Here is a 1,153,433-nt window from a genome sequence, read left to right on the forward strand (position 1 = left end):
CTTATCACTTTAGGGAAATTATAAGGCCTTTCATTAAAGTGACTACCAATGAGTGCTCTAAGATTGGCCTCTACCATGTGATCACATGATGCTGGGTGTATGGCAACTCTGCATGCAGAAAAGAGTCCTTAAAAAAAAGAACAAAAGGAAGCCTACAAAATGTGCAAATTACACTGGACTTAAACTTTTAGACCCCTAGCATTTATTAATATAGAAATAAATTATTTTTTCCATCTGACTTGCCATATCAATCAATTTGTTGTCCTTAAGATGGATCAATTATCAATAAAGAAAGGACAGCATAGAAAAGGAAAGAGGGAGGAATATCAAATACAGTTGATGTAAAAACTGCTTCTTGTGTTCAAGAAAATGCATTAACTTGAACTAGACCAGTCCCATCAGTGCTCTATTGATAAATCTATTCAAGGAGGATGTTTAATGAATGGAGAAGAGTTATAATCACTTTATAAATTACTGTGGATCAAATGCTTATCTCCAAAGCAGCATTTGTCAAACTGTGCCCCAAAGGAAACTAGAGCTATGTGTAGGTGTTCCGAGGGAAACAAAGCTTCCGTCATCGGAGAGCACATTCTGTACACTTCTAGGTTTCTCAGACTAAAACTCCTAATGCGTGTCAGGTTAGGATGTGTCACTGGATGCCAGTGACACATTATTCTGAAGTCTCTAAAACAGCCCATTCTATAAGTAGTTTGAAGAGTTCACTTGTGATTTGTTTTCAGTAATGGTTTGCTTGGTAAAGTCTTTCCTCAAAGATAATCTCAAAGCAGATTTCTGCTCGAGTGTGTGTTAAACATCAAAAAGTCAGAGTTAGCAAGGTGTGTGAGCCAAGGAGGGTTTAAGGACCTAGGTATGCTACTACAGAAACGGTAAGGAAAGCCTGTATTGGCATACTTATCTGAACACACCTAACAAACCTTTTTTGCTTCTACCCCTCCTCACGCCCCCCAAAACACAGCAAAACATCCACACTTGGCCACTGGTAAGACCGTGAACTTCCTGAAGCTTGACTTAGTGCTCTATCCTCTTCTGCTCCCTCATTTTCTACCCCTTAAGACATCTCCTTCTTTCACTTGAAACATATAGCCAGCCCCTGTTTGCTCATTATCCCTTGTCAAAAATCTGCTTTTGAGGGCATCCCAGGTGGCTCAGCGGTTTAGCGCCTCCTTCAGCCAAGGGTGTGATCCTCGAGTCCTGGGATCGAGTCTCACGTCGGGCTCCCTGCATGGAGCCTGCTTCTCCGTCTGCCTGTGTCTCTGCCTCTCTCTCTCTCTCTCTCTCTCTGTGTCTCTCATGAATAAATACATAAAATCTTAAAAAAATAAAATCTTCTAAAAAACTTTTTAAAATATCTGCTTTTGAAAAGAATCTAACGTGGAAATCTCATCATGACCCAATTATCCAATAAAACCGTAAATATCTCTAGTAAAGATATTCCCACTTTAATAGGAGCAAATAAGTCAATCTCTAGTTAAAGAACACAGAAATCCTAAACTAAAAGGGACATTAGAGTTGAAGCTAATGGCTAAGACCACACTGGGAAGTAGAAATAGCATCAAACAAGCCTCATCAAAGTGTCTAACTTAACACTAACCCTAAAATATTCCATGACAGTGTTACTTACAAAACTGTGGAAACTGAAATCCTGTGCTAAGTTTTTCTCTAGTACATATGAGAGGAGAGAACAGAAGTTCCAGACCTCATAGCCATCCAACAAGCATTCACTCTGTTCCTAACACTGCTCTGGACACCAGGGATATATTGTGAATAGAAGAGGTACAGTCCCTGCCCTGTGGACCTGATATTCTACTGGTAAATACAGCATAGTGAGCAAACATAAAAAATACATATAAAATGTAACGTCAGATGGAGATCAAGGCTATGCAGAAAATAAAGCAGGTAAAGGGAGTGGGAGAGGGATACTTATTTGTTTTGGTTTGTTTTTTTTTTTGTTTTTGTTTTTGTTTTTGTTTCCTGGGGATTTTTTTGTGTGTGTTTGAAGGATATTCTTTTAGATGCAGTAGTCAGCAAGGTCTCCCTGAGAAGGTGACATTTGGTCAAGTTCCAGATTATACAAAGAAGCACATGGAAAGTCCCAGGAAAAAAGTCTCCCAGACAAAGAGAACAGTGAGAGTAAAGGAAGAAGGCCAGAACCAGCTGGGTCAGCTCCAAAAAGGGCAAGTGTCCGGCAGAGAGGGCAGGATCTGAGCCTGCAGGGTTCGTGGGTCATGACAGGTAACATAGACTTGATACTGAAGATGATGGGAACCCTTGAAGGGGTTTGGTCAGAACAGTGATCTGATTTTAATGTGCATTTTTTAAAGGTCACCCTGATGGCAGCACGAAGAAATCAGACTGAGAGACAGTTTGGGAGTAGAGAGAAACAGCAAGATCAGTCAGTGGACCATTGCGGGAGACAGGAGGGAGCTGATGTCAGCCCAGATCCAGGAGCAGTGGAGAGGGAGAGAGAAGAGGCTCAATTTCAGAGATGCTTCCAAGGTAGGAGATGATGGGGTTTGGCCTACATTAGACATGGAGGGTGAGGAAAATAAAGGCATCAAGGATTAATCTTGCATTAGAACAATCGGTGCTAATCTTTGAGATGGAGAAGAACGGGACAGAGGCTAGGGTAGGGTGGCAGGAGTGGCATTCTAATGTCAGTGTTTTAAAATTTGAGGGACCTCATACAATGTGCATGTGGAGAAATTATGTAGACGGTGTGGTTACAAGTCTAGGACTAGGGAGAGAGAACAATGTGAGAAGTGGCGGAGGGTGTTTGAGTCCATCAAGGGCAGTTCGGGTTATGTGAGAGCTCCCGGGGAAGAGGAAGGTGGCGTAGAGAAGAGATGCTAGGCCTACATCTTGGATATGCTAGCATTTATACAGAGGGAAGAGAAGGGCTGCCAGCCAAGGAGATGGACAGGAAGCTATCCATGGGAGAAGAAAAGAAAGAAAAGAAAGAAAAGAAAAGAAAAGAAAAGAAAAGAAAAGAAAAGAGAAAAATAAAAGTAAAGAAAAAAGAAAAGAGAAAAAGAAAAGAAAAGAAAAAAGAGAAAAAGAAAAGAGAAGAGAAAAAAGAGAAAAGAAAAAAGAAGAGAAAAGAAAAAAGAGAAAAGAAAAGAGAAAAAGAAAAGAGAAGAGGGATCCCTGGGTGGCGCAGCGGTTTGGCGCCTGCCTTTGGCCCAGGGCGTGATCCTGGAGACCCGGGATCGAGTCCCACATCGGGCTCCCGGTGCATGGAGCCTGCTTCTCCCTCTGCCTGGGTCTCTGCCTCTCTCTCTCTCTCTCTGTGACTATCATAAATAAAAAAAAAAAGAAAGAAAGTGCTGTGGAGGTAAAATCCCAGGTGCGCTCCACAACTGGGTGATAACCCAAGACGGTATCTTCCCATCTCCTGTCAACAGCTCCTGATCTGTTGAGACGAACCGCCCCTTTCCCTAACACCTTGATACATGGGGTGAACCATCGGCACACCCGACTTACAGAAACTGCTTACTTAGCCTTGCTAGAAGCTTAGAACAAGTCAATATAAACATCTACATTTTGATTGAGAAGGTTTCTATGGAGGGCACTGGGGGGGCTCAATTGATCAAGCGCCTGCCTTCAGCTCAGGTCATGATCCCGGGGTCTGGGATCGAGTCCCACATTGGGCTCCTTGCATGGAGCCTGCTTCTCCCTCTGCCTGGGTCTCTGCCTCTCTCTGGTCTCTCATGAATAAATAAATACAATCTCAAAATGAATGAATGAATAAATAAATAAATAAATAAATAAATAAATAAATAAATAAATAAAATCAGAAAGAGAGAGAGAGGGAAATAAAAGGTTTTGATCGTCAGATGGCACCCTTAGAAACAGGGTAGAAGGAATAGCACAAAAGGTCCCCCATGCAGCTGCCGATGTTGCTCGGACGTGAGACACCTCTTAGGGACATTAGGAAAGGTTCACATATTATTTTGAAAGTGCTAAATTATCAATTAATTTGACCTTCAAGAGAGTCTCCACTATATTTTAATTTAGGAACTACCTGAAAACATGGACACTGGGGGGACTTTTTTTTTTTCCTCTCTCACACAATTTTTGGAATAAGCAAAAAATGTCCTAGGGCACCTACCTGGCCCAGTCAATAGAACATGCAGTTTTTGATCACAGGGTCATGGGTTCAAGCTCCAAGTTGGGTGTGGAGCTTACTTTAAAAAAAAAAAAAAAAAAAAAGATGAACTATGTCTCCAGGGATGGATCATATGTGGTGTATGGCATCCTGTCTATGCATCGCCATCTCCCCACCCAGTCCCCCCCCCCCCCCGAAAAAAACCTCTTAGTTGTTTCATTTGTCCCAGATTCTCAACAGGGAGCAATTTATCTCTCGGGGAGGCCCTAACTAAGGTGACATCTGGGAGGGTCCAGAGACATTTTTGCTTATCACAAGTCGGGGGCAGGTGTTACGACTCTTTCCAGCCTAGTAGGTAGAGAGCAGGGATGCTGCTAAGTATCCTGCAGTGTGCAGGGCGCTGCCCGCGGCAGGATTACCAGGCCCCAGAGGCAATAAAGCTGAGGCTGAGAACCCCTGGTCCTTTGAATGTATGGTTCATAGGACCATACATGAACCCCGCCACGAACCCCCCCAAAGCCTGAGGGCTGCTTTAAGCTGCATACTGCGGTATCTACACTAGGAGAGCTAATCTTCCCAAACGCGGCACCGCCGCCCACCCAGGAGGAGGCTGCTGGGCAGCATAGGGTGGAGGCCGAGAAAGCCTCTGGGTGCAGCCCAACCGAGCGCCAGGTCCTAATGCTTGGGCTTCGATCCAAGGCCTGCCTGGACTTGGGCGCTCGCTCCAGCAGACGCATGACACCAACTGACCTTTCTTTTAGAAAAGCTGATTGAAGATGTGAATGAGGAGGAGGTTGAGGTTAGATGGATGCTGCTTTGTGACCGTATGAAACTCCACAAAATGCTTTAAATTCTGAAAGGGGGAAAATAATAAATAAATAAATAAATAAATAAATAGTTCTGAAAGGGACACATTAAGCTTCTTCAGGACCAAAAAAGTGATATTAAGTTTTAAATAAAAGGCAGTAATTACGTACACTGGTGACTTGTTTCTGCACATTGGTAATAATATCTAAGGTCTTGTCTGAACACTGGATCCTAAAAGTTTTAATTAAAATATTTTTTATGATTACAGAAGTCGTCAGAGAGGGAGACAGAACATGAGAGACTCCTAACTCTGGGAAACGAACTAGGTGTGGGGGAAGGGAAGGTGGGCGGGGGGCGGGGGTGACAGGGTGACGGGCACTGAGGGGGGCACTTGACGGGATGAGCACTGGGTGTTATTCTGTATGTTGGCGAATTGAACACCAATAAAAAATAAATTTATAAAAACAAAACAAAACAAAACAAAAAGCAAACTAACTATAAATGAGCATGTAAGGGTCTTTTTCCTAGAAAAAAAAATTAAAAAGCAAAACAAATCAAAATGGAAAGTTTCTTCGTACCCACTCTGAGGTTCAAATGAAAACACCCGAGGAAAAAAAGTGTTAGCACAGCATCTGGAATGTAGTGGACACTCAGTAAATGTGAACCATCATTACCCTTACTATCAGTTCCTAAAGCCATGTGACCTTGACACCCACGGTCCACCCTAAAAGCCGAGCCAATTACTTTCCCAGGCACGTAAAGGAATATTTCTCTACTTGTCACCTGGAGAAGAAGGAGCCCTCACAGAAGCTGACAAAGCGCTCAAGGTTCAAAACAACTGTGTGCGTGCGGATGTCTCCCTCCCTGACTCCTTCCTTCTCTCCCTCTCTCCCTCCTCCCCCCTCCCTCCTCTCCCTCTGCCCCTCCATCTCTCTCTCCCCCCATCTTCTCTCCCTCTCCCAATCTCTCCTCCTCTTTCCCCCTCTCCCTGTCCCCATCTCTCTATCTGCCTTTGTCTCCCCTTTGTCTCTCTGTCTCTGTCTCTGGATGACCATTCTCTTACCTTGAGGACAGGACTCCCCGGTCTTTGGTGCTGTGCCCTCTGGACTCACCTCTGCTCACCTTGCAGCAGCCTTGCCCACACTATCTGAGGAAGGCCCCAGGCCACGTCTGCTAGTGTGCGACGCCAGCTCCGCGCGGCTTGCCCGGGGCACACCTGAGCACCATCACGCGTGAGGCCGGGCTGAGCCAGGGGGGACCAGGGCCGTCAAGACCTGGAGGGACCAGGAGGAGAGGCGGGATGGCGGATGCTCGCGGGGGAAGCAGCCTCATGCCCGGGCGCCTCTCTAACTGGATGCTGCCCATCATACTCCACTGTTACTCAGAAGCACCGTCTTCTCACCCACACATGTCTCCCCCTTTACTTTCCCATTTCCCCTTGCCTTTCCAGGCTCCAGGCCACGAACCTTACGGCTTTCTTCGACTCCTGCCTCTCCAAGTCTGGCTAATCCTTCCTTCGAGCGTCCTCCGTCTCTGTCCCTCCCCCTCCATCCAGTGGCCCCTCCCGAGCCCAGCCCCCCGCCAGACCATTGTCCCCGCAGCCTCCGTCTGGCCCTTCGTCAGCACCTCCTCCCTCTAATCCACTGTAATTCACTCTCAAAGCGACAACACGCATCCCTCTTTCTGCCTTGCATGATGGGGCCCTTAGATATATTTGCACTTCTCTCTGCAAATCTTTGATTCCAGCCAAACTGATCTTCTCGGTTCCCCATCCCTCATGCTTTTTCCCTACCCAGAGAGCCGTCCTCTCTCTCTGCTTGGACCTGAGGCCCAAGCCATTGCCACCTTCTTGGAAGGACTTTCCTCCGATCCGTTGTATCTGTACCTTCTGCTCCCCTGCTTGGACCCTGACCACGTGCTTTCCTGTCCTGATAATTACCTCTGTATGTTTAGGTCTTATTTCACCAGCTACACAGTAAGCCCTGAGACAAGAGAGAAACCGTATTCTGCATTTTGGCCCCTCTGCCCCTAATACGCACAGAAGGAGCGTATTAATGTTGTTGATGAGGGACTTTGTGTTCCTACTGGTCAACCACGGTCTCCCATGTGTACATGTGACTTTCTGAGATTCCTGCTCACTCTGGGGAAGTGATTCACGCAATAGGGGGACCCTGGCTCATTGACTTTTTCTATTCATAATCTCTGTAAAGACTAGAATGTCTAGTTCTCAAACTTGCTAGAAAAATAAGCCACACCTGACCCAACAAATAGCAGCAACCAGGAGCTTATAGACTGTAAGGTACTATGTTCTAAGCTTGTTTTAGAATCATCATGAGACTTAGTGAAGAATTATCATAGGTTTTTGTACCTTTTAATACTTTTCCATCATAATAAATGAAAATATATATATATATATATATATTCAAAACAAACAAACAAAAAATGGAATCAGCCCTATAAATACAAAGAAGAAACTGATGGTTGACAAAGCAGAGGAGGCCTGAGGATTAGGCAAAGTGGATGAAAGGGAGTGGGAGACACAGGCTTCCAGTTATGGAATGAACAAGGCATGGGACTTAAAAGCACAGCACGGAGAATAGAGTCACCGGCATTGTGAGAGCATCGTGTGGTGACAGAGGGTGGCTGTACTTGCGGTGAATATAGCATAATGTAGAGAGAGGCTGAATCACTATATTGCACACCTGAAACTAATATAACTCCAACTATATTTAACTTATGTTTTAATAAAATAAAATAAATACAATATGCATCCTTTTTTTTCCCTATAAGAATCTGATTCAGGGACACCTGGGTGGCTCAGCGGTTGAGCATCTGCCTTCGGCTCAGGGCAAGATCCCTGATTCCCAGGTTCGAGTCCTGCATCAGTCTCCTTGCATGGAGCCTGCTTCTCCCTCTGCCTGTGTCCCTGCTTCTCTCTGTGTCTCTCATGAATTAATTAAAAAAAATTTTTTTTAAGAATCTGATTCAACTACCATGAGTACAATATTCTAAGCATGTTTTGCATTCATCATATCACTTTGTGATCAGATGTCTTCACAGTTTTAGCATAACTGAGATGACTGTGTTTTACTTATTTGTATCTGCAGATACAAATAAAAGCAAACCAAAAGCAAAGTTTGCTTTTGAAGCCAAAGCAAAGTTACAATACGAACTATGTAGATCAGCTAATAGGATCAACTGGGCTCCATTTAATTAGGTAACTAACAAATATTTGTTGAATATACTTTTAGAAACATTAAACTTTCCCACAGCCTCACGAGGATGGTAATAGCCATATTTAGTATCAGAAAATTGAGTGTAATAAGAAATACCTTGCGTGTGATTACACAGCCAATAAATGCAGCAGGATTAGAACCCTGTTCTATCAACTCCTAACTCTAGGAAATGAACAAGGGGTGGTGGAAGGGGAGGTGGAAGGGGGGTGGGGGTGACTGGTGATGGGCACTGAGGGGGGCACTTGACGGGACGAGCACTGGGTGTTATTCTGTATGTTGGCAAATTGAACTCCAATAAAAATAAATAAATAAATAAATAAATAAATAAATAAATAAAGGATTAGAACAAAAGAAATAAAAATAAAAAGGTGGTAATAAAAAAAAAAAGAACCTTGTTCTATCTATCTCCAAGTCTTGCTCTTGACTGCCTTCCAATAGACAACCAAAAGAGAAGACCCAGATTCCCAGACTCAAATCCAGTAGAAAGAGCTGGAGTGTGTCACTGCGCAGAGCAAGCACAACACAAATATGTGAACATACAGACCCTGAGTGGGAGGCTTCTCCTCTGAAGAGTTTGTGCTTATCATGCAGCAGGTGGGTTCTGTTACTTTACTAAGGGGAGTTGAAACCATAGTGGAAGCCAGTTAGGGCAGCGATTTGTGCAAAGGTGTTCTCCACCTCACCCTCCAAGGAAATGCTTCTGCAGGAGCAAACAAAATTCAAACTTGTCTCTTGAGGTCTTCTGGTCTATCCTCCCACCCTACCTGCCACATGCAATCTGCAATTTACAAATAAATTTAAAACATATAATAAAAGTACTATGAACAATGCTGGAAGTAACCACATCCATTCTGCACTACACCCCCAAATCCCAGCATGGTACATTTTCCAAATGAGAAAGAAGCCACAAAAAAAAAAAAAAAAAAAAAAAAAAAAAAAAAAAAAGAAAGAGAGAAAGAAGCCACATATCAGGACAACCAACATAAATGCTACAGCTTGGGACGCCTGGGTGGCTCGGCGGTTGAGCGTCTGCCTTCGGCTCAGGGCATGATCCTGGGATCCGGGATCGGGTCCCACATTGGGCTCCTAGCAGGAAGCCCGCTTCTCCCTCTGCCTGTGTCTCTGCCTCTCTCTCTCCGTCTCTCATGAATAAATAAATAAAATCTTTAAAAATAAGTAGATAGCTATAACTTTTACAACTATAACCTACACATAAGTAACTTTAACCTACACATAAGTAACTTTCAAAAGGTAGCAATTGTTTTAAGTAAAGTCCTTAGGAATATATATATATATATGTGTGTGTGTGTGTGTGTATCATATCCCTTGTAAAAATTCTCATTATTTTCAAAGCAGACGTTTCATGTAAGGAAATAGCAGATGTTGAGCTTGAAGGTGGACTCTTCATTGGGAAAGTCTGAATTCAAGTAGAAGAAAGCTATTACCCTAATGTGAATGATTCACTTATTAAGAAGCAGGAAGCTTGTTCTTAAGAGGGGAACATCTATTCATTGCTCACCGACTTAATGATATTCATGGTATTATTCCTTGTAGTTCTACAATTAACCTTTAGTCATGCCATTTTTTCTTACATAAGAATTACCTAGATTGTATATAAAACTTGTGTATATATGCATGGCCTTTGATCTGGAGCACCCATCCACACAGGACTAATAACATATGATTGTGAAATTCTAAGGAAGGCTGGAATTCTCTGTGATGTTGGAGACATAAAAATCATTACATTTTGTTGTTATTCTGAGCGGTAGTGCTTTCAGTTTAATTATTGGTGGTAAATCTCTTAGCTGAGTGATTCTTTTAAGGATGACTGTTATATTAAGACAAATGGATCTATTCCTAGGCCTAGTAAGTACAGTGTGTAAAAGGTCTAAACATTTGATCAAATTGTATGGTTAATCCTCTAATTGCCCACTGAGAAACTGTTTCAGGAATAATTATAGTACCTGGTCCTATTCATATGCATTGCTAATCCTTTTAAAAATCTTATGAAGCTATTTGGCTCAACAATACCCTGAGGCTGAAGTTGCTACGGGTTTGACAGACATTTGCTGTAAATCACTACTCTGGATACACACACATACACACACAGATATATCTGCTCTCAAAGCGCCCAGTGCACTTTAAGTAAGTGTAAACTCCTGAATTTTTGTGCTGATCACATCATATATGTCACTTTTTTCTCCGAAGGGTGGGAGAACAGTAGTAAAGATTCGCTAGACCGAGGAAAATACACACTCTCCCATGCCTCTTAGCTCGGCCAACTTCTATTAGCTCTAAATTTAGAGGTCATTGCTAAAGACCCAAATTGAAGTCAGGCAGTCTCCCTTCTGCTCGCTGTGTGCTGGGCCTCCTTCCTCCATGCAAGTACCAGCTGCTGGTGTTTTAGGAAAAGAATAAGGCAGGTTGCTATTCTCAAGGGACTAGCAGGTCTAGAACTACAAAATGGTGAGCTCTCTACTGATCTTCAAACAATGAAGGCCAAAGAAAAGGCTGGGCCTAGAGAAATCTGGGAAGGTTTCAGGGGAAGCATGAGCAAAAGCAGGAATAATTTAGGCCACTTTCCAAAGAATCTCCCATGGGCTGCCTATCAGAATAGGCAGCTTACTATGATTATTGTTTTAAACTAAGTACATTTAGCCTTAGGATGAATTAGTAGAGTATGAATTATGAGTCTTTAACACACACAAAAAAAAAATAGACTGGTCAACTCTAGTTTAAAAAAAAAAAAAAAAATATATATATATATATATATATATATATATATAATAACATCTTTTGAACCCCCTTTCCTTAATTTCTCTCTCTCTCCCTTTTTTTTTTTTTTTTTTTTGGTTCTTACCATCAACAATCTCCTCTCCTCCAAAGCCCATAGAATCAGATGGGCTTAGAGAAGCCAAGACCCAAATCAAGGACAAGAGGACATTAGAAATGAAGAGCAAGAAGGGGAGCCAGCCACTACCAACAGGGAGCAAAGTCAAGACCTGGTTGTTGGACTTTAATGAGTCCGAGAGTCTGAAAAGTTAGGGTGTCTGTGAGAAAGAAACTATGGTTATATAATACAAGATAGAGGGCATCAGGGAAAAATTATTCTTCTGTTGACATAAGGCAATAAAGGGAAGAAAAGAACTATAATTTTGTACTCTAATATGTACATATTAATTTCAGTCTCATGGGACCATTGATTGTCTCTTGTGGATAATTATCCTAAGCACAATAACTATTAGGTATGACAGTATGTGTCACATTAAATGTCTTAAATTCCATTTTATTAAAATACTAAGCCTTCTCTTTGTTTATTCAATCTTCTGTTGCCCTGTTTACATGCCTATCTGTTCATAACTCTCAAAACGTAGAGATAACATCAGTTCAGCACGACTGGATGATTCCTCCACTTTCCAATATTTTCTTTCTCTCCTTCTCTCTTGCCCCCTCACCACCTCCATCTCCACAAGGAACAGTTTAGGAGAATGACAATATACGTAATGAATAGGAAGTGAGGGTGATTTTTAAGATATTTTAAAAGGTATTGAAAACCTAATATTATGTCATGTATAAATATTAAGGAAAGTTGATTAGGAATTATGCAACAGAAGTCTTATCAGAATAAGTGACCACTTTATCATCTCACAACATCAAAAAAAGGTCCACAATATTACAACTCCACTAACTAACTAACTGAGTAATCTTGGAGCAGGAAGAGAAAAAAAAGAAAGTACAGAGAGATCCCCAACTCACCCCTGACTTTGACCCTATAATGTATGTGTGATGGACGCTAATATAATGAAAGTCATCCAATTTTTTTCCCACTTCACAGCTCAAACAACTATTTGACTATCATATTTTTAAATCCAGTGCATTATGCTAGATAAGCACTGAAGGTGAGTCGGGGGAAGGACAGGGGTCCCAGAAGTCTTCAGGAGGCATTTGGGATGGCCACATGGAAGAGGAACTGGCATCACACTGTTCAGTTGTCAACTCCTCACTAGCCACTTCTTTCACTGCAAACAAAAATCAAAAAACAAAACACAACATAACAAACAAACAAAAAAACCAGTGGCCAAAAAGCTCACGTGCAACCATATGAGCACCAAAGCACAGTCATGAATATTCAGAAAGCCCTGGTTTTCATGAAATACCAGGAAGCTGATAACTTTTATTTGGCATCAAACATGAAGTTCCACTCCTCATCATAAGGACCAAATATCACATCACACAGACTAGGATATTACTTGAGAGGTTGCTGCTGAGCTGCCACTACAGTGCTTTCACCAGCGGGTGGGAAGATGGGGTCACATGGCTCCATCTGGGGAGACAGGGGTGGCAGTGGGAAGTTAATGGACTTTGGAGCCTGAAAGCCGGAGCTGATTCTTACCTCTGCTTACCTATAACCTTGTAACCTTGGGCACATTACTCAACCTTAACTTACTCATCTGCAAAATGGGAGTAATCACAGCGTACTGCCTTGGCAAGGTTGTTGTGAGGTTTAACACCTAAAGTGACACATGGTGAATGCCAGTTTCCTCCCTCCCACTTACCTGAGATTCAAGCAAGCGTCTCACTCTCTTAATTTTTCTTGTTTTTAAATGAGAATCAGTAATAACTGCTGCCATGCTCTGCCCATAGGTGCCATGAAAACGGATTATACAACCGTTTCTGTAATTCATAAATGTTTATCTTCTAAGAGCGAGGAATGATATAGAAGCAGGTGATTTTCTCCCTGAACTAACAGAGCCTTATTATTGTACCTATACTTATCCGGTTGTGATAATACAACACTTTTATGGCCATGTGGCTATAAATTAGCTATTTAAAGCTAATGAAATAGAGAAATATTTATTTCTGTAATTAGGCTAAATTACCAAAGCTCTCATTTCTATTGTAGAAACTCACCTGTGATAGCAGCCTCTAAGGTAGTCTCCAAGGACCCCCATCTTGGTCCAGTCCCCTCCTACGCTATAACAGACTTAGTCTGTATAACCAATAGAAAATGGCAAAGGTAATGGTAAAAAGCCCCCCAGTGCCTGCTCTCTATCTTGAATTACTGCTTGGGGAAAAGCTGCTGGCCATCCTGAGGATACACAGGCAACCTTTGCAGATGTCCTCAGGGCAAAGAACTGAGATCCCAGCCAAGAGGCCAAGAGAGCTGCTAACGACCACATGAAGTGGATCCTTCTTCAGCTGAGCATTTAGATGACTACGGCCTTGGCTTGACTGTAGCTGGATGATAGAGCCTGGGCTAGAAGCCCCTAGCTAAGTGCTCCGGGGTTCCTGGCCCACCAAAACTGTGATATAAATGTTTGTTGCCTTAAGTCACTAAGTTTGGGATAATTTGTTACTCAGTGGTAGAGAACTAACACGTTACCTAATCAAAACATACACTCACACACATACATGTGCACACACCATTCATTAAGACATCCTTAGCATACTACTGCAACCTAATAATCATACTGTATTCTGGAGTATTGCCCTGAAATTTCCATACAGAGATACCATGATGTGATGTCTTTTATTTCTTCGGCCAAGAGACTTTAGTTGCTGGTACTCAAGATGTGCTCATCCCACATCAAATTCCAACATACATCAAAGAGTATGATTTAGGTTGAAGATAAGAGACCCTCTTGGTTTCCATGTCTTTATCAAAAGGACAAATATAAATGAAATTATTTGGCCTACTAAATATAAAAGGCCTCGTTAGACTCTTCATAGAAGATGAAAGGAGAATCCAAATTTTACAACCTCTGGAAAATTTGCTAAGCCTGGTAAGGAATAGGTTAATGCTTGGAGCATTGTCTGTTGATTGAAGAGATTCCTCTGAGGCATTTATAGTATAGATTATGATCACAAATAAATCAAAGAGCAAAATGAATGGACAATTTATGCATATATTAATTGTTATGCTTTGAAATATATGGGAGATTTTATAAGAAATTAAAGATATTGCCTATTTGGTATTTATGTAAAACACATATATAAATACCTTCATAAAAAATTTAAAAGATTATGCCTCAGATCTGTCATAACCTATTAAATCCTACATCCATCATTTAGTTAATCCCCAAATTCTTTGCCATCATGAGATGAAACACCCTTGATCAACAAAATGATTTGTTTATTTATATAAAATGAATCATGACATAAAACTTTATTTCTGGTTTAGATTATGAAATTCATTAAGTGAGTAATGCTGTAGTGAAATACAATGCTTTGAATACTAGTAGTAATGACATTAACTAAAAATATTGGAGATGAGTAAAGGAAATAAGTAGACAAAAATTAGAATATGTAGGTGTGCCATAACTGATTTAATTTTGAAGACGTGGTCTGCAATCTGATTTACTAAAACTGTTTTCAAACAAGTCTGACATGATTTATTCTGGACTTCAGTCTACTATATAATGAAAATCTCCATTGTAATTCCATTCACGAAGCAGAGCACTGCTTGTGGACCTTTGTTATATATATATATAATATATATATTATATATATATATGTTATATAAATATATATATATTTAGATTATTTTATTCATAAGAGACACAGAGAGAGAGGCAGAGACACAGGCAGAGGGAGAAGCAGGGCCCCTGTGAGGAGCCCAATGCAGGATTCGATCCCAGGACCCCGGGATCACACCCTGAGCCAAAGGCAGATGCTCAACCACTGAGCCACCCAGGCATCCCTGTCTATAGACCTTTAGGAAGGAAAGTAGACTTGAAGAAATGTAGTATTATTCTTTGGACTCAAAAAAAAAAAAAAAAAAAAAAAAAAAAAACAGACCAAATGTCATTAAATCAACCAAGAACAAGATAACTGCTCTTTAAAGAAATTTCTGCACACTACCTCAATTTAATTTAAACCTGAATAGTTAGATATTTCCTGAAATCCCAGCCCCTTTTCAATTGCGACAAATCTACAGACTCCAATGATTAAAAACACTTAGAAATATTTCAAAAGCCAGAAACTCAAACAAATTAAAACAAAAGCCACCATATGATTATTTAAATATATACACCAAAAGGATTCAGCAAATTTTAATAACTCTTAGCAAATTTGTATAGAAGGGAACATCCTCAAATTGATAAAGAGAATCTATAAATAAAACCTAAAGTGAAATATTAAATGCTTTGTTTTGCCCCTAATACAGAGAATAAAGCAAAAAGTCTACTTTCACCATTATATTCAAAATTGTACTTAAAGTCTCAACCATTGTAGTCAGATAAGGAAAAGGAATAAAAGCCAAAAAAACTAAAAGGGAATAACCAAAACTCTATTTGCAGATAACACATGATTGTTTATTTTAATAAATCCTATGAAATGTATAATATAGCCACTAAAACTTATGTGAGTATTCATCGAAATCTCAGGATTACAAGATTAATATACAAAATCAATTATATTTTAATACTAGCATAACAACTGGAAAAGAAACCTTTTAAATTTCATTTATGTAGCACAAAAAGACATAATACTGAGGGATAACTTTAACAAATAAAAACCATAAAAATATCACTGAGAAAAAGAAAAATTACATAAAGGAAAATATACCCGCTTCATTCATGGATTTAAAGACTCAATATTATTAAGATGCCAGTTCTCCCTTAATTGAGTACAGAGTCAATGCAATAACCTCAGTAAGATTTTTGTAGAGATTAACAATTATTCTAAAATTTCTACAATTCTAGGTTTGTGGAATAACCTAGAATAACCAAAGCAATCTTGAAAAGGAAGAACAAGGGGCACCTGGGTGGCTCAACGGTTTAGCATCTGCCTTTGGCCTACGGTGTGACCCTGGGGTCCTGAGATCGAGTCCTGCATCGGGTTCCTTGCATGGAGCCTGCTTCTCCCTCTGCCTGTGTCTCTGCCTTTCTTTCTCTGTGTGTCTCTCTCTCTCACGAATAAATAAATAAAATCTTAAAAAAAATAACTAGTATGAGATACCACCATGGACTAACTAGAAGACACAAAACTGAGAAAGACTGATGATACTAAATACTGGTGTGGATTTGAAGCTATCAGGGGGGGAGTATAAAATGGTACAATTACTTTGAAAAAACATCTTGCAGTTTCTTAAACTAAACGTGCATCTGCACAGCAATTCCACTAGTAGGTGATTTACCCAAGAAAAATGAAGCTATGTTCCTACCAAAAGATCTGTATGTGATTATTTATAAGGGCTCCATTTATAAGAATAGCCAAAAAGTAAAACCAGCCCAGGTGTCCATCTGTAGGAGAATGGACAAGCTGACTGCTGTGCATTCATTCAACAGACCACTATTTAGGGATTTTTTTAAAAAATGAACTACTGATACGACATAAATGAATGTTAAAAGCATTCTGCTGAGTGAAAGAAAGCCTACTCAGAGTACGCGACGCATGACTCCATCCATATGAAGTTGTACAAGGAAACTTAATCTGAGGATGATGGAGGTGGAGTCTGGAAGACATGATGGAACTTTTTTGGGGCAATGGTAATGCCCTATGTCTTGATAGATAGGGGTAGGGATCGGAGTTACACAGACAGTTTTGTCAAAACCCAGAGAATGGTACGCTCAAGGTTTGCAAATCTTGCAAGATTATGTAAATCTTCCCTCAAAAGATAAAAGCTGTAAATAAAAAATCTCTTGAGGCTAAGTTTTTATGGGATAAAGGATACTCTTGAAATGCATTACAATGTAAGATGGTTTGACAGGTGGATTAAGGAATGGATAGATGGCAGGTGTGTTCCAGGCTCAGAAGCTTGCTGGACTGGGTAGGCAGACCGTGTGCTGGGTAGTTGACTCTTCACTGAAATCAGCTCAACCTTGCTCTGTTTTCAACCTTCAAAATAATGTGTTGGAAAAAAACATCTCCAAGGCCATACTTTCCTAGTGACTACATACTTTAGCTTCAAACTTTCACCCGGGGTTTGGTTTCTCCTTTCTCCTGCCAACAGAACATCTTCACGTGGTCCGCAATGGAATGATAGCCAGACCCCGTATCTACACCAGCCAGCCAGCCCAGCAGACTGTCGAGCTTAGGCCAGATGAAGCTCAGTGTCTCACGGACCTTTCTAGCACTGTTGTATGTGAACAAACACGTTGCCAATTTTACCTAATAATTTATAGGCAAGAGATATGTGCAAAATCACAGAATTTATGATTTAAAGGTCAAACACAAATAGAAAATAATTGTGATCCAAGGGTTTTTTTCGAGCCAAAGTCAGATGCTCTCTTGACTGAGCCACCTAGGCACCCCGTGAGCCGAGCTTTAATCGAGATAAAATTAAAAATAGTTGAGGCTACCGACAAAACTTTAAGCTATCACAAATCTGAGTCGCTCGACCAATAAATTTTATGACAAATGCTTTTAAAAACCTTCTAGGTGCAGTAGTTCAGCAAAGGGCACAGAAGAAGCAAAAGGTTGGTTTCCCTTGCAAAGCATACATGATTCGCTAACAAAAATTAACTTGCACACGGCAACTAAGCAACACTGAAATGTGAACCGGGGGGATGGTGAGTCAGAGTTCTGTGACAGGAAACCTGGCTGTAAACAGTCAGAAGGTAAGTGGGGTTTGGATCGAATGACAGCATCTTGCTAGTGTCCGGGTGGAGCCCAGACTGGGGCATCAGGCTCATAATGGTTCCAGCCTCAGACTCAGCATCACTGTAGCTTCGCATTCTCTTTCTTAGGGGACTCCCTAGATTCTCTAAGCCGTAGGCCCCAGGAAGTCTGGATCTTTCTCTGTACTCCATAATATTAGCTGCTCTTGTAGCACAGAACGTGGTATCTTGTCCCTGGGGACAGAGTCACAATGGGACAGGTGGGAAGGACAGCTTCTCGCCTTATCAGCAGAGGCGAATCCAAAGTAGGACTCCAAAGGCCCTGCCCTAAAGATCCACATCCTGTTGCCTCTCCAAACCCCAAGAACATGAATAGGTAATGACGGCAGTGATGAATACTGTACAACTGAGCAGATCCTCACCGGGACCTCTAAGACCTCAATCTGCCAATTCTCAGAGGTGTTTAAAGGGAGGGAAAAAAACCCAGTGTTAGGTGTTAGTGCTTCCCCTGAATTCAAACAAATCTCACCAGGTGCCCAATCCCCTCCAGGCTGTATGGATCGGTCTATCTATGGGGCAGCAACTGGAATGCTGTCTTTCAAATTGATTTGATGAATTCTGTTTTACTTCAGACACCCGACTGGAATTAGAACCAAATGTCCTCAGGACGTGGTTCTGCTCATAGCAATGGTAATTTTTCAAAGGACGCATTAGCTTTTCTGAAGCTCCAGACCCAGCGCTGTACACAAGGACCTCACAGACTGAGCAGCTATGCAGGGAAACTGAGGCTCAAGAGGGGTTAAGAGGCTCAGAGAGGTCACTCAGGGGCAGCCTAGGGGCAGAGCTGGGATAGGGGCCCAGCACCCACCCTGGAACCTGTGCTGCCCTGCCTCTCCACGGAGGATGGAATGACGGACTGTGGGCGCCAAGGGGACCGTGGACACTCCCGTAACCCAGACTGTGATCTTGAGACTTAATATAAAATGGTAGAGAGTAGCAGGACCCGAAAGAGAGCCACGGGACAGTAGAAGGACCTTCTCCACTCTGCCTCTCGGACACAGGCTCTTTGGCGTCTTGCATCACCTGCCTCCCCACGTCCAGGGAGCCTCCTGGCGGCACACTGGGCCCCTCACCATGACCTGGGCTGGCCTCCACCTTGCAATTTTGTTGGGAAAGCTAGTGCTCAAGCTCCTGGTTCAACCTGACCGAGCCAACTTTTGCCCAGGCCCTGACTCTTTCGAGGTAAGAAGCGGCCGAGCGTGTAGATCCCAGCTTTACGACAACTGGCATCAGGCTGCCAGTCGACTTGGGTGGGGGAGGTCAGAACAATAACAAGACGCCCGTCACTTGAGATCATAGCAACTGCTTAATTATACAGCACATCATGTCAGGGCACCGCGGGAGCCTCTGACCTCCTGTAACGAATGCCGCTGGACGCCCGGTCCTGGCTGTCTGGACGCGGCCCTCAGGAAAGGGCCACGGGTTCAGTGTTTTCCACGTGGACTTAGGTCTTCCGGCCTGGACAACGGGGCGACCTAGCAAACCAAGGCTGGGGAAGCCGGGCACCTAGAATTAGTGTGAGAATCAAGAAGCTTTTAGTTTGGTGGCAATATCTCTCCCTGCCTGTAAGACATCCCTTTCTTCTATTTTCTTTCTAAACAAAAAAAAAAAAAAAAAAATGTTTTCTTTGTGTTGCTTGGTCACTCGTTCAACACGGAAAAAGGAACTGTTTCTATTCTTTATCATTTGCTATTTATTTAGTGTTCAGAGGTAGAGTCCAATACTTGTGGAAAATCCTGTGCTTGAACTGGTAATTCTGGCTTCTTGAAGCATCTTTTCATGTAATTTTATTTGGGGGTGTACAGATTTTATTTTCACTGATTGCCAAAAAGAACATTTAATATTACTGAGTCTCTTGGGCTTTTGCTTTTGGTTTGGTTGTCTTTTACACAACTGCAAAGTTGTAGAGCAGTAAGGCTAAGGTAAGTTTTTTTTTTATTTTATTTTTTTCTGTTTCCTTTTTTATTTCAGAAAAGAAACTATGCTAAGGGAAAACAGAATATAAGAAATTTAAATTAAAAAATGTTATCAGTGGGGTTTGGGACAAAGTTGTTAGGTATGTCAGTAGAAAAGGAAAATAAAGAGGAATGAAAATTTTAAATAATAAAGTTGGTCTTAGAGTTTTTAATCTGCATTCTCAGGGATCCCTGGGTGGCTCAGCGGTTTAGCACCACCTTTGACCCAGGGCGTGATCCTGGAGACCCGGGATCGAGTCCCGCATTGGGCTCCCTGCACGGAGCCTGCTTCTCCCTCTGCTGTGTCTCTGCCTCTCTCTGTGTCTCATGAACAAATAAATAAAATCTTAAAAAAAAAAAAAAAAAAAAAAAGGAACACACACACACACACACAGGGAGAAGGTGACCATTTGCAAGCCAAGGAGAGAGGCCTGAGAAGAAACCAAGCCTACTGACACCTCGATCTCGGACCTGTGAGGAGGTTAATTGTCCTGGAAGCCCGTGGTACCCCCTCGCGGCGGCCCAAGCACGTCAGCACACGTACCCGTAATTGTCTCGGTGGGCACTTGCAGCTAAGTTGCAGGAGAACCTTTTGAAGGACCCAGGAGAGCTGCTGTAGGACCTACCCCTGCCACACCCCATCTGGCTCCTCTGGTTCTCCCCAAAAACCCAGAGGGATGCCTTTGCCCAGGAGACCCGACTCCCGATGCCTGGGCCCAGACTGGAAGCTAAATTGCTATGCAGTGGGCGGCTTGTCAGAGCAGACAGTGGAATGCTTTTTAGTGGGCTCCTCATTACAAGACTGGGAGGGGATTGGCACATAATGAGCCCTCAAGAAATATTTGTTCACGAGTGAGTGGAGGCTCTGGGAGCCTGATGAACGCCTTTCTCCAGATGGGGAATCTTTCCACCCAAAGAAACTGTCTATAGTCCTTTTTTTTTTTAATTTTAAGATTTTATTGATTTATTCCTGAGAGACACAGAGGGAGAGGCAGAGACCCAGGCAGAGACCCAGGCAGAGGGAGAAGCAGGCTCCCTGTGGGGAGCCCAATGGGGGACTCGATCCCGGGACCCCGAGCTCAACCACGGAGCTGCTCAGGTGCCCCTATAGTCCACTTTCTTCTCCTTTTTCAGAGCCACAACCCTCGTCCCCTCTTTCAAATTCTAAAACTATTTTTCTCACCGTATATTACCCTTCTCTCTTCGGTAACAAAATCTGATTGATTGCATTCCAGAGGACAATGTCATTTTGCCTGCAGGAAGATTCCGGGCAAACAGTATCATCCCGCAACACGCAGACCAGCCCTACAACAGGGCAAAAAAGGGATCCTTCTCAGCGCTCTCGTCTACCTTTTTCGCAAGGTCAAATTTTCCTCTCGAAGGACAACAAGCTGATGCTGGCTTCAGGCTTTGCCGTTTGCGAAGCATATTAACATATATTATCTCGTATAATCTTCACAACAACACAGTAGGTCAAGTTTTATCAGAAAAGAGGGACCTCAGGAAGGTAGTAAGGCCTCGGTGTGCAGATAAAGAGTCCGTGGATTATTTACACAGCACCTAACATCAACCCAGACATGAGATGGGCCAAATTATTTATAGTGATGAATTATAACAAGACAAAAAGCATTTCAAGGATCTGATGGAGCTGGTAAAAAAAAAAAACAAAAAAAAGCTGACTTTTCTTCTATCATCTGGGAATAAGCATGGCACGTGGACGGTAAGGACCCAACAGCTCCCTTGCATCTACAGAAAATACCCTAAACATGCACACCTTTCCACCTGGGCTGGACAACACCTCTCCTATGTGGGCTTTGTAATGCGTTTTACTGTTTCTGTGTCTAAGTAAATGCTCATGAGAGCGACTGACTCAGTCTGACCAACTGTTAAGATATTTATTTGTATATTTTGATGCTACAGGTAACATGATGACCAGGTTTATTTTTATTTATTTATTTTTTTTGATGACCAGGTTTAGAGTGTGTTCGGGAATGTCCGTTCTGGTACGTTGCCATTATGTCTTCTCAGTCTTTCTGGAGATTCAAAGCTGGTGAGCAACGTTCTCTTTATAAATGGCCAAAAGATTTCTGACCAAGTCAAGGATGAACCAGTGGCTGGTGCGTTGGATAAAACAAAACGCCCCCCAAAGTACTTGACTATGACCTTATCACAGTAAAGGAAACCAGCTACAGCCCCTCCTTGTCAGATGCATCTCATTTTGCAGAGAAACCCACATGTCTAGGTCCTAACAGGAGTTGCCAATCACAGATGTCTTGGGGAGATGATGATTTTTTTTTTCTATTTCTAAGCATGAGTCATGGAACACAAAAGCACCAACAGTTGAGACACCATATGCGAACCACTGCGTCTCGGTGCTCCACGCTGAGCTGGAGCTGCCTGCTTTCTTCATGCCTCCTCCAGCAGCACCCAGAGAGCTGCTACAAGCTGTTGTCGCCTCAGATGGGCTCTTCTGTTGAAACAACAGTCTCTGAAAAAAATGGCTTTCACAGAACATTCGGGACCAGGAAGGAGAGCAAGTTAGCAGGGGAAAATGTAGACTTATAAGGGCCACATTTGGTCCTGAGGTCAGCAACCAAAAAAAAAAAAAAAAAAAGAAAAGAAAAGAAAGAAAGAAAGAAAACTTGACTTCTTACGAATCAAGAAAACTTTCCATTGTTATCAGTTCCATCACTTTGTGCAGCGATTTGCCTTTGCTTTACATCTGATCTGAGATGACAGTCCTGCTCTGCCACCTGCACAAGTTGGTTTTGAGTCGTTCTGCTTGCTTAGGGAATAGGGTATAAAATACCTTTCGTGTTTGCTTATTTCATTCCTAAACCCCAGGTAGCTGGCCCTCCTAGGAAGAAGCCAAGTTTCACAGTGAGTACGTGACAGGGGTGTGCAGGACTGAAGTGTGTCTCTTCAGCCCCCTTCAAACCTCGCCCTCGCCAGCTGAACCCAGTCACTGAAGAGCTGGACTTCACCCAGCCTCCTCAGATGGATGCAGCCAACCATAAAACCCAGTTTTATGGGCAGTCATAAAACTACTGCAGGAGTGCCACTCTCAACACACACACACATGTGCACACCCACACAGACATATACGCACATCCACACCCACCCCCCATGAGCCCATTCTCATGGACTCCTCAATCCAAACTATCCCTCTTCTTTGTCCTCCACTGGATTTTATTTTTTTTATTAAATATTTTATTTATTTATTCAGAGAGAGAGAGAGAGAGAGAGGCAGAAGGAGAAGCAGGCCCCATGCAGGGAGCCCAACGTGGGACTCGACCCCAGGTCTCCGGGATCACGCCCTTGACTGAAGGCAGCGCTAAACCACTGAGCCACCCGGGCTGCCCCCTCCACTGGATTTTAAATTACTTGAATGTTTGAACTCCTTTTCCTAAACTCATATTTGTCTCCATTTAGAGCCATCAGATCATGAAGGCCCTGTGGGCCCGACAGGTCAGAGTGGTTGCCGCCGGTAGGCAGCTTGTGGAATCTGAATTCAGACGTGGACATTGAAATAATCCATGAAACAGAGTAAAAACTACAGTCCCTTCCCATAAATTAAGGTCAGTGACTCCTTTCTCAGGAAGAAAAACAGCGGAAGAAAAGAAAAATTAAACACCCAGACTAAAATAACTTCTTAAAAATGATCTTTAGAATTATTTTCACTTATTTTTCCCGTTGGCATCATTTTTATCGGAAGCTTTCTGGACTCATGGCCTCTCCACCACAGTAAAAAATTATTCCTAATTTGGTTCTTTTTCTGGTCTGTTGTAATTGATCTCAAAATACAGGACAAGAGAAATCCAAGTAAAAAGGAGCCAGGGTTCAGAGAAAATAGCAAGACAATGGGTCCACTTCCTACAGTGGCAGCCAAGGTGTGAGGTCCTAAAGCCTTTTCTTGGTGTCTATGAAAAAAATGAAATCACACACTATCAGCCGTTGGCAGAGATCCATGGTAGTAAAGGTAACAGAAAACATAAATCAATTAAACCTTGGAGTTAATTCTGTCCAACTTCCTATTCTAGCAGAGGGGGGGCGGGGAACGAGACCCAGAGAACTGAAACGACTTGCTTGAGGTCACTAAGGCAGTTTGCGGCAAAGCTGGGGTTACGTCCTTGGTTCCCGGATTCCTCGTCATGGACTCACAGAATCCCAGGGTTGGGAGGGACTGTCCAGTCTAAGCAGCCAGTTGCCACCAGGTTTGTGGCTGAGCTTTGGAGAATGATATCGATCTCACTTCTTTCCAGGGCATTCTAACCTGCTGTGGGACATCCCTGAACATAAACATTTTGTTGTTGTTCCACCCCCAGTCCTCCTTGTGCCTTGGCAGGCTACCCATGGTTTCACCTTGCTTTCCCGGGCCATGCCCTCAGAGTGGAAGGTAGCTGAGGCCTCTTCAGTGTCTCCTTCTTCCTGAGGCCCTGTTATAAGCCGATCTCTTGCGCTTTGGGCATACTTTGTCCTTCTCTTCAATGCATCACCCAAAACTGAATGCCGATACTCCGAAAGTGGTTACACTGGCCCAGAGAAGACAGGAGCAGTTCAGCATTCAGGAAGGACATATCTTTCCATAATGTAGCCAAAGATGGACGGAGCGGACGGATGCAGTCTACTTCTACCCTAAGCCCTGGGGCCTTTTTATACCTGCCCGCTGTGCACTGGCTACCATCACACCCATGAAGTGCCAGTAAAGTTAGTGCTTGCGACCCAATGGAAGATAACTCACATATAAGCTTTCAAAATGCTTTTCTTAAAAAAATAAAAGATAAATAAATAAATACATAAATAAATATAAATAAATAAATAAATAAATAAATAAATAAATAAATAAATAAAATGCTTTTCTATCTTATTCAGCCCTTCTTCCTAACTTGTGCTATAAAGTCCTTTCGGGTCTTCATCTGGGCTGTCCTTCCAAATGCGTTTCTCCTGGGTCGGGACAGAGCTGAGTCCCATGACTCAGCATGAGCAGCATCTCTCCGAGTGACTGCGGGTCATCACCTAGGACCAGTTTTTGCTGAGTTTACTCATTGAACCTGTTAAGGAACTGCCATTATACTGGCTTCTAGTCACATGCCTTTGGTATGGCACACCTGGGTATCATCAGGAGAGACTGTGCCGAATGCCTTGCGGATACCCCACAGTGGCAGCATTTCCTGGACCTACCAGTCTACTGGTCCTGTCGAAAGATAAAAAGAATTTGCATTATGGTGAACTTAGACTTGAGTATCTGCTACTGCTGCTCGGCTACTCCAGCAAATACTCGTGAGTAGGTCCGTGCCCTGGTTGTCCATTCTGCTACATAAAAGTGGCAGGGAAATTCTCTTAAAGAACACTTCACCAATTTAAAGGAGGAGGTTGTCCAAGATGGTGTGTGTGTGTGTGTGTGTTTGACCCTGGTTACCCTTCTATGTCTGAAACCTTGGTTCCTCTTTTGACTTTGTTGACATCACAGCCCCCAAGCCATTTCAGGTACAGGATACACATCATGGAAGGGAAGAGGCCAGCTAGGCAGAAGGCTCCTCCCCGAGAACTAACCATAGAACCTATAAGACCAACACCCATACCCCATCCACCGGGTCTACAGAGCCACAGAAAACCAGTCTGGACCACCGCCACCCTCCCTCCCCTGAGGTTTAGGAACTGAGGGGCTCCCATCCACCCCAGCTGGGGGGTTCCCAGCTGTGACAATACTCCTCCGACCTTCGCCCAGATAATCACAGGAGTAGCTGTCTGCTTTTTCAGCCCATCCAGATGAAACCAACATTTTCTTTTTCAAGGAGTTAAGCAAACAACTATTCCTGTATGCTTATACACAGAAATTTATTTTTTTAAGTTTTTACTTAAACTCCAATTCGTTAACATACAGTGTAATATTAGTTTTTGGTGTACAATATAGTGATTCAACACTTCCCGTACAACACCCAGTGCTCATCACAACCAGTGTACTCCTTAATCCCCTTACGTATTTCACCCATTCCCCTCACCCATCTCCCCTCTGGTAACCATCCATTTGAGTCTTTGTGAAGAGTCTGTTCCTTGGTTTGCATCTTTCTCTCTCTCTCTCTTTTTTATCCCCTTTGTTCATTTGTTTTGTTTCTTTAATTCCACATATAAGTGAGATCATGTGGTTTTTGTCTTCCTCTGACTGACTTATTTCACTCAGCATTATGCTCTCCAGCTCCATCCATGTCTTTGCAAATGGCAAGATTTCATTCTTTTCATGACTGAATACTATCCTGTGAGACATAGGATATACATATATATGGGGTATTGAGTTGTGTAAGTTCTTTATATATTTTGGATACTAACTCTTTATCAGACATGTCTTTGCAATTACCTCCTCCTGATCCCTGATCCATAGTCTGCCTTTTAGTTTTGTTGATTGTTTCCTTTGCTGGGCAGAAGCTTTTTTATTTTGATAAAGTCCCAATAGTTAATTTTTGCTTTTGTTTCACTTGCCTCAGGAATATATCTAGAAAGAAGTTACTATGGCTGATGCCAAAGAGGCTACTGCCTGTGTTCTCCTCTAGGATTTTTGTGGTTTCAGGTCTCGTATTTGGGTCTTTGATCCATTTTGAATTTACTTTTGTGTTCGGTGTAAGAAAGTGGCCCAGTTTCATTCTGTTGCATGTTGCTACCCAGTGTTCCCAACTCCATTTGTTGAACAGACTTTTATTCCATTGGATATTCTTTCCTGCTTTGTCCTGGGTTAGGTAACCATATAGACGTGGGTTCATTTCTGAGTTTTCCATTCTGTTCCATTGACCTATGTGTCTGTTTTTGTACCAGGACCACACTGTTTTGATGACAACAGCCTTGTAATAGAACTTGAAGTCTGGAATTGTGATGCCTCCAGGTTTGCTTTCTCTTTTAAGAATGCATTGCCTGCTGAAGGTCTTTTTTTTTTTTTTTTTTTTTTGAAGGTCTTTTGTAGTTGCACACAAATTTCAGGATTGTGAAACTGACATTTCTGATTAAAGTTTATTGGTGACAGAAAGAAGGAAAGGAACCAAGGAAGGAAAGAAAGAAAGAAAAAAAGGAAGAGAAAAGAGCAGAGAAAGGAAAAAAGATAAAAGGGAGTTGTCTTGAAAGCGCTGGAAGCCACTGAGGTCTCCAGGCTCGACTTCCCCCAGAGCTCACCTGGACGTGCTTCTGACGAGCTGGCCTGCTCTTTCTTTCTCGTTGGAGGACAGAAGAGGGCAGGGAGTGGTCCAGTGCTGCTGCCCATGTGTGGTCCAGCAGGAGGCTTGGGGTGCCACTCCTGCAGGGCAAGGTCCTCAGAGCCCCCTCCTCAGACTTCCTTACTTGCTCCCCTGACATCACCCTCAGCTGCTTCCTGCCTCTAGTTTAGCTCACAGGTCTCTGTAGGCCTATTTCTACCTCTCATCCAATCTCCACTGAGGCTGGCAGGAGGCGTTTGCTCTGAGGGCTCTTTAGATGGATTTTGTGAATTTATGTTGCAAAAGAATCCCTCACAGCAACAGAAAAAAAGCATTCCAATCAAGCTAAAGATAAAAATTCGTGAAACCTGCAGGGCTTGATCTCACAACTCTGAAATCATGACCTGAGCCAAAATCAGGAGCTGGATGCTCAACCACCTGAGCTACCCAGGCATCCCCAAGAGTATATTTTTCTAATATTGGGTTGTTTTCTTGAAAGAATTTTGTCAACTTGATAGACAAAATGATGCTTGCTTTCTTTGATTTGTACTTCTTTAATTAGCAATGGTTTAAACCTATTTTCATATGAAAAAAAACTCATGCAACCTATGATCCTTCCTTAGACCAGCTAATGTGCCATTCATCCATTGAATTTCAGAGAAAAATACTTCCCTCCCTTAATAGAGATGTAATAACTTCTGTGTTTGGAAGCCACAAATCTTCTTGATCAAAATTCCATTTAAAATCATTACAAATAGGTCAGTAATCTCTGCCTTCAACAAAGGGGCTTCATCCCATTTTTTCAGCAGTTTATTGCATAAACATTATTTTTACCATCATTCCTCAATGCATCTGTGGGATCTCCAATGGGCAGAGACAGTGATAAATGAGCCTCCAGCTGTTACCATTCTTTAAAAAAAAAAAAGTAGTTTAATAAGCAGGCCTTTAACAAGTAGTTATGAGGACTGGAGTCATTTTCAGAGGCAGCTTTTAGGAAAAGGCTTCACCGTGGAGGATTCTTCAAAAAAACACTGACCTGTTTCATAACTATATGGCATGCAATATAACGCCCACACGTTGAATCCAATTCTGTCCATTTTCTGCTCTATTCCGGCAAATTACATCTGATGTTTGGACTCCAAATATCACAACACATAGTGGTGGACTTTGCAAAGCAGGAGAACTTACACTACTTAATTTGATCATATGGAAAGCAGGGAAGTGGACTCTAATTGTTTCAAAATCCAACTCCAAGAATGTGAGGGACTTAGTCAAGGTCAGCACTAGAATTCAGGTTTCTTTAACCAAAACATAGACTTTTCAAGAGAAATATAGTAAAGGAAGATGGAAGAACCATGGAGCTGGAGCCTAGATTCCAATCCTAGTTCTCCTTCCTATAAAATGTATGGCATTGGGTGGTCTGAGTTCTAGTCTTCTTGTGTATAAAATAAAAGTATTTCAGACACTGAGAATGGTAGCGAGAACTGGAAGTGACGCTGGTGTGCGTGGCAGGTACTAGTTACTACCGCAACACCACAGCAGTTCCCACTTACCTGGGCCTTCCTCGCTGGGCAACTGTTTTCCAAGGCACATCCCACAAACACATATGCCAGAAGATGTTCTCTGAAATAGGGTCTTATCATTAAGTATGTTTAGGGACCTTGCCCACCCTATCTCCCTCTTTGAAATGAACATTTTAAGAGCTCCGTCGGCGTTTAATCCCCAGGAGGGGAAGAGACATACCTGTCCTGCTCTGCACTATCTTCCCAGGGCCCGATATAAAGCCTGGTACATGGTAAGCGCTCAATAAAAATGGTTAACGAATGACGAAGTGACTAAATGGCAGCATAAGAAGTCCTGCTTCAGGAACTTTTAAAAAAACAAAAACAAAACTAATTTTGCGGAAACCAGCCTTTCCAAAACTTATATGAGAATCCATTTTTCTCTGAATACCTGCAAACTACCTGCCTGAGAAAAACTATTCTAGAAGAGTTAGTGCCCTCTCAGCCCCTCGCTGGCTGTGGGTAGTCTGCTGCCAGAGACATGATGGCAGGTAGCACCCAACAGGGTTTCCATTCTAATCATTGCCAACTTCATAGGAAGCCCGGACTGGCTTTTCCCAATACCTGAAGATACAGCTGACTGCCTCTCTCCATCCACCAATTTCCTGAGGAAATGCAAACACTAAGTTCACTGTCAGTCTTTGAGAAAAACCAGGAAAGTTAGCACAATGCAAATCTGCCATGTATTTCAAGAAGACATAAGAATTTCTTCTTCGAAGCACTAATAAATTAACAGAGTCCCAACTTCCACCACTAGAATGATGTTGAGTTTTAGTGTTTAAATTTCTCCCTTGGAGGGGAAAAAAAAAAAGGATGGCATTTCTACCACCGCAAAGACATTCCAAATGAGAATATTTTATTTGCACAGAAGTCTTTGTAAGCGTGACCCTTGCCGAGGGAAAGCTCTCAGGAGTGATGGGAGCAGGCGTATTGGTCCCCAGGAGTCGCAGCCTTGACTCTCCCTCACTGGGAGAGATACCCCACGGGGTGACGGAAGAACACATGCAGCCTTGAAGCTGCTAGCTGAGGGGGAGCGTCCTTCTCTTGAGTCAGCTTGGGCTGCCTCAACAAAATATCGCAAACGGGGTGGCTGCTTAAAAACAGAACCGTATTTCTCCCAGTTCTAGAAGCTGGAAGTTCCAGTGAAGGTGCTGGCTGATTCAGCTCCTCATGAATCTCATCCTGCCTTGCAGAGAGCCACCTTCTTGCTTTGTCCTCACATGGGGGAGAGAGCTCTGGTCTTTCTTCCTCTACTTGTAAGGATGCCAGTCCTATTGGGTCAGGGCCCCACTCTCATGAACTCATTTTACTTTTATTATCGCCTTACAGGTCCTATCTCTAAATACGGTCACAGTGGAGTTAGGGCTTCAGCATATGCATTTGGGGGAGACATAAACAGTCCAGAACACTAACCTTCTGCTGGAATGAACACTATCAGCAAAGACCCACAAAGTCACCTGTCCTGCAGTTGCCAGAGAGCCTGAAGTTGAATGGACTTGACATAAACTAGCTACAGGTAGTGCACAGCTGAGCTCAGCGATAAGGAGTCAGGTGAACTAGTCTACACCCGACACACCTGGTCCCAAGGGTCGCATTGAATTTGAGGGGGGAAGAAAAGGAATAAAAATGCCACCCCAGACAATCCCAGTGTCTATCAACAGAGGAACAGAAAAATAAAATGTGGTCTAAAAAGACAATGAACTATTACTTAGCCTTAAAAAAGGAAGGAAATCCTGACACATGTCACAAGGAGGTGAACCTTGAGGACGTTATGCTAAGTGGACAAAGCCAGTCATGAAGGACAAAACCTGTATTATTCCACGTATAAGAGGTCCCCAGATAGTAGAATTCAGAGACAGGGAGTAGCGTAGTAGTTGCCAGGGGCTGTGGAAGGGGTGAGCGGGGAAGTATTGCTCAATCATCACGGCGTTTCAGTTTGACAAGGTAAGGCCCCGGGTAGAGGTGGTGGTGACGGTTGCGCAACACATGGATGCGCTTGGCCCTACTGAGCTGCACCCTTGAGAACGATGAAGATGATAAATTCTATGCCTGTGTGTTTTACCATGCTTTTTGAAAGCAGCACCCACTATGATTAAAACAGACAAAACTTCTCCAAAGAAGTGGTGGACAGCCCTAGACAGCGACCTCGGCGTTCCCACGCAAGCGCCAGGCCCAGCCCGCCACCGAGCGCGGATAACCGTTACCAGTGCCTCCCCGGGCCACAGCTGCACACCTTTGAGAAGTAGGGATATTTCTAAAGTGGTGGCTTCTGTTGAAGCCTGGAGTTAACTCTCTCGAAGGTCACGGGCTGTGCTGAGGCAACCGGGCTGTGGCAAGCTCCGTGGCATCTCATGACTCACCCTCCACCCCACGCCGCGCTCGGCAGCGGCCCTAGCTGCGAAAGCATCACCTCTTGGCAGAGGCTCGCAAGGCCTGGCATCCCTTCCCAACTCTGGCTCTCCGAAATGTTTTCTTAAAAGCACCTCTTCCCATAAGGGCAACACAAACAAGCTGCCTGTGAGTCATAAAACTATAGAATACACACTAAGTCCATGTAATGATCTTTATGTAATTTGCTTCTTAGTCATTGTCTAGCCATTAGGTAAATATGCAGCATGTATTTCTTTGAAAATAAAGGTCTCTATTAGAACAACCACTGTAAACACCCTGAGCCGTAAAGAGTTCCACAACAAGTTTCACCAAAAGGAGCTTTCAAAAGATAAGAATAGATTTGTTTTGCAGTCATTTGAGGTGAAATAGCCAACAGGATTTCCCCCAAGTCTACTCCGGGCATTAACTGCTTGATGGGATGAGCACTGGGTGTTCTTCTATATGTTGGCAAATTGAACACCAATAAAAAATAGTTATAAAAAAATAAAAAAATAAAAAATAAAAGATATAGCTATGTAAAATAATAATAATAATATTGCATCGGAAAGGAGTCACGATGGCCTGCACGGCGGGGACAAATGCCGAAGCCTCTCCGGGGGGGTGCCGTGCCCGGGAACCAGCAGGGAGCTTCACGGGTACGACCAAGGCCCCACCCGGCTTCCTTTCCTACCCTTGACCCTGACCCCCGGCCTCATTGCCGCACAGCAGGTGCCCCTGCGGCCGGAGGCTCCGAGGTGGCCTCATGCTCTCTTCCCAGCACTGCATGCGTAAGAAAGTTGGGCTCTTCGTGCTGCTCGCAAGAGACGGGCCCAAAGCTCATATTGCTTCACACCTAACCTAGCAGGATTTATTCAAAGTTCTGTTTCCCTATAACGAAAATGGGGGCAGTTGGATTTCACAGAGCAACGTAAGGCTCTGTTAGAAAAGTCCAAGAAGAAGTTGCGAGAAACAGGCGTCGTCACCTACACAGAACCCAACATCACACTCAGACACGCAGACACTTAGACGCACACATTCACACATGCTCAGCCTCACACACACACACACGCACACACTCCCTCGCTCTCAGATGTCTGGCAAAGGGTTGGGAGGAACTAGGCCCCGGGACCAGCCCTCCTGCCTCCAGGGCCGATGCGGGCCGTCGCTTCGCTGACCGTGACACCGACTTTTACCTTAAAGCTCAGACTTGCCGCTCAGCCCCTCCCCACCCCTCAGGCAGCAAAACTCTTCCATCCTGTTGGCTCTTAAACTGGAACCGGTGTGCCTGGCCTCTCTGATCTAAGCTTCTTCATTCTTGAATCCAGAAATCTTAAGAGATCAAATCAACCACAAACGGAATTTCATGTCAATGAACTATCTTTTTTTTTTTTTTTTTTGCCTATTTGTGTAAAGGGGGAAACATATATTACTGTATGTATCGGTTGTAAAATTCCTTAAATGCCAACCTGATTTTTTCTATGGTTTATTCTTTAGTGATGACATCACCTTGAAATGTCTCCAAAAGGGTATGTGAGAGAATAATGTTCCTCTAGGGGCTCATGGGCTTCCATGGGTCAATCCAGATATTCCATCCTCTGTCCGTAGAGTTTGATGAGCCGCATGGACATACCATCTGAATCCTGAATGCACGGACATGAGACGGGATGGCTGATACTCCAGGAGTCTGCTCGGCTCCCTAAATCTCTCCTCCCTTCAAAAAGAAACAAAACCACCTTATTTCTACATTATTAAGTTTATTGAATAGAATTGATTTAATTCTGTTGAATTAAGGTCAAAAAGTTGGAGGAGCTATCCTTCCACAGCTACCGTGGCGGTTGGGAGGGAATAGGGGGGATGACCATATATGTGTTTTTTAAGGAAAGAGGAAGGAAGCCTCTCCTGGAGGAGGAGATTCTCAAGTCCTTTTTCCACTGTGTCCCAGAACCAGGATGTACCCCAAAGTTATCCTCTGTGGGTGACAGATCCTGGGGTGTCCTGCTCCACTTGCATCACAGGAACAGAAAGGGTAGATGAACGGAACCCAAGAGGAGAGGAGCAGCGATTCCTAGGTACATGTGCGTAGTTAAGCAGACCAGAGATAAGGGGGATTGTGTGACCTCAGGAGAGAACGGCGGGCTCCCTGTTCCTACAGTGGGCTCCCAACCCTTCAGAGAGGCAGCCAAGGTCACACTACTACCTGCAGTGGCCACCAGTCACATCTCTACTTTGCCCATGTCACCTCTAGCCCTGCTCTTGAGTCAACAGACCCCACACTTCAATGAATATAATATAAAGAGACGTATGAATCCAATGTCATGTAAAGTATGCTGACTGGGGATGCCTGGTGGCCCAGGGGTTGAGCCTCTGCCTTTGGCTCAGGTCATAATCCTGGGGTCCTGGGATCAAGTCCTGCATCGGGCTCCCTGCATGGAGCCTGCTTCTCCCTCTGCCTGTGTCTCTGCCTCTCTTTCTGTGTGCTCTCTCTATTCATGAGAATAAATAAAATCTTTTAAAAAATAATAAAGTATACCAATTGAAAGTCAAACAGAGGAGGATTGGTAAAATACATCCGGGTTTTGGGTTGCATAACACACATTACTGTTGGGCCTAAGCCCTGCCAACCCTCTCCTCTAGGTGGACTCTAGTTTCCACTCATCCCTCAAGACTGGCTGGATCAGGAGTGACCTCAATGAACCCTTCCCAAGGTACACTCCTCATCCAGGCTTCTCTCCAGAACTTTATAGTACTGATCACATTGCTCTCTAAATCAGCCAATCGTCTTGCTTGCCTAGAATTTGGAATTCTGTGAAAGAGTCTTTAATCTTTCAATCCACAGTTCAGTGCCTGGCCCTAGAGACATGAGGTACATGATGCTGAACATAAACCTGCCTCAATCTACCGACAAGTACTTGTTGAGGATCAATCTTTAGATGAACTGAAGAGACCCCATGGGAAATGAAGACTAAATAGAAGACATGATTGCTTTCCCTAAAGAGCTCATATTTTTGTTAGAAAGGATGCATTTGAGTGACAACGTGTACGCTATGGACAAATTTCTAAAGTACCCAAAGGACACGGATGGGAATTTGACTAGTAAGAGAAGCTACAAGGAAGACAGGCAAAGGTCTTGGGCACAGGGACTGAGAGGAAGGGTGACAAGGGAAGAACACATGAACCGCGAGGCCGCTGAGCGCTAGGTTGTGAACATAACCATTGAGCAGTCAGTCCTCTGGTAAAACATTTGTTGCCTCCTTCACTAATCATGTGATCTTGAGTATGTTCTTTGGATGCTCGCTGCCTCAGCTTTCTCTGTCCAACTGGGGAAACCTCAAATTGTTTGTGCGAAGATTCAATAGGATAATGCATAGGCAGCCCTTAGAGGACGCAATGCAAATGTGTTCCTCAATCTTAGCTATTAGAATGCACCAAGGGGGCATGAGCCCAGCTTGCTTACAAGATAGAGACAAGGGCCACGTGCGTGTTGGCATCCACTAAGAAGCGTGCAAACCTTAGTTTAGAGAAATATGGTTGGCCTGGATTATGAAGGGCCTGGAAAACGGGCAGATGGATTTAAACATCACGTGGGGAAAAACAGGACCCCAGAGGGATTCCTCTAGCCCCACTGAGAATAAGGAGCTGAGCCCCAGTCCTGACCCCAAGTCTCCTCACTTCTTTCTCCCAGAGCTGAACACGGGCCTGCCCAGCATACCAACTATCTACTGGGGCTTCCAACAAATCAGATCTTCGGTAATTTTGATTACTGTGTGGGGTTTTGTTTCGTTTTGTTCCATTATTAAGGAGTGCCTAAAATAGGCTAAAACAGTAAAATCTCTTCTCATCTCTATGTCTTTGACCTCAACTCAAAAACATGCTCCTCAATTTTCACATCTTCACAATATAGATGAAGCCAGTACCTCCCCAGGGTACAGGTAGGAGGAGTATCCATCCAACATCTTGGAAACCTTGGGTCCAATGGCCCTAGAAGTGCTGACCTTCCCGCATCTCACTGTCCCTAAGGTCTACGCCCTTCTGAAGGTTCCTCCTCTCCATTTTCATGCACCTGACTGTCCTTAACAGAGTAATGGTTTTCTCCCCAAACACCATTGCACATACAGCTGCTTCCTTTCTCTGTGCTTCGCATCTTATTTCCCATTTGTTCCAAGTTTCCATGCTTCTTTCAAATCATAAAAACTAAGATACCGTCCATCACCGACTCCCAACAGGTTTGGTTTCCATTTCACCTGCACTCCTCGTAGGCTGGAGCCAACTCTTGCTGGCTCACTGGAGCCCACGTGACATTTTCAAGAGACCCAAAAATTGGTTGTAAAACAGTTGGCAATTTGAAATCACCCACAGTAGGAACATTTACACCATGGAAATCGCCATACACTACAAATCGTGGCTTGATTTATTATTTTATTGAATGTCCAGCCTAAAGAAAGTGATAGAGAAAATGTGAATATTGCAGATTAAACTTTAAAATGTGTCTTGTCGGTAGACGTTATATTGTGAACAACAATAAGTAATTGAGGAAACATCCCTGCAGGGTTTGAAAACTACTTTTTGGTTCGACAAAGAAGTTGCTTGCATCATGACTTCATTGTTTCACTTTTGTCTCCCTGATGAACGGTAAACTATCAGCCGGCATTTATATTGGAGTCACATTCTGAGAGCAAGCACTACGTCCCTCACCTCTACCCACAGCACCGGATTCCCTGGGGAGAGATGGCATTTGTTCAGTCCGGTCACACGGGAACCCTAGTGGCCAGCCCTCTGCAGCCTGCATGCCGGGAGCTGAGCCCTGCCCTCGCTGCAGACCCTACCCTCCTCATACAACCCACCCCCGACGCGGGCCCTCCGTGAGGACTACCTACGCCTGCCTTCTTTGCTCACAGGCTTTGGAATCTGAGAATTTCCCAACAGTGAGACGCCTCAGAGATTGTGAAATAAGTAGGTGCACGTCTTCAGCACGTATATAAATGATGGGAAGGGAAATCATATTCCCTCAGGCTGGGCGTTAATAAAAACTTAGGACAAACTCTAAAGACACTCAACTGGGCCTCATTTTTCCACACATTCTGCTTTGTGCTTTTGGAAAATTTACACCTGGGTACAAAATTGTTCTTGCCAACTAATTGCACCTGCAGTAGGGCTAATTGGAGGGGCAGGGATCCAGCTGTGCTTGCAATTAGATAATTGCTGTTGTAATTCTTTGACTAAGAACAATGATCATTTTTAGATAGTACTTCCAGGTTTTCAGTCGTTTCTAGGCGCCATGTGGTTATTTTCCCAATAACCTTACATACCATACACCTTTACGATGGCGAATCCCGCAGAGAGACAGCAGGGCCGAAGCAGAAGCTCTCTGATTGCACTGGAGAAGAACAAGGCCACCCCAAACACACACATTGCACCATATTGCTCATGTGTTTAAAATCAGCAAGAGCCTCTTGGGATCTGCTAGATCAAATCCAACCCCTTTAGTAGGATATGCAGGCTCTTCCTCATTGGACTCCGTCCATTCCACCTGTGTCATTCCTACATTCTTTCACCTTCCCAGAAGCACCCTGGGCTCTAGCCTCACAGCTCTATCATTCTCTGCGCGTAACATATTCTAAAGGACCACCACACATTCACAACTGACCTACTGCCACATGCCCTTCTTCTCCCTCTCTCGGAAAAAATACACTTACCTGAGCTCCACTGTCACCACCCTTGGAGAGCAGCCCCTCAATGCCCCCACATGCAATCAATTGGCCAGTACAACTCTGCACTCCAAAGCAAAATTGTTCCATGTGGGATGTTATAACTGAATTATTCCCATGTGTTTGTCTATGCAATTAGACTTTATTATGAGCTTTCCAGAGGAGGAAGGGCCTCTCCTTCATCTCCATATCTTCTTCCACCCATGGGAAACAGAAGCAGGTACATGTTCAGCAATGACCATGGGAGGAAAATATCAAGTTGGTCTATCTAAGGAAGGCGGTGGACATTTAGTTCTGGTTTCTGATGGAGGGACTGGAGCAGCTGAGGAGGAAATCTCAGACCTCATGGTGGAAAAGGAGGAGGTCTGACCAGGTTGTGGGAGGTACCTCCCGGCTAGCTCAGCACTGTCACACAGGCTCAGGATGAGCCATCGGAGGGAAAGCCTCCCTCTGTGAGAGACAGGAGGAGCTCTCCCTCCACCGTATGGGCAAAGTAAGGCGTGATTTCACATTCTAGAAGGCCTTCTTATGTCGCCTATAATATTTCTCCCTTGATGGTAAATAACTGCCAACTAAAGATGAGATTTCTATCCAAAAGTGGCTTGATATATTTTCCCACAAACATCAGCTTCCATTTTGAAATTTTCTCTTCTACTAAAAGTGCCACCACCGTTGGCCCAATCACCTAAACCAGTGTGGACCTCCCGGGGAATAGAGACCAGTCCACATCATTCCTGAATTTCTCCCTTGTCCATCATCTCCTCATTGTCCCCACTGGCACTGTCTCAGGGCAGGTCCTCCTCGTTGCTCACTTAGGTCACTACAACCACCTCCAAATTATCTCTCTGTCATCATTCCCAGCTCCATGAACTTAATCCAAAAGCTTCAGCTTGCTTCCCACCTCATACAAAATAAAGTCCAAATCCCTAAAAGACTCTATGTCCCATCTTTTGCCTAAATCCTCACTGTCCAATATGGTAGCCACTAGCTACATGGGGCTATTTAAATTTAAATTTAAACTAAATAATACTACATGAAAACAAAAATTCTCAGTAGCACCAGTTACATTCTAAGAGCCACCTATGGCTTGTAGCTACTATGGTAGTGCAGTTCTAGAAAATTCTGTGACCATAGGACATCTCAATTTGAGCTATGCCTCAAGAGAGAATCAAGAAGCTATTCCAGGCTGTTCTTTGGTGGCACCATCACCTAGAGAAGAGTTCCTGAATGTCCCTTTTCTGGAGATGGAGGGCATGATCACAGCAGGTTGGGGGCAAAGCAGATTCTGACTGAGGAGCTCCTGGGTGAAGTATCATTGTGCAGAGGGACCTGAGGCCTCTAGACCCACCCTGAAGTAAAGTCGAACATCAGTAGGACTGCTCAGCAGGTGACCTTCAGTAGCTGGGGGTGAGGGAGGTGGTGACATGACAACTTAGTAGTTCTCAACCCCGGCGAAACCTTCAGGATTTCCAAGTTCTATCCCAGACCACTTGACTTAGAATCCCGAGGTGGAGCCCAGACACTGACAGACTTCAGAGCTCTTTGATGATTGAAGTGTGTACTTTGGATTGAGAGCCACACATTTGGCTGAACAAGCTGTTGCTCCTGTTTTGGTCTTCTTTTCCCTTCCATCTTCCTCCATAGGTACACATTCATAATAAAATAAGTCTTAAATCAGAATTCCTTTCTGCAAATTTTGTTTTTTTTTAAGATTTTTTAATTTGTTTTTTAAAGATTTATTTATTTATTTATTTATTTATTTATTTATTTATTTATGAGAGACACAGAGAGAGGCAGAGACACAGGCAGAGGGAGAAGCAGGCTCCATGCAGGGAGCCCGATGTGGGACTCGATCCCAGGACCCCAGGGTCACCACCTGAGCTGAAGACAGATGCTCAACCACTAAGCCACCCAGGCCTCCTCCTTTTTGCTATTTTGCTATGAATTCTTCATCAAGTATATTGATATAAAATTGGTGCTGTTGATTATTTTTAAATTACTCATAGAAACATTTTGGCATTTCTACAGCAATTTTCTCCTGTCACTGGAACTCCAAACGAAAAGGGCTCAGCATAGACCTGTCCTTGCCCCAACTCCTGACTCCACTCTCTATCCATTCGACTTCAACTTGCTGTTTTCTTTGTAGTCCATGATGTAGGTTTGATGTGCAGTTTACACGCAATTGATTCTATCACCAAAACATACCTACAAGCATTTGTCAGTATTTACTCATACCTAAAAAGTAAACAAAACACAATTTGCTTTCTCTCTGGTTACAAAACTATTTTAAGAATAATTGAATTATGGAAGCATCAAAAAGAAAACTGCCTTGTATCACAATATTGGGTTGACCAGCATTAAATTGAGGAGTCATAAAATTTTGAAGCTTAAAGGAACCTAGAAAGTCATAAGCCAATGGCCTCATTTTACAGGTGAGACCTCAACGATAAGGGGCTTGGCCAAGGCTGGCTGATTAATGCCAGCGCTGAGAGGAGACCATGGTTTACTAGCCAGGCCCCAAGTCACCAGAAACTACAGTGAAGGAGAATGGGAAAACGAGTGTTTGCATTGTTCTCTCAACAATTCAAGACTAAAATTATAAAGCTCTGTACTGAACCGAATGCCCTCTTGCCCAGACCCTTCAAATTCAAGTGTCAATTACCAGCATTTAAGACAGACTTGGGCACACACGTGGTTGCCTTTCAAAGTAACCAATGCTCACAGGCTTTGGCCCCAGTAGCCCTTCATCACCCCCTGCCCCCTGCTCAAGCAGCTCAGCTCAGTGCAGGCTGATAACCGGTGACCCTTTCCTGTGTGTCAGGAACACGAGTGAGCACTTCACTTGCACGACCTCATTTCATCCTCACCGTCATCCTGCAGATCGCTACTATTATTACCTCCATTTTCCAGATGAGGAAACTGAGCTTAACAAATAGCATGTCAATGTGCCCAGGGCCATTTGGCTTATAAGTAGCAGGATTGATATTCAGACCTCGATCTGCCCAGTTTGAGCTGAGCTCTGAACCACTAGTGTCCTGCCAGAGAGTCAGTCCTAGAATATTAACCCCCAGTCCTATTCAGGACTCCACTCTGCTCTAGGTCTGCAAAACTTTGCTAAAATACTTCCATGTACAATTCACAAGCCCCTTGCACGCACAGTTGGGACCCTCAGCTTCCTGCTGTACTACTTCTGGACATGACACACCATGAGCCTGCTTCATGTCTTATGAAACTATTTAAGTTATCAGTTTTGATCATCACCCAAAGAACTTACTTTGATTCAGAGCTGGCTTCCCTCCTCAGCCCATCAGTTAGGACATCAAGATGTCTACTCAGACAAATGTCACCCATGTATGAAGACCTCTTCCTGCTGAGACCACTTGAACCACATAATGACCAGGGATTTCACAGAAATAACCCTTAGCTTAACTGTGAGGCCCACTAAGCAAAATGAGTCTCCAGTGCATGCCCTCCAGGAACTAACCTCAACAGATAATTTGGAGAAGTTTCCCTCTGTCCTTTCACTGTCACTCATGATCAAATCTAAATATAATCACCAGCACCCAGTAGCTGTACTTTGACAGAACTGGTTTAGCACATTGTCCAGAAGCATCACGGTTATTCTTTTTAATCATTGCATGATTGTTCTTAACATTAGGGAGGGATCGCACTGAGTACTTTCGTTACCACAAGGAAACAAGATCCTTCAACAGCAGGTCAACAGTCTTGCTAAATATAGTCCTTTATGGCTATGGGAACCCTCTCCCCTTAGAACCCCTTGGCAATTAGATAAAATGTTGTGCCTTTAATAATGTTCCCAAATGACTTTGTATTTCAGGTCATAAAAATGCAAAGTAAATCGCTCTCGAGGGATCTTGCCAGGCTATTTGTGAGTAGACCAATTCCCATAACACTGCTCATTCGTTCATTCATTCATTCACTCAATAACCTTGTGTTGAATCAGCCCATGTTCTAGGTATTGAGGACGCACACACACACATGCACATCCATATGTACACACACAGAGATACATTCACATACACACATGTGTACGTGTACACACATACCACACATACATACAATATACACAAGCTTACAACATGCATTATTATTCCCACACACACACATGCACATACATATCCATACACATGTACCCATGCGCACACACAGCTTCCCACACAAAGTACTCCTGCTTATCTTAAAGAGGTCTAGTATGGAAAACAGACAAATATCAGACAGTACAGTGGGATAAGCATATAATGCAAGCTCAGTTCCTGCAGGAGCACAAAGGAGAGACACTGAATCCAAACCAGGAGAGTGAAGGAATATCTGAGTTATATACAAAGAAGGAAAACCTGACACAAAGAAGAAAATTCATGTAAAATTAGTTGTGGGGGGCGTGCCTGGGTGGCTCAGTCAGTTAAGCAGCTGCCTTCAGCTCAGGTCATGATCCTGGGGTCCTGGGATCGAGCCCCATGTTGGGCTCCCTGCTCAGTGGGGAGTCTGCTTCTCTCTCCCTCTGCTCCTCCCCTTGCCTATGCTCTCCCCCACTCTCAAATAAATAAATATAATCTTTTTAAAAAATAAAAAATGAATTAGTTGGGTAGATGATTGGGCGAATGAGTGAAGGAACGATTGACTATGGAGAGGAGTGATATGTTGGCAAACAACATCAATAAGTATCACATTGTTAGCCCAAGGTGCTGTGTCAGTGGAGGAGCCCACATCTCGGCTCTGCTGAAGAGGCCAAGACCTCCAGAGAGATGTGCTTAAATGTGGAATAGAAATCGCCGAGCAGAAAAAGGGCTCTCTGGGCTGCAGGAGGTGCTCAGCAGCACCAAGGAGAGCTTAGCAAGTCTAGGAAACTGATTTGTCTAAAGCCGGGAAGAGGCTGGGGAGAGGAGTCAAGGGGGAGGGCCTGACACATACGTAAGGTCACAGAACATGGACAGCCAGCAGCGGAATTTGGATTTTGTCCTCGAGATGATGGGGAGCCATGGAAGGATGGCCAAGTAGATGGTTTGTGCTTCAGAAAGATGGCTCTGATCATGATTTGGCAGGTGGCCTAGAGAAGTGATTAACATTCTGAATCTCCTGCAATAATTTCAAGGGAAATTATGAGGAACTGAAGTAGGACTGCTGAGGAGCACAAGGGGAGACTGGGTTGGATTTTAAAATATATACACATATTTTCAAGTGCTTAGAGTGAGCAGGTGACCAAACACACCAAGCACAGATGCTGCTTTGATCATTCCCAGGACAGAGCCTTGACCGGAAGGCACCGAAGGGCAGGCTCCCAGGTGTACTGCCCCATCCTTTGCCCCCAAGTCACCAGTTATAAAAATAGACACCATTTCTTGAACACCTACACCTTGCCGTATGCTGGACTAAACATTTTATACACATCACCCAACCCAACCCTGCCCAAAACCTTTAAGTACGTATTAATCCTGCCTTCTAGAGATCAAGCAGAGCAGACCTAGGGTTTAAGTCCAAGTTTAGAGTGACCCCAAAACCTTTGTTTCACCATCACAGTAGACTCCTTCCCCAAATGTTGTCCCCTTGGAGTCCTGTTTCTTACTCTCTCCCAAGCCAATGACACACATCCAGCCTATCTGTATCAGTGCAGAGAGCAACAGAACTGGCCATCCATCCACAGTTTTGTAGAGTAGAATCTAAGTTACCAAAATCTACCCTCTCAGGGGTTCACATGGGACTGTCCAAGCCCCACTCTGGCCATGCAATCCAATCCCAGGAACAGTGCATCAGAAACTGATGCCAGGCTCCTAACACAGATCGTACCCCATTTCCCCAGTAGTAGAACTCCCCATTCTTGGTTAGCTCCCTGTCACCCTGAATAAAGACTATATTTCCCAGCCTCCTATGTCCAGGTGTGGCCACGAACACATTCTGGCCAACAAGGTTCAAGCAGAAGTGTTAAGCGCATCTTGAGAAATACCGCATATAAGGAAGAGTCGCCCTTTACTGCCCCCTTCTCCCTTCCTCTGGCTGGGGTGAGGACACGGTGGCAGGAATTCAAGCATTCGAGGTGAAATACGAAACCTTGGAAGTGGCAGCCCAGAAATCTAGAAGAAGCCACCAGGGTCTCTGAGGACTTCGTGAAGCGACGTACTAACCCTGGACTTCTTACCATCCTACCTTTTCTGCAGCGTCTCAAACATTTTGTGTTTGAGCCTCTGTTAATTGGAGTTTCCTAGAACTAACCACTAACGCTTTTCCTAATGATTGTTGGCTACACTGTTGTGGGGTAGCCATTACCATTTCCCCTATTTTCTCTAAATTGGACACATGTCACCTGCTCGGTGATTCAGGCCGACTCTCTCCAGCAGGAAAAAGCTGCCTACACATCGGGGGGCATTTATGTTCCTCTCCTACTGCATTTTGCTGCATGAAGGGCGGAAACGCATCTGGTAGTAACCTGGAATCTTCTTTCATTCAATGCGCTGACCTTACTGATGAGGTTTTCCTTTTGGCCGCCCAGTCCCAAGCGCGTATCTTTCAGCCCAGAAGGGCGCAGTGTTCCTGGGAGGCGCTAGGTCACCAGCACCCGCCCTCGCCCTGCAAGTCCGCAGGCCGCGGCTCCCAGCACTCAGAGGTTGGCCTCTCCCGCCCTTGCTAATCCGTGTATTCTTGCTACAGCTACTACTTCAGGAAAACTGAGAGTTGATTATTTTGCGAGTGTGCTTTGTCATTAGTCGAGTGTCTACTGTGTGTTCTAAACTGTCCTAGGACCTTAGAAGACACGGGAATACAAGTGATTCCTGCTCTCGAGTTCCCAGGCAATAGCCATAGGATGTTTTCTTACAACCATAAAAAGCACATAAATTTGGGGGCATCTGGGTGCTACAGTCAGGTAAGCATCTGACTCTGGCTTTCGGCTCAGGTCGTGATCTCAGGGTGCTGAAATCAGGCCCCACGGTGGGCTCCGAGCTGAGCACGGTGTCTGCTTGAGATTCTCTCTCCCTCTCCCCCTCCCACTCATGCTCTCTCTCTCTCTCTCTCTCTCTCTCTCTCTCTCTTTCAGCTAAATAAATAAATATTTTTTAAAGCACATAATTTTTTATTTAAAATATAGATTTTTGGGCAGCCCCGGTGGCGCAGCAGTTTAGCACTGCCTGCAGCCCGGGTTGTGATCCTGGAGACCCTGGATCGAGTCCCACGTCGGGCTCCCTGCATGGAGCCTGATTCTCCCTCTGCCTGTGTCTCTACCTCTCTTTCTCTCTCTGTGTATCTCTATGAATAAATAAATTTTAAAAATCTTTAAAAAAATAAAATAAAATATAGATTGTTGCTGTGTATTAAACCAGAAATCAGAAACTGTAAATCTATTTAAATGTAAATTAATATATAATAATAATAATCTGCAAATGTCCTTGTATATAGATCAAAGGAAAAAAAAAAAAGATCAAAGGACTTGTTTCATTCATTGCAACAGAAAATATGGATATAAAGGAACATTTTCACAATGCTGTTGAAGAAGCCCAGATGTTCCATGAGGGCTCATCAAGACTCATGTAAAGTCGTAAAGTTTATATCAAATTGTACTTTCTCTGGGAGAACTCAAGGCAGTCCAGTGGCATAATAAGTAGAGAGGACACTGGATCCTTCATGCAGACTTAGAGTCCACATTTCAATTCTCCCCCTTAATTAGCCAGCCCTGGTCAAGCAGCTTACTTTCTGAACATTCTCATTGCAGGTCACGGGTAGTAATGCTTCCCTCCAGGTGCTTTTCTGAGCATGAAGGGAGACAGCACATGTGGAAATGCCTAGCGCAGGGCTCAACATGTAGAGACCACTCCATAAATATTGCTTGAAACTGAGTTTAAACCTACAGTTCTCTGTGCATAAATCGGTTCTTCAGGACGCCTGGGTGGCTCAGTTAAGCAACTGCCTTCGGTTCAGGTCATGATCCCATGGTTCAGGGCTGGAGCCCTGTATCGGGCTCCCTGCTCGGTGGGGAGTCTGCTTCCCCCTCTCCCTCTCCCTCAGTGTGCCCTTGCTCTTTTTCTCTCAAATAAATAAAGTATTCTTTAAAAAGTACTTTAGGTTCTTCAAAAATGCAACATCATTAACCATGTGCCCTAGGGTTCTAATTATGCAAGGATATATGTTGACATAAAGCAGATGAAATAGTGCAGTTCACACAGAGTCTCAAAATAAAGACGGTAGCCAATGATAACAATAATAACAGCAAGGATTTACTGAACACTTACTATGTTCTGGACGTTATGCTAAACACTTTATATAAATAATCCCATTTAATCCTCACAATAACCTTATGGGAAGGTATTCTTATTCCCATTTTTACAGATGTGGATACAGATCTAAAACAAGTGGTGACTGTAACAGAAAATGAGGGAAAAGCCAGAGCCCTTGGGTCTAAGGGGCCGTGAGACCCAGCTATTAGACCAGGAATGCAGCCAGCAGTTAGCAAGCAGTCGTCCCATGAGTGGCCTTCCCTGCGGTGTGAATGGGAGAAGTGCTGTGCTACCGCTGAGTCCTCCCTTTACACGGTCAAGGCCCAGAATAAATTATAAACAGCATAAGATAAAGGGAAAACTTGCAAGATATTTCAGAAAAAAAAAATATGAAAATGGGGCAGCCCGGGTGGCCCAGCGGTTTAGCACCACCTTCAGCCCAGGGTGTGACCCTGGAGACCCGGGATCGAGTCCCACGTCGGTCTCCCTGCATGGAGCCTGCTTCTCTCTCTGCCTGTGTCTCTGCCCCTCTCTCTCTCTCTCTCTCTCTGTGTTTCCCAGGAATAAATAAATAAAATCTTTTAAAAAAATATGGAACTGAAGAGGGCTAATTTTGTGAAGTCAAAAGCAAACTGATAGTGAGATTCATTAGATAATCTAGATGAAATGTGAGCCGGCAAGGAAGAACTTTTCCTTATGGATTCATTTTCTGGTACCATCTTTGAATTTCAGCCGTTAGCATCCTTTGGATTTATACCCCATTGCAGGCATTAGGCGAGGCATTGACTTCAGCATCTGGAAACCCAAGAACTGTCTTATGCATGTGCACTTGAATGTTTTTGTAAGCAAAGTGTTCACGCGGCCACCAGATCTCAAAGGGATCGATGATCTGAATAGTTTAGGAACCCTCCCTGGACTTCATCAGCCCAAAGTCAGAGGGTGCCTCCGTGGTTTGCAGCTGCACCCGGACCTCGGCCTGTGGCCTGCAAAAGGCCTTTGTCCGACTTCAGAGAGCCCCGAGACCAGTTATCCCGGGAACATGGCCCGCAAGGCAGAGCTCAACTGCTGGCTGCAACAGATATGACGACACACCTTGACTGGGCAGTGGGACAGGGAAGCTGCATTTCCCCCAGGAGACCCCCTGCCCCAGAGACAGACCAGCCTAAAAACTGTGAAGGAGCCAAGGTTGAACGTCAGCTTTGCAAGCATAAGCACAGGTCCCCACAGCACTGCTGGAATTCTCAGTGCAAAAGACAAGAAGGCATAAAAATGAAGCAAAGATCTGGCCCATTGCCTTGAGGTGTTTCATCCATACTTGCAAGCCGCAGGCTGCAATCCGCTTGGCCCCAACCACCCTTTCCTTTCTGCAGAGTTAACAGCAGAGAATCTCAGCCCCTCCGTTCTAGTTCCATTCTCCAGACAGGCCAAGTAGCCAGATTTTCCTAAGGAGCACACGGCAATCCCAAATGCCCCATGCGGTGCCCCTGGTGCAGCGCACAGAAGGGGACCTCCAGGGCGTCATGAAGTCAAGTTACTGAGCCACGGGCCACCTTTTCTTTCTCTTTTTCCCCCTTCCCTTTTTCTCCTTCTCTTTCTTCTCTTTCTCCTGCTTCTTCTCCTCCTCCTCCTCCTCTTCTTTTGGAAAAGAATAGAATAAATTGGAATGAAAAGACTAAAAAAGTACCTGAGTCATTGAGTACACCGTGTGGGAGGAATACGCTTTGCTTCTTGAAACTTTTGTATCAGTCTTTGTGTGTGTGTGTGTGTGTGTGTGCGCGCACAGTGTATGTGTGTGTGTCTAGGATCACAGTTCAAAATTGTATGTATTGGTTAGGAAACTGAAAGATAAATATAGGGTAGTCGTATAAAGCTTTTACATGATGACAAGGGCTTTCTGAAGATCTGTGAAATCACGGGGGGGGACCCAAAACCAGTAGGCACAGAGAACCTGAATTCTAGTCCTGACTGTGCTGTGTGTCCTAGCCGAGCTCCACAACCTGTTTGAACCCTTTCCTCATTTATAAAATGAAGATGGTAACTCCTACTCTGCCTCTGTGGCAGGACAGCTGTGTGGTTCAAATGGAACAAGGTTCGCTGAACACTGTGTACGTTGCAGGACAAAGGCTGACATAAGGCATTTTGAAATTCTAATTTACAGTGGCAAGTTCAAGCCAGGAAGGGAAGAGATGGATGGGAGGATTATTTGGGAGCTACTGGGAGGCCCAGAGACTATTACAGATCCCCCAAATCCTCACATGTGGCATCCTTCCAGTTCCCCTACGTACCCAGGTAGGTGACGCCGTCCAGGTGATGCCTCAGGAGTCCTATCGCAGTGAGTGTAAGCAACATAAGCGAAGGAGATTTCAGGTTTGTTCTGTTACACGTCATTGGCCCTGGGGCTAGTATTTGATAGCACCCGAATGTCTAGTGCAGACCAGTTCCTTCTGGTTAACTCCACCCCTGCACAGTGGTAGGAAATCCATGCTGCTTCATCATTATTGCTGAAGCAAGGCCACGTTCAGTGCACGCCTCTTACTGGAGCGAACATTGATGTTCTTTCCATTTCATGGAAAGGTCTTGCAAAACATCGGTTCTAATATCTTCTTGCATGAGTCATAGACTAAGGAATGAAGAAACACTTCTGAATGACAAACAAGGAAAAAAGAAAAGAAAGAAAGCTACGATGATGTGTTCTTGGAACACGACTCCAAGTCCGTTTACACAAGTAAAATCAACATGTAGATCTCTGTGTAGGGTATGCTGCTGAAGGAAAAAAACAAAACAAAAACTCCATTCCTTTTCTTTTCTTTTTTTTTTTTTCTGATTGAAAAGATAATGAACACTCACACAAAAATCAAATAATAAAACTAGTTCCCCAGAGGAAAGGAATGGCAGCGTTTTAAAGTGCATCTTTCCACACCCGTTGCTTTCACTGAACTATCAGGTGAATAAACATAAACACTGTGCAGATGTTATTTTGCAACCCACTTGTTTATACGCTGGTACGTCAGAAAGCCTCCCCCGTAACAGTGAGCAAAGATCTAGAACACCGCGAGTGGTAGTTGTATAGTATTCCATCGTATAGATGAAGTTTAATTTATTACTACATTTCTCTGAATTCCATTTAACCGCCTCTGAATTTTTTATTTGGGATCTAATCGTATAAGCATCGTATAAGCTTGAAGTATACAACGTGTTGATCCGATTCACTTTCAGTTGCTTCGGAATTGTTGTTTGTATAAACAATAGGAGGATAAACATCCTTACACATTCATCATTGAACATTCGTCCAGTTAACTCCCTGGGGTAAATTTCTAGGATAAGAATGTGACAAAACCTACCACATTCCCAACGCCGATGCGTACGTATTGCCAAACAGCCCTGTGGAAATAACGTGCCAAGTCCCACTGGCCCAGCATGGAGGAGAGAGCCTGTTTCTCCACCCCATACCCCACAGAGGGTGTCATCAGGTCTGTCATCTTTCTTTCCAATCTGACTGGTAACCAATAACATTTCACTGTTTGTTTTTTTTTAATTGCATTTCTTTGGGAGGAATTCAGTATTAATACTTCTTGTTATCAAGGCACATACACTACTAGTAGTCGTAACAGCGACCATGCATCGAAAGTATATTATGCATCAGGCGCTGGGCTAAGCACCTTACAGAATTATTTTTTTAAGCCTCACGACAGCTCCTCCAGATAAGTACTATTATTATCCCTATGTCACAGACATAAACAAAGCTTGGTAATTTGCTAAAAGTTACAGAGCTAGTAAATAGTGAACCCAGAACTGGGGCAAGCTAGATCCGCCCCCAAAGCCATGCTCTGCAAGTGTGCTAAATTCTGAGTATCTCCCATGTATGTTTTTATATATGAGTTTTACGTGTTTATGGCCTTTATTTTTCAATTAGAATGTTCATATTATCCCTATCAATTAGCAGAAACTCTTTTGTGTTGAGAATATTGATTTGGGGGGCATCTGGGCAGCTCAGCCAGTCAAGGGTTGGGCTCCTGGTTTCAGCCCAGGTCATGGTCTCGGTGTCCTGGGATCAAGCCCTGCATCGGGCCCCCCCACTAAGCCGGGAGTCTGCTTGTCTCCCTTCTCTTTTTACCCCCCGCCACCCCCGTTCACAGGCTGTCTCTCTAAAATAAATGAATAAATCTAAAAAAAATACATATTGATTTGTTGTCATTTTTTGCTAGCAACTTTTTTTTTTTCTCTCTGCAGAATGTATTGATACCCAAGCTACAACTCTCCTTTCTGTTTATAATCAGTGTAAGGACTTGAGTAATGACTGTAATGAGCCTGACACTGGCCCCCTGACCTGGACAGGCGCAAGCAGGTTGCTGAGCCGATGGTGCTCGATTCTAGTGGTAGCGCAATCCCGGACACCACGGGGTTTGGACAATAGCACTGGGCGATGGAGAAGGGGGGAAGTAAAAGGGAAAAGGGCAGATGAAGACATGAAGCAATGACCTCCCCTCTTGTGTCTTTCTGAGTTCCGTCCCTGCGCAGGAACTCTGCGGCTTTGGCCACCCCCAACAAGCAGGGTTTTATCATTTGGCCTGGTTTACCGAGATCTAAATCTCTTCTTTTCATTCCCCAATTTAATCACCCTTTATTAAAACAAAGACCACGCTTCGGCCATGGACCGTGTCCCAGAAAGTGGAGGCTGCACAGAGGAGAGGACGCGGGGTCGGGGGCCCCAGCTTGGAGGCCTGCGGCTGAGGACATGCTGTGCGGCCTCCCGAGTTGGTTCACTCTCTCGGCTTCCATTCGCTCATTTGCAAAACTGGGGTGACGATGACTGTCACACAGCAGCTTGGAAGTTACCTAAGAAAATGTTCAAGTATCAGCGCGGCGCAGGGAAGTGCTGGCAGATGGCCTCTGCCCCCCACCCCCACCCCCACCCCGGCTTCAAGCAGAAGAGAAAGAGAGGGTTCCTGGACTCAGTGGACTCACGAGAGGAATGCAAAGGCTTGCTCTGACTCAGCTGTCCTGCTATTAAACCAGCCGATCTCCCAAATCATCCCATGAGATAGCGCCAGAGCTAAACAGGAAGCCGGCTGACGACCAGCCACCTAACTCGGGTGCCCCCCCCCCCCCACTGACCCCATCTGTGTACAGGCAGCTGAGTGCTTCCCGCTGCCTACGTCTGTCATCCACAGTCATCTGCCTCAGTGGCTATTCCGGAACTATCTCTTGGTCCCAAAAGCCTCTCACTTTGCCTTTGATTATACAAGAGAGCAAAGTTCTCGCTTGAACAGAATAATGCTAGGACTCATCTGGAGAACACCCCCCGGTACACCACAACTCCTTGGAAGATGGGTGGGAAAGGTGATCCACTTAGTTCACCGTAAGGACCAAAACGATCCCCTCACTTGCCGACACCTACTTATTTCCCAGCCACCTGTCCCCACCGCCCTCACCACCCCCCTCCTTCGGCTCGGGCTGTGTTTATTAAAATAACACTCTTCCTTTGGAAAGCATTTCAGACTTAAAGGAAAGATCCCTACCATGAGGTGAGCCCTACTGTGCGAGCCCTTTACCCAGGAGGAAACAGATCCAGAGGCTTGAGCAGATCCCGAAGCCACATAATTAGACAATGACTAACGTGCAGCTCAGAGCCAGGACGCCTGCCCACCGAGCCCAGCGCACCCTTGCCTTCGGCACCTCCACCAGCACTCCCACACCCATCAGCTCCTTGACTGTCCCCGGAATCTTTCTAAGATTGCCTCCATTTGCTGATGGGAAACTGAAAGACGGTGCCAGATGCAGGACCCCCGGCCTCACCCCACCAGGCCATCAGCCCCCCATAGCCTGGCCCTGGGCACGCCTGCCTGGAAGCTCATGGCCCAGCGCAAAGGCACGCCTGCCTGGAAGCTCAAGGCCCACTTGAAGGAAGACCCAGTGTTGTATTCCAGCAAGATCTAAGTCAGTCGTTGACCAGCTCACTGGGGAAACCTGAATTTAAAGGCTCTGGGCTCCCCAGTGGCCACTTCCAGAGGTAGGCGTTGCTCCCATAGTCCTCCAGCCTGTCCTCATAGTTCAGTTCCACAGGTGAGGGGACTTGTAAAAACATCGATCAAATACAACCATCCCCGAAGGGCCACGTAAAAAGGCTAAAACCGGGGATCCCTGGGTGGCGCAGCGGTTTGGCGCCTGCCTTTGGCCCAGGACGCGATCCTGGAGACCCGGGATCGAATCCCACATCGGGCTCCCGGTGCATGGAGCCTGCTTCTCCCTCTGCCTATGTCTCTGCCTCTCTCTCTCTCGACTATCATAAAGTAAAAAAAAAAAAAAAAAAAAGGCTAAAACCAAGTATAATTTTTAGAGGAGGAAGCTCAGAAATGAGGCCAAAACAAATGTTGCTGAGCTGAAGGATTAGAATAAAAGTACAAGAATAGCTGGCACAGTGAGGCACACACGCCCCGCGTGGTTCAAGGGCGTAAGAGCTCAAGGACAACTGGTCTGCGAGGGAAGGCACCGCTCAGTCCGCTCGCGCCTTGGTGCACTACCTTCAACGAGGAGTCTCTAGGGCCTTGGAGCGTCCACAGGGGGACAGACGCTCAAGCTGAAGGACGCCTGGGGACCAGCCGGTCTCACCCCCGCATTTAACAGCTGGCAGAACTGATGAACAAATAGGTCAAGTGACGTGGTCATCGTTATCTGGCTGGTCAGGAGCAGAAAAGTGACCAGAAATCAGGTGACCGCTCCAATGGCATCATCACACAGGTTTAGACACCACGTCGTCTTTCTTCCCATTCCTCTCCCTCTATACACAAGCATACATGCACGCGTGCACACGCACCTGCATGCTACACCGCAGTGCACCTGAGTGCACCTACACGCATACGTACCCGCTCCCATGCACACGTGCATACACATGCACGCACCACCTATACTCCTTCACCTGATGCGCAGGCTCCGTACGCTGCATCCCGAGCAGGCCCTCCTGAACATTCAAACGGAAATAGGATTCAGATGACCAGGCGGACCATGGGGCTTACGGGAGAACCACTGTGACCCGGGAGGGGCCTGATTTACTTTCAGCTTTGTATCTGTCGTTCGGGTAACATTTAGGCCAAGAACAGTAGCGGGCTCTAGGGTGGTTACGCGACTAATACAAGTGTTCACAAAGGGCTCAGCATGGTACCTGGTGCACAAAAGACTCCGAATCTGGTCCCAGCTGGGGATGTGTCGGGCAGAGGAGCTGGGCATAAACAGCAGGGGGTTGGAGGCCAGAAAGCCTGGCTGTGACTCCCTCTTTCCGTTCTCCACTTGGGGCAGCTTGCCCATCCTCACTCAGCCCTGGAGTTCACACATGGAAGGGCCACTCTGAGAAGTAAATGAGACGTTTGCTGCCTGACTCTGGGTCAACCAACAGTAAGTGCTACACAAACAGAAAGGGAAGCAGGTTTGCGATTTGCATATGGTGGAGAAACACAGTCCTGCCCCTTCCTCCCCCCAAATCCCAAGTAGTTTCCTCCTTGAGAGTGAGTTCCGAAATCCCACAGTGCAAAGCATTGGGTGTGGCACAGAACTGGTGTGCAGTTCACTTCTGCAGAGGGGGAGTGTTTCCAAGCCCTTTTAAAGCCCACCCAGTCAGGAAGTCTTTGCCTGGGGATTCTGAACTGACCGCAATGGGTCCTTTCTAGGTAGATATTCAGCACTTGGTCTCTACAGTTATTACCTTCCAGATATTTTTAAGTTTCTGAACATTCCCAAATCATTTCACTTGGGTTTGCTCTTCCCAAGCAGAACATAATGCCCTAAAGGGCAATAATCCCTATGCCAACTGAGAGGACACTTTGATCCAGTAGGAACTCAAAGGTCTGATGTCAGAATATTCTCTTTCCACCCTAGCCAGACCTTGAGGCAAGGCCCTGGCATCTTTTAAGAGATTCTGCTAAAAGTCACTGTTTTCCAGATGATACTCAACGCTATGTGTGGGGAAAGGTAGAGGAGGGTCCCGATCTCCGCTCTCTTCACACGCTCTGAAGACAAGCTTCTCAAAGGCCAAATGCGCGAGACCAAATGCATAGGAGGAACAAGGCAGACACTTCACAGAATGGCCTAGTCTCAAAACAATCTTAGACACTGCGGAGGTCTCACGTGCTCAGAGCTCTGCAGTCAGCCCTCAAATCTGGAAATATTAGAAGCAAGAGAAAGAGAAAGAGCCGTGTGTCGGGAGAGTCGTCTGTGAGAAGCCCCTGCTGGCAAGGATTCGTGTCCAGAAAGGCTCTGCACCCATTCCACCCATTCCACCCTTTGGCCAATGTGAGACGTTGGAACCAGACATTTGGCCTAGCCTGAGCCTCTCCAAGTTCAAGTTATAACCAACACGGAAGTGGCCTAAACTCACATGAGGCCTCTGGTTTGGGTAGGTCACAGCTCACTGACTCACGGAATCTTTTCAGGGGAAAAGTATAGGAAAATGGCAAGGATTCGGTACCAGACAATCTATGGCTCCCATGAGTTGCCCTCTTATACCCTGAAACCCTCATTATCTGAGCTGGTTGCTTAAGACACATGATCGTATTTAATTTAATCCTCACCACAATTCTTATTTCCCCAGTGAGGAAACAGCTGCTGAGAAATTAAGCAATTTGACAAGACTACACTGCTAGAAGGAGATGGAAGCCCATGCTTGACCTCAATCCAAAAGGCCCCTTTGCCATGCACCAGCTGAGGCACCTAGAACAGGCTCTTGGAGCTTTCTTTTCCTTTACAAAGAGAGGGATAATAATATTAACCTCAAGGGATTATTATGAAGATTGCATATATTAGAAGAGATAAAGAGCTTTAAATGCTCAGTAAAAGGTAGCTTCCCTGATTGCTCTGGTTACGATTTTGTTTTCTGATGCCCCGTCCCACCTGTGCTGCTCATCCCTTCATCTCTTCAGTAGGACTTCAGAGACAACAGGAGGCCGATGCCAGGCAATACAGCCTTAACACCTGTCAAGTTCTGGAAACCAATGGCCCGGTTTTCCATTCCATAAGAATGCCCCTGTGGCCTTTCACTTTTACACCGCCTTGACTGCTATCAAGCTCTTAGGCACAACCGATTAAATACATTTAATTTGTAGAAGTCTCTCCATATAATTTTAGTAACCTTTAAGTGACCTGTAGAAAAATAATAAAAGAGAAAGGAAATACTGACCTACCATTTGCTTGAACCGACATCAGTCCTGGGGTAAACCACACAGCCCCTCAAAATGCCATCATTTGAAGGTGCATTTGCCATGAGCTCCTGCACTTCTTCCCAGAGCCAGGCGCACACTGAAGATGTAATCCAAACGGAATGCGTGGGAGGGAGGTGTTAGCAGCCCTATAAATGCAGATCTCTCTTTCATCCTTACATACCAACACGAATTGAGATCTGGTGCAAATACAAGGTACTTTCATTTGAAGATCGATATGCTGGCATTTGTTTCCCTCTCTCCCAATAAAATATCTGACCCCACTCATGGACCCCACTGAACTTACCTTAGTCCACCTCTCTTTCTAGCCTTATCCCACATCTTGTTCTAGCCTCCGCTGCCACCAGCTTGAAACAAATGTGCCTCAACAGCACCTCACCCCAAACCTCCGATGCCTGCTGAGACCTCGACATGAACACAGGAAGCACAGGGGCTTAACACCCACTGCTTTTCACCCTTTGGAGGAAAGATAGACACTTCCAGAATACATTTCTTAAAGCACCTGAGGAGGCCTCAGAGAGCTGTTGTCTTCTCCAAAATGCACCTCTCCTTCCCTGTCCCCCTCTCCCGCTCCTCACTTCTGCTTCTTGGGCTCAATTCCCAAATGAACCACCTGCACGCAAGCTTCTATTTCTGGCTGTGTCTCAAGGAAACCCAGGCTAAGACAAATCATTTCCTGCAAAGATTTCAGTGATGACAGTTTTAAAATCAACAAACAGGACATGAGACCTTACAAAAAAATGTTTCTATGCCACTTCTAAGTTCAAGGAAGCAATCCGGAAAACATGGATTGAGCATTGAAATAAACAAAATTCCAGAGCATCTCAATAATTTATGTAGATGAATTAGTCAGAAATTTTGAAATAGGACTATCACCCAAATGGATGTATGGTTGTTAAAGCTCTACAAGAATGATGAAAATAAGGTTTAATTTTACTTCCCTCAAGAGAGTGAGACAAAGAGGCAAAAAAGTATCAGGTCTTGTTTGGCAATAAGCCAACAATAAGCCACATCAATGCTAAGAGGTTGTCACCACACCTGAGTTGAGATGGCTGAAATAGCTTTTGAACATACTTTACAGAAAGTTGAGACCAAAAACCCCACACTAAACAAATATTTTAACTTAGAGAGGAGGTGATTACCCTCTAAGGCATACCTGGAGTGGTGAAGGAAGAAATATTAATATCGCAATACTCCAAAAATAAACAGCACAGAGCTTGAGAAACAATTATTGTGCTTTACCAAATATACAAAATATCTTGGGAACATTCCAGAAGGACAAGGGTTAGATGCAGATTAGTATAAGCAACTAGAGGGACTGCCTACATGGCTCAGACCACTTTGGGGAGTACACCTACATGGACAGTTTATTAAGCATACCAGTGAAGATTAACCAACACACTAGAAAAATGTTCCAGAGTTTCCCAGACACTGTAGACAAATGAAGTTCAAAGCAAGACACCACAAGTAGGACGGGCCTTCAGTAACTATCCCAAAAGCTATTTGGAAAACATCGACATGGATTCTTCTGCACAGGTGTGGTAAGTAGGGAGACTACGGAGAACCTTCCCACTGTGTTCTAGGGCATGGAGTGCAAGTGTGAAATAACCAGGGATGGAGGCAGGGAGCCCTGGCTGATTAAGGTTCTCCAAGTCCTTGAATCTTCTATGCTCCAATGTCCAAGTCTTACAAAACTAGGCTGATAATAGCAGATAAAAGTCACGATGAAGGAGGAATGAGAGAGTATAATAGAAAGCTCTTTGTGAAAATAAATAATTTCATGTCTACCAGTATGAAATCTAGGACAGACACTCACTTTTGCTTTAAAAGTCCTATGTTCACAAACTCATGGTTACCAGGTGGGGAGGGATGGGTGACATAGGTGAAAGGGATTAAGAGGACACTTATCTTGATGAGCACTGAGTAACGTAGAGAGTTGTTGAGTCACTATATTGTACATCTGAAATTAATATAATTGTTAATTATATTCAAATTAAAATTTTTAAAACTGAAAAAAAACCTATGTTCACAGCTAATATGAGTCAGTCCCATAAGGAAATAAACAAATATAGACTACAAACAGCTTTTATACGCCCTTAAGCACTACAGAAGCATCCTTGTCTCATGACTGATATGAAAAGCCAGGATCCTCACCTGTCATTGAAAGACTTAAGGTGTGTACTTCTCGAGCATCACTGGAGCCCAGCTTCAGTTAGAGCACAACCTTGAAAGTAACAGGTATGAATCGATATAATTCAGGCTGGCATCCCTTTAGTTTGTAAAAATGGGCCAATGTTTCCTTGAGCAAGTTAAAAAATACACTCCATCTTTTTTCCAACAACATAGATGGATCTACAGAGTATAACGCTAAGGAAATAAGTTGACCAGAAAGTACTATTTGATTTTACTCACATGTGGAATATCAAAAACAAAACAAAAATTTAAAAAGGCAAACCAAGAAGCACACTCTTAACTGTATATAACAAATAAATGGTTACCAGAGGGGAGTATAGGGAATGAGTGAGCACTGAGCAATGTTAGAATTCTTGATTCACTACATTGTACCCTAAAACTAGTACAACACTGTATGTTAACTATGCTGGAATTAAGATTTTTAAAAAATACACAGAAACAGAAGTATAGATTATTTTTAAAAATTCCTTTTTTTAATTAGAGCTCAAATCCATCATTATAGTTGATATTCTGAAAACAAGTACATGTGTAAAAATAATAGTTCCATTTGCATAGTCTAGAAATTCAACTTAGCCAAAGCCCAGTGTTGATGATAAATCAGCAAATTGAAAGAAGTGCTTTGATCCTGTTACTGAGCATCGATGGCTGCTAAGATCACAAAACAAGAGACACGTGCCCCTGGATGGAAAAACAAATCAACAACTTTAAAGTAGAGTCTTGGGAAAAAATTATTCTGAATCTACTTGAACCTCTAAATTCAGTTACCTGGTAATTACCAGGAAGTGCATATGGAGGAACAAGCTAAAAGACACCATGTGAATGCAATCAGTAAAATCCAGAATGTGGGAAGCACTATCAGCATGCATTACAGTTTTTATCAACAAAAGAAAATGGAAGGAAAGAAATGTGAGGTAGGTGGAAATGGACTTTTAATTTAAAATGTAGCTTTTTAATTACCTTCAATTAAAAAAGTAAAAAGATGGACTTCAGCAAAGGTAAAAAGACATACCGACCAATCAAAATATGTGAAATTTATTTGAATCCTGATTCAAATATTTAAACTGTCTTAACAAATTATGACTCTGATTCTTGGCCATAACGGAGAAACTGGTACATAATATTTTTTTCTCCTCAAAACAAATAGAAAATTGCAAAAAATATATCAACTTATTTAAGACATAGGAAATCACGTAATATGATTATGATCCCTGAGTAAAGGAAACAAAGAAGCTGAGCTTTACAATCATCCTAGATTTTTACCTGAAAGCAACTTTAAAACAACAGCAAAGGGACAGGAAAAGCCAGAGGAGCTCCACAATCTCACTGAGTTGGAGAGAAACAGATCAAAGTTCAGGGAGGCCAAGTAGCTGGAATCTGTGGGGCAAAGTACTAGAGAGAATTGAACTAGCAAAGAAGAGTTCCAAAAATTTGGATGAGGGCCCCTTAAGTCTTTCACTAAATATGAATCTGTGCATTCATGGAGTAAAAATCCACAAGTCTGGACAAAGAACCAAAAAAGAACTACAATAATTCATAGTTTCTAGAGGTTTCATAGGACTGGGAAGTATACAGATTCTAACTAGCCAATAGTATACTCTGGGAAATATACAGATTTGCTAGAAAAAGCACATCTTAGTGAGAGGGCTAACTTAGCCCTAAAGTACAAACTATTCTAGAACTTCCCTAAACAGGCTTAAAAACAAGTTTGCTAAGAATCCATCAGTATCACACAACCTAATTGTCTGCCAAAACAAATTTCGAAACTCTTTAAGACAACAAAATCCAAATAATCAACAACATAAACCTCACAATGTCCTGCATCCAACTAAAAATTACTAGACATGCAAAAAATCAGCAAATTATGATTCATAACAAGAAGGAAAATCAGTCAAAAAACAGAACTGTGAATGATAGAGATGTTAAAAATAGCAGACGAGGACTTTTAACAAGCTATTACAAATATGATTAAGATTTTAAAGTAAACACGAATATAATGAGATATTTTTAAAGGATTGAATGGACATTGAAGAGAAGAAAAATACAATAATAACTGTAGGGAAGATTCCACTGGACAATCATAACAACAGATCAGATGCTGCAAAAGAAAGATCAGAGTACATGAAAACACCGCAACTGAAAATATTCATATAATAGAGAAAAAAAGACAAAACATACACACACAGAGAAACTCAGGGACCTGTGGGACAATATCAAGCAGTTAAATATATAAGTAACTGGAGTCCAAGAAGATAGAGAGTAGATGGAAAAAAAAAGTTATTTGAATAAATTGCTGAAAATTTCTCATCTGTGATACAAACAACACACCCAAAGATTTACAATGCTCAAGGATGCACAAGATGGATAAACACAAACCATAGCAAGCAACAAGCATAATCAAATTTCTGGAGACCAGTTATAAGCTGGGAATATTTTAAGTGGTCAGAAAAAAAATAACAGAGAGGGGGACATATATAATTCATACAAATGTGATAGAAAGCAGATTAGTTGTTGCTTGAGACTGAGGATGGGGAAGGCAGGTGGAATTGACTGCAAGGGGGCATAAGACAACTTTCTGTGGAGATGAAAATGTTCTAAATCTTCATTATGATGGTAGCTTTAGGAGTTTATATGTGTCAAAACTCACTCAACTGTGCCCTTAAAATAGATAAATATTATTATATGTAAAACGCATCTCAAAGAAATTGATTTTAAAGTAATGTGACATTTTAAAAATAATTAAAAATGTGAACACTAAGTACTTAATGATATTATAGAATTACCATTAATTTTGTAGATCTGATAATGGTATTGTGGTTATGTTTTTTTTTTAAAAGAATCCTTGCCTTTAGAAGTATATAGTGAAATATTTACAGATGAAATTATAAATTGTCTGAGATTGGTCTTTTAAAAAATGTAGGTGGCAGGGAATTGTGAAGAGTACAGGGAATGCAATACTGGCCATCAGCTGATATCAAAGTTGAATATTGAATATATGGAGTTCATTACACTATTTTCCCTACTTTTTAAAAAATAACTATCTGAGAAAATAAAAATAATAAAATAACTGTCTGGAAGTTTTCATAAGTTTTTTAATTGCTTTAAACACATGAATGGGGGATCCCTGGGTGGCGCAGCGGTTTGGCGCCTGCCTTTGGCCCAGGGCGCGATCCTGGAGACCCGGGATCGAATCCCACATCAGGCTTCCGGTGCATGGAGCCTGCTTCTCCCTCTGCCTATGTCTCTGCCTCTCTCTCTCTCTCTCTGTGACTATCATAAATAAATAAAAATTTAAAAAAAATAATAATTTATAAACACATGAATGATGTCATCAATTACTCATCTAAAAATTATAAACTGAGCAACTACTTTGAGAAGCTATGGGACATAAAAATATAAAATAATATTCTTATTCTTTATTATTAATTCACTAGCAATACTTGTTTCATTTATCCAAGATTAAGGAATTAGGTGGGGTCCTATGGAAATTTCAAAATGCATTTTTGAACAGTCTTAAAGACCTGAGTGTTATTCATTAAGTCCAGTTGCCTCAGGGAAGCCCAAGTGGCCCAGTGGTTTAGTGCCGCCTTCAGCCCAGGGCGTGATCCTGGAGACCCGGGATCGAGTCCCACGTCGGGCTCCCTGCATGAAGCCTGCTTTCCCTATGCCTGTGTCTCTGCCTCTCTCTCTCTCTCTCTCTGTTCTTTCTCATGAATAAATAAATAAAATATTTTTTAAAAAAGTCCAGTTGCCCATCATAACTTGTACACTCTTCTCTATTCATATAGCATCACCTGCACCAGGCTGATACATATTAATTGTAATTTGGATAATTTTCTAATTCAAAGATATAGAGTTTAAATGAGGATAAAAGGGAAAGAGAAATAATCCAGACTCCCACACAGGGAATTAAAGATGATAAAACTATGTATTGGTTATAATAGTTTCCTCAGAAGGCGCTGTTAGTTCAACAGAGAATAGCTCGATTATAGTCTTGCCTGACAACAGAGTTGGCCCCGCAGAGTTTAAGTGAATGGCGGAGGCGGTATGTAAAAACCACTAACACGTAAAAGACCTCGAGAGTTAGGAATATAAACTTAAGGTTCAATTTTACCTGTATATAAACATAGCAGTAATTTGGATATATATCTCATTTCCATAACTTGGGAAGAACGTGGTAGTTATAAGAATTCCACTAAGTTTGAAAGGGACGATTAGAGCAAATTGTCATCAGTATTATGCAAGACAGATTATTTTTCTTTTTGCAAGCAAATATACTGATTAATTCAGTGTGCATTGCCAGCATAGTCTCTGAACATTGTTATATCCAGTGTTTAAACTCTGCACATTTCATGATGCAACCTTACGTACTCCGTTAACCCTTTCCCGGTGGCCAGAGTACACCAGCAGACTAACATGCAGACTTCTGTAGGTGACAACATAGCTCCCAGCTTGGGAAGTTGAGTTCATAAGAAAGTAGCTGACAACTTTTTGAGTATACCAGTCAACGCTCAGAAGGACGAGGACAAGTCTTTTTTTCCCAACTAGCATTGAAACCTTAAGGCCAAGGCTCATGGGATCATTAATGAAAGGGATAAAGGAATCCTTGGAACAGGTTGATTCTGGCTTAGCACCAGAATCTGCCAAGAACTAACTGGGAATAATGCAGAACTCAGACTTCAGGCCATACCTAGAAAGTAAGTAATAAAGTAATGGTGTCTGTGTTAAAAATATAAGGCTATAAAGGCTATTAATGTTTTTAAGAAAGAGACCATTACTTTATGATTATTTATTGCACCTCTAAAACGAAAGTGCCCAAAGAATTTATTGTCCAAAATTGGAATATTTGTAAAAAGGGAAGAGGATCCTATTAATAATGACATGAAGACAACCAGAAACTGAGACCGTTCTGGGCAGTTGATGTGAATGATCAGACCATCTAAACCACAGAATGTTGTAATAAACAATTGATCACATACTTTTATAAGGACTCCCTACATACCACGCAACACATATTGCCAATGACCTAGCTTCCATTTCCACTGGCCAACTTCATGGTGTTCTGATGTCTCATGGCCTGATAGCGCCTCTGTTCTCTCATAATGTCGGAATACTGCTGTACCTCACATATGCGCTCCACGTCTCTGGGTCATGCTGTCTTTACATATGTCTTTGCCTCTATCTTACATGGAAAAATAGACCAGTAACAAGCAAGGTCACTCCAAGGTCATACATGGAATCAAGTCAGTACATACAAGGACCTCAAGGCCATTCCAGCCAAACATAGTCATACATTTTTATGTCTCAAATATCTCTCCTACCATCTCTGAAGTCTTAAAGTTGAGTGAAAAGTCAATATATTTCCTTCAGTGTCAGAAAATTCTTGAGCTCAATGAACCATTAAAATATTATCTTCCAAATAGGAACAATTTTATACACTGCCACAGAGCAAGCTCCAGAATATTTTGTTATTAAAAAGATAAAGTAGAGAGAACTAACTACGTGTTAACACTGTGTATATGGATGAACATATGAATACATGTGTGTTGGCTTAGATATTCTATTTTTTAAGATTTTATTTATTTGAGAGAGAGAAAGAGACAGATATAGAAAGGGAGAGCAGAAGCGGGGAGGAGAGAGAGACGCAGGTTCCCTGCTGAGCAGGGTGCCCGACGTGGGGCTCAATCCCAGGACCCGGGATCATGACCTGAGCCGGAGGCAGACTTAACCAGCTTAACTGACTGAGCCCCCCAGGCGCCAGGTTTAGATATTTTAATGGAAGTGTGGTATGAGTTGAGTTGTCTCACCAAAATTTATATGTTGAAGTCCTAACACACAGTACCTCAGAATGTGAATGTAATTGTAGATAAGGTCTTTAAAAAGGTGATTAAATCCAGGTGACTAGGTGGCTTAGTCAGTTAAGCACCCAGTTCTTGGTTTCAGCTCAGGTCATGATCTCAGAGTCCTGAGATCCAGCCTCACACTGGGCTCCCTGCTCCGGGCACAAGAGTCTGCTTGAGACTCTGTCCCCCTCCCTCTCCCTCTCCCTCAGCTCCTCCCCCAACTCATACTTGCTCGCTCCCTCTCACATAAATAAATAAACAGAATCTTTCTTAAAAAGAAAGATGCTTTTCAGAAAACTCAGGGAACACACCAACTCTGACACAACAGAGGGCAGTTCAAGCACAGATGAAACTAAAAAAAGTTCTTTTAAAAAAAAAAAGAGAGAGAGGGAGACTAAATCCAAACGGTGTCTCTAGGAAGGGCCCTAATCCAGTCTGACTAGTGTCCTTATAAAAAGAGGAAATATGGACACAGAGAGACACTAAAGGGACATGTATGCACAGAGCAAGACCAAGTAAAGATGCTGAGAAGACGCCCACCCCACTGACTGATCTTGGGCTTCCAGCCTCCAGAACTGGAAGAAATAAGTTTCTGTTGTTTAAGCCTCCCAGCCTGTGATGTTCTGTTATGGTAGTTTTGGCAAACCACTAAAAAAGGTACTTTTTTTAAAAAATATTTTTATTTATTTATTCATGAGAGACACAGAGAGAGAGGCAGAGACACGGAAAGAGGGAGAAGCAGGCTCCCTGCAGGAGGGGGTAACGTGGGACTCGATCCGGGATCATGACCTGAGCCTGAGCCAAAGGCAGATGCTCAGCCGCTGAGCCACCCAGGTGTCCCAAGAGTATTTTTTAAAACTTCAATCAGATGGTTTTCTATAAGTGGAGGAGAAAGCAAGATGGAAGAAACATGGATGAAAACTAAATTTCCCTGATTATATCTCCCATGATAGATGGACTTCGAAACTAGGTAAAAATTACATAGTTATGAAACAAACTAAAAACAATAAAGGAAATAAAAAGCAAAATGCACCAAATAATACTAAACAAATACCAAGTTGAGGGTTTAATCACTAGAGTCGGATTATCTGAAGTTACTGTAAAACTTGGTAATTTGTGTAGCTAGTGGGTTGGAGTCCCTAAAGATAAAAGGGGGGCAAGTAAAATTCAAAATGTTTTCAGTTACCACTTTGTAAGCAAAAATTGGAATTGATATTTTGATACAAAAACAGAGATGCACATTTACACACACAGGAATGATAAAGCAAGTAAGTGATTTAATTATATTGACGTGATATTCAGCACAAGAGAAAGAGATACAGATACCAAGTGAAAAACTTGAGCAAAAACCTTATAATCCTAGGGTGAATTGGAAATATCATGTATTTTCTTTAAGAAAAATGTTTCTTCCTAGCATTGTCCACTGTAAAGTCCTAGAAACAATGACCCACCCAGAAGCAACTAACACCTCTAGAACTTAGATCTTGGTCTCAATACTGTTTCTATCAACAAAGAACCAGGACTACGTGGATAAATAGAGAATTCCAGGCCAGGTATGAGGCAGGATATGCAAAGTGAGTCTATGACATCTTGTCATACTAGAAATCTAGAAGGCTATAAGTGGATTTAAACCCATCATATGTATTTAAAAAGCTGTTATTCCTGTATGTTGACAAATTGAACACCAATAAAAAATAAATTTATTTAAAAAATAATAATAAAATAAAATAAAAAGCTGTTAGTCAATGATATACTCATATAGGGGTGTGTGTGTGTGTGTGTGTGTGTACATCTTTTGCAGGATTCTACAAGAACTATCAAATTATTTGAAAACAGGTAAATAATAAGAATTAAGTGTTTAGCTCACTTCTGCACAAACCGTATTTCAAATAACAAATAGTTGATGAGGAAAAGCTTTTCTTTATAGAAGCATTCTAACTTCTAAAGAAAGAGGTAATGGAATGATAATGCTACTCCCTTGCAATCCTTGATGGCAACAGGCAATTGTCATCAACAGGCAGGTCTGCAAAGACCATGATGCAATAAGTTAATGGGGAGTTTTATAATAGATGAATCAAGCTTAGACTTAAATTCACACATATGTGAATTTGCAAAAAGAGCAACAACCGGTCATTATGAGCCTCCACAGAAAAATCCACATCATCAGTATTCTTGAAAAATAAAAATAAAAGCTGAGTTTGGTCAAGCCTCTAGATCTGTCAATTCACTCAAAATACAGGGGACAGAAGAACATGTTAACCAACACCATGTAATCAAAAAGTCCAAACTGTAATAAAAATCTACAAGACAAACAACGTGACTCAGTTAACAATTCAACTTGAATGATAAATTAAAACAATTTAAGTGATAAATTAAAAACAGGAAACGAAGATCTATAAATTCAAGAGAATTAGAAGACTTATCAACTCAACATGACGGGAGGATCTTTGGATTCTGGATCAATCAAACTAATTGTTCATTAAAAATGACACTACTGATGCAATTTTTAAAAATTCTTATTAAGTATAATTAACACGCAGTGTTATATTAGTTTCAGGTGTAAAATGCAGTGATTCAACAATTCTATGCATTATGCAGTGCTCATCATGAGGGTATTCTTAATCCCCTTCCCCTGTTTTCCCCACCCAACCACCTCCCTTCTGGTAACCAACAATTTGTTCTCTGTATTTAAAGGTCTGGTTTTTTAAAAATCTTTTTCTCTTTGTTTATTCATTTGTTTTGTTTCTTAAATTCCACGCATGAGGGAAATCATACAGTGTTTGTCTTTCTCTTAGTTTAGCATCATACCAACTAGGTCTACCTACGTTGCTGCAAATGGCAAAAATCTCATCCATTTCTACGGCTGAGTCATATTCCACTCATTCTTCTCCATTCATTCACCTATGAATGGACATTGGGTAGTTTCCATATCTTGGCTATTGTCAATAATGTCACAATAATAAACATAGCGCTGCATACATCTTTTCAAATTTGGTTTCCTTTGGGCAGCAATCCAGTAGTGGAATTACTGAATCATATGGTAACTGTATTTTTAATTTTTTGAGAAGCATCCATACTGGTTTCCACAGTGGCTTCACCAATTTGAATTCCCACCAACAGTGAACAAATGTTCCTTTTTCTTGATGTCTTTGCCATCACTTGTGATTTCTTGTGTGTTTTTTTTATTATTATTATAGCCATTTTGACAGGTGTAAGATGATATCTCATTGTGGTTTTGATTTGCATTTCCCTGATGATTAGTGATGTTGAGCATGTTTTCTTTCATATGTTGCCCATTGTATGCCTTCTTTAGAAAAATGTCTATTCAGAACTTCTGCCCATTTTTAAAATTAAATTATTTGGGTTTTTTTTTTTTTGATGTTGAGTTGTACAAGTTCTTTACGTATTTTGCATATTAACTCCTTATTGGATGTATCATTTGCAAATATGTTTTCTAGACTACTAGGGAAATTTAAATACTCATTAGATACTTGTTAATATAAAATATAAGTATTTTGAGATTTGATGATGATAATGTGGTTATATTTTTTTAAAAAAGGAAGTTCTATATTTTAGAGATATTAAAGTAATTACAGAAGAAGTAATATAGTATCTCAGATTTGATCCAGAAAAAAATTGGTTAAGGGTGGGAAGTAGGGACAGAGGAGATATAGATGAAATAAGAGTGGCTTTAAATTAGTAAATATTGATTGGGATAATGGTTACATGACATTTCATTGTACTTTTGTCTTTACTTTTGTATGTGATCGAAATCTTCCATGATAAAAAAAAATTGATCGATAATAGATAAATAGACCCTTAGACAGACAGATATTCTCTTTACAGCTCAATTACAACGTTTCCTATGTGATTTGTGAAGATGGCTTCTACCCTCTTTGAACAACACAACTGCCCCCAATTTTCTGGAAGAACAAGGGACTTTTTTTTTTTTCTTTCTGGAACATTGACTAAGGCATTAGCCACATGCTAGGTCTAAGGAGTCCAAGGAAGTTTCCCAATCCCCCAAAGACTGTTTTTGACTTTCCCAGTTTCCACCTGGAAACTTTGCTTAGTAGATTATTGCCAAGGAATTAGTCCAATGAGGCTCACAAAGATGGTCTATCTTTGCAAGATGATCTCCCCGAAGGATGTGAGGAATGAGAAAGGCAAAGAATGTAGGATCTAGGAGCTGAGTTGTTAAAATTTGGGCAAGAGTTACTTTTCTAGATTAAAAAAAAGAGACGCGACCAGTAACTTGTGCGGTAGAACAGGGATACAAACCCAAGATTATCCTTCTCCAAATGCCACACCTATCCAAAGGTAAGAATGACACAGGACCCCTCCCTCGCCTGATGAGAAGGCCTGAGTGGGACCCCTGCAAGGACCTGTTCGGTTCTGGTTGCTTGTACATCCCCTGTAGCTATCCAAGGGTACTAACTGGACCTTGCCACCTGTCCCTCTCTCACCGGGATCTGTATGACAGTGTGACGGGGTGTAAGAGTCAGAGGCACCCCATTCGGATCTCCTTTTAGAAAGCCAGTGAGGGTCTAGTTTTTCATTTGTTATAGAAAATGAGAGCCTCGGAGTTAAAAAGAGAGGACTGGACATATTCGTTGGAAAAGGAAGTTCAGTTTTACTTTCTCGGCTTTAAAGCTTAAAATCTAAACTTCAGGTAATAAGGGAAACTGGACTAGACCTGGACAAGAAGCGTTCCTCAGAGTTGGTCAGCTCTGCTGGGTCCTCTGCAGGACTCCGTGACCACAGTGGCAAAGCTGTCATCCTATTGTAATACATCATCCCAGGGGCTAGCTTTCATTTTCTGATAATATTTCATACGTAGCGCAGGATTTTGTCTCTGGATCGTAGAATCAGACAGCTTTCTCAGTGGTCTCTAACCCGTGTCATGCTGTGGCTGATGGCCTTCACATCTCATACTCTCCCTCCTCCCTCTTTCCTCAGTTTCCTTAGTTTCCTTTAGGTGCCTTCTCTCTCCTCCACCATCACTGGACCTGTCTGTCGGCCATTCCCCACTCTCCGGGCCCTACTACCTGGGGGGTGCACTCAGGTGGCCCAACAACACCTCAGTTCAGTGGAAGCCCAAGGGGTTGTGAACCCTGGACCCTCAGAAGAAACCTCAAGGATGGCCCTTGGCTTTGCACCTGGTCAGTACTGCCTGGCCAGGTCCTGGGCTTCTTTGAGTAAACCACGTCTCCGGGCTGGGCCAGAGCACAGGTGGCAAACAGACACACAAGCCCGTGTCTACGGCACAGATGTGCCAAATTACCTAGGTTTTATCCATCCACCCTTTCATGCCCACCCTGAATCTCCGCAGGATTCTTCCCAAGTGTTCAGAATCTGCAAAAGAACCAGCCAAACGATGGGGGCACGTACGGGTTACAACGGGGCACAAAGCGCTGCTGCCTGTGCGGTTTCAGGAAGGGAAGAGCCAAGGAACCGTCGCTGCCACCAGATTTCTGAGACCACGAGTCAGGACCCTCTCTGTTCCTCGACGGAGAACTCGCAGAGGTCCAATGCCAGGCACTTCCCCTCAGGGCTCTGGACCTTAGCCCACCCTCTGTGCCGGGGCTCTTTGGTTCTTGGCATTATAATGCGGCCACATGTAGAGGCCGAGGTTCCCACAGGAAAGGGCTTTTCAGTTCACCTTCTCTTCATAGCCAGAGGCCAACAGCAGCGACCAGCAGAGGTTAACAAGAAACAAGAAACCCAAATCTCCTTCCAGGTTACCCTCAGGGAATGTTATCAAGGTGATTCCACGTCCCCGCTGTGCAAAGTCTGTACGTTCTTTTAATTGGGGGGGGGGGGGGGACCATCCGTATTCCCACTCAGCGCCAATCTCCAGTCTCCCAAATGACCTGGGCCTTTTTAGGAATTAGATTACTTCCTTCCCACATCAGAATTTAGGAACTGGGATCCAAAGCACTAGGAGTCCGTTCTTGGTGTCCACCCAGAGATGCGTTACCTCCCTTCGCCTACAGCTACTTCACGGAGGCCACAGCATCGTGGAACTGTGGATTTCTCTTTGGTCATGGTTTATTCACTTCTCTCCATGGAAATTACAAGGCAAGGGGGTAAAAAACAAGCTGATGCGTCTTTCACACCTGCAAGTGTTTGGTCAGGCCCCACCCACAGCATTTATTATTAACCCATTAATAGCAGACCCCCCAACGGATTGAAAATTAGGGAGCAGAAATCTCCAACCATTTCTGAAGAACTTACCAACTAACAGAACATTGCATGTGAATTTTTATACAGTGCCTGGGCTTGAGGGTGTTGTGGCTAGAGATGTGGAGAATGGATGCGTTTCTCCAACCATTCTCATTTTTCTCAAATCTGCGCCGAGTGAATGATTTCCTTGGCCATAAGACAGCAGTTAAGGGTAGCATACCAAAATCAACCACAAAGGGAGAGGGCAGCCTTATTTCTGATCTTAATTAAAGACAAATGCGGCACGTCCTTAGCAAATGGCACAACGCGACACTCATTCTGGAGGCAAGGATGGGCATCCAGCAGTGAAGGATAAAAGGCAAAACCCTGGTCCTAGTGGGGCTTTCATTCTAGTTCCCGGGATCTTTCTGTCTTCTGGAGGTAGCCCAGGTCCTGCCATGCTCCCAGGGCCTTCTGTCCACAGTCCACCGCCAATGATCTAAGGAACTCTGAAAATAGAAGAGTTTCCTGCTGAGAACTCTCCCACCTCCACCCTTCCCTTCAACCCCTTTCAGGCTCCACGCCTGTGGACAGCAGCGCCCCAGCAGCATCCCCGCACCGAGGCAAGGGAAAGGCCTACCCCAGCGGCTGGTGCTTTCCGCCTGGGATGGGTCGGGAGGGGCCGCTCCAGCTGAGGATGGGGAGCGGGAGGGTGCTGGGTAAAAGACAGAGGACCGGGCAGTGAGGGGGGAGGTCGGCCTTCCCTGGGGGCCTGCAACACTGCTTTGTTCAAAGCCTCCCCCTCCCCATGCCCAGGAGACCCACGGCCCCTTCCCATGCACCCGCTCTGGAGCCGGGGGCGGCTGAGGCATAGGGGGCCGCAGCCATCAGGGTCCGGGTGGCTGGATGGTCACACCCCCTGGAGATGGTCAACCCAAGAAACCACACGGGCCAAGAAACTATCTGTGCGGGAGCTGAGAGAAAATCATTTGGGAGCCCCTTCGGATCAGCCCCTTTTTACAGGCAAAGAAGGTCGGAGCGGCAGCCTCAGGGTCCCTGGTTATGGGGGAGTGTCAGCAAAGCCCCGTAGGTGGTCCAGTTTTCTTCTCTCTTATGTGAACAGTATCAACAGTTCAGTGGAAGTTTCCAGAGGACCAGGAGAACAACCCCCACACACACACACCGGGGCTGGGGGCTCCGGTCAGGGGGCAGGAAGGGAGACAGGAGGCTGCTGCAGGACAGGACGGGGCGGAGGGGGCATGGGGCCCCGGGAGGAGCGCTGCCCCTAAGGTGAGTGCTGCTGCAGGTCTGGAGGGGTCTGGGCGGCCAGGTGGTGGCCCTGTGACTTCAGGCACCCAGTGGGAACTGGGGGACGGCAAAGTGAGTGCCCGCCACTGGGGTCTCAAGGGGCTCCTTGGACTCTGCAGCCAACCTGAGCTCCCACCTTCACTCACCCGGGCTTGTCGCACCCCCAAATCTGCCGCTCTCCTCTTGCCCCGACTCCTCCGAGTTCAAAGGAGGAGGACATCCACTGCCACGACTTTCATCCCGGCCCCGGGGCCTGTTCACCTGGCTGCCCTCTGGCCCCCAAACTCCCAGGGCCAGAGTGGGCAGGTCCCTAGCAGGGGGCTCACCTCCCCAAAAGAAGCCCCTGCACCCACGGCCAAGCCTTAGCGGCAGCGTGATGAGCAGACAGCAGGACAGATGGGCAGGACCCTCGGGACGGGTCCTGAGGGCACAGCGGGCTGCGTGCGCTTCGATGCAAATGCTGGAAGCTCATAAGGAGCAAAGGTGAGCTTGCACGCACTCGCAGCTCCGTCGCTGCTTCCAACAAAGGCAGGAAAAAGGAGGAAGGACCCCTGGGCGTGCGAGGGCAGCGGTTACCAGTGCGCTCCGGGGCGGACACCGCCTAGGCCCCGTCCCCCCTTCGCGGCACGCAAAGGCCCCCCCTCCCACGGGCCCTCGCCGCCGGAGGAGTCCCCTGGGGGGAGCCTCGTGCCCTCCGCCCCGCCCCGGCCCCGGGGCACACCCTCCCCGCGCCCCGCCAGCCGCCCCGGGACAGAGGGGACTCGGCCAGCGGCCAGGTGGAGGGGGCGAGAGGGAAGGGAGGGTCAGAGGCCTCTGAGCGAGCCAGAGCCCGGGTCACTGGAAAAGAAAAACGAGTTCACAATTTCAAGTCTAGTGGAGAAAGAGAGAAAGAAAGAGAGAAAGAAGAAAGGAAAGAAAAAGAAAAAATAAGAAAGAAAAGAAAAAAAGAAAAGAAAAGAAAAGAAAAGAAAGAAAAAGAAAAGAAAAGAAAAGAAGAAAGAAAGAAAGAAGAAAGAAAGAAAGAAAAAGAAAAGAATAAAAGAAAAGAAATGGAGGTCGTAAGGCAGGAATGCCTTAAGTACGGCAACTCAGTCAAGAAACTGACGCGATGATAGCTTGAGAGGATCTCTCGTATGTTTATCATGATTGCTCTTCCCTCTTCTCGTCTATTTTTCTTTCTTTTTTCTCTCTTTGTCTCTTTTTTTTCTTTTTTCTTCGAATTTTCTTTTTTTTTTTACTTTGTATTTTTTCTTTTCTTCTGCTCATAAGACACATGGTAGTGCCCGCTTGTGCTCCCATAAAGGGTCCCGGGGAGTGCCCGGCGCTGTCCTCGCGGTTGGGGAAGCTGCCGTCGGGGCCGCCGGGGCTTTGCTTTCGGACGCCGCGGGTTCGGGACCCGGGGAAGCGGGCACCGCGCGGGGGTTGGGGAGCCGCGGACCGGGGCGGCGACCCCCTCCCCCTCCCCCTCCCCGCCCGGTGCGCGGCCCGTAGCGCCTCCGCGGGGCCCCGGGCGGGCCGGCTCACACCTGGGCGCGCGGGCGGGCGGGGCGCGGGGCGGGGCGCAGGGGGCGGGCGGGGCGCGCACCTCGGAGCCGCTCGGCCGCGGCGCGCGGGCCTCCCATTGGCGGCGGGCGGCGGGCGGCGGGCGTGGGGCGGGCCGGGCCGACCCAAAACAAACAACCTGCGCGGGGCGGGCGGCCTGGGGCGCGCCCTGCGGGAGCCGCGCCGCCCGGGCCAGCGCCCCCTCCCCCTCCCCGCCCCCCCCCCCGCCGCCCGCGCCCAGGCCCCGCCCCCCCGGCGGCCGCGGGGTTATATTGCGCCGGGGCGAGGTGCGGGCGGGACGCAGAGCGGCGGGCGGGGCGCGGACATGCGGCCTGGCTCGGCCGGGCCGGGAGGGCGGCTGCGGGCGCCGCGGCCTCGCGGACGGGGCTGGGCGGGCGCTCGGCGCTGAGGGCGGCGCGACCCCGGGCGGCCCCCGCGGCCCCGCGTGGATGGCGGACGCTGCCGGCCGCTGCTCGCCGCACCGAGTCCCGGGGCCCGCTCGGCCCCGAGCCCGCGCGCCCCGCCCCGCCCGTCCCGCTCCCCGCCCCTGCTAGCTCGCCAGTCGGCGGCGGCCCCCGAGCCGGCCCGGGCGGAAGCGGCGGCGCGGCGGCGAGCGCGGGGCTCCCGGAGAGGCGCGGCAGCCGGGCGCGGCGCGGGCATGAAGCTGCAGGACGAGGCGGGCGGCGCGCGGGGGGCCGCGGGCGGCGACGACTCCCTGGGCTCGGACGGCGACTGCGCGGCCAACAGCCCGGCGGCGGGCGGCGGGGGGCGCGGCGCGGCGGAGGGCGCGGCGGCGGGGCGCGCGGAGGGCGCGGGGGAGGCGCGGGGGAGGGCGCGGCGGCGGGGCGCGCGGAGGGCGCGGGGGCCGCGGGGGCCGCGGGGGGCGCGGGGGCCGGCGAGGGCGCGCGCCCCAAGCCGTACACGCGGCGGCCCAAGCCGCCCTACTCGTACATCGCGCTCATCGCCATGGCCATCCGCGACTCGGCCGGGGGCCGCCTGACGCTGGCCGAGATCAACGAGTACCTCATGGGCAAGTTCCCCTTCTTCCGCGGCAGCTACACGGGCTGGCGCAACTCGGTGCGCCACAACCTGTCGCTCAACGACTGCTTCGTCAAGGTGCTGCGCGACCCCTCGCGGCCCTGGGGCAAGGACAACTACTGGATGCTCAACCCCAACAGCGAGTACACCTTCGCCGACGGGGTCTTCCGCCGCCGCCGCAAGCGCCTGGGCCACCGCGCGGGGGGCCCCGCGGCCGGACCGCGGCCCGACGACGCGGCGGCCCAGCCCCCCGCGGCCCAGCCGCCCGCGGCCCAGCCCGCGCCCGCCTCGCCCGGCCGCCGGGAGGGGCGCGCCAGCCCCGCGGGCAGGTTCTCCAGCTCGTTCGCCATCGACAGCATCCTCAGCAAGCCGTTCCGCAGCCGCCGCGCCGCGGACGCGGGCCCCGGGGCGCACCTGCCGTGGGCCGCCTCGCCCTGCGCGCCGCTGCCCGCCTGCCCCGCGCTGCTCCCGGCGCCTCGGGCGCGGCCCTGCTGCCGCTGTGCGCCTACGGGGCCGCCGAGCGCGCGCTGCTGGGCCCCGACGCGCCGCCCCCGCTGCTCGCGCCCTCGCCAAGGGGCCGCGCGGCCCCGCGCACCTGTACTGCCCCCTGCGGCCGCCCGCGGCCCCGCCCCGCGGCCCGGGGCCGCACCTGCACCTGCCCTTCCCCGCGGAGACGCTCCTGGCCTGAGCCCGCGCGGCCGCCCCGGCGAACCCGGCCGGCACACGAGACTCTCCATCAGACGTGCCTTAAAGCTAATGCACCTGCGACGCAGACGCGCCAACTCCGGTCCGAACGCCTTGCTCCTCCTCTGGCGACCCGACGGAGGCCACACCACTTCTCCGCGGCTGCTGCGGGCTCCTGGCCCGGCCCGGCCCCTCCCTCGCTTCACAAAGACTTTTCCTACCTTCTCACCGCCCGGACTCCCCCCTTTATTCTTATTCTTATTATTATTATTATTTTTTTTTGTCGCACCTTGCATTGATTTGTCCCCTTAAAAACAAGCATCAGGGAACCATTCTATATGATAAATGATATGACTACTGTTTGGGGCCGAGTGCCCCCCCCCCACGCACCCCGCTCCTTGTAAGTATGTGGCATTTACAGGCATGACTGAGTGTCAGACAAGCGTCGGAGAATCTCCAGTCCTCTTTTTCTGCTATAGACCAATGCTTCACTGTGCCAAAAGACAAAAAAAGAAAAAAAAAGAAAGAAAGAAAGTTGGGTTTTGTAATTAAATTATTTATATATTTTTGAGACCTGAATCGAAAAAATGTTGCAGGCAACGGGCTACAGCTTTATTAGTGGTTGGGTGATCTCAAACTGGTCTCCTCGGGCCAAGCGATGTCTTTTAAAGGGAAAGTTAACATTATGTATGTGGGGTGCCAGGACCACTGCCACGGAAAAGCGAGTGTGATTTTTATTTTTAATATTATTTTATTTGTGTCTGTACATATTCATGTATAAATTTTATGAAACCCAGGCATAGTGCTTATTTTTTAATAAAACTCACAAGTGACTTTAGCACTTCGTGGTGGTGGGCTGGAGATGGAAGAGTTGTTGTTTTTTTGTTTTTGTTTTTGTTTTTTTTTATATATTCCCTTCACCCTGCCCCTGCTAAGGAAATGGGTTCAGGTTTTACTTTCAAAAAACTTCCGGGGGTGGGGGTGTCAAATAATTTATTGAATAATTTAAGAAAGGGTAAAGGTAGAGGCAGAATGTGGGCTTCCTTACTAACCAATTGCCCTACAGATCTCCAGGATGGGGCTTCCGTCAACATGATTTCTTAGACTTCAATAACTTCCATGAGAGCTCACTTAAGAGCTACTGAACTAGTGATAAGGTGTGTGCCCCTCGCCTACAAGAATCCTTCAACCGACAAATTGAGCTACTGACAAGCTCACAGTCAGGCAGACATTTTTAAGTAAATTGGTTCTGACTTGGAGCTCAGAGAGCTGGAAACAATCTTGGCATAACACTATCTCAATACACCAAAGATTTCTTCAGGGCAGGTTTTAAGAGCATTTTGAAAGTCACTGTTTTTTGTCAAAATGAAACATCTACCTTTTTAAAAGTGCAAAAGTTGAAAAAAAAAAGTGCAAAAGTTGTTTATGAACCAAACAGTATTTGGTTTTTTTTTTTCAGTTTTTTTTTTTTTTTTTTTTTTGGTTTTTTGGGTTTTTTTCATTCTCTCCTTTCATATGAGGGCAGCGTCTGTAGAGGTGAGACTGCCGGGCCCATTTCAGTTGTGATCTGAAGAGAAAAGTCCCACCTCGGATAAGGCAAAGACCATTTCTCATACTAAAAAAAAAAAAAAAAGAGGGTTTTGATCAAAGGAAGTGCCAGAAAACACTGTGAACACCTGTTTCTCAGTGAGTTCAAAGGCAGTGGGGCCCTAACAGTTTATGGATTGTGCTATTCTAAAGACTAACCGTAAAGAACAAGAAATTCCGAACCTGGATATTGAGGCCTCGTTGTTATTCCTGCAGTTCTTTGGTAGATCTCATCTCATTAAAGACGGGAGGATGATTTAGGATTTATGTATTGTGAGGTGGGGAAAAGAAACTGGAATTTATTTCAGGATGCTGTCTTTTGGCAGAGATGGGAGGAGCCCATCTAGGAGTCTAGTAACATGTAACAAGTCTTGACAGATTTGGGTAAATCTACTTAGTAGTCACGGAGAGTGATAATAATAGGGTTGAATTATGACAAAAGGTAGACATTGAGGTGGAGATCTGCACCCACAAGGCCAATAATTAGACCCAAAAATAAAACTGAAATGGACTAGAGGCAAAGGGTGGGGATCACAGATTCATGGATTGCAAAGAGCTGGACTCACATGCTCAACCCTTTGCTTTTCTCTTCAAAACACACTGAGATTAAGGGCAAGCAAGGAGCCCGACCCTGCAGGTGCTTCTGAACTCCCGCAGACCGCCCTCGCCCCTCGAGGCAAGGTGCTGCCCACTTGTGAAGCAGCCTTGTGAAGCCACAACGGTCACGTCTGCGTTGATACGTGAAGTCAGTTCTGGAAAGGGAGATTTTTAACTCGTGCTTATTTATTTATGTTACAGAAAACAGGCAGCAATGGAACAGAGGCAAAGGGAAAGGTGGTTTTAAAAAATAAAAAATAAAAATAAATAAAAATAAATAAAAATAAATAAATCACAGCTATTCTCTCTTGGAAAAAAAAAAAAAAGCCTCCCTTCCCGGTGGGTGGACTCCCCGGGTCTGCACCGCGACGGCTGCACGCTGCTGCCCCTGGACTCCGGGCCCAGGATGCCCGGGTCCATCCAGGTGGCAGCGCGGATGCTCCGGCCGTGCACTGCGCACTGCGGGTGTGTGTGGGGGGGGACCCTGCTCGGTCGTGGACCCGCCCCCCAGCCCCCCTCCCCATCAGTCCCTCCAGCCTCCTCCCAGCCCCCCTTCCCCTCTGCCCCGGGCTAGGCCCACCTGTGCAAACACCGGGCCGCCGGCCTCCCTGCGCCCAGCCCCCGCGGTGGCACCTGTGTCGTCCGGGAGGCGCCGGTTGCTACCTGTACGAGCGAAGGGCGGCTCTCCAGCGTCCCCCCCTTAGGCCGGCTTGGCCCTTCGCGGGGCCTCTGCCCCTCACCCCTTCGCGCTCCAAGCAGCCCCAGGCCCCGGGGGACGGAGGCTGGGAGCTGAGTGCACGACCCCGAGCCCCGTCCGCCGGCCTCCTGGCGCAGTGCAGAACCCGCTCCCCGCTCCCCGCTCCCCGCTCCCCGCTCCCCGCTCCCCGCCCCGCGCCTGGCTCAACGCCGCTCTGCGGAGCTGAAAGGGTCCCCCACAGCATCCTGATACATCTAAGCTGCGCGGCCTCCCGCAGAGGAGGATGCTCCTGAATGCGGGGAGCGTGGGGCTGCGTGGGGCCTGAGCCGGGGTCCTGCGCCCAGGGGCCCACATTCCAGCACCTGGGCCTGTGTGCAAGCCTGGCACCGAGGCGCGTCGGCCAGCGCCCGCTGCCTTACTCCAAGTCCCCCACCTACGGGGAGCGGCCTGCTGGAGCTTCTTTACAACTGGGTCAGTTTGGTGATCCCATAGGAATGGAGGAGGAGGAGGAGGAGGAGGAGGAGGAGGAGAGGGAAGGCGTAAGAGGAAGATCAATAAGACGACAGAAAATACTACTAGCCGCATCCTCTCTCCTCCTCCCCTCTTGCTCCTTCTTCACGTCTTCTCTCCCTCCCCTCCTCCTCCTCCTCATCCTCCTCCTCCCTCCTCTCCTCCCTCCTCCTCCCTCCTCCTTCCTCCTCCTCCTCCTCCTCCCTCTCCTCTCTTCCTCCTCCTCCTTCTCCTCCTCCCTCCTCCTCCCTCTTCTTCTCTTCCTCCTCCTCCTCCTCCTCTCCTTCTCCTCCTCTTCCTCCTCCTCTTCTTCCTCTTCTTCTCCCTCCTCTTCCTCTCCTCCCCTCTTTCTCCTCCTCCTTCTTCTTCTTCTCTTCCTCCTCTTCCTCCTCCCTCCCGCCTCCTCCTCCTCCTCCTCCTCCGTCCTCCTCCTCCTCCCCCCTTCTTCCTCTCTTCTCCCCTTCCTCTTCTTCTCCCTCCTCTTCCTCCTCCTTCTTCTTCTCCTCTTCTCCTCCTCTTCTTCCACCTCTCTTCCTCTTCCTTCTCTTCCTCTCCTCCTCCGCCGACTAACGATTAGCTCCCTCTGAGATGGGAAAAGAAAAAAGAAAAGACAGGAAAAACCAGAGAAAGCCTCAGCCCAGCTAATGGCCGGGGGCTCCTCTGGGAGGGCCCAGGCTGGACTTTGCTGGGCTGGGAGATCCTTAAGGAGCGTTACCTGCGGCCTCTCGGTGCCTTGGTGGCACAATTTCACAAACCTGGTATTTATGCGCCTCCGGAAATGCGTGCTCGCACACAAAATACTAAGTTAATTCATTGGCCCCGTTAGGCAGAGCCCCGACGTCATAGGTGAGGAAGCAGGCTCACAGAGTAGTGACGCACCCCTGCGGGCAGGCCCCGGTGGAAACCGAGACCCCATCCCAGGTCAGGTTCCTTCCACCGTAACTCAGTTATCCTGGTTCAGACCAAAACCGACGTGGGGCTGAACCGAGTGGAACTACTCAGGTAACTGTCTCAAGCCGCGTCTGTGACCCCGGGAGGCAGTTTTCTTAACAGGCAGATGGTTCCTTTCATTACCGAGAACGTGGCCCCTCCCCAACACACACACCACCGTGAAGGGCCTTTTCTGGAAGGAGGCCTGTCCGCTCCTGCCCTGGGAGAGCCGGATGTGAAGCATCGAGGCCCTTTAGGTGGGTCAGACACATGGCAACCCGGCGGAGTTTGGCAGCTGCTTTCCCCCCCGTCGGCAGAGGGCCCAGTGTGTGCCCGGACTGAAGGCAGCAGGCACAACTCTAGCTGAGAAAGAAGGACCTCTAGGGGACCCGCCATGCTCCCCGGGGACAAGCATCAACAGAGGGGCACTCCCTGATTGAGGCACACCTCTCCTGCTTTTCATACCAGGCCCAGATGAGCAAAACTGGCCTCTTTCCCACAGAAGACAGAGAAGCTAGAAACTTCTTATAATCACGTGCCTTCCATTTTTAGTTTTAAAAAATGCCAACTGAATCCAGTACGTGACTGACAACTTTCTTGAGTATCAAGGCGCTTTGCTGGCACCAAACATGCGAGGATATTGCTCCTCTTTTACTATTTTGTTTTTTAATTCTTTAGATCAGGATAAGCTGAGCTTTGCCTTGGTTCCAGAATTGGAAGAGTCCTTCAGTAAATATTTCCTGCTTTCAAACACCACAATATTTCTCTCTTAAGTAACAGACTTTATAGTTCTCTAATGAAACCATTAAACTTTTGTTATGCTTTAACAACATAATTTGTTAATTCTTAATGTTGTCAACAAATGGCCCTAATAAGTATCTTCTAAGAAGACCATGATCAAAAACATAAAAATGTAACTCTTCCCAGATTCGAGGTCCTCTTTCAAATTGGCAAAGACTCCGATGTCATGAAATGCTGGTTGTTGTGCAATAGTTTCTGCGCCGTATCTGTTCGGCATTATTAAGATGGATGGGTGATTAGAAGCAAATGTTGTTCCTGTCATTTGCCAACTTGCACACAGACTGGAAGGGAGAACCGTATTGACCTTCATTTTTGGTGAACTACAGCCAAACATAAACATTCACATAATACCACATTTCCCTTACCACTCCTGGACCCTCTCTGCGCTCTTTTCAGGAAAAGTTTAACTTAGAAGACTTGCCATAACTGAGCCTTTTTATCACATCTGTTTGCGGCCCAGAATAATACACACACTCAACATCCTTGACATGTATTTGTTGTTTCTGACCACCAATTTCTATCCATTAAGGAAAAAGGTAGAAACGTTTCCCAACCTTTGGCTGGCTGTGCTCGCTGCAGTCAAGTGTCTGGTAATGCTCAAAATCACAAAAGTGGTCCATTCAAGAAAGAACTCAGAAGGCAAACTCAGAGAAGACCAAGTCTAAACCCTGGCTCTGTCTCTCACAGCTGTGTGACCTTGGGAAAGCGGGTCAGCCCTCTAAGCCCCAGTAGGACAAGGAGAGTGAGCTAGAACATACCACAGCTCCCAGCCGTGAAAACTTGCATAGCAGGTCAGAGAGGTCAGTGCAGATGGATGATTTTTCTTTCCCCTAAACTCAATCAACTTGGGATCAAATAGGTATTTCGGAGACAAGCTTCATGTTAACATTATTCGACATAATTAAAACACTCATAGACGTAGCGAAGCATATTGGAGACCACGTATACAAGGGCACACACAGGACGTGTCACTCTAGCGGATCATAACATGTATTTCCAATAACATTCCCCCCACCCCGCCCCGTGCATTCTCGACAACGTGAATTTTGCACAAAATCCTAGATTTCAGAATTAGGTATAAAGCACTAGCATGCTAATTTTGCAGTCTGGAAAGCAAGGCTGCGAGAGGTTGGGCTATTTTCAAGAGGTTTCATTAACAAGCAAGACATCCGGGGCTGCTTTCCTGGCTCTGAAGGCCCCCAGGTCAGGGCTCAAACCCTGGGATGAGAGGATCATATCAGCCCTTCATTTGTTTATTTAAAAGCAAAGTCCAGGGCAGCCCCGGTGGCGCAGCAGTTTAGCGCCGCCTGCAGCCCAGGGCATGATCTTGGAGACCCTGGATCGAGTCCCACGTCAGGCTCCCTGCCTGGAGCCTGCTTCTCCCTCTGCCTGTGTCTCTGCCTCTCTCTCTCTCTCTCTGTCTCTATGAATAACTAAATAAAAGATTAAAAAAATAAATTCAAAAAAATAAAAGCAAAGTCTAAATTCTCAGGATAGCAGAGTCAATACAACCTAAAAACGCAAGTAGCACGGAAAGGAACGTGTGAGCTATAGTTCGTGAACATGTCAGTTATATTTCACAAATATAATGTGAAAATACTAACATAAAATAAACGCGAGGTCACCAAAGGAAGGCAAATGTGGAAACTAGAGAAAAGTTCTAAAAATTATGAAACTAAATAGTAATGAATATTACTACTTAAGAAAGCACATTCTAGGTACATTCTCAGGCTCCGGGGAAGCATGAATGACAAGAGTCACACGATTCTCACAGAGAGACCCACACTCCCCTGGGGGAGCCGCTATTTTTCGGGGGGTATCGCCCATCCCAGGGTCAACAGCCCCGCTCCTGGTCCCAACACCCTGGTTTCTGAGGTCGAGCCACTTCTGCCTGCAGCGCACCATTGTGTGTGTCGTGCTCTGCGGCCCACGGCAGGCCAGGAAGGCCTTCTCTTCCCCAGGACGCTGTCCCTGGAGCAACGCGACTCAAGGGCCAACCATGAGCTGAGTCCCCGCTGCCCCAGTGAAATGGTCCATCCTCTCCCGCTAAGGAACCCCTGGAGGTGCCATCGCTCTTCTCCTTTCCAGGAAAATCCTTCCAATCGAGTCCCACTTTGCCCACACTAGCCAAGCATCTGTCACCGGTAGTCTTGTCACAGTTCTGTGCCGTCAAGCCAGGCCGAGTTCAAGGCAGCCAAGATGGCCTCTGTGCTCTTGGCCGTTTCCTTCGGGAACTCTTCTCCTCTTCCTGGCATGCCTTGGACACGCAATGCTCCAGCAGGAAGATGTGGGTGACGCAGAAACCGGGGAGGAAATGTCACATGGGTGGTCAGGCAGCCAGTGCACGCCTCTCCTCTCTGGGGAACCTCACCCTGTGGGTGGCTGCTCAAGAAGACAAAGGCCTGAGACTAAGTCCTGCCATGAAGGGACCCTCTACACGTCGGGCTGTGTGGAGGGAGCCAGTCCCAAAGGTCTACATCCACACCATTCCATTTACATGTATGACAGTCCGAAGAAGGGACAGAAATCTGATCAGTGGTCACCAGGGGCCGGGATAGGGGAACTCGAAGAAGCACGTGGGAATGTTGGTTGATGGAAATGATCTACATCGTCAACCTGGTTTCATGATTGCAGATGTTGGTTAAAACTCAGTGCTGTATACCTTAAAAAAAAAAAATCTGTGTTGCTCCATGTAGACTCTACTTCGATCACCTTGACTTAACAAATAAACTCAGAGAATAAATGCTAAGACTTACTGTATGGCCCAAACCAGTGGCATTTCCCAGTAACAGCTGACGTTAAAAGAAATAGAGCCTTATCTATACATTTCAGCTAACTAGAAGTAATTAGGGGAATATTTTCTGAACTTTCCAGGGCCTCTTAAATCCTACATGGCATTCAGCTGTGCCCTTCTCACTGAGGGCAGGATGGCCTACGGCGTGGGTGCCTGGTCCGCCTCAACATGGGAACCATCTCAAGGGCCACCGTTGAAAAAGGACATCATGCCGGGTCCTATCCTCTGTGTGCTCTTCCCGCATTCAGACAAATTGTCTTCTTCACCTGGCCAGTTAGCCAAGAAAGGTCAAGGGGCTGTGAGCCATCAGCCCAAGTGGAAGAGAAAGTCCCACCTGCTCCCTGAAGCCCAGGTTAATTCACAAAGCAACTCCTGGCGGGGCAGGGGGGGGGGGGGGGCGCTGCTGCTATATCTAAGATCTGGATCAATGCCTAACACCCCTGTAAGGAAATGTCATCAAAAGAGGGACCCCAGAGGGAACTACAGGGCCATGTGACACCGCCCAAACCATCCATCAAGTACACCTACCAATGCTAAATGAAAACGATCACACCAGCGTGCTTGATTCCCCTTGCCCTCCGACCCCTCCCTCCACCCCAATTCTGTAATCACAAGGGTCAGAATGCTGAGGAAATGTTGAGCAAACTGGACACGTTTGACCCCTGACGGCAGTTACACAAGTCAGCAAATCTGAAACAAGATAATTATTAGTTCTCCTCTTTATTAGCTGAACCCTTTTGAGTAATAGCCTCTGGGAACGTTTATATATGCAATAAAAGACTTCATGGTTGTTAAGTGCAAAACGATGCGGCTCCTTTGGGGTCTGTGCTGCAGCAAAACCTTTGGCCGATGCAACGCCGTTCCCTAATTCAAGAAAGGTAAGAGCTGCGACTTGACCGTTCCCCACTCCTGTGTACAACTCCCGCGTCTGCCTTGTAAGTGCTTGTGGAACGGAGGGGTTTGAAGTCAGTAACATACGCGGGCCAATTTGAGTCCAGTAAAGATAAACCTGAGCCCATATTTTCCAATATGTCACCCCACAATGACTTGTGACTGAAGAGAGCTGTCTGGTGGCCCAAGTCACCTCTTCCAGCCGTGCTCACGGGCAGAGTCAAAATGCGTGAGCTCACAGGTTTGGCCTTGGAAGCAAAGTTTGCCCAACAGAGCTTTCTTAATGAGTCACAGGAAATTAAAACTAGTGCATCTTTTACTCACAGTTGATTCAACTGCATCAAGGCCTACTCCACATCTGGGGCCAACGGCTGGTGGCTCAACAGTGCGATTCATGGAAGGTGCCAGATAAGAGCTCCCTCCTCACACTTTGCTCACCAGCCCAGTACCATTCCCCCAGCTTAGTCTGTTGTCTGAAATATTGCTGTTTAAGTCGGTTGGGTTATATAATAAAGACGGGAAAAAAAAAAAAAAAAAGACGGGGCATGAGCACCACTACAAGAAAAAGAGATGGGAAAAGGGCCAGGGGAGACGGACGCGATCGTTGCTCCATCACAGACACCACTTGCCCTTTCTCACACCTCTGCTAATTGCAGGGCCCCAGCAGCTTGCTGGCCTCGGAGCGCCCAGAGTCCAAACATAAAACACATCTGTCCGTAGACAAACACAAGTGACAGTCTTCAGGAAAATTCCCGGTGCCAACTTTAACTTTTATCTTATTTTTTTAAGGCTTTATTTATTTATTTGAGACAGAGGGAGAGAGAGAGAGAGAAAGCACAAGCGGCGAGGGAGGAGGCTCAGAGGGAGAGGGAAAAGCAGACCCCCCGCTGGGCAGGGAGCCCAAGGGGAGGCCCGATCCCATGACCTGGGCCCACCGCAGACACTTGACTGACCGAGCCCCGCCAGGCACCCCCAACCCTTATGTCCTATACCTCACCGGGAGCCGTACCCCATGTCAATGGGACGCTCCTGCTAGGCAGCAGTGGGCTCAGTTCATACGGTGAATTGAAGTCCAGTTCTGCGGCCCACTGGCCACCATCGGCCTCCCCTCTTGCGGCCACTCTTCCTTTGTCCCAGGCCGTGGTAACACCACATTGTGTACTTGAATCCATTTGCTTTTAAATTCCTTTGACAGATCATTTTTCTCCCGCTTACATCTTTTTACTGAAGTTAGAAAGCAAACTGAAGAGCTTAACAAAATACACAATCTATATTTAGAACCCAGGCTTCAGGGCGCCGGGAGTGACGCCGGCCGGGACGAGCACCGTGACTTGGGAGGAAGCCTGCCATGCTCGCCCCTGCAGCCTGGCCCTGGGGTCAGCCGCGGCCCTGAGGTTCCTGTTCCTCAACCCCCTCCAGCTTCCCCTTCGCCCTTGTGGAGGATGAAGATGTGTTGTTGGTGCTGAGCAGCTCCAGCTCCAAGGTGCCAGCGGTCTGCGGATAAGCGGATCACTGTGAGCAGACCTGTGGGCTCAGAATCTGTCCCCTGCCACACGCGGGGAACCGAGCAGTTCAAACCCTCTGCTTCCCTGAAACCTTCCCACGGGGAGTCTGCTGCCGCCACACCTGCAGCCAGGGGGTGACTCCCCGCAGCCGGTCCACGTTGCCCGCCTGGAGAGAGGGAGCCCCGCGGGATGAGCTCCAGGCTTGGCGGGGACACCTCTCCACTAGTGTCAGCCGCACAGTGACAGCGTCATGTTGCTCTTTCCTTCCCTGCACGCCTTCCCGGCCGCCAGGTACGCCAGGTACGGGGCTGTGCGCCCGGCCCGTTAGTTGAGCGGCCAGAGAAGACCTGGGGCACACGTCGCTGGGTGTTACACCGTATGTCGGCAAACTGGATTTGAATTTAAAAATATATTTTGGGGATCCCTGGGTGGTGCAGCGGTTTAGCACCTGCCTTTGGCCCAGGGCGCGATCCTGGAGACCCGGGATCGAATCCCATGTCAGGCTCCCGGTGCATGGAGCCTGCTTCTCCCTCTGCCTGGGTCTCTGTGTCTCTCTCTCTCTCTCTCTCTCTCTCTCTCTCTGTGACTATCATAAATAAATAAAAATTAAAAAAAAATAAAAAATATATTTTGAAAAAAAGAAAAGAAGAAAGAACTGGAGCACACGCTCGTTTAGTAAGTGCGAGAAGTATCCGCAGGGGCTCGGGGCCGGAGCCGGGACTGAAGGTAAGTCAGCAGCCGGCCTCGGCCAGAGCCTGAGGCTGCGAGGAAACCCCGGGAGCTGAGGGAGCTGCGTAAGGGCCAGGCTCACACAGGTCCCGCGGGTGACCAGAGGGACAGGGGAGCCGCTGGTGAGGAGGCTCTGGGGTTGGTTGGGGCAGGGGAACGCTGGCTCCCGCACTCCCGGGCTGCCATGCCTGCGGCTGACAGGCTTTCCCTGCCTCCAAAGGCCCCTTCCGCAGATTCCAGCAACTGAAAACATCTCATCCAGCCCAGCCAGGCCCCGGGGAAGGACAAACAGCAACAACAGCCACAGCAAACAAGCAAACCAACCAAGCCTCCATCCTGCGGTCCCACGTCAGTCAAGAGCAGGATGCTCCAGAGGGCTTCTGTTTGGGGCTGTGCTCCCTGATTTGCAGGGTCTGCCAATTTCCGTGGTGTAAACGCTCCCACCGTGGCCGATTCCAAGCCCTCCACCGTCGAGCACTGGATGCAGCATTCCTGAGTAGTTAGCCCACAATTCCTGTTGGGCCCCAAGTGGCAGAGGGCTGCCCCAGCACACCACTGAGACCGGGATGGGGAGCTCTAAGCCTTGAGACTCGGGTGGTGAGCACTGGCCTTACCCTCCTCATTTGCTCTCTCCTGGGCACTGGGTCTCTTGTCACATGACCCCTCGAATGCGATCCTCAACCCAGAACTAGCTCTGTGTCTAGGGCTGCCTTTTAAGGTTGGGGAATTCAAAGATACAGATGCAATGAAACACCGGGACACCTGCACCCCGATGTTCACAGCAGCAATGTCCACAATAGCCACACTGTGGAAGGAGCCTCGGTGTCCATCGACAGATGATGGATCAAGAAGCTGTGGTCTATGTATACAATGGAATATTCCTCAGCCAATAATAACGACAAATACCCACCATTTGCTTCAACATGGATGGACCTGGAGGGTATGATGCTGAGTGAAATGAGTCAATCGAGAAGGACAAACATTATATGGTCTCATTCATTTGGGGAATATAAAAAAATAATGACAGGAAATAAAGGGGAAAGGAGAAAAAATGAGTGGGAAATATCAGAAAGGGAGACAGAACACGAAGACTCCTAACTCTGGGAAACGAACTAGAGGTGGTGGAAGGGAGGTGGGCAGGGGGATGGGGTGACTGGGTGACGGGCACTGAGCAGGGCACTTGATGGGATGAGCACTGGGTATTATGCTATATGTTGGCAAATTGAACACCAATAAAAAATAAATTTACAAAAAAAAATTTAAAAAAATACAAAGTTGGGGAGTTGACTTCAGGGTTGAGAAGCAATATAGTAGGGTAATTAAAAGCACAGACTCTAGGGCCAGACTGTCCAGCTCTGCATGTGTTATTGTTGTAACCCTGGGCAAATTACTTAACTTCTCTGTACCTGTTTCCTCACTCATAAAATAGGAATAATAACGATAATAATAGTAATTATCTCACAGGGTCCTTATAAAGGTTAACTGAGTTATTATAGCCACAGTGCTTAGAACAGTGCCTGGCATACAGCAAGCACTACTTAGAGAATGCTGTTATCACTTAGGAATACGAGTGAGCAGTTGATAAACCAGGACCCTAAGAGCATAACATTGTGCTCATGATGTCACATTTCCACCAGCTAGAATTATACCCAGAATTGATCCCCTAGAAGAGAGAGAGAGGGAGAGAGAGATCAGAGAAACTTTTTTAATGCCACAATCCATGAAGCAGACCTTTCAACCCAGGGTCTTGGAAGAGCAGACCTACCTTGGTTGGAGGTTTGCAGAGCCCCAGGCTCAGGTGGAAGCTATTTTTAATAATGGATGCCTTACCTTTCTTTATCTTTCTTTTAAACCTATTGCTTTTTAGTCTGTCATATGCCTTCAATAAAATAAGGAGGTTCCAACTTAATTATTTGAATAGGAATTAAAGGTAAGATAAACTTCTTCCATGGATCTTGTTCAAGTCCACACTTTGTGAGCGGCTTCCTATGTGCCAAGCACCTAACACCTGATGGAGAAAAATGGAAACCAGAAAAGGAGGTAAATATTAGCCACATTGTGATAATATTGTGATCTAAATATTAGATCACAAAGGACTTTGGTCATGATGATGTGAGGATAATGGGGAGAGACTGACTGGATACGGAGGGGACACTGGGCAGGTGTGAGGCCACCCATGCAGCAAGGGCTCACGGAGAAGTTAATCCTGCTCACACGTGGGGGTAGAAGAAGGCCGTGAGCGTGCAATTGTTCGGTACTTAGTGCAAGGCACAAATCAAGGGGGAGCGCCATTCATACTGTCATCACAACAATTTTGTGTATCAATTACAATTTCTACTCAATGGAAATAAAGTGTTTCGAGGAAAGTATGTTTTTGTCATTGAGCTAGCCATGGCCCTGAGTGCAGTTGGGAGCTAGGCTTTGAAGATACCGAGTTTGAGTTGCCCGCAGGACATCTAAGTGAACCAAGCATGTGAACAGTTAAAGATACATGTCTGAAGTCCAAGAAAGATCTGGGCTGGAGATGCAGGTTGGGCAACATCAGCACACAGACTGTTTTTACAGTCATGGAAATAGATGATGTCATTCAGGAAGTGTGAGCCGAACAAGGGTTCTTCATGTGAGGTTGTAACAGGCTTCTCTGGGAAGCGCTTGAAAGAAATACACAAAAATACCAAATTAAGGGGTGCCTTGGTCACTCTTTCGGTTAAGTGGCAGCTCTTGATTTTGGCTCAGGTCATGATCTCAGGGTCCTGGGATGGAGGCCCGGGTTAGGCTCCGTTGCTCAGTGGGGAATTGGCTTGAGATTCTCTCTCCTCTCTCTCTGTCCCTCCACCCTGCTCAGTCTCTCCATCTCTAAAATAAATAAATGCATCTTTTTTTTAAAAAATAAAGAAATACCAAATTAAGCCTTATCAAAATGGGGCGGGGATAACAGCTTCTGAAGCTAACGGCAAAGTGTCCTGAGCAAAAGAAGAAGACAAGAGAGCCAAGGATGCGAAATTTACCTTTAAGAGGTGAGCAAAGGACACTGAAAGGGAGGGCACCAGCGGAGTGTGGAATCATGAGAACCAGGGAAAGCCCAGGAAAAGAGAGAAGGTGTCTGTTAAAGCCAGAGAGAGCAGGGAAGCCAAGGACAATGAGCTTTGACCTCCAGGAAGACCAGCAGTGGCCTTGAGAGTGTCACTTCAGGGAAGTGCTGGGTGGGCCTGGAGCAGGGACGAGGATAAGTCCTCTCAAGAACATTGACTTGGGAGAAGACAGATCTGGGGAAAGCTGAAAAAGGAGCCCAGAGAAAATTATTCTTCCTTTTTAAGAAAAAAAAAAAAAAAAAAAAGCTTGAACATTCTTAAGTGTTACTGGAAAAGAGGAGAGAAGAGAAGCTACGGATGCTTTGACTGGCGGCGTCATCATCCAGACATGACAGACCGAGGGCAGCTAGTCACCCGCAGAGGCCTGAGGGCTACTGCCGGGCCTCATCCCCTGACCCTGGGCCCGGCCCTGGCCCAAGCCCTCAGTGTGGCTGGAAGCCAACGGTAGCAGCCTGCAAGCCGCTCCCTGCTCCCCCCAGGACGCCGTAAGAGCACTCTCGGGAGGGTTGGAACGCCAGTGGGATGGGGCCGGGCTGGTGGGGACCTTAGAGGCGAGGCCTCCACAGCAACAGGAGTTGGCCAAACTGGAGAAGGGAAACGTGGGACGAGACGGTGGATCTGGATACCCTAAGCTGATGCGGAATTAAATCTTCACTGGAATTGTCCTGCCTCCCCTTGTGTCTGCACACGTCTTTGGTGAAAGAGATCGTATGAAACTGGGGGAAGAGCACGGAGTTTGAGGTCAAACAGTTCTGGGTTAGGCCTTGACTCTGCACTCAAGAGTCGTAAGATCTTATATTCTATTAATCAATCTGAGCTTCTGAGCCTCTGTCTCTTCATTTGTAGAGTGGACATAGTGGAACTGGTCTTGTGGGCCTTCGAGGCGGCATTAGGGTCAAATCAGAGGACATACACACAGATTCGTTGGCCACAGTACGGGACGTGGCGCAAATGGTAATCAGTATTAATGGTAGCGGTAGTGCACCTTGGCCTCTAATGATGAAATCAAATCCTCATCAATCAGCTTATAATTATCATACAAATTACATGATTTATGTGAGGCCGACACTTGGGGAGGAGAGAGTTCTTCAGTATCTTTTAACTAAACTATCTGGAATTTGATTTACAGGATTATATTATTTATGTTGCAAATCAAAGTCATGTCGGTCCTTGCCAACATGCATATCATATCACTCATGCCAAGAAATACAAACCTCTAATGTTACAGATTGTGCAATTGCTTAGTTGGTCTTTACATTTGGGAATGATAGGAGGAACACTGAAACCCCAGTAATATAGTAAATGAGATTTCTTGACCTTCCCATAAGAATTTTATCTGTTAAACCAAGAAAATTCATGCAGATATTATAACGTGAGTAACATAAAAGTTGTGTGTTTCTTGTTTCCTTTTTGGGCAGAGCTCGATGGGTAAAAGATAAACAGAATTCATCTGCTCAGTTGTGTTTTAACCCAGGGGTTCTCTGTCTTCATTGTTCATACTGTGAAAGTAAAAACAGGTCCTATTAGCCCTTATGCATATAGTGATTATCCTCATCTTTTTTTTCTTTTTTTTTTTTAGATTTTATTTATTTATTTGAGAAAGAGAGAGCATGAGCAGGGGGAGAGCAAAGGGAGAGGGAGACGCCGACTCCCCACTGACCAGGGAGCCCACCTTAGGGCTCCATCCAAGACCCCAAGATCATAACTTGAGGCACTTAAGTGACTGAGCCACCAGGCGCCCCTAACTTCATCTTAACTTTTTTTTCTCACCCTCCACTGTAACCTCTCAATTTTTCACTTTTCTCTTGATCTTCTTTTTGCCATCCTCTCCTTTACTTTTTGCAGCCTCTTTCAAAGTACAGCTACGTGTTCTCCTGGCTGGAAAAGGGCCAGATCTTTGATTCACGAAGAAAAGAGAATGAGGTAGTTTCCTGCGTGGATCCACAAAAAGCCTGTCTGAATCCTTTTACTTCCAAAGTCTCGCTAGGCAGCCTGTCACTATAGCTAATGGGGGGATTTGCAAAACTACGGACAGCTGATAGGATCTCCTCGGACTGAATCCCTGCCTCATTCCATACACCAAAATAAATGTGAAATAACAAAGATTTACACACCTAAAGCAAAACCTGCAGAGCACTAGAAGAAAGCACGGGAAGAGCTTGAAGTCCTCTTGATGTAGGCAGGGCTCACTGAAGCCTGGTGCAAACCCTACCTGCTATCCAAGAAAAGGCAGGTCAACTTGACTTCACAAAAATTGCAAATTTCGGTTCGGTTGTTTAAAACATAGACAAATGAGGAATGTAGTTGGAACTTCACTGACAGATAAAGGCTAATGATAAATAAGAGCTTTGATAAACCAGTTTTTAAAATTACTCAAAACTCAATGGACAGTTGGTCAAGATCAGATAGTTTCCATAAAAAAAAAGAAAAGAAATGCAAATAATCCATAGAAGGTGAAAAATGTTCAATCTTTCATAATTAAAATGCAAATTAACGATTTGTTGCCTATTAGCAAAGATTGGAAAGTTTGATACAACGTGGAGTCGGTGAGGTTTTGAGGAAACAGGCTATTCATACGGTGTTCATGGGATTGTAACTTGGTGCAATCTCTCTAGAGGGCCTTGTCCTCCGGCAAGTGGCCCTGGCATAGGTCTAACCTTTTCTCTTGCAGGGCAATAAGGCAATTATTCATTAAAATGTAAAATGCTCACACCCTGTGACCCAGCAATTCCATTACTAGGAATTTATCCTAAGGATCTGACCTCTCAAATGTGCAAAAAGTGCATGTGCAGGAGCCTCTGTGCAACATTGCTTATAATCCCCCCAAACCGGAAAAAGACTTTTTCCTATCAGTTTAAGGAACTGGCTAAATTAATTAGGATACAACCACGCTCCGGACTCTCCCCAGTCCTGAAGCCCCCGGGTGCACGCCTGTGTGCTGGGCGCAGGGTGTACGTTCACGGGCCTGTTCATGGTGAAGACCTGGAAGCACGCGGTTTCTCCGCACGTGTGGATGCTTGTCTGTGCAGAGGAAATGCTTGAAATGGTCGGAGAAGTGCTTCGACTGTACGGTTACCTCTGGTGACTGATACTACCTTACACACTTTATAATCTAAGCAAATGCAGTTTACTAAAAGGGAAAAAGGAGGACAGAGGGAGGCAGAAAAGAGAGAAGGAGGGAGGGGACCGGGCGAGGGCGAGAGGCCGGGAGAATGACACCTTCGGATTCTTTTCAGCAGATGAGCCCGGGGCCCGCCGGAGCTGGCGGCGGATACTAGCACAGCTCAAAGGGGCAGCGTCTCACCAGGCTTCCCAAACACTACCTTGCCACTTCCTTTAGAAACGAAAACAAGGAAGAAGCACCAGACTGTCGGATCTGTCCACACTTTTTCTCGGTCTTTGCAAACCACCTTGGGATGAGGGCCTTACTGCCCGGCGGCCAAGGGCGACTCCAGGAAGCCAGACGGCATTTCCTCCCATAATACACAAATTTGTGTTTTGCCTGATGTTTTTGTCTCCGTGCCTAGATCCCACAGCGATAGGCGCCACAAGAGTACACAGAGGCCCGAGAACCGGCCTGACGTTGCCGGGAGGAGACAGACATGCGGGGTCAAGAGGCCGCCGTCTAAAGGCCGCGGCCGTCGGGGTTCCAGGGCAGAGCTTTGACGTCGGGGCAGGGGACGCTCCGCCTTGGTCGCCAGAGCACGGAAGGTTTCACCGGATGAAATCTCTTTGCTGCTTCCTCCTGGGATTCTGGGGGCTGACCAGAAGCTACGATGACTTCTTCTCAGTCGCTTTCAAAAATTAAAATTACATCTGAGGGCTATTTTTAAAGATCACGGTTTCTTGCCTGCCGAGGATTTGTTTTTGTTTTTTTTTTTTAAGGAATTGGTTTTCCAACACTGATTTCAGGATGGCTATTTTTGTTGTTGTTGTTGTTATCTTTTCTATAGGAAAAGAGCAAAGGTTAGACCTACGCCAGGGCCACTTGCAGGAGGACCAGACCCTCTAGAGCAGGGGACTCGCCCGTCCTGCTCCCAGCCCCACGCTGACCTCTGCAACATGACTGAAGCTTACAAAATACTCTCCTAGTACTCGACAGTTTAAATATTAACGAGCATGTAAAGCTACTGGGGGTAAGAGCCCGGGGCCTGTAATGGGAGCAAGCCTCTGCTGGCTCCGGCAATTACCCCTTGCGCAACTGCAGGCCGCGGCCCGGCTGGAGGCTGGACGAGGACACGCTTCCCGCGGCCCTGGCAGGAGGGCCCGGCGCGGCCCGGGTTGCATAAGCTTTTTCATAGCATAATAATTAGTCATTAAGAAGCAGAACAAAGGGCCATTCTGACACCAGGGCGCTCTGATATTGTCTGAATTTGCTTTGGGAAAGGAGGTATTTCTTGCACAGTCTCCGCCGAGAGAGCGGGTGCGGGGCTGGGGTGGGGGGGCGGTCGGGGGAGGAGGTGGGGCAGCCTGATGCACCCCACAGACTCCGGGGCATTTTCTGTCCCTGCTCTTGTGTTTCTGGTTGTCGTTGCCGCTGTGTTTAATCTCCCCCCCCAAGCCCAAACATCCCACCCCGACCTCCCGGGCCTCGGCTCACCCACCGGGCCAGGGCCTCCTGTCAGGCCTCCGGGCGTCCTTGGCTTCCAGTCCTCCCCAGGCTTCTCTTGGTCAGCAAAGTCACTGTCCTCTCGTTTAGCACATGTCATTTTTCAATGGATTGAATATTTGTGAAATAAGGGTGTTAAACTATTGCTGCCCCGGTTACTTCTAATTAAATGAACATAGACAGCTTGAATTTTAGGAGTGTACACTTTAGAAATAATCGAGTCTTGTCCCCTGGTTCTACAGATGCAGGAACCGAGGCCAGAGACGCCAAGGGGTGAGCTTGCTGGGGTGAGCTTGCTTACTAACGTCCGTGGGCCTGAATGAGGCATCTGGCTTCACCCTTATTCTTGGAATACATCCCTAAGCTCATGTGCGTTCTTTGTCTCCTGCATGAATTCAGTGTGTACCTGAAACCTCCACCCAACCTGTTGGTGCGCAGGGCAGACACAGCCCTGCTCGGGCTAGAAGATAATCATGGCAACAGTGCAGCCTGCAGGTAAGTCTGAAGATAACAGCAGTGCACCTGGAGAAGGACTGCCTGACAGCGCAGGGGGCCGAGGACTTCTAAAGCCTGAAGCCCCGCCAAAAAGTACCCACAGAACCTGGAGAGATGGTGTTCAAGGGGCACACTTTGGGTCTGGACTGAAATGATGGACCCAAAGGGGTGGTTTGTTTTATTCAGAATTACATTTGCCAAAGTTCATTGGGGAAAAGTTTAATTTCCCACAATACTGCCAAGAGAATTGAGTCTTTTCACCTATGCTTGATGGATAATGTCAATAATGATAGAAAATGGCCCATACACTTGACGGGATGAGCACTGGGTGTTATTTTGTATGTTGACAAATTGAGCACCAACAAAAAATAAATTTATTTAAAAAAAAAGATTTCTAACTAAAAAACAAAAAACAAAAACAAAAAAAAGAAAAAAAAAGAAAATGGCCCATAGATCATGACCCCTCCTCCTCCGTCTGCCCAGAGCAGCCATCACTACCCACTCACAGTGCTGCCTAATCGCTAAGAGCTACACCAACTTGACAAAAGAAAAACAGTCTTTCACATTAAACTCATTTTCCTTATGTAAGAGTTTGACTCGCTTGGGTCGGGACAATGCCATGGATGCTAAATGCCCAGGTTTAATGTGTCTCAAAATGTCCTTAAAAGGGTTGTAGAAATGCAGGCTAAATATTTAAGTTACCGAGAGTTTCACTGGGGTGGTCAGTTGTCCCCCAAAGGTACCACTTAATGGGATTAGCATCAACCTACAGGGAGATTTCTAGTGACAGATGAAAGAATTATTTTTCACCATATTTTCTAATGAATTGGATAGAAACATCTTCAGATCTCTGCTGAAATGTCACCTTTGCTGTGAGGTTTCCTTTGACCACCCTATCTAAAATTGCAAAACATCTTCCTCCCCCCTTCCCATCTCTCTACCCTGCTTTATTTTTCCCCTTGGCTCTGTCATTACCATGTACATAACATATGCATCTTTTTGAGTGTCTGTCTTCCCTACTTGAATGAAAGCTCCAGGAAAATAGAGATTTCTTTCTGTTTTGATCACCACTGTATGGCCAGGGCTTGGAACAGTCAGTGCCTGGCATATTGTAGGATACGCAATAGACAGTCACTGGGTGAATGAATGAATGAATGAATGAGGACAGCATGCTTAGGAAATGTGAAGATAACATAAACCCAGGAGAGTTGAGGAAAATAGTAGATGCCCAAGTCAACAACCAAAATTACCTTGACAGGTGAGAATGATACTCTAAAGCTAGAAAATGGAATTTAACAGGCTCTGTAAATCAATCCCACACTTAGATTTCAGAAAAACAATTGCACAAGATCAAGATGGGAAAGATAACGAGGCTAAATAACACGTGCAAACATGACAAGGTCTCAGATGACCGCTGACGCGATCTGAGTCAAAAATAAAACCAGCCAGTCAAAAAAGCGTGATCTTTGATGTCATCACTAATTAAATAATCACACTTTTCAGCATACAAGTGTGCCCATTGCATTCCTTCATTTGAACTCACATCACATCACATCCAATGTACGTACGAACAAAGAACAAAGTTATTCCTTGCAGCCAGGCTTGTAGGAATAGAGATGAGAAGCCACCTAAATATCCATCAATACAGAACTCGTTAAATAAATTAAGAAAAGCTACACCATGGAATACAGAAGAGTCTTTAGGTAACAATGAAAAAATTCTGAATGCACTGATTTAGAGTCGTCTCTAAGGCAAGCAGGTAAGTGGGGCAGAGGGAGAGAGAAAGAGATTTACAGGAAAAAGAAAATAAATGCCAATTTTTGTTTAGAGTTCATTAAAAGCCTGGTTACTCAGGGTAATTTCTGACCATTAGCCTGTCATCTGGAAGCTTGTTAGAAATGCAGAGTTTAAAAAAAAAGGAGAAAGAAAGAAAGAAAGAAAGAAAGAAAGAAAGAAAGAAAGAAAGAAAGAAAGAAAAAGAAAGAGTAATGCAGAGTAGCAAGCCTGATGCCAGACCCACTGAAACAGAATCCGCGTTTTATAAGATTCCCAAATGATTTATTTGCACATCAACTTTTGAGGTGTGCCGTTTTAGAGAACAAATTTAACCTAACCTGTCTCATCTCATTCACACCCTGAGGAGAACCCGGCCACCCTTTCCCTTCAACCTCCCTTCTTGCAGTCCTCCTTGTTCTAGAGGCCCGGGAGCCCTTAGCATGCCAACAGCCGTGGGTCCATACTCAAGCTCTTAGCAAGAGCTCAAAAGACTCAAGTACTAAGAGTATCTTAGTACTCAGATACTCTTAGCAATACTGGATTTTGCAGGATCCTGCTCCTCAACTAGCTCCAAAGTGTTCATGGCTGAGCTGACACTAATGGCAACCAATTTTGCTTGGCCAACCTGCTTAGTGCAGGGACATCTGTGCGTCCAAGTAATTTGCTCCTGTTTGGCCATACGGCTCAGGTCAGGGTGCCTGCTACAGCCAACTCCTGACGGCTGGTGCTAGCTTTCAATTGTCACATTTAAGTGCTCTACTGATATAGCCCCAGCTTCAGCTGCACATTCTCCTACAAGGATACACAACAGGGAAGGTTAATCACATAAGCACCCAGGTTTCTTTCCAGATTCCAAGTTACTTGGCCACAGCATGACTCCTTCACCTACCAGAATTAAGTAACTGATGAGGGCACCAAGTAGTACTTGGAGACCCCACATATCATGCACCTGTCCACTTATGTGGCTCATCTTCTCCTCCTAGAGTTGATGACGTCTGAGCTGACTTTTCTTCCAGTCATGTGGCCAGTGCCTCCCATCTTCATCCTCCACCACATGTCTAGCTCAGGCAATGATGCATAGCTTGTGATTCTCCTTACCCTGACAGTTTTTTAGAGCCAGAAGCAAAGCACATATGCCAGCATTGCGAATATGGAGTTTGGGTGGGATTTTATTGATTCCTTGTAGTCAGTGGCCAGAGGGATAAGGTCCACATTACATTGTTCAGTGTCATTAGTGGTCTTCGAGGTCCCACTAATTTGGCAGCATCCTACAGAATCTGTGGCCCAACGATCCAGAGATTCACAGCTTATTGGAACGGAAGTTCTTGAGCAGAAACAGACATTGGAAGTGCCACCAGTTTATTTTTTCCTAGTACATCATGTCCGTTTTTAACAAGATCTTAGAAGGCATATTAAAAGGCAAAAAAAAAAAAAAATCACAGTTCAGAAAGACGGAATAGGCATCCAAACCAGATTCAAATATGTAGAGATGTTGAAATTATCAGACCAGGAAATTAAAACAATTGTAATTAATATGGTAAGAATTCATATGGAAAAAGTAGACAATATTCATTTAAAAATAGGTTATACAAGCAGTTTTTATCAATAATCACGTTAAATGTAAATGATCTAAGTACAAAAGAGATTAAATACAAAGAGGGCTAAAAATACTAGACCTGACTATATGTCGTCTAGAATAATCCTATTTTAAATAAAAGACATGGACAGATCAAAAAGGAAGGGATGGGAAAAGTTTTACTACACTAGCACTAATAAAAAGCAGATGGGGTAGCTATATTAATTTTTTAAAAAACCAGACTTCAGAGCAAGAAAAATCATCAAGGATGAAGGGACATTACAGAATGATACGAGGTCAGTTCTACAAGAACACATAACAATCCCTACTGTGCATGTGCCTAAAAACAGCATCAAAATACATGAGATAAAAATAGGTAGAACTCCAAGGAAAAAAATAGACAAAGCCACGATCATAGTCGGAGAACTCACTATTCCTCTATCAGTAATTGATGGATTCAGCAGACAGAAAACCATAAGGACACATTGAATTAAACAGCACCATCAACTCTAGAGGATCTAACCGACATGGATGGACCACTTCAGCCAACAAAGGCAGAGTATATATTCTTCTCAAGCTCACATAACCCATTTACCAGAAGAGACCACATTCTGAGCCATATAACACACTGTAACAAGTTAAAAGAACAGAATTCATACAAAGTATGCCCTCAGACTGCAGCAGAATTAAAGTAGAAACCAGTAACAGAAAAACAACTGAAGGTCTAAAAATCATATGATCATCCAGCAGATGCTTAGAAAAAGCATTTGACAAAATCCAACACACATTCATGAGAAAAGCTCTTGGGAAACTAGGAATAGAAGGAAATCATCTCAACTTAATAAAGAACATCTACCAAAAAAAATCCTACTAATAAACTGACCGGTGAGAAGCTATTTTCCTGCTAAGATCAGTAATGAGGCAAGGATGTCCCCTCTCATCCGTCCTTTTGAACACTGCACTGGAAATCCCAGTTATACAATGAAATAAGAAAATGAAATTAAAAGTGAAGTATACTAATGGGGGAAAAAAACCTGATTTTTTTTTTTTTTTTTGCAGATGATGTAACTATCTATGTGGAAAATCCCCAAGAATCAACAACAACAAAAAATACTGCAACTAATGAATGATTTACAAGATTCATACACAAAAAGTCAACTGTTTCCCTATTTACCAACAACTGTTGGAATTTTAAGTCAAAACACAATACCATTTATATCAGCACCAAAAAAGAATTAAAAATGTCTGTACAAATCCAACAAATATATACAAGATTTATAGAAGGAAAATGACAAAACCCTGATAAAGAAATCAAAGGAGATCTAAATGGAGAGAACTTTCATGCACAGCGATAAGAAGACTCAATATTGCTAAAATGTCATTTCTTCCCCACTTCATCTATAGAGTCAATGCAATCCCAACCAGTATTACAGCAAGTTATTTTGTGAATATCAACAAATTGATTCTAAAGTTAATTGGGAAATTCAAAAAGACTCAGAACAACCAATATAATATTCAAAGAAAAGAACAAAGTCATAGAACTGACAGTACTCAACTTGAAGACTTAGCATAAAGCTACAGTAATCAAGACACTGTGGTATTTATTAAACAATAGATAGAGCAATGGAACAGAATGGACAACAGCGATGGATACAGAAATAGACCCACACATATATAAGTTTGTGAAGTCTGATGAAGGAGCAAAGGCAACCCAATGGAGAAAGAGTAGTCTTTTGAAAAAATGGTACAAGAACACCTAGACATCCACACAAAAAAATAAAATAAATGTAAACCCAGACCTTACACATTTCATAATTAACTCAAAATTGGTCATAGTCCTAAATGTAAAACACTGAACTTTAAAATTCCTAGAAAATACCAGGGAAAAAATCTAGATGACCTTGGGATTTGGCAATGACTTCTTATATACAGCAGAAGTGTATGATCCATGAAAGAGAGAATTGGTGAGTTGGACCTCATTAACATTAAAATTTTCTGCTATGAAAAAAGAAGAGCATGAAAAGACAAGCCATACCTGGGAGAAAATATTTGCAAAGAATTATCTGAGAAATCACTGGTATCCAAAGTTAGACAAAGAACTCTTAAAACTCAGTAGTAAGAAAACAAACACCCAATTTTTAAAATGAGTGAGAGACTAAACAGACATCTTACCAAAGATGTAGGGATGGCAAATAAACACATGAAAATATGTTCAACATCCCATTATTAGGGATCAATGAGATACCACAACACACCTAGTAAAATGACTAACATCCGAAACACTGACAATACCAAATGCTGGCACAGATGTGAAGCAACTTGAACTCTCATTATTGCTCATGAGAATGCAAAATGGTCGATAACAGTGGAGAGAGGGAGCATCCCTGACTTGAAAAATCTCAGGCTTTCCCCATTGAGGATGATGTTAGCTGTGGGTTTTTCACCTATGGCCTTTATCATGTTGATAAAGAGGTTAGAGGTCTGCTCCCTCTAACCCTACTTTGTTGAGGGTTTTTATCATGAATGGGTGCTGTACTTTTTCAAATGCTTTTTCTGCATCTATTGAAAGGACCAGATGGTTCTTATCCTTTCTTATATTAATGTAGTGTATCACGATTAATTTATGAATATTGAACCACTCTTGCAGTCCAGGAATAAATCCCACTTGAACCTGGTGAATGATTATTTAAATGTACAGTTGGATTCAATTTGCTAGTATTTTGTTGAGAATTTTTGCATCCATGTTCATCGGGGATATTGGCCTGTACTTCTCTTTTTTAGTGGAATTAGATTAATGCCAGCCTGATGGAATGAATTTGGAAGTTTTCCTTCCATTTCTTTTTTTTTAAGATTTTGTTTATTCATTCATGAGAGACACAAAGAGAAGCAGAGACACAGGCAGAGGAAGAAGCAGACTCCATGCGGGGAGCCCGATGTGGGACTCGATCCCAGGACCCCGGGATCACACCCTGAGCCGAGGGCAGATGCTCAACCGCTGAGCCACGCAGGCATCCCTTTCCTTCCATTTCTATTTTTTTAATAGTTTGAGAAGAATATGTATTAACTCTTTAAATGTTTACAGCCACTTTTGAAGATAACTTTGACAGTTTCTTACAAAACTAAATATACTCTTACGAGATGATCCAGTTCCTTGGAATTTACTCAAAGACTGAAAATTTACATCCACATGCTCTTTACTATTTACCCAAAGGAGTTTGTATTTACCCATAGATGAAAATTTATATCCACACAAAAGCCTATACATGAATGTTTATAGTAGCTTAATTCATAATTGTCAAAACTTGCCAACATCAAGATATCCTTTAACAGGATAAATGGATAAATAGACTGTGGTACTTCTAGACAACAGAATATTACTCAGTGATAAAAAAAAGAAATGAACTATAAAGCCACAAAGAGATATAGACATTGGATATTTCTAAGTGAAAAAAAATTGAAAATTGTTTTTGTTTTGATTCCAACTACATGACATTCTTTAAAAGGCAAAACTGTGGAGACATGAAGAATATCAGTGGTTGCCAGGGGCTTATGAGGAGGGAGGAGGGAAGGATAAAAAGAGCACAAGGGATTTTAAGGAAGTGAAATCATGGAGTAATAATGGTGAACTATGGACATTATTTAATAATTATCAATATTGGCTCTTAAGTTGTAACAAATGTTAATAAAGCTGAAACTAATGCTAAATGATAATCAAAGGGAAAACTGTGGGAGGGAGGCGGTAATTGGGAACTCTGTACTTTCTAGTTAATTGTTTTATAAACCTAAAACTGCTTTAAAAAAATGAAGTCTTAAAAAATTATGAGTCCTAAAAAAAAAAAAGAATTACCATATGATCAAGCAATTCCACTTCTATACGTATACCCCCAAAGAACTGAAAGTAGGGTTTCAAGGAAATATCTGCACAAACATATTCATAGCAGCATTAATCACGATCATCAAATAGTGGAGGAAACCCAAGTGTCAATCAACAGGTGGATGGATAAGCACACTGGGGTATGTGCATGTAATGGAATATAATTCAGCTTCAAAAAGGAAGGAAATTCTGACACATGCTGCAACATGGATGAATCTTGAAGAAACATCTTCTGAGTGAATCAAGCCAGACCCAAAAGGACAAATACTGTATGATTGTACCTACATGAAGTATGTAAAGTAGCCAAATACATAGAAACAGAAAGTAGAATGATGGTTGCTAAGGGTTGGGGTGCAGACAGGTTGTAATGAGGTATTATTTAATGCGTACAGAGTTTCAATTTTGCAAGATGAAAAAATTCTGGATATTGGGTGTATAACAATATAAAAACACTTGATGCTACTAACCCATGTATTTAAAATTATTAAGATGGTAAATTTTAGGTTACGTGCATCTTACCACAACTAAAAAAATTTTAATGATAAAAGGATAAGTCAATATTTGGAATGAGTTTGCTTATGTACAGATTATTCCCGGAAGAAAATACAAAAACTGACATATAGTTATTTCAGAGGAGAAGGAGGAGCAGATTGAACCAGGAAGGAAACACTTGGCATATACATTTCTCAACTTTTCAGTTTAAGGGAAAAAAAGGCCAGAAAACAACTTCCACATCCCTTTCAAACAGAAGCAGGTGCTTCAAAACCAAATAGTTGAAGTTTTCTGTTTCTATACCTTTGTCAATTTTTAAACAGATCCCCTATATTTATGGCTTAACTCTCTTAGTGTGTATTTCTATCACTCTAAGTATCAACTTTTCTCAAAGCACAGGTAAGCCATTTTCCCACAGGAACCCAAATTTGTGGTCTTTGGTACATAAAATGGACAAAATATGTCTATTGATGGTGTTGTCTCTATTGCTTTTTCTGATAGCAGTGGTGGATTTTTGCAAATCCATCTGTGCGCTGTCCCCCAGGCCTGTGTCCGGTCATACTACCACCTGACAACTATTGAGGGTTGACTATGGATTCCACACAGTGTTGAGTTCTTACATCTATCATTTCCTTTAATACCTAATAGCCCTTGGTCCATTTTTCACATAAGGAAACTGTATGTAGGAAAGTTAAATAATTCTTCTGAGGCTTTGATGCGTTAGGAATGGATTTTGCACCAGATTCGCTCTATGAATCCAAGGCCTGTGTCATAAACCATCACATCATACCTCCTATGAGAGCATTTCAGGGCAGGCATGGAGTTCAGCTTATTACTGTGAAACCACAAGGACGGCTAGACTGCAGGCACGCTACTGTCTTGTTCACTGCAATGTCCCCAGAAAATCGCACAGCACCTGTCACAGACCACGTGAATTTACTGGCCTCACCAGGACCAATAACTATTTACCCGAAAGTGCAAGTGGGTAAGCTCCAGAGGAACTGAGAATATAAACCCATCAAGTGTTCTGAATAACGAAGATAGGATTGCCGGAAAGCACATCTGGAGGTCTGCTCTTCACCCCCCAGCTCTTTGTACTAACTAGCAGCACATTCGAACTCTGGTGAGGCTTGTATTTTCCAAATGTATATTTGTAAAGTATTCTTTTAACCACTTGTCACCGATGAATGAGGAATTACTAATTACCCACATCCACATGAAGCCACGTTGCTCCTTAAAGGGGATGCTAAAGATTTCAGCAAATGTTGTCACCTTAGCATGTTGGAAAAAAGTAATGTAAGTGACAGCGTGGATTCTTCTTTGCACCACAGGAAGCTCTAATGTGAGAACCTCACGTGGACTGTGTAGGCTGCAGCCAATACCCCACGATGGCTTGTGAGCAACATGGTACATCCATCTGGCACTCTGAAAAGGAGATGAGTAGGCATGCTGTCGTAGGCATGCTCTTGTTTTCCTCTCGCCACTTCTGTCCCTGCTAGCCCTCAACGCCACTAGCCCCCCAACACCCTTAATGAAAATAAAATAAAATAAAATTCTGAGAGCAGGAAGTTAAACACAACAAACACCACCCCATCAGCACCATTAGAACCGTCTGTTAAAGCCACAGGCTTATAATAATTATTTTTAAATTATTGTTATTAACAAGAGATTATTCCGCATGATCGTCCTCTTTTGTCTTAAGTCTTTTCTTTAATGGAGTCCTACCAGAATTCAGGGACTTTTCTAAACAAATGTATTCATTACTCTTCCCATATTTCCGCTCCAGTTTTTCCAAGAATGTGAGCTTAAGATGACTGCATAAAGAAGACGTGGTCTATATATACAATGGGATATTACTCAGCCATCAGAAAGGATGAAATCTTGCCATTTGCAAAGAGGTGGATGGAACTAGAGGGTATTATGCTAAGCAAAATAAGTCAGTCAGAGAAAGACAAATACCATATGATTTCACTCATGTGGAATTTAAGAAACAAAACAGAGGATCATAGGGGAAGGGAAGGAAAAATAAAATAAGATGAAAATAGAGAGGGAGGCAAATCTTAAAAGATGCTGAACTCTAGGAAATAAACTGAGGGTTGCTGGAAGGGAGGTGCGGGGGGAGGATGGGGTACCTGGGTGGTGGGCATGAAGGGGGGCATTTGGTATAATGAGCACTGGGTGTTGTATGCAACTGATGAATCACTGAATTCTACCCTGGAAACTAATGAAAAAGAAAGGAGAAGGAGAGAAAGAGGGGAAGAAAGAAAGAAAGAGAAAAGAAAGAAAGAAGAAAGAGAAAGAAAGAAAGAAAGAAAGAAAGAAAGAAAGAAAGAAAGAAAGAAAGAAAGAAAAGAAGGAAGGAAGAGAGAGAGAGAGAAAGAAGGAAGCTTTCTACAAAAAAAAGGAAGAATAATATGGGCTTAATCATCATGTCCAATAGCTTATAAAATACCAATGTTGTCCTCTCATCCTTATTTTTTCTAATATCTCTTTTTTCCATGTAGATGTAGACATATGTGCATGTGTGTATGTTTGTGCATACACCTACATAGATATATGTGTGTACGCATCTACTTATATATGTGTGTACGTCTATATGTATAGCACAAATTCAGAAGTTAATATATATCTTCTATCTACACTTTATTTTTGACCTCTAGACCAAAAGTTCTAGGTTTTGACTAACATCAGAATTCCCTGAAGGGCTTGTGAAACTGCTGGGCTCCACTCCGGGGATTCTAATTCAGTAGATCTGGAGTGGAGCCTGAAACCTTGAACCCTAAACATTTTCGAGGTGATGCAGATGATGTTGATCCAAAGCTCCACTTTGAAAACCACTGCCTCAGAGGAATGACTTCAAAATTCATCGACATGGATGACAATTTTGACCACAGAGAGATCGAAGAATCTCAGGTAAACTCAAAACCCTGTTCAACTGTTTCTTTTTCCACTGTCTTAATAAAAACAATAAAATATCAAAAACACTAAGAGAGAAGTGCTTTGTGGTAAACTTTCAAAATCATCGGCATCATAGTCACTGCTGGATTCTCTGAATAAGGATGTATTTGACTATATGTCTGCCAACTTTTGCTGAATTTGAATCTTCTAAAAGGGCAAAGTTTCATATCTTCATAAATAAGATGGGCCCTTAGTAAAATTTTGGGTTTTTTTCTTCTTTAAATTTTTCAAAAATATTTTTAATGTATTTTAGAGAGAGAGAAGGCATGCTAATGAGGGGAAGGGCAGAGGAAAAAGGAGGGAAGCAGACTCCCTGCTGAGCAGTGAGCCTGATAAGGGACTGGATCCCAGGACCTTGAGATCATGACCTGAGCTGAAATCAATAGTCGGTCACCCAACCAATTAGCTACCCAGGCGCCCCTGGGTATTTTTCTTCTCAGCCCCTGCTCTTTCTTGGGGTCCTGGTTGCTGTTAATACCATGTGTCACTCTTGCTTCTCTACTGACTCAAAGTCTGAGCATCAAAATAAATTCTTCCTTGTCCATACCAAAACCTGCTTCCAGAATAAAATATAATTGGTATTTTTCAATGTGCGATTCTTCATAGAAGAAACTGATTTAAAATGTATTGTTTTCCCACCTAATCATAATTGTTCTTAATGTTCCAAGTAAACTAAGAAAAGGCAAAAAATGTGAAGAAAAAAATGAAAAACACATAACTTCAAAGTCAGGTAAAACATATGTTAAAATTCTGGTGAAGCCACTCTGGAAAACAGTGTGGAGTTTCCTCAAAGAGTTAAAAATAGACCTGCCCTACGACCCAGTAATTGCACTGCTGGGGATTTACCCCAAAGATACAGATGCAGTGAAACGCCGGGACACCTGCACCCCGATGTTTATAGCAGCAATGTCCACAATAGCCACACTGTGGAAGGAGCCTCAGTGTCCTTCGAAAGATGGTGGATAAAGAAGATGTGGTCTATGTATACAATGGAATATTCCTCAGCCATTAGAAATGACAAATACCCACCATTTGCTTTAATGTGGATGGAACTGGAGGGTATTATGCTGAGTGAAGTAAGTCAATCCGAGAAGGACAAACATTATATGGTCTCACTCATATGGGGAATATAAGAAATAGTGAAAGGGATTATAGGGGAAAGGAGAGAAAATGAGTGGGAAAAAATCAGAGAGGGAGACAAACCATGAAAGACTCCTGACTCTGGGAAATGAACAAGGGGAAGTGGAAGGGGAGGTGGGTGGGGGGATGGAGTGACTGGGTGACAGGCACTAGGGGGGCACTTGATGGGATGAGCACTGGGTGTTATGCTTTATGTTGGTAAATCGAACTCCAATAATAAAGCAAATGTAAAATGCAAAAAAAAAAAAAAGCTGTCTCTTTTAAGTGGCCCCCCCACAAGTGTATATGCTAACATACACACCTTACATTATTAAATTGGTGGAATGGGTAAGATATTGGGAGAACGGTGCCCAGAAAAATCCTACCCATGGAAAGAACCATTTTTTCCAACTGTCACATAAGACACATTTCAACAAGTACACACATACTTATAGAAACAAAGGGAAAGTTTTATCCAAAATTGAGACTGATCTAGAAAGCTGCAGTATATGGTTTTCCGGCCCTTAGGATTTTGAGGATTCAAAGAAAATGCTTCAAAATCCTAAGGGCCGCCTTGCTCCTAAGAAACGTGTAATTGAGTTGCCTATTGACACTTTATGAAATGTGATCACTGTCATGACAGAAAACATCACATGAGACAATTAATGAGGGCAGGCCACTCAGCTGGGACTGCAGTGGGTGCATATGTCACAGACTCTGCCCCCAGAGGTTTCTAATCCAGCCATGACTCCAATGACCTGCCAAATTCTTTGGATCAATGGCAGCTCTGGCATGCTCACAGTCCTCCAGCATGGGCCTGAGTTGACATCCTTGGCGTACTCATATCTATATTGGGGACCTCACATAGCTGACACTTTCTTTTTAAAAAAATTTATTTATTTATTTATTTTAAAGAAAGAGACAGAGAAAGTGCAAGCAGGGGAAGAGGGAGAGAAAGAAGCAGAATTCCCATGGAGCAGAGAGTACCAATGCAGGACTCCATCCCAGTACCCTGGGTTCATGATCTGAGCTGAAGGCAAACCCTTAACCAACTGAGCCACCCAGGCGCCCCTAGCTGAGACTTTGTGAATTTCTCCAGAGCAGAGCTGAGTTGTAATGTGGTCTTCATTCACATCTTATCAGCAGCAGTGCGACAGTCATCCCACCCTTCCAGGCCACATCTCCCCACCTCCTCAGAACATCACAGCAGTGTTTGCAATGAAGGCAACATGATGACAGCATCATGGTTCTGAGTATAGCACCGTTTAAATCATGCATTTCCTGTAATCAAAAGAAAGGGGATGTGTAACCTTAAAGGGAAGAAAGATACAAAAATGTGGAAAGAGAAGCAGCATTAAGGAGTGACAACCTGAAACACAGCCCTTAAACGACAGTGCCATAGCACAGAGGCTGCAGTGGTGCTTGTCAGACAATTGGCAGATGGTGAGAAATATGGTACGTATCATGCTGCATACACACCTGCTAAGTAATGAATCCATAGAGATGCTGATGTGGTGGGGGATGCCCTCTATAGCCACCTAGGGAGTGGAAGGAGAGCAGACTGTCCCAGGACTTATCAAAGAATACCAGCCAGATGCAACAGATGCCCCAGGTGTGCTCTTCTCCCTGGAATTGTTTCTTGAACTTGCAGTCATCAAGCACAGGCAGGGCCCCAAAACAGCAAAGTGGAAGTAGAGCAGTAGAGGATTTAGGCTTCTCCTGCAACCTCTTCTCAAGTGCAAAGTGTATTCCTTAGAGGCCTTGCATTCCTAAAGATTTTAGAGAGATCATGTGAGCACTGAGTGTATAGGAAAAGAGAACGTACTATAGGAATCCCACAGGACAGAACCAACCTTGCCTGAAAAGCTCTCCCTTTCCTCCCATTACATCCTGAATATTTCAAGAAGTTAGCAGGTAGCAGCGGCTGCAGGGCCACTGTTGTTTCAGCTTTACCATAAACATAGTTGGATATTTTGACATCAACTGAATGACTCATCTTCCTTGAATCTAAAGCATAGACCCAACAAATATGGAGAGCCAGTGCAATGTTTAATTTTTTGAACTATGAAGACCTTTGATATATATGAAAAAGAACAAAACAAATTTATCCATGGTGTACTATAAAAATATTCATATGGATATAGAAAGAGAAAAAAGAGAAAATTTTAAATGTCAAATCCTTTAGGAGTTGTATAATAATGTATAGTTTGTCCTCATAATTATTTCTTAAGATAATATTAACCTCAGAAACAAAAAGTGTAACCAATGCTTACCACAATCTCTGAAACAATGCAAAGATAATTAAAACCTGATAATTATCAACACTCTGACTCCTTGTAGACCCCAAATCTCATGGCAGTCAATCTGGACATCCCACAATTATCATTACATGCCTACCCCAATGCTCAAAAGAAAATACAGATACACACATAGGGGCTTTTGGTTGTTATGTTTTTAGAAAAATGGGAAATAGATGGATATATATATATATATATATATATATATATATATATATATAATTTCCCCTGCTGAGTATTGAAGGCATACCCCAATATATGCAAAAGCTTCTTAGCAAAATCTGCAAGATTTAATGGTTCTAAACATGTAATGAAATTGCTGCTCAATCATGAACTGACCACTGAGCTAATTGAGCAGATATTTTGGTGATTACATATAACAAACAATGCAGATTTTAAAGAATTAATTCAAAAAAGCCAAACAACAAAAAACAACACAAACAACAAACCCTAAGGCTGAGGGAGAATTTGACTTACAGAGTTGTCACATTATACTATTTAAAATGTCATATTCCAAAAACTTATAAGACATGCAAAGAAAGAAGAAACAATGGCACACACACAAACACACACACACACACGCGGAAAAAAAACAATCAAAAGAAATATATCCGAGGAAGCCCAGACATTAAACTTAATCAGACAAATGTTTTAATGTATCCATTTTAAATGTGTCCAAAAACTAAAAGCAATCAGACTCAAATAACTAAGGGAAAGTATGAGAATGATATTTTGCCAGCATAGAACATCAATAAAGAGAAACTGTTTTTGAAAAGACCAGATCTGGAAGGAAAAAGTATAAAAATTGAAATAAAAACTCACTAGAGGAGTTCAACAGCAAATTTGAATAGGCAGAAGAAAGAATCTGAATTTTGGAAGATAAGTTACTAGAGGTTATTGAGTATAAGGAACAGAAAGAAAAAAGAATGGAAGTAAAAATAGTGCCTTTGAGACCTGTAGAACACCATCAAGCAAATGAACATATGCCTAACGGGAGTCCAAAAAGAAAGGAAAGAAAGGAACAAAAAGAATATATAAAGAAATAAAGAGCCAAAATATTCCCAGATTTGATGAAAAACATTAATCTATGCATCCAGAAAGTTCAATGAACTCCAGGTTGGATAAAGTTAAAGAAATCAAGAACTGTCAAAAAACAAGGAGACCACCCTGAAAACAGAAAGAATCAACTGATCATGTACATGAGCTCCTCAATAAAAGTAAGAGTCAATTTCTCATGAAAACCCCTAAAGCCAAAAAAAAACAAAAACCCTAAAGCCATATGACAGTGAGATGACACATTTGAAGCACTGAATCAAAAATACTGCCACCAAGAATTCTATACCCAGCAAAACTGTCCTTCAAAAATGAAGGGGAAATTAAGATATTTCTACATAAACAAAAACTAAGAAAATGCATTGCTAGCAGACCTGTCATACAACATATATTATGGGGACTCATTTAGCACCTAAAATGAAAAGATACTAAACAACAACTCAAATCCAAAAGAAAAACTAAAGAGTACCAATAAGAGTCACAACAGAGGTAAGTATATGACAGTAAAAAGTATTTTTTTTATTATTTTAATTCTTTTTCTTTGCATACCTAATTTAAAAGACATTCCATAAGGCAATAATTATAAATGAATCTGTGTTGATGGGCATACAAGGTATAGGATGTGACCTGTATGAACATAGTGGAGCAAAGGAAAAGAGAATTATGAAACTGTATGGTATCAAAGTTTTTGTATACTACTGAAATTATTTAACATTAATCTGAACTTGATTATAACAGATTATAGATTAAATTACAGATTATAACTATTTATAATTTAGGATATTGATTGTAATCACCAGAAAGAAAACTTAAAATAACTTTAAGAAATGTAGTTAAAAATGGTGTGGGATACTTAAATTGTAAAATAGAAAATATCTACATAGCACAAAATAAAGTGATACTGATTGAACAATGGAACAAAAATATATAGCACATGTAGAAAATAGTAGTGGCACCTGGGTGGCTCAGTCACTTAAGTGTCCGCTTTTGGTTCAGGTCATATTCCTAGAGTCCCAGGATTGAGCCCTGTATCAGGCTCCCCACTCAACGGGGAGTCTAATTCTCCTTCTGCCCCTCATCCCACTCAAGCTCGCTCTCTCTCTCTCTCTCTCTTTCTCTTGCTTAAAGCCCTTAAATAAATAAAAATCTTTTTAAAAAAATAATAGAAAATAGATTGCAAAATGGTAGATATAAATCCTACTTTATTAATTACATTAAGTATAAATGGATAGAAGGGTCCAATCAAAAGAAAGAGAAGGGCAGAACTTATTTCAAAAACATGATCCAACTTTATGCTCTCATAAAAAGACACATTTTATATCTAAAGACACAAGTGGATTGTATATAAAGGTTTAAAAGAAGATACAACATTATAACAATAGAAAAGAGAACTGTAATTCTGACGTCAGATAAAATATATCTTAAGACAAATAAGTGCTGCTAGATACAAAGAATACTTTATAATGATACAAAGCTCAATCAGTCAAAAATATATAACAATTATAAACATATAAGCACCTAACATAACAAATATGCATCTAACAACAGAGCCCCCAAAATACATGAAGCAAAAACTGACAGAATTGAAGAGAGAAATTAATGACTCAACAATAATATTTGGAGACTTTAATACCCTCCCGTCAGTAGTGGATAGAACAACTAGACAAAATGAAATAAAAGAATTAAACAACACTGTTAAACAACTAGACCTTTAGAAAACTCCACCCAACAACAGAAGAATACATATTTTCCTTCTCAAATGCACCTGGAACATTCTACAGGACAAACTATATGTTAGTCTATTAGACAGGTCTCAGTAAATTTTAAAATATCAATATTATACAAAATATGTTTTCTAAACCAAATGGCATGAAATAAAAAATCAAACAAAAAACTAGACTCCTAAATATAGAGAACAAACTGGTGGTTGCCAGAGGAGAAATGGATGGGGGGATAGGAGAAATAGGTAAGAAAAGATTAAGAGTACACTTATCATGAGGAGCACTGAGTAATGTAGAAAATTCTTGAACCTTTATATTGTACATTTGAAACTAATAAAACATTGTGTTCAGTATTTTTAAATTTGACAATTAATAAATTTTAGGGACACCTGGATGGCTCAGTTGGTTAAGTGTCCGACTAAGATACAACATAGAAACAGCGACTTGAAAAACACCTGGGGCACACAGGAGGGAGGATTATGTATATATTTCAGAGTGCATCCTGGAAAGGCAGAGTTCACAGAAGGAATTCTCCAGGAAAAAAGGAGCTGACAGGTGCCTTCTCTCCCCAGCACCACTCATCATAAACACAAGGCTACTTGGGGAAAATAGCATAGCACTGGAACTTGCTACCTAACTTCCTTGCACTGCGCCCTGCCCCCCAACTTCAATGGACCCACCCTTCCCAGTCACAGTTGGCTCAGACAATCTGATATGGATCCCCTCCCCCAGAAGACTGGTGAAAATCTTGCCAATACCATGTCTTCTGATCTACATGTTTTATGAGAACACAGTCCTAGTGGTGGTGCTAAGGGCTACAGGCTCAAGCTCAGGCACACTTTGCTCAAATTGTATACTCCACCCAGGTACTCCTGGTCCTGACAGCAGTGGCAGCAGATTTCATTTCACAAGCAGACCAGTGCACCTCTTGCTAAAAATGCACATCCCACGCTGACCAGACAAAATGCTGCCATTAGGAGGCAAAGGAAGTCTCACAAATGACTGGACTAAAAGAAAAAGCATCCAAGACACAAATGTAGAGTACAGGCAACACACATAGAAGACATCATTGATGCACCAGGTTCTGGTGAGCATGGGACACTACATGGCACTATAGAACCCTTTCTTCATAACACCATTACTTTCAAGAGTAAAGACTTAGGTGACTTTCCTAACACAGAGAAACAGACACAGAGTGAGACAAAATGAAGAGACAGAGGAATATGTCTCACATAAAAGAACAGGACAAAACCACAACAAGAGATCTAAGTGAAATGGATATAAGAAATATGCCTGATAAAGAATTTAAAGTAATGGTCAAAAAGACACTCACCGGACTTGAGAAAAGAATGGAGGACATCAGTGAGACCTTTGACAAAAAGATTTAAAAAAAATCAAAGATAAAGAATATAACAAATGAAATGAAAAATACACTTGATAGAATAAATAGTTGTCCAGAAGAACAAGTTAATGACCTGGAAGGAGAGTAATTGAAAACAATTAAGGTGAGTAAGTACAAGAAAAAAGCTATGCAAATTGAGAATATACTTAGGGACTTCAGTGATTCCATTAAGTAGGATAACATTCACTTTATAGCGATCCTTGAAGGAGAAAAGAGAGAAAGGGGGGGAGAAAAATTATTTGAAGAAATAATAGCTGAAAACTTACTTAATCTGGGGAAGGAAACTGATATCCAAATCCAGGGGGTGCAAAGATGCCCTAACAAAGTCAACCAAAGGGGGTCCACACCAGGACACATACTAATTTAAATGGCAAAAAAGTAGTTACAAAGAAAAAAAATTTAAAAGAAATAAGAAAAAAAAGAATACAGTTGCATACAAGGAAAACCCCAGAAGACTATCAGCAGATTTTTTCAACACAAACTTTGCAAGCCAGAATGGAGTAGTATGACATAGTCAAAGTGCTGAATGGGAAAAATCTGCAGCCAAGAATGTTCTACACAGCAAGGCTATCATTCAGAATAGAAAGAGAGCTAATGATTTTCTCAGAAAAATAAAAATTCAAGCAATTCATGACCACTACCAGCCCTACTAGAGATAGTAAAGAGAACTCTTTGAGTGGAAAGAAAACAACATAAGTAGGAGTTAGAAAGTAGAAAGCAATAAAGCAGTACAAATAACAATATCTATAAAATTCATTTGAGAGACTCATAAAAGCATGTACAGTATGACACCACACACCAAAAATATGGGGAGAGAGGAGTAAAGAGAGGGAACAATCTCAAGCAACCATCAACTTAATATAGACTACTACATGTGGATGGTTATATATAAACCGAAAAGTAATCACAAATCAAAAGCCAGTAATAGATATGCAGAAAATAAAGAGGAATCCAAATGTATCACTAAACAGAACCAACAAACCATGAAAGAGAGCAAGGGAGTAAGGATCAGAGAAAAAGTACAAAAAAAAAAAAAAAACGCCAAAAAGCAATTAACAAAATGGCAATAAACACATACTTATCAAAAATTACCTTGAACGTAAATGGACTAAATGCTCCAATAAAAAAACATAAGGTGACATAGTGGATAAAAAATCAAGACCCCCCTCCCCCCCCCCAAAAAAAAAACAAGACCCATCTATATGCTGTCTACAATATACTTATTTTAGACCTAAAGACACCTGCAGATTGAAAGTCAGAGGATGAAGAACCATTTAGCATGCAAATGGATGTCAAAAGAAAGCCAGGGTAGCAATATTTATGTGAGACAAATAGACTTTAAAACAAAGACTGTAATAAGAAATAAAAAAGAACATTATATAATAATAAAGGGGACAATCCATCAAGGAGACATACAAATTGTAAATATTTATGCACCCAACATGGGACCACTCAAATACATAAAATGGTATTTAACAAATAAAGAGGAATTCATAATAATACAGTAATAGTAGGAGACTTTAACACCTCATTTACATCAATGACAGATTATCCAACGAGAAAATCAATAAGGAAACAGTGACTTTGAATGACACATTAGACCAGATGGATTTAACAGATATTTTCACAACATTCTATCCTAAAACAGTAGAATGACAGCCTTTTCAAGTGCACATAGAACATTTTCCAAAATGGATCACTTATTAGGCCACAAAACAAATTTCAACAAATAAAAAAGATCAACATCATGCCATGCATCTTTTCTCACCACAACACTATGAAACTAGAAATTAACACAAGAAAATAGCTGCACAGAGCACAATGCTTGGGGAGGCTAAATAACATGCTACCAAGCAATGAATGCATCAACCAAGACCTCAAAGAAGAAATTTAAAAAATGACGTGGAGAAAAACAAAATTGAAAGTACAGCAGTACGAAATCTGGATGTAGCAAAAGCAGTTCTCAGAGGCAAGTTAATAGCAACAGGTCTCCCTAAAGAAGCAAAAAAAAAATCTCAAAAAAACAACCTAATCTTATACCTAAAGGAGCTAGAAAAAGAACAAACAAAACCCAAAATGATAAAAGAAATGAAACAATAAATATCAGTACCGAAAGAAATGAGATAGAAACTGAAAAACAAAACAAAACAATAGAAGAGATAAATGAAACCAGGAACTGGTTTGTTGAAAAGATTAACAAAATTGGTAATCCTCTAGCCAGACTCATCAAAAAAAAAAGAAAGAAAAGAAAAGAAAAGAAAAGAAAAGAAAAGAAAAGAAAAGAAAGAAAGAGAGAGACGGAGACAGAGAGACAGACAGAGACAAAGAAAGAAAGGACTCAAACAAAAACACAAATGAGAGAAGAAATAACTGACACCACAGATATATAAACACTTATAAGAGAATATTATGAAAAACTATATTCTAACGAATTGGACAACCTACAAAAAATGGTTAGATTCCTGGAAACAATAACCCACTAAAACTGAAACAGGAAGAAATAGAAAACATGAATAAACTGATAATCAGCAATGAAACTGAATCAGTAATCAAAAAATCTCCAACAAACAAAAATCCAGGACCAGACTACTTCACAGGAGAGTTCTACCAAACAGTTAAAGTAGAGTTAATACCTATTCTTCTCAAGCTATTACAAAAAAAAAAAATAGAAAGAAGAAAACTTCCTAATTCATTCTATGAGGATGAATTATCTTGATACTAAAACCAGATAAAGACACCACAAAAAAAAAGAGAACTACAGACCAACATCTCTGATGAACATCAATGCAAAACTTCTCAACAAAATATTGACAAACTGAATCCTACAATACATTAAAAAAAAAAGGATCATTCACCATGATCTGGTGGGATTTATTGCTGGGATGCAAGGATGGTTCAATGTTCACAAATCAATCAACATGGTACATCACATCAGTAAAAGAAAAGATGAAAACCATATGATAATTTCAATAAATGCAGAAAAAGCATTTGACAAAGTACGACATCTATTCATGATAAAAAAAAAAAAACCTCTCAGTGAAGTAGGTTCGGAGAGAAGATACCTCAACATAATAGAGGCCATATTTGAAAAGCCCACACCAAACCTCATGCTCAATGGCGGAAACCCAGAAGCTTTTCCCCTAAGATCAGGAACAAGACAAGGATGTCCATTCTCACAGTGCTTATTCAACATAGTACTAGAAGTCCAGCCACAGCAGACAACAAAAAGAAATGAAAGGCATGCAAGTTGTTAAGGAAGAAGTAAAACTTTCACTATTTGTAGATGACAATATCATATATAGAAATCCTGAAAACTCCACCAAAAAACTAATAGAACTGAAAAATGAACTGAGTAAATTCACAAGATACAAAATCAATGTACAGAAATGTTTCATTTCTATATGCTCATAATGAAGAAACATCAATAGAAATTAAGAAAACAGTCCCATTTACAATTGCACCAAAAAATAATAAAATATCTAAGAATAAGCTTAACCAAGAAAGTGAAAGACTTGTAGTCTGAAAACTATAGAACATTGGTGAAAGAAATTGAAGATGACACAAATAAATAAAAGACATTCCATGCTCACTGGTTGCAAGAACAGGTATTGATAAAACATCTATATTACCCGAAGCAATACACAGATTTAATGAAACCCCTATGAAAACACCAAAAGCACTTTTTCACAGAGCTAGAACAGATAATCCTCATATTTATATGGAACCACAAAGACCCTGAAGAGTCAAAATAATCTTGAAAAAAGAAAAACACAATGGAGGGCATCACTATTCCAGATTTCAAGCTATGTTACAAGGTTGTAGTCATTAAAATGGTGTGGTGCTAGAACAAAATAGACACACAGAGAGGGTGTGGGAGGCTCAGTTGGTTAAGCATTTGACTTTGGCTCCGGTCATGATCCCGGGGTCCGGGGATGGAGCCCGTGCCAGGCTCCCTGCTCAGTGGGGAGCCTGCTTCTCCCTCTTCTTCCTTCTTGTTCTCTCTCTCACTGTCTCTCTGTCTCTTTCTCTCAAATAAACAAATAAAATAATTTAAAAAAAACTAGACGCACAGATCAATGGAATAGAAAGAAAACAAAGATAAACCTACAATTCTAAGGTCAATTAATCTTTGATAAATAAAGATGTCAAGAATATGCAATGGGAAAGAGACAGTCTCTGCAATAAAATATGTTGGGAAAACAAGACAGCCACGTGCGCAAGAATAAAACCAGACTGCTTTCTTACACCATCACACACACACACACACACACACACACACACACACACCCTCAAAATAGATTAAGAACCTAAATATGAGGAAAAAAAATTAAAAGCAACCTACTGAATGGGAGAAGATATTTACAAATGATATATCTGATAAAGCATTAGTTTCCAAAGTGCATAAAGAATGTATAAAACTCAATATGACCAAAAAAATAATCCAATGAAAAAAATGGGCAGAAGTCATGAACAGATATTTCTCCAAAAAAAAAAAAAAAAAACATTCATTCAGATGGCCAAACAGACACATGAGAGAAAAAAAATGCTCAAAATCACTCATCATCGGGGGAAAAAAAACCCACAGTGAGATATCACCTCACATTTGTCAGAATGGCTAAAACCAAAAACACAAACAACGTGTTGGCGAGGATGTGGAGACAAAGGAAACCTCATGCACTGCACTGTTGGTGGGAATAAAAAGTGGTGCGGCCACTATAGAAAATGGTTTTGAGTTTCCTCAAAAAATTAAAAATAGAACTACCCTAAGACCCAACAATCATACCACCAGGCATTTACCTAAATAGGAAACACGAATTTAAAGGGATATATGCATCCTATGTTTATTTATTTGCAATAGACAATCTATGGAAGCAACTCAAGTTCCATCAATAGATGAATAGATAAAGAAGATGTGATACACACACACACACACACACACACACACATACACACTGGAGTACTATTCAGCCAGGAAAAGGGAATGAAACCTTGCCATTTGCAACAACATGGATGATTGTGGAGACTATAACTTTAAGTGAAGTTAAGCCAGAGAAAGGCAAATGCCTTACAATTTCACTCATTTGTGGAATTTAAGAAACAAGAGAACAAAGGGAAAAAAGAAACAAACAAAAAAATAGATTTTCAACTATAGAGAACAAACAGATGGTTACCAGTGGGACGGTGGGTGAGGGAATGTATGAAATAGGTGACGGGAATTAAGAGTACACATATTTTTATGAGCACTGAGTAATATATGGAACTGTTGAATCACTACATTCTTCACCTGAAACTAATATAACACTTTACACTGGAATTAAACTTTTTTAAAAATCTGGAAGAGCAAATATTGGAGAACCAGCAATATTTCAAACAAGAGTCATAAAACAATATTTATCTTTCTGGGAAAAAACTTTTTAACCTTTGTATTTCAAATGAATTAATTCAAAAAGTGGAAGCTAGCACAAGAATGGGCAAAAATAAAACCATATATCTGATACAGGATTTGTGTGTAAAATATATTAAGAGGTCTTCCAATTTGACAATAAAAAATACGGATAACTCCAATTTTAAGAGCAAGCAAACTATTTGAATATACATTTCTCCAAATGTATACAAATAGAATAGCAAGTAAGCATAGAGAAAGATGCTTGGTATCACTAGTCAAGTGCAAATGCAAATAAAAATCACGCTTTATGCCTGTCATGATAGCTAGAATCAAAATCATAAGCCTTAGGGAGGTTGTGGAGAAACTAGAACTTAATACCTTGTTAGTGGAAATGTAAGATAGGGTAGAACTTTGGAAAATAGTTTGCAAAGTTCCTCCAAATGCTAAACATAGCATTACCACATGACTCAGTAACTCCACTCTTCGGTATATTTCCAAAGAGAATTGAAAACATATGTCCACACAAAAACCTACACACAAATGTTCATAGCAGCATTGCTTATAATAGCCCAAAATAGAAACAACCCAAAATGTCTGTCAACTGATCAACTGATAAACCAAGTGGCATATCCATACAACGGAATATCAAAGTATAGATACATTCTACAACATGGATGAACCACATTAGAGAAGGGAAAGAGCAGACATGAAAGACCACACACTTATATGAAATGTCCAGTATAAGCAAATCATAAGAACAGAAAGTAGATTAGTGGTTGCCAGTGCCTGGGGGAAGGAGGAAATGGTAAATGACTGCTAATAAGTACAGAGTTTCTTTTTGGATGATAAGTATGTTCTGGAATTAGATAGTGGTGGTGGTTGCACAACTTTATGAATATACCAAATCCCACTGAAATGTATACACCAAAGGAGAAGGAATGTAAATAGAATGTGATTGCATCTCAATAAAAGGAAAAAATGCGACAATAAACATTTTTGTACATGTATTGCTACATACTAGGTGGTTCTTTCCAAGGGAAGATTCCCAAATGTGCGATTGCTGTGTCAATGTTATAGACGGTGATTTCCCTAATTTTTGATATTGCCAGGCTGTTTTCCAAAAGTGGCACATTACCTTATACTCATAGCAACAACATATCGGTGGGTTCCTTTCTCTGAATTCTGTTTTGCTCTTTTTAATTTTTGCCAAGCTGATGTATGAAGACAGCATCGTTATTTAGACTCCATTTCCCCGATTCATTCAGCTTCTTTTCATACTGATGTGTATATGGATTTCCCCAACAATGAACTGTCAGAATGTCTCTGTTGCCTCTTTTTCTATTAGATTTTTTGTCTTTTCCTTAACAATAGAAGGTCTTTGTACATTTGATGTATTACCCTTTATATATCTTACACATTACAGACTTTAACCCCTTTCATTTATGATGCCTATATCTTTAAATGTCCATTTATATTATTACAATATCGTTTGAATAATCTGTAAAATAAGAAATAAGCAACACTACTTCATATACTTCCTCTTTCCATGAACGTTCATATCTTCCCATGTCCTGCTCTCAAAATAAAAACCATCCAAAAAGAAAGTCCTCCTCTTCCTACCACCAAATACAGCAACCTGACTGAACCTGTACCTATATGTGCTGCCCCTTAAAAATCTCGAATCAGCCAACCAGTCTCTCTTGGGATCCAAGGGCCCTCATCCTCTTGTATAGCTCCTTAAAATTTGAATTCAAAACTTTGGCTTTATACCATCACTTACCATGACCAGAACTTTATTGGTGTCAAAAAAAAAATGCTAGGTGAATTGAATTAACAGGTTTGGGTCAAGACAGATTACGAATTGATCAAAAATAAGTCAGTTTCCTGAAATTACTGAGACTAGATTAATCTGGTCTAGTCAAAATTCTAATACAGTGTTTCTGTATTCACATTTTTTAGTCTCGGGACCTCTTTACCCCCTTAATAATGTACACCCAGAGGCTTCTGTGTAGATGATGTATATCTATCAACTTATACTGTATTCAAATTAAAACTAATTTTTAAAATATTCATTATTTTTAAATAACAATAAACCCATTTCATGTTAGCATGAATAAATATTCCACGGAAAGGGGTGCCTGAGTGGCACTGTTGATTGAGTGTCCAATTCTTGGTTTTGTCTCAGGCTGTGATCAGTTCCACATTGATGGAGTCGGCTTGAAATTCTCTCTCTCTCTCCTTCTGTCCCTCCCCATTCTCTCTCTCTCTCTCTCTCTCTCTCTCTCTCATATAAAACAAATAAATCTAAAAAAAAATAAATCTTTAAAATATATACTTCATTAAACAACTATATTTTCCAAACCAATTAGTGAAAATGTGGCATTGTTTTGTATTTTTGTAAATCTCTTTTATGTCTTGCTCAACAGAAGACAATTGGGCTCTTGTATCTTTACTGCATTTAATCTGTTGCAATATATTGCTTGTTTCAAGTAGGTGAAGTAGATCCAACTTCACATAGATATGTAGTTGGCAAAGGGAGAGTATTTTCATTACCTTTTTAGGTAACTGTGGACATTCTTCCTCTGTACTACATCTAAACTTGCCAAATAGCAATTTCTTAAGTTTTAGTTGCAATGTGGAATCTGAAATCATGTCAGTGTACTTTTTAACTCTGTTATATAAAAACCTACTGTTGTATCTTGCATGATTGTGTAACACCATGCCTTATTAGTATTCAGAAAAGTTGATTCACTAAGGTATGGAGATTTTCTAAATTTGACACATTTCATCCTACAAATATTTTTAAATAACATTTGTCAATATCATCAGTGATTTTACCTGAAAATTCTTTAAGTTTTGTGAATTATTAAGCTCACAGTGGTAGATACGAGTTTCCAAAAATTCTAATTTTCACTAGAAAGCTAAAATTGTATTATTGGCAACAAATACAGTCAGAGATTATTTCCTTGGGAGTAACAGACTCACTGCATTCCTTTTTAAGAAAAAGCCTACCAAATACTTAAGTTAAAATAACTAGTCTATTAATCATTCTTTTAAGTAAAAATGATGTTCCATGAAAAAGAGCTGCTAATTCAGCTGGCAACTCACTGGTTGTGGGCTTTTTTTTAAAATGTTCCAAATTTTTATTTAAATTCTATCCAGTTAACATACACTGTGATATTAGTTTCAGGAGTAGAATTTAATGATTCATCACTTATATATAACACCCAGCGCTCATCACAAGTTCTCTCCTTAATGCCCATCACCATTTTACCCCACCCACATCCACCTCCCCCCAGTACTCTTCAGTTTGTTCTCTCTAGTTAAGAGTCTCATGGTTTGCTTCTCTCTATTTTTTTCTTTCCCCGATGCTTATCTGTTTTGTTTCTTCAATTCCACATGAGTGAAATCATGTGTCTTTCCCTGACCGACTTATTTCACTTAGTCTAATACACTCTAGCTCCATCCACATTGTTGCAAATGGCAAGATTTCATTCTTGTTATGGCTGAGTAATATTCCATTTTACATATATACCTCATCTTTATCCATTCATCAGTTTTATACCCATTTTTTTCAAGACTACCATTGAAGTTGAATATGCAGTAGAAGGTATTTTTGTGTACTTCTCAATTTGTCACACAGAGTATGAAAAAGATATGTAACCAAGGTTTGAGATTTCATAAAACCAAATTAATAATTTTTACTTCTTAATCCAGACATTTTTAAGGTAAGCTGGCTTTCTTTTTTAACTGTGAATGTAAATGGTGATAAAAAAAAAATACAGTGACTGCTACTACTCTGCAGTTCCCTGTTACCATCAGGGCAAATATCTACACAGTTGTTCCATGCTTGTTCCATGAGATTCAAAAGAGTAGTTTGTTTCCCAGCTCTCACACAAGAGAAGCCATCTTCAGTGATCATGGATCTAATACAGATGAATACAAGCAAAACATAGAAGTCCAATGTCCATTTATAAGCTAAAAGTAGAATTTTGCAGGCAAGTTATTAATTCAACCTTTGTGCTTACCACAACAGCTTTAACACAAAATATAATTTGCTGGAAGGTGGCAGTGCCACAGCTTATTTCACTGACTTTTTAGCCAGCCGTCATTCAGCAAAGTCAACTGTGCAAGGCTTTATTTTTCCTAAGCTATTGTGTGTACTATTCCGGCCTATGCAATATGATCATTTATTCTGTAAGATACTCCTGTGGCTTTCTGATTTCTAGTTTGAAAAGCTGTAACAACTTTTAGTTTTTAAAGGAACTCATCATGAGGTGCCTTGGTGGCTTAGTCAGCTGAATGCCTGACTCTTAGGTTTTGGCTCAGGTCGTGGTCTCACGGTTTTGGATGTGTGCCCCATGTCAGGCTCCATGCTCAGCAGGAAGTTTTCTTCTGCCCATCTCCCTCTCCCTCTCTCTCTCTACCCGCCCCCTGCACACACACATGTGCTCGCTCGCTCTCTCAAATAAATAAATAAATCTTTAAAAGAAACTTAAAATATTCTATTGCTTTATCTCTGAACCCTGAATGATAGATCCAAAAATGATGCCACCATTACTAGCACTATAATATGATTTGCATTTTTTTCTGTTGCATTAAACACTGTAAAGAAAAATTCTTATTCTATGAACTGAGGAGGAAATAATTTTCATCATATTTTCACTTATTTATGGTTTCAATCAACTTCTTTGAATTAGATTTTTTTCTTTCATGAGTGAGAGAACACCCTTATATATCAATTTATTCTTATCTTTTTTTAAATTTATTCTTATTTTATACATAGATGGTACAGCTGAGAAATGGTACATAAATGGTACATTAAATGGTACCATAAATGGTACATTGAGAAAAATCTTCTAATCTCCCTTTTTAAAATTCAATGATCCATACTTAAATATAACAAAAATACATTATAAATAGATTTCATTCCACTGTAAAGATATAAAATTCTAAAAGAATAAGAGTTTTAATAGAATTATAAAATTAGGAAAAGGTTTCAGAAAAATTAAAATATGATTGAAACAAAAGACAAAAGTATGCTTACCTTTTTTTGTATTTCTGTGTAGAAAACTTGAGGTTTCTTTTCCTTCTTTCTTTCACTCTTTATTTCTCCCTTTCTTTCTTTTTCCAACTGATGACAATGTTATGCTATCTTTCTCTGACTTTTAGTGACATTGAACATCTTTTTTACATAAAATTTTTCATATTTTTATACATACTTTTTCATATTTTCACTAAATTTTTATGTAACTTGTTCATTTAAAAATTAGATTATCTTTTTCTTAATAACATACAAAAATTTTATCCCATGGTAATTAATCTTTTGACTTTGTTAGTTTTCTTCCCTTCAATACTGAAATTTTTTAATATTTATATAATCAAACCTGTCAATTTTTTCTTTACAACTATACATTTCTTATATTGTTTTGAATATCACCTTTATCAGAATATTATAAAACTATTCTTTAATATCCTATTCTAGTATTTTATTTTACATTTATATATTAAACTGTCTGAAATTGATGATTATTTATGGTGTTATAAATGATTGTGTTTCCTCCACATGGATAACCAGTTTTCCCAACACTGTATTAGATAAATTTTTGTCTCCCAATAAGTTGACATGCCACCTTTAACATTAATGAAGTTCCTGCAGAACACAGAACTGCAAAAACTACCAGAAACAATTAACAAAATGGCAGTAGGTACCTATCAATAATTACATGTAAATGGACTAAAAGTTCCAACCATAAGACAAAGTGTGTCTGAATGGATTAAAAACAAAGCAAAACCATCTATATTTTGCCTACAAGAGACATTTCAGACCTAAAGAAACACACAGACTGATAGGGAAGGAATGGGAAAGATTCCACACAAATAAAAATGAAAATAAAGCTGGAGTAGCAATATTTATATCAAACAAAATAGACTTTAAAACAAAGACTGTAGGGGCACTTGGATGGCTCAGTTGGCTAAGTATCTGCCTTTGGCTCTGGTCATGATCCCAGAGGCCTGGGATAGAGCCCCACATCTGGCTCCCTGTTCAGTGGGGAGTTTGTCTCTCCCTCTCTTTCTGCCCCTCCCCACCACTCACATGCATGCTTGCTCTCCCACTCTCTCTCTCTCTCTCTCTCAAAAAAAGAAGAATCTTTAAAAAAAAGACTGTAACAAGATGCAAAAAGGGCATTGCATAATGATAAAGGGATCAATATTTGGGAATATAATAATTATATCAATAAATAAATATCTATGCACCCAACATAGGAGCACCTAAATATATAAGTCAAGTACTAACAGACACAAAAGGAGAAACTGAAAGTAATACAGTAATATTAGAGAACTTTAACACCCCACTTACATCAATGGATAGATAAACTAGAGAGAAAATCAGTAAGAAAATGGTGGCTTTGCAATGTCCTTCAAAAGATGAATGGATAAAGAAGATGTGGTCTCTATATACAATGGATTATTACTCAGCCACCTGAAAAGATGAATACATACCATTGGATGGAACTGGAGGGTGCTATGCTGAGTGAAATAAGTCAATCAGAGAAAGACAATCATTTCACTCATATATGAAATATAAGAAATAGTGAAAAGGACCATAAGGGAAAGGAAGGAAACCAAATGAGGAAAAATTAGAGAGGAAGACAAACCATGAGAGATTCCTAACTCTGGGAAACAAAGAGTTGCAGAAGGGGAGGAGGGTGATGGGGACGGGGTGACTGGGTGATAGGCACTAAGGAGGGCACTTGATGGGATGAGCACTGGGTGTTATACTATATGTTGGCAAATTGGATTTACATTTTAATTTTTTTTTTTGGATTTACATTTTAAAAAATTAAAAACCTAATTGAAAAAGGACAAGTTTGGGGAAAAAAAAAGAAAATGGTGGCTTTGAACAACACATTAGACTAGGTGAACTTAACAGATATAAAGAAAATGTTCTATCCAAAATAGCAGAATATACATTTTTTTTCAAGTGCACATGGAATATTCCCTGAAATAGATCACAAGTTAAGTTACAGCACAAGTCTTAATAAGTTTAAGAGGACTGAAATCATATCAAACACCATTTCCAATCAAAACAGTATGAAACTAGAAATCAAATACAAGAAAAAAAAGAACTGGGGGATAAAACACAAAAATACATGGAGGCAAAACAACATGCTATTAAACAATGAATAGGTCAATGAAGACATAAAGATAATATCAAAATACATCCTGAGACAAATGAAAGTGGAAACATAACATTCCAAAATCTATGGACTGCAGTTCTGAGAATTTAAAGAAATACAAATCTATCTGAAAAATCAAGAAAAATCTCAAATAAACAAGGTAACTTTACACCTAAAGGAAATAGAAAAATAAAAGGACATACAAAGCCTAAAGCTAATAGATGGGGAAAAAATAATAAAGATTAGAGTGGAAATGAATGAAATAGAGACAAGAAAATGGAAAAGGTCAATGAAACCAAGAGCTGGTTCTTTGAAAGGGTAAAATTGATAAACCATGAGATTCATCAAGAAAAAAAAAGAGAGCCCAAATAAATAAAAAATAAAAAGAAGTTACAACTGACACCACAGAAATACAAAGGATTATAAGAGACAACCACATATAACACTGTATGTTAACTATAGTGGACTTAAAATAAAACAAAGAGACTACTACAAACAATTATATACCAATGAATTAGAAAACCTAGAAGAAATAGATAAATTCCTAGACCCTTACAATCTTCTAAGACTAAATCATGAAGAAGTAGAAAATCTGAACAGACTGAATACTAATAATGGATTTGATTCAGTTGTTAAAAACTGCCAACAAACAAAAGTTCAGAACCAAGTGGCTTCACAGGTGAATTCTACCAAACATTTAAAGAAGTATTAATGCCTGTCTTCCTCTAACTATTCCAGAAAAAAATTGAAAGAAACACTTCCAAATGATTTCTACAAAGTAATATTATGCTGATACCAAACCAGATAAAGACACAAAAGGAAGAGAAGAAAGAAGAAAGAAAGAAAGAAAGAAGAAAGAAAGAAAGAAAGAAAGAAAGAAAGAAAGAAAGAAAGAAGAAAGAAAGAAGAAAGAAAGAAAGAAAGAAAGAAAGAAAGAAAGAAAGAAAGAAAGAAAAAGAAAGAAAGAAGAAAAAAGAAAGAAAGAGAAAGAAAGAAAGGAAGAAAGAAAGAAAGAAAGAAAGAAAGAAAGAAAGAAAGAAAGAAAGAAAAGAAAAGAAAAGAAAAGAAAAGAAAACAAAAGAAAGAATTACAGGCCAATATCCACAATAAACAAAGATGTAAAAATCCTTAATGTAATACTAGCAAGCCGATTTCAACAATACATTAAAAGGGTCATACATGATGATCAAGTGAAATTTATTCAGGGATGCAAGGATGGTTCAACTTCCACAAGTCAATCAAAATGATATACCATATTAACAAACTGAAGGATAAAAATCATACTGTCACCTCAATAGTTGCTGAAAAAGCATTTGACAGAAATCAACATCCATTTATAAGAAAAACTCTCAACAAAGTAGCCATAGAAGGAACATGCTTCAACATAATAAAGGCCACATATGACAAACCCACAGCTAACATCACAATCAGTGGTAAAAAACTAAAAGCTTTTCCTCTAAGACCAGGAACAAGATCATACCCACTTTCATTCAGCATACCATGGAATCTCCCTCTACCTCTGTTCCCCCCACTCTCTGGCCTGTGTGCACACATGTGCTCTTGCTCTCACTCTCTCTCTCTCTGAAAAGAAAAAAGATAGTCAAATAATCTATAACAAAGGAGGCAAGAATATACAATGGAGAGAAGACAATCTCTTCAATAATAGTATTTTGAAAACTGGATGGCTACATACAAAAAATAAAACTGGACCATTTTCTTGCACTATATACAAAAATAAGCTCAGAATGGATCAAAGACTAAAATGTAAGGCCTGAAGCCACGAATTTCCTAAAAGAAAACAGAGGCAGTAAGCTCCCTAAAATAGGTCTTGATGATTTTTTTCAATTCAACACCAATAGCAAAAGAAACAACAGTAAAAATTAACAAATGATACTACATCAAACTAAACAGCTTTTGCACAGTGAAGGAAATCACCAAGAAAGTGAAAAGTTCCCTACTGAATGAGAGAAGACATTTGAAAATCATATATCCGATAAAGGATTAACATCCAAAATATATACACAATTTATACAACTTAATACCAAAAAACACTAACGATCCAACTAAAAAATGGGCAGAGGACATGAATGGAGTTTTATCAAAGAAGATATACAGATGGCCAACAGGTACATGAAAAGACGCTCTCCATCGTTAGTCATCAGGGAAATGCAGATCGAAACCATAATGAGGTATCACCTCACAACCACTAGAATGGCTAGTATCAAAATGACTAGAAATAACAAGTGTTGGTGAGGATGTAGAGAAGAGGGAGCCCTTGTGCACTGTTGGTGGGAATGTAAAACTAGTGTGGTCACTAGTGCGAAACATTACGGAGGTTCTTCAAAAAATTAAAAAAAGAACTACCATATGGACCCAGCACTTCCACGTTTGGGTATTTGTTTGAAAAAAATAAAAACACTAACTCAAAAAGTTATATGCACCCCCTCCACCCCCTTTGTTGAAGCATTGTTGGAGAGCTAAGATATAGAACAATAATGTGTGTCTACCTTGGAGGAATGGATGAAATAATCGCTACACACACACACACACAGACACACACACACACTGGGATGTTACTCAGCCATAAGAATAAAGTAAAATAATGCCTTCTGTGAAAACACTGATGGACCTAGAGGGCACTGTGCTAAATGAAATACGTCAGACATAGAAAGACAAATGTCATGTTATTTCACATACGTGCCATCTAAAAAAATCAAAACAGGTGAACAAACAAACAAAAAAAGAAACAGACTAAAAAAATACAGAGAACAAACGGGTGGTTGCTAGAGGGGAGGTAGTTGGGGATGGGAAAACAGGTGAAAGAGAGGAAGAGGTGCAAATTTACAATTATACAACAAATAAGTCATGGGGACGTAAAGCACAGCATGGGGATCGTCAAAGTAGAGTCAAAAGTGTTGTAATAACTTTGTATTGTGACCCGTGGTACGTAGACTTGTTGTAGTCACTATTTTGTAATGTACATAAATGTTGAATTACTGTGCTGTACCCTTGAAGCTAATATAACGTTGTATGTTAACTGTTCTCCAACACAAAATAATTAACTAAAAGTTCCTTGGGGCGCCGGGGAGGCTCAGTAGGTTCAGCGCCCAACTCCTGATTTCAGCTCAAGTTACGATCTCAGGGTCTTGAGATCGAGCCCTGTGTCAGGCTCCCCACACAGCGTGATGTCTGCTTCTCCCTTTCTCTCGGCTCCCCCCTCTGCTCTCTCTCAAATAAATAAATAAATAAAATTTTCTTTTAAAAAAAGTTCCTTCATACACTTGGATCTTTGGATCTCTTTCTTGACTTTTGAATTTGTTCCGTGTATTTGCCCATTCCTGTGCTCAACTCACACGGTAATTCATAGTAAACCTTAACATATAGGGTATATCCCTGGTCACTAATTCATTATCCAAATTTTCTTGTCAGACCTCTTGCCTTTATTTATCATAAAAATATTAGACATATTTTGTCTAGTTAAATAAAAGCTAGTGTGATTTTGTTTAAAATTGCATTAAATTTATGTATTAATTTGGGAAGAATTATTGTTTTATTTATTCATTCATTCATTTATGTGTTATTGCCTTATTTGTCAGGTTTTACATTCTGCTCATTGATAAAATATTATGGTTTTTAAAAATATAGGTTATTTTTGTTTTTTTAATCTTTGGGTATATTATCATTTTTGTTTCAGTGCATAAGATTTTTCCTCCTTATTTTTATGCCAAATATCTTGTTCAGTAATAACCTTGGTATTGAGTCTCTTGGATTTTCTGTGTATATAAACATTTCATTTGTAAATAATAGTTCTACTTTCTTTTTTATTGGAAGGTCTTTTAAAGTGCTGAATATTAGATATGACATAAAGTGCTGAATATTAGATATGACATAAGACACATTTATCTAATTTCTGTTAGGAGGGATCCCTGGGTGGCTCAGCGGTTGAGCATCTGCCTTTGGCTCAGGGCGTGATCCTGGAGACCCGGGATCGAGTCCCACATCGGGCTCCCTGCATGGAGCCTGTTTCTCCCTCTGCCTGTGTCTCTGCCTCTCTCTGTGTCTCTCATGAATAAATAAATAAAATCTTAAAAAGAAAACAAAATAATTTCTGTTAGGAGAGATTTCTTAATATTCTGCAATGTAAGTAACTTGAATAATAGTTTCTGGGGACGCCTGGGTGGCTCAGTGGCTGAGCGTCTCCCTTTGGCTCAGGGTGTGATTCCGGGGTCCTGGAATCGAGTCCCGCATCGGGTTCCCCGCAGGGAGTCTGCTTCTCCCTCTACCTCTCTGGGTGTGTGTCTCATGAATAAATAAATAAATTCTTAAAAAAAAAAAAAGAATAATAGTTTCTGGTAAAGGATACTTCAGGTTTCAAAATAACAGTGTATGAATATTACAGTAGGTGTACCAGGAGATCACTAGCAAGAACACGGAAGTACTAAGGACTGAACTAATATCTGAAGATGCATGTATGTACGTCTTTAGCCTACTACTTAGTACATCTCAGAGGATGAAAGAGTGTATAACACACATCCTAGTAGCTGTCTTAAGTAGTGACATCTTCACAGGCCATGTAGCCTCTGGAAAATGCTACTGTAACTTGTGTGAGAATGATACGAGAGTCAATATTGTCATATCATTGTTAGAAAGTCGTCTTGACCTTGCAGATCCTGGAAGGGTCCCAAGAACCCCAGGGGTCCTCAGACCCCACTTTGAAAACCACTGTGACACAGGACTCCCTTTGGAGGCTTCAGGAATGCTGGATTACACTTGTCCTGAAGCTGGAGGCCGGGTAGAAGAAGAATGAAAATCCAGGCGTAGGGAACCTGGTTTTCCTACCCTTGCGAGGGCTCCTCACCAGGCCTAAGAGGCTCTGGTCTCCGAACCGGAAAAGCCTCCTAACCACTCGTGTGCCGTTGGGCCTCCTCCTGCAGCTGGAGGCTTCCAAGACAGAGAAGCCCCTCAAGGGCAGCCCCACGTCGCTCTCGCTGTCCTGCAGCTTTCCCTCCGCTCCTGGGGTACGCTCCAGGGCACTGTCAGCCTCACACATGTGCACACCATTCTCGAGATGGGTCATAAACATTTGAACTCTGTTGGCTCAGTAATGGGGACAGTTTGGCTCCAGACTGTGCTGAACTTTGCCCATTCCAGAAATATCCCACAAGACGTTCCCAAGGCACCGAATGATGCAAACCACATTTATCCACTTACCATAGACAAAAATGTGACTGGAAAGCAGGAACTCAAATTCTTGGTGAAAAAAGAAATAGCGTGAACAGTGTCCACAGCCCAAATCCTGCCTCTTTCCCTTCCTTGAAAACAACTCCTCGTGGCTTATGACCGACTGGTTCGGGGAGAGCCAGTGTCCCTAGCCCTGGCATCAGATGCCCGCTCTCCCTGTGCCCCCCGAGCCAAGTTGAGGTCTAGGCCCCACGTGGCGTGGGTGCCGAGGGCCCCGCGGGTGACACAGGGCGGCCAGGGACACCCCCTTGGCTCGGCCCTAGCAAGCCTTAGCATCTCCAGGGCATCGGGCACCTGTGCACTTGGCAGGGTGGCCAGGCCACAGGCCGACACTAGGCCGCAGCCCCAAGCCCCGTCCACCTCTCATTCCCAGGGAGGCTCTCTATCCGAGTGAGTTTGCTGGGACAGCCCGAACCAGGACAGACCTGGTTGCTCAAACCACAGAAGTTTATCTCCACCCAGTTCTGGAGACTTGAAGTCCAAGATCAAGGTATCTGAAGCGCTGCATTTTCTTTTTTTTTTTTTTTTTTTCCTTCTTTTTTTTGGGGTTGTGTCTTCCGAGCCTTCCTCCCTGGGCTGTAGATAGCTGTCTTCTCCATGTGACCCCACACGGCCTCCTTTCTGCGAGCTGACGGCCTCATCTCTCTTCTATGAGGACACCAGTCAGATCACATTAGGGCCCACACACATGACCTCATTTTAATTTAGTTACCTCTTCAAAGACCTTCTCTCCAGATACAGCACTGAAAGTCAAGGCTCAAGCGATTTTGTGGGGCAGAACATTGGCCCCCACATTTTTCACCGTGGGCCGGGCAGCCAGCACGTGGACCTTATTCACCTCTAAATCCCTCGCACTTAGCAAAGGGTCCTGGCGTGCACCAGTGGTTCAGGATATATTTACTGAAAATATGAAAGCTTTCCAAGTGTTCACTTGTACATCCACCGGCAGTACAGAGATGAAAAATAATAAAACCAGGGTACCTGGGGGGCTCAGTCGGTTAAGCACATGCCTTCAGCTCAGGTCATGATCCTGGGGTCCTGGGATCGAGTCTCACATCAGGATCCCTGCTCAGAGGAAGTCTGCTTCTCCCTCTGACCCTCCTCCCTCTGTGCGCTCCCTCTCTCTCAAAATTAAATTAAATTAAATTAAACAAAATAAAGAAAAATAATAAAACCAAAGCATCCTATTTTGAATCAACTTAGTTCTGTAATTGCATGATAACAAATAATAACAAATAACAAGTTTGTATTTTCATACAAAGGACCCCAAAGCATTAGAGCCAAAGATCATTACATGATGGAATTAAGTCACAAATTATTTTCTTGGTGGTAACAAAATAATCCTATGAATTTGCTTAATTTATTTATTTTGCCCTTATTTTAAAGATAAGAGAACTAAGTAAAATTTTAAAGTATCATGTTCAGAATGGGGTTTAGGACTGACTGACGACGTTGCTAACCCAGTAAAGTGTAGTTTAACTGCGCCATGCATGGACTACAGACTTCCATGCTGATAAGTAATTTGCGTGTGAGCTCACACTTTCACAATCCACACAGCATGTGCAGATTAAAGGAAAATGTTTTTTTGGTCAAAATTTCCCCACATATGCTATCACATGATTCAATTTCTTATGTAAATGAACTCCTTTAAAGCATAAGTGCTCAAAGCAGGAAATTAAGCAAATCTGGTGCAAGTTTTTTCTCTTTCCCTTCCTCTAAATAGAAAAAAAAAAAAAAAAAACAAACGGATGCTTCTCAAGGCGTACAGCAAAGTCAGGACATTTATATCTTCTATTCCATGAACTCATAACATCTGCATCTGCATCTGGAGTTATATGGCCTCTGTATCTAAACTGAAAGTCATCCGCACATTGTATCTGGAAAATGATTCATCAAAAGGAAAAGTACTGCAAAATGTAGCCGGCTTCTTAAAGGTCATGGAAAAAAAAGAAGAAAAAAAAGAATAAAAAAAAAAAAAAAAAAGAAAAAAGAAAAAAAAAAAAAAAAAAAGATGTCCTGAACTCCGCAAGATTGACCAGAAGCTTAAGATGTCCAGGATTTTTGTCTGCTGATTTTATTCCTCTTAAATACTTAGGGAGTCCTAAAATACCTCCACTGGGAGCAACACAGAGAAACAGGAATAGCAGCATTGTGCCGGCCTCGGTGGGCTGTCCTGTTTCACAGAGCAGCCCGCAATCTCTTGTGCCACATTCGGGGAAAAGCACAATTTTAGGAAATGCAAACAACCTGAAACCCACTGACCTACAGATAACCTATTCAGCAACAATGAAACTTGAAAAAAAAAGATTTCATTAAAAAAAAAAAAGGAAAAGGGAAAAGAAATTTGTTTTTTAAAATATGCTTCCCTATTTCAGTGACTAAGTTGATGAAGTCTCCGAGATTTCAGATCCCCCCACCTTACTGGGTCTGCTCTGGTTTTGAAGCCTTGGACGGCGGTTAGCAAGTAGCGTCCAAGTGAGAGCTCACACTGAGGCTCTGCGGGGCAGGAGACCCCTGGGCACAGCCTGCACACGCCGGGTCGGAGCAGCAGAGGGGCGAGGAGTGACGAGTCGCCTCACACGCATAGAGGCTCATCCTCAAGGTCGAGGGCTACGAGCTTAGCCGTTGAGTTAACGACACCCAGAAAATCAGGATGGAGCTTGCAGGACTTTTCCAGCTAAGCCATATTCTTGGAGAAAGAGGCAGTGGTACCTCCTACGTGCAGATCACAGAGACAGGTGCAGGCAAAAGAAATGAAGGAAATTCAGATACCTTGCGGAGTTCTAAGAATCTGCCCTCTGCCTTAGAGAAAGGTCGATGGCCAGATGACTATTCATCTGAATTTTATTCCTAACAAAAAGTATTTGAAAATCTTATTTTCACATTCAAACTGTGATATCCTAAAAAAAAAAAAAAAAAAGCAGGAAAGCTTTGATTTTTTTGTTTTTGTTTGTTTGTTTAGTTGGCTGGGTTTTTTGAGTTCTTTTCTTTTTTTCTTTGAAACAGAGGAAATCGTTTTGAAAATAAGGAATTTAGGAAACACTCATCAAGGTACTAAAGGCAAAATGAGGGAGGCAGCCTGGGATCTTGGGATAACAACCTTGAATAATACCCAGTGTTTTTCTCTAAGTCAAAATGGGAAAATATAAGAATTTTTAAACAAAGTCTTTTTACATGAGAGGGATTGAAGTAGGTCAACAGAACAGAGAAGACACTGAACGAACAATCGTTGGTTGTATGGTCAGAAGCCAAATAGAGTAGGACAACAGATGGAGGAGCTGCCTCTACGCCTTCCACTGCGTGATGGAAGCCCATTGCCAGTGACCCCTTCACCTCTCCAGGAGGTCATCTCTGGGGAAACAAGTGTGGGAGACCTGACCCAGCCGGGCAGCCACCCCAAGAAACAGCCCAGTGCCACGGGACCGGTGCTGAGCGGTGCCCATGACCTCCATCCCCTACTTCTAGTCTTGAACTAGCCTGCCCTATCTACACCTCATAAAGATATTGCCTTAAAGGAGGGACCCTTGGGCATACATTCTCATTTTAAAATGAAGATTAAGAACCAAACATTATATGTTCTCATTCATTTGGGGAATATAAATAATAGTGAAAGGGAATAGAAGGAAAGGGAGAAGAAATGGGTAGGAAATATCAGAAAGGGAGACAGAACATAAAGACTCCTAACTCTGGGAAACGAACTAGGGGTAGTGGAAGGGGAGGAGGGCGGGGGGTGGGGGTGAATGGGTGACGGGCACTGAGGGGGACACTTGACGGGATGAGCACTGGGTGTTGTTCTGTATGTTGGCAAATTGAACACCAATAAAAAATAAATTTATTATTTAAAAAAATAAAATAAAATTTTGAGAAACTTCAAAAAAAGAACCATTTTATAAGCTTGGAATTGCAAAATAGGCTCTGAATATTATTTTAAATGAGAAACACTATCAAGTCAGAAAGGAGAAGACAGGGAGATGTGTGCACATTCCATAATAAACTCATGTATATATTCTAAGTGGTTTATATGTGATTGCTAGACATTTTGTGATCAATACCTCACAGATACCAATAAGACTCACTTTTATAAACTCCAACCCATCGTTCCAAGTCTCTTCATATGTGTGCCAGAGGGCCTCCGGGGTTGGAAAGCCAAGCTTGACGGTAGAGGATCTGATGACCTCAGCCCCCTCTGTGCCTTCATTACTGTTGGCTCTAAGAAGGTTTCCCCACTCACGGGAAAATTACTAGTTTTCAGTTCTAGTTCCTTTGAAACTTTTTCACTCTCTCTCTCTCTCTCTCTCACACACACACACACACTCAAAAGACTAAGAACAATAAAGACTAAGAATCGATATGACACTACTAATTCCCACTCTTCCTCCTCTTATCTTTCAACTTCCATTTTCTTCACTCATTCAAAGTAAAATTTCCAAAATATCACGCATCCCAGGTTGGGGACAAAGAGCAAGAGAGAAGATAGAGGTCATCAAGCTTTGTCAAAGACCTAAGAAACCAGCTTTCATTCTGTCATCGTCTTAGATTAGGGTCGCACAGCCTCTCCTAAACCTGCCTTGCCCCACAGCCAAGATGGAAGACATGCATGCGCACCAGGTTTTATATGAAATATCTTAACAATCCTTGGGGCATGGGGGAGGAAATTACTTGCACCGTGAAAAAGTGGCCTCACTGAAGACAGAGGAAAGGCCAGGGAATGTTTTATAGTAAAGTTTATAACAGAACATTTGAGTGGTGAAGGGCTATTTGTGCAGCCTCAGGGTGTACTGCTAATAAAAGTGCTGGCTAACCTGCTGTTTTTAAGTTCCACAGACCTATGATGTCAGAATTCATTACGCACACAAGGGCTATTTACGGCCTCATAAACTTGTAGACAAGGAAATTGTTGGTGAAAAAAATGGTTTCCAAAGCTGAAATGCAATCATTCATTCGTCAACTCCCTGAGGACCATCAGGTCTATCTCCAAGGACTTACTCCCACCTGTGTCCTGAGTAGTAAGATCCTTTCTGCCCTGGTTCCATTTTGAATATTTGGAATTTTTAATTCCAGATTTTGAATATTTATGTGACATCTGAGCCACAGTTGGGCCGGGGTGTGTATCTCTAGGGGAAAGATGCCCATCCATGTCCCAGTGCCTACAGCCTGTAGACACCATGTGGCGAAGGTGAGAAATGAAGAGGAAGGGGACCAGAGACAGAAATCTTCATCTTAGGTCCTACTGGCATGGGGGATGCAGATGGCCCCACATCAAAGTTAAGTCTTTAAAACTTCGCTTTGACTGACAATATGAGAGACACAGCACCCAAAACTGCCTGGCACGTGGTAGCCACTCAATACGTATATATATGTATGTATATAAACATTTGCTGAATGAATGATAAGCAAGGAAGAGGCCTTCTCTCTTCTCCAGCCTAGAGTAATGAGTCTCAACACCACTTTTTCTGGGAGAAAGTGTGTGCCTTCCTCAGCCCAGTGCAGGAACCATACGCAAGAGCACTGAAACATTTTCCCTATTTCAGCAAAAATATTCCTCTCTGCTAAACGAGTATCCTACCACTGCATGTTTTTTCCCTTTGTATGAGAAGCTGATTACTTCATACTCAACACCCATTTCGGGTTTATTTTTATTATTCCATTTATTTAAACTTAAAAACAAAAACAAAAACAAACAAACAAACAAACAGTTCATCCATCTTTCCCATGCCATACTCCCCACTTCCGGCAACCACCAATCTGTTCTCTAAATCCATGAGCTTATATTTTTGTTTGTTTGGTTGGTTTTAAATTTCACATATAGGAGAGATTATATGATACTTGTCTTCCTCTGTCTGACCTACTTAGCATATACTTTCTAGGTCCACCCATGTTGTCACAAATGGTAAGATTTTCACATTATTTTTATGGTTGAAATATATTCTACACCATCATTTCTTTATCCACTCATATATGATGGACATTTGGGTGGTTCCCATATCTTGGCTACTGCAAATAATGCTGCCAATGAACAAGAGACAGATATCTTTTTGAATTAGTATTTTTGTTTTCTTCAGGTAAATACTCAGAAGTGGAATTGCTAGGTCATGTTGTAATCCTATTTTTAATTTTTTCAGGAACCTCATACTATTTCCCACAGTGGCTGTACCAACTCACATCCTCACCAACAGTGCCTAAGGGCTTTCTTTTCTCTACAATCTCACCAACACTTGTCATTTCTGGTCATTTTGATAACAGCCATCCTAACAGGTGTGAGGTGAGATATTTTATTGTGGTCTTGATTTGCATTTCCCTGAAGATTTAACGAGGTAAAGCATATTTTCAGGTACTTGTTGGCTGCGTGTATGCTTTCTTTAGAAAAAAATCTATATTAGAAAAAATCTATATTTAGAAAAAATATCTATTCAGGTGTTCTGTCCATTTTTAAATATTTTTATTGAAGTATAGACAACTCACAATGTTCCATTAGCTGCAAGTGTACCACACAGTGGTTTGGCGATTCTATACGTTATGCTATGCTCACCACCAGGGTAGCTACCACCTGTCACCATATAATGCTATTACAATACCATTATACATATACCATTATACAATATAATGCTATTACAATGCTACAGTCCCTATTGCTGTATTATTTGCCCATTTTTTAATTGGATTGTTTGGGTTTTGGGTTTTGGCGGGAGATTTGGGGTCGGTTTTGTTTTGGTGTTGAGTTGTAGATTTTATATATACATATTTTTTGGATATTCTATTTATTTTTTAAAGATTTATTTATTTATTTATTTATTCATGATAGACATAGAGAGAGAGAGGCAGAGACACAGGAGGAGGGAGTGAGCAGGCTCCATGCCGGGAGCCTGACGTGGGACTCGATCCCGGGACTCCAGGATCAGGCCCTGGGCCAAAGGTAGGGGCTAAACTGCTGAGCCACCCAGGGATGCCCTGTTTTTGGATATTTTAGATACCTGCCCCATATCATATGTATTATTTGCTAATATCTTCTTTCCTTTCATTTTGTTAATAGTTTACTTTGCTATGCAGCAGCTTTTTAGTTTGATATATTTCCATTTTTTTTACTTTTGCTTTTGTTGCTTTTGCCTTTGGAGTTAGGTTCAAAAACTCACTGCCAAGACCTATGTAAAGGAGTTTACCACCTATGTTTTCTTATCAGAATTTCATGGTTTCAAATCTTATGTTCAAGTATTTGATTAATTTCTTAGTTAATTTTTGTGTATGGTGCATCTTAGTGGTCCAGTTTCATCCTTTCGCATGTGGCTATCCAATTTTCCCAGCACAATTTATTGTGAACATTGTCTTTTCCACATTGTATAATCTTGGCTCTTTGTCATAAATTAATTGACCACATGTGTTTGGGTTTAAGTCTGGGCTCTCTATTCCGTTCTTTTGACCTATATGTCTGTTTTTATGCCAATACCACATTATTCCAACTACTATAGCTTTGTAATATAGTTTGAAATAAGAGAGCATGATACTTCCAGCTTTGTTTTTCCTTCTGAAGATTGTTTTTGACTATCTGGGGTCTTTAAAATTCCATACCAATTTTATGATTTTTTGTGCTATTTCTGTAAAAATGTCATTGCTATTTTGGTAGACATTGCATTGAATCTGTGGTGGCTTTGCATAGATGGACATTTTAACAATATTAATCCTTCCAATCCATGAGCACAGAATATCTTTCTATCATTTCTGGCTTCTTCAATCTCCTTCATTAAAGCCTTGTAGTTTTTAATATATAGGTCTTTCACTTCCTTGGTTAAATTTATTGTAGGTGTTTGATTCTTTTTGATGCAATTGTAAATGGTATTGTTTTTAAATTTCTCTTTCTAAAGATTCATTATTAATATGTAGAAATGCAACACGTATTTGCATATTGATTTTCCATCCTGCAACTTTACTGAATTCATTTACTAGCTCTAATAGTTTTTTGATGAAGTCTTAAGGGTTTTCTGTATATAATATAAAGTCATCTGCAAATAGTGACAGTTTGACTTCTTCCTTTGCAATTTGGGAACCATTTATTTCTTTTCCTTGTCTGATTGCTATGGCTAGGACTTCCAAAAATACATTGAACAAAAGTGGCAAGAGTATTAATGTCCTATTCCTGATTTTAGAGGAAAATCTTTCAGCTTTTTACCACTAAGTATGATGTTAGTTGTGAGTTTGTCATATATGGCCTTTATTATGTTGAGATACATTCCTTCTATACCTGCCTTGTTGAGAATTTATCATAAACGGGTGTTGAATTTGTCAAATGCTTTCTCTGCATCTGATCAGATGATCATATCCTCCATTTTGTAGTTTATCCATTGGCTGATTTGTGAAATGTGAACCACCTCTGCATCCCTGAAATAAATTTCACTTGATTATTACATATGATCCTCTTTTATCTCATGATATATGGTCCTTTTGATGTAGTGTTGAATTTGGTTTGCTAATATTTTGTTGAGAATTTTTGCATCTGAGTTTATCAGCAATATTGTCCTGTAATTTGTGTCAGGGGGGTAGGGGGAGGCATCCTTGTCTGGTTTGGATATCAAGGTAATGCTGCTCTCATAAAATGAATTTGGAGAAGCTCCCTCCTCTTCTATTTTTTAGAAGAGTTTGTGAAAGATTGATGTCAGTTCTTCTTTGAACATTCAGTAGAATTCATCAGTGAAGCTGCCTGGTCCTGGACTTGTTTTGGAGGATGTTTTTGATTGCCAATTCAATCTCCTTACTGGTAATCGGTCTATTTGGATTTTCAATTTCATTTTGAATCAGTCTTGGTAGGTTGTATGTTTCTAGGAGTTTATCCATTTCTCCTAGGATATCCATCATCCCATAAATTTTTGTACATTACATTCATTTCAGTATATTTTTTAAATTTCCTTTTTGATTTCTTCCTCAACTCATTGATTGTTCAGTAGCATGTTGTTTAATCTCTACATATTTATGAATCCCTTAGTTCTATTCATATAACTAATTTCTAGTTTCATACCATTGTCATCATAAAAGATACTTGATATGATTTCAATCCTCTTAAACTTATTAAGACTTGTTTCATGGCCTAACATAGGACTTACCTTGGAAAATACACTATGTGCACTCAAAAAGAATGTGCATTCTGCTGTTTTTGAATGGAATGTCCTATAAATATCTGTTAAGTCCATCTGGTCTAATGTGTCTTTTAAGGCTGATGCTTCCATATTAATTTTCTGTCTAGGTGATCTACCCATTGATTTAAGGGAATATTAAAGTCCCCAACTATTATTGTATTGCTTCTATTTCTCTCCTCAGTTCTGTCAATATCCGCTTTATATATTTAGGTGCTTCTACGTTGGAAGCATAAATATATACAAATGTTATATCTTCCTGTTGGATTGACCCCTTTATCATTATGTAATCACTTCTGTGTATATTATTACAGTATTTATTTTAAAGTCTATTTTGCCTGAAACAAGTATAGCTACTCCAGCTTCCTTTTGGTTTCCATTTGTGTGAAGTATCTTTTTCACTTTCACATTTACATTTCACATGGAATATCCCTTCACTTTCATGATAATTAGTTAAGAGATACACAAGATAGGGGCACCTGGGTGGCTCGGTGGGTTAAGTGTCTGCCTTCAGCTCAGGTCGTGAGCTTGGGGTCCTGAGATGGAGCCCTGCATCAGGCTCCTTGCTCAGCAGGGAGTCTGCTTCTCCCTCTCCCTTTGCCCCTCCACTCATACTCTATCTCAAACAAATAAATAAAATCTTTTAAAAAGAGAGATACACAAGACTAAAGTGTGTAAAATGTGACATTAAAAACATAAAACATGGGGTGGAGAAGAGTAATAATTTTTTTTTTTTAAGAGGCAGAGACACATGCAGAGAGAGAAGCAGGGTCCTCACAGGGAGCCCAATGTGGGATTCGATCCCAGGATCAGGATCACACCCTGAGCCAAAGGCAGATGCTCAACCCCTGAGCCACCCAGTCATCCCAGTAATAACATTTCTGATTCTTTAAGTCAGGAAATAACAAATTAAGGATTATTATTTAAGATAACAAATTCCTGTATGTATCTTAAATTCATACTTCATACTTAGTGATGAAATACTAGAAACATTCTCCTTAAATCAGGGGGAAAACAAAGTACCCACTACCACCAATATCATTTACCATTGTCTAGCTGTTCTGGCCTATGCAATAAAACATGACACAGTAATAGGAGGTGCAATGTTTGGTAGCATTCCACAAAATATATTGCTTTGGAACACTATTTTTCTGGAATGTTAAACAGACTTAAACTGTATGTTTGTCTTGAGACTTCCCAAAGTTGGAAATATTCTGATGTTTGCTATGAGTGTCCAAGAAGGGACACATTATTCAGCATCTCCCAATGTTTTAAATATTGTTTTTCACTCAAATGATTTGATAAGTCTTGTGTTCCTTGGAACATTTTTTTTTGGGGGGGGGGGAGGAACTCTGGCTCCATTTGTTTCTTATCCTCAAATATTTTAATTTATATATTTAGTTGAATATCTAGTTGAATTCTCTGAATTAAAGTAATAAATAAGAATGAAGATTGTTTTTTCTTAAAAGACTTATTTCATTTATTCATGAGAGACACAGACTGAGAGAGAGAGGCAGAGACACAGGCAGAGGGAGAAGCAGGCTCCTCGCAGGGAGCCCAATGTGGGACTCGATCCTGGATCCCAGGATCACAACCTGAGCCAAAGGCAGGCAACCAACTGCTGAGCCACCCAGGCTTCCCAAGAGTGAAGGTTTTAAGGGTACCTGCCTAGCTCAGTCAGAAGAGCATGTGACTCTTGATCTTGGGGTCATGAGTTCAAGCCCCACATTGGGTGTAGAGATTACTTTAAAAAAAAAAAAAAGAAGAATGAAGACTTTAGAGTCAAAAAGAAAAAATAGGTGTGAATCCTACATCCTCTACTGACTGACTGAAGGATTGAGGGGAGATTCCTTTATCTTTCTTGAACTTGTTTTCTCATCTATAAAAGGGATATCATGATGTCTACCTTGCAAAATGCTGTTCTTATTAGTTCAAACAATATATGTAAAATTGTTTACCCTCATACATATTTTAAAATTCTAATTAAAACAACCATGAGATACCACCTCTGTTATGGAATAATCAAAGCTAGCAAAGATGCAGTGAGATGGACCCTCCCTTATCAGGTGAGGCTATAACTTGTTACAACCATTAAAGAAAGTAACCTGAGAGCTTAATCAAGAGCCTTAAAATTATTCATATCTTTTTGTCCAGTAATTTTACTCCTGGGAGAAAAATTATGACAAAGATATTTGCTGAGGTTTTTATAATAATGAAATTCTGGAAAAAATACAAATGCCTCTGGGTGATATGCTATATGTTGGCAAATTGAACTCCAATAAAAAAATTTTTTTAAAAAATACAAATGCTTATCAATAGGATACTAACAAAATAAGTCACATTGCAAGTACTAGATATTTGTTATTTGCTGGCCGCCCTTGTGAGATATTTCCTATTGTGTGTAGTCCTACTGGGAGCTTGCCTGTCAATCCAGACATGAAGGGGGCCAGAAGCTCTCTTCTCCCCAGCAGCCATCTGACAGGGACAGCCATCTGAGTCAGACCCCTCCAATCATTGTCTGTCTCTCAAGACTCTGCACCTTGAGTTAGTGAAGAATTGTAAGTTTATAAGTTATAACCCTTTAGCTCTTTCCTGGCAAGAGGTGTGTGCGTGTGTATCTGTGCGTGCATGCGTATACACAAGTGAGAGGAGAAAGACAATGGGAAAGAATGCGTGCGTGACATCAATGTTTTTCGAAGTCTTATCAGAGGAGTGTCTAACCTACTGTTTTCAGAGAAGCATCTTTTGATCCTGTAAACGATCTCAATATTCCAGATGGTGGTTATCCATTGGTTTCTGCCATTAGCTTTATGATTTCCTTCCTTCTTGAATACAGAAAGTATTTGCCATGCACCTGCTCAAACCCATCTCTTCGGAGTTTCCCACCTGGTGAGTTCTATGTCCCAAGGTGCAAGCCAGAAACTCACCTTCCCAGCCACCCTTAGGCTTCATACCTGAGAATTCGATTTTGCCCATCAGACTCACTCATGTGAGAGTTGGGTTTGAGAGAGAGTAATACAAGAAACCAGGTGCCATGCATGGAATGTAGAAACTCCTCTCAGGCCAGGGTGGCCTCAGGGGCATTAATTAGTCAAGAAGACCCTAAAGTCCCATGGTAGGTATTAATGGTGCCCAGGGGTGGTGGTAAGCACGTAAGGGTCTTTGCATGGCTATTTTCTGGTGGGGTTCAATTTTATTCTGGTGATGCAGCACCAGAGGCATCCAAAACTAACTCTCCTCCCAAATCAGTATCTTTAAACACCCCTTAATAAGTGTATTTTCTGCTAAATCTAGCCAGTGTGAACTCAGTTGTTTCTACGTAAGAATTCAGACTAATGCATTGTTTTTTTAGCTTGCCTTACTATTTTTATTCTAGCTTCTTGAGTTAAATCATTAGCTTCCTTGCTCTCAATCTTTTTTTTTCTCTCAATCTTTCTTAATTTCTGATAATTAGTTTCAAAGCTATAAATTTCCCTTTAGGTAATGCTTTACCTGCACTTCAAGGTAGAGTGCTTTCTTGGTCATCAGCTCTCAGTATTTCATGATTTCCCTTCTGATAAGCTTTCTAATTCCATCATTATTTCATACTTTGAAAAATACACTCCCAAATGTGTTTTTTAGATTATCCTTTCTATGTCCTTGTTATAAACACCTAGACTTATTGTGTTTCAGTAAGTGAATATGGTTCATAGGATGCTAATTCTTTGGAATTTTTTGAGACTTCCTTTGTGGCCTAGAACATGGTCAATTTTTGTGAATGTTCCTTATGTACTTAAAATATATATATTTTTATTTTGTATTCATTATCAATAGTTTCCAAATAGAGCTCAGCTGACAGGCCACACTACATACATATGAATCACTGTTTAAAAATAGAGTGCCATACACCTCATTCTCAAATACTACATCCAAACCCCTGAGGTGACACTCTCAAATTCCTGAGCAGCATCTCAGTTAACTCTAAAATGGAAATGCTCCTACCCCACCATGCCTCCACACTCAGACTGGATCAGAGATATAGTTTCAGACAAATAGAACACTATAATTTTTAAGAGATTTCATATCTTTTCATGCTACATTTTCCTAATATTTAAAATCATCTATATTAGATTACTCTTCCTTATACTTAGCCTAAAGGTATACTTTCTATTCTATATGCATTTCCCCTTCCTTCTTTCATAAAGAATCCATATTTCATTTCTTAATCTCCTGACACATGTGAGACCCATGAGACCATGTAATTTAGGTCTCCAGAGAGGTAGCCTAAGTAGCCCAAATCAACCCCATGGTACTTGCCTATGACTGGCTTACATGCCCCGTGAATGACATTCTGCTGGGCACTGTTCCTGATCCAGAGAGATACACAGGCTCTACACTGGCCCTAAAAGATGAAGAAAGGAGCACTTTCATCTCATTGTTGGAAGAGAAGACTTTATATATATATAAATGTATGCATATATATTTGTATATATGTAGATATATATATAGACTTTATATTTATATATATAAAGAATTCTTTTTATATAAAGAATATATATACATACATATTCTTCTGAATGCAAACAGCAAAGCCTACATACAGCAGCAGCTGATGCTATCTTCCAACCAAAACATAAACAAGTTAGGATGAAGTGGATTCTGTGGCTGGCAGAGTAGAAAAATAGATCATTGAGTTGATATGATTGAGCTACTAACACAACCAGCTCCCAAACCTGCCCTACACCGAGTCTCCCAGGTACATGAGATAATACGATTAGTGTATTGGTAAGGATTTCTCTTCCTTGCAGCCTAAACCATCCTAATTGATACCATTCTTGGTTTCCTTTCACTGTAGATTAAAAACTCAATCAACCACTTTTTATCTTCTTATTTTTTTAACATTTCATTTATTTATTTGACAAGAGAGGGCACACAAGCAGGGGAAGTGGCAGCAGAGGGAGAGGGAGAAGCAGGCTCCCCACTGAGCAGAGAGGCTGATGCAGGGCTCAATCCCAGGACCCTGGGATCATGACCTGAGCTGAAGGCAGATGCTAAACTCCTGATCCTCCCGGGCACACCCCACTTTTGATTTTCAATGAAAGTTTCACCTGAAGACCACATGTAAAATCCCTCTTCAGCTTTTTTAAGCCAAATGCTCCTCACTCCGTCATCTTTTTATCATGAGTGTCATCTTCATCCTCTTAACCAGAGCCCAACTCCCCTTGACCCTACACAGGTCTTCCTCCAGCATTCTCAGTTCCAGTCCTGCATGCATGACCTGCCATCATTTGAACAGTGCTGAGCTCAACAAGAATTTCTTCCACTCTGTCATGTACCTATACTAATCCTGACATCAGACTTCAGTGCCTACTGAGTTTAGGATTCATGTGACTCTGTGGTTAAAATGAGAACAATTGGCATATCTATAAACATGTCACTAAAACAGGAGTGCCTCATGGAAAACTGAAGAAAGTCATGTGGCTGTTATCGTGCCATATTGTAAAATGTCTGTGGCAATGTCATATGGCCACTAATAGAATGGTAGGTGTTTGCAGGGGTGAATACCTAAGAAAGAAGAGCCCAGGTGTCAAACTTGATCACTATCTATTAGCACTGTCTCTCTCATTCTGAACATCTGGCACCTAGAGTCAAGAATGTCAGTTCAGGCACCCTGGTCCTCTTGAAATCCTTTAAATGCCCCAAGATCATTCCTTGGGGACTTTATGCCTTCTGTTAAATTGACCCAGATCTTCCTATAGCTGGCTGCTTTCAGTTATCAAGTCTCAGATCCATCTCACCCTAGGGAGGGCTCTTCTGAGGGACCCCCAACACCCATTTCTCTATTGCACCTCCCTGTTACATTATCTTCATGCATTACTGAAGAGAAGCATAAACCACCCCAAAATATGCCACTTTGACATAAGGATTAGGTAGATCCTGATTATTTTTTTTATTTTTATTTTTTAAAGATTTTATTTATTTATTCATGATAGTCACACAGAGAGAGACAGAGAGGCAGAGACACAGGCAGAGGGAGAAGCAGGCTCCATGCAGGGAGCCCGATGTGGGATTCGATCCCGGGTCTCCAGGATCACGCCCCGGGCCAAAGGCAGGCGCCAAACCGCTGCGCCACCCAGGGATCCCGATCCTGATTATTTTTAAGAAACAGCAGACACAAGGGTGCCTGGGTGGCACAGTCAATTAAAGTGTCTGACTCTTGGTTCAGCTCAGGTCTGATCTTGGGGTTGTGAGTTCAGGCCTTGAGTAGGGCTCCACGCTCAGAGCTGAGTCTGCTTTAGTTTCTCTCTCCCTCTCCCTCCGCCCTCACCCCCCACCCCATCTCTCTCTTTATCTCAAATAAATAAATAAATAAATAAATATTAAAAACAAAAAGAAAAGTAACAGATTCAGGAAAAGCTCTGAAAACTGATCAAAAGTCACCCTTTGTAAGGGACATTTGCATTTATAAGGGAAATCTCCATTTGTAAGTGCTCCTCTCTCCTATGGGGGAGAGGAGGACTTAAATCTCAAGAAACTCTTAGCATTGGAGGAAGTGCCTATTTAAATCTGCATGACAAACTTATCCTTGTTTACTGTGCTTCCCCTGATGATCTCCCACAACTGGCTCCAACCTCCCTCAAAATCTTTTTTTTTTTTTTTTTTTTTTTTTTGCCTTTAGCTTTAGATGATAGTTAAAGTGGCGGCTGGGACCATTTCAGGGAGCTGCTCAGTTTTCCTAGGTCTCTCCCATGTATACAAGAGGCATATATGTCATTGGTTTTTTGTTTGTTTTTTCTTCTCTCAGTCTGTCTTTTATCATAGGGAGGGGAGTGGCCTCAGCCACAGAACCTAGAAGGGTAAAGATTATTTACCCTAGAAGGGCTATTTTCCTCTTTTACACGACCATCAGCAAGTTTCTCATCTATGTACTAACTTGGTAATGGTCTGTCTTCATACCATTTTCTTTTGTCTGAAAGGGTTTTTTGTATACTTAGTTGTCAATCCATCCCTCAAACTTAAGTTTTGAAAGCAAAGACTTTGTCTTCCCCTGAATGTTTCCCCAGCATCTAGTGCGGTGCCCAGGACAGAATAGCACTTGAAAGTAGTTTGTGGGGGCGCCTGGATGGCTCAGTGGTTGAGCATCTGCCTTTGGCTCAGGTCAAGTCCCATGTCGGGCTCCCCACAGGGAGCCTGCTTCTCCCTCTGCCTGTGTCTCTGCCTCTCGCTCTGTTGTCTCTCATGAATAAATAAATAAAATCTTTAAAAAAAGAAAGAAAGAAAAAGTTTGTGGAAGAGAGGAATTGGCTGATTAAAAGAGACTCCCAGGGCCTGGGCAGCTCCCAGCTTCCAGCAGTGTTGTTAGCCCATACTCTATCTCCTTTGCTTCCTTCGGGGGCTGGTTCTGGTTCTCTTCTCTTCTAAGTAGGCTTCCCATCAAGGAGCCAGGGAAGTGACAAGATGGTCACAAAAAACTCCAAGGATGTATCCTTAGGATTCCTGATCCAGGAGAGAAAAGAGTAAGCCTCCTTTTTATCTTTATGGGCAATCCCAGAGGATACTAAGTGACCGAGGTTGAGTTGCCTGTGCTTGGACAACCACAAGGGCCAAAGGATGTGTGGTATAGACAGGCCTAGGTCACATGCCCACCCCACATCTGGGGGTGTCATAACAGCGTGACTATACCAGCATGACAGTGAGTGGGAGGATACACTTAAGGATACGGAGATGTTGTCACCAACAAAAGGAAGGAAAAGATGCCAGGCAAACCAAAGAAACATGTATCTTTTTTTTTTTAAGATTTTATTTATTTATCCATGAGAGACACAGAGAGAGAGACACAGAGACACAGGCAGAGGGAGAAGCAGGCTCCATGCAGGGAGCCCAATGCACGACTCATCCAGGGACCCAGGATCACGCCCTGGGCTGAAGGTGGTGCTAAACCGCTGAGCCACCCGGGCTGCCCAAGAAACATATATCTGGAAAGTTCTCCAGATATAGTAAGGATTCTTTCAGTACATTTTTGTACCATTCCCTGACACACTGCTTTCTTTTGAGGCTCCCGGTAATTAATGAAAGTGTCAAACTGGATTGTCCTTAGGGTTTACTTTTAATCTTCCAAAGACTCCATTTTTATACTTTCAAAGAGAAAAGATGTGTTTACCTCTCTCTTTAGAGGATTAATGGGAAGGCTAATAGACTTTCACTAAATTGTTCAAGTTCTCTAAAAAAAGACAAGGTAAATCATAAGCAAATACAATGTAAGTTATCGCACAAAAACTAAAAGTGAAACTTGGAATATTCTAAAATCATTTACATTTTCAAAGTTTAATCCTTTTCTTAAAGTAGTATTAAAGCAGTAAGAAGTAGATGCCATGAAGGTAACTATAATGATGCAAATGAAATTCCCCACATTATTTGAGTAACATGATTTATTCCACTCTTGTCAACTGAAATTCCACTTCTAAGTCCAGGTATGAAAGTAAATTGCACTAAGTCATTGTATAAGAAAAGAAAATAAAAAATAAAGAAAATGAATAAGTAACATAGGCCAGGAAAAATATTTTTAAGGGGTGATACCTCTACTACCCAACTCTGGTCTTCACTTTGTAGAAATATCTAAAGTCCAGATATCAATCAACCTTGATCTTGAAACAATTTCCTAGTCAGAAAGGGAAAAGGAATACATTAAAATGAATTCAAGAACTCAAAATTACGTATTATTCTCACATTACTATGGATCTACACATAATCCATAACGTCAGAAAATGAAAAGCCAAAAAAAAAAAACATCACAACCACACACACAAATTCTCATCATACTTACCTGCTATATGCATCTACGTTTCTGTCCCTTTTGTTAAGTCTAGCTCATAAAATGCGCACCAATTCAAGTACATTTTTTGTAACTGATTTATAGTGGAGAAGACTTCAGGCTCAGCCCTTTTCTGAGAGCCCTCCAACTGCGGAAGTGTTTAGGGATAGAATCCACAAAACGAGTTCCTTAAATTCCATTTTTGCTGAGCTCAGCAGGGCCAATTCCCTCAGCCTCAGCCTCGTGCCTACACCCTCCATCTACACAGAACAACCAGAGGCGGGGGATATTTAGCCTATTGTCCCAGATGGAAAGCGCCCCTAAGAGAATCTGTCACTGCCTTACCCCTGTACTTTGCACCAGCACAGGTCAGCAAACGCAGCGTCACCCTACTCAGCGGGGCATCACTGTCCAAAAGGCCTAATCGTCCTGCCTCTCCCAGGCTCCCTCCCAAAACCCTGTCTGGCCTGTTGGCCCGTTTTACTTTCCACACCCATTTTGTTCCGTGACATGGGCCCTGGAGGTTTAGTTTAAAATTTTCCTGTCTTCAAACAGCTTTTCCTTTCGATGGAGAAAGAAAAAAAAAAAAAAACTGAGCCCCCTTTTGCGTTGAATGAAAAGTTGACAAATGAAAACCCACAGTTTTCCAAATTCTGAACATTTTAACTCCAGAGGCTTGACACGTAAATAGGTGATATCTGACTCGCCAAGTAGGCCAGTCTTTTTTCAAAGCCAAGAGCTAGTCACAGCTGCGTCTCTCATTAGGCTTTCTGAGCAGGGACACCCCACTAGTGACTGCGGGGCCTAGCCCACAGCCAGCAAGAGCCAAACAAAAGGCACAGTCGCTTTTTCCAAAAATATATTATCCCTCCGATTGGGGAGATAAAATTCTGACTCTACCCTAGATCCATGCTGATAGGGAAAGTCCTGTGGATCCTGGCGATTAGACAGCAAAATCACATACAAGGACACTCTGGCCACCAACCGGGAGGCGCAACATTGGCTGCCCAAACCAGTAATGCAAGGAAGGAAGGGAAAGAACCAGAGGAAAGGAAACCTATTTTGCAGCAGGTCGTTTAAAGAGTAAGGGCTTCTGTGAACGATTTGTTTAACTGGCTGTTAAAGGGCTTCGGGGTTTCTACTCGGGGAGGACGCACAGCGGGGCGCGGCCTAGCCTCACCTGCCAGGGGCTGCGGAGGTCCCGGCCCGGCTCCCGCCAGAAGCCTGCGAGCGCGGGGGCCCCTCAAGCCTCCGCCTCCGCCTCGCTCCCGCCCTGCCCTTGCGCTTTCCTCTCCTTGGAGGCTGCGCACCTGCCGCCCCCGCGCCCGCCCCGCGGGAGGCTCCGCGCCCACCGGAGCCCACAGCCCCGCTAGGCCGGGGGTCGCCTGCCCCTTCCCAGCGCCATTTGGACACGGGTCGTGGCTGCGGCCGTGCGCGCTCCCCAAGTCCGTGTCACTCCGCCGCGGACGCCCCCCTCCACCCCGGGGTCGCAGCCCCTGGAACCGCTCTGTGCGCTCCCCCGCATCCCTGCGCCCCGCATCCCTGCCCGGCGCCCCCCCCCCAGCCACCCCGCCGCGGACCCCTCCCCCCGGGGTCGCAGCCACCTGGAAAGCTGTGCGCGCTCCCCCCGCGTCCACGCGCCCGTGAGCCACCCCGGACCCTACCCTCCCCCACCCCCCGGGGTCGCAGCCCCCTGGAACCGCTCTGTGCACTTCCCCCGCATCCCTGCGCCCTTCATCCCTGCCCCGCGTCCAGGAGCCACCCCGCCACGGAGCCCCCTTCCCCCCTGGAACCGCTCTGTGCGCTCCCCCCGCATCCCTGCGCCCCGCATCCCTGCCCCGCGCCGCGGACCCCCCACCCCCGTCGCAGCCCCCTGGAAAGCCGTGCCCGCACCCCCGAGGCACCCCTCCGCTCTGTGCGCTCCCCCCATCCCTGCCCCGCGTCCCCAAGCCACCCCTCCGCGGAGCTCCCCCCTCCCCGGGGTCGCAGCCACCTGGAAAGCGGTGTGGGCTCCCCCCGCATCCCCGCGCCCCGCGCCCCCGAGCCACCCCGGACCCCCGCCCCGCCCCGCAGGCCCTGCACCCGGAGCGGTCCGGCCGCGCTGAGCCACCGGGGGACCGCGTCCGAGGGCCTGGGCCAGGGCGGGCGCAGCCTGCATCCTTCACCCCGCGCTGCGAGGCCGTCGGCCCGCTAGGGTCAGGATCCCAACCACAGGCATGACAGCACTGACGTCGGGAACAGGGAAGCGCCTTGCTCAGGGCCAGGCAACCAGCGCGCGGGGCGCCCGGGCCAGGAGATCCACGGCAGAACACTCCACGCGCGGAAAGCGTCTCGGACCCGGTGTCTCCAGGGGCAGGGCGCATTTCCCGAGTCGGAGCTTCGGGAGCCCCGCGGGGCGGAGTCGGGGTGCGGCGCCCTGGCCCTGCCACCTGGGGCCAAGGGAGAGCTGGGGACCCCCTGGCCGCCTCCCCGCCTCCCGCAAGCCTGTTGCACAGGCCCAGGGAATCTCCACCCAAAGCAAGCAGGCGGCGGGGACTGCTCTGCGGCGGCCCAGGTCCCCGGCGCCTTTGCAGCTCAAGCAGCAGCGCACAGGCAAGTGTCTCCTCCGCACGTTCCTGCTTTTCCATATGGGATCGCGCAGGTTTCCAGTGCAAATCAGCTGTCGGTGGCCCGACCCCCCGGTGAGTCAACCATCCGCTGGCCTAACGGGGTCAGGCGGGCGCTGGGCCCCAGGCTCGGGCCCCTACCCCGCGGGGCCTGGACCGCGCACGCACCCCGCGCCTGGTCACCGAGCCGGGCTTTTTGGGCTTTGGCCACCAGCCTTGACACCCCCCCCTCCCCGCCCCGCACACTGCAGGGCGTGCGTCCAGGCCCGGGTGCTGCGAACCAGCCGGATGCCCGCAGCAGCTGCGCGATCTAGCCTCTGGGAACCGGCCCCCCACCTCCCCACCTCCGCATTACTCTCCCTTCCTGCGGAGCCACCCAGCGCCCCCCGCAGCCTGCGCCTGCCCCAGACCCGAGCCCCCAGCCCGCAGAGGGTTGCAGACTTGAACCTGTAGGCGATGGGCCCACCATCATTTCCTTATTAGGGACAAAGCCAAACAAGCATTGAAAAGATTGCCCGCGGAAGGAAAGGTCCCGAGTCCGCATAAAACTTACAGAAGTACCTTAAAACCAAAAGGTGCTTTTGCTGCATTGGGCCAACAAGAAAGAACAGGATACAAGTGTATAGGTCACAATGTTAGTACTTCTACAAGTTTCATTTCATCTTTATGATCATCGCAAGGAGAGACATTGTTTTTAAATTTTTAATATTACTTCCATTTTACCAAAAAAAAAGTAGGAATTGAAGCTCTAATACTTACTCAAGGTCATCAGGACCAGGTGCAATTGTGCAGTTGTCAAAATCTGAGGCTACTAAGATCTCCACACCACGATTCATCTGCTTAGGGTTGCCCTGAGGGTGAGGGGAAATGCTAAGAACAAAGCTAACACGTATTACTTGGGGGGGGGGGGACAGAAAAAAAATCTATAGGAAATATTTCTGAAATCTTTGTACAAAGTCTTAGTGTGTGGACTGGAGGTTGGAGATACAGGCAAACCAATGCCACCTGGTCCACCTCTCAGGACCTCTTTTGTCCTCCAGGAGAGTCCAAAACCTTCTCACGGGCCCTTCCAAACAGTATGAAAAACTCTTCCCTCACTAGGCACTGTCTGAGTAAATGACTCAGAAACTACTACATGGCCCACATGGATAAACATACACACACATACAGAGGAACAGATATATTTAAAGGCTACGTGTGATTTTGCAATAAATTTAATACTGCATGCGTGACCTGATGTGCATGGATGGAGACAGTGTAGGGTTAACTCTGGCCGCTGAACGAATGGCTGCACCCCTTTTCACAGCTTACTGCTAAAGCACACACCCAGCCCCAGCAAGACTGCAGGAGGGAGAGTTTGTCAACTTCTTGGCAGTTCCAGCAGCCAGGAGAAAGCCGAGATATTTAGGGCTGCAAGTCACTTGAGTGGACAGAGTAGCAGGATGGAGGGTTCTGTTTGTAAGATACACATCCAGGACAATGTTCCTGCCCTATTTCAAATCTCCCCAAGGAAGTGTGCTTGTCTGCACCAAAATGTCATTTTAGGTATGAGAGGGCTAGAGCTGGTGGGTGTGTTAGGGAGTAATAGTTGCACTCTTAAAGCTCAATGTCTGGATTTGCCCTATAATATTTCAGCAAGAGATGAAAATAGAAAGAGAAAATAAAAATGGAGCAAGGATGTCAAAATCTTGATCATTGTTAAATGCAGGTGAGGGGTATTGAAGAGAAGGCTTATTGTATAACTTCTCTGTACTATGAAAATTTTCATGAGAAAATTTCATGAGAAATTTTCAAGAGAAAAAGAAGACCTCAACTTTTTTCATATAAATGGATGTGCTTTATTGTATAGAAATTATGTCTCAATAAATCTAATTTTTAGAGTCTTTAAAATACAAGTCAGTTGCAGTTGCAGAATGCCATATTTCCTAAAAGAAAAAAAAAACAAACAACAACAAAAAAAAACCCCTGTTCTTTCTGATACCATAGGGCAGAGGAAGGCCAGTGGTTGACTTGGTCTCAGGTTCTCAATCTAGTGCCTCTGGCCTTCTCAACCCAAGTCCACCCCTGCCCTGCTCATCCCCTTCCCCTCCTATGCAGCCTTCCCTAAACGGACCTCCAAAGTTCTCTTTATTTTGCAGACTTTCACCAGCACAAATTTAGGAAGCGGCTTGGCTTCCTTCAGTCAAAAGCAGTGAGAAATAACAAAAGCGAAAGGTTGTGGTCCTGCGGCGCTGGAGCAGGCGAGCCAGAGGTCTAGGAGCCTGTCTGCGGCCAGGAGAGCGCCTTCTCCGGGCACCTTGCTGCACCCCCCTGAGAACTGGCTTCCCAAGAGCGCCGCGTGGGAACTCACCCATGAAGACCCCCCCTCTGTCCCTTGCTTCAAAAAATCACAATAATTGAATTGAGTTCTGAATTTCTTCAGCGCGGTGTTAGCGTGTTTGCAACGGAGAGCGTGCACTGCAATAGACGAGCGCCCAGTGTGCACCTTGTTTTCTTAAGTGTTGACGGGTGGGGGATAGGAACAGCACAGTGTGCCCCTCAGGTGGCCGACCCAGTGCCCAGTACCGGGTAAGCGATAATTTCTGAAAGAACCTGGGGTGTGGGCCGCGGGGCCGCGGGGCCTCCGGCCTGTTGAGCTGCGGGGCTGCAGGGCCGCGGGGCTGCTGAGATGCGGGGCTGCTGAGCTGCAGGGCCTCGGAGATGCGGGGCTGCTGAGATGCTGAGCTATGGAGCTGCTTAGCTGTGGGACTGCAGGGCTGCGGGGTTGCTTAGCTGCCAGGCAGCGTAGCTGCGGGACCTCAGGGCTGTGGGGCTGCTGGGCTGCTGAGATGCGGGACTGCGGGGTGCAGGGCTGCGGGGCTGCGAGGTTAGCGGGGCTGCGGAGCTGCAGGGCTGCCGGGTTGCGGGGCTGCAGGGCTGCTGAGCTGTGGGGCTGTTGAGCTGCAGGGCTGCGGGGCTGCTGAGCTGCTGAGCTGCAGGGCTGCAGGGCTGCTGAGATGCTGAGCTATGGGGCTGCTGAGCTGCGGGGCTGCGGGGCTGCTGAGCTGCGGGGCTGTGGAGCTGCTGAGCTGCGGGACCTCAGGGCTGTGGGGCTGCTGGGATGCTGAGATGTGGGACTGTGGGGTTAGCGGAGCTGCAGGGCTGTGAGGTGCAAGGCTGCGGGGCTGCGGGGTTAGCGGTGCTGTGGAGCTGCAGGACTGCGGGGTTGCGGGGCTGCGGGGCTGCTGAGCTGCAGAGCTGCTGAGTTGCAGGGTGCAGGGCTGCGGGGCTGCTGAGCTGCGGGGCTGCAGAGAGCAGGGCTGCGGGGTTGCGGGCTGCAGGGCTGCTGAGCTGCAGAGCTGCTGAGCTGCAGGGTGCAGGGCTGTGGGGTTAGCGGGGCTGTGGAGCTTCAGGGCTGCGGGGCTGCAGGGTGCAGGGTTGCGGGGCTGCAGGGCTGCTGAGTTGCAGGGTGCAGGGCTGCGGGGCTGCTGAGCTGCAGGGCTGCAGGGAGCAGGGCTGTGGGGTTGCGGGGTGCAGGGCTGCGGGGCTGCTGAGCTGCTGAGTTGCAGGGAGCAGGGCTGTGGGGTTGCGGGGTGCAGGGCTGCGGGGCTGCAGGGCTGCTGAGCTGCAGGGTGCCGGGCTGCGGTGCTGCAGGGCTGCGGGGCTGCTGAGCTGCGGGCTGCAGGGCTGCGTTGCGGGCCGGCGGCGGCTTCAGGAACCCCGACAGGTGGAGCGGGGGCGGGCGGGGCTGCGGGCGGCCTGCGATTCCCGAGAGCCGGGCGCCACCCAGCGGAAGCGGGAGGGAGTCGGGCCTCTCGGGCGCGGGCCCCGGGAGCCGGGCGGGCGAGGTCGGGGTTCCCCGCCTGCGTGCGCGGCCTTCCCGGAGCCCCCGACAGCAGGTCCCGCCGCCCCGGGCGAGGCCGCTGGCTCCCCCGCACGCACCAGCCGGCGGGCAGGCCGGGGCGGGGGTCCTGCAGGGAGGCCAAGCGCAGGGCGGAGGACGGGGCCACGCGGGCCGCGCTCAGCATCCGCAGAGGTTTTTGGCGCGAGTCCCTGATTCCGAGAGGCTGCGGGATGGCCTGACGCGGCCTGTCCGGCTGCTTTCTTCTCCGGGGCGCGCCCCTCCCGCCCGGCCCGCCTGGTGTGCGAGGATGGTGTTTGAAAGGGAGGAAGCATTCCTGAAGTGCTGGGTGATGGATTGTCTAAACCCTTCTGGGACGCCCTGGGCGGGGCGCTTGGAGGCAGCTCATCAATAAAGACCCCCCTGGAGAGGCGAGGGGTGGCCGGGCGGGGCCCCCACCGCGCAGCCCGAGGAAGCGGGGCCGGGAGGGAGCTCGCGCAGGGGAAGGGCAGCGGGGAAGGCGCGCAGGTCAGCGCCGGGCAGGTGGGGCTTGCTTCTTGCCTGGACCCCGGCCACGGAAGCACTTTAGGCTTGGAGGCCGCGGGGGGGATTCACTGGGGGGCGGGAGGGCTGGCAGGAGAAAGGCTGGTGGGCTCCCCCTCCCGGGGGTAGGGGAGCAGGAGGGGAAGCAGGGGCGCAGAGGCACCAGCGGCCCTCCTGCTGCTCCAGCCTTCTCCAGGCCCCTGCGAGAATCCATCAGTCCGTCTCCCAAACTGCAGGGCGGACGGAGGCGCCGGGCAGAGGACGCGGCCCAAGCCATCCCGAGGGTCTCAGGAGGTCAACACTTGGACCAGGCCAAGGACAGGCCACAGCCTCTGACGCTGAAAAGCCCCATTCTTTGTCCTGGGCAGCAGTCTCCCGAGATACCCCATGCAGGGTCGTGGAGGCCCCATACACGGCTCCTCTGGGGTCCCCTCTAAGAGGAGGCGTCCTGGGGTTGGGGACGCCCGTGGGGAACCTGGCGGCTAGCTCCTTGGGAAGGCCAGCTTGCAGAGGCGGCTTCTGGGCCTCTTTGGAGGACCGTGGGCGGCCTCCTCTGGCCCCGAGAGCCCGGAGAGCCGAGGCCTGCCCTGCTTGCAGGGTCCCCTCCCCTGTCCCGGCACCGACAACCACTGGCTGTCCCTCACGACAGCCTCGGGGGCCCTTCGCCCTCCGTGGCCCAGAGCTGCCCCCCTCCCGACCCAGGGTCCCGTCGCCTCCCAGAGCACAGACCGCCCGCAGGCCTGGAGGAGGGGTGGGGGTGCTGGGGGACGGATGAGAGGCTGAGAGGGAGGGCTCCCGAAAAGTAGCTCCTCCAAGGCGGCGTCTGGGCGCCCGAGGTCCCCAGTCGGGCTCCGGGCGCCGAGCACGTTTTATTTATCCTCACAGAGGATGCTGGAGGACAAAAGAAATATTTGGACGTCAGCGCTGATTTATATTTTTGGAAGAGCTACGTTTCCTTTTCTGAAGAGAAGCAAGCGCCCCATATCCTGAGCCCAGCAGGGAGGACAGGAGGGGAGTTTTGATGCTCCAGGAAGTCCATCCCTCCCGGCTCCTCGGGCAAGGCCCGGCGCCCCGCGGGGCTCGCTGCCCTCCGGGTTACTTATTTGGGGGTAAGGGAGGGTAAGCGGAAAGGAGATGAAGCCGACCCCGTCTGGGTTGGGAGCTCCAGGGCGCCCCCGCCCATGGACCCAAGAGGGCCCATCCCAGTCGTTCCTCCGTCGGGGGGCGTTCGGGGTGCGTCTGGCCGGTGCAGCCCGCCAGCCTGGGGCGCACCCTCCTCCGCTAGGCCTGAGCTAAGCCCTCCCAGCCCAAGGGTGTCGCCCTGGTGGGCCCACAGCTCCAGCCCGCCCCCCTCCTCCAGGGCCTGGGTAGATGGGCAGAAGCAGTGGGCGAGGCCTCCCAGGCAACCAGGGTGGGTGCAGGGGAAGAGGCCGAGCTCCTGCCCTGGTTCCACCGGTTTCTATCTCATGGGAGGGAGGGGGGCTTCCCTCCCAGCAGCAGGAGTGGGTGCCAAATCAATGCGCAGAGGGCCACCAGCACCCACGTTTATTTCCACCTCTTTTCTCCCAAGGGTGGGAATGTGGGGTACAGTCTTTTCCCATTTACTGCGCTGCCAGGAGCCCACCCATTCCTGCCCCTTGGGGAACGCACTCGCGGTCTTTTCCAGCACTACCCCTTTCTCTCCTCCTGGCAGGCATCAGGGCTGCCTTTTAGGAGCAATGCCATCCGCGGCACGGAGCCCCTCTTGCAAGTCCCACCCATAAAGGCGGCAGGCTGTGGATGCAAGAGGTCGGTGGCCTGCCTGGGCCCTCTAGGCCCGCACCGGGGCAGGGCCTGCGGGCACACGGCCTTGCTCCCGGGAGCATCCCAAAGTCGCATCTCCCGCCCGCAGGGCACCAGGGCGAGGAGGTCGGCCTTGCTCCCGGGAGCATCCCAAAGTCGCATCTCCCGCCCGCAGGGCACCAGGGCGAGGAGGTCGGCGACGACGTGCAGAAGTAGGTGGAGGCGCAGTCTCTACGCGGGGCTCTGCAGGACTGGATCCCTTCTTCCTTGCTCCAAGCACCTCCCGGCAGGCCTAGCGAGGCACCCAGTCATACCCAGCGCCAGGCCCCGGCCAGGGGGAGCCTCCGCGGGAGGGTGGCTGCGAAGAGAGCCCTGCCCGGGACAGGCGTGTGTGTGGGGAGCAAAAAAATCTATCCAAATACACACTTGGAGTCGGGGGCTGGTGTTCAGACCCGCAGGTCGGGGGATTTCTGGGCAGAAGAGGAAGAGCAGACAGGGGCAAGGATGTGATATCCCCCCTGGCCTCTCTCCCGGCCTCCCCCCTGCAGGCCGGATTTTCTATCAGAAGTTGAAGTGGTTTGAGGGGCCTCCGGGCGCGCAGGCTCCAGGCCGCCCTTGGTCCCCAGACACGCCGACGCTCCCCTCCTAGGAAGGCCTCACGGGAGCCGAGAGTCCTCGACACGCGCGGGTTTTGCAGCCAGGGCAGGGGGGGCCGGCGGCGGTCAGCTCCCGAGGGGGGGGTGGGAGGGATGCTCGGGGCGGGAGGGATGCGCGGGGACCGGGTTCCTCTGCGCCTGGTTTACTCTGCGCCTGTCCATGTCGAACCCGCGAAGCAGAGAAGTATGCTAAGAACATCAAACTTCGACCGCAATAACGAAGAGATTTCCTAGAATAAAACGCCGATTACAAAACAAAATCGGAGAAACCGAATCTTCCCGAAGTTTACATTCCGCTGCGCCGGAGCGGGGGTGGGGGGGCCGGTTGCCCCCGACGCTGTGCACTTCTGGCCAAGCAAGGAGCAGCCTGCGCGCGTCTACCTTCATTTTAACGAACCACACCTTGCCTTCCAGTGAAAGAAAAAACAAATCAGGGTTTTTTTGTCGTTTAGAAAGCAATGACAGCCAGTCGGGGAAGGGCTCCCCATCCTAAGAAAGGACCTCGGAGAGAGGGACCGGTCCTAAGCAAGACTGTTTCCGAGACAACTTTCCTTTTAAACTGTCTCCTAAACAGAAATTTCGATATTTGGGGGAGGGGGCAGGGGCGAAGCACTGGACACAGTCTGTTACCGCAGAAGACCCGTGCCCGGAAGACCTGGACAGATCACAACTGACACAGAGTCACGGGGAGGGGCAGCGTCCCTGGTGTGGCATCCCAGGCCCCCCAGGGCAGCCAGCTTTGTCACCTCCCCAGGTGTGACTTGCCAGCCCTCTCGTCCTCCCGAGCCGGCTTCCTTCTGGCTCAGGGGAGAGAACTGTTTTCAGAGCACGTGGTGGTGACATGATAGGAGCGGAAAGTCTTGTAGCTCTGAAGTCTGTAAGGAACAAATGCAGAGGTTTAGTATTTCTAGACCTAGGGGATCTGTGTCAGGGGGACTTCCAACAGGCAAGAATGGGTCTCCAAGAAAGAACCTGACATGGGGGGCCTCTTCCTGCCCAGATAACTGTCATTTCACCTCCATATTTTTGTGGAGTGCACGGTAGTGTTTAGACCCCTGCAGAGAGAAACAGGCTTCAGGGCCACAGAACTGCTGCTGGCTGGAGCTAAGACCCAACGCCTACTGCCTTCTCGGGATGTCTAGCCTCCTGCGACCCCCAGCAGACCACAGGTGGGATTTCTCGCACGTTTGAAGAGTGTAGGTGAAATGGATACCGCTGTCACTTGGGTTGGATAGGGAAGGGAGCCGTTAAAAATCTCCGGTATTCTAACCTTCCTTGCATTTTAGGGTTGGTGCTTTTTAGTCTTCAGTCTCTGGGTCCTAAAAAAACTTTTGAGGCCTGGGATTCGATGTACATAGAACTCCTACGTGTGGACCATCAGGACACTTCAGTGACAAGGATATTTACTTGCTTGCCGGATTTTCCAAAAATCTTCTGTCCACCAACCCTCACCTACAAATGAGACAACTGCTTTCCTTTTCCTTATGCTTCCACCTGGGCCAATTTTCTTCCCACTAAACAGACACACACACACACACACACACACACACATGCCTCTGTTGGTGGGGCTCCTTTTAGTTACTATCTGTCCTCCTCACTGCAGCTTCTATTGGATTTACTTATTTTTTTCAGAAAACCCAAGCACTGATTTTAGGGAGCCCACTCTATATACTCCTATATTTACTTATTTACATTTAAATCATCCCATGTAAAATGACCAAAGGGGGTAAGAGGAAAAAAAAAAAAAAACACCCTGAACTAAATGGGGACCCATCCCCAAGTCACTCAGAAAGAAATTGTTAGAAGTTAGAAGCAACTGCAAACGCCCCTACCCCAACTCAATCAAAACATCCCATCCGGAAAAGACTGACTTGTTTCTTTTTTCTATTGGAAATGAGCGGTAAACTGAGTTCATTTTGGCCATGTTTTCTTAGCTGACTCTGGGCTACAATCAAGCCATTTTCGGACACATTCCCATGTAGGTACCAGGGGTGCTCTGGAGGAAGCTGTCGACGCCTGTTCAGCTAATTTAGGTTTTCTTTGTCTAATTACTGTGGAGCTTAGGGAAAAGGAGCCCGGCTCAGGGCAGTAAACTGACACTCGGTCTCTGTGTGTGGTATCCAGGCAGGGTTTGATGGAAAAAGCCTGCTTCCACTCAACTTCAGGTCACTGTCTGGGGCCAGCCCCAGCCCAGCCCCCAGCCTCCCCCTTCCCACTCCTCCCTCTCCCTGGGCTTCCACAGCCTCCCCAGCACACTCAGCCGGGAGCAGATACTCCGTGTGATACCTCCAGGGGCACAGAGAGCTAGTGCCATCGCCCCCAAACCCTGCCTTGGTTCTGTTGCAAGGCTCTTCTTTCTCTGGCCTTTCTCTGGATCCCCTACGGACCTCAGATCCTCTTGCTCCCCCCCTCCCACTGCTCCCCCAGGCTCCCCAGCCCACACAGTTGCACCTTAGTCCCGTCAGAGTAGACGCAGAGGTGTGCGCAGCCCAGCCTCCCTTCGTGTCCCCTGTAGGCCTCCTGCACCAGCCCCTGTGTGGCCCGGCCCGCTCCCAGGCCTCAGGCCCTCCTCCTCCCTCTTCCAGCCCCTGTCCCCGGTCAGAGTACATTTCCTTGCACGTGTAATCCAATAACTAACTGTCGGGTCTCATTGGAAGTGATTCCTCCGGAGGGCACATCCTCTCTTACTCGGGGAGGAATCAGCAGCACCGGGTGGAGTGTTCTCCTGCCTAAGGTAGATCCGCACAGCGGGACCACACCGGAGCGGGGGCAGGGGGACCTAAGTCTGGGGACAGTTACACACCCACCCCTTGGGGACTGAACACCAACACCGACCGCTACCTCAGTCCTCCCGCTCTCCTTCAGCCCTGGCAGCTCCCCTTCCTGCATTTTTTTCCCTTGTCCTTTCCTTACAAAACATCAAGTGGAAACGGGAGGGAAGTGGAAACCGACGCGAACGCGAATCCTTCCCATTCGACTGCGTTTCCAGGGTCTCTAAACCTCGGCTGGGTTTCTCTGTCTGCCTCCCCTCCCCTGCCCCCCGCCCGGGTGTGTCCCCGGGTGCGCCCCTGTCGGGCCGCGGCTCGGCTGGGCCGCGCGGGGCGCGCCGCGGAGCTCCCGGGCCCTGTCGGAAGGAGAGGCGGTTGCACTTTACCTTTGGGCGCGGGGCCCCCGGGCGCGCAGGGCTGTCCTGTCTAAGTGGAGGTGACGGGCGGTGTCAGTGCGGGCACGGGGGGCGGGGGCAGCAGAGCAGGCCGGGCGGCCAGCCCCGTGGGCCCCGGGCGCGCAGGGAGGAGCGGGGCGCAGGGTCCCCGGGGAGGGGCGCGCGCGGGGGGCCGCCGCCCGCCCGGGTGGGTCCCGCCGGGGATGCGGGTCGTGCCGGGCAGGCGCGGGCCGGCTGCGCTCCCGCGTCCGCAGCGGGTGGGGAGGCGAGCGGGAACGTGGCCCCGGGCGGAGCCGGGAGGCCCGGGGCCCCTGGAGAGGGGGGGCGCGCGCGCGGGCGAGATAAGAGCCGGAGCCCGCCGGCGGCCCGGAGGGGGGAGGAGCGCCGCGGCCCCGCGCCCTCCCCGGGGCGGCGCGCGGCGCGGAGGGGGCAGGGCGCGGTGGGGGTGGAGGGAGGGAGCGGAGGGAGGGAGGGAGGGAGGGAGGAAGTCCGAGAGACAGAGCGAGGAGCGCTCCTGCAGGGAGACGTCGGGCTCGTCCCCGCCGCGGCCCCCGCTCGCCGCCCGGCCGCCCCGGCTCCGCGGCTCCGCGGCCCGCGGCGCGCGGGAGGGATGCTCGGGGCGCTGCCCCCAGCCCGCCGCCCCCGGGAGCCGCAGCGGAGCCCCAGCGGCGCCGAGCGAGGCCGCGCAGCCCCGGCTTCCGCGCGCCCGGCCTCGCGCGCCGCCCCCAGATGAGCTCCGAGGGCGCGCCGCCGCCAGCCCCGCTCCGCCGCGCGTGCAGCCCGGGCCCCGGCGCGCTCCAGGCCGCCCTGCGGAGCCCGCCCGCCGCCGCCCTGGAGGCCGCCCCGCCGCCCGCGTCCTCCGCCTCCTGCGCGCCCGCCGCCGCCGCCGCCGCCGCCGCCAGCGCGGCCGGCGCCTCCTGCAAGGGCGCGGGGGGCGCGGGGGGCGCGGGCGGCGCGGGCGGCGGCGCCCGGAAGGCGAGCTCGGGGCTGCGGCGGCCCGAGAAGCCGCCCTACTCGTACATCGCGCTCATCGTCATGGCCATCCAGAGCTCGCCCAGCAAGCGCCTGACGCTCAGCGAGATCTACCAGTTCCTGCAGGCGCGCTTCCCCTTCTTCCGCGGCGCCTACCAGGGCTGGAAGAACTCGGTGCGCCACAACCTCTCGCTCAACGAGTGCTTCATCAAGCTGCCCAAGGGGCTCGGGCGGCCCGGCAAGGGCCACTACTGGACCATCGACCCGGCCAGCGAGTTCATGTTCGAGGAGGGCTCGTTCCGCCGCCGGCCGCGCGGCTTCAGGCGGAAATGCCAGGCGCTCAAGCCCGTGTACCACCGCGTGGTCGGCGGCCTGGGCTTCGGGGCGTCGCTGCTGCCGCAGGGCTTCGACTTCCAGGCGCCCCCGGCGGCGCCGCTCGGGTGCCCGGCGCAGGGCGGCTACGGCGGCCTCGACATGATGCCCGCGGGCTACGACGCCGGCGCCGGCGCCCCGGGCCACGCGCACCCGCACGCGCACCCGCACGCGCACCCGCACCACCACCACCACCACCACGTCCCGCACATGTCGCCCAGCCCGGGCTCCACCTACATGGCCAGCTGCCCGGTGCCCGCGGGGCCCGGCGGGGGCGGCGGCGGCGGCGGCGGCGGCGGGGACTACGGCGCGGACAGCAGCAGCAGCCCGGTGCCCTCGTCCCCGGCCGTGGCGAGCGCCATCGAGTGCCCCTCTCCCTACACCAGCCCCGCGGCGCACTGGAGCTCGCCCGGCGCCTCGCCGTACCTCAAGCAGCCGCCCGCGCTGCCGCCCGGCGCCAGCCCCGCGGCCCCCGCCGGCCTGCACGCGAGCGTGTCGTCCTACTCGCTGGAGCAGAGCTACCTGCACCAGAACGCCCGCGACGACCTGCCAGGTAACGCACGCGCGGCCCTGCGCCCGCGGCTGGGGCTGGGGGCGCGCACCGGCGGGACGCGCGCCAGTGGCCCGCGCTCCTGCGCTCCCGGGTGCGCTCCCCGGAGGGCCCCGCGCGCCGCGGCCAGCTTGGGGCGCAGGCATGTGGCCTGGAGCGGGGTGTGGAGGGGGGGAGCGGGCCGTCTGCTTCCCATTGCGCGCCTGTGTGGGTCCGCTTAGTTGCTTTTGCTGTGCTTTCCTCCCAAAGCAAGCGTCCCCGAAGGGACGCGTCCTGCACGGCGAGGCTGCGGGTGCAGAACGGTTGCAACTGGGCAACAGTCGCCAGGAGGGGAAATGAGGGAGAAGCAGAGCAGAAAGCAGATTGCGCGGGGCGGGGACGGGGCGGGGGGACCCAGGTTCTTAAACAGGAGGGAGGTGTTAGCACTGGAGAGGGGCACCAGCCTTCTGGGGAGCCCCTGGCCTCCCAACTCCGCAGACCTGCCTTGATGGCAGCAGTGCAGTGCGAGCTAGGCCACGAGGATCGGAGGCCCACCTTGGGGCTCCCCTGAGAAGTGCTGGCCTCTTGGGCCTCACTGGCGTTGCTGGTGTAAACCTTGTTGGTCGGAGATTGTGAGAATTTATTGACTTGCCAAAGGCGATGAAAGGTGGGAGGGGACAGGCGGGGTGGAGGAGGGAATTTGAATATTTAGCCAGGTTTTTCGGACGGTGGAGATCAACTCCCTCGGACGTAGGGAACCTCTCTGGGAAGCACCCACAGGCTGCGCGCGTTAAAATCAGGCTAACCTGCCTCTCAGATGGTGCCGTTTAGCTCACGCTCACCTCCTGCCTCAGTTGCAAAAGGCTCACGGGATGATGCAGAACGTGAGAGGTTCGGGAATCAGCGTGCGATCAAGAGCTTCAGGGGAGGCGGGAAGCCCAGAAATGGGCAAAAGATGTTGGTTCCCTGGACGGTGAAATTTCCCAAATAGGCCTTTTAAATGCGGGTCTCAGAGGTTAACTAAACAAAGACAGTCTCGGCAGGACCACACCGGAGAGGATTTTAGCCTGACTTAACCCACTGAGAGCAGAGTCTTGTTCAATTTTTATGGGAATTTCAACAAGTAACCAATACAGATGACCTTTCCCTCTCATTTTTTTTAATCCCCTGGGACTGGCTGTCAATCACCGCTCAGCCCAGGCGGTGCCCACTCCCCCCACTCTGCCGCCCAGATCCCCTCTCCCCCGCCCTGCCCTCGGCCCTCCGGGTGTTCCCCATTCCCCGTTCCCCCTCTCCGGGCGTGCTCCACGCAGTTTGAACCCAGACTCTGAGGTTTTGAAGCTGCCCTGAAACCATACCCTAAAAATTAAAAACAAAAGAGCTCGCGGGAAAGAGACTTGTGGTTCTTCTTTGAGGCCTCCCTCGCCCCACCCAACACACCCGGGTGCACCCACAAGTCCCTGAAATGCGGGAATCCGGAAACGGGACGCTTGGGAGAACCAAAACGGCGGAGCCCAGCAGGCCCAGCTCCTGCAGCGGCCTTCCCGGGGCCTTTGAGCAGAGTCTGGGGACGCCAGGGCGGCCTTGACCTGGGCACCTTTGGGCAGAGCCTGGGGACGCTGGAGAGGCCTTGACCTGGGCACCTTTGGGCAGAGCCTGGGGACGCAGAGAGGCCTTGACTGGGGCACCTTTAGGCAGAGCCTGGGGACACCAGAGAGGCCTTAATTGGGGCGCCTTTGGGCAGAGCCTGGGGATACGGAGAGGCCTTGACTGGGGCACCTTTAGGCAGAGCCTGGGGACACCAGAGAGGCCTTGACTGGGGCACCTTTGGGCAGAGCCTGGGGACGCCAGAGAGGCCTTAATTGGAGCGCTTTTGGGCAGAGCCTGGGGACGCCGGGGAGGCCTTGACTGACGCCGAGCACCACCGGGCGGCTCTGCCCCTCCTTCCCCGGTCCCGGTCAGCATCCCCGGCGAGTGAGAGGTGGGGGCTGAGCTGGAGCAGGCTGGGTGCGGGCGCCCGCGGGCGTGGAGGAGCGCGCCGCCCTGGGGTCCGCGGCCGGGAGCGCGTCTGGCCCCGCGAGGAGCGCGCAGGCCCCGGGAGGAGCGCGCAGGCCGAGCAGGCCGGAGGCCGGCGGGGGCTGCAGGAGCCGCCTCCCTCCCCGCACAGCCTCGCGGGCTGCCGCGTCCCGCTCCCGAAGGGCGGCCAAGCCCCGTGCCCGGGGAGGCCCCGCGCCCCTGGCTCAGGCCCGAGGGCCTTTGTCCCCCTGGTCCCCTAACAGCTGGCGGCGGCCTCGGGGGCCCTGCGGGGTCCAGCTCTGGGCCGCGGAGCTGGCGCGGGCCGTGCTGCGGCGGGATGGGCCCGGGCGGCCGAGAGCGGGGCCTGGAGCAACCCGGGGCGCGTGACCCGCTGCTGCCTCGGAGAGCCCCGCGGTGCCCCTGCTGCCGCCTGCCCGGTGTCCCCGCGCTCCCGCTCCGAGACGCACCGGCCGGCCCAGGGCGGGGGCCCGGGAGCCACGCGGGGCAGGGGCCGACCTGCGCTGGGACTGCGCGGCCTGAGGCGCCGGGAAAGCAAAAGCAAAAGTGGGCGGCGGGGGGTCCGGCTGGGGGCCGGCGGGGAGCGGCCGAGCAGGCGACGGGCAGCCTTCCTGCGCCCTGCAGGCCCGCCCCGCCCGGGTCCCCGCGGCCCGGCGCCTCGGGTGCGCACCGCTGCACCCAGGGCGCCACGGAGGGCATCAGGGTCCCCTGCAGCCCCGGCTCCTCGACCACGGAGGGCATCAGGGCTCCTGCAAACCCGGCTCCTCGACTGGAGCCCCGACCTCGGGGACCTTGGGGTGCGCACCGCTGCGTCCAGGGCCCCATGGAGGGCATCAGGGCCCCTGCAAACCCCGGCTCTTCGAGGGAGCCCCGACCTCGGGCACCTCGGGGTGAGCACCGCTATGCCCAGGGCACCGCGGAGGGCATCAGGGCCCCCTGCAGCCCCGGCTCCTCGACTGGAGCCCCGACCTCGGGGACCTCGGGCCGCCCGCACTTCCCTGCGGAGGGACTGCTTTCCGTCACCGCCTTCTGGCACGACGGGTATCCCCCGCGCAGTGCGCAGCCCCTGCGACCGGCCTGGCGGCGTGGGGAGGCGGGGGCAGGCGCGGGAGCCGCGGTGCGCAGACGGCGCTGCCTCCGGCCGGGCCTGGCCTCTGCTGGGCGCCTCCCCGGGGCCTGCGGGCCGGCGCGTCGGATCCAAGCAGCGACCGCGGCCCCTCCCGGGAGGGACCCAGGCTGCACCTGGAGCCGCCTCCAGAGGTGGGCTTGCCCTGGCAGGTGTGCAGTACCAGGCAGAAGCGCGACGGCTCCTCCCTTCCCTCCCCGGGCACAGCGAGGCCTGAGTTACACTAGGACCCGAGGGGTGATGCCGGTCCTCGGCCGGATGGCTGTTTCTGAAGTTTTTCTTTTCTTCCTTCTTTCAGTGGGACTGCCTCGATACCAGCATCACTCGACCCCAGTGTGTGACAGAAAGGATTTTGTCCTCAACTTTAATGGCATTTCTTCTTTCCATCCGTCTGCGAGTGGACCCTACTACCACCACCACCACCACCAGAGCGTCTGCCAGGATATCAAGCCCTGCGTCATGTGAATGGAGGGCCCTCTCTGCTGTCCCCGCTGCGGGCCAGGGTGGCCGGCCGTGGACCCCGCACCACGCGCCCGTGGCACCAGCAGTAAGTAGCACGCCCGTCACCCAGCCAGAGCGCCCGGCCCGCGCTGGCCGGCACACTGGCCTCCCGTCGGTAGAAGGACAGCCCCTGGCAAAGCAGGGCCCCCAACAGCCACACCAGCCAGCTCCCCGTCGGAGACAGCCAGCTGGGAACTCGGCTTTTTTAGCCGGGGCCGGTAAAAAGTCACCACGTGAAAAACGTAAACATGTAACTCTGGGATCTTCATTACCTTCAGTCATCAGGGTCTGAAAAACGCAGGTTGTGTGTGTGTTTTTTTCTTCGTCTATGAAAATTTTTGTGCTTTTCCAAAAGGCAGTGCTAAGCACCAGACTTCAAGGAAGCCTCATCTTGTTGCCTAGCCGAGGAAGAGAGTTCTGTTTCTCCAGACGCTAAGTCTGGACACAGGTGCCAAAGAACATTATTAAGAAAGTATTTAGAAGCAACGTGTCTAGTTTAAGAAAGCGGTTTTCAAGTATTGTGACAATACAACGTTTTTTTTTTACAAGGTTGTTTTCTACCACCATATTTTAAAGATATTTTTATGATTTTTCGTGTATACTCACACTTCGCTTGTATTTTAAAAGGAGGATATATTTGCACTTATGTATACTTTTACAGTTTGCCAAACTATTTTGATGTAAAATTTTTTCAATAAAATATATATAACAAATAGCTGCGTTAGGGATCTGTTTCCTCCGCGGGCAATCCTGGGATGACCAGGTTCTCTTCTCCTCCACCAGCCAGCAATGCAACTCTACACTGTTGGGCTTTTTTTTTTTTTTTCCAAGTTGTATAATTGACGTGGTGTGGGGTCTGTGCCTTGAGTAACACAGGCCAGGTTCTGATTGTGGGTCTTCTCAGGAGAGAAAGAGAAGAAGGAACTTTTTCTGTTCTTTCTTTCCTTCACCCTGGCTCTCTCTGGCTAAACAAAAACCAGAAGGTGAAAGAAACTTAAAAGCCAACCAGGCAAGATAATGAAGGCATGAGTCTGATTTGAGGAAACCGAGTTTTGTGCCCCCTTTTGTTCTCTTTCCTGTGGCCAAGGAGGGTTTTGCTTTTTGCTCCTTCCTCTTCCCCAGCGGCAGGGAGTGACGGGCAGGGTGGAAAGTCGCCACCGCGGGCTGGGCTGAGTGGTGGTCAAAGGGTCGGTGCCCAAAGTACGGGACCGGCTCCCCCTCGGCCGCTCACAGTTTTGCGGGACGCTGATGGCGTTGTGTGGTGGGTGGCGGTGGTCAGAGCCTGAGGAGTCCTGAGGGAGGTGGCTGTGGAGCGGTAACGGGGGTCGGGCCTGGGAGGGTAACTGAGGCGGGTACCTTCCTCCAAAGACGCTGTCTGTCCTCACCCCCAAGTCAAAGCGTGGCTGAGACCGCCTGGCAGGAGCATCCCACCCACCCCCACCTCTGCCCTTCCCCTCTTTGACCGAAGCGTCTCCTTCAGGGATCCCCGCAGGGCCCGGGCTCCACACCCCAAGCTTCCCCAACCGTCGGTGATACCAGGCCCGGCTGCCAAAGCTCTGGGTTCAAAAGACGGACCCTAAAGCCAACCTGGCAGCAGGACCGCTGTCTCCCCAGCCCGCCCTCCTCTGACCAGCCCTTCAAAATCCTGGGCAGCCCTGGCAACAGTCGATTTGAGCAGAAACAGGAAGGTTCTCAACCCGCAGTCATCCTTTCCCCAACCTACCGACCGCGGACCAAGGACTGAGGGCCAAGGGCCTGTATTCTGTTTTGTGTTTTTGCTTTTGCTTTTGAAAACTCACCTTTGTTTCTCATGCCCTAAAAGGCCTCCCCCCGCCCCCATCAGCTGCCAGGCACGTAATACCACTCCGCAGATATCTCACACAGGAGGGTTCTGTACTCGGAGTAAATTTAAGTGCAAAGACGGTCTCGTTAGTAAAACATCTTGTTTTCAAAAGTCTTAACCGTCTTCCTAATCCTTAGGTTTCCTTTCTGTATTTCCCAAAATTAAGCAGTGATTTAAACATGTATTTTTGTGTCTCCATTATCATATTTGCAGTCACACAGGGCTTTTTTTTTCCCCCCTTTTATACTGAGCTACACAAGGGCCTGCTATAAATTATGAAGTCAGTTTCAGAGTTTGCTCCGACCACAGTGCTGTGTTTACATTCCTTCCGAGGCAGCCGGCATGGTCGTAATTTATATCCTAAACACTTGAACGTAACTTGTTTATACAGAGAATGACAGGACCTCAAAGACAGAAACGCGCGGAGTCTCTGGGGGTGCCGGCTTTGGAAGGGCTGGCGTGCCCTCTAGCGGCGCAGGCCCCGGCGCGCAGCGATGGGGTGGGGAACAGCTGGGCAACCCCATGCATCTTAGGGTGCTTCTCCACGTCCCTGCCGTATGGGGTGTTGGTCCTACTCACAGATGTGCAGCAGGTCATGGCTATCAAGGGTCCGACCCACGTTTTCTGCTTTTGGTTCATTTCACGTCTTTCTCTTCATGAGGACTAAGCTCTACACCCAGTGCGGGGCTCATGACCCTGAGATCAAGAGTCCCAAGCTCTGTGACTGAGCCAGCCAGGCTGCCCCCATTCTACTTCTTTTAAAGTCTCGGTCGCATATAAGAGCTGCCATCAGCATTGCAAATACAGGCACAATGGCAATCTTCACTCTGAATCAGAACCACTTGGAGGGGGACCCACCCCCCCACCCACCCCTGGTTCTGACTCAGTCTGTCCGGGGAGGGGCTCAAAAGTCCTGATAAGTTCCCAGGCCATGCTGATGGCGCTAGTCCAGGATCCACACTTTGAAAACCTTACAGGCCTCGAAAGGCAGTCCGAATAATGGATAAAGGTTCAGATGGGTGAGTGTTGAGGCCACTCCATTAATTCGTTAAGGAAAGATCTAAAGGGTTTTTATTTTTATTTTTATTTTTTTATTAATTTTTTAAGATTTTATTTATTTATTCTTGAGAGAGAGAGAGAGAGAGAAGCAGAGGGAGAAGCAGGCTCCATGCAGGGAGCCTGACGCAGGACTCGATCCCAGGTCTCCAGGATCACTCCCTGAGCCAAAGGCAGGGCTAAACCGCTGAGCCACTTGGGCTGCCCTAAAAAATTTTTTTTAAACAAAACAAAACAAAACAAAACAAAAACAAACAAAAAAACAGTTTATCCACCCAAATACCTCTGTGATTGATTCCTGGGAAAATGCAAAGTCTAATTTTGAACACTGCACCTGAAAAAAGTGTCCACAAAAATGAGGCCTCGTGTTTTGTTCCAGTAAAGTTTGCAAAGAAATGTCAGGCGGGATCACTAACGTCTACCTGCCTCAGTAGGGCAATAGTCTAGGCGCTTACACACAGTATGATATTGGAATTCTCCAGATGAAAGGAGGTGGTGATGGGAGCAAGCAGGAAAAGAAATCTTTTATTAGTTATAAAATCTTTTAAGAGTGGGACACGGAGAAGGCAAAGAAAGGAAGCTGTGATCTCCGTATATAGAAATAGTGATTCCTAAACACAAATGGGCCGGGCAGAGAGAAGAGAGACAGAGAGATAGAGGGAGAGAGGAAATGGGAAGGTGGGAAGGCCTGAGGCCCAAGGAGGGAGGGAGGGAAGGAGGGAGGGACGGAGGGAGGGAAAGAAACAGAGAGGAAAGAGGGAGAGGTCTAGAGAGGAAGAGTCTCAGAAAAAAAAAAAAAAAAAAATCTCATGAATCCGTGTCCCAAAGCTCACCAAGCAGCCTTTGAAGCTGGACTCCCATCCTTGGAGGCAGCTACTATCTGTGCAAGACACTGACTGCAAGGCCCACGTACTTGTTTTACTTGGCTTCTGCCTGGATTCTGGGGCAGTAAGTGAATTCTCTAGCTGTGCATGCTCGAGTTTTCTGAACTGCTGCAGCAACATCTAGAGAATTTAAGGAGAACGACCTTGATCTACGTCTTAGAAACCGGAAGTCGGATTTCTGGGGAAAATTTTCAGGTGCACAGTATAGACGTGCCACTGGATGCTATGGAATGGAATTAGCACACCCGTCCCGAAGGGGAAAAACCGTCCGCTGGATTCGTATACACCTAATTACTCGGCATTACGGCGATTAATTCAAAACAGGCACCAGCTTATTTAGAATGGAAATATATTTTAATATATTATATCAGAACGGAAATATATTTTACCAAACCTGCCCCTGTGAAACACTATCTGAGCAAGGGAAAACACCGCCAGAGAGGGCCACCGCACATGGGCGTTAAGATCTTCGGGGGAAAAAAAAATGAAAGTCGTGGAAGTTCTTCTGGAGTTCAGAGTGGCCTGAGTCCACAGCAATCCACCTGATAAATATTCAGGTCTCCAGTTCCCGGGGGCGGGGGGGGGGGGGAACGCATCCACCCCAGTGCTGATTCGTCAGTGCTCCTGGCCTAAGTGTGTGCGGGAGGGAGAGAGGGGAGGCTGTGTCCCCGACAACATTCCCTCCACAAGGATGGCATCCTATTCTTGCAGCCTGGGAGCTGCCATCTGACAGAGGCAAAGAGGTGCAGGAGCCTGTGGCCGGGCCAGGCAGTGGCTTGTCCCCCAGACCCCTCCGTGGCCCCTCCGGGGACTCGCGGAGCACCTGCAGCGTCCCGCGCTGCTTCAAGTTAGCCAAGCTGGGCCCCAGGGTGTGGGGAGAAGGCGACCTCCTCCGTCCCCTCCCTCTCCTGGTTGCCATCTCCTCTCCCATCCCCGAGAGCAATCCCTCATCCACAGAGAAAATAATTAATCCCTCCCCACGGGTTGGGGGGGAGGGGCTCTGGCTACTACCTGCAGACTTCATCGGGGACCTCCCGCTCCCATCTCCTAACCACGTCCCCCTGATGCCCCTGCACGCCCGCGGGCCTCTCTTTGTCACCCTCACTGTGCTTTACCGTCGGGGACGTGGAGGCTAGGCCCAGGAGCAGCCTGTGGCCGTGGTCTCCTGGGGCAGCCGGTGTGCGTCTCCGTCTCCGTCTCCGCCGTTGGGGGCCCAGTGAGCGGGCGGAGAGCCGTGTGCTCTGCTCTGTCTATGTGGCCTCGTCATCCAGGCTCCCCTAATCTGTTCGGGTCAGCACCAAGGAGACTGGGGCAACAGACGGCGGGGCCGGGGCAGGAGTGGGTGAGTGGATGAGCCCCGGGATGAGCAATGCCAATGGCCCATCTTCAAATGAAGGAAAGAAACTTCCATTAGGGAAGAATCACTTCGCTGGATTGAAATAGGCGGTAACTGGGCCAGTACTTGGAATCCGAATAGGGATTCGGAAGACCTCAAACCAGCAGCGTGCTCCCGCTCTGGGGGCCCAGCAGCCCAGAGGCAGCGGGTAGAGGGAAGCAGGGGACTTTGAAAACCACCCGTGGCCATCCCATTGCCCACGCGGACAGTCCAGTGGGCTCCTGGGAGGGCGGCCCGGGCCGCAGGGGTCTTGAAGTCCCCCCCAGGGCTTCTACCGCTCAAGCCGAGAGGGACAACCGTGAATGAACGTGACCTTGGTTATGTCCCGCAGAGGTCTCTAGAGGAAGGTGTTCCTGACACAGGCTTGCTGGTTTGCAGACCAGGAGGGGCTCCGCCAGCTGTTTGCCCGGTGTCTGCACTAGTTTCTCCGTGAAGCACGTGTCCTGCCCCTTGGGGTAGGCCATGGCACCTGGACAGCTTTGGCGAAGCAGCTGCCAGCCTTGCCCCACATGGTCACCCGGGATCGCTGGCGGGGACTGAAGCCTCCAGAGCCTTGGAAGCTCCCCGGCTGGAGCCCCGGCGCTCTCCTCTCGCGTGCTGGCCTGAACGGCCCATCTGTCCTCAGGGGCTTCGTTCAGGGTCAGGGGGACCTGCGGGGAGGGCAGGTATGGCCCAGCCTGGCCACCTCCCACCCCCCCGGCGGAACTCGCTGAGGGTCTTTCCCAGGATGGACGCTGAGCTGAGGGAAGGCACAGAGCGTGAGGACGTGGGATTGGGTTGGGGGGAGACACTGGGCAGGGCCGGCAGGGAATGCTGAGGCACCTGGGACTGGCCCCCGGGGCTATGGCTGTGCAGAATCACGGCGGCCCTGCGGTGTCCGTGCTGGGGACCGGGGACCCAGGGACCGGGGCTGCAGATCCGGATGCTGTCAGGTAGGAGACCCTCCTCCTCATGGCTGGGGGAGAGGCCGAGCTCATCAGAGCAAAACCTAAAGCAAAACCACGTGGGCCAACACGCACGCAAACACAGAGGCACTCGCGGACACACGAGTACACGAGCGCGCTCACACAGACACCCGCTCTCCTCTTCAGTTGTGGCTTAGCTCCAAGGAGGGGAAGGCTATACCATTTTATCGCACCTGCCACCTTTCTAAATCTCCAAATCCACCGCAACCGTGTAATGTTCGCCTCCTGAGGTTTCTTGCTTCTAACGGCAGGACTTTCCCCTCCTCTAACCAACCGCAGCCGAAGTGTAAAGAGTAGCCGGTTTCAAATCCAACGGTCGCTTCTGTTGTCAGACCAAACCGAGCCCCGCCCCAGTCGTAGACGAGACTCCTGGCCGGAACCCGGGCACAGGGCAAAGTTGTTCAAGATGCACAGGGCGCCCCGGGGCAGCACCACACAGTGTATGGCTGTGGCCGTTTATGGCACAGGAGCTTGGAAGGTGCTTCGGCTGCTCCTCTGCGTAGCGAGGTCCCAGTGGGCTCTGCTGTCAGCCTGTGCGCTGGATGTCCCCGTGCAATGATGAGAACAGGTGTGGTGGGCAGGAGAGATACCCTCCTCCTTTAGGATGGTTCCTTCCTTACAGGCAAGGCTCAAATCCCTGAAGGAACCAGACAGGTGACCTACAGGGAATCCTCAGTCTCGATGTGGATCAACCAATGAATGTCTGAGCCAGGCACGTGCTAAAGATGATGGACCAGCTTTGGGTCTTCACTAGCGGAGAGATAGACGAGTGAGTGCCCGTGAACAGTCCACTCCAAGAGTGACAGCAACCTTAAAAATTGATGGGATGAGAGGAATCCCTGGGTGGCTCAGCAGTTTAGTGTCTGCCTTTGGCCCAGGGTGTGATCCTGGAGATCTGGGATCAAGTCCCACATCGGGCTCCCTGCATGGGGCCTGCTTCTCTCTCTGCCTCTCTCTCTCTCTCTCTCTCTCTCTCTCATGAATAAATAAAGTTTTGGAAAAAGAAAAGAAAAAAATTGATGGGATGAGTAAGGGCTACAAGGTAGTTAGCTCCTGGCACAACGCAAGTGGTCAAGATACAGTTCCTTGGCTTTCTGCAAACACAGACGCAGGGTCTGGGGAAGCTGCAAAAAGCCCGATGTCATTTTATGCATAAACTAAGTCCCAACTAAGTCCTAAGAGGGAAGACAAAGGTTGCTGGTATCAGGGTATCCAGATGGAGGAATTGAGAGGCCAAACAGAAGTATGATATTGCTAGGGCTGCCGTAACAAAGTACCACCATTTGGGTGATTTAAACAATAAGAGTTTTTTTTTTTTTTTTTTTTTCCCCCTCTCAGTCTCAGAAGCCAAAAGTCCAAAATCAAGGTGGCAGCAGGGTTGGTTTCTTCTGATGCTTCTCCCCTTGGTGTGTAGATGGCCATCCACCCCACCCCCCGCCCCGTGTCTTTGTGACATCTCCTCGCTGTGTGTGTCTGTCTCTCTCCCCAGATCTCCCCCTTATATAAAGACACCGATTATATTAGATTTGCACCCACCCTAATGACCTCGCTTTAACCTGATGACCTCTATGAAGGCCCTATCTCCGCAAAAGGCCCATGAGAGTTAGGGCTCTAACATGTCTCTTTTGGGGGAAACACAATTCAACCCCTAACGATTATAAGCCAAGCTCACAGCTGAACGAAATGCACTTGAATTATTAAGGGCCCCCACCCAGGGCCTTCTCCACCATCCGAGGAACACTCAGGATAGCTGGGCCGTTAAGGCCCAACCTCTTCTCTCCATCTAGCTCTTTGAGCATTGAGTGGCCATTGCAAACACCCTAAAGTGGATGCATAGGGGAGCCTCAGCCCCTGGCTAGTCTACATTCTTTTGGGCAAAGCCTCCAAAGTACTACTCCACGATTCCCTGGGAGAGGGGGCATGGGTGTCCCTGATGCTGTATCAGATACAGGCCCTGCAAGAATCATCCCTCCCGAAAGAGAAAGAAGACCAGAAAAAAGATTTTTTTCCCCCTCTTTGAGCTGGCGAAGGGCTAGTATTACTACCACAGTGTTATGAACACTGAGCGTTGGGAGGAGCCGCTCTCTGCCGGGTTCCTGGAGACTCGGGGTCTCTGCTGAGCAGCATGCACAATCCATCAGTCGTTGCAATGGTCTGACAGGGTTTGCATTATTGCCAAACCCATTTCCTAGGTGAGCAAACTCCTTCACCAGGACACAGCTGGTAACGGGGAGGGCTGAAGCCCCACCTGGAATCCCCTTAAGTGCACGCATCTGAATTGGGCAGTCGGGAGACGATGGGATGTGGAGGCTACAGTGGAGGGGGCTTAGCTGAAGGAGAGGCATGCCCAGCAGTCCAGGGCATCCACATCTACCCTAGCAATGCAGGAACTCTCCGGGCATTTGTGCAGGAAGCTCATAAATCACACAAGTACAGCCTATGGCACAGTGGGCATCCCCCGTCCTCATCCCACGTGAAGAAACGACCCCCGAGGAGGCCAGGCACAGCGGTGGACCTTCCAGGAGTCCCCCTGCCCTTCAGGCCCCACCGCCCTCAGGCCGAGTCCTACCCTGGGTAGAAGCTGGTTCTGCCCCAAGGAAAGTAGGAACCCAGTCCTGGCGAGAGGCTGGCTGGGAGAAGGGTGGGACCCCAGGGAGGCGACCCCAGAGGAGCGCCCCCGACCCAGGCTCCGCCACAAGGACTCGAAGGCTCTTCCCAGGGCTCACGGGCCCCAGCATCTCCTCCAGAGAACTGAGGCGTCCCCCGAAGGCGGGGGGGACCCGAGACCTGCCCTCAGGGGGGCCCTGGGGGGGGGCACAGCCCGGCGCCTGCTGCCCTTCCAGCTGCCTCTGAAGCCCAGATACCCCCTCAGGCTGGCTCTCCTCGCGGTTCTTTGTGTCCCAGACCATCGCGGAGGCTGAGTCACCGAGGATTTTAATTTGGAAAACAAGATTGCAAAAGAAAGGAAGAAACCACGATTTTTATTAACAATTATTGTGCAGAACAAGACCAAAGTTACAACTTTCATTTTTTTTTTCCCCCTCCAAACTCAGGGCTTTCCAGAATTTCCGAGCATCCTCTATTCTCATGGAACAGGAGGCAGCCACCAGCGGAGCAGGAGGTCCGGCCTAGGACTTCTGCTCCGGGCCGTCGAGCCCCAGATGACAACGTGCAGTCCCCGGAGGGAGCTGTGGGCAGGGGCGCGGCCCGGGCGCTGGGGGCCTCGGAGCTCACAGCCTTGCTCAAGGCCCCGAGCCGCCCGGCCTGCGTGTGGACGGCGGAGGGGGGACGGGGACCGCGACGCCGGAGGGGGGGTGGGGACTGGAAGGCCACCCTCGGCCCTGCCTCGGGCCAGCCCAGCACGGGGGGGGGGGGGGGATGGGCTTTGTTGTCCCTCTTCCTGCCCGGCCCCCCCTTCTGAGCGGCCTCGGCCACTGGCTTGGTTGATATTTTCAAATCCGGCCTGAGCAGAGGATGGGGCCACAGGAGGAGAATCCTTCAGGGTGTCTTGTTTGGTTTGGAAATGCTGAAGTGTCTGCTGCATTTCCTCGGAGAGGGGAAGAGTCGGCCGTGGGAGAGGCCTGCGCTCGGGCTGCCGCTGCGGGGACCCTGGCTCCCCCCACCCCACTCCCACCCCAGCGAGCCCCATGAGAAACTCTAGCCGCCCGACAGTCCCCAAAACCTGTTTCCAGTGCAGTGACTCAGTGCAACCCTCCTACCGCCAGTGCAGCAGTTGTGGGGGGTCAGGGAGCTGTGGGCTCCTGGTGCAGCAATTGTGGGGGGTCAGGGAGCTGTGGGCTCCTGGTGCAGCAGTTGTCGGGGTCAGGGAGCTGTGGGCTCCTGGAGGACCACTGCTGGGTCATTAACCGCAGGACACATGTTTCCCATCGACGTGACTGCTAGTGGCCGCCGCAGATGCACGCAGCCTTGCGGGCGAAGAGCGTGTGATTGAGACACCATGTATCCTGCCATGTAATGTGTGCGCAGTAGATGGCCTCGAGGACTGCTGAGGGTCCTCAGCCCCCGGGGCACCAGGGGCCTGGAAGCCGTCGGGCTGCGAGCGCTGACTGGGCCGGCGGGGCCGTGGGGGCCCGGGGCACACAGGCCACTGCAGCCAGGCTCCTGCCAACGCCCGTCTTGGGAGCCTGACTGGGGGGCGGGGTGGGGGAGCAGGACGGGAGGCTCCTGAGCTGCCACCGAGCGAGCGGCCTCTGCTCGGCCCAGATGCTGATGGAACCGAGCACGCGGGAAGGGAGCCCAGGCCGCAAGGTCGCGGCCCAGCATCCAGGCCCCCGCGACGCCTGGCCGGCCTGCCCCTGGGGAAAGCACAGCCCGGTTTCCTCACGTTGTTGGGAGTCCTCAGAGGCCTCGGGCAGGTTAAGAAAACTGAACACTTTTTACTTTGTGCCACTCCACGTGGGGAAAACTTGCATCGTGCTCCGTGGCCCCGTGCGGAGAGCTGGCGGCGCCTGCGGCTCGTGGGGCCACGTGGACGGATCTGCCCCGCGGGGGCCACCGGGCTGGGCAGCAAGGTTCTTGCCGGGCACCTGGCCTGAGCTCCTGATGCTCCAGGCCTTACCGAAGCTGGTTTTTAAGAAGGAACATTCATGACAGGTTTACCAGAGATGCACAGCCCTCCAAGTCCCCGCTCCATCCTCAGGGCACCAGCCCCCAGACAGCGAAGGCTTGAGGGGAGAATGGGGCGCACCCACAACCAGTTGCCCCCTGAGGGCCCCTCGGGCGCCAGCCTGAGGCCCACAGCGGGGTGTGTCCCAGCCGACAGTTATTTATTCTCCCCGGCGTATTTACCGGGAGGGTTTTGTCTGCTTTTATTTTATTTTTTTTAAAGATTTATTTATTTATTTATTTATTTATTTATTTATTTATTTATTTATTCATTCATTCATTCATTCATTCATTCATTCATGAGAGACACAGAGAGAGAAAGAGGCAGAGACACAGGCAAAGGGAGAAGCAGGCTCCATGCAGGGAGCCCGACGCGGGACTCGATTCCGGGACCCGGGGGTCACGAAGGCAGATGCTCACCCGCTGAGCCCCCCGCCCCAGGCGGCCCCCTGGGAGGGTTGGTAAGGACGCTCCCTTCCTTCTGGGCATCCCGTAAACACACATGGGCTCCTAACCTGTGACCTCGAACTCAAATCACGTAAGTGACCAGATGTCCCCCTGAGCTCTGGTCCCAGGAGGCCGGGGAGCTGGGCGGTGAGCGCGGGGCCCTCTGTGGTAGGCCCCGCATGCTGGCCCGCTTGCCTGCCCTCACCCCCGACTTCCTCTGCTCTGTTAAATATATCTCTGCTCGCAGCCTCGACCCTCCCCCCCCTTATCTTGGAATGCTTTTGATCCAATTTTTAGTTTTTCAATTTGTTATTGTGTATTTTAGCCTGTTTTTTAATGCCCGCATGCGTATCCGGACGTGCAGGGGAGCCACTGGTCTGGAGACAGACGGCCAGTGCCTGGGCCTTCCCGCCCCTTCCCGCCCGGCCGTGCGGACACAGTCCGTCTCCGCGTGTCTCACACGCAGTCCCCACCTGTCCAACACGCGTGGGGGAGGGGGTTCAACGCCTTCATCATAATTTTGGGACACACTGAAACTAAGCAAAAGTTTCTCCAACTTCCCAGTTGGTTCTTTCCTTCTTAGCCGTAGGCACTTACTGATAAGACCTCAGAGTTCTTGCCGAAAGAAGCACGGAATTTCCTCAAAAGCACGCACACGTGCACAGCGACTGCCTCCGCAGAGCGTAGGAATGGGTACAGATGTCTCTGCCCTGAACGGTTAGGGAGCAAGGGTCGGAAGCTAGAAAGAGGGGAGAGGAGCCGAGGCCAGGGGGCCCCACGGTGGCGGAGCCCGCTGGCGGGAGGGCGGGTGGCGGGAGCAGGCCCAAGTCCCGGGTCCAGGCGCCTTGCCTCCCCAGGGAGCCGCCGGGATCACCATGGGGGTGGGGGGGGGGCTGCTGTGTCCCTGTGGGCCAGGGGAGCGCACTAGGGGAGGGAAACCTCAGCTCATCGGTTTTGGAACTTCAAACACAATCTTGTGGCTTTGGCTTTTCTTACAAGAATCAGAAAAGTAAATACACTTTATTTATATGTAGATGCAGAAACCATCGAACTGCGTTATAAAATGGCAATCTCAGGGGTGGGGGGGCGACAAGGAGCAGAGTCTCTGTGCCCAGGGCCGAGCAGGACCACGCAGGGGCTGAGCTCCGGGTCCTCATGGTGACCATCCGGGTGAGCCCGGGCAGCAGGCCTCACTCTGCCCTTTTAGAAAACAGCAAACAAATCCTCCCAGGCTTGAGGACCGAAGAGCTCCAGGGTCAATCAAGGAGCCAAGGTCCCAGGCAGGTTGACTGCCTCCAAGTGGAGACAGGATGCTGTTGTTCTGACTCGTGTGCTTTGGAGTAAACAGAGGGTCCTGGGTGGGCGGAGGCTGCCTGGGGACGGTGTAAGGGGCAGTAGGACGAGAGTCCAACCGCCTACAATATGGCCATCGGGTCCTCGGCCTTATGAGACAGGCCTCCTGTCATTTATTTATTTATTTATTTTTAAAGGATTTTGTTTATTTATTTGAGAGAGAGAGAGAACACACTGGGGCATGAGCAGGGGAGGGGCAGAGGGAGAAACAGACTCCCCACCAAGCAGAAAGCCCGATGAGGGACTCGATCCAGCGACTCCGAGATCATGACCCGATGCTTAACTGACTGAGCCGCCAGGCGCCCCAGGACTCCTGTTATTTTAATAAAAGGAGGTGAGGCTAACACTGATGAAGCCACCCATCCAAGGCCTCAAGAGGAAACTTGGCCCTGTGCTTTGACTTTGAAACTTGCCCGATGCCATTCGGGCATCCAGAAAGGGAACACACTTTTCCCGACCTACGAACCCCTTCTGAGATCTTTGAAGACAAAATATGGACTCTTCTTTTATTATTATTATTATTATTATTATTATTATTTTATATTTTATAAATAATATGGACTCTTCTTGCAAAAGTCAAAGACCTCAGGGAAGGTCTACAGCAGGGTTCTCAACCAGGGACAATTTGGGACCCCAGGAGACCGTTGGCCCTCTTTGAAGGTAGTTTTGGTTGCCGCTGTGCAGAGGAGGGTAGTTGCTACTGTCGTCCAGGGGGTAGAGGCTGGGGATGCTGTAAAATATCCTGTGGACACAGAACAGCTCCATGAGGAGGGGTTACCTGCCCCAAGATATCATACAAATTGACAGACGCTACGACACGCTGGCCCATTGGCATAAAAACGTCCAGGATCCCTGGGTGGCACAGCGGTTTGGCGCCTGCCTTTGGCCCAGGGCGCGATCCTGGAGACCCGGGATCAAATCCCACATCGGGCTCCCGGTGCATGGAGCCTGCTTCTCCCTCTGCCTGTGTCTCTGCCTCTCTCTCTCTCTCTCTCTCTGTGACTATCATAAATAAATAAAAATTAAAAAAAAAATTAAAAAAAAAAAACGTCCAACCTTGTAAGTGACTCAACACTTTCTAAGGAGTGTTAAGGTCTTCAAGGAGAGTCTGCCTCTCTGTAGCCACCCTGCAGCCCCCAATCACATTTTTGTGTGTCTTTAGGTGAATGGCGTTAGTTAGCTCCTGTCGTTGAAGCTCCTATTGCCCAAATAAGTGCATTCCCAACAAAATCTACCTAAAGAAACATTCCCTTCTGCTGTAGATTTATAGAGCACAGGGAGGGCGAGGCTTCCCGGAGTACGGATGCCAACGGGACAAGATCTGCACTAGTCAGCTAGGGACAGGGTGGGATACTTAGACAAGACAACAAGGCACTTTGTAAAAGTATAACTGACACGTAAGATTATGTTATTTTTAAGTGTACAACGCGATGACTTGATACTTACATACTTTATGAGATGATCGCCACCGTAAGCCTCGCTACCATGTGTCGTCATAGAAAATGTTTACGGTATTATCGGCTGCGTTCCCTGCGCTCTCCTTTACATTCCCGGGTCTTATTTATTTTGAAACTGGAAGATCGTACCTCTTACTCCCCTTCACTTATTTTGCCAACCACCCCCGCCCCCACTACCGCCTTGTTTCCAGTACTTGTGAATCTTTCTGTTTTGGGGTTGGGTTTTTTTTTGGTTGTTGTTGTTGTTCGTTCATTTTGGCTTTTTAGATTCCACATATAAGCGAATGATTTCTCTTTCTCGGTCAGACTTATTTCAATCAGCGTCAAGACGCTCTAGGTCTATCCATGTTGTCACAAATGGCAAGATTTCGTTCTTTTTTTTACAGCTGAGTGATATTCCTGCGTGTGCATGTGTCATATGTTCTTGATCCGCTCACCTATGGATGGACACGTGGGATGCTTCCATGGCTTGGCTATTGTAAATGACGCTGCAGTGAACACAGGGCTGCAGGCGTCTCCTCAAATTAGTGTTTTCATTTTCTTTGGATAAATACCGAGAAGCGAAGTTGCTGGGTCATACGGCAGTGCCAGTTCTAATTTTAAAGGAGCCTCCCTACCCTTCTCCCGAGTGCCTGCACCGTTCACATTCCCACCGACAGCGCCCCAGGGTTCCCTTTTCTCCACATCCTCACCAACATTTTTTTTAATTTTATTTTAATAACAGCCATTCTGACAGATGTGAGGCGACATCGCATCGTGGTTTTCATTTAGTCCTCTGCTCATTTGAGTTTTTTATTTTTTTATTTTTATTTATTTATTTTTTTTATTTATTTATGATAGTCACAGAGAGAGAGAGAGAGGCAGAGACATAGGCAGAGGGAGAAGCAGGCTCCATGCACTGGGAGCCGGACGTGGGATTCAATCCCGGGTCTCCAGGATCGCGCCCTGGGCCAAAGGCAGGCGCCAAACCGCTGCACCACCCAGGGATCCCCCATTATTTCATTTGAGTTTTTTAATAGCAAGTGATCTGGCTTTTTATATATCCTGAATGTTAATCCTTTATCCGGTATATTCTCCGCAAATATCTTCTACCGTTCTGTCGACGACCCCCTTCCCTGGTCAGCAGCTCTTTGGTCAGGGCCCTTCTTGTGCATGACGCAGAGTGACTTTGGCTACATCACAACCTCGAACCATAGCAGTTGTCAGGGATTCTTGATGAAATGATTTTCCCAGGGTTCCCTGGTTTATCAGAGATTTTAACATCACCTCCACGGCAGCTAGTTCGTCATCATCCCACATCTATCTCAGACACAGACGCGGCTCCGGCGAAAGAAAGCCACAGAGGATGCAAGAGGAGTCCCGGCACAGTGACGGCTCATCCTCCCCCGGATGAAAAAGGAGATGTTTGTAACGTGGCCGCTTCCCCGCCTCTTCACTCCGGGGCATTCTTACATCTGGCTACACTAGAAACCACAAGTCAAACACAGAATAACTCAACTCGCTAACAAAGAGATGATCAAGAAAGCCTTTGGCAACCTAAATTGCTATCATTTCACTTTTCTTCTTACTTTTCCGCTCTAAAATTTTAATAATTCTGGAAGCCCCATTTGACTAGGAAGGATAGACATGTATAGATTAATTCTTAAACTGATAACCTAAGGTCCTCAAAAGCTATTGGTTTTTTATTCATTGTTGTAACAGATAATCGGAACGACGTTCGTTAAAATTTCAAGAAAAGAAAACAACTTTCTGAAATTTAAACAATAGACCCGGAGGGAACAAGATGGGCAGAGTGAACCCCCAACCCATGAAAAGCCATACTCAACTGTAACCAGTTGTGGACACACGGGCTATGTTGATTTTCCACAAAGCCAGATTATTATGTAAATCTGTCCGTTTCCAAATATTGACTCATATTTTTCTAAGCACTCTGCCAGCTAAACAGAACGTATCTGCAGGTTAAAATTCAAGTGACAAGCCACCAGTTTGAAATCTGGGGTATATGATTTTTGCATCCAAACAAGAAGAAACTGGTGTGAGTTTATGTATTTTTACAATTTTAATAATCGTAACACCTTTGAAAGTATATTCTCAACAATATTTAATGGGTTTTAGGCCTCTGAACTTGAGAAAATACTGAAATACTAATGAATGAAAGAAATATCTTGGCAAACCTACTTATTCGTACCAGGAAAATGTGTCTTGGTCCACCATGGTTGCATGCATATAATTTAGGACTCGTCTTTAACTGAGAGAAACCTACTAGTGAAAAGGGTGTGCATCAGCTGAGGACGGAACTGAGAAAATTCCAAGACAAGCAATGAAGTCACTCTGAGACCATAGAGCCAGGGCTCCTGGTGCCAACGTATCCAGAAGGAACACCTTTGAAGGATTATCAAATCGTTAAGAATATGGAAAACTTCCTTTTCAATGCCCAATCCAAGTGAATCGATTTGCGGCACGCGTCATAAGCGACTGTAACCGTGGAGTATTGCACACCTACTTCTGCAAAGGGGGCTCCATCTTTACAGGAAGGGGGGAGATTTTGACCGTTTCGAGCGTAGACAACAGACAGTATCCACCGTAACTTGGAGCCAGAGTCTATTTATTCGCGAGCCACGTTCACTCAGGTGCTGACTCTTGGAGCATCCTAGATCCTGGGAATACAGAGACGAACAAAATCGACCTGGTCCCAGCCCTCCTAGAGCGCACAGCCTGGTGGAGGGGATGTAACATAGACACAAATATCCAAATGCTCCTATGATTGTCTAAAAAGTGGCAAAATACAAAGACGGCATTAAACAGCCTACGCAGAAGGGCCCCCATGTCCTGTCTTACGTGAGCCACCTGCAGGGGGAAGCAAAGCAAGACCACCATCTATCGGGGCTGAGATGTGCACCCAGTTCACAGCCCAGAGGCCTGGAGTGACGCTGTCGAAGGCGCTATGGTTGAAAGCGTGGAAGTGAACAGCATTGTGTGAACTACTTAGATGCTGTCGTTAAAATTATGGCCCCTGCCTTTGGACCAGGTAGCTGGTTACCGCAGGGACACAGATCTAGGGCACCCCAGTCAGATCGCATGAGGGGCAGTTATTTTTCTGAGCAATAAGCTTGCACACGGAGGGCGGGAGGCAGAGCGACTCTTGCTGGCGGCCTGGTGAACCCAGACGCAGTCTGCTTCACCGCGAGTCCCTCAAGGAGACGGTGGACGCCATCCCCCAGCCCCAGACTCCCTGTAGGATGTGGAAACCTCGGTGCAACCCCCAGACGATTTATGAAGTATCTGCTCTTCTGAGGCAGTTTCCTCTGGAGCTCATGACCCACCATCACCGACGATGGTTTGCCGTCGAGGACATTCAGACAACCCGCCCTCGACTGTAAACCGCAGCATCGCCAAACAAAGATTTATTTTTGTTTCCTGCTGTGCGAGCTTTGAGTAGGAGATTGCCAAGGACGTGCTGCAGAGCGTGAGACCAGCGAAGGGGCCCAAGGCTACCTGCAGTCAAGAGCACGAAAATTCCAAGTTGTCTCTGGAGCCCCCTTGCATCCCCTCTATGGACGGAGATGAGAGTCAGGCTGCGTGGTTTTCCCAGGCAACACGGATCTTAAGTATGGACCTGGCCGTGCCCCCTCCTCCAGCTGTGGGTCGCCAATTGCCCCAGGGTCCCAGCAAGGCTGCCAGAGAGCATTCGCGATGCTGCACCTTGCTGCTCCTTCTCAAGCCCCGCAGGCCAATGTTAAATAAATTTAGGGATTCCCCGGGTGGCTCAGTGGTGGAGCGCCTGCCGTCAGCCCAGGGTGTGACCCTGGAGACCCAGGATCGAGTGTCGCATCGGGCTCCCTGCATGGAGCCTGCTTCTCCCTCTGCCTGGGTCTCTGCCTCTCTCTGTGTCTCTCATGAATAAATAAATAAAAATAATAAATAAAAATAATAAATAAAAATAATAAATAAATAAATAAATAAATAAATAAATAAATAAATAAATTTAGCCGTGATTGTGATTTCCTGCTCTACGTTCACTGGCTAGTCATTTACCATTTCTGGGTCCTCCTCCTCCTCAAAAGCCAGAATTTGGGCTAAGTGATCTAAATTTCTTCCTGACTTTTAAAACTCGGTATCAGAAAACAAGAGCCTATTTCAGTGGCTTTCAGAATAGAAATCTCTTGAAATCCCAAGAAAGGCCTGCAAGTTGCAGAATGAAAGGGGTGCATGTGGTTCAAACCGCCTCACGTGAATGCCAGGATTTGCTGCAACCCCAGCGTCCTGCGGGATCATGACAAATCTTGGCCCATGCAGGTGACAAAAGGTGTCTACTGGTCCTCCCTTCACTAGGCAGGAGAAAATGAACCGTTCACAAGGTGTCACATTTATGTAGATGATCATTGGTCTTTGTAATGCTCCATATTGTTATCAAATATGTGTGTGTGTGCTGGATCCCATAATAGGCCTTTTATATGCACTTTCTTTAATCTTCCCATTGACCCCACCGGGCAGATTTTTATGGGTAAGGAAACAAGCCTCAGAATGGGCAAGTAACTTGCCCAGGGACGCAGAGCTGTCACCTCCGTTTTCGGGGATGCAGCCTGGACCTGCGCCCACGTACAGGAGGCTTCAAGGCCAGTCTCCTTTCACCTCATGAGGTGCCCCAGGTATTCGCCGAGTGTTTTTACAGGAGGAGCTTTTATTAGCGTACGTGAAACAGCAGCACTGCTTGTTGGCCAGGCTCGGGGGTGCGTGCGGCTGAGGGGATGGGGCAGGGCCTGCGTGAACCCACAGTCTCCCTGGACCGGGTCACGGGGGCAGCTGGGGCCGGCAGGGGAGTCGCCTTCCACGCGGTCGAAGGGAAGGCCGCCGATGCCGACTGCACAGCGAAGGAAAGCCACTCTCAGATTTCTACCCCGTGTGGCTTCTCATGGTTGGAAAAAACCAAGCCTGCCAACATCCTCCACCACCAGAAAGAGAGGAGCCCGGGGCCTGGGAAGATGGACCACCCGTGAGGAGTCTAATCAGGATCAGGCTTCCCGGCCCCGAGCAGGACGGGGTGCGTCGCGATGGGAAAGTCACCACCGTGAAATGCCTTCCAAACCTCCTCTGTGCGCAGAGCGAGGGCCGTCTGAGGGCCTGCACCCCGGCCCTACCCCAGCGGCCGTCGGGGAAGCGGTGCCCGAGGCCCGGGCCCTGTGTCCTCCTCGCCGCGGGGCCCGCCGTCCTCGAGCACCAGCCCCCGGCCCTGCGCCACCTGCACCCGCTGCCCCAGCCCGAGCCGCTGGCTCACTGTCCCACGAGCCCGAAGTGACTGTTCCCACACCGGCTTCCTCCAGGGCCAGGGGCTAACAGCTGGCTTGCACACACCCCACCCGGGCTCGGAGGACAGTGCCCGGGCCCGGGGCAAGCGTGTGGCGGACTTGGGCCTCCCGGCCAGGCTCTGCCGCCCCATCCTGTACCGGGGGACAGAGAGGGGCATGTGAGAAGCTAAACCATAAGGAGGCAGAGACAGAGAGAGACAGAGAGAGAGAGAATCCAAAGGCCAAGCTGTGCTGGAGGCCCGACCCGGAGCTCCCCCGGCTGTAGGGTCACTGGAAGGGCTTGCTTTTCAGAAAAAGGATCCTCATCTTTCCTTCGTTAGCCCCGCTGGCCCTGAGCACAGCCCTCTAGGGCTCCCGGCCATGCCGCCGACCCTTCCACCCCAGCCCCCTCTGGGGCTCCGAGGCCCAGCACCTCGGCCTCCCCTGTGGGCGCCCACGGCTGCACGCTCGCACTTGTGCCCTGTCTCCTTACCGCCACCTCTCACTGCTTGCTCAGCAGCTCCTCTCTTTCCTCAGCTCCCGTCCATCTTCATCCTGGCGTGGACACTTCCTCCGTGAGCCCTAAGCCCCCACACAGCAGCTAGGTTCCATGGTCTGCGTGTCATGGTCACTCGGGGTGGGGGCGGGTGTGAATCCCCCCTGATGATTTCTCCCATGACAATCCATCTCAGCTGGCCTGCTAAGCAAGCTGACTGTGGAGAACACATTTTACGCTTTAATGATGCTCCCCTCGAGCACTCAGTGCCCAGTAACTACTCAGGCTGTTGCGTCAAGTTATTTTTTTAAAAGATTTTATTTATTTATTCATAAGAGACAGAGAGAGAGAGAGAGAGAGAGAGAGAGAGAGACATAGTCAGCAAGAGAAGTAGGCTCCCCTTTTAGGAGCCAGATGGCAGGACTCGATCTCAGGACTCCAGGATCATGACCCGGGCTGAAGGCAGGTGCTAAACTGCTGAGCCACCCAGGGATCCCCAAGTTACTTTCAACCGATTTCTACCAGATTCTCTCCCCAAAACAGCACGTACTAACAGCCCTCATTCAGTTTGCTGTACACTTGGAGACTTGCCCCCCGTCTGTCCTTTGGGATACCAGGTAGGCCCCCTGAATGGAAGGTGTGCTCTGATGCCAAGACAACAGCACACCGGTTTCAGGTCAGCCCACTTTCTGGTCCTATCAGGAAACAGGAGCCTCCATGAGGGCGGGTTCCGGGCTGAAGGGCCACCCTGATCCTAGAGCAGAGGTGCTCCCTTGCAGGGTCAGCCTCCGAGCTCACCTGATACCCACGGTCCTTTGCTATATGCCTATGGTCTTTCCAGGTAAAACATATCTTGACCACCTTAATATTAAGTTTTTTTCCCCTAAACACAAGCTTTTGAGCATAGATTTAAGTGGTATCCTTTATTTGTTTATTTTTTAAAGATTTTATTTATTCATGAGAGACACACAGAGAGAAAGAGGCAGAGACACAGGCAGAGGGAGAAGCAGGCTCCATGGAGGGAGCCCGACGTGGGACTCGATCCTTGGTCTCCAGGATCACACCCTGGGCCGAAGGTGATGCTGAACCGCTGAGCCACCCGGGCTGCCCTAAATGGTATCCTTTAAAGGGCTTGTCTGTTTTAGAACAGGCTTTGGCAAACTTTTTCTGCAAAGGGCCCACGAGTAAGTATTTGAGCTTTGCAAGACATACAGTCTCCGTCACAACTACCTAGCTCTTCCCCTGAAGAAGAACAGCTTCTTACACAGGACGGGAATGAAGGGCATGGCTGGTTCCAATAAAACTTTATTCAAAAGAGTGAGCTGCGGTTTGCCCACCTCTACTCTAGAGCGTAGACGTTTTTATTGGGCTCCTCCAAATGTGGATTGCTGATCAGGACACTTCCAGGGTTAACTCGTGGCCCATCGGACATAGTTTTTGGGGGGACGTAGCCACGTACCACAGCGTAGCGAAGTATGTTGAGGACATAACGGGGAGTATGACAATGCTTACCATGCCTGGGCTACTAAAAGCTGACATCTATTGAGCATCTGTCATATGCTGGGAAAGCACTTTAGAGTCTTCATTGTTTCAAGCCACACAAGAACCATCTAAAATAAGCACTACCGTCCTTACTCTTATGCTACGGATGAGAAAGCTGAAGCTCAAGAGGGGCAACTGACCGACCCATTGTTAGACGAGGGGTCACGTCCGACAGATGGGCTCCAGAACCCACACTTAGGCTGCCTCTGAGTGGTGGATTGGAGACCGAGATCTGACTCTGTCCCACCAGACAGCAGCTGCGTGACTCTGGGCATAGCACACTGAGCCTCAGTTTCCTTCTCTTCAAAATGGATGATCATTGCTCCTTCCGAGGGCTTTGGAGTGTCCTACGTAATACTTGTGCAAATGTCCATTACTGAGCCAGGCAGCTGGTGCACAGTACGAGTTAACTGAAATGAAATTAAGAGTTTAACAGGATACAATTTACCTATGACACAAAGTATGCACCTCAATGGGTTTTAGCAGATTCATAGAGCTGTGCAACCACCACCATAACCAATTTTATTTTATTTTATTTTATTTTATTTTATTTTATTTTATTTTATTTTATTTTATTTTTTATTTTTTAAAGATTTTATTTATTTATTCATACACACAGAGAGAAAGAGAGGCAGAGACACAGGCAGAGGGAGAAGCAGGCTCCATGCAAGGAGCCCTGTGTAGGACTCGATCCAGGGTCTCCAGGATCACACCCCAGGCTGCAGGTGACACCAAACCACTGCGCCACCGGGGCTGCCCAATTTTATTTTATTTTTAAATATTTTATTTATTTATTCATGAGAGACACAGAGAGAGGGGCAGGGACATAGGCCGAGGGAGAAGCAGGCTCCCTGTGGGAAGACCTGGGATCACGCCTTGAGCTGAGCTGAAACCACTAGCCACCCAGGCGTCCCACCATAATCAATTTTAGAACATTGTCATCACCCCAAATAGAAGCCCCGTAACCATTAGCAGTCACTCCTCATCCTACTCCAATATCCCCCCTACAGCACTAGGCAACCACTAATCGACTTTATGTGTCTATGGATTGGTCTATTCTGGACTATTTCACTTAAATGGAATCATCCAGCATAAAGAATTTGGTGTCTGCCTTCTCTTGGAGCATGATATTTTTGAGACTCATCTACGTTGCAACCTGTATCCGTTCTTCATTTCGTTTATTGCTGAACAATATTCTATTGTGTGGATACACCGTATTAATTTACCCATTCATCATTTGTTGGACACTTGGGTTATTTCCACTTTATTGGCTAATATGAACAGTGTCGCTATATATTTACGTACCGAATTTTTTGTCGGCATACGTTTTTATTTCTCTTAGGTATACGCCCAGGAGTGGAATTTCTAGGTCATGTGGTTACTCTATGTTTAACCTTTTAGGGAACTGCCGAGAGGTTTTCAAAAGAGGCCACGCCATGTTACGTTCTCACTAGCAATGTATGAGGTCCTGATTTCTCCACTTGTCAACACTTCTTATCATGTGTATCTTGGTTTATAGCCACCTACTGAGTGTGAAGTACTACCTCCTTGTGCTTTTTTTTTTTAATTTTTTTTAAATTTATTTATGATAGGCACACAGTGAGAGAGAGAGAGGCAGAGACACAGGCAGAGGGAGAAGCAGGCTCCATGCACCGGGAGCCCGATGTGGGATTCGATCCCGGGCCTCCAGGATCGCGCCCTGGGCCAAAGGCAGGCGCCAAACCTCTGCGCCACCCAGGGATCCCCCCTCCTTGTGCTTTTGACTTGCATTTTCCGAATGGCCAATGACGTTGAGCATCTCTGCATGTGCTTATTGGATATTGGCATATCTTCCCTAGCAAGAACCTCTTCGGGTCCTTTGTCCGTTTTTGATTGAGTAATCTTAGCATTAAGTTGTTTTATATACATTCTGGCTAGAAGATCCTGATCAGATACATGGTTTGAAGATATCTTCTCCTATTTTATAGATTGGATTGTCTTTTCACTTTCTTGACGCTATCATTTGCAGCACAAAAGTTTTAAGTCTTTTATTTTTTATTTTTTTTTATTTTTATTTTTTTGAAGAATTAATTTATTTTTTATTGGTGTTCAACTTACTAACATACAGAATAACCCCCAGTGCCCGTCACCCATTCACTCCCACCCCCCGCCCTCCTCCCCTTCCACCACCCCTACCTAGTTCGTTTCCCAGAGTTAGCAGTCTTTACGTTCTGTCTCCCTTTCTGATATTTCCCACTCATTTCTTCCCCCTTCCCTTATATTCCCTTTCACTATTATTTATATTCCCCAAATGAATGAGAACATATAATGTTTGTCCTTCTCCGACTGGCTTACTTCACTCAGCATAATACCCTCCAGTTCCCTCCACGTTGAAGCAAATGGTGGGTATTTGTCATTTCTAATAGCTGAGTAATATTCCATTGTATACATAAACCACATCTTCTTTATCCATTCATCTTTCGTTGGACACCGAGGCTCCTTCCACAGTTTGGCTATCGTGGCCATTGCTGCTATAAACATCGGGGTGCAGGTGTCCCGGCGTTTCATTGCAATTGTATCTTTGGGGTAAATCCCCAACAGTGCAATTGCTGGGTCGTAGGGCAGGTCTATTTTTAACTGTTTGAGGAACCTCCACACAGTTTTCCAGAGTGGCTGCACCAGTTCACATTCCCACCAACAGTGTATGAGGGTTTCCTTTTCTCCGCATCCTCTCTAACATTTGTTGTTTCCTGCCTTGTTAATTTTCCCCATTCTCACTGGTGTGAGGTGGTATCTCATTGTGGTTTTGATTTGTATTTCCCTGATGGCAAGTGATGCAGAGCATTTTCTCATATGCATGTTGGCCATGTCTATGTCTTCCTCTGTGAGATTTCTGTTCATGTCTTTTGCATAAGATACCTAGGAATAAACCTAACCAAAGATGTAAAGGATCTATACCCTCAAAACTATAGAACACTTCTGAAGAAATTGAGGAAGACACAAAGAGATGGAAAAATATTCCATGCTCATGGATTGGCAGAATTAATATTGTGAAAATGTCAATGTTACCCAGGGCAATATACACGTTTAATGCAATCCCTATCAAAATACCATGGACTTTCTTCAGAGAGTTAGAACAAATTATTTTAAGATTTGTGTGGAATCAGAAAAGACCCCGAATAGCCAGGGGAATTTTAAAAAAGAAAACCATATCTGGGGGCATCACAATGCCAGATTTCAGGTTGTACTACAAAGCTGTGGTCATCAAGACAGTGTAGTACTGGCACAAAAACAGACACATAGATCAATGGAACAGAATAGAGAACCCAGAAGTGGACCCTGAACTTTATGGGCAACTAATATTCGATAAAGGAGGAAAGACTATCCATTGGAAGAAAGACAGTCTCTTCAATAAATGGTGCTGGGAAAATTGGACATCCACATGCAGAAGAATGAAACTAGACCACTCTCTTGCACCATACACAAAGATAAACTCAAAATGGATAAAAGATCTAAATGTGAGACAAGATTCCATCAAAATCCTAGAGAAGAACACAGGCAACACCCTTTTTGAACTCGGCCATAGTAACTTCTTGCAAGATACATCCACGAAGGCAAAAGAAACAAAAGCAAAAATGAACTATTGGGACTTCATCAAGATAAGAAGCTTTTGCACAGCAAAGGATAGAGTCAACAAAACTCAAAGACAACCTACAGAATGGGAGAAGATATTTGCAAAAGACATATCAGATAAAGGGCTAGTTTCCAAGATCTATAAAGAACTTATCAAACTCAACATCAAAGAAACAAACAATCCAATCATAAAAGGGGCAAAAGTTTTAAGTCTTAATGAAGTCTAATTATTTTACCTTTTCTCACTTGTGTTTTCGGCATCATGTCTGAAAAGGTTTTGCCTATAACTCAAAGATGAAGGTCTCCCAAGGGTTTTGTAATTTTAGCTCTGACATTTAGCTCTTTGATCCGTTTTGATTTTATTTTCGTATATGGTGTTAAGGAGTCCAACTTCAATCTTTCACACATTCAATGCAAAAGCTATTCTTTCCATCATCAAACTGCCTTGGTGCCCTTGTTGAAAATCAATTGCCACAATTGGAAGGATTGATTTCTGGATTCTCAGCTCTGTTGCATTGACCTACATGTTTGTCCTCATCCAGTACCACGCTGCTCTGATTATTGTAGCTTTCTACTAAGTTTTGAAATCAGGAAATGTGAATCCTCCAACTTTGTTCTTAGTTTTCAAGAATGTTCAACTATCCAAAGTCAACCCCTGCATTTCCATATGAATTTTAGTATCGGCTTGTCAATTTATGGTATTTTGATAAGGATTGCATTGAATCTGTAGCTCAACATGGAGACTATTTCCACCTTCACAATATTAAATCTTTCAACCCACAACCATGGGGTGTCTTTCCAGATTTAGATCTTTTTCAATTACCTTCAACAGTGCATTGTATTTTTCAGATACAAACCTTGCATTTCGTTTGTTAAATGTATTTCTAAGTATCGTATCATTTTGGATGCTCTTGTAAATGAAACTTTTATTAATCTCATTTTCAGAGTAATTGCTAGTATATAGAAATACAATTGATTTTTGCATATTGATTTTATACCCTATAATATTGTCTGAAACTCAGCTTTAAAAGAAAAAAAGCCAAAAGAAAAAAAAAAGATTGTCATACCAGAAGGCTAGGAGCAATTTCTTTTTTATAAATGAAGAAAGAAAGGCTACTAGGAAGAACCACTTGCAGCAATTCCTCCTGCACTGAGGTAGCCCTGCTGCAGCAAGACAATTAGGAAATACATTCATTCATTTATTAATTAAACTGACTATGAGCCCATCTGCCTAGGAATAATTTCCAGTTTTCTCGCTGGACAGGGTTATTGAACCTGCCCATGACTCTCTTCCCTCAGCTGCTATAAGGTGGGTACAATAGCACCTACTTCATAAATTTTTTGTAAGGAGTAAGTGAAGCCCTTAAACAGTGCCTCGCTGAGTATAAGTGCTTTGTAGGTCTCAGCTCTTCTTTTTATTATGGCCAGACACTGGACACCAAAGTTGACAAAGACAAAATTCCTGCACTCATAGAGCTTACATTTTAATGGCCGGGAGGAGTGGGCAAGAGGGAAAACAGAGAAAGAAAGAAAGCAATAAAGATGTCAGGTGGCGATGAATACTACGAGGAGAAATAAAGCGTGGGAAGAGGAAGAGACATGGGGGTACATGGTGGGGGAGGTCCAGACATTTCAGGTGGAGGCAGGTTAGGCTTCTTAGGCAAAGTGCCTGAGAGCAGGGAAGTGGGAAAAGTGAGGGAGTCAGCCCAGGGGCAGGACGGTCCAGAGGAAAGAGGTCAGTGCACAGCTCTGAATGAGGACATGCTTGCCTTGGGTGGGGGTGGAGGTGTCTGTATTCCAGGAACCAGGTGTAGGACCAGGGGAACTAAAGGGTGAGGGAGTGAGGCAAACGGGGAGCCCTACTTAAAGTCATGTTGGCCTTGCAGGGCAGGGAACAAACTTTACCTTTTATGTACACCAACTAGAGTTCTTCTTCTTCTAGGAGGAGAGGAGGAGAGGAGACGGAGGAGAGGAGGAGGAGGGGAGGAGAGGAGGAAGACCTGCACCGTCCGCCACTCCTATGCCGCCTCCTCGTGTCTCCTTATCTTATTCTTCTTCTTAGTCTTCTTCGTCTGCTTCAGTACTGTCTTCGCTTCTTCTCATGATTCTGCGCCTTCTTATTCTTCTTCTTCTCCTTCTTCTTCTTCTTCATCAAGATTTTATTTATTTATTCATGAAAGGCACACAGAGAGAGGCAGAGACACAGGCAGAGGGAAAAGCTGGTTCCCTGCAGGGAGCCCAGTTCGGGGCTTGATCCCAGGACCCTGGGGCCATGACCTGAGCCAAAGGCAGACTCTCAATCGCTGAGCCCCCCAGACACCCCCAAATCGAGTTTCTTATAAAGAAGTGGGTCAACTATCTTGATAGTTGATAACCATTTACCACAGTAAATGAAGTGGCTTACACGGGCAATCTATTATTCACCACAATTCTGGAGGTTGTCCGGGCTCACTCCGAAGGCTGCACTCACCTGGTGTCCTGCCAGGGCAGGTCTACTGGCCTCACTCACTGGCCAAGGGCCTTGCGTGGGACCCCTTCTCCACATGGGCTCTCCCGACAGTGTGTCCAAGCCAGGGCTTCCTCTACAGTGGCAGGAGCGTTCTAGAAGGGTCATGGTGGAAGTGCAGAGTCCCCAATGGCCTAGGCTTTAAAACTTGCACAACATCACTCATGCTATATAATTCTTCATCAAAGCAGGCCCCCCCAGATTCAGGAGGTGGGAAACAGGAGGGCCTGTGACCTGACATAGGAGGTGTCAGACGTTGGACAGTCCCCAGTTGGAAGTGGTAGAAACACTGCCCTAGAGATCTTTAAGAGCAGTTTCCTGGGGGCAGATTAAATGTACCAGTGTGATCTGAATTCGAGCCATGTTTTCACCTAGGGATCAATCATTGCCATGTGTCTCCTTGTTGCAAATTCTACTCAGGACCGGATTTTTTGTTTTGTTTTGTTTTTGTTTTTTGCCTTTCATGGATCAAAAGGGCACTCTTTGGCTGGGCTCCTTGGAGAATCGCTGTTTCCTAAATCTACTCTGCAGGTTTTGACATCTTGCATTTTGCTATTTCCCCCCCCAAGTGTGGTAGCCTAATTTGTGACATGGAAATAATTCTGAATGTTTGGGTTGGAAGTCTGGAGACATCCTCGGTGCTAAGACAGACATCCGGGTTGTGTGATTTCTGGAAGGCTTCTGGCTGCTTCCTAGTAGACGGGGGACTCTCTGATACTTCTGTGTGATCTGCTTTAGCACAGTCTGCAAGGAGGACAACTGTCCTGGGGTCTTGACTGCCGTCTAGTGGCTGTGTCTGTAGATGATGGGATTAAATTTAGATTTGTATAATCCAAATTAGAATATGGAAATGAGATTTAGAATTTTAATTAATTTTAAGTTAGAGGTGGTGAAGAGTAGTGGTTGAACAACACCCAAAGTATGGAAAGAGCCCAGATGCCCATAGACTGAAGAATAGACAAAGGAGTGGCATATATATATATATATATATATATATATATGGAGTATTACTCAGCCCATCAAAAGAATGAAATCTCGCCATTTACGACAATGTGGATGCAATGAGAGGGTATTATGCTAAGCCAGATAAGACAGTCAGAGAAAGACAAATATCATATGATGTCACTTAGATATAAAATCTAAGTAGCAAAACAGATGAAAATAGGGGAAGATAAATAGGAAAAATAAAATAATATGAAAAGAGAGAGAGAGAGAGAGAGAGAAACCATGACAGACTCCTAACTCTAGGAAACAAACTGAGGGTTGCTGGAGGGGAGGTGGGGGGGGTGGGGTACCTGGGTGGTGGGCATGAAGGAGGGCACGTGATGTCATGAGCACCAGGCGGTATAGAATACTGGTGAATCACTAAATTCTACTCCTGAAACTAATAATACACTTTAGGTTAATTAAGTTTAATTTAAATTAAATTTTTAAAAAACGAATACTGGCTGAGAACCTGAACTCTGGAGTCTGAATACTGGTTGAGTCCTACCTCTGGCACTTAACAGCTGTAGGACCTTGGGGATATAACTTACCCTCACTGTGCCTCAGTTTCCTTATCTATGAAGTGGGTTGATAAGAGTACCTGCCTCACGGGTAGCTGTGCAGATTAATTAAAGCGCTTATGACACTGCACAAAATGCTACACAAGTGTTGGCAATTACTGTTAATGATCTTGAAAGCCCAGAAAGAGCTTCTGGGTAAAATGCAAAAGTTTGGCAGTCAGACTCCAGACGGTCAATCAAGGTGTGGTGCACAGAGAAGGTGTTTCGGTGTCTAAGAGCTGGGGTTAGGTCCACCAAGTCGCAGGGGGCAAAAAGGGAAACAAAAATAGAATCCCATAGGAAGAGCATAAGCCATATTTTTATGTTTATGGTCTTAAAAACCTCTTCTGGACATTATCACCACTAGGGAAAAGGAGGAAGAAGGAAAGTGGCTTTTGACTAAGGCAGATCTGAGGGGATGTTCTTTTCCCGAGGGCCTTCCCTTCCTTATAAGATTGTTGTTTGTGAGCTAATGTCTTTGTCGATTGTAATGGATGTGGGAGTGTATCACATTGTTAGAGATCCCGTGGCCACGGACCCTGGTTTCCCAGGGGAGACCAGAGGATGTGTAACTCTGAATCCCTGAAGCCAGACAGAGCTGTTATCAGTTAACCCATCTCATGCCCCCATTTTCCTTACCTGCTCAAGTGCTTACTTTTTGTAAATAAATGAAAAAACACACACAGTTTTCATTGTATATGAGTAGTTGTTGTTAGTGTCTTGGGGATTGTGTTTCTACAAATGGTTATAGATACAAGATTGGCTTTTCTCTTTTTGGCCAGAACACTAGTTCTACTACATAATCAAAGCAAAATAGAATTTTTAAATATAGGAACAAGAAACCTTCCTCATGTTACTAGTAGCCAGCTCTACTCTTTGTAAAAAATTCTTTTAATTTAATTTTTTTTTTTTTTTTTTTTAGAGTAGGAGAGAGAGAGGCAGAGGGGAAGGCAGAGGGAGGAGAGACAGAATTTTAACCTTAAACAGGCTCAACGCCCAATGCAGAGCCTGATGCAGGGCTCGATCTCATAATCCCGAGATCATGACATGAGCTGGAATCAGGAGTCAGAGGCTTAACTGGCTGAGCTGCCCAGGCGCCCCCTCACCCCCAGCTCCACTCTGTAAAGCATTTTCATCTCAAGTACCTGGCTATTTTAAATTTAACTGTTTAATGTGTCTCCACCGTTTAAATGCCTATGGGATAAATCTGTAGAAAAGCTGTCTTGAATCAGTCATACCTATTGCTGCAAACGTTTGCTCGAGATTACTACAAAGAAGTACTATTCACTGCCTGGTTGGCCAAGACTAAAGGCCGTTGCTTGCACCAATCTCAGTGCATAAGATTGAGTGTTATTCTTTGCGTGGAACCTAACCAAATATGGATTCGCTGCTGTGAACAGTGAGGAGAATGTCTCAGGGCCCTACTTTTCCTACATAGCTCTTTCTTTCTTTCTTTTTTTTTTTTTTAAGATTTTATTTATTTATTCATGAGAGATACAGAGAGGCAGAGACCCAGGCAGAGGGAGGAGCAGGCTCCCTGCGGGGAGCTGGATGCCAGACTTGATCCCAGGGCCCCGGGGTCACCTCCTGAGCTGAAGGCAGATGCTCAACCTCCGAGCCCCCCAGGGGTCCCCCTACATAGCTCTTTCCTTAGAACCCACTGAGAGACAGACCCCACAACCCTTAAGCAAGGACCTTCTAGAAACTGCCAATGGCAGGGAGACAAGAGAATCCATTTCTTTCCCACCTGCGGATTGGCCCTGCAGGCACTAAGGAACACGCTCCCAAATGCGGCCGGCCCGGTGGTCACGGCGGTCCTCCTGGGCGCCAGGGCCCGCTCCCCCGGGTCCAGGACCGCCACCTCCAGGTAGGGCGTTAAGTACCCGCTGTGCTGTCCTCAGATCCTGCACGCGCTACTTCAGGTACTCTTCACCCCACTCTCTTGGCTTAAATCACAGAAAGTCCAGGCTAATCTAAGGGTGCACAGGTGGCCAATGGAAAGGCCGGAATTCAAGCTCCGTAAGGATCTAAGAAAGTAGAGTAAATGTTGAGGACGAGGGGCTCCGACGTCCTTGTAGGTAAAAGGAGAGCCTGTGGCTGAACGTGTCCCTCCCAGCATCAAGCGCGGGCTCGGGCTGTGGGAAGGCGCCTCTGCTGCGCTGGCAGGCCTGTCCCCACGCGGGTGCAGGGGCCGGGGCCTGGGCCTGGACGCACAGCACCGGGGGCCGAGATGTGGGAGGCCCGGCCCGGGGGACCCGCTCGCTGGCTCTGCGGTGGCCGCTCACGACCCCCGTCCGCGGGCCCGGGGAGGCCAGAACCAGGGCCCAGGGCAGGGCAGGCCCCGCTGGTGCTGCCCTGGCTACGTCGGCCTCCCGGGCTCGCGCTCGGCCCTTCCTGGACTTTAAGAAATGGGAGCTGGGGACACGAGTCCGCATCCTGAGTGTCAGGCACGACTGCTGGGCTGGGGCCCCGAGCCCGCCGCGTGGCCTCCCACCGCCTCTGCGCTGCCGTCCCGTGACCCCCCGGATCGCCTCCTCTTTGTCAGGGAAAGGGGACCTGCGACCCGACTCCCCGTTTAGCTCGACAACCAGTCAGGCCACGTCTCGGAGCTGCTCCTTCCCGCACCTCGGGGGCTGTCGAGACTGAATCTGAACAACCCCGCAGTGTTTCCCTGACAAGAGGACGGTTTGTGTAGTCCAGCCTCGCCTTGGGCTCGGGCCCTGACCCCAGCTGTGACACCGAGCCCCACGTCGGGCTCCCCGCTCGGCCAGGGCCACTCAGGTGTCTCCTGTGTCCCCCCCACGAGCCTGCCCGGCGCGTGCTCCCTCTCTCTAAAACAAAGAGGCAAGTCTTTCAAATGACCATCCTATAAAGCGGGAAGTGAGAGGAGGATTGATTAAGACATAATCTGCCAAGTGTCTGGAAAAGACAAGCGTCTGCAGGGGTTCTGTTAAGAAATACACGTCCCGGGCCCCTGGGGGGCTCGGATGGTTCCCTTTGCCTTCGGCTGGGTCATGACCTCAGGGTCCTGGGGTCGAGCCCTGCATCGGGCTCCCTGATCAGTGGGGCAGAGCTGCTTCTCCCTCTCCCTCTGCTCTCTCTCTCTCTCTCAAATAAATTAAAAAAAAAATCTTAAAAAAATAATAAATGCACATAGCTAGATCTGACTAAGGAGCTGGTAGGTAACTATTTCCTCCATGTTAGGTCAGGTTAAAAAAAAAAAGTGCCCGCAGTGCTTAAAAGAATGAGCTGAATGAATGTTGGTGAGGATGTGGAGAAGTGGGTCCCCCGGTGTGCTGTCTGTGGGGGTGTAAAATGCTGCAGCAGCTACGGAAAATTGCATGGTGATTACTCAAAAGTTAAAAGTAGGATTGCCATATTACCGTCGATTCCGCCCAAATCCACCCCGGATAATTAGGTACATTAACCAAAAGGCAGAAACAAGCAGAGTGTCCGCGACACAGAGATGTCTAAACAAAAATGTGGCATTCGCGTAGAATGGAATATTGCTCAGCCTTTAAAAAGAAGGAAACGTGGACACACGCTACAACACGGATGAATCTTGAAGACATTATGCTGAAGTGAAAGAAGCCAGCCACAAAAAGCCATATATTGTATGATTCCACTTACAATGCGGTAACTGGGTGACGGGCCTTGAGGGGGGCACTTGATGGGATGAGCACTGGGTGTTATACTCTATGTTGGCAAATCGGACTTAAATAAAATATTAAAAAAAATAAATCCTCCCCCCCAAAAAATAATGAGGTAACCAGAGTAGTCAAACTCGTAGACAAAGAAAGCAAAACAGCCGCTTTAAGGGCTAGGATAAGGGAATATGGGGAATTAGTGTTTAAGGGGTACAGACTTTCTGTTTGAGGAGATGAAAAGTTGTAGAGGTGGATGGAGGTAAAGGTCGCACAACAATGTGACTGTGGTTAATGTCCTTGAACTTAAAAGTGGTTAAAATGGTAGCTTTTATGTCCACAATCAGAAAAAAAAATAAGAAGAAGAAAGAAAAGAAACTGATCTGCAGAGCCCGGGAGGGAATGCCCTTCCTTAGCAGAGCCTGCCATGAAGCTCCAGTACTCCTTGCTCCTGCCGTGGCACGAGGACACCCCCTGCCATCAGCCAAATTGGCAGTGGACATCCGAGCATCTGCAGCAACACCTCTGTCCCCTCCCATGACTCCAGAATTATTTTTGTAAGGGCAAATAGACAAGATTAGTCTCAAAAACGAAACAGCCCCAGATAAGACGTTGAGAAAATGCTAGGAACACACACTTTGCAAACAACTGAATTCAAGGGAATGTGTGCGGCATAAACATTGGATGAAGCCTGTGACTGCTCGAAACAGGAGGTTAGAGGACAAAGGAAACAGTCTCCTGATTTTACGGAAAAATAGGGGTGTTGTGGGATGGGGGACGGCGACCCTCTTTCTCCTCCAGCTTTATTGAGATGCGATTGACCTATAATGTTGTGTAAGTTGAAGGTGCGCAACGTATTGATTTGATATTCTTACATATTGTGAAATGATTGCCCCCGTAGTGTCACTCTACTTAACCCATCACACACTTATCGTGTCTTTTTGTGGTGAGAACATTTAAGATCTACCGTCTTAGCAACTTCCTAGTGTATAATACGGTATTGTTGACTGTAATCAGCGCGCTGTGCATTAGATCCCCAGAACTGACTCATTTACCCGGGATCCCTCTTTTCTCAAGTGTTCTTAGGGTTTTCAGAGCTGCAGGCAAAAAGGGAGGTTTCCTTTTGTGGCACAACAGCTCCATCTCATGGACAAAGTTTATATGACACAGAGCTTCTCTCCAGTGAAGATTTCCTGTCTACACCCGGAGTTCTTGCATTGATCCAAAACGGTTTGACTCTCTACCTTGAATGTCCAGTATTTTCAGAGGGGGTCCAGGGAGGAAGATTTCAGTTTTTCAAGTCAAGTATTTGAAGCAAAAATCGGAATCTCATGTCTCCACTTTGCTCTTAAGATTTAAAACCCTCAAAACAATCTTTTCTGGGGACTAAAACAGGAAGACCCTAAGCTCACCTGGTCCCACAGTTATGATTCCATAACACTCATATCAGTGTAAGTAACCCAGACAGTAAGCCAAAGACTGACAGAACAAATTCGACAACAAAATGTAGAAAAGAGGTCACACTGAAGAGGATAGGAAGGGTGGGAATGTGGTGAAGTAAATAGACCCACAGGGACTGTCCATGGGAGGGAGAGACCCACAGGCATGGAGAGGGAGGAGAAACATACTGTCACACCTGGGACCCTGCCCACGGAAGATCAATCCAGAGCAGCCGGATTTCGTGAGTTCTCACAGCCAGTGGGGCTTCAAACTTGGAATTTTAAAAATCAGTGGGTTTGGCTCTGGGAGAGCAAGGAGGGCTAGAGGAAACTGGGTCTCTGCCCTTAAGGAGACAACACAATGAACAGCCCAGGGAGATATAGTTTTGAAGCAGCAGTTTGAAGAACGCTTGGGGCATACCATAGGGAAGGTTGCTTAGTAATCTCAGATCACGTCTCAGAGGGACAGAGACAGGAACAGAGGAGATGGCAGGTGCCATTTCCCTTCCCTGCCTCCCAGCCTAGACACATGGAAACCTATAGGAACCAGCATGGGGGCAACACTTGCTAACTTACTGACACCACCATCCTCCCTCTGGGCGGTGCTTTGGCAGATCCACCCCTTCCGGCCAGGCCTGCCTCAGGCCTTGTGCGGCAGGTCTGCTCCACCAGAGGACCAGGGCACAAGCCTCATAAACACTGTGCATCCCACCCCCATTCACATTGCAGATCCACCCCCTCCAATATGCTTTTAGCCAAAGCCCATCCAAAGCAGCGCCACAACCCTGGTAGTGTGCAAGCAACCCCAACAGGAACCAGCACCACTTCAAAGTGACTCCTACCCCACAGACAAAGATAACCCCATACATGAGTTTGACTGTGGCCTTAGCAATGGGCTGAGAGCAGACAACTCATCGGACTAAAGGCCCCACCCACTAATGAAAGCTTCTCACCGCACAACACAGGGAAAGCACCCGGCAGTTTGGTACTCCAATCTTTTGATCTTTTACAAATGTCTGGTCTGACTCAACTTAAGCCCAAGAAAGCCCTAGACTGGCCCACTAACACCACAGAAAACAAAGGCTGCCCACAACAGATAAAGAGAGCCACTGCAGATGACTGGACTAAAGGAAAAGGCAGCATAGCCACAACAGCAGGATGCACACAAAACACATAGGAGAAACCCCTGAAGTGCCAGGTTCTGGTGAAGAGGGGACCCTGCGCTGTAGGGCACTACAGGACCTCTTCTTCATAAGGCCACTACTTTCAAGAGCAGGAGACATAGCTGACTCTCCCAACACAGAGAAACAGACACAGAGAGTAAGATAAATTGAAGAGACAGAGGAATATATCTCAAATAAAAGAACAGGACAAATCCAAAGCAAGAAACCTAAGTGAAGTGGAAATAAGTCATGTGACTGATAGTGAATTTAAGGTAATGATCATAAAGATACTCACTGAGCTTGAGAAAAGAGTGAAGAACATCAATGAAACCCTTAACAAAGAGATATAAAAAACAATCAGAGATAAAGAGCATGATAAGTGAAATGAAAAATACACTAGATAGAATAAATAGCAGACTTGAGGAAGCAGAAAAATGACTCAGTGACCTGGAGGACAAAGTAATGGAAAGTAACCAAGCTGAGTAGATGAGAGGAAAAAAAATTATGCAAAATAAGAATAGATTTAGGGAACCCAGGGACATCATCAAGCATAATAACATTTGCATTATAGGAACCCCAGAAGGAGAAGAGAGAGTAAAGGGAGTGGAAATTTATTTGAAGAAATAATAGCTAAAAATTTCCCAAATCTGAGAAAGGAAACAGAAAATGAGATTCAGGAGGCACAGAGATGTTCCAATAAAATCAACCCGAAGAGGTCCACATTAAGATGCAACATAATTAAAATGGCAGAATGTAATGATAAAGGGAGAATGTTAAAAGCAGTAAGAAAAAACATACATACAAGGAAAACTCCATATGGCCATCAGGGGATTTTTCAGTAGAAACTTTGTAGGTCAGAAGGGAGAGGTAGGGTATATTAAAAATGCTGAAAGGGAAAAATCTGCAGCCAAGAATATTCCATCCAGCAAGGCCATCGTTCAGAATAGAAAGAGAGCTACAGTTTCCCAGACAAATAAAAGTTAAGGGAATTCATGACCACTAAACCAGCCCTACAAGAAATGTTAAAAGGGACTTTTTGAGTAGAAACAAAGGACCATAAGTAAGAGTGAGAAAAGTAGGAAGTACAAAAACAGTAAAAATGAGTATACCCGTAAAAATCAGTTGAGAGACTGATATATAAGGATGTAAAGTATGATACCATATACCCAAAATGTGGCAGAGGGAAGGGTAGAGAAGGAGTTCAAATGTAAGCAACCATCAACTTAATATATAGACTGCCATATGCAGAAGTTAAGTACAAACCTAATGGTAACCACAAATCAAAAACCAGAAATAGATATGCAAAGAATAAAAAGAAAGGTATCCAAGTATATCACTAACCACAGCCAACTAATCATGACAGAAAAGAGCAAGGGAAGAAAGGAACAGAGAAGAACCACAAAAACAACCATAGAACAAGTTACAAAAAGGCAATAAACACATACACATCAGTAATTACACATCCATGTAAATGGACTAAATGCTCCAATCAAAAGACACAGAGTCACAGAATATACGCCAACTAATGGGACAACCCAGAAAAATGGATAAATTCCTAGAAACATATAACCTACCAGAACTGAGTCAGGATAAAATAGAAAATTTGAATAGATGGATCAGCAGCAATGAAATTGAATCAGTAATCAAAAAACTCTTAATGAGCATAATAAGCCCAGGACCAGATGGTTTCACAGGTGAACTCTACCAAACATTTATAAAAGAGTTAATACCTATTCTTCTCAAACTATTCCAAAGAAGAGAAGAAGAAAATAAACTTCCTAATTCATCCTATGAGGACAGCATTACCCTGATACTCAAACCAGTTAAGGACACCTCTAAAAAAGAGAACTACAGGCCAGTATCTCTAATGAACCTAGATACAAAAATCCTCAACACAGTACTAGCAACCAGAATTCAATAATTATATTTAAAAAATCATTCACCATAATCAAGTAGGATTTATTCCCAGGATGCAAGAGTGGTTCATATTCACAAATCAACCAATGCAATACATCATATCAATAAGACAAAGGATTAAAAACATAGGATAATTTCAATACATGCAAGAAAAAAAAGCATTTGACAAAGTACAACATCCATTCATAATAAAAATCCTTAACAAAGTAGGTTTAGAGTGAACATACCACATTATAATAAAGGCCCTAGAGGAAAAACTCACATCTTATATCATACTCAATGGGGAAAACTTGGAGATTTTCCCTTAAGATCAGGAACAAGACAAGGATATCTACTCTCATGGCTTTTATTCAACATAAACGGAAAGTCCTAACCATCCCAATCAGATAACAAAAAAAATAAAAGTCACCCAAATCGGTAAGGGAAGAAGTAAAACTTTCACTATTTGCAGATGACATGATGCTATATATAAAAAACCCAAAAGACTCCATCAAAAAGCTACTAGAACTGATAAATGAATTCAGGAAGATCATAGATACACAAAATCAATATGTGGAAATTGGTTGCTTCTATGTACACTAGAAATGAAACAGCAGAAAGAGAAATTAGGAAAACAATCTCATTTACAACTGCATCAAAACAATAAAATACCTACAAATAAACTTAACCAAAAAAGTGAAAGACCTACACTCTGAAAACTATAAAACACTGATGAAAGAAATTGAAGGTGACACAGAGAAATGCAAAGATAGTCTATGCTCATGTATTAGAGAATAAATGTTGTTAAAATATCCATACTACTCAAAGCAATTTATAGATTTAATGCAATCCCGATTAAAATACCAACAGGATTTTCACAGAACTAAAACAAGCAATTCTAAAATTTGTATGGAACCACAAAAAACTCTGAATAGCCAAAGCAATCTTGAAAAAGAAAAATAAAGCTAGAGGTTATCACAATTCCAGATTTCAGGTTATATATACTACAAAGCTGTGGTAATCAAAACAGTATGGCAGTAGCACAAAAACAAACACATAAATCAATGGAGGAGAACAGAGAGCTCAGAAATAAATGTACAGTTGCACAGTTAATTAATCTGTGAAAAAGAAGGCAAGATTATGCAATGGGAAAAAGACAATCTCTCCAACAAATGGTTTTGGATAAACTGGATAGCTACATACAAAAGAATGACACTGGATCACTTTCTTACACCAGACACAAAAATAAGTTCAAAGTGGATTAAAAACCTAAATGTGAGACTTGAAATTGTAAAAATCCTGGAAGAAGAGCACAGGCAGTAACTTCTCTGACATGGGCCACAGCAACATTTTTTCTAAACATGTCCCCTGAGGCATGGGAAATAAAAACAAAAATAAGCTATTGGGACTACATAAAAATGAAAAGTTTCTGCAGAGCAAAGGAAACTATCAACAAAACTAAGACAATCTACCAAATGGGAGAAGATATTTGCAAATGACATATATGATAGAAGATTAGTATCGAGAATAATAAAGAGCTTAACACCAAAAACCCCAATAATCCAATAAAAAATGGGCAGAAAATATTAACAGACATTTCTCCAAAGAAGACATCCAGATGACCAATAGACACATGAAAAGATGTCAATATCACTAATCATCAAGGAAATGCAAAACAAAACCACAATGAAATATCACCTCACACCTGTCAGAATGGCTACGATCAAAAAGACAAGAAATAACAAGTGTGTTGGTGAAGATGTGCAGGAAAAGGAACCTTTATGCACCGGTGGTGGGAATGCAGACTTCTCTGGCCACTGTGGAAAATAGTGTGGAAGTTCCTCAAAAAGTAAAAAATAGAGCTACTCTATGATCTAGCAATCACGCTACTGGGTATGTACTCAAAGAATAGAGAAACTCTAATTCGAAAGGATATATGCACCCCTATGTTTATTGCAGCATTATTGACAACAGTTAAATTACGGACGCAGCCCATGTGTCCATCAATAGACGAATGGGTAAAGAAGAAGTGATTAGATATGGATAGATAGATATAGATATAGATATAGATATAGATATAGATATAGATATAGATGATATAGATATAGATATAGATATAGATATAGATATAGATATAGATATAGATATAGATACATCTCACATAAAAATATTCAGCCAAAAGAAGAATGAAATATTTTGCCATTTGCAATGGAGCATAATGCTAAGTGAAATAAGTCATTCAGAGAAAGAAAAATACCGTATGATTTCACTCATATGTGGAATTTAAGAAACAAAACAAAAAGAGCGAACGAAAAAAGAAGACAAACCAAAAAACTGACTCTTAACTATAGAGAACAAAGAGATGGTTACTAGAGGGGAGGTGGGGGCGATGGGGGACAAAGGTAAAGGGGATTAAGAGCACGTTTATCCTGATGATCATTGAGTAATATATGAAATCGTTGAATTACTATATTGCACACCTGAAATTAATTTAATACTCTATGTTAATTATACTGTAATTAAAATAAAATAAAATACATAAAATAAAATGATAAAATAAAATCTTTTTTTCTTTTGGCTTTTGAATTTCAGATGAAGGTCTGATACCTAGCATTAGTTTCACATTCAGAACTCCCACTGAGGTACCCTCCACAGAAACAATCGATCCTATTTATAGGAAAAAGCAAAGTACCCTGTACCACAGCCAGCGAGATGCAACATAGTGAAGGAAAATACTCCTTCAGTCCTCATCACATTTACAAGTCTCATTTTCCAATTTAAATTTTTTTTTGTGTTTCCAGTAGTCTCTGGTATGTCATCATGCTGTTGTTCTGTGCTTTATTTTTAAATAACTGAGAAAGCTTATTTTGTTTTTGTTTTTGTTTTTGTTGTTGTTGTTTTTGAGAAAACTTATTTTGAAAGTGTGCGATATCCCGGTTGCATTTGTCCAAATCAAGGCTTAAATGGAGAAGATATTTTTTTAATTTTATATATTTAAGGTGCACAAAGTAATCATTTGACATACACACACATTGTGAAATGATTACTACGGACAAGCTAATTAACATATCCTTTTCCTCACACTGTTATCATCCTTGTGCGTGATGAGAGTAGCTGAAATCAACCCTCTTCTCATTTTTCCAATGTTCAATACAGTGTTATAAACTGTAGGCATCGTGCCACACAGTAGATCTCTACACATATTTATTCTACAAAACTGCAACTTTGCATTTTTGACCAACATCTTCTCATTTCCTCCACCTCCCCATCCCTGGTAACAACCGCTCTATTCTCTGCTTCTATGAGTTTGACTAAGATTTCACAAATAAGTGAGATCATGGAGTAGTTGTCTTTCTGTGTCTGGCTTATTTCGTTTATCATAATATCCTCCACATTCATCCATGTTGTCACAAATAGTAGGATTTCCTTTTATTTTAAGCTAGGTAATATTCTGTTACATGTATATCTGCATATACATAATGGAATATTACTATATATGGAAATATGTATAATGGAATACTATGTAACTTATTACATAAATTTGTTTTTATTAAAATATACATTTTATGGCACCTGGGTGGCTCAGGTGGTTAAGCACCTGCCACCGGCTCAGGTCATGGTCCCAGGGCCCTGGGATTGAGCCCCACATACGGCTCCCTGCTCAACGGGGAGCCTGCTTCTCTCTCTCTTTCTCTCTCTCTCTGCCTTTTCTCTCTGCTTGTGACTGTCTCTCTCTCAAATAAATAAATAAAAATCTTTTAAAAAATAAACGTTTTATTACATATTTATTAAATATTCATTTATTATATAAATATAATTCATATATGTATCATATCACATTTTATTTATCCATTCATCTGTTGGTAGACACTTAGGTTGTTTCCATGTCTTGGCGATTGTGAATAATGCTGCCAATAAATATGGGAGCACAATTCTCTCTTCAAGGTGCTGACTTCATTTCCTTTAGATATATACCCAGAAGTGGGATTCCTGGATCCTAAGGTCATTATATTTTAATTTTTTTGAAGAACTTCCACAGTTTTCCAGAATGGTTGCACCAGTTCAGTCTTGGCATTCCTTCAACAAATATTGGTGAATTCCCACTATAGACAGCACTCCGCAAGCTACTAGAGATACAGATGTGAGCAAAACCCTACCATTAGGAACAAGAATGTGGAAGATTTGCTCCATAATCTAAATATGCTCCATAATAATTTTCTTCTTAAACTGGAAGACAAGTCCCGGCTGCAAATGTAATGTCCTGTAAAGATCTGATCTTGGGCACCTGCGGGGCTCAGTGGGAGCCTTTGGCTCAGGGCATGGATCCCGGGGTCCCGGGGTCCTGGGATCCAGTCCCACATCAGACTCCCCGCAGGCACCTGCTTCTCCTTCTGCCTTTGTCTCTGCCTCTCTGTATGTCCCGAATGAGTGAATGAATGAATGACCCTTAAAAAAAAAGACCTGGTCTTACAAGACCTCAGATATGCAGGTTCCAGGTGGACAGGGCAAAATGATCTGAGCTACTGGGGCATAACTTAATGTCTTTTAATTATTTCAGTGTTTCCCGTATTCTAACTGGGTTTGAATCCAGTCCCTCTCATTCCATGACTTCTTGGACCTAGAGAAGTGAGGACAGGTTGGGAAAAAATCCTATCATTTCTGCCATTCCAGTGACTGAAACAGTGAAGCATCAGGACTTCCTTCAAGATCATCAATTCTTCTTCTTTTGGGGATCGTTCCCATTAACATACAAACATGCTGTTATTTTCTCATTAAAAAAAAAAAAAAGCCAGCTCTCTCTTGACCTAATTTTCCTCATCACTTGCCACAATTCTCTGCTCATCTCTGCAGAATTCTCAGCCAAGCTGTTTATAATCTCTGTCCCCACTTCCTCTTTTGAAGTCCTCCACCACCCCCTGGGACAGCTCCTGTGAAGTCCCCCTGCCTTCCCAGTTCTCAGCAACTTCCTCTTCTCAGCAGCACCTGACATAACCATCAGTCACTCCCTTCCTGAAACCCTTTCCTCACTGGCCTCCAGGACTCAGCCCTCTCTGGGTTTCCCTCCCACCTCACTGGCTCATCCTTTAGGACCTTCTTTGCTTTCCATCCTCCTAACAAAAGTGTTGGAGCGGAGAGCACTAGGGAGCAGGCTCCTCCCTCATCTCACCCAGGCCTGTCTTTAAATACAACCTACATGCTGATAATACCCAAACCTACACTCCTTGCTCAGGCAATCTCTCCTAAACACCAACTGCCTCTGTGCGCCTCTATTCATCTGTCTCATAGACAACCCAAAACTAAACTTCTGGTCTCCCCCACAACCCCACTCAGAGTATAGCAGCTCTGCACTCCCACCTGCCCAGGCCAAATACCTTGGAGTTGACTTCAACTGTTCTTTTTTCCATCTGTCACATCTAATCCAGCAGAAAATACTTTTGACTTTACCTTCAAAGTAGATCTGAATCCAACACTTTTCGCTCCCACCACCTTGGCCCAACCACCATGATCTCTCACCTGGATTATCACCAAGATCCTCCTCCTGGTTGCCCAATTTCTTCCCATTCTATTCTCCATATGGCTGTCAGAGCCTATCACCTCCCTGCTCCATCCCTTGAATGACTCCCTTTCACCCAGGAAAATCCAAAGTCCTTGCTTTACCTACAAGGTCCAACACAAGATGCCCCCCAAAACCCCACCTTGTTGGTGTAGGGATACTACATCACCTCTCTGACCTTATTCTCTTCTGTTCTCCCTCCACCTGCTCCCCGAGCCACACCTGCTGCCTCGCTACTCCTCAGGCACACCTCACCCCCATGAGTGCCTGGCTCACTCCCCTACCTCCTCCAGGCCCTTCTCTGGTTACGTACTTCCTGCCCTTCTCTGCTTGACCCTCTCCCACAGCAGGTTTTCCATGGCATCTTTTGCCTTTAGTGGTCTTCTCTTCTGTCAATGCAATATGCTCACTCAAGGCAGAGACTTTGGTTTGTCTTAGTCAATGCTGTGGCCCCAGTACCTAGGATAGAGGATCAAGTTATGGGTTGGAGCCTTGGATTAGACCTTTATGTCAAAAATTTCTGCGATATACCACCAAAGGCACGGGCCATAAAAAAGCAAATTAAGAAATTGGATTTCATCACAATTAACAACTTCTCCTCTCTAAAAAGAATTGCTATGAGAATCAAAAGGCAAGCTGCAAAATGGGAGAAAATACTTGCAAGTTATCTACTTGACAAAGGACTTGTATCTGGCATCTAAAACAACTCTCAAAACTCAATAATAATAAACAAGCCAACTTTTAAAAATGGGCAGAGTATTTGGTCAGACATTTCACCTAAGAAGATATACGAATGGCAAATGCACAATGAAAAAAAAAATGTTCAACAGCATTCTTCGTTAGAGAAACGCAAAGTTAAAACAATATAGTAGCAGCGCAGCCTGACTTGCTAAATAGACTGGGCACATACATAAAGGGGATGCTGAGACCCTAGAACACCAGGGTACTCCAAACAGGGCTGAAAAACAGTGCAGTCACTTTGGAAAAGAATTCTTAGATGTACAAACATAACCCTATCACGTGACCCAGATGTTTCACTCCTAGCTTTTTATCCAAGAGGAATGGAAGCATACATCCACACAAGGACTTACATGTGCATGTTCCTAATACCTTTGTCTGGAAGAGCCCCAAACTACAAGCAATGTAAGCGTCCATCAGTGGATGGATGGATAAACCAACCACCACTTATTCATCTAGTAGGATACTACTTGGCAATAAAAGGGAATGAACTACTGATACTTGCTACAACATAGGTAAATCTCCACATAATTATAATGAGTGAAAAAAGCCAGATCCAAAAAAAAGAGTACATACTATTTGTTTCCATTAATATGAAATTTTACAAAATGCAAACTAATCCACAGTGAAAGAAAGCAGATCAGTGGTCTCTTGGTATTGGGAGGAGAGGAAGGGGTTGGCAGGGAAGAATTAGATTGCAAGGGAACCCTGGGGGATGCTCATTTGTCACCTAGGTTGTGGTGATGGCCTCATGGGTATATGTGTGGGTCGGAAATATTGAACTGGATGCTTGAAACATACACAGCTTGTTGTATGTTGACTATACATCAATAAAGCTGTCTAAAGTAAAATAGCAATAATAAATTAATAAGAAAATGTGGCTGAAAAAAATAAGAAAAATGTTAAATGTGCAATGTATTATCCTCCATAATAGCCTTTGTAGCTCAAGAACTTAACTCTGAGGGTTCCAGCAGCAAAAGCAAAGGAGAAGACATGATGTTCTAGACTTAGAAGATAAAATCATGCTAACTGCTTTCTTTTTTTTTTTTTTAATCTCTTTTGAGGTTCTTTTTTTTTTAATTTTTTTTTAATTCATGTGAGACACACAGAGAGAGGCAGAGATACAGGCAGAGGGAGAAGCAGGCTCCCTGCAGGGAGCCCGATATGAGACACGATCCCGGGACCCCGGGGTCACTACCTGAGTCAAAGGCAGATGCTCAACCACGGAGCCACCCAGGCTTCCCCTTTTCTCAGGTTCTAAGAAAACCTTCAGAGAGCCAGCCCTACCCGCCCGATGGAGCAGCCCTGTGCACTTGGACCTGCCCCAGCCCACAGCCACGGGCCCTCCCCATTTAGAGCCTGGCTGCATTTCTGTTCACCGAGGCAATCGTGACAAATGCTCACTGCAGCAACCAAGCTTTGGAGAAGTGAGAAGCAGAGGGACGCCTGGGGGGCTCAGCGGTTGAGCTCTACCTTCGGCTCAGGTTGTGATCCCAGGGTCCTGGGATCGAGTCCCACGTCGGGCTCCCTGCAGGGAGCCTGCTTCCCCCTCTGCCTATGTCTCTGCCTCTGTGTCTCAAATAAATAAATAAATAAATAAATAAATAAATAAATAAATAGATAAATAAATAAATAAATATATTTTTTAAAAAAAGAAGTGAGCAGCAGAGTTCAATGTTCTTTTTTTTTTTTTTTTTTTTTTTTTGAGTTCAAGGTTCTAATCTCTGGTGAGAATCCAAAGTTATCAAATCTTTATTAAGGCTTTGAGGGTGAAAATCTCTGCTCTATCCCATAGTCTTTTGGGGGTGGATTTACCGTGTGCACTGCTCTCTGTAATCTTGAACATTCCCCAGAGCAGGACCAGCAGCTTCATGGGCAGGCTCCCGGGCAGCTCCCCAGGGCCCTGTGCCTCCGCCTCACACTGCATTCAAAGCTCTACTGCCACCATCTCCAATTGCTGAATATATTTTGAACATGGCACTTGAATCTTCTTTTTTTATTTTTTTGATTTTCATCTTGCCTTCTACCCCACACAAATTACATAGCTGGAAGCCTGCCTCTAAGTACGCGCTGCAGACCATCGTTTAATTTATATTAATTCGTGTTGTGAAAAAGGAATGATTTAGGAAGCTGAATTAAAGAAAGTAAAATAACTTTCCGTTCTTCAGAATAACTTGTAACAACAGTTTAGCTCGGAGACTCATATTTAGTCTTCTTAGAGCCAATACAACATTCTACTCATTATCACATGGACTTATACTCACTGTAGACTCTGTCCCATAAAATAATGTTTCTCAAACATTTGATATGCAATGATTCAGCTGGGATATCTTGTTTAAGTACAAGCCCTGTTCCAGCAGGTCAGGCCCAGACTTGGCATGTGTCAGGTGGTGGTGATGCTGCTGGTCCGCAGACCACACCTGGAGCAGCAAAGCTCAAACATAGACCTGTGGGTAGAGGAGGGTTAGTTCTGTCTCTCCAGGTTATACATTGCTCCATGATTTAGTGACTGAGTGATCCAGAAGAAGGTGACTTGATCTCTCTAACCTTCAAATTCTTCAAGGTACCCAATGTAATTTTCCTATGATTCTGTCTTTTTTTTAAAAAAAAGATTGATTGATTGATTGATTGATTGATTGAAGAGAGAGAGAGAGAGAGAGAGACAGATCACACAGGGGGAGGGGCAGAGGGAGAGAGAGAGAGAGAATCCCAAGCAGACTCTCCATTGAGGCCAGAGCCTGACATGGGGCTTGATCTCACAACCCGGAGATCATAACCTGAGCCAAAATCAAGAGTGAGTTACTTAGGGACACCTGGAGGGTTCAGTGGTTGAGCATCTGCCTTTGGCTCAGGGTGTGATCCTGAGGTCCTGGGATCGAGTTCTGCCTTGGGCTCCCTGCAGGGAGCCTGCTTCTCCCTCTGCCTGTGTCTCTGTCTCTCTCTCTCTCTGTCTCTCAGGAATGAATAAATAAAATCCTTAAAAATAAATAAATAAATAATAAAAATAAATAAATAAATAAATAAGAAATAAATAAAAATGTTTTTTTTTAAAGTGGGCTGCTTAACCGACTGAGCCACTCAAGCACCCCAACTTTTCCTAAAATTATTTCAAGGATCCAAGCAAAGTAGTTTTGCACTGAGAGTCATTTTAACAACCACTTTATGCATAAGGCCAAGTAGATATCATGATTCTAATTTTACAGGTGAGGAGCCTAAGATTTACGGAGGTTAGCTTCTTTACCCACTATGATAAGCAGGTGAGCCAGGGCAAGGGCTCGGACCTTCATCTTTGAACTCTAAACCTCTTGATCTTTGGCTCATTCAAATACTTCCAGCATGTATTTTACAGCAGGCTCTTGTCTTTACATCAAGCTGACTTCCAAAGGGCCTTGCTTTATAATGAAGTTTTAAATTATTTATCTTTGATAGCCACTAGATCTTTTTTCCTTGTTTTTGAAGACCATTTTATTATTTTTTATCAAAATGATCAATGTTCATTGTTTAAAGTATTCAAGTAATATCAAAAAGTGCAAAGGAGAGGTGCCTGGGTGCCTCCGTCGGTTGGTTAAGCATCTGACTCATGACATCCGTCACCTTAGATCGTGATCTCAGGATTGAGAGATCAAGCCCAGTGTGGGGCTCCTCCGTGCTCAGCGTGGAGTCTGCTTGTCCCTCTTCCTCTGCTCCTCACTCCCCCCTCCCTCTAAAATAAATAAATAAAATCTTTAATAAAAGGAAGTGCAAAGAAGTGACTAAAATCTCACATCTCGGATGTGACTTCTGTTAACATTTTAATGGAAATCCTTCCAGTTGCCTCTTTATGACTCAAGGGTGAACCATTTAAGCTGAAAGCAAAAGGGGGAGGTTTCCTTGGGTCAAATAATTTTGATAATTGTCTGTATATTATATCCTCCCCCTGAAGGTCACAGAGAACATTAACATTTTAAAGACTCACAAAACCGGCAATAAAAAAGTTGGCATTATAAACAATGCTGCAGCAAGTATCTTGAAGTTATAAGTGTTTTTTTTTTTTTAAATGGTGTTAGTATTTTCTTAGGGCAAAGTATTCATATTGCCTTACCCAAAGGCTACAGGAAATTATACTCCCACTTTCTAAATGATACCGCTGGTAGATCTTATCAACCTCTTTGGCCTTCATTAATCTGATACATGGACAAAACTAGTTATTTTAATTTTTTTTCTTTGATAGTTAAGGAGGTTGAACAGCTTTCCTTATGCTCATCAGTTAATTTGTGAATTAATGTTTGTGAACAAATGTTCATGTTCTTCCAAATTTTTACATTTTATTTTTTTAAAGAGTTTATTTATTTATTCATGAGAGACACAGAGAGAGAGAAAGGCAGAGACACAGGCAGAGGGAGAAGCAGGCTCCATACAGGGAGCCCGACGCAGGACTCGATCCCAGGACTCCGGGGTCATGCTCTGGGCTGAAGGCAATGCTAAACCACTGAGCCACCTATGAGCCCCATGTTTACTTTATTTTAATTTTTTTTAGTTCTTTGTTTAATTTTAAAAAATAACCTGTTAATATGTGGGTTGCAAATATTTTCACCGATTTAGTTTTAAACATGCTTATTTTATTTTATTTTTCAAAATTTATGTAGTTTTAAATTAGTGTACCATCACATACATAGGGTCAGGGAATTTCTGACATTATTTTTTGAAAGACATTCACCAATCAGGACTGTAAAAAATATTCACAGTTAAACTCTCGATCTATCTGGAATTTATTCTTGTGTGAAGACTAAGAAAAGGATCTACCCCAATCTTCCCTAAATCTGTTACCAATCCCCAAATATTAGATAATTAATTATTTACTCAGAGATGATGTAACGTCTTTTTATTTTTTTATTTAAGTGTATTTGACATATAATATTGTGTAAATTTAAGGCATACGTGTTAATTTAACACATTTGTATATTGTAATACGATTGCCATTATAGTGATAGCACCTCTATCACACCACATAATTATCATGTTTTTTTTATAGTTGAAATAATTAAGATATAGTCTCTCTCCCCCCACCCCAAAATTAGTCTCTTAGCAAGTCTGATGGTTATAGTATAATATAGTTTATATTCACCACACTGTGCTCTGTCTTTTAAAATTTGTTTTATATTTTACATCCAGTGGCATTCACTTTTGGTGTGTAGCTGCATGAGTTTTGACAAATGTGTGGAATTACATAATCACTGTCACAAACAAGATACAGAAGGGCTCCAACACCCAGCAAAATTCCCTCTCACTGCCCCTTTGCAGTGAAACTCTACTCCCTCGCTAACCTTAGTGCCATACTGATTATTTTCTCAACCATTATAACTTTGCTTTTCCCAGAATGCCATTTAAGGGAGATTTTATATGGTGTGTAGCCTCTGAGTATGGCTTCCTTTACTTAGCGTGATGCATTGGCGTTCCATCCATGTTGTTGTGTGCTGATTGCTTTTTATTGCGTGTTCATTGCTTTTTGTTGCCGAGGGGCGTTCTAGAGTACCACAGTTTATCCGTTGACCAGTTGAAGGACATCTTCCATTTTTTGTGATTATGAATAAAGTTGTTATAGACTGAATACTCATACCCACCCCCAAAATCTACATGTTAAGATCTTAACCGTCAACGTGACGCTGTTAGATGGTGGGATCTTTGGGAGATGATTCGGTCATGAGGGAGGTTAGTGTGGATCCTCATGAATGGGATTAGTGCCTCATAACAGAGACCCCAGAGAGTTTTCTCGCTGCTTCCATCATGAGAGGACACAGGGAGAAGATGGATGTTTGTGAGGAAGGGAGCCCTCACTAGACTGTGGACCGTGCCAGCAGCTCACCTTGGACTTCCCAGGCCCCAGAACGGTGAAAAGTAAATGTCTGTTGTGTCAGCCCCACAGTCCACAGTGCTCTGTTACAGTAGCCCGGATGGACTAAGACAGTTGTTAGGAACATCTGCCCACAGGTTTTTATGAAAACATACATTTTCAATTCTCTTTGGTAAATTCCTAGCAACGGGATTGCTAGATCACATGGTAAGTGTCCCTTAACTATAAGAGGCCGCTGCCCTGGGTTGCAAAGTAGCTACGGTACCATTTTGCCATCACCAGGAGTGCAGGAGAGTCCTCATCAGTACTTGGTAGTTTCAGTTTTATTTATTGATCAAATCTAATAAGTGTATAATGGCAACCTGTTTGTGATTTTAATTTACATTTTTCTAATGGTTAATGATATTGAGCATATTTTTCACGTGTTTGCCATTTGTCTATCTTCTTTGATGGAATACTTTTTTAAATTTCATGCTGTTTTCTTATTAGGTCGTTTGTTTTCTTATTTTTGAGTTGACATGGTAACTTTCTTATGCATTGCCTTTTCATATCTATGTAGGTCTATTTCTGGATCCTCTATTCCAGGCCATTAATCTACCTGTCTATTCCTGGGCCAGGACCACACTTTTTATTACTGTAACTGTTTTATTACTGTGAGAATGTATTTCATTCATATAAGACAAGTCCTGCTTTATTATTTTTTTTTCAAAATATTCCTAGCCATTTTCAAATATTTATTACCAGATCAACTTTAGGATAATTTTGTTCATTCTCCGCAAATTCGTTCAAATGTTTACCTGAAATGATATTGAATAAAACAAAATAATTTAGGAAAAATAACCCTTTATAGTGCTATCTTCCAATCCAAGAAAAGACAGATCTCTTCCTTTATTAAAATCTTTATTTGTGCCTGATGGGTTGATTTTTTTTTCAGATATTTGTATTTAGTCTGCCTTCATATTCATCATGCACAGTCAGGAATAAAATCAGAAATGAAAACAGGACACAGGACACTTTTTGGCAGAGCTCTGGTTCAGTCCCAAACAGGACAGGCTTGAGTCTGGACCATGACAATGATGTTTTTTACATCTGTCCTATTTTAGCTATTTGTAAAACTTAGAGCATTAAATTTGAGGATTAGAAAAGCAAATAGCCCCAGTTACAGTTAAGACGCCACCTCTTTATGCAGCTCATAACTCTTTTCAGTGAATGAAAACTCAGTTCTTTTTTCACCCAAGGGAGAACTGACCTTTTACTGAGACATTCCAGAAGGAATCTACATTGCCACTGTGGATTGCAGCAATTCATATGTAGCTACACATTTGTGACATTAAAAATGACACTTTCTTACTTTTTACTATAAACATAATCCCATGTGAACACTTTTTTATTTTCTTTCAAAAAGAACTATTTACCTGATGTACAGAAGAACTCTTGCAGGGGCTCCTGGGTGGTTCAGTTACTTAACTTTTGATTTTGGCTCAGTCATGATCTCAGTGTCATGAGGTTGAGCCCCACGTTGAGTTCCACATTGAGTGTGGAGCCTGCTTAAGGTTCTGTTTCTCCCTCTCACTCTGCCCCTTCCCACTCTCTAAAACAAATAAATCTTTAAAAAAAATTCTTTCTCCTCCTCTCCCTGTCTCTCTCTCCCTCTCCCCCTCAAAAGAAAAAAAAATTCTTGTAAATAAGAATGCAAAACATTGGCCTGCCTGCCAAGCTGCCTGAACGCTCCCTCTTAGTAATCAATTGATCAAAATGGTCAATTCCATTCCGTTTCCTCTTGCTGACATTACTCCCTCCAGCCTTTGTTTCATTTTTGAGACCAGTTTCTTAGAGAAGATGTAATCTATAATTTTGAAAAAAGAATATGGGTAATTTATATCTGACTTCAAACTTCTTAATAAACTTTCAATAATATGACTATTCCCAGCTTTCTTTTTTTTTAAGATTTTATTTATTTATGAGAGATACAGAGAGAGAGAGACAGAGACAGCGGCAGAGGGAGAAGCAGGTTCCATGCAGGGAGCCCAATGTGGGACTCGATCCCGGGACTCCAGGATCATGCCCTGGGCTGAAGGCAGACGCTAAACCACTGAGCCACCCAGACATCCCTATTCCCAGCCTTAATAAACAAGTTTGGTCCCAAAACATTCACTTTCTGGAGATTTCCCATTTTGCAGAATTCAAGCAAACATTTTAGTTACGATAAAGGCTTAGCTTCCCTACAGGAGATCTCAAATTGCAATTGTTTCTTTCTTTCTTTTTTTTTTTTTACCGTATCATTATTTTTAATGTTCAATGTTTATAATATGAGGGCCGGGGCTTTATCCTCAACTCAAGTTTATAACTTTTCAATTGGCTTGTGAGCCCAATAGGGATACTTCTTCTTGTCTAATTTGGTTTCTGGGAAGACTTCATTCAGGTCCTCAATGGTCATCTGATCAAATGGAATTATGTTCTTCATCTTCTCCAGCTCTTTTTCATATTCTTCAATCCTAGTCTTTGAGAGGGATAAAAACTCAGCACAGCTTTTCACATCTTCTTTCTCCTCAGCATCCACCTGGACAGTGTATTTATCCTCTGGCACAGGAACCTTCAGGGCATTAAACTTCTTCTCAAAGTCATCTACCAAGCCAGCCTTTGCCACATTGGCCTTGTAGTAAGCCCAGTCGATAGCAGGTGGTTTCTCAGGAAGAGTAGCCAACCTGGAGGTAAGCATCTCATTCCAGGATTCCAGGGAGTTGGCAAAGGCCTTCTGGTTTTGGGGTATGATCTCCCCAAAAGCTACCCAGTCAATGGTTTTTAGAGCAAGTTTTCGCCCAGCCATCTTGAGATCCTTCACCGACCCCGGCGGCCCACACAGCAGCAAGGGACGGTGAAATTGTTTCAATAAGAAAGAAGTTTGCTTACTTCTCCCTCATGTAAAGGTTTGACCTGGTGTGACTGTTCATCTTCATGAAACAGTCCGAGGCTCCTGCCTCACTTCTCCGTCATGGTTCAGCTCTGCCCCTTGTCTTCAAGGTCCAGTGACTTCCCACAGTGGCATTCTAGCCATTAGGCAGACAGGTAAGGGGGAAAGGAGGAGTGTCTCTTCCCTTTAATGACACAAATTTGGAGATTGTACACGCAACTTCCATGCATATCCCTTTGGCCAGTGTATTTGTTATTCATTGTTGCATTAATAAGTAGCCCCCAAAATGTAGTGGTTTAAAACAACAAAAATTTATTATTTCCTAGTTTCTATGGGTCAGGAATCTGGATATGGCTTTGCTGGGTGCCTCTAGCTCAAGGGGTCTCATGAAGTTGCCTTTAAGCTGTCAGCAGAGGCTGTAGGGTCATCTAAAGCTTTGACTAGGGGAGAACCCTCTTCCCAGCTCACCTGCGTGGTTGTGGGCAGCACTCAGTTCCCTGAGGGCTGTTGGGTAGGCCCCCAGTTCCTTGTCACACAGACCTCTCCAGACAGCAGCTTACAATATGACAGCTGGCTTCTCCCAGAGCAAGTAAGCGAGAGAACAAGAGAGCACCCAGGATGGACAAGCACCCAGGATGGAAGACACAGTCTTTTTATAACCTAATGCTGGAAGTGAGAGTTCCTTTCTACTCCAACACAAGGCAGAGCAGAGTGCAAATGGGACAGCCCAATTTCCCCTAATTGGTTTGCTCTTTGCTCAAAAAACAATGAAGAAGAAACATAGAAACCTGTTACCTAGGACACAGCAGGCCACCGCAGCCAGGACTCAGTTACTCAGCCACATCCTAGCTATGAAGAAGTCAAGAAGTGTTACTTTGGTTTTATGCACCTGTATTCCCAGCTAAAAGTTCTCTATTAATCTGAGAAAAGGAAAATCTATTGAGGAACAAGTAGCAGCCTCTGGCCCCATAAGCATTAAGAGACATTGTACAGGGTTTCCTGAGCTTCAGTCAGAATGGGCAAGGATAGGCGGTAACAAAGGAACCTCAAAGCCTCTGCAACAATTGAACCAAAGGTGAGCTCTTGCAAAGTCCATTGCAGGCTAGGGCATGTCCTCAGACAGCAGCCTCCTGGGGGCAGCTCCAAGTTGCTCCACTTGCACGCATATGTGCTTCATCATCTCATTGTCAGGGGAAGAGACAGCAGAGGGAACAGGCACTAGCTCCCGAACGCTTCCACTAGGAGTGCCCAGTCTGAGGATGTCTGCTTAGGTCTCACTGGCCAGCATAAGCCACGTGGCCACATCGAACTTCAAGGGGGGGCAGGGAAGCAGAAGCACAATGGCCCTATGAACTTGGAAGGAGAAAATAACCAAAGGAATGGGCAAGCGAAACTATGGGATCCTGAGGGGCTTCAAGTTAGCCATGGTGCAACGGGCCAGTCCTGGAGAGGCAGAGGGGCAGGGCAGTTCGGTGCCTGCTAATGGCTACAGACCTGGGATCCCATCCCAGGCTGTCACACTACGCCAGCAGGATCCCCGATTTGGATGACAGATCGTTAACTCATTTACCAAGAACAGTTTTCAGTGTCAGCTCTGAATGAACTTGTGAACTTGGAACTCATTCCATCAGCGAGAGCTAAAAGGACCACAGATCAATTATATTGTTTACTCATCAACATGGACCACCCACCCCTTAATTACTTGGATGCCTTGGTGACTTATTAAATGACTTAGTCAGAGAACATCACACACAATACATTTAACATGAAATGTCCAAATGGTGGAAGCCAACATAAACATGAAATTTCCGTATTTTCTACAATAGCTGTTGTTTATCACGAAGGGACCCATAGTTTCTCTAAATGAGAATTGTTCACCCAAGGTTTCTGGCCCCAAATCATGTGGCATTGTGTGGCTTTAGCATGAGCTCCCTCCCACTCCTGGGATCACATGGTAATTAATGAGGTATTTTGGTTACTTTAAATCCCCTTTCCCGGGCTACGCCAGAGTGCTCTGTGGCTAAAGAGAACAATACCTGCGCATTGATGCTGCTTCTGCTCTTTTTCTAGATGTGACCCATCTGTCTCCGTCCATCTAGTATGATGGCTCCTCCATTTGCGGAGGTAATTCTAGCTGTTGTAATAAACACATCACAAAATCTCCATGGCTTCATATAATACGAGTTTATTTCTCATTTACTTAAAATCTCAGATGGATATTCCTGATCGTGACCAACAGCAGCCCCAACCCACAGGGGTATCTGGAGGCCAGATTAATAGCCCACCGTCTTCAACCGTGCTTCCAGGGAGGCCCGAGGCACCTGCATCCCATCCAGCAAAGGTAGGAAGAAATCAGAGAAAACACATCCTCTCTGCGTAAGTCGTCTAGAGCTGTTGTAACTTAGTATTACAGGCTTGGTGGCTTCAACAACCACAAATGTTCTCTCCTAGCTCTGGAATTCCAAGAGCAAGGTGTTGGCAGGGTTGGTTTCTTCTGAGGCCCCTTTCCTTGGCTTCTCCTTCACATGGTCTTCTCTCTGTGTGTCTGTCCTGCTTTATGCCTCTTGTAAGGACAGTAGCCACTTGGGGTTAAAGCCTGCCCTGTCATCTCATTCAGCCTGACTTACCTCTCAACAGACTCTTACCTCTAAATGCAGTTACATTCTGAGGAGCTGAGCATTAGGACGTCGCAGAGGCATTTTGGAAGGAGACAGTGCAGCTCATAATATATTATGAATCACATTAGACTAAGAAACGACCAAAGCCGGTCAGAGCCCCACCTGAAGGGAAGGGCGGTCGGAAGGGCGCTCTGTGCCTGGCGGTGCTTCCCAGCAGCTGCCCTCCACTGTGGCGTGGGAAGCAGGAGTCATAGGTGGGCGGCTAGGCAGCTTGCCCGCAGCTCGCATGCTTTCCTTCGGGTGTCTTTCTCCTAACTTCCCCAAACATCGTAGTCAGATTGCTCAGCCCAGGGAACCAAAAGCTCCAGAGGATTCCTGCAGAATGCTCAAGGAAACCAGTTCACTCCATGCATTTCTATACTTGCGTCATGGGATGAAGATGACAGCTTTTTGCATTGCACGCTTAATGCATTAGAGATTTTAAATTCGTAGTTACACACGGAGGCAATAATTATCCTCACTGCCATCATCAAAAAGGAGTAAACGGTGTAGCTAAGAGAGAGAGCGAGAGAGCGAGAGCTGGGAGAGCTAGGGATGCAGAAAAAGACCACAATCCACTCATTAGCCAGTGTGAGAATGTTCCATAGTCCTAATCCTTATATTCCAGCCCCTCAAAAGCTTCATCCCTCACAGAATTCTGACTTTCCAGATGTCTACACACTAGCTGGTGCCAGGATCCGTCCCGACTCACCACAGTTTAAATGTCAGCTGATCAGGCCCAGATACGCCCAAGTTCCTATTTGAGCGAACAGCTGATAAATGGAGACTAAGTCTAACACATTCAAGAGAACAAGTTTGTTTGGTTTTTTTTTGTATATTTTTTTTTATTGGAGGTCGATTTGCCAACATATCGCATAACACCCAGTGCTCATCCCGTCAAGTCAAGAGAACAAGTTGAAATGGCCAAAACCGACATTCCGGCATCCTGAGGCTTAGTCTGTTGCGTACTCCTGTCTGTACTGTGACCCTCACAATCACCGGTGAGCTGGAGCACAGATGGTCGTGGCACGAGAGAGGATTCACTCGAAAGAAGTGAGCATGTAGCACCACAGGAGCCTCCTTCATCAATTTTTTTAGTCGCCGTTTTATCTTCAAACTTTTGTGCTGCGAGTTCTTTTAGGGTAAGATGGTTAGATAGTAAGCAGAACTTTTTCATTCGCCCCAAAGGCTTCTGATCTGTTTCAGAGGACAAAGTCATATGAAGGAAAAGCTAAGGTGTCTTCTTAGGAACCTAATAATGTGTGCCCAAGTTTCCTCTTATAAACAGATATAAATAAAATAAATATCTGTATACCTAGAGAGGTTGTGTTTGTTTTTATGGAAATAGATTCATTGCATACACATTAATTTGCAGCATGATTTTTATTTATTTATCTTTTTATTCAAGTTCAGTTTGGCAGCATAGAGTATGACACCCGGTGCTCATCACATCCTCCTTAATGCCCGTCATCCGGTTACCCCATCCCCCTTTCTGCAACCCATTGTCTGCTTCCTGCAGTTCAAAGTCTCTCATGGCTTGTCTTCCTCTCTAGGTTTTCCCCACCCAGTTTCCCCCTCTTCCCCTATGGTCCTTTTCACTATTTCTTATATTCTGCATATGAGTGAAACCATATGAGAACGCAACATGCTTATTTTGACTTAGTGTATCTCTTACCCATTTGGAGAGGTCAAGATCCTTTCACTAATTTATTTTTGCAAACAGATACCCAGGTAACTAGACAGATGACTGAGAGGGAGAGAGAGAGAAAGATAATAGATTTTACACAAATGAGATCATATGCAGGTTTTATTGTTGACACAGCCATCTTTCTTTCTTTTTCTTTTTCTTTTCTTTTTTTTTTTTTTTTTTTTTTTTGCTTGTCCCTTCCCATGTCTTTTCGCTGTGGCCCTCACTGCAGGTGACAACCTGGCAGTATTGAATCCATGCTTGTGTAACCACCTATGTCTACAAACTATCTTACACAGACACATAGAGAGGCTTTTCGTTGTTTTATAAATATGGGATTACAGTAGTCATATCTCTCCAAGCCTTCCTTTTTTACCTCAAATATTCCCCATGGAACTCCCTCCAAGTTCTTGGGCAGAGCTGTCCTTTATTCTTCTTTAGTGACTGCACAATACTCCGTAGTGTGTATGCATCACAGTTTATTGAACCATTTCTCTGCTGACGGGCATTTACTTTGTTTACATCTTTGCAACAAAGAACAATGCTACCAAATTGTCTTTTGGAGGTTACACAATATATTCAAATAACAAAGCAAGGAGAGATTTCATCTCGCTAAAGGAACGTTTTCCTTATTTCAGGGCACGACATTTCTACTCAAGGATTCCCTCAGATGTTGCAAATGTTGTGTCCTCTTGGACTATAACACTCCAACCATCCACGTTATATCCTGAACCATAATTGTTGTTTTGGGGGGATTTTTAGAGGGGAGGGTTGTCCTCTCCTTTGAATGTCTTCAAGTTTCTCAAGCTCTAAGCTTCCTAAGTAAAATCCATTTTTACTTCTCGGATCCCAAAGACTTCCTTTATCTAATTATAATAAAACTGTTGCATTCCAAAAAACATCTGGAACAGTAGTTCTGAAAAGGAATTGTAGGACTCTAGGAAAGTGTGTATTTTTCACAAAGCAGACCCTTGAGGAAAGGGTAGGGGGTTCATCAAAATCTTGGGTGGAGGAGGGACAAAGACAACATGTACAATTTGAAAATACTCTTAATTGAGAATGAACACCCAAGAACAACCAATATAAAGTATGTGCCTTGGTTCATCCGTCCCCTGTCCATGTGAGGAAATGGGGAATGGCTTCACAAGAGGTCGCTTTTTCCAGGAGGGCAGTATTTCCCTCAATGCAGAGTGTCCTTCCCTGCACATTTACAATGGGTTTAGCTGGAACTCATCACCACCAAGCTGCCCAATCAATGTGCAGAGGGGTTTTTCTACTGATTCTATTTCTGGAACAATTAATGCCTTTTTGCCTGACTCCACACTCTCCTCCTCTCAGTTCACTCTAAATGCTGCCGATGGGCTTTCTGCTCCTCCCCGTTCAACAAACAGCCGCATCTTCTGATGCAGTGACAGCCGTGTCCCGAGACACGATGGTGAAGGTCAGAGTGAACGGATTTGGCCATATCGAGCGCCTGGTCACCAGGGCTGCTTTTATTTATTTATTTATTTATTTATTTATTTATTTATTTATTTATTTATTTATTTTAGGGCTGTTTTTAACTCTGACAAAGTGGATGTTGTCCCCATCAATGACCCCTTCATTGACCTCAACTACATGGTGTACATGTTCCAGTATGATTCCACCCATGGCAAATTCTACGGCACTGTCAAGACTGAGAACGCGAATCTTGTCAATGCAAAGTCCATCTCATCTTCCAGGAGCAAGATCCCACCAACATCAAATGGGGTGATGCTGGTGCTGAGTATGTTGTAGAGTCCACTGGGGTCTTCTCCACCATGGAGAAGGCTGGGGCTCACTTGAAGAGCACGGCCAAGAGGGTCATACCCCCATGTTTGTGATGGGCGTGAACCATGAGGAGTATGACAACTCCTTCAAGATTGTCAGCAATGCCTCCTACTCTACCAACTGCTTGGCCACTCTAGCCAAGGTCATCCATGACAACTTTGGCATTGTGGAGGGCCTCATGACCACCATCCATGCCATCACTGCCACCCTGAAGACCGTGGATGGCCCCTCTGGCCCTCTGGGAAGCTGTGGTGTGACGGCCAAGGGGCTGCCCAGAACATCATCCCTGCTTCCACTGGCACTGCCAAGGCTGTGGGCAAGGTCACCCCTGAGCTGAACAGGAAGCTCACTAGCATGGCCTTCCATGTCCCCACCACCAATGTGTCAGTCATGGATCAGAACTGCCGCCTGGAGAAAGCTGCCAAATACGACGACATCAAGAAGGTGGTGAAGCAGGCATCAGAGGGCCTCTTCAAGGGCATCCTGGGCTGGACCAGGTCGTCTTCTGTGACTTCATCAGTGACACCCACTCTTCCACCTTTGACGTTGGGGCTTGGCATTGCCCTCAATGACCGCTTCTTTTCAAAGAATTCCCTTCACAGCAAATGAAGTGGGTCAGTGAGCTAGTCCTCATGGAATTCACTGGTCTCACCATGTTCTCGGCTATCCTAAAGCAGCTGGCTTATGAGAAAAGTAAAATGGCTTTTGGAAGACTCAGTTACCAGGCTAGTTGGGTAGCAATACCTCGCAGGGCTGGGGACAGGTTTTCTAGAAGGCTGTATATGCTCTGAATTAGTGTCCAATATATGGTACTATTTCTTCCACAGCCAGTATTGATGGATCCAGGAATTAAGAGGTGGAAATGGGAGTATCATGGCTCACTATTGCATCTGGAGACTCACCGGCAAAATTTTTGCTTCCTGTTCCTGTGCCCTTATGCCCTCCTGGCCTAGAGATCTTAATTACAGAGGAAGAAATGCTTCCACTAGGAAACACAACAATGATCCCATTGAACTGGAAGTTAAGATTGCCACTCAGCCACTGTGAGTTTCTTATTCCTCTGTTTCAACAGGAAAAGAAAGTAGTCACTGCTGGCTGGGGTGACTGATCCTAGCTAACACAGATTCTGATGTTTGTCTTCAGCCACTGGGTAAAAAACAGTGCCATTTACCACAGGAGGTGCAAGTCAAGAAGTAGGAATAGAATTAAGAATTCTGTCTTGAATGGATAAAGAAGCTGTGGTCTATATATACAATGGAATATTCCTCAGCCATTAGAAATGACAAATACCCACCATTTGCTTTGACGTGGATGGAACTGGAGGGTATTATGCCGAGTGAAATAAGTCAATCAGAGAAGGACAAACATTATATGGTCTCATTCATTTGGGGAGTATAAAAAATAGTGAAAGGGAATAAAGGGGAAAGGAGAAAAAATGGGTGGGAAATATCAGAAAGGGAGACAGAACATAAAGACTCCTAACTCTGGGAAACGAACTAGGGGTGGTGGAAGGGGAGGTGGGTGGGGGGTGGGGGAGACTGGGTGACGGGCACTGAAGTGGGCAGTTGACGAATGAGCACTGGGTGTTATTCTATATGTTGGCAAATTGAACACCAATAAAAAATAAATTTATTATAAAAAAAAGAATTCTGTCTTGAACATGTTACAACTCAGAATAAATATCAAGTATGGATCTGTGTTTGGAATCCACGGAGGAGATCAAGCTTCTAGACACAGTTTTGCTCATCATCGACCTACAGATTATTTTGAAAGTCATGGGACTAGGTGGGATCACATAAAGAGAGAAAGATAGTAAGGAGGATCCTGGACTAAGTCCTAGGACTCCAACATTCTGAGATTGAGGAAAGAAGGAGAAGGAGCCAGGGAACGATAAAGAAATAGCAGGTAGCATTGTAGAAAGGAAATGAAAGAAGTGTGGGATGTAGAAGTCGAAGGGGGAAAGAGTTTTAGAAAGCAAAAGTGTCGCTCAAAGATGGATTCAGACGAAGAAAGAGAAGTGATCGGTGACTGGAGGACGAATTGGAGAACATTGCAAACCTTGACAGGTCAGGCCCAGCAGAATTGTGGGGAGCAGAAGACGAATTAGAGTCTATCAGTTATTTCTCTCTGCGTAACACATCATCACAAATTGATCAGCTTAAAACAATGCACATTTATTATCTCACAGTTTCCATGGGCCACGAGTCTGGGCACAGGCTGGTTGGGTTTTCTGCCCAGAGTCTCCCCAAGCGGCAATCAGGTGTCAGCCAGAGCTGTAGTCTCATTCAGAGCTTGGCTCCTCTCCCAAGCTCAGTGTGTGTAGGCAGATTTATATTCCTTGCAGATTGTAGGTCTGAGGCTCAGCTCCTAGAGGCTTCCCACTGTCCCCTACCAAGTTGCCTGCTTCACAGCATGGACTTTGCTTCCTCTAGGCCAGCACAAGATTCTGACTTTGAATCTCCGACGTCAGGAGAGGCCCAGTCCTCCTTTTACAGACTGCTTTTATTGGCCCAGACCTACGCTGGATAACCTTACCTTTTAATTAATTCAAAATCAATTGAGTAGTGGTCCAATCACCAGAGTGAAATCCCACCATATTCACAGGCCCACCTACACTCACAGGAAGGGACAATGAGGGTGTGTGCACAGAGGGGTTGGAATTTTGTGAGGCCATATCAGAACTCCATCTAGGACAAAGGATTGAGAGGTTTGGAAAACACTGAGTTGATATACTGATGGCACAACTGCTATTGGTTACACATCTAGTCCATCCAAGCACCTAACATTCTTTATTGCTGATCCCTAGAACAATCCTATGAGGCTGTTATTATTAGTCCTATTTTACAAATGAGGAAATTGGAATTCAGAGGAGTTGATGACTTCCTAAGGTCATGCTACTATAAGAGCCGTGGGTTCAAATTAGATCCATCCTCCACCATGGTTCCCTTGTACGGCATTGCTTTATTGAAGGCAGTTATTAATAAGGATTAAATGAAGTAAGTCTATGGCCAGGGCTCTTTAGGAATACGGTCACTCTTTATAAGTGACATGTAAGATTCTCCAAGTTCAAGCTTTGACCTCAATTTTGCTCCATCCTCCTTCTTTGGTGCCCTCTTCATCCTTCGTGGCTGTACCTCTCCATTCTCCAACCCTTGCCACATCTCTGGGATCAGCCTCTCTTTGTCACCTCTCCGTTAGCATAAGCCCTTCTCTCTTACACATGGGTTACTGTGACAGTCATAAAGGTCTCCCTGGTCTCCAGGTCCTTTAAAATCCAGCTGGGGACACCCAGGTGGCTCAGTGGTTGAGTGTCTGCCTTTGGCCCAGGTTGTGACCCCAGGGTCCTGGGATCAAGTCTCACATTAGGCTCCCTACAGGGAGCCTGCTTCTCCCTCTGCCTGTGTCTCTGCCTCTCTCTCTGTGTCTCTCCTGAATAAATAAATAAAATCTTTAAAATCCAGCTGGACCAAAGAATCTTCTCTGAATACCATTTGGATTCGCTTTCCGTCCTATCCAACATGCTTGCCCTGCCTGTCTCCAGGGCTGCCACTCCTTCCTGCCTGGCTGTTCTGGGATATGTTTTATGCCTCAACCACCCACAGCCTTTGACCAGGAACTGTTCCAGAACCTGAATAGAATTGCCCAAACTAAGGGGAGTTAAATCATTGTGGAGCACTAGAGGCAGAATCTATAAATCCTCGCTTAAGCTCCCGGGGCTGATGTAAATCTAGATCTGGGGCCTCTGCTCCACCACCACCCCCAATCATGGCTCCATTCTGAGACTGCATTGAGAGTGTCCATAGCTATTTGCTCTTCTTCCCCACGAAGTCCCTTTACTTGAACCAGCTCAAGGGGGAATAAGCACCTACACCAGCTCCCCCAACACCCAGAAAGAGAACTATGCTTAATTGTTAGTTCAAAACTAAGCCTCTCTTGATAGGGCGAGGGGAAATGGGAAGGTATCGTTTAGTCGTTACAGAGGTTCAGTATGGGAATAGAAAAAAAGTCCTGGAGATGGATGGTAGTAATGGTTTCACAACACTGTGAAAGTGCTTAATGCACTGAACTGTACTTTTAAAAATAGTTAAAATGATAATTGTTATGTTATGTATATTTTACCACAGTTTATAAACAAACAAAAAATAAGCTTTCATCCTTGCCTTCTGCATCCTTTCTCAACCAGCCCTTCCTGTCCTGTGCCATCCCTTACCACTTGCTCACAGTAGCCCTTTTGTCCATAGCTTCCCCTCTAAACTTATGGGCCTCCAAGCCTTGTCTTCTCTCTTCCATCCACCTTGAAGCCAGACAGATTCTACTCTGATTACTAACCTATTCTTTAAGGCTCAGTCTAAGACATTTATTCCATGACACCCTCTTAAACTGTTCCACCTTGAAAAGTGACTTTCTTTTATTTAGAATTATCTTAGCTTTCATGCAGAGCCTCTTTTACAGTCACACACTCACTCCTGTCTTACCATGGATCTGCAGTTCCAGAGAATACATAAAAATGCAAGCTTGCTACAGGCAAGGATTTATTCCCAAATAATCCACCAGTATCCACTCATTGAAGGTTTGCATATGGCTCACTCTGGGGAAACCCAGAGAACATGACAATGGTCTCAGCACTCAAGAAACTTTCTTTTAAATATCTTATTTACTTATTTGAGAGAGAGAGAAAAAAAAGAGAGCATGAGCAGGGTGAGTAGCCGACAGAGAAGCAGACTCCCCATTGTGCAGGGAGCCCAATGTAGGGCTCAATCCCAGGACCCTGGGATCATGACTTGAGCCAAAGGCAGACCTAACTGACTGAGCCACCCAGGCGCCCCTCAAGGAACTTCTTAATAAAATTATCGTGGTACAATATATAAAACAAATTTTACCCTTTTAGTCATTTTTAAGTGTCCATTCCTGTGGCATTAAGTAATTCACCACCATCTGGCTCCAGAACTTATTCATCTTCCCAAACTGAAACTCTATACCTATCAAGCAATAATTCTGCATCCCTTCTTCCTCATTTTGTTTTCTCTCTATGAGTCTGACTACTCTAGGTACCTTATATAAGTGGAGTCCTACAATACTTGTCCTTTTGTGACTGGTTCACTTCATTTAGCATAGTTTCCTCAAAGTTCATCCATGTTGTAGCATGTGTCAGAATTTCCCCTCTTTTAAAGGACAAATAATGTTCCATTGTATGGAGATATATTTCATTTTCCATTCATGCACCAGTGGACATTGGAGTCTTTCTACTTTTTCCTATTGTGAGTAATGCTGCTACAAATATGTACAACTACCTGTTACAGTCTCTGCTTTCCATTCTTAGAAGTAGAATTTCTGGATCATATGTTAATATTATGATTAGTTTTTTGAGGTCAAGAATCCCCTAAGTACCCAAGGAAGGCAGACCAGCATGTATGAAACGATTTAAGACTAAATAGCAAAAAAAGCTTTGTAATTGGCCCCAGAATCTGGTAGCCATGACTCTACTACCAGGGGTGACCTTGAGCACATTCCTTAAACATGAACCCATTAGTACAAGTGCAGTCTATATAGAATATTCTTTTTTCTATTCCAAGATGTGCATTGCCCTCACATTTCGGCATCTCTAAAATCAACTTATATTGTATTATATAATATATATATTTGGTGTTATATTTGGGGGTGTGCCATATTTCAATAGTAGCATTTTTTTCTTTTAGTGGGACATCAAAGAACAGTGCATTCTTCTTACAAATGGTGGAAGCTTAGGCTCCAAATATAGCACTAGGTAGATGGAAACAGATAATAGACTAAGCATGAATAGCTTTCATTTTCCTTCACTAAGTTGTACAGTCATGACTATATAAATGTAATCCAAGGTCAAAAAAAGACAGATCATGAAGAGTTTAACCCACTAGGGAAGATTTCTTGGAGGAGAAAAGATTTGTGCTGACCATTAAGGATGGATAAACTAAGGATAGAGTGGAAAGCATTTTGTAGAGGAAAGCCAAGCAGATTAAAGGCAAGCAGACAAGAACGATTCAATACTAATTAAGGGTAAGTAGAAGAAAGGAATATTTTCATGGGTGTTGGCCTATTCAAATTTCCGAAGTGAAACACATGAAATAAGTCAGACAGAAAAAGGCAAATACTGTATGATCTCTCTTATATGTAGAATCTAAAAAAAAAAAAAAAAAAAAAAAAAAAAACCAAAATAATAAAACGAAAATGAGCTCATCGTTACCAAGACTAGATTGGTGACCATAAGAGGTGACAGGTGGAGGTGGGTGAAATGGATGAAGGGAATCAGCAGTTACAAACTTCCATTTGTAAAATAAGTAAGTCATCGGATGTAATGTACAGAAGGGGAACTATAATTAATAATACTGTATTACACATTTGAAAGTTGCTAAGAGAGTCCATTTATTTTTTTTTTTCCTTTTTTTTTTTTTTTATTGGTGTTCAATTTACTAACATACAGAATAACACCCAGTGCCCGTCACCCATTCACTCCCACCCCCCGCCCTCCTCCCCTTCTACCACCCCTAGTTCGTTTCCCAGAGTTAGCAGTCTTTATGTTCTGTCTCCCTTTCTGATATTTCCCACACATTTCTTCTCCCTTCCCTTATTGGCAACTGTATATGATGGCAGACATCAGCTAGACTTTTGTGACCATCATTTCACAATAAAACAAAATTTATTTTCTTTCTCTTTTTTTTAGAGAGCGAGAAAGGGAGAAAGAAAATATTTTTTTAGGGATCCCTGGGTGGCGCAGCGGTTTGGCGCCTGCCTTTGGCCCAGGGCGCGATCCTGGAGACCCAGGATCGAATCCCACATCGGGCTCCCGGTGCATGGAGCCTGCTTCTCCCTCTACCTATGTCTCTGCCTCTCTCTCTCTCTCTCTCTCTGTGACTATCATAAATAAATAAAAGTTAAAAAAAAAAAAGAAAATATTTTTTATACATTTATTTTTTATTGGTGTTCAATTTGCCAACATATAGAATAACACCCAGTGCTCATCCCCTCAAGTGCCCCCCCTCAGTGCCCGTCACCCAGTCACCCCCACCCCCCGCCCACCTCTCCTTCCACCACCCCTAGTTCATTTCCCAGAGTTAGGAGTCTTCCATGTTCTGTCTCCCTTTCTGATATTTCTCACTTATTTTTTCTCCTTTCCCCTTTATTCCCTTTCGCTATTATTTATATTCCCCAAATGAATGAGACCATATAATGTTTGTCCTTCTCCGATTGACTTACTTCACTCAGCATAATACCCTCCAGTTCCATCCACGTCGAAGCAAATGGTGGGTATTTGTTGTTTCTAATGGCTGAGGAATATTCCATTGCATACATAAACCACATCTTCTTTATCCATTCATCGAGAAAGAAAATCTTAAGCAGACTCCATGCTCAGCCCAAAGCCTGATGGGCTGCTTGATCTCACAATCCTGCAATCATGACCCAAGTGAGATCAAGAGTCAGGCACTTAACCAACTGAGCCACCCAGGTGCCCCAACAAAATTTTTGGGAAAAAAAACGAAATCAGCAGTAAACAAACAAACAATTCAATTAGAAAATAGCAAAAAACTTGAACAGACTTTTCATCAAAGAAATATATATGTATATAGATGACAAATAAGTACATTCGAGAAGTTTTTCAACATTATTACTCATTAGGGAAATGCAAACTAAAACCACAAGATATTGGAGATAATACTAAACATTAATTAGAACAGCTAAAATTTAAAAATAATGAAAATACCAAATGCTGGCAAGGAGGTGGAGATACTGGATCTCTCATACTCTTCTGGTGGAGACGTAGAAGGGTGAAGCCTCTCTGAAAAACAGCTTTTCAGTTTCTTATATAATAAAACATACACTTACCATAGAGGGCAGCAACTGCCCTCATCTGCATTTATCCCAGCACAATGAAAACATGTCCACAACAAACCTGCACACAAATGTTCACACCAACTTTATTTGTGATAACCAAACCTGGAAACAACCCAATGTCTTTGGAAGCATGAATGTCTAGACTTAAGTACATCTGTACACTGGGACACCATTCAACAATACAAAGGAATGAGCAATTAATACACACAACAGCTTGGATGAGTCACATAGGCTTTATGCTGAATGAAAAAAAGCCAATCTTAGATTACATTTGCTGATGATGTACTATATGTTGGCTAATTGAATTTAAATTTAAAAAATTTTTAAAAAGAAGTTTACATTACATACTGCATGACTCCATTTATATAACCCTAAGGAGATGACAAACGTATAGAGATATAAAGAAAAGTGATTTATAGGGAACAGAGATGGGGACAGTATGCAGGTGTGACTGTAAAGAGGTAAGGTGAGAGGGTTGCTTCATGGGTTGCTTATGACAGTGGTTACACAAATCTATACATGAGATAAAAATGCGTAGACTTATATGCACACACACACACAAACATACCTAAACGAATACAGGTAAAAACTTGTGACATTTGCTTAAGATCTCATATAATGCCTATTTCCTGGCTTTTTTAAAAAAGATTTTATTTATTTATTCATGAGAGACACAGATAGAGGCAGAGACATAGACAGAGGGAGAAGCAGGCTCCATGCAGGGAGCCCGATGCAGGACTCGGTCCTGGGACCCCAGGATCATGCCCTGAGCCAAAGGCAGACACTCAACTGCTGAGCCACCCAGGGATCCCAATTTCCTGGTTTTGTTACCACACTATAGTCATGCAAGGTGTTTCTATTGAAGGCAGTACTAGGACCCTCTGTATGATTTTTGTAACTTTCTGTGGGGCTATAATTATTTCAAAATAAAATTTTCTTTTTTTAAGATTTAATTTCTAAGTAATGTCTACACTCAATTTGGGGCTCAAACTCACAACTCTGAGGTCAAGAGTCTCATGCTCTACCCAACAGAGCCATTAGGCATCCCGAAAATGAAACTTTCTGAAAGAAAATCTAGAAGCTAACTGCTAGATAATCAAGAATCTATAAAGTATACCAAGATCCTTTGAGTCAAAGGCTATCTCATGGAGAAGCAATACCTTCTCAGGATGCCTGGGTGGCTCAGCAGTTGGGCATCTGTCTTGGGCTCAGGGCAGAATCTTGGAGTCTTGGAATCGAGTCCTGCATCGAGTCTTGGGCTCCCTGCATGGGGCTTGCTTCTCCCTCTGCCTATGTCTCTGCCTCTCTGTGTCTCTCATGAATAAATAAAATCTTAAAAAAAAGAAGAAGAAGTGATATCTTCTCTGAAACTTCAGAGAAAAGATTACTCTTTGTGTGAGCTCCATCAACTTCTGGTGATGCAATGCCTTCATTCAGTGGTCCAAGTTCTTCCTACTGGAAGTAGGAATTTCCTACCTACCAATCCTAGTCATTGGCAATTGGCCTTGGGAGCCTGAAAGAAGAGAAAGGCAGGACCTGGAGGTGTGTGGATGGGGAGTGGCTGTGTAAGTGCATGTTCTTGTCTATGTGTGTATGTGTTCACGCATGAATAGGTGGAGGTCATGGGAGAGGGAGTTTCTGAGAAAGAAGTTATCAGTTACTTATTCCTTCAGAGTTGGCTCCAAGTACATAGTGGTTGGACTGATCCAAGATTGCGAGTTCAGTCCCTTGGGACTGACTTAGTTTTGTTCCAAAACCATGAATGTTCTCTCAACCCCCTGGATCCAAAGGGGCCTGGAAATAGAATTACAGTCGATCCATACTAGTCCATAGATAACCCGCAGCGTAGGTGCGTGTGATCTACTATCACAGGGTAACATTCCTGGTGAGATGGAAAATTGCACTTCTGAGTCCTATAGCACCAGACTTGAATTCTGGCCTTAACATTCACTAGGCGTGGGACCAGGAGCGCTTGATTTAACTTCTCTGAGCCAGAGCATTATACTAGTTAAAATCAGTTCATACTTTTTTTTGGCACTTTCTATGTGTAAGGCACTACACAAAGCACTCACCTACCTCATAACTTTCCTGAATGATTTAAGAGAGGTTATAAATCTTAAATTGCCTGATGGAATACACATATCAAGAAAACAATTGATAAAGTCTGCACTTAAATATTATCTCTATTATTATAGTAACCAAGATGAGAAGGGAACACATTTCTCCCATGGTGCCATCTCTGAAAATAGATTTTCAAATGTTGGTTTTTAAACAGTGAAACAAGTCTAACTAGCTGCTAATCATTAAGTGTGCTCTGCACTGGACATTAGTCAGGGTCCCTGAAAACTCCAGCACAAAGAATTTATGTGTGTGCTGGCGCACGACTTGAAGTTGGATTTCTCCTTAAGATACTCAAAAGAGTAGGTCGTTCCTTCAGTGTTAGCAACTTAGAAAACACAGAGCTGTTTCATTTCATCTAATTATGCAATGATGCATCAGCCAAAGTAAATACAAAGAATATAGTCAAGCAAAAATGCAAGGAGCATCAATGAGATGTAGACTCGAAACAAGTTAAATTACTTAAGTAAGGGTTTGGCTGAATTGTGAAGTAAAATGCCAAGTAAGATCTGATGCTGATGCATGATCTATAACACAGGAGAAGGGCTGATTTGGAGGAATTTTGTTAATTTAGGATATTAATCCTCCTCGGACTTGGCAAATATGAATCCAGGGTATGTTGACTTCTGCATGCTAATGTTTTGTCCTTGCTTTTAGCCTGAGGATGGGGGTGCGGTGCCTTCAAACCTTGAGGGTGGTGGTGTGTTGGTGAAGGTGATGGTTATGGTGATGGTGGTGGTGATGGTTATGGTGATGGTGGTGGTAGTGGTGATGGTGATGATAATAGTGTTGGTGACAGTGGTGAGATGGTTGTAGGTATACATGTGTGTGTGTGGGGGGGTATTGTTATAACCAACACCTTAGATTGAGAAAACTACATCCTTAACTCTCATTAAAAAGGGTCCCAATAGACAACTACAAAATAGCAGCTTAAACAGATGAAATCCAGAGAATTCCAAAAAGGTCTTCTTCAAATATTCTATCCCTTCCTTTACCTCTTTCATCTTCTTCCCTGGAGCTCAATGAAATCTTCGGATTTCTGAGTTTAATTTTATGTTATAGTTTTTATGAAATCCAACATATGTTTTCAAAGGCCATTTGCAGCTACCTTGGCTTGGGCTTGACTGTTTCTCTATCTGGAGGGAAATAAGATAAATGCATAATTACATAAGGACCCCCATTTTCCACTTTGTCCCATGTCACTTTATGCTGTGGAGGTACAGACATGGGTTTTTTGGGAGAACATTTGAAATCAAATACATCTGTTTGAATTCATTTTGCACATAGAAGTTCCAAGCCCTAAGTAAAATGGAAAAACTAATTTTTTCGTGGTTTTCAAAGCAAGTAAAATGGCCCAAATCACTTCTAATTCTTAATCCCTAGTGTGATCGCTAGGTTGTTGATGATCCACGAGAGTTTTTTCCAAATAAGTTACTTCCACAATTTGGGCTCTTATTCCTCTTCCTCAGCTTTTCCTTCAACATAGTTGTTGAGTCTCAAATGTCTAGATACCCCTTAAATCTCTGGTTTCAACTAACCCTATTGGCAAGTACCTGCCTACCAGTTTGCTTTTTAAGTTACATTTTAGACTCTTTAAACCAAAGAGAAACATCTGGAAAGCTGACAAGTTTTAGAAATTCATTGAGAGGAAAAAAAAGAATTCATTGAGAAGTCTAAAAAATAATTCAAATGAGCTTTATTCCTAAGCTGAGGTTTAATTAACCAATGTTAATTCTCAAAAAAAAAAAAATTCCGATATTCCAAAGTGCAAGTACACTGAGGTTTACATATCAAATGCTTAAAAGAAACATTGAACTACAACTGCTTTTCTATATCCACTTTTAGGAAGGACGAAATAAACAAAAAACAGAGAAAATTAGTAATTTCTGGGATTTTGTAAGGGAAACTAGCAAGAAAAAAAAATACCTTTCCAGGGAATTTTCGAGGATTCATATAGGATAAACCCAATCTCTTGTACCTTTTACTCTTCAATTCACAGGGCTTTATAAAGGGAGCTGCTATTCAGAACAAGAATCCCAAAAATCTTCAAACATGAAAACAAAAGTCTACTGCTATGTAGCAAATCAATCTTCATTGATTCATCTAATATATGACTCTTGAATGGCTCCTATGTCCCTGGCCATATTTGAAGGAGAAGACCTTCTTTGTGAGGCTGGTTCTGCATACTGCTAGGTTCTTGTCTGCTCTGAGGTCTCACCTGAGATGATTACTGGATAGCTCTACTTTGATCCTGCAAACTCAGGCTATTTTAAGTTGAAATCGTTACCTCCTAAAATACCCCCTTCTTTTTTTGTCTTGCAAGTAACCAGAATGCATTAACGGTAAATTAAGAAAAACACGTTATCATAAGGATAAAGAAGAAACCTTGTAAAATCAAGGACAAGAAGTATAGTCAAGCCCCATGAGGGACAAGAGTCAGGAAATCGAAAGCATCTAAAACCAGGGCAGTCCTTCTGCCCTTTTCCATTTGTCTCTCTGCCAACCCATAGTTCTCTTGTCCCGGCTTCTTCCCTTAATTTTCTCTCTCCCTTTCTCTTTCTTTTTGTCTCTCTCTTCCATCTTTCTCTGTTTCTCAACACCAAAGAATAGCTGCTCCTCCATTCCTAAAATTTCATGTTCTCCCAGTTCAAGTTCTAACCAAGGCTATTTAATGACATCAATTTCAACTCCAAATTCTCAGGAAAGAAAAATCTTATTGATATAGTTTAGCTATGAAGCTAAATATATACATATATATCCTATATATATATATATACACATATTGAGAGAGAGGGAGAGGGAGGAGATATGTACATACCTCTATATAGGATATGTACATATAGGACACCTATTATATATATATATGTTTATATATAGATCATATATCTATATATATATTTATATCTATCCTAGGCCAGCATTTCCTTGACCCTATAGGCAGTATAGTATACTGATTGGAGCATTTACTGTTCATATGACTCTGATCAAGTCACTTACCTCCCTGTATTTTACTTTCTTTGTCTATAAAATCGTGCAATTAAAATGCATATCACATAAAATTGCTATGAATATTAAATAAGAGGATATATATAAGAAATTAGTAATAGTCTAAGCATAGAATATGCTAAAATAAAATGTTATTTATGACTACTACTCTATGATTATTTTGAGTCAATTGTTTGGCAATTGCCTGAACACATTTTCTCAAGGAAACATTATATATGGTTGTTGGTTTCCCAGTTCTATCAAGTCAAAGCTTTAAAACTCAAATACCCTCAGGTCCCACCAGCCCATTAAAAATGTTACTTCATTAAATCAAAATTTTATCTAGCTCAGTGCCCCACCTGTGTAACTGTGTAATGATATAGTCCCAATACATTCTCTTTAAATTCTCCTCCAGTTTATTTTTTCAGAAGATTCCAGATATTTCAAATGTACTCACCAGCATCCCTCTCCTGCTTGTTGGCTCAAGTTCCTGATGTGATGTTGTACACTGTGAATCTATCTGTGGCCATAAGAAAGAACCTTGTCATTAGACTGCTATGTATACAAACTCTCATGGAGAACACTTCTGCTTTATCAAGGATGACATCTGTCTCTGTCCCTACATTGCCAATGTTCACCCCATCCCAGGTGCAAAATGGCTCTGATATCACCTCAGTGTTTACTGCTTCAGAGCCACACAGGTTTTCGCACATGCATGGATAGAATGCATATAATGATTATGGTACAGGCTTCAGAATCAGATTGTCCAGTTAAACTCCTTTCCATCATAGACTAGCTGTGTGACTGCTGGTAAGTTATTTAATTTCCTTGAGGCTCGATAAGGAAACTTGTTATATCACACACCAATAGGTCTAGTTGCAAGCCAACTCCAGAGCTGGTTAATTCTACAGCTCAATGATCTTGTCAAGGGCCCAATTGTCTTTCAATTTTTGGTTCTGCCATCTTTGTTGTGTTCTTATCGAGTTGTAGTTTATCCTACACAGGAAAGATAACAGCCAATAGAAAGAAAAGAATTGTTTCATCTTTGTGTGTTTCCCTTTAAGAATTGATGAAATCTTTCCTAGAAATCCCTCTGCAGATTTCCATTTACTATACATTGGCCAGAATTGTATCAAAGCCCATGCTTAAATCATAACTTGGACCAATGTTGGTTTTCTCCACGGAGCTAGGGCCTAGCTCCTTACAAGCACAGGGAATGTGGGAAAACCAAGCCAGATCAGACTTTCAGTGAGGAAGAAGAGGAGGACCAACTTCTGGGTGGAAACCAACAATATCTGCTAGTCTGTATAACACCATTAAATATTACACCAGGCAGAAACAGGTCAGAAATGTAACCTTTAAAGTATTTTATGTAATTGTATTGGGTGGTGTGTCATAAGGCTTTAAGAAGTTGATGTGTGCATTAAGAAGGGATTTTTATTAGGTGGATGTTAGAGATGGAGAGAGAGGCCAGGGGACAGTGTGTCTAAAGGCACAGAGACTTAAGACATAAAAGCACGTCCAGGGAATTACAAATATTAGCATGCCTGTAGTAAATAATGCAAGCAGAGAGCAGAGGTAAATTAGGATAGAGAGGTAGGCAAGGGGTGGATCACTCTGCTAAGGAGTCTGGACTTCATCCTACAGGAATGAGAGTGCCATGATGGGTATTTTAGAAAAATCACACTGCTGGACATGTGGAAGAGGAGTGAGTCTGAAGGATGAGTGGTCAGTGAGGAAGCCCTCCCAAAAGATCAGGAAGGAAAATGCGGATAAAGTATGAGGGTAAAGAGGAGTGGACAGTTGAGGGATATCTAATAGGTATAATCAATAGAATTTAATGACCAATGAAGTTAGAATGGCCTAGATCTGCCTGATATGGGAAGCAGAGTTTTCTAAAAAAAATAAAATAAAATAAAATAAAATAAAATAAAATAAAATAAAATAATGGGATTTTATTTTAACTCTATTTTTATTCTAATAGGGTGGACTAAAAGCATTTGTTTGAACTTGTGCTCCAGTGAAAGATTACATCAAGACTGGCAGAGTCGACCTTAACACAATGGGCTTTGGGACAAAACCCTTGACAAAATTATGAAGTTTAACTTCCAACGTCTTTAATGTCCTCTTTCTGTTTTGTGACATTCTCAAAATATAACCAGCCAATTACTATTTTTTGAGCATTTATTCTGTGCCATATTATAAAACAGAATTTACCATACAATGCCAGTATCTCAACTCAGGAGATGTGGTACAGTGTCTGCAAAGATGGTGGCCCAGAATTCCTCCTGCCTCTGATTGTACATGCCATTTCTCCCAACAAGAGTTGGAATCCATTTCCTGTCCTCTGGAATAATAACTTGTAATGACCAATAAAATGTAGCAAAAAAGACACATGAGTTCTGGAGCCTAGACCTTCAGAGGCCTTGCTTTCTTGGATTTCTGAGCTATTGTGTTAAGAAGCTGACAGATCTGCTGGAGAGACCACATAGAGAGACAAAGTCCCAGCCAGCACCAAGTTGTCCCACCAGAGGTACTAACCATGGAGGTGAGACTAATTTGGATCTTCCCACTCAGTCAATTCTCCAGATGACTGATACTTATGTGTAACCCCAGGTGAGACCAACGGAAGTACTCTCCAGCTTAGCCAGGACCATGTTGTAGAATTGTAGGTAAATAAGTAGTTATTATTTAAAGCTACTAAATTTTGGGGTGGTTTATTATACAGTGATAAATAACTGATAAATAAAGTAAAGAAATTAATTTTAAATATAGCAAAGCTAGGATCTTAAGGACTAAATACAGATCTGGTCACTTTTTTTTCCTTAAGAGAATCAGAAAGAGGGCCATATCTATATAAATGAATCGGTCCATTAGCTAGCATTAATCTATTTATTGCCATGTGGAATGGTTGTTACATAGACCACAAAGTAGAAGGCATAGAGCCTGAAATTTAGTAGAAGAAAGCATATTCATACAAGAAGACAGCACACTGTATAATAATTTGTGATAGTGAAATCTAAGCATTGCGACAAGTCAGTGTGGTATATATCTCAGGCGGATACCCCACAGTGTTTCAAGTACATAGTCAGGGATGACACAAACCTATTAGAAAGCTGAGGGATGAGCCTCCTGGGTCTTACTACTTTTTTTTCAGATTTTATTTATTTATTCATGAGAGACACACAGACAGAGGCAGAGATCTAGGCAGAGGGAGAAGCAGGCTCCACACAGGGAGCCTGATGTAGGACTTGATCCCAGGACTGTGGGATCACACCCTGAGCCAAAGGCAGATGCTCAACTGCTGAGCCACCCAGGTGTCCTGTCTTACTTAAAAGAAAAAAAAGATTTATTTGTGTATTTTTAGAGAGAGAGAGGAGGAGAGGCAGAAGGAGAGGGAAAGGGAGAGAGAGAAACCTAAGCAGACTCCCTGCTGAGCACAGATACCCAAATTGGGGTTTGATCTTACAACCCAGAGATCGTGACCTGAGCCTAAATCAAGAGTCAGACACTCAACCAACTGAGCCACTCAGGCACTCCTGGGTCTTATTTATTTAAACCATGCAAGAGTCAGGTCTATTTGGCCTGTGCCATCTTTTGTAAGTGAAACTGTGGTGGACACTGATTCCCACAGAAATGACTAAGATACATGGTTTGGAAAGTCTTTGCCATTTTTTCCTGGCAAGTTTCTTCTACATATGAGTTTATCTGAAATTAATGATTCTTATAAGGAATTTTAAGCTTGAAGAAGGTAAATCCACAAATAACCTGTAGTTAGACTCAGTTCCAGAGAACATGCCAAGGAGCATGAACAAATGTATCTCATCAAACAGAGCCTCTACCTGATTTCAAAATATAAAGCTACAATTATTACAGTAATCAAGACAGTGTAAAATGAATGTGAGGATTCACATGGATCAATAAAACAGAATAGAAAGTCAAGATAAAAAAGCTCATATTTTTGGGCAAAGTTGCCAAAGTAGTTCAATGATGGAAGGATAATTTTTCAACAAATATTGCTGGGACAACTAGATATGCATATGCCAAAAAATGAAAATTCAACCCTTACCTCACACCATATACAAAAATCAACTCAAAATGGAATATTGACCTAAATGTAAAAGTTAACATTTTGAAACTTCTAGGAAAAAAACACAAGAAGAAATCTTTTTTTTTTAAACATTTTATTTATTTATTCATGAGAGACATGGAGAGAGGCAGAGACATAGGCAGAGGGAGAAGCAGGTTCCCTGCAGGGGGCCCAATGCAGGACTTGATCCCTAGACCAAGATCACGCCCTGAGCCAAAGGCAGCCACTCAAGTGCTGAGCCACTCAGGCATCCCTAAACATAGGAGGAAATCTTTGTAAACTTGAGGTGTGTAGGCAAAGACTACTTAAATATGACACCAAAATTATAATGGCAATTTATTTCATATATTAGAATTTGTACAAATTAATAACTTTTGCCTTTCAAAAGATACCATTAAAAAATGAAAATATAATCCACAGACTGGGAGAATATATATATATATTTACATTATATTATATATTATATATTATATTTATATATATTTACATATATTATATATAATATATATAATTTCTATATAATAGAAAACTTCTATTTAGAATATATATAGAATTCTTACAACTCAGTTACAAGACACCAAACAATCTAATTTTAAAATAGGTAAAATATTTCATTACATATTTTACCAAAAAAGAAATATAAGTAGTTAACAAACCTATGAAAAGACCTGCAAGCCCACTAAAATGTCTATACTTTAAAAAAAGGAGAGCCAATACCATGGATCCATAATAAAACTTAAATGAATCTCAAAAACTTATGCTAAGTGAAAGAAAAATCCAGACAGAGTGATACTATTGATATCAAATGTCTATAAATGGTAATTCTATAGAGTCAGAAAGATTACCCATCATCTAGGGCCGGGGTGGGAGCCAGCACTGACTGTAGATGAGCACAAGGGAACTCTTTGGAGTGATGGAAACATTCCAAAACTGGATTATAATGACAGCTGCATAACTTTATAACTTTATAAAAATAAGGCAAAACAAAACATTGAATTGTGCACTTGCAATGGGTAAATCTTAAGATATGTAAATTACATTTCAAAAATCCTATCTTTTAGCTAGGAAAAAATAATGATATAAAGAAAAAAAAAAGAAACTCTGAACAACAGGTACATGAAATTTCATGAGATAGGCCATGTGAAAAATACACTATGAAGTTTTGAGCCAGATGTGAACTATGGCAATAATAATGACAATGATATGAGATGTTGTAATTGCAGAAAATAAATTTTTAAATGTATCAATTTAAGGTGAATTTAGTGACCAGAAGAATCTACATTAGACATAAAGAGGATATTAAAAGCTTTTTAGAACTTCTCTCTAGGATCATCCAAAATGGAGCCTCTTACAGCTTACCCTTTAAGACGTTCAGGGTCAAAAGCAAAGGTATTTGCAGTTTTACTGTCTATGGTTCTATGCACAGTAATGCTATTTCTTCTACAACTAAAATTCCTAAAACCTAAAATCAACAGCTTTTATACCTTTGAAGTGAAAGATGCAAAAGGAAGAACAGTTTCTCTGGAAAAGTTTAAAGGCAAAGTTACACTAGTTGTAAACGTGGCCAGTGACTGCCAACTCAGAGACAGAAATTACTTAGCAGTGCAGGAACTGCACAAGGAGTTTGGACCATTCCACTTCAGCGTCCTGGCCTTCCCATGCAATCAGTTCGGAGAATCGGAGCCCTTCCCAAGCAAGGAAGTGGTGTCTTTTGCAAGAAATAACTATGGAGCGACATTCCCCATCTTCCACAAGATTAAGATCCTAGGATCTGAAGCGGACCCTGCATTTAGATTTCTTGTTGATTCTTCAAAGAAGGAACCAAGGTGGAATTTTTGGAAGTATCTGGTCAACCCTGAGGAACAAGTTGTGAAGTCTTGGAGGCCAGAGGAACCCATTGAAGTCATCAGGCCTGAGATAGCAGCGCTGGTTACACAAATGATCCTAAGAAAGAAAGACGACCTATGAACATGGCAGTGAGTCATTCGAATGCAATAATTGGAATATAGACATGTTTGTAGGGGGCTATGGTCTCATCTAAACAATTCTGACAATTAAATGTGGCACTGAAGGATGGGGTGTTTTGTTTGCTTTTAGGATACCGTGCCAATGAGCGGTAATGAATGTCCCCAGGACGGAGATGTTACCTAAAGCAAAAATAAAGAGTGGCTAAAGAATCAAAATGAAATATATTAAATATTTCATTTGACCATACTAAATAATTCATAATATAGAGTCACCAATGTGCTTCAATTTCCTGTTGTCCACCTTGACATTTTCTAGGATCATACTTGATGGAAATGCCAACACACTAGACCACTGTTTGAATTCAAGCCACTGTATGTGACTGAAATTTCAGGAATAACTAACTGTAAAAGGCTATTTTTATGCAATAAAATACAAAATAAACATTGAAAAATAAAAAAATAAAAAATAAAAGCTTTTTAAAGCTATAATGTTGTTAAATACTATACAGTTTTTTAAAAAATATCTGCATCACCCTCTAGTGCCATCTTGAAATCGTTTTAACTTCATCTTGACTTCTCAGATTCCAGAGAGAGTGAAAGAAGTGAGAGCCAACCAAGTTTTCCTGCTTCCTGGTTTTTAAGAGTCCTTCAGCCAACCTCAGAAAGCAGATGAGTTCAAATATGTTGCTTTCTCCTCCTCTTCACATTATTTCCATTTCCGAGATTTCTGTGTTACTACTGTATTTGGTGTGTTTTTTATGCTTGTTAGTCATTTTCATTGCCTGCTCAGCTAGTCTGGGGTCCAGTCTAGTTGCAGAGGAACCTTATGAAGTTCCTCAAGTTGGTGGGCATTCAGGAAAGCAGGAAGATGTAGTGCAGGGCAAGGAAAAGGGAGGAAGCTGGCAGGGAAATTCCCAAACCCAACTCCCAGCCCTTTTTCTGGGGTCTAGCTACTATCTTTTCCTGAGAAATTTATTTTTTTACCTAGATTTTTCTCCTCAATCATCCTACTTAGAGACATTCAAGGATGACTCACAGAGGGCCTTCAAGTTGAATCCTTCACCTCCTCTCAAATGGAACAAGCATCTAAGGGAAAGAAAAAAATTATTAGTGCCCATATATCACTTTTAAAATGAAATAGAAGACTGTATGCTTCCAACTATATAACATTCTGGAAAAGGCAAAACTATGTAGATAGTAAAAAAATCAGTGGTCGCTAGGGTTGAGGGAGGGTGGGATAAATAGCTGGAGCATAGAGGACTTCCAGGGCAATGAAACTACCCTGTACAATATTATAATGAAGGACACATGTTATGATGCATTTATCCAAACCCACCAAATACAATGCCAAGGATGAACTCTAATGTGAACTGTGGACTCTGGGTGATCATGATATGTCAACATAGGTTCATTAATTATATCTAATGTACCGCATGGTAGGGGATGTTGATAGTGGGGATGCTGTATATAGGCAGGGTGAAGGGAATATAGGAAATTTCTGTACTTTCTTCTCAATTTTGTTGTGGGCAAAAATGAGCATCAGTACTCTAAAACTACTATTAAACTACTCTGAAAAATAAAGTACATTAAAAACTTTTTTAATAAGAGGAAAAAGCAGAATTGATGGGTGGAATAAATACCAAAATCCCAATGTTGTCATTTTGCTCCTGAATGGTGGTCACCAGAATTGTATGAGGTCATTCTCCTGATCTCAGCTGCAAGAGCAGGTGCTTAATGATGGTAGCCATTGTTGCTATTATTTGTGATTAGTCTTCACTGACTTCTTTGCTTATTGCATACATCAGCCTACTCCACAGATCCATGGGGCAACCTCGAACCTGTACATCATCTTTAGAATTCAAGAAATTTCTAGACCCACAAGTAGCATGCCATTGGTACATTTCTTCCCTAACATCCATGCCCGGAACTCTTCCTGGCTCCCCAAATAGACCTTCCATTCTCCCTGCTAGTTAAACTAGCAGAAGCCAAAATAAGTACAGATACTCTGGAACAATGGAGTTAAGACAGTTACTGACAAGAAAATGGTAAATAATTGTATTTTGCTTTCTTGTTTGTGCATGAAATACCATATGACAATGTAAATTCTGGAGAATAGAATTTAGGTTTTGGTCTCCCTGTATTTTTATCAAGACTCCATTGCAAGCAGGTCACCAAGTCTATCCGCTTCCTTGCCTGGGAGAAGTCTGCATCACAAGGCTGAATGATGTTTCCTGAAGACAACTTCTCTTCTTGCCTTTGTGTAAACTCACTCTTGATGGTCAATTCAAAGAATCACAGGAGTGCCCAGCAATTAAAAAAGAAAGAAAGAAAGAAAGAAAGAAAGAAAGAAAGAAAGAAAGAAAGAAAGAAAGAAAAAGAAGAAGAAGAAGAAGAAGAAGAAACTACAAGAGCCAATCCACAGAGTGCAGCAGCTACCTAGCACCAACCAGCCAACTAGGGATCATCAGGAAAGAAGACAATGCAGGATGCCCAGCTGTCCCTTCACCTAGCTCCTGGTTCATGGTTTACCTTTTACTGTAGTTTTAATTAAAACAAGAGCTAAGTTCCATGTAAGACAACCAAACATGTTAGTGAACTGCACCCAGTCCCAGAGTTCAGTTTGTAACCTCTGGCCTAGGGTCTGGGGAGAGAATCCCCAACACCAAAAAGGGTCCAGATTCTCTACTTGGCCCTGCTTCGGGATAGTAGCAGGCCCTTCTGGAATGGCTACATGATACACCTTAGGACGCTTGATACTCCCAGTGCTTGGAGATATTCCCATGTTTTGATGACAATGAGGCCACTGGACTCCCAGAACCCATGTCTCGTGCTGGCCAGAATGTCTCTCTGATGCTTTGGGGTCTGTAAAATCCTGTCACCTGTGCCAAAGCCTTACTGGTAGTCCCATTAATGACTGAGATGATTTTTCCACCAGCTAAGCAGATTAAGGGCCTAAGGTCATGTTTCATTCCATTTGAAAAGAATAAATAAAAATGACACTTTAGTAGCTCCATTTATATTGTTATTTATAATATTTGTTACAAAAATAAAGCTCCTGATAGATATTCCAGATCTTGTACTGTTCTACACCCCTGGTCTGAACCCATTCTCATCTCCACTCCCTAGGGGTGGGACAGGGTGGTATAAGAGGCAGGGAGGGCAGAAGGATATTTTTTTCATTCATTATACTGTAATAAGGTCTTCATGAAGCTTATAGCTTAATGATTTGTTTTCTGGGTCACCCCAGTATGTTCCTAAGTCACTACTAGAACTGCGATAAAGAGCATTCTTTATTACAAAGTGTATTAGTTATTAGGGCTGCTATAACAAAGTACCACAGATTGGATGGTTTAAACAGAAGACATTTATTGTCTCACAGTTCTGGAGGCTAGAAGTTTGAGATCAACGTGTTGACAGAGTTGGTTTCTACTGAGGCCTCTCTCCTTGGCTTATGCATGAACATCTTCTCCTTGTGCCTTTCCTCTGTGTATCTGTGTCCTAATCTTATCTTTTAAGGGCACCAGTCATATTGGGCTAGGGTCCACCCTAAAGACTCAATGTATCTTAATTACCGCTATAAAGATCCTCTCTCAAATACAGTCACATCTGAAGTACTGGGGGCTGAGACTTCAGCAAATGGAAGGGGTGGAGCAGGGACACAATTTAGCTCATAACACAAAGAAAGGGCTCACGTTATCCGGGATGCCTAAAGTCTGTCACCCCACATAAATACAAATCTAATCATATAAAAAATCCATACCAGCTAAGTCTTTCAAATTTTAGGCTTCTGAACTTACTCCACAGACTTCTACACGATGGAGGAACCTCTTCAGAACTTACGGCATATTCAAAACTAAACTCTAGTTTTCCCAGTGAAATTTTTATAGTTCTAAGGCTGATCTTATCAAAAGGCTTTGTCAGCACAAAGCTCTCTGGATTTACATACAGGACTCTTGAGAAAGCCACATGGTGTCAAGGAGAAGCTGGACTGGAGCCTTCTCTTTTGGTAACCAGATTGATATATAATACCCTTTATAGTCTTGTTTTGCAGCTTAAATTGTATATTCCCCAAGTCCCTGGCTGAATAAATAAATTCAGTTAGAGGTGGGGGTGTCCAACTTTGAATAACACTGGCTCTAGTCTGTGAAATTCTATATGGCTTTGTCTGGAACCTAGACCAGTTGTTCTTGCCTGGCAATAATGGTTTGATTCTCACATTAAACTTATTAGTTTGATAAAAGGCCAAAAAGTGCAGACTTAAGAATCTGAAATGACCCATTTTCTAAGCAAGGCCCTGGCAAAGCCAACTGTCTGTAGGAGATGGGAAAGGGCCTTGGATTCTATTTTTTGTGCTCCCCAAGGAACAAACATTTCTTTCATGTATACTTTGGTGTGGAAATGAGTACTTACCTATCATCGATACTTGAGCATGAACATTTTATAGGGAACATCCTCCCAGGTATTCTCAAATTTTGGTGCTATTCCAAGTCAAGGAGAAAATCACTGACACAGATGAGGAATGTAGCCTTTCTTCCATGGCCTGCATGTAGGGGACCCACCACCACATCAGTCCAGAGAACAAGCCCTTTTGAAGCAAAATCTTAATAAAGACAGAACTTATTCCACCAAGAGGCATTGGGGGCACCTGGGTGGCTCACTGGTTGAGTGTCTGCCTTTAGCCCAGGGAGTGATCCTGGGGACCCGGGATCGAGTCCCACATCGGGCTCCCTGCAGGAGCCTGCTTCTCCCTCTGCCTGTTCCTCTGCCTCTCTCTCTCTGTGTGTGTCTCTCATGAATAAACAAATAAAGTCTTTAAGAAAATTAATTAAATAAATAATAAGCCACCACGAGGCATTGTAAAAGCAGAGCCTGAGGCAGAGTCTCCAGGAAACCGGGAAGGATGTCTTTCCTGTGACCTGCAGGCCTGAGCCTCCTCTGGGTCCTACTAATGCATTTCTAGGAATTAAGGTGGAACCTTGAGGAAAGGACAGAAAATCTGCTTAAGCCAAAAGCCAGGATTGAGAAAGTGTCTTCTGTTTGAGGTTGAACAATGCCTTGTGAGGGCTCATGTGGTCAAGCACAAAGAGGCCCATGTCTCCTGGCCTGTTTGCCTGGACCCTGGCTCCAGCCTGTCAGACAGCTGCAGTTTGAGGGAAGGGACAGAAAGCAGTGGAGTGCAGGGTAAGAGGGCAAAGACTGGGGTGAGGAATCTTCACCCTACCACCTCCCCAGAGCCTTCCAGCCAGGGACTATTTCCCTTTCATGTCCCTCCCTTCCTTGGGATTAGCCAAAGCCTCCACCCACTGGCAACTTTAGAATCCTCTAGACCTGAACTCAAATCCTAACTCTGCCATTTACTAGCTGTGGGATCTTGGACAACATGCAATATATTCACTTTCTTCATCTTTAAAACTGGACTCATTAAAACTTCCTCCTAGCGTTGTTGTATAGATTACACAAAGTACAGAAAGAGCCTGGGGCCTGGAATTCTTATTATTGTACTTCCTGAGGCTGCAGGTACAGCTCCTCATGCGATAAGCTCATTGGAAAAGAAAAGCAAATGCCTTGAAGAGCAAAGTCATCTTGCCTCTCCTGGCTGGCCTCAAGAACCTGGCCCACCTGAGGACATTGCCCTGATGGCCATGCCTCAGAACAGGGTGCCCGGAGGCCCTCTTGCCTCCTTCCCAGTGCATCTTGAGAAATCTTCCATGGCCACTGACCTCTGTCTAAACACAGGAGACATGAATGAGGAGCACTTGGGCAAAAGGAGAGAGAAAAACCTCTTCCTGCACCACGCCTGCATCCCAGAGAGGAGGGTTGGGGTTCTAAATGTGGTGGCCCCAGAATTGGAGATCCTTCATTTATTTTGTGGAAACTCAACCAATGCCAATAGGATACTAACTTGTTCTACAGATGAATAGCTTTCCAAAGGGATGTTCTGGAAGCTGAGGGGGATCAGAGCAAGTATCCTCAAAATATGCCACTTTGGCATGTGAACTATTTGGGGCTGAAGGCAATCAAGAAACTCTGGACTCAGGAAACACTTTTTGTCCCTCTCTTAACTGCCTAGAAAAATCAAATTGGGGTTCTTTCCAAGAATTATAATTATTATCAGAGATAAATTTTATCTGACTGACCCATCTGTATGGCAGGTCCAACGTCTAATTATCAATCATCTCTTATTGTCCTGTGAACTGTCCCCCAGCCCTGTGAAACCTCAGTCCCCTATCCCATTCCTTAGTTCAGAATAAAATATATATTTCATTTTACCTTTCTGTCTTGGAACTTCTCATCTATGTGGAGTTCTTTTACATAAAAAATTAAATTTGATTTTGTCCTGTTAATCTGTCTTGCGTCAATTTAATTCTTAGACCAACCAGAAGAAACTTTGAAATGTAGAGAAAAATTTTTCCTTCCCAACATAAACCTAGGAAAAGAGTTTAATCTTGAATTGGTCCTCATCTCCCAGTCTGTGAGCTCCTTCAAGACAGAGATTATGAGATACTAACAGCTGTAGCCATAAAATCTCGTAGAATCTCGTAGTGTCTGGTACATAGTAACCACAGTAATGGTAATGGTGGAAAAAATGTTGAGTAAATACATAAATACATACAAACAAACATGACTTCCAGCTTATTGGATCCCATTTCTCTCAGTAATATTGGTAACCTTGACACCTTCTGGCAGGTTGATTAACACCAAAACCTTATTTTCTCATAAAATGGAACTAAAACATGCCTTAATGAAGATTGACTTCAGAATTCAATCTACAAGAACTACGTTTTTCACACAAGAACCTCACCCTACTTGTGGGTCAATTCATTGGGCTGGGACCAGGATTATTTTGTAGCAATGTAGAGGTAGAAAATAAATAGACGTAACGGAAAATAGAATTGAGAATATCAGAGTAGGAGGAAAAGAGAGGAAAAGCAAGAATTGCTTTGTGAAACTTTTGTGTCAGTTATGTATTTAGGTGGATACTGGCTCGCTCGGAATATAAAATGTATTTCCTAGTATACATTGTGGTACAAGATGTGTAAAAGCCACTGGAGCAAAGCAGGTTCACCAGGCAGCTCTGAAAGACGATGGAATAGGTGACACGCATTGATTAGGACGGCCCAGTGTCACCCCTGGAGCAGCAGTGCAGCTTTGCCCGGGTCTGTGGAGCGGCTATGGTTGTGTTGCAACACCCTCTGGGATGCGTTTACTTTATCACATTGCAAAGCTTTTGCCTAGAGAACAAGCTTCTGATGAAAAGCCCAGACCCACGCAAGCCTGACATTTGTTATTTGAAAGTAAAGAAATCACAATTAGCACTAAATTGATCTCTTCTCAAGGGATGCATAAACACATGCTCCAGAACATTTTAGAAGGAATTGCAGGCAAGGCCTGTAGTTACCCTGTAAAGTTTTCGATTCAAAGGCTTATTTTAGGAAGAGAAAAGCTGAGGCTCAGAATTATAGAATCATGAACTCTTGGACTAAGAAAGTACCTTAGAAGTCAACTGATGATCCCAATACATGAGGCTCTTTGCCAGGTCACTTCCAGAGAGGGGGATTCTTGTTTCCTGTCAGGAAAACCCCTTCTGTTCTGACCAGCTCTAGCTGTTCAAATGTTATCCTTTTTGTCACCTTATTATTTTATTTAGTTAATTGTATATTTATTTATTTACTTATTTACTCAAATGTAATTAACATACAGTATTATTAGTTAAAGTATACAATATAATGACTCAACAATCCTATACATTACTCAGTGATCATCAGGGTAAGTGTATTCTTTTCATTTTGTTTTTTGTTTTTTTGTTCTTTTTTTTGCATATGCATTTTAATTTTTTTCCAAGTTTTTATTTAAATTCCAGTTAGGTAACATACAGTGTAATATTAGTTTCAGGTGTAGAATTTAGTGATTCAACACTTACATATAACACCTGGTGCTCATCACAAGTGTATTCCTGAACACCCATCCTATTTAACCCATCTCCATCCCTCACCCTAACCTCCCCTTTGGTAACCATTGTTCTCTACAGTTAAGAGTCTGTTCCTTGGGGCATCTGGCTGGCTCAACTGAGCATACAGCTCTTGATCTCAGAGTTATGTGTATGAACCCCACATTGGGTATAGAGAACACTTAAAAATATAGTCTTAAAAAAATCTGTTTCTTGGTTTTCCACCCCACCCACCTTATTCATCTATTTTGTTTCTTAAATTCCACATATGGATGAAATCATATGGTATTTGTTTCTTTCTGATGGGATAAGTGTACACTTAATCCCCTTCACCTGTTTCACCCATCCCTCCACCCACATGCCCTCTGGCAATCACTAGTTCGTTCTCTATATTTAAGAGTCTGATTTGTCTCTTTCTTTCTTTGTTTATTTGTTTATTGAATTCCACATATGAGTGAAATCAGATAGTGTTTGTTTCTCGGACTGACTTATTTCATTTAGAATTATACCTTTTAGGTCCATCCATGTTTCGCAAATGGTAAAATCTACTCCTTTTTATAGCTGAGTAATATTGTGTGTGTACCTGTAGATAGATGATAGATAGATAGATGATAGATAGATAGATAGATAGATAAATATATATAGATATATACACACAGCTATATCTTCATCCATTTGTCTATGGATGGACACTTGAGTTGCTTCCGTATCTTGACTATTATAATAATGCTGCAATTAACATAAGGGTGCATATAACTTTTTGAATTAGTGTTTTTGTCTTCTTTGAGTGACTATCTAGTAGTGTAATTGCTGGATCATATGGTAATTTTATTTTTAATTCTTTGAGGAAACTCTGTGCTGTTTTCTACAGTGGCTGCGCCAGCTTGCATTTCTAACAACAGTGCACAAGGGTTCCTTTTTCTCCACATCCTTACCAATACTTGTTATTTCTTGTATGTGTTTTTTTATTTTAGCCATTGTAGTTTTAGTTTGCATTTCTCTGACAATGATGTTGAGTATCTTTTCATGTTGCTCATCTGAATGTCTGTTGGTCTTCTTTGGATAAATGTCTATTCAGGTCCACTGCCTATTTTCCAATCATATTGGTTTTTTTTGGGGGGGGGGGGCGGGGGGGGTTGAGTTGCATAAGTCCTTTATATATTTTGGGTCTTAACTCCTTATCAAATACATCATTTGTAAATATCTTCTCCCATTCAGTAGGTTGTCTTTTTGTTTTGTTGATGGTTTCCTTCCCTATGCAAAAATTTTTTGTTTTGGCATAGTCCTAATAGTTTAATCTTATTTTGTTTCCCTTGCCAAAGGAGACATATTTAGAAAAATGTCTCTACAGCTGATGTCGAAGACACTACTGCCTATGTTTTCTTCTAGAAATATTATGGTTTCAGGTCTCACATTTAGGTCTTTAATCCACTTTAAATTTTTTTATGTATTGTATAATAAAGCGGTCCATTTTCATTCTTTTGCATGCAGCTGATCAATTTTTCCAACATCATTTGTGGAAAAGACTATCCTTTTCCTTTCTTTTTTCTTGCCTCCTTTATTATAGATTGACTATAAAAGTGTAGGTTTATTTCTGGACTCTCTATTTTGTTCCATTTATCTCTGTGTCTATTTTTGTGCCAGTACCATACTACTTTGATTACTACCAGATATATCCTAAAATCTGGGATTGTGATATCTCCAGTTTTCATCTTCTTTTTCAAGACTACTTTGGCTATTTGAGGTCTTTTGTGGTGCCATACAAAGTTTAGTATTTTTTTTGTTCTAGTTTTGTGAAAAATGCTGTTGGTATTTTGATAAGGATTGCATTAAATCTTTAAATTGCTTTGAATAGTATAGACATTTTAATAATATTGATTCTTCCAATCCATGAACATAGTCCATCTTTCCATTTGTTTGCATCATCAATTTCTTTTTTTTTAAAGATTTTATTTATTTAATCATGAGAGACACAGGAGAGAGAGAGAGAGAGACACAGGCAGAGGGAGAAGCAGGCTCCATGCAGGGAGCCCGACGTGGGACTTGATCTCGGGTCTCCAGGATCACACCCTGAGCTGAAGGCAGTGCTAAACCACTGAGCCACTTGAGCTGCCTGCATCATCAATTTCTTTCATCAATGTTTTAGTTTTCAGAGTCCTGGTCTTTCACCTCTTTGGTTGTTTATTCATAGGTATTTTATTTTTTTGATGCAATTGTAAATGGAATTATTTCCTAATACTCTTTCTGCTACTTCATTAATAGTATATAGAAATGCAACACATTTAGGTATATTAATTCTGTATCTTGGGACTTTACTAAATTCATTTATCAGTTCTAGTAGTCTTTTGGTAGTCTTTAGTGTTTTCTATATACAGTATCATACCATTTGCAAATAGTGAAAGTTTTACTTCTTCCTTACCAAATAGATGCCTTATATTTCTTTTTATTGTCTAATTACTTTGGCTAAGACTTTCAGTACTTGAAAGTATTGAATAAAAGTGGTGAGAGTGGACATCCTTGTCTTGCTCCTGACCTTACAGGAAAGCTCTCAGTGTTTCATCAAATGTTCTTTTATCCGATACAAAACCATCCTTCTGTCACTTTTAACTATTGATCCTAAAAGCCAAAGAGAAAAGAATTATGCTCCTCTATAAAGTCCCTCAATTGACCAATTTTATAAAACTTACTGACAAAAATAGTTTAATAGCCAAGTAACAACTTGTACAACTCTCTAGATTTCACCCAACTCAAATCATTTTGAGGGGCTTGATTATAATTCAAGTTCTCCTTTAGCCCAGTCTATCTTTGCCATCAGTTTGATTTTATATAAAACAAAATAAATCACAAAGTCAAGTTATATGAATGTAAGGAAACCAAAAACCCTTTATCAGTATTATCAACATCTAGCCTCAGTCTCCCTTATGAAGAACTGAAATTCTGAAATCTGAGCAGAGAAGTGATTTAACAAGAGAATATAGGAAGGGGAGCTATAAGAGTGGCCCCAGACTGAAGTGGCCCCTTTCCCTTGTGGGCTCCATGTTGATTTCTACTGTAAAAACTCCCCCTGGTCTCCAGACAGGCACCACTCCTCCATTACTAACACACTGGATGCTCTGAGTATAGCTATAATGCACTGGAATTTACAGCAGGAAGGTCAGCCCCACTACATGAGAACAAAAAAGAAATAAACTTGAAGCATTGCTGTTGGCACCATGGAGTTACAGAGTTCTCAGGCCTGCCTGGGACCTTTGTCTCCAAGATAGGAGCCATGTACTTTAGCCTGTGCTAGAATCCTAAGAAAAGAAAACATTGCTTATAGCCTTGAATATTCCATTCTGGGCTTCCCATCCTAGTCCCTGACCCATTTCTCCTTTTGTCACCAGTGGGGTTTGCTCTTCGGTGACCCTTAGCAAAATAAGATCTGGGTCCTATCACACTGGGTCCTATCACACTGATAATCTCAGGATCCTAGTATCGACATAGCAACCTTGCCACTCTATGTCATTCCCATATAGAAAGCAGAAGATGGCTTTTTCCATGTTAAAAAAAAAAACAAACAAACCTGATTGAGTTCCTATGCCTACTCTGAGGAACTCTACTAGACACTCAGTTATTTTTCTAAATAGAGTAAGTTAGTAAACACCAGACACAGCAAATAATCACACCCTTCCTACTCAGAGGCCACCGCCACTCACTCAGGTGTCCCTGAAGACTAGAGACTACTCCAGCATCTCCCTCAGCCCAACTCCACTAGCCTAATGGTCATAAGATCACCCTGACTACTTATTCTGGGACTCAGTTTGATCCCCTGTGTTGCAACCCAGATATTCTAATGGTGGCAAAGACTGGCTGTCCTCTCAACAACATGTCAACCACCAAAGAACTAAAGCCATCAAGAACCAAAGAACCAAATGGTGGAGCTTGCTTAAAATATAGTTTTGGTTATTCATTCAGCCACAACACAACACAAAATACATTCTGCCACTGACTTCTGTGAAATACTTTTATAGCTTGGCAAATCACTTGTTACATGTTTCTTAGATGTAGATACTATTCCTAGAATATTAGCGTTGGAAAGATCTCAGAGGTCCTTTGATCCAATACTACCTTTTTACAAGGTGGGAACTAAAGCCTAAATGATTGGCCTATAAACTGTTCAGCTTATTACTGAAATGACAAGGGCTAATACACCCCCAGCATTGGCTTGTTGCTTAAAGATCTTTCTAATGTACTTTCCACCTAGGGCAGTTGTAAAATATGACCACAAATTCTTCATCCCCTCTTCTATCAAAAGATGAGGCCAATCAAGGGGTCAGCAGGGTTGGTTTCTCCTGAGGCCTCTGTCCTTGGCTAGTAGATGGCCATCTTCTCCCTATGTCCTCACATGGTCTTTCCTTTATGTCTGTGTCCTAATCTCCTCTTCTTATAAAGACAGCTGTCACATTGGATTAGGGTCTATCCTCATAACTCATTTAACCTAATTAACTCTTTAAAGACCCTGTCTCCAAATAAGTTCACAATCTGAGGTATTGGAGATTGAATTTCAACATACGAATTGGGGGAGGCACAATTCAACCCATACCACCTCTAAAAGTGTTCTGGTCACCAATTCCGACACAGAATCTCTTCCCTACTCCTCCAAGAATTGTATGGACACCAGCTAGGTGTGCATACAATTCAACTAGTTTCTAATAGGATCTACCCAGAGAGACAGCAACATATTCTACAGGTCAAGAGTTCAGTCCCAAAAGTCTGCTCCCCCAACTTCAGATGCCAATTGCAAGCCCAGGTTGTTCCCTGTGCTTCTGACCTACCAGCTATAGACTAGAAGTCCTGAAACCTCCCTCCTTCTGTTCAGTTCAGACACAGTCAAGCCAAGGTGTTCTCCTGTATTTTTGACCAACTGGCTATAAGTCAGAGGTTCCAATGACCATCCTGGGGTTTGATTAATTGGTTAGAGCAGCCCAATGAACTCAGGAAACCTGCTACCCACCAAATTAAAATGATATTTAAAAAATACAAATCAACAGTCAGACAAAGAGATACATAGGGCAGGATCCTGAACAAAGGAGTTTGTGTCCTCATGGAGTTTGGGGCCTGCCATGGTGGCAAATGGAAGGATTCTTTTTCCCCATCCTGGAGGCTCTATGAAGCTCATATACAACTCAGGACAAACCAGATGGAAGAAATGAACGAGGTATGGGCAGAGGGCATGGGCCTTCCATGCTCTTCCAGCACACCATTCTCTCCCCATCTTCACACGTTCACTAACCCAAAAGTTCTCCAAACTCTGTCCTTTTGGGGTTTTAAGGAGGCTTCATTTCATGGGCATGACTGATTAAATCATTAGCCTTTGATGACTGATTCAACCTCCAGCCCTCTCCCCTCCACATAAATCAGGACTGAAAATTCCAACCTTCTAGTTGTGGTTAGTTCCCCTAGCAAGCAGCCCCCATCCTTCAGTGCTTTCCAAAATCATTTCATTCACATAAACCCAATTGTTTTGGAAAGGGGCTTGTTATGAATAATAAGACACTCATTTTACTTTGATGACTCTAAAGTGATTTCAGAAACTGAGGATAAGAAGCCAAAAATTATGACAAAAGATGCTCCCATTGCTCTTACTGCTTAGGAAATTCCAAGGGTTTTAGGAGCTGTGAGCCAGGAACCATGGACAAAAACCAAAAATATATTTCTTATTATAAATCACAATATCATAACCTCCTTAAAAGGAAGAATGGTCTGTATACAATTTGCACCTCAAGCACTCAGTTCTCACTGCTCTATCTAATAGGAACGTCAACTTACTACATATTCTTGCCTAGATCACTCAACAATATGTCCTAAACTGAGGTTGAAATAATGTACATGAACTAGAGGAAAAACATCAGTTATTATTATGTGGAGTCTTTCCCTTGTACAGTGGGAAACCAGGGCCTGCCTCCTATTGTGGTAAGAATAGGTAAAGCCTTGGGACCATGTCAACGACTGGTCAAGGAAGCTGGAGTCCTTGGTCACATCTGTGCTTTGTGGCTCCAGCGCCCGTGATAAGGAAAACCAGGCCACTTTGACAGGATACTATGGGAGAGAACTGAATCTACTGGGGCTTTTTCAGGCACCAACACAAATAGCTCCCCTGTGAGTCTGGCTCCAACAATCAGGCTGTTAGGTTAGGCATGTGTCCCACCTGCTGCAAACACAGACAAACAAGACACTCAGTGTTCCATTAAGAACCCATACTTTATTCCCACTGCTCTACAAGCCCTTGTCATTAATTATGTGTGATGCTGTGCCTGGGAGTGGGGTGGGTAGCAGATTGGTATGCTAACCTTTCACCTCTCCAGAGCTTGGATTCAGGCCCCAGATCCCAACTTCACATGCAAATATGGACTTGGCAAACAGAAGCCGAGTCTGGTTTATGTAGAGCAAGGAAACCACTGGCAAGCAGCTCTCTTGGCCCAGGTTTCAGGACATAGCCCAGGCCTGGATTGCAAGGGTGTCCAGGATTAGCCATGAGGGATTCTACAGCAGCCTGCGGGAAGAGAGCCTTCCCTTGGAACAGGAATGCGGACCAGTGTTCATGTCAACAGAACTGAATTCCTCCCTTCCCCAGCTCATTTTTTTCTCTAAAAGCTCTACTTCCTCCGTCAGACCACCCCACAGCATCCTCCCTACCTGCCTGGTTGTTTTTAGTAACCAACCCTCCCTAGATGACTCCTTCACCTCTGAGCTTTCAACCATGCCTTCACCATGCTACAAAATGCTTCAAAAAGAAGCAAACTTTTGGCTCTATTCTCAGCTCCAGTTTTCATGCCATGGCCTCAGGCTCCTCCTACCATATTGTTAGTCCCTCCACGAGGGCCTGAAGACTTCTTTGTCACAGCTGTGGATTGTGCTTTACTTACTGTCAAGGACTCCACGGCTGCCTCATTCAAAGTAGGCAAGTACCTGGTTCCCAGTCTCTACTCTTCCCGAGGCCTGCATCCCCGCCAGGAATTTATTAGGCACAGAGCAGAAATACTTTGGTGTACCTGGGAGAGTTTGAGTCATAATGTGTCCCTTATAAAAAGAAAAGGATACTGGCACCAGCAAATGGACAAATAGATTTAACTCTCTTTAAAATTACTTTATTAATAAGGAAAAAGCCCAGATGTCCATTGACAAATGAATGGATAAAGAAGATGTGCTGTATGTACACACACACACACACACACACACACATACGAGAATATTAGCCATCAAAAAGAATGAAATCTTGACATTTGCAACACCATGGATGGAACTAGAGAGTATTATACTAAGTGAAATAAGTCAGTCAGAGAAAGACAAATAACTATATGATTTCATTCATGTGTGAAATTTAAGAAACAAAACAGATGAACACAGGGGAAGGGAAGGAAAAAGAAAATAAGGTGAACATTGAGAAAGAGGCAACCCATAAGAGGTGCTGAACTCTAGGAAACCAACTGAGGGTTGCTGGAGAGGGTTGGGGGGGTACCCTTTATGACGGGCATAAAGGAGGGCACTTGATGGAATGAGCACTGGGTGTTGTAGGCAACTGATGAATCACTAAGTTCTACCTTTGAAACTAACAAAAAATAAATAAAATAAAATTACTTTATTTAGCACTTTAAGGGTTTTTCTCCACCATAGGCTCTTCCTCAGAAGCAGGAAACCATCCATCAACACCAACCACCCTCAAAAGATGTGGTTGGTATCCGAGTGGTAAATAATCCAAGCAGCAGCCAATACCCGCATACTCTTGCCATCTCACATGACCCTTGCACTGCCCTGGGACTTAGGCAGTGCAGAAGTTCTCCTCATTTTATAGAAGTCAAGTGTTTGGCTACTCCACATCATCAAGCTGGATGTGAGGTAGCCAGCAGGAGGCAAGAAGGTACATAACCCAGTTTTCTTTCCCTAACCCATGCCACCAGAGGCCTGTAAGTCACATGACTCACAGCCTGCCACCTTTCTATGTGAGTCCGCCCACCCCATATACTTCCCTCCTTCCCAGAGTATTCACAATCCAATGTGACTCAGGCTTAGCAGAAAGCGGGGGTGAGCAGCAAAGGGCAGGGACGTCATCATGGCCTAGCAAGTCACCTGGACCTCAGGCTACCTGCGGTCATAGTCCATTTATCAACAGCTCCAAATGCACTCAATGTGCATTGCCTATGTGAGGGAATAACGGGGTGGGCCTATTAAGTGTTTCCTTTGCCAACTCACATAATGTTGAGCTTCCTCAGTAAAGGACCCTGAAGAAACATTGAAAGAAGGATCTTCCTTCCTGGTTCCACAATGCTTTCTTGTTAGGCTCCTGCAACACACGGAATTCCTACAACATGGGTCTGCAGCACCCTCACGGCTAGGAGCTCCTCACCAGCTCCCGTTTGTGCAGAGCACCTTGGTTGAGATGCTTCATTGTGAACAGCTTTCTCAGGCTGCTGGAGGGCAGATTTCCAGTAAGTTCTGAAGGATAGATTTCCAGGAAGTTCTGTATGTGTGGCTCTGCCATTCAGGGAACCACGTCCAAGACCTTTCCAACAAGGTCTAGCCCTCCGGTCAGGGACTCGGAGCCCTTTCACAGGTGTTCCACCTCAGCCCCAGGGGTGGTGGCCACTCTTCAGAAATCCACTATGTCTTCATTCTTTAGAATTCACTTCTAACTAGCTAATTCCTCATGACTCCAATCCTTTGTTATGGTTAATAATTCTTTATATTAAATTTTCCCGTTCAAATTCCTAAGTTCAAGAACATTAGGTTCTTGTCTCCTCATCAGATCCTGGCTGATACATTGCCTACGCAGCTATCATTTGTCCGCTGAAAAACAGCCTTGGCTTTCTAGATCCAGAGGAGGCAAACCAAGCTAGTTAAGAATGTGGAAATAATACCATATTAGGGTTAATCCTGTAGCACCAAGGGCAGTGGAAGGAAATGTTGGTCAATGTGATTTGCTGCCTTCAAATTCCTAATGAGCTGGCCATGAAAATGGTCTTGGATTTGTTCTGTTGGACTCAGAAGTCAGATAGAGACAGCACCAACAGGGAGGCCTCTGGGAGTGGAGAGGGGGCGGATTCCAACTCAACATAAGCAAGAACCTTCTAATCACACTAGCTATTTAGACACTGCTCCCACACGGCCTGAGTCTGCCCTAGTACATGTACTGAATGAGAGGTTTAGGCAGGACTGTTACCTGGGGAGGCATTACAGAAGGGTCTGGGATACAATGGAGAGAATTTCCAACAATTTCTGAGAGTTTTTAACAAATAAAATGTAGAGTAGAACACTGCAAAGAAAACAATAAGAAACGGGTAAATAATAAAACTTAGCTATCTTTGACTTAGAGCCTTGGTCTCCATGTCATTCTAACATGATTGTGACTAATAAAATCATTTTTAAAAAGTTTCTTGCCAGTTTTTAATATTTTCTATGACACATCTACCTGGATAAAGGCAATGTATCCATAATAGCACCAAAAACATAGTTATGTTGAAACTCTAAATACATTTAACCATATGAACAAAATACATTTTCAACTAAAGTAAAAACAGTATTGCCAGCTCATATATATATATATATATAGTAGAGTTCTGTAATTTTAATTTTCAATTTGGTCATAAAATCTCTTTTGTTGTTTTTTTATCTTAGGTACCCAAGGGCTATTTAACTTAGACATTTATGATGTACTAAAGTTACTGTGAGACTATTTAAATAGTCAGCATTAAGTGCACATGAATTTATGGTTCTATAAATGTCCTCTTGAACTGTATAAGATATAGTTCTCCTGGAAATCTTGCTGAGAAATTCAAACCTAGTTTCATCATTATTTCCCAATCAAGAAGTAACACTTTAATGTTCACTGATGTAAGTTACAAGCCTGACCCCGACACAGAAAAGGTCTGACTCATCAATCTTGTAATTTAACAAATATTTATTACTTGTCTTTTGCCAGGCACTCTGAATACACTGGTGAGAAAGACATATATGGCCACCACCCTCACAGAGTAGAGAAATCACATTTCATTATATAGGTGACCCAGTACTCTGAACGCTCATGGGGGTGTGGGGCAACCTGCGCTAAGGTCTATAGGGGAAGGTGCGTCAGGCGAGGCCTCGTTGATGAAGGAACATTTAGGCTGAGCCCTCAAGGTTGGGGGAGAGAGGCAAGCAGGTAGTGAAGGGTCTTTTTCTAGGGGGAAGAAACATTACCTGCTTGTTGTATAAGAAAATAGCAGGTTGGAGATTCTGAAAACTGCCCAGATCTGCCCAGCATGAGGCCGGAGTTGATGAAGGGTACAGGGAGGAAGACAGGAACCAGATTGCCAGGGGTCTCACAAGCCATGTTATAGATGTGGAGCATTATTCTTTATTTTACTTATCTTTATCCTATCCATCTTTATTCTTGATCTTGGTGCCATAACCCACTAAAGTGTGTGTATGTGTTACGCATTCACATGCACGCACGCATGAGTGTGTATGTTTGCTGAGTCTAGCTGAAACAAGCATTTCTTACCATTCATCCTAGGTTAAAAAAAAATATATGGAAAATAGTGCTGTATAATCAATACACTGGGAAATCACTGAAGGCCTTGAAGTCACAATGATATGACCAGATTACATGTTAGGAGTTCCACCCTGGTTGCAGAGAAGAAAACTGACTAGTGATGAATAAGACTAGAAGCAAGGGGGAGAGAGTTATTGTTGACACAGATCTGGGTCGTGCCAACAGGGATGGAGAGAAGTGGACAAATCTGAGAAATATTTAGGAAAGAGAAACACTGAGATTTGGTGAGTGATTAAATGTGCAAAGTGAGGAGGTAATGGGAAGAGTGGAGTCTACCTCCCAGAATTCTGGCCCAAATAGTGGTTTGTATAGTGGAGCTCTTTTCTGCAAAAGGGAACCATGGTGAGGAACACTGGCCTGGGGAATGAGGCTCCCTCTCGGAAATATCACCTTTGAAATTTCTGCAGAACATCAACTTGAAGACGTTGAGTAAGTCATTGGAGCCATGGATCTGGAGCTTAGGAAATAGGTCAGCACTGGAAATAAAGATTGATTCAGTTGTTTCCTCAGTGGAGATTTCTTGAGCTCCTACCATGTACAAGGTGCTACACACGACATCCTAAGACCTTCATTACTAAACAGACATCATCACTTAGAACTTAGAGTAATTGCCATCTAAATGAAATTTTAAGCATGGGAGAGGATACATCTGCTGAAGGTAAGAATTTTAAATAAGATGAATGGGCTTAGAACTTCAACATCTAAGATTGAAATACAAGAAGGGCAGAGTAGTTGGCAAAACAAACCAAACAGAGGAAAACTAATAGCATTTTCTGCCCTAAAGGAAGAGTTGCAAAGGGGAGGATATGAAGGTCAGTCAATGCAAATAAAATTGAAATGACTCAGATGTCTCCTGCTGGGCACTGGTGTTCAACTCTCTTACTCCCCACATATGCTTAGAATGAACAAAGAAATAGACATAAAGGCCCTATGACTCTAGGATGCAAAATCGCTTATAAAATATTAGTTATCATCGTGATTATAACAGTAAAATCAAAGGCCAAAGCCAGAGGCCACAGAAGCAAAAACTCCAAGTATCACCATCCAGAATTCTCTCCATTTCGGAGATTAGAAACAGGACAAGGGCTTTTCCATAAATAACATAAAAGATAGTAAACTATGAAAAAAGAGGAAGCTAAAAAATAAGTAGATGCATGCTTCCTGGCATTCCTAGTAAACCGTAGATAACGATTTGTTGACGTCTTTATTTGCTAATCTCTGTAGGAAGATGTAAAGGACACAACTGGCACTTTTCTGGTATTGAATAACTTGACAAATTGGAGAGATTCCATGCTCTCCTGATTGTTGGCAAGCCTCGCTAATCTCTAATCTAGGAAGTTATGAAAAGCTTCATGCCAGAGAGGTTACCTCCCAGAGCTTTGACTCCAGAGGATCCACTGAAGCATTGTGGAAATGTAAAATGTCATTACTGTCCTTGAGAAATGGCAACAAAATGCAATATGGAGGGGCCTGGATTGTATCCTGGGACAAAAAGGAAAAAGGACATTAAAGAAAAATAAGTAAGTCTGTACTTCAGCTAACAGTATTGGATTGATGTTAAGTCCCTGGTTTTGATCATTATAATATGGACGTGCTAACATTAGGGGAAGCTGAATGAAGGGTATATGGGAATTCTCTTTACTTTGTCTCTGCAATCTTACTCTAAGTCCAAAATTATTTCAAAATGAGTAGCTTCTGCTCAAATAACAAATATTAAAACCACTCAGTAAAACCCTAATTACTTGAGATTCCCTTTGAATCCTCAAAGCAGGTTTTGGAGGAGTTTGGATTTCTCATAACCGTTGTCTAATAGATTTTCTTTGTTTGGGTTCTTGTGATAAGCTTAGGTGAGAATAACTTCACACCTATGACATCAGCACTTAAGTCTTCCAAATATTTTGGCACTTTAATTGATTTTGTTTCTTCAAGTTTTTCTACACCGAAGCATAACAAATCACCTCATTTAGACCACTCTGGAAAAATGACTGGACTCCACACAGAAGCTCATAATGGCAAGCAAAACAGTTTTCAATTGCTTCTGGAAAAATGTGACTCTTTTTTTTTTTATTATTTTAAATGCAATGTGTATTAATCCAATAAAATATTTTTGTATACTTGTTTTTTAATATCTTTAAGAATTATTCTCTACATTTAAGTCACTTTCTATCACCTTTCGAACGGTCCAGTTTAGTGTATAAACCATCTCAATTCAGAAAACGTTTATAAACTCAGAGACCCACACCCATGTAACACCCATCCCCAGGCGCTCCTAATGCACTTGGCAAAAACATGTTATTGAAACAATGCACGGTGCGCAAAACATTGGATTATCTCTTATTGTGGTGATATCTTAAACAATGAAATCTGATGATATCATCAGGAAACACTTGCTCTTCTGTCCCACTTCACTCTATTATTTGTAAATGCACTAAGTGTTATAAGTGGAGGAGTTTGCCAAAATCAGCAAAGTCCGCTTAGGGGGGGAAAAAAAGGCCTGAATATTTGGCTCTGAAAATCTTTTCTGGCTGGATCCTTACATCTCTTTCCCAACTCAGGACTCGAATGATAACCACAGAGGATGTGTGTGAAAGCCGGCGTCTGGGGATTCCAGGAGCCGGCCCCTGAGCAGCGGGGAGTCCCTTTTATCTAACGTCTCTGCATGTAAATGCAGTTGGTCGGTGCATAACACACTTGAGCATCGCCTTAGATGCAGAGAGATGCATTCCACGGGAAACAGCACTACTGAGTGGCTTCGACCGAACAGGAATGGTTTCATTAAGTAGGAAATATCAGAAAGGGGAACAGAACATGAGAGACCCCTAACTCTGGGAAACGAACTAGGGGTGGTGGAAGGGGAGGAGGGCGGGCGGTGGGGGCGACTGGGTGACAGGCACTTGGGGGGAGCACTTGATGGGATGAGCACTGGGTGTTATTCTATATGTTGGCAAATTGAGCACCAATAAAAAATAAAATTATATATATAAAAGAATGGTTTCATTAAACAAGCCCTGACCCATCCACCGACAGGACGTTTGCTCAGAGAAGCCACCAGGTGGGTGCAGGTGTCCCGGCGTTTCACTGCGTCTGTTTCCCTGGGGGTAAATCCCCAGCAGCGCGATTGCTGGGTCGTGGGGCAGATCTATTTAAAAATCAATCAATAAATAAAAAAAGAGAACCCCCCAGGGAAGGATTGTTCCCCTGGAAGCACGAGTGCAGTAAGAGAGCGGACCCAGCAGGCGGCGGGGGCTCCGCAGGTGCAGGGCGCCCCGGGGGCGGGGGGGGGGCTTCATGTGACACCTGTGCGGCTGGTGGTCCGCGTGCCCCGCGGGTCACGGGGCGGCCTCCGCGGAGCTCACCTGTGGCTCCGTTACGAGGCTTTGGGCGGCGGATGCTCGGCTCTGCCCTGCCGCTCCGCAGAGGCCGCGCGGCCCGTGCCCCGGGGCGCCCCGCCCCCCCCCCCCGGGAGGCTGGTCCTGCGGGTCCCCGAGGGCGCCGGGCTACCCCGGGCTCCGAGCCCCCTTCTCAGCGCGGCCGCCGCGACCCCGGCAGCGACCTCGGGGAGCCGAGGGGCCCGCAGGGGGGCGCGACCTGCAGGTGGGCGCGTGCACGCGTGTGGCGGAGGAGGTGAGGCCGGGCGCATCCCCGCGTTCCCTCCGCGCGGGCCCTGAGGGCGGCGGTGGCCGCGCGGCGGTCGGACAGGTGCCCCGTGGGCTCAGCGCCCGAAGTGGGCGAACAGGGCGCGGACCCCAGTAGGGCCCCCCGCACCGCCCCCCCGCGACAGGCCGCGTCCGGGGCCCAGGGGCCTCCGCAGCCGCTCCCCGGGCTCCGCCCCCGCCCCGCCCCCCAGGCCCAGACAGCGCCGCGGCAGCAGGGGGCGGTGTGAGCACGCGCTGGGGAGCCGGGCACCTGCGGGGGGGGGGGGGGCAAGGTGTGAGCACGCGCTGGGGAGCCGGGCACCTGCGGGGGGGGGGGGCAAGGTGTGAGCACGCGCTGGGGAGCCGGGCACCTGCGGGGGGGGGGGCAAGGTGTGAGCACGCGCTGGGGAGCCGGCACCTGCGGGGGGGGGGGGGCAAGGTGTGAGCACGCGCTGGGGGAGCCGGGCACCTGCGGGGGGGGGGGGCAAGGTGTGAGCACACGCTGGGGAGCCGGGCACCTGCGGGGGGGGGGGCAAGGTGTGAGCACGCGCTGGGGAGCCGGGCACCTGCGGGGTGGGGGCAAGGTGTGAGCACGCGCTGGGGAGCCGGGCACCTGCGGGGGGGGGGGGCAAGGTGTGAGCACGCGCTGGGGAGCCGGGCACCTGCGGGGGGGGGGCAAGGTGTGAGCACGCGCTGGGGAGCCGGGCACCTGCGGGGGGGGGGGCAAGGTGTGAGCACGCGCTGGGGAGCCGGGCACCTGCGGGGGGGGGGCAAGGTGTGAGCACGCGCTGGGGAGCCGGGCACCTGCGGGGGGGGGGCAAGGTGTGAGCACGCGCTGGGGAGCCGGACACCTGCGGGGGGGGGGCAAGGTGTGAGCACGCGCTGGGGAGCCGGGCACCTGCGGGGTGGGGGCAAGGTGTGAGCACGCGTGGGGAGCCGGGCACCTGCGGGGTGGGGGCAAGGTGTGAGCACGCGCTGGGGAGCCGGGCACCTGCGGGGGGGGGGCAAGGTGTGAGCACGCGCTGGGGAGCCGGGCACCTGCGGGGGGGGGGCAAGGTGTGAGCACGCGCTGGGGAGCCGGACACCTGCGGGGGGGGGCAAGGTGTGAGCACGCGCTGGGGAGCCGGGCACCTGCGGGGGGGGGGGGGCCAGGTCTGAGCACGCCCTGGGGAGCCCAGGCACCTGGGGGGGGGCAAGGTGTGAGCACGCGCTGCGGAGCCCGGGCACCTGCAGGCCGCTGGGGGTCTCTCTGCTCCTCAGCAGCCCCCGCGCCCTGGCAGGCCTGCACCTGAGCGGTCGGCGGGTGCACGCAGCGCCCTAAAGGGCCGCGGGGCTTTGGACCCGAGGCAGGAAACAAGGAGGACGGCTGCTATTTCCCGTGACGAGCTTATCCTCGCTCGGGGTAAACAAAGGAGAAGGAAGCCCGGTTCCGAGGACAGAAGCAGGTGGCATAGAGACACCATCCGCGGTCGGTAACACGGGATAGAGGGACAGGAGGACCTTGGCTCCGCCCTAGGCGTCTGTCCTGCCCTCCAGAATCATAGCTTTTCTCTCTCTCTACCTTTTTTTTTTTTTTTTTTTTTTTAAGGAATCTGGAATCCTGGTCTTCCAGATAACATATTTTATTTATTTTTTAAAAGATTGTATTTATTCACGAGAGACACCGAGAGAGGTAGAGGGAGAAGCAGGCTCCCTGCAGGGAGCCGGATGGGGGCCTCCATCCCAGGACCCCGGGGTCACGCCCTTAGGAGGCAGACGCTCCACCGCTGAGCCCTCCGGGCGCCCTGATATCATCTGTTCTAATTAAATGATTCCCTCAGCCCCTACCAGGTAAAATTATATTTAATGGGATGGGATATAAGATGAGTACCTTAGTGTTCCAGGAAGGTCCCATCCGTCACTCCAGCGTTTTGTGCCACTCATCGAATCCACCAGCAAATCTTGACAGTTCTACCTTCCAAATAGCCACATGCAGCCACCACTCACCGGTGTCCTGGCAGCCGCCCTGGTGTGGTGTCACCACCTTCCCTTCCCCTGAAGTACTACAACAGCTTCCTGATGGGTCCCCCCGGATCCTTGTCTAACCCGCACAGCAGCCAGTCATCCCGTTAAAATGCAGGCCCGACCATGTCACCCGACTGCTCAAAACTCACTAATGCCTTCTCCTACTACTCTGAGTAAAAGCCAAACAAAGTCTTAGGAGGCCCTATCTAGGCTGACCCCGTTGTCTCTCTGACCTCCTCTCTTATTGTTGTCTCTTTTGCTCAACCCACCCCAGCCATCCTGTCCTTGCTACTCCTTGAACTTTCCAGGCACAGTCCCACCTCAGGGCCTTGGCACTCGCTGTTCCTTCTGCCTATAAGGCTCTTCCCCAACATATTTTCATGCCTTATTCCTCACCTCTTTCAGATCTTAGTCAGGTGCCCCCACAAACCCTCCTTACACTCCTGCCCTGGCTTTAGTTTACTTCATAGCATTTGTCACCATCTAATATGCTACATGTTTCATTTATCTACCTTGCTTACTATCTGTTTCCATCAATCAGAATGTGAGGACCAAGAAGGTGGGCGTCTTTTTGTTCATATTGTTCAGTGATGTATCTTCAGAGCCTAGAACTTCTCTAGTGCACAGTTGGTGCTCAACAAATCACAGATACATTCACTGGTGAAATGAATGAATATTGAACAGGCCAGGAAGGAAAGAACACTGAAAGAGGAATAAGAGATGCTCCGCACCAAGGATGGAGCCCAGGGTGGGGCTTGACCTCAAGATCCTAAGAATAAGACCTGAGCTGATCAAGAGTCAGACGCTAACCAACTAGCCACCCAGGTGCCCCCATGGCATGCTATTTCTTAAGCTATTGGTTAGGGTGACCAGAGGAGTCCCCAAACAGTGTTTTTCACCCAGCGAGCTACCCATGTGAGGGTCATGGGATCACCTCAGTGGGCTGTGACTATCAATATAAAAAAAATTTTTTTGAGGGGCACCTTGGTGGCACAGTTGGTTAAATGTCAGACTCTTGGTTTCAGCTCAGGTTGTGATCTCAGGGTCATAAGGTCAAGGCCCATGACGGGTCTGTGCTCAGTGTAGAGTCTACTTAAGACTCTCTCTGCCCTTTCCTCCCAAGACTATATAAATAGATCTTAAAAAAATTTTTTTGAGAAATAAAATAAAATTTTAAATTAGTGCAAGTTACATAAAATAAGTGTTATTTTATGGACTTTATGTTTCCAATGCATATGTGCACGTAAGTGCTGGACTATTGCAATATACAATATATTGTTCATCTTAATTCTCAAATAGGTTTGAAGATGCTGTTACAGGAAACACGCTCTAGGGGACTAAAATAATTCTATCAGTTACAGAGAGAAACATTTTCTACAGCCTTTTTGAACCTCTCATTGCATGCACGTTGGTGTGCTTAAGAGTCCAACATTTTTCTGAGGCTCTATTCATCTTTCCTTCTCTTTTTCTCTCTGTTCTTCAGGTTGGCTAATTTCTATCAGTCTTCAAGGTTTGCTGGTTCTTCTTTCTGCCAACACAGATCTACTCTTGAATCTCTCTAGTGAACTTTCATTTTTGTTAGTGGGTTTTTCAACCCCAGAGATTTCACTTGGCTCTTTTTTATAACCTCCGTCTCTTTAGTGATATTCTGTTTATGAGTCATTTTATCATACCCGCCTTTAATTCTTCAAATGTGGTTTCCCTAGTTCTTTGAACATGTTTATAATCCCTGCTTTGAAGTATTTACCTACATAATCCAACATCTGGGTCTCCTCCAAGGAGCTTCTATTGCCTTTTCTTCCCCCTGTGTATCAACCACTTTCCTGTTTCTTTGTGTAGCTCAGAATTTTCTTGAAAATTGGACATTTAGATAGTAACTCTGGATACTGACTCCATTTGGAGGCTTGATTCTCTCAATAATTTGTTTGTTAATTGATTATTTGGCCAGGCTAAATCTATGAAATCTACTTCTCTTGCAGGGTGCAGACTCCAGGGTCCCGCCTCAGATATTTTTCCTTGCTTATGTCTTTTACATTGACTTCCTAGGGGTCACCTGGGCCCATCTACACCACTTATGGGTCAAAAGTTGTGCTTAAAGCCTTTAGCCACTTAGACTTTTATCTTTTACTGTTGGTTCTCTATGTGGCTTAGAGAGATTTTCACAGTTCGAAGAGTTTCTGATGTTGCCCTGCCTTCAGCCCGGACTAGTAGTTCAGATGTTCTTTTTCCTGAGAAGGCACAACCTTGAGTACTGCAGTCTTCTAGACAACCAAGAATAAATGTGATTGAATTTTTATATCTGGCTTCCTAGAAGTTACTCCCTTTGTTTAGCCAGAGTCTGGTCAGATGTGGTGCTTAAGCCCCTTGCCAACGGGCCCGTTTATGCTGTGAGGAATGCTTTCAGGTTCATCCCACAGCCCAGAGGGACTCTTCCCACCATGAGCAGGCACCTGAGACAGGTGGTGGCCCCTGGTTTTCTCAGCTTGCTTCTTCCTGTATGGAAGCTCCACTCCTCAAAGAAGCGAGAGTAGGGCAATGAGGCTCCAGTATTCTTGCCTGTTACACCTGGATAACACCCTCACCCTATAAGCGGGGGCTGGGTAGGGAAGGGAACCCAGTCCCCAACCATGCCCACTTGGAGTAGCATGTGTCCAACACAGATGACCTGTTTCCCCTGGGATGAACTGGGGGTGCTGAGCCCTCAGCCTCTTTGCTTTACCTGCCATCACATAGCAGAGCTGACATCAACAGAGCTAGAGATAGGGGTGAGGGGAGCAAGCCATGGTTCAAATGCCACGAACTCTTGCTATTCTTGTCAAGAGTTAGTAGATCTTCTCAAATGATTCTTCCTTTGCTGCGTGCCCTTCGAACAATAATTAGAGGTCTTAAATGGCTGTTGGGGTTTGTTTTATATTTCTAATAACTTCCACCAGTTAAACGGTTGCTGAGGACAGAGTTTTCCTAGTTCCTCACGCTGGCATCTGGGTGTCCTGCCTTTGTACTTTTTGTGTTAATCCATACCAAGACCTTCATCTAGGAAAATAGCTTTATGAAATTCAAAGGCTCATTTGCATGAGCCATCCTCCTATGTTTCAGCTGGTACCCAGGGAATGGGGACCCTGCAATATAAAATCTCTCAGACCTGACTCAAAGAAGAGCCAGTAGAGAATAGGGAGGGATGTAGGTGCAGCGTTCTTGCTGGAGTATAGGAGCTAATTCAGTTCAAGGCAAGAAATATTAACTGATAGAATTCTTACATTCCAGTTACCGTGCACTATTTGTTACTATCCCCCAGAATGTGAGGACCAAGAGGGTAGGCATTTTTGTTTATTTTATCCAGTGCTATACCCCAAAGCCCAAATCAGTGCCTGTTATACCCATTGCAAGATATCCATTGACTGGATGCAGTTTATGGCCACCATCCAGTTGTGGTTGGGACAAGGTGGTGATAAAGCCATGATTCTTCAAGGGTATCTTGAACTTCCAGAGACATGGCTGTTCAGCTCACTCTGATCCTATCATCTATCATAACCCCCAGCTGCAGCCCAAGATGGCTCCCACTCAATCCCTGGGCAAGTTGGACTGAGTACCAGAGCTGTAGCCACATATGTCACCAAAATCTGACAGAGCTGCTGCCTGAGAAAGATACTTCCTCACCCCTCTGCCACTGTTACCTTAGTGCCCCTCTCTAAGAGGAGGAAAGATAGGTGGAGACTTCTGCTTTCATCTCAGGAGACAAGGGGCATGAACATGTCCACCACATTCTAAAAAATCATCACTGGGAAATACATTTTGTGTCAAATGCATTGGGTGACTTGTGGAAAGGCTCTTTATGTTTAAGTACATTTAAGCCTCACCACTACCCCATAAAATAAGGAATAGCAGACCATTTTTGAGACAAGGAAATGAGCTTAGGGGGAAATAATTTTAATGTCACATGAGCAGCAAGTGCTGGTTCCAGGATTGGAATCGAGGTATACCTGACTGCAAAGCTCATGTCCTACTTCATATCTTCCAATGAGAAAAATGTTACATAAAGTGTCCAAAAAGGTCTTCATAGCTGGAAAGGACCTGATGGGTAATCCAGAAGAAACTTCTCTCTTTTTGCATTAGGTTATATAAAGTCTTAACTTAAACTGAATTAAGGCTATATTGTGTTGACTGAACAAAATGACCCATTGTATGATCCAGGGTGGTCATGGTGGTCTTTGCATCTTGCTGGACTCAGCAGCAGCCCTTTGCAGCCCCTCTCTCTGCCCCAGAGCACCTCTAATCATCATGTGGCTCTATAGCTATCTCATGAACTTCCTTGTACAAATGTTAATTGTGTAGTATCTCCCATGACTGATGTGCAAAAGCATTCATCAGAAGCAGCTGACATTCACTATTATCATTTAGTATTATCAGTGCAGAAGTTGGAAGCTGTTCCTTTTAATTCAGGTGATTAGGATCTATGTGTCAGATTCCCTTTTGCTCAAAACTCTGCTGAAATGAAGGTATTTATAAATGACCATTGACCTGGCAATTCCTTTATTCAAAGATGGTTTTGTAGTTTTTAATTATTTCAACATCCATGGAACGTATTTTGCCAAAAACAAGCTTCTCAGAGGCTTCTGAGTGCCGAGTTCTGACTTAGAAGGAGGGGGTTCTAACAATTTAGTGTGTTTTCCATGATCCTAAGGGCAGCCCTTCAGCTCAGGGAAGAAGTTTCACTCCTGCAGCTATATAAGTGCCCCACCAACCTCATAGTACAGATGTGGCAAGAGCACATTTACATGCTCTGCCAGAAGCAGAGGCTGCTAACTGTATGTACCATACTTAATTAAGTAGAGGTTTTATGAGGTGGACGGCAATACCCCAGGGGCCAACTCAAGACCACGGGATTTATTGAGCTCTAACTGCAAACTGACAGCCCCCAGCATGCACATGACAGAGCTTATATTACAAGAAAGTTAATGTTGCAAGAGAACTCTTTAGAGGCAAAGCAAGGTAACCATTCTCTAGTTGGAGTCCCTGCTCCATGACACCAGCACTGCTAGCAGGAGCTCAGGGTACATACTCACAAAAGACATGCAGAGATGGGGGAGCAGTGACCCAAAAGCATGGTTAGGGCCTGCCCAAAGATCAAAGGCAAGAAGTATCCAAGTTCTGAAAGGTTGGGTTCCTTCATCAGGAACACCGAGAGCAATGGAATTGTATTTCAACTATTTTCTAGGGCTAAGATAGGCCAAGCAGGGTAAGAGGATTCGGATCAGTTGCCTATTCCAAAGTATCGCTGCAACTTCACCCCTCCATTGGCAGCATACGCAGAAGGAATCAGGAATGAGTAATGCAGTCGACTGAGGGGGCGGCTGCTCACCTCAGGATCACCCATGTCTAGCTTTGGGGAACATTCCTGAATGTGGATTTTAAGGTTCACAAAATGCTCTGCTGAAAATCAAAAGAAACACACTGTAGACTTATAGGTACCCATGTTTTAGCCTATAAATGAGTCAGAGAGTCCATTAGTTTTGGGGAGCTTCTGCCTTTTGAGATTTTATACTTCATCTTACATACCATTGCCCCGGGTAGCCCTGCAAGACTACGGGAAGCAAGAGTAAACCTGAAGTAAGCACTTGTTTTCTTGGAACATTTGTTAAAACAAGAAGATTTCGCACATCCTTTTTATAAACCCATAACATTGTAACCTGATTCGAAGCAAACACATAAACCATGGGGCTAGTATGTAGGAAAAAGATCCCTAGAGAAGCTCAGACTTTAAGCCCATGTATCAGGGCAGAGATTCTCAAGACCATTCTGGGAACAGCAGTGTACAGTAGGCTGACCAAGCCGCCCTATTTGCCCCAAGGCAGTTTGAATGTATCCCGTTGCCCCAGAATAATCATTAATATTGTCCCCCTCTCATCCCAATGTGGATGACAAATTGTGCAGTGACCTAGAACTGAAAATGAGCTTTCGTGACCCAGAGCTCTGACAGTTTGTCATCCTTCAGGTGAGACTTCCCACAACTACCACAGAACTAGTGCCTCTACTGGCCTTGGTTCCAAAGGCGGCAGTGGGCCAGAAGCCAGTCAGTTTGCTCCTGCAATTAGCCAGGTTCAGTCATTTTTTTTTAATTTTTATTTTTAATTTTTATTTTTTATTGGAATTCAATTTGCCAACATATAGCATAACACCCAGTGCTCATCCCATCAAGTGCCCCCCTCAGTGCCCGTCACCCAGTCACCCCCACCCCCTGCCCACCTCCCTTTCCACCACCCATAGTTTGTTTCCCAGATTCAGTCTTGTGTACTTCTCTGCCCCAGGCCCAGTTCCAGGCTGATGGCATCCCACTGACACCAGGAAGCATTTCTCCAGCTTTGTGGTATGAAGGTGCTCCATGAAAGGGAAGCATGTGCAAAACAATCTCCAAAAGTGGAAGAAACTGTAAGAACAATGAAAATGGACTGACAAGTCCAGCTTGACAAGAATGGTTTTCAAATTGAGGGGACTTACAGACAGAAGCATGTCTTGGGCCACCTTAAAATGAGTAAATCTCTCAACCCCACCTCCCATAAGACCTGCTTTTATAACCCTAGAGACCACCCAGGGGGAAATGTTTGAGAATCATAGTCATATCTCCAGAGCAAATCAAGATCCTTATGCCACAAAGGTGTACTTAAGGGTGTGGTTAGACAAAAAAAACCCAAGCAGGTGGGGAGCAGGGAGCTATGCTCAAGAAGGCTTTAGATCACAGTGCAGTCATAAGGGCAGATCTGTCCAAGATGGCGTTAGTCTGGTTCACAGGGAGGGTCAAGACTGCTCTTTCCCAGCCCAGGCAAGGAGTCCTTTTTAAATTCATAACGGTTCTTTGCCTCTCTATTTAGTTGTCATGGAAACTAAAACCAAAGATCCTTCTCATCAGGATTTCATAAAACATCAGACATCTTGAAGAGAGGTTTTGGGAATCATACTCCCCAGAAATTCTGAAGAACTGAGTGTGACTCATATGGAAGAGGAAAGAGCTCGCTGGCCGTAACTCTTATCAAGTCTGCCCTCCATATATAATGTAAGCTCCAAGCAACAAATTTCTTTCATGGTTATGAAAAAGCCCTCCAACTATTCCACAAAGTTTCTCTGAAATACGAATTTTACAAACCACACACTCTTCCATTTTCTCTGCCAAAGGACGATATTGCTGCTGGCTGTGCTCACTGCCCTACCAGGCTGGCTCTGAACCGGGGACCCGTATATTCCCAAGCTCTAATCTACTTCTCAGTCTTTACTGCCCTGAGGCAATGAATGGGTGAAAGTATTGGAATTAGGTGGAACAGTATTTGCGTCCTAGCTCTGTGACTTTGGGTATCTTAGTTTCTCCAAACATTCATAAAATGATCATATTAGATGACAGAATCAGCTGCTGTAACTGAGAGAGTAACAAAATCCAGGAGTTTAAAGAACAAAGGAGTGGCCTGCTCTCCCACATAATAGTCCAAAGTGAGTGTTCTGGTTTGGCAGGTGGCTCTGCCCTATGCAGTTATCCAGGAACCCAGGTTGAGAACATCTCTGCCATCTTTAGCCCATGGCTTCCAAGGCAGCTATGGTCATCATCACTTTTGTCCGTAGAGAAGGGGTAGAGAGCATGGCTGATGCACACCATTGTTTCACGCGCCCCAGTCTGAAAGTGGCCCACGTTATTTGTAGTAACACTTTGTGGTAAAAGTTTAATTATCTTGACCCATGTACTGCAAGAGGGGCTGGGAGAGGTTGCACCTGGCTGGTGTCTAAATCCCAGTTGAAATTTATTTCTATGAATGAAGGGAAGCATAGATTTTGACTTGTGACTAGCATTTTCCATCTCAATGGTAACATGATAATACCACCTCCCTCTTAGTGTTGTTGCCACAAGTAAGTTAAATTAACTATGCCCGGTGACTGCCAGTATTCAAGAAATGGGGGTTATTCCTACTTCTAGTATGCTTTCGTCTGGTCGAACATCTACAAATAGCAACCATATGCTGGTAATTTCCAAAATTACTAGCTCCCAAATCTCCCCTTAATTCCAGATCCAAATATCCAACTGACATTTTGTCATATCCACTTGGATATTTGGTAGACAACTTTTGATTCTGACACCAATTTTTCCCCCAAACCAAGCAATTCTCCAACACCATTTGGGTGTCCTACAACTCAACTATCCACCAGGAGATAGTTTCAGATCTCACAGGTTACGGGCTCAGTCCCACAGACTGCACATTGCAAGTCCAGGTGGTCACTTGGGCTTCTGACCAACTGACTGTAGATTGGAGGTTCCCACAACCTCTTCCTTGGGTTGGATTAATTTGCTAAAGCAGCTCACAAAACTCAGAGAAACATTTTACTTGCTAGATTACCCATGTATTACAAAGGATATAACTCAGGAACAGCCGGAAGGAAGAGATGTATAGGACAAGGTATGGAGAAAGGGTGCAGAGCTCCCATGCCCTCTCCGGGTGCATCTCTCTCTCTCCCCAAATCTCCACATGTTCATTAACCTGGAAACTCTCCAAACTCTATCCTTTTGAGGTTTAAGGGAGGCTTGTGAAATCATTGGCCACTGATGATTGATTCAGCCCTCCAGAGGTTGAGGGGAGATACTGACAGTTCCAACCCTCTAATTACATGGTTTGGCTCCCCAGGCAACCATCCCCCATCCTGTGGGTGTCTTCCAAAAGTCACCTCACTAACATAAAACAAACAAACAAACAAACCCTTTATCACTCTTACTGCAGGAAATTCCAAGGGTTTTAGGAGCTCTGTGGCAGGAAGGCCAGGAGACAAAGAGTAAATAAATATTCTTGTTATAAATCACAACATCACTCATCTCAAATTTAGTATGTACATATGTCAAAACGTGTCAAATCATACATATTATAAGTAGTTCATTATGAGTCAGCTATCCTCCATGAAGCGGGTTTTTTTACAATGTGTATGTGTACAGAAAGAAACACTTGCTTTGTTCCCGAATATGTTCCTTCCCCAGTTGCCACCATTTCGGCAAATGGTACCACATAGTTGTCCAAATCAAAAACTTAGACAATGAGTCTTGTCCCCTCCTCACCCCCACATGCAATCCTCCCTATTCTGTCTCAAATCCACTCACTTTTCTCCCTGTCCACCGAGTCATCATCATGTGCCTGCAGCAGCCTGCCTGTCGGTCCCTTGTCTCCACTCCTGCCGCTCTATAATCTCACCTTGTGAGATGTGGTAAGAAAATATATATATAAAATACATAAAATGTACCATTTTAACTGTTTTAAGTGTACCGTTCATTGGCATGCACCTAAGTATATTCCCGTTATTGTGCCCCCATCACCATCGTCCATCTCCAGACAATTTTTATCTTCCCAAATTGAAACTCTGTACCCGGTAAACAATAACTTCCCCTTCACTGTAGGCCCTAGCAACTTCCATTCCACCTTCTGTCTCTATGACTTTCATTGTTCTATGTAGCTCATACAGGTGAAATCACGGTATTTTTCCTTTTGTGCCTGGCTTATTTTAGTTAAGATGATGTTCAACGTCATCCATATTATAAGATGAGACAGGATTTCATCTCTCTTTTTAAGGCTGACTGATGGTATAATGCCACATTTTATTTATCCATCCAGCTGTTAAGAGACACTTGAGTTGTTTCTACCTTTTGGCTATTGTGAATAATGCCGCTGCTATGCACATGGGTGTGCGAATATCTGTTGGAGTGCCTTCTTTCAATTATTTTGGATATAAATACCTACAAGTGGAGTTGTGGATTCATATAGCAATTGAGGGTTTAATACTTTGAAGCATGTCTGTACTGGTTTCCACACTGGCTGCACCATTTTACATTCCATCAGCAATGCCCAAGAGCCCCAATGTCCCCACCTCCTTGTCAATACTTCGTTCTTTCTTTCTTTCTTTCTTTCTTTCTTTCTTTCTTTCTTCCTTCCTTCCTTCCTTCCTTCCTTCCTTCCTTCTTGCTTTCTTGCTTTTTTTTTTTTTAATAATAGCCATCCTAATGGCTAGAAAGTAGCATTTCATCATGGTTTTGATTTCCATTTCCCTAATGATTAGTGATAGTATCTTTCATGTGCTTCTGGCCATCTATATATCTCTTCTGGAGAAATGTTTATTCATGTTCTTTGCCCACTTTTTTATTGATAACTTTTGGGCGTTTTTTTGTTTGTTTGTTGAGTTTTAGGCTACCTTTTAAAACGTAGATCATGTCCTCTCCGAGTTCAATCCCTTATAACAAGTTTCCACTGTATTTAGAATAAAATTCAGATTCCTCTGGTTGCCGATTACTTCCAAACCTTCCTGGACCACTTTCCTGCTGGCTCAGTAAACTGAAACCTTGGGGCTTTTTTTCTCTGTTCTCGAATACACCAAACTCTCTTTGATGTCTTCTGTTGGCCCTTCTCATCTCGGTTCAGAGAAGCCTTCCCTGGCTGCCTCACCTGTGGTAACTGCTTTGGGTTATTTTCAATGCATCCTCTTGTTCATTACAACCTGAAATTATCTTGCCTATTTTGCTTTTCCATAGATCTTCTCCTTCACGTAGCTCCCCCGTGCAGGAATCTCACCCATGCTGCTCACAGTATCCTTAACATCTAGGCTGGAGCCAGGCTCACAGTGAGCAACTGTAAGTTGGATAATGGATAAATGGATAAATGGATAAATGGATCGTCCATTAGTCTTCTGCTAATATTACCTCTATTTCTACTTCTGTCATTTCTACTATTCATTGAGAATCTATTATATGCCATGCACTGTGCTAGGTACTTTAAATACATTAATACTCTCAGAAATCTGAAAATGAAATATTAGTATACCCATTCCATAGATGAGAAATTTGTGTTTCAAGTTAGTAAGAAATGTGTCCAAGCTCGCACAGTATAAAGTAGCAGAACTGGAACCACAGAGCAGATCTTCACAACCTCAGAGCTCCCGATGTTTCCAGATACCACAGCTTGAAATTGCCTTTCTGCTATTCCATGCAAAAGTGAGAGAGCGGAAAGGTCACTTTGAAACTACTTATTTCAGAAAGGTCTGAGAAATAAATGCTCATGTGTTTGAGGACAGCGTGGTGCCTCCCTCGTGGCTGTCTTCTCCCCAACTACTCTTCAGATCCTCGCCCTCCACCTTGAGCCCAGCTGCCTCCTCCAAGAAACTCACCTGGATCGTGGTTTCCTCTCAGCCCACGGTACTTTATCCCTCCTTGGAGCCCCTGAAGCCTCAATGGCCTGTTCAGCTTGCCTGGCATCATCTCATCCTGCCATCTTGCCATATAAGTGAGATTTCTTTCCCCCTTCCTAGATCATGGTCCTGAGAAGAGTCCGAGAAACCCTTTAATGCAAAGCCAAGCTGAAACTAAAAAGCAGACGCATCCAAAGGGATTTGCCTGGCTAACTTCTCTAACAGACCCACAATCCGCTAGAGCTTCCTCCGTGATATCTATATCGTGGGATACCATTCAGCTCCAAAAAGGAAGGAAATTCTGATGTGTGCTACAACACAAATGAAACTTGAGGACATTTTGTTCAGTGAAATAAGCCAGTTACAAAAAGGACGAACAGTAGATGATTCCACTTATATGAGGCACCTACAGTCGTCGAACTCATAGAGACGGAAAATAGAATGGCTGTTGCCAGTGAGGAGGGCATGGGGAGCTAGTGTTCAATGGAGACAGGGTTTCGGTTTCATAAGGTAAAAAGGGTTCTGATACAGGTGGCGGGGATGGTGCAGACAATGTGAATGTCCTTAATGCCACCAAACCACACACCTAAAAGTGGTCAAGTGGTAAATTTTATTCTATGCATATTTTATCATGCAAAAAATATATATACGTGATTAAAATAAGAGACGCTTGGGTGGCTCAGTGGTTGAGCATCTGTCTTCAGCTCAGGACATGACCCCGGGGTCCTGGGATCAAGTCTTATATGGGCTTCTTGCATGGAGCCTACTTCTCCTGCCTGTGTCTCTGCCTCTGTCTCTGTATCTCTCACGAATAAATAAAATCTTTAAAAATAATAATAATAATTAAAATAAAATAATCTTTCCTCGGTGAAGCAGGGCCCAGTTGGCCAAGATGTTTTCCCTCCCTGAGTGTCACGATTTCAAAGTGTGAGATGGAAGCAGACAGGCCGCTTCTGCTGTACCCCCAGGCTACCCCGCGCCCTTGCAGGAACATGACCCCCCCAGCAGAGTGCTTACACCGTGTGCGTCTCGGTGCCACCCCCTACCTGTTCTCCGGCAAGAACAAATGCAACGTGTTCTTTCCTAAGCTTGTAGGCTCTTGGAGGAAACCTCCCCTCCTTTTCCCCCAGTGCCTCCCATATCAGGAACTGCACCCTCAGGCGTATGCATGTGTGAGCGCAGATGGGGAAGTGGTCATGGCCATCCCGTTTCTCTTGCTTTCCCCCTGTCTTGCTGCTAATTCGGAACCAGGGATCCTCCTTCCCTCTGCTCCCACCCAGGCCCATTTCTCTGCCAGTTTCACGGCCTTGTTTCTGGGAATCGCCGGGGGATGTCTCATGCAAAAAGGAAAACAGGAATCTTCTGGATGGCCAGGCCCAGGTGCTCCCAGGCCAGTTCTGGCAGCTTCCAGCGCCACACACACCGTCTTTCTGCAGGGCCCTTTGCTCTACAGCCACCCCTGTGCCAGGCCGCAGTAGCAAAGTCCAGCAGACAGACAAGCATTGTCAAGTCCTGGCATTAAGTGACCACATAAAACTATTTTCGCCAAAATACTTAATGTTAACTTATGAGAAACCCAGAAAATATATTTAAAGCCAGATTTCTAAATCTTACAGGGGGGGCGTGAAAATCCCTACCCTTGATAGCTTTTTCCTTTCGCTTGCCCCAGCCCGTGCTCTCCCTCCTGCGTGAATACAACGAGAGAACGACTGCGCTGAGGGATCCTGACCAGCTGACCCGGTGCAGGACTGCGGTCAAGGGCAAAGAGCTCCAGGAGCCCAGGGCCACGCCGTGGTCCGACAGTCGGCCAACAGGAAGTCGGAGTAGAGAGAAGGCACAGGGGTGCTTTGCAGGGCCTGGGAGGAGGGGGCGTTGTTGAAGGGGTGCAGAGCTCCAGCGTTTGACGACAAGAGTTCTGGAGATGGACAGTATGGGCGACTATACTTCGTGCCCCTGAAGTGTGCCCTTAGAAATGGTCAGCGTGGTAAAAGTATGTGGCGTGTGTTTTACCACAATAACAAGATTTGAAGGTGGCTGGCTCCCCATCTTGCTGACCCCACTTCAGGGAAACAGAGAGGCCAAGACAAGGGAGGGGGCCTCTCTGCCCTGGCCTGGCCCTGCAGCCGTCCAGACCTTGGTAGCAGAACGCCGTGTAGCCCCGTTCACAGGCCTCTCTGGGCCCACGCGGACTGCCCCGGGAGGAGCAGCTATGGGGAGGACTATGGGGAGGATCATGGGGAGGACCAGCACGCGGTGCGCTGACCGGCCCTTGCCCACCTTCCTGCAGTGCGTCACCCTTAGCTGCAGGGTGAGGGGTGGCGCGCAGTGCTTGACAGTCACGCTCCGCAGAGCACTTCACCCAGCTCCTCCATGGGGAGGCCAGCCCTGACCTCCAGGACCTCAGGGAGGAGGACTAGAAAGAGCTCCTTGGCCCAGCTCTCAGGCCGCTGTGTCACCTTAGCGAGTCCCACAAGCTCTCTGAACCTCAGTTTCCTCATTGGTAAAATAGGGACGTGGGACAGGATACCACCCCCCCCCCCCCCCCAGCTCTCTAGGAAACCAGCCTCTGAGAAACGCCTGCACGGCTGGCCCCTGGGAGCTCACAGCCCACCGCACCACAGGGAAGCCTGGAGCGGCAGGAAGGCCGGCCCTGCCCCCTCTGAGCAAAGGACCCGGTCAACGGCCCCACGACCTTCCAAAATGCAAAAAGGACACGCGGTTCTGCAGCTCTTGCTCGCACAGAACACGTCGCTCCCCGAGGAAGGCGACTCAGGATGCGGCTACCTGGTCCAGGCCCGCCTGCCTGGGGGGCAGCGGCGCCCACCTGCCCGGGGGGGGGGGCATCCCGGCCAGGCCCCTGCAGCCCTCGGGGTCATCTGGGCCTGCCCCCCCGCCGCTGGACCCCAGCCCGGAGGCAGGAGCCCCAGGCCCTTCCAGGCACCCCGGCCCTGGCTGAGGCTGGTGGCGAGCACCCGAGTCAGCCCACGGGCGGGAGGGGAGGACGGGGCACAAGAAGCAGGCACTCGGGGCCCGGACCCCAGTTCTCCCATTTGCCCACCACGGAATGAACCTGAGACGCCGGAGAGCTGGAGCAGACTGACTCCGTCGTAGGGCTGGCAGGGCTCTGTGGTGGCCGGGCCCACGCCTGCGCAGGTCCTCGCAGGTCCTCGGCTAGAGACGCGCGCCTCGGGGCAGCAGGACTGAGAAGCTGCCTCCAGGCTGCCTCCGGCTCAGGCCCAGCCCGAGCAGCGCCCCCAAGCATAGCCCTCGGCCCCGCAAACTCAGACCACCTGCAGACCCACAGAGACCGAAATACGTGTGCCATGGGTTGCACTGCATGTGTACGTGCGCTTGTGCCTACACACACCCCAAAGGGGGGTGCACGCACATCGACGTGTACACACCTGCTAGGATCCGGGAGGCGGGAGGCTCTCGCTACTCACAGGATGGAAAAACCATCACGTTTATCGTCTGCCCTTGTGCGGTATTTAAAACACAACTTTTGAATGTGTGCAGATTTTTGAATGTTATTGGACCACTTTTTTTTTTTTCTTTTAAACCCGCCTGACTCTGAGCCAGACTGCATCTGTCTGCATTGAAAGGGACCATTCTTTCCCTCAAGTTCCCAGCCCTGGCCCCCGTCCTCACACACCCTCCTTCCAGTGAAACCTGAGCATTTCCTTTCCCGTAAGACCCAGCCAGCCTAGCTTCTTCTAGAAGCCTGTGCTCAGCTCAGAGGCCAAGCCCTGTAGCCCAAGCAGACCCACGTGATTGTTGAACTGTGAACCCAAGTCCCAGGATGGGAAACCGTTTGTCAACAGCCCCCTTATTTATGACCACAAGGCCAGGCCGGTCTCTGGGTGCAAAGCTAGTGTTCAGACCAACCAATCACGTCAAAGAGTTCCCAGATCTGTGGTTTTCCCCTCCAGAAGTCTCTCTTCAGCTTTGAAGAACATGATCTTTCCTCCATTCGTGTTTTCTCTCTGATGATCATTCTGCTTTGGGGATTCCAGTAGGGAGAGGGCCACAGCACACATCCTCTTCTTGAAGAGGTATCCCTGAAATCACCCAGAATTTTCCATGGCTCTCACCACTGTTATCCTGAGCTGGAGATATCCCTTTGGTAGATGGGTCAGTCTTCTATCTCGTCTGTGGTCTGTATTTCCCAAGATAGATTTTTTCCAATCTTTCATTTTCACTGTAAAACAATTTAGCATCATATATGACCCAAAATGCAATTTTATCAGCACCGCGACTTTCATCTATCTGCTTATATACTTCTCAATCCTGACCGCATGAATGACTATTTTGTCGAGTTTCGAACAGACATCCAACGTTTTCACTTAACGTTATTATTTAAAACCGCTTCCATTTGTGATACAGTCTACACGATTATAATTTCTCCTGCTTGGATACTGTTCCATTCAGGGAACACCAGGGCTCAGTCCACCATTCCCCGGTTCCTGGACATGTATGTGCACAATGGTATAGACCAGTTGTTTCTTCCATTGAATTATTTCCTTAGGATGAATTTCCATGAGTGAAACATGAGTGTATCCGCTGGTATAATCATTTCCAAGACTCAGTGTATTCCAACTTATTTCCTGAAAGGCTTTTAACAACTTAGGACGTCACTTAAAGCAAGCATAACTTTTCTTTTAACCGCAACTTTGCCAGGTATTAAATTAGTTTTTGCTGACGTAGCTAAAAATGTATAAACTCTAAAGGCTATTTCAATTTACATTTCTTTGATGATTAATAAAGTGGTTTTTCTTCCCCCCCTAAACTCCGTGCATTTTTTAAGTAGCATAAGGCTAACACATTCATTTTACCTTCTCTAGACTCCCTTCAAAGGAAAGGATGCAAATGAGGCCCAAAGGGGGAAAGGGAGCAGGGATCATCACAATGGCCTGTATAGTAACCTTCCAGTACAAATTACACACTTAGATCTTGCCAACTGGAAGAGAATGGGAGAGTGAGCTAGGAGATGGGAGTGCAAAGACAAAATTTCCAGGGAGAAGAAAAAATTTCCTGGGTGATGAAGTCCCCGAGGACTTCTGTCTTCCATAGGGCTCTGGAGATGCCCTCAGCTTAGTCACCTTTCCCAACCGCATAACCCAGGACATAAGCTCACTCTACACAGCTGCTTGGTCCTCAAAGACAACACTTCTAGCACACACTCTCCAGTGTCTTTTTTTTTTAAATAAATTTATTTTTTATTGGTGTTCAATTTACCAACATACAGAATAACACCCAGTGCTCATCCTGTCAAGTGCCCCACTCAGTGCCCCCCTCAGTGCCCGTCACCCATTCACCCCCACCCCCCGCCCTTCTCTCCTTCCATCACCCCTAGTTGTTTCCCAGAGTCAGGAGTCTTTATGTTCTGTCTCCCTTTCTTCCCAGTAGCAGTGATAGGCATGCAAAGTCTTCATTCCCAGGGTTTATTGAAATATAATTGACGTATAACATTATGTAAGTTTCAGATGCACAATGTGTTGATTTGAAACAGTTTTACATGGCAGTGTGGTGGCCACCACAGCATTAGCTTGTACCTCCATCACATCGTACCATTTCTTTTTTGTGGTGAGAACATTTAAAACCTGCTTTAGCAACTTTCAGGTGTATAATATAGTATTTTAAACTGTATTCATGACGCTGTGTATTAGATCCCCAGGACCTAGTCATCTGGTAACTGGAGGTTTTACTCTTTGACCAACATCTGCTCATTTCCCCCACATTCCACACCTAGTGACCACCATTCTACTCTCTGTTTCTCTATGCTCAGCTTTTTTAGGTTCTATATATGAGATCATACAATATTTGTCTTTCTCTGTGATTTATCTGACTTAAGATAATGCCCTCAAGGTCCCTACATGCTGTAAATGGCATAATTTCCTTCTTTCTCATGTCTGAATACTATTTTATTCTTAAAAAATTATTTATTTTCTTGCTAGACACATCTCCAAAGGCAAGGGAAACAAACGCAAAAATGAACTATTGGGCTTTCATCAGAATAAAAACTTTTGTACAGCAAAGGAAACAGTTGACAAAATTAAAGACAACCTACAGAATGGGAGAAGATATTTGCAAATGTCTTATCAGATAAAGGACCAGTATCCAAGACCTATAAAGAATTTATCAAACTCCACACCCAAAAAAGGAATAATCCAGTCAAGAAATGGGCAGAAAGACATTTGTATGTTCAAAGAAGACATATAAATGGCCAATAGACACATGAAAAAAATGTTCAACATCACTTGGCATCAGGGAAATAGAAATTATTTTTTTATAAATTTATTTTTTATTGGTATTCAATTTGTCAACATATAGAATAACACCCAGTGCTCATCCCATCAAGTGCCCCCCTCAGTGCCCATCACCCAGTCACCCCCACCCCCTGCCCACCTCCCTTTCTACCACCCCTAGTTCGGGGAAATACAAATTAAAACCACAATAAGATACCACCTCACAGCAGTCAGAATGGCTGAAGTTAACAAGTCAGGAAACAACAAATGTTGATGAGGATGCACAGAAAGGGGAGCCCTCTTATATTGCTGGTGGGAGTGCAAGCTGGTGCAGCCGCTCTAGAAAACAGTATGGAGGTTCCTCAGCAAGTTGAAAATAGAGCTACCCTATGACCCAGCAATTGCACTACTGGGTATTTACCCCAAAGGATACAAACATAGTGATTCAAAGGGGCACCTGCACCCCAATGTTTATAGCAGCAATGTCCACGATAGCCAAACTGTGGAAAGAGCCTGGACTCCCATTGACAGATTAATGGATAAAGAAGATGTGCTCTACATCTGTGTGTGTGTGTGTGTATCATATATATGTGATGGAATATTACTCAGCCATCAAAAAATGAAATCTTACTATTTACAATGACATGGATGGAACGATATGATGCTATATCATCTATAGACGGTATGATGCTAAGCAAAATAAGTGCAATCAGAGAAAGACAATTATATGATCTCACTCATATGTGGAATTTAAGAAACAAAACAGAGGATCATAGGGGAAAGGAGGGAAAAGTAAAATAAGATAAAATCAGAGAGGGAAACAAACCATAAGAGATTCTTAACTATAGGAAACAAACTGAGGGTCACTGGAGAGGAGTTGGGTGAGGGACAGGGTAACTGGGTGATGGCATTAGGGAGGGCATGTGATGTAATGAGCACTGGGTGTTATACGCCACTGATGAATCACTGACCTCTGAAACAAACAATGCAGTGTATGTGGATGAACTGAACTTAAATAAACTAAAGATTTTATTTATTTATTTATTTATTTATTTATTTATTTATTTAAAAGAGAGAAAATGAGAACACAAGCAGGGGGAGGGGCAGAGGGTGAAACAGACTCCTCACTGAACAGGGAGCCTGATGGGGGGCTTGATCCCAGGTCCCCAGGATCATGACGTGAGCGGAAGGCAGCCGCTCACTGGATGAAGACACCCCAGTGCCCCCTATTTCACTCTAATGTACACCACGTCCTTATCCATTCGTCCACTGGCGGACACTTAGATTATTTCCCCGTCTTTGCTGTTATGAATAATGCCGCAATACACATGGGAGGGCAGATATGGTTTCAAGATCCTGTTTTCATTTCCTCTGGATATATATCAGAAGTGGGATTGCTGAATCCTATGGTATTTCTTTTTTTTTTTTTTTAATTTTTTAAGGAAGCTCCATACTGATTTTCATAGTGGCTGGATCAGCTTACATCCCCACCAACGGTGCACCAGGGCTCCCTTTTCCCCATATCCTCACCAGTATTTGTTCCCTCCTGTCCTTCTGATCATAGTATTCTTACACGCATGGGGTGATGCTGCTTTGTGGCCGCGATACGCATTTCCCTAATGACTGGTGGTGCAGAGCCCCTTTCCGTGCGCCTGTTGACAATTTATATGTCTTCTTCTTTGGAAAGTCTTTCTCCGAGGACCATGGGCTGTCGGCTTCAGCGGTTAAGCCCATTAGCACTTAGGAGCACCGCTTTTTTAAACCCCGGCCACTCTGGGAATCTGACAGCAACACGGACGACAGCCTCACAAATTCATGACACACGCTTACCCTATCACCCGTCTCAGCTCCTGCAGCGCCCACCAGCTCCAGGTTAAGCCTGATCCCTCTTTAGCTACAGACACTCCTGCAGGAAAGTTCCATCTTGAGCTGGAGAGGACACTGGCCTTTGACCATAGGCTCTTCCTCCGGCTATCAGGGACATCCTTCATCTTTTGAAGAAGTTAAAGGACAGTTTGGGGTGATAAAGAGAAATGTGGGGAGACATCGAGGGCAAGGTGTCTGAGTATTTGCCATGTTTCCTTGATGTTGGGCAATCTAAGATTTCCACTTGCAAGGATCTGAGCCTTATCTTGATTCACACATTCAATACTCTCATTCTGATATTAAACAGTTCTCCCCCCAAAAAAGCTCTCACTGTCTTGGAAAGATATTTCCCTTTATAAACCATGAGATGTGGCTCCCGGGATAATCTCATTCCTGAACTCTCTGAAGTTCATCTGCCTCCCCCACTACATGGTCCAGTTCTGAAAAATGACAATATCTCTACTTCTCTTATTCCCAGCATGTGTCCCGTGGTAAAAATGTTAAATGAATGAATGGCTTTGGGTAGAATGAACTTAAACCTGACCTTTCTGGAGCAAGCAGGAAATGATTGGGACTTTATTAAAATAAGCTTCTCTGAGGATCCTAGCCCAGTCCCTCTCCTCCTTCTTCTTCTTTTTCTTCCTCTTCCTCCTCCTCCTCTCTCCTTCTTCTTCTTCTTCTTCCTCCTCCTCCTCTTCTTCTTCTTCATCTCCTCCTCCTCCTCCTTCTTCTTCTTCCTTCTTTTTGAGATTTATTTATTTATTTATTTATTTATTTATTTATTTATTTGAGAGCGACCACACAGAGGGAAGAGGAGAACAGACTCTCCCGCTGAGCAGGGAGCCTGATGTGGACTCAATCCCACGACTCTAGGGTCATGACCTGAGCCATAGGCAGATGCTTAACCCACTGAGCCACCAATACAGCCCAGTCCTTCTGTGTGAGTGTTGTGGGGGCCATCCATTCTTATTCCATTTCAGGGTTTGTTTGATTTATTATTATCTTTTTTTTTTTACTATTCCTTCTTTCAAATAAGTATGTCATTATTTAGTCCATGCTTTGCTTCTACTTTGCCTGATTCGTGTGAGAGCCCATTCTGTTTACCAAACCCTCCACAAATATTTTTAAGATATTTTGCACATATGTAAGTAATATAGACGTGTATATAACTTTTATTTTTCACATGTTAGCACAACATTATTTGCCCTTTTCACTTAGCATTATGGGACTTTTCATGGTAATATTTTTAAATTTTTATTGTTTTTATTTTAATTCCAGTATAGTTAACATACATTGCTATATTAGTGTCAAGTTACAATATAGTGACTCAACAATTCTATATATTACTCAGTGCTCATTATGATAAGTGCCCTCTTTAATCTCCATCCCCTATTTCACCCACTCACCCGTCCGCTCCACACACCTCCCCTCTGGTAACCAACATTTGTTAAGTGTCTATTTTTCAGTTTCCTTCTCTCTTTTTTTCTTTTGTTCATTTGTGGGTTTTTTTGCTTTTTGTTAAATTCCGCACATAAGTGAAATCATTTGTCTTTCTCTGAGTGACTTATTTCACTAGCTCTATCCTAGTCATTGCACATGTCAAGATTTCAATCTTTCTTATGACTGAATAAATTGACACACACACACATCACATCTTCTTTATCCATACAGTTGTTGATGGACACTTGGACTGCTTCCACAACTGCGATGGACACTTGCCTATTGGAAATAATGCTGCAATAAACATAGGGGTGCATGCATTACTCTGGATTAGCTCTTTATGGTGGATACAGGGATCCCTGGGTGGCTCAGCAGTTTAGCGCCTGCCTTTGGCCAAGGGCGCGATCCTGGAGTCCCCGGATCGAGTCCCACATCAGGCTCCCTGCATGGAGTCTGTTTCTCCTTCCTCCTGTGTCTCTGCCTCTCTCTCTCTCTCTCTCTCTCTCTCTCTGTCTATCATAAATAAATAAATAAATAAATCTTTAAAAAATAAAAATAAAAAAATAAATATGGTGGATACCAACCTTTATCAGATATGTCATCTGCAAATATCTTCTCCCATTCTGTACATTGTCTTTTATTTTTGTTGATTGTGAAGGAATTTTTAGTTTGCTATAGTCCTAGTAGTTTATTTTTGCTTTTGTTTCCCTTGCTTCAGGAGCCATAGGTAGAAAGAAGTTGCTACAGGTGATGTTAGAGAAGTTATTGCTTGTGCTCTCTTCTAAGATTTTTATGGTTTCATGTCTCATATGTAGGTCCTTAACGCATCTTGAGTTTATTTTTGTGTGTGATGTGAGAAAGTGGTCCAGTTTCATGCTCTTGTATTTTGCTGTCCAGCTTACCAACACCATTTGTTAAAGAGATTTTTTTTCCCATTGCATACTCTGCTTTTTTGTCAATGATTAATTGACCATCTAATTGTGGGCTTATTTTGGGGTTTTCTGTTCTGTTCTATTGATCTATGGGTCTATTTTTGTGTCATTAACATACTGTTTTGATCATTACAGCTTTGTAATATAACTTATAATCTGGAATTGTGATGCCTCCAGGTATGCTTTTCTTTTTCAAGATTGCTTTGGCTATTTGGGGTCTTTTTTGCTTCCATATAAATTTTAGGATTGTTTGTTCTAGTTCTGTGAATAATGCTGTTGGTATTTTGATAAGGATTGCATCAAACTTATAGATTGCTTTAGGTAATGTAAACATTTTAACAATATTTATTTTTCCAATCCATGAGCATGGAATGTCTCCATTTCTTTGTGTCGTCTTCAATTTATTTCATCAATGTTTTATAGATTTCAGAGTATGGGTCTTTTCACATCCTTGGTTAAGTGTATTTATAGGTATTTTATTGTTTTTGGTACAATTGTAAATGGGATTGTTTACTAATTTCTATTTCTCCTGCTTCATTTTAAGTGTATAGAAATGCAACACACTTCTGCACATTGATTTTGTATCCCAAGACTTTACTGAGTTCATGTATCAGTTCTAATATTTGGGGGGGGGGGGGTTTCAAGGTTTTCTATATAGAGTATCATGTAATTTCCAAATACTGAAAATTTTACTTCTTCCCTACCAACTTGGATTCCTTTTATTTATTTTTGTTGTCTGATTGCTGCGATTAGGATTTCCAGGAGTATGTTGAATAAAAGTGGTGAGAATGGACATGCTTGTCTTGCTCCTACCCTGAGGCGAAAAGCTCTCAGTTTTTCCCCGTTGAGTATGATCTTAGCTATGACATTTTCTTGTAAGAGCTTTATTATGTTGAGATATGTTCCCTCTAAAACTACTTTGTTGAGGGTTTTTATCATAAATGGATGTTGTACTTTGTCAAATGCTTTTACTGCATCTATTGAAATGATCATATAGTTCTAATCCTTTTCCTATCGATGTGGTGTATCATGTTGATTGATTTGCTAATATTGAATCATACTTGCATCCAGGGAATATATTCTACTTGTTAATGGTGAATGATCTTTTTTTCAAATGTGTTGCTGGATTCGATTTGCTAATATTTTGGGGTATTTTTAATTCTTTTTTTTTTTTTGGTATATTTTTTATTGGAGTTCAATTTGCCAACATATAGCATAACACCCAGTGCTCAGCCCATCCAGGGTCCCCCCTCAGTGACCCCATCGCCCCACCCACCTCCCCTTCCACTACCCCCTGTTGGTTTCCCAGAGTTAGGAGTCTCTCATGGTCTGTCTCCCTCCCTGATATTTCCACTCATTTTCTCTCCTTTCCCCTTTATTCCGTTTCACTATTTTTTATATTCCCAAAATGAATGAGACCATATGATAATTGTCCTTCTCCGATTGACTTACCTCACTCAGCATAATCCCCTCCAGTTCCATCCACGTTGAAGCAAATGGTGGGTATCCATCTTTTCTAATGGCTGAGGAATATCCCATTGTATACATAGACCACAGCTTCTTTATCCATCTCTGTCGATGGACACTGAGGCTCCTTCTACAGTCTGGCTATTGTGGACATTGCTGCTAGAAACATCGGGGTGCAGGTGTTCCAGCGTCTCACTGCATCTGTATCTTTGGGGTAAATCCCCAGCAGTGCAATTGCTGGGTCATAGGGCAGATCTATTTTTAACTCTTTGAGGAACCTCCACACGGTTTTCCAGAGTGGCTGCACCAGGTCACATTCCCACCAACAGTGCAGGAGGGTTCCCCTTCCTCCACATCCTCTCCAACATTTGTGGTTTCCTGTCTTGTTCATTTTCCCCATTCTCACTGGTGGGAGGTGGGATCTCATGGTGGTCTTGATGTGTATTTCCCTGATGGCAAGTGATGCGGAGCATTTTCTTATGTTCGATTTGATAGTATTTTGTAGAGAATGTTTGCATCTATGTTCATCAGAGATATTGGCCTATAGTTCTCTTTTATTGTAGAGTCTCTATTTGGTTTTGTATCAGGGTAATGCTGACCTCACAGAATGAATTTGGATTTCCTTCCTTTTCTATTTTTTTGAATAAATTTTTTTTTGAGAAAAATAGGTATGAACTCTTTCAACATTTGGCAAATTTGTTTTTGAAGCTGCCTGGCCTGGGACTTCTGTTTGTTGGGAGTTTTTTGGTTACTGATGCAATTTCATTGCTGGTAATTTGTTCAAAATTTTTATTTCTTCCTGTTTCAGTTTTAATAGGTTATACGTTTCTAGGAATTTATTCATTTTTCTAGGTTGTGCAATTTGTTGGCATACATTTTTACAATATTCTCTTACAATCCTTTGTATTTCTGTGGCGTCAGTTGTTATTTCTCCTTTTTCATTTCTGATTTTGTTTATTTGAATCCTCATTCTCTCTCTTTTTCTTTTTCTTTTTTTTTTTTTTTCTGATTCTGACTAGATGTTTACCAATTTTGCTGATCTTTTCAAAAAACCAGTTCCTGGTTTCATTTATTTGTTCTATTGTGTTGGGTTTTTGTTGTTGTTGTTGTTGTTGTTGTTGTTTCTAGGTCATTTATTTCTGCTCTAATTCTTACTATTTTTCCTTCTGATTTTGGACTTTGTTTTTCTTTTCCTAGCTCCTTTTGGTATAAGATTAGGTTGTTTATTTGAGATTTTTCTTGCTTCCAGAAGTAGCCCTCTATTACTATACGTAGCCCTCTTAGAACCACTTTTGCGTATGCCTAAGATTTTTGGGCCATTGTGTTTTCATTTTCTCCATGTATTTTTGGTTTCTTCTTTGATTTCTTGGTTGACCCATTTATTACTTAGTAGCATGTTATTTAAGCTCCATATATATTTGTGTTCTTTCCAGATTTTTTCTTCTGGTTGATCCCTAGTTACATAGTGTTGTGGTCAGAAAAGATGTATGATATGAGTTTTCTTTTTGAATTTGTTGAGATTTGTTTTGTGGCCTAATATGTGATCTATTCTGAAGAATGTTCCATTTGCGCTCAAATGTGTATTCTGATGTTTTAGGATTAAATATTCTGAATATACCTGTTTAATTTATCTGGTCCAATGTGTCATTCAAAGCCAGTGTTTCCTTGTTAATTTTTCTGTTTGAATTATCTGTCATTGATGTAAATGGGGTTTTAAAATCCCTGTATTATTATCACATTACTATTAATTAGTTCCTTTAATTTGTTATTAACTGTTTTACACATTTAGTTACTTGTTGGGTACATATTTACAATTTTTATATCTTCCTGTTGGATTGTCCCCTTTATTATTATATAGTGTCCTTCTTTGTCTTTTTAGTCTTTGTTTTAAAGTCTATTTTGTCTGATATAAATATTGCTATTGCTAACCTAGCTTTTTTTGACACTCATTTACATGATAAATGTTTTTCCATTTCCTCACTTTCAATCTACAGGTGTCTTTAGGTATGAAATGAGTCTCCTGTAAGCAGTATAAAGATGGGTCTTGTTTTCACCCATCCTATCACCCTAACCTTTGATTGGAGTATTTACTCCATTTACATTCAAAGTAATTATTGATAGATATGTACTTATTGTCATTTTTAAACTTATTTTGTGGTTGTTTTTGTAGTTTTTCTCTGATCCTTTCTTCTTTTGCTCTTTTTTTTAAAAAGGAAATCTCTTTTTTATTAAAGATTTTCATTTATTTATTTATGAGAGACACAGAGAGAGAGAGAGAGGCAGAGACACAGGCAGAGGGAGAAGCAGGCTCCATGTGGGGAGATGTAGGACTCGATCCTGGGACCCCCCGCCATGATCACGCCCTGAGCCGAGGGTAGATGCTTTAACCACTGAGCCATCCAGGTGTCCCCTTCTTTTGCTCTCTTTCATGGCTTGCTGGCTTTCTTTAATGACATACTTGAATTTCTTTCTCTTTATTCTTTGCATAATATATTACTGTTTTTTAATTTGTGGTTACCATTAGGTTTGTATAGAACATCTTCTGCATATAGCAGTCTATATTAGGTTAATGGGTGCTTAAGCTTGAACCCAGTCCTTACTCCTCTCCACACCCCCTACCCCATTTTTTAGGTATATGATGTCATATTTTACATTATTTTATTTTGTGAATCCCTTGACTAATTTTTACAGATATACTTATTTTTACTGCTTTTGTGCTTCCTACTCTTGATACTTACTTATGGTCTTTCCTTTCTACTCAAAGAATAACTTTTAACATTTCTCGTAGAAGTCCTTTAGTGGTTATGAACTCCTTTAATTTTTATTTCTCTGAGAAACTCTTTATCTGTCCTTCTATTCTGAATGACAGCTTTGCTGGATAGAATATTCTTGGCTGCAGATTTTTTTCCTATCAGCACTTTGAATATATCATACCACTCCTGTCTGGCCTGCAAAATTTCTGCTGGAAAATCTTATGCCTTATGGGGGGAAGAAGCGGGAGGGTCCCCTCGTATGTAACTGCCTTCTTTTCTCTTGTTGCTTTTAAAATTCTCTCTTTAGGGCAGCCCCAGTGGCTCAGTGGTTTAGTGCCGCCTTCAGCCCAGGGCATGATCCTGGAGTCCTGGGATCGAGTCCCATGTCGGGCTCCCTGCATGGAGCCTGCTTCTCCCTCTGCCTGTGTCTCTGCCTCTTTCTCTCTATGTCTCTTGTGAATAAATAAATAAAATCTTTAAAATAAAATAAAATAAAATTCTCTCTTTATCACTCCTTTTTGCCATTTAATTACTACGTGTCCTTAAGTGGACTTCCCTGGTTGATTTCGTTGGGGGAATCTCTCTGTGCCTCCTGGTTCTAGATTTCTGTTTCTTTCCCCAGTTTCAGGAAATTTTCAGCTATTATTTCTTCAAATAAACTTTCTACCCCCTTTTCTCTCTCTTCTTATGGGATGCCTATAATGTGAATGTTATTATGCTTGATGGAGTCACTGAGTTCCCTAAATCTATCCCCATTTTGCATAACTTTTTTCTCTCACCTGCTTAGCTTAATTATTTTCCAGACTCTGTCTTCCAGATTGTTAATTTATTCTTCTGCTTCTTCTAGCCTTTATTTTATCTAGTGTATTTTAAATTTCATTTCTTATATTCATCTCTGATTGTTCTTTTTTATTTCTTTTAAAGTCCCATTGATGTCCTCCACTTTTTTTCTCAAGTCCAATGAGTATCTTTATGATCATTATTTTGAATACTCTGTCAGGCATATTACTTGTTTCTGTTTCACTAAGGTCTCTTGCTGTGGTTTTGTTCTGTTCTTTCATTTTGGGACACAGTGTCCTCTGATGCTTCATTTTGTCTAACTTTATGTTGGTTTCTATGTGTTAGGAAAGTCAGCAATGTCTCCTGCTCTTGAAAGTAGTGCGTGGGGCATACAATTTTAAGGTGGTGCTGTTCCTCTTGCACAGAGGACACACAGGCATTGTGGAGATTGGGCCAGCTAGGGCCACTGTGCAAAGCAGACATAGGCAGGAGTGCAGTATTAAAAAGGTGCATGTATCATCCCATGGGGAGTGATGACCAGCACCTGCTGATACCAAGGCCCCATGAGATGTGGTATTGGTTGAGGTGCTGGTCATGTGGGAGAAGGAACTCACAGTGCTAGGACTGAGGCAAGTGACTGGGAAAGGCAGATCCACTGAAGTGCAGGGGGGCAGGGCTTGGTGTAAGCAATTTAGGTAAAAAGTGTCAGGTTGTGCTGTTTCCCACAAGTGGCTATGTGCTTATGCTGAGGGGCAAGGGAGAGAAAAGTCACCTGCCAGCTACTTTGTTCCTGGAGGAATCTCCCTGGGGATACACTCTGAGATGCATAAATAACTCTCCCTCCTGCATATCCCAGGCATTTTTCAAAGGGCTACTTCCATATTAGATCCCCATGGACTATTTGTTGTGCTCTCTCTTTAAGAGTGAGGAATCAGCTTCTTAACACACTCCTGACTGTCCAGAGCCAAGTCCACTGATTTTTTTTTAATTCCAGGTTTTAAACCCCAACCATATGGTCAGCCGATCTTTGACAACACAGGAAAGAATATCCAATGGAGGAAAGAAAAAGTCTCTTCAACAAATGGTGTTGGGAAAACCGGACAGCCACGTGCAGAAAATAAAACCGAACCACTTCTTACACCATACAGAAAAATGTGAGATAGGAAAACATAAATATCCTATAGGAGAACACAAGCAGCAACCTCTTTGACCTTGGCCATAGCAACCAGACACACTTTTCAGAAGCCAGGAGAACAAAGGCAAAAATGAACTACTGGGACTTCATCAAGATAAAAAGCTTCTGCACAGCAAAGGAAATAATCAACAAAACTAAAAGGCAATCTTCAGATTGGGAGAATATATTTGCAAATGACATATAAGATAAAGGGTTAATATCCAAAATCTGTAAAGAACTTTTTAAACTCAATACTCAAAAACCAAATAATCCAGTTAAGAAATGGACAAAAGACATGAAGAGACATTTTTTCCCAAGAAGACATACAATGGCCAACAGACACATGAAAAGATGTTCAGCATCACTCATCATCAGGAAAACGCTAAATCAAAACAACAACAAGATACCACTTCACACCTGTAAGAATGGCTAAAATGAACAACACAAGAAACAACAGATGTCAGTGAGGATGCAGAGAAAGGGGAACCCTCATGCATTGTTGGTGGTAATGCAAGCTGATGCAGCCACTCTGGAAAACAGTATAGGATAATATATATATATATTATATATTATTATAATTATATTATTATGTATTAATTATATATCAATATGTTATATTGATATATGTAATTATATATCAATATATTATATATTATATATTATTACTCAGCCATCAGAAAGAGTGAAAGCGTGCCTTTTGTAACAACATAGATGGAGCTAAAGTGTATCATAGTAAGTGAAATTAATCAGCCAGGAAAAGAAAAATACCATACAATTTTACTCATATGCAGAAGTTAGGAAACAACAGATGAACCAAGGGAAGAGAGAAAAAATAGAATAAAGTAAAAACAGAGAGAGAGAGAGAAAATAGAATAAAGTAAAAACAGAGAGAGTAAAAACATAAGAGACTTTTAACTATATAGACAGCAAATTGTAGGTTTCTGGAGGGGAGATGGGTAGGAGGATGGGGTAACTGGGTGATGGGTATTAAGAAAGGCACCTGATGTAATGAGCCCCGGTGGTTATGTGTAGGTGATGAATAACTAATTTCTACTTTAAAACCAAGACTACACTATATGTTAACTAACATAAATTTAAATAAAAACTTGGGGGTGTGCCTGGATGGCTCACAGTTGGTTTAGCATCCAACTCTTGATTTCGGCTCAGGTCATGATCTCAAGGTCCTGAGATCAAGCCCCACATCAGGCTCTGAGATAAGCATGGAGCCTGCTGGCGATTCTCTCTCTCTCTCTCTCTCTCTCTGCCCCTTCTCCTACTCATGCTTTCTCTCTCTCTCTCTCTCAAAAAAAAATTTTTTTAATAAAAACTTGGGGGAAAAAGAGTAAATGAAATTAAAATAAAAATAAATGCATCATAAATATATAAATAAATAAATAAATAAATAAATAAATAAATAACATATGGTTTCACACAGAGAGTTGAAGGTCTATAGCTAATCCTCTTGTATTAGAATTTTATCCTGGCTATCAAAATTTCCAAAAACATAATCAGTTGGCCCTTCATACATCCACAACAGTAAAAAGTGTGCTATCATCTCACTGTGCTACTTTTTAAAGTTTGTTCAATATTAGACCCAGATATTTTCCCACATTGCCAGTATTTTCTAGCTTCACTCTCACTGCTTACCCTGTGATCTGATCATGACTCTTAAAAATAAAAAGCAGAGTTATCTAGGAAGCTTGAGACGAGCCAGGATCAGAGTCCCCATTAGCTTTCACCGTCTCCTCCCGTATGACACTCGTTTCTCCGGAGACTGGTAGCCCGGGGCCACCTCCATGGACAAGTCTGATGTTCCCATGGGATCTCTCCTCAGTACTGCCCCCCTCCTGTGGCTCCATGTCTGCTACTTGTTGCCCCAAGTTTCCAAAATGCTCCTGTGCTAACACTGTCTGTATGCATGTAGAAATATGCACACACACCCTATTATTTTGAAAGCTGTAAAACAGGTAGGCACAAGAACATATGACCTCCCTTGCAGTGCAATTGCCGTTGTCATAAATAATTGACAAAAGAACTCTCCAACTTTTCAGATGCCTTGCGTTCAGAGAAACCAACTCTCTTTCCACCTTCAACAACCCCAGCACATGCAAGCTGTAAGTAAGGGCTCTTAGATTTATTTCCTGCAGCTGCTTTTATTACACAGTGTGGACCCCACTCCCCAAAGATACCTCAAATAGATTGTGTCTGGTTTGTTTTAGTAACAGTGGTGTTAAGATCAAGTCCCAGAACTACCTTATGACCTAAAGAGAGCCTAATCCTTCCAGGTAGGGGAAATCGGCCTATATAAGCCACTTACACAACACTCAAAAATAAATAATCCAAGATATAGTAGATACTGCCAAATAAATAACCCTTTTTTAAAGAATAGCTTTCAGTGGTCTGAAGGGAATTAAAGTTTGCCTTAAAAAAGAAAAAAATGATATAATTTGGCTCTCCTCTCAGTACCAACTGTGCCATTTGTAAAAACAACAAAGACCTCAAAATTGTTCTGAGTTCATTCCTGTAAGCCACAGAGGCAGGATTCCAGACACTTGGGTGGTCATAATCCCATGAAGAGGAGTGAAGGAAACCAAGGGAAATCATAAGAGGAAGTACTTCATCCAGACCAAGGGAGTATTATTTGGGAACATTATTAACATGCATTTAAACCAGGGCATGTTTCTAGGGGAGTTCAAGTATCTGAAGAAGATCATGAGCTTGTATATGAAGCAAGCAAATATTTTGGGGCCCCTTTTACCGTAGAAGTAACAAATTTTCCCATTGTCTGCAAAAGTACAGAGTAGATTTGATAATTATCTGTTTTACCTGATTAGCCTGTCACTGCAAGGTTGTTCAACAAAATCTATTTGTGGTCTAATGGATCAAAAAGGATGATCTCTGCCAAAGGATGATCTTTGCTTTCTTTTGGTTTTACATTTATTTATTTATTTAATTTATTTTAAGATTTTACTTATTTATTCATGAGAGAGGCAGAGATATAGGCAGAGGGAGAAGCAAGGCTCCTTGAGGAGAGGCTGATGCAGGACTCGATCCCTGGGCCCCGGGATCATGACCTGAGCTGCAGGCAGATGCTCAACCACTGAGCCACCTAGGTAAAGCCATCCTTGGTTTTACCTTTATGCTCAGTGATCACGACTTTGGAAAATTGTGTGTGTGCATGTATGTGTGTGTGTGTATCTGCTCCATGATGGAGCAAGAGTACTTTTTAAACCTAATAATAATAATAACAGACCTTAGCAATTGCCCTAATTTGCAAAAGCAATGAATAAATAAAGACTAAAGGAAAATGAGGGCAATGATGGGGAATGCACCTCACACCCTGCTGTCACCCTGGTTGTCCTGCCTGCCTTGATTTGGCCTCCGACTGTAAATGCAGTCTCGGTCCCCTGAGGGCAGAGACTGCTGCAGTGTGTATGTGGCGTCTGGTACCAGATGGGGCTGTTAGCCAGACCGTGTAAACATCAGGGACTAATTTCCTAAGATGAGTTTCCCTTTGTTGGTGAAACACTTGGAAGCAAATGCCCAAGATGATCTCCTCAGAGCCTCCGTGGGCCGTGTCCATCCCGTGGCATCAACCATCCCACTGGGACAGCATCTCTCAAAGTAATGTGGGCTTAAAGCTTCCTTTTCCAAACTTCCTGCACCACCGGGACCTCTGATTTTCCTGAGGGGGTGGCTACTTTCTACGCAGTTGACGCTGAGGACCTGTTGTAGGAAGCGACGCACTCAGCTGTGCACTAGCCTAGGAGCCAGGTGGATGCAAGCTCTGAGCACAGGCACCTGGGCCAACCTGCGCAAGTTTTTGTGCTAATACACTTAATTCTGTCCTCAGCATTGTAGGGCTTCTGGATAAGATCTTTACTGGAACCACACGCTCAGAACCAAAGAGCTGGAAGGCCCAACTGTGGTCCCTCTTCCAGAATGACAGGCTGGGCTATAAGGAGGACAGGTAACAAGCCCAGAACAGGCAGTCTGCTGTATAGGCCACCCACTGGGTCTCAGCTTCCTGGCTGATGTCCACTGAACCGAGAGATGGCCAAGCACGAGCTCTGATCTGTCCACGCAGAAAACAAAACTGCTTTGGTTTCCTTTCATTCCCTCAACATTGAAACCACTTGCATTTGAAAGTTTGAAGAAAACAATTCAATAAGTAAAAGACACGTTCTCCTCACTGCGCGCATCTGTTGATGTGTGAGTGCACGGGAGTGAGCGCAGGTGCAGACCAACACGCCACGGCCACAGCAGAAGGTAAGGGCACTTCCCTACTTGTCGTGCTGGAGCAAGAGATGCTGCTCAAAGTCCTCAAGGCCACATGTTGTTCAGAGCTCCCTTACCATTACAGGATCAACCCTAAAGAATTCACTCCACTTCCCTGAAGGTCAGCCTACACTCTCCAGACGTCAAACTCTCCAGATGTTCCCAAACATAAAGATTTAAGCTATGTCAACACAGTGTACTCTCCATACCCAGGTGTTTTACTATACTGAAAATATGGTATCGAAAATATAACTTACAACTTATTTTAAGAGTTTCAGGTACTATTTGTCGAGGACCTACTAAGTTCTGAGAACTATACTAGGGGCTTGACTTAAGTATTATTTCTAATCTGTACAATAACCTTGTAAGGCAGACATGATAGCCTCCATTTCACTTGTCCTTTCTTTATGCAATTTTGTGGGCTAAGAAGCCACGGACCATTTAATGGAGATAAAACTGAAGTCAGGAGGTCACGTTACCAGCCTTGGGTCACACATCTGATCATTGACAAGAGTGGGAATTGGAACAAAAGCTTGTCCCACTCCCAAACCCACTCTGGCTTCATCTCTCTAAACCTATTTCCCCACCGATAACATGGGAATGACACTGTCTTTGGAAGGCTGCTAAGAAAATAATAAAGATAACATAAAATAATAAAGATGTTCTAGGCGGCCACCAACACAAAGCCTCTTGGCCAGTTTAGCAGGAATGTATTTCATTTATTTTTACCAACGCAGTGCTTAAAATTCTTTAAGCTGAATGAAACAGGCAGGGGATGTTCTCTTCAGTTACACACAATCCCTCTATGTCTTGCTGTCCCCACCAAGCTGACTAACTGGCTTTCCCCTCGTGGCCCCTGAAATAACATGACTTTGTGACTCTGGTCCAGTTCGGAGGCAGGGTTGAGAAGTTGAGAGGTCACATTCTGCCTCGCAGTGACCCAGGAGGAGCAAGAAGCACAGGTGGATGATGGTGACAAAGAAGAAATCCATTTTCCAGATCCTCAGTCCACACGTGTGTTTTCCCCCAAGAGCATCCTAGACTTGAGAATTCACAGCCATCGTCTTCCACTTCGTAAGAGAACATCCTCTTCTCCCTCCCCACACAACTCCAAGGAGACAAGGCACGGGAGTCTCCATTAACAATGAAACGGGCTCGGGCTCTTCACCTTTCCCCAGGACTTCCCACCTGATGCTCTCGGAAGGTGAGGCTGGTTCGACAAACCGAGTTTTTGGCCCATCCAGGTGTACGATAGAGAGGCGTGAGAATTTTCGTCTAATAATGACGTCTTACATTCTGCAACTGGCATCTGAGGACGTATGACTGACAAGTGGAAGAGTTCTGGGGCCTGAGCACCCGGGATAGGTCAGTCTGAGATGAGAGAGGAGGAGGGAACAGGTGGCAGGAAGCCCTACTCCACCGTATGATGGATTTGCTCTGTCTTCTTATTTTCTGTATTTATAATGATCGACATGTGGGGCCTCACCGAGAGGGAGACACTGTCCCTCCCAGGGTGAGCCAGTCTTTAGGAGATGGCGAAGGACTTACTTGTGCGCATGCTTTTCAATACAGGTCAACTAATCCAGAGCCCTGGGAGGTCGGGCCCTCATAGTCCAGCCCTGATGCCCCTGCCCTCGTCATTTCAAGGTCAGGTACCAAACCATCAGTGACAGCCCCTGTGCCCCAGAGCCCACGGACATCATGCAAAATAGCCAATCCTAAGCCTGCCTCCTCTGCCTTGCCCCCTTCTTCCTATTAAAACCACTTTAGGGGATCCCTGGGGGGCTCAACAGTTGAGCGTCTGCCTTCAGCCCAGGGCGTGATCCTGGGTCTCTGGATCGAGTCCTACATCGGGCTCCCTGCATGGAGCCTGCTTCTCCCTCTGCCTGTGTCTCTGCCTCTCTGTGTGTGTGTCTCTCTCTCATGAATAAATAAATAAAATCTTTTTTTAAAAATTAAAAAAAAAATAAAACCACATTAAAGGTGCTGGTCTGTGCTTCCCTCCCGCCCCACCTGCCTTCTGACCGACGCTGGTGTTTCCCCTTATGGCCCTGCGTGACACGGCAGGCCCTCCTCTTGGGATTTGTGACTAACACTATTTTCTCGATGGCATCTGTCTCCTGATCTATCGGCTTCACCAGACCTAAACAATAACACAACCTACGTATTAAAACACATGGGATTCAATCCGTCTTTGATCATAGGGCAGAAATTCTTTCTATCCGGGGCCCCAATTATAAGATCATAATCACCAATTAATTAAGCACCAAGTAGCAAATATACTGAGCTTGCCTGCAGCATGCAGGCACTATTCTAAGCGGTATGTAGGGCAAAAAGGACAAGAAGACCGCGTCTCAGTCCCTAGAGGCCTACCGTCTCATGGCGTCCAGGCCTGTCATTGGAAGAGGGACATCGAGAAGTCCTCCCCAGGGCACTGCAGCTTGTTTCTTTTGCTTTTGTTTTTTGTTTTTATTTAAAACCCTATTTATTTAGCCAACATGTAAGCACATCATGAGTGTCCGATGCAGTGTTCAGCGACTCATCAGCTGTGCGCTGCGGCCTACGAGGGCATTTCGGGCCGCGTGATCCACGCAACAGTAACGCCAAGGAACGCTCGGGTGAAAACCTCAGCCTTCCAGGGATTTGAGGAGCCATTCTCCCTGCAGAGCCACAAAGCACGCTCGCGTATTAAAGTCTTGGGGAAATCGCTTAAAATCTATTTGCTGCCGAAACTTCTTTTCAAATCGTGTAAGTGACAACTATTGGCAACGGCCGACAGCCAACCAAACAAGCTGTCGAAACACTCCGGCAAACAGCAGTTGACAAGGAACCGTCAGTTAAGAACCGTCCCTTATTTAAGCCACATGAGAAATTTCAGAATTTAGAGCCAATGTAAAAAAATCTCTCAGCCGGGAACTTAGTGTGCTTTCCTGTCTCTGAATCCCTAACTGGTCTCGATGACCATCTATCTCACAGACAAAAGATGGAAAAATAATGTGGCAGGAACCGTCGGTTGCTTTGTAAGAGCCTCCTCCCTTATTTAGTCGTAGAATCCTGTTCTTATGTAGCAGTAGCAAGGTGTCCAACTCGCATTTCCCAGCCCCCCTTACAGTTCAGGGTTGCCAACTAACTACCTCTGTCAATGAGGCCACGACGGCAGGACTTCTAGAAAGATTGCTTAAAAAGAAGTCACCGAGGGAGGCAGTGAAACCAGCATGCCCATTCATGGCTCTTTTTTCCTGCTGGCTGGGATGCAGAGGTGATTGCAGGAGCCCTCTCAGCCATTTTGGAGCATGAGGTTACCCTGAAGATGGGAGCCTTACACTGAGGATCTGAAAGTGCAAAGGCATAAGAGGCCTGGGTCCCTGCTGACATCGTGGAGGTGCCCCGTCAGCCCCCAGGTGTCTTTACCTGGACCTGCTTTCCATGGCAAAATAAACACTTGCGTGTTTAAATCACTGCTATTTAAGATTTTCTTTTATAAACAATGGAGCCAAATCTTAACCAAAGAAAAGAGTAAATACTTGAGAGAGTTTATGGATACCCCTGGTGCAGGAGTTCATTGGCCAGCTTTCCAATAAACTTCCACATTCCCAGCTGTTGTTCCAAGCCAAGCATGATCTATTACCTGATAACCAACAGCAAAATTCTCCTTCCGTCTAGGGATTCCTGCTCACCCCAGAATCTTAGCCTGTGGCCCTTTGTCCTTTCTGCAGAAGAGGAGTCATATTTTCCTCACCGGGTTCCTTACAGAGTTACACAACAGGATTTTTCACTGACGGTTGCTTTTCACAACGTAAATATCTCCTGTAAATCTTATTCTCGTTTTCTTGAGTGCATCTCCCTTTTGGATGGAGCCTCTCACCACAAGGTTGCCATGTCATTTGGTTCTGATATTTTCTCCAGGTTTTTGCCCTTTTTCCTCCATCTGTGAGGAATTGAATTTCCAGTAAGAGGAAGTTTCTTTTTGATTCAGCAAATCGATGTAAAAAGAGGAGCAAAATATTTTGATTAGAATATGTTTGCTTAGATACCTTTTCCAGCTGTCTAATCCAAATTCAAGAGTTCCTTATTTAATTCTGTGTGCAAAACAAAAATGATGCTAGGCCCTGCAAAGACACAAAAGGCTTTTAACGGGTAAAAATATTTTTCTTCTTCATCTCAGAAATAATGTCACCTGAGGAATAGTCAGCAACAAGGTTTTCTTGTTTTTTTTTTATAAATTTATTTTTTATTGGTGCTCAGTTTGCCAAAATATAGAATAATACCCAGTGCAACAAGGTTTAAGTTCATTTTTAGAGTGGCAAGTGGAATGTAAGGGTTGAATTTTATGAAAATTTTCTTCGTCCTCTTATAACAAAACACTGCTATAACAAAACACTGTAAACTTAGTGTCTTATAAACAATAGAAATTTGTTTCCCTCAGTCCTGGAGGCTAGAAGCCCAAGATTGGGGTGCCAGCATGCATGGGGGAGGCGCTCCCCTGGGCTGCAGCCTGCTGACTTCTTGCTGTGTCTTCGTGCAGTGGAGGGAACTAAGGATTCCTGCATAGTCTCTCTTACAAGAACATCGGTCCCACTCATGGGGGCTCCCCCTTCATCACCTCCCAAAGACATCATTACCTTTACCTTGGGCATTATCAGGTTTTCAACATAAGAGTTTTGGAGTGACGCAAAAGTTCAGACTAGAGCAAAAATATCACGGTTTACTAACCCAGTTGCTTTAGGCTCTGGAATAAGGATAGATGGCTGGAGAGAGAGAGTGGAGGAGAGAGAGGGGCGGGTGAGACGACTTGGAGGGTATCTAGTTCAATCTGCTTTGTCTACTGATGAGGACCCTAAATTCCAGGGGAACGCAGCCCATTTTCCCAGTGACATGGATAAGCCAAGACTCCTGACTCAGTCTAGAGGTCTACTACTGCTATTTTGCCTCCTTCACCGTGGAGTTAATCAGTTTACATTAAGTTATGCTACAATAAGAAGTCACCATGAAGGGTGCCTGGGCAGCTCAGTCGGTTAGGCATCTGGCCTCAGCTCAGGTCAAGATCCTGGAGTCCTGGGATTGCAACCTGTGTCACATTCCCTGCTCAGTGCGGAACCTGCTTCTCCCTCTCCCTGTCCCTCTGCCCCTCCTCACCGTCTCTCTCTCTCTCTCTCTCTCAAATAAATATTAAAAAAAAAAAAAAGCAACCTTCAAATCTCCATGGCCTGAAACAACAGAGGTTGGTTCCTCTCACGCTGCGTGCCTGCGGCCGGGCCGCGGGAGGGCTCTCTCACCCCGCTGTGGGCTTGCGGAGTCCCCCGGCCTTGGTCACGGCCTCACGGCCGTTTGAGCAGGTGCAAGTTCACTGCTCCAAGGAAAGGCAGCGTGGGCGGCCTCCCATCAGCCCCTCCAGGTTCCATCTAGCAGTGACCTGGGTCACCACCTCTCACGTCCCATTAGCCAGAGCAAGTGCTGTGGAGGTTGGGCAGTGGTCCACGCCTGCCTTGCTGTGTTTTACAAAGTCGGGCTGGCGGCAGGGGGGCAAAGGCAAGGTTATCCTGCAGAGTCTTTCTCTAGGTGGCAGAGAGTTGGCCTCTGGTGGAAGCGTGAGAAACGACAACCCAAAGACATGAGGGATGCTTTGTGTCTCAAACTCTGGCTCTCTATCTCCAAATCTGAGAATAAGGAAATGGAGATCTTAAGACCTTAAACACACCACATGGTGACCATGAAGAAAACTCTGTTTTTAAAGCAGGCTATTTTGCCAAGCTAGATGTCCTTTGGAGAACTTTAGGCCTGGGCAGAACCCTTGGCTCCTTCAACCCCCCGCCCAGCTGTCTTGTAGATATTATGATTATTCTTTTACAGATGATGAAACTGAGACTTGGGATGAAGAGTTGACCAGGAGTAATGGTCAGAATGAACTGGGCTACCCCATGATGACAAACAGCCTTAAAATCCCACATGTGTTCTCGCTCACAGACGTGTCCAACCGGGTTGTCAGGGGGCTCTGCTCCATGAAGTCACTGGAGTCAAGGGTGGTAGACACTCGGCCACCTTGCGGCTGCAGGACTGGAGCACACGTCCTCTTCAGTCACGACGGCAAGACAGAGGACGCACAGATCACAGTCACCCCCAGCATGTGACACAAGTCATCTCCTCTCACCGCTCATTGGCAGGGCCGGCCGAGGGCCCAACCTCGCAGGCAATGGCTGGGAAGAACCGGCCTGCGAGTGTGCAGGAGTGTGCAGAACCCACCAAACCAAGGCCCACCAGCGGCGGAGCTGGACCCGGAGTCAAGTCGTGTGAGCTCCAGCGCTCCTATTAAGAAACCAGAGTCAACAGCTTCAAGTAAAAACTAGATCCCAAACCAAGGACCTTGGGGCAGTGGCTTCCTCGGAGACTCAGTTTGCTCCTTTGTAACTAGGAGTAATAAAGTTGGTCTCAGAGGTATCTGAGGACGGCAGGAGGCCGTGAATCTGAAGTAGAGCGTCTAGCTCATCGTAGGCCCTCATTAAATCGTCGCTATTGAGGTTGTAGTTTCAAAGTCACATGGCGCTGTTGCGCCTTTTACTCTGATATCCAGCACAGTTGGTTTGGCTCAGGTGATCCAGACGCCGTACTCCCCTCTCTAGATCTCAGGCTCGGTTAAAATGACCTTCCAATGACAACTGTTATTGGAACTGGCAATTTATTACTCAGCCGCTGGGAAAAACCTTCTCACAAACCTACGAACAGGTGTGGGTTCTTTTTCTGAGCTCATTATTTTATCCATTAATTCGATAAAAATCTGTCCAGCGCATCCCTTTCACCGGGTATTATTTTATCCATGTGCCAGGAATACAGTGGTGGAGTAAACAAACCAAAGTCCTTTCCTCGTGGCGCTTGTAGTCTTTGAAGAAACATAAAGCATAAAACAGGGTCTTTGGAAACACTGAAGGAGAGAAAATACTCTCACGTGTGAAGGGAACCAGAGGGTCAGGCACAGACTGCTATCGTGGTCTGTATCTACACACATAGCTTCGGACACACCGGATTTGAGTCACCTCTATTGGTAAAAGTGGGTACACTGAGTCCTGGGGTGGGAGCTAACTGCCCAAACCCTTTAGGAAGCCCCCCTCCCTCCCTCCTCTGATTGTGTTTCTTCCACAAACCAAGCAAGCCTCAACACACTTACCCTCTTCTCTTAGTCCAGCCTACTTGCCACGTTCACCTAATGTGACAAGCTCAACAAATGTCATCAAAGTAATAAATCCTGATGCCGTCTCAGTGGACTCAGCATGCTGTGGCTGTCGTTGCCCAGGTTGGATTTTTTTGCTGATGGCCCTAATGCCCTTTACTTTCCTTCTCCACTAGGCAACCTTCCCCACCAACTCTGTGTTACCAGCATGGTGCTGCTGTGCATATGCACCCCGGCGCCCCGCTTGCCTCCTTTCCTGGAGTTTGCCTTCCTTCACTCAATGACTAGAAATCTACGCACCACCCAGCTTGTGGCAATGGCAATACAGTTGGAGCAGCAGCTGATGCAGCACTTCCTAAAGTGTCAGACTGACTGCTGGTGCTGTAGGAAGAGCCACAGCCTCCTTGCTACATGCAACCATGGGAGTCATTTCTGAGAGCTTGGTCTAGAGCCTGTTTGTTCACCTTCCCTCGTGATTTTATGAGCTACTTAATATCCTGTAAGAAATCCCTCTCTGTTCAAACCACCGAGGGTAGATTCTGTTCTGTAACCAAACCCTAACCAATACAGTGATTGGTACCAGGAGGGGTTGCAGAACCTATTGGGACCCTTAGGAATGAAAACCAAAGATCCCTTATCTCAGTGGTTTTCCAACTCCTGGGTCCAAGTGGTACACAGGTCATTTTAAAGGAATCTATTTCCATAGTCTCCTCTTCCAAAAAACTCTTGCCCCAAGGACACATTAAATGCACAATCACATTTCACCCAATTTATAACAGGAAGCGATGGCCCTCAGCTCTCCCAGACTTAATCAGGTGACTGTCCCGGGCTTAGCAAACACAGGGAAAGCCTTCCCTGATAACTCACCAACACTATATCCTCCCACTTTTCCATCTCCCGTTGTCTTGTGTTATCTTCTGTTAAAGGTGAGGCTTGGCTTTCGTAACTGAGTATTTTGACCTGTGCTGGAACGTTCTAAATTCAGGTATGTGATGAAGAGAAGTTGTGAGAGTAATAACAAGTTTTGTTTAACAACTTCACCTCTGGGATCCCTGGGTGGCGCATCGGTTTGGCGCCTGCCTTTGGCCCAGGGCGCGATCCTGGAGACCCGGGATCGAATCCCATGTCGGGCTCCTGGTACATGGAGCCTGCTTCTCCCTCTGCCTATGTCTCTGCCCCTCTCTCTCTCTCTCTCTCTCTCTCTGTGTGTGTGTGTGACTATCATAAATAAATAAAAATTAAAAAAAAAAACTTCACCTCTTACATCCTTCCACTACTGTCAAAGAATGCGTCGTGTTAGAGGAAGAGTCCTGTGAGAGAAAGAAAAAGGAGATACTACATGATTTTGGAACTACAACTAGGAAGGAATTGGAAAAACTGACTGATAGAACTATCGCAAACCCCTTTCCATTCCTATCAGCTTTATTTTGTGATCAGGGGTTTCCAGCAGTTACATCTATAAATGCAGAAGGTGGGGAAAGAACCGATCTTACCCCGAAAGGAAAAAAAAAAAAAAACAGTTAGCCATCTGAAGTGATGGATATGTTGATTATGTTGATCTTGGTAATCTTTCCACAATGTGTACATACATCAAACCATCACATTGCACATGTGACCTATTTCTGGATGTTCTTTCCTGTACTGAGATGCTGTCACCTTCCAAAAACTTGCATGATTGGACTGAGAGCCTCAGCTGTGATTTTTCTTGGATTTATGCAAGCACCACTAGTATCTTGATTTACTGTTATCACTTCGAGTACTACCTGTTGTAGGCCCAAGTGGTAGAGCTTCTTGCACTTGGCTTGCATAATTTTCCCTGGATTCGTCTCAAAGTTGATGGTCTAATAGGTTATTCGGAAAATGGGTTAGCACTGTATACTCATATGTAGTATTAAATATTGATTTCCAAATCCAGAATGCTATCAAAATCTGTGGCTATTTAGCAGCGGTAGATATACAAGGAGGAGCAAGTTGCCTTTTGCTTTTTGAGATATATCACCCTCTTTATCTGTTTATCAGTTGATGAACATGTAAGTTGTTCCCATATCTTGGCTTGTGAATAATGCTACAGTGAACATAGGAGTGCAGATATCTCTTTAAGACCTTGTAGATAATTTCTTTAGATATATACCCAGAAGTGAGATTGCTGGACCTAAAAGTAGTTCTAACTTTAATTTTTTGAAACTCTCCTTCCTTGTTTTCCATAATGGTTGAACCAGTTTGCATTCCTACCAACAGTGGACAGGGTTCCCTTTTCTCCATCCTTGGCAACATTAATCTCCTGTGTTTTAATGTCAGCTGTTCTATCAGGATGAGGTGATATCTCATTGTGATTTTGGTTCCCATTTCCCTGACCATTAGTGATGTTGAGCACCTTTTCCTGTACCTGTTGGCCATTCATATGTCTTTTTGGGAAAAATGTCTTTTCAGCTCTTCTTTCCCTTTTTCAATCAGACTGATTTCTTTGGGTTTTTGTTTGTTTGTTTGTTGGTGATGGTCATGTGGGGTTTTTTATGAGTTCTTTAATATATTTTGGATATTAACCCTTTACCAGATATGTGATTTGCAAATATTTTCTCCCACTTCATTCTTCATTTCTCCCTTATCCCTTGGTCGTTGCTTTCTTTTGTTGTGCAGAAGCTCTTTAGTTTCATGTAACCTGATTTGTTCATTTTGCTTTTGTTACCTTTGCCTTTGGTGCTGAATCAAAAAAATAATTGCCAAGACCAGTGTCAAGAATTTTACCTTCTATGTTTTCTTCTAGAGGTCTTATGGTTTCAATTCTTATGTTCAAGTCTTAATTCATTTTAAATTGACTCTTGTGTATGGTATAAGATCAGAGTATTTATTTATTTATTTGCATGCAGCTTTCTAGTTTTCAGCTATAGGAGACTATATTACATGCTAAATTAATTACCAAAAATGCATGAGTTTATTTCTAAGCTCTCTGTTCTATTTATCTGCTTTTATACCAGTACCATACTGTTTTGATGAGTAATATAGTTTGAAAAGAGGAAGTGTGATACACCCAGCTTTGTTCTTGTTTCTTAAAATTGTATTGGCTCTTCGGCATCTTTTGTGGATCCATACAAATTTTAGGAATTTTTTTTCCTGTGGAAAATGCCATTGGAATGTTTTATTAAGATTTTATTTATTTATGTATTCATGAGAGACACAGAGAGAGAGAGAGAGGCAGAGACACAGGCAGAGAGAGAAGCAGGCTCCATGCAAGGAGCCGGATGCGGGACTCAATCCCAGTACCCTGGGATCACGCCCCGAGCCAAAGGCAGATGCTCAACCACTGAGCCACCCAGGCACCCCGCCATTGGAATTTTGATAAAGGTTGCGATGAATCTGTAGGTCACTTTGGGTAGTTTGGAGATTTTAATAATATTAATGTTTACAACCCACAAACATGGAATATTTTTTCATTTATTTGTGGCTTCTTCAATTTCTTTCATCAATGTCATAGCGTTTTGTATATAGATCTGTCATTTCCTTCGTTAAATTTATTCCTAAGTATTTGATTCTTTTTGGTGCTAGTGTAAATAAGACCATTTTATTATTTTCTCTTTCTTGATAGTTTGTCTTTAGTGTATAGAAACACAACTGATTTTTGTTTATTGATTTTATACCTTGCAATTTTACTGAATTTATTTATTAGTTCTGTTTTTTGTTTGTTTTGATAGAATCTTTAGGAAATTCTATATGTAATATTATGTCATCAGCAAATGGAGACAATATTTCATCTTCCTTTCTGATTTGGATGTTTGGTCTTCATTCCTTGTTTCCTTCCTTCCTTCCTTCCCATTTCCTTCTTTCCAGCTAATTCCTCTTTCTAAGACTCCCAATACATTATTATTATTATTATTATTATTATTATTATCATTATTAATGTTGAGGTACATTCACTATATGCCAAATTTGTTTCAAGTTTTATCATAAAAGATCTTGAATTTTGTCAAATGCTTTCCTGTAACTTTTGGAAAAAAATCATATTATTTTTTTAATCCTTCCTTTTGTTAGTGTGGGGTATCATATTGATTTGCAGGTGTTAAACCATCCTTGCACCCCAGGGATAAATCTTGCTTGATCATAGTGTATGATCACTTTAATGTACTTTTGAATTTGCTTTGTTAGTATTGTGTTGAGGATATCTACATCTAAATCCATCAGGATATTGGCCTGTAATATTTTTTTCCTCATAGTGTTTTTTTCTGGTTTTTATATAAGAGGAATGCTGGCCTCATAAAGTGATTTTGGAAGTGCTCCCTCCTCTTTTATTTTTTGGAATAGTTTGAGAAGGATTGGTATTAATTCGTCTTTAAATATTTGGTAAAATTCACCAGTGAAATCATCTGGCCCTGGAATTTTGCTTGTTGGGAAGTTTCCGAATAATGATTCAACCTTTTAACTAGAAATGAATCTGTTCAGATGTTCTATTTCTTCGTGATTCAGTCTTGGTTGGTTGTATGTTTCTAGGAATTTATCCATTTCTTCTGTCGTACAAGTTGTTGGTGTATGGTTGTTGATAGTAGACTTTTATGAACTTTATATTTTTACAGTATCAATTGTAACATTGCCTCTTTTGTTTATAATTTTATTTGAGTTCTCTATCTTTCTTTCTTGGTGTCTAGCTAAAGGTGTGTCTGTTTTGTTTCCTTTTTCAGAAAAATAGCTCATAGTTTCATGGCCTTTTCTATTGCCTTTTTAGTCTCTGTTTCATTTATTTCTGGTATTACCTTTATTTCTGTCCTTCTACTAATTTGAGGCCTAGCTTGTTCTTCCTTTCCAAATTCCTTGAAGTGTAAAGGTATATCAATTTATTTGATATTTTTCTTTTTCTTTATGTAGACATTTATTCCTATAAATTTCCCATTTAGATTTTATGCATAAGGAGAGGAAGATGGCACTGGAATAGAGGGATCCTAGGCTCACCTAACCCACAAATACAACTATCAAATCATCATAAATACACCAGAAATTGACATGAAGATTGACATAAACTCCACAACTAGAGGGAGAGAAGAGGCCACATTGAAACCACAAAGAATGGGTTGGGGAGAAACAGATCATGGGTGCAGTAGAGGGGAGGGAGCCATGGTCATGAAGAAGGGTGAGGGAGAGAGGAGAACACAAGAGATTTGACTTGTCTGCTTCTCCATCCCCTTCTGCTCCCCCAAACGTGTTCTCTCTCTCTCTCTCTCTCTCTCAAATAAATAAATAAAGTCAAAAGAAGAAAAAAGAAAGAAATAAAGAAGAGAGACAATGAACAGTAGGCTAGAAGAAGCAGAGGAGTGAATTAGTGACTAAGAAGACAAAATAATGGAAAGTAATGAAGCTAAACAAAAAGAGAAGAATTATGCAACACAAAAATAGACTTAGGGAACTCAGCATAATAACATTTGTATTATAGGAGTCCCAGAAAAAAGAGAGAGAAGAGGGGCAGAAAATTTATTTCAGAAATAATAACTGAAAAATTACCTAATCTGGGGAAGTACACAGACATCCAGATCCAGTAGGCACAGAGACCTCCCATTAAAATCAATAAAAGCAGGCCAACACCAAGACATATTGTAATCAACTTTGCAAAATATAGTGATAAAGAAAAAAACCATAAAAGCAGCAAGACAGAGGAGTCCTTAACTTTCAAGGCAAACCCATAAGGCTATCTGGAGATTTCTCAACAGAAATTTTGCAAGCCAGAAGAAATGACATGATATATTCAAAGTACTGAATGAGAACCATATGCAGCCAAAAATAATCTATCCAGCAAGACTACCATTCAGAATAGAAGGAGAGATAAAGAGTTTCCCAGACAAACAAAAACTAAAGGAGTTACTGACACTAAACCAGCTCAGCAAGAAATATTAAAGGGAACTCTTTGTATGGTAAAGATAGACCAAAAGTGACAAAGACAAGAAACAATCAGAAAAAAAATCTCCAGGAACAATGACAAGACAAGTAATAAAATAGCAATAAGTATATATCTATCAATAATTACTTGGAATGTAAATGAACTAAATGCTCCAATCAAAAGACATAAGGTGTCATGATGAATAAAAAAAAAAAAAGCGAGACCCATCTATATGCTGCCTACAAGAGACTCATTTTAGACCTAAAGAACCCACAGATTTATGTGAGGAGATGGAGGAACATTTATTATACAAATGGATGTTAAATGAAAGCTGGAGTAGAAAAACTTACATTAGGAAAATTAGACTTTAAGACAAAACTGTAACAAGAACACAAGAACAACTGATGTTGGTGCAGATGTGGAGAAAAGGGAACCCTCTTACACTGTTGGCGGGAATGCAAATTGATTCAGCCACTCTGGAAAACAGCATGGAGGTTCCTCGAAAAGTTAAAAATAGAATCATCCTACTACCCAGAAATTGTATTACTAGGTACTTACCCAAAGAATACAAACATAGTGATTCAGAGAGGCACATGCAACAATAACCAAATTATGGAAAGAGCTCAAATGTCTATCAACTGATAAATTTTATATATATATATATAACTGAATAGTACTCAGTCATCAAAAAGAATGAAGTCTTGCAGTTTGCAATGACATGGATGGAACTAGAGGGTATTATGCTAAGCAGATAAGTCAATCAGAGAAAGACAATTATGATTTCACTCATATGTGGAATTTAAGAAACAAAACAAATGAACATAGGGGAAGGACAAAAAAAGAAAGAAAGAGAGGCAAACCATATAAAAGACGTTTAACTATAGGGAACAAATTGAGGCTTGCTGAAAGGGAGGTAGGCAGGAGGATGGGCAGGAGGATGAACTAAATGGGTGATGGGTATTGAGGGCACTTGTGATGAGCACTGGGTGTTATATATAAGTGATGAATCACTAAATTCTACTGCTGAAATCAATATTATACTATATGTTAACTAACTGGAATTTAAATAAAAATTTGATATAAATAGATGATGATGATAGATGATAGATAGATAGATGATAGATAGATAGATAGATAGATAGATGATAGATAGATAGATAGATAGATAGATAGATAGATAGATAGATAGATAAGAGACAAAGAAAGACACTATCAAGGGGACAACCCAGGGGCAACTAAGTGACTTAGTTGATTGAGTAGCTATCTTGGTTTTGGCTCAAGTCATGATTTGTGGGTCATAAGATCAAGCCCCACATGGGACTCCATGCTCACCACAGAGTCTGCTTGTCCTTCCTCCCCCTCTCCATGTTCTGTCTCACTCTCTCTAAAGTGAGTAAATAAAATATTTTTTAAGGGAGGGAGACTATCCAACAAGAAGATGTAACAATTATATATATTTATGCACCCAATATGGGGGCACCCAAATACATGAAAAAACTAATAACAAACATTAAGGAACTAATTGATAATAATACAACAATAGTAGAAGTCTTTACTACCCCACTTACATCAACGGACAGGTTATCTAAACAGAAACAAAACAAGGAAATGATGGCTTTGAATGACACACTAGACTAGATGGACTTAACAGATATATTCAGAACATTCCATCACAAAAAAAGCTGAATACTCATTCTTTCAAGTGCACATGGGACATTCTCTAGAATAGATCACAAATTAGGTCACAAAACAAGCCTCAAAAAATACAAAAATATTGAAGTCATACCATGCACCTTTTCTGACCAGAAGATATTTCAAATGACATCTAATAAAGAGTTAGTGTTTAAAACATATAAAGAACTTATATAACTCAATACCCAAAAAATGAATAATCCAATTAAAAATGAGCAGAAAACATAGCTAAACAATTTTTCCAAGGAAGACATCCAGATAGCCGACAGACACATGAAAAGATGCTCAACATCACTTATCATCGGGGAAGTTCAAATTAGAACAACAGTGAGCTATCATCTCATACCTGTTAGAATGGCTAAAATCAACAACACAAGAAACAACAGTTGTTGGTGAGGATGTGGAGAAAAGGGAACACTGGTGCATTGTTGGTGGGAATGTAAATTGGTGCAGCCACTCTGGAAAACAGTAGTTTCCTCAAAAAATAAAAAATAGAACTGCCCATAATCCAGCAATACACTACCAGGTATTTACCCAAAGAACACAAAACCTCTAACTCAAAGGGGCATGTGCACATCTGTGTTTACAGCAGCATTATCTACAATAGCCAGATTATGGAAACAGGCCAAATGTCCATTGATAAAGAAGATGTGATAAATATATAATGGGATATTATTCAGCCATAAAAAGATGAGATCTTGTCATTTGCAAGGACATGGATAGAGCTAGTGAGTATAATGCTAAGTCATAAAAACATCAGTCAGAGAAAGACAAATACCATATGATTTCACTCATATGTGGAATTTAAGAAACAAAACAAATAAAGGGAAGACAGAGAGAGAGGCAAACCAAGAAAGACTATAGAGACCAAACTGATAGTTACTAGAGTGGGGGATGCATTAAGCAGGCGATGGGGATTAGGGGTGCACTTTGTGATGAGTGCCAGGGGTTGTATGGAAATGTTGAATCACTATATTGTACACCTAAAACTAATATTACAGGTTTTAACTAACTAGAATTTAAATTAAAACTTTTAAAAACTAAGCTTAACTTTTAGAATTGCTTTTGTGGCATCCTCTAAGTTTTGGTATGTGTGTTTTCTAATTTGTCTCAGAATAGTCTTTAATTTTCCCTTTGATTTCTTTGACTATTAGTTATTCAGGGGCATGTTCTTTAATTTCAACATATTTGTGAATTTTTTCAGTTTTCTTCCTGTAATTCACTTCAACCTTTAAGCCATTATTATCAGAAAAGATACTTGATATAATTTCAATCTTTTTAAATTCATTAAAATTTGTTTTGTGGCCTAACACTTGACTTATCTTAGAGAATGTTCTATGTGTGTATTGTGCTGCTGGTGATAGAATGTTCTGTAAATGTCTGTCTAGTACAAGGTATTGTTAAATCCATTGTTTCCTTCTCAATTTTCTGTCCGAATGATCTATCCATTATTAAAAGTGGGGTATTGAAGTTCCCTACTACTAATGTATTGCTGTCTATTTCTCCTAACAGTTCAGTTAATATGTATTTCAGTGCTGCTATGTCGAATGTATAAATATTTATAAATGTTAGAAAACAGTGTGGAGGTTCCTCAAAAAAAAAAAAAAAACCAACAGAAATACCATATAATCCAAGAATTCCACTATTATTTACTCAAAGAAAATGAAAACATATGAAAGATAGTTGCATCCCTGCTTAGTACAGTATTATTTACAATAGCCAATTTTTGGAAGCAACCCAAATATCCATCAATAGACAAATGGATAAAGAAAATGTGGTATGCACACGTACACACACAGACACACAGAAACAGGAATATTATACAGCAATACAAAATGACAAGATTGTGCCATTTGAGATCATACAGCTGGAGCTAGAGGGTATTATGTTAAATGAGATAAGTCTGAATGAGATGACAAATACCATTGATTTCATATGTGGAATCTAAAAAAATAAATAAATAAAATTTAAAAAGGCAGAATCAGGCTTGTAAATACAGAGAACAAACTGATGGTTGCCAGAGAGGAAGAATGTGGTAGGGTGGGGGCAGGGGTGGAAAGTGGGTGATGAGCAGTGGAAGATGCGGACTTCCAGTTATGGAATGATAAATCACAGGAATAAAAGACACAGCATAAGGAATGCAGTCAATATTATAACAATGATGTATGAGGACAGATGGTGGCTACACTTGTGAGCACAGAATGTTCAAATTACCATGTTATACACTTGAAACTAATACTATACTAAAAAAAATTACAAATGTTATATCCTCTTGATTAATTGATCCCTTTATCATTATATAATGACCTTCTTTGTCTCTTGTGTCAGCCTCTGGCTTAAAGTCTATTTTGTGTCCCGTAAGTATAGCTGCCCCTGCTTTCTTTTGGTTTCCATTTGAATACAATATCTTTTGTCAACCCTTCATTTTCAGTCTTTGTACATCCTTAGAGCAAAAGTGAATCTCTTGTTAACAACATATAGTTGATTGAATCTTTTATTATTATTATTCATTTGAGAGAGAAAGGGAGAGACAGAAAAAGCACAGGTAGGGGGAGAGGCAGAGGGAAAGGGAATGGGAGAAGTAGACTTCCCACTGAGCTGGGAGCCCAATATGGGACTTGATCCCAGGACCTGGAGATCATGACTTCAGTCAAAGGCAGATGCTTCACTATCTGAGTCACCCAGTGCCCCAACAATATATAATGGAGTCTTTTTTCTTTTTATCCTTTCACTCACTCTACATGTTTTGGCTGGAGAATTTAGTTACTTTTAAAGTTATTTTTCTTTAATTTTTTGATAATTTAACTATAACCTGTCTCAATGTGAGTCTTTTTGGGTTTATCATATTTGGCACCTTCTGGGCTTCCTGTATCTGGATTTCTGTTTCTTTCTTCAGGGAAGAAAAGCTTTCAGCCATTACTTCTTTGAAAATCTTTCTTCCTCTTTCTCTCTCTGTTCTCCTTTTGGCATCCCTATAATCTGTACATTGGTCTATTTGTGGTGTCTCCTAAGCCCTCAAAGCTGTCTTCACTTTTTTCTTTTTACTTTTTGCTCCTCTGATTGAAGGAATTCCACTGCTTTGTCTTCAAGTTCATGGGTCCTTTCTTCCCTTTGGTCTGGGATGCTGTTGAACCCTCTATTGAGTCTTTCAGTTGAATTCTTCATCTCTATCATTTGTTTGGTGCTTTTTAGTATTTTCTGTCTCCTTGTTGAAATTCTCACTCTGTTCATGCATTGTTCTCCTGAATTTGAGTATCTTCATGATCATTATTTTGAACTCTATCAGGTAAATCACTATATCCTTTTTATTAAGTTTTGTTTCTAGTCATATCTTGTTCTTTGATTTGGAACACATTCCTCTATTTCTTCATTCTCCTTGCTACTCTCTGTTGGTTTCTGTGCATTAGATATAACAGCCATTTCTCCCAGTCTTGACAGACCAGCTTCAAGTAGGAAATGAACCTTGCCAATCAGCCCGGCTTGAGCTCTTGTGCCTCTGAAACCTCCGTGATTGTCCAAGCTTCTTTCTCTGTCTTTGGTGTTGAGGGTATACCAAAGGGAAAAATCACAATCCGCAACTAGATGCAGGTTGATTAGAAGTCATGCCCTCAGCTCAGCATTAGAATGGAGAACATTCCTAAGCCAATGAAATCAGATAATAAGATGGTCCCAGAACTAATTTATGACTCTACCACATGGCAGCTTCAAGGACATACAGATGCCTAGGGAAAGGCAAGCATGTCTCTTAAATAAATCTTACATTCTGTAGTCCTACAATATCTTCACTTCCCAGGATTTAGTAAAAGTCATGAGACAAAAGTATTTTCACAACATGTTTCTTTCTGTTCTCTACAAATAAAGGTCCCTTTAACTGAAAGCAGTCTCATGGGTTTAACCTCCCAGTTAGCCAAACAGGGAATGCCACAGGGGAGGAAAAGGGTGAGGCTGCATGAGATGGTCCAGCACTCAGCCCACAGCTTCCAGAAGGGAAAATGCTTCAATGGCAGGATTCAGGGGAACTTTAGTCACAGGTTCCATCAGCCCAGGACCTAGGGCCCAGGGCAGTTGACATATGTGGATTAAAACAGCTTTGAAGTATTTTCCTTGTGCAACTAAAATAGTAGAAGGAAAGGAAACTATACACGTGAAGACCAGTAGCAATAACTTGGATGGACCTTCAGGGCATTATCTTAAATGAAATAAGTTAGACAAAAAAAGACAAATACCATATGATATCATTTATATGCAGAGTTTAAACAAACAAAATAAAATTTATAGAAAAGGGGATAAAATTTGTGGTTACCAGAGGTGGGGCTTAGGGGGAGAGAGAACTATATAAGGTGGTCAGAAAGTACAAACTTCAAGTTATAAGATAAATAAGCAGTGGTGACAGAAGTAGCCATAATTCTGGTGAGCATAGGATAACTTTATGACTTTATAACTTGTTGAATCACTATGCTCTATACCTGAAACTAATGTTATATTGTGTATCAACTATTCTCAAATTTTAAAAAATAGGTAAGTAGTGGGGATGTAACATACAATATGATTACTATAGTTAACATTACTGTATGGTGTGTATCTGAAAGGTGTTAAGAGAATAGATCCTTAAAGGTTTTTTTCTTTTTTTTTTTGTATTTGTATGAGATGATGGATGTTAACTAAATTTATTGTAAGCATTTTACAATATATATATAACTTAAATCATTAAACCTATATAGTGCTATATGTAAATCATATCTGAATAAAACCAGAAAAACATTTTTTAAAGAAGTCGTGCCCTCAGACAGCAGCTGGGAAAGTGTAATTAGGCCCTCCTCAGGGAGAAACTGTGAGATGGGCATTTTCCTACTCCTACTGCACTTGGTTTAGGTATAAGGTTATGGGGAGTGGGGATCCTGTGCCCATTAAAAATTTTTTCTTTGTTTGCTACAGTTTTGTGGGACTCATGAATGCAAGCCCCATGACTGAGAGCCAGGAGATCTAGGGAGCCATCCCTTGGGATGTATGTACAAGCTCCTCCTAGGAAGGTATTGACAATTGGCAGCAGGCTAGAGGGAAAAGGCAGTAGAGGTATCCATAGGTTTCCCTGATCTCCAGGGAGAACCTCGGTCACCCCTAGACACATGCCAGATGAGAAGCTGACTCCTAGGCAGCTGTTCTGAAAGCATGCAGATAGACCTCTCCCAGGCCAACACTGGCCTGAGCCCTGGGAGTATACGCAGTAGGTAACTGCTACTCTGTTTGCTACAGGGCTGTGGGACTCATGAATGTAAGGCCCAGGCTACGAGAGCCATTAGTCCAGGGACCCGTCTCTTAGGTGGCAGCTCCTCCCAGGAAGATGCCAACAATTTGTAATTGCTAGAGGGAAAAGGCTGAGGAAGCATCCTTGGGCTTCCCTGATGTCTGGAGAAGACGGCAGGCATCCCCTAGATGTGTGCCAAATTAGAAGCCTGATCCTCAGACGGCAGCTCTTGATGTACCCAAATAAACCCTTTTCAGGGAGACTGGAAGGTGAGCATTGTGTCTGTTCCTTTTGTATTGAGCTTTGGGCTAAGAGCTGAAGAGCCATGGTGAGTCTTTGAGAGCCTGTTAAGAACTGCTTGTTTGTGGGGCGCCCCGGTGACTCAGTGGCTGAGCATCTGCCTTTGGCTCAGGTCATGATCCCAGGATCCTGGGATCGAGTCCCGCATCAGGCTCCCCACGGGAAGTCTGCTTCTCCCTCTGCCCATGTCTCTGCCTCTTTCCCTTTGTCTCTCATGAATAAATAAATAAAATCTTAAAGAAAAGAACTATTTGTTTGCAAAAGATGAATGGATAAAGGACATGTGGTCTATGTATACAATGGAATATTCCTCAGCCATCAGAAATGATGAACACCCACCATTTACTTCAACGTGGATGGAACTGGAGGGTATTGTGCTGAGTGAAGTAAGTCAATCTGAGGAAGACAATCGTCATATGGTCTCACTCAGATGGGGAATATAAGAAATAATGAAAGGGATTATAGGGGAAAAGAGGGGAACTGAGTGGGGAAAATCAGAGAGGGAGACAGACCATGAGAGACTCCTAATTCTGGGAAACGAACTAGGGGTGGTGGAAGGGGAGGTGGGTGGGGGGTGGGGGTGACTGGGTGATGGGCACGGAGGGGGGCACTTGACAGGATGAGCACTGGGTGTTATGCTATATGTTGGCAAATCAAACTTCAATAAAAAATATTTTTAAAAAGAACTGTTTGCTATTAGTCTTGCTAATAGCAATTGCAATTGTTTTGCTATTTAGTCTTGTGGGTCTTGTGGATACAAGCCCCGCTGGTTTGCAGAGTTTGGAGTTTGGGGGCCCATCTCTAAGATGGGAGCTTTAAAAGTTCCGGATGCTCGAAGTGGGATCCAAATCTTTCACTCCCCACAGAGAAGCCGGGAGTTGGCGGTTCCATCCCGATTGTACAGCCCTCAGTCAGGGGTGGGGTTTACACCAAGAGTATGTGTCAGCATTTCCTGTCCATTTCAATATGGGTATTTTTTCATTTGCCCAATTTGTAGGAGTCACTCAACCAGTTTCTGGATTTCTTTCAGAGGAAATTTTTCGGTGAATAGCTGCCCATTCAGGGTGTCCATTGGGGTAGGGGAGTTCAAGAGTCTTCTCTGTCACCATCTTGGGCTAGAACCCAAAATAAGCTCTAACTTTTATTACACAAGGAATTACTGATGTTTTGAAGTTTAAATTGAGGGAAAGGAGCATGAATGAGAGTTGAGTAGCCCAAGGGGGGAACTGTGACACGCACTGTGAATCCATTCAACCAGCATCCATGTCACCATCCTTCCCGTGTGCTATTATCTATTTCAGACACTAGAAAACTAGGGTTTTTACTGCAGCTTCTCAATTCTCTTGCATCTCGAGTTATGTAATGAGTTAGGCTCCACTATTTAGAAACATGAATGCGAGATTTGGAAGGAATCTTTCTAGTATCTCTGCTGACAAGCCTCATAATGGAGGCATCTCTTCGTCAGTGAGAGCAGTAGCTACTCCCTGGCTTCGTGGGCTACTGAAGAGCACTGCCCAGGGTCGCTCTTTTGCTGGTGTGGACTGCAGAAGGCTCAGCATGGTTTTGGTGCGAGCTGCTTCCTACCCACGGAAGTTTCCTGATTGTGCCAACTACCCGCCGGGAGAGCCTTCCTGATCATGGTGGACGGGATGGCTTTGGAGCTACCAGCTGTGGCCACCATTTCCCAATGTGGCTGATGTCAGCTGAATTAGATGAGAGGCAATAACTTCTTTAGTTCTGAAGGGTGGCTGGGGGCAGTGCTCTTAAAAGACCAATTTGAAATCTGTTTCTTCAGTCTTCCCGACAAGCATCCTGTAATAAATCCTGTTTTGCTTCTAACTGGATGAACTCTATTCCTGCAAGCAAACATGGGCAAAACATCCTCCCTGCTATTCCTTCCCCTATGCATCCTTTTTTCCCCCCCCAAACCAAGTCACCACACATGGATCTAGAATATATAATTCATTCTTTTTGGCCAAACCACAGGCTTTCCCTTTTTTTAAATGCAACTTGAGATTTACCCTCCATGAAGCCATCTCAGATGGGTTCAAAAACACATCCCATTTCCTCTGAAACTGTAACTTAGACACTTAGTAATGGCTCTTTGGGGACACTAAGAGCATTAATCAGTTTCAGAAACAGAGTCAGAGTACTTCCCCTGGGGAGCATTTTTCATATAAAGTAAAAAGTACTTTGACCCAGCAAGGCAGATGAGGACTTAAAAGAAAAGCTATACTTTAAGGCTGGGATGGTGAAAGATGTGAAAACTTAACTCCTCTAGTTGTCCGAGCTATTTCTCTTCCACCGTCCTTATCTCTCCCCTTCCCACAACACCTGGCAGCTGGCAGCAAAATTAGATGGCAGCTAATCATGCCAATGAAAATATTCTTTCCAAAAACAGTCCTAATCTGTCAGCAAAACATCTCCACCTTCCAGGAGGCCCTGGAACCTGGATCCGTCCCCCAGTGTGCCTGCTGGAGTCTGCTGGAGTGCTGAATGGAGGGCACACACCAGGACCTGGCAGGGCTTCCTGCTTTCCCACAACATCCCTGTTCCACTTCTCAGCTGTGGACTTTTCATTTGGCCAAGAGAAGTGGCAGAGAAAGACACAGAAACAAATTCACTATAAGTTTTAATAACAGGGACGCCTGGGTGGCTCAGCGGTTGAGCATCTGTCTTCGGCTCAGGGCATGATCCCAGGGTCAGGGATCAAGTCCCGCATCGGGCTCCCCGCAGGGAGCCTGCTTCTCCCTCTGCCTGTGTCTCTGCTTGTCTCTCATGAATAAATAAATAAAATCTTTTAAAAAAAAAAGTTTCAAAGACAAACACCAAAGGAAAATTAAATGAGGAGAGATCATTTCCACTAATATAATGTGTGATGGCTCAAATATGTGAGAGACCATTAGAAAATGCACAAATTATATTTCTCATTAACTGTGATTCCTGAAGTCACTACTTTGGGTTGTTTTTTTTTTTAACCCATAAGCGCCTCATTCAGAAATGGTGTCATGAATCTCAATTACCCATATTATCAGACTTTGGCAATAACACTAAACAATTAAAAAAATCAAAAGAGTAACAATTGGCAATTAATAATGACATCTACTTTTTTTGTATATTTTACAAAACTAAAGAAAAATGTAAGGAAAACTGATTAATCCTATTTGTTTCTGTGTCACTTCCAAAACTGGAATATTCTTTGAATAATAAAGTCAACACTTTCTCTAGAAACTCAAGAGGCAAAGGTGTGAGGTATCACTGAATAAACATTTAGGATTTAGAACTAAACTTAAGTCAAAGATATGCCTTCATTGGACAGCTGACTTCCTTGCTAAAGACATTGACCTGTTTTTATTTTAATTATTCTTTCCTGTAATGAATGGACTATGTTACATGCCTTTTTTGTTTATACATGTATAAAGTGCTTGTCTCACCAGGAACCAACCAGTTATTAAAAGAATTTAAACATTTCCTGGCCATAAGTTTCCTTTGGGGACATTCTAAACATTTTTATTATTTGCCACTTGTCATGTTACAAACATTGAAGAATAATAGAAAGGCTCTAGGGCACCTTTGTTTGTGAATTCCCAAGTCTCCAGCTACATGGAAAAGCTGATGAGCCTTAAAAAGTTGGAATATCACAGGAAATGACCATCTGAGGTATCTGTAACTTCATCTTTAAAAGATATGCATAATTCTAAATAAATGTCACATGGGATCAAGCAGCAGCACTCTTGATTGTGTTTACTTAAAGGCAAGGATCCAGATACATTTTTTTGTATTCTCTTTTTAAAAAGCTGTAGCCCTCTTTATTAAAAATAAAAATTTGGTAACAAACACAAGAATATATTACTAAAAGTGTCTTAACTGCTTCCAAAAATGTGAGAGCACATACATGTTTGGAATCCTTTCTTTTCATCATTTTCAGAGACAAACTTTTAATTTCCTGCTCTGAAACATGAAGAATATCATTTTAAGCAGAAGTCTGCTTTGATGGGCGTTCAAGTTCAGTGCGGCTGTTGGGTGCTAGAGAACATTGAGGACGTGGGTCTCTCTCTCACGGCACCAGAGACCGGACACAGGCGCTCCATGCCTAGCAACCGCTTGCTTCTCAACCAGATGATAAGCCAGAGGGCAGTGGCCCGTATCTTCCATAGTCTCTGTGATTGTTTTGCTGGTGCCTGTATTATCTTTACTGTACACATAGAGATCCCAGGAATAAGAGCTGGTATTTGCAGGGCATAGCTACGTGCCAGGCATGCGTTATCCCATGGAAATCTCAGCCCTTCATTTCCTGCCTAAGCATATTGAGACTTAAAGATAATAGTTAGTGTGTCCAAGGCAAAAGACCCCTGGTCCAACCCAAGTGTGTCTGGTGCCCGCACCTTGTACTTAACCATCATATTGTTACTTTTTAATAACTACTTTTACTTAATCAGCCACATTATTCTTCCATTGGACCTATATGCAATCAGCATTTGGAAGATGCAAAATAAGAAGGATAGCTACAAAGAAAAATAATACCAACATGCTAAAATCAAAGAGTTTTTAACATTTAGTTCATACTCAAGACTTCTATAGTGCTTTATATCTAAAAAGCTCTATAATTAACTTGTAAACTATCTATCAATTTATCTAATAATCCAACATTTCAACATTTATTTCAGGTTAAATTAAGTCTAAAGTGTCATGAAATAGTTAAGCTTCCCCTGCAAATGACAAAAAATGAGCTACTTATTTTTATACTTGAAAGATTTAAACATTTGCCATATAATAAAAAAAAATCTCCCAGGCCAAACAATATTGCCAGGAAAATTAGGCTTTCCTTTTTCCACCATAAGTATTTACTTAAAAAAAAAAACACTAAATTCTGACAAAAAATCATTTTTAAAAAGTGGAAGAATGAATGAGTTCACATTTTTATGTAACTGACATTACACAAAGAGGTTTCAAGCATCAATGAGAAAAGTGGACAAGATCATCTCTGTTGCTTCCCCATTTTTTTCTAGCTTCTTACTGGAAAGTATCTTAAGTAGACACATAAAAGTAGAAAAAATATTGTAATGACCTTTTCTGCATCCTTTGGTCAATTCCATAATTATCCATACATATCTGATTTATATACACCCACACATAACACCCTTTTCCTCCAAGTACTTTGAAATAATACAAGATATATTATTTCATTTAAAAAATTTTCCATAGGCATTTCAAAATAATAATTTCTGTTTTTGGGGAAAAAACATTAAACTATAATTATCACGCATAAAAAGTATAACAAAAATTATTTAATGACATCAAATATCCAGTCAGTGTTCACATTTCTGTAACGATTTCATGATTTTTTTATCGTCTATTCAAATGAGGTCCAAAGTCCATGCATTGTACTTGGCTCATGTATATTTAAGGTCCTTTTTAATCTATAGTTTTCTTCTGTTTTTCCCTAAAATAGATTTGTTAAAGAAACGAGGCCATTTGTCCAAAGCATTTGAGCATTTTCCATGTTTTGAATTTGCTGATTGCATACTAATGGTGTCATTTACATGTCCCTTGTACTTTGTATAAATCAGTAATTAGATCTAGATCCTTGAGATTTAATGATGCCTCTTCTGAGATTGTTCTGCTTTATGGATATCCCCTCCCCCTCAAAAAGGACAAATATTTATCATGACTTCAGTTTTATACAGATTATAACTACTGTAGATGAGGACTTTTTCTGTGGAATTCCTTTTTTTTTTGCCTGCGGAATTCTTTGGTGGGGAGGATGCATAAGGTCTTGCATCGTCTAATGGAAAGAACACCAACTTTGGAGCCCAACAGACCTTAGTGGAAGATCCACCAACTAGATGCTATGTGATCTTGACCAAGCTATTTAAACTTTAGCTATTTCGTTCATAAACTAAGGACAATAATGAGTTCTTTAAAAGGCCGTTGTAAATACTAGAGAGAGCAACACATATAAAGCATCAGGCTTTATGTTCTAGAGGTCTTGAGGATGCTCTCTGCCTGGAGTGTTCTTTCTCACTGTGTCCCCTACTACTATATTGCTTTTCAACACTGATCAGCCTTTACTTTCCCAGGTGGTACTCCCAAATCCCCAGTCTGAGCTATCAGCTGCTCTTTTATGCCTCCTGTCTTTTATGTTATGAGCATTTACCAAACCACGACTAGTTTCTGGTTTTGCTTCCTCACTAAAATTTGAGCTACTATAGATAATGCCTCTGTGCTTTGTATTTAAATATTATTTTAACTATAAAACATTTCATACATTAAAATACAGAAAAAATATGATTGACATTTATTTGCCCTCTACTAAAACTAAGCAAGGGCTGATGTTTTATGAAATTGGCTTCATCGCTCTCTCTTTAAAAAAATTATAATTATATTACTAACCCAGATAAAGCCTCACCCTTATACTTCTTCTATTTTTTCCTTCCCAAATGAAATGCCCATCTTAAAGCATATTTTCGCACTTTTATTTCATATGTACAAGATATGCTATTTCATACATTGGGTCTGAACGTTGTACATAAGTAGTATAGGGCTGTACGTATTATTTTGCTACTTGTTTTTTGTTTACTGGTTGCTATACTTTTGAGGTTTATCCATGGTATAACACGTACCATTTTTCATTAATTTTAATTACTGTATAGTATTCCATTATATGAATGAATTATAATGTATTCAACCATTTTCTTACTAAGAAACAGTTGAACTGGTTTCACCCTTGTGTTACTATGAACAGGGCTCCAATGGACAACCAGAAACACTTGTCCTTGTGCTCACATGTTTGTGTTTCTTGAGGGGGAGGCATGGAGGATGAGAATTTTTTTCCATGTCCCAAATCCTAACATAATGCCTGAAATATTAAGTGCTCAATCAGTGTTTATTGAAGAAAGGAATGAAAATATGACATTTTTCATTCATTCAAAAATGAAGTGGTCTTGGACATGAAACTAAACTATCATTAGGGCCCACTTATTAAAAATATGAAGTTATCCATGAGGCTTTATAAATGTGAATGTGTTGCTATTACTTGGCTTAAGCCATAGGAATTCCGCTTCAAGTGAATCACAGGGGAAATGAAAACATAATGCCAGAGAAAAATCAATCATTCCCCAGGCTGACATTAGCTACGTATTCAATTCAGTGTTGAGGACAGAGCTTCAATTTTTACCATGGGCAACACGGAAAGGCCAAGGCAACCACAGGGTTCTGATTTATGGCATCATGAGTTGCAAAAGGATCTAACACCCCACATCACAACAAGAGCTTGTTCACTTTCATGGGAATGATCGAACACTGGGTCAGAGTATAAATAGATGCACTTTGCCCTTAAAAGACTACTTGGGGCACATTCTGTCACATGCTAATGGCCGACATCAAGATCACTGAAATGCTTAAAAAGCTTGATAACTGATGCTTTCTGGGGGGGGGGGACCCACTATTCAGCTTCTAATACTACTTTGGAGGCTACATTAGAAAACCTTGAAATTCCGTCTTTTTCCAAATTTCCCACCCATAAACCTCCCACACGCAAAAGTGATGTCAGGGATCCATCCATCCAAGCCATGAAACCACCTATTTCTTCCTTAATCAAATCACTGGCAATGGAGATGCAATTACCTCTAGACCAGCTAGATCCACTCCCTGGAGCTGAGGATGGAATTAGCTTTCCTGAGGCATGTATTGCACACAGGAAGGTAGATGCCTAAATAAATTTAAAGTCCTGTTAAGAGGAAAGAAGCAGGAAATAAATCCTGAGTAGATAGCCAACAGTGTCAGCAACAGTCCACCCCTTTAACTTCCCAATTATCAATCCACATTCCTCTTGCCATGCAAGACGCTGACTCTTACATGAAATATGTTCATTCCAACTCCAAATCTATGATCTCTAAGTGATGTACAGTTTTTGTATTCAAGCAGCTGTTTGTGTTCAAGCAACGTACAGAAAAAAGTAAAAAATCAAGAGAGTTGCAATTAAAAACAAAAGCCATTGAGTATAATATATCCTGGAAACCCCACTAGTCACTGGCTAGTGCTAGGATAGCATAGAAGGTTAGGGAACTTGGCCAGAAAACTAGAGTAAAATTGTCTCCTCCCCACCGCCGTTCCACAGTGCTCTGAAAATACAGTCCAGCTAAGAAGGAGCCTAAAATGAACAACAGGTTTCCACTTCAAAATATTTATTAGATTTTGCAGCTGCCATTTAGCAACTGATTTAAAGACTAAGCTAACACCTGTGAGTAGCAAACCATCTAAGATCAAAAAGACCAAGAATTCAAAGCCAAGAAGGACTACTTCCTGGGGACAGGGATAAACCAGAGCTGAACTAGTTTCACAGGTCACAGTTAGGCCTGATCCTGCTTTCACTGAAGAAATCATACTTGTACCCTATACACTACTGGAAGAAAATGAAAACCCTTGCTGAGGAAAGATATATGGAGCTGCTATAGTTCTTTTTTATATATATACAATGTCAAGCATACAACAACAGAGAGGCAGGAAGATGTGTCCAATAATCAAAAGAAAAACAAGCAATAAAAGCAGACAGACAGAAAATCCAGATTTTTGGAAATAGCAAATAATTAATTAATGCATTAAAGAAAATAGAGAAAAAAGGTGCACAAAAATCTATGAAAAAATGGTTAGTTCAACATAGACTACAAAACAATTAAATGGATGTTATAAAACTAAAATATGTAATATATAAATATAAAATTAAGAGTCCATGGGGGGGTATGAAGGCAGGCTGGAAAGAAGAGAAGTGAAATTAAAAATAAGTCAATAGAAAAATGTATAAACAGAAGCACAGAAAGAAAAAAAGAATAGTGTAAGAGAATAGTATAGGAGACATACAGGGCACATAGTCAAAAACCATATAGTGAACAAAGTCTTGGATGGAGAGGAGAGAGAGATTGGAGCAATATATGGCACAGAGGAAATAAGAAAGTTTTAAAATTGGTTAAAGACATCCAACCACTGTTTTGAAAATCTGAAGAACCCTAAACAGGATAAACCAAAGACAACCATACCTCAACATATGGTAGTCAGACTACTGAGTAACCAGAGAAAACTTAAAAATCTGAGAGATAGGGGCTGCCCAGTGGCTCACCAGTTTAGCCTGCCTTCAGCCCAGGGCATGATCCTGGAGACCTGGGATCGAGTCCCACATCAGGCTTCCTGCATGGGCCCTGCTTCTCCCTCTGCCTGTCTCTCTCTCTCATAAATAAAAATAAAATCTTTTTTTAAAAAAAAGAGTAGCCATTTTAATTGTATTAGTTGAATAAGGGGGCCAACTTCATCCTTCTGCCTGTGGATATCCAGTATTATCCCAGCACCACTCGTTCAAAAGACTAGTCTTCCCTCCCTTGAATGGTCTTGACACTTGCTAAAAACCAATTCACTATAAATGTGATGGTTTATGTCTGGATTCTCAATCCTATTCTATTGATCTATATGTCTATCCTTATGCCAGTGCCATGCTGTCTTGATTACTATGGTATTGTGGTAAGTTGTTTTTTTTTTTTTTTTTTTTAGCAATAATAAACACTTGTTTCAAGCTGTAGTAAGTTTTTAAAATCAAAAAGTGTGAGCCTTCCAACTTTGTTCTTCTTTTTGAAGAATGCTTTGGTTATTCTGGATCCTTTTAATTTCCACATGAATTTGAGAATCAAATTGTCAATTTCATCAAATAAATCAACTGGTGCTATGATGTAAATTGCTTTGACTCTGTAGGTCAATCGTAGGAGGGTGGATACTACCACTGAACAACGTTAAGTCTTCTGATCCACAAACATGGGACGTCTTTCCATTTATTCGGGTCTTCTTTAATTTCTTTATTTCTTTATTTCTTTTTTTAAAAAGAAGATTTACTTATTTGAGAGAGAAAAAGAATGCATGAGCAGGGGGAGAGGAAAAGGGAGAGAAAATCAAGTAGACTTTCCAGTGAGCCAAGTCCAACGGAGCTAGATCTCATGACCTGAGACCATGACCTGAGCTGAAATCAAGATTTGGATGCTCAGTCAACCGAGCCATCCAGGCACCTCTTCTTTAACTTTTTCAACACTTTTTTATAGTTTCATCATTTAGTTTTTCACTTCTTTTGTTAAATTTATTCCTAAGCATTTATTCTTTTTGAAGCTATTGTATGTGGAATTGTTTTATAAGTTTTAATTTCTTTTATAAGTTTTAATTTAAATTCCAGTTAGTTAATGTACAGTTAGTCTCAGGTGTATAATATAGTGATTTGACATTTTCGGATTGGTTCCAGTGTATAGAAATATAATTGATACAATTGATTTTGTATATTGATCTTGTATTGCTAACTTGCTGAACTAGTTTATTAGTTTGAATAGTTTTTTAGTGAAGTCCTTAGGATTTTCTATATATAAGATCATGTCACTTGCAAATAAGCAGAGTTTCACTTTTTTCTTTCCAATATGGCTGCCTTTTTTTCTTGTTTAATTTCCTAAGTTAGAATTTCTAGTATAATTTTGAATAGACATGATAACAACAAACATCTTTGCATTTTTCTGAATCTTAGGATAAAAACAGTCTTTCACCATTACATATGATGTGACCTGTGGGTTTTTGTATAGACCTCCTTTATCAAATTGGTGTGATTTTTTAGTATTTTTACCATGAAGGGATCTTAGACTTTATCAAATGCTTTTTCTAAATTTATTGAGGTTATGGTGCAGTTTTTGTCCTCATTGCACTGATATGGAATACCATATTAATAGGTTATTTTATGTTAAACCAAATTTTTTTGATAAATCCATTGTCATGGTGTGCAATGACACCATGTGTTGTGTTTTTATGTGTTGTCAAATTTAATTTGTATTTTGTTAAAGATTTTCATATCTGTATTCATAAGAGATGTTTTCTTTTTTGTGTGTGATGACTATCACAGTTTGTATCAGTGTAATAAAGACCTTATAGAATTGGTTGGTTACTGTTCCTTCCTTTTTTTTTTTTTTTGAAAAAATTTGTACCTAACTCTTTTATTTTATTTATTTTAATTCCAGTATAGTTAATATACAGTGCTATATTAGTTTCAGGTGTACAGTATACTGGTTCAACAATTTTAGACATTGCTTAGTGCTCATCATGATGTGTCCTCTTAATTCTCTCCACCTATTTTACTCAATCCCCCACCAGCCTCCCCTCTGGTAACAAGATCTGTTTGTTCTCTATAGTTAAGAGTCTATTTCTTGGCTTATCTCTTTTTTGTTGTTCATCTGTTTTGTTTCTTAAATTTCACATATGAGTGAAATCATATTTGTATTTGTCTTTCTCTGACTTATTTCACCGAGCATTATATTCTCTAGATCCATCCATGCTGCTGCAAATGGCAAGATTTCATTATTTTTATGGTTGAATAATATTCCTCTGTGTGTGTGTGTGTGTTGTTTCTTGTGTTCTTAATATTAGCTATTCTGAAGCATGAAGTGATATCTCATTGTGGTTTTGATTTGCATTTCCCTGATGATGAGTGGTGTTGAGCATCTTTTCATATGTCTGTTGGCCATGTGCATGTCTTCTTTGGAGAAATGTATGTTCATGTCTTCTGCCATTTTTTAATTGGATTATTTGGCTTTGGGGTTTTTTAGTTTTATGAGTTCTTTACACATTTTGGATACTAACCCTTTATTGGATATGCCATTTGCAAATACCTTGTCCCAGTCAGTAAGTTGTCTTTTAGTTTTATTGACTGATTTTTTTTCTGTGCAAAAGCTTTTTATTTTGATGTAACCCTAATAGTTTATTTTGCTTTTGTTTCCCTTACCTGAGGAGATATATCTAGAAAAATGTTGCTATGGCTGGTGTCAGAGAAATTTTTGCCTGTGCTCTTTTCTAGGATTTCTATGGTTTCATTAAGGTCCTTAATCCATTTTAAGTTTATTTTTGTGTATAGTAGAGAAAAGCGGTAAATTTTCATTTTTCTACATGTTGCTGTCCCGATTTCCCAGCACCAATTTTTTAAGAGATTGTCTTTATCCCATTGCATATTCTTGCCTCTATTAATTCTATTTTAAATGTTTAGACAGTTTAGAAATAAAGTAAGTCTGGACCTGGGTTTTTCTTTGTGGGGAATTTCTAAATTACTAATTCAATCTTTTTGCTTTGTCTAGGTCTGTTCAAATTTTCTATTTCTTTTGATCAGTTTTAGTAGTTTGAGCTTCTTAAAAGTGTGTCCATTTCATCTAAATTATCAAATTTGTTGACATACAATTGTTCATAGCATTCCCTTATAATCCTTTTTATTTCTGTAAGGTTGAGATATACATATATCAAACCAAGTAATACATTGTTTTAATTATTAGGTTATGTAAATTTATGTATTTTAAAGAAGTTAAATGAAAAGGAAAGCAAGTTTTACTTGTAGAGTCTGTTATGTTACCCTCCAATTTACCATTTATGACTTTTTTATTTGTTTCTATGAATTCCACTTACCATCTGGCAGCATTTCCTTATGCTAATGAGCTTTGCTCACAATCATCTCTTTTGAATATCACATCTTTATATGTCATTAGCTCAATTAGACAATTACAGTTGATCCTTAAATAATGTGGGCTTGAACTGCACAGGTCCACTTGTACATGGATTTTATAAAATAAATCCAATACGGAACTGTAAATACTGTAAATTTTCTCTGCCTTATGATTTTCTTAACAACATTTTCTTTTCTCTAGTTTAAGAATACAGTGTATAATACGTATTGCACACAAAGTATGTGTAAATTAGCTGTTTATGTTATTGGTAAGGCTTCAGGTCAACAGTAGGCTAATAGTTAAGTTTTGGAGAAGTCAAAGTTATATGTAAATTTTTTACTGTCTAGAAAGTCAGCAACCCTAACCTGCATGTTACTCAAGGGTCAATTGTATGTCCATACTGTTTTATATAATTTGTTTTTAAATAATAAAAAGAAAAATATGCATTGTTAGTGTCTTTTATGATTACCTAGTTACCTTTACAAGTGCTCTTTGATTTCTCAGATGAATTCAAAGTCCCATCGGGGTCACTTGTTGTCAACCTAAAAAATTTCCTTTTAGTATTTTTCACGAAGCAGGTCTTCTAGCAATGAAATCTCTTTAGTTTTTGTTTATTTTTATCTTGTTTTCTTGAAAGATAGCTTTCCTGGATGTAAAATTAGTTCATTTTTTTTTCTTTTCGTCTTTAGACATCCCATTGCCTCTGGCTTCCACTGTTACTAATGAGGAATCAATCATTAATCCTTTTAGGGTTCGGCATTTTAAATATGGTATAGTAGGGATCCCTGGGTGGCGCAGCGGTTTAGCGCCTGCCTTTGGCCCGGGGCGCGATCCTGGAGACCCGGGATCGAATCCCACGTCGGGCTCCCGGTGCATGGAGCCTGCTTCTCCCTCTGCCTGTGTCTCTGCCTGTATCTATCTCTCTCTCTCTCACTGTGACTATCATAAATAAAATAAAATAAAAATTTAAAAAAAAAATAAAATAAATATGGTATAGTAGGTGTGAATCTATTTGTATTTTCTCTACTTAGAATTTATCAAGGTTCTAGGATGTATAGATTCATGTTTTCTATCACCCTTGGGGAGTTTCAGCCATTATTTCCTCAAACATTTTTTTCTGCTCCTCCCTCTCTCTACTCTTCTATTTATACAATCATTCCATGTATGTTGGTGCACTCTATGGCTCTCTGTGTTTCTCTGATGCTCTGCTTCTTTTTCTGCATTTTTTAAAACTGTTTTTCAGATTGCATGATCCTTATCACCAAGTTTTCAGATTCTTTTTTCTGGTGGTTCAAATATACTGTTGAGTCCTGGTGAATTTTTCATTTTAGTTATCATAATTTTCAACTCCAGAATTTCCATTTGGATCTTTTTTACAATTTCCCTGTCTTTATTAATATTCTCTATTTGGTGAGATTATTAGCACACTCTTTTACTTCCTTTAACATGTCTCCTCCTAGGTCTATGAATATATTTGCAATGGCTGTGTTGAAGTCTTTGTTAAATCTAATGTGTGGGCTCTCTCACAAGAAGTGTCTGTTCTTTCCTGCTTTTCCCCCATATAAAGGTCTCACTGTTCTGGGTTTTGTTTTGTTGTTTATTTTTTATTTTTTATTTTTTTGAATGCCTTGTTTTTTCATTAAAAGCTGGACATTTTAAATAATATAACAACTCAGGATACTGATTTCCGTCTCCCTCTGGGGGTTGTTGTTTTTATAGTTGTCATTTGCTTCTGCCTTCGGTTAGTGATTTGGGTGGTCTAAAACAGGAAAGTCCATTTCCCCTGTGCAATCTGATATTGCTCCTCAGAAAGCACTGCCTTGGGCATTTGCATAGTCACCCTGGGATGACAGTGGTTTCAGCAGGTCTCTCTTTTACAGTTTCTCTCCCTGATCCATCTGTTAGGCTGCGTGTCTCTGGTGATACCACATCCAGCTATTAGATTCTTCTAATTGCCTGCCAATTGCTCTATTGTTTGTAATAATGTCCTGGTGCATAGATTGCTCCCAGGTCTCATTTAAATACAGACTCCTTTCCAGGGGAAATTTTTTAGGCTAGGCTTCAAGATTTGTTTTACCTCCCAGAGGGCTGTTCTGAACTGTTTCTTTCCCTGGTTCTCTGATAAACTAGCTGTCCCACAACTGAAGTCACTCTGATGGAGCTATCAGCCTTCTGTTAATTGCTTACCACCAGAATCTCCATTGTTTTTGAGAGCTCTCTTAGACTGGAACTCCCTGCACTCCATTCTAAAAAAAAAAAAAAGTCATTCATTTGAGTAGAAATCAGAGCTTTCTGTTCTTAAGGCTCACCTCTCTTGTCAACCGAAATCTCTCAAAATGCTCCAGAGCTTGGGGAAGGACAATGGCTTGCTTCTCCCTGAACAGCATGCAGGCAGGGGCAGTAGCCTCTGGTCTTCTCACCTTGCTTCTTCTGGCATGAAACTTCCAGCCTTTGAATAAGCCAGGGTGAGGACAATTGGTGCCCTAGTACCCTTGGCCTGTCACTTTGAGTTTCCATTCTATGACCCGTCTCCCTCGATGCTCAACTTCAATTGTCAACATCAGCCACACTCACCTGAAGTCAGTCTATTTAACACAGAACCAGGAGACATGAGAAATGCTGGCAGGCTTTCCCTCCTAGAAATGCAAAGTCACCCTTGACTGAAAGCTGGTGGAACAAGAAGTCTTATGTTCTTAGGCACATGCACCTGAAGTGTAGCTTCCATCATGCTGAGCTGATGATAGACTGAGCAGGTTATGGCTTGAGTGCCACAGAATCTTCCTTTTTTTACCAAGATTAATAGAACTTCTTGAATTAATATTTCTTCATTTACTGTATGCTCTTAGGACAATTTCCAGAGATTTTTTTTTTTTACATTTTTATTTATTTATTCATGAGACACACAGAGAGAGGCAGAGACACAGGCAGGGGGAGAAGCAGGCTCCCTACGAGGAGCCAGATGGGGGACTCAATCCCAGGACCCCTGGGTCACACCCTGAGCCCAAGGCAGATGCTCAATCACTGAACCACCCAGGCGCCCCAATTTCCAGAGATTTTAAATAGTTAAGGGCTTTAAAAAATAACTTTCACCAATTCGGTTTTTATGCTGAGAAACAGGTCCTCAGAGTTTCTCACACCACCTTTTCAGGTGTGAATCAAGCGTATGTGGTGAAATAAGCATAGTTTCTGCTAGGTAAGATTGTTGAAGAAATTGTGTGTATAAGAGTAAAAGGGAAAATATAAAGTTACTTTCATTTAATACCAGTCTGTATCGGGATACGTTATTTTTATTTTTTCAAAGCCAGGTCATCAAAGACTATGAAATTCGACCTTGTTCCTGAAACACTTGTTCTAGGAACTGCATGCCAGCCCATAGCCTTAGCTATCCCAAGGCTGCCAAGCTGTGAAGAAGCCCAAGCTACAAGGAGAGATTCAGCTGAACTCAGCCATCAGGTCCTCTCAGTCCACGTCCCTAAACATCCATGCCATCCCCAGCTGCCATCCCCAGCTGCTCAGATCTCCGCACCCAAGGCACCGACCCCGTGCAACAAATACAAGCTGTCCTTACTGTGCCCTGGCCGAAATCTGACACCAGAATCCGTCAGCATTATAAGATGGCTGTTTTATGCTACTAAGTTTTGGGGCAGTTTATCCCACAGTAATAAATAACTGGAAAAAAAGGAAAATATCCAGGATATGTTCCCATAATAATAGTTCTGTGCTTGGATTTATTTCTTTTTCTTAGACACCTCGATCGGCAGGTAGAAATTAACAGAAGCATTGTGTGCAGCTCCTGCGCCCTAAATCCGGGGCTTGGGCTCTCCCAGACCCGGGCCAGACCCCACCTTTACCAGCTCCGGTCCGCACTTCTCCTCCAGGCTGGGTTTCCCGTCCGTGGAGGGGGTACAGAAATCTCTCCCCAGGGTCCTTCCAGGGTCTGGGAAAGGACCCAGCCTTTGAGCTCCCTGGGCCTCCCCTCCCTGCACCTGCAGGTGTGCAGCTGGGCCCTGCCTAGGGACCCAGTAAGCACGAGTTCGCGCCCTCCTCGTCCCAACCGCCAGACTTTCACCTTGACACGAGCCCCCCTACGGCCCCGGGCAGAGCTTGTGCAAAGGCCCTGTGGACCCCAGGCCAGGCCGAGCCCCCCGGGCCGCCGGGCGCACCTCCGGGCGGGGGAACCTCCCTCGCGGCCGCACAGCCCGGGCCCTAGAGCCCCCGCGGGGTCCCCGGCTCCCGGCCAGGCCACCAGCCGGGTCACCTGTCCCCTGCTGCGGCCCGCGGCCCCCGGGACACGTTTAAGAGCAAGTCTGGTTCTGGGAAAACACCGAGTGCAGAGCCGCGAGCAGCCCGGACCAAGGGAGGCCGCGGAGGGAGCCCTCGAGCGACCGCCCCGGGACACGGGGACTGCAGGGCCTGAGGCCTCCTTCCAGAGAGGCAACCCCTCACCTGCGACAGCCTGCCTGGGCCTGCGGGGCCTGCTGCCCCGGGATGGGGGCGGCCCGGCTCTGGGGGAGGACCCCGGCCCGAGATCCAGGTCCCCGAGATCCAGGTCCCCGAGATCCAGGTCCCCGCGATCCAGGTCCCCCAGATCCAGAGTCCCCGAGATCCAGGGTCCCCGAGATCCAGGTCCCTGCGATCCAGGGTCCCCGAGATCCAGAGTCCCCGAGATCCAGAGTCCCCGCGATCCAGGTCCCTGAGATCCAGGGTCCCCGCGATCCAGAGTCCCCGAGATCCAGGTCCCTGCGATCCAGGGACCTCGAGATCCAGGGTCCTCGAGATCCAGGGTCCCCGAGATCCAGAGTCCCCGAGATCCAGGGTCCCCACGATCCAGGGTCCCCGCGATCCAGGTCCCCGAGATCCAGGTCCCCGCGATCCAGGTCCCCGAGATCCAGAGTCCCCGAGATCCAGGTCCCTGCGATCCAGGGTCCCCGCGATCCAGGGTCCCCACGATCCAGGGTCCCCGAGATCCAGGGTCCCCGAGATCCAGGTCCCCGCGATCCAGGTCCCCGAGATCCAGGGTCCCCGAGATCCAGGTCCTTGCACCCTGAGATCCAGGTCCCCACGCTCCAGGGTCCCCGCGACCCAAGGTCCCCGCTCTCGTGGGTATCAGGCTCTGTGGAGTGGGTCCGCCCCCCGACCACGGGCTGCCAGGGAAGCATCCGCCAGCTTCGCTTTCTCTGGACTTCGGGCCCCAGTGGGAAAGGAAATTAAAGCTTCATATTTAATGTTTGCTTCCGATCCACGGCGCTGAAGGGTCACAGGCCAGGGGTCAGGCTGCCTGGATGTGACAAGGCCTGAAACGCTGCCAATGTCAGTCTCCTGGCCCCGACCTCCAGGCAGCACCAGGGCAGCTCCAGGCAGCACCGGGGCAGCACCAGGGCAGCTCCAAGGCAGCTCCAGGGCAGCTCCGGGCAGCACCAGGGCAGCTCCAGGCAGTACCAGGGCAGCACCAGGCAGCACCAGAGCAGCTCCAAGGCAGCACCAGGGCAGCTCCAGGCAGCACCAGGGCAGCTCCAGGCAGCACTGGGGCAGCACCAGGGCAGCTCCAAGGCAGCTCCAGGGCAGCTCCAAGCAGTACCAGGGCAGCTCCAGGCAGCACCAGGGCAGCTCCAGGCAGTACCAGGGCAGCTCCAGGCAGCACCAGGGCAGCTCCTGGCAGCACCAGGGCAGCTCCAGGCAGTACCAGGGCAGCACCAGGCAGCACCAGAGCAGCTCCAGGGCAGCACCAGAGCAGCTCCAGGCAGCACCAGGGCAGCACCAGGGCAGCTCCAAGGCAGCTCCAGGGCAGCTCCAGGCAGTACCAGGGCAGCTCCAGGGCAGCACCAGGGCAGCTCCAGGCAGCACCAGGGCAGCTCCAGGCAGCACCAGGGCAGCTCCAGGCAGCACCAGGGCAGCACCAGGCAGCACCAGAGCAGCTCCAAGGCAGCACCAGGGCAGCTCCAGGGAGCACCAGGGCAGCTCCAGGCAGCACCGGGGCAGTACCAGGGCAGCTCCAGGCAGCACCAGGGCAGCTCCAGGCAGCACCGGGGCAGCACCAGGGCAGCTCCAAGGCAGCTCCAGGGCAGCTCCAAGCAGTACCAGGGCAGCTCCAGGCAGCACCAGGGCAGCTCCAGGTAGTACCAGGGCAGCACCAGGGCAGCTCCAGGCAGCACCAGGGCAGCTCCAGGCAGTACCAGGGCAGCTCCAGGGCAGCTCCAAGGCAGCTCCAGGGCAGCACCAGGCAGCACCAGGGCAGCTCCAGGGCAGCTCCAGGACAGCTCCAGGGCAGCACCAGGCAGCACAGTCCACACATCTCAGCGGCAGCCGAGGCACCGCAGGATGCTCAGCATCCCTGACCTCTCGTGTTTACATCAAGCACCTAGTGACTCCTACACTGTCGCACCTGGGCGTTTAAGGGGTGGCCTGATGCTCGCCCATGGCTCCAACCCTCCCCTCCCCCCGCTATTGTCGCAGCAAGCCCGGTGCCTTGCCTGTGCTGCTGGGAGGTCAGTGCAGGGAAGCACGTGCGGAACCACCCGTCCTGAGAGTACCGCGCGGCCGGTAGATGGAGAAGCACGCAGCCGGGCTCAGAGCCGGGCATCGCTCAGTGGGTGACCTCTCTGCCAGTGACTGGAGGGAGAAAAGCTCTTCAGGAATGAACATGTGTCTCTTGGGCACCATGGGGGAATTCTAGAAAGAACTGGCAAAAAAATAAAATAAAATAAAATAAAATAAAGGCAAATAGATGCAAATAAATCCCAAATGGTCTTGTTTGACTTCCAGAGCTTTTTTTTTTTTTTTTGGTCTTTTTTTAATTTGAGTTACCACTTAGGTGAGGTAGCCAGACTGGTAGCGACAGCAGAGTGCTGGTTCCCAGGGCCTGGGAGGGAAGGGGGCACAGGGGCTGTTTAACAGTTCAAAGCTGCAGCTCCCAGGATGGAGCGTTCTGGAGACGTGTCGCACGACGCTGTGAATCCACGTGACACTACTGTACACTGAACGATGGTTACGATGGTGAACTTTATGTTATGTGTATTTTGCCCCAACTAAAAAAAATGAGAGAAAAAATTTAAAAGGAGTTGAATTAGGTGTCAACTTTAAAAAGTCAAGTCAGCACACCTGCAACCTCTGCCTCTCATCTCCTGTAACTGGAAAAGGAAGCTGCGCTGGGCCCTCCACCAGCAGGGCAGTGGCTCAGGCTGAGGGCAGCCGCGGCCTCGGGGAGCTGACGTCTGCGCAGTGGCCACCCGGCCTCCAGAAGCTCTGGGCTTGGAAACCCCTGTGCCGGAGATCATGCAATATACGCTACTTTTCCAGAACAATTGAGACACAAAAGTGTTGGGCCCCTGGGTCGTTCTGTTGTTAAGCATCTGCCTTCGGCTCAGGGTCCTGGGCTCAAGCCTCTCAATAGGCTCCCTGCGCAGGAGGAGCCTGCTCCTTCCTCTCCTTCGGCCCCTGCCCCCCACTCATTCTCGCTCTCTCTGTCTCCTCTCAAATAAACAAAATCCTTTTTCAAAAGTAGGGATGCATGGGGGGCTCAGCGGTTGAGCGTCTGACTTTGGCTCAGGGCGTCATCCCAGGGTCCTGGGATCGAGTCCCGCGTCGGGCTCCCTGCATGGCACCTGCTTCTCCCTCTGCTTGTGTCTCTGCCTCTCCCTCTGTGTGTGTGTGTGTCTCTCATGAATAAATAAATAAAATATTTTCAAAAAAGAGGCAAAAGTATTAAAAATCCTTGAGAGTCTTTGAGAAACCTTTTGAAGTACACTTTTGGCCATTGCTATGCAAGCAAACTAGGCAACTGGCAAACAGAAAAGACAGGGTCCAGTGAAGGGGCTACGGCTGACGCCCCCCACCCCCATCAGTGCTCGGCCGTATTACCTACTGCCTTGGCCTGACATTCCCTCCAGTGCTTCTCTGAATCCCCTGTCCTCCCGGCTTCCACTAGGGACTCAGTGCCATGAAACATCTCCTGAAGGGACGAAGGGTCACTTAACTCCCCGCAGACCACTCACCACCCTGGCCTCCCCGGGCCTACAGCCACAACCCCAAATGGGGACAGTGAGCGATATCCGAGTGTCCATTCCTCCCTTCCTGCATTGCAGGGCCCCCTCCCTAATTCACAGGCCAAATTTAGGTAAGATTTGCGATGTGGAAATTTGTGCCCTGGAAATGAGGTTGAGCCCTTTGGCTGGTTGGGTGCCACGAATCATGGGCTTTCAAGCAGACTCACAGGGTGACAGCGATCTGAGGCAGCCGACACTCTGCCCCAGCCCCCCTGCAACCTGGAACTGCCCCACGCTCCCTTCCTCCTCCTGGGTCTGGAGCCTTCCTAGGGCATGCAGTGTTTGCAAGGATCCAGGGACAGGTCAAAAGTCCCAAATAAGGAAGAATATGTTAGAATGGGTACCAGAGGGAGAGAAATAATGGTTATAAAATCAAGTATAGCTGTCAAAGCATTTGGAAACACCTCGATGTCTCACATTAGTTTTTCAAATTGTGGTCTTTAAAGTGTAATAAACAAGTGTACTAGAAAGGACAAAGAGAACCTTGGATTCCACTTGTGTCAAGATGTCCCTGGAAAATAGGAGCAGTGAGTCCTGAGGGCAGATGCAGGAGGGAACACTCGGAGACTTGGGGCCCAAACAAGTCTAGATGTCCAGCACTCAACGATGATACCCAACTTTTAGAAGTGAATCCAGCACTTGGGCACAGAGCAACCTGACTTTAAAAGCCATCAGTGGGATTTATTTTTACATTTGTGCTTTACTGTTTTATGTAGAAAAAAAAAAAAACATTGTTTTGAATAACTAGAAGGAACCACAAGGGAAAAATGGGTGGGACGGTGGAGGGCGGAAGGGATTAAAGCACAGTCCAACATTTTCAAGAAGAAAACCTACCATTCTGTTTTCTGCATTTCTTCACTGGAATTTATTACTCATCCAAGCACAACAGATAATTGAGTGGGGTATTCCATCGTCTCTCCAAAAACAATAATGCCACATGTCCAAAATTCCACCATTTCAAAAACCTCATAGCCAACAAATTGTAGAGTCCCTCTATGGTAACCACCTAGTACCAAATAAATCCTGCTGTTCATGGCCACGGTTCTTTCCATTTCTTACATGGGCTTTGAACAGGCCATAAATCCATTGATGAATTAGTCAGATTTTGACCACAGTTCTTTCCACAAAGGCTAGGCAAGGTATGATGAATTCAAGCCTAGTAGCCATGCACAGGGAAATCATACAAATTGCCTCCCCATAAATTGAGAATGAGATTTGGGGAAAATACCCAGAGAGTTCTTGCTGACATCCAGACCCATCGACCATTTATTCACTAGTTAGATAAATGGCAGGGAAAGCTCACCCTTCCTGGACTCTGGTCAGTCTGCTTATAACTAACCATGATTGTGGTTGAGTTGCAGCTCTTCTGGGGCTTATGTGTCTGCTCTGAAAAATTAATCCCTATGGGCTTCCTGCTCTAAGGCTCCATGATTTTACCTTGTGATCTGTAAGAGGCAGGGGGGGAAATCAGATAATATGTTGGAAGAGGTGAGCAGAACAGATGGAAGAGGAATTAATAACGAGGGTAGGAGATGGCCCTATCTCCCGTAAACAGAGGGAGAGGGATCCCTCTGTGCTTTGAAATCAGAATTCAGCTTTTCTAACTTCTAAAGAGATGTTGCAGGCTGAATTCAGCAGCCCCGCTCAGCAAAGAGAGCTTGGTCTGAAGCACATCCATTTCCCAAACTGAAAAGAGAGCCCGGGCTGGGCACGTCTCTGCCTGGGAAGAGGGCACCTTATCACCACATTAAAGGCCTCTGGAAAGAAGAGTAGCCACATTATTATTAGTTAATTTCTGCTCTCATGACAGATGCTATAGAGAAACAATAGAAAGATGATGTGGGGAAAGCAAAGATTCCAGGAAAGGTCTAGGCGTATCAATGAACAGCGACGTATTTATAAATATATGATGTAATGTAGTCACGAAAAGGACTTTAAAAAAAAGCTTGTGATACACTGGGTGTATACAAAGAGGCCAGACACTGTGTGCCTGAGAGGTAACAAGGCTTTCTTTATTCTGCAGATACTAACCTTAGCTCAGCCTTTAAGAAGACCGCAGACAGTTTGGAGCACCCCAAGTTCAGAAGAGCATTGAGACACTGGAAGTCTTCCAGAAAAGAGCCACAGAGTTGAGTTACAGGCTGCTAAGGGTTGAGCAATGCAGGGAGGGTCAACAGCATGCAACACTGAGTAAGTGCAGCGGCTATAAGTCAACCAGGGCAAGAACAACCTAAAAATAATCACAAGGCCTCCCCCATGAAGAAGGTTTCCATTCTCCCCAGGAGAGGGACCTGGGCAGCTGCAGACCACACCCAGGCTCTTGGCCAATGAGCCAACAATATATTTATAACCTGCAGCTTCCAGGGACTGTGGTTGCTGGCTGGCCTGCACTAGGATTAGCAACATCAGCTGTCGGAGAGATGGTCCCACAGAGGGTGACAAGCTCAAGCAGAAGTGGCTCCAGGAACAGCGTGTAGGAGCCCCCATGATATGGGTGTGCTCTCTTCATCTCTCTTCCCCAAGCTCTTTTCCTCTCTTACTCCTCTTTTCTATCTTCCTTGTACCTTCTTTCCCCCTCTGCTCCCACCGCAGTGATCCTTACTGACCTTCTGCTAGATTAGCTTCCCCAGTCCAGGAAGAAGATGAGATGGCTGCACAAACCACCCTTGAGGTGTGAGTGACTCTGCAGATTAGCCTCCAAGGCAAGAAGATCTGCAAAGATAGAGAGTCCAGCAGAACTAAGGGGTCATGGATGACACCATAGGGGTCCCTGAAGTTTTCCTCTCCCTTGGTGCTGCGCAAACTCCTCACCTAGCTTGCAGCTCTAAGAGCAGCACAAAAGTCAAGGGCCGTACTCTTCAGGAATGGTATAGCTTTCCTTTTCTGCTCAACCAGCCTGAACCTATCCTTTCCCGGAACACAAAACCTCTTATTCTAAAAAATAAAATAAAATAAAGAGCAAGAATATATGGGAGAGTTACTTACCATGTTATATCTTTTAGATCAGTGAGCTAGGAAAAAAATGATTTTTAAGTATACTAATATGACCATTACTTGGAGCAATTTAGAAGTGGATTACTCATGCTTCAGCTGGGAAAAGCTCTCCTGAGTCTCCTTTTTTTAAAAAATAATACTATGTTGAGAACAGCTAGCTACAATTTTCTATTAGGTGATGAAACCAGTGTAGAGAGAACCCCCTGAGCAGTATACTTGGAAGAAGAGGCACTTGGTGGCATGGGGTTATACCTGGCTTGAAGGATGCCCTACAAGCACTGCCGTGCATTGCTGTTAAAGCCAGGGGCCACTACAGGAACCCCACCCCCTGGTAAGCTAAGTTCTATCGGAATCTTGCTAACCTATGTCCACTCTTCCGCCTTAGAAAGAAATCTTCATAGGGATCCCTGGGTGGCGCAGCGGTTTGGCGCCTGCCTTTGGCCCAGGGCGCGATCCTGGAGACCTGGGATCGAATCCCACGTCAGGCTCCCGGTGCATGGAGCCTGCTTCTCCCTCTGCCTGTGTCTCTGCCTCTCTCTCTCTCACTGTGTGCCTATCATGAATAAATAAAAATTAAAAAAAAAAACAGAAAGAAATCTTCATAAACACAATAATTATTCAATAATTCAGATTTGGTTAGGGTTGCGTGTCCACCTGTGATTTGTGCTCATCTGTCAGGTAGGGATGAAAGACACAGAACAAAATATCTGCTGACTCCCCGTCATGAAAGGGAGACGAGTGGGAGAGCAAGCCAAATCCAATACTTGTGGCGTGTGTGAGTCTGCTTAACAAGATGTTGAGCTGCCTCTGCTTCTTCACTTTCTTCTAACTGTCCTGAATCTCCCCACCCACCCCCCCGAATCCCCAGAAATCCTGTCCTCCATTTTGTCACCCGAGCCTCTTAGTCTTGTAGACTCTGGGGCTGTAATGTGAGTCTTCACCAGGGCCTCCCACTCATCCTTGGGTTAAAGAAGCAGCTTGGCAGACAAAGTTGGAGAGATTTCTAGAGAAATTTAGGCACAGAGTGGATGAGGGACAGTGTCCTATGAGATAATGCAAAGGAGATAAAGGACCCTCAAGGACCTAGAGAGGGCACTATTGCCTAGAGGAGCCAGGACACCTGAGGGGGCAAAGCTCAGATAGTCCAAAGACTCCAAGCAAAACACTATGGGCAGAAACCCTCCAGAGTGATCCCTCAATCAGGGGCTAATCCATTCCATGATTCAACCACATGGGAGCAGGGAGGGGTGGCCAAGCATGACATGGAAAATACTTTAAAACAAACAAGCAAACAATAAAGAAAAGCAAGCATTGTCCCAGCCCGGCTGAGTCTCCAAGTTCATGGTAGTTCTCCACAAGGATCTTTCCAGCTCTGGTCTTCTTAGACATATCCCATCTCACTGACCACATTCTTCAAATGATGCTGCATGCCTAGGCATATGAAGAAAGCCACTGCTGTCTCCTGGAGAATGTAGCTTTTTGGCTGATGGAAAGCATGAGGATGTTTAGCACCCCAAACCAGAAGAGGGACCATCCAGGAGGGAGAAAGGGTCCAGGAGATGGAAGCTGGGACCCACTTTGAGTCCAGGGAAACAGAGCTGTCACTTGGGAAGGATTTGGGCTATCAGGAGCTCTCCCACACTGCCAGGGGTCATAGGCCACTAGGACTCAATGACTCCATACCTGGGGGTAACTTAACAGAAATACATGCACATGGACATCAGGGTTCACACACAGGAATTTCAGAGAATAGTGGTTCATAGAATACTGGAAACAACGCAGACATCCATCCAGTAGTAATAAAATGAATCAATAGCACAAAGGAGTATTATGAGAGATGAGAACAACAAACTGTAGCTACTTATAATAAGAAACATCAATATCACAAACATAATGCTGAAGAAGAGAAGTGTGACCAAAGGAAATAGACGACACAACCCCATTTATATAAAATTCAAACACAGGCCAAAAACCACACACATGATCAATGTTGTTTAGGGGTTATATACAAGCAGCAAAACTAAGAAAAGCAAAGAAGAATCTCCAGAGAAGTGGGACAAAGATGTAAGCAGAAGAGCCCCTCGTACCTTCTCCCGGGGTAGGATGAGGTTCTGGGGTGTTGGAATGTTGAAACCTTCTTGGGATTGGCTTCACTGAACTATACATACACAGGAAGGCATTTGTCTGAATGTATGTTCTTTTTCACTGTAAAAGAGGTGGAGAGGGAAGAAAGATTATTGAACTTAGAGACAAATCCATGGATTCTATTCCCATTTCTGTCACTTATTAAACCCTTAAGGTTGTCATATAATCTCCCTCAGCCTCAATTTTCTTACCTATACAATGTATAAACAGTAAAATGTGGGCTATCACTCTTACTGCAAAGAGCTATTGCGTAGCTGAAATGGGTATATTTTTAAATGCTTTAGATCCCCAAAAGCAGCATATACAGGGAAGAAATAACTTTTATAAATTCCCATTTTGTAATTTTACCTATAACTGAATATTGATTTCCTATCTGTTCACTCAGCAAACATCTGTTTTGTGCTTGCTAGGCACCTGGCACTGTGCTAGGTACTGTGCAACTACAGTGAGCAAGAACAGATATTCCATTGAGGACATTTGCATCAATAATCAAAAGTGAAACTGGGTGGTGCCTGGGTGGCTCAGTCAGTTGGGTGTCTGCCTTCGGCTGGGGAGGTGGTCCCGGGGTCCTGGGATAGAGCCCCACTTTGGGCTCCCTGCTCACTGGGGAGCCTGCTTCTCCTTCTCCCCACCTCCATGCTTTCTCTCCCTAGCTCTCTTTCTCAAATAAATAAATAAAATCTTTTTTAAAAAGTGAAACTGGGATTCCTTTAAGAATGAGTGGATAAAGAAAATGTGGTATTTCTATACAATGGGATATGATTCAGCCTTACAAGGAAGGAAGCTCCGATACATGCTACCACATGGATGAAACTCAAGGACATTACACTAAGTGAAATAAGCCAGCCACAAAGGACAAATACTGCATGGATCCACTGATATGAGTTTCCTAGAGTACTCAGATTCCTAGAGACAGAGTAGAATGGTGGTTCCCAGAGGCTGGGGGAGAGAGGAAATGAGTTAATATTCAATGGACACAGAGTTTCAGGCTTACTAGATGAAAAAAGTTCCAGAGACATATATGGTGGTAATGTTTGCACAATAATACCTTGTACATTCGTGTACTTAATGGTACTAAGTTGTACACTTAAAAATGTTAATATGGGGGTTGCCTGAGTGGCACAGTCATTTAAGCATCTTATTCTTGATTTGAGCTCCAGTTGTGATCTCAGAGTCATGAGATCAAGCCCCACATCAAGCTCCGCCCTCAGCATGAAGTCTGCTTGAGATTCTCTCTGCCTCTCCCACTCATGCACTCTCTCTCTCTCTCTAAAATAAATAAGTAAATATTTTTTAAAAAATAGATAAAATAGTTTAGCGCCGCCTGCAGCCCAGGGTGTGATCCTAGGAACCTGGGATAGAGTCTCACTTGGGGCTTCCTGCATGGAGCCTGCTTCTTCCTCTGCCTGTGTCTCTGCCTCTCTCTCTCTGAATAAATAAATAAATCTTTAAAAAAATAAAAATAAAAATAAAAAAATAGATAAAATGGTAAATTTTATGTTATATGTAGTTCACAATAATTTTTTTCACAATTTTTTTATTTTTGTTTAAATTTTACTCATTTAACATACAGTGCAATATTGGTTTCTGGATACCATGATTTTTTAAATGGTTAAGATACTTTAAAAAAAAAAGTGGGCCTGGGAAAAACACTAGAAGTATCCTTACCAACATCAGTAACAAAACAAAGATGTCCACCATCATCACAACCATCACAACCATATTGGTGATGCTAGCCAAAGCAATTAGATATGACAAAGAAACCAGATACATAAAAATTAAGAGAGAGGTGAGTCTATCACTGTTAATAGATAGTATCACTGCAACCGCAACCAGAAAAATCATAAGAGAATCAATCAAAACTGCTACTTGGACAACAGCTCAGGAAGGTAGAAACAAGATTGACATCAGACTTTTCCGTGCCTTGTTCACTTAAGGAAAATGTGTCACATCTGGGTGTGTAGAAAAAGCACCTCTTTCTGGTGGTCACAGCCCCATGAGCATGCTGCCTGACCCGGAAAGGACAAGCCAAGTTGCAGCCACATGCCCCCAGATGAATGCCTTGTGTAATGACAGGTATGCAAATGCACTCCCTCAGTATTAAGACAGAAAATTAACATATAGAAATCAATAATTTTATATGCAAACAATTCTTATTTAACAGGAGCAAAGAAGGCAACATCATTTATAGGAGCAATAAAAAATACAAAACATCTAGAGAAAAATTAACAAGAAATATGTAAACCTTCGGAATAAAACTTCAAGATGCTCCTGAAGGGGGATCCCTGGGTGGCTCAGGGGTTCGACGCCTGCCTTTGGCCCAGGGCTCAATCCTGGAATCCCGGGATCAAGTCCCACGTTGGGCTCCCGGCATGGAGCCTGCTTCTCCCTCTGCCTGTCTCTCTTTCTCTCTCTCTCTCTCTCCATGTCTATCATGAATAAATAAATAAAATCTTTAAAAAACAAAAAGATGCTCCTGAAGAATATAAAGGTAGACTTTTTTAAATGGAAGGACATACCGTGCTCTTGATCGGAAGACTCAACATCAAAAGGTGTCAACTCTCTTTAAGTGCAGTTAGTTAAAGATTACTATCATCTCAATACCATCTTATATTAAAAAAGAGATTTTTCTGGACAAATAATTCTAAAGTCTATATGAAAAACAGGAAGAACCAATAAAATTATGAAAAGAAAGAAGAATGAGGAAAGGCCACCTTTAAGAAGTATTAAACGCACTCTAAAGATCCAATACTAAACATCCAATAATCAAAACTGAAAGGAAGACACACTAGTGGAAAAGGGTTAGTAAACCCAGGAACAGAGTCGAACGTACATGTGAAACAGGTGTCTGACAAAGGCTACATCCTAAATCATGGCAGCAAAGATGGACTTTTTAATAAAGGAGATTAGTACAACCAGGTAGCCATTTGGGAAAAGATAAACTTGATCCATCCCTCACGGAAAATACCAGAATAACCTCCAAATGTGTCATAGACTTAAATGTAAGAAAATGAAACCATCGAAAACTTCTAGAAAAATCCAAGAACAGAAAAAAATCCCAGGCTTTTATAGTGTTGAATAGGAAGGTCTTTCTAACTCAAAAGTCTTTTGAAGACTCAAAAATTCAGCAGCCATAAAATAAAACCAAAAGATTAGTTAAAGATATGGAAGTCAAAAATATTTATATGGTAAAGATATCATAGGCAATACAGATATTAAATATTAGGGAGTTATTGTTAATTTTCTTGGAAGTAATAATGGTATAATTGTGTATGAAAATGTTGTTCTTTTAGGAGTGCTTGCTGAAGTGCTTGGGTTTAAAGAGACGTGCTAAAAAATTAAAAAATAATAAATAAATAAATAAATAGAATTGCTGTACGCACTTTATATTTATATACACAAGCTCACACATCTGTGCATGCATGTCTGCATGTGCCTACACATGCATTCACACACACATTAAGGCAAAAATGGTAACTGCCATCAATCGTTGAGTTTAGAAGGTAGATATACAGGTGATTGTTACATTGTTCTTTTGGTGATTTATTTATTCATAATAGAAAGTTGAAAACATACATCATAAGCAAAGTGAAAAGACAAATGACAAGCTATTTGTAACCTATATCATAAAGAAGGGCTAATCTTCCTGATATATAAAGAAATTCTGTAAGTTAAGAAGAAAATAAACCAATAACTCAATAGAAAAGGGGGTAAAGGAAGAAAGAGTTCCTAGAAAAGGAGATACGAAACATGAAGAACTGCTTGATCTCATTCAAAACAAATTCAGATCAAAACTGCATTGAGGTCACATGTCTCACTTTATCAGATTTGCAAAATCCAACATTTGAAAACATGTGAGGCTGCGAGGAAATGATGCCCTCAGACTTTGCTGGTAGGAGGGCAAAATGCCAAAATGACAGTGGGTGGGGATTTCATATATATCAAAGTTATAAATATGTTTACTTTTCACCCAGTAATCTGACTTCTGGGAATTTCCCCGATGGATATGCCTGTATACATATAAAACAACAGATTTCCAAGTTGACTTTTTTTTTTAAATTTTATTTATTTATTCATGAGAGACACACACAGAAAGAGAGAGAGAGGCAGAGACCCAGGCCGAGGGAGAAGCAGGCTCCATGCAGGGAGCCCGACGTGGGACTCGATCCTGGGACCCCAGGATCACGCCCTGGGCCAAAGGCAGGCGCTAAACCGCTGAGCCCCCCGGGGATCCCAGCCGAGTTGACTCTTTGAATCATTCTTTGTCATAGTAAAAGACTGACAACGACACAAGTGTCCGTTTATGCGGGGCCGGGTTAGTAAATCTTGGCACATCCGCCCCAAAGGACACCAGGCAGCTCTAAGACGGAAGCTTCCTACGCACTAAGGACAGATCTGCAGTATACAACGTTCCGTGGGAAGAGTAAAGAGAAGAAAAACAAGCACACACATTTTAAATTTATGCATATTTCCACAGTGGAATACTAGAAAGACACAACATGGACATGCTTCCCCCTACACACACACACACACCCAATAAAAGCAGTCACGGGAGGCTCGAGGGCTCGGGAACAGAAGGCAGGCCACCTGGATGACAGAAGGCCTTGTCAATGCCTACCTTTCCGTATCCTCTTTCTATTTAAACCATGTTCTTGCATTGCCTGCTAAAACATTAAAATTTAGGTGATTCCCAGGTGGCTCAGCAGTTTAGCACTTGCCTTCGGGCCAGGGGCATGTTCCTGGAGTCCTGGGATCGAGTCCCACATTGGGCTCCCTGCATGGAGCCTGCTTCTCCCTCTGCCTCTCTCTCTCATGAATAAAGAAATCTAAATAAATAAATAAATAAATAAATAAATAAATCTTTAAAAAATAAATAAATAAAACATTAAAATTTAATTTAAAGGAAAGAGGAAAAAGTTCTTCAAAAACAATGCTTCTGATTTTTAAATAAAAATGTCCTTAATGCTGGTGATACTTATTTTGAAGATTATTCTATGAGTTTTCTGGTCGACGCTTTGATTCCCAACGATCTGTGCAACCTCTGTCATCTCTTTTAAATTGTGCAAAATAAAGCCAACTGCTTACCTGGGGAGCCTGGTTCCCGTGGATAACTAGCCTCAACAATACGGAACAACAAAAATTCCTTTCTTCAGTAACTTCCTAGACACATGGGATTTGCTCTCAGTGACCCCAGGAGCTGCGTCACGGGGCTCTGCTTGTGTAGACACTGCCTGTCTTCTCCCAGGTGCCTCTAGATACTGTCCATCTCACTGGGCACCAACAAGCCCCTTTCCAGATAATTAATAAGCAAATCGGGAGGTGAGAAAACCAACAGTGAAGACAGCTGGCCGGGGTTCAAAGAGGGTGGGGAGAGGTACCGCTCCTCGTGAGTCGCATCCAAGAAACCAACCCCAAACACATCCCCACCCTTCTGAGCCACCCAGATGCCAAAAGGCCACACGTACTGACTCGATTCATTCTAGTCTGTTCTTAAGACAGAAAAGCCCGAGTGTCTGAAACGCCTACACTGTGTGCAGGGAGCTCCAGGATACACTGGAAACCCAGCGCCCTTTCCCAGAGCCGGTCGCACAGCGGGAATAAAACATATTTCGCAGAATGTAGCTGTCCGTTGATGTTCCTGGCCTGCCTTACTGCCCAGAGGGAGGTGATGGGCGGGCAGAGGCCCAGGCAGTCCTGCGAACGTCTCTCGGCCTCCCTGCATCCTGACACCCTACTGTGTGCTCTTGTACAGGTTAAATCAACCTGGAAGGGGAAAAACATTCCCCAAAAGGCACATGCCGCCTGCAGCGTGTGTGGAAAGGAGAGGCGCATCTCCTGGGGACACAGCGGGTGCACAGTAGGAGAAGGGGCTTCCGGGCTTTCGTAGCTGCCCAAGCACCCCCGGCTGGCAGTGACCCTGGGCTGCCGCTCGGCGCCCACAGAACAGCGCCTTCCAAGCACCTGATTCTGGGCCAGAAGCCCGATTTGCCGTCCCCCCCCCCCCCCCGGTCAGCTTGGGGTAAGCCATCCTCTGCAGTCACAGTCCCCAGCCAGGAGCCAGAGGGGCACAGGCTCCCTGAGGGTGGCCGTGAGCACCTGCCGTGACAGCCACGTGTCCTCTGGAACAATCTCCAACTTACCTCCTAGATCTTTTGGCAGTTCCCTCCTGGGGCTTTAGGTTTTTCTGTTGTCTTTTTGCAAAACAAAACTATGTACATAGGGCAATAAAATATTTACAGGGGATCCCTGGGTGGCTCAGCGGTTTGGCACCTGCCTTTGGCCCAGGGCGTGATCCTGGGGTCCCGGGATCGAGTCCCACATCGGGCTCCCAGCATGGAGCCTGCTTCTCCCTCTGCCTGTGTCTCTGCCTCTCTCTCTCTCTCTCTCTCTCTCTCTATGTCTATGTCTATCATGAATAAATAAACAAATAAATTTTAAAAAAATAAAATATTTACATACGTAAAATTGGAGACTTCAGTTTTTCCAAATTAAGTAACATCCTATCATCACTCGGAGCCTTTCTGAAGAGAGCTTTGGATTGTAAAAAGTTGTTTTTTAAAAAAAAAAGAAAAAGTTGTTAGTCTTTTTTTTAGGATTTTATTTATTTATTTATTTATTTATTTATTTATTTATTTATTTATTTATTTGAGAGAGAGGGCACGAGCAGGGGGAGAGGCGGAGGGAGAGGGGGCAGCTGTCCCCACTGAGCCCTGGGCCCCATCCCAGGACGCTGGCATCATGGTCTGACCTGAAGGCAGACGCTCCTGAGAAGTTGGCCGTCCTGGTTCCAGCTCCCCCAAAGCCAGAGCTCTCACTGACCGGGGCTCACCTGATGCATCAAGGCCAGTGAGTCCCCCCCCCTCCCGAGAGGCTGGAGACAATGCTTGCTACCGACTGTAGCTGTTGGCCAGCAGCACTCCATCAGTGGGATCCTGAAGGTGTGCAGGAGGTTGAAAACAGTGCTCCGGCTGGTGTCGCTCCGCTCTGTGACGTGGCCTGGCCCCAGGTGTCTGCCCCTCTCCTTTTGTTTCCCAAAGTGAGGACTTTCCCCACCGCCCCCAGGGTATGAAACCTGGGTTCTTGGTAATTAGAAAGGTCAGAATCAGGGAGAGACCTGCAGGACATCGTTCCTGAGAAGGGAGCAAACCTGGTGGGTCAAGGGGCGCACACGTCCGTCCCCTCCCCAGGCCAGCCCGTGGTGACAGACATGTGGCATTACCAGGACTGAGCACTGCTGCTACACTGGCAAGGCCCGATTCATAGTTCACGCTCCTAGTTTTTTGTTTTTTTTTTTTAAGATTTTATTAATTCATGAGAGAGAGGGGCTCCATGCGGGGAGCCTGACGCGGGAATCAATCCGGGGACCCCAGGATCACGCCCTGGGCCGAAGGCAGGTGCTTAACTGCTGGACCCCCCGGGGACCCCCACGCTCCTAGTTTTGAGCAGCAGGCAAGTGGGTGCATTGGTTTGTGCTTGTGAACCACCTAGCTCTGGTGAGTCGGTCGGCTGCTCCGCTTCGCCTCCTTCCCTGGTCCGTGTAGCCAGGCAGGGAGACTGTTGGCTTCCCCCAAGGGAAAGACCATCCCTTGGCTCCGGGTTCGTGTCAGCTAGACCGTGTGCGTGTGTGCCAGCGGGTGCACATGGGTGTGAGTGTGTGCGGGTATGTGGTGTGTGGGGGTGAGTGTAGGTCGGGTGTTGGGGGTGAGCATCCCTCCTGTGCTTGGGTGAAACTTCGAATCACGGGGGCACTGAAGCCAACCAATTCAAATGAAGAATTTCTTTTTTCATTGACTCAAGAAAGGCCTAATAGCTCTCGCAGCAACTCTCCAAAAAATTTACCTTTGGGCAGACATGGCCCAGCACCAGGCGAGAGGCTTCAGCCCCAAAGAATTTGGCAGAACGTTATGAGCAAGTGAATAAAGGAGCTGAGAAATGTGACTCCACCGCCCTGTGACCAGCCCGCTGGCTCCCGTTAACTCTGCGAAGGCCCCGGGGCAGCGTTCACGCAGGCCGGGGCCCCGGGGTCCCCGCGTGGCTCGCCTGGATGAGCCGCCGCAGAATTAAGCCCGTGAACGCACGTGTGAGCTCACGTAAAGCAACCCTTATGGAAAGAGCATACGCTGCAGACTCTGCAGAAAAATCTACGCACAGACCCTAAAGCCACCTCCTTTCCGTAGAAGCCCACATGCTCAGAATGCCATGAAAATCCTTCCTATAAAACACTGACACACACGAGAGCGTTTTTGTCATTAAGTTCGTGGCAAGAGTGTGTAATGTTCCAGAACGTCTGCCAACACACGGTGTGAAACAGAGGGGTGAGGCCATTTTTCAGATACTAGGCCATCCCCAGACACTGGCTCCTGGATTACCTAGAGAAAGCCCTAGAAATAGGGGCCGCCATCCACCTGCCGACCCAACGCAGCTCCCTATGACCTGCGGGTGCTACTGGTTCGCTCAATGTTCGGAAAGAAACCACGGGAAGTGGTCTCATACCCACCGGGTTTTGCTAAGTAGCCAACTGTCATTTTGTCTCTAGATCGTCATCACTAGTTGTTTAGCAAACATCTGCAGAGTCGGCTCCGAGCCAGGCCCAGCGTGTCGGGCGACACCGCGGGCAACGCGGTAGTGTTCCCACCTCCCTCTCCAGCCAGGGTCCTCGATGCTCTGCCGTAACTTCCAACAATGACAGTCCATTTTATTTTTTAAAACCTCTGTCTCAGGGCGTCTGGGGAGCCCCGGGGTTGAGCGGCTGCCTTCAGTCCAGGGCGTGATCCCGGGTCCGGGGATCCAGCCCCGCATCGGGCTCCCTACAAGGAATCAGCTTCTCCCTGTGTGTCTCTGCCTCTCTCTGTGTGTCTCTCATGAATAAATAAAACCTTTAAGAATAAACAAATAAATAAATAACTCTCTGTCTCAACCCCCCCCCCCCCCCCCACAAAACATCATCGTGTTGTGCAGAGCAAATGTGGAAAATTGCAGGCACAGAGTGGGGATTTCAAAACCGGTACCTGCGATTGCTACAACTTAACTATAAAGGCAAGACCTTCTTCCAATAAATCTCATGAAATCTCATTTGTGCTGCTGCCCAGTACCTAGCACAACCCCTGGCACGTAGTGTCCAGTAATAATGCTTTTGTGCCTTTCTTCCACCAGAGATGACCAATATTGAGCTGCAGATTGCACGAAACGGGAACATGGAGAGCCCATGTGAGTCATCGATTGGCTTTCCCTCCAAAGGCCACTTTGGCACAATTTTGTGAGGTTATTGCCCATATCCAGTTGTTCCCCATGTCACACTGTCTACATGGGAAATGCAAAAGGAGAAAGGAGAGCCACAGCATTTCAACGATAGTGGTTACAAGGCTGGTATCAGCTCCGCTCCGTTCAGCGGGGTCCAACGTGAACGTCTGAGCCTTCTCCTGAGATATTTGGATTTGGTAACTGCGGTTGAGATCATTATTGATGCAGCACAAACAAGATCAAAGGCAAGTCCCCGCAGCTTCTCTTTTTCAGGGCATTGTCCATTGTCCATTGTCTATTGTCCCATTCCTCTTCGTGTTACCCGCCCTCAGCCAGCGCTTTTTCGTGGTCAGTGTCCATAAATGATTCTTGCAAAATCACCTGGAGACAGGAGTGTGTCCACGTTGGCACCTAAAAACCAGGAAACAATCCTCCCAGTAGTGAAAGGAAAAGAAAGGCGGGCATCCCTTCATGTGCCCAAGACAGCGGGAGAGGCTGTGTTCACCCGCCATCTCGGTCTCCTGTCCACGTGCTGCCACCTGTCCCCGGAAACGGCATCAGGACCCGCACACCAGTGACAGCCCCTCCACCGCAGACCTGCTCTGTCTACACTGTGTCTCATCCAGCCTCTACGGTCGTGTTTCCCAGGAGGGAACCCAGACGTCACTGGTCTGGAAGAGAATTCCAAGGTCAACGCTATGTGGGACCCACTACGTACCTCATTGGGGTTTCAAAATGTATGTTAGCAGCTGGATGTTCTGAGAGAGCCCGTGATAGGAAAACAAGTTTGATTTTTCTCAGAATTTCTCAAATTTGTCCAATTGCATCATCCGCATGACTCGTGTTTTGGGGAAACTCACTTTAGGGGTAGTTGCATAATGTGAAATTATCAGAAAATTGATAAGCCTTCCTTGTCATGAAAATGTGGGGAGGGCTCTGGAAAGAGGTCCTTCACTTGAAATATTTTTTTCTCAGCATAGCTCCAAAAGGCAACAGCATCGTCTCCCAGTGAAAGAACTTAGTCCTTTTAGTACGTTGACACACTCTCATCCAGTGGTGTAACAAGGATGAAATTCTGCTCTTTAAGAAACCCCCAAATTAAAATAAATAAATAAATAAACCCCAAAATTCTATCATTGATGACTGGCTGTGAGGCTAACAGCAAGGCTCAGTCACACTCAGAAATGCAGGTGATTGATGAGCAAATCTTTTTTTTTTATATATATATAAATTTATTTTTTGGGATCCCTGGGTGGCTCAGTGGTTTAGCACCTGCCTTCGGCCCAGGGCATGATCCTGGAGACCTGGGATTGAATCCCATATCGGGCTCCCTGCATGGAGCCTGCTTCTCCCTCTGCCTGTGTCTCTGCCTCTCTCTCTGTATCTCTCATGAATAAATAAAAAAAATCTTTTAATACAAAATAAATAAATAAAATAAATTTATTTTTCATTTGTGTTCAATTTGCCAACATATAGAATAACACCCAGTGCTTTGATGAGCAAATCTTGACGAATGTAAAAAAAGGAGACAGAAGGTTTGTTGACTTCAAGGGGAGATAAGGGCAAAGAGCTATTTTCAAAATCACGTCTTTCTTGACAAAACGCTGTATAAATGCTGTTGATGTTTAAAATGTGAGTTATATTTGCCTTGATATGAAATAAAACCAAGAAAATAAACTGGCTAGACAATAATCATTACACCTGAATCAACAGATCTTCAAAGCGCATGTTGGTCTTATCAACATAGCGTTGATCCCATTATTCACAGATTCCGTATTTGCAAATTCTCCTACTCACTCAGACTCATCTGCAGCCCCCAAATCAATGCTCTCAGTGTTTCCATGGTCGTTCATGGACATGCACAAAACACGGAAAAAAAAAAAAAAAAAAACTGAGTCGCCCTCCACATTCCCAGCTGAGGTCAAACAAGAGGACTCTCCACCTCCTTGGTTCAGCTCTCCTATTTAAACAAGGGCTCTTTTTCCGGTCTATGTAGTGCCCCCCCCCCCGTTTTTTTTGCATTTTTGTGCCTTTTCATGGGTGATCTCGCTGTTTCCCAGGGCCCCCGAGCAGAATGCTGAGAGTGCCGTCTGCTGTCTCTACGGGCAAGAAGGCTAGGACGTGCCTCAAGGAGAAAGCACCCATGTTAGACGAGCTTTGTTCAGGCTTGAGCCGCAGTGCCGTTGGCCATGGGTCCAGGGGCAAAGAATCAACAGTCTACAGACCTTCCTTCCTCAACGTGCAATGGGGCTACACCCCAATAAACTCATCATAAGCTGGAAATAGTATAAGTCAAAAATGCATTTAACACATCTAACCTAGCGGACCGCATGGCTTAGCCTAGCCCCCACGTGCTCGGAACACTCGCGTTGGTTGGCCTACCGTCGGGCAAAAGTATCTAACGGGAAACCTGTCTCTAATAAGGGCTTGAAGATCCCATGTAATCTATGGAACGCCGCCCTGAAAGGGAAAACAGAGCGGCTCGAGGGGAACAGAGCGGTTGCAAGTGTGGAGGTGGCTGACCTCTGTGACCGCGTGTCTGCCCGGAGCGGAGCCCTGCTGCGGCCACCCGGCGTCACACGACGGCGCCGGTCTCCGTAGTGCTAGACCAGGAAAAGACCAGACTTCAGAATCCAAAGTAGAGTCTCTACTGAATCCTGAGGTCAAAAAATAAGTCGAACCATTGTAAGCCGGGGCCCATCTGCACGTTAAATAAGATGTGTTCAAACAGAAGCAACATAAAACACGATTATGTTGTGGATCCCTGGGGTGGCTCAGCGGTTTGGCACCTGCCTTTGGCCCAGGGCGCGATCCTGCGGTCTCGGGATCGAGCCCCACATCGGGCTCCCTGCATGGAGCCTGCTTCTCCCTCTGCCTGGGTCTCTGCTTCTCTCTCTCTCTATGTCTATCATGAATAAATAAATAAAATTAAAAAAAAAAAAAAGAAGTCGGAGGTTGCTGCAGGAAGGCAGACAAGCTGCCAGTGAGTCTAGACCTGCAGATGCCAAAGCTTGGGATGAAGCTAGAGCCACTCAGCAGCCGGGAGCTCTTGGTCGTTGCTGAGCGAGGACACACACCTCGAGCTGTGTCCGTGAGCCCTGCGGCCAGGCGGTTGGCTCTGTCCTGCATGTGAATTCGCGGCTCCTCCAACCTCCAGCAAACTTTTCTCTCAACTCCTGGTGCAGACAACCGAATGATGCCCTGGGAGGCCTGACTCCATCCGGGTCTCAGGTCCGCTGCACTGAAACATTGTTCTCACCGGGCTCATTTTTTTTTTTTAAAGATTTATTTATTTATTTATTCATCATAGACACAGAGATTGAGAGAGAGGCAGAGACACAGGAGGAGGGAGAAGTGGGTTCCATGCCAGGAGCCCGACGTGGGACTCGATCCCGGGTCTCCAGGATCGTGCCCTGGGTCAAAGGCAGGCGCCAAACCGCTGAGCCACCCAGGGATCCCCATCACCTGGGCTCATTTTAAGTTGAGGTCTCCCGTGTTTGAAACATCGTGACATCGTGACAATCCAGTGCAACTCTGATTTCAAACCGTCTTGTAAAGACCTGCTGAGCTGACACCATCCAACAGGTTTTTCAGACATCGGAACTCCACCTTTTGTCTAAAGAGTCTAGATCATTCCTCAATGAGGCCACCATCGAGGTGGTGGCGGCTCTTGTCCGCGGTGGTGTGACCCACAGCTTCCACCGAGGTCAGAGGGAGCTTGCTGGTGCGCAGGACGGGAATCCGCGGCAGCAGCGGCTGCTCCAGCCCAGCCACGGTGGTGATCCGCGGCCACCGAAGTGGCTCAGCTTCGGCTCTAAAGGAGGACGGCTCGGGGGGCCTGGCCGGCTCGGGCAGGTGGGCATCCAAGTCTTGGTTTCCGCTCAGGCCGCGACCTCCGGAGGGTGCGATCCAGCCCTGCCTGGGGCTCCGGGCCGGCGCCGGGCCTGCCTGCGATGCTCTCCCCCCGCCTCCCGCTGATAGAGGAAGACAAGTTCAAAACCCACGCCCCTACTTCCTTCTAACCCTCTCTCGGCGCCCCCTCTGCACACACACACACAAACCCTCAGGAAGATGAATTTTGTTCAATCTTTAAAAAAAAGAACCATGCACTCCCTCTGCCTGTGTCTCTGCCTCTGTGTCTCTTATGAAAAAAAAAAAAAAAGAACCATGCACGCACGCTTCTAGACTCGGGCCATGAATGGAAGGTTACAGCCAAATAAAACTCTCATTTTAAAGTATATATTCGGTGGAAAATATGCTACCCAGAAAAAAGCCCTAACGATCGGGTGGCCCGCCCTGGGCCAGGTGCCGCATGCCCGTCCCGTGACGCGACAGTCCTCCAGCCCGAAGGAGACACGCTCGGGGACTGAAATAGCACGTTTTTTCCTTTGAACTGATGAAAAGATCCTTGGGCGATCTGGAGAGCGTGGCGGCGGGTTTGGGGGCAGCAAAGGGATTCATGGGGGGTTTGGCTCCGCGGTGCGAGCGCCCGTCGGGTGCCAGGAAGACGGGCACGGAAGCTGTGTCCCCAGCGACAGCGGCCTCGGGAGGACCTTCTCCTTCTTGGATTCGTTTTCTCAAAGCCTGAGCAGGCGGCTCGCGCCTCGGGAACGGCTCTGATGACCTGGGCACCTGCGCACGCTGCTGCCCTTCCGGACCCCGGCACCCTCCCAGGCAGAGGAAGCCCACCTGCGGTCTGCGCAGAGCAGCTGGCCTCGGAGGCCGGGGGCGGCCGCGGCGGGGAGGGACGCCCAGGTGGTGCCCGCCCGTGCCCCCCGCCTCCCGGGGCTGACCTGGCTCTTCCTCCGGAGGACCAAGGGCCACAGCGACCAAGGAAATGAAAAGGCTGTCCTTTGAGGAAGAAGCGGGTAAGGCGGTGGTCGGGGGCCCTGGGGGAAGCTTCCCGCCCGCCGTTCTGCAGTCACTCGGTGCCACTGGGTAGCTGCGGGCCGCAGAGTGCGTGTGTGTGTGTGTGTGTGTGTGTGTGTTGCATGATATTTTTTTAAGGATTTGTTTTGCTGTCTTCAAAAAAAGGAAAAAGCCAGACAAAGGCACAAAAAATGACTGTGTGGCCAGGAGAGAACCTGCTGGCCAGGGTCGCTAAGCCAGCTCCTGGCTGCCCCGCAGCTGCCTCCCGGGCTGCAGAGCCTCAGGAGGCCCAGGAGCCGCAGCCCTGACGGTGGCCCCGATGGTGGCCCTGACAGTGACCCCGACGGTGGCCCGGGCCTGTGCAGGGAAGCGGCCCACGGCCCAGGTGCCCACGCTCCCGTCTCTGCCTGAACGCGGAGCACCCGGGCTTCACAATAGGCCTGGGGTGTGTCACCAATGGCGCAGGACTCCAAGTGCCGAGGAAGCAGGGACACTTGTCAAGGGCGCATCCTTCACGGAAGCCCTTTGTAAAAGTCGTGGGAAGGAGAGTTTTCTCTCGCTGCTGAAGGACTAGAATTCTGTTTTCTAAAAACTGCCGCGCCCAGTGGAGCCCGTGGAGAATGTGCCGGAACCGACACAAGCGGTGAGCGTTCTTGGTGGACAAGCCCAGGGGACAGGAGGCCGCGGGACGGAAGCCGTGACCTTTGTCCTTCCAGGTCCAACCTCACCCGGTCCCAGCCCCTGAAGCCTTTGCCGTGAGCTCTGTCGGGCAAGACCTGGGAGGGACAGGCCGTAGGACTCCCCATGACCCCGGGGGCGCTGGCCAGGGGGAGCCCTTTCCTGCACCGCACCTGCTGCTCCGTGGCCCACGGGCTCCTCCCCTCCAGCCTCCCTCGCCAGCCTCCCCCTCCAGCCTCCACCCTCGCTGCTGGCCTCCGGCCTCCCCCTGCCGGCCTCCCCCTGCCGGCCTCCCTCTCTGGCTTATCCCCTCTGGGCTCTCCCTTGGCCACCGGCCTCCAGCCTCGCCTCCCGGCCTCCCCTCCAGCCTCGCTGCTCCCCCCTCCCACCTCTTACCTCCAGCTTCCCTGCCAGCCTCCCCACTCTGGCCTCACCCCTCCGGCTTCCTTCTCCAGACCTCCCCCCGCTGCTGGCCTCCCCTCCCGACTTCCCCCCCACCGGCCTCCCCCCTTCCTGGCCTCCCCCTCCTGGCCTCCCCCCATCCCCAGCAGGGAAGCCGACTACTGAGCACCGGGCCGCAGGGCGCGCAGAGGGAGCAGAGGGGCAGCAGCGGGCACCTGGCCCCATGGGGGGCGGCGGAGCCCAGGCCCCGGGCAGGGGGTCCTCCGTGCACACCTGCAAGCCTTGGGCGCCGGGAGCTCGGCCCGGGGAGCATGGAGGGCAGCCTGGCACCTGCAGACCCAAGTGGCAGTGCACGCCTGGGCCTCCCACGCCAGCCCGCCCGTCCGGGAGGGAGAGCCAGGCCCCGACTGCAAGGCCTGGCCAACCCTTGCACATGCACCCGCACCCGCACCAGCACCCAGAGAGCCCAGGAGCCCAGGCCAGCCGCCGGCCGCCCAAGCAGGAACCCGGCCACCGAGGACCGCCGGCTCCGTGCCCCGGGCATCCCCCACACAGTGACTGATGCTGGGTGTACTCAGTCATACCTCATTACCATGTTCACACTGACCATCTACTATCATCAGATATTCTGAGTAACCCCCCCAGCCCCCCGGGCCCCTCCTGTGAACCACAGTCAAGGTTTTCCCAAGCGCCACACGTCTGGGGGCACCTCCAAGTCCTCCCCTGCCGGGTGCTCAGACCACGCCAGCCAGCTGGGTCGGGGGTCAGTCTGTGGCTCATTCCCAGGAGGGCTTGGGCCCTTTCGGGGGGCACCTGCTTCCCCCCCACCCCGGGGGGTCTTGGGCCTACCCCCTCCACCCCTCCACAGGCCCAACAATTCTATGAATGCTTTGAATTCTGGAAGGTGAGCTGCTAATGGCCATGCGCCCTCGCAGACACCCTCTCCCTAGCCCAGTGGGGTGAGGGGTCTGAAGACTTCCCAGCAGGAAATGGGATGGAGAGTTTTAGGAAACACCCAACTCCTTTGCTTCCATGAATATTCTTCCCTTAACCACCTGTGTCTGAGATCCCCTGGGAGCCGCAGCTCTCCTCCTCGTTCACCCCACCCCCCTACACTCAGGGACGCAGGGATGGCTTGCCCTGGGGAGTCTCCTTCAAGAGGGGCCACCGTGCTTCCAGAATCAGTCCAGGAGATAGAGCTGCGCAGCCCAGCACTCATTTTGAACCCTTCTGGGCCTCAGTTTACCTCTGGTGGGTACATGTACGTGGATTTGGAGACGGCACGGTGCAGGGCAGGGGGAAACCAACGTAGAAAGTAGAAAGCAATGAAATTCCAGTTCATTTGTGGCTTTTTGCTCACGGGAGGGGAACAGCCTCCAAAACGGACCCCAATTTGCCACCATGAGACCCAGGGGCGGGCGCCGTCTCCGGAGCAGGAGGGCTGCTCCGGATGCGCCCTGGAGGCCCCTGTGCTTTATTTCAATTAATCATTATACCTTATCACTATATTGACATTAATCATCTATTATTATCAAATATTCTAATTAACCCCCCGGGGCCCCTCCTGTGAACCACAGTGAAGAGGGGGACTTGCAAGGACCTGGTCCGGGGCAGGCCCAGCCGGGCTCCCTGCCTCCCCCAGGCTCTGCTGCACTGCCCCGCGGCGGGCGCTAGATGGCGGCAGAGCTCCACCGCGCCCCCGAGGCCCTGCAGGGACTGGGGGCACGGAGGGGGCAAGGAGGGCAGGGCGGGGGGTACCCATGGCACATGCCTGTGGAGGTCAGCAGCAACGGAAACCCTGGGTCCCAGGCTTCAACACCGAAGTCCCCTTCGTGTACTGAGATGCACACACTCCAGAACAGTTTGCATCAAAACCTAACCCCCCTCCCCACCAGCAGCTAAACTTGCCGCCAATAAGGGCAAACCAAGGAGCCTACCTTGGGTGTCACCTGTCTCCTGTCTAAGGCTGACATCACCTGAGAACCTGGACTGCCCCCCCGCCCCCCGCCCCCAGGAGCTCCAGAGCTGGCCTGCCCAGACAGCAAGCCCTGGTGCACGCACGTCCCTGTCTGGGAGGCCAGGGCCACTTGTGCAAGAGCTGCCAGGCATGCACACGGCAGCAGCACGCACCCACGCGCACCCACAGCACCCAGGAGCACCAGAGCAGCGCAAGCCATCACCTCGGTGCCCAGCAGCCCCTCACCCCCTCCTTCCCTGCCCACCGTGAGATTCCCGCAAAAGCAGGGGGAAGGCGGCCCTCCCCAGCTCGCTGCCCTGCGCTCTGACTTTGCGGCGCCTTTATTTGGGGAATCAGCGATCCTTATATAAACGATTTGCCATTTTAAAAGGGAGATAACATCAGAGCAGAGGAAGATAAAGAGCTTTATGGGAAACTCGATGCCCACGGTGCTGGGAGTAGCTGCTGCTTGCTTGCCTCGCCTTCCCAGAGGCTTCAGACCCCTGGTTTATCTCTTCCTCCCACCGAATTACTCAGGACCATTTGCACCTCTTCTTCCCCCAGCCCCCCCCCCTCCCCCCCACCTGTCGCGTACTTGGTCCCCGGGAATCTCCAGGCCCAGCCGCCAGCTGGCGGACTTAGCAGAGAAAGCACGTCCTCTTGGTGTGATTGTGCAGCTCAAATCACAAATGGCGCTGTTCCCATCCACTTCCCCACCTTGGAGGGTAAAAGCCTATTCCCTCATAGGTTAAAGAAGCGTCTAGATGGGAGAAAGCATCACCCCGCGACCCTAACCACCCTCTTCTCGGGGCAGTGTCGTCGTTCAAAGGAATCATCTGTGGGCTCGTGCCCACACTTTGCGAGGTCCTCAGTGACCGTGATGCTCGCGAGCCCACTGAGCGGACGTTCTCGTGAACAGACATCAAATTTGATTCAAATGTTTCTTCCAAAAAGGTTTTCCTCCAAAGTGCGCACCATCGACCCCCTCCTGGTGTTTACACCCAACTCACCCTGGTGTAGACTGTGCCACTTCTGCGTCTTTACAAACCCAGGTACCTGGCAGTGTGAACAGGACCCACCCGCGTCCCACACGGGGGGGTGGAGGGGGGACGGTTCCCAGCCAAACCACTGGGACGCCTGGGCCTGGGCCCTGCCCTCCGACCTGCAGCCCCAGGGCTGCGGCTCCCTCGCAGGTCACACCCCGACACCCGACCCGGGTCGGCCTGGCCGCTCGGCACAGGAACCACGTTACCTGCAGCTCCAGGGCCTGGGCACACACCTGCCTTCACCTGGCCGAGGAGTTCCTTAATGTCCCGTATGGACAGCTTCTTGGTCCGCAGGCCCTGCACCCACATCTTTCCGTAGAACTCCCTCTTCTACCATCTAAGCTAAAACCTTTTCAGTTAAAGCAGATGGATCATGTTATCTCCGTTGGTCGTCAGGTAAACTGAGGCACGGCTGGGCACCTTGCACTAGATGCCCGGTGCCAGGTGCCCTCCCCGACCCCCGTCACCCCGGGAGAAGGTTGCAGCTCCCGTCGGGTTTTGCTCGCCGCGGCCCAACCGTTCCGTTCCACTGAAATAATTGGGAGAAGTCCTTTTTTCCCGCAGGCGTCCTGCCTGCACTTTGTCATCCCTATTAGTCTGGATCTGCTTCAAAAAGGAAAGTGGCCTTTTGTGGCGTCTGTGGGGAGTGGGCGGGCCCTGGACACAGCAGCCCTGGACCCCCCTCCCCCCCTCCGTGACCACAGTCAGAAGGTCCCCGCTGCCCCCCCAGGCCATGGTCAGAATGTCCCCGCTTCTCCCCCCACCCCGTGGCCACAGTCAGAAGGTCCCCAAGGTCGCCTGGATGCGACCGGAGCGCGGCCTCCAGCAGGTGTGAGGTCACCCCGTGAGCCCGTAGGGGGCTGTGGGCGCTCGGGCCCCCTCCCACGGCCGCCCCTGCTCCTGACCAGCAGCTCAGCTTCTGCAGCATTCAGCGTCTTGAAACACTTCCAGGGTGTCCACCTCGGGGCACTGTCCTCTCTGGGACCCCCCACCCCCCCACTGGGCCTGCGGGAGGAAGGGGCGGGAGGTGAGCAGCGGCGCTCCCCTCCTCTCTCCTCCTGTTCTTCCGTCTGCCCCCCACCCACTCCCTGCCCTGGCCCAGGGACGCAGTGGGGCATCGTGGCCGACAGAGAGGCAGTTTGCCCTGAGCCGTTAGAGAGTTCATGCACCTAAAAAAAAAAAAAAAAAACAAGAGGAGCCATGCCTGAGCGGAAGCAACCCTGCTCCTCTTGCAAAAAATAATGATGATGATGATGATGATGATGATAATAATAATAATAATAATAATAATAATAATAAAATACAAAGCAAAACCCGGTCACCTATGTCTTCCGAGCCTCGGGGCTCCCCGTGGGGTCTCAGACTGAATCACCAGCCAGGAGGACGGGGGCTCCCCTGCAGCCCCCACCGGACTCTCAGCCCCATATGCTCATTAACAGGCCGCTCAGAATACGCGAGGACCCACAGGCACGGTCATTCCGCCTCCTAAGACAAAGTAGCATCAATAAAAGACCCGTCAAGCTTTTTCTTCAAGATTTTGGTTCTTGCTTTGATCTCTTTCCTGCTCTCACCTCCACCCTCCCCTCCCATGCCCCACACCCAGCGGACTTCAAGTCCCGGGTGTAATACTGAATGGCCAGAAATGAAGCACGGAGGGGAGAGGAAATGAATTGAATTTATCAGGACGTGCATTTGGGAGAGCCATTAAAAATTCAAGCTCGTCCTAAGAGAAAGAACAAATTATGTGTCCGTCGTTTTCTTTTTCCACCGAACATACACACTTAAAATATTTGTCTGCTGGATAAAACTGAAAGTTATGCTAATATTGGAAAAGCAGATCGAGGCATATCAGAAAAACTTGTTTTTAAAGGGACATTGCCAAAAACTTTGAATCCAGCACTTGACCTGTATTTAATATTACTCCGATCTGCTAGGGGGTTGCCTTCTGGGTTCTAAATACCTACTCAGAAAAAGCTTGGCACAGCCAGAAAATAAAGTCCAGCTCTCCTTTTATGAGATTTACAACAGACTGTCAACACCAGCTGATAATTGAATCTCCTTGAAATCAGCAGAGCTATATAGATATCATCGGGAACGCTGATGTGCAAACCAGCAAGAGAAGGGGGAAAAGTAAGAAAAACTTGTTTATTTTACTCCGTTTAATCCGTAGTCGAGGGAGATTCCAAATCTGCCAAACTAAGGAGAAACGCGGAAACACAGACTTTTCAAGACCCATTTGAAAATAAAAGGAAATGCTATCGCCGTGCATTAGCCCTCTCTTTTAAAATGCCCAGAGACGGGCTAAAGTGGACAAAGCATCATGATCGGAGTGAGTCTGAGGCTGTTCCAGGAAAAAAAAAAAAAAAAAAAAAACAGTTGACATCAATGATAGTGATGTTTACTAGAAAACTAACCTACTTCCAGCAGACAGTAGACAGTGTGACTGATATTAAACAAAATATGTGACTGTTTGCCTTGATGTGAGGAGGGTGGAGCCCGTTTGTTTTCCTATTATGTAAAACCCCTGCCCGACTCCTGCCAAAACATTTTCCCAGTGACACGTCTGCCTGCCTTTGGACGTGTTCCTTACTAAAACAAATACACCTAACAAATAATCTTTGATAGCAAATGCTCATAAAGGCAAACAATGAAAACTACTATGGGGTGTTTCTTAAGACGGCACCGGGCACCGTGCGGAATTGCCACACACAAAAGCAAAACAACTCTCCTTGCTGCCCGGGCCGGTTCCCCGAAGTCGGCAGCGGTCGCGGCTGGCTCCTTCTTGGCAAGGGGCGCTCCCCCGGGGGGCGAGTGGTCCCCTCCCGGGCGGGCGGGCGGGCGGGTGTGCACACACCGGTCGGCCTGGGGAGGCAGATCAGCAGGAAAACAAACTGTTATTGTGAGCGCACACTCGCAAATAAAAGGAGACGTCTCCTGAGCCGGCCCTGGCACCCTATAAAAGCGTAATTTAACCTTATCTAATCTGGGGCCTGTTTCATCATAAGGAGAGGCAATAATGTAAACCTTTGTGCGAAAGGAAGGAGGCAGAGCGCACGTGGGGTGGGCGGCGGGTCCCCCGACAGCCGGGCCGGTGGGTGCAGACCTCGAGTCCGGAGCCGCGAGGCGAGAAAATGACGGATGGGCCGGGGTACCGCGAAGGCAAAAATGGCCAAGAGAATCGTTTCCTCTTCCCATCTGTTCAGGAAGGACGTCAGCGAGATAGACTAAACACAGGCCCTGGGTCGGGATTACGTGCGCGCGCCTGTGAACACAGCAGCCTGGCCTTTAAGAGAACCTTCCCCGGCGCTGCAGGGACAGACAAAGGGGCCCAGACGCCCACACTGGCTGGCCTTGAAGAGAAGCAGGGCAGTCCCAGACTGTCGCCGCGGCCGGCGGGGGCTGGGCCGCTCCCCGGGGAGTCTGGCCCTGGTGCCCACCGCCCGCCGCGGCCACCGGCTCATGGCAGGGGACGCGCCCACTGGGGCCGGGCACCCCCAGCTCTCCCTGGGAAGACCCGGGAAACCCTGGCGCGGTGGGGACCCCCCCGGGGGTCCAGGGCGACGCATCCCTGGCATGTCCCCCCCGGAGAGCAGAGCCCCTCACTCCCAGGAGCTCCCGAGGTGAGAGGCGAGAGGCCTGGCCCAGGTCAGGGGCCTCCTCTGGCTCTGCCGCTAGCCGAGCCTCTTCCTACCCTCACTGGGGGGCCTTTGGACCAATCTTCCGGGCCCAGGCCAAGTCCAAGTCGGGCAGGGGAGGGATTCTTTCCCGGAAAGGGCAAAAGGGGGCCCTCTTGCCTATTCTTCTCCCTCCACCCCACCTCTCTGGCCTGCCCTGCTGCTACCCTGCCCCCTGGAAGCCGCACAAGGCCAAAGGCCTGCACTGCATTACACTCCAGGGCCTGTTCAACTTCAGGCTCAGGAGGATGGGGCGACCGGAAGGCGGCCCTGGACCTGGCAAGCTGGGTGGGAGCCCTGCCTCGCCCACTTGAGGAGCATCTCTAGGACATCCGTGGGCAGGCGTGCCAGCTGTGTGCAAGGCGAGTAAGCTTGCACGCATGCAACAGATTCGAGCATGGACGGGGATGAGCGTCTCCCCGCGGTGATTGCTGTTGCCCTTCACAAGGTGCCCGGCAAAAGGTATCGCGTCTCGTATCGGCGGCTGGAATCACGGGGAAAGCCCCCATATGTCAGCGGATTAGGTGGATGGGCCAGTATGCCACCGACCTGAGACGCACAGGAGAACATGCGAAACGGAGGAGATTGAATCCACCCGTGAGGGCCGCTGGTTTAATTCTTCTTCTCCTAGTAGCACGTAAATGACGTTCCTTATCAGGAATGGCACGTGAGACCCAAGGAGATACACAAAGTGATATTGGGAGGGCTGTGCCATCTTGCACAAGTACCCTGCTCTCTTTGAGCTTCAGCTCCTTCCATCCAAGATGCAGACGATAGTGTCCGCATCCTTGGGCCGATTAAATGCAATGATCACCTGGAGCCCTCACCTCTGCAGAAGGACAACGTAAGAAGGGCTGCATGCATCTTACCAACGTTGTCGGAGGGTCTGGGGTTGAGACTAGAGAGTGTCACAGCGAACAAAACGACCCTTCATTAGTACCCGCTCTGCCCCAAACCAAGCATCTTCGGGAGCAAACATCGGGCGAACAAAGAGCTGTCCCGCTCCGTGAGCGGAGTATTTTCCATTGCTGACTGGGGTGTTTGTGACCCCAGGCAAAAAGGGACCCCACTAAAACTGAATTCTGGATTTCTTTTTCTGCCGCCCTTAATTTATAACAAAACCCGAGTCAACTACGGGCCTTGAAAAACACTAGGGCACATTCGGTGGTAGCTCCGTACTGGGGAGCAAGTGCCTCCTTTCCTTTCATACATATATTTCTATTTAAGATTCTGTGGAAATTTGCCTCTTTATTTGCCACAGTTTATCTTTTCTTATATCTCCGCTTCCAAACTAAATAGCACTAATCCGAATGCATACCTCTCTGCGTGCCAGCGTCTAGCCTTGTGTCTGTGTCTACTGTGTATGTAAATATTGGCAAGTCTCTCCGTGGGTAAATCTGCAGTGTGCACGGTCGGTGTTGTCCTACGGTGTCTCCGGGGTGTGTAAGTGTGTGTGGGGGTGTGAGACCGCACGAGTAGCCACTATCACTGCCACTCACCGGTCCTGTTCTCCAAACAGGTTCTTCGGACGTTCGGTTTTTGTTCATAATTAAGACTAAGGTGTGGTTAAAAAACAGAAGTACATTTTCCTGGAAACCAGCAGTCTTCATTTGCAACTTTTATTGGCAAACCTGTGGCTGCCAGTAAATACATTCCTTGGCATCTCCCAGAATGTAATTCATTTGATGAAGCGGCCTTGCTCTTTCTGTAAGGCGCACATCAATTAGAAGGGGCCGCCTGGGAGGAATGCAGCGGGTGCCCCGGGCCCGGGTCACCGCGGGCTCCAGGAACAGGCCGGGCTCGAGCCCCGGAGTCTGGGCCCGGCTCCCCACGGGCCCCAGGCGCTGCCCCGCCCGCCGCGCCCCCACCGCGGCCGCCCCCTCCAACCCTCCCCGGGCCAGGCTGGGGAGCCAGGGGCTGAGCCCGGGTGGGCCTCGCGCCGCGGACCGCAGGGGGCGCTCGGGCCACGCGCAGCGCCGCGGAGAGAGCCCCGGGCCAGGCCGCGGCCCTGGGACTGGGCCCTTAGGGCTCCGGGCGCCCCCTCCCCATGCAGTCGCGGGGACACGTCGCGGGGCGCACGCGAGGGCCGCCGCCCCCCGGAGAGGTCAGCTGCGCCCGGCCTCGGGCTGCAAGCGGCGGGGCGGCCCGCGGGTGGGGGCGCACGTCGGGGGGCTCCCGGGGCGCGAGGTCGGAGACCCGGGGAGCCCCCGCCGCCTCCTGCGCGCGCTTGCGAGCTGCGGGTCGGTCCATCCGCGGACCGGAGCCCGTCCTGTGACCCGCGCCCCTGCGCCCAGGGCGCAAACATGCGGGAGCGCGCGCTTCCCGGGTGTCCCGCACCTCCTACCCCCCACCCCGCGCCGCTGGCCGGGGCTGCAGGTCCGCGGGGCCCTCCCGCCTCCCTCCTCCCTCCTTCCGTCTCCCGCCCGGAGCTGCGCGGACCAGGGCCCCCCACCCCGCCTCGGGGCTCCCAGGCCAGGCCCGGCAGGTGCGCGCGCGCTCGCAGGCACCTGGTCCCTTCCCGCGCTCGCTCCTTCCCCTTCCCCTTCCGAGGGCGCATCCCCGTCCTGGACCGTGGTGAAGGGCGACGGTTCGAGGCCCCATCCCTCTGCCAGGACACAGGGAGCCCCGAGGCTCCCTTCCCAACTGGCCCGTGCCCCTTCCTTGCGGCTCCGCTGCGCCCTGTGCGCACGGGGCGCCCACCCGACGGCGCGGCCGGAGCAGGTGTCGCTGTCGCTGTCCGCTCAGGCGGCGGGCCGGGCCACCCCGGGGACTCGGGCCATGACATTAAATCATCCCGTCGCGCTAACTTCCTGCGGAGGTCTGCTCCTCCGAGGGCGACTATCCAAGTACTTTTAATCGTGGACCCAGGCAACGGGGATCACTTTGCTGCCCAAACGTGATCGGAAAAACAAACGCTCCTTTTTTTTTTTTTTTGGTCTGTTTGTTTGTTTATTGTAGGAATTATTTGTGCTTAGGACGGGGATGAATTGGAGGTGCTGCGTGAGCACAACCTCTGCTGGCCCCCCAACCTGGAGGGAGAAGCAAGCTGAGCCTCGGCCACCCAGACGTTGGGTCCCCGCCTCCTCTTTCCGCTGAGAAGTCACACTGAAGACAAACGCTACCTTCCTCCCGAGAGAGCATCGGGGTTGATAACGAATAACGGTTACTGACCACCATCCAGCACCCCCTACCCTCGGCTTTCTGGTCTACACCACCCAGGCCGTGTGCAGGACTACAGGCGTTTACCTAAGAGGCTCAGAGACGCCACCGCACACGCACACTCGGACTTTGCTGCCCTTGTTTGTGATTTCGGTCTAGTGGGGAGTTTTCAAATCCCATTGGCGGGATAATTGCCTTAATCTTCCAATTTGTCTCTTGGCAGCCAAGGGGGAGATGGTAGGACGGCCGCAGACGGGCAGCCTCGCTCCTGGGTCTGCACACACGGGCTGGATTCCACACACGGTCTGGAGCAGGAGAAGCCCCTCCCTCACCTCCTAAGCCTGCCTTTCCTGTTTTCCGCAGCCCCTGGACCCCGCGGGTCACCCCCCCTTCCCCGCCCTGGAACCCGTGTCAGGGCGGCCTAGACCCCCACCGGGCCGGCTTCCTGGGAATATCATCCGAGAGCCGAAAGCTGGATACGCCGGAACTGTGGACTGGGAAGGGGTCCGGGCAGGTCGTGGGGCGACTGGGCTGCAGGGGAGGGGTCGCCCCCGAGGGGTCTCCGCCGGGGAGGACGGTGTGTGCCCCCTGGGCTGGCCTCAGGCCGCTCAAGAGTCCTTTCCTGAACTCGGGACTTGCCCGGATCCTTATTCCCTCTACTTGTCCTGAATAAAACGAAAAGAGAAAGAGCTCCTTCTGGTTCCCGGTGACCTGCGTTAGGGCACCGTCTCCTCCTCCCCACTCCCCCCAACACACACATTCCTGCGGTGTCACCACGTTCCCGAATCCAGGCATTTCCTGGAGTGCTCGCCACATCTCCCTCGTGCTTTTCTGCAGTCGGGGCCCTGGGGAGGCCTTGTAACTACCGCTGTGACGTCAGGCCCCCTCCTCAGAGCTCGGAACCCCTCGGTGGGCCCCGGGAATCGTAACCCCACCTGGCAGGTCAAGGAGGGGCTGGGAGTTGCCGGTGGGGCCAAGCGACAGTTGGGCCAGACATCCATTACGGCTGTCGCCGCGGGACCTTCAGGCGGCGAGCGCGGGAGGTGTCAGGAAAGAGAAGCCCGAGGTTTCCGGCGGGGGCATTTCTGCCAATTGAGTCAAGGTTTGTTGAGGAGACTGATGATGGAACCACCCCGAGGAGCAGCAAAAAGGAGCCTCAAAAACTTTAGACTCAAAATAAAAGCTTTAACCCATCCTCCCCCGAAGACTTCATTCCTGTGCCTTAACTTTAAAGTAACACCACTAACAACAATAATAAAATAAGCAAAGCACTTGAAATACAGTCAAGCCGTTTACTGGAGGTTTGCTTCCGAGTAAGCTTATAAAACACAAATGCAAATATCTTTTCCTGGCGAATATCCAGAGCTAAACCAGTGGAAAGTTGATCTTTATAAAACTGCACCCCCTCCAGTTTTTTTCACATGCCAGATACTAATTGCACAACGGGAACTTCTACACCCAAAGCGGGGAGCCCGGTGGCCACCGAGGTTCGATCTGCAATTTACACCCCACGCTGCCTGGGCTCCGGGGCTGCGCGGGGAGAGGGAGGGCAGGGGGGCAGGCGACGGTGTGGGTCGGGCTGGGGCCAGGAGGCCCGACTGTCCACTGCGAGCGCCGCCGGGGCCCACTGGCATTTCCCACGTTAGGAAAACAAGCGAGCAGCTCTGGCTGCTTCCCGCTCCGTGCCCTGCCCTGCGAGCAGTGGAGATGCAGCTTAAAGTTCAAATTCACCAAACGCTGGGGTGTTTTGGAGAGACCACCTAATTAGCCTCCAGGCTGAAGCCAGAGCGCCCCATAAAGCCCCGGCCAAAGGGGACGATTATGTCAGAGTACAGGGACCGGGGCTGGACACGAATTCACGTTTCAAGTCTGGGGTCTTCTCCCTCCCACCCCTTCCTCCCTCTGCAAGCGCTAAGGAACCGTCCAGGACTGAGCCTCCCGCTGACAAATCAAGTGTTGCTTCCAATCCGAGCCCCGGGCCTTGCGAACACCCTGGAAAAGGGAGTTTCAAGTGCCCCAAGAGCCCAGCAGGCCGAGAGGCAGCTGCCTCAGGAATGGGAAGTTCCGGGCGACCCCCCACCCCAGCCCCAGGCTCGCTCTAGAAGTGGCGGGTCCTCTCCTCTGTCTGAAAGACACTATTTTTTTTGTTGTTGTTGTTGTTTTTTTAAATGTTCAAGTGATAAGGAGCTGAGCCTGCCACACACGCCAGCTCCTCTGACATCGAACAACTGAAGCGACAATGAGAATTTTTGTGCAGGGAGGAAGCCGGGATTCCAGCTGGGAAGGCAAAAGGGGCTCCCAACACGTTCTTGCAGTTAAAGATTGTCAGAAATGGGGGGGAGTGGAGGTGTTAAATGCGTCACACTACTCTTCTTCACGGGTTCCTAAGCTTGCCAGGCCCCCCCACCCTCCCGGCTTCTGGTAAAGGACCTAGTGTTGGGGTGGGGGTGGGGGGTGAGAGGGGTGTTTTCTCCAGTTGCCAAAACGCAGAACCGCGTTGCAGGCGGAGGGGGGGGGGGGCAGTCCTTCGCTTCTCTCCTTCCCTCGTCTGCACCCCGCTGCACCCCGCTGCACCCCGGCCGCCCTGCGAGTCTCGGGCGCGCAGGGCCCCCCAGAACCGGCGGCGCCCGCGCCTCTGCGCCTCTGCCCCCAGCACCTCCGTTACGCGCGCGCGGGGATGGAGCCTGAGCGGAGACGCGCGGGGTTCTCGGGCGTGTGTTTATTTGCTTCTTGTCATCACACCTGCTCGCGTCGCTGGGCCCGAAGCGTGACCCTCCTCTGAGCCGAAGCGTGCGGGGCCCGACGAGAGCGGGCGGCGAGGGGCGAGCCTTAGGGGTCGGGCCCGGCGCGGCGCTGCGGGGAGGTCTGCGGGGAGGGAGGGAGGCCCCAGCAGCGGGCCGCGGAGCCGGGCGCCCCGGGCGGCGGGGAGGGAGCCAGGTGGCCTGGAGTGGGGCGGGCGGAGCCTACCTGGGCACGGTCCGGGCGCGGCCCCGGGGCCCCCTGCCCTGTCCCTACTGGGTGGGGGTGGCGAGGAAGGCGAGGCCGGGGCGACGCTGCGGCGGCGCCTCCAGGCCCGGGGCCCAGGGAGGCCGCAGGTGGGGGGCGAGGGAAGCAGCCGGCTGCGAAGCCCGGCGGCCCGCGGGGAGGCGGAGGGCGGGCGTGGGGTGGGGTGGCGTGGGGTGGGGTGGGGCGCCCGGGGGGCCGGGCCGTGGCGCGCGGCCCGCGGGGACCCGGGAGTCCCGCCGGCGGGGAGGCGCGGGGGGCGCGCGGGGCGCGGGGGGGGGGGCGGCCGGCTGCGGGCGCGGGGCGCGCTCGGCCGGCGCGCGTGTGGCCAGCCCCGCGGTCCTCCCGCAGCTGGGCGCGGGCCGCCGGGGCTCGGCCTCCGGCTCCTCCGGAGGCGGTTCTCGCCTGCCATTGGCTGCCGCGGCCGGGGCGGGGCGGGGCTCCGCGGCCCGGAAAAAATGTAACTGCGTAAAAAAGTCCTCGCCTGGGTGACGGATGCTCAAAAGTTCAGAAGTTTTCCCCATGCTTCCTTAGGCGGCCGGCGCGCGGGAGCCTGCGGAGGAGGTGACGCGGGGCCCGGGAAGGCGGCCGGCGCGCTGCCCCCGCCCCTGGCCGAGCGGAGGGCGCGGGCTCCGGGGCGCGGGCTCCGGGGCGCAGGCTCGGCGCGGGTCGGGCGCGGGCTCCGGGCGGCGCGGGCGGGCTGGCGGCGAGGGCGCCGGCTGGCCCCGTGCTGCGCGCTCGCTCGGCGGCCGGGAGGCGCGGCCCCGGCCCGGCCCGGCCCCCGGCCCCCGGCGCCCGGCGCCCGGCGCCCAGCGCCCAGCCCGGAGCGGCGCGGCGGGAGGCGGCGGCTGCGCGGGCCGGACTCGGCGAGCGGGGGCCATGCAGGCGCGCTACTCCGTGTCCAGCCCCAACTCCCTGGGAGTGGTGCCCTACCTCGGCGGCGAGCAGAGCTACTACCGCGCGGCGGCCGCGGCGGCGGGGGGCGGCTACGGCGCCATGCCGGCCCCCATGAGCGTGTACTCGCACCCGGCGCACGCCGAGCAGTACCCGGGCGGCATGGCGCGCGCCTACGGGCCCTACCCGCCGCAGCCGCAGCCCAAGGACATGGTGAAGCCGCCCTACAGCTACATCGCGCTCATCACCATGGCCATCCAGAACGCCCCGGACAAGAAGATCACGCTCAACGGCATCTACCAGTTCATCATGGACCGCTTCCCCTTCTACCGGGACAATAAGCAGGGCTGGCAGAACAGCATCCGCCACAACCTGTCGCTCAACGAGTGCTTCGTCAAGGTGCCCCGCGACGACAAGAAGCCGGGCAAGGGCAGCTACTGGACGCTGGACCCGGACTCCTACAACATGTTCGAGAACGGCAGCTTCCTGCGGCGGCGGCGGCGCTTCAAGAAGAAGGACGCGGTCAAGGACAAGGAGGAGAAGGACCGGCTGCACCCCAAGGAGCCGCCCGCCGCGCCCGCCGCGCCCCCGCCGCCGCCGCCGCCGCCGCCCCCGCAGGCCCGCGCGCCCCCCGCGCCCCCCGCGCCCCCCGCGCCGCCCGCGCCCGAGCAGCCCGACGGCGCCGCGCCCCCGCAGCCGCCGCCCGTGCGCATCCAGGACATCAAGACCGAGAACGGTACGTGCCCCTCGCCGCCCCAGCCCCTGTCCCCGGCCGCCGTGCCCAAGATCGAGAGCCCCGACAGCAGCAGCAGCAGCCTGTCCAGCGGCGGCAGCCCCCCCGGCGGCCTGGGCTCCGCGCGCGCGCTCAGCCTGGACGGCGCGGACCCCGCGGCCCCGCCCGCGCCCCCGCAGCCCGCGCCGCCGCCGCCGCCGCACCTGGGCCAGGGCTTCAGCGTGGACAACATCATGACGTCGCTGCGGGGGTCGCCGCAGGCCGCGGCCGAGCTGGGCTCGGGCCTGCTGGCGGCGGCGGCGGCGGCCGGGGCCTCGCGCCCGGGGCTCGCGCCCGCGCTGGCGCTCGGCGCCTACTCGCCGGGCCAGGGCTCCCTGTACGGCTCCCCCTGCGGCCAGGGCGCGGGCGCGGGCGGGGGCGCGGGCGCGGGCGCGGGCGGGGGCGCGGGCGGGGGCGCGGGCGCGGGCGCGGGCGGGGGCGCGGCGGGCGCGGGGACCTACCACTGCAACCTGCAGGCCATGAGCCTGTACGCGGCGGGCGAGCGCGGCGGCCACCTGCAGGGCGCGCCGGGGGGCGCGGGCGGCCCGGCCGTGGACGACGCCCTGCCCGACTACTCGCTGCCCCCGGCCACCAGCAGCGGCGGCGCGGCCCTGAGCCACGGCGCGGGCGGCGCGCAGGACGGCGGCCACCACCCCGCGGCCCACCAGGGCCGCCTCGCCTCGTGGTACCTGAACCAGGCGGGCGGAGACCTGGGCCACCTGGCGAGCGCGGCGGCGGCGGCGGCGGCCGCGGGCTACCCGGGCCAGCAGCAGAACTTCCACTCGGTGCGGGAGATGTTCGAGTCGCAGAGACTGGGCCTCAACAACTCCCCGGTGAACGGGAACAGCAGCTGTCAGATGGCCTTCCCGTCCAGCCAGTCTCTGTACCGCACGTCCGGGGCCTTCGTCTACGACTGCAGCAAGTTCTGACGCCCCCCGCCCCCGCCCGCCCCTGCATCCACCCACCACCCCCCCTGGACCACCGCCGCCACCGCCACCGCCACCACCACCCAGCCCGGACGAACTGCGAACTGAATGAATCGAACCCCCAAAGCAGGAACAGCCGAAAGAACCACCGGCTTGCAAAATCGAAACCAAAAAAAAAAAAAAAAAAAAAAAAAAGAATCCGATTAAAAAAAAAAAAAAAGGAAAGGAAAGAAAGCCTTGAAAAACATTCACCGAACCAGCGAACAGAATCCCTCCAAAAATGCAACTCACCAGCACAAAGGAAACTGTTTTTCTGAAAAGAGTCAGAGCCACCTTCACTTGGCCTTATCTAAATAGACAAAACGGTAAACTATTTTGTACAGAGACAGCAAAAAATCATGGTTTATTAAAGGACAGTGTTACTCCAGATAACACGTAAGTTTCTTCTTGCTTTTCGGAGATCACGCGTTCCTCCTCTCTCTCTCTCTCCCTCCCTCCCTCTCCCATTCCCCTGCCCTCTCTTTCCTCCACCTCTCACCTGTAAGATATTTTATCCTATGTTGAAAGGAGGGGGGAAAGTCCCCGTATATGAAAATCGCTTTCTTTTTATTCATGGACTTGTTTTAAAATGTAAATTGCAATATAGTAATTTATTTTTAATTTGTAGTTGGATGTCGTGGACCAAACGCCAGAAAGTGTTTCCAAAACCTGACGTTAAATTGCCTGAAACTTTAAATTGTGCTTTTTTTTTTCATTATAAAAAGGGAAACTGTATTAATCTTATTCTATCATCTTTTTTTTTCTTTTTGTTGAACATATTCACTGTTTGTTTATTAATAAATTACCATTCAGTTTGAATGAGATCTATATGTCTGGATACTTTAATACAGCTTTAATTATTATAAGAAAAAAAAGAGATTTCAGATTAAAACACTAGAAATGACCTATTCTCCTCCTAAATATCTGAGAAATGGAGAAACCCTCTGACTATAACTTGTCAAATTTCACCTAAAAGTCTCTTTTTTGTTTAGATTTGTTTTTCCTGCAACGTCTTCTGCAAAATGTACTCTATAGTCAGCTTGCTTTGTGGCTAGTCAGAAGATATTTTCCTAAACAGGTCTGAGTTGGCATATATACAAATATATATATATATTTTTTCAGTAAGGACAGAACATGATCTGGAAATTTTAAGCCCATGAATCGGCAGTGGTGTTACCACAGTGATACCTGTGTGTAGAGATATGTGAATGTGCCTCCAGATATACACAGAGGAATATTTGGCTTCTGTATCACATAAAAAATTGTGATGTCTGTTCTACATCCCCGTGAGCCAAATGCTGGGTAGATATTTCTCCTACTAATTTCACTCCTTTGTAAGAGAAAAAATAAAGCAGTTCTTTTTTTTTAAAAAAAATGTATGTATATAACTCATCCACATTTACAATCCTTCGTGTGTTACATAGAAGGGTTGGTTTAAAAAAATATATATATATATATATACTGTGGGTTGGAAAGGGATATTTAATCTTTGGGAAACTATTTTAGAAGATATGTTTGTAGAACAATTATTATTATTATTTTTTCTTTTGGAAAAGATTTAAAGCAATAAGGAGAGAAGAGCAGAACATTTTAGTCTAGGGTGGTTTCTTTTCGATCCATTTTTTTTTCTTGTTAATTTACAGTTAAACGTAGGGGGCGATCCAGATTGGCCCTCCCCCTTTGTAAATAACCCAGGAAATGTAATAAATTCATTATCTTAGGGCGATCTGCCCTGTCAATCAGACTTTGGAGAGATGGCGATTTGATTACAGCCGATCAGGGCCTTACAGTTTGTTTTCGAGATAATACAGTTTCCTGCTATCTGCCGCTCCTATCTAGAGGCAACACTTAGCAGTAATTGCTATTGCTTGTTGTCAAAATCTGATCATTGTTAAAGGATTGCTGCAAATAAATACACTCTAATTTCAGTCAAACCCTGCTCTCCGTGGCCTCTGATTTGCTCGGGAAGGTCGCAGCGGCCAGGGCGCCCCAGGGCGCGGCGGTCCCCGGGCAGGGAGGCCGGCAGGGACTCGCCCGACTGCTCGCTCGGGCTCCGCCGGCTGTCGCGGCCCGCGGCCCGGGGCGGCCTCGGTGACCCCCGCGGGGTGGGCGCACCCCGGGGCCCTGGCTTGCCTAGGCCCGGCCGGGAAGGGCCGCAGGTGGACCCGCCCCAGGCCGCGCGGCTCCGGCAGCCCCGGCCCCGGCCTCCCCGCGCCGGCCCGCTGCGCGGTCGGGACCGGGGCTTGGCGAGTGTAGACGCGCGGCCCACCCGGCTCTGCAGCCGGCGCCGGCCTCGGGACGCGGCTCCCGGACGGGGGGCAGCTAATGAGCTGTAATTGCCGCGTGCGTGTTTGCAGCTCCCGCCCCCCGACATCAGCCTGGGGGGGCCGGAGGGAGGCCGCCTGGAGGGATGGAGCCGGCACCCGGGGCAGGGCCGCCGAGCAGCAGGGCCGCCTGGCTCCAGGCCCCAGGTCCCAGGCCCCGGCCGCCGCTTGCTGCTGCGGTGCCCCGCCGGGGGGGGGGGGGGGGGGGGGGGGAGGTCGCGGGCGCCCGCTGCTCTCGGGTGGGCCTCGGGGCGGTGGGCGGCTGCGATGGAGGCCGCGGGCGCTGTGCGAGCGGCGTGCGCCCCGCCTGCCCCGGGGCCTGGCGGCCTGGCTCCCGAGAGGGGACCGGCGCGCAGCGGGGCCGGCGACCTGGGTCGAGGAGGCCGGGCAGAGTGGAGGGATGGGCTGCGGTGCCGCCGGGCAGGCGACCTGGGCCGCGGGCAACCTGGGTCGAGGTGGAGGCGACCTGGGCTGCAGGCGACCTGGGTGGAAGAGGCCGGGCCAAGCGGAGAGATGGGCTGCGGTGCAGCCGAGCAGGCAACCTGGGCCGCAGGCGACCTAGGTCAAGGAGGCCGGGCCCCAGCGCAGGGGTGGGCTGTGCGCAGCGGGGCCGGCGACCTGGGCCACCAGCGACCTGGGTCGAGGAGGCCAGGCCCGAGCGGAGGGATGGGCTGCAGCGCAGCCGGGCAGGCGATCTGGGCAGCGGGCGACCTGGGTCAAGGAGGCCTGGCCCGAGTGGCCTCTGCCCCCATGGCCTATGCTCGCGGCCTGCGCTGCATCGGGCTGGCAGGGGGCGACCGTGGCTGGGGGCCTGCAGCACAGAACCCGCTCGCCTGGGCCCCGACCGTCCCTGAGCGCACCTCGGGCACCCACGCTCTTCCTCCCTGGGAACCCGCGCTCCTGGGGCTGCAGAGGGCACCGCCGTGAGCGCGCTGCCCCAGCTTCCGCGGCCTGCAAACAGCCCTCCTAAGCTCCCAGGAGTGTTTACACACTTGCCCGGGGCACCCGCTTCTTAGCCATCACTTTTGCCCTCCTCGGTTGCAAGGTCTGAAAATCAAGCGTGGAGGACGTAGTGTCTGGGAAGGTGTTTGTGTTACACGTACACAGTTATTTCTACCCGAGCTGCCGAAGCGATAGTGCAGGAGCTGTGTTTGAGTGCAGGGTCAGCAGTTCTGTTCATGATTCTGATTTTTGAAACCATAGAGGTAAATGTTTTCTACTCCCAATACAAGTGCTTTTGGACTCGCATCCAATTTAAGAAAAAAAAAAAAAAAACAACTACCGCTGACCTTATTGAATGTGGGACAAGTACTTATGCCGTAGTGGTCTGCACGTTTGATTTGTACTTTTTCAGCAACGAGGGTATTTTCTTTTTCCTGTAAGATAGTCTAAGAGAGACGTTTTGGTATCTTAACCAACAGACAGGACATTTTGAAATTAGCCTTGGACACAAGGCAGGATCTAGTGGTCGGGATTTGGCTAATTTTGAAATGAGCCTCTGTGGAAAGCTTTAGGATAGTAAGTAGTTTGTGCTTTATGTAGCATGGGTGCATTTATTTGCTTAGCAATTTATACAGTGAGCGAGTAGATGCCAGCATGTTACATGCCATATAAAAACTAGCATTTTGGCATATTGTACGCGTGGTCGGAACGCGTGCTGTTTTCCAGGGCTATGTAGTTAGCAGGGCTTTCTTCACCAGGCTGCATGCAAACAAGCATGCATTTTACAATTTATCATTCCACGCAGTTTGTGTCATTAATAATCGATGTTTGCAGAGGAATAAGGCTCGATTGTGCTGGTGGTCTGTAAGCTCTTGGCTATTTCCTGCGGGGGTCAGAAACAGGGGTCAGGAAACAAGAGTGCCTTATAGCCCCATCAGGCTCCCCTGAACTTCTATAGGTAAAGAAGAGACATAGGACCTTTGCTCTCCCACCCTGTTCCCTAGGGAGGGGGTGTCATATTTAAGGTGGAGGGCTTTTAGTTTTGTCCTTCATGGTGCAAAATTCCAAGAGAGGCCCTGAATCCTCTGCAGGTCCAGGCTGCCTGGCCGGGCTGCCCAGGAGGGGGACAGGTCCCGGGCACCCGTATCGGTGTTGTCCCCCAGTGGCCCTGGACACAAGGTGGTGGGAGCAACAGTTTCTTTCTCTCCTCAGCTCCCATCTTACAGCTCCTAGAGAGAGGCCCCCTTTGCTTCTGAGCCTAGTTCTCACTCCCGGATCCCGCCTGCTGTCCCAGAGCCTTCTCTTTAGACTCCTCTCCCCTCCTTGCGGAATGGGTTCACGAAGCCATTAGCTCTTCCCATCGGGTCATAAACAAATGTCCCCTTAAGGGCAAGATTGATAGTGGCCGTGTCATAAAGCTGGCCAGGCAGGTTAGACTCTGTGGGACATTCTTTAGCTAAGTAGGGAATTTAGAGGGAGGCCGGGAGACTCTGTCATAGTCCTCACCCCATCGAGTTGTGGGGTGTGGGGGAGCAGAGAGCGGAGAAGCCGGTAAGCTTATGAGAGAGAGAGAGAGACCAACAAGCAAGACCTAGTTTGTTCAGACAGTGGTCACGATGGCACACACCAAAAAAAAAAAAAAAAAAAAAACCTGCTGAGATTTGCTATGGGGCCCTAGATGTCAGCTTCAGACACCCCACTTTTCTGAAAGCCTCTATTTCAAATTCCAAGGAGGCTAAGAGGTTCCTTGAAATAAGCTTTCATCAGTGGCATTTTCACTGGCACCTAAACAGAAAGTCTTCCTTCACGATTTGGGCTCGACATTCGCAGCTGGACTTTTGTGACCTGATACCTCCTTTACTCTGTCCCTTTTTGAGTGTGATTCCAATACATAACCGATGAGTTCTATGTGTCTTTGTATCTTTATCCCCGTCCCTCTCCTTGTCACTCCCCGCCCCAGGCCCTTTCAAAAGACCCTGGGCCCCCAAGTCTCTCCCGGATGTCTCCCAGCTTGAGCTACCTACCCGGTGGCAAGTACGCTCTGGCTCCGAGCTCTCCTCTCCGGGTGATGGGCCACATGGGGTCCTGACCCGGAGCTTACGCTCAGCCCTCTGACCCAGCTGGGGCCACATGTGAACAGGACTGGCAACCTCCAGGTCCGAGTCCAGTTGGAAAAGGAGCGATACTTCATGAAATGGATTCCAGCTCTAAAATCCATTCAGGAGAATGAAAGCCCCTTCTCCACGACGTTCTCAACGTGATTAGGAGTGGAAAATTGAGCAAAATGTACCATGTCCGCCTTATTGGAAACCAAAATATGGTGCAGAGACCATAAGGCCTGACTTCAGACCTTTGTTGTGCTCCTTTCCCATCTTACCGTGGCTCCAGAAAAACCCTCTGTTTTATATTATTTTTTTTGTTGTTTACTTGATTTTTTCCCTCACTGATTTTAAATTTGCGGCATATTGAGCGTATTATAGGAGATGCAGTAGGATCTGGAATTTCCTTGCATATAGGCCTGAGTCTGCCTTGAAGACTGGAGAGAGGGGTGGAGCAGTTGGGAGACTGCCTGAGAGGAGAGGCTGGTCTGAGGGACCCTCACAGAGGGCCTGACATTGCTCCCGCTCAGAGTCTACCCACCTGCGGTCTGGCCGTGACTCCGAGGTGTGCTTCCACAGGCCTCTTTGCTCTTCCAGGTGGCGTCTCCCTCCATTCTCCCAGAGGCCATCTTCTTTCTTCACTGGTCTGCCCTCGGCTTCCTCCAAGCCCACTGGTCAGCACTGCTGGTCATTTGTACTAAACTGCCCATCTTCTTCCCGTAGCGGGCCCTGTTCCCAAGGAGACTGGGTGGGCTGCTCATTTGCCCCCTAAGTCAACACAGCTTGATGCTACTTGGGTGGGCATGGAAGTGCAATTTGTGAGCCCAGGGAGCGAGCAGTGGGCTGGCAGCCAGGGCCAGGTGGTGGGGCCTCCGGGTTGACCTGGGTGGTGGGACCCCAGGCAGGGCCTAGGGACAGTGCTTGGAGGCGTCTCAGAACCCGAGGCTCGGGAATGAGGGGGTCTGAGGTAGGGCTTGAAGGCTGACTTAGGCTGAGAGAGGAGAGAGGCAGAGACAGATGGAAGGACAGAGAGGGGGGAGAGGGAGAGAATAAGACAGGGAAGAAAGGCACCCCCCCATTGCCTACCCTGGGGAAAAAGCAGGAAAACCAACACATTTAGCGCCATTAACTCTCAAGGCCTCTGAATTTCCTTCAGTGTATAAAGCAGGTCATTGGTCCCGGTCTTGTTAACGGTACAGACGTGCGGAACACCAGAGTCGGGGAGCACGTGTTTAGGGCAACAGGATTCCCAACAGCCTGCCCTTGGGGGGAAACGGGAACTGTCCTCCGAGCTGAGCAAACTCTGCGTCCTGCAAGGTGCTGGGGGGGGGGGGGGTCGCCGAGAGCAGCGTTGTGCGCCCTCGTTCCCCCACGTCGGGCTGTGTGCCCCTGGGTCCCCACGTCGGGCTGTGCGCCCCCGGTCCCCCACGTCGGACTGTGCGCCCCCAGGTCCTCACGTCGGGCTGTGCGCCCCCAGGTCCCCACATCGGGCTGTGCGCCCTGGGCCCCCCACGTCGGACTGTGCGCCCTGGGCCCCCCACGTCGGACTGTGCGCCCCTGGGTCCTCACGTCGGACTGTGCGCCCTGGGCCCCCCACGTCGGACTGTGCGCCCTGGGCCCCCCACGTCGGACTGTGCGCCCCTGGGTCCTCACGTCGGACTGTGCGCCCTGGGCCCCCCACGTCGGACTGTGCGCCCTGGGTCCTCACGTCGGGCTGTGCGCCCTGGGTCCCCCACGTCGTCGGGCTCGCTCCGCGCAGGGTCCCACCCCCGCCAGCAGAGGGGCCTCCAAGCCGTCCCCCAGCGGCCTGCTGAAGCCCTCGCGGCCTGGACGCCGCTCACGTCAAGGCCCGAGGAGTGCGGCGGGCGGCCCGGGTGGCAGGCGCGGGGAGAGCCTGGAGCGGGGCTGGGCGGAGGCGCCGTGGTCCCCACCGCCGAGGGCGCCCCGGGAGCTGGAGGCCGACGCCCCAGGCAGCCCCTCGGTCCGAGTCCGCGGGCCCAGCTCTGCGCGGCGGGGCCTCCCGCCGTGGGCTCAGCCCGGGAAGGGACTGGGGGAAGTGGCACAACAGGAAGGCCTCGCCAGCAGGCCCTTCCCAGGCGGCTTCCTCGCCATAAAAAGCCAGACTGCAGCCGGGGTCCTGACCCCTTCCAAATATACATTCCCTTGCCCGCGGCCGGCACTGCGGCCCCGGCCAGGCCTGGGCGGCCTCCTCCGGGCGGGCCCGCGCCCCGCGCTCAGGCTGGCGGGGCCCACCTCCGCCGCCTCGGGGCTCCCCCCCCCCCCCCCGCCTGCCCTCGCGCTCCGGGTCGGGGTCTGCGGGCCTCGAGGGTCGGCAGCGGGGCGGGGGGGGGGGCGCGAGGCCGCGGGACACGTGCGCGGGGGGGGGCGGTGCGCGCCGTCGGGTCCCCCCATCCCAGGCCGCGCCCCGCCGCAGCCTGCAGGGCCGGGGTCCCGCCTGGGCCTGAGCCTGGGCCTCGGGCCTCCAGCACCCTGCGTGCCGAGCGACCCGGGTGCGCACACGGAGGGCGCCGCGGCCCCGACTTCGGAGATCAAAGGGGCGGTCGAGACGGGGCGTCCGCTGGGTGCAGCCCTGACCCCGGAGGAAGGGCGGGAGCCGGGAGCAGGCGGCGGCCCGGGGTCAGGCCGCGGTCGGCCTCGCAGCGCAGACGCTGGGCCGAGGAAACGGGGGGAGGGGGGGGGGCTGTGCGGTGGCCGAGGCCTCGGAGAGGTCCCTGCGGATGAGCGCTGGGGGGGCGCAGGTGGGGCCCGGGGAGCCACAGCCCCGACGGCGCGGTCCCCGGAGACGTGCTGGGCGCCCCGGGGCTGGGGGCGCTGGGGGGGACCTGGGGGCGCTGGGGGCGCTCAGGGGGCGCTGGGGGGGTTGGGGTGCCCTGGGGGAGCCCTGGGGGCGGTGGGGCCCGCGCGGGCCGGGGCAGGGCGGCTGCGCCCCCTCGTCGCCCCCAGGGAGTCGGGCCGAAGCTCGGCACCAGCATTCAGCGAAGCCCCGACTGGGGGGGCTGTAGGGTCACGGCGGGCCCGCGGGGACGCGCACGCGCACACGGCCGGTTTGTAAAACCCGGGTGAGCGCCCCCGGCCCTCCTGCCCCCGCCCTCGCGTCCGCTCCCGGCCCTCCCCCTCCCTCTTCCCCTCCCGTCCCCCCTGCCCCCTCCCCTCCGTCTCTCGTCCCCCTTCCCTTCCCCTCCCCTCCCCTGCCCCCTCCCCTCCCGTCCCCCTGTCCCCGATCCCCTCTCCCCTCCCATCCCCGTCCTCTCCGGTCCCCCCTCCCCTCCCCTCCTGTCCCCCTGTCCCCATCCCCTCTCCCCTCCCATCCCCGTCCTCTCCCGTCCCCCCTCCCCTCCCCTCCCGTCCCCCTGTCCCCCATCCCCTCTCCCCTCCCATCCCGTGCCCCCTCCCCCCTCCCCTCCCCTCTGTCCACCCCCCCCCCGCCCCCCACCGTGCACACCCGGGCGGGCGGCGGAGGCTGCAGCGCGGGGTGTGGGAACCGGCCGACCCGGGGGCGTCGGTGGCGTCGGTCGGGAGCCAGGTTCCGGGCAGGACCCGCTGAGCTCCAGCCCCCCAGGTGCCCGGGCCGCCGCCACGCCTTCCCCGGGGCTTGGGAAGCTCCCGCAGACATAAGGTCCCGGCGCGTGCAAGGCTCACCCGGATGCGAAGGCACAGGCTGGCCCCGCCGGGAGCCCTGCGCCGGGCAGCTGTCCCTCGGCCGAGCGGGCGTCGCTGGGCCCAGCGGCGGGTGCGGGCGCGGGTGCGGGTGCGGGGGCCGCTCCGAGACCCGAGGGGCCCGAAATGCGGTCTCGGTCCGTTCCCTCCGCGGCCCCGCAGCGCTCGCGCCCCAGGCCGGGGCCGCTGCCCTCCCGCCGCAGGCAGCTGTCGGGGCCGGTCCTGGGGCCTGAGGGGCAGGTGCGGCCGCGGCGCGCAGGTCCCCGGCACCCCTGTCCCCAGCACCCCTGTCCCCGGGCCCAGGGCTGGGAGCGCTGCCGCGCTGCTGGGCGCTGAAAGCACTTTGGCTTTCTCAGTTTTCCCTGAAACGTGTATGTCAAGGTGGAAGACCTTTCCCCGAGCTTGAGCTGAACAGCCAAAGCTGGGAGAGCAGGAAAAAGGGAGGACGAAGTTGCCTGAAATTCAGATTTAAGATGGAAGAGGCTGTGACAACTGGAGGGAAGTCCACGTGAACCGCAGAGCAGAGAACAGAGATATGCAAACAAATATGTTCTTTTCCACCTTTTATTTATTATTTTTATTTATTTATTTATTATTATTATTTTGACTTTTCACCTTTTAAACCGTGGGAGACCAGGAAGCCGACTGAGCCAACCCCTTCCCCCCACGTGAGGCTTCAGGAATAGAGAGAAGGCTGCGTGCGACCCAAAATACTCGTGTCCTTCAAAAACTGCTGCTCCAGGCCACTTTGAGAAGAAGAATGTAACATCCTAACTGCACGGCAGTCCCATTAAACCCCTGCCCAGAATCCCTCCTGATCCTAAGGAGCTTGTTATGGCTTGGGGCTAAGGAGCCTCAAAACACTGAATTACACGGGGCCACTGCAAGCCTGCAGGGCCTTTGAATGGCCTTGAGGCCTGCGTGTGGGGCGAGGGGAAGGTTCGGGGGTCAGGGGAGAAGAGGAGGTGCCTGTCCACCAGGGTCAAGGCTAATGTGTTGATTTGTGAGATTTGTGAGAGGACGTGTGTGGCCCTGTGCCGCTGATAGCAGGTTTGTGAGTTGTGTTTTTGAGTGTTTGTGAGTGAATGTGTTTGCGAGACTCCTGTGTGTGACAGTGCGTGAGCTGGCATGTTGTGTGTATCTGTGTGTGTGTGTGTGTGTGTGTGCATGGGAGTGTTTGGCTGTGTGGCAACGTGTGCGATCATGCATTGGTGAGTGTGTGTGTGCGCGTGTGCCCACCGGCCCTCTCCATCCCGGAGCCCGGCCTTCCGGGGCCATCTGTTTCCACTTAGCAGCATCCCGATGGGGAGAAGGCCCGTCCTGGGGCCGCCCCGGAGCGCGCCGCCCGGTTCTGCTGCGTGGAAGGCGGAGGCGGGCGCCCTGGCCAGCGGGCCCTGCACCGCCGGGCAGCCACACAAAGAGCCCTCTTTCCTGCCGCCAGCCGCCCAGCCGGGCCCTCCTGGATCATAAACCTGCCGGCGAAGACATTCAGAAATAGTTCACCCGCGTTCCCGCGAGCATGTGCGAAGGCTGGAATTCCATTTGCTATAAAGTTTTATTTTATTTTCCTTGGAGGGGGAGTGAGGGGGAAAAGAAGAGTTCTGACCTAATTTATTCTAGGGCAGAATCTTGTATTTCATGCAGAAGTATACACCTGTACACAAAGCTCTGCGTGCCGCTCGTGGGCTCCACACGGGCGTCCACCTGCCGGGGTTCACTCAGCGCAGCCCCGGGCCGGGCTCAGGAGCGTGTGTGCCCGTGGGCAGGGCCGGTCTGCCTCCCGGACGCATCGGTGGAAATGGATCCAGTGACCTGAGGCCCAGCTTACACCTCTTCATTGTAATTTTTAATCAACACTGATGTAGTTCAAGTGCGCAGTGTCCGAGATATATTAGGCACTTAATATAAATTGGTTGACTACATTAAAGTCAGATTTAAAATGTGATCTAGTCCTGAGAGGTGCTTGGAGTTGGTGTTGTGCGAGGAATCCGAGCCCATGAGGAAAGGCCTGGGCTCAGAGACCTCCGGGTAACTCGGGGGCTTTGGGTGGAATGTTCTAACAACACTTACCTCCAGGTTTCTCCTTCTGTCCCCCACCCCACCCCATTCCTCAAGACTTCTTCCGAGGGGTGGGAGCCCCGCGGGATCTAATTACAGTGGAGGGGGGGGGGCTGCCTCCTTCCTTCGGGACCTGGGTTCCCTTCCGCTGCAGGGAGCGGCCCATTGTCACCAGAAGGGGGGATGGAAAGGTCGGGCAGGGACCCGGGACAGGGACGGGGCGGGCCCAGCAGGGCTGCCACCTGCAGGGGCTGGGGGGGGGGGGGCTCGGGGTGTCTTGCTGGAGCCCCCGTAGCGGCTTCCATCCCTCAGGGAACACACGGACATCCACTTAGTGCCAGTTCATAGAAAGACCATTTTTAATAAGAAAAGAGAAAAACAATTTGAAAGGCCCCGATTTCCGTGGTCAAAGGACATAATCTGAAGTACAGGGGAGTGCGGTGCTGACACCTGGCTGATCCCCCGCGGCGGGGGAGGCGTCGCCGAGGCCTGCGGGTCCGCCCGCCTGCTGCGAAGGGCGAAGGGCGCTCCGGGCTCGGGTCGCGGCCTCGGGTCGCGGCGGGCCTCAGGCGTTCGGGTTGGTTCTCATGAGCTCCACGTCCGCATCCACCATCTCCCGGACCAGCTCCTGGACCCGGCGGGGGGGTGGGGGGGTGAGGGAGGAGCTCGGGGCTCTCGGGCGGCAGCCCCGCCCCGGCCGCCCCGCGCCCTCCGGCGGGGGCACCCTGGGCACCCCCTTCCTCCCCGGCACCCCGGGCACCCCCTTACCCCCGGCACCCCGGGCATCCCCTTCCTCCCCGGGCACCCCGGGCATCCCCTTCCCCGCCCCCCCGGCACCCCCTTCCCTCCGGCACCTCGGACACCCCCTTCCCCCCCCCCGCATCCCCCCGTCCCCCCCCCCCCCCCGCATCCCCCCGCATCCCCCCGTCCCCCCCCCCCCCCTCGGGCGGCCCCAGCCGGAGGGCAGGCACTCACATCAAAGGCGACCCGGGGCTTCCAGCTCAGCTTCTGTTTCGCTTTGGAGCAGTCGCCCTGCAGAAAGTCCTGCGGGGAGGGGCGGCGCTGGGCGGGCGGCGCAGGGCGCAGGGCGAGGGCGGAGGGCTCCCGGCCCCTCCCGTCGGCCGCCGCGCCCCGGGTGGGGACCTGACAGCCCCGCGGCGAGTGCCGGGGACCCGGGGCCGCTGTGGCCACTGCTCCGAATCCCTGCGCTCCTCTCCTCGGCGGGGCAGGAGCGGACACCCCGCCGCCCCCACCCCCGGCCCTCCCGCCGCTCCCCTCCCGGGGCGGGGCGCACCGCCGAGGACCCCGGCGGGACCCCAGTGCCCGCCCCCTGCCCCCCACACCAGTGCACCCCCGACCCCAGTGCCCCCTCCCCCCAGACCCCAGTGCCCCGCCCCCTCCCCCCTCCGACCCCAGTGCCTCTGCCCCTTCCCTCCCGGACACAAGTGCCCCCCCACCCCGACCCCAGTGCCCGCGCCCGCAGCGGGCGCTGGTGCCCCTCATCCAGGCGACTTGGGGGGGGCCTCGAGCTCTGGGACCCGAGGGCTCGCACGGGGGAGGGGGCAGCACACCCACAGGCACGTAAAAGGAAACCGAAGCTCACGGCCACCGCCGGGAGGACGGACAGGCCTGTGCTCCCCCATCCGCTCCCCTCCCCCCCAGCAAGGTGTTGGCAGGCGGAGCCGGGCTCCCGCGCAGGAAGGCCCAGCCGCCACCTGCCCCCGCGGGCCTCCACCCTCCTCACCCACCGAGGTGTCCGCGTCTACATGCACTACCGACCACGGGGTGGCCCCGGGCCTCGCCCTGCAGCTGCTTGGGGCAGCGCCGGCCCTTCCGGAGGCCTCCCCGGAGGGCGACTGCCTGCAGGACTGGCCGCAGGACAGGGTGCGATCCTGCTCGGCGCCCTCACCACCGCCTCTTAGTACAGGTCTCTGCAGACCACCGAGGAGAAAACCAAGATGAGAATTCCAGGATGATTCGGAAACAGAAAGGGAGGGAGGAAGAGAGGAGGAAAAGAGACCATTCTGGGGGGAGATGGGCATCGAGCTCCGCGGGTGCAAATGCTTTCATCCAAGGGTGCACAAGGCGGGTCCTGAACCCGGAAGAATGGGAGGCAGCCTGACGGGGAGCCTCAACCACAGTAAACACCCCCCGGAGAAGGTTCCCGGCTACACACAATGTTAGAGCCACCTGAACCAGCTGCATGGGGTGAAGGCAACAGATGGGTGATGCACCTGCTGCAGCAAGCCCCCCCCAGGGATTTCTGTCGGAGTCCCCGAAGGGTAGCGGGGCAGGGGACTCAGGCTGACAGGGGCACAGGGGCTGGGCAGGGCCCTGGTCACGGCTAAGACCTCCCCATCCAAGGCTGTCGGGACGCTCTTGTGGATGAGAGCACAGCAGTCCGGCTTTGCGGAGCATCACCTGTGAGGCTGCAGCCCCCTGGGCCAGAGTAGGCCCCCCCCCCCCCGGGCCAGAGCAGCCCCCCCACCCCTCTGGCACAAGGTCAGCAGTAGCCTCGCCTGACAGCCCTTCCTCTCATCACCAGGCATTTTATCATCTCACATCGTCACAAGTTTGAAAAAGCCCAAGTACTATGGGAAGGTGTTTCGAGACAGCCACACCCCGTGGATTCATGTGACTTTTATTACAGTATATTGTTATAATTATTCTATTTTATGATTCATTATTAATTTCTTATGTGCCCAATTTAGAGATTAAACTTTATCACAGGCGCGCAGGTAGAGGAAGAAACAGTGTATATGGGGTTTGGTTGGGCGTCCAGCTCTGGGCGGGTCAGGCATCCAGGGGCCATGGGGCTGGGAATGGACGCCCCTGGGGTGAGGGGGGCTCCTTACTGTGCCTTTGGGCCCCTTCTCTGACAGAGTAAGCTCAACAGCCCTCATTCTCCATCAGCCATCATTACTTTTTAGGCTTGAACAACTCAAACTCCCAAAGGCTTTGCATCTCACAATACGCCGAGGTACTGATTTCCTCTCCCGAGTGTTGATAATAGTAAAACTAAAGTTATTTCTGCTGCTCCTGACAGTCCATATACAGATTTTTCAGGAAAGGTAGGATACAGAAGTTAATAATGAGCAATTCAACACCGCATGGAGCTGGAAATACAAGTGGAAAAACAAATTAAATTCTCTTTCCTCTCCCTAAATAAACTTGTATGTACTTCCACAATACTTCTCTATTTTACTCTAAGCGTCACACAAAGATGGTCATTCTTTTCCCCCCGAGAGCTGTGAAACGTGGTGTCATGAAGCAACACCGCCCTCCCTCGATTCTATAGCCGTTGCGTAGCTCCAAGTAACGTGGTCAGTGTTTAATCACGCAGCACTTGCTGTAAATCAACCAGCACTGCATAGGATGCAATTCATGGCTCTGACCTTATGGTTAGCAAAACCCTAAAACCCAGTTTGGCTTCAAATGATCTCAGTAGGCTTGGGAAAGGGAGCTTTGTATTGTAATTATGTTTCCTGTATTTTCCTACAAGTAGCTCATAATATAAAAACAACTAGGGAACTACAATTAAGGAGAAAGAAAACTGGCTCTCCAAAGCTCAGACACAGACATCGCTACCATACGCCGTAAAAGTATTTCATTGAAACCAGAGACGCACCCTGTTCAACTTCCCAATTTAGTTTTGAGCCCAACTCCTCCGTTCCAGCCTAGCAGCTAACTTTAACCTTCTGCCAAGGCTCTGTCTCCCTGAAATTTAATTAGACCAAGAGCCCTTGTGAAGGAAAAGGATGAGGTTCCACCAGAACCAAGCAGCAGCTCTCTGCGCCAGCTGCCGGGAGCTAGCATCGAGACTTGTCCTGTGCCTCCCTCAACGTGGGGCGTCCGGCTTGTCCCACACCTCCCCTTCCCTGAAGGACCTTCTAACTTCCTTCTGTTGTGTCCTTTCGAGAGAAGAGGCAGCAAATGGTTGAGGCCGCAGGGTTTGGGGCACAGGGTGCACTTGGAGGGTGGCGTGGGGACGGTGTGGCACGGGAGCGCCGGTGGCTCTGGAATGACAGCGCAGACCTAGAACGCAGGGCCGCCTCCTTATGGAAGCTTCAAGAAGCTTCTTCGGCACGTGAAGAGAGAAGGGGCCCTGGAAGCTTGATCCCTACCTGGACGGACGTCAGCAACTAGCTGCTCTGCTCGCAGGACTGTGTGGAGCAATGGGGTGGCGGGGGTCAGATGAGGTCACAATATAGTTTCCTTTTACATTTCACAAACCTTCTCCACGAGGGCGTGATCAGCTCCTCGGGACGAGAGAGAATGATTCATCTATTTTTGTTCTTTGCTTCATTTTTGACAGTTCAGTTCCTTCTTTATTTATAGGCTTAGAGTCGTAGGATGACAACAGGGGCAAGAGCTGATTAAAGAGAAGATTTTATGTACAGTTTCCAAGATGGACTTTGTGCGCTGGGTGGTCTGGAGCTTTTCTTTAAAAAAAGAGACAATAAAGCTCTGGGAAAAATTTAAAGCATTTCTATGTGAATATGACATTTCCTGAACTCTGGCTTCTGGTGTCTTCAGTGTTTCCATTGCTGTTCCTTAGGTGAGCTATACAGTTTCAACATGTGATTTATTATTGTCAAATTCAATTAGGTTTAGCTGAGCATTTTACAGCAGCACAACAGCGTGAGCGAGGAGGAAACGTGCATGTCCAGATGCCTGGAGCCCCCTGTCTTTCTCTGGGGCTCCCTGATGACCGCTGCCTCACAGACCTTCAGGAGCTGTCCTCGGCCCGCGGCTGTCGAGGCATAAACCCTACAGGCCCAATGCCAATGGCCCGGGTTGCAAACAGCAGCACGGTAGGAGGGCATGTTTTGCTGCAGCAATTTTTCAGGCTTTCCTGGCTTATGTTCTTGTTATAGTGAACTGATAAAGGGCCAGACCAAATCCTGGAAAAGTCATTAAGCCAGTTCCTGAGCCCACAGTAGTTAACATAAAATCCAGAAAAGGAGACACCATGCTGTGCTATTATCTTCTACTCAAACTACAGTCCCCTTTCCTCAGATCTCCTGGGTGCCTTTTTATCTCCATCAAGATAACGACACATCTTTAAATTACACCGGTTAGTTTTCTTTCCTCCCTTCACCCCCCCCCCCCGCCCCCCAGCCTTTTTTTTAATTTTGAGGGTTGTTTAACACATTAGATGCCTTTGACACCCACCCACTTTCCCTAAAATCACTGTGGGGACTGCTCTTAAATAGACTGATGGCATAGGATAACTTCTCAAAGTTCATGGAGTCATGCTCTCTGTCTCCCCTTTTCACTGCGGTTGTGTTGGGGAAATTTTAATATTTATTTCAAATTATGTGTTGGATACGATGTTTCTCAACAGGTCAGCCTGTGAGGTTTGCAAAGCACATCTGTTTAGGTGGAGAAACATTTTGAAAGCGTGAGCTCTTTTGGCAGGATGTTGTTAAATTTCTAATGTGCATATTGAAATAAATTGACTCTTGAGTGCTATAAATAAGGAGAAGATGTATAGACAGGGGATGTTAATAAAGAAAACTAAGACCAGTAAAAGCCCTGGTTACACATCTTCAAGAGTTTAAAATATGGAGCTGTGAGGAACACTGGATATTCATTTCTTTCCTTCTACTTTTCAGAAAAAAAAAATTGAGGAATAGCTCAGGTTCCAAGGGAATAAAAGAATGAAACAAATTTGGTTCTTGATCTAACTTTATGCTAATGTGGAGTGAGCAGGAAAACTTTACTCTTGGGGAAATGCTTCTTTTTAGAGACGAAGAAATGCTAAGAACAAGACAAAGCAAAACAAAAAACCAAAAAAAAAAAAAAAAAAAAAAAAATCCAGCAAAACAAACCAGCAAAATGGACCAAGCCTTAAAGTCGTTCAGAGTATCCCAGTCAAGATTCAGGACGTGCAGCCGGGAGTCGGTAAGAATGAGAAAAGTCTGAGAAAGTCTGCAATGTGGTATGTGTCCCACGGGGCAGTTTAAAGCCCTGCGCCCAGGAGCCTCCCCAGAGAGGGAGGGAGTCTCCGTGCGGAGGCCACGGCCTAAGAACCGTATGGAACATTCCCCCCTTCGCTCCTGCTGCTGGCTATCAGCACAAACCCAAGCTGCAGCCAGGCCGCTCCTTACTGACAAGGGCCGATAAGAGACAAGAAGAAAACAGCGGGCTGTCCCGTCTGCTCAGGAAGCGGGACTCAGTGGGCCTGTCCCTCAGCAGCCCCCAAACAATGCTGGGGCTCAGCCTCAGGGAAATTGAGTCAGTCAGCACCTGCTCCAGAGCTACTGACAGAGGAGATAAAGTGGCAAAGGGAGCAAAACAGAGTGAGCAGACCCTGCACTGTGCCCCTGTCCTCAGTTCCCCGGGGGAGGCTGCTGGGGGGCACCTGGCACAGGGCAACACAGGACACCTGTGCACATAGACTGAGAGCCTGCGGAGCCCCCATAGCCTCATGGATGACACTTGTGCACCTAGACGGGCAGCTCGCGGAGCCCCCATCGTCCCACAGATGGCACGTGCACCTAGACGGGCAGCCCATAGAGCCCCCATCGCCCCACGGATGGCACCTGTGCCCCTAGACGGGCAGCCCGCGGAGCCCCCATCGTCCCACAGATGGCACGTGCACCTAGACGGGCAGCCCACAGAGCCCCCATCGCCCCACGGATGGCACCTGTGCACCTAGACAGGCAGCCCGCGGAGCCCCCATCGTCCCACAGATGGCACGGGCACCTAGACGGGCAGCTCGCGGAGCCGCCATCGCCCCCATGGTCACCTCCACCGGTGGCCTTGACTGTGAGCCCTGGTGGTGACCGTCAGGATGTCCACAGTGACCTCTTGGACGGTGCCTCCGGGAGTCTCTAGGATCCTGTGACCCCTCGTTGATCCCATTTTTCTGGGTTGGGGACCACTTATTTTCAGGTGATAACATATGTCATTTGGAATCAGGAGCTGTTAAGAGCTACCCAACAGAGGGAGAGAAACCCCCCCCCCCCATCTGCGTGCAGGCCCCCCCACCCAGCCCAGAAGAGCCTCCGTGGGAAGTGAGTGAGAACACTGTCTTCCCCATGTGTCCCCGTGCGAACAGAGATGTGGGGTGGGGTGGGGAGGACCCAGTTAGGGGAGAACCCGACTGATGGCGTTCACGGTGCCGCCTACGTATCGATGCTGCTTCCCTCCATGTGTTCTAAACATACGGTCAGCATACAAAGTGAGGTGGTGTTAGGCAAAGAGGTGACACGCACAGACAACACGATCGCGTGGGGGGAATGTAGGACTTAAACATGCTAACTGCCTTTTCAATAGTTTTTTAAAAATACGGCGGCAAGAGTCCCTTCAGGCAGTCATGCTGGAGACGTGTGTTGGCGAGGACAGTGGGCCATCATCCTGCGTGGAGTGCACACACAGACCCACAGGGTATCCATGCCGTTCCTGCCCCCCGCCCCCAGGCCCAGCTTCTCCTGCCGCATCTGACGGGGCACAGGCATAGGGTGGCCCTCCAGCAGGGTCCCCAGAACCGTCCGGCCACGTGCACCCTCCGGCCCCGGGGGCCCCTGGGGCCTGTCCTGTGCAATCGGGCTCTGCGTGAGCGAGCAAAGGAAAGCATTTCTTAGAAGCTGTGCCTTGTAGCTTTTGGGGAGCTGTCTGCTTGTAGGTCGGCGTTTAATCGGTTGCTTTAAATAAAAGCATCAGGGAGATTTTGGGGATGAAGTCTTGCATCATATGCATTACGAGGTGCCATGCCCTTCTGTACCTGTTGCACATCCCTAATTGTAATTGTAGAGTTAATTTTTGTTGTTGTTGTTAGCTTCATTTCTTGATCCCCGGTGCTTACAGGAGTATCAAGCTGGGGAAAGCTAGATTAAGTGCTGTAACCGGAGCCCTCTTGGTTCTGATTTCCTCACTGATCTTTGCTCCAAGCAGCTGATACGGGGGGCTGACTCACAGCTGTGATGCAGAGCCAGCTAATGAAAGGGAGATAAGATTGTTAGTGACCTCAGCATTCCAGGCTTCAAAGCCAGCACCATCTTCATTCGAAATTACTGGTTACTGTTAATAACTGGATCGAGGGTGTAAAGATTTACCCATGCTGGTAGGAGGTGACACAAACCCCGAGGAAAGGAGATAAAGCAGCTTTAAGTGGGCTGATTAAAGATTGTTGTGACCTAATTGGCGAGTGGCGCTCCGGAGCGCGAGGAGCAGGCTGCCTTTCTTTTGCCACTTGGAGGACTTTTTACCCTCAAAGCACTTTACATACATCAGCTAATTAAATCTCCAGATGATCACATTCAAAATGCAACTCAAGAGATCTTGCATCCGTTTCAGGTGGCTGCTTCCTGGGGACGAAAGCACCGTGCAAAGTGTCTGTGCGGGTGAAAGCCCAACTGCCCTGCCGCTTACCTTCAGCCTGCCTGTAAGAGGAGGCACCTCGCCACCAGAGAGGGCCAACTGGGGCCACGGGGACCCCCGACGGCACCAGGGGAAGCGTCTCCCCTTCAGCTCGATCCCCTCCAGTTTGTCAGGAAATATGCCCTGCCCCTCAGAAAAGGCTCTGCCCTCCCTCTGGATATCAGTGCTAAGAATATTGTAAGTAATCCGAATGCCTCCACGGTAGAGATGGGGCATTTTTTCCTTTGGGGTTTTTCTCAATTTACATAGTATCATAGGTCACTCCAATTCAAGAAACTCACTTCAGTAATCCTTCCTTCTTTCAATTTATCCACCTGTCCATCCATCCCTTCCATCCACCCATCCATCCATCCATCCTTCTGTCCAGCGAGGAAGACGGCGGCCACCACCATCCATCGGCAAACGAGCCATTCATCCGGCCGGTGCCTTCATTCCGGCCAGCCAGCTCCTCCATCCAGCCGGCCTTGCATCCAAGACGCATGGAGAGGGAGTCCTTCTCCTTATCGGCCACCCTCCTTACAGCCACCTTCTTCCTCCTCCTTCCTTCCATCCATCTATCCATCCATCCTTCCTTCCTTCCATCCTTCCTTCCATCAAACCTTCCTTCCTTTCCTTTCCATCCATCTATCCTTCCTTCCTTCCTTCCTTCCTTCCTTCCTTCCTTCCTTCCTTCCTTCCTTCCTTCCTTTCCTTCCTTCCTTCCATCCATCCGTCATCCTTCTCCCAACCAGAATAAAAATTAGATGGCAGGGTCATTCAAATGTACATCTCTAGATTCCTTCAAACATTCATTCCCTCACTAACTTGTTAAGAAATTCTAGGACTAACCTGGCAGCTGACAACATTCAAATTCTTGTTTTTCGGTTGTTTCTCTGGGGATTTTCATACTGAGGAGAAAATTAAGACACCTACGATGACGTTTGTTAGTAAGGGTTTTGAGAGGCATGGAGAAGAGTATTAAGACAGAGACTAGCTTCTCTATGATTTTTATCTATCCATCATTTTGTTTCCTATCGTCATAGTTTGTAACAAGTTTACCTGGCTGCTGGGGGTCTGTACGACATGTTACCTTGCATTCTTTCTTTCGTATGTTTCTAAGAGGAACAGAATCCTATACCTGAACACATCTATAGAGAGATTTAAACAAATAATGTGATTAATGTCACAAAGCCCTCAGTGGTACGGTTTTGGACGAGAAGCCAAGATTTTTGATTCTTAGTCCAGCGCTCAGAATGCTCAGTAGTTCAAACCCTCACTACAAAGTCCTATAAGCGATACACTTTATGCTTCACTAATTTAAGTGTCACAGAGATCTCTAAAGAATAAATACCGTGTCACATATGGAAATATCAACATACTCCAGCACTGAAGGAAAGAGATGAACAGAGGAGAGTAGGTCCAGTATGATTCCACGTGTGTGAAGTTCCAGTACCCGCAACTTAACTGATGGCGACAGACGGTATATCAGTGGTTACAGGGGAAGAGAATCAACAGGGAAGGTGTGCGAAGAAACTCTTGAGTGATGTTCTTCATCCTATGGGAGTGTAGCACACGTGAGCGCATGCATTTGTCAAAATGGACCAAGATACATAGTGAAGGTCTGTGCATTTCCCTGTATACAACTTACATCTCGGCAACAAAAGATCTATAGGCACCACCACCAACACAGAGGTATTGCTGGAGAGACCTGGCGTCACGGCATGGCTCAACCACTTAGCTGTGTGGCCGTGGGGGGCAAGTTCCTCAGTCTTTCTGAGCCCCGGGTTTCAAATCTGGGGAAAACACCACCACCTATCCTGCAGAGTTGTGAGGAGTCAAGATGACATATGGACTGTAGCTACTACTACGTCTGATTTATTTTACACTGTTAGGGCTAGCTTTTGCAAGGTATAGGGAAAGCTATCCTTTTAATTTCTTGTAGTAACGTCATAGATGAAAATGTAATCCTTTTTTTTAAAAAAAGTTTCATTTATTTATTTATTTATAGTGAGTAGTGGGATGGGCAGAGGGGAAGGGAGAGAGAGAATCCCAAGCAGACCCCACACTGAGTGTCATGACCTGAACCGAAATCAAGAGTCTGATGCTCAACTCACTGAGCCACCCAGGTGCCCCGAGAATGTAATTTTTTTAAGTGAGTTGTCTTACATGCTTCTATGTTACTTTAACCTTGCATGTAACCTGACTTCTCCTATTTTAGATCACCATTTTTAGAATAATTGGAACCAGAATATATAGGATTTTGTATTCGACTTTTCCCCCAATTATCGTGAACGTCGCATATGCTCCTGACTGTTGGTTGCCAAACGCTTATAGTGTTGGAGCTGGGGAAGCAGCCGTGGACAGGCCAGGCCCTCGCCGTAAGCGGATGTTCTGGTAGGGAGAGAAGGTCAAGAGTACAGGAGACGAGAGAGACCGTGTCAGCTCCGGAGGTGCCGGACTAGCAGTGTGGAGGAAGGCAGCGTGATAAGGAGTAGGAAGGCTGCGTGGGAAGGCCTTCCCAAGAGGGGACACAGGACTGAGATTCCAAGAACCAGACGAAGCCAGTCACAGTGAGTCCTGGGGTAGGAGGGCATCTCGGGGGCACCGCAGGCACGCGGACCCGCAGGGAGCAGTACCCCGGTCCAAGGGTCAGAGACAAGGCCGCTGGGTCTGGAAAGAGTGACGAGGGGACCCGGGGCCGAGGCGAGGTGGGAGGGGTGGGACGGTCAGGCCTGCTGCGTGATCCCAGCCTTCCCCGGCAAAGCATGTTTTGGGAGACCTTGCTCCGGATCCTAAAGCGTCTGCGGCGGCCGGCCACCAGCGCGGGTGGGCTGCCTCGGCCAGTTCTCAGTCGGATTTTCAGAGGCCAACGCAGTTTTTTAAAGTGAGCATGGGCTTGACTTTCAGCTTAATGTTTAAAAGGGCGGAGGACGTACTTTTGTCTGGTTTGCTCCAACCCCTTTGCTCCCAAAGAAGCTGTCACTCTGGGGATCGCTGGGTGGCTCAGCGGTTTACACCGCCTTCAGCCCAGGGTGTGATCCTGAAGACTCGAGATCGAGTCCCATGTCGGGCTCCCTGCATGGAGCCTGCTTCTCCCTCTGCCTCTCTCTCTGTGTCTCATGAGTAAATAAATAAAATCTTAAAAAAAAAAAAAAAAAAAGAAGCTGTCACTCTTTGATGTGCCAGTGCTACCCACCCAGAAGCCTCCGGCCACATTGAGGGGATCAGGCCCGGGCTCCTCCAGTTGGGGGTCAGGACCCTGCCCAGCTGGGCCTGGGACGCGGGGCCTGAGGGACCTCCTGGAGCAGAGGGCGGGAGCCGGCCTGCTGTGCTGGCACCTGTGGGGTGCGCGGGGCCGCCCGTGGACCTGTTGGCCCGCCCGCCTGCCCTTGCCCTGTGCGAGCAGAGTCCCCGCGACTGAGGGGGCCGTCCACACCCGCTCCCTGTTGGAAGCCGCCTTCCTGTCCGCCGGTTCTCAGGGGACTGGGCGTAGCCCCGAAACTTGCTTGGGTTTCCCTTTTTCAAAAAAAAACCCAGATTCTATGTATGTGACAGTTCCCTGAGCTGCAGGGAGACCGGTGTTCGACCCAAACCGCAGGGTTGGGCTTGTGCTCTGAGCCACTGGAGGCTTCGGGTGCCAGGCCCGAGTGCGGGAGGTTTGCACGTGGCGTGGGCACCGCGCAGGGGGCGGGCAGCACTGGGGCGGCCGAAGGCTCACTGCGGGGCTGAGCCCCGACCAGGCCCGAGCCAGAGCCTTTCGGCTGCATCAAGCGCGTTTACAAACGCTCGCAGCGAGGTCACCTTTTCCCTAACCTCGCCGCCGCCGTTAGGGCCGACCCACTTGCAAGGAAATGTCTCGTACGTTCACCTGAGTGGCCCCCGTCCCTCCACGGACACACGGCCCTGTTGTGGGTCTTGATGCGATGCCCACGGCCCGCAGCTGAGGAAGTGCGGTTAGCTCAGGGGCAGGAGCCGGGGCGGCCCACGCCTCCCCGGCCCCGCAGGACGCTCCGTCCATGCCGCCCTACCCACACGGCCGCTCTAATCTCTGGCTTGTGGCAGGAGGAAGTCCGAGAGGCGGCCTTTCACATGACATCATAAAAGCCTGATTTATCGCCAGCCACCAAACATCTAGAAAATCATAACATCCTTTCAGGAAAATGCAGTGGAAAATAGTCCGCTTGGCTTTGATGGAGCCCTGGGGGGGACTCCTAGCGCGGTGCCCTGCACAGCAGCCCCTGGCAGGTGCCCCGCCGGCCCCGGGGCGGCCTTACTCACAAAGCCCGGCGGGGCCGAGCTGCACGGCTGCCACGGGGAGCAGGCTTTAATGTCGCAGAGAAACAAGGCCTTGGTCCCCGCTCCGCCAGCGGCCCTGAAGCAACACCGGAGCGTACGTGAAAATGCTCTGGAGACCGAGGCTCCACCCGGATGTGAGGAATTATCCATCACAGAAACGTAAAGGCCACAGCCCCTCCCAGGGCCCGCGGCGGGGCAGGGCCGGGTGCTGGGCCTCCCTGGGGCCCCGGCCGCTTGCTCCCTCTGCCTTCCTGGCACTGCCTGGGGGACACGGCTGTGCTTACGCTGCCTCCCCCGGAGGGTTTCCAGAGGACGGTCCTCCGTGCTGTCATCCCTAATGACTAAGGGGGCCAAGAGAGGACGGACAGGACACGCTGCAAACGTCGGGGGCTGTTGGGGGCACATCCTTCCATGTGCGGGCTCCCTGCTGCTTCTCCTGCTCCGTGGGCTGACGAAAGCACCAGGCAGGGCCTCACCCTCCCCGCTGTGCGGCGTGTGCACCTCACTCTGCAGAGACGCTCAGGGAGGGACGAGGCTGCAGTCCCGGGGGGTTCTGGACTCGGGCTGCATCAGGCCCACGGAAGCTCACGGGCACTGAAAGTGGGCTCGTCTTTGTCAACTGACAGCAGTTCAGAAGGTCCTGGGCCCGAGTGCCAGCCACGGCAGGCGTTGTGAAGATTGGGGCAGGGCTGACGGGCCCACTCGGGGTGGGAGGGCTGGCAAAGGTGAAGGCCGGGACTTGGCTCAAGGTCACGCCCACCATGTCACAGCGACGCCTCAATTGAGTGGTTCGGGGACTTCCGCGGATGAAAGACTCGCGAGCGTCTACGCAGCCCCGTGCAGGGGCCTCGGCGGTGCTCAGCAGAGGGGAGAGGCCGGCTTGGGGGTGCCCAGGGCCCGAACCCAGCAGCCCTGCGCCCCCTGTCAGCTCCCAGAGTGTGCCTGCCACCCTGGAAAGGCCTCCTAGGGGTTGCGTTTGGGAGGACGGGGGGGGGGGGGGGTGCGCGCAGGGCTGAGGCCTAGCTCTGGCCTATGGGTGAGCTCTCCTCGTCTGTAAGTGAGGGGAGGGACGGACCCGAAGGACTTATATGGTTCCCCCTCTGAGGCCCTGCTCACCGCTGGCCCGGCCGCTGGTGCCCGCACAGCTACGCCCCTGCATCCGTCCGCATGGAGCCGTTCCTTGGAGCCGTGGCCCTCGGGTCCTGTTCCAGTGGGGCCTCCGTCCGGCTCAGCCGCAGCCCTGCACTTCGAGTTCATTCTGGGCAGAGCGGGGCAGTGGGGGGAGGGGCTGGTGACCGAGTGCAGGGTCAGGTGACAGAGGCCTCCCGAGCCTGGCTGCACCTCTGGCCGGCGAGGCTGGGTGCTCACGGCTGGATGGCCCTGCGCGGGGGGCATGGGTGGGAGGCAGGTGGCCCGAGGGCGGAGGCAGGGATTGGGTAGTGAGGGGCTGCACAGGGCCCAGGGCACCCTGGGCCTTCCCACGGTCCCCACGGAGGCACCCCTGGACGTCTGGGGAGCTTGCCCTGTCGCCGGCCAGACTGGCTGTTTCCAGCACGTTGCCTCCCTGCCGGAGCACAGAAGCACGGGCGTGCGGGGCGAGTGGTGCTGACAGCGGAGCCGCTTGCCACGGACACAAGTCACAGGGCAGTGGCCTGTCCTGCCGCAGTGTGGCCGGGTCAGCAAGCCTTGCCCGGGGGCTCTTGGCCAGGTTCCCCTTCCGGGGCCAGTGAGCCGCCCCTGCTCCCAGCCCTGGCCGTTCAGGACCCGGGTGCCGGGCGCTTCAACTGCCGCTCGCTGCAGAAGTCGGGGAAGCCCTGGGCCCAGTCACCAGTTTAGGGGTGGGGGCGCGGGGAGCCCTCGGAGCTGGTGGTGGTGACACCTACGTGCGGGCCCCTCGGCCCATCTGCAAGCGGGTGATCGGCCCAGCCCCGTGAAGCTCCAGGAGGAAGTGAGGCTCTGGGGAGAGCCGTGACGTGCCCAGTGTCTGTCCACGGTAGGGCCTGGATTCGAACCCAGGTCTCTCCGAGCAGCCCTGCAGGGTCACAAGAGGGGGAGGGGACCGCAGCCCTGCAGGACTTGGGGCATGGAACCCTTTCCAGAGTAAACACCCCTGAGCTGGGTCGTGAAGAGTGAGTGGGAGGGAGGACAGCAAAGGGCAAAGGTAAAGACAGCGTAGGTGTCGGAGCAGGGGGTGAAGGGCACAGAGGCGTTAGCGTCTCCGGGACTGGCAGTGGGGGCGCCGGGGCTCTGTGCCCCGGGCTGGGCCTGAGTGCGAGGCTGGCAGGGCCTCAGCGCAACCCCGGCACCCGCACTCACTACCCCAGCCTCAGTTTCGTTATTTTTAAATGTGTCACATGCTACCTGTGAGTAAGGCCACGGCTGCGCCAGGGCCTGGGCCGCCCGATGCCCCACAGGCCGCCAGATGTGCCATGTGAGGCCCAGGGCTCCAGCAAGAGGCCCTGGGGCCGTGGCTGCCCCGTGCCCATCCTGCTCTTCCTCGTCACTGACCTAAGCCTCAGCCTGAAAAGCAGGTGCATCGGGCAGAGGGACTAGGCTGCGAACCCCGGTCCGGCACTTGTGAGATGAGCACCGCGCCCGGAGCTGTGGCCAGGACACGAGGGCGGGTGAGGCTTGGCCCGAGGGCCCACAGCTGTCTCCCGCCCACTCCCGGGCCCAACTGTCTGCCTGCCCCCTCCGAGCCCCTGCCGACCTCCTTCCCCGTTACACCTGACGCACTGAGCCCCCTGCCCAGCTGCGGGGCTGCACGCACATCAGTGGGGGGAGCCCATGGGGGGAGCCCAGGACCCCGCGAGGATGCCGCTGAGGGACAGGGGTCAGGGACGCCGACCCGGCACGGGAGCGGGCCGGGTGCCCCATAGTTCCGCGCCCAGGGCACCCCTCCAGCTGCCAGCCCTGCACACTCACTAGGTGGTTTCCAGCCAGTGTGTGGGCTCATTCTCCCGGGGACCTCAGGTGTAGGTCATCTCCATGTCGCAGATGAGGGAACGGGGAGTCAGGGAGTCGCCTAAAGTCACGGAGTCGGTGGGGATGGAGGGGAAGGAGCCTCGGCCTCCGGCCTGCTTCACCCTGCAGCCCTCTGCCTCTGACCACTGGGGCTCCTTCCCCCGATGGCATTAAAAGCCCCCCGCAGGCAGACAGCGGTTTGAGGCCCGCTGCAGGGATGTGCGGGTGCAGGTGCGAGCACCTGCGGGGCACAGTCTCCCCTCCGGGCGCCCGTCCAGCTCCTGTCTGTGCCCGAATCCTCCCAGCGGCCCTTGTGTGATTGCTCCGTCGTCGGCCCGAGCTCCGAGGGGGCGGGAGGCGCCTTGCGCACCTGCCCCTGCCCTCGGCACCTGGACGGTGCCCGGCGCCCAGGAGGCTCCCGGCGAGGAGCCGCGACGGATGCGGGATGCGGGTGCTCACCACCGGAGCGGTCCAGCCCCTCCCTCGACGCCCGCCTGTTCCCTCCCCTGCTGCGCCCTAACCATCACCGGCCCCTCCTGCCCCTAAAATCCTGGTCGACGTCGGTGCTTCTGTATTTTGTCCACGTCATTCATTTCCAAATCCTTCGCTGTCAGATTTCCGTCCCACGGCCCTCGGACTACGGGCACTGGATGACGGTCCCCCTTCCCCACGGACCAGCGACTCCCCGGCTGCAGCGTCCCTCCTCTCCCTGCAGCGATGCCCATGTTGTCAGAGGCTCTTCCTGACGTCTCTTCAGTTAGAAACCCCTATTAGTCACCAAATGAAATCCAAATTCTCCCACCGACTTCCAGTATCTGACAACATGATCCGACCTACTTCTCCAGGTTTACTCCCTGCCTTCCGCGCAGGTCGACAGCCCAGCAGGCCCGCGCAGGCTCAGGATGCCCCCACCCCCGAATCTAGAAGCTCGGTGAAGCAGCATGCCCCATATGCCCCGCCCCAGGGGGACTGAGCGTGAGCACACCCGGCTCGGTGCCACGAGGCGGGAGGGGGCGGTGAACTCCCCGTGGCGCGGGGTCAGCCCCGGCCCTCCGCAGCCGGCGAGGACAAGGCTTCGCGCGGCCGCCTGCGTGGCCCAGTCCCTTGGCTCTCCGGCTCTGGGTGTCGGCTCAGGTTGTGGGTTGAGCCCCGCGTGGGCTCTGCTCAGTGCAGGCTCTGCTTCGGAGTCTCCCCGCTCCCTCTCATCCTCGCTCTTGTTCTCTCGCATAAGCAAATAAGGAATTTACAAAAAGAGAAAGAAAGCACTTTGCTAAAAGGCGACAAAGACCTGGTGGGGGTGGGGGGAGCTGAGCAGGGGCCGGGGGACCAGGTCTTGATCCCTCTCCCGGGGAGCAGTGGCCAGGGACTCGGGGAACCAGCCTGCCCGATATGTGACTTTAAGCTGTCCTCTTCGTGAGGAGATGGCCTGTCTGCCGAATCCTTGCACTTACGGAGCATCCGATTTGCCACGGAGGCGGGACGTGGAAGACGCCGGGGATCGGGGCGCGGCTCAGAGCCCAGCAGAAGCAGCAGAGCCCCGAAGTCAGGTAGTCCCCACAGCCCTGGGGAGAAATATCGCCCTGCCTTCGGCGTGCAGGGGCAGGGATTTGGGCTGGGTTTTTTTTTTTTTTTTTTTTTTTTAGGAACAGTCCCCAGTGGGCGGAAGGGTCTGGAAGCATCCATGTGGCTGAGACTCCAGTTACCCAAGCCGCCACGGTGCCTCCAGCTGCACACAGAAGCCAGTCACGGCGGCTCAGTGGCCCGGGTCGTGAGTGGGGACAATGGAGGGGAAAGGGAGGAGAGGAGGGGAAAGGGAGGAGAGGTCAGGACCCACTCTTTCGTGGGGCAGACAAGGCCCCGCAGAGAAGAGGGTGTCTGGGCTGAGTCCTGCAGAGTCCCGGATGCCTTCTGCGGCCACGTGGGAAGGGCCAGCCGTTGCTTCTTCTCGGGTGGCCTCCGCTCCGTCTGGACCTACATCAGACCCGTCCCTGGGGAGCCAGCTGAGGGGCCCCTGGTCTTCCCCCAAGGCCGGCTGCTCTACACTCTTCCCACTGACACAGCTCCACATGCACGTCCTTGGGGTGCAGGGGCTCCATGGGGGGGCATCTTCCCAGCACAAGGGACGCGGGGTGCCCACTGCCCCGTCTGCCTACAGCGAGCTCAGGACGCTGCCCTGGAAGGCGGACCCCACTCCTCGGTGAGAGGCAGGAAGGCCTGATTTGATGAGGACAGGCCTGTGCTCTAGGATCTGGCCAACGGTGTCCTCTCCTCTCAGGATTTTCCTACTATTGTTCCTTCCAGGTGACGATGTGGGCAGCGTGACTCCGCGGGAAGGGCGGCCACAGGCAGCCCCGTCTCTAACCACAGGCAGCCCCGTCTCTAACACGCCCGCACATTTCGGCCTCCAGGCTCGTGTGAACGCCGCGCTCTCGGAGTTGCACACTTGTCAGGAGCTGCCTATGAGCTGCAGTCGGTAACCAGGAGGCTCCACAGGCCATTTCCACATCACCCCCAGGGCTGCCCCCAACGTCTGGCTTCATTTGATAACTAGCAACACAATGTCACTGAATTCACCTGAGAAAAACCTATAAAAAGCATCACTTCCGCTGAATCCTTATTCCTCGCTGTTCTAGATGAGAAAGTTTCCAAAGACTGTTAAAAATAGACAGTTACAGGGGATCCCTGGGTGGCGCAGCGGTTTAGCGCCCACCTTTGGCCCAGGGCGCGATCCTGGAGACCCGGGATCGAATCCCACGTCAGGCTCCCTGCATGGAGCCTGCTTCTCCCTCTGCCTGTGTCTCTGCCTCTCTCTCTCTCTCTCTATGTCTATCATAAATAAATAAATAAATAAATAAATAAATAAATAAATAAATAAATCTTTAAAAAAAAAATAGACCGTTACGTTTTCCTCTCTACAAGGAAGAGCACGGCTCTTTCTTCCGCAACCAGAATGCAAAGCTGTTTTGCATAGAGCGCTGAACCTGCTAGCTTCATGACCCTCACGTGCACAGGGAGCTTAGGTAATCACCGCTCCCCGATCACGAAACATCGCAACTACCAACAATTTTAAATGAAATCACTCTCGTAAAATAGCTGCATTTTATTGGTCTAAGTGTAAAAATACTGTGGTGGTTGCTGGCTGCCGGCTCCCTCTTTGGTGTTTCTGCAGGCTGTGGCAGAGAGTTCTTGGTGATAAAGGATCTAAAACCTAAGCCATCTTCTCCCTACGGCTCTTCCTTGACTTTATTGCTCTGAATCTGCAGATATAATATAATGGCTGTAAAGCCAACACTATACAGAATCAGAACCAGAGAGGACATGGCCTTTTCTTTTTTAAGGCAAGCTTTTAAAATACACAAATGTCATTAGAATTATTATTTTTTTAAAAGAAGCGTTAACTTAGAATATTGCTGCAAAACACCACTCACATGCCAGGTTTCAGATTTTGCTAAAAATCACCTGCCGTACAACGGCTTCGGTGGCACAGTGCATCAGCCCTTTCTGGCCATCAGGGTCCTGCTGGAGACCGATACTGCGATGTGGCTCTCAGCAAATAGATCTGGGTACTAGGAAGACATGAGACTTCCTCGCTGTGGGGTTTGTGCACAGTCTTGCTATGACTCACCTCCCCCAGGTATGCATCACTCACCCCTTAACAGATGAGAAAACTCGGTCTCAGAGGTCACTTTGGGAGTTCACACTATCTGATGATTTCTCAATCTCAGTTTAACATATTAGACTCACGTGTTACGTGACAACAAGGTTAAAAAGTTTGTGACGTTGTGTATGTAGCCTCTTGTCGAGCACAAGTAGTAATACATTTTGATTTTCCTAATAATGCATCCGTTAAACTAAGATTCCTGGAGGAAATGGAATCCTCTATTATTGCACCTTGTGACATGAAAGAAGGGTGTTACACAAGGCACGAGGGCAACAGATCCAAGTGTTCTTGCCCTAATTACTCCATCTTGTTCATGTGCAGGCCAAAGGGCGGCTGTCTTTCCTTTTGCTGCGTTCCAACTCATTCTCAAACAAAAGGCCAGTTATCATAGTGGGTTCTTCCTTCCAAACCATCTCTTCTTTATTCCTGAAGGAAAGCTTATTGTATCCTTCTCTAATAAAGACATTTTTACTGTGCTTCAAAGGTATCTCTTAGATGTTACGGTCCTAAGGCCTCTTTAGGAAAACAGTCCCAACATGTTTTATTTCTTCATGTGGGTGACTGGCTCCTGGTTTCACAGTTCCCCAAATTCATCTTCCAGAGCGCCCTAAAAAGAACACAGTGAACTTCCCAGCACGCCTCCTGGCCAGCGAGTCTGAGCCTCACCTTATGGAACAAAGGTCTTAGGTAACTACCTAGCGGCCTGGGGTTGTGCGAGCGACTGACCACCTGTGTGAGGCCTCAGTTCCTACAGCTGGGGAGGGGCAGGGCTGGATGTGATGTTTGGGGCGTCTCTGGGCTCTACAGCCTCTTCCTTCCCTGGCCTCGTTCTGTGGAGACGGCCGTCCACACGTGCACTTGTAGCGCGAAGAGTGGTGAGCCCAGCGGAGACGGAGAGTATTAACTAACGCCTCTCTCTTCTGACAGCATTCTTCTTTTTTTAAGATTTATTTATTTATTTATTTGAGAGCAAGAGAGAGAGAGCGAGAGAGCGAGAGAGCACATCACAACCAGGGGGACCTGCGGAGGCAGAGGGAGAAGCAGGCTGCCCCCTGGGCGGGGAGCGTGACGTGGGGTTCCACCCCGGGACCCCGGGATTGTGACCTGAGCCTAGGCAGACCTCAACCGACGGCCACCCTGGCCGGCGCCCCTTCTGCCCGCGTTCCTAGTGACCAGCTCCCCCGGAGGAACACAACTAGTGACTCTACATTAACTTCCTTACAGGGCAGGAGAGGCTCCCTAAGGTGCCCCCCCCCCACCCCGAGTGTGCCACGGATGGCGCAGTCCTGGGGCACCTTTTTAAGAATACGTGAAGGGCTCCTGGGGGCTCAGCGGGTTTAGCATCTGCCTTTGGCTCAGGTGGTGATCTCCGGGTCCTGGGCTGCAGCCCACATCCCGCTCCCTGCTCAGGGCCAGGCTGCCTCTCTCTCCTCCTCTGCCCCTCCCCTCCCCTTGCGCTCTCTCTCGAACTGTCTCTCAAATAAATAAATAAATAAATAAAATCTTAAGATTAAAAAAAGAACATGTGAGATATGCCACAGTCCATTCATAACCAGGCACAACCAGAAAGGCTCCAAGGAGCCTGCCAACTCTTATATCATTTTAATCACCAACTAGGATAAAATACGAGAAGAACAGAGGGGAACCTCTCCCCGCTTAACTCCGTGTCTACTGATTAAATGTTTTATAGAATGATGGCAGTTTTTTGGGATTGCGGAAAAAAACATGAACAAATGAATGGAACAGAGAAATAGCTAGCGACCTTGCCATGCCCCTTTGGGGAGGCAGGGCCAGTCCCACTGCCTGGGACAGAACCAGATCGACCATGAAAACTGGTGAGAGGCCTTCCTGGACCCCTCCTGGGGTGAGAACTAGGCTTGCTGTTCAACAGGTACGTGTTTCCTTTGAGCACCTTATCTCCATAATTATGGCCACACTGGGTTTCACCACCATCCACAGTGTGCACACTCCCCTTAGATCTAATCAGGCAAGGAGCCACTTTGGGGCTGGCAAACTTGTGCCTGCTGTGGCATGCAGGCAACAGCCCACATGCACCCCCATGGCTGGTTCTCATCAGGTCTTAGCTCACTCCTGTCATGCAGGTTAGCAGCACTCAGTGACGAGTTCCGAGTCAGGCTGATCTAAGGGAGCGCCCTGGAGTGAACGGCTAAGGCCTGGTGCCCTCTTCTCAGGGGCTGTCCCATGTTCACATTCTAGGATTTGCACTTCTGATCTTTCCTGGCAAGGGACAGAGAAGGAAAGAAGACATTCTTCTGGAACTAACTCCCTTCCAGGATGCTCCAAGAGCCTTGATTTCTGGGTCTTGTGTCATCGAGGCCTCCTTTAAGTAGAAGGCAGTTGCGCAGCTCTGCGATCTGGGATTAGAACGCACGTGGATCTCTTGCCCCAGATACAGCGAGGCCAGGCTTGCTACCCGTCCCCCATCTCTGACCTCAGGGAAAGTGGATATAGATGTGGGCCTTAGGTAGTATTAGGTGGGACTGCTGGGGGTTTCACGTTTCTGGGATGCTCTCTCTGGACCTCCCTGTTTGTCTTTATTTTATCTTTTTAAAAGATTTTACTTATTTATGGGGGAGCAGAGGGAGAGATTCTCAAGAGGACTCCCCTCTGAGCGTGGAGCCCAACTAGGGGCTCGTTGTGCGGATCCATCTCACAATTCATGAGGTCATGACCTGAGCCCAAACCAAGAGTCAGACGCTTAAGTGACTGAGCCACCAGGTGCCCCGATCCCGGTTCATCTGTAGATGGAAGTCAGGATCTCTGCCTCCCAGAGCCATAAGGGGGGCTAAGTGAGATGACACATATGAGCACCTGTAGAGCCGGGCCCTTCATGATGACAGAACCATTCTTCCTTCCTGTCCTAAGCAGAAAACTGCACATATGCCTTTTCTCCAAGCACACATTGGCCCAGAACCCCAGGAACTTCAACATCACATGCCCAACTGGCTGTCCTCTGCACCACACATGCTCGGAACCAAACATTCCTTGTTTTATGGTCTTTTTACTGATAGTGCTACAGAGCTCCAGAGACTAACCTGAGCATATTCTTGGCAGAACTGCCAGGTCTGAGGTCAGTAGGAAGTTTCCTAAGAAACTGGTTTTGGTTTGTTTGCCTGCCAGCTCAGACACTGCTTAAGGTGTCCTGTCTCTGTTCCCTTCGTCTCTCAGGCTTGCTTGCTTTTTATTTCAACCTTCTGGTTCACTTTTGGTCATGCAGATCACCAACCCCCTGGGTCCCTGGCTTTACCACTTCTTTCCGCAGGTTGTTCCACACCCAGCAGTCTCCCTGGGGTCCTCATGCTGGTCAGACAGGCTTTCCTTCTCTGACCCTCACGGCATCACCTTGATGCACTCAACCAGTGTCATTTCTCATCTTTGCTCTTGATGTATTCTCTAATTTGTCTTATTCAAATTGGACTGTAAGCTGCTCTAGGAAAAATATTCAGTTTTTCCATTTTCCATGATCAAAGATGGTGCTGTGCTTAAAAAGGGCCTTCAAAAACGAGTGCCAAAAACACAAATAAATGGGAAGACATCCTGCGTTCATGGGTAGGATGACTTAATATCGTTAAGATGACAACAGTAGCCAAAGATATCTATACATTTAATGCAATCCTTATTAAAATCCCAATGGATTTTTTTCCCCCAGAAATAGAAATCCACACTAAAATTCACAGACTCTCAAGCGATTGAGAACAGAGAAAAGAATCTTGAAAAAGTTGGAGGTCTCACACTTCTTGGTTTCAAAACTTATTATTAGGCTATGGTAATCAAAGCAGTGTGGTATTGGCATAAAGACAGGTGAACAGACCAAGAGAACAGACTAGAGATACCGGAAATAAACCCTCACATACATGTCAAATGACTTTTGGCAAGAGTACCCAAGGCCATCCAATCGGGCAAAAGGACAATCTTCAACAAATGGTGTCAGGAAAGCTGGACATCCACACACAAAAGAATGAAGCTGGACTCTTACCTTACGCCATATACGAAAATCAACTCAAAAATGGATAAATGACCTAAACTTAAGATCTAAAATTATAAAACCACCAGAAGAAAACAGGGGAAAAGTTGCAGACATTGGATCTAGTAATAATTTCTTGAATAGGACAGCAAAGGCACAGGCAATAAAAGTAACAATACATCAATTGGACTACATCAAAATTTAAAAGTTTTATGCATTTTATCCACAATGACCAGAGTGGATAGGCAACTTACAGAATAGGAGAAAATATTTGCAAATCATATATCTGATAGAGGGTTAATATCCAGAATATATAAAGGCCTCCTACAATTCAACAACAACAAAACAACCCCATTAAAAAAAAATTAGGCAAAGGACTTGAATAGACATTTCTGCAACAAAGATATACTAAGAGTCAATAAAAAAACGAAAAGATACTCAACATTGCTAATCAGTATGGAAACTCAAATCAAAAGCATAATAAGATACCACCTCTCACCCATTAGGATGGCTACCACTTAAAAACAAAACAAAACAGAAAATAACAACTGTTGGTAAGGATGTGAAGAAATTGGAATCCTTGAGCACCGTTGGTGACAATGTAAAATGGTGCAGCTGCTATGGGAACAGAGTAGGGAGGTTCCTCAAAAAATTAAAAATAGAATTAATATATGTGCTGCCAAAGCGAGGACTTAAAGATAGAATTAATATAAGATTCATCAATTCTGCTTCTGGGTATCTATCCAAAAGAATTAAAAGCAGAGTCTCCAAGAGATATTTGTACATCCATCTGCATAACAGCATTATTCACAAAACCTAAACAGGTGGAATCAACGCAAGTGTCCACTCGCAGATGAATGGATAAACAAAAATGTGGTAGATACATGCAGTGGAATATTATTTAACTTTAAAAATCAAGGAAATTCTGACACATGCTACATGGATGAACCTCGAGTGAAATAAGCCAGAAACAGAAAGACAAATATTATAAGATTCCACTCGTGTGAGGTACCCAGCGTAGTGGTAAGATTCCCAGAGGCAGAAAGTAGAGTGGTGCCTGCCAGGGGCTCTGGGGTGGGGAGGATGGGGAATTATTATTTAATGGGGGCAGAGTTTCAGTGCTGAGAGAGGAACGAGCTCTGGAGATGGATGGTGGTGATGTGGATGTAGGTAATACCGCTGAACTGTGCCTTGGAAAATGGTTAACAGTAAATTTTAGGTTATGTACACAACATTAAAAAAGTACTCCATTAACACTCAACTTAAAAATGAATAAGTCATTACTATACTGAATTTCTAACTCTCCTTTATCTTTTTTTTAAAAAATATTTTATTTATTTATTCATGAGAGTCACAGAGACTGGCAGAGGGAGAAGCAGGCTCCATACAGGGAGCCCGATGCGGGACTCAATCCCGGGTCTCCAGGGTCACACCCTGGGCCGAAGGTAGGCGCCAAACCGCTGAGCCACCCAGGGATCCCTCCTTTATCTTTTAAAAAGGGTCACACCAAAACTACTCCTTTAGGTGGTATCTGAGCTTCAATTTTTATGTCATCAGCACTTAGCACGGTGCTAGTTACGTCATGGGAACTCAGGATGCTGGTTTTTAAAAAAGTACAGGGATGAATACATGGATTCTGGTCATTCCTTTCTTAAATTTCTCTTTAAAAATTATTTATTGTTAACACATAGTGTTCTGTTTGTTTCAGGTGTACAATATAGTGCTTCAACACTTCCATAGATCACCCAGCCTTTCTTAAATTTCTAAAGCTACTCATTGAACTATTTCATGTTCAACTGATATGTATATAGATAAATCTCTCTCTATTATCTATACATATATATGTATAACTATATATACACACACATATATATGTTGATACACATCATATATATTTCTTTTTTAGGTGACGAATTTTCCATTTATATAAAATATTTATTTTTAATTATTTTTTAAGTCGAAAGCCTTTAACATTTTAAATACAAAACTAGGAAGAAGAATATAATGAATGTACACGTGTACATATTGCTCAGAATCCACAATCCAGAGCTTTGTTTTTGGCTGTGACATAAGTAACTATAATTTGTTCAGAGTCAAGGTCACAGCTTTGTGTCGGGTGCATCCCAAGGCCCAGTGTCCTACAAGGAGCCTGAGATGGAGAAGTGGCTGGCCTCGATCACGCAGATGCTAGCCGGGAGACCCAGGACGCCTGTCTTTGTACCCCCAGGACATGACGACAACCTGCCAGATCCATGACGTGGAATCTCTTTATTTCCAGTTATTTACGCAAGTGACTTATCTGACTAATAAGATTAAGCTTCCAACAAGACTTGGTGGATTTTTCAGATACGGTTAATTAAAATTTCCTTTAAAAGTGACCAAGGCTAGTGGTCTCCGGTCACTGGTATTTGAGTTCTGGAACTGTCCTCACCGCTGTCTCTAAGCGCTCAGTCTTGCTTCTGGAGCCCCGACCATCTGCAGCCTGTGCGAAGACACGTGGGGTCCGATGGCAGCGGGGCCTCGCAGCTGCGCGCTTCGGGAGGGAGCGTTACTACCTCCACTGTCAGTTACTACTTAAGTTGTTAAATTAGACCCAGATTTATCCTTTTCTTTGTCAATGAGGAAGCAATTTATTCATTTTAGAAAAATGTTTTTTGCCCTCCTCGTTTCTTTTCCCCTGTTCCCTAGGCAGATTTACCACCGCGAATCACAAGCCCAGGCGCACACGAGGTTGCGCTGGCAAAGAGTGCTGCAAGGTGAGTCAGCACCTACGGTAAGGGAGGCCGACTTGATTATTAGAAAGCATGACTTGATTCTTTTCCGATGCGGGTTTGGCTGCTGGCGGTCCACCGTGGCTCTTCCTCCCCATGCCTGGACTGAGCGGCGGCCTGAAGGCCAGGGACATAGAGCGCACTGCTGGAGAAGGGCCCAGGGCTCCTTCCAGGGCTCCCTCACCAGGAAATCATCTACAGTATGTTCCCAAGGCACAAGGGAAGAGCGAGGTCGGGCCTCCCAGGAGACCATGCTGGAGGCTTTCTCTAGGGGGAACCGGTGCAGGTGTGCGGATGGACATCGCAGCGGGACCCTCTGCTCCATGCAGCACCCCATCCCCCTGAAGTCAAACTTCCATCCTGCACCAGACCGATCACAGACAAGAAGCTTGTCCGGCGGCGGGGTGTGCGTACGCCCGAAAACCCGTGATATATTGTAGCCTGTGGTCATTGCCAAGCGGCACTGCAAGAGGTCCGAGTGATTACGACCGCTGAGTTAACTCTCTCGTCCAAGGTTTGGTGTCGCAGGCTGACGGTGGGTACGGCATCCCCATCTCCCTCCTGGTGCATACGAGAAGGGTTTCGGCCTGCACGGGGCGGCCATCGAGCCCTCCGTGTACCCAGGCAGGCCCCAGGGAAGTGGCTCATCTGGTGATGTGGATCACGCAGCCGCGCCGCACTCCCCCGGTGAGGGGGACACTTGAGTGGGTTTGCTCTGCCACAGGAGGGGACTCGGGAGCCTGACTCACGGACAGCTGACATCTGACCAGGAGGCCATCAGATTCATGGTGGGAGGAGGCCAGACCGCGCACCCACGAGCACGGTGGTGTCTCTGCCTCGGGGTGGTCTTCGCAGAGAGAGCTGGGAGTGAGGTGTCGGGGGGACAGAGCCAGGACGGAGCCTGTCTGGCACGGGCCTGCAGACAGAGTCCATTAGGCTCCGGCTGGAAGGGGCGCTTACGCGCTCGGCAGGTGCTGCAATGAGAGAGTCTGAGCCCGGAGACGCTGGTCAGGTCTCGATATGACAGCTACACGGCGGATCATAAAAACCAGATGAGCCAGCAGATAACTGCTATATGGCAACTTGTGTCACAATAAAAATGTCAGTTTTCTGTATTATTTTACAACATCGACTTGCTTAGGAATGCTTTCAAGCAGGACACTGATACCCTCCACTGTTAAAAGCAGACCGAGGCGTTTACTACCGGTATTCACATGGCTCTTCACTACCTGGGCTTGTGAAGGAGGCCAGATTTCCTGGCCTGAGTATTCCTTCAGCAGCAGCAACCGCTTGGGCGTTGTAAAAGGTTTCCATCAAAAGTGAGAGTCACGGACAGGCACCGGGGCTCCTCATTCCTGCCTACTCGCTTTCTTACTCCCCTGAGACTTAACAACATTCTCTTGACTTTTTTCTTTACTCTTTGAAATGATTCCTATAACAAAGAGCTCAAGTGAAAAACCTACATTATAAGTAAAACTCTCCCTCCCAACCTGTATTAAAGTCTGAGATGAGCTCTGTGGACGGTGTCATGCTGGCCTGGGCCCGGACCCTGGGCTCCTTTCTTCAGTTGCGCCTTGCACAGGGCTGGGGCCCCGCACCTCCCGAGTGTTCTCAGAGAATAATTCAAGGCTGGGAGTTTGCAAATAGATACCCAAATGATGATAGAGAAAACGTGGCCCTGAATTCTCAACCAAAAGACATTACTTTGAGGGCTATCTTCTCTTCAGTTGGGGTGGTCCCTCATGAACGGGCTTGGCTGCGATTCTTCATAGTGAAGAGGCACCTGATGCTGCTACCTCTCCGTGGGGACTTAGGGGGAAAATATCAATTACTAGCCAGCAGTTGCTTCTCTAATAAGCACACTTCGACTTGTTCACCAGTTGAAAGCTGAAGTCACAATTTGTGAAATTTCGTTTCATTTACAGTTTGCCTGCTTGGACTGAAGAGCATTCAGTACAGTTCGCTGCCTGCTGGCCAGGACACCCAGGGCTCCCTGGTAAAGCCCGAGGGTCTAACCACCTCGTGAGAAGGGGGGAATCTGTCACAGGCACCATGCGGCAGGTGGAAGACTTGCTTTTCCATTAAAAAAATCTTTATTTAAATTCAACGACATTAACATGTGCTGTATTAGCAGTCTCAGGGGTAGAACTTAGTGATTCATCAGTTGCATACGACCCCCAGTGCTCATCACAGCACGCGGCCTCCTTCATGCCCATCATCCAGGTCCAGGTACCCCGTCCCTCCACTCATCTCCCCTCCAGTGACCCTCAGGTTGCTTCCTAGAGTCCTAGAGTCTCTTACTGTTTGTCCATTTTCATCTTATTTTATTTTTCCTTCCCTTCCCCTATATTCATCTGTTTTGTTTTTTTAAAGCCCACATACGAATGAAATCATATGGTATTTGTCTTTCTCTGACTTATTTCACTTACTCTTATGCAATGCTTCATGTACTTTCTGATAATCCCACTGCTGGTTGGGTAGGAACCTGGGAGATGGCATGCTGGGAGAACTTTGGGGCTGGCTTTTTTTTTTTTTTACGACTTTATTGTCACATATTTTACGTATCATATAATTCACCCATTTCAATTGTACAATTTACTGATCTTTGGTTACTTGAATAAATTAAGCAGCCATTACCATACAGCATTCTTAGAACACTGTCACCCCAATAAGAAGATTTCACAGGGACACAGTTGTCTTCCCTTGGGCCAAGGCTGTCTAGTGGGGGCCACCTCATCCACACCAAATCCTGATGGTGTGTATCACAATCCGAGCATCTGGCTGTGGGTGGATCAGATGTCGCATCAAAGAACAAGGACAGGAAGGAAGGGCTGGATGGAGAGGAGATTAGCGGCTAGGTGAGAGCCCTGGGGAGGTCAATGCCAGCCCACGGGTGAACCAAAGGGCTAGTGTTGTGAGGTGGCGCCAAGATAAGAGCATGCTCCTTTTCCACTAGTTCTCCTCAGCCCCTTATAAGATCCTGGTTATAATAAATCTGTTTCAAGTAGTGGACGCTTTTAGTCTGACAGCTTTCCATAGCAAACTTTAGAGGGCCTTTAAGAATAATCACTTGAAGAAGACTATTACTCAGGAAAACTGAAGCTAGCTGCTAGCAAAACAGATGATCATCACTGTAATGTCTATTTTTTAAAACAGCAACATCTATTTTCAATCCACTTTATTTCCCTAACAAGTTCACGTATGTTCACCAGAAAAAGGGAGTCCTCTTTAAACTCAGGCTCCCTGCGGTGCAAGCCCAAAAGAAGTATCAATGGCTTGGACACACACTCTATGAGAGCAGAGCGTGCTTGGCTCCATGCCCTAAGTGTGTGTCACGCTGCTCCTCCATCCCAAAGGACCTGCTTGTGTTCCTACAGCAGGTACTTAAGTAGCACCTTGAAGAAAATAACATGCATGCTGTTTTATGTACATGCTCCTACTTCCTTGCTTAAGCGTGCTTGGAAAGCCCCTGATAATCATATCTGGAGCAATCATGAGAAGGGCAAGGTAAAGCCACCAATCCATGTGCCAATTAAAATTCAAGGGGCCTTATTCAAGGGGATTGGAACAATTTTTTTTTTAAGGTAAAGTCTAGGATTTTCAGCTTCAGGAGTTTTGAAAATCTTCAGTTAATTCTTCATATAAAAATCTGAAGAGTGGGACTCATAATATCTTTAAGATTACAGCACCCAACATCTAAAAAAAAAAAAAAAAAGAAAAAGAAAAAAAATAAACAACACCAACTATCCAGAAAAACTAAGAAAGCCATTTCAGCTCTTGGAAACTTTGAAAATACTGCACACATAGCATGTATTTGTCTGGAAAGGCTGATGAGGAAAAGAACGTAAGGGGTCACAGTGGTACTTAAGCAGAAGAAAATGAAGATGAATGTTAATGAATGAAAACTAGGTAGGAATTACATTTTTTGTTAGAGTTATCAGGCACAGTGTGATCAAACCTGTAAGTTGTGGGACGTAGTCTGTTTGGCTCGCTTCTTCGATCAGATGGCTAAGAGCCACATCTCTAACAAGGCTGGTGATGGATTCCTTTTATTCTGATTATTAGCAGCCTCGGACCTGAATACAACCTACCTAATTGGTTTGTGAGATATATGCAATGGGGCATTACAGAAGATAATGGCAAATCTAAAATCCAAATCCCACTATAAAACCTTTTAAAAATAGACATGACCACAAAAGAGGGGTGCAAAAGATATTCATGCACAGCACCTGGAATCTTTCAGAGAGCTGCCTGGAAGACAAGTATATTAGGAACTCTCATTCTTTCCAGCACAGTTCCATGGATTTGCAAATAAATCAGTGCTGGCCACACCATATGGCCTCCATTTTCTCCCATCTTGACCTTGAGATATGGCCTGAGGAGACCGCAAGTCCCAGCAAGCAGTTTTCAATCTATATCTGAGCAGCACCACATAAAAGATGAAAGCAATTACAACAAGCACCATTTGCAGCAAATACCACGATGCAGTCCTCTCAGCTTCTGGAAAATTGCTAGGGAGCCCTGTAACTGGCCCAGCATTTGGGCACAGGCCTCACCGACATCTTTTTCAAATTATAAATCCATTTGGGCTGAATTCTCATGGGTTGTGCCTTAGATCCCTGAGTGGATTGCACAGCAGGTGCTATTAGAACCCAGTCGTAATCAGTGAGTGATGGTCCAGGAACCTGGGAAGGTTCTAATAATAAGCAAGGACTATCATCAGGATACTTAAACACTTAACCAGTTTTGCATCTTCAAAGCACTTTACAAACATTAATTAATTAATATACACTATCCACCCCTGTGATGTAGTTAAGTATTATTATCTCCGTTTGACATATAAGGAAACAGACAGGTTAAGTGGCTTGCTCCAGGCCACACAACGAGCCCCGAGTGGGGCTGGGAACACAAATTAGAAGCACCTGATGCAGACTCGCACCCAGGTGTGCAGGTGGCGTGGTCAGCTGGCCCGCCTGAGCCCTTGCTGCCCGGGGCCCAGGAGCGCCTCCGCCGGGGGCGGCGTGGAGGAGGCGGCGGCTGCTGATGGCCTGCCAGGGGACGCTGGCCCGCGGGCTGGCCGCTGGGCCCCGGCCTACGGCACCAGCTGGGGCCCCGCCTGAGCCCTTCCGACCCAGATTAGAGCTGGAGGGAGAGCCAGCGGGTGAGAGCCACGGCCTGGCTCCACCCGGGGGCGGGGGTCCCCTCACCTGCGGAGGGGCGTGGTGGGCTTAGGCTGCGGAGGGGGCGGGGGTCCCCTCACCTGGGGAGGGGCGCGGCGGGCTCAGGCTGCAGGGGGCTGGGGTCCCCGGAGGGGGGCACCTGCCGTCCAGGGGGCAGCGAAGGCGGGGCAGCTCGCCGAGGGCCGAGGTGCTAGGGCAGGAGGAGTGGGGGTGAGGGGCGGGCGGGGGGGGGGGGCCGCGGGGGTCCTGATGGAGGGGGCGGGGAGGGGGGCGCGCTGGCACCTGTCACCCAGGCCGCAGCCCCCCCACCGCGGGCACACATCTGGCTTCCCCGGGGACCCGGCATCACAGTTCCCGCCAGGGTGGGGGGACACCAGAACTTGTCCTTAGGAGTGTCGTGCTTTCTGTCGTTTCCAGCTACATTTATAAAATTCCTAAAACCCTTACTCTTTCTATTTCCATAAATGAAAGGTCAGATAACCTCGTGGTTTTCTTTCATAGAAAACGCCACATGAGCTAGCTTGGTGCCCCCCAGCCGTCGGGGCTTCCGCCCGCCGAAGCAGGGAGCCATTTCGCCCGCTTGACATAAGCACAGAGCAGAGTCATAAAACAATAAAAGTAGCAAAGATGACAAGGTCCTAACAGTGACAGGCATGAAGAAATGAGGAGAAAACTCCACAAACCAGGTTCCAACACGCCTAATACCAGCTACAGGGAAGGCACAATCACCTATTCTTTTTTGGGATTAATTGAAGGGTCTTTTTTTTTTTTTCTTTTAAGTGGCAATACCCAAAACAAAAACTGAAAAGAAAACCCATCAAGCTCCGGAGCCATAGGTCTGGAGACGATCACTAGTTAGCAGTCCGCCCCACGTCCACAGACACACGACGGTCACCTAACTGGGGCTTGTGTCGTGAAGGGACTCCGTTTGAAGAGCAAATCTAAAATCCAAATCCCACTATAAAATCACCTCGGTGACGGGTCTGCACGGTTTGGGCACCTGGGCCTTTCCGCGGTAGGATCCGCACGAGGCCTCCTGTCCTCAGTCCCCTGACCCGCCGTTATCGCCCACCAGGATCTGGGACCCACGGTCCCTTCCTCTTGTCTCCCGCCTGCCGACGTCCCCTCTGGGCCCAAGTTTACATGATGACCTGCGGGTCATGGTCCTGAGACAAGTGGATACAGAAAGAGATCAGAGGACAAAGGGGGGAGGACTCTGTCGTGTGTCCCCTTTGTCCTCGCGACCTGACCCCATCCTGCCAATGGGAACGCGGCACCCTCGAGACAGGAGGTCGATCCCTACCGACCCGTAACCCAGCAAAATGTCTGGAAGCCCCGGATCTGGCACTCGGGTAGGAACCCTCGAGAAAGAGGTGTTCTCTCTCCAGGCAGGGCTGGTTCAGCGAGCTGGGAAACAGGCTGCTGATCCCCCCCTCACAGTGCCGGAGCCACCGCAACGTCATGCCAAGCAAGAGATCTGGAGAGAGTGGGAAGGGGGGTGCGCCGGCACCTGTCACCCAGGCCGCAGCCCCCCCACTGTCTCCTCCTCACAACCAGACGAGCTCTGATCCATACAACCTGCTCCCACCGAGTGTCCCCACCACCACCAGGCTCCCCCAAATACTAACGTGACCTTCTGCACCCGCTCACCCTACTGTGATACAAACTTGGTGATTCACAAAAGCAGTGGGTTCTCCCTGGGAAGAGGCCCGTCCTGGTGGACGAGGGCCCAGAGTGCTCATCCCGCCTCCATCACCTGCCGCCACCTCACCTCGGCCTGTCAGCCCGCTTCCTCCTCTCTGATTAGAGATTCTAGTAACTTCCTAACAGATCTGCAGAGATTGAATGAGAGGAAACACAGGAAAGAACGTAAGAAAGGGCCACCCGGGGGCTCAGGCGGAGCATCTGCCCTCGGCCCAGGGCATGACCCCGGGGTCCTGGGATCGAGTCTTGCGTTGGGCTCCCTGCATGGGGCCTGCTTCTCCCTCTGCCTGGGTCTTCGATTCTCTCTCTCTGGGTCTCTTATGAATAAATAAATAAAATCTTTTTTGAAAAAAAAAACAGAAAAAGAAATCTTTACCAGGGATACTGGGAAATGGTGGGAATCGGGGGTGTGGAAATCATGCAGGCGGAACATGCCAGAGTAGAGCTGAGGTGTTAGCTCAGAAAATGTGGCCCCTCTTTCCTCTGTGAGCCCAGCCCACCGCGGGAGCCCTCCAAGAGCACCCCCAGTTTCCTCTTGCTCTGACCCATTTAGCTGACGCCCCCAAGTTTCCTGAACAGTAGAAAACCACGTCATTGCCGCCCTCCCTCCACCGATGCTTCCTCAGAGTTCTCCCCACATTCTTCTGCATGTGGATGTCCAATTTTCCCAGCACCATCTATTGAAGAGACTGTCTTTCTTCCAGTGGATAGTCTTTCCTCCTTTATCGAATATTAGTTGACCATAGAGCTGAGGGTCCACTTCTGGGTTCTCTATTCTGTTCCATTGATCTCTGTGTCTGTTTTTGTGCCAGGACCACACTGTCTTGATGACCACAGCTTTGTAGTACAACCTGAAATCTGGCATTGTGATGCCCCCAGATATGGTCCACATGCAGAAGAATGAAACTAGACCACTCTCTTGCACCAAACACAAAGATAAACTCAAAATGGATGAAAGATCTAAACATGAGACAAGATTCCATCAAAATCCTAGAGAAGAACACAGGCAACACCCTTTTTGAACTTGGCCACAGTAACTTCTTGCAAGATACATCCACGAAGGCAAAAGAAACAAAAGCAAAAATGAACTATTGGGACTTCATCAAGATAAGAAGCTTTTGCACAGCAAAGGATACAGTCAACAAGACAACCTACAGAATGGGAGAAGATATTTGCAAATGACGTATCAGATCAAGGGCTAGTTTCCAAGATCTATAAAGAACTTATTAAACTCAACACCAAAGAAACAAACAATCCAATCATGAAATGGGCAAAAGACATGAACAGAAATCTCACAGAGGAAGACATAGACATGGCCAACAAGCACATGAGAAAATGCTCCACATCACTTGCCATCAGGGAAATACAAATCAAAACCACAATGAGATCCCACCTCGCACCAGTGAGAATGGGGAACATTAACAAGGCAGGAAACCACAAATGTTGGAGAGGATGCGGAGAAAAGGGAACCCTCTTGCACTGTTGGTGGGAATGTGAACTGGGGCAGCCACTCTGGAAAACTCTGTGGAGGTTCCTCAAAGAGTTAAAAATAGACCTGCCCTACGACCCAGCAATTGCACTGCTGGGGATTTACCCCAAAGATACAGATGCAGTGAAACGCCGGGACACCTGCACCCCGATGTTCACAGCAGCAATGTCCACAACAGCGAGACTGTGGAAGGAGCCTCGGTGTCCATCGACAGATGATGGATAAAGAAGCTGTGGTCTATGTATACAATGGGATATTTCTCAGCCATCAGAAACGACAAATACCCACCATTTGCTTCAACGTGGATGGAACTGGAGGGTATTATGCTGAGTGACGTAAGTCAATTGGAGACGGACAAACATTATATGGTCTCATTCATTTGGGGAATATAAATAATAGTGAAAGGGAATATAAGGGAATGGAGAAGAAATGTGTGGGAAATATCAGAAAGGGAGACAGAACATAAAGACTCCTAACTCTGGGAAACGAACTAGGGGTGGTGGAAGGGGAGGAGGGCGGGGGGTGGGGGTGAATGGGTGACGGGCACTGAGGGGGGCACTTGACGGGATGAGCACTAGGTGTTATTCTGTATGTTGGCAAATTGAACACCAATAAAAAATAAATTATAAAAAAAAAAGGCGTTCTCCCCACAGCAACGACACGTTGGCATGAATGCGGGCCGCGCCATGTTATTCCTCCTGCCACAGTAATCCCACAGCTCTCTGTAACCCCCGGACACTAGCACCCCGACGCTGACCATGGCCTGCGCTGCCTTGTGTGCCCGGCTCTTGGTTATCTCCCCTGTCTCCTTCCCTCCTCCAGCACTTGCTTCTTCTGTCAGGCGCACGCGCCCCCCCCTCCCCGCCCTGGCTGCTCCTTCAACTGGCAAAACATACACCTGCCCCAGGGCCTTTGCACTCACAGAGCTCCATTCCCCTGAAGGTCTGTGCGGCTCGCTCCCTCACTTCTTTTATGACTCTGATCAAATGTCTTCTTTTTAGAGAAGGAGGCCTTGTTTGATCACTGTTTACTCTGCTTTACTTGCCCTCCCATTAGTATATAAGCATCCTATGAGTAGGTAACCTTGCACCCCCAGGGCAGCGGTTGGCACCCACTGAGGAGGTGTTGGATAAATGTTTAATATTTGTATGTGCCACCTATTATGGTTTCTGTGCAATAATTAGGCTAAACGTTGCTTACAAATAAAAAATAATCCGTAGAATTCTTTCCTCTGGTGATTCTTTTTGTCAAATTAATTCTACGATGTTATCCTTACTCCAAAAAAACCAACTTTGGATCCTAATAATTGATTTTTAAGACCAAGAATCTGCCTTTGCTTCTCGAATCCTGTATCAGCCTTTGGGTGGACCCAGTAACGGCGTGGGCCACGTCTGGCTGCAGAGATGGCTGAGCCGTGCGTGCATCTCCTCTGTCCCCACGGCCCCTGCCTCGCCGCCAAGCTCCTCCTCAAATCCCACTGTTGTGCGTCATCCCGAGTAAGGTCCCCATCACTCACAGGGGAGGCGGGGAGCTCTCTCCCCTGGTGGAGAGGAGTCATTTCTCCTCAGAGGAGCCTTGGGTGGATGAGGGTCCCATCCCCTTAGTAGTCCCATCCACTATGTCCGGCCCTGCTTTTGCGTTTACAGCACAGACAACCACAGAAAGATGAAAGTGATGCTCTCCTGAGGGTAAGCCAGATGGATACGGAGGGGTAGGATGTGTGACTCTGCCAGTATTGAAGGCTCGTGTGAACTATTCCCTGATTAGCTGCAGTTCCAGTCTAATAATTAAGAGAAAAATGCTAATATTTAATAGTATTTAAGCATAATATTTAATTTGGAAAATCCCAGTACAGCAGTAAAGAGGCTGCACATGTGGGCAGAGTTTTCTTTACCTCGTTGATATTGAAGGTACAGGGCAGTAAAAACATTTTGAAATTGAAGTTAAAATAGTCCTAACTGCAGAATTAACATGTTTTAGCTCAATAGTGTTCATCAGGCTCACTTACACATGACATATGTGCTGTGTAAATATCTACACATATCCTTCTACACACACAGTTGGCTTTCTACATGTAGAACCCCCTCGGACAGAGCATGATTCATGGACTTGGCAGTTGGGAGTTTATCTTTTTCCTCTATATTCAAAGGTGGTTTGTGCTTTTAAGGGGACGAAGCATATAATCACAATTACTTAAAAGGGTTTCAATCCCATGTGCGCGAGAGGTAACGCGCTGGCCTCAGGACTGAAAGCGATAACGAAATATTAATACAAAAGGGAAAAGGGGGTAGACCCTTGGCTTGTTGGTGCAAAAAGAGATAGAGGCTTATCTCAGGCTCACTCTATGTGTTACTTTCTCCCATTTTTCTTCTAGGGTAGGAATGAGTATCCGACAGGGCTATGCACAGATCAGGGTTTTGCTGTTGTTTTTGGTCTGGGTTTTCCTCTTTTCCTGGAACCAGGAGAGGCAGCCTCCCTTCCTCTTTGGTGGCCATATATTTCTGCTTAGCATTTCTCAGGCAGATGTGCTTTGTCAGTGGTTATTGAGTTGAGACTGGAACGGAGTAAAATGCAGAAGGCAATGACAGGATGATGGAGAAGGGAGAGAAGAACACACAGGTGTCTTGCTTCACGCAATGGCTACAGCGCTAGAAACACAGAACTTACACGCACTACACTCATGTCTTAAATGTAAGGAGGAAGGTCGCTCTCTGAAAAAGGATCCCACTGAGCCAAAAGGAAAACTGTTTTCTAATCTCATACCTCATTTATTCGGTAGGTTTGGATTTGTTATATCAGGTCGCATCATATAATTGGTAGAATATTTCCTTCTGGAGACCTTACTTCTAATTTCTGATGTGACTTAGAGGAGTTACACTTGACCTCTGGTCATATTAACAGGAATCGGCCAAATGGACCATCAAGGGAGTCGTGATAATGGCAGTTCCGTCCAGGTAGGACTTGGAGTCCACAGAAGGGCTCTGACATGTATCACTTATGATCCTCATAAAGCCGCTGGGGTAGGTATGCAGTAGGTTAAGTAGATTAGGCATCTGTCCCATATTATGGATAAAAATCCAAGGGCTGCATGAACTGCCTAAGGTCAGACAGCAAGGAGGTCCTAGAGGTGGGAATCACATTCTGGCCAAGGTCCTCTCACCTGCACCACAGGTGTGCATCTCTTTCACTACCCTCTTTTCTTTCTTTCTTTTTTTATTTAAAGATTTATTTATTCATGAGGGACACAGAGAGAGGCAGAGACACAGGCAGAGGGAAAAGCAGGATCTGTGCAGGGAGCCCGATGTGGGACTCAATCCTGGGACCCCAGGGTCACGCCCTGGGCCAAAGGCAGACGCTCAACCGCTGAGCGCCCCAGGCCTCCCTCTTTCACTACTCTCTTTATTTCTTGCTGTGTATCCGGGGACTAGGTCTCTTCTCCTATTAGAGATGCAACAACACCGAGACCATTTCACATTTGTGTAGCAAATATGGTAGATGTTAAGCATCAGAGAACTGCTCTTCCCACTCTCACAGCCTTATTGTACTACAGAGGTATGTCTTTGCCACCAGTTACTCCAGTTTTTGTCTACCTACTTGTTTATATTTGAAAAAAAAAAAGTTCTTGCAAATTTAAAAAGTTATGCAGACATTCAATGATCGAAAGGTACAGTGAAGGAAGACTTTAAAGACCTTAAGCAACGTGAATTTATATGTACACAATGAGCTTTTTATGTTAAGGGGCTGTGACTGATAACAGAATGAACTGGGTATCCAGAGCAGAATGCCCTGGGGTACGACCTGAACCGTCCCTTCCTGGAGGAGTTAGGTAGGAGGCATCTTCTATGACGTCTATGGCTGATTTATGACACATCCACATTTTTGGTCCCCAATGTCATGGTGTCTTTGTACCCTTGGCACAAAGTAGCTAACCGGAATGATGGTGGAAATCTGGAACTGACTTCATCTCCTCTTTGACAACAGGACCTGGGCTGGGCACCTCTGTCTGGCCATCTCATCTCCAGCTGGTTAGCAGTCATTCATGGAGCTCCCTCCGGGGAAGGGTGCCGCATATTCTGTTGAGCACAAGTACCCTCGGGGTCCTCACGGAGCAACAAGTCCAAGCCCGGCTAGATGAGCAGACCAGAGAGGAGCTCTCAATCACAGACCATCGTGAGCCTGTTCGCAGCTGTGCCCACACTGCACGTCTGCCATGGACTCGGCAAGGATGGTCGTCTTACGGGGGCCAGAGGCGGGGTAGGGAGGGAAGAAGCAAGTCTGCTCAACAAACTGCTAGATGGCTGGACTCGGATTGATCAAAGTCTGCCATTTTGCCTTGTCCATCTGGAACCATAACTCAAGAATGAAATTGCCCTAGGTTTTCTCCTCCCCGCCATTAAATTCCATTCAATCATAGTAGGCAAAACGCAGTCACGCTCAAGCAGCCAGATGTTATCATTACAGACCTTTCTTTATAAACCGATGCTGAAACTTGAGTGGTTGATGAGACCAGCTAAGCAGTTGTACCTTTGACCCCACTGCATTAAACTTGCCCTATCAATTTAAGCTTAGTATAAACACCATTTCCCAGAGCCCCTCATGAAGTCAGCGGTGAGAAGAAGCTGACTAAGCCTAAACATTTTTTAACAGCAATCTTGTCTTACAACACCAAGGGGATTTGCTGGGTATCTGGGGCTTTATAAAACCATATGAACATGCTGAAAGAATTAAAGTCCTTTAAAAATGAAAAATTGATGGTGACAGTCCTTTCTGAATACCCGTTGGTGTAGTGGCAACATAGGAGTGAGTAGAGAGTTGGTCTGAAACACTTCTGCATTTTTTTAAGTGACATATTTTAAGAGTTTTTCTTCTTTCCCAAAGGTTTACTCTGAGGTGGCCATTCCAATCAAAGATGGAAAAGTGTGTCCCCGTTATCAGCAACCTGGACATTTTAAGAGACACTGAACATATTTATGTCCTGGTTAAGTTTTTTTCTAACGAAGATTGGGACCCTCTCTCCATGCAAGCGTTTAGATAATGATACCATAATTTTCCCCAAATCTGCATGCAGCTGACATTCGAGTCAAGTCGCACCCATATACGTGCCCAGGAAGAATGAAGGTAGTGACCGTTATGTTGTTTCTTATTTATTAATATCTCAAATGAATATGGATGAAACTTAGATGTTCCATAAAATATAAGGATATATAGTTATGATTTGTAAATAAATATACTCAATGTAATGCTATTTCAAAAAAAGAAGATCAACCTTGGCAGTGTTTAAGGTTTTCTTTCCTTTTTTTTTTTTTTTTTTTGTTATGAAAAGAGTATCCAGTCACTTTGTAGCTTAGCTTCCAAATAGGTAGACTATTGTCACCTTCTGTTAAAATGCTACAATTGTACATGGACGAGCAGACGCATGCATGATCGATTATGAGATTTATCATAAACTCTAATGGAAATCACCTTGAAAAATATTTTATCGATAAGATAAAAAATCTTGGAATTATAAATTGTAAGTCTTTAAAAAATAGGCAGAAGATGCAAGTATTCTCAAAGACACAGGGGATAAAAAGGAACCCAAACTTCAAAACAGAATATCCTCCATTAAGGGGAAGAAACAGTATCAGCCTAGAAATAAGGTGCTTTGGCCTATGTGCTGCTTTCAGCCACACATCATGTGATTCTTGCTTCGACCACACAAGTACCCGGGCAGCAGCTCAGGACGACAGAGTCAGGGAGTCATCAAAAGGGGTTTTCCCACGGAGTCGCTCGTGTGAAGGGAGCGTATGTCCACGTCAGATCAACACCACGAGACATGAACCAGGAAAGGAAGGACGCCCCATGATCTTAAAGCCTAATACTGAGGCCCCAGAAAACATTGTCAAGTCTTGTTAGCTAAGGAGGAGGAGGAGAGGCACGGACGTCACGGGACAAAGGAGGAGGCACCAGGTGGGCCTGACGGGCCGGAGCCAGCGGGGGGCGATTCGAGAGCCGGGGTGGCCGCCGAGGACACGGCACCTGCTCTTTCTCCAGGCCTCAGCCCTGCTCTGTGCTTCCCACGGACACGTGTCTCTGGGATGCAATTCAGAAGTCTGCGACCTTGGAGGCTGTTCCTATCTGTGGGATTCAGCGGATGCCCGGAGCGCTGTGCAGCGGGGACACCGGGCTCCGTGAATGACCCCGTCCCCGCAACGGCTGGCGGAGGCCGTGAGCGCCGCGTGTTCCCTGTTGAAGCGGGGCCGTGGGGGGCCGTTGCCATCGCCTTGCAGCACCCTCCACCCCGAGGCGGCCGGCCATCGGGCGTCAGGACCCGCGGGCTTCGGGGAACCCCCATCCCCGCTTCGCGGAGCAGGGGCTCTGGAGCCCGGGGTACCCGAGCGTCGCGGTGCCGGGCAGGGTCGTGGGGCTGCAGGCCCGGGGGACAGGGCGGGGAAGGAGCCGGTGTGCGCGGTGAGTGGAGCAGCACCGGCGTCGCCCGAAGGGCTGGCCAGGGGTGTGCAGGCCCCTGGGGCGTCGTGGCTGCCGACTGACGCCGGGTGGCCCGGCCAGCAAGCAGGTCGGGTGTCTAAAGGGCACCGGGTTAGCCACGTGGGGCTGAGGCACAGAGGAAGCACGCGGACGGGAAAAGCCCTCCTTTATTTGCTAAGTTGGTTTGTAATTAAACGGGACATTTAAAATGCGGGAAACCCACCAGACGCCGCCCGTGAACAGCAGCCCCGTAAGGGCCGGGCCTCAGCGATAAGCATCTCTCGGGTCTTTTGTCTTCAGCTGTATTTTTAGTTTTCAGCCTGCATTCCGTGATTCCAACCGCTGAAGTCATCCGCAGGTCAAACCATGGCCTGGGGTGAGTGCCTAGGACTTCGCAAAAAAATGCATCTTCATTCTGCAAACATGAAAACTCTTGCTCTGGGGCCGGATCCCAGGAACCACGCCTCTTACAAGGTGTTCGTCTCCCGCTCCCCGGGCTGCAGGGCTTTCCGACACGCCGGCTCCCAGCGCATGTCCGCGCCGCTCGCCGCCCAGCCCCGCGGGGCCTGCAGGCGGCGGGGAGCGGGGTGGCCCGACGGCAGCGCCCCGCCGGGCACCGTACCCCGCCCAGCCCCGGCGCGAAGCCTGGCCCCGCGCTCCTCAGCCCCAGCGGCCTCACCCTTCCCGAGCAGCCTCTGACCTGCGAAGATGCCAGCCTGTCGGGACCCGGTGGCAGCTCGTCGCGCTCCTGCGGGCGTCTCAGGCCCGCTCGTGCTGGCCCGTGTGTGTGAGTGCGGGTGAGTGAGTGTGAGTGCGTGTGAGTGCGGGTGAACGGCCGCGGCTCGCTCCGGCCCGCGCAGGGTGAGTGGCCACAGGCGGCTTCGGCTCGGCGGCTCGGCCAGGAAGGGCCGCGGCTGGCGACAGACACGCTTGGGGCCTCCCCGGTGCAAACCGTGGCCCCGCGAAAGCGAGGTGCTGGCGGCGTGAGGCCGCGACGGCCGAGGAGGCGAGCATGTGGCCGTCCTGAGGGGCCGAAGATGAACTAGCCAAAGGCAAGGTCGCTGACCCACCCCCGCCGCACACCTCCTTGCCCTATTTCTACAGAAGAGCGCTGTATCCGGGTCACACGGTGCCCAGTGGTCACCCAGGGAAGTCGCATTTGGGTCTGGCCTTGGGGACGATGGGCGGGGGCGAATCTGAAGACGGAGGTGGTCTGGTGCCCACGCAGCCGGAAAGGATGAGCATGGACCGGACGGCCAGAGAAGGGGAGAGCACTGGGGGGCCGGGGGGCGGCGGCAGGACACACGTGGAGTCGAGGGGGTGCAGGAGAGGGGGTGATGGGGTGCAGAGGGAGTGGGTGTGCAGGCAGCAGGGGTGATGGGGTGCAGAGAGAGCGGGTGTGCAGGCAGCAGAGGTGATGGGGTGCAGAGGGAGCGGGTGTGCAGGCATGAGGTGGTGATGGGGTGCAGAGGGAGCGGGTGTGCAGGCAGCAGGGGTGATGGGGTGCAGAGGGAGCGGGTGTGCAGGCATGAGGGGGTGATGGGGTGCAGAGGGAGCGGGTGCACAGGCAGGTGGAGGCGTCGAGGCCTGGAGTTCTAACTCCCGCAGCACAGTGACAATTCCTAGAAACGAATGTCGGTGGAGTTTCCAGTTTTGTGCGGAACCCTCCCCGTCATCACGTAAATGATTGAGACTGCTGTAAGAGGAGGCATCTCCCGCTGTCCGGGGCCCTTCCCGGGCTCCAGAATCAGATGCGGGGAGGAGATTCCGAGACCGGCTAATGGGACCCCAGAGATGACACATGCGGAGGTTTCAAGGGGAGAGTGGAAAGAAGACCCATTCCACCTCCAGGATGAAAACCTTCCAAAAAGCGCCAAGAACCTCATGCGGGCCCGAACACCTCACGGGGTGGGACTGGGTGCTGCGGGCTGCTGGGGGTGCTCATCCAGGGGGCACGTGGCCTGTCTCGCGCCGGCTGCATCTGCCCCCCCCGCCCCCCCGGGGAGGCGCTGGGCCCTGCTGCTCGGAAGCCAGAGCGTCCCGGGCTCCCCGGGGTCCGTCCCGGGCGTGTCGGGAGAGAACTCGCTGGCTCCACGCTCCCCACCACGCCCGGCCAGACGTTTCGGCGGGGATTCAGAATGTACCACCCAATTCCTGATTCCATATTTTTAAACACAGCATGAAACGAGCCATCGATCAGCCAACAGCAGCTGGCAGGGGATCAAGCAGGCCCACCGTGGTTTGAACTTTCGTGAAAACAAATGAGGGCTGGGATTTCAGAGAAGCTCTCCAGTTTCAGGCCGTCACTAATACCGACTGTTTTCTCTCTAATATCTCAGGCTGTCCGGCCGGCTCACCCTCAACACGACGATGCCTGCACAGATCACAGGCCGCCTGGTTCCCAGAAATTATAGGGCCGAGGGATCGGGGCCTCGCCACATCCCTTCTTCCCTCCCCCACGGTAAAGATCAGCCTACAAATTCCTCACTACGGCTTGAGTAGAGTTGTCAAAGGGACTTCCTTTTTCTTTTTTTTAATAGTCTGAATTTTTTTAAGATTTTATTTATTTATTCATGACACACACAGAGAGGCGGAGACACAGGCAGAGGGAGAAGCAGGCCCTGCAGGGAGCCCGATGTGGGACTCGATCCCAGGCCTCCAGGGTCAGGCCCTGGGCGGAAGGCAGGCACTAAACCGCTGAGCCACCTGCGCTGCCCCAATAGTCTATATATATATTTTAATAGTCTATATTTTTTAGAGCAGTTTCAGCTTTATGGGAAAATCACACAGAAAGTATAGAGAGTTCCCCTCCACCGTGTCCCTGCCATCCCCTTCACAGTTTCCCCGATGCCCACTGCCACCCGCATTCCAGTGGCTTGTTCCTAGCAGCCGACGGCGTGGACTCAAGTCCATGGGGGCACTGGGCTCCCTCTGTGGGCCAGGCGGGGTCGGGGGCCGAGGGACGCCCACCTCACAGCCTCACTGTTACAGCTTCGCCCCGGGGAATCCTGCCGCTTAAAGAATCCCTCCCGGTCTCCCCCTCAGGCTGTGACGTTTGCCTCTTAGCATAAATTACAGGCCACACCAGACCTGGTGGCCGGCTACAAGGAGCCCAGGTCGGTGGCCGCTGGCGCCAGGCCTCTGTTTCTCGGCCACGAGGTAGGCCGCGTCCACGCCTGCGGCAGCTGTGCCAAAAACCAATCCCCAGCGTCCCTGCTGCTGTGTCCCCGCTTGGTCTCCGGGTCTCCTTACAGACTCCTCCAACGGCTGTAACCCCGCGTATGGTAGGGGAGCCTGCTGATGTGGGGCTAGCGTGTGGGCAGAGAGGAAGTACCCCCACTGCTCGGCTGGGTCTGTGTCTGGGCTGCGACCTCCCTAGGTTCCCGAGCTCCCTCCTCTCCTGCTGAAGTGCCACGGAGGCTGGAGGGAGGGCCTGGAGGGCTGGAAGGGCCTGGAGGCCCTGGAGGGCTGGAGGCCTGGAGGTCCTGGAGGGCTGGAGGGCCTGGAGGTCCTAGAGGGCTGGAGGCCTGGAGGTCCTGGAGGCCCTGGAGGGCCTGGAGGGCCTGGAGGGCTGAAGGGCTGGAGGTCCTAGAGGTCCTGGAGGTCCTGGAGGCAGGGCCTGGAGGGCTGGAGGCCTGGAGGTCCTGGAGGGAGGGCCTGGAGGGCTAGAGGCAGGTCAGCTGGCCCCTGGTAAAATCCGTTCCCTTGAGGAGAAGCCTGTGTAAGGAGAACCCACCTCTCTGGCCGCCCGTCAAAACGGCGACCTGTGTCCTCCTCCCGACAAAAGCACGAGGGTTTCTCTCCAATCTTTCTCCACTTCCCTGACCTTCACTCTGAGAGCCAGTAAAACTCATGGAAGCGTGAGCCTCCCCGAGTCCTGGGCGCCACAGGGCTTCCTCGTCAAGGCGTCCACGCTGGACCAGCAATAGGGGGCCAACCACCCGCCTGTGCCGCCCGGTGCTGGCCCGGGGTCTCTGGATGCACCTCTGTGCCCTGTGACCTCAGCTCCCTGCAGCCCCCAAGACGGGCCTGGATTTCCAGTTTGTTCACTTTCCCTCTTGTTGTGAGGACGGCGGTGGCGACATCTTCACTTCGTATGCGTCCGAGTGGAAACCAAGAGCGAGCTCAATGGACTTTTCTTTTCCCCTCAACTAAAATGCAACTCAGGTCAAACGTGAAAAGGAAACACGTGAGGCAGGGGCAGCGGTAGAAACCAGACAGGTAGAAGGAACGTTTTAACTCAAGACGCAGTCAGAGGTAACAGATTAAAATAGATTTTATGATTCTTTTTCCACGTGACGTATTTATGGAGTTCCTGTAAAGAGGGAATTTTCTGTGCCAAAATATATTTTCAGGCGTTTCTTTTGATTATTTAAAATTATCATAAAAATCACTTTAAATATTTTCATTTACACAAGCGGTGGAACACAGCCCAGTCGGCCGTGTCACTGAACACCACGGGGGTCTCGTTATTGGTCTCAATCAAGAGCCCCCCGCGGCACACCCTACTCCCCAGAGGGGGATTCGGATGGCGGAGTGACAGGCTGCCTACGGGAGCGCTCCCCGCCCGCGCCCACACTGGCCTGGCAGGGAGTGGAAGGACCACGGGGGGGCCCGTGGGGCAATGACGGGGCACCCAGCGGATGGAGACGCAGGCGCGCCCTTGCTGAGCACTCCACGCACGCGGAGCACCTGGGAGGGGAGCCGGGCCACTGCAAGTCGCCACGGTTCAGTGGGTACCGAAGTTTGATAATGTGAAGAGTGGTTTACTGCGATCAAATAATATCTTCAGCTCTCACAACAGCAAGATGCAGGAACTTCAAAGGGATTCCAGTCCAACTGGAACCATCATTACAAAACAAATTTTAGCTTTATTGTTAGCCAGACCACAAAAGGGCAGAGACGGTGCCAAAGTAAATGCTCTTGAAATCTCCTCTATATATTACCTTTGAACAATTAATTGGTCTCCTGGAGACAAGGGGGAAAAAAGGCAAAGAAAACAAAATACGAGACTGACAATGGAATATATTGTTCTTGGATGTTGTACCACGGGTAAGCTATGGTCCTGTTGCACAAATACCTGCCAGATTGATCATTAATTCCAAGCAGTCTTTAATTTTACACATTAGGCGAGGTGCTGTAAACTGAAATTGTATTTGTTTTGCAGATCATGTTTTCAGCTGGCCACAGAGAGCAGATTCTACCGCCTAAGAGAATCTATCCAGCCGGTCACCAGACCGTCGTCACCGTCACCGAGTCTCGGAGGGGACCCTCACTCAGGAAGCCTTTCTCCGTGACTAACAGATTCCTCACGCGTGGGCCCTTCACCAACCCGACCGCTCCCAGAATCCGCCAGAGCGACAAGATGTGGTTCTGGGGAGCCAGGTCGGTGAACACGACAGGCAGGAGGCGAGTGACGGTGGATAAGTGGGGGCCGGATGCAAATAAGGGTTTGAAATGGTTTTGGAGGGAGTTCCCAATCCCAAATATCAGGATCCCTTTGCCTATGGTCCTGATTTCTCTTCTTAAATTTCGGGTCTTCTAAGGTGTTGTGCAACATAAAGCCCAGGTCAGATCTTAGCTCCGGTTCTTTACTGAGGTTCAACGTCTTACACCAGGAATGGCGCCCGTCTTTGGGTCCCCTCCCTTGGGAGCTGCATGGGGACGCACGACGTCACACTGGGAATGTCCTGAGAGCCTCACGTTGAAGGGAATTATAAAGGCAGAGAGAGTGTCATGGGTGGATACACTCTGGATGCAACATGTGAACTCTAAGACTACAGAGCAGCTTCCTACGATCGCCTCTGCTCGGAGAGCTCCCGCTCAGGCAAACTGCAGGTCTAGGGGTGTGAGCGTGTCCATGGGGGCCTGTCACTCCTCAGGCTGAGGCTGAGGCAGGTGACCTAGGAGACTGCCTCTCAGGACAAATCACTCTGGAAGAGGTTTCCTAAAGAAAAGGCTCAGAGGTGGGCCGGGGTAATATAATTTAATTCTCGGTCTTCTCCCTCTGACAGTTTGCACTTGTTGCTACCTCCCTAGGAGGGCAGCTGAAAAGAAGGAAGCAACACACACACACACACACACACACATGCACACACACCCGCACCCACACACATGCACACGCATGCACACACACATACATACGCACCCACACGCCCCAGAGAGGTGATGGCACGGGGTGAGTGTCAGGGCTGGGAGAGGAATGTGCCTGTCACTTGACTCTTGGTGGGATCCTGGTACCTGCACCAGCTGGTACTTGTCTGAATGTGACAAAGGCTTCGCCTCCCTGACATGCACGACATCACACTGCAAAGTCTGTCACATTGTGGGCGAAGTCCCTGGTTTTTCAGCTGGCTGTGTTCGAGCATGCATACTCCCAAAAGGGCACAGAGAAAAGTGGCCCGACGGTGTTCAGAATCTGACGTCTGGGGAATTTCAAGAGGCTCCTTGCTCAGGACGGGGTGTGGCTGTGTGTGAAGGGCAAGGGGCGGCTGGTGGAGGTGCATGGCAGGGCTTTCACCAAAGGGCTGGCGGGGGCCGGTCAAGTCGCCAGCTCTTGGTCTCCTTGAACTCCATAACACAGTGCTGGAGCTGAATCAGAAGAGTGCTGTGGACCTGCGTTTAGCATATTCACATGGAATTTTCTCCTTTCATTATTTTTTTAAGATCTTATTCTAAAGTAATCTCTGCACCCGATGTGGGACTCGAACTCACAACCCCAAGATCAAGAGTTGCACACTCTACCGGCAGAGCCAGCCAGGCATCGGATCTCTTTTTTAATAGAAAGATTACGGGATTTAGATTTAGAAGATCTGGCTCCAAATTCTAGACCCTTCACTTAACGAGCCTTTCAGCCTTCAGTATTTGACAATGTTCTAGACCCGTGCAATGTTCTTTTCCCCCCAAACTCTGATGCTTTCTGAACACCTACATTTCACCTTCCCAACTGCAGATGTAATTGTGAGCGATCTGATGAGATTTATTTATTATATTCTAAGCTATTCTAGGGCAAATACAAAGAAAAGAGAAACAGGAATCTGTTTCTTAGCACACTTTATGAAATGTCACACTCTAGACAGGAAAAAGCCAATGTTGTTTTAAAGCCCAAACAAGTTGTGACCAAATTCACAACCAACATTAGGCAAACGGTGGGCATTGCTCATCAGCGTCACAAAGACTCCTCGACTAACAGGATTCAGGCTCTTGTGGTCTTTATGTCACAAAGGACAATTCATTTTAACCCAAAAAACTTTCAGCAGTTGTGCGGACCGGGGTCACAACAGGCCCACGAGGCCAGGCCAGAGGGCAGATTCATCAGCCAGGGACCGTGCACCCAAGGTTCGGGGTCTTTGGATTTCCCAGGCAGAGGAATCTGAAAATTTCTGCAAAACCTTCTGACATTTAGATTCAAATAAGGAAAGAACCACTATTTGTCCAGTTGGTCCTGAGAGGTTCTCTGCACGGGCAATGTTGACGACGTAATGAGAACACGTGCCACCGGGAGTGCACAGAAGCCTCACTCCGCCGAGTCCACTAATTTCCTTTCTGTTTGCGACTGGTTCCTGTAATATGCCTTTTACCCCACTGATGGCTCTGGTTTTAAAGGATTTAGGATATCGGCTTTAAGCCCTGTCACAAAGGACAATTCATTTTAACCCAAAAAACTGGCTAAAGGGCTGATGTTCGAGACACAGGAAGCCTGGCTTCCGTGTTGGCTTTTCTCTTAATTTCAGCAAACAGGGTGTGAGCACTGGCTCCTGTGTTCCAAGGAGGAGGTGAGTGGGTATCACACAAATGACAGGATATGCTGATTTGGGGCCATAAAAGCTTGAGACATGAGAGATGTTTTCATCTCCTGCGCTTTCCCTAAATTTGATTAGTTAACAATTCTTTTGCACACGCTCAACTTTGTATTTACAACTCAAGAGATGAAGTAGTAGGCTCTTGACTTTTGACATGTAACTAATCATATTTCATCGGTCCTAAAATCCTCTAGATTGCCAACACAAGTTTTTCTGACTTTAAGTACATTTCGCAACTGAAAGAGAGTTGGTTTTTGGCACTGACAGGTCTGGTTTCATACGCGCTGGATCTGCTTTCTCTTAGCTACGTACGTACCTCACACAAGTCACTTGGTCTCTTTAGGTCTCAGTTTCCTCATTTGTAAGACGGGAAAACCGACGATAATACTTAAACGTCATCGTGTTGTTATGGGGCGTCACCGGAGTAATCTCTAAACACGAGGATGTGGAGCACCTGGAACTCTCGGGCATTGCTGGTGGGAAGTCAAAGGGGCAGAGCGACTTTGGAAAAGACTTTGGTAGCGTCCCGGGGTTAAATACACTTCCCATCTGAACTAGCAACCCCTGCACGAGTACGGACCCGAGAAATAAAGACACACGTATGCACACCGCGTGCGGGAATGTTCTCAGCAGCGACATTCCTATCGTCGCAAGAGGAAGCAATGCAGCGGCCCCTGGTACGTGCCAATGCTCAACGAGCACCAACGAGGAGTGAGCTACGGGCTCCCCGGGGACGCGGGTAGAAGAAGTCAAACGACCTCCAGATGAGGAGTGACACCCCTCTAAGACACCCCAAAGAGGAAGAGCGACAGTGACAAAAAGTAGAGCAAGGGATTAGCTGCAAAGGAGCAGGACGGTGTTCTGCGGGAAATGTGTTCCCCCCCGCTGGTGCCGATGGTGACACGACTGTATTTATTGTCAAAAGTCATCAAATCGCACACGGAAAGTGAGTGACTTTTATCTCAAACAAAGGAGAGCTCATGAAAGCTGGTGTGGGAGAGGGACAGGTGGAGCACGGTGCCTGGCATCTGGGAAAGACGGGGAGTGAGCCGCGAACCGGGCTCCGGGTACTTGTCACACTAGCCCTGAGCCTCCTGCGCTGCCGCCGCTGACCTCAGGCCGAGGGCTTCTGGCCCCAAACCGCCTTTTCTTTCTCCCCTCCCTCCCCTTTCTTTCTTCCTTGCCCTACCTTGAGAAACAGAAGGAAGAAGGTGGGGAGGAGACGTTGCTTAAGGTCTGTAAACCACCTTGGGTCATCTGGATAGAAAGTGACACGGGAGCGCCAAGTGTTGTCATTACTCTTCTGTTTTCAACTGTACAAATAGTAAAGGTCTTTGTTTGCTAAGCGGTTTTATTAATAAAGTAAGAAACCCAGAAGCCCCACACGCCTGTCTCACCTTACAAGGTAATTGAGAGGCGAGCTGGTGACCTGTCCCCCGCCTGCTCCCAGGCTGCCGGGTCACGGACGCGCGCTCCGCCGGGCCAGGCCGCGGGCCCCTGGAATCTGAGAGCGGGGAGGCCTGGGGCCGGGCAGGAACGTAGGAGAACATTCCACAGCAAGAATAGCGTGAGGAGGGTAAAAGGGGACTGGGGGGCACAGAAGTGGAACCTTTAGGCTCAGGTCGAAGGGAAACTTACGGGGCTGTTTCACTCAACGTTTCTCGGCTTTGCTAATGAATATTGTCAGGTTTTTAAAAGCTAACAGGTTGTGACCACCTTCTCAACCTTAGCAGTGAGTTCTTAAATTCCACATGTGGAAGCCTTCTTTTGGCATTTACCCGAACCTGACTTTCCCCTGCCCATCCTGGGCAGTCGCGCCAGGAAGCAGAGGAAAAGAGCCACTCTCTGCGCCGAACGTCACCCCCCGTCGGGGGCCTCTGGGCTGGCTCTCCGTGCCCGCGAGTGTCGCCTGGAGGTGGCAGCAGGATGGGAGCCCCTTCCCGGCTGCAGGCGCACGGCTGTAGGGGGGAGCGGAGCCAAAGCGACTTTCTCATACCCTGCACTCTGAAACCCGAGATGACGCGGTGCTTTCCTGCACAACAGTGTGCAGCGTTCAGTTGCTGTTATGACTTGTCTGGTTCCCACAGAAGGAGGAATCCTGCCAAATATTTGTAATCTGCGCTGAAGTATGCAATCAGGGAAGCCACACCCAGAAGCAAGTGCACGGCTGCGTAATTAAGATGATCTCGCCTGAAGACCAGATGGAAACACTGGTCGGGGGCGGGAGAGGCTGGTGAGCGAGCGTCGCCCACATCTCTAACGCGTTGACCATGGTTCTGTGCAAAACATCTCCTCCTCGGGCTCCAGGAGACGCGCATCCTTCTCTCTGCCCCTGATTCACCGCAGTGTCTTCTTCGTACCGGTCGTCATCTAAGATAGTGCTTGTATCTATTTAAAACATCTGAATAGATCCCCCTGATTGGTTTGTACTTATGTCATAGGCCAGAATGGACTGCACTTATGCACAAATAATCTTTTTTCCTCCAAGTAAAGCATTTTGTCATATTTTCTATGACACCACTGGGTGAGAGTGCATGAGATACTGACGTCGGGCTGCGCTGACTGCTCCATGTGTCGGGGCCGGCATCACCACACAAAATAGTTAAAACTGCCCATTTTTCTGAAGTATTGGTGAGATAAAAGACTAAAGAAACTAATGTATCATCCCAGGATGCAATAAACATTTTTAAAAAATGAGATTATTTATGTTAGTAAAGCTGAAATCTAGTTTTTACAGTCCAATCACAGCTACCAGCAGCGCCATCTGTTGAAATATTGTAAAACTTCATTTCCTTCACCTCAAATCATATTTCAAGTAAAGGAAGATACAAATGGTTGGAATCGCAGATAGAACTGGAACCTTATGGAGTTTTTAGTCCATCCCCAGTTTTAGGCAAAATCACAACCGTGGTTCTTCCCAAGACAAACGGGAAAGAGCGATTTGCAAGGCCCTTACCCACCTCAGTGACCTCCGTAGCGCTCACCAGCCTCCTCGCAGTTGCTCCCATAACACGAAGCTAAAGAGCTCATGCTTGACTCCCATGCATTTCTGGAGGCTTCCTCAGGCGAGAGGAGAGCAGGAGTTGGGCAGCGTGTGGCGCACAGCCCCCCTCACAGGGACAGGACAACTGGGGCTCGGGGCTGCAAGGGCCCGGCCCTGCACATTCCGGGAAGGGGAACAAGGCCCCGGGCACTTGATCTAGGTCTTGTCCCAGGTCGGACGGGTGGCGCGTATCAAGGTCAGGCCCTGACTTCAGGCCCCAGGTGTTCTGAGTTCCCGCCCAGGGCTCTTGCTGTTGCCTTTCTCGGGTGGCGCAGGGGCCAGTGCCTAGCTCAGCACCCAGCCACCCAGCCCGGAGCCCTGGAGCAACCGGGCCCTGCGCAACGGGCTCAGCACTGGGCTGACGCTGCAACGGGGGAGGGAGTCGAGGAGGTCCAGGGTGGGCTGTGAAGAGGCTGCTGCTTTACTGAGGCTCCTCGGCAGAGCGACTCTTCTACGGAGACGGAGGAGACAGGGAGCCAGCTGGCTCTCCAGCTCCCTGAGGGAGCAACAGGGGTGTGTGCCGGGGAAGGGTCTCGAGCTGGCACCGGGGCGGGGTGGGGGGGAGGCTTAGGGCAGCGGGGGAGAGCACAGCAGAGAGGATTTGGACTTCATCTAGGGAGACGGAAAGCCACGGGAAGGGTTTTGAGGGAGAAGTAACATGATCTCCTTGCATTCTAAAAGTGTCACTCTGGCTGCTGTCACGAGAACCATCTGTAGGGGGACGAGTGCGGAGGTTGCCAGGCCACGGGGCGCAGAGTGGTGGCTGTAGGGGAGGCGGTGAGGTGGCCGGGCTCTGGGTTTGTATTTCTGCAGGAGAGCTCACAGTTGGCTGGTGGCTGAGACGGGGAGGAAGAGAAAGACAGGGGTCCCCGCTGACGCCGAGGCCCTGGGAATCAGCAGAAATACCCACGACATTCGTCCAGCACCTACTGTGTGTGTGCTATATCGTTTCTACCGGTCTCAGAAACCCGGGAGGGTGGGTGTTACAGATGGGGAGCGGCCTCCAGAAACGCAGTAGCTTGCTGAGGTCGCACAGGCTGGTAACCTGACTGGATACAGGCCTGACTCCACTTTTTGTCTCTCCCCCTTCAATCCGCCTACAGCAATCAAGCAATTCCAGTTCCCTCCACCTTCTCAAGTGACGTGTATTTCCACTTTAAATCCTCCTGGAGATCGTTTCCTGAAACCTGTCTACAGCCTTCACGCACATCTTTAGTTGCTGACCTTGCCGCAGCTTACCACGGGCGTTATAAGGTCGGCCTCATAAATACTCGCCAAATTGGGAGAATTTATACTCCTGTGTACAGTTTTAGTTGATTTTTAAGATTTGGCTGTGATCGTCTTCATTAGAGACACAGGTATCAAGTAAAGCAGCAATTCTGCAAAGACAGCCAATTAGCTTTCTTGAGGTACATGCAGGTTTTTGGGGCAGTGCTTTTTCCGACTTTTAGCATCCGTCAAGGAACAGGAGTCCATTGCGGGGGGTAAAGTCAGCTTTCCACATATACACATAAGCTTTGGAAGGGAAATCAGTGACAGGACTTTAACATAAGGTCATTTCATAAGGTCACCTACAACCGATGTTAGAAAAACGCGTATTTGTATGGTCATCGCTGCAAAGACTACTTTCTTATAAAATGGTCTCGTTGGGTGAGGGTTGTGTTAAGAAATGATAGTCTGAAACTATGACTTCGCTGCCATCAGCAGCACTAGTAGCCCATTACGTAGGGAGAGAAGCATTCAGTCTTTTTATTTATATTTATATCCGTCCATCCATCCACCCATCCAACCGCCTAAGAGACACAAGAGGAATGCCTTGGGGGTAATCACAGAAGGATTCAGCTACCACTTCTCTCTCTTCATTTGATTTTGCCCCACACCCAAGACTACAAACATTAGCCAACAGAGCCCATAAAATTACTTTAAGTGTAGGCTTTTAAAACTACTTTGCAATGAGCACTTAAAAGCTTTCACTAGCTATTATACAGTAACTTTTTATTCTCTGAATGAAACGTCTCATGACTAATGTCATCTAGCAATGTAGCAATCTAGGGACACTCCCCCCTGAGTCACAACCAGTGCAGAACTGAATAGAGGTATAATTTAACAAACTACACCCACACTTTTGAATCAGATACATTTGTGTCTTCTGATACAGACACCGGCTATTAGGAGTAAGCATGTTCCTGGCAGCCCCGCGCAGGTAAACTTGTAGCTCCAGTGTGGATTCCATCACTGACTGACGCATGTTTCCCTTTTCCTTCTGTGTCCCTAAAGGACTTCTCGTTCGTTGCCTTTCCATTGGAAAGTGCATGGACATCCCAGAGTGTCAGGCAAGTGAGGGCTTCCTGTCGGCCTCTTGAAAAGTTACAGTGAAGTTCAAGAAGAGCCAAGACTTCCTTAAGTCAAGGGGACCCTACGTGGCCTAATCTTGAGTGAGCATCCAAGCTGGCTTCCGCACCCCGAAAGCAGGTTGAAATACCCGGAGCAACGCACAGAACGCGCGCACGTCCTCAGCTCGCCTTTGTTAGGCAGAATGAACCCGGGCACCTTCAGAGCTGGAATGAACCGAGCATCGCTTCTGAAGAAACCGCCCTGGAAGCCTTGGTTCAGAGCATCTCCCGAGCGTCTCTTTGGGAACCCCCAACGTGAGCCCCAAGTCACGTTAGAGAACCAGCTCTGTGGGCTCCAGTCACGGTGCTTCAGGCCGGTTCCGCTTCAACAGCCTCGAGGTTCATAACGAGCCCGCAGCGGAGACCTGCCACCCTCGTCTTTGTCCCCATGTGTGCCAGGTGTCCTGAGACGTTTAGAAATAGGCCTCAGTGCCTGTTTCTTCCTGTTCCTTGTGCTTGGGGTTGGTTGAACTTCTTGAAGCTCTGTGTTTATAGTTTTCATGGAATTTGGAAGAATTTTTAGTTGTCGTTTCTTCATATACCTCTTCTGTTCTCCCCTCTTTCCAGAGACTCCAGTGTCCATCAGAGCTTGAAGTTGTTCCCTGGCGCTGATACTCTGCTCATCTTCTGGAAATTATTTTTCCTTTGTTTCGTTTTAGATAGTTCCTTATTGCTATGTCTTTAAGGTCACCGATCTTTTTCTTTTGCAATGCCTAAAACAATACTGATTCCATCCAATATAATCTTCATGCCAGACAGTATAGATTTCATCTCTGCAAGTTCAATTCGGGTGTCTTCTTTATATCTTCCGTCTGCCCGATTTTTTAAACTACATGAGTACCATTCTAAAAATTGGCTTAATGTCCCTGCCACTAATTGAAACATCGATGTCAGTTCTAGATTGGTTTTGATTGATTCTTTTCTCTCTTCCTTAGGGGACATATTTTCCAGCTTCTTTGCAAAGTTGGCAATTTTTGAGTAGTTGCCATACTTTGTGAAATTGGCCTTGTAGGTGGTAGATATTTTTGTATTCTTATAAATAAACTTGAACTTTGTTCTGGGACACAGCTGACTTACTTGCAAAGAGTCTGGTTCTTTTGGGTCTTCCTTTAAAAATGTGTTAGGCAGGTCTGGAGCAGGGCCCAATCTAAGGCTGTTGAATTCTCACTACAGAGGCAAGGACCCTTCCCAACACGCCCACTAATGCTTATGGGTTTTGACCTTTTCCAGTCTGGCTGGTGGGAACAGGCAATGTTCCCAGCCCTGTGTGAGTGCTTGGTACTGTTCCCTCTAATCCTTCCAGGTGGTTCTTTCCCAGGCTTAGGTTCCTCACATGCATGTGCCGATTGGTACTTTCCTAAATACCCCAGGGGAGCCTCCTGCGCTCTGGAGAAACTTGTGCAGTTCTCTTCTCTTTGCTACTCTGTCCTATGGACTCTTGCCAGTCTGGCCTCTCTGAGCTCTCATCTCTGTCTTCTTAACTTAGGGAGTCTGCTAGGCTCTAGCTAACTCTTGTCCCCAGGCTAGATCTTGGAAACTCTCTCAAGGGCTCAGTTCATTTGTTTCCCATTTTTCAGGGCTCACGGTCCTCTACTACCTGATATCTGGAGAGAACTAAAAATCATTTCCCCATAGATTTTGTTACTTTTGTTTCGTCTTGTTCTGGACAGGTGGGTAAATCTGGTCCCGGTCACTCCATCTTGGTTGGAAGTGGATGTCTCTCATGCTGTCACTTGACATGGCCATCAACTTGACAAGAGTTGACTTTGGATGACTTTTGCCTACTTCAGAAAAAAATCAAATAAAACTGCAAAGGATCAGGGCACCTGGGTGGCTGAGTGGTTTAGCATCTGCTTTTGGCTCAAGGTCCTAGGATAGAGCCCCCCCATGGGGCTCCCTGCTCAGCAGTGAGTCTGCTTCTCCCTCTCTCTCACCGTCTCATGCTCTCTCTCTCTAGCTTGCTCTCTTTCTCTAAGTAAGTAAAATCTTAAAAAAAAAAAAAAACAAACTGCGAAGGACAAAGGTCTTTCACTAGCGAGCATGGTTACTAGTTTATTTTCCCCTTCATCATTCACTGAGCATGTTCTACATACCCCCAAGTATGCTGTGTTTTATATACATTATCTCATTTCAATCTGTAAAACAACCTTCTAAAGTAAACACCATTGTTCCCATTTTAAATATGAGGAAACTGAGACTCAGACAGTAGACAACTTGTCCAACGTTCCAGAGCTAGTAAGTGAGAGGCTGAGAGCTGAAACCAAGTTTGTCTGATTCCAAAGTCTGTGTTCTTCCTCACTGTCCTCCTGAATGCAGTAAAGGGAAGACCTCAGACCACCGTAGTGTGACACAAGGAGAGCATTCCTAACACACGGAAGTGTACAGCCCCCTCCCCGATGACCCGAGGAAGCACAATGGTAACAATACTCCGTTTCATTGGCTCTAAGATGCAACTGATGGTTAGGGGCACCGCTATTTTTTCTATCCCAAAGAAAGGAAAAATCTGCCCGTTAAACCATGACATAGTGTTTTAAATGCCATTAATTTTAGGATTCTGAAGTGAATGTTTAAAAATCACATTTAAATAAAATTTAGGTTCAGATTTAATGTTTTTTAGGGTCATTTGTACCATCACATGGATCTCAACTTGAGAGCTGTTAAACTGAAAAAAAAAAAAAAAATACGTAGGTTAAAATCTATACAATAGTGTAGTATCATTTACTGGTACCTACTATGAACCCTCACTGTAATGATTCAACAACATTAAAAGGTAGACATTATACTCTGCACTTCACAGAATAGAAACTGAGGCTCGGGCAGCCCCGGTGGCTCAGCGGTTTAGCGCCGTCTTCAGCCCAGGGTGTGATCCTGGAGACCCGGGATCGAGTCCCACATCAGGCTCCCTGCATGGAGCCTGCTTCTCCCTCTGCCTGTGTCTCTGCCTCTCTCTCTCTCTCTCTCTCTCTGTGTCTCTCATAAATAAATAAAATCTTAAAAAAAAAAAAAAGAAACTGAGGCTCAGAGAAGTCAGAAACATGTTCGAGGCCACAGAGCTAGTAGCTGGTGGTGCCAGGCTTTTGCTATTTATTGCACGCTTGTTTTTTAGAAGAAAATAAATCTTACTGCATTACATGTTTTGTAATGGCATGTTGATCCTGCACATGTGTGTATGCGTGTCTACACACGTGTGTTCCTGAGAGCACGCTGGGAATTAGATCTGCCTTAGCAGACGGTGAGGGGGAAGCAGGATCACTGAATGCTGGCCGAAGGAAATTTCTCATCTGCCCACAAACTAGTGAGTGACCAATCATGCCATAAATGTACATACACTTAGAAGAAGCTCAAAGATCACTTACAGTGGCAATAAATCAGTTTTTAAATTAAAACGTACATCTGTTCAAATGGAAAATCTCTATGGCTTTTATAGCTGCCTCCTCTATGGTGGTGCATTACAGGCTCAAGACACTCTGTTCAGGGGGTCAGTCTGAAGCTCTGAGGCTAAGGAATATGTCTCATATGCTACACGGGGAGGATTCCGCTCCTAGGAGAGCTTGCTTTTGTTTGCTTGTTCCTCCTGCCCTGTCTGGTGTTACAATCAGAGAACAGAGTCCTTCGTCTTCCTATGAACATATTAAAACAAACAAACAAGCTTTCCTGAAGGTAAGAGTGACCTCTCAGGTTGGTCATTTACTGGGACTGACAACCGTAGCCTATAATGAAGCACCCAAAGACAGCTGATTTACACGTCGTCACTAATACAATATGCAATGTGCAGAATGCTTAAGAACTAGGCTGTGGTTTAGAATCCCCATTTTATTTTTTTTTAAATATTTCATTTATTCACTCATGAGAGACACAGACAGAGGCAGAGACCGAGGCAGAGGGAGAAGCAGGCTCCATGCAGGGAGCCCGACGTGGGACTCGATCCCAGGACCCCGGGGTCACAGCCTGAACCGAAGGCAGATGCTCAACCACTGAGCCACCGAGAAATGTCGAGAATCCCCATTTCTAATACGGGTTATAGATCTCCACAATGGGTTAATATTAGAAATAAATGGATGTCTGAGCCTTTAGTAAGAATCTGAACCAGGGGTGCCGGGGTGGCCCCGTGTCGGACTCTTGGTTTCAGCTCAGGTCATGGTCTCGGGGTCATGGAATCAAGCCCGTGAGAATCAGACAGTGCTCCTCTCTGGGCTCAAGTTCCGCACTCGGCAGGGAGTCTGCTTGGGATTCTCCATCTCCCTCTGCCCTTCCCCCCGCTCACACGCTTGCAGGCTCTCTCTCTCTCAAACAAATAAATCTTTTTTAAAAAGCTGAATGGCTTTGAAACAGTAGAACAAAATGTAATTCCCTTTGCGACTTCACATCAGTAATATTTTCTATGAAATTACAGGTATGTTAATGCCAAGACCGCTATAGTCCTGGCCTAGCAATGCAATATTTTTAAATGAATGATTTGATTATGTTTCCTATTTCAGAAGAGTAAGGGGTGATAGTGATATACAAGAAATAGATTTTTTTTAAAGATTTTATTTATTAGAGAAAGAGAGAGAGATAGCCCAAGCAGGGGGAGCAGCAGGGGGAGAGGGAGAAGGAGCCTCCCAGGAGAGCAGGGAGCCAGATGTGCGGCTCCGTCCCAGGATCCTGAGCTGAAGGCAGACACCCGACTGAACAGTCAGGGGCCCCAGGACACAGATTTCCCAAATGCTAACTACTAGTAATCACAGAGGGCTCTCTCATGAAGTCGCGGACGATGCCTCACACGTCAGTCCTTCCTCAAAGTCTACGTCCGCATGTGCCAGGCCCGATGGAGCGTGGAAGCAGCCGACAGCACCCCAAGGCTACGAGCAGTAGCTGGGAGCCTCTGCCTGCAAGGTCCGTGTGTGGGGAACCTGTGCTCCTCTCCTGGTTCACACTGCATACCTGGCACCCAGTGACCCAAGGCTGCTGCGAAGCCCACACTGTGCAGGCCAGCTGAACCCGACCCAGGTAAGAACCACGCAGCTTTTTTTGTTCTTGTTTCAAGTTAAAGCTCTGACAAACAACAACCAGAACAACACACACAAAAACACCCACAAAACCAACAAACTAACAAAACCAGTGCTGGAGGAAGTGAGAGGACATGATTTAACCCTCGTGCATCACGCAGGTGGTGAGGAGCACCACCTCAGCCCCCGAGAAAGGAAAGCAAGCAGCCAAGGGAGCGAGGCAGAAGCAGGCACAAGCGGACGAGCCTGCTCCAGGATGCCGCCTCCTGTTCTAGAGTTCCTGATGTCTGAAGCAAAGCAGGAAATAACCAGGGTGGAAAGCAACGAGGCGCTTGAACCTGCAGGGCTGACGGCTCCTGCCTGGGCCCTGCTGCACCCCGCGGCCCGCGTCCTCGCCGGGACACTGCCCGGAGACCAGTGTGTGCCCCTGCCCCGGCCCGGGGCCCTCCCGGGGCTGCTCTGGAGCCGGCCGTACGCGCTGCTGACCCTCGGGGACCAGCGAAGAGCGACGTTCCCCCCGATGATTTTCTCCTGTTCCTGGCTCACGATGGCTACTCGAATCTGCCTTGTTCCTTCTTCACTTAAGCAAACGTTCCTCGGGTTGTTGCACTAGGTCTTTAAGGACAACAGAAGGTTCACGACTATACACACGGGAGTTCAGGCCACGTCAGGTGACCGACAGCTTCCCGAGCGGAGCTTCTCGGGCTTTTCAAGACAGGCTGAGGTGGAGGCGCGGCAGGCATTGCCATCCTCACTTCACAGATAAGGAAAGGGAGGCTCCGAGGGTCAAAGGCGACTTGGTCCAGGTTATACGGGCGGCAGAAGCCGCAGGCCCCACGGCCAGGCATCCTGACGCTGAGTCCGCGGCCCTCGACCGCAGCGCGGGCTTGTCGCCAGTAAAGTAAAAGAATGCGAGTGGTTGGAAGGACAGTGGTTACTAAGGAGACTTGGATTTCGTGTTCCTTAAGGTCACGTCAGGTAAAAGAACAAGTGTCTGACTGTGGCTCGGCCTCTTGCGAGACCTGTGACCCTGGGGAAAAGAGGGCCCCTCGAAGTACCCACTTCTGGGATACAGAAGCGAGGGCCGTTACCCGCCAGGGCCGCGGTGACAACGGACAAGCTGGCGCACAGAGGACACCTGCTGCACGCCTGTCACGCGGGTAGGAGCGCCCGGCAGCACAGGGGCTACTCAGGACCAGAGGCTGCTCCGCGGGCTGAGCCCACGGGCCGCACGTCTGCACCTTGTGGGCTGCAGGTCAGCGCGGTGCCTCCGCGGCAGGGGCCACTCCAGTTCCAGCCGTTGTTACTGCCCCCTGGCCCGTGAGACCCGGGGGGCACTCAGTCCTTCCAGTGGGGAGATGGCCCCGTAGAAGTGGCCTTTGCTGTACGAGCGCCTTAGCTGAGCCGTTCTGGGAAGTGCTCTGGGAAGCTGCATGGGTGACTGAGACGGCCGGGCCCTCCCAGTTTCAGTCCAAGAACCCCCTCCGTCCTGGGCCAGCTGGGGGGGCTGCCACCTTATCAGTCAGAGAGACCCCACTAGTAATAACATTTAAAAAACCCTAAAACCTACTTGTTATATTTCTGAACAGACACCAGTGCAAAAACCATGTGACCCCGTGTTCAAACCAGTCCCTGGCCCAACACCAGCGTCGCCTACCAACGTGGTAGATTCTGGGGCACCCGGCCGGGCCTAGTGGTTCACGGGCCTTGGGGATGAGGCCCAGGACTGCAACCTGCCTTCCGGGGGAGTCTGAGGGTCGTGCAAGTTCGAAGACAACCACTGGTCCAGGCCGCAGGCCGGAGTCTGAGTAGATGCCAAGCAAATTGGAAACAAACAGAAGCTCCCGAGACAACATTTCTTTCCTCTGCACATTATCATGATGTCCGTTTGTGAGCATTCAAACGGGACAGAGAAAATACCAGGAAAGCGCCTCGCGCTCCCTCGTTCCACAGTAGTCCAGGATCGCTTGGAGATTACCGCGTGCAAGTATCTCCAAAAAGTCGCACACCGACGAGAACGGCATCCTTGGGGCAAGTGCCCCATGTCACATCGTCTGTGGCCGCATGTGAAGGCCATTCATGCGTGTTCTAAAGGGAAAAGGGGAGACAAAGAGATGCTCCTCGCAGGCCCTGGCACTAGAATCCAGCCTCCTGTCCTCAGCGGGGGCTCCGGGGCTGGCTCCGGTAGCAACAGCCTCCCGGGGGATTGGAGCCCCGCCGCCCCAGCGTATCTTGGCTAACGGAGACTTCGTGGACGTGTGTACACGTCCGGACGCCGCAGTGCAGATGACATACGTGTGGGATATTCCTGGAGATGAGGCCGGGGACCGGAGGGCCACCCCGACGAGGTCAGGACCCAGATCTTTCCAAAGCAAACTCGGTTTCCCCGCACTGCCCGTGGCCCCCGCGTGCTCACTGCACACGTGCATCGGGATCAAGAACGCCACCCTCCTCCCTGCAAGTGGGTTCGGCAGAGTCTTTCTTCTGTTTCCAGAAAGAGCTGAGTATTTTGCGGTCGCCTCTTTTATCTCTGGGGATTTTGCTTATTAGAAAAATACACGGAATCCCCCATCTCCTGACTGAGGCAGCGAGATGGTCAGGGGATGAGCAGACTCCTGTGTGCCGCTCGGGTCAGGTCCACAGAGTGGGGCGCCGTCTCCCCACTAGCACAGGGTGGGGGGCACGGGAAGGGCAGGTGCGGCCTCTGCGGGGCCTGCGCGACCTGGGGACACAGGCCTGGGGTAGTGGGGTGCGGCCTCGGAGGCGGCCTGGGCCTGGCTTCCTTTGTCTGTGGTAGGGGTGCACACTTCCTCAGGAAGGAGCAGATAAATTACTCCTTAGGGTTGTGAGGGCTTTTCTGTCACCTGGCCAAGTGGAAATTCCGAAAGCGGGACTCGTGGGCATACCCGCCAACAGCCTGCGATCCTGGCCAAGAAAACGCTCCGTCTCCACGTTCATGCCAAGCTAACGGGGAGCCCAGCGCTGGGACCCTTGCACCCCACGGACACCGGTGCTCCAGGGGCTCTGCTGTCATTAGCTCTGTGCGTCGTTAAAGGTGCGGCCTTCCGGGCTCTCCCAGTAAGAAACGTGGCGGCGAGGCCACAGGAGCGAGAAGACGCCCCTCAGGCTGCAGAAGAGGCCCGAGGCTGGTCTGTATTTTGAGAACAGAAAGACCAAGGAAGAAAGTGGGAGCTGGGAAAAGGGGAGGAAGCCAGGGGCCAGGGGCCGGGGAGCTACTCCCAGGAGACGGGGCCTGTTGGGGCACTGCGACAGGGCTGCACCCCAGGAAGTGCGGGCGGGGGTGCAGAGGCTGTGCCACAGCCAGGGAAGGGCTCGGCGCCTCCTAGGGCTGTCCCCCAAGCTCCCACAGACGAGGGGCTTCAGACAACACATCCTCTCCCAGCTCTGGGTATGGGCAGGGCTGGTTCCTTCTGGAAGTTCCTGGGGAGAACTGGTTTCCCTGCCTCTTCTGGCTCCTGGAGGCCCCCGGCATCCCTTGGACCGCGGCCCCGTCCTCTGCTTCTCTGAGCCCTGCTCCTGCCGTCCCACTCCCTCCTGGCCCTGACCCTCCTGCTTCCCTCTCATAGACACCTGGCGATTACAGTGGGCCCAGCTGGAGCACCAGGGTACCCGCCCCATCTCACGACCCCTAACCTGGTCACATCTTTGCGGGCTACGTCCACGTGGGGTGGTGCAGTCGCGGCGTCCAGGATTAGGACAGGACGCCTTTGGGAGGCATGGCTCTGTGACCCACGTGACGAGGGCAGAATGTGCATCAGCGCGGCCTCCCGTCCTCCCTGGTGCATCCTCCTCACACACAGAACCAGGCTGGCCCGAGGCCACGCGGCCCGGGGGCGGGGGCGGGGAGGGCAGTTCACAGGGTCCTACACATCTGTAAACAACTTCCAATAGTCATTTCTGCCTCTTGGGCCCCTTGGTGCATTCTTTTCTACAAGGGAGGTCCCAAATGTATAAACTCCCACAAAAAAATGGATCTGCCTCCGTTTGTCTATTTTGTCCATCCAAAGACTCTCGGCAGGAAGCCGTTTAATTGGAAATACAGCTGACCCTCGACCCTCGAGCAACGCAGGGGTTAGGGCGCCAACGCCCCGTGCAGTGCAAAGGCCACATGGAACTCCTGACTTTGCTCAGACTTAACTGCTAATAGCCTCCTGTCGCCTGGGGGTCTTGCCAATGACACAGGTTGGTGAACGCGTATTTTGTACGATGCACGCATCGTAGACTGTGTCCTTACAATAAAGCCAGACAAAAGAACATGTTGTCCAGGAAGTCCTAAGGAAGAGAAAATACACCGACAACGCCATGCTATACTTATTAAAAAAGATCTGTGTGTAAGTGGACCCGTGCAGCTCAAACCCGTGTTGTCCAAGGGTCAACTGTACTGCGTTTAATAATGTGGCGGAAGTTTTAGGATGCGTGGAGGTGCAGGAAGAGAAATACTTCTCTAAGGAAAAATCCTCATGCTCCCACTCATTTATCTCAGTATAATTTTTTATTATTATTTCTTAAGGAAACCTCACTTTTATTCTCAATGGCTCCTGGAAAGGTTTTAGTTTTATTTCTGAATTTAATTATTACACTCCTTGGAGGAAGGAACATCAGCAATTCCTTCGTCTCATCTTCATATAGTTATAAAAGTCATCAGGAGAAAACTGAAAACTGGAAATTTGATGTTCAGACCAAATGGAGCTTCCTAGCGCTTCTTAAAGCAGGAGGGGAAGGGAGAGCCCCGAGCAAGTTGCATTAACTCAATTATTAGTTTCTCCCTGGGGACAGAGGGAGACAGAAAGCCTGTCCGTAGTCCTTTGGCTCCTAGTACTGTGAACGCAGTCAGAAGCTGCACAGGAAGGACCCTAACCACCTTTTAAATTCTTGCTGGTGGCTGAAAAGGAATGAATCAGAAACTGGGCACATGGATGTCGGGTGGAAGAGAAAGGCAGCGACCTCTAGGACAGCGGTGCCTGTCTCGGGTGCTTCGCGGGCGTGGGCCCCTCGGTCGGATGCACGTTCTACACGAGAGATGGAGCTGCCGAGAGATGGAGCTGCCGGCACAGGACTCTCCGCCCAGGGGAGGGTCCTCGGGAGTCACCGGCTGTCGCCGCTCTTGGGCCACACAAGTGCCCTGGACGCAGGGGTCCACCCCAGCCCCGTTCTGGAAATCGGAGACTACGGCTGTGTTTTAAAGGCTAACTGGCAAACGGCGGCAGAAGCCAGGGAGGGGCCAGCTGTGACGTGTCCTATTCACAAATCAGAGTAGCAAATCCGGGGCCCGGGGGACTCTGGGGTGACACGGCCCAGGACTGACTGCGGCCCTTCAAAGGAGAATGCTTCGGAGGGCGGTGGTGACGGTGGGGACGGTGGTGACGTCTGGTCCGGCCGGGAAGCCTTAGCTGGTCAGCGTGCAGGGCCCAGGGCGGCCGCTCCGCGCATGGACAGCCCTTTTCTGCCTTAACCCCGTTTCCCCTCCTTCTTTTCTCCCCCCTCCCCCCAGAGGACTGGGTCCTTCAGTCCAAAGGGATGAACTGTTTGCTCACTTTGGGTTATAATGAACTAAGTGACCTCAATCCTTCACAGAAATTGTATTTATTATTCAAAAACACGGGGAACCCTTTTTTCATCGTGAATGTTTCAAGTATTTTCTTCCCACGGAAAATGAATTAAAAACGACAAAAGTCCTGTCTTTCCATCCCGACTTCTCTACAAAGTGTTCCTTCCCACTTGATTCAATACTCTCCGCTGATGGGTTTTCAGGTATGAAACCCACGCCCACTTTGACAGTTTTTCCTTCATCGACAGGGCAACTTCCTCTGTCAACTAAGGCAATTTTTGAACATAAAGACGAATCTGTAACGATTTACAGTATACGCGCCGCCGAAGCGAGCACATCTGTACGAGTTAAAGGATGTATGTTCACATTTATGAGCAATTAACCTTATTTTCTCTATGCTCTTTGCGGTGACAAAATCAAAGGTAAAATAATTTATTCCATTACATTTTCTTACATTAGGACATCAAATCTAAGGTCACTGGGGTGGAAGTCTTATTACTTTTACATTATATGTGAATTTATAGAAGTACTTACACATAAGTTTCTTCCTTTGCACACCTCTATAAATATTTCTTCCATTTCTATAAGCTTAAAGGAATCCCTTAAAATGAGTTAGTCTCACTTACCCATGATGGATACGACAAATGACCTTATTGAGCAAACCCTATTCTGATAGAGGGACAGTGTTTCCAGAATGGCTCCGAGCAGGTTCACAACGCAGGAGTCTGACTCCCATGGGGAGACGCGATGTCACCCAATGTCACCCCCCCACGAGACATGGCCCTGGGCTCAGGCCCAGGCTGACGTGCTGGTATCACCAGCCAACAGCACAAGGCCGTCTACAAGGATGAGGTTCTGATTCTGGGGTACTGGGGGCTCTGCGGTGGGGCATCTGCTTCGGGCCCAGGGCGTGACCCCAGGGTCCTGGGATCAAGTCCTACGTCAGTCCCTGCAGGGAGCCTGCTTCTCCCTCTGCCTGGGTCTCTGCTTCTGTGTGTTTCATGAATAAATATATAAAATCTTAAAAAAAAACATAGTTCCGTGCTCCTCTACCAAAAGGGGAGCGGGCACTGCAGTGGGGAGGGGGAGGCTGAGCAAAGGCCAGAGGCCCCAGAGGGGCAGTGCAGGGTCCACCCGGCTGCTGCAGGCACCTGTGTGCCACCGGGGAGCTCTGGAGGCAGCCAGGGCATTGGAGGCTCTGGGCGACACGTGCTTGTGGAGAAGGCAGGCCCAGACGGTGGGCCCCCCATTGAAGACGGCTCGCTGGAGGGGGCAGCCCGACGGAGGCCAGGGAATCAGGGGGGACCCCAGATGGGAAGACACCACGGACAGATGCACGGCGAGGTCGAAAATGTGCCTCACGACGTTAGGAGAGAACGGCCTAGGTGCGCGGGCACAGCGCCCACCAGACGGCGGCACCAGCAACACTGCCCTAGAGCAGTGCTTCCCTTACCACGTCCACGTGGGACAAGAGAAACCAACGGACAGTGAAGGAAATCAAACAGCCCCGGCTGCACGCTCGGTGCACCAACAGTAGGGCTCTCTGGGACGAGAGCCAGTCTTCGATCATTTGAGAGGGCTCACACACACGTTCCTTCTACCTAAAAAGCATCTTTACACCTGGATTATCAGAGGGCTCTGGTATTGAGACCTTTAATGATAAAACTCATGGTTAAAATGCTGGACAAAGCCCACGCTGAAGCTCCGTGACTTTTGATAGAGGTGCTCATTCTACAGGCAATTATTAAACGCTGCTAAAAGGCAAAGAGTTGGATATTTACACCCCAATCCACCAGTAGGTACTGGTCTCTCATTCTGTGTCTGGCAGGACGCTGGGGGTACAAAGGCAACAGAACACCTTCCCTCCACTTACAGACTTAAGGTACTGTGGCGGAAAGAGACGCAGCAACCAGCAGTTAGGACACAGGTGTGCAATCCCTTCAGCGAAAGCTTTGGGGAGCGCCGTGGAGTCGAGATTGGCTTCCAGAAAGGCGATGTGGCAGACTGCACACAGCCCGGCGAACAGCTGCCCCGGCTGTCTGGGCCAGCCCCATTTACACCCGACCTGGTGTGGCATCCGGCCTGCACCCCTTCCTGCCTCTCAGGAGTGGATGGTGAATGGGTTACCCCAACCCCACGTTTCCAAATGCCCCCAGCAATGTCTGGGCAGCACCCCGTGATCAAATATGCTCATGTTTCATCAGCAAAGTTAAAATCTCTTTAGCGGAAAAGGTGTGCCATTATGAATATTCACACAAAATGACATAAAGAGGCTGTAAATAGTCTTGTGTCCCTTGGCGCCAGATTGTGCCGGGTTATTAGAAATGTGCTTTGTCCAGAATTTTCTGGATTTTGAAATTCTGGGTAAGAGGCTGTGGACTGTGGAGCGTGGCAGGCGGCACCTGAGGACTGTGATGTTACAGGAGAATGGAAGAGGGAACACCTTGCTCAGTCTTGGGAAGTTCCCAAGTTCCAGAAGGACTTCCAGAGAACCTGGGAGCCGAGGCAAGAGGAAGGCCGGCTGAGGAGAGTCTGGGCATCAGGTTTGGGGGAGGGAACGAATGTCCTGTCAGAGTCCCGGGAGGTGGCAAGGCATCCCCAGCCACCCCGGGGCTGGAGCCAGACAGCAACAGGAGGGGGGGGGCAATGAGGCAGGGAGGCCACTGAGCAAAGGGGGGTGTCGAGAGCTGAGGCTGGGAGGAACGCGGTCAGATCTGCACTTTCTAAACAAGTGGATGACTCCGAGCAGGGTCCAGGGGAAGGGGTGCAAGTGGGAGGTAAGGCTGGCTGCAGTGGACGGGCTGATACCCCCTGGAGATCCTCAGGGACTAGAGGTAGGGGCCAGGGAGAAAAGGGCGAAGCCCAGGGAGACAACCAGGATAAAAAAACCTGGATTTGTCCTAAGCTGAGCCCTTGAAAAACACTTGTCTCTTTCCTCATGCTTTTCTTCATGTCACCTGATGAGAACAGCTCTGAGATCTGTAAGTAATGTCTTTTTCTCCTGTCCATCGTAAGGTCATATATGTTCACCAGCAAATACTTGGAAGATCCAGAACATCGGGGGAAAGGCCCCTTATAGGGTCATCATCAAAGCGCAAGCAATGGTGACATCTGTGCCAGGATGAGGCCTGAGCACAAGAGAGGTCTCGAGACGGTGGCGGGATGATCATTTCCTTCTAACCTTTTCTTATGTGAGTGCAGGCTTTCTTCTGTGGTCGTGATCGTACTGTTTGTGCATTTTCAATACTGCTTTTTCCACTCAACATTTTATCTCAGGTCTTTTCCTGAGTTGGCCCGTGGTCTAAATGAATGCAACTTTTAAAGGCTTTGGTGCATGAGGTCAATGTGAAGTATCCCGCAGGATCCCCTTTTATGACTCAACATTATGCTGCCCAACAGGGCTCTAAGCCCTTAGGGAATTATCTTAAAGGCAAACTCTCATGACAATATTTCAGGGGAGGCGAGGCAACATTTGGCGTCTCTTCCTAGGCCCTCGCTTCTAACTTTCCAAAATTCTCTTGCTGTCAGCTGAACCCGGCATGGAAACATTTATAACTGGTGGTTTGTGGATAACAGACTAGTATTTTAGCAGTTAAGCGAAGCTCAAGTTTCAGTACCTCTCAAATGTTGTTTACCCAAAATTTCAATATTATTATTGGTTGGGAATAGAAGGAATTAAAATTACATCTCCATTGTGCCCACCAGAACCACGTCTCTGCTAACCATACTTTTTTATGTGACTTTAAGAAAGCAAAACCAACTTAGAAGGTTTCAAGGTCAAAACATGGGCCAAAAAGATTATGATTTTTTAAATCTCTATCGTTCCATCCATCCACCTATCTGTTGCTGAAAAATACTCTGGGTCTCATTGAAGAGGGACAAGGGGCCTTAAGGGTAGACTAAACGGCCACTCAGTTGAGAGAAGCAAGGAGAGGACAACTTGCGTCCCAGGGCAGCCCTCAACCAGAGTGACCAAAGCTGTGGCCCGAGCAGCTCTGCTGGCCGCCACCCTTCCCCACCCGCCCTACTCTTCCTGAAGGACTCGTGTCATCAGCCGAGATCTGGAATTCAGAAAGCGCGCCTCCGAAGAGAAAACAAGGTTATATATGGTAACCAGGCATACCTAAAATATTTGTATTAGTATTTTCGATATGTTTTGGGAAAATAGGCTTTCGTTGGGCAGGGCTGGGGCTCTAGTATCATTTGAAACATGCTTTATGTGAGAAAAATGTTTTTGAGAACAAACTCTATTATTACCTAAAGAATTCATAAGACAGGCTACGCTGTTAGTCCTCACACAGGTAATTATATTTTCCTAAACATGTTCTGGAATAAGATAAGGCATAAACAAGTAAAATAATAAGCAAATACATTGTCCGATTTTAATGGCACAGAGAGGAAACACCCAGGAGCACCAAGTGGGAAAGGGCCATCCACACCCTCCTAAGGCTTGAAGGGCCATAAAGAGTGAGCCATTTGTTCGCCGTTCACCGAGAGTGTGTGAAGGAAAACACGGCATCTTTGTACATCTCACAGGTAGGAGGGAAACGACCAGGAGGCCGGAACTCTGTAGATGCTGGGAACGTCCGTCTTTTGCATTCCTAGCAAGCTGTGAGGCATGTTCAGAAAAGCAGAAAGTTGGGAGAAGAGGGCAGGGCGCCCGAAGAGCGGGCTTACCGTCGGAGCCCCCCGGGCACGGTCGCCAGCACGGCGACGGGGAGGACAGACATGCCATGTGCGGTGCGTCCACATCCCCGCCGCCCAGGAGTAAGTAAGTAGCCGGGCAGCGAGGTACGACATGAGCGTTGCTGTGACAGGTCAGAGCCAAGGCGGGGTGGGGGGAAGGTCCCGTCACATCAGCCAAGTGGCTGTCATACGGGTTGGACATCGGTACAAGCAGGCTGGGCTTTCTCCCAACCGGAGCCCACCCTAGGTGCTTCGGTAGAAGGTTCCCTGCACATTGAAACCTGCCAGTGTCCTCTAGGACCCCAGGGGCGCGAAGGGAAGCGCCCTGCGGCCAGGCGGGCTCTGGTCTTACGGACGCTCCCTTAGCCCCAGGGGAAGAGCACTTGTGACTTGAAAAAGCAAAAAGCCACTGGGCCACATCTCCTCACGCAGATCTTGCTGGCTTGGGGTCTCCTTTCACCGTAAACCACAAGCACTCCTCAAAAACACTCTACGCAGTAAGTAAAAGGCCGGCGGCCACACACTGCGAGGGCAAAGAGCCGCTGTTGGGGGGGAGGGGTGTCCGTGCGCCCCAGCTGGGCCACGGCCCCGCCGCCTCGAGGACGATTCTTCAGGACCACTGGGGGGGGGGGCGGCCAAACGGATAATGCCCTCTGATGGCCTGTGAACGGCCACAGCGCCCCAACGCCACAGGTACACAGGACAGGTTTATGTCCTCTGAACAGATCACCGGACCCTGCCTGCTGGGTTTATAGTTTCAGACCATTAAGTAGGTGCAAACACGCTCACGGCAACAAAGCACAGCTCTGCTGAGAAAAGGCTGGCGAAGAGCTTCACAGGGTCACGGCGCCAGCAGCCCCCCTGGTGCCACCGCTGACGGCACCCAGGCTGGAAGGGATCAAGCGCAGGTGTCCCTAAAGGACAAGGGGCAGAAGGCAAGGTTTTCAGGTGACTTGGAACACATGGCCCTGGAGGAAAGGGAGGGAGGCTTCCTGGGGAACCGCGGCCTGGAAACCGGCTGGGTCGCTCCACGCGGCCTGACCTTAGGCAAGTCACTCAGCCTCCCGGTGCCCCAGTTTCCCCATCGGAAATGATGCTGGAGAAGATAACGCTCCCCAGCACCTGTAGGAAATAACAATGAGGCTCTGTGTGAGGCCGACCACGGAGAGGCGAGGCAGGAGGGACCTGTGGCAGCAAAGGCCCATAGCAAGGCAAGGCGGCTTGCTCCCTGCTTCCCACTGCCCCCCCTCCACTGCCCCAGGACCTGGGAGATGCACCTGAGGTTTTTAGCTGATTTTCTCAAGAGCCGACAGAAAGGAATGAGTGATGTGACTCCTCCCTGTTTCCTGAGGCAAGAACTTGACTCTCAGAGCTGTCCTTACGCAGCTCTGAGACCCTGCTTCTGTCAGAGAAGAAAGGGAGAAAGAGGAATTTATGCTCTAACTAGGATTTAAAGTTGGGACTGAGGGTTATATTTCAAAACCAGAACTTGAAGTTTTGGGGAAAGGAAATGTCTCTTTTCTCAATGAAAATGGTCTTATAGTTGTAAACCTCTGTGGCTCATCTGGGACAGAGCACCCAAGGACGAAGAGTTTGTGCACCAAGCAACAGCTTGTGGCTGAACTGCAGAATCATTTCTGGAAATAGTCAATAAAATCACATTATACATGAAACGATAACATAAAACCCCGACCCATATAAGCTCATTTACTGTAAATGATTTCAGATCTTAAAAAATTGTTTTTATGTTGCCTAAATCCCTGAAGTCTGAGCCCATGATGCAGCTGGAAGCTTCCCAAGAATCACTGCTTGTCAACAGCATTCCTGCAGAAGTCGGGCTGTTCACCTCCACCCCGCCTGTCAAGTTGACTTTGTTTCTAAATGCTCCGCTTTACATTCCCACCCTCATCATCCAGGGAACAACACTTCGTATATACGTGCAGTTCCCGAGCAGCTTAGCCACAAGCAGACAGCGTCGTCGGCCTGACAAAGAAAATCGATGGAAAGCCAGGGAGACTGTGCTGGGACGGACCCCGCAGTCTGAACCCACAGGAGGATGCTGGCCACACGGGCTGGCCGGGGAGGGGGATGCGGCCGGCGCCACCCGTGCCACCGCGAGGATCGGGGCCACAGGCAAGCCCCCGCTGGGCACTCGTGCTGAAGAGTCGCCGCGGAGGGAGCCTCGCAGCCCCGGCCCAGTCCCCGACCTGAGTGCTTACGATCACCCCACACACTGGCCCCACTTACAAGTCCGTGACCTGTCCCCCAGTCCTCTCTGGACTCCAGGATCAAGAGAGAAAACTCCAAGAAATCAGAGGTTTGGGACTTCGCGGCAGATACGGAGAACGGGGATTAAATCAGCCACATCAACCCAGGCTCCTTGGCTGAGGGGCCCTCCCCGATAAGGACCGCATCAGCGGACACCCAGGCGGCAGCTTGGGTCGCAAAGTGTCCCCGTGTCTCCCAAGCGTTACCTGAGCCCCAGGCCCTGGGTGCAGGCAGAGCATCCCCTTCACCGAGGAGGCAGGGAGCCTGAGACCGCGTGCCAAGCAGAAGACGCGTCCCGCCGCCGTCTGTCTTAACCCCAGCCATCCCACGCGAGCGTTTTTCCTTGTTCTCTCCTTCGGGTGAACACACTACTATCATCGCCAACGGTTTCCAAAGACAACAATAACTGCAAAAAGCACATTCTAACGTAGTTCACAGTGAGAGCGGAGGCACAAGTGTCACCCACACGGATAGCACGTGCAGAAGAAATAACGACTTCTCCTCTCATGATTAAAAACAAATACACGCTTTCAAGTCCGTGATGCAGACCACAAAGTAATAGGGAATCGGAAATGAGAACGTCAGCTTCCTGGAAAAATTATAAAGAGGAAGGAAGGAAGGAAGGAAGGAAGGAAGGAAGGAAGGAAGGAGGTTGGTTGAATTATTAAAAAAAAAAAAGAGCAACATCATGAAAATGTAGAAAAGGAGAGGAGAGCATTTCTAGTAATGGGTTGTTTAGTTTGGATTTCAGCATTGGTCGGTAGCAGAATGACGTAAACATTTAGGTGGGGGACGGTTGACGAAAGAATGATCTGAATCCAAAGGACTGACAGGTGTACCTCGACCTATGGGATCGCAGTTCAGATGCGTGAAGGTGTCTCTGTGGTAGGAAGCTAGAAGGCAACGGCCACACCGTATCCATGCTTATGCCAAAGCGACGACACGGTGAACACAGGCCTACGTAGAACCGAGTCACAAACATGGGACTGATAAATAAGAAGACATACGCCCATAGTGGGTGCCGTAAATGGTCAAGCAACTGGATTGTGTTTTATATTTCGCCGGACGAACCCAAATGACGGGAGGTTAAGCGCCAGCCTTTTCATAAATACGCTAAAGAAAACCATGATTAAGACCATTCCCTTGCCCACCAGTAACCTTGTGGGACAGAGATGTCCTGGTTTTACTAATGGACACTAGCATTTTATCATTCTGCGTCCTGTCTGGATGCGTGGCTGGTTGCTCGGCGCCACGTGATGATGACTGGGTGCAGGTCCTTGCTGCTCCTGGGCACCCCCCACCCCAACGCTAGGATCAGATGCGTGGGCGCTGTTGGTTCAGTGTCCCCTCCCTTTGGCTATACGCCTCCCACTGCCCTCCCTCGCCGGCTGGAAGAGGACACAATGCATTGGTACCAACAGCTGGCCCACCTTTAGGGCCAGTGGGAGGCGCTGATTCATGAAGAAAGTATTCCATAGCACCCACAGAGACCCGGGCTTTAGCGCCACGGGCTTCCCCTCCCCCACCCGCACGCTACATTTACAGATACGCCAAACCGTGAAAGTGGCTTGTCTTCCATCTCAATTTGGCAGCACACGAGACAACGCCCTCAAAAACACTGGCAACTGTCTTGATCCATATTCTCCCTCTTTTCTTTTTCCTATTTGTCAGATCTGTGGATCCATCAGGGAATTTTTCCTTTACAACCTCAGCATAAGTTAACAGTGTCAGCAGGAGAGCCGTACTCGCCAGCCCACCTGTCTTTAGTCGGGAAACACAACACAATATTAAGAAAACTATCCTGTGTGTGCGTGTGTGTGTGCGAAGGAATATTACGGGGCCATCAGAAAATGAAATCTTGCCATCTGCAGTGATATAGATGGAGCTAGCGTCCTATGCTAAGCAAAATGATTCAGTCAGAAGAAGATAAATACCATATGATTTCACTCATAGGTGGAATTGAAGAAATAAAAACAGGTGAACTATGGGAAGGGGGGGAAAGAGAGAAGGAAACAAACCATAAGAGACTCTGAATAATAGAGAATGAACTGAGGGCTGATGGAGGGAGGTGGGCACAAGGGGCCACTTGTCATGATGGGCACTGGGTGCTCTTACTAGAATTTAAATAGAAGTTTGAAAGAAGAAATCATATTTTTTTTAGGGGGTTGGGCGGAGGGGCAAAGAGAGAGAAAGAGAGAGAATCCTAAGCAGGCTGCATGCCCAGCGCAGAGCCCGACATGTGGCTCGGTCTCACAACCCTAGGATCACGACCTGAGCTGAGATCAAGAGTCGGACACTTAACCGACTGAGCCACTCAGGTGCCCCGAAGACTATACTTTAAAAAGTAGGTCTGAAGCTTATTCAAGTGCATTTGACTGTATTTTTCACCAAAATGCCTGCACAAAGAGGACACAGCAAGCCTTACTGGGAAAATGCCTGCAAGTCCAATGCGTATTTCAGACATTTAAAAAAAGTTGTTCTAAGTGACTATTATCTCTCTTACGTAGTCATATATTTAAATTTTAGTCTGCACTTAAAAAAAAAAAATTAAACCAGAAGAAAACACTGAAGAGTCTAAGTGAGGAGAGGAGGTGGAGACACGCCCCGGGTTTGTGGCTGACGGCCCGGCGAGGGGACCGGTCACTGCGCTGTGCCCCCCCAGGTCCCACTCCTCCCAGGAGGCCCACACGGGCTGCGGAAGGAAGAAGGGTCTGGGGAGAGACGGGGAGGAGAGGAGAGGAGAGGAGAGGAGAGGAGAGGAGAGGAGAGCCGCATGGAGGGCACAGCCGGAGACACGGGGATGCGAACGGAAGACGACTCTCGTTTTAGGGTCGACGGTCGGACGAAAGCTGCAAGTGAACCCAACAGAGTTCGCAGTAGCATCACAAAAAGAAAGAGAAAGAGGAAAAGGTATCTTCATCCTTCTTTGTTAGCTGGAACTGAAGTAGCTTATATGGCGTCTTGAGCACCTGTGTCTGCAGCAGAGCCACCGCAGCCCCACGGCCACCGGGCCCTAGGTGCTGCCCCACGGCCCGAGAGGACACGCGCCCCTGGAGACGTGGCAGCTGCACCGCTGCGGCCGGTGGACGGAAACGGGCAGGGCGAGGTCGCCAGCTTACGGTGCAGGACGCCAGGCTCGGGAGTGAGCGGGGTTGGGGCGACGCTGTGCACGGACGCCGGAGCCAGGAGGACCTGGTCGAGTCCCACTGCGCTCCCTCTGCCAGGCCACAATGTCCGCAGGCGACCGGCTGTCCGAGCGTCCAAGGCAAACGCAAGTCAGGCACCGGCCGTGTCTCTTCGGCGCCCCGGCTCAGCGAGTCCTCGACACACTCCCGACGTTTCCACGAGTGACTTCCGGTGATCGATCGCTCAGGCGCTGTCTCTGCTGACCTCTTTTTCCAAAAATAATGGCAACAACTTGAATCTAAAATGTGGTCTGACACCGCTTCCACACAGAACTAATTTCATCCTCAACAAATTCCACATAAAACACAGAAATGTAGCTCCGTGCCCTGGAGGGATGTGTGGGGAAACCCCCGCGGACTGGGACCGATCTTGGGATGTTGTTAGGGACCCATGCGTACGGGGTCAGTCAGCTCCTCTTGGGTCCTGACGTCGCCTTAGAATCAGTAATAATCCGGCGGCGAACTGCTTAAGACTTAGTCTCAACCTCGTTTGACTTCATAGAACACGCGAGGCGCACTCTTCCAGAAGCTAAGGCGGCGTCAGACGGTGTGAACCCACCAGCAGGTGGTGGCCCCAGGAAGGACGGTGGCTGTGCGTGTAAGGGCGCCGCGTGACTGGTTTCAGGGCTGGCGCCAGGGGCTCCGGGTGGCGCAGTGGGCCGAACGCTGCCTCGGGCTCAGGTCACGATCCCGGGTCCTGGGGCTGAGCCCCGCGCGGCAGGAGCCTGCTTCTCCCTCTGCCCCTGCTCTCCCAGGCCCGCTCTCTCTCTCTCTCAAATAAATAAGTAAAATCTTGAAAAAAAAAAAAAAAGCCTCATGATAGCAAGAAAAGAGAAGGTGAAGTACAGGAAGAAAAATCCGGGAAGGAGAAAGCCAGGCTGGAGGCCCGTGGGGGGCCGAGGGAAGTGGGGAGGAAGGCGGGTGGTGCCGAGCCCCGTGCCCCCTGTGGCTGCTGGACAGGGTCTCCCCGCGCGGCCAGCTCCGTGCCCGTCCCGCGGGCCCCACGTCCGTTCCGGGGACGCCCGGGCCACCCTGGGACCGAGGGCTCCCTCTCTCTCAGGCCACAGGTCTTTCCAAAACCCGAGTCTAGAGCTCGCTTTCTTTTCTCGTTCCTTTGCCTCGTGTCCCCTCAGATGTCAGGATGGTGCATCCTTGTTTACCGCCCAAGTGCATGTCAGTGGGTTTTCGGGCGTGTACATCATGGAACTTTAAGCGGACAATTGGCTGGAGCCTCCGTGTCCTCCTCCTCCTCGCGGTGATTAAGTATCGTCCTCGGATAGGGTGGCCCGCAGCCCGGGAAGCGGTGGGCCTCCAGGGGGGACACAGCCCCGCCGACACCTGGATGGTAACTCCGTGAAACTCAGTCTAGACTCCCGCTATCGACGACTGTAAGATGATAAATACGTGTAGTTTTAAGCCCGCGACGTTTGTGATAACTCGTTACAGCAGCAATAGGAAGCCAACACAGCTTCTAGTGACATCCAGCTGGTTCTGGGAGGCAGGGGGATTTCTGAGGGAGGAGTGAAGGTGTGCAGGCAGGTGCATGTGAACATGAGCGACGGCCTAGTGTCCTCACCTGTGGCTGCTCCCTGGCCTGTTCCGGATCTCAGGGCCTGGTACAGCTGCTAGGAATATACAATTCAGGCCGGGTCAGAGGACAGAGTCACTAACTCAACTCCCTTTCACCGTGATCCTCATTCCTGCCATTGAATCGAGAAGTACAGAGCTGGCAGGTAGCAAATAACCTTTTCTGCATGAAATTATAGATACAAAACAAAATAAGTAAATTAAAGAGAATCTCGGAAGTCGAAGAGCTCAGAGTGTCCTTTCAGATGTCTCTTGACAACTAAGGACTTCACGGCAGCGGAGGATAATCGTAATTAATGATGATGACAGCAATAAAACTCCTAATACGCAGCACAAATACCTGATACTTCTATAAGCTCTTTCATCTTTAAGGATCCTGAAATGCTTCACAACCCGACTTCCAGGACATTATCAATCTGAAATCAGGTCTCTGCTTACATCTGAAATTCAGTTGTGCCCGGATGGGGATGGAGTCATCACCTGCCAGCTCATGTAAACTCTTTGGTATTAGCCCTTTACGTCCTTAGGGAGCCTTGAGGGCCGGGATCCTTATCCAGGGTCGCAGACACTTTAGTCTGGCTCCGGGGCTCTGGGATACAAATGCCTGATTTGTGAACTCTTAACCCACTTTTTCAAAGTAATGTTTCTGGAGCTTATCTCCCAGAATTCCAACTTGCCTGGCTTTGTGACTAGCTCCCTGTTGAGGCTCTTCTCTCCTGCCACCTGCCATCCTCTCTTTTGGGGAGCTCATCTCGGTGGCTTAACTCTTACCTTTGCGGGGCTGACCCTACACCTGACCTCCTCCCTTTACGCCAGGCCTCCAGCTCCAACTCCTGCTTGAGATTGCCCCAGGGGTATCCCAGGGTCACGGAACTCCCCAACACCTCTCCCTGCACACCGAGCCCTCTTGCCGCGCCTCTGATGTGGGTTCTGGCATCGTTCTTTCCCACCTGTCTTCACTGCTCAGCCCCTCCGCCAGGAGCCACCTTCGGTTCCTGTCTGCTGTCCACATGTCACTGCCCAACCCATACCTAATCCTGTGGTCACCATCACTGCAATGTCCTGGCATCTGTCGCCGTTTTTCTCGCCTCCGCTGCCCTGGTTCAGTTAGCTCCTTGTTATACCTGCCCTTGACTGTCCCAATAGCCTCCCAGCTGCTCCCCCTCATTTGTCTGAGAGTTACCATTGGACGAGAACCTTACCTCATCCATCTTCACATTTCTCACAGTGCTAAAGGACTCACCTCCACAGGAGAAATTCAATAAACATTCTTTTTGAATTGAGTTGCTAAGACCTCAGTCCCTACAAGGATATTTTGTTTTATATATACTGATGTATTTTGGAGCAACAAAGGTAAATCAGGGTTGTATTTTATTTTTTTTAAGAGTTGTATTTTAGCTGTATCCAGTGAGTGCCCTCTTTTTAAAGGATTCCAGTAATAAATCCTAAAGTTAGAGAATCATTTAGTACCTACAAACCTATCTAGTTCTAGAGATAGGATAAGTTTAGAGATTCTTACACTGGTTTTTCATGAAGCGGTGCACATCTGGCTTACCCAGGGAACTAGCAAATTCATCACAGTATTACAAAATGTACAAGCTGGATTTTGCTAGTAAGGACAGTGCCTGTACTGACCACAGTGGAATGGGGCTAGGTATTTACCATCAGGCCAAGCACATGAAGTATGACTGTCCAGGAGGCAGATGAGAGCCCCTGAGTTAGACCATCAGCAGTGGATGTCAACCTGGGGGTTTCTGACAAAAGCGGTCAAATGAGTTCTCAACTTTGCTAACAGGTGTGACCAGTGAGTGAAGAAGCGAGTCGGCCATGAGCCAAGGGCCTGAGGAGTGAGGCAACAGGAAGCCTCCAGGGTAAGATAAAGACAGGGGCCCGAAGTAGACATACAAAGACTGAATTTCGGTAGACCTGGAATATTTGGTGTCCATCAGTGAACAAAGTACTGGGGGAGGGGCGGGAATCAAACTTGGTGAGGAATAATTAACCTTACGGGGAGGATAAAGCAGAATAGGTTGGAGAAATGAAAAGCACAGATAGTGTTATCTATGAAATCTCCATAAATAAAGATTTCTGAATTATAGTTATTTTAGAAAATAAATGTGGCTTGACAGAACAGGAAAAATATTGTCAATTTGTTTAAAAAACAAACAGCAAATGGGGATTTCTAAAATTCCAGAATATGGATCTCAGTGGCTAGACGAAAACGAAGAGGGAACAGGTGACTGCATCAGTGATGGATGGGCCTCCCATCAGTAATCCTACACTTGGAGTGAGCTGCGTCAGAGCTAGCTGAGGTAGAAGCAGGACACAAGTACTGGTTGTTCTTCCTAAGGAAAGGAACTGCAGAAGCTAAGACAGATTTCTGAGGTTTTGGAATTTCTTTTGTAGATGTCAAGAGATCAAGAATGTAATTATAAATGGGGGTAGTCATTAGCTGGACAGCTTTTCTGGAAACAAAATACAGATTTTTATAGGAATTCCTTATTGGTGCAGAGAATACAGCCATCTATAAATGGATACAAGAGAGTTTTTAGGACAAACACAAAAAATATTTTTAAATAAGGGAAAGTATATAGTTAAGTATATTCACATAGATTTTATGAATCTTTAATTATATTGTTCTAATCAGGATCTAATCCTGAGAACTTTCAAGGAACAGTAGGATGTTGGGAGCATTATAGTAAGTACACAATTACTGTTTCATTAGATATGAAATGCTCTTGAGGGGATAGCAACCAAGGAAAGAACACAGGCTTCAAGAGGAATGCTATACGCCCCCGGGGGCTCCGCATGGGATCCTATGAAGTATGGAAAACATACAGTGGAATATTTGAGAATCAACTGAAGAGACTGAAACTTAAAGCTCCTCTGGTTAAGTCCAAGGAAGGAAAAGGGCAGGAAAGGCCAATGTGATTAAGGAAGGATATAAAGATTAGTATGAGGAGCCTAAGAGGGAGGCTTAAAATATATAAACAGTGATTTAGAGATATAAACTATTTATAAAATACAAGTAGTAAGAAGTTCAGAGGAAGCATTATAATGGGACATTAGTGCTAGCATCCCACTCCATTGTGATCGCGGTAACAGCAGAGAATGCGAGGATATGAAAATTGGAAGGGATCTTAGGGAACAGCCTCTCCTCTTACAGGTCCAGGAATGCAGAAAGAAAGGGACTCGCCCTTAATTTGCTCGCTCTGCATCTTCTTATCCTGGCTCCCACCAGTCAAAACAAGGAACAAAGAAAAGGAGGAGTGGAGGGGTAGGATTAGAGCTCTGGAGGTCAGAGGATCAGGACAGGGCAAGATCAACTGGCTCTAACAGCACTGGAGAAGATGAAGGGTTGGAGTTGGGAGGATCTAATTTCCTGCCCTGGGAGGGGAAGTGTGAGAAGGTGGTGAGAACAGCGATGGGAGAGAAAGGGGACAGTTTCAAGACCCCCAGTGCCCACAGATGGAAATGAGGGAAGCTCTAACTGGTATTTATACACATCCTCTGATGACAGATCAGATTCCTGAGGTCTGGAAAGTGTTACATAGCATTATTCTAAACAGGGCTATGAGATAGAGCAAGCAATTATGGGCCATTTAACTTAACATCACTTACAGAAAAATATTAGGAAAAGTTTGCAGAGGGGACAACTCGACAAGCATATGGTAATTTGATTAGAAACAGGCCACATGTTTTTACTGAAGGAAGGTGTTGTTTTAACTAGCTTGTTGGACTTCTTTGAAGTTATTGCTTTCTCAAATCTGGATTTTAACTCATGATTTCTCTAATATCTATAAAGGATGGGGATACACATAAAGTATAAACAAAAACCAATCACAATCGAGGACAGTGGAAATACAATGGTAAGCAAAATGAATGCTACGGCAAATGACGTAGCAAGGAAAAATTTTAATTCACATCATCTAGTAGTATTTAAGTCAAGATATTTTTCATGGAAGATATGTGATTCGAAGTTTGGTCTGTGAATGTGTCCCCTGTGCCCTTTCCTAAAAATGCTCTGCAGAAAAAAATGATTTTTATTAGTTTCACTTAAAAAAAAAAAAAAAAAAAGCTTAGCTTAGCTTTTTTTTTTTTTTTTTCACCCCCTTAAGTGGATTGACCTTTTGGTGTGGTTAAAAATTTGGCACATTAGGATGAATTTCTCATTAATCTAACCTTTGTGAATTTTCCAAGTGAAAGATTTTCAAACAAAACAAAGACATCTTCATAGTTATTTTAAATTAAGCAATAAATCAATATAATTTTTCTCATATTTGCATATTTCCATACCACTGAATAGCTACTGAAATCTTCAGTAACAGAATCAGAAAGGATGAAAATCAAGATAAAGCAAGAATAAAAATATCAAAGTACTTATGAGTGTTTGTCTGAAGCCTTTCTTATACTTTGTTACCTACTTTTTACCGGGTAACCTGTACAATGCACCATGTGTCACTCTACTTTTCTAAAGTTACTAGATTGAAGTAACTGATCCATACTTCTTTCTACCTGTACAACCTCCACGAGGGTGGGGAGGGTGTCTGTTGTGCTCATGCTGTATTCCCAGGGCTTAGCACAGTGTGTGCTAAATATTTTGGTGAGTGAATGAATAAATAAATAGCAATAACAGCATCAAAAATGGGTATTTTACTGTACGCCAGACACTATTTTAATAAGCATCCTGTATAACTGACTGTTAATTTTTCAACGCTTCTATGAGCTTTGTGCTCCACTATTAGTCCCATTTTTAAAGACAAGGAAACAGAAGCAGTGAGAAGTTGAGTAACTTGCCTAAGGTCACGCAGCTACTCACTGACACCTCATGAACTCAGGCAGTCTGGCCCTGGGGCCCACACTTAAGCACCACACTACTTGTTCTCCGTGAATGAACGCAGTCGCGACGGGTCTGTGTATAAGTGGCTGCACGCAGAGGAAATTACACGCAATTACACGCAGGAGTTTGAAGAGGCACAGAACTCAAGTGTTAACGTCACCATCACCAGATACTGGAATTCGGGGAGCAATGGGAGACTGAAAGACTAATTTCTAGGATCAAGATCTTCACAGAGGCAAAACTCTCCAAAGGAGACACAGAGATTTATAGGTAAAGAACCAGAAGAATGTGACTCCATTCAGCTCTAATTGGAGCTCGAGTACTTAGCTCAGAACAAAACCTTCCAAGACTTTCCATGTTGGTAACAGGAGAAAGATTTAAGGTTTTGTGGTGGCTAAATCCATGAAGATAAAAATTACTGGACCTGTGCAAATTTGTTCTCTACGGCATCTTGGTGGCCTCTTTCGGGTTAGTGCTGCCCTATGTTGGGTAAAGAGCCTTTTAAAAAACTAACCTGAATCTTATTAAAAAAAACAGCAACGGAGAGTTCTATTTTCCTTTAACTGTATTGGGATATTGATACCCTGAGACCTGATATGTTCTTATTACTTTTTTTTCCCTCCAAATGTTCTTGATTTTTTTTTTTCCTCCCATCAGTCATTCTGGAACCATTTCACGCTCTAAGCTTTTGGCTTTGAAGTGCCTCGTGGCTCTTGGATGGTACATGATTAAAGCTGATCAGGAGATGAAACTTTTAAAAGAATTCAAGGAAGAAAGGAAAAAGCCTCTGCCACTTGCAAGACAGACTTACGACACTGAAATGGGAAGGATCCAATTAAGACACAGGAGAATTCATGTCCAGCGTACACCGAGTGCTGACAGGCCTCGGAGAAGCTGGCGCTTCTCGGGACTCCTGCTGAAAGACTCTAGATGTGTCGGCTATTGGGGCCCACACCTAAGTGAAAGCTCATTTACAAGTCAGTCTCCAGTCCTGGTCACCTTTCAACGGGGAGAAGACTATCGCCCCTAAGGCAATTCAACATAAGTCTGTCAGGCGGGTCCAAGTTTGGGGAAAACTCGCTGTCCTGAGGAATGAGGTTAAAAGTTTAGTCTCACTATACAAGACAAGCTTGTCCAACAGAATACTGAGTTGAAGTGGGGTGAACAAAATTAATGCAGCCTCAAGGCTTAGAGAGATGAAATGCAGTTGGAAATCCCACCTCGACAGGGAATCTGGGGTGAGAGCTCCATCAGTGCAGAAATAACGCAAGCATCTGGAGCAAGAAGCCACTCTCACGTTCAAACGGCATTAGTGTAAACAGAATCGCAGAACAGGTATGATGACAACATGGGAATGAACAAAAGAAACGAGAGGAGGGATGCAGCGTGGGGCAGGAAAGAGGGGTTGATATGGACTCCAGGGACCGGCTTGTTAGTCCAAGGGTCCTTTTCCTGTTCAGCAAATTCTTTTGTTCTGTGTCCTTATCAATCCCACACCTTGCCTAAGTAAGAATGACAGACAAGCCATTCTTAATGACTTCCTAGCTTTTGAAACTATTTTGGTGTCGGAGAGAAAAAGAACCATGTTTAAATTGTTACAGGGATTGAGGTTTCTGTTGGCCCAGTAAATTTTCCACTTGGGGGTGACCATTTTCGTTAGCGAGGACAGAAAGAGATTTGTCCATTTATGTGATGTGTGCCACGTTCCAGAAAAATGACACCCTTGCGGCACCTCTTTGGGGGCAGGAAGCAAATGCGGAGAGGCTAGGGGGCTCCTCGGACAGGCATTCCTTGCTGTGTCAGCAGGAGTGTGCTGGTATCTTCCTCCCCCAGAGACGGAGCACATCCTCTCCTTGGCACACCCACTTGCCATTAGCACAGGGAACCATTGTTCACTGTGTGTCAAAGACCCAGCCGCACCCTGTGCCAGGACAATGCACTGACTCTACAGCCCTCGTCTTTGAGCACTGCTTATTTCCTTTCCTTTTTATTTCCTCCTCTGTGTAAGAGTCCATGAAATGAAGTTTTTTCTTTTGTTTAAAACAATACATTTCAAAGGGTGGTTACTGATGACATAGTCACTTGCAGCCTCTCTTCGTTGGGGTTTTGCTAATCTCTGAGAGACTGTGCGACGGATAGGAATTTGGTTCAAAGCACAGACAAAACAGGTTCTATTCTCACGGCTCACGTACGTTCCATTAAATGACATCTGAACGTTTCTTTCTGAAGGTCCTGCTTTCTATCATCTTTAGATTATATTTAACATGTTGGGTTTCGTCACCGTAGTGTGAAGATAGCCCAGGTTAAAGGGACAACATCAAGCTAGAAAGTTTTATAAATTTAGGAAAAGAGGGTGTTATGTTCTAACAATCCATAGGTCATTTCTCAATACAGAAAATTTCTACATTCATCTGCTCGTCAGTCAGTGTTTATGAAGCACTTACTTACTATATGAAAAGAAATGTCCTTATCCTCAAAGAATGCACAGTTTGGTAAAAAGAGAAGGTCATGTCAACAAATGAAAACAATAAACTATAATAGGTGTTACAGCATAATTACGTAGAGCCTACAGCGTAGACACAACGGTGCTGGTAGTATATTGACCAGAAAAGGATTCGTAGGCAGCGCAGCACGTGACCTAAATCCTAACAAATGTCCAGGGGGCTCGCTTACGGCTTAGGCGCGTGTAGGTGCATGTGCGTGTGTGCACACGTGTGAGTGCATGTGTGTCTGGGCAGGCAAGCAGCCCTTCCGATCCCGAGGGCCTGCAGGGCCTGGAGGGCCCGGGGAGCCACGCATCCTGCAGGTATCAGGGATCAGCTATCAGCACTAATAATGTGAGGAGACTTGCCTTTGACAGAAGTCTCCATTTCTCAAATCCACTACTTCCTTGGCTCAGGGAAGGAGGATGTCATGCTCTAACAATCTGTACGTCATTACTTCACACAGAGAACTTTTGTATTCATCTACTCATTAGTCAATATTTGTCTTCCTTCATAAAGCAATGGGTTTTGTGGTGAGAATAACATCTCAAATTCAAGGCACTGTATTCTGGTTTGGGACCTGCTCACCGAAGGATGTCAGAGAACCCCGTGGAGAGCTTTGAGATCCGCGGTGAGAATACCTTCCCAGCTAGCCAGCCCACACATGGCCATGCCCTGCGTGGCCAGGGGGGTCCTTACCACTTCAGTTGGTCGATAGTACTTGAGATCCACAGTCACGTGAATTTTGCCGGTCTCCTTACATCTGCCCACCTCATTTTCATTCTTCCCTTCCCACCTGTAAGGGAGATAAACACTTAATCAGCCTCTAATTGCTTGGGAGCATTTGCCGTCCTGGAGTCCCTCAGGATGGCTCAGCCTTCTCCCTGCAGGAGTGTATAAGCTCATTAACCACAGGAACACAAGCTGATGTGTAACCAGGTTATCAGGGCAAGCATGACTTTCAAAGCCTTTCCAGATCTGTTTCAGGAGGGCAGGGCTTTTTCCTTTCTTTTTAAGAAAATCGTCATGGGTCCAGAAGTGAGACTTTAGACATGAACAGATTAGCCAGAATGAGGAATTGGGCAGCCTTCAGGGATTTCAAAGATCTTGTACCTCTTTAGACTATTCTTGATAACATCAATTACTATGAAATAATTAATGTCTTCTGTCTCCCCCTTCGTTCTTTATTTTTTTAATTTGTGGTGATATTTTAGGGGTATTTATTGTAACTTCAATGCATTCCACTTGGGAATAAGTTTCACACCCTAAATTAACCATTTGTCTCATCTTTATCTTATATATAAGCTCCTTTGTTCTACTCAGCAGTAGGCCTCATTAATAAATCTCAGATGATTTAAACTCCAAAAGGTACACAATTGGTTTACTGCCTGCTAAGAGAGGGTATGTCAGCATCTCTGATTTAGGTACAATGTTCTTTGCACTTAGGTTTTTCCATCCTTAAACATCTACAATTGGAAACAGTAGCCCCCTAGAGTCCATAGGGTGGGTTGTGCAGGATACGCTCATAAGCTTCAAGACCTGCTTGCTGGGATTGCACTTTATGTTCTCATTTTTAAAGAAATGAAAGTACTGGTTTAGTGTTAACCTCTGGATTTCTATGATCTAATATCCAAACAACAGATGATACTATAAAATTAGAATTATTTTTACAAATGAAACTTATCATCCAAGAAAGAAAAGAAAGTGCAAAATAATGTTTGACTTCAATGCTTATCTTCGGGAACTAGTTCGCTCTATCAGTTGGGGATAAATCATATGACAACAGGACAATTTTGTGTGCTCCCTGGACAGAGTCACAGTGGGGATCAAAGGAAAGAAGAGAACATTAAATTAGTTACTTGACTATGACATTCACACATGCCATTGCAGATAAACATTAACTGCTGATCATGGTTATATTTTGGACACAGGTTGTGTATTAGAGACATAAAATGCCCTTACGAGATTTATTCCTGAATGGCCATCTGAATGTTCTATCCTCAGTTTACCTTTTTCTAGCAGAGGGATAATATTTTATCGTTGGAAAAAATTAGTTTATAAGCACATTGAATCTGCTGACGGACTCAAGGCAAATACAAAGAATGTCCCATAACACACAGAGAATTATAGTTTATGTTGAACAATGTAAAACTGTACAATTGGCATTTTTCTCTGACTTTTATATTAATTAGTTGCCTCAAAAAGGGGTGTTTGGTAATTGATTTATTTGATTTAATTTCTTACTATTGATTAGACTAATATGGCAGGATCAGAGCTATGTTTTTGGAAAATTCACATGGAAATGGTATGTGGATGCCTTTAGAGCATGCAGACCAAAAATACTATAAAATGAGAAAACCTAAAGTGCTGATAAATCTTGTACATCTCTTTTTTAAAAAAGATTTATTTATTTCAAGAGAAAAAGAGAGTAAGAGAGCACCTGCGCACGAGAGCAGGGGGAGCAGGGGGAGGGGCAGAGGGAGAGAGGGGATCTCAAGCAGACTCCTTCCTGCTGGGCGTGGAGTGTGCGGGGGTGGGGGGGGCCTCAATCCCATGACCCTGAGATCATGACCTGAGCTGCAACCAAGAGTCAGATGCTCAACCGACTGAGCCACCTAGGTGCCCCAACCCTGTACATCTCTTAAGGAAAAGACCAGATCTTGGCAAATATCTACTGTAAGGGAAAATAACTGGTAAAATCATCGTGTTTTTTTTTTTTTAATTACCTATTTAATCCCATGGTTCAAGTGGCTTTCAGAAAGGCTATTTGGACCTCACAAGCATGTTTTATTTTTGTTCACATTGTATACCCACCAAGGGAAACCAGCTCAGCATGTGTATTCTTGACAGTATCTCCCACGAAACCAAAAGGGTTCACAAAACTACTGCTCATAGTTCTGCCGTCGTCCAGTCTGGTGGCTAGGTATGTGATCCACCAGGGGTCTACCCACGGGAACACCGGCCTTCCTATTGACAAATCTGCACACGCCACCCACTTGAGAACAGGAGATTCAAATCTATTTTTAATTGATTTTTTTTAAGCACACATGAATACACACACATTTAAGTTGCTAAAGGCCTGGGGAAGACCCCGAGAGCTTTCCCTGCCTGGGGAGGGGACGTGGAGGGCAGGAGAGGAGTGAGGCGGAGCCAGGGTGTCTCCAGAGCAGGGGCTGACAGGCTGTTCCTGTGAAGAACCAGGAAGTAAATAATTCAGGCTTTACAGATCACATACGGTCTCTGTTACAGATTCTTCCTTTTATTCTCCCCCTTGTTTTCTTCCCCCTCCTTTTCCTCTTCTTCATCATCATCTTTTTCTTTTTTAACTACCCTTTAAAACTGTAAAAACATCCAACAGGTTGCATTGCTGGACCAGCCTGAATTTTCCTGTTTACTACTGATTCTCTTTGACTGCTCCGCAGCCAAATGCTAACATCTGGGACTTTAACAGTAGTTGAGATGGGAAAAGATTGATGGAAGGAATCTGCAACATAGATTGATAGATTGGAGTTTGATGCCACTTGGATACCTATAGGTATAAGCTTCGGGCACACAGGCCTCCTTGGCCCCTGTCTGAATACTGTCTGTCGGGCTGCCACCTTGCAAATGCTATCTATGGTCCCAGCCATCTCCAGGGCCATGACCCTGCCCCCACAATTAATATGGTTGCATTGAATGATCAGCTGTAACCAGGAAATGGCTCAAAGCAGAAGTGAGTTGGCAAAAACCACTTTGCAATTTGCACTAGGTCTGCATGAGGGCCATAAGGCAAAGTTTCGGCCAAGGCCCAAAACACATCCAGTTACAGCAATACACGAAACACTTGTATTAACAAGTAAAAGGTAACAGCTAACTTGTCCTAACAAGCAATGTTATGACTCAAAGCAGAGCTGGGATGTTAAGACAGGAAGGTGACTTGGCAGGGAATAGAGGATTCTATTCTAATTCATAGAATTGCTACCCACCAACTTAGATCAGCAGGTCTCTGAGCAGAGACCCCGTATGATTCAAAATTTTATAATACATTGTCCCGACTCCCAATAAGCATTACATTGCAACAGAAAGCATTCAAGAATAATGGAATCAAGCACAATAAGGCAAGATGAAGTGCTATTAAAATCTACTCAACTAGGAATTCCTTTAATGAACAATAAAACAAAGTCAACTGTATTAAGTCAAGTTTAGGAGACAGAGTTGGAGTAAGGGAGGGGACGATACACTCCTTCTAGCAACCTGATATCACAAAAGCTCTCAGGAATCATTTTAAAAAAATACTATCTTATTAGGACAGATATGGAAATAGGAGGTTGCCAGAGGCTAAAGTTTAGAAAGTGACATAAAGTAGTCCCAGAAGAATGATTAGGTTCTGGATAAAGGTGGTAGTTTGCACACTTTTGCTCCTTCCTCAGTTTATTCTGAGGAATAAACTCAAAAGGGCTAAAAGAACAAGAAAGAGACAGGAGAAACCAAATTCTGGAAGCTAGAAAGCCAGATGGATGAGTGTTAAAGGACTTAGCAGAAGCCCTAGAAAACAGACTCCTAAGCCAGCACTGGGGAAGCTGAGAATGAACCCAATTTACACTTGCAGAAGCCCTCAGATGTCAGGAAGTGAGGGCGGATTACAACTCTCCCTGAGAAGCAGTGTGTGCCCAGTCCCCTCCCAGATTCCACATCACTTGGCAACTGGCTCACCCTCCCTGGAGAACAAGGTCCCAGGACTGAAGGTCACTGGGCTGGTGAAGGGTGGGGTCACCAGGGCGAAAAGGAGGAAGAATTCGGTGAAGTATGTGTGCTGCGTGCTGAGACTCTCCAGCAGCACGCTGGCAGCCAGGCACCTCTCCTTCCGGGCAGGAGGCTAGGCTCTTCCCTGGGCATCAGACATTCTCCAGCTAACCGGTCCTGTCAGGTCTCCCGACAGCGACACAGTCAACCAGCTCTAACCATGTTCTTAGAAACTCCCAATTAGGTTTTTAGGTCTTTCATCCGTTTTGAGTTTATTTTTGTGTCTGGTGTAAGAAAGGATCCAGTTTTATTTTTCTGCATGAGGCTTTCCAATTTTTTCCACACTGTTTGTTGAAGAGACTTTTTTTTTCTTCTTCTATTGGATATTCTTTCCTGCTTTGTTGAAGATGAGTTGACCATAGAGTTGAGGGCCCGTTTCTGGGTTGTCTGTTCTGTTGCATTGATCTGTGTGTCTGTTTTTGTGTCAGTACCACACTATCTTGATGATTACAGCTTTGTAATACACCTTGAAATCCAGAATCGTGATGTCCCCAGCTTTGGTTTTCTTTTTCAACATTGTTTTGGCTACTTGGGATCTTTTTTGGTTCCATAAAAATTTTAGAATTATTTGCTCCAGCTTTGTGAAAAATGCTGATGGTATTTTGATGGGGATTGCCCTGGATGTGTAGATTGTTTTGGGTAGCGTAGACACTTTAACAATATTTGTTCTTCTAATTCATGAGCATGGAATCGTTTTTCCATTTCTTTGTATCTTTTTTTCATAAGTGTTCTATAGTTTTCAGAGTACAAATCCTTCACTTCGTTGGTTAGGTTTATTTCTAGGTGTCTTATGGTTTTTGGTGCAGTTGTAAATGGCATCAACTCCTTGATTTCTCTTTCTTCTGTTTCATTGTTAATGTATAGAAATGCAATTGACTTTGTGCGTTGATTTTATGTCCTGCAACTTTGTTAAATTCCTGTATCAGTTCTAGCAATTTTTGGGTGGAGTTTCTGTGCTTTCTACACAGAGTATCACGTCATCTGCAAAGAGTGAAAATATGACTTCTTCTTTGCTGATTTGTATGCCATTTATTTCTTTTTGTTGTCTGATTGCTGAGGCTATAGGACTTCTAGTACTATGTTGAACAACAGTCGTGAATGTGTAGGCCCTCACTTTTAAACATGAGCAGAGAAACAAGGACTACCAGATAGATGTGTGGGGAAAACTACATTTTTGAAAGAGAAATCATAACAGATGAATTGAAAAACAGCAACTTGGGGGACATAGAAACAGGAAAGGTAATTAAAAAAACAAAACAAAAAAGACAAAAACTCACATATTCCACCATTAATACCTCCAGAGAGAAGAAAATATGCTAAAGAAACAAAAACAAGATACTATATAACAAAGGACAATCTGAGGGGGAAAAAAGAGATTTTAGAAATTGAAAAGTTAAAAATTCAAGAGAAAGATGATTTTGGAGACAAATTGAGGAAATTTCCCAGAAAGTAGAGAGAGAAAAAGAGAGAGAGAGAGAGACATGAAAAACTAGAAGGAAGATAAGAAAATCAGAAGATGGCCTCAAGAGGTCAGTATAATAGGATTTCCAGAAAAAAATGAAGCAGAGCAGAGCAGATAATTAAGTTAAATCAAGAAAACTGATCAGAGCAGAAGAACATGCATTTCCAGACTGAAAGGGCCCAAGAGAGTGCCCCAAATAATGGATGGGACCCACATCACATGAAATTTCAGACGCTCAAGACAGAAAGACTGAGAGACTTTGAGAGAGAACACAGAGGGACAGGGAGTGAGAGTGGCCCTCAGCCTCCCGTAGTAACACTGCAAATTAAAAGGCAATAGAGCAATGCCTTCAAAACCAACAAATATAGATCAGCTGCCTTAATTCTGAGGACAGAATAAAGGTATTTTCAGATACACCTCGTCAAAAATATTTGCCTTTCATGCACTATTCTTAGGAAACTAATTAAGATTTTGCTCCATCAAGGAAAGAGTCTCTAAAAAAGATGCCAGGAAATAGAGGACCCAACTCAAGAGAGTGTCTGAGAGAACCCTCCCAGATGAGCATGAAGGCAGGTCGCAGAGTGCTAACCCTCCATCAGACTAGATGGGATGAGGTCGGAAGGTTCTAGAGGCCCTGCTAGAGGAAGACGTGACTGATAGAACAACCCATGGACCTGAACCCCTTCAAAGGCGATTTAGACAGCTGGGACAAGGTCTGGGGGAAAAAATACAGAAAATAAAGCAAAGTGGAAAAAATACAGAAAATAAAGCAAAGGAACACAAATAAGAATTATTAGCTCTATGGCAAGCAAATGACAATTGTACAAAGAAAAAAATAATTGTAGTTTACTGGAAAGAATACCATAGATCAGCCATGATAATGTAACACTGAATAATGTTAATGTTTAATAATGATAATGTTAAGCTAGCCACAAATTACAACATAACAATAGAATATTCAGAGAATGAAGGGATGGGGCAATGGGAGGAACAGCAAACAAAACCATCATTTTAAATAAGAGGAGGCCAACAGTAATGCCTAGAAGGGGATAAAAATCAAGAACCAGCAATAAAAACATGCTACTTAGCAACACGGAGGGAAACGCCAAAGTGATCAGTTAAAAGAGCATAACGGGGTGCTATAGAATTTCCAGAAAGAGAACAGAAAGACAGAGAGGACAGTAATCTTTCTTGGGGTAAATCAAGATAATTTACCAGAGCGGAAAAGCATACATTTCCAGATGGAAAGTGCCCAAAGAATGGCCCAACCACAGCAAGAGCTGTGGAAATGCAGAAAAGGGGTGGATGGCAGGAGACCGCTGGGGTTTGTGACAATTCCAATGATTAAAATTTAAATCGTGTGCTGGTGTAACTGGAAGAAAGAAACGACAAGGAAGGAAAACATGACACAAACTGCTGTCTCTGACCACGACCGTCCCCAGCAGCTCCCTCCACAGGGCCCGCAGAGCTCTGCCCCAGGGTTCGGCGCCCCTGCCTCCTCCCCTGAAGACCCAGTGCTTCCTCCACAGCTCCTCCTCCTCCCACTGTGCAGGAGCTGATGCCATGGGGCCTGATGGCTCAACACCCCAGCTCCCAACCCACCAACAGAGGAGAACACTCATGGGGCAGGTGGATCAAGTCTGCAAAGACCAAGGAGGAGCCACCGGGGAAGAAGCAGGCAAACTGTAGAGCGTCTGATCCCAGAAACTGCGGGAAGAGGTGTGTTCACCAAGGGAAGGGGAGCACACCAACAAGGCCAGATGATGGGGAGACGTCAAGGGCTGGAGAACTGAGACAGGTCCCTGGGGGGGGAGGGGGGGCGGAGGAGCTGCTTTGATGACGTGATGGGGCAGAAGGTGGACTGAGGTGCAGTGGAGGGAGGGGAGACAGTAAGAAGAGGCAACTCTTTGGTACATTTTGAGAGAGCAGGGGAAGGAGAGGAAGGAGCAACGTCTGGGGGAACGAGTGTTTGCAGGGGTGCATTGTTTAAAGAGGTAAGTTTTCGAGAATGTCAGGATGTTGTTGATGGGAAGAAGCTGTGAAGGGCGGCTGAGGGCAGAGAAGGGAGAGGCAGCTGCTAGTTTCTTGAGGAGGGGAGAGAGCGGCAGCCCAAGGTCGGGAGAAGGGCTGTTCCCGGAGGGGAGTCAGGAGACCGGTTAGTGGGAAAACAGAGGAAGATAGAGTATAATTTTTTCTTAAAGATTTTATTTATTTGAGAGAGACAGAGAGAGAGAGAGATCACGAGCAGTGGAGGGGGCGGAGGGAGAAGCAGACTCCCCGCTGAGCAGGGAGCCCGATGCGGGGCTCGATCCCAGGACCCCCGGGGTCATGACCTGTGCCGAAGGCAGATGCTTGACCGACTGAGTCACCCAGGCGCCCAGGATCATAGTATTAATCACAAACTTTACTCTACTTTCTAAAAGACAACACCAGTGTAGAGGTCGTACCACGAACGGATGAGGACTTGCGTCGTACACAGGACAACATTGCTTTTCAAATGTAGACTCCTTCGTCTCCATTTCTGCTCTGTCTTATTCCATTTAATTTATATTAATAATGATGATTGTTATTAAAGAAGGGGGTTCCAGCTCTTAAATGCCGTTCATGAATGATCAACCACAACAAAAAGTGAACAATTTAAATCCATGGCACCGCTGTCCCTGTCACTTGCTGCAGTAACGACTGCCTTCAGCACAAGGGCCTCTAGCGAATGCCAGGCCAGGCGGCGAATCCCGCACCCAGAGGCAGGCCCGCGGTCCGGTCTGCAGTTGATCCGTGGAGAGAAAGGAGTTTAGGTGGCTGAGCAATTCTGGGAAGGCCATCGGATGGCACCCCTATGTCACACAGTTGGAATAAGCAGATGGGTGTGGAGCCCTCTTAAAAGGTCACTGTCATTTTCATCGGGGATGCCCCTCCCAGGCAATATTACCAGTAAGAGTTGTTGACTGGTTAATGTTTTCCTTGCTTTCTTCTTTTAATCAGTATCACTGAGACTTAAATTGTACTTTCAAAGCGTCCATATGCTTTAAGAGATCATGTTGGTGCGATTCATTCAATGAAAAAAAAAAAAAAAAAAGCTTTGTGTGGTCACGTCTGATGAGGGCAGCTCGAGAGCTCAGATAGGAAAAAGCCCCGAGATTGTTCTTCTCAGCTGTAAAAAAGGCAGCGAAGGGAAGGTCAAACACATCGCCAGTTTTTAAATGAGCCTGGGGGTTTCTGTGCGGTCTTCGCATGGATTGCTAACCATGCTCTACCCACCAGCTTTATTTTTATTTATTTTAACTCTGCTGGGGCGTCCTGTCTACCCTTAAGGAATGCAGGTGGGCTTTCTTCTGTTTTACAGGAGTAAGTAAGCAGACCGAACGGAGGTCTGACTAAGGGGCTGTGATGGGAAGGTGCAATTTAAGGACTAGTGCTTGGGCTCTCCATGCGTCTCAGCCACAGCTTAGGGCCTCCATCATTTGTACCTCTTCTCCTCGCCCAGCCTTATCTATTCATCTTCCCTGCTCCCATTTCCCAGCAATCTTTGCTGAACACCTAGTAAGTGCCTACTAGGAGCACCGACCAAGCTAAGCTGGGTGCCAGAGACACAGGTATGAGCAAGTAAGATGGTCTTTGCCCTGAAGGGGCTTAAAGTCTCGTGGCAGATGACAGTAGAAGGTAGACAGGGTGCTCGTAGAGGACTGGGAGGGCACCTAGCAAGACTTGGTTGAGCGTAGGATGCTGGGCTGGGGAGGATGTCTAAGCTAAGACCTAGAGAATGAGTGGGAAGTGCGGCGAAGCGGAGGGAAGAGTAGGTGTGAGTATCTCTCAATATGCCCCAATGTGGTCAGGCTGGTCCAACCCAGTTCACCAGCTTGCCCATCGCCCACAGACAAGTTACTAACTCCTGCCTCCGTGCCTTTTCTCATGCCATTCCACCCACTTGGAATGCTTTCTCTCTTCTTAACTACCATCCATATCTGCCACGTTGGCCAAGAGCCTGCTTGAATCCACCTTTCTGCAGACATTGCTCCAATTGTGATCACGGCGATACTACTTCAGTGCTGATACGGTGGATTTGCACAATACCAACATCTATTTGTGTATGTTTGTAGGTAACGTGTTCTTATCGTCAGGCAGTTAGAGCCGACGCTTCTCAAAGACAAGGAAACGTCTTCTGATTCTCTGAGATGAGTTTCACCTTTGAGAGAAAAATAAAGTGGAAAAACTGAGCACGTTTATTGAGTGTCCACTATGTGTCGGGGACTTTGCGACTGTGCCGATGAGTTGGGAGGCCGTGATCTTGAGGAGTGCCGTCCAGCAGATGCACCCTAACCTCCATCCCCTGGCCTTCCACTTTTCACAGGCTTCCTCACCCTCAACCTCAAGGTGCCAGGGCCAGAAATCCCACCCACCAGGGAACGATTCCCAATGAGGGGGAGAATATGCAGGAGCACAAAAGGACTTGTTACCTCAGCCAGGAGGATTTTAAATGTACGGGTTTCTTTTTAAATGTACAATAATTTTTGCTCCTTGCTCTTTTTACTCAAAATGTAGACGGAGTGCCACAAACTAGGATAAATATTTCCACTGGCCAAAACATCTTTTTCTCCCCAGCACAGATGGTGGCGGCTCACAAGGTTGCTCACAACCCTCTTCTCAAAATTTAACAAGATTAATGACAGAAAATTAGTTAAGACAATTATTTGCCTGTTCGGTTTATGCTACTATCACTTTAACTGTCGGAGAAAAGTGCTTCCTTTTCGCATTACTTAGTAATAAGTTGATGGGAAAGTGAAAAGCAAAACACAACACTAAAAACAACCTCAACAGTGCACCCTCCTCCAAATAAACAAACACCCTGTAATGTTCTTGGAAGAACACATCTGTTGTCATAGGGTGCCTTCTCAATACAGGTGACCAAATGGGAACTTAATTGCCTAACACGTCACCTTAAATTTTATCAGGGTCGCATACTGATCTGTTCCCCAGTGTCTTCTATTCACCCAGACTGAAACGGATGTGCTATTTGCTAATAAATTCAAGGCAAAACTCACTCAGAGGATACCCATGATACAGGAGCAAATATTGGTGTCAAGTCAAAACATACAGATGGCAACACATTTTTCAAGCTTTTTCAGTAAAAATTACAAGATGATTTCAAATTACAAGATAAGAATTGGGAATAGATAACAGATCTTACAACAGTGAAGGTGAGACTGCTCTAGATACCGATTGGTGTATCTGATACGAAAGCCACGTGGTGACAAGGTGAAGGAAAAAGCTCAGTTTGGAGGAAATATCCGTAACTTTCCTTTAAGCACAAGAAGCACAGCTCGTAAAAACTGTGCGAGGGCACAACCAATGGCACCACGAATCAAGCTCCCCCTCGCCTTCTAGAGCCACTCCTGTTCACCAAATCCTATTGATTCTGTCTTTCTTGGGTCAACCTGACTCTGTCTGCCTCTCCACACCCGTGTAACTTAAGGTCCTTATCATCCCTCGTTAGCAGCTCCTGTGGGGAAGAAGCATAGTGGCTTCTCTATGGCTGTCGCAGCCCTGAGAGACTGACCCCCGATGAACCTAACCTGGGAACTTAGGGCGATAATGAGCACACCTGGAAGGCTTTTCTGGGCTAGCTGGCTTCTGGATATCCATTTGGGCTCAAGTAAGGAGGTATCATGGAGCGGCCCACTGCAGGCCAGCTGTTGCAAGCTGGGGGGACAACGGTGACCGCGACAGAGGTCCGGCCTGTCTCAGGGGCTTACAATTGCAGATCTCAGAGGACAGGAGGTACTCAAGGAGCTCTGAGTGGTGCAACAGCTGGTGGGGGTGGGATTTGCTTCTAGCGACAGAGCTTCAGAACAAAGCTGCAGATAGTGAGGATCACCCTTGAAAGAGCCCTCAAATCTTGCTTTTTTTCACCAGAACTCAGACTCTTGAACCCTCAGAGCCAAGACTTAGCTTCCTTCGCTCCCTCGGCACTCCGGCGGGGCCTTCTCTTGCACAGAGGCACGTGGGCCTGGATCGGTTCTGTAAGCTGTCTGCCTATGACGGGACTCCGCGGTCAGCACGCGACCATCGCATCGCAAAGCTTTTTTGACGGATGTAAACAAGCAGGATGAAAAACGCGGTGTAAAGAGAGGCTTTCTGAGCCAGAAAACACTCACTTCATACCTTGGCTCTACCACTCACTAGCTGGGTGACCTTTGGAGGATGCTTCACTTCACCGTGCCTCAGTTTCCTTCTCCGTGAAACAGTGCCCCAGCCCTGGAATTAAACTGAACACCAGCGGGCAGCTAGTAGCACACGCTGCGGCTCACGCTAAATGATCATGAAGTGCTGCGGTGCACGTGTTGTCTCCGTCTGCTCAGCACCACTTTCTGCCTTTCTTCTAGAAATAACATCTCCCTTGGGGACAGACCTCGATCCTCTCCCAGTTAGACCGGGGATTTCTATGGGGCTGCCAAGCACAGAATTCCCTCTAGAACTTTGGCTTTACCCAACGGTCTATAGGTTACCACAGGGCCCAGTGGGGCCAGCCAGCATCCTTCCTCAGGGGGTTTCTACGCGGATGACTTTCAAAAAGTTTCCATTCCTCACTCATTGTATCAGTCAATGTCCCCAGAAATGCTGTGTGTGCTGCCCTAGGGCCGTGCTGAAGCGATGGAGGCAGCATTCCAAGGAGCAGACGTCCAGGTCCTGGACACCCGTGTCCAAGGCTGTTTTGAGTGTAGTTCACTTACTTAAAAACAAAACAAAACAAAAATTCTGACTACTGAAAATGTTCATTCCCTTGTCTCTCCCTCCTGGTATAAATACTTTCCTTATGCTTTAGGCTTTATCAGCATGGACATTTCACAGGGTAAAAAAGAGTAAGAGTTTATTTCATATCATCCTTCATAACTTCTGGAGCTCAGTCGAACACACCTAAAAATAAAATGTCAAGTTTGATTCCTTGAGAAAACACAAACACAGAGTGCACATATTTTTGCAGTCTAAGATGTTACGTTGCCTCCACTGTCGAGTGGAGTATATTGATTTCTTCAAAAGTACATTTTAATAAAGCCTTCGGTGGATCATTTAAAAGCAATGTGAATTCTATATTAAAAAGGTGTAAAAAAAAAAAAAAACAAACAAACCCTCAATCCCAACATAAGTAATCCACAATACATTTTTAAGTCCACAAAAGAATATGGAAAATCTTCTCAAAACATGAAATATCTTCTGTAAAATAAGAAATTGAGGGCAGAAAGATAATCAGGATGACTAAATTACATTGCAAAGGTTGTTTTCTACACTTTTGATTTTGGTTTAAATTTTCAACTTGCAGCATTGTATTTAAAACAAAAAAAGACCAGGGCACCCGGGTGGCTCAGCGGTTGAGCGTCTGCCTTCGGCTCAGGTTGTGTACCCGGGGTCCTGGGATCGAGTCCCGCATCAGGCTCTCTGTAGGGAGCCTGTTTCTCCCTCTGCCTGTCTCTGCCTCTCTCTCTATGTCTCTGTTTTTAAAAATCTTTAAAACAAAACAAAACAAAAAAACAAAAAACAAAAGACCATATCTTTGTCTTTGTCTTTACATTCTTTGTCTAATTAATGTTAGTTTCCTACGAAATGTTTTTTTATGGAAAACAAATGTATAAGTCAGCGAGTAAGGAAGAAAATATAAGTGAATGAAAACTGATTTATACAAAGTAATTCTAATTAAAATTTTTTGTTCTATATATTACAATTCAGAAACAAAATTACCTTAAGAACACTACAAATAGGACATTGGTCATGGGTTTATGGACTTTCACATAGCTCGGGGATTTAAGCAATGTCAAATGTTTCAAAATGTGACATGTTATAGGAAAGCATGTTACATTTTCCAAAAGATAAGCTCTTGGGCATTCTGCAATTTTCAGGTTATGTTATTCTGCGGAGTTTCCAGTCCTCTCTGGTCTACCTCTTTCAAGCCATAGGAAAGAAGAGAGGTGTGAATGACTCCTGGGTTTTAGTTTTCTTCATCTCATCTTAGTGCACTCCTGATTTTACTCACGGCAGAAATAGAAAGTCTAGAGAACTCTTTTTACATCAATTTATCAGATGATAAATTCAATTCGATTGCAGTTAAATTCAGCTGGCACTTAAGTGACCTTATGAGTCCTGGAGATGTGATGGATAGAATGGAAAAGGAAGAAAAAGAACAAACAAGTTGCAAGTGTGCCCTGGACTGTTCTCACGGGAGGCCCTGGAATTTTTAAGACTTTTCATTTTTAAGCAAGTGCTCCCCCCCTCCTCCGAGAAACCCCCTATAACCAAATCCCCCAATTTCCAAAAATTGTTTTTCCATAATTGATTTAAATTAAACAGGTGATTTATTTACCAGCCGTCTGACAGTACAGTGGGGGTAGTAATCGGTTCGGAAGAGAAGGAGAACCAGATTGTCCCCTGCAGGAGCCCACGGGGCTGTCCACCAGTCACAGGCAACCCACAAGGCACAAAGGGATTAGGGACCCGACTCGGGGATTGTCACGCTTCCTGTCAGAGCGGAGATGCACGGCTCCCTCAGGCTGGGCCACTGCAGGTGTGCCCCGTGGACCCGCAGCACGGGCATCTCTAGGATCTTGTCGGAAATGCAGAGTCTCAGGCCCCGCCCGGACCTACTGGTCCCAAATCTGCATTTTAAAAGAACTTCCAGGGATTCACAGGCCAGTGAAGGCGGAGAACCAGTGCTCTGGGGCAGGCGGCTCCAGCAGAAAGGCGGCTCCAGCAGAAAGGCGCTCTGATCCTGAGAATGGCCAGGCGCTTCTGAGAAGGGGCCGGCCGTCGAGGCGGGGACAGGGCCTCGCTGTGTCCCTGCCGGCCCTTCCCTGCGGCGGCCCGCTTGCTTCTGCACCGCCCACACGCATCGGCCGGACCAGTCGCCTCATCTCATCGCTTCCACATTTTACTTATCCCTTGTTCTCACTGTTGATCAACGTTTTCAATCAATTACCCGTTTTATTAATCACCAACACTCAGAGCTTCAGAAGCATCAGCCACTGTTTCAGGTGCTTCATGTGCATTTAACCCGCTTAGTCCTTACTGGGTCCCTGTGAGGCGGGAACTCTGCTACCCCCGTTGCACAGCGGGGAAAACGGAGCCACAGGGATGGTGAGTGACCCCTTGGAAGGTCAGGGCTGGGGGGCCAGGTCAGGAACGTGGCACGGGGCTGTGCTTTTACGAGACAGTAGCAGCCACACCGTAGAGATACGGAGACGCGTCTCGGCCCCGGGATCCAGCAGGTCTGAGATAAATTAGACAGAGGCATGCACCCCGAACGGCCTAGAAAAGCCTGGCTCCCCAAATTACAATAAATCTACGAGTCGCTGAGGTACAGAGCTATCCCTGGCCTTCCAAGTTTTGTTCAGACCTCTGTGTTTGCTTTGCTCCTTGCCGCCCGGTCTCTGACTATGTGGATGCCGTTCCCGAGGAGGACCTGCTGGCCCATCACAGCTCACAGCTGCAGCGGGGACTCTGGAGCCCACGGAGCAGCCCCGGCCCAGCACAGGAGATTGCCTGTGGCTTCCCCGCTCTCTTCCAGCTGAGATCGGTATGCTGATGCATGGGGCCCAGAGAAGATCCAGAGGAAGGAAATTGAAAAAAAACAAACAATAGAACATAACTTGCAGACAGCATTCGCAAAGCCATCATGATTTTATTATCTAGCCCTGAGAAGGAATTTTGTATCTTCGGATACAACTATGAAGAGCACGCACCCTAAGCGCCCTGTTCCCACCACCCCCACGGTGCGACGCAGGGAGACCTGCAACAGGTAGTGGCGCACAGGTGGCCAGGGCTGCCAGTGAGACGCGCTGCCACTCAGAAGACTCTTAGGAAAGGGCCAGGGGAAAAAAAAAAAGAAAAAAAAAAAGGAAAGGGCCAGGGCCAGGTCTTCAGTCTGCCTAGAGTGATTAGCACCTCACGCACGCCAATCTCTCTTTTCTGGAAGAACTGGGAAAAGGCTTTTCGTTCCACCAAAATGTTATAAACCACTCAAAGGCAATGTTTAGCTTACCACCAGAAGCTTGATTTGTGGTTAGTCTGCCTTTTGAAACAAAATGAAGGCCATTGCCTGAAATTTGAAATAGAGTTTAGTGTGACTGACTCAACTGCCCTACTGGGCTCCTCGGAGAAACTGCCAACCGAGGCAGTACTTCCGGAGGAGGGAAGGAGTTCGCCAAACGCCTCCCTGTTCTTCAGGTTTGAATGACAGCAGGACACTTCCCAGCGGGTGATCCACAGAGCTCCTGTTTTTATAAGTGCTTAATATAAACTTAAAAATTAAGCTTGGAAAATGCTGGGTTAAACAAAGTTAAACAGTTCTTTGGCTGGCAATTCTCCAGGGGGGGGTCATATTCAATATTCTGTATTTTCCAAATGAACTAGACACGGAATGCTTTCATCGACATCTCCTGGAATAGCATCCCACTTTGTGAGAGACTGTGCGAGGTCCGAAAATAGGCATTCAGCTCATGGGAGCACAGGTCAGAGCATGGCCTGGTGAGTGGAAACAGAACATTATCTTCAAGACGGGAGAACGGCCAAGTCTCATCCCCTTTTTGAAAGAGAGTCTTCTTTGGGGATTCATCTGTAATACTACCCCTAATTAAAAAAAAATGTGTAAGGTGACTTCTTACTAAAAGAGGATATAAGTTCCTCACAGACTATTTGGATGCAGAGCAACATACACAGTAGAATATTCAAGTTGCCCATAATTCCACAGTGTAGAAACTGCCATTGTTAGATTTTTGGTGTGTTTTCTTCTCATCTCAACAGTCATAGTTTTAGGGAGTTTAGATCACACAACAGACCTAGGCCTTGTATCCTTTTTTTTTTTTTTTTTTGACTTAACATTGTCGTAATTGCACTTCATGTTACTTAAAGTCCTCTTAAGTGTTATTTTTAATAGTGTGATGACATTTGATGAAATTCACTTAGACATTCCTTGATGGTGGGCTTTTACAGTTCCTTGTTTTCTATTCCTTTTATTAAAAAATCAACTATATTGAGGTATAATTTACAAACAATAAAATGCCTAACAAGTGTTTAGTTTGATGAGTTTTGGAAAACGCATACATTCATACAACCACCACCACAGTCAAGGGTTGAGACATTTCTACCACCGCAAAAGATTCTTTGTTCTTTTTCATAGTCACCACCCCAAACTTGGCCCATCATACTCAGGGAACCCCTGGTGGGCTTTCTATCAGTCCAAATTACTTTTTCCTAGAATACCATATAAATAGAATTATATGGTATGTACTCTTTTGTGGCTGACTTCTTTCACCAAGCAATTATGCTTAGATTTCAAAATCATTAGATTTTAAGATTCATCCTAGACCTCTCCTTTTTGTAACTAAATATTATTCCACCGTGCGGATACCTAACGTTCATTTATTCGTTCACTGGCTGATTGAATGCTAGGGAAGGCAATGCGTTATTAGGAATAAAGCTGTCACACACGTTCATGTGTAAGTCTCTGTGTGGATAGACATTTTCATTTTTCTTTGGTACGCGTCTTAGAAAATTGCTGGTCACATGATAAATATAGATTTGGTTTTACAAGAAAGCCAAACTATTTTTCAAGGTGGTTGTATCGTTTAAATTTTGGTCAGTAATCTATGAGAGCTTGAGCTCTATCAACATCCTCATCGATACTTGGCATTGTGGTCATCTAATGGGGGTGCAGTGGTATCATATTGTGCTTTTAATGAGCATTTGCCAGTTGACTAGTCTTGTTGAGCATCTTTTCATGAACTAAATAGCTATTTGTGTATTTCCTTGTGGGAAGTTATCTGTTCAGATATTGGATCCGTTTTTTGATTCAGTTATTTGTCTTCTTATTTTTGAGATATTAAGTCATCTTTGCATGTCTAGATGGAAGTCCTTTGTCCGATTTAAGTATTACACTTATTTTCTCCCAGGCCATGCTTGCCCTTTCATCTTTTTTTAAAAAAGAGATACAACAGTTGCCTTTACATTTTCTTAATGGTTGCTTTCAAAGAGCAGAAGTTTTTAATTGTGATATTCAATTTGTCAATTTTTTTTTTTTTTTTTTTGCCTTTTATGGCTCCTGCTTTTGGTGCCCCAAGAAATCCTTGGCTTCCCCCCAAATTGATATAAACATTCACTGCAAAAACACAGAAATCAAAAAGCCATAAAGAATAATAAATTGCATTATATGAATATGTAAAATCTTTGCTACTTGAAAGGTCACTGTGGAGAAACTGAAAAGGCAGTCATGGACTGAGAATATATCTGCAAAACATAAAAACTCCTAGAACTTAGCCTAGTAGAAAAACAAGTTAAGACATGTTTGCTACCTTGAAGTTGCAAAGCCTTTCCCCTATGTTTTCATCTAGTGGTTTTTTAGTTTTAACTCTTATATTTATATCTATGATCCTTTATAATTAACTTCCATGTGCTGTGACTTATAGGTTGAGTTTCACTCCTCCCTCCCCTGTGTGGTATGGCTACTTGTGATTCCAGCACCATTTGTTAAAAAGACCATCCTTCCCCAATTAATTACCTTGATATCTCTGGAAAATTCAATCGGTAGTACAAGTGTGAGTCTATTTCTGGGCTTTGTATTCTGTTCCATTGATCTACAAATTTATTCTTATGTCAATATCATGCCGATTAAGTGTTAAAAGAAGTTTGATCTTGTTTTCAAAATGATTTTAGATCCTTTGCAGTTCCACATACATTTTAGAATAATCCTGTCAATTTCTACCAAAAAAGATTGTGATTTTGATTGGGACTATTGATTAATTTGAAGAAAATCTACATCTTCTCAAATTCAGTTCTCTAATCCAAGAACACGGTATATCCCTCTATTTATTTAGGGCTATTTTGGTTTGTCTCATCAATGTTCCTTTCAGGTTGTAGTGTATAAATCTGTCATATATTTTATTAAATTCATCTCTAAGTATTTCACATTTTTCTGATTGTATTATAAATGGTATTGTGCTTTTTAAAAAATATCAGTTTCCATTGTTCGTTAGCAGTATATAGAAATAAAATAGATTTTTATGTATAGATTTTGTATCTTGTGACATTGCTAAATACACCTGTCAGTTTTAGTAGTTGTTTTGGTAGAATACTTGCAGCTTTATATATCATGCTATCAGGGAATAAAGACAGATATACATCTTCCTTTCACTTATTTTTCTTATTTTATTTTTGGCTAAGATCTTTAAGACAATTTTGTAAAAGGAATAATGAAAGCAGACATCCTTGCCTTGATCTTGATTTTTAGGACAAAAGCCTTCAATCTGTCAACATTTAGTATGATATTGTTAATTGTGTGGTTTTCTCAGAGGCTTACTTATCAACTTGAGGAAATTTCCTTCAGTTCTGAGTGTACTGAAACTTCTTTTTAAAAAAATAATAGTCACTGATTTTTTAAAAATGCTTTTTCTGCAACTATCAAAAAATCACATGCTTTCTCTTTTCTGTTTTTTAAAATATGGTGAATTACATTGATTTTTAAGTGTTAAATTCACCTTGCATTCCTAGGATAAATCATGGTATATCAATGTTTAATATATCGCTAGATTCAATTTGTTAATATTTTCTTAATGATCTTTTTTCTTTGTTCATGTGGAATACTTGTCTGTATGCTTATTTTCTTGTAATGTTTTTGTTTTTACTATCAGGATAATGCTGGCCTCATAAAATGAGTTAGGAAGTATTCTCTCTTCCAAGTATGTATGGGAAGGGTATTATTTTCTTCCTTAAATGCTTGAAATTAAGTTCTCTAACAGAGATAGAACTAATATTTCTATTTTTTCTTGAGTCAGTTTTGGCAATTTTGTGTCTTTTATGGAATTTATCCATTTCCTCTAGGTTGAAAAAGTCACTGGCAAAAAGTTATTCATAATATTTCCTTATTGTTCTGTTAATATCTGAAGGACCTGTAGTGATGTTCCTTCTTTTATTTCTAATATATATAATTTGTGTCTTCTCTTTTTTCCTGATCAGTCTGGATAAAGGTTTATCCAGGTTGGATACTGATTATCACCTCTGTTTTTTTTTTTTTTTTTTTTTGCTTTCTATTTCATCAATCTGTTCTTATATTTATCATTTCTTCTGTTTGCTTTGGGTTTAATTTGCTCTTCTTCTAGCTTCTTATGGTGGAAGTTTCTCATGATGGATAACTGGTTTGGGATCTTTCATTTTAAAATATTAGTGTTTAAAGCCACAAACTCTCTTTAAGCATTGCTTTAGCTGTATCCCACAAATTTTGGCAGGCTGTTCCCACTTTCATTTAGTTCAAAATATTTTCTAATTTCCCTTGTGATTTCTTCTTTAACCTGTGAGTTATTTAGAAGTGTGTTGTTTAGTTTCCAAATATTTGGGGATCTTCAATTTTTTTTTGTTATTGATTTCTAATTGAATTTCATTTTGATCAGAAAATATATTCCTGCAATTTTAATACTTCAAAATTTATAAACTTCTCTTATGGCACTGACTATGGTCTATCTTGATGAATGTTACAAGTGCATTTGTATACATATGTATTCTGCTGCTCTGGGCTAGGTGGGTGGTATGTTCTATAAATGTGAATTGGTCAAGCAGATTTATTATGTTGTTCTGGTCTTTTCTATCCTCAAAGATTTTCTGTTTAGTTGTTCTGTCAGTTATGGAGAAAACAGTGTTGAAGTATTCAAATATAAGGTTTGTCTATTTTTTTCCTCAGTTCTGCTAGAATTTTAGAATTTTGAACTAATGGTAATGGGGTATATATACATTTAAAATTGTTATGTCTTCTGGGCAGCCCGGGTGGCTCAGCAGTTTAGCACTGCCTTCAGCCCAGGGCATGATCCTGGAGACCCGGGATCGAGTCCCATGTCGGGCTCCCTGCATGGAGCCTGCTTTTTCCTCTGTCTGTGTCTCTGCCTCTCTTTCTCTCTGTGTCTCTCATGAATAAATAAAATCTTTAAAAAAGATAAAATAAAATTGTTATGTCTTCATGATGAATTGATCTTTTTAAATTATGAAATGACTCAGTCCATCTAATTAAATTAAATCTAATTGTTACATAGAAGTATAGCCACTCCAGGTGTCTTATGATCAATGTTTGCATCTCTTCTCTTTTCATCTTTTTACTTTTAACCTATATGTTTATATTTAATGTGTGTCTCTTATTGATGGCATATTGCTTTTTTTTTTCAGGTGCAATAGATCTCCCTTTAGAGCACCTAATGGATGTAATTACCAATACAGTTACTATTTGTTTTATATTTGTCCCATCTGTTATTTGTTCCCATTGTCTCTTCTTTTCTTTTAGACTGAGCACTTTTTAGGATTCCATTTTAATTCCACTATTGTCTTATTGCTATTTTTTGTTTTGTTTTTAGTTGTTTCTCTGGAGTTTGTAGTATACACTTCAACTTACTGAAGACTATCTCTGAATAATCATATCAATTTACATCTAGTTTAAGAATCTTACAAAAAAAAATCTTACAAACAATATAATAATGAAATGCTTCCATCCTGCCCCATACCTTATGCTACTAATGTCATATAATTTATTTATATATACTAGAAACTTCATAATATATTGTTACAATTTTTGCTTTCAACCAATTACCTTTTAAAGAAATTTTAAAATGAGGGGAAAAAAACTTTTATATCTTTCCCACATATTTACTGTTTCTTTTGATCTTCATTCCCCCATAGAGATCCACTTCTTTGAACTCGTATCATTTTCCTTTTGTCTAAATATTTGCTAACAATATACTATATCAGCCCTCTGTTTGTCGAAAATAGTCTTTCATTCACCTCCATTTTTGAAACAGTTTCCCTGGATATAGAATTCTAGGCTGTAGGTTTAAAGATGTCACTCCGTTGTCTTTTGTATTACACAGTTTCTGATAACAAAACTTTCTTTTATCTGTTCCTCTGTAAGTAATTCTCTTTTTTTCTCGGGCTGCCTTTAAGATTTTCTCTTTAGCGCTTTTTATCAGTAATTTGACTATGGTGTATCCTGGTGAAATTTTCTTTGTGTTTATCTGTTTGGGATATATTAGTCTCTTAAGGATCTGTGATTTTTACTTTTTTTTTTATACCAAATTTGGGGAAATTTTGGCCAATATTTAATTCTTTCTCTGTGCCCTATCCCCTTTTTCCTCTGGGACTGCATGTTAGGTGCAGTTAGGTGTTTGATATTGTCCCTGAGACTCTAGTTGTTGTTTTCTTTTTCCTTCTCCAGTCTTTTTTTTTTTTTTTTTCCTTTTTTTTGTGTTTCATCTTGGATCATTTCTATTGTACTTATGGTTCAACAATCCTTTCTGCTATAGTATCTAATCTGCTCTTGATGCCAACAGATTAATTTTTCATTTCATCTCTTCACTAAACTTATTTTTCTTTAAATATTGGAGCATAACCATTATTTTAATATCTTTGAATGTTTAAAACATCATCTCTATTATTCCCCAGACTGTTTTTACTCATTGATTTTTCTCTTAGATATAGGTCATATTTTCCTGCTTCTTGATACTCTTATGAATTTTTTATTGAATGCTGAATGTTAAGAATTTTATGTTGTTGATTCTAGTTTTTACAGTCTTCTTTTGAAGAATGTTGGGCTTTGTTATGGTGTGGAGGGCTATTCCTTGTGCCAAGTTTGATCCTTTTTAATTTTGTATTTAAATTTTGTTAGCCTAAGTCTGTAGTTGCCATAACGCTCAGGATTAGCCATATCACTGACACAGAGCCCTCTAGAATCTGTATCACTTCTCTGATGAACAAGGTCTCCCCATTAAGGCTGGCTGAAATGCAAATGCCTCCCAGACTTGAGTAAGCTCTGAGGAATATTCAGTTTGTAGCTTCCAGGTAGTTCTTTATCTGAGCTTACGGAATTTCTTCTAGCACATCTACATCTTATTATTCAGTACAAACTGAATGGGGTCTTTATACAGATTTCTGGAGTTCTTTTTTCTTTGTAGAGCCCACCTTTCTAGTACTCTGCCCCATAATGTTAGGTGACTCAAACTCTCTGAATTCTGACCTCCACCTTTTCAAATCAGCAAAACAGTTGTTTTCTTTGTTGGTTGGAGCACCTTTTCCATGATCTAGGGTTGAGACAGTGCCTACAGGAAGAGGCCCAGAGTGATTGCAGGGCTCATCTCATTTGTTTCTTTTCTAGCAGGATCAAAGACCTAGACTACCTGTTGTTCAATGTCTAAAACAATTATTTCATGTTTTATGTAGTTTCCTTTTTTTTTAAAGATAGATGGTTAAATCTGATTTCTGTCATCCTAACATAGCTCAAAGTAGAAGTCCTTTCTTTTTTTTTTATTTATGATAGTCACACACAGAGAGAGAGAGAGAGAGGCAGAGACACAGGCAGAGGGAGAAGCAGGCTCCATGCACCGGGAGCCCGACGTGGGATTCGATCCTGGGTCTCCAGGATCCCGCCCTGGGCCAGAGGCAGGCGCTAAACCGCTGCACCACCCAGGGATCCCTAGAAGTCCTTTCTTATGTTTCAAAAATGAATCTCTGAAAACCGTTTGGCAGCTCCTCAAAAAAGTTAAGCATGATCACCATATGACCCAGGAATTCAACTCTTAAGTATATATTCAAAAGAACTGAAAGGAGGGACTCAAATGAATATTTGTATACCTACATTCACAGTAGCATGATTTGCAAGAGCCAAAATTTGGAAGCAATCCAATGTTCGACAAAAGATGAATGGATAACCAATGTAGCACATAAATATAATAGAATATTATTCAACCTTAAAAAGGGATGAAATGCTGATACAGACTACAACTGGATTGATTTTGAATACATTAAATTTTGTGAAATAAGCCAAACCTGAAGGAAAGATCTTGTATGATTCAGTTTAGATGAGGTACCAAGAATAGGTGAATTCATTGAGATATAAAGTAGGATGGTGGTTGCCAGGGACTGGGGCGGGGGGCGGGGGGGTGGGGCGGAATGGCAAGGTTAATGTTTAACGAGTACAGAGTTTTAGTTGGGGAAGATTAAAAAATTCTGGAGATCGATGGTGATGGTTACATAACATTGTGAATATACTTAATGTCATTGAATTGTATACTTAAAAATGGTTAAAATAGCAAACTGTTTTATCTATATATATTTTACAATAAAAAATTACCAAAAAAGGAAAATTTCCATCTGTAATAAAGGATTTCTGACAATCTTTCAAACATTCTAATAAAAATCTGGCTTCAAAATTTGTGTAACACGACACATAAATGCAATGCTGCAATGCATGGTTACAAGCTAGATCATTTTGGCATAAAGTATAGCATTGGCCCAATTGGCAAAACTCAGATAAGATCTGAGGATTAGACAGTAGTAACTTATTGTGAATTTCCTGATTTTGATGACTGTACTGTGTTTATGTAGGAGAATGCCATTGTTTATAGGAAATACACTCAAAAGTCCAGAGTGATGGGGCATCGGGTTGGCAACCTAATCTCAACAGGTCAAAGATAAGAAGATTGTTTGTAATGGATTGAAATGTTTCTCTAAGTTTTTTTGTGGTTTCAAAATTTTAAAATATAGATGAAAGTATTAAAAACAATTGTATAATATTATCACACTGATTTGGTTAGAGTAGAATTACCTACAGTAAAATCACAGTAAACTGTGTTAACCATAGTAATAAGTTGAAATTTAAAAAATTGAAAACCTTTATAAATTTTACAAGAAGATAAACTATAACTGGGATTGGATGCAGTAAAGAACAAAGTCCCTGTTTCACACTGAAATTCCATGTATTGCTTTACAAGAGAGTAAAAAGGTAAAAAGACAAAACCAAGGTGGAATAACAAGCACATACACAAACTTGCCAGTAAATGTCTGATAAATGGCCAGAAATCAACTCATACTTACACAATGGTTTTTCCAATGTGCAAAAATGATTTCTCTACAAATTCTCGAACACTATGGACTTCCCCAGTAGCAATGACAAAATCCTCTGGCTCATCGTTCTGCAACATCAGCCACATAGCCTAGAAAGAGAGAAAGGCAAATCCAAGGTAGAGTTGTATCCAGTTGCCACTTGAGAAATATAATGTTATCAAAAACACGTAATTGGAGGGGTGCCTGGGTGGCATAGTCAGTTAAGCAACCAACTCTTGGTTTCAGCTCAGGTCATGATCTCGAGGTCTTGAGATCAAGTCCCAGACTGGGCTCTGCTCTCAGCACAGAGTCTGCTTAAAGTTCTCCCTCTCCCCCTGCTCCCCCACCACACATGCACTCTTTCTAAAATGAATAAATCTGTAAAACAAAACAAAACAAAAAAAAAAACAAAAACAAAAGCAAAAACAACCCCACGCATATTTGGTAAAAGGTAAACTGAGGCACATTAAACATTTTTTCCCCAAGAGTTTACTGGAGCATACATCAGTTCAAATAAGGCAGCACTAAACTAAGGGTGGTTAGGAGCACTGCACCAACAGGGACTAGAAACAGGAGAGCAGACACTGAAGGAAAGTAAAGACATTATGTGATTGGGAACAGTTTAGAGTTGCCTTGTTTGAAAAAGCAGAAGGTTTGTGACTTGTTGTTCTTAAGTATCATTGTGCTGGTTTTGAGTGCACGGACTCTGGCTGAGGTTTGGTTCACTTACATAGGCTATGAAGGCATTAAAAGGCACCTCAGTCAAATGGCCTCCTTGTTTGAATACTTTGACATGTACGGCTAGAAAACGATCATGAATTTAACACCATATTCTAAACACAGTGGTTCTCAAACTTTAATGTGCATCAGGATCATCAGGGGAACGTCTCAGCATAGATGCCTGGGACACAGAGGTTCAGCCTCAGTAGACTGGATGACATGTTTTAGGTATCTTGATTCTCACACAGTAGTCCTTGGGCTATGATTTAGGGCAAAAAGATGTTCAAGAGCACCTGTGGCAAAGAAACTTTTTAAAAAAATTTTATTTATTATTTGACAGAGAGAGAGAGAGCAAGAAAGCATAAGCAGGGAGAGGGGCAGAGGGAGAGGGGGAAGCAGACTCCCTGCTGAGGAGGGAACCCACCTGGGGGCTGGATCCCAGGACCCTGAGATCACAACCTGAGCGAAGGCAAATGCTTAACTACTCACCCAGGTGACCCAAAACTTTTTGTAGTATGTTTAAGAAAAGATGAGTTTAAAAAGAATTGCCCAATTTTCCTTTATATCATGGGTGGAAGGTAAGAAAAAGTCATTTAAAGACAGATGATTTTCGTCAAAAGTAGAACCAAATTTCCTAACAATAAAGTTGGAAATTTTCCAGTGTGTCAACATCAAAAAGCAAAGTAATCAAGAATCATTAAAGGGAAAACAATTACATAACACACAGTACTGGCACTTTTAAAAAGTTATTTGAGTGGCAACGAGAATGTCTGCACCAGAGTTCGGGGTTCTTCAGGCAGCGTTTCAAGGTCAAGTGCTCAGTGCGTGCATCACACTGGTGCACGTCGTCAACAGGAACGAGAAGTCTAGTTGGGAAACAGGGCAGCTGCAGGTGTGAGGCACAAATGAGTGGCAAGGGTCACAGCCTGGCTCCACTCGGTTATAACAACGTTTACCAGTAGCACACACGACTGTAGTCTCTATAGTTTGGAACTCTACATTAATATTCATGATTTTGTTACACAGACTGAAGATGTAGATTAAAAAACCAAAAGTATAGCGCATACCTGACTGCGGTATGCCTCTAAGAAAAACCCAAGCCCAAAACAACAACTGGGTTTTTTTTTTTTTCCATCATTCTCACCCACTTTTCAAAATAAAATAGGTAAAAATAATAGGCACTTCATTAGAACACAGTCCCCAATATTATGTGTATTAAACTCTTGTTCTAACATTTAAAGAAAACTGTGCTGGTTACACAACCAGTCTCCCTCGCTGCCATCAGGTAAGCTGAAGAATCAGTTGCTGAGGCCAACAGGCAGCTTATTTTTTCTCAGAGGATGTAACCCAAAAAAGTTTAATTCCTCTTTACTCATTTGAATTTGCAGCATCCTTCTAGAAAATAAAAAATAAAAAACAAATATTTCTCTTTTACTTGAAGTTATTTCTTGTGAATATTTTGTATTTTTGGTCTATCCTATGACTTTTATTTATTTTTTTTATTTTTACGTTTTTTTTTTTTAAGATTTTATTTATTCATGAGAGACAGAGAGAGAGAGAGAGAGGCAGAGACACAGGGAGGAGCTGAGGGAGAAGCAGGCTCCATGCAGGGAGCCCGACGCGGGACTCGATCCTGAGTCTCCGGGGTCACGGCCTGAGCAGAAGGCAGACGCTCAACCGCTGGGTCACCCGGGCGCCCCTATCTTAAGACTTTTAAATCATATTTTTACTCTGGAAGATGAGACTTTTGGCAGTTTTATGTGTCTTGGCGGTGGGCACACCGGTGGGGGCAATGGCAGTAGACTCAGGTCAGTGACCCCTGGGAAGTAACTAGAGAAGCGTCCTGCCACTGATGCATCACCTGCAAGGGTCATTTTCGCATGAAGAGATGACAGCTGATGAATTTAGTCACAACACTTTCAAAATTCACACTAGTTAAATTAGTATTGATAATAAAATTTGATCATTCTTAAAAGGCACACACCGCAAGATGGCCTCTTCGGGGCACAGCCCAGGAAGCCTCTGTGCCTCCCCGCACGCGGGGCCCTTGTGCTCCAGGACAGCGCTAGGCTGAGAGGAGGCGTGGGCCGGGAAGGCGGCCGGGGGCCCCTGCTGTCGCGGGCCCGGGCACCGGGCACTGGCGGAGGCCGGGGGGGCCTGGCGCTCTGCGGCTCCCGCGGCCTGGAACGCCCTCTGGTCCCATCTGTCTGGAAGTTGGCCTCTCCGAGCGCCCCAGGCCTGGTCCCTGGGATGAACGCACCTTATGTCACTGAGTTGCCCTGGGACGAACGGCACAGGGTATCGCTGGCCTCAACTGAGCCCTCCCTTCAGCCAACCTTCCCCAGCTGCGCTGACCCTCCCGGCTCCCCTGAGCGCACACGTACCCGCACACGCACGCACACACACACTTGTTTTGGCTGTCTTCAAAAATACTTCCAAAGTTTGTAGGAAAAACTAAATTATGCTTCTGGCTAGAATTTCTATTTGAACATTTTTCTGAGGGATTAGTGTATACACTTACATGTGTTTTACTCAAATTTCCATTCTAAAAATAACATTTAAAATAGGTCTTTCAGGACTGCTCAGCTTATTTTATTTCTTTTGAAACACTATGTTGCGCTAGAATGGTTTTGAAAAAATTATATTTTTAGTCATGTGAAAGAAGGCAAGAGCTTGCTAAAAATAAAAGGAGAAAATATGATTACTGGTTAATAGTGGATTACTTTAAACACTGGGCACAAGTTCCCTGGTACTTGTTTTGTTCCCCGACAGGAATCTGGGGATCAGTAGGAGCCTCTCACTTTCACTAAAGTGAGTGCCAAGAATCCGCTCTTTTCTTTTCCATCAGACTATCTGCGGCCTTTGACCTATCAATTTCTAGGCATTTCCTCTAAAGTTCATATTGTACCAGACTCCAGTCTGGGAATGGGAAGGGAAAGGATATACAACTCCAGATTTATTTGTTATTACTGAATAGTTTACTGGTTTTAACAGAGGGAAAGGGCTTTGTTTAAATTTCCACTGAGCATAATGAATGGTTATTGACTGGTAAATGAAGAACAGGTGACATTCTGGATTAGAAGATAAATGATCTTGTGTTCTGGTGTGATAATGGGTTAGTAATTTGCCACAAAGCCGAGGCCCAGTGCATCCCATCATGATGCTAGATCATGTCCAGGACACAAAGGCCCCTGTGTGAGAAGTACTCAGCCATTCACCTCCTTAGACAGCTGCACACGTTGATTTGGTCCATTTATTCTCTGATGGATGGTACAACTGAGGCAAAAGCTCACCACTTCTCACCTTCCTGTTCACATGCTGAACACATGACCCATGACACAGCCAGGCCACAATCTGTGATCAAATCACCACGCGGTTTTGGGTTCTGACTACAGAAACAGTTTTGAGGTTACGTGTTTTAGATGTCAGTCCTCTCTCTTTGTTTCTCAAGGAATGAAGGAGAAAGAGGAGAGTCTTCCCACATTCTTTCAGTGCCCTTTAAGGATATGACTGACTTATCCACTTCCTCAGATACTTATTTACTTTCAGCCGTGACCTGATCACCAGTGCAAACAAAAAAATCTCCTGCTTTTTAATCCATCCCACAGGGAGGAAAGACAATCAGCTAAGGAATGTACCGAGGCTTCAGATTCTTCAACATAAGAATGTCCCTTAATGGCAAAGGGACAGTGCAGTTTTCAAATCATGTCTCGCATTCACTGTGCTTTTAAGGCACATGAAGTAGAGAAGAAATCTGACACCACCCCATTGACATTTGAAGGCCGAGTGGAGGTAGTTATAAATATTAGCTAAATCTGGACATGTGTTCTCTCGTAACTGCGTAATTACAGATAGAACCTATCTGTTGTATAGATCTAATTTAAAGAAGTCAAAATAAAACTGTAGAAAATTCGAGTAAAAACACTGCCTCCCACAATCTACTCTCTCACCATTACAAATCATGAACTGCGAAGTAGGCAGCGAAGGACCAGTCTTCCTTCCTGGATTCGGTAGCTGCGAAGGCTGTTCACAGCTGGACCAGTGAAGGAGAACACCCAAAGTACATCACCACAGCCGACTAACTACACCTGATTCCATGCATGCCTTTTGGGGTGTGATGTGTGTTTGTCTTAAAAATCTGGATTCTACAATTGCTTCCACCTCGCCATTAACCTCCAGTTCAGTATCCAAGCCACAAACACTTATTAACTGAGCTGTCATCCATGAATAACAAGATTTGTTAATCAAGGTTATGTTTAACTATGCTTATTTGACTGCTGCTGTTTCAGCCCTGTGCTTTGTGCTTTATGTGCTACTGTCATAAAAATAATCTTAAAACGGAACTACATATATATTTATTTCAGGGGATAAAGTCTATGAAATAATTCTAATAAAAATCATAGGAATTCGAACAAATGGATATTAAAATTCCCAATAAAAAATGCCAACTACGGCTCCATTCACATATATTTTTGTCTTTAAACTTTGTTCAGTAGCCGTTTTCATGGCGACAGCCTGGTATTCATGGTTTGGGTTAGGACTTCCAGTCGTCTGGCCCTAGGTCAGGCCTTGTGCTTTGCAGTGCCCACGGAGGTTGGTCCGAGGTAACCCTCGGACAGGAGGGCATGGGAGACTGCCCACGACTATGACACAGTCGGGAGACAGGTACCACTTAACTATGTAAATTAAACTATATATTAAGAAAAACATCTCGCATAAAACCAGTGGCTGGCCTTGAGGACTTCTCAATCTATTAGTTTTCTTTATGGACAAAAATACTCTGGTTTGAGGGTTCCTTTGATTCAGAGCCCTCTAGACACTTGAAAGATACTGAGTTACTGAAGAGGAAAGGAATCATTAGATAATAAATTAATAAAAACAACAACAACACAAATAACACAATTTAGAAAGCAAGAGAGCTCTTACTTCTAACTTTTGTTGGTAGCACATTATCCTATGTTGGTATAATATGCACCAAAAGAAAAAGGCTGTGCCAAAATCTGCCCTGCCCTTGGTGCCTTCACTCTAGCCAGGTACGCCGATCCACAAATTCCAAGGCTGGGGGTTAGTTTTTCTCATCCCTGAATGAGGACTGAAAACCTAAAAGCTCCAAGTCTTGTGTTAATCATTCTGAATCAATTTTTCAGGCATACAATATGCAGATTCAAGTTACATATTTATTTCTCCTATCAATCTTTGAGTATATTTCCCTCGTTTATTTGTTGCATTTCTTTTTCAGGCACACCAATTATGCTCATGTTGTATCTCCTTTCTTCTCTCTTCTATGCCTATTATACCCTCCCTAACCATTTTTACACTCGTTCTTTTCCGTATTATTTTGTATGGTTTCTTCCTGCCGGTTCACCTGATTGTTTTCAGTAACACTTATTTTAAATTTTGTTGCTAATGCGGCTTCAGTTTCTGGACCAATTTGCTTTGTCTCTTCCCTGTCTTTCCTGATTATTTCCAGCTTCACTCTTTCATTTATTTTCTTTAAGCCAGGGGTCAGCAAACTTTTTCTTAAGGGGCAATGCAGTAAATATTTTAGGCTCGTGAGCCATACGGTACCCGACACAATTACTCAACTCTGCTACTGCAGTGCGAGAACAGCCAGAGAGACAGAACAGAAACAAATGGCATGGCTCTGTTCCAATAAAACACTATTTACAAAAACAGTCAACTGGCCCATGGACTGTAATTTGCTCATCTTTGCTTTTAGCAAACTGAATAAAAACATGTTGTGTATGATTTTCTGAAATCGATGGAAAGGAATGAACCGAGCTCCAGTCATGTATCTTTCTTTGAATAATACTCCTCATGGTATGTGCTACTCGTCTGTTTTGCCCCCTTTCTTCTCCTTGCAGTCCTCTCTTCACTCCCACGTCAGGTATAGATCCTGGGGGTAGTGTCTTCCAGTGATTATTAATACTATGTGAACAAGGCTGGGTATGTGCAGAAGAGTCCCCGGAGGAGGCCCAGGAAAGCACATCGAGGGCAGCCCGTGGCTGCGTTTCAACCTCTCTCGCAGCCCTCTGTTCCCTGCCCCGGACACGGCCGCCCTCCTTTCTCAGCACTTCGTCGGCGAGTGCGGCTCACACAACAGTCCGTCCATCCCAGGCTGCCCTAGTGCTACCTGGCAGTTATTGCTTCCTTTCTGCCCCTCCCTCCAGATCACAATCTGCGTCGCCTCTCAGCTCGGAGGCTACACCACAGATGGCAAAACTGGTTCCTCCTCCAGTGGTGGCTCCCTGCCACTCTGCAGCACAGAAGCGGGCGTCTGTAAACAGAGTCTGCATTCCTATGTCATATCATTTTGTGGCCGTTTAGGATCGAAAAGGAACTTGAGCAAAATCTACAGCTTGTGTGTATGTTTGGCATAACATGTTCTGAGTGCACACGGAATTATTTTATTGATGTGACCATATAAATAATATGCAAAACGACTTTAATGAAAATTCCACATACAAATAAACCCACTTGTCTCATGCTGCTTAAGAAGCCACCCTAAAACCTAGGGGCTTAAAATTCTTTATTGCTTGGGAGTCTGTGAGCTAGAAACTTAGGAGGGCTCGGGGCAGATGACTCATCTCTGCTCCCTGTGGTCGAGGGGATCTGACCCGCTTCCCTCACAGGTCTAGGTCCTTGGCGCTAAATGTACCTCAGTTCTCCTTCATGTGTCCCCCAAACCTGGGGTCTCTCATCATCTTGCCCAAGTTTTTTTGCAAAGCAAAAGCTGCAAGGCCTCATGAGGCCTTGGCCTGGAAGTGACCCAGAGTCACTTCCTCTACATACCCCTGGTTACCCGGTAAACCCAAATTTTAGCAAAAGGGAAACATATCTCCCCCTTGATGAGAATGGCAGAGTCGCAGTGCAAAAGGTCCTGTCTAATGGGAGGCATTATTGTAGGCATCCCTAGAAAAAAATCTACTTGCAAAGGGCTATCTTGTGAAGACAGTAACATAAGCTGATTGTTTCAATACAGTAATGAAATGACCATGTTTGCCTTTAATATAAGCATTATTGCTTCAGCCTGTAGTTTCTGCATAGAGCTCCGTCTATCTTGAACACGGTGCGGTGTTAGGTTTCTAAGAGGGCAACAGTAACTCACAGACTAACACCTGGAATATGGAAACTCACTTTCAGGTCACTGCAATTTAACAAATGCTCTAACTTGGCCCTAACATCATTACTGTCACAATATACTTCCCAGAAGTGGTTGTTTCCTGGAGCGTGCCCAGCCACCTACCTCACCCAGGTGTTTCCAATTACCTGTTCCCACTCGCATACCCAGGTAAGCCATCCTAGAATTAGTTCCTGGCTCAGCAGGAACAATATAAAAGCTGTGGGCGCGCAGCCGGAAGTTACTCTATACTCATGACCACCTGACTGTCCATCTCCCTACTCGTGCTTTCTGGCCTGAACACATCCTTGGGAAGCCAGCTCTGACTCTTCTGTGACCTTATCCCTCAAGCCTGCCCACCACCTGGTCCTGTGCCTTGGTCTGACTCTGACCTTTGGAATCCAACTCCTGGGCTGGTTCTGGGCTCCCTGAGTAACAGGTCCTAGCGTCGCTATACCTCTCTCAGTTCCAGGTTTGATAATCACTGTTGCCAGTAAATAAAGACGATACACGCGCCCTATTATGTGCATTAGGGAGATGGAGATGGGACACTACCAGCTTAGTCTAAAGCAATGCTGCCCGATAGAAATACAATGTAAGCCACATATTGAATTCAAAAATTTCTGTTAGCCACACTCCAAAAGTAAAAAGGCAAAACTAATTTTCAGGTTTCATTTAGCCCAATATATACAATATGTGATCATTTCAACACAAAATATCAAGATATTCTAAATTATTTTTCTGTGTGCTAAGTCATTGAGGTCCAGCACGTATCTCGCATTTATTTGCTGCATCTCAGTTCAGACTGGGCATGTTGGGTGTGCTCAGTGAGCACATGCAGCGGGGTGACCACCTGCAGGTCAGAGGCCAGGCCCGGAGTCGGTCGGCCTTGTGTAGGGAGGGAGGGTCCAGGTACTGCGTGATGCTCGCCCTAAGTCTGTTTGCTCCAGCTGCCACAGCTTCTGGAAGGGCTTCATGGAGGCCCCCCCATCTCGGCAGCAGAGCTGTAGGAATAATCCTCCTCTCCTCCCCCCTTTGTAACTGTCTCCACCTCTTGACTTTCCCTGCGGTGATTTCATCAGTGGTATCAACTAGGAGACAGCCTGAAAAGCAGCGTGACCAGCTCCTAATTTATGAGCACCTATATTTGAATGTTTGCCTTGAACCCATACAAACGGGCAACAATACCACCTCTCTGGGTATTCAGCCTATCTGGGGAGCAAGTACCTAGAGAGCCCCTTACAGGTATGTGGAAAGGCAGTGTTGAAGAGGAGAGGCAGGAACTCCTGAATTTTAGGGTGCATTACAATCACCTGAAAGGCCCGAAGACAGGTTGCTGGCTTCTTCCAGCCCAGTTTCTCATTCACTAGGCCTGAGGTGGGGCCTGAGATGTGCATTTCTGAGAAGTTCCAGGGCTAAGCTGAGCCCACTGTCTGGGGACCACACTGAGAACCACTGCTTTTGGGTGGAGCTCAAATTTGGAATCAGATCCTCCTGTGTTCAAACACCGGCTCCAGGACTTAACCTGGTAACTTCTGGCAGGTTCTCTAATCTTCCAGTTCCTCAGAACAATAATAATAGTACTTACTTCATACGGTTGTTCTTAGGATTAAATAGGTCAATATAGGTAAAGTGCCTGGAACAGTGCCTGGGATATAGTGAGTGTTTAAAGACTATTAGGTATCATGATGATGATGGTGACAACGATAATTACGTAGCCTGCGAGGGTTATTGGTGCCTGGGAGGATCTAGTTTCTCTCCATGATCAAATTTTTGCACCCATATATGGCATGGGGAGGGAGGACTGAAAGGGTGGAGTGAACTTAATCCTGATTCTATTAGTCAGAGCCACAGAATTTTATAGCTGGAAGGGGCCTCAGAGATGTTCTCATCCAATTCAATTCATTTTAGAGGTGAAGCAACTGAAACCAGGGAGATTACGTGACTTAAAGTCACATACTTGGTTAGTAGAGCTGGGAGTAGACCCTTGATTCCCCTTCTAGCATTCTTTTTACTGCATTAGATGAACACGCATCTTCATGTAAAAATTCAATTAGAAATGGTTGTTAGGAATAGCTGCACGGACGGCTGTGGGCTAGCCTGGGGACCCAGTTGGTATTCATGGAAAATGTGGGTGCGGGTGCCAGGTGCCGGGCGCTCTGCTACAGTCTGACAGTATCTCAGGGGAGGATAAACAAGGCGGATGCTACGCTTGGCTTATGGACCGCCAACATGTATATATGAAGAGTGTCTTAAAGTTCAACATTTGATTTAAGAAAGAACTCCTGAGACATAAACCCCAGCAGTACCCAGATGACAGTAGGTGTGGACGCGTTCTAAAACCTTTCTCCCAGGTGTGACTATCCTTATCCACAGCTCTTGCTGAGGGCGCGGGTCAGGAAGCCATGGGTAAGCCAGGTGGCCTGGGTCTAGACGGACTCTCCTCCCCACTCCCTTATCATGGATGCAGACCTGACGTCTTCTGGGCCAGTGAGAGCCTCCAAAGAGTCCAGCAGGAGACCCAGAGACTGAACGGGTGGTAGCGCACTGAGCACGGGTGCTGCACCACTGGGTCAGCCAGTGCCGCTGAGGCCAAGGGACGGCCTGCGGGAGACGCGGAGCCAAGCACAGACGCGTGTTTGGGTGGAGGAGTGAGAAAAGACAGACTACAAGGCTGGGGGGCAGTGAGTGGGGAGACGCACAGACAAACTGGAAAGCAGACTTCACCTCCCAGTTCCTGTCAAGTACCCCGATACTCTTATGATAAATCTCTTTTTCCTTGAATTTCTCTGAGTTGGCTTCTGCTTCTCGTGCCAATGAACTGAGATGATGACAGCTGCAGATGGAACAGGACTCTCGGAACTTTGCTGAGTCTGAGTGTGTGGGACCCACCACGTCCCAGGCTCTGTACTCGGTGCGAAGAGGCAGTTCCAGAGGCGACAGGGCACCCCTGGGGGCAGGCCTCCGAATCCACGCAGAAGGCTGCCGGGGGCCAACAGCAGCCCCAGCGACGTAAGGCCAGTGAGACAGATGCCAGCAGGAAAGGAGGCACGGGAGCGCAAGGGAGGAGTCGGAGGGTTCAGAGGACTCCTCGCCTGAGTCGTAATCCCAGTGAGCACACACGCTCACTGCCCGGGCCTGGGCTCCTCTGGAGACGGCCGGCTAGGACTCACGGACCATCTTTCCAACCGGAAGGCAGTGTCTCATTGAACCTGGGCATGTAAACTCATTTCAAACGTGTTTCTCCACAACGTCCTCCTTCACAAAAATCAGGATTTCAAATTGAAAGTCACTCTCTCAACACTCTTAAAACTACACTTGAATGGATTTGGATTTCATCATTATGCCTTTAATTCTGGGTTGCTAAATACAAGAAGATCCCAACATAAACAGTGCTGTTCTTTTGGGAGGTCAAAGTGCCCTTATTGACTTGATCTTATCCATGAGCAGAACGCTTCTGTAATCATAATTATTTCCTAGATGCTGACTCTGTAATGTCCTTTACTGAATGAGATGAAAAGGGAAGCGTTTTATTTAAGACATTTACTGTAGCAGCAATATTGGAGCCTGGTGATAGGGGAAGAAAGAAACTCCACTATATATAAAAAGCAATAATTTAGGGACAACCTTCCCTCCAAAAAGAGTCCCTCCATACTACTGAAAATTGAACAAAAAGCCCCTTTGTGTTCTCCAAATAAAAAAAAAAAAATCAAGAGTGCTCCTAAAAGTTCAATTATTTTGAAAACACATAGATGGTGACAGGAGACTTTTGGAGGGAGCATTTATAAATCCAGGTGAAATCTAGAAAAACAAGCCTTTAATACATTAAGTTAACATTTTCCAAATATTTAACTTATCAGGTATTTGGAAATTCTAAAATGTTCAAGAAATATTTCTAAAAATCTTTAGTGAAGCTCACCTCAAATTACCAGACTCTGGAGGATAAACATTTATTTTTGGTGACTAAAATTTCCAGGAGTCTGACGAGTATCAGTGACTGCTCGAGATCCGTTATTAACAATAAAAAATTGTCCATTACTACGCAACTCCATAAGTAATGTCATTTAGCAAACGCTAAAGGTCAAGAGCTGAGGAGCAAGAGATCTTCTCTGTTACTATAACACAACATTTTTCACATTCACTTCATATGAATGAACAATGTCTTCATTGTTTTCCTGAACACTAATTTAGTGTTGTATTTTTTTGCTTGTGTCAATGAGTGTCAAAATATTGTTCTTTAAATACATGAAAGTATTTGCATAGAGCTTTATTACTGATCTTCAGATGTTAGCCAGGGGCAAAACACAACAGAGACGCTCCAGTTGGGAAATCTCACTACCCATGAAAAGCAAGAGTCTAACAATATTCTGCTTTTCTGCCAATTTTTTTTCCTCCCAAGTACACAATGGTTTATTTACCCCACAACTGGTGAGGTTGAAAGCAGCGTGGAGCCCGGGACAGCCCGACTTCCACTACAGGAGGCAGGGACTCCAGTTCCCTGAAAGTGAAACAGAAAGTCTACAAAAGGACACGAACCCCTGAAGAGGAAGCTCGGGGATCCTGGCGTGAATCACAACACGGTCTACACCGATGACAGAGAAAGCCAGAACCCCGGTGTCGCCCGACAATGAGTGGCGGGACCGGGCGGCCCTCCTCCCACCGGCCTTCCTGCAGCGCCCATCGCCGTCTGCGCCCACCCCGGTGCTGAGGGCAACCAGGGCCCGCTTCGGGGCTCCCGGGGACGAGGGCCTGTCCCGGCCGCAGCCCCCCCCCCCCCGCCCCCGGGCCCGACCCGGCGCCGGGACAGCCGAGCAAAGGCCACGCTCGCAGGCGAGCCGCCAGACAGGCCCTTCGAGTCAAGTGCCGGCTTGCAGACGCAGGAGCTCGCCGAGGAGACAACCGCCACAATGTGCTTATTGAGCACCGAGGGCTCCTGACGCAAGCCTTGGCTGGGGACCATCTGCGCCTCATCCCTTCAGTCTCCAGCTTTCAGAGCAAGAGAGCACTTGGGGAGCGGCCCCTACGAGAGACAGACGCTAACTCCACCGTCCGACCCCCCCCCGGGAGCTGTGCAGCGCCTGGGTCCTCCAGCCGAGCGTGCTAGACGCCTCACCCGCACGGGCCTGTGCGCCCCTCCAGGGAACGTGACAGGGGCTCCGTCTCGTTGCACCTACTGAGAGTACAACGGTGTTTAGAAGCCCTCGACCTGATACCACTTCGAAACGAGATCTTTGTCTTCTCTGAGACGCTAGGTAATGTCGGTAGCTGTTTTGCAAGCAGCGCCCTCGATGCAAGGAGCAGCTGCCGAACATGGATCCAAGAAGCTGGTAACTTCAAGCGCTAAGGTGTCCGCAGGCGGAATGTTCAGTGTGCCTTGACTGCTCTGGAAGATAGGCAAATCCGCAGCTCCCATTTCTACTAAAGTCTTTCTAAGATCATAGAAGGACAAACGCAAGTGGGTGAGGGTGACCAGTGCTGTCAGAGCTTCAGGCCATATTCTAAGACGTTGCCCACCGTGGGCCATCGGGTCATCCACGGATGTGACACTAAAATAAGGAGTCCTTTCCTGTTAGGCCAGCTCCAACATTCAGGGTGTGTCTTCTGGAATAAATCCTCTTGAACAAAATTTAAAAAGAACAAATTTAGTGCAAAGTCCAGGGAGAGGACCATGTAGTAGTAAGTGGGCTGAAGAATCAGCGAATTAAGTCTTTAAGAAAGACAATCAGTAAAGCAATTCTCAAAGGGCACGGAGATAAATTCCCAGTGTCTCCCCACAAGTAAACCAGCTGCCAAGTGATAAATCCTCTAGTCCCAGGGCACTATCCTCACTATCTGCTTAGGCCTCCAGAAGCATGTGTCCACAGACATTAAAGGGTTTGGTCAGGGAGAGAATGTACATGCTTGGCTGTCGTGACAGTTACACAATTGTTCCTGCCTTTCTTTTTCCTTTCAAATAGATTGCCTATGTGTGACGGACTCCAGAACAAACAGGGACGGGGGGAAAAAAATCAAGCATTGTATTTCTATCAGTGAAACGGACTGCAGGTTTACCCGGGAGGGAACATCCCAGCCATCCTGCTGGCCGGATGACCCATAAAGCAATGAGAACCAGTTTCTCAGTTTGCATGACTCACTCTTGTCTCCAACTCAATATCAGATTGGTTTAAAACTTTGCTGGCACCATTGAGAAAAAAGGACAAGTTACTGGATGTTTGCTAGTAATGGTTAATGCCCACCCCCCCCCCCGCCTGGGGGGCACAGATGTCCCGTCCGGTTGGAGGAAAGCAGCACCACCTGCTGAAACTCCCGTCCACTGTAGCTGAGAACAGCCGTTCCTCCCCAGCACCCCACCTGCCAGTCCGGAGGGTCGTGGGAGAACAGAACCGGGCATCACAGAACCGCCTGCTTCTCAGCGGATTCAGCTCCTCATGGAGCCACTAGAGGTGGAGGTTAAGACCGAAGGAGCCAAGGAAAGAAAAGTATTTTCTGTTATTTTTTTATTTTTTATTTTTTTTAATGATCTTATTCCCAGCAGTAAACAGTGCTGCGATCTTAGGAGCTTTTCCTATGAGCACCTGGGTACTTTCATACAAGATAGGAGACAATTCTTTAGAACTGGGGCTGTGGTGTGAGACTGAATACCAAACACACCCTGGAAATGAAGCCCTGGAGCTGGATGTGGGAGCTGCGAGAATCGCAGAGATGAAGGCTGTATGTTTATTCGCCTTTGCAAATGAACTGTTTTTACAGGAAAATAGGCAGTCATAAGGACAGTCTTAATATTATGTAGTGAAAAGAACTCGGACAGAAGTCCTAAGACTCTGGGCTTGTCACTTGAGGTCAGCCACTTATTTCACTCTTGATTTTCTTACACAGGTTACGGGGTTTTGGGTATCCCATTAGATAATCTATTGAAAGCACTTTGTGATCTACTGAATGTTATTGCTGTTACAAACGATAATATTATTGGAGAAAATTCCTGGGTTAATGCCTAAGAGATCAGTGTTCCATAACGATCACTGAGATATGATGTGATAATTCCATTGACTGTTATTATACTTAAAACACAGCATTTTTCAGTGAACTAATTCTTTAAAAAAAATGTGTTTCAGAACAGAATCTGGGGTTTCAACATTTCCATTCTTAAGAATTTCTGATTCCTTGCCCAAAATAGGTCAGTTATATTCAAGTTCTGAAAGAGCACAAAAATCCTGGCCACTTGTATATTTGTCTTATATGCGGGTTTCTGCTATTTCAGGAAAGTAGATCTGTATTATACATACAGGTAGATGTTTTAGAGGGGCTTCAAGTATTTTTTTTTCGGAATAGTTAGCTTCATTGATTGTTGTTGGGTAGTGTTCTTTTGTTCAAGTGTTCCTAAACAGTACACAGTTGTTGACAGAGGTTTTTTTCCAATATGATTCTCAATGGAGAAGAGAAACCCATTAGTAGAGCCTGAATGGAGGAGTGATCAGAAGACTGAAATAAATGAAATCTTTAAAGGAACAAAATAAGACCTTTTAAAAGGGATCAGTTAACTGGAGATAGTGCTTTCTGGAACTGGGTTCTAACTTAAGCATAATAACAGCTCTAATGCCACCTTTTATTTAACATCATTTCCCTAATTATCTTGGTCTAAGTGTTTCCAAACTTCATGGTTTATTTTGGCCTCGGGAGCGGCTACCTCGGCGGGCTGTCTTCCCCAAGCAGGGGATGGTGGCAACATGAAGGTTAGGGGAAACGCGACCCTGAACAGGCAGCAGGAAGGCCGTGGCCTGGGAGGCTGCTGCGGACAGGTAAGGGGCCGCGGGGGGCAATGACCCGCAGGAGGAGGAGCGGGCCCACGGAAAGCCTCCGCGCCCCTCCTTCTGGTGGGGATCCTCAGGTGAGCTCCCTCCGTTCCTTACAAACGGCAGTCGCTTCCTGGTCTGATTTCACAGATGGGGAAACTGAGCCTCGCTGGGGGGCGCGGGTCACGCGGTGGCAGGAGCAGGAACAGAAGGCAGGTGTCCGGGGCCCGGGCCAGTTTCCCATGCAACGCACCTCGTCCAGATGCAGCCGCGGCCGGGTCAGGTTTGCAGGGCCCGGGGCGCACGGCTCGGCCTGGCGGGGGGCCACAGCCCGTCCCTGACCCCATCCCTGGCACGTCCCTGTCCCCGTCCCCATCCCATCCCCATCCCGTCCCCGTCCCTGGCCCATCCCCACCCCGTCCCCAGCCCTGTCCCATCCCCATCCCCACACCAGCTCTGCACTGGGGACCTGGGCCCAAGCTGGGGGCAGCCATGGGAGCGCCCCGGGCAGGGGATCGGCGGCCCTGCGTGGGTCCCCAGCGCCTTGACACCTTTGAGTCGGTGAATCATCATCATCATCATCATCATCATCATCATCATCATCAGAACAGAGACACTGGGACGGGGGAGGCGCGGCAGGTGCAAGCTGACCCCGGGGCCTCGGACAGCACTGCCCGGCTTCCGGAGACCAGGAACCTGTCCCCCTGGGCCCCGGCCGCGACAGGCCAAGCCTTGCGGGCCCGCAGCCCCTGAGGCCACCGTGCCGGGAGCAAAGGGCGGGGAGCCTGCTGAGAACAGTGCAGAAACGGGCACACTTCTCTGCCAGCATTTATCACGCACGTGGTCAGGAGGAAGTGCCCGGCGGACGGGCCATCTACTTGGAAGGCCGGCTCGGGTCCTGCGGGGCGCGGGCCAGGCCCCCGGTCGGCGGCTCCTTACAGGGGTCGCGGATCTGAGATGCTAAACACTGGGAGTCACATTAAAAAAATGAAAACAACAAAACCCTCTCAAATTTTAACTGTCAGCTTCAACAGTGTGACGTGTCACCGGGACCAAGGGCGCCCCAGAGAGGAGGGCCGAGCGCCCCGGGGCGGCGGGTGCTCCCGGAGGGAGGGATCTGACCCCAGGGCTCTCCTGGCACATCCACCACAGGGCGCACAGGGCGCACCGGACTTCATTCGGTTTATCAGAAAACACGGCTCTCCCGGAAAACAGACTGAAGCTATCGCTCCTTGGTTAGTTGTTTACAATCTAGATGCCACATTTAAGAAATGTTTTCCTACTTTTCTGAAATTCTTCCTATAGGGAATATAAACCACAAAGAGAATACAGTTTTAAAACCGGAACGTACTTTCCAAGCCCCCTTCACCCCAAATTTCATTAAATGCACAAGAGAAAACCCCCCTTTGTAAAACAGCTAATATGATTACGGAATAATCAGTTGCAGAGGCCGTGCGGTGCGTAGCGACCACCGCCACCCCGGGCCAGAGCGCGCTTGGCAGGAACCAGGGAACTCCGCGTTTGGAAAGTAAAAATACCAGCTTATCTAAAGTACATTTGGGGTTAAGAAAAAAAGGGGAAAAAAGGCAAGAGGACGCGCCAAGCAGAACTCTGCGGCCTGCAGCGCAGCCTGGGCACCTTTCGGAGCGGCTCCCCGCGAGGGCCCGGCCGCCACCTCCCTGGGGCCCGACGCCCCGACGGCCCTGGAGCCAGGCCCGAGGGGCTGAGAGAGACGTCAAGCAAGTGCTGAAAAGGTGCCTCGAGGATCTGCCAGCGGAGTCTGGGCGAGTTTCTCTGCAGATTCTCTGGGGGCTGCTGCTTTCCAATTTCTCAGGAATGTTTAATTCTCCTCATCCCTTCCCCGAATCCCTCTCTGGAGAGGTCAGGGAAGCCTGTGACATCCCCGGAGGGCACTGCCTGACTAAATTAGCATGAGATAACTCTGGACTCTCTTCCAAACATGAAAATACAAGGGAGAGAATTTCATTAAAAGCAGAAGACTAGGTGATCCAAGTTAATCCCCGCCCTAAGCCGCTGTAGACATGCTCAGTGTTTGTGTTCGACTCTCCTCTCTGCGACAGGGTTCACCGGCTCCACTGCCAGCGACGTGAAGGGCCCAACCTGACCTCAGCTGACCAAATCTCTGTTGCATAATAAAGGTAAAATGTGGGTTTGCTGGTGTTGAAATGCGTATTTAGCCTGTTTGTGTGTTACTATATGAAGCAGTGAGATCCCAAGGCCAAAAATAAACAGTTTGGTACTTCGGTCTTTAAATATCTTTTAAATTAGGAAACAGGAAGCTTTAATAGGTAACATGAGTCATTAACCATATGTAGGTGTGTAAACATGGGAATATCTAATGTCAATTCAGTAAGGCCTTATAATGTCATAGGGACATGCTTTCTATTATATCCACAAATATTTGAAAGAACACATTGTAAATATTTAGAATGACGGTACAATTAATAAGATCTGTTCAAAAAGTGCAAGGGCAACCATTTTATCATTTGCTCTAAAATATTTAATTAGAAGAACAGCTCTAAAAAGAGGTATCAGTGCAGCCCGTTTATGAAATAGGACCAACACATGATCCAAGAATTCAGACTTGGATGCACATCCCAGAGCTCTTCTGCTTCAACCAGGGAAGTACGACGTTTACGGATTCTTTGATGAATAAGTGTTTCTTGTTCGCTATTACACCGTAACGTATATTGTTTTGCTTTGATTTAAAAAATCTTTCGTGTCTTTTGAATATCCACAGTTTATTCATCTGTTGACATTCTGCAGACTAAAAGTTACGCCGTGCGCTTGAAAACACTCTGGGCGTGCCCTCGTAGACATTTTTAACTTTGGATTCCTTTTCATAGCCCTTGACCACTGTAAGAGATACAGAGAGATAATATTGCCCTGGATGAGGGACAATGGCCTACTTTGTCGGATTATACTACTTTCTACTACAGACAGCAAAGTACTCAGTGATAAAAATTGTTTGCTAGTCTCTTATAGTTTGCATTAGGTTATCTGCCGATGTAACTCTTCCCAGGAAAGTCCTCTATTTTGAGGACTAATGATTCTGTGTAACATGCCCCTAATTACTTCACTACAGCCTCACAACAATGACTGATGCCAACTGAATACGTAGCGGATGATGGCCAATCCATCCTACATTTATGGAGACAGAAGGCACTCTACCCTCAAGAAGCACCCACGGCAACAGAAGATATGTAATGTCTTCCGAGAAAATAAAGATCTCGGGTATCAAAAGTTGGGTTAGGAAACTCTCTCAAAGCTGAGGGGGAGGGGGCATTTCGTTATTTCCTCTTTTTTTTTTTTTTTTCTTTTTAAGCCTGTGTTTATCACTTCTCAGCTGAAATATAAGCCACATTCAGACCGAAGCAATGCACATATGAATACAGGAAACGGTGATGGAATGGACTGGCGTCCTCCCTGCCCTTTTTTAAATCTACCATGGGCATTTTCAGGATGGCTGGTGTGACTCAGTGAAATCTGTGGCCATAGAACTGTGCTGTTAATTAGGAAATGGGAAGACTGAAGCCCAAGCTTCAACCTTGCTAGTTTTAAGCTCTAACAAACCAAAATCAATTAACTCAGACATAAAATGTTGACAGCCTTTAAGTCACACAGAGGTTAAATCTAACTTTCTGGTGATTTTGATGTTTTGTTACGAATGCTGAATAAAATCTTAAGAGATTTTGTGGCTATCTGTTTAATTTTTTAAAGCAGTAATTATTAACATGACTCATTATGTGGGTCATGGAATCCTCCGAGAACCGAAAAATAAGATGAATTCCTTCTTCACTGAAAAACTTGCATCTGTGTGAGCCCATGCATGGGCACGTTTTTGCCTGAGCTTTTAGGAGATTCACATATATTCCCTAAAGACCATCTCTGGACCCTGGGTTAGAAAACACTACAATTTCCACTGATCCTTTGCTCATAAAGGTCAGGTTTTAGGCACTGCACTGTGAGCTGTGTGGGAGATCAAGAAATACAGTGTATAGTCCTTGCTGCGGAGAAGAGGACCATGAAGTAGATACAGGTGAAGCTGTAGACACTGTCAATACAACTGCTTGAAAGCATTCCTAGGATGGCAGTTTCCTCGTTTGTGATCTGGAGTCCTGTGACAGTGACCCCCAGCACTGGGAGGGAGACAAAAGGAGTGAACAGTGCTTTCTTTGTAAGTGGCAAACCACTGTGCAAATGTTAGTTGTTGGTTTTATGAAGTCAAACTTGCCTTCCTGTTCTGAAAGCCAACCACTGAGTAGTAAAGCAAAAACCACTACCAGGAAAGTAGAAGTGAAAAGGAGGAGAATTAATCAGAAGCATCCATAATGGTCTTCTTAATGAGGGCAGAAGGTCATTCGGCAGAAAGCATCCAATCAACTGTTTTGAAAGGATTTTTTGAAATGATGATTCTTTAGGGGCACCTGGGTGGCTCAGTGAGTTAGGTGTCTGCCTTCGGCTCAGGTCAGGATCCCGGAGTCCAGGGATCAAGCCCCACATTGGGCTCCCTGCTCAGCAGGGAGTCTCCTTCTCCCTCACCCCTCTTGTGCTCTCTCTCGCTCTCTCTTGCTCTCCAAGGCTTTTAAAAAATAGAATAAGATGATGATTCTTTTAAAAAAATAAAGCTGCCAACATAATAAATAAAGAAGCATCTGCCAGGCTGTGTACAGCAGCAAAGGGCTCTGACTTACTTAATGCATTCTTCATTTGGTCCATAAGACGCATAAATAAAATCAGCTAAAATTAAATAAATATCATAAGTAAAAGATATATAAGATATACTCACTTTTAAAATTCACTTATTTCTCATACATTATATGCTAAAACACCTGTGCCTCCTCTGGCACTCAAACATTGTATTCTTCTGAAGCTAACATAGCTAAGCTTGAAAATATGATTCACCTGGGGCGTGTCAGCTGCAGGACAGTCAGACAAACCATATTCACTTTCAACTGAAGCCCGCTGAGGATGGCTTTGATGGTGGCTTCTTGTGTCTTCCCTTTCTCTTAGGACACAGCGAGAAACCATGAGGAAAGCCTGGGCATTGGACAGACCCTACGTGGAATCCCAGCTCTGTTACTTAATGTCTAGGAGGCTGGGCAAGTCACTGCAACTGTAAAAGAATAGTAACAGTGCCTCTTGTGAGGGCTTCAAAAAAAGTAAATTGGAAAATGAATGTAAAGTGTCTATAACAATGGCCGGTACATAGTAATAGATCAATAAAATGGTTGCTACCATTAATTACCCAGTTCCAATCCCACAGTTTTAGAGCACTACATGTTTCCTAAAACACCCGGCTCCCAGGGGCGCCCCCCCGAGAGCAACAAACTTAGAACTAAATAAGCACGTGTTATTGTTTCACTCTTATCCCTGAGAAAACCATGGATGAGATCAGTTAATTGATTTGCAAAGTCCCACAGTGGTAGAAGTAAGAAGTGGTCCAGTTGAAAACTGACGGTTTTATAACATCAGATATGTCCAGCCAGGAGAACATCCTTTGTTACCAGCATCTATGGGTACAGCGGGGGTAGTTGAGCCCAGCTCTATTCATATCATAAATATTCAACAGAAGGAAAAAGAGAGGAGCTCTCTGGGACGTGTGAACAAATAATATGGAGACGATCAGTCTCAAGAGAAACTTAAGAGTGTAGGAAAGACAAGGGAGATGAGGCAAAGAGGTTTTTGCTGGCTTCTAAGAGCAACAGCAAGAACAGCCGTGCAAGCAGAAACCTGCACTTATTGAGGTTTACATTTGGACAGACTAGGAGAATGATATTTATGACAACAGCACAAGAGTGCGTCAAGGTACACACTGCCCTTTTGTAATCTCCAGAATCTCATGCTATTTTCACTTAACTGCTACAAGGAAAATAAAGCAGGAGACCAAAATCAAAACCCAATGTGCACTCTCTGTCTTTTAAATTCCTGAGGATGGGGCAAGGAAGGAATATGCTAAGGAAAAAGAGAAACGTGTTCTTAATGATTGAGAAGCACTTGTACAGTTCATCCCTGAACAACGCATGGGCTGGGGATGCTGACCAACCATCCAGGTGAAAATCGGCATGGAGCTCTGGACTCCCGGAAAACGTAACTACGCATGGCCTGCTGTCGAGCAGAAGCCTTGCTGGTAACACATAGAGTGAACATATACTCCCTATGCCACCTACATTCTACACTGTATTCCTGCAACAGAGTAAGCTACAGATGTTAGGAAAAGCACAAGGAAAATACATTTACAGCATGGTACTACAGCGAAGAAAGTTTGTGTGTGAGTGGACCCACACAGTCCAAGTCCGTGCTGCTCGAGGGTCAACAGTACTTACTTGCACCAAGCCATTGCACAAAAGGGTTCTGGGTGTCCCAGGACCCACTAATCAGAGCTGTACAAATGAAAAGAGAGGGCTGCCACCGGGACGGGCACGTGTGGCGTCTAGAGGAAAATCTGAGTGTACGTGGGTAACAGAAGAGAGCAATCCACTTTGAAAGAGGCCGGCTATCAGCTAAGAACTAGCGGTAAGCAGTTCCAACTGCTACTGGATGGCCTGGCCCAGTTCTCAATTAGTAATGTCCACCTAACATGCGAGTTCTACGCGGTCACTTCCTCTTGAGACAACGTGGAGAAGAAACTCTATTGAAGTAGTCATATCTTTTTCCAAGAATGAGTTAATCAGACTGTAGTCTCCTTGGAAAGAATAGAGGAGATTTTAACATAAAAGGGTTCAGCTTGTTTTAAAAAAAAATATCAAATCCATTAACAGTTTATGAGTATCTTTGAGTTCAAATATTTACTATTGGGTCAAAAGTTCAAATCGCTATACATGATACATTTTTGAAAAAACACATTAGTTGAATTTTGGACTAGTAGTTCAAACTTAAAGCACAGAGATGACTTTAACTATTTAAAATCAATATTGGAATAACATATAAAAATTAAAGAAAGTCGTGAACGAAGGCCATGACCATTGTTTTCCCTTGCAAAATTCCCAAAGAGTACTGAATATGCTGGCGACAAGGCCTTATAAATAAATGAATTAAAAACATAAGAATTCTAGTTCCCTCTCCTCTCCTCTTAGCTACACTGTTAATATAAATATAGCTACAGAATAAAGGATAGTATATTATCTGGTGTGGAGAGATATACTGTCTTCTTAATTCACTTGTGCCTCATCACTCCTGTGTCACAGGGTTTAGCCTCCCCCTCTTGTGGAAATAACATCCTTGTACAGCATCTATCATGCGGTCTTTCTGCATACATGGAGGATACACAGAGTAATGAGTTGATATGAGATATGGAGTAGATCCCATAAGTAAGAGAGGCAGGCTCTCGGATGAATTACGAGGGTTATTCCTTCACAGCTGCAGATAGTTTTCATATTTTGTAAAACAAAACATGATGCAATCTCTCACTAGGCTATTAAAGTGGATTAGGGCCCATCAGCATCCCCAAATGATGACTGTGCGTAAATGTGCAGACACAGACAAACACGGGCATAAACACATACTCCGTCCTGTCTCACCAAAAATCTAGGAAAGATGTTTCAAGCTATGGCTCACATTGAAAACACATGTGTGCAAGTTATACTTCGGAAAAGCGTGGTAACTCGCGTCAGGGTAGAAGTTACTTGACCCAGACTGAAAAAGGAATAGCTTCCAAAGTTTTATTTTGTGCTTATAAACAAATTTTCATATTTAATTACTGCAGTAATCCTTACCAGCTACTCTGATTGAATCATGCATTTTATAATGTTAGAGTATCACAAGACCTTAGATGACCTTAGATTAAGAAAAGGGAACTGAGTTTCAGAGAGTTGAAGGTGGAGCCAGAACAGACTAAGGAAAAATTTCTTTCGGACCCGGCACATAATTAATTGACCATTCCAGCGGCAAGGGGCAGGGGAGGGTACTGGGGATTTCCAAGGTGAGGCCACTTGACAGCCTCTTGTCCTTGGCCTCCTCCAAAGGAAGAGATCTGTTAGAGGAAACTAGTTAATTGAAGTCCATAACGTCTAATGTGATTATTAAAAATAAATAAATAAAACGACACAGGGATCCAAAAGCAAAAATACCGAGTCTTCGAGAGAAGAGCTGAATTCTGCTAGCAAGCTGATGCCCCAGCTGGAAGTAAGGAGTTTTATGGGCAACTGCAGTAAGACCCATGGCTCATCTTTGTGTCTTCATTTTCTTCGGTCTCAACAATGGTCTCATGTCTACCCGTATAGACTTCGGAGATTTTTGAAAGGCCAAGACTACATAAATGTTAATTACGACAATCACTACCACTCCATGGTGTGGCTGCTAGCTCAAAAGGCATCTTTGTGTGCAACAGGAAAAGGTGCTTTTTCCTTTTACTCAGTGGAAAACTTTAATTACAATAAAATGTGGATTGTTACAATATGAAGCTCTACTGCAACCTGCTGGAAAATTATCCTAATGAGTATGCAGATCAAAGCTGTCTATAAGAATAGCACACATGATGGACTTGAACCTACCATACTTTGAAGCTTCCCTGAGCTAATGTTTGGCAGGGCCTAAACACATCCCGTCTTTGAAGCCTGCGTGTAGAGAGAAATTCACTGACCGACCTGATGCCCTGCTCCAGAAATCAGGGATGGGGGGAGGCGGAGCCTTGCCAACTATCCGCCCTATTGCTCTGAAGTGAGATGAAGGGGACTGGACCATTTTTTTTTCCCTCTCTAGAAACTTATGTTGCTTACAACTCAAAATATTTTTCTCTAAAATACAGAGAAATTATCCTATAATTTTTAAATTTTATTATTATTATTATTTTTAAAGATTTTATTTATTTATTCATGAAAGACACACAGAGAGAGAGGCAGAGACACAGGCAGAGGGAGAAGCAGGCTCCATGCAGGGAGCCCGACATGGGACTAGATCCCGGGTCTCCAGGATCATGCCCTGGGCCGAAGGCGACGCTAAACCGCTGGGCCACCTGGGCTGCCCACTATAATTTTTTTTTAAAGTGAATGATAGGAGGTTGTTTCTATGTGTTGGGTATTTTTTTCATCAGATTTTCTAAAATGAATGTTTATTCTCCTCTGTCTTTATAATGAATAGTTTGTTTTTAAGAAATAAAAGAATAGTTTGTTTTAAAGAATAAAAAAATAGGACCCAGGAGGTTTGGGGGGTTTTATGGCCACTATTCTACTGAGGAATATAGCGCATGTTTTGTCACCTGGCCCCCCTTTGCTGAGTGTGGATAGGCACTTGCGTTGCTATAATCCTGGAACCGCATGGGCAGCTGGTAAATCTGCTAGGTTCAGGGAGTCAGTACCTCCATCAGTCCGTGCCCTGAAAACCATGCATAATCTGGAATTGACAACACAACATGGTTAAGAAGATACTGACTTTTCTTAACCAGTCATGGGAGGACAGAGAATAAATACCATTTCTCTATTTCCTTTGAGTCATGGGAGAGCTATTGCCTTCCTTTTAAACTGATTATGCTAAACTACATAGATTTCCATTTAAATCTAAGGTATTTCTGTTGTTACAAAGCCTTACATCCCACACAGCATTTGAGGAATCTTAGATCCTTGACACTCAAAGAATAATCTGTGGATTAGCAGCAACTGGCATCACCTGCGAGTCAAACATATGGAATCTCAGTTTCTACCCCAGACTTCCTGGATCAAAATCCACATTTAACCAAATCCCCGAAGCATGCTTTAGCTCTTTTCTATCTGGGCACTCAACTGCCTACCCCCATAACCTGTTAACACAGGAAATGATCAAATATAAGGGTGAAGATTGACACTCTTCTCCATCAACATCTGCAAAGTCATGGGGGACATGGCCCAAGGCTCATCAACCAAGGAAGCAACAACATGGAACATTTGTAGGTGGCCATCTGACAAAGGGTCACAGATGATAGGTGTCAGTCAGTCACTAGTGTGAAAACAAATGGTTTAGACCCAAATTCTAGTCACCTCTTACTCTGGATAATCTGGCATAATAATAATAAAGCCCATGATGGACACCTTCCATGTGCCGGTCACCATACAGGCACTTCACATATGCCCCGAGGCTCGCAGTGCCAGCTAATAGTTTGTGTCGCTCCCATTTGATGGCAGAAGAAATGGAGATTGGATGCATTATTGTGCGAACATCATACACCTCGTCATTAGCCTGGGAATTTGTCTACTGTCTGCCCGCTTCAAAGGCAATGCTCTTTCCACTACTCTACACTGCAGCCTTGAAGTTCATGGGAAACACGTGAAACTTAAACAAAATTTTTTGATGTGGCAATTCTAATAAGAAGTCAGGTTTGCATTTCTAAGTTCAAATGTACAGCTGAAGGCTGAGTCATCTTGTTCTGTGAAATTTAAAAATATATATACACACACACGTACAAGTACACCTCTGCACACATACACGTGTGTACACAGACATGCACAGAGACACACGCACATATATGCCTGTAAATATACACACACGTCTGCTCCACCTGGGAGACCCTGCTCCGCGAGTGCGTGTTACACCGTCAGTCTTACGAGAGTTTGCTACCATCAGAGTCCCGTAGTACTTCTAGGAAAGAGGGGAACGTTGTGCAAGTCTCTGCTCCTGAAATGCAGTAATACACACTCAGCAGCCATGTGTGGAGGAAAGAGAGGAGCTCAGCTAGATGTTCTCTGGACAAAATTCACACTTGTAGAACACGTTTTCTTTGGTGGGTGAAGAAGGGACAGCAAGAAGGTATAAAATGCCTTCCTCGTTTTAAAACGCAAACTGTTCTCTTCAGACTACTCACTGTGAATAATGAACCAGGGAATTAAAAGCTTTAAACCTGTTAAAGAAGCAATATTAAGTTTGGAATAAATATAGCTGAAATAATCCAGGCAGTTTTATGACCTTACACCCCAAATAAAGGTGAAATGCTGAATTCTTTCCCTAGAAATAGTGGTAAACACAGCTAACAGATGGAAGAGCTGAATGGAAATTTCAATAAAGAAGGCCACAAAGAAGCATTTGTAAGCTCAGGGGTGCATGCTTTAAAAAAAGACGCTGAAAAATGGAACTTTGTTTTATTTTGATAGAGTGCCAAAACAGTACTGCATTCCTTAAAGAGCTGAATAAAGGATCGAGTTAGACTGGCCTTCTCAACACCTCTCGAAAAGCCCCCTTGGGTCTCATTTTGCTGGGATGACTATTTATATGACAGGTAAGGGAATAATTTTGCTGGATTCAGTTACACTTGGGCCCCTGTGACCCCTGGGTCAAAAGAGCAAAGGCAAAAGTGACAATGTAGATAATTGCCTGTTTAGGATAATGGAATACTGATTGAAGTCAATGATTATAACACCTGAAAGATAAATGAGCTGATGTTAAAGGTTCAGTGGAGATAGCAGACAAGTGGAACAGCAGGCACGCAGGAGGGGCGGCCCGAGCTGTGGAATTCCAGGGGAGGGGCCGGTTTCCTGACCTGGAACCTCTGGCAGCCTGGAGAGTTCCAGCATCCGAGATGGGCCAGTTGGTGAAACACGCCGTCCAACGGAGGGGAGCCCGGAGCCCCAGACCGCGGGATTAGAGTAACATTGGTGGACGTGGCCCTCCAGGAGTTCTCACTGTGGCCTCTGGAGGCCGAGATTCGCCCCAAATCCATTATTTCTGTCTGTCACTGGAGGGAACTTTCCCTTCCTGCCAGCCAGGAAAGAGCCTGCTGACGTCCGCAGGTCAGACCTCCAAGCCCAGCACGGCGGCGGCGGCTGAGTGGGGGGCCAGCGGTCCTGCTCCACTGGCACGACCTGGCCCCTCCGCTTCTCTCCCTCCCTCCCACCCTCTCTCTCTCCCTTTCTTTTCCTGAGAATGTTTGTCTGCCCCCCTCCCCCCGCAGGGCTCCTCCATCACCTTGCAGAGGCTGGCCCACCCTCCGGGCTCTTCCCGGGACCAGGCCTGTCCAGGGGCTCAAGCAACAAACAGAACCAAAGAGCAAAAACACTCCACTCCTTTTCCACCCCAGGCCAGAGCAGGGTGGCCACAGGCCAGGTGCCCCTGCAGGCGGGCCGGGGGCTCGGGGTTCAGGGGACCCGGGGGTGTCTGGGGCTCAGAGGTCCGGGGTGTTTGGGGGGCCAGGTTTCTGGGGGCTCTGGGGGGGTCCCAGGGTCTGGGGTCCAGGGGGCCTTCACTGGCAGGTCTGCCTTGCGGTCGACGCCGGTAGCTCCTCCGTCACAGAGTCTAGACGCCGCCTGGCGGGAGACCTCAGAGATGGGGCTCTCCTTCCCCTCAGGCCCAGGGCTGTCCCCCGACCCGGCCCTGACGACGGTCTCCCGACCAAAGCCTCTGGGGCTGGACGTTTCCCCTTTGCTTCCAGCTGGACCCACTGAGGCCCGCGGTCATTTACCTGGTGGGTGCAGAGCCTGAATTCCACCCAGATTTTCTGCCTCCAACTCCTCTTCAAAAGTGACTCAAGGGCCATGAGTGACTTGAGAAGCTTCTAGAGACCGTGACTGTGGAAGGAAACTTTCTGACCCAGCCTCCGATTTTCCAGTGAGAGACCCTGCATCTGACCCCTGTGGAGACATCCGTCTTCTTCTTGATGAGTGCATGTCTGTGTAAATAGGAATGTCCTTGGACAGGAAATGTCCTGAAAGTGCTCCTTTGTTGCTCTCCCCCCACCGAGAACCGTATGTAGGCAGCTGGGGAGCAGAGCTCAGTATGTGCGCTCATCGGTCCCGCTCACCGAGCGAGGTTAAAGAAAAATGTCACCGGTGGATCCAATTTCTTCCTTCACTTATCGAGGGCCCTGGATGAGTCAAACAGAGGTCTGTGGATAACTCTCAGACCCGAGACGGGCCACCGCCCCCAGCTGCGGGGCAGGCTCAGGAGCAACAGGCCGGCAACCCATCCTCGCACGGCCGGGCAGGATCCCGACGTCCTCCAACGGGCCCACCGCACAGTCCAGTCCTGAGTCTTCTGGGGACACGTCCCACCAGAGTTCCCTCGGGCCACACAAGTATAGAGGAACTCCAAATATAAAAAGAGAAACACGTTTAATACCATCTGTCTGTCCACCTGCAGCCTATTGTCCACAGATATGAAAAAATACCTTTGGGTACCTGGATTCGAGGACACATGACTAAGAGCTTCGTTTCTGAATAACCATTTCTCATATTTTGGGCAAATCACTTCTCTAAGCCCCAGTTTCCTAACCTGCACAGTGATGAAGACGACGAGTAGCACAGAGGTTCTCCCGAGGACCGCATGAGAGCACCTAGCACGGCGGGGACACAGGGAGTGGAGCCTGTGGGGCCCAGAGGGCCGGGGGGACAGAAGGCGCTGCACACCTGCGCGCCAAGCTCCGTTCCTGCAAAGCCCCTCCGTGGCACTAGGAGCCTGTCGCCCTCGGACATAAACCGCTTCCTCCTCCTCCCTGTTCCCCGGCCATGGGGCTGGATGTCCTGGTTAGGGGGCTTCCCCCCTGCAAGGGCTGGGGATGTGGGCGCCAGGCCCAGGGAGTCCTTCTCAGCACTTCCATGAGGATCCACGCTGCGTAGCTCTCTGTCCCTTCCCAAGCGTCTCACTCAGGTCACTACAGTAGCTCAAGGGTCTTTGGGGATGTGACTTAGAGAAAGACCTTGCCGTCCTGTTTTGCATTATTTTACTCGAGGGTGATTTTTCTTTTGAGCCAGAGGGACTGGATTGCAACCAGAGATTCACAAGTGTAAGGTCCACGGGGAGCCCTGACCTGCGGTAGACGTTATGATGCAGTATCATCTCGCCACATCATTTTTTTCATGTATAAAAACCATCCTATCAAGAAACCCAGCTTTACGTTTTAAAAACCAGAGCCAGGGTTTTCTTTTGCTGTCATATCCCATGACGCACACAATCGGAGTTTGAGGAATTACCTGCGGGAGGCCAATTTCTCTCCGCAACTGCTGCACCTGATGAAGGCGGACGAAGCCCCACGTGTGCTAGAGCTGCGCCAAGCCCAGGAGCACGGACTCGCGTGGGAAGACGCAGAGATGAGAGAAGGCCCACCACAGAAAGCTGGTTGGAGAAAGCTCCTGCCAACTATGCAACAGTGAGCAAATGGCCTTTGTTTCAGGAATTGGCGACAGGAACCCCACAAGGGAAGCCCCTGCCTTCCTGGTCCTCCAGGTGTCCCTGCTGCTGACTCAGGGCCCCGCGAGGGGCCGGGGCCGTGAGGGAGCTGCCCTCTGCTCGTTCTCTCTGGTGTGGGCCTCTCATGTGGGGTTTCTCTGAGCTGTGGAGTGGCCTCCCGGCCCTTTGCTGCTCAGGCTGCCTCTGGAACCTTCTGACTGCTTCCTTGGTGGCTTCGCTCCGAATCAGCCTCAGGGAGGCTTCAGACCCCACGTGTGGAGGTCAAGCTCCGGGCCGGGTTCCCTCCGCTGTCCTCCGCTGTCCACCCTTGTTCCCAGGCCGGGCCAGCCCACGTGAGGGACAGGGGCAGCTCTACCACGTGGACTGGACCTCGCTGTACTGTCAGTTTGGAGAATAATGTCCCACTGTGAATATCCTCTGGAATGAACCCTGCTGGCCATAACTTCCTTTCCTTTCAACTTCATACTGAAAGATGAGTCACCAGGTTCCAATATTCTTAATGGTTGTGGAGCCTTTTATAATTTTATAGTATTATAGGAATAATAATTTAGAAGTAGCGCAGTCCTCTCAAACCCACGCCCCTCCTCCCTTGTTTTTGGCAAGAGTTGACTTTCAGAGAATCCCAGCTGTCCTGAAATATTGATGAGCAGTAGAACGGGCTAACTTCAAACACAAACCCCTGTCCCACCCTCACAGCCAAGTTCAACAGACTGCACAGCAACAGGCTGTTGTGCTTGGATCAAAAGGATCTGAGAGTCTGGAGGCAGGCTTGAAATACAACTGATTTTATTACGAGTAAAATTAATTCAATGGAATTCTATTGAAACTGCATGGGGGGAAAGAGAATTTGGCCTGGTTTAGTCCAGACTCACAGAATTTGGTCCAATTCTTTCATTTATTTCCTTACTCTAGCTCAGCCCCAAAGAAATTCCTAGCAAAAAACCTAGTTATATGTACTTAAAAAGCAAGAGGGAAAAACAAAAAATCCAAACCAACCCACCCAAAACGTAGTTGTGTTCTGAGAGTCACTGTTTCTAGGTACACATAACCAAATGCAAGAATCTTCCATTCGAGGTTTGTGAGCATTCATTTTTCTTCTTAGTTATCCTGAGGAAGGACCGGATAACTTTTTAAAAAGTTATTAGATAACTTTGAAAAAAGACTTGGGATAGAAATACCCCAGGGCTAAATGTCTGATTCTTAAAGCTTACTGATTTTAACTCAGTCTTGGCAAAGAGACATTAGGAATTGCTAGGAAGGAATGAGTAAGGGTTAAACGGTGACATTACTAAATGCCTACAGTGTGCCAGGGACCATGCACAGCCACGTTTTACCTTGCCTAATTCTCAGAACAACACTGAGAGGGAGGCATGACGACTTCCCTGTCAAAAACCGAGATCAGAGAGGTTAAGAAAGTGGCTTGACTGGTGGAAAGACTGGGGACTTGATCACTCAACTCAAAGGATGTTATGAGCTCAGACACTCCTGACATCCCTTCTGTTGGGAAGTCCTGTCTCTGAGGTTGGGTGGGCTGCTGGTACAGGGGGTGTAGAGTCTTACTGGACCCTGATATTTTAACCGTGTGCTTGTGTGTTCCCCGCAAAACTATACACGTCCTGAGGGTGCTTCTCTCCCTGGGACCTGACCTCATAAATGTCGGACGAATGCTACATATTGCTCAGAAGCCACATGTCCAAAGAATTCGAAGGAGGGGCATAGTTCTCTTACTTTTTGGAGTGTAAAATCTGGATAAAGTCGTGAACTGAAATAATGACATGCATATTGCATAAAGTTAACTTTTCTTTTTTCTTTAAGAAGAGTTGTGACGTTTTACATAGGTAAGGATAAGGCTGTTGGAATAAATACAGCTTTGCTATCTTAAGAAGTTGCAATTGAATTACTACTGAATATACATAAAAGGGAGAAATGTGAAAACATCGGTACCGGCTATCTGATAATGCAGCTCATTCATTCATATTAATGAACTTCGAATATGCACCTGCCAGGGACAGAGGCATTCTAGTACTTAGCGACAGAAGAGATGTTAACATATTAAGGTTAGTGTGGGTGACGGATAAAGTCCTGCCCCTTTCCCCTGGGGCTATGGCCAGCCCTGGATATGTGATAATTGCATAGATGGGCTGGTCTTAAAAAAAAAATAAAGACACAAAACCTTTCCAACTTTAGTTGACAATCAGTAAAATATGAGAAGTTAAATCTGCTGTAATAAAAGTCACATTTTGCATGTTATACGTAGGCTATTTGTGATCGCAAAAAAAAAAAAATTTCTGAGTGCAATAGTATGTGATCAGAAAAGATCACTTGTAAGTCTTCACAAACCTTCTTCCCCTATTACCGCCTGAGGATGTTCAGTGTTTGCCTGAACTAGGACTATCTGCTGCTGGAAGGAAAACTGGCTAAGGAGGAAAATGAAGAGGCCAGAGACAGAAGGAAAGAGGAGAGTCAGATTACAGGGAATTTTAGAGCACAGGGCACGTTAGGGTGGATGGATGAAGAGGATCTTTAACTCACTGTTTTGCAGAAAAGGGCAAGACCACTGTCACTGCTTCTACAAAGTTGAATTTTTGCTTCTTTTGGATGTGACTGACCACACACACAACAGGCTAGTTTTCTTTGCATTGGATTTATCACAGATGTGCCTTTGCAGATCTGAATAATCAATCACTGTAACATATCAATACAAATTAAAATTGTGCAACTAAATTTCAAACATTATAATTCAGAAAGCACACAGAGAGAAAAAGAGTTTCCTAGAGTAGCTTTGATACAGAAGTAATCAGTGTTACAGCATAAATTTTTCTCTAAAAAAAAAAGCATACAAGATGTCTTAGTCTGATGAGACAAGGATTAAAATAAAAAATGTGCTAGATAAAGCTGCAGTAATACCTTGACGTCCTAAGAAGTTGACCTATTATTTTCTAGCAGAGACTTGTATTAGCTAAACAGGATTAGAAGTATAATTCATGAAGTTCTTTGGCCATAACAAATCCAGATGGCCTATAATTGAAAAACACGATTAAAAACATGTTTTTATGTGTACTCTTAATAAATCTTTGGAATGAAGTATAAAAAAGTAAAAACAGAGCTATATAGATGGTGGGTTAATAAAAATTCTAATAATTAGCAAGAAAAAGTTGTTTTATCAGATGGAAGACATAGTGTTAAATACAGTTATAACAGGTTGTACTATTAGGCCTCATTTCCCTAAAGACAGTAATTTAACCATCACTATGGCAACTGAATGCCACGACGGTATTTTGTTGAATTCTCTTATTTCTAGATGACAGGACAGAAAAAACAAGATTCTCAAACTCTTAAGAAATTAAAAGATGCTTAATTTTAAGTTTTAAGAATGTAGATAACATCTCATGCTGGAGAAATCAATTTCTGAGAAAACCGTACAGTAGTATTATAGGGGACAGGGCCTGCACTGGTCCGGGAGACCGGGTAACGCTAGACTTCTGAACGGACCGCTGTTTGCCCAGGTAATGTGTGCTGCTGTAACAGACAAACCCTGAAATCCCGATGTCTTAACACAGCCTTGTCTACCAGGAGGGCATAGTAACCCACAAAGGTACCTTACAATTTTCTACCCATGATAAAACAAAAAGGTAAAATAAATTTTAATATATTAATCTAATATATCCAAAATACTGTCGTTTCACCTGTAATTCATATAAAAATTGAGATGTTTTACATTTTCCTGTCCCTTTGAAATCTAGTATCTAGTTTACATGTACAACAATCTTATTCAGACTAGGCTGGTATCAGGCACAGGCGGCTAGAAGCCACAGTAACTGGATGGCAAAGTTTTAACACGAGAGAATCCCCTCTCCATCCTTGCTGCCTTCGGTTCATCCGAGTACTTAATGCTGCATATTAAATACAGCCTCCTGTATATCGATTCAGGGACCAACGTCCTTCCATCTTGTGGATCCCTCCATCCCCTAGGGGCTCAGGGAGCTTCACTTCTGGTGGGTATCAGGAGAAGAGAAGAAGAAGAAGGCCCAAGAGTGACATGTCATTCAGCTCTGAAACAGTCACTGGCCCCACCCGGATGCAAAGGGGGCATTAGGAGATGCCATTTTGGGCTGAGTGGTCATTTTCCAGCAATTACTCAAGAGGAGGAACAGGGATCTACAGAAAACTGGCAGAGTCTAAACCCCCACGTTTTTTTGTTTGTTTTCTCTGAAGCAGAACAAAATGTGTGGTAACTCTATTTTTAAATTCTTGAGGAACCTCCATACTGCTTTCCAGAGTGGCTGCACCGATTTGCATTCCCACCAGCAGTGCATGAGGGTTCCTTACTCTCCACATCCTTGCCAACACCTGTTGTTCTTTTGTTTTTGACTTTAGCCATTTTGAAGTTTCTTCATGTTCCTAACACCATGACTGGCTGGCTTTATCAGAAAGGAGGAGATAAGCACACCGGCTTGGTGTTCACATGGCGCAGGGTCAGCAGTCTGGGTGTGGCTGGTTACGGACACGAGCCTTTGCACTATTGGTGAGGAGCCGCAGGTCCATGATGTGAAAGCCATGGAGGTGTGCTGAGCTGTAGGCATCTGAACTACACGCTCGGAGGCTCCTTTGTCTGAACTAGTCATCTAGTGAATGTTATGGTCACTATGGCTGAGTAACAAGTTTCCCCAAAACTTAGTGTCCTAAAACAATTATCTATTATGTTTATGAATTGTTCGGGTCAGCAATTTGGACAGAGTTGTCTGGGGCCTGAGCAGAGACGCCCAGGTTTGAAAGATGGTTCACTCCTGTGTCTGGAGGTCAGTGTTGACTGTTGGCCGTGAGCCCCGGTTCCCTTCTGTGCAGGGCTCCCCATGTGGACAGACTTGGATTTTCTCATAGGATGGGTGACTGGGTGACAAGAGTATGCATCTCATAACCACGTGTCGGGTCACAAAGGCCCACCCAATGTCCAGGGCAGAAGAAAGAGGCTCCACCTCTTGATAGTGGCGAGGTTCTGGAAGAACATGTGGGACTGAAAATATTGCTATGGCCATTTCTAGAAGCGTAATTGGCTACATTGAGTGACCATGCTGAGCACCTCTGAGCTTCAGAAGGGTTCTGGCCTCTGCTTACCATTCGACATTGAGTCATTCCTATGAAGAGGTGAAAACTTCCCTTGTGAGAAGTGTTCTTAGAAACAAAACTAAATGCCGGTGCTGATGAAGGAAATGAAGAGGTCCAGCAGAGATGGTTCTCAGCCAGAAAGCTTGAACCATTAGATAAAAGAGTGAGATGTTAAATAGAACAGTGGTTAAGGAGAACAATCCACCTGAAACAAATGTGCTGCTATTTCGGCATAAAGTTATATGTTGTCTAAGGGTTTGTAGACTGTGAAGGTCTTGGAAAGTCTGTCTAGTGATGTTCAAGGTCAAACTATTTACCCCCTACAGAATGATGTTATTTCAATAACTCCACGGAAATGGTGAAACAATGAGGCAATAGTACAGTTATATTCAGTTCACCAGAATTCAGTAAATCACAGCCATCAAGAAGTTGAAAACCATAATTTGGAAAGATGGAAATGACAAACAGCATCTAGTAGCACAGAACCTGAGCTGAGGGTGAGGAGTGTGAAGAGGGTCCGCCGGGGGCAGGCACCAATACAAGCCCTAGGTCAGCAGGCTCGGGTAGAGAGCAGGGCGCTGGGTTCTGGGAAGCAGAATACAGGGACTCAAGCAGAGGCCCCATCACACAGCCTGCGCACGCACAGCAGAGTCTAGAGGAGGACTGTGGGCTCAAGGGCAGGAAGGAGACCTTAGCAGCCCAGGCTCACGGTCCAGGCACTGGGCTTCAGCAAACCAAGTCCTATCCTTCGCCTGCTGGTGAGCGTGCAATTGCTCAGGGGCTGCCAGGAGCGCCGACTGGGCAGTCCTGCGCCTACACGCTGAGCACACAGAGGCTGAAAGCCTTTAGGTCAGACGCTCAGGGCAAGGCTACTCGCCCTCATGGGAGATTGGTTTTTGGTTGGGAGCGCAAGAGGTCTGGCATCTTCCAAATGAAACATTATATTTGTAAATTATTAAAATTGAGGAAATCCTATCAATAATTTGTGGTATGTTTGTCATTCTGAAAATTATAATTATTTTGGAAAGAATGAAAGAACCACTACTGATTACTGAAAAAAAAATAAACGGAGTCATTTGAGTGTCTTGTTATGATGTGTCAGTTAGAGATACTTTAAGATGTCTTAAATTATGTCATCCACTCAAGGACCCACAGCAATGTGCAATCTTACAGTTATTTAGGACTCTCCGAATTCATTTGTGTCCAATCCTGCAACCCAGCAAATATAATCCTGCAGTTATTCATGACTCTCCAAATTCATTTGTGTCAAAACAAAACTAAAGTTTCCCAGTTAATAAAAATGAAAGGCTAATAGACTTGAACATTTACTGCATGTTTTTGGGGTATACCTTAATCTCCTCCTTGGCTAAGTTGCCATCATATAAATCAGGCCCTTAAGTTATCATTGTTATAGTAGCAATAAAAATAATAATAAAAGTACTGTGAGGTCAGAAAATGTCAAGAACAGTCAGAAAAATGAGAGAGACATAAAACAAAGTATAAAAGACTAGCTAGGATTGGAAAAATTCAGGTACTGTACCTCCAAGTGTATTTCAGCAGGAGGTAGCTGCCACTGCTGTTTTATTTAATGAGTCTCCACATAAATCCCAGCTGCTAACCATGTGATAAGTCCATCTCTGCAAACAAGAGACCCCATTCTCTATCGGTGTGCAGTCCTGGCTGCCACTAATGGGAATTTCACTTACAATAAGGGAAAAACCAGATCTTGCAATGCTCCCCTGGATTTGTGTGGGGGTTTTTTGTTTGTTTGTTTGTTGTTTAAAGCATTTGAACATTAATTTAATTGGTTTGACCCCGTTTGTTTTGCAACAAAATTAATATGTAAAGTTCCTAGATCCAAACACATGAAGAAAGGAAGAGAGCAGACTCTGGATACTTGAAATATTTTTGCCGTGAAAAAGGCAGAAAGATATTTTCCTGAATTACCAAAGAGAGAATTTAGACTATAAAGTAGAACTAAAGCCTAAATAAATTTCCTAAGCTTCTGATAGTGGGCGGACAGAGAAGAGAGAGGGGCTGGTTTGGCATCTTTTTTGTAGGACATGCATACTTTGTCACCTTCTCGACGCCACGGCTTCGGGGGCCGGCCCACCCCCCGCGAGGCAGAGCGTGCGCAGGCCTGGGATGGAGACACACGCGTGGCCCGGGAGGCTCGGCCGGAGGGCACCAGGGTGGCAGGCGGGGGGCGGGGGCCCTGGCAGGTGACCTAGCCTGTCTCAGGCGCCCAGATGTCACACCGGGATAGGAATGCCCAGGGGTAGAGCGGCCCCGAGGAAAGGCTTGGCAGAGCAGCCCGAAGCAGGCACCAAGAGGAAACCGTGAGGCGGGGCCTGGGCGGCCGCTACCGAGGCCTGGCAGTCCGCAGGGCGAGCCAGAGTCGGGGGGCGGGGGGCAGGACCCAGAGGAACCGTGCGGGGAAAGAAGGGCTCGTCAATGCGCCCATCGGGTGCCTCGATGCAACGAAGTTAAAAAGGAGGACGAGGCGCAGGGAGGGGAGGATCACACAGGTGGGTTTACTTGGGGCTTCCAGGGTGGGTCAGGAGGCCCGCACGGGCTCACTCCCAGGCACGGGGGCTGTGTTGGGCTCCCCTGGCAGAAGCACCTGAGAAGGCTTGATGGGAACAGAAGAGGGAAGGGGGGGCGGCCGGTGATGCTTGCCCAGCAGCAATGGGAGGGAACAGTAAGGCCTGCAGGTGAGGACATCGTTACTTTGGAGAAGAGAGTAAGAGCTTCCGTCAGAACCCTACAGACCTCTCATTCCAGGTCACACCTCACTCTAGATAGTTAAGACATATCAAAGCTCCATTTAGCTCAAATGCTCCGGATATAACTTAGCATTCTATATTTTAGGTCAAATAATTTTAACTCTTTCAAAAACCATGTTTGATTTAATCAAGTATCTTGGATTTCTGGGCTTTCCTTCATTCACCCTCAATTTGTTAGTGCAATACTGCAACACGATGCTGATGCTAAGCCCCCGGAGTCAGACTCCGCAGATCAAAGGGCATAGGCCCCAACGAGAATGCCCCCACTTCTGAAGACAGCCAGTTCGGGGGTCCCCACGCCACAGTACTTCTCACCAACTGGTTATAAATTCAAGGTATTTTCATGACTCCCTTCAGGTTCAAGACTTTGTTAGAATGACTCACAGAATTCAGGAAAGTGCTAGTCGTATACGCGTAACAAAGGACTTCCTTTGTTATCATCTTGAGAAATCCCTACTTTGGTGTTTGTGTTAGGGCTCCCACCTCCTGAATCCTATGCCCTTCTCTTTCTTGGTTTACTTCCTTGTTTCAGTGGAGTATAACCAATACTTCTCTCAAAAGAGTGCACAGAGGATAATTTCTTTAAAAATGTTGCCTATTTGGGGATCCGTGGGTGGCTCAGTGGTTGAGCATTTATCTTCAGCCCAGGTCATGATCCCAGGATCCGGGATCGAGTCCCACATCGGGCTCCCTGCATGGAGCCTGCTTCTCCCTCTGCCTGGGTCTCTGCCTCTCTCCTCTGTGTGTCTCTCATGAATAAATAAATAAATCTTAAAAAAAAGTTGCATATTTGGAAATGTCTATAATATTCTGGCCAGATTTAGAAAATCATATCCAAAATTCAGAAGGCTTTGCTTCATTGACTTCTCATGTCGATGTTGGAACATACATACAATGAATGCACTTTTCACTCCTGACTTTACCCTTCATCATTTGTATGAAACCTGTTTGTACTACTGGAGGTTTTAGGATTTTCTCTGTGATCCCAGTGTTGAACATTTGCAGTAATGGTCTTGGTGTGAGGTCTTTCCTCGTTCATTAACCCAGACATTCACACAGCTTTTGTTCTTTCAAGATTCATATTCTTTAGTTCCGGGAAACTTTCTTCAAATAGTCATTTGATGATTTCCTTCTATTTTCAATCTTTTCTCAGCTTGAAATTCTTTTTTTTTTTTTTTTAGAAGATTTTATTTATTTGTGTGTGTGTGTGAAAGAGAGAGAGAGAGAGCACTAGCAGTGGGGAGGAGCACAGAGAGAGGAAGAAGCAAACTCCCTGCAGGAAGTCCAACGTGGGGTTTGATCCCAGGACTCTGAGATCATGACCTGAGCTGAAGGCAGACGCTTAACCTACTGAGCCACTCAGGTGCCCTGCTCAGTTTGAGATTCTTATTAGATGCTTTCACTTTTCAGTATATCCTCTAGTTCTCATGTTTAAAATCTTTGTGTTGGTATGTACTAGAGCTTGGTTCTTGGTCCCCTTTCTCTCTGCTCACTCTAATAGTGATTTCATCCAGTCTCAACAAATGACTTCTTGATGTTACCTTGGGGTATTATGGGACATTTTCTTGGGCCATTATAAATTCCCAAATGCCCCATCTTCTTTGGTAGTCTCAGAACCCATGATAACATGACTATAAGTTTGTGATGCACTTCTCTACTCTAGAATGAGTTTAGGAATCTACGGGGTTGTTGTTGGGGTATACATATGGGTTAAGGTGAATGAGCCTAAGAGCTCCAGAGGCTTTCAGGACTGTTACAAGAAATTCTTATGGATTTTCTTATACCCTTCAACTCTCTATAAACTATATCTCAAAAAATTTTTAAATATTTTATTTATTTATTCATGAGAGACACAGATAGAGAGAGAGAGTCAAAGACACAGGCAGAGGGAGAAGCAGGCTCCATGTAGGAAGCCTGACGTTGAGTCTCGATCCTGGGACTCCAGGATCACACCCTGGGCTGAAGGCAGACGCTCATCCACTGACCCACCCAGGGATCCCCAAATACATCTCAATTTAATTGATAAATTCCTATGTTCCTCTAGAGGAGGTCTGAAATCAGCATGGGAAACCATAAATGACCTCTTTCCAGAAGTTCAAGAAATGAGAGCTTCATGTATGCCTTAGATGTCCATTTACTTGATGAGCCTGTCCTTGTGTTAAGTGAATGTAGTCAACTCTGGGAAACTTGGATGCTTCTAAACCAACCCAAGTGAACGCTCAGGTACTCCATCCACATGCAGAGGTGATAGATGCAGTATATTGTGAAGGCAGCTAATCTTCCTCTTTTAAAATGCCAAAGGAAGTTAAAAGCCCTTTGGGGGATAATTACTATCCTTTCCCTTCCTGCACTGTAATTTTATGGTCACCTGGAATTGTGGGTACTCATTTTGCTTAGTATTCCTCAACATACACAAATTCTCTGCCCCAAGGCTGAGAGCTTTTCCCAAATGTTCAAGACTTAACAGAAAGTTTGACAGTTCAGGGCCAAAAATGCAGAGATGTTTGTACGCAGCTTAAAGCAGAGTATACCTGGGTCTCCCAGGAGCTGAAAGTGAAGTGATGGAAAGGGCTGCATATGCTTGTGTGGGAACGACTTACTTTTAAACAGACAGATGGAGAAAAATACTGCAAAACCAGAGGATGGGGAAATGAACACTGTCCCACAAGGGCATGTTTTCATTAGAAAGAAAATGAAACAAAACCAACAAAGAATCGTGTTTAGATCTACACGAGAAGGTTATTCTAATCTCCTGAAGTCAATTTCCAAGCCACTTTTCCAGTGCCATAACCAACACCTAGTAAGTTCTTTCTTCTTTTATGATATACCCATGGAGAGTCCCACAGTGAAATAACTACATTCCAAATCCTATTTCTTTATACCTACTCTACGCTATAGGTTTCTAAATCTAAGATAGTCCCTAAGAAGCCAGTTTATTGAGAAGAAAAAAAAAAAAACCCGGAAAACTGTAGCATCACTCAGGTAGTACAAATATGTGGATAAACATAGATACATGTATAGCAGCAAAAATCACAGGGAAAGGAAATTGTGGCATTTTATGGAGAGCTTAGGTTTTGGTGGTTGAAACCATGGAATTGCCAGTTACGATGTTTTATGCCTAAGGTCAGGGTTAGAGGTAAGCTACTGGAAATATACTAGCCTTGGGAGAGCTTGTCCCCAGCTTGACTTCATGAAAAAGTAGAGTTTAGTTATCTCAGGATAAAAAAAGGATTAAATATCATTTTCACAGCTTCCCATCAACTCTGAATATTAATAATAGTACCCAAATAATTTTACAGATTAAGAACTCTATGTATTTAGTGAAAGGATTTTCATAATATGTGTATTATATATGACATACTTGACATTCTTACCAAAGGGATATAAAATCCTTTGAAAAGAAGGTAGAAATGTCCCATTCCAGACCAAATGTATTCAGATGTTAAATGGTCTAAATGAATGTATTTTTATACAAAGATTTCTATATGCTGTCAAAGACTCTGAGGAAGTGATTTTTTTTTTTTAAATAAGATTTATTCACCTACTTTAGAGAAAGAGAGTACATGGAGGAGCAGGAGAGGGAGAAAGAGAGAAGACACCCCTCTGAGCACAGAGCAGGATGAGAGGCTTGAACCCATGACCCACCCATGAAATCATGATCTGAACAAAAATCAAGAGCTGGATGCCTAACCAACTGAGCCACCCAGGCTCCCCTGACGTTTTTTCTTTTTTAAAGGAACTCTCAGCTATACCTAAAACCCATGAGGTATCAGAATTACACAAATGCATACAAAGTCAGTCTAACTGCTTAAATGACCATGTTGAACTACTGATTTTCCTTCCCAATATTCCAATCTCTTTTTCGATATCTATCTATCTATCTATCTATCTATCTATCTATCTATCTATCTTTGAAATCAGCAATTAGAAAGACAATCTAGGTAATAGAGTTCCTCATAGAGAACAATTAAACGCTGAAAGAAAAACTTTCAGACTTAAAATTTAAAAATTTCAGATTTAAAATTAATAATCACACAGTGACAAATGGACAAATTAGTAGAAATTATGCCTTGAATTCAAATAAAATTTGGAGATGAATTATTTCTAAATTTGAAGTCCACATGAAATGTACCAATAGTGGAATGGGTTTTGCAATATAAAAGACATGTAAATAGATGTTCTTTTCTGAAAACAGTTCATTTGCATGAAAATAGTCATTCACATTTTATTACACTCAAGTTAAAAAGCTCTTTGATTTGGGATGCCAGAGGGACTCAGTGGTTGATCCTGGGGGTCCTGAGATTGAGTCCCACTGGGAGCCTGCTTCTCCCTCTGCCTCTCTCTCTGGGTCTCTTATGAATAAATCAATAAAATCTTAAAAAAAAAAAAAAACTCTTTGATTTAAAGATATGCAAGAAACATTGTAACATGACCCTAGAGAAGCACTCCTATGAGTTTTGATAATTTATCATAAACATACATACTCTGTATTCACAGTGACCCTCTTTCCAATGGCCGGCGGAGCCAAGGGGTGGGAAGAAGGTAGGGCCTGGCCTGTTCCCTTTTTTCTTTGTCACATCAGCAGAATGTCTGGAGCCAGAAAGTGGTAACCAAGGCTGGGACCTCAGAATGAGTTTTATTTATTATGAGTATATGTGCAGGGGTGCATGTACACCTCTTCGCTAACCACCACAGGACCCAAGAGGGCTCTGCAGCCAGGAACCATGGGCAGGGCCCCGAGGACAGATCCCAGCAATGGTACCTCCAGAAGTCCACCCACCTTCAAATTTTCTCCTTGAGGCTTACAGTGAACTGGGGTCCCTCTATCTTAATTTAGGAAGATTTGTAGAATATCTTCTACATATATAGAATATATAAAACTTGTTATTTTTCACTAAGATAGTACTCCAAAAAATAGGATGAAAAAGCTGATTCTGGTTATAGACTATACTCTTACCATGTGTATTTCAAATCACTTGGGGTGCTTTAAAAAATACAAATTCTTAGGCTTCACTCCTGCAGATTGCAATTAGGAAAGATGGTGAGGGGTCTGGTAATTCTACTCTTATAAAGCTCCCCAAGTGCTCTTAATGATTAAGCCATGAATGGAATCTCAAATTTGATGCTGTTTAGGAAATTTTCCTTGGGATACTAACTTCTCAAATCATAACCCTCAAATTTTAGGTAAATTTGGAATATTGAACGACTACGCATATATCTGCTCCTTTAGCAACATAAAAATTCACTGATTTACCTCATTTCAAATAAAAATAACAAACACAAGATATTGATTTCCTGTATTTTCCATTGTTTTAGTAGCAAGAAAATTGAGGAAACAAAGAATAAGATTTTTCCCTCTTAAGGAGCTCATTCCTCAAACTGTTGCGATTTTTACTCATTTAATATGTTCATAGGGATTCTTTTCCCATTCATTAATAAAAAGACAGAGAGAAGTTATTTTGCTTCCCTTGAGACATGTTTATTCAAATGGCTCAAGAAAGTGAATGGAATGGTGTTACTGTACCCACATCACATGACTACTAGATGATAATTCTGTTGGGCTGAGGATTCTTTAAATTATAGCTGTCATGACAAGAGCACAGGGGTTCTTGCTAAAAAGAATTCTCTCATCTTCCTCTTTAGGTAATAAATATGTCAGACTTGCTTCTATCTTTTAAAGATTTCATTTTTTATTTATTTGAGAGAGAGAGAGAGAGAGAGAGAATGCGAGCAGGGGAAGGGGCAGAGGGAGACAGAGAGAGATAGAATCTCAAGCAGACTCCCTGCTGAGCGCAGAGCCCAACTCGGGGTTCAATCTCACTACCTCGAGACCGTGACCTGAGCCAAAATCAAGAGTCGGAAGCCTAACCGACTGAGCCACTCCAGTGCCCCTAGATTTGTTTCTGTCTATGCCTGTTTTCTATGATTTGGAAAGCTCCTCCTCAAGAAGCATTTTGTGATGCTCTGATTTGTGTGATGCAAAACACAGAGGCAAGTGTATGTTGACACCATCATTACCATCAACCTCATAGATACTAACATTTTAAAATATTCACAGTTTCACGTACTTTACATTATATGTAATCCCCTATCAGAGTCCTATGAGGGAAGGACTGTTATTATGGTCATTTTTCAAATGGAGAAACTGAAGCACAAAGAACTTGAGAGACCCACCCAATATCTCACAGCTAGGAAGTGACAAAGCCGGTACCTGAACCCAGGAGGTCTGGCTCTGAACTGATGCTGTGGAGTCACGCTGCACGGGACATCTTGCACAGAGAACACAAGGTGCGCCGAGCATTGGAGTTCCCAAGGAGTGCTGCCTCCAGTCGCCCTCTATCATATAGACCCCGTACCTTTGGGGGTCTACCAGGACGGACTTGGGAACCTGTCAAAATCCACGTTCTTTGATGACAGGCAGGGCACTGTGGATTTCTGTTACAACTTTATCTCCGCCTGACTCATTTTGGGGTATCGATGCCAGGAGTGTCACATAGTTATTTCCTGGTTTTATATACTCAAAAGTACTCCTGGAAAACTCTGTTCTGCAATTCTTTTACAAAGAAGTCAGAGGACACAAAGTTTTCACACTTTCCCAGTTTTGGTTTCCATCTCAACTTATGCCACTCGAGAAAAGCACTCATTCAATATCAGAGTTTAGAAATGTCATCAACTATGATGGCATAGTTGAAGGAGGCCAATCTTTTCCAAATTCTGATTTGGGAGATACAGCAATCACACACACACACACACACACACACACACACACACATCCCTAAAGGGAGAAGTTTTAAAATCGAAAATGCAACTCCATACACCTATGTTATAATTTTAAAATCTATGACTGTAATAGATAATTTTGAAAGAAACTAGATTTTAAAGGATATATTAAGTAAACCTTCCTGTACTCAGTTCTTCTCAGGTAAGAGCCCAACCTGTAGAACCACTGAGTCTTGTGTAAACCTTTTGCGTGGGAGGTTCTGGAACAGCACCAGGCTTTCTGGGAGCTGGTATGTGAGTGAGGAACATGGGGAGGGGAGTAACGAGAGTCTCTTTTTGATGAGAAGGGCTTTATAATTCTCCCTGCAGCCAGCAACCCACTGAATCTTCAAGAGAAAGCATTCCTCCTCTTGGTGTATTACGTGTTTGGGAGTCCTCCAAGTGAATGTCCCTTAAATGTCAAACAGAACCAGGGACTATAAAGTTCTGTTTTGCCAGCGCCTTCCTTGCAACCAGATCCCACTTTTTGGTTTTGGCACCATATACCTTGGAGAGTAAGAGACAGGTTTGTTGACACCTACACTGGGGGTGTGAACTGCAGGCTATGACACATCGATGGCAGCACAAACCTGCATTTTGCTTGCTTCAAAACATGCTTCTTACTTATGGGAAGTAGCCATATAAATTTAGTAAGGCAGGAAGCTGGACACAAATAACATAGAAACTCCCAAGTTTACTTCTGTCTCATGTATGGTGTTCTAGGCCCAGTCTTCATGTGCCAGTAAAGAGGCATTTCAATCACCACTACTTATTTTTAAATACAAACTTTCTAAACCTTTACTCCTAACAATCCCCAGGATATCATTTAGCCCAAAGATGAGTGAGGGAAGGGCCTCAAGGCTGAGGGGCTGGAACTAAGGAGGAGAACGAATGGGCAAATGGAAGCGAGCAAGGGTGGGCTCCTTACATTCGGTCCGGGTCCAGAGCTTCCCACTGCCAGAAGAGTCAGCCATCCCTTCCTTCTTGCCCTCAAATTCAGAGAATAAAACATAGGTTCTCTTTAAAATATCAAATTGCTCAGGATTTAATTTCCAGCGACACAAGTGAGTGACCTTGACGTGTTGGACCAGACGGCATGTGCTGATAAGCCAAAGCTTTAGCAAGGTAGTGTCTTTTAACAAAGGATGAAGTGTTACACAGTCCAGATGCACTTAACCTAAGCACCTCTGGTTCAGTTTCCATCTTCAAACTGTGATATTTCTGATGGCAATGCAGGGAAACTATCATCAGGAGAATTTTCACTTTAAGTTGGAAGGTCTTCATTACTGTCAAAGTAGGCTGAGGAGAACAAGAAAATAGAGCTCTGGTTCTCCTTCCATATTTCGTCCATTTTAGAATAAAGAGATCTCATGTGACCCTAACATGGAAGGGAAAAGGATCACGAAGGAGGAAAGTCCAGAGAAATTGCCTGAGGGGCTGGGGAGTGAGGGAGAATTAAAGCTGGAGAGAGACTCTGGAGAAGCCAATTCACAGATACATGCAGAATGGATCAAGCTGTCCCTTATCGTTACCATACAACCGATTTCAGAGTTACATCCTGCTAAGCAAACCCCATGGACTTCATTCCTAGATACAATAGTTTGGGGACTCCCTCTCTGAATAGAGAAGATCCACCCACAACCTCAAATGCCTCCCACACATTGATACCATTTAGAGATTTATTCGAATTAACAAACTCTGCAAGGGTTAAGCTAATAGATCATTCACACCTTGGTGTTGATTTTTCTTTAATAATTAAAATCACAACGAGGTAAGACAGTCTCAGTGATTCAGAGCCTTGCTGTGTGGAAGGAGTAGGAGGTCAGGGGAATGCAGTAGGACGGTCACGTTTCCACCTGCTCAGAGCTGGCCTTTCACCTCTCTCCCCTTGGCTGTGGGGCCCTCCCTCCCTTCCTTCTTAATGAGGCCTGCTTGACGACACCCATATGGAGGCTGACTTTTGGAAACCATTCCTCCTGAACAACAGAGGCTCCTAACTAGGTTCGAAGTAAATGAGGTCTGGCTTAAGTACTATGATATATGGAAACGAAGAGACTTCTGATTCTGAGAACTCTGGGACTGAATCGTAGCAACTCGACTTGCCATTTATATTGATACTCATAAAAGTGTGATTCACTCATTTGTAAAAAGTGGATAATCTGTCCAGTGGGTCCTAGAGGGGCCACCATGAGGCCAAATGGCTATGGCATCTGTAAAGGGTCAGCACCATGTGCCCATGGCTCCTACTGAAGTTCATCTCCTTCTACTACAGCATGTTAATCATCAACCCTTGAGGGCCTGGGTAAAGGCAGACGCAGCCTTGTCCACTCAGCTGCACCACCTGAATGCCACTTTGCATCTGAATGCACAGCCCTGGGCTTGGGCCTCCAAGGACAGAGTCACAGTGGAAGATGGGGGGTATGGGAGCAAGCTTTGGGCGACAACTTCTGTGGGAGGGAGCTCTCAGATAGGTAATTCCCGCAAGGTCATGTCCTGGTTTAGGCCTGTGGCTCTGACAGGTCTGGGCAGTAGGCAACCACCACCTCGATCCTGCCCCTGGAAACGTATGCTCCAGGGCCACAGTCGACTTCCGGGCACTCTTTAGAGCACAGTCCCGACCACGAGATCCCACAGAATGCATAGCCTGCCCTAAGCTCAGAAACCCAAGTTCTCTGTAAAATTTATTTCCTCGTGCTTCAGGACCCATCTTAAAAATCACCTTTCGGAAGAAGGAAATATGCCTTCTGTGAAGAAGCTAATAAGCATGGTGGCCTTTATGGAGGACACAACTCTACATTTCCGGTTTGCTCCTCTGTGCTTACAAAAATGCAAGCCATGCTAGCTGAGTGGAGGAGGATGGTCCCCTGTCGGGAGAATACTAAGTACGTAGATTACTGTCGCTGTTGTTGCGCAGGTTGCCGATCCTGGTGGCTACTGAGTAGATGAGCAATTAGTTAACCGTTTTGTTGGACCATGAATATCAGAGATTCACACCCTTTGAACCGAACCTCAGCGCGGCAGTAAAGGTTTATAGCTATATAAAGCTGTCCAGCTGGAGTGCAAGCAACCCACCACATTTTCCATGCAAAACCCACTGGCATGATACATTCCCACCCCATCTTGCTCCTGTTGGCGACGCAGGGCAGATGAAGCAGATGTTTGCGCGGGAACTGTCCCAGGGCTTACTTCAAGAAGCTGTAGCAGTGAGCACACCTGAGAAGATGAGGCCTGGGTCCGGCCGGCGTTTCTCTCAGACTGTGTTTACGGGCACACAGAGCCACAGAGTAGGAAGGACAAGGGCACTTTCCGTTGGTAAAAGGTTGGAGTCCGAGCCACTTGCTGCAGTAGCATTTAATTTTATCAGCTTTCCAGAGGGCACAGTGCAGAGCTACAGTATTTTTCGCTGGTTGAATTTTTTCAGCGTGCTTAAGTATATCTCAGAGAAAACACCTCAGGTGAAGCTGCCCCCCTCCTCATGTCTAAGTGACACCGAGTACCCCACGGCTGACCCTGAAAAGCAAGGTCTCAGGCGCTGCTGGTAACAAGCTTCAGAGCTGGACATTTACCCCACCGTGTTCAACAAAGGCCCACATCTGCCTCAACAGGAAAACGGAGATGTGAGGAAAGTGAGAGAAAAAAAAAAATCGCAACAATTTCACTCGGTGATTCCAATGCAAAAAAACCCAACCCAACCCAACCCAAACCAAACCAAAACCCCCGCTTCCCAAAATACTGTAGCGGAAGCACAAGTCCCCCTCCGAGAACCTGAACTGCACGTGCCGCGGCGGCCTCTTCCTGGCGTCTAGGTAGCGGGACGCCAGGTAGCGCAGGGCCTTGTATACAGTCGGTGTTCAGTCAACGTTACTTGACTTGAACTGAAGGACAAGACAGAGTTCTGTGAGATTAAAAGGAAAAAAAGAAAGTTTCTACAAAGCCAGCATTTTCTGTAATAGGCATATCTCAAACTAATAGGCAGGAAGTATATTCAAAAAAAATGTTTTTGCTTTAGGTCTAAAAGATTTTCCTTTCCAACTATAAAACAGCTGAAATCATGTATCCTCAGCCCAATGTAATTTCACGCCTAATTTATGGAAACAGAATACGGCAGGCCTCTGAAGGCCGAGGGCAGGCGGAGGGAGAGCTAGTGTGACACGGGCGCGGGGACCTGCTCCTCTGCTGTGGGAGAGGCCCGGCCTCCTGCCCTCCCGCGCCGCGGCCAGAAAGAGCGCAGCCAAACATGTGCTGGGGGGGCCGCGGCTCAATGAACTTACTGTTACCTTTTTCCCCCCTAACATAAGTCTTCTTTTTCCTGATACTGTCTGAATGTGAAACATCTAATTTAATCCGTCGGAGGGCCAGTCTTCTTTTTATTTCCTGTCTGTACTGAAGCCGTCGCCTGTTTCAATTACGACTTTCTCCAGCTCCTACATTTCTTGGGCTCCAGCTGGCTCAAAGTGCACTTCCTTGGAAGGTAAAATGCACTAACTGTGCTGATCGGAGACTGATAGCTGGAGAGCCACAATATTTAATAGCTGCACTGATAAGGAGGTTTAAAAAAATCCATTTTTGAGCCTAAACAAAAGGATATTATGTAGCTGTATGTTCAATTAAGATCTAGTTAAATTCTTTTTCCCCATTATGTGGAACTTCATGCAGGCAGCCGACATAATTCATAGTGTTATGGCAAATTTCATCGGCACTGTATGTTTGAGAAATGTTTCCCTCCTGCTTTTCAGTTAGTTACTGCTGATCTGGGACCAGCTTGGTGCAATTATTTCAAAGAACAGAACTGTGGGATTGATACGGCATTCTTGCAAAACCTTGGCTGGCTAAAAATAAGACTGTTTTGTAGTCGTGAAGGCAAAAAACGTCTCTGGGCTGTAAACACCAGTCAATGTATTTCTTTTCTGCTTTATGAAAACCACAGTTTTTTTTTTTTCTTTTTTCCGTCCCTCCTTACTCAGAGTGGCGTTTAATTACAGTTTAATCTCTTTCAGTGAGGAGCGCTGGAGACCCTGTTGTTCAACCACAGTATTATCAAGGCTACAGCTACAATTTATGGCAAAAAGTAGAGGCTCCCCTTACAAAATCGAAAATCCGCTCCCACCAAATAAATAAATAAATAAATAAATAAATAAATAAATAAAATAGTTACTTTATTACTGACTCACATTGCAAATTTTTATGAGGCCCTAGAGATGCCAGCCCAATAATTAAAGAAATACCTGAGAGGTGTTGATCAACACTTACCCTGTTTAACTCTGCTGGGTCAATAAATCTGAAGGAAAACTTTCAAGTTAACAAGATTGTTTGGGCCTCCAGTTGCTGAAAGTATTCGGTTACACTGAGGGGAAATGAGGTGGGAGAGGGTGGAGGAGAGGTTCAGAAGTAAAACACCCCAACTCTCCACACTCGAGGTACAGGAAATATACAGTAGAGTTTGCTGCAACTGAAGGAGTGAATGCAGTCACTAAATTATTTGTGCTGATCTGAGCTCACAGGTGTCACTGAGCGTCTGATTTTTAGTACGCATATTTAGAGAGTTGCTATGATCCTGGCGGTTTCTGTAAGTGTAACCTGGCCCTTCACCAGGACAGGACAGATGACAGGGAGAAGGCCACCACTCAAGTTTGAGATGAAATCTGAGCCAGTGTCAATTGTCTCCTTCACCGTCTTAATGCTTTAAGTGATCAGTTTGATTCATAAATTCGTTTTTCTCTAAGAAGCTGGAGCAGTAAGAACTTGCTCGGAGCCTGCCAGAGCAAGCCGGCTCCTTGGAGGGCCTCCTTTCACACACTGCCGTGGTTCTAACAGAAGCCGTTCTCGGCCCACGCCCTCAGGTGGGCTGTGCCCAGGCAGGGCCTCCGGCCTGTGCGTCCACCTTAACCACCAGCACTGGGGCCTCTGCCACCCGTGCTTCCACTGCCGCTCTGCTTTTCTCTGGTCCTTCTGGAATTCTGTGCACAGTCCTGCTCTTTGCTAACTGCCAGTGAAGCAGAACTTCAGCGCTTGATTCAGTGTATTGATTACACCGTGCTGACTAGTTCTCCTGCCACCAAAGAACACACATATCTCTCACATACTTTTCATTTGAAATGACAGAAATTCATAATACACTACACTTGGCCCAAAAAAGAAGCCAATAAACCGAAAATTCTGAAGACCTATTAGAAATTTGCTTATAATCCTTAAAAATAGACATTTGCATGTGACAGAAATCTGTTCATTCTCTTTTATGTTTTTCTAAAACACTTCAACAGCATATGCTCATTTTCATGAAATATATTGCTATTGATATTTTCTAGGCTGAAGTCATTTCTGCCAAGCTTTAAGATATAGAATCTAGGATATCAGTGGAATATTTTTCTAAGTGCTTCAACAAATTAAAGTTTTTGTTTCAGAAAAAAAAAAAAAATATTGGCCTCCCAGTATCCTAGAGCTGTCCCTCTAAAGAAGTAGATGGCTTTCTGTTTCAAAGGGAAATTTACTCAGACATCGTACTGTCCGTAAGAGTGTCAACTCTCCTCCCTGTTTTCTCTCATTTTTGGAACTGATGGGTCTCTCTTCTGTCACAGAACTTGTAGTTCCATCTTTATATTCTTGGATTTCTGTAAGGTAACTTGGATAGTTTTTTTTTTTTTTTGAGATGGTTCAATGTTAAGCTATCTGATTTAATTTAGTACAGTAGACCCTTGAACAACACGGGTTTGAACTGTGCAGGCCCACTTATATGTGAGTTTTTTTCAATAAACACAGTATAGTACTATAAGTGTATTTTCTCTCTCTTAGTTTTCTTAACATTTTCTTTTTTCTGGCTTACTTTATTATAAGAATATTCTGTATAATATATATATATGTATATATATATATATAACATATAAAATATGTGTTAATTGACTATTTATGTTCTTGGTAAGGTTTCCAGTCACTTGGAAACCAGTGGGCTATTAGTTAAAGTTTTAAGTAGTCAAAAACTATACGCAATTTTTGACTGTCTGAGGGGTTGGCACCCCTAACCTCCATGTTGTTCAAGGATCAACTATGCTGATACAAGAAGTGGTCTAAACCATATATTTTATCTTTATTTTTGTTCAATGTGCATTTAAATATTACAAAATGTATTTTGTTTTCTAAGTGGGGGAGCACATATTATTAAAAATCTATTGTAAACATCCACATACATGCCATTTTATAAGGCTGCACTGCTCTAATGTAGTTGCATCAACATTCCGCTAGTACAGGGCCGTGGTTCTCAAAGTATGATCCAGGGAACCCCGGAAGTCCCTGGGATCCCTTTATTTGGCCTTGAGGGCAAAATTATTTTTCTAATAATACATTTTTATTATTTATTTCTATCATTTACATTACCATGCTATTTTTTAAAGAATTAATAAATGTCTAACTATCACAAATTTATTTTCTAACATGGTAAATGTTGGTAGACATAACCACAGAAGCAAAAATAGCTTGAAGTCCTCAATAATTTTTAAGATTGTAAAGAAATAGGGTGGGGTGAGACAAAAAATGTTTGAGAAAGTCTGACATAGAATATTTAGATTGTTTCCCATTTGGGGCTACTGCATTATGGAGCTTCAATTTATATGGAAATGTGGATTTCTACATGTAATTTTGGTCTGTACATAAAAATGTATCTAGATAACCAACCTCATTCCAAGTCCATATCAGTTAGTCCCTTCTTTTGAAGATGTATTTAACTACTCAAAAATCAACATGAGAAGCTGGAAGAGAGTTATTCCCACTTTACAAAATAGATCCTGGACTTGCTATAGCTATTTAAGATACTGAATATGACTAAAAGTTCTTAGAAATTTAAAACTCTGTTCTTATAAGTTGAAACTTTAGTTTTGGATTCAAGAAGTAGATTCCTTCGGATTACAGTATATGTTGTCAGGGTAAACCAACTCAGAAAAAGTCTTTTTAGTTTCAGCATGGGCACTCCATCCATTGTTAAAAGAAACTATGTGTGCATATACTATCTAATTGAGACCTGAGTCCAGTAGGCCCATTTGTAACTTAACATATTAGACCTTTGTAAATTCTGTTTCTAACCCTATCAATTTTATGTTTTTGGTACCAAAGCCTTCTGCTATTATAGCCATTAATTTGACAGAGATATATAACAAATTTGAATTTGCCTTGGTGAAAATTTGGGTATTCTTACATCTTAAAACAGGAAAAGGCTCTGCTGATATTTTCACACACTGGTATCTATAATTGAAGCATAGAGTTTTATTTAAGCAACAGTGATCTTTCAAAAATAGAACCATAAATATCGCCCACATTCACAAATCATCTAATGATTCTCCCTTAGAGTTGACAGCCAATGTTCAGTCTCTATGCACCTGTCAGGATTAGGACAAAAGACAGCTCATTGTTCGGTCCCTGGGGTTTTGTCAATTACTGATATTCAGTCATGATTTTATAAATATAATCTGTGTATTTGGTCTTCATTTAGACCAGTGAACCTCAGTATTGGATGTGGGTAGAAGGCAGCAGAGGCAATTTGTTTGCTGTGGAAAAGCATTTTTAGCATTGTAATTATTTTGTTTTAGTCACAATATCTTTAAAATTCAAAGAACAGATTAGAGGAAATGGGATTTATTAACCAGGATCTTGTGCTTACAATGACAGATTTTTGATCTCCTATACAATCCCTTCCTTCTGCAATGTAAATCAAAGGGTAGAACAATGGACTGTGAACCCTGTGAAAGTAGAACCTGTCTTCACAATGACCTAATATGAACTCCTTTACAATTCACTGAAAGAATCTATGGATGAAAGAATGAATTTCTAAAACTCATCCTAGTTTTTAACAAAGACACCAAAGCAAGTTTTTAGCAAAGGCAGCAAAGAAATTCATTTTTTTAAAGATTTTATTTATTTATTCATGAGAGACAGAGACAGAGAGAGAGAGGCGGAGACACAGGCAGGAGAAGCAGACTCCCCACAAGGAGCCCCAAGTGGGACTCGATTCCAGGACCCCGGGATCATGCCTTGAGCTGAAGGCAGGTGCTCAGCTGCTGAACAGCCCAGTTGTCCCAGTACCAAAGCAATTCAATGGGAGAAAGGAAGATGTTTTCAACAGAGTTCTAGAGCAACCAGATATGCATCTGTAAAAGAATGAATCTACACTCCTACCTCACACCATATACAAAATTACCTAAATATGAAAGCTATAACTGCAAAGTTTCTTGAGGAATCATCATGAATATCTTCATGACCATGGAGAGAAGCAGTTATCTTAAGAAAGACAAGAAAGTACTATCCATAAAAGAAAAAAGAATGATACACTGGACTTGATTCAAAAGAAATCACTAAGAAAGTGAGAAGGCAATCCAGAGAGTGAGGAAAAAATATTCATATTATACATAACTGACAGAAGACTTTATTTCTAGACTATATAAATTAATAAGAAAAGCCAAGAGCCCAGTAATTTTCCAAATGAACACCATCATTTGGGGAAGTAGGATCAAAACAAGCAGTAGGGAGGTAACTTATATATTCATTCAAGCAAGTTTCTGCTACTTGATCCTGCATTAGAAATTGTGCACATACACAGTTGATAAACTAAATGGCAAGAAGCTTTCAGCTTAGTCAGGAAGGCAGAAAAGTGAGTGAGAAATTACAACACAGTGTGAAGCGGCAGTGAAAGCCTAGATGGCACATGGCTAAGTTCAAGGGCAGCCCTGAAGGTCACATGACTGGTTTTGTTTCCTTGTACTTCCGTTTTCATTACTTCTACCACAGGTACTCTGGTCTTACTTGTCCATCTCTATTTTATACAGAGACATGAGGCAAAGACCATGGTGAGTTTTAATTAATTATCTGTAGAATGTAAAGACAGATGCAGAATTTCAAATGGAGGAACATTCCTGGAATTTCCTGATCGATCACTATTGAGTGTATGGATCTAGACCCAATGTATTGAGAGTGTTTCATGCCCTTAGGTATATAACTGAATCTCTCTAATCCTAGATGTGTTGGATATATGTGTATAACAAATACACTAAAGGAAGTACATTTCCAGTTTAAAAAAAAAAAGCAATAAAAAGTAAGTACTGCTGGATGTCACTATTTAGAAAAATATCAACTTACTTTGTTGAGGCTTTCAAGATTACCCTTTTCTCTAAATGTACTAAAAGGCAAAGGTGACAGGAATTAAACTGAAGCCAACATTACAAAATAACTACTGAGATAAATGAATAATTTCAAAAAATAAATCCTAACTTTGCTCATTCACACTTGTTTGTGCTAGGGTATGCTCTCTCCCCTCTCCCTGTCTATGTGTGTCTTTGTGCATCTGTGCACATACATATACATGTCTACCTATCTCTGTATCTGTATCTATGTCTCCCCTTAAGGTATATTTAGTTAAGTTTAGGTCTTTGTCTTTTTTCTTTTTCCAAGATGATTTTATATCAGTAATTTCCATGAACACATCTGGTGTTTCTTTATAGCCTGAATTTACTAAAATGTTATATCTCGTGAAGGAAGGATTTATGCTTTTTAAATAAAAATTCATTTTATTTTCTCTAGGCTCCTCCCTCTCTACTCAAAGTTGATGATTTCTTAAACCAAAATGGTTGGTCAGAATCCAATCAAGAATATAACGGCAACTGAGTAAATAAAACCATGAAGTAAGTGTAAAATATTAGTGTCCAGACATCTGAGATGTATGTGGCTACTATGAAACTTCCACAGCTGTACCGACCTGGAGCTCACATGGTTCCCCAGATTTAACAGGACCCATTACCAGTAAGGGTTTTATTTGCTTAATAAATTACATTCTAAAGCACAATAGCCTAGGTTCATAGCTGTAAAATTGCCAAATATTGTCAATGACCACTCTCTGGTCATAAATAACAAAATAATCTATGACTCATTGGATTTTTGATTCCCAGGGCAATTCTTTCTCGCCATTACTCAAAAATGTAAAAAAGAGCCTCTGCGTGGCATTTTATGGAGGTTATAAATTACTCAAAGGAGATGACATAGGACAGATTTGTAGGCCGAGTAACAGGAACCAGCCAACCAAATGTGTAAATTAAAGAACTAGTGACAAAGAAGAGGGCTAGTGAAAGAATTCTGAAATCCTAAGAATAGATCAGGATTAACTATGAAAAGAGAAGAGGAGAATGGAAGGAAAGTGATGCAAAAACCACTCGTGGAACATTTGTGCTAATGGTTCAGGGCAATGCGTTAAAATAATTGAACTGTCACCTGATGACTTCAAAGGGTTTACCTTGAAATATACTGTATATTTACAGTCTTATTTGGATATATGGAGGGGTGGATACTGATATCTAACAGGTGCCAACAGATCAACCTTGGAAGATTATTTTTAATGACTAATATCAATTTTCACATGTGGTTAAAAGTTCTTTCATTTATGCATCTACCACATACTGAACGGTTGCTGTGTGCTTCCCCCCTAGGCCAGGGGCTCAGGTACTGAAGCTAATAAGGCACAGCCCTGCTGCCCCCTGAAGAGCTCCTAGTCAGGGGAAGAGGGAAATGGTTAAATCAGCAGTCACACACACAAGTCCTGAGCGACCGCAGGGAGGCCCCTGCGCGGGATGCTGTAGACCAAGGGCACCTACCCTAACTGGGCTGGAGACGGGGAAGGCAGGCTCAGGAGGAGGTTGCCGGGCAGGACACCTAGAGGAGGCCGGGGGGACAGTTGGAGAAACAGTTTTCTTGGCAGATGGAACAGGCTGAGTCAAAGAGGCATGAAGAGCCCATCCGGGAACAGACAGGGAGTAGTAGTGAGGGGTGGGGAAGGAGAGGGGGCAATCCCGGTGGGGTTTCCTCAGCCAGAGAGCGCTGGTGTCACCCTGCAGGCAAGCAGGGCAATGACCAGATCAGATTGGCATCTAGAAAGATTATTCCTTTAGCACCATGGCTAATTTCATAATAACACCATTTAATCAGTCAAGCATTTTTAGCTTTTAAACAGAACAATCTTGGAAACTAAAAATTTATCTTAAAAAAAAATTTACCTTTGTGCAAATTAATTATGAATACTAGAACAGAACAGACTTGATTATGTTCTTTTTACATGTACTGACCGTGTAGGAGGAATCCAATTATTTTCTGTGGAAATAGAGGGTGTCCGTCCATTTTGCAATGATAGCTGTGGCACATGCAGAGATGTGTTGTTTTTTACATGTCTTGATTGCTCCCTCTCCTTTCATTACGATTTTTCCTTTTCTTTTTTTCCTCCCTCACTATTCTACAGAATGATTTATAATGGTTTTAGGATTCTGACACAAAAGTAGAAATGTGCTACATAGTTTGTCTTGTGTTAAGAAGATACAGTTTTGGTCGCTTGATTACTTTGGCTGCAAAGACATTGCTCTGCTGGGTAAATTCTCATGCTCCGCTGAGGTTGAAATGATGAAATAATTATTTAAAAACTGCCATCTCTGTCAAAGAGAAACATGTCCTATTTCATAGGAACCATCCAAGAATATAGTGTTGAGGTCTTCTCTAATACTCAGCGTGATGCTAGGAAGGCTGAACTGCCTTGAATAGACATGTTGACGAACAAGTCACACAAGTAAGATCAGCTAAGTTTTATTCACATTTTTGTTTCTTACAATCCAGGTGGTATTGCATCTAGTAGGTGATTCAAAACATGTTGAACAAATAAAGGAAATGAGTACTGCTGTTCCTTACAGATCATTACATTTTAAATATAGCTTTTCTTAAAAAAGATTTTATTTACTTATTCATGAGATACACAGAGAGAGGCAGAGACACAGGCAGAGGGAGAAGCAGGCTCCCTGCTCCATGCAGGGAGCCCGACGTGGGACTCAATCCCAGGACCCCGGGGTCACGCCCTGAGCCGAAGGCAGATGCTCAACCGCTGAGCCACCCGGGCGTCCCTTAAATATATCTTTAATATCTGTACTGTAAAATTTTATGTGTACAATAGTAGCCAATATTTTGATTATCTTTTAACTAAAGACCTAACATTATATTTTGGGGGATTTAGTGGAAAGAAGTGTCTTGCCTCCTATTACAACCAGCAGGGGAACATCCACAGGCATAATCTTCATGCCTCATTGTAAGATGCAATATTGCTAATCCTCTACTGTCACTGCATGTAATAGGAACTCAATGTTTGATGAGAGTGACATACTGGTTTATATTCCCATTCTGCTATCTGCCATTCTCTGAATAAGTTTGATGGTCTATTAAATTAAGGGCAATGCCTTAAAAAAAAAAATTAAGGACAATGCCTAGGGGATTCTCTTTGAATATCTAACACAAACCCAAGGGAGATTAGGTACCTAACTATAAAATGTTTTGCTTCTGTAATTTTAGAATTAGAAGCTCTGATATTCATTCACCTTATTCATCCAACTAATGTTTATAAGCACCTACTATGTTTCCAGTACAGCACTCTCTATATAAAAATAATGATACCTTTCTATTGTCATGGGAATCACAGTCAAGTCAGAGAAGAGAATTATAATTCAGGTCTGATAAATACTAAAATACAGATCAGGGTATAATGCTTTGGAAGCACAATGGAGGAAGAAGTGATTTTGAATAGGATAAAAGGTTGGAGCAAAATTCAGAGGTAAACTTTTAGTTGAGGCCGTGGTAGGATGAAGAAGAGCTCATGAACCAGGGAGGCTGTGTTGCCCAGCACGGTAAAGGGTATGGCAAAGGTAAAAGGAACTGAAAGTGCAGAGAAGTTAAGGGAATGCCCAGTGCTCCTTGAGGTTCATGTAAAGAGCACATGAAAAGTAAGATCTGAGTCAATGAATTGGGACCACATTGATTATTTACTAAGGACTTTAAAATTTCCACAGCTAGTAATGAATCGAGAAAAGTAGGGAAAACCAGAGGTTCCCAGTGTGAGCAGCTGTAGAATCTCCTGGGAAATTCAGGAGGATATGAGGGAGAAAAAGAGAGGGGGCAGGAAAAGGGAAGGGAGGGCTTGTGAAGAAGACCAGTGAGAGGAGGAACAGCAGGGTGAGCTAGGGGAGGACAGAGAGAGGGGAGAAGAGGAGAAGGCCAGGAGGGCAGAGAGGAGCACACTAGAGTCCCAGTCCCTAAGTCCAGGTGGGCTGACCCAGAGGCTAGGAGCCAGGGCCCTGGCCCTGCAGCTCCAGTGTGGGGAGCAACCAGGTTTGGGACCTTAGAGTGAATTCTCAGACTCACTGGGAGGGAGGCAGGCTCTATTTTTTTTTAAAATGTGTTTTTGAAACAAAGTTCCAGTTGTATATAAATTTCTTAGACTCCAGGGCAAAAAGAATGTACTCTGGGAAGAGAACTTTTTTTTTTTTTTCTAGAGCTTTCCTTGCTTTATTTATCTCTTTGATAATTCCCTGTAACTTTGTACCTCTGAAATGAGGTATCAAGCATCAATATATGTTTTTGAGAATCTCAGGAAAGAATAAAAACTAATACATAACTAATAGATAATCATTTTAAAGGGTTCTTTACACGAAAGTTTCTAAGAAAAACCCAGACCTCAACAGCCAAAGTGAAGTTATTTTAGGAACCACTATTCCTAAGTAATTCCTATCGTCATCTGACTTGAGAAAAAGAAAGAATTCTTATGGGCTTCTTTTTTCATTTGAAAACTTTACATGATGTCCCAGGAGAGAGACAGAATCATAAAATCCCTAAAGAGGTGCCTTGGGGGTAATTAGTTCTAGATAGCTAATAACGTATGCTTGAGAAAACAGAGACAGCTCCAGAGGTTTTAATAAGAGCATCTTTCCAAGGATTACAACATTCCCACAGGACACTCATGATCTTTGAGCAAGAGAGAAGCAGCAATTCACTGACTTTTTCTTTAGTCATGAAGTCTCTACTAACTTATGCTCTTCATGTTTGACTTACACAAAAAGTCCTTTTAAAATTTTTCTTAGCACAAGTCAACTAAATACAGAATTGTTCATCCTATTGTTTGAAAATTGGAAACTGAAATAATTTAGGGGGAATCACAGAGCAAATTCCATGCATCGTTTAATATAGATAGTAACATTCAGCTTCATATAAAGAAATATATGAATTATAAAACACAATTGCTTCACGCGAGCAAATTTTGAAAATCTGGCATTATGGAAGGCGGGCTGTACTCCCAAGGGAGCCGGGTGCTCTCCAGCAACCCGAAGCCCATTCATCCTTTTTGTGCTTCCATTTTCATTTCAACAGGGTCCCACGTATTGATGAGAAAAAACTAATTTGACCACATAGTTTTGTACCAATTCACAGTAGGAGTCTAGCATTAGAGTCTGATTAAATCTACCTTGGCTGCGAGAAGGGTTTTAGTGAGTATCACGACGGGGGAAGCTCTCATTCTCCTCATTCATCGGACTATCTGTAGCAGAGACAGGAACTTTTCTTTTTTTTCTCTTACAAATAAAAAGCACCCCATTTTTAAAGGACTGAGGCTAGAATGGCCCCTCCTTTTTTTTCTTTCTAGAAGAAGTGTACATTTTGGGACCAGAAAGACTATTGAAGCATTATGAAAAGTCTTATAATGTTTTCAACATTAATACCCAAGATAAGGGTACCCAGAGAAAAAAAAAAAAGTGCAGCTGCCTTTGGAACATTCAGGACCACCCAAGCTGTATTCTCTAAGTTTGTTGATGTGCTATATGAGGTGAAAGAGCAATTTAAACATGTGGGATATTATGAAGACTTAACTAATGTAAGATTTAATAATATAAAGCAGTCACTTAATGTCTATAGTTTTAAAGAATTCTCAAGTGGAAGAAGAGCAGATTTAATTTGAACGCATTTTATGTTTTTATATAAAAAAAAAAGAACAACCACAGGAGTGTGTGTGGTGTGTACACATATATAGACATTCAAAGTTCATTTATATGAAACAACTCTCCTTTCCAATTCAGTCTCTAAACTTGTTTATAGACAATCAATTAATCTACCGGCATTTATTTTATGATTTTGTAAAACTTCCTGATGTTTCAGTTTCCAATTAAAAAATGACAGGATGAACAGTTCTGTACTTAGTTGAATTGTACTAAGAAAAGATATTTATTTTAAATCCAATATGAAAAGAACATGTCACGTTTGGGCACAACAGCAGGAATGCAATAAAATATCATAAATTCTAAGACAAAACATATATGATCATGTTATGAACTGGCCCTCTGCTGTGGGTCAAATCCCCATGCACACAGTACATCTCTCCCATAGAAAGGTGGGGCTTTTCTGTATGCTGGAATACTTTAGATAATTTAAAACAATTTTTTTCCAGTGCATGTATTGCTGCAATAAAAAAGCAATTCACTTAAAACAAGAAAAATCAGCAATTTCCCTTCTGTTTGAGGCAAGTTTAAAGTGTTAGTCAGCCCTAGAAATACATTTCAACCCAACAAGTTATGAATGCAAACATGTACAGGATAAATGATATTTTCACAAAGTAAACATAGGATAACTTTGCTTTTGGTAAAAAATTTCAGTGTCTTTGTTTTTGCTATTAAATTCTAAGTGAAGGCTACTTGTAGTCCTGGCCTTACTGATCACGCATGAAAAGGTGCCTGGACACAGGCAACAGCTCTCCCTATACCTGCACTTGAAAGGAAACATTAATTCATCTTGGTGAATAAAGTCATGGAATAATCTATTTCTTGGATGAGTAAGAGAAAATTAGTCTGGTTTTTTGTTTTTCTCTTCTGTGTTGGCCCACATGCTTTCAAAACACCTTTCATTAAAAAGGACCAATAAGACAAAGTTCAAATGAGATTTAAAGATAAACTCATTCCCATTCATACAAGGCAGGGAATAATTCTTTCAATTCCTCAACTCCTCTCCTATTTATTTTCCATCCTTCCATTTCTTCCTTTTTCTTTTTTTCCTTAAATAAACAGCACATGAGCAATAAAAAGGCCAAGGTAGCTTCTACAGATAACTTACTATTTAGGGAGTGCAACTGTTTTTGATGGTCCTCTGCCTGTTTACACCTTACATGGATGTCTAGCTTTTTATTTACTCTTCCAGATTTCTTTCACAAAAGACTCGGTCTCACAGAACATTGCAGAATAAAGAGGAAGTGAAAACTTCAGCTAGGAAAAAAGTCTTTGTTCATGACACCGAATACATCTCCTATCTCTAATATGATATACTTGCTAATAATGCCAACTACTTGCAATGAGAAATAAATAAGAGTGCTTCCTGTGCCACAGGTGTGGGCACAGAGCTGAGAGGGAGGCTTGCGCTCCTGGCGTTGACCTGACATTGACTTGGTGGGCAACAGGAGACAGAGTGGGTCAAAAAGTAATCATTTATTCACTTATCCTTTTGTGCAATATTTGTGAGAGCCTACCATGTGCTTGGCAATGCTATGGGTGGCATTTACGGAAGATCTGCTATGGACTAGCAGCTTTAATTAGCTGCGTTCATTTTTGTACCAACTTAGTAGAAATAATATTTTTACGACTTTTTATGGGGAATTTGGTTCAAAGTGCCTATTTAGCTATTTTAAATCACATCAATTTAGGATTGAGCTATGACTGCATCCCAATTTTATCTTATCTCAAAGCCCAGGAGCTCTTGGTAACCATATTACGGCGATTTCCACAAACACCACTGTTAGATGTATTCACCGTCTTCCAAAATATGTGTATCACCGTGGAAGGTAACATGCCCAACTGCTACTGGTAATTCATAGTATATTGTTACTATGTCTTCTACTTTCCCGTAACTTTAATATAAAAGTAATACATTCTCATTGTAATAAATCAAAGGACACAGAAGTGTCTAAAGAGTTAACAGGTTTTCTCCTCCTCTTTCAAAAAAAGTTGAATTCAACTAATTAACCAATGCTTAAAGTTTGATATTTTTCTGTTCACATCTTTTTCTCTGCTCACGCTAACTGCAACAGATAAACACAGACGTGGTTTTTTATAAAGTAGTACAATTTTTCTTTTTCTCTTCTGACCATAGGATGACGTTTCAATGGGAATTTCAGTGGAGGGGTGGTGATAGAGTTGTGGAAGACCAAGGAAACTGCCAGAGGAAAGTAGGCATGGGTGGAGTTATCAGAGTTTAAATTTGATCAAGAAAACACATTTTTTTCTCTCTTCTCAAGCACTATCTAGAAAATTAGTCATTAGTAAATTAGTGGTGACTATACATAATAGCAGCGTCGCTATATATAAGCTGGTGTCTACACACATATATTTAATAAATTGCTCTCCCTCATATATAAATACACATGATGCTACTGATAGATTGCAATCTAGAACATGCCTTCCTGTTCAAATACAAATGGGTCTGCATTTTCTTTTAACTTGGCAGGGTTAAAAAACAGACTCGTCATAAGTGTGTAATGTCTTGAACTAAAATAGACTTCCTTAATGATTTGTTTTCTCCAATTTCACCACAAAATGTAATGCAGCCAACAAAAGAACTATTCTTCCCCCACGTATAATAACATGTTATTCAACAATCATGTAAGAAAGCCTATACATAAGACTGCCAAGGATCTGAAACTGAGTTTCTAACTGAAATGTTTGGGAAGAATTTTTTTTTTTTTTAAGTTTCACTCCAAGGCTTTGAGTGAAGTGATGTAAATATCTAGGAATATACAGTTTTGCTTTACTACTGTAACAAGCTTACAGAAGTAGTTATGGTTTACTTTATAACATGGGTCACTGAAAACATTAACCATAAAAACATATAAAAATACAAACAAGTTCTCAGTAGCCCATTTACTTTGTAGCAGAACAAACAATTTAATTGCTTCTGTCCCTGTAGGGGCGAAGAGCCCCTGATGCAGGGTCAGGAGTACCCCTTGGCTCTTGTGGAGCTTATAACCTGCATGTCATCCAGCCCGACTCTCTCAAGACATCAGAGGAGCCACACCCCTGCACGCAGGTAAGAGCCCGGTTAAGAGAAGGAAAGGCAACTCTGGCTCAGTACACCCTAAGGAGATTCTAATAAAATTAAGCACTTTTTCCTTTCTCTTTTTAAAGGAGATCTGCAAAAGAAAGACCACAATGTTATAAAAGCTAGCAAAAGAAGGAAAAAGTGAATTCACTAGTTAGTTTTCTAAAGTACAGACTTAGTCTTATAATTTACCTTCAGGATCATGAGCCCAACAGAAAACCATAAAACTACAGAATATTGAAACATATAAATACATCACCTGAATGCACATTAATGAACGTTTATGGTATAAATATGACAATGGATATCAATTTTACCACAAAGGTATGTATCTCCTGAATCTTATATTTCTGGGAAACCTAACTGGGTAAATGAAAATGTAACCACCAAGGAACAGAGCCAGTGGATTTTAAACATTGGAATATCAAGGACGGATTGTTGTAAAGACTGAAAATCAGGTTTCTCTAAATCAAAGTTTTTTCCCAAATGGGAAAAAAAAATGCTACCTGGGGTGGTGGAGAAAGTAGTATAACCCCCCTCACATGCACACACACATTTATACCATACGTGTAACATACATATAATGGATGTAGTACCCATATACACATACACTCGGTCTAAAAAAAAAGCGGTGTTTTTTTTTTATTTTTTTATTTTTTTTTATTTTTTGCATTTTGGAGTTAGGTGGGGAGCCTGGGTTTGAACCTCAGATCCACCATTTGCCATTTACACGGTCTTAGGTAAGTCACTTCATCTTTTGCCTCAGGGACGGTGTCTGCTCCTTGGAAGATCTCTCTTTACATTCATTTTAGAGTATGTACTTTGGGTTAGGTTTCTCAGAGAGACAAGAACATGACAGGTAGAAGCTTTGGGGGTAATGGTAAAGAAAATAAAATAGTACGGTACAAATTAGGAATCCTCATGCTAAGTGAAAACTACTGCTGCAATTTTGAGTATGTTGCCAATGCGTATAACAATAAATACATATGTCACACAAGAACTTCAGTCTGGTACTAATATAAAAGCCCCCTGATAATATTACCATTATTTAGTGAAGTTGCATATTTCCTAATCTATTGTTATAGTTTATAAAGCTACACATCTTTGACTCAGCATTAATGAGACAAAACTTAGAAGCTTGAAAACATTTAGCGTAAATTGTAAATGGGCCAAAAGAACCTGGGGCAGTTATCTGCTATTCACGTGTTACTGAAAGAAGAGGCATGAACTTTATTAGGAAAAAAATAAAATGTGGATAAAGAATCTGTTGTAATAAAAACATACGCATAAAAAGTATTGGATTTCACAATCAAAATCCAATGAGAATTCTCCCCCTCTGGCAGTCAATCAAAAATTCCAGGAAAATAGTTTAAATTCCCTTCACAAAGTTCAAATGTAGCTATTGGCTATTAACTTGCAAATATAAGAACCAATACTTTGGTATAGATATCTGACCAATGATTGCTTATGTGCCCTATAAAATTCAGAATATTTTTTTGCATTTAATATACTTAACGTGCAATTATGATTACAGCATCCAACATCTATTTACTTAATGTAATTCCATACAGATGTACTAGAATCTCGTAGAATTCTATTTAAGTTTTAATATAAACAGTTCACCTAGAAGGATAAGTGGTATTCATGATTATTTCTGAGAGAAGAATGTTCTAAAGAAGGGGATAACTTGATAACAAATTAAAGAATAAGTTCATTTCATTTCTAGAATTCTGACAAACATAACTCACGTAATACTCTATAATATAGTGTGCAGCTTTAAAAAAAATCATGCATTCCCCTAAATTCCTATGTTAAAAATACAAATTATTTTTATTTGTATTTTTGCAGAGAAATCAGAGGATTTCTCTGCCTGTAAGCCTTAAGAACACCCTGTGGCTGGTCAATAGGTTGTTCCGCACACACGGGTCAGGGCCTTGGAGGGGGTGGGGAGCCTGACCCTGGGGCTCTAGCTCAGACCCCATTGTCATTGGCCTGCTTTGTGACTTCAGGGAAGTTGCAGGGCCAATATGTCCCACACATATATTTATAAAAACAGTCACACAAAGCAGTGACGAATGTTACTTCACTGTGTCTCACATACATAGATTCTATATATGGACACATATATTACGCCCAATTACGGCCATCCCAAAGTGGGAGGATCTTTGGAGAGAGGCAATTATTATAGCAAATGAAACAGGAAACGTTCTTTTTCATCGCTCGGGGAAACACAGACATTTGTTTCTTGTCTCCTGGCAAAAATAGAAAAACTCTCCAGGATTTCAGAAGTTAGTGGGTCTCCCCAGAGGTTCCGAGAAGAGCCTATGCTAAATGCTCCCAAGCTGAGGCAACCTTCCTGGTTCCTTCCCGGAGGCTCCGTGCAGCCTGAGCTGCCGGGAGTCACTGCTGCCGGAGGGAGGTGGTGGCAGCCGGGCGGTGGGCGCTCCAGGGAGGGGGCCTGGCGAGGCCGGGGCGGGCGGGGGAGGAGGGGGCGGCTGACATTTCTTTGGTAATAAAAATGCAATTTATACAAACTATAGGAGACTTGGTGAGAAAGTAAAAGAGGTAATTGTTCACATTCCAAACGTTTTAATATATAAACTGTGTAACCATCACTCATGAATAGTGCAGCTGCTAACAATTTCTGTTTTTTTTTTTTTTTTCCCCAGGATAAGAATCATGCCGAAGCCAAGAGATGTTTCTCTAGTGAATGATATGTTGAAACTCTGGTCAAAACATAACTGTGACATAATAAATTTTTAAGAAATCAGGAAAGCTTGTACACTGAAATTTGAAAGAAGACCCAGTTTTTACCCCAATTAGGAAAGACCACATTTCAGCTTTCACTACAGTGGCAGGCTCAGTCTTTGGAGGGGAAAAAAAGGCCAATTCTGCATGCACATCTGTTTCCAGTGTGATGCTGGTATGCAAACTATTGTCTATTGGAAGTGTGTTGTGGTAACGTTTGCCAGGGTTAAAGGCTGGGTCAATTTGATCAAGAAGCTAAAATTAGCTTCTGTGTGTTTTCCTGAAAAGAAAAAAAAAAATACTGTAAAGCTCTTTGTTTTCCTTCAAGTGCCATTCTCAGATTTCAGTTTCTGGTGTGTAAACTACCAGGAAACAGACGGCTATGACAAGTGACTTCTTGTTCACTGCATTCTGCATAATGAAATGGTGCAACACGTTACCTGAGCTGAAGGATGCGTGGAAAAAGCAAGCATTCTGACCCAATTCAAATTTTCCCATTTAAAAATATTAACATTATAAAATTATTTAAAGTGAATGCATTTGGAAATTCAAAACCATAGCTATATTTTCAAGTATGTGATGGTTTGGCAAAGCCCAAACACATTAAGAAACTCATCATTCTGAGAAGTATTGGGGTAAGCTTTAGGTCACATATTCCTGGTAGTCTTGACAGCGCTCTGATTATTTTCATAGGAAGTGTGTTCCCTAAGACTAAAAAGAGGGAGCAAAAATTCATATAAAAATGCCAAACCAGCAATAATTTGACAAATTCAAAGAGCAGAAAAGAATCACACACACACACAAAAGATGTGGTCGTGAGATGATTCAAGGAAAATATTAATATGCTTCTAGATAAGCAAAATTACTTAGACAATCACTTAATAAATATTCAGGTAGATGGGAGAGAGGAAGAAAGGAGAAATAAAATGATCTGTTACCGTTTAAAGCTGTGTGATGAGTGCACAAATAAACCAAAAATAGACCCATGCTTCAGCTTTATTCATACTCTCAGAGCATAAACTTTTTCTTATATTAGATGCTAACTTAGATTACAGTGATCTACTTTTACTTCAGTAAAATGCTCCTTTAATATTTTAACCACTTAAACATCATTAATTTTCAAAATGACATGATGGATAATTTAAAAATGATCTTTAATATAACACAGTATTTTTATTTTATTTTATTTTTTTGTTTTACTGCGGCTAAATAGTTCCCTAATAAAGAGAAGTCTGAGAAGAAATAAAAATATTTCCCTCTAAATAAAAAATGTAAGAGCAAAGTATTTCAGCCTAGTTACACCAACATGAAAATACTGTGTATTTGGGTCACCTGGAAGTACCACAGGACTTCCTTTTATCTAAACATCTTCTCAATTTCAGTGATTTTTTGCACTTTTTAAATTCAGAGCTTTTTAAAAAGATTTTGTATGCATATTAGAAATACGGGAAATATTTGGCAAAATTCACTTACATATAAAATCTACACATTTGTAAACTATACATAAAATAACCTAATGTTTACATTTAAATGCCTTCTTGAGCTTAACACAGAACAGTAGGTAACTACCAAATGCTTGATTATTTTTTTCCTTGGGTCAGAAATTACTGAAGAAAAAACCCCACTATCTATTTTGACATCAAATAAAACTCTGTATTATCTCTAATTTCTCACTACTCACTTTTCAGTTTAAAACCCACCCTCATCTCACACAGTTGTTTAAAAAAATGGAAATAATAATATTAAACAACAATAACTGCCTATCAAATCTAAAGTTTTTCAGATCCTATCTTCCTAATTGTATCATCTTAGACCCAGCTGACTACTGTTTTCTCTGAAGAGATTCCTTGGGGTTTTTAAGACGCAGTACTAGCCAAGTGCTCCTCAGCCTCTCCTGCACAAGCCTTGATGATTCCGCCTCCCCTCCTCTTCCTGGCACTTCCTAATGCTGTGGCCTTATCTTCCTTCCTTTTCCTTTTACATACTGCCTTCTGGTAAATTCATCCAACCGATATCTCGGTTTCCAGCATCAGAATCTCTAGCCTAGGCTCAGGAGGTCCACGGGTGGACTTCAGGGAGTCTGTTAGATGACTGAAATTATAAGAGAAGTATTGAGTAAATATCTGCATTTTCACTGAGAATCTAAAAATTTCATTGAAAGTTGCTCATGATTTAAAAACAAGACAAAACACAAGCTGAAAATCTCCTTTTCCAGAGCAGCGTGACCCTTGCTAATAGTCCAGCATCATCAGTACTTCACAGGCCCATCTCACCATCTGCCAACTCCTGAGAAAGCTGCTTCTCCTAGTCCCTTATTTGGCCATGGTACTGTCAAGTGCTAGCCCTCAGACTTCCTTCCTTTCTCCTCCCCCCACAGCGTCAATTAGCTACAAGTCCACGGGCTTCTCTGCAACGCTCCCATCTGTTTGCAACACCACCCCATCGGCCTAGGACTTTTAAAATACGTGATGATTCTGCCTCCTGTCTCCTAGGCCAGGATGGCCAACGTTGCACAACTCCCACGGCCGCAGCTCATGCATGTAAATGGAAGACGTGTCCATGCGACATGAAGGAAGGCTCCTGGAGATGGGCACACGGCCCAGAGAACCCAAGTACTCATTTCTATGCCCTCCACAGCATCTTCCTCACTTCCCTCTGCAGTCTCGTGCTCTCCTCTACCTACTTTTCCTTCCACAATGAACCATTCACAGTCTCTGAATACGTCCACAATTTTTTTAAGCCTTTGTGCTGCAACTTCTGCTGATCCCTCTGTTACGGAAAACCACCACCAAATCCTAGTCTCTCAAAATGCCTGGAAACCTTGCTTCTGCGGTCGCTCCCATGAGGTTCTCAGTGCTTACAGGCATGATGTCTGCAGTAACACGGGTGTGGGCATCGCCTCAGCTCCAAAACCCAGCTCCAGCATGGGCTGTCCAAGTAGCTTTCTATCAACTACCTACACTTTCCACACTCACAGCCTCATTCTAAAGCAAAAATATTATTTAACATGCAGGGTGTCGGAATGGAATAATGCACATTATGTGTCTGGTACCTTTTAAGTGCTCAATTATTTTGTAGCTATTCTTCTATCCTCTTCCCTAGATTTTAGTACTGCATATTTGCTGTTTTCTAACGTCCTGAATATTGGGTTAGATATTGAGGGATGAATTATTACATTTAAATCACCTTGAGCACCTAGCGCAGTGCTTTATGCACCATAGGTACTGACTAAATATTTGATTATTTTTCTGAACTTTTTTTTTGTGCCAGAAATTACAGAAATGGAGAAGGGAGGGAGAGGAACTACACAAGGTCTTAAAAAAATTTTTTTTGACATCTAAATCCTTTACTTGTAAATAAATATGGAGTTAATAACCATTTCAAAGTTTCATGTGGTGGGTCCACCTGGGTGGCTCAGCCAGTTAAGCACCCAACTCTTAGTTTCAGCTCAGGTCATGATCTCAGGGTTGTGAGATCAAGCCCAGGGTTGGGTTCCTTGCTGGGCATGGAGCCAGCTTAAGAGCTCTCTCTCTCTCTCCCTCTTACCCCACCCTCTCTAAAAAAAAAAAAATTATTGCATATGGGAAATAATGCCTGATATTTACACGTACCAAGCATTAGGTGAGACTATTCCTTTTTTTTTTTTTTTTTTTTAGGTGAGACTATTCCTGATCAAGTTTAACTTGTATAGCATCCTTTAAAATATCTGTTGTGAGAACACAGGATATACAGAAAACCTAAAATTTTCAAAAAACATACATTTTCTTAACTTTTAAAAAATGTACTAGACAAAATATATAATTTCAGACTTGCAAAATAGCAGAAAAATAAATTAAGAATTTGTTTAATTAAGCTATGTCAAATAAATGAAGAACAAGTTTGAGTAACTGTAAGAAGAGAATCATAGAATATCTCTAAGTTCAGAGCCTATGAAATCTACATTTATATATAGATACAAGATTCATATTAGCAAATTGTTTTCATGCAAATAGAGGCTCCTAAAATTATGTTAAGTGCTTAAAACTTTTTTGTAGGTAGATACCATTTTCATTCTGCTTAGAGTGTCAACATGCTAAGCACATACTTCCTACAAATATTACAAAGATATAGTTATAAACTCCAAATTAAAATATTATCACCAATTTCTCATCAGGAATCTCAGAGGCCAGAAGAGCCACTGGTTTGTATATTCAAAGTGCTGAGAGAAAAACACTGCTAACTGAGAATTCTATATCCACCAAAACTGGCCTTCAAAGATGAGAGAAATTAAGACATTCCCTGATGAACAAAAGCTAAGAAAGTTCATTATTACTAGACTTGCCCTGCAAGCCATGCTAAAGAAACGTCTTTCAGGTTGAAATGAAAGGAAGCTTACATAGTAACTCAAAGTCATATGAAGACACAAACATCCTCAGTAAAGATATATATATATATATAGCCATTATAAAAGTATTGTTGTGATTTTGGCTTTTAACACTAGTTTTATTTTTTTACATCATTTAAAAGTAAAGTATATAAAATAATTATTAATCTATGTTACTGGATACACAACGTATAAGGATATAATCTGTGACATCACTAATAGGGGTAGTAATAAAGCTGCAGTAAAGTCAAACTGGTATAAATTCAACTAGATTGCTATAACTTTAGGATGTTAAATGTAATTCCCATGATAACCACAAAGAAAATATCTATAGAATACATACAAAAAGAAATAGAAGGAAAAAGATACGGATTTAGTACTAGCTCTACCAGTTACTAACCATGTAGCATAAGGTTGGTCACTTAACTTTTTGGAATCTTGGTTTCCTTTTTTAAAATTAGGGTTAAGGGCAGCCCGGGTGGCTCAGTGGTTTAGCGTCACCTTCAGCCCGGGGCCTGATCCTGGAGACCTGGGATCGAGTCCCACGTCAGGGTCCCTGCTTGGAGCCTGCTTCTCCCTCTGCCTGTGTCTCTGTCTCTCTCATGAATAAATAAATAAAATCTTAAAAAAAATAAAATAAAAGTAAAATTAGGGTAATATCATCTGCCATGATTATTTCACCAAGGCAGAAGGAGAACCAAGTGGTCTAATATAAGTAAAATGCTTAGTAAATAGTAACTTTCCATAAAGAATTTGAGTGATGGGAAAATACCCTTTATTTGAATTGCCATTGTTTACTTGAACCTGCATTTCTGATGTCTATAATATCTCTGCTTATCCTCCTCCATTCTCTTTATACATATAAAAAGAGGATGATAGGTAAGCCTTACTCTCTTTGGCTCAATGCCACAAATAGTAGCATTCCAGGAAAAAAAAAATATTCTAATGTTCTTTTTTTTTTTTTTTATTATTCTAATGTTCTTAAATCAAAATGACACATTCCATTTTTAATTATGTGGATCTCATGATACTAACTTAGGAATATCCATGTATTAATATCCACGTGTTAATAATCTTTGAACATATATGTTAAAAAATATAAAGTATCAATTTGCCTTTCCTTAGTTCTAGCCTTTGGCTCAGAAATGTAATGAAGTGCACCTTAGGAAAATCCATTTTCAACTAAGGAGATATGTGCCTCCAGTGGAATGTAATTAACTTTTAGATGACTCTGTTACCATTAATACTGCAAAAGCTTACAAATGATTAAAAAAAACAAAGATCATGAGATTGCAGCAATTCAGTCACATGTTCAGTTTCCACTTCTAATTCTAGTTTTCTTGCTATTTCCACTATGTCTGTATGACTTCCTCCAATCAAGTCTTGAACCCTTCAAAGTCATCCATGAGGGCTGGAATCAACTTCTTTCAAAGCTCTGTTCATGGTGATATTTTGATCTCTTTCCATGAATGTTCCTAATGGCATCTAGAATGGTGAATCCTTTCCAGAAGGATTTAGCTTGCCTAGATTCATCAGAGGAATCACTATCTATGGCAGCCACAGCCTCACGAAATGTTTTCTTAAATAATAAGACTTGAAAGTCAAAATGACTTGTTGAGCTATGGGCTGCAGAATGGATATTGTGTTTAGTAGGCATGAAGGTAAGATTAATCTTCTCTACCTCGATCTGAGCTCTGGGGTGACCAGGTGCACTTTTAGTGAGTGAGAATATTTTGAAAGGAATCTTTTTTTTTTTTTTTTTCTGAGCAGTAGGTCTCAATAATAGGCTTCAAATATTCAGTAAACCATGTTATAAACAGATGTGCGGTCATCTAGGCTGTTACTCTATTTAGAGAGCACTTGCAGAATAGATTTAGCATAATTCTTAGGGACCTTGGGATTTTAGGAATGGTAAATAAGCACTGGCTTCAACTTTAAGTCCCCAGCTGCATTAGCCCTACCAGCAGAGTCAACCTGTCCTTTGAAGCTTTGGGGTCAGGCACTGACTTCTCTCTAGCTATGAAAGTCCTAGTTGGCATCCTCTTCTAGTAGAAGCCTGTTGTGTCTGCAGCCACCTTCAGTAATGACCCTAGCTGGATCTTCTGGATACTTTGCTGCAGCTTCCACATCAGTACTTGCTGCTTCACCTGCACTTTGATGTCATGGAGATGGCGTCTTGCCTTAAGCCTCATGAACTAACCTCTGCTAGCTTCACACTTTTCTTCTGCAGCTTCTATACCTCCCTCAGTCTTCATAGACCTGAAGAGAGTTAGAGCCTTTCTCTGGATGAGGCTTTGTCTTGAGGGAATGTTGTGGTTTGATCTTCTACCCAGACCACTAGAACTTTCTAAATATCAATAATCGGGCTGTTTTGCTTCCTTATCATTCGTGTATTCACTGGAGCAGGACTCTGAGTTTCCTTCAGGAACTCTGTCTTTGTATCACAACCTGGCTGTGGTGCAACAGGCCTAGCCTTTGGCCTGTCTTGGCTTTCAACATGCCTTCCTCACTCAGCTTAATCATTTCTTGGTTATTTAAAGTGAGAGACGTGCGACTCTTTCTTTCATTTTAATACTCAGAAACCTCTGTAGGGTGATTAATTAATTGGCCCAATTTCAATAACGTTGTGTCTCAGGGAAGAGGGAGGCCCGAGGAGGGGGAGAGAAAGGGGAATGGACAATCAGTGGGGCAGTCAGAACACATATATAATACTTATCAGTTAAGTCTGCTGTCTTATGGGTACAGTTTGTGCTGCCCCAAAACAGTCACACAGTAACATCAAAGGTCACGATCACAGATAACCATAACAAATACAGGAATAATGAAAAAGTTTGAAATATTAATGTGACCCAGAGACATGAAGTGAAAAATGCTGTTGAAAAAATGGCACCAGTAGATTTGCTCAACACTGGGCTGCTACAAACTTTGTTCATTAAAAAACAACAACAGCAACAACAACAACAAAAAACAGGCAATATCTACAAAGCACAACCAAGCAAAGAGCAGTAACACAAGATCTCCCTGTACAGACCCTCAGTCAATCCCCTTGATTTCAGACCTAGGAGTGATTTTGCCCCCTGTAATATGTGTCCACTCCTAATGTAAAGTTTTTCTGGGTCTGCTGAGCAGATAGGCCTTGATCCTCAATGTGCGGTCCTCACATCAGCAGCACCCACGTCACCGGGAGCCTTGTCAGAAATACAGACTCTCAGCCCCAACTGAGACCCGCTGAAGCCAGGCTCAGAGCAGCTCACACACATGGTGAAGTTCAAAAACTGCTATTTAGAAGAAGCTAATTGCTTTTATTTTGATTAACTCATTAATATTCTTTGATCTGCTCTGTGATTCTTCTGATCTGTGTTCAGAAATTAGATGAAATCCCTCATCTGCTCCTTTCTTGATGTTGTGAGCATACAAATCTTTTATCCCTTTACTATCTTTTTAAGGGGACCTTAGGCAGTAGAAGAAACAAATGCTTGTGTCAATTCCACTTTCTTGAACTGGGGTCCTACCTCTCACATTATGGGGCTTTCTCTCAGTCACTTTACTTGGAACACCAAAATACTCTTTCAGGAAGATTCAGTAGCTCGACAAGGGCTCACTCACTATCACTTCTGAACACACATTGGATGATGATCCAGTTTGTACCCCTGAAGATCAGGCCTCATTATTGCTAGCTGCTCAAAACAAGCCTTTTAAAGATCGACTTAAAAAGAAGGAACAGAAGCTGGTTATCTTAGGGATTTCAAGAATGTTCCCATAAAGGATAAAAGGAAAAAAAAAACTAACAGAATGTTATGTAAGCAGATACCTATAATAGGAAATTAATTGTCCCAGGGCAGATTTTTGAAGTGCTGTATACAAAGTTTTTTTTTTTTTTTTTTTTTTAAAGATTTTATTTATCTGAGAGAGAGAGAAAGAGAGCACGCAGGCTCAAGCGGGAAGGAAGGACAGAGAAGGAGAGAGAAGCAGGCTCCCGGCTGAGCAGGAGCCTGACGCCAGGCTAGATCCGATCCCAAGACCCTGAGATCATGACCTGAGCCAAAGGCAGATGCTTAACTGACGGAGCCACCCAGGCGCCCCTGCACACACAGATTCTAAAAGTGCTGTATCACGAGCAGCTCGATGGAAGTGAGACGGTGTGTCCTGGGAAAATGCGTGGATGACCCAGGGGCTCTAGTGATGAGTAGCAACTACACCAGAGATGAAACTAAGAGCGGGAGAAAATGTTACTTCAGAAAGTGTGAAACTGGAAAAAAACATAGCATATATACTTATATATACATATATATACACAGATACGTGTATATGTGTCTGATTCTAAATGTTTGTATAATGAAATTGAAAAAAAAAACATTAGCTTTTACAAGTAGACATCTTCCTCTAAGAAGTCATTCACATTACCTTCCTAACCTATTGTTCTAGGTGAATCTCCTCATTAGGTAGATGGGAGTATTACCTTATATTCAAGTCACTTTATACGTGGGCATGTTTCATACTTTCAATTCTTCAACAGACAGCTTAAGAGAAAGTGACGCTTGCCCAGGTCTAACTCACACTTCTCTCCTCTGTGTTCCTGTGACCCCTTTCAGGAGCCTGGTTTTAAGAGTCCTCTCACGTGGAGCTGTCATCACCGGCTACTGCATTAATCTCTTCTTCTAGACTTGCACTGTCCAATACGGTAGCCAGTAGCCACAAATAGCTTTTGAATCTAGGTTTAACGGACAAAAATTAAATAGAATAGAAAACTCAGTTTCTCCGTCACACTGGTCACACTTCAAGCACTCAGAATCCACATGTGGCTAGTGGTGACCGTACAGGACAGTGCAGATGTGGAATAATATCATCAGAGAAAGTTCTGCTGAAGAGAGCTGCTCTAGATCAGGGTTTCTGAACCTCAGCACAACTGACATTTTGGGTCAGCTATTTCTTTGTCACGGGGGTCTATCCTATGCATTATAGGATGCTTAGCAGCTTCCACCCACTAGGTGTCAACAGCATCACCCCAGTTGTGACAACCAAAAATGTCTCCGGACATTACCCGGATTGAGAACCACTATTCTAGACTGTGAACATCTTGACAAGAAGAGATTTGTTTGTTTAGCTTTGTGTTCCATAGAACCGAGCACGGCGCCTGGTGCACCACAGGGCCTCAATGTATGCTTAAGCATGAAGAAAAGAAGGGAGACAGAAAAAGCCTAAGAAATGGGTGTTTGCCACTTTAACAATGGTAAAAAAAAAAAAAAAAGCCAACAATAAATATATTTTGAAATAGTTATCTTTGCCTAGAAGATAAAAGAATGCCTGGCATCTGTTCAGAAATCTACACTTCATAATTATCAGCAAAAAAATATTAACGATGCCTGACATTAAAATAAAATTAAATCCCCTGCACCAAAACCAGGGCATCTCAAAGATAACAAATGGAGATGACTATTAGAGCCTCTTGGAGAATATAGCAGGATTTACACTGGCGTGTGAAAATTTATGCAGCACTCTCACTTATATCCAGAAAATCATTTGCCACAACTATGATAATTTTTTAAATTATTCTTCAACAGCAATTCTATAAACATGAATGTAGTGATCTTGTTGGCTTTATTTTGCTCATATAGATACAGGTTTCATGTTTCCGAATCAGAGCGTCCCAGCAGTTACCGTGGTAAGGGCTGCTGTACGCGGTCTCCTGACAAGCCACAAAGGTGCTAGTGGCCTTAGGGTGGAGGAAGTCCCACGGCGCTCTCCTCTCCACGCCTCCCCCCGCCGTGGAGGCCTCCGTAACATCAGGTCATAGCTCTCTCGTTCTGAGACCAACGGATTTGGAGAAATCCGTGGTTGTGTCCTGCTGCCACCTGCGACAGGCGGTATGGGCAGGAAGGCCAGCCCCGAGCCCTGGCGCTCACCAGTGTCTTTAGAGAAGATGATGGATCAACACTGGATGATGGATCACAGTGACACTGCTTTGGTGGCTGGGGAGGGGAAAGTCTATAAACCACAAAGCCCCAGATGCCAGGACTGCCTTTATTTGAGTATTTTATTTTATTTTTTAAAAACTTTTTATTTTTAAAGATTTTATTTATTTATTCATGAGAGACACAAAGAGAAAGGCAGACACAGGCAGAGGGAGAAGCAGGCTCCATGCAGGGAGCCTGACATGGGACGCGATCCTGGGACCCCAGGATCACGCCCTGAGCCAAAGGCAGAGGCTTAAACACTGAGCCACCCAGGCATCCCTTATTTGAGTATTTTAGAAAAGGTTATAAGGTTTTTAGAAAGGGATCTGGGAAGAGAACACAGTGACGAGAACTGTGAATCCCAGAAGCAGGTTTTAGGGGAAGCATGATTTAATGACGTAAAAACAAACACTGTAGATGCCATGTCACTGCGGGGCAGTCAATCCTTCATTCGACCTCTCCGAGGGTTCATCTGGACAAAGGCCTCCCTACTCCTTGTAGGTTTTTGATGAAATCCTGAAAGCTCTTCGACCACCTGTAGGGACTATTTATTTGAGGAGCTGAAACTCCCTCCTAGAGGTACCTCCCAGGGCCCGTTAGCACATAGCCAAGCGAGCCGCGGGACAAGCGAAAGCCCAGTTCACCGCATTCCAGCCACTGGCCGCTGACTTGCTCTCACCGCTTCTCTCTCTGTGCAGGACAGTTTTTGTAAATTCACAATTCTAAGGACGAGCTTCTTTATGGGCACGGTTAGAACACATAATCAGAAAGCAGTTTTGAAAATAACCTCAGAATTTTCATAAATTTGCTAAAACTATCACGTTGCATGATTTGGGTGGAGCCGATTGAAGACTGGGCTACAGGACAGAAAACTCCTTAGAGGTTCATTTTTATTCATAGCATTTTGACCCTTGGGTTGATACGATGACTTATTATTATTATTATTATTATTATTATTATTATTAATTTTTTTTTTTTTTTGGTCTGGAAGGACACAGAAATGCCAGCACTGCTTGCCATACAGATAACACAAGCAATAATTTGGCTGCCATGACTTCCTGGACGTTCTGGAAGAAAAAGCGGTGAGTGAGAGAGGAAAGGCAAGGTAAGGGAGAGCCAGATAGTTGGGTCTTAAAAAATAATCTGCTACGAGAATAGTTAGCCTGACTGTAAACATCCAGCAAGAAAAAGAACAGTGAGCCTTTGCATTTAGAAAGCACATCTGCAAAAATCCTTTAGCACAAGAGTTAACTTTTCATTTCTCTCTTTTAAGTTGAACTTCATCTAATGCAGATCTGAAGAGCCCCAGGGAAAACGTCGGTGCTGGACCTGTGACGCCTACAATGGACTTTATCGGGTTGTGTGTCTGTGGCCACTTTCCAAATCACACACTCACCCAGCAAAAGGCTCAGGCCACACGAGGAAGGAAGTCTTCGGCTACTGAAGATCATTAGTAGCGCTGAGTAAAACCACTGTCAGTTGCTTGGGGTTGGCCTCTGATCACTCATACAAAGGACGGAAAATTGTTGGCGCCACTGGACCTCTGCCCAGCTCGGCCGGCAGCAGAGCATATGAAAGGCTCCTTCTTTAAGGCCAACGCGCTGGAAGGGGGCAAAGGGTGGCAGGGACCCTCAGGCACATTAATCAGCAGGGGAATCGGCCCCGTGTCACCTCCTGCTGGGCTTCACTGCCCGAACTACATGTGTCAGCGACTCCCAGAAAAGGGGAGGCCCCAGAATAACACTGGAAGCATCAAATGTCCTCCCTTCTCTTCATATGGAAAGCTCATCTCGGAGGTGTCAGGATAAAACATGAGAACAGCATTTGTCCTCAGAGACAAACACGAGTGATTCACTGTTTCACGACACAATGAGAGGAGGAGGACACTGTAATAAAAACTTTATAAGGTGAAATCTAAATCCTGAACGCAGTACACATTTAACAAACTTTTTTTTTTTTTTCAGTTTTCTTCCTTTCCCTTCTCCTCCCCTTCCTGAGGGAACATAACACAATGTAATTAAACGGTAAATTACTTGAGAGAGAAATGTTTAGACTCATGACAAATCTTGGTGCAGAAAACAAAACTTCACACCCCACACATATTTTGGATGACCCAGTTCTCCCAGCAAAATACAAAGCTATAACCAAGGTTGTTTAAAAAACAATTTTCAGATGGAAGGGCAGTGAGCTGAAAAATCTTCATTATTTAAAAGTAAGATAATTTATGGAGGCAGAAATGAACATCAACCCAAGTCGCTCATTAAATAAATAAAGTAAATTAAGCGGTAGCTGGTTAGCTTTTCTCTGTTTCTAGCCAAGGTCTAAATGGGAAAATATGCTCTCCTTAAAATCACAATGTGCACATTCCATCAGATCCTTAGAACAATTCCACTATTCCTGTTCATTAGAAAACGAATACTTCTACACACAAATAGAATTGCATCATCAAGGCAGAGCTTGGGTTTTAGCTAAAACTTATCAAAAAAAGTTACATTATTAAGGGTCAATATTTTAAAATCTAGTAGTTGAAACTGAAAAGAGAAAAGCTACTGACTTGCAGGTTAGCATGTTTGGCACGCTCTGCAATTAAACTGGCTGACAGTAATTTCATCAAGTAGCAAGAAAATGAAAGATACTTTACAAGGTTTCATTACGGGTCCACAGAAGGTTACAAAACATTTAAATCTAAGAGAGATTCCATTTTAAATGTTCTCAGTGGTGGAAAAAAAAAAGCTGGTCTATTTTCAGGCACTCCTTTCCATGTGGCAGGACGGCCCCAGACCCACAGGGCTGCCCGTCCCCGCGCGGCGCAGGCCCGGCCTGGGGTAGCGAGGGTCGCGGGCCCGGACACATCTCCCTGCGCCTCCCCAGCTGGGACCCATCCTTCCGGAGCGACCTCCGTGTGCAGAGGCCGCGACTCCCTCCTTCATTAAATAATAAAACACAGCACAGCCCCTTACTTACGGTGCTTTCCTCAAGCTTGACTGAAGCAGCGGTGGCCGGTTTTTAGTACGCCCCTAAGTGGAACCCAAGGTTATTTTGTTCTTATAGAGAAAGGATGGAAAAACTTCTTACTAAGCTGTGTCACTGTGATACTTCCAGGAGACCTCGCTTTTAGAAATCAGGTGCTGCATTCCTAGGGTCAGCACCGCAAAGATCACCGACGGATATGAATTGTCCCTGTGCGGTCACCGAGCCCTGCCCTGCCCGGCCGCCCACCTCCCTCAGCCCCGCGACCACGGTCACGCAGCTTTCTAACCCTGCGCTGCGGACCTTCCTGACCTTCCTCGGTCAACTTAGCACATCTTGCGGGTGTTCCCGCTCCAGGGACAGTGTCCTTGTTCTTTCCTATGGCTGCGGGCAATCCTATTATGGAAGCAGCATCGTTTCTGTGACTGTCTTAATTGAGGCATTAATCAGTTCTCTACTGATGGGCACAGGCTGCCCCTTCCCCTGCTCCCTAAAATTAAAAAAAAAAAGTAAAAAAATTGGAGCAAAGTGTTTTGAGCTTTTAGACCTTATCTTGATTCTCTTCTTGAAATAAGAAAGAACATTTGATTACTCGGGTTTAATTTTTGGTCCCTGAGTTAGATCCAGAACCGACGTCTGTCATCTGTTGTAAACAATATGGAATTCTAGTTTAGTTTTTAGAGTTGCCGCAGGTGCTACGGAACACCTACCACCATATGTGTGGCTCCTGGCACCCCCGGGGTATCACGGGGAGGTAGAGATGGGCGTGGGGGAGACGACTCTAGAGAACAGCCAGAGTCCACTGGGGGTCTGTAATGTCGCTAACGAGCCACGCCACCGGGACGCCCAGGCGCCCAGGCGTCGCAGTGGCCGCTGCGGGAGTCCCTGGTTAAGTCAGGCCTCGAAGCCCCTCGGGACTGTTTAGGGTGGCAGGGGTCTAGGTCAGGAACCCTGGAATCCCAAGGTGCGCTCTGCCGTTTGCGATCTCGGGCAGGTTCTTTCCAACTTGTCCAGGCCTCAGTTTCTCGGAGGCTGGGAAGGGCCTCCCGTCCCACTCTGCAGGACTCCTGGGGGCCGGAGAGACCACACGCTGCCACCCCCCGGGGCCTCCCCGCTCCCACCTCCTGGCACCAGCGGCGAAGTGCACGTTGGCCTCCGTGTCTCTCTGACCGGGAGGGCGACAGGTCCCCAGGCGCTCAGCGCTAAGGGAGAGGACGTGCGGCTCCACACGAGCAGGGGACCCCAGGCCCGCTGTCCCCCGTGGCAGGACCGGGGGGACAGCTGTCCCTGGGCGCGAGGGCCTGGAGGCGCTGCGGGATGGGCAGCCTCGGGCGCAGCAGCCGGGCCGGGCGGGCCCACGCGACACCCCCCGCCTCTGGCCCCGCGGCGGCGCCACTGGGACCCCTAACCCGCAGCACAGCCGCCTTCTTTGGGGGAAGCTGTCATGTCTAACTCTGGGCATTTTTACCCTACTTTTATGGAAAATAATGTGAAACAAAGTGGGGGGAAAACAGAGCTCTGTCACAATGAAACGATAATAATCGCCTAAGTGATGTTCACGTTTAAATCAGTAAACTAAGTTCATGTCTACTCAGGCTTGATGAATCATCCATTTTATACATTCTTGGACTTCTCCCGTATTTGTAATTCACGTAGCAAGTGCAGGTGGGTGGGCATGAATATCAGCTGAATAGCTGATTGTGCTTTTTGATTATATTTCTTAGTGATACCAATTTGGTCACCTGATCAAAAACCACTCTTGTGACAAGGAAAGAAGTGTTTTAATCAGTTTAATGTTCCAGAGAGTCACTAGGGACTTTTTCATTTGCTTTTTTTTTTTTTAATGTATTTTTGACTCCCTAACATCCTATCCCCTCTAAGAGATACAAGTCTCTGACCCCAGTGGTTCTACTGTATCATTAAAGAAAACTGCCTGAACTTGAGCACAGATTTTGACATACGAAAGCCAGGAGAGACCAAATTAAATGCTCACAAATTGGTGTGTGCATGTTACCACATCACCACCAACTTAATGACTGCTGCAGCGTTTCACTAAACTCAGCAAGGCACAGGCATTCCTTGCTCTAATTTGTGTTTATGGTTAGATGTCTGTCAGTATTTTCTATTACATCGCTAAGTAAAGACATTTTAATGTTTCACCGAATCTGAAGGCATTTGGAGAACACTGTGTGTACTTCATGGCCAAGTAGCTAACGTTTTGCATTAGTGGAGTAAAACCCAGCTACTCCAGGTTGCAGAAAAATATTCCTCTTATGCAAATGACCCAGGAAAGAGAGAGTGGGTAAAGTGGCTGATGAACTGATTATGTTAACATGTGTTTCTCCACTGAATTGTCAGGTTCTCCCTTTTCTTTTTATAAAATTCTATGGATTTTTGCAAATCCCCTTCTTCTGCAGCCAAGCTCTCACTCAGAATAGAGGACACCTGAATTGCATAAATCTCTATCACAAAGTTACATTTTCTGTGCAGAGCAAGAGCTTGTCAGGAAAAAGGTAATGAAGAAGAATAGCTTAGACAGAGGGATTTAATGATATCCAGCTGCTACTCCATGTTACTTGCTGATAAGACTTTGTTTTAAGTTTACAATAGAGAAAGTTTGGGAAAAGGCTAAAAATTCATATACAGGAAGTGGAAGTCTTTATATTTCATTTGTCCAATTTCCGCTAACTCTTGCAATTATGTTCATACAAGGTTTAATCTTCAGAATGTTCAAATGTGTGATTGTAAGGTTTTACAAATAAAATTTAAATTGCATTCAAAAGTGTAGAAATATTGCACCTTAGGGAAAAGACACTTAACCTATTTGGGCTCACCACATGTTTAGATGATAAGATAAACCCGAGAAAGCACAGATTGTTCAATGTTTACTATAATTGTATGTCATTATTGTGGTGATGTTCCTGCACTTACGAAATGGCAGGGGGTGGGTGGAGGTGGGGGGGGGGGAGAGAAAGAACTTTTCTCCACTGCAGGGGACACCGTCCCTGCTTCAAAACATAGAGTAAGTCACCATAAAATTAGACACATGCAGTCTTTGAAGAATGGGAAAATCCCAAACAAATGACACCTTACTGAAGCTTCAGATTCTAACCCAACGAGGACCTTTGCGATTCCCAGAGTGCTAACCCCGCGCTGCTCACAACCTCACAACAGACCCGGGTGCCGGAGCCACCCCTGAAGTCTGAACTCTCTAGGGGCAGGAGGATGCATTATGATTCACTCTTGTCTGGTAAAGGAAATAACTAGGACAAATCTCTGTGGGAGCAAAGCAATTATAATTCTCTCAAGAAAGAATTTCGGCATCTACAACGTGAACACTGCCCTCGCTGGATTTACTGCCAGAGGAGCCAAAGAGTTAAAACGAAGGAGCGATGTGCTTTCAGGCTAATGAAACCTTCCTGTCTGGAGTCCCTTCCCCAGTGAGTAGGAAAGGAACAGTCTGAATAGCTGGTGCTCTGTGCACTTTCCCACAGGTCTGGACAGGATCTCCAGCTCAGCATCTGCTGCTCAGGGAGGAAGAGGCGCACAGAGGGCAGCCGCTGGAGAGCCAGGCCTCCCAGGGAGGAGGAGACGGGAGCACCGCACGGACACAACCGGGGGCTCCCGTGTGGCTGGGCTGCCCACCACAGGCCCCCAGAGGCTGGACAAAGAAAAGCACTGCTGCTTCTTTGTTCTTAAAGGGCAAAAGGTACATGAAGGTCAGTGGCAGGTACCTATCTGGAGGCATTTTATGCTATTGGTACAACCCTCCCACAAGTTGAACTTACAGGAATGTTCCATCCTTGCAGGAAGTCTCCAGATACAGGAAAAGCTAATAAAATGAAAAGGGAGGAGGCTCTGCTTTCCTTCCCAAACTCTGCTCCTACAACATCTCACGTTACAAATTTGCAAACTAATTACTTAGAGCCAGACATATTAAAAAATTTCCCCTTACAACTAAGTGAATACAGAGAGATTCAAAATAGAGGACTTGGCTGCAGGCTTAGGGCTCTGAATTTAAAAGTCTAATTAAGGAGAATCGTGTTTGCTATGTAGTTCTCACAAACACTAGCATTATTGAAATTACTCCTAACGACTTAATTGATTTAACCAATACCTCAAGTTAGGCAGTAATTAGTTCAGCCTGCAGAAGCTGCAGTATTCAGTATTAGGAATGACAAGGTTTTCTATAATAGCTTTGGCTATTTTTTTCCTACAACATCAACTTACCTCCATGAAATTTTGCATGAGCTCTTTTCACTTTAAACAGACATATCAATATGGAAAATAGCTGTAATGCTACCTTCAATGGGATGACTTCTTGATCAGCCTTAAGATTAGTAGAGGGGGTGGAGAAATTCTTCTGTCTCTTTCCCTTCAAGCTCTCTTTTGAAAGGAGAAAGGGGAAATGGCAGTATTTTGTGACTCATCCTTTCGAGCAGCATTCCAAGTGTGATTTACTTAATATAGCCCTATAAATCAACTAATGCAGAAATAATCTCAAGATCTGCATGTAAACACAGCTATTAAAATATTACAATTACTCTGTTTGCTTAGTGCACACAGGTATAGCTCATCTTAACGTAAACAGCTTTTTTCCGAGGTGGGGCACCTAAAGTAGCATCCAAATTATATGCCCATCTAAGAATGCTGAATTTAAGTAAAATATCTTACCATCTAAGTATAACAACAAGTGTGTGACTAGGAAAGGGACTATTATACCTTTGGCTGACATTTTTCTGCTTTCAATTTGCTGTACTGCTTTGGGAGTCAAATTCGCTAATTTTGTAGCTGGCTATTATTATACTGGCTGGTAATTACTAATCGCAGAAAAAAAATTTCAGCTCAGAAAAAGAAAAAAGTGAGCATTTCTTTTGACTACATTTGTGGTAGGGATTTGCTCTGAAACCGCCACAGGGCATTTATTTTTAAACAAAAAGTAAGCCAGGGACCTACATATAGATGCCTTTTGGTAATACTTATTTTTGACTCACAAGACTTAGCGTGGTAATCTAACTGTAAGCAATCATCCTCCCGATTACTACTGGGTTAAAAACTGTAAGCCATCTACAATTACCCGCATGATCCCTAACCTCTGTAAGGTGGTAATCCAGTATTGGTTGTTAGCTGTCAAATTTATTTCCCTTTGGTGAAATATACCCTGGATTTAATTAGCAGTCATTCTTAATACTTTATGGAGCTGAGCCCAAGCTCTGTGGCTTTGACATTTAACCCCTGACCCTTAAATATTTACCAGCTTTTAAACTGGTTGTGTACAATTATCCCTTCAAGTATATCTCAGATCCATCATTTTGACCACTCTAGTCAATTCCAAGTTAGATGTACTCTCCCAACTGGTGCAATTCTCTCCCTGAAACGGAAAATAAGATCTTGTTGTTGCACAATGAGCTGTGTCCGGCAAGGCCAAGGCACTTGTCACCGGGAGCTACTGACGGGGGAGCGGCCTGGGCTCCTGGTCAGGCTGGCCGTGCGACAAGCAGGCGGCAGGGCCCGGTGGCTCTCTGGATTTTTCGTGAGTTCTGGGCCTCTGTGGGATGGTTTTAGGATCAGCTGCATCTTTCACTCACAGTCATGGAGGGAATACTCTGGGAACTGCTTTAGTCTGTTTGTTGTTTGAAATGCACTTCACTGAGGTATGCTGCGGGGAGGGTTATTTTTTAAGCTCCTCCTGAGTGTGGGAGGCAGCAGACACCTATGGGGAAGACCATGAGCCAGTGACTGCATTTTTCCTCCCCTCAGTTAAAGCCCCCACAGCACCTAGGACACAAAACAAGTGCTCTTCAGATGTTAGGATCTTGGGAACATATTTTAATCCAAAAGATTGGGAAAGAAAAAGCCTTCCTTGGGCAACAGCAAACTTTAAAAGATAAAACGGATGTTGTTCTGTTGAGACATTTCGGGACCTCACACCTGGAAGGTGCAGCTAGGCCGTCACTTCAGGAACGACGGCGCGGCTCCTGTCCCCTTGCCTTGGACACTTCCAGAACACATCGTGTCTGGCGTCATGTCTGGCAGGTTCTCGGTGGCGGGTGCCCAGTAACTGGTTTTGAATGGGTATTAAATAAAGACGCCGGTCACAACAACGGCTCCGCAAAGGCGCATGTGACAACCAGAGGTGCCGAGCAGGCTGGTGCAAGAGCGAAAAGAGGCTGGGGAAGAGCGCGACCCGGGAGAGCCCAGGAGCACGTGTGACCGAGTCCTCTCCAGCCCGGAGCCCCGTCCAAGCGAGGGGGGAAGAGCGAGAGAAGTATTTGCTGCTGCTCGTGGGGAGCCCATAAGCAGGGTCTAAATTAGGGCCAGATGCTCGTTTTTGGCTACTTTAAGAAACCAAAGTCTGGGTCAGCCGCGCTTCCAAGTAGAGCACGGAGAGAGGCTCTGCGGCCCGGGGCCCGGCTGACCCAGAGGCCTGCTTGCTGGAAGGAGCCAACGCGGCCCCGGCGGTGTGCAGAGCGGCCGCAACGTGCGGTCCCGGGGGCCTCGCCAGCACCGTCCCCCGGGTCGGTGCCCGGGTCGGTGCCCAGGTGGGTGCCCAGGTCGGTGCCCAGGTGGGTGCCCGGGTCGGTGCCCAGGTCAGTGCCCGGGGTGGTGCCCAGGTGGGTGCCCAGGTCGGTGCCCAGGTGGGTGCCCGGGGCGGTGCCTCGGCGGCCACGACCAAGCTCCACTGTATGCATAACGCAAAGTGGGCGGTAGCAAGACGCACGCAGGAGTCCAGCCTCCTTCCCGCTGCCCAACGCTGACACACAAGGAGAACCCAGGACTTCGGCATCAGAAACTGAACAGGCGCCACATTTTGAAGGCTCCGGAATTTGTTTTCAAGTTTTGTTCCCTAATGCTTCAGCAACGTGAAAGATCCTGAGCAGTGAAAGAACACGGCCGGTACGGCTCGGGCGCTTCTCTGTCGGGAGTGCCGAGGTGCTAAAAATACAACGGGGCCCTCCCTACCCTCCCTTGCTTCCAGAACACCTCCAGATATTTCAAGGCGTTCCTTGTTTGCAGCTGGGTCTTTCTTCGGCGCGGAGGTGGACTTTATTCAGGGAGGAGGTTGACCAAGCATATTTCAGTCGTTTGTAAGCAACATGATGCTGGAATAGAGTAGGTTTCTTCCCAAACTCTAACTACAAAAGGAGACTCACATGTAAGCCAGCAAAGTCACAGGAGCGGACAGCCAATACCACGGTTCAAAGGACCGACTCTCTCTGTGAAGATCAGCTAATTAGAAATCACCGACTCTTTCCTCAAAGAGTCACAGTTTTGTATCCTCAAACAAGTGAAATCATTCCATTAAAATGTCTCTAAAAACGGGGAAGGGGGAAGCCACCAATACTAGAATGGGGAAGAGAACAAATAAATATTAATATTTTGCAGGCCCGTCTCTTCTCCTACAAGGTCACTACTATAGAAGTTTCTGTGTGTCTGTGTCTGCGCGTCCCCATGTGTGCAGAGACATAATGAGAAATGATGCTCATACAAGTGGTTGCAGAGGCTGAAGGACCTGGGACTCGTCAGGTCCATCACTTGGCTCCTTGCTCCTCATTTCTTTACATCCCACCGGCCAGGAAGTCCTGCAACCCTGCCTCCGAAGTATTTCTCTAGAGATCACTTCCTCCCCATTTCCCCAACTTTAGTCTTAAAGCAGACTCCTTCCCATATCTAGTCTTCAAGTCCCATAGTTCAGAGCGGCATTCAAGCTGGGCCATGACATAAAAAGACCTCTTCCTCAGACTCGTATCTCAGTACTCTCGTTCTCTATAGTCATATACCTATGGTTCCCCCCCAAAGGCCTTGTTATTTCAGATGCCTGCATTTTCTGTACATGTTCTTCCCAACTACTTATAATCTCTTCCTTACCTTCTAACTCTACTTATTTTTCAAATCTCAGCCCAAAGATCCCCTCCTCCAGAAGTATTCTGTGGTGCTTCATTGGAATGGTTTGAGTGGTTTCCTACCTTCTCCCCTTCTAAGAGAACCCCAGTACAGACTGGGTATCCTTGAACCTCAGGGAAGCAGACCACAGCTCTGGTCTAAGATTATCAGAGCAATCCCCCGTATTTGACTAGCTATGGGCCAGGAACGGGATATGATTCAACATATCATATCAACCGGCCACTGAGATAGGAGACGTCTGCTGGGGAATCCTGGGAAAGCCACTGGACACCGTCTCTGTTTCTCCAGATGGGAAAGAACGTGGCCCTCACTGCTATTGGCGGCTGGCCCACAGTCACCTTCAGGGACCAGCCTGGGGATGAAGCTTATACTATGGACAGCAGAGAGGACACAGCCTGGGTCCTGGTCAACTACAGTCAGCCAACAGCAAAGCCCAGCCCACCTCTGGGTGTCAGGTCATGTGTGACAGTATATTTCCTTATGTTAAGACCAATTTGATTCAAATTTTCTGGTACGTCTAAAGCTAAAAGTATCCTAATTTGGGAGAAGGGGCTAGGAGGAAAGAGACAAACTGCCTTGGAAGGTTGTAATGAGGTACAGAGGTTCAAATGATGTATTTTTAGTAAAAGAACATCTAACTGTGCTACATGGTTGGGTTCTGCCCAGGTGGTAGGTAATGGATGGTACAGGTGATGAGTCACATGCCCATGTGCCAGTGCCACCACCAATGCCCAAGTGGGTGGCCCTCAGAGTGGCAGGAGGTGCAGCCTTGAGTAGGCGGGCCCACTGATGCACCAAGCAGGCCATGACCATGTGGGTCAAAAGGAGCCATCTGTCAATCCTTTTGGGTCTCCTGACTCCTATTTTAGAAAAGAACTACACCAATGTGTGTTACGGTAGAAAAACAACCAAAGCACAGTGACTGGGCCCTATGGTATGTAAGGCCCGTGTTGTTAAAGCCTACCCTGGCTGAGCACAGGGCAGCCACTGTCACTGCCATGCCCTACACCCCAGGGCCCTGCAACAGAAGAAGGTGTGGAGGGGTACATGCCACCCTGCCCGCGAAGCCTGTCTGAAATGCTGGTGAGGGAAGATGCCAGCCTTCCATTCAGACTCCACTCCAGAGCCTTTTTCCTTATATCACTCTTAGGTTTTACTTCCAACATAAGTATTCAGGTGATTACAACAGCAACAAATATATTTATTGAGTATCCAGCTCACACTGGGCTCTGTATTAGTAGCTCTGTATATGCCAGCACACTTAATTCTCACAATGATCCTACTCACATGGCTTAGTACCCCCATGTTCACAACTGGTTAAGTGGCAGAGCTGGGGTTTAAATGCAAGTTCGCCTCTAAACCTTGTATTTTTCCAAATGTAGTGTATCGCCTAAATAAAAACATCCTTAAAAAAAAAAAAAGCTCCAAGTAGAATGAATTTTTTTCAACTCAAAAGACTAGGGTGAGTCCTTGCTGAATGGATTATGTGACTTGAACCATATGATAAATGTTCCACTTTGGTCTCTAAAATATTTAATATCGCAGCAAACCTACTTCAAACTGTTTTTACCTATTTAAGGATTAAACTTAAAATTCTTGGCATACCATACTTTTTGCATTTAACTTGCATCTTGAAACTTAAATGCTTGGCATATTTTTTACATTCAGTTTGAATTTTTCTGAAATCACTAATAGTCTTATCATTGAAAAATTTTCAAGACTTTTTATCAAGAAATATAACAAATCTACACCTCACTCTGGAAGGATCTAAAAAAAGCAGATTTTAACAGTGTCTTTTTTTATTGTTTAAAATATTTTGGTTGGAACTTATGGCAAAGATAATGAAAATACATGTTGCCTGTACTGTTATCTAGGAACTTTTAGTAGCTTTACTATACAAAATGCATCTCAGAATAACTTTTGGCTCAGGTCCAAATACATACTTTTTATAAATAGGTTGACTTCCCTCTTAGATAACTTCATTTAAGTAGGAATTAATAACAGAGGCTTCCCTTTGTAATCTTAAGGTAACATTTCTTAATGTGAATGGATAAGGACTAAATTAAGTGGCTCTCTCTAAATGAAATGGAAATTTGGTCTTAGAAGAAATCTGTAGGTTTTACTGCACAGCTCAGCTCAGTAAATACTGCTACAGCTCAATGCATTTAAAACATATATTCTTGATATTTTTCTCATGTTCAGACTGATTATGAAATTGACTCTGATTACTGAGGAAAAGTAGGACATTTGAAATAATGCCAAGATAAATTGTTTTCACATCCCTTGGCATTTTACATCTAAGATTGAGCAATTTGTCAGTATCATCATCTGACTCTCTAGCGATTTCTATATCATACATTGAAAGTAAAACAAGTGGCTTATATAAGGTCATAGTTGGAGTTAATGGCAGAAAGCATGATGGATCTAATATTCACGGTTTGTTATACCACGCTCAAGGTTTTGTTTATGCTTTTAGTGGAAGAAAAGATAAATCCTCTTTGCAACACTTATCAATGATGAACACAGATGTACACACATGTACACATAAACATGGTTCTCATATGAAATGCATATGGAGGGGATCCCTGGGTGGCTCAGCGGTTTAGTGTCCAGGGCATGATCTGGAGACCCGGGATCGAGTCCCACGTCGGGCTCCCTGCATGGAGCCTGCTTCTCCCTCTGCCTGTGTCTCTGCCTCTCTCTCTCTCTCTCTGTGTGTGTGTGTCTCCCATGAATAAATAAATAAAATCTTAAAAAAAAAACAGAAAAGCATATAGATTATATCAGAATGATATGCTGGCCCATAGTTTTGTTTATTAGCCAGCCACTTCAGCGCTTACGAATATTAAATGGGTATCTAACATGACTGAGACTTTCTCAGAACGCTCTGTATAATTTTGGTCTGTCCACAGGGCGCCCTTCTAAGCCCTCACAGCAATATTCGTGCATGATAACCCAGTGGGGCAGGCTTGAAGCCCAGGCCTAGAGGGTGGGCGTCTGGGAAAGCCACTCGCCCGGTGGCTTCCTTGGTAATACAACGTGGAGGACTGAAGGAGGAGGCAAGACAACAGGACTCCTAATGTCATTTTATCTCTAAGATTCTTAAAACCAATAAAAAGAAACAAAACTACTTCAACACTGGGTTAAAGTGCCCACACTTTGAACCACAAAGTGTGGTTCAAAAATGAACCACAGTTCATTTTTTTTAAGAGATGAATAGGTCTCTCTTCAGAGAGAGCAGGAAAAATGGGAAAACTATGAGTCTGGTTGCAGTGGAGAAACCGAGTCTGGAAGGCATGGAGAACACGGCGAGAAGATATTCTCTACATCTTTTGAAATCCTACATTACAAACCTCTATCTCCTCCATTGGAGACTGTTAAATTGCAATCTTTATTCTGGAAAACTAGGACTGGGCAAGGAGAGCAGGTGATGAGAGTAAGTGAAAGGCAGAGATGTAGACAGAAGCAGGGTCATATCTGCCGCACAACAAAGCCCCGGGAGAGCATCGGAGCAGATATTTTTTGACATTTATAAGTTATACAACCTATATCTTTTAGGAAGTAACAAGTTTGTCAGTTTGGCTCTAGTAATCCAAGGCAGAAACCCTGGTTATGGTGGAAAAGACTCTAGGGGGAAAAGAGCAGCTGCCATCATTCCTGGCCCTTCAGATGTACTCAGTAAGCACTACTGTGTCCTCTTTGATTGGAGAGATGCTAAATATCCCTGAAGAATTCTGGAAGATGCCAAGAAAGACAATGGGGGCAGTGGTGAAATTTCCATCCTTAGCAATGTTTAAAAGATCAAAATAGCAGAAGCCTATTCAATCTGTCTAGGTTTGTTTTTTTTAATAGATTTTATTTATTTATTTAATTATTCATGAGAGAGAGAGAGAGAGGTAGAGACACAGGCAGAGGGAGAAACAGGCTCCATGCAGGGAGCTTGATGTGGGACTTGATCCCAGGACCCTGGGGTCACGCCCTGAGTCAAAGGCAGACGCTCCACTGCTGGGCCCCCCAGACGCCCCCTGTCTAGGGTTTCGAAATGGCACTAATGTAAGTGACCCTCACATCTGCACCTGCATGGCCCAGTTCTCTTCCCCATTTCCCACACCTGCTAAATCTCTCCGGACTGACGCTGACTAGCACTTCAAGCTCAGCATGTACAATGTGGAACTCAGCTTCTTTTCTGCTGGATGTGTGTCAACCCATTTGTCTTCTACCCCAATTCATGCACCACATGCCCCCTGTTAGGTGGGCTTAAAATCCTAGAGTGATGTTTGATTCATCCTTCTACTCTGCCCCAGTATTATTCTAGGGTCGGCCTACCAACATCTCTGCCAACCAGGGTGGAAATTCTGATCTGTGCTGGTCTGAGCATTTGGGTCAGACCAAGACAGACAAGGTGCCCAACCTGAGAGTTCATAGTCTAAGGGGACGATAAGCACTGCAGGAGGAGGAAAGAGAGTGACAAGACTTGTGCACAAGACAAGAAGAGGATTCATGAGAGTGCGACAACAGGGGCCTTACGCTGAGCCTTGGGAACCACAGAAGACTCTCTGAGAAGTGACATTGAAACTGAGACTTGAAGGATGAGAGGTGAAAAGCAGTGGGTGGTCCAGGCACTGAGATTAGTCTAATCTTCCTGAAATCCGCCTCAAATCATGTCTCTTTCCAATCTTCATGGCTCTCAGCTGCCTACAAAGAAAAGCGGACTTCTTGGCTTTGCATCTGAATTCTCCATGACCAGGCACCAAGCAATCTTTCTATTTTCATCATCTAGTGTTTCCCTTCCATGTGCAGCGCTCCAGACAGAGCATTCCAGCCCCCGGTCCTTGGTCACAGTCCTGTTTCCAGCCTCTATCCCGTAGTTTATCGGATTCCTCCACCCAGCACCCTGGGCACCTAAGTGGTGGCACCCATGTTTCAACGTGCGGCTCACGTGCCACCTTCCCTGTACGCCTCCAGCTCCACTCCACGTACTCACTGCCCTTACAGCAGAAAGCACTCTGTTTGTGCCCTGCGCTCCCGCTGATACTCTCCCTTGACATTTACTGCTCTCAGCCTTGGGTCACTTAGGCAACCTGAAGTAACAGGGCATTTTCTTCTTTGGGTGCCAACCTAAAGAGTGGCTGTAAGTCCGCATCTGGAAGGAAGACGGTGACTTCTGTCCTAAATGCTGTGTGTGTGAGACAGCCTTTGAGATACCAAAGTAGGAATGTCTAGCGGGCAGGCTGTAATGGGGCTGAGGGCACGGAGAAACCCAGGGCGGAGACAAACATTTGGAACTAGGGTGCACATGGCTGTTGGAGCCCCTCGAGGGGGAGAACCACTAAGGAGGGTGTGTGAAGTGTGGTAAAGGAGCAGGCAGGTGGGAATGGCCGCACACCTGTTCTCTCTTCTCCTAGGGCACAGCTTGTCAGCAGGGGCAGTACTGACGTGTGTGGCTGGACGGTTCTCTGCTGGGTGCTCCCTGTGTACAGCAGGACGTGCAGCAGCACGCTGCCTTGTACCCACCAGATGCTACTAGTGCTGCTCCCCAGTTAGAACGACCAAAACCGGGCAGCCCCGGTGGCACAGCGGTTTAGCGCTGCCTGCAGCCCGGGGTGTGATCCTGGAGATCCGGGATCGAGTCCCATGTCGGGCTCCCTGCACGGAGCCTGCTTCTCCCTCTGCCTGTGTCTCTGCCTCTCTCTATGAATGAATGAATGAATGAATGAATGAATAAATAAATAAAAGAACGACCAAAACTGTCTCCAGACACTGCCAGCCATCCCTAGGGGACATGATCACCACTGGTTGGAGAATACTGGCCGACATCTGTCAGTGGACGCTCTAAGGATGTTTGTTTCTTCCTGTGATGCAGTCACTTGATTAAATCGTTAAGCAAATACTGTGTGTCTATTACGTATAAGGCGCTTCTGATAGCACTGAGGGCCTATGCTACATGCTTAATACAGATTTAGTAAATAAATGGAAAAGTATGCTACATTTCAGGAAAAAAATCTAACATGGATTTTCATAAAGAAGTATGACCACCAGAAGCATGTGAGTCAAATGGTTTAAAGTTCCTGCATCCACAGGCCACATATGCTAATGAACAAACAACACAGGGGAGCAGGAATATAGTGACTCAGAGTATAGGATCTTAAAGCAGATAATATAGGGTAAAGGAGCAAATGACGTCATTTCTTTTACTCTCCAGATGCAGAAACGTTTACCAACGTATTAATAAGCACAACAACATGAAATCTTCTTTTTTTGTGAATAACTTGTGAGTGCCCAGTGAACGTTCCCAGGTTATAGAGGATAAGATAATTTTGTCATTGCAAAAAAAAAATCCTAGAATTGCTGTTGCTGTAGCTTTTCCCTGATTCGGACTTTCTTAAATCCGCATCATAACCTCCTCATTCTAAGGAGATTATACCATAAGAATTATCCTATTATTTCTAGAGCATCAGCAGTTCAGATGGAAGCTCTTTGCCATATTCTATAAAACAGCAACAGTGTTGGTATTAATGTGACACAGTTTTGCAACCCCTTCTCTTTATCTAACAAAGAACTTTTCAGGACCTTCTTCATGGAGTCAGAATTGCTCAGAAAAAGTGAGTGTTCTTTGCAAAATATGAAGTTCATTTTTCATAGTAAGGAAGTTTGGTCGTAAAGCACTTTTGTACCTAACACACTCGCTGCATATAAAATACCATGTGTTCCCTGTAAGTGATCCTTGCGTGTCCCCATGCAGAAGAGCGGGGACATCCTATTTCTCCCGGTGCATTTTCTTCCTAACTCTCTGTTGCACGCATGCAGCTTCATGGGCCTTCCACTCCCAATAACGTGCCTCCCAATAAAGGCACAGGCTGGCAGCAAACGTATGGCAAACTCCTGAACGGCTTCTCCCTTGTGCCAAGCTGCTAGCGCACGTAAATACATTCCCAGACTGTGTTAAAAACGGGGCCCCCTTTCTCGGTTCAGCTTCAGTTTCTATTACCCCAGTTCTGTTCAGCAGAAACTCACTATTCTGAACATTAAGTGTCAAAATACGGGTCGTACGAAGGCTCTTCCGCGCGCACACGGTAAAACTTTCATCTAGGCCTCTCACTAATGCTTTTCATCTCTGTCAGTTTTCAATTAATTTACAATGCTGGTTTGTTTATCACCAGTGGAATTGGGCCAGGCCCTCAGTGTATTTGATGAGTCCTGCAATAACCCCGAATGCACCTGTTAATTTTGCCTCTGGGTAAACAGTTGAAAACTCCTCAGCTATTTCCTCAAATTGGGTGGAAACAAAGAAACATGAGATTAAAAAAAATGTCTAGATTAGGGAATTGGAGATGCATTAATTTAAAAAGGGAACAGGGTCAAAGTAGGGGCTAGGAGGCTAATAAGCACAGAGCACACAGCAAAAAGGCTCCCAGCAGGGTAAGAGTTCACTTAATTTATCCAGGCGATCTATTCCAGACGCAGTCAATGATACATTATTGGATCCAGACCTGCAACTGCTTCCTCAGACCAACCTCACGTAAGTGTCACTGCCCTCCCTCTTAGAAATATCGCTATTACCCAAACCTGTTCACAGGGAGGGCTTTACTCAGCTGGCAACCCACTAACTTTTGTTCTTTATGATGCTCCCTCTAATTCCCTTCTCTGCTGTGGGAATTAGGCATAACAACCACCATGCAAACCGCAGAACACCCAAGTTGATCCTACTCTACGAGATTTTTAGTACTTTATTACACCGAAAGCCAATCCCAGGGATAACAGACTATAAACAACAGCAAATGCTCTATCGAGCAGGCTGCACAAGGTTAAGGACTTTGAGAGATTTACTGGAGGGGTTGTAGAAGGGATGTTCCATCAATCAAATACTCTTTCTTACACTTTCGATTAAAAAAAAAGGAGAATGGAACACAAGCCAGCCCAGTTAAGGCATTTAAGAAACACTTGTTTGTTCCAAACAAGGAGGGGAAAGGCTGAGTGATTACTGTCATTAAGACTGTCTTCGAACCTTTTAATTATTATTAATGTGGAGAGCTAGAAGACTGAAAAAATATATTTTATTGCAGCAGGAAATAAGTTTTAGGTGTTTGCTGATGTCATTTAAACATTTAAATATTTAAATGCATTTGGTGAACAATAATATAATCCTACACTCATATTAAAGGAGTTTACTGGAAATAACATACTTTATTAAACTTAGGAGCTTCAGGGCAGGAATTCGCTTCTTGCTCATGCCGCTGTCTAACAGTTTTAGAACACACAGAGTGTGCAGCAGAGCCCACACTGGATGGCAGGCCTTAATAAGGGGAATGTGTTTGTGGGGCTATAAATACGGGCCAACTAATAAGGAAGTGATCGCCAATAGTGAAGGGCCAGGAGCTTTCCCTCACCCCGGTGTTTACCACGAAACACTGCATTTTCAAAGAGTGGTAACAGAAGAAACTGAATTGAGACCTATCCACAGAACATGAACTGCTGTCCGTGACAATCTGAGGTGACTGTTCAGTCATTTCTGCGGCGAGGGGATCTCCCTCCCCAGCACGCCTTCCGTTCTTATGCAGAACAAGGTTAACCCTTTCAGCTGACACGGCTGGGCCGCTGCGGTGACAGAGCCAGCAGCTGCCTCCGGCCTGCCCACCGACTCCAGAGAGGGCCGCCAGGGCGCTACAGGGTGCATGCACGCTTCTACAGAGGAAGCAGATATCTTCTCCTCCGGGGCCACAGAGGATGCTCGGAAATACGGCTCTCCCGTAACTGGGACTCCAACCCCCGTGACTGCCCCGTGAACGCAAGTCACCCCTGAAGCAGCAGCAGCTGATGGGAACTCAGGGGCACTCGCTCTCCCTCAAGAGGTCAGAACGCCCTTGAGTGAAGGCGTGGACGCAAATGTGGACTATGCACGCCCAGAACTTAGAATCAAACAGTAAAGTAAATTTACTAGGGCTTCTTTTTGGTCAGACTCTTTCACGTACATTTTTCTCTAACAATAAAAGGGTTTTGCTTAATGACAAGTCAAAAATGGAAGTCAACGTGCATATGTTGAAGCTTTAGTGCCCTTTCCATTCTAGACACGGTGATACATTTTCTGCCCTGTGCTCTACAGAAACCAGTGTGAGAGCAGCATTTCAGTATTTTCTACAAGTTGTCCCCTTCATTAAAAGATGTTTTTCCTCATACCACGTGCTTTCATAGCTTTGCATTTTATCTTTCCCGTTCTCACTTCTTTCTCTTGACTTTCATTATTAACTACCCTCAACTACTTTTTCCATCCCTGGGGATGATGGAAGGACAGTAGAAAGTGGCCAACAGTCATGAGGTCTATCACTTGGAGAATGTTCTCATTTCTGTCCTTGCTGAGAGGAAGAGGGAATGCAGGTGGGGCTTTGCCAGAAGTCCTTTCTCCCCCGTCCCCCCAACCAAGTGCACGTAGGGAGTTCTGAAAAGTATCCCGGACATGAAATATTGCCAATGCTAAGCACAGAGTATAGCGTCTTTTTGTAAAAAGTTGTCTCAAGATTACACAAGGAGATAACAGGGTGCGTGCATATGTGTGCCCGTGTGTGTGCACTGTGACAGCCACGTGTACGGAACAAGGCAAAAGTATCACTTCCAACTGTCCATAGAGCTACAGAGTCTACCAGGAAATTAAAATGTGAAGTTAGAGTAAAAGAAGTGAAGTCTATTAGAGAGAATACTTACCATTGGGCAATCATTTTAGTAGGTTCAAGACTCAGGTAAGAGAGTCTGAAAGATGGAACCAGAAGGCATGATCATCAGTTTGAGAAACCAATATCATGGGTGGTAAAACATACAAATCCTATGTGGATCAAACCTAGTTATTCATTTTAGCAAATCCCCTGAGTTGAATGAATGAGTCATGCACGTAAAGTGTATTTTTTATTTTAAATTATTTCCCCCACTCTGATATCAGTGCCAAATCCTTCCCCTCCTCGGTCCTTTAGCACCATTCAGAGGCAGACAATGCCACCACTGTTTTCAGAACACAGACACGGTCAAGAGTGGAATAATATAATGATGCCATTCGAAGCGGGGCAGCTAAGGTTGTGTCAGCATTTCCATTATAAAAATCTCTTCTCAAGGATTAATATCTCAGTTGTAAAAATTCACACCCAGGTAAAATCTGGTAGCAGAAACAATTTCAGTTACTAAAACTGGAAAATACACTTGCTCAAAAGCCGTATTTTTAGTGCACACCAAATTCTCACATAAGATATGTGACCTGAGAATTTAAAAATGAATGTACGTCTCTGTGTGTGGATGAAGCCACTGGCATTGAGGCTGACCTTGGTGGCTTTATTTTTCTGGAATTAAGGGCAAAAATACAATGTACTGAATTGGGATTTCAGTTATAAAAACTCAGATTTTGTTGTTATAAATACCAAAGCACACTAAGTCTCGTGACAGATTTCTAATATTTTCTGTTAGTGCCACCCTCCAGCACTATCTAATGCCCATCCATTCTCACTCAACAGTGGTTCTCAGCTTGGGGGAGATTTTGCCCCCCAAGGGAATTTGGCAATGTCAGCAGATACTTGTGGTTATCACAATTAGGGTTGTGGGGGCTATTCATGGGTAGAAGCCAGTGAGGCTGTTAAACAGAAAAGACTGAATTATCCGCCCCAAAATACCAACAATGGCAAGGCTGAAATACTCTATTCTAGAAGTGGTTCCCAAAAACCCTACTGCAGAGCCATCCTCTTCTAGTATATGAGCAAATTAGGTGCAAAGCTGCCCACAGCTCTGTTCCCTGCTCTTAGGAAACTCACAGTCTAGTAGGGAAGGAGGCCTCATTCACAAATAACCTAATTCCCAATGTCCTGAAATGTTTGTGTTGTTCATTCTTTTCTTTTTTTCTTTTCCTTTCCTTTCTTTTTCCTTCCTTCCTGCCTGCCTGCCTTCCTTCCTCCCTTCCTTCCTTCTCTCCTTCCCCCTTTTAAACATTTATTTATTTGAGAGGGAGAGAGAGAGCACTAGCAAGAGGAGAGGCAGAGGGAAAGAACCCTCAGACTCCTCGCTGACTGTGGAGATCAATGTGAGCCTTGATCTCATGACCCTGAGATCATGACCTGAGCTGAAATAAAGAGCTGGACACCTAACCAACTAAGCCACCCAGGCGTCCCTTTGTGTGTCTTTTCTTTTCAGCTGGTAGGAGGAGAAACTTTAAAATCTCAGATTAATTATGCAGGACTATTGCCTTTACTATCATACTTTTCTTGCTAAGGAAAGATCTTTGGAAAAAGATGTTTTTCCAAAGCATAGACATAATAGAAAATTAGAAAGAAAACGAAGATGAGAAATAGGGAGATATGCTAGGAACTGATGCTCATTTTTTCAAAATTTCTTTTTATTGGAGTTCAATTCGCCAACATATTGATGCTTATTTTTTATGTTTTCATTAGAGAGAGCGGAGTACAGCAGGGCCAGAGTGTGTAGCTGTCTAAAAAAAAAAAAAAAAAAAAAAAAAAAAAAAAAAAAAAAACCTAGAGTGTCTAGTTTATAATAGCTACTCATTTGGCATTTCAAAATCCTTCATTACAAAACAAATGAACAAAAGGAAAAAGAGAGAGAGAGAAACAAACCAAGAAACAGACTCTTAATTCTAGAGAACAAAGTGAGGGTTACCAGAGGGAATGTGGGGGGATGGGTGAGGTAGGTGATGGGGATTAAGGAGGGCACTTGCTGTGATGAGCACCAGGTGCTACATGGAAGTGTTGAATCACTGTATTGTACACCCGAAACTAGTATTACACTGTATGTTAACTAACTGGGATTTAAATAAACATTTTAAAAAAAGAGAGAGAAGAATTGGATTAAAAAAACAAAAATAAGTGAAAATCTTTTTGCTTACTTTATGACACATAGCTAACTCACATATTTTATTGTATTTTTCTAATTCCCACATTTCAGCTATCTGTTAATCAGTCACTCAATCTCTCTACTTTTCGTCAGGACAGATATTAGAGGGCTCTCTATGCCTTGATGATCTTGATGGGGCAAGGAAAGCATGGACCAAATACACCCGAAGGAGATTTTCAATTCTGTGCTCAACCATTAGTGTTGGTATGTTCTGCAGGTACCATCGATTCGCTAAAACCATCAATCAAGCAATATATTTTGATAATTCAAATTTCAATCTCTTTTCTTTCTTATTTTTACCACCATTGAGGGGAGGACTGATTCCTAAAGAAAGAGTGAAGAAGCAACAAGCTAGAGGCTGGCAGAGTGAGCAGTTAACACTAAACAGAAGGGAGTTCTATTCTTGAATTGAGACAGACCACCGTAGAATCTAGAATTCACGGGTGCAGCGATGGTGGATTCCACTCCCTAAAAGACTACTGGCAGGAATGCGTGTGATCTCTTTTCTCTACTCTCTTGATAGTTGTCACGAGGGAGTGGTAAATGATGTCAAACGCCAGAGGAAAAAGAACTGAAGGATAATACGTTACGTAAAATATTCAACTGGACCAAGCAATAAAAATATTAACTTTGTTAACCAAAATACAGTGTGCTAGTAAGAGGTCAAAGCAGCTTAGCAGGAAAACAATATTTTTCAGGACAAAATATATACAAATTCACCATTTCAGAATCGGAAACATTGAGAACAGAATTTAAATTTCCCTTTCTAACAATTTTAGGCGCTGTATCTCTCCTACTACAGTTACTGCTACTGTAACAGGCACATACACCCCTACATCTGCATGTGTGCACACTGTGGGGAGGGTCTGGAGTTGTGAGTTGAGACTGGACTTATAAACTAATATTCGTAGACACTAGGTGTGCCTGAGTATCCAATCTCTCAACTCCAAAATTTCTCCACAACAGTTTCAACATCCCCCAGAATTCTGGATGGCTGAACAATGAACACTTGAACACTTTCTGGAAATCCAAACCTCCCTGTAAGTGCACAGACCGCCGCAGGGGATAAGGCTTGTATTTCGGAGTACGGTTAGTGAGGATCAAACATGCTAGCTGTTGGCGGTACTGATAATGGTGTGTGTGTGTGTGTGTGTGTGTGTGTGTGTGTGTGTGTGTGTTTAAAATACCTTAACTATTTTCATTCCCTGATTCTAGTGAATAAAGTTGCTGAAAATGAAAACCTTCTTGATAACTCACCTGGGCCTGCTGCCATGTCACAGAAAGCTGCACTCTAACCTACCTGCTAGAGGTGGCCTGTATCTATTCCTACTTACAACTCAGCACCTCCACTCTCCCCCTTTACTTCCATAAATCAGAAAACTCCTCCTGGCCCTAAAAACATTATTAGCTACCATATGGATTGCCAAACTTTGCCACTGATGTAGACATTAGCTCTTCAAATGGCTGAGAGCTAACCTATCTGCACAATTTGCATTTTAATAGTCTGCAGCTGCAGCTGACTTGCTCACTTTATGATGGGGATGCCCCAGCTTTGCTCAAGAAGGCTAGGCTGGCACGCTGCCCAGAGCATGACAGCTGTAGCTCATTTGGACACATGCAACAGAGTAGAGCCTCTTATTTTCAGCAGGGTTCAACATGTAGGGGGCTCCACCCCAACAGCTAGCTTAAAAGAGCTTAATCTAGAAGAGCTCCTTATCAGGCTTAGCAGTTCGGATACTCCCTTCTGCACATCTCACCCTTGTGGTCACTCCTGACAGACCACGTGGAAGTGGGACAGGCTCATTCCTTATGTCTATCTTGGGGCTGAAGGACATAAATTATTTTATGTGATGGATATTATTAAATATTAAATACTATTTATGAGTTTTTAATCACACTCATAGTCTAAGAAATTAAATGAAATCAGTCCTAGAATGAATATAGTTGTACCACATGCTAATGAATTTGACACTCTCGAGAGTTCACTGTGCTGCTTAGAGGGAATGAACACAGTGTGTGTACACACTGGCAGCGCCAGTGCTCAGCATTCAAATCTATCCTCTTGAGACATGCCTGAGGCTTTTGTCTTAGAAACCCTGGCTTCACCACTAAGTCATGAAGTATGAAAAGGATCAGGTCTTAGTAGGAAAAAACACATACATGGCATTCACGGTGGTGTGTATAAGTGGGTCTGGCTGTTTCGCATGTCAAGAACCCACCTGACTGTCCTATGTGCCAGGTTTGGTTCCAGGCATCATAGTGGGAAGCACAGGATTACTAGCAACAGCTTTCAAAGCCCAATAACAATAAATAAGGCCTGGGGACACCCAAGGTAGCAGATTCTGCGTGTGCTTATGCTGAATCTGGGCTGAGGAGGGACGCCCGCCCCTTCCAGTACCTCCAGCTTTCTACATTGTGGAAACTGCAGTTTGGCTCTGGCTAATAGTCGGTTGTTCAGGGTCGCAGTAGGGGCTAATTTGGAAAGTGATCCTATTTTTACCAGGGATGGCTCTTAAGGTTGAGTGCACTGGCTTTCCATTTGTGAGTATAAGAACTAAGCGGAATGCAAATGTCCCAAAGCCTACCTTCTTTGCTTATATACTACCAGGAATAAAATTTATTTGCATTATTCATTACATTTTATAATAGGACTGAGCCATGATGCATGTGCAGAATTCTTGGTTTTGCTTATTAATTCACATGAATGGCTGCAACCATTCTGGCAATCTAGAAGTTGCCACTGTTAGGAGTCGCATTTGTGTAGTTACGAGCAAAGCACACCGAGGCAGCCACCTATAAACATCTTGGGAAATTCATCACGCTAATTTTAAGATAAACCACTGCCACATCCACTACAACCTTGGGTCGTATTTATGAACATATGTTGCACCATAGGGTAAAGTGTGTATATTTATTAGAGTAAATTATGTATTATATTTATTATATTTATGAAGATCTATGTCATGTACCTAAGAGTATAGTTAAAGAGCTCAGAGATGGGAGTCCTACGTCTAATTAACCTGTAACTGCAGCTATCTCAGGATGTTGAACAAAACATATAAAAATAGACAAAAAGGAGCCATAATGTAAAATCTTCAAACCATAATGAAACCTAGAGAAAATTGCTTAGACGTTACCCCTCATTTCTTGCAAAGTAAGCTCATATTTAAGTTCAGATGGACCGGGTTAACAATCACTATTTTTACTGTTAAAATGCCCCAGGGAAGTTATAAACGCACCAAATATGCTGTTAACCTTCCTTTATATTGTGTGCAGCTGTATGGCTTTGTACCAGGGACCAAACTTCCTAACTGGGCCAGCAACGTGAAAGAGGCTTTTTTCCAAAACCTTTCAATAACAATGCTTTGCTTGTCACTAGATTTCCATTTCGTTTTCTCTACTACTTCATACTAGTATTTGGTTTAGATTTTACTTATTCCAATTACTTTCTTTGATTGTCATTTTCACCGAGGAGCGTAATATATATTATCAAATAGGGATGAAAACAGGCGAAGAAACGTAATGCAGACAGAGGAGACTAGGCTCAAGTGCTTATTTCTGACAACCAGAGTCAATCAATACTTTCTTAACTCACCATCATTTTCACTGACAAGTTTAAAGATACATTTGTAACATTTCTGTTCCTTCCTGACATCATTAATATTAAGGATTATCAATTGATCTTATGAGAATTCAATAGACATGATGACTTTTATTCTTTTTTCCCTTACTGTCTACATGGGAGGTTAAAATCTATTCAACTTCTTAAAAGAGAATTTTAATGGTTTTAGATCATTTACAAGCTTTGGCAGGCTACATGAAAGGAGAAAATGTCAGCCATATTTCAGGGTTTCTTTTTTTCTCTTTTCTTCTCTTTAACAGAGGACTACAATGAAATAAATCTAAAGCACTGTGGAGAGATTCTCTGGTCTGAGGAGATACATTCTGCTCTACGGGTTTATACTTTATGAACTTTGTACTCAGACCTATATAAAAAATGGTGATTCTTGGGGATCCCTGGGTGGCGCAGTGGTTTGGCGCCTGCCTTTGGCCCAGGGCGCGATCCTGGAGACCCGGGATCGAATCCCACGTCAGGCTCCCGGTGCATGGAGCCTGCTTCTCCCTCTGCCTGTGTCTCTGCCTCTCTCTCTCTCTCTCTGTGACTATCATAAATAAATAAAAAAAAAAATAAAAATAAAAAAAAAATAAAAAAAAAAAAATGGTGATTCAGTTTAGGTGATCCAGTTTAGGCCCTGGCAGTGACTGACTGACCAGGATATTGTGACATGATTTTCCTTCTTTTTCTTTTCTTTATTCTTTCTTTCTTCCTTCTTTCTCTCTCTCTCTATTTCTTTCTCTTTCTTTTCTTTCTCTCTCTGTCCCTCCCTCCCTCTTTTCTTTTTTCTTTCTTGACATCCAGACTCAGCACTTACTTGGATCTGCAGTAAACACTGATACCTTACCAGGGAACAGAAATCCTACTAGAATCCCTTGTGCCACATTAGCCCTATTGATGGAAACGCTTTCTTCCAATGCCCTTGCTTGTACAAAGGCCATCTACAAATGATCTACTAAAATCAATCTCATGACACAGAACAAATAAAACAAAAACTTTCTTAGGCAGAAGATCAAATTAGGCTAGGCTGTAGTATGTTGGATGAAAAAAAATAATACAATAAATTAGTTCATTTTGGTTGAGAATCACAACATCTTAGCTACGATGACCACCAATGAAATGAGTCTACCTGCCTTAACAAGTCCATACCTCCTCATGATACTGAACTCAGACTTCTGCTTTTTTAAGTAGGAAAAATTATCCTAAAATCTTAGTTTCTGAATGGACTGTCAAAAGACCACAAGCCTCAGAAGGGAAGTTGGGAGGGCTGGAGACTACCAGTCCTTTTCTACTAAGTGGATGGCTGAGTGGACCTGCAGCCTCCTGAGGTCCCCTAGTGTAAAATCGGGGAGACTGCCCCGATGGTTTTTACAGCCCTTTTAACAGTTACATTTGAATTGTGAACCATAATGCTCGGTTGTATCCAAAGAGTGAACATCATAACTTATTTATTTATTAAATGCCTTCAAATATATTCAACCTTTATTTTAAGAAAATACTACTTAAGTGCAAATTTTAAGAGGTTAGAAAATCTTGTTTAGAATAATTAGACTAGGAGCCTGTAGCACAGATTGACCTATACTGACCAGATGATTGTCTTGCTCCCCATTAGTGTTCTAGACATCACATTTTAGTTAGGAAGGGAGACTAAGTAAGCAAATAACAGTTAACACACACACACACACACACACACACGCACACGCATACAACACCTACTAATAATTTGTTAAAAAAAAAGGAAGACATGAATTAAAAATGAGTCATTGGTCTCAGACTCTAATTATAATACTTAAAAATGTTGTAACAGAAGTCTGATATAGTTAAGACGTTATCATGAGGTTTTCTGTATTTTCTTTTTTTTTTTTTTTCAGTTAAAAATAGGTGATCCATACAATGAACTACCACTCAGCAATAAAAAAGGAAAAAAAAAACTATGGATATTAACAATAACAGGGGTGAATCTCAATGTATATGCGGAGTAAAAGAACCTTAGACTGCAAAGGCTACCTGCTGTCTAATTACATTTAGATGGCATTCTGTGAAAGGAAAGACTGTGGGGCGGGCAAAGTACCTACAAGTGGGAGGGGGGAGGAACAGTTTCTAGGTGATGGACTGTTCCATTATCTTGATTATCTTAATCTTGATTGTGGCACTGGTTATATGACTATATGCAGTTTCAAAAACCACAGAACTGTACACTGGAGAGGGCATATGTAAGTCACACCTCAAGAAACTTGACTCAGAACAAAAAAGCTGTTATTTTTCACTAATATATGTATATTGCATCCTCCCCACCCCTCCCCAGGGGACAAGAAGAGTCTAAGATCTTAATGTTGTCAGCTGTAAAAAAAAAAAAAAAAAAAAAAAAAAAAAAAAAAAAAAAAAAAAGGAGGTCCTAGTCCACAGGTTGGATTTTTAGGAACTTGATTAGGAAGGTAAATCCAACCATACTTTTCAGAAGGTTAAAGTTAAGCTCTTTAATTTGCGGAGTTACACAGCAACGGAACACTGATGGGAAGAAGATAAGAATCTGAATGTTTCTGCTTTTATTATGATTACACCACCTGGGCAAGGTGCTTTTCCTCATCCTGCTGTAGTAGCTGCTGGTCAGTGAGCAGCACACTTGCATTTATGCATCTTGGCCCAGAGCCCACCATCAGGGCAATGAAATCTCAGGTCTCTCAATTCAAGAATGTAATTTACAGAAACAAGATCTGTCTTTCCTCCGCCTTCCAGTTAGTGTACTGTTAAACTAAATAAGACATCTGCTTCTGAGCTGGACTGCTGGAGGGAAGTTTTATGAATTACCTGCAGGGTAAAATGCACACAAGGTGAAAGCACCCCAGGATGTGAAGGACCATAAAACCAGACTGACATCTCTGAAGTCCTGCGCTCATCATTCATGCGTTGATGTTCATTTTAAGAGGCTATACATGTATAAAAATGGGAAAAGATGATGAAACATTTAAGCAAAAGTTTGTATAGTCAACAAATAGGACTGACAATGCGAGGGTCCTAAAACCAGAAGATTAACATGAGGCCACTGCTTTGCCTGTCCCTAAATTAGCCCCTGCCATTAACAGCTCTGGATGTTAAAAGTTTGTCTTACACACACACACACACACACACACACACACAAAATGCACAATATTATTTTGACTTCTGGAACAACAAAGATAATTTCTATTTTCTCTATTAAATAACAGCCTTTCAAATGTGAAAATGTGGCTTTCAGTTCTCACTACAGGTCAAAACATATATTGAAGTAGTTTCCAAGCAATATTTAAAATTACCAACTAAATAATGCTGATTCCTTAACTACGGTCACCAAAAGTGTCATTCTTTGTCTCTCTGGTGGACAGCAAGTCAGCCTTGTGTCATGCAAAAACCTTAGGTGCTGAAAGGTTGAATCATCTCAAAAAACAAAGCAAAACAAAACAAAACAGCTGCCAAGAAGGCTCAGAATGCTATCCCAGGCTATGGCATCATCCCATCCCAGAGATGTGCACTCCTCAGGCAAGAGGAGCCAGGAAAGACCACTCCAGATTCATGCACCTGGGGAACAGCGGGAAGATTTAATTTGGCCACATAGCCAGCGGGGTAAGCATCTTAGGCCTTGTGTTTTAGAGGAAAATCAGGAGAACCTGGTTCCTGTGAACAGAGCAGCCTACAGGGCTGGATTGCCAGCCCTAAACAGGCTGATCCAATTCCTCTGATTTCAGGGCATGAAGCAGAAATGTTAGTGGCTAAAGGTCATCGCTGCAAACCTCCCCTCCCTCCCAAAAAGTGAAAAAAATCAAGAGGTATCCACAGGTCACAGGGAAACTGGCTAATTGGCTGTGAGTGGTCTGGCACTACACAGCCCTCCTCTGTGAAAAGATGGTGTGAGAGAATTTGGACAGATGCTGTCGAGTCCCTGATCACAAATAAGTTCAAGGGTTTATAAGCACCGTTGGTCCTATTTGACTTTTCTTCTGAAAACGTTAGTCTAGATTACAAGGACAAAATACATTTTCCCTACTTGGTTGAAAATTATTTTTTGTCAAAATTCAAATTGAAAAGCAGATATTGTTGAATAAATTTAAGGACAGAGAACATAAACGTTACACAAACCTTAAAAAAAGAGCTGCAAAGAGCACACTTGCTTCAACCACTTTCCCAACAATGTAAGTTTTAGTTATACTTTAAACCTTTGAGTACTTGATTGGGACTTACAGAAAACAACATGAAAGGGAAGGGAGATCATAATGATGAAAGAACAGATATTTCTACGCTAGGCCTTCTCATTCTTCATAAATCAGACCAATAAAAATAAGGTTTTGTTTGATGAGTTAAACTCATTTATTTGTTTTAGAGGCTGTGGGTGATCCATCACTATTGAAATAGAAGTTAAAGTTATTTTGTTTAATCTTTCAAACTAAAATAGTGGTTCTCCTTTTATACAAACACACCTTGAACAGAAGACAATAGAAAAAGACAAAGAGTCCTGCTCCCAGTGGAACAGCAGAGCTGGAGAGCATGAGCAGCACACTCCACTGCAGTACCAGGTGCTGGGTACAACACACCAAGCTATTAACAAGAGTCTGCTGACTGTATGTAACAAACGTACCTCAGAATAATCCAGAACAAGGTTAACAGAACCTGAGACATTTCATAAAAGGAGTCTATGATTCATACATTTACACAAGTTGCTATAGCTTGTGCTGATTGGTTTCTGCCAAAGAATCTTTCCCAGCTGCACCAAACAAAATCCTCAATTGAGAACAATGTCAAATTAACTTGAGGACATTTAATGTTTTATTCATATATATCTTCCTTCGTAAATAATTCTGGATTTATTATTTTGTACCACAGAGCTGTACCATTTCTTTAGGCTACAATAATGGGCATAATATAAAATCTATTGGGGAAGAGAGATAATTTTTACACATGCAATGTTTATGACATTGTTAAGAATCAGTCTTTCCAAGGAGCATTCTCTCTTCCAAATATAAAACCTGCATAAACAACTTACACAAAACACAGGGAAGAGGAAACATCTCTGAAATTGGAGAAATTAAATATTGAATCTATAGGCAGTTTATTATGAGTAGTAACTGCTTAGATGCCAAACTCATTACGTTATCTTTAACACATAAGAAATGTAGAAAAGGAAGGAAAATGTTTGAGGGAATCTTACTTTAGACATTAAATTCTAAAGCTTCTTCCTGTTATCTGTTGCTTGAATGACCTTTATTATCTGAGTGATGGTAAAGGAGGTGGCACAGATCTCAACAATGGGTTGAGCGCATCAGTGAGCTCTTATGAGGCGTTAGTTTCTTTTTAACATATTGAGGAAAATCCATCATAAAAAGTTCTAGCAAGTCAACTAAAAAATGTTTTAGGATTTTGTCTTAGAGGGAATATTCCTATCTGGTTTAGTAGATTTTTGTGTGTAAGGAGAGTGGGAGAGTGGACTGGAAACAGGACCCATAAGCACTTGACCATACAACTCTAAACCACTATGTAACATGTCCACATATTAATTCCTTATCTAAATACAGCAAAACATTTTGTGTGAGTGTATGTGTGTTTTCCAGTATAAATAGGGGAGGGAGGGAAAACCTCCTGGTAATTTTATTTGACACCTCTAAATTTACACAAAGTATCTGGACAGCATTTTTTTTTCTTTTTTACTTTTAACAGCATGAGAATGGGCTATTAGTAATAATTTAAGGATTCTCACACCTAAAATCTTCTTTTAAATCTTATAAATTCACTCTAAAGCCTTAGACACATTTGCTTTACCTTATATGATAAGAATATCTTTATATATGTCTAAACTCTACAGTAGTTTGATATCTATACGCTTCATCTTTGTCATTATTGTAAAGCATATATTTATCAATAAAATGCAAACATTTCGCAACATGTACATTCCTTCATATCTACATTTTAGCACCATCACAAATCACTAACCTTTGAAGTTATCAGAAGATTTAAAAATGAGTCTGAGACCTTATTTTCTAGTTGCATCCTTTGACATTAACCAACTTCAAACAAATTAGCCAATAAGCCAGCAAAGGAAAAGGGGTCATTTTCAATGGACAAAATTAAGTTATCTAAGAAGGCTAGATCATTACCTTTTATTTATAAAAAATGTAAGTCATTTTTTATGAAAATAAGAAATGTGCTTTTTACTTTATTATCAATTCAAAAACAATCTGAAAATAAGACCTACAGAAATAAGTTATTTATATAAACCTTCCTTATTATTTATTGGTATTAGTACATAGGAATGCTACTCTGAGTAATTTTTCAAAGCGGGGATTTGAGAAGTTATTGTTAATTTCTGTATTAGCAAAAAAGAGACTATATTTTTACATAATATAGTTCCTCACAGCACTTTTAAAAATAGAGGTATAAACTTAAAGATCTGTGACAAAGAAAAAAATAATAAAATAGCATTCAATTCTTATTTTCAAAGGTTAAAAGTAAATGACTTTTACTATAAATAAGGGATGTTAACAGAACATGTTACTTATTAGACTACTTAGTTAAAACTATGAAGTAATGGGTCAGTGAATAATGACCTGAATTTTTCTTTCTATACAGTGTATGTTAGCACATAACGGGGATGGAAACAAATCTGTGATCCCCATTGCTGGTCTCCGTTCATTTAGTAGTGTGCACTAAATGTGGCAAAGGTAGATTTGCTGGTGATGAACTCAGGATAAAATGAAAACAATGTGAACCTTGACCTTTTTAACACTACTTAAAAATCAGAACCAGACCCCTCAGCACACCACCCCATCGCCTTCAGCCTAACAGACTAGAAACCTGATCTCCCCGTCATCCGCCTTGGAAAGCCCCCTTGTCAAACTGAAGCTAAGCGGCAAACCTCTGATGCCTCTCTGTTGCTGCTGCCTCCAAACCAAAAGCACAGAAAGATGCTAAGTAAAGTCAAACTTCACGCGGTTTCTAGAGTTTACGACAATGTTGTATATAAGAAATATTACTGAACTATTTGCCTCACCTTGTTTTCAAATTTCATTTGTAAGACACAATTTAAATAGAGATTTTGGCTAAACAAGAAAGAATGCTTAAATTCTTGCTGCTGGATCACAGAAATGCCATCTTCTGTGCTCCCCACAGCCACACTCTTCAGCCCTCTCTCTTCATAGTATTAGCCTGCGAAATCCACCAAATATCCAGTCTGCACTTCACAGAGACATACATCTCTTTCTGTAAGAAGTAATTCTTAACTATGGGTTTCTTTACAGCCTTTTCTTCTCTGTTTTGTCCTTGATTATAGAACTTTTTTATATCTGCTTTGTATTTCTCCAACCTAGAGGATTTGTAAAAGTAGAAAACATAGTAGGAAGATGACAACTATTTGGTATCGTGTCTAGTACACAATTGAGTTTATGTTTATTTCAAGGAAAAACAAAGATGACTGAAAAATACCTGTTTGTCCTCTATTTTCTCAAATTGGAAAACATGGAACTAGGCAAAAATGAGCTGAAATTTTACAATAAATTAAGCGAGGGTGATAAAATCCATGGGGGAAGGGGAGGAGATTAAATGACATTAAAAAATATCCAAGACTTCATTTGATTAACTTTAATCTAATTATAAAAAGTCACTGCTCAGTTCCCAACCAAACAAGGAGACCTCAGAAGGTTTAACCAAGGAAAAAAAAGGGGGGGGGGGAGAAAAAAAAAGAAAGAAAGAAAGAAAAAAAAGGTTGGTTAGAGAAGCAAAAATAATGCTGAATTAAAGCACTTGGAGGCCAATGGCTTTGAACCTGGGCTTCCCCAGTCATTCCAACCAGCGAGGCCGTCTGCAGAAGTTTGGGCTCCTGTTAACAGAGCCCTCATTGTTTCCCAGGCAGCTAGAAAAATGCTGCTTTATATCTCCTCACACCACAGGCTCCGTGCACAGCCCGAGAAAAGGCGGCTGAGAGTGTACAATCCACAGGAAGAAAAAAAACGCATGGGTATGTACACAACCCCTAACCTCCTCACCACCACCCCCACCCATGCGAAAAAACACATTTTTCTGCTATAAACTACCTCAAACTCAGTTCCTGGCTTACAGACTGTGGTAAAGGATGTTATGGTGGTGCATAATTTATAACTGGAAATTTCTGATTCATGTGGGATTTGGGGCATTTCTTTGCCCTTTACCCACTGCCTCTCCGTTTCCACCTCAAGCATGGGGAGGTGAAAGCCGTCAGGCAGTGGGGCCGATGCCATCAGGCAGTGAGGAGATAAACACTGCATTTTTGAGAGTGCAGTTATTCCACACCTGTTTAAAATGTTTATACAGTAATTAAAGATTAATGCTTATTCCAGACCAGATAAATATTAGACAGTGCATGTGTGTATATACATATATGAATTTGCAATGCTGCAGAGAACAAAGATTTTATTGTATGAAGCTTACTTAGAGAAGGGTACATGCTTTAAAAAAGCCTGAGCTTCACAGAGTTTACATTACAGAGGGGAAAAAAGGCTTAAAAATGTTAAGTGGTTGGAGCTACTGAGTGCCATACAGAAAGCAGGTAGTTAGTCGTGAGTATGAGCTAATTCTGCTGCTAATCGTTCGGTTTTCTATTAATAAAGAGTGGGCCTCAGTTTATTCCCAACCAGCAGTCAGTTCGATGGGGCAACTCTAACTTGCTTACTAAGTTCAACAATTAAAACCTGTGGAGGCCATGACAAAGAAAACAGTTAAAAAAAATTTTTTTTTGATTGCTAACTATATGATACAGGTTTTACTCTTACTTTTGAAAAGGCAAGGCAATAAACTGGCTTTGATTAAGAGCGCTGGGCCATACTTCAGCATCACCAGCCTCAGAAGACAGCAGGAAGCCAATGGGAACAGAAACCGCAGAGCCTGTGGTGGTATCCTCTGCCCCGCTGCCCCAACGGCACCCCAAGGACTTCTGGGCAGTACATGCTACATAGTAAATGTGGCTGGTTAATGTCCTTTTCAGGAAGAAAAAACCACCTAGCACACAACCTCATCAAATGATAACATAAAAATATTTTTTACTTTTTAATACATCGATAGTTTTGTTAACTTTTTAATTAACACCAAAAAATCAGTAAAAAAAAAAAAAATCAGCGTCTTCCGGTTCATGCAAAAATATGCTTTTGACAAATTGTATGGATGCACTCAGCCACATTCCTCAAGTTATTTGCAACAATTTTGCAAAGATTCTCTCTGTTCCCATCTGATGATATTCTGGTGACTTCTTTAATGCACGGAAAAATCACTTAGAACTCAAAAGAGTTGTAATTTGTGACAATTTTTAAAGTAAAAATATTCACACATTGCATTTTCCTAAAGGGCATACTAAGAGAGTCAAAATAAGGATTACTTTAAAAGGTGGTTAAATAAGTCTCATAAAATAATCTTAACATGTTTCCTAATAAAGGTTTTCTCCCCTCTAAGAGGTTAACAAGGATACATTTTATTTATACTATTATGGGATAATATAAGCAATTAGGCAAGTTTTAAAGGTAATAATAGGGTTATATCTGACAGATTTGGTAGAGTTTGTGAGCAAATATAGACGAGAATAATTTTGACCAATCTAGAATCCATTCATCTGGATTTTACAACACGATGCACTCAGGCCACCAGAACACTACATTCTAACACCAGCCAACGTACTGACACCCCCTCCCCGCCCCGCCTGAAGATGTAAACCTGAAGGCCTTCCCCCAGCGTGCACAAGGCGGCCCCATCCTAAAGATCCCTGGAAACCTGTGGACACGTATCTTGGAGAATTCAGAGATAAGAGGAATTTCCCCCTACTGCTTGAGTAATTTTGAATTACTAGAAAGTATGGCTTTAAGATATTTGATAGAAATGTCAACCAATCAAAGGGAATTCTGAGAAGACAAATCAGAATAAAAGTTAAAATTGGCTTATGAAAATTCAAAGAAAACACACCTTCAGGACTTCTGATAACAGAAGGTAGAAGGGAGGTGCGCGAAGCAAAGCACGGTGTCCCAGGCATCGCTGACCACCTCTGGGCTGATGTTTTCCCCCCAGACAGGTGGAGGCAGCAGCATCCTCCAGGATAGCCTAACCTCTCAACAGCGGTTCTGCAATCACGAGATATTTACCCATTACTGGTTCACCCATCTCTTCTCAATGGGTCATCGGTAACCTGGAAAATAGTTTTCTATAGTAATAAATAGGAGGCAATATGCAGATGGCCCAAGGGACACAGCAGTCATCTGAGTTGAATTACTTAGTTTCATAAACCGAGAATACTTTATCACAAGATTGTCTCAGACTCAGGGAACAACAACAACAAAAAAAGATGGAAGGAAATTGAGAACACTACTTTGCAGAGCACTCAAATAGATATTTTTATATTCCTTACTTCATTTAATAATTTGAAAGACTCTTTAAGAATTTTATAGATGACGACATTTACCTCAGAGCCGTCAAAAGCGGCAGAGCTGGGATTCATTCCTAAATCTCTGAATTGAGTTTCGGTCTCCTCTGCCCAGTACCCTCGGCTACAAAGGTTACAAATAAAGGTTTTGTAGCGAAAGAATGGGTGGAGTATATTATATACGATGGATGAGTAGCCAGATACTCAATATCCAGGTAAAAAAGCTGAATAACCCAGAATCTAAGAAAGCAGTATTTTGTACACCGCTTGACATCAGGAGTACAAAGTTAGCATCGTCTAGCTGTAAGATAAGTAAGTACAGGGACGTCATACCCAACACGGTAACTAGAGGGAACAGGGCTGCAGGGTATGTTGGAAGCTGTAAAGAAACGTAGACCCTAACGTTCTAATCACACACAAAAACCATTTTTTTTCTTTTTTTCTTTTAATATCTATATGAGGTAATAGATGTTAATTAAACTTGTGATCATTTTGCAATATACAACATAGGAGTCCAGTCATCATGCTGTCTACCTTGAACGTACACTGTGCGATACGCCTGCTGCGTTTCAATAAAGTAAACAAGAAAGAAGTAAGGAATAGGATCTTTATGTGAGTTTTAAGTTTAAAATGTTCACTTAAAACCAACAACTCATGATTTTATCTGCTTTCCTCCCCAAAATATTTCAGACATCCTATAATGCCAAAGTTGAAGCAATAACCCGAAAAGAAAATATTAGAACCGGGATCTGAAGCCATACTGTGACAGTAGGAGGAGAACACGGGGCCCCGGGCCTCCCTTAGGCTCTAAGAGGATAAGGCGACTGAAGCAAAGGAGGGAGCGCCGCCGGGGATGTGGTTCATACCCTTCGAATCAAAGGAAAATACTACTTCTTCAGGAATGCTTTGCGCTGGCAAGAGGTGCATGAATTCTTACACACGGACACTGAGTAACACAACCGGGAATGTTTTCAAAGGTGTCTTTGGAGATGCTGAACTGTTCCTTTAGTTTTTGCCTTCTGTTTTCCTAAATGGCGCCCCTAAATAAAAGGCAAAGGCACACATACACCATAACTGTAGGGCAGGCCATTCAGGTAGGGGAAGAGAATGAGCACGTGGTTCAGGTATGTTTCTCTAGGGTGATCTAATTCGGGGCAGATGAGGGTTTATAGAGCAAAGAAGAGGTTGGCATGGTGTCATACTTTTAACAGCAATGATTTCAGACTTGCTTTTGGCAGAGGCCGGGGAGGGCTGTCAAGCTCTTGCTCCCTGGTGAATGTCTGGTATGTGGGTATTCTGAATCGCCGATCTGTGTGAGAGCCATAGCTGTCAGATGTTCACGCAGTAACATTCTGACATGGCTAGGAATGCTGAAAAACCTGGGACCCCCTCTTACCTCCGTTTGTTGGTAGGGCAGGAAAGTTGAGTGAAAAGCTTTTAGGCAGAAAATAAATCTTAATGCTGGAAACATAAAGAGCTGAGGATCTGCAGAAAAGGAAATCGGAGGACCCAAGGTTTGGAACCACCCTGTGGAACACAGACGACCTTCTCTTGGAACCTAGCGGGCCATTTCCCCTTCCATGCTCCGGAGGCCACCTGCCAATGACAAGAGGGGTCTTCCCCCAACTACGTCTCTTCTGTTCTTCCAGGTGTGCTCCTGCAGTAGGCACAGGCAGACTGGTTTCCTGGGGTGTTTGTGTAAGCCTCAGCATGGGAGGAGGGGGAGCCACTGGGGCTTGTCTGTCCCAGGAGGTCCTCCTACCACAAAGCAGGTGCTGCAGGTTAAGGTAGTCTCCGAGTATGCCTGTGGACCACTGGCTGCCCCCCGAGGACGGGTGCCCACTCTCTCTCGCAGGTGAGGAGGAGCAGGTCACACGTGGTGCTTGCTTCTCTGGGTAGAGGGGAGAACCAGGCCCTGACAGGCAGCCAGCCAGATACCACTGTGTTGCTGCCAACAGGCTCTCTTTGGCACTTGACTTGATTTAATTCAATGGCCATTTTTTAGTGGTTTCTCTTCAGAAATGAGCAGTAAAATCAATGCTAGTTTCTTTCAGCCCCTTCTCGTTCTTCATTCCTGGATGACAACGCTGTGCCTGTATGAGAGATTTGCATCTGAAGCTGAGACATACCTGCCATTGCACACGGCTGAGAAGAGCTAAGCACGAGCACTGCAGCCAGCACGCACTTTCAGCAATGACTATGCACTCAACCCTTAGAAGCGGAACGTACACCAGTGCCAATCAATCCACGATCTCAGTCTTTCTCCCCCCACCCCGGCTGTGTACACAGCACAGCTGCAAAGCAGTGCAAGCCAAATTATCATTGTGGCTCTTCGCTCGTCACAGAGGAAGCCTCAGATTGGCTGCGTGTGTACAACCTCAGCACATTTTGTCTTTGAAGAGGAGGAAATACAGGCCAGTGCCAGTTACCTTGAGATAAATATTTTTAAGTACCCCTTTCCTTACACATACTCCTCTTAACAGAATCATTATTTTTGTTATACCCCAGATGCACCTATGAAAGGTAGGAAGTCACTTAGGAATAGTATTCAAAACTAATGTGAAACATACACGATTAGTTAAACTAAGCCATATCGATAGCTTTATTTTCCTATTAATTCACTTCTCATAGAAGGCACACATGATAAATTTTACCAATGAACTTATGTAAGCAAAACCAAACATGAATAGGGCTCAGGGAATTGACAATGTCACCTACGCTATATGCTGTAAAAGTGAACGTCAGGGTCAGCTGCAGACATTTACTACTTTGCATACAAAACAAATCCAGGTTTGCGTGGCTTCGCCTTATGAGAGAGTAAATACCTAATCTTCTCCAGACTGAACACAGCCATTCATAGCCCTAGTCCCCACCCCCCATACTTAAACCATTATCTAATTACACTGTGAACATCCAGAAGGAGAGTTACCAAGTACCCTGGGTTAAGAAAGGGCTGGCCAGGAAAGGGGTGGAGGGAAAGGGGAGAACAAACTGGAAACCCTCCAGCTGGGGCCTGTTTGTGACTTCTTGGCCTCACTGTTTGAGACTTTCTGGCATTTTTATTGCCTGTTGTCTCAGTGATAATGTGCAAGCATAGAGATATATTAAAACCCTAAGTAAATATATTCAAAGAGAGAAAAAGAATAGGGCATTAGAGAAAAGAGCAGAACGTTAATTTTGAAGTAACACATATAGAGAATGCAATATTTTAATTTTTAAAATTGCCATAAAAGTGTAAGTCAAGGCTATTAGTATTTCAATTGAGGGCTTTGGGGAGCACAGGCAAATAAATTATAAATGACATTCCATGAAACGCAACGCTAAAAAAAAACCGTTGGTAGGCTGGACTTCTCTTATCCTTGTTTGTTAACAGAATTATTTTTTCATTAAATTGTGAAAGGACCAATCTACCAATTTTCTAAAAGAAAAGCATAACCTCCCTCATTTCAGATATATCTGTTCTATGCTAAATACAACTCAATTGCTGTTCTAAGTTGCTGTTGCTAATAAGGAAAGCCAATTATGATGTCTTCTTGTAAGGATTTTTTAAAAAATAGTTGCAAAACAGCTCAATTCTTTTCTTATTAGTCACAATACTTTCTACAAGAACACAGTCCAGATTAACAACATGGCAAGCTGCTTGCCCTTTTTTCCTTTTTTTTCCTGAATGGGAACAGATATATGATATTGATATCAAAGCCAGGCAGTCCAGATGTGCTGGCAACTTGTTAGTCTTTCTGCGTGGTGCAGTGAGCACCTTTAGATACCAGATTATGTATTGGGCAAATGAACTACTTAATTCTAGCTGCTGTAGCAGAGCACATCCCTCTGCAATGACTGGACAATCATCTTCCCACATCCCCCTTTTACAAAATAATCTTTCCTTTGCCCATCGTTCAATCTTTTCCGCTGCCTACCCTCTGTCTTCTACCCGTGGACAGCAATGCCCTTGGTGTGGCCCACGGCATCCAGCCCAGTGTCTGCCCAGGGCGGAAATGCCGGCCCGAATGCAGTGCTGAGCTACCGAGGACATCCACCGGGCTGCTAGCAGAAGCATCTTATTTTTCACAAAGGCAACAGATTATACTTGAACTGCAAAAATTCAATCGGTATCAATGATAATAATTCAATGCTTGTATTTATATTCTTTTGCCTACGACTTGCATGATGTGTGATATATATGCCTAATAACCAAGAGACGTGATGATTAATGCTTCAGTGGAAAGGCTGAAGAAGTGAACACACTGGTTTGTAACCAGACTCTTTTAAAAAACTTTTTTCCCCAATGGCTCTGTCAGAACTTACTCTTTATGCAGGGATATGATGGTCCTATGAATAAAACAGCCCGCATTTGCTGGCTACATGTGACAACATCCAAAAGGGGTACAATATATCACCAAAACAGCTCACAAACTGGCCAGTCACATTATTTATTACGAGCCACACATGTGACAAATTATTTAACTCAGTTGATCCTAATAAGTCAAAGAGCAAGCAATTAGCTAACTCAGTCAGAGGGCTGTTTGTGGCAATTTATAGATGCGCTCAAGCTGTCCCAGCACTTCAAAGCCCCATTAAGGGGAAACCTTTTAATGACTCACTTGAGATGACAAGTATTACACAGCACATATGGCAGCCAAGAATTTGGCAGCCTATTCTGTTACACGGGGCCTCCCCGCCGGCCCGGCCCGCGCCCCTCACAGCTGTTTACGTGTTTCCAGCCTGTGCTCGGCTGTGGTAAGCAGACGCGGGGCTGCAGGCCCAGGCAACAGTGTTCTCAAGAGCAACAAGTGGCACTGGGTTATTGCGTCACACGGGCTTCTGGGAACTGCTAAAATCTCCACATTTTTATGGGCCTGGGTTGAGTTATTTCATAGGAGAGGACAGACAGACATGGACGGACATGAGGCCTCAGCGAGTCGCTTATTCCAGCCCCGTGTCTCTGTGTGAACCTGACGGTACTAAAATCCCAGCTCGTGGAGGCAGAGGCGTGGGGGGAAGGAACTAACAGGAAGGAGGCCAGTATCACGCTCTGAAGACGAGAAGGGAAGGCATCGGGTGCTTATGATTCACCACAACGCCAACCGCGTGGGTCTGCGGTGTTTTGCGTCCTCACCTACTCCCACCACTTTTCCTTAAGACCAGCCTCACTTGGGCTCCATCCACATCTGCACCCCCAGTCCCATCACCCGCCTCCCGCCCCGCCTTTGGAAGGGGCGTGCAGTCCACAAGTCGGCCGTTCAGTAAAGTAATGGAATTTTGAGCAACGATCTCTCAGAGGGACACTTGTGCCAGGGCCACTTGTTCCCTGGAAACGGGACACACAACACGGTTAGACACTGAGAAATGAGGTACCGGCTGACACTCTCAATATTCAGGCAGCACTGAAGAAACCAGCACTGCAGGAAAAGGACTGCAAAGGCCGAAGACGTTCACTACGTCAAGCCGAGAGGCCTCAGCACCAAAGCGGTGCACTTCTTTTTCAGCGATAACGTCCTACTTCTTGATCTGTGCCCTCAAGTACCTCAGTAAGGCCGCCTGCTGAAAGACAAGCTCAACAGTAGGAGGAGCCGGTGACAGCAGGAAAACACAACACCCCCTCGTACCTGTGGGGGGGCCACCGTGTCCAAGGAAAAGGCAAGCGGCTCCCTCCTTCAAAGCACCAGCATCCAGAAGAGCTCATTAAGTCCTTTACACCACACACGCACTTACTCGTATGAAACAATCAACCGATTGTGCTCGGGTGCTCCCCACCAGCCACGCCGGCCTGCAGCCCCGCTGTCATCACAGCTCGCGGGAGGTGGAGGCACGGTCTCAGGGCACACGGCGTGCCACCCCAGGGGACGGGCCAGCCACCTGGCCCGCGGCACCAAGAGTCAGTCTGTTCCTGACTCTAGGCTTTCACATTGGCCTGCTGGGATTTCAAGCTTGTTATTCTGGTTACACAGAAAAGCTCAACAGAAGAAATGTGAGGGTTAAGAGGTGACACAGAAACAGCAGGGAAGAGGCGGATAGTTCCACAGTTGCACCTTAAACGTCCAAATCTTCTTGCTTAGATCCCTTAGCAAAGAGGGAGTCACCTCAGTGGGTCACGTGTCCAACTCCCGATTCAGGCTCAGGTCATGATCCCAGGATCAGGAGATTGAGCCCCACGTCTGGCTCCACACTCAGCACAGAGTCTGTCTCTCTCTTTCCCTCTGCCCTTCCGCCGCTCATGCTCTAAACAAACAAACCACCTTCTGGGGCCCCCTGGGTGAGCAGTCGGCCAGGTAACCAACGCTTCTGCTCAGGTCATGATCTCAGGGTCTCGAGATCAAGCCCTTTCCCCACCCTGTCCCCGCCCCCCCACCTCCCACATTGGCTTCAAGCTCAAGGAAGAGTCTGCTGAAGACTCTCTCCCTCTTCCCGTGCTCACTTGCACTCTCTCTAAAATAAATAAATAGGGATCCCTGGGTGGCGCAGCGGTTTGGCGCCTGCCTTTGGCCCAGGGCGCGATCCTGGAGACCCGGGATCGAATCCCACGTCGGGCTCCTGGTGCATGGAGCCTGCTTCTCCCTCTGCCTGTGTCTCTGCCTCTCTCTCTCTCTATATATATATATATGTGTGACTATCATAAATAAATAAAAAATAAATAAATAAATAAATAAATAATCTTGAAAAAAAAAAAAAAAGGCAGGAGTCACTCACCTTATATCTGAATCCTAACAAGATCCTGCTTAATATGGGGCAGCCTCTCAAATAAATCATTTTGAACAACTAACTGTGTTGGGTGGCTGAGCGAGAGGGAAGACATGTAAATTAAACATCAATCCTAGTTGCCATGCTTCAAGGGGGCATGAAACAATCTGTTTTAAAAATGAGGTAAAAATAATAGCTGTAAAAAAAAAATAGCTGTAATCTGTGCAGGTGTGACCTCATAATTATGAGTTCAATGTCACCAATACTTTAGGAGGCACTTTAAAGAGCAGTATGTTAGGGGCGGGAGGATGGCTACCTACATCCACGCGGTGAATGGAAGAGCAGGTGTCCTCACGTTATGCACTGAAGGCCTGTGGCTTGGGACACACCTTCCTGTGGCAGCACCTGCAATGGATTCAGAAGTCCTGGATGCACGTGATGTGCTCTGAGAAACAGATGACTCAGGGGGCTGTCAAACATGTGTCTAAGGATATTGAATAAAATTGTTTTATAAAATATGAGCACAAAGAATCCCCACCATTTCTAAGTATCCAAATGTTATTTAAAGTATGGACATAGGGGGATCCCTGGGTGGCGCAGCGGTTTGGCACCTGCCTTTGGCCCAGGGCGCGATCCTGGAGACCCGGGATCGAATCCCACGTCGGGCTCCCGGTGCATGGAGCCTGCTTCTCTCTCTGCCTATGTCTCTGCCTCTCTCTCTCTCTCTCTGTGACTATCATAAATAAATTAAAAAAATGTAAAAAAAAAAATAAAGCACGGACATATACTCTATTTAGCATATTAAACACTTACAGTCATTTGACCTTGTCCACATTCCAAAATGTTTAATTATTTTGTTGGCTTAGGATATTTTTTTGTTTCTTTTCTTGGGAAAATATGTGATTGCCTCATATTTGAGGTTACTTATTCTTGGGCACATATAATCCAAAATAAAAAGAATATAAAACTGTAAAACAATGTAAGACTATCCAAAAAACTTCCATTGAAAAGGCTGTCTCAAACTAATTAGCTTGAAAAGTTTAAAAGAACATTAATTTTGATGTTTGTGATTCAGATTTCAGTTACAGAAAATATTGGTATAACTTCTGTTTAACTGAATCTGTTTTATCTTCACTTTTTAATTTTTTTTAAAGATTTTATTTATTCATGAGAGACCCAGAGAGAGAGGCAGAGACACAGGCAGAGGGAGAAGCAGGCTCCCTGCAGGGAGCCCGATGTGGGACTCGATCCCAGGACCCCAGGATCACGCCCTGAGTTGAAGGCAGATGCTCAAGAGCTGAGCCACCCAGGTACCCCTCTTTTTTCTATCTGCATATTTATACATAAAGTCTAGAAGGACACGTGCCAACACAATGTCTGAGTGTCAGAATTAAAATGATTTTTAATGTATATAAATGCCACAAGATACATTATAAAAAGACTTTAGTCAACACACACACACGTGCACGCACAGGACAAAACCCACGGCCCTCTGTTACTGACTCAAAAAACAATTCAAAGCCATTACACAGGTAGATTAGAAATCCTAGGACAGTTTCAGAGTATAGAACCTTGACTATTATTCTTAAAGTAACTACATTATATCTCAAGATACGCAATGTGTTGTTCCTTGTAGTACTGCCAAATATTTTCACAATTTCTATTTGGCAAATATTATGCCAAAGTAAACTTGACACGGTAAAATTTGCTCAAAATAAGAATAACACATTGTTAGTCTCATGTTTTAAAATATGTACTCAAAATAACCTTATGCAATCTTTTATTGTATCTTCATTTAAAAAAACAAAGACGATGTGATATTAGTAAAGCTGAAGATCTGGTTGCCTGTGTGGTCTGTCATGCTCTGGAGCTGACGGCGATGAGGAAAAAAAAAAGAGAGAGAGATCTCTGAAATGAAACGTAAGAGACCATTTCTTGATTTATATAATCTTTAACCTAAGGGGTGTAATCCTTGGGACCTAATAAGTAGATTCTGAAACCGAGTGTGATAATTTGTTGAAGAACCAAAGCCATGCCCGGGGTAGGGGGCTGCTGACAGGCCGGTAGAAAGCGGAGGCCGGGGGAAATGTAAGACCTGTGTTCACGCCTGGCCCTTGGACAATTCCTGAACTTGTGTGATCTTTCGGTCCCTCCTTCCCACGGGAATAGGAGCACCGACGGCGGCCCCAGGAGGGCTCTCCGAACACTGATGCGCCGTACAAGTACAAGCGCTCGGCGTTAGGACTGTTATTCCTCTCTTTGTTCAACAAACTCCTCCTGAGACTATACCACGAGGTCAAAATTCTTCCCTTCCTTATTTCTGGTGGCAAATAAGATCATTAATTCTCATATGTGCCGAGGTCTCTAATTGTCTGCATCGCCCCTGCCCATGGTGGACAAACCAGGAAAGGGACCGTGTGGGACTGAAGAGCTGGGGGACGGGACTACGATGCCAGGATAACAGGGCCTTCCGCTTCCACCCCGATTCAGAGCTGTGGTCCTCCGACCAACAGGGACGAGAAGCCGGCCTCAGGCTTTGGGGTCTCGGGCTGGCGGCCAGCAGGGCAAGGCTTCTCTTTTCCCTCCAGGGTCCCCTCCGAGAAGTCCCACTGCGGGAACCGAACGCCGTTCACCCCGGTGGCGGGAGGGTGGGATTCACGTCACCTCCCCGCGTCTCACAGATCCACGGGCCAGTGCTCTCAGTCTGCAGCGTAATCCCAGCTGTTCAGCAGAACTGACAGGAAAAATTAAGGGAGTAAGAAAGGGGAAGGGTTGAAGGCACCCCCTCTCTCGTCAAGTCGTCCATTATCCTCTTCTGACGTTGGGGGTCTATAGAAAAGCACATCCTGGAGGTGAAAACGCCCCTAGACACATCCAATCTGGGCCACTGGTCACATACTCAGACCTAAAGACTGAAATGGCTCGCAGGTGCACTGGCACAACAGACGCCAGGAGGCGGATTTTAGAGCAATTTCACATTTTTTGAGTAATGCCTCTCCCAGGGAGTAAATTATACAAGCTGTAAGACCGATATGCAAAATCTTTTGCTCTTTGAAGCAAACTTCCAGAAGTTAGAGGTCAGCCCTACCCACTTACCCTTTCAGCTCACTGGACCATGTGACTGGCTAACACCCTGTTCCCGGTATCCGTACCACATAAGTGTGTGCAGAATTATCATCGCTTTCCAGAGGCCTCAGTTAGTCCTTAGTTAGTAAAACAATCTCCGTTAGTTTATTACTCAGGGGTACCTTTCTATTTTTATGACCATGGGTATTCTAAGGGACGCTGTGATGTATGAACCCTCAAGAACGGAACCAGCAATCACAGGGGATTTCTTCATGCTCCAGAGGTACCCCCTTAGTGTAGAAGTAGACGTGTGACATCCAGCCCTGTGGGGCCGAGCTCTAACATTTCTACTGGCCACATGGAACTTTGTGTGAAAAAAGAAAGTTACATTCACAGGAGTGTGAAAAGGATGAGATGAAAAATGCCAATGTACATGGTTATAACCTTAAGAGATATTATTTAATCCTAGAAATGTGAATTGAAGTATAAACAAACCCAGGGCACTTTCCACAGACTCTGGTAGAGAACCAGGTAAATAATCAAATACATGGAAAACAGCATTTAAGAGTAACATTTATGTGATACTCAGGTGGCTCAGTGGTTGAGCATCTGCCTTCGGCTCAGGGCGTGATCCCAGCGTCCCAGGGTCGAGTCCCTGTCGTGCTCCCTGCAGGGAGCCTGCTTCTCCCTCTGCCTGTGTCTCCGCCTCTCTCTGTGTATCTCATGAATAGATAAAATATTTTTAAAAAGAAAAACATTTATAAGAGTCTAAATCAGTGAGTATTTTCCCAATAGATAAGTATGTAAGAGTGCAAATGATTGAAAGTAGGGTATGAAACAGTCCTAACTTTTTCTAAACATCCTTGGGCCCAGAGCTGTCATCACACTCACCACCGCTTATTGTAATTGATCTCGCTGAGCATGTACGGTGGCCATGCAAGGTCACAGGCTGCACTCTATTCATTTTGTTACCCATCTCCAGCAAAACAACAAATTCTCAATAAATGGGCAGTATTCAGTAAATATTTGCTATGTAAATTATTACAAAAAGTTGTGAATAAAGAAAAAGGAAAAACAAATTCAAGGATTCTCTTTTAAAAAGACTCATTTATTCATCTGGGAGAGAGAGAGAGAGAGAGACAGCACGAGCAGGAAGGGCAGAGGGAGAGGGAGAGGAAACCCCAAGCAGACCCCATACCCAGGGCAGAACTGATGTGTGGCTCAATTCCAGGACCCCAAGATCATGACCTGAACTGAAACCAAGAGCTGGATGCATAACCAACCGACTGCACCACCCAGGAGCCCCAAACATTCCTCCTAAAACCTAGTTATGGACATGGAAGAGGTAACACTTCACTGGGTATATTCTATTCGCAAAAGTATTAGGTACAAAATGTAGAAAATTATTTAGCCATTAGCGAGAAGGAAAATTTGATTGTAAGAGAGGAAAACCACTAAAAAGGTGACCACGGAAAGCAGAGTTTCTCAGAGTTCTCAGAAATCCTTCAAATGCATACCTGCAGAGTTTGGACATTGACTTGTCAATATGGAAGCAAACTGGCTAGATGAGGAAACTTCAAGTGAATTTGGAATTATGAGCCAACGTAGGCATTTTTATGCTAAATAAAAAAAATATTTCTCGAAGACACAAATTTAGTCTTCTTTCTCATCATATTACCCACATTTTTTATATTGAGATAATATAGAGAAGTTCCTTTCACTGTAGATTTTCTCTCATTTTAACTTCTTTGTGCTTAAGTAGCAGAAAACCTAGAACTTTCTGGAAAACACTCTGACAGACTGATTGATCCACTAACTTGCCAGGGCAAGCACGGGAATGATGGTGTCAGGTGGTCAATTTGGAACATGCTGTACTTCTACGATGAGTCTTAACAACTTCATGTAGTGAGCTTCGGTCTAAATATTATGCACGAGACACAGAAGAGTGTTCCAAGAGGGGGCAAGTCCTATAGACACTGGCATATAGCCTTCCTAGGTAACAACGCTGTTGGCTCTGTTCTGCAATGAAAGGGCCTCGGGAGGCACTATTCATTTTGCTTCATGAACATATGACCTCACTCCACATCGGAGACGTGGAGAGCTCGGATAAACGTGAAGAGGGAGATAATGACCTAGTTTTGTTATTCAACACATATCTGAGTTGCTATGTGGGAATGTGAATAACAATAAGTGATGATGTATTTTTTCAAGAGAGCTTGTATTACAGGGGTAATAAGGGAGAGCCTGAAAATGAAAAGGAAGGGAGAGAAAATTTACAAAAGTATTTTACTGTTATAAGAAATTTTTAAAATTAACTGGGCTACATTGGGGCGTACCATTCTCGTTACCCAATATTGCTTAATACCCTTGCCTTACCTAGTCTTGTAAGCACACTGCTTTGGATCTTAGCTATTTTGGGTAACGCCCAAACAGCTGCTAGAGTTGGTTATTTCTGTCAGGGTAACTAAAAAGTAGGCACTTACATGGTATATCTTTCAAAGCAAAGGTTGAAGGCAATATGGTTGGTACAGTATTTTCCCAATTACAACCAAATTCCATTAATATACTTAGACAATCATTAGAAACAAAGATAATTCCACCAACAGAAACAATGCCCCACATCCAGCTGGAAATCTCAGTAACTGCCTACCCATGACAAGGTCTTTGTCTGTATTCTGGTGGACACTGAAACAAAAAAAGTAAGATATATCCCCGTTAGATAGTGATAGTACGTAGTAGAGAAACTAAGCTAGTAAGGAAGGATATAAATTGTTAACAAGATATGATAGTAGAGATCAAAGAGGAACAGAAAAAAGAACATCCTAATATCTTGATAATTTTAGACTGAACCAAAGGTAAAGTAATTCCTGAAGTATATTTCCTAGATGTAAAATGATGAAATTTTTGAAATGGATGTTCCTCTCAGTAAAGAAGGCATTCATCTATTAAAAAACAAAACAAAACAAAACAAAACAAAAAACAGGCAGAAGGAAAAGAGGGGCATTGAGAAATCAAGTAGACTGAACATACTGGAGAAGCAGCCTTTTCCTGAAGGACTGGAACCAGTGATACAGACAGTAAACTTGGGACGTAGATCTAGAACATGGAAGAAATGAGTAGGGAGAGGAAACAAAAACAAGAGAATCCATACTATCCTACACTACATTTTAACCTACTTGCAGCCAAGCCCCTGTTTTGGAAATCAAACTTGTAAGACCAGAAATTTTTAAAGATCATTAAATGATTTAAAAAACCAAACAACTGAGATTGGATATTAAGATGGCTTGTTTTCTAAGCAAAAGGAGCAGGCTGAAATAGGTTTAAGTAATTTTGAATAAATTCCTGAAGTGCATTATTATAAATCTCTGCCACATGGCCTAGCAAGGGCAACAGGGACTAGTCAAAAGAAGTGAATCTGAATAAAGATTGTGTTCTACTTAAAAATGCAAAAATGCGATTAAAATAAGAGCCACGTAAATGAGACAATTTTATCTATCAAAAAATGCCTGTTCTGTTTTTCAGTAAACCTCTCATCTCTCATCTCAGCGTTTCAGCAGGACTGCTCCAACTCTCATCCCAGAAATCCTACTGAGTTTACTGGAAATAACAGGACTCAGATTACTCAAATGGCCAAGAGCATCTGCTTTCCTGCAAGATGCACAGCAGGATGAAGCAAAAGACATCACTCAAGATCTGGCAAGTCGACCAACAGTCAGACATAGATCTGGCAAGGATTATGAGTAGAAGGAAGCCTACATAACTTTCAAGAATCACAGAGAGAGAGCAGTGTGATTCCATGTCGTGTAGCTACAGACAAAGTTAGTAGCGTCTTTTCCCAGATAGGTCCTATGTCAAGGAACCTTCATCCACAAAAGATAATCAAAATGATTATTTTTGAATACATATATATGTATGTGTGTGTATATACATATGTTTATTTATGGGTGGTATTTTATTTTTAGAACTTCTTTTCTAAATCAACCAAGGAAGGCACTGGTTTAAAAACACGAGATGCCATTTTCAAACTGGAACATGCAGTTTATGCTGTGTAAATAAAGCATATTTATCAGGCAGCAGGGGTCTGAGAATGCTTTACAGTTCTCAGTCCCTCAAAACTGGAAGAAGAGAAAATTCATGCACAGTACCCTCAGTGAAGCTGACCAAAAAACTATTACATTGTTGTTGTTTTATGGAGATAAAAAAATTACTTAGAAATACACCTATTGGTTATAACTTAAATAAAAGCAAAATAAAATCATCCCCCATTTAGTTGAGCATGTATGAGGGTGTACATTAGCACATACACATACATTCAAATATTAATAGAACACTGAAATGAAATAAACCAAAAAGTAATCAGAAGTGCTCTTTTGGTACTCTTAAGATAGGATGACAAGTTGACTAAAAAGTTTCATATTTTGCAATTAGAATGATTGTGACTTAGGATCACTTAAAAAGAAGAGAAATAGTGAAATGAAAAGATTCCACCTAAGGACTTAGGAAGGAAATAAAAACTCTAAAATTCAATCTTAAACTCAATGCCGTTAGCAACACCTGGCAAGTAACCTACATCAGCATCAGTGATCAAGAGAATCCTAACACAGTTTTTGTTGCTGATTATCTGACAAGCATGGCTTATAAAAATAGCTACGATAGGATCCGAAAATTCTGTGGCTCTTGAATTCATTACCTGATGATATCTAAGAATAAGGCAATATATTGAAATAGAAAAAAGTATGGGTTATCTAACTCAGAATTCCCTTGTCTTCAAAGTTATATATCTTTGAGCTTAGCTTCAGTTTTTTTCATCTGTTAAAAAAAGTTAATAGCATATCGTGCATACAGTTGTGAGAATTAAATGTAATAGTATAATGTCACTTAGCCTGGTTCATAGTAGCTCATAAAATAGTAGCTCTGCAGGCAGTAGCAGTACCATTACCAAGAGAAAAGGTGACTCCACACATGCAATTTATGACATTATAAATAAATACACACATTAGACCCTTTTTTCTTAAAAAATATAACTTTATGGAATTAATTATAATTTTCATTGGGCTATTTTTTATATATTGATCAGTGGATTTTAAAAATTAGTAATGAAGAAAAATGAAACACAAATTAAGTATCTTAAAGACTAATTTAAATAATAAAAAGATCTTTCCACATATATTACAAAATAGATTCTCAGATACATCATTTATATACTTTAAAATCCTATCTTACTGAAAAAATTTAGGGGAGTCTTTAATTTGCATAGACACACACACATTAAGGAACAGAGATACAACTAAAAGTCAACATTCTGGTATCTACAGACTTCTTTTCCTACCTAAATATGTACAAATTATTTTGCATATTAAGCCAAATGATTAAAAAAGTTCCATCATTAAAATATTAATTTTTAAATTTTAATATTCATTCGACTTAAATCTAAACTATACCAAAAAGCAATTTTGATCTCATGTTTTATTGCCTTATTGACCAAATAAAATTTATAATACTCAAGTGCATTATTACATGTTTACTTAATCAAAACTACTCTTCAATTATTAAAAAACTGTTATCTAGTACTTCTAGCTCATTTATAATTTCTAACTGAAACAGTACCTATGTAATATTTACCATACAATTTTCAACTAGTGAAGATTTTGATACAATGGAATTATAATTAGAGCAAGAGCCTCAATTTGAGGAAAAGACCGTGATCAACCTGCACGTGGGAACTTGAATTAGTCATTGTCCCTCTACTTCCTTGCATTTTACTTTTCTCACCAACTGGTCTCAAGTACTCAATCAAATATCTGTGCGAAAATCAGAACCAGACAACCATTCATGAAACTGACACAGTTGAGAACTTCCTTTATAAGAATTATGAAGATCAAAAGAACACTGCCAACAAAGGAAAACATGATATAGGAGGGTGATTTATATAGAACTCAAATCGTTAACATTTAATAAAAAGCACAAATCCCAGAGTCATAAGGAGGAAATGATGCAGCATCCACCAGGGAAAGCCTACAAATAGGACTGGTAGTCAGTTATGTCTTCACCAAAGTGGCATTTTTGCCAACAAGACTCTTGGCAGCCCTTAGGGGGCTAAGCTAGCACAATTTACCAAATATGGTGGGGAATGTGAAAACATCACAGATATTAGCATTTATTTTTGAGACTAACATAATGCAGTCCACAGGCTTGCCATCGGAGCCTGCAGCCACTAAGTGATAACTGAAGCACTGGAATGCAAATAATCCATTGGTTCACATTAGTGTCACGCTCATTTGTAAATGTTCTCAGTCCCCTTCTGGCCCTTAGGGTACCTTACTTGCTTTTTAGGGGCATAACTCATGGGCAGTATATTTAAAAAGGAGTTAACCTGTGAGAGCACCAGTTAGCAATGATTTACTCATTGAAAAGTGCATTAGGCTACGGTGCCCTGAGCCACTCGACCTTGTAGCTGATCACTTCTAAATTGCTTGAATGGAAGTTAGTTATTTACCTACTGGCAATGGCCCAAGATTTATCTATTTAAACTACAAAGTTCTATCATTTATCTGTAAGCTCCCTACTCGATGTTAAATTCTGAAATGCTGATTTAACTATAGGAGGAAACTATGTTGAAACAAGTGAAAAATGAATATAGAACTCTGATAAAACAGGAAATATTTAAGCAATCTGGCACCTCTCCTCAGAGAAGTTAAAAGGATGGTTCAGATAATTTATGGATTTAAGGGGATAAAGCCCTTGTTTTAAAGAAATAGGGTCAGAAGGCCCAGAGCACTTGACCCACAAACGCCATATTGGACTTCTGATTCTGGAAGAGAGCACAACTCTGTAATTTATTGGAAAAACCTGCACGGAAATTAATTTACAGCCTAGTTATCTCTGTGCTACAGAGATAAATATAATTATTTCTCATTTTGAAGTTGAAAAAGGAAAGCTATCTTAGAATAAGTGGATCCTCCCACTCATTCTCTTTCTGCTTGTTTATCTTCATCATATATCAAGTGAATGTGTCTGCAAATCCAAGTAAAGAAGTCAAGTGTTCAATCTGAACTTCATGTCACTTTCTCATACCAAGGAGGAGGAGGAGAAATGGTGGAGCAGATCTAAGGGACCCTGGCTGGAGACCACAAAGGCAAAGGGACGGAGCAGTGTCACGGGCCTGAAGACAACCTTGTGTTTTTAAAGGTCTCCGTGGAAAGCGACGAGGCAAATCACAATCGCTTCCCGGCTCCGGGCTCCTCGGTGCCGGGGGCAGCGAGTCCATCTGCCAGTCTGCGGGCTGCCCCATCTCCCCAACACTTGCCATCCTCTCCCTCCTTCTAGGTTACCGCCCACCTGCCATTCCCGAAGAGACACCCGTCCGTTGGTCTGGAGAAGGAAGCCCACAGACCGTCTGAACCACTCCGGGGTTGGGCCAGCCGGCCGCAGGCCGAGGCCAGCTCCGCCCTTTGCTCCTGGTCTACACCCCAAAACAGAGGACACTTCTGAAGTCCTGGGGCCACACTGACAAAGCCGACTGTGCGGGGCTCCCACACTGCTTCGATTACTGCGGTCTGCAGAAACGCAACGGCAGGGTGAGCCAAAGTGACTCCCTTAGCCGGGAATCACAGCATGCTCTGCAAAGTGAATGTTTTTGTAATTTATAAAAAATTTCCTGCTTGGTTATTTGTCTGAGAAAAGAAGAAAAGTTATGATACTCTTCCTCCCCTCCTCCCAAAAGGTAAAAGCAATGCCAAGAATGTCCCCTAAAAATATAACATTAATTTCCAACTTCAAGAACTTAACATACTGCCATCAAGTTGAATCTCCATCAGAAATCCATTAGTTATATACTTTTAGGACCTATCAAATCATTCTTTCTCGGTTGTGTAATTCTGTTGGAATTTTACTGTAACAAGCACTAAAATATCAATGGAAAAAGGATAATGACCAGAAATGGCACAGATTTTATTCTGCAATAAATCAAATAACTTCATCACGTATCAGAGAAGGAAAGGTAAACGTGAGTTAGAGACCTTGTTGCTGTGAACCCAAATAGGCTTTGTATTAAGACATCTCATTTACAGTGGTATAGGAATCCGACGGCTGCTTCATTAACAGCATCCTAAGTAAGGAAACCTGTTGGGATGACTTGTCAGTGCTTCTTACTCTGACACAGGAATTTTGCAGCGAACAATGACCATTTCACATGGTGCCTTATCTATTCCATTGCGATTAATTATGTTTTTCTTGAAAATATCAAGAACAAAAATGGAATTTTTAATTACATTTATCAATACCAATGACTGAGGAGCAAAGAAGACTAAAGTGTGCACGTCAGACGTAGTGCTGTTTGGTTATTGTAATATGAGATGAGATTTGACTCTTTGAGCAAATGGTAAACTTTATCATAGCAGCTTCAGACTTTAATTCGAATAAACAATTAAATCAGCAGAGTTCATTCTTACTAGTTAGCTCCCATTAACAACTGGAGAAAACCTTTCTTTCTTCCTTTTTTTCTGTTTGTTCTTAGATTTTCACTCTGAGTTGTGGTAATAGCAGCAGCAACGGATGCCACCACTTTAAATTACTGAGCACTGAACGATGCCCCAGGCTCTGTACTTGCGTGCGTGCACGTTGCCATTTACTCATCGTAACAACCACGTGAGGTAAGCAGCTCTATCTTACCCACTTCACAGATGAAGAAACAGAGGCACAGTGAGACTACCCTAGGTTGGAACCCGTGGCAGTCTATTCTAGGGCTTTACTCTTCACCAGTTATTTACTAGCTATATTTTTCAGTAATACTTTTCCAATAATTCTACCAAAACCCTTGCAAGCAGACATTATTGTTACATTTTAGAACTAAGACCACATACTTAGAGACGTTTACAACACTGTGCCCAAGCTCCTAAGAGGCAGCGCTGGATCCTGATTTACCAAACGATGGGCCTCTAGCAGAGAAGAATCCAGCCAGTGTTAGGGCACATATTTTGGAAACATTTTACAAAATGACAGACTATCGACAGGTGAGGTATATTTTTCATTCAGTTAAAAAAAAAAATAGACTTACACTGTAGCTTATGCCTACCTCCAAAATGGAAAGAAGGGGCTAGGGGCATAGAGGTGGGGGTACTAAGTGTTTATAGTGCTGAGATCCAGAGGTTTACTTTGTAATGAGTTTTCTTCTGCTCTGCACTAATTATCAGTCATTCCCTTCTCTGGCTCCTTTCCCTCTACCTCTGAATCTTAAGATTTTCCTTTCTAAACAATGTCATTATCATTATCAACAGCACAACCTTCCTTCAACCTCAGTAATTTCTTCTTTTTCCACCCATACTCTTTGAAAACCTAGTCTACACTACCTTCTCTAAGCCTTATTAATTAAAGCTTTGTATCTGGCTTTTGCCTCCACTGCACTTAACTGTAAAATTACAATCTCCCCAACATCAGAGTCAATTGCAAATTTACCTTTGAGATAAACTACCTCCTCTGTGAATCCCTCTTTCTCCTTGCCTCAATTATTCTGTACTGTTCACTGTTCCCTTATTCTCTCTCAGACCATTCTGACCTCTGTCCTTAAAAAATTTTACGGTTGTGTCCCCAGGTTCTGCATTCCCACAACTTCACTATTGTTACTCTGTGTTCTCCCTGGACATTTGATTCACTTCCTCAGCTTCGTCCACTCCTCTACACAGAGCTCCGTGTCTTTCCCTTTGGTCCAGATCTCTCTCCCAGGTTCCACTGGACTTCACCCTTGAATATGCTTTCAGTTTCTTAAGATTAACATTTTTGTTTCTTTTAAAAAAATCTTCATTGATCCATAATTCACCCACCACACAATCTACCCATTTAAAGTGTATAATTCAATGGACTGGAACATGTTCACAGCATTGTACAACCACCCGTACACTCCCAAGTTCAGAACATTTATCATCCCCAAGGGCAACCCCATACTGATTAGCAGTCACTCTCCATCCTCGGTCCCCATGCTGGGCAGCCACTAACCTACTCCACATCTCTACACTGTTGCCTATTCCAGACATTCCATATATACAGCTTCATACAAAATGTTGCCTTGTAGGTCTGTCTTCTGTTACTCAGCATAATCTTTTCAAAGTTCATCCTAGCTGTCACCTGTATCAGTACTTTGTTCTTTTTTATGGTGGAACACTATGCTGTCATATGGAGGCACAGCAGAACCCCATTATCCACAGTTTCACTTTCCGCAGCTTCCATTAACATGGTCCAGAAGATCAACCATGGCTGGAAGATGTTTCTCCTGACGTCTAGTCAGAAGGCCAACAGCTGCCTAGGGCTACATCTCAGTATCCACGTCATTCCTCTGGATTCATCCCATCACGTGGGCATTTTACCAACTCACGTCATCACAAGAAGAGTGAGTATAATACAGTAGATACTGTGAGAGAGAGATTGGGACCACATTCACATAACTTTTACTACAATATATAGTTATAATTATTCTAGTTTATGATTAGCTGTTGTTGTTAACCTCTTATGTGCCTAATTTATAAATTAAACTATGTTTAATATTTTGAGAAACTGCCAAGCTATCTTATAAAGTGGCTGAGCCATTTTACATTCCCACCAGCAATGAATGAGGGTTCAAATTTCTCTGCATCCTCACTAACACTTGCTGGGTCTGTAGTTTTGATTACAGCCCTTCTAGTGGGTGGGAAGTGGTTTCTCACTGTGGTTTTGATCTGCATATCCTTAATGACTAATGACGCATCTTGTCATGTGCTTATAGGTCATGTGAATACCTTCTTTGGAGAAATGTCTATTTAAATCCTTTGTCTATTTTTAATTGGGTTATTTGCCTTTATTATTGAGTTATAAGAGTTATTTATATATTCTGGTTCTTTATGGGACATATAATTTGTAAATGTTTTCCCCCATTTGGTGGGTTGCTTTTCCACTTTCTTGATGGTGTCAAGAACATAACATCTTTAAATTTTGATGAGGTCCAATTTAACTGTTTTTCCTTTTGTTGCTTGTGCTTTAGATACATATTTAAGATACATATTTAGATACATATTTAGGAAGGCTTTGCCTAAGTGAGGGTTGGAAAGATCTTCTCCCATGTTTCTCCCAAGAATATGATAGTTTTAAACTTATATTTATGTCCATAATCTATTTTTGAGTTAATTTTTGTGTATGGTATGAAGTTCTTTCCCCATGAATTGTCTTGGTATCCTTGTTGAAAACCAATTGATCATAAACGCATGGGCTAATATTCTAGGCATTAAGCCTTGATTTCTCTCCCAAAGCTAACTCCTGACTTTGTTTAAATGGCAACGCCATCTATTCTCTTGTTGTGATATGTGGAGTCATCTTTGATTCTTTCCTTTGCCTCCCATGCACAAACATTTGTCAAGCCACATAGTTTCTATTTTTGCAAGTCATTTTCATTTATTTATTCTTTCCTTTACATTCTCACACACTCCTAAGTCAAATGTTCACTACTGTTGGCCTCCAGACAATTGAGAAATAAATCCATATCTAACCCAGTATACTGACTACGCTGTTCCAAAACAAAGCTATCACATCTTTGATGGTCAAAGCAGAGGAGTCTAATCTGCTGGGTTGTGGAATGAACTGGTGCGATGGATGACTATGTCAGAGCCTAGTGGAGTCTAGCCTAGCCTCCAAACTTCTAGAATAGATTATGCCAATTTAGAAAAATGTTAGGGATTGTCCTGGATGCTTAGAATATGTCTGACCTATTTTAAAGCAGTTATTAACTTAATAAATATTTGAGCTCCTGATTTAGCCAGACGGGCTCATTTTTTTTTTCATCTTTGTATGACTATATCTAATACCTCTTCTAGATTCAGAAATGGCTATTGAGACCAAAGATCTCCACAAATGCAAATGACTACACACATTTAGTAGATATGTCAAAATGACACAGCTAAATGGATAAACTTTTAGAGTCAGTGGTTAACTTCTGAAGGTATTAGGCTTCTGAATTATTCAAAATCAGTGTTCTCTGCAGGAAAAAGATGTGATTGCTTACTATTTTATATCACACATTCCACAGTAGCAGAAGCAACACGGTAGAGATCAAAGGAGCACCTATTAAACTAGGCTCATATTTAAATACGACACTTATTTTCTCTTGGGAGAGATAGAACTATATACCCAAAGAGAAAAACAATGACACACACACAATTTTTACCTAGAAGTACATCCTTCCTAGATGTTGAAATCTGCCAGGTTTTGGAATCTACAATCTGCTTGCATGAATTTCGATAACATATCTTTTAACCAAAGCCTACAATAAATCCACTTTTAATTAACCGTTTAACACCCCGTTTGAATTACTTAAAAACTAACTTTTGGATCTAATAGACAGACTGAAATTTAGCAGGGTGGCTAGAAGTTCAATGGTGTTTGTAAAAGGGAAGTGTTACTATTTCTTGCCCCCAGCCGCGTAAATGTGAACATTTGATGCCTTGGCCTACTTTGATTAGATATGCATTCTCACTCACAGCTGCAAACTGTTTCCCTTTCCTATGGCTGCTCCCAGATAAGACCACACAATTTTGCTTGCGCTCTAAACGTCACCCTGGCTACTGCTGCCCACTCCCCTCCAGCTGCCAGGGGAGAGCCCATGTTTATACCACTGCTGCAATAAACCAAAGTCAAGAAGAGAAGCTCCAAGGAGAGTGACAAAAGTGCAAGGCTCAGAACTGATTTTCAGCTTCAACTCCCCCGCCCAACTCCTCCCCATCCTACCTCAGTTGAAGAAAATGGAACCAGAGGCCAGGTAGGGGAGAGAGTTACAAAGGGCTCTCATCTCCTTGCTCTGTCTACCCCTGTCCCAACGTTCTCTGTCCTCTTCATTTTCATTTGCCATTTTGGGCTTTCTTCACAAATTGAATCCTGTTTTCCAAATTGGCCAGTGAAAAGTTTTTGCCATGTTGAAATCATTTCCAGAGCTAAATCGGGAAACCTAAGGCAGCCGGGCAGTCGTACAGCTGGCTGGAATGGGGTTGGCAATAAAAGGCAGTGTGAATAAGGTGCATTGAAGCTAAATTGGATTCATGTGAAGGGCCGTTTATTCAGAGGGGGGTGGAGATGGAAGGAGAGGAATTAATGAACATAAGAAATTAAATTAGCTCAAGCAACCCTTTAAAAAATATACTGAAAAATATCTGACCTGCCATGAACCTTTTTACAAACCTAAGACCTTTGGGTTTAGAACACGAGAGTTCAGTGATAATCCTCTCCAAAGAAAGCCCTCTAGAAGGAAGGCACTGGAGTTAGATAAGACGGAGCCTGAAGGCGGCTGAGGAGAATCTGATCAGGAGGATGGGAGGCACGGTTGTGAAAGTCTATACAGAGCTGAGAGACAAGAGGTTACCCTAACCGATGAAAATATTTAATTAACTAATCACAGAATACCTAACACAAAAATAAACCTGTCTTTTCATCTTAGCTATCACATTTTTCTTCAATGAAATGAAAAGAAATCATGACCTATCATGTTCTTAAAAATTATTGATCAATTTATAAGCCTAATGCTTTAATTGATTGCAATAATATTTTACTCACTTCTAATCTGATCTGACTGCCACTCTGAGGAAAGCCATGGGGAATTCCACTGGAAGAATGATGGTGCCGTTACAAGCAAAAGGATTTACAGACATAAATTAGTATTGTCCTATGAAAATAATCTCTGCAGAAAAATTTTCCTTTCCTAAATAACCATCTAATTTTGATATTAAAACGTTTAATAATGTCAAAACATTAACGGAACAGGAGGGAATAGTGATATTAAATATCTTAAAGACTGCTTAGTGTTTTCTTTACAGCAAAACACGTATTTATCTCATTCTCACCCAAATCTTTCTTCTCTTATTATATAGAAAGTAAGACGTTACATCTATTGTTTTATTTCCATTATGAGATATCTAGTAAGGGAATAAACATACCCAAAATACTACTACTTGGCTATTTTGCCAGAAGCTTTAGAAAGAAATAGTATAGAAAAAAACAAAAAAATCCTGATTTTTTTTTTTAGAAATCAAGCTTTTATGCAAAAGATTCTGAGCTCCATGGAGTTTGAGATTATAGCAATGAACATGCAAAATATATTTGGTGGTTGGGCTATGGGATTTTACTTATTTTATATATCAGTAAAAACTTATAAAAAATTACATCCCCTCAAAATCCAAACAAAAGGCATTCTTTTTTCTCCATTAGGCTCTATAATTTATTTATTTATTTATTTATTTTTAATTTTTATTTATTTATGATAGTCACACACACAGAGAGAGAAAGAGAGAGAGAGAGGGTGGGGGGCAGAGGGAGAAGCAGGCTCCATGCACCGGGAGCCCGATGTGGGATTTGATCCTGGGTCTCCAGGATCGCGCCCTGGGCCAAAGGCAGGCGCCAAACCGCTGCGCCACCCAGGGATCCCAGGCTCTATAATTTATTAACAAATTTGATCTCTTAGAAGTATATTCATCCCCATTTGAAGGTGGCACATTCTGAACCTGTTCAAAGGTCAGAGAGGTTCCAGGAGTCCTTTGCAGTACATCAGTTTGGCACGGTTTGGCATGGTTTGGCGGTGGGAATAATTTTGTTCCATGGGTTGTGAATCTGGGAGGGTGTGAGGGTGGCACCGCTGGTCATGCTTTTTGACTCCTTCCCAGCGAAGCCTGGCTTCCGCCACACAGTGACTAGAAGTCACTCTAGAAAAATGGACTGTTTTCCCCACTGTATTATTTCTCATTTTTTAGAATTTTGTGTCACTTATCATTCTTCCTTGCCCAAGATCAACTGGGATAAAATTAACAAAATGATCCCCAAGACCACCATTGTGTGGTGGGCAGCCAAAAAACAGACATCAGGTCTACACTGTCCGTTATAGTAACCACAAACCACATGTGACCATTTCAGTTGACTTCAATTAAAACGAACAGGGTTGGAAATTAAACTTCTGAGTTGCACCAGTCACACTTGTGGCGAGTGGCTACTGTACTGCACACGGTGGACAGAAAGCTTTCCTAACACTGTAGAATCTTGTACTAGGCAGCAGTGCTTTCCATTTTATTTCTTCCACCTTCCCTTATACAGCTTCTAGCTAATAGAGAGTAGAAGTGAGCTTGAGTTCTCTAGAATCTTTTCGGCACTAGTGTCCTGGCCAGGAGGCTTCTGCACACTTTGCCATTCACGCCCCACCTGGCCCCTCTCTGCATGTCCAGTCGTAACCACCAGATACAGAGATGCAGAGCTGGTTTCAGTTTAGAGTGCAGAGGCAAAATTGGCATTAGTATCTTGTGCCATTCATTTCTGTCTTCATTCTAAGTCAACTACTATTTCCTCAGCCACAGGTCAGCGCTGAAGGCACAAAAGGTTCCCTGCCTCAGGTAACACAATCAAGGAAGGATACAGAGAAGTAAAGCCACAATCAGAGAGTCATTTCCTAAGAGCCAGGACAGAGGCACAAGCGGAGTGGTGGGGGTGGGGGTGCAGGGAGCTTGGTCTGAAAGCACAAGCTCCGTAAGGGGCAGAAGCTAAGGCAGAGTTTCTCAGATTGGCACTATTGACATTTTGGGCTGGATAATTCTTTGTTACCCTAGGCCTGGTAGGACGTTTAGCAGCGACCCTGGCCTTGATCCAGCAGAGGCGATCCCAACTTGACAAAGCTAGACGGAGCCTACTTTCCCAGTCTGATATACATACCCCAGAGGTCCAAGCTCACAACTCCCCCATGAAAATCTTAGATTATTTGGTCACAAGCCAGATGTGTGCCATGGATTCAAGGTCCATTTGAACCTGTGCCCTGTGAAAGCATTGGGCCTCCAAAATCTTAGGGTGAGAACTTCCTGGGTTCTGGAGGAGATAGAAGGTGAGCTAGGCTCCAGCTGCAGGCAACATGGAGGAGGAAGGACCCAGGCTCGAAGTCTTTTTGGGCTTCTCTTAGAATTTAGAAAAATATCTGGAGAGGGAGAAAAAGCCCTCCTGAGGTGAGCCATTATAAAGGGAATGGGTATGAGAGAAACCCCAGACAATACTTCTTTAATCCGTGTTGACCAGGACTAGTACTGCAAATGCCCAAAGATGTACAATTATAATGCACTCCCCCAACACTGTATCAAAGTCCCTCCACAACTCTGTTCACAGGACAAATGATTGAGTAAAAACTTTTAGGTCAATTTTAATTATGTTCTTTCGCATGCTGTTGCACTGGAAATGCTCATGAAAATAATCGGGCAGGAAAAACCCAAGTATACTTTCTTTACTCCTCCCTTAATGACTTACCTACTACTGAAATACTTGAAATTTGAAAGCTTTCTTACATGAATTCATATCCCGAAGTCAAAAAGAAACTAAGAAACTGTTTTCATAGCTTAACTTTTAAATTGTGCTTGGACATTTTCTTTGGCTTTATAGAGAAAATATTTATGCCATGTCTAGTATACATTAAAAAGATATTATAAAAAATTAACATAAAGATCACAAAGAGATGTGAGTAGTTTAATTTAAAAATATAGAGAGAATGTGATTTAGTGAAAGGTATCTTATTCTTTGACTTGACCATTCTGAATTTTCAGGGAACTGTATGCATTTCATCTAATATACATGGTTTAAAATGTAAAATGAATGTAATGTACTTGACTTCAGACATGGTTATGTATATTGAATGTCTGACGATTTACAGGTATGATTAGAGTGCCTAAAAACACAGCATGTATAGGCTCAGAGGATAATTGTACTGTATTTAGAATATGATGAAAAAAATGTGCTCAACTAGTTAAAATCTATCTATATCCAAACACTAGTATTAAAAATGGAAGTCTTAGAAAAAGCTGACTGCCAAAATCTCAAACATGAATGGGAAGCTGTTTGAATCATGTACAGATACACCTCAATTTATTGCAGTTTATTTCCATTGCAGGTTTTCTTTTTTTTTTTTTTTTTTTTAAACACATTAAAGGTCTGTGGCAACCCTGAGTCAAGCAAATCTATTGGTGCCATTTTTCCAACAGCATTTGCTCACTTTGTGTCCCTGGGTCACATTTTGGCAATACTTGCAACGTTTCAAAAATTTTCATTTTCTATTATATTTGTTATGATGATCTGTGATCAGTGATCTTTGATGTTACTCTTGTAATTGTTTGGAACATCATGAACCACACGCATCTAAGACAGCTAACTTAACTGACAGACATGTGTTTTTGGACTGTTCCACTGACCAGGCAGTCTCTTCCTCTCCTCTGTAGTCACTGAGATGCAACAATATTGAAATGAGGCCAATTAATAATCCTACAATGGCTCCTAAGTGTTCAAGTGAAAGGAAGGGCTAGTCCTATGTCTCTCATTTTAAATCAAAAGCTAGAAATGATTAAGCTGAGTGAGACTTAGTCAAGTGCCTAAGGAAGACTTAGTCAAATGCTAACAGAGGCAAAAGGCTAGGCCACTTACCCTGAACAGTTATCTAAGTTGTGAATGCAAAGGAAAAATTCTTGAAGGAAACTCAAAGTGCTGCTCCAGTGAAGACATGAATGATAAGAAAGCAAAAAAGCCTGTTCATTGATATTTAGAAAGTTCTAGTGGTCTGGGTAGAAGATCAAACCACAACATTCCCTTAAGATAAATCTCATCCAGAGAAAGGCTCTAACTCTCTTCAGTTCTCTGAAGACCAAGGGAGGTATAGAAGCCGCAGAAGAAAAGTGTGAAGCTAGCAGAGGTTAGTTCATGAGGCTTAAGGCAAGACGCCATCTCCATGACATCAAAATGCAGATGAAGCAGCAAGTGCTGATGTGGAAGCTGCAGCAAAGTATCCAGAAGATCCAGCTAGGGTCATTACTGAAGGTGGCTGCACTAAACAATGTATTTTCAATATAGGGGAACCAGCCTTCAATTGGAAGAAGATGCCATCTAGGACTTTCATAGGTAAGATGAGAAGTCAGTGTCTGACCTCAAAGTTTTGAAGGACAGGATGAGTCTCTTGGTAGGGGCTAATGTACCTGGACTTGAAATTGAAGCCAATGCCTTTTTTTCATTCTGAAAATCTAGGGCCCTTAAAAATTATACTGAATCTACTTTGCCTGTGCTCTAAAAGTGGAAAAACAAAGCCTGGATGACAGCACATCTGCTGACAACATGGCTTACTGAATATCTGAAGCCTACTGTTGCGACCTACTGCTCAGAAAAAAAAAGATTCCTTTCAAAATATTCCTGCTCATTGACAATGCTTCTGGTCACCCAAGAGCTCTGATGGAGATGTCCAGTGAGAGGAATGTCGTCTTCAGGCCTGCTAACACAGCATCTATTCTGCAGCTAGAGATCAAGATGTCATTTTGACTTTTAAGTCTTTCTATTTAAGAAATACACTTCATGAGGCTGTGGCTGCCATAGACAGTGATTCCTCTGATGGATCTGGGCCAAGTAAATTAAAAATATTCTGTAAGGGATTCACCATAGACACCATTAAGAACATTCGTGATTCATGGAAAGAGATCAAAACATCAATATGAACAGGACACTGGGAGAAGCTGATTCCCACCCTCATGGATGACTATGAGGGGTTCAGGGCTCTAGTGGAGGAAGCAGCTACCAATGTGGTGGAAATAAGAGAACTAGGATTAGGAGTGCAGCCTGAAGATGTGACCAAATTGCTATAATCTCATGATAAAACCTGAATGGATGAGGAGCTGCTTGTTATGGATAAGGATGAGCAAAGAAAGTGGTTTTATGAGATAGAATCTTCTAGTGAAAATTGGTGAAGTGAAAACAAAGGATTTAGAATATTACATCAATTTAAGCTGATAAAGCAGAAGACTGACATTCAATTTTGAAAGAAGTTTCACTGTGTGTAAAATGCTATCAAACAGCATCACAAGCTACAGAGAAGTTCTTCCCGAATGGAAGAGTAAATTGATACAGCAAACTTCATTGTTGTCTTAATTTAAGAAATTGCCACAGCCACCCCAACCTTCAGCACCCACCACCCTGATCAGTTAGCAGCCATCAACGTCGAGCTTAGACCCTACCAGCAACGAGATTATGACTTGCTGAAATCTCAGATGATGATTAGCATTTCTTAGCAATGAAGTATTTTCTAAATAAGGTGTGTGTGTGTGTGTGTGTGTGTGTGTGTGTGTGTAGGGCTTTTTAGACATAATGCTATTGTGCACTTAATAGACTTAAGTGTACTGTATTATTTTTAAATACCCTGAGAAATAAAAAAACTCACTTAACTTGCTTTATTGTGATATTTGCTTTATTGTGGTCGTCTGGAACTGAACCTGTAATATCCCAGATGTAGGCCTGCAGGGTACCTGTGATACTGACCAAATAACCTTTAACGAAGGGCATGACTGTATATGTACGAACTTCTTTTGTAACTATTATGAGTTCTCAAAACCACTCATCTAAATAAATGTATATAACCAAACCTAGACTGACCACGGTATAATCTGTATATGTAAACACAACATAAAATTTACCATAAGTACCAATAAAACCTCCTTTATGGTCCCAATTTTGCAACTTTAATGCTTATCTTCTGATGAGCACGAAAGACACATACGCTTTCTGGAATTCACGGGCAGGTGTCTTCAGGTTGCTAGAATGCGGCTGCCTTCCCAGCCACATCATCATTTTTAGAATGAGAATTTAGGTGAATCTTTGGTGTAGGATAAAAATGGCAAATGTCACCAAAAAAACTAAATAAAAAACCTCTACTAGGTTGCTAGTAGATGGCACAGCTTTGGGATACAAAGGTTCAAGAAGACGGCTGAGTTTCAGCGGCAGCCGTAAGCCACCAGCACAGGCAAAGACGAGAACGTGTGCACGGCCCCAGAGGCAGAGCCCAGAGCCATCCGTGGCCAGGGGACCCCAGGACCCCACGGCCGGCACACAAGTGCAGATGAGTTCCGGGTTCACAGAAGGTTTGGTCACAGGCCCAAGAGCACTTTCAGCGTGTGAGTCCCCGACACCGAGAGGGGGTGTGTCCTGCCAACTAGTGTTCTGGAAGTCACGGTTGGTCGGCAATCCCTGTGGCCTGATGCTTTCTTTTTTTAGGCAACTACATGTGTTTTCATCAGAATGGGGTGCTTTAAGGTTCCTAAAAGTCTGACACATCATATGAGGCACACAGAGAGGCAAAGGGTGTATAAATCAAAAAGATACTGCTTGTATTTGCTGCACTGGGAGATCTCATGATTTCAAAGCATCCTGCAGGGTGTCCTGTAAAATGAACTTTTCCCTTATTTAGAAGTACTCACTTTTTGTAAATCAATTTGTTGCAATTCTCCCCCTTCCCCCACAGGCTAGGACACAATTCTAAGTCTACACAAATAATTCACATGTTCTAAAAAGACAGATGTTTTGAAGTTTTTGCTGTCATATGAAATCTCAAGCTTCTTTAACGGAAAAACACCGCTGAGCTAGTGAACCAAATGTGCACAACGACCAGGCCCAGACAGGGATCCTGGCACGGGAATCCATTCTCTGGACCAGTGTTCTCCATCTGTCTGAAACTGAATGATTCCCACCCAGCTTTTCACTGAGAAGCAGCTCCTGAACTGATACTCGATCCCCTGTGGAGGCTGGATTCCTATCAAGGCCGCTCCCTTCCCACCAGGACTCAGCGCACCCTGCTGCCTCCTCCTCCGGTCAGGGCTCAGGCTGGACCGCAGACCCGCCCCTGTCCCCCGCCAGCCCCCTGCTGTTGAAGGTCCTCAGGGCCTTTCCTCTCACTTATGTCCACAATAAAACCTGCTAAAGAAAAGAAGCCTTCAGAATTAAATTATTTGGGCTTTAAAAAAAATTAGACTTGCACAATACTTTAGAAACTACCTAGCTCAGTCTCTGTACCAACACCATCAACTTCTATCCTTCCAGATGCTAAGCTACTGAAGGTGGAAATTATTTTTTACAGAGTCGATCACCTGTGAGTGTTTGGTGAATAAATCAATGAATAGATAACTATTGCTTGAAGGTCCCAGCTGCAGTAGTATGAGTAAGCACAGCATGTTAATAAAAAGTCTCTTTATTTTCAAGGAAGAATCACTTGACCTTGTGCTTATTTTCAGCATAAGTGGTATTTACTGATCCTGAGGGATTATTACAGCCAGGGAGCATGATCCCTCCAGGAACTATGAGGAAAAAAAAATGTTTTGTTTTGTTTTTTTACAAGGGTTGGATTTTGGGGTGTGGGCATATATACCCCTAAATATTATGTCTATGTACAACAGTTTCACCTTAGGGAGTAAAGAAGAGACTGCTTTAGATTTCCTCAAGGAGGGTTTCATTAGAGAATTCCTGAAAGGAACTCGAGCCACCCCGGAAGTCCTAAGGTAGGTGCACCTCAGTCCTACTGAAGAGGTGCTGATCAAGCATGTTGGCCTGATCAAGCAAACTCACAGCTGTTGGTCCCCGCAGGAGATGTGGAGGGATCAGCCATTTCTCCTAGACTTCATTTTCAGATCCCCGTCCTAGAGGCAGCGGCTGTGTCTCTCAGGACCTGGAAACTGTCTTCTTCAGAGAGCATCATGAGGTGGATTTCAAACAAATGAGTCAGTGCAGTGCAGTGGAAAACCACGAGACATAAAGCCAGGAGACCCGCGAGTCAAAGTTCCACCACAAACCATCCGACCCAAGTCCAGCCGTTCACCCTCTCAGGTCCAATTCCCTTTTCTATAAAGCCCCAAAACAATGGTGTCCACCCTCCTCATCTGAGGGTTGCTTGCTGGTTGTTCATTCAACAAACATAAACTAAGCATCAACACACGCTCGGCACCGTGCTAGGCCCTAGGGACTTGGCAAGAAGAATCACACATCAGCCAAGCCCTCCTGAGCCAACAGTCTAGCCTGGAAGAAAGTCTCTGAACAACCAACTACGTGTGTTTTGTGAGTTTCAAAATAAAGAACCAGGTGCAATGGGAGCTTGCGAACAGATTCTTAGACTGGGGGTTCAAATTAGCCTCCCAGGGTGAGGGTGCTCTAAGAACCCACTCATTTAATCAGTACTTCCGGCGAGCCTGTCATGGGCCAGAAAGTGGGCACGCAGCTGGGAATCTAGGAGTGGTCAGGACAGACGTGGCCAGGCCCTAGTGGAGCTTACAACAGAGTGGGGGAGAAAGATCATCGCAGATCACACAAATAATTAATTACCATTGTGATAAAGGCCGTGAAAGGAAAGAACTGAGATAAAGTACGTAAGAGGGCTTCACAAACTACCACGTCCTTTATAAATGCTCCGCTCTGTTAAGAGGGCTGTAAGTGGCGATAGGAGAATAAAATTAGAAGGAAAGCTTCCTCTCTCCTTCTTTGCTTTTTTATTCCTTCTTTCTCCATCCATCCTCCCTATCTATAGAGCTGGTAAGACATCTAGTGTGAATAATATTTAAAGTGTCAGATTTAAATGTGACTAGTGTTATTTTTTTAAAATTTTTATTTATTTATGATAGAGAGAGAGAGAGAGAGGCAGAGACATAGGCAGAGGGAGGCTCCATGCACTGATGTACTGGAATAATTAACAGTACATAACTTTATTACTAGGAGGATATTTAAAGCCACTGTTTCCATGTATCATGGATGGCTATGTGGAGAAGGGGTAAACTGAAGAGTTGTTACAATTCTCCGTGGGGTAAACTGGGATAACAGTGACCTAAGAGATTTTTAAATAAGGGTGTCCATTAAAGAGAGAAGACCTTCACTAAGAAAACTCAGTGGTGCACAGAACTAATACAGAGAAAACCCTCAGGCCACTCCAGGAAATGATGGAAAAAAGTAGAACTTTTAATAAGTTTACTATAAAAAATATTAAATTTCAAAGCCAAAAAACAATCTCCTAAGGCTTCAGGAAAACCTTAGCTCAGACTATTTTGTAAACATGACCTAATCTTTATTGAAGACAGCATCAGTTGGGATCTGGCTGCAAAGAGGTTGGGCAAAAAGAACACGGTCACCTGTGGCAGGACACCCTGTTGGCAGTCCCCGAAGAAAGTCCACATGGCCACCCACACATTTCTAGTGAATGTTTAAGTCACTTGACTTTCTACACAAACTGTCTCTTCCCCAGGAAGGAGTGCTTTGAGAAGCAGGAAGCCCTCTTTGTGCCAAAGGAGTGGCTTGGAAGCCCTCCCCACCAGTTAGGGCCTCCCACCGGGCAAAGCAGGAGAGAGAGTACAATTCTGGGGGTGACCTCCTTGGGGTCTAACATGGGGTGGATGACCACCCAAGTGGAGGTGGTTCCTGAGCAGCTACAGATAACTGCTGAAATGTAACAATCTAATACTTTTATCACGTGGAGTCTACAGCAAACACTGCCAACAATGCATGAAGGAAAAAGCTGCCGGATACTTTAGCACCCCGTCAAATCAGTCTCTGTAACTATCCCCTCAATTTTAAGAGCTAAGCATATATTGCCACTAAAAATATGTTCATAAAGACCTCATGCTAGTATGATGTCAGATTTCATAAATGATGACATTTTTAAGATAACGTATTGAAGTATAATATGAAATTAAAAAGTACCTGTAAGATGAGCATATGGCTAGATGTATTTTCAGAAACTCATCAAGAAGCTTTATGGTCAACCTCCACCAATCTTTAAAATGATGTGACAATATGAGACAATAGTGGAAAGAAAAAAACGTAGCCAAAAGGCTGACAGGTCTTTTTATTTTTTTTTTTTTTAGCTCTGGTTGTACAACATTGAATAATAAATCATTGACTTCTTTTGGTCTTCATTTCCACGTCTAATCAGAGTGGACAACTTCTATGTGAACCTTTTAGTCCAAAATGTTATACATTGAAAAAGAAAAGTTATACATTGAAAATGTAGCCCATCCTAAATTTAAAAAAGTGCTTCTGATGTATCACTTCAAGAGTGTTTCAGGCAACTCATTTATGCTGTCCTAACATACTAGGGAGACAGGTTATGCTGTAAGTTGTCTTTCCTCCCTAGGCCAATTCCTCATATATCTAACTAGCAAGAAACATATGTCTTCAGCAACAATCAAAATTAGAAAGAGGGGCACAGTGTTGGCAGCAGAGCCCAAGCAGGCCCGTGGAGCCAACCACGTTTTCCGGAGGAGCTAATGTATCAGAACTGCAGTCTCCTTGATCTCTCTACCCCAAGTCTTAGCCACAGAGGGCAAGCAGGCTTGAGTCCAACCTCCCAGGCACAACACCTTGGGTTACGGACAGTCTATGTTAATTAAGGTACATTTTCCACCTATAACATAATGCTGACTTTTGACTAGAGCAAGCTCTTAAAATCAATCTTTTCTGAATAGTGTGTGTTAATACCATTAACACAATAGTGTGTTAATACTTGGGCTTGGTAATAAGATGTTCTTGCTGGCACAGGTAGGGTTATTTTAACAGTGCACATGCTCACTTATCAAAAAATACTATATTAGGTCTAGTAAGTCAGCTTTTCACCTCAATGTGATTTAAAACACATAAGGAAAAATATATAATGAAAAAGATTATTCTAGGAGCCAGGCCACCTATTTTAGAAAATTACAGTGACTCAGATCTATTGAGGATCATCTAGAAACTAACAATCACCCAAGTAGAAAAAGTGATGCATCTTCTCCAAATATGTATGTACTAGGAGATTTCTGTTGTTCTTCCTCTCAGAGCTGGAACGCTTTTAGGTAGTAGTTTTGAAGGGCTGTCAGAGAAATCCACTGTGTCCTCTGGTATGCCATGGCAATGATGTATCAATGCACCCCTTATAATCAGAAAAGACACAGGCCAGTCTCCTGTCTATTCAGTCATCAGCAATACTGAGCTCATCCTGTGTTACCCAGTTCGACATTGAAGAAACCAAATCAAACACAGCACTATTGCCCTCAAAGGATTTGAAATCTGTCTGGATAGACAAACACACAAACAACTAAATAATAAATTACTACTATGGTGGCTGCATAAACAACCTTTAAGGCTAGATAGGAGAAAAGATCTATTGGGGTTTTTAAAAATATTTTATTTACTTATTTATTCATTAGAGACACAGAGAGAGAGGCAGAGACACAGGCAGAGGGAGAAGCAGGCTCCATGCAGGGAGCCCGATGCAGGACTCGATCCCGAGATTCAGGATCACGCCCTGGGCCAATGGTAGGCACTAAACCACTGAGCTACCCAGGGATCCCCCAGAAAAGGTCTATTGTAAGTGCTGGGAAGAGTATAGTCCAAAGATAAAAGGCTTTAATTTTATTTAAAGGTGAAAATACTTCAAATTGAAATATAAAAGAAAAGCCTAATGGATTAGAAAAATCTGGAAGTTCCTTTACAGTATCACAGGCTAAGTCATATATTAATTGCCAACTGGCTCAAAGTTTTTGAAGTGTGTAAATTCAAGTTTGCATCGTGAGAGTCAAGTATAGAAGAGTATTTAAAGTGGGCAGTAGGAAAGGTCTATTTCTCTAAATTTCCCGACTCTTAAAATCCAATCAGTCTTCACCCTAGAGACACACTGACCTGGGCTCTTCAACCTCATACAGTGTTAGTCAAATTTAAATGTACAATAAAAAGCAATGGTAAATATAAAATCTACTTATGGACTAAGCAATAAAGCATGAAATGGCAAACCTTCTGAAAATATCAATTATCTGTACTAATGGAAATTAGTTTGCAGTAATTATTTTTTTCTAGGTAACTGACTAAAATAAGAGATAGTCCTTGAAGAAGGCCTTAGAAAGCCAAATATCATGCCGGTAGATCCTAACAACCCAAATGATCTACCAGTCTTCAGTAATCTCAATAGAAATATGTAGGTTGATCATCTGGCAAACAGCTGAAATTGTTATTTCAGACAAATTTCAAAAGTATGCTAAAAGCCTATTTAAATTGCTATTTCAACCACAAGATATTCAGATTATAGGATAAAAATACTAAAAGCTATATGTAATCACTTATAATGTGGCTAATAAAAGTTCAGTAGTTTAAAAAATCCTTACAACTGGATATGATTGTATATTTAAATAGCTAGATCGAATAATAGATATAAAAACATTCAGATCACTTCAGTTGAAACTACAATGTTTTTCTGAAATCTGTTGAATTTATATGCCATTTCATTATTTAAATTCATAAGACACAAAAGTTTCATGTCTAGAATGTGAATATCAATATAACACTGTGAGAAAGTCTATCTTTCATTTCCATTGATAAGAGCTTAATGTTCAGGGGTATCTGGGTGGCTCAGTGGTTGAGCATCTGCCTTGGGCTCAGGGTGTGATCCTGGGTTCCTGGGATCAAGTCCCAAGTCCCTGCGGGGACCCTGCTTCTCCCTCTGCCTGTGTGTTTGCCTCTCTGTCATTTTATAATAAAATCTTAAAAAAAAATCTTAATGTTTATATAAACACATGTATATAAAATAGCAAATTCTCCTAGTCACAAAGAGCCTTATTTTTTCCAGTCAAAGTATTCCACTTATTAGCACCAACTGTCTACTATAGATTGTATAGCAATCAAAAGATTAACTGTTTCATTTATAAAGTTTTTCTAAATAACTATTTTTCAGATTTTCAGATATTCAGTACACATATTACTATAGAAAAAGACTGTTGATGTATTTTTAATCTTTGATGGTACTTTTTTTTTTCCCAACTTTAGAATCAAATTTCTATAGTGGTAAATGTTAAGTTTAAAGCTATACAAAAACATGGCCACTATGTATGGTTTTAAATTATACAGTAGGGCAGCCCGGGTGGCTCAGTGGTTTAGCACCTGCCTTCAACCCAGGGCGTGACCCCGGGGTCCTGGGATCCAGTCCTACATCGGGCTCCCTGCATGGAGCTGCTTCTCCCTCTGCCTGGGTCTCTGCCTCTCTCTCTCTCTCTCTCTCTCTCTCTCTTTCTGTGTATCTCTCATGAATAAATAAAATTTTTTAAAAATTAAAAAAATAAATTATGCAGTATATCTTGTTTTCTATTTCAAATGCAGTATTTTGTCTGTACATATGGAGAATTTGTGCATCTTCCATAGTCACTTTCATATAGACATGTTCCATGGGAATTTAAGCTATTGCCCTTTTCTGGAAGGTTATTTGGAATCATGTAGAACTAAAGAAAAAACTGAGAGTAAATCCTAATCCAAAACCTGTCCCTGACTAATTCATCCTTCTGTGAATAAAAGTACCTCAAAAGTGCTTTATCTGCACAGCTTCTTTGAGCTAAAAAAAAAATTTATAAGTTCACTATGAACCAGGCATTAATTTTATCATTTTTTTTCTTTACAAGGGAAGTTCCTTCACTTGGTTCATTTTGTCTCCTCAGTTAAAACACAATTTCTGAACTATTATATTTTCCTTCCACTTAAATACTGTATACACATAGCCTGACATAGATAGAATTTTTTCCTTGTTGGAGAGCTTGTTCTATTTCCTCCAAACCAGATAAAGCCCACTCAGATGCGTTGATGGGAGCCTCCCTCCCCCTTCGTGCCCTCCCAACCTTGGATGCCTTTCCCGTCCTCCTCCAGCGTATTCTTGGGTGGGCAGAAACCTGGGGCGACGCAGCCACCAGGCAGCTTGCTACTCTCCTACAGCACATCTGGGCTTTATATCAGGCCTTTAATTAATCCTCAGTGAAAGCCAAGCTATGACATTTTGACTGGGCAGGCTCCAGTTCTGGACAGGTCTTGATTTATTGCGACTGAGTCTCAACCAACTTTGATTTATTTCAGCTTTGGGGAGGAGGGCAAGCTCAGAACAGAAAAGTGCTGTTGAATGTAGAACACGTGATGTCAGCACAGGACCTCCAGACTTCCGAGGGCCCAGGGCCGCAGGACAAACGGTTCAGAAGAGAATGGCCTCTGAGAAAGCCATTTAAAAACAAAAATCAAAGATTTAAATGACCTAAAATCATACATAACAAAATAAATACAATCCTGGATGAGAGAAAATGGCTCCCGACCAAGCTGGCTGATTGCAGCAGGGTAGGAAGCCTTGGCCTTATCTCTTCCAAAAGGACAAATCCCAGGGGGGCATTAGTGCTAATCAGAGCTCTCATTTGCATGCAGGGAGCAGTGGCCCGCCAAGCCTCTCCTTCCTAGCTGGGGGGAAAATTCTCCGGGACCCATTTCCTGGTTAGCAACACCAAACATCTTCTGGCTGATTAAGTAAGGTCGGATTTCCCATGCTGATTTTTTTTTTTTTAAGAGGGACAGAATTAAGCCAAAAGAAGTCCCAGTTATTTGATCAAACAAAGACAAATGGGTTAGTAAAGTTAACTAATGAGTTTGCCTCTGTCAGGCCAGGCTATCCGTACGTAACACGCCCGGCTGACGCTGGGACAATGTGCTGAGCTCACTGCCATCTGTGTGAGCACAGCCATAGCAAACGCGACCCCCAAGGGCCAAATGAATGTCCACAGATGGAGTCCAGCTAGTGCTTCTCTACAGCTTCAGCTGCCCTAGCCAAGGGCCTAGCACACAGCAGGGGATCCTAACGCAGGTCTCTGACTACTGACAGCCCTCTCCCCTCCCTGGGGGGCGGTGGGCATGGTCCCGGCCTAGTGTCACAAGAACACACCGGTGACCAAACACAAGTGCCAAAAATCATTACAGGCAAAGTTAACAAGTTCCCTAAAGGGAGATAATGGTAGGAAAATGGGTTGCAAACAAAAGAAGGGCTGGACTACAGGTAAGGGAATAAGGGCTTCAGAGAGGAGAGGGGCAGCATGGCCCAGGGGTGGGAAGCACATTCAAACTCCACTGTGACTACGACCCACACATGCTCTGGGCAAGTCACTTCACCAAGCTCAGCCTCCTTTCCTTCCTGGGCAAAATGAGGATAAAAACACCGATTCCGTAGGGCGGCTGTGAGGAGCGGATGACATGCTTGTGAGGCTCCTACCACGTTCGACCCGGGCTCTCCTGGAGCTGAAGACACAGGTGGGTGCTGGGACAGGACAGGAAAAAGGGACCGATGTTTACCTGTGTACCTATGGAGACGCAGCTGGGGCTCGGGTGGGGGAGCAGGACCCTCAGGGTGTCTGGGAACGTGTGCAAGGAGCCTCTGAGGAGGACAGGCCAGGTGGCTGCGAGACTGTGCCCCCCACCACACTGCGGTATTCAGGGACCCTTTCTTCACAGAGCCACACATAAGGCTGTTCCTAAAGATACAATAATCTTTACCTAAAACTACTGAATGAGTGACGCTTGTGACAAGGATTAATAGAACTGTTGCTTTGTGATTAGACTTGAGGTTGAAGCTGCTAAGCCCCATTGTTAGGTCAGCAGCACAGTAGAGACCTTACAGAGGGCTATCACGTTTCAGAGCTGGCTTTTCCTAACAACACGCACATGCAGAGGAACCATCCTGTGGGTGGTCGCTCCACCTTCCTGCGAGTGGTCAGTCACCAGCTCGGAGGCACGGGGTGCCAGGACCTAGCAGGCCAGCGCCCAGCATGGCCTGAGACGTGAGTCGTTAAGCCGCAGAACCCTGAGGTGCTTAGGCTCTATTCAGGCCGCACCGAGATGCTACTTGTTGCAAATTAAATAACCAGGGTTGAGGGATCCCTGGGTGGCGCAGCGGTTTGGCGCCTGCCTTTGGCCCAGGGCGCGATCCTGGAGACCCGGGATCGAATCCCACATCGGGCCCCCGGTGCATGGAGCCTGCTTCTCCCTCTGCCTGTGTCTCTGCCTCTCTCTCTCTCTCTCTGTGACTATCATGAATAAATAAATAAAAATCTTTAAAAAAAAAAAAAAAAAAAAAAAAAAAAAAAAAAAAAATAACCAGGGTTGAGTGAACACATGCACAATGAAATGCAATTGTGTCACTGAAGCCAAGCATATTGTAATTCTTATGGCCTTTCCTTTTTTTAACCTAAAGGGAAAGTTATCTAAATACATCTATTCACTGATTTTGGAAATTAAACTCTTTGCTTCTCTATGATACTCTAGTTTCTCAAAGAGATTTTGAAATCAGGGAGGTTACAGAGCCTTGGCTGAGAAACGCTCTACATTTACAAAACCTATTTAATGTAGGGGACCTGGGTCTGCAAACCAGCCTGTGAACAGGGGGGTGGGGGTGGGGGTGGGTGGATTCCTGCAGCATTCCGTGCTGGAGAGGAGGGGAAAGGCTCTGCCCCAGGGCTGCCTCCTCATCACAGGGAGCCAGCAGGGCTGCAGGATGCTCCCCACACCACTGCTTGCAAGGTCCTTCTCACCAGTCATCATCTGTCCAGTTAACACCGAGGCAATAGCAAAAGGGTGGCCCCAGATGCTTCAAGGAGGCAGGAGGTGGGTGGCACCCGTCCTTCTGTCTGACCACAGAGGGTGAGTACTTAGGCGCACAGAAAAGCTATTGGTCAAGTGCTGCCCCCACTGACCATGGCACCATTTTCTTTGTCAATTTGCGAACAGGACAATGAAGACTGAGGGTAATATGTCCATATATGTGTACCTGCAGGCTCACCCAACATAATTTCCTGTTTTCACATATGTGGTTTCTCTCCCTTTGATTCTTGGCTTCTGCGGGAAGATGGCCATAGATGCACGGGTGTGAGTGTGCAACTGTGTGTGTGTGTGTGTGTGTGTGCATCTACATTAACTCCCTGCCTACACACACTCCACACAAAGCAAGGGAAGAAGATGACAAACTAGTGGATGAGTTCTCACAAATCTAGGGCCACACCGTCCTGTGTTCCAATTTTCAGAGCAGAATTTTAGTAGAATTTAAACAAACAAACCTGGCACAGAGTAATAATTGTGACCTATGAATAGAAGTAACTTTCTAAAAGTATTTAGAAAGAAGGTTTGTTTAAATTATTAAAGACCAGATACCTACAGTGAAATAAAGTACTATGAATACTCCTAGGAATGTCCTAACTTCAAGGGAGTCTTTTAACTAAAATAGGCATATCCTTTTCTTATAGGACACAGTGTATTTTCCCAGATGAGTGGGCCAATAATTTCATAAAGCAAATATCAGTGATTTGTTCACTGTAACAAAGAACACATAAGCTTTTTTTCACAGTGAGTCAGTTTGGCCCCTGTGAAGACATACATTTTACAAAAACACAAATAAATAAAAATTTAAATTAATAAGCAAGTATAAATAAGATGCTATTATTTACATGTTAGAGATAATATCTGATTAATAAATGAGCTATACCATTTTTTTTGTACATCCCTTTTCTTACATTTTTCACTTAAAAGCTTCACTTACAGTTTCTCTTTAAAAAGGAGTTTTTGTGTATTGACCAGTTTTGTTCTGAACTTCTTTTGGTAAAAAATGTTTATTGGAATAAAAAATTTTTCCTTGAGATACATGTAATTTTGTTTGTGACATAAACTTCAGTAAAGATGGTATCACTTTAATGTCACCCATCCCAGCTAATAGACCTAGCCAGATAAGGGTGAGAGAGACCATTCCAATACCCGTCCAACTGTGTACGAGCAAAGAGCCACAGCAAGGTCCATACTTCTCCATTTCTCTTTTTAGGCTTTGAGCTGACGAGTAAAGAGTTCATGCTTTAGATTGCCATGGGTTTGTTTGAGAATCAGAGTGATGATCAGAGGAAGTAAATCAAGAAGACGAATGACCTCTTTGTTCCTTTCTGGATAGTTCTGTTAGCTGGGATGGATGACATTAAAGTGGTATCATCTTTATTGAAGTTTCTATCACAAATATGTTTTTTTTTAAATACCTAACAATGAGAACAGAAATCCAAGAATCTGGAATCCTGAGCTAAAAATCGCAAGTTTGCCCCAGACCCACGGCTGACCTTAAAGGCAAGCCATTTTACCCCCCAGGGGTGTTAAAACATCTACATCTCTGTAGTTAGGAAAGCTATACCAATTTGTTCAAAAAAATTGTTTGGAATCCTTGGAAAAGAGGATGCTATGTAAATGGAAGAATAACAAGGATTCGCCTGAAACCTTGGGACATTAGTCACACTGATTAAGTATAAATGTTTTAATTTATTTGTATTGCTGTCCCTAAGAATAAAAAGAACACACCATGAGGCCTGCTGTTCCTTTTAAACACAGGGCTCTGGGGTTTTGTAACTAGCGAAGTTTGGCAGTCTTCAAAACTGAGTGGAAAGTGGAATAAATCACACAGAAAGGTGCAGCTACATTGTTCTCCAAAATTAAATAGATTCTTAGTCCGAAGTTAAAGCACTTAATTGAGTCCAGAATTCCACCTGACAACCGAGAGTCTGTCTCCCTCTGAATCACCTGTCTAAAAGGACAGTTACAAAGAATGTGTCGAGTGTAAATCAAACACCCAAAGATATATACATACTCTGTTCCCCGTGGCTAATCCTATGTCAACAGCTGCATGCCTTCCCAGGGCCTTTACTTTATAAATTCCAGGATTCTTTGGATTGCAAAAGGGATGCTGCTCTAAGGCTTAAACCGCTTCTCTAACTGGTATCCCCTGTACCACAGTGATTCCTGTATGAGTGCTTTTCCCCAAGGGTAATCTTATTCCAGGCCACTGAGGATACCCCCCCCCCCAGCATGGTGCTACCTGCAGCCCTTCAAGACCTCCATGAAACCTCTCCTTCTGGGGGTAAAACTGGGAAGAGAGACTTCTGCCTCTGTGCTGGGTCCCCAGCCGTCACGAGTAGGACAAGGGGAGGGCCAGTGATACCAAGTCACATCTCACTCCAGAGAAAACCGACAAATTGCTTCTCCCACACATGGCATCACACAATCATCCACAGAGGGATCCATATTCTCACAGGTGCCCTTCTCCAGAATTCCATAACACACGTACGAATGCTGGCTCTGAAATATGCAACTCTGTACATAAAGAAAGCAAACTCTGCATCTACAAATGTACACAGAATTTTACTGCAGTGCTCACTATGGTAGGAGCTAATGTGAAATGTGACTTGGAATGTGGCTAATCCGAACTGGGACTTGCTGTAAAGGGTACAGTATATTTTTACACAGATTGTAAAAACTTAGTAACAGACAAAAAACAAAGAATATAAAATGCCTTCAGAATATTTTATATTTTTTACACATTTAAATAACATTTTTGATACATAAATTTGGTTAAATAAAATATAATATGAAAATTAATTTCACCTGGTTCATTTTACTTTTTAAAATGTGGCTACTAGAAAATTTAAAATTACATAAAACTAAACGGCTTGTGTGGTTTGAATGAATATTTCTATTGGATAGTGATGTTCTTCTATAGAACCTTCTATCCTAATATGAAAAATAAATAAATAAATGTTAGCTTAGATTACTCCAGAAGAAGTGATGAAAATTGGGGGAAAAAGAGACGAAATCAGGCTGTATAAACAATTTGTCTCACTGAGGAATTTTACAGTGTCAAAACATGGAGGCACACACTCTGTATCACTGAAAACAAAACAAATTCTATGCTAGATGGTAAATAAGCCTTTAAAAAGTGTTTATTAAACTAGAATCCCAGGTTATGAATCTTATACTACCTAGGACTCTAGCTCCCTGACTTTAAAGGGGAGAAAATCAATTCAGGATGATACAGTGACTTGCTTGAGGCCCTACAGCTACAGGCCCAGGTCCCTGAAGCAGCAGGAGAGTGCTCTTGACCACAGCACGCGGCCTCTTTGTGTCAGGCCATGGAGGCAACTGCCTTCACCACAAACAGTTCTCATGATGAGAAAACAGTAGGTATAAACAAGTAAGGTTTCATGTTCTATTTGGAGATAAGTCCCACAAACATGTATCTTACTCTAATAAAACCAGCTCATGAGGTTAATGCCCTCTAGGAAATACATGACGGAAGTATTTTCTTGGACAAGTTGAGTATTAAGTGTTAAAAGTTGCTACTTGGTTTTGTGCTTTGAAGAAAAATCACTGCTAACTCTGGAGAAAGGGCAATGAACTTTATCACAAAAAAAAAAAAAAAAATCCGTGCATTACCCATTAGGTAGAATTGTTCTACAGCATTTCTAACTGTTGCAATGATTTTGGCATGAAGATGGTCTGGCTGATTTATTCATCCTAGTAACTGAAGTACCTCTTTCAAGGTGGTCTGCTATGGGATAGGTTCCCATAGTCTGGACTCTGTAGTCAGGGATACAGTGAGGATCTAGTTCATTTCTTAAACAAAGAAAACAGCAACGCGTACCATATATTTGATCTGAGTAATAGACAGGGCCATACAAGAGTAATGTTTCTAAAAGTAATAAGCTTTCTCCACATACTGATTCGAGTAACCAGAGCTAGGGAAACTGTCTCTGGGGACATGCTAATGTCTCCCAAAGAAGGCCAGTCAGAAAGTTCAGCTGTTCTATCTTTGGACCATTAATACTGGATGTTGAGTCAGGCTACATCCCAAAACACCTACAACTGAAAAGTAATTCTTCTCAAATGAAAACTGGCATATTAAGTGTACCCTCTGGGTTTGGGGAATGTTTCCCATCCCAAAATAAATTTTTAAGCACAAAGAGACAGTTAGAAATGGTCACTCCACTGATAACTATGTTTTATTCAGTAATCTGTGACATAAGGAAAAATGGCAAAAAAAGAAAAAGAAAGAGAAAGAACCCAAAAGTAGACCTTTATACTTTAATTTCCTTGTTCCTGTTCTTTCTCCCATTAAAAAATTGTGGAGTTTATCAAAAGAATGAACAAAAATCACAAGAGTATGATAGGCCTTCCATGTCCCACTGGCTCATTTTTAAGGGAAAAGAATTATAGCAGAGCAAAGATGTTGCCACATGTATACAATAATAGCATTAACCATTCTGACTTACAACATAAATTGAACCATTAAAGGATTTAAATGTTTCTCATTAATTTTTATTAGGCTCAATTTTTTTAACTTTTTCTCTTCCTCTTAAAATTAAAAATGAGCATTCCTTTCAACTTTGTAACCTTAGAGCAGCATTCAGGCAAAGCAAGGTCTGGGAGGGACAAAGACTAATATAGAAGGAAAAACACTGCAAATAACTGAATCCTCTAGTGCAGTTTCTTTCAGTGTCTCCCTTCATAAAGAACAGTAAGTCTGAGGTTATGGTTTTTAAACTTCACAGAAGAATCAGAGATTTCATAGTCCTATTCTTTTTTTTTTTTTAAATAAGCCTCAATAAATTTATTTTTTTTTAATTTTTATTTATTTACGATAGTCACACAGAGAGAGAGAGAGAGAGAGAGAGGCAGAGACAGGCAGAGGGAGAAGCAGGCTCCATGCACCAGAAGCCCGATGTGGGATTCAATCCCGGGTCTCCAGGATCGCGCCCTGAGCCAAAGGCAGGCACTAAACCGCTGCACCACCCAGGGATCCCAGTCCTATTCTTTTAGTATTTATCAACCCTAATTACCAAAAAGTGATCTAATTAAGTAATTTTGGACAAGGCTTTTTTTTTTTTTAATCCTTCCTATGTGTAGGTATTAGGTTAAGCACTTTAATTTTATCTTATGTATTAAAATTTGTCCCCAGACATAATGTCTACTGGTTGATGAACATGATACCTATTTAAAAAGAGAGAAAGAGAGAGAGAAAGAGAGAAATACCATGAGGGTCTCCCTCTCTCCATAGCTTGTGTATCTGAGTTCCATGTAATATGGAAAGATGGATGGATGGATGATTGGATGGATGGATGATTGGACGATGGATGGAAGGAAGGAGGGAAGGAAGGAGAAAAGGAAGAAAGATAGTCACATATACAAATAAAAACCGTTTGATTCTATGTTACATCAAAAACCAGCATTTCAGGAAAGAGAAAATAAGGGCATATTTGGTGAGAAATGTTTCAAAATCTGTGGAATGTTACAACATAAAAATACAGAGTTTCACCTCCTTATATACATACCTCTGTGGGAATAGATCAAATTCCCAGATGATCTCTGAGTGCACTAAAAGGCCAAAGCTACATTACAAATCACCTGTCAGAAGCAGATTTACCTTACTTTTGGTCACACAAAATAGAGAATCCTTTAGTCACAAAATTGGCTTGCTGTTATTGTTAATTTGATCCTTTAATTATTTGATCCTTTAAGGAAACTATTATACACAAATATTATTTAGCCACAAAAAAAAAGAAGGAAATACTGCCATTTGTGTCAACATGAATGGACCTTGAGGGCACTGCGCTAAGTGAAATAAGTCAGAAAGGGAAAGACATATACCATATCATCTCACTTATATGTGGAATCTAAACAGAAACAATGAACACCAATAAAAAATAAATTTATTAAAAAAATAAATAAACAGAAACAAAAACAAAAACAAAAACCTGAGCTCATAGATACAGAGAACAGATCGGCGGTTGCCAGGGGCAGGGGTTGGTGGCTAGTGAAATGGGTGAAGGTGGTCACAATGTTCCATTATAGAGTTCCATTATAACTTACAAGTAAGTCATGGGATGTAATGTACAGCGTGATGATTACAGTTTTAATACTATATTGTATATTTCAAAGCTAGGAAAGTACATCTTAAAAGTTCTCACCAAAAGAAAAAACAAATTTTGTTAACTATATATGGTGATAGATGTTAACTAAACTAGACTCACTGTCGTGACCAATTTGCAATATATATAAATATTGAAAACTTATGCTGTATACCTGACACTAATATACAGTTGACCCTTGAACAATGCAGGGGTTAAGGGCATGGACACCCCTGCAGTCAAAGACGCATGTATGACTTTTGACTTCCTCAAAACTTAACCACGGAGAGCCTACTGTTAACTAGGAGCCTTTCTGATTACCATACACAGTCGATTAATACCTATTTCGTCTATGTATTATATACTGTATTCTTACAATAAAGTAAGCTGGAGAAAAGAAAATGTTATTAAGAAAATCATAAGGAAAATACATTTACAGTACTGAACTGTATTTATTAAAAAATATATCTCTGTAAAAATGGACCCACACAGTTCCAACCTATGTTGTTTCAGGGACAACTGTAATGTTACATGTCAATTATATCTAAATTTAAGGGAAAAAAAAAACCCAACTAGTTACTGTTAACTGACTCTTTAAGAAAACTTGCATATTGCAAGCATGTCCCAATTATATTTTCAATCACCTCAGCTTACTGGCATACGTATATGGGTAGCCCTCTAACTAAAAGACATTTTAGAAGCCTTTTCTTCCTCAAAGAATAGAATGGTGTAATTCTTTTTAAAAGACTATATTTCAGTCACAGAAAAAAAAAAAAAGCTATGTCAAAATGACAATAATACGCATTTTTTTTCCACCTTGGAAACTTTAGACTTGAAAGAGGCCTATAGTGTAACTTTTCCATCACTCCTGTTGAATTCTAAGACCACCAGTGTAACAGCACCACTCGGAAAACCACAGGGCTGGCCTTGTTAGAATACACATAGAGTTGCTGAGGAACAGGAAACGAAGCCAGATGGTTCTGCTGAGGGAAGCACTTTTTTTTTCTTTATAAAACCAAAAAAGCACTAATAGGTCAAACTCAAAAATGCAGATATGGTAAAACGGAAAGCTAACAGGGAGATTTATGTAAATAAGACAAGCACAGTTTTGCATTATGTTCCCATCCATACCAGTAAATGGATGTTAGGGGGTGGGGGAAGGAAGGAAAAAAATAACACAGTAGATCTATACCATAGATCTGAATGGTTTTCTTGATGGGGAGAAAAGCTCCTAGCAATCTTTAAATAGGCACTGCAACAAAATTTTGGAAGACTATAGCATATGATTTGTGTTAGATTGAGCACCTATGAATTATCATAAAAACAATTTAAAAAAATAAACCTTTAAATCAGAGCCCAAAGTAACTACAGTCTACACTCTGGCTTCTTGAACATCCAGTTTAATGTGGTTGTTTGCAATTACACAAGTTCAACTGTGGTACAGGACTCAACCCAAGCTTCTGGGGTGAGGTGGGGAGAAGAGCCTCGTGCTGCAGGTCCCCTTCTGTCCCCTCTGTCCCTCTGCCAGTGCAGAACCATACCATTTGCAAATGCACACTTGTACACAGACAGGGGTCTCCCAGCACCCAGTCTCTTGTCTTCCTTGACCAAAAAGAGAGGCTGAGAGACTAAAAATGTAGCATCACGATCTCCCTTAGCAAGCAGGGGGGCCATGGGCCATGGCTCTGGCTAACAGAATGTTAGAGCTGGTCACCCAGAGATTTGCAGCCTTATCTTCCTTGACACAGTCCTTAGGGGATTTGCACAGGACAGCTGGGACCGCTGTCACCCTGGAGTCCCGAGAGAAGGAATAGTCAGATTTGGCCCTGGCATCTATGAATCGTGCAGTGCCTTGCACCTGCCTCTGGACTTGTAGTGATGAGTAAAGTAATGGTAGTAAGCCGTCACTTGTAACAGCATACTCCCCAACGGATGCATGAACCACCTAGATGATGAGTCTCCACAGCTATGACAAAATGCATCCTGGAGCCCTTTCGTTGGTCATGTGATCTGATGGATGCTTCGTGGAAAGAGCTAAACAAGATTGCAGTTATGTTCAGACTCCGAAACAGCTTTTTTTTTTTTTTTTTTTATTTACTTATTTGACAGAGAGAGAGAGAGAGCACACAAGAGATAGAACAGGAGCGGGTGGGGGGGCAGAGGGAGAAGCAGACTCCCCACTGAGCAGGGAGCCCAACGTGGGGCTCAATCTCAGGACCCCAGGATCATGACCTGAGCCGAAGGCAGACATTTAACCGAGTGAGCCAACCAGGTGCCTCTGAAGCAGCTGTTTTATCTAAAGTTGTTGGATAGCTCTGAATAATGAACTGCTTCACCTGCTAGACAAGGGCACAGGATCAGAAGATGTAGCAAATTGCTTCAGTTTTTTTTTTTTAAAGATTTTATTTATTTATTCATGAGAGACACAGAGAGAGGCAGAGACCCAGGCAGAGGGAGCAGCAGGCTCCACACAGGATGCCCAATGTGGGACTCGATCCCGGGACCCCAGGGTCACACCCTGGGCTGAAGGCGGCGCCAAACCACTGAGCCACCCAGGCTGCTCTGCTTCAGTTTTTAAATTAAAGGAATCAACGAAGCTGATCTGGTTTGAGGTGTATTCATTCTCAGGTATTCATTCATTCCATAAACACACACTGAGCACATCCTATGTCTCGGGCACTCTGAGGGGCACTGGGGGCTACAAAAGATGGTCAGCACGGTGACGGGATGTGGAGGGTGTTGCGTCTGTGAGAAGGCTGCCTGGCCAACTTGGGATAAGGGCCCTGGCAGCAGATACTCAAAGAGCTCTGAATAGAGGGTGACAGGACTACAGGGGAAATGGTCAATCCTTGTGGATAAGAGGCTGAGAAGGAGAGTAAACAAAAGGAGGCAGCTCAGAGTGACCCCCAAAGCAGAACAGAATTTTAAGAAGAAATGAGCAGACGGGCTAGCCACCTCTCAAACATGCTACACACATGGAAGGTAAGTTATACTTAAAGATCTTAAAATTCCTGCCGGTACAAGAACCAATGTGATATCATACCAACTCATGTGATCATCATGGTTTTCACGTAGTTTAGCCTTTTACCATCATGATGTGTTTGCTACTCTGGTCTATATGGAAAACACAGCTCTAAGAAAAAGAGAGGAAGCCCACTAGCCACCTGTTCACAATAAACTGCTGTTCACATAGTGCCCAGCGCACGCCAAGTAAAAGAGGGCATGCGAGCAGTAGTTAATCAGGCTTTAAGAAAGCTTCCATTGAGCAAAGCTGGGTGGTTAATACTCCAAACACTGTGAGCCCTACCTGAGATGTTCTGAAGAGTGTTTGATAGGTCTCCCCCGACCTGCCCCCCGGCCCTGCCCACAGAGAGAAAGAGAGAGGGAGAGAGCCTGTGTGAGATGGAGAGAGGAGTGGGAGGATGGAGAGGAGAGGGACGGGAAGGAGGGCAGGAGGAGAAAAGGGGACGGACAGAGGGAGAGAGAAAGGGGAAGGGAGGGAAGGAAGGAATATCAGTGCACTGAGTTAGCAAAGATCCTACTGACATGCTTAACTGAGCCAACACAATTCCTTTGAGTCTCACTAGACCTCTAACATCCCGGAGCCCTATATCACGCGCAATTAAACAAGCAAACCGGTAATTCATTAGGGATAATTTTAATAGATGACTCATTTGGCCCGGCCAGTCAATGATGCTTTGGTTTCCCAAAGGCTCTAGCAGATAGTTAACTACAATGGGGCTTTCAGCTGCCACTGACAAAAGGCAATGGAATTCAAACCACCGATGCCATTTCTTCAAACTTCTTCAGTTTTCTTAAAGATAAGGATCAAATGAAATGATTTCTGTTAAACCTGTATTTCCTGTACACAGTTGATATCTTCTTCAAATTACATGATTGTACAACTATTAATACTTACTGTAGAGGAAGTCTCCCATTTAGGATGTATGACCTGGCCCTTTAACTTCTGGCTCTTCGCATGTTTTAGAGTTTCTTTCTAACTCATTTTCTCTTATTTGTGATCCTTGTTTCACAGAACGGGTGGAAGGTGGGGAGTAAAAATGCTAGTTTACTTGTAATTCCTAGTAAAGGGTATACTTGTTACGCGGTCAACTTTTGCAGTGAAACAAACGGCTTTAAAATCTCACAAGAATGACTCAATATACCAAGAGGCAACCCAGAAACGTGCTGTTTCACACCAAGGGGCTGCGCTGAAGAGCCAGTGAGACCAGGCTGGAACCCACTGTTCCATACAAGGCCAGGGTATCGCTTTTCAAAGCCAGCTTTTTCATATGGAAAATGCAAATAATAATTCCTGCTCTCCTAATCACTGACTGAGATTTGTTGGGAGAACTGAATCCAAAGATGTAAATGATAAGCACTACACAAATACAGGAGGATAACCTTCAGGGGGTTAAAAGAACGGTCTGGTGAAAGCTCTTTGTATTTTGTTTTCAAACCTGAAATTTAAGATCCAATGAAAATCAGCAAGTAATTCTTGACCCAAAGGAGATACTATAAGAAAAAGACATATGAAACCACGAAGCCTCTGGGATTCTGATCTTTGCAAGGAGAGAGAAGCTGGTGCCACACCCAGGATGAGTATTTGTATTGTGTGGACATGGTGACAGAGTGGCCAAGAGGCAAGGGCCTCGGTCACCTTCCTGGAATGCAACCTGCCTCCTCCGTGCTCCACCCAGGCAACCCACACACCATCGCCTCTGGGGCGGAAGCACACCTCTCCACTTGGTGACTCAGAGGCTGGAGGACGGACCTGGGAACAGGGATCTGCGCGGCCAGGGGAGGAAATGAAATTACACACTCGGGGAACCCAAAAAGATACCGTGGAATACTTTTCTTTTCTGCTAGCTGCACGGTTTATGTAGGTTTTCTACAGCCATTATCATAGAACTCCTTATAAGAATCTTTACCTTTTATATGTCTTTTTTTTAATAAAGATTTTATTTATTGATGAGACACACAGAGAGAGGCAGAGACACGGGCAGAGGGAGAAGCAGGCTCCCCGCGGGGAGCCCGATGTGGGACTCGATCCCAGGACCCTGGGGTCACGCCCTGGGCCAAAGGCAGACCTTGATCCCTGAGCCCCCCCAGGCGCCCCTTATATGTCTTTAAAAACAAAGTCCTATTAGAAAGTGACTTGCTCTGTGTGTGTGTGTGTGTGTGTGTGTGTGTGCGAGTGTTTTAGTGGACTGGGGGATGGGATGGAAGAGTGAAAGTTTTCCAAAACAACAGAATCTGTGATGGGAATCCTGCTTTATCTGGAAGAATCCTCTATCAAATGAGAGTCTTGAAAACTGAGGGGAAATATAGTGAGGACCACACAAGTAAAGAGGTTTCTGAACAAGCAGATGTCAGTATTACCGGTCATACCGAGGGGCCCTTGATCTTGTAAGCTAATGCCACTTTTGTGATTATTAAAACTGTGTCTGGTAAATCAGGACCAGTACGTCATTCTTTCATTCTGCTGCTTCCATCTGCTCATATATCCTTCTTTTACAAATAGGAATAGAGTCTAATGATAGTAGAGTCTGTAGATAATTGGGAAACTTACCACAGTGTGAGAACATATGGGCACTATTCAGTAGTTTTCCTTTACCGTCTGCATGCAACAAGAGAAAGCTACTTGAAAACATTACTTCCTGAAATCAAGTAAATCCACCACAGTTGAAAACTAAATGAGTTAAGGTCAGTATGGAATATCTCATGCTAAGGTTAGAAAACAATCTTTTAATAATGAGAGGAATAAAAAACACATTTCATATATACATATTCATTTTTATAAATTGTATAAATAAGTGGTCAAACACGGAAGGTATTTGCTGGGCATCTGCCATTCTGCCCACGCATGTTGGGAGGCGCGATTAAGATAAAGAGGAATAGAATCCAGCTCCTGCCTTCAAGGAGCTTCCTTGAGAGAGACATACTGGACAACTAACCACATCACATCCTGTGTTTGTGGAGAATGGTTTGGCTCTCAAAGATGTCGGTCTACTTGGATTCTTCAGGAAGTAATAAACAGTAATGAGTTAAACTTAACCATTCTCTTCGTAATAGGAGGAGAAAAAGCAGAAGTGATCTCAAACATTTTATGTGACTTTGAGAGGCAGCTGGGGAAGCTATACTAAAGAGTAGTTCCATCTCTTTCTTTAGGAGCTTGACTAATAATTTCCATGGGAGGCTCAAACGGACAATGCAAAGACAGTTTTGCAAGCGGTTCTCAGTTTTGCTTTTAAGTAATTCTGCTTTTGTAAAACTGCACTTATATAAATTAACTGGGCTTGGTGGAAGCCCCAGTCTATCTTTTCTAAAATGAAAAGGGGATCTTCACCTAATGGGATCCATCTGGGGGGCCTATTTAGCTTGCACGTATACCTCCAGTTTCTGGAACAACTGTAAAAGCCACATGGGAAAATCCTTTGGAAATTTGATCCCAAGAGGACGGTGGCTTTTGAATACTCTTAACCACGATAAGCACAGAGTAAAGAACACAGAACAAAGTCAATCACCTATTTTAAAACTAACTGGCAAGTCAAGGTGGCAGACATTGCATTCCTGTACAGGATCTATTCCCAAAAAGAGTCCAAAAATGTATCTGCCTCTTAGTCTCACAGTCGCTGCCCTGGGCAAACAATCAGTGGGATAGATCAAGTTATCCATCACAGGGATCACCCCTGAGCTCAGATCGAATTGCTCTACAGAGCCACCAGGTATCCCAACTTTCTACTCAAAAGGTAGAAAAAGAAATAACTGATCTTACAAATGCAAATACAGCAACACTCACAGAGGAGCTCAAAAATTTTTCCTTACCTAGAAAGAAAAGATAAGGAGAATCTCTGAGACTTCACTGCTATGTTTTCGTGGCAGAAAATAAGCAGAGATGTTCTCTAGCATGGCACACAGAAGCAGAAAATAAAATGCATGTCTTTGCCTTACAGAACATTCTATTTGGAAGAGGTTTTCTGCTTTGTGGCTTTGGATGTAAACACGCTTATAGTAAAGGGTTCCCTAAGGCCAAGCCTGGGAACCTGGAGCCTGGGCTCCTGATGGCAGCAAGAGGCCCTTAAATGGTCTGACAAAGCCACAGGAAAGGGGCACAGGCCCCGGCTCTGTGGGGACAGAACAAGTAATTTTAGTAAATGATTTCCTGTGAATAAAGCAGGTAAGCAGAATAAAACCAAACAGTACTCTAATTTAAAATGAACGTCAAAACGAGGATTTTGACTCTGTGCGTGTGTAAGGGTGTGTTGTGTGCTCATGCATGAGAGAGAGAGTAATTTATGGGCGTTTCTAGGCATGGGACGGACACAATGAAAGTTGGAAAGATTACCTTCCCTGCAAATAGTCTGTCCTTTCCAGAGTGTCCTAATGTAAAAAGGAAGCATTTACTATTAAAAATATATACCTTCTGTGGGCAAAATCATCACTAAATTTAGGTGATGTCATATTTTATAAGAGGCAATTACATCTACATCACATGAACAGTCTTGTTATTAAAGTGAAATAGCCAGTTTTCCTTTGTGGGTGGAAGCAGATGAGAAGTGGGCAGCACCGGGAAAGGAGACGACCGACCCGGAGAAGCAGGGAGGACGGAGGAGAGTGTGAGGAAGGGCAGGTGGCCCAGGACGAGGAGAGGAGCAGAGGAGCGGCGCGGACTGGGCAGGCCCCGCTGGGGGTGGGAGGGAAGGCTCCCAGGGTCTCACGGCACAGCCTAGATGCACATAGGGCCTAGATGCACGTAAACAAGTGGGATAACCCAAGAGTAACAGGGGGCTTTTTGCACTGTTTTCCTAAGACTATTCTCAGAAATAGAACCATGACTTTCAGAGGTACAAACAGCCATTTCATGATCCACAGCAGTATGATGACACTTAGCATCAGTGGGAGTGAGTCAGGGTGGAGCACAAGCTTCTACCTTAATGTGGTTAATTGCCACCCATTAGAACTTAAATGGCATTTACACAAAGTTTCATAATCCATTTCCACAGGCACTGTACCTACTGAATACGCAACTCCACTCCATATTCATTTTCATTCTTTCTCTCCGCACACACACACACATTTGCCAACAACTACTTTTCTAGCTTGATGGCAGATGTTCAATTTAAAATTTTCAAAATACAACTGAAAACATGATCTAAAACTGCATCCACACCTCCTTGTCTCTAAACTATCTGTGGATGAAAACCTGATGAATAATCCATCCTAGAAATTCCGCTGGTGTAGTCTTCATTCACTGAAGACAACAATTTAAACAGAGCTTAGAGTGTCAGGAATCTGGGGGCTTGGCCCCTCCTGTGAGGTCATCCCAGTCACTCAAGACCTGGCCAGAGGAAATAAGGCAACTAGGACTTTCCACATTTCTGTTAAGTGAGGCCTTACCTAAAGAGCACATTCTGGCACCACAAACACTTTAGAGGATTCAAACACACCAAAAAAAATGGAGCTACCCTCCTGAACAAAAAGATAGAGACAGTTTGCTGACATTGTTGCAACAATAAACTCCCCTTAAATAAAGTCTTAGACAAGTGTCTAGATGGCATCCTTTTCTTCCAGATTTGTGTGAATTAGCACAGGATGCAAAATGCTAGCAGCGGACTGCCAGGTGGGGAAGAAGGGAAGGCACAGCCCCGGCTCCTTCTCCGGGCTCTGTGCACAGGGCTTCCCTCAGCCAAGCTCGGTGGCTCTCTGCAGGTCCCTGCCAGCAGCAGCGGAGAATGACAGCTCTAAGGAAAGTTAGTCACGCAGGGGACAATGGACAGCAGGGAGGGACACTCAGCTACCCGACCCCCAAACATATCCTCTGCATCTTTGCCTAGTAGAGCCAACATTCTGGGCTGATTTGGCAAGATCTGATCGCAGCCTCAGCCACACCGCCCCTCCAGGCCTCTCCCTTCCCCCTGGACTATAAAGAGAAGCCGGAGAGAAGCTCACTGTCTTCTCGCTCTGGGAAATGCCTAGTCAGCCAGACCCCCTGCTTAGGTCGCGGCTCCCCTCCCTTCAATGTGAATTAGTGACTGTGAGAACGGCTCTGGTCCCAGGCCTGGGCTGAGCGCTGCTGCCCGCGGCACTGGCGGATCATCCCCTGGACTCCCCCACCCTCGATTCCTTCATCTCCAAAGGACTGTTGCACGTAGCGTATGAGATAATGTATGTAAAGCTCTCAGTAAGGTTTCTGGCACATAATGAGTATCCAACATTTGGCAATTTTTATTATTTTTTTTTTCTAAAACTAGTTTTAAAAATTAATCTATGTTCCCTGCCAAAAAAAGAAGTAGGAGGGGGAAGAAAGAAAGAAAAAAGAAGAGAGGGAAGGAAGGATGCAGAGACGGATGGAGGGAGGAGGGAGAAAAGAAAGAGGTATGTGTGAGAAACCATTATATTAAAATTCAGATGAATCTCAAAAATCCTCCCCTAATAATTTGAATGCGGTGGATTGCCTTTGAATTAGGAGAACTCTTCAGGAGCACCTCTATGGTCAGTTGTTGGCAGTAAAACCACATGATATTTTTTTAGATTTTTAAGATTTTATTTATTTATTCATGAGAGACACACAGAGAGAGAGAGGCAGAGACACAGGCAGAGGGAGAAGCAGGCTCCATGCAGGGAGCCGGATGCGGGACTCGATCCAGGTCTCCAGGATCAGGCCCTGGGCCAAAGGCAGATGCTAAACTGCTGAGCCACCCAGGGATCCCGACGTCATGATATTTTTTATTTTTTAAATGGCTTTTCGCTGTGTCTTGGAAAATGCTCAGACTTAAGTCACTTGATTATCCATGTATCCCAAGAGCAAGGACCCTGTTATGAGTGGTAAAAACTTAAGATACTTCCAGTTCAGCCCTTATCAATTAGCTCACCTCTCAGTAATTTTTGGCTATAGCTGTGTTCTAGTTTTTTTCAAGGTGGGATCACACTGAAACCTTGTTAATCAAACTGTTACCATTAATTTTAAACATATGGTGCCATTTTCCACCTCTGCATTGTTAGATGTCAATATATGTTTTTTTTTATTAAGAGGGTGGCAAAGTTAAATAAGTTTGAGAAACCCTTTATTAATCTTATCAGGCCACAGCGCATTCATCTAGCCTAAGTTTTGAGAAGTTATTCCTCCAATAAAGAAATCTGCTTACCTTTGTGCAATTTAGCATTGTGCAGTCTTACCGGGTTTTAGATGAGGTTTAAAAGACTGTCATATGTAGCAACTAGAACCATGGCCATGGCAGGTCTGAACAGAAGATATATGGGAAGACCAACGCCCCTGAGAGAAGTTAGATATCCTCTCCTTGGTACTTTTCAGGCACTACGGGTACCACATTGACTACGTGAATTTGCCTGGATGTGGTATGCAGCCCCCAGCATGTTCTCATGAATACTAGGAATTGCTTCGATGTATGTGGAAGGTGGCAGGCATGAAAACAGAATGTGATGGTGTCATATAATTATTTAAGAAGATAAAAATATTTTAAAAGTTTGAACTGTCAGTTGACTATATTCCATAAGAAGGGTAAATTCTTGATAACCTGTGTTTGTGTAAATTGAGTACTTAGAACTCTGACCCATCAGCATTACAGTAGTTTTTAAACAGTAATATTTTTTTCTCAAATTGCAACAATAACTGTTAGACGTTAGTTACAGAATCTGGGTGGTGGGTATGTGGCTGTTCATGGTAAAATTCATTCAATAATCCTGTATGTTTATAATAAAATATTGGAAAAGATGTAACTGCATATAAGTTGTTTATCCTGAAGTACAATATAGTTTAAAACAGTTTTTATATTCTTTATTTCAAGTTGAAATACCACTTACCCACTCAAGTTTAAGTTATGAATCATTTTGATCTAGGAAATAAGACTAGAAATGGATGTTAATGAACCTGAATCAGCAACAGGAAATGCCTTTGTATAAACTGTTGCAAAAATGTTTACAAGAAAGAGGTAGATTCTAATCACGAATGTATAGCACATTAGTGCTAATTTTTTACAGGGTTGTTATTATGCCCTTTTCACAGATGGGTAAACTGAGATATAAAACCCTAAGCAAATCATTGACAGAGCTAGGATCTCTACACTCTCTGTCAAATGCTCTCTACTCATCATGGAAGTTCTTCCATAACTAAAAAAGTATAAGTCACTTCATCTAAAGATTCACCAGTACAAAATGTTTGTGTATAAAGGAGGAAGATTATATAATTAAAACGTATGTAAATAAGATGCTATTATGACTTGTCTGATCTGCACTTGCCAAGGCTTCTTTATTCTAAAGCTGATTATAGTGCAACGATGCAGATATACTTTAAACAAACAATGCTTCTCTTTTTTCATTCTTATGCTGTTGATTTTAATTTTGGCAACATCCACTTTTAGTCATAAGTCTGTGAGGTAACCTCATTTTAATACATTTAGAAATGCAAGGGATGGTAATATTTCTTAAAATGGAAACAGCAAACTATGAATTCTTACCTAATAATGACACTTTTTTTGGAAATCAAGAAATTAAGATTTCTTTCAGGACTCATAAACGGAAACTATACAATGCTTCTTACATCATCAACACGTGTTACTGTCTGAACCCCAGAGGAATCCTTAACAGCAAAACCTACTTGTATTGTGGAACAAATCAGGTCTTGAATGCCAATGAGAATGACTTAATTTCATATGTCTGTTTCTCCGTGAAATCTGTAAGTTTTATATTCTTACTGAAAGGCCAGAACATTTTACTCCTGCATGGATGCTGTGGCTTCTTGGGCTTACTGGACTGACACTAGCTTGTCAAGGACTCTTCAAAACAGCATTTGGGAAGACCTCTTTGAAGCCTTTGAGCCAAAATGTATATAAAATGCTTTTATTTTAAATGAAAACAAATGTGGCCCCTTTGTTTCAAGGTTGGAGCTACATCCTGGACCAGTGCTAGCCTCGGCACTTTGGGAGAGACAGCAGCATGGCCCTTCCAGCTCCACTGAGCTCACAGAAGACTTACTCATTACTTATGTATTTATTTAATAGTGTTGTACTTTTTTTTTTCTGGCCTATTTTTTAAAATGTCGATTTTTTTTCGGATTGAAAAAGTTTATATTTATTCATTTTAAATACATGGAAACCATAGAAATATAAAGAAGAAAATAAACATAACCAGTAATAAGCATTATTAACATCTGGTATGCTGTTGCACTATCAAAGTCTATTTCTGAGACTCCCCACTGAGCGTGGAGCCTGATACAGGAATCCATCTCACGACCCGGAGACCATGACTTGAGTAGAAACTCAGTCAGATGCTCAACCGACTGAACCACCCAGATGCCCCTATTTCTGAGTTCTAATAAAAACATCATTTTTTACCTTGGTGCAAAAAAGATAAATAGAATAAAATTTGATCTATTTGGTTCTGAATTTAGAGAACAAGACCTTGGAAAAGAAGGATACCTATTAGCTCTCTATGACTCTAAGTATATGCAGAACTAGAATGATATTTTTGAAAAAATAATGTATTCATTTTTATAAAACTTGCCTCATATTTTTTAAGTAGGTTAGGCCATATAGGCTAGACAAAACAGTCTCAGCATCTATTGATAACACTTCTTTTCTCCTACTTAGGATTTCTGGAAGTAAGGCCTTACATATTTTTTAATGTGATGTGTTTAAAATATATCTAAATGTCTACTGTCACAAAATGCCTCTTTGTAATGACAGCTTAGAAGAACATACTGAAATGATCAAATTGTTACATTGTTTAAAGTTTAAAATTAGAGCTACTTTTTGTCCATAATATAAATCAGTATTAGGCGTTCAAGTGTACATTTTTAATTGTTATAGACAAAAATAATAACACTGCCGAGACTAACCTCTGTGTTAGCAAGTAAACTACTTGTTTGCTTTCCTTCATAAATGTTCAAGTTTCTTTTTGAATCGCATCAATGAACAAGGAAGCCAGATCCGGTTTCCCAGAGAGGAATCATTAAGGACAGAAATAGTTTCCTGAACTCAGGAAATCTGTAAGCACCTAAACAAGGACAAGCAGACTCCAGGGAAAAAGACAATGTTACCAACATGCTCCTTCATGTCTGGCCACAGAAACCACCATGGATACTCAAAAGCATAATGATCATGGAAAGGTAAAATATAACCATTTGCTTAAAGAAAAGTCGCACTACTTATACATGTAACACATCTAACTAACCCAAACCAAAATTTATTGTGCATTTAAGTCCCAAGAGTGAAAATCTGAATCTCCCTTTGACTATATTCACAGTACTATGCAAAAGTATCATTATTAACAACTCTCTACTTAACAAAATTCATTGGTGTGCAAAGTCGTACTTTAAGAAATGTGTATGATAATAACCAGAAACCAAATGCTCCGTAAGAATATTACTCTTAGGATACCTTGGTAGTATAATGTAAATCTAAAAGTCTTGGATTATACAAATTGAAATTAGGTTGTATTTCCTGAAGCTCTGAGAACTGCACCTTTAAACCTAAAAAAATTTTTTCACAGTTAGTTATAGGTCTATTGGGCAGGCAGGAAGGAGAAGGTGCAAAAAGAAGGAGAAAGAGGCTTTGGAAAGAAAAGCATTTTTTTCATCCATCGTCCAAATTAATGACCAACATCTTCATTTTAAATAACGAAAAGAACAATTGTGAGACGTTTCCACATTCAAGGAGCACTCAGTGTGATCTCCAAGTAAAGTTGAACTGTGAAGCTTTAAACTGAAAGTAGTAAGAGTTTAAACATATTTACGTTAGGAAAATTTTATAAGCTACCACCTCTTGTAGGTCATGCTTTTCCACTTGAGGCCTGGCATTGAAAACACCAGCTGATACAAGTATTTTTAAGAACATAATGAGTCGGTTCCTACCTCTACATAGTCCTTGGCATGGCCCCAATCTCGTTTGGCATCCAGATTTCCCAAGCTGAAACATTCCAGTTGTCCAAGGTAAATCTTAGCCACTGACCTGCTAATTTTTCGAGTAACAAAATTAGCTCCTAAAAAAGAGATAAAAGGGTGTATTATCAGTATAGTACATTTGACATTTAACAGTTTGGTGAACCAAACCCAACCTCAGCCTCTGGGCATGTCTTTCATTCTCTTCCCCCCTCCTTTAAAATAAGAATAGAAGAAAACGATCATTAACTGTCATTTAGATAAGTTAAGAAGCTCTAATTCTAAGTGTCACATCAGCTCTACTTTCATAACAAACATTTTTCTTTGGGGGACGTCTTAACATTCCTAATTTGCTGCTGCTATATGTGACCCAGGCATTAGGCCAAAGAAAAGCTATTGGAATGCCAGTTTTTAAACAGAAAATTCAAAAGGGTTGTATAAAGGGAAATGCCAGAATGGAAGACAGACATCTAAGACCACCCTGATTTTTTTTTAAGAACATAAACAGCATATGTTCCTATTAATAAAGCTATTTTGGTGCTCATGGGGAAAGGGAGAGGAGAGTAACTTAGCTCACAGGGTATAACTATTTAAAGGAAACAAACAAGAAATGCGTTTGGGTTGCCAATAAGTGGTGATCATTCTCTAGAAACCTGCAAAGCTATCCAATTATAAATTATGACACAGTTCCAAGTCAAAAGTTTCTCTGTACTATACTGACTGAAATGCCACCTTCCAAATTCACTTAAGTGCTATGTACAGAATTGGCCTCCTGAATTCTGCATAAATATTTTGAAACAATTGATGAAAGGTACCATAAATTGAAGAAAGAAGTGAAATTGTTTTATGTTCTTTGGTCTTTAATGAAAGCCCCTACTTTTAAAAGATTACAGAGAAGGACAATAGTAAAAGACACTTCTAAGGTGATTTTACCCATGCCTCTGTTTCTAGGTAAGGTTATCACAAAGCACCAGGTAATGCCAAATTCTCAAGGTAATAACACGTATAAAGTCAATAATGGCTGCATACAGTTTAGATAGATTATTATCATTATTTATCATATTTCAATAACTTTAGCTTTGTTCTTTTGCAGATTAGGCAGGGAGGTGAGTTATGATGAAAGCTTTTGGCTTCTAGAGAAACTGGCACAGGGATAAGGGGAATTTTCCTAAAGAGGTTTACTAAATTTTGGCAAGAACATGGCCCAGGGCAAGTGCAAACATATACTAGCTCGCTTACTACAAAAATTTGGTGTACACATTTATACCAATGCCATCATTAAAAATGACAACGGGGCTTCCACGGAAATCTAAATTTTCAGTTTCTGTTAGCAACTCATAGAGTACATTAAGAGATCCAAAGTTTCAACTTTCCATAGGAGTTAATAAAACACAGAGCTCCTTCAAAAATGAGCCTTTCGAAATGAAGAAATATTTAATAAGTGCAACCCTTCTCAATCTGCTACTACCCAATAGCAATATTTTATTCTCTATGGACTTGTAACAAATAAATTTAAATTTATAATTAAATGTAGATTTCTTGATATCTTTCTTTTTAATAATAGGACTATACTATCATTCCAAATACACTCAATAAACTCGTGATACCATATAATTAGATGAAGTTCCCAACACAGAACAGTTCAGATTATTCTCTTTACTAGTAAGCAAATGTTTGGGGCTCCCATGGAAGCATGTGACCACGATCAGGCAATCTACCTCAGCTCTACCCTTACTGTTTATTTGGTCAAACAGTACTGACTGAGCACCTAGCAAGTACTGAGCACTGAGCTGAGAAACTTGGGGTTGAAGCAGCAGCCCCGTCTCTCAAGTAGCACAGAGAGAATAAGACAGACAAATCAGTACTGCCGGAAGTGAGATGACAGATTGGCAAGCACAGAAACAGTCAAGTCTGGCTAACTCCGTGGCTGGATGTGGTCAGGAAACACCCACTAGAGAAGCAGCCTGCGCTCAGCCGCCTGGTGAGGTCACCGAGGGATTGATTAAGCCGTGAGACAGGGACACGCAAAACTGGTGCAGGGGCTTCTGGACAAGCCTTTGTCTTTAAGTTCCTATCAGAACCCTGCAACGATCATGACCTCAACAACTCTGACAATGGCTATCACTTCTAGCACTGCGCCGAGTACTATTTCATTGATCTATTATCTATCCTCAGGATAGTGTCACACATTCTTGATTATTTTAGCTTTACGGTTAAGTTTTAAAATCAGGAAGTGTGAGTTTTCTGACTTTGTTCTTTTTCAAGATTGTTTTAGCTACTCTCAGTCCCTTGAACTTCTGTATGATTTTTAGGTTCAGCTGGTAAAGTTCTGCAAAAAAGCCCACTGAGATTTTGATAGGGATTGTGTTGAATCTGTAGGACAACATGAAGAATACTATCATCTTAACCATATCATGTCTTCTAATTTATGAACATAGGATGTCTTTCTATTTACTTAGGTCTTTTGAAATTTCTTTCAGCAATGTTTTGAAGTTTCTGGAAAATAAGTTGGTTTTGTTTTGTTCAACTTGTTCCTAAGCACTTTATTCTCTTTGATGTTACTGTAAATGGAACTGTTTTCCAAATTCCATTTCCAAATTAATTTTAAACATTATTACTACCGTTTGTTTCACTAATTAATTTTTGGAGAGGCTTAAAATTATTATTTTTAAAATTTTCTCTCTTTACTTTTATGCCTTATCATCTAAGAATGAGGTTTTTAGGAGATAACTATATAAAATCATTATATATTAGAGTGAGACTTAGAGGCCACTTTGCCAACCATCTCAAGTGTGCAGGTAGAGAACAAGAGGCTCAGTAAAACTGCCCAACAGTGAGGACAAGAAGGTGAGCCTGACCCAAGCTGTCTTGCTTTCCCACCTGGGCTGTTTTCACTGACACCACACAGTATAATGTAGGAGGTGTCCTTCCTCAGATTAGATTACTCAAGTGGCTGTGCATGATAACACATAGCAAAATGGAACTCTCATAATTATTTTAAATGCATACTTGATTTCTAATAGACTAGAAAGAAGATCTTAGCTAGGAAGAAGACCAAGAAATGGAAAGTTAGCCCAATGACCAAAGGCGAGCACTCTTAGCTACTGACTATATGGTATTTTGCACCAACCATTCAACATCTCTGAAGTTACAGTCTCTTCTGTAAACTACCAGTAGAGTAAATACTTGCCAAGTCAAATCAGGGTCTGCTAGTATAGATAAAACAACACTGGACAACATAAATCATTACTGAAATATAAGGAATTAGTATCATCATGTCTTCATTTGTGAAGCAAGGATAATAACAGGTACTTAACATGTGGATTTGATGTTTAAGTGAGAAAATCTAGGTAATATGATTAGCAAGTTCTCAATGAATGTTCGCTAGTATTATAATTATTACATTATAATGTTAACAGTATGTATAATTAAGCCTCAATGAAAAGTTCAGATTTCTTACTTCTTTTATGCCTTGGTCTCTTAATTCCCTGATTTTGAAAATCTGAGGTTGAGAACAGGTTTAAATAAAAAGCCAAAGTCAAATGTACAGACTTACACACTGAAAGCACTAATAAACATTTCTTCAACCATTGTAGGTTATTTTTCAATGTAAACTCATTAACATAGAAAAAAAAAGAGTGGCTATATCAATGTATATCCATAAGAAAAAGAAAGATTAAGATGGATTTTATGTCAAATCTTAGTTCTAAGACTGAGGTCGTGAGTTTTGCTAGCACTGAGAGAATGAAAAGGACAGAATTTCCATTTTGCAATACAGCATACAAGAAAAACCACCATCTTCAAAAACATCAAGATATGCTGGATAAAATATTAGTATTATTTATTTAAATTCCAGGCTGAGTCTCCAAGAAGAACTCAAGTGACAGGAAAGCTCCAGGGCATAGATCTGGGTGGGCACGGAGAGTTCTGAGCTAAGACCATGACTGGAACACCATCTCAGGACCTGGGAACAGGCTTTAGCTTTAATATGCAAGCTGAGGCAAAGGACATGGCTTTGGAGGTAGAACACTGAAGTAGGGTTACACACTATGTGAATTATTAATAATTCTGTTCTTTTTATATGTGCCATTATCTTAAACAAGCATTTTAACCTTTCAGTTGCCTTATCTATAAAATGGGATAATAATCCATACTAAGGACTTAATAAGACACTACAGTTCAAAGGCTGTAGAACATTCTCTCATTATAATGTACTTCTATTGGTTATAAATGTTTATTGTCTTGAATATTTTTATTGTGATCAATCTTTTAAAACAGTAAGACCTTTTTCTCTCACATTCATATTTATGTGACCTTCTCCACAGTTAGCCCAAGTCTGGGAAAAGATTAATACACTACTTCAAATAGTCAAAAAGAAAGTCAATATTCATCCCTATCATTCAAAATAGGATTCTGTACCACAATAGTTAAATTTGAAAACAACGTTTCACGGAAAAGTAATTTTCTAAATAATTTTAGTGTATCAAAAGCCAAGAGTGGTCACAACCCAAAGTTTCTCCCAGGTGCTGAAGGGCAGGCATGTGGCCATCCTGTGCAGTGGAGGACGCGAGCAGAGGCGGGAGAGGTAAGTTTTGGTGCTCCAACCTAGCTCCTTTGGGATAACAAGTACAGTACATTGAAGAATCATTGAGAGGAGGAGCTTTCAACCTGCTTTATGCTGGAGAGTCTGCAGAAATCTCCTAAGGACACCACCCAGACTGACCTGGGGCAGCTGTGTCAAGATACACTAAGGAGTGATGCAAGGCTCTCTTACAGGGCATGAGCAGCAGTATGAGAGCCAACTGGCCTGCCCCGCAGCCCTGAATGGGCTGGAGGTGGTGAGGGAGGATGCCTATAGTTGAGGCTTGGTGGTAAGACCATGGAGGCCACAGACTACAAGTAAGATGAGGCAGTGAGTCTACAGTCCATAGTGTCAGTGAGGGGCAGAAGGAGGCTAAGCACCCTAGGAGCCTGGTGGAGAGAGAAGCCCCTGAATTTTATCAGCAGCAGACACCAAGAAGAGCCATGCCTGGAGCTAATGCTGCCTCCTTGGCCACCAGGCAAGGGAAGAGCTTATAGCAGCAAAGCTGCAGCTGAGGTTAGCAGTGTGCAGAGCGTACCATGTGGGTCTGAGGATGCCCAGCTCTGCAATGTTTGGGTAACTTTCTTAGATCTACCTAATTTTCCTTCAGCAGTCTAATATTTTTAATTCAGCCTTTTAATTCTTTATCTTAATAATTTTATATATATTATTTTATATATATAATAAATATATTTATATATAATTTATATATAATTTATAAATATAATTTTATATATACATAGTTTATATATATACACACACACACATATATAAAAACTTCTCTTTAGTTCTTTTTCAAATCTTCCTGAGCATTTTTATATTCTATTGCTGCTCATTTATTTTTTTATGACTTATCATTTTATTTACTTAGAGATGTCTTAGTAATTTTATATTCTGAATTTGATAATGCCAATATTTAAAATTCTTGAGGGCTAATTTCTTGTTTTTTTTTTTTCTGCTGATTTTGACTGATGGCAGTTTGTTTCCTTGTTCGTTTGATGACACTGAGAGTTCATATTTAGTTATCTTAATCTGCTGGAAACCAGAGGTCATGTCTGAGAATGATGTTTCTTTCTGAGGGGGTTTGCGTTTATTTCTGATGGGAGCCAGGAGATATTAACACCTGTAACCTTTATCCCCTTCCATGGTCCTCAGGTTAATATGCTCTGCTCTTCCACTTTGTTACTGTCTAAGGCCCCCGCTAAGCCTTCTAATTAAAGAGGCTGGGCATTACCTAAAGAGTTATTAAGATCACTGCATCAGGGGCCCCTGGGTGGCTCAGTCAGTTAAGTGTTCAACTCTTGGTTTCAGGTCGGGTTATGATCACGGGGGTCCTGAGATGGAGCCTGTGTGGGGCTCTGCACTCTTCGGGGATCTGCTTCTCTCCCTCTGTCCCTCCCCTCCACTCTTGCTTGCACACTGTCTCTCAAATAAATAAATAAATAAATAAATAAATAAATAAATAAATAAATAACTGCATCACACTAAGTAAAAGGGATTTGATACTGCTTTGGGGTCTCTAGAGGTCCCCACCTACTGGCAGGAGGGAATTGGCAGGAAGATGAAGACAGATTTAAAGAAATAAAGATATTAAAATAAATTATTTGCTCTGCATATCTTGGACGCAATGCAAATAATTGTGCCACCCCCACATGTTTATTTTTATTTTCATACTAGACATTCAGGAAATTTTGATTTTTATGTTTTTTCAATGGAATATGCCTGTTCAATGAATATATGGGTGTATGTGTATAAACACAGACATATACACACATACATACACACACGTGTGTGTGTGTGTATAAACAACTAAACCTGAGATTTGTCTCACTGTTTTGCTTGTACTCTTTCTCAGGCTCAAACATAATTACTTTAAATGATTTTTTTCACATATCAGGCAAATATACTTTTTTTTCCTTATGAAATCCTGAAACAGAAGATCATCTTGTCTTGTGGTTCTTCCCCTTTACACTGGGCCTCACTTCCTGTGAGAACAGATGATTACGGCCTGCTGTGAGATCATTCCAGCACCAACACACAGGAGGCAGCTCAGATAAACAACTAAAGCCAAATTCCTAATTTCCTGGCTTTGTTCTTACATCTAATCCTTACATCAGTATGTGTGTGCACATATATACGTATTCCTTGTTAAACTTTCTGCTATAAAATCATGAAATATATCGACATAATATTCCCATAGTCAGATATCTTCTAAAACAAAAATTTAAGGAATAGAACTGACAAAATTTATAAACATATACTGTAAATTATCAGCATTTAACTTTAAAACATGACTGGCAGCACACTTATTAAAATTAAAGAATTAGATTATCTGTTAAATCACAGTCTTTACCACAATGCATTATACTTCAATAGAGGCTTTGTTTTTGTTTTTATAACATACAAAATGCAAGAATGGACATCTTATGATGATCAAGTGGAACTAAGGGAACAAACAGGAGGGAGACACAGTAAGTCCTGCTGGGGATGACTCTGCTTATCACATTAAACAAAACTGCTTCTTTTTCAAAAGTATTTCATTATGGCCCTTCTGTTATACTAACTCCTAAGAAGCGAAGTAGCTATGAGCATGTGGCAGTTTTCATCGTTTGTCCGCGTGCGTGTACACACAACATGATTCCTATCAGCAACCAAAGAGTATTTGAAGTGACCACAATTTGTTGAAGAAAAGTTCTATTTCATTGCTCAATGCTTCATCCAAAAGCTTTAGGCTTAAAGATTTTTTTGGAGTTAAAAGTACAAAGCCAGTTTGGATGATATTCTTTGCAAAACAGAAACCCTTCCAATTTATCCTGAACCTCACATGAACCTCCGCCCTGGGGCCCTGCATTCCCCCCACTGTGGTAGTCTCTGGCCACCCCACTGGGATCTGCCTGGGCCGTGGCTCGATGCAGACAGGGTGTAGAAAGAAGAGACACTGGGAAGGTCATGGCTGACGGAGCAGACTGCGGAGATCAGAGAGCTCATACCTCATTTGCTCACCGAGTCCTGCCAAGAGCAACACTATTTAACTGCAGGTACTCAAAATCCAACAGGCATGCTTAAAGGAATCTCAGGCTTACAAGAGGGCCATTCACAATGTGCATTTGTTGGGGACAGCTACCACCTTTTGGCAATTATTCATACACATGTGTTTAAAGAGAAAGATTCAAACTACTTTATTATTTGCCTCAATGTTCGATGTCTTTTCTACTGAGAGTTAAGAGGATTCAAAATCATAAATCTTTATTTCAAGGTTTCCCAACTTTGGCACCGTTGGCATTTGGGGCCGTCCCGTGCATGTTAAAGTGTTAGCAGCATCCCTGGCTATCACCCAAAAGATGCTAGTGGCACCCCCTCCACAGCAGTGGCAACCCAGAATGTCTCCAGACATTGCCAAATTTCCCTTGGGGAAACAAGCTGCCCCCTCCCCCCTTGAGAACCACTGCCTTAGTCAAACAAACCAAAGCTGACAAAGACAAAATCCCACAAAATTAAAACAAATTTATATATAAACGCTAACCTTACCCACAGATACACTGTGTTATTTTAAGTCTCCCTCTTCATTTGATACGCTGACGAAACTATCAGAGAACTAATAAACATGAAATATTTAAATCATGATGAGACAGGGTGAGTCTTCATCGAGAGTCAAAGTGAATATATGAGTCTGGCCTCCTGAGGAGGGTGTAGGTGAAAGCACACATTTGGGAACCATTGATGTCTGGATGGTATTTCAAGTCCTGAAACCAGCTGAGACCACCAAGAGAGGGAAGTGAGCAAGAAAACAGAAATGGTCCAAGAACCGAATCCACTGACACTACTACGTCTAGAGGTCAAACAGATGAGGAGGAAGCAGTGAGGCTGAAGGAAAACAAGAGCATGGAAGAATCCGGAAAGTCTGGAAAGCGCGTGCCCAGGAGGTTGTTAATCACCACAACTGCAGGTCAGGGGGGAACACGGGGGACAGATGGAAAAACGAACACTGAGAATGGTGGAATCAAGGTGACTGGTGACCCCCGATCGGGGCGCTTCGGAGGAATGTAGACAGAGGTCTGATGGGTGAGAGGGTTCGAGAGAGAAGGGAGGAGAGACTGAGAACATTTTATTTCAAGAAGGGAGACCCAGCAGCATCTTCACATGCTGGAGGGAGAGACGATCCAGGGGAGAGGTGAAAACTGCTGGGTCGTGTCTCCGAGTTGGTGATGACCAGGGACGAGTGGACCAGGCTTGAGCTCCGACAGCTCGGCCAGGGCGCAGGAGAGAGGGCGGAGAGAACAAAACTTCAGATTAAAAAATGTGCAGATGTTCCCTCAGGGGGCGTCTATTCCCCCCTCAGATCTTAAACAAACATTCCCCTCTGCCACAGCACATACCCCTCCGTGGTGTCCATCCCACAGCCGCGCTGGACCTGCTCCCGGGCACAGGGAGCTCCCAGGCCTGCTCCTGCAGACCCCAGGCCGGATTTCCTTCCTGTCCCTACTATGAGCCGCACCTCGGCCATCCTCTCGCCGATGCCCTGGATTCCTCTGCTCTCCCCGCGGTCCCACCGCACCCACTCGCAGAACCTCAAGTCACTGGCAGGGCCCTGCCTCCTGCGGCCTCAAAGTGTGGGGGGAACCTCTGCTAGGCACCCCCGACTCCAGCGAGGCGCCAGCTGCCTGCAATGGGTTTACAGGCCCTGCGAGTTCCCATCGGGCGTTCCTCCTGGTCACCTCAGGGGATATAACCTTTACCTCAGTCGTGTCTCCTTCCCTCCAGCTGACAGGACCTCGTAGACGTCGCTGCTTGATAAACGGGCTCACCACCTGCGGGCCGCCCGGAGGCCCCTTTGACTCCCTCATTCACATCCCCCGGTCTACTGTCCTACGCCTACCGCCGTGACTTCTCAGGGGTTCCTACAGAGGGCCCAATCCAGCCTCTACTAGACCATGATGGTGGTGGCTGCCCCACTGATAGATTCCCCCAAAGAATATTTTCATGTTCCTTCATTCTTTGCATGGTCCTAATGGCAACAGCCCAGCTCTACCTTCTGACTGCACTGATTTACTCAAGAGCAGGCCCCGAATCCACACTGACCCAAAAAACCACAGCTACAGTGATTGCTTGAGGGATGGGCGCCTGGTCATGGCAGGCCAGTTAGAGCCCTTCCCTAGATCCCCTCCTAGGGAGGAAACCTTTTTACTTCAGCAGCGAGACTAAAGGTGGTAGTAACCTTAGTTCTGGCTTCTCAGAAGGAAATGGTTCAAAAAGATGAAACCAAGACAGAAAGCAAAATGGAGACAAGAGACTGGAGTTCTGGTTCCAGCTGTCACTAGGGTCAGGCCAGGCATACCTCTGTCATTCTCACACTTGGGTAACATCCGCCCGCCCTGCCCTCTAACTTCAGTGATTTCATTGAAGCCTAGTGTGAGTTTTGACATTTCTAAACCCAGATTCCTCACAGATGCCCAAGCCCAACTCAGCGAACAGCTTCATTGGTCCAGAGTCATGTTCTCTTCTGGATTTTACTGCTATCACATGCTCTTCTGTTCTGACAACGTAGAGTTTCTCAATGCAAATCTGATCAAGATCCCCTTTCCTCAGCGACAGCAAGATCCCTGGTGATCTGTCATCTTTCCCCTTCTAGCTTCTCCTCCTGCTCCTTTCACACCTCACGGTGTCTCCAGCAACATCCAACTGTGTACAGATTCCTCAGCGAGATCCCTTCTCCTTCTCTGCACCTCCCCTCCTCTGTGAGAAACATCTTTATCCATATTTTGCTTCCCAACTGTCATACTTCAAGTACCACCTCGATAAAAGGATTTCCTGAGTCCTTCCCTCCCCAAGAGGTGAGCAGTCCCTCCTCCTTGCTCCTCAATCACCCCTTGCATTTGTCTATCTTCTTTTATTACACTTCATTGTAATTTTTAGTTTACTTATCTCCACTGTGAGATTTTTAAAGACAAGCATTATATTCTTCATCTCTTTGACCAGAGTCTAGTGTAGGGCTTATCACATGATAGATATTCAATAAACACTTTCTGAACAGGGAAAAAAAGGAAGTAGGGATATTCAACAGTTTAAAAAGTAGGATATCTTTTCACTGATAAATTTAGTACATCGTGAAGTTAGTTCTTTTATTTCTTTTGCCACAATTTCAGATTCTCAGGAATGATTAAACTCTTAAAGTAGCATGTTTGTTTTATAGGCACACGTACACCAGTAAGCTCAGAGATAACATTCCAGATACCAGTAAATGATGAAGAAGTTATCTGGTCATACTAGGCAGCTTCTCTCTCTTCTGACACCTTGGAGTCATAATTTCTTCTTACCCTCCAGGTTTGTCAGGACCTCTGTGGACTTTTACCTCTATCTACAGGAAGAGGAAGGGAGTGGGGAGAGGTAAGGGATGGAAGCAAAGGAATCAAATTGTCTGTTATGGGAGAATGATTCAATTTATATAAGAATGTAATAATAGACATGGGTATCCTTTTTTGGAAATCAACTCATTTTTATAGAAATGATTTATTACCATTAAAAAGGACTTATCCCACATCATTCTACATTATGTCTGAGCTGCATTTCAGAATTGGTACACAGAACTATTTTACAGAAGGACCGTGTTTGTACTTATATTTGACATTGCTCATACTTGAACTTCTTGGATTAAATTTTTTCTTTGGCTTCCATCTTGACTTAAGCAGTAAAGCAGGGCCACTTCATATAAATTTCAGGTTCAAAGTAACTTAAAAAAAAACACTATTGGCTTATAGCCATTCCACTGTAGGGCCTGCAAAGTAAGAAAATCTTCAAAAGGGCTTTGATTCAAATTCTTCTACTGATAGGAAATGGGAACAAGACAAATATCTATAAAATGAAGCAATTGTGTCTCCTTCCACAAAAACCTTACTTGGCATTCATGATTCAGTTTCTGTTATTCTCTATTACAGAAAAGATATGCATGCAGTACCCTAAAAGCAAATGAGTACAAATGATATTTTCTCACCCAAGGAAAGCAATTAACATTCTTCCTCTGTAATAACTTTTACTTAAAACTTGGTTTGGACTTCAGTTTATGAAATATTTTTCAAGAAGGGTCAGACTCCAAGGGTGAAAACAATGAGAAATAAAGGATGAGTTCTAAGTATTGGTTACCAGTCAATAAATGCCACCATAGTTATCGACATGGAATAAATGTATAATATTAAGGAGTGGAAAACACAAGTATGATTTGTGTATGAAAGTATGACTCTCTTATTTGTCCACTACTATCACCTACGCTTTCTTGATATTCTTTATCTATTTGGCGTTCTCAACTAAAGGCCTAGGGAGTCTGATGAGCACATAGATGGCAGCAGCATATCTAAGGCACACCAGAGCAGTGACAGAAACCGTTTCTGAACTACTATAGAGAATGAAGAATAAGTTTCATTTTCTGGAAATTGGTAAAGATTAGGTAATGATTAAGTTAGTAGGATGGTAATGTGTCAACCTGGCTAGGCCAATTAGTGCCCAGATATTTGGCTAAACATTATTTCTGGGTGTGTCTGTGAGGCTGTTCCTGTTAAATTAGCATTTGATTGAACCGGTAAACTGAGTAAAGCACATTGTCCTCTGTAGTGTTGGTGGGTCTCATTTCATCTCTCAGAGGCCTGAAGAGAATAAAAAAGTGGAGAAAAGGAGAATTCCTCCTCTCTGCCTGAGTGTTTGAGCTGAGGCACTGGTCTTCTCCTGCCTTCTCCTCCTTACACTACAAGTGCAAGTCCCAGTCCAAGGGCCTTTGGACTCAGATTGGAACTACACCTGGATCTCCAACTTGCTAACATCAGATAAGGGCACTCTCGGCCTCTATCATGAGCCAATTTCTTACAATAAATCTGATATATGTACAGATATGTCTTATTTGTTCTGTGTATTTGGAGAACCTAAGGATTAGTGTTAGATAAGATTTTAACATATGCTGACACTAAAGTATACTACTATGCAAGGACATAAATTACTACCTTTTTTTTTTTTTTTTTTTGCTCATGGAGTCTTGCCTTGAATTTTCAAGTCTGCGCAAATTACTCTTGAGGTCTTTGTTTGATTTGCATGAAAGCTATGTCTGTGAGCTATAAAACCCAATATTCTTCAAGTCAGTTTTTAAGAATAAATATTGTTACCATCAACAAAAAAGCATATTTAATAATCATTTAACAGTATATAAACAATATAAAGAATTCTAAAAAATGAGGGTAGCTGTCTTTTAGTAGAATTGTTGATTTCCTAATATATAGACTATAAAATAAAAACCACGAAACATAGTTTTTGAAAGTTAATAGACTTAGTTTCAAGATAGCTTAGTCTCATATTGCTCCAGTTTCTATGTCAGCTATGTGACAAAATTCAGGAAAAATAATTTGCTTCCATACCTTGCTTCATCATTTCACATTTTCACTGATTAAATTTAGGACTTTGCAAAACTACATAGGAAAAACTAGGAAAGTAAAGAAGAAACACAATGTTAAACTGGAATAAAGGTCTTGAGGAAAACTTTGAGGGTCAAAAAAAAAAGAGCTGAAGTGACTAGAATACAGCTCATCTGGAAAACGAAGCATGGCTGAAAAGACAGGCCATCTTAGGAGCCAGCATGATATAACGGATAATCACAGGGATTCTGGAGTCAGGCTGCTGGGTTCAAACCCAAATCTCATATTATTATGAGAAACTAATATAATCTCTAAACTTCCAGCTCTTCACCTATAAAACGTAATAACCATACCTACTTAATAGTTTTATTATGAGGATTAAAAGAAATAAGTGAAAAACATAGTACTGTTTACATGGTAAGGGCTAGGTAAGTGTTAGCTGCTATGTTGCCATTATCATCATCAATATCACAAATAGTCCCAAAAGTTAAGACTTCTTGAAAATGCAAGCTATTAGCTCAGGAGCCCTCTGTAGTTCTCAAGAATGGCTTGTGCTTAAAAATTTTGGTTGTATAAGCACTTTGAATCCAGTCAAGGCAAAAAGGAATATGCTAAAAACATCAAGCTAGTATCCACCTTGCGGGAAGTGGCCACGGAGAGTGTTCATCCCATCAGGTGGAGGAAAGGGGTGTGAGGCGGTGCAGCCACCTTGGATGCTAACCGGGTAAGGCTTCAAAGTGAACAGGAGCCACCCCCAGAAGCCCTTCTCCTGATAGAGGTGCCAAATCCAGAAGCACAGCTCCTGCGGAGCACTCCACTCCTGCAATACTCACCTCCAAATTCATTTTCATAACCATCAACTGTAATTAGCTCAGTAGTATTCAATGTGTCTACAAAGTTCTATTTGTCAAAGAGAGGTATGCATGTCACTTTTTTCATATATTGTATGTTAGCTCATTTTAGTGCTGGCCATTGAAGAATATACTCATTTTTTAGAATATTTTCATTCCACTGCCTTTTATTTACTACCTATAAGAAATATTTCCCTTTGTTTGAAGGTTAAGGAAACATCCCCAAATGCCTAGCACTTCACATTAAATATTTATAGGCTTCTGAGAATATGCAGTCCAATGGCTGTCTACATGAGTATTTATTAGTACTAAAGGTCTTAACAATATTCATTTTGTCTTCTTCCAATAAAATTAATCAGTGCTCCTCTGAGAAACTCCTTCCTCTTCTTTAAAAAATGGTTTTGCTTCTTTTGTACAAATTCATTGTTAGGATTTTAAGAGGCACCTGGGTTAGGGTTGAGACATTTCCTGTGTACTTCAACCCAGCCTTCTTTAACATCTTGCGGCACGGGGGCTTCCCCTATTCCATTGATAAAGTTATGCCGCATGCCTACCTTTTTCATGGCCAGGAAGTGTCTCTTTGTGATCAGATTGTATTTTCACTTCCTTAATTGCATCCCATTATGGGCTACTTATCCTCATGTACATCCTGCTTTAGCGCCTTTCAAGAAATCTTAAACATACTAAGACTTTTAAAAGTTTTATTATAATGACCTGCCTATTCTGACAGAAATAAGCCTTCTTTAACATAAATTCTGCTTACTCCAGGAATTTTTACTCTACTCATCATTAGGGTCTGTCCAGAGCAGGAATGTCAATAGAACAATAACTGGAAGTGCTCATTAAGCCAGTAGTGTATGAAGATGGCAAAAGGATTTGTTGAGAATGGTTCAGCCCCAGACGCTGATAAGATCAAAGTACAATTTATTATCAAGTGTGTTTTGGTAACTGCATGTCCCAGGATTTCAAGAGCCTGTAACTATAAAGAAGGTCAGAACAGTATTGGGGTTCAACGCTTGCTTAGTCAGTACCCCTACCTGCTGAATCCCCCACAATTCTAGGAGTGCCTGGGGTATTTCAAAGATTCTCAAAACCAGTTGTCTAACATTCTCACCCTCTTGGCATTTAACTTAGGGAGGAGCCAGTCACCAGCATCCCCCTGAGAACTCAAGCTGCTACATGGATGGGTTCCTGATCCTCTGAGAGCTCAGAGCTGCACAGGTCCTGAGGTTCCATGGGGTAATACATCTCCCTCAACAAGCTGGGCTTCCCACGGAAGTGAGGGAGACACCCCCTTCCTACCTCATGGCCTCAGTTCGTAATCTGATCCCCAAAGGAGTATCTCTGGCATTCTTAGGTCTCCAGTGTCACAAATTTCTTTGTTTAAAAAAACAAAAAAAGACTTTTCTGCCCTCTCTTTGTATCATATCTCCTTTCTCAGACCTAGTTATGGGTCTCAGCTTGGAGGGGCTGCCAATCTCACTCTTGATCTTTAGTTCAGGCTAAATTTAGATTACACTTGTTACAGTGTATTTGTACGTATCTAGAAAACTATAAACAATATTCCGTGGTTCTGGTAAAAATGTCCAATACCTCCTCACCCCCTAATACACACACACACAATGATCCTGACCTAAGGAACTTTCTGTTCCAGGCAAATTCCCTTTACTGTGCCCCTTGCAGGCTGCTCTGCCCTGCTGGGTTTGTTCCCAGGTTTATCATTATGTCCTTATACACTGGCCCAATGCTGTCTTTAAGCACTGAAGCACTATCAGCTGGTTTTTATGCGAGGTTTCAGTCTCCCCTGAGCTTCCCAGAGTCTGATTTTGGATCTGGAGTACTGCACGGCTCTTCTCTGATCTTTTTCTTTGCAAACAGTACTTTTTAAGGATTTTAAAGATTGTATTTATTTATATGAGGGAGAGAGAGAGTGCAGGAGCAAAGGGGAAGGTCAGAGGGAGAGGGAGAAGCAGACTCCCCTCTGAACAGGGAGCCCCACACAGGGCTGGATCCTAAGGCCCTGGGACCACCACCAGAGCTGAAGGCAGACACTTAACCAACGGAGCCACCCAGGTGCCCCTGCAGCCAGTATTTTCTTATAGCATAAGCTTTCTTCTGCAAAGGTGAGCAGAGAAAGTAATATAGAAGGCAGCCCTGGGGGATCCCTGGGTGGCTCAGCGGTTTAGCGCCTTCCTTTGATCTTGGAGACCTGGGATCCAGTCCTACATTGGGCTCCCTGCATGAGCCTGCTTCTCCCTCTGCCTGGGTCTCTGCCTCTCTCTCTCTGTGCCTCTCATGAATAAATACATAAACAAAATCTTAAAAAGAAAAAAGAAATTAACATAGATTTTAAATCCTCTATCTAGAAGAATCTTCTCTGCTCAGAGTTTAGTCTTTAAATGAACTCTGGGAATTAAACATCCCATAAACAGAAGTTCAGAACTTCTTACCAAATACTTAATGTTCAATATTCCTGTAGATTACTTTATCAGATCTTGTCTACCTTAATTACCAGTTACCAAGTTTTGAAAGTTTAACTTCCTTACTTGCTCAGGAAAGACAAGTTGTCTATTGTTTTATTAATTTTCTTTTTGTTATTCCTTTTTATTATTATTACATTTTAAGTTGTGAAGTGGTACATACTCACCTTCCTTCTCCAGATGCAACATTACTAGTAGCGGTGGAAATAATAATAATATGCTAGTAACGTCACCTACATTGTTTCCTTTAATACTCACAACAATCCTAAGTGAAAACTATTATCATCCCATTTTATGGATGAGAAAACTGAGGCCCAGAAAGACTGAGAAACTTGCCAAAAGTCACTCATTCACTAAGTAATGGAACATGGATAGAAGCAGTTGAATACTTCTATATCCTTACCTGAGCCTGAACTAGTTAGAAGGGAAAACAAAATTCCATAATAAATAGTGAAAAAGAAAGCTTTGATTCAAATGAAATTTGGGGAGAAATGGCAAAATATTTTGGAAAGAATTACAATTTATCTTATAATTTTTTATTTATTTTATTTATTTATTTTATCTTATAATTGATAAAATTTATAATTATACTTGTGTTTTTTCTTAGTATAGCCAAAAAGTAAAAAACAAAAAACATCCTGGTTTGTAATTCTTTCCAAAAAACAGTATTTTGTATTTTATGTAAGATTCTCACAGGACCATTAATAAAAAATATCTGAATCATTTTAAAAAATACTTGAAGGCTTCATTAATTTTCCCAAGGGTCTTTCATAGGTGTTTGATGTTTACCATAATCCTTCCATATTCATAATTTTTTTTACCTCCCTAATTTAAATGCTCACTGGTTCAACTACCAGAATCTCATTTGAAAACGGCCTTTCCTGTGATTCCAGCAATTCTCCAATACTACTTAAATTTTTTTTTCTTTTTCCAGTTCATGGATGTCTCAGTGACTAATTCATCTGTAAACATCACTAATATATTCTGTTTTTGGTTCAAAACCATCTCTAATTGGCAGACCCTCTGGGATTCATATTTCTCACTGTCTTAATTTTATGCCAATAGCCACTAGAATCCCACAAACAGGTTTGGCTCCAACACAGTCTTTCACCTTAGAAGGGGAGGAATAAAGAGATACTCTAGGCTCAGTACTGAAAATACAGTAAGAGAGAAGAAAAGAGGAAGGAAAAAGAAATATTCAAAATCTACTAGGTGCTGCATTAATCTTTTTCACATATGCTCTCCTATTTTACCTTTACAACGGACTCAAAGGTAAGTAGCCTGTATGGTCCCATTGATCCTCCCAGGGCACCCCCCTATCAGGCAGGCGCTATTAGCAGTACAGCGGAGGAAACAGGTCTCAGTAAGTGGCACAGCCCAGCAGACTCCAGCCAGGCCTGGCTCTCGATGCATTAAGGCACTCGTAACCACCATGTACGCGGCCTGCGTATACTGTGGCAGTTGCACCACGTGAGATCAGACAATTGTTAGTTTGGTTTCCAATGTAAATGTCACAGAAATTACAAAACATTAAAAAAATCAATTTAACAGTCTCAGAAGTCTCACCTCCATAGGTGGGAAGGACTTGACTTTGTAACAACCACCTCAATTACCCCAACTATTGCTTCAAAAGTCTTTCATGTTTAAGCAATTATACCTCATCTCCCCACAGAGAATAATACTGGCAAACAGCTCTGTGATCTCCAAGAGCAGATGTCATCTGTGAAGTATCACAGTCCACAAATGTAATAGTGAGCCAGATGATGTCACTTTGTGCCCAACTGGAAAGGCCACCTAGAATCCGGTGGGTCCAAGGTGAGTGGCCAACAATCTAACCATTTATACACAGACAAAATGGTATTGTGTAAAGCCCATTAATGTTCTGCTGAACTCGAGCGTGAGATTACTTCATCAACTGATTTCGCAATGGGCGGCCAAATTTATTTTTCAATGCATTAAGGCTGTGGTGCTCATCTAAAACAACCACAAAATAGTTTTAATAGATAGAAATACAAATAAAATATTGGGCTGTTGGATACTGGTTCGCTTGTTTATGATATTTCTGTAACTGTATGATTTAAACTGCTACTCAGACAAGTAATAACTTTGCAATTTTTAAAGACTGTTTTATTTACACATACATGCCCCCCTCCCCCCAAACACACACACAGATGAGTGCTTTGGCATGTTGAAATTAAATAAAAACAAATTCCAGTCATTTAATTTATATTTTGCATTCTATTATTCCCTAAAGCACTAAAATATCTATGAATTCAAATAATTTTAAAGGAAAGTTTTCAAATAAAGTGAACATCTCACACTAATATTACTGTAATCCTATGCATTGAAAAATTATCTCAAATCTATTTTACTTATTGTTTTATATCAAAGCCAGAACACGGACTCTACAGCTTATTCCCAAAGGAAAGCTTTGTTCTTGTTATAACTTACAACAAAAGATAAATATGCTCATTTATTTTGGAGGTGGAAGGAAGGTCGTCATGGACCTACTTTGATGTGGTTCTGCAGACCATTCGGTCAAGAAAGTAAGAACTGAGCCCCAAATGATTAGGAGAGCCCTGCAATAACAGCTCTGTTCTCTGGGCTTCCCTGACTGGTGTTTGACCTGGCATAGACCAGAATACTTAAGGCCTAAATGGTTTCACATGGAGCTGCTTATTAAATTAGATGTTTTTTCCTCCTCCTGTGTTTAGGTAAATGCTCGCTAAAGCTTGATGAAGGATTTTCTGCAAAGTAAAAGTGATATGTAAAAAAAGAGAAGATTCCAGTCTTATAGATGACATTTATCTAGATTTGTGATTAACATTGAAGGGTAAAATTCTAGAGCAGGCTTTCTCACCCTTAACACTACTATCATTTTGAGGCTGGATAATTCTTTGATGTTGGAACTGTCCTGTGTATTGTAAGATGTTTAAGGGCATCTCTGCTGCTACCCTCATCTCCACTTGTGACAACCAAAAACACCTCCCGACATTGTCACAAGTTCTCTGAGGGGGCAAAATCACGATCTCCCCACTCTCATGTCTTCACCCTTGGTCCTTGAGAATTAGTCTATCTTCCAGCAATGAATAAAGAGCAATCTTCAGAAAAAAATGAAGGGGAAAATTATTTAAAATTTTACTGTGACTTAATCAGTTAATTTTATAGGAATTATAGTTTAAAAATATGAAGATGAATTTATAGTAATAAATAAGGTTAGACATTTTAAAAAGCAAAACACTTGGCAGAAAAAAGAAAAACAAAAAACCAAACAAGTCTAAAACTCAAAACCACAAGTTCATGAACCTTAAAATGTCAGATTCTCTCAGTCAGGTGAATACTGTGTTTAGACTGATATATATGATTTCTTATGAAGCCCATATTTAGAGGAATGTGCTATATCATCTAAAAATGGCTGAATATCTAAACAGTAGTAGTACACCATCCATTTGCGGTAGTCTTAAATTGCTAATTACAGGCATATCTAAAGTACTTTATATCTTCTTATTTTCATGATTTTTAACATATTTTGCATTAGTTCTATTTCCTTTCATTGCCAATTTCTTGGTAATACTCAAGTCATTGGCTTTGATCATATTTATATTTTAACATTATAAAACTAATGTTTTTTTATTATTCTGCTACATATCTGAAAGAATTATTGCCTTTAATTAAATTAATATCTTTTACAGAAAGTAAGAGCAATTGAGATGAATTTCCAACTTCTTCACTTGCTTCATTCTAAAATACAAGTACAGCTCTGCTCCATGGGGGTTGATTTGCTCACTTCCAATTCACAGTTCATATTCATGCTATTTCTGCAAATATGAATAAGGTTTATGTCATTCCTCTCTTCAGGATTATTTCTAGCTTTAGGGTTGACAACATGTTAGTTTTGTCACCTTGGACAACTCAACTTTATGGTGTTTCAGTTTCTTCATTCAGGAAATAAATGGGATGGAATGATCTTTAAATTCCTTTCTTTCTATCTCATAAGTTCTGAGGGTTTTGGAGGAGAATACATACAAGTGGATATCAGCTGTTTGTTCCCTAAAAGCTCTTTAAAAGAAAGAATATTACCTAATGGGTTATATAGACTTTTAAATTGAAGAATTAGAAAAAAATAAGTGTTATGAATTTTCACATACAAATAAAGAAATCTGTAAGTTAAACGAGGTTATTAGGTTAAACAAGGTTAGTCAAAATGTCTTTAAAAGTACCTTTAGAGTATTAGCTCACAATGCCAAATGCAACAAAACACCTACGAATACAGTATTCATTGTTACAATGCTTGATGATAATGACGATGATGATGGCCAAGCTATTTTGATTCCCTCAGTCGGGAAATGATAAAAAGTTCTTGATTATGAAAAAAATACAAAATAAAGTAAGCACATAAATGTGCTATTTATTAGGCTTTCTTGGAATTCTAAAGAAAACAGGAGTCCAGCAACTGAATAGCTCCTGGATCACAGAGAAGGTAGTACAGTGTAGACACTGCATGTGGAAGACAGCATTACTTAGGGGTCAAACATGGAAGGAGAAAGGAGAAAACCTATTGAGAAAAAAATAATACTTTCAGTAGAGCTGAGTAAATGTTCTAGTTTTAATCACTTAAAAAAGAAGAAAAAGAATGGGAAGAAAACAGAAGAAATAGTATTGTCAACATGGACCATGATTTCTAAATCATGGCTAAAGGGATTCAAAGGATGAAGCCAATCACTACTGCAGGTGACTCATTGCTAGTAATTTAATGGTGATGAGGTAGGTTCACATAGTCTCACTTTTAATCATGATGGCTACAGTCATTAAAGTAGGAAATCAAGTTTAATCATTTGAACTTTCTAATCTTCTGAAACTAGATGGAAGGATACCTCTCTTTGTTCACTCTTGAAGATCATACAAAATATGAAGGTTTTTTTCAATATATTATTTTAATGTAATATGTTAATGTTATAATTTTTTTAAAGGTCAGCAAATTTGTATTTGTGACATGCTAAAGTAGTCTGCTAATATAAGAATAAAATATAATTAGCAAAATGGTTTAATTATCCAGGTGATGAATAGTAGGAATCCCTGTTATTTTACCCCTAAATGAATAAACAATCAAAACTAGAAATATTACTGTTTAAAAATGGGCTTGTATAAATAAATGTTCTGGTTTGTAGAATAATGTAAAACTTAAGAGATTTACTGATAAACAATATATTTGAAAAGAAACTCTAATGTTGTTAGTCTTTCAAAAACACTTAGCAATAAAAGCTAGAAGATTTTCCATACATGACATTTTCCTCACAAAAATTTAATAGCTCTAGACAATAAATACAGCCTTTATTTCCCAAAAAGAAAATATATAAATCTCTATTTTGAAAAGAAAGGTGTCACTATAGCGACATTTGCCACATTTACAGCAAACAGAACACTGTATTTATGTGCATAGAGCTATAGAGATATGTAAATGAAAGAGATACAGAATTTCTAGTTTGGAGAAACAATATGAGAGGCAAAAGCTTTTCAGATACATGTGCAGTTTTGTGCAATTTATTCATAAAGCAACTACACTTTACTGTTATATGTGTATTCACGGAACATGATACGTATCACACATTTTCATGCCTTTATGGACACATTAAGCCAAGAATTTTAACTACTATTCATTATTAATTTGTAGTAAATATTACTCAAGTGCCTCCATTCTATAAAAAAGCAAACCTAAAGCATGAGCATATCAACCATCTTGCATTAACTGAAAGAATGACTGAGGGAAAGAGAGCCCAAGTGTTTGGATTACTGGCTTTATTCTCTACAACAATAATTTCCAGTGGTTAATTCTGTGTCAAACACAGGTGATCCCAACTATTTTTAGAGAGATCCTAATCTTATAACAAAGCAAAATAAGTATACTTAAAAAGGAAATCATGTGGGGGTGCCTGGATGGCACAGTTGGTTGAGCATCCAACTCTTAGTTTTGGCTCAGGTGGTGATCTCAGGGTGGTGAGATCAAGCCCCACATACTGGGCTCCATGCTCAGCAGGGAGTCTGCTCTCCCTCTCCCCTTCCCTTTTCCTCTGCCCCTTTCCCTACTCTCATGGGCTCTCTCTCAAATAAATTTTAACAAAAAAGAAAACCACAAAGAATTTGGAATAGAGAAAAGACATATAATTCAGTCAAAAATGTAATTAAAAAGTATAAAACTCAGGAGGAACGGTGCTGTTATGAATGAGCTACTGATCTTCAGCCAGCTTCTATTGATTTGGTTCTACACCTCAGTACTTTAATAGAGCACAACAGAACCCCAACTGACCCAATTACTTCAGGAATTTTGTTTAGGTTGGGTTAACTACTGACTCTCTTTCACTTTATTTTATTTAGATTTTATTTATTTATTCATGAGAGACACACAGAGAGAGGCAGAGACACAGGCAGAGGGAGAAGCAGGCTCTATACAGGGAGCCTGACATGGGACTCGATCTCAGGTCTTCAGGATCAGGCCCTGGGCTGAAGGCAGCACTAAACTGCTGAGCCACGAGGGCTGCCCTCTCCTTGACTTTAATATTTATTGGAAATCCTTTGCATAAGACTATCTTACTACCTTGGGAGAGATATTAAACCCCATTGAAAGTTTCTTGATGTTGAATAATTATTCTATAGGTAAGGCCAGCAAATGTTTTGTCAAAGAGCAGACAGCAAATATTTTAGGCTTTGCAGGCCAAGGGATTCCACTGTGAAAGCAGCCATAGACAATATACAAACAGATGGGTATGGCTGTGCTCCAATAAAATTTTATTTACAAAAATAGGCTGGTGGGTTAGATTTGGCCCATGAGCCATTATTTTGCTAACCTCTGGTTTAGAATACCTTTATATTGAAAAATACTTCTTCCATACTTTTTAAAGTTAGAAATTCTCATGAAATGCTATTTCTGCAGTCAAAAGAGACCTTGTCAAATATTTTTCATTAGAGAAAAAGTACACAACCTAAAAAAAGGCTGCATCCGTTTGGGCTCTACTAACTGGGCATTTGTAATATATACCTTAGGACTAGATTGAGGTTTACCACTGCACTACTTTTTTTTTTATAAGATTTTATTTATTTATTCATGAGAGATACAGAAAGAGGCAGAGACACAGGCAGAGGGAGAAGCAGGGCCCCTGTGGGGAGCCCAATGTGGGACTTGATCCCAGGACCCCAGGATCACGCCCTGAGCGGAAGGCAGACACCCAACCACTGAGCCACCCAGGTGTCCCTCCACTGTACTATCTATAAAGAGCATTTGCTCACTGTGATAACAAGACAAAGGAGGACTAATATATAAGTGCTCAACCTAGTTAAGAAAATAAATTAACTTAAAGTACAATAGCAATTATAGATATATAGGCTTATTCATTAGAAATGCATTTTATTTATTGAAGTATAACAATGTGAATCTTTACTTCAAAATAGTTTGCCTTCAGCTATATACCCTTATGCTTGAAACCAGTAAAACAATATGTATTTAAAACTTTTATATAAACTCCTACTGTTCTCTAATTCATACTGTCTGGCTTTCAAGTCAGTAAAGTTTTAATAAAACATGAAATATTCATTCATTCATTTAAAAATATTTATTAAATGTTTATTAGCAGATAGGCACTGTTTTATAAGCTGAATATTCAAAAAAACATTATAGACCTACCATTAAGGAATTCTCAGTCTGGTAGAGAATCTCTTTGGAAAATAATAACTGGGACAAAACAATAGTATTACTGTAGGTTTAAATTAATATGAAAATTTATTTTCAACATTCAAAAAATGCTGTAAGTATAAAGTATTAGATATCTTAACAAATAAGTATTACATCATTTCCACATATGCTATTATTTTTCATTATTTGATATTAAATGAAATAAAAAATGAGATACTAATTTTCAGATATATAACAAAAGAAAACAGAATGGTATATGCTACAAGGTCAAGTTTTTAACAACATTTAACAAAAGCCCTCAACGTAGAATATTACGTATAGAATAACCCTGTCTGTATGTTTAAGATAAAGACACTGGGAATGTTTCTGAAGGAGTTTTAGTGGGCCTGAGGACAGACTTGGCAATCACTAAGAGGAGGTGAGAGGGAAGAAAGAAGTATTAAGTTTAGAATAATTTTTTTAAGAAGTGTTTAGCACTGACAAAGACAAAAACTAGTTCTCATTACAACATATGCAAATACAGGATTTTCTTTTTTTGAGGGAAGATCATATTTTAAATGTATCTCTTCATTCTGCAACTAAGAATGCTTTTCCCTAACCTAACATGATCCAAAACAATTGACTTTCACTTATTTTGTTTTGCAGGTAGAAAAGTATGGGAAAAGCACAGAAACCCAAACGATGTGTATAAAAATGTTTACAAGGAAAGAGGCAGAGACTATCATTTACTGAAGGTGCCTTGAGCATCCTGCATACCAAATGCTGTGGGCAAGGAGAGCTAAGATCTTCCTTTTCCTTTTCCCTCTACTAAGGACACCTAGAGCCACAAAATTTAATTAAAGATATCTTTCTGGCTGCTTGTTAAGTTGTTTTCTTTCAGGGCAACAAGCATGACAGACTGGGTTCTTATGCTTTAACAGAGTATCGTGGGAATTTTTAACTTATGCTCTTTTAAAATAAAAATGTATTGACATTAAAGATACCTTTATAAATCTGTCACTTTACTCTTTCCTCATGATTTATAGGTTAATTATGTAGCTATATAGTCACATAAAATTTCACTGAAAAAGTTATAAGCATTACTAGTCGTTGGACATGAAACAACTCATAACATTAGACTTCCTATTGATTCTCAAGCTAAAAGGCTAAATGATAGTGAAATTTCATAAAACTTCTTAGATTGTACAGATAATTTTCACTTTGTGAAGAATACACATATTTTGTAAAGATTTCTCATGCTTCAGCAAATCAGAAATAATGATGAGTACACATTTTCTTACTTAAAATCTAATATTTGGAACGGAAAAGCTAGCATGTTGCTAACAGTTTCAGCAGCAACCATGAAAAGCAAATAAGCCAATACAAACAAAATATGGTTTTCTGAAAAAAAAAAAGTGATAATGACTTTAAATATAAGCACTGACTTCAAATTTATTTTACCACATACTCTGTAAGCACGGTAATTTCTGGATGCCTATTTAAATAGAATATAAAAAAAAGTTAGTGAATATCTAATGGACTCAAAGTAGAAAAACAGATTCTACAAGTTGAGCCTATACAAGTAAGAGTGATTTCCAGAAACAAGCATTAGTTTACTACTTCTTCTTTTACATTCATTTTAAAACTTCCTAATATTTAGGTTGAAAATGTGCTTGATAAGACCTACCAATAAAAGTGATAAAATAAAAACAGCGTTTAGTTTTCATGTTGAATAAAAAAACCCTAGCAAACATACTAAGTATGGATTTACATTTCTTCATTTACCACTTCTGACATTCACAATACAGTTGACCCTTGAACAATTTGGTTGGGTAATGGATGGGGACCCTTCATGCAGTAGAAAATATGCATGTAACTTCTGACTCCCCCAAATTTAACTACTAATAGCCTGTTGACTAATAGTTGACTGTTAGTCTTGACTGTTGACTAATAGTCTTACTGGTAACATAAACAGCTGATTAACATGTATTTTATACGTTATATGTATTATATACTGTATTCTTACAATAAACTTAGCCAGAAAAAAGAAAATATTAAGAAAATCATAAGAGAAAATATATTTATAGCACAGTACTATAAAAAAATCTGTGTATAAGTAAACCTGTGCAGTTCAAACCCTTGTTGTTCGAGGGTCAAATATAGTTAAAAATAGATGTGAAGTTTTCCCCAGTCTGTATAATATATATTCAGAATGTAACATACAACTGTTTTAGTTGTTGTTAAAGTCTGAAATTCTCTTGTCCATCAACATTTTTACTGACCTCTTCTAGGACTCTCATGATTGAAGAGAATGCCATTCACTGCAAAGAGATTATAGGCCTCCCGGAAATTCACCACAATCCAATAGGCGTAGAGTTTTGCTGCTCCTGTTAGAATAATTTTTTAAAAGCAAAATAAAAGACAGTGATTATTATAAAAGATGGTGTCTTTTTATAAAAGACAGTGATTTTCACCCATGCTAGAGAAGTAGCAACTTGCAAAAATTATAATTTGTAACATATTAAGATAGAAAAAATATGAGTCAAAGCGAAAGACAAAATAAAGGTTCCTTTGCCAGTTAATCATGTGCACAGGAAAATATTTAAGAATTTTTTTACTTTTGTTATACCTACCGTTCTGTCTTCCATAATCTATATGATTTGATGATAGTGTGTGCAATATATCAAGTTGACCTAAGGTCTTATTTCTTTTATCCTAGTTTTAAGGAATTAGAAAGTGAAAAAAAAATGTATGAAATCTTAAGATTCTAGAGGCTTAGAAGTTTGGCCACTGAAATCTTTCATGAATACTCTTTTTACAAATACATAAGTTGTAATAACTTCCTTTTTAAAAAATATTTGAACCCAAGGAAACTTCCATTGGGAAAATAAAAAAATGAAACCTATCATTTCAGCAAATCTCATTAACAGTTAAGTAAAAAAAAAAAAAAAAAAATCATGTGGGTCTAATTTTGCTTTCTAAGTGTTCTGTATGGAAGGGCTGGATAAACCTGGATCACTGAAGTGAAGTGGTAATTTCACCCTGGAGGCAGTGGCAGCAAATACGGAGAGTGAGCAGTATATAGAGTCAGGCTTCCCAAGATCTAGTCATCGTGGTCTGCTCTTACTCTCACACTCAAATGACTTCAGATGAGAGACAGGAATGGAATTCAGGCAGAAGCACAGGCGTGCCTCATGCCAACAGAACATGGTGCATGCTCAAGGCTGGACCCGTGCATTCTCACCGTACGGTGACCGAGGATAGAACGGGGTAGTCTCCTTCTGGGGTATTTCTTGAACTTTCCCGTAGAGTTCACTTGTTGAGGCTTGGTAGAACTTCACAGAGTTGATAAGGCCACAGGTCTTCACTGCATCCAGAAGCCGTAAAGTGCCAACTCCATCAACATCCGCAGTATACTCAGCCAGATCAAAAGAAATCTGGAAATAGCAGGTGGAGACAGTACCACGTTAGTGGGTAACAGCCCCAGAGACACTGATGGTGGTAACAGACACATTTTACCATTTCACAGACTTGGAAATGTTATGTTTGTGACAAAATATTTTCTAATAGCAGAATAAGAGTGTGAATGTCCTCTATTTCTAACATCAAATGGCTGAAAAATATCTTAAGAAATACCTATTAATTATCTGTGGCAAAATAAAGAACGATTCTAAGCTGAAGTCTGTAAGGCAGTGTTTCTCAAAGTGCAAGCCTTGCTCCTAAGGATCATCTCAAGGGTTTCTAAAAATTCAGAATGAACCAATCTCTTGGGGGTTGAACTCCAGGAAATCCACATTTATAGTGAGCCCCACTTGACTTTTACTCATGGAGCAGTTTAAGAACATGTGCTTTAGACACAGTTGATTCTTTAAAAGATTGTTTTATTTGCCATTTTTAACCTATGTAATCTTTTAATTATGAGACACACTGAATACAGTAAAATGCTAATGTATAGAACTGAATAATTTCCAAAAAGACAGTGTCAAGGAACAATTCAGTATTTTGTAGTTTCTTAACATATTCCTTAAAAATAAATTTGACTGATATGTTTTTCTTAAATTATTTCTAAATATAATAAAAAAGTTAACCTAATATTAAAATGTCCTAAAATAGTAAGTCTGAAAATTTTTGTCACTGAGTTATTTACAGGCCAAATATAGCTGGGCACAATGCAAAGATGCTTCCCTACTGCCTGGTGAATGACCTCAATCTTCATCTGGAAAAACCCCCACTCTGGGGTGAGGAGGTTACTGGCCCACATTGCTGCTAGTCCCGAGGGTCGCCTGAGCACAAGCTGCAGCCTTGTCTATGCACAGGTTATTTAGGGAACTTGGGGGACAGCTGACCACAGACCGGACTCAAGACCACTACACACATGTCATCTAGGCCTGTGAGTAAAACTCACACTGCAGCCATGACATAAAAGAGGATAAAAATATGTTTCATCTCCAATCTTTTAAAGCCAAGAAAGCGCAATTTGGGGTTACTTTATTTTTTTCCAATAATAGTTCATTAAATAAAATTTACATATCATAAAATTCACCCTTTTAAATTTTACCAGCAACTTGGTGGTTTTGCACAATCATCTCCACCTACTAATTCCAGAATATGTTTATCATCCCCAAAAGAAACTCGGTACCCATTAGCAATCACTTGCCATCTTCCCATCGCACCCCCACAGCCACTAATTTACTTCCTGTATATATGCATTAACCTATTCTGGAAGTGGAATAGGATTCCACGTATATGGAATCATAACATGTGGCCTTTGTGACTGGCTTCTTTCACATATTATATTTTCATTTCTCTTGGACATGTACCTAGGAATAGAATCATTTGCATACAACATGTAACATTTTGAGGCACTGCCACACTGTTTTCTGAAGCGGCTGCACCATTTCACATTCTCACCAGCTCTAATTGTTCTACATCCTACTCAACACTTGCTGTAGTCAGTCTTTTTTATTTTGGACATACTAGGGAGTGTGAAACTGTATATCACTGGAGTTTTATTGTATTATTAAGGTATAACTGATATATAATATTATCTTATTGTCAGGTGTACATAATTATTTATGTATCATTAAATGATCACCACAGTAAGGCAAGTTAACACCCATTATACACAGTTACAAAACTTTCTGATAACTTTTAAGATCTACTCTCTTAGCAGTTTGCAAGTAATACGATACAGTATTAAATACAGTCACCATAGTACACATCACCAATGACTTAATTACTCTACAACTACCAGTTTGTACCTTTTGACCACCTTCACTCACTTCACCTACTGTCTACCACCTCCATTCCCTTCTTTCTGGCAACTCTGTATCTATGAGCATATTTTCTCCATTCCTTTTCTAGATTCCACATATAGGTAAAATCATACATAGTTGTTTTTCTCTGTCTGACCTTTTTCACTTAAAATAGTGCCCTCAAGGTTCTTACGTGTTTTTGCAAATGGCAAAATGTCCTTCTTTATTTCCTATTACAAATATTCCATGGTGTGTGTATGTATGTATATATATGTATATATATACATATATATGTATGTGTATGTATGTGCATATATACATATATCTATATATAGATAGATAGATGAAAATACATATTTATGCCACATCTGCTTTATCCCTTCAGCCCGCAGTGGACATTTGGGCTGCTTCAATATCTTGGCTACAATAAATAATGCAGCAATGAACATGAGAATGCAGCTATCATTTACAGTTAGTGTTCTCAGTTCCTTAGGAATTGCTAGATCATATAGTAGTTCTATTTTTAACCTTCTGAGGAAACTCCATGCTGTTTTCCATAGTGGCTGCACCAGTGCACTCCTGTATTCCCACCAGCAAAGCACAAGGGTCCCCTGTTCTCCACATCCTCACCAATACTTGTTTTCTCATGACATTTTGATAATAGCTATTCTGATAGGTGTGAGGTGATATCTCATTGTGGTTTTGATTTGCATTTCCCTGATGATTAATGATGTTGAGCACTTTTTCATCTATCTGCTGGCCATCCTATGTCTTCTTGGGAAAAATGTCTATTCAAATCTTCTGTCCGTTTTTAAATCAGACTGATTGGGTTTGGGTTTTGTTGTTGCTGCGTTTTTTGTTTTTTGGTTTTGTTTTGCTGTTAAGTTGTATGAGTGCTTTATGTGCTTTGGCCATTAGCCCCTTACCAGATACGTGATTTACAAATATTTTCTCCCATTCAGTAGGATGCCTTTCCATTTTGTTGATGGTTGCCTTCTCTGTGCAGAAGCTTTTTAATTTAATGTAGTCCCATTTGTTTATTTTTGCTCTTGTAGCCTTTGCCTTTGGTGTGAAATCCAAAAAAATCATCACCAACACCAATGTCAAGGACCTGACCGCCTGTGTTTTCTTCTAGGAGTTTTATGGCTTCAGGTCTTGCGTTAAAGTCTTTAATCCATTTTGAGTAAATTTTTGTGTTTGGTGGAAGACAGTGGTCCAGTTTAATTCTTTTGCCTGTGGCTGTCCAGTTTTCCCAATACTATTTATTGGAGAGACTGTCCTTTTGCCATTGGATACTCTTGGATCCTTTATCATAAATTAATCGACTATGTGTGTGTTGATTTATTTCAGCGGTCTCTGTTCATCTGATCTATGTGTCTGTTTTTATGCCAATACTATACCATTTTGATTGCTATAGCTTTATAGTCTAGCTTGAAATCAGGAAGTATGATGCCTCCAGTTTTGGTTATTAGGGGGTGTTTTGTGATTCCATACAGATTTTAGGATTATTTGTTTTATTTCTGTGGAAAGTACCAATGTAATTTTGACTGCATTAGATTTGTATATTGCTTTGGGTAATATGGACATTTTAACAATCTTCTAATCCATGAATGTGGAATATCTTTCCATTATTTGTGTCTTCTTCAATTTCTTTTATCAATGACTAGTAGTTTTCAATATATAGGTCTTTCACATCCTTGGTTAAATTTATTTCTAGGGTTTTTTTTTTCTTCTCTTTGATGCAATTTTAAATGGCATTGTTTTCTTAATTAATAGAATGTTATTAATGTACAGAAACACAATAGATTTTGTGTATTGATTTTGTATCCTCCATTGTTACTAAATTTATTAGTTCTAACAGGTTTTTTTTTTGATGGAGTCTTTTCTATATATAATATCATATCATTTACAAATAGTGATAGTTTTACTTTTTCCTTTCCAATTTGGATGACCTTTTTTTTTTTTCTTGCCTAACTCTTCTGACTAGGACTTTCAATATTATGTTGTATAAAAGTGGTAAAAATGGGCATCCTGTTTATCCCTGATATTAGAAGAAAAGCTTTCAGCCTTTCATTACTGAGTATGATTTTAGGTGTGGGCTTGTTATTTATGGACTTTATCATGTTGAAATATGTTTCCTCTTTACTTGCTTTGTTGAATTTTTATCATAAATGGGTGTTGAATTTGGCAATTGCTTTCTCTGCATCTTTTGAGATGATCGTGATGATTTTTTTCTGCATTTTATTAGTTTCATGTGTCACACTGATATGCTACTATTAAGCTATCCTTGTGTCTCTGCATCTCATGAATAAATCCCATTTGATCAAGGTGTATAACTTTTTTAATGATCATTAAAATTCAGTTTGCTAGTATTTTGTTGAGATTTTTTGCATCTGTGTTCATCAGTGATATTGGCATTTTATTTTATTTTATTTTATTTTATTTTATTTTATTTTATTATGTGGCATCATTGTCTGGTTTTGGTATCAGGGTAATGCTGACCTCATAAAATGTATTTGGAAAAGTTTTCCCCACTTCTAGTTTTTGGAAGAATTTGAGAAGTATTGGTGTTCTTCTTTGAATGTTTGGCAGAATTAACCAGTAAAGCCATCTGGTATTGGACTTTTGTGTTTTAAGAAGTTTTTGATTACTGATTCAATTTCCTTTCTATAATTGGCCTATTCAGATTTTCTGTTCACGATTCAGTTGTATTGGGTTGTATGTTTCTAGGAATTTATTCATTTCTTCTAAATTATTGATTTTGTGGGTGTTTAATTGGTCATAGTAGTCTCTTACAGTTCTTTTTCATTTCTGTGATTTCAGTTGTAATATCTCTTTCATTTTTTATTTTATTTGTTTGAAACCTCTCTTTTTTTCTTGGTAAAGGTTTGTCATTTCGTTTATCTTTGTCATTTTGTTTATCTTTAACAAAGAACCAGCCCTAAGTTTCATTGATCTTTAATATTGTCTTATCTTTTCAGTCTCACATTTATTTCTATTCTAATCTTTATTTCCTTTCTTTACTTTTTCTTTTGTTTGCTCTTCTTTTTCTAGTTCCTTGAAGCTGAATTTAGGTTGTTTATTTGAAACTTTTCATCTTTCTTGAGATAAGCATTTATCACTATGAACTTACCTTTTAGAACTGTTTTTGCTGCATCTCATAAACTTTGGTATGTTACATTTCCATTTTTGTTTGTCTCAGGGTATTTATTTATTTATTTGTTTCTCTTTTGATTTCCCCTTTTACCTATTGGTTATTCAGTAGCATGTTATTGATTTGCTACATTTTTCAGTTTTTTTTTTTTTTTATTTATGATAGTCACAGAGAGAGAGAGAGAGAGGCAGAGACATAGGCAGAGGGAGAAGCAGGCTCCATGCACCGGGAGCCCGACGTGGGATTCGATCCTGGGTCTCCAGGATCGCGCCCAGGGCCAAAGGCAGGCGCCAAACCGCTGCGCCACCCAGGGATCCCCATTTTTCAGTTTTCTTTGTGTAATTAACTTCTAATTTTATTCCTTTGTGGTCAGACAAGATGTTTGATATGATTTCAGTCCTCTTAAATTTGTTTTCTGGCCTAACATAGAATCTCTCTTAGATGGAACTTTTATTATTATTTTTTTTAATTTTATTTATTCATGAGACACACACACACACACACACAGAGGCAAAGACACAGGCAGAGGGAGAAGCAGGCTCCATGCAGGGAGCCCGACGTGGGACTCGATCCCAGGTTCCAGGGTCACGCCCTGGGCCAAAGGCAGGCTCCAAACCGCTGAGCCACCCAGGAATTCTCCTGGAGCTTTTATTCTTTAACCACATTCTGAAATATTGATACCCTGTTACTACTATTGGATATACCACAGACATTCTTGACCTTTCTTATGCCATGAATCCTTCAGTAGTCTGGTGAGGCCTATAGATACTCTCAGAGTAATGTTTTTGAAAAGTATAAGAAGCAAAATACTTAGGATTACAAGGGAAAATAATTATATTCACATATTAATATAATATTTAAAAGCCAGGCTTGTGATGTGATATATAAGGAAACCGGAAGTCATCACTTGTGACTTCAAAGCAGTAATGGACACAAGCGATACTTTAGACTTTTGTAGCAACTTTGTTGTAGTATAGAAATATCTATGGTATCCATTGGTGGAGAAGTCATATTTGGTGCTATTACTACCAAGGATTTTTGCTTATATTCAAAATTGAAAGAAATTCTAAATTTCAGATAGAATTTGGTAAAAATGAAAGTGCATATTTTTCTTATCCAAATTAGTATGTGCCTCCTTGAATTTTATCCATAGACGTTGTGGACCTTGGTTAAGCATCCCAATGTAATTAATTTCATGAAATAAGATTGCTGGTTATTTCTACTTATCTGTAAAGAACCTCTGCAACTTTTGCTCCTGAAAAATTGGATAATTCTGATTCTATTTTCTCATATAAAAATCATGACAGATCTTTCTGTGTTTATCACCAGCTGATACAACTCTGTAAACTAGAAAAGAAAAAGATGCCTGATATCGCTGATTTGCAATAACTGAAGTTGCAAAGTATTTTTAAATTAAAATTTTCTGCTAAGCCAAGAGACTTAGTTTAATTGTTTTCTTTTTTCTTTATTTTTCTTTCTTTTTTTTTAAGTTGTGGCCTTTCTTAAATGAGAAATGAAGAGAAGTTTTAAGGAATGGGATCAGATATTCTTGGAGGATACAGGATATGGCAAAGAATTGTGATTGAGGTTTCATTGCTAAAGTTGATGAAAAAGCCCATTCAGAAATGAAGATTTTCAATGGGACAGCTTAGCTTCCTTTTGGTGTTAGTAAATGGGAAGAGTTATAAGATTTGGTAAGGCATTATAGTGTGGTTGACCTTCCACAGCAGGAACTGTGCTCTCCAAGAAAGCAAAAATGTCAGGGAACTCCAAGAGTAGAGTACCATATATCTTTCTTACTGTCATTAGCAAAATTTTCAGTTTGCCTTTATGGGTAAAAATGTTAACTTATGAAAAAAATTAATGTTATTCATTCATTCGACAAATCTTTTCATACCCTATTTTGGTAGTAAGCATTAAGGATGACATATGGAAAACTCTAGTCCCTACAGTATGGCGCTGCAATGACTCATCAGATGTGTTACAGAACATGGTGCATTTAAGGGTTGTTCCTTTATTCTGTGTGATGAAAGTTCTGATCCCCTATGGGAGTCCTTAATCTCCTTAGAGGATTTCAAAAACTTAATGGAACCTACCTATTAATTTACATTGAGCAAAAATGTCTCATTTGTTTAGTCTGTCAGGAGTTTATTACTTCAGTGAAGTAATAACCTTATGATTATTTGATGCCCCAATTTGTAAATATAAAAGGTTTTGAACAAAAATATAAGTACAGCAGAAAAGTAAAAATTGTATAAGATGAGGTTTATAAATGTGAGGAATAAGAAGAGTTTCTGAGCTGGGCCTTGGCTGCGCTGGGAGCAAATAGATCTGAGACAGGGACTGCTGTGCATGGCAAGAAGCTCTGATGGAAATGATGCTGCTCCTGTGTTCTGCAACCTTCTTGCCTCCTAGGTACCTGCTAAATAGACTACTGACCTGCCTTTCAGTTCCAGAAAGGCCTCTCCTGGTGTTTACAAAATTAATGCCTACTTGTTTCCTGTCCTTTTCTTTCTCTAACCTGGAGACTTCTTATTTCCCAAATATGTGCATCTTCCCTTTCTCTACTCCTGCTGGCCCGCCATTAGAATGCTTCCCATCTCCCCATCTGCACTGCTTAATTAGACCATCTCCTCCCTGATCCCTTCTTTGATTTGTCCTTGTCTCCTCACCTCCTTTAAGTCCCTGTCCCCCACCTGGCTGCACACACATTTCAGCCATGTCTCTCTCCATCCCTATTGCATCTATTTTGTAAGGTGGGTGAGGGGGACACAGATGTTTCTTTTCACCTCTGTATTTCCTATAATTGGGACACGATGCCCTGCTGCTTCTAAAACAGGGATGCACACTCTCTAGATTCCTCCGAAGAAGCCCCTCCTGCCTACTGACCTGCAATTCTTCTGATTCCACACTTGCTTTACTCTTATTGTGGCTCTGGTAAAACAGATTTGCCTTGAGTCCTAGCTGCTATGTAAATGCCAGCTTTCCTGGTTTTCTGCTAACTAAGAAAGACCGATTCATGATGGAAAGTAATGTTTTATTGTTGTTCTCATTAATTATGACTTTTTCTTGTTGTTCAAAGTCCTGAGGAAAATAGTGCAGCTGCTTCTATGGTCTTAGACATTTTCAGCCTACTGGTATTTTGAGTCTCTTTATGTCCCTGAAAGCAAACGTTAGAGGAAGTGTTCCTCTGGTCTCTGGTTATCTTTTCCCACATATGGTTATTTTGCCATACCAATCTTTTGTTCCAAGGCAACATTTTTATCTAGGAAACTCTGGCTCCTTCATTGAGATTTTAAAAATTTTATATACTTTATATTTAAAGTTATTAATTGTATAATAAGGTCCTTGAGGAATTACATGGCCAAACTTCAGGTTTACTGCCATTCATTCAGGTAATATTTCTGGAGCAACTGCTATGTGGCAGGGACTCTTCCAAGTGGTAGGAAGCATGAGGGGAAAAAAGTCACAAAAAAACCCAATAACCTGCTGTCCTGCGAGAGAGAATAGGCCAGCTAGACAAATGAAGACATGAACACTTACAATTAAATACACTGAGTACTCTGGAGAGAAGCATACAGTGAGAGGATGGAGTGAAGGGAACTATTTGTTCTAGATGGCAAGGTCAGGGAAGGCCTTGTGAGGGAAAGAAAGGAGGGTAGTGAGCCATGCGAATATCTGGGGGCAAAATGTTTTGAGTAGAGGGGATAGTGAATACCCAGGCCCTGAGGTAGGGCTTGCTAGAAGCATTGAGGGACAAGTGGGGCTGGGGTGGAGGCAGATGGGGAGCAAGGCTAGAGAGGACAAGTCATATGGGATTTGGAGGTTGCATCATTGAACCATAAGGGCCTGGAAAGACAAACGACGTATGTTACAGGGTGTAAGGATGGCCACGTGGTCTAGGGCATATATCACAACATATATTACAAATAATTTTGTGTATCTTTAAATTTCTCAATAAATTTTTCTTTTTGTTTCAACTAAAAAACCTGAAGGAAGTGAGGCCTTAATCATCAATTTGTTATGAAATTCTCTTCTGTTTTTTGAGATATTTTTCCTAACTAAAATTGTTATTGAAATATGTTTTTCCAATTCATTTGACTTTAGAAGGTAATAGTTCTATTAATATTTGTAGGGTAGTTAAATATATTTCATTTATTTTGTTATAAATAAGTAGAACATTTCTTCAAATGGGTTTTCATTTTTAAATTTTAGATGCATTTTGACCTCTGTGCCACTCAAGGGAATTTTATGGTGAATGGAAATAGTCAAGGCCCTTGCCTCTGTGCAGCTCATAGTCTAGGGCATATTTACAGGAGCGGGGACTGTTCTTGTTTTTGTTTTTGTTTTTGTTTTTTTCATTCACTTCAGCTTTTGCTTTTAATAGATTTCAGAATTCTAAACATGTGTAGTCTTTATTTAATCTGTATTTCGAGGTAAGAGTAAAGAGAAAGTATGAGGAAGAATCTGTGGGGTAGTTTTGATAAACTATTCACACTAGACATTCTCTGATGACTAGAGCTGTCTGCCTCACTGTAGAGTAAAAAAATTAAGTCCTAAGCTAAGGTTTGGTGCAGGGTTATTTCCTAAGAATCTTCATTATGAAAAAGGGAAGCTTGTTAGCATGAGAGAATAAGGATCAAGGTAAGAATGAGTTCAACACTGAAAAGCCCAGTGAATGAGGCAGTGGGCCTTGCCTGAAAACTTCCAGAATGGTTCTTAATGAGCAGTCTCACAGGAAATATCCAAGAGGGCTGGAAGGTTCTTGGGTAAGGAATCACAAAGTGTGACATTTCCAACCTCAAGCATTCAATTTTGGTGGTCACTTATAATAGGCAAAAATGGAGCATTCCAGTCACCACCATATGGAAACCACTCTACTAACCAGACACAGTTCATGTTCTCTTATAATAATCTAATATAAATAATATTTTGTCATCAGTAATACATTTTTCTTGTCCTACTGGATTGGAATATCCTCCTCCAGCTCTGCTTGATTCTCATGTAGTTATAAAATGAACATGTATTTATCATGACTTTGAAGAGGCAAAGGGCTTTAAGGATGAGGAATTATCATTATTATTTGACATGAGGCCTAGTACAGTGAACCCAGGCCTGCCATGATAATAATCTGATACAACCAAAATGCTTCTAGAATTTACATTCCAATCTGCAGTCTATGTAAAATTATGTATGGTATACATATGTAAAACTATGTATACCTTCAGTTCCTGTCTGGGTCCCACACAGACTTTTAGGGGCCATCTCTGATTTTCTTTTTGTTTCAAGAAAAGCCATGATTTACCACTCAGATATGAATGAGGATAACTCTGAGGATATCTGTTTATGTCTTTGGATGTTGATAAGAGCAGTTTGCTTTATATTTGAACTTGAATTAACGATTTTCCTTTGACTTTAGATGCTTGTGTGGTTCTATAAGGTTTTGCTACTCTTCCCTGAGACTGTCCTGGTAGTGTGTTACAGATGAGTATACCCACTACAAAAGTCTTAGGCTATCTCAATGATCCATTTCTCCTACCCTGACATCATTAATTATGGTCTAAGATGGTTCTCCTTTACTCTGAATTCTACCTCTTTATATAGGTTAGTGTTTAAGCATTAAACCTTTGTCATAGTTATTATACTAAAGCTTTGCTTTCATATTTATATAGAGATTTGTCCATCTTCCTCTTTGAAATGTTACCTATTTCAATACTATTAAGTTATCAACCTTTTCTATCATTCTGGTAGCCTGTTTTCTTTCCCACTAGTTTGATATTTTTGTTTTGGTCTTTGTACATTTGACATTTAAACTCCTCATTAGTTTACATGCTATCTTTATTCAGTAAATAAATGAATGAAAAAAAAATGAATGAATGAATGCCAAGCAATGTTTCAGGCATGAGGGATACTATAGAGAATAAGATAAAATAACTGCCCTCAAGGAGGTTACCATTTGATGGAGGAGATGGATAATACATAAACAGAACGTTAAAATGAAGAAGAAATGAAGTAGTGTGGAGGCCTGGACAAACATAGAGATGACAAAACATTAGCTGTTTAAGATAGAGAGGAAGGCAAAGAAGGCCTTTCTGAGAGGTGACATTTGAACAGAGGTAGGGAAGAAAGAGAGATGTTGAAGAAGGAAGAGCACGTAAACATAGAAGGGACACAAGTATAAAGGCTTGAGGCAAGAGTGGGCACTTGTCTGGGGACAGCGGAATGGCCAAAGAGGCAGAGGGTCATTAGTGACAATAAGAGAGTAGGCGATGAGATGGAGAAGTACCTGGGGGTCGGGTGGGAGGAGGACTATAGTTGAACCAGTAGCTGCTAGGCTACTGCCATAGTCTTGACAAAAAGTGATGGCAGCTTATATAAGGATGCTATGGATGGAAGCAGGGAGAAGTGTGATTTCTGTGAACTCAAGGACAAAGGGAGTCAGCCATGAAACCTACGTTTTTGTTTTAAACAATAGGTAAAAAAAAAAAAAAAAAAAAAAAAAACAATAGGTAAATGGGTACCCTTTATGGAGAAGGAGGGGCCAAGGGAAGAACTTTGGGGACAATGTCCAGAATTCAGATTTGAGCCAGTTCAGTGTGGAATGATATGAAGCATGTCAAATAGACAAAAAGAAATGAGAGGCTGCTGCTCAGGGCAAGGCAGACCTGGAGATGGGCCTTTGGGGTCACAGGCAATAGTAATACTGAGGCGAGGCCCTAGACTGAGGTATCTCACGGTAAATGGGAAAGAGAAAAGGTCCAACACTGAGCTGCAGGACTGGAGTTGGGTTGACAGGACAGCACAAGAGCCTGGAAAGTTGCTGTCAGTGAAGTGGAAGAGAATTAGAAGCAGGTAGGATTCCAGAAGCCAAGTGAATAAGACATTTCTAGAAGGGGAAGGTAGGGAGTAATTCTGTAGGCTTGAGTTTTTTATAGTCTTATTTTTTTGTTCTCCTTATTAGGTAGTAAGTTCCTATTGTTAACTGCGTCTCCATGCCTCTGCAAAAGCAGCTCTGTTCATGATGAGAAACATACTCCATATTCATCCTATAACACTGAGAAATATGGAAGAAATAATGATAAAAAGTTTTTAAATTATTCAATCTTGGCTCCAAAATAGAACTATGCCTTAGTTCAGGGCTCAGAAAGCTCTTTTCGCAAAGGGCCAAATAGTAAATATTTTCATTTTTGTGGAAAATATATTCTGTGTTACAACTACTCTCAGCTCTGCTGTTACAGCATGAACACAATCCTAGAAAACTTATAAATGAATGCATGTGCCTGTGTTTCTATAAGACTTTGTTACAAAAACAGGCATGGGAACCGATTTGGCCCATGGTCTGTGTGTAACTTTCCAGATCTCTGATGTTTTTGTGTATTTCGGAATCATACTTATAACCATGAGAAGTTTATCAAGTACAGAGTACTAGTCTGATTTTTTTTTAAAGGAAGTCAGTGAATTTGTTGCTCTGTATTATAAAACCTTGTGAACAATTTGATTTTATTAGCCAATCATGTTCTCCAGCATTTCTAACATCAAACATATGCTTAATTCTCGATGAACTTCCTTAAAAATCTGCACACATGCAACCATCCTGCCCTACAACTCCCATTCCCCTGCCTCATTTACTTTCTTCAGCCTGTTTTCAGTTCTTTTCCATGATTTATATCCTCTGAAAAAGGACCTATTAATTGTCTAACGTGGATATTCTAGCACAAGTAAAAGCTTTTAAGTTGTGCAAGATCTCCTTGTGCTGTGTTCCAGTGATAGGGGTATTTATATAATGACTTTTGCTTCACTGTGAATATAACATACAACTAAAAAATATATATAACTTTCAGTACAAGTATAATATGTGGCTTCAACACTTGCCTACAGCCTTCTATGCCTCAGTTTTAGTGTTAACTGTTGTTAGGATTAAATAATATGTATATGCAAAATGCTTAGAATGTATCTTTTCAATACTGAGTACTCAACATATGCTACCTTTTCTTATAGCTCTTTAGATAGTACATAAATAAATGGAAAAAAATAGGCAAACAAAAGGAAAAAAAAAACCAACATTCTCTTTGCTGTTGAAATTTGACTGACCCCATCAAAAAGACTCCAAATGACTGGATAGGAATTTATACATGAAGATTTAAGTACTGGCTTGACAGATCCTTAGTGTTAGAAAGAATCCTAAAGGTCATCTAGTTCAAGGTTTCTCATCTGCAATTCATGAATCCTTAGAAACTGTAGGCAACATGGCAACTTTCTGGGTGCATGCACACTTGCACATATTGCACATATGTATATTTATGTTTATCAGAGAGTCTGAGGCTTTCGTGACATCCTCACAGAGTCTGAGTCTCAGAAAGGCCAACCCCTGCTTTTTGTGGTGAGCAACATTCTGGAAAGAGAGGCCTAGATTTGTTGCTCCTGACTTCTAGTGTTGCTTTTATCAAATCCTTTTCTCTAAACCTCGGGACTGCTTTCTGTTTCTCCTACAATTGTTATAAACTTCCAACAAAAGCCCTTTTGAATTGTAAACTGTCCTGTAAGTGTATAGTTGTGGCACCGTACTGTGAGAAAACTTCAGCCAGGAAGGGTGGTTCGGTAGTCTGCTCTAGAGCAGAGCCTTGACAACCCCATCTCCTGAGGCCCACTCAGTGTACTGTCCCCTCAACATGGCACAACACCTTTTTTTGAGAACAAAATGGACCAATACCAAGACTATTCAGTGGAAAAAGAATAGCCTTTTCAACAAATGGTGCTGAAATAACTTGACATCTATGTGCAAACAACTAATTCAGACCTCTGACCCACAATATACATAAATGTTAGCCAAAACTGGATTGAAGACCTAAACATAAGAAATAAAACAATAGAACTCTAAAACATGAGAGTAAATCTTCATGTTCTTGAATTCAGCAAAGCATTCTAAGATATGACACCAAAACACAAGCAACAAACAAAAAATTAGATGAATTTTGTGCTTCATAGGACATCATTAAGAAAGTGAAAATTGTTTGTATACCTTAAATTTACACCATGTTATATGTCAGTTATATCTCAATAATGCTGGTGGGGAAAAGTGAAAAGACAACTCTCATAAGGGGAGAAAATTGCAAGGCATGTATCCAGTAAGAGATTTTTATCGAAAATATATAAAGAACTTTCATAACTCAACAATAAAAAGACAACCAATCTTAAAAATGGGTAAAATATCTGAATAGACATCTTTCCAAATAAGATACACCAATGGCCAATATGCATCTGAAAAGATGCTTAACATCTTTAGTCATCAGGGAAATGCAAATCAAAACCACAATGAGAAATTTGTATGGAACCACGAAAATATCCTAATAACCAAAGCAAAATCTTGAGAAAGAACAAAGCTGAAGGCATCATACCTCTTGATTCCAAGCTATATTATAAAGCTATAGTAATCCAAATGGTATGGTATCAGCATAAAAACAGACACATAGATCAGATGAACAGAACAGAGACCGCTGAAATAAATCAACACACACATAGTCGATTAATTTATGACAAAGGATCCAAGAATATCCAATGGCGAAAGGACAGTCTCTCCAATAAATGGTATTGGGAAAACTGGACAGCCACAGGCAAAAGAATTAAACTGGACCACTGTCTTCCACCAAACACAAAAATTTACTCAAAATGGATTAAAGACTTTAACGCAAGACCTGAAGCCATAAAACTCCTAGAAGAAAACACAGGCGGTCAGGTCCTTGACATTGGTGTTGGTGATGATTTTTTTGGATTTCACACCAAAGGCAAAGGCTACAAGAGCAAAAATAAACAAATGGGACTACATTAAATTAAAAAGCTTCTGCACAGAGAAGGCAACCATCAACAAAATGGAAAGGCATCCTACTGAATGGGAGAAAATATTTGTAAATCACGTATCTGGTAAGGGGCTAATGGCCAAAGCACATAAAGCACTCATACAACTTAACAGCAAAACAAAACCAAAAAACAAAAAACGCAGCAACAACAAAACCCAAACCCAATCAGTCTGATTTAAAAACGGACAGAAGATTTGAATAGACATTTTTCCCAAGAAGACATAGGATGGCCAGCAGATAGATGAAAAAGTGCTCAACATCATTAATCATCAGGGAAATGCAAATCAAAACCACAATGAGATATCACCTCACACCTATCAGAATAGCTATTATCAAAATGTCATGAGAAAACAAGTATTGGTGAGGATGTGGAGAACAGGGGACCCTTGTGCTTTGCTGGTGGGAATACAGGAGTGCACTGGTGCAGCCACTATGGAAAACAGCATGGAGTTTCCTCAGAAGGTTAAAAATAGAACTACTATATGATCTAGCAATTACATGCTGAGTATTTATCTGAAGAAAACAAAAACACAAATTCAAAAACATATTTGCACTCCCATGTCATTGCAGCATTACTTACAATAGCCAAGATATGGAAACAATCTAAGTATACATCAATGACTGAAGAGATTAATTATGGTATACACACACACACACACACACCGAGGATTATTCAGCCATAAAAAAGAATGTAATCTTGTCATTTGTGACAACACCGATGAACCCAGAGGGTATTATGCTAAGTGAAATAATAGAGTAAGACAAATACTGTATGATCTCACTTAGATGTGGAATCTAAAATAACAACAGCAGCAACAAAAACCAGGCTCACAGATACAGAAAACAGATTGGGAGGACAGGGCAGGGTGGGGGTACGGAGATGAGGAGGGCTAGAGGGGGTTTGAAAGGTAGGAGAAACAGATGAACTGTTTAGGATTTTTTGGCAAAATAAACTGATTTTTTTTTAAAGACAAAAAGCCCCTAAATCCCTCAGAACCCCTATCTAGTCCATTATTAAGCTCTAATCAACCATTCTGGGTTCTGGATATGTATATAGCCTAATGCATTACTGTTACGTCCTTTTATTCTACAGTCTGAAATATTCAATAGATTTCTGACCTTGATGACTAAGTACCAAAACTATGTAACTACACTAAGGCACTAATGCAACACTGGAGTTCTACATGAAAATCAAAATGAGTAATCAAATTAGCATTGATACCTATTTTATAATTTTTATAACTTTAATCTTCCGAATTATTTTGATCACACATTCCCCAAGCTCTCCTGACAAAGAGTGATGGCACATGAGTGATTAGAGGTATTATTTAAACCAGAGGTACTCAACCAAGAGTCTTAAATATTAAACCAAGGGATTAAATATATTTGTTGAGGATAATCCAGAGCTGACTAGTATATTTAATACTTGCTGTCAGTTACTACTCAGATTACAGTAACTTGGGGTATTCTCTGTACAGAAAAAATAATGAATAGTTACTTGACTTGTGTATAAGGGGACTGAAGCACAGCAAACAGCTTGTAGTCCTCAACTTTGTCATAAAGCATTACTTCTTTTTTATGACTACTACAATTACATTCAGAATAACCCTACTACTAACATTAAAGTAGGAACAAAGCACTTACCCTCATACCTAAACAGCTTATCATTCTTTAATTTATAGATCATCTGAACCAAAAAAAAAAAAAATGAGGGTTTGCCAAAATGGTTAAGTGAGTCTGAGAAACTAGAGTTTTTCCGATATAGGTGGCAATAATGGAGGTGTCAACAAGGACACAGGAGGAGTTCATTAAGACAAGAAGTACAGCTGAAGCTTCTAGGACAACTAGGTGAGGAGGCTTTAACCCCACTGGCAACCGGCATATGCAATGTTTGTAAGTCACAATACAAGAGAGACCAAAGCAACATGCTATTTGGGTAAAGACACAGTTTTCTGTTCTTCCTTGCCTCCGTTTCTCTTGTCCCTTCTCTCTCTCTCATGAATAGCGTATACTCCATCCATCAGTTTTAGAAAGAATAAAACAGAAAAATATCCAAGCCATGGGAGAAATAAACCAAAGGCTTGTTTCAGTAAGTAATTCCTCACAGAGACCTAGAGGTTTTGTTGAAAAATATTTTACTGGGATGCCTGGGTGGTTCAGCGGTTGAGCATCTGCCTTTGACTCAGGGCATAAACCTGGAGACCCTGGATCAAGTCCCACATCGGGCTCCCTGCACGGAGCCTGCTTCTCCCTCTGCCTGTGTCTCTCTGCCTCTCTCTGAGTCTCTCATGAATAAATAAAATCTTTAAAAAAAAAAAAAAAAAAAGAAAAAGAAAAATATTTTACTGAAATTCCTGTGAAAATGAACTAGGGACTTAAACGAGAATTGTGTGGCAAACTGACACGCAAAACAGAGAAAACAAGGGAAAAGATGCATTTGTTAAAGCTAGAATAAAATAAAAATAATGCTCAAGAAAGAAAGAGGTGAGGTTCAAAGATAAATCAAAAGAGGTGCACCAGGAGACAGAGAGGGCTGCTGGGAGATGCAGGTAAAGAAGGAATGCAGGGGCCCCAGGAGGAGGAGGCTGAGAAAATCTGCTCTTGGTTGTTGTGGGAGACCCAGGGTGGGTTCTGCTGTTTGAAGCAGGTAGGAAGGAACAATGCCAAATACTGAGCAGTTCTAGATCTAATTCACAAAGTAAAATGCTGGCCAATCACTAAGACTGATGGGTGCTCAAGAAGCCCTGAGTGATCTTATAAAACTATATGCACTATGATAAAGATGCCAATAGGTTACTTATAGGACTTTAATGCATAAAAAAGGTAACTTGAGGTTTACACTGGAGGGGAATTCAAATCACCAGGCTGTTGGATGTTGTTTTCATAGTGTAATATCTGGCAAAATGTATGGTATGAGCAGAATCAGTGAATAGCTAAAGATATGTCACAGCAGAAAATAAAAGTGGCTTTGTGAACGTAGATACTGCCTCATTACTTTTGCAAAATTCTTTAAGGCAATAAATAAGCACACAGGCAAGGAAGAGCATGGGGAAAATCTTCACCTAGGTTGTCAAAGGCCTAGGCAAATACCATAACAAAGAAACCACAATAATTCTGCCCCTGGGAGAAAATCCTGGTGTCTTTTAGGCACCAACAGTGGGCTTGCTGCTCCATCCCAGTACCTCCCACCCCCAATCAGGGGCTTCTAGATAGAACACTAAAAAAAAGAATAGAGACATACAGGCAGAAAGAGCAAAATACAAAAAGTAGATCCTTCTCAGTGGCTAGTTCAGGGATTGTCCTAATTTAATGTTTTGAAACAATCTGGCAAAGGAGGTACACCGTAAAAATCTCCAAAGCTTCTGTTGTTTTTACAGAAAAATGGAAAGTCACACAAGGAATAGTAAATTGCAAGATTTCATGCGGCTGTTTAAAGGCGCTGAAAAATGGCAAGGCACTTCAAAATGGACCACATGGAGATTATGCATTTAATACAGGAAGGAGCAACAGAATGACTGGATCCACGTCCTTCAGGGTTCTAAATATTTCCTGAAGACATGAGGCTTTGGTTTGATACTAAATGGCCAATAAAAAGGGGGGAGTCTCACTAAAATAAGCAGCACCAACAGAGCAGAAAGCAGTGTTCTTTGTTGAAGATCAAGCTTCTTGCACTCCTGGGAGGCCATGAAATCCTGGTAATTGTATTTTAAGAAAGTCCTCTGAAACTCAAAGAATATCTAGAGCACTAGGAAAATGTTTAAAGGAAACAGCAGCTACCAAATGAAGAGAGGGTTAAAGAAAGTTAGACTTCTTTGGTTTGTGAACTCTCAGACAGGAAGTGGGTACAATGACTAAGGCTTTGTAGAATAATAAAGGATATGAATAGAAAGACCATAAACCAGCTCATTAGGAGTCCAGAAGGCTTGAATGAGGCACACCCTTCACTTAAGTCTGATTAAGCGCTAAATTAACAAAATAGAAGTCTGTCTTCAACTGAGTGATATTTGAGGAACAATTTGCTTAATCTTCATTTGGAGCAACTCATTCTATTGAGAAGCATATTATGTATAAAAGAAGCCACAAATTTTAGAACAAAGTTAGTAACAGTGATGTGTGCCTAGCTTGGTGCCTAGCACAAAATTGGCCTTCAGTGAGTTTCTTGAGGGAATGAACAAATAAGAGCAGACTATTTCTAGATCATCAACTATGGCAGAGATCCTCAGAAAAGACTGATTTCAAAATTGCTTCTTCCTCTATAGATGCCTTCTTCTAAATTCATGTGTTAGTTCTAATGATGAATCATTTCCACAACAAAATTATGGAACAAACCTGATGCAAGCATAAGATTAAGGCAATTCAGTAAGATGTATTCAAGTATTCTCCGGGAGGAAAACATAAGTGTTAATGCGCTTAATATGTGTTTAGCGGTATTAAACATTATTTTTAAAGTAGTATCTTTCTATAACAAAAAAGGCATACAAGAATGTATTAGCCACATACTTTCAAAATAAGAAAAAAAAATAAGTGCTGTGATTTCAGTTTTTTTCCATATTGAAATTGCTGGGGCATACAAAATTTAGATTTTGCAGGAAAACAAAAGTCACACTGAACAGGATCTATGTCTTACTTGCTTTTGAATACTATCATGATGATACTGGCTACAGTGTGATAGGACATCACTTCCCTGAGCTCTGTGAACTGATCCGAGAACAGCAGGGACGCTGGGGCAGGACAGACAGAATGATGGAAGAGAATAAGGACTGTACCTACAACACTTCAGGTAAAAAGAGGAAACGAGGACAAAAGGAAATGGGCTACAAAGTAAAAGGAGAAAATAATCATTATTCAAGTTGTAGTTTAGTGAAAACAGAAACGATGAAAACAAAACAAAACAAAAAAACCCACAAAGAATTAGAACTTGTGAGTTCTCAGAAGTAGAAAAATACTAATTTTTTTTTTTAAATACTAATTTTTGACAACAGTAATTCCCTTGTGTATGGGTGATTGGTACAACAGAAACTAGAAGAAAATGACACAGGAAGTCACTGAAGACAATTAATTAAAATGCTAGGGCTCTAGTCCTTATTTTGTCAAGACCAAATCACTCTCTTTAAGCACAGTTTCCTTCCCCTAAATAAAGTCTTTTCTAGCCCTTTCTCTTTCATGTAATTCAGGATACCAACACATATTCAGTAAACATTAATCTGACTAATATGAAGATAAGAAGAAGCCAGAGAAACAAATGTTCAAACTTCTATTCCAAATAGCCAAGGAGTAATACAATCAGGAGACCAGGCTCAATCTGAAGGTCAATGCCATCTAGGCACCACTGGCTTATCCTGCCCAATATACTGAAGTTGCTCCTGGTCACCCTAATATCCTCTATCCCACTTAACCCCTCGGTACCCTTTACCAGGTAGGCAACATTCTCCAAACAGGCATCCTAATCTCCTTTCTGGTCTTTTGAAAATCCACCCTCCATGCTACCAGAATTATCTTTCTAAAATGTAAAATCTTATCAGATCAAATTCTTCTAAAAGTATAATGACTCCCCATAGCTTTCAGATGAGGTACAAGTGCTCTATCTTAAATAATTCAAGTCAACATGGCAAAATACATGGCCATATTTTAAGGCCACAACCCCCTATCTATCCACTTCAAGTATTCACAGCAATGATGAAACTTAAGAGAAAATAATTAAAGATACATAGCTGTGTATTCCTAACTCGAAACAGAAGTTACTGAAACACAAAGTAAGCAGTAACTGAGGCTAAAGCCATAAACCTGTCGGAAGTCAGAGCCAGAATTAAGTGGAGGTAGAATTTTAGCTCTTGCAGGTAACTGATGAATAAGGCTGAAAATACCTAATGAGGAGGGACTCTTTTCTTTTTCTTTCTTTCTTTCTTTCTTTCTTTCTTTCTTTCTTTCTTTCTTTCTTTCTTTCTTTCTTTCTCTCTCTCTCTCTTTCTTTCTTTCTTTCTTTTTGTGGAAGAACAATTTTTCTTTTTTTAAATTCCAACATAATTAACATAGTGTTATATTCATTTCAGGTGCACAATGTCGTGATTCACAATTCCATACCTTGCCCAGTACTCATCATGGTAAGTGTACTCTTATTCCACTCACCCATTTCATTCTCTCCCCACACTGAGAAGGGAATCTTAAGCCAGGCACGCCGCTTCAAATGAAGGACTGGGGCACAATCTCCAGCCCATGAGAAAAAATGAAAAAAAATCTCCTCCTAACAGCCCGAAACTATGAATCTTTAGTTTGTTTTAACATATAGCAGTGTCTAAAAAGAGAGGCACATGGTTGAACGCAAAGCTTGATGTGAGAGGATCTCCTGCAAGATGCCAGCCAAGTTTGTCCCTGAATAGGCCTACTAGATCTCCAATATCAGAGCTGAATGGAAAACTCTAAGCCACCAGGATAGAAGTGGCTCTGTGCTAGAATATTCAAGAGGCTGGGAGGTGGCAACCATAAAACCATTAACGATAGCAGATAAGGGCAGAAAGAGAGGAGAGGCTCCTTATTTAACATGGGCCAGCATATTGATGTTAAAAGAAGAACCACTAAGATCTACACTTAAAGGAAGAATTTACTCCAGAGGAAATGAAAACAGTATCACATTCTGAAAATGACTTTTAAATATATCTCTTTAATATTTCTTTTTAACATTGACTTTAAAATATATCTTAAAGAGATAATGAAAGAAAGAACATCAACTAAAAACAAGAAATAATTTTTTAAAACAGGCAAAATTAAACAAGAACAATTTGAAAAAGACTCCAAATTCTGGAAATAAAACTACAGTCAGCAAATCCCAAAATATGAAGAAAGGAACAAATCTTTTTTTTTTTTTTTTAAAGATTATTTGTTTACTTGAGACAGAGAGAGAAAGAGAGAGAGAGAAGGGGGGGAGCAAGCACAGGGAGGGACAGAGGGAGTAGGAAAGAGGAAAGTAGCAAGCAGACTCCCTGCTGAGTGAGGAGCCCAACAGGAGGGTTGATCTCAAGCTCCTGAGGTCAAGATCTGAGCTGAAATCAAGATTCGGACCCTTAACCAACTAAGCCACCCAGGTGCCCCAGAAAGGAACAAATCTTTGGGAAATACATCTAGACATATCACAGCAAGAATAGATGCCAAAAATTGGGTACATTTTGTGAATACTTACCTTTCTTCAAACCTCAATATCCAGCATCATGTCGGAATGTAGCCAGAAAACATACAAGTTTCATCAAAAGAGAGAGAGAAAGGAAGGATGATCAGTAATGAGACAGGAAGAATTAGATTACCAAGACTCTTTAAGAACTGAAAGGTAACAGAAGTTTATCAGTGTTGAAATCTACCTTGGAGGAACATGGGCAAGTCAGATTTTGCAAATGGCACAGGTAGTATTTGGGAAATGGTGTTTTTCTGTGCTATAAGTAGGACTACTCTGTTCCTCCATGACTTCATGATACATAAAGCTTAGCTGGGGACAGCGGCATATTTATGATGATTAGAAAATTGGACAACCTAAGCTAGAGAGTACCAATTATTTCAAGTTTTAGCATTTCTTTTAGTCAAAAGAACATCACTTTCCTTTCAGATTTATTACAGTAAGACAAGGTCTTAAATCACAGGTAATTTGTAAATGACATTCTTTGTGTTCTGAAAAATTATCCCAGAAAAGGACCTTTGCTGGGACTTCTCTAAAGTAAAATGAGATACTGTTACCTACTTTACCTACCTGAAATTATTATGGTTACTTTCAAGATTAACTATGCAGGGAAGTACAAATACATTTTGGAACAGGGGTGCCTCCACCTATGCCAGACACTGGCACTGCATTGACACTCCTCAACTTACAACCATCGATGATTCAGAACTTTCGTTTGTGAAAAACTTCAGTTATTCCTGTTAGTTTTCCCTATGAAACCTAGTCTTTCACTACCTTACAGACAGAAAATATAATAAGAATTAAATAGCAAAGAAAGGTGTCTGAAGTTCCTCACCTTATGAGGTGCTACATAACCACAAAGTTTTATTTATAGTTTACTTTCAAACTTCTATTGGAAAGTAGATTTTACATAAATGTAATGAGGGGTGAAGGAGTGATCTGAAACCACAAGAATCACGATGACTCTAAACCCCCACCCCAAAACTTGGATCTTGACATTAGTTTTACTTATCTCTGCACTCGGTGCTACTAATTTAAGGATCTGGGGTGCTGTCAGAGATATTTGGTAAAAGCAACTGACCTTTCAAGATAATCTCAAACCGGGCAGCCCAGGTGGCTCAGGGTATGATCCTAGAGACTCAGGATCGAGTCCCACGTCAGGCTCCTACATGGAGCCTGCTTCTCCCTCTGCCTGTGTCTCTGCCTTTCTCTCTCTGCGTCTCTCATGAATAAATAAATTAAGTCTTTAAAAAAAAAAAAAGATAATCTCAAACCCACTATTCAAAACTTTTTTAGCTTTAAACTACACAGTGTTTGAGAGTAAGAGGGCAGCAATATGCCACACTTTTGCAAAGGAGATTGTTTAGGCCCCACGATGGAAAAGCAGACCAACAGCACAGCCAGAAACAGCTTTGCCGTCTGAAACAACGCTGTACCCTCCACGGTGAGTGATACGGCAATGCTCTGTGAGCTCGCTTACACAAGCCAGATCCAGCTGTGCTAGTGGCTTAACTGCTACTCAGAAGTTAAGGGGCAGACCAGGGACTGGAGAAATCACCAGAGAACATTAGCATGAAGATGTAAAAAGATAGCCCATTCATTTTTCCTTATTTGTGTCAAGGGAAAAAGGAGAATGAGCCTAAATGTGGGAAAGGAATTTTTAAAACAGCTTTAAAACTATTTTTTGTTCTTTTCTATTTATAGACATACATTTAAAATATACTCAAAATTTAAAATCTATCTAAAGTTACAGTGTCTCTTTGACATGGAAGTTTCTCTCATTTTATTTTACTTCATTTTTTTGCTTCAGATACGGTGAGTCATACTGTTTATAAAACTATCATTTGATCGTTTTTAAGTATTCCTGTTCATTCAGTAGATATTTGTAGAGCAACTCATGAGGCTCTGGCACTGTTCTAAGTACCAAGAATACAGTAGTGAACAGAACAAGCAAAAATACCTGTCATTGTAGATCTTCATTTCTAGAGAGGCAAAGAAAATAGACAACATGGAGAAGTAAAATCTATAGTAAGTTCGAAGGTGATAGGACGTATAGGGGAAAAGCAAAGCAGGGAGTGGAGATAGGGAATGTTGGGTTATACTTTTAAATAAGGTGAGGCTTCACTGAGCAAAAGGGGTAAACATAACAAAAGAAATGTGTTCGCCACAGAAGAAGCTGCAGTCGTAGCAGACGTCACAGTAATAGTAAGTGTTTGAAGCCTGCCATGCGCCGGGCACTGGGCCAAGTGCCTTACCAGCACTCTGTCATTTAAGCATCATGACAAGCCTATGAGTCAGGGACTACTATTATATCTCTTTTACATCTGGAAAAAATGAAGCTTAGAGCAATTAACGAGCTTGCCTAGGTCACAGTCAGTAAGTAGTAGAGGTGGCATTAACACTAGGGAAAAAATAATAATATAAGGGAAACAACCAAACCACCAACCACCACACACAATCACACACACACCAACATACACCATCAACATACACACACAAGATTTTTAAATATTAAAAAAAAAATTAGGGACGCCTGGATGGCTCAGTTGGTGAAGTGTCTGCCTTCGGCTTAGGTCATGATCTCAGGGTCCTAGGACTGAGCCCCACATTGGGCTCCCTGCTCAGCGGGAGCCTTGCCTGTCGCTCCCTGCTGCTCATGTTCTCTTTCTTTGCCACATAAATAAATAAAATCTCTAAAAAATAATAATAATAATAAAATAGATCTAGCTTTGAAGGAGGGATGGATGTAGATAAATGGCATGGAAAGGAAAAGATAATTAATACATATGAGGAGAAGCACAAAGCTTCTGGAAACGGTCAAGCAGACTCAGGCAAGCTGCCCTTGTACGGACAAGTCCTGACTAATGGAGAGCGATGCTGGGGTAGTGGGGAATGAAGATGGAAAGGGTGGTCTTCCTACATTAGGCTTCAGAATTTTCTGATAATAATATCCCTGAGAGTAGGGCTGGAGAAAGTCATTGAGAGTTTATTCCACATGACAGAATTGGAAGGTCAAGGGGGAGTGGGATCCCAGCAAAATCCTACAGGTTACAATCTAGGGGTTAAATGCGATACACTTTAGGAACCCAAGCAAGTATAGTCAGAAAAGGGCAAGAAAAGATGTGGATAAAGTGCAATAATTAGAATCCTAGAGCTAAGAAATGGACACACTGTTGGTGCAAGGAGGGGTCGGAGAAAAGGTAAAGAAGCTGTGAGGGAGAAGAAAGTTACATGTGCAGATCCCTGGGGAACAGCAGGGCCTTACACTAGAATAGCCAGGCTGGTAAGGGAGGGGTCAAGGTTAGGGAAAAAAAGGGAGAGACCAAGGGCTTCCACTGGGGTAACAAGGGAACCCAAAGACTCCCAAGGAAAAAGGCTCTGCTTTCATACCTGAGTATTTTCACCCAGGGTGACAATTTAAGTTTAAATTAAAGAGAAAGAAAATTGACTCTGAAAACTTGAAAGAGTCCAAGAGACCTTGTCTAGTCTCTGAAAAAATATTCTGAGTGCCTAGAGCATTTTGGGCACTGGATGATGACTCACTTCTCCCCATGGCTCCTGCCACAACAGACTGGGGAGGGAAGACTGGGTAGACAAGGGTCCAGGGGCACCCGCTTTCACAAAGCAAGAACAACGGTGATCATGTTATGTGTGATGAATAAAGGCTGCTCTTAGGCTTTCCTCCCCTGTTTCTCTCAGAATATGTGAATCACAAGAGAGATTCACAAAATAGTCCTAGTCCCCTCCTCAAGCTCTCCAACAATTAGAAACACTTATTTCAGCAGTTCCTTTGTGAGGAAGTGAGTTGCTTTTCTGGAAAACCAAAGATTAGCAATATAAGTATCTTTTAATTCTTTGTATTTCTAAAATGCCCCCTACCATTTAAAACACACCAGAAATAATATAATTTAACCATGCTTAGTATGCCAAAGCTATGACTATAAATATAAGTAAGTGACGTAAGTGACTTCTAAACCAAGTGTGCTTCATGATCTGTGCTGAACCATGATAAAACACAGACAAAACTAGTAATAGCCCCTGCGTTCCTCTGCCCACGGGTCAAAAACCTGGCCCGCTGCCCCAACCTGTCCTCACAGACACAACAGGCCAAATGCTCAGATCTGTTACAGGCTCCGAGCCTCTGGGGTGTGGCATGTGGTTACAGCCGCAGCAAGTGTTTAGTGAATGAGAAAAAAAGAAGACTACTCACAATGGACAAAGTACCTCAAAAGAAAGTCACAGAGGAATGGTTAAGTTTTAAAGAACAAAAGGAAATAACAAAGAATAAATGGAAGGATCCATGGCATGCTGGGAAGGGATATATATACCAAAGGTGCCCAAAGTTCATGCTAGCCTGATTACCAAACCAGAAATGGAGGTGTTGTACTCCGGGAAACAAAGCAAGCTTCTGTTTCAGAAGTTAGATACAAAATGCCACTCCCAACATTTCCGTGCATTTGAGGCTAACCCTTCAAAACTGATGCTGCTTGAATAGGCAAAATTAGAAACTTTAAAAACCTAATGTGATCAGTTAAAGTTGTTTACTATTTTTTAAGACAAATTCGGGCCAGATACAACTTACATAACCATACACGTTGGGTATACGTTTATTCTCTCTTCATTAAGTGGTTTAGTCTTAAACCCAAAGTGGTAGGAAATGCCAAAGAGACCAATCAACCTACCATTCAAATTGTTATCTGTGATTTTTTTAATTATTATTATTCACAAATTTTCTCTTTCGGCACTATTCTTTCTTTTCCTGTTATATATAAATTAACTGTTCTTAACAAGTTTTAAGGTTCTGAATATTTAAAAAATATGTTACCCTTTAGGAAGAATATATGAATTCTAACAAGATAAAAAGAGCTTGAATGCAAAGTCCTGCGCATGGTACACATGCCTATGAATGAAGGCGCATCCGGGCAGGTTCAACGGGGTTTAGCTTTAAGCTACTCGGATCAGAAATATGAACTTGAGTTTCACCTGTTCAGTAGAGACCCGATGGTTGGAATCTATACATCTGTGGCCCTCGAGCAGCAGGGAAAAGGGTGTTTGGAATTCATCTTGGCAGTGTTTCCTACCAAGTGGAGGAAGTGGGCCTTTGTGGTCACACGAGCACTGCTCACCGCTCTCCCTCCTCTGACAACAGCAATCCTCCATAAATTGTTAGGGTTACAAGTGGGGCTGCTTACAAAACTGTATGCTAAAGGAAGAATAAATGAATGTAAATACAATTAATATAATAAAAGGATTGGCTGAACAAAGTGACTCCACACTGGAGTTAGAACCGAGTACAATGGAGCCATTTCTCCCAGAGACTTAACACCTCGATGTCATTTTTTTTTCTGCTGTAAAACAGGGCTAACAGCATTTTTCTGTCCTATGAATCTATATCAGAGCTTAACAACTTAGAGAGATATTTGAGATTCTTTTATATAAGAACAATAAGAATGAAAAGAAATGGTTTTTTTCATACGTATCTTATCTTGCACAATACTACGTGATAGTTAACTAGAGAGGAAAGTACACAATTCAAGGTGTCAGGAGGGAAACTGCTGCCATCCTAAAATTCATTACCTCAGGACTAATTTACACAAATGTCTCCTAAGTTTTCTCTTGGTGCTCAGTTTTTTCCCTACCCAATTAAAAATGGACCTGACCCACAAATTGTTGCTAAGTCACTGTTTTTGTCTAGAAGCTACCAGAACTTTCATATAGATAGATTTCAAGGTAAATTTTAAGTTATTCACTGTGAATTTCAAGGTTTTCCATCATTTGACTCCATCCCACTTGTCGAACCTTACCTGTTAACTGTTGGGCCCATGCCTCCCAGACAAGAGGTCAAAGGGGTTCCTCCAGTACTAGTCCATGGGGGGCAAGGAGTACACAGGCCTTACTCATCCTCTCTGGAAACCTGAAGGAATGAGTGTCTGTTTTTTCACTATCTTGGCAAAATCAATAAAAAGAAAAGTGCTTTCCTGACATATATTCTTGATTTTAAGATGTATCTTCCCCTCTTAAATTTAATTGGGATGTATAAAAACTGTATCTAAAAATCATGTTTACCTTGTAGTAGGCAACTATTTAAAGCTGCTGTAGAGGTTGTGTGAGCCGAGGTGTGCCAGGCAGGACTCCAGCCACCAGACAGAGCCTTTAGGCATCTCAGGACACCCCAGATCTGACTGGAATAGTTCCTTCACATCACTCCTCTCTCTGTCGCTCATGATACACCTTTCTGGTCATTGCCCTCTTTTATCCCTGCCCAGGCCTGGGCGCCCTCTGTGTCTGGAGACGATGAGGGGCAGCAGGTTGTAGATGCAGGATGCACCCTGAGGGCTCGATTGCCTGATTTGAAGTTCCAGCTCTACTCTTTAGCAGTAGTTCCATTTCATACATGTTGCTAAAACTTTTTGTGAACTCAGTTTCTTCATCTGTCAAAGAGGGGATATTAATATTACCTACCCTGTGAGGCAACCTAACTAACTGTGAGGAAATCTAACTGGTTCCCCATTGGTCAACTAATTAATCTATATTCTTACTAATATTGGAACACACACACCGTTGACAACTCCCAATTTCTCCTCATTTTTTTCTTTTTTTCTATTCTATTCTCTTTTTTTCTTTTCTATTCTAACTGCTTCGCTGCCAAAGAAAAGCATAAGTGAATAGAGCAGTCGCGCTGTAAATGTATGGATATCAACGTAAACAATCATTCTATGTGATTTGTAGTCAATTCATAGACTATTAATTAGCTCCCTTTTAGGTTCCCTACCAATTCTCTTAAAGTCCTACCCTTTCCTTACCCTTAATCAAATCTGAGAAGGAACCTCAGTCATAGGAACCTCTGATTTATAGCCAGTTGGTCAGAAGTACAGATACTGGACTTGTGAACACCATTTATATAGTCCAAGGAGGGGGTCACTGGGACCCCTACTCTGTAGATGTTCAGTTGGAAACACAGGAAACAAGCTGAGCAACTGGTATCTGAAGTGGAGAGAGGGGTGAGATCTCCATTTCCCTTGAAGAGCGTCATTGACACTGCTTTCCCTTTCTGAAGCCTACAAGGGCATCTCCTTCAGTTCCTATTGCTAATTTCCCAGGCCAAGCGCACAACCATTGACCTATGCTCACCTCCATGCTACTTCTTGAGCCTGTCATGGAAATTGCTGACTTAGGGGCCTTGTCTTGCGAATTGCTTGTTACCTAAAATACTCTTCCTCTAGAAATCTGCATGGCCGAACCCTTCTACTTTATTCAAATTTTTATTCAAATGTTACCTTCTAAATGAGGTCCCAACCACCCATGTTCCATTCACCTCTGTCCCTAGAACTTCTGATTCTCTTGGCCAATTGTATTTATTGATCACCTTCCAAAATAACATATAATCTGTTTGCCTGTCTGCTTATTTAGTATTACATTAACGTCCACCTCACTAGGGCTTACATTGTGCCCTGATGCATCCCAAACACCTGAAACAGCACCTGGCACAGAGAAGGTGCTCAATAATTGTCTGCTGAGTCATTTAATCTATAGGAGACTATAACAGGCTTCTTTAGAGCATCCAGTCTCCAGCTTCTATCCCACCCAAAAGATCCTGCATACTGTCCACAAAAAGTACAGAGATTTTTCAATAGATCTTTATTTGAAATAGTTCATGAAAAAAAAAAAAAGAAGAAGAAGAACTACTAAAAGGAAAACAATCTATCAACACAGATATAAGCAGATCATCCAACTGCTTTTCCTGAAAAATTAAGTCCAGGTTCTCTCCCGGGACACTTAGAGCCCTTCGCCTGGATGTTTCCACTTGTTACCACCGTGACCTCTTGTCTACCCCTGCCCGGACCCATGCACTATGTATGCACTGTACATTCAGTCCGCCAAACTACTCTGTACTTTCCAAACAGGTTGCAGATATTCTCATTTCTAGAACTTTCTTCTCAGTTTTTTTGTTTGTTTCTTTGCAAAAAATGCTACTCTCACTTATATAATGAATTACTGAGCATCTCATCCCTTTTTTGGTCATTCTTAAGTCCCAGGAATGGAATTAGATATTTCTTCTTTTGTCACTTTTGATATTATCAATTTAACATATGACCCTACCACACAGACCTGAGAGCAGAGACCACCTCTGTCCCAGCACCTCTGCACAACCTGGCAAATCATAGATGTTTAATAAACTCCTGTTGTAGGCCGATAATGAAATAAAAAAGAAAATCTTACCACAAAGTAAAGGACTATTATCAAGAAAGAAATGAAAATATATTGATAGAGATTTTCTGTATGTATCCCTTTTGAATTGTATTTCATTATTTATTTATTCTTAATTCTCCAATGTTATCAGAAAACTCTATTTAATAAATGTTTACACAGTTTTAAGTTAAAGCTAACATTAGAAAATTTCTTTGAATTTATTCTCCAGACCTCAATCTTTAATGGTTCCTTCACTAAAAGGAAAAGAGCAAAAAGGGAAAAGAGGTTTGTATAAATTCAAAAGATTTTTTTTTTTTTTAAATACAGACAAAGACTTATCGTTAGTCATGTCTGGAATTTAAGTGGATTCTTTTTTAAAAAGCTAGCTCTAGCTGCCAATTTCCTGTGTTCTCTCAGTGCCAACAGTGCTGTGGTGACGAGAATCACTGCTCCATGAAGCTCTGCCCACCTCTGATCACCCACACCATACCTTCTACACTGACCTGATACATGTCATGGTAATACTTAGTTCCTGGCTTAAATCTTTCTCTTTCTTTATCTCTTTTTCCTTTTATTTTTCTTTCTCTTTTTCTTTTCTTTCTCTTTCTTTTTTTCTTTTTTGATATTTGAAGGAAATGGAGATGTTAACCTTTAGCATATTCCATTGTAGCAATGCTATGATGACATAAGGGGAAGCTTATACAAAAAAAAAAAAAAATACAATAACTGGCTTCACAAGTATACACTATATAGTTAGTATCTATTTTTTAAAGATTTTATTTATTTATTCATGAGACACAGAGAGAGAGGCAGAGACACAGGCAGAGGGAGAAGCAGGCTCCATGCAGGGAGCCTGACGTGGGACTCGATCTCGGGTCTCCAGGATCACTTTCTGAGCTGGAAGGCAGACGCCCAACCACTGAGCCACCCAGGAATCCCCTATAGTTAGTATCTAAATAAATTTCTCATTCATTCAATTTGTACTTATATTCTTTGGCTCCCAAAACATATAAATCCATACTGTCTATTTGCTTGGCATTTGTACACTAAAAAACATTTGATTTATTCTCCCTATACACATACACCTTTCCAACTATCACACCTCAACCAAAGCAAATATAGATACAATCATGACATAAAGTTAGTATGTGAAAGCGGAAGACTGAACTCTTAGGATATATTTACATCAGTTCTAAAATTTTTAGTGTTTCGTTCCCAGGAGGGAAAGAACATGCTATATTCCATAACTTGTGGCTTACAATTTTCACAAAGCATCAAGAAGCCAAATCATAAATAACTCTTCAACAAATATGTATGACATATTGCTAGGGCCAGGCACTGTGTACAGTTTGGGAATAGAAAGAGGAATGAAGCACAAACTCTGTCATTAAGGAACCTACAATGTAGGAGGGACACATATATACAAATAAAAATATATTAAAACCTCTTTAATGCACCTCAGAATGATGACAAGTGTTAATAGCATAGAAGAGGGAGAGAGCAAGTAAATACACCCTGATGAGTCTGAGCCTTCAAGGAGGACATTTTAGTTGAGCCATGAGAGATTATAGGTCTTCACTGGACAAACTGGGGGAAAAGGCACCGAGAGGAAACAGAGTGCTCAAAAGCCCAGAAATCCCTTCTTTTAAAAAAAAAATAAAAATCATATTGAAATCACCAGAGCAACTAAGACTAAGAAAAATATCAACAACAGTCCTAGAACACAAAGAAGGGCACAATCAATAAAAGAAAATTAAAGAATTTTTGAACACCATAAAGAATGTATGATCGATTGGGCAAAAATAATCCATGTTGAGTTACAAGTACCATGACAGAAAGCGCCAAGAGCCTTATAAGTAAGCCCACAAACCTAGAGAAACCTCTATGCCCGTAAAAGCAACAATCTGACTTACAACACAGCCAGGAAAAATTTGGCCACAGAAACTGAGTGGCCACCACCGTGAGGACCCTAGGTTTCTCCTGAGAGGCCAACTCACTATATAATGGCAGGTTGCAGGAAGCAGGGAGGGAAAGAGGGACTGTGACACAGGCAGCTCCCAGTCAAAGACAGTGATGTCGACAGAATGCAGAAATCCCCTCTTGCAGCCACCTCCACATGCCTCTGGCAGACTCCTCACTAGCTACAGCTCTAGACAGGCAGCCAATGACCTCCATCATCACCATAGATGCTGGCAACACAGGAGAGGAAAGGGAATAGAAGGAAGGAACAAACAGACTAAGAGAACATCAGAACCCTTAAGTAGTGGCTTGCCAAGTGTTCCAATGTTGTCTTGTGTTGAAGAAGACGAATCAATCAACTCCCACCCCCACTAATATCTCTACAGGTACCCACATAACTGGTTTACTGTAGATTCAGCCCTGGGGGAAATACAAAATGAAGTATTTACAATTGTTCTCCCACCACTGCCCCCAACTGTACAAGTATTCCTTTCCCTAAGCAAAACTCTCAACTGCATGTGGGCAGAGCAGTGCTTGCTGGTTTACTCTCAGATGTTATCCTTCTGATTTCCTAACTGTTCCTCCAGTGCAGGCCAGTCCTGTGCTCGGGGCACTTGACCTAGCTAGGCCATGCTCTGCTCTGATCCTTTCCAATACAGTACCTCTGACTGGAGAGGGGAACAGTACCTGGTGCAGAGACACCTTTTCCCAGTCCTGCTTAACTGCTTGGGGTTAGTTTCCTATTTTTTAGTGATCTCTGCTTCTTTGCCTAACAACCAGCTAGGTCATTAGGTGGTGGGTGCACATATGCTAGCTAATTCAGGCATAATTTGCTGGAGTGAATTCCTGGAGCAGGAAGGACTATACAGTTCCCTGAGGAATACTTCTGGCTTTGGGACAGCATTTTCTGATATGCTCTCCACCCCTAATAGCTGCCTCTACCAGCACATCCTCTAGTCTCCCCTTACTGGGGTTTCCAGACCAGCAAGAGGTTGGTTGGTTTCCAGACCAGCAAGAGGGTGGCTACTCTAGTGTTATCTTTTCTTTCTGCTCTACCATTTCTCTTCAGTTCTCTTCTTCTCTACTCAAGTAGAATGCCCTCATTAGGACTGGACTCATATGAAAGTGATAAAAAAGCCAAAAAAGAGAAGCTTGTACAAGATAAAGGTTTAATTCTCTTTTACTAACATAAATCCACTATTTGTTAGAAAAGACTAGTATAATATCTCCACAATTATTAAGGATGCCATTTCTTTATATTGCTCCACTATCCACATACGGCTTCCAAGCCTGAGACCAAAATGGCTACAAGAATTCTTGTCATCAAATCGAACTCTAATAATAAAAAAAAAAAAAAAAAAAAAAGAATTCCTGTCATCACATCCACCATCCCATCACAAGGACTCTCTCTCTTTCCCTTATAACCCATACACACACACACACACACACACACGATTATAGCCCTATTACATGTCATTTCTCCCTAAAAGCAATTTCTCAGAGCGCAGTCACATGTGTATACCTAGATACAACGGGAGGTAGAAATGTCATTATTATAGGACATGTACTCAGCATAAAAATTCAGAATTCTATTACTAAGAAGGGGAGAAAAGAAACTGGGGGATAACTTACAGCTTCTACCATACTACCTAACCAGAGTTCCAACCACGGAATGAGATGCGAGTAATTTTCTTAGAGCATCACCGATTTCCACAAGCAATTCTTTTGATGCCCACCCACTCTTAGCTTGGTCTGAGGAGGAATCAGCAGCAGGATTCTCCAGTAGGCTGAGGATTCATGCCTAATGATTCTTCCCCTCTTCCTACTCAATCTGTTTTGATAGATGGAGAGGAGGCTATGGGGTTGACAAAGAAAGTTGTGGCCGACAGAAAAGCTGGTTCTGATGCAGCTTAAGACCTGACAAAGGAATAAGGTCCCATTTGTTGATGGTCCTCTTAAATATATAAGGACTTCATGGCTCAAGGATCTCTGTACACAAATTACCACTTGTGCCGAAACAGAAAATGTCCCATTCAACACCCTGTGATGTCCTCCTAACAGGGGCTGTGACCTTCTTGTTCGTTCCCAGGCAACACACCTGGAAAGGAACCACCTTTTGGCCTGTGAACCCCCTGGAGCTCAATCCCAATGACCATTTGGTGGGAAGAGGCCCCTCGAAGAGCCCACAACTGCTGAGGGGCGCTTGCCAACCACTGACAATGATCAGTTCACACCTCCCTTCATCAAAATGAGTAAGCAATGAAAAATCACAGGGATAGGATCAGTATCCAAAAACAGTAAAGAGAGAGAGCAAGTGAAATAGGCAGAGGAAAAAGCCCTTAATCAGTATCCTCAGGGAGATCTGAAGAAATGCCATCTCAGAAGGATAAGTCTGCCACAAAAAAATAGAGAACAACTAAGGACTAAGAAATAGCTCTGGGAGATTAAAAACACTACTGCTTTGGTGAGATACTTACTAGAGACTTCAGGTAACCAAATAAACTACTCAAGAAAACCAAATTCTTGATTTAGAACACCAACTCAATAATCTTCCAGAATGTAGAAGGAAGAATGATGAGAGAACAAATAAGAAATCTAACTGTTGTATCCAGGAGATTCCATTGCTATGAAATTGAATGGGTGAAAGGGAAGAAGTAATTCACCAAATGGAAAATCTCCCAGAGGATAAAGGGCCCCCTAAGTGCTGGGCCAGAATACTGACAGATCTCATAACCCAAACTCTTGGTGGAATTTCTAAAGATAATGAGAAGAATCACTCTGAGCTCTCTGGTAAGAAATAAGGAAGGAATGGGAAAAAAGGAAAATAGAAAAGAAGGGAAGGCCAGAGAGGAGTGGGGAAGGGAGAAGAAAGAAGAGGAAAGAGTGTAAAAAGGAAGGAGGAGAGGGGAGAAAAGGGAAAAGACAATTCAAAAGGCCAAACATAGTAGAGCAATAATTATACAAATCTGAAAGGATTATGACTCCAGACTTGAAACAAGATATGATACTGAATGTGAAGATAAAAGGAAAGGATTTTTGAAAATGTGAAGATTTGGAAAGTATACTACCAATGCATTCCTGAGGCAAAGTATTACTTGAGAAAGTACCTAAAAAAAATCCGAATAGATAAGTCAAGCAATGTGTGTCAAATAATAAAGATAATAAAGACTACGATTAGCCCAAACCATGTCTTAATAATTAATGCAGCTGTGGAGTTTACCTGCAATTATTTAGAAAGATTAGAATAGAAAAGACATAATGTAAAAAATCTAAACTAATATTTAAGATATACATTATTTCTACAAACAAGGATTCAAGTAGGAAAGAGTAGATAAGCAAAAACCATGCAGAAGATTTCCTTTTATCCTTGGCAAGGATGTGGTGAGATGTAGATACCATTAAATTCTTGGAATTCATAGTTTCAAATATTCTTATAATAAACCACCAACAAAATAGCTGGAATGTAGAACTCCAAAATCACTGGAGGTGGAATATAGCATCAAGAAAATTAGATAAATATGAGAATCAGAAACAGGAAAAAATAAAAAGCATTACAAGTTTTTAAAAACTAAAAATACAAGAGCAGGAATTAGGACAAATAGATCAAGAATCAAAATGATGTCTGAATGCCTTGAATTCTTCTATTTTAGACTAAAAAGTTCTTTGACTATTAAATAAGTTACTGAGATGCTATTTTCAAGATACATACCCAAAATATAAAGCAGAAAGATTGAAAACAAAAGGACAAAGGCTAAAATAAAAGTGGTAAAACTAACATCAAATAAAGTGTAATTCCAGAAAACAGCATTAATCAGGAAAAATATATTTTATCTAGTTAGATAACATACTTTATATTTATATATATATCATATACAAATATATAAATGCGAAAAAGATATAAAAGAATATATAAAAACACTAAAACTTTTGGATCACAAAGCAACGTAATAGTTTCCAAGTATATAAAGCAAAAATAATTAGAAATTTAAGCAGAATTAGACAATACAGTTTTATTTGCTGGATTTCTATGTAAACCTTAGAGTGTAAAAGATTAAGTAGTCAAAAATTAATAAATGAAAGGAGTTGAAGAGGAACAGAGAAAGGAAAGAGAGAGCTGGAGAAGGTACTATCAGGGCTTTCATTTTCCAATCTCTTATGTATACAGCTCCACCAGCATTAAAAGAGTGAGAAGCAAGCCAACTTCACGTAGCTATGGGAGAGGAGGCATGATCAGGACACAGCCTGTCACTTGGCAAATCCAGAATACAGACATCACAGCGTGGAATGGGACACGAGGAGCTTGGAAAGTTGGTTGGGATCCGATCAAGAAGCCTTGGATGTCAGGGTGGATAGTCTGTGTCTTTGCCAATAAAGGTGACACGCCCAGGTGTCTCTTGGATACACCCGGAAAGTGGGACTAGGATGGAGAACCGTGGCAGGGACTGAAGTGGTGGGCAAGTGCAATTGCCCAGGAGGTCAGGACGACCAGATTCCAGGAAAGCAAAAGTAATGAGACATGCTGAGCTCTGCCCCAGCATCCACTTCTGCTTACAAACTGAAGGTGAAATCTTACGCCTGCTCAATAAGTAACAGAACACACATGGCATTGGTCTTAAATTACCTCAAGGCCACCACAAAGGCACACAGTTTTAGGTAGGGACACAACAATGCTAGGAAGGGAAATCCACTGCGGTTTTTTGTATATACACATGAAAATTAAATGCTTTCAGATATGCATTAATAACCTAGTATGTGCCCCATGTATATTTTCATGAGCAGAGAAATTTATTTGTGTTTCAATTTGTTACTAAACTCCTATTATCTTTCCATCTACTTCTCTTTGAGGTCTGCTTCCTGTGGGCTTTGCCATCTCAGGTCTTCCCAGCGGTTATCTCTGCTTGGTCCATGTCTTCGCTCACTCAAAAACCCTCAAAGGCTTCCCGTAGCGGCTACACGCACTGTGATGTACTTTTCAGTGCCCTCCGGTCTAATTTAACATTCCAACCTTGTTTCCTACGACAGCCCCCTGGTATTCCTCCTTCAACCGCTGAAGACTCCTTTAACCACCTAATACACCACAACACACCATCTTTCAAAACAGTTTTCTCCCTTCAAGTAGCTTCTCCTTTTAAGTCTGTATTATTCATAACTCCAATCATACTAATAGCTTTATTAAGATTTGCAGGTAAAATCCGAGTAAACTACAACTCGAGCTGTAATTACTAGCTACTAGCATTTACAGAACAGCAGGTAAGGATCAGGTACCGGGCTCCACTCCACATCAATGGAGTGGAGTGCATCAATCCAGGTGTGGTAAGAATCCTGCCAAGTCTGTTTTGTTTTTCTTTCTTCAAATTTTTAAATTTACTTTTTAATATCCATATATATTGTATTATTAGTTCCATGGGTAGAATTTAGGAAACTGTGACACAGAGGGGTTGAGGTGCTTGCCCAAAGTCACAATACAGCTAATGAATGGCAAAGCCATTCTGAGGTTGTACTTCCACCACACAATATTGACGTACAGTAAGGGAAGAACACATGACAGGTAGGTATGGAAGGCAAAGAAGTCTCTTTGAAGAGACATTGTTTGAAGAGAAATCTAAAGCTATGGAGAAAACAGGCCATGTAAGTATCTAGGGGAAAAATGTTCCACATGGAAGGTATTAGAAATGTAGAAGCTTTAGTGAATTCCAGGAACAACAAAGAAGTTAATGTGGAGGGAAGCAAATAAGGAATAGTCTCATGGGAAATAAGGTTAACAGAGCTAAGGGTCAGATCACTGAAGGACATAAAGGACAAGGCTAACATGCTATAAAAGATAAGGAAATTTCCTCTCCCAACTTTGTTCACTGATACTACTTTTTAAATATACATTTGATCCCTGACAAGCACTGGTTTGAATGGCATGTGTCCACTTACACGCAGATTTTTTTCAATAAATACTATACAATACTGTAAAGGTATTTTCTTTTCCTTATGATTTTCTTAATAACATATTCTTTTCTCTAGTTTACTTTATTGTAAGAATACGGTACATAATATATATAACATACAAAATATGTTATGTGTTAACTGTTTATACTAAGGCTTCTGGTCAACAGTAGGCTATCAGTTAAGTTTGGGGAGAGTCAAGAGTTATACACAAATTTTCGACTACACGGGTTCAGCACCCCTTAACCCCCATGCTGTTCAAGGCTTAACTGTCGTTAACACTGGTATTCTGTTTTGTAGACATAATTTGCACAGTTGTTCTGTCTGAATTAAGAAAATGTCAGCTTTATTGAAATATAATTTACATATTCACAATTTGAGATATACTTCACAATTCCCCACTTAAAATGTATGATTCAGTAGGTTTTAGTATAGTCATAGATATGTACAACTGTCAGCATGGTCAATTTTAGGGCATTTTAGTAATCTCAAAAGAAGCCCGTCCGTACCCATTAGCGGTCACCTCTGTAAAACAATTGCCCCCACCTCAAATAACTCCTGATCTATTTAATGTCTCTATTTTTTATTTTAAACATTTTACATAATGTGATCCTGCTTCTTTCACTTACTATAATGTTTTAAAAGTTCACCCATTAAAGCATGTATCACTACTTCATTCCTTTTAATGGACAAATAATATTCTATTGTCTAGCTATATCACATTTATTTACCATTCACCAGTGCGGTAGACATTTGGATTGTGGCTACTATCAATAATAGCTGCTCTACACATTACTGTACAAGTTTCACAGGGGCATTTGTTTCATTCCTCTTGGGTACATACCAAGGAGTGGAATTGCTGGATCATATGATAAGTATATTTAACCTTTTGTGATTGCAAACTGTTTTCCAAAAGGGCTACATCATTTTATGTTCCCACTAGTACTATACACGGTTCCCAATTCTCCAATTTCTGTACCAACACTTGACATTATTTTTAATTCAAGACATCCTATTGAATATAAAGTGGTATCTCATTATGGTTTTGATTTGCATTTCCCTGATGACTAATGCCATCCAGCATCTTTCTATGTGCTAACTGGCCATTTGAGTTTTGTTTCTTTTTTTTTTTTTTAATGTATATTCAAATCCTTTGCCCATTTCTTAATTGGATTGTTCATGTTTTTATTCTTGAATTATAAAAGTTTTTACATATTCTAAACATACATTTTTATTAGATATATGATTTGTAAATATTTTCTCCTACTCTGTGGATTCCAGTTCACTTTCTTGAAGGTATCCTTTGAAGCACAAAAATTAACTCTGATTAATCAAAAGTAAAGTCTGATTTATCAGTTTTTTCTTGTTACTTCTGCTTTGGTGTCATATTTAAAAATCCACTGGCAAATCCATGGTTATGAAGAGTTATTCCTATGTTTCCTTCTAAAAGTTTTGTAGTTTTACCTTTTATATTTAGATGTTTGAAACTGACAAGCTGATTCTAAAATTCATACAGAATTACAAAGGATCCAGAGGAATGAAATAGTCTTTAGAGAATAAATCAATCTTGAAAAATAACACAGTTGGAAAACTTAGACTTCTCAAATCCAAAATATATTATACAAACAACAGTAAAGAAGAAAACACTATACTAGCATAAAGAGACATACAAATCAATGGAATGAAATGTAGACTCTAGAAATCAACTCAAGGGTCTATGATCAACTGGTTTTCAAGGAGGATGTCAAGACCATTCAATGAGGAAAGAACAATCTTTTCAACGTATGGTACTAGGACAATTGGATAACCACATGCAGTAGAATGGAGTTGAATCCTTATTTCATATCATATACAAAACTCCAAATGGATCAAAGGCCTGAATGTAGTAGCTTTATTTTTATATTTAAATTTATTCACTCTTTACCACCAATTTTTTTAAAAGATTTTATTTATTTTAGAGAAAGAGAAAGAGAGCACAAGTCAGAGGAGGGGCAGGGAGAGAAACAGGCTCCTTGCTGAGTAGGCAGCTAGAAGCAGGGCTGGGTTCCAGGATCCTGAGATCATGACCTGAGCCAAAGTCAGATGCTTAACTGACTGAGCCACTCAGGCACCCCTCCCACCAACCACCAATTTCTTTTACTCTGTTTTTACCTATTCAATTCTCTTTATTTTGATTCATCAATTTGTTGGCTGAACTATATTCCCAAGTGGTTTTCCAAGAAAAGTGCCTGGGTATTATATAACCCATGTTCTGTTTAAAATTTGTTATTGTTTGTTCTAAAATGGCCAAGAAGAGAAAGTGGATTTATATAAAGTTTTTAGGTTGCACTTTTTTTTACTCCACCATCTTCTAGAACCACGGGTTGGTTCATTCATTCATTCATTCATTCATTCATTCAACAATGCCCTACCATATGATAAACAATAGTAGAAAGAACAGACAGTGCCCTACCTTCATGACTCATCTATCCTCCTGGGGAGAGAATAAACTATCAACAAAAGTTAGAGATTGGTTGGTGACAAACATCATGGAGATAAGGCAGGATGAATGAGGGATATACATAAATACTGAATTTAAAATAAAAACATACCGTCAAAAAAATGTTCCCACTGTCAAAGTTTTTCATAATCTCTTTTAACCTTTAAGGGTTCATTTAGGAACTAATGATGAATATAATAAAAAAGCATTAATCTGAAAATGAACTGTTCTTTCAATTTCACTATCATTTATTCCTTAAATTGAATATGTCTTGTTATGAAATCCTATCCTATACTAATATGAGGGACTTATATGTGAAAGAAGGTTCTAGGCTCTCAAGATCTATTTCATGACAATTTCAATGTAAATTAGAAACAAACATTAGAGACTTCCGACCCCAAAGTCTATAGAGATTCTTTTTATTTTTTTCTTTTTATTTTTTTTTAAAGATTTTATTTATTCATGAGAGACAGAGAGAGAGAGAGAGAGAGCAGAGACACAGGCAGAGGGAGAAGCAGGCTCCATGCAGGGAGCCCGACGTGGGACTCAATCCCGGGTCTCCAGGATTATGCCCTGGGCTGAAGGCGGCGCTAAACCGCTGAGCCACCCGGGCTGCCTGAGATTCTTTTTAAACACTAATAGAAATCACTAATACTAAGAGAATACAACTGAACTCAACAACTACTTATTAGCACTGCATCTAAACAAAGAATCCAAAATCAATAGTTTTCTTGCCTTCACAAATTAGATAGTACTTTCCAGAAAAATTATTTTTTTTCCCAGAAAAATCTATTAATCGTACTTGGTTCTGGAAAAGCTCTTGGTATACAAGTTATTTTGAAAAGTTGGAATTCTTTTGAAACTACAACTAACAAAAGTCAGGAAAAAAAATAACAATGCATGAAGGGTCCCTGTCTGAATATGTAAAAAGCCATCTTCTACACTAGCATTTGATAACAAAGGCACATGTTTCCCAGTTAACATATGGAATATAAGGATAAGGAATAAGGAATATAAGAATAAAAACCAGAATCCATACACAGGATGACTTACTAGTTAGTCATAATTAATCTAAGTATAGAGAAAGCCATGTGATAATGTTGACAGATGAGGATTATGATATCACACATTTATGTGGCATCAGGACTCCACTGAGGTTTTAGGATGTTACCTTATGAATACCCCTTACATCCCTCCGAGACAGGACAGAACACATATTATTTCAATTTTGCAAACTAGAAAACTGTAAATAAAATAATGTACTTAAAATCCCCAAAACTCAAAGCACTGCCAAGCTAAATGACCAGCAAGTACACATCCCGAACCAGCCATAAATTTAGAAAGCACTTGTCACTTATACCCCCACTCATTCCTCAAAAGAATCTGTGACAAAAAATAAAGCAAAAAATTTCAAGTGGCAGCAGCAGCAGCAAATTCCAAGGGCACGTCTTAAGAGTAAGACTTGCTAGGAATGAGGAGCTACTCAGGACCTAACATTTTCCTCGATCTAAAATACTTGCCTTAAAATCTCAGAACAGTCACATGGGAATACAATAGAATTTAGCAAGTTACTGAATTTTGAAACCTGCCTCACAGTAAGCAGCGTAACATCATCTCAGGACTAAGTTGACACCTTCCAAGGTAAGGGAAAGCACTGCCCAGATTAGTGCCAGAATCCATTATTTTAAGCTGCTACTACACTAAAAGCCTGTTTATTATGATTCCTTTTCCAATGCTATGCTTGCCCCAAAAGATTATTTTACCCTAAATTTCTGGTAAAGATCCAATGTAGGCTTTTATATTTTGACATTTAGACATCTACCACATGTTAAACTAAGACCCAGTGATAGGTTCACATAATATCCTGCACCATATGCCACATAATTAAATCTTCTATTGCTACAATTCACCTTACAACAGTGGCCCTTCTCTTTTACTCAGAGATCAATGAAAAAAATTTAATCTGGATGTATTCTACAGTTTAAGCTATCTGTTAGCCCTTTTTAGAGAATGTCCATTGCCAAAAGGCTACAGGCCATCCCCTTCCATGAGATCAACAATTTGGAAAGTATTTATTAGTCATACCACACCTATTCCCTAAAAGGATATAGATTTAAAGCAGCAAAATTTCCAAAGGAATTTTTCTTGGTATAGTGGAAATCAGGAACTATGGAGGCCATCAAGGAGCCACTATTCATTTTCCATCACATAAAATAGGTACTTACTACAATCTCAAAACTACTCAAACTTTGAGAAGAGAACAAAGTCATTTTTAAGATCTTACATAACCACTTAGTAATTTATTATAATATTAGCTAATTTTAAAAATTAAGATTCTTCTTAAGTCCTTCCAAATGATAACAGATATTAGGGAACTTTCACAGCCCATGAGCTGCTGGAACTGGGACCTGATATAGACTTCACTTTCTGGGGTTGGTCCAGTATTGGTATAGACCCAGGCTTTCTGAAATATCACTGGGCCTCAAGACTGTTACCAAAGATCTAAACTTCTGGTACTGTCAATCACAAAACAAGAAAAGAAATCCTGAACACTTCATTCATTGACACTTCTTAAAATTCTGTGGGGAGAGTGCAGGAGTGATAGAAATAGGACTGTGGGGTATAATAGAATGGAATATAAAGACTCTAATTTAAAGCAATTTTAAATAGGTTTTGGTATTTAATGCTATTCTTTAGAAAATTATTGGGCTGATGTTTGACATTAGCTGCTGAAAACTGTCTATAAAATACAGCAACTGGAATTAAACTAATAAAATCTTATACAGTATCAATCCATAGATTTAATAACTAGATAAGGGTGATTTGCAATGAGTGTATTGATAGTCTGTAAGTGAGAGCTTCTAAAGTACTTAAGAAGTACTTACAGGTGCTTATAAACAAAGTCCTGTTTTAAGTAGTTTGAACATTCTTGCTAAAATCTTGTTTGCACTATTAGTTTGCTTAGTGGAACTTTTTTTCAGAGACTGTAACAGTGAGTTTTAATAAGCCTTGTGTCTGGAATGGCTCAAATCCTGACTCAATGGGGCCTGGATTAATAAGGTTTTAAATTACCTCAAAACACAAGGCCTGTGCAAGATGTTAAGTATCACTAGGACTCAGGGAGTTCAACAGTATGGTCTAAGCTAGAGGTAAGAAAATTCTAATCAGTTAGTCTACCAGGGCCATTTATCCCACAGAAAACAATTACCCCTCTATGATTCCAACACTGTAAAGGGAAGAAAAGAGACAAATTTATAGGGCTTAGAGCACCCAGACAAGAGATAACATCCTAAATCAATTAGCATTTTGACATGTGATATTGAGTTTAGCAGTTTTCGTTTTTGGCAGCTTATTATCTATCAAAATTTTGGTAAGAGTGAGGAAAGCCTAAATCCCATACCCTGTCACTTTACTCACTCTATCAGGACCCATACCTCACCTTGATCTTCCATTAATCCAATTAAAATCTAACCATCTGTCTTCTTCATTGTATGAAGAAATGTACAGAGATACACTTCCAATGTATGGCTTCCAAATTCAGCTGGATCTTCAACACATCACAATCTTTCTGAATGTAGTTCATTCAATGGAACTAAAGCATGTCTCTTGAAATACACCCCCCTCCCCCCCCTTGGTTTCTGAAACCACCAGGTCCTAATTCTTCTCTTGCTTTTCTTATCACTCCTAACTAGGCCCTTACCATCCGGGGTGCCCTTATGTCTTGGTATTCCCAGAAGCCATCTTTTCAGAGAACTCACTCTCTCCAACTTTCTTCACAGTCAGTTACCACTTAATACACTAATAACCTTCAAATCCTCATCTCTATTCAACCATCTTCTAAGAGTCTGACAAGTATGTCCAAGCTGCCATTAGAATAACTCTACTTGAACTTCTCTCACTCCGTTCATCCAGCTACACTGACAGAAATGTAGAAACCATCAAACCCATTCACTGGCTTCAGAGGCAAAAAAGAATTGGGTTCTAAATCTCTGCTTATAGCAGTATATTTCTTATCAACTGCCACAAAATAAAATTTGTATTTATTAATAGGTGAACCTAAAAATGAGTATTTTATGTAGCATTTCACTGTTTTATTTATGTATATTCTCTATATTATCTGAAAACACACCTTTCAACATCATTCCATTGTGTCTGCACACCAATACTTTTCCACCACCTCTTCCATTCGTAACCAAAAAATTAGCAAGGTATTTAATTTTCTCTCAAATAAATCAATCATCACAAAATTACATCACTTTGACCTATAAATTCATTTGTGTGAAGCCACAATACATGAAGTTTTCAGAGTGTTCTCTGTTTCTGTATTTTTATATCTTACTCATTCTTGGAGTCTGGTAATTATCTTTTTTCTTTAATGGTGATGCTTTGTGTTTATATATATAGACAAGTTAACTAGAAATTCTAGTTTCTGTAGCAGAGACGATTTTAAAGTCACTATGAACTAGAATGAAACAGTTTTGTTTTTTTTAATTCATAAAAGAATTAAAGGTGATCTTAGAAAATCAGATGGTTAAGGGGGAAAAACACCATTTATTATATAATGAGTATATTCATACTTTGAAGCTACAAAAGGATGAGATTTTTGTATAATTACTCCACCCAATTAAAATGTACTCAAAGAAATTTTAATTTTTAAAATGTTTTATTTATTTTCTATCATATTTTTAAAAGCACAGAGTACTCTATGCAAAACTTTCTTTCGTCACTTTTTATTTATCCCTAAAATAAACCTCAATAAATTATATAACACCAGATCAGTATTTTCCTTTTACACAAAACTTGCAGTAAGCATATTGCTTAAAACAGTTGTACATTTGAGGGTAAAATATTTGCAGTATGCCTCTATATAAAAACAGAGTGCACCGGGCAGCCCCAGCAGCTCAGCGGTTTAGCGCCGCCTTCAGCCCGGGACCTGATCCTAGAGACCTAGGATCGAGTCCCAAGTCAGGCTCCCCACATGGGGTCTGCTTCTCCCTCTGCCTGTGTCTCTGCCTCTCTCTCTCTCTCTCTCTCTGTCTCTCACTAATAAATAAATAAATAAAATCTTAAAAAAAAAAAAACAGAGTGCATCACCTCGAGTTTTCAAACGTTCTGAATGATTTTAAGAAACATACTGGGGAGTTTCCATTTCGTTAAGAGATGAAGTGAAGGTAAATGTATATATTAGACCCTGCAATAGAAGAAATTCATGATCAGGACAATTCAAATCAGAGCAATTACTGGCCTATATCCAAATAATGACAACATATAGATATCCAGCCAGAAAAAGAAATCTGTGGCACACATATATGTGTGTGTGTGTGTGTGTGTATACATATATATATATATATATATATATATATATGAAGTTTTATAGTTTGAAATAACAGCATGACAAAAGTTTTTTTTTTTCTATTTTCCACATTTCAAGAAAATGGCATATAGCTCCCAAGTATGGAGGGTTCAAGGGAATTTCTGGGTCTAACATTCCAAAAATAATTTTAATTTTTGCATTCTTGAAAAAAGATCAATGAAGAAAATAGGCTGTATTGGGGCACATGAGTGGCTCAGTCAGTTAAGCATCTGCCTTTGAAAAAAAAAAAAAGCATCTGCCTTTGGTCATGATCTCGGGGTCCTGGGGTGGAACCCCATGTCAGGCTCCCTGCTTGGTGTGGAGTCTGCTTCTCCCTCTCCCCCTTCCTCTCCTTCCTTCTCCTGATCTCTCTTACTCTCAAATAAATAAATAAATAAATACATACATAAAATCTTAAAAAAAGACGTAGGTTATATAAGATTTGAAAAGGAAGCGAGAAAAATAAATAAATGACCAAAACTCTACCAAAAGCCTCTTCTCTTAATAAAAGTGTCAACTCTAAACCAACTGAAGGGATCCTAAGAAAAAAACAGTGAAGGAAATAAGAGTAGGAGAGGAAAGAAAAAATAAGGAATTTTAAATGAACCAGAAGTTAAGCCTGGAAGTCTTAGATTTAATTCAAAGAACATGAAGACTCCTAACTCTGGGAAACGAACTAGGGGTGGTGGAAGGGGAGGAGGGCAGGGGGTGGGGGTGAATGGGTAACAGGCACTGGGGGGACACTTGACGGGATGAGCACTGGGTGTTATTCTGTATGTTGGTAAACTGAACACCAATAAAAAATTATTTTATTAAAAAAAAAAAAACAAAGAACACTGAAGTTCTTATGAAAGACAAGGACACATTCAAAGCATCAGGCAGGTCACCGTAGGATAAATCAGGTCTAAGGGAGGGGGCAATCCAGCAATGGAAGTTTAATCTGTACAAAAACTCATAAATGAAGGAGATAAAAATTGGTAAAGAAAAGATACTACAGGGCAGCCCGGGGGGCTCAGTGGTTTAGCACTGCCTTCAGCCCAGGGCATGAACCTGGAATCCTGGGATCGAGTCCCACATCGGGCTCCCTGCATGGAGCCTGCTTCTCCCTCTGCCTGTGTCTCTGCATCTCTCTCTCTCTCTCTCTCTCACTCTTTCTCTCACTCTCTCTCTCTCTCTCATCCTTTTGCCTGTCATGAATAAATAAATAAAATCTTAAAAAAAAAGATACTACAAATGGAAAGAAAAAATAAATATTAAAATGTTACCAAGCCACTAATCTCAATTAGGAATGGAAAATTAGGGGTGCCTGGGTGGCTCAGTCAGTTAAGCATCTGTCTTCAACTCAAGTGATTATTCCAGGTCCTAGGATCAAGCCCTGCTTCGGGCTTTCCTCTCAGCAAGGAGCCCGCTTCTCTCTCTCTCTCTGCCTGCTTCTCCCCCACCTTGTGTGCGTGCTCTCTCTCTCTCTGTCAAATAAATAAACAAATAAATAAATATTTTTTAAAAGGAATGGAAAATTAAAGCAGTTCTCCTATCTTAATCAACAAAATTCTACAAAGAATCAATTAAAAAATAAATGTTAAGGTACTCATCAAAGAGATGGCTTAGACTTATTTTGAACAGAGCCTCAGTGACAACTGGGAAAATATTCAGTGGTCTAATATACATGTTACTAAAATACAAGAACAGAATTTCTAGATATAATGGCTAAAAAATCATAACAGTTTCATGAAGAACTATGATTTGAACCCTTCAGTTCCATGAAATCTAATGAACCCCTAGCAGCATAACTATTTAGAAAACCACACAGCACATTATAATAAAATTATCATAAACTGGTGATACAGAGAAAATTAAAGCAGAGGAAAAAAGACCTAAAGTAAAGCAAAGACAAGAATGACAAGAGATTACTTATCAGAAGATGTAAAATAGAATATAATGGAAAAAAGATTTTTAAAGTGCTGGAAGTCACTAGTATTTAAAAGAATTTTTAAAAAATGATATATCATAATCAGGGGGATATATTCCAGAGATGAAAGAATGATTCAACATCTGCAAATGAATCAGTATACCACATTAACAAAATGAAGGATAAAAATCATATGATTGTCTCAACAGATCCAGAAAGGTTGCTGTGTAAGGGCTCCAATTTCTCTACATCCTCATTAACCCATGGTATTATCTGACTTTTTGATTGCAGACATTTTCTAGTGGGTGTAAAGTGGCATTTCACTGTGCTTTTGATTCAAATTTCCTCAATGGTTAATGATGTTTTCGTGTGTTTACTGACCACTGGCAATGATATAACTTCTCTGAACTCACTTACTAGTGCTAATAATGTGTTATTGTATTCCTTAGGATTATCTAAATACAACATAAGGTAGTATTCATCTGCTAACAGCGAAATTTTACTTCTTCCTTTCCTATCTGGATACCTGTTCTTTTACTTGCCTAATTATTCTGGCTAGAACCTCCAGAGAAGCATTGAATAGAAGTGAAGAGAGTCCACAATCTCCTCTTATCTCTTACTTTAGAGGGAAAGCATCCAGTCTTTCATATTAAGTGTGATGTTAGCTGTGAGATTTTTGTAGATGCCCTTTTTCAGGTTGAGAAAGTTCTCTTCTACACACGTTACACTGAGTGTTATTATCGTGAAAGAGAGCAGAATTTTTCAAAGGTTCAGTTTCCTGTTTGTCTTTTGAAGTGATTATGCATTTTTTGTCTTTATTCTATTGATAAGTTGTATAACATTGGTCAAATTTTATATGTTAAACCAATTTTGCATTTCTGTAATAAATCCCATTTAGTCATGGTATACAATCCTTTTTATATGTTACTGGATTCAGTCTATGAGTATTTATTCAGGATTTTTGCATCTATGCAAGGGAGATGCTGGTATGTGTTTTCTTATGATGGCTTCATCTGGTTCTTGATATTTTAAATTACATATGTCACCCAAAATTTTAAACTGGCATTATGTCTAGAAAACTGCTTTAAGTATTAGGAATTTGTTTATCTACTGATGCTGTACACATTCATAATATATACTTCAAAACAATCTGTCTTTATAGACACTAAATATAAATATATACATACATCTCGACATTCAATATGTATGCCTAAAGGTTATAATTTAGGGGTAAATAAGTATGACATATCTATATATCAATGATCAGATATGCAGAATATTATATAGCAAGATTTAAAACAATATACAAATAATCTTACTTTTTAATACTTCCTCAATTCTCCTATGTAAATTAGGGTAGAATGCTTCCAAGTGTTTTAAAATTTATTTTCAGGAAAGCAGAGTTTAAATCATTAATACATAGTGTATATGAAGCCAAATGACTGTTTTCATAGCTAGAATAAATGCCTAACAAGAAAATGTGCAGGATTAGGATGATAATAGAATAATCTGGAAATAACACATCTTGCACAGGAAGAAATTTTATTTGAACCATACCTAGATAGATTTGTTTTCCTTAAATTATAGATGGAATGTTAACTGAAAACAAAAAATTAAAGACTGAATATGTGCTTATCTACTGAGCATATCTGAAAAAATAAAACAAATGTGGGAGGTTTTTGAAAAATCATTTTTCCTCTAAATTTCTTTAGCTCTCCTACCCCCAGCTGAGACGGTCTTGTGCTTCCTCCTTTGCCCAGCTGTTCCTTGTGCATTTGGCTTTAATCAGGTGCAGAGCAGGAACTCAACATCCTGTTGCCTTACTCTGATTAGGAGGAGTCAAATTCTACAAATTGGCAGGTTTCTGCTTTTAGTGATTCTATTTGATGAATCATTTGCTTTTAAGTATTTGAAAAGGGCCATTAGTGAAGCAGCAGCCCAGCCTGTTGCTATTTTCCGGTCTATTTATAACCAGCCACTCCAAGGATCTAAGTGCTGACCCTCTTTACCTACTAAACCTAAAATTTAGGAGTACAGCAAAAAGGAATGGATAAATACCTACTCTCTGAAATAATAACAATAGTGATCAACAGCTAAGATGCTAGCTGTTGTGGTCTTAAAACAATTAAAATATTAAATTAGCAGACTTAGAGATCAAGGTGCCCTTTTCCTAATAAGCAAGACACATAAAATTTTAAAGGCTGAGTCCACAAACTCAAAGATCCAGTCTAGAAATACAGAAAATATAAAATTATTTTTATAGGAGTTTAAAAATAACAAGTATAGAATTAAAGATATGAAGAGAAAAAGAGCCAAAAATTAATATAATAAGTAAAATATTTATTACTCTCCTAGTCTCCAGACCTTGTGTTAACTTCAATTCCCCAAACTAGTCCTAGATATAAGATACTGAAGATACCACTGTCTTGAAGGGTAAGGGGTAGAACATGCAGCTATGTCCACTAATGACGATGTTCCAAGTCAGTTTCCATCCCCACTTGTCCATGGAAACAGCTCTGCACCACATCACACACTATACAGCCTGCACTCTGGAGCTCCAGTGAGGCTGTAAGGGGATACTAACAGCGCACATACCACCCAGCTGGTAGGGTGGCAAGGAGCCAGACTTCCTCAGCTGTATGTCTTGATTTAGAGGTTGTGAAATAGCAAAGTCTCATTAAGACTTGGCCACTGTCTCTTTCTCAACATCATTAGATTGCTAACACAGCAGGCCTCACATCAAATGGCCTTTGTGTAATCCTATTAAGCCAAAGGATGAGAAAAGCTGGACTTGAGGATGAGGGAATGCTTTTCATGGAAACCTGAGTTTCAGATCTATTTTATGGCCTGGCAGCCTCCCGGAGCCTAGCAAGGCAACAGAGTATGGAAAGACAACATAGATAACACATGGAAGCTGTGCCAAAACCAGGAACAGACAATGCCAAAAGGGCAGGAAATGGGGTCTAAAGAAACCAAAGTGGAGCAATTTTTTTTTTTTAAGTTCACAGGGTGGGGGTGGGGAGGATATAAAACAAATGGATCAGCCAGAGAATGAAGGGCAAAACCACCAAGGTAATAAACATAAATGGGTGGATACAGGACACAAACACAGAAGAGGAGTCCCTGATCCCTTGTGGGCAGCAACTTATGTTCTGAAAGCCACGTGATAACTTTGTGGCATATTTCTGGTATCCTTTTGCATTTGTGAGATTCATGAGATAAAAAGAAGAACAGTAATGCTACACAATACATTAATACAGAGCTTCATTGAGTTTTAAAATTTAGGGATCCCTGGGTGGCGCAGCGGTTTAGCGCCTGCCTTTGGCCCAGGGCGCGATCCTGGAGACCCAGGATCGAATCCCACGTCGGGCTCCTGGTGCATGGAGCCTGCTTCTCCCTCTGCCTGTGTCTCTGCCTCTCTCTCTCTCACTGTGTGCCTATCATAAATAAAAATAAATAAATAAAATAAATTTAAATTTTAAATGGAAGAAAAAATCATATTTCAGATAACTTGTTAAATTCACTAGTGATTATGCAGATTACAAAATGAAAATCACCACCACATTTAACACAGTATAAAACTGAGCTTCTGAGGTACACAAGAGCTGCTATTTATATGGCACTGGTGCTGGTGCACAAAACACTTTAGACTAAAGTATGTGTTTTTGAATTTCACTGTGCATTTGAAAATATATGAGAATAGGGCAGCCCTGGTGGCCCACGGTTTAGCGCCGCCTTCAGCCTGGGGTGTGATCCTGGAGACCCAGGATCAAGTCCCATGTCGGCTCCCTGCATGGAGCCTGCTTCTCCCTCTGCCTGTGTCTCTGCCTCTCTCTGTGTGTCTCTCAAGAATAAATAAATAAAATCTTAAAAAAGAAAAAGAAAAAGAAAATATATGAGAATAGTGTTCCAAAAAAGATACGATTCTGCTTTTATGTAAATAGTTTGGAAGTCAGTCAATTAGAAAGTATCCCAGTCAGATATTTTAGAACACACTAAGGGGGTAGCTGAGAGAACCCCTAAAACTTTAACCAGTTTTCCTTCTGAGGAATAATAGACTTATTCAGGTACTCATCTTTTAAAAACTGTGTGCTCTTAACACAAAATTAAGTGATTTTTAAAAAATTATTTGTAATTGACTTTGATCATTTATGTCTTTACATACATAGATCCTAGGTAGATTTAGCAAACATCAGGCAATATTGATGGGGGTATTAGAATCTATGTAAATGATGTAAAACTGTTTCCCAGAGGTGTTTCAAATAGTCAATTTGAATTTCATTTAAATTATATTGAAAACTATACTCACACTCCTATGTAAATTATATTAACATGTAAAATAATGGCAACTTCCTAAATATGTATTTATGTCAAGTTAAAATCATTTTTATTTAGACTTCAGAATAAAGCTTCTCTTCTAATGTGTCATTAATTAAGATGGTGAAAACCTACAAAAGGATCAGACTTCTGTCTCTTCCTCACAATAACTATTTGTTGGACAGAACTCTGCGCTATCATTATCAGAATTCAAACATGAAAACTTGGTTGAAACTGATGAAACCCACAGAGCATGGCAGGAGCAAAGGTGCAACCCCTGTCTCCAGGAACCCTTCCATAGGCCAGATTACACAGAAATTGCTCAGAAAGCAGAACACCCAGAAGAATTGTCACTCCTAAAAGGAAAATAAGAGAACAAGAAAGACTCTCTAAAGTAAGCATACTTAAAATATTCAAAGACATAAGAGATATAAGTCAAGCTACAAAGTAAGAAGAGGTGAGTTGAAGAAAGCACCAAACAGAAATTCCATATAATTAGTAAAATTACAACAAAAGCCATCAATGGATAGGTAGAGTGGAAAACTATTCAAAAACTTGCAAAACTACCATTTAAGACTACAGGCAAAATCAAGATATTTTTAGACAAAGAGAGTTTATAAGTCATATACCTTCACTAAAACTACCACTGAAGGACCCACTTTAACCAGAACAAAATTAAGTTCAAAAAGCAGGAGCAGGAGCAGGATGGAAGAACTAAGAGTGAGCAAATAAACTTGTAAACATGAATAAATCTAAACAATTACAAGCTATATTTAAAAACAACAAGAATAATAACAATGATTAATTCCAAAGATATGTAAACTGGACAGCAATAAATGGGAACACGGAAGGGAGCAGATCAGAGTGTTCTGAGTACACAATGAAAACTGTTCATTAGGTTTGGATTTTACAACAAAGTATGTGTGTTAAAATTAAGCATAACAGCTAAAAGAATACAAATGGAAAGTCCTTCTGAACCAGTAGCTGAGGAAAACAATTAAAAGATTCATCAAACTAACAAAAGGGAAGTAACATGAAAAAAAGAAAAAGAAAAAGTTGAAAACACGTATTTAGAAATAAGCACCTATTATATATCAATAACAATAAGTGTAAACCCATTAAATTCTCCATGAAAGTTACAAATAAAATTGAAGTTACAAAAAAGAAATACCTAATTATTTTTCATAAATATACACTTAAATGGACATTGAATGGTTGACAATATAAGGAATAGAAAAAGAGGGACACCTGGGTGGCTCAGCATTTGAGCATCTGCCTTTGACTCAGGTCATGACCCCGGGGTCCTGGGATGGAGTCCCACATGGGGCTCCCTGCATGGAACCTGCTTCTCCCTCAGCCTGCGTCTCTGCCTCTCTCTCTCTCTCTCTCTCTCTGTATCTCTCATGAATAAATAAATAAAATCTTTAAAAAAAAAAAAAGAATAGAAAAAGAAATCTCAAGCAGCTACTTACAAAAAAAAGTGGATTCAGTAATATTAATCCTTTTTGCTTTAATTCCAGTATTAACAATAATGAGGTATACCACATACTGTTAAAGCCACCCACCAAGAATATATGATAATCAAAAGCAAAGGAAAACAAATCCACAGTGATAGTGAGAGATTAATACTTCATGAGAATATTATAATCTTCAATGTAATCATTTAAAAAAAAAAACTAAAATATGGGCAGCCCCGGTGGCGCAGCGGTTTAGCGCTGCCTGCAGCCCAGGGCGTGATCCTGGAGACCTGGGATCGAGTCCCACATCAGGCTCCTGCATGGACCTGCTTCTCCCTCCTTCTGTGTTTCTGCCTCTCTCTCTCTCTACGTCTATCATTCATAAATAAATAAATAAATAAATAAATAAATAAATAAATAAATAAATAAATAAATCTTACAAAAAAATAAAATAAAATAACTTAAATACATGAGCCTAATATTCAATGTAAGAAACAAAACAACATACCCAAAGAAAGCAGAAGATATTAAAATTGATTTTTTGGTGAGATTTTGAAATCTAATCTGTTTCCATTTGTATTCACATGCTGCTAAACCCATAAATTAAGGTCTGACATAAAAAGATACCAGAGTCTACTGAAAATAAATATTTAGAGCTCTAGATGTGCACACACATAAATGAGGGAGGGAGGTCTCTTTTTTTTTTTTTTGATACTTGAAGAATTTTCAAATCAAGCATTTACTTAAGTTTATACATGCTGTTATTAAGCAGTAAATACAACTAACATATTGCATGAATAATGAATAATGAATAATGACTACGCTGGCTCAAACAAAGTACTTTCCACCTTATACTGTAACCTTTGGATCTATAAATGAATGAATGAATGATCACTCAGAATGAACAAAGATGTACTCCATGCAGCTAGTTGCCAGATCAAGATGTTCTCTGGAAATGTGAACATACTTCAAGGTGAAGTCAATATTTGGAAAAACACGAAATGAAAAAATTGGGCATGTTCTTTCTTAATCCTGACAAACCTATATTGAAAATAATTCTTGCTTGAATGAATAATCAGCTCTGTAAAGAAGATGACTTCACCGGTCACATGTTAAATTATCAAATCTCCCTTACTCTAAGATGTTATCTTTTACCAAAAAAAAAAAAAAAAAAAAGTTTTCAAACTACTACCTGGCCACTAGGATTTTTTTTGACATAACAAAGTAACTTTTAAAATTAATTTTAAGATTGCTTAGCACATTTTGTTCAAGTGCTCACATTTTACTATTATTTTTTCAATGTAAAAGTTTTAACCCTCCTCAGAACAATCACTTTAGTTCAATTAGCACCATTTAACTGTCAAAAAAAAAAAAAAAAACAGTGCTCAAAAGGCAAAGGGAGGTCAAAGGGCCACCACCTGGTCGTGGGCCACAGACCCCCTGGGCTTTCTGGCCATGTGGCTCTCTTTATCTCAGGGTGTAGAAAACCTCCCAACTTCTCTCAATTACAAACTCAGAAGGCTCCATACTTGGTTCTCAAGCATGCACTTCACTCCACATTCACTAGGCTCCATTTGTTCCTTTGCTGATTGCTGGCAACACTTGTCTAGCCCTAATACAAACATCTTCAGCATGCATCATGGGTTTAATGAAGTGGAAAATAAGGATCATAGGACTTTTCAAACACGAAGTCAAGGAAAAAGACCAAAGCAAGTTACACATGAAACATGAAAAGGTTTAATATTAATGCACAGACCACTTCTCTTGGCAAATGAAAGTATGCTATTCAAAACCACCAGCATCTAGAGTAGTAACTTTTGTTTTTTACATCCCTGGCTACAGGTACAACCTTGTCAAAGTCAGTTCTGTCCTTTGTTTGGACATGTTATCAGCAAAATGTATAATTTTAGCATTCACATGTCCTAAACTGCTCACAACCAACCTCAATACTTCCTATAAGTTCTTCATAAGGACTGATTTTGATGACTATATATACATCACAAAGTGAATTTCATAGGACCTAGTGTTGGTGGATGAGGCACTCAACTATCTGGCCACCAGATTAATTGAGATGTTGGTGCATATTAATCAAGTCTAAATTAAGCTTTTTTATAAAATGAATATAATATCTTCATTAATTTATTGAATGTTGTCTATGGAAGAGCTTTGTACTAATTCTAAGATGTTATTGAGAAATTGGAAATGAGCCAATAAATTTTTCCAATGAATATATAGAACATATAAGAAATAAGACATTAATAAGGTTAAAGAAAAAGAAAAAGAGACAAAAAATAAAAATCCCAGAAACTATGGAGTACATATTAGCATGCATATAAGCAAAAAAAATCATGGTAAACTAGAAGCTGAAACCAGAGAATATAAAACAAGAGTATAAAATAAAGAACTCTGTCTAAAATGGATTCATGAAGAGATGATCCTTGCTGGTCCTTCTGAAGTTGAGGCTTTCTGATTAAATCTAGAGAAGGAGTGGCATTCTTTTTTTTTTTTTTTTTTTTAAGGAGTGGCATTCATGAGGACAATGTGGGCCACTAGGCAAGGCTGAGACAGAAGTGGGCAATTGTGAGCTAGGAGTTTATCTGGGGAGAGCAAGTGAAGGTGTAGGGGAAAATAAAAGGCATTCCAGTACGGTGTGATTCACAGGTAGAGAGCTCTGAGACCAGGACTCACTCTTGTTTCTTTTCCTTTGAGTTCCAGTACACTCAGAATGGGACTTAGGTGATTTTTCTGAAAGCAGGAGATTGAGAAAGATGATTTTTATTTGGATATATATAAAATATGTAGAAATAGAGGGGGGAATTCTTTTAAGAAAAAGAATGTCCAGGAGAAAAGTGTTAGGGTTTAGAATAAGGATAGGAAAGATCGATATAATGATAAGACTATCTGGCGTATTAGTAAGAACAAACAACAGAATTTACTTCTGTCTGTATGGCAAACAGAAGACAAAAGATACTTCCAGAAAGAAATATAAGGAAATCAGAGGACAGGAGAGTACATGATAGTTATTGGAAAATAAGGTTAAGGTAGCATGACATATACAGACTTAACAGGAAGTCATAAATATATTTCATAAAGTTCATGAAAAGTTCTTTTAACAAAAAACAGATTTATAAATGAAATGTGAAAGCTTAAGGACATTATCTGCATAATCAATTGGCCTTCTATAGTGATATAATTAAACTTACTATCACTGCAGAATCCTTTTCTTCTATTCTTTTAGACTCAAAAAAAGTTTTCTAGTGTCCATAGTTGTTTCAACAAAAGTTTAAAAAAATTTTGAATACTTAAGGAAAAACAAAGAATTTGTGGCAAAAGAATACCCTTAAAGATAGCTACTATAAAAGGACCTAGTTAAAGAAGTCTCACTTGTAAAACAGTAATGTATATATTTTATAAGCTCTGCAGTAAATCCCTATTTTAGCTTCCTTTAACCAATATCTTTAAGTGGAAAAAGATTACTATCAGTAGAGCAAAGTCTTAGTCTGTTTAACACAATTAGTAACAATAAGTTAACTCAGTACATAACATGGATATAAAACGCCCTTATAAACTGAAAGCAGAACAGACAAGAAGGTAACTTAATTGAAGTTAAAACTGTTTCAGTTTTTGTGAGTGGAGAAAAAGCACACAATATTTTTAAATCCTAAATCATTTACCCTCTGCAATTATCTCATCTACCAGAATTCCAAAATCAATTTTAGTGGACTTTCATTTATGCTTTATAATAGGAAAAAATGACACATTTCCAAATTTAATTAACCAAAACAAAAATTCCTAGGACACCCCATGTAATTCTGAGTGGACTAAACAATACATCTTAGTCGCTCAGGACAAAAGGTCATTTGGAAGGGATGTGCCTTTAAGGGTTTACAAAGGCTTGGTCTTCAGTCCTGTAATAAAAGAGGAAGCACATCTCAGTAAAGGAAGGATGCCCACTTTAAATAAGGAAATGGGTTTGCAGGATGCACACATGCTGCTTTCTATTAATGATAAGCACAGTCTACAAAAAGAGCCTCAGACTGCTTTAACTTTCATGTAGAATACCTGCAGAGAATGCCTAACATAAACAAAATGACAAGTAATGTGTCCACTCACCATTTATTAAATGATTTATGTGTTCATAATAGAGGCTAGTAAATACTGATGACTATATTCCAGTTAAGAGCTGTAATTACTGGTGTGATGATTGTATGCCAGGATCAACGCCAATAATGTTTTGGGAGAGAAACATACTTTAGAGGTTTATGAGGATAATTATACAAGATAGATGGCTTTGCTATGCGATTTTTTTTTTTTTTTAAGCTAGAGGGAATAAGAAGGCAGGGATTTCTTGAGACCTTTATCTTAACTTTAAAAAAAAATATTGTACATATTTAAAGAATGTAAAACTTTTGTTAACGTTTGCTCTACGTCAAGACAAAGTAAATTTAATCAAAATCCTAATTAATGTTAATATAAATTTAATTCTGGGCCATCACCTTTTGCTTCTTCTGTCTCTCTCTGCCTGTCTCTGCCTCCTTCTCTCTCTGCTTCTCCTATGTGTGAGACACACACATGAATCAGACATTCTCCAACTACAATAAAATATATTATAATCCTTATTTAATTACTCCACTGAGCAGGGAGCCAGATGTGGGACTCGATCCCAGGACCCTGGAATCATGACCTGAGCTGAAGGCAGACGCTCAACCGACTAAGCCACCCAGGGCCCCCAAAATATTTCTTTAATTTAACCATGAATTTTAAGTTCTGTGTCATCTGGAATTATATATTGGGATATGGAGGAGGCAGCATGAAATACTGTTTTCTATGCTTCAGGTCCTTTCAGGATTTTAATCTGATCCTGGTCAAACCCCTATTATAAAACAAACTGCACACATTTTATCTAACTGTTGAGCTGTGTTTCTCCACGGAGACAACAAGACCATCAGGATAGTCCAGACAGGTGGACAGGCTGAAGGAGGGGGGAAATTCAGTGCCAACCGGGACCATGACATAGTCCAAGTCATTCTCCACAGCACACTGCGTACTTTGGGCCAGAGATCCCGTTACTACTGGTTACTGTCCATCTCCTCCACAGAAGTTTGTGCCTTTTTTAAAAGATTTTTTTTTTTAAATAAGAAAGTGAACAAGAATAAATACATACCCACATTTTCTTAAAATGTTTGTGGAGGTGGTACCCAGGAATTCCGGTCAAGTTTTGTGAGGCTGGAAAGCCAAAAGATAACTGAGGCAAGTCTTATTTTGCTGTTTGTAAACCACCTAAAGGATATTTTGCTATTCTTATTTCAGAATGTGAGATTTTCTAGGGAGAAGAGAAGACACACAACTTCAAATGTTGCCCCAATTTCTATTTTACACAGACTTGCTTTATACATATATAAAATGCTTTCTTATCTAAAATTTCCCCAAGGATCTGCAGCAAACAGTTTATATAACAGACTTGACCACAAGAAGTCTCAAAGGCTCTAATACTCTCCAGGGATCAATGACATGTGTGCAGAGAAGAATTTATAAGACTCACTATAACAGTTCCCCTGGAACTATTACTTTCTGATGGGGGAAAGTAATAGATATTTTTAAAAAGTAACACACTTGCCAAAATACGTATTGGCTCCAAAGAAGGCTGTATGCATTAAACAAACACAGTAAAGCCGTTGTAAAGTACAATACTAAAATGTGGATACACTGCAGGTCAAAACATATTCCTTGGAAACAGTAATATACAGCCTATGTTTCACTGAAATGTGAAAGCCTGGAACATGAATATTATCCTTGTGACTCAATATCAATACAATAAAAAGGCTTTTCTCCAATTCCTTTATTATAAACAAAATCAATTATTACCATGTCAACTCTCTCACACATAAAAATGATCGTATTACTTTCTACAGCAGGGTCACTAAATCAAATGCCTAGAGGGGCAAGCATGTAATACAAATAAGCAAAGCAGGGCAGGTGCAGGCTGTGGCAAACTCAAGCAATATTCTTCAAATGTGAATGTGCGTAAAGGAATCACCTTGTTTCAGTGCATAGCTCAGTGTAGCATTCTGGGGTGACGCTCAAGATTCTGCATGTCTAATAAGCTACTTGAGAAGCAACAGACTTGGGGGATCTTTTCCCTTTCTGCTAGTTTGCCTCAGATGGCAGGCTCCACACAGGAATGCAACCAGGCTCAGCGCTGACCGATTTCTCAAAAGAAGCCGGAAATCCACTCATTCAACAAATATGCCAACCTCATCTGTGTTCTAGGTATTTGAGGCACTGAAGATACAGTAATGAGCCAGACAATGATGTGTGCCTTCATAGTTAACTTAATAATAAGAGGAGAGAGACACCAAACAACATACGTAAGTAAAATGTACAAGCTAACAGCTTAGGAAAAATAGATAAAGCAGAAGAGGGATAGTATGTTTGAGGGGCTTGAGGGGTTGGTGGTTACAGTTTTAGATAGGGTGACCAGGAATGGTCTCGCTGAAAACGTGACATCTGAGTCCTTTCAAAAAGATGAAGAAAGCTATGAGGATATCTGGGGGAAGACAAAGCCAAGCTGTGAGAGCTGGGGTTAGAGCACTGCTGGTGCGCTCAACTGAACTAGTATGGCAGCCAGGTGGCTGAGAGGCAAACTGAGTATGGGAAAGGCCTGGTGCTTTACATATCCTCCTCTGATTCTTAAATGTTAAAAACTAGAAAGCATGACGTCTATGGTCATCACTTCCTGGCTTCTATAATTCCAGACTTTGAAAATACAATTAACATTTTAGTACCATGCTTTATGAAAAAAATTACTCTCTTGCCTAATTTCTTCTAAGCTCTTCAACTATAATGAAAATACATAATTTTATAATCAGACTATATATTCAACATGCGTGTACACAAAGATCCACATAGCATAAGTGCAGATGTTAGGATCTTTCAGTGATCAAAGAGTGGAGTAAAATCCCAGCAAAAGATAATATTCAGTTGTCCTTCATCTATGAATTTGCTGCCTGTATTCCCTCATCTACAAGATAGATACCGTGAACTGTTTCTGTGGTGCTGGCGATAGGTTTGTATTGCAGACGTATGTCTCTTCTTTAGTCGCTGTGTAGTCAATGTCAAGCATTTGAAAGGAGAGCAGCCCAGGTCAAGGATGACTTAAGAGACAGTAAATCTAATTTGCCTTTTATCTTCCTGATACAGAATCCTGTACAGCTGGAAATCACAAAGCCAAATCTAAAACCCTTCTCTGGGAAGTCTATAGAATTTCACGTATGTAATCTTTACACTAATCTCATTCTTGGGACTATCTTACTTTGTTATCTATCCTTTCCCATTGTCTCAGTTTCTTCCTACCGATATTAAATTCATTATCTCTTGGCATATTGTATGTATCATCACACTCCTTAAGTTTTCGTAAATCCTTTTCAAAATAAGTTGTGGAATCCATTCATTCATTAAATATTTTTTTAATAATTTATTTTTTATTGGTGTTCAATTTGCCAACATACAGAATAACACCCAGTGCTCATCCCGTCAAGTGCCCCTCTCAGTGCCTGTCACCCAGTCACCCCCACCCCCCGCCCTCCTCCCCTTCCACCACCCACCACCTCTAGTTCGTTTCCCAGAGTTAGGAGTCTTCCATGTTCTGTCTCCCTTTCTGATATTTCCTACCCATTCATTAAATATTTATTGAATGATAGATACTATTTTAGGTGCTCAGCATACATCAGAGAACAAAACAAAGATCCCTGCCTTTAGAGAGCTTACAAAAGTAGAAAGAAAGATAGATGATAGATAGATAGATAGTCAAACAAGAAAAAAGTAACTTGCTCACAAGAGTCTGATTTAACCAACAACATAGGTAGTAGTAGCATCTCTACTCTTCATTGTAACAGTGCTAATTCACTGCTAGTTAAAATGTCTTCCACAAGATCATGGTAAAAAGCAGTGCCAACATTTACAATATAACTCATCTTTAGAGACACAAACTAGTTCCTCTTATGGACTTGCTACATAATTCACTGACTCCTAGAAGTAGAGAATGTAAAGAAAATTTTTAACACAAATTTGAGGTTTTTCAAATTTCATTTTTAAAAATTCTAAATTAAAAGTCATAAAAATGATAGTAAAAAAAACTTAACATGTGGTTAAATTACTGGTATTTATTCAAAGAAAAAATATTAAGTCTTGCAATCAGTTGAATAATCATGCAAGAAAAGAAAAAGTAATGTCTTTGTAATTTAAGTCATTTCCATTACTAGATTATTTTTAATTGCTATTCTCTTCATTTTTAATTTGAGCCAAATCATATGACCAACGAAATAACTGCATAATCACTGAATCAATGATTCATCAAATCAATGAAATATTGAAATATTGCTGAAAGAAACCATAGATTATTTTTTTAAGATTTTATTTTTTTAAAGATTTTATTTATTCACGAGAGACACACAGAGAGAAGCAGAGACATAGGCAGAGGGAGAAGCAGGCTCCCCACAGGACCCCAGGATGATGACCTGAGCCTAAGGTAAACGCTCAACCTCTGAGTCACCCAGGCGTCCTGGAAACCATAGATAAATAGCAAAGAACTGAGATGTTTGCAATATATATCCCTTTGAGTGCTCTTAAATTGGAAAACTAAAGCAGTATTTATTTCCCTTAAAAATTATAAAATTGTTTGATGAGAAGTGGTGGGGGTTGGGGGAAGTGGTGAAGGGAGCTCCATTATCTTTGCCCAAGGAAACCTTTATGGACTTTCTAGAAAAGATGTACATTGAAACTGGTCCAAGCATGGAAAAAAATTCTTCATTTTATCACTGAACCAAATGTTATTCTCTTTTCCTAAACCTTCTTTAGAGTACTTCTCACAGAGCAAGTGGCAATGTTTGATTCATAAGAAGAAATTTATCTCTGGAACGAATGGTCTCACAATATTAGGAGGTTCCTGGTAGTTAATTTATTATGGAATTGTCAGATGTTCACCAGCATTGTCTTTAATTATACCATTTGCCATGCAGTGTGTCTATACATGGTACTTTAGATAAAGCCTAAAGACACAGAGCAGTGGTACAAACCAGATCTGCACTTATTAAAATGCAGATCCTTGAATTCAATCTCTAAAGAATCTATTTCAGTAGCTCTGAGGTGGAGGCCTAGATGCTTTATTTTTGATAAATGCCAAGATGCTTCTAATACAGGCTCCTTATAAATAAATATTTTAGAATCCCTTATCTTCAGCAGAATGGGTACCCCTTGAGAGATTTATATATAATGGTCCAAAGGGATATGTAAAAATATAAAAGCTTTTATATTTATTTTTACCTATTTCAATTTTTGAGTTAAATAATTTATAACATACACAGTGGTACAGATTTAAAAGTATATAATTTATAAATAAATGTGCATGTAAAATGCATATATGTGTATAATAGGGGCTATGTGTTCAAAAATATCTTGATAATAAATATACATACTGACTCAAAGGGATACATGCACCCTGATGTTTACAGCAGCATTAACAGCAATAGCCAAATTATGGAATGAGCCCAAATGTCCATCTCATGATGAATGGATAAAGACGTGGTGTACAGGATGCCTGGGTGGCTCCGTGGTTGAGTGTCTACCTTTGGCTCAGTGTGTGATCCCAGGGTTCTGGGATCGAGTCCTGCATCAGGCTCCCTGGTGGGGAGCCTACTTCTCCTCTGCCTGTGTCTCTGCCTCTCTCTGTGTCTCTCATGAATAAATAAATAAAATTTTTTTAAAAAGATGTGGTATATACATATATATGTGCATGTGTATGTGTATATAAAATGGAGTATTACTCTGCCATAAAAAAGAATGAAATCTTGTAATTTGCAATGACACGGATGGAGCTAAAAATATTAGTCTGAACAGAATAAATCTGTCAGAGAAGGACAAATACCATATGATTTCACTCACATGTGGAATTTAAGAAACAACAAATGAACATGGGGCAAAGGGAAGAAAGGAAAACCAAGAAACAGAATCTTGGAGCACCTGAGTGACTCAGCTAGTTAAGTGCCTGACTCTTGATTTTGGCTCAGGTTATGATCTCAGGGTTGTGAGATCAAGTCCCACATTGGGCTCCATGCTCAGTGCAGAGTCTCCTCCTCCCTCTCCCTCTGCTTCTTCCCCTGTTATCTCTCTCTCTCTCTCTCATACACACACACACACTCTCAAATAAATAAGTAAAACCTTTAAAAAAAAAAAAAAAAGGAAGACACTTAACTACAGAGAAGAAACTGATGGTTCCTATATGGAAGTGGGTGAGGGGATGGGTGAAATAGGTGATGCAGATTAAGAAGGGCACTTGAGATGAGCACCGGGGATTGTATGTAAGTGTTAAATCACTAAATTCAACACCTGAAACTAATATTATGCTGTATGTTAATTAGTAAATTAAAAAGTAATAATAATCAAGACTATTTAGAACCACACACACAAAAAAATGTACATTAATGTAAAAGTACAAATTTCCAGGTATAAGTTGAGTAAGTTCTGGGGATCTAAAGTATAGCATGGTGATTACAGTTAACAATCTGTATCGTAAACTTGGAAGTTGCTAAGAGAATAGATCTTAACTGTTCTCACCACAAAAACGAAATGGTACTTATGTGAGGGAATGGAGGTACTAGCAAATGCTACGGTAGTGACGATTTTGCAATTTAGATTTTTATCAAAACAACATCTTTTATACCTTAAACGAAGACAAAGTTTTACAACAATATCTCAATAAAGCTGGGGTAAGATTTTAAAAATAAATATTACAAAAAAATACACATTGATCTTCTATAATAGGAGTCAGCAGACTTTTAAGCTTTGCAGGCCATATCCAATCTCTGTTGTATATTCTGTGTGTGTGTTTTTTTACAACCTTTTTAAGATATAATAACTGCCAGTTATAAAAGACTGTATATGTCATGATCTATTTGTTTGAAATGCCCAGAACAGGCAAATCTAGAGAAAGAAAGTACATTAATAGTTGCCAGGGGTTTGAAAGGCTTAGAGAGAAATGAAGTGGGACAGCTAAGAGGTACAGGGATTCTTTTTGGGGTAATGACATTGTTCTAAAATTGATTATGATGATGGTTGCACAACTCCGAATTTTGGGCTTTAAATAAGTGAACTATACAGTATGCAAATTATACCTCAATAAAGCTGTTATAAAAAATGCAACAAACATTCTTATTTCAGGAGTGCATTTGGCCCACAGGGCCATAGTTTGCCAACCACTGATTTATACCAACAGTTCCCAAAGTGTAGTTTGGAAGCCCTTGAGAGTGCCCAAGATACTTGGAGGTGAGCTGCAAATTCAAATATTATCAAAAAATATTAAAATGTTATTTGTTCTTCAGTCTTGTGTTCTCACATGTATACATCAGAGTCTTCTAGAGGCTATCAGACATATGGTATCAAAACAGACTAAATGAAGAGGCAGATATGAGAATCTAACCAGTCTTTCTTCCCGCCTGGTATGTAAGCATAAGAATACCACCAGGAGACCATGAGGAAGAAAGTCTAGGTTAAGGATGGTTGAGAGGAAAACAGAAAAAGATGCCATCCTGATAGCACTGCACATGGCTATATCATCTCTAGTCTACCTTCTCAAAACTTCCTGCCTGAGAAAAGTAAATTTTCCAAGATTCTGAAACTTGAAGCTGAATAAAATTATTTATGTATACAGCATTATACCTCTCTAAAAGTCATATATAGAACATTGTCTAGCCTTAGCTGGCCTCACGCAGGTCATTCACTGTGCAGGCAGGCCTCGCTGTGAAGCAGCAAAGAGGTCAAATCAACTCTCCTGCCTTTAGATGCCACACTTTCTTTTCCTAGTGCTCTGAATGCACTGTTTGATCTGTATAGATGCCCTTCTCCTCATCTTTCAAAGTTTAAAGCTTACTCATTTTTCAATACTGAAACCCAACTAACAAGTCATCTCCTCAAAAACAGATCTTCCTTGGGGCACCTGGATGGCTCAGTCGGGTGGGCATACAACTCTTGATTTCAGCTCAGTTCATGATCCTGGGGTCCTTGGATCCAGGTCTATGGTTAGTCAGGCTCTGCACTCAGTAGGGAGTCTGCCTAAGATTCTCTCTCCCTCTTCTCTCCCCACTCACATGCACAAGAGCTTTCTCTATCTCAAATCAATCAATCAATCTTTTTTTTTTTTTAAAGAATCACCCACTATTCTTACCTCCCATATCTGTGCCTCAAGTGGCATTTAATACTTTCTACTTTACATTTATACATTTCTCTTATAATTCCACTAAACCACCGTATTCACTTCTGTATCTCCACCCCCATCATAATTAGCACAGGGTTTTGCACTAAATAAAAGCTCAAATTAGTCAACTACATCAATATTACTATTCCTAACCGAGTTCTTCAGAAAAGAGAAAACACATAGGATAATGCAAAAAACTACTTAAAAATCCCTCTTCATGAGTCATCATCTCATGTCTTAGGCTAGTGTGGCCTACCGGAGCATCTCAGCCTTCAATTTATTGTACCATTAAGAGTTAAAGAACAGTGTTCTCTTTCACCCAACTTTAATTTAATATAAGTATTTTTCTGCTTAATGAAAATCAACTCAACCCTTAACTCCCTTTTAAAGTCAATGAAGGAAATCAGGGAGACTTAATTAAATGGTGAAATAAAGCCCTATTAAGGAGGATTTATGACCCTTCTGTGTAAAGTATTTAAGATAACAAGGTGTTGGTAAATTAGGTTTTAGCTGGATAAAGATCTAAATATATCAGTGTAACAGATTATGACGTTGTCTTTTATAAATGCACAACTCAGGAATAAACTAGATTATTGATTCTTTAATATGTTTGCTAACTGGAAACAGAATCATTGCTTTTCAGTGTCTTATTGCTAGATGTCAGGTTGGTTAGCTATCAGCACCCAGAAATCCAAAAAGCTATGTTCAACACAGGAGGGTCTGGCTCTGGGATCCTTTAGTACTTCAACTGCTCTAGGCTTCAGCTGTCCATACAAGGCATATAGATATTCCTGGCATCATTCATTATAGTATTTGTCTATTCCAAATAAGCAGAGCTCCAGGCAAAATGCCAAGAATTTTAAACAATAGAATCATATATGCTGATTAATGATAATTATCTTCCTATAAATGTTAGGAAGTAAATATAGGATACTGGGGGTAAGCAGTTATCCTCATGAAGATATTCTATAGGAAAAAATAAACTGTAAAGTAGGTTAAAAAAAAAACAACTATATCATGAAAAGACTTCAGAGCCTTTAGTATACTAATGTATCCTATGAAACTTGCTAAGGAAGCAGTGTTCCCCCAAATGAATATGGCCACAATTTCCTTATGGCATCTTGAGGCAATTATACTTTCAGAAATAAGGTTTAAAATAAATACACACTAGATGCCTTAATTGCCACTTCTGTTCTACCTGGAATTATTCTCTGGAGGCAAAAATATACTGAGGTAAAAACATGAACTCATGAGATAAAAGGAAAGAACCCTGCGTAGCACCATGATTATCAATAACGTTTCTCCAATAAAAGGTAGCTCCACTTCCAGAGCTGGGAAAATAGTGCAATCATATGTGTGCTTACCAACACTTACTAGGCTTGGAGCTCTCACATGAACTGTGTCATTCCCAGACCCCTGCAACATACATCTTCTGAGTGCTATTTTTCAAAGACTGATTGAAAGGTTGATTATTTATTTACTTATTTGTTTGTTTGTTTATTTAGTTAAGAGCATGAGCGGTGGGGAAGGGGAGAGGGAGAAACCGATTCACCACTGAGCAGGGAGCCCAATGTGGGACTTGATCCCAGGACCCTAAGATCATGACCTAAGCCCAAAGCAGACATTTAACTGACTGAGCCACCCAAGTGCCCTGAGTGGTGACTATTTTTTTTATAAGAAAATAGGAGAGAGATGAAAATCCTAGCCAGAGATTTATAAATGGTCCAAAGGGTAGGCAAACCCGATTAATTTTCTATAATCTGGAATCAGTCAAAAACTGTGTTATGCTGCAATAACAGGAGCCTTCAAATTAAACATTCCCACTGAAATATGTTCCTTTCCACCTCATGCCCCTCACAAGTCAGCACACCATGGGGGCTCTGCTCTTCCAGGGACAAAGGTCCTACATCCTGACACGTGCTTCCAGAACAATGAGGGCCTGGGGGAGATGAGACAATAAAGGAAACTGCCTCTGGAAAAGCCAGAGATCAAATGGGCTGAGAGGCTGCAGCCTACCTTGTACCCAGAACTGGAAAACTGAACATCTGTTACATCATTGCTCAACTACATTTTTAAGAAATTTCTACAATTATGTTGTGAGGTGATGGAATGCTTGGATTTCTTGACTAGGAGAATCTGATTGTCTTGGGATTTGGTTCTGCTGCTCTCTAGTGTTTACAAACACTAAAGCTGGTCCTCCCTTACCACTAAGAGCTAAAAGTTGCTAACTTGCACATTATTTTTAAAGTAGCCTGAAATGAAGACAAAAAGATAACAAGTCAATGAAGGCAGGAGAACACGGGAAAGACAAAAGAAGGAAAAGCAGTGGCAGGGGAAAAAAAAAAAAAAAAGCTACCATAAGCAGCACAGCAGTGGTTTACAAAAATAAATATTTTAACCACTCTTTGCCACAATGTATATATAGATCACCTGCCTTGGTGAGCCATACTTTTAAAGTTAACCTTGAACCTTGAAATAAAGAGGAGGGAAAAAATTGGCTCACCAAAGAACCCCTTATAAATTAAACCCTGAAGTTGGACTCCGCCACTTTTCACTGAAGATCGACCTCCTTCCCTCCCCCTACCTCCTGACACAATGCTGTTTTTGTCCTCATTCCTGCATCAGCTGCGCAGTGCGGGGCGTACATGTTGAAAAGCAGCTGTTTGCTGACAGACTGTGAGCTGGGAAGCTAAAGCTAAGTGAAGTGGTTAACCCACATCCCTTCTCCACCGATAAAGTGCTTTGATAAGCAAGCTACATTGGCAAAAGCTAGAAAGGCTGCCAGAACAGCCACTCTCAGGAATGAATGCTGGCTTGTTTGGTAGACGCTTGATGCTTTCACATCCTTAGCATTCACTTATGGTCCCCAACCTCCACTAGGCTGGTATGCTTCATAGTGTTCTTTCAGCTGGCAGCAAGACCAAGTCCTTGATATGTCAGAGCAATATCCTGTTCATTCGGGGAAAACAAATATATATATATATCCTGCAAGAAAACACCTTTTCATATACTTTTTCTCAAAAGTATTTTTTCCTAATTCCAACTCCTATTGGAAACACATTATTAGAGAAAACACTCCCAACAGAAATATGCTCATCAGGCCAACGATCTCTCAGTAACACAGGGCCATAAATTTTTCTTCAACTTTTATTAACAAAATGAAATTCAAAGTTGAAAACTATGATTGATTTGTAATTCAACTACAAGTACCTTTGGACATACAGAGTAGCTAATTAAATGCAGAAGGCACGGAAGACAGGATTCCACACTAACCTTAATGAATATTCCCTCAAAAACATGCTCCTCATTTAAACTGGTAAACTGGAGGGCTTCAATTCCATTCACGCACTTTGAGTCAAATGGTTCCTTATCACCAGAGTAAGAAGACATGCTAAACAGAGGTGTTCCTCTCCTCTGTCCACAGAGAGGAAAAAGCCTGGATGATGGCAAGGCCTAGCCACCATGTCCATTGGAAGAATTAAATCAAAGGCTCAATAGTGATGCTAGTCCAATATGAAAATTTATCAACATTAATTAGTATCAAGTCATGTGCATATCATTCATTAGGCTGAAATCCTACTATTAAGTAAATAAAATTTTACAAACATGTTATTTAAAAACAGAATCAGTGAATGTGTAAAAATAGAAACCAGTTCCCATTGAGAACCCGTACTAGGAAACAATTATATCATCTATTTGACTTACCTGCTATCAGAAAAGATTGTTCTTTATAGCAAACATAAGAATATTATCTTTGTATTCAGTACTACCAGAGATGTACATTAATTTTTCAAGTAAACTAAATCCCTCGAAGAGCTGTATAAGACTCCATGAACCATAGGTAACAGGAGGCAAATTTACCTTCAGAATTTTGGCTCTCCAGATCTAAGGTGGAAAGCTGACATATGCTCAGAATGATACTACACTAGGTACAAATGCACATACATTTATATATAAAAGTACATGTAAACATGTGCCTATATAGACAGAATTTCTCATAACTGCAGAGCCTATTACAAAAGGTGAAAAAAATTAGGAAATAAATGTCTAAGAGACTGCTACAATGTGTTGCCCACCCCCCCTCCAGCATGAAAGTAATGAATGAAAAAAATGAAGCATAAGAGAAAATGATTACTTCAGCTACCTGGAGAGTAGGATTTATTAGGAAAAGGACCACAAGTAAAAATAACAGTACCCATAACATTTATCTCAGACCATTTAATTAAGCTATTTTGCCTGGGACATTTTTACAGAGCCATTTTGACACCAAGGCCATTTGACTGGGCTTAAAGAAAACAAGCCATTGAACTTTCAACTTCAAAACATTATCCACCAGCATGTGCTATAGACAGTTGATCCTGTCTGTGATCCTCACCTTCCCATCCTCAGGCCTGAAGGACAGGTGGAGAGCTGGAAGAGTGGGTTCAGAAGGACAAGCAGGCTCAGGGATATCTATTGAACATAGTGCTTAATTAATTTCTCTAAGCATTAATTTTACATCTTAATAAGACTTTGAAAAATAAATAGATTTGGAAACTACTAGGAAAGTTCAGTTAAGTAGGGTAGAAAGTATGCTACAACTAAGAGTAGACACAGAGTAAAGGCCAAGAAGGTAAAGAATATTGTTTAAAAAGAAAAATGTATTTAAAAGCAGAGGTGATAATGTCACCTGTAAATATGATCATTTCTCCACATGGCACATCCACATGTATCATATTTAGAACGTTTTATCCCAAGCAAATCACTTTAATAGAAGAGACTTTACTGAAAATTTGGATGAAACATCCTGATCAACTAGAGAGGTCTTTTTCTGACAGACGTAATATGAGATAACAGCAGAAATCATGCCAGAATGACTCTGAATTTTAGAAAAGGTAGTAAAAGGAAAATCAAAAAAGTTAACTTGTTTGAATGCCACATGTGCTTACATTTATGAGTGTTCCCATCTGTTCTACTTAACTTTAACAATCATTACCCTGATTATTAAACACTATTCAATAGTAAAGAAAATAACAAAATGTCAGTAATTACCTACAATGGATAGGGAATCATCCTGGACCCCTTTGTTCTACTTAATGCCCAACAGCTGACCTGTCAGGAATCCTCCCTGTTATACCTCCTCGATTATCTTTCAAATCTACCCCTACCCTCCCTACCCTCTCTCCCAAGCCATCTGCCACACACAAGGGTAGCCAGTTACTTTTACAGGATGCACATCTCTTCTCTACAGCTTACAGCATAAGAATTACATGGAAAATTTGTTCTAAAACAGATTTATGAGGCTTGCCAATTGAGATTCTAATAGGGCTTGGAATATAGGAACCCAAATTTTGATTATAAACCCCAGATGATTCTGAAGTAGGTGGTCCTCAGAATACTTTAAAAAATGCTTTAAAAAAGTGAGATTCAAACCCCTCATCATTTCCAAAACAACTCAAAAATATAGGGAATTTATTATATTTTCTTAAAAGCCAGAGGCAACAAAGCCTGCTAGCAATTTTAATTATTTGCTTTCACTTGAAGCATTTTCCTTATATTAAGACACTATATAAATGATAGTAATACCTACGCACACACATATACCCCCCTCAAAACATTTAGTTCATAATTCACCCTTTACTATGCTAAATTAATCACTCATATAACACTTTCCATAAGTTCCCTTGGTTCACTACAGTACTAATAAAGACAGTACCATGGTGAGGATAGACTATTTTGGAGATCTCTGGGTTTGATCAAGTCTCACACGTCGGAAAGAGTGACTAGAAGACAAAGTGGATATTGCAGCAAGCACTTATTTGCTGCTGTCACTCAATGCATTAGTCCATGAGAGCACAGAGAGCCTGTCCCACAAGGACGGGACCGTCTTACTGTCTAATGTCCAAAAATACTTTGTTTCTGTGACCTAACAGGACTTCTACCAATATTAGCTAATTCAAGAAATATTACAGAAAAGTATTCAAGCATACCTTATAAAATGTAAACATACATGTAAGTCATTGCTATTAGATCTTGTTAGTAGTCCAGATTTTCTCAAATTAATTTTAATGATTTGTATAATTTATACTTCCCTAAAACTCATTTCACTAGTTTTTCCCTATCTCTTATCACATTACATGTAATAAAGTAGTTGATTAAAATAGTACTAGGCCAGCTCATTTTCTGACACATTTTTGATACTCCTTGAGGTAGTATTAAAGAAACATGGGCAGTGATTACGGTACTGAAAGCATCCCCACCTCAAAAGTCCATCATATTCTTTATATTAAATGGTGATCTGAAGAATTAATTTCACATTCAAGCAAAAAATATTTTTCTAGTTCTGTATATTTATGAGTGTGTATAACACATAAGCACCACACACATACAGGAATTACTAGAAAGTCTGACTATGCTGAGTATAAATTTTACTTTTTAGTTATGTTTGGATAAATTCCAGACACTAAAAAACCAGAAGCAGGCTGAAGATATACTACAATCAATACCCAATTCACACCCTAGATTACAGACTTATTATAATGGACATTTGATATAATCCACCAGAACACAAATCTGGCAATCCTCTTTAGATGATCTTGCATAGTGTGAATTGTATTAAAATCTAAGCACAAAGCTCTTGTGGCATTCTTGTAAACACACACAACCAATCTAACTTTATAAAACAATGAACTGGAAGAATGGGGAAGAATGCATGATCACTCCGTCTGGAAGGAATCTTTGCCTTTGTAATACATTAATTTGCTTGCATGAAGTTCCTCTAAAACATCAAATAGCCTGGCATGATTTTTTTAAATGCATTATATATCCAAGTCATCCACATAATTTTTGAGAATAAAATCACATAAAATAAGATTACATATATTGAAGATTTTCTTCCTATATAAGAATATTCCATCTGGCAAACTATATCTAGTCTAGAAAACTAGGCATCAAAGTTTGATAGCCGGACTTCCATTTCAGATACTTTAAGGTTTTATTTATTTATTCATGAGAGACACAGAAAGAGAGAGAGAGAGAGGCAGAGACACAGGCAGAGGGAGACGCAGGCTCCATGCGGGCCCAACTTGGAACTCGATCCCACCTGGGGATCACACCCTGAGCCAAAGGCTCAACCACTGAGCCACCCAGGCATCCCTCATTCCAGATAGTTTTAGATAAAACTATATCAATGTTTCCTAAATTTTTCTATCACTGTGTTTATACTGAATAACAACACTAAATTTATACAGTACAAAAACTCTTAAAACTAGTATCCAGTAAGTCAGTGATCCTTCTTTGAGTTTACACATTCTCACTTACTAATATTCCCTGATGGCCAGCATTGAAGAACTAATTCAAACTGCAAAGACCAAACAACTAATCTGGTAAGCTTTTTATGTCTTATATAAGAAGTATTTCCCTACCTTGAGGTTATAAAAAACATTCTACTATACGATGTTCTAGAAGATTACGCATTTTGCCTTTCACATTCAAGATCTATACTCCATCTACAAAGTTTTATGTGGCGCAAGGGTTTTGTTATATGACAGGCAATTGACACACCATTTAGTGAAAAGGTGAGTCAGCCCCCAGGGCACTGCACCAAATTCCTAATACTCTGTTCCACTGGTCTATTTGTTACTCTCAGGCTAAGTGTTCAAACTGATGTGACTTAGATCTTAACAACTAACTAAGCAATTCTTCACACCATGCTTTTTTCTTCTAGGAAGTGTTGGCTCTTTTGTCCCTCTGCATTCTATACAAATTTTAGAATCATGTCAGTTTATACACACACACACACTCCTACTGGGATTATAAATCTGAGATGAATTAGAGGAGAATCTGTATTTTTATGACACTGCATTGTCCTACTTAGGGTAGAAGTATGGTATTACTTCCTTTTGATTAGTTAGGCCTTCTGTAATCTCCTCTAAAAAATGTTTTTTCCTGTTATGATATCACATTTTTTACTGTACTTGATATTTCTCTATTATTGTGAAGAATATCTTTTTAATATTCTTACTGTTTTTTACTGTTGTATAAAAATGAAACTGATTTCATTCACTGTACTGACTTTCCATCCAGTAATATCCTGTTACGGACTGAATGTATTTCCCCAAAATTCACATGTTAAAGTCCTAACTGCCAATATCATGGTATTTGGAAGTGGAGCCTTAGAACGTAATTAGAGTTAGACGAGGTCATGTGGGGTCCTCATAATGAGAGTAGTGTCCTTATAGGAAGAGACACCATAAAGCTTGCTTTCTCTGTTATCTTGTAATGTGTGAGGAACTCAGCAAGAAGGCAGCCATCTGCAAGCCAGGAAAAGAGCCTCACTAGGAACCAAGTATGCCCTGATTTTAGACTTTTCAGCCTCTAGAACTATGAGGAAATTTCTTTTTAAGATTTTATTCATTTATTCATGAGAGACACACAGAGAGAGGCAGAGACACAGGCAGGGACCTGATGTGGGACTCGATCCCAGGACTCCAGGATCACGACGGGAGCTAAAGGCAGACATTCAACTGCTGAGCCACCATTTGCCCCTGAGGAAAATTATTTCTGTTATTTAAGGCACTCAGTCTATAGTATTTTGTGATGGTAGCGTGAGCTGAATAAGACAAGTATGGGTAGTAAAAGTGGAGTGTTGCTCTAAGAAATCTCTAAATATGTATGAGTGGCTTTACAGCTGGGTAACAGGTAGGGGCTAGAAGAGTTCTGAAGTACATGCTAGAAATATGAATAAGGGTGAATATAGTCACATCTCAGAAATGAGGATCATGTTCCCGGAAATTGGAAGAAAGATGATCCTTGTTATAAAATGGCAAAGAACTCCTATGTAAAGTGTCCTAGTGCTTTGTGGAAGGTATAATTTGCTAATATTTAACAGAGTTTATTTCTAAGCAAAATGTTGAAGGGATCAACAAGGTTCCTTTCGACTGCTTATAATAAAATGCCAGGGACACCTGGGTGGCTCAGCAGTTGAGTGTCTGCCTTTGGCTCAGGTCGTGATCCTGGAGTCTTAGGATCGAGTCCCCCATCTGGCTCTTCAAAGGGGAGCCTACTTCTCTCGCTGCCTATGTCTCTGCCTCTCTCACTCTCTCTTATAAATAAATAAATAAATAAATAAATAAATAAATAAATAAATAAATAAATAAATAAATAAATCTTTAAAAACTAAAACAAAATGCCAAAAGACAGAGATGAAGAAGAAATTGTTAAGCAAAAAGGAATCAGAACTTGAAGATTTGGAAAATTCTCAACTTACCCACATTGTAAACACTCAGAAACTACATTCTGAGGAGCTGGACTATACCTGATAAAGAGTTTATAGGATTATATACACAAAGACACTGAAGGTTTGAACTGAAGGGGATGGAGAGAGGACAAAATGAAGGCTATAGGACTTCTTGGATTTGACAGGATGGGAAAATAGTGCTATTCAGCTATTAATGTCTGCTATTCTTCAAGAAGGAGAAAAATGATACTGAAAGACTCAAAGATCATCAGGACCACCACCTTGATTTCAACAGGCCTTAGGAATGGAGCCACTCTAAGTGCCATGAGAGTGGAGCTGCCTGAAGCCTTGAGGGTGGGAACCTGGCTAAGTAGACCGCTCCCATAGCCTCCAGTTGATGCTGCCACCCCCGTGCACCTGGAAGACACCACACAGAACCAAAGAAAATTATTCTTGAGGCTTCAGATCTAATGGAATTTGCCTTGCTAGGTTTAGAACTTGCTTAGGACCCATCACCTCGTTCTTCCTTCTAATTTCTCCTTTTAGAATTGCTATATATTAAACCTCTCCTACTAACTATATTTTGGAAGCACATAGTTTGTCTTGTTTCACTCACTCACAGCTGGAGAGGAATTTTGCCACAGGATGAATCATTCCTCAAGTCTCAATCATACCTGATTTCAATGATATTTAGCCGAGACTTTGGACTTTAGACTTTAACTCTGGCCCTGAAATGAGTTAGTACTTTTGGAGTTGTTGAGACTGAGTGAATGTATTTTGCATGTGAGAAGGGCATGAATTTGGAGGCACCAAGGATGGAAAGGTATGGACTAAATGTGTCCTCTCAAAACTGACACATTGAAGTCTTAACTCCCAATGTGATGGTATTTAGAGATGAAGCTTTTGGGAAATAATTAGGGTTAGATGAGGTCATTAGAATGGGGCACTCATGAAAGGATTAGTGACCTTATAAGAAGAGATAACATAAAGCTTGCTCTCTCTCTCCTCGTACCACGTGAAGACACAGTGAGAAATCAGTCACCTATAAGCCAAAAAGAGCTCTCACTAGAAACTGATCAAGAATACTTTGATCTTGGATTTCTAGCTTTCAGAACTTTGAGAAAATAAATTTCTGTTGTTTATTAAAACTACCCCGGACTATGATATTTTGTTATGAGAAGCCAACGATTTTTTAAATTACTTTTAAAGCTCACAAGTGACATTGGTCTGTAATGTCCCATTCTCTTAACATTTTTGTTAAATTATATGATTGAAGTTTTATGCTGTTTCATAAAATGAATTGGGAAATATGCCTTCTTTTTATATTCCCTGGAAAAGTACGTATAAGACTGGTACTACAAAATTTGACTTCAGTATTTATCAAACCACATGACATATTACTTAGAGCAAATAAGTTAAGCACATGGTTCTATTTTTCTGTATTTACACATATTTTGTCTGCTTATAGCAGTTGTAAGAAAAGTGGGCTAAAATCTTCTACTATGGTTACAATTTGTCTACTCCTCTCAGTTTGGTCAACTTCTGCTCTATAGAGTTTGATGCTAGTTTGCTAAGTACAGACACAGGTGGAGTTCTTCCTGGTAACTAAACCTTCACCATTATGAAGGTAATATATCTGCAGCAATGCTTTTTCCCTTAAAGTCTCCTTTCTCTCTGATATTTACAAAGACTTCCCCAAAGAAGTTATAGTTAAGCTGAGAGTTAAAGGATGAGAAGGAATCTGTTAGGTATAGGAGAAAAAAATTCAGACAGCAATAAGACGGTCCTAGAAACAAGAGAGAATATGGTTCTTTCAAGGAACTGAAAAATCTTTGTTATCTAAAATCTGTTTGTAAGAACAACAGTTTCCATCCTACACCCCTTTCTTGATGGCGGACATTCTGCTCTAGGATTTACTCTGCTGTGTGATGAGAAAACACATGGTCTAGCCTGAGAAGTAAATCATGATTGCTGCAAGCCAATTATAATAATTCTATTCCCCTGGCCAAGGAGATATGAGGAAACACCAGGAAAAAGTTTTCTCCTCTAATAATACATTCCTGGAAGAAAACCTGGATGTCTGGAGCTATAGCAACCATTTTGTGATAATGAGGAAACTAATTCTAGAACCAAGCTAACATGATAAACCTGCCAGGCCTAAAAGATGGAAGGAGGCTCTGTCCATGTTGACACTACTGACCTGGCCCTGTGCCCAGACTTCCTGTTATGCAAGTTTATAAACTATTCATTGTTTAGGGGACTTTTAGTTGGGTTTTCTGCTCTTTGCAGATGATGCATCCTGTTATACAACTTCTTGAGTTTCTTTTATCCCCAGTTTTAAAAGACAAGAGATTGCTGAAGAATAATTTCTAAAACTGAGTAATCTCTGCATGAAAATATGTTTTTTATTTACTTTTCCCCAAAACAATGATATATATATATATGTTTCATGATAGTTCAAAACCTTAAGAAATTTAATTTTAAAATATTATTATAAAAACATAATACTACTCTATAATCCTTCAAAAGTAATTATCTAACAGTAAATTCTTTTTTGAGAATAAAGTTTCCATGTCAGGTCATGATAAGGTGAAAATATAAAGAATTAAGAAATAATACATAAAAAGGAATATAAGTAAATCCTTGGAACATACATGCATGATGTAGGCTAGCGTGAGGCATTTCATAAGAGTTAGGGCTTTTATGGACTTTTCTGTGATTTTCAACAAGTAACTAGTTTAGAAACAAGTTCAAGATAATTTTTCATGGGATCCCTTGGTGGCTCAGCGGTTCGGCGCCTGCCTTTGGCCCAGGGCGCGATCCTGGAGATCCGGGATCGAATCCCACGTCGGGCTCCCGGTGCATGGAGCCTGCTTCTCCCTCTGCCTGTGTCTCTGCCTCTCTCTCTGTGTGTGTGTGTGTGTGACTATCATAAATAAATAAAAATTAAAAAAAAATTAAAAAAAAAAAAAAAGATAATTTTTCATGAAAATTTTCTACATCCTCATTTACACCTATTAACTTTTTATACTTGTTCTATCAAATACTTGTATCATAATAGTTTAAATTTGAGATAATTATAGAAAAGTGAGGCATACATTTCTAATCCAACAACATACTTACTCAACAGACTAAAATTTTATAGCACATAATTTTAAGAAATAAGAGATTAAACACATTGAGAAAATTTATTTGTTCAGGTCCAAAATGATAAATAAAAAAATTTAAGTTTGTAACTATACTCACAGAATAATTCAAAATAAAATATTCCATTGATGAATATGCATTACTACTTAGGTTAACATTATGTATATCAAGTTGGGCAATTACCAAGGTGAATTAATCAGAGTTCACTTTTCCTATAATTACATATACAATATATACAGGAGTAAATTACTTATATATATATATGTCCCTCTTCCTTGGAATTGCTCGAATAATCAAAGCTTTCACAACTGATTTGTGAAAACTAATATTTTTTTATTAGCAAATCAACTATTTCTATATATTAAAGAAAATATTTTAATTTTTACAACAAACACATCAGATGTATTCATTCATAATTCAGAATAAATTATACTCATAAAGGACATCAAAATGTCAAGAGTACATTCAGTTCTCATAAAAAATGAAATAGGCTGTAAACCCACTCTAACATGCGAAGAAGCAGAAATTTCATTGATCTTTCAACACAAAATGTAACCTTTACACATATCTCCATCATAAGAAACATTTGCAAGTATTAAAAGGAAGCAACCCAGCAGCATACTCTTCCAAAGGAAGAAAAAAAATGCCTCTTTTTTTAAACTACTGGCAGATAACAACTATCTAATAAAACCACGGACAACATCAACAAAACAAAACAAACAAAAAACAACTGTTTAAAGGTATTTGAGAGCAATGATATTCTGGAGGGAAGCTGAGGCTCAAAGATAATGAATGGAATGACTCCACATGAAATTTCCTACTTTTCTTGAATTTTAGCCTTAGGACAGGCTCTCATTTGCACCAGAGTCAGCAAAACCTCCTACAGAAAACCCACTGCCCCACTGACTTGAGAACCAAAGGACAAAGTTTAGGGCTACCATGGCTCCTGGAAATGAGGTTGGCAGGAACAGGGAATCCTGGTAAAAGGACAAAGAAGAAAATATACAATTCTATGTACAAACTTTGCCCAAACCTCTGATTGACCTGTAACCCAGGATAAAACTAAAAAGAATTAATGTGATTTGAGATACTGCCCAAAGACACAGTTTTCAGTTTGAATCATCCAAATTATTTCTTGCAAAAACAGAAACAAACAAAAACAATGAAATAAACAAAAACCAACACTGTTAGGAAGAATATAATAGAATCCAGAAAGGAAAATCTGGCCTATTATCAAAAGATAAGCTAATCAACAAAGATTACTTCTGAGATGATCCCAGATGTTGACACTAGCAGACAAAGATTTTCAAGCAGCTAATGATCAAAGACATATATGAAAATACACCCAATTTGAATGAAGAGAAATCTCAGCATAATAAATGAAAAGAAATATCGTCAGAAAAATAGAACTTGTTTAAAAAAGAGAACCAAATAAAAACTCCATAATTAAAAAGCATCATATAGAAATGAAATGGGATTTATTACGTAGCAAGTGGGCTTAGCAAGCAGATAGGTGATGACAAAGGAAAAAGTAGGTAAAGTTGAAAATAAGGCAAAAGTAACTATGGAATCTGAGGGATGAACTGAGAAAATATTGAACAAAATGAAAAGACTTTAGGGGCCTGCAGGACAATATTGAAACAGCCTATAATTGGGTTCCCAGAGAGAGAGGGAGAGAAGAGAAAGAGAGTACAGGACAAAAGAAATAAATTTCCCCAGTAGGGTTAAAGTCATTAATTTATAGATTCATAAATTATAACAAACACGAAGCAGGATAAATACAAAGAAAACCACACCTAGGCTGTGTGAGTCTAGCTACCGAAAACCAATGATAAAAAGATACTTGCCTAACTGTCACTTGATTCACTGTTTATTATGACACAGTCTTCCTACATGTTGTCATGTCTGGGTATGATGACTCTAGTATTTGCACTGTCAAGAATCTTGCCTCAGATGTCAAATTATTTTCTCTCTTTCTCAACCATCTCATCCCTCAACCTCACAGGTAATCATGTTAGCATATAGGGCTAAGCGGTTGATGGAATGGGAACATTAACTTAGATTTCCCTCATTTCATATGTTTCTTTCCCCATTACCTAAAAAGAACCAACCAACTCTGAGGATCACATACAGATCTGTGGATTAAGTATGAAGGAGTCAATACAGCACAGTAGTTAAGTTAATAGGCAGGGCTTTGGAGTAAAACATGTGTCCAAGTCCTCATTTTATAACTTTCTAGCTGCTGCAAAACCATCCCCTAAACAAATACTTACTATTACTACTGTATTATGCAGATCAAATGCTTATTAGCACCATCACTGACACACAGAAAATGTCTGGTAATTATTTGAAATTAGAATCATCACAATTAAGTGTAAAAATGAGACCCAAGATATTGTACTTTATTAAAACAAAAATTACCTCATCTAGGGGCACCTAAGTGGCTCAGTGGCTGAGCATCTGCTTTGGTCCAGGGCGTGACCTTGGGGTCCTGGGATCGAGTCCTGCATTGGGGCTCCCTGCATTGAGCCTGCTTCTCCCTCTGCCTGTGTCTCTGCCTCTCTCTGTGTCTCTCATGAATAAATAAAGTCTTTTAAAAAATTAACTCATCTAATCATTTGCATTTCATAAAATAAATGTATCTAAGCCATCATCAATTACACATCAATTTTTTATGTAGTACACAGAAAAGAAGTAATGTTCCCAAGCAAACTAGAACATTACATTGCTTTGTCTACTGATTTAGAGATGATAATATGTACATCTTAGAAACAATGAAATAAAGCACACATATTAGCTTATTTGAACCTCACAAAGTCCTGTCAGATAAATACTTTTATCCCCATTTTTCAGATGAAGAAACTAAGGCCCCCCAAATTAAGTCACTTGTCCAAAGTCCCAGAGTTGGAAAATGGTGAGGCAGGATTCAAAGACTGGCAACCTGGCTTCAGACTTCGTGCTATTAGCCACTGTATGCCTCTGTTTTTCTTGGGTTCTGTCACTTACCAGTTTAAGTGTTCAACAATACAAAAGGATCCAAATTTGCACAGGCAGATGTCAGGTAATGACTGGGAGAAGGGGGCCACTCTGTGCCGCAAAAAGACACAATGTGGTATCGACTGTCACAGGATTCCATACAAGACCAGTGGTTTTCAGCTCTGGCTGCCCGGGTGAATCACTTCAGGTCCCTACAAAACCATAGGTGCCAAGAAATAACCCCAGACTGACTTGAGTCAGAATCTCCAGGACTGAAATACAGGCATCTGTACTTCTCTTGCTCCAAGAGTGACTCTGCTGTACGGCCAGCCCTGAGGACCAACCCACTTCACTTTTGATTATTTAATTTTTCCACCAACACATTCTCCATTACTCTTACCACCAGATTGACTGTATACCAATTGAAAGTATTCTGATGTTAATATGATCTTAAGTTAACCTCATTGTACTTTTAAAACTAAAAACTTGTTCCATGTGCATTTGGACCTACTGAGAATAGGAATCTCCTATTTCTGCACAAAGGCAGCATTACCTGGGACATTTACTATGTGTTGAGATGATGAAAATGCAGCAGTGTCTAGCATGACTGGGTAAATGAAACAAAGTGCTTTTGAAGGAAACGACATCAGTGTCTTTGTCAAGCTCCCACCTTAAGTGACAAATGTTGATCTTAACCACTGGGGAATGCATTCTCAGACCAGTGGGCTTACTTTCTAAGGTTATCATCCCCAGCTCAACCACAGCAGACAGCAAATTGCAGTGACCTGCTTCTGTCTGTCTCCCACACTGATCTCTGAGCCCCTACAGGGGAGAGACCTCATGATGGTATCCTTTCTATATAGGTCAGTGCCAGGACAGAGTAGGAATTCAACAATTTCTGACTGAATGAGTGAACAAATAAACATTCTTTTCCTCCAGTTCATACTTCATACATCAGTGTGTGATATATACGGTAGACCATTGAACAACATGCGATTGAACTGCACAGGTCCACTTATACACAGATTTTTTTTCAATAAGTACAGGACAAGTATTGTAAATGTATTTTCTCTTATGATTTTCCCAATAATATTTTCTTTTCTCCAGCATACATACAACATACAAAGTGTGTGTTTATCAACTGTTTATGTTATCAGTAAGGTTTCCAGTCAACAATACACTATTAATAGTTAAGTTTTTAGGAGTTAAAAGTTATATGTAGATTTTCAGCTGTTCGAGGGAAGATGATATTAGCACCCCTAAGCCCTGCATTGTTTAAGGGTCAACTGTAAACACACACACACATATATATTTTATGTATTTTAACATATATAGCATAATGTAATCATTCTTCCACAAATCTTAATCCCCAAGAATGCTGAACTATTGTCTATCTGTATTACCCAGTTCTCCCAAGAAATTAACAATTCCACTAATATCTACTCCCCAAATCATATTCATCCTTCAAAACACAAATTGTATTACATCTTTCATTTAAATATCTGCCTGATGCAAATCAATATAATGCGTTTTATTAGTCTACAATAGTAAAATTAAAAAGTATCAATGTAAGAAAATATGGAAACATAGTTCATAGAAAATAATTCATACAAAATAATTATTTTTATGTTTCATGGTGTTAATTAATGGATCAATATCAGAGTAGAGAAACACATTCCAGGAGAACTTTCTATGACGATAAAAACATTCTGTATCATTTATGTACAATAGCTATATGTGGCAAGTACACTTTGGGAATTAAATTATTTCACTTAAATTTAACTTAATATTCATTAGAATTTACATGTAAATAGTCATCATAGCTTCCATATTGGGCAATGCAGTACTAGAGGTATATTGGGGTACACCTTAGTACCCCAGCACTGGCATGATCTTCAGCCTTCACCTAGTCAATCTTTATATTAAGCCTTCAGATCAAGTATGTTAGTGACAGAAAGCTGGATGGTTGTTGATTCACTAGTATACAAGCAGGAAGAAGAAAACATAATAAATTTTAATTAAATGAAGCTCACCATCTCAACCGTATGACACTGACTACCCAAAGAAGCTAATGTCATCATAGCTATATATAGATAGAAGCAGTTTCCAAAATGAGGGAGGACAGCCACTCCACCCTCTCCAGCCTGGCAAGTTGCATCTGGTTTATGGATTAACTCAGGGTGCCACACCAAAAGCAAGGCCTGCTCCTACTGGAGCTGGTCTCATGGAGAGAGACCAAGACGGGATGAGGAGGCTCAGAACCATGACTGGGGTAAACTGTAAAAAAAAAAAAATCCAGGAATAATTAACATGGAATATTCATAGGCCACAGTAATGATTATTGTATCTGGAAAAAAGTCAAGTAGAAAAGAGGTTTATTTTTTTCTTATTGCTCAGGTAAACCATAAAGGCAGATGTATTATGAGCATAGGAAGAGCTTTTAAATAGAGCTGAGCTATCTGAAGGTACAAGAAGTATCTCAAAAAGTAGTAAGTCACATATCACCAAAGATATTAGAATATATCTCCAACCACCACATTCGGTATCACTATTAAAGGGGCCTGGAGGAGGGAGAGACATATGGAGTGAAACACCAAAGTCTAAGTTTGTAAGTCCATGTAGAGATCAATAGACTAAAAAAAAAAAAAAAAAAAAACACCAATCCGGTTTTCATAAATCTGCTGTACAAATCAAATGTACACCTGGAAGCAGATCTGGATCTTCCAATCCTACATCTATATTGTCCATAAGAACAGAGGTAGTCACATAGTCACATATTTTAAGAGTTCTTAATTTCATCTCAAAATGCTGATACCCATTAAACATGTTCTCATGTCCAAAGTTTCTTTAAAAGAATAGAAAGCTACCTTTGAGAATATGTAATTTATTAAAACCATTATTTTCCTTTAAGGCAGATTGAAAATCTAATCATTAAAATAATCAATATTAATTCATAATTTTATTTATACAGTTCATTATTCCCTTTCTTAAGTAATGTTCTAGAAAATTAATTATGCATTTATTTATGAAACCTTAAAATGCACTACTGTTCAAATCTTAAAAAAACACTGGGTTTCATCCTTGAATACTTTTTATCAACATCAAATATAAGTTCTGATAGAAAAAACCTCAGAGGTATTGACCTGAAAATTTTGTAGAGTAAAAAATAAGACTTTTTTAAAAAATGGAAATAGAATGGCTCCATTTTCAGTACTGATACTAGAGTCTGGCTCTTGATTTTTAAAAAATTTATAAAATAAGCTTTACAGTTGAAATGACAATGAATAAAACAACCACATTTTCAAAATAAAAGAACAAAATAATGTATCAGTAAATGTAAGCCTCCCTCATTTTTTCACTAGGCCATAGCCTTTTAATATTCTAAACTGCTCTCTCTAGTCAATAAACCATAGAAGTGATTTTAGTAACATAAACACCTTTCATTTTTTAAATTTAGTGTATTACTAGTTTCAGAAGTAGAATTTAGTGATTGATAAGTTTCATATAACACCCAGTGCTCATTACATCAAGTGCCCTCCTTAATGCTCATTACCCAGTTACCCTGTCTCCCACCCACCTCTCCTCCAACAACCCTCAGTTTGTTTCTTAGAATTAAGAGTCTCTTATGGTTTGTGTCCCTTCTGATTTTGCCTTACTTTTTACTTTTCTCTCCCTTCCCCTATGATCCTTCATTTTCTTTCTTAAATTCCAAGTATGAGTGAAATCATATAATTATCTTTCTCTATTTTGCTTATTAGCATAATACCCTCTAGTTCTATCCACATCATTGCAAATGGCATGATTTCATTCTTTTTCATAGCTGAGTACATTTGCATTATAATATATCATCTTCTTTATCCATTCATCTGTCATTGGACACCTGGGCTCTTTCCACAGTCTGGCTACTGTGGACATTGCTGCTGTAAACACTGAACACCCTCATTTTACAGATTAAAAAGTAAGGTCATACAACTAGTCCCCCAAGTAAGAGTGTTACTTGGCATCCCACCTCCTGTACTCCAACACTCTGACCCTCTGTTCCTCAGCTATTCATCACAACTATCCCACTATGATCATTCTCCATAAAAGCTAGGTAGAAGGCTTCCACAGTGATAACTGTTTGCCTTAAATATCCAACAGAAAGCACATCTTAAATATTTTTATCTTATTTTCAGGTTCTTAATAAATACTGGTAAAAAAATTAACAGTAAAATAAAATGAAGCTGGTTTCTAATTTCTGTGAGTATAGAAAAATATCTTCATATATTCATTAAAAAAATATTAATTGAGGGGTGCCTGATTGGTTCAGTGGGTTAAGCATCTGACCCTTGGTTTCAGCTCAGGTTGTAATCTTGGGTCATAGGATGGAGCCCAACATCAGGTTCCGCTCAGCAGGGAGTCTGCTTGAGATTCTCTCTCACTCTCCCTCTACTCACCCCCCTCTCTCATGGATAAATAAAATTTTTAAAGAATTATTTTTAAAAATATATTGATTGAGCACCTATAATGAGCCACTACCACTCTAGGCTCCATTCTAGTATAGTTTATTCTAGAAGGTGCTACATAGACAAAATCTCTGTCTCTAGGGATCTTATAATTTAGTAAGGGAAGGACAATGAACAAAATAAACGTCAAGTATATACAGTATGTTTTAAGTGATACGTTCTGTGAAGAAAAAGCCAAAGGGAGCAAAGTATGGACAGTCTGTACATTGTAATCAGGGAAAGAGAACACCTCACTGAGACAATGACATCTAATAAAGACCCAAGAGAAGGAAACAAGCCGTGACAACATCTGACAGCAGAAGGAACAGCAGGAGAAGCTCGACTGGCATGTCTAGCATCAGCAAGAATGTGGCTGGCACTGAGGGATCGAGGAAGAATGGCAGGAAATGAGGACAGAGCCAGGTCCTATAGAACCTTGCTAGAACCAATCAACTCCCTGTACACTGCCTTCCACATCTACTCACACCATACTAGCTCATATCCTGAACCTCACAAATCTAGAAGGTATCAAATAAGAAGTTATCATGGCATTTTGAAAACTGAAGAAAACATTTTTCTGAGGTTTGGCAGTTTCCCAAAATCTATCTTCAACGGTAGTTATATTGTTACTCTGGAGAATGAAGGTATGTTATTTATTGATCAGTGTTATATATCACAGATCTTAGGTGGTTACCAAACCACATTATTGAAACTACCTCTTGCAATGCTTATTATGGATACTTACTACAGCTCCAAATTCAACAACGGGAGACAAGAGCACAGAGGAAGAAATATGCGTTGATTCAAATTCTCTATCATTAGTCATTCTTTATCTTCACAGTACATTAAAAGCTTTCAATGTTTTTATAAGTATGAATTTTTACTTTTAACACCTAGAACTCCTAAGCCAGCACAAGGTGGTGGGCTTGGGTTATTTCCTAGAGCTAAAAATTTGGCAGCTGAGTAAAATTGAGTTAATCACTCACTCACTATTTTGACTACAACTATGCCTAGATCAGCACAAGAAAGCAGAGAATACATTCTGCAAGCAGGGCTCCCTGCAGCTAGCTCTCGAGGCAGTGTCACAAACGCAGTCACCTTAAGCAAAAGGTGTGATGAGTAGCACCAGAGCCTAGAAGAAGCATCCGCCTCACACACTGAAAGGAACAGGAGCATAAGAGGGGCACACTGAGAGAACCGGCTGATCATATTCAACAGAAATCCTTCTGAATCACTTTTTGCCTTCAGTAAATATAATCTATATGTTAGAGAAACTCACAGGACTTTACAAGTAGGTCCAATTCAAAAATAAAATTGTAAATATGCTGTGTGCAGTCTTGCATTGTTAGTCTAGAACATTTGTTGCTCTGGGCAAAAATTAGGAAGAAGGATTCCATATGCTTAGGATCACGTGGATCCTAAGATCCCAAGAACTGTGATATGTCATATGTGATACAATATGTGATAACCATATTATCAGTCTGCATGAATACAAAAAATATGTTGTTGCTTTAGTGGATATATACATAAGGCATATTTAAAACTATGTGGCTGGTAAAAATGTTAAGGCTAATCATCTGAAAACCAAAAACCAAAACTAAAAACCAAAAATCAAATGGCAAAAATACCAATTTTCTTTGTTAATGATCTAAATCACCAAGTTTTAAATTGCAATACATTGATTTCTTCTTAAAAACAAGTTAGTGGGGTACCTGGGTGCCTCAGTCAGTTAAGCAGCTGCCTTCGGCTCAGGTCATGATCCTGGGGTCCTGGGATCGAGCCCCATGTCAGGTTCCCTGCTCAGCAGGGAGTCTGCTTCTCCCTCTGCCCCTACCTCACTCAGGTGCGCTCTCTCTCTCAAATAAAATAAATAAATAATAAAATAAAATATAAAATAAAATAAAATAAAATATAAAATAAAATAAAGTAAAGTAAAATAAAATAAACAAGTTAGCAGCATTAGTCTAAGACCTACAATCAGAGATAATGAGACGTAATGGAACGGATCAACTGGCAACAGGCTACAGTTTTAAAATTACCAACAGTGGCTCTGAGATGTGGAACAAATTAATCAATCAATTTTTCTGAGCTCGACCTCTGAAGTTTATCTCAATGAGTCCACTTAGCTGTAATATGAAAATAATAATAGCTCCTTCTCACTTGTAAGGATTAGAGATGTAATATACAAAGTCTGTAGCTCTGAATAAATTGTATTATTATTACCAGTTTGCTTTAAAATTTGTTTTTGGTCAGATCCTAGGAATACAGCATTTGCCCCAGTGATCCAGGATGCAAGCTGTTACACGTAAGTCCAGGACCAAAGTTTCAGGAGAATAAAGATTTTGTCTGTCTGATTCAGTACTATCTTCCCACGCATAGAACAGGGCCTGGAATTTAAAGGGTAATGAATATATATCTTTTTGATTAGAAAGTAGAAAGAGTATTTTAGTATACCTTAGAATTGGTATCATCTAAACTTACATCATTTCCTGCTCTAATAATAGATTTTGATAATTCAGATATTAAAGATATCCAATAAACAAAAGATCTTTAATTTTTTAAGGAATTCATTTGCCTAAATCATAGAAATCATTTGTATTTTTTTCAATTTGCAAATAAACACACGTCAAGACATTTCAAACTTGAGACTTGAAAGACCAAGGAATCAGAAAGCACAAATATCCACAATCATAAACAATGTTTATGTTTCCCATAATAGGAAACTATGTAAAAACAAAAGCAAACCATAATAAATGCTACATATGATTCTAGTATTACTAGTAAAATCAAATGACAATAAATACTAATGTATAAAACACTCAAGAAAACGCTAACATTCTAGCTAAAATCTTCATAATGCTGGCTCTTGTGGGCACATTGCAAATTCAGAAAAGGAGGTTGATGCCACAATGGTTGTCAGAAACACGCAAGTCAAAACACAATCCAGAGGGAACAAAGTACCCGTGGAACCCAATGTTTCAGCAGCCCTAAATAATGTCCCACCTGTCGTCATGTCAAACAATTTGGCCCACTTCCATAACAAGACAAAAGTCACTTTTGTTGCATGTCAAATGCGCTGAGAGAACAAGTCGGGAAAAGCTGTTTGAAGGTTAGAAGTACTCTGAGCAGTTTTAAAAGAACAGCAATAAATAAAACTTGTTAATGCCCCTAACACTACTGGTCAAAACAGTCATGAGTTAACAGATGTTACTAGTACAGCTACATGCCCAGGTGATACCCACACTGAGTTATATAAATAGGTGACTTACAAATAAAGATACCAAGAATGAATAATTAATTATAGTCCATGTGGAAAAGATATCTCACAAATTTAAAACATCAACAAGTGGTACCAAATGAAATGGTTTTCAGAACACAAACAGTAGATCTCATATTTTCCATCACTTGAGAAGTAGACCCTGTCATAAATTATGTTTTTATACACCGAAGTGATACTGAAAGGTAACTCAATCTTAGTGAATACTTTAGTCTTCTGCGTTTAAAAAAATCAAATGGTTATTAGTTAATACTCATAACTGTATAAATATGGTTACTTTATTTTTCAGTTTGTAAAAATTTAGTCAAAGTACTCTGAAAATGAGTAGAAATACCAAGACCAAGAGAAGGTTTAAAATCCACATGGAGGTAGAGGAGGAGAGGGAGAAGGAGAGAGAGGGGAGAAGGATTGGGGGAGGGAGACCTGGGGAAAGGGATGGAAAAAGAAAAATATATTTTGACCCGCCACACTTACACACCTCAAGCTGAGGAACCCATTACTTTCCTCCCAGGGCTGGCTGACAGAGAATTTTGTCCCCATGTTGGGGAACCTCCGGTTTTCCCCCTTTCCTATGGCGGGCCCCCGGGCACCTGGTCCCACCCCACCCACTGCCCTCTCTTCCCCACAGACCATTTCTTCTGGCTTTCTTCACCGTCCCCCTCCTAAGGTAGGACTCTGGCCAAGTCGTTCAGGATCCTCCAGGCCTGCCGCACACATTCACAAGTTGGGACAGTGAAGCTGGTGCGGGGAGAAACAAGTAGTCTGGCCTCACCAGCTTTCAGAACAGCGAGGCTGGTTTCACATCAGGTAATTCTTGATGAAATCCATAATACTGCATTTATAGAGTGGAATATTTGCGGGGGGCAGGGGGGGTGAGGAGTCCTAAGCACTGATATTTCTATAAACTTCACAATAACTCTATGAAGTAAATACAATTATTATCTCTGTGTTACAGATTAAAAAAAAAAAAAAAAGAGGGGCACAGAAAGATTAAATGATTTGTCCATGGTCACAAAAGCCAGAAGATGGAAAAGTCAGGATCTGAGCCCAGGACATCTAGCTTCAGACCCCAAGCTCTGATACACTACACCTGATTGCCCCAAAACTCTCTTCCCTAAAATTCTATTTAGAGCATATAAGCAGCAAACAAAATAAGAAAGCATAACAAATACAATTTGACTATAAATGATTTTCTATTAAAATTTTAATGAGATTTAATTACAGTTTGATACTGAAGGATGGCAAAATACACCACCCCAAAATAAGCTACTTTGGCATAAGGATTACTTTAGCTAGAGATATTTGAAAAACAGCAGATACAAGAAAGAGTCCTCGGACCTCGCTTTCCAAGCAGGAGGAAAACTCCCATCTAAAAGATGCCCTCCCTATACCAGGAGGAAAGGAACATTCTTATCACCAGAGATGTAGAGGCCATGAACATCTGTACAAACAGACCTTGGTAAAATCATTCTTACCTTTCTTGAGTCTCCCCATATATTTTAGTCATTTTTCTACAAATGCCTCTCTCCGTTCAACCTAGTATGGATACATTCAGGCTTAGCCACTTTTTTGGGTCATCGATTTCTATGTAAAAATCTGTATGCTTCTCATTTTAATCTGTCTTACATCAATTTGATTCTCAGGCCCAGCCCTGAGACCCTAAAGGGGTTGAGGGAAAGTTTTTCTTTCCCTACAATGCAAATCTTATAATAGATGACAAAAAAGCAAGACAAATCAAAATAAAATTATAAATGCATGAAAATCCAGGCTCTTGAAGAGAAGGTGGTTGTGATGTTGTTTTACCTCCCCAGGTTTCAGAACAGGCAGGGAAACCAATCAATCAAACAATTTTAAATGGCTTTTGGATCAAAAAAAAAAGCAAAAATACAACAGCTGACATTCATAATTATATACATGTCCACATCTAGGAAAAGAAAGACATGATTTGATAGCAGTTAAGCAGTTAATGTGTTAAAGACCAGAAAACCTTGGTCTTTTCAGGGTGGTATAAAAATTTCAAAAGCTAAAAAGATGTCAGGCCACACAAGTAGAGGAATTTTTGCTGGATTAGGGAAGGCAATGGCATTACTGGGTCCTCAGAACCCATTCTGCATAAGCACAAGTACTTGAGCATGGCAAGAAGCAAGGGAAGCCTGCTGGGTGAGGAGATTCTGGAACACTGTCAGAAACAGATGAGGGAAGGGGGAATGTTTATACATGGGAGAAGAAAGATTTACGTTAAAAGGAGAAAATTTATTCTGTGTTACTTCAGAATTAAGACTATGAATAAGTATCCCGGGCACACCTAAATTTAACACTTGTAAAAAAAATTTCCCCCCAAGTAAGAAATACCCAATAATATCAAAGGCTACATGCAAAGTGGAAAGCATGCAACTGGAAATATTCTATCATACAAAAACAATTCACTCAAAAAGTAACAAGCACCTGAACAAAGGAAGGCACGAAGGAAGCTTTGAGGGTAAAACTTTATCTACTCAATTTACTTGATAGGAGAAGCTCATATCCTTTTAAATAAATAATTTAGAAACAATATAACATTTTCATTGCTATAATCATGTTATGAATAAAGTGTTACAGGTACTCAAAGCAAGACTTCTATAGAGGCACTGATAATATTAAGATATACCTTGAACTAGGTAAATGAAATTATATTTAAGGTCCTTTTAATGTTTCCTTTTCAATTACATAATTTCTGAAGAAAAAATTATTATGAAGTATACTCTTATTTTAACAAGTGGCAAACAATTGTTTTCAGGTTATCATCTCATATTTCTTCAAAATAAACTTGTATCTTAGCAAATCAATCCATGCACGTTATGGTTGTAACTGTACTGCCAACAATTCAACAAGAGGCAGTCTTCTATATGTGACATATATTTAAAACTAAGAGATTTGGGGACGCCTGGGTGGCTCAAGGGTTGAGGGTCTGCCTTAGGCTCAGGTTGTGATCCCAGTTCCTGGATTGAGTCCTGCTTCGGGCTTCCTTCAAGGACCCCACTTCTCTCTCTGCCTATGTCTCTGCCTCTCTCTGTGTGTCTCTCATGAATAAATAAATAAAATCTAAAAACAAAAACAACAACAAAAAAAAACTAAGAGATTTTATAGAGAAAGCAGAAATTAAAGTATTAATACAAATTCTTGCCACTCCAAGCATCTTATTGACTTCTAGTTACTTTTGCACAAACTATATTATAATCATAATATGTCTATAGTTTTTATACTTTTTATTACCATTCTATTTCACAGACAATTTTAAGTCCAAATATCTTGTCCAAGTACACTGATCCAAACAGTAATAGAGTTATCAGGCATTGAATCTGCCTGTCTGGCTTGAAAGCCATGCTCTTACCCCTACCTTCCTTGCACACAGTAAAAGAGCCTCAGGCAGGGAGATTCAGCTCAAACTGTCTAGTCATTACTGGAATAAGATTGTCACTGAGAAAGTTGAAACTTAACTGTATTACATCCTTCCGGTTGAAAAGGAAGGTTTTATGTGTTTATTCATACATCATCCCTTAGTTGTTCATCAGATAGCTATTTAGTACCTACATGAAGCCACTGCGCTAGGGACAGAGAAGTACAAGACACAGTTTCCAGGGCAGTATCCTGCACTGTTTTTGTGCCATGGACATCTTTGACAATCTAAAATGGACATTTTCTCAGCATAACCATTTAAAGAGACAAAATAAAACACAAAAGGTTACAAAGGAAGCAAATTATATTGAAATACCATCGTGAAAATATTTTGAAAAGCAAATTTATGATATGTAATGTCCTTTATTTAAGATACAGCAATTTGACAGAGGAAGACACAGTGCTAAGGCTAGAAAGGTAATAAAATACACTAACCAACAATTCAGTTTATTTATTATTTTTTTATTATTTTTTTAAAATTTATTCATGAGAGACAGAGAGAGAGAGAGAGAGAAAGAGGCACAGACAAAGGCAGAGGGAGAAGCAGGCTCCATGCAGGGAGCCTGACATGGGATTCGATCCTGGGTCTCCAGGATCACGCCCTGGGCTGAAGGCAGTGCTAAACCGCTGAGCCACCCGGGCTGCTCCAACAATTCAGTTTAATATATATTTATAGACATGACTAATACTACAGATCTTTTAAAATAAATTAACAAAAGGAAGAAAAAATATATACAAAAGTAGGATGATCTCAAAAAGTCAATACTAAGTACACCAATGGCTGTCTAATCTGAACACGTTATCTAGTCCCAGTTTTCTTGACCTCATGGATCCTTAGGACTTCCTGGACCTGGGCTTCTAAGACCCTGCACTTACCTGTATCTCCTCCTACCCTTCTCAGTACTTCTTCTCTGTTCCTTCCCACACTAACTTGTCTTCTAACTTCTGAACACAGACATGTCCAAAGGTTTCTTACCAGAGTATGCATCACAGAAACAGTGCCTCATGGAGCACCATCTGGTAAGTTCCTGAGAGCTCTCTTGGTATTCATTTGCCACTACCACATACACTATAGTTAGTCCTCAGTCTTTCCTGCCAGAGAAGTCATGCCCTTGTTTTAGAAAAGACTCCTTTGGCCCCAAAGTAACAGATTTCCAGAGAACAGAGGCAAAGGTCACTCACCATCTTTTCCCAATGCCTTCCTCTTTTCATTGTCCACATATACAGAGCTGCTTTTAAGAATCTGATTTTTCCGCAAAGGCACCCTAACAACCCCACATCTCAGATGTTAACTAGGTCAAATTAGAATTATAAACCTCAAATTCTAAATTCCCACTCAATTTCCTACAATGGCCAAATTAGAAATCTCTAAGTTGCAGTGCACAGAGAATATGAGCTGTCTTTCCTTTCCCTTACATAATCTCTCTCAGGCTGGTGAGTTGAACTTAACAAGAAATCTTAAGGACCCCTTTTATCCCTTTAGCATAAGTACAAGGAGAGTCAAGCCTGAGTGATGCACTCTGTGATTCCTTTCCCTGAATTCATCTGCCTTAATAATGAATTTCTTGTGGACAAAAACAATGCTATATATTTATGTATCCCACACAGCTGCCTCGTACATAATAGAAGCTCAATAAATGTTGAATGAGAAAAAGAACAAAGTAAATAAAGGAGACTAAAGATGTGCCAGAGGCTGGATCTCTAACAAAGAATAAACATTCCATATTCCTTAACAACTAAATTGAAGACTTAAAAAGCTGTGAAAAACAATAACACACAGGATAGCTTACTTTAAAAATAAAGAAGGAACTAAAATTTTAAACCTTAACCCCCAAATTCCCATTCAGCCACCATATTTGAACTATCCAAGAGAGTAAAGCAGCAAGTGATACAGTAAAGACTATTAATTCCAAGACGGTCCAACTAAGCTGTCCTTGCCTGTATTTCTTACTTTTAATGTGATCTTGAGCAGTTCAAACCACAGACCTAGGCCTCATTTTCTTCATCTCTAAATGCAAACACTACCATTAAGACCCCAAAGGGAAAAAAAAATGCGTAAAAAGGACAGTAAAGCCTTCTGCCAATTTGTAGAACAACTCAAACTGTGAGTCACAGGTTCATGCAGGAAGGCGGTACCTGTAGTGGGGGAGGGGTCTGTGGGGGGCGGGTCATGGATACATTCTGCAGGTAGAACTTTTCCTTTATACAACAGGAAATGCATGCCATAGGGCAAAGCTGATATTAATGTATTTTAAAAAAACACAAATTAGAGCCCCTAGAATGTTTAATATCTGAAAGGGGGAAAAAGCCTCCTCTATCCCTAACCCTCAAACCCCATAACTCTCCGAAGTTCCAGCAGCTATTGTCCATGACACATCTTAAGAAAGGGGAGATACCCCAAAAGTTGGGAATATCTAAAGCCTTAGCCTTTTTTTTTTTTTTTTAATTTAAATAGAACTGATCAAACATGGAAGTGTTACTGCTCCAAAATAGGCTGGAATTTCCAATTCTCTCAAAGCTATTGCACGTGAGCTGTAAATTTTGGTTTCTTAGCAGGGGGAAGTCAATTGTGGGAGTTATGGTTTTGTTTTTGAGTGACCAGTTTCTGCAAACTGAAGTTTAAGGAAAGATACTGGAAGTCATCCAAAATCAATCTTCTCTCAATTTCATTATTTTAGGACAAGCAGCAGATCCTTCACACTGCATGGAACAAAATCAATAAAAGCCAAGAACAACAGGCATCACTCTTTCAAGACCATTTCATCAGGATTTAGCAGAGGCAAATACAATGAAGTATCTGTAAGCTGCTAGAATAACAACATTTTCACTTTGTTATTCACTGTGCTCTAATCTGAACCCTATCTTCCTGTTCCAAATGCCATTTCAATATTTGAAATCTCTATAGCTGGTAAAATCACAAACACATCTGTGAATTTCTATCCCCTTAAATTAGATGAGTGTGTGACCTTTCTCTATCTCGGGTTCAGATATTCTGCATTAACATACTGTTTTCTTTTTGCATATATTCTTTTTATCCATCTGAGGCTCAATGACCCTTCCCTAGAAATATCAACTATCGGTTTTGTTTTCAACATTGGAATGTTTAGATTAGACAGTCAGTGCACAGGGAAAATTAATACAGCTCCCACCTGCCACAACTCATGTTAACTTTTGCATATGCCACTTCTGTGCTGAATGCACAAGAGCATCTCGGGAATAGCTCTGGGCTTGGGGGGGAGGCATCTTTTCTAAACATATCCAGTTACTCTTCATCATCATGGCATCCTGGGAGGACAGAGCACCAAACTATAGAACTTGAAGAAGCTACTCAGCAGATACATAAGAAAAGAATATATTTAGTATTGAAGAAATGGTATTCTGCTTCGAATTTCAAGCCTATAAATATGCTTATCTTCAGTAAATAAATGAACTTAGAAATAATTATACTGAGATTCCTAAAATCAGCCTCCCCTCCAAAATCCTTAATAGTCACTTACACAAAACAATACTGGACAACATGTCCCTTTTGGTCTTCACTTTTCCATTTTCTGGTACCAATCTGGAATGTTCTCTCAGGCTTTTGCATCAGGATGGGACAACATCTTCAGCTTTTATACTGTTTATACGGTAAGTTTTTAAAATGTGGAAAAGTCCAAATAAAAAGCAACAAAGAATAGTGGAGAAACATGAAGACAAGGTTTGGAGTCACGAGATTGAATTAGAATTAGAATCAAACAGAATTTGATCTTTTGTAAATTTTAAGGTTAAACAATCCAATATCCCTGATTTATAACTGTTTGGGAGTGACAAAACGGCAGTTTTATATGGCTCAACTTACTAATTAATAGGATCCTCAACTTTCTGTAAGATTGAGATAATATCTCCACTTAACAGGTTATTGTATGAGCAAGTATCAGAAACCTAACCAAAAAATTTCGATATTTTTACTAAAGCTTTGTTTATAAAGTATATTAGTATGTTATTAGTATGTTAGATGTCAGAGTCTCAATGAGAAACCCACATTCTTTTTCTTAAAATTCTGAAGGAAAAAAAGAAGATCATGGTAAAATCAACTCTTTGTCAAGGAGAGGAGGAAGAGGGAGGGAGAAGAAGAAAAAAAAAAAAAAACTCAGGAGAAATATGCCCTAGAAATTACATAAAGGCTCTCTGGCTACAAATAAAGTTTGCATAGTGATGAGGGCCTAGTTCCAGTGGGCAGCTAAGTGCCCTCTTTCTGCAACTCAGTACAATGGCCCTGCCCCCTTTACCTGAATGCCCAGACAACCTTAATGAAGCAAGCACTAAACAAAGAGCCACCACAGGCATTAGCACCTCCTCTTCTGGATTCCTCTAGACTACTTCTTTTTTGTCTGTGGATCCATATCCTTCAGCTCCACCCTCCTAACCCACAATCATTTGGATTTATCAACCATTTCTGCAGCTCACTCCTCTGCCCTAGGCAGTCCTCAAGGGCCAAAAATGTTAGTGTTTCATTGATAAGGCCAATCACAATCTCAAAGGGCACAGGCTACTACCTCCACACTTCCATGATGTACTCACCCAGTCTTCTATAAGTCTCTCTCTCTCTCTCTCTCTCTCTCTCTTTTTAAGATTTGATTTATTTGACAGAGAGAGCAGAAGCAGGTAGAGCAGCAGGCAGAGGGAGAGGGAGAAGCAGGCTCTCCACCAAGCAGGGAGCCTGACGGCAGGTCAATCCCAGGACCCTGGGATCAGGACCTAAGCTGAAGGCAGATGCTTAGCCGACTGAGCCACCCAGGCGCCCCTTCTAGAAGTCTCTTAAGAGTACAAATTGGAATTGAAGCCTTCTCCTCTTTTTCAGAGGATATTTACCATGAACAGTTCAGGGTAGGTTAGTGACTGCCTCCCCCACCCCCAGTTCCATCTGTTCTCATGAGATCTTTGGAAGTCCAGAATCAATGTGCTTATTCCTGAAATCTCTCTCCCTCCCCAGAGCAAAATGATATCCATATATCTAAAAAGGTGCACTCTTAAACATACTACCTACTTCAAAAGTATCTGACTCCCAAAGAGGAAAACAAGTGAGCAGAATATGGTATAACCACTAGAACAATACCCAGCTCCACCTCAGCACTGCCACAAATTTCAGATTTAGACACAATGGGAAACCACTTCATTGTTCTCACATGGTTGCAAACTATTTCTCTTGTTCATGCCACTTATGAAAAAAAATACATAGTAAAATGAAAAAAATTACATAGTAATAACATGCAGAAAGTAGTAACATTTAAAATGAAGAAAGATCAAGACACAGGATACACGTGTTGCCTACTTTACACAAACACAGGCAGACACACAGGCTCTAGCATAGAAAACACATGCTTTCCAAAAACCCACTGCTTGAACAACATTGACCATAGGACTCATTCATTTGCCATTTCTCCTGATGGACTTCAGATATTTTCTTTTCACAATCAGGGAAAGTAAGGTAGCACAAATGTAAATGCCACACACCTCTACTTTTGTCTAATCCATCTGCTATTCTAATCTTGATTCCCGAATGCTGATGACCTGTGACGACAATGAGGCACAAACAGCACAAGAGGACAAAATGCAGAAGTCGCTGCTGGCCCATTCGGTGCCTGGCTGCCAGGCATGACAGGTACCACAGCAGTCCCAGAGAGCTCCTCCCATCTGCCACTTCTGCTCACATAAACACAGGACACATTTTTCCCTATCACATCTTCTCCACAGTATAAGGAAAAAAAGTTTGTCATTGCCAAAATCTCAGTTCTCATTTTTGGTCAAAAAAATCATAAAATTGATTCCTAAAATTCAATTTTGAATCTTAAAATTGAAGGGGCTGAGAACATATAATCCAGTATTCTTCCAAACTGCAAGTGATGATTGTGGGTCATGAAATCAATTTCATGAATGGCATTTAAAAAAAGAAGACACTGGTAATATATATATATATATATATATATATATATATATATATATATATAAAATACATATGCTATATATAGCATATGTAACACTTTTGTTTTTAATACACACAGACATACTAAAATGTTTTATAAAATATATTTTTTACTGAAGGTTACAGTGAAAAAAAAGTTTGGAACCAGTGATCTAACCCAACATTCTTATTTGACAAATAGTAAAATTGAGCTCCACACAATTATACAATTTGTTACTAGCAAGTGCTCAAACTTAACTATTCTTCATAAGATGTCTTTTTAAAAAGATCTTATTTTCTCTAATTCTTTTAAGTCCCACTAAACATCAGCACCTGTCTTAAAATGCAGGTATTCACAATTTTTCAGATAATTGAGCACAAGCAATTTAAAAGATTTCTCCAAATCACTTGGCAAATCTGGACCTAAGGATAACATCAAACTGAGGTTAGAAACCAGACACTGTGGTTTGTAATCAACACAAGATTAGATCTATTTAACATACAAAGTCTTCAACACAATGTCAGGAACTCAACAAATGTCAATTTCTTCCTTAGTCAGACCTCCTTTACTTTTCCATTATAGCTTGAGCCTAGACTGAGCCAGATCACCAAGACAATAGAGTATCTCCCATGACATCTAAACTAACTGCCCAAAAGCCACAGCTGGCATTATTAGACGATCTGTAACTTTTCAAGTACCTATGACAGCCCTAAGAAAACAAATCAACAAACATAGAAACATCTTGAGTTATTCTAATGAGCTACAAAATTAAATGAAATGGATAAAGAGGATCCAAACAACTATTTAGGAAGTAAGAATCTAATCATATATATTTAAACTGAAATGTCACTTCAGAGTATTAACCATATAACTCTTCTGACACTTAGGTTAATTTTAATTGCTTTGAAATACTGGCCTCAACACCTTCTAGGTTAGTAGGAGTTGAAGGTCACATCTATGCCCCCTGAAAGCTAATTTTCCCTTGATTTTACAATAAGGTCTCAGATTTCTCCTAAGTCTTTAGACCATTTTGAGTATTCTTAAATATAACTACTGTTTATTAGACAAGTCCATCATCAAGTAATTTTTAAATTATGATATATTTATCATTTGCTTAGTGATTCCTGACAGATACACTCGAGTGGAGGTCCATTTTTACCAAAACATTCCAGTTAATTGAGGGTTAGATATTCCAACATGCCATATTAACAGAAATTATTTCAACTTGCAGAGAAAGAAACAGCTAACACTAAAATAAACAGTATTCAAGATATAATGAATCATAAGTGAGTCAGTCAAAATTAAGTCTCAAGGACATACATGCAGGTAACTTACTTAGTCTTCATCATGTAACTTGAAACTTTTTCTTCATCCTCACAGGTACTTTTCACATAACCCTATGTATTTCCAAGTACTTCTACCTGTAATGTAGAGGTGCCTGTATTTCTGGGTTTGGGAGGTTTGAGGAAGGGGAAAGGTTTTCTGAATCATACAGACCATAATAAACTAGTGAACGAGAGGCAGATCTGTGAATACGCCATTTGAATAAGCTGGCTGGATGTATATTTGAGAAGCTGCTTATTTTTTCAAGTGGCAGATGGAGATCCAATTTTCCAATCTCTAAAATTGCTACCAGATCCTAGATTAGTCAATTACCCTTCATTTTACAAGTAACTATAATAAAATAATCCAAATAAAATTCTTGAATTCAACTTTCCCGAAGTAAGAGGGTTGGTTTACATATAGTTTGAGCAAACCAGAGAGGGCCATTCCCTTCATCAGAAAACTTTCTAACACTACTAAAGTAAAAGAAGCAGCATTGTAATTAGTCATATAAAACCATAACCAAATTCAGCAGTCAGTACAAAATCTAGCAACCCTATCATTTTTTCAAGGTTACACCAGTTTTTATGAGGCAAAGCAAATAAAGCCTAGGAAAATATCCTGAACTAACACATTCCCATTTAGAAAAGTTTGTCTCTTCTACAACAATGTTTAACCAACACCATGAGATCCTTAAATTTCTGAAAGCATTCTCTCTTTCTTGAAAGATGCAAAAATCATTTTTCTTGCCTTAAAAATCTTTAATATAACCTCAGGCCCACCCCCATATCTCCATCTTTTTCTCTTTGCCTTCTATCCATCTCCCCAGGTATCTGTAACATGGGTCATACTATTTTCATTTTCCTCTCACTTTTTTTTCTTTCGTCTATAGTTTCTTAACCTAGCAAATCAATCAAGCTCATTTTCTCACTAATAAAAGATGTTCTTAATTCATGATGAAATAATATCACCATGAACTAACATCATCCCTCAATTAAATGTCTATGCACCTACATTTTTAGCAGTCATATGTTCTTACTTCTAACTTCTCTTACTTTTTTTCACATGCCAATCTCATCAAAGAGGTTGATCCACCCAGAGGAAAAGAGATTTTGTCCCAAAGTCACACTTTCTTTTCTTCCAGAGTTGACACCTAGAAGAATACTCTACTGACAAAAGGTCTAACGCTATCTGTGTAGGCCTATTTACCCAGCAATTGTGTATCTTGAGGCAATAACTCTTTCTGAGCACTGGCCTTCTTGCCAGCTGGCAAAAACTATAAAAACCCTACCTGAATTCCCTGTCCTCTTTTCACCTTTCTAGAAGCAACACTTCTTTTATCATAAGACACAATTCAAAGAAGCAGCTGGTCTCACACTACAGAAAACCATGCCTCACAGTATCCTGGGTTCCCACCATCGTAAAGTAAAGAGATCCTTTACTAAGATCGAGACCTTTCAAGTCACACTGGCAAATCCATTTACGTCATGAGAGAAAAACCAATCAAGAGTAACCAGAGTAATGTCGTTCCTCCCCAAAGCTGCTGTTCTGTAGCTACCTCAGGGACTTTGAAACTTCTTTCCAGTAGTGATGAGGGCTGCTTCCCAGCATTTACATACTTTTCAATTCATATCATAGACATTTTAAAGAAAGTTGTTGATAGACTTCATTCTGCTGGTGCACATCAGTTAAATGTGTTTTATTTCCCTTCTGGGCTGTGTGCTGGCAGAGAATAACACAATGAAGAGGTGGTAGTGTGCATTTCCAGGCCCTTTATGGTCAAGATTATGAAAGAAGGGCTTTGACAAAGAATGTTCAGGCTGACTATAATAGTTTTCCTTTTAGTACATTATTGTTGCCATGTGTTTGCTGCTGTCTGGAGCAATAAAAAAACTCTGAAATATTTGTCTGTGTCCTTCATGTACTCAAGAGTTTCCATAAGAGAAATCACTTGGAAAATCACAATATTGCTCCAAATAAAATATTAACATAAAAAACTTGTTGAAATGTTGAGCTAAAATACTAAAGAATTATTACCACAGATGTAATTTATGAGGATCTGAGTGCCTTAGCCTCATAAAGGCTTTTCCATTCCCACTACAAGCACATGTTTGGTATTGTTCTTCATACAACACTGATGCTGCCAACAAGAATGATCCGGTTTGGGGGATCCTCGGAAGTTCTGACAGAACAGATGAGAACGACAGAGAGCATTATATGATTCAATCCTGAATAAGGGCTCATTTAATAAACCAGGAGCCAGTCCTTATAATTTTACTTAAAGAAATTAAAATTATTTCTTTTGTGCATGAAAAATGTTGGCACTTTTTCCTTCTTTCTATCATAGATATTAATGATAAATAATTGTAGATAATTGTAGATTGGTTTCCTCCATTTGAAGGATTTGGCCTTGCAACTGCAGTAAGTTACTAGTAGGAGTAATTACCTATAGGAGAGAAGGTTAGCTCAACATTGGTAAAATAATCCTTTGGTATACATGAATTCTCTCCAAACTTAGCAGAAATCTTCCCACTAAAGAAAACTCCAACAGAAGAGACTGAATTTGATTTAGGGCCCATTTCTTCTACACTTTTCAAATTTAAGCACAGACTGCTAAACTGATCCTCAATTCCCAGAAACCATAGGAACTCAGTAAATGCTCTACTAACTATAATGAACTATATGCATTAGCACTTAACCACACGTGACTTTATAGGTTCCCTGAGTGCCACTGCCTCTCGTATGGAACTGAAAATAAGTTCTGTATCTTGAACTTTTAATAATCCCAAGACCTAAGACAGTCTGACTCTTTGTTCTTAAGTATTATTAACATCAAAGAAGTTATTTTTGCCAAAATTTAGGTTGAGTAAAGTCTCCAGAATCAAGGTGGATCATCTATATTGTCCAAGTTCTGTGTCCTAAGATTCTTACTCTATATACTCTGTTGGCACATTTTGTTTACACAAGTAAGGTCTTTGTTCTTCCTAACCCCATGATGGCTGAAAAAGAAGCTAGAGATTTAACAATTAATTCAGGGTTTACCTAACTCTACTTGTCTGCAAAGAAATATAATCTACTCATATACTGGAGTGGAGAAAAGATGATGATTAAAAAGAAGGCCAAAATAAGAAAGTTGTAATAAAACACTCTGATATACAGTATTAATTTAACAAATGATAATGCTTTAGAAGAAAAAGGTCAAGTGTCTTGTCAAGGCTACAAGGCTAAATTAGTGACAGCAGCAGGGATCGGGAAAAAAAATTGCAGCTGAGATCTGAAAAACAACAACAGCAAAACACTCAGTCAAGAACAGTGTAAGGGATATGCCAAGTGTTTCATTAATACTTCTGGACTAATCTAAGTGACCTATTTATAAAATGGAAGGCTGGCTAGAAGTTAATTTCCTGCACAATGGCAATAATAGGAATCTGCTTTGCCCATATCATAAGGTTGGCAAAAAGATAAAAAGAGATTATGCATGGGGAAATGTTCCACAAACCATGAAACACCAATGAAAGTAATGTTCCTTCCATCAACCTTAACTCGCCTTGTAACTCACAACTTCTTTCAGCAAAGTTACCTGCTTTCCCAGTCATTAATTCACTCAGAGAACATTTACTGAACAACTATGATGTGTAAATCTCTTTATGAAGAGCCAGTGCAAATACTAAAAATAAAAGAACTCCTATTCTTCAAAGTGCTTATAGGTTAGTCTGTGATACAGCAATCTTGTATGGGAATGAATCATATGAGTAAATGGCTCTCAACCATTTCCCAGTTCTCAATACCTTGCCCTATCTTTATTATCATAGGGAAATCAAATGGAATTTTCAGAGAAACTACTGGAGGACTGTGAGAAGGGGTTTAATTAGTCTGAAATGATTTACTATTGAATTTGGAAAGAGAAGGTAAAATTAAAGTCAAGCAAAATGTTCTAACAATGGCCTGTTTGTAAGATGGTGAGGAAGGATTTAACCAGAGCAATAGCACCAGAAATGAAAAACTAATGCTTTGAGAGTCTACCAAGTAGAGGATAATTTTCAGTGAAAATACTGTAAGCTGCTACAAAACTGAAGAAGGAAAAGTAGATAGGAAGAAAAACAGAAAAAGAGGAGAAAGAAAAAGAGAAGCAATACATGATGCAGAAGAAAGAAGAGAACATATGAGAAGGAGGGGTTCATTAGAAATTACTTTTTTCCTTGAGTGCCTGGTTATTTTTTGCTACATGCTGCTCATTGCCTTTGTAAAATTCTTTGTGAGGCTTATCTGTGGTAACTTCTTCCAGGAAGGAATTCTGTTAGATTCTGTCAGGAACCTGAGGTTTCTACAAGTCTAGGAATTCCTAAAACTAAATCCTAGGCTTAAAGTTTTCTGAACCAGCCAGGTGATGAGATTTCAGATTCTATGTTTGAAGGTCTACTTTTAGTTACATCTCAGTAATTTCCCTCCACCTCTGCTCTGCTTAGTACCAAAGCAATTTTCCTGTACAATCCCCTAGTAGTAAAGACAGGTTTATATTTAATTCATCCTAAACCTAAGGATGATTTCTGTCTCTCTCATCACACACAAGACTGTCAAAACTAAGTTCCAATTTGGCAAATGGGCAAATGCTCTCAAGATTAAAACAGCCTGAACATGTGACTTCCCTACTCTACTTTCCCATGAGTACTAGTTTGATAGTTGCTTACTATACTGTTTGTTCTTCAATTATTTTAAGCAAATTTAAGATATTTTTTTATCACGTATTTCCAGTTATTTTAAATAGAAGATTTGATCCAAATAATCTAGCCTATAATATCCCTGGATATTGAACAAAACAATGAGTTCAAGTATCTATACACAAAAAATAGTGTAGTAAACTAAGGAAATATCTGGTCCAAAATCTTCTGGCAATGAGAAGGACACAAGTATGTGAAATTCCTACACCTAGGAAAGAATAAGTATTTGCAAAATTGAGATTAACAGATCCACTTGATAGTTATAAACAAAGTTATTTACCACTAAAAACTAAATTATTTTATTAGGCCAGCAACCAACAAATACATAGAAAATACTCCTAATAATGTATATCCCAAATATCAACAAATCTCTTGAATTTTCAAAGCAACATTCAACCTGAATAAACAAGAATAGATTTTGAAAAATCATAAGTTTATAAAATGACCTGTTTTACTTTGCTTTCTAGGATTTCAATTACAAGCTAGAACAACAAAACTGAAAAACCTTGTTTCTTAATCTTAATTACAGAGGTATAAAACCGAAAAGATTTTGGAATGGTACTTTGATTTATACTGATACTAGTTCAAATTAAAACAAATATTTTAAAATATTTGAACTCTTACTATGTTTATAATGGCATAAAATAATTTGAACAACTCCTCCACAACCAAAGTAGAATATATGCTTTAGAGCATCAAAGAAGGATTTAGCTGAAGTTTCAAGGTCTCATCACTTATTAGTTCAAACTATCAGCCTAATAGAACTAAAAGGAAAATGACACTATATCCATTATGTGATTTAAGTATAAAACACTGCCATGATAAATATTTGGAAATTCCAACCTTTTATAAAGCATACTGTATGTACAATATCAGCATTCATCCCTTTAGGGTGTACGACGTGGACTGCCTCTGGGGGGAATTTATCTCATTTCATTTTCATTCTACATTCCACTTTGGAGTTGCCAACTAAATTGCTTCTTGGTTTATAGTATAGAAAACTCCATAATGTTTAGCTGGAATTGCTTACTTTTAAAGTATGCTGATAGAAAACCCAATGTGGTCTGAAATATCCTCACCAGATGTTTGGATGGATGTGAAACCAACACATATCAAAAGGAGATCCAAAATACCATTAGCTGTGTAACACATAGCCTCATACATTTAACAAGTTCAACTGATCAAAACACATTAAAACGTTTTCAGGGAAAGTGAACTGAGTACAATTTCCATTGTAAGTATTCAAATTCTGTCCAGCTTTTGTTTCTCTTTTGTTTGTTTGTTTGTTTGTTACTATCAGGATCTCCATAAATGTCAAGTTATAATGAGTTACAACTACAGTTTAAGTACATTTAATATGACTGGACAATGGGATACTCTAAAACAGGCTTTCCCAATCTTGGTCAGAAATTTAGTCATCAGAACAAAGCAAATGATAGTCTTATTTCTCCAAACCAGCCAGGCTACAATCCGGTATTATGTATTTAATTCTGAGCACTACTATACCTTCAGAAAAATAAAAATAAATGGGATGTATTAAGCAGACAAGAATTTAAATCCACACAATATGAAGAAAAACTACAGGAAATAGTGTTTATGTCCATAAAAAGAGGTCAGGACATTCTCTGATGGGGGAAGGGTGTCTGCATGGAAAAACTTATTTCCAAATTAAAAGAGTAGAAATATAACAAAATAATTGGATTTGTTTTGCATGAATTCCTAAGGAAAAAAAGAACTAAAAACAATGGATACAAGGTTACAAGAGGAGAAGTTTTTTAAACAGAATTGTCTGAGGATGAAATGGATTGTCATGACAAGTAATAGCAGTCAAGTAGTTAAACTACTCTCTCCGGTTATACAGTTGACCCTTGAACAAGACAGGTTTGAACTGCTTGTGTCCACTTATACATGGAATTTTTTTCAATACAGTACAGTAATGTAAATGTATTTTCTTCTTTATGATTTTCTTAATTATTTTCTTTCCCCTAGCTCATTTTGTTGTAAGAATACAATATATAATACATATAATGTACAAAGATGTGTTAATCAACTGTTTATGTTATTGGTAAGACTTCCGGTAAACAGTAGGTTATTAGTAGTTAAGATCTGAAGGAATCAAGAGTTATATGTCTATTTTTGGCTACATGGGGGATACCCCTAACCTCTGTGTTATTGAAGGGTCAACAGTACTTGTTAATCTTACTGAGTATCCCATGCATGCACCGTCACACAAACAAGCTCCAACTCATTCTGTTTTCTTTCTAAACCATTCCCTTCTTTGGCTACCTGGCAAAATACAACTTCAATCATTCTAGCTCAAATGTGGTCCCTGTTCTGTAATTTTCCCTGACATCATCCTTTCTACCAAACCCCTCTCATCCTTAGAATTAATCCTTCCCTCATCCAGGATGATGCAGCACATTTTGCATTCTTCTATTCCAATATTTGCCTAATCCGAATTATGATAACAAAAGATAATTTTATTTTCCTGGCACTTATGTATTACTTGGTTTAGTTTTAGCCTGTCCTATTGTAGGCAACAGATATATCCTGAAATACAGATAATAGTCAAATACCATGTACAGAGTCAGGCTAGATAACTTTTTAAGACACTGAGATTCTATAGTTAGTTCTAAGAAACATAGAGACATGTTTAGGCCTCTTACTGGTAAATACAGATAACGTTCCATCACTGATACCCCTATCAGTGAGCATGGAAGAAAAAACTATCGTCAGTATACCCTTAACAATGAAAGAGAAAGACTCACAACCAACTGCATTTCTCTTGATAGTACAAACAAAAAGCTCACCCAGAACTCCATATAAGTAGAAGTTAGGCATTTTAGACATCCTTGAAAAAAGAACAGCTTTTAAGTTAATAGCAATACAAATGATATCATAAATAATGTAGAATGTTTGATAGATAAGATAGTGAAAAGTTGTCAGGAAATATAGAGAGATGTGTATTAAGTCAATGTTTATCAATCATACAAATTTATATTACTTGTATTATTATCATTTATTCCTTATCCTACTTCTGTGCTATGTCTTAAATTTGTCTACTGTTATATGCCAAAACTATGAAAGAAGGGCAAAGCAGGAAACCTCTACAGTCTCACTAGCAACTCCATCTCCAATGGCACCAGTCCTTCCAGATGTAACTAAATGTAACATTTTAGCCTATACTATTCTTACTGGGCTTTTATAAATCACTATTTTAAAATAAAAATAGGTTTACAAAGACCACAAAACATTTAAGGAAGACAAGGAAATATTTGGAAAAAATAAAAAATAAATAGACCTCCCAAAATGGGGGGGGGGTGTTGCATTATATATTCTATTTTTTGTAAAATAAGAAAAAATACTGAAAAAATAAAAACATTGATTTGTCTTAAAAAGGAATATCCAAGGCATTTCATGTGGTCAGCACAGATTCAACCCAATCCCACAACTACAGCTACTAGTTAATGAGCATTAACAGCACCTACTATACACAGGGAGAGAATCCAAATAATAAAAATGCACAAGATAGAATTTTAATTATAATGTTCAATATAAAGTTAAAAAAAATCCTACATGATTCTTCAAATTGAAAGACTCTGCAAGTTTATGTAATCATAGAATGCTTGTGAAAAACAGAAAGAATCATTTTCTAAAGTTTTAATTCTAAAAAAAGATGCAGGGTGCCTGGCTGGCTCAGTTGGAAGATCATTCTCTTGATCTCAGGGTCATGGGTTTGAGCCCCACCTTGGGTATAGATAGTACTAAAAAAAATTAATTAAATAAAATTTTAAAAAATTAAAGAGATGCAAAATTGAATGCATATGATTCCATGTAAAAGTAAACTAAGAATAAAAAAAACAGAAAAAAACCATAAACAGCAAAAAGTAGATTCCAGTGTTAAGATTTTAGGTAACTCTTTTCTGTTTTCCAAATTTGTTCTAATACTGCTACTTTTGTAATTTAAAAAGAATTTTTCATTCAAAAAACTTTAGAAGACCTGGTATAATGGAAAAACAGTATTTAGGGTAGAAGACAGATTTCTCAGGAAACAATCCTGTAATAATTCCCAACAATATTCAAGCCTTGATGAAGTCCTTCATGCTACTCACGTACACAGGATAATGAAATGCAGGCCTTTGTTTTGAGAAAGCAGGGAGATTCTAAACTGGCTAAATGAGCACTCTGGAAGGCAGCTAAAGACCAATGTCAACATACGTCTACACAGGGGAGATTCAGTCGGATGCAGCAAGGGCTCTCTGCTCATGTCTGTTCAACATACACATCAGTGAGGTGGACCTGTGCTTAGAAAACATGCTGAGCACATTAGAGAATGACTGCTGGAAACAATGACAACTATAATGGACCCTGTAAGACAAAATACGACTTTTAATTTGGTTAATCACCACGGACTGGACAAATTTAACTTAGATCTACAAGACAGTAACTGAATAAAGACAAATCTGAAGGCTTCCAATAGGTCCAAGTATTAAAGTATAAAAATAAGGCAGAAGGAAACATGACGAATGGGCCAAATATCTGAAACAAACTTGGGCATTTTAATTTGCTGCTCAACAGCGCCGTATGACTGCCAATAAAGCAAATGTGATTCTAGACTGCACAAAAAGGGAAGATGGTAGCCCTGGAGAGCCAAATGCTTTACTACAAGGAACATCAATAAACCGAGCACTAAGAGAAAAAAAGGGCAGATTTTAAACTACATTCAAAATTTTAAGAGGAAGTTATATAAAAAGAGGGATACACACTTTGGTGTAGGTTGGGGGTCACAAAGAACCAGAATCTATGGCATGGAATATCAGCAAGAAGCAGATTGGGGCTTAACAGAGAGACCGTTCTGACAAGAAAGCAGTCCAAACATAGAGCGGGCTGCTGGTGAAGGCAGCCGGCCCACGAATGGCAGTGCTCAGACAGAGGCATCACTGAGCTCATATATGGTCAAGGAAGCTATAGAAAAGATACCCACATGACAGAAAAGACAAGAGACTACCCGTAGAATCTCTTCCAACCGCTAGAGTCCCTCATTTGCTCAGCCAGTGGAGGTATGGTACTGGCACCACAACTATACCAACACTGAAAACAAAACAGAATCCCACGTGGAATTTTCTCATTAAAAATAAGACAAATGGTGATTTGCTCCAGTAATTTGGAAACTGTGAAACAGATGGCACACTCCCTCAAAGCACCAAACACATGCACCTAGCAGCTCTACAACATAGTACAGAATGTCATGCAGCCAACAGAGAACATTTTTCACATTTTAATATCTCTAAAACCAGGCTGCACCTTACAATCGAGGGTATGGGACAACTGTGGTCAGCCAGGTGCTGATCATGCTAGAGCTGTCAGTGCCTAAATCTACGCACAGCTTGTCATCAGTTTATGATGTCATTACCTTAGTTAAACAGTGAGCACTGGGGATGCCTGAGTGGCTCAGAGGTTGAGCGTCTGCCTTCAGCTCAGGGTGTGATCCTGGAGTCCTGAGATCGAGTCCCGCATCGGGCTCCCTGCAGGGAGCCTGCTTCTCCCTCTGCCTATGTCTCTGCCTCTCTCTGTGTGTGTGTGTGTCTCTCATGAATAAATAAATAAATAAATAAAATCTTTTTAAAAAACCGCACTGAGGGATCATACACCTTTCCTTTAATTACACTATCATTAGCATTAAAACAAAAAATTATTGTACATAGAAGGGATCTAAAAATACATAGTGGGGCAAAAATTTGGTACTAACTTAAGCAGACAGCTGTCAGTGGAGTAATGTCTACAATTACATCGTGGTTTTTTTTTTGCAAAGTAATTTATTTTACTTAAATTTTATTTTTGATATGTGCACAAGGTAAAATAGGATACAGATCTGTCTCAAATCTGAATGTACTTTGCAATAAGTGGAAAATAAAAGAATTTTAAGTGGTAAGAAAGAATTGTGTCATGGTTTAATTACAAAAGCTTATCTTTTCCTAATGGCACATAGAATAACAGTAACATTTCAAATCAACAGTGTCTTAGAGTCAATGAAATACAATGTATTTCTTGCAAATTTGGTGTCTATCTTATGCTACACAGTCTTTTATTTTTAAGCCATCTGTGATATAAATGAATTTTAGAATTGTATAGTTAGAAGGAAACTTGGAGGTCATTCTTAAACTAGTGTAAGAATCCTTTCAGCATTATACCTAATATAGTAGATGATAACTTTTAAAGAAGTTGAAAATTTCCTGCATCTGTAGAACCTAATAGAAAGTATGCAATCCAAAAGAGCATTTCTCAAATCACAGAAAGCACATCAAAAAGAAAGCATTTGACCTCAAAAACATTTAAGACTTATGTTCAATGAAAGAACCACAGACAAAGTTATCATGGAAGTGACAAACTAGAAAAATGTATTTGCAACACACATAACTGATAAAAAGATTTCTAGGAATTCCTGCACATCAACAATAAAAATGGTAGAAGGACTGAATGGACAAAGGATAAGAACAGGCATTTCATACAAAGGAACACCAGAATATCTAATAACCATAGACTATATTATTAATCAGAGATATAGCCATGACATAATTATTCTCTAATTTACAGATTAAAAAACACAATTTAGTATTTAGTAAAATAACACAGTCTATTAAAAAGAATCCTGAAATAAATTATTTTGTAAAGTAAATACTCATTTTATAGTTAAAAATGATAACTGTAATCTGTTTTTTCTAAATTAAAGCTTTTACACATCAGGTTGTCTTGAAGCAGTATAATATCTGTACAGAGAAATAAAGTGTATTTTATGATTTCCAAATAAAAATATATATATTTAACTCATTTTTCTTTTATTACTAGAATTTGCTTACGTTTTAAGAAAACACAACATACTTGTAAACTTGAGCACAGTTTTAGCACAACCCAGTAAAGGAAACATTCAGAGTGTCTGTTTCAGAAATAAAAATCTTAATGTTAACTGATGTAGTGGAAACCACTACATCAATGGTTTGCCATTTTATGGAAAAAGACAAGTTAGGTAACAGCTGTTACTAGGTCAAGTGCAATTCAAAATCATTAAGAGCAATGTATGGTTCAGTTCTAAAAAATACTTCAATAGGTTTTTTAACTGTTAAGTTTGCATACTGCTCAATAATTCTAGGACTAATCAAAAGCAAGGAGAATAAATAATTCTCACTAGCCTGGAACAGTAAAAACCTATTTGAGGTTCCCAATTCAAGCAGATAGGTAATAGTTCTAAACTACAGTTATCCCATGAAAGTCCCAATCAGGTCACAATGAACACATGCCACAAAAAGCTAAAATCAACTTTATATTCTAACTGTGTGTGTATACACATCTAGAGACTATTAAATTAGTGACTGTAAGTTCCATATTTTTAAATGTCTATATATTTAAAAATCAAAGAATAAGTTTTTTTTGTCTTTTTTGAAAAAGCTAGTTACTAAAGGCCGATACATAATGTGCATGTACTGTAGACAATGTGAATCTATTTAACAAGTTTCATCTTAATGTTGTCACGCTGTGCAAAAATACAAAGAAAATAATGCTATCTGAAAGGAAAAGAAAAAATAAACCATACAAGTTTGCAAGTCCCTGATCATAAATGGACAAAAGAATTTCAAGAATATTCAGAAGTCCAACAGAGGCTGTGCACAGATCACTGGATCTTTAGAATCTGAAAATTTTCTTCTATTTTATATTTTATTATTACAGATAAGTATACACATCAACCCCCCATGGAATAATGCCTGGTCTACTGTGTTTGGGAGAGAGCAAAACAGATGGTTCTAGTCAAAGCACTTTAACAACCCCCAGCTTTCCCACCTATCTATGAAGGGGTGGCAGTATGGGGGATGGCCAGGAGGCAGACGAATGTTGCCGGGACGAGAAAGAGGGTGGGAGTTTAAATCAAAAATAGACAGGTAGAGCAGTGAGGGGTAAAACTGAATGTAAATTATGGTTGGCTTTAAATATAAGAGTTTTAATGTTTTATTAGTAATAAATCCACCTTTTCCCCCTTAAACTGCTGTCACAACATGTATTAGTGGCCCCTGACAAATGCTTGAAATCTTTGCCATCATTATTACACAGGAAAGGCTTTGAAAGAATTCCAAGCAATCCATCCATGTCATACTTTGACAAAGCAAGTGAGAGGCAATGGGTAGAGAAGATTTAGCTCTGAATAAAGAGTGAGAAAGCCTTAAGTCTAGTCCCAGTTCTACCCCACATAAGCTAGCTGTGTCTGACCTAGGGCAACCTACGGCAAGGAGCTTCATTTCTCTGAGATTCAGTTGTCTAACGTATAAAATGAAGGCATTAGACGACAATTCCAGTTAGAAGAAGGCAGTCAGCAGTGTAGATACTTAGGATAGTGATAACAAAAGAAATGCCAAATAAATAAACTGTTGCCATTAAGTATTGTGTATAATTAATGTTCAGGTATATTTCTAAATTTTGTACCATAGCTAAAAATAAATAAAAATAAATAAAAAACCAAAACCTTCAATACTCTACTGAAAGTATGAGAAAACACAGTATAAAGCTGATAAAATATTTCCTTATATTAGTAAAAACAAAAAAGCTAGGATATTAAGAAAATTACAAAGAAGTTATTTTTGCAATTGCTCTTCAAATAATGGAAATTTAGTCACAAAGAAAGTAATCTACTTGAAAAATTTAAGCTTTTATTATAAATAGCAAAAAGACAAAGACCAATCTAAGAAGTTGTACGTAATTTATAACTTCATATAGAAACAAATTCTTAAATCCTTATGGTAATTGCAAAGAAAAAAGGTGGGGGGAAAATCTAATTTTTACATGATTATTTGAGTTACACTTACAGCAATCAATGCACAAAACTTTTAAGATTTCCACAAGTTATATAAGGAAACTAATAAAAAGCTGAGAGTAAATATTTTAGGAATGCCCTAATTAGGATTAATACAAGACTGATAAAAGCTTGAAAAACCAACCTAAAAACAAGTTTGCCACCTTGAACACATAAAATGTCCCTAAATGGAAAAGAAATCTGGATGATTAAAAATAACTGAATCGATGCTAGTTATGTTGGAATCTTTCACTTGGGAATACAGTACTTAAATACAATAATAGCTAAGATGAGAAGACATGCTTTTATTAGTTGTAGTATATTTCTCTGAATTTATAAACCCTAGAAATAAATAGCACTCCCTTATTCAAACAAAAATTAACAAAAAATGAAAACCTTGGAAATTAAAACTTTTATTTTTTTTCTGCCAGTAGATGAATTTGGACTGTGCTAATGAAATTATGTTATCTTTTAAAGATGCATTTTTTAAAATTTTCATTTTTGTTTTCTAAATTCATGCTCTATATCTAACCACTACATTTTGCACTATAAACTCCCATTTAGCATACATTTAGTAGAGCCCCCAATACTGGCATACTCTATTATCCTAAAAACCAAACATACTTTAAACTTAATTACTCCAACCAAAATCCCTCCCTCTCCTTCCCAAAAAAGCAACAATCATCAAATAGAAATTTATGAAAAGTTGTATTTTAATGAAATTTACTTGTAATATTTAGAAGCTTAGTTTCCATAATCTGCATATTAAATAGATTCAGGGCATGAAATAGTTTGGTTGGTTTTTCCCTGATGAACAAATTTGGGGCATAACAGATCCTACTGCAACTTCCTATAAATTTTAAGAAATAAAGACATAACTGCAAAAGCAAAATATAGAAACAAATCAACAATGGCACCTAAATTTATTTATATACCTCAGAATTAATATATGGAAATACGTATTACGTGTAAGAAAAATTAGCATGTAGTATTCAGAAAACTAACTTACTTTATTCACTCAAATTTCAATTTCACAGAAAATATTCACATACTAATTTTCTCTAGATAACATATACCCATGGTAACAGTGTGATCAACAACTTACAGAGCATTCAACTTTAGTCTGTACTTTCTGACAAAATGGACTATAATGCTTTTTCCATCCCAGAGTTTCCACTATTCTGTCTTAAATTTTTAAAAAGCTATAAGCCCATTTTAAATGCGGATGTCAAATATTTCTTGAAAAAACCATTACATGCTCAAATCTGTCAACTGATTCTTCCTCAAAATTAGTTTTAGAAGAGATAGTTTGGACTTTTCATCCTTAATTTTTATTAATGTTTATATTTACATTAGCAAGACATAAAATTTATATTGATAAGCATAATACACTGCAAAAATAAATCATATAATCCTAAGATTTTAGGGCTGAAAAACATCCTGGAGAGCATATAACCCAACTCTTCTCTACTTCCCAAAGTCTCACCCCCTTTTACAGATGGGGAAAACTGAGGATCAGAAAAGTCACATGTCTTGCTCACAAGTTTTGCTTTTACATGACTGAAAACATTCTGACAAATCTAATTCCTTTTATTTCTCTTCATAAAGAAAAAATACCCTGTACCAGTATTTAGAATGTTTTACATTTCACTATATCTATCACATATATGGTCAATGAGGCTTAAATGAGAGAATAATTATATAATTAACACTGGGTTAAATATATAATATTGTCAATATAGTGAAATCCTTAGTTCATGTGTCAACCAGGAACCTTTCAGATTCATAACAAATATCTAAGACAATTTGCAGACGTTAGTCATGTATAATCATGTGTTTTCTTAATGTTTTCAGTGTTCCAACAATCAATATTTTCATCATTATAGTGATGTTTCATTAAGATATATAAATATGCAAAAAAATATTTAATTTAATTTTATGAAGCTCTATACATAAAGGTCCGAAGTCACAACACAATTTAAATAAACTACAAGACTATTCAGTAAGGGGTTTGATATGTGGCAACAAACATGTCTTTACCTAACACAGATGGAAGATGGCAAATATAAACTAAATGACAGCAACAAACCTATATAACTGAGAAATCAAGATACCACATAGAGCACCAGGTCACAGAGCTAATATTAAAAAAAAAATACTCAAACAAACATGTGATTAGAACAGTACACAAATGTCATGTGCTAACATCTGGAATTAAGATTGCTACAGTGGAGAAAATGAAATGCTCTTAAAAAATAAAGGCAAGCATTACATCTCTGAACTTGTTGTTTTACACAAGGAAATCTTACTGGAAAATTAATTTCACTAATAGTTTTGAATAAATGTAAGAAAATGAGTACAATGAATCAACACTTTGTAAACTACTATTTTATTATAAAAGAAGATAAAATTAAACTGCAAGGTTTTTATTAAATATTTCATAAGCATATGAATTGACATTAGGATTTCTTTTTTAAAAAAAGTAACAGTGTTTAATGTCAAAAAAATTCACTAACAATTTTTTACTTAAACTACAAAGTATAATTTATGCTACAATATAAAGAATGAATTTTTAATGATTTGCAATTTAATATCTCCAACCAGATAACTGTGCAACCAGAATATTTATGTTGTCAGTTTAAATACATCTTTTCCCATATGACACATCTATAAATTCTTCCAGAACTAGCACAGCAGAAAACATACAAAATTAGAAAAAGAAAAATCAATGAAACTTGTCAAAAGAGAAAACTCAAAAAATGACAAGTTAATATTTTACACTTTGGAGATTTTCGTAACTATGCTTTATAGATTAGTCTCTGGATCTTATGCCAATAAAGTTGAACCACCAAGACTCATCATCATAAAAGATGTTCAACTTGATTAAGCAGAATCCTCAGGAAGAAACTGAGAGAGAAAGAAACAGGGAGTGAGCAAGAACACTAGAGATACAAAGGAATCTCCCACAAAATGAGAGAGCACGTCACATCAACGCAAAATTATCCTTCAAAGAATACAAACTATGGGCAATCCATTTATGAACTTAAATGTTCAGTGCAAAAATAAAGATGCGACCTATAAAAAAGAAAAAGGAATTTTTAAAAGGATAAATCTGGGGCCAAAACTGAACTTTAGAACATTTATATTAATTTTCCAATAATTATTAATACTTCATAAAAAACAATGGTTACATGAGAAAATATGCTTCAGGATTATAATCTCATCTATCATTTTAAATCATTTTTTGAATACTTATGTACTTTAAAAAACTTTATCAGATTTTTTAAAGCACAATTTGGGCATAATAAGAATGAAAAACTAAGAACTGTAAACACAAATATTTGGAAAGTATATTCCAAATAATAGAGTGCACTCTTTTTTTGATCAACTTAAATCCTATCTAATTAATTACATTAAAGTTAACAAAATTAAGAAAAAGAAATCCTCAAGACAAGTATCACATAAGCTATTGTTATATTATTTGCAAGCATCTAAGACTTTATAGGATTTAGTCATTTTACAAATGTGAAGCCACCACAAGTTATAATTGGTTATAAGATGCCATAAATTTTTAAAGAACTCTATAACTCACATAAAGTCTATTTTTTCTAGTTGAAAAAGTATGTCAAAAATTATTTGTAAAGTATATCTTTTCTCAAATCCATTTAAAAAGTTATAAGCAAAATTTTTAAATTTTATTCATTCAACATTTAATTATTTATGTAAAATATTTACAAAATTTTATCAAAAAAATTGATGTGCCCATGCTAATATTTTTAAAAATCAAAATACTGGGTTTAAAAAAATTTTAAACAAAGTTCTTCTGTTACATTTGCCTACTTTAGACATGACTCTTTGAAACCAGGCAGTTGAAGGAAGTGGTGTTGCAATACTGCCCTTTTTATGAAAACTGCAGCAGTGAAAAGGTCACATAAATAATCTGCATCATACTATCCCATTAAGAAAAAGCACACAGTCTAAATCTAATACTGCCAAAAAGGGACAAAGAGTATGAAAGAAAAAGTATGCTGTCACCTGCAAAACGTATTATATTCTGGTTAAAAGTTGGTTCCAAACAGCAGATGTCAGTCTAAAACAAATTATATTTATATCTAAATCTAAAACAAATATATTTGATATTTTGATAATGATTTATAAAGAAATTTACACATTATTGTGACAAATCTGAACAGCCTTCACTTTGGTTTTAAGAATTGTATGACTATGCAAGTTCATCTTACAAAATTCCATTTAATTAAAAGCCCACAAAATTATGAAAAAAATTACCCCTACAATCAAATTGAAATTTTGATTAGTACAAATTTTTTTACTTCTTGTACTTATACAGCCTACAATTAAAAAAAAAAATCAGAGTAACACAGACCTATCTATGTGTACACACTGAAGTTAACAAAAGGGATTTAAAAAACAGAATATATGTATGGGGGTATCTTCTTTTTCTACCACTATGACAGAGTGTAACCATTTAATCATTAATAAGTAACAAGAAGCAGCCGGAATATGTTTTATGCTTCATTAAAACAACATTGAGGCCCATTACAGTGCACAGCAAATGGGGCTGGAAACCACCGCACACCCTGGCAAACCACATTCCCTTCTAACCTCGTTTGCTTGAAGCAGCTACAGAGTGAATGGCAATATACTCTCAAGTAAGCCTTTATTAAGTATGAGAAATAAATTATATTAAGTGTTATTTTTTGAACCCAGAAATGAGGGGAAGGGTTGTTAAGATATCAAATTTACTAAAAAAATAATTATGTGAGAAATAAGTTGCTGTCACAAGAGAGACTTGCCAGACACTGCGTTTGAGCAAGTTGTTATACACACCTTTGGAATCAATTTTGTGACACAGAGATTAGTCTGTGGTACTAAATCGCATGAGAGTGGATCAGAAAAAAAACTAAAGGGTACGGAAATGTTTTCTTGAACAACATTACCATTACATTAGAGGCATTAAGGAGCCCTTATTATGTTTATAACTAGTAAGATACTGACATGATTCGATAGCTCAGGACATGTTACAAATTGCTTTTTTATAACTTGCCTCCGTATCTCAGGTTTCTAATAAATATGATTTTACTTCATTAGATCCCCATGTCTGTGATTTTACCAAATTTAATTCTACAACTTGAAAATTACCTTGGAAATTTGTGGGAAGCCACAGAAAGGTCCTCAGAAACAGACACATATTAAATATTAATTATAATGATGACTGTCATCTTTTATAGTGATTATGTCATTATTCAGGAATGCTAATTAAGACATAAAATGACTCCTTAATTGCAAATGCATTCTGAAGAAATATATATTTGCACTTGTGTGTTTAATAGCAAATCCAGCGTGGGGACCAGACCATAACAGACTGCAGTTCTATTTTCTAAAATGCTGACATTTGAGCAAATGTTCCCATGGAATGTTTGTCTGATTCGTGGACTGACATTTCCTCTTTGTAACTTGCTTAACTAAGAAGGAGACATGCAGGCCAAACTCTACAGTACCCTCAGGCAGCAGGCCATTACTTGCCGCTGCAACTTGTGTACGGTTTCTCTTTTACTTCCCTCTTTCCCTACCGCCCCTCAGCCCTGAGCTGTCTCTTTATTTTGACATGCATATTATCTTAGCTGATTTCTATCATCTTACAGGAGTGGATGACATACCTTAAAAGATTAAGCCTTCCCACCTGGGATTTGTCCAGAAATGCAGTGTATTATAGCTTCTCACAGCCTTCTTCATTCTCCTATATTCTTGTGTTATCAATAGTGGCTTTCTTTCTTATTTTATGTTTAACTACAGGACACAGGCAGCTACGTTGATAGAAGTCAGTTTATAGTGTCATTCATCTTTCATTATAGGAACAAGGTTGACTTCCGCTGTCTGTAACACTTTGCTGCCATCTATGTGTAGAAAAGAGCACAACACTCCTCCATGCACCAAAAACCTCCTGGGTTGCAAAAAAGAATCCCAACTCTAATCTCAACAGATGACAAGGGAAGCTTCAGGAGTAATTTGCCTCCCCCCACGACAATGCCAACAATGCCAAAGCTTACCAGGAATTTCTATAAACAACTTCCTAACACTGAAAGAGTAGTGAGGATGCATTATTTAAAATAAACTAAAGCCAACAGTTTCATTATTGCTGCTGATAAATTTTAGCTAGTATGGCAACTTCTACAGTTCTGTTTGGAAAAGAAAGTGACAAGAAAAGGTGAAGTTTTAAGTCACTTAAATAATTACAATAAAATGAACGAACTTTTGCTAAAGTGCAATCTAAATAATCTTGCCAAACACTATAATGAAAAAAGATCATTTAACCAAAACAATCTCATAATATTTAATACTAAGTGAATGTAAAGCAACCAGATAAAAAAGTATTTATTCGCATTATTTAAACTACCAATAACTCAAGTACTGTGATTTAATAATTAACCATTTCCATTAAACACTCAAATATTCTTTTCTAAAGAAGACAGAGAGGGACGCCTGGGTGGCTCAGTGGTTGAGCATCTGCCTTTGGCTCAGGATGTGATCCGGGTCTGGGGATCCCTGTGGGGAGCCTGTTTGTCCCTCTATGTCTCTGTTTCTCTCTGTGTCTCTCAGGAATAAATTAATAAGATCCTTTAAAAAATAAATAAAAATAGAGAAGACAGAGAAATACATCAGAACCTGAAGAGCCTGTCAACCTCCCCGTTAGTATTGCCTATGTTGGTTTTCAATTGTCCTGACGAATGTCAGTTCAAAAAAACCAACAAAATCACTCCAGTGTGAGCCATATGGTAAAGGTAACCAAAACAAAGCAAGCAAGCAAACAAACAAACAAACAAACAAACAAAACTTTCCTCTACTAAACCATCTAGCAATCCACACAGTGAAGGTAAAAATTGATATTTCCAATCAGGACTAATGATATATGTTAACAGTCATAAAGAATGTTCCTTAAATGTTGTCAATACTATTGATTTCTAAAAGACATTTTACTATTAAGAAAAACTGACACAAACAAAGCATATGGGGTTGGGAGTAGAAAGGAAACTCAGGAAAACGTTTTACTCTGATTTACCAAATAGAATGAAAAGCTGACCCTGACTGCCTCGCCTCTGCCAGTCTGCCATGTACAGTAACTGCAAAACTGCTATCAGCATAATCTTTGTCATTCAGAGAACACTTCATTTTAATCATCAACACGTTTCATTTTAATCTTCAACACTAGAATCCTAATATAGAAGTTGAGCTCATTGTTTAAGATTCAACATTTTTTAAGGAATTTTTGGTCTAAGTTGTTCTAATGACAAACTTAACAGGGTTTAACAAGCCATGCCAAGACTTTATGCATATTTACCTGTAAATAAAGCAAATTTAAACTCATCATGGATGGTTTTTTATTAACATTCATAAACAATGTACATATTATGTGAATGTTACTAAAGAAAATAACATAATGATGCCTACTAATCTTTCACGTTAGACATTTTTCAAAAAATGGAGATCTAAATTATAGCAATTTTCTTACAATTTATTTCTTTTTGGCACTGGTAAGGTATCCAATACTTAATAAGTAGAAATTAAAACAAAATTTACGCACTAAACTTTTTGAAATAGAAAAGGTTTCATTTTATTTTACTGTACCAATTTTAAGAATCTAACAAAGAGAATTTTATAAACTCCACTTTTACTAAAAGAATATAGTAGGAATCATATTTGATATCAGGCCATATGAGGTGTTTTAAAAGAGCAGTTCAGTTTAAGTTCTTAAATTTACACACAAGTGTTTTGTGGTTTTTTTTGAGGGGAGGGGACTACAGATACATCTAACTGTGACATTAAAGCATTATCTGTATCTATCTTTATTTATAAAAATTACATATTCCAATCTAACTGGGAATCCAAAAAGTTTTCATCGTTAAAAATCCAAAACAGAACGTTTCACTCATAGTACCTAAACTATTTGTTTACTATTTGTGTTTTACAAATACATCTAGAAATGTATATTAAGATTTAGCTATCTGCATTAATTTTAGCTTCATTGTTACAAAGCTAAAATAATACTTAGATTTTATTTAATAATAAGTGGATTAAGAGTGCAAAATCCAACAAACATACCTTTGTGTGGTCCACTAATTATAAGCAAAATTCCAAACGTTATTAGCTGTTATCAAAATTACAATACCACCTAGATCTAATAAAACAGAACAATCTGTTTGAACAGGGAGAGGAGAACTTTCATAGAGTGTTCTCTCTCATATAAATTCTTAATGGACTATAAAGGACTTTTTAAGTGGTTTTAGATTTGAATTCAATTGCTCAAATCCGTAACAGGCTTCCAAAAAGAATTTGAGCCAGATGACACACAGGGACCCACAAGCATTATAAAGTCCTGCTCTGCCCTCATGAATGTAAGATAAAAAATGCTAAACTTCTTTCTAAGAATCATAGGATCTGGTTAGCCATATTTACATTCGTGGAGTTTATGCACTATAAGCATAAATGTTAAATTATAAAATGAAAAGGTTTTGTACTACAACAACTAAAGTTACTAAATTTATTAAAAATTCCGGAGACTGTGCCTACAGGTGATCGACCAGAGAATCAAACGAAAAGAAATGGAGGCTTAGAGAACAAATACAGCAAAACTGCAACTTTACTGGAACATAGAGGTTTGTATCACTCAAGACATCTATCTACGGAGAGTAAAATCATCCAGGAGTTGCTCCATTCATCTTGCTCACTTCACTCGTAAGGGAGCTAATTTTTCCAGAAACAGACACACTGTAGCATGCATGGATATTAGGTCTAATTGCAAACACACCTTTTTTAATAGATTCTCAAAGTTGCACTCACTGCTCTTTATCAAGTAAACCCTTCTGCTCATAAGTTACCTTCATAATTTCAATATTAATAACTTGCTAACAACTAGGGTGATTTTATGCTTCTCAGAGCATACACAAGAATTACATATAAAAAGTATTACATAGGAAAATATAAGAACTAATTTTAACCCTCATAAAATATATAAGCCAATACAATTTATTTATCTGCTAAGCAAAAGAAGTTATCTTCAGAGATCAAACAAGGAGTTATAATTTGTGTGTACTAATATATGAACAAAAATATATTTGCAATATTAAAAAGGAAATATTTACTTTTAAATCTTGGAAAATAGGTTAATTGATAATATAATAGTCAAATAACTGAATTGGCAATTTCTTTAAACAGAATACCCAAATAGGAACAAATTATTCATTTTGGTTGTCAAGCTATTGATTCTTCTGATTCCATAGTAGCAAAGATTATTAGCTTCCCAAAGCTTTTAAGGAAACTTACTTACACACCAGCACAGAGGAGACACTCAATATAAATTTTTTTATTGAACTATTCCAGCCAAAAAGGTTGTGATTATTCCTGATGACTTAGCACTACTGTAGATTTCTATTTTCCTTCTATACTAATTTTATTTTAATATCACTTATGTGCTAACATTTCACCTTGTACTGTTGTATTTAGGGATCTTCTTCACTATGCAAACACTACTCATATGGTATTAATTACAACCAGTTTCCTCCATCAAGGAAAAAAAATGCTTTTAACTCAAACCTATTGTATCAAAACTTTATTTCACTGTAATAAGTGGTGGGAATAAGAAGAGAGGTGAAATTTCAAACATTAGGAGCCTTATGTTCTCTTCCCTTGGTATTTCAGTGACATCTTTCCCATCTCAGTCTTCTTAGATTACCTGTACAACAAGAAAACCAAGTGGTGTCAGCCCTGGGCTCCAGCCTAGATAGTCGGCTCTGCTGCTCATCAAATGGAAGTCTTAAGCTGCGTTTTGTAAAATAAGGGCTTGAGCTGCCTCATCGTCAAGATCTCTTCCACCTCAAAATACTATGGCCCATTTCATAAAAATCAAAGGGCCCAAACCATCATTTTCCCCTTTATAATATGGCATAACAAGTTAATGTTTCAGTGGCAGGAACTACAGGCATCTGAATGAGGAAAACATTCTTACATATAATTTCAAACAAACACAGATGAAACAACGAATGATAGTTAGATCCCGGTGTTACCTTAGGGGATTTGTTTCTCAGCATAATTTGCCTCATGTTAGCCTAAATTATAATGGAGAGCACACTGGGATTGGAGGTAGGGATACACAGCAGCCAATTATTTACATTTCCTGCCCCCCCCCCATTCCTACTACATTTATTTGGCAGCCTTCTCCCTCACGATGGACTGTGCCACCGTTCCCTGGCGTTACTACTACAAAGAGCATCATCAGCAGAGCCTTGCTGAGAAGCTGACATTTGAATAAAGGTTGAGGGTAGTGAAGAGAACGAGCAGGTGGATATGCAGGAAAGAGTATCAAAATCAAAAGCCAGTGCAAAGGCCCATAGGTAGAAGCAAGTAGTAAGATCTCCAACCTAAGATAGGTGCTCATCTTGTAGATGAGTAAATGGAGACTTAAAAATGCCAAGCACTCTGCTGAAGTCACATATCTACCACTTAATATGGCCACGATCTGAAGTCAGGGAAAACACCAGGGCCCAAGGTCTAGGGTAGGCCTGGATCTAAAATGTTACAATGCGTCCTGGGAATTCTATCTGCACCCCAATTTTGAGAACTTTTGCATGTACCACAGTGTCTCATGAAAACCCTTCTCCCCGCCCTTCTGCCCTGTGACAGTCATCTATAGGTTTCCCCCACTATCCAAAAGTAGACCACTCTAGGAAACCTTTCATAAGCCAAAATGGCATAAAGTAAAGAAACAATTACCATTAATTTATATGGAATAATTTTTTAGCATTCCTAGACTCAAAAAATAACCTCTTTTAGGCTTTGCGGATACCTTAGGACACATCCTGCTTAACAGATACAGAAAAGAAATTGAGATAAAGCACAGATGCGGGATCCCTGGGTGGCGCAGCGGTCTGGCGCCTGCCTTTGGCCCAGGGCGCGATCCTGGAGACCCCGGATCGAATCCCACGTCAGGCTCCCGGTGCATGGAGCCTGCTTCTCCCTCTGCCTATGTCTCTGCCTCTCTCTCTCTCTCTCTCTCTCTCTCTCTATGTGACTATCATAAATAAATAAAATTAAAAAAAAAAATTAAAAATTAAAAAAAAAAGCACAGATGCTCACAACACAAAACTAACTTGTTTTGATGCTGAGATGTTTAATGTAGTTCCTGGGGAAGAAGCATGATGTGGCCACTCTCGCTGCTTGGGGTGCATGCTGCCTCATGCAAAACAAGTGCTGAACACTATTTTTGCTATTTTCATAAAAGTGAAAATTTTCTTCAGATTTCTTGTGATTGGTGAATATAGGTACTAATATAGGTCCATCATAAAAGCAAAATGGTATAATGGGATCTTTCAAAAAGTGGGGGTTGGGGGATGGGGATACCTAACCTTTTTTTTTTAAGATTATTTATTTATTTATTCATGAGAGACAGAGAGAGAGAGAGAGAGAGAGAGAGAGAGAAGAGGAGAGAGAGGCAGAGACCCAGGCAGAGGGAGAAGGAGAAGCAGGCTCCATGCAGGGAGCCCGATGTGGGACTCGATCCCGGGTCTCCAGGATCACACCCTGGGCTGAAGGCAGCGCTAAACCGCTGAGCCCCCACCCCCACTAGCTATATTCACACAATTTGATTTAATGAAATCTAACATGCAATTGAGTGGGACATGAAACTTGACCCTCACCCACATTTAAGGATATTCTCAGTTTCCTTCCTAACAGAAATAGCTAAGCCCCCCTCCCTGCCTACTCCTCATTTTCCCGTTCTACCCACACCTCCTTTTCAGCCTTCCCAAGATTAAAAAAAAAAGGGGGGGGGGAATGAATGATCAAGGACATAAGGACACAGAACAGTGCTCTCTGTCATTTGCTCTGGGTTTTTAATAGGCCACCCCTTACCCTTGCTATCATTATACAGCAAAGGGCCACACTGTTGCAATTTTATTTTGTTCTATAACTGGTTTATTTAGGCAGTAACCAGATATTGAACCCAGGCACCTGCCCTTTCCTAACATAATGTAATTCTCCAATGCATTTAGTCACCTGTCCCCTCCTCCCCTCAATGAGAGAAACCATAAGAAGTTTAGGCTTCCTGGAGATAAATATGGGGGTCAGCTCTCTAGCTATAAATTTCAATTCCCAGGACCAGCCAGGAAAAAGCCACTGGAGATGACAGTCTTTAACTCAGGTAATTAAACTTCTCAGTCTCCTTCCCAGGGGCCACTTGTCTAATTCCCATGCCTTTTTTTTAATTCCCAGCTTCATTCCCTAGCCTGGTTTTTCTCTCATCTCTCCTCAATTATAACTTGGTGCCTGGCCACTATACTAGCCACTTGGTTCACAATCAACTCTGCTTCTTGTCTAGCTTCCTGGACTGGAAGTACCACTGTGAGGAAAATTTAGACTCAGCTTCCATGTTCACAATCTGCTGACTGGTCCCATACAACCAGACAAGGAAATCCCACTCACAATTCCTGCTCCTAATCAGCCATGCCTCAGTTTACCTTCTGGGCACTCAGGCCTCCCAACTGTCATGAAACAAAATTAAACAAATAGTTTACAGAGAATTAAAAAGGAAAATAATAAACCTTATTAGAGAGCTAGAAATCTAATGAAAAGTATAGAGTTATTCAATTTGCATAAGATAAAATTAAAGAAGAGACTTAATAATGGTCTTCAACACTGAAGATCCTTCTCAAAACTAAAGAGAAAATGACTTTCTGTCTCCACTGACGACACAAGGAAAAAGAAATAAGCTTAAGAAGAAACTTAGGTATGTGGGGAAAGAAAAATTTAAGGTGAGAACCATTTTACATTATAATTGTAATCATTTTCTTGAATGGTCTTTAAAATAAAGAATAGAAACGTCTGAGTTCCAATCCTGGACTGGCCAGCAACTAGATGTGTGATTTTGAGTAGATAACTTCATTTATAAAATGGAAACCATATGAAATCATTTCTGAAGTTCCTTTTAGCTGTAACATTCCATGACTGCATAATTTTCATTTCTTTGGGAAAAAAAATAAAGGCAATTCCAACATAACACTGTGAGACAAAAGGGAGTAATGCTGGACTAGATTGACAGTAGAAAGATTTCATCCAACAGTATGGTTTCAAAAATAAATGACATGAGATTACCAAAGAAGCTTGAGGAATGGTGGATAAATCCAAAATCATGACAGTAATGCACACTGAACAGATAAGAAACTTAAGACAGAAATTACTGAAAAACTATTATTTACACAGTTTAAAAAAAAAAAGAACAATAAAGCAGGCTCTTGAAACATTTTCCCCATCAAAATGGGCAGAACTAAATATTGGATAATTTGTTCCTACTGGGATGATGTCATCATGCTAGGTTTAACTACTTTTAATAACTAGTACATTTCCGTCATCTCTCACTTTCTCCCACATAAGATCAAATCAGCCTCTCAATGACCCACACTTCATGAGTCATAATTTTTCTGTTTATGATTCAGAAAAATGTCTTCAGTCAGTATTTCCCAGACTGCTGTGGGTTTATTCCAAGAACCAATTTCATCTTCATTGGTTTCCTACAGGAAACCAGACCAACTTCCTATTATTTTATTTTCCTTACTTTTAGCATACCATAGCCCACAGCAAATTAACTGGAAGTGAGAGTGATAGAAGACTTTATCCTGCACAAAGAGAAGCCAACACAAACAATGCCTAGTCTAGAAGTCACAGATTCAAAATTAAATACAAAATGTGCTAATATTAGAACGTTCCTTCAAAAAAGCTCCAAACCAAATAACAAACATGTATTTTAATTACCCTTACTGCAGGTATTCCACTGTCAGAACTTTTGTTTACGAACTACTGTCTAAGAATACAATAAATCCTGCAAAGCTGATTAACGTGTGTGTGTGTGTATGTGTGTGTTTTCCATACAAAGCCCCTAACAAGCTGCTAAGAGGACAGATAGACCGCTGAAGCCCAAACCCGGAGCCTTGGAGTGGTCAGGGAACAGGGCAACACCCCAACAACATGGCAGTCTGTCATCCCCGGCTGCCATCACTCTAGCCCCTGCCCCACACCTGCTCTTTCTAGGACTAAGAATCAATCTGACACTAGATCACAGCAGAAATAGTAACGTGGAACGTGGATTTTTTAAAGGACATCCTAGCAGTGGTTTGTACTCATACTATTCCTCTAAAATACTGTTATTTCTCATGGACTACACAGAAAAAGATTTGTCAATGTGAACAGTTTTGGTATAAAAAATATATCAGATTCTCCTTAGACTCTTTCCATTCTCATCATTCCTGATAACAGGTACAGTTTTAGGCTTTAAAAACTCACAAGGTCACTAACTGGCAAGGAGCAGGATAATTTTACATCAAAGTCAAAAATTGATATATTAAAAAAGGGCCGAAGAAGAATGCATGTGAGGCACATATTAAATATGGATAAAACAAGAAGCTGGAAACATCAGAGCAATGGTTCTCAAAGTGAAATTCTCAGACCAAAGTCAGCATTACCCGAACAATCCTAAAAATGGAAATTCTCACCCTACTCTAGACCTAATGAATCGAATTCTGAGGAAGGGCCCTGCAATCTGCAGCTGATGCTAAAGTGAGCCTTATCTATCATATTCTCTTTCTTCCTTCTTACACCAGGAAATTTCTAGAAAAGAATCCACTCAACTTGCATTTCCCTCATAACCCCTCAACTTCTAAACTGCACCCTGGCTAACTCTTCTATCATATTGCTAAAATGCTCTTTTTAGAAGTATCTAGCACGGTTGATATTCCCTCCTGCTTGAAATGGTCTGATTTTTTACTTCTGTAACACAATTCTACTCTCCTGCCTGTCCATCTCCTACTGTGATCGGTGACTACTCTTCCTCCTCCCACTCTAAATACACTCAGGTCCTCTAGATTCAATCTTCAGTGCTCTACTCCTCCTTCTCTACCTGCCACCTTGCTATCTCAAGAATTCCCAGAGCTGACTTTACATCTCTATACCCCCAAACCTCACAATATATTTTAAACTGCCTGATGACCTGCTTCATCTGAATGCACTTCAAGGACTGCCAGTAGAACACATCCAAGAGGGAATCTCTCCTTTACCCTGCCTGACTCCAACAGTCCCTCCTTGAATGCCTGCTTCCAGTATTGGTACCATTAGTCATCAGGTCCCCTGGGCACTGGAGCATTGCTTTCCTGCTTCCCTGGCTCCCATATCTTATCAGCACAGAGGTGTCAGCCCTACCAGGCATCCTATGTCACCAACCTCATTCCCACCATCTTCAAACAGCTTCCTATATCTCTTCGGAGTCCTATTGCTAGACTTACCTGTAAAACTCATCTCCAAATCTGTTTTCCTATGTTCAAAAATATGCAGAGGTTGCACAAAGATAGCCCAACTTTGGGCTACAGAGCCTTACATCACATTTCTCTTCATTAAATTTTTTGCTCAGCTAATCTAGAATGCTCATCATGTTAAAACATATCCCAAGTTTTCTCACTTTTAACTCTTGGCCTTACTACCTCCATTCCAACTACTAGTTCCCACTTAACTGTGTCTGCAAACTTCTAGAAACCTACTCCTTGATACCATCATAATCCCCTCAGACTGAAGTCCTCTCACCCTACTCTAAAAACTCAAAGATATTAGCGCCAGCCTCCATCACTTGCCACAAATCACTCCCACATACATTTAAAACTTCCACAACAGACGTGGGTTTTATATAATCTTTGTATCCTCCCTGCCACCACACGTGGAAATATTTGTTGAAGGGCTATGACCTTACAAGCCAGAATTCATATTCAATTAAGCACCATTTCTTCTAATTAAATGGCCTTCAGGAGAGGCAGGCAAAACACAATAAAAACAGACAAACTTCACAGACATAGCAACTTAGAATAAAATGACTCCATTTCCTAAGCTTTCTATACTTACAGTGCAACCACTCTAGAAAGATAACCACATAGTATTAGGCTCATTTCAAGAAGAAAGGACTTTCTGAACTACAAAAACTTTTTGGAAAAAGGAGAAGACTTACTTATTTAACACTAAAATGATGGGAAGACCTTCTATAAATAAATCTTCATAAAATTTCGTGCATCTTCCTACCATGCCAGTTTATAGCTCCAGGGGTGATAAACTATCCACAATCACAAGGGAAAGTTTTTAATGTAAGGGAAATGGAATAACAGCACATCCACTACAAAATACTCAGATTTTGCCTGGAAGATACTCTCATGTGGTCAAGAAGGCCAAGAGGCAACTAGAGAAATTATAATGTGGGAGATGGACTGATTGCTCCAGTCAGGAATGAATAGTCTTTATACCTGGAGTGACGAAGAGAGTGACTATTCCTCTACAGAAAAGGGAGGTGGAATCTCTCAAGGCATACTATGCATAAGATACCTTTTCAAAATGAGAAAATACATTCAGAATCATCTAGAAAAACAGTTCTGCTCTAAATGAAAGACTTTGATAGCTTTCACAGTCCAAAGGTTAACACTGGATACTGAACAGAATCATCAGAGGTTAAGAAAGTGGAAAAAAATTTTGTCTTAGCACAGATAAGAACTATCTTTATTGCCATGTAGCTATCCCTCAAGGTTAACATTTTAGAGAAAAATGTAAATTATGAGGATATATACACTTTTTAAATTTGATATCAATTTTAAGACTGGGTTTACCACTATGATTCTCTATGTTCTACACATGTGGTTTCATTTTATTTATAGTTTCTTCCTTAAACTACCAGAGATATAAAACTGGCATATAGCTTCCATTCATTCTAAAGTTGGGGATATGAAGGAATACAAATCACCTTAATTATTTCTGAAATAACACTGCTAAATTCATTCATTAAACAGTAAAAAATACTGATAGATTCGTTGGACTTTTTTTGGGGGGTGGGGGCTCTTTTAACTTAGAGCTATTTGCTTTTATTTCTAAGCTCCACTATCCTGATTGAATAAGTATCTAAATAGAACTCATGTCATTGCTCGCTTTGGATTTCACTCACTCAAGTGAACACTAGGATAGAGCAACAAAAATTTGAATTAAGCAGATTGCTAGAGCCCCAGGGATGGGCTTCTCAGGTTTACTGTGATTTGTTCCAGAAAGAAAAACTAAAGCGAGATAGGTAGACTACCGGAGAATCAGAATTAAGGGAAAGAAATCAACATTAGCTGTATCATACTGGAGAGACAAAAGGTGAAAAAGAGTTTTTCTTCCCATGAGTTTTACTATTTACCATAAAAAGTTAATTCAATTAATTTTAACATATTATTGAACTCAAAAAATATTTTTTTCTCAGCCAATAATATAACCACTACCAAAAATTAGTATTAAAATAGAAGTCCTATTGTGTTACATTTTCCAACATTTAAACAAAACACTTCATTCACAATGTGATTTGAAATGGCAGAAAATAGAGTACAAGATCAACCCAAAATAAAAGAGTACAGCTATTTTAATGTTAGCAGTAACATCTCATATTGCTCAATAATAGAGAATACACTTTTTAAAAGTATTAGTATTTCTATTAGATTCATTAATTAAACCTGAAGACTAGGAGTATTGCCTGCATTAAGAAGCAACAAACAAACAAACAAACAAACAAAAGAAGGAACGGAAAAAACTGAAATACAGAAACAACTCAGGAATACAGCCAAAGAAATCTGACCGTAAAAATATCTTACTTACTTTAACGTGGCTCTGGGCTCCAAGATTGTAGATCTCCGTAGGCTTTACTTCATTAATGATCTTCACAAGACAGGTACTGTCAGTGAGATCCCCATAGTGCAACTTCATGTCTTTAGAATTCAAAAGCATACTATTAGATAGAAGAAAACATAAGCCCATTTTTTACAGTATCAAAATTGAAAGGTATATTCTGAAAGTATGAAAACCAGACTGGTTTCAGAGCAGCAGAGTGTAATCTTTAAAGAACCTAAATAGTAGAAAGATACTCCCACTTGTTTCCTATGTCTAAAAAGGATTTGTAAAAATTCAAACAAACTTTTTTAAAAAAAATCATATCAAGACAGATGTTATACAATTAATGTGTCTTATAGTTCCCAGGTAGTTGTAAGATGTGTTACATAAGAGTGAGATTCAGACAAAAATCTCACAAAAATGCATATATTCTCTAAAGAACTCTGTAATACACTGGTAATAGTGAATCAGATACTTTTAACTAGTGAGTTTTAAGTACTTCATAAACATCCATCTTTAAACCATCCACAAAATGCCTGATGTAGTCACGTAACTGATTAAAGGACAAGTAGCCTCTTCTAACCCTAAATCTCAGCAGATCCTTATGCTGATTTTACTGAGTTTGACACTGTGTAGATGGGCGATTTGCTAGCTTAATTTTTTTCATTATTTTTACATAATATTCATCTATGTCTAGAGTCAATGGCACTATCATTCTGCACTCTGCACAAAAATGATAATAATTTTCAAGGAAGATATACTGAATAACCTAAATATTAAGGTGAAAACCCTTTAGTGAGAACAACTAGGTCATCTTCCTGATGCCTATAATACCTGTACAAGTAAACCCAAATCTCTAAGCATTCAGTGCTCTGAAATGAATATAAAATGACTTAAGCTTTACAGGCTAACTGAATCATCCCTGCTAGTTGGAAAAACTGGACAAGGAAAAGCAGGCTGAACTTGGAGATAAAAACCCAGTGTCCTGGTCCTAGCTCTGTCTTTTCCATGGTGTGTGACCTCAATAAAGTTATCAGCTCTTTCTGCCTCCATTTCCTCATCTGTAAAATGGTCTCACTCATAAGCTTCAGAGCTGCTATGAAGAGTAAATGAGGAAATACTGTGGCCCTGCTGCTTAGACTATATGGCCACATGCAAGCAATCTTAGTAACAAAATAACACGTGACTGCAAATACTGACAGTAATCTGGAGAGCAGTTAAATATAGTTTTGATTGCCACCTGTTTTTGGACTTGTCCTCACAAATTATTTTAAAAATTAAATAAATGTACAAAGATCACTTAGCTTGATTACAGTAGAACAAACATAAAAAGCAAAGGGGCATTCTGTGAATATGGACCTGATCTTACTTGAGGGGATAAGGACACCTGGAGAAGGCTGATCAAAGGCATGTCTACTCTTGGGCTCCTGAGCAGCATCACCTGACCAATATCCTGTAACAGCCTAACCAAGATGACACTGTGGCCCAGGGGCAGCAAGCAATGGAAGGGCTTTCAAAGCATGCAGATAGCATTCAACGCAGGCAATTCACAGGTAAATAATTGATGGGCTTTGAGAAAAATGACATTTGAAAATAACATCATAATATAGGAAGCTACAGGAAGAAATTTTAGAAAAGAAAATGACTTACTTCCTTCGATATGAGCCTGGGGGTTCTTATACAGATGTTCAATTCGACCCGTATTGAATGAACTGGATCGCCGCACAATTCCATGGACCTGCAATTTTTATAGTGTAGAAAGATAAGAAATTATAAATGTGCAATGAGGATAGATAACTTGGCGGTTCTTTTGTAAATGCTTACCTTATGAAAAAATAACTATAACTTAGAAACTTATGAACATTATCCTTAAATTATTAAAAATAGTTCCACTGCTTACTTCCTCCCCAACCACTGCCCACCAGCCACCAGCATTGTACTTTCATCTCTCTGTGGTGTTTTCACTGCCAATCTCAACAAAAGTAATTAGATAATTATGTGACTTCACAGCAAATGCTTAGTTACAGATACTCAGATGTCTCCTTTTCCAAACACACACACACTTAGAGCCCTGTTGCTGACAAAATATCTCTTCAGTTTGAAACCGAAGACAGACCATGCGAGGCCATATCGGTTAAACGGCCTTGCAGCCTCTGTAACACAAAGCATGAGGCCGAGAGGCTCCTGCCACCACATCCTTCCAGTGTCCTCGGAGCTTTACATCGGGGCACCTATTACATATGTATACATATATCTGCATCCACAAAAATAAACAGCAGCTGCTATTATCCAGCTTTGTGAAAAAGAAATAGCATAGATTAGGGACAAGACAGATAGTCTACTAAATTTAAGATATGAAGAAATGATTTTTAATTTTTTTTATTTTTAAAAATTTTTATCTTTGACTTAACCATGTTAAGCGTGAGGGGAAAAAAAAAGTCCTTGGAACAAGAATGCATACCTGCCTGATACCGAAGAAAAGACTATTTGTGTCTGATACATAAAGAAATTGTTCAAGACCTGGTCTCACTTCCTTCTTATGTCAAGATTGCTCCCTTTGTGTTGCCAATGCTAATACAAGCTTATGTCACCAGCTGCCCAAGTTCCAGTTCTACTGGTGGCAGTTTTAATCCTTCACTTATTTTAGAAGTGTTCCTTCGAATGTTGGGTAGTTTCATTTGCAGCTGAATACACTTCTATATTTTAACTCAATCGTTTTCTGTCTGTTTCAAACCAAAATTAATCCTTGGCATGACTCAAATATTCCAAATGCCGGGGGGCGGGGGAGGTGAAGAATTATAAGCACATAAGACTTTCTTTCAAATAGAAAGACATGTCATCGTCATTTTATACGGCATACATGAGAAATTAACTTCTGCAAAGGATACAACACACCCACAATTAATAATTCTGTTGGTTAGCTGCTTTAGCCAAAGAGAAAAGCACTCATCCACACTATTTTCCAAAAGAACTAAGCCCAAGAAAATTTGGTAAAAATAAAAATATTTTTAAGAAAGGAACATCACAAATTTTATTGACATTTCAGGAGGCAAACTGTAAAATCTAGGAAACGTTAAATTGAGATTTGGGTTGTACATATCCACTTCTTAATTTAGAAGTAGAGAAAATAACACATCCAGCTTAGAATTTATTCTACTTCACAGTCTCTAATTTTTCAAGTTGTTCTTAATTGTAAAGTTGAACTGCTCTACAAACAATAATTCTGTTTAACAATTTTGTAATAAAAACCAAGTTCACATATCCACTTATATACAGCAAAATTGGTGTTTACCACCAAGTTATTTCTGAAATATAGCTTTCTCAGATATAAGTAGAACTTTCTCTCATTGAGTATAAACGAATTTCTATGCTCTAAAAACAGATAATTTAATTTTGACAATGAAAATAATAATAACAATAATAATAATATGATTTAGTCTATCTGTTCTTTTGATTGCTGGATTCTGGGTAAGTTATATATTTCAACATCCTGAAACAAAGAGAAACTCTATATACATACACCTTGCATACAGAGACATAAAAGGCTCTGATAAAAATATTAAATGATACTGATGGAGTCAGTATGAAATCAGACTATACAAAATCACAGCAAATAAATAATATGGGACTTTTGGGTCACACTTATAACCAAAGCATTAAGCACTAGGTTTTTTTAATATGAAAAAAATGTGTTTTAATTTCCCCTCACTCCCAACTTTTGGTATGTGTATACAGGGAAAGAAAGATCTGCCAAATGCTTAATCCATGACAGCAAGTATTATTCTAAGAACTAATGAAAGCTGAGTCTGTCTCCTTCAGAGACAGGTGAAATACAAACTTTAAGACAAGCCAAAATGTGTGCAAACTGGATAATCTAGCTAAGAATTTGAGATTAGCAGCTTTCTCTTTACAGAAGGGATGTATATAAGGTTATTGTTTGTTTTTATAAGGATTTGGGGGGAAAAGAGAAGAGAAGTTAGGAAACCAAAATGAAAAGATAAATGAGCTGAATAGGACTCCATATAAAATTAATCAAAATCACTATTATATTATAGCAGTTCAAAACATATAATTCTGAAAAACTGAGGTCTGAAACAGAAAGGAGTACTTTGACAAATTTCATGTCCCATTTAACTAAGTAATGAAAAGGAGAATTTCAAGTTCTCTCAGTATCAGAACAAACACAGTTTGACTTCAAAACCTAGAGTCAGATTTGGCAATACAACAGAAATGCTTGCTCATTTATTTATTTATTACAATCTCAAAAACAGAAAATTGTTACCACTGGATTTGAAATCCATCAGTACATGTTTGTTTGTTATTTCAACAAAGAAAAATTATTACTAGATTTCAAATTCTTTCGATGCTAGATTTCTTTTGGAGGCAAGGATGACCCCCCCCCCAACCCCCAGGGATGTTTAATGCCACTTGCTTTTGAAAAGTACAAATTATATAGATAGCATCAATAGCTAACATGTACATGGGCAATGACCATGCACCAGATACTGATCTTCATAGACATTAAATCACTGATCTTTACAACAGTCTTCCTCATATTACTCCCATTCTACAGGTGAGGACACTGCCTGAGATCACACAACCAGTGGAAGTGTTCGTTCAAGTGTAGACATGGTCCCTCCTACCAACACTCAGTATGTTTTCAAAATGAAATCCATAAAAACTTTTGCCTTTTTTCACTAAGCCTTCTAGAATATTCAACAACCCAGAAAAAAATATTTTATAGATCATGAATGGATTCATAGGAACTCCATGTTCCAGCAAATAATCTCCCAGAGATAACAACTGGACAATCCTTAAGTGTAATTTCCTTTCTGTTCTCCTCATACTCCCTGGTCATAATTCCTCTCTTAAAAGGAAAACCCACAATTAACCTATTCCTTATTTTTAATTCTGATATGCTTTGTTGTATTTGTTACCATGTTATTTAATATAAATTTTTCATTTATTCCCAGATATACTTTTGCATTTAAAAAATGTGTTTGTCTTTTGTTTTTCCGGTTTCTCTGTGTTTTGGGTACAAAATGGATACAAAAGTATGTGTTGTTTCCTTATCTGCTAACAACGATGCATCATTTTCCCCTCGTGCCAACGTGCACAGGGCTCAGATCCTAGGAAATGTGTAACAGGCCTGCCTTTCACTAACGCTAATTAATAAATTGGGCTAAGGAGCCCTCTATAAAATCTGTATCCCTAGGCTCGTCACTCTTATATCAACTAAAGTCTCACAGGTCCTGCAGAGCTTCTCTGGTCTGTTTTCCATGTACTGTCTTACCTAATCTTCATGATAACCTTAGGAAACAAGTGCATTTATTGTAGCCATTTACCTAAGACACTAAGTCTCAGAGAGGCCCAGTGACTTGCCCAAGGCCACAGAGCCAGCCAGTGGCAAAGGGGAATTAGGACACAGGCTATCCAGCATCTGAGCCTAAGGGCCTCCTTGCCACAGTGAACTAGGTGGCCTCTTCCACCTCCTTTGCTCTGAAGCTGGTTGACGGGGCTTAAGGGAAAATTATCCTTTGTACTTCAACACCAGTAGAATTAAATATTCAAGGTTTTAAAGGGAGATTTTTTATAAAACCCGATTAATTCTTAGTTTTCCTCTCTATGAGATGGCACCTGTATTCTATAAATAATAAACAAGCGTTACATTCATTCTCTTTGTGCTCTCCTTAGTGTTTAATGCTAAGCAAAATTCAAGAAATAAGCAACATTAAAAACTGTAATGTTAAACCTTTAAATAGAGTCTCTTCTCAGTGAGCACTGGGCCAGTGATAAAGCAATCCTTTGCTGTCTCATGTTAAGTCGTTCACTCAGAACATGACCAAATGCAGGATTCCAGAGGCCACACTAGAAGGCAGGGCCCCACAGCCTCAGGAATCCAAGGAGTGAGGCGCACAAGGTACTGAACCATTACTAATCGGTCTATTCATACATGATATTCCTCTTCAAGTCACATGCAAATGTCTATTTTTGCTTTAAAGTTAGCCAAGCTTATTATACTTTTACTCTGCTTTTTTGACTAAAGAAAAAAGTAAAGGAATATATGTAACTGTGCTATGCTAATTCTACAGATAGTGTTTGTCTTTGCCTATGAGGCCACACCGTCACTACCCCACCAACCTATCTCTGCTCTTCAACTTGCCTCCCTCCAGTTGAGTAATGCCTCTCCTCAGAGTCCATGCCTCCCCACCTTCATAATTAAAGGCTGACTTTGCCATTGCTGGCCAATTAAAGTTCACCCCTTTCTGTTCTGGGAAGGACTCGGCCTCATTATCAAGCCTATTCACAGAATCTGTAGCTCTTCTTCCCAGTGTTTATTTTTCCGGTTTGCACTCTGCTACCCCAAAGTATATTTCTCAAAGACTAAATTCAAAATGATATGAGAGTTCAGAGAAGCAAAGCCCCACAAATTAAGGTACTTTAAGAAATTCTGTCGGGATCCCTGGGTGGCGCAGCGGTTTAGCGCCTGCCTTTGGCCCAGGGCGCGATCCTGGAGACCCAGGATCGAATCCCACGTCGGGCTCCCGGTGCATGGAGCCTGCCTGCTTCTCCCTCTGTCTGTGTCTCTGCCTCTCTCTCTCTCTCTCTCTCTCTCTCTGATGTGACTATCATAAATAAATAAAAAATAAATAAATTAATTAATTAATTAAAAAAAAATTCTGTCCATCTTCATCTTATGATTAAATGATCTTATTTGAACCTTTAGTTGTCCTGGCTCTCAAACCGTAAGATCCAGGAGAGCAGCATTAGCAACAATGGGGGGCTTGCTGGTTCCCAGATTCCTGAACCAGCCATCCTCCTTCATGAGGCCTCTGGGTGGCTCTGATGCACACTGCAGGTTGAACGCCTGCTGAGTTAGAAGTCTGTGCTCATCCAAATTGCTGATGTTGACCCTGTGGATTCAGGTACAGACAGGTGTCTCCTCTTACCCTACTGCATACAGTTTACTAACCCTTATTATTTTGTTCATGAGCAACCAGGGACTGCTGGCTGATAATTCTGAAAAATTTCCAGTGCAGCCTCTTGGAAAAATCATCCTCATATTTACTTCAATTTAATCACAAAAAGATGAAGTCCACACCACCATTAGATTTCCCTTAACAGCTTATCCTCCAATTATATCCATCTCTTACAATTGAGGACAGCAGCCTATTAAAGTTGAATACAATATGGATAAACACCTTTTCACTCCCCTATTCCTACAAAACTCATATTTCCCTGGGCTATGAGGAAGAATCATTTCTGATTATGTCTTGCAGCTCTGTACCCTTCCACCTATACGGTCTATACTATCTCCTCCTATAAATTTATGGGTCTCCCTCCTAAACTTCTCTTGCAAGTTATTGTTTCAGTGATTCATTTCTCCTACTAACTGTGATTTGCCAAGTGGGCCTTCTATTGTCTTTATCAGAATCAAATCTGCCCTTATGATTTTGAAGGCCTTGGAATGAAAACATTTGTAGCTCACCTGGCAGTCCCAGGTTCTCACTCCACTTATTTCTAAGTCTGTCATCCATGTAGGAACATTACTGCCCATCTTCTGAAGTCTGCTAGTTCCGCCACGAGCCACCTAAGTGTAGCTTTGCATGTCTCCGTGCATGTCTTCTTCCAGCCATTTCCAGTAACACTAACAGCCCTGTCATGCTGAGGCTGTTCACCTTCTGCCATAACCGGATTCATCCCAGGCCCCGTCACTAGTCCAGCACATTCTCACAGTGACTACTCCCCCTCACGCCTCCATACCTGCTCCATTTTCCTCTGGACTAGCTGCACGCACTACTTGTTGCCACCGTCCTCATCTCATGTCTTACTCTCCTGTGTCCTCCTTGCAAGTAAATTTCAACATCCACGCAGTTTAAGCACTCTTTCTGACATACCACCTCACTTCTTCAAAACTGTAGTGACCATGATGGGGCTCAGGACATGCTACCCCAAAATATTGCACCTTGCCATATGGAACATTTTAAGCTGAAGGAATCTGAGAAAATAGTAAAAGCAGGAAGGTCACTCTATCCCTCCCCTTCTCCCTTTCTCTTCTCCCCTGAAAGTTATGAAACTCTCCAGTGAGAGGTGTCCTCCCCTATAACTGGAGAAAAGGAACATCCTTATCTCTGAAGACAGAGGGAGGCCAAGAAGAATCCAAACAAAGAGATCTTGTTAAGTTTCCCCCTGTTTACTATACTTACCTCATACTCTTTGACCTGTCATATTTCTCCACAACCATCCATTCTCCATCGAACCTAACATAAAAATACTTAGTCGTAATGGTTCCTCTGGATCTTCATTTCTCTATAAAGGTTTCCAGTCCCATAAAACTGATATTAAATAAGTTTGTATGCTTTTCAGTTTAACTGTAAGACCCAGTCAGGGACCCCAAGAGTTGAGGGAAACTTTTTCCCACCTCCACATTAAACCAACAGTGATTAACAGGAGAAACTTCTACAGTTTTCTCAAACTCCATTTTCTCAAATCCCTTCAGCTTAAAATATTCACCACATTTTGGGGTAGCACATCCTGAAGCCCAACAACTCTTACTAAGTTCCTTCTCTTGGTTCACTTGATACACAGTCAAATCACTAACTCCTCTCTAGCTACCAAACACCTCTCAGCCAGTGCCAACACCTGGAGCAAAGTTAAGTCCCTCTGCCAATCCTCCCCTTTTGGATTGATTAAAGTACTAAGTTAGTGTAGTCTGAATAAATTATCAGTTTCTACCTAAAACCAATTCTTCTGTACTATGTATGATCTACTCTGAAATTTTCTGCTTTGCAGAATATGAACATATCACTCGCTTTTATAGGAATATTTGTGGATGAACATAGCGATACATGTATACTTTCCTAATTATATTTGTCATATTTTGATACTTTTGCAAGATATAAAACGAGCTGGTTAGGTTAGAGAACAGAAGGTGCTAAACATATCTACTATTACTTCTTAAAGTCTAAAAGTCAAGGTTCTCAGAAAAGATTATGAGTTATCACAAGAAAATTCGTTTCCTTTTCTTCAAATCCTGTTGGCGTTTAGATGCCAAAATCCTTGCTGCTGTTTTTCCATCTGTCCACAGTGTGTATTTTTTTAAACATACACCTGCAATCAGAATAATCCAGAGAATCCAAATCTATTAATGTAAACACTCCCAAATCAGGCCAGAGCATATGGGTCACTGTATGGGTTTTTGTTCTCTGTACAGCATGAACTTCCATACAGACGTATATATTTGAAAACTGTTCTCAAAAAAGTTTAAGACGTGCTCACGGAGTTATACCAAATTTAATACATAAAAACTCCCGTTTCCTTTAAGGAAAGCAGAAAATGTCAAAGGAGAGGACAAAAGAGGAGAAAAAGAAGACGACAATGACCATGACGCCAGCAGCAAACCCAGAAGTTTCAGCTTCCATAAAATATATAGCTGCCTATTAGAACGCAAAAACCGGAGTGTAAATGTTTCATTCAAGCTTGCCAAAGATCAGCTTAGTTTTTATTGCTCTGTGCAATTTCCGAATTAAGTGACTTCACTGTGAGTGGGACTTTTTTATGTAACACATTACATCATAAATTAACCCTAATAATGTTATAGCTTTTAGCTTACCCAGGTTTCTGCTTTATCTGAGAATGTGGGAAGCGTGCAAAGCAGTTAAGCACTAAGGAACAGGGGGAAGCCACCAGTGCTCACCAGCAGATAAATCGCACAATGAGCTGGCATGGTTACAAGCCAAGCGGCACATTCTTCCCCTGATTTTGATTTGTTATCGGAGTTTCAGTGGAAAACACACACAGGAGGACGGCGGCAGAGGAAGCAGGAGGCCACTGTGTCCAAGTGATTCCACCAGCCTGTGCTTGCTCACTGAGTCACTCACCTCGTAGCCTTTCTCCAGCAGGAACTCAGCCAAGTATGAACCATCCTGGGAAGAGAAGGAAAGTTGACAATTGTCAGACCCATCACGGCTAGCGCAGAGGGCCGCGAAGGCTGAGGGCGTTGAGGAGCACACTAACGGGGCTACGTGAACTTAAATTAAGGGTCAGAGCAACCGGAATAAAAATAATACAGACAATAATGATGGTAAAAACACAAGAGTTCCACTTTCCACGGTTCACTAAGCATTTTCATCATCAACATTATTTACTTGAGCACCACAGAGGCAGGGCAAGGCGTCATCATTGTCCTGTTTACCCAGTAAGAAACAAAGTCCAGGGAGATCATGTGGGGCAACGGAGAGAAGGTGACACTTCAGACGAGGCAGGTTGAGGTTTCGCCAGTTACTGGCTGCGTGAAATATGCAAACTCTGTGCAGCCGAGCAGGAGGCCTTGGTACTACAGGCACATAAAGCAGGCACCGGACTAACTCTGGGTGGTTGTGAAAAAGGAATCGCAGGGGAAGGAATGAGATGGGAGCTGTGGGGACGCAGGGAGGATGCGGGAGGAGACAGAGGACGCCACAGCATCACTAACGTTACTGGAAAAAGACGCGATGGCAGAAGGGGGGGGGGGAGCCCTTCTGGCACTGGCGGGGGCGGGCTTCTCACTCAAGCGTTCTGGAAAGTCACAAAAAAAAAATGAGTTTTGGGGGTGGAGGGCTGTCAATATGACCAGATTTGTATTATTTTCGCTGAATATGTATGCAGACAGGCACTCACAGACTTTAGATAAAAGCAGGATGTTGACGTTCTGCAAAATAGAAAGGGCGAGTAGTCAGTCGCGTGGTGGACCCCCACATCGAGAGGAAGGTGCCCGAGTGAACCCAGGTTCTCCACGGGCCTTTGACGATGCTCGTTAAGCGTCTGTGTGAAGGGGCTGCTGCTCGAGCCAAGGCCTTCCCTGTGCCGCCTTCAGGGCGACGGTGAAGGAGCGTCGTGCGCTGCAGCCGTCGAGGGCCGAAGGGGAGAGGCCGCCGTCCGCGAGGCGCTGTGAAGGGCCGTGGGCCTGGCTCGGGCGGACGTTCCCGCACGTTCCCGCACGTTCCCGGACGTCCCGCGAGCGACCCCGGGACCGCCCGCCCCGCCGCCGGCCGCGCAGGGCCGCCATCCCTCCCGGTTCGGCATAAAGACGGGAGGCCCCGCGCCGACCGGGCTCCGTGCACCCCGGGGCAACGGGACGGGCGGGTCCTCTTCCGTCTCCCAACAGGTCCCGCTGCGCTTCGACGGCTCCCACCGGATCTCTAGGAGAAGGAGAGGCGAAGGGGCCTCGCTCGTCGGTCATGGCCCAGTCGGCGCTGGGACAGGCCGGGGCTCGGGGCTCGGGGCTCGGGGCTCGGGGCTCGGGGCGGCCCAGGGAGTGTCCGCGACGTCCGCGCAGGCGACCGCGCACCGGGCCGGGGCAGGCGGCGAGCGCGAGGACCGCCCCGTCGGCTTCTGGACGCCAGCACCGCGGCTCGTAGGCCCGGAGCGGACGGACACACGGACACAGGCCTGCACGCTCCCCCCTGCCGCCCGGCGCACAGGCGGCGGCGCCGTCCTCACTCGGCCGGTGTGCAGGCCCGGGCGGCGGCGCAGGGGGCAGGGCGGCGGGGGCCGGTGTGCAGGGGGCGGGGGGCGGGGGGCACGGGCTCGGGCTCGGGCTCGCAGCGAGGAGGGCGCGGCGGGCGGGCCCGGAACACGAGGTTCTGCGAGGCCGGCCTGAGGCGGGCGCGCGGCCCGCGTGGCCCAGGGTGTGCCCGGGTGTGCCCGCGTGTCCCCGGGTGCCAGCCCAGGCGCAGCGGCAGTGCCCGCGGCTCGGGCGCGCTGAGGCCGCGGGGGCGAGGGCGAGAGGCCGCGGGCGGGGCGGGGCGGGGCGGGGCGGGCCCCCTTGGTCCTCGGAGGGCCGAGGCGGGCCGGGCCTGAGCGGGCCTGAACCCTGCCGGAGGCCGCGCGCCGCTCGCCGCCCCGCCCCGCACACACACTGCCCGGCCGCCCCGGAACACTCTGAACCAGCGGGCACTCGCTTCGCCCTCGCTTCGCCCTCGCTTCGCCCTCCCCTCCTCGCCAGCTCTCCCAAGCGAGCGGGAGCGGGCCCGGGCCGAGCCGCACGACGAGCGGGAACCGGAGCAGCGCGGGCTGGGGCTGGGGCTGGGGCTGGGGCTGGGGCTGGGGCTGGGCCTGGCCGGCGGCCCCGCTGGGCGCCCCCTCCCGGCCGGCCCGGGCGCCCCAGGACCGCAGGGCTGCGGGGAGCTTCCGTCACACCAAGGCCGCGACGCCCCGGCAAGCGACAGCCCACGGCGGACCTCCAAAGTCGTGGCACTTAATTCCTCGGGGCGCAAGGCGCGAGGCGAGCCGCGTTCCCGACTCACTAACGTGGTCCGTCCCCGCCTGGGCCCAAGCCTCCTTACAGAGAACTCTTCGGCCGAAGGGAGAATGTCCCAATCGTGACTTTGAATCTGATTCTGCGCCTGGTTACAAGGACGTCCATTCCGTATTTCGTATTAAAAGCCGCACAGACTTAAGTGATCGCCGTGGCCGTGACGCTTCCGAGCTTACTTCTGCAAGCTCCCGGCCTGGAAAACGAGGAGCCCCTGGCGTCGGAGGTAAACAAGGCAACGACGGCAGCGGGTCTGCCCGCGGGACGCTACGAGGCGGGCGAAGCTGCGCCGGAATCCCCGTCGCCCGTTCTCTCGACCTACGAAACCAGCGCCTCCCTCCCCTCCTCCACCGGGGACCTGCCAGAACGGGCCGAAACTCAACAAGATAGTAAAAGACCATAACAGACCCATTCCTAAACTCAACTGACTTACTCATTACGGAGCGTTAGTGCTTCTAGTTTTGATTGACATCACGTAATTTCAGAACACTCCGGAGCTCAGAAGGTGGCGGCCGTGGACAGCATCTGAGATTTCTCAGGTCTCGTGGGGCCCTATGCACCACTCGGGAAGCAGCTCACTACCGTTGGGATTGGGGGCGGGTGTATTTGGGGCTCCAGAGCCACGAAGGTGGGGCCACTGCCCAAGGACCAAAAGTACCAAATTTAGATAGATGGACTGGACCTGATGCCTACAGTCCCTCTACCTGGGTATCTCTGCTTTTTTGCCTTCCATGAAATACTCAGAAATGTATATAAAAGTGTAAAGAATATTCTTCATATAAAAAATAAAGAATAATTCCAAAAGTTAATCCAATCATATCTTGACTATACCACTAAAACTATACATTTCTAAAATGCTGAAGGAAGAACAGAAAGTTTACCCCTTCTCCCGATGACCCCAGAAGGCTACACCAAGCCCTGAATGATCCTCCAAGGCCACATCCAAACACGTATATGCCAGGCAGCCTCCACCCTGCAGGGGAGACTAGCATTTCTCTTCTTCCTTCAAACATGGATGCCCTTATAGCCCAGAAGGACAAATGAAAAGGACACTTTCTTATATGCAATTTGAGAAGTTGGTTCCTCTGAACTGCATACTAAATCATACTGTGTGTTTCTGCCTAAGCACCGTTTGGCAGCTTCTTTGAACCCAGTATAAGATAAGTAGTACTGGGCTAAAGAAATCACGCCACTAATAAATGAATTTCTTTGTTTAGATCATCTCAAGCATCAGGAAAAAGAATATCCTTTTTGTAAGGAGAGAAAGCACCAATTTATACTGCCCTTTATGTTCTGTGACTCTATGAATTCTAATTACTCTAAAATAAGCATCTTTTCAGCTAATAGCAATTACAGTATCAAAGTAATCTGTACTCCCCCTCCCCCCCCCCCAAGAGAGATGCAAACACCTCAATGACTAACAGAAGATGCAGTCCTGAATTAGAAAGAAAATTTCCAGTGGAAAGATTGGCAATGGAGTATGAAGAATGCAGAAGCAGAATATATTTGAAAAGTATTCTCACCTGGCTCATGTATGTAACACAAATCATTGCGTAAAACCTTTGTCGAATTCACAGAATTCAAAACATCAAGGGTATTAATTAATCCAACTGTCACATTTTACAGATCAGGAAATTGGGATTCAGAACAGTTAAATGTTTAGTGTACAGTCACACAGGAAGTAACAGAATCTGCATTAAAAAAAAAGTCTTCAGGCTCCCAGATTTCAGAATTTTTCACTAAAAAATGCTATCAAAAAAATCCAAACTGAAGAGGCTGAACTAATGTCTACAGTTGAAAACCAAGTAAAACACACTAATGCATTACCAAGTGAAGAACAAGAATACAGCAATTAATTATCAGTGGAGTGCAAACTAGCTGACTGTCGGGTAGACAGGAAACCAGGATATCATCAATATTTAAAATATAAAAAAGCCCCAATTCCTGTAGTCTTCTAAAGTGAGCAATTGTTTCCCCATAAAAGCTGCTGCCTCAGAAAAAGAGACTTTCACTCTCTTTGATTTACTTCCTGGTAGAGAAGAGCACTGTAATCCAGAAATGTTATCAACAAACTCTGAATAATAAAGAACTAATTGTGCCCAGCAGCTAAGATATTCTTTCTGTTTCCACCCCTTCCCTCTGACTACCTGCCAGGGAAAAGAGCCCTTCAAGCAGGTGTGAAACGGTTGCACATACACCTCATACATATACATCGAGAAGGGACAGCAGCCCTGCTGCCAAACACAAGGCTTTCCAGGAAGCCACTGTGAGCTGGAAGGTTAAAAGCAACATTTTAAAAAGCAGCCAGATACCTCCAGTCATCCTCCATAGGACTGTAACGTTGAGTCTTGTGTCCATCGCAAATTTTTTTTTAAAAGATTTACTTACGAAAAAATATCAGAGGGAAGAAATGACCTAAAAGGTTAACTTTAAAAAACAGTTTTTTCCAATTTGATGGGTTAAAAAATAATGTTTTTTCCTTTCATTTTTTGGTCAGTATTAAAACTGAGGAGTTTTTTTGTTTGTGATGATATATATACTGTTTCTTCTCGGAATTATTTACCTCTTCTATTTTTTGTCCATTTTTCTAGGAGGCTGTATTTTGCCAATTTGTCCTTATAAGTGTCTAGAACATAAATAAATTCATTAATTTTTATCTCTAATATAAGTGACTCAAAAAATCCTGTGAAACAGTCCAGCAGCTTCCCAGGGGCAGAACTCGTGTAATTAGCTGGTTTGAAACACACGTTTCTTTCAAATTGCAAATGATTATTGTACTGTCCTAGTTTAATGAGCAAGGAAGAATGCAAGCAGCAAAATTTGAATTCCAGCTACATTTGAACAACCCAGTATTTGTAATACCATTAATTTCAACACAGTAAAATAAATTTCTGTAATTAGGCAAATGCTTTAAGGGAAAATGGGATTAAGAGGCTAATATAAGGAGGTAGAAAGGAAACGGTTATTAATAAGGTATAGAAAGACAATTTTAATTACATAATTAGAAAGGCAAAACACACACAGATATTCCAACACAGTCCCAGAAATGTTTTAAAAGCCTCAAAAAGGAAATCCAAAGGCATTTATTAACAGCCGACTAGTCTGCTGGGGTACATACTACATAGACACATCAAGCTTGGGCCAACCTTTCAGCTCTACACGAACCAAGGAGGCCAAAAGAATACTCTATCCCACTGATCTGCTTTCCTTTTTGAAGTGTGTAAGGTCCTTTGGTTTGAACCTCTACATTTCTATCTCTCTTACTCTCCCACTCTTCACTCAGGCTGAAGCTTTTATCCTCCTAAGACGATGATAAAAGAAAATAAGAAAAACAAACTCTTCATATAACCTACACTTTCTACAAATGGTAATAGTATTAGTAACGATAGTAAGTGCATTCACAGCACTTAGGGTAGGCCAGGCTACCCTAGATGCTTATACTCCTTCACTGTAAATCTTCCCGATGGCCCTGCGTAGTAGACACTATTATCTCTCTTTTACAAATGAGCAAACTGACGTGAACTGAAACCAAGTAACCTGACCAAAATGTTGGTAAACAGAGCAAGGATTTGAAAAACGCATACACACACACACACACACACACACACACACACACACACACGCGTGCGTATAAATATTTGTAACAAATTATTCATATGACAATTTGCTTCACTAATAGGATCAATCACTCCATAATGATAGGCCTACTGATGTTTTAACATAAAATTTGGTCTCTATAGAACTCATTAACAATACAAAGTGTCCCAGATTAGTGAATATCAAACATCCACTTGGGCCATAGGTGTTATGGAATAAAGGACAGGAAGGAAATAAGAGATTTAGTCCCTGCCCGATTGCTCTGAGAAGTATCTGGGAAGCCAGGCATTTCCTGGCCTAGATAGGATTATGCTCCAGCACTGGCTCAGACCTCCACATTTCACACGCATCAGCAAACCCACACGTGGACAGATTGAGAATAGTAACCAGGTAACCTGTCCAGCTAATCAAAATGTTCTGCTATCAGGAACACCAGTAGATGCAATGACTCATGGACAGAGGGTGGCAAGGCTGCGTAGATAAAAGAAAAGCTATGAAATACTACCACACTGACCTCTTCTATACTGGATGGCACAGTGCCCTGGAGAAATAAATCACCACACTTGAGCATGAAATCAAGGTGGAAAAAAACAGAGGAAATACAAGAAACATATCCCTGTCAAAATCCTTTTAAATATCTGCCTAACTGGCTAGTTCAGTGCTGGTGTGAATAACTCCTTTCAAGTTTGGAACAATATACTACCTCAAAGTTTTTATAACTCAGGGTTCCACATACATTGATAAAGACTTGTATAGATCTGTCGGGAAGTTAATAATAAATTACCAGTAAACTTCATGCTTAAAGAATAATCTCTCTGTGGTAAATACGTATATACAAATTTTGAAAATAGAGTTCCTTTCTCTTTCCTTTTCCCTTTCTCATTATCTCTCAAAGTGACAGTCCATACAATTAAAGCCTGTTTCTCTGCAAAGTATATGCTTACGTAGTTCTATTCATCCAAGTGATTTATACAGGAAATGATTTTTTACAGGTACTCAAAACTAAAACAGTGCTACACTTTGTCCAGTGTTCAAGGCCACGCTTAATGAAAAACTTTAAATTTAAAAGAAAAAAAAAAAGCCTTTGTACTGAAAAGAGAAGAATTATGAAATTTTAGTATTTACCTGATTTATTAACTCTTCCTTGTACATTTCTTTTTATAATTTGTGTCCTGGCTAAGGGAGGAAGACAAAACAAATGTCCTTTTGTTTGTAGCTTTTAAAAGGTCATAAATAACAAAAGAATACACATATATTGATGATTCTATCTTTCCCCATCCACATTCATTTAACAGGTCGCTCCTAAAATGCCACTGTTGGTAACAAGCAGAATTTAACTATTTACAAATGTCTTTTAACCCAGTTTGTTTCAGGGATAAATAACTGGCACAAGCCAGTGAAGACTGTCTCTAAAATATGTTTTTACTATGACAGAAATGTCACTTACAGACTCACTGATGCATTGCAAATCTGCTCTGTAACTATAGAATATGCATCACCCTGGAGACACTGTAAATCACTGAAAAATAATACAAAATAAGAACTGTGATTTCCGTAACTTGAAATCACTGAAACAGATAAAATTCAAACATATGTATACAAGTGTAAATGGGCAAATTTCTAAGCATCTACCCAGAAAGCTGCTTATCATAATACTAAGAAAGCTAAAAAAAAAAAAATAAAAAAATAAAAAAATAAATAAAACTTTCAGAGTCAGAGGACAAAGAACAAAGTGTTGTAGGAATAATTTTAAATCACAGAGGTCCTACCGTGAACAAAAAATGTTGATTCCCCTGGAGTGTCCTGTCTGTGGGTAAGTTCAATTGTTAAAATTCAGTCTGTGGGCTAGGAAATCTCTCCACTTATTTGTTAAGTTGTGCTATATTATACTTTAGGGTTCTACTACTCAGAAAAGTTATCAAAAACCATTTGGGCAGGGGAGGGGAGGCAGATCACATATTTAAAAATATGTGTCTCCATTATTCTTGCAACTCTTTCTCCAGGGTCACTGTTGTTTAGGCCACACAATCCAGGTGCGTTTCTAGATAGCTCAGCCCTAACACAGAAACAGAGGAGCGTGGGTGACAGGCACTATGGAGGGAACTTGATGGGATGAGCATTGAGTTATTATACTATGTGTTGGCAAATTTAATTTAAATTAAAAAAGAAAAAAGAAAGAGTAAGAGGAGTTTTTTGTGAGATACTCAGATGACAGTTCGAACTTCCATGGTGCTTATGCTTTTAAGCTGTTTTTATCTTGTCACTTTGTTTTCTCTCACCAGCATCAAAGGAGCTTAGCTCTCATTCAATCCTACACTTTTTAAAATCTTGACTTAACAGGACAAAAAAAACATGATCAAGATTGCACTCTATTGAAGACCAGAGTTTTGTAAGGGCACACAGGGGAGAGGGTCAGGAGGAGGGATAGAGACTCTCCAAGTGAAAATAATGAATGTCCACCCCATCAGGGATTGGACACAATCCCCCATCTTGGTCACAGCAGCACCAAAGTCCAAATTCCCAATTTTGCCAGGATCTTAGACTGAAAGCCAAGTGTCCTCTAGTTCAGCCTAACCTGATCATATGTACTTTTTGGTCTAATCTTATAATACTTAAATGTCTAACCACTGCTTTGTTTCCCAGCTAGTCTCTCTCCTAATATTTATGACTTATTTGGGAGACTTGACTACATTTTATAGATTTAGGTCATACATTTGGAAAAATTGTGAGTATTTTTTATACCACAGCACCATGCTTAAAACTCCCATAAACTATCACATTTTAATAGACATGGTTAACTCAACCTTACATTATAACACATATGTTCTTTCAAAATATGTATTATTTCTATCAAAAAATAATAACCTACATTTCTATAATTCCTATGGTTGCTAAGTACTCTATAATATTTTTCCTATTTATATCTCTCACAACATCCTGGTGAGGTAACTAATATTATTCCCATTTTTCCAGATTAGAAAACTGAAGTTCAGAAAGCTTAAATCCCTTGTTCAAGGTCCTAGAACTAGTTAAAGAACTTGGCAGTATATGAAACCAATTTGTCTAATCCTAAATACAGTGTTATTTCCATAATAATTCTCCTTCAATCAAAATAAAAGTGTTTCAACCAAAACCAGATGCCAATGCCTGTTTTTTAAAGCTTTTCAATTAACTAAAACATATATAAAACCTAAAAGTTTACTGAAAAATAATTTTTAAAATAAGTACCAATTACTTATTTTTGCAATAATCTACTATTATGAATGCTTAAATAATCCTCCACGTTCAAGTACACTAAACAAAATACTTGTGTGTGTGTGTATACACACAAGTGCACAGACTCAAAGGGATTTCTATGCCATTATCCTGAGGATTAAAAAACAACAACACAGCTCTTGTTAAATGTTAAAAGCAGATCCTGAGGCAATCAACCCATTGATAAGCATCCTTTAAAATATAAAGGACTACATAATGTGATATGGCAAATAAAAATAAGGATAAGATGTATTTTCTACTTTTAAGGAATTTACAATCTAGTGAAAGGACAGGAATCAAAACATCAGCATCATCATATTAGTGATCATATTAATGTTAACATCCACTCACTGTATTAAGCAGTGCTGGCCAATAGAAATATATTTTGAGTCACATGTGTAATTTTAAACTTTCTATGTAGCCAAAATTTATTTTTTTAATATTTTATTTATTTATTCATGAAGGACAGAGACAGAGAGAGAGAGAGAGAGAGAGAGAGAGGCAGAGACACAGGCAGAGGTAGAAGCAGGCTCCATGCGAGGAACCTGACATGGGACTCGATCCCGGAATTCCAGGATCACGTCCCGGGCTGAAGGCAGGCGCTAAACCGCTGAGCCACCCACCCAGGCTGCCCTGAGTAGCCAAACTTTAAAAACTTAAAAATAAATAGGCAAAAGTTAATTTTAATTATATATTTAACTAAATATATACAGAATGCTATATCAACATTAATAAAAAAGTATTGAGATGTTGCACATTTTTGTATTAAAATCTTCAAAATCTCTTATATTATACTTACAGCACATCTCAATTCAGAACTAAATTTTTAAATATTTTTTAAAAAAGAAAAACTGATTTGACTTTGGAGCAAAAGTTTGTCAGTTTAAAATCTGTATCTGTTCAAGTTAACTCACTCTTATGTCAAGGACCAACAGTGAATCCAAATTAGTATTTGCATACATGAAAAGCAACTCTAATAGTGTTCTTGAAATTTTATTTCTAGTTTTTATAGGCAGTTTATGCAATGCTGTTAATAACTAAAACCTTCTACATATTCAGTTTTAAAAATGTATAAAGTCATTATTATTGATTTATACTATAAAAACTTTAAATTTCAACATGAATTCTCACAACTCCCTAGCTAGGTCAGTAACTTTTCCTTTCCTTAGAGCTTCAAATTTAGCTCATTTATAGGCAGTGTGGTCAGACTGAGAAAACAAATCACACTGCCATGTTTTCTTTTAATTACTATTTGGTAAGCATTCCTTTTGTTTCAAGAAGGAAAAGAAAATCTTATATTGGAGTAAATATTACAGAAATCTTTTTAAAATTCATCCACAATTCCACCAATGAGTGCTGTCAAAGAGCAGCACTACCTTCATTGTCCTCCATTTCCTTCAACAGGTTTATAAACTGGCAATGATTCACATATTTGAATGTATAGACTGAAAACTTTTAACTATGATATGACAATTTTTTAAAAGTCTGCTTCAGAATATAGTGGAATGAAGCAATAAAAGAAACATCATCAGTCTTTTATTTTAAAATTCCAATAAATGCAGATATTTCACCTAACATACCTGGAGTCATACCTGTTGTGATAGAAACTAAATTTTTTTCATATATATCTGAAATTCTTCTTTGATAACAGAACATTCAAAAATATGCTACAGTTTGGTAGTTCTAACCACAAATTTACATCATTTTTTTGTAAATTTTTATTTTTTTAAAGATTTTATTTATGGATTCATGAGAGATACACAGAAAGAGGCAGAGACATAGGCAGAGGGAGAAATAGACTCCTGATAGCCCAATGCAGGACTCCATAGGGGATTCTGGGATTCCGGGATCATGCCCTGAGCCAAAGGTAGACATTCAACCACTGAGCCACCCAGGATCCCTGTAAATTTTTAAATCCTTTAAGAAAAAGGATATCTAAAGTAGTAAGTAGACAAAAACTCATATATTCTATGCTTGTCTAAAGATAAAGGAAAGCACCTGGAATTTTTCAAATTTCACATCAATTGTTCTTTCATACTGGTAGAAAGACCTTGTAGAGGCAACTGATGATTTAATTAAATATCATTAAAGTTTTGTATATATATTTTTGCCTTTCTCATAATTTTCTAATAAAACTTCAGTAACAAATAATTTATTTTGCCATCTTCCCATCTAAAATTAGTTTTGTCAGTCAACAAAACTAAAAGACAACCTACGGAATGGGAGAAGATATTTGCAAATGACAGATCAGGTAAAGGGCTAGTATCCAAGATCAATAAAGAACTTATTAAACTCAACACCCAAGAAACAAACAATCCAATCATGAAATGGGCAGAAGACATGAACAGAAATTTCACCAAAGAAGACATAGACATGGCCAACAAGCACATGAGGAAATGCTCCACATCACTGGCCATCAGGGAAATACACATCAAAACCACAATGAGATCCCACCTCACACCAGTGAGAATGGGGAAAATTAACAAGGCAGGAAACCACAAATGTTGAGAGGATGTGGAGAAAGGGGAGCCCTCTGTACTGTTGGTGGGAATGTGAACTGGTGCAGCCACTCTGGAAAACCATGTGGAGGTTCCTCAAAGAGTTAAAAATAGAACTTGCCTACGACCCAGCAATTGCACTGCTGGGGATTTACCCCAAAGATACAGATGCAGTGAAATGCTGGGACACCTGCACCCCAGTGTTCACAGCAGCAATGTCCACAATGGCCAAACTGTGGAAGAAGCCACAATCCTTCAACAGATAAATGGATAAAGATGATGTAGTTTAAAAATGGTATATACAATGGAATATTACTCAGCCATCAGAAAAAAATGAATACCTACCATTTACTTCGACATGGATGGAACTGGAGGGTATTATGCTGAGTGAAATAAGTCAACTGGAGAAAGATGATTGTCATATGGTTTCACTCATATGTGGAATATAGGAAATAGTAAAAGGGACCATAATGGAAAGGAAGGAAACTAAGTGGGGAAAAATTAGAGAGGAAGACAAACCATGAGAGACTCCTGACTCTAGGAAACAAAGGGCCACAAAAGGGGAGGTAGGTAGGGGGATGGGGTAGCTGGGAGATGGGTATTTAGGAGAGCATAGATGAGCACTGAGTGTTATATGTTGGCAAACTGAATTTAAATAAAATATTAAAAAATCTGGTTTTGTGCATTAATCCAAGCCATTTTATAAGTGTTCAAAGTGATAAGTTCACATCCTATTAAATGTATTGGATATTTAATTGAGATTTCAGGCAATATTAATTCTTTTTTGATCTTTGAGATGAAACTTCAAGCCTTCTACAGATTTATTTTAAATATCTCTGTATATTACCCACTTTATTTTCTTTAAATTTTTTTACACAACAGTTTTTCTGTTTTGTTCCAGTAGAGCAAATTGCAAATTAATCCTAGAATTTCCAGTCTTTGTATCTTCATTGCTCTGATCATAGTACTAGTTTCTGTGTCTGTACTCAATTCTGCAGCAGCAATGTGCCTTTGTTTTAAATTCTAAAATTGAAAAAAAAAAAAAATCTAAAATTGGCCTATACTTATTTTAACTGGAAAAAAATTATATTTTAATTAAAAATTCTATTTTAACTGGAAACAATTATATTTTAATTAAAAATTATAAACATTTCAATTTAATTACCAATGATGAGGTACATGTATCCCTGTAAGTCCTGCTGTCTGCATAAAATATTCAAATAAGCACACTACAATGTCAGATAGAATACAGAAATAAAACATCATTCTGAGAGCATAACTAGTTGACATAAAAAAAATCGGTGATGTGTTTAAGTGTGAAGTACACCAGTTAAACTGAAATGTAATCCTACCAAAACAAGAGAGTTGTGTTTAACAGAAATATGTTTTATATTGCTTCCATTTAAAAAATGGCATTTTCCATTTAAAAAAGCATTTCCTAAATCCTGTTATCCACATCTTAATTGTTCAACAGTCACAGATGGCGAATGGCTACAGTTTTGAACAGTATAGTGATAGACTGTGTTTTCAGCAGTTTACATTTATTAACTTATGTAATTCCCACAACAACTCTTTAAAGTATTTATTCTAATTATCCCCCATTACAGACAATGAAACTCAGGCAGAAGCAATTAAGTAACTTACCCAAAGTCATACAGCTATTAACCGGGGAGCCTGGGATTTAGACCCAGACAGTCTGACTCCAGAGATTCTTGCCACTATCCCACACTGTCCAAAGTTCAACAGAAGCACAGAGTTTCATGAGCGATGACACAAGAGGTGCAAGGTGTTTTAAAAATACAAACCAAACTAAATAGCAATTAGAAGTAGGAAGCCAAGACAGATAGGAAGACACTGTGAAGAGGAGAAAGATTTGAGCTTAAAAAGATAAATACTGATGAAAATGACAAGCAATTTTGTGTAAAGAGGAGTGACTGAGAAGTGTGAGTAGAGGGCTCCTTGTCCTGAATGGATAAAAGATAAGCAACTGTGGTAGGTAAACAATGGCCCCCAAAGGCATAGCCCTGACTTAATCACGGCAGTCTAGGAATGTCAGTTACCTTATGTCAAAAAAGTCATGTAAATGTGATCAAGGATCACGATATAGGAAGATTATTTTGGATTATCTGGGTGGGCCCTAAATCCAGTCACAAGCATCCCTGTAAGAGGCAGGCACAGATAGACTTCACACAGACAGAGAGGAGGCCCTGCGACCACAGAAAAAGATTGAAGTGATGCAGCCACAAGTCAAAGGATGCCAGCAGCTGCCAGAAGTTAGAGGAGTAGGAATGGATTCTCCTCTAGAGCACCTGGAGGGAGCCTACCCCTACCTACCCCTGATTTATGATTTCTAGCCTCCAAAACTATGAGAGGATAAACCTGTTGTTTTAAGCCACCGAGTTTGCAATATGCTACAGCAGCCCTAGAAGCCAGTGGTTACTTCAAGGCTTCTCAAAAACATTTAGCAGGCAAGTGTACCTTGTGAGTCAGCAAGAAGGGAATCTAGGAAGCAGCAGGGTTTCCCAATTTTTTAATGACTGAATCCCCACTCCCTCTGAGAGGAGGGCTGGTGGTAAAGAGAGAGAACCCAGTAACATCTGGCAGGTCTTAGTTTCTTACTAACTAGGTCTGGGAAATCCTGACCCAAGAGACATTCTGGAAGGCATGTAATTTAGGCAAGTAAGTATGAACTATATTCAAACAACAATAAAAAAAAATTTTAAAGGTTTTTAAGAAATGTTGCAAAAAGCCAACCATTTGGGGTGAGGAAATCTAGCACATTATGAATTCGGGTTCCAGGTGACTTCAAAGTGGCAGCGAACATGATTTTGGGAGAACAGGTAACCAGGTGAGTTAATCAGCTCAGTTAACAATACAGTAAGTTGTACTGCACTCCAGATGAAACCACCACCCCTAGGAAGTGTTTCAAGTCTTACGAGGGACACTGACTGATAAGCTATAGTAGCTTCAGAGGGTGATAAATGAGAAATGGCATATTAAAGAAAAGGAGTGTTGTTCCCAGAGAACAACAGTCAGAGGAGAAGCAAAATAGCAGTAGCTTCACTTAACTAAAGGGCCAAAATAAAACAGAAGAAAACAAACTACAAAGGGGTCAGTAAAAGCCAAGAATTAAATACTCGAGGGGAGTGGGATCAGGCTCAGCACGAAGGCCTCCATGGATGCTGGTGTTAAAATGCTCCTGGTTGAGCTGGATACTCTTGCAGAGACTGGATGGCGAGTTATCAGACTGCTCTGGGAGGGCAGGGTTGGGAAGTTGGCCCACAAAACCAATAAGCTTCCTCCAACTCTAAAATTCTATGCTCCAAACTGGCCACAGACCTGTTTGTCACACCCCACATGCATAGCTGCAATAATAACTGAATAAAAAAATACTGTGTGAAGCTTGGGGTAAAATTGAAAATATTTCATTACTTGTTGTAGCACAGGCACTGACCCACCAGAATGGTTGCCAGCTTCTGTGCCTGTAAGGGGGTATCCACCGGATGAGCTTAACCTTCATAAAACTGTCGACAGTGACCTATAGTTGAATATGGATTTTGAGCAGGCAAGAACACAGAGAGAAAAGGAAAAAAAAATCAACACAACTTAGAAACTGTTTATTTGAATTGACAATAGGTCCCTGAGCTGAGGAAACCACAGGATGGAAGGGAAAGGTGACCAGGTAGGCTGGACGTCACCGTCTATGTACTGGACACCTGACCACAAACTCCCGGCGGCTGCACTCACAGCCCAGCAGCCACACACTTGGCACCACAGCCTCCAAGTGTCCTCTTGGCACCTTCTGTAAACACTACTTACACGCCAGGAAGTCTGGGTTTAGTTTTGGTTCCATTCTCTGTCTCCCTCTCCCTTCTTTTCCCCTACTCCTCTAACACAAATGTGGGTCCCACTGGTTTCAGGCTAATAATATCCACCAGCAGCAACTGTCTAATAGGTTAACGCCCAACAATGGGCACTTGTATTTTCTTATAAGGTGAAGCTAAATTATGGCACTTGAACAAAGACTTTATTATCTAAATTTTACTGCATGTTTACTACAAGCCAGTTTCAATTTTACGTGTTCGTCTCTAGGCCCTAAGACAAAGGGGAGAGAAAGTTCATTTTAATATTTGAAGGAGTTATTTTCTAAACATATAACATATATAACATATAACATATAACATATAATATTTGAAGGAGTTATTTTCTAAACATTTCCATATAACAATCCTGGAAATAACAATTTCCAGGATTAGTCCTGGAAACTAATCCAGGACTTGTTACAGGTTGAGTGGTGTCCCCCTAAAAATTCACATATGAAAGTCCTCAGTCCCCAGTAGTTCATAATGTGTCTTTATTTGGAAATAGGGTCACTGCAGATGAAATTAATTAAAATGAGGTCATACCAGAGTAGGGTGAGTCTTAATCAGACTGGTGTTCTTTACAAAAAGGAGAATTTTGGACAGAGATACACACAAGGAAAACATGTGAAGATGAAGGAAGAGAATAGGGGTGATGCTCACCTAAGCCAAAGGATGCCAAATATGCCAAGAAACCACCAAAAGCAAGTGGAGAGGCCTAGACTAGAATCTCCCTCTCAGCCCTTAGAAGGAACCAACTACCTTGCTGACACCTCAATCTTGAATGGCTAACTTCCAGAACTGTCAGAAAATAAATTTCTGTTGTTTAAATCATCTGGTCTATGGTACTTTGTTCTAACGGCCCTAGGAAACTAATCCAAGACTCAAAAGTATTAAGGAGTACAAACAAAAGGTTGGGCAGGGCCGGAGGAAAAGGTCAGAGGGAAGTTTCTGCTCTTTGCGCTTCTGGTTGACTGTCAGGAACTACCAGGTTCGAAGCCAACCCGGTCGTCCCTCCCAGTGCTCTGCCTGCCGGCCACACTGACCTTCCCTGGGCTCCACAGGCTGCACTTCCTGAGCGTCACACAGGCCTCTCCCTCTTCAATTCTCCTGACTACCCTGTCATTCACTGTCTACCTAGCAGGACTCGCATCATTCTAGATGTCGGTTTGACCATCGTTTCTTCAGAAAATCCGTCCTGATGTGCTCCACCCTGACTGAATCAGATCCCCAACCTGTTAGAAACATTCAAAGCGCACAGTTCTTTCCTTCACAGCTTCTGTCAAGTGTTTCATTATATGTCAGTGGCAATGGATTATGTGCCTTCCCCGCTGAACTGCAGGATCCCTGAGGACAGGACCACAACCACTTTGCTCATCAAGACCCAGGACACTGGTAGGTAGCTGGCACACAACACCTATTTGCTCAATAAAGTGAAATCCAAAGTCCTTGGGCTTCTAATCTCAGAGGCCCTCATCTCAAGCAGACATGCCAATGCCCTGTCTGCAATGTACATATCAAAAGTTATCTTATCAATCATCTTGGACTCCTTGTCTTACCCGAAATACTAATAAGACTCTCATCTTGGTAAGACTACCAAACTGAAACTGCTGTGCCTCCTGCCTTGCCTTTCCCTTGGAAACCCCAGTAAAGGCTCTGACCTTGTCTTTTCTCTTGCTTTTGGTTTCTGCCTCCTGACTACCATGAGCTTTCTCCATTATGGCTTTGTGTGGTACGCTGTGCCTCCTTATTTCTATGACTTGTGAATATAATAAACATTTTTTCCCTGAGCCTCTCCTGTGGTTGTACCCAGCTGACCATCACATAAAAAACTACAAAACATTTGACTTTTTTCCACTTTAGTGAGATATAACTGATATACAGCACTGTATAAGTTTAAAGTCTACAACATAATAATTTGAATTATGTTGTGAAGTAATTACTGCAATAAGTTTAGTAAGCATCTTCTCATATATATACATGTACAAAAAATGTACAAAAAATATGTACAAAAAATTTTTTCTTTGTGATGAGAAGCCTTAAGATTTACTTTAACAACTTTTATATATACCATGTGGCATTGTTAACTATAGTCATTACATTGCACATTATAGTTCCAGTACTTATTTATCTCATAACTGAAAGTTTGTTCCTTTTGACCATCTCCTCTAATTCTTTCTCCACTAACCCCCTGCTTTGGGAACCACATACCTCTCATCTCTTCCTTGATGAACTTTTTTTTTTTTTTTAAGATTCCAGAGATGACTGAAATCATACAGTATTTATCTTTCTGTTTGACTTACTTCACTTAGCCTAATATCCTGAATGTCCATTAGTGTTGTTGCAATGGCAGGATTTCTTCCTTTTCTATGGATAAATAATATTCATATAGATATGTATAACACTTTTTTTTATCCATGCATCTATCTATGGACACTTAGGTTGTTTCCATGTAATGGCTATTGTAAATAATATTGCTGTGAACATGGAGGTGCTGATACCTCTTTAACATAGTCAAGACATCTGATTTATTTTTTTTAAGATTTTATTTATTCATTCATGACAGACACACAGAGAGAGAGGCAGAGACATAGGCAGAGAGAGAAGCAGGCTCCACACAGGGATCCTGATGTGGGACTCAATCCTGGGTCTCCAGGATCACACCCTGGGCCAAAGGCAGGCACTAAACCACTGCGCCATCCAGGGATCCCCAGACATCTGATTTTTAATCTACATTTTGCTTCTTTCTAGCTGTAGGCCCAGACCTGACCTCCTCAAGACTCAGTTTGCTCAGTTTTCTCCCTTAAAGTTGGGACAATAATCAGACCCTACCTATAGGGTTGCTCAGAAGGCTAATGCTTATAGAATATTTCCACTAATTCTGCCCCATGATAAATATTGCCTGTTATTTTTATTATTGTTGTTATTATTATTACAAGCGTTGATAGATCCCACTCTCTCATCTACCACATTTTCATGTCTTCCAGAACATCAGCATATACTTGACACATGAATGAATGAATGAATGAATGAATGAATGAATGAACAAATAAATGAAAAATATGTATTGCAAGGAAGATTGGAGCCAGGATATGAAGTGCCCACATTAAAAGTGTATACTTTTATTTGGTTAGGCTTTTGGGAATGGAGGTGATAATTAATTGAGAGCTTTGGCTTCTTTTTTTTAGACAGTTTAGGTTTAATCAGCTGGTGGTTTCTAAACTGTGTTTTGAAGAGCCTCAAGTTTGGCTGGAGGTAGGGGATATGACCTAGAGAGGAGTGTGAGGCAAAGTATATAGGAGGGACTCTCTCCTTTTCCACATTCCTTCATTGCTTTCCTGACATCCAAGCCAGATAGTTTTGTGGTATTCACTTTTGTATTATGTATTGGGTTTCTGCTTACATTTCATTGGAAAAGTTTTTTTTTTAATTTATTTATTCATGATAGACATAGAGACAGAGAGGCAGAGACACAGGCAGAGGGAGAAGCAGGCTCCATGCAGGGAGCCCGACGTGGGACTCGACCCGGGGTCTCCAGGATCACGCCCTGGGCTGAAGGCAGCACTAAACCGCTGGGCCACCCGGGCTGCCGTCCACTACTTTTTACCTTAAGTGGTAGATAACCCAAGTTTTCATTTCCTTATTATGCCTCAAAAATTACTGAGATATTACATATTATTTTGCATAATATCAAGTATTTCCTAATTTAAAATAAATATAATGGGGTACGTGGCAGAGAACAGGCCCTTAAGAAATTATAAAGGTTATATCTTAAGATGGAAGGGCTCAGAAGATGTTAACAGGCTAAGAAAGGGAGCTAATAGAGAGAGATGGACAAATGAACAGAATGGAAGAATAGCTACCATGTCCAGAAGGGCCTCAAGAGCAAACAGGAAGGACAATGGCTCCCCCCAAAGCTGGGGAGGAGAACAGGTGCAGGTGGGAGATAGTTTAGTACTGGAAAGAGAAGGATGTCTCAGAAACTACATAGAGTCAAAGATGGTGTTTTGGAATAAAGAGAAAAATAAGACCTTCAAAAAAATTCTTTTGTTTTGATGAAACCTAAAAAAAGTTACCAGTTGGCCAAACTGCAAAAAGTGATGCTCTGAAACAAATCATGAAGATAATCAAAACAGCGATCCTTTAACCTCTGATACAGCAGGCTCTGCCAATATTAGAAAAGCAATCCGTCACACACACGTTCAGAGCCCCTAACTTCAGTAGTTCATGACACTGGTTGCTAGCCCAGAAGAGATGCATGAGATACTGAACTTAAAGTTTCCAATGACTTAGTCCAAAAGTATTGGGATATTTTGATAATATTCCAAAAAGGGAAGGAAAGACTTAGACATCAGATTGCTATGACTCTGAAACCCTAGAATTAACCATCCTAGTCTTGCTTTAAAACCTTGAAACCTCTGCATCATTCTCAGGTCATCACTTTGAAGCCATCCACATTTGTAAGTCATCCCTCCCCTCGCCACATTGACGTATGCCGTCACCATCTACCTGGTAGGAACATCAACGATCTCGTATTCTTTGCAGAGATTCAATTCTTAACGAGATGCTTGCAAAGAAGATCATGCCACAAAACACAGAACTTTTTCTCTAAGATTTTCAAAGAATTATAAAGACTATCCAAGCCCACTAAATCTTCACAGAAATTCCCTTGAGCATACCAGATAATTCAGCAACTTAGAAACTAAAAGTAGTTACATTTCATGCATAATGAAACAGATGTGTTGCTGACAAGACGTCTTAACAAAATATTTATGTATTGACTCACATTTGAAATATGTTAGTGGTATTCCCTATTTAAAAGAATCCTGTGTAAAAGCCTCTGTAAAGGTTGTTGTAAATTAGACATTCTCAAAGTGGGACACCCATACCATAGAACTAAGCTCCCTGTTTCGGTCCAGTGTTTTGAAACACATTTTTACTATTCCTGGAAGCACTTGCACATTTTTGTCAGATGTTGAGTGAGCAACAGGGTAAATAACGTTTCAAAAGCATTTTTAGAGCAGTAAAACCTTAAGTTCCTTGCTAAAGGGGCTGATCCAAAATAAATTAAATGCTGGTGTGACTAAGCCGAGTGTGGTAAATTCTGATTTGTAGTGTGAAAACCTCCAGTTAATAGATCTATTCAGTGACTCAACACGCACTTCGAAGTCATAAGTAGGGCAGCAGAGTATAAATACAAGACTTAAAAGCATCCTCTGGGTCTGTGTTCACATCTAAGAAGCTGGTGGTTGAAAGCAGGGTTTCTCAAAGCCCTGTCACCCTCTGGCATGCTGCATCAGTTTTGTGAAAGAGGTAGAGTTTAGGGAGCTGTGCTTCACAAAAACACCCAAAGTGGACTACGTCCCTGGGAGCAACGTCCGCGGGTGTGTAGAAATACAGTGGAAAAGGAGGTAAAAACTGACTCTTGTGGGTTACACCGAAACCCTCAGATGCAACACGAAGGTACTGCTGGCACACGGGGCTCCGAAGTCATGAATCATAAAATTAGACTTGGAGAGGGCCTTGCACAGTAACTAAATCTAATTACTTCACACCAGTGAGGAAACCAAGACCCTAATAATATAAAATAGAGAAAGCTTCAAAAAACAAAACAAGAAAATCCTGTTCTTTTGCTCGCCCAAAGCTGTCTCAGACAGTTTAAGGAGGCAACCTGACTTTATCTTCGAGTACTTAACAGAGGAAAGGGCGGTAACTATTTTCTTATCACGTAGGAAAAATCACTGAAGAGCTAGCCAGTGGCTTGGTTTGAAGAGATAATCAATTTAGCTGACCTCATTAAAATGGATATAAGGACCAGATGTTTACCCTTTAATTTATCAATAACACCGCTACCAAGTGTTGGATCATTTATGCATTTCCTTCGGTTTGGAAATCTAATAGGTGGACGACACAATCACCACAAAACTCCGACGAAGAGGCACGCACAATGACCGTGCACGTAAGGATTATGTAAGGTGTGTACTGCAAAATGGCTTTTTCAGTCACCTGAATTTAGGTCCATTAAAGAAAACAGGCGGTGCAGAGTAGAGCAGCTGTCCCAACACAAGCAGAAATGGAGCTGAAAATATTCCCACGCCAGTTCTCCTGAATCCAGTCCATTTTATGCTCTTGCGTGGATTCAAGGAAACAGAACTACTATTTAAAAGTACATTTACAAAGAAGCCTTTAAAGAGCGTCAAAATAAATTACTTTGAAGTGTTTTTCACCAACACGCCTCCAGCTTTCCCTTCTTTTCCTATTTGCTGTTCCACAGAACCCAACTGCGACTATATTTAACTGACTTTACAAGCTGTGGGGAGATTGAGTACACAAGGCAGGTCTCAACTGGAGCTATGTGCATTAACTGGATCCCAAGGTTTTTAGGTTTGGGAGTTTTCTTTTTCTTTTCTTTTTTTTTAAGTGTCTTAAAATTACTTTATATCCTGGAAACAAGAAGAAATACTTAGAAGGCCCTCTTCTCGGGGTTTATTATGTAGACTGGGCCCTAAGATTTATTTTTTAGTAGTAAGAACAAGATGCTCAAGGCAAACACAGTCATGACACAACATTCTTCATTAAAAGTTTATATTTTATTATTTCTGCCAAAAAAGTCCATTCCATCTAGTATATATATCACTATTGCTAGGGAGAGTAAACACTTCTCAAATCATTTTCTTTTAGAAATAGGTATATAAAGATTAATTGTATTAGGAACTACCTAGGATGACAACAAAATCAAAACTTCCCACGGAGGTGAAATAAATTAATAATTTCACTGAGGTGAATCCCTCCCTGGCTTCAAAGTCTACTCCCAACAACACAAATGATCTCCACAGAATTCTAGTCGTGGATTTCAACACACAACTGGCTCTACCAATTATTACGTTATCCTACAGGAAAATCACTTACTGTTTAAGCTTTAGTTTCCTCATCTGTAAAATTAGAGCTTGAACTTTAAAATAATCTCTGAAATTATTTTCACCTATAAGAAGTTTCAGATTAGCAATCCACAATAATTGAAGCTAAATCATATTCAACAGACTTGCTATTTCTGCAAAACTGGTAGATATTTGGCCATATATTGAGTTCTAATCACTCAGTAAGTTTATGTGTTATAGTTAGCTGATATTTCTAAGTGTATCAATACCCCTTTAATTATTATTTTTTTAATTTTTTTTATTTATTTATGATAGTCACACAGAGAGAGAGAGAGAGAGAGGCAGAGACATAGGCAGAGGGAGAAGCAGGCTCCATGCCGGAAGCCTGACGTGGGATTCGATCCTGGGTCTCCAGGATCGCGCCCTGGTCCAAAGGCAGGAGCTAAACCGCTGCGCCACCCAGGGATCCCCCCCTTTAATTATTTTTTTTTCTTTTTTTTTTCCCCCCCTTTAATTATTAAGTGATATCTAATACAGCTTATCTCCTTCCATTCCATAAAAATTATAGAGACCACAGTTAAAGTTCATAGCTTCCAACTAGCTTGAATACTTAGGAATTTGGGGGGTTGTTGTTGTTGTTTAGATTTTATTTATTTATTCATGAGAGACACAAAGGCAGAATCATAGGCAGAGGGAGAAGCAGGTTCCTGCAGGGAGCCCGATGCAGGACTCTGGGATCACAACCTGAGCCAAAGAAAGACGCTCAACCGCTGAGCCACCCAGGTGCCCCGAAGATTAGCAATTTTGAATATGAATATAATTGGACTACCTTTACATTGGCAAATTTCCCTTACACACGTCTGAATTATTGGTGTTATTGGTGACCTATTATGATGTACTGAGACAATGTGTTTTTATATCCTTGTCTATAAGGAGTTTTTAACTTAAAAATATTTAATTTTACTTTCATTGAAGATTCCCCAAAGGGAAGTGTAACTTTCCAAAATAGTTCTGTCATGTAAATATGAATGAGTCAGAGTGAATTCTGAGTAAATAGAGTTTATAATAGATGTGCAGGATAACCATTTGTTGGCTATATAATCTTATGCAAGTAAGCTGCATTTCTTTGAAACTGTAAAACTGGGGGGATAAATTCTTATAATCAGTACGTAAGATAATGCATAAAGGCTCTTACTGTAATCTCTTGCTCACAATAATCTTCAGTATTAAGAAGTTCTAATAACAAAATATATAGAAAACCACTCATGATCTCTGAGAATGTATAATACTATTAATCTAAAACTGAATTTTCCAAATTTCAATCTCTCATTCTTTAAAAGCTTCATGACATTTATGCGCTGTTCTTTACGTTTTTGTGTAAATCTTTTGATGTGTCTTTTGTGTTTTATTGTGTGTTTTTGTGCATTTTGCTGCATCTTTAACCTCATTCTAAGCAAATGTCGACAATGGAATCAAACATTAGAAATAGGGTAAATAATTTTCCCTAAGATAAACATAAAACTATTGATTTCAAATGTACTCCTTAAAATATTTTGTTATCTTCCCAATAGTTTTGAGAAAGGCTGATCAAAACTGCCGTTTGCTAATCTGTGCTAGAATTCCAAATTAAAATTCACATATTCTGATAGGAACTCCACCATTCTTAGGCATCATACACAAACTGATAGATCAATGTCATAAACATAGTTTTCCAACATGAAAATATTAACGTTGTAAACAAATACCTAAATCCTTATTTTTATCACCTTATAATTTGGCCTTATTTCTTTAAGATTGGCATTTTAAAGTCCCTTTATTAAAGAAAATATATGTAAGTGTACCTTCCTAAAAGGGCTATTTTTAATTAAATTAAATGCATTAAGGGACTTTACTGGTCAATTTGCTTCCTGCTACTACTGAATGCAACTAAATGAAAAAAAAGAAGATAAAAATTATCATTTTTCAGATGATATAATTATATAACTTAAAAAAAGGATCTATTAAGCTATGTGGTTACAATATTATTATTCAAAATCAAGAGTTTTCCAATTTAAAAATAATAGTATGTAAGAAAATTACACTGGGGGGAATAAATCCTATTTACACTAGCAACAAAATTTAAATACCTAAAAATAGGATTAACAAAACACTAATAAAATTATATTAAAAAAACTTTAAGCTCTTCAAAGCTATAAAAACAGAAGGTATTTTAAAATACTGAAGAGCAATCCTTGTTCTTGGATTAGAAGATTCACTATACTTAATCTCAAATTTGATTCAATGCCAGGTGACAGGGTTTTAGATAGAGGTGATAAAGTTATATTAGTCAAATAAATATACAAGAATAACTTAGAAATCCTGCAAAAGACTAGTCGTGGGATGGAATTAAGTTAGCCATTAAAATTATGTATTATGAAAACATGATAAAGCAGAGAGCAAAGATGCAACCAAAACATGGAGACAGTCCCAAATACATACAGAAATGTAGTATAAGATAAATATATTATATTTCAACCAATGAAGAAAAGATGAATTATTAAGTAAATGATACTGGGAAGTAGCATTTTTGAAAAAAATAAAGCTAAGCCCTATCTCATTCCTTACACAAAAAAATATTTCAGGCACAACAAATAAAAATCGAAAATGAAATCTTGAAAATACTAGAAAAAGTATGGGTAAATATATTTATAATCTTTGATCAGGGAATATATTAAGCAGGACACAAACTCAAGATTGTGAAGAAAAAGACTGATAATTTGACTGACTACAGATTGATAACTTGGCAGATGAAAAATTTCTATAGTGCCAAAAGCTACCAAATAATTAAAAAGCAAGTGACAAAGTGGAGGAAAAATTACCTTCACTATGACAAATAGCTAATGTTCACTTATACAAAGAATATGCCTAAGAAGAAAAACAAACTATCCTTAGGAAAAAGGCAGAGTTATAAATAGTCAATCAGCAGAGAATATTTGTATAAATTGACAACAAATACAAACACAAAGATACTGACCCCTCCTCAAAATGAAATAAATATAAATCAAAATGAGATATTATTATTATGTTACATCTATGTACATAAATAAGAGTGTGTATTCCAGCAAGGGGCAGAATAAAACATTTATGCAAATCTTAAAAGAATATGCATTGATATGTACATAAAAATATTTCTCAAAAGATTCAACAAAAAACTGTACTCTGAGGGAAGAACAGAACAATAGGGTTGATGTGATGACAGAGACTTTCTATACAGTTGTTTGCCTTGTTCATAAAACACTTTTGTATCAGAAGTAAGAAAGTATTTATTAAGGCTACTTTTATGTTTTTACACATAAATATTCTCTATTCTTTGTATATATTCTCGCCAGTAATGCAGACAACTGCACATCACAATCTCAGTTACTGAAAATTTAAATGAAAATATTTGATATTTCAAGGTAGATTTTAGACACAAAAATGGAAAAAGCCAGGAAGTATATTTAGTCTTTCTTCTTGAATACTTGGCCAGTCCACATTTTTCTGGACTTAAAAGGAAAGTGGCTTATAAGTACATACGATGATCCTATTTGGAAAATCTTTACCTCTATTTCAGAAATTCTGTTCAATATCAAAATGGTACATTAAATTTTCTTTTCTGTTCAGATTGCTTTAATAATTTTCATTAAACTAAAACACAAAAATAATGTGTAAAAGCACTCTTATACTCAGAATTAAATTAAGATACTGGGAAGTGGTTAGGATCTATAATTCTGATTTTGGCACATAAAATAGGAAAGAAAGTCAGTGACCACAAGTATGCACCAACTCTTTTTCCAACTCAAATTCAGTAAAAGATTTTTTCCACCTAAACTTGGGCCACTCAACTTTCAGACATTCATTGTCTGGTGCCACCCAAAACTTTTTCTCTTGACTAATTCTGAGTTTATAGTATTAGATTAATAATTATAACATATCAATAAATGTAAGTACTGAAATGCCATTATATGAATGATCAGATTTTGTAAAAAGCCGAATTTTTCAAACTATTTATCACTAAGAGCCTGAACCTGAACTTCTGGCCAGACCCAGTGCTGTGCTGAATTTTATCTGGCTAAAGGCAAATTCAATAAAAGTCTCTTACCAAGGAGATGAGGGGGGGAAAAAAAAAGAGTTTAGCTAGACCAAACCAGTCAATTCCAAAAGAGAACTGTAATAGGTTGAACCATATGAAATGTACCCAACTGAGTTTACCTTCAGCTGTTTTCCTATTTTATACTGCTTGATCTAATAGTAAATCTTATTAAAGAGGTTGATTATCTTCACCGTTTCTTTAATAGCATTCCTTTACTTTTTTCAACTTGTATGTAACATACTTTATTTTTGAAATATGTTTCCCAAACCAGAAGTGAGGCTCTTCCTTGTGGGATGCTTAGTCTCAAGCACTTCCACAATACTGGCATGAGTTTAGAAATGCTGACAGCTTAAAAAAAAAAAATCTTTACTTGAGACTTTATATGTCCAATATGATACAATGCAGATGATTCAAACTATAAGGATATTTGTTATTTCCAATTAAGGATATTTGTTATTTCCAATTAAAAGTTTACATATAACCGAGGGTGCTTGGGTGGCTTAGTTGGTTAAGCTTTCAAGTCTTGATTTCTGCTCAGGCCATGGTCTAAGGGAGTAAAATCGAGCCTCACTTCAGGCTCCATGCTCAGCAGGAAGTCTACTTGAGATTCTTTCCCTCATCTTCTCCCTCTCCCACCTGTGGTCTCAGTCTCTCTCTCTCTCTCTCTCTCTCTCTCTCTCTCGCTCAAATAAGTAAATGAATCTTAAAAAAAAAAAAGTTTACATATAACTGAGTTTATCTTTATGATTTCCCAGTAATTGTATTTAACAGACAAAACACAAAAAGAGATGAGAAAGTACAAAAAGGACAATGATTTTTTTCTCCTAATTTGACAATTAAAAAAATCAGAAAATTGGACAGTTTTCAAAAATTAAGCCAATTCATAGACTGATTTCAAAGGTAATTATCATTTGGGTGGATGTCTTTTGTGGCTAAACCTTCTAACCAAATGCTCAAGATTTATTCTGGACCTCTCTCATAAATGGTTCCCCCATTTAAAAGAAAACATTTGACTTCCTTACCACCAATATATGACAGCTTAACATTTCAACCTAATTGCATCTGACTGACAGGAGAAGATTAGTGCGTCCCAAGCAGCAGATAAAAAGAACATAATTGTTTTAAATTTTTCAAATTCAGGCACCATGTTCATAGGAGCTCCCTATTAATGGAGCATTGGGGGATACCATATCTTTAAGAAAAATGAAGTGTGAGAAGAATAGCCATAATGCCAATTTCCTCTTTAGCAACAGCTCCATCAAAGTTGTTTTCTCTTTCTTCTAGTGGAGGGGGAGAACCAGGGTTTCTGATGAAAGGTGTTTTTTAATCAGTTTGTGAAGATTTTACAAATGTGAGTTGAAATTTATGTATTTGAAACCAAACACAATGGCCATAATTCTGAAAAGATATTTTAAACCAATCAACTTATAAAATCCAACTGAGCTATAAAGAAATAAACGAATCACAAAAGAAAAACTAAAATTATTTTTGGCATCTGTTAGGAGTGAGTTAAAAAAAAAAAGAAGTGAGTAGTAGGGTTACTTTTTTTTAAAGTTTCAAGGAAGATGGGATACTTACAGGTTGTTGCTAAATGTTAAGAAGAATCTAAATAGATGGTATAGTGTTTTCTTCCTTTAAATCTTTTCAGTTGATGCCACTTCCAGCCACAGGACTTAGAAAATTAAATGTATAATTCAGTACCTTAAAAACTGGTTAAGGGAACTGACTGGTTCCCTCATATTTATAAGTTGCATGTCATAATCTCTAGGCAAAAGCATGAAGAATGGGGCACCTGGGTGGCTCAGTGGTTGAGCATCTGCCTTTGGCTCAGGGCGTGATCCCGGGGTCCTGGGATCGAGTCCCCACATCAGGCTTCCCTCAGGGACCCTGCTTCTCCCACTGCCTGTGTCTCTGCCTCTCTTTCTGTGTCTCCCATGAGTAAATAAATAAAATCTTAAAAAAAAGTATGAAGAATACTAGGCTCAGAGTAATTTTCAATTATTTGAAAAACATCTTTCTGAGGTAATTCAATTATATGTCTATTCCTATTACTATAAATCTGAAGGAAAAAAGTCCTACTAAAAAGATTTTTTTTTTAATTAAGAGAACATAATGAAAACTTCTAAATCCTAGAAGGGAAAGGGCCATGTCATTTCAAAGCATATGCTCAATAAATAAATGAAATGAATGAGTAAATTAATGAGAACTGGGCATATAACCAAAGATTGACTTTCACAACAAACTAAAAAGGTTGGTTTTGTTTGTTTTAAATATGTCTTAGAGGAGCGCCTGGGTGGCTCTGCTGTTCAAGAGTCTGACTCTTGATCTTGGCTGAGGTCATGATCTCAGGACCCTGAGATCAAGCCCTAAGTTAGGCTCTGCACTGAGCATGGAACCTGATGAGATCCTCTCTCCTCCTCCTGCCCCTCCTCCTGCTCTCACTCTCTATCTCAAAAAAATAAAAGAATAAAATAAAGTCTTAGTCTTAGTCTTAAAATAAAGTCCTTGATACCTAATCATTTTTAAAGATTTTCTTTATTCATTTGACAGAGAGAGCACAGCAGAAGTGGCAGAGGAAGGGGAAGGAGCCCAACATGAGACTTGATCCCAGGACTCTGGGATCAAGACTTGAGCTGAGGGCAGATGATTAACCGACTGAGCCACCCAGGTGCCCCTTGATACCTGTTCAAATAAGATTGTATTGATACTTCAGGGATTTTTTTTAAAGATTTTATTTATTTATTCATGAGAGACCCCAAGAGAGGGAGGCAGAGACACAGGCAGAGGGAGAAGCAGGTTCCATGCAGGGAGCCTGATGCAGGACTCGATCCCGGGACTCCAGGATCAGGCCCTGAGCCGAAGGCAGGCGCTAAACCGCTGAGCCACCCAGGCGTCCCTAGGGGTTTTCTTCATCAAAAAAATCTTTATTATCATAATGTGGCAACAAAATAACTTTCTTCTTACAAGTCTAATGTTGAGTAAGAAACAATATGATTCACAACATCATTATTATAAAAAAATGAGCATGTTTGGGGTAGGTATTATTTTTGTCTCTGTGCATGAGCACTTTCTAATTTCTACTTTGAATATATTTCTATTTTCTTTGCACACACCAAATATCAACCCCAAAATTTGTTCAGTGTCTTATTAAAATGAGAACAAAAAACACTCAAGATTTTAAATGAGAGTCCAATGCCACAGCTTTGAGCATGTTGCTAACCTTGTAGAAAAGAACATAAGACTATAACCAAATTATTATTATTAAAGAAAAAAAATAATGGATTCAGATTTTTTTCTCTACTTGTGCACACATTAAACTTTTATTTCTGGGATGCCTGGATGGCTCAGGGGTTGAGCAACTGCCTTGGGCTCAGGGAGTGATCCTGGGATTTGGGATGAGTTGCATTGGGCTCCCTGCAGGGAGCCTGCTTCTCCCTCTGCCGATGTCTGTTTCTCTCTCAGTGTGTCTCTCGTGAATAAATAAATACATCTTAATAATAATAATAATAAAATAAACTTTTATTTCCTTGTATTTCAGAGGAATTTAACTTCTGTGGAAAGTGCAAAAATGAGTGATAAACCTAACAACTCCATTAGTAACAGCAATACAGCATAGATTGTCTTTATAGACTCAATACATTCCAGAGTGGAGCTGCTCAAACTTTATTGTGCATCCTAAAAGAAGTGACATCTTGTTTAAATGCAAGGTCTGATTCCATCTGACTGGGGCAGGGCCAGAGACTGCTCTGGCTCTCTGGGATACAGGCTCTCGAAGGATAGTAGTGTTCATTTCTAAACCACAGTTTGGGCAGCAAGGTTCTAGAAAGACTTCCCCTAAGACAATTGCTTATGTAGTCAAGTACATTCAAATTTATTGTCTTCTTTTTGAATGTGGACATTATGATATGGTAATTTTTGTGGTGGAATGGGAGCCACCAGTCTCAGATACATTTTGAGTTGAGCTAGGAAACAAGCAAGTAGTTAAGAACTCTAAAGTCTCAACCCAATTGACCAAAGAAAGCTAATCTGCTGCTTTGAATAAAAAAGAACACACATCCTATGGAGAATCTCAGTACACAGATGTTGTTTCAACCAAAGACGCTAGTGCTCATCTTGTCGTGTGAGTAAATATTTTCACTGCCAAAAGGAAATCTACAGAGGACAGACTTGCCAAAGAAATTAGGGCTCCAATAATTAGCAAACCACAAGCCACTACTCATCTTGCATCAGTCAGAGATGAATGGGAACACTTGCAAAAGTTTTTCACCATTAGCCTGTTCTATGAAAAAGAACCACAGGGGTGAGGGGAACAGGAATTTTTAAATTCCTTTATTACACAACACAATTATGTGTTTCAGCCTAAACTAATGTTGGCACTGTTCAGCAGGATTTTTTCATTCCACAAGGGTAAAATGAGAAGCAGAACAAATAGACTGTCTATGTTAGCTTTTCCCAGTGTATCTAAGAGAGACATCTCTGTTTGGAAAGAGGCATTAAAACCTGCCTGCCTGATACAGTTCTGATTCACTATTGTCTCTAAGATGGTAGCTGAAACAAAAACAAACCTCAACCCCCAAGCCACATCAATCCTCCTTCGTCTTGAAAGCACTATTCTTTCATATTCAACTTCCACAGTGGCCTTTTCATCACCTTGCTGGTTCCAATTTTATTTTCCTCCATAGTAGTAATGTTGAAACACACACACACACACACACACACACAAATGGCTTATATGTATACATAATAGAAACACAGACCAAGAGACTATCTCATTCACATTCAAGTAACTCCTCCGGTAGTCAACTTAGAGTAAGAAAACACTTTCTAAAGTATGGTGAGAGCAGAATACAAAAGAAAAGCATAAAATGCTCTATGATGTTTGTTTGTTTCCTGAAAAATGAAGGAGTCTACAGCAACCTCGAATACATAATACCCACATGCCAAAACAAAACGGTGTTTCCCACATAGTAACACTTCAGAGGACCTTAATAAAGGAACTTCCAACCTTGATAAGAATCACAGATCACAACTGGTCGCTCCTTAGTAAAAATCCCCACTGGAAACCAGCTGACCATTTGAATGCTACTAAGATCACTGTTCTGAATTCCCTTCACTGCTGGGGGGGAAAGGCAGGGATGAGGGTTTAGCAAAAATCCCTTCCAGAATGCTCCTAACCCTCACTCAAACCAGTACAACCAGATATGGTTACTATGGCTTTTCCTTCTCCAACTGGCATAAGTGGGAGCTTCTTTTCCTCACTGTGTCCATCTTAATTAATTGCAGTCCTTCCCAAGTCCTTAGTTGTGAGAACTATACCCGTATTCAAGAAACTTCAAAGTTAACTCTGCAGGAAAAGAAATCACCAAAAATAAGCATATGGCTCAAGAAGATCAAATATTATGTGCTCTGGGTAAGCAGTGACAAACATAGGCACTTTGGCCATATTTTCTTAAACGGATTTTTCCCCCAATATTTTAGAACTTTACAAAATCTCTCTGCCACCTGTTAAGGTAAACCAAGCCCAACTTTGGGTACATCTATTAAATGTAAGCCAAAAAGTTATCTTAAAAAACCTTTGTAAGTAATAGGCACAAATATGCACTTTATGGTCACATTATAATAGTATCATGCATAGAAGTGTATAAATGAACAAGGAAGCCAACAAAAAAAATATTTGAGTATAATATAATTCAATCCTTTTAGGAGACAACTATGAACTAGTTAAGCCTAAATATTAACATATTTTAAAATAAATTTTAAAAGAGAAATGTAAGCTTTTCCTCCAATGAAAAACAAGTAGCATTGTATTTTCCAAAAGATTTTTACAGTAGTTTTCATCTTTATAATTTGCAACTTATGCCAAAATGCTGCATCTGAACCCTAAGTAAATTTGGGACAGTGACTCTTCACCAGAAGAAAAATGACAATGGCAGCTGACATTTATGGACAGTGTCCAGTTACTACTGTGTGAGCATGTCACAAGCACTTCTTTCATTTAATCTTCATTAAGATGAGATAAGTGAGCACTATTATGACTCCTCTTAAGAGGTGAAAACCATGCCAAACCCCAAATTTATTAATTCTTTTACATATTTTTGAGACTAATTCAATTCAATTTACCAAAACAATACAGATTACAAATTTCTATATTTCTCTAAATATATACTGCTAGTTATTCTTGCAACCTGAACAAAGACTACACCTTATGCTCTTTAAAACATTTTTAATAAACTTTGCCAAAAGTATTATGCTAATTTTAGGTGTGCCTGGGTGGGTTAGTCAGCTAAGCATCTGCCTTCAGCTCAGGTCATGATTTCCATGTCCTAGGTTCGAGCTCCACATCAGGCTCACTGCTCAGCGGGGAGCCTGCCTCTCCCTCTCCCTCTCCCCACTGCTCATGCTGTGTGTCTCTCTCTCTCCCTCTCTCTCTCAAATAAATATATAATCTTTTTTAAGTGAATTTTTAAGTGAATTTTTTAAAGTATTGTGCTACTTTTAGAGTATAATGAATCTTTAATTCTTTTTTTTTTTTAATAAAGATTTTATTTATTTACTCATGAGAGAGACACACACAGAGATTGAGAGGCAGAGACACAGGCAGAGGGAGAAGCAGGCCCCACGCAGGGAGCCCAACATGGGACTCGATCCCAAGTCTCCAGGATCACGCCCTGGGCCGAAGGCGGCACTAAACTGCTGAGCCAGCCGGGCTGCCCGGAATCTTTAATTTTATGTATACTTTTGGTTCACTTATGCACTGAAACAAGCTATTTAAATAGTAATGAATGACTAATTGGGTGCTCACAGAGCACATACTGTATCCACTATCCTGCACATTATGAGTTCTGGGACAAAATTTATGAGTAAAGCAGAGGATAGAACAGTATCCTTAGGGAACTTCAAAGTGTTCCTTTGAGGATTTTGTTTCCATTTGGGTGTACTTGAGGATCTGGAAATTCATTTTCAACATCAACAAGGGTGTGCTACGAAGTGCTGACCCAGAGGCAACTGGGAAGACCCCAGATCTCTACCATGACCCTCGAGCACTGGCTTTTCTAGGACAGACAAGAACCTACCTCAGGCTGGTGAAAAGAGGAAAGACCTCGATGAAGAAACCAAAGTACCCTTTTAAGCAGAGTTAGCATTTCCCAAACTCTTCCTGCAACACAAAGAATGGCTAAAGGTTTGGTTTCAAAGAACCTCCGGGCTGTGACTCAGGCTGCTAAAAAGTCAGAAGAAGAAGAAGAAAGCCAAGACCTCAACCAAGCAAGTCACTAATGACAGGAGTCGCTGTCAATAAACTTAAAAGCAAGATTTGCCACAGATAAGCTACGATACAGCTAATTCATTCAGGAAAAACAGAGACCTGGCTCTGTGAGCATGTTTTACACCATAATATATTCACCAAGAAAAATAATATCCTGCCAAGGAACATCTTAATGACACAGGAAATTGTCTATGCCTGATAAGGTCATTGCCCTCAGAGGCAAAATCTCTTGAAACTAAGTTGGCCCCAGAGCCACACCAGGATATATATTCTAGTGTCGATAGATAGACAGACAGACAGACAGACAGGCATGCATACATACATACATATGGCCCATTTTCCAAGGATGGAAAGCCCACCTGACGATCAGTGTGGGTGCCTGGGCTCTAGTCATGACTCTGCCTGCAACTATGTGTCCTTGAAATCTTGAGTAAGTCAAAGTATATAGAGGCCAGGTTTTACACTGGTGAAAAGGAACAGAGTAGGGAAGTTTGGTGGTTCTCAAATTTTCCTCCCATGGAACACCGGTATTGCACAATTTCAGAGTGTGGTTTTCTGTAGCTAAAATCAAATAATAGGCATCTGTTTGCAAAGTTCTTTCTCATGACTGTTTTCTTATACTTCTGCGGCTTGAAACTACTTACCAGCTAAGAGCAAGCAGAAATTGATTACTAACAGAAAAGAATACATTTGTTTTTGTTTTCCAGTATCATTTGTTAGCGGTTAGAATTTTGAACTTCATATTTAAACTAGTTATATCTATCACTAATAAAAGTATTCCTAGTACAAATGATAGACTCAAAAACACCAAGTTTTCATGATGATCCACCACATACCTACACACACACACACACACACACACACACACCCCTTCCTGGTGCTTCGCTAGTGACCAGATTTGAGACTTGCTAGATTAGTAACATCTAAAAAGTGGCCCTAGATTGAGAGGAGAACACATATGTGATATGCAGTGAGGTGATGCATATGTCCTCCTCACTTGCACTACTTTCAGGGACATGGAGCTCCCTCTTGATCACCAGGTTTGGGGGCCACTGCAGTTTCCCTTCATTCTTGCCATCCTGTGTGCCTGCAGTCATCTTTCTCTATCACTTTATATGCACTTTATATCTAGGGAATAAAGAACTGGAGGAACAACAGTCCATTGATTTAGACAGTTCTGTAACTTTCTCATTGATTGCAGCACTACAATGCTGCTGTGAAACTGTCCTAAGTGTGGGCAAGCTCTTAAGATGTCCAATCACACTGATACAGGCTAGGTTTATAATACCGAATGCTGGTGAGTATGTGGCCCAGACGACAACAAGAAACTATCCTAACAATTAACAGGAACTAGAAAAACCACTAATGAGAAGGGTATGAAATCATGTCATCTGCCTTGATTCTCAAGTAGAAAAAGGATCACAAGTGAAAAGTCAGATTTCTAAACCTAACCAGGTAATGTAGGATTCTTAAGGCTGAGAGAGGCAAACAGTAACTAGCCTATGTCTTCAGATAAATAGAACCAACTGGATTGTGTGTGTCGTGTGTGTGTGTGTGTGTGTGTGTGTGTGTAGATTTATTCTAAAAAACTGGCTCACAGAACTATGGAGGCTAAGAATTTCCAAGATCTGTAGTCAGAAAGTTGGAAACATGAAAGTGAATGGTGTAGTTCTAGTCTAATAGCCCAAGCCCATAGGTTCAAGACTGAAGAAGAGCTAATGTTTCCGTTTGAGTCCAAAGTCAGAGAAAGACTGCTGTCCCATCTCAAGGCATTCAGGCAAGAGGAGGTCCCTCTTACTTAAAGGAGGGTCAACCCTTTTGTTCTATTCAGGACTTCCACCGATGGGATGATACCCACCCACATTAAGGAGGGCCACATTACTCAGTCTACAGATTCAAATGTTAATCTCATCCAGAAATACCCTCACAGATGCACCTAGAATGTGTGACCAGATGTCTGAGCATCCTGTGGTCCAACTGAGTTAACACATAAAATTTATCATCACAAGTGCACTCCTTCTCAAGGTGGTACCCATATTCATCATACCTCCTTAAATCTCCAAATAAACAATAACAAATACATAATTCAGCCTAACATGATAAAACTACCTTATGTACAACTGAAAATGCATTAATCCCCAGAAGAGGAGCTAAAGTCTTTGAATGAAGTTTGTTCTTCTCCCTAATAACCCATTAGGTTAAATACTGCTATATAAAATAATATTTAAATAAATATTATGAAATAAAGTCAATATATCTTGAGTTACATGATAAGGGAATAAGAGAGGGAAGAAAACAAAGGTATTTCCTGTATATACAATATTTTTATATATATAGTGCATGTGTGTATATACACACAATATGCATATACACACACATGCACATAACATGTATATGCATTAACAAAATAAAGAGAAAATTACTCATGACAATTACAGTCCTTGTTTCTGTAAAGGTCACGTCACTGTAGCTAGTATTTATAACTACCTTCTTTCACTACCCATTCTGTATTCTTTTGCATTCAGCAAGCACCTCAGCTCATCATGGTTTCTTTACCAGGTGGGGTACCCCAAACCTTTATTCTTGAAGCTCCAGGCTATTTATAGTCTTGCCTGGATTGGGTTGTTGTAGTTTTCCAATGACCATAATACAGGGCATAGTAATACTAAGAAATACCCTGAGGGATCTTCTGTATTCAAGAGAAACTCTTCCTTGCCTCCACTATGAAGCAATAGTATGATTTCCTCTTGGTAGTCAGGATCAATCACTCCAGCTAACACTGTAACACCTTTCTTTGCCTGCTGAATCAGAGGCATGAAGAGTCTGAAGCGGCAGGTGGCAATCTTAAACTAGTTCAATGGGATCATTGTTGTGTTTCCTGTGGAAACATTCTTCCTTCTGGAACTAAGACTTCCAGGGTGCAGAGCATAAAATCGTGGGAAGAGGCATCAAGAGTTTTCACAGTAGGTCACTAGGGGCAAAAATGGGTGGTGCCGCTCCCATTTCCATCTTTTGATATCTGGACCTGTAAATCCTGGCTATGAGAAGAAACACCTGATTCAGAACATATACAGCCTTCTAGTGAACCTGGCTCAAGCCCCACAAGGTAATGGCACCTAACTGGCACTGTAACTGAGTTTTCAAAGACAATTCCACCATTCAGTCAAGGCAGTTGCTTCAAGGTACAGGAGAACATGATAAAATAGGTGAATTCCACTGACCCAATGATACAAGAGAATTCCTTGATCAGATGCAATGTTGTGTCGAAAACCATGATGGTAGATAAGGCATTCTATAACTCCATAGAGGACAGTTTTGGAAGAAACTCTGCATATAGGAAATGCAAATCTATATCCAGAGTGTCTATTGCAGTAAATGCTGCCTGCCCCTACCATGAGGGAAGCAGTCCAGTGTAAATAACTTCAATCAGATCAATCCCTAGTAGTTGGCTGATGACCCTAGGGAATGGTGCCCCATAAAGGGGCTCAGTGTTAGTCTCTGTTGCTGGCAAATTTGGACGGTCAGCAGCGCACATTTCCAGGTCAGCCTTGGCGAATGCAAATCCATGTTACTAAGAACGTATATAACTCCACCACTGCCACCATGGCCACTTTGTTCATAAGCCAGCCCACCGGGTGATAACAGAGGTAGCTGGGGAAGAGGCTGACAAATATCCAGAGAATAGGTTATCCTATCCACTTGATAATGAAAATTTTCCTCTGCTTAGGAAAATTCATATGGGACATAAAATCCTTTTCTTTCTTTTTTTTTTTTAATTTTGGCCATCAGAGACCTACTCACACATCTCTTCCTGAAATTTCTTTGTCACCAATTTTCCTATCATGTTCTCTCCAACTCCCTGACTATCCAGCCAAACCATTGGCCTGATGAACTAGTACATAATTGCACATCTGGCCATCTCTCCTTCCAAGCAAAATGAACCATCAGGTAATCTGCTCAAAGTTCTGCCCACTGGGCTGATTTCCCTTCACCAATGTCTTTCAAGTCTGTCCCAGAAAGGGACTGTACTGCTGCAGCTATCCACTTTCAGGGGGACTTACAAAAGTATCTGGAAACTAGGCCCAAGTCTTCTCTTCCTCTATGAGCTGATCATAGAGAACACCTTTCAAAATCAGATGCAATTGAGGAGAGAGAAGGCAGTGTAATGAAAGCAGGGCCATGGGCACGTGGGTTACTTCTTCTTGTAACTTCTCTGTGACCTCTGGGTCTTCTCGAGTTGATCTCATATATGCCACTTCCATCTGATGACACAGTGCTGTTGTGTATACCCAACTTTATGACTTGGTGGGTCAAATGATATCCAGCTCAGACTGCAAGGCTTATGGTTAAGTGTTCAGTCTCTACAAAGGTCTATTAGCAGACCAAAAAAGCTGTTTCTCATGTTTCTCAAGAGGATGGTAATTATCAGTGGATGACGGCAGGGCTTTGCTCCAAAATCCTATGGGCCTATGTTGCAATTTATCTATACAGGTCAGCCAAAGGATCCAAGCAGCATCCCTATCTTTCACTGATACTTCAAATGCCAATGAATCTGCTGGATCTATGGCCCAACCGGCAGAGCAGCTACATGAAAGCCTGGACCTATTGCAGAGCCTTATCTTCTTCTGGGCCCCACACACAATTAGTAATTTTTCCAGTCACTCAGTAAATGGGCCAGAGTAATATACCCAAATGAAGAATACGCTACCCACAAAATTCAAATAGGTCCAAAAATTGCAAGAAGGGCCAGATGCAACAACTTGCCCTTCACTTTAGAAGCAATATCTTTCATGCCCCATGCCACCCCTGAAATTTTAATGAGATAAAGTCCTCTGAATTTTAGTTGGATTTATTTCCTACCCTCTAACAATCAAATATCATACCAGTAAGTCTAGAGCAGTTACTACTCCTTACTCACTAGACCAATGAGTAGAGTGTCATCAACATAAAGGGCCAATGTGATATCCTGTGGAAGGGAAAGGTGATCAAGATCCCTGCCAACTAAACTGTGACACAGGACTGGAGAGCTGAGATACCCCTGAGATATATCCCTGACAGTGAAGGTGTATTGCTGGCCTTGCCAGCTGAAAGCCGAATGCTTCTGGTAACCTAATCCACAGGTATGAAGAAAAAGCATTTGCCAGACTAACAGCAGAATACCAGGGGGATGTGTTGATTTGCTCAAGCAATGAAACCATACCTTATACAGTAGCTGCAATCAGACTCACCACTTGGTTAAGCTTCCAATAATTTACTGTCATTCTCCAAAATCCATGTATTCCACCAGGACAAAGAAGCAAATTGAATATGACTGGAATCACTAACTCTGCATCTTACCTGTTCTTAATAGTGGCACTAATCTGTACAATCTGTCAAGGAATGCACTATTGGTTTTGGTTTACTATTTTCCTAGATAGAAACAGTTCTAGTGGCTTCCACTTGGTTTTTCCCACGACAGCGCTCACTCCACAGGTCAAAAGCTCCACGTGGGGATTTTGCCAGCTGCTGAATAGGTCTACTCTAAGTATGCATTCTGAAACTGGGGAAATAATCACAGGATGGGTTAAGAGATCCACTGGGCCCACCTTGAAATGGACCAAAGGTGAAATTCCATTGATCATCAGACTTCTGTAAGTCCCAACTCTGACTAAAGGACCACAGTGACATTTTAGGTCTCTGAGAATTTAGTGTCAGTTCAGAACCTGAAAATCTGATTACTTCCTTTTACCCTAGTAAAAGGCCATAGGCCCCTTTGGAAAAGACTGGGGAAAAAATTAACAGTATAAATTTTTGGCAGTGTTGGGGGGGGGTGATTTTTCCTTAAGGGGATATAGCCTTTCTTTCATTTGAAGGGTTCAGGGTCTATATAAACTGGTTCAAGTCTGGTAACTGATTATGGGGATATGGCTCTTTATTTTATGATTCCGGTTAGACTTTTGTTCACTTGACCTAGAACATTTCTGCTAATAGAGATCAGGTAAGAATTTAGTAGGCTTCTTATCTATTTCACTTCTAGGAACACCACGATCAACTAGTCAATGCCACAAGTCTGCTTTGATTCTGCTATCCATGACAGTAATCATACCTACCCTGTCTTTGGGAGCTGAGTGCTACCACTTGGCCCCTGTCACCCAGGATCCAGTTACTCACATTGCACTTAAGTTCCCTTATTCACTGACCAAAGTTCCTACTATAAAGTCTGGCCTACAAGAGAAGAGAGATCACAAAGCTCTTCAGGATTTCCGGGGCTTCCCTCACAAATTTATTTCTCACAGTAGTGGTGAAAAGTATGTCTTCTGGACCTTCCAAGGGTGGGTGAGCAGGTTTAAAATGAAATATCTAACAGTTCTACTGTTCCAATTTCCCTAAGCTTTTTAATCCCTTCCTTTACACTAAACAAAGGTTAATCCAGCATTTTTAATTCACTCACTGTGGGCCATGTTTCCATCTAGATTTCAGCCAACCAACCAACCAAATAGTTAGAATTTCCCAAGTTACAACACTAAATGCAGACTTAAAATAAGTATGTTTAAGAGATAAAGAAATCAAATTTATCAAGCAAGAACAGGATATTGTGAAAACAGCTCTGGAAAAGAAACACGAATTCAAGAAACAAAAATATATACACATTAAGGTTAAAAGCTCAAAGATGGGTTGAATAGTAGACTTGACAAAGGTAAAAATGTAATAGTGATAATTAGCAAAGAAGAAGAAGAAGTCATCCGCAATGATTCATAAAGAGATGGACTGAAAATATGTAAAACAAATTAAGAAACATGAATGATAGACTGAGCAACTCCCATAAACATTCAATAGGCATATTGAGAAAGAAAAGAAAAGAGGGAAATGTATGCAAATAAACACTAGAATTACATTATCCAGAACTGAAGCCAGACAGTCATCAGAATGAAAATGTAGATCATGTTACAAGAAAAGTAAGAACAAGTCCGTTCCTATACATATCTTACCAAAACTCCATAAAGTAATGCAAAATTCTTAGGGAAACAACGTCCTAATAGTTCCCAGGAAAATAATAACAATAAAAATAATAGCACCATTATTATTGTTTTAGCTGTCAAGGTCTATGTTCTTACTCTGTGCCAGGCCCTCTACTAAAAAAAAAAAAAAAAAAAAAAAAAAATTACAATTTTTTTCTTTTAGTTTTAACCTCCAAAACAGCCTGTAAAATAACTCATTTTCTCATTTTACAGATAAAGAAACATGATATTATAACTAAATATATATAAATAAATATAAAAACTATACATAGATATAATTAAATTGTTTTCTTACTGGTCTTTCCACCTATATAGAGTCTCATTCCCGACTCTGATTTATTGTTCACCAGAATGTAATCTACCACAATGATCTTTTAAAATTCAAAGCCAACCAGAATTGATCCCTCTTCAAATTTACAGTGCCCCTATACCAACAGAAAACCATAATTCTATGGGAAGATATGCAAGACCCTTACTGTTCCACCTCGCCTCTTGTCATACCCTTCCCTGAACCCCCCACATAGAATATACTCTTTCGTATCTTTACATGATCCTCTACCCACAATGCCTGCTCCCAGCAAGGCAGCCTGGAATGACTACGCCCAAGGCATCCCTCCTCTGAGAACTGCTAAATGTTAGCCAGTGTTGATGCAGGAAGTTAAGTGTATAGCATGATTATACTTCCTGGGCATAATTCCACACCTCTGCCCTGAGCAAATACAAACTTTTCTAAGGTGTCTCTTCCATCTTTGTGTTTTCTACATTCTCCTCCTCTTTTCCTTCCTTCCTCAAAAGGACGGACATATTAGCAATATTAATGTTCCAATTCCTTCCATTTCCCCTCTTCAGGTCTCTGAGGTTCTGCAAACTATAGAGATGGGAGAGTACAAAAGTCATTTACCATAATAGTACCTAAGATCAAGACTACCTTTTTTTTATTTGAAGATTTTATTTATTTATTCATGAGAGACAGAAAGAGAGAGAGAGAGAGGCAGAGACACAGGCAGAGAGAGAAGCAGGCTCCATGCAGGGAGCCCGACGTGGGACTCGATCCCGGGACCCTGGGGTCACGCCCTGAGCCGAAGAAAGGTGCCAAACCACTGAGCCACCCAGGTGTCCCTCAAAACTACCTTCTTACCTGACAGCTTCACTTGTACCATTTCAAGTCCTAAGGTTCCTGAGTAGAAGAAATTGGGAGAGAAGAAAGATTCACTTCACTAGTAACAAAATATGAGCCTCAGAATGTGAAGCCAGAACATTTTACATAATCTGAATGTTTCATACGCTGTCATTTTTAGCCTATGAAAATGCAAATATACGTTCAATAACCAGCATGTTGTATTTGTATGTTGTGATTCTCCGTAGAAAAAGCCCTAACTATACATTTATTTCATGTATCAAATTTAGATTTCTACTACACTTTGTCTTTTTAAAATTTTTTTTTTGCTGTATTTTCTGAAGTTAAATCAATCATTACAGTCTTCAAATACTAGCCAGAACACATCAACAACTTATTTTAAAGTAAAATAATGGGCAAAGTTAATGCCAAATAAAGACTCAATTTCTTTTTTTTTTTTTAAGATTGTATTTATTTATCTGACAGAGAGAACACAAACAGGAGGAGCAGCAGGCAGAGGGAGAGGGAAGAAGCAGGCTCCCCATTGAGCAGGGAGCCTGATACAGGGCTCGATCCAAGGACCCTGACATCATGACCTGAGCCGAAGGCAGCTGCTTAACTGACTGAGCCACCCAGGTGCCCCAAGAAATCTATTTCTAAATATAAATTTAATGCAACCACTGTAAGCAAGATCAAAATTACGAAAGTAACTCTGCTGAATATTTAGAGGAATAAAGTTCATCAATCTTGATTTTCATGGATTTATGGTCAATAAAAGAACAAAAATAATAATTGAAATTTTAACTCTATATGATTATATTATATTGGCAAGACATATTGGGATTATATCATGTGAATACTTAAAGTTTTAAGTCCTAGATAGAGTATTTGAAAAAGATACTAACATTCAGGGAGAATTTGAAGGTAACATTTTAGACTCCACAATTAGCTTTCCAGAGGAAAAACTAAAAATCATTCACTTTCTTAATATCTGGCACAACTTCAAACATAGGTAGTGTTACATTCACCAGACATAAATCAGCTACAAGAAACTGGAAGGTACTTGAGGAAACTGAAGAGTGAAACTGAAGTTACCATTACAACAAAAATAGTTAACCAAAAGTCCAGTTGATATAAAAACGGCTTAAAAATCCTCACAAGAAATAGCTCACTAAATAACAGTATATGTAACAATTTAAAGCAATGAGACAGCCAAAAAAACAAATAATATAGTTTTAAATCTGGGAAAACAGAGGCACCAAGAAATTAATGATCACAATTGCAATTCAATGAGGCCATTAAGAGTAACTTATTTTTCTCTTTACTTTCATAAAATAGTTGCAAAGACCTGTAGTTCTTAACTCACACTGTCCTGAAGCAAAGTATCATCCTCAAACACAGACTTAGGCAACTAAGAAAGAGCTCAGTCATGAGCCCTTCAGTCAGCAACACGGCCTCCCACCTATAGCCTGGAGAGTCCTCTCCTGGGTTAGTTGAGAATGTGCTCTCTAGTGGAATAATAGAAAATCCATTTTTCAGTGTAATTGAAAGAAGGTCTTGTCACTCCTAGACTGCTTTAAGTCCTTTATCCTGTTATTGTATATTCTAAACTAAGTAAAAAAAAAAAAAAAAAAAAAAAAAAATGAAGCACCATTTGCCCTGTCACCTTTTTTGGGAAGACTTAAAACTCTAAAACCAATACATATCAGACTGACAAAAATTACTACTGCTAAATATCTATCATTCAAAATGGTAACATTAAAAATTACAAATACACATTGGAAGGGAAATTGAGAAACTCATGAACCTGCGTTCAGGAGTCTGTCTTTTCGATCTGAGAAGTAAAGTATACGAGACCTGTCATATAAGCTTCAAGGGTCTCATGAGCTTCATAAAATGGGGTGAAGAGCAGGTGAATTCTACCAAACATTTAAAAAAGAGTAAATACCTGTTCTCTTCAAACTATTCCAAAAAATAGAAGGAAAGCTTCCAAACACATTCTACAATAACTACAGACCAGTATCTCTGATGAGATAAATCCTCAACAAAATATTAGCAAGCCACATTTAACAATTCATTAAAAGGATCATTCACCACAATCAAGTGGAATTTATTTCAGGGATGCACAGGATGATTTAATACTTACAAATCAATCAAAGTGATACACCATATTAACAAAACAAAATACAAAAATCACATGACCATCTGAAGATTCAGAAAAAGCATTTGACAAAATTCAGTATCTGTTCGTGATAAAAACTCTCAACAAAGTAGGTTTGGTAGGAACATACCTCAACATAAAAAAGGCCTTATAAAAAAAAAAAAAAAAAGGCCTTATATGTAAAACCCATAGCTAACATCAATGATGAAAAACTGAGAGCTCTTCCTCTAAAATCAGGAACAACACAAGGATGTCCAATCTCACTACTTTTATTCAACATAGTACTGGAAGTTTCAGCCACAGTAATCAGACAACAAAAGGAAATAAAAGGCACTCATTTGGTAAGGAAGAAGTTAAACAGTCACTATTTGTAGGTGACAAGATACTATACATAGAAAACCCTGAAGATTCCACCAAAAATCTATTAGAAGTAATAAATGAATTCAATGAAGTTGCAGGATACAAGATTAATATGCAGAAACTGGTTGCTTCTTCATACACTAATAACAAAGCAGCAAGAAAAATTAAGAAAACAATTTCATTTAGGGACACCTGGGTGGGTCAGTCAGTTAAGTGTCTGAATCTTGATTTCAGCTCAGGTCACAATCTCAGGGTGGTGAGAGATAGCCCCGTGTTGGGCTCCCCGTGGAGTGTGGACCCTGCTTAAGATTCTCTCTCTCGACTCCTAACCCTGGGAAACGAACAAGGGGTGATGGAAAGGGAAGTGGGTGGGGGGTGGGGGTGACTGGGTGACGGGCACTGAGGGGGGCACTTGATGGAATGAGCACTGAGTGCTATGCTATATGTTGGCAAATTGAACTCCAATAAAAATAAATAAATAAAATAAAATAAAATAAAATAATAAAAAATAAAAAAGATTCTCTCTCCCTCTCCCTCGGCCCCTCCTCCCCTCCTTGCTCACTCTAAAAACAAAACCAAAAAACAAAAACAAAAACAAACTAAACAAAAAGAAAATATATTTTCATTTACAATTGCTCCAAAAAGAATAAAATACCTAGGAATAAACTTAACCAAGGAGGTGAAAAACCTATACTCTGAAAACTATAAAACAATGATGAAAGAAATTGAACACGAAACAAACAAATGGAAAAATATTCCGTGCTCATGAATTGGGAGAACAAATATTATTAGAACGTCCATATAACCCAAAGCAATGTACAGATTCAAAGCAATGCCTATCAAAATGCCAACAGTATAGTATTTCTCACAGAACTAGAACAAATAATACTAAAATTTGTATGGAATTACAAAAGATCCCAAAGACCAAAGCAATCTCAGAAGAATAAAGCTGGAGTTATCACAACTCCAAATTTCAAGACGTACTTTAATCAAAGCTGTAGTAATCAAAACAGTATGGTACTGGCACAAAAATAGACACACAGATCAAGAGAACAGAAGAGACAGCTCAGAAATAAACCTAAGAATATATGGTCAATTAATCTATAACAAAGGAGTCAATACACAACAGGGAAAAGACAGACTCTTCAATAAATGGTTCTAAGGAAACTAGACAGCCACATACAAAAGAATGAAACTGAACCACTTTGTTACACTTTATACAAAAATAAAATCAAAATAAAGACCTAAATGTGAGACCTGAATCCATAAAATTCATAGAAGAAAACACAGCCAGAAACTTGACAAAAGTCACAGCAACATTTTTCTAGATATATCTACTAAGGCAAGGGAAACAAACTTTAACTACTGGGACTACACCAAAATAAAAAGCTTTTGCACAGTGTAAGAAACCACCAACAAAATAAAAAAAGGCAACCTATGAATGGAAGATATTTGCAAATGATGTATCCAAAAAGGAGTTAATATCCAAAATATGTATTTTTTAAATTATACAACACCAAAAAAACAAATAATATGATCTAAAAATGGGCACAGTAGGGGCGCCAGGGTGACTCAGTCAATTAAGCACCCCACTCTTGATTTTGGCTCAAGTCATGATCTCAGGGTCATGAGATCAAGTGCCACATTAGGCCCAGCCCTTAGTGTGGATTCTCTCTCTCCTGCCCCCTCCGCCCCTCTTACCACTTGCATTCTCACTCTAAATCAATTAATCAATCTTTTTTTTTAAAAAATGGGCAAAGTACCCTGAATAGACATTTTTTGAAAGAAGACATACAGTTGGCAGACCCATGAAAAACTGCTAAATATCACTAATAACCAGGGTAATGCAAATCAAAATCACAATGAGATATCACCTTATACCCATCAGAATGGCTAGAATTTAAAAAAAAAGAAGAAGAAGAAAAGAAAAACAAACAAGAAATAATGAGTATTGGGGTGCCTGGGTGACTCAGTTAAGCATCTGCCTTCAACTCAGGTCAGAATCCTAAGGTCCTGGGATCAAGCCCCACATCAGGCTCCCTGTTCAGTGAGGAATCTACTTCTCCCTGTCTCTCTGTCTGTCCCTCGCCTCTCATGCCTGCTCTCCCTCTCTCAAATAAATACAATAAAATCTTTAAAAAAAAAAAGAAAAGAAAAGAAAAGAAAAGAAAAGAAAAGAAAAGAAAAGAAAAGAAAAGAAAAAAAGAAAGAAAAAGAAAGAAAGAAAGAAAGAAAGAAAGAAAGAAAGAAAGAAAGAAAGAAAGAAAGAAAGAAAGAAAGAAAGAAAGAAAGAAAGAATATTAGCAAGGATACAGAGGAAAGGAAGCCCTTGTGCCCTGTTGGTGGGAATGTAAATTGGTATAGCCACTGTGAAAAACAATATGGAGGTTCCTCAAAAAGTTAAAAATAGAGGGGATTCCTGGGTGGCTCAGTGGTTTGGCGCCTGCCTTCCACCCGGGGTGTGATCCTGGAGTCCCAGGATCGAGTCCCGCGTTGGGTTCCCTGCATGGAGCCTGCTTCTCCCTCTGCCTGCATCTCTGCCTCTGTGTGTGTGTGTGTGTGTGTGTGCATGTGTCTCATGAATAAATAAATAAAATCTTTAAAAAAATGTTTTTTTAAAAAATAGAAATACCATAAGATCCAGTAAGTCTACTACTGGGTATTTACCCAAGGAGGAAAAAATACTAATTCAAAAGATTATATATATATATATATATATATATATATATATATATATGCTAAATGTAATACATATATATATGTATATATATGCTAAATGTAATACTAATATATATATATGTATATATATGCTAAATGAAATACATCAGAGAAAGACAAATACCATGTGATTTCATTTATATGTGGAATCTAAAAAACAAAACAAAGAACAGAAACAGACCCATAAATACAGAGAACAAACTGATGATTGCAGGGTGGGGTGGCAAAATAGATAAAGGGGAGCGGGAAATACAGGCTCTAGTTTTGGAATAAATAAATCACAGGAATAAAAGATACAGACAACATAGGGAACACAGTCAATGGTATTGTAATAGCATTATATAGTGACAGATGGTAGCCACATTTGTGGAAAGGACAGCATAACATATAATCTTGTCTAATCACTATATGTGGTATACCTGAAACCAATGTAACAGTGTGTATCAGTCACACTTCAATAAAAATTAAATTAAAATAAAATTTAAAAATAGAAGACTGATGAGCTCTTATACAAAATCAAAAAATAACAACAAAACAGAAAGACGGGATAGAGAAAGAATTTAAGTAATTTGTTCAATACAGAGCCCATTTGGCAAGATAAAATGACATTTCTAACACAATCTACCAATCAGATAAATTTCACTAAAACCTTATAAGAAAGAAAGGTAGGTATGTAGAAAGAAGCTGACATGCCCAGCCATATCCAAACAAGACCAAAACTATAATATACAGAGGATTATTACAGAGTAAAGGGCTATGATTTTTAAAAACACAACAAAACAAAAACAAAACACTTACAATAAGCAATCAAAATTAACAAAATTATGGTGAATATATCAGACATCACAAAATACTCTTCCAGGAGTCTTGCAATGAAAGATGAAAGGCAAGGATTAAACAAGAATTAGATTAAGGCAGCAAGAAGAAACCTTATGTTCGAGTTGGGAAATAAACATAAGGCAATCATTAGCAATATCACCATGACCAGTATTTACTGACTACATATATCAATGCTATTAGTTGGGAAACAAGGATTAAATAAGGATCAGGTTAAGGAGGCAAGAAGAAACCTTACCTCCAGGTTGGGAAATGAGCATAAGGTCATCGCCAATATTATCAAGACCAATTATACTGATTACCTCTATCAATGCTATTTTTTGAAAAACACCTGTCCATGGGTCTCTCATGTTTCTGCACATCTTATAAGCAGAGGTATTTGAGAGTCTTCTTGTCCCAAACTATCTTTTCAAGGATGTCTGTACAGTGAACAGTTAAAAAAGATAAAGTGTCTAATTCCAGAACAAGTTTGTTTATTGTCCATCATAAAAGATTCAGGTTCCCCAAAATCAGAGTTTCTTCCCTATAACATAGCCTACTGCATATACAGTTCTCACCTCGCCATCTTCTTATTGCCCTGTAAAAACTAGGACCCAGGAAATGAGCAAGAAAATGTGACATTTTGGTTCCCGCTATTGTTATGAGTAACAAAGCCTTTTTTTTCCAAACCAAGAGTCTCATTTCTTAGGCCAGTACCCATGAAACTGGCAGGCTAACTTGCTGGCTTGCAGATAGGACCCTTCATAGTTCTTGATGACCACAAGCATTTTATAAACATCCCCTGAGTATATCATCATCCTATAAGGAGAGTACTCCTACATTTTTATTTCATAGTTACATTTATTGAACAAATATTGGTCAAGTGCCAATTATTTGCCAGGCACTGTTTGAGGTATTGAAGATAGATCTGTAAAAAATACAGAGAAAATCCTGTCTTCGTGGAGCTTTACAGTAGATGATGAAATGAGGATGATGATGAAATTAAGACCCAGAGAAATTATGTACCTTGCCTAAGGTCAAGTAAGTAATACTTGTAAGTAACGCAGCCAGGGTGCATCTGAGCAATAGGACTCTCTGATCCTGAACTCTTAACCACTATACTATAGTGTCTCCCACACTGTGGTGATTAAAAAAAGACCTAGTCATGAGATTTCCAAAGATTACTGTACTTAGAATCATCTGGCACTATATCCTACTAAGAGAAACCATGACTCTTGGAATAAATATCTTCCCAAGTCTGGGGCAGCAAGAAAAGCCTAGCACATTTTGTTCTAGAAGAATGCAAAAAAGCCAGAAAGCTAATAACCAAGAATACTGGGATTCTATCTAAGACTCAAGCAGCCTAAATGGGCTTCCAAGAGGCCAAGTTTGAGCAATACTAAAGATAACTGCAATGGATTGAAAGCTATAAAATGTGTTCATTATATCACTTTAAAAATGTGTTCATTATACTTCAAAAAAAATTCCACATTGACAGGATGTGAGGTATTAATGAGATGAACTGAGTTTCCCTCAGCATTCGTATGTTGAAGCCCCGTTATCTCAGAATTGTGACTGTATTTGGAGACAGAGTCTTCAGAAAGGTAATTAAGATTAAATGAGGTCATATGGGAGATCTTAATCCAATATGACTGGTGTCCTTATAAGAAGTTATGAGGGAATAAACACAGGCTAAGGGACAACTATGTAAAGACAAAAAGAAAAGACAGCCATCTAAAAGCCATCCTCAGAATGAAATTAACCCTGACAAGACCTTGATCTCAGACTTCTAGTCTCCAGAAGTGTGAGACAATAAATTTCTGTTAATCTGTGTTAAACCACTTAATCTGTGTTGTTATGATAGCTATGGCCAATTAAATGCACTAGAAAACCACCTCCTCAATTTGAAAGCTGGTAAGTAAAGAATCAAGCCCTTATTCCATCGTTCCTACATAATCTATAACTTAAGAGTAACCAAACAGTTGATAGGATCAGTTCCATTTTTTAATAAAAGAATTATAGCTAATCAATCAAGAAGGAATAACAGTTAACCCTTTAGATTTAGACAATGAGCATCAATGGCTGAAAAAATAACACAAAGAGAAAAAAGACCGAACATGACATACCTTCCTGATGGAAGTATAAAGCACTACCTTTTAAGTTTCTTAGGGGGAAAAAAGAACCCAAATCTGATCAAGCCTCTAGATTTAATTACCAATGTACAGGAAATACAGGAACATGTTAGACAACACTATAGGTCCACTATCAGTGAAATCCAGATATAGGAAACCCTCTAAGACAACAGATCTGATTTCTGCAACAAAGAAAAATCCCCAAAAAACAAAACAGCAAACAAAAAGAAATGGAGGAAAAACCAATCTCAGTGCACAGACCTTATTTAGACACAAAATTCAAACAAAGTGCTCCAATTATAATTGGAGAAATGCAAATATCGACTAGACATTTGATAATATTAAGAAATTTTTATTCTCTTTAATTTTTTTAAGTTTTAGTTTTTAATTTTTTAGGCATGATAAATAGTATCAGGCTTTTCTCTTCAGAGTCATTACCTTTTAGAAATGTATATTGTAGTATTTACAAATGAAACAAATGACATGATGCCTGAGATTATTTTCAAAATAATCAGGATAAAGAAGCAGGATCGATATAAATGAAATAAGATTAGCCATATAGTGATAATTAACAAAGCTACATAGATGATGGATATGGGGAGTTCATAATGCTTTTCTCTCTACTTTTATAATTCCATAACTTCCATTATGAAAAGATACAAGGATCTGGGGTGCTTGTTAAAAATACGTACTATAAGCCTTCCCGCTTCCCAAGATTCTTATTGTGGGTTTAGGTCTAGTTATTTGAATTGTAACCATTTTACCTAGTCATCTTAACACAGGTGTGGGAAAAACACCCGCCTAAAGGTTATACACCTGAGAGTAAGCAGGCTTTAGGTACTAGGAAATGCTTACACCAAAAACACACAAGTTCCTGGACCCCTCAGTAGCAATCAGGTTAGTCTACAACAGCCAATGCTGATCCATTCTGTCTTCTCCAGGAAAAGGAGCAAGGATTGGATTGACCAACAAGCCACTGAAATTAGCCTGAAAGTTTTAATCCAGTTTTCTTTCACAACACACCACACGTCTACTCTCTTTTCAGGATGTCTCATCCCTTCAAGTACAAAATGTGTTCCCTGACACAGTCCCCCAGCTTTCCATCATCTCCTTTTTTTCCCCCTTTTTTCCCCCATCATCTCTGAAGATAAAAGAAAATGACAAAAACTTACCTACATGGACAGACAAGCAAATGCCAGAAAATGGCAGACATGTAACAAAATAGATGGAAGTAACTGGTTGGGAAAAACAAAAATAAGGCTTTAACTCAGAAAAGAGTCTAATTTATTTATCTCTGCATCTGCAGCAGGCACTCAATAAATGCATTGGGTTAATGAGAAAACTAAAACTAATAAAACAATGCTCTCATGATGGGTAGGGGGTAGGGAGATGCTTTCCTTTCCAGAAAAGGAAAATATGATCATCATCCTAAAGACTCAGAAATACCGCATCTAAAACAATCTACCAAAGGAACCAACAGAAAGTACTGAAAAATTCTTTAATCTCCTCATTAGAATGCAACAAGACGTATAGGTAAAAGGTGCAAAACGCCATAATGAAAGAAGCGGCTAGAGTAAAAATAGGATAAAGTAAAAAGGAAGATGAATGAAATAGGAGAGAAACTAAAATCGCAAAAACAGAATTTAAATCCCCACTAAAAGCAATGAATGGCAAAAGGGAAGTAAAAACAGATTCCAAACCGTAGAAGACATGAAAGATGGTACATATAACAAAAACAAGCCTTCCAACCCCCATGCAAAGCAATACATTGAAAATAAAAACCAAGAAGGTAGAAGAATGTCCAAACTTACCTGTTATGATGATCATTATAAACAAATTTAACTCCCCTCTATTAAAGCCTCTCAGATTAAGGGGGAAAAAATAGGACACTACCTCTCAAAATAAGCAGATCAGGTATATATCAAGCAAATAAAAATAAAAGAAAGAGGGCACCTGACTGGCTTAGTCAGTAGTGCATGCAACTCTTGGTCTCAGGGTCATGAGTTCGAGCCCCACATTGGGCACAGAGATTACATAAGAAAGAAAAATTTTTAGTAAATCAAAATAAACAGAAGAAAAAGGCAGTGGCAATATTAATAAAAGACAAAGTAGATTTCAAGGCAAAAACACTAAGCAGAACAGTGATTAGGATCCAACAGTCATGAATTTTTATGTGTAAAATACCACTGCACTGAAAAAAAATAAAAAGAATGAAAAGAATAGGAAGTAAAAGTTATTAGAAGTCCAAGGGAAGTTGAGCCTACAAAATCTAGTATCATTAAAAGAGCACACCCTCTATCTGATGTATTCTCTAGGAAAAAATTACAAAGAACAGAGAATTGGAATAATTGATAAAGTTAATGAGTTTGTATCAGATCTGTAACTCACCTATAAAAATACATCTTCCTTTTAAGCATCAATGGAACATTTATTAAAAATTATAATACATCAGGACAAAAAGAAAACCTCAGAAAGTTCTTAAGTGTAAATGACACAAAACCACAGTCTCTGTTTCCAAAGCAATAAAATTTTAAACAATAAAAAATATTAGAAACTTCAAAATACTATAGAAAGTAATGTATAGGACAAAAAAAATCTGCCATTACAGGTAAGATTAAAAATAACAGGACTACCACTTATGAACACTTAAAATATAAAATCAGGTATACTCTAAAGAAAATGTATAGCCTTAAAACCCTTCAATATTAGACAAACAAAAATCTTCCTGTCCACTTGCTAATACCTACAGTTTCTTCCCAAAAAAGGGGGAGAGGGTGGAAATTTTTCATTTACAGTAAGAAATTAAAGGAGTTAAAGCACAAGTGCATAGTTTAAGATAACACACTTTAGAATGAACCAGTTTTAGGCCACCTGCACCCAGCTGATGGGTTGATAAAATTAACTAATACCAGATGCCTCCATGTTTTCATAGGGCAAAGAGGTAAAGAGGGCAGGAAGGCAGACAGTCACAAGTTTAGAAGGGTTCAAAAAGTAGAGACTGAGGACATAGAAAAGAGTTTAATATGTATCTATTTTTCTTAGTATAAGTACTTTAATTCTAACATAAATTGAACCTACAAATAGAAGTAGACAAATAGTACAAGCAGAAGTTCTACTTTACATCAGTTATGTTGGAAAAATGAATGACTTGATTGCCGATAAGGTTGTGGTTGTTAATAGTTCTGATAAGAATAAAGGAAAATATCTAGGTTTGTGAAATAGTGCAATAGCAGTTTTCGTTAGGGAAATAAACCCTGCATCCTGATTATAAAATGGACTGTTTCCACATCTGCTGAGTATTAGGCTAACATTTCATTAGATTAGTTTTAGGAATAGCTACCATTCCTTAAACACCTGAGTGTGTGAGGAACTGTGTGATGCTTCCTGTCAACCTAAGCACCAAAAAGGACACGTTAGCATCACCAAATTACCTTGGAGCCAACCGAGTTCCATAAGGGCCAAAGAACACATAATTAGCAAAGGGGCAAGTCGGGATTCCAACCCAAAATCTCAATATATTATAATTATTAATTAGAACTATGTGGCTTAGTATCAAGTTATAGACAAATTATAGGTTCCCGGCTAACACTAATTAGTCATATGACCTTGGACACTCTTACTTATTCAATAAATACTTAATCATCTTCTGTGTGCAAGTTTCTGCATTTAGATACAAAGGCTGAGAGTTTTCAAATCTCAAAAACTGTGAACAAACATAGTATGCACCATATAAAAGTCCTTTTTTATAAAATAGGACTTTTCTCATGGTTGGCTAGATTTAGGAACCTGAGAAATAACTGCATTTTTGCTTCTTAAAAAAAGATGTTTTACTTATTAACATAAGTTAATTTAAAAAGCGTGAACTCAAAAAGAGAACACATCTTAAGCAGTATTAGTATAGCACATTTAGGGTAACAATTATTAACCTTTCGAAAGGCTCAGCAAATTTAAGCAATTTAACAAAAACTTGGTTTCTGAGCTTGGGAGAACTAAATCAAGGCACTGCTGGACACAAAGAGAAAAATCTTTGCCATAGAGACATGCCACCTTGGCCTTGAGGAAGGTAAGTTTCCGTGTAAAGAATGTCAAGCAAGATACATCATCAGATCCACTCCTCTGCAAATATTCCTGAAGGAATAGCTAGTGAGGCCAGCTTTGATGAAGACGAGGCAGGTCTTCCTCTTCAGAGACCAGAGAAGAGGGACCACCAGTCTACAGTAAGATGTTAAAGGGACGAAGTGGACACCTGGGGGGCTCAGTGGTTGAGCATCTGCCTTCAGCTCAAGGCATGATCCCAGGTCCTGGGATCAAGTCCCGCATTGGGCTCCTCGCAGGAAGTCTGCTTCTCCCTCTGCCTGTGTGTCTGCCTCTCTCTGTCTCTCATGAATAAATAAATAAAACCTTTTAAAAAATTTTTTTTAAAAGGACGAAGTGTAAGTCACCGAAGGATGGGCTTGAGCTCAATAAAGTAAGAAAAAGTTATTTTCCTAAAAGGGATGGGTCTGTGGTACAACCTAGAGAGATCAGAAAATAGATGTGAAGTACTGGCGATGAAGACTAACTCTGGACAATGATGTGGACAAAGCACAGCTGGCTCTGCAAGTCCAGATTTAACAAAATTTTCCTATAATTCCCCTTTCTAAAGTCTGAACATCCATATGCCCTGACCTCCCCCACTGACAATGATGTTCTGTGGCAAAACATATCCTTGGAAATATATTATTTATTAAAAGATAATCTATACTATGACTACATACAGAAAAACAGAGATGCCATTATCCTAAGAAATCTCTCTTGAAATCTCTCAACACTTTTTTCCCTGAATAACTACTTTGTACAGACAATTTACTATTTAGGATATAACAATGACTAAAACAGCCAGCTGCCTTCAAGAATACTACCATCTAATCCCAGAAATGAGAAATGTAAACCACCACAGTATACATAGAAAAGCATGATAAAGATGCTAAAAAACAGCCTAATATATAGAACAACTCAAACTTAAGTCTAAGATAATGCATTTGTAAAAAAGAGGCAGTAGGTCCACATAGGAAATTTAAAGGTTTCTTTAAACTTAATTTCAAGAAATTGCAGTATCAAGATACACAGAGAGTACTAAAGGGTTATCAAAAAATATATATTTATTTATTCATTTATTTTAAGGTTCTCCATCTTGAAATTAACTGCCAAAGCAAATAAGTTAAATCCTTACTTAAAAACAGAAATGAAGTTTAAGGTGATACACCCATCTGATCATACTGAAAGATACAATACAACAGCAGCACAATTTCTTGACAAGGGCCGATCATGAAGTATGGGTTAAATGCAGGTAGATGAAGCAATTCTTCTCAGCCTGTGGTCTGAATAGCAGCAACCAGGGCACCTCAGAACTGCTGAGAGGTGCAGGACTGAATCAATGAAAGCCAGAGAATTGGCAAAACTGGGGACCAGCACAGATGCCAGAGGTTGGGCAATATCAAGGCATACTTCAAAATATCAAAGGAACTCTCTCAGGGAAATAAAACAAGAATAATGTCAGAATCTCACCTTACAGAGCCCAGACCAAATAAAAAACACCTGGATCTTTCTGGAGAGAGACTAATGCTGCAGAGAAAGGTATATAGCAGAACTAATCTATTTTCTCAGTTCTCCTGGCCAGGAGCTAGGTCCAGTATAGTAACCCCAAATTTGGTAATAAATCTTGATCTTTTCATCATTCGAATTTTCTAAGGAAAAAAAAAGGTATCAGCAAATACAATAATGGCTTGGCAAATAAAATTCAGGACTCAAAAGGTAATATAAAAGTCAAATTTTTCCTTTTTCTCATTGCCTTAAAAAAAAGTTGTGTGTGATAAAGCTATATGACTGCCCACAAAATCTATCTTACTTCACTGAGTAACTTGTTCCTTATACACATAAACATAAACAAATGGCAATTAAATTAATACAGAGGGGGGACCTGGGTGGCTCAGTGGTTGAACGTCTGCCTTTTGGCTCAGGTCATGATGCTGGGGACCGAGTCCCACACCTGGCTCCCTCTGGGGAGCCTGCTTCTCCCTCTGCCTGTCTCTGCTTTTCTCTGTGTGTCTCTCATGAATAAATAAATACAATCTTTAAAAAAAAATACAGAGAAGGATGCCTCTTTGGAATAAATAAAAGCCAATGTAGACAAATTCTCCTAGTAATTCCTAAGAATTTTTCTGAGATTGCCAAAATATCTGATAAACAAAAAAGATTTCTTTCTCCAATGTTTTTAGACCATTAGAACCACTAAAGACTCCAACAAGCATACTTAATTAGGTTTCCTCTCCAAGACAACCATACCAATACTATGTAAGACAGATCTATGAAATTCCACTTTTAAAAGAACTATCACTTCTCATTCTTAATTCCCACCCATACTTCTTTTCAAAAAAGTGTCTTTCCATTCAATAAATGGCATCTCTATTCATCCAAATGATCAAGAAACACACTTAGGATTCATCCTTTATTCCTCTCTTCTTTTCATGCCCCAAATCTAATCCATCAGCAAATCATATCAGTTCAACTTCAAAATATCACACAGATTAGTGTACTTTTCTCACCCCTGCTACTACTGCTATCCAACCAATCACTACCTCTTGCCTAGACTACTAAAAACCGGCTAACTGGTACATTCTTTGTACCACTTGACCACTATAATCCATGTTGCAAAAGTGATAATGAATCATAAATGAGTTCATACCACTTTCTTTTTTTTTTTTTTTTTGAGTTCATACCACTTTCTTGAAAAAAAAAAACATCCAACAATTGGCACTCAAAATAAAAGGTAACCTTATTACCAAGGTCAAGAAGCCCTGAGAGGTAGGACGTTTGCCTACCTCCTAACTACCTTCTTATCATTCTCTTACTCATTATGCTCCTGGCTTCTTTCTGTTCTTAAAACATACTAACTAGGCTTGTTGCACCTTGAGGTCTTTGCACTTCTCTTTGTTATGTCTAGAAGGATATTCTCCAACATCTTTAGATTTCAACACAAATCTCATTTTGAGAGAACCTGTCCCTGACCTAAACCATCCTGTTAACCCTCCAGTACAGTGCTTCTCAAACTAACTGTGAGGAAAGGAGGCTTTTCTTTATATTTCTGATCTATCACGGAACTATTCTTTTGTAAAATACAGGAAAAATTAATTTCTTTTCAAAATGGAATTTGAAAAAGTCACACACAACATATGTTCAAAACTTTAATTATTAATAGTGTCCAATGAAAAATTTTCTCCATCACATCACTATGAATCTCTAAATCACTTTCTATGCTTATCCCATTGTGAACTGGCACAACTGTGAGATGAGACTATGATACTACTCCAGCATGTCGCTATGCTTTCCTTTGTACAGCACTTAGCACACTCTAGGACCATTTACTTGTGCATTTGTCTGTACCGGCCACTATTCTCAGCAGGAAATTGCAATAATGAAAGAAAGAGACAAGATCCCTGCTTTCTCAGAGCTCATGTTCTGTGGGGAGGCCCAGGGAGGGTTATTGGTCAAGACCACAAAGCAAAAACAGATCTGAACTCAGGCCTGACTCCAAGGTTTTTCTGAGTTCTGAAAAATACTCAGCACTCAGCTAAGCAGTGAAGTGTGCAAGTTCATATGCATCATCATCTGTTCCTGAAAATACTGCACTCTTATAATTGTATATCCTTCTTATCACTTCAAAATAAGTATCCATTCAGACATCAACTTTAAGGCCCATCAATGAGGAAGAATGAAACTACATCTTCAACCAGCGTCTACAGACAATGATACTCTGTCACTTTACTCATTTCCACGACTTAACTACAAAGATTTGTACTGTCTCTCCTGCTACTGTTATTCCACCCGACATGCAAGTTTCTTTGCCCACTTCCCAGATCAGTAGTAACAATATTTAGGATTTCTCACAAGACATAATTAGTGGCTCCGTAAAAACTTCCAGCTGCCACCCTAGGGCCATTTTTAGAGAACTGGGGCCATGATGATGTTATACCTATTAAATATATAACTCAAATTCCTTAGACCTCATTGGCCTATGATCAAAAATAAAATCCATTCAAAACATATTGGCCCACATCTATATGAGCCGATCCTGAAGCATGTAGGAGTATCTCACATATGCTCACATTCTTGCCACTCCTGTTCAATAAACTTACCATCTCCCCAAAACTCTCTAAATTGTTATTATTCCCATTTTTCAGATGATAAAACTGAGAACTAGATATATTTAGTAAATATCAGTCAAGAATAATTACTGTATATTTGTTAAAACTTTATTCTATTAAATACAATGTTATATCCTCACAAATAATTCTCAAACTTGCCTAGGCTTCAAATCAACAAAGCTACCATTATCGAAGCTGCCAGTGTGGTTTTAATACAACCAGACTAGCACTGAGTACCGACATTCTTCATGAAAAACCAAGTGCCTATGGACAAAAACTTTAAAAGAATATAGGAAAATGAAAGGTGTTCATTCTTCAAATTTAAGGGACTGTTATGTTTTCATGCACCATGTTATTAGAATATTACTTGCACAACAATTCAAAAACCGCTTGTTTATGTTCTTATAACATAGGACTGAACTTATCCCTAAAAATACCAAAAGTGTCAATTAATGGATCCTGGTGTAAATCTACCTATTCAGTTTAGTCAATTTCTAAAGTAAGGCCAAGGGCACTATTTAAATATTTCCATTAAAGCATCTGAATAAGGACGCCTGGGTGGCTCAGCAGTTGAGCATCTGCCTTCCCACTAGTTGTTGGTGTTCTAAAGCAAATGGGCACCTAAAACAAAGTCTTTACTTAAGTATCTGCCACATTTCACAAATAAATATGTATCTGTATACATTTATTACATATAATGTTATGTATGTGATAAATTTGATACTTTCAACTAAAAGTGAAGTCTACTATTAACCATTAGTGATACTCTATGTTTAAAAACAATGCTTTACAAACTTTGCCAGATCATTAAAATATCTTAAAGTATTCTTGCTTTTTAGGTAATCACACTTTATATCTTCCTATATATCATGTTTGCTTTATTGATTTTGTAACAGCATCATTTAAGAACTGAAATGTTCTTCATTCCCAAATTAACTTCACAAAAGAAACAAATAAGTTGGTTTCAGCTGGTCCTTTAAAGCACTGGGACAGGAAAGAATTGGTAAAGTATTCCTGACTTGAGCCAAGGACAGACCTATACATATTCTGCTTCAGCTCCCACCCTATTGGTCTAAGACAAAGTCACAGAGACCAGCAAGACCTATAACATGCCGGGAAACAAGTTTCATTCTTTTATTCATCACCTAACAAGCAGTCACAGTTCTCTGATTTGATTTACCTGTGGCCCCATTAGTCACAATCACAAGACTGACTTTCATCCAAGTAGACCTAAGCTACTCCTTGGAGAGGTACCAAGCTCTTAGACAAAATACAAAATGGAAGGAGCACAAAAACACCTCAAAGTCTCCACATAGAAAATACTCCTATCATGAGAGATACAGTGCTAAGTTCTTGTTATCCATCATTTCACTCAATCCACCCAAAAGCCTATTAGAACATTACCATCACTATTCCCATTTTTCAGAAGAGAATATTAAGGTTTAAAATGAAGTTAAGAAACTTTTGCCTGAAAGGACATGTCAAGCAAGTAAAACGGTGAAGATTTTAATCTGGGCTATGCTTTTTTATCTTTCACTATAACAGATAATCTAAAATGGCAACCATTTTCCAAAGGAAAAAGTAATGGTTTTCAAGCTGAAATTGTTTTATTCAAAGGGATTATCACTTTAAAATGTTTTCAATACAGTCAGTTACTAAAGAGCAAAAGCTGCATATTTAAACCAGCACTCTCATTTCAGAATAACTGAGTTCAATTCTTGCCCCAAAACACTAGAAAACAATTTCTACGTAATTTGCCTAGGAAAGCAAAGCAGGCTCCTTGCAGAGCTTCCAGCTTAGTATCGACACAATCACTTCTAGTCCAGACCCATCAATAACTGACAAATTAACTACCTATACACTCAGGCTAGTTTCTCTTCTGGCTGACAGCTGGCCACATTCTAGAGGAAACACACCCATTTCCACAGAGGAAGGAGGATTCAAAATAATGTGGTAATTAAGGTGCACAAGGGCTCTTACACTGCACACAACTGGAATACGGACTTTATTCTTTTCCTTGAATGATCATAATTCTCTCCTTAGATATAAAGTCCAATTTAGTTAAGCTCATCAATGGTCAAATAGAAGTAATTTTAGTTTTTCCATATTTAATACTTCAAATACAAAGGTAATTTAAAGCTGCTTATAAAAACAGTATCAAGAACCTTCTTTTAGTCTCTCCAGCTGCCTCATTGAAATGTCTGAAACTAATCTATAATGGTCATATAATCAACCTCCTCCTTGAATTCCAAAATAAAATGTTCTATTTGGATATGGATTGGGTTCCTTGCTGAGAAAGGAAAAGGTAGTAAGAGTTTTTAATTCTTATTCTTTGCAGCAATGAGATATTTTCCAGGTAACTTCAATTCTTTTTTTTTTTTGAAGATTTAATTTATTTATTCATATTCATGACAGAGAGAGAGAGAGAGGCACAGACACAAGCAGAGGGAGAAGCAGGCTCCATGCAGGGAGCCCGACATGGGACTCAATCTGGGTCTCCAGGATCACGCCCTGGGCTGAAGGCAGGCACTAAACCGCTGAGCCACCCAGGCTGCCCCAGGTAACTTCAATTCTAAAGAATTCGACAAATAGCTATTGCCTCATCTACAATGACTGAGATTCTTCACAAAGTGCTGCAGAGGTATCAAGATAAGTAAGCCTCAATTCTCAAGGAGCTTACTGCCCAATAAGGATAAGCCAAAAATCAATGAACTGTAACATGCCACGGAGGCTTCAGAGGCAGCTGAGGGCACATCTGGTAAAGGAGGGACCAGGAAGCCTTCCTCAAGTACCTGTCACTTGAGCTAGGTCATGATGAACAGCGGGAAAGCAACAGAGCAAGACCCCACACAGGAGGACGCCACTCCCAAAAGCAATAATTGTGGGTACATGAGAAAGGTGAAGCAGGGTAAAAAAAACAATCATCCATTATGGCCAAACTTGTGATACACATAATAAAACTGTGATGATTTGTGGAAAATCTAGAACGCTAGGCTAAAGTGTTTAAGTTAATTCACAGTATCAGTACAAAAGAAAATGGGACCTCATATTTATATAAACTGGTGGGGAAGGCTGAACGCAGCACAATCCATGAGACTGCAAAATCTCAAGTGAGAGTTAGTGAAAATGTAGACAGGGACATGCATAATGAGAAGGGACAAGGATAAGTCAGAAAAATAAAAGAACATATGTGATAAAGTGGTATGACAGGGGGAAAAGTAGCAGAAGACCACTCAAAGGGAACTGATATTTGAGCCTGGGTGATGGAAGACAAACCAAGCCAACAGCAACTAGGAATTGAAGTGAATGCAGGGCAGGGGTGGTGCAGAGGTCAGGGGTGTAGATGGTTTTTTAACCTGTGTCGATTTTGAGATATAGGGAGAACATCCAGATAGAGATATTAAGTGGACAACAGGAAATGCAGGCTGATTTAGTCTTGGGAGGGTTGATTTTCCAATCCATAGTAATGACTCCCAAATCTATATGATTTGTCACAATCAACTGGGGAGCCATTTAGAGCAAGGACCCCAGGCCTCACCTTAAAAAATCATGACTAAATAGCTCTCCCTGGGGCCCAGGAATACACAGTATTCAGAAGCCAAGAATGGAGCCATTGCTCTACATGACTGCTCACTCTACAGTTCCTAATCTCCTGCTTTATAGTTCTGAATATACTTCCAGAACACACTCACTTGGATGGCATTTGCAGAATGTGAAACCAGTACACCTCTCTGGAACACTGGAAACATACTTTCACATCTGAAAATAATTATTTCTCAGTCTGCATCCCAGTGGTTATGGGGAATAGCTTTGATATTCTACTACAAAACTGATGGTTTAGCTCTACAAGTACCAACCACTACAACACGAAGATCGATTCTGCTCAAACTTTCTGTGACCAAGGTAACTAACGATTCCATGACCACTAGGTTAATGTCACATAGAGCAAGCAGTTCTCTCTTCAAATGATGAACAAAAGAATAACGTGCATAATCAAACATAAACCTTGTATAGATTTCAATAACTTCCCTTCGTATTTCAACAGAGTTCTCTCTCACTTTGAATCCTCTCAATACTCCTATCTCCTTTTCTCCTCAGGTTCAAGACAGAGGTGAGGTCACTAAGCTCAAGAAGGCAACTCAGCCAACTGAAAACATTCAACCTGCCACTTTTACTAAAAGTATAAAATGTTTTTTCATATTTTGTTTCTAAAATAATAATCAGGGAAGGGGAAAAAGGATCAAGTATGGAATGAAAATCTGATATTACCAACCACGGGAATTTTTTTTTAATGTTTGTAATAAAAGAGCAAACATAGTTTAGTAATAGAGTAACCCTAACCCAATTTATTGCCTGTTTTCTCTCTTTAAAAAAATAATAATAAAAATAAAAGAGGCGCCTGGGTGGCTCAGTGGGTTAAGCATCCAATTCTTGGTTTTGGCTCAGGTCATGATCTTAGGGTCCTGAGATAGCCCTGCATCTGGCACCACACTCAGCATGGAGTCTGCTTGTCCTTCTCCCTCTGCTTCTCCCCCTGCTTGCACACACTCTCTCTCTCTCAAATAAATAAATAAAACCTTTTCAAAAAAAATAGTAAAAGACAATCTCTTTTACACAATCATTACCGATGACTGGAATATCTTTACTCAACATTTCTTGTTTAATTCTTACAGTTGTCTCATTTTGTAGGTAATCTCGTCATCCTCATTCTATGTAGGAGAAAGCCACATTTGGATAAGGTAAGTCTTATTTCTTGTAAGGGGTTCAGCTAGAATTCCTCTTGGCCACGATCCTAAGGGCCTACCACAATATAGGCAAGAATGTAAAGTAGGAGGAAAACAGCTTATTTATTTTTGAAATGCTCCATTCATGATTTTTTTCTTAATCTCACCTATGATCAAGTTACTTCACTTTCCCTTACACAACATATGTATGTGTTTTCTCACACGTAAGACTGAGCTCTCTCAAGAAAGAAAACAATTGTCATTCACCCTGGACTCTCCAGCACCTATCACTGCCTGGCAAAGAAGATACTTAACAGTACTGTTGAATGAATATGACCAAGTAATTTACTAGGGCTTTACCACTGGCTCTCACAGCCCACACTCCCATAGCCCTAAAGAACTGAAATCAATGGCTATCATTCCAAACCAATCTAAAAGCACTTTCCTTCTGGTGTGGGTTTGGTTTTATTATTGTGAAATATACTTTTGAATACTGGGATCTCTGAAACTACTAGGTCTCTAGAACTGTTACTGAAAATGGAACCTGCTTACAGTTTAAAAATTAGAAACTTTCCCCAAATAAAACGTGTCAAATGTGAAAAAAAGGAAAGAGGGGGGCTGGATATTTATGGAGGCATTCCTTGACAGAATCACTGGGGGATGCTGATGGCTTAGGGGATGGACCAGGAATGCTAGTGGTGCGGCAATGCCTGGAACAGTCCTGCATAGCCAAAGATTGTGCTGTGTCCCTCACAATTTTCAAAAGCCCTGTGCACTTAAAAATAAAAAACTGTTTACTAATTATCTGAGTAGATCCTAACAAGGTTTTTACATAGGCACAAAGTATGTTACAGAGTATGTGTTAAAGAAGTACCATTTTATTCCAAATTTACCCAAAGCAGACTAGTCAAAAAACGAGGACACTATGGCATGGGCACTAGTGCTTGCAGAGCTGCCACTGCCACTTCACAGATGTCACAGTTTGTATTTGTAGTCATCACATCCGGGTGGAACTCGACATTAGGTACACACGTCTGAGTCCTTCATCTTACCTTCTAATGCAACAGCATCTACACATTTATATTCAGAAACACAAATTCTCCTTACAAACTACTTTCATATCCCCTTTTAGATGTAGTAAAAACATTATATAGATTTTTTTAAATGTGTATAATTCTGTTACCCATGAATTTGACTTCAAGATTGTAAAGGCACCAAATATACATGAAATGGATGGCTGAAATAATGGAAACTTAGTGAAAGTGCTATTTAAAAAATGGCATATAAATATTACCTGTCTTTCTCAATTCAACATGATGTAAGTCAAGCTAGGTAGTTCCCAAGCCTCAGGAAATCCTGACTTAATCTCAGCTTTGTCAACAGTTTGGACTATGCGTGTATGAGGAGAGGCACCAACTGATCAAGGCACTTTTGTATTGTATATTTAAGTTCTTTTCATATCAAAGCTTAATTTTTAAATTTATTGTCATTTCTGATGCAACATACAAAGTAAAACTAATTAGAAATAATTTCAAAGCAGGAGGAAATGGCATTAAAATACTCAAAACGCAAAAATTTTTTAAAACTTTGTAAAGAAATATGAAAAAGAAAAATATGCTTCACTGTCCTTAAAGGTCAATTCCTCATGAGATACACATTTATAGTTGTTTAAACTCAATAAATAAATACTACATTTATAAGTATTATAACACTAAATATAAATAAGTGTTATAATATGATAACACTAAATATAACACCGATATAAATAAGAGGTAAGTAGGGTTAAAAAATGCTACACACATGCATACACACGTATATATACACACACTTTTTTGTTGTTTTATTTTCCTAATCACGGAGGAGGAAGAAACAAGCATACAGCTTCCTCTACACTGTTCTCCTATAGTGATGGTTTTTAAAAACCACCTCAGGGGTGCCTGGGTGGCTCAGTTGGTTAATCTAATCCTCTGCCTTCAGCTCAGGTCATGATCCCAGGGTGCTGGGAGGGAGCCCCATGTCAGGCCCTATGCTCAGCAGGGACCCTGCTTCTCTCTCCCTCTGCCTGCCAGCCAGCAGGTACTTATGCTCACATTTTCTCTCTCTGTCAAATAAATCAATGAAATCTTTTTAAAAAAAATTTTTTTTAAAGTACTAAGAACCAAATTAAGATGCTGTGCCTTGGCTGTTTAAAAAAAGAAGAAAAAAGCAGAATCCCTTTAACTTTATTATACAAATATTCTAAAATTAATCAAATACTTTGGCATTTTAAATCCTTTTCATCTGTTAGTAAGAACCTATAGAGTAACTGTCTTCTCATGTAATAAAAGTGGTTTCTTTAATTCCTCTTAAGCAATAGTAAGTCCACACCAATTATATGTTGATTTCTTAGGTCTCTTCGTTTTCTAAAGAATGGAAGCATAAAATAAGACAATATGCTGACAGTTTACACTTCAAAAGTGATATCAAAAGTGCAAATTTTATTTGCAACTCTGGAAAGTATATGTCAAAATAAACAAGTTATCATAACATTCTAAGATGACAACTTGGGGGCACTTACTTCAGCCAAAAAGAAATGACGTCCAAGCTCTTCTGTAAATCTAAGTAAAACAGTGTTTGGGTCCGAACACTTACAAATCCTACTCAGTGACACGATCCAAACAGGCAAACTTCCGCTTTAACATTCTAAGATTGTGTGAAAAAAAGGTCAATTCTCACAACAGCTTTATTACATGCACTCTCTGAAGTGCAAAGCAACTACACAACTGAAGTGTAATTATCAAAGACGAAGTACAGATGCTATATGCGTGAGCCACCTGGTGGTTTACTTCCCTCACTGCATGGATAAACACCTGGGGCTACACACACAACTCGGAATTGGTCACTACATGAGGTTTTACTTTTGGTGCCAAGACCAGAAAGAATTTACACTTACCAAAATTTAGTAACAGTGTAGGACACAAGGCACAACTCTACTCAGAAGCACTTAAAAAAATTCACAGGGCTAAGCATGGAATACACACCTGAAAATTTACCATAGCAGGCCTCTATAATTGTTTTTATGTCTTTTCAACAGTGTTTGACGCCTACACTAAGCATTGAATCCAAAACAAAGTCAAAGTAACTGTAGATCACACAGCGGGCTTGCCTGTGGTTTATTTACCTCTTGCCGACGTCTGGGCAGTTCAGAACATAGCAAATTTAACTTCTAACAGGGCACTCTCTTAACTGTCAGCAAGATGGCAATAGGTGCTCAGAGACATCATTTAAGAAACAGAGAAAAAAAAAGAAACGGAAAAAAGTTTAACAAGGTATACTCTGCCAACAAGAGGAAAGTTGCAGAACGCCAATCTTTATGACTCTGACCCCAAATATGTCAACTAGAAGAATTCCCAAAGAGATTCTTCTGGTGCTCAAATTTTTATAAAAGCAGAATAAATCCAAGTGTACCTTTATCTTAAAACATTATAGCCTAGCAGCTAGAAGGCATTAGACAATAGCCATGACAATCCTAATGATGAGGAGCACATGAAACTTGACTCTAAATGGATACCAGCCAAAAAAAAAAAGTGACAATTGGAGCCTCTTTAGGGAACAGGACCTAGGGAACAGGTCAGTGAGGTGAACTGGGTACAGCAGCAGTCCCACACCCTTCCTCAGAGAGGCAACTTCCTCACTCTAAGTTTCAGTGATCTCTTCACTGGAGAACCAACAAAACTGAGCAGTGAAGAACGGCTATTGGCAAACTCATACATACATTATAAGCACTCTTCTCCATTACTGATTTTCTTGGGAGGCGCAGGAGGCACTGCTGCACCCTCTTGTCAAAGTGCTCTGTGCTCCTGACTCATCTCAGTGATTCAGGGCCACACAACTTGCCCAGTGGAAACACTGAACAGATCGGAAGCTCTCAAAGGATGGCTCTATTCATCTTCCAGCCCAGGTTCTTGGTGGAGGCGAGGCTGCTATTAAAAGACTAGTTTCCTGAGGAAGGTAGATAGTTTTAGGAAAAGACCATTTGGCTGCAAGGCAGACTGTTCTCCAGCTCTTCTGCCAACTGTTTCTCCAGCTCCCTGTGTGGTCTTGAGTTAAATTGCTAAACCTAACCACGTCAATGGCCAGGTCTATAAAAATGACCACGTTTCCGTAAAAAGGCCTCCTTGGTTCTGCACCATTTGCCTTCACAGGCAAGCACCACAGCTTGAGAAGCTCTGGCTCTGCTGTGAGCACATCAAAAAGTGAAACATGCACTCAAGACATTGTCATGAGACATTTCCTCAGTGCCAATCAAAGGGTCTCATTTCATTGAAATGCTCTAACACAATAATATGGCTTTAATTTTCAAAACTGCCTAATTCTAGGTGCTACTATGAAATAAGCAGCATTGTGCAAAAAACACCTTTAATGTAAGGTCTGCAACAAGGCAGGGATGACAAAAGAAAAATACTCCTTAAAGAAGCAATCCTACTCTTAGTCCCTTCTCCGTCTGCAGGGCCCAAAGGCAGATTTGTTTCAGTCTTTCCTTTCCTCAAGAAACCATTATTAAGAAACAACAAGGGTATCAGTAGAAAGACAGGAGCTTTGGAGCCAGAGGCCTGGGTGGTTTAGCGCCGCCTTCGGCCCAGGGCGTGATCCTGGAGACCCGGGATAGAGTCCCATGTCGGGCTCCCTGCATGGAGCCTGCTTCTCCCTCTGCCAGTATCTCTGCCTCTCTCTCTGTGTCTCTCATGAATGAATGAATGAATGAATGAATGAATGAATGAATGAAGGCCTGGGCTCAAATCCTAGCTGTCATTTATCATCAAGGAGATGGCTTCACAATCATTCTTGTCCCCATCTACACCAAGGATAATCCCACATCACCCACAGGCTCATCACCCCCATAGCAAGTGTGTGGAATTTACAAATTAAGTAGCCCCTGGAAGCTAAGACTGAGATTGGCTGATAAAAGAAGGAATAAACAGAACTTGCACCAAGAGCAAGAGAGTTGGGATCCCTGGGTGGCGCAGCGGTTTGGCGCCTGCCTTTGGCCCAGGGCGCAATCCTGGAGACCCGGGATCGAGTCCCACATCGGGCTCCCGGTGCATGGATCCTGCTTCTCCCTCGGCCTGTGTCTCTGACTCTCTCTCTCTCTCTCTCTCTCTGTGACTATCATATATAAATAAAAATTGAAAAAAAATATTTAAAAAAAAAAAGAGCAAGAGAGTTAATTTCCTTCACCATGTTGAGAAATCTGGATCCACACATAGATTTATACACATATATGTAATATACATATATAATATATTCAAATAATATACATACACACATGTATGTAATTCCTAAGGGATTATGTGTTTTCTGAAAAAAAGAGGATGTCTTGTTAACAGGTGTCTCATCATTGCCTGCCTCATAACAGGAAAAAATAGTTGTCAGGAAATGAAATATGTCCAAAATACTAAGAGAGGCTTTGAGGGCCCTGCTATTAACTAATACACTTTGTTTCTCCTTTAGCAACACAGCTTTCAACCTGCTTATTTTTCTTTTCTACAATGTTACTGCATTTAGGACTCTTCAATGACTAGAAGGTCCAAGGTTACATCAATTTTTAATCAGGCCCCAGAAATCACTGGATTGGAAACAAAGAATGAGGGAAGTGAGCACAGAAGACAAGTGGGGCTACAAATAAAATTCTATTTTACTGATACAAGGTATTTTATAGAATCAGAAAATTATGATTGACCTTCTCAAAGTAGCAAAGATTAGAACTGTTATAACTCTACACCACATCAGAATAACTTCTATACCACATCAGACTTCTCATCAAACTCGAGAAAAACTAAGCTCTGTGCACTTTTTGTTGTCTGAAATACCAACAGCAGACATCATGGATCCTAAACCAGTAGAAATATACTAGTCTATACGGTGCCTCTAGCCTATCCCTATGACCACTCCTAGGGCGGGAAGGCACAGAAAAGAGCCAGCCATTTATATGAAGCTGATAATTCAGGTGAGGAAAACGTTTGTCACTGATACTCTAGAGAGAGAATATAATATCCTATTTCATAAAGTTAAATCCCTGGTTTCTCACCATCTATTCATTTGGAGGTTAATTTGAATATTTTAAATATTCAGAAATGCAATTTGAAAATGCAATTCCTATGACATATTAAAGAGTTAATAATCCAATATTGTGTATTTCTTACATAGTGGTAATGGTATATTTAATCTAATTTAGTTTGTGTTTTTAACTTTCATATCCACAATACATGGTGTTGTAATTTAATAACAGATTTTCCTAAAATTCATTTAATAAAAAAATCTGAGTTCTATGGATGCAAATCTTAGTACTATGGATATAAATAAGTATTATACTGAAAGCTCTCTATTAAAGACCTTCCTGGGAACCCAAAATAAGTTAACTTCCTGACACAACTCACTGGCAGCTAGAAATCTTTATAAAATGTAATCAGATTTCATTCCACTGGCTTCTCATGTCAACTGGAAGATAACAAACTTGACACTATGGCCTATAAAATCCAACCCAATCCATCTCCTACTTAATTCCTGTCTCCACAGGGCTCTCTTCTCTCACCCCCTTCCACCTGCCCTACTCACTGTCCCCTCCTTAACACCTCCTCCAGGCTGCTGGCTCCTTCTCTCCATTTTCAGCTCCTGTGATACCTCTTCAAATGGTCTTCTTACAACAATCTAACGCAGTACCCCAGCCACAAGCCCAATTTACTTTCTACTCCTAACATTGTTTTCATGGTATTTATCACTTGGGGAAATTATCTTCATTTACTTCAGTCTGCTTCATTCAAGTATAAATTCCTTAACAACAGGGACTCTTATCTGCCTGTTAACTACTTTTCAGCAGCACCTAGAAACAGTACAAAGCAGATCCAGGAAATATTTGTGGAAGAAAAAAAAAAAGTAGAAAGTCTGAGAATTACGGAGTTCCAAAAGATAAAGGGTCAAAAAATCCCAAGCAATATAGTAAATGCTATTCCAGCTTATAGCAGATGAGAAATATGTACTTGAATGCTACGCATATGAATGTTTTCAGTGGGAAACCTTACTCTAGGTACAAATAGCACCAGAATATCTTCATTTGTTTATTAAGCAGATATTTATTTCACACCTACCATGTATCAGACAGTATTCTAGGCAATAAGGATTCCAGGAGAAAATATAATCAAAGTCTCTAAACTTAGAAAGTTTGCACTCTAAACAAGAGAGATAGACAACCAACAAATGTACATGTCAGGTGATGAAAAGTAGTAAAGGGAAAAGGAGTGAAGAAGGAAGGGACTGATACTTAAAACAGAATTCAGGAATGGCCTCATGAAAAGATAACACTAAGGAAGAGAACAAACCACATGGATATCTCTGGTAGAATAATCCGGGGAGTGGGAACAGCGAGTGCAAAGGCCCTGGGGTGTGAGTGTGCTTAATGTATGCAAAGAATAGAAAGGAGGCCAGTGTGGCTGAGACCTGCAAGGGAAAAGTGGTAGAAAATGAGGTCAAAGAAGTAGCAGGAACTATTTTCCAAAAGGCTTTAACTGACTATACTAAGGTCTTTGGCTTTTTCTGAGTAAGATGAGAAGCCACCAGAGGGTTCTGGGGAGAGGACGACATGACTGAACTTAAAGGGTTCACTGATCACTACACTGCAGACAGATCATAGAGAGGCAAGAGTGGGAGCAGGGAGCCCATTAAAGAATCACTGCAGTAGAAGTGAGGGTCTTTGCCATGGGCTAAGTGTTTGGGACATACAACACTGATTTTAATGACTCAGAAAGTTTTGTTTTTTCTAAAAACAAAAGCTCTTTTCCAAATAACTAAGATTTCCAGGAGTGTAACCCCTAAATAAACAGAGTAGGCTGTTAGTGTGTATTAATCTCAACAATAAACATTCTCAGTGTTTATACAAACACTAACCACAAGAAAACTGAGTGGCAAAAAAAAAAAAGAAAAGAAAAGAAAGAAAACTGAGTGGCTAATTAATATTAGATAAAGTAGACCTCAAAACAAGGAATATTACCAGGGATAACGATGGATATGTCAAAACTCTGAGCAGGTGACTTCGCCAAAAAAAAAAAAAAAAAAAAAAAAACAAAGCAATTTTTCTTAAAGGGGTATGAACCCAATGACAGAGCTTCAAAAACACTCAGAAACAAAAGAAATGCACGAATTCATGCAAGATATAAATATACCAAAGTGGGAATAGGAACAGCGCCTCAAAGGCACCCCTGGAGTTTGTCTGTCAAACTCCAAAAAGATCTGGAGGACCCAGAGGCACAGGCCATGGCCTGTTATATTCTAAGCTGGGGCGGGACCTCTTGAAGACTCACAGGTCTGCTACGCTAGTAAGATTCCACAGGCGACGTGTTTAGCTTATTCCCAGGCCAGGGGCAGGCCCGGCCGCAGCGCACCACAGCATACTGAACTAAAGCTGGGCAAATTCTTAAATGAGTGAACATAATAGCAACCACCTAAAATCCTGAAACTAAGCTTTATCTTGAGTCATACAAACTGTCATCTTTATGGGTCAAAATGGTTAAATGTCAGTAATTTCATATGGCTTAACCCAGTTTATTGAAAAGAACAACACAAATCACCTCAATTGGTGGCAACTTCATTTCTAACTGTAAATACTCAGCCTAACTTTTGGTGTAACAATTAGCATAACTATTCCTCAGGAGATGTCCTTAGCTTCATGTGCTCTATGTGTTGGGCCCAAGCTCTTTTTTGCGTTAACTTTCAGGTCAACCCTTTATGTAGATGTTCATTGTTGTAACTAGAAAAATGTCAGACTAGTGCAGGGGCGCCTGGGTGGCTCAGTCCGTTAAGTGTCTGCCTTCAGCTTAGGTCATGATCTCAGAATCCTGGAATCGAGCCCCATCAGGCTTCCTGCTCAGCGGGGAAGTCTGCTTCTCCCTCTCCCTCTGCCCCTCCCCACCACTCATGCTCCCTCTCTCTAATAAATAAACAAAATACTTTTAAAAAGTCAGACGTTAGTGCAGAAAATACTTTAGTATTCTGAGTATGAAAAAGATGTTTTTTAAACTATTCAACCGTATAGAGTAGTTTTTGGGGGGAAAACCCTTATAAAAACAGCAGTGTTTGTTTGCACTAACTCAGTAGCTATTATGGAGTATTTTCCAGTACCATTTATGTCACCCATTATTATTGTTGCTAATTAACATAACCTATACTAGATAATCACAACATGGCAAAATGGGAGTTGCACCTAGCTGGCTCTGGGTAACTTAAACGTGGACTTCACACACACATGTAGGACTACTGCCATAATCTCAGTTTCTCTTTGACAGGTACAATTTTCTCTGACACTAGTGTGCTTGAATGTCTGGTTTCAACTCAAATGTTTGTTTGACTACCTCATAATTCTCTCTGTGCCCTTTGGCTGGAAGGAGGGGCCTGGTTGTATAAATGGGAAGGGAGTCAACTGATGAAAACCAGGTAAGGTGGGAACAATCGTGATAGCCTACAGGCTCAGAGACTAGACTTGTGACCTATATCCTGGCAAAGAAAGGGAGGCCCAAAAGGAGCTATTGAATTGAACATGGCGCCAAGTTTGGTGTGGTTTATCTCAAGAGCATATATGCCTTCTAACGTGAAATTCCTCTTATTATATAATAAAGTCCTTGGTTCTGGACCATCTTAGATACAATGGTTGGAGCAGAGGAGGAGATAAAGAAGGTCCCCCAGATGGTGTGCATGATCCTAAAGCCTTTTTACACAAGTTCTGCAGAAAGTCAGCATGAGTCAAATAGTGAAGGCACCTTAATAGATGCTGTGCACCCCCTTTTGCCATGAGTCTACTGCTGTATTTTCATTTGAAAGGTTTCTAAGAACTTTGCTTGGTGTGTCTTGAATGGTTCATACTTGTTAACTTTATAGGAATGTGTGTTCATAGGAAGCCTGTTAATCAAATTGCCAACATAAATTACTTTTCCTCATTTTTGAAGGCCTGTCCAATTAATAAAAGGCTGATGCTTATGTACTGAAGTTATTTGAGGCCACTGGGGGGCTGGAGGGAGTTACGTTTATTGATTCAATGTAGTCTTTCCTGTCACTTTGAGAACATTTATTCAATTTTGAAATGAATAATGATGGTAAAATTGGAAAAGAATATGTAAGAAAAGAAATTTATGAAAAACAATTCCCCAATTTAAAAATAATACTGCCTTCCCTGTCAGGCTTTGCTGCCAGCTGTTATTTAAACTTGTGTGCTCCTGCCCAGTGCAAGTCAGCAGCAGAAAGTCCTATATTAGCAGGAAACCAGTGCATTTATGATTGAGTTCCTGTTATTGACTTGTTCTTAGACAAAATGCCAAGTTTCTTTAGACTTACTACAGTAGGCCCACTGTGGAAGCCCTGGGTGAATGCTATTGTGACATTTAGACTACAATTTTTGTTTTACGTGTCAATATTTTTTTAATGACTTTAAAAATGCTCCTACAATGTTTTCGGTAATAATTTGGAGAAAGTGTTGGACTCTAGAATGAATTTTTTTGTGTCTTTAAAACAGCATCTAAGTGGTATACCAAAGAAATATACATAGTTTAGGTTGATCCCAAGGATTCCACCATGTTTTTCCTCCTAGGTGGTGAATTTTGATAGAAAACACCATAGTGGCCCTTTTAGGTAGAAGGTGAAAGTGTGGAAGACTGAGAGGGAGGGTGGGGGAAACATCTTCACAATAGTAGAAGAAACGGAAATCTTAAATGTTTACATAATATCTTAGGAAAACAAATTCGTTTTGTAATAAAAATTATCACTAAGATAAAATGAATATGGACCAACACTTGTCAGCATTTAACATTTTTCTTAAGGGAGGAGGGTATGGGGTGTAATTTCCCTGAGGTGAAGCTAAGGTATCTCTGAAACAACTTGCCTTTCAAACTTCCTTAATTTGAGTCACATGCATTCTTAAAGTTTTTTCAGGAAACAACAAAACTAGCATCTTACGTTGCCTTTCTATCCACAGGCTTATCCTTCCCAGCGTTTTCTCTAAGTGCCCAGCACACTTCATGTTTTAAGCTCCTATCATTACAACTGTGGACTGGCCTATAACAAGGGTCATTTTCCTTTCGTCTTTATGTTAGCCTTTCTGCAACTGCAGGTAATTTCTGTATTGATGGTTTGGGATCAAGTTAGAAAACCAAGGATCATCATATAATCCATCTCATTATACTACTGCCAAAACCTGGTGAGCTACTCAGACAACTCTATAACTTGACTAGGGCACTCTTCTTTAGCTTATGCTCATGTCAGGGGCTGTTATCTCCTGCACAGTTATTACAAGACCTAAAACTATCATAACCATTTGTTTCGACAACAAAAAACAATAGTATGTGTATTTTGGCACAGAGCTTTTCTTAATATTGACATTTTTTATGTGTAAAGTTTTACAAAGTAAAATGGTGATGACTATTAAGTGTTGACCATTTACCATGAGACAGGTATTGTTCTAAATACTCTAACATACTTTTTTTCTCATTTAATTCTCCCACTGATCTCCAAGTATCTCCATTTTGTAAATGAGGAAGATACAGTATACCTTGACAAAAGTCACTCTGACAAAAAGTGGCAGAGCTGAAACCACCAACTCGGAGTTGTATACCCAACTGTACGGTTCATCCTCTGCCTAAGTCACCATTAGTTGCATATAAAATGCCCTCACTGAAGGGTTTACTTCCTAAAGTCCAATCCTGTAGCAAATTCCATACATTCCTCCTCTAAAATATACAGATCTACCTTATTTTACTGTATTTCACTCTACTGCCTTCAGATATTGAGTTTTTTATGAATTGAAGGTTTGTGGCAAGTCTGCATTGAACAAGTCTATCAGCACCATTTTCCAACAGCATTTGCTCACTTCCTGTCTCTGGGTCATATTTTGGTAATCTTCACAATATTCCAAACTTTTTCAATATTATTATATTTATTATGGTGATCTGTGATCAATGATCTTCGATGTTGTATTGTAATTGTTTTAGGACACCACGAACCATGCCGATATAAGGTGGTGAACTTAATAAACAAATGGTATATGTGTTTTGACTGCCACACTGACCAGCCATTCCCCCATCTCTCTCAGGCCTCCCTATTCCCTGAGACACAACAATATTGAAATTAGGCCAATTAATAACCCTACATGGCCTCTAAATATTCAAATCAAGTGAAAGGAAGAATTACATGTCTCTCACCTTAAATCAAAGGCTAGAAATCAAATGCCTTCCTTAGTGAGGAAGGCATGTCAGAAGCTGAGACAGGCCAAAAGCTAGGCCTCTTGCACCAAAGAGCCAAGCTGTAAAGCAAAGGAAAGATTCTAGAAGGAAATTAAAAGTGCTACTCCAGCAATCGCACAAATAATAAGAGAGCAAAACAGTCTTATATTGCTAATATGGAGAAGGTTTTAATAGTCTGCATAGGAGATCAAACCAGATACAACATTTCCTTAAGACAAAACCTAATCCGAGGAAGGCTGTAACTCTCCTTAATTCTGTGATGGCTCAAAGAGGTGAGAATGCTGCAGAAGAAAAGTGTGAAACTAGCAGACGTTGGTTCATGAGGTTTAAGAAGCCATAAAAGTTCATTTGATGAATCAAGGGCTGATGTAGAAACTGCAGCAAGTTACCTAAAAGAACTGGCAAAGATTGTTAATGAAGGTGGCTACCCTAAAGACGAGATTTTCAATGTAGATGAAACAGGCTTTTACTGGAAGAAGATGCCATCTCAGACTCCCATAGCTAGAGAGGAGAAGTCAAGGCCTGACCTCAAAGCTTCAAAGGACAGGCTGACTCTCTTGTCAGGGGCTAATACTGCTGGTAACTTAAAATTGAAGCCAATGCTCATTTACCATTCCTAAAATCCTAGGGCCCTTAAAGATTATGCTAAAACTATTCTGCCTCAGGGTGCCTGGGTGGCTCAGTGGTTGAGCATCTGCCTTCAGCCCAGGGAGTGATCCCGGGGTCTTGGGATTGAGTCCCACATCGGGCTCCCTGCATGGAGCCTGTTTTCCCCTCTGCCTCTCTCTCTGTATCTCTCATGAATAAATAAATAAAATATTTTTAAAAAACTATTCTGCCTCTATAAATGGAACAAGGCCTGCATGACTGCACATCTGCTTACAACAGAATATTTTAAGCCCACTATTGAGACTTACTGCTCAGAAAAAAAGATTCCTTTCAAAATATGACTGCTCATTGACAATGCACCCAGCCACCCAAGAGCTCTGATGGAGATGTACAATGTGATTAATGTTGTTTTCATGCCTGCCAACACGATATCCGTTCTGCAGCCCACGGATCAGGAGTCTTTCAAGTCTTTGAAAGGGGCCTTTAGGTCTTATTATTTAAGAATCACATTTCATATGGCTGTAGCTGCCACAGACAGTGATTCTTGTGATGGATCTGGGAAAGTAAATTGAAAATATTCTGTGAAGGATTCACCATTCTAGATCCCACTAAGAACATTCATGGTTCATGGGAAAAGGTCAAAATATCAAACATGAATAGGACTTCATAAAGAGTTGATTCCAACCCTCATAGGTGACTTTGAAGGGTTCAAGACTTCAGTGGAAGAAATAACTGCACATGTGGAAATAGCAAGAGAACTAGGGTCAGAAATGGAGTCTGAACCAAGGTCCTGGCATTGAGCCCCACATCAGACTCCCTGCTCAGCCAGGAGTCTGCTTTTTCTCTGTCTGCCCTGTTTGTACTCTCGCGCTCTGTCTCTCCGTCTCTCCCTCTCTGTCTCTCAAATAAATAATTTTTTTAAAAAAGTAGATCCTAAAAATGTAACTGAACTGCTGCAATGATAGAGCTTAAATGGATAAGGAGGTCTTTCTTCTTGATGAGCAAAGAAGGTGGTTTTCTAGAGACAGTCACCTACTCCTGGTGAACATGCAGGTGATGCCACAGGATTTAGAATATTATATAAACTTAGATGATAAAGTGGCAGCAGGGCTAGAGAGAACTGATGCCAGTTTTGAAAGAAGTCCTACTGTGGGTAAAATGCTAGCAAACAGCATTGCACACTACAGTAAATCACTTATGAAAAGAAGAGTCAATCAACATGGCAAACTTCACTGTGGTCTTATTTAAGAGATGGTCACAGCCACTCCACCTTCGGCAACCACCACCCCGATCAGTCAGCAGCCGTCAACATTAAGACAAGACCCTCCAAAAAAAAAAAAAAAAAGACAAGACCCTCCACCAGATTACAACTCACTGACAGCTCAGAGGATAGTTAGCATTTTTCAGTATTAAAAAAATTAAAGCACTTTTAAGCATTTAAAGTACTTAAAAAATTAAATTACTTTTAAGTTAACATATGGACAGCACACTTAACAGACTACGGTATAGTGTAAACATAACTTTTATATGCACTGGGAAAACAAAAAATTAATCTGACTCAATTTATTACAATATTCCTTTATTGTAGTGGTCTGAACCATGCCTGCATTCCAAATCTGACCTCTTCCCACCATGCCCTCCAGCTCAAGTCACAATTTTCTTGTGTCCGAGATACTGTAACAGCATGCTAACTGCTCTGACTTCTTCCACTGGGGCTCTCTGTAGTCTATCTTCCATGCAGCAGATAAAACAAGCTTATCAAATGTCAAATCAGATCATAATAACTCTTTTAGATAATACCTTCAATTTATTCCCAATTTCAATTAGAAGAAAACCCAAACATTCTGTCAGGTTCTTACAGGTCCTGAATGATGTGGTCCTTGTACATATCAGAAGCCTCACCTAAGAGGTTCTTACAAGGGTGCCTCTGCTCTTGCTGTTCCTTCCCCCAGGAGCATCCTCAGAGCACTACACAGCTAGCTCCTTTCCACTGTCCAGCCTAAGCTTTCAGGGTTTCTATTTGGGAGGGCTTGTTTGCATGTGGGTGACAGAGAAGGTTTTTGATAATGATATCAATGTCCTTAATAAACATACTACTATGTACATGCTCTGTTTCCTCTGTGTCAGTTGATAGATTGTCTTTTTTAAGTAATTTGTCCATTTTTCACTGAATAGTTTGATGGTATAATAGAGAATATAAAAAGCTATCCAAATATGAAACCAGATATCCAAATCTGAAACCAGATTTCCCATTCAAAGAAAGTACTATTTCCTCTGTTATTGGATGGCTCTGTGTTCTTACCTGGCAAACTCCAGGGCTGACTCTGGGAAGGACTTGGAAGCACTTAGAGAGCTATGCTACTCCCTCAAGGAGTATCATCTTTTACATGAATTTATGCATCTTTTAAAGTATTCATTTGTCAGTTCCATACCAAATGAGGGAAAACAACTTGAGCAGAGTCCAAATGGTCATTGTCATCAACTTCAAACCCAACCAGCCCACTGTTGCCTGGCCAAACTCACATGGAAACATCTGAGTGACAAGGTGCATAAAATCATAAATCAGTGCATAAATCATAACGCAGTGGTTAGCCTATAGCAGTCACTCATTAAACTATAGACTGTATGCAGAAGTTCTATGCAGGAGGAGGTCTAGGATGTGGCCTTGAGATTACAAACAAATGCCCAAGTTGATGCCAGTGTTGCTAATCTGGAAAGCATACTTTAAGAACTTCTGTTTATTTTTCCAGGCATATTCGTTCAGGAACGGTGCAGCTGATATTCCTTAATCTGAGGATTTCCTTACCTTCAACCTGGAATGACTGTCAGCAGAATCCATGACAGGAGGATAAGCATACTGGTTTACCCCCAGAAGTCTGCTCAGTGATGGTGTTATAATTATAATCATCTTGCTAAAGTTAAAAATGACCATGAAAACGTAAGTTACTCAGTAAGGATTAGACAGAGTTGTATACAAGTTAAAAGCTAACACATGTCACCTAAAAGAAGTCTGATGGCTGTTGGTCCAAGGCTGATGTGGCTATCGATTATCGGATCAACAATGAAGAGGAACCCAGGCTCCTTCTAGCTTTCTAACTATCTTCAAGTTTACCTCATCAACCAAAATTGCTGTTGGAGCTCCACAGGTCATATTCCACACACCAGGTAGCAGGAAAAAGGAGGGTAGAAGCTAAGGGGGCCCAACTCTCTTTAAGCAGCCATTTCAGAAGACCCACAAGACTTCCTCTTATATTCATTGGCCAGAACTCAGTCAAAGAATCAGTGACTGCTGAGGAAGCTGAAAATGTCATCCTTTAAGTACAGAGCTGAATCCAAATAATACAGTGATTGTGTCTATAAGGAAGAAGAAAAGAATGGCAAACAACTAAATGGTTGTCTATGCCACAATGAGAATGAAATACTGAGCATATAATGACAGAGTTTGGAATTGCAATAAGAGTTCCAAAATTTGTCGTGGATTCAAGTTGCCTATTAGCTTATCTGCATTTTTTTTCCTAGAACTGTTTCATTCCTAGCAGATGTACAATAAATATTTGTTAAAGGAATGAATATTATCTATAAGAGCAATTTATATACCATCATTAAATAAAAATTAAAGTGGCTCTCATATTAGATCCTTCCTTCTCTTCTATGATGAAAGGCCTTCTCCTTTGAAGGTTCTCCTGGGGAGACTGCAATTTTAACATTGCCAGAAGCAATTTTCTTAAGTACTAAGGGGAATTACACAAGTAAATTCCTCTGGGTAGCAGAAAAATTGAGAACATTTCTCTAAAATAAGATCTTGAGAACCAAGAAGCACATATATGTTTAACAATTTAGTAGCATTTTTCCAGGCCTGGCAGGAAGAAAGTGGGGAGATGAACTGGTAAAGGTGGACAAGTATTTCCTTTCCCAGATGAGAAAGAATCCTCCATCATCTTAGAAATATGGCCTGCTCTGTATCCAGCTGTATCGTAACTGACCAGCGTGGCTGACTCATCAGCACTTGCTATTCCTGGCTTTATGGATGACAAACTTGCTACAAAGAAAGGCTGACCAAAGCTGAAAAGGAACACTACTAGTCCGGATCCCCAGGCCATATACCTTTGGGCACAAGAGAATTACCTGGAGAGTCATACAGAGAATGTACATACTGTCTTCCCACCGCACCACAAGGCCACATGGATGACCAATCGCAGTCCATGTATCTTAGATGCTTATAGGAAACTGTCTACATGATTTTTCAATAACATATTCCCATAGGCTAATGGCAGCCTGACTGTAGAAGAGCTCGGTGTAGCTGAAATACCTAAAGAGAAATAAAAGAATTCTAGAAAATAGCATGCCCAAAATGTGGAATTTGAAAACCCATACTTTTAGAAAGACCATTTTTTAACTATTTTCTTCAAGTAATATCTGTACATGTTTGTTAAACAGCTATCACTAACTGAATTATAAGGCCTGAAGAGTGGATTTACATTAAGGAAGCTGTGAAACATCTATCTCAACACTATCTTCATTTAAGGAAAAATAAGGGTGTCTTGGGTCAACGCGACCTTTCTCAATAGCACAGGTAATAACCATCCCTTCCATCACTTCAAAATCACCACCACTTTTGGTCCTCTTTCTTTACAGTGCAGATCCCTAAGGATTCACCAAGCTATTACAAAGCAAAAAAAAAAAAAAGAAAGAAAGAAAGAAATTAATATCAGACAAGTCCACAGCTCAATATCCAAACTTCTTATAAAATCTTCTATCCTTGAGATTACTTCCTAACTATTCTAGTGTTAAAATATCCTTTGTTTTAAATGATGGCAATATTTAGTATTGGTATATGGGAGGGTTTTTGTTTGTTTGGGGTTTTATTTTAAATGTCCCTAGGTGCCAAAATAAGAGCACTGGCTGATCCGTACTGAACCCAGAATTAATATATATTGCAGAGTGGATGCTGCTAACGATTCCCTTCTAGATGTAATGTTCCACATTCCTCAGCTCAATGATTAATTACTGAATTTCTTCCTCCTCTAGGGGGAGCAGTGCCTGCACAACAAGCTGGTGTCCTTAGCCAACACCTCCTCTAATACAGGCAGACACACACACCCCTGTAGCCTGAGATTTTACAAGTGCAGAGTAAAAAGATAAAAGCCATGCTCAAATCCTGAAGTATAATGTACCTCTAATACACACTCTTTCTCTCAAAGAACAGAAGTAGAGAAAAACTTCGACTTCTTATATTTAGCATTATCAAACATGTGTTTATTAAAACCTCTAGAACCAGATAAGTGGTCATTTAAAAAGGACAAAATAAGATAAAATAATTTTTTAAGTTAAGGGGAGAATCTCTCTTGGGAGTTTTAACACATGATTTATCACAATGTTTAACATGAGGCTTAAGGCGGATTCTTAAACTGTTTCAGTAAAACAAGGGGGTCACTGAGCTAAGTGCCTAGCTCAGCACTTATAGCTGTGAGCCACACAGAATATATGCTCTTTACTCATCAGGACCCAAAAATCTAGTACATATAAGGATTCCTGAACAAGACAGCCTAAACACACACAAAGGTAACAACATTACACACACAGTAGAAAAAATAATAATAATTGTTCCACATCACAGAGAAACAAAGAGCTTCTATAAGTGGATTTTCTAGCTACTGAAAGTTAAACCACTTCAGATCCTCAATTATTTGTTTTATTTTAATTAACAGATATGTGTAGAGCACTTCAAAAACATACTTCCTACTTTCCATAGATGGCATTTTGAGAACGCCAGCTCTGGGACCAGGGTGCTGGGTTAGTATCCCAAGTCCATGGTGCAACACTGCCCACGTTTATCTCTAAACACCTGTTTGCATCTATCTTAGTATATTGGTAAAAGGATTAAATGAAATAATGCACATAAAGTATTGAGGACATACAGTCTGGCACACAGTAGTTGCTCAATAGATTTTAGCTATTATTAAGCAAAATTGTAGTGGTCAATGTTAACCACCAAGCTTTCTAACAAAATCTCCAATGTGTTTAGTCTTCCCTTCCAAGTGCAACTCAGCTCCAGAAGTGACCCAATAGATGAATGGATGAGTTAGGAGTACACATGAGGTTCAGTATAGACCAATGAATGACACAGAAAAGAAAGTCAGCTGGGAGCTTCAGGGAGTGGTTTTCTTATACCCAACAGAGAAAGAGACAGAAAGTGACAGGGACAAAGGAATCCCCTTCTTCTAAAACTTCATCTCTAGACACAGCACCTGGAAATGCTTTAGCCACTTTGCACCCTCTCATACCACATGGGGTTAATCTCTTCCACAGTACTTAGACTGTTTACTTGTTTATTATATGTCTACCCTCCTGCACCATCCCAGAAGTGAAAGGAAAGTTGTCTTCTGGGATACATATGTAGTGTCCCTTGCTAGAGTACTTAATTACTAAGGCCAGCAGGCTCCCCGCCCGCTTCCCCCCCCCCGCCCCCCCCGGCCGGCTCCCACCTCCAATCCTTAGCACCAGGCCTGAATGTTCAACAAATACTTGTTGCAGAAGTAATTAAAATACTCTTATTCCATGGCAAGGTATCTTTGGCAAAGTATGTGTTTTTCAAATAACCTGTAATTATTTATTATTCTTTCTCCTATAATTCTCTAATTTGCATTTGAAACTTCAGACAAGAACAATTCAGTAGCAATACCTGTCCTACATGTTTTTTAAATAGGGCTTATGTCCCAAGCTGCTCCTTTTTTTTTAAAAAAAAAAAAAAGAAAAACATTTTTATTTATTTATTCATGAGAGAGACAGAGAGACAGAGACACAAGCAGAGGGAGAAGCAGGCTCCATGAGGGGAGCCTGATGCAGGACTCAATCCCAGGATCACGACCTGAGCCTGGGATCACGACCTGAGCCAAAGGCAGATGCTCAACCCCTGACCCACTCAGGTGCTCCTCAAGATGTTCTTTTTTAATGAAACCCCTCCTCAAAAAAGTAGTAGATAATTAAAAAAAAAAAAACAACCCTCCCAAAGGGCATGTAAGGTACCAAAGGGAAAAAATAGTTTCACATTAATATCCTTAAAGCCATCTGTCCTATAGGATCAGAAATCAGTGGTAGTGAAAAGGAGAACAGAAAATTGCTACAGAATCCTAAATTCCCACAAAATATTTATCCCCTTTGAAAATAAGACCACCAAGTTAATGGCTTCTAATTTTTTAAGTAAGCCCAAGTAGAAACTAAAGTCAACTTCTCTTATAAGACATTACACAGAAGCATTCCAAAACTACAACTTTCCTATCATTTTTTCCAGTTTAATCACCTAAAATTTAATTAAACTTTCAACAATTGATCATTTAACCCATCCCTTTTGAATTATAGTTCATGCAATTAAACAAATTTAGAATTGTGTGGGGAATTTTAATATTATTTTTCATTTAAAACCTGTTACATTTCTCTGTAATTCAACTGATTAAAAAGCGAACTAGATGTGATATTTTGTGATGTGATAAAGAAAAGTTATACTACCTCTGACAGGAACTTTTTTTAACATCTGGATTCAATTGCAAAATAGCAATACCTCAACTAACTCCTTAAGTGGTTCAGATGTTATTTTCTACTTGGGAAAGTTAGAGTTCAAGAATGTCTTTCTCAATGACTTAAGTAGGACAGCATATAAACATATTCATGATTTGTAATGCTCCCAAACTTAGAGAAAATATTGTTCTAGCAGCAAGTATTTGGAGGACTACCATTTTGAAGAGTTTTGCCTAACGGGAAAAGAAATGAAAATCAAGAGAACAAAATTTCAAAAACATTATAATTTTTAGAGAATAAACAAGTTACAAGGATACTCCTTTATTACACTTAAAATTTACACTTAAACATGCATAATCTGTGATAATTGCACAGCCCCAAACTGATGCTTGGCAAGGGAATAAATATGATAAAATTGCTATAAAGATTATAGTCCTTAGAGAAAAATATCACTGGTAGTCTTGGCATTAGAAAGGATCTGCTTTAACAAAAAAAAAAAAAAAAAAAAAGGAAAAGGTCTGCTTACTCTTTAATTATCACCTTTGTTACCATACCAAATGTATTAGCCTTTTGAAAATTTCCTATTCCTAAGAGAGAAAAAGATAGAAAGTGACAGGGACAAAGGAATCCCCTTCTTCTAAAACTTCATCTCTAGACACAGCACCTGGAAATGCTTTAGCCACTTTGTACCCTCTCATACCACATGGGGTTAATCTCTTCCACAGTACTTAATGACTACCTAAAATAGTTCTGTTTATTTGTTTATTATATGTCTACCCTCCCTGAACCATCCCAGAAGTGAAAGGAAAAACTAAATTATAAACACTGAGTTTACCACTTGAGAATAATCTTAAAATAATTTTGTACTCGAACAACTTGACATGGACTCTCATCTAAGATTATAAAAGCACCCTGTCCTCTTCTCAAAAAGTAAAAAAAGAGCAGTTTTTTTTTCTGAACTGTTGTTTTAAAAAAAAAAAAATCACTGTTTAAAAGGCTTTTTTAATTATAGTTTCTTCTGTATGCTCATTGCATTTTTTATTTAACTTCTCTCTCTAAAGGTTACTCCCTCTCCGGGTGACTTAAGGGACAGGTAAGTCAAAAATACTCCTTACTGTCCATTATTTCCCAACATTTTTGAACTCAATAAAGGGAACATGATCTTTTACTGCAAAGGTCTGTTCGCTACTTTTGAAATCATAAAACCATAATGCAAAGTAAAAGCTCATCATAATGGGGCAAATATCACTCAGGAAAACCATTTTAGAACATCTTAACTCAGGAATGCCTCAACAGATTTTGCAAGGAGTCCCTTGATTTATGGTAGCCCATGAACCATAGTGAAAAACATCTATAGCTCTAAATTCTAATTCCAGCTGCTCATTAATCTGTCATTTACTAATGGTGGGATCCCAGGCCTGACAAGCTTTGGGCTTCCATTTCTTCACTCATAAAATGAAAATAATACAGACTCAATGGCCCTAACAGGGAAGTTGTAGGAATGAGACTTAATGTGAATTCACTTTGAAAAAAAGAAAGCAAATAAAATACAAATTAATTTTGTCATTAAGGTACACCAAAAAGTTCTATATGGTAGGTGAGAGGGCAGGGGCAAGGACATACATAGAGTAAAAAAAAAAAAAAAAAACAATGACAAGTCTAGCAGAGATTGCTGGGCCACACTCAGGTGTGGTCACAGTGCACGGGAAAAGCATTTAATAAGCAACCCTAGGAAGCTACACCTCAGAATACTACCTACCGGTCACAGAGTGATAGGAAAGAGGAATGAGGCCTGCTGGAGGCCACAGGAGGACCAAATGCAAGGGGCTATCTCCTAGTATATTCTCATACATATGGAAGCAATCCCATCAAGGTGGGAACCTGGGAAGACAACCAGCTGGGACAGGTGGAGCTGCAGTCCTGACAAGGAGTAATGAATAATAGGCCAAGGTCAGGGATACTTTTAAAGGCTATACAGGGACGCCTGGGGGGCTCAGTGGTTGAGCCTCTGCCTTCAGCTCAGGGCATAATCCTGGGATCCCTTGATGGAGTCCCACATGAGGCTTCCTGCAGGGAGCCTGCTCCTCCCTCTGCTGGTGTCCCTGCCTCTCTCTGTGTGTCTATCATGAATAAAATCTTTAATTAATTAATTAATTAAGGCTATATAAAATGCAGACTTAAAAGCATTCTGAGGGGCAGCCGGGATGGCTCAGTGGTTTAGCGCCACCTTTGGCCCAGGGCATAATCCTGGAGACCCAGGATTGAGTCCCACATCCGGCTCCCTGCATGGAGCCTGCTTCTCTCTCTGCCTGTGTCTCTGCTCCCCCGCTCCCCTGTGTCTCTCATGAATAAATAAATAAAATCTTTAAAAAAGAAAAAAAAAGCATTCTGAGATGAAGGAGGAGTCGTTAGATGTGGGAGCCCTAATAGGCTCAGCAATCTCAGATAAAGCATGTGGGTCATCACTGAGAATGAGGATGGGAGAGACTAAAATTCAGGCTTAAAGAGGAAGAAGGACTGAACTACTATTCAGTTTTTGGTCAAATAAAACAAGCCATACAACAATTCAGCATATATTTATTAAGCTCCTACTGTGTCTAAAACACTGCTCTCAATGTCCCAACAAAGAGGCGAATAGATAATGCTCCCTATACTGTGAAGCTTCAACTAAAATCAGTGCTTTAGCAGCAACAGCATGATACTGTTATTTTTTTTTTAATCTAAATACAGATTTGAAGCAGGAAAAGTACATGGATCATTTTCCACCAAAAAAACAATGAGGCAAAGACTACCAAGGCTGCATCAAAAGGATGCACAGGACAAATGAAAAGGTTACCACAGCCATAGACGGGGCAATTTAAGCATCAACAAGTTTCAATATACTGAAACACACTGAATATATATAATTTCATGAGTTTAAAATGACACCAAAAGAAAAAATAAAATTGGTCACCATTGTAGGATGGTATAGACCAACTCATTAAAATGGGTAAAGAAAAGACATCATAAATAAAAATTAAAAAAAAAAAAAAAAAGGGGATCCTTGGGTGGCGCAGTGGTTTGGCGCCTGCCTTTGGCCCAGGGCGCGATCCTGGAGACCCGGGATCGAATCCCACGTCAGGCTCCCGGTGCATGGAGCCTGCTTCTCCCTCTACCTGTGTCTCTGCCTCTCTCTCTCTCTCTCTCTCTGTGACTATCATAAATAAATAAAAATTTAAAAAAAAAAAAAGAAAAGACATCATTTATTTTGCCTTTCCCATACACCAAGGTAACCAAACATGAGATTCTCCTTTTAGAAGTATTTCAGCTAATCAATACAGAAGGAATGACAGGATTCAATTATTACCCTTTTGCGACTGCTAATGAAATAATTGATCCAAACTGCTGATATTCAACAGTAGTTTGGCTGCTGTTACAAGAAGAAATCCAAGACATTATATGCCTCCTAGTAGAAGTACACAAGACCAAGTATTGGGTACTCTTATCCCCATCATCATCCTCATCCTCATCCTCACCACCACCACCACCTCCCCTGCCAAAAAACCAGGCTGAACATGATCAAGCCTTAACCTAAATATCAACTTACGGGAAATACAAGGGATGAAAAAACGCCTCAGGAATAAAATTGGCCTGAGTCAATCATTTGGAGACATGCACGTGTAATAATATGATGCCCACGATTTACTGTAAAAAAACTTGGGAAGAAGGGGCCACGAAAACATAGATGAAATACACATCAAATAAATTCTGCTACAACTTAATAATTATAGCACCTAAGTGATAGTAGGTAGAGACTCTTTATACAATGATTCCTGCTTCAGTATATATTTGAAAATTTCTTTAATATACAGTTTAAACTACCATATAAAACTGCCTTGAACCATTTTTGGAATAAGACAGCATAATATAAATAAAAATTTTAAAGATTTGGGATTATTAAAATGCTTTTTTAAAGAGGATAATATGTACTACTTAAGAGAACTCATATCATGAAATAATTTTAATTTCTGATTTTATAGTATTTAAGTTTGGAAATATGTGGGTAACGTTTTTAAAGTGTGTAAAGAAAATAACAGCCAATCTCTTCATAATTCCTAGATTTATGATAAATATTTTTAATATTTAAAAAAAAATCTCCATTGGCTCAAGTTAGTATAAAACAGATTCTAACTTAATCACAGGAACATGCATGTACTTTAGTAGGAGAACTGTGAGCCTCCAGGATTACATGAAGGGGTATGTGAGTATGTGTGTATGAGTGTGTGTGTGTCTTTGTGTGAATGTGTTTATGTATAAGTGTGCACCTGCATGCACTTATTGCACTCATGCTTTTCCATGAGCAAAGAACCAGGCTTTTAGTGAAAAAGGTCTGTAACTCAAGAAGAGCTGAAAAAAAAAGAAAAGAAAAGAAAAGAAAGCTCACTTAGAAACTGCTGTCAACGCTCATACATAAAAATTTTATTTCTAAAAATAAAACAGAATTACTAAAATCGCAGATATCCTCCCCACAAGAGGCCTTTTCACACTGTATTTACCACATACTCCAAATACACTAAAAGTGCTTTAAGTTGGTTGAACGAACCATAGCTGTTTCTTAGCTCATCTGTCCTTTCCTCGTGCAGGAATGACCCCCACCCATTCCCTCCTCCTGGCCATCTAATTCCTACTCCTCTTTAAAGAAACTGAACTCAGTCAGCTATTACCTGCTCCAGAATGCCTGCCTTTCCTCCCACTGTGCCCCAAGGTCCTAGTTCCATATTCACCACCACTCTCACTGTGCACAGGGACCTATATAGTGTCGGTCCCTTCCACGAGACTGGGGAACCCAGAGGACACACCTGCCTTTGGTTGTTCACTGGGTACTGAGGGCCAGGCAGTGCCCCACTCACTGTACTGAGGGATGTGGATTAGAGCTGTCACTCTTGTCCCACTTGGAAGGCATCTCTGAGCAAGTAGTAAGTAGGTAAGCAGCTCAACCAGAGAGAGGGATTAAAGATCATTAGAAGGCAGTTTCTCTGAAGCCCAAACTGTGACACCTCTTAATCTGCTTAAAAGCCTTCTAAGCCTCTCTGCTTCACCTCCCTCCCATCTGACTCTACCCTTTCCTTCCAACCCACTTCTCTTCATTCTGCCAACAGTCCCAATCCTATTAGGAAAAATGCCCTTACCACCTTTCTTCCCTCTTTTTCCCCCCTATCACCTTAAACTCGACTACACCAAGAGCTGTGGAGTGTTGTTACTTGTGCCATCCCATGATACAGGCCTGTGGTATATTTCTAATATACTGTAATGTTTACAGAGTAGAACATAATATTTATATAATAAATCGTAACAGTGTATTGTATGTAATATAATATTTTAATATTAAGTGAAGGTTTGTATTTGTGATTTGTTATTTAATTTTAAAGGGGATATATACAATTTCACTAACTTGCTTTTGAACTAATAAGCCTTTTAACTGGAATAAGGGAGGAGAAAGGTCTTCCAATCCTGTTTTTTGTTGTTTTTTTTTTTTGAAGATTTATTTATTTGTTTATCATAGACAGAGAGAGAGAGAGAGAGAGAGGCAGAGACACAGGAGGAGGGAGAAGCAGGCTCCACGCCGGGAGCCCGACGCGGGCCTCGATTCCGGGACTCCAGGATCGCGCCCTGGGCCAAAGGCAGGCGCCAAACCGCTGAGCCACCCAGGGATCCCCCCAATCCTGTTTTAAATAGTAAACATCAAACTATGCTTATAATAATTTTGCAAATGGCTAATAAAGTGATGGTACCCTTGTGAGGATTAAACATGCAAAGATCCTGGCACATGTAGGGCTTGGCATATAGAAGCACTCAATATGTTTTAGTTGCTATTCTTATTCCTAATCATAGTTAGATTATAAGCAATGTGGCTTTTGATGTTAATAAGTGACATTTCAGGGCATTATAATACAAATAAGTGAGCTTCTGCAGAGCAAAGCTGCTCTTTACTCTTCTCAGAACTCCTAGCTCCACCAGGGCCTTGCACACTTAGGCTGCTGAAGAACATTTACTGGATGAATGGAGTCACCTGGAGCCAAAGTCTACCAAGAGACAAGAGCTCTGTGTGTCCTTCTTTGAAAAGAGAGAAGACAAAATTAGCTTTATCCCAAAAAAATAAAAAGCCAAGCAATATTTTTCTCAAGTTCATTTAGACTCTGGAATTCATCTGGCTGTATCTGAAAGACAAGCTGACTGAAAGGAAATGCTCTCAGGTTCCAAAAGACCTGAGAAACAGTTTGTAAAACAGTATTTACATGTAGCTTTGTAGGCATGCCCCTAAAGTTCCTCAACAACCTTTTCCAAGAATATCCTTTTCACTGGCCTCCAATCAGGCCATCCCAAGCCTGATAAACCATTTTCTCACTTACCCCTCGTTTTTTTGTTTTGTTTTGTTTTAAATCTGCAGGGTTGGAATAAAACCCTCAAGGAAAAACAAGAAGAGAAAGTTAAAGAGTTATAAGGAATTTATCTGAATATGAATAGCAAGATAACCAGAACCCATCCTCTGGAAATTTGGAGGTTATATGACAAAAAAACAAATCCCACTTTTCTGTAAATCAATATAAGTTCCCTCTCCTCACAGATAAAATGAGGATAAAACAGGGGATGAAAAAATCTTCACCCACAGGAAGTTCAGGATAAGGGCAAACCAGTTAGATCAGATCATTCAGGAACTACAAGATATTCGAGTTTATACATTGCTTCTTGGATTAAGGGTCAGTCTTTACCAGAAATTAATGATTCACTTTTAGAACATACTTTCACATCTTGTAATGAAAAATAGGGACTTTTTTTTCTTAATCCAACTCAGACAGTACAGGACATTATCTTAATTTTTATCCTTCCCATATAATCTTCAGTATATTTAAATACGTTATAATTTTGAATCTTTCATATAGTTTAATGTGTGTATATTTTAAAGTGTTTCAGACTACAAGTGACCTACCATTTAATACTATGTGCCAATAACCCCGCAATAAAATGTTATCTAGCCTCATTCAATAAACTGAGAAACAGGTTCACAGAGGGGAAAGAAAGTTTATTGAAGGTCACAAGGTCATAAACTCCCAGAACTAAAAGCCTGTGCTCTTTATAACACACCATGTTACTTTTCATTCCATTTTCTACTTCTATGCACTCTTCATTTGCATAATTTCCTGTTAACCAATCACAATTCTTAGAATAACTACCTTGTTTTAACAGAACGTTTCACTCCCCTATATAACAAGTCCGGGCCCTCAGGTACACAAGCTATCTACTGGGACATTTGGGGACACATCTCAGAAGATGAACAAAAATTTAAACTGCTCAGAATTAAATGTTCTTTAGGTGTCTGCTGAGATGATTTTATACCCAAGATTATGTAATGTCCACTTTAAAACTCTTCTAGACCAAAACTCCTATAGCTGTAGAAAGTAAAAGTTAGGGCCTTGGGGACTAGTTTTCTCCTTGCCACAATGAGGCCTCCCTGAGAACCTTGGACTGACCTTAAACCCACCTCCAAGCAGAAGAGAGATGCCCTCCTACTCTGTCACTTGCCTCTGGCAGCCTGGCATCTTTAAGGTTCTACCATTCTCACCTCAAGGGTGAGTCAGTAAACATGAAAGACTGTACTTTCTTTCTTCTCATCATGTACTTAGACAACTGTTTATTGAAAGCAAAAGAAGGGTGCCTGGGTGGCTTAGCAGTTGAGCATCTGCCTTTGGCTCGGGTCGTGATCCCAGGTCCTGAGATCGAGTCCTATATCAGGCTCCCTGCAGGGAGTCTGCTTCTCCCTCTGCCTATGTCTCTGCTTCTCTGTGTCTCTCATGAATAAATAAGTAAAATCCTGGTTGGGAGGAGGGGGAGGCAAAAGAAAATGCTCTGCATCTAATCAGCGACATAGAAAAGCTGACTCCAGGTCTATACCATTCATTGCCATATTTATCCAAACTTAAAAATTCTCACAGAGGATTACCTATAGGAAATGGAGTGATCCACTCTGACACTGAGAGACAATTAACAGGAGAAACAGGCTACAGGTGGCTCCTCTGAGACAAGGAAATTCCCAGGTGAAGGACAGGGCCAGGAAGGAGGCTCACTTGAAAATCCATATGCATTTTTTGGTACTTTAATTAGAAGAAAAATTACCTACTCAAAAAAAAATTAGTAAAAATTCTTAATAATGCAAAATTTCACGAAAAGCCAGCCTATCCGAGAGCTGCAAACTTGAGTTGCTACAGAACTGCTTTAACTGCAGCGCATGCTGACTGACACTGCCATCAGCTGACAGCACAGTTATGTTGAGTGAGAAGGCAATGTTGCAAATCCCTGACACAGGATCCCCTAAACCAGGGCCTCTCAGCCAACTGCAGTGAAGACTGTCATCCAGCCATCATTTTAAATTTATAGTCTATCATGAACTGGTTCTTTTGTAAATACAATTCAAAGAGAATTAACAGGAAAATGACCATACATGTGACGTCAAAGGACTGTCAACTTGCTATGAGAGCTTCTAAAGTTACCATCATCTTCTGTATTTATGTTAGTCATACACTTTAACAGCTCAAGGACCACACCCATGGACAGACCACACCCTCTGGGCACTGACTTAAACAGGGGACTTAAAAAAAAAAAAAAAAAAAAAAAAACCACTCTCAATTCTGAACAATGAAAATTGCTCCTAAGCAGCCCAGTTGCTTTCTTTTGTTTCTTCCAGATACCATAAGTTAAGGAAATAATTGTATTTCCTTCTATGTCTTGGTTACAGTAATCCTTCAAGACAAAACTGTGACCTTCTTCTAAGAAAAGATGTACAGAATTATGGCACCCAGTTAATCTCCCAGCTTAATATCTGGCTTCACTTTAGAATTCCGGTTCTCATTTTTAATGTCACACTTTATCCAGCCATTTGACTTCAACTGCATTGTATGTTGTTATATTCATCAGGCTCCCTTGAATACAGTATTACATTATTTTTAAAAGCTTTATCTAAAATGTTATTTTACCAAATCATCCTAGTGAATTTTACAAAATGAGTAAAAGAATCAGTTAGAAACTCTTACTCAACATTATAGTCCCAAACAAAAACAAAACAAAAAATTACATCAGAATGTGCCATACAGTATAAGAGAAAAAAAAAAAGAAACCACAATCAGCAGCCACTGGCAATGAGGCAAGCAGGAAACTTGATTCTGCCCCCTTAAGCGGCAGCCAGGTCATTATGAAGAAAAAAAGAAAATGAAACTTATAGGCTATAAAATGACAGGCTTTCTTTTTTTTAAGATTTATTTATTTGAAAGAGAGAGAGAAATACAGCACAAGCAGAGTGAGAGGCAGAGAGAGAGTGGGAGAAGCAGATTCCCCGCTGAGCTGGGCACCTGTTGGAGGCTCAATCCCAGAACCTAGATAGACATCATGATCTGAGCCAAAGGCAGATGCTTAACCAACTGAACCACCCAGGTGCTCCAAGGATAGGCTTTCTTATATAAAAAATAAAACATTATACAGCAATTCCACCTAAATTATTCTCCAAGATAATGAAAAACAAAAGAAAGGCATTTTTCTGACAGGGCTCACCTGTTGGGAGCTGATTGGCAAGAAACATATAACATGCTTTTGCTTGTTGTCAGAGTCATGACATGGGAGCTGCAAATTCTCAAGAAGTCATCAGACCAGCACTAACTGATCTATGCTCTGGTACTGAGTTTTGCAGTTTTTCAGAGTTTCACTCTAATCCCCTTTTAATTTGACTGCAGACCTAATTTCCCTTGGCATCTGTAACAGCGCCCTGGGGTTATGGATCTCACCCTACCGCTGTGACTAATGATTCCTGAATTTCAGTATGGTTCCAAAACCTCTGCTTTCCTCCACAACAAGTGCTTCCATTATCACTGCTTATCTTACATCGTTTGGCCCAAACTTCCTGTTTATTCTCTGATTCATTACACCATTACTAGGCACAGGCACCAGTGGTATATAAGCCGTGGAATGTGTGAAGACAACAGAGGCTTAGTCCTTGAGGCATTTTCTCTGTGTTAGGGAAGACAAGCACAGAAAGAGGACACACTACAAGGGAATGCTTCCATAATAGAGGTGATTACCAGCCAATTAAGAACAAAAAGAGGAAATGCTATACTGCTTGGGAAGGTCAGGGCAGGCTCAGAGTTGAGTACAGAAGCAAAGTTTTCCTGCTAATCAGTGGGCACCACAGTGGGTGTAGAGAGCAATCTGGACAGAGATAAGAACATTAGGGAAGTTGAGAAGGATATGGTGGCGGTTAATTCTTTGTGTCAATTTAACTAGGCAACGGTACTCAAATATTTAGTCAAACCCCAGTCTCATCGCCATTGCTGGTATTTTTTTAATGGGATCAACATTCAAATCAGTAGACTTTAATAAAGCAAATTACCCTCCATGATGTGGATGGGCTTCATCCCTCAATCAAAGAGGAAGAAGGGATTCTGCTTCCAAACAACCCCTCAGACTCAAGCCACAACATCAACTCCTCCCTAGGTCTCCAGCCTGCCTGCCCTCCAGACTTGCGATTTACCAGACTCCACAATCCCATGACTCAGCCAATTCCTTATAATAAATCTCTTTCTGTATATATGCAGGCAAACAGTTCTGTTTCTCTGGATACCCTAATACAGATAGAGTGAGCTCCCATATGTCAGCATGCAAAATGAATGGATTACAAGGTGACTACACAGAGAGGAGGGGCATTGCTACAAAGGCAGGAAAGCGCTGATCACAAAAAGCCTGGACCCTAAGAGCTCATACTTCCCCTGGGGGCAAGAGAGAGCCACAGAGGGTTTTAGGCAGAGGAGTGACATGATCAGATGGTCATTTCGGCCAGCCAACGAGTGGAAAAGGAAGAAACTAAATGCCGCAAGACCAGGTAGGAGGTGACAATACCTACCTGGGCAGTAAAAGGGACAGAGTAAGTAACTACATAAGTCATGCTAACGGGATAAAACCAACAGGACCTGCTGGTAAAGACAGGAGCAGTGAAGGAGAATAGGATGACTGCACAATTTCTGACTGACTCCTGAATGTCCGTGGTGTGGCTCTGGATCAGGATGGGAATAAACAGAGAAATGAGCAGGAGGAAGTAAGAGGATGAATTCATCTTTGGACAGAGGGAATGTTCCCCTACTTGAAAATACTGAGGCATTTGGAATTAAGAGTATAGAACTCAGGAAACCAATCTGAGTTGGAGAAAGCAGACACAGAAAGTGGGCAGAGCAGAAAAGCCAAAGTGGGATCTTAGGATGCACCAGCCTTCAAAGGTGGGGTGAAGGTGAGAAGGAGGAGGAGGCCGCAGGACAAGTGAGGTAAAGGGAAAACCAGTAGAGGGGAAAGGGCGAGCAGAAAGTGTCTCACAGTGACAGCTGGAGCCATGAAAACAGGTAAGCAAGGAATGGAGTTACACTGGTTTAGGGATGAAAGGTCTTCGATGACCCTAGGTAATAATAATAAGGCTTTGGAGTATGATGGGAAAGGGACCAGAAACAGCGAGTTGAAGAGTACTTAAGAAAGACAGGAGTGACCCTCAGTTATGTGTAGCTATGAAACAGCACTACAGGAACAATCACAGGGTTAGCTTTCCTGACAGGTTCCTTTGTGGAACCCTAGAAACTATCCATTGCTGCCAAACACGGGCCTGGATTATCAATTTCATCCCCGTGCAGCTCTCACTGCTGGGGTCTCTGCGGCAGACCACTGACCACAGGGCAACAATGACCTCTGGCCATTAGACAACTAGGCATTTTCAGCTGGGGCATGATGCTGGAAGCCCTGGCAATATGCCAAAAAGTTGGAAACTATTTTCAATTTGCAACCAATTCCTACCTGATTAAAAGATCTCAATGATGCTTCTTATAGAAGAAATACATTTAGTAAAAGGGATCAGTGATCAGAAATATTTTGTGTACGTTTGGTATCGTGTCTTAGAGTGAAACTGGTAAAGAAAAAATCATGAGTAGACCATTTGTTGACTGATATCTAATACCTTTATAAAAACATGTTTGTTTGGTCATGAAGAGTTGGTGGAGTATTCCTGTCAAAATTACAGCATATCTTCAGGAAAAGAATTCTGGGGCAAGGTAGACTAACGTTCAGGATAGTTACTAGTAAAAAATTCATGCATACTTACTATGTGCCAGGCACTGTGCCCTAATATGCATTATCTCAACCACCCCTCACCCTATGAGATAGGTAGTGTTATTACCCTATTTTATGAAAGAGAAAAATGGAGGCACAGAGAGAAGAACTACCTCAAAGCCACAGAACTAAAAATTGGGAAAGGGGCCATCCGCAGACAGGTGTGTGTGCACAATTTCAGACTCTGGCTGAGGTTAACAATGAGCCATTTTCCTATTGATTTTATTAAAGACGGAGGGGCAGAGCAATCCGCCCTCTAACTTATACTTTCTCCTGTTCCTGAAGGCCCTGCGCCTATACCGCTGCTCTCTTCCGCAGTTCATTCTGATTTGTCCCACGTCTCTCTGTGTGAATGATGAATCATTTGCTAACTGCCAGATTTTCCAGCTTGGCATCTGGATCAGCGTGTTTGCTATAGACCAACATTGATGATCAATATCACAGCAAAAAGGAAGTAGAAAAGCACCTGTAATTACATATCAAGTTAGGGATCAGAAGGGAGTGATTGCAAAACCCCAACATAGAATAGAATAAGGAAATGCTTCAAGGGTAAAATGAGAGGGATAGACTCAGAAGTGCCAGCTTCTACCTGGACCATGACCTGCAAACATCATTAATGTTCCTTCCAGAACTATTTAAATAAGAGTCCACTGTTTGCTTCCAAAACTCTCCTAGGACACAATTACCAACCACAAGGCAATCAGTTGAGACAACAGGAGGGCAAGGGCTGCCATTACAGCTCTCCTGCCATTTTTACTCCCTGCATGTGAACTCTATCCCGATATGATAAGCTATAACCACTCCAACCCTAAAGGCCTAATGTAAAGAACAGGGGAAAAAGTAGGGGAATGGGGCAGAGTAAGGGGGGAAACTGTAAATAAGAAATAGGAGAGAGAACAAATAATTATGCAAGGAGGCAGTCGCTAAAAGAGAACACCTAGCCTAGTTAGACGTATTATACACTGAGGGTTTTTTACCAGTATTTTACAACATTTCACCATGCCTATGTAACACAAGACCATCCGTGAAGAAGAAAACCAACTGAGAAATCCAGAGAGAATCTCATCCTCCAGCCACGTGAGGACTCGGTCTCCACTCACCTAGGATAAGGAGCCATCCAAGTGCTCACCCTATTCTGGACACTCACCAAAGACATACTTGACTTTTCTCAAAACTAACCTTGGCTGCAGAATCCTGATTTTTGGGTAGAAATAATATAAAACCTGTGAAGTTAGAGTCTCCTCTACAGTAGTAGCAGAGAATACAGTCCACAAACTTGGAAAAATATGTCAGAGTAGTTAGGAGGCTTGTGGGATGGTGATCATTAGCTGCACCTAAGAGGTAGATTTACATATGACAAATGTCTGTGCCACCAAATTGTGGCATTCCTGTACGTTATAATAAATTTAAACATTAGTAAGTCAAGTTACTAATGTGCTTTCACACAGTGTGTCATTAACAAAAGTTAAATAAAAAATACACCAAGAGCAATATTCTCAAACAAAGGTATCATGACCATCCTACCAAGCATCAACAGTAATGAATATGAATATCTCAATTGTCATCTTCAATAAACAGCACAGGAATTTAAGTTTTTGCATATACCATGTCAAAAATTAATAAACTCTGATTCTATTTACATTTATTCCCCTAAATTACATCATCTCACACAAAATAAAAAACCAATAAAAAGAACTAACACCTGAACTAAAACACACAAGCAGATATATGTGACAACTGTAACAGAGGCCAAAGAAGTGCCATGTGAATTCCAAGAGAAATCCTGAAGATGGGATTTTCCTCATCCCTAAACCCCAAGGTATGTCCCACAGTCCACTACAGGGCCCTTGCACTCCATCAGTACTCACTGACTCCTAACAAAGTATTCGGGGAAGATCCCACATCCTATTCTAGGCCAGTAACATTTGCAGAAAAGCACTGAAGCAAATCAGAAACACTTTAGTCAAAATAGTGGAAAAAATAATAATAATACCAATGATTACTTCTGACCAGTATGATTATAGGAGATGGTGGCTGTTTTTTTCCTAATACTTTATACCCTTCTATACTTTTCCAATTTTCTATAGTAAACATGTATTTTTTTTTAATAGTTGGGAAAATGTTAAGGAAAAAAAAATCAGTTGATCTTCAAGTCACTATTACAATCCCCTTAGATGAGGGCTTCTCTGCCCAAGGTCATTTTTCCCCCCAAGCTCACTTTTGAATCACTGGGAATGTCTTTAAAAACAGCCAAGTCCTAGTCCCACCCTAAACCCAGTATAAACTGAATAGGGGAAGAGCTAAGATTTTCAAGCTAATGTAGTCATCCTGCTGTGCCACCAACAACTATGCTTTACAGATGGTTCCTACTTCATCGCAAAAGGTAAATTTCTTTGGAGAGGATTGAAATTGAGGGTCAAAACACCAAAAAAAAAAAAAAAGAGAGAAAAATTACTCTTTTGGAATGAACTCCAATCTAGAGATATAGCTGATTCTAGTGAGAATTTCAGTAATTCCTAGAGAGTGCATGGGGAAAAATGAAACCTCAGCAGGAAATACCAAGATGGATACAGTGAACGATGTAACAGATTAATCATGGCTGGAGCTAAAGAACTGGATTGACAGTATAGAACTTGTTTCCTTGAGATTCCAGAATAAAGAAGTGTTCTGCACATAGGTGAACCTTGGGTCACAATGGCAGCTGGATTTCAGTGGCCCACACAAGTGAGAAAAAGGCAGGGCCTGATCCCTCTAGACATGGCCATATGTACATGGATGCTCAGAACTTACCCACAGCTCCCCAAACATGGGCCTGTTTCCATCCTCTCAGTTCTGGGCAGCATTTCCAAGCAACTTGGGTAGTCTACACACTGCCATAGTCAAGGCATTGCCATGTAAGCCCTTGTCTCTAGCACATGGGCTAGGCCTGTGCAGTGCCCACACCAGGTAGCACCACATCGAAGGAAAGCGAGCAGCAACGTAAACCTGCCAAAGCTGAACTCAGATAAAATGTACCCTGCTTAGCAGGAGAGACACAATTCACCTTCAGCAACTTTCCCTAAAGAAATAAGGGCACAATAAAAAAGAATGAAATCTTGCCATTAGCAACAATGTGGATGGAACTAGAGGGTAGTATGCTAAGCAAAATAAGTCAGTTAGAGAAAGACCATATGATTTCACTCATTCGTGGAATTTAAGAAAAAAAAACAGATGAACATAGTGGGGGAAAAAGAGAGGCAAACCAAGAAGGAGACTTTTTTTTTTTTTTTTTTTTTTTTTTTAAGAAAGACTCTTAACTACAGAGAACAAACTGACAGTTACTAGAGAGGAGGTGGGAAGAGGGAAATGGGGTAAACAGGTGATGGATATTAAGGAGAGCACTTGTGATGAGCACCAGGTGTTATAAGTGATGAGTCACCAAATTCTACACCTAAAACTTATATTGCACTTATATCGCATGTTAACTAGCTGAAGTTTTTTTCAAAAACTTGGGAGAAAAAAAGTCAATAAAAAATAAAATAAAAACAAATAAATATTAAGTGTAGAAAAAAAGAAACTACACATATGTATGTATGTTGAGTCCTTCAAGTAATGTGTTCTTTAATATATGAGTTTCCACACATGACTTTGCCAAATTCATCCCTGACAAAAATATTTGCATATTAACGCAATCTTACTGCAACTAAATGGAAAAAAAAAAAAAACCTGTTGAGTTATGAAGAGAAATTTCAAAGCACACTTGGTTGTTCTATCTGAAGAAGGCAAAACTGCAACCCAGTGAGTCATATGTAGCACCTAAATATGTAGGTCACATGTTTACCTTGTAAACCTGAGGGCTCATTCCTTCCCTGAGCCCCAAGAACAGCCCCTGCCACTGCATTTACTATGTTCCAAGATGCCTTTGGGGGCAACATCTCTGCCTCTTCCATGACAGCCTCCGTGACACTGCAAGAGACCTCTGAAGAGCCAAAGCTGATTTCCTCTACAGGGTCCTGCAGTGAGCTAATTCCTAAAATCCTTCCCAAATTCAAACTTTAAAATTATCCACATTAATGTCCTACTGAATTTTAGTTTCCATTATAAATGCTATAAATTTTAACTTCAGAAAGCAAAAAGTAAATTTAATGTCTTTACATGTATATTTACATCTATTTCCTAAAATGTATATTTAAAGGGAAGAAAAGCCAAATCCCCAAAAAAAGTTAACTAAATCTGCACTGTTTAAAGAATGAAGTAGTAATTTCAGGTTTCCTGGACCCAACCCTAACCCTCCACAGCAGTTCTGTGTCTTACATAGAGAATCTTCTAAGATTTCCAGTTGGGGATCCCAATGATTTGCCTTTTAAAAGAATTCTTTTCAAAACACTCCCTTGTTTTTAGCAATTAACAGTAACAGTATGTTAATAATATAAACTTTTTATTATGCTTAAACAGTTAAAAATCTGTATGTTCAAATGTCAATAAACATTAAAAGACAACATAAGAAAATACCATATAAGCTAAAATAATTCAAAAGTTTCTAAACTAGTCAAAATAGAAAAATGGATGACACTGAAATAGCCTCCACAGGCCATGAAAAGCTGAAATAAAAAAAGAAACAATAGGGGCAGTTCAGTATTTATTCCAATTTCTATGTCTCTGTTTCAAGGTCTATATTTAAATGCAGAAAAGCAAAACTCTCTGAAAAATCCATTATGTATTATGTATTATCACTTCCCCTCAAAAACAACCCCCAAAATCTTTCCATTCACCCTTGAGAAATTCACTCAATACTTTTTGCCCCAATAAACCTGGGGTTGACCAACCAGAAAAACAAAGTCGAAAGCATTCAGAAGCTCCCCAAATCTTTTTTTTTTAAGCTCCCCAAATCTTGATTTCAGTTTCAGCTTCCCAAGTTAAAGTAGAAACAACACAACAATAATTTGAATATTCCTTCCAAGCACAATGAGAGACTAAAGACAGCTGCCCAAACAGCTGGAAGGATTAACTGGGGATCCTGACTCTACTAGCTGCTGCTGACATTCTTTAGGAAGCAGGAGAATTGCCTAAAGAGTCTGCCCAGAATGTCAAAGAAGTGATTAAAAAAATGAAATCTCAATCAAAGAACAACCTAATGCTTACGGAACTCCTCTTATGGTGCTCAATATCAAATGCATACCAGGAAGGACAAAGTATTAGAAAGTACAGTAACTCTAAGTTCTTCCAGACAGCCCTAGTTTCCAATATTCAGCCCCACTCTAGATCAGATAGTCCTGAGATCATGTGTTCCACCTTGGAGTCCAGAAAAAAATAATGACTGCAGGCCAGAAAATTTGTATTTGAGTTCTGAGAATCATACAAGTGAATAATTCTTTTAATAGCACAATATTCAGTGGTGGTTCCCAAATCAATAGACTAATCCTAATCCATGACACATGTATAACCCTTTCTTTGACAAAATGAGAAAAATGATCATACTAAAGTAGGTCACAGAGCAAAAGATATATAATTTGATGATTGTTTCTTATGCTGACCACATATCCTTCTTACATTTTAGTGTGTAAAATGTCTTTTTTTTTTTTTTTTTTAACTAAATGACTGGTGGCAGATAGGAATTTGCTATTCTTGAGGTTCTTACCTTCAAAAAAGAACCTGGCCACCATTTATCAATATCAAGTTTCTATCTGTCAATAAAATCTTAAAATCTGGGAGCTGATAACATTCAGGACTATTCACTCATTCTTCTAGATGCAGAAAGATAAGAACACCTTATCCTTGATTCCTGATGCCACTTCTGAAACACAAACAAAAACATTCTCTTTCTTTCTTAGCACTCCTCACCAAGAAACGGACTTAAACCACCCTCATCAAAGCACATCAAAGCCTCACTGGTGTGATCTACTCACATGCACTCTTGGGTTTTTAGGAGGCTTCAAAACTCAAAAAAGAAACAATAGGGGCAGTTCAGTGTTTATCTGGTTGCTCTCTTACTGACCACAGCCTCACCCACCATCATATACTATCGATTTCCACCCTGGAATCATGTATAGATCTTACTGGCACACCATACAAATAAACCATTCTGCAGCCAACCGAATCAGAAATGTTTTAAAGCTACTGTGCAGACAAGGAGCTGAGAAACTTCACAACCAGAACTCCCCAGAAAATCACAAAGCAGAACATGTTCCACGAGGACAGCACTGCGGCAGGCGGAGACGACAGCCTTGGCACGGCTAGCACCCTTCGGGACAGCCTTCTCCAGCCACTGGTCCTGTCCATGCTGTTACCTCCCCGCCTTAGCTCCTTCCATGACCGCAGTCTCTTACTCCACTGGCTCTCACTCTGAAAAGAACCTATTTCCCTTCTATCAGGAAAAACAAAAACTTTCACTGACCTGGATGCCCTCAATAGATAAGAATCTATATCTAGTTCTTCTCAACCAAATCTTACAAAATTGTTACCCACACCCGCAGCCCCCTCCCACCTCCAGCCCCACCGTGCAACAACTCTGTATGTGATTGCTGCTCCCTTCTTAACTCTATTGAAAACCGCCAAATGATTTCTTGTTACTAAAACCAAAAAGCCCTTTCTCAGCCCCAATTCTTCCTGACCTCCCTTGAAGCATTTGCAATACAAAGCCTCCTTATTCAAAAATCAGCTCCGCAATTCCACTCCAGGAACTATGTCCCGGAGAATTAACAATAGGTGTCCAAACAGATCTTGTACATGAATGTTCAATACAGCATTATTTGCAGAAGCCACCTGTTTGCAAAAGGTGGAAACAGTCCATATGTCCTAGAGGAGATGAGCAGGAAAACCAATGTATGGGAAAAAATACTGAATGGGTACTGGGTTTCCTTCTGGGGTGATAAAAACATTCTGGAACTAGTGGTAATGGCTGCACAGCATTGTGAATGTACTGAATGTCGCTAATGGTAAATTTTGTAATTCCTGTGTTTTACCACCTACAACAAACACTCTGTCCCACCCCCAAGTCCATCCTATGACTCTGTACCTGTTCTCTGTTCTCTCTCCAGCACTACCTCTTCCCCCTCCTCTAATCCTGATGTATAAACATTTCTCCATCATACCCTCATTTCTTCCATCTCCACATGCTCCCTTTCAGAGAGACCATATCTATAGCCATAGCAATTCAACTGTCTACTCTAAGAAAATAACCACAGCAAGATTTGCAAACTTTTTCATGATAATGCCGGATAGTAAACATCATAGGCTTTTGCAAGCCACACAGTCTGTGTTGCAGCTATTCAACTCTGTGGATGCAGCCATAGACTGTAAGTAAAGGAAAAGATATGACTGTGTTCCACTGAAACGGTATTTACAAAAACAAGCAGCACCTACACTTGGCCCACAGGCCGTAGTTTCTCAATCCTCGCTCTAAAGTATGACATATTGCATTCCCATGTGCAGTGCTTCTTTTATGCAGTAAATACTTCATCCAGGACTTTTACAAAGGAGATATTAACTCCGGACATCACTCAATAAATATTTACTGAGAACCCATCATGTTCCAGGCACTGTGTTAGGGACACTGCAGTGATATACAGTCTTCCTTATGGACACTAATTCAATGTCCACACTGGCACCAACCCCAGAAATAACTGCTTCCCCTCCCCCTCAGTGTCCCCAATCCAACAATCCAATGAGTAGGTAAATCCTTTGATTCTCCTCATATAACTTTTTTACCATCTCCTTCCTATCTACTGCACCCTAGTCTTATGTTAAGTGCTCTGAAAATATTTCTTGAGTGAATGAATAACTATTCCTTTAGTTCAGATTCTTATCTCCCCATACCTGTACTAAGAAAATAAGTAGTCCTTCTTCCTCTAGCTGCCTTTCCAACTATTTTGTCTACTGCCTCCTCCTCCAATCAATATCCTAAAACACCCTCTGTCATATCACTTCTCTATTCAAAAACTTTTGATGGCCTCTTACTACTTCATGAATGAAGCTCAAACCCTAGGGTTTAAGCTCCAAGGCTCATCCTAATTCCATCCGTCATCGATTATGGTAGACTAACCTCCACTATTTCCACATGGCCTCTACATGTGAGTCAAATAACATGATCGGCATCCCTGGGACAAATTTTGTGCCTTTCTCCCCACACCTTTGGTTATGCCTCTCTGTCCAGAAAAGTCTATCATCTTAAAGTCCTGCCATCTTAGAGAGTATATAGTTCAGAAGCACCTTCTCAGTAAGGTTCTTCTTTATTTCCCCAACCACAGTCCTGTCCCTGGATAAGTATAACACATACTTACACTGCTCATGTGGCTTTTCTGCTACCCTGTCTTACAGCTATTTCAGCACGTGCTGTGGTAATATGTTAGTTCTCCTCACGTTTAGGTATCTATTGCCGCATAAACAATATTATCACAAATTCAGTTCCCTAAAGCACCACATTCCTATTAGCTGACATTTTCTATGGGTCTAAAGCCTAGGACATTTAGCTAGGACTTCTGCAAGGCTACAAGCCAGGTGTCAGTACCATTCAAAGCCTGAGAGGATAGAAGGATCTGCTCTATTTGTTGGCAGAATTCGAGGATCAAAGGCTTTAGATTTCTTGCTGGCTACCACCCAGAGACTCCCTCATCGCCTCGATGTCACCCATAGTTCCCTACCAACACGGCCACTTCCATCCTCCAAGCCAACAAAGAACAATTCTGTTTTTAGATAACGATGATGATGATGATGGCAGAACAGTTTCATCATTTGGAGTATACTGTTATAAATCTCATACACAGACTTACCACAAAGCTCAGTGTTCAATATTTATTTGCTGAAATGATACATTAATGCTCCTTGTTAGGTAAGTTTCTTGAAAACAGGGACATTTTGTATTCTCCATAATACCAAAGGAAGGAGTATGTTATTTACCAGAAGACACTTAAATATATTTGTTGGAGGAACAACACATGGGTGTCCACTCTCACCAGTGTTATTTAACATAGTACTGCAAGTTCTAATCTCAGCAATCAGACAACAAAAAGAAATAAAAGGCATCCAAATCAGCAAGAAAGAAGTCACACTTTCACTCTTCACAAATGACATGATACTCTATGTAGAAAACCCAAAAGACTCCACCAAAAAGTTGCTAGAACTGATACACGAATTCAGTAAAGTTGTAGGATACAAAAATCAACCTATAGAAATCCGTTGCACTTTTATACACCAATAATGCAGCAGCAGAAAGAGAAATCAAGGAATGCATCCCATTTACAATTGCACCAATAACCATATGATACCTAAGGAAAAAATCTAAGCAAAGAGGTAAAATATCTGTACTCTGAAAACTATAGAACACTTATGAATGAAATTGAAAATGACACAAAGAAATGGGAAAACATTCCATGCTCATGGGTTGGAAGAACAAAAACATTGTTAAAATGTCTATACTACCCAAAGCAATCTATGCATTTAATGCAATCCCTACCAAAATGCCACCAGCATTTTCCACAGAGCTAGAACAAACAATCCTAAAATGTGTATGGAACCACAAAGACCCCAAATAGTCAAAGCAATCTGGAAAGAGAAAAGCAGGGACACCTGGGTGGCTCAGTGGTTGGGCATCTGCCTTCGGCCTAGGGTGTGATCCCGGAGTCCCAGGATCCAGTCCCGCAGCAGGCTCCCCTGCTGTGTCTCTGCCTCTCTGTGTGTCTCTCATGAAAAAATAAATAAAACTGTGAGAGAAAAAAAATGAGAAAGAAAGAAGCAAAGCTGGAAGCATCACAATTCCAGACTTCAAGCTCTATTACAAAGCTGTAATCATCAAGACAGTATGGCATTGGCACAAAAACCGGTACATGGAACAGAATAGAGAACCTAGAAATAGACTCTCACCTCTATGGTCTACTAATCTTTGACAAAGCAGGAAAGAACCCCCAATGGGAAAAAGACAGTCTTCAACAAATGGTGTTAGGAAAACTGGTCAGCTATGGGCCGAAGAATGAAACTGGACCACATTTTTATGCCATACACAAAAATAAATTCAAAATGGATAAAAGACATAGATGTGTGAGAGGAAACCATCAAAATCCTAGAGGAAAACACAGGCAGCAATCTCTTTGACCTCAGTTGTCACAACTTCTTACTAGACATGTCTCCAGAGGCAAGGGAAACAAAAGCAAAAATGAACCTTTAAGACTTAATCAAGATAAAAAGCTCTGCACAGCAAAGGGAACAATCAACAAAACTAAAAGGCAATCTTCAGAATGGGAGAAGGTATTTGCAAATGACAAAGCTGATACAGTGTTAGAATCCAAAATCTATAAAGAATTATCAAACTCAATACCCAAAAACAAATAATCCAGTTAAGAAATGGGCAGAAGACATGAATACACATTTTTCCAAAGAAGACATAAAGATGGCTGAGACATGAAAAGATGCTAAAGTCACTCATCATCATGGAAATACAAATCAAAACCACAATGAGATATCACTTCACATCTGTCAGAATGGCTAATATCAACAGAGGAAACAACAGATGTTGGTGAGGATGTAGAAAGAGGAACCCTCTTGTACTATTGGAGGGAATGCAAACTGGTACAGTCCCTCTGGAAAACAGTATGGATGTTCTTCAAAAAGTTAATTGAACTATCCTAAGATCCAGTAATTGCACTACTGGGTATTTATCCAAAGAAGACAAAAACACTTACTCAAAGGGATACATGTACCCCTATGATTATAGCAGCCGTATTTACAAGATCCAAGATATGGAAGCAGCCCAAGTGTCCATCAACTGATGAATAAAGAAGATGTAGCATACAGAAACACACACACACACACACACACACACACACACACTGGAATATTACTCAGCTATAAAAAATAATGAAATCATACCATTTACAATGATGGAGCTAGAGTGTATTATGCTAAGTGAAAGAAGTCAGAGAAAGACAAATACTGTATGATTTTACTCACGTGTAGATTCCAAGAAACAAAACAGATGAACACAGGAGGTTAAAAAGAGAGAGTTTGGCAAGCCATATAACAGATTCTTAACTACAAGGAAAAAACTGATGTTTGATGGAGGGAGATGGGCTGAGACATGTGCTAAATGGGTGATCGGTATTGAGGAGGGCACCTGTGATAAACACTGGTTGTTATATGTAAGTGATGGCTAAATTCTACTTCTGAAACTATTATTGCACTAGATGTTAACTAAAATTTAAATAAAAACTTGAAACAAAAAAAAAATATTTGTTGGATAGTTAAAAGTATGCAAAGATATCCAAGATGATGTAAATGAACAAGAGCTAGAACATGAAGGGATGGTAGAATTGAGGACAAATATAAATAGGCAAAAGCAAGAGAGAAAAGAGAATTCCAAATAAGTAAAAGAGATGGACAAACACATGATCTGTGTATTAGTTTCTTACTGCTGGTGCAACGAATCCCCATAAAACTAGTGACTTAACACACATTCATTATCTTATAATTTGGTAAGTCAGAAGTCTGACATGGATCTAAAGGGCTGAAATCCAAGTGTCAACAAGGTTCAGTTCCTTTCTGGATACTCCAGGGAGAATCCATTCCTTCATCTTTCTTAAGTTTCCAGAGGCTACACTCATTTCTTGGCTTATGGCCCATTCAAAGCCAGGAATAGTCAGTCAAGTCTTTCTCATGATGCCATCTCTCTGTTTCTGACACTTCTCCCCCTCTCACCAATTTAAGGACCCTCATGATTATATTAGACCCACATAAATAACCCGGGAAAATCTCCCTATCTCAAGACCCTTAATTTAACCACATCTGCAAAGTCCCTTTTGGCATGGAATTATGTTATGAATAATGAAGTCCTTTGTCTCTGACCCAGGAGCATCATGTCTTAGGCCCTCATCCGAGGAACTGTAGGAGGCTCACTTGCTAAATCTTGTTATCATGTGATAACATACTCACAGGATCCAGGGATTAAGATGTGAACATCTTGGGTTGGGGTGGTAGGTATTACCCTACCTATCATAGTCTGTTTATGGAACAGTAAAGATGTTCAGTGTGGAGTAAAACACTGGTGACAGAAAGTAGAAGGAAATTAAATTAAATTAAATCTAGTAGACTATAAAAATCCAGAAGACAGAGCCAAAAAGCCTGGAGTTATTTTGGTTGACAATCACTAGCCCCAAGACACTGGCAAGTCACTTAGTGACTCTTAAGTCTTGGTCACTCTTGGTCTTGGTCATCACATCCGTAAAATGACAATAATACTTGCCCTGCCTGCCTCACAGAATACTATTAAGAACAAGAGAAACAATTTTTTAAAATGGTTTGAAAACAAATTAATATACAAATGTAAGCTTTTATAACTGAGATAAGAGTGAAGCAAAGTTACACACCAGCAGTTTAGAACAGCAAGCCGCACTGCTTCATTCCAATAGCCCTTTGATCTTGCTGAGCAATCATGAGGCCTGACTTACTTAGAAAAAAGGATTCCTTGAGTGCAAAAATCATATTCTCTGACAAAACATGCAAGTTGCTAGGATACATTCTGATGATAACATCGAAATTCATAAAAATCAAAACAAGACTTAGGGAACCTTTAAGGAAATCTGAAAAGACTCAGGGTTTCTGATCTTTAGGAAAGGGCTTATTACCACACAGTAGGCACTAGATAAAGATTCTCATAAATGATAGGAGTAATCCCAAAGTGAAGCTGAAAATTTAAAATAGGTATGATTTTAAAACGAAGCAGGAAAGAGCATTAAAAATAATGAAAGAAGTTTACTTTCACTCCATAAGTAAACAAAAATGAGTGATGGCATTTGTTCACATAAGGGCCCAATGAGGAAAAGAAGGTTCTAAGCTAATAGAGTTAGAACTATCCAGTTGGGATCACAGTCAGTGGAAATATGGATGTGGGCTCTTCCCAAAGGTTGGAAAAATGTTCTTTTTTTAAAAAAAAAGTTTAAGTATTCTCTACACCCAATGTGGGACTCAAATTCATGACCCAATATCAAGAGTCACATGCTCTTTCAACTGAGCCAGCCAGGCACCCCAGAAAAATGTTCTTCTGAGTTGGGGTTCTTCAGGCCAACTGAGATAAATTATATTAAATTTATTCAATGTTTCACCACACTACCCACTATTATACATAAAATATAAAATGCATTCCCCAGGAGCAAGACACATTCACCCACTTTATGCTAAGCACCTAAGTCCAGGTTATCATTCTGTACTTCAAAAAGAAAGGTAAAAGAAAGTGGAGATCCAAAACAAAGTTCAAGCTTCCCATGAGATATATGGAGAAATAAGGAAAAAACTCCTCTAAGCTGTCAAACTGGTGAGTTTCAGTTAACAGAGTAAACAGTGTTGAGAGGCAGTTCTTCATGGGTCTCACCTGTTTCTGCATGCCTTACAAGCAGACCTACGGACAGTGTTTGTTCAGTACTATCTTTGCAAGGATATTTGTAAAGTAGGTTGCCTTTTAAGATGAGTATGTTCTCTCTCTCTCTCTCAAAGAGAAGGTTTGCTATCTAGAAAAACAATGTCTTTCTCCCAAGCAAATATTAGGCAGATCTGCCAGCAGCACCCTTATAAAAGACTAGGGTTCTCCAAACATAGGGCTTCTCAACTATGATGCCCACCTATTGCATTTGCAACATCCACCTAAATCTACCACCTTTTTGCCCCCATGGGCCTTGGGAGGCCAAGAGGATCTGAGGCAGACAGAACTGCTGCAAACATGAAGTTCGTGCAGCCTCCTCTGTTATAAATAATGAAGTCCTTTGTCTCTGACCCAAGGAGCATCACGTCTTAGGCCCTCATCCGAGGAACTGTAGGAGGCTCACTTGCTAGCCCACAAGCAGGGTGAATCTCAGGCCTCTCTCAATTCATGACAAACTGTGGTTCCCATTCTTTCTCCCGGACTCGGTTCACTGCAACAGGAATCTATGCCACCCTTGCAGGTCTCTTGCAAGCAAAGATTACATTTTGAGAGATTCCACTTTAAGCTAAAATAAATATGCTTAGTTTTCCAACACTGGTCACCAAAAAAATATTACGATGCCCTACACCGATCTGTAAAATTCTAATTCATAATTTTTAAAGAGCAAATGTAAAAATATAGTTTAAAAAAAGGAATAATGGAAAATCAACTACTTTTGTGAAAAGTTATAAAACTACAATGCTCTTCTAAGAAACAGGAAATCATATTATGATAATTTTCTAAAAGACTGCTAGAAGTGCAAATACAAGGTTTTTTCACTCTGCATTAAGGAACATGCTTCTATTATATGCGACTGAACAATTCATTTCAGCATTATAATGAAATCCAATAGTCAAACACATACTATATAATCAAGTTCTCATGGCACAATTTCCATGTGTAATTATGAAGTATAAACACTTTATATAAATACTTAATAATACTTAATACTTTTCCACCTTTGAAGTTAAAAATAAGTCATATGAAAGTCAGAGAAAGAATCCCCTAAAATGTACATGTCATGAAATTCTTAATAGACACAGCATGAACAGTCTGAAAGATAAGGCACCCTTCGCAAAATTCCTTCATATAAAATCATCTAACTTCAATTCTGCATAACACAGTTCTATGTAACTGAGCATCAAAACAACATCCTAAAAGCAGAGTCATTTCAATGAATGCATTTATATACACAATTGTGTTACTATTTATGGTAAGTCACAAGATTTGGCAGGAAAACCATTTACTGGCTTGCCAAAGACTAAGTTTGGCACACTGGTGCCCCACTGCCAAGAACATTACCGGTAATTAGCTTTCTATCCCACATGATTATCTTCCAAGTATGCTTCACTCAGTCACTGCCCATGTACTGAGCTTGTATGGAAATGGTTAATGGAACAGAGCACCTTGCTTCCAATTCATCTGGAAGTGTGAGATTCCCAAAATTCTTCTTTCTTTAATGCTTTATTTATTCATGAAAGACACAGAAAAAGAGAGGCAGAGACATAGGCAGAGGGATAAGCAGGCTTCATGCAGGGAGCCCGATGTGGGACTCGATCCCAAGTCTCCAGGATCATGCCCCGGGCCAAAGGCAGACACTTAACCACTGAACCATCCAGGCCTCCTCCCAAAATTCTTTATGGAAAGAAGAAAGGAACAAGAAGCTAAAAGTTGGAGGGATCTTGGGTAAAAACATGACATTAGGAAAACTTAAATAGATAAATAGGGAGGGAAAGCCGGAATATACTGGAATAACCTAGTTAACTTCAATCATGAAACTAAAAGGAAAAATGTTAGTTTTGATGCCAGATAGTTGGAAGCTACAGAAAATTCTGAGGGATGAGCGAGAGTACTGGTGACAAGTACAGATCAGCAGCATGGACACATGAGGGCTTTCCCACTCCACGGATGCTGTCCAGGTGGTTATAAGAGACTATGCGGCCATGATCTCTCACCTGCACCCCAAGCTTATTTTTTTTTAAAGATTTTATTTATTTATTTATTCATGAGAGACACACAGAGAGAGGCAGAGACACAGGCAGAGGGAGAAGAGGGCTCCCCACAGGGAGCCTGATGTAGGACTCGATCCCAGGACCCCGGGATCATGCCCTGAGCTTAAGGCAGACGCTCAACCACTGAGCCACTTAGGCACTCCCAAGCTTATATTTTAAAAAGCTTACAGGTTATATGAACTTGCTCTCACCTCAAATTCAAAAGGAAGAAAACTAATTTCACTGTCTTCCCCAGAAAACTGGCTTTCTTTCCTAGTAACTGCATTTCTGGCCAACCAGCCAGTCTCCAAAATTAAAATAGCCTTGAGATCTGTAACTCCTGCCCTTGCATATTCCCTATACTTAACTGATCACAAAGTCCTGTTGTCCCTTTGATTCCCTTTACTTCTCCACAACCAACACTGTTTACATCTATATTCTCATAATTACAAGACCTAGGTCTTCCTGCCTCTGTTTTGTCATTCAAATTCATTCTGTATTATCTACATCAAACTGCATTCTCAAAACACTTCTCCAACCTTCTCTCATGCTTCCCAATATTGAGAACTTATTATACATAATAATTTATTATAGTGAATTATTTATTATATATAATAATAAGTATTATTATTTCAAAAACAGTGTGTGTTTGGTATTGTGTGAGGTATAATTATAATCATAATATGCAATCCGCATATCAATTTGTAATGTGGGTATAATTAACTGCATTTTAAAGAAGAAACTAAGGTTCAAGTTTATTAAGTAACTCACTTAGGGATACTCAGCCAGTAAATGGCAGATATTTCTAAATGTACTTTTTTTTAAATGTACTTCTCTTCAAAGTAGGATTTGAGCCCCAGTTTCAGACTTACACAAGGCTGAGCTCTTTCTGTCACATTACAATGTCTCTGTGTCCTACTGATTTATTTCATCAAATCTAAGCACTTCTGCCTTTGCTAAAAGCTGGAAATAGAGCTTCTACGATGGAAAAATAAGCATGAAAATAGTAACATCTTTAACCATCCTTCGCTGAATACAAGACTCGGCAAAAGAGTTCTATGTCATAAAGAATAAAGTAGTATATAGGTAGTCCTTAAGTAGCTCTCCTTTCTACGAGAAGGCCTCACAACTAATCCTGCTAACTACAACAGCATTTATAACCAGAAACTTCCAAGGTAAGTGATGCTCAATAAGTCTATTGAACTAATGATACCTCAGAGTATTTTTATTTAAGGAAAGATCTTCTTGTGATTCTGTGACTTATTTATTACTGTCATACTACTTAACATGCTGTAAAATTACTTGTTGCCAACCAAACTATCATCTCTTGAAGACAAAATCATGTCCAGCTTCCTGGTGCCTATATCTCCAACACCTACCTCAACACAGAAGAAATCTCAGCAAATATTTACTGGATGAATAAAACACCAACTATTAAACCCTAAGCTCAAAATATAGATAATAAATAATAGAAATTTAAAAATCCTTCCTCATCAAAAAAATCACTTCATTTCATATAACCTAAAAGGACAGCTCAGATTTTTCACTTTAACCATACAAATTCTGACAAAATACAATTACCATATGAATTTCTTTTTAGTTCACATGTTTAATTATAAACTCACTGAAGTTAATAATTCATTTTGGTTTTTTTAAATTTGTTTTTATTGAAGTTCGATTGGCCAACATGTAGTATAACACCCAGTACTCATCCCACCAAGTGTCCCCCTCAATGCCCGTCACCCAATCACCCCATCTCCCTGCCCACCTCCCTTCCACAACCCTTGGTTAGTTTCCCAGAGTTGGGAGTTTCTCATGATTTGTCTCCCTCTCTGATTTTTCCCCCTCAGTTCTCCTCCTTTCCCCTATAATTCCTTTTACTATTTCTTATATCCCCCATTTGAATGAAACCATATAATGATTGTCCTTCTCCGACTGACTTACTTCACTCAGCATAATACCCTCCAGTTCCATCCACATTGAAGCAAATGGAGGGTATTCATCGTTTCTGATGGCTGAGTATCTACTAACTAATATCTACTAACTAATAAAAAAGACCACATCTTCTTTATCCATTTCATTGTTTTTAAACAAATTCTCATATTGGCCTTACCTTTAAACTGCTTAAAAATAAGATATTCTTATTTATTTATTTATTTGAGAGAGAGAGAGCACACAAGCAGGAGGGAGGGGCAGAGGGAGATGCAGACTCCCCACTGAGCAGGGAGCCCAAATTAGGGGGGAGAGGGATGCTCAATCACAGGACCCTGGGATCAAGACCTGAGCCAAAGGCAGACACTTATGTGACTGAGCCACCCAAGAGGCCCTAAAAATAAGATTCTCTTTACACATAATCAACTGTAATTTAGTGTTCAATCCTAAAGTCATAGCACTTTACACTCTGAACCAGTTTGAGAGATGATCAAATAATCCCTTCACAATAAGGATTAAGAAACAGACTCAGAAAAAATTAAGACTATCAAATTAACTAGTGTTAAATAAAACCTAGCCTCTGATTCTCAGTTCCATGCTCTTTCCTCAGTTGGTCAATTAGTTACATGTAATGTAAAGACATAAAAAACCTTTCCACCACATAACAGTCTTTGATCAAAGTAGGACAGTACTCAAGACATCTTATTTCCAATTTTGCCAACCTTCCTACCAGAACCACGATCACAGTTCAAAAGATTGAGTGCAGTCCACTGCCCACAATCCTCTTACACAGGTAGATAAGACTGGCTCCCAGATCTGCTTACACAATCAGTCTGTAAGACTGACCTGATGTCTAATCTGTTGGCCTTGCAGTACTTTTTAGCCTTGTGGTTGATTCCAAATACTATGGAACTTTCTGCCTCTGATAGACTCCCCATGCAAAAAGCAAGGCTAGATATACCTTCCTCATTCAGCTTTCTTTGCTGGAATTCAAGTAATTTTTTATTATTTTTTTAACACTGTGAAGAGAAAGTCCATTCTAATAATGGGGTAAACATCCCTATTATGTGCCAGAATTATTTTCTACTTGCTAAAATTACTCTTCCAACCTGACAGCACAGGTAAATAACTTGCCCAAAGTCATGCAGCTTGTCAGTAACTAATCAGTAATTCAAACACAAGTTGGGCTAAAAATCTAACATTCTCCTTGTTACAAGACAGAGCCCCAGTCTTCAGAGAGTTTGCAAGATTAGTCATCAATGTAGGCCCTCCAAAGCACTAATTAAAGATATGACAGCACATGACACAGCTAATAAAATAAAATGAGAGACATCTAATATAGGGATTAGTACAGGCTTATTTTCCACCTCTCCACAACTGCAAAAAAACTCTTGAATATGCTTTGGTTTTGTTTTGTTTTGTTTTGTTTAAAGATTTTATTTATTTACTCAGGAGAGAGAGAGAGAGAGGCAGAGACATAGGCAGAGGGAGAAGCAGGATCCCTGCAGGGAGCCCAGTGCGGAACTCGATCCCGGGACTCCAGGATCACGACCTGAGCCTACGGCAGACTCTGAACCGCTGAGCCACTCAGCCGCCCAAATATGTTTTGTTTTTGAAATCTGATATACAACTTATTTATCTCTCCTTAGAATGTATTTGTTGATACTAATTACAAACTTCATAGAAAATAAAAATTAATGGGATTTACAATTCAGATCTAACTTTGCAAACATGACTAGAGTGATCTTTGGACAATAAATTTAACCACTATCCTCCTTGGGGATAATAAGAAAACTGCATCACAGAAGTGCTCTGTTGCTTCAGTAATAAATATAAACCCTGTGAACAGTGCCTGGCACAAAGTAGATGCTTAATACGTGTTCATTATTGCAATTACCATAATTATCATGACCATCAGCATCATCTAGAACACCAATGTTATAAGGATGGTCATTTTTGTCATTATGTTCATTGTTGTATCTCCTAGTGCCTGACACATAACTGCACTAAAACATTTCGTGAATACATTAATTATGATCACTAGTACTTCTATTACTAAGTAGAGGATGATTCACATCAAAATGTAATTGCCTCTGGGAGAAAAGATAAATTAAGCATGAAAAAAATTGCTACCTGGAAATTGAGAAGTATGAAATTGAGAACTGGTAGTAGCCAAATACAATGCTACTGGAAGAGAGAAGAGGGGAGCAACTCTCAATTCAAGAAAGCATCTATTCAGATTAAACTAATCCACCAAAGAAAAGTTAACTCAAAGTATTTGCTAAAATCATTTTGCAGGCCAAAACATTTTCAGGTTTAAATCAGGCTTCCCAAAAAATAAATAAATAAATAAATAAATCAATCAATCAATCAATCAATCAATCAATCAGGCTTCCCTGTTCATAACAGAGTAGAAGAATCTAGAATAGAGGACTTCTGAGTCTCTGAAGGAAAATCTAATCTGGACCTTGATAGCAAGGACAATCCCCACAATATAGAAAGGAAAAGCAGTATTAGATAAGAGAAAAAAAAATGTATCTAAGGACACAACAAATGAACTGAGAACTATAACTCTCAAATCTGTGTGCAGGTAGAAGGATCCTTGGGAACAAGTTGTAGCAGCCACACAGGCAAGCATCTCAGCTTCTCAACCTGCCTCTCTCCATCATATTGAAAACTCAGACTATCTGGGGCACCTGGGGGGCTCAGTGGTTGAGCGTCTGCCTTGGGCTCAGATTGTGATCCTGGGGTCCTGGGATCGAGTCCCGCATCAGGCTCCCTGCATGGAGCCTGCTTCTCCCTCTGTGTCTCTGCCTCTCTGTGTCTCTCATGAATAAATAAATAAAATCTTTTAAAATAAGAAAAAGAAAATTCAGACTATACATGTGTTCATCAGAGCTTACAGACAAGCTCTCCGGGCACAATTTCATCCAGACAAGCCATCACCCAAGCTGCAGCTCCCAGAGACCTACCTGCTTCTGAGAATCCTATTAATTGGCTAATGACCCTTCTTGGCCCTCCACTGGAAGGTTTATGGGCAGGGAGAAGCACTTTGCTCTAACCATTTTCATCTCTTACTGAAAAGTATCTTAGAGAACTAAAAAGAACACTAGGGAAAGGAGCCATCAGAATCCTTCAAGAGACCTCAAAGAATGTAGTGCTCACCCCCATTCCCCACTCCTGCTCCAGACTTTTACTAAGATACAAACACTAATAATGTTAACATCACCTAATGAGCATAGTAAGGCACCAATCAAAATATATAGCAGTCTTTAAAAACAAACATCTTGAGAACTGTGAATTTCTGGAGTTTGTCAACAAACTTCTGTGAACTTATGCAGTTTGTCAATTGCCCAACAAAGATAGTCTGATGATACAAGACAGAGGTCCTGAGGAAAAAAAACTAGTCCACTAAGGGTTCTAAGGCAAGTTTGAAATTTTCCAAGTCTGTTTCCTTGTTTAATATAAGATGTACATTAAAAATTTGTACCACCTGGGGTTAAATGAGATAACCTGTTTTTTTTTTTTTTTTTTAAAGAAAGATTTATTTATTTATTTTGGGGGAGAGGAGCAAAGCTGAGGGAGAGAGAAACTTAAGCATACTCATGCTAAGCATCAGATGCGGGGCTTCATCTCAGGACCCTGAGATCACCACCTAAGTCCAAACCAAAAGTCAGATACTTAACCATCACTCAGGAGCCCCTAAATGAGATAATTTATGGAAGGTTGCTTGGTACGTTGCATGGCACATAGTAATCATCTATCAATGTCAATAATTTTTTTTCTGTACCATTACCCCAAATAATTACCTACTAAGTATCCAGAAGACATTTTGCCTCACTCTTTAAAATTTACAGACAAATAATTTTTGTTTAGTGGTAACTTTTACTTAACAAAAGTTTAGGAAAGGCTGCTTCAGAGGACAGGCAAGTTGAGAACTCTATACCTTAAAGAGCCATTCAGGATCACAAAAACAATTAAGTGTACTTTCAGTTTATCAAGAAATTAAGTCAGTTAGCTAACAAAAGTCACTGTCAATTTCAGCCTTGGGGTCCTGAAGCCAAACATGAAGATGTGCAGCACGGAGTTTTCCTGTGTCATGAGTAGATAAGGTAGCACTCAATAAGTCTGAGGGCATCGAAGGCAAACTACCAGCTTGGGACAGTATACAATCCTGAATGAACAGTGAATGTCTAAGGTCTCTAAAGAACAGGGATCCCTGGGTGGCGCATCCCTGCCTTTGGCCCAGGGCGCGATCCTGGAGACCCGGGATCGAATCCCACATTGGGCTCCCGGTGCATGGAGCCTGCTTCTCCCTCTGCCTGTGTCTCTGCCTCTCTCTCTCTCTCTCTGTGACTATCATAAATAAATTTAAAAAAATAAAAAATAAAAAAATAAAGAACATGTTGCCTAACATGAAAAAATGCTCAATATCACTGATCATCAGGGAAATACAAATAAAAATCACAATGAAATATCAACTCATACTTGTCAGAATGCCTAAAATCAAAAAGACAAGAAACAGCAAGTGTTAGCTGGGATGTAGAGGAAAAAGGACGCTTATGCACTGTTGGTGTAAATGTAAATTGTCGTAAACAGTATAGAGGTTCTTCAAAATGATATGATCCAATAACTCCACTACTGGGTATTTACCTAAACAAAACAAAAACACTAGTCTGAAAAGATATATGCATCCCTATGTTTATTGCAGCATTATTTATAATAGCCAAGATATGGAAGCAACTTGGTATCCATAGATACACAAACAGACAAGAAAGATATAGCGTGTACACACACACATACATACACACACACACACACACAGGAATATAATGCAGCTATTAAAAGGGATGAGAGCTTACCATTTATGACAACATGGACGGACCTAAAGAGTATAATGTTAAGCAAAATAAGTTAGAGAAAGACAAATACCATATGACTTCACACATATGTGGAATCTGAAAACCAGAACAAATGAATAAACAAACAAAAAGCAGAATCAGACCTATAAATACAGGGAACCAATTGATAGTTGCTAGAGGGAAGAAGGATGGGCAAAATGGGAAAAGGGAAGTGGGAAATCCAGGCTTTCAGCTCTAAAATAAGTCCCAGGAATAAAAGGCACAGCATAGACAATGGTATTGTAATAGTGTTGTAGGGTGACAGATGGTAGCTACACTTGTGGTGAACACAGCATAGAGAGAAGTTTAACCACTGTGTTGTACACCTGAAACAATGTAACATTGTGTATCAATTACATTCAAATGAAAACAATGTGTTATCTAAAGTTAACCTCTTTCAAAAAAATAAATAAATAAAAAATAAAAATAAATAAAGTTAACCTCTTTCTTTAGTCCATATAATCTTTATTAATTTCCCTTTAGGGCACCCCAGTGGCACAGCGGTTTAGAGCCACCTGCAGCCCGGGGTGTGATCCTGGAGACCCAGGATCGAGTCCCACGTCGGGCTCCCTGCATGGAGTCTGCTTCTCCCTCTGCCTGTGACTCTGCCTCTCTCTCTATGAATAAATAAATAAAATCTTTAAAAATAATAATAATAATAATTTCCCTTTATAGATCCAATAGAAAAGATTCCTATTTAATTACCCTAAGCCTCTCAAACTCTTTGCAGGGTGCAAATATTTTGTTAAAATATGATGTTAAATGATACATAAAGTTACCTTGACCTTACATATTGAAAGAGATTTCATTACTTATTCAGGTGCATATTTATTATTATTCAACTTTCTAGAATACTATAATATATACTTTATTACTACATATAGGTTTTACTTCAATTTTCCTGGTTTAAAGCAGTCTCTCTTATTAGCAGAAGACAGTGTGATGACAATGATACAGAGAAGACTCTGGGCTTTTAACCCCAACACTACCACTAATTTGCTGTGTGACCTGAGGAAATCATTCTTTCTCAGTCTTCTTTCTTCCTCTACATAATAACTGTAATTTAACTCCAGTTCTAAAATCCCAATATATACACCAAAGGAATAGGTTTCAAATTTAGTGGTAAATATGCATATAAAAACAGTAGGAAATCCATCACACAAAACTGGACATGTTGCTTTTTTCCCCTAAAATGAACATATTCCAAGTCCCCTAAATCTAAAATTATAACAAATCATTTTATCTCTTAAACTGCAAATAGTCTATCAAGCATATACCATTCAATTCTGCCCAATATCTTGACAATGTCTTGCTTCTACCCAACCAAAAAGGAACACATCATAACATTTTATTCTCATTTCCACAGTCATCTGTAATTTCCAGGCAAGTCGTCTGCAACACAATAAACATCAACTGAACTGAAGATTAATTTAATTATCAAACATTTTGAATACCTACCCTGTACCAGTTATACTAGACATAGGGGATAAATGATTAAAACACTTTTTTCCTATCCTCATGGAGCCACAAACCTGTAAAGACATAACACATGTGCCATCACTCCCTCTCCCAGGCAGACATCACTAACCAATTATGGGCTTCTCCCTTAAACTGGAAAAAGCCATGGCTCCAGGATTCCATGTAGCCATTACCAATCAAATGGGATAGTTTTAATAGACCTCATCACATTTCACTAAATCTCCATTTACATAAGTGATTCTTACACCTATTGGAATGTAGAAATTTGTGGGAAAATGACTATGGATTAGAAAGCAAAACCAAAAGAGGTAACTTCCCATTTATCTATTATAATTCAGTTGAAGTATTATCTAAAAGGAGTTAAGGAAAACTGTGGAAAAAAATGGTATTTCCTGTCAATTCTCAATTACCATTTTCTAATATGCTAAATTAACTCTTAAATGAAGAACATAAAGCCTGAAAGAGCCAACTGAGTCTAGGTAATTAGGTCATCCAATTTACATGTTTTCTATAAAGGCCAAGATTCTTTCATAGAAGCTAGAGTATGCTCAAAAAAAATTAATAAAAGTAGTGAAAATAAAAAATAAGGCCATAAAAACAAAATTCTGAAACAAAATAATGCGGCTTAAAGAATCTGGCCTTGAAAACTCCAAGTGTCTTTCATCTAAGCAAGACTTACCAAAAGGGTGTTATCTTCCAACCACAGACAAGTTAACTCTTCTTGACCATAACTATTTAAAAATAAATGCTTTATGTTCCATATGTCATGATGCAGAAATCTGGAGCCTAGAATTGGTATTTGCTTAAATGTTTGGCCAGATCTAAATCACTTCCCAAGGAAAATCTAGGCCAACTTAAAGGTGAGAAGGACCCCACTATGTCAAGTACTTCCACTTTTAAAACACCACTATTAACCTACAGTCAACATACCTGACAAAATAATCTACAGTTCCAAACTGCCTGCCCTCTTGGCAGAGACCAGCATGAAATTACAGATAGTAAAAAATATTTGTTTAAAAAAGGGAAAAATCCACAAACACTAACACTTCAATTATCTTAGTCTCTATCTACCAAAAGGTATGCTTTTGCCATCCATTAGGGAGTGATAAAAGTGTCCTAGGAGAGAACTGTCTTCTTTAAAAAACTACTACCAAGCACATTGTGCATCATGTTGTACTGCTGTCTAAAGTTATTTCTTGAAGAGCGTCGTACTAATAAAAAGTTTGACTCATCTATCTACTTTGTCTTGACTCGCAGGAAAGTCAAAGCTGAATTTTATGTCCACCTTGACAGCAGTTATTCTTAGCTTTGGGTTTTGGTACACTACCTCCACCTTCCTATTGCCTTAACTGCACACTCCTGTTTGGAGGGGTTTTGGCTTTTGTTTTTTGGGGTTTTTTTTTTTCATTCTTTGAAATGAAATGACATTCTAATGGTCCAATGATGTGCTTTTTATTGATGCCATTTCAGAAACTTTTTAGAAATGAGAAATAGGTATAAAGAATTTAATAAATTATATTCCCTCCATTATTATTACAATGTCCTCACTGTCCCCCAAACTCTCCCTTCTCTGCATTGTACATGCTGTTCAAACCAATACAGTCCCTGCTATTTCTAGCATTCAATGACTTCTCCCAGAATCCTAAAGTTGGATAAACCACTCATTTGGCCCTTAATACACTCGTAAAATACTACTTCCCTGCTTGTACAGTCCTACCTCACCACGCGTACAACACTATAATAGCGCTTCACTACTTGTGTTACGCTACTTCCCTGCTTGTACAATACTACTTCACTGTTTGTACAATACTACTTTACTACTTGCACAATACTACTTCATTCCTTGTACAATACTACAATACCACTTTACTACTTCTCCAGTACTACCTCACTAACATACTTGTACAATACTACTTTTTTCATGTGCATGGTCTTAGGTTCCTCAAAGACTGTAATTTCCTAGTGGGCAATGAGTATATCTTACATATCGTTATATTCACACCAGCATCAAAACAAGCCTTGTACCCTGCAGAAACAGAGTAAAGATGTGTTGTTAATAAGAGTAAGTCAACATATCTAAAACCCCACTAAGTAAAACTACATGGGAGATCATATGCGGAAACGTTTCTATCTTAAAGCAGTTTACAAACCAAAGAACTAAGATTTGTAAATTACCCACATAGTCAACAGAGATTGCATATGGTAAATACAAAGAAAGTTCCTGGAATGGCTGCATTTGGCAGGATTAACCAGAGTATATAGAGGCTTTTAGCTGAATGAAAAGGAGTAAGCCCTGTGAAAGCATTTAGCCACAAAATGAATCCAATGAAGTACAAAGAGATAGTAGTCAAGGAAGAGCAAGAATAGTTCCATATGTGTAGTAAAGAACCATAAGTATCATTAAGATAATGGAGGTGAGCTCTGGGGATGGCTGGTAAAGGGCCTAGAGACAGCAAAGCAAAGCCTAAGCCTGGTTTTCTTTAAGGGGAATTTAATAAGGTAAAAACTTTAGAAAATAGTTCACAATTACTGTATCAAGAATAGACAGGAGGGAGAAAGCTAGGATATGAAGCCTGGCAGTAAATACTAGAGATGTATAGCAGACAGGTCACCAAGGCTACCTGCCCTCATTCTCCAGGAGGAATTTGGGACAACCCAGTAAGAGCCAATCATAGCACAACTGCCATGAATATCCTAAGGGGGCAACGGTATCTACCTCACCTTCTTGAATCTGAGGCCTCTCCTTAAAGTAAAACAGTCCCTTTTTCACTTTCTCTCACTCTAACACACACACAGAGACATATTTTAACGCGTGCTGTTTACCACAGAAGCGGCATTAACAAAAGGGCTCTAAGTAAGTCCTTGGTTCAAACCTCAGCACTGACACTCGCTGGGTGTACACTTCCAGGGAACATACTTAACCTTACTTAGGCAGGTAAAAACTGGGAATAAAAATGGAGGGATCCCTGGGTGGCGCAGCGGTTTGGCGCCTGTCTTTGGCCCAGGGCGCGATCCTGGAGACCCGGGATCGAATCCCACGTCAGGCTCCCGGTGCATGGAGCCTGCTTCTCCATCTGCCTGTGTCTCTGCCTCTCTCTCTCTCTCTCTGTGACTATCATAAATAAATAAAAAATTTAAAAAAATGGTACCTGCCTCCAAGGTAGTGACATATAAAGTGTTTAGCAGAGTGAATAGCTCAGTAAGCTCTCACCGAATATTATTTTTTAAATGGACAATAATGTATGGATTTTCAGACCTCTTGTATTAACTTCACAGTCCTCTGGAGATCCTTGACACCCAGGGTGGGAGTCACTGTACTAGAAGATAAATAGCAGAGCCGTAAATTCCATTAGCAAAGGATTTATGTGCAGCTACAGAGTTCAGCACTGTGCCAGGGGTACAGAAGCCAACACAACAACCCAACATGGAAAGGGACAATGCAGAGGGTAAATGGAGGAAAGAGGAAAGTACTGGTGCCGAAGGGTAAAAGGAGCCTGAAACTCAAGCAGGAGTTGTGTTGTTTTTTTTTGTTTGTTTGTTTTATTTTTATTTATTCATGAGAAACAGAGAGAGAGAGAGAGGCAGAGACACAGGCAGAGGGAGAAGCAGGCTCCATGCAGGAAGCCTGATGCAGGACTGGATCCGGGCTCTCCAGGATCACGCCCTGGGCCAAAGGCAGGTGCCAAACTGCTGCGCCACCAGGGCTGCCCCAAGCAGGAGTTTAAAGGTGGAAATGAAGTGGTGAGCCAAAGACCTCTGGTTAAGGCGTAGCATGCTAAACATGTGCTTAAGGAAGACTCCTCTGTGGCAGCCTATGGGGCACCCCTGCACCTCCATCAGCACTCAGTACCCAGTGGATGGCTGTGTCCAAAGCTCTAAATAAGGTCCCACTTCTGCCCTGCACGGATTCATAGTGCTGGTCACTTAAATCGGTATAAAAGCCATACCAACAGAGTTGCATGAACAGCTTAACTAATGTCTTAATGGTGCTAAAAAAATAAATAAATAAATAAAAATCTCTAACCTTCAAAAATTCATATAAGCTTAGTAAACGACTGAGCTTCAGATCCAGTCTAAGAAGTTGGAAAAAAGGAAATCAATCATGCACAGAAGAGTCCTCAGCATTAGAGGGGGAAAAAAAAAAGTATGTTGGCTATTACCTGAAAGCATATATATATATATATGTATATATATATATATATATATATATATATATATATGTATGTATATATATGCCCTTGCCTCGATGTCATGGTTCACCTCCTCAACCTCAAATCCTGGTCCTATCCTATCCACCTCTTCCAGCAGTTTTCTTTCTTTCTTTCTTTCTTTCTTTCTTTCTTTCTTTCTTTCTTCTTTCTTTTTTTTTTTAAGATTCTATTTATTTATTCATGAGAATACACAGAGAGGAGAGAGAGAGAGGCAGAGACATAGAGGGAGAAGCAGGCCCCATGCAGGGAGCCCGACGTGGGACTCGATCCCGGGACTCCAGGATCACACCCCGGGCTGCAGGCAGCGCTAAACCGCTGAGCCACCGGGGTTACCTTTCCAGCAGTTTTCAAACAAAAAAAAATTTTTTTAATTTAATTGTCTTAAACAAAGTAAGGTTAATAAGCAGAGAGTAATCAGATATGCAGTGGCTGAGGTTGTCTAATATGCTTAGACTCTACATCTGGCCGACTCCAGCCTCTCTTGTAAGGCTGCATCGCTTTGCGAGCAGGTTTGAATCCCAACCAGACTTTGACTTTCGGCGCATCCAACTCCCCATGCCTCATTTTCCACGTCTACAAAGTGGAGGTCAGAAGAAAAAAAAAGGTGGGGGGGGGGGGGCCTTCAAAGAGTCCGCTTGCAAGAACCAGAGGAGTCACTATGAAGTCAAGGGAGGGATGCCGACGCAGCACGTGCCCGCCGTGGGTGCCTGCCGGGCGGGGTGGGCCTGCCCCCCGGGGATGTCCTCGTCCTGTGCACGGGGACGCGCGGGCGGAGTCCTTGCAGCAGCACCTGGGCCCACCTGCTGCGGTGCCCCTGGGGGTCAGCCGTCGGGGACAGCCGGGCTCGGGCCGCCCAGGGGCTCCCACGTGCAGGGCCGCCCTCCTCCTGCTCCTGCTCCTGCTCCCGCTCCTCCCCGCGCTGCAGCAGCTGCCCTCGCCTTGGAAGCAGCCCTGGGCTGGCGCTGGGCCGCCGCTGGACACGCCTGGAGGTGCTGCCGCCGGCCGCAGGAGCCCGGGGCCCAGGTCTGCAGGCGCGCTTCTCAGACACCAGCGCTTCCTGGTCTTGCTCGTCGGGTCCGGAACCCTGGGGGCGGGGGGCACCAGGCAGCGCGCGTCCCCTCCTCCCAGGCAGCCGCAGGTGGGCGGAGAAGCGGGGCAGGCCTCACCTGCGGGCGCACCTGGGGCGCGGCCAGGTGTGGGAGCCCGCGACCCCGCGACCCCGCGACCCCGCGACCCCGCTGCCGCCGCGCCGGGCACCTTCCGGGACGCGCAGCACGCGGTTCCTGCAGGGCGGGCAGCCGGCGCGGGGCGCACACGTGCCCGGGCAGCAGGCCCCGCCGCGGCACTCACCTGGCCCGTGATGCCGGTGATGAGCGCCACCCTCCTGGCCTTGCCCAGCTCGCCGTCCCCGGAGCCCCGCGCGCCGGCCGCCTGGGCCATGTCGTCCTGGAGGGCGGAGGCCGGAGGCCGCTGCAGCCCAGGGCCGGGGGTGCCCGCGCTCGAGTCTCCGCGCCCGCCGACCAAGGAGCGCCGCGCCGCCCGCAGCCACAGTCTGACAGGGGCGCCCGGAGGCCGGGCGGGGAGGGCGGGGAGGCCGGGGGGGCGGGGAGGCCCGGGGGGCGGGGAGGCGGGAGGGGCGGGCCCCTGCGCGGCGGCGGCGGTGGCGGGGCTGCGGGCTCGCGGGCGCGGCGTCATCCGCGTCACCCCGCGACGCGCCCGCGGCAGGCCACGCCCCCGCCCGCGGCAGGCCACGCCCCCGCCGACCCGCGCAGCGCGCCACGCCTCCTCCGCCGCCGGCCGCGCGGGCAGGACCCCGAGGGAAGAGCGCGGAGGGAGGAGCGGGGAGGAGGGAGGAGCGGGAGGGAAGGAGGAGCGGGGAGGGAGGGAGAGAGGCGCGGGAGGGAGGGAGGAGCGGAGAGGGAGGAGGAGCGGGGAGGAGGGAAGAGCGGGGAGGAGGGAGGAGCGGGAAGGAAGGAGGAGCGGGGAGGGAGGGAGAGAGGAGCGGGAGGGAGGGAGGAGTGGAGAGGGAGGAGGAGCGGGGTGGGTGGGAAGAGCTGGGAGGAGGGAAGAGCGGGGAGGGAGGGAAGAGCGGGGAGGAGGGAGGAGCGGGGAGGAGGGAAGAGTGGGGAGGGAGGAGGAGCGGGGAGGGAGGGAAGAGCGGGGAGGAGGGAAGAGCGGGGAGAAGGGAAGAGCGGGGAGGAGGGAAGAGCGGGGAGGGAGGAGGAGCGGGGAGGGAGGAGGAGCGGGGTGGGAAGGAAGAGCGGGGAGGAGGGAAGGAAGAGCGGGGAGGAGGGAAGGAAGAGCGGGGAGGAGGGAAGAGCGGGGAGGGAGGGAAGAGCGGGGAGGAGGGAGGAGCGGGGAGGAGGGAAGAGTGGGGAGGGAGGAGGAGCGAGGTGGAGGGAGGAGCGGGGAGGGAGGGAAGAGCGGGGAGGAGGGAAGAGCGGGGAGGAGGGAAGAGCGGGGAGGGAGGAGGAGCGGGGAGGGAGGAGGAGCGGGGTGGGAAGGAAGAGCGGGGAGGAGGGAAGGAAGAGCGGGGAGGAGGGAAGAGTGGGGAGGGAGGGAAGAGCAGGGAGGAGGGAAGAGTGGGGAGGGAGGGAAGAGCGGGGAGGAGGGAAGAGTGGGGAGGGAGGAGGAGCGGGGGTGGAGGGAGGAGCGGGGGAGGGAGGGAAGAGCGGGGAGGAGGGAGGAGCGAGGAGGGAAGGAAGAGCGGGGAGGAGGGAGGAGCGAGGAGGGAAGGAAGAGCGGGGAGGAGGGAAGAGTGGGGAGGGAGGGAAGAGCGGGGAGGAGGGAAGAGTGGGGAGGGAGGAGGAGCGGGGAGGGTGGGAGAGAGGAGCAGGGAGGAGGGGGGAGGAAGGGAGGGAGGGAGGAGCGGGGAGGAGGGAGGAAAAGAGGAGCGGGGAGGGAAGGGCGCCCCGGGCTCCGCCGCCCAGGCCGGCGGTCGCGCAGCTGCAGGAAAGGGACCGCGACCCGGGCTCCACGCCCCGCCTGCCCCGCCGCTCGCTCGCCAGGCGGGCAGTGGAGGGCGCGGGCCGTGGCTGCGGGGACCGCATAGCCTTGCCCTCCTGGAGCCCCCAGGGATGCGAACGGTCCCGAGGATGCTGAGAGGAGGGCTGGGCTGACCCTGCCATTGGGAGAAAGCCTCGCATTCCAGGGCGAGTCGGCCCGGGTCCGGGCGTCAGGTGCATAAAGAATTCCTGGAAGCCCCTCGCAGCGCCTTTTGAGGAGCGTGGGTTCGTGTTTCCCGAGGGCGCCAGCGTCGCGAGACCCCCCTGGGGTCCCAGCCGTGCAGAACCCCAGGCCTCACCTTCTCCATTTCCCCGAAGCTTCGACCCAGGCGCAAGTTTCCAAGCAGCTGGAGGCCAAGTGTTCCGGCTGGGGGGACCGGCTGGGGGGACCGGCAGGGTGCAAGAAGGGCCGGCCCACCCCCGTGCAGCCCAAGGGCTTGCTGACCAGCCTCAAGGGGCGGTGAACCTAGACGTGGCCAATTTCAAAAAAGGCAACCCAAATGCAAGGTGGGGCCCTAACCTGACGGCCTGCTGGAGCCCGAGACAGCTGCACATGGTGCAGAGAGGAGGGCAGAGGCGACTGAGGCGCTGGGGGTGGCGGGCGTGGGTCTCTAAGAGTGGGCTGGAAGCACGGAGGAGACCAAACTCCCCTAGTCCCACTGCTCTGCTCGCCTGTGCATTTCCTCTCCGTAGGACATTCCTCAGATCATCACTGCAAATTACAAGTGGAGCGGCTGGGACAGTGCTCAACCCATCATGAACTCAAACCCCCAAATCTGAAAAACTCAGGATTAATTCAAAAATCTGTCTCCCAAGCTTCTCAGGAGTAGAGCTTTATATAGAGACTTGTCTTTGGTTTCATACCCTGGCTCTCATCTGTCCCTTCTATATGGAGAAGGCCTGAACCAATGCGTGTTACCTGCAGAAGCAGAAGGCCGCCCTGAATGATGAATAGAGAGGCCCTGATGCAGAAGATTGTGAACACTTCCATTTAGGGCAACTCACTATAAGCAAGAAATGTCTTCGAGGGGTGCCAGTGTGGCTTAGTCCGCTAAGGGCCTGCCTTTGACTCAAGTTATGGTCCTGGAGTCTGGGGACCAAGCCCCACCTTGGGCTCCCTGCTCAGTGAGGAGGCTGCTTCTCCCTCTACCCCTCATCCTGCTCATGCTCACTGTCGCTCTCTCTCTCTCTGTCTCTCAAATAAATAATTTTTTAAAAAATGCCTTTGAAAAAAAAAATGCCTTTGAAATCTAGATTATCTTTAAAACTGATGTTTGTTTTAATATAAATATGATTTGAATTAATTTTCAGTTACATTATTTAAAATTTTCCCAAAAATCCTGGAAAAAAAGGGTTACTCAGAGAGGACATACCAAGTTTATCCTGCAGCTATGAGACCTCCTATCACACTACTGAGTACTGGACATTTGTCTTTCCTAGCAAGTATGACAGTAGAAAGAAAATATCATGTTGTAGGGCCTATAAATAATAAACACAAAATGTGGAGGGACATGGTAGTTCTGGAACACGATGGAAGGCTGAGGGAAAAAAATGAAGGATATTTCTCTGTAGAAAGCAGATAGGGCCATATATGGGTTTGCTACAGTTACTACAACAAAGTACCACAGACTGGGTGGCTTAAACAATAGAAATCTATTTCCTCACAGTTCTGAAAATCCAAAATCAAGGTGTTGGCAGGGTTAGTGTCCTCTACAGCCTCTCTTTTTGACTTACGATGGCAATCTTCATGTTCACATAGCACTCTCCCTCTGTATGTATCTCTGTCTGAATTGACTCTTCTCATAAGGACACCACTCATAGGATTAGGGCCCATTCAGTATGACCTCATGTTAGCTTACCTACCTCTGCTATGACCCTATTTCTAAATAAAGTCGTATGCTGGGGCACCTGGGTGGTTCAGTGGTTGAGCATCTGTCTTTGGCTCAGATCATGATCCCAGGGTCCCGGGATCGAGTTCCACACCAGGCTCCCTGCAAGGAGCCTGCTTCTCCCACTGCCTGTGTCTCTGCTTCTTTTGTGTGTCTCTCATGAATAAATAAATAAAATCTTAATTAATAAATAAAGTCACATGTTAAATTACTGATGGGGGAGTTGACTTCAACATACGAATTTGGGGGAGAAAGACAATTCAACCCATAACAGGTCCAGTAAACTCAAAACAAACTGCTTGGCCAATACTAATATCTCTGAGTTCAGAGGAGGTACCCATTGGCTTATTAGAGCTCTCTATTTGGATTGCAAAGGGCCATCTCATGTGTCCTTACACGGTGAAGAGAGAAGAAGACGTCTCTTAGAAGGGTGATAATCTCATTATGAGATCTCTGCCCTCATGATCTAATTACCTCCCAAAGGCCTCCATCTTCACATACTATCCTATGGTGGATTAAGGCTTCAATATACGAATTTTGGGAAGATACAATTCAGTTCACAGCATCCACCATACATATAATAATATGTTGAATAAGTTGTTTCACATCTTAATTTCTTGACATTGAGTAGATACCAAGTATTTTAGAGTAATGCCTCTGCTTTCCCCTTTAAATTATCTCTTCTCTTCTATTTTAATCCTTTTTTTTCCTTTGCTTTTAACTTATGGAACATTTGTAATATTCTTTTACTGTACATGAGGTTAGAAAACCAACAATAATGATCAGCTTGTATTAAGTGAGCAAGTAAGGTGTGTCTAATCCTACACCATAGCTCATTTCACTGAGTTTAAGTCTCCTGGAGATGCATCCAAACTGTGGAGATCAATGGTTGGCTCAGTGCTTTTATTGTGCTGGTGGATGTACCAGGAAATAATTTGGTTAGCCATTTACCTATTGAAGGATATAGGACTGTTTCCAGTTTGGAGCTGCTACATTTAAAGCTGCTGTGGACATTCATGTACAGGTTTCTATGTGAAAATAGTTTCCATGTCGCCCAAGAGTACAATTGCTGAGCTGTATGATAATTGCATGTTTATTTTTTTTAAAAGATGCCAAACTGGTTTTTTTGGCAAAGAGTTTGTAAACAGAATTTCTTGCACTAAATCATTTTCTGTTTGGAACGTCTACGGTAGTTTCCGTGCCCCACTCTACACTCTGGCTGACACAGGGTACAGACAAGACACAGGCTGCAGCCTCAAGGCTTTCAATCACAATTGAAAGACCAACGAAATGTTACTCGTGTGTGTATGACTGAGAGGAAGCATTATAGTAGGGAAAACATACAAGGGGGAAATGGACACCATTTCCTTTGTATTTCACCTCCACTTCAGGATTTATACCAGTTTTCCAGTCCAGGAAATCAGCAGGATAGAAAAAGTGACGTGTTTTTTTTTTTCTTTTAACTCATGAGAGACACAGAGAAAGAGAAAGGCAGAGACACAGGGAGAGGGAGAAGCAGGCTCCATGCAGGGAGCTGGACGTGGGACTCGATCCCGGGACTCCAGGGTCACACCCTGAGCTGAAGGCAGATGCTCAATCGCTGAGCCACCCAGGCGTCCCCTGACTTTTTCAGTTAAATCTTATAAAATCCAACTCCATTGGACATGGGACAACTTAGATCCCTGTTTTCTACTACGTATCTCTTTGGAATAATACTAAATTGTGTGAGTCTCTTATCTTAGAACTCATGGCAAAAGCAGCAGAGTTTTAGAAATAGAATTGAAAAGTGACAAGATAGATCTGAAACTTGTAAGGACTTCCTGAAATCTGTCACCTCACCTTTGGGCTATCCCATTCTATTAAGGAAATCACACCATGGCAAGTTTTATAGACTATATTCCTAGAAAAGGAGAAAAGTATTCAAAATAATTGGAGATGTGTATTTCTGATATCCTCATTCATGAAAGTTTCCATCAGACAGCTTTCTGTCTTCAGGCAAATGAGCATTAGAAGTAGGAGTTCTGGGCCCCACATATACCTCTCTCTCTAGTAGAGTGTGTGTGCCTAAAGTAATGTTGCCTCTCCATCCTCTGATTTTTAATTTCCAATTTTTCTAGTTGGATTGATAGTTTTCAAGCTAGAGGGTCTATTTATTAAGAAGTTTTCTACTCTAGTAATCTGAGTTTCCTAATTCACAAAACCCTAGGGATCTGAGCCTTGGGATCATTGCTGTGTTATCTAATGAGAATCTCCACTTGATACCTACAACATTGTTTTTCAATTAGTGGCATCAGACCCCAGGGAGGAAAATGTGTGAAGCTTTAAGCCTTCTTTGGCTCCTATTTTCAGCATTCCCCTCTCTGTATTTGAGAATGCATACCTTCTCCTCCCTCTCTTTGTGATATTTCCTAAAGACTTGCTCAATAAAAAGTGAATCTCAAAACACTCAAGATGAAGTAATACATTATTCTTTAGATTAGATGAGGTCATAAAACACTTCTGCTGGCTTATGGAAAATTTCCAGTTCCTGGCTACTAGTCTGATCCTTATAATATGTCAAAATTACTTCAAGGTTAAGATATAGCTCTCATTTTTAATTCTAAACATTCTAATTCCTGAGAAACTTGACCCCTTTGTACTAACATACTTAACATATTCAAGATGCTGTTATAAATGTCAAGCTCCTACCGGCGGAGCCCACTTTAACTAGCAATGGCTTCCCATCTTCCTTCTACTACCTGTATGCCAAGTAAAGTTCCTGGCTATGAGCCTGATATATATGGGCAACAGAGGAATGCTAGGATTATAAAGGCAAGCACCACAAATCCTGTGCATTAGAGAATTTGCTATAACTCCTTAGAGAAATGACAAAGAGAATTTTGATCCTAATGAATTTTTTAAATGACCTTTCATTTCCCACCAAGAGAGAAATTCCTTCAAGCTCTGGGAGACAAGCCTTAAGGATGCCTCATTCTAGGACAGAAAGAGAAGTGAAGAGTATTTGGATTCTATCCCACATTGTGTCCTAATCACTACCGAGAAGACTCAATTTTGATGTGATAGTGGATGGAACCATTAGATACTCCTGAGATGCAGCTCAGGGGTAATATGTCCCAACTTCTCAAAACAAACTGTAAGCCCCCCCCAAAAAAGTCAGCTGCTCCTCCAGGAGCCTCACTGAAAAGCAGTAAGCACTGGTGGGGACAGAACTTTCAGCTATCAGCAAGCAGTGAGATAGTTGAGGCAAAATCAGGATCAGCTGTGGTCCTGGCATGACGACTGTGACAGCGGATAATCATCATGGCAGATATGATAGCTTGACTTCAAACACAAGAAATATTAAGCAAGTGTCCAGAGAAAGGAGCACCAGGGGGTGCATGTTGATTAATCTGAACTAATGAAAATCCCATTCTCCTTGTCGGTGAAACACTGAACAGACCAACGATGCAGCTCTATCCAATGAGACATGATGGGTAAAATTGTTCTGCTGGTGAGTCCCCCTCCCCCACCTCCCACGGGAGATATCCTCAGTTAGTAGGGATGGTACTGTGCCTTTCTCGGAAGAGACCCCACCGAACCCTGCCTGATTAAGGTTGTAACAAACTGCTCATGGTTCTGTGGGTAGATAACATGAGCAGGGATCTTCCGGTCAGTCCTGTTTTTCATGATGTCATCTGGGATTACTCACTGATGTTCAGATGACGGCTAGTGTGCTCTAAAGGGTCCAAAAGTCTTCACCAACAGTCTGGTGCCTTAGCAGGGAAGCCTGGAAGGCCGGGCTCAGCTGAGCTCAGATAGCCAGGCCTCTCTCTCCATCTAGTCTCTCTATGTGGTCTCTATACAAGGTCCTGCCAGCATGATAAGCAACCCACACAGTGGGCCAGGACCACCAAGCATAAGGGCTCTAACAACCTAGGAAGAAACCTCAAGACTCATTATGATGGCTTTGAACTAGAAGTCTTCAATCACATTCTATTCGTCAAAGCAAAAAACTGAGTAAGCCCAGCCCAGACTCAAAGAGAGGGAGTTAGACTCCACCTCTTGATATGGGGAGCAGCATGAGTGTGCAAAGAGGAATTGATGGTGGCCCTCTTTGGAAACTGTCTACCTCCCACCATCTTTGAGCCATTCATTTGGTACCCCCTTCCTAATACAAAATGCACTCACCCTGTGTGTTATTTTCTATTGCCGTGTGGCAAATTGCTACAAACTTAGCAGCTGAAAACACATTTACTATCTCACAGCTTCTGCGCATGGGAGTCTGGGGACAACTTCGCTGTGTCGTCTGCTTCCCTCCAGCACAGTCCAACTGGATTGTGTTCTCATCTAGAAATGTGATGGGGGAAGAATCGGCTTCCAAGTGCATTAGGTGGGTCGCAGAATTCATTTACTTGTGGATGTATGACTGACAACTCTGGCTTTTTGCTGGCTGTCAGAAGAGCCCACCCTCAAGCCCTAGAGATGTCTTGCAGTTCCTTGCTTTGTGGGCTTCCTCAGTGTGACTGCTCACTTCATTAGCCAGCAAGAAGAATCGCTCACTCCAGTATGCTAAGATGGAGTCTTATTTAAATATAATCTAAACAAGAGAGTGACATCTCATCACCTTTGCCATATTCTGTTGATAAGCAAGTCACAGATCCCACCCTTACTCAAGGGGAGGAAATCCCATGAAGGCATAAATATCAGGAGATGGAAATTATTGATCTTGGGGTCTGTCCACAACCCCTCCTCTTTGGAGATCCCAAGATTTGGTGGCTTAAACAAAAAGATAATGTATTGCTTATATTTCCATGTTCAGATGGAAAGTTTTCTACTTAAGATGACTTTTCTGATTCCAGTCAAATGGCACCAGGGCTGGAATCATCTGAAGGCCTAACTGGTGTAGAAGTCCAAGATGGCTTCGTTGGTCACATGTTTCACACCTGTATTGTGGTAACTTGCATGCAGAAGCCTGGCTGGGCATTTCTGTCTCTCTCTGCAGCCTCTCTATGTGGCTAGCTTGAGCTTCCCAAGAGGGTGGGAGTCTCAGAGTAGTCAGATTTATTGCATGGCAGCTGGCTTCACAAAAGTCAACATTTCAAAAGTCCTACTTAAAAGATTTGAGGCTTTATATGATCTAAGTTCATGCAGGAGTCATTCAGTGTAATTTTTGTCACATTCTATTGAAAATCAGCATAATTATAGCATTTCAAAAACTTTATTTCACAAGCATATCATCTAGATCCATATCCAGATTCCAGATGTAATTTTGACTAAGCAACCAAAGCCATGTTGGTACATTATCCACTAGTTATTTAATAACCAGGCATCAAATACACATAGTCACCCTAAAACTGTATAACTATAGCAAGCCATGCACATGCATCATCCATTATCTCAGATAGCTTGACAGAATCTAATACAAGACTAAGGAGTCAAGACATCACAAAAAGATCTGCTGAGAAATGGGTGAGGAAAATTTCATCTTTCTGCTTCTGGGTGGTGTTATGTGAAGGTATGATGCCTAGAGTTGCAGTAGCCACCTTGTGACTGTGAGGGGAAAGTAAAAATTGTAGAGAAGTGGGGCACCCAGGTGGCTCAATCAGTTAAGCATCCAACTCTTGATTTCAGCTCAGGTCATGATCTCAGAGTCTTAAGATTGAGCCTCATGTTGGGCTCCACGGTCAGCACAGAGTCCACTTGTCCCTCTTCCTCTGTTCCTCCCCCCACCGCCCCACTCACTCCCTCTCTCATAAATAAATAAATAAATAAATAAATAAATAAATAAATAAATAAAAATAAAATCTTTTAAAAATGTAGAGAAGCAACTGAGAACTGCTGAGCAGCTATAGTAACCAATCCTGAAACTTCTTACCTCCAGATTTCTTGCTATGTGAGATGGTCAGTTCCTTATCTTGTAAGCTGCTTTAATGGAGTGTTCTGTTACTTACAACTCAATGTATTCTTATTGATACATATCTCCAGACCACCAAGCAGTGGAAAGGAAAGGAATGTGGCACAGAGGGACTTTAATAGCCACTATGAGCATAAAATTATCTAGCATACTGCCAGACTCACAGGCTGGGAATCGCCTCCTTAACTATTCTTTCTGAGGCCAGGTGTCCTAAGAGAACAATTTTGTTGTTTTGTTTCCTTAGAGATTTTTTTTTAAACCCTTTCTAATCCTTAAATATTCTCCCTTTTCCAAAGGCTGACTTCATGTTGGAAAACCAAGGTTATATTTTAGGGAATTTATCCATAATTATTAAAAAAACTGGTGTTGCCTCCAGTTTATTGAAAGGCCAGATTGAATATTCCTAAATATTCCACAGATTATTCCACAGATTATTACTAAACTCAGAATTAGAGTCAAATGACCTTTTGTGGAGTAGTATCTCAGTTTCCTAGTGCCTTAATCAAGTACCATAGACTTAGTGACTTAACACAAATATACGTTTTCTCACAGTTCTAGAGGCTAGAAGTCTGAAACTAAGATGTCTTCAGGGCCATGCTCTCTCTGAAAACTCTAAGAGAGGATCTTTCCTAGCTTCTCCCTAGCTTCTGGTAGTTACCAGCAATCCTTGGGGTTCCTGGACTTGAAGATGCATTCCTCCAGCATCTGCCTCCATGATCACATGATGTTCTTCCCATGTGTGTCTTGTCCAAATCCCCTTCTTTTTATATGGACACAGTTATAGCAGATTTAGGGCCCATTCTATTCCAGTTCCACCTCAACTTAACTTGATCATATCAGCAAAGACCCTATTCCAAATAAGGTCACATTCACAGGACCCTTTGAATATGTCTTTTTTGGGGGGCAGGCTAAAACTCAACCCACAAAAGGCACTGGTGATGAGTGTATTAAAGGACTCATGTGATACTGGATATCATCCTTAATTGGAAGATTCTAATGAACTGTTGGCAGCAAAAAGGTAAGATTTGGAAAGATTGAATTTAAATAGAGAGATGAGGAAGGAGAATGCAGAATATAGAAGAGCCTGGGTGAAGGTATCTGAAGAAATAGAATTCTCTTGGGTGGCCAGAAAAATCGTGTGGGAGAGAATAAAGTCTTTCATTTATCCAGCACTTACAACTTGGAAGCCATGGCTGAAACACTGCATGTATTGTTTCATTATTTCTCACGACTCTAAAAAGTAGGAAGTATCTCCATTTTCTAGAAAAGGAAATTAGAGCATAAGGAAGTTAAGTAAATTGCTTAAAGTTTACTTAGTAAATAAATGGTAAGGCCAGGAACAAAATTTAATTTTTGTTCGACAGCCAAGTCCATGCTCTTTCCATTCACAAAAGTCATCCTGCATTAAGTCAACAAATACTTATTACATGCCTACCATATGCCACATGCTGGACCAGGGAGTAGGTGTCAACAGATGCTGCCAAACTGCCTTCAACAAAAGTAATAGTTTACATTTCCACTCACAGTGCATAAACGTACCTGATTCTCCAGCTCATTCCCCAAAAGGAATATTCAATCTGGCCTTCTTTAAAATTTGATAGTATAAGTGGTACCTTATTTTAATTGGCATGTTATTGGATTTTAATGAAGTTGAATATCTCTTCAAATGATTGTTTTACTATTTTTATTCATTTTTCTCTCACTTGCCTTGTCATACATTTTGTCTTTTGTCTATTCTTTTTTACTTATTTCTTTTCCTTCTTTTTTTTAGAGAGAGAGGAGAGGGAGAGAGAGAGAGAGTGTGTGTGTGTGTGTGTGCAAGCACAAGAGGAGGGGAAGGACTGAGGGAGAAGGAGAGAGACGTCACACTCTCAAAGCCCAACAGGGGGCTCAATCTGACGACCATGAGATCATGAACTGAGCTGAAATCAAAAGTCTGTTGCTTAACTGACTGAGCCACCCAGGCTCCCCTTGTCCATTCATTTTCTATTGGGTTTATCTTCTTACAGATTTATGAAAGATTTTGATGTATGAAAGATTTTTAACACTCTTATTTTCTATGTCACAAATATATTACTTTCATGACCTGGCTTTTCATTTCCCATTTAGTCTTTAGTAAGTTACTTACAAAAGTATTTTTCACAATAAGATTATGGAACTGTTTCCCCTATTTTTTCTGTGTTTATATTGTTATGAAAAATGTAATAAAATACATTTTTTTCTCAAATAACCAACTATCTCAAAACCATCTATTGATTAGTCTATTTTTCCTTTATTATATTTTAAATTACAATTTATATATGAATTTTATACTAGAATCTTATTTGTTTCATTGATTTAATTATCTATTCCTTTGTCAATACCAAACTCTTTTAATATAAAAGCTTTATATTTGATATAATATTTATCTCTTTATGAGTCTTTGTTTTCAAAATTTCTTTCTTCTTCCTACACATTTTCTCTTCCTGAAAAATATCAGAATCATCTTGTCAAATTCCTTCCATTTGAGACTTCTGGGAGGAATAACATTAAATTTATAGATTAATATAATATTTATATCTTTATAAAATTTGTTCCCACGCTTTAATTTAGGACCTTAAAGTTTTATGGTTTTTGTCACATAGTTCAAATACTTCTCTTACTAGATTCATGCCAAGGTTTTATAATTTATATTGTTATTGTCAGTGGAAGTTTGTTTTTCCCAATATTTCCTAATTGGATATTGCTAGAAAATAAAAAACTAAGACACAATTTCTATATCTTGATTTTTTTTCTTCGTACTCTAGGGTTTCACCATAATCTGCATAGTCATATATCTACATGAAAATAGGAAGAGTAAATGCAAATGTCAAAGGATTATGAAAAGGGAAAAGTCTAAATTACCTGGACTGGGCCCTAATAGACTATTAAGCCTTGAATACTTATGTAGACAAACATCTACCATATTAAAGCAGTGTTATGATTAAGAGCTTTGGTAAAAGGGGCATGTCAGCCATGTAAAGAGGCCTGTAAGGTACATATATCTGCCATTTTCTCACTCTTATAAGGAGCTGACTATATGTAGGTAGAACAAAGAGACAAGCAGATCCCCACTAGTGATTAAGGAACCAGAGACATGAAAGTGGTGGAAGAGAATGAGGCTTGGAATTCTAGAAATCCTTATGTAAATGAATGGAGTCCAAATGAAAAGATTTAGAGTCCCCACTTATGCATGAGATCTATGCATAAGACAATATGAAGCATTGAGTCTTTTTCTGCAGTAGAGCCTAGCCTTCACATCTGTCTGAACATGGGTAGACCTTGGATAAGAATATCCTGAGAAGATCCAAGAAATAAACTGTCCCCACTGAATTGAAATGGGGATTGATTGAAACTATCGTTAGCCAAGACATTACTGAACACTCACTGTTTGCCAAACTAATGGTGAATGAAACTATACCTGAGAAGGCTTGGTAAAGACTCTGGAGGAAGGACCATTTACCTAGTTGATTAATCTTAAAGTCAACTTCTCTCCCCCAAGGCAGTATAGGAACAGAGTCTTTAGGAGGATGACAAAAGTCCTGTCCTTTATCTTTTTAATACCACCTGTGTTGTTGGAGGAAACTTTAGTGAGGCTCAAAAACCAGAGGGAAAAGAATCTCAGGATGGTGAAGGGAAAGGGCAGAAATGGGAGGAGTACAGAGGTGAGAGATGAATTGAGGTAGATGGAAGATGGAGGTGGGCAGAAGGTAGTATTAGAAGTCAGGTCCCCAAACTGGGAAAAAAAAAATCCATCTCATAACTCAATTAGATATATGTATCTTTTTCTGGAGGAAATGTAAGATACACATATAGTCACCATTTGGGACCTGTTTCTTCTAAGTCTTAGGAGGTTTCTTCTTTTGAGGATTTCACACATTACAATAATTTGGGTTTCACACATTACCATAATTACCAAACTCGGTGGCTTAGTGGTTTAGCGCTGCCTTCAGCCCAGGGTGTGGTCCTGGAGACCCAGGATCAAGTCCCATGTCGGGCTTCCTGCATGGAACCTGCTTCTCCCTCTCCCTCTGCCTTTGTCTCTGCCTCTCTCTCTCTCTCTCTCTCTCTCTCTCTGTGTGTGTCTATCATGAATAAATAAATAAAATCTTTAAAAAATAAAATAAAAAACATAATTTGGATAAGGGTGCTGACTTAGCAAGGTCTACATACAGAAGGAACTTGTATCTGCCTCAAGAATAAGACACTGATTTGCTTTAATACTGTAGATCATATTTGATTTAGGATGTCAGAAGTAAGATACTTGAAATAAAAGGGCTCACAAAGGCAATCACTACTCCTGCCTCTGAGGGAAGTGCCTCAGGTGAATGAGGTGTGATACGGGAGGAAGCAGAGATATCCTCTACTCATCCTGGCACTGGCTCATCATTGGCAAGGAGGAACACTTCTAAGTGTGAGAGTTGGTGAACCTATTCAAATATCTCTTCACCCAGCCTCCCCATCAGTTCTCTCCCAAGTTCAAAGAAAAAGGGAACAGTAAGAATTCAAAGAGCAATACCAATCCAAGAGATCCAAATGAAAAAAAATACCTAATGGGGCAACTGAGTGGCTCAGTCAATTAAGCATCTGCCTTCAGCTTAGGTCATTATCTCAGGGTCCTGGGATTGAGCCCCACATTAGGCTCCCTGCTCAGTAGGGAATCTGCTTCTCCCTTCCCCTCTGTCCCTTTCCTCTGCTCATGCTCTCTCTCTCTCAAATAAATAAAATCTTTTTAAAAAGAGATAAATCATAAATCTAAAAAATAATAATAACAAATAAAAATAAGTTTAAAAAGGAACCTCATACTGAAGCTAGAATAGTATAGTGCATTCACAATAATAGCAGTGACCACAGTGACATTAGCAACAACAACATCAATCACAGCAACAATAATGAAAAAGTCATTATTGGTGACCTCTATCACAAATGGACAGATCCAGCAGGCAGAAAATCTATAAGGACACAGTTGACCTCACCAACACCATCAATTAACTGGATATAACTGATATCTATAGACTACTTTATCCAACAACAGGAAAATGCACATTCTTTTCCAGTTCACATGAAACATTCACCAATATAGACTTATCCTGTATCATAAAACACACCTTAACAAATCACATAATTTCTGCTCTCAGACCACAATAGAATTAAACAAGAAATAAGTAACAGAAAAATAACTGGAAAATCCCAAAACATGTGGAGATTAAACAACACGCTTCTAAATAATACATGGGTCAAAGAAGAAATGTCAAGAGAATTTTTTAAGTAGTTTCAACTAAATGAAAATGAAAGCACAGGTTATCAAAATTTGTAAGATGCAGCTAGAGTGGAGCTTAGAGGGAAATGGATAGCATTTAATGCATATATTAGGAAAGAAGAGATCTAAAAATCAATAATCTAAATTTCTCCCTTAGGAAACTAGAAAAAGAATAGGAAATTAAATCCAAAATAAGCAGAAGAAAAAAAGTAATAAGAATTAGAGCAGAAATGAATGAAATTGAGAACAGAAGATCAGTAGAGAAAATCAATGAAACTTAAAAGTTGATTCTTTGAAAACATGAATAAAATTGATAAGGCTGTAGCCAGATTAACTCAGAAAGAAAAGAGGAAAGGACACAAATTTACAAATTACTAATATCAGAAATGAAGGAAAGAGCATCACTACCAATCCTATGGATATTAAAAGCATAATAAAGGAGTACTATATGCAACTCTATTTCAACAGATTTGCTAACCTTGATGAAATGTATCCTTGAAAGTCAAAATCTGCCAAAGCTTACACAATAAAAGATAAACATTTTGAATAGGCCTGTGTCTATTAAAGAAATTGGATCGGGGTGCTTGGGTAGCTCAGTGGTTGAGCATCTGCCTTTGGCTTGGGTCGTAATCCCAGGGTCCTCGGATCAAGTTCTGCATCAGCCTCCCTGCAAGGAGCCTGCTTCCCCTCTGCCTGTGTCTCTTGCCTCTCTCTCTGTGTGTCTCTCATGAATAAATAAAATCTTTAAAAAGAAAAAAAAAAGAAACTGAATCAATAATTAATAATCTTCCAAAACAGATAGCACCAGGACCAGGTGGGTTTGCTGGTGAGTTCTATCAGATATTTAAGGAAGAAATTATACCAATTTTCTAGAATCTCTTTCAGAGGATAGAAGCAAAGGGGATACTTCCTATCTAATTCTCTGAGGTCAACATTATTCTAACCAAAACTATACAAAGATATTACACAGGAAAAAACCTACAGGGCAGTATTTTTCATTAACATAGATGTAAAAACTCTCAACAAAATATTAACAAACTAATATAACAATGTATAAAAGAATTGTGTACCACAACCAAGTGTGATTTATCTTAGGTATGCAAGGCTGGCTCAACACTTGAAAATCAATTAATGTAATCACATCACCTCAGCAGGCTAAAAAAGAAAAATCACATGATTATATCAATCGGTACAAAAAGGTATTTGCAATACAATTAATGCAATAAGACAAGGAAAAGATATAAAATGTACACATATTGGGAAAGAAGACATAAAGCTGCCCTTATTCACAGATGACATGATTGTTTACATAGAAAATTTAAAAAAAAAATTGACAAAAAATAAAAAAGGAAAAACAAAGAACTCCTGGCACGAATGAGCAATTACAGCAAAGGTTGCAGAATACAAAATTAATATGCAGAATATCAGGAAATAGAAATATGCTGTCCAATATACCATCAATGAACAAGTGGAATTTGAAGTTAAAAACATGATACCATTTACATTAGTACCCCCTAAAATAAAATACTTAGGTATAGATCTATCCAAATGTATATAAGAACTATATAGGGAAAATTATATCACTCTGATGAAAGAAGTCAAAGGAGAACTAAATAAAGAGTTGTATTCCATAATCATGGGTTGGAAGACACAATATTGCCAACATGTCCATTTTCCTTAACTAGTCCATTGATTCAATGCATTCCTGATCAAAATCCCAGCAAGTTATTTTGTTGATATTGATAAATCAATTCTAAAGTTTATATAGAGAGGCAAAATACCAAAATAACCAACACAATATTGAAAAAGAAAAACAAAGTTGGAAGACTAACACTACCTGACTTCAAGACATATTATAAAGCTATAGTAATCAAGACATTGTGGTATTGGCAAAAGAAGAAACAAATAGATCAATAGAACAGAATAGAGAGTCCAGAAGTCAACCACATTAATAGAGTTAACTCATCTTTCACAGAGAAGCAAAGACAATTCAATGAAGCAAAACTATTTGTCTTTTCAACCAATAGTGCTGGAAGTCACATGCAAAACAACAAAAGAATCTAATATAGTCCTTATACTTTTCCCCAAAATTAACTCAAAATGGATCATAGACCCCTAAATCTAAAATACAAAACTATAAAACTCCTAGATGATAACACAGAAGAAAACCTAGATAGCCCTTGGCATGGTGATGACGTTTTATATACAACACTAATGGCACAAGCCATGAAAGAACTAATTGATAAGCTGGATTTCTGTTCTGTGAAAGACAATGTCAAGAGAATGAGAAGATAAGTCACAGACTGGGAGAAAATATTTATAAAAGATACCTGATTGAGGACACACTTACTTTGTATATGTTTTTCAAAATATACAAAGAACTCTTGAGACCTCAGCAATAAGAAAACAAAAAATCCACTTAAAGAATAAGCAAAAGATCTTAACAGACGGGTCACCAAAAAAGGATATATAAACACAAATAAACATATAAAAATACGTTCCACATCATAGGTCATTAGGGAAATGCAAATTAAAGCAACAATGAGATACCACTACACATCTGTTAGAATCGTCCAAATTCAGAACACTGACAACACCAAATGCTGATAAGGATGTGGAGCAACAGGAACTCTCATTCATTGCTGATGGGAATGCAAAATAATACAACCACTTTGGAAGACTGTTTGGCTGTTTCTTACAAAACTATACGTACTTCTACTGTATAATCCAGCATTCACATTCCTTGCTGTTTTCCCAAATGGATTGAAAACTTATGTCCACACAAAAACTGCACATGGATGTTTACAGAAACTTTATTCATAATCGTCAAAGCTTGGAGGCAATCAGGATGCCCCTAGTAGGTGAATGGATAAATAAACTGTGGCATATCCAAAAAAGATAATATTATTCATTGTTAAAAAGAAATGAGCTATCAATCAATGAAATGGCAAAGAAGAATATTATTAATGAAACGGAACAGTGGATATTAGTAAGTGAAAGAACCAATCTGAAATGACTACATACTGTATGATTCCAACCATATGACATTCTGGGAAATGCCAAACTATGATGACAGTAAAAAAAAAAAAATCAGGGTTACCAGGGGTTGGAAGGAGACGGGTGAATAGTCAGAACATAGATTTTAGGGGCAGTGAAATCACTCCATATGATACTGTAATGATGGCTACATGTCATTATACATTTGTCTAAGCCACAGGATATACAATACCAAGAGTGAACCCTAATGTAACTATAGACTTGGGGTAATTATGATGTGTCATTGTAGGTTCTCATCGACTGTAACAACTATACCACTCTGGTGGGGGATGTCAGTAATGTGGTAGGCTGTACATGTGAGGGCAGGACGTATATGGGAAATCTCTATACCTTCCTCTCAGTTTTGCTGTGAACCTAAAAAATTGTCTTCTAACAAAAAAGTCTATACAGATACCAATAGCTGCAGAGATGGCAACTGTTCCTCAAGGTCTCTAAGTGGCACACGAACATCTCTGACCATGGTAAGAAAAATATGGAGGATGCCAAGAACAATGCATGAATCATCTAGAACCCTCTCAGAGAAAGGAGAGTGACAAGGAAAGTTTGGGATCCCTTTGCTGCAATTGGATGGGACCCAAGGGGAAGAAGAGTCACACTGAAGTTATTACTGTTTTGTCGTTGTTATTGTTAACCCTAGTGTGAACTTCAATCCACCCCTGGCTGTATGCCCTAAGAAAGCAAAAGCTATGTACAGGGAATACTTGTCACTTAGGAAAAAGAAGATTTCAATGGTTTAACAGATGTAGAAGTTATTGGTCATGAGTGTATAGTTGTTGGGGTCAGTGTATGAATACATGAGAAGTTACTAAAACTATTCTGTCTGCTTTTGTAGATGGTGAAATTCTCCATACTACACAGTTAACAACAATAAACAACTCTTCTGACACGGTGATAACTACTTTGTTGGAGTGACCTACCTTTGCCCTCCAAGCCTCTGCCCTTCGCTACTGATGGAGCACTCGAACAAAGGCAACAACTAACTGAAAGTCCAATGCAATGCATCATGTTTGCATTGGTGCATAGCACTACCCCTTTTTAGGTAACTGTTAGAGAATATGGCTCAGTTCTGAAACATAATGGTTTCCTACTACCTTCCTTTTTATTTGGAGACACCTGGCCTAAAATGGAAAACTGATTTATACATCTAGAGGTTGGTGGCAAAGCTGGAACCAATAAATGGTGGTGGATCCTTCTGCTACCCTGTGAAGATGTGTTCATCATCTTCTCTGCCAGGGGTTGGGGGGGCCTCATCATATGGGAGCTGGAGAGCCCAAGCATGGAGTGAAAGTAAGAAGCCATATTCCTGCTTTTTGGCACAGTAACCCAGTGACTCATCACCAATCATGATCAGATTCATCACACTTCCTTGGCATGGACTGAAGAGAGAGGTAGAGGTACAAGTCAAAAATTCCCTTCCAATATTTTCCCAAGGAAGAAGAAGGAAGAAGACACAGACTTGGACTAAAGCTTGGTCCATCCCTTGGACAGAGGCAGAAACATGGGACAATTAGTTTGCCTAAGAAGAAATACTATCAGAAAAAACATGGTCCTAGTAGTAAGCAGCTTAACAGAGCAAAATGCGTTCTATGAGGACCAGAAAATCTGAGACTGCAACCCTGCCTACTTATATAATAATCTGAGAAAATTTCCTGGTCCTCAACTTCTTTACAATTAAATAGAGAAGAAATTCTTCCCTTCCCCTTCCACTCCTCCCTCTTTATTTTGTAAGCATATGGAGACTAAGACACATGTCTTCCCCTCAAGGAACTGAAGTCTTAGGGGGCTGAAGAAAACCAATGTTTTTGGTCCTTTCTAAAATCTGAAATCTGTTGTTACTAAAAAATATGGTCTACCTTCTGATAAAGCCAGCTTTCCCTTTCAGTTATAATTAGTGTTGGGGAGGAAGAATTTCCTGTCCCATTCAAGGTCCTTCTAGTCTGATTAAGCACCAAATTGACATGAGACAGACGAATCAGAGAAAATCAAATGTAATGTCATACATAGAGGGAATCCACACAGAGAAATTCCAAAGACTGTCTGGCAAAATGAGATATATAAGTCATTCCGAACTAGGGGGAAGGAGGTAGGGGCCTGGGACTTCACAGGGAAGGAATGCAATTCACAAGGAAATGTAAAAAGAGTTCATGTTTGTAAACAAATGTTTGCTGGACACTCAGAAATAATAGGACTTAGAAGATTTGTTTCAAACAGGATGTGCTAGGTTCCTCCCTGTTTACCACATGTAGAGCACAGGATAATGAGTTATCTATGGCGATGCCTCTCTTCCTGGAGCTAGTCCTCTATCTAAATTCTTTTTAGTTAGTTGTGGAGGATGTAAATAGCTTTTCCTGAATCTACTGGGTTTTTGTTGTTTTTAAATTCAAAAATAATCTTTATGTCAAAGTAGTCCCTACGTTAACATGAATTTAAACCAACCAAGGCATAAATTGGACCAAACATTACTACTGTTTGTTGATATCCTAAAATAAGAATATTACTGGAACTTTCTCTTAATGTTCATTATATACATCTTCCAATCCAATTCTCAATCCTGTATTTGAACAACAGGATTCCAAATAAATAATATTATTGAGTGAATAAGAGTAGCTAGTAATAAATCTGATTCATTATTTTGTGTTTCTGGTTAAATGTGTTAGTTTTGTGATATATAATAAATACATATTTGGTCATCAACCAAAATATATTTCTCATATGCATTTGGTCTTGGTTCCATGGTTCCATGGTTCCATAGTTCCTAGCACAGCACCCAGAAACCATTGGAATTTCTTGAGCAACAAGAGCAATGGGAGTACCTATTTTCATGGTATTTGGTCTCTCATCCCCAGTTCTTGAAATTCACTTCAGAGCCATAAAAGTGAAATGGGTGCCTTGTTATTCATAAGCACAACAAGGCTTATGTTAATGAGGTGAATTTGTAAATCACCTAAGGATGATGAGGACTGATTGCCAGCAGAACCAACCTGAAATAAATGGTTGGAACTGTCAGTGCCATTCTTGATTTCCAGGGAGAGGAGCAGGGCTGGAGATTGAAGCAATCACCAATGGTGAATCAACTGTGCCTATGTAATGAAGCTTCCATAAAACCTTAAAAGGGTAAGTTTGGAGAGCTTCCAGGTTGATGAATACATAGAAATTCAGGGCAAGTGATGCACTTGCAGAGAACATGAAAGGTCTCCTCCATACCTTGCCCTATGCATCTCTTCCATCAGGCTCTTCCTTTGTTATATCCTTTTATAACAAACCAGTAATCTACTAAATAAAATGTTTTCCTGAGTTCTGTGAACTGCTCTAGCAAACTGATCAAACCCAAGGTGAGGAACGCAGGAACCCTCCGTCTAAAGTAGACTGGTCAAAAGCACAAGTGACAACTTGGACTTGTGGCTGGTATCTTAAGTCCTTGGAGAGGGCTGAACCCTTAACCTATGGGACATGACACTATCTCCAGGTAGATTGTGTCAGAATGGAGTTGAGTTTAGGACACCCAGGTGGGTGTCCCAAGCTGCTTGGTGGTGTGGGAAAAAACCCTCCACTACCACACTTTGGAATTGGTGACCAGAACTTCTAGTTGGTGTCAGAGAAATGGGATTTGCTAGAACAGCCTTGGTTCATAGAAACATGTGGTTTGTTGATATAATAAATATAGTGGGATAAGGAACCTTTGATCCAGGAAGGGTACCCATGGTATGAACATCTATCATATAAAAACTGCTGCTATACTCCTATTGCTTACTAATCCAGTGAGTAAACAGGTTTCCTGAGTTCCATGAGCCACTCTAACAAACTAATCAAATCCAAGGAAGGGATCATGGTAACCTCCAATCTATAGCTAGTCAATCAGAAGCACAGGTAACAAGCAGGGCTTGTATTTGGCATCTGAAGTAGAGGGCAGTCTTCTGGGACTGAGCCCTTAACCTGTGGAATCTAATGCATCTCTGGGTTATTAGTAACAGAACTGAGTTGAATTGCAGGACTACCAGCTGGTGTTAGAGAGTTGCTCCATAAGTGTGGGAAACCCCTCAAAACCCCTGCACTCACTGCACACACATTGAAATTGGGGGGCAGCCCGGGTGGCTCAGCGGTTCAGCACCACCTTCAGTCCAGGGAGTGAAACTGGAGACCCGGGATCAAGTCCCATGTCGGGCTCCCTGCATGGAGCCTGCTTCTCCCTCTGCCTGTGTCTCTGCCTCTCTCTCTGTGTCTCTCATGACTAAATAAATAAAAACTTAAAAAAAAAAAAAAGAAGAAATTAGGTCCACACTTTTTAACGTATCATCTAAGAACGGTTACTACAACTTGTAAAGAGCTGCTGCCTGTCTGTTTAAAAATCCCTGAAAAAAAATCACATAAAGGGCTAATTCATGGGCATTAAGTGTAATGAGAATAAGTAAAAGGAAAAAGTTACAAAACATTTACTCACAATAGCATACATTTCACTCTGTTATGCTGGGAATTTCTTGTAGGCAAAGTTCATATGAACTTTGGAATCCAGCATAAACCTTTGATAATGTTCAGAAAAAAAGAAAGAGAGACAGAGAGACAGAGAGAGAGAGAACACGAAATAGCAAAATGGTGAGAATCAAAGTGAATGGGAACTCTTGGTCAGTTAAAAAAATTTCACACCTCCCTGTCTTTTTCTGCCTCTTGATTCAAAGCTCTAAGGCATGTAAACACTAGAAATTAGTGTTTCCTGCAAAAGCCTTCTTGGATTATAGTAAATCAAAACTGAGTTCTTAAGGAACTAAGAAACTGTTGAGAAAGTAGAGCACCTCTGAAGTTATCAGCTCTTCAAAAGCAAGACTGCACATTTTGCTTCTTTGAACACACCCAAAACACATTGAAAGGATATTCAATAAATGCTTACTGAATTGAATCTTGATGAGAAACAGACAATGCTGTTCTTCTAACTATTAGTCCTACTTTATGGGAGTGGCTTAAAAATTAATCCATTTAGATTATGACATTCCAGGTCAAGAATGTTCTCCTTCCTTCTTTCTCACTCTGTTTATGGAAGCCTTTTCAGCTTATTGTATTCAGTATTCCACTCTGCACAAAATACAGAAGCGAGCAATCAGAATTATCACTAAAAATTAAAAGCAAAAACAAGTGATCCTATTAAAAGTTAAAAAAAAAATCCTTTGTCAAGAGGAAAAACTTTTTTAGTGTTCTCTTCAAGTCCAATATAGGGCTTTGAGAAAGATGTTGAGCCATTTTCTTTTTGCTGAAATCCAAGAAAGACAAAAGGAACCTCAATTTAAACTTTGATTGAACATCTTATTTATTCAATATTCATTCAGAAAATATTTCTAAGTGCACACTGCATACCAGGCGCTGTGGTAACTAGTTGTTAACACTGGCTTAGCTGCTGGAGTGAGCTACTAAAGAAAGTAGCATAATATGAATTATTGCAGATCTTTGATGAGAAGTGAGACACTCTCTATCCTGGAAGATTAACAGAAAAACAGGAAATGGAACTAGGAAAAACTCCCAAGGTGCCCCATCTCTCTCTCTCTCTCTCTCTCTCTCTCTCTCTCGGTGGGGAGAAGCAGAGAGAGAGAGAGAGAGAGAATTTCAAGCAAGCTCCATACCCAGTGCAGATCCCAACTTGGGGCTCCATCTCACCATCCTGAGATCATGACCTGAGTTGAAATCAAGACTGGGCTGCTTAACAGACTGAGCAACCCAGGTGCCTCGATTCTGATTTTTAAAAAGATTTTATTTATTTATTAATGAGAGACTCTGTTATTGCCATTTGGGCAGGGACGAGTCATCATTGGTGTGTAGCTCTGTCTACAGGGCTCCCCGATCTCTGGTCGGTGTGATACCAAAACCCCATTTTGGTTAGGATTCTTTTGTAAGTACGTGTTGACACAGGACTTGAATGCAAGTAATTTATTTGGGAGGTGCAGGAAATACTAGCAGGGGAATGAGAAAATGATATACATAATGGAGGACAACCAGAAAGGGTGTATTAATAAGCTGACTACTGCTGTGGGTGACTGAATATGCTCACGAAAGGTAACTTGGAAGTGGTGCAGAACGCACCTTGTAGTTCTCTCACCCGGGCGACGGAGCACAGGTAGTTATCCTGCAACTTCCGTCAGTTGGGGCGTGTAGAATATTCTTCACAAACAGACGGGCTTGGAAGGGCTGGGGCATACGGAAGTGTTAAGTTCAAAGGCTACAGGCAGAGAACCAACATTATCTGCTACACAGCACATTTCTTTCTAAATGTCTTCCTGGAGGTCAGTACCAGACCTTGCCTAGTCTTGTCCCAACAAGATAACCGCTTCAGGCTATCAAGTGTCACTGAAGAATTTTAGATTGTGAAGCAATAATGATCAGATTTGCCTTTTTACTGGCATACTCGCTGGATTGTAGAAGAAATTCATGATCGAAACCAAAATTTAGATAAGAAAATGTTGCTGTGGTGAGAGAAATTAGAAAACAAACTAAATAAATAAGTAAAAAAATATTTTATTTTATTTTTTAAAAGATTTTATTTGTTTATTCATGAAAGACACGGGGAGAGAGAGAGAGAGAGGCAGAGGGAGAAGCTGGCTCCATGTAGGGAGCCTGACGTGGGACCCAATCCTGGGACTCCAGGATCACGCCCTGGGTCGGAAGGCAGGCACTAAACCATCAGGGATCCCCATAAAACAATATTTTAGATAAGAATAAGAAAAATAGAGCAGAGAAGGGGATAGAGGGTATCAGGAGTTTGGGGTCAAGGGCTGTGATTCTAAATTGTATGGTTAGGGAAGATCTCACTGTGAAGGTGACATTTCCCCAGAGTAGGAAGTGAGGGAGTAAGTCATGAGGGTATCTGGAGGGGAAGCACCCAAGGCAGAGGAAAAGCAAAGGCAAAGCTCTGAGCCAAGCACATGCATATGTTCCCAGAGAACAGAAAAGAATCCAGAGAGACTGGAGCACTGTGAGCTGGTGAGGGGAAGGGGAACATGAAGATCACTATGGTGGGCAGTCTCCAAGGTGGCCTCAAAGATCCTCAACTCCTGGGGTTCCCTCTTTTCTGTGATTGCTCCCTTTAGTGAGACTCCACTGATTAGCTTCTACCAATAGAAAATGGTACAAGGGATGGGATGTGACGTCTGAGATTGTACCTTCTACTTTGTACATTCTGTGTGTGTGTGTGTGTGTGTGTGTGTGCGTGTGTGCGCGTGCGCACACGCATGTGTTATCTTGAATCCTTTATACTCTAGGAAACCAGCTTCCATGCTGGGAGCAATCCCTGTGGAGAGGACCACATGACATGGTAACGAGCTGAGGCTCTTAGACCAGCATCTTGCAAGGTCTGCAGCCTGTCAATAATTACACGAGTGGGCTTGGAAGTCAATCCTTCAGTCCTAGTAGAGGTTTGAGAGATTCTGAAATCACCAGGTCACGTTGGAATGATAGAGAGGAATGAGGATGAGTGACTTGGGGGTTTAGTCAATGACAACAACAAAGTTGAGAGCAAGTGTATGGTGTAATCTGCTGACAGGAGATCAAAGGTATGAGAGTTTAGGGAATGGAAAGAAGAAAGGTGACCAAGGGGAAAGAGGAATAGAGGACATCCCCCCCCATCTGTAGACCCACCGGTACAAGGATGTGATAGAGAAAACAGGCACCACCAGTGAGAGCCACAAGGGAAGCAGTGCCAACAGGTCAAGGCTAACTTTTGGGAAGGCCAGGTAGATGGAAGGTATAGGGGATTTTCACTGAGAACTGACTGTGTCTTCCAAACCAGAGTTTCTCAAACTTTCGTCTGCAACTGTATTATCCGGGGTCTTGTTAAAATATACCTTCCAATCCAATAAGCCTTGAGCAGACTCAGAGATTCTATATTTCTAGCAAGGTCTTAGGTAACACTGCCGATGCTAGTCTGTGGACCATACTTTGGGTACAGAAATTCCGAGGCTGATTTCTTCTCTCCCCTGCAGTAGTCACTAGCCATATATGGCTATTGAGCACTTGAGATGTGCCATAAGAGTAAAATACACATTAGATTTCGAGGATTTAGAGATGCCTGGGTGGCTCAGCAGTTGAGTGTGTCTACCTTTGGCTCAGGGCATGATCTTGGAGTCCTGGGATCAAGTCCCACATCAGGCTTCCTTCATGGAGCCTGCTTCCGTCTCTGCTTCTCTCTCTGTGTGTGTCTTTATGAATAAGTAAAATAAAATCTTAAAAAAAAAAGATTTTGAGGACTTAGTACTTAAATATAAAACATTTCAAGAATTTCTATGTTGATTACATATTAAAATGATGAGATTATGGATATATCAACTTAAAATATCTTAAAGGTAATTTCACCAGTTTCTTTTTACTTTTTAATGTGGAGATTAGAAAATTTGAAATTATATATGTGGCCCCAATATCTTTCTCTTGCACAATGGTGCTCTAGAGAGAGAATGGGAGAGGTATGAGGAGCTAGAAAGAATGGGAATTGCAGTCAGATGAAAGGATGTATAGGGAAGGATGGAGACCAGATTCCAGGGGAGTTCTGGGCCTAGTGACATTAGACTTGATGATCTGAAGGCTCATGGTGGGGCCCAGGCAATGCCTGGGAACATGTACACATTTTTAAAAATACCAAAATAACTGGAAGTAGTTACACATTTCCACACCAAATAGTTAGACATTTTAATACCAAAATAAGTAGAATTTGAGAATGTCCACTGCTTGCAGAATTTGCTTGGAGCTTACCACGACCTTAGGTTCTATGGAGAGAGCACTTTTCTCAATTTGAAGTAGTATGATTGACTGAGGAGGTCAACAGAAGGTGTCCAAAAACTCTCAAAGGTGTCAACCACAAAATGTCACTTTGAAGAAGAGTTCAAGCAACTTTGTGAAAAAACAATTAATAATAATACTAAATAAAACTCTTCCAGAAATATCATTGGCCAGTAGTATTAGAGACAGTTCCAGCTAAGAAACTGATCAAAACATATGAAAATATACCAAGATATATACGAAGATATTTTGCTTATCTTATTTATCATGCACAGATAATTCACACAAATGAAAATACAGTCTCCTTTCACCCTACCTCACCCCACCCTTTCTTCTTCTTTTTAAATTTCAAGCTCTTGGTTGCAAATTCTTTGCTTTGATTCATATGTCAACTTCAGGGTCTCTGAAATCTGGCAGTTATTTCCCAACAAGCTGACAAAGTCTTTTCTCAGTGTTTAGGACCTCATGGTTCCCGTCTGGATTTTGCCTTTGCCAGTTGTCCCACTTTGGCGTTTCCAGTGTCTTTGCCTCTACTGCCCTCAGTTCTTTTTTTTTTTTTTTTTTTTTCGTACTGCCCTCAGTTCTGGTAAAGCTCCAGACTGGTGCTCCAAGGAGCCTCATCTTGGCCCCCTCTTCCTTCCTTCCTATAAATTGGAAAAAAAAAAAAGAATTTGACCCCAAAAGGATAAGTTAAGTTTAGGGTAAACAGAGCTACATATGACTACAAAGAAAAACTGGGATTTACCCAATTTTTAATGTCAGTATCAAAGAGATTAGGTTTGCTGTTGTGAGGAGGAAATCAGATGAAGTTTATCCTAGCAGCAGAATCATAGACTGGCTGAACGTCTTAAATGATACATGTGTTTTTATTTTCCTGCTGCCTCTGTCATTTTCCTCAAAATGTCAACCTGCATCAGTGGCGGTGGCAGGTGACAAGACCACTTTCAGCTAAGATCTAAAGACCCTGAACACTAGATTTCAGAGTGGACTGTGAGACACATATGCAGATGACATGCAGAAAAGAGGGAGCAGAAAGCCAGTTGCATGACTTCTCAATCCCTCACTCTCTACCAAGGGCACAAAGGGACTAAGAGTGGAGACTGAAAGAGAATTTGAGGAGTATTTTGGAGAGAATTGCTGGTATCTTGTAGTCTTTACCTTTCTCCACATGGAAATGTCATTCCCAGGGTGGTAAGTTGTCTAAATTATCCTGAAGCTCCTAAACTCCTAAACCTGAGTTTATTATAATGCCAAGCACTACGCTGGTCATCGAGGATTCAAGCAATCATAACATTATACATCTGCCTTCAAGTATCTCAAGTCTTTTTTTTTTTTAAGTCTTTTTGGATAAGATAGAAAAGATAAATACACTAACAGATATTATTTTTCTTAAAAAAAAGAGTATTTAAATGGGTATGAACATGAGTATATAAAGGAAGAAACATCTGACTTTGTCTTGGAACACTGGCAAAGGCTTCACAGAGGAAGTGGTATTTAAGATAAGCCTTAATGATCAGTAGTAACTTGGGAAGAGTAATAAAGGGAAACTAAATTTAAATTTAAAGCAAGAGCTATAACATGTGAAAAGTTTTTAAAAGCTAGAAGAGCATGATGTATGTGATGATTGATGAACAGCTCGATTCAATTGAGTTAAAAAGGGAACACCAGGATATGAGGCTAGAGAGACACACTATCACCAGATGGTGAAAAGGAACTTGTCCAGCCTGTTAAGAAGTTTGGATTTTATGCTGTAGGCAATAAAGAACTCAAGCTGAGGAGAACATAATAAAACTTGTGTTTAAAAAAGATAACCAGCTTCCAGATAGGACAGAACAGCTTGGACTGAACAATACTTCCTCTAAGAATAGTTAGAAAAATCAATTAAATACATAGTTTAGAACATTAGAAAACATCACAGTGCTGCTGAGGTAAGTAAGAATTAAAGCAACAAAATCTTGGAGAAGGAAGAACTGTGTCGAAAATCAAGTGGACAGTATACTTTTTTCCTCAGGGCATTTGTTGACTCTGGGTGTAGAGCAACAGACCAAGAATTCAGGCAAAAGGATTAAGGAAATGGGGTAGCCCAGGTGGCTCAGCAGTTTAGTGCCACCTTTGGCCCGGGGTGTCTGGAGACCTGGGATCGAGTCCCATGTCGGGCTCCCTGCATGGAGCCTGCTTCTGTCTCTGCCTCTCTCTCTCTCTCTCTCTCTGTGTGTGTCTCTCATGAATAAATAAAATTTTTTAAAAAAAGAAAGGATTAAGGAAATGATTGCCACTAAGAGCAGGCAAATCAACAAAGCTTTTCACAGTCTATACTAGAGAAACAGAATTAGAAATTTAGATGCTAAATTTTTATGAGAGGAGAGGTAGGCAATTTATTTTAATACTCTTGGATTTTACTCAAAGAAGTTGTGCTAGAATGGAGGCTAGAGGCCAAATAAAAATATCTGAAAGTAGAGCAAATGTTTTGGCAATGACTCCATGCTAAGAACAGAGTTCAAGTCCCCACAGGTTCTCAGAATACCTGGAAGCTATGATCAAATAGTAAAAGTTGAACTAGAAGTGGTTTGAGCCTAATTAGAACAGAATATTAATTGCCCATTTAATCTGCCAGCAAATGAAAGACTAAATCTTCTTTGAAGAAAGATAATATATTTTCAAACCTCTAAAAAAATTTTCATACACAATGCCCAACATTCAATAAAAAATAACTAGGCATGGCATACCTTAGGATTAAAAACAAGGGGAAAAAAGGACAATAAAAATGAATCCAAGGAAACTCAGATATTGGAATTATGTGTTTGTTATACTCATTGTGTTGTGTTGTACATTACACTCCTACTATTTATTTATCTTTTTTTTTTAAAGGTTGTATTTTTATTTATTCATGAGAGAGAGAGAGAGGCAGGGACACTGGCAGAGGGAGAAGCAGGCTCCCTGAGGGGAGCCCGATGTGGGACTCGATCCCAGGAAGGGATCTTTTCTTTTTCCTTAAAGTATCTCCAGGAAGCTTACACTGCATTTCCTAGGCCCAAGCTCTCATTGTTGGATTCCCCTAATAGGAGTCTCTGCCCCTACAGCAAACCATTTCCACTTGCGAGGGAAGAGCAAGAGGGCATGGGGTAAGGGTTTGGGACAGAGTGGACATTGAGGCAGGAGGTAGTAGGAGGGAGGCTGGATGAAGGCAGGCACCACCACCCTAGCCCACTGCTCTGAAGCCTCAGAGGCCACTCCTGGGAGGGGAGCCACCCACCAGGACTTGGAGTCCACCCTGCTGGTGTGGTACCCCATGCCTGGGATTATTTATGCACTGAAATTGCCACAGATGACCAATGTCAGCCTCCTGTGACTGTCGCCAGTGGCCTCAAGGAGAAAGCAAAACAGGAAGAATGAGAAAACCAGTTAAGGGGAAGCATGCAAGCAGTACCTCTGAACAATCAGATCTGATAGAAACATGACATGTTAAGATGATCTAAGGATCTTCTGCGTGCCTATGTGGAAATCAGTAAACCTGGGTTTTTACAACTGAGCAAACTACAGCTTGTGACATGTGACCACACTGTGGGGAGCTGCTTGTGAGCACCCATACCCTTGCCCCTTTTTGTATATAATCCCCTGTGGACTGACAAGCTTTAGAGCAGCTCTTTCAGAGCAATCTGAAACACTGTCCCTCGGGCTATAGTAAGACCATGAACAAAGCACTTACTTACCCATTTTGATGTTGGCTCTTTCCCCCCCAGTAGACAGATTCCTCCCCTTCCCCTAAAATGCCTGCAGTGAAGCTTACTCCTGTCCTCTCCATGGATTATAGTACAGCAGCCGCCTTTCTCACCAGCCCATCGAGTTCCTGCAGGGGAGGCAAGGAGCACAGGAGAAAATGGGAAAGATTTTCCACGTCAGGCCAAAGCTTTTAGTGAGATACACAGCTTACTTGGTAAGCATGAAGAAATTGATTTGATATCATCAAGTCTACATTTTTTTTGTCCCCATTTTTTTGGTCTACATGTGTCTCTGTAAGCAGAATAACCTCAAAGGCTTGGGTGGGGTTGGGAGGAAATCTTTTCTTCTACCGTCTTGGAGTGAATGGCTGGGGACTGTGATAATAAGATTAATCAGAGAGAAGACAAAGTTCACGTATATGCACACTTGATAGTTTCTCAGTACTGAATAAGTCACTGAATAGCCAAAATAAAGGTCTAATATACCAACTCAACAAGGGGGCATTGAAAGCTTCGGTGGGGAGGCAGAGAAGGTTCTGTTGGGCTTTTTGATGCTCATGGAAATGAGGAGTGTGTCTCCACGGAAAGCTGAATTTGCAGAAAGGGGGATTTGTGACAGCTGTATGTTCCTGGAGGCCCTGCTTTAGTCGGAGGTGGGAAGTTCAGATAAAATTTCTTTCTTCATCTTCTGTAACTCAAACATTTTCACTTTAAAATAATCTTTAGGGATCCCTGGGTGGCGCAGCGGTTTGGCGCCTGCCTTTGGCCCAGGGCACGATCTTGGAGACCCGGGATCGAATCCCACATCGGGCTCCTGGTTCATGGAGCCTGCTTCTCCCTTTGCCTGTGTCTCTGCCTCTCTCGCTCTCTCTCTCTGTGACTATCATAAATAAAAATAAAAAATTAAAAAATAAAAATAAAATAAATAAAATAATCTTTATACCAACTCTTGGGATCCTAATGGGTCCCCACAATAGTAAGGTAAATGTGGCTTAGTCACATCTTAGGACCCACACATTCAAATTATTAAGGAAATAAAATGATTTTATTTCATGTCTGTCTAAAAAGTAAAACAAGATATGTTCTCCACAAGTAGGTATAATACTCCATTCTTTATAAGCATGCATTTTATTATTCATCTGAAATTCAGATAAAAGCTTTTAACAGCTGGATATTTCATTTTTGCCTGGAATAATGAGGTATGCATCACCAGACAGGATTGGAATGTTTTTTACTTCGTTATGATTCCTTGTAGCCTGCCCATCATCAAGTCGTTGATGGCTGAGAATCACTACTGGATCAGGGGCCAGATTATCCATAATAATCTAATCATCAGCCTGTTTAGAATTTTAGTTTTATTCACTCAGGAGTGAGCTCTTAGAGATCTCCAGACTATTGTGAGAAATTCTTTTCCTTGAGTACTAATCCTAATGCTCATGAGATAGGATATCATCCTAGGGCATCTAAAAAATGTTTCGTTCAATTTTACTGTTTTAAAGATTTATTGAGTGCCATAGAACCAGAGACCTCTGGAAAGGTCTTATTACAAAAAGAGCCTCAGGGTTGAATAAGCCTTTTCCAAGATCAAGAAAATTAAGGATGATGAGAATTCAGGAAAAAGCATACACGAACATACATACATAAATCAGTTCTTTTTTATTTCAGTCTCAAGATGGTACCACTGGAACATCTTAACTGACATCTATGCAAAAGATCATATATTGGTCTTTGAAAATTCAATTTTAATATTTTCACTCCATTTTTTAATGATGTAAGGGCTCTTTTGGGATTCTTATACCAATATTCTATTGGTTTTGAAGTTTTATGGCATAAGGCTTGCCATTTTCCATACCAGAAGTCACTTTATTTCAACACCATGGTGTATTTCTGCTTGCGTACTGGCAAAGACAGTTGGAAAAAATGTGATATTTTATTTTATTGCTACCAGAAAATATTAGCCATAAGGCAGAAATGTGAGAAACCTCCCACTTTGTAAGAGGAATCCTGTCTATCAGGACTCCAGGCTCTATTGAAATGAGTGATGAATTTTAAAACTTTGTACCTAGTGCAGAAATTCATTTAGCTAGTACTATCATGACAAGAGAGAAGCACGCTGTTCATTCGCTCCTTCTCTCTTTTGGCTAGAATATGGATAACATGGCTGGACTCAAGGAACACGCAGGAATGAGGCAGTGGAAAGCCACGTGTTGAGGATGGCAGAGGGAAAAGGTGGAAGGACTCTGGATCACTGATGGTCACGGATCTGGCAATCCAGCCCAGGACTAAGTGAGAGGGAAAGAAAGAAATTTCTAATTTTTTAAGGCCAGCTGGTTCTTATACTGAGGAAGACATTGAAGAGGATCAGGATAGGCGACCCCAAAATATGCCATTGTGGCATAAGGGTTATTTTGAAGTGAAAGCAGTTGAGAAAAAGCAAACTCTTCTCTCTCCCTGTCTGTCTAAAAGCAGGACAGACAATTCCCCTGCGAAGGTATTCTTCTCTCTTTTTCCAGGAAGAGAAGAGCAGTCTTTATTACACAAGATGGAGATAGGATTGAGATGCGTCTGCATAAACAAACCTTACTAAATAATCTTTATTTTCCAAACCCTTTTCTTTTGTCTTATAACTTCTAGGCAAACTTTTTCTTGTTGTTGTGTCAATTTCTTATTTAAATTGTAGTTAGTTAACATGCCTTGCAATACTGGTTGCAGGAGTAGAATTTAGTGATTTGTCACTTACATACAACAGCCAGGGCTCGTCACAAGTGCCCTCCTTAGTGCCCATCACTCATGTGACCCTCCTGCCCTCTAGCAACCTCAGTTGTTCTCTATAGTTAGTCTTTTATGGTTTTTCTCCCCAATTTTTCCCCTTCCCCTATGTTCATCTGTTTTGTTTCCTAAATTCCACATAAAAAGAGGATATCTAGAGATACATACTAAAAGTAAGTACATACTAGTACATACTTTTACTAGTGAAATATGGTATTTGTCTTTCTCTGATTGACTTATTTCACTTAGAATAATACACTTTACCTTCTGTGCAAATTTATTACCATTTGTTAAAATACTGTATAAGCCTCTGGGTCTGAAAACCTCTTTGGGATTTTCATTTCATTTCTGTGAGGCCCCCACATATATACACATATAATAAATCTATTTCTCCTACTAATCTTTGTCAGTTTGAGTCACAAAGCTTCATCACTGAATTTGAAAGAGTAGAGGAAAATGTGTTTTTTCCTCTGCCAAAACATCAGAGGAGCCAAGATACATGAATTTGCTTGCTCTTTGGAAGACTGTGCGAGGTAATGTTCCCATTATGTACAAAGATAAGCAGATTAGTATAATGAACTCAGTTTCAATGATCACCCATGACTAAACTGGTATCATCTGTACCCTTACTTTTTCTTTCCCCTCTGTAGTTTTTGAAGAAAATCCAAGATACTCTATTATTGCATCCACAAATGTTTTAGTATGTATCTCTAGATATCCTCTTTTTATAAAGATAGTAAATCCTGCAATGGGGTCCCACCCTCATGACCTTATCTAAACCTAATATCTCCCAAAGGAGATACATAGTGAGGGATCCTTTCAACATAGGAATTCTGGGGGTGGGGTAGGGAGAAGACACAAACATTCAGTCCATAACAATGGAGATGTTTCTCACTCCTTTTTAATGCTCCATGATACTCTATGTTTTTTAGATTAGTGTTACAAATAGCCCTGCACAGAATAGCTTGGTGCATTATCTTTATATCTTTGCAAGTGTATCTGGGGGACAGATTTCTAGAATTAGGATTGCCAGGTCAAAGGGTTTCTGGAGGACATTGTCATCTATGGTCCTTGAATCTGTCCTCTGAGGGGCTAAGGTATATTATCATCTACATCACACCTCAAGTACGGGAGATAGAGAAACACATTAAGCCACACCACAGGGATGCAACCGAGATGTTGATTGTCTAAGCCCTTGCTGTCTGTTGGAACATCAGCAAATCTGCTTCTCTGGGTGTCTACCTGCTTTGTGAGCTATATTTTAGTAGTCCCATGTGTCAACACCATCAGAGGTCCTGCTACTTCTGGGGGCACTGTGAGAAGCAGTGCTCCCATTTATCCCTCACAGTTTATATTATCCTTAAATGAACATTCTTTGAGATTTGCACTTTCCCTGGATTCTTTCAAACTAATGAATTCTGGCATAGAATAAGGAAGTACTTTTTCTCCCATTAGAGTGTTGGCTTTCTGGGGCTGCCATAACAAAGTACCACAAACTAGTAACATAGCAGAAATTTAGGGCATCTGGGTGGCACAGTAGGTTATGCATCCAACTCTTGGTTGTGGCTCAGGTTGTGATCTCTGGGTCATGATCTCAGGATTTTGAGATTGAGCCCTGTGTCCACATTCAGTGGGGAGTCCACTTAGAACTCTATCGCTCTCTGCCCCTCCCCCACTCATGTGTGCTTTCTCTCTCTCTCTCAAATTAATAAATTAAAAAAAAAACAGCAGAATTTTATTCTCTGACAGTTCTGGAGATGAGAAATCCAAGATAAAGTTTGCTTGGTTCTTTCTGAGGGATCTAAGGGAGAATCTGGTGTGGGATCTTACCTAGCTTCTGGTGGTTGCTGGCAATTTCTGGCATCTCTTGGCTTGTAGATACATCATTCCAATCTCTGTCTCTATCTTCTCATGGTGCTCTCCCTGTGTGTCTCTGTCTCCATTTTCTCTTCTTTTCTTTTCTTTTCTTTTTTTTTAATTTTTATTTGAGAAGACAGAGAGCATGAGCAGGGGTTAGGGAGGGGCAGAGGGAGAGAAGCAGACTCCCTGCTGAGCAGGGAGCCCAATGCAGGGCTTAGTCCCAGGACCCTGAAATCATGACCTGAGCTGAAGGCAGACACTTAACTAACTGAGCTGCTCAGATGCCGCTCCATTTTCTCTTCTTATAAGGACACCAAGTGTATTGAATTAAGGGCCCACCCTAATCCAGGATGACTTCATTTTAGCTTAGTTACATCTGCAAGACACTATTTCCAAGTCAGATCACATTCTGAGGTATGAAGAGTTAGTATCAACGTACCCTTTCAGGGGACACAATTCAACCCACAACAACTAGTCTGCTTTTATGTCTGCTACCCTGAGTAGCCCACCTCCGCCCTCACCCCACTTTCAATTTTGGGACACAAACCTTTGCTTGCTTTTCTAAAGGAATAAGGAAAATACTTCTCATTTTCCATTATGAGTATGCAGGAAAATGAGGCACAGCTTATTTTCAGAAATAAATTATAGATAACCACTACAACATTTTTATAAAATTGAAAACGTATTTATTATTTTTGATGAGTATAAGTGAGACACACAACCACTATAAAAATTCAATTTAGAAACAGCAGTAGAATATAAAATAGATTTGTCTTCTGACACAACAGAGGAGATAAAAGGAAAGAATAAATTGTTGATGTGGACTAGGTTATTCAAACCAAACCTTCTGAAAACACCTAAAATTTTGGATAAAAGATTCTTCCTTGATGTCATCAAAAATTTGCCAAGATGTAAAGAGAGGAAAATTTCCTATTTTTTAAAAAAAAGATTTTATTTATTTATTCATGAGAGACAGAGAGAGAGAGAGAGAGACAGAGGCAGAGGGAGAAGCAGGCTCCATGCAGGGAGCCTGACGTGGCACTTGATCCCGGGTCTCCAGGATCACGCCCTGAGCTGAAGGCAGGTGCTCAATTGCTGAGCCACCCAGGCGTCCCGGAGAGGAACATTTTCTAAAGGAAAACAGGAGCCCAGGAAGGTAAACAGAGCACATAAGCCTCTTGGGTTCTCAGGGCATTCACTGGGGCTGGTAAACTTGATCTTTGACTTTGATGGCCTCAGAAGGTAACAAAAAGCAAATCTGTGGTCAGCCTGAGAAAGGGAGACTGTCCTTACATTAAGATGGGGGCGAAAAGGGCTAGATCATGAGGTAAAGTGAATCAGAAGTGAACTTTCACCAAGTCTCTATAAGAAAAGTTGCCCTAAAGCTGAACAGAGGTGACGTGGAGCGCAGGGAAATATATCCCAGAAATGATGATACTTAGCCCCACTCATGGATTTGCGGCATAAATTCATTTCTCCTGCATGGTCAAAATTATTTAAGTCTTGAGTTAATTTAAAAATTATTGTGGTACAATCACTTTGGAAGGATCTTTTTATTTGGTAGTTTCTTTTTATTTTTTAAAAAGTTTATTGGTTAAGCATCTGCCTTCAGCTCAGGTCATGATCCCAGAGTCCTGGGAGTGAGCCCCACATTGGGCTCCCTGCTCAGCGAGGAACCTTCTTCTCCCTCCCCCTCTGTCCCTTCCCCTGCTTGTACTCTCTCTCTCTCTCTGTGAAATAAAGACATAAAATCCTAAAAACAAAAGATTTATTTATTTGAGAGAGCGTGGGCATATCACACAAGCAGGGGGAGGGGCAGAGGGAGAGAGAGCGATAAATCCTCAAGCCAACTCCCTGCTGAGCAAGCACAGAGCCCGACTCTGGGCTCCATCCCAGGCACCTGAGATCATGACCTGAGTAGAAATCAAGAATCAAACACTTCGATGACTAAGCCATCCAGGTGCCCCTCTTTGGTAGTTGCTTAGAAAGTTACCCTTGTACCTACCATACCATCTAGCAACTCTATCCTCAAGGAAAACAAAAATGTATCCATAAAAATACGTGTAAATTGCTGTTCAAAGCAGCCTTATTTATGATGATCCAAATCTGGAAACACTTCAAACAGCCACGAACTGGAGAATGGATAAAGAAATTATGATAAATTTATACCATGAATTATTACTCAGAAATTTAAACAAATCAAACTACTGATACATGTGGATAAGTCTCTAATATGCTGAACAGGAGCAGGCAGATACAAAACAATGCATACTATATCCTATTTATATGAAATTCTAAAACAGGGTAAACTAATCTGTAATGGCAGAAAGCAGATTAGTGTTTCCTTAAGGTTAATAGTAGGAAAGATAGACTGGAAAATTTTGGGGGGGAAATGTTCTATATCTTAAGGTTGGTGGTGGTCACACAGTTGTAAACATTTGTTAGAAGTCACTGATATGTGTATAATTAAAGTATTCAAGTTTTATTTTATGTAGTTTATATTTCATCAACATTGTTTACACGGTTAAAAATTATTTTTTTAAGATTTTATTTATTTATTTGGGAGGGGGAGAAGAGCACGAGAAGGGGGAGGGGCAGAGGGAGAAGTGGACTCTGCCCATCAGGGAGCTGATGTGGGGCCCAATGACAGGCCCCTGGGATGAATGACCTGAGCTGAAGGCAGATGCTTAGCTGACTGAACCACTCAGGCAACCCTAAAAAAAGATTTTTAAAAATGTGATGCTGGACTGAAAGCCACTAGGTACTTGACACTAGGTAGAAATATCTGTCTCTTAGGCCTCAAAAAGATGACCACGAAAAATTTTTCATGGGCAGGACCTAGCACACAATAAAAAAAGAAGTGTCATAGATACACTGTATCATGGACAGAAATATAATATGTAGAAATAAATTTGCTAAGATTTTAAATGGTAAAGTTATCATAGATTATAAAACAGTCATGTTCATTATGTTTAAAGAAAAAAATGTGTGGGGAATAGATTACTATTAAAGGTGACCTGGTAAATGTAAAGAAGAACCAAATAGAATAAGAAATAGAAAATAGAAAAACTTTAAAAATTTGATGAATATGTTTAACAGAAGACTCAACTCTATTGAAGAGAAAATTAGTCAACTGAAAGATAGATTAGAATAAATGATCCAGAATGTAGAACAAAGAAACAAAAATGTACAAAATATGATAGAAGAGTTAGAAAGTGAGCTCTCAGATGTCTAACTGGAGTTTAAAAAAAAAACGAAAATAAAAACAAAAACAAAACAGAGAATGAGAACAGTAAAATTTGAGATGATGGCTGAAGCTTTTCTAGAACTAATAAAAGATCAATTCACAAATTTAAGAAATCTACCAGTAAAGAGAAATCCTTATCTAGCTTCATATGAATAAAACAATAAAATAACAAAATCCTAATTAAATTGATAAAAGACAAAGACAAAAGGAAAATCATAAAAGCACATATATTCAAAATACAGAGTAAAAACAGATTTCTCAAAAACAATGTGGAAATCAGAAGACAAAGTGCTGAAAGATTATAGCTGTCATTCTTACATTGTGTAGTCAATGAAAGAGAAGTTTTCAAAAATGAGGTTGTAAAAAAAAGCATTTTCTGATAATGAAAACAGAGAATCCGTTTTCAGCAGGTCGTCACTAAAGGAAATTTTAATGAATATATTTCAAGCAAAAAGGAAATAATCCTAATGGAAGATTTGATGTATAAGAAAGAATAAAGAGTAAAGACAGTGGTGAGTATCTGGTGAGCCTAAATAATCAGTAAACAAAGAATGACAATGTCTAGTGGGATTTGGAGAACAGGATACAGTTAACGTGACAATAACATATAAATCAAGAAGAAAGCAAACGGAATGATAAAAATTCTAAAAGGACAAAAGAGAAAAGCATTTAATAGATATTTCTATATTGAATCTCTCTATTCTAGGTACATTGTATGAGTGGAATTGTACAATCTTTTCATCTAGCTTATTTTATTTACCATAATATTTCCAAGGTTCATCCATATCGCAACACGGTCTAGGTTTTCTTTCCCGTTGAATAATATTCCATTGTGGGTATATGTGGATTTTATTTATACATTCGTCTGTCGGTGGACATTTTTTATTGTTAACTATTATGAACACTGTGCATCTTATTTTTAAGTTGAAAATATAACTGTAGATTTAAGATGAACAATACGTAAAATTGGCATATTTACATATGATCACTATTATGGCAATAATTAACACCTCTGTCACACTACTTAATTATTTCTTTCCAGTGGTTGAAATCATTAAGTTCTTATCTCTTAGCAAGTTTGGTGATTATAATACAATATTGTCTATATTCACACTACTGCACATTAGATCTCTAGGACTTATTTACTTTTATACCCTTAAAGAACTTCTGTCCAATATCTCTATCCCTACACCCTGATAATGACTATCTTATTCTGTTTTTATAAGTTTGGCCTTTCTGGATCCCACAAATAAGTGATACCATATAGCACTTGCCTTTCTCTGCCTCACCTCCCTTAGCAAAATATCCTCAAGGTCCACACATATTACAAAAGGCAGGATGTCCTTCTTTCTCATGGCTGAATAATTCCATTGTATTATATACGATTATATATTCCACATCTTCTTTATCCATTTGCCCCACTGATGACATTTAGGTGGTTTGCATAACCTAACTATTGTGAACAACGCCTTAATAAATAGTAATATTTGAGATATAAATATAGGAGTGCATACATCTCTTCAATATCCTGGTTTTCATTTCCTTTGGGTGTATACTCAGAAGTGAAATTGCTGAATTAATGGTAGATCTATTTCTAATTCACATTGTTTCCATAGCGAGTGAACAAATTTACATTTCCATCAACCGTGTACAAGGGTTTCCTTTTCTCCACGTCCTTGACAATACTTATTTTCTCTTATGTTTTTTTCCTTATGTTCTTGACGACAGCCATTCTAACAGGTGTGAGGGAATATCTCATTGTGGTTTTGATTTGCATTTCCTTGATTATTAGTGACAATGAGCGTCTTTTCATGTTCCTGTTGGCCATTTGAATGTCTTCTTTGGAAAACTAGTTCTTCTGCTTATTTTTAAATCACATTGTTTTTGTTGTTGAGTTCTATGAATTCTTTATGTATTTTGGATGTTAAACCTTTATCTGAAATTTCTCTCCCATTCTGGAGGTTGCCTTTTAATTTTGTTGATTGTTTCTTTTGTCGTGCAGAAGCTTTTAAGTTTGATGCAGCCCCAATTTTTTATTTTTGCTTTTGCCGTTTGTGTTTTGGTGTCATACCCAAAAAATAAATTAACTGGAGACCAGAAAAATAATAGAAAGGATACACAAAACTAACCCCTGCGGGGAGCCCGATGTGGGACTTGATCCCAGGACCCTGGGGTCATGCCTTGAGCTGAAAGCAGACGCTCAACTGCTAAGCCACCCAGGCATCCCAATACCGTTTTTATTACTATAGTTTTGTAGTATAATCTGAAATTAGGAAGTGTGATACCTCTGGCTTGGTTTTTCTTAGGATTGCTTTGGCTATTCAGGGGCTTTTGTAGTTGCATGAAAAATTTTAGATAGTTTTCTATTTCTAGGGAGAATGTTATTAACATTCTGATAGGGATTGCACTGAATCTGGCTAAATCTGGACATTTTAACAATATCAGTTCTTCTATTCCATGTATACGGGATCCCATTCCGTTTGTGACTTTTAAAATTTCTTTCAGCACAGTCTTGTAGTTCTTGTACAGATCTCTCATTTCTTTGGTTAAATTTATTATTTAGGTTTTCTCTTATGCTACTGTGAATGAGATTTTTTTCTTTTTTTCAGATGCTAAATTTTTAGTGTACAGAAATGTAACTAATTTCTGTGTGTTGATTTACATCCTGCAACTTTACTGAAATTGTTGGCTAGTTCCAACAGCTTTTTGGCTGGGTTTTTGATACACAAAATCATTATCATTTGCAAGTAGCAATAATTTTCTTCTTTTATTTCTTTATCTTTCCTAATTTCTTTACCTAGGACTTCTAGCACTATATTGAATAAGAATGGTGACAGTAGGCAATCTATCTTATTCCTGATCTCAGAGGAAACACTTTCAATTTTTCACTATTGAGTATAATGTTAGGTGTGGGTTTGTCATAAATGGCCTTTATTATGTGAGGTATGTTCCTTCTATAGCCAAACTGTTGAGGATTTTTATCATGAAAGGATATTCTATTTTGTCAAATGCTTTTTCTGCATTTATTGTGATATTTATGTAATTTTTATCTTTTATCTTATTATTGTGATGCATCACATTTATTGATTTGCATGTGTTGAACCATACTTACATCCCGGGGATAAATCCTGCTTGGTCATGGTATGTTATCTTTTTAATGTGTTTTTGAATTTGGTTTGTTAATATTTTGTTGAGAATGTTTGCATTTACATTCTTCAGGGGTATTGGTCTGTAGTTCTCTTGTAGTGTCCTTATCTGCCTTTGGTATCAGGTAATGCTGGCCTTGTAGAATAAGTTTGGAAATTGTCCCAACTCTTCAATATTTTGGAAAGGTTTACAAAAGATTGGTGTTAATTTTTCATTAAATGTTTCATGGAAATCACCAGTGAAACCATCTGGTCCCAGGGTTTTCTGTGTTGGGAGGCTTTTGATTACTGATTTAGTCTCTTTACTCATTATTGATTTGTTCAGATTTTTTATTTCTTCTGATTCAGTGTTGGTAGGCTGTATGTCTCAAGGAATATATCCATATTTTCCAGGCTATCAAATGTGTTGGCATATAATTTTCTTAAAAGTCTCTTATAATCCCATATATTTTTGAAGAATCAGTTGTAATATCTTTTCTTTCATTTCTAATTTGAATCATCCTTTTTTTCTTAGTTTAGTGTTTATCTTTTCGAAAAAAATTAGCTCTTAGTTTTGTGTATCCTTTCTATTATTTTTCTGGTCTCCAGTTAATTTATTTCTGCTCTGATTTTATTATTTTCTTCCTCCTGCTAACTTTGGGCTAATTTGTTCTTTTTTTTTTCTATTTTCTTGAGACAAAGTTAGAATGTTCATTTGAGATCTTTCTAATTTCTTAAACTTTTTTAGCGAGAGAGTGAGTGAGAATGAGGGCGGGGCAGGAGGAGAGGGAGAGAGAATCTTAAGCAGGTTTTACACCCAGCACTGAGCCTGACCCAGGATTTGATCTCATAACCCTTAGATCATGACCTAAGCCAAAAATCAAGAGTTGGACATTAGCTGATTAAGCCAACCATGTGCCCCTCTAATTTCTTTCTTTCTTTCTTTTTAAGATTTTTATTTATTTGAAAATGAGAGAAAGAGAGAGTGCATGAGCAGAAGGGAAGGACAGAGGGAGAGGGAGAAGGAAGCTCCTTGCTCTGCAGGGAGCTGACTGTGGGGCTCAATCCCAGGATCCCTGAGATCATGACTTGAGCCAAAGGCAGATGCTTAACCCATTGAGCCACCCAGGCATTTCCCCTCTAATTTCTTTTTCTTTCTTTCTTTTTTTTTTTAAGATTTTATTCATTTATTCATGAGAGACACAGAGAGAGAGAGAGAGAGAGAGAGAGAGAGAGAGAGGCAGAGACACAGGCAGAGGGAGAAGCAGGCTCCATGTGGGGACCCCGATGTGGGACTCAATCCCAGGTCTCCAGGATCACACCCTGGGCTGAAGGTGGTGCTAAACCTCTGAGCCACCCAGGCTGCCCTCCCCTCTAATTTCTTAATAGATATATTTATTACTATAAACTTTCCTGTCAGAACTACTTTGGCAGGATCCCATAGGATATATGTTCTTTTTTCATTTTTATTTGTTTCTAGATAGTTTTTTATTTTCCCTTGTTGTCTTCTTTGATCCTTTGGTCATTCAAAATGTGTTGTATATTTTCCATCTTTCCTCTCATTGTTAATTTCTAGTTTCATACTGCTGTAGATAGAAAAGATAGTCTATGTGATTTTAATATTCTTTTTTTTTTTTATTTTAATATTCTTAAATTTGCTAAGACTTGTTTTGTGTTTTGTGTCCTACCATATGATCTATCCTGGAGAAGGTTTCATGTGCATTGGGGAAGGATATTTATTTTGTTGGTTATGAATAGAATGGGTGATATATATATATATATATATATACACACACACACACACATAAATACATATATGTATGTATGTATGTATTTGGTCCGATTACAGTACAATTTCAGTAAATGTAAAGTAAATGTTATTGTATTATTCTCTCTTTCTCACTTCATATTTGTTATTATTTCCTTAATATATTTAGGTGCTTCAATGTTGGGTGTGTATATATTTATGAGTGTTATATTGTGATTGACATATGGATCCCTTTATCATTATATAATAACTTTCTTTGTCTCTTGTTACTGTTTGTGGATTAAAATTTATTTTGTCTGATGTAAGTATGGCCACCTCCACCTTCTTTTGGTTTCTACTTGCATGAAATATCTCTGTCACTTCACTTTGAGCCTATTTGTGTCTTTAGAGCTAAAACGAGTCTTTTATACACAGCATACTATTGGGACTTATTTTTTTAGCCCTCTAGCCACTTTATGACTTTTGATTGGTGAATTCAATCCATTTATACTTTGAGTGATTATTTAGTATTATCATATATAATATAAATGATATATAATATAATTACTATTGCCATCTTATTGTTGGTCTTCTGGCTGTTTTTTTTTTTTTTAATCTCCATTGCTTCTTTCTTTCTGTTTCTCCCTACCTTTGAAAAAAAAAGAAAGTGGTGGTTTTCCATGATGGTATGTTCTGTTTCCCCTTTTTTAATGTTTTGTGAATCTATGCTAGATTTTTCCTTTCTGTTACCATGAAAATTACATAAAATATCTCAGAAATAAGCAGTTAATTTTATGCTAATAGCAACTTATCCTCATTCACCAAAAAGACCACCTTTTCACTTCTTCCTTTCTATATTTTTTTATGCAACAATTGATCTCTTTTTATGCTGTGTATTTGTTAACAAATTATAATAGCTTTAGTTGGTTTTAATAATACTCTTTTTTTCCTTTATCTGCCATAATATAGTTATGTGGTTAGCACATCATTCTACTATACAGTTACATTTTGCAAAATTCCATCTTTACCAGAGTGTTTGTATTTTAATGTTTTCATGTATTTTAGTATGTTTTCTGTTGCCAATGAGTGTCTTTTCATTTTGGCTTATAGAAACCCCTCTGAACATTTCTTGAAAGTCAAGTCTAGTGGTGATGAACTCCCTCAGCTTTTGTTTATCTGGGAAAGCCTTTATTTCTCCTTCATAACTGAGGAACAACTTTGCCAGATAAAGTATTCTTGGTTGGCAGTTTTTATCTTTAACACTTTGAATATATTATTCCAATTTCTCCTGGCTTAGAAAATTTCTGCTGAGAAATCCACTAATAGCTTAATGGTGGTTCCTTTGTAGGTTACTTTCTTTTTTTTTTTTCCCCTGGCTGCCTGTAAGATTCTTTCTCTATCATTAATTTTTGGCAGTTTCACTAGAATATATCTCAAAGAAGTTCCTTTGCATTGAGATAATAAACTGTTCTATTAACTTATTGAAATTGTATGTCTAATTCTTCCCCAGTTTTGGGAAATTCTCAGCTTTTATTTCTTTAAATGAATTCTCTACCCACTTCTTTCTCTTCTGTTTTTGGTACATCAATTTTTCTTATATTCCTCTTTCTGATAGAATCTGTTAGCTCTGATAGGTTTCCCTCACTTAAAAAAAGTCTTACTTTTCTTTCTTCTTCTAAGCTGAATTATTTCTATTTTCCTATCGTCTAAGTCATTTATCTTTTCTTCGAGCAGATCTGCCTTGCTACTGATGCTCTTGATTGCATTCTTTATCTCATTCATTGAATTCTTCAATTCCAGAATTTCCATTTGATTCTTTTTATAATTTCCATACTTTTGGTAAAGAACTTATCTGATCATTTTTTTCCCCCTTGATTTCATTGAATTGCCTTTCTAAGTTTTCTTGCAGCTCATTGATCAGTTCCTTGTACCAGAAACTTGCTGGTGATTTATGACCATTATGGATGGATCCATAGATGCCAAGAGGCATGAGAGGAGCTATTAAAGCCCCTAAAGGAAAGAATTTTGGGCAGGAGTAGCACCAATGGGAATGCCTGTTATATTGTAATTTGGACAAATCATAGAGACTTTTTGTAGAAAGTATCATGTAAGGTGGGCTGATTTGTGAATAATAGCATAAATGGGCTTAGGTAAAATTTATAAATATATGTTATCTCCAGAATCTGAAAAGACCTAAATAACATTGGGCTTAATTTAATGTGGGTGCTTAGAGTGTCAATCATTTCTTGACAGTGTCGGGCATGGAATATCTCTTGATTTATCAATTTTCAAGAATTTAACCAAGATAGTGGGGCCTTGTAATATTCGGGGCAGTGGTCCATGCTATTTTTGTGAGCTCCTCTGTGAATATTTGTCTATCAGATAAATTTCCCCAGAGGAGGATGTCATTCATATGTTATAGCTGTGCTCTTGGAGAAAGTTGGATGTGGTTAAGATATTGCCTGCAAAGATTCCATGTTTTAAACTCTGCCCAAATCTCTCACTAATCCCCAAATCATGTATGTGCATTATGAACACAGACTCCAAAGAACTCCAGCAGCTAAGACTGAAGAAACTGAACTGAGATTTGAGCTGAGACAATCAATTTGTCCCAGTTTGCCCAGGACTTTCCTATTTTATATCTGAAAGTCCCACTTACCAGGAATCCCTATCAGTTCCAGGCAAATTGGGATGCTTGGTCACCCTAGCTACTTACTCAAAAGACTGGGTTTGCAGTTTGAATCTGGTAATAACTGCCTGCTAAAATAAACAAAGAAACAAACACACAAATAAACAATCACACTTCAGGAAGAGTATAATAAAATCCTGAGTTTCCACAACATAGCAATCATAATGATTAAGATACAATCCCAAACTACTATTCATGTGAAGAAATAGTCAAATGTAATTCATTTTCAGAAAACAATTACTGGAGACTAACACTCAAGGTGGCCAAATTTTTGGAATTAATAGGCAAACATTCAAAAACATGTATTTGGGGACAGCTTGGTGGCTCAGCAGTTAAGCATCTGCCTTTGGCTCAAAGGATGATCCTGGAGACCCTGGATTGAGTCCCACATCAGGGTCCCTGCATGGAGCCTGCTTCTCTCTCTGCCTGTGTCTCTGCCTCTCTCTCTCTCTCTCTCTCTCTCTGTCTCTCATGAATAAATAAATAAAATCTTTAAAAAATAAAAATAAAAACATGTATTTGGGATCCCTGGATGGCTCAGCAGTTTAGTGCCTGCCTTTGGCCCAGGGCATGGTCCTGGAGTCCCAGGATCGAGTCCCACATCAGGCTCCTTGCATGGAGCCTGCTTCTCCCTCTGCCTGTGTCTCTGCCTCTCTCTCTGTGTGTCTCTCATGGATAGATAAAATCTTTAAAAAAAAAAAAACAACAACATGTATTAACTATGCCCAATTTTATAAAAGAAAATGCAGTCACAAAAAATGAAAAGATAGGCCATCTCAGAAGGGAAATAGAAACTATAAATTAAGGGCCCCTGGGTGGCTCAGTCAGTTAAGTATCTGCCTTTGGCTTGGGTCATGATCTCAGGGTCCTGGGATTGAGCCCTGCGTTGGCCTCCCTGCTCATCCGGGAACCTGCTTCTCCCTCTCCCTCTGCCTCCTCCCTGCTGCTCATGGTCATGCCCTGTATATCTCTCAAATAAATAAAATCTTTTTAAAAAGGAACTATAAATAAGAATGGAATAGAAACTCTGTCTTGAAGATAAGTCAAAAAAATTTTCCAATCTGAATAACACAGAGAAAAAAAGATTAAAAAATAATGAACTATCTAATGGATCTCTGATACAACACTAAGAAATGATAGAAATAGAATCCTGAAAAGAGGGGGTAGAGAAAATGAGTCAAAAATTTTTTTCAAGTTTGATGAATAAATGATTAGGTCAGTGAGTGTTACCGTGCTCACTGTTGTGCTTCCTCTCAGTGGTCTTAGACACATGCATTTTTTTAATTAACAAGAAAATATTATTTTAAACAATTAGAAATGAAATCACTTAAAATGGCTTTTGCTCCCGGTGTTTTAACAATTTTTCTTTTGTTGGCAAGCCCCATACTTTCAGTCAGATTGGGTGTTAAGTATCAGGAAACCCTGAAGACTTTCATGTATTCATGTGTTAGAATTTACATATGGCCGATAACTGGCATTCACTGTGGTGTATACCTCATTAGTCCCCTACTCACATTTTCTGCCCCCTGTAAGTGACCAATGGCTCCTCCTTTATTTATTCATTCATTCATTTGTTCATTCATTCATTTAGAAGTGAACATAACCTCAAGATTTTATTGTCTTTAGTGTCTTCATAATATATCAAAATAAGGAGCTTAGAAGTGGATCACTTGGCCTTCTCTCTTCTTATCTCCTCCCAGTTCCAAATGCTTGCATCTCTTAATAACCAGCATTCTCTTAGATCTGCAGTTGGGCTCAATATATTCAAGCCTCAGTACAGTTTTCTTTGTAATTTTAGCTTTTTTCCAGAAAGCGGCTTAGTCTGCCCTCCACAGCCACTCTGCTTCCTGTCAGAATGCCACCTTCCCTCCTTCCCTGGGCATAAAGATCTTTGCCTTTCTCGTGCTGTGTCATTTTATGGGGTTGGTTCTTGTCACACTTCCTGTACAAAGTCCAGCAGGTTTTAGGAATGTTCACCATGTTTGTGAGAGCGCTGTCTGCGCAGAAAGCTCCTCCATTATCTAGAACTTTCTCCTTGAGCAGATACAGTCGTATCTTTAAGACTGACATAGGCTTCAGACCATGGCGCAATAGGGGTGAGGAGGGCTCTTCCCATGCTCTTCCGATGTGTGGTCTGGACTTTGCCAAGTTGTTAGTGTTTCCAAGCACGACCGGTGTAACTACAAGAACCTTGGTGGGGGCTGCTCATAATTATAACCCATATTGTTTGTTTATTTACTCACTTAAAAAATATTTATTGAACTCTTAGTAAGAGCCCAGCTTTGTGCTAGGTGCCATGAATAACAGCAAATGCTCAGACCTGAGACTGGTATAGCACAAGTTATGTGCCAGGTACTATTCTAAGTGCTTGACATATATTAACTCAGTGAATGCATACTGTGTGGTAAGGACAGTGACAAAAATTGGTACCAGTTAACACCCTTTATGAGGGGTAATAAATCAAACTGACACCAACATCTGAATCCACCAAAAAAATGATTGAGAACTAACTTGATCAGGAGACGAAAGGAGTGAATGAAGGTGAAGGGCAAACAAGGACATAACCAAACTGCACCAGGATACTGTGCTGGGCACCGAGTGAGGATATGGGGTGCTTTGTTTGCATCCCCTACCGCTAGTTCTGGGGCTATGGGAACACCCTGCCTTTGGCCCACCCTGGACTCTGAGCACAAACAGCCTGACTAGAGGCAGAGCAGTAGTCCTCCCACTTTCCTGGGCAGGCCGGGGTTTCTGGTACCCATAAATGCCTGCAGCTCCTCCATAGACCATTGCAAGAGGGCTCACTGCAAGGCTGTTCTCTTCTAGATGAACCCCAGCTTGAGCCTGCGTCTGTGCAAGGCCAAGGCCAACAGATGGACATGCAGGTGAGCCTGTGGGTGGGCAAGTCGTGCAGTCCTTGCTGGGGTCTTGCACCTTGTGCAGCCATTCCCCCTGGGGCAGCACAGGCCACAGGACACCCCTGCCAGCCTGGGTGGTCTATCTGTGGTGGTTGGTTGCAGGGGCTTGATCCAGCTGTGGAAGGAAGGGGAAGATGATGAAAGGAAGGTGCTTTCAGACAGTATGGAGGCCAGCCAGCAGCAGCTGCCACCACGTCAGAGGGTGGTGGGCAGGAGGGACTCTGGCAGCCTGATGTGCTGGGGTGGGAAGATGATGCGAGTCCTTGGGACAGGAAGCACAGAGGACCACCAATCTGCTTAGAAAGCTCAGCCTCCAGTGTTTGGAACCAAAATATGGCTATTTTCACTATAAAAATCATAAAAACCAGATGGGAGAGTGCTTACATGTGGTGCATATTTGGGAGAAAGTTTATTTCAAACATCTTTGTTGCAAATGCCAAATGAATGTTGACATTTATTGAGTAGAAACAATCTGTGTCAGACCTATTGAAAGTCTCATTGCTCCTGTCCTCCAAAGAAAAGACACAACGAACTAAGGAAGTCCCATTGACAGAAACTGTGGTCGCTGCAAAGACAACAGGTTCTCCCACGGTGACATTTACAGCTCCAGGCACATCGTGGGACAGTGTGACTTGCACAGGGCACCCAAACTCTCTGGTAACTTACTAACCGTTCCCCTTTTTTGCCACTTAACTCTGAACTGACATTGGAAAATGGTTAGGCTTATGCACTTTTTGTAGGTTGTGTAACAGTTGTACAATGTGAATAGAATAAAATAAATGCATAAAAAAGTACGGGGAAGAAAGGATCATGTATTAAAGTATCTTGGAGCCTCGGGCCTCAAATGATAGGCTGACCTGACCCCACAGGTTGTGCGGGCTGTCACCATGTTCCACTGTGGTCCGTGGTCCCTCAGCAGCCTGCAGACCAAGGCTCACCTCAGGGAGGGGCACAGGGCTTCTCAGTTCAAAAGGGGATCACACCCCAGATTCCTGCCCTATTCTTGTTCCAGAGCCACTCCTTAGGGCACGCCACTGGTCTGACAACATTGTCTTCCTTTTGTCCTCCGTGGTGGGCGGACTGAAATTTCAGTGTGACATCCAGGAGTTGCCTGATAGGCTGGCAGCTGAGAAGACAATCAATGCCTAGAAGCACTTGCAGTCACAAGAAGGGATTACTGACATAGCAAAGGAAAGATTGCACAAAATAAGGATTTTACAGGCCTTCCTTTAGTGATTCTATCTTTGTAGCCATGGTTCTCAAAGTGTAGCCCTGCACAAGAAACATTAGTGTCACTTGGGAACATGGGCCTCTGGCAACAATCTAAGTCCCCCATGTGATTTTAGACTCTAAAGTTCCAGAAGGCATTTTAATCTTTCTTTGCATTGTTTCTTTCCCTGAAGAAGTCCATTTTATACCCTTCCAATGATATCTGGGTAGTCATACTTAGATATTTTTCTAAAATGCTCTCTTAAACGGTGAACTTTGGCTTTTCGAAAGGGGTCTGTGAACTTCAAATCCAGTTTATGTTTTATTTATATGCAACCATTGAAATAAGGAAGGTTTTACATTTTTAAAACATTGTTAAAAATAAAAAGAGGGGTGCTTGGGTGGCTCAGTCGGTTGACTCTTGAATTTGGCTCAAGTCATGGTCTTGGGGTGAGGGGATCAAGCCCTGTATCAGTTCTGTGCTCTGCACAGATTCTCCTTGAGATTTTCTCTCTCTCCCTCTGCCCCTACTCCTCTGCCCTCATGCTTGTTCTCGGAAGGAAGGGAGGAAGAAAAGAAGAACAGAAGAAATGAGGAAATAAAGAAAGAAAACAAATAGGTGACAGATGCAAAATAGCCCTCAAAACCTAAAATATTTACTATCTGGCTCTTTAGAGAAAATGTTTGCTGATCCCTTCTTTTAGATTTCCTGAAAACCTTATTTACTTTGAATTAAACAGTCACATTTCTTCTGTAAATATGTTTTGACATCCAAAGTCAAGGTAGAATAAACTTGTTAAACAATGCTTTAATTTATAGAGCTGTATTTTTCTATTAGCGAAATTTAAATTCTGCACTGCTTTTTATAACTACCTATCCTCTGGTTGGAAAGGAACAGGATCCTGTATTTCACTCTCAATTGACAAGTATTTATTGAGAGGACATGAAAGATAATAAAGTTAAATTTTTCTTGAGTCCTTAGAATGCATTAGAGTAGTCTGGCATGTGAATGAATATAAGCTCTGTGATCAAAGCCTGTACAATGAGCTTTGGGAACACCAAAGGACACTTATTTACTATTCTGTTACAGGGTTACATACTCACTAATTTATCCTGTGCCTTGATGATGGACATTTTGTTTGTTTTCAATCTTTTTGTTTTTCTATCAAAACAACATTACCATGCATAACCTTGTACACAGTTTATTTCATCGATGTAAGACAAATTTTCAGGAGTGAAATTGCTGGGTTGAAGTTTCTGTGCTAAGAGACTAAATACACCAATGGACAATGACCAGACCATTGTCTGTATAATGACAATCCCCTGCTAATATCATAATCAATGGTGAAAGCATTCCCGCTATCTTGGGGCAAGACAAAGTGCCCAGTTTCACCACTCATAATGATATAGTGCTAGAAGTTCTAACAAAAGCAATCAGGCACAAAAAAGAAATAAGGCATCCAAATTGGAAAAAAAAATGTTACTATTTGCAGATGACATGATATTATACATAGAAAATCATCAAGACTCCCCCATAACACTGTTACAGTTAGTAAAGTTGCAGGATACAAAGTCAACATGAAAAAGTCTATTGTGTTTCTCTATACTAATAATGAACCATCAGAAAGAGAAATTAAGAAAAAATCACATTCATAATTGCATCAAAAGGAATAAAATACCTAGGAATAAATTTCACCAAGAAGGTGAAAAAATTAACATACTGAAAAGTATGACATTGATGAAAGAAATTGAAGAAGCCAAAAATAAATGGAAAGATATACCATGCTCATGGACTGGAAGAACTAATATTGTGAAAATGTCCATAGTATCCAAAGCAATATACAGATTCAATGTAATCCCTATCAAAATTCTAATGGCATTTTTTATAGAAATAGAACAAAAAAAGTCTAAAATTTGTATGAAACAACAAAGGATCCTGCATGGCCAAAACAATTTTGAGAAAGAACAAAACGGGAGGTATCACACTTTCTGATTTTAAGCTATATTCCAATGCCATAGTAATTAAAACAGTATGGTATTGGCATAAAAACAGACACATAGGGCAGCCCCGGCGGCGCAGCCCGGGGTGTGATCCTGGAGACCCGGGATCGAGTCCCATGTCAGGCTCCCTGCATGGAGCCTGCTTCTCCCTCTGCCTGTGTCTCTGCCTCTCTCTCTCTCTCTCTCTCTCTCTCTCTCTGTGTGTGTGTGTCTCTATGAATAAAGAAATAAAATCTTTAAAAAAAAACAGACATATAAGTCAAGAAGACAATAGAAATCCCAGAAGTAAACCCATGCAAATGTGATCAATTAATTTATGATGAGTGAGGTAAGAATATACAATGGGGAAAGGATGGTATTCCCCATGAATGGTATTGTGCAAACTGGAAAGCCATTTGTGAAAGAATGTAACTGGACCGCTAACTTACACCAAATATGAAAATTAACTCAAAATATATTGAGTCAAAAAAACTTTAATGTAAGACTTGAAACCATAAAACTAGAAGAAAACAAGTGCAAGTTCTTTGACTTGGTCTTGGTAATGATTTTTAAAAACCTGGCACCAAAAACAAAGGCAATAAGAGCTAAAATGAACATGTGGTATTACATCAAAGAGTTTCTGCACTAGCAAAGGAAACTAACAAGATGAAAAGGGAACTTATTGAATGGGGAAAAATATTTGTAAATCATATATTTCGTAAGAGGTTAATAACTAAAATACATAAAGAACTCATATAATTCAATAGAAAAACAAAGCAAAAAACCCACACAGTTAAATGAAAAAATGGGCAGAAGATGTAAAGAGACATCTTTCCAAAGAAAACATGCAGATGGCCAACAAGTACCTGAAAAGTTACTCATCATCATTAATCATTAGGAAAATGTAAATCAAATCCATGATGAGATATCACCTACATCTTATCAAAAAAGAAGAAATAGTATTGGCAAGAAAAAGGGAACTCTTGTGCACAGTTGGTGGAAATGTAAATTGGTGCAACCACTATGGAAAACACTGTGGAGTTTCCTGAAAAAAATGAAAAATAGAACTACCCAATAATTGAGAAATTCTACTTCTGGGTACTTATTTGAAGAAAATAAAAATGCTAACTCAAAAAGATATAGGTACTCCTATGTTCATTACAGCATTACTTAAAATAACCAAAACATGGAAACATCTTAAATGTCCATTGGTGGGTGAATGAATAAGAAGGTGTGACACACACACACACACACACACACACACACACACAGAGGAATATTATTCAGCCATAAAATGAATAGAATCTTGCCATTTGTGATAACATGGATGGACCTTGGAGACATTATGTTAAGTGAAATAAGTCAGGCAGAGAAAGGTAAATACTGTATGATTTCACTTGTAAATTGAATCTAAAAAACAAACAAACACACACCAAGCTCATAGATACAGAAAACAGATTTGTGGTTACCAGAGATGGGGGGTTGAGGGGTGGGCAAAGTGTACAAAGGGGGGTCAAAAGTACAACCTTCTAGTTATAAAAAATTATTAAGTTATGGGGATGTAATGTATAGCATGGTGACTGTAGTTAATAATACTGTATTGCATATTTGAAAATTGCTAAGAGAGTAGATCTTAAAAGTTCTCATCAGAAGGAAAAAAAATTTTTGTATCTATGTAGATGGTGACAGATGTTAGCTAGATTTATGTGGTGATCATTTCCCAAGGTATACAAATATTGAATCATTATTTTGTACACCTGAAACTAATATAGAGGTACTTGTCAATTATACCTCAATCTAAAAAAATCCAAAACCAAAAAGATAGAATTATAGGAGATTTTTCAGAATAGATGAGAATATACCTGAACAAATTTTGGAGGTAAAGAAAATGCTAATGGAACATCATCTCATTTTGTTTATGAAATTGAGCCTAAAAATGGAGACTTGCTTTGAAAACAGAAATTGAAACAGGAACTAGCCCCCTTTATCTGGACTACATCCTCTGGTAGAACAGTTTGAAAAGGGCTCTAGAACAAAAATGAGACAGGATCGTAGGTCAAGTGTAGCCCAGCAGATCAAACAGCTAGTTGGCCCACTCTCCAACTACCTACTGACAAAGATGCTTTTGATCTCCTAAACTTGAAGAAAAACCATCCTAGCTTACACACACACACACACACACACGCATGTGCATGCGCGCACACATATTCACTGAAGGCAAAGAAAAATCCCTCAATTCAGATCAATCATGATGCTCCAAAGAGGGAAAAGGGGAAAAATATCCTGCCAAACTCTTAAATAGTCAAGGTGAACTATCTATAAATATGGATGGTCGTCCTCATCAATTGTGGATAGGTGCTCTTACTACATTAAATCCGGCCACCCTTGGTTAATGTCTTTCCTGGAGTAAACAGACCACACAGGGGGTAGAATTTCAAATAGCCCAGGATCTTCCCTATCTCTCAGCCCTGAACCAGTCCTTTCTGCCCTATGATACCACCTCTGCAAATTTATTAGAGACTTACTCGCTGATGGATATTTGATATTAAACGAACACCAGAGGGACTATTTCTTGAGTTCCCAGAGGACTCCTGTGTTACAATCAAGTTGTGTCTGTTCTATCACTTTTCCCCTTCCATTATATTTAAGGTGGACTCCAGATCACAAGCAATGTAAGCTTGGGGTAAACTTTGCTTAGGATTTAATAGAACACTTTGAGCTTCCTGGAGAAAAGTTAGTTATAATAGTTATTTAAACAACAGTATAGTATGTATTCCCAGTATAAAGGTTTCTAAATATTTGGTATCATTAGTTTAAAACAAAAACACCTTGGGAAGCCAGTACTCATTTAAGAAAATCTTCTAACCCTGGATTTTGAGAAAGAGATTTATATTTCCATTAAATGATAATTACAGGAACAATCTCAGCAGGGTTGATTGTAGCAAGGCTGGTTTTTCTCCTGTCTTTATGATGCTGTGGGGCAAGATGGCTAAACCCAACACATCTAGGAAACCTCAAGTAAGGCCCTGGGCCTACCTGGTCTGATGGGCCCACTGCTGACTGGCCAGCCTAGCTGATCATTGCCGGTGAAGAAGGTAGGTCCAGTTCTGTGCCCTCCACATACTAGCACTAAGAGACCAGGATCCAGGTTTTACATATAAAGGGTTGATTTGGAAATGTTGGTAACCAATTCATTGAAACAACCAACCAGCCCTGGGCGGGCAATGTAAAATGTGGGCAGGCCACATTTAGGCCGTGGGCTTCCTGTCTATTACTCCTTTGCAGAGCACCATGTACTTCCCGAGGCTTCATTTAAAGCTTTTGGAGCATGAAAATCTTCCCAGGTGCCCTTTCCTTCTTCTTCCCTGTTGGCGTTAGGGCACCTTTTGCTCTTACTGTTCATGTCATATAAGTTAGCATTCTGTTGAAAACCGTGCTTCCTGTGTGTTAGCCTCCTGTCACACACCTGCTCTGTACTGTTTGGATCTGCTCTCTCCTCACACCAGCTCCCAGTTTGCTCCACCCTCCACCCAGTCCCTTGGGGGTGGGGAAACTGCAATGCTCCTAGTCTCCTCCATCCTCTTCCTCATACCATCAGTCAGCAAGTCTTACCAATTTTGGATCTTAAATATTTTTTCACAACTGTGCTGCATCCCTAGGACTACTGTTTTAGTTCAAAAGAGGACCTTTAGCATTTGTCGGACCAGTTGCAGCTGTCTCCTAAGCTGGTCTTCCCACATCTGCTCTTGCCCTATGCAAGTTTATCCCCCCCAAAGCTCCATAATGGTATAGCGGACACATAAACCTGACCAATCTCTTCCCCATGTAAAGCCTCTGGAGTGATAAGAGGGGTAAGTTCATTTAGGCTCCATACCTTTCCCACCAAGACTCCCCTCCCGACCACTTCCTTTTCATAACTCACGTTTTTCTGTGGCAAGCCCATGAATAGCATGTCATCCCTCTAGCTGAAATGCCATTTCCATCTCTTTGCCTGTCTCACCTGTCAGGGATACTTGTGCATCCTGAAGTGTAAAGGGCTCTCCCTTGGGTTCTGTAGCACCCCTGGGTTCTGTAGCAGCTCTGAACACTCATCAGTCTGATTATTTGTTGTATCACATCAAATATATCTATTCCCTGACAGATTACTCCTTCATCAAAAATCCCCTTGAGGGCAGGGAATGTCACTTGCCCATTTTTTCCCCCATTACTTTTTTTTTTCAACATGTTGGATATCTTGAAATTCACTTTCTAAATTAAGGCACAGTAAACACCTAGGGCAATGTGACAAATACTAAGTCCTATGGTTGGTACTAGACAGACAGGGATCCACATGACAGCTGTGTGACTTCCCAGCTGGTGACCACACAGCCCCCAGTTTCCACTGCTGTGAAGAGGGAGGTCTCTGCATGTGCTGGGGCCTATGTATCTTATTCATTTTTATTTCCCAGTGCTAACACAGGTCCTGGTACATAGCAATGAACTGATGAATATTTGTTGGACAAAACTAGTCAAGAATGGTTGATCTGATCTCTGTGGCTCCCTTCCCCAGCAGCTGCTACCATTCTGGACTTTGGGCTTCCGAAGTGTCCTACCCTCACGTATGGAATGTTGGGGACTGAGTGTTTACGTTACTCTAAAATTCATATGTTGAAGGCTTAACTCCCAATGTCACTGTATTTGGAGAGGAGGCCTTAATGGGGGTAATAAAAGTTAAATAAAGGTCATGAAGGTGGACCCTGATCCAATAGGATTAGTGTAATTCTGAGATACCAGGGAACTTGGAGTTTCTCTTTTTGTCCACGTGTGAAGCAAGTAGGTGGTCAGCCATCTACTTACAAGCCAAGAAGAGCACTCTCACCTGCCAGAACTTTGATCTGGTACTTTCCAGCCTCCAGATCTATGTGAAATAAATTTCTGTGTTTAAACTACTCAGTCTATGTGGGTTTTTTTGTTTGTTTGTTTTGTTTTGTTTTGTTTTGTTTTTAAATAGTGGCCCAAGCGAATCAACATAGGAATCCACAAGGAAAAACCAGCAAGTGACAAAACCTGACTCTTCTTCCAAATGCCAGGAGCTGAGATGACTTCTTAAGATAGAAAGTGTAAAGAGATAATGTACATTCTCTCATTTGGTCCAAGAAGAATACTACCATCTTTCAAACTACATGATAACATGTGACTGTATCTCAGTGATAGGTGGACTGGCCCTTGTAGTGGTTTCTATTTCAGTTAAGATTCTTTGGTTGCAAATGACTGAATTTTAACTCATATTCATTTAAGCAAAATAGGAGATTCATCATTTTACTTAGTTGGGTGGGTTAGGGGCAAAGCCAGAGGTGATCAGAGTCACAGATATTCTCTTAGCTCTGTCTCTTCTCCCCTCCCCCAGCTTCTCTCTGATTCTGCATGTCTCTTCTACTCTAAATAGGCTTTATCACAGAGCCAGGGCCAGGGCCATAGAGGATGCGGACTCTCTTCTTTAAAATCTTGTGATCAGGGATCCCTGGGTGGCACAGTGGTTTAGCACCTGCCTTTGGCCCAGGGCGCAATCCTGGAGACCCAGGATCGAATTCCACATCGGGCTCCAGGAGACCCAGGATCGAATCCCACGTCGGGCTCCCGGTGCATGGAGCCTGCTTCTCCCTCTGCCTATGTCTCTGCCTCTCTCTCTCTCTCTCTCTCTGTGTGACTATCATAAATAAATAAATAAAAATTAAAAAAAATAAAATAAAATCTTGTGATCAAAGAAGAAAAAGCTCTTTCAGGCCAGGTACAGCTAAAAAACATTCTGGGATGCGCAGCAACAGCCAATGTCTAGTGCATATTGCACATTGTGGGTACGTGATGGCACCCCCTCCAGGCCATATGCTTTGAACAGACATTTTCTGGGCATACAGGATCATGGAAATTCCCTTTCAGGGGCACTACTGACCGATCATATGATGCCTGCAGTAGCTTCTCTTCCCTATAGAAGAGAAGAGGGACACCTGGCCCTAGTCCTGGCCCCATGGGATGTTTCCATGTTTGCCATGTGCAAGCCAGCATACACATTGCATTTGGCATTATGTTGGCATTTGTCTGGATTCATATCGGGGGAAAATTTTTTAAAGGTAAAATTTTGAAATATCCTCTTAAGAAGGGAAGACAGTGGCAGAGTAGGAGGACCCTAGGCTTGCCTCATCCCAAAAATATAGCTAGATAACTATCAAATCATCCTAAATACCCCAGAAATCAACTTAAGGCCTGGCAGGACAAAATCCACAACTAATGGCAGAGAAGAGCCACATCAAAGATGGTAGAAAGTATGGAGACTTGGTTTGGGGAAGAAACAGATCGTGGTTGCCACAGTGGGGAGGGATCCATGGTTGAGTAAAAAGGCCAGAGACAGAATAATATACAGGGAAGTATATGGGGAAAATGAATTCTCATAGTAGTTGCCTTGGAAAGCAAGAGAGGCTGAATTTCATGACTCCTGGCAACCAGGGGAGGCTTAAAACCTGGAGTTCTAAAGGTCAGTGGGCTTTGCTCAGGGACACCCCAGAGGCGTTGGGTTACCTTGGTAGAGAAGGCAGGGCAAACAGCCCTTGGTCATACAGCATGGAAACATGGAAACAGTGATCTGAAGAGCACCTGGGGCACACAGTGGGGAGGTAATTGACTCATGTTGGAGTGTGTCACAGAGAGGCAGCACACAGAGAGAACTGGGAACAAAGGAACTGTCAGGGCCATTTTCCTCTCTTTCCCCCTCAGCATAAACACAGAGCCACCTGGGGAAACCAACACAGCATGGGCTCTCCCTACCTAACTTGCTTACAGCAGCCCCCACCCCACCCCCATGCTCCAGTGGAACCGCTCTTCCCAGTCACACCTGCCTCAGTCCCAGCACAGACAGCCCTGTTCCCCAGAAGACCAGCCCAAATCCCTATTCATACTGTGTCTCCTGACTCAGGAGTTTTGGGCAATTCTGACAGCAGTAGCAACATATCTCATTTCACAAGCAGAACAGAGCACATTTAGTAAAAAGCCACCACATTTAGGTCAGGGACCAAATACTGACCACAATAGGCAAGGCAAGGAGAATCTCTGCAGATGACTGGCTTGAAAGGATACAATAGCTGAGGGCACACAGCACACCTTGGACACATCCTCTAAAGTACCAGGCCCTGGGAAAACAAGGGACACTACAAAGCAGGGCACTATGGGATCTCTTCTTCATAGGCCATTGCCCTCAAGAACAAGAGAAGTAGCTAATTTTCCTAATACATAGAAACAGGCACAGAGACTTAGACAAAGTGAGAAGACAGAGAAATGTATCTTAAGTGAAGGAATAGGACAAGGGCATGGCCAGAGATCTAAGCAAAGCAGACATAAATAACATGCTTGAAGAAATATTTAAAGCAATGATTATAAGGATACTCACTGGACTTGGAAAAGAGTAGAAGACATTAGTGAGACCCCTACATAAATTTAAAAAAACCTTGCAGAGGTGAAGGGCTGAATGCATGAAATGAAAAACATGTTTGTTGTATTGACAGCAGGCTGGTAGAAGCAGAGGAATGAATTAATGACCTAGAAGACAGAATAATGGAAAGAAATAAAGGAGAATAGAAGAGGGAAAATTATGCAAAATGGTAATAGACCTAAGAAACTCAGTGACTTCATCAACATAATAACACTCACATTATAGGAGTCCCAGAAGAAGAAGAAGAGAAAAAAGGGAACAGAAAGTTTATTTGAAGAAATAATGGCAGAAAACTTCCCTAATCTGGACGAGTAAACACATATCCAGATCCACGAGGCACAGAGAACTCCCAAGAGATTCAACAAAAACAGATCCACACCAAGACGTCTTATAATTAAAATGGCAAAATATAGTGATAAAGAAAAAAATTAAAAGCAGCAATGCTAAAGAAGACAGTTACATATAAGGGAAATCCCATGAAGCTATCAAGGAATTTTTTTTTTAGCAGAAACTTGGCAGGCCAGAAGACAGTGGCATGATATATTAAAAGTGCTGAATGGGAAAAATCTGCAGCCAAGAATACTCTATCCAGCAAGGCTATAATTCAGAATAGAAGGAGAGATAAAGAGTTTCCCAGACAAACAAATGCTAAAGGAGTTTGTGACCACTAAGCCAGCCCTACAAGAAATATCAAAGGAGACTCTTTGAGTGAAGAGAGACCAAAAGTGACAGTATGGAGGTAGGAAACACAAAAGCAGTGAAAATGAGTATTTTAATAAAATATCAGTCAAAGATTCAGAAAATGAAAACATGTAAAATCTGATACCCTATACCTAAAACATGGGGAGAAGTGGAGTAAAGAATGGGTTCAAACATAAATGACTATCAACTTAATATAGACTGCTATATGCACAAGAGGTTCTATACAAACCTAAAGGTATGTCAAAAACCACCAATAAATATGCAAAGAATAAAGAGAAAGAAATCCAAATATATAACTAAGTAAAACCAGCAAGTCATGAAAGAGAGAAAGACAAGAAAGGATCAGAGATATATTCAGAAACAACCACAAGACAGGTAAAAAACAAAAAGGCAATAAATACATATCCCTTGATAATTACTTTGAATGTAAATGGACTAAATGCTCCAATCAAAACACATAGATAGGGTGTCAGATGTTTCCCTTGCCTTGGAGATGTGCAAGGTCCACAATAGCCAAACTATGGAAAGAACCCAGATGTCCATCAACAGATAAATGGATAAAGATGTTGCATATATATCCAATGGAATACTACCCAGTCATCAAAGAGATGAAATCCTACCATTTGCAACTACGTGGATGGAACTAGAGGATACTATGCTAAACAAAATAAGCCAATCAGAGAAATACAATTATCATATGATCTCACTCATATGTAGAATCTAAGAAACAAAACAGGATTACAGGGGAAGGGAGGGAAAATAAAACAAAGTGAAATCAGAGAGGGAGACAAACCATAAGAGACTCTTAATCATAGGAAACAAATTGAGAGTTGCTGGAGGGGAAGTGGATTGGGGGACAGGCTAACTGGGTGACGAGCATTAAGGAGGACACTTGAAGTAATGAGCACTGAGTGTTATATGCAATTGACGAATCACTGAACTCTACCTTTGAAACCAATAATACACTATATGTTAATTAATTGAATTTAAATAAAAATTTTAAAAAAGAAATAGGGTATCAGATGGATAAAAAAAAAAAAACAAGATCTGTCTATATGCTGCCCACAAGAGACTCAGTTTAGATCTAAACACACTTGTAGATTGAAAATGAGGGAATGTAGAAACATTTATCATGCAAATGCATATCTAAAGAAAGCTAGAGTCATCATACCTATGTCAGAGAAAATAGACTTTAAAACAGAGACTGCAACAAGAGACACAGAAGGACACAATATAATAGCAAAGGGGACAATACAACAAGAAGACAACAATTGTGTTTATGCACCCAACAGGGAGCATCCAAAGACATTAAATAGTTAATAACAAACATAAAGAAACTCATTGATAACAATACATTAATAGTAGGGTGCTTTAATACTGCACTTACACAAAGGGACAGATCATCTAAACAGAAAATCAACAAGGAAAAAAATGGCTTTGAATAACACACTGGAACAGATGGATTTAACAGATATATTCAGAGCATTCCACCCTAAAGCAGCAGAATACACATTCTTTTCAAGGGCACATGGAACATTCTCCAGAACAGATCACATATTAGGCTACAAAACAAGCCTCGGCAAATACAAAAAAGATCAAAGTCATACCAAGCATCTTTTCTGAACACAACACTATGAAATGTGAGGTTAACCAGAAGAAAAAAGTTGGCAAGAATACAAATGCATAGAGGTTAAATAATATGCTACTAGACAATGAATAGGTCAACCAGGAAATCAAAGAAGAAATGAAAAAGTACATGGAAACAAATGAAAATGAAAACACAATGGCCCAAAACCTTTGGGATGCAGCAAAAGAGGTTCTAAGAGGACGTACCTCAGGTACCAATATAGGCCTACCTCAGGAAGCCAGAAAAATCTCAAATTAACAACCTAACCTTACTCTTAAAGAGGTTAGAAAAAGAACAACAAATAAAACCTTAAGCCAGCAGAAGGGAGAAAATAATAAAGATTAGAGCAGAAATGAGTGATACAGAAACGAAGAAAGCAACAGAACAGACCAATGAAACCAAGAGCTGGTTCTTTAATAAAAAAATAAAAATAAATTGCTGAATCTCTAACCAGACATATTAAGGGGGAAAAAAAAGAAAGGACTCAAATAAATAAGATCACAAGTGAGAGAGGAGAAATAACAAAACAACATTGCAGAAATAGGGTTACAAGAGAATATTCTCAGACTATTCCAAAAACTGGAAAAGGAAGGAAAACTTCCAAATTCATCCTGTGAGGCCAGCAGTACCCTCATCCCAAAACCAGATAAAGGCATCACAAAAAAAGAGAACATAGCCAGAGAAAGAGAGAGAGAGAGAAACTTTCAACAACATAGGTTTAGAGGGAATAGACCTCAACGCAATAAAGGCCATACCTGAGAAGCCCATAGCCAACATCATCCTTCGTGGGAAAAGCTCTCAGTCTAAGGACAGGAACAGGATAGGGATGCCAACCTTTACCACTTTTATTCAACATGGTACCAGAAGTCCTAGCCTCAGCAGTCAGACAACGAAAAGAAATAAAAGGCATCCAAATTGGTAAGGAAGAGGTAAAACTGTCACTGTTTGCAGATGACATGACACTCTGTAAGGAAAACCCGAAAGACATCATCAAAAAACTGCTAGAATTGGGGCACCCAGGTGGCCCAGTCTGTTACTCATCCGACTCTTGGTTTTGGCTCAGGTCATGATCTCAGGGTCGTGAGATTGAGCTCCTCGTGGGACTTCATGCTTCTGAGCATGGAGCCTGCCTGGGATTCTCTATCTCCCTCTCCTTCTGCCCCTCCCCTGCTCTTGCTCTCTCTCTCTCCTTCTCTCTCCCTCTAAAAAACAACAACAGCCACAAACTAAAACGCTAGAATTGACAAATTCAGTAAAGTCTCAGGATATAAAATCAATGTACAGAAATCTGCTGGATTTCTTTACACCGATATTGAAGCGGCAGAAAGAGAAATTAAGAAAACCATCCCAATTACCCCAAATAATAAGATACCTAGGAATAAACCTAACCAAAGATGTGAAAGACTTGTACTCTGAGAAAGCTATAAAATACAGAAAGTAATTGAAGATGACACATAGAGATGGAAAAACATTTAATGTTCATGGATTGGAAGAACAAATATTGTCAAAATGCCTGTATTACCCAGAGCATTCTACACATTTAATGTAAGCCCTATCAAAATACAAACAGTATTTTCCACAGAACTAGTACAAACAATCCTAAAATCTGTATGGAACCTCAAATACCCTGAATAGCCAAAGCAATCTTGAAAGAGAAAAGCAAAGCTGGAGACATCACGATTCCAGACTCCAAATTATATTACAAAGCTGTAGTGATCAAAACAGTGTGGTGCTGGCACAGAAATAGGCACACAGATCAATGGAACAGACTAGAATCCCCAGAAAGCGGGGATAGTCAATTAATCTTTCTTTTAAGATTTTATTTATTTATTCATGAGAAAGGCAGAGACACAGGCAGAGGAAGAAGCAGGCTCCATGCAGGAGCCTGATGTGGGACTCGATCCCAGCACCCTGGGATCACACCCTGAGCTGAAGGCAGATACTCAACCACTGAGCCATCCGGGCGCCCTGTTAATTAATCTTTGTCAAAGCAGCAAAGAACATCCAATGGGAAAAAGATGATGTCTTCAACAAATGATGTTGGGAAAACTGGACAACAACATGCAGTGGAATGAAGCTGGACCACACACCACACACATAATACACTCAAAATGGAATAAGGATCTATAAAGGATTAGTATCCAAAATATATAAAGAACTTAAACAATTAATTCAACACTAAAAAACCAACAAATAATCAGATTTAAAAATAGGCAGAAGACATGAACAGACATTTCTCCAAAGAAGATATCCAGATGGCCATCAGGCACATGAAAAGATTCTCCACATCGCTCATCATCAGGGAAATACACATCAAAACCACAATGAGATACCACCTCACACCAGTAGGAATGGCTAAAATCAACAGCACAGAAAACAACAAGTGTTGGTGAGGATATGGAGAAAAATGAACCGTCTTGCACTGTTGGTGGGAATGCAAAACTGGTGCAGCCAAGACTGGTGGAGCTTCCTCAAAAAGCTAAAAATAGAACTATTTTACCATTTGGCAATCACACTACTGAGTAGTTACTGAAAAAATATTTTAAAAACCACATTAATTCAAAGGGATACATGCACTCCTATGTTTATAGCAGCAGTATTTACAATAGTCAAGATATGAAAGCAGCCCAAGTGTCCTAATCAAGTGTCCTTGATTAATGAATAAAGAATATGGGGCAGCCCGGGTGGCTCAGCGGTTTAGCGCTGCCTGCAGCCCAGGGCCTGATCCTGGAGACCCGGGATCAAGTCCCACATCAGGCTCCCTGCATGGAGCCTGCTTCTCCCTCTGCCTGTGTCTCTGCCTCTCTCTCTCTCTCTCTCATGAATAAATAAATAAAATATTAAAAAAGAATATATATATGTATACACACACATAATGGAGTATTACTCAGCCATCAAAAATAATGACATCTTCCCATTTGCAATGCCAAGGATGGAGCTAGAGAGTATTATAGTAAGTGAAATAAGTCAGCTAGAGAAAGGCAAATACCATATAATTTCACTTCTATGTGGAATTTAAGAAACAAAACAGATGAGCAAAGAAGAAAAAAAAGAGAAAGGGCAAACCAAGAAACGGACTCTTAACTCTAGAGCAGAAGCTGGTGGTTACCAGGGGTGCGGGGAGGGTGAGACTCATATCCAGGTTTAAGGAAGGCAGCCGTTGTTGTGTCTCTGCCTCTCTCTCTCTCTCTCTCTCTCTCTGTCTCCCATGAATAACTAAATAAAAATATTTTTTTAAAAAAGGAAGGCAACCGTTGTGATGAACGCTGGGTGTTGTATACAAGTGTTGACTCTCTATATTATACACCTGAAAGTGATTTAATGTTGTGTGTCAACTACCTAGAATGAAAAGAAAAACTTAAAAAAAATCACCCGCCTGTTTCTTTCTGGAACAGATGGGAAGATGAGTGGACGGGCTGAATGTTAATCAGTAACGGGTTGGAAGGCGCATGACGTAGGAGAAGGAAAATGTGCCAGTCAACGTGGGATCCAGACGTTCAGACCGTCTTGTTAGGGGGCCCGGGGGTAATCCACTTTAGACGCCTGGAACCCTCCCTGAGCAAATACTGGTTTGTGATAAAAACTTATTTAATGGGCCACAGAGTGTCCCATAAAGTAGAAGCCCTAAATCTAAAAACAACACTGGCTGATGGGAACGGATTATAATAAGGCAGTTCGATGTGTTTATACGTAAAGGTGTGAGAGTCTTTGTTTTATTTCAGGAGCTGGTGTGTTGTTTGTGTTTGGAGAGCCCAGCCTTGACCTGCCTGGTGTCTTCTGATGCTTTCTTCTCACCCCACAAAATGCAGGATCCAGGACTTTCTGTCTGGCATTGTTCTAGCGCCCATCGCTGCTGCTGGTCTCTGCCGTGATCAGCCTTCCCCAGTGGCATGGCCATGCCACCCGCAGGGGGCCGCATCCTGCCCCGGGCGTGCACAGGCTGGCCCGGCGGCCCAGGGTCCAGCTTGCCCCCGACCAGCTGGGAGTGGTCCGAGTCCTACCCGTGATTTCCCGTCCCCGCTGGCTCTCTGGACAGCCCTACAAGGCACATTCGAGTGAACTTGCGTTTCCCCCTTACCTTCTGAGTTTAAGGAAAGACCTATTAATGGATCGAAAAATCACTTGCCTTTAGCTCAGCCCTGGACCTCTGCAGTCGGCCGCGAGCGGACTGCACCTCGCACGGCCAGCCGGTTCCTTGCTGTGTGGCTCTGGGCAAGGTGCGCGGCTCCTCTGGGCCATCGCTTCCTCAGCTGGAAACGAGTCGGTGGGGTTGAACGGTGTTGGGGGCCCTCCCCGCTCCTCCTGGCCCAGCACGCGGGCACACGTCCTCAAGGCTCTGGTTTTCATTTCTAAGTGCAAGCTTTTAGAGACCATCTCGGACTCTACTGCAAAGTCAGAGGTAAAATAATTAGGGAGCGAGTCTGTTGTTTCCTGTTAGTCCTCTCCTACCAGCCAATCCGCTTTGCAAAACAGCTGATGGGCCTGGTGAAAGGGAAGAAAGAGAAACTTGGAATCTGAAACTCACGGTTTAGTCTAGGTTAGTTCTCCAGATTAGCTCATTAGCCCTCAGATCTCCGGGGAGGCTGAAGGCCGACCCCAGTGTCTTGCTGCAGGACAGCCCCTGCCCAGGTCCGTCTGCAAGAAGAGGCTCGTCTTTAAAAGCCAACAGCGCTAATGATTTTTTTTTCTTTAATTAGAAATTTTAAAGTTAAAGTTTTTAAAAAACTTCGATGAAGCTCATCACAGCGAGGCCTTAGGGACACCGCGACCCAGGTCGTCGTGCAGAGCGCCACAGGGTGCGGGCTGCGGCCTTGTGCTCTCTGCCCGGCGGGTGTGCGGCGCTTGTGCTTGTGCGGCGCTGTCATTTGGACCAAATTGTTGGATCTCAGGTTCAGGATTTTCCATTTCCTGGTGAAAATAGGGATATTTTAGCAACACTAAAGATGGGTGTCAGATTCTACTCTAACTCTAAGCAGGCAACGGTTTCAAATAGAAAAAATTCAATGTAATCTGTGGGGCTGGAGTCCATCTTCCTGGGACTTTCATCTTTCTGGGACTTTCTGGGATTTCTGGGCTTTCTGGCCTTTGCCTCAAAGACACACACACCCCACCCCTCGATAGGCTTTACCGCCCAGAAGCTGGTTGGCAGGAAGGCCGGTGGGCAAGTCAGGCCTGCTGCTGGGTACTGTACTGTTCTTGAGTTGGGAACATTCTTTTACATCTTAAATGGTCGTCTAAGGGCCCACATAATAGCCTGGATTTTGCCTCTTGGCTCAGAGGCTGGAATAGTCACTCCGTGGCCCCTTGGAGAAGAGCCCCGACCTCCACCCTGGGGGGGATGGGGGGCTCCCTGCATTTCGGCAGAGCCCCCTGAAAGCCACATGCATTGCAAACCTGGAACCCTTGCTCAGAAACAACGAGAACCTTTATTCACCTGCTGCTGAGTAGTCACAGTCGCAGGTATGTCTTTGGCCACGGCCAGCTGTGTCATGTCAGGAGTGTGATTCCAAGTCCTGACGTCAGGGATCGTTGCGTGGGCAAGGCAAACGACAGGCTCCCCGCGGACGAGGTTCTATTAACTAAACACACAACACAAACACCATGGAGGGGAGTCTGTCCCAAGGTCCCGAACACCTGCAGCAGGTTCGAGCGTCCCTCTAGGGCGGCCTGCGCTGCCTCAGGTCTCGGACTCCAGCCAGAAACTGCACCTGGAGGCTCTGCAGGATCCTGGGAAAACCCGCCTGGAGATCCAGGGAGGGTCCAGGCCATGTCCTGGGCGAGGCCCAAGGGAGCCTTTCTGACCACAAAACCCTGAAGTGAACACCCACAGGTCAGCTGAGGCCACGGCCTCCTGCGCACAGGGAGCCCTGAGACCTGGAGGGGCCGTCGGGCTTCCCAGGGGGGCTCAGGGCAGCCCCCGACCCGGGGAGAGGGTCCCCGAACATCTGGCACCCCAGGGAAGGTGGACTCCTCTGTGTGTCCTGGGAGGGCCTCTTGGGGACCGCGACAGCTGCGGCGGCCTGGCTCCCGCACGGTCAATACCTCCACCTGCTGGCCTCGCCGGGGAAGGCTGCTGGGGCCGCGCTGCTCCTGCACAGCCTGGGTGGAAAAGCATGGGTGGTGCAAAGCTCTATTACTCTAAAATTCAGCCTCTTTCCTTCCCCAGGACAATGGCTTTAACAAAAATGTGCCTCTATGTGCAAGTGTTCTTACACTGGTGGCTGTGGATCGGGATCCCATTCGGGTACACGTCACTTCCAACATGCTCCCAAAAGTCACAGGAGTGTTAGACCTTCTGTGGTGCCTTTAACTCCTGCTGAAAACACCTCCGGTTGCAATGCTTGTCGTTTCATTTACAAAATATATATATTTGTGGAGACAAATTAAGCAAAAGAGGGTAAAACTTCCAGCAGTCATTGGTGTCTCGCGTTGCCAGCACATTTGGTGGAGGAGAAGTTTGAAATTGCTGGTCGACCGAGGGTCTGGGGTTTCTAGACCATTGCACTTCAAGTCCATTCTTCACTGGAACAGAAGGCTACGATTTTAAGGACGTTCCGCTGATCTTGTCACAGTGGCCCTGATGTTTGTACCTGTAACGCCCTCCTCCTGCAGCCAAATACACGTGCTGCGCACCGCAGACTCGATTTGGGAAGTTACCGGAAGCAAACATCTTTGCCACCATCTCTGGCCCTCGGCTGCATTCGACATTATTGTTGGTTTTGGAATAGAGTACCTGCAAACAGCAGGAGCTGCACGGGAGGAACGCGGGCAGCATTGGGGCGGCTAAGACGGGCCAAATGCTTTAAAAGGAGGAGAGAGAAGGATTCATTTAAAGAAATTTCCATAAAAGCTCATATCAGCTAAAATATCGAAATCTGAACAAAATGATAAAAACCACACTTAAGTGTTCCAGCGTATGTAACTTGAAGAGCAGTACAAATGCTCCAAGCAGGGAACTCTATTCCTAGGCAAGATGTTAGAATTGCAAGCTAAAACACAAACAAAACCTGGGAAACTATGAACTGTAGCCTTAGACTTTAAAATGACTTTTATAATATTGGAAGTTGGGCGTAGATAACTAAAGTGTGTCTGTATGAGCACATAAATAAAATATTTTGGTTGAAAGCATTTTTTTTTTTTTTGGTTTGTATCCATAGAGCAACACGATGTATTTTCAGCAATTCCGTCTCCTTGGACCCTAAGGAAGTTTTAAAATTCCTGGAGAATAGCCCAGAGTTTCTTATTCAGTGGTTAAAATCTCGTCGGAGTGCTTGGCATTTGTACTTCTTTACACGTTAGTTCAAACTGCTACTCACTAAAATGATGGTTTCTGAACTCAGTTTTTGAACTGAGAGATACCATAACAGCCACCGGGTCCAACCCTCTTGTCAGGGAAATGGAACTCTTAAGAGCCAGGTTAAGTCATCTAAGTATCAAAACATGTTTCTAACGGAGTCAGGACTAGGATGAAGGTTCAAGGAAGTAGTGGGTGTTCGCACTCTACTTCCTAATCGAATGAGTGAATTTACGTAGCACTAACCAAACCTTTTTTTTTTTTTTTTTTTTTTTTTTTTTTACTGTTGTTCACACATTAATTGGTCCCCTCTTGTTTCCACCATTTTTTTTTTTTTGTAAATATTTTTAATTCACATTTCGGGTTGATGCATAAAATGTATAACATAAAAACACAATATGTAACTTCAAAATTAAAGTCTTATAGTGAAAGCTGAGTCCACAGATACACGTTAGCACTCTTTACAACCATTCGATCTACTGAAGAATAGGGAGGGTGTGTGGCTGCTGCTGAATGAGGAAGAGGAGGTAACATCTTGATAACGATCATGCTCCTGAATAATCCTACTCCTCCTATCTTTTCTGCCCTCCGTAGACATGATCCTAAATGAAGAGCCTTGCTCGACAACTGTTTGTTCATCCATCCATCCTGCGTCTGTTATGTTTATTGAGAGCTGGTGATGGCAATCTCTGTGCCAAATAATATGTGGGAAAAAAAACAAAGAAAAAAATAAATAATATGTGGAAAGAGAACAAAGAAAATTTTTAAAAGGTGCTATTGTATTTCTCCTAATTCTCATTTTTCTTCTTGCAGATATTTTTAATCCCCTCTTCAAGCAGATTGGACTCTGGAGTTTCCTTGCTGTTTTTCTTCTTTTTAGTCCCATTCCCCTGGGCTCCTTTCTGTTTAGAAACAGCATGTTTTATTAGTAAGGACTCCTCAGATGTTTAGTTTAGATACATATTTAGAAAAAGCTGGCACATTGTATTTTCATATTAAACTAATATGGATTAGCCCATGTAGTACCAGTTGCATTTTTATCTCAATATTTTATTTTATTTTATTTTATTGTATTGTATTTTATTTTGATTTTTTTAAAGATTTTATTTATTTATTCATGAGAGATACAGAGAGAGAGGCAGAAACACAGGCAGAGGGAGAAGCAGGCTCCCTCTGAGGAGCCTGATGTGGGACTCGATCTCAGGACCACAAGGTCATGCTCTGAGCCAAAGGCAGATGCTCAACCACTGAGCCACCAGGTGTCCCTACCTCAACCTTTTCAATATGCACAGCAAGTTTTTCTTCCTTCTCAAAAACATACCTTAATAATAAAGATTAATTTTGTAAAAAGATTTTTATTTATTAATTTGAGAGAGGGAGAGCGTGAGCAGGTGCAGAACAAGGACAAGCAGACTCCCCACTGAGCAGGGAGTCAGATTAGAGGATTCATCCCAGGACCCCAAGATCATGGCTTAAGCTAAAGGCAGGTGCTTAACTGACTGAACCTCCCAGGCGCCCCTAAAAATGAATTTTAAGTGCTCCAAGTAATGGTTATAATGTGGTAGATAATCTACAGACAAGTGTTTTCCCTCTTTTTATCTGGGATCTTTACTGTAACTCACTTGAAATTTTATTTATTTTTTATTATTTTTATTTTATTTTTTTTATTGGAGTTCAATTTGTCAACATATAGCATAACACCCAGTGCTCATCCCATCATCGCTTGAAATATTAGTCTGGTTACTTGGATGTTAGCAAGTATACATTTAGTTGAGACGTATGAACTGGATAAAACAATGTGTCATGAAGCCGTTGTCAGCATCAGTTGGAAAACAATAATGTAAACATATATACATGTATATACTTTCCTAAACAATTTGGAAATGTATGATTTCATACAGTGAGAAATCCAGAGGTGAGAGGTCTCAGGTTCGGCAGCTGAGGAAACATCACAAAGAACTCGAGTGCTTTCCATTTTTCCTGGCATCTTCCAAAATGTAATAGTTAACTTTTGGACTCCCCAAAGGGATCTACACCCCAGTCTGTGGAGCTTGTGAACGTGGCAAGTAACATTCATTATAAGAAATAACCTTATAAAGGGGGCTCCTGGGTGGCTCAGTCTGTTAGGTTCCCGCTTTTGATTTTGGCTCAGCTCATGATGTCTGGTAAGACCAAGCCCCATGTTGGTCTCTGAACTGGGCATGGAGCCTGCTTAAGGTTCTCCCTCTCCCTCTGCCCTCCCCACCCCCTCCTCCCCCACTTGTGCATGCTTGCTCTCTCTCCAAGAAAAGAAAAGAAAAGAAAAGAAAAGAAAAGAAAAGAAAAGAAAAGAAAAGAAAAAAGGTATTAAAAAATAGCCTTATTTTCTATTGCAAATTTTTGCCTGCATTTTCTAAAGCAAATGTGTTCATTGCTATGTTATTTGCCATGGCTCATGTTAAATACAATGTTTATGTTGCAGCATGCAAGCTGTACATGTTGTTGCCTACAAACCAAATCACATTATTTGGAGATAGATCAGAAAATGATGTTTTGAGCATTTGACATCCTAATGTCACGTTACTTACGTACAACCATTTCACCGGCTTGCAGCTATGTTTTAGGAGATTGGTTGAGGTTTTGGGTTGCCATGCAACGTAGTATAACTTTTTTCCATTTACGAACAGTGGGAAATAGACTCTTAGTGTTTTTTCACAGAACTTCTGATTTTCGGGAACAAGTGGGAACGCCGGCACGTCCCGAGTACACACATCTGTGCCACTGCCACTCTGATCTAAACCACTGGTTTTTCTCGGCAACTACAGTCACCTTCTATCTGATTGTCGTGCTTCACTCCTGCCTTCCCAGTGTCTGCTCCACAAGGCAACCAGGGAGACTTTTAGAAATTGTAGTAAAATATGCATAAGATACATTATTTTAATCATTTTTACCTGTACCGTTCAGTGGCATTACGAACATTGACTTTATCACACAACCATGGCCTCCATCTATTTCTGGAACTTCAGTGCAAGCCTGCGTTCCTGGCATGCATGGTCCCACCCTCCACAGTGGCTCCCTCGGGGATGCCCCCAGGAGCCCGCGGCAGGGGCACGCGTGGGAAAGCACTGGGCACAGCGTGGCTGCAGGGACCCGAGGAAATGATGCACTTAGGGTGTTTCGGAAGAACTAATATTTAGAGGGTTAGGGACTGACGCTCTGTTATGTGTCATCTCTAGTATATCCCATATACATTAAGCATATTTCCAAATTCTTCACCAAGTCATAGGTTCACGACCAAGGCAGACTGTAAATGACAAGAGCCTAGTGTCACCAACAGTCCAGCTCTAGAAATAGGAGTAATGGAAACCACTTCAGACCTATCAGAATGGCAGCAATTAGAAGGACGGATGACTCAAGGCTTGACGAGGATGTGGGGAGACAGGGCGTTGCTAACGGGAGTGCAAACCGGTACAGTCATTCTGGAAAACTGTCAGTTCCTTTGTGAAATTAAGTGTGCATCTGTCCTCTGACCCAGCAATCCCACTCTTGAGGTTGTGCAATGCACTGCTTTCACAACTGTAAGCTGTGGCCCTGATTCAAGACCACAAAATGAACTGCCAGGGTATCTGGGAATAGGTCCTCCTGCTTGCCAGGTAGACCAAAGATCTAGGTCTGTCACAGCAACGGTGACTGAAAAAGAGAAGACATAAAATGAGTGTATTTCCAGGACTAAAAAGGAAAGCAGCCACCCAGTGGGGGAAGCCTCAAGTCTCCGTGGACTCTAGGAAGTGCCTGAAGCTGTGTGTGCCTCTTGGAGGTGAGACTTGGGAAAAGGAGGCAAGGAAGGATGTGCGGAGGGACTGAATTCTGGGAGCCAGAGCCCTGGGAGACTGGGTGAGGGGACCGTGTGGGCTTAGCACCAAGGGGGCGTAGATTCTGCAGAGCTTCTGCCCTCGGAAGACCCGTTGGCTGCAGCATAGGTCAGCAGGAGCCAGCTCCGAGGCAGTGCAGAAGGACAAAGAGAACCGGCGACGAGTGGAGGCAGCAGCTGGGCAGTGGGGGCCTTCCCTTACTGGGAAGAAGACTGTGGTGGAGCCTTCCAGGATGCCCGGAGGATCTGGAAGAGGACAAGAAAGTGCATGTTTGGGATCCTGGAATTCCTGCCAGGCTGTAGGTGGAGGTTAGAACTATTTCTGATTAAAATCTGGAAAAGTAAAGTAAACGAGGCAGTACCTGTGGAGCGGTTCCTGTGTGCTGCCCTCGTTTAAATATCCATTTTCTTACTGGACAGCAACATGCAAAAGAATGAAACTGGGCTACGCTCTTACACGATGCACAAAAATACACTCAAAAAGGATTAAAGACCTAAATGTGAGACCTGAAACCAGAAAAATCTTCTTCACTGAAATTCCTGACTTCCCAGGCAGGAATGTCTCCGACATGGGTTGTAACAACATTTTTCTAGATATGTTGCCAAATGAAATCTTGCCATTTGCAATGACATGGATGGAGCTAGAGGCTATTATGCTAAGCAAAATAAATCAGAGAAAGACAATAGAATATTATTCAGCCATAAAAAAGAACAAAATCTTACCATTTGCAACAACATAGGTGAATCTATCTATCATCTATCTATCTTCATAGAGTATAATGCTAAGCAAAGTAAGCCAGCTGAAGAAAGATAAATACCATATAGTTTGACTCATATGGAATGTAAGAAACAAATGAAGAAAAAAAAAAAGAGTGACAAACCAAGGAACAGATTCTTAGCTATAGAGAACAAACAGATGCTAACAGAGGGGAGGTGGGTGAGGGATGGGTGAAATAGGTGAAGGAAATTGAGTACACTTTTTTTTTTAAAGTAAGGTCTGTGTCAATGTGAAGCTTGAATGCACAACCCTGAGATTAAGAGTAGGATGCTCTACCGACTGGGCCAGCCAGGCACCCCGGGAGTACTCTTATCTTGATGAGCACTGAGTAATATATGGAATTGTTGAATCACTATATTGTACACCTGAAACTAATATAACACTGTAGGTTAACTACGTAGGAATTAAAATTTAAAAAAGATGCATCAATATAAAATCATTTTTGTAGAAGCTAACTTGTGATAGGAATGTATATGCCAGTATAAAAATAGGAAAATGCTTCTGAAATAAAAATTTTTTTAAATAAATATGTATCCAACATCATTTGTTGAAGAAGCTTTTTTCCATTGGATATCCTTTCCTGCTTTGTCGAAGATTAGTAGACCATAATGGATGAAAGACCTAAATGTGAGACAGGAATCCATCAAAATCCTAGAGGAGAACATAGACAGCAACCTCTGTGACCTGGGCTCCAGCAACTTCTTACTAAACACATCTCCAAAGGCAAGGGTAATAAGGCAAAAATGAACTATTGGGACTTCATCAAGATAAAAAGCTTCTGCACAGCAAAGGAAGCAGTTGACAAAACCGAAAGACAACCGACAGGATGGGAGAAGATATTGGCAAATGACCTATCAGATAAAGGGCTAGTATCCAAGATCTATAAAGAACTTATCAAACTCAACACCCAAAGAACAAAGAATCCAGTCAAGAAATGGGCATAAGACATGAATAGACATTTCTCCAAAGAAGACCTACACATGGCCAACAGACACATGAAAAAATGCTCGATATCACTTGGCATCAGGGAAACACAGATCAAAAACCACAATAAGATACCACCTCACACCTGTCAGAATGGCTAAAATGCACAAGTCAGGAAATGAGAGATGCTGACAAGGATGTGGAAAGGGGAACCTTCCTGCACTGTCGGTGGGAACGCAAGCTGGAGCAGCTGCTCTGGAAAACAGTGTGGAGGTTCTTCAAAAAGTTGAAAATACAGCTACCCTATGACCTAGCGATTGCACTACTGGGTATTTACCCCAATGATACAAATGTAGTGATCCTATCCTAAGGGGCACCTACATCCCAATGTTTATAGCAGCGATGTCCACGACAGCCAAACTATGGAAAGAACTCCAATGTCCATTGACAGATGAATGGATAAAGAATATGTGGTCTATATATAAATATATGGAATACTACTCAGCCACCAAAAATGAAATCTTGCCATTTGCAATGACATGGATGGAACTAGAGAATATTATGCTAAGTGAAATAAGTCAATCAGAGAAAGACAATTATCATATGATCTCACTCATATGTGGAATCTAAGAAACAAAACAGAGGATCATAGGGGAAGGAAGGGAAAAATAAAGCAAGATGAAATCAGAGAGGGACACAAACCATAAGACACTCTTAATCATAGGAAGCAAAATGAGGGTCCCTGGAGGGAGAAGGATAGAGGGATGGGGTAACTGGGTGATGGGCATGAGTGAGGGCACGTGATGTCATGAGCACTGGGTGTTATATAAGACTGATGAAGCACTGACCTCTACCTCTGAAACCAATAATGCATTATGTGTTAGTTAATTGAATTTAAATAAAATAAAATAAATAAGTATCTATTTTTAAAATTAGATTGTGACTTTCTCAAAAGTGGAGCCCAGCTTTTATTCTGCATTGCATCTCCATGACTTGGCACAGAATCTGGGACACAGTGGTTCTCTGTAAATGTTAGCTGAAGGGGCACAGAAGGGGACAAGGCGGGTTGGAAACACAGACGGAGGCCAGACAGGGGGAGCAAATGGAGTCCTGGGTACTCCGGGGAAGTCCCCAAAGTCCTCTCTGTCCCCTTTCTCTTTAACAGAAGGGCCAACTGCTTAGCTCAGATCATTTGCTCAAACACTTGGTCAGGGTAGAGTCACTGTTTCTAAATATCATTTCTAAAGAACTAAAAAAAAAAAAAAGAGGGAAGGATAACAGGTGATGATTATTCTATAATGTACATGCTATGCTTCCTTTTAAAAAACCTTGGAAGACTATCTATTCCAAATCGCATTTTTAAGTCAGATTTCATAGCGACCTATTCTGATGTATCCAATGACCAGTACAGCTCTGGTTAGGAACTTGAATAATGCTTGCAAGTGGAAAAACAAATCACTCACATTCCAAGAGCTTTTGCACATAGTAGGAATTTAATTCACATTTCTCGGCTGACTTCTTTCCCTGGAATATTTATGCTTTCTTGTAATCCTTTGTGTCTGGCAGTACATAAAGAAAAGAGGGGTAATTTGTTTCTATAACTTGGAGGAGAAGAACTATTGAAAATTTAATGACTTAAGAGGTTTTTTTGTTTTGTATTTAAATTACACAAATCATTGCTAACAGAGTTTAGTTTTTACCTTTCTATGGTATTTGACAGAATCCAACTGAACTAAAGTCTTTAGCCCCAGAAAATGTTAGTCATTGGCATGGAGACTGTAGAATGGGTTAGTACAATCTATTAAGGTTGATTTATCCATTTTACAAAAAAACAAATACAGATACATTCTTGTTAGACAGGCTCTGTTGAGCTTAGTGGTTAATGGTATTGATACAGACCCAAGTAGACCAAGGTTTTAGCAAGTTCTTAAATATTTTATCCTATCTTTGGAGTGAGGTGTATTTCCGTGTTTTCCAACTATGTTAATACACAAGAGCACTTGCAGATTATACGTGCAATAGGCTTTGGAACACTTGTCTACAGTTGCATACACTCTGTGTGGGGCAGACATCTCCACGGGTGACCTATATCTGGTTTACTTCCTACATCTGAGTACATAGAACTGCATTTCCTTGTTTCAGCATTTAGTCATAGCATATAATTTGCTTTAGGTCAACAAAATATAGTGCCTGATTTTCTAGCCTTTTGCTCACCTACCACAGTTATCATAGAAGCTTGGTCTCTCCATCCGTCTGGAGTCCCTGAATAACTAGGATGAGCAGAACCACTCCTCTGAGCTGTGCTGGAATATAATGATTTGTAGTAAGGAATAAGCTGAGATATTTAAGTTGTCTGTTAACTGCAGCATAACCTACCTAGCTAGTCCTGATCGGTATAGAAAACCAAGTATTTATACACATAAAAATATGCATATATGTGTATATGGGTAAAAATGTAGAGAGGTAAATAATAGGGATAATGTACATAGCAGAGCAGTCACCAAATTGTTTCCTTTCCTTCTCTGTGAAGTTGGGCACAAAGACAGGCAACATTGTTCAGCTTCTCTTGCAGGGAGGGGTTCTGGTCAATGAAATGTGGACAGAAGAGCTATCAGGCATCTCTAGGCCTGACCCATAGACCATCTCCCGTACAATTTCCTGCATGTTCTCTCCTGTTTTCTGCCATCCAGATGCAGAGAGTTCAAGGAGGCCTCTGAGGCTCTGGGAAATGATAGCACCAGTAGATGGAAGGAACATGGGTCCCTAAGTGACTGCAGAGAGCAGAGCTCTCACACTGCCCCATGGTCCATGGTGGGCTATGATTTATGATGTGAGTTATAAACAAACAAACAAACAAACAAACAAACCAAAACCATCTTTATTTGTTTAAGCCACTGAGACCTTGGAGTTGAAATTGGTAATAGTTCAATACTTTAGTTTGAAATGAGCAATAGTTGGATATTTCCTTAAAATAAAAGATACCTATTTATTTATTATTATTGTTGTTGTTGTTGTTATTATTATTTATTCATGAGAGACACAGAGAGAAAGGCAGAGACATAGGCAGATGGAAAAGCATGCTCCCTCCAGGGAATCTAATATGGGACTCGATCCCTGGACCTGGGATCACACCCTGAACCAAAGGCAGATTCCCAACCACTGAGCCACCCAAGTGTCCCTAAAAGATACCTATTTCAATCTCAAACCAGCATCATGCTTTTTGGAGGAATACAAATATTCTCACTAAAGTTAGGAACAAGACAAGGATGTCCACAATTACTATTATTAATTAGCATCGTTTTGGTGGTACTAGCCAATGCAATTAGATAAGAGAAAGAAATCATGGGTTTTAGCTATCCCAGGAAAAATTACAAGAGGCAGGCCCAAATAGGCAGGCCCTAAAACCTTCAGAGATTTCAGGTTTCAGTATTTGATAAAGGGGACATAAAATCCACGTGGAATAAATGGATCATATAATAAATGCTGTTAGGACAACAGAACAAATATCTGAATAAAACTGGATCCCTGTCTCAAATATTAGCTCCCTATAAATTCTAGACCCACTAGAGCTTTAAATGCTAAACAAATGGAACAATGAAAATACTATAAGAGATCATGAATTTTAAAAATAATCTTTGAAGGAGAAAAGTCTTCCTATTGTGATACAACACTTAAAAGTCATAAAACAAAGATTGTTAAATGCAATTATATATATATGTAGCATATATATATATTCTCCCCAGAACGATGGTCCTTTATATATTTATATATATTATAAATAAATATATATTATATATATATAAATTCTGAAAGTTCAAAAGGAAAAGGAGAAAATAGGAAAAATCTTTATAAACCATTTTATGAGCAAAGGGCTAGTTTTTCTAATATTGAAAATACTTCTTATGAATCAATTAAAAGAGTTTTCAACAACTTAATAAAAAATGGGAAAAGGATATAAATAAGCAGGTCTTGAAAAAGCAAATACAAATCAATGTCTCTTTTCCCAAAACGTTTTTATTGTGGAAAACTTCAAATGTGTGCTGAAGTAGACAGAACAGTTTAATCAACTCCCCCTGTCTGTACCCATCACGGAGCTTCAGCATTTATCACAGCCAGTCTTATTTTGTCATACCCATCTACCCATTTCCCTCAGAAATACCATTTTTGACCTATCAGAAAGCCAGAGAGCCAGAGAGTTAAGAAAAAAAAGCAAACAGATTTTATCAGGGAAAAAAGTAAAAAAAGAAAAAGAAGCCTCATATATTGTTGGAAGGAACGTATATCATTTATAATCTCTAGGATGGAGACGGGTTTGCTTTTATCTATAAAAACAGTAAACACTTTGAGCATTTTTAATGCAACTCTACTTGCACATGTGCAAAATGACATGTCTACAAAGTTATAAATGATAACAGCCTCTGATTGGAAAAAACTTAAATGCTAATACTTTGTAGGTATGAAAAAAAAGGAGGAAATTGCACTGATACGGAGTGATCTCCAAGGTTTTTTGGGAAGTGAAATGTAAGGTGCAGAACAGGGTAACAGTGTAAACTTCCACTTGTATAAAAAAGAGCAAAAAACAACAACAATAAAAATTTGGTAACAGTGAGTTGTCCAGGCGTCTCTCCGGGAGAAAACTTGATAGCTCAGGGATAAGGACAGAGGACAGAAATTCAACTTTCCTCTAGGCTTTTGACTTACATATCATTTCCAAGCACGGACTATTCAAACACAAATTTAAGTTAAAAATTAAAAAACAATCTGGCAACCAGCACACTCTATGTTCAAGCGGAGCACGCTACTTGTCTCCTGTTGGCCCGCGGAGAGCCTGATGACGGCTCCTCTTTGGAAGGTAAAACAAACAAACAAAAACCAAATGACTCATTTAAAAAATATTAATCTTTCAAATAAAAAGGAAATTAGTGACCCCCGGTCTTGGTTTGTAATTGTAATTATAACTGGAAAGGACCATTGGGGAGAGCATCTACTTGAACTAAGGAAAATAATAAAAATGAGAAAGTATTGTTCTAACTGAGAAATAAATATCCTGTGGAAGGCACCAGTGCCAGCATGGACACACACACACACACACACACACACACACACACACCCCACACTCCTATCCTGGCAACTTGGTTCTCTTCCCAAGTAGAATGAAATAACACACGGATGCATGTGAGGCAAAGGCTGGCCTGTAGCGTCTCGCTTTAGGTCCCTTCGCCCAGCCTGGCTCTTAGGAGAGGCTCTGTTTGATCAAACCCCATGTGTTCTGAGCTGTATTTTATTTTACAGCTTTCCAAAGAGCTGTCCAAATGCTCCACCCCCTTTCCGCAGCGGAACCCCAGCCATCTCAGTGTGTGTTTCTCTCACCCAGCTGGCCCGACTGGAAGGCCTGTGCTGGGTGCCAAGAGGCCCCGTGTCCCCCAAGGAGGGGGTGATGCGGGAGGTGCTTTCTGTCTCATTCCATCATTGGGGGGTGCTGTCCACTGCCCCTTCCCGCACTCTCCGAAGAGTGGCCTGGCACCAGCCTTGAGATGCCTCTGCGGGTGGGTGGTTATGCTGCTTCAGATGGACTTTATACCTACATTTGTAAGATTTTATAACTCCTAAAAGAAATAATGAAGCCATACAATTGAGTGGTAGAAAATTTCCATGCAGCTACCCCCACGGAGAGCCCTGGAATGGTGCTGGCGCTCGCGGTAATCGAGGTCTCAGCATTTGTGAGGCAACACTTTTTTTTTTGTCTTGGTGCTAAGTGGCCCGTAGTTTTTCGTCGAGCCCTTCCCGCGTGCAAAGCTGTGTTCCGGGTGCTAGGGATATGATGATAAGTAGAGAGATAAGATCCAGGCCCTCCTGAAGCCAATAACCTAGTGATGCAAGATTTATGTTTCATGTTAAACATTCAGCGGAGCCTTGGAGCGGATGCTGTCCTGCTTGGATGGGCCATGCAGGCCGGTGGGCCCACGCCACTCACGTTCTCATGGTGCCGGCAGATACTTTCAGCCCCATTCGTGTTGGTGGCCGCCAGCCCTCAGCTGAGCCCCTCTTTGAGTCCCGCCCTTGGCAGAGGAGAGTGGCTTAGGTCCAAGGGCTCATCTCTCTCTGGGAGGCATCTGCATCGCATCACTGACTGTCCGGGATGGGTACACAGCCCTCCCTCTGGCTCCTGGGACTGATGGTTTTTTCTTGTCCTTTTTCTGCAACTGACCTAATTCTTTTGCTAAGAATTAGAATATAATGACTTTGCTCATCTCTTAATCTTACTCTTCCTTCTGTGCGGATGCACTGTTTCCTAGAAATTCATGGGCCCAATTACAAATATGTGTTTAGACTACTTTTTCAAAGTTGGTGTCTCTTCTTACAACCATATATGATACTGAAACCAGGTCAGTATTTTAACGGTGGTCTTCTGGACTAGAACCTTATACATGAAAGCAAGCTTAAAGTTTATTTAAAGGAAATGGCTCAGAAACAAGCAAACATGAGGTTCGCTGCTGGAACTGAATTTATACTCTCCCACTTCAAAATACTTTTAAGACATGGTCACGGGGTATCATTCACACGTGCTGTAACAGCTTTGTTTGTTGCAAATGACAGAAAATGCTGGAACTGGCTTTAGCATAAAGCAATGGTTCTCAACTTGGACTGGTTTAGCCCCACAGGAGACATCTGGCAATGTCCAGAGATATTTTTGGTTGTCATAACTGAGAATGTGTATTTAATGAGTAGAGGTCAGGGATGCTGCTCAACATCCTTTTTTGCACAGGATGGCCCCCACCCCCCTCCACCCACAAAGAATCATCTGGTCCAAATGTCAATAGAGCTGAAGTTGGGAGTCTCTGATGTAAATGACAGTGGCATCTCCAGGGTTCACACCCTCACAGCCTACCCTTCGAGAGAGGAAGGAATTTGCTCCTGGAAGCCCCCTCTGAAGGGAGAGAATGTTCTTGTTTCCCACAAGTCCCAGCAAACAGGTGCCCCAGCCTTACCACCTCAGGTGGTCATGCGCTCTCTGGCCAAACCCTAGAGCGGGACTCACTGACAGGTCAACTCAGCCAGGGCCTGATGCTGGAGCTGGCAGGGGCTGGTGGAGCCCCAGCAGGAGACTGAGATATGGTTTTATCAAAAGACAAGTGAACGTCACTTTTAGCAACAGGGATGGGGGAGTGAGATGTCCCTTCTTCTACTGATTGTACCAAGTAAGACTGGGACTTAGATGCAAGCACTCCGTAAAGTGCATTTTGGGTGTTTTCTCTACAGAATCAACAAAATATGCCTGAAGTATGTCAAAGCTGTGCTTCCCCGCTGGAGTCAGATTGCTCTAGCACCACTGAAATCTGGCTCTTTGATAAGCAGCCTGAGACAAGCGGGATCTGGGGCCTAAGGCAATTCTGGGCCATTCACTTATTCCCATTGGAACCAGGTGGACTCAGAAGGGCAATACTGCCAGAAGAATCCCTCTGTAGGCCCTTAGTCCTGTACATGTATGTGTTTACAGATGTGTGTACGCATGTGTTGGGCCGGAGATTGTGGCAAGTGTTGTTTCACCTAAAACTCTAAAACCTTCAGGATAGTGTTTTGCCATTCTCTTTTTTCTCCATTTCCTTTCTGCCTCCCCCCCCCCGTTAAGAATTATTGCACACAATGAGAAATCATATTAATAACCGACAGTACTGAGTGCTTACTCCGTGCCTAGTAGAGTGCATCTTAAACACACATTGTCACGAGTGCCCATGCGAAACATATTTATTTCTTTAGAAGATGAAACAATTGGTTCAAGAGGTAAGACAACTTGTTCAAGACTAAGTGGCAGGGGGACAGTGTGGGGGCAGGAGAGACATGGAGAGTGAGTGCTCTAAATCTGGTCCAAGCCCTGTTGCTCGTTCATAGATAAATCCCCACCCTGCTGGGCTGTTTGGATGTGACCTGTTTTGGTTAGTGGAATGACCGAAAGTGGGAGTGACACCTGCTATTTTTGGAGGGTAGCTTTGGCAGCCAGACATGGTTCTCTGCATTCTCTTTCCTTCGGCTCCAATGATAGCCATGCTCCAGCTGGGACCCGCTCCATTAGCTGAGTCCCCGAGAGCTCAAGAGCACAGCTAGAGTGAGCTGAAGTGGTCATCTCCCATGATCAAGTGGAAAATCTCTGATGGAGTAAGTCCCCGAGATTCTGGGGTTATTTGTTATCCTAGCAAAATATGATTAATTTTGACTGATTCAAGGGCCCTTGGAACTTTTGGTTTTACAAGGTTTGGATGCCTAGAGTACAAAGCTGAGAGTGAAGCACGTCAAACGGTATTTTGGTAACTATCCCACTGGCCTCTGGTTGCTTATTGTGGAGCTGTGGTGTGCTGGAGGACTTACCACAATGAAGCTGTGGTGGTGTTGGGTCCCATGGTCCTTCACATCCTGGGGACCAGAGTGAGGGGGAGAGTAGTGGGCGTTGGGAGGTACAGTGCGGGAGGTACTAGGAGGTTCACGATCTGATTTCTATGTAGACTTTTTCCTATTATGAAAAAATGAAGTAAGGATTTGTAGGATCTTTTATATGAGATAAAATTAGGTCCAGATGCTTTCTCTGGTCAATTCTTCCAAACATTTAAGGATGAAACAATAATGATGTTTCAGAAACTTTTCCAGAACATAGGAAAAAAGGGGAAACTTTCTCTTTTTATGATGCCAGTCTACTCTGAATATCAATACCTGAAAAGGACATTACAGGAATGGAAAATTATAAGAAACTCAGTTTTCTAACAAAATATTAGCAAACTGAATCCAGCGATATATAAAAAAGGATAATACATCATGTTCAAGTGTGGTTTATTCCAGGAATCAGAGCGCTTTAACATTTGAGACTCAATCAGTGTAATTCATCAGATTACTAGTAAAAAGGGGAAACCATATGACCATCTTGATGGATGAAGAAGAAAAAAAAAACTGGACTAAATTCAACACTCCTTCACGATAAAAACTCCCAGCAAGCTGGGAATGGAAACTTTCCTAATCTGATTAAGAATATTTACAAAAACCCCACAGCAGCAAAATTGCACTCGACGGTGAAACATGGGGCACTGTGGGGAGGCTGAGGCCTGGAGAGAGCCAGCCGCCGACACGCGCCGGAGTCCCCCAAACGCTCGCTTGCTTGAGGCGCTTGTGTGCGTGAGCGCACTTGGACACCCACTTACACACCAGGTTACAAACCTCATGACACTTTTTCTCGAGAAAGACCTGGAAGCGTGAGTGCTTTCTCCCTTCCACGTCAACAAGTTGAGGTGTTCAAACTCGATGAAACCAAACCAAACAGGCCAAAAAGACACCAGACATGTGGTTGAGACTCCACGTATGGTGAAGCTGTTGTGGGTCGGTAGAGAGCAGTTTTCATCTAGACCAGTGATTCTCAACCTTGGCAAATGGCCAAACATCTTTTAGAGAAAAAAAATTTTTTTTCTCGCAGAATCTCCCAGCTTATAAATAAATTATCTTTGTTTTAATACTTAAGTATGTACAGTTGTAAAACCATGTACAAGCCTTCTTATAAATTCCACACGTACATTATAACATTTTATAAGTTTATATTTATAAAGGTTTGTATCTCAATCAATTCTGTAAGTGACTCTATACCAAATCATGGCTTTCACTGTGAATATGGTATTGGCAGCTAAGGTTCAGTTTTTTCCCATTTTTAATCTGGTATGACCGCCGTATCACCTTCCATTCTCCCATCATTTCTCTCTACTCAAACCACTGGCAAGTGTCGCTGTGACACTCTCTAGTTGTCTGGCTTTCACTGGGCTCCATGCATCTTTAGATCAGAGGTGAGACAAATGCAATCTGCAAACTGTTTTTGTAAATAAAGTTTTATTAGAACCCAGCCATGCTCATTTTTTTCTGTGTTGTTTATGGCTGCTTTCATACTACATTGACCAAGCTGAGCAAATGCAACAGAAATGGAAAGGCCAGCAAGACCTGACATATTTTCCACCTGACCCTTTGCAGAAAGAGTTTGCATGCCCTTTATTTATGTGATAAATCTGTTACTTTAATAGCTCGTTGAAATTAAGGGAATACTTTTTTGGCACTAATGCCCTCATAAAGCCCAATGCAGAAGTGGGTGTTGGCAATGCTAAGTTATGGCAGGTGGGTATTTAGATGATTCAGAATATATGCACAGATTATTGTTTCTGGGGTAACTTAGATCACTTCATACTACCAGACACTAGGTGTTTAGCACTAGCATAAAATTAGAGGGAACAACTTACCAGCTAAGGCAAATTCATTTATAGTTGATCAGTTGATCTAATTTGTACGTTGATGTCACCTACAGGTGTTTTCTTGGTCTATGTGAAAAATGGGTATTATTCAATAGACTTTATTGAAAATCTATTAGGAAACCAAAGATGAATCAGATACAGTTCTTGACTCAAAGTCACGTGGAGCTAGAATTTAGAGGTCTACTTTATTTCAACACTGGGAATTCAAAGTGTCCCTAACCCTCTGTGAACCAACTTTTCATGGGAATGTCCCATTTTTGGCCAGTGTAAATGACAGCTAGTTTGGCTTGTCTTCCACACTCCTATGTTTCTATTTAAAAACTACAGTTGATCCTTGGATAACATGGGTTTGAACTGCGCAGGTTCATTTATGGGCAGATTTTTTTCGATAAATATAGTACTGTAAATGCACAGTATATAATACATATAACACACAGAATATGTGCTTACTGGCTGTTTATGTGATTGGTAAGGCTTCTGGTCAAGAATAGATTGTTTGTAGTTAAGGTTTTGGGGAGTAAAATTCTATGTGGATTTTGACTATGCCCCAAGCCTCGCGTTATCCAAGGTTCAATCGTGCTTCACTGGAGGAAAGTGGTCAAGGAAACAGGTCTTGAGAAAAAGAAGGTATTTTCCTTCTGTAGTTTGAAAAGAGGTATTTTGCACACAGTGTCTGAATCTAGAAAGGGCATGTGCCCATCTATCTTTCCAACAAATATCCGCCTAGAGTTTTCTATGGCCAAGTATTTGGCTGGGAGCTAGGGCAACAGTTGGGAACAGGAAGCCATGCTTCCTATGCTTAGATAACATCCAGCCTAGGCCTGCAAAGGCTTTCTGCAAGTGTGGGAAGGTACACCCAAGCACTACGGGATCCTGCAAGAGGGGGAAAGTAAGGTAAATCAGGAGGCAGGAAAGGCATCTTGAAAGAAATCAGATTCGGGTTGAGACTTTAAATATGGTAGGAGTTAGATAAGCCAGCAGGATAGGAGGAACTCTGGAGGCACGATAGAGAGCCTGTGGCTAGGTATATTATTGGAAACTTTTGAGGAAGGAAAAGACGAAGATGTCTGTGGATATGATGATCATATGTCACTGAGATATTTGCAAACTCTTGCCTTTAAGCTTTTTCTTTTCTGGCCTGGGGTCCATGTCAAAGAATTTAGACATCGTCTTTGTGATAGCTCATTGCTTGAGGTCGATTGACATTTGATGCTACATCTTTTTTTTTTTTTTTAAAGCCAGCACAGGAGGAAGTTATACTTTCCCACCCACCTAGTTTCCACATAATCTCAAAAGTAATAAAACAGACAGACCAGTCTGTATTTGCCAAACTCTCTTATGCTCTGAGCTTGTAATATATTGGCCTCTTTCTCCTTCCCTCAAAGAAGGAAACTTTGCTCTCATATTTCTTTCTGTGAGCAAGACAAATGCACACACACGCGTTTCACAGGAGTTTAAAAATGCTGAATTTCAAGTTCGAGAATGCTCCTTCATGATACTTTCTCTGCTTTCCTCCGTCAGGTCAATTAGATAACAGATGCCCTTGACTGAGAGTGGAAAGGGTACCTTACACTTTGGGAGATTTATTTTAAAGGAAATGCTTTATGAGTGAGGTCTGCTTGGGTGGACTCTACTGAATGTCTGTGTGGGACAAACTGTGCCCAAACTCTTTCCTGGAGCTGGCACGACAAGGTGCTGAAGGCGGGGGGGGGGGGGGGGGGGGGGGGGGGATTTGCAAACAGATTAACTTAAAAGCACATCTTTAAATGAAGCTTTTGGGAAAGGCCCTCTGACCCCCTTGATCACAGTCCTGATCCAGCTTGCTCTCCATCACGTGGGCGCTCACGTTCGTGATGGGTGCACGTGGAAACTGGGTGCAGAGAGCAGGCTTTCTGTCCCCAACCTGGTTCTCTCAAACTTCCCAAGGCCCCTTGGGCAAGTTATTATATACATTTGGACCTCAGTTTCTCATCTGAAAATGAGGTGTTTGCACCAGATGACCGCTAAAGTCCCCTCTCGCTGGAACATTCTGTGAATGAATCTATTGAACATGTTTAAAATCCCTAGACAGATGGAAATGGAGGTCAGAAGTTTATTTAGTACAACATTTTATGGGGAAACCAGCACACTCACAAAAGCTCTTGTACTTCTTGCTACTGTCATTTATGCCAGTTCAGTGTTCAGCAACACTAATAATTTGATTTGGTTTCATCTTCTGGAAAATTGGGATTGAGGGCAAGCTATGAATGTGGGTGCAACGTCTAACAGGTGACATTCCACGGTTGTGTCCTCCCCACCCCCAAAAGCCCTTATCTGAAAGACCACTGTTCCAGAACACCTGGGGCTTCTTTCCACGAGCATCACGTTATTCTCATTAAGTGCAAGAACCTGCAACAATTATGTAAAAGTGTGCATATGGGGAAAATTCAGCACATTTCACAAGGGAACGGGTATACAAAGCCAGCTTTGAACCTGCAAATGTGGGCTGGCCGACATGCCACAGGTGAGAACGTGCTAGTGAGGGAGTGTCGACAGGCCTGGAGCCATTAATTCATGCATCCTCTGAGACACTTGGGCAATTGTTTGGGGTTTCCGGTGCTTCGAGGGCGGCCTCCTCCTTGGCACGTGTGGGCGCTGCTGGCCAAGAAGGGTCTCTTTTGCTCACTCCTGGTTTCAGGTCTTAAATCTCTTTTTTTACCTTTCTATATTTATCTCCCTTACTATCCTACTTTTCCTTTCTTCTCAGCTACTTTCTCTTTGGTTCCAAGGCAACAGACATGGACAAGTTAGAAAGAGTGGGGGGAAAAAAGATGTGCTAATTTATAGTTGATAGTCACTGATGTAGCCAGCATAACAGAAAACGCAGAAAAACCAGTCAATCCGTGTGTTTCTGTGCCTCTCCTGGGTGCGTGCCTGGGGGGGGGGGGCGGGGGGGCAACTTCTCTCTGTGATGGGACAAGTGGAAGCCGTGCGCTCCCACCCTGACCGCAGAAGTGCAGGTGCGAACGACCAGGGCTTTGTCTGGGGTACAAATTCCTCTGCCGGTGCCAGGAGCATGTGCCTCTGGTTGCACACACACCCTGTGCACATACAGGGGCACGCACGGAACACGCCCACCACACCTGCGTACCTGGCAGCACCGCACCCCAACGACTATGAGCACACACACACACCCCACAGCGCACACAGGCCCACACGTGCACACACTTGAGCACATGCCACACGCATTGCCTCCATTCCCAGTGAGTACACACCTGGTATGCCTGTGCTCCCCCTGCACACCCAGGCACACTCAGGCACACATTGCCTGCGTATACATGGTGGAGGCGCAGAGACCAGGCCCCTGAGGACGGAGGTGATGGAGAGGGGGGATGAAGGACGCCGACACAGGGCAGCGAGAGGGACATGGGCTGGGGGGGGGAGGATGCGGTGACGGGGGAGAGAGGGATGCGGGCTGGGGGGAAGGACACTGTGACGGGGGAGAGAGGGACGCGGGCTGGGGGGAAGGACGAGGTGACAGGGGAGAGAGGGACGCGGGCTGGGGGGGAAGGACGCGGTGACAGAGGAGAGAGGGACGCGGGGTGGGGAAGGACGTGATGGGGGAGAGAGGGACGCGGGCTGCGGGGGAAGGACGCGGTGACGGGGGAGAGAGGGACGCAGGCTTGGGGGGGACGTGGTGACGGGGAGAGAGGGACGCGGGCTGGGGGGGAAGGACGTGGTGATGGGGAGAGAGGGATGTGGGCTGGGGGGAGGACGCGGTGACGGGGAGAGAGGGACACAGGCTGAGGGGGAGGGACGCGGTGTCGGGGGAGAGAGGGACGCGGGCTGGGGGGAAGGATGCGGGGACGGGGGAGAGAGGGATGTGGGCGGGGGGAGGACGCGGTGACGGGGGAGAGAGGGATGCGGGGGGTGAAGGACGCGGTGACAGGGGAGAGAGGGACGCGGGGCGGGGGGTGAAGGATGCGGTGATGGGGGAGAGAGGGATGCGGGCTGGGGGGAAGGACGCGGTGACGGGGGAGAGAGGGACACGGGGGGATGAAGGACACGGTGATGGGGGAGAGAGGGACGCGGGCTGGGGGGGAAGGACGTGGTGATGGGGAGAGAGGGATGAGGGCTGGGGGGACGCGGTGACGGGGGAGAGAGGGACGCGGGCTGGGGGTGAAGGACGCGGTGACGGGGGAGAGAGGGACGCGGGCTGGAGGGGAAGGACGCGGGGACGGGGGAGAGAGGGATGCGGGCTGGGGGGGGACGTGGTGACGGGGAGAGAGGGTCGCGGGCTGGGGGGGGGACGCGGTGACGGGGGAGAGAGGGACGCGGGCTGGGGGTGAAGGACGCGGTGACGGGGGAGAGAGGGACGCGGGCTGGGGGGGAAGGACGCGGGGACGGGGGAGAGAGGGACGCGGGCTGGGGGGGAAGGACGTGGTGATGGGGAGAGAGGGATGCGGGCTGGGGGGGACGCGGTGACGGGGGAGAGAGGGACGCGGGCTGGGGGGGAAGGACTCGGTGTTGGGGGAGAGAGGGATGCGGGCGGGGGAAGGACGTGGTGATGGGGGAGAGAGGGATGCGGAGGGTGAAGGACGCGGTGACAGGGGAGAGAGGGACGTGAGGGGGTGAAGGACGCGGTGATGGGGGAGAGAGGGACGCGGGCTGGGGGGGAAGGATGCGGTGACGGGGAGAGAGGGACGCGGGCTGCGGGGGAAGGACGCGGTGACACGGAGAGAGGGACGAGGGCTGGGGGGGAAGGACGCGGTGATGGGGGAGAGAGTGACGCGGTGGGGGAAGGGCGCGGGGACGGGGCAGCGAGAGGGACGCGGGCTGGGGGGGAGGTCGCGGTGTCCGGGGAGAGAGGGACGCGGGCTCCCCGGGAGGAAGCCTGACCGCCTCCCGCCGGTGGAGACCGGGAACATGCACGGACCGTGGTTCCAAGATCTCGACATTTGAAACAAAGCAAAACACGCGTCGCCTGCCGCACCCTCGCATACGCGGAGCCCTTGCACACGCACGGGGCTTTTGCACACACGCAGGCGCTCTGGCACACGCAGGGCCTCGCACACGCGGGCGGGAGGCCCCAGGGTCGGGGTCGGGCGGGCCGGGAGCAGCCGCGAGGACCCCCCCACCCGGCCGAGCCCGCCGCGCCCCGTGGCTCCGGGCCCCCGGGGAGGCAGGGGCGCCGAGGCCGGCAGCGGCGGTCGTTCCCCCCCCCCTCCCCGGGTCCCCGCGGAGCGCTCGCCGGTCCCCGGTCCCCGGAGCACGTGTGCTCGTGCGCTCTGCGGCGGGTCCGGCCCTGCTCCGGGGCCGCACACGGGCCGCAGCAAGGTCCCCCAGGACAGCGCTGGACACGCTCGTCGGCTGGAGGGGCGCCCCGGTGCCGCGGCCGACCCCAGCGCCCGCCGGTGGCTCCGGTGCGCGCCTCTCCGCGGGGCGGCCCTGGCGCGGGCTCAGGGAGCTCAGGGGGCTCAGGGGGCTCAGGGGGCTCAGGGGGCGCGCACCCCTCCCGGGGACTCGGCCTGCTTCAGGTGCCCGCAGGGTCCTGCTGGAGCTGCTCGCGGCCCTGTGGCCCAGGGCACACCCCTAAGTCATTCGTGAGCCTCGGTTCTGCAGCGTGGCCCCCAGCGAGGCTCCTGGGATGCCCCAAGACATAGGAGGGACGGAAGGAAGGAAAGAGGGAAAGGGGGAGGTAGTGAGGGTGAGAAAGAAGGAACGAGGGCGGCGAGAACAGGAGGGAGGACGGCAGGAAGATGTGATTTCCAGAACTGGGCTTATGGGTCCTGTATTAGAGTTGTCCCTGGGGGTGTTCAACAATGCCCTGGTGAGGAAGGCCTCCTGTGTTTTATTTACTAATTTACCTTAAGGATTGTATTTATTCGAGAAAGAGTGAGGGAGGGCGAGAGCTCAAGAAGGAGAGGGGGCCCAGGGAGAAGCAGGCTCCCCACCGAGCAGGGAGCCCAACCTGGGGCTCCATTCCAGGGCCCTGGGGTCATGACCTGAGCTGAAAGCAGATGCTTATCCAACTGAGCCCCCCCCCCAAGGCCTCTTTTAAATGCACATAATCCAAGGGGTCTTAACACATTGAGGCAACGAGTTCCTCGAATATTTCGCTTTACAACAGTGGTACCTAAGACAATTGTGTAAGGTTTCCCGCTCCTTCTTGTGATACTTATCGAGCACCTGCCATATGCTAGAAGCAGCATGTACCTCTGGGGAGGGTACACCTTCATAAAGTTTTTGGGCTTGTGAGCTGCTGAAAAGTGGGCAAAGTTATGAAAAAGAAATATAAAGGCATCCTGGCTCTTAGTGGATTTTTGTAAACAGGTGCAAACTACCAGCAATTTAATAGACTCTGCATCTACCAATACAAAAAGAATTGGTATCACCAAGACATACAAAATTTCATATAAAAACAATAAAAGGTCAATGATAGAATTATCATTGTTTATTAAAATAAATTATTGATGACGATTATGCTGATAACTAAAAACAAATGATAGATGTAAATTCATCATTTCATTTCCTTAGTTACCTTCTGAGGTAGTAAACTCATTTGGCAAGTGACCCATCACAAAGCTATTTCCTTTTTTTTTAATTTTTTTAAAAGATTTTATTTATTTATTCATGAGAGACACACGCACACACACACAGAGAGAGATTGAGAGAGAGAGAGAGGCAGGGACACAGGCAGAGGGAGAAGCAGGCTCCATGCAGGGAGCCTGATGTGGGACTTGATCCTGGGTCCCCAGGACCACACCCTGGGCTGCAGGCAGCGCTAAACCCCTGTGCCACCGGGGCTGCCCAAAGCATTTCATTTTTTAAAAAATTTTATTCATTTATTCATGAGAGACACACAGAGAGGGGCAAAGACACAGGCAGAGGGAGAAGCAGGCTCCATGCAGGGAGCCTGACATGGGATTCGATCCCAGGCCTCCAGGATCCCACCCCGGGCTCAAGGCAGCGCTAATCCGCTGAGCCACCCAGCCTGCCCACAAAGCTATTTCCAATGAGAAGCATTTACGATGGAACCTGCAGCCTTGTGAAATCAGCTTACACAATTTGTGTGTGTAGCGGAATTACAGCTTTTCCTACTACATTTTCTCAATGCCAAACTGTGTTTTTGACATGTGACATTCAGGTACACATTCATAGAGCCCACTGGGCGCAAGGTGTCCAAGCCCATCCTATTCCTCTTCGTTGACATACATCATTGTAGTGACGTTAATTTGCGTTATTTGAGATAACTGCAGGCAATCTTAATCTAACTTTCTGCCTCAGGACATGCACTGGAGGTGGACTTTAGGAACCAAGGCAGGAATGCGTCTTGAGGACTCAGTTGCATGTCTGTAGTGTTCCCTGAACAAAAAACCAAAAAGCTGCCTCATGCAACTAACTCCTAACTAAATTATTATGAGTTGTGGGGGAAAAATGGATTGATGTGAATTTGCTTATATCGTTATAAATATAAAGAAAGTATATTCATGGAGAGGACAAAGTGTCGACCTCTCTGCCCTGCCCTAACTGCACCAGGTGATGTAAAAAATACATCTATGTTTAAATGTTTACAAACTTTACTTATTTGGTAGTCTTCTCTTGCACAACCTCATTAAAAACAAGGGAAGAAGCATTTCACCGAGTGGTCAAGTTATGCAAACATGTAGTCACTCTTGTAAAATCCAACATACGAATCAAGTAGAAAAGTGACTGCCATAGTGGTGAGACCCCTTGTCCCAGCCTCCTGACTGTAGACTTGAGCTAGTCACCTCCTGTGGAAATTTCCATTTCCTTATCTATACACTAATCTATCAATCAGTCAAGCAATAAAATATAAATGAAATAATCTATAAGAAACAGGCCCTATCTACCTCACAGGGTGGTTGTGAAGACCAAATGAATAGCTTACGAGTTAGTTAATATCCTGCTTTGTTCCAAAAAAATAAAAAGAAGGATGTAAACCACTGACTCAGAATGTGGGAGTGCTTTGAAACTCTAGCTCACTACAGATACGGTAAACATTCTTACCGATCCAGCCAGTGAAAGGGCACGATTCTCAACAAGACCAGGATTTAATATGTAGAATTTAGATACCGGAGAAAAACACACGGTTACAAGCAGTTTCCAGTTCTGCTCGCCATCCAGGTCATTCTCCCAGTACGCCAGCAACTCACAGTAGAATAGTCTGCAGCTTAGACGCCAGGAGGGTTTTAGGATTTAGGCTCTTTAGGAAGAGCCACAGGACGCCCAACAGGCTATTCACCCAGTACTCTGTGCCTATACCGTGGTAGTTTATCAATGAATTGATTGTGATGTTTGCTTCATGTCTGTCTCCCCCATTGGACTATGGGAGTCACGAAGGCCGGGTCTGTGTCTGTTTGGCTCACCGTGGTGGCTCTAGAGCCTACTGTGTCTGGCGCATAGTATGCCCTTAAGCATGCTACTTGAATAAAGGAATAAATGAAGGAGTGACCGTGCGAATCTGACCTCTTGTCCTTCTTAATTAGCAATGCTAGGGTAAGGCAGGCAGGCAGGCTCCATCAAGGAAAAACTAACTATGGTCAAAGGGAGGGAGCGGTAGGCCCAGAAAAGTGCCCAGGCAAGTAGAAAGAGCTCCCTGTCTCTATGCATATGCTTCTCCTGGCCAAGTGCCCTTCCTGCACTCTGGGTAATGTACATATGTTCTGGCCATGCTCTGCTGAACTCAAATTATAGTATTTTGTTCCCCTCTCCAAACACAGAGCCAATATGAATGGCTTTCCCAATAGCTTTAGTCAGTGGAAAGACTGAGCAATGTAACCCAGCCTGTGGCCAGCGAAACTTCAGGACAAGCAAATCAAATAGATAAAGCCCAGATTTTGTCTACATGGCAAAAATACCTGAGGATATATATATCCTACATGTACGTATATGTCTCCATCTGTGAATGGTTCCGTTGTGTTAAAGAATCAGTAAGGAAATAGCTGGTGGAGTATATAGGGTTCACACACACACATGGAATATATAGGGTTCACACACACACACACACACATACACACTCGCATACACACAGAATCAAAGAGTGGTGACTGGATCCCCTGGATGTATGATTAATATATGAATTACACATCACCCTTGATTTAGAAAATTATGAACATGGAATGTGAAGAAGCTGAGCTGGGGAAGGGACTATCATGATGGTATTTCTCTTTGGGTAGGAAAAAGCTCCTAATTTCACTACATTTTTTAAGCATCAACAATATTGAGTAATTATGCATAAATAGCTATGTCTATCTAATTTTGGTAGAAAACATTTCCTCCAAAGTGAAGTCGAAGTTAATATTAAAATGTTTTGAATAAGGAACTCATTCTTTGGACACTCTGCACTTTCCAAAACCAAGATAAAAATGTCACTAAGGAAAATAATCCAATTGGATGAGTAAAGTGGCCGCTACCTAATTATTACCGATCCTTTCAGAAGGCACATTTAATCTTGAGATGATTATTTCAAATTTGACATCTGATTCTTTGTTGAAGTCATAGGCTTAGTGCCTGCTATTCCCTACTATGCTTTCTTTTAGAAATAAAAACACTAATTCTCTGAAGGAGTACCCTGTATTGAAATTAAGCAGGCATAAGGAACCCAGGAGTTACCGTCTTTGATCAGAGCACAGAATATTGCTTTATGCTAAAATGAGAAGTTTAAGATGTCTTTACTTATGTGAATTAAGAAATGAGGGCTGTGTTGAATATCATAACGTAAATAAAAGACATTCTTGGATCATACTGGGAATGCCTTGTTGCAGGCAAATGTCAAGTGCCGGAAAAATGAAGATAGATTGAACGGTCCAGGAAATGAGCCAGCACAGGGCTGATGAAGGACAAAGCTAGCCACCCTAATTTGATCCTGGACGACTTCTCCCTAACATCCTCCCCACCCTTCCCCCATCCTGGTGCTATAAGAGAGAGACGTAGTTTAACATGTGGCCAGTCTCCTATTTAGTTCCTGGCTTCCTAAATTTTGTCCCCCCACCCCCACCCACCCACAAAACCATTATCCCAATTACTGCTGTCTGTCCTGACTAGTCAGGGGTAGATAATTGAGGCTGCGTAGAAACCTTTCTCTCTTGCATCCTACTCAAACATCTATCCACACGACAGGGCAGCAACGTCTTATTACATAGAGTGGAATGTTGGGAAACCAGGTACTGGTCGTCAAGACAGCCCTGTCTAGGAAGTGACTAGCAGCCCAAGTCTGAATTACTGTTGGCAAACTTTGCAAGGCTGTTCTGTTCCAGGAATAGGGAGATGATGACCATGAAACTTGGAAAAATTGGTTTGGGGCAAATGATATGATACATGATACATTTTCCTGCTATGGAGAATGGCATGAACAGAGGAGGGAAAGGTAATCCAAGTGGTCTTTGGTTAAGAATGTGTTAGGCTCTGCAAGTCTGCGAAGGTATGTGCCCAGGGTCTGAAATTCACATGCACAGGGCAGATGTTTCAATTTCTGTATTCATTTCAGGAATGTGAGATCGAAAACAAAACTGCTTAGGAATTATCTGTGCGATTTTATGGTAGGAGTACTTACTGTGCTGTGACATTTTATGGGAAGAAATTTTTAAAAATACACGAATGTGAAACTTAAAGAATCCTAAATGTCTTTTGCCCCAAGAGAACAATTTCTTTGGTTTTTATCGTCATTATTATAATTCTCTTGTAGTTTTGGCAGTTGGCAATGTGAACTCCTGGATAAAGAGGTTTCAGTTTAAAATTACAAAATATCTCAGAGTAGTAATTCCACACCCATCTAGCCCACACTCCGTTCATCTATTTCCAACCAGGAGACTTGCGTGGGCCAGCTTTTTTGGATCAGTTTTCAATAGTATTGTTAAGTTGTCCAGAGTCCATCAAAATGCTTTTCAAACACAATGGTCGCTGCCTCATTATCAGTTGCTGGATGCCGTCAACTCCGGTCTCATGCAGGACTCTGACATGAAATAGAATTTATATATCCTTGATGAATAAATCCCTTTTTCCCCCCACTAGTCCCTATTTTTTTTCAAATAAAAGGCTTATTTTTTTAATGTATTTATATTACAACCAGTTCTCCAGTATGACTCCTGTTTGTTTGTAATGATATGGTCAGTATGGTTTCTGTTCATTCCTGACTTTCAAAGAACTCAACTGTGCAAATACCAGGTCATCTGCTGATTAGCCAGACAGGCTATGTGCTAATCCTTCTGTTCTCTGAAGAGGGCAAGCACAGATTTCACCTTCTGAAACATGTAGCGCATAGATGCAATTTTGAAATGAGATTCCAATAGAAATAAATATTAATGTTCTTTCCTCTTTTGTGTATGTTTGAACATTTTCACATTGAAAGGTTTAAAAATGTCTTGACATCTCACATGTCATCGATCCTCATTATTTGCTACTGAATTTGTGAATTCACCTGCTTGGTAAAATTTATTTGTAACCCTCAGATCAACACATTCAGGGCTTTGTGGTCATTCGTAGACATGCACAGAACATCAAAAAATTTGAGTCAACTGATGGACATGGTCCAAGGTGAGGTTGAGCAAGATGACGCTCTGACGCCTTGGTTCAGCTCATGCTATAAATAAGTGTCATTTTCATGGTCTATTTAGTGCCCCAGTTTCTGCATTTTTGTGCATTTTATTGGTGATTTTGCTATTTAAAGTGATCCCCAAGCAGAGTGCAAGAAAGCTGTGATGTGCCTCAGGGAGAAAACACGTGTTGTAGAGGCATTTCATTCAGGCGTGAATTCTAATGCTCTCAAGATGAGTTCAATGACAAGGACCAACATTACATTATTAAAGAAGGTGTCTTTAAACAACAATGCACATGAAAGGTCATGTGTTGATCTGCTGATAAAAAGGTGACCAGAAGCTCGAAGGAACGAACGGATCTTGGATTGCCCCTGGGAGCATTGGTTCAATATTGGCTAATTCTGCAAATAAAGAGACTCAATTGTATTTGCATATAAATGGAACTCATCTGCATCTAGGCCCAGTTGGTTAAGCATCTGACTCTTGCTTTCAGCTCAGGTTATGACCTCAGGATTGGGTGATTGAGTCCAGCTCTGTGCTGGGTGTGGAGCCTGCTTAAGGGTCTCTTTCTCCCTCTCCTCTGCTCCTTCAGGGCAGTGCTCTCTTTCTTTCTCAAAAAAAAAAAAAAAAAAAAAAGAGAGAGAGAGAGAGAGAGAGAGAGAAGAAAAAAGAAAACCACACTGAAATGTTTGGCTGTGTTGCAAGCCAGGCCCCTAATGGTCTCACTTGCTATTTACTTGATTCGTTGTAGATATTACCTGATTCTATTCCTCAGAACAGACTCTTATCTGTGATGTTATCAAAATATTATTATTATCATTTTATTTTAATTATAACCTTCTTTCTGTTTGATAATTGCCTTGTAAACTCCCCAGTAAAGAGGTTCTGTTTAAAATTATGATTTCAGAAAAAGCTGGCAGACATATCCTCATTGTTCTTTTCTCAGCATTTCAGTGTCCAATAGACTGCACCATCTAGAAGATCAGGGAACTTGAGTCCTCCTGCACTGGTAAGATCTTATTTATCCCCTAGACCTGACGTGGCACTTGGCACCTAGTAGGTGCCCGATGGGGTGAATGGAGTTCTAATTAAATGTAGAGTTATAACATGTATTAATTTTAAAAACCTTACAAAATAAGTAGTGACTTACATTTAATGCAACAGCTGGGAAATGGTGCCCTTAGGGCAGAAGCTGTCTTAGATGTTTAGAGACTTGGTATTGGTTACAGAACCTATAAAAGGCACAAAAATTTTACCATAAATGTCTATAAAACACACATATTTCTTGTGATAAATAATAGAGCTTATGTATTTTACTGGTTTGGCAACTGACATCAATAACTGTCAATAAACAACTGAGATAAACTTTATTAGTTAGACACAGAATAGTGAAATATTGCCCAGGGGACAGAAAAGCAAATTTAAATGATGACATCCTGGCTTGGGAATGATTTCACAATTAAGGTAACTTCTATCAAGAGGGCAATATTTTCCAGCTGTTCTCTGCAACCTTTACCATTTACATTATATGCTTTATTTTTGTGGAGTAATGGAGGCAATTCGTTCTAAGTATTATAGTTTGTTCTGCATTTGGGCTTCTTAAGAACTGATTTTTTTAAATCCAGGCGGTTGAACAGGATATAAATGTAATTTTAATAATAGGAACTGAAAATTTAATAATATGGTATTAATCTTTAAGTATAAGTGAATAATACTAGTCCTCACTCACTTTACTTCCTACATAATTCTGGCCTATTAATGGAATTTGTATTCAAGGGAATGCTTTATTGCAAGATTTTTGTTTTTAAGTAAAGAAGTTTTCAACAGAAATGCAAATGAAAAAATAGAGATAAATGTTATGATACCTATATGGATTGATGGAGATATTTATATGAATACATGTATGATTAAATTGTTCAAAATATCCAGAAAAAAACAAAAAACAAAAAACAGAGAAGCAAAGGTGGTTTTTACTTGGAGCCTTTCCTCATTTCTTCAACTACTTGAGGCATTTATCTATCTATCTGCCATATATGTATATATATATGCCATATATATGTGTGTATATATATGTCATATATATGTATGTATATATGCCATATATATATGTTAAAAGAACATGTTTGAAAAACTAAAAAGCATTTGCAAAATGTAAAAAGTAAAGTGAAACAGAAGCTCTCCCCACCAAACAGAAGTCAGACAGATGCTAGTCTTGCATACGAGCATAGTAACTGAGGGTTTGGGTTCATACCTGTGCTAATGTTGCTGAAGAGATGTTATACAATGGGTTAAATTAATTCTTTAAAAAATAGTGATGATAGTTTCCTCATGTTTTGTGGCACATTGATGGAAATATGGCTGATTTATGGCAATAAAAAGCACTATTAGTTATTTTATAGTCTGAGTCACAGAATCTTCACTGGAATGAAGAAGAACAAAATGTAATAAATGAACAGAGATGTTTGATCCATTAAAATGAGAAAATATACTTATTATACCTATATATATATATATATTTAAATATTTTTTTGCTTAAAAGTTCTTTTCTTGGGACACCTTGATAGCTCAGTTGGTTAAGTGGTTGACTCTTGATTTCAGTTCAGATCATGATCTTGGTGTCCTGGATCCAAGCCCTGCATTGGGCTCCAAGCTCTCTGGGCCATCTGCTTGAGATTCTCTCTCTCTCTCCCTCTCCCTCTGCCCCTCTTCCTGTTCCTGCAATCTCTGTCTCTCTAAAAAAAAAAAAAAAAAATCTTTAAAACAAAACAAAAAAATAACTCCTTTTCTTTTATTTGGCCTTTCTGATCCTTTTTACATTTCTCCCTTTCTCTGGGCATACTGCCTTATGCCATCTGGGTCACTATCCGATACGTTTTCACTGACAGCCATGCAACAAACTTCAGCCCTGACCAATCTGGGATGCAAAGAAAATCAGTTTTCTTTTCGTTGTTTGCATTTTGGAAATTAAACAGAAATAAACCCCAGTCTCGCTCTTCCGCTGGCCCAAACGAATTACTTTTTTTTGTTTTTTTGGAGTTCTTTCAGCAATGAGGAACGAAAGATTAAAGAAATGGGATATTCTTTTAAAAATTCTTTTTTTTTCCGTAGACACACCTTATATAACAGGCTATGTCCCTGGAACCCGCTGGTCTTGGGGCTGTGGGCACAGTGACTATTTCTTGGCGGAGAACAGATTTCAAGCAGGAACTTGCTCTGTAGTCACCCAACAGGGTCCAGAATCTTGCCTGCTCACAGGTGATGGGTTTTTGTGCCACTAGCTTCTGGAAGGCCAAGAGGAAGTACACACAGTATTTTTATTATAGGACTGTCCTTAAAACATAGCCCGAGGAGCCTGTGGTTTGAATTATAGAGTGTCTCAGGAGAACTTCTGGCATCTGGTTTGACAATCATCTTTTTAAAAAATGTAGTCTTTTGTGAGCTTGTGACCCAAAATGATATGGTAAAACTAATGCTGGAGACTCACAGTGGCTTAAGTTGCAATAGTTATGCAACTAAGAGGAGAGAATAAAGGAGTTTGGACACTGGATGGAATTTAATAAAATTTAGTAGAAAATGGAAGCCCCATCTATTGTCTACCGCATAATTCCCAGAACCTGCGAAGATGACCTTATTTGGAAAAAGGGGCTTTGCAGATGTAATTTGAGCTAAGGGTAAGGGTCTCAAGATGTGGAGATCATCCTGGATTATCTGGTAAATCCTAAATCCAAGACAAGTGTCCTCATAAGAGACAGACAAGGGGGATCCCTGGGTGGCGCAGCGGTTTAGCGCCTGCCTTTGGCCCAGGGTGCTATCCTGGAGACCCGGGATCAAATCCCACGTCGGGCTCCCAGTGCATGGAGCCTGCTTCTCCCTCTGCCTGTGTCTCTGCCTCTCTCTCTCTCTCTCTGTGTGACTATCATAAATAAATTAAAAAAAAAAAAAAGAGACAGACAAAAGAAGAGGAAGCCATACAGCTGTGAAGGCAGAGATTGGAGGATGCAGCCACAAGCCCAGGAGCACCAGGAGCCGTCAGGAGCTAGAAAGGACAAGGAACGCATTCCCTCCTAGAGCTTCTGGAGACAGCTTGGCCCTGTTGAAATCTTGGATTTGGACTTCAGGCCCCCAGAACTGTGAGTGAATATATTTCTGTTATTTTAAGCCACACAAGTTGGGATGATTTGTTGTGAAAGGTGCGGGAAACTAATTACCTGTCTGTCTCCTCGTAATATCCTCCCTGTATTCCTGGTTTTGCCAGTTTGTTCTTACCTCTTAATTGTATATATTTAATTATCCCATGAACTGTCAAAATTGTCTACCTATTAACCGGAAAAAAAAATCATACATCCTAACTACGCTCAATTTGAAGCAACATTTGATTTCTGTACTCACATATGTATTTTATTACCTACATACCCATAGGTATCAAAATATATATAGATCCATGTTTAAAAAAAAAAAAGCTGCCTTTTGTGTCTATGCCATCTCGGGATGTTCTTTAATGTCTGTATTAGATTTCAAGCCTCAAAGCAAAGGGAACTAGACACCTCAGACTCCGCGACAGCAGCCCCGATGACAGTACCTGTTCTTGATTACACTTTTCAGGCCTGTCCTTTTGATTTAAAAATGAGTCTGAATGTGTGCCGAGAGAGTAACAGAACCGGGGAACCGAAGCCGGGAAACCTACTTCTGCTCCATCGTTCCTTGTTTCAGTCAATGACATGGGGACACATCAAGTCCTGCAGGCCCGCACCCCAAGGGTTTCCTATCCTGCACCCCAAGGGTTTCCTATCCTGCCTTCATTGGGTGCTTTCCGCCCCTAACCTCCCTCTCTGTCCTCAGTGCTTAGAGCTGGTCAGGCCAGGGCACTTCACCCTCGGTTACCCTGACCCTTCTGCCGGCCTGCCCTTCCCATCCTCCTGCCAGCCCACACGTGCACACGCACACAGGTGCATCCCGCATGTGAGCACACGTGCACACAGGTGCATCCCGCGTGTGAGCACACATGTCACACGCCTGCCCATGCAGGGATTCTGGAAGCCCAGTGGCCACTTACCAGCCAGCCTCCGCTTCTCCTGGACCAGCCGGGACAGGGCACAATGCACAGTAGGAAGGGGGACCTCAGGTGTGCACAGAAACCTGACCGCAGAGCTACGCTGCGGCTCCGCAATTCTAGCACTAGGTAGACGCCCAGGAGAAGGAAGACCCGTGCCCACGGAGTCCCCTGCGTGAGTGTCCACGGCAGCTTGACTTGGCCTAACCAGCCCGGCGAGGGTGGTGCATATGCAGGTCCCTCCTCCCGGGCGCCCGGCCGGGCCCGCCTGCACCTGCACCTGCACCTACACCTGCGTCCGTGGCCCCCGCGTGGGCCGTCCACGGGCCCACCGTCCCGCGCCAAAGCTGGGCAGGGAGGCTCTCTGGGGTGTGTTTGTGGATCAGCGTGGGCCCGATGCACCGTGTGGCCCCCAGGCCCCGCTCACAGAGGCGGGGAGGGCCGTGAGGCTCTGGCCACAGGCCTGCGGCTCGCGGGCAGCGGGACTCCTGAAGCCGCCTCTTCTCCGAGGTCTCTGGCTGCTCCTGCCCTGGTCTCCGTTACCTGCCCCTCTGCCTCTGCCTCTGCTCTGCCCCCTCCTCCAGCGCGGGCCGGCCTCACCTTCCCGGGGGCCTGACATGAGCCTGCCCGCAGCCTCCACGCCCCCCACCCCCGCCTCCTAACCCAGCCTGCCTGAGCCAAGTGTCGCTTCTCCTTAAAAGATGAGGAGGGAAATGACCACAAGTAACTTGCTGTAATAGCTCGTTTCCTTTTATTCTCATCACTGACGGATGAATGCTGTTATGTGGTTCCGAACTTGGGATGGAAAAATCCATTTCACGTCCCTGTGTGTCTGCACCTGCCATTTCCTCCGCTTGGAAACCTCTTCCCTTCCCCTCTCTCCCCAACCACGGCTCGTTTGTCAAGATCCCTTTCCCGGGGCCCACTCCTCCCTGCAGGCAGAGCTGGAGGCCGCGTGATGACACCGGAGGCAAACTCTCATGAATCTGAAACAAGACGGGCCTACGCTTGAATCTCAATCTCACCTCGTATGAGCTGTGACACCTTGAACAAGTTTCTTAAACTCATGTATCATGTTTTCTCCGTTTGTAGAGCTGTGAGGATTCAATGATGCGTTGAATGTGTTCCTGCCGGGCTCTCCAGCACCGCAGGGCCCCCCCCCCGCCGCCCCCGCCCCGGGGAAGGGTGAGGTGGTGCTGAGATGCGCTCCCCGTGGCCTCCCGTGGGCTGGAGCCGGGGCGGGGGTCCCCCAGGTAGAAGAAGCCTCCTGAGCTCACCTGAGTGTGTCACAGGGTGGGCTCGTTCTTTAGGTGAACAATGATGTGGAAAGACTGGGAAGCAGCGAAGGGATGTGCAAAGCACCAGGCGCCGGTAGGTGCCAACAAGTGGGCGCTCCTCCCTCCTGTTCCCCGCCGCGAGCAGGCCCCTCGCACAGCCTCCCACATCCTCCAAGCCTCCGGCCTGTGCTGTGCTCAGTCGCTGCAGCCCCAGGGCCCAGGCCCGGCTCGAGCTCAGTGGATATTTGCTGAATGAATGGATCAGTGGGTGACAATGTCATGGAAGAGTCACTCGCTGAGATTTCCAGCCACAGACCTAGGAAGGCTGCGATGGAAACACCTCCTGTTTCTCGCCCACCCCTCAGCCTGCTCTTCAGGGCTGGCCAGTCTGCAGGTCTCCCCAGGAAAGAAGGCGTAGGCCTGTGCCGGAGCCTTCCACTTCTGCTCCCTGGCCGTGGGGAGGAAAGGGGACGTTGTCGGTGACAGGGGAGCCCAACGCGACAGGAGAAGGCAGGGGGCAAGTCCGCCCTGGCCCGGCCCGGGCACCAGGCCGTGCTCCTCGCTGGCTTCCTGCGCACAGGACTGGAGTTTCAATGTCTGCTGAGGTCTCTGGAGCACTCCTCCCGTCCCACGCTTGTGCTCCACAATCACCCCTGAGTGAAAATGAACCGATCTTCCATGAAGTGTCTCCAGAACACTCCATGAGGAAGGAAGTGCCCTTGAGCAGGGTCATTAGCACCACTTCTGGCTGAGAGGCCAATCCTTATGACCTTGCATGACCTTGAGGTGTCCCTGCAGGGAGGCAGTTTTCACTTTCTCCCAGGGAGAGCGGTCAGGCTTCCTGGATTGTGACCCTACCCAGGCCTCAGGTTTCATCCTGGGGGAGGGAGTTTGATCAGTGATTATTCCCACAGGCTGACTTCTTAAAATACAAAACTGTCGCCCAAGTGTTTCAGAAAAGATCTATGCAGTAGACACATGGGGCCTGCGTTTAGCTCCTGGTTAAGAGATTTCATGGAATAAACTTACTGACTTTGTGGGTTTCTTAACTGTCATAGGTGGATTATGGGATGGGATAACATTTTGCAGAAGGACAGCTTGCTCCTATCCTGCTCCCTCGTTCTCTGCACCCCTTCCACTGGTGGGTGCCCCCTTTCAGGAGCACAGGAGGGAGTAGCATGTAGAACGTCAGTCCTCAAGGTGGTGCTTGGGTCGTGCAGCATCCGCGTCACCTGGGCACCTGGTCGAAATGCCGAGTCTCGGGCTTTCCTCATACCCATAGAATCGAAGTCTGCATTTTGACAATGTGACTTGGGTGCACAGTGATGGATTAGTTAAGATGGGAGTTCTATGAAATATGCCAACTATTATCTGCCAGACTGGCTCTGATTTTGATCCCAAATCCTGCACCATAGTGACTGTGTAACTGCTCAAATTATTCTGTGTCTCCTTCAGCCTTGGAATCCTTATTTGTAAGATGAGCACAGAAGCACGTGTTCTGCACAGTAGGATGTGGGATGAACGAGTGACTGGATGTAAAGCTATGAGCGCCCAGTGTTTGGCAGTGGTAGCTATGAAAACGGTGATCCCTTCCTTTGCCCTCCTTCGCCATCCCACATCCGGGACCCACCTCGGCAAGTGTCTTAGACTCGTGTGTACCTATTTTCTCCACTTGTAGAGTTGCACTAAAGTAGACTTTCTGATGGATTTTGCATTTCAAGCAGTGGGTACCACTGTGTAACAGCCTGCATTTATTATTTCAATAGGTATTTTTTTAATTGATACTGTAGTTTCCACGCCGCTGAAATAATTCATGAGTTTTCAATTTCTAAATGCAACAAACTTTTTAAAATGCAGTCTTTAAAGGTGATGGTTCTAAGTTTTAGGTCCTCTGAATTAGTGTCTCCTGGAGCATAAGTCCATCTTGCCCTGGGTATCTGGGGATGAGACCACAGATGTCACAAAGGCTGTATCTCGTGGTGGGCAGAGGAGGCAGAGGAGGCACGGCAGGGCTGCAGGGCTCCGTGGCGGTGTCCACCTGGGCACAGCAGGCGCTGGCCAGCCCCCGTCCTAGCAGCAGAATTGGAAACTGGTGAGACTGAACATGGAGGGAGGGCTTGGAGCACCTTCGCCCAGGGACATGCTTGTTCATCTGCAAATGCCCCCATGGTTCATTTCATGACCTGCGGTCTGTTTTCATGAGTCTCTTTGCCTTGAAGACAATTTTCCATCTTTTCTGTTAGGATCTTTAAAGTCTTTGGCACATGGCTTTGACCTAACGGTAAATGAATTGCTTTGTCACTAAACCCTTGACACTTATCATGACAGATGGATTTTCTCAATAAGCAGTCCTAACCCAGTCCCCTTGGGCCCACTTATTTCACTTATATGGAGGGAACTCAATAAAAATACAAATTGGACAAATGCCTGTATCATCGTTATTGATTTCATGGTCAGGGCAGATGTAGGGAAGGGAACACAGTCAAGAAATGTGAATATAGCAAGGATATTTATGAAGGAGGCAGGAAGTCAAGGGGTGGAGGTGAATGGATAGGGATGATTTTTTTTTCATAATACTCTTCATATTTGGCTTGGAAATAAAGAATTCTAAGGCTACTCCATGAATTGTCATTGTGGCAGCCATTAAATTTTTCTTGGACAAAACCAACTGTCACAGGTCTTGGATAACTATTAGGAGTATTATCAGAAAGGTCAAAATGATACCTTGATTTTTTTTTCAGTATCACAGTTGGGTTTGTTCCAACCAGTCAGGCCATGCTAACACTGCCCTGTGGCATCACCATTCACCCAAACGACAGCGTCTTGTTCCAGTGAGCCCTGTAGGCTGATAACTGCCAGCTGGGGAATAGTCCCCTCCCGGTTTTACCAGTTTGGTCTTTCATAACCTGGTTACTATTGCATCTGTGGGCTCCCGTATGGATTGCATGCTGGAAGAGAGTCACTTTGCTGTCTGGATACTCTGGGAGCCTGTGGCAGTTTTCTAGATGATAAAAAGCCTTCACTTTTTCTTCGCTGATTGGAATATTTCAAATGAACATGCTCTCTTTGGCCAAAATTGTATTGCAGTTTCCTTGATTCTCCATTTTTCTGGCCACATATCCAAAGAGACTTACCGCTTCTTATATATGGGCTTGAGCATCCACCCTATGCAATTCACTGGGAAAATCTCCCAGAGCTTAATCTCATCTACCTGTGTCCTAATATAAGAATGCCATGGGTCTAAGTTAGAAAACAATTATCCAGCCTTGGACTGAAATTAATGCCCAAGTTGGCATATATATATATATATATATATATATATATATATATATATATTAATGGAGAGGATATGGATGATTTGGAAAAGTGGTCTGAGAACAATAGTAATAATACTCACATTTATTGATTACATACTATGTGTTAAGTGCATGAAATAGTTTTCACTTAAACTCTTTGGCCATCTAAAGCCAACATCATGGAGGTTTGAGTTTTTAACTCCCCTGCCCTAGAATTTCTTAACTAGAAGGCAACAGAGTCACGATTCTAAGAGTCTAAGTCCAGTGGACGTTAGAGCTTCTGGTCTATTTGTCTTACCTATAACTAACGGGCAACGTGTTTATCAGTAGTAAGGATGATGCTGAAAACAATAGAAAAATTATAGGTCCTGACTATGTCTTACTTTTCATGTCAGAAAGAAAGATGGTGAGGGACTGGCATGTCTTCTATCCTATTCCGACCTGTCCACTGGCCTCCAGAATTTCCTCTCCTCTTGATTCCCCAATTCACTTTGTCTCTTTCCAGATGAACACAAACTCCTCTAGGACCCTTCCTGAAAATTCAGAAACTTTCCACAAGTTTCAGTAACTAGCTGTGGCTTCTTTTTTAATACTCATGGGGAGGCGGGTCCTGGAGTGCTTTAAAAGTGCCCTAATTTTGCCAGCAGACTGAAGAAGGGAAACTCAAGTCACTGGAGACAAAGGGGCAAAGCCACAGGTTTGGCGGCAGAGGGAAAGAAATGGTGTGTGACCAGGACTTAAGCCGTCTGTGTTGGCTCTGGATGACAGTATACTTTTGCTCCAAGGCCCTTAATTGGCTGATAGAGTGATTGCTTTGGCCAAGGGTCCAATTAATACCCAACATTTGAGGATTGGTTTTCCAACCCCAGTTGGATGAGTTTCTTGGCAAAAAAGGGTAACCACTGTAAATTCAATTCACTTCCTTAACTGTGCACCCACTCTATAATGTAAGGATATCGCTCTGTCTGGTTAATTCCAGACATGGCTCTGTGAGCAGATGGGGAATTTGGATTTTCAAATTTGAAAAAAAAAAAAAAGCATAAGTGAGTGTGAGTTTTATGCAGTTACCTTGCTACTCCATCTTGTGGAAAATATCCTAAGTCCCAATATGGTGGAGGGCAGCACTGCAGTAAGCGAAGCCGTGCTTGGTCCCCAAATGCTCTGATCCATAGCCTGCTATGATTGGCCGTGGATCTGCTGAAATCTCCACTGAACCAGAAAATGAAGTCACTCAGCTCCCTTGTGTTGCAAGTGATCTGAGATGCCAGTGCGTCTGGGTCTTAGCCTGGAGGGGCTACCGTCCACTCTAGAACACGGAGTGGCCGACGTGGCTTCAGACCCTGAAATCTACCCAGTTGCATGTGCCTGATTCCGCTGCTTAATCTAGTTTATAAAGCAAGGGTGATAACTCTCCTTAAGCTTGGCTGCAAGGATTATGTTAAAGAATATACGTAAAAGCACCTTCAATTAATTGAAGGCAATCGAGGCGTTCAATGAATGCTAGCTCCCCTCCCTGACTCCAGGGAAGGCTGTCACTGCTCCGTCTACACTTCGTGCGCCTTCATTTGTTCTGCTGTCTGCGACAACCGCATACAGCCTAATGCCTGGCTTCTTAATAGCAGCCATGTAATAGCGAATTTCCAGTAAAACAAGCTTACGAGAGGTTGTTCCACTTGTTCAACACCCTAGCGGACCAGCTGCCTTAGCCTGACTTGCAATGTTCTTACTCCCCTCAAATGCATTGTGGGCTGTCCACTCATTACTTCTCGGTGTACAAGGTTTTGCCTTGGCCCCCCTCACGCTTTTCTCTTGTTTACCAGATGGAGTGAAGTCTATTTGTCAAAACATCCTTCCCCCCTACTTGCTTGGACCTGATTTTGCGAGCAGCAAGGCACTTTATTTGGGCTGCTGGAAAGAGCACTAAACCAGATGTTGAGGTGACTGGGATTTCTGGAAGACATGCTTTTCTCTGATGAGACACGTGATGCATGAAGTAGGGGCCCCTGGCAGGAAGCCACAGGCCCATGTTGCAGCACACGTGCTCACTCACGTCGTTGACCGCACGCTTCCCATCTTTGTCCAGGGGGCCAGCTACTTCAGGCTCTGCCTGCTAATCAATCTTCTGTGTGTTACCCAGACTAACCTGGCTTCCCTTGGTTGTGTCTGCGGGGGAGGGGGGGAATTCAGTAGCCGAGGGCAGAAGCTCCTGATTCTAGGGAACCCCCCAAGCCCTGGAGTTTGTCAGATGGTCCAGTCTAGGTCTGTGTCATTTGGGAAGGGAAGGGAAAATAAAATAAAATAAACACAGAGAGGGGAGACAGACTGTAAGAGACTCTTAGCTACAGGGAACACACCAAGGGTTGCTGGAGGTGAGGTAGTTGGGGGGACGGGCTAACTGGGTGATGGGCATTAAGGAGGGCGCTTGATGTAATGAGAGCTGGGTGTTACCATAGCTGATAAGTCACAAAACTACCCCAGAAACTAATAATATGCTAACTAACTTGAATTTAAATTAAAAAAAAAAAAACTCACTGAAAACTCTTTTTGTTCTTGACTTCTTAGGTGATCAGTGTAGAGAGAGATCAGGACGTTCTTCAAGGGTTATTACCAAACCTGGCTTTGCCCTAGGACAGGCCCTCTCTGTTGTAAAGTGCTGTCAGTAGACGTCCAGCTCTGGGCATCCTGTAGAAGTGGGGAGCCCTGCGGTCTCTGCTTCCTTCTCCCTTCACTGGCTTATTAGCTGGAGCAAATGCGACTCTTTGGGGAGCAATAGGGGCATTTTACTTCTCATGCCAGATGTTAGTCTTTGTAAAATTGAGCCAAGTGGGATGAAAGGCATTTACTCATGAATTGATGCATTTAACCAACAGGCATTTGTTGACCATCTATTATGTGCTGGGCACTCTGGGCACTAAGGAGAGAAGGGCGAACAAGACCCGGCCCTTACTGGAGGGTGGGATGGTGATAGAACTTGTAATGCAGTATGGTCAGAGTAAGCACTGGGTGCCATAAGTAGCTCTCTGGGGGTTAGGGGGTCTTTCCAAGAAGAGCACCTTGGCATAGACCTGAAGGATGAGAGGAAGCTGGTTGTTTATGGGGTGGATGCTGGAGACGTGCATAATGCAAGGGGGTTTACAGGTGAGAGCTCCAGACGGAATGGAGACTCTGAGGAGCCTGGGAGAAGCATGGGGCTTCTGTGGAGGCCGAATCAGGGCCAGATACGGACTTTGTCTAGTAAGAGCCTCCGTGGACGGGTTTGCCAGTGGGCTCCAGAGCTGCGGTTTGTAGCATTGGCGAGGTTGCCTTTGCCTGTCATTATCCCCAAACCTCAAAAGTGTCTGAAGCAGTGAGATGTTCTAAATTAGTCTTTTGATGATGTGGATTCAGCCTTGTTCCATTCTTCAGAAAAAGTGGTCTTCTCCGCAGGAGACCCGGAATCTCCCTGGTAAGACCAGAGTTATGGAGGCCGCAGGCTAGACATCTCTGGGGTCACTGCAGAACTTCCCAAAAAATGCAGCCTGATTTTATAACCATGACCTGGTCTCACAGATACAGTGATGCAACCTTAGAGCTGGAATCTCTCTCTATGTGTAGGTGTATAGGGTGTGGGCTAATCTGGGTCTTCTTGCTTGACTATATACCACTGACACCTTTTACCTTCAACCAGTTCTCGGGGAATGCCAGGGTGACCAACCATCTCAGTTTGCCTGGGGCTGCAGGAGTTCTCCAGGTGCCAGACGTTCAGCGCTGAAATCGAGAAAGTTCTGAGTAAATCAGAATGAATTAGTCCCCCTCAAGGGTGCCGACTGTGCGCCAAGCTCTTCTGTGTTATGTGATCACGTTTATTCTTTAAAGCCATGCTTTGAGGTAGACGTTATTATTTCAATTTTAAAGAATTTGTAGATGAGAGATGAAGTGAGTTTCCCAAGGCTACTTATCTAGCGATAGAGCTTGGATTTAATTTAGGCTGTCTGCTTTAAAGCCAATGTTTCAGTTATCTGCTGCTGCCTATTAAATCATTCCAAAACTTTCTGGTTTGAGTCACCATTGGAAGGTTGTTAATTCATAGTTTCTGTGAATCAGAAGCTCAAGAGCCTCTTAGCTCTTGAGAAGTTTCTGGCTCAAGGTCTTCCATGAGGATGCAGGCCAGATGTCAGCTGGGGTTGCATGATCTGAAGGCTTGACTGGAGCTGGAAGGGCTGCTTCCAAGCTGCCTCCCTCACATGGCTGTTGGCAGGAGACCTCCGTTGCTCTCCACGTGGCTCTATGTCTTCACGACATGGTAACTGGTTTCCCTCACGGTGAGTGACCCAGAAGAGAGGAAGGAAGGGGGCACAATGCTTTTTGTTGCCTCGTCTTAGGAATAATGTACTGTCATTTCTGGAAGATCCTATTAGTGCTATAGGTCAGCCCTGCGGAATAGGGTAAGGGACCACTCAGACGGTGAGGTCCTAGGGGCATCCTAGGAGCTGGCTATCCCAGCCGGTGTGTGTTTCACATTTTCACGGCTGCCTCCACCTAAAGTGGATATTGAGAGGAGTCTGTAGGATAAGACATTGAAATTGTATACCTATGTGTACACATACACACACACGAACATTCATTATATATATTTTATTATTATATTCTATATTCTATATATATTATATAATATGTTATATATTATATAATTATTATTTCTATACTTGACTGAGTATATTTTCAGGATAATCAGCACCTTGGGAAGCTAAATATTTATCCTAGTGATGTTTCCATTACACCGAATATTTTTTAGTCTGCCACCAATAGACATAATTACATATAGAATTTATATATTCCATGGTATATACAAATATATATATATATATACACACACACCGTCACCTGGAATTCAAATCAAGGAAACAGTGGGGAAGGTAGGGAGGCCAAGAGCACAGGGATGCCAACAGCAATGCTGGAAAGCAGGTAAATGGGGAATACTTGGAGCAAATTTTGCCCATTCCTAGCACGGTGCCTCTGGGTGGTCCATATTAATTTAAAGGGCCTGGAAACCCATACTTTTAGGACTTTAGTTACTTTGTAAGACAGAGGAAGATAGTAGCACTTGTGCTTTCAACTGCATAGAGCTGTTGTAAAACACAAACATGAAAAGCCGTACACAAAAATGCTTGGGAGAGCGTAAAGTCTTAGAGGAGCAGAAGGTGCTAGCACCCCCAACGGCTTAGCTGTTATCTCTGGAAGTGTGCCCAGACCTCCCACAGGGCAGGGACGGCGCTCCCACAGCCACGCACTCCGCTGCTTTGCAGCCCCTGGGAGACCTTTGAGGCGCATTAGCCGCACGTCTCGCTCCAGTTGTCAGGCACCTTGGCTGCTGTGTTTTCTTAAGCTCCGCTTCCATGTGCTGCCTGGAAGCGCGTGGTTCTGCAGGGGAAGCCGGGCTGCTGGCAGGGCTCTTTACTCGTGTCTGCTCGCTTGGGCCTGGATGTCAGGTCAGGTGAAGCTAGGTGTGCCGGAGGCCCGCCGCCTAGAGCCGGTGTGTACCCAGGGCTGGCTTCAGCCGCTGGGCCCTAGGGACGCGGGCACACACGCTTCCAAAGGCAGCACCTGGAACATGCACGTGGGCCTGCAGCGCTGTTTGCACATCCCTGCCGCAGCACCGAGGCCGAACAGGAAGAGAAGTGGGGTTCTTTGACAAACATTTCTTTTTCACTCCTTTTCTTATAAAATTATCCCCAACCTGTCCGAAGAGTCTGGCAGCCATTCGTGCATCAACAGCAGGCACTTTTACGGGGATGGCGTGAGCAAAGGCCCTGCGGAGCTGCACAGCTAACAGCTTGCTGTGTAACGGGGCTCGGCTGCGAGCCTCCAGCTGCCTCCTGAGGGCTCCCCGACTCTGTAGCTCCCTACCAGGCTACTCCCCTCTAACCTAAAAAGCCGTGTGCTGGGAAAGGTTGACAACCGTCTCCCGAGGGAGGGAACACCGCCCTGAGCCGTGCATTTGCCCATGTCCGTGGTGTAAATATTGCGAGCAGGGCCAGCACCGAGCCAGCGACAGGGCGGCCCGGAGAGCCGCAGAGCTGCAAGAGCCGGCTCCGGCCCGCTCCGCATCCGAATGTGTCACACACATCAAATGTGTCCTTTATCTATTTACTTGGAGGCAGCATGAGTGTGTCCAAACCACTAGGTGCAAAATGAAGCTGATAATCTCTCTCTGTGCCACACACTCAGCCTGGTCTTCCTCCAGGGTTCCCTATCTAAGCGTGCGGCGCCACCTCACCACCATTTCCAAGCCTCACCGACATCTCAATCTGTCTCCTTCTCCTTGGCCCACTTCTCATTATTCATCACTTGGATTATTGCCAAAGGCTTCTGAGTGGTTTCCTTGCTTCCACTCTTGCACACACACGCACTCAACCCATCTCCGAGCATTGACCGGTACAATCTTCGAGAAATGCAGTTCTTAGAGCGTCATTCCTCTGCCTAAGCACTTTAAAGGTCTCCCATAGCTCAGAATTATAATCAAAATCCTCAGAGTAGCCTGCAAAGACATGGAGGCGTCTCTCCTGTCTATTTAGCCCGATCTTGGGCTTTCCTGGCCCTGCGCTCCTTGCTCTGTCTGCCCTGGCCACACTGGCTCTCTTTCAGTTCCTCAAACATGCCAAGCCCTTTACCAATTCAGGCCTTTGGATGAAGTGTTCTTTTTGCCTGGAATTACTTGGTCTGACCAACTTTTTATTCTATAATCTCAGCTAAAGTTTTTCTTTTTTTTTTTAAAAAGCCATCCCAAATCTTCCAATTTGAAAAGATCCCTCTATTCTACATCATGTCTGGTTCTTGGTTTATGCTCCCAACAGCAGTGCATGAAAGTCCTGTTTGCCTCACATCCAAGCCAACACTTGATATTACCAAACTTCAAAATTTTTGACAATGTGGTATAATGGCACCTCATTGTGATTTTAGTTTGCATTTCCTGGGTTACTAGCACATTTTGGCATTTAAAATATGCTCATTGACCATTTGGATCGGCTGTGTGCAATGCTGATTCAAGTTGGTTGCCTATATTTCTAGTGGGTTGTCTTATTTTTATTGTTAGTAGGGTCATTTTATATATGATGGATAGTCGAGTTTGTGGGTTAAATGTGTTGCCAGTATTTTCTTCCATTCTCTGCCTTATTTTCTCACTCTTTTAAAGGTGTCTTTTGATGAAAATAAAGTTTTAAACTTGAGGTTATCAAATATTTTATATTTCTTTTCACTGCTAGAACTTTTTGTCATTTTAAGAAATTCTACTCATTAAGGGTCTGTTGAGCTAAACTCCCAATTTGTGTGTGTGTGTGTGTGTGTGAAAAGGTAATTATTTTCTCTCTATTCCCGAAAAAATAATTTGACTAGGTAAAGAATTGTAGGATGATAGCAATTTCTTTTTAATATAGTGAAAACAATTTTCACTCTTTTTTGCTTTTGTTATTGCTGATATGAAGTCAGGCTTCAATACAATCTCCTTTCTTTGAAAGTTTGTCTTTTTCCTCCAGCTCATATTTAAAATCTTCTCTTTGGGGCAGCCCTGGTAGCTCAGCAGTTTAGCACCGCCTTCAGCCCAGGGCCTGATCCTGGAGACCAGGGATTGAGTCCCACGTCGGGCTCCCTGCGTGGAGCCTGCTTCTCCCTCTGCCTGTGTCTCTGCCTCTCTCTCTCTCTCTCTCTGTCTCTCATGAATAAATAAATAAAATCTTTAAAAGGACACACACAGAAGATGGCGGAAGAGTAGAGTCTCCAAATCACCTGTCTCCACCAAACTACCTAGAAAACCTTCAAATTATCCTGAAAATCTATGAATTCGGCCTGAGATTTAAAGAGAGACCAGCTGGAATGCTACAGTGAGAAGAGTTCGCGCATCTATCAAGGTAGGAAGACGGGGAAAAAGAAATAAAGAAACAAAGGCCTCCAAGGGGGAGGGGCCCCGCGAGGAGCCGGGCTGAGGCCGGGGCGAGTGTCCCCAGGACAGGAGAGCCCCGTCCCGGAGACGCAGGAGCTGCACCGACCTTCCCGGGCGGAAAGGGGCTCGCAGGGAGGTGGAGCAGGACCCAGGAGGGCGGGGATGCCCTCGGGCTCCCGGGGACAGTAACAGCAACTGCGCGCCCAGGAGAGTGCGCCGAGCTCCCTAAGGGCTGCAGCGCGCACGGCGGGACCCGGCGGGACCCGGAGCAGCTGAAGGGGCTCGGGCGGCGGCTCCGCGGAGGGGGCTGCGCGGCCCCGGGAGCAGCTCGGAGGGGCTCGGGCAGAGGAAGAGGCTCCGTGCGGAGGGGGCTGCGCGGTTCCAGGAGCAGCTCGGGGGGCTCGGGCGGCGGCTCCGCGGAGGGGGCTGCGCGGCCCGGGAGCGCGAATCCACCAGCGCAGGATCCGGAGCACAGGGCGCCGGGACACAGCCCAGGATCCCGCCTCCCCCGGGACAGGCAGAGGCCGGGAGGGCCCAGGACAGCGAGGACGCTCCTGCCCCAGCTGAGCAGATCAGCGGACCGGCCCGGAGCCTCCAGGCCCTGCAGACGGAGTTCCTGCCGGAGCTGAATCCAGGTTTCCAGAGCTGCCCCGCCACTGGGGCTGTTCCTCCTGCGGCCTCACGGGGTAAACAACCCCCACCGAGCCCTGCACCAGGCAGGGGCACAGCAGCTCCCCCAACTGCTAACACCTGAAAATCAGCACAACAGGCCCCTCCCCCAGAACACCAGCTAGACGGACAACTTCCAGGAGAAGCCAAGGGACTTAAAGTACACAGAATCAGAAGATACTCCCCGGTGGTTCTTTTTTTGTTTGTTTGTTTTTGTTTTTGTTTTTGTTTTGTTTTGCTTTTTGATTTGTTTCCTTCCCCCACCCCCTTTTTTTCTCCTTTCTTTTTCTTTCTCTTTTTCTTCTTTTTTTTTTTTTCGTTTTTTTTTCTTTTTCTTCCCTTTTTTTTTCTCTCTTTTCTTTCCTTCTTTCTCTCCTCTCTTTTTCTCTTTTTCCCAATACAACTTACTTTTGGCCACTCTGCACTGAGCAAAATGACTAGAAGGAAAACCTCACCTCAAAAGAAAGAATCAGAAACAGTCCTCTCTCCCACAGAGTTACAAAATCTGGATTACAATTCAGTGTCAGAAAGCCAATTCAGAAGCACTATTATACAGCTACTGGTGGCTCTAGAAAAAAGTATAAAGGACTCAAGAGACTTCATGACTGCAGAATTTAGAGCTAATCAGGCAGAAATTAAAAATCAATTGAATGAGATGCAATCCAAACTAGAAGTCCTAACGACGAGGGTTAACGAGGTGGAAGAACGAGTGAGTGACCTAGAAGACAAGTTGATAGCAAAGAGGGAAACTGAGGAAAAAAGAGACAAACAATTAAAAGACCATGAAGATAGATTAAGGGAAATAAACGACAGCCTGAGGAAGAAAAACCTACGTTTAATTGGGGTTCCCGAGGGCGCCGAAAGGGACAGAGGGCCAGAATATGTATTTGAACAAATTCTAGCTGAAAACTTTCCTAATCTGGGAAGGGAAACAGGCATTCAGATCCAGGAAATAGAGAGATCCCCCCCTAAAATCAATAAAAACCGTTCAACACCTCGACATTTAATTGTGAAGCTTGCAAATTCCAAAGATAAAGAGAAGATCTTTAAAGCAGCAAGAGACAAGAAATCCCTGACTTTTATGGGGAGGAGTATTAGGGTAACAGCAGACCTCTCCACAGAGACCTGGCAGGCCAGAAAGGGCTGGCAGGATATATTCAGGGTCCTAAATGAGAAGAACATGCAACCAAGAATACTTTATCCAGCAAGGCTCTCATTCAAAATGGAAGGAGAGATAAAGAGCTTCCAAGACAGGCAGCAACTAAAAGAATCTAAAAGAATATGTGACCTCCAAACCAGCTCTGCAAGAAATTTTAAGGGGGCCTCTTAAAATTCCCCTTTAAGAAGAAGTTCAGTGGAACAGTCCACAAAAACAAAGACTGAATAGATATCATGATGACACTAAACTCATATCTCTCAATAGTAACTCTGAATGTGAACGGGCTTAATGACCCCATCAAAAGGCGCAGGGTTTCAGACTGGATAAAAAAGCAGGACCCATCTATTTGCTGTCTACAAGAGACTCATTTTAGACAGAAGGACACCTACAGCCTGAAAATAAAAGGTTGGAGAACCATTTACCATTCGAATGGTCCTCAAAAGAAAGCAGGGGTAGCCATCCTTATATCAGATAAACTAAAATTTACCCCAAAGACTGTAGTGAGAGATGAAGAGGGACACTATATCATACTTAAAGGATCTATTCAACAAGAGGACTTAACAATCCTCAATATATATGCTCCGAATGTGGGAGCTGCCAAATATATAAATCAATTATTAACCAAAGTGAAGAAATACTTAGATAATAATACACTTATACTTGGTGACTTCAATCTAGCTCTTTCTATACTCGATAGGTCTTCTAAGCAAAACATCTCCAAAGAAACGAGAGCTTTAAATGATACACTGGACCAGATGGATTTCACAGATATCTACAGAACTTTACATCCAAACTCAACTGAATACACATTCTTCTCAAGCGCACATGGAACTTTCTCCAGAATAGACCACATATTGGGTCACAAATCGGGTCTGAACCGATACCAAAAGATTGGGATAGTCCCCTGCATATTCTCGGACCATAATGCCTTGAAATTAGAACTAAATCACAACAAGAAGTTTGGAAGGACCTCAAACACATGGAGGTTAAGGACCATCCTGCTAAAAGATAAAAGGGTCAACCAGGAAATTAAGGAAGAATTAAAAAGATTCATGGAAACTAATGAGAACGAAGATACAACCGTTCAAAATCTTTGGGATGCAGCAAAAGCAGTCCTAAGGGGGAAATACATCGCAATACAAGCATCCATTCAAAAACTGGAAAGAACTCAAATACAAAAGCTAACCTTACACATAAAGGAGCTAGAGAAAAAACAGCAAATAGATCCTACACCCAAGAGAAGAAGGGAGTTAATAAAGATTCGAGCAGAACTCAACGAAATCGAGACCAGAAGAACTGTGGAACAGATCAACAGAACCAGGAGTTGGTTCTTTGAAAGAATTAATAAGATAGATAAACCATTAGCCAGCCTTATTAAAAAGAAGAGAGAGAAGACTCAAATTAATAAAATCATGAATGAGAAAGGAGAGATCACTACCAACACCAAGGAAATACAAACGATTTTAAAAACATATTATGAACAGCTATACGCCAATAAATTAGGCAATCTAGAAGAAATGGACGCATTCCTGGAAAGCCACAAACTACCAAAACTGGAACAGGAAGAAATAGAAAACCTGAACAGGCCAATAACCAGGGAGGAAATTGAAGCAGTCATCAAAAACCTCCCAAGACACAAGAGTCCAGGGCCAGATGGCTTCCCAGGAGAATTTTATCAAACGTTTAAAGAAGAAATCATACCTATTCTCCTAAAGCTGTTTGGAAAGATAGAAAGAGATGGAGTACTTCCAAATTCGTTCTATGAAGCCAGCATCACCTTAATTCCAAAGCCAGACAAAGACCCCGCCAAAAAGGAGAATTACAGACCAATATCCCTGATGAACATGGATGCAAAAATTCTCAACAAGATACTGGCCAATAGGATCCAACAGTACATTAAGAAAATTATTCACCATGACCAAGTAGGATTTATCCCTGGGACACAAGGCTGGTTCAACACCCGTAAAACAATCAATGTGATTCATCATATCAGCAAGAGAAAAACCAAGAACCATATGATCCTCTCATTGGATGCAGAGAAAGCATTTGACGAAATACAGCATCCATTCCTGATCAAAACTCTTCAGAGTGTAGGGATAGAGGGAACATTCCTCGACATCTTAAAAGCCATCTATGAAAAGCCCACAGCAAATATCATTCTCAATGGGGAAGCACTGGGAGCCTTTCCCCTAAGATCAGGAACAAGACAGGGATGTCCACTCTCACCACTGCTATTCAACATAGTACTGGAAGTCCTAGCCTCAGCAATCAGACAACAAAAAGACATTAAAGGCATTCAAATTGGCAAAGAAGAAGTCAAACTCTCCCTCTTCGCCGATGACATGATACTCTACATAGAAAACCCAAAAGTCTCCACCCCAAGATTGCTAGAACTCATACAGCAATTCGGTAGCGTGGCAGGATACAAAATCAATGCCCAGAAGTCAGTGGCATTTCTATACACTAACAATGAGACTGAAGAAAGAGAAATTAAGGAGTCAATCCCATTTACAATTGCACCCAAAAGCATAAGATACCTAGGGATAAACCTCACCAAAGATGTAAAGGATCTATACCCTCAAAACTATAGAACACTTCTGAAAGAAATTGAGGAAGACACAAAGAGATGGAAAAATATTCCATGCTCATGGATCGGCAGAATTAATATTGTGAAAATGTCAATGTTACCCAGGGCAATATACACGTTTAATGCAATCCCTATCAAAATACCATGGACTTTCTTCAGGGAGTTAGAACAAATTATTTTAAGATTTGTGTGGAATCAGAAAAGACCCCGAATAGCCAGGGGGATTTTAAAAAAGAAAACCATATCTGGGGGCATCACAATGCCAGATTTCAGGTTGTACTACAAAGCTGTGGTCATCAAGACAGTGTGGTACTGGCACAAAAACAGACACATAGATCAGTGGAACAGAATAGAGAATCCAGAAGTGGACCCTGAACTTTATGGGCAACTAATATTCGATAAAGGAGGAAAGACTATCCATTGGAAGAAAGACAGTCTCTTCAATAAATGGTGCTGGGAAAATTGGACATCCACATGCAGAAGAATGAAACTAGACCACTCTCTTTCATCATACACAAAGATAAACTCAAAATGGATGAAAGATCTAAATGTGAGACAAGATTCCATCAAAATCCTAGAGAAGAACACAGGCAACACCCTTTTTGAACTCGGCCATAGTAACTTCTTGCAAGATACATCCACGAAGGCAAAAGAAACAAAAGCAAAAATGAACTATTGGGACTTCATCAAGATAAGAAGCTTTTGCACAGCAAAGGATACAGTCAACAAAACTAAAAGACAACCTACAGAATGGGAGAAGATATTTGCAAATGACATATCAGATAAAGGGCTAGTTTCCAAGATCTATAAAGAACTTATTAAACTCAACACCAAAGAAACAAACAATCCAATCATGAAATGGGCAAAAGACATGAACAGAAATCTCACAGAGGAAGACATAGACATGGCCAACATGCATATGAGAAAATGCTCTGCATCACTTGCCATCAGGGAAATACAAATCAAAACTACAATGAGATACCACCTCACACCAGTGAGAATGGGGAAAATTAACAAGGCAGGAAACAACAAATGTTGGAGAGGATGCGGAGAAAAGGGAACCCTCTTACACTGTTGGTGGGAATGTGAACTGGTGCAGCCACTCTGGAAAACTGTGTGGAGGTTCCTCAAACAGTTAAAAATAGACCTGCCCTACGACCCAGCAATTGCACTGTTGGGGATTTACCCCAAAGATACAAATGCAATGAAACGCCGGGACACCTGCACCCCGATGTTTCTAGCAGCAATGGCCACTATAGCCAAACTGTGGAAGGAGCCTCGGTGTCCAACGAAAGATGAATGGATAAAGAAGATGTGGTTTATGTATACAATGGAATATTACTCAGCTATTAGAAATGACAAATACCCACCATTTGCTTCAACGTGGATGGAACTGGAGGGTATTATGCTGAGTGAAGTAAGCCAGTCAGAGAAGGACAAACATTATATGTTCTCATTCATTTGGGGAATATAAATAATAGTGAAAGGGAAAATAAGGGAAGGGAGAAGAAATGTGTGGGAAATATCAGAAAGGGAGACAGAACGTAAAGACTGCTAACTCTGGGAAACGAACTAGGGGTGGTAGAAGGGGAGGAGGGCGGAGGGTGGGAGTGAATGGGTGACGGGCACTGGGTGTTATTCTGTATGTTAGTAAATTGAACACCAATAAAAAAAAATCTTTAAAAAAATCTCCTCTTTGTCTTTTCTGTTTCATGGTTTTATCATGATATGTCTATCTTTGGATTTCTGTTTATCCCACAATTGATTGGGCTCCCTTAATCTGAGGGTTTGGTCTTTTGACAAGTCTGGAAATTTCTCATTTATCATCTTTTGGATATTGTCTCTTCTTCCTTCTCTTGTCTCCTACAGATCTCCAATGAATTGGAAGTGACAGCTCTTCATTCTCTCTTCCATCTCTTTGTTTCTCTGAGTTCCATTTTGAATAATTTCTTCATATCTTTCTCTCAGTTTAGTAATTTTTTGTTTGATTCTGCTTAATGTGCTGTTTAACATGCTAACTGAATTTTTATAAGTTATAAATGAGTTTATAATTTTCATTTATGGGTTTATGGAGTGTGTGAGTTATAATTTTCATTTCTGGAAGTTCTACTTTACAAATTTGATTCTCTTTACAAAATAAGCATGTACGTGATCATAAAAGAATAAAACTCTTATCAAAACATTAAAGCAGCAATGTCCACAACAGCCAAACTGTGGAAGGAGCCTCGGTGTCCATGGACAGATGATGGATAAAGAAGATGTGGTCTATGTATACAATGGAATATTCCTCAGCCATCAGAAACGACGGATACCCACCATTTGCTTCAACGTGGATGGAACTGGAGGGGATTATGCTGAGTGAAGTAAGTCAATATAAGACTTAAGGGAATATAAGAAATAGTGAATAGTGAATATAAGGGAATATAAGAAATAGTGAAAGGGATTATAAGGGAAAGGAGGGAAAATGAGTGGGAAAAATCAGAGAGGGTGACAGACCATGAGAGACTCCTAAGTCTGGGAAACGAACAGGGGTAGTGGAAGGGGAGGTGGGCGGGGGGTGGGGGTGACTGGGTAACAGGCACTGGGGGGGGCACCTGATGGGATGAGCACTGGGTGTTATACTATATGTTGGCAAATCGAATTCCAATAAAAATATACATAAATTTAAATACATATATATATAAATTTTAAAAAACATTAAGATACCTGTTTTAAATTCTGTTTGATAATCTCCATATTTAAAATCTTTACCTGATCTACTCTGATACCTATCTATCTGACACAGAGATGTGCCATCTACATTCCTATTCAAGGAGAGAGCTGATGCTCAGCTGTGAGAAGAAATGAAATCAGTAGGTAGCCTCCGTTTGCAAAGCGCTGTCTCACTGAGGCCATCCCCTCCCCAAAGTAGCCTGTATCTGGAGACAGAGTGAGGATATCAAGGTCTGGCCATGTTGGCCTAGTGCAGGATGACTCTGACGGACCAGTGCTGGGGTTGGACCAGGTTTTGCCAGCACTTCAACTTTCTCCTTCTGCTTAATCTTGGTTTCTCTCTCTCTCTTCTTTATAAACATTTTGTATCTGAAGTCCTGACCTGGCAGCTGTTTTCACAAAACCCAAACTACAATGTGTGTGGGTGTTCTGCTACTTCTTACTCATGGTACCTTGTCTCCTTCTGTGTTTACGTTTCTTGAAACTTTATCTGTTGGAATTCTTTGAGATTTGTTTTGGGGTTAAGTTCCCTTTGCGAATATATGAGATTTCTTCTATCTGTTGCCGGAGGGCATGACCAACTTGGGACCAGTTTAAGTTAAATTATCTGTCTGTGTTTTTTTTCAAACCACAAATGCAGTTTGTATTGTTTGCTAACTCATGTGAGTGGAAATGACAGTAAAGAATCAAATAATAGGCATGTTCAAAATAAGCATGTTTCTCACTTTCCCTTTCTGTGCTGGGTGTGTTTCCCATTCACTCTTATACTAAGTAGACATTATAGGCTCCACCTTATGTAGTGTTTCTCCAGCTTGGGTGGGCTAAAGTCTTAATTTCCTGTTTCTCATGCCACTGTGTAGTTCTCCAGTGGAAATGAAAGGTCATCAGAGTTCAGTACATAGTTTCAGGGTGAAAGCTGGTTTGGATCTTGCTTACTTTCCATGGTTCCAGGCTCAATGTTTCACTTTGGAACTGGAAACTCGTGGTTCCAAGTTTCTTTTTCTTTTTTTTTTTTTCCAAGTTTCAAAGTAAGATAGACTCCTCACTTTACTGCCAGGATGCTGATTCATTAAATTGTTATTTTCTTTTGTTTCATATTTATCCAGACTTTTACTTATTTCCTTTTCTGAACAGGGAGGCTGAGTCATTTAGGGTTTCTAGTCCACCATATTGATGGAAATAAATGGCTGGAGTCATGTTTAAAAGGACCTTACACAAGAGGGCAGTCAGTAGGGTTAATAGGGTCCCAACAGAGAGAGTTAGCATTGACTGGATCATCAGAAACAAAGGGAAGTTGTAAGTGACTAAACAGAGAAAGTAGGAGGTTATTTGTGAGAGATCCACAGCTATGAAGAATGTCTCCGAAGAATCCAAATGGCTTCTGAGAAACATAGTTTTAAATGTACCCAAAGACCAGTGGTAGTATGTGAAGATGAAGGTACTATCTGTCAAATAAGAGCTTCCCTGGCTCTGGCTTTCCTCTTTCCCTTATGCTTTATTTGATGGGGGAGCAGAAGTGGAAGCATTACGGTTAGAAATAGAGAAAAGAGACCCCTTGCCCCAAGGCCTCGGGATATAGCTGGGAGAGGGGAGCAGCTTAAATGAAACCCATGATGATTATAGGAACAGATAAAGCTGTTCAACAGATAAACTGTTGTTTATTTTTTTTTACTGTTTAATGTGAGCAGATACACCATGGTTTTTGGCCGATATTCCACCCAGGCAAGGACAAGAAAAAACTCCGCAGAACTGGATGGAATGAAGGGGTTGGAGAATAAAGATATTTTTCTGGCAGAACCTGGTGAGTCTGCTCTTTTAACATTGAAACTACCTACAATTCATACTAGAATACCAAGTAGTTGGAAGGAAAATGGGGTCAAGGTGGTGTTGTTTCAGTAAGAGGGGTGTGAATGCACACATACGTTGTTGGGACTGAGCCAATATGAAAGGAGGTGTTGAAAGGAAAGGGGAGGATTGTGAGGGACAGAGATGGGATCCTGAGCACAGGTAAAGGTACTAACCTTTGACGAAGAAGACGGTCGTCTTCTAATTTTAAAAGGAAGGAAGAGGAGGCATGAATATGCTTGTAAGTTGTCTGTATGTTCCATGGCAGAAATTTGAGGGATTTCTAATTTGATTACTTCTTTTCCTCTGAAGTGGGGGCAGGGATGCTTTTTGAGAGTGAAGGAAGGCCCAGGCAACAGGGAGATGAGTTTTAGGCAAATGTGAGAAAGGGCAAGTAGGACGGTAGAAGCCACTCAGCCCAACAAAAGCTAAAAATCACGAATTTATGGTGGAACTCGTCTGTGCCATGACCTGATGTCCTCCCAACAGCATGAGCAGCTTGGATGCAGGGCAGGAAGGGCACAAGTGTGCAGAACAGACGAAGCCTTTCTAGGGTCCAGAATCCTCAGTCTTGCATAGAATCTCTTTCTCCTCCTATAAGGAAAACACTTGTGTGTTTCTCCTCTGCTCTCACAATATTGCACTACTTCCACACTCTACCTCTGACGCCAAATGTGTGGCCATCATGCAGCTCCTGACACTAGCGGGGTGTCTCACAATTCAGTTCTGACACCATCTACCTCCAGTTAGCATCGCATCTCGCAAGTGGTTAAGGGCTCCGTCCCACAGAACTACACCCACACCCCGCACTTCAGGTGTCAACCCCAAGTCCCATGTACTTCGGACCAACTGCTTATAAACTGGGATTGCCACAGCCCCTTCGCATTGGGTTCGATAATTGGCCTGAGCAGCTCACAGAACTTGAGGAGACACTTATGTTTACTGGCTCATTGTAAGAAGATATGATGAAGGATATAGATGAACACCCAGACGGAGGACAGGTAGAGGGCAAGGTATGGGGGAAGAGCTAAGGATACATGTGCCCCTTCCAGGCGTGCCTCCCTCCCATTACCTCCACGTGTTCAGCAGCCTGGAGGTTCTCAGAACCTTGTACTTTGGGGATTTTATGGAGGCTTCATTATGTAGCATGATTCACTGTTAACTTAGTATCCAGTCCCTCTTCCTTTCCCAGAGAACAGGAGGTAGGGCTGAAAGCTCTTAGTCATGGTTGGGTCTTTCTGGTGACCAGCCCCCATGCTGAAACTACTCAGGAGCCCACCAGTAGTTGCCCCATTAGAATAAAAGATGCTCCTATCACCCAGGAAATGCCAAGGAAACTGTCAGGAACCAGGGACAGAGACCAACATATGTATTTTCTATTATTTCGCATGCCCCCTTCCCTCTCTCCCTACACAATTTCCCTGTTTTGAAACTCCTTCTTCTGCCATAAGTTTTAATTCAATCAGATATTTATTTTTCTTAATAACATCCCAGTACTGTGACTTGATTGAGCAGGTTTCTCAGTCTTTCTCTCTGATACGTACACATAACTTTTCTTAGAATGCGTGATTTCTGAGCATGACAAAACTGCTCCAGTGAGTAATCATTGCTGCTAATTTTGTCCTCAAAGATTAGGCTTAACATCTGGGGATCATCTCACAATAACCTATATGTTGGCTATAGGTGTAAGGAAACAAAAAAACTAAATAAAATGCTTGGTGGTCATACCGTAGCAAACCTTTGCATTTATCAGAGTCATGTGGGCACGGACGGATTTATGAGAGCGCTGGACTGCTGGGTCTTGTTCTTAGAGTTTCTTACTCAGTTGATCTGGGACGGAGCCAGAGAATATGAATTTCTCCCAAGTTCCCAGGAGGTGCTGTTCATCTCGGTTCATCCTGTGTGAAATAATAAGACAGATGATAATAAATCTTCACAATAATAATCAGGTAGTCCTCATCTTTGATCCAAACACTTTTATTCAAAGGCAAGCTTATTTATTTTTTATTTTTTAAAAGGTTTTATTTATTTATGAGAGAGAGAGAGAGAGAGTATGAGCTGGAGGAGGGGTAGAGGGAGAAGGAGAAGCAGATCCCCACTGAGCAGGGGAGCCTGACCTGGGGCTCGGCCCCAGGACTCCAAGATCATACCCTAAGCTGAGGTCAGCTAACCGACTGAGCCACCCAGGCGCCCCTCAAAGGCAAGTTTAAAAGGAACTTTATCCAAAGGAGGTCATTTTTCTGGATTCTTCCATTTCTTGGAGAAGTGTCCTGCTCACTCGTTTCTATGTTGCACTTATTTAATCAAGTCTATAAGCAAAGAACGACGGGGGAAACAAGGGGACCTGGGACCCTAAAAGTGTGAAGGATGCCATCGGAATTGTGCCATCCCAGCCTCCTATCCACGAAGGTAGATGGAAAATGGCTAATGAGTTTTTGCTAGCATCTCTTTGTCAATATTGCGGATTTTAATGTTTAATGAAAATAAATGTTACAACATCTCGGTGACCCAAATCAACCAAAGACATGTCAAGTAAGTACCATTTTGATATTGACAATGAAATGATTAAGTTCACAAAAAATCAAAACATATAAAAATTTCCAACCCCCATAATCCAGAGAATTCCTGAAGTAATAGACCAAGCACAACCGTAACGAGGTACCTGGGCAGGTATTTTGGCTACAAGTTCCTTGGAAACTGTTTAAATTTTATCTTTGGTCTCAAAACTCATGTTTGCAACCCACAGGTACTCTAAGAAAGTCACCCTAACATTTTTTGCTAAATGAGTGAAATTTGTACTCTAGAAAGAACTAAGAATACAGTTAAGAATAAAAATAAAGAGGTAAGTAAGTCCATGGAGTTAAGTCTTTGATAAACTATTTTGGGTTGTAAATGCATCAATCGGTTTTGTATTCGTTGTGATAACGTGTCCCTTTTTATGTGCTTAAAGGATTGAAAAGACTTAAACCCATAAACTCTTTGGAAGAGTCTGATTAATTTTTGATGTCAATCATTTGTTTAAATGTTCATGTCAGAGGAGTCGAATTTGTTAAATTTATAGGTTTATGGTTAATATTTAGTAACTCAGCTTTTTATTTAGTAGTTCATGGATCCAAATAGTACATAAAATGCTTAGCGCAGGGTCATTTAAAAATAATCAATAGACAATAAAAAAGTATAAACAGTGATGAGAATATCTTCCTTTCCACAAATAAGAGCTGCTGCAATACTGGAGAATTTTCGGTGTTGAACAGATTGGCCAGGTGAGGAGCAACTAATTCTGTCTATAGAGAAAAGGGTATTATTTGTTGAATACGAAATACAGTATGCTCCCTATTCATCAGGAGGCTTCTTTCTCTCTTGACAAATTTTTGTTGCTGTGATTACTCTGCAGATTGACTTGTCTATTCTTTTCACACAGCTCGCCGCTGAATTTGTAATTCTCTTCTTTTTTGCAAAGAGGTCATTATTACTGTGAGCATTTTTCAGTTCCGTAAGAGAAGAGATGAGCTGCACGGTCCCTGGAATCTCGTAAAGGCATTTGGCCTGGAAGATGCTCCTTGGCCGTGTGCCGATAACAACATATCACAGGGGCAACTTCCAGTTTGTCTAAAATGAGCGACTTGTATTTTTACTGTTTAATTTCTGCTCAATTATTCAAAGTTGGCTCAACGTTGGTCACAGGATGTAGTTTATAAAAAGGAATTTCCATGTCCAGGAAAGGAGGCATGATCATTGAAAGGTTCACAGTATAAAAACTGAAAAGGAAAAACAATTTCTATGTTAAAACAGATTTTATTAATTGTCGATTATTATTCTAAAATATGTAACATAGCCTCCTGCCTTATCAACCTGTATCAAGTCACTGAATTCACACACTCATTCTGGGAAGCCAGTTGGCAGGCAGACGTGGAAACTGCTGGCTCATAGCGTGGTGAGAAAACCAATAGATAGATGGTAATTTTGTTCTGTTTTATTTTCCTCTTTCTCCTCTCCTTTTCCTTGCCTCTTGCCTTTCTCTCCGTTTACCCACTTTCTTTTTTGGCTATTGAAGATTTATTGCCTTTCAGTACTTACAGATGATGTTTTCATAGGCTCTAATGAGGTCCCAGCAGTTTTTAACAATAACAGGACATTACTGTTTCTAAGATATATTATGTGTTTTCCCTCATCTTTCTCCCTTGAATGAAAAGCTTAGAAGTATGTTAACCCCCAATTCCCTTTCCTTTCCTATGATAAATGGCCTAGTTACTTAATAGGGCTAAATACTCTGCTATGACTTTTGTAATACTCATTTGAATAAAATCTTTAAAAGAAGAGCATTTGCGCGCTTTCCATGTGCTTTCTGGTTGAGTACGTGAGCATGTGCAAAGCACCTGTTTCTTAGGGGCCTTGGAAATCCCGTCTAGAGCCATCTCTGCTGGTTAGGCCTCCTGGAGGCGGTTTTCTGCGACATGTCCTCATCTTGTGGGGCACCTGTAAGGGCAACGCTCCCCTCTCCCCCACGCTCCCTTGTCATTCTGGCTGCAACCGCATCTGACCCCAGACTCACGTGGGGTCAGACTCGCTCCAAGGCCCAACTGGCCGGGCAGGTCCGGTCTCCAACAGCTGCCTCAGTGCGGTGCACGACCACGCAGATATTTTTTAAAAAGATTTTTTTGTATTTATTCATGAGAGACCCAGGCAGAGGGAGGAGCAGGCTCCCCGCGGGGGCCCCATGCGGGACTCGATCCCGGGATCCGGGTCACGCCCTGGGCCGCAGGCAGGCGCCCCGCCCTGAGCCTCCGGGCAGCCCCGTGAGGATGTATTTTAGGAAGAAAGACACGAGGGGGAACCAGCTGTCCCCGCGCCTGGCGAGCGGCCGACCCCGCCCTGCCCTGCGCGCGCCCGCCCCGGACCACAGCTAAGGGCCCGCTGCTGCCGAGACCCCCGAGCCCCCTGAGCCCAGACCCAGTGCTGCCCGCACCCCCCCGAGACCCCCGAGCCCGGGACTCAGTGCTCCCCGCACCCCCCGCACCCCCGAGCCTGGCACCCGGTGCTCCCCGCACCCCCCGAGCCCCCCGAGCCCCCCGAGCCCGGCACCTGCTGCTCCCTGCGCCCCCCGCACCCCCGAGCCTGGCACCCGGTGCTCCCCGCAACCCCCGCACCCCCGAGCCTGGCACCCGGTGCTCCCCGCACCCCCCGCACCCCCGAGCCTGGCACCTGCTGTTCCCCGCACCCCCCTGCGGATGCCAGGTGCCCCGGGGTGGGGCCTGGGACCCTGCGCCCCACCCTCCAGCTGGCTCTCCACCGTGTTGACCTGTGTCTCTCCACGTGTCCCCCTGCAGACAAGCAGTCTGTCCCAAAAGAGGATGAAATGGAAAACTTTATAAATACTTCACTTGGTGGAAACAGGAAGTGGAATAAAAGTGATGCAGCTATTCACAGAGAACATGCTGTCATCCTCCCTCCAGAAATACACGCTGTTGGTTTTCAGAAAGAAGCTCCGCCTGCAGCTGAGCGGGGCAAGGTCGCAGGGTCTCCCCACTTCGGAGGTTGTTGCCCCGCTGCCGCTGGTGGCGCGGAAATTCCTGGGGTGGGCGAGCCACGACTAGGCGGAAACCTCTGCAAAAAACACATAGGTGTGTGTAGGTGTGTGTAGGTGTTTGTAGGGTGTGGAAGGGATGTGCAAGCGAGGCCTTGCAGGGGTGCGTGGGTCCCACGGCTGCGCCCTTACAGAGACGTCTCCGCATCGGTCATATCAGGGGCAGCAATCCGGGCCCAGGCCCTGCCTCCTAAATCGTGCTCGGTGTCCCTTAACCCTGCGTCCTCCGCACCGCTGTGAGCCGCTGTGTGAGTTTTCCATGTTTGCGAATCTCTTTCTTTTCTCTGTTGATGGAAGGTAGTTGGATCCCCTCCTGTGCTTTGCTTTCAATGTCTTGCAGGATGTTGTTTTGGTTGCAAAGTGTGAAGAAAAGCACGTGCTCACATAGATACATGTTTGCAAAACGAGTCCTGTTTTAATAGCTTTTGGAATAGTTATAAACATTCTTCCTGTGTCTTCATAAAAATTAAATGAATTAAAAATTAAATGATACCATTTAGAAATTAATTGTAATGTAGAATTTGAGACTATTACCAGTGAGTGTTGTGTTACATTAGCGCACACTGGTGTATTTTGTACTTTGGAATGAATAGCCTACCCACGAGTGATTTATATTTATTTATTTATTTTAAGCTGTGGTTAAAATATAGGTAACTGTCTTAAATGGTGGGCATTATCATCATCTCTATCGCAGATGGGAAAACTGAAGCACAGCAGAGCAGCTAACTTTCCGGAGGGCATACAGCTTAGAAATGATGGAGCTGAAATGCAAATCTAGGTGGTCAGGCTCCAGAACCTACGCTCTTACTAGCATTCCTTTATTGTGGATTAAAGCCGAACTAGAAAAGCCACCGTAAAGCACACCGTGAACACATCGTTGGCACTATTTGGACTTCATAAAAGATTAAATAGGTATAATCATAAGATCATTCCACCTAGTGATGAAAAAAGAAATGATATCCCTTCACACGCGTCTCCTGGCAGAGAGGCATGGAGATTTCAGAGAGAAGAGGCGCAGGCTGTGTGAGATGGAAGCCGAGATCTCAGTGAAGGAAGCCGCAGGGAAGGAATGCTTGCAGCCGCCAGAAGCCGAAGGAAGGCAGGAAACAGATCCCCCTCCAAGCCTCTGGAGGGAGTGCAGCCCTGCTGACATTTTGATTTCAGCCCAATGATACTGATTTCAGACTTCTGGCCCAGAAAATGTTATTGTCTAAACCCTATCTATGAACTGAAGCTGTAATCTTTCAAGGGCAGAGGACTGAGAAAAGGATTAAATGCCTTATCCTCTGTTTTGCATTAGTCTAGGTCAACAGTTCTCAAACTTTTTGGTCTCGGTACTCCTTTTCACTCTTAAAAATTATTGGGGGGTCCCAAAGAGCTTATATTTATGTGAAACATATCTACAGATATTTATGATTAGAAAATAAAACTGAGTAAATCTAAAATATTTATGAATTCATACAAAAATAAAATGGTGAACCTATCATACGTTGATGTAAATGACATAATTTTATGAAAGACGGTCATATTTTCCAAAATAAAAAGTTAGTGAGTAGAGTAGTCTTGTTCTCCACGTTTACAAGTCTCTTTCCTTTCTATCTTGGTGGAAGGCGGTTGGATTCTCTTATGTGCTTTGCTCTTAAGGTGCTACAATATGTTGTTTTGGTTGAAATGTATGAAGAAAATTGGGCTCACATAGATATGTTGTTGAAAAGGCATATGTCTTAATAGCCCTTGGGGTAGTTATAAATATTCCTCCTGGGTCTTCATAAAAATTAAATGATAACTTTAGAAGTTAGTTGTAGAGTAGAATCTGAAACTATTTCCAGTGAACTTTTGGTATCGTATTGCATTAAAGTATACTGGTATATTGCGTACTTTTGAATGGATATTTTACCCATGAATGATTTACATTTATTTATTTTAGGTTGTGGTAAAATAAGCATAACATAAAATTTACCATTGTAACCATTTCTAACTGCACAGTTCAGTTCTACTAAGTACATTCACATTGTTCTGCAACCATTGCCACCATCTATCTCTGGAACTCTTTTCATCTTGAAAAACTAAAACTCTGTACTCATTAAACAATAGTTTCCCATTCCCCTGTTCCCTTAGCCCATGGCGATCATCATTCTACTACCTGTTTCTGTAAATTCAAGCACTCCAGGTAACTTATCTAAGTGCAATCACACAGTATTTGACTGTGACACATGTTACAGCATGTGTCCGAATTGGCTTCCTTTTTAGGGTTGAATAATATTCCATTGTCTATATAAACCACATTTTATTTATCCAATGGTATCCATTCATGTATTGATAGATGCTTGAGTTGCTTCCACCTGTTGACTATTGAGAATAATGCTGCTATAGGCATGGCTGTGCAGATACCTATTGGAGATCCTGCTTTCAGTTCTTTTGGATACTCAGAAGTGAAGCTACCAGGTTATATGTTAATTCTGTTTATAATTTTTTGAGGAACTATCATACCATTTTCCTCAGTGGCTCTACCATTCAACAACCCCATTGAGAGAGTACAAGGGTTCCAATTTCTCTCCATCCTTTGCCAGCACTTCTTTTCCTTCCTCTTTTTGTAGAAGAAAAACATTGATTATTTGGTTTTCTTTGTTGCTGAGTTGGAGTTTTCACCTTCATATTAACTCTTCTTACATATATGATTTGCAAATATTTTCTTCCATGTTGTCAGCCATCTTTTCATTCCGTTGATTGTGTCCTATGAAGAACAGAAGTTTTAAATTTTGATATAGTTCAATTTGCCTGTTTTTACTTTTGTTGCCTGTAGGCTTTGGTATAATCAGGAAGTCCTTGCCAAATCCATTATCCTGAAGCTTTCCTCCTGTGTTTTCTTCTTAACAGTGTTATGTCTTACATTTAGATTTTTTGTGAACTTTGAGTCAATTGTTGTGTAAGGTAAGGGTCTAACTTTTGCATGTAAATACCCAGTTTTTCCAGAACCATTTGTTGAAAAGACTGTCCTTTCTCCCATCGAGTAATCTTAGTAGCCTTGTCAAAGATCAGTTGACCATATACATATATACAAGCGTTTATTTCTGAGCTCTCTATTCCATTCCATTGGGTTGTAGATCTGTCTTCAGGTTACCCATGTATAATTTTGTGACATTATTTACTGATCACTTGGAAAACGTTCATTGAATTTTTCACATTTTCTGAGTGTTGGGATATTTCATTTACAGTATCAAAAAATCACATTCATTGGTATTACTACCAACTTCATCAAAAAGCCTTTAAGTATTGGTAAACTGCTCATGGTAGTAGATACATGTCTTCTGAAAGTCTAATTTTACTAGCTAGCTCAAATTTTATCATTGCCAACAACACTGACAATTGTTTTCCTTGTAATGAAAAGTTCACTGCCTTTACTTCAAGATAGTTTGTTCCAATTACCCAAATCTTAACAATCGCAGTTGAAGAATTAAACAAACTGATGCAGTTGACCATTTCCTCTGTTTTAAAACTTAGAATAAGTTATGTGCTATCAGGCTTCCCTGGTTTCTCTTCCCCCTTATTGATTACTCATTTGAAGCCTTTACTGGTGCTATTCTGTGCTCTAATGTGGCACACTGAGCTCTTGATCCTGGGTCCTCCAGGTCTCTAGATTTACTTTCTACATAGGTGATTTCATCCAGTTTTGTGGTTTTAGGTGCCACTGTAGGCCAATTATCTATCATCTATCTATCTATCTATCTATCTATCTATCTATCTATCTATCACCTATCATTTCTGCCATTCCAATAATCCAACTGTGTAAGGGACACCTCAACTTGGGAACCATATAGGTGTCTACAACTAAATTTGACCACAGCAGAATTCTTGATTTTGTTTCTTCAAACCATTCCTTTTCCGTCTCAGTAAATGACATAATAATCCTAGCCCAAAGTTAAAGTCATTTTTTGTTACTGGTGTATTTCAAATTCCTGGGAGAGAATTCCTGATCCAGCCAAAGGGCCAGGAACTACTCATGGCCAAAGCCTGCAGTTACATAGAATTCTATGGATATTTGGAGAGAATAAATAGCAAAGAAAACTGATGATTATTAAGAAGTAGGATGAGAACCAGGAGAACAGTAAGAGGAGAAGAGAAAATTTCAGGGAGGCAATCAATAATGCTGAATGCTTCAGATAGGTCAAGGGGAATAATTCATTCATTCATTCTAAATGAATTGCTTGGTCACTTACTCAGTGCTACACATTATCCTAGGCATGGTCCTAGAATGAGACCAATAATGTTCTTGCCCCCAAGAGTTCGTTTTTTTTTTTTAAACTGACAGTGTACACACACACACACACACACACACACACACGTAAGTATAGATAAAGACTAGAGTAGATGTGGCTCAGAGGGAGGCTCCCTTGAGGAGCTGACTTTTGAGTAAAGTCCTGAATGAAGTGAAGGAATGAACCATGGGAAGATCTGTAGGTAGAATGTTCCAGGCAGGGGAAGCAATGTACAAAGGCCCTGAGGCAGAAATGGATGTATTTGAGGAGCATGTAGAATGGTGTGGCTGCAAGGGGAAAAGTGGGAGGAGACAAATCTGAAGAGGTATAGGAACCAGATTACAAAGAGTTTACAAGTCATGGTAAGGACTTTGGGTTTTATTCTTAATGTAGGAGTCCATCGAAAGTTTGAGCATGGGAGTACTGCATCCTATTAAGATTTCTATACTACCTATCAAGTTACCACCAATTTAGGTTGCAAGCAGTTGAAAACAATACACACAAATTATCTCACAGTGTCTGTGTGTTGTACTCTGGGCATAGCTTAGCTGGCTCCTCTGCTCAGGTTCTCACGTAACTGCAATCAAGTTGTCCGCTGGGATGTGTTATTATTTGGAGGCTCAGATGAGGAGGGATATGCTTCCAAGTTCCCTCATGCTTTTTTGGCAGAATTCATTTCCTTGTGCCTGTAGGACTCATGATGACTTCCTTCTTCAAACTCAGCAAGGAGAGCAAGACTGTAGAGCAAGTGTCTTAGCAAGGTGGGATCTTGTATGACATGGAATTCTATCATCTTTGCCATATTCTATCAGCTAGAAGCAAATCACAGATTCCAACTACACTCAGGGCAAGGGTAAGTACAGCAAACATGAATATGAATATCAGGAGGTGGGGTCATGGAGACTGTTTTAAAGTCTGTTCACCACATCTGTTTTGTGTTTTCTGGGCAGAAGACATGAACAATTTCTCCAAAGAAGATCTGCAAACAGACATATGAAAAAATGCTCCACATCACTCAGCATCAGGGAAATACAAATCAAAACCACAATGAGATATCACCTCTCACCAGTCAGAATGGCTAAAATGAACAAGTCAGGAAATGACAGATGTTGGTGAGGATGTGGAAAAAAGGGCATCCCTTGTACACTGTCAGTGGGAATGCAAACTGGAGCAGCCACTCTGGAAAGCAGTATGGAGTTTCCTCAAAAAGTTGAAAATACAGCTACCCTATGAACCAACAATTGCACTACTGGGTATTTACCCCAACAATACAAATGTGGTGATCCTATCTGAAGGGGCATCGCACCCCAATGTTTATAGCAGCAGTGTCCACAATAGCCAAACTATGGAAAGAGCCAAGGTGTCCATCAACAGATGAAGGGATAAAGAAGATTTGGTCTATATATACAATGGAATATTAGCCATCAAAAATATGAAACCTTGCCATTTGCAACGACGTGGAGGATACTATGCTAAGCAAAATCCGTCATTCAGAGAAATACAATTATCTTATGATCTCACTCATATGTGGAATCTAAGAAACAGAACAGAGGATCATAGGAGAAGAGAGGAAAAAATAAAACAAGATGAAATCAGAGAGGGAGACAAACCATAAGAGACTCTTAGTCATAGGAAACAAACGGAGGGTCACTGGAGGGGAGGGAGGTGGGCAGCAGGGTAACCCGGTGATGGGCATGAAGGAGGGCATGTAATGAACACTGGGTATTATATACAACTGATGAAGCACTGACCTCTACCTTTGAAACCAATAGTACATTATGTTAATTAATTGAATTTAAATAAAAAAAAGACTTTTCAAGCTGATTTGTGGAGAATAGACTCTATGGTGGCAGTGAGAGAACAGTTTAATAGTCCACAAAGCCTAGTGACAAAAGGAAGTCTTTGGAAATTAAGAAATCACTGGAGGTGGTTTCTCAAAAAACATTCATTGAATCCACTATGTGAGAGGCACTGAGTTGGGTTAGGTATTAAATGAGGAGATAAGATTTATCATTTCTGAGAAAATATTTTCTTCAAAGAACAAAGAACAAAAATTTACATTGGATGAGAAGATAAGAATATGCATCGATAGCCATTTACAGCATTTTCATAAAGTTTGGAGGTGTTTAGAAGGAGATATGAGACAGTAAGTAGCTTGAGGGAGCAGAGCCAAGGGGGTATTTTTAAAAAAAGATTTTATTTTTAAGTAATCTCTGTACCCATCATGGATGCCGATCTCACAATCCCAAAATCAAGAGTCACACACTCCACTGACTGAGCCAGCTAGGCACCCCAAAAGGGTGTTTTTTTTTTTTTAATGCATTTTCTTTTTTCAGGCTAAATAGTAGAAACAGAAGAAAGACAAGGGTAGAAGGTACAATAGAGGGACATTCTGGAGAAGGGAGGAGATAGACTATAGGGCATGGGAAGGAATTATCTTAATAGAAGTGAAAACATCTCTTCTGAAAGACCGTAAAGACATTAATAAGGTTAGTAAAAGAGTAGAGGGAAATTTTTGGACGGCATCTGTTCTGTCAACTCGGGGAGGAATGTTACCTACTAAGAAGTGTAAGGGAGAGTGTAGGCAGAGCTGGGTGTGACCTTTATGGGAGAAAGGAAGGGGAGGGGGACTGACCCAAGATGAGTGAGAGCATTTCTATACAAGACTGTGGTTCCAGGTGAGATTTGAAAAACATGAATTTAGTGGTATTTGGAGGAAATTTTTGAGGAAATTGAGGAAGAGGAATGGTGAAAAGAGATCATCAGGATAATCCAGGGTTGGAATTAACACAGGCTGGTGAAGCAGAAAGTCATTGTGGTGAGAGGTTGACCTCAGAAGAGAGGGACTGAAGTCCTGCTCAGGTGGAGGGAGGTTGTGTTCACAGAGGGCAAAAATCTACACTTCAGCATCTTTAAGGTAGAGTCATTTTGAATGTTAGTGGAGTCTAGTTTAATAAGAAGTGATAGGTTGAGTTAGTAAACAATTTCCTAAAAGAAATAGGTCTTGAGTCACACCTTTATCCCAGACACCATTCCATCCTTTATGAAGCACTGGCGGGGGTTTGGGTGGGGGTGGCTGCTGCTTGGTCCTGTCAGAGGCCACTGAAAGGACACAGGATTTCCAAGGACTCATCTCTGTCTGCTTAAATCTGAGTTTCTTTGGGTTTATCTGTCTCATCTATTAGGATATTAAAGGCTGATATGTGAAGGAAAGACTCAAAAGCTAAAACATTTGAAAACCACTGAAAGGTTTAGAGAGTGGTTGTGATGGATATGTGCATGGCTATAGACTACCTGGAGAGCTGCTTCAAGGTGCAGATTCCCCATCCTCACTACTGGGGTGTCTGATTTTCTGATAAATAAATAAATATATGTATATATATACATATATTTAAAGCCTTGACCTTTTTAAGGGCAATTATAGGTTCATAGCAAAATTGAGAGGAAGCTACAGAGATTTTCCATATGCCCCTGTTCCCACACATGTTAGCTTACTGTATTATCAATATCCACCACCACAGTGGTACATTTGGTTATAACTGATGACCCTACATTGTCATATTACCATCATCCAGAGTTCATAGTTTACATTATGGTTTACTGTTGGTGTTGTACATTCTATAGATTTGCACCAATGTAAAGTGGCACGTATCCACAATTATTGTAGCATACAGAGTAGTTTTGCTGCTTTAAAAAGCCTCTTTGTTCTGCTCAATTATCCCTTCCTTGATCAACCCCTGGCAACCACTGATCTTTTTACAATCCCTTCAGTTTTGCTTTTTCTAGAGGGTCCTATAGATGGAAAATGCAGTATGTCGTCTTTTCAGATTGGCTTCTTTCACTTAGTAATATGCACTTAAGTTCCTCCATGTCTTTTTTTGTGACTTGATACCTTATTTGATTTTAGCACTGAAAGTATTCCATTGTCCAGATCGACTTTAGCTTTTTATCCATTCACTTACTGGAGAACATCTTGGTTGCTTCTAAGTTTTGGCACTTGTGCATAAAGCTACTATAAACTTCCACGTGCGGGTTTTTCTGTGACTGTAAGTTTTTATCTCCTTTGGGCAAATGCCAAGAAGCATGAATCCTGGATATCATAGAGTATGAGGCAAGTGAAGTGCATGAAGAAAGTGAAATAGACAGCTCAGGATGTGATCCCATGGTCTGGGGATCGAGTCCCCCATCGGGCTCCCTGCATGGAGCCTGCTTCTCTTTCTGCCTCTAACTTTGCCTCTCTGTGTATGTGTGTGTGTGTCTCTCATAAATAAATAAATAAATAAATAAATAAATAAACAAACAAACAAACAAGCAAACAAATAAATAAATAAATGAAAATGAAGTAGAATTAAGTTTTTTTGAGAGTTGGACATAATGAGATTATGTTTTAAGGAAGCCTGAGCAAGTCAGAAAGAAGCAAGGGTTGGAGATATATGCATATTTACTACTGAATTTAAACAAAATAAATGTAAATGGTCTCACTTGAGTGTGATGCCCATGAAGAGGCTGGATCAATGGATTAGATTTATCAGTGAGATGAAAGCATTACTGCAGTTTGGAGTTAGAGGAATTGAGCAAGAAAGAGATGATGGTGGTCAGAGATCAGAGTTCTTAATGCTGTTAGAAATGGTGCTTTCTTTAAGCGAAATACCTTTATAGCATTGTATGTATATTTATTGCAAAAAATCCATGGGTACATGGTCCCATGTGTTCAAAGGTCAACCGTATATTTAAACTGCAAAACATAGGACGTGTGATCTTGACACTTTTGAGTGAATTTACCAAGACAATGAACTATCTAATTTGAAATTCAGCAGTGTCCTGGATATTTCATGACATGTGGCCAGTGTTCAATGAAGAAATACAATCACTGGGGCAACATTCATTCCCATTCTGTTCCTTAATGACACCGATATAAATGGTGACACTGGAGTTGTAAATACAGTGGCCCTGTACCTTCTCAGAAGTACCAACTAGCATTTCAGAGCTGTCCAGGGGCAGGCATCACAGGAAGCTAGCATCCCCAACATAGGTGAGCAGACTGCTCACTCCCCTTGTCTGTCCCAATATCACCAGTTCCACCAAGTCTTGTGCCACAGGTGAAAATAATGTGATCGCTTCCCATAAGGTTTTTATTTTCAGGCTCTTTTCTACTCAAACCCTCATATATTACAAATGCCTGAGACCCCAGAGCAAATGAATATATCACTGTGTTTGATCTGATGACTGAATCAATAGAGTTGGGTGTGGAGAGGAGACTCTCACTTATACCCTCTGGGGCAGACCCAGCCAGGAAAGGCCTATGCTCTCTATGTGTTCATTCCTTTTTCAATTTTTCCTGTATTTCTTGTCAGGGTCTGCTAGCCACAGAAGATTAATAACCTTGAATTCAGACTTATCGTCACCCTCTGCCTATGCTATTTATTTAATCACTTTGTATTGATAGTTTAAGCTGGATGGGCAGGAGGTCATTTTTCCCCCTCTTGGAAAGATTTCCAAGGGTATGGAAAGAGACCTAGAAAAACATCAATAAATTCTATTGACTTCATGTTTGCACTTGAGTCATGCCTTAGGGTGGGTGGTGGGTTGGGCACAGGGCTGGGAGGGAGGAGTGAGGTGGAATGAAGACAAAGGCTTGAGTCCAAACCAGAAGTCACATTATCTTGCAGTTCCTTTAACCTTTTCTTTAAGGTAAGACTTCACTTCTTTTCATACAAACTCAGGCCAAGCTTGTGGTCAGAATGTGCCCATCAAAGAGAGTAGGAAGAGCAAGAGGTGGGAGATAGTCTCCTGGCATTGTCCAGGCACGGTTCTCGTGTGACAAAAGTCCATTTCTCATGCCTCATTGGCTTTCCCATGGTATTTACTTCGAATCAGTAAAAACTAAAGCAGGCACTTGCAAAAAACTCCACCAATTTGATACCTTCGTTGGTGAGTTTCCTTTCTTGTCATGTTATTCCCAAGGCATTTGTTGAGGCACCTGTTGAGGCCTTGTTCCTGCCTGAACATATTTCTGGTATAAAAACAGTTGCATTGACCCAGAGCTCCTTCCAACCTAGAGTAGAATATGTGTCTCATTCTTTCCCTTGGCAAACAGCAGATCTTTTCTGAGTCCTCCTAAAACCCATTTTTCATATCGTGTCTTATTTATTTCAAAGGCTATTTACTTTATTTTTTGAAATTACACAATTTAAAAAAATTGAGCTGATGTTATGAGTTCTTTAAGGAGAGGGCCTTCTGTCTTCTGCTCATTGAACTTTTGGCCAGTTCTTCAGATTTTGATGCACTTCTTTGGAAATTCGTCGAAATATATTTGATAATACCACAAAAACAATAGTAAATGGCATTACATTTAACTTCTTACAAGAGATTTGTTGAAAAATTGTTTATGATATCAGAGTATTTTGTACTTATTTGGTATCTAGGTGCTGAGAAAAAAAGATCAAGGGACAGACCCAGGATTTCCACTTCTGGGCAAATACCTCAAAAAACAAGTACTACATCCAAAAATACACGTGTCAGAATGTCCATAGAAGCATCATTCTTCTTCTTCTTCTTCTTCTTCTTCTTCTTCTTCTTCTTCTTCTTCTTCTTCTTCTTCTTCTTCTTCTTCTTCTCCTCCTCCTCCTCCTCCTCCTCCTTCTCCTTCTCCTCCTTCTCCTTATTCTTATTCTTATTCTTATTCTTATTCTTATTCTTCTTTCTTCTTTCTTCTTCTTCTTTCTTCTTCCTCTTGTTTTTAGGAGGAGGGGCAGAGGGAGAGAGAGAATCTTAAGCAGGCTCCAAGCCCAGTGTGGAGCCCAACATGGGGCTCAGTCTCACAACCCTGAGATCATGACCTGAGCCCAAATCAAGAGTTGGACACTTCACCTTAACCAAATGAGCCACCCTGGCCTCAAGGAGCTAGTAATCTAGTAAGAAAGGAAAGTATAAAAAGGAGTGATTTATTTGCATGTGCCAAGTGCTACTATGGAAGTATGCAGGAAGAGGAGTGAGAAAAAGATAGAGGCATGGGGAAGGAGAGAGGATAGAGACGCACACTAGTTCTCTTAGAAGAAGGCAGAGGGGCATTTCAGGAAAGGGACAGCACAAGCATGTCTGGTGTGGCCATGTCACTATCATACCACAAGACTGCCCTCCAGATCACCAAATCCAGGATGTATCTTCTAGCTTTCCTATTTTTTTTTTTTTACCTTTTTATGGCATTTGGTTTTGCCAATTTCTTTCATTTTTAGAAACATTCTCTTGCTTAGCTTTGGTGTCAATATTTCTTATTGATTTCCTTTCTCCTTCTCAGCCATTCTTTTTCTTTTCCTTTCTGGTTCCCTCCCCCTAGTCTTGCCTTTTAAATTTTTTCTTTTTATTTTTTTATTTATTTATGATAGTCACACAGAGAGAAAGAGAGAGGCAGAGACACAGGCAGAGGGAAAGCAGGCTCCATGCACCGGGAGCCTGACGTGGGATTCGATCCCGGGTCTCCAGGATCGCGCCCTGGGCCAAAGGCAGGCGCCAAACCACTGCGCCACTCAGGGATCCCTAGTCTTGCCTTTTAAATGTCAACATCCTGCAAGGCCTGTCCATGGTCATGTTTCCTTCTCACCCTCATCTCTGGGTAATCTCATTCATCTGTGCTTATGGTTTTAGCTACCTCCCCATTCACAGTGTTGACTCAAAACTTGGTATCTCCAACCTACATTTCCATCCTTGCCTTAAGAATCATATATGGCAGGATGCCTGGGTGGCTCAGTGGTTGAGCGTCTGCCTTTGGCTCAGGGCGTGATTCTGGGACCCTGGGATCCAGTCTCACACCGGGCTCCCTGCATGGTGCCTGCTTCTCCCTCTGCCTGTGTCTCTGCCTCTCTCTGTGTCTCTCATGAATAAAATAAAATAAAATAAAATAAAATAAAATAAAATAAAATAAAATGAATCAGATATGACAGGTCAACTGAACACTACTCCTCACCTATCCTGCAAACAGTTCAAAATTTAATATTTCTCAAACTAAGCTCTTCATTTTCCTCTCCATCCCAGCCTGCTCCTCTTTTTATTTTCCCCCATCTAGCAAATGTCAGTCTTATCTTCTCTCCCAGGCTCAGATTCTCTTCCTCTATGCTTCCATCACACTTTACATATACTCCCACCATGGCACAGTTGACTCTAAGTTCAAAGTAGTAAAAAAAATTGGTGCCACCATGGTGGTGTATTTTTACCTCCAGGAAGTCCACCTGGACTAATGGTTAGTGGACATGATGAAGCCAACACTCCTTACTCTTTTGACAGAACTTGCAGTTGCTTCATAATGTGCCTGTTCTCTTCCCCACAGCTCTGTGTGAACGCTGGTATTATGAATCCTGTATTAGCTTCATCCAGTGATTTGTGGTTTAGCAAATACAGCAAATCCTGTATTTGCTTCATCTACTGATAAGCCAAAAGAGAATGCACTAAAAAAAAAAACCACTTGGATTTGGCCTTGGACATAACTGAACCCAGAAGCTTCGATGGTGTCATTTAGATTTGGTCTCTCTCCTTCCGTCTCCTCTCTGGCTCTCAGATCTGCCTTCATACCCATTGGCTTAGCTCTCAGGTGGGCCACTGGAAGCTGTGGCGTTATATTACCTTAAGGATCGGCAGTTCCAGCAGAAATATAATGCTTTTTTCTGTGTCTCTCCAACAAACTTCCCCAGGCAGAGTCTCCTTGGCCTGACTTGACTCATGAGCTCACCCCAGAGCTAATCACCGGGGCCGCGGTGGGCAGGGGATGGATGTGCCAACGACCCAGGCCTGAGCTCTGTGCCTACCTCAGGAGTTGTGTGTTGAGCCTGGGGCAGGGTGGAACCTCAGAGGAAAATGGAGGTGTTGTTAGCGGAAGAAGGACTAAAAGCTGGCCAGGCCAAAAACGAAAAAGAAAAATAGAATACTTGTCTGTGAGGAGTTGGTGACAGTGGAGACTCAGGGCAGGGCTCTAAATTGGCAAAAACTGTGATCCCTTGGGCCAACCCTTCTTTCTTGATTGTGGTTTAGCCTCTGATTCACTCCACCTGTCAGGTTGTCCCTCCTGTCAGTCACACACTTCCTAGGACAGGTCACTGTGAGGGGAACGGGAATCAAAGAAAGAGAGCCTTTTAATCTGTATTTTCAATTCACCCTCTGTCTTTACCTGCCATGCCCTGCCTTGTGTCATGGGAACGGGGAACGGTGATGCAACCAGCCAGTTCTAGCCAGTCTGCGTGAATCATCTGTAAGTCATGCAGAACGATGATACCGAGGGGTCAGATTTCCAGGAACCGCGTCTCAGGCATCTTTCTTATTCCACAGTACCTGGCATGGGACCCTGGCTTCCATCCCTCTGCTGCTCACCCACCCCTCGAGCATCACTCAGACTGTAAATTGAAGGTCTGTGTGCAGGAAAGAAAGAGCTACTGCCCTAAACCCAAAGCCAATGTGAGTCACCGACGGCGGACGCAGCAGCAGAGCGACTGGGTAACTGGGGGATTTAACCAGAGTGCGCGGGGATGACCACGCTGGCTCTGTGCGCTCCTATCTTCTCACCGGTGCTGCTTGGTCTTACTGGGTATCATCCCTGTGTCTCGTCCCGGCTCTGTCCCCAAACTAACTTGTGTTTTCAGGTGTTCATTGACCCCTTCCTCACTCTCCACTTTGTATCACTAGAATGAGAATCTGGGACACAAGCACCCCTTTTAACTCGAAATGTTTCTATGATTCTGGGACATCTCATTTAGGAGAAAACCTACCACACGCGCACACACACACATACATACACCCCATATTCTGGAGTTGATTTGGTAAAAATCACCGAAAACCATTTAAAGTATCCAGTAATTTACTAGTAACGCGTTTCCTGATGAGGGGATGGAAGACCGTGGTTTCTCTCTTTCTCACTGATTCAATGTGTGCTGTTTCTTAAAATAAAAATCAACCTCGTATAAAGCTGCTGAAAGTTTTATGTAGTCTTAGCACACACCACACCTAAACTCAGCAGGACATTGTTTCCTTGTTAGAGGACACATAGCACAGAGTTCCAAATAATAGCTCAGTTGTCCAATGTATACTTAATGGATTAGCAAAGTTAACAAATGATATCTTATTCCTGGCTCCTTCTGCTGAAATGTAATACTTCCAAAGGCGAATAAACTGTTCCCACTTGGTGACCTTCCTTCTTTCAGGGAATGAACATATTTGCTTCTCTCAACCTAGGCCTTATCCCTCCCCACAGAATAAACCAAAACATCTGGAGATACTGTGGGGTCTCTTTCAAGAAGGCTGCACGTTCTTTTCGGCTCTTGCTTTTCTGGGAGATGAATCATGACAAGTTGAAATTAGAAGCTGGTGTTAGGGCCACATGTGAGACCAGTCTAACTGTCCCAAGGGGAGTCCCGTCCTCCTTTCTCTGGGTCCTTCTCCTTCTTCCTTACGTCTTCTCTTCTCTTCTTAGGTCTTTCCTTGCGATGACTCCCTGAACCTTGAGAATGCACGGCACAGAGAAGCTTCCCTTCCCTCCTCTCCCATTTCCAGCCAGAAAGAGGCCACCTGGAATTAGAGTGCAGCGTTGTGGACACCGGCTAGCTTTCCTTCGGGCTTAGCCTGAGGCCAGGGCTGCTGCGAAATGGGCCAGAGTTGACCTCACTACTAGTCATCCCTGAAGGCCATTGAGCTCTTACCTCGGGGTAGGGAGAAGTTACAGCCTGGAGACCCCGGAGCGGGCTGGAACTGGCTCGTCTGTCCCTTCCGTGATGAGGGGCTTTGCAAATGCTGCTGTGTGTGTCTATTGCCACTCCACACTGACCTCCCTCTAGTCAATGAAAGGGACCTGGTGGGCGTCTACAGTGTGGCAGGTAGGGGGCTCTTTGCAGACCAAAGCTCTAGAAACATTCAGGTGGACATAAAAGGGAAAAAGCCAGTTGTAGGACACCCGTAGAAAGGAGGTGGGGGACTTCTCAGAGGACTCTCCTCTTCAGCTCCCAACTGAGCGCTGCTAGCTGGGGTTCTTGCGGTCCAGCTTTCAGGGATGTTTGGTTAGAGAGAAGAAGGGGGAGTGAAACCCTTGCCTGGGTGCCGCTGGGTAAGGCATTCCAATTGCTATGTAGAGCTGGGGCCCGCGGGCGGAGAAGTCAGTGAGTCATAGGACGCTGCAAGGATGAAATATTCTGGGAAAAGATATTTTCCCTTGGGATATGGAGACTGCTGAGTGTGTGTGTGTGTGTGTGTGTGTGCGCGCGTGTGTGGTGAAAAGCAAGGTGACGGGAATAAAGAGAATGATGGGAAGACACTAATAATCGAGGTGGAGAAAGGTCTAAAGAGCCTCCCTTGTCTGCTTTGGCTGATTTTGCTACAGGTGGAATGTGAAATATGAACTGTTTACACAGCTCATATTTCCATGTACTAAGAAAAACAGAGAAAGCTGGGCACGGAGCTATAACTGAGCTCCCTTCTTCTCGGCTCCAAACCACTTCTTTAAAATGGACCGTTAGATTTTGGAGGAAGCTGTTTTCCACCAGCCCTAGTGGTGCTGGAGCAGAGCATGTGCCACCAGCTGAGAAAACAAACCCGAGAAAGAGAAAGTAGCCTCGGGTTAACGGGCGGGCCTAGGCCGGAGGCCTCCCTGGCGGCCTTCCTGGTGGGCCGCGGAGCTGGGGCCGGCCGCGGGCTGCGAGGAGGGCCCCAGGCAGGCAAGGGCATCAAGAGATTTACAGTCTCCTGCTCCCCACTCGCATCTAATGGGAACCAGAGGTAGAACAATGAGGCAGCACATCGCAGGCACTAAGCAGAGGAGGCGGAGGCCAGCGCGCCTGCCACCCAGGTAGCCACTCGCAGGTCACGGGCCGCCAGGGACGCGGTGCTGCTCAGGGGTCCCCGCGTGTGCAGCTCGCCCGAAAGCCTTCACCTCTGGGGACTCCTCAGTGGGCTTTCCCCTCTCCCTCTTGTGCTTGGAAGCCTTTGTTTACCTGAAGAGACGGTCCATGCCTTTGTTTCCAGTTTGTTCTATACTTTTCTGCAACTGGGTTGGATTGAAAATCACTGGAGACCCGCGAACCCTCCATGCAGTGTGCGTGTGAAACGGAAAGTGTTCGTACTCTTTGTCTTCCCAGTAGCTGGCGAGCTGAGCCCTTGTCTGTGATTTCTGAGTGGGCATGTTTTTTTGGCAGCCCGTGGCCCCTCCGAGGGACAGGCTTCTCATCTGACAGCAGATCCCTGTACTGAAGAGTAAATCCTGATTTTATAGCCACAAGTACTTCTCCTTTTTGCAAAGTCATACCTGGACTCTGGCCCTCCAGCTAAATTCAGGTGGAAGAAATCAGATGTTTATAAAACTATTCTAAAAAGCCATGCCTAACCTTTAAGGGGAACGAAAGCTCTAGATGTTTCATTAAATATTTATCACTTTTGGTTGGGGGGACGAAAGTCTATTTTTCTCTCCTGGGGAATTACCCAGAAGCAATAAAATGCTGTTTTATAACTGAATATTCTAGTTTACCTCTCATGGAACGAAGCAAAATAAATATAAACTTTAAAAATATGGTCACGGCCCATATATTTTAAAAAGTGTTGTCACCACGGACCAACGCAGCTCAAATATGTTTCTTTCATGTTTAATTGTATGACGTGGATAGATCTTTTCCCCCAACATAAGTCTTTTTTTCTACTAAGTGTCCGATTTCTGCTATAGTGTTTGATTAGAAAAAAGGAGTAGTAATGGAATCTTACGTCCTATTTAAAAAGTAAAATGTTATCAAAATTTAAGAATAGTTTTAAAGAATGACTTCCTTTCCCCCTTCGCCACTTGATTTTTCAAATTTTTCTTCAGTGGCTTTACTTTTGTTTGTTTTCAGGTTTTACTTTCCCATGGAATTTATACGTACCCTCTCGGTGCAGAATTTATCCTAATTTAAAAGCCTTCTCCCTATGTATTGAAGTATTATTCAGGAAATGGTATGAGGTCTGGGATTAGCTTCAAAACAATCCAGTGGGGTGAGGTGATGGGGGGAAATGGATGAGGATATAGGTGGAACCAGCTGGATGGTGAGCTAACCATTATTGAAGCTGTATGTTGGGCACTGGGAGATTTATTACTTTATTTTGTTTTAGAATACACTTGAAATTTTCCATAAAAATTGTTGTCCTCAGTTCACTCCAGGATTCACTTTTCTCTTTTTACTAGACTCTGGCTTGTTAGTCCATATATATTTTTAAATTTTCTAGAACCCAAGCATGTATTCTAGAAAGAACATCATTCTGCTCAGTTCACCGTCTCTGACAATGGCATTTTGGGAGCTCTGCCTGAAAATATCTCAACCTGATAAGACACTGCTTATCACCCTCTGTGTCTGTGTGTTCTTACTGCAACTTCTATCAGGCCACATGTAGCAGAGGGTAGCCCTGCGAAGCTCACAGGCCGAGGCTCTGTTGAACCAGAAGCTCTCTCCTTCCGGGTCCAGTTTTGCTTCCTTCTCTTCCCTCTTTTCCCCTTCTCCTTGTCTCCCTTCACTATTTCTTCTTCCCATCCTTTCTCTTTTCTTCCTTTCTCTCAGTACCAGGGCAGCCCAATTTCCCATATCAGGTGTGGAAAAGTTGGCCTGTTGCTTTTCTCAAATTCAAACTCCTCTGAAGTAGGTATGCTAGATTCCCCAGCAGGTGACCACCTGCTCCGGTCTAAAGAATCTACTGGAACACTTGACACCTTGAAACAGATATCTAGAGATAGCCCTTGTGACATGGGGCAGAGGAACTCCAAGGGAAAAACTTTGATCTCTATCTAAAATCAGGGATTAGATACGTTTGGATGAAAACGGTGGCAGGTGTTGGGGGAGGACATTATCAGCTGAAGTCAGAATGCAGAGATGGACTTTAACTTCTGAAAGTCTTTCCACTTTTCCAGCTTCCTCAGCACATGGTAAAACCCACTACTGTTCTCTTTACACAAGAGTAGGATAAATAATTAATAAAATAATAGTATCATAATTCCAAATTACTTCAATAGGCAAAAATGATGACTAGACTCCATAAGGTAAAATGTAACATTAACAGTCCTAAATTCCTGCCTTTGGGTGAAAAGGAGTCATGGTAGTAGAGTAGTAAAGACTTGACATTATGCACATGCAAAGGATCTGGGATTTAGAAAAACATTAGTCTAAGCCAATAACGAGATGCAGTTACTGAAAAAGTGAACACACTTTAAACCACATTATATTTACAGTATCCAGATCGAGGGAGGTAATACTTTTGTATCATGGGCACCACATCCTGAGAGCGATAGTAACAGGTTTGGGGGACTCCAGAGGCATGTGAGTAAGAGGTAAAAGAGTCCAGAAATGATAAATTATGAGAAGTCATGAAAGAAAATGGATATTTCTCCCAAAGAGAAACAGGGGAATAGACGGACACAAGATTCTTGTGGAGGGCAGGGTGCAGGTTGCGGGGACGTCTGGGACGATGGAGGATACCCTCTGCTGCCTGGGTCGCCACTGCCAGTAGCTGCAGAAGCTGGAGAGAAATGTGAAGCAGCGACTCTGGGACTCTGAAGAGCAGGTAATAGAAGGTGTGTTGCAGGAGACCAGAATTCAAAGTACTACTGAGCTGGCAGCAAGATTCCCACCTCTTCCCTCCTGTTCTCTCACCGCTTGGTGCAGCTATGGGAGGGTGTAGCTGCAGGAGGGTAACTGAGGTCCCAGCTTTCTAGGTGGAGGACAAAAAGGGAGGCCCCAGGAGACTGGGAAGTACAGACAAGGCACAAAGAGAGAGGAGTTTGGGAAAGCAAACTTGTACAGTTATTATGAAGTCCTGGGCTCACCTCAAAGTTGTACATAGATGAATCTGATGCTAATCAGCATGCACAGGACTTTGAGAACCGAATTAGCAGATAGGCCACCATCCAGGTCACGGACTAGTCACTGTGTAGCATGTATGCAGGATGGATCCAAATAACATTGCAAAGGCTTTGAAAATTGAAACCACGAACCAAAGATGGCAGGTTGGAACTTGCAGCTGAACCTTCCCAGGGTGACTATCTGCTCAAACATAAAGGTCAAAAATAAATAAATAAATAAATAAATAAATAAATAAATAAATAAATAGTCTCCATGTATTTAAACAAGACCCAGAGTCTGACAATAGTCGAAATGTCTAGGATACAACTCAAAATTACTTGGCATAAAAAGGATTTGAAAAATCTCAACTTTTGTGGCAAAAGGCATTGAACAGACGCTAAAGAGATGACACAAATGTCGGAATTATATGACAAAGTATCAAGAGAAACTCTTATTAAAATGTTCCCAAACGCAAATTGTGAACATACTTGAAATGGAAAGCTAGAATGGAAAAACATGGCTGAAGTTAAAAAATCACCAAATGGGCTTTTACCTTCGTTTTGAAGATAATTCATTTAATTGTAAATGCATATATATTTTTTAAACAATGGCTCTTTTTAAAAATCCATTTGCAAATTCTTAAAAATTAACAATCAGCTCTTCTGAGCTGGTGCAAGCCAGCTCACAACACAACGGACATCGACCATGAGCTGTTTCAATCTGTTTCGGTGAGCAATAAAATACCTCATGCTGAGAATTTTTTCTAGAAGTAGGTATTGTAGACACCAAGCGAGATGAATAAGCAGTTCTACCCGTAGCTGACTTGTGGTCCAGGGGATTAGTTTGGGAAATGCTGGTCTAAACAGTGTACCCAAGATGCTCTTATTGTTCGAGTACATTCTAATCTCTTTCGTTATATTGTTCCCTGGACTTTTTAACATTCAGTTTAATTGTAGGTCTTTAACCTTTTTGTTGTCTTTGCCCTCTTTCTACACTTCTCTCTTGGTATAAAGCAAGCTCTTGTTACTTTTGCTTTTTCATAGTCGCCAAGTTTGAAATATGGACTTACTGGGTAAAAAATCTTGGAAAGGCTGTCTTTTCTTCCTTATTTAGCTGAAAGAGGCTTTTCCCATTGCTGTCCCCCAGATTTAACAATACTTACACGTACGCCCTCAAAATTGTCTCTCACAATATCCATACTCTTTGCAGCTATTAAATCACAGAAAAGATGGAGACTATCTTGTAAGCTTGGCAACGCAAACTTCTGGGAAAACGTTAGACATCAGTTCCCTGTGTGGTGGCCTCCAGCCTCCATCTGTGTTGACCTTCCTCCCACCGTTTAATTGCTAGAGCCCCATACCCATGTTAACAAGAGTGGGAAGAGCCAAATAGTTAGCAATGATGTGATTTCCCCCCTTCGTTCTCAGATGGACAATAGATCACAGATACACTATCATCGGTGTCCCTGGATCTCATTTGGGAAACACTACTTTTTATGACTTTAGAATATGTTTATGTCAATGAATATCATCCCTGAACTACAGGAATTTGACTCAATAGCTAATTTCTCTTAATTTGCACACAGCTGTTTTACCTGTGTTGACAATTTTCCCGAAGAAAAATGTTGCCCCTTGTGGGGTTAAAGCCTCTTTCAATTTTGCCAGCATTTCAGAAATAAATGGTGTGCTAGTGCAAAGTTGCTTTTCAGTGAACCGTATGCTTGCCAAAGCTGCAAGGACTCCCACTACATCATGGATGTTAAACTGCAATCTTACAGCAAATGGTGCCTGAGGTTTAAGGCTGGCTGGAGAGAAAAATGAATGAAGGAGGCAACTGGTTTAAAACTAAAAATATGCCTACCCCTCTTTGGGAAACCAGTGTTTAAACCTAAAATGGTTGAACTAATTAAACTCAAAGCAGAAGCTGACTAGCACAAGGCACCATCTCTCCATCCCCTTTACGGGCACTTTAAAGTCGTAATTTAAACTTCGGCAAATTCGTTTTAAGGCAGATTTATTAACACACCTGTGGATTGCCAAAATTAGGTTGTTGGTTTGCTTACTGCACGCTTATTCAAGAGAATGGAACTGTCTCTACACACAGTGTAACTGGGCTGTGATTCGAAATCATTGTCTCTTCCTTATAAATAGTAATACACTTCCTTTAGACATTCTAGGTGTTTCAGAACATGTAGATTTGTTTACTTTCTAAAATTACTATTTCTAAAATTTGTGATCTCATCAGTGGGATGAATAAATTCAAGTTGAGCGTTATTTAGTTTTGCCTTTTTTACTAAGATAGAGCCTGCAGGGCAGACAAGTGAGTAAATGAATTAATGAATGCTCTTGAGCAAATGGGTGGAATGGCCACATTTACAGCTGAGCACCAAGGTCAACACTCTTTTAGGCAGTAATAGATTCACTTTTATTAGATAAAAACTAATTCTTTCAGGGAAAATAATCAGCTTAAAATTGAAGATTCTTCTTTCCCAGCCCACGCCCAAAAATATGATTTTGGACTTAGATCTACTTTAGGCCCATTCTTCAGGCTCTGATTCAACAAAAGTAGGAAAAACCTCATCCCAAGTGGGAATGTGGGGGTTGCTATCTTTTTCTACATTTATGTATTTATGTATGTATTTATTTATTTATATTTTATTTATTTATTTGAGAGAGAGAGCACAGCAGGGGGAGCAGCAGAGGGAGAGGGAGAATCAGGCTCTCTGCTGAGCAGGGAACCCGACTCAGGGCTCAATCCCAGAATCATGGGATCATGACCTGAGCCAAAGGCAGCCACTTAACTGACTGAGCCACCCAGGTGCTCCTTTCTCTACACTAAAAAATTCTTGGCTGGCTCAATTGATAGAGCATGTAATGCTTGATCTCCAGGTTTTAAGCTTGAGCCCCACATTGGATGCTCAAATGGATTTTTAAAAATAAAATCTTTTTAAAAAATTCAAAATCAGCCATAGTCAACATTGAAAATTGGTTCTTTGGTTGAGGCGCTGGGAGATTGTTAAAAAAATCTTCCTCTTGCTATGCGTAAGTCACAGATGTATGCATTTAGTCCATAAACATGTTATTTGTGGTATGAAATTTCATGGGTATTAATTAGGAAGAAGGGTCTACAAAGGCTCCTGAGAGGGGTAACAGTGAAAAGAAAATTGAGAAACACTGTTCTAAGACATCATATTTTTGATAACTTGCTATTTGTAACACTAATCATAGCTCAAAATCCAGGACTCCATTTAGACCTAAAAGAGATCCTCTCTAGGATAGGACACCGGGGTGGCTCGGTTGGGTAAGCATCAGACTCTTGGTTTCAGCTCAGGTCATGATCTCAGGGTCGTGAGACGGAGCTTGTGCTGAGTCCCACGTCAGGCTCTGTTCTCAGCTTGGAGTCTGCTTGAGCTTCTCTCTCCCACTCCTTCTGCTTCACCTCCTGCTTATGTGTGCGTGCCTGCTTGCTTCCTTCCTTCAAATAAAATCTTTAAGAGGTCCTCTACGCTATCCAGGGTAGAAATTATAGGCGTATCAGCTGTTGTAATTATTTGTCAATCTCGATGGGCAAAATATAACTATTTTTATTTCAACTAGCATCAGGGCCATTAATAGTTTACAAATACCCATCACTCCCATGTTCTCATTGACATCTTAGCTGTGTAAATAAAGTTCACGCCCACTAAAATGAATACAGTCAGTGTAATCTTTGTAAAAAGAAAGAAAGGCAAATCCTACCTCATTTATTTTAGGCGAAATTTGGCCTAACGTTGTAATAGACATATAATTTGTTAACAGTTAAAAAAAATCGAAGTTGTCCTCTTCCTTATAAAAAAACATCATGGTGAAATATATTATCAAAGCTTCTGGTTTTATTGCTGCTGTTATTGTTAAGAGTTGAGGCTAATCTTCTCTTTCATGGTTAGAGAATTATATCCCCTTTTAGTCCATGGTATCAACATTTGTCCAAAAGCAGTTCTGTTTTTGAGAGAGGATTGTCCAGGTGAGGCATAAGGAAAACAGAAAATTCTATTAAAAAGAAATAAGAATCTGAGCTGTACGTTTAAAACAAAGAAGCTAGCACTTTCCAAGGTAAATGAAAAAGAGTTTATCTTTTTTTTCTCAGAAAGGGAAGGTTTGAAAGCGAACCCATTTATGATTTCAAAGTCATGAAAGGATTGATAAAATAGTGATAGATCCAGTGTATATTTTATAGTAGCATGGAATTTGAAAAATAGGAACTCCTACAATATTATTTCATCCAAAGCATAATAAATATAGGGAGCAAGGTCACGGGAGTTGATGATTTAAATAAATACTGTAGTTCAAGAGACATCTAACATTGTGAGGAAAAGTTGAAAAATGGCATTCTGCTCCGCGTTTTAAACACACTCCTCCGTCATGATTAACAAGAAGATAAACCCAGTAAGGCCAGCTTTGCATTTTTCTTTTGGGTCAAGGAAGTCATTGAGATATAATTTCATGTCCTACTTTGAAAATTTGGGACTTAGTGTTATCATGATTTAGGCCATGTTTTTGATGGATTACCCTGGAAAGGAAAGTCGCTACGGCGCTCAGCCCAGTTAATTCCTTCGGAGAGTAGCGGGATGGTTTCCCAAGCCTCCCCTGCGGTGCTCCCCTGCGGTGCTCCCCGGGGAGAGGACCCTTCTGCTGGGAGCTGGGCGCAAGCTGCAGGGCCTCGAGGCCTCGGGGGCGCTCGCCCTACAAGCCGGGGGTGGGGGGGACACTGAGCTGGCTGGTGAAAGTAACAGATCACAGCCTGGCCTCCTCTCGGGAGGGACTGTGCGTTTCTCCACCCGAAGGAGCATCAGAGAGGAAGAAGATTCTAGATGGGGGTCGCAGGACACAGACTTCACGTTTGCAGCAGGAGCCAGGAGTCGTTCCGAGGGTTGCAGCCTTCGGCCGAAATCTTTAGAGTGGCCTCAGTTTCCCTGTCTGTCAGATAGGAAATGCCTTGCCCTCTTCCTCTTCAGGTAATGATTGATCAGAAGGATTTCACAGCTTAATACCTTCTAGACCCGTCTCCTTGTCAGTAGATGGGGATATGTCTGCGCGTCTGTCAGAGACCTGGAGGAGGTGGGGCCCCCGCGAGGCGCTCGTTGGCAGCAGCCACACCTGGGACTCAGCTGCAAGGGGTAGTTGCCAGGGAGGACAGGGCCCGGCTGCCGGGTCCGCGGTGAGCCTGGCTGCTCCGGGGAGAGGCACCCGCGGAGACCAGGGCCTCCACCCAAGACGGCCTTCACCGTTTCCCGTCGCTGCTTGCCTGGGCAGACCCTGGCGCATCGAAGCAGCAGCTGCCTCATCCAAGACTCTCGCTTCGGCCGCCGCCACTCGGACCTGTGTGTCCTGCAGGTGCCAGGTCCCGGCCTGGTCGCCGGGCCTCTGAGGGCTCCGGGCCCCCCGGCTCGGCCCCCCGGCTTGGGCCCCCCGGCTCAGGCCCCCCAGCTCAGGCCCCCCGGCTCGGGGCCCCTGGCTCAGGCCCACCAGCAGGGCCCCCCAGCTCAGGCCCTCCGGCTCAGGCCCCCCAGCTCAGGCCCACAGGCCGGACCCCCCGGCTCAGGCCCCCCGGCAGGGCCCCCCAGCTCAGGCCCACCAGCTGGGCCCACCCAGCCTCCCGGGGCCGCTCCCTGTGGCTTCCGGCCCGTTGGCGACTGCTGGGCTTTCAGGGCCTGGGACAGTGGGCACGCAGGGCGGTCTGGCCCCGTCCCCTGGTGCTTCGCTGGCCGAGGAGTCCCTGCGGCCGAGGGAGGCCCTGATGGGCCCGCCGCCCCCCCAGGTTGGTGTCGGGGCCCAGAGCACTTGAAATGCCTCCTGATGCTTCCCATCGGCCCGGAGCGTCGGAGGGTCGCGCAGGCCCGGCTCCCTGCCCCTTCCCGCGCGGGCACCCCTGTGGGCTGAGTCTTCACCACACCTGCCAGTTCAGTTCTCAGAAAGAAACATGAAGCAGCGAGAGCGAGCGACTGCTCCGGTGACCACGACGGAAGCGGCATCAGTCAGGACAGGTGCCAACCAGGGCCCCGCGGCTGGCTCGTGCTCTGAGCCTCACGTCTGTACCTGGGTCTGGAAGAAGAGCAGGTAAACCTTGGGTCCCCGTTCGGTGTGTCCTGGGCGGGATCCTGTTGTTAGCTGTCAGCCTGGCTCCAGGAAAACAGTATTCCCTGAACGGAGCTTTCCGTCAAACAGAATAAAATGATCTCCGTCTGGTTTCTGGCAGCACACTAGGGTCGGAGAGTAAAGAAACCTGCCTCCTATCTTCTGCAAAAGCTGTAGAGCTGGCATGTCTCGCAGTGTTTGAAAATTCCCATTTTCCTGCAGCACAAGTAGGATTTTTGGTGCGAAGTCGCATAGGGGTTGTACAGCAAGGTCACTCTCAGTTTAGGTGCCCTGGTGATCTACGGGTAAGGGTTGCCAGATTTAGCAAAAAAAAAAAATTACGGGAAGCACAGTTAAATATGAATTTCAGATAAACACTGAATATTTTTTTTAGTATAAGCAGATCCCAGATATAGCACGGGGTATACTTATACCAAAAATTATCTGTGGTTTATCCGAAACCCAAAGTTGACCGAGTGTCCTATATTTTATCTGGCAACCCTTTTGGGGGTTCATGAAAATGCACTTGAACTGACAGTCAGATTTCCTTGCTTCTAGTTCTTGAGTCTTTTGAGCATGCAATAAGCATGCGTGTGCTCCTCCAGATGATTGAGTTACTTATGCGACACGGAGCAGAATCTGATGCACGAGAAGCTACACGCGAAGCATTGCCATGGAGGAGCAGAACTTTACTGTGGGAAAGAATAAGGGTCTTTGGCGTTGAGGCTTCAGGGAGGGAAATGGAGAAGTGCCTTGCACAGATTTTAAGTGTAGTGGTTGAAAATAATATTCGGCTGTCACAACTCGGTTTAAAAGTGTGTCTTTCTCCCATTCTTGCCAGGCTCATGCCCTGTGAAACTCAGGCAGGGAGTATGTCCCATGACACCAGGCTGATTGTGGCCAGATGTTAATCTTGCTGTTCACTCCATTTTATTGTCGTTCCGTTATCTTCACGCTGCTGAACGATGACGTGCAGTGAAAGCCCTAATACACGGTAGTCAGAATCGTCAGGGTACAAGGTCTGGGAAGCCCACGTTCATCTTGAAAATATGTTTCAATACCTCCCACCCTTTTCTAAAGCCAATTCATCTATCTTCGTATCTTATAACTGAGAGTCCTTACATTCACACTCTGCAAAAACAGTCCCCAACTTCTGGGGAAAATATGTTGGTTATTATTGTTTTCATTATCGTACATCATGTTCATATTACGATGGGAAAGAGCCCTTTTTCCCTCAGAAGGGAAAAAAAGTTCCTGGGTAGGTGGAAACACATCCAGTGCAACAGCGCCGTCCACTGGCCACGATGGGGAAATGTGTGCCTTTGTGTCGTTGACCAGAAGACCAGGCCGCCCTAGGAGGTTGCTGGGTTAGAGGCCGCTGTCACTGAAGCCCAGGCGTTGGGGTTTCAGAGCGCAGGTCAGTGACCAGCACTGGGCCATTTTTGTTTGTTTGTTTTTAAACAGCAAGAACGGTATAAGGAAGCGTCCACCGACTCTCGGTGTAAATAAGAACAGAGCTCTAAATCATCCACGGGGACGATTTCACTATGAATGAGTATTTCGCCATGACGTCTTTGCAAAGCATGTAAGGCCCTTTGCTGTGGTTGCATTTTCCCTCTCCTTTGCATTGTAATAGATTCTGACAGACAAAAGAAAATTAAAATCAGATGCGGTGCTCGAAAGACCAAAGAGGAAGCTGGATTCTGTGCTGACCCTGGAACCACAGGCTTTGTGAGTTTCGTTTGCTTTGGGGCCAAGGGACAGACCAGCACCTTCATGTCAAATGCTGCTTGCTGCAGCCCACCTGGAAGGGTGGAAGTGTCTGTTCTACGGCGAAAGCACCCTGTGGCCGCGGCCTTCTGCCCAACATGCCCATCGCTGTGGTCCATCTCCCATCACGGCCTAGAAGTCTCACCTGGTCTTAGACGTTCTGGCGTTCGGGGTGTGGGCACCTATCAAGGGCATCTAGTTCACCTCGTTGTTTTATTCTTTTGTAAGCCTGAGGCGACCTGTCTGCAGCCACTGAGTCATCCTATATTTGAACATTTTATTCCAACTAGCTGTAGTGTTGTCGTGTGGCTATTCACTTATTCTGACTTAAACTTCTCAGTTTGGGGAGCAAAATTAATTTTCGAAGAGACGTGAAGCAAAGGGCCGATGGTTTTAGAGGAACTTAGAGGGTGGGTCCTCAGGTACCTGGCTGACGCTGCCGAGACACTTGGTGTTTCGCTTCCAGAGTCTGCTTTATTCATGGAAATGCGTGAAGTTGCACCCCAAACAGATGAATGGTTAGTTTTGGTCTGTTGGTGAATTATTCTTCCATGACACTGGTATGTGAAGCGGAAGGTAAAGCATTACACTCAAGGCAGGTCTAGAACAAGTTTAGAGTTACTGGCTCCTCTAGGTACGATTGAATCGAAGTAACTTCATGGCCAAATTAATATGCTTAATAAAATGGAACGATGTTTTACTGTAATTAAACAGGAAGAGACACAAGCTGATAGCATCTCAGGTACTTTATTACATAGACCAGAGAACTCTACTAAACCTGTAAATTTAATGCTTTGGAGTCTTAGGTGCATAGAATTGAAGAACCTAAAATAAATAAATAAATAAACAAACAAATAAATAAATAATAAATAAATAAATAAAATAAAATAAAAGAACCTGAAAAAAAATACCCCCCCCCAAAAAAAACAAAAACCAAACTTGAGTTGACTCTCTTTAAAAGGTAAAGGGTCCTTAAGGCATCTGCATGATTTCATCCATGCTGTGAGACATTTTAAATAAATTGGGGTAAGTAGAGGTGAAGAAACTAATCTCGTACGGAGAGGATAGTCGCTCAGAAATCTAGTCTGGAAATCTAGTTAGAAATTAGTCACAAGGAGCTCTTGGGATCCCTGGGTGGCTCAGGGGTTTAGTGCCTGCCTTCTCCCCAGGGCGTAACCCTGGAGTCCCAGGATCGAGTCCCACATTGGGCTCCCTGCATGGAGCTTGCTTCTCTCTCCGCTTGGTCTCTGCCTCTCTCTCTGTGTCTCTCGTGAATAAGTAAATAAAATCTTTAAAAAAAATAAAAATAAAGAAATTAGTCGCAAAACCATCCTTTGCAGCCACATCGCTGGGTTTCTTTTGTCGCTATTGTTCCTGCGAAGCCTACCCGTAGGGCAACTTTAGCCTCTGGTTTTCTGAAAGGTGCCGCATAGGCTTCTTCTGTGTCCAATTTCCATAAAGTTCGTTTAGCAGTTCAAACTTTATTAAGACTCTTGACAAAAACAGCTGCTAGAATTGCAAAGGAATGTAATAAAAAACATAGGGTCAGAAACAACTAGAGTCTATAAAAGCGATGTCCACAGTGGCCAAGGCCCCTTGGGGGTGCAAACTGGTCACAGTTGGCCTGCACCGTGGGGACCCCCGAACGGGCAGGCAGCAGGGCACCCAGGCTCAGCCCAACCTCGGAGGCTCGCGGCCGCCTGCCATCCTCCAGCTGATAACCTAGGTCAGGCCCCGGCAAGATGCCAACCGCAGACCAGCCTGATGGGGGGCGGGGGGGGCACCGTCGTTTTACAGAGTGAGGAAGCACTGGAGCAAATTCATTTTATGTTGGTTTTATTGTGCAGTAAAAAATCTCCAACACGTACTCATTTACTAAAAAGAAAACAATAAATGTTCAGTTGATTGTAGTTTCCATATTAGCACGAAGGGACTTGAAGGGGGGGCCGGCCAGAGACTGGGCGACGCACTTGGAAATCTCGCGGAAAACCTCAGGTCTGCGTAGAAATAAATACGTGGTGGCAATTAGTGTCGACAATCCATCGGCTTCTCTGACGTGGGGGGACCTTTGATACGACTTCATGTCCTACCAGCACAACATCTAGATATTCCGGGGGAGATGGGGCCACGGCAGCTGGTGTTGCTTCCCCGAGCAACGTCTAATACTCAGAAAATGGACAATCAGGAAATGGACTTTGCCTTCATGGTGTTTTTTTTTTTTCCAGATTTTATTTATTCGCTTGCTCGTTTGCTTTTATTTATTTAGAGTGTAAGCAGGGGGAGAGACGGAGAGAGGGGGAGGGAGAGACCCTAGCAGGCTCCCCGCTGAACCTGGGCGGCCGCGGCCTCCGTCTCACGGCTCTGAGGTCATGGCCCGAGCTGGGACCACTGGTCGGACCGTCACCCGCCTGAGCCACCCAAGGGCCTCTGCTCTTGTGGTTTCGGCTGAAATGACAAATGACTAACTCTGCAGAGGCTCGTGTGTTACCGGCCAAGGGTGAACCAAAGCCTGTCGGCCTCCGCCTGGGCCGCCCCGTCAACAGCGCCCGAGGGACGAGGGAGCCCATCTGGGGGACTCCGGGGTCCACGTGCGGGCTGCGGCCTCCGAGTCGGGGGGGGGGGTGGCCGGGCCCGGTGGGGACAGGCAGGGGCTGCCCAGGACCGGCCCTTTCTGGCGGCTGGGCCGCGGCCTCTTGCTACGAGCGTGGAGGGGTCGTGAGGCACAGGAACGGGGCAGGCCCACGCCCCCCTGCCTCTCGGTGACTATGGCCCTGTGGTCCCCACCGGGGCTCAGGTACCCGGGGTCCCGGGAAGGCGGGCAAGGGCCACACGGGCGCTTGTCGAGGTGGGGACGGGGAAGGCCGACGGTCCAGGTCTGCGGGCTCCCGAGGGCGCGAGGCGGGCGTGGGCCACAGCTGGCGGCCAGGACGCGGGCCCCGGCCGGTGGTGGTCCCCTGGGTGGGCGCTGCCGGGGTGTCCCCCGCCCGGCCCGTGTGGCCCGAGGAGGCCCGGGGCCTTGGCCTCCTCCAGGGTCGCTGTCGGGGGTGGCGCCCCGGCCCCCACGGCCGCGCGACCTTGTGGAAGGACGACTGGGTGGGGGTGGCCCAACCGTCCGAGGTCACCGGCGGGTCACAGACGGCACTTCTCCCCGAGCTGCGGGTCCTGGGCCCACGGGCCGCGTGGGGCTGAGAGGGCCTGGCCTCACGAGCGGGCCTGAAGCCCGGGGCCACCCCGGGGGGCCGGCCAGAGCCGGGCCGGGGCCTGTGGGCCTGGGGGTGGCCCCGGGGGCCGAGGTCGCCGGCACCAGGTCCTGGGGCCTCGCGTGTGTGCACGAGTGGGCCGGCTGAGCAGTGGCCGCGGAGTCGCGCGTGTGCCACGTACAGTTTCGCGCCTCTCCTGGAGTAAACCTCAGTGCCACCCTCCTCCCCTCAAGGGCTCGACTCAACGCCTTTTGGTTTCTTACTGATTTTTAAAAGTGGTGCGAAAGTAGACATGACGCGACACCTGCCGTCCTACCGACCCTTCGGGGTGCGGGGCCAGGACGTGGACTCCCCGCGCCCCAGCGTGTCTGCGCCCACGGCTTCTCCAGCCCCACAGAAGCGCTGCCGAGGAGCGGGGACTCCCACAGACGCACTGGGCAGCGTGGGGCGTCGCGCTCGCATCGCCGCGGCCTGGAGGCCCGGTTCCCTGCCGGCGGGGCCTGACTCCTCGTGTCCTCGCCAACACCGACTTTCCGTGTTTTAAGAGCGCATCGCCACGGCGCTCCTGTGCGTGTGGCGCGGCGACTCGAGGCGGCCTGGGCTTGCATCCCCAGCGCTGAGCAGCTCAGGCCCCTCTTCACGGGCTCGCGGCCACTTGCATCTCCTCTTTGGAGGAGTCTCTGTTCAAGCCCTTGGCCCATTTTCGACTTGAACTGTTCGTCCTTTTGATGCTCAGCTGTACGAGTTCTCTGTACATTCTGGACATTAAGGCCTGGCCAGCGAGCGGATCCCAAATATCTTCTCTCATCCTGTAGGTTGTCTTTTCACTTCCTTAATAACATCCGTTGGGCCGCCGGGGGGCTCAGCGGTTGCGTGTCTGCCTTCAGCTCAGGCCGTCACCCCGGGGTCCCTGGACCGAGTCCCACGTCGGGCTCCCTGCGTGGAGCCTGCTTCTCCTTCTGCCTCGGTGTCTCCCTCCCACTCTGTGTCTCTCATGAGTAAATACATAAAATCTTTAAAAAAATAAAATAAAAATAAAATAACATCCTCTGAGGATCTCAGCTGTTTCAAAGCAGGTAAATGGGACTTTATTTTTCTTCCCACCCTCTCTCTGTCTACCCCTCTGCTCCGAGAGAGGCACACAATCAAGCCACTGTCGCAGGAGAAGAGACCAACGGAGACCTCCTCAATCTGGTTTTCTCAAAGAGGCCCTTTCTTTCCTGAGGGGATCACCCTGTAGAATAAAACATTCCTCATGGTGAATTAATCATTTCCCATTTGCGGAGGCTACTTTTCAAAGTAAATATTCCAATCATGTCCTCACTCCTGGGCAAAGTCCTAAGCCCTGCTTAGTAGCATCTGCTCTCAGCATCACATGTGTCAGGCTGCCCACATTCCAGGCAAAAACGCCACCCATGCAATCAAGGAGAAATGCTGCCTTTAAAACCTTCATCTCTCCACTTCTTCCTAGCGGGGAGGAGATGTGCGTGAGTGTTTTGAATTAAGTCAGGGTGTGGGAACCTAGTCCTGCAATAAAATGACAGGAACCTCAAAGCTGGGGTCATTGCAAAGGAGGCCGTTCATGTTTTCCATCTGAGTCCAAGCCTGAACTTGGCGCTCTGCAGCGAGTAGTCAAGTTTCATTAACAGGGTCAGGGCCACTCCAACTCCCTGAGCCCTTTCTCAGCCTGCTCTGTGCCCACACCTGCCACCAGTGCTCTCCATCAGCTACACCCAACTCAGTGGGTCCAGAGGGTGGCAAGAAAAGATTCGTTCTCTCAGGACTGTGCCAATGAAATCTGGCCAAGTTTTTCTCCTTTTTTTTCTTTTTTCTTTTTTTTTTTACATTTGTATTATGGAAAATTTTAAGCACATGCGAGAGAAAACCTCCAGGTACCCATCGCTCAGCTTCAATAATTATCGAATTGTGGTTAGTTTCCTTTCAATTTTACCCCCACCCACTCTTCCCAGCCCGGCACCATTTTGAGGCAAATTCCAGGCTTCATATAATTTCATTTATAATGGTTTCAGATGGTACTTCTAAAAGATAAGGACTCATAAATCTCTTCTCACATGTCAACAATATTAACAGTGATCCTTATTATCATCTGACAAACCAGTGCTTGCTCACATTTCTAATTGTCTCATCCACGGTTTTTAATTATTCTGCTATCAGTTTGTTTGATTCATGGATCCCAAGTAGGTTCACTCATTGCATTTTTCCAGATATTTCTTTTAATCAATGGATTTCCCTACCTCATCCCTCTCTCTCTTTTTCCCTTCTAGAAATGTATTTGTCGAAGAAACTGAGTTTCTCCAAACTGTCCTATAGAGTTTCCCATTGCCTCAATTTTGTTGACTGCGTCACAATAATTAACAAATATCTCTGTTAAATTGGTGTCTGAACCAGCCAGTGCTTTTGTAGGTAGCAAGACATCTGGAAGCTCAAACCCAGAGGTGTAGCTACACTGGGTTCTAAATAAATCAAGTTAGAAGCAGCACGTGGAGTGTTCCGGAGAGGGGTGCCTCTTTGCAGCAGAGGCTTTGGAAGTTGGTCTTTAGGAGATGTTTGAGAGTGGTGGTTCTCAGAGACGAATGTTGGAATTAGGAGGATGGGGGAGTTCAGATGGAACATCCACTTTGTAGCATTTGAAATTTTTATAATGAGAATATATTTAAACATTATTTGTGAGACATAAAAATGAGTATGAAAACAAAGAAGGAAAAAAAGAAAACAAAGAAGGGGGAAAAATGAAGACAGTCTGTTAGCTTGGCAAAGACTAGATGTACATGGGCTGGAGACAGAGATTTCAGCACGAGATGCGATAAGAGAAACTGAGAGGCCCTAAGCAATGGAAAAAAACAGAAATTTGCTCCATTAGCCTCCATTTCTTCCTCAGGCTAAAGGGACAGCAGGGAGGAGGACCAGGGCGTTCTTTGGTCCTTCCCCTGTGCACATGCCATTCCTTGAGCACGTATTTTGATCCTCTACCCCACTGTCTTGTGCTTTCCCAGGATCCAGTGCCCTCACCTCTCACTAGAGATTAGATGCAGCTGTAAAGATAAGACATAGGAGTGACATAGAGATGAAAAGTCATCAGCTCTGTTGGAAAGTGTAGCTTGGACCTGGAGCCACAGGACTTTTAAAATGAATAGCCCTTGAGAAGACCAAATTTCCCTACCAGCCTCAAGCACAGCTCTCCACCTGCCGCTGGATGGAGACTACAGAGCAAGACACCACCAGCCTGACCTGAAGCTGGAGAACCCAGAAGAGGCAGAGGTTGACCTGCCACAGGCCCTTCTCCCAGATGAACCACTTATACAAATATCTCCATAATATACCTATTCTTTGTAGAAAAGAGAGTGACAGATGGAGGGAACCTGAGAGAGTCTTCTCATATTTTTCTCTCTAGTGGAATGTATGGAAATTCCATTCCTGCTAGGAAAACCTAAGGAGTCAAGAATACATGTTTTCCTCAAAATAGCTTCTACACTTCACTTGACTAACTGGAAATGTCTTCTTCTCTTCTAAGCCTCAAGGGAGAAATAAAGTCTTTTAAAACAAAGCCTTTTGAAGACTCAGACTGCATCCCAACCACCACACTACACTACCAGATGGTTCCTTGGGAGCAACTCAGAAGTAAGCATATGGTCTGTGCCATGTTCAGACCCAGCTCTTCAGGTATTGAGATGTGGTGGGGAACCTCAAGGTGAATAGCATAAATGTCGATGACAGCTTGTGTGTGCATCAATAATGATGTACTAAAGAAGCAAACTGGATGCTAGTAGGAAACCCCGAATTTGGATATTCCTATCTGATCCAAATGCCTTATTTCGAAGGCAAGTCATCTTCAAATGGAAGACCCAGTACTGTTTTGCTGCATCTGGTTAATGAAATAATAAGTGTACAGATGTGTAATCTAGATCTACATAGATCCCATTGCACGTTCTAATCAGTAACCATCGAAGGTGTAGCTTACCGACCTGTCCGCTGTAGGTTGTGGGGGATGAGGGCTGTCAACCCTGAGAACTTAGGGGCACCCAGAGGACCTGCTGGTGTATCATATCACCTCATCAGGACACCAGGTGCTCAATTTTTAGGTGAGGAAAATACAGTCTGGTCACATGGTTGTAGCTGAGGAGCATGCCACACACCATTCTTCAAATCAAGTGTCAGTGGTGCTCAGTCAGAAACTGAAATGAAAAATCCCATTTGCTATGATTTTCCACATTTTTTCAAAGTCTTAAAACTATACTTTGTAATATTTCAAATACAATTTAAAACAAATCCAAAGTATATGTGTGTATATCTGTTCATTCATACCTGCATCCGTCAACCCTGAATCTGTTACAGGCTTGAAGGTGGATTAGATGGAACCTAACCATTTTTCTTTGGTGGATATTTCTTTATCACCCTGAAGGCCTTTATAAGAGCTAGTTGTCTAGTGAGCTTCACTCTTCTTCTCATCTTTTAAATTCAGTGGACATTTTTATTTACTTAATCAGTTGGTTCTTCAGGTCCTTGAGTTTTCACTGCTCTTTCCAGGCCTGGCATCTTTCAGGCCTTCCAGGCCACCAGGGTGCTTGAGTTTCCATCCCTAGACCCTTGAGAATTTCCAGGTCCGGAGGTCCCATTATTGTTCCTTTCTGAGCCTGCATCTGTACCCCCTTTCTTTGTCTCATTAACTGCCATTGTTAGCTAATTTATTCATGTAAATGAAAGAATCTCAAAAGAAAACATACCAACTAAATCAGAGCAGAGCAGAGAAATAAAGGAGGAGTTTATGATAATGTTATGGTAATATAATTTTGATTGTTCAAAGGACATTATTTTTCCCCAAGGCTCTGAACAAAGACTGTTGATTTGTATAGATGGGCAGTACTCTGTTGGAATATTGTTATTTATTTTAATTTTATGATTGCAACTTCTTGGGTTAAGTCATCTCAAGGCACAAGTACAGAGGAATAACAATTAGTTAATTGAAATACGTGACTGGTATAAAATTACCAGTTTAAAAATCAGTAAAACATATGAAGATCTTTCTTATTTACACAAATTAGGATTGAAAGGTTATGTTGTCTTGGCCCGGCACCCAGTTGCAAAAGTAGAAGGTAATTCAACCTTGTATAATTCCCTAGTTCAAGCCGTGATGATAGATGTCCACTGCACTTATTTTATTTTGACATAGAGTGGCTAACCTAAACACAAATGTTTGATAATAACACTGCATGTAGCAGGCCTGGAAATATACGAGGCTTATTCACTATCTCAGAATCAACATTTTGCAGCAATAAAAGCCAGAGAAGGAGGAAGAGAAGAAGAAAGAGAAACAGAAGGAGAAGAAAAGGAAAAATCCTTGGCATAAATTGTTTATGGGCAGGCAATTTTTATTAAAACAAGACTTGGATCAACTCTGGAAAGCTTGATAAATCCCTGATAAGGTGCCCAGATGTTCTAATGAACTTTCTAGGGGGTTTTGTCATTTCAAGTTTATGTGTTTTGCCCGAGGGCCAAAGACTGGGACATTCTCTGCATCTGCTATTCATTCTTCAAAGGAGCCCCCTTCTCACCTCTGGACATTGAGTGCCTGCTGGAGAGGCTGCAAATTGGATCAGCCTGATAGAGACTATGGTCGAGTCTGGAAGCAGTATTCCTGCTCACTTTTCCAGGAACAGTGTTCCCAGGAAGAAGGAATTCTTGAGCCCCTTCCACTGCCTAACAGTGATGGGCACGTGTGCAGAGAGAACCCTGGCTCCTTCTAAAAATCCCATATATTTTCAAGTCTGCTCTCTGAAGGCCTGAGCAATGGGAAGATTCACTCAGACACCATTCATCCATGACCGGCTGGTTGATTTCCCAGGCTTTGGGGATTTAGAGATAAATAGAGCAGGGACTCTGTCCTTGAGGAGCTTATAAGCATGTAGAGGAAATGTGGCATCCCAGAAATAGGATAAAGGCATTCCTAGGGATCCCAGATCCTCAGCCTGAAGTTCCTATCATTAGGTTTGATAGTTTCTGACACCTGGGATTTCGTTCTCCTTATATGTGCATGGACGGCTAGGCCTGCTTAATTCATTTCACTGAAGAAAGATTTGTCATTAGTCATTTGTCCTTATCTGATTGCTCTAAATTTGTAAAATGCACAACTGGGAAGAAGAAAATAACTTAGATAATATGACTGGATGTCAGTAATCTGACCTCTGGAATGATTTTTTAAAGAGCTAAGTTCTTAAATGGGAATGGGTTCAAAGCATACCAAAGAAACTCTGTTGTACCCAACAAGCATCAAGTTGCATCACTGAAGTTAGAGGTATTTTACTTCAAGTGAAGGCATGTCCTGCTTTAAAAAGTTAGATCAGCCTTCATTAAATGCCAACTACAAAAAGGTGTATTCACATCAGAATTAGCTGGTCTAATTGTTCTTAATGCTATATTGCTGTTAGAGTCATTTAAGTCACTACTAGACAGTAGACCTGCAAGAGAGCTGAATCCCAAGATGACAAATCATTGTTACTTCAAAAGCCAACACCAGGTGGTTGGTAGCAGCTGCTTGGAGGTTGGGTCGAGAAGGATTCTGAGTTCACGTTGGAACTCAGTGTCAAGACTGATTTGTGATGTCTGCCGTGGACACGGACATGGGGAAGAGTGGCAGTGCCTCATATTTGTCCACTTCCTTTTGTTACGGAGAAGGAAACATACTTCTACAATACTACAATACTACAATACTTTTGTATTGACTTACAAAAAGTCCCAGTGTGAGCTAGTTGCAGAGCTTGGGGGAGAACTTGTTTTCACCTGAAACGAAGAGCCAGGCAGAGGAACGGGCAGTCAGTATGATTATACTCATCCATCAGCCCTGGCTGTGCAGGGACACATCATGGGCATGAAGAGAGGTGTTGGAGCTCCAGCTGAATTTACTCTCCGCCGGAGGCATTGTCTTGGAGGTGAATAGGGTCAGAGAGCAGAACTTGACCTGGAGTGTGGAGAATGAGGGGAGGGATGTGCTCGGGCATATGGGAGGGCTGAAAGTATTCCTTGCACGAGTGACTGGTGATTAGTCACACTTGGTTCCAACCCGGTTCCAAACCTGGCTTATCTTTAACACCCAGTCTACCTCAAGACAAACAATATAAAAGAGAGAAAACATTTTGGGGTCATTTGGAAATACGTCACAGCTCGAATGACAAAGGCAGAAACAAGCACTAGAGCCAGGAGAGGGACCTGGGCGCCGAGCCTCCTCAGCCAAGGCCTCCAGGGCTCTCTTCCTGGAGCAGAAGTGATGTTGTTAGACATTCCTCATCAGGATTTAGAGATTGATGTTTTTTTTCTACAAGTTCTTTATCCTGCAATATCTCCAGACTGGGTAGTTTGCCTCAAAATGTCAAGAAACATTTAGAATTCCAACATCTGAATTGAACTGAAAAGAATTGCATATTTGGGAAGAAGAAAGAATTCCATTGTGGGGTTTTCTACCCTAAGTAGCAAAATTTGAGGTCTTGAAAAACAAAACAAAACAAAAAAAACGAAAAATTATTTTGGATTCTAATAGAACAACAGACCAAACTATGAGACAAGCAAAGCACAGACCAACAAACACTCACTGAGTCTAAATTGCCAATATTATATATCTGCCTGGTCGAAATGATATCCCTGAATTCCATTCTGAATTTTTGGGGGGAATAAATTTGACCTGTATCATTGTTACTTTGATACATTCATATATTGTAAAATAATTGTAGGTGACAAAAATATTTGTCGCACTAAATCACACTGGGGTATCGTTGTCTCTATTTGTGATACTGCGCATGAGATCTCTACGGCTTCTTTACTATTCGCTGTAAGCTGGTCCCTTGAATACCTCCATCCTCTCAGAACCACTATTTTTAATTCTTTTGAAGTAGGTTTTTTGCTTTATTATTTTTATTTCTTTATCTTTTGTGTAGAGAGAATACAAGCAAGCAGAGTGGGGGGGTGGGGAATGCAGGGGCAGAGGCAGAGGGAGAGAGAATCCCAAGCAGGATCTATGCTGAGCGTGGAGCCTGATGAGGGGCTTGACCTCACGACCCTGAGCTCGTGACCTGAGCTGAAATCAAGAGTCAGATGCTTATAACTGACTGAGCCACGCAGGTGCCCCTGTTTTGAAATGAATTTCCAAGAGGATATGGAAGGCAGCTTCTGATACTTCCATTCACCCCTGTCCGAGCGTGGGGGCTTTCCAGTGTGGATAGCCACCTGTGCTCTGATAAGATGCTCCTCTGAGTGCCCCCTACATCTTGGTTGCCCTTGCCAGCAGCCCGCATGCCCAACTTTGCCTGTCCCTTCAGACCCTGGTCAACGTCTGTCTCTTGTATGGAGCCTCGCTTCCTAATCTCAGCCGCTGAAGCTCCCTCCATGCTTTGAACAGCTGCCACATTTGCCCTGCACTTTGTTTTAATGTCACCTACCACTTGTATAATTTAGCTATTGTGGCCACAGATCTGCGGTGCGATGAGTAGATTGGTCTTAAAGTGCTCATGAGCTAACTTTGCGCTGATGAATAAACTCCGGTACGAGGCGACACCTGTATTTCTGCAGGAGGATCTTCCCCAAATTTGTGCCCTTGGGACCGGTGACTTTTTTCCCTGGCAGGGGAGACTTCAGTTTCCTACAGATCCCTAGAGTCTCCACATTCCAGGGATGCCTGGGCAGCTCAGTGGTTGAGCATCTGCCTTCGGCTCAGGTCAAGATCTCTGGGTCCCGGGATCAAGTCCCGCATCGGGCTCCCTGCATGGAGCCTGCTTCTCCCTCTGCCTGTGTCTCTGCCTCTCTCTCTCTCTCTCTCTGTCTCTCATGAATAAATAAATAAAATCTTTAAAAAAGAAAAGTCTCCATCTTCTGGGTGGGTGATACTCTGTAACAGGTATTTAATTCTGTGACTACCTGACACCCCAAGCCCAGCCTGCCTGTTCCCCCAATGATAGGAATGCCTTGCCACGGTGGACCTATACAAAAGGGAGGCCATGCCATGGAGGGGCCCCCGACTAGACCCATACTGCACGTCTGGCTGGGCCCTGGTTCTAGCACATCTTCCTGTAAGCTGTCAGGTGGTTCGGGGGGTCCTGTGCCTTCTTTTCTCTCTTTGACTCTTGGTTAAATAATGTTTTCTAGTGAAGCCTATTCCTTATCATATGTTGTGTAACTTCTGTACTTTCCTCAGAAGCTCTGTGCATGACCAGTGGAGACTCAGACAGGATCCCATCCTGCATGATGATCTCATTTTCCCTTGTGGGAGCAAAGTGTTTAACTGCATAGAGCCTTAGTAGCCCTTCACTATTCCCATAGTGATGCATTGGTGGGAAAGAGATGGAGGAGACCCCAGAAGAGCACAGAATTGCTGTGACAGCAACAGCCACAGCCCAATGAAAGGCAAGAGTCACACAAGAATACTTAGATGGCAAATTCACAAGATGAGCCCCAGAACTGAGAGCTGATCCTGACCCCGTGTGGCTTAAGCAAAGACACAGCATATCCAAGTATCATCAATATTATGGAAATACAGTTTTTTCCAGCCCACTACGACTCAAAGCTGTTAAGTCCTCTTACTCCGTCTGCCAGGTTGACCACTTTTCCTTCAATGTTTTCTTTGGCTTTGGCATCCATGGACGTACCCTAGTTTGATTTTGCCCACAGGTAAACACTCTGTTTTTCCTTCCCCATTTGCTGGTTTTGACCTCCTTTCCCCTTCCTAGATGGCCTTGTGTGCTTTGCTATGGCTGTCAGACCCACTCCAGACTGCATTTCACACACATTCTGGGCTGAGTGGATCCCAGTTGGCATTTGCAGAAATTAGTCAAGGAGAAAACAAGGGGGTGCATTGAAAGGACCAAGAACCATGATAAAGTAACGCTTGTGGTGTTTCTAGATACTCAAGGGACATATGAGGGCGAAGTTACAAATTTGTGAACATTTGCAGAATGATGGGTTGCCTTCAGTGTAGGTGTGGTGACCATGAGAACGTGCACTACAGGCCTCTGACTCCAGGTGTGTAATGGGCCAGGGCCCAGCTGCGGCTCTGAAATCCATCCACCTTTGCCCCGAGCCCATGCTTCCATGGACTTCTACCTGCCAGCGCCTGAGCCGCAGGGAGACTGAGGCAGCAGGCCTGTCCCTGGGAGACCCAGGACAGTTCTGAGGGGCAGAGTGGGCTGGAGGAGTCCCCACTGGCCTTAGGAAGCATCTTCAGTTTGAGGAACAGTCCAGGACACTGCCCCCAACCTCTGTGTCCTCCTTCCTCAGGGTGACGTTGCATCCCACTCAAGGTGCTCCCAGACTTACCTCACTCTCCCCATTTTTATAGGTGTTTCCCTTATAAAGTCTTTGCCAATCCCACTCTTGGACAGGAACTTAAATGGAGGGCCAATGTCTGTAGAGCTATAAGATAAATCAAGTTTGCAAGACAATTAAAAATTCTTTCAATGTGCATAAGAGAAGTCTGATAGAAAACAGGTAAAGACTTTTGAAAATCATGTCACAGAATTTTCTTTCAGCCAGCTCAAGCAATTCTACTTTATAAAATCATTGTGGGGGCAACTCTTAGGAAATTCAGGTGATCAAATGAAGACTGTCTAGAACTCTGCTGGACATCCATTAGGTGTTCTTGGAACTGTTATTGATTAAAAATAACAATTTTGAGTTATAGGGTGAAAAGGCAGAGAAGAGCATTGGACTGTTCAAACAGGTGCTAACCATTTTTTTCAGCATGGTGTGCAATGGTTCACAGAAATGGGAAGAGGGGAACTCAGCTGGCCACCTCATAGGTGCAATTTTTCACAGCATCTCCATGAAGTATTTACTATTATCCCCATTTTTCATATATGGAAACTGGAACTCAGGGTAGTCATCTTACTCAGCCAATCAGTAGGATTTGACTCCATGGCTGTTTTGCCTCCACTTTTCTGCATTCACACCCCCAGGGACCTTAGTAATTGCCCCTCTGACCTGGTGTCTGGACATTTGCCAAGTGGTTTTAGGAAGAGCAGCTCACTAGATGAGAAGACGCTAAAGTTCCCTGCATTGAGCAGACGGAGTCTGTGTCCCATCCACTTCTTTGCCTTCAGCACCCAGCTTCTGAGCGGCACAGGTGAGATCCTCCATCATGTTGCTGAGTTGGAGTGATTTGAGTGGCAATTTAATAGAATTTGCTTGATTGTTTTTTCTCTTTTGTTTGGGTGGTTCTTCTTCTTCTGACGGAGGAGGAGGAGGAGGAGGAGGCGGAGGAGGAGGAGGAGGAGGAAGGAGGAGGGGAGGAGGAAGGAGAAGAAGAGAAAGAAGAAAAGAGAAGAAGAAGAAAAAAAAAAGAAGAAAGACGAAAAAAAAGAAGGAGAAGAAACGACGTCGATACATCCAATACATCCTCCTACTCTCACATCTTCTTCTGTTTTCTTCTTCTCGTCTTCTTCTTCTTCTTCTTCTTCTTCTTCTTCTTTTCTTCTTTCTTCTTCTTCTTCGGCTTGATTTTCCTTGAAGCTTTGAACTTGTGGGTCTTTGTTTTTTTCAAAGGCTGGACTAGTTCAGCAGCTACACGATTGCCACACTATGGGATGGTCTCCAAAAGCAGGCACAGTCACCAAAACTATATGCCCTGTTCTTTGGACTGGAAAATATTGTTCTTCAGCAAATCAGTTGTCGATTCTTGTGGTCTGATTTGTACCCAACTGGCCCTAAGTAATCCTGATAGTCCAAAAAAATGGTACAACATATTCTTTACCAACATACTGGGTGAAGTATGTCAATACCTCTTTAAAGTTGACCCTTACCTTAAGAGGTTGTTTTAAAATGTTTAAAAAGCATATTCTTTTCTTAATACAAATGAGATACGTTCATTGTAGAAACATTAGATATGCAGAGAAACAAAACGAAGAGCATTTAAAAGCATCGATAATTTCATCATCCAGGAACAACCATTATTAACACCTTGAGTCCTTTGATATGTCCCTGGCACTGACATTTCACATGGGTGGTTTGTGCTTTTAAAGTACAGAGCAAATATTGCTTAATATCTGTTTATCTCCTTGTTAGGCATAAGCTGATAAATTCTTCATATCATTAATGGAGGTATTTTGTATTTAAATATAGTTATTTAAATATTTAAACATTTTTAAAACATTTTTATATTTTTAAGTATTCAAAGATATTTTAAACATTTTTTATCAGTTTATACACATGGTGTAATATCTTTTCTTGATTTTACTTAAAATCATGTTGTGAACTTTTTTTAAAGATTCATAGATTTGTTTGTTTATTTAGAGAGAGTGAGAGCACACAAGCGGGAGGGGCAGAGGGAGAGAGAATCCCAAGCAGACTCCCCGCTGAACATGTAGCCCGACAGGAGACGCGATCTCACCAGCCTCAGATCGTGACCTGAGCTGAAACCAAGAGTCAGATGCTCAGCCAACTGTGCCTCCCAGGTGCCCCTTTGTTATGAACATTTGTCGGTGTGAATACACGATAACCTACACCATCAATGGAAATGGTGGAATCAGAGAAGGTTCTATTACTTATTTAATCAGTCATCTGTTCCTGGGTATTTAGTTGTAGATCCCACCCCCCACCCCTACCGTACTCTTTGCAATTATGAACCATGTTTCTAGGAAAATCATTTCATTAAGTCTTTAGCTTTTTTTCCCTAGGATATAGTCCTCAAAATAGAATTTCTGGGTCAAAGAGTAAGCACATTTCTAAGGCTTTACATACTTTTGCCAAATAGCCTCCCAGAAAAGTTGTTCTTACTAACAGCCTCACAATTAGGAGAGTTTCCATTTTTTCTGTAACACATTCCAGCACATATACATACATACATACATATATATATATATATATTGAATTCCCAATTTGATAAAAATTATTTTATTTTAAAAAATGAAGAATGCTTTTGCTCCCTTTTTTCCCCATAGTTGATTTCCTAAAAAAAAAAAAAAAATGAACCTGCTTTTCTTTTTTTTTAAGATTTTATTTATTTATTTGTTTATTTATTTATTTATTCATTCATTCATGAGACACACACAGAGACACAGGCAGAGGGAGAAGCAGGCTCCCTGCAGGGAGCCCGATGTGGGACTCGATCCCAGGACCCCCCCCCCCACATCATAACCTGAGCCAAAGACAGACGCTCAACCACTGAGCCCCCAGGCGTCCCTGAACCTGCTCTTCTTAAGAAGTAATTCCTGAGTCTTTGATGTTTATGACTGGAAATGCTGTTTTAAAATATAAGTTTTATTATTATTCAAGTCTGGCAAGGTCAACAGATTAGACGACAACTGGCATTGAAAAGATTGTTGCTCACAGCTTCCAAGGAGGGGGGCTCATGTCCATGGCCACACGGGGAAAGCACCAGGGTCAGTCGGGAGGCAAAGGGCAATGTGGCAAGAGACCTTACTATGGTTTCTAGGGGGGGCGGGGGATGGAGGAGACAGGGTAAAGCAGACTCAGGCTGACAACTGTCAGTGGGCTCTGGAGCGCAGGGACTGTCCCTAGTTGTCTGGTATCTGGCCCTGGAGGGCTTAGGTGGGTGGAGGGTGGCCCAGAGTGTGAGGGTCCCACGGGGTGGGGTGTGAGCTCTGGGCTGGTCACCCTGCAAAGCCCAGCTCTGCCTTTACTGCCTCTAGGAAATGGCTAACCTTGGGGGGGGGGGGCAGTGGGCCTGGAGGCAGCAGGGACCCACGATGCTCAAGTGTCAGGATGCAGACAGAAGCGGCAAGGCTGGTAGGGCCTGTCGCTGGTTCTCAGACAGGGTGGGCGGACAGATGGCACGGATGTACCAGGCGGTCTAGAGCAGAGTGGAAGGCTTGGGCTGGAAGCCCCGCTTCCCTGCAGGAGGGGCGCTTGTGGGCACCACCGCTCCAGGCCCAGGCTGGAGGGAGAATGGGGACTGGCCTTCAGGATCCCCTGTGCGGCCACACCCGGGGTGGGGGCCAGAGAATGCCCCACCTCCTGCCACGGGGGCACTGGGGAGAAGGAGACGCAGCCTCATAACACATTTCTTCAAATGTGAGCTCGCTATTGGACCTAGCTGCTCTTTACCGTGGGGATGCTCAAAATCTCTTGGAAAACAGGAGGGTGAAGTCTTGTTACGGAGAGTTCATTTCTTCCTTCCTACATATTCTCGCTTTGAGATATTTCGTGTGCATTCTATTCAGCCACGGCTCTTGGCCAAGGGGTACCCCTTCACTCTGCTGCTATTTGAGGCCACGATCGCTGCGAGCTGAGTTTTTTCGATTCCTCGCCCACTTTACCCGCTCCCGCTGAAAAATGCAGTTAATTGACGGTGAATTAGGCCACAGAAGCCTATTATTGGAAGTGATGGAATACAGAAGGATTTATGGGCTGGATTTTTTTTCTTCTTCAAGAATTACAAGTTAACCCCAAATTATGGCAAGAATTCTTAAGGTTCAATAATTAAAAGCAAAAGGCAGTCCCCTTGGAAAAAAAAAACAGTGTGGTCTGGAAGATATCTTTCAAATTAAAGCAGACTGTGTAACTCCCAAATATTATGGATACAAATTAGCTGTATTTGATCACTGATTCTTATTTACTCTAATTGTCTTCATTTCTGTGGTTTCCTTGTACATTTTGTTTAGAGCACACTTGGTTTAGTAGCTCAATGTTGGGATCTGCGGTGCCGGTGAGAGCAGGCTTCAGATTACGACAGAGGGAGGCCTTTGTCAGGAGATATGTGTTTTTCCTCAAAGGCATAGAAGTCTTATAAATTCAGACCAGAGATATGTTAAAAACCAACAAATTTTGTTATGTGAAATGTTCTGCTTGTTTCTTGGAATGATTGATGTGAACCTGAGAATTTGAAATTTGAGGAGCCAAGCAACCAGGAATTAGGACCTTATCTAAAATTTAGGCACAAACTCCAGACCACTGTAGTTGAGAAACCAAGTTAGAAATCTCCAGAGAAGTGGCTTTCCCACAAGATTTCTGATGCTTCTTAGTTCTGAATGGATGAGAAATATGGCAAGAATGTACCACTGCTTTTAGTGTCTTTTGTCCCTTTCTCTGGTTTGGGGTAAAAGTAGGAAACCAAGGGAGGCAAACAGACGAATAAACAAGTGTCCCTCAAGGGAACTATTTTGGGGTTTTGGGGCCATGCTGGTTTGGATTATGGGGAATGCTGAAGGCCAGCTCTCTTCTCCAAGCTTTTTTTCCCCTGTTCCCAGAACTTCTGCCTGTAGTGGATGTGGCACCAATTATCCCAGTAGATGGCTTGGCAAGCTCTCCCCTCTGGAGACCTGAATTCAAATTCTGGCTTGGTTCAGGAGGGAAAAAAGACTGGTGGTCTTGACCCAGACTCTTTTGGGCATCGGTCCATATAACCCTTACACACACACACACACACACACACACACACACATTCCACTTTGTTGAGTTGGTGGATGTCCCTAGGAAAGTCCCAGAACAGAAATGGAAGAAGTGCTATGTGGGAGATCCTTTCATCACGTTTGCCTCTAGCCAGAAATTAGTCTGTTGTGTTTGATGAGCACCATGCCTCAACCAAACACCCGAGTGCATTGGCAGGAATAAATGCTGTGGGATGTGTGAGCTGCACATACAGTGCCACATCCATACAATGGAGAGGAAGCAGAGTGATTTATGTGCCTAGGAGTCTGTGTGTGTATGTGTGTGTGCACATGAGTGTGTCTGTGGATGAGTGTATATGTGCTTATAAGTGTGTGTGTGTCATGGGATGATGGTGATTTTAGAGGGATTATTGACTTCAAGATGAATCAGAAAGCTGGTTGAGTATCTCTGACAAGTTAAGAATCCTTGCACCAATCTTCCTATGACAAATTGGATTTGCTCTGAAATGTTTGATTCCTGGGGAAATGCATTTAATTTCCTTGTCTTTGGACAGTGACCACAGACGTTCATGCATCCAGCTTCAAGGCCGGCCCCAGCCCAAGTGTCCACACTTGACTCCTGTGGCCACGTTGGACATGGCTGGATGGGCCTGAAGATGAGGCTTGCGGCGGGGGGGGGGGGGGTACCCCTGAGGGTACCCCTCACCCCTGGGAGTAGGTGAGGCCACAGGGGCCAGCTGGCTCATTATATCCCTAGGATTCAAAGCTTATTTTCCTTTCTCCCTCTAGACCAAAACTCATATTATAGATTCAGGAAGAGTTTTTAATTATTTGTTTTTTTCTATCCATCTAGGTCAGCTGAATCTCACAAGGTTTTTGACTGGATTTGGAGACATATTTTGTCAATTCTAATGAGATTTATTTTGTTGTTGTCTCTTGCAGGAGGCAAAGGGGTGAGCGGAGAGCTTGGCCGGGAGAAGGGACGTGAGGGTTGCTAAAACTGGTTAAGAAAATGTCCATCCAAGTGTTTGGTTCTCTCATGGCCATTTGGGGGCCGAGAATTCTATAAAGATCATGAAGCTTTCCAACTGTTTCCATGAGGAATTTGTTTAAAATCTTTCCAACTGCTTCCATGAGGAATTTGTTTAAAAATCATACATAATTTAATAATATTTTGCTTTAAGATGGCAGTATTTTAAAGTAAATGTAGTTATCACTATGCCTTCTATTCTTTTAATTTTATTTTTATTTGCTAGAAAACTTTGCTGTACTTATTATTTATTTGGTAAATGAAAATAACCTTTGTTAAAAATAAATTATATTTGAGCTTATTATATAGCCCAGTATCCAGTAATAAAAATTAATATCTACCTCCCCCTCTCTCATTCTTTCTCTCCCTATTACTTGCTTAGTTACGTTATTTTAAGCTGATGACACTTATTTAGTTAGTTCTTGCTTGTCTTCAACTTGCAGTCATGTAATATTTCATAAAACGTATCTCGAAAAGTTTGTAGTTTATAGCCTGTAGATTTAGAGCCTCACAAAATCAATGATTTATTTAAGCTCGTTAATTTTAATTCTAGACGTGTGTCTGCCACTAAGGAGCTTATTAAACCAATAACCATAAATGGATCTGTTTATTCACTTTTGATGAAACGCACAGATCCAGCACATGTGAGTGCAGGTAGCACACATGCCTTTCTGCATCACCATTCAGAAGGCAATGTCTGTTTGGAAAACCGTATCAAAATTACATCTAACCTTCAATGAATTCAACTTTGTGAGCTTAGCAAAAAAAAAATATATGTATATTTTTTTGGTCCCCACCAGCAGAGTGTGATTTCTAGGGCAATGCCCTCTACACCTAGGTCAACACCTCCGCCCGGCATTCAACCAAAGAAACAGCCAATGCTTCCAACAAGGAAGGAGATGCCCGAAGAGACGCCCCGATGTGGGGCTTTCTGAGGATTGGTCAAGGTGGCACCCTGTTTCTCTCTCGAGTACTGATTTTAGAAGTGAACTGCGGGTGAGATGCAGCTCTACCACAAAATCATTGGCAGATGGATGGTATTTGAAGTACAGTTTGAATTTCCTGGCTAGTTCCTTTCTCACGTCCCCTTCAGTGATGTTCCTTGATCCTTTTCTGAACTTCAGCCTGCACTCAGCATGTGCCCATCACCAGCTGAGAAATCCCAAAGTGAAGACATTCCCGTGCTAAAAAGTTAGAGCAGAAGTCAGCAGAGCTCAACAGTTCTAGTGCGGTTCAGGGCAGCACCTTGGTGAGAGCTGTTTTTGAAACAGAAAAGACTTCAATTCTGTTACGTGTGCAATTGTGGTAGAAACCTCTGCCTGGAAGGTCCCTGTTCCTTTTTTTTTTTTTTTTTTTTTAGATGTATTTATTTATTTGAGAGAAAGAGAGAGAGAGAAAGTGGGGAGGGACAGAGGGAGAGGGAGGCACGCAGACTCCCGGCTGAGCACGGGCGGTGTGGGGCTTGATCACATGAGCGGGAGGCCACGACCTGAGCCAACGCCAAGAGCTGGACACCCAACTGAGCCACCCAGGCTCCCTGAAGGGCCATTCCAAGAGTTCTAAGGGGCAGCCACATTCTATTCAGACATCCTGCCTAACCTCACTGCCACTTTTCTGTTTCTGTTTTTGGAGGAACCGTTTCGTGAAAACGCGCCCTGCCCTGAGCTGTGCCGGACGGGAGCGTCGCCGTTAGCTGCGGCTGTCATGCCGTCGAGCATGATTTCTGCAGGATCTGCAGGATTGGCCTGCAGGATTTCTTCAGCTTATTAGTCATGAACTGAAGGCTAAAAACAGATCATTCCAAATTATAGAGTGAATCTGGGCATTTCTGAGTACACATGATAATGCATTTCTTTGGGCTGGATGATCTGAGTTGCCTTTTTATGGAATAAAGATGTAGGTGATAGACTGAGCCCCCCAGTGTTCTCTGTTGTGGCTACCATTCAGCAGTCACCTGAAAACCCAAGTCCACTTGCCTCGTGGCTGACCTGAAGGGTAACACAAGCATCGCTTGGCCTTGCCACAGGCGTACTCGGTCATGCTGACAGGCAGTCAGAGAAGTGGACGCAGTAGTGGAGGGCCTCTCGTGGTAACCAGACCCCTCCCCGGCTCTCCAGAGGTTTCCCAGCAGCCACCGTGGCCCGGCCTGCTCCTGCTCAGCGGTGCTGGGAGCACCGTGCCCAGGAACTGGACCGCCGCATCCCACCCACGGGCCGCCCCGCCACGGTGTCCCGAGAGGCTGTGCTGCGCGCGGCCTACAGCAAGGAGGAAGGCACGGAGGAAATGCATGACCCACAGAAACTTGGCTTCACAGATTAAAGCCAAAAGTCGTACACACCTGTAATGGATCTGTGTCTGTGTATCGCCACGGGGGCTCTCCTCTCCTGGGAGCTGGGTGCTCTGGCCTGTCGGGCACTAAGCCATCGGCAGGCATCAATCAATGGACATTTTCTATATTTCTCCTAAAACATAGACAACCCTTGTGCCTTCCTGGTTATGAGCAGGTTGCTTTTTCCCCTTTCCTGGCCCCTCGTCACTCCTGGTTTATAAGCTAGTTTGCGGTGCTGGAAAGCCTTGGCCAACGTCAGCAGAAGCCATCCTCTGGGCCTCCTCCCCGGATTCTCCTGTCTCCTTGGTTATGACGAAAGAGCTGCATGTACACAAAGGGGCGAGGGGCTCTGCTCCCCTCCCGACTCACATTCCTGCTCCCAGTCGAGGCGCATCATGTGGGTTCACATCTGGGTTCCCTCCACGATGGCAAGAATTATGCTCCTGAACGTCTATGTGGGAGGAAAATTCATGCTTAAGGTTATGGGAAAAAATCACGTAGGGGTGTACTGGACGGAAAAGTGTTCCCTCAGAATGCGTGTCCACCTGGAACCTGCAAACGTGACCTTATTTAGCAATAGGATCTTTGCAGGTGGAATCACGTAAAGATGAGGTCACGCCAAGGACGTGCCCTCGATCCCTTGTGACCCGTGTTCCTATGACGAGGCGTTGACACATGCCTGCACAGGTGACAACCACGCGGTGGGTGGGGGTGGCCTCTGGACACCCAGGTCTGCCAAGGCTTGGTGGCTGCGCCCGAGGGGTGGGGAGCCTGGGACGGATCCTCTGCCTCCGAGTCCCAGGGAACCAACACTGCCCACACCCATGTCTGACCTGCAGCCTCCAGGACTGTGAGGGACGAGGTGGCCTTGGTCCTCGGAGCGTGGGCGAGTGTGCTGCGCTGGCCCTGGGGCGCAAGGACCTTGTCTGGACTTGGACGGGGACAAATGACACACCGGGTAGAGAGATTGTCGGCAACGCTTCGGTGCACCCAAAACTGGCAGTCACGGGAGCTTCGTGCTTCCTGGCGACTTAGCATCCCTAGTTGATGGAGGCCTCTGAGGATCCCCTCTCCATCCTCCGTTGTCTCTCGTCATGTCAGATCATGCAAGCACGCATCCTCTTCTGGGTCTACTTGAGGTAGAAAGCGCTCAGCTGCCCGGCCGCGGCCCACCACGGCACACAAGGCCGCACCCCGAGAACGGGGCAGGGCTCAGGTGTGGGTGAACCTCCCCTGCCTCTCTGGACCCCCTCAAAATGCTCTTGGAAATCCACAGCACAGCTTCGCTGTGTGCTGCATCTCCCACCCGTTCCCCAAGCCTCAGTTTCCTCTTTCTCTGTCTGCCCTGAGTGGCGCCAATGAGGCCGAGGCATGGGTTGCGGGAGTGGGGAGGGGGTAACACAGGTCGCAGCACGCAGACCCTGCGCACGTGCCTGCAGCGCGTTCAGCGGAAGGCCCGCGTCAGCAGGATCACGCAGCGCTAGTTTTAGCAGCTCCAGAGTGGAAACAAGGATAAATGTGTTGTGATGGGTTCATCAAACGGAAGGCTGCACAGCAACGAGAATGCCACGTGCAAAGACGCAGATGAATCTTGCAAACATAATGTAAAGCAAAAAAGAAAAAAAAATTAGACACAAAAAACATGCTGTGAGATCCTATTCACACAAAGTTACAAACAGAAAAGCTGGAATTCTTGGTGTTAAAAGTCAGTGTAAAGGCTACGCTTGCAGGAGGGGTGACCGGGAGCATGAGGGAGCCTGGAGGGTGCCCGTGACATCCGTTTCTAGCCTGGGTGCTCTTGATACTGGTGTGTTCCTTTGTTTGAGGATTCATGAACTGGTCCCTTGCGAGTGGTGCAGGGGGAACGGTACTTGCTGGGGACCCCTCTCGTGCCCGGCCTCCTCCAGTCCTCCGGCGGGGAGCCAGCAGAGCTCAACCGGGCTGTGTAGGCCACCGGGAGCAAGGATAGAGACCACCGAAGACTCGGACGAGGACTTCCCAGGAAAAGCCCTCAGGTGTCCGGACTCTGGTGGACCACACTGGAGGGCAGCACACGCCTTGTCTTTTTTGCAGCCACAAAACGGCCTCTGACAGCCCAATACACAGTGGTAGCTCCAGTCCACACTTGACCGTAGGCTTCCTGTAGATCCCATATCAAATCGGGTCTTTACAGGAAACATATGGCATCTGGGGCACCTGGGGGGCTCAGTGGTTGCGCACCTGCCTTTGGCTCAGGTCGTGATCCTGGGGTCCTGGGATCGAGTCCCGCGTCGGCTCCCTGCATGGAGCCTGCTTCTCCCTCTGCCTGGGTCTCTGCCTCTCTCTCCATGTCTCTCATGAATAAATAAATAAAATCTTTAAAAAAAGGAAACATGACATCTTCAAATTACAATATTTAAATGACGATTTTATGAAGGGACTATTTGTGATGTCAAATCAGGGCACCAAAAAATGGTAAGTAATGGTAACAGCGAGGCTGCATTCCTCAGCCCGAAGGAGCAAGGGAGCTAGTAGAGGGCCGCCTTGAGAAGAGCTCGAATTCCAGCCCAGGAGACTTAGCGTGTCGGAAGCCACCCCTCAGGAAGTGTGGGGTGGGGGGGCACATACTTGGCCTCACCCTCCGTTGCCAGACCCACCTGGGAGTCAGAGGACAGCGGGGCCCTCTGGTGAGGCCTCTCCGGGCCAGTCTCCCTGGCCCGTCGCCGGGTGGGGACGGGCACAGCGTGGGTCTGGAGGGACGCACAGAGGACATCTGGGGCAGGCTCTGGGCTCCCTGTGGAAACCGTGGGTGGACAGCAGCTGGGGGCTGCGGCTCCCCCCAGGCCCTCCCCCTGCGCCCCGGACACCGGCTCTGGAAGCTCACAGCTTTGAGTGGAGAGCAAAATGGGTTTGCGTTTGCCAAAGTCGTCAGCTTTCGATACCATCTTGGAAATGTTTCGATTACGGACGTGGTCAAAAAAGGATGCACAAATAATTTAAGAATCAGAAGGAGTTCCTCGCACAGGATTACCCGAAAAGAAAAGCACACGGGTGAGTTTCTTTTTTTTTCTTCTTTCTTGAAACCTCGCGTCTTGGAGTTTGTTAAGCACAAATGGAATCAGATCCAAGACCTGCAGGATAGAGGTCGTTGAGCGAGCTGGAGGTGAGTGGAGGGATGACACCCGACATCCAGGACGGGCACATTCGGTGTCAGAAGATTGGGCCATTAGAAATGACAAATACGGGGGATCCCTGGGTGGCGCAGTGGTTTGGCGCCTGCCTTTGGCCCAGGGTGCGATCCTGGAGACCCGGGATCGAGTCCCACGTCGGGCTCCCGGTGCATGGAGCCTGCTTCTCCCTCTGCCTGTGTCTCTGTCTCTGTCTCTCTCTCTCTCTCTCTGTTACTATCATAAATAAATAAAAATTAAAAAAAAAAAAAAGAAATGACAAATACCCACCATTTGCTTCACCGTGGATGGAACTGGAGAGTATTATGCTGAGTGAAATAAGTCAATCGGAGAAGGACAAACATTATATGGTCTCATTCATTTGGGGAATATAAAAAATAGTGAAAGGGAATAAAGGGGAAAGGAGAGAAAATGAGTGAGAAATATCAGAAAGAGAGACGGAACATGAGAGACTCCTAACTCTGGGAAACGAACTAGGGGTGGGGGAAGGGGAGGTGGGTGGGGGGTTGGGGGCGACTGGGTGACGGGCACTGAGGTGGGCACTTGATGGGATGAGCACTGGGTGTTATTCTATATGTTGGCAAATTGAACAGCAATAAAAAATAAATTTACAATAAATAAATAAATAAAACTTTTAGGTAAGACAAAAAAAGAAGAAGAAGACTGGGATTCCAGTCTCGGCCTTTCCCTGAAGCCTACAACCCAGCACGTCCACCCCGTAGCTCCAGAATCGTGGTGCACACTGGAGGGTTTTCATTTATTTGCTTTACACTTACCTTCGATTCGATGCTGTAGAAGAGCCACGGAGAACACTCCCCTGGTCATGGTTTACGTGCATTTAAAACATGAATTATTTTGCTGGCGTGTGACGTGTACTTAGAAGTGTGCCCACGTAAGCAGATCGCTGAATGACCTTTCACACCATGGGCGTTGCTGTGGCGACACCAGGCTTGTGCATCCTCAGTGGACGAGTCAGGCTGAGCGATGTGCGAGGGCCTGGGTGACCGTCACCTGGAGGGTGCAGGCCATAAATCAGAGCGGGCTCCTTGTTCCTGGTGTACTCAGAAAATTATGGATCTTCACGAGGAGAAAACTTATCAGGGAAAGATGCTTGCTTAGAGTTCTGGATAGGAAAGGAAAACAAGACGGTTCAGTGGGATGGAATGAACAGAAGACTATACGGGAAGAGTCACGCCGTATTTTATAGAAATAGTGGCGTATCAGCCATTTCTGCCCAACTTCCTTTACTTATCTGGAAGAAGCAGGAACCATTAAAGATGTCATGAGCAAATGCTGTTAATCCCAAGGCATGACTTGCTTGAGAGCAGAAATGTTAACAATTGGGGTGACTTTCGTGCAAAAAGAAGATGTGTTTATAGAAACTTAGCTGAAATCTCGAGGCTGACAATGGGCTTCATAAAAATGTCTCGCTCTATTTTTGCTGCTTTATCACCCAAAGTTCAGTACAATGAGTCAGAAGAAAAGCACCCTGATATATAGCCACTCCATCAAGTTCACTGTCACAGAGGGCCAGGGACCGAATGATACTGACCAGACCTTACAAGTATTGGATTCTCTTAGCCCATTAATAATATTTAGGGTGTGTGGTGACCACAGATGAAGTTAGGGTGGTGAGGCCTGTAATAATGAGCCTCCGTGTCTTGGCTTATCCCACTTTCTGGTTATAGTTTCCATATATAGGGTTACATAGTTGGCTAGCAAGCCGTGGCGGTTTGGATGTCACAGTGGCACCGTCTGACTTCCTCGCCGGCCTTCGCTTTCTCTAAACCAGATTCATCCCAAGACTTAAAAACCAAATAAATATTCCTTCAAGTGATTGCTACATTCCAGTTGTCATCCGGCTGGTAATGACTGGTTTTCAGTGTTTGGTGATGGCCGGGGCCTGGAATAGGTCGCGTCCCAATCCTCCGTGTCAGCACGGGCATCAGAGACCGTAAACCACGCTCCGCCCCGCGTGTCAGCGGCCACCTCGACCCGGGGGCCTGCAGCTGGCACCTGCCTCGCCAGCCACGCGGTCACCCCGGTCACCCCGGTCACCCCACAGATGGCTTGCGGCTGCTCCCCGAGGCCGACCGGACTCGAGGGCCCACCACTAGCCAGGCTGCGTGTCCCCAACGGGGCGGGCCGGGCAGGCCTCCGGGCCGGGGCGCCCTCTCCGGGGGCCACCCTCCCGGGCCTGGGGCTCACGTGGGCCCACCTGCCCGGGTCTCCTCGCTGCCGCTGCACCGCCGTCCACCCTTTCTCTGGGAAAGAATGTTCGACATCCAAGCTATTCCAAGCAGCATCCTTGATGTCTCGCTTCCCGGTCCGCCTCGCACGGCGGTGATCGTTAGCTGTTAACTTTCCTGCCTCGGCTGTTTGTCTTGGCAGCTCCCCCTGTTTTGCTAACTGGACGGAATCAGGCGGAGGCAGCCTCCCCTGCGCCCACGGGAAGGGGCGCCATCCGTCATCCCCCCGCCCGCCAGCGGGACGCCCGGCTGCGGCCCGGGGGGCGGCCAGTGTCCCCCATCTGTCTCTTTGCCCTGCCTGAGCTGCGGCAGAGACTCCACTCCCAACCTTCCAGACAGACTTCGAGGCAAAATACATGCGGACAGTCAGTAGGGTTGAGTCAGCAGAGACTAATGGGGTCAGCAGGGGAGGAGAAGCAGGCCTGACACCTGCCAGGCCAGGCATCTCTTCTATGAGGAAGTACTTTTCCTCTAGAAAGCGCCTGTGTGGGAGGCGGTGTGTTTTCTACTTGGACTCACTCAAGAGGGTCGGGAGCATTAGTCCATGCAAACCTTTGCAGGAGTTCAGATCCTGAGGCTCATCAAAACTGATAAACACCATCCCGTGCTGAAGGGAAGAAGAATAGGCAAGGGGGATGGCTTCCGCATGGAAATTTTCTTGAATTGGGGGTGCAGTTGAATTTTGGGTTGGAGAGTTTGAAAGACAGAACACAGAGTACAGAAAGACGGCTACACTGGGATAATGGCCTGGAGGTAAATGTCAGATAGGATTCTCCTTCTATTGGCTTCTGCTGGGGGAAACAGGAACGATGAACCCACTTCACCCCAGATTGGCTTCCACGAATAAACCCACTTCACCCCAGATTGGCTTCCACATTTCTCTGGCTCGTGGTCCGTGTCTGGTACTAGTCTCCAAGAAATATTTGCCAATTGCTCCCAGTTGGGTTTCTTCATTATCTTTCACTTACAGTTTCCATATTTGACCACATATTCATTTAAACCTCCTCCAGACTAAGAGCCTTTGGACAACTTTCAAAGAATTTAGCCAAGATGATGTCCCTTGGACATCGCCTGCTACGGACCCTTCATGTCCATCGTGTCTAGCTGGCACGGGGAAGAGCTTGGCTTGAGCACGGTCTACACAGGAGTTGGAATCAATCTAGAGCAACAATGGAGACAGGTACTGGAAGGGGAAGAGAAGAAGAAAGACAACGTGTCAGCTTGGAGTGTTGGTCTCTGAGTCCCGGAATTGAAGGCGCTGTCGTAGGCACTCACATGATGAAATAGTTAGAGATTTCAACCCAAAGAGTTATCTCCATGGAAGGAAACGCCAGCAGGGATCCTAACAAGTGAGGACTGAAAGGGAGGGAAAGCCTCATTCTGGAAAACTTGTCTTAATAAGGAAAAATTACTTTTGTTAGGAAAAAAAAAAAAAGTCACACAGAAGTGACAACATATGCGTGACCCACATGGAGTCACTTTCTGGCAGAGTTTCGGGATTTCCTTTATTTCAGGGCACCTGGGCACATTTTCTCTCTCATCGGATCATTTTGAAGGCATTTTCCCTGGCTCGGTCATTTACAAATAGACTCTCGGCTCTTCCATTGCCCGCTTGGGCGGCCGCGGGAGACCTACCTCGCCCCAACGATCTCTGTTGACTCATCCGTGAGTGAGAAGAATAGTAATCACCTCTTGGAATTCCGATGGTAAATAAACGCGATGATATCTGGATAGAAGGCGCACATTTGCATTTTGCATTTTGCATCATCAGGCGCTCTATTTAGGGCAACAGAAAAGTGCTGACCCAGAAAGACCATGTTGTTCCTCTTCATCTCTTACTCTTGATCTTTAGGGGCTGAGGCTCCACACGTTCCCCAGTAGCATGTTTTGCTGGATCACGGGAGCCACAAGCACCAGGCTATTTGGGGGAGCAAGAGGCCTGGTTCTGCTGCCCAACGGGCACAGGCGGATGCGGGGAGAAGCCTGACAAGGGGGCAGAGGGCAGGGCACGAGGGCATAGGAAGGGCAGACGCAGCGAGCAAGGTGCGGGGCTCCCGGCCCTGGAGCATCGCCGTCTACCCTGGCGCCTGGGACTCAGCCCTGCCCGTGTCCATCCTCCCCGAGGCCCGGCCGCCGCCACTTCATGCTCTTCCTGTCGGTGCTCGTCCCGCCCGTGGCGCTCAAGGTCGGCCGTCGGGGGCTGGCCCAGGTGCTACGTGCCCTGCTCCTGTCCCCTGCCGAGCCGGGCAGTGCTGCCCCCACACCCCAAGGCGCCCCCCAGCAGCGCTCCCACCACCGGCCAGGGCGCCTCCGGGGCTCCGGGGCTGGGGCAAGCGGAGCTGAGGCCTGCAGGGGCCCCACTGCCCTGCCTGCCGGCGCCTCCTCGGCGGGGCCCGGGCACCTGCCCCCTGAGCGCCAGCGACGGGCCACCCGCCTCGCGGAGCTTTGGGAAAGGCTCTCTGCCCGAGGGTCGAGGCTCACGAAGGGACACCTGCCAGGAGGAAGGAACCGGTCCTGCGGGGACATGGTAGTAACTAAATCCGTGTGTCAGGGCCGAGCTCTGGGCTTTCCGTGGGCCGGACCTTGAACGTCACCAGTGGGCCCTGCAGACGGGACCACGGCTGCCCAGGGCACGGGAGGCTCAAGGCCGTTTCACCGCTGCCCCCGGCTTACGGGAGGCCCAGGATTCCGGCTCCAGGCCCACCTCGCCACTGCACCAGTGGGCTAGGCATGCTTCTGACACATTTATTTATTTATTTATTTATTTATTTATTTATTTATTATTTTTTAAAGATTTTATTTATTTATTTATGAGACACAGAGAGAAAGAGAGAGAGAGAGAGAAAGGCAGAGACACAGGCAGAAGGAGAAGCAGGCTCCATGCAGGGAGCCCGACCTGGGACTCAATCCCGGGTCTCCAGGATCACACCCTGGGCCAGAGGCAGGCGCTCAACCACTGGGCCACCCAGGGATCCCCTGACATTTTTAAATGACTGACAAAAATTAAGATTATTTCATGTCGCAAGACAGTTATAGGAGACTCAATTTCTGATGTTCACAGACACCGTTTTATCAGAACCCGGCCTCACGCGTTCAGTTTCGTCCTGCGTGGGCTGCCTTTGCTCTAGGCCGGGGTCTCTGAGCCGCGGGGACAGGCTCCAGGGAGCCACAGGCCTAAACCATTTACTACCCGACCCTGGGCAGGAACGTTTCCCAGGCTCTGCTCCAAACCAGTGGTTCTGCAGGGCGGGCGGACTGGAGTGTCCTGGAGCGCCTGTGAAGGTCACAGTGCGGCCGCCCTGCAGGTCAGTGGGTCTGGGCAAGGCCGCAGGTCGCACTTATCTCCCGGAGGATTTTCCGGGGGCAGCTCTGCCACCTGCACGGGCACCACGACGAGAGCCACGGCTCTGAACTGCCGGGTGGGGGGCACCTGCCTTCAGCTCAGGCCACCACCCGGGTCCTGGGATCGAGTCCACGTTGGGCTCCCGGCTCCGCGGTGACTCCGCTTGTCCCTCTGCCTCTGTGCTCGCTCTCACTTTCACACCCCCTCAAATAAACAAAATCTTAAACATAAAACACCTCCCCCCAACCCCACAGCCATGCCACGCCGCCTGTGCAGGGTCCTGCAGGGGTGCTGGGGGGGAAGAAACAGGATCCTGGAGTCCGCAGCGTTGCCCAGGGTACAGCCACCTTCTGGGGAAGTGTCCCCGGGCCTTCCGGCCAAGGGGCTGTGGCTCCGGCAGCAGCAAGTCGGGGACGGGCAACCGCCGCCCATGCTTCGTGTGACCCGACGGTGCTCACAGGGCTTGCTGCCCTCGGGGCCGCCGCCGGCTTGGGCAGGACACTCAGCGGCTGGGCCTGTCGTCCGCTGGATCCTGCAGTCATCACCCCCGCCGTCACCGTTATCCACGACATTTGTCGTGAGCCCAAGGAACCCACTGCAGGACTAGGGCTGGAGGGGGACGCCCGGGTCACAGTCTGGCATCCGCGAGGCGCACCGTGGGATGAGGCTGCAGAGCGCTGACTGGGGCGTCCTCTCCGAGGCACCCCCGGGGGCTTGGGCCGCCGCAGGACCCAGGCCCCAGCACCCCCCTCCCTGGGACTGAGGCCGGGGACTGCGGCAGGGGATGCACAGCGGAGATGAGGTCCGTCCCCGGGGCTGCTGTGCCCCTGTCGCCCCTTGGCAACCAGTCCAGGGCCCCCTCTCCCGTCGTCTGTGTCCTCTGGAGGCTTGCGGCCCCCTGGCTCCCCGACAGGTGTGCACCGAGGTCCCATGGCCATGTACTGGGCGACATTTGGCAGAGGGTCGCTTGGGTAGACACTAAATCCGAGTTGTCTCTGTGGCCGGGGAGGTGCCCGCCTGCCCGTAGCAGCGGCCCCAGCAGAGCGTCACCTGGCGTCCGGGCCACCACGCTCCAGGCGACCCGAAGGGAGGCGACCCTGGGGCCCTCGGAGGGCCTTTGGGATCTGGGCATCGGGAGGAGCTGAGTGTGGGAGGCACTAGGAGGGTCCACAGCACCTTTGCGACGCTGGCCAGTGAGGAGAAAGGGGACGCGGCAGCTCGGGGAACTGCTGTGTCCGTGCTGGGCCTGGGCTGCCCGGTGTCCTGGAAAGTACGTGTGTCTGTGAACAGAAAGATGTACCTTGAAAAGCTGCAGCCCTGGGGCTCACATGTGGAGTACGTCCAAGCCCTTGGGGAGGGCGGTTCTCCCCTGAAGACCACCGCCCCCCCCCCCCCCCGCCGAGGCTGTGAGGGAGGCCTGTCTGCCCAACCTCCACCCTGCAGACGTGTAGAGCTTATGGGCATTTCCAGGAAGGGGGCGCCTAAGAGGCACATGGTAAATTTTCACGCGTTGATGTGTCACGTGAGCAAATCAGAGAGATTTGGCAGGATCCGTGCTTGGGTTGGTGGGTCCTGCTGATTCACACAGATCTGAGATGCTGATGTGACCGTCCTGGGGGTTTTCCCCCCCGCTTCTCAAATGCCACAATCCAGGTGCTGCTCCCACGAGCACCGAATTCACAGCTTCTAGATCCATGCCCGTCACAGACCCTTTGCTTCTCTCTGGGCAGAACATCATGAGGTAAATATTTATAAAGTTCAATTAATACATTTCACGTACTGTTTTTTTATTCCAATAATATATCACCATATCTTTTCATATTTTCTTGGTATAAAGTTTTTCTTCCCGTCACGAAATGTTCATGGTGGTAGATGGTGGGATTTACAAAAATATTTTTACTTTGGCAAAATAAGGGTTTGGCAGCCCAATACCAGTCTCTTAAAATGTTTCCAAATCTTCCTTATCTGTGAAATCTAAGGATCTGATGACCTTTTTATCTCCAGTGTAACCCAAATTAAAATTTATAAAGCATGGTATAGTTTATATAACATTTCTGTATCTAATGTTTTTAAAGCATTAAGTTAAAAGAGCAGAACTTAATGACAACCATATAATAATTTTATGCTTTTTCACGACTGCCCTTGCAAACCAGCTTTGTTGGCTTCTCCTTTGCCCTGCATAAAATCTGGGATCAATCCTGTGATTTTTCTAATCATATTATGTCAAAAAAAAAAATTCTCCTTGGGTCAGCTCTAGTCAAACAGTTTAATTTTAATAATTAAAAGATTTGCTTTAATGCAAAAATAATAATGCCGAACTCCTGGTGTGGGGGAAGAAAATGCAGCAGGACTTTCAAAGCTCTGTCCAAATAACTTCCCCCTTCTGCTTTCTTCAGTGCTAACCACTGGTGTTGGGTTGAAAGTCGCAAAGCTTGCCTGGGCCATGGCCCCCTGCAGGTCCTGCCCAGGTGTCCGGGGACCTTGCTTGACATGTGGACACACTGGCCACTGCGGCGTTGTCCTCACCCTTCTGTGTCCCTCTGTTGTTCTTTTTGGGAGTTCTGAGGTTGTCTGTGTGGTTTGTTTCTTCTGGGTCTTTTTTTTCTTCGTATGTCAAATGAGGACGTGTAAATCTTCCCAGGTCACAAAGTGAGCTAAGTGTCACTAAAGCTCTCGCCTCTGCAAGTCACAGGGTCATGGGCCCACTGCGTGTAGTGCGAGGATAGACCTTAGAAGTTTTGGGCTAATTTCTTCATTTTACAGCTGACTAAACAGACATCCACAGAATTTAAGTGACACCACGAAAGTCAAGTATCTCTTCTCAAATGAAGATGGAGAGAAGCTCTTATAACACGCGCGTTGGTACAAACCCAGATTGAGAGGGGCCTGAAGTTTAAGCAATTTGAGAGTCCTCTTTCAAAAAGAATACATACAAAATTAAATGTGCAATTGTTATCATTCAGAAAGAAATCACAGCAGTTTACAAGTTTTCAAAATTTCCACAATAACACAAACAGCATAAAATCCAGGAAAATAATATCTTTTATGACTTTAACTTTACAATCCATCTCCATAATTGTTCTTTCCTTATACTTTTGGCACATATCTTCCATTTCCCCAACACCGATTTTATAGTATCATTTCTATAGAGAGACTCGTGATCTACCTCAGTCTTTTTTCTAGCACAAATGATCAAAATGGGTTTGCTATGGATAGTTCAGAAATTTTTCTTTCACTTTTGCAACTCACTATTGATATCACCATGTAAATTTCAGTGGTGTCAAATTTTGAATAATTTATATCAACCGTCTTTCATATATGAGCTGTAAGGTTTGAAAAACCTTTCCACAGACTGGCTTCTGACTCCATACTTTTTTTTTAATTTTTTTTATTTATTTATGATAGTTAGAGAGAGAGAGGCAGAGACACAGGCAGAGGGAGAAGCAGGCTCTATGCACCGGGAACCCAACGTGGGATTCGATCCCAGGTCTCCAGGATCGCGCCCTGGGCCCAAGGCAGGCGCCAAACCGCTGCGCCACCCAGGGATCCCCCTTTTTTTTTTTTTTGAGTCCATACTTTTCAAACCTTATTTCTCCTCCCCTCCCCATGTATTCCAGCGCCAGGCATTATAAGGACGTGTTTGGATTGTCAGATGACCTGACCCCGTATCTTCAGGTCACCACACTGAGTGTATCAGCTGAATGGGCTCTGAGCATTCCTGGAAGCCGTGTCCAGATCAGGATCCAGCAACAATCTAACTGTTCAGTGAAGTAGGTGATTGTAAACTTCTTAAATACACCCCATTAGACCCAAACTAAATGTGCCCCTACTCCCCAGTTATTTTGATTTGGGGCCTGGAATATCTGTGTAGTAGACACACAGACATAGACACAGACACAGAGACAGACACCACACCTTCGCAGCCCTGTGCTATGGGACTGTTCTCTGGCCCCATGAGGCGGTCAATGCCATCACTCAGACTCTCAGCTCTTCCTATGGGAACATGCAGGTGCCTTAAGGGGAAAGCACCTGAGACACAAATTATTTCTACAAACAGTTTTGAGTTACTCCATCTAGCATACAATAAAAAACAAATAAATAACCAGGCTTCTTAGAAGACAAGACAGCATGTACAAACATCTGCTAAAATGACTAATAATAGCAACAGAGCCCCAGAAACTCCAGATAGTAGAATTACAAATTTTAATAGAAATGGGGAACTAAATTTAATAGAAATAGAAAAATAAAAATTAGAAATACACACTTTACTGTACCTATTCCTACGATGTGCAAGGAGAGGAAGACAATATTAAGGATTTTGGCAGAAAGAATGTTATGCCACAAAAATCAAAAGCAAATTACAAAACTGAAAAAATTCAGCCACCAAAATTAGGAACTCATGAATAGAATTAATAATAGATTAGTCACAACTGAGGAAAAATTTAGTAAACTAGAAACTAGCTTAGAAGAAAATATTCAGAATAAAGCATGGTGAGATACAGAATGGAAAAATACAAAAGGGTTGGTAAGAGATAGAGGACAGAGCAATCAGGCTTGATATTAGGAGGAGTGGAGAATATGCAAAAGAAATTTTCAAGGTGATAGGACTGAGATCTTTCCAAACAAATTACAAATGTAAAAATTCTGGAACCTACCTTAAACCTCACAAAGCCTAGGAGAATATTATGTTTTATTTATAAACATCCCTACATACCACTAAAACACTTTTCCCCTACTTGTTTTAGCTATACTCTCTTTGATGACCTCTTCAAAAGGCAGTTTTGTAGTACCATTTTCTAAGAAAAAAACAAAGATAATTCACACTTTCTTTTAGCATGGTTGGTTACATTTTAATTTTTGTTATTGAAGATTTGGAAACATTTCTTTTAGTTTTTCTGGTCATATTCAGTAAAGTTTAGGATTTTTGTCAAAATTTGGGAAAACTTTTATCATGTATGAACCGCAAAATTTCAGAGCCTTACAGACTTCCTTCTACACTGACTAATCGTAAATACTTTTTGAATTAATGATATATATTCACTAGTTTTATCAATGGCTAGTGATAGCAACCCATGAGTTTTATGCTATCTTCATTGATACATCAATGATGTATCTTCATCTTTTGTTTCAAATCAGGAAAACATTAAAATCTTATCCCTCTGTGGGCACTTGGGTAGCTTAGTTGGTTAGGCATCCAACTCTTGATTTCAGCTCAGGTCATGATCTCAGGGTTGTGAGATCGTGCCCCACCTTAGGCTCTGCACTGAGCATGGCGCCTGCTTGGGATTCTCTCTCTTGCCCTCTCCTTCTACCCCCCACCCTACCACCTCCCCCACCCCCCCAATAAATAAATCTTATCCCGGTGTGTTTCATATGGTTTCACATCTCCATTGATTAGATTTTTATAATCCACTCTTATTCAAAAGTTTTACTCAGGGGATCCCTGGGTGGCACAGCGGTTTGGTGCCTGCCTTTGGCCCAGGGCACGATCCTGGAGACCCAGGATCGAATCCCACGTCGGGCTCCCGGTGCATGGAGCCTGCTTCTCTCTCTGCCTGTGTCTCAGCCTCTCTCCTCTCTCTGTGTGACCATCATAAATAAATAAAAATTATTAAAAAAAAAAAAAGTTTTACTCAGAATTTATCTCTTCCTTTTGGTGAATTACTGCCTTTTGAATGACCTGATTTTTTGTTTTTCATTAAAATTCAGGTAATTCAGTTCTCTATATTGGAAAATTCTTATTGATTCCATTGAAAGTCTTTATCACTTTTGTTCATATTCTGTTGAATTTAATTTAAACTTTTCTTAGTTTTTTAATAAATTTAAACTTTCCAAAAGAAGATGCCTTTTGCATACATCCATATCAAAGCTCTATCACTCTCAGTTATTTTATTAAAATGTCTCATCTTTCAAATATAATAAAAATGCATTCACATTTTAACAAATATTCCACTCCCACCAAAAAAAATAAAAATAAAAAGAAAGCATAGTGAATTTTTGTTTTGACAGATATTTTTGATCCTGTGTGTACAATTTTATATGATGATGATTGAAGGAATTTTCCACAGAGTAGCTTCCATTTCTATACATGTGGAAATTTGTTTCTCTTCCACTACCCACAGCCAGATGCTGTAGGATATATTCTTATCTCTTGCTCTACATCTTCAACCATTGATACTGAGTGAGCAGATAGTGTGCAATAGAGATACTCTTAGAAGCCATACTAACTAGCAATAACAGTATGGAAGAGCACCTGGAAATCACATAAATTTATCTCATTAAATCCTAATTATAACTAATTATATCCCCAACCCAACTATCCATTAACTGGATCCCAAATAGCCTCTCACCCTGCAGAGGGGAAAGTGTGATTTACAGGAAGTAAACAGGGAAAAGACATTAATTTATTCTGGTTGAAGCATCTTACTCTTGTAAATTTTATTACATGTGAACATGTAAACATAGTGTTAGGGGCCCTCTTAAGAAATCTGCTCATTTGGACACCTTCCTGAGGTGTCCACCCAGGCCCTTGGAAGGAACGTATGCAATGAAGCATTCTGAAGCTTGAGCTTTGTTAGTTTTATAGTAAATCTGCCTTGACAGCTATTTATTCACTCATTTTGGGGGGTTAATTTAAAAAATTCCACTATGTAGAATTGGGCATTGGGAAGTATCAAGAGAAATCTAACATGTGAGTAATGCCTGTATTTTTGTTCCTCCTCTGCCTTCTCAATTTCCCTTCCTCCCTTTACAAAATGCTTACTTCTTACTCATTGTTCTGATGTAAAAGTCATCGTGAGCAACAAAGAAACGGTTCAAAATATTTGTATTGAGAACATGAATGACTTTAATGATGGTAGTAGGTCAGATTATTACTAATCCTTTCAATGAAGTTAAAGGAAGGACTAATGAAGTTATTAACTGATGGATCATTAAAAAGAGTTTTGATTATTGATCATTATGACACAGAGCTCAGAAGTTCAAAGAATTCAATGCCATAGCCTCAACAAAT

At 43.1% G+C, this 1,153,433-nt stretch overlaps 5 protein-coding genes, 7 long non-coding RNA genes and 3 pseudogenes across 14 annotated transcripts; 10 read left to right on the forward strand and 5 right to left on the reverse strand.

Annotated features, from left to right (window-relative positions):
- The first annotated feature begins 2,164 nt into the window (after positions 1-2,164).
- On the forward strand, positions 2,165-2,958 carry LOC119867596. The gene is made up of 3 exons (XR_005384106.1): positions 2,165-2,253; positions 2,343-2,517; positions 2,894-2,958. It is a non-coding gene; the product is annotated as an uncharacterized LOC119867596 (long non-coding RNA).
- A 65,092-nt stretch (positions 2,959-68,050) lies between these two features.
- On the reverse strand, positions 68,051-70,063 carry LOC119867597. Its single transcript, XR_005384107.1, has 3 exons — positions 69,637-70,063; positions 68,823-68,897; positions 68,051-68,691 (listed from the first exon to the last, which is right to left on the reverse strand). It is a non-coding gene; the product is annotated as an uncharacterized LOC119867597 (long non-coding RNA).
- A 1,627-nt stretch (positions 70,064-71,690) lies between these two features.
- LOC119877886 (forkhead box protein Q1-like) lies at positions 71,691-83,065 on the forward strand. The gene is given in 6 exon segments (XM_038584491.1): positions 71,691-71,853; positions 71,856-72,554; positions 72,557-72,667; positions 80,751-80,968; positions 82,218-82,291; positions 82,981-83,065. Coding segments are annotated over 6 exon segments (1,350 nt in total).
- A 21,668-nt stretch (positions 83,066-104,733) lies between these two features.
- LOC111094018 lies at positions 104,734-158,686 on the reverse strand. Of its 2 annotated transcripts, XR_005384200.1 has the most exons (4): positions 158,539-158,686; positions 145,743-145,824; positions 105,266-105,555; positions 104,734-105,067 (listed from the first exon to the last, which is right to left on the reverse strand). It is a non-coding gene; the product is annotated as an uncharacterized LOC111094018 (long non-coding RNA). The 2 variants fall into 2 exon arrangements; XR_005384199.1 differs by lacking the exons at positions 104,734-105,067; positions 105,266-105,555; positions 145,743-145,824 and adding an exon at positions 155,793-156,259.
- A 590-nt stretch (positions 158,687-159,276) lies between these two features.
- FOXF2 (forkhead box F2) lies at positions 159,277-164,796 on the forward strand. The gene is made up of 2 exons (XM_038584009.1): positions 159,277-160,444; positions 163,879-164,796. Exons 1-2 carry the CDS (start codon positions 159,277-159,279, stop codon positions 164,043-164,045), a joined length of 1,335 nt encoding a protein of 444 aa, XP_038439937.1. The 3' UTR covers positions 164,046-164,796.
- Positions 164,797-222,044: 57,248 nt separating this feature from the next.
- Positions 222,045-223,030, forward strand: LOC119877887 (annotated as a pseudogene).
- On the forward strand, positions 240,813-241,900 carry LOC606843 (glutathione peroxidase 8 (putative) pseudogene; annotated as a pseudogene).
- Positions 372,528-376,256, forward strand: FOXC1 (forkhead box C1). The gene has a single exon (XM_038583957.1). It carries the CDS (start codon positions 372,571-372,573, stop codon positions 374,284-374,286), a length of 1,716 nt encoding a protein of 571 aa, XP_038439885.1. The 5' UTR covers positions 372,528-372,570; the 3' UTR covers positions 374,287-376,256.
- Positions 376,257-385,758: 9,502 nt separating this feature from the next.
- Positions 385,759-960,698, reverse strand: GMDS (GDP-mannose 4,6-dehydratase). 2 transcript variants are annotated; one of them, XM_038584010.1, is made up of 11 exons: positions 960,483-960,698; positions 835,567-835,611; positions 827,336-827,423; positions 825,674-825,783; positions 694,581-694,773; positions 693,619-693,723; positions 667,344-667,471; positions 494,276-494,394; positions 469,852-469,948; positions 386,399-386,467; positions 385,759-386,051 (listed from the first exon to the last, which is right to left on the reverse strand). In XM_038584010.1, the coding sequence occupies exons 1-11, from the start codon at positions 960,570-960,572 to the stop codon at positions 385,989-385,991; spliced, it is 1,107 nt and encodes a 368-aa protein (XP_038439938.1). In that variant the 5' UTR covers positions 960,573-960,698; the 3' UTR covers positions 385,759-385,988. The 2 variants fall into 2 exon arrangements, with proteins under 2 accessions (XP_038439938.1, XP_038439939.1); XM_038584011.1 differs by lacking the exon at positions 960,483-960,698 and adding an exon at positions 914,631-914,684.
- LOC102157368 (translation initiation factor IF-2-like) lies at positions 506,968-513,695 on the forward strand. Its single transcript, XM_038584012.1, has 3 exons — positions 506,968-509,920; positions 510,065-512,073; positions 513,021-513,695. The coding sequence occupies exons 1-2, from the start codon at positions 509,849-509,851 to the stop codon at positions 510,665-510,667; spliced, it is 675 nt and encodes a 224-aa protein (XP_038439940.1). The 5' UTR covers positions 506,968-509,848; the 3' UTR covers positions 510,668-512,073; positions 513,021-513,695.
- Positions 645,448-646,640, forward strand: LOC111094015. The gene is made up of 3 exons (XR_005384202.1): positions 645,448-645,582; positions 645,943-646,022; positions 646,408-646,640. It is a non-coding gene; the product is annotated as an uncharacterized LOC111094015 (long non-coding RNA).
- LOC102157309 lies at positions 729,529-731,651 on the forward strand. Its single transcript, XR_005384201.1, has 2 exons — positions 729,529-729,700; positions 731,076-731,651. It is a non-coding gene; the product is annotated as an uncharacterized LOC102157309 (long non-coding RNA).
- A 47,115-nt stretch (positions 960,699-1,007,813) lies between the features above and the next one.
- Positions 1,007,814-1,008,138, reverse strand: LOC100685396 (annotated as a pseudogene).
- Positions 1,008,139-1,026,808: 18,670 nt separating this feature from the next.
- On the reverse strand, positions 1,026,809-1,045,232 carry LOC102151223. Its single transcript, XR_005384109.1, has 4 exons — positions 1,045,159-1,045,232; positions 1,043,264-1,043,405; positions 1,027,488-1,027,632; positions 1,026,809-1,026,961 (listed from the first exon to the last, which is right to left on the reverse strand). It is a non-coding gene; the product is annotated as an uncharacterized LOC102151223 (long non-coding RNA).
- On the forward strand, positions 1,042,929-1,061,102 carry LOC119867599. The gene is made up of 3 exons (XR_005384108.1): positions 1,042,929-1,043,053; positions 1,057,654-1,057,716; positions 1,059,816-1,061,102. It is a non-coding gene; the product is annotated as an uncharacterized LOC119867599 (long non-coding RNA).
- The last annotated feature ends 92,331 nt before the right edge of the window (positions 1,061,103-1,153,433 follow it).

The sequence above is a fragment of the Canis lupus genome, chromosome 35, assembly GCF_011100685.1.
Source record: "Canis lupus familiaris isolate Mischka breed German Shepherd chromosome 35, alternate assembly UU_Cfam_GSD_1.0, whole genome shotgun sequence".
NCBI lineage: Eukaryota > Metazoa > Chordata > Mammalia > Carnivora > Canidae > Canis > Canis lupus.

Coding starts and splice junctions, on each gene's coding strand:
- FOXF2 (XM_038584009.1), top strand. CDS start 159,277: ATGAGCTCCGAGGGCGCGCCGCCGCCAGCCCCGCTCCGCCGCGCGTGC. Junction 160,445..163,878: donor CGCCCGCGACGACCTGCCAG/GTAACGCACGCG, acceptor TCCTTCTTTCAG/TGGGACTGCCTCGATACCAG.
- FOXC1 (XM_038583957.1), top strand. CDS start 372,571: ATGCAGGCGCGCTACTCCGTGTCCAGCCCCAACTCCCTGGGAGTGGTG.
- LOC102157368 (XM_038584012.1), top strand. CDS start 509,849: ATGAAGGTTAGGGGAAACGCGACCCTGAACAGGCAGCAGGAAGGCCGT. Junction 509,921..510,064: donor TGGGAGGCTGCTGCGGACAG/GTAAGGGGCCGC, acceptor CTGATTTCACAG/ATGGGGAAACTGAGCCTCGC.
- GMDS (XM_038584010.1), bottom strand. CDS start 960,572: ATGGCCCAGGCGGCCGGCGCGCGGGGCTCCGGGGACGGCGAGCTGGGC. Junction 825,784..827,335: donor CCAGGCTCATATCGAAGGAA/GTAAGTCATTTT, acceptor TGAATTCTAAAG/ACATGAAGTTGCACTATGGG. Junction 469,949..494,275: donor CACATTGGAAAAACCATTGT/GTAAGTATGAGT, acceptor TCTCCCTTACAG/GTGGGAAGGGAAGAATGAAA.